Genomic DNA, 1,153,433 nt, shown 5'->3' with positions numbered 1-1,153,433 from the left:
TCGATAAGCTGCAAGAACTGGTGTTTTGTACAGGTAAACGTTTCGTGTTTTCTAGAGTTTATAATATTTATAGCAGGTATGATTGGTATGTCTACTGCCATTTGTTTTCTTTCCGTAATCGATAAATCTTAACGTCATAATACATCTCGTCAGTAGCAACAAAACTTCAGTAATACTGTCCTCTCATAAATCCTTTCATAACAAAATAAATCTCTTATGAAGATATCACTGTTACTCTACCTCCGAATAAAGTGTGCCAAACAGAATCTCCATGTATCTGGTACAGTTGTGGGTAGCTTCGTTTAAAGAGTGTGCTTTCCTTATCTTGTCTTGTTCGATAAATAGATGCAAAAGATGCTTCCTCACTATTCGTCTGTCTTCCTCAGAACAATGTATTTCGCTGACCTTCAGCATAATATCCTACGATTCATAGTCCACTTCACGTAATAAAGCATAACTGTACCAATAATATACAATACTTGTACCATAATAATCCATATTTACATCATAAGCCCCACACGGCAATCCTAAATCAAAATTCCTGATCATTTTGCTAAGATAGTAGAAGTTTGCTTTTCCATATTGTTGAAGTAACATGTTTAACTGCGAGAAAATGTTTGTGATCGAAACCATCATTTTTCTGAATGGATGAGTTTTCTCTCATACTTTAACTCGTATTCCAGTCATTGTGTCCTGGAAACATATCACGTTCACGAGAGAAGTGATGAGCATTTCCAAAATTAGTGCGTTCATTGTGATTTCCAACCTGAGAATGATTTAAACTACTGGTATCGTTATCGCAACCGATCTTTTCTTACATATTGGCAAGCTGTTCCTATATCTTTCTTAGGTCACGTTTATTTTGCTGATTAATCGTCATCTGCCCTTCCTTAAAACGTTGTGAGACTGAAATTCTTCGGTATCAGTGAACGGAACCGGCTGAGCATCGTCTGACGTTTTGTCTGAGTCACTGTTTGCGTCACTCTCTCGGAAAATTGTAACAGTCATCAATTGAATTTGCTTCTTTGAAACTTCCGTGTTAGCCTGTAACTGTAATGACTCGAACTTTACTGCTGATTCCTCTATTTACAATTCTTGTTGTGACGTCTGTTGTCTCAACTCAACAGTATCAACAGACTGTACATGGTCAGGTCTGACCTCTAAGATTGTTAACATTAGACTTGAGTTCCTCACGCATCTGAGTTTTCGACCGTTTTGAGATTTCCTCGAATTTACGATTTAAACTGTCATTCACCTCATCACGAAACTATTTGAGATTCTCTTCCTGTTTGCTACTAGATTCCTTGACCTTGTCATTTATCTCATCATAAGATTTGTTAATCTCATCAAGCTGAGCTAGTATTAATTGTGTAACACTGTTATTGAAAGATGGGAAGACAAAATTATTTTGCTCTGCACAAGCAATACCTGAATCTCTCGTAACAAAATCGGACTGTGTTATAATATTTTGATCATCTGAATTGCATTTAGTTCCCTGCAGTTCATCACAGACGATTGGCAAATAATAGCCTATACTCTGACTGTTCACAGTATTGTTTGAAAGTTCCCTGACTTCATTACCCTGAGAAGAAGCTTCTAGACCATGTCTCCCTTGGATAATTGCAGCAGTCATCAATTGATTCCAGCATGTGCTCTAGTTTTCATTGTCCTTGAAGTAATAAAGAAAATAGCACTAAAATGCAAAACAACTATCTTAACACAGAACTGTTAACTTCACTGTTATCAAACAAATACTTAACTAGAAAATTGGTGAAATAAAGTTTTGAATTAACACAAAGCAGTGTACAAGCAACAAAAAATGCTATGCAACTACTGAGTAAGTGCTATTGCATAAAATTTTGAAAATGCAGTAGCAAGGCGAAGCATCTCTAACTGCAAAATCGTCCAACGAAACGAAATCCTGGCAGGGTCGCCAGGTGATACTCTTTTGGGTAAAATTATTTTAAAAGATGTGTACCGAATATGTGTGTGACATACAATCTCTAACAGTAATGGAATTCTGATTGAAAACAGAAATGGAAACACAAAATTAATTACTCCTTCCACAAATTATAAATAAATCAGTTCTCAACAATCTGACTGGTAATTTTGAAGTATCCTCTAATGACTCCTAACAACTGTTCTGCAATGCTCCTGTATGCAACAGACAACTTACCTCACCTTGTTGCAGCAACTGCGTGATCACCAACATGTTAAAATATTTCATAAAGGAATACTGTTATCCATGCAAAGTGCAATGCATGGACTAATTTCAACAATTACTGCCATACTATTATACATAGAAATTCAATGATTAGGAGGGATTTGATCAATTAACCTTAAATGATGTCGAGAAAAATTGAAGAAACTAATAAAAACTTTTAATTTGCTATATTCGGAAAACTGATGATTTCAATGCTGTCAAACTTTACACATACTTTTGATTATTGCACAATGTCTATACTCAATAAACACGTTTCTGGCCACAACAAAGAGACGAATAGTATTCTGAGTGTATGTATACATAAATCTGACAAAATCCCTCCAGTGCACAAGCAACCAACAACTACGTGAAGCGAAAAGGCAGACTGTCACTCAGTAAATACCAAAATCTCCTCTGGCGCTACTAGCACGATCATGGCAGACGGCGACCTCTCATGCCGCGCGGTTTCTCACCACGCACCCTGCGTCCCACCACTTCCGGCTCCTCTGGACAACTGCTCGCTCTCTACTACTCGCGATAATAATACCTCAGACTCAGAGTTTGTGCAGGTACACAGCAGAATCACAGATACAAAACTTTCAAATTTTCATATAAAAATTCGCATGTACTTTTCAGCACACTTTCGTACACTCGGTTGACCATTAATTATTACCACTTCAGCTTTTTCATCAATTCCTGACTGTGTTCGCTCCAAATTCGTATAACAAAACCAAAGTACTCCTAAAATCAGATCCTGCAGCTTCTGTTCACCAAATGGCTCAAATGGCTCTGAACAATATGGGACTTAACATCTGAGGTCATCAGTCCCCTAGAACTTAGAACTACTTAAACCTAACTAACCTAAGGCCATCACACAGACCCATGCCCCAAGCAGGATTCCATCCTGCGACTGTAGCAGTCGTGACAGTCACGTTTGTCATGGCTTCATCCTTGTATAAAATCATCTCGACGCTCAGACCTCGTCAAATCGCAGATACAACTCGAGCTTTTAAAGATTAACATCGTTTACTTAGTCAGAAGATGACTGCGAGGAGCGAAGTCTGGTTCCTTTATAGTCATCGTTCAAGCTTGTCATTGGTCGGGTGAGGTAGCCTGGAATTCTTCCACCTGCGGTGACGTCACTTGGAGTGCAGGATTCGCATGTGCAAATGCAGGAAGTCGGTAATTCAGCGAAATACCCCCTCCCCCAAACGGTAATAAAAGAAACGGTGAAAATTCGCATGTGCAGAAAATTAGCTGCCCTCATATTATAAAGCGGACGTGTAATTATCTGATATAGTATCTGCGGAAATGCAAAATGTTCCTACAGGGGACCCATGACACAGCTGATATGAATAGTGACGCAATGAACAGACCTGTAACATGACGAAATAAGGCTCCGTAGCTCACGCGCCAACCACTCCTGTTATAAAATCCTGTGAGCGGTTGATCTCCTTAACACCTCCGCATATCTGATGTTTTTAAAAATGGTACTGACCATTGCACACAGCGGAAATCCGTTACAATGACGGCGAAAACATCCATTGTTCGGCGGTGACCGCGCCGCATCTGGGGCTGGGGAATTAGTTTGGATTGGGCAGCCCATAATCTTGGAGGGCAGGAATGAAACTTTTCATGCCAGGGAGGCGCCAGTGATAGCCTGCTCTTTGACGTGCAGACAGAAAGTTAATTTTTACGCTCAAGCAACTTCAGTGGGAAGCTATGGCGACCAGCGTCATCTAAGCCTATGGAAAGCAGATTAGCGCCGGGAATTGTCCACAATAAGCATTCCGGGAAATGCGAAAACCAGAAGGGGCTAGTTCCCTGCCATGGACACACAATGAAAAGCTTCTGCCGATCATATGGGACTGCCGAACCCACCGGACCGATTCCCTTCTGGCGAGAACTGAATACTTGCTGCTCCCAGAAAAATGTACCGAGCTCACAGAGTTAACATCGCGTAATCGTGACAGAGCTGAAACAAAGCCGCAAATCGATATGTGACAGCCATGTCACACAGAGACGGAGACCATAATTTGAGTAGTGCTTGGAGAGGGGCACTTGAGAAGGAGCACTTCCAAAGAAAAAGACTCGAAGGAGATAGCTGATGCTGGGGGTTGTCTCCGTCCCCTTTGTGCCGTTCAAGAGCGGCCCATTGGAGGAGGAGGAGAGGCATATCCCCACATCACCGATTTCATGCGTTTGCGCTTGCGAATGCAATCCTCATGGTGACGTAACCGGCAACAGAGGAATCGCAAGCGACTTCAGTCACACCAGTGGTAATCTTCAACGCCACTGCAAAGGAAGCAAACTTGGCCCCCAGAAGACAGTCATCTCATGACGAAGAAAAGGGTCTTAATCTTCGAAAGCTCCAGTTTTAACTCCAATCTGGTAAGGTCTGAACACCGAGGAGATTTAGTACTTGCATAATGTCAGTTTTGTATCTCAAGTTAAATAACGGTTTTGAAAGTATCTGAACCAGCACTTATTTATGTAACCCATATTTCTTATGATACTTTCGAATATCACTGCATCTTCCCACCCCCACTTCCCACCCTCATCTCCCTCTCCTGCTTCCCTTATCATTTGCAAATGGTGTGTGGGACGAACGGCTGTAGGTAACGTACGTCGAAATCTATTTACAAGGGAGTAATGAGTAGGCTGATTTTTAGTTCAAGATACACTCTTGAAATGACAGTGTCTCTCTTGTAACGTATCGTGCACTAGTCAACTGAGGTTACCATGACATACTCGTACGTATTAAACGATCTCGCCGCTCCTATTTGGCTCTTATCTGACTCCTCTATTAATCGTACCTACTAACGGTCCGAAACTGACAAGCAGTATTCAATAATCAGTCGAACTAGGTTTCTGTTAGCTACCTCTTTCGTTGGTGAATAGCATTTCCTTAGGATTCCTTGTTTCTGATTCCCCTACAACCAGTTTTATGAGATTGTTTCACTTTAGATGACTCCAGAGTGCGCTCTCGAGTACTTGCGTTTGTTACTACGAGTATTTCCAATGAGTGATCATCATTGGTGTGATCGAAGACTATAAGAGCCTTTCCATCTAGGTGCAATACGTTACATATGTTTATATTGAAGGTCGACTGACAGTCTCTGCAACCAAGCATCAGTCATCTGCTGGTCTTCCTGCATTTCGTTAGAATTTTCTAGCGCCGAGGCTCATCTACGAACAGCATATTGAATAGTCTGACAGAGCCTCCGACGCTAACCATTAGTTCATACATCATACAGGGCGTTCGGAAATTCCCGTACAAACTTCTAGGACTGGTAGAGGGGAGTGAGTGCATGATATTTTGAATATAAACTCATGTCCGGAAACGTGCCGTTTCCGTTGTACGACGGTTTTAGTTCAGATGTTTAACTCATCTGCTTCTGCTTGAGGAACTGAATTAGGCATAATGCAGTACAATTATTACGTAACAATTCTAAAGGCAACATAATGAGACACCCATTTATCTCTCAACCACATTTTTGTGTATTAAAACTGGAACATTACGTGTTTACATTATTCCAGAACAAAAAAGGAACCCAACATACTGTCCGTACAGAACAGTACTGATGCAGCAGGGCTGACATTAAGTAACATAAGGTGATCATCTAACGTCGTAAGCGTCGTCCTAACCTACTGAATACCAGGACAAGCAGCTCTTCTCTTTCCCTCAGAAGACGTGGACGCACTACACGTCTGAATTGAAATCGTCGTAGAACGGAAACGGCGCGTTGTCGGAGATATGGGTCCCTATTCAAAATACACTCCTGGAAATGGAAAAAAAACACATTGACACCGGTGTGTCAGACCAACCATACTTGCTCCGGACACTGCGAGAGGGCTGTACAAGCAATGATCACACGCACGGCACAGCGGACACACCAGGAACCGCGGTGTTGGCCGTCGAATGGCGCTAGCTGCGCAGCATTTGTGCACCGCCGCCGTCAGTGTCAGCCAGTTTGCCGTGGCATACGGAGCTCCATCGCAGTCTTTAACACTGGTAGCATGCCGCGACAGCGTCGACGTGAACCGTATGTGCAGTTGACGGACTTTGAGCGAGGGCGTATAGTGGGCATGCGGGAGGCCGGGTGGACGTACCGCCGAATTGCTCAACACGTGGGGCGTGAGGTCTCCACAGTACATCGATGTTGTCGCCAGTGGTCGGCGGAAGGTGCACGTGCCCGTCGACCTGGGACCGGAACGCAGCGACGCACGGATGCACGCCAAGACCGTAGGATCCTACGCAGTGCCGTAGGGGACCGCACCGCCACTTCCCAGCAAATTAGGGACACTGTTGCTCCTGGGGTATCGGCGAGGACCATTCGCAACCGTCTCCATGAAGCTGGGCTACGGTCCCGCACACCGTTAGGCCGTCTTCCGCTCACGCCCCAACATCGTGCAGCCCGCCTCCAGTGGTGTCGCGACAGGCGTGAATGGAGGGACGAATGGAGACGTGTCGTCTTCAGCGATGAGAGTCGCTTCTGCCTTGGTGCCAATGATGGTCGTATGCGTGTTTGGCGCCGTGCAGGTGAGCGCCACAATCAGGACTGCATACGACCGAGGCACACAGGGCCAACACCCGGCATCATGGTGTGGGGAGCGATCTCCTACACTGGCCGTACACCACTGGTGATCGTCGAGGGGACACTGAATAGTGCACGGTACATCCAAACCGTCATCGAACCCATCGTTCTACCATTCCTAGACCGGCAAGGGAACTTGCTGTTCCAACAGGACAATGCACGTCCGCATGTATCCCGTGCCACCCAACGTGCTCTAGAAGGTGTAAGTCAACTACCCTGGCCAGCAAGATCTCCGGATCTGTCCCCCATTGAGCATGTTTGGGACTGGATGAAGCGTCGTCTCACGCGGTCTGCACGTCCAGCACGAACGCTGGTCCAACTGAGGCGCCAGGTGGAAATGGCATGGCAAGCCGTTCCACAGGACTACATCCAGGATCTCTACGATCGTCTCCATGGGAGAATAGCAGCCTGCATTGCTTCGAAAGGTGGATATACACTGTACTAGTGCCGACGTTTTGCATGCTCTGTTGCCTGTGTCTATGTGCCTGTGGTTCTGTCAGTGTGATCATGTGATGTATCTGACCCCAGGAATGTGTCAATAAAGTTTCCCCTTCCTGGGACAATGAATTCACGGTGTTCTTATTTCAATTTCCAGGAGTGTATTATGCTCTCATTCCCATCTACAAGTCCTAGAAGTTTGTAACGGGCATTTCCAAACACCCTGTACACCGTGAACATTAACGGCCCTTAACACTCTCTTAAGGTATCACTACAGTTACCTTTACATCTGAACATTATACTCCGTTAACAATGACGTGTCGAGTTCTATCTTCCAGAGAATCATAGACTTTGTCTACATAGTGTTTGTACTATAAGTCTTAAACTCAAAGACCACCTCTTTTTTTTAATACTCGATGGACATCAAATGTAATTGCTCACTCTTAAAAACAAGCCAAGATATTTCACACGACATATTTAATCACTGGACTATTATTACAGATCATATCGCCTCGATTACATAAAAATACTGAAACTAGACACAGGAATCATTTCTCAGAAACTTGTATTGCTACGTGCATAAATTGCCATAAACTTATAGCGTGTATCTCTCATAGAGTTTTCGATTTTTCCGGGTCGTGAGCTATTCGAGGTGCGTAGGTGCCTCTTGAACAGTCAGGTTGTGGATGGGCTAACAGGGACTCGGACGACCTGGGACTCGCTCCTGCTGTCTCATGTCCTCTACTGTGCCAGAGAAAGCTCAGCTCACTCGGCAGACCACTAGTTTTTCTTGGATCTCCGTACTTACTTCTTGCATACGCTGAGGTAAACAATTCATCGACCCCGTAGGGGACCTTGGTTAACACGTGGGAATTCAGCTGCACGGGACAGCTAGGAGACGAGTGAAGTTCCTTACTCCAGCCGGTCGACATAAGGAAGTGGTTATCTTGAGCACTCCTTAAAATAGATGTTAAGTTATTTTCAATGGCACTTCTTTTCTTACAGTTTTTCAAGAAATTAAAGAAATGCGAGGTAATAACACTGCGAACTATAGTTCGTATTATGTAATAAACACACAGGGGCGAATGCGTGCTCTCTTCTAACATCTGTAGAGAAGTGGCTCTTGGAAATTTTTCTGATGTGCTAATGTCCCCGATGTAAATCACTTTTTCGCTAGGTGAAGGCTCTTTCCACTCGGCTCTGAGTAAGTTACTTTGTCCATCAGTGTCTTCCGGATTCAGTGGGCTTTGCAGCTTCAAGCCCATTGCCTTTATCACCTGTTGGATATGGCAAGCAGGGCACTGCAACGCCAACAACCCACACTTACAGCCATCCCTGCTACTAGAAACGAAATCTATAAGGTCACACGACATGTCGAAACGGGACGGTACAGTGCAGCTTTGTTCGTTTTCTTCTCTGGAAGATTTTTGCACTGATATTAGTAGTGGGAAATCCTTATCTTTATTTAATGTCGCTTTGTTTCCATATCTACTCTGATTGCGCGAAATTTTATTTTTGAGAACTCTAACGTAATGCATTGGTGTTTTGAGCAATGTGTATTTCTTTTTCTCGACGGGCAGCTCGTCTGGTACTGGACTGGACACAGCCGTTATGTCTTCGGCTACTCGTTCATCCGTTTCGCTTATACCGAAGAGGTCGTCACTGCAGTTATTATTGTCAGCTGAATTGATCTTCAGTATCTGTTGAATAACGAACAAGTTCAAATTAGAGGTTAGCAGCATATCTTGATGATTAACTTGTCTGCGTCTGTTCATCTTCTCCTCGAGCTCACATTTTCTGTTATACCAGTTATAGCACCAACGTAAATTCCAGAGTCGCTTCGCTTGGATGAGTCTTTCTTTACTTTCAGTATCATCAGCTTCCTTGCTGCTCGTGTTAGCGCCACTGTGAGCTGCTTTTTTCTTACACATATTGAAAAGCTTACCTGAACTTTATTATGGTTAAGTCACAACTGGTACACCAAGAGCTACCATTTCCGCATTCACCAGTCATGTGCAAATACAATTCACAAGTGTTCCGCATCTGGTGGAGTTATTTGCAATGCTGCTTCCGTTATATCCTGTTCCAAAACACAAAGAAACATTGACTATTATTTTCAAGTGACATGGAATAAGTTTAATGGTTTAAAATCTAATATAAACTGTATGTAATTGTAATACTCCGACTTAACCCAGAAAAAAATTTGACGGAGCCATTTACTCCCCTTGATAGATCGTGGAGCTATATCATTCTTTTTCCCTTTGTGAAGAGCTAAATTTTCCGGTGTGTGTAAGAGTTCCGCACACGCGTAAAACTCATTTAGCTCAACATTCGTAAGTGACAGTTGGCGTGAATATTTTTTGTCATGTTCATTTAAACTGAATCAATTGTAAGGTGGGCTGGTGAATTTGGGCTTAAGGTGCACGACATCCTTGAGTGGCCATACTATTTCTGCTTTCATGTAGATATGGTTAATTAATATCAGATATACAAGGTGCAAATTAACTCCCTTTACAGACTTTCAGGTCAAACACCTTCCACCAAAAAAAGGGAAAAGTCTGGAAAACATGAGCTCTAAAACGCATGCCTTAAGAGCTATGAGCATCAATTTATGGTCGATACTGTGAAACACATATCTTCCACTGTATGGTCTTTGCTCTCCTATTTTTTTAGGAGGTAGTATGGGCTAAAACAAGGAAAAAAGTCTAAGATGCATACCTTAAAAGCTACGAGCATTTGGACGATAGAAGAGATGTGTTACACAGTAACGAAGATGAGAAAGAGCTCCTAGCTCTTAAAGTTTACATTTTACAGCCCATGTTTAACGGAAATTTTTTTCTTGTTTTGGTCAATACTACCTCTTCTCAAAATAAGGAAATCAAAGAGTTTGCAGTAGAAGAGATGTGTTTCACAGTATCGAAGTCGAACTAGTGCTCATAGGTCTTAAGGTATGCATTTTAAAGTTCATATTCACTCGACTTTTCTTCTTGGTTTGGCGTAACAAACCTGTCCCCAAAGTAAGTGAAGGAAAGTTGGTTACGTGCTGTATATTTACAATTCCGCATAAAGATGACACAAAGTACCATATGAATACCCTATCTTATTTAAATCTCTTACAGAAATAAAACCGAAGTTTATAAAACATGTAAAAAAATTATTTTGAGACACATGCCTGATCCATTATAGAGAAGGACAAATGAACCAGCCGCTCTGAAGCACATTTAAATATTCTAGTCGTATCTGTATAGATGTTCAGCTTCAAAAGTATTTCACATTTAACTCGTTGTTTCCTAGAACAGGTAGTAGATCAATATTGAAACATATTACTGTTCCTTTTTCTGAATATAGAGTGCAATCAATCCAGACATGGCGCACTGTAAACGGCACTCGAGAAACGTATGCAATTTCTGCCTGCAGGAGATCGCCATGTATCATAGAGCAGTGTCTTAACTTGGCCTCATTAGAGCCACTTCGTTCCATTTGAGTGACGGGAATTACGTTTCCCTTGGTCTTATGAAAGACATGACCTGGCGTTGCATGGGGTTTATATCTATGGCCATTCGTTCTCCCACTGGCACAAAGTGTGTGATAACAAAGTGTAATGGAATGTTACGATAAATAACCACACGCCCCTCGTACGTGTACCCAGCTGCATTCTCAGCTTGCTCATTCCCATGACTCCCAGTGCAGCCTGTAATGCAGATGAATGGACCTTTCCTCTTATCGTTGTAATAGGAGAAGATTATCCTGAATATGCTAATCTAGACTGCTAGGGAAGTAGGAGAATAATTTATTCTTTGGATCATATTTGATATTTGATTTTCGAATTGCTTACACACAGGGGCAGAGTAGGGAAGAGCCTAACGCATGACATCATCATTCCACTTGAAAAAACTTTTGAAAAAAGTCCGGTGTTGAAGATTCCACTTTTGTTACCTTCGTTCCTTGAACAGTATTTGCAATCGCAGACAACGCTATCACCAAGTTCAGGGCGTTTATTTGGAATGACTTAATAGCGTAAAACAGTAGTAAATTTTAAGTAAACAAACTGTTTTACTTTCTGCTCAGAAAAACCAAAGATTCACTTTCAAGTATGGCAATATTGTTGACAAACAAAAGATAGGTTATTGATTTAGCTGTAGAAACGGCTGTAACTTCAAATAATTTTTCTCAAAAAGCCTCAGAATATGAATTAAAGCCTATTAGAGCATTTCGCTACCACCTGTTGGCGACGCCCACAAGGTAACACACATAGTAATGTTTAGGCACATGCTGCTGAGTATAGCTATATCGAAAACTGGAATTCTAGAAATTAAGCCAATGGTATATTCTCAAAACTTCTGCATGTTTTTAGGACCCAAAATAAAAACCAACAAAAGGAGAATAACAACCTACATTTGCCAGGAAACATTTACAATTACATTTCTATTTTAGAACATGATGCATTATTATTTTCTCTCCTAAAATGCGGTTGGTGGAGAGGACCTTTCCTGAAAACACTGAAGCAAAGTCAGATGATGAAAGCTGGAGTCTTATACCACCAGTGGAACGTAACCTCAACTTGGCCTAATTGCAAAATTAATGAAGCTGTATTAGCCAGACCACAATACCGAGCGTATTTTTTTAATGTGCATTTTTCGGGAAGAAGAAATGACGCAGTATCTCATACTAAATGCTGATCTGTGAGTGGCAGAGCCAAATATCTGATATCTGTTTTCTGTAACGCTGTTGGCTCACAAGCTCTCTGACAGGTCTATTTCCAAGAAATAAAATAGAACAAGGGGAACAGGAAAGCTAGGCTTAAGAGGCGGTGTGGTTTGGGGGAGGGATGTAATTCCATCATGTACTTGTCTCTACCCTGCCTCTTCGTGTAGGCAACCCGAAGGTCAAAGATCAAAGGTGAAATTACATCCAAAGAATTACTCTCCTACTGAGAACTGCTCGTAAGGTTTTGATTGTCACCTCGAACATATGTCGTAATTAATTGTCTGTTTGTTCTCAGGTACATGTGCACATTCGTGAAACACACAATGCTGTAGCTCATTATGTATGGTTCAGTCACACAACCTGCTCCTTTGGGCCATCGAATTGTGCCTTACTCCAGTATGTTCCTGACATGGTATTTCTTTCTCTTTCCACGTGTAAAGGAACTATTGCATCGCAGACATTTCCAGTATGACAACGAGGTAATTGTAGAGGTTGAACATTTCCCGAACCACCAAAATGCAAATTCCTGCAACCAAGGTCGTCGCCAAATAGTCTTTGGGAAGAAAAGGGTCGCACTGTAGCGTGAATATGTAGAGAAGGGCTAACACAGTCACCAATGTTCATGGTCACAGCGCGAATTTTTCTATGTGATAATTAAAACTCTAAGACTAATTCTTGTAGTTATTTCGCCGAGTAGTCTAAATTTGATGAATGCTGTGAGGTGCACTACATGAATCTGAACTTCTGAGGAAGTTCCTGACTCAACACAAATGCGGATGAAAAGGGGAGGAGGATTCATGGGTGCATGATTCCCCCCAAAATTAATAGAAGCATTCTGCAAGATTTTTAAGAAGTCTTAGATTTAGTTACAGGAAATAGTATTGCTCAAAATGAGAAGAAAAGTATCAAAAATTATACGCACTGAAACTAAAACCAGTTGAGATATATGCCAATCTGTTATCTCATTCTTGTCTTTATGGAAAAGTAGTCACTATAGGCTTGGCTGCATGTGGTTACCACGCATCCTGACAAATACTTCGCAAATTCAACGGATTCAGAATGAAATTTTCGCTCTTCAGCGGAGTGTGCGCTGATATGAAACTTCCTGGCAGGTAAAAACTGTGCCGGACCGAGACTCGAACTCGGGATCTTTGCCTTTCGTGAGCAAGTGCTCTACCATGGTAGATGGTAGAAGGCAGAGCACTTACACGTGAAAAGCAAAGGTCTCGAGTTCGATCCTCGGTCTGGCACACAGTTTTAATCTGTCAGGAAGTTTAAACGGATTCAGTTCCAGCAAATGGGCAAACCACGCGATCAGAATTCCTTCAACAGTCCAACAACCAAGAAACGTTGCAGTGCGACACTGCAGGGAACTGGGAGATGACTAGCGTACCAGATCGTTGCAGTGCTATGACTGGCATCAGTGTCGCCATCAATGTCTTGCAAATTACAACCATTCAGACATGCACAGTGAACTGTAACAGTAAGACTGCTTACACCACAGAATACTAAACATTACTTGTCACAAGTAAAATGGCCGATATCTCAATAGGTATAGGTTTCCAGACATATAATTTCTTTTTCTTCTAGTTCTGATCAATACTACCTCCTATAAGAACGTGTGATACTTTTTAAACACGCTGATCTTTAAATATATCAGTTTTCACTGTCCGCCAGAAACCATGGACACCGCCTAGACAGATGGTTTTGTGCCTCGACACTACCGATAGTCACACAGTTGGTTCAACCAATATCAAATTCAGTCCAACATTATCAGTGTTTCTCATGCTAGAGTAAAAGCTTTACCTTACAGTACAAAACATTTGTCACCTTCTTCTGATAATGCTAAAATTTCCTTCGCACAACGCTAAACAAGCAAGGCAGTCATAGTTGTCACAAATATATAGGCATTCAGAACTGAAACAGTATCCTAATCTTATAAGAAGAACCGTGTATGTGGCATAACTTGACAGTGAGTGTCAGATACTGGGTCTCAGATGTTGTTCTAACAGCAGAAGCTTACGCTGTTTGTACTACAACTTAACGGTGGATGTCAGCTACTGGATTTTAAAACTGTATTGTAACACCAGAAGCTTGTGTGTGCCACAATTTGACAGTGGTTATCTGCTACTGGGCCAAAGGTATTACTCTTGTTTACAGGTAAGGATTAAACAAAATTGTAACAAATTGCTCCACACACCACCATGTTACAGCTAAACTGTAACAAATCACTCCATGTACAGAAAATTCTAATATATTCTCCATATGCTACTACGTTACAAAAAAATTGTAACAAATTGTTCGAAGTGCAAAAGTTTGTCATCTTATGCTATCACAAGTGAAGATTAAATCACACATTGCCCCATGTATCATCATTATACTGCAAAATTCTAACAATTGATCCATAAATCATCATTTTACAGCAAAATGGTAGGAAATTGCCCAAATTTAGCCATATTATAGCAAAATGGTAACAAATTGTCCAATACATCACCATGTAGCAGCAAAATTGTCACAAATTACTCCATACATCACCACTGTTACACAGAATAGTAACAAACTGCCCGTTATGTCACAAATCATGATGGATGCTTTGAGGTAATGATGGTCAGTTGATATGGTGACTACCATTACCCTGCATACTGTTGTGGGAAATGATGGTCAGCTGACAGGGTGATTACTATTACTCCAAATACTTCTGAATGGTACAATAATGATCAGTTGATGTGGTGACTGCCATTACCCCATACATGTATTTATCTCAACTTGGCGAAATATGATGTTTTCTGTGTTTGATGTCAGGGCACGGGGGAGGGGACTGCTGAGATATGTATTTACTTTTAGTCAGCAAGCTCTCAGACAAGTCCAAACTACTTCTAAATCTAGGAGGCTTAAATGATATCATGATTACACTTGCTGACATCTGTGCAACTATGTTTTAAGAGGTTGAGATGAGACAAATGCATGTGTGAAGTAATGACAGTCACCATGTCAACTGATTGTCATTACCCCATGTGTAGTAGCATCAAGAGTAATTGTAATCAACATGTCAGCTACTCAACACTACCCCACAACAGTATATAGGGTAATGGTAATCACCATGTCATCTGACCATCATTGCCCCACAATATTATCTGGGGTAATGGTAGCCAAACTATCAACTGACAAATAACGCCTCAGCAGTAGCCAGCATATATTCACAATGTATGGGGTAGTATATTATAACTTTGTAAAACAATGGTGATGCACATGGTGAATTTATCATAATTTTGCTATAGTGTACAGATGTATGGAGCAATTTGTTGTAGTTTTGCTTTAACATGTTGGTTCTAAAATGATGATTTGTGGATTAAAGTGTCAGTAGCCTCCATTGTGTGATACCATAAGGTAACAAACGTTTTCTACATGGATCATTTTGTTACAAACTTGGCGTAATACAGTGATGTATGGGGCACTTAGTTACAATTTCATTTGATCCTATCAGTAACTGACAATGCTATTAGTGATCCAGTATCTGACACTGGCGAAACAGGAATGGTTAGTTAAGAAATCCAAGCCTGTAGAAGCAAATGCAGCTATAAAAAAGATGGATGCAGTACATAGGTAAATTGAAGAGACCTCTGAAGGAAAGAGTCAACTGTATGAATATTAATAGATCAGACTGCAACCTCACGCTAAGTACAGAAGGGAAGGACATTAAGGATCCATACAAAGCAAACGAACTTGAAAACAGTAGTATAGAAAAAGAAAAGGAAGTAAATTTTGATGAGGTAGGAGTCACGGTACTATAAGAAGAATTTAAGAAAGCCCTGAAAGTCCTAAGTCGAAACAAGTCCTCTGAAGTAGATGTTGTAGGAGATCCAGTCACGAGAAAACTACTCCAACTTGTATGCAAGATAGGCAGGTGAAATTTCCCCAGCTTTCTAGAGGAAACAAAAATTCCAATTCCAAAGAGGGCAAGTACTGACATATGTAAATATTACTGAACAGTCAGTGAAATAAGTAATGGTTGTAGAATACTGGCATACATTATTTCCAGAAAATGGAAAAACTGATACAAAACGAACACAGGGAAAATTAGTTTGGGTTCCAGACAGGCAATATTAACATTATTTTATCTAAGCCTAAAGAAAGGCAAACCTATGTTTCTAGCATTTGTAGATTTAGGTAATCTTTAACAATATTGACTGGAATACACTCTTTGGAATTCTTTAGGCAACAGGGATAAATTGCAGGGAGCTTTTACAGAAACCAGAGTACAGTTATATGAGAAAAAGAACACGAAATGAAAGCACACGTTGAGAAGGAAGTTAAGCAGCGTTATAGTCTACATCCGATGTTATTCCACCTGTGCACTGAGCAAGATGATGAGGAAAACGAGGAGAAATTTGGAAAGGAAATTAAAGTACAGGGAGAAGGAATAAAATTTCATAGTTCGTCACTGACATTGTAATTTCGTGAGTGACAGCAGGGGATTCGCAGGACAATTTGAAAAAAAGTGGACAGTGTCTGGAAAAGAAAAAAAAAGTTATGCAATGTGGAAGGGTAATGCGATGTATTTTAATTAAATGAAGCGATGCTGATAGCTTAGGAAATGAGACGTTAAATGTAACTGATGAGTTTTACTCTTTTGGTAGCAAAAAAACTGACGAAGAAAGAATGTAAAAGGCAAATCCGAGAAGAACAGGAAAAGTGTTCTGAAAAAAAATAAGTTTGTTAACATCAAATATAAACTAAGTGTTAGGAAGCCTTTTCTGGAAGTATTTGTAGGGATACCGGACTTACATGGCATTAAATCTTGAATAACAAACAGCGAAGACAACAAGAAAATAGAAGCTTTTGAAATATGGTGGCAACCAAGAATGTTGACTATTAGATGGGTATATCGAATAACTGTTGAGGAGGTACCGAATCGAATTAGTGAAAAAATGAAGTTTATGGCACAACGTGAGTGAAAAGGATCAGTTAATAAGACATGTACTGACGGTGGGAGGAAGGTAAAAATTGTAGAGGGAGACTAAGTCTTGAATGAGTACAGTAAGCAGGTTCAAATAGATGTTGCTTGCAGTAGTTATGCTGAGATGAAGAGGATTGCAAAGGACAGACGAGCGTGGAGAGCTGCTTTGGATTGAAGATCGCAACAACAGCAATAATCAATTTCCAAATTTCATAGCTAACGTTGGAAGTAGCATGAAATTAAAGTGTCTCGAAAATGCCAAGAAGGTCTAGCAATTACCAACTACGTTTGGCACAGGATGGTTTTCATTAATTGACAGAGGGCCTTCTCTCGTGAGCCACAACAGTAATGTTACAACCAGTAATGGATCACATTCACAGGCTTCCAATAACAGATCCGACACAGTTCTTGAATCAGCAATCAAAACTGCCAAACAAAGGCACTAAGGAAACACAGGAACAGGAAAACCAGCCACTATGAAATTATGAATACCAGAAAACCAGACTTCCTGAACAGAGGTGGATGCGACTGAAAGAATCAACATTCCCTTCCTTTACATGCTTTCCTCTCGAATACTGGAACACTTCAAAACACCTAGGTGGACCCTAGACAGGTCACTGACCCACAAAATCCATCTGTGTAATATTGCACCTAAAATCAAAACTCGGAAAGAATATACTCCAAAGGTCAACAAGAACCGCTTGCGGTACCATTGCAACAGTCCTCATAGCTCAGCTTCAGCTGCTCCATACTGAGTCGCAGAATACTGATAAGCAGTGTTTACAGTAAAATGATTGACAAGGGCTCAGTCAAGCAATACGCCTCATCGCAGGATGTATTTATCCCCTTGACATCCACTGGCTTCTGGTTCTTATTAATATTCCATCTCAACCAATAATTTCACAGTCATTGCTGAACTTTTGGACAAGAATAAAAAAAACTCAGAATTGCCAATTCATTCAGAATTTCGTTATCAGAACCCAAGCGACTGAGGTCTGGAAAACCATCGTGGCGCACAGCAACCAGTCCGCAGAACAGTCATTTCAACATCCAATGTGCTTGGAGCAATCAGTGGCTGGAGAGAACATCCTTGTTACTATGACGAAGAGCAGCAAACTGAACATCATATAACATTTTAACGCCCGCTCAGAGCATTCAAAGAGACAATGGAAAACGTTGACAGTTTCTCTGCGGGAGCTTCTGTCTGATTTTGAAACATGGACATATTATTATACACCCTCTATGAACTTGAAATTATGTGCATCTATGTAGAAATGTATATATTTGTTAATAATTGTCTAATATTTTTCTCTTGTCATGATACAATAAATAAATCAATAACCTACATATTCATAAAGCCACGGTTAGCAGCGATTTTCACGATCATAGTTCTATGTGGAATACTGACAATTTTAAGTGCCAACTTCGATTCCATATGGCGTATATTATGACGTTATAAAAGTTGTGAGATTTTGTTGCTGCTATATGTCTTATATTAACTGTGTGACGAATATACTTCTCAAATTTTCAGGCATACGGTATTTTTCTGAATTCCGATTACTTGGACGTTATGCTAAAGAAATATGCTATTCACCGATCCAAACAAATTATTATTTGTTATTATTATTATTATTATTACATTAAAATTATTATTTTGTTGTAGTTAAACATTTCTGCATTAAAATATTTTAAATATTTAATGCTTTAAATATATTATTGTTATTACAATTAAAATCATACAAATCAGTATAGGCGACGGCAAGCTACATTTGGGCAGTGAGAGACCACCTCCAGAACCGAACCCTGCAGCTACCTCTGGCGTCGTCTGCTCTCGTCTGAGCCAGAGCTTTAAAGATGGCATAGATTTCAACGTAAAAACTATATTGATTTGACAGACGAATATTAAGAACACTGTCAAGGCAAACAGTCAAGTAGACGACTGCTTTTGATGGCTTGAGGTCATTAGTGTTAATAGCCTTAAAATTATAATGGCCATTTAAATATTCTTAAAAACTTTGTCTAAATACGTAATCTGGAGTATTAAATTTCTGGTACTAAAGCCCTTTCTAATTAGAAACGTGAACGTACCACTCTGTGTCTCCCGCCCAGCATATCCATACGATTGTTTCATTGTAGTCTGTCAAATCGATGTGTAGTCTCGGAGTTATTAACAGTCATGTCAGATATTCCGTCAGTCACTGGATTAGGACATTTACAGAGTGACAATTATTGAACTATATGAAATAAAATCGACATAACGTCTGAACGGTTTGCCGTAGGACGTCCAAACAGCATGGTTGGCAACGGGGCATGATGGGAATAAGTATGCGCATGCGCACGCGCCTAGTTGTTGTCAGCCATTTGCATGTGAAAACGTCACAATACAGCTTGCCTGAGCATACCGCGCTTGTGGATGCCTACTACGCGAGCAGTAACAGCCCAACTGCGGTTCAATGGAGGTTTGCGACGGAGTTCAACGCTAACATTCAAGAACATGACACGAAAGTTTGAGAGAACGGGTAGTGTTCGTGATAGTATTGGCAATGTCGGTCGTTCAAAAAGGGTGAAAACGCCTGAAAACATCGAGAAGACACGCGCTGTGCTTCAAACCACCCCAGGAAATCGATAAGACGAACTGCACAACAGGTAGGTATCAACCAGGAGACACTGCGACAAATTGTTGTTGAAGACCTGAATCTCTTCCCATACAAAATTCAAATCTGTCAGACATTAAGCCCCAGGGTCACGGAACAGCGATTGTGTTTCGCCAACGCTTTTGTCCGCAGAACTGACAAACAGGACTTTCATGTGAATATGGTTTGATTTAGCGACGAAGCCCACTTTCATTGAGATGGATTTGTCAATAAGCAAAACTGGCGCACTTCGCGATCGTCTTCATCCTCAACAGGTGACTGTGTGATGTGCAATGTCCAGTCACGGAATAATCGGTGCGATATTCCTTTATGGCGCGGCGACTACCGAATCGTACGTGAATGTTTACGGAGATGATTTCATTCCCATTATCCAAAGTGACCCTAACTTCGACAAGATGTGGTCCGTACGGAGGTGTACCCCATCGAAGCATTGTTTGACGTCCTGGAGGTGTACTTTGGGTACCGCATTCTGACTCTGGGGTACCCAAAGGCCACTGGCGTGACCTTCGATTGGTCGCCATATTCTCTGGATCTGAACACTGCGTCTCATTTTTGTGGGGCTATATTGAAGATATGGTGTACAGCAATAACCCCATAACCATTGCTGAGCCGAAAACAGCAATTCAGGAGGCCATCGACAGCATCGATTTCCCGACACTTCAGCGGTTCGTGCAGAATTTCGCTATTTGTCTGCGCCACATCATCACCAATGATGGCAGGCATATCGAACATGTCATAACCTAAATCCGAATATCTGTAGTGACGTTTACATGTTGAATTAAATGTGTGCACGCCGCAGTTTGTAACTAATTTACGTTTTTTTTTCATATAGTTCAATAATTGTCACTCTGTATGTTCACCACTCCTAAATTAGTGATGGGCTCCTTTGCCCAGATCCCCCCCCCCCCCCCCAAAAAAAAAATAGTGGCTGCTGTATGATTTTGGAAAATGCATTTAGATGATGTCTGGGAAAGAAGATTAAATACTGGCGGTTCGGTGACTGAAAATGCATCTTGACTTTGCAAGCATGATGCTCCATAAAGAACTTGGCCGGTTGGAGGGTGTTAGCTCACAATCTTCGGCGCATATGGTATCGGTGGGGCTTGTACTTTAGGCGCCTATAGTTAAACCAATATCCTCTTGGTACAAACTACCTAACATTCTTAGAGATGAAGGCCTTTTCCATCTATAGATCTCACAGCCGCAGTGCAGGTGAAACCAAAGGTTTGTAAAACAATAACAACGAAGATCTGTCTGTACCCAAATCCAGCCACAGAGGCTATTCAAACTCTTTTTTTAAGACTTTAATAGATGTTTCTCGCCAAATATGAGGTCGAAGGATTTTAAAAACGGAACATTAGCACTAAAGTTATGTCGACATCGGTATGATTAGAGACGGGAGACTTGGACAGGAGAGGGATGGGGAATGAAATTGGCCGTGGCCCCTTCGGAGAGAAAATCTTAATATGATACTAGTAAACTGCAGCAGTATCCATGGTAAGATGCCTGTATTCTGTGTCTGAGTTCTGCTTTACCTCAACCAGTTTTATGTAGTCCTTACAGTTTATGTCGCTTCAGGCAAACTTTTGGGCATTTTACGATTGTTACTGTTTCCAATGAGAAATAACCATTAGTGATATCGAATAATGTAATGACCTTACCGTCTATTTAGGTGTAAAACGTTACATTTATTTACACCATCCGTCCAAAAAGTTCCGAGACTGATTCTGTTCCTTTCGTATAAAGGACGTCAGAGCAGTAACTACGGCGGCAGCATAACAATTGTAAACAAGAGATATGCATTGGAACAGTCAGTTATGAACAGGCAGCGTTAAGTAATGGACGTGCGGCCTTAGTGTTTCAACACTGTTGATTCACTGATCGCTATGGATCAACACCTTCGAATCAGGTGTTCAAGACCTTTTCCAAAATTTTACGAAGAAGAGAAACATACGTTCAAGTCTGTCCACCGCAGCTTGACTCTCGAAAAAATGAAACTATAACACATAGACGCCTGTTTCAACTTAATTGAAATGCAAGGACAATTTTTTCTGGGAAAGGTCATCCGGATGACAAACCAACACAAGACGACAAACTGCAGAAATTAACGATGAAGAATCAACGCTTTGGCAACAAAACCGACAGCGACGCCAGTGTGATGTGTTGAATGAATGTTCTGTGCGTTGTATTTAAATGGGCGTAGTCCATGGAGAACACATGAAGCATTAAAATCACCATCTTAACCTTTATTTTTTTATCAATGCAGTCTCGAAACTTTTGTGCTGAATGAATAGTAGAAATACTGTGGGTTAACTGGCAGATAACTCTGCAGGTGCCCCTACAAAAGATGACAATGCCCACACAATATTAGTAACAGAAATCTGCTTGATACTAGGAGTGAATAGCAACGGAATTGTAAATTCAAATTGGAATATACATACGTACCAATGGTGCTAGCGTGGTTATTTCAGTAAAGAACTCTACAGTATCTAATAAGCTTGCAACAGAATCCGAATGTGAAATAATCATGGCGAAAGCAAACACCGAAGGTGGGTCAAACATGGTAACCGGATGCGTTCATAGACCACCTACTTTAGTAGCCGCAGTAGCAGAGTGCTTCTGGGAAAGCGTTGAAAATATCACGAGTATGTTTCTCGACCATGCGCCTGTAACAGGCACAGATTTCAGTTTGCTCCCAAAAGAATAGCAGAGTCATGCGATTACAACTAATGCCAGGGACAAGGATTCATATGAACTGTGTTAACTGAATATTACTTCGAAAAGGTAGAGAATCGACCTTTGAAAGTCAAGTTAAAAATTGTCTATTATATTTGTCAACTTCCACATATTCGGTTTATTACAACGTCTCGATTACAGGCATGGTCAGCATGTGTTGAACGAGGACAAAGCATCCAGGTCGTTAGTTTCAGTGTGAAGGTGTAGGTTTTCTTACAGGTTGATAGCGTGCGTGTGTGTGTGTGTGTGTGTGTGTGTGTGTGTGTGAGGATGGTGACTCCCGCTACTGTGCTATTGAAAGTGGCTGCATTTAAGTATAACGATGTGTGTGTGCGTATGTGTGTTTGTGCGTGTGTGTGTGTATGAGAGAGGGAGAAAGGGGGGGGAGGGAGAGGGAGACAGAGAGACTGTGGGGAGGGAGAGAGAGAGAGAGAAACAGAGAGGGAGGGAGAAGGGGACAGAGAGACTGTGTATAAGAGCAGCAATGGATTTGTGTTAGTGAAGTGCTATACAAAATTATAAAGCTCCTCTCGTGCAACTGTTCTGGAACCGAAGGTATTTTTCTACAACTACGTATTTGACAAACCATGTTGAACTGTCGAGATTTCTTAGGCTCTGATATTGAATGCTTAGTGGGGTGGTACTCGCAGCTACAGTCTAGGGGCACATTCCGTTCTTTTTATGACCTGTATCTGATTCACGATCGGGTGTAGTGAGATGAGATGGTATATTATTCACAAAATAGAGTTTGCATCTTAATGAGCTTTTTAACGTGTACTCATGGAGCAGGTCTTTGAGTGACTGTGCTGTAGGCATCGCGTGTCTCGAATAACCTTAATTCTTTGTTCTGTTTAAAACTGTATGCTTGAGGTCAAATAATCACAAGGTGGAATGAAATCTCAGATATTTAATTCTATTTCATTCCTTTCATCAGTTTAATTAAATGAAGTACGAATTGCGCAAGATGGTAGTATTAGATGGCCATGAGGCCTAGCAACAATGCTTCGTGCAGAAAATATTATTGTGGCTTTAATTCAATCGATAGTTCAACCAGGACCACTTCAGGAGAGCAACTATTTCGCCACTCTAATTCTATGTTTTGCGATAACGTAGCATTACTACGACAGATCACAAAAACGAAGGATGATAAATTTGTGAACGAATGAATGTATAACCTTTGGTGCATGTTGGTGAAGACCAAATGTTGTTTCTGAGATTCAAACTCGTGGTTAGTAAAGAGAAAGTTACTCAGTGCCCAATAGTAAAGCATTTCATATGCTGCTGTTTTCAAAAGTTATGTCTAGGGGCAGATTTCTGACCGTTCTCCGAATGTTACATTTTATTGATGCAAACGTTGTGGGAGACGCTGAGAGGGCGAATGTGCTTTATAAAATAAAGTACATCGTGAATTTTTTGACAGTGAAATTGAAGTCAATTCTAAATCCATTCAGAGATTTGTGCATTGACAAGTCTGTAATGGTGTGAAAACCTAGAAGTGTTTTCAAACAGTATACATCAACCAAAGAGAACAGATTTGGAATAAAACTGTTTATATTGTGTGATGCTAAAACGAGATTTACTTTAGATATTAGTGTACAGAGGAAGAGGAACATAAATTGAAGATACTTGTGGTCTTGATGTTCCTGGTGCTATTGTAACTACTCTCCTGAATCCTTACCTCAACAAAAAAATTTACGCTTCCAAATAAAAATTATCATGTAATTAAATACAATAAAATGAGTTAATGAGAAAATAGCAAGCGAATAGCTTGTTTTGTTTCGAAAACCTATGTAATTCAACAATCCCAAAGTAACTCAGTCCAGAGAAGCATGTGAGTGCATAAACTCTTAGTCTTTTAAGGGTTAAATACAACCACGATGCACTTATCTGGTTAATAATTTTAGTCACCATGTAAGTGTTTTACCTTTTTCTTAACATTTTAAACTGTTAAAATAATAGAAAAGCTTGTGGCTGAAGAGTGGCATGTCGTTACACTGCCAGTGAAACCTCGTGAGCGTGGTAAGGAAAAAACAAAGAGAAAATGTATGGTGATTGACTCAGTCACCTCGATTAAATGACAAACTGCAACTTTGAAGAGTCATACAGAGTGGGAACGACACATGAAATTAGCTGTAGGAGGAGTATATTAATGACTTTATTAGGCGAATTCTGTGCAAATGTAGTGTAGTTGCAAAGGAGACTATGTACAGGATACTTCTCTGAAATATTTTTTCTGTTTTCTTATGTTCCCGTTCTCATCAAGGCGAAATATGACATTGTAACCAGCAAGTTTCGTAGATACAAGGGTTCTAGGAAGAGACTCTGATATATTAAGAACGAATAAATCAGACGAACATGCATACAGTAACAGATTTTTATCGACTTCCACGAACAAGAAGTGACCGACAAATAACGATACGAACCACCCTTTACTACTAACTCCAATGTGACGTCCTCATTATACACGTAGATACAGAATTCGGTCTATATATTCTCGCATTACTTAATACTTATTTCTGTTTAGTAAGTCTGCATCCTTTTGTATTCACTTAAGTAAATTACTCTAAATAACCTCTATTAGTGAACTGTTTGACCCATTTCCGGACTGTAAAATTTGCAACTGATTCAAATAACAAAATTACTGCACAGTTTCATTTTTCGTGCGCAGTGCAAGGTGCTTAAGGAATTTATTCATATTTTTAACTATAGTTGGAGTTACATAAGTAAGAATATGAACACTACGTCTGTGCCTACAACTTTCTTCTACAGCTGTCTCTGTGTATTCACAAGGTTTTATGCCTCCTTCTCCGACGAGAAACTTGCACAGGTGCAACATATCAGATTAAAAGTGCTTTTGTTTACTACAGATGATAAACCAAAAATAATTCTGCTCTTTGAATCGGTTCTGGCACAGTTCTAGACTATCAACACAATAAAAACACGAGTTAACGCGGCAGGTGCTCGGACAACATCTGAAACATAAATACGTCGCCAAATACGTTGTGGTTATACCAATGATATTACAATTTTGCATTACAGGTGGCTCACATATTGGAATGGAATATTTTCCTAAAACCATAATTTTATTTGGGTTTTCCCACCTCAGTTCTTGTCCTGCCTAATGTTGATTGGTTCAAATGGCTCTGAGCACTATGGGACTTAACATCAGAGGTCATCAGTCCCCTAGAACTTAGAACTACTTGAACCTAACTAACCTAAGCACATCACACACATCCATGCCCGAGGCAGGATTCGAACCTGCGACCGTAGCGATCGCGCGGTTCCAGACTGAAGCGCCTAGAACAGTTCGTCCACACCGGCCGGCCCTAATGTTGATGCTTTTCTTCGAATCTTCTTGTATTTTTTGTTCATTTGTTTAATATCCTATCTGATCAAAAGTCTCCGGACACTCCCGTGTAATGCGAAACAGACCGCTAGATTTTACGAGAGGCGGATCCATCAGTATAAAAGGATGCGGAGAGTATTCATTGACAATAGAAAAGCAAAAACAGCAGAATGGGTCGAACACGAGAGCTTGCAGTCACTTCGAACGTGGGGTAGTTATTAGATGACACCTGAGTAAAAAAATTCCACGAGTCAACTTTCGGTGATGTCACTGTGGAGTGGGAACGCGAAGGAACAACCACAGTTAAAACAAGACCAGGCAGATCTCAAGCACTGATGGAAATGAATCGTCGAGCATTGCAAAAAAATCTTACACAGGCAAAACCAGCGGAAACGAGTTCCAGAGTGCTACAATCAGTCCAGCTAGCACAATGACCATGGGTAGAGAGTTAAAAAGAATGGGGTACAGTGATTGAGCAGCTCCTCATAAGTCACACATTTCTGTAATCAATGATAAATGATGCTTGAGGTGGTGTGAACAGGGAAGCCACGGGACAGTGGACGACTGAAACGAAGGATTTGATGAATGACTGGAGAACGTTACCTGTCATTGTGTATAGTGCAAACAGTGAAATACGATGAAGGTGATGTTATGGGCATTGGAATGTTTTTAGCGGTTATGGTGAGGTCCCCTTATTGCACTTGAAAAATCTGAATTCTGAAGGATATGAACGCATTTTACGGCATAGTGTACTGTGTACAACAGATGAACGGTCACAAAACGGTGACTGTATCATCGTGACAATGCAACCTGTTACAGAGAAGCAACTTTGAGGTAATATTTTATAGAAAATAACAACCCCGGCCTGTCCAGAGCCTTGACCTATGGGGTGAGCTAGAGCGTCGACTTCGCTCCATACCCCAACTTCCAACACAGCTATTGTGCGAACAGAGTACTGTAGATGCGCAGACAGCAGGATACATGCTGGGAGAGCGGTAGTGGTGAGGGTTACAGGCAGGTGCAGTAGGGGAAATGCCGAGCGTTGGAGGGGAAGTGCCATCCTAAACGTGAAGCCTACACTTACATTTTCTGTACAAATTAAATGCGGGCCCCCAACATCCACATTTGCATGGTGACCATTCAACAAGCTATGCTATCACCTCTGCTTTGGTTAGTATCTAAAAAGAATTTCACCGAAAATGTAGTGCTTTTTTTTCCAAACCCCATGGACTTTACTCAGTCTCACCTCATTAACATGTTGTGCAGATGCAGTTGTAAAAGAATTGTTAAATGTGGTTTGTTAAGTTTATTAAGTGCGGAACTGAGGAAAAGGTCAGTAGCTTATGAAAAAGCACATTCTCCGAACAAAATAAACGTGTGATGTCTCCACTTACGTTGTTTCAAATGCCATAGCATTTCTCGTTTCACCAGCTTTCGATGGCCTTAAAAATTGCATTCTTTCATCGAAAAAGTCTGTAGTTAGTAGAATAACAGAGCAGATAATGATGTTTTGAGTAATAACCATGTGTCAAAATACTCTTCTCTTTGCGTACTATCATTTGCCATAATCTCATGTCGATATCTCAAGCCGTTTATGAAATATGAGGAATGCTGAGCATGTTTCACTCTGTGCTTATCGCTGGCGCGGCGCGATCGCAAATGAGTCTGCTACGTCAGATCACTTTCCTCGAGACTGGTAACGGCTAGATCCTTCACACAAGACTAAAGAAAAATACAATATATTAGCTAAATTTCATATGCTGCAACATATTCTGCCATATGCACCAAACGCAAAATCAAGCGACCTCTATTTTTCGTTGCGAACTTTTTTCAATCAGTGTCTTACTTCCAAGTAAATATCAAAATAAGTATGACCATTAACGAAATGATGGTCATATCATCATGAACCTGGCACATAAAGCTATAACTAAATCAAAAATGAACTTTTTCAGAATATTTCCTGTAAAATAGTTTGAGAAAGATTGCAGGGCGTGCGGCTTGATTCTGCCATCGTCTACCGGCCGATATGTTTCAGACACTGTCGGCCTCCGAACAAAGAAATGAACTCGCCCAGCATTTTTGACGAAAACTTGTGACTGTACATCGGCGACCGTATCCTGTGCGGGCTATACCTTCTCTGGTTTCAGCTCTTGAGGAAGAATGAGCTGTGATTCCTCCGTTCAAGCTGTCATAAAGTCGAGGGGCGTGTACACTCCATATTAAGCCCACTAATAGGTGTCCATATTCTTTCGTTCAGATAGTGTATGAGGATTGTTACCTTGCACAACTACCAACTGGTGTACATACACATGCGTGAAAAGTACAAACATACAGTGGGAACTAAGAAGTTTTGCACAGTGTGTTCGCAATTACCTACGACTAGCAGTGGACGTCGGATACATAAAGACTGGATTAGGAACTCATTTCCAGACACTGATCGCTTCTCTGACAAGGAACAAACACGTAAAACAATGTGTTCCGTTCCTCCCCATCTACCGATTTAAAGTAGTAGAATACCGTAATTTATAACAGCCAGTAATTATTACTTCCATACATGTAAATAATTCCTGGTGATAAGGTACATATGAAAAGTAGGGTAAAGAAGAAATTGTGATACTAGCTATTGGTGTTGACCATTGACGTAGTGAACATGCGAGATCATTGGTGATATTTTGCGAGATAAAAAATACACACAGATTTGATAATGAGGTTTTACTACTTTTGGAAAATAACTATTACAGCTATTGTTGTCAATAACATATAAACAAGAGAAACGTTTCTTGGAAATAACACGAATCTACTGTTGTATATAGAAGTTCTCCAGCTGCAATGGACATCACAACACAGTACAAACAAAAAAATTATTTGGCGTGATTAAATCGTAGCTAGTAGCGGAAAATACTTTTTAGCTACGTAGCTGAGATACGCAGTTTCGAATCTATAGTAGTAGCATTAAGTTTCGACATTTTGGAGATTCACTACTTATTGCGCTCAGGTGTTCATTTTAGCTGAGATGTGTTATACTGTATTGCTCAAAGGTGCACTGACCATTGTTGCCTAAGACAATCACTAATAGAGGGCTGCAGTTTCAACACTAAGACTTCTTCTGGATACTTTTTAAGGTTAATGCTGCCCTGCAACACTTGCCGACGCTCAATCCTATGTCTTGCCTTGCACGATGACAGTGATGGAGTGCTTCATAGTGGCAGTGGTGCTCTCAGGCAGCAAGTCTTCGCCTCGTCGTCAACGAACGAACTTTGTTCCATCGCCTCCAATGACAACTGATCTTAGTCTCATTACTCCAAATGAATCCATCCCAAATTATCTCGCGTCCATCATTGTGTATTAAAGCCTATTGCACAAGTTTCTGCTTCTCCATTTTGTTCAGATAAGGATTACTTCTTAAAGTCTTCCTCGCAATCCGTTTTCACAAAGGTTTCGTTTATCCGTTCGATCAGAAATTTCAGCCGCTGAAATTTTCGAGATGCTATTAATATTTGGAAATTTGTGGTAAGGTCCTATGGGACCAAACTGCTGAGGTCATCGGTCCCTAAGCTTACACACTACTTAACCTAACATGCCCGAGGGAGGAGTCGAACTTCCGACGGGGAGGGAGGGGGGGGGGGGGGGGGCGCGAACCGTGGCAAGGCGCCCAAGACTGTTCGGCTACCCTGCGCGGCGGGCATTTATGTCTTTTGCGGAACGCCGACGAACCTACGGGAAAAACATTAGATTCTACAATAGTCATGATAAGTCAAAAGTGGCTTTCTGTAGCTCCCTGGAACAGTTTTGGTTGATCCTATTTCTTCTTCATACCGCTCGCAGACATCCTGACTCGCCTTTGTAGCGCCTCAATACAACTGTCTGTTCTTTCTGCGTAATGTCTGCTCTTATAACAAACTGTACCTGCACAACAATTTTTACTGTTTCCATGGAGGACTTTATTCCGTATTTTCCACTGTTTGACTTGAGCTCCTTAGCTCATAATGCACACTTACAATTTTAAAGTCATGTAACTTACGCGACTTTTCTTCTGAAGAAGGACCTGGTCAACGGTTTAACAATAAACGTATGCAATCGGTTGGCTGTGTACTCCCATAATTGAACATTTCTGGGTAAGTAAAACCTTCTCTTACTTCTTTTACTCGGGGAGCTATCATCTCATTTAGGTAAGGAGACATTGTTTTCATTATTGTCTTCCGTCTCAACACGGCTCACTTTAAAGAAATCTTACATTTCAGAAATAATGTATTTCTAGTTACTACAATTACAACAGTGACCAGAACGCTTTTCCGCACCGGAAAAAGCAATAATAATAATAATAATACGCATTCATTGTTTAATTTGTAGTAACAGAACAAAAGATCAAGTAGCTTTGCAGCTGCACAAGCATCTAAAATAGTGAAGTTTTTAAGTCTTTACAAGGTAAGTGCATTTATTTATTTTTAATAAAAATAGAACATATCCCATTGTCTAAAGATGATAAATATATAGTATGCAGCTTGTAAGCAAAAAATAGATGCGTAATTCATGTATTTAGTCTACCGCAACTTCCGTGTCCTCCTCTTATATAAGATGGCTCTGAGCGCTATGGGACTCAACTGCTGAGGTCATAAGTCCCCTAGAACTTAGAACTACTTAAACCTAACTAACCTAAGGACAACACACACATCCATGCCCGAGGCAGGATTCGAACCTGCGACCGTAGCGGTCGCGCGGTTCCAGACTGTAGCGCCAGAACCGCTCGGCCACCAGCGGCCGGCCTTCCGTGTCCCTCGTGATGTTAAAATGAGCCAGTGTTTCTATAAAATATGCACAATAGCGCCACTATTGTAGATAACTTCAACCATTTGTCCGAAAGCAACAGAATCGAACACCGTAAAAGTAACTCTACGGCTGTAGTGGAGGCCATGATTCACAGTAAAATGGTTCAAATGGCTCTGAGCACTATGCGACTTAACTGCTGAGGTCATCAGTCGCCTAGAACTTAGAACTAATTAAACCTAACTAACCTAAGGACATCACAAACATCCATGCCCGAGGCAGGATTCGAACCTGCGACCGTAGCGGTCGCTCGGCTCCAGACTGTAGCGCCCAGAACCGCACGGCCACTCCGGCCGGCGATTCACAGTAGGAACTACAAAAACATTTATTGTAAATGTTATGAAGCTAAAACACCCGTTCGAAAATAACCTGCAGAGACTAAAACAAAAAGATTACGAATACAACAGACTGAAAGAGATACAAGATGACTTCAACAAAAATTACACACGAAATTTTTACGGAACATTTAGAGAAAATATAACAAGATATCAACAAGCGAGTTTTTGCTTCAGAAAGAAAGACATTGCACTAGAGACAAACCAGTAAAACAACTGTAAAAATATTAGCGGCCGGCCGGAGTGGCCGAGCGGTTCTAGGCGCTACAGTCTGGAACAGCGCGACCGCTACGGTCACAGGTTCGAATCCTGCCTCGGGCCTGGATGTGTGTGATGTCCTTCGGTTAGTTAGGTTTAAGTAGTTCTAAGTTCTGGGAGACTTATGACCTCAGCAGTTGAGTCCCATAGTGCTCTGAACCATTTGAACCATTTTTGAAATATTAACGCAATAGTTTGACACTTAGACGTAAAGTCTACAGTTCGAGAAGCCAGCACCTATCTTCGATTCCAAACCCACAACGCACAAGGAGACTTTGAAAATAATAAAATCATTCAAAAATAACAGAGTACCTGGAGAAGATGGATTGATTTCGGAAATCTGGAAATTAGACTACGAAAACATTACACTCAAAATACACACAATCATCGAAAACATCTTCGAAACATAAAAAATTATCAGAAGAATACGGGTCAGCCCTAACACACCTCCTCCACAAGAAAGGGCAAAAAACAGGCCCTAGTAACTACATAGGAATTTCATTACTGGTTGTGACACACAAAACTATGTCCCAAGTCCTCGGCTATAGCCTCAGATAGATCCATAGGTAGGAGAATACCAAGCAGGGTTCACAAAGGGAACATTAGGCAATGAACAGATCTAGTGCCTGAGAACAATCCTAACAAAGAGAAAGTCCAGGATCATCACAATAACGTTCATCGACTTAAAGAAGGCTTACGACACCATATATACAGAAAAAACTCTTCAGCCCACTGAAAGAAATGAAGGTGGACAACAAAACCAGAAAGTTAATCCAGGAAACATTAACAAATACAACAAACAAAGTGAAGATCTCGAAACCATTCGAAATCAAGACAGGAGTGAGACAGGGAGATGCCTGTCACCCATTCTATTTAACTCTGTTTTGGAGAAAATAATCAAGATATGGGACAAAGGAGTTGATGGGGTAAAGATTGGGAGGCACAACGGTAAGATCCTCAACATAAAATATCTGGCCTTTCTTCCTAACGTAGCCATCATTACAAATAACAGAAAAGAAACCAAAGAAGCTCTAGAGACGCTACACGAAGTCTCAGCCAAGACAGGACACAAATCTCATACGAAAAAGCTCAGTGAATGGACACAAAATGCATAGACAAATACCTACTTCTAACGAAGTATGGAAAGATAACACAAGCAGAATGTTTCGTATATCTGGGAGAAATTGTTCAGAAAATAGGACTGAACTCAGACAATGAAGAAAGGATCACACAACTACAAAATGCATACAGATATACACGGAACAATTTTAAAAAGAAATATTTTCCATCAATGCCAAATCAAAGACAGTAGTCTTACCAGAGACCTTGCTTGCCTCAGTCAAAACAGTATTCAAGGGAAGAACGAAAATCAAGCAGACGGAAAAATATGAGAGCAAAATAATGAGAATGATCTACGGCCGGTTCAGAGAGACGGCATCCGGATAAAGTGACCGACAGAAGAAGTGTACAAACATACCGAGACGATTAGAAACAACATCAGGAAAAGAAGGGCAAAAATCTAAGGGATACATAGAAAGAACGAAAACATACTGACTAAGAAGATTTTTAACATAGTGACCACTTACATGGTGAAAACCAACTGGGTAAAGGAAACCAAGGTAAGACCTCAAGATCCTACACATCTCCACAGATGACATGACAGACAGGGAATAATACAGGGAAAGAACCAGAATACAGACATTTCAGCAAATGCCCAAAAAGAAGCAAACAGGAAAGAAGCGGAAAGAAGAGAGGATGAAGAACCATAATGGTTATATCTGTAGTTTTTGGGAAGAAATAAGAGACAGAAAAAATGTCATGAAAATTGATTAAGTGTTTTAGCGCTCCCCTTAAGGGTGAATTAATGATAGTGATAACAATAATATCTAAGATAGCATAGAAAATACACTTTAGCCGTGAAGACTGCAATACTCAGTTCCTATTATATGTACTTATTAGTTGTAAATTGAAATAGTAATTACATCTAGAGCTCTGACGATTTATCGGAAATAATAAAAATCGTGTGTCGTCAAAATAGTTCTACAATTGTATTGGAGAATTCCATACACAGCAATAAGAAAAATAAAGTCTGTAACGCAAAGATCGCTAAATTAGAATAAAAAAATTACACTTTAGCTATATACAGGATGAGCCAAAAGCCATTACCTATCGTAAACTAATTGATTACAAAACAAACAATTGGAAACTGAACACTTTATTGAGGTCTACAACTGCGAAAGTCTCCGCACCCGAAAATCTAGAAATATCCTCTTCGAGAGCTAGCCAACGAGTAGACTTTTCAGGGCTCTGGAAAACCGCATGTAAAACATTATTACTTGCGTCAGTTACTGTTGGCCTACCGGAGAGCGGGCAATCCGCCACAGATCCACAAAGTTTCCGTAAATTGTAGACAGTCTTCCTTGCAGGTGGAACAGTGTTGAAATTATTATTCAATTCATTTATTGTTAAATTATAATCACTTTTGTTCCAAATTTTTAAAGCAAAAATTCTTTCTTCACTAGAAAACATATTCACAACAGGTTCGAATTCACAGTAACCTATGTCAGAGATGTTTGATTTAATAACTGTGCACTCTGGTGTTTGTATCTATAGTTATCACAAACAAACACGATTACTGTAATTCTCGATGGTTTACGATGGGTGGTGACTTTTGGCACACCCTGTGTACCTCCAGTGGAGACTGCTATACGCAGTTACGAATTTATGTAAGTATCAGTAGTAAATCGAAACGGCTATCACACAAGAAGAACTTAAACAATTTATTGAAAACAGCCTCAGAGCTGTAGTGGGGATCACGATAAACGAACCAACATAAACGAAATTGATCGTGTAGAAATCGAAGCTAGTATCAAAAAATACTCTTTATCTGTACATACCAAGTGAAGACAGCAACACAGAATTAGTAATATATCTGTATCTAAAGAGTAAATCAAGGCGTTTATCACAAACAGAACTTTAATTGTTTATAGGGAAAAAAATATAGTGGTGACCCCGACAAACAGCGCGAATTAAGACAAAAATTATGGTTAAAAAAAAAAAAAGACTGATGATCCGACAGTATTCCATAATTCCGCTGAGACAGATGATTCCGTATGTTGTTTCTCATACCCAGCAGAGATCTCGAAACTAATGAATATATCACGACAAACAGTAGAATAGGTTTCTTCCAATAATGTTTGCCGCGGGCTCCAAACGATAGATATCTAACGCGCCATTCTAGATCGATCATGCAACTACGGTGGTGCGCGTTATGATAAATTATTTGTGAGATGCCAGGAAAACCCAAACGATTTAGGACGGTAGTGAGTGAGATGTCTGGTATTTTAGACAATTCTTTGGCCGATTGCCTCACGCTGAATTATCTAATTCCATTCTTATGCAATGTAGAAAATTGTTTGATTTTTTGTCGGAAATGTGACACTCTACCCATATTTTTGCGTGACATTTACTGAGTCTACCCAGGTTACGGCAAAAAGGGAATTCTTCTCGTAGCATACATATCAAACGGACTTCCTCATGACGACAACGTCGACGTCGAGTGAGGCAAGTCGTTTTCTTCGTAATTACAACTATTTTAGTAACACTCTTCTTTTGCCGTTGCTGCAGTGACCACTGTAAACATGCTCATAATGCGCGCCACCACAGTGGCGTGATCGATTTAGAATCGTGCGTTCGACATCTATCGTTTGGAGTCCGCGGCTTCGATAGGCAAACATTCCTGGAAATTACCGCAGAATAAAACACTCAACTGAAAATTCTCACTCCAAAAGTGATGTCATCGTAGCTATTACCATTATGTCAAAATAAACGTTTAGTGTCACAAATTCCTCTTGGTCCGAAACGCATGTTATTCACGTCTCACGTAATAGTTAGCGTCTTTCCTTCTGCTGACAGTCGACGCTCAGTCACACCACAACAGCGGTTACTATTCGATAATGTCCCTACGTTAGTTACTTGGTAATAACTACAACAGGCACAGGAGAGCATAATACACTCTTGTTCGTTCAGCATGAATGCAATACCTCTCCGGACCCAACATATCTACTCAACTCCTAGAAGTTAGTAAGGAAATTTCGAAGCAAACTGTAGATCAAGAACTACACGGTCGATACATTTATGTAGATTTGGGACTGAAGAGACGTAGTAATAAAAATTTACCCAAGAACCTAGAATATAGATTTGACGATAGTAAAGAACATTTGTCTCATTGTGAAACTGAATAATAGTCTTAAAATGTAGGCGTCATGCTAAATTAATTACGCAAAATCCTAATGATTGTAGTAGTTCTTCTTGACTCGACATGGGATCGTAATTGCCATACGAAATGCATTTTGAATCTATATATCCACACCACATCACAGTTTTAGAAGAATTAAGCTTTAAGCAAAAGATACCAACCTCCGCATCCCGCACAGGCACTTTGAAGCTTGAATTTTGTCGCAGTTCCATCTGACAAAACAATTTTCTTCGTGTAAAACCGTTAGTGTCCCTTACGGAACTACATTGCGCAATGAAATTTCGAAAGCAGTTGTCATCAAAGATAATAGCTATTTTCACTCATCTCCAATGATCTCATGGGTAGAGGTAACTATCTCTGAGGATTTTTTTTGGACTACGACTTTGTTATGTGATTTATGCACATAGTAGTATTCCGCTCAAAAGTAGAGCGTACTGTAGATTTTGCACACGTATATTATGCGCACCTTAATAATTGGATTTTTATCAGGACGGAGGCCGGCCGGTGTGGTCGAGCGGTTTAGGCGCTTCAGTCTGGAACCGCGCGACCACTACGGTCGCAGGTTCGAATCCTGCCTCGGGCATGGATGTGTGTGATGTGCTTAGATTAGCTAACTTTAAGTAGTTAAAAGTTCTAGGGGACTGATGACCTCAGATGTTAAGTCCCATAGTGCTCAGAGCCATTTTAACCAATTTTATTACAGGGCGAAACTTAGTTTAAAGCTTTGAAGAGATAAGCGGATAGGTATTTCACAAGTGCCACAATTCAGATGTCGCTTTCATTTTTTTCAGTAGGAAAAGAAAAATTTTGTCCTGCGCAACTGAATTTTCACTTCATATGTGTTGTTACTATATGCACAAATCACAGTAAAAGGTCATGCTCCAACCGCTAATGTTATCTTTGTACTGTACTCGATCCTGTTTCCGAATCTTCATTTAAGGGGAGGTTTACTATCCTTGGCCGAAAATAGAAAGTTCTTTGAGAATTATTTTCTCGGGATGTGTTATAGATATCAATGACAAATTTTGTTAAAATGTTTTTTGATATTTACTCTACAAACTGGAATTTTTTCGACCGGAAATGTCGAAGAGTAAAGGCGGAAGTGCCGTCGGAACGAAACAAAATTTCGATGTAGACCTCCACTCGCGGTATGTCACATGTCAGCCGGCTCCTCTGAAATCAAAATTGGGTTGACGTGAGTGAAGTATATAAGATTCTTTAGGAGTTGTACCTCGCTTAAGTTATTTGGACCATAGGAAACAAAATGGCGGCCATTTGAAAAAATAGGGTTTTTCGTGGATTTCCGACTTCGTCGGCCAAGTAAAAATATTTATAGTTGATGGATCGGAATAGAAGTGGTGCAACTCCTAGACAATTTAGTTAGCTTCGTCGGAATTAAAGAATCATACCAATTGGTTCAGTAGATTAGAAGTTTTTCTTAAAAAAAAAAAACGCCATTCCAGAAAAACACGCTTGAAGTTTTGTCTACATATAAGTGTAATATTATGCAACATACGTCCAATCTGCTATTCCGGGTCCATAAACATAGAGGGCGTTCTGCTCGATCTGGGCCATCCTGCGCTGCTCCAGAGCCGCTCGTGCGGCCGGTGACACGCGGTTTTCGGCCGCTTGAATACGGTGGTCGTCCGAATTCTTGGCGAACTGCGTCCAATAGAGTCCCAGGTGACGTCCATCGTTGTTATTGTCTTCAGAATTGCTGAATACCCTTCGTTGAAGCCGCTCACTGCCAGGAAAGTGCAGTCTCCACAGTCTTCGCACCAGAATGCAAATGCTTGGGGGCTAACTTCCAAACACACGCGTTCAAACTTTCATCTGAAATTTGTATGTTTCGTCCCAAGCACCGGTACAATAACTCGTCCTCCGAAAAAAAAAGACTGGTGCGTGAAAAAGGCCATTTCAGGCAAGTGCATTTTTTTGTTCAACTGCGAATAACAAACATTTCCGTCCCGTTTCCGGAAAAACCGTTTCAGCGGTGGATTCTAAACACTTTTATGGATCCAAAAATGCAATTTAAAAAAATCGATTTTTGAACCAAAAGATAGTAAACCTCCCCTTAATAAACTATGCTCGGTGGAATTGCTCAACGGCTTCTTACCTCTACGCCAAAGCGAAAGTGTCCCGAGAAATATCAACTTTGGAGCTGTGATCAGCGATTTGTCACACATTGATATGTCTTTTTTTTTTTCGTTTTCTGGTGTCATCGAACATCCTTAGGAAAACTTACTTACTAATAATATATAGGCTGCCCGGTGTGGCCGAGCATTCTAGCCATTTGAACCCAAATAATATATAGTGTTGATCCATTGTGCCTTCTAGGTTCAAATGGCTCTGAGCACTATGGGACTTCACAAAATGGTTCAAATGGCTCTGAGCACTATGGGACTCAACATCTGAGGTCATCAGTTCCCTAGAACTTAGAACTACTTAAACCTAACTAATCTAAGTACATCACACACATCCATGCCCGAGGCAGGATGCGAACCTGCGACCGTAGCGGTCACGCGGTTCCAAACTGAAGCGTATAGAACCACACGGCCACACCGGCCGGCTGAGACTTAACATCTCAGGTCATCAGTCCCCTAGAACTTAGAACTACTTAAACCTAGCTAACCTAAGGACATTAGACACATCTATGACCGAGGCAGGATTCGAAGCTGCGACCGTAGCGGTCGCGCGGTTCCAGGCTGAAGCGCCTAGAACCGCTCGGCCACCAGCGGCCGGCTGTGTCTTCTAGAATGACCAGATCACCCAGGGAATGCGAAGTAAACAATCCCCAGACCATAACGCTCCCTCCTCTGACCTGGACTCTTCCGATGATTGTTGCAAATTGTTTGTTTTCAGTCCGATGGAGCATAAAATTTGATTCATCTGAAAAGGTCACCTATCACCGATCGGTGGACCTTCAGTTGCTGTATTGGCGTGCAAATTCCAGCCTTCGTCACCGATGAGCAGCAGTCAGCTTGGGTGCACAAACCAGGCGCCTGGTGAGGAGGCCCACACACAGCTACTCACTGAATGGTCGTTGGGAAGACACTGTTGGTAGCCCCTAGGTTCATCCGTGTCAGTTGCTCCACAGTGGCACAGTTCGCTCGCCCAGATCGCAACCGTCGTTTACTCCTGTCATTTATGGCCCGTGGTGCACCGTAGTTGCCTAGGCGCCAGTTTCGGATAGTGCCATTTTGCCATGCGCGGTATACTCCAACCACGGTGGCTAGCGAACAGTTTACAAATTTATCCGTTCCAAAACTGCTTCCATCATTAGCCCGAAAGCCAATGATCAAGTCCTTTTGGACGTCAGATTAATCGCTTCGAGCCGGCGGCGGTGGCCGAGCGGTTCTAGGCGCTTCAGTCCGTGACCGCGCGACTCCTACGGTCGCAGGTTCGAATCCTGTGTCGGGCATGGCTGTGTGTGATGTCTTTATGTTAGTTAGGTTTAAGTAGTTCTAAGTTCTAGGGGACTGATGACCTCAGATGTTGAATCCCATAGTGCTTAGAGCCATTTGAGCCATTTTTGAAATCGCTTCTTTTCCGCGTTGCGACAACGACTGCACTGTTTTCCACATCCCCCGAACGGCTTTATGTACCTTCCACTGTTAGTGCTGCCACGTTGACATTGAACATAAGGTTGGTCACATTTATGTGACTGAATCGCGTATATGCAAGGTGTATCGTAATTAATGGCCTAAACACATACAGTTGAAAATACACAATACCAGAAGCAAAAAATTATTTTAAACTTGGGCTCTAAAATGCATACCCTAAGAACTGCGGGCATTTTCTCATCTTCAGTACTGTGAAACAAATCTCTAGTATTGCAAGATCGCCCTCCATGTTTAGAGTGGTGATAGTATGGACAAAAGCAAGAAAAAAAGTCAATGGACTCTAAAATTCGTAACTTAAGAGCAATAGGCACGTGTTCATCTTCGCTATTGTGAAACACCTCTTCTACTGACCAAGTGCGCATACTTCTTAAGGTGTGCATTTTAGAGCCGATGTTTACTAGACAATGCTTTTCTTGTTTTGGTCCATACTACCCCCTTCCCAAATATGGAAAAAAAGAGCATGCAGTAGAAGAGACTTGTTATACAATATCTAAGATGAAGAAGTGCCCATTGCTCTTCAGATACGCACTTTAGAACCCATGTTTGATAGACTTCTTTGTTTCTAGTATAGTGTACTTTCAATTGTATCCGTTTACGCCATTAATTATAGTATACGCTGTATATATTATACTAACAGTAAGATAACTATTTCAGCTTCTTGAATATACAGGGTGGTTCAAAGTGTTTGAGTAGAGCGTCGGTGGGTGATAGTTCACGTCATGGATAACAACTTTGTTAGGGACAGAATGTTTGCCGACGTTTCATGGAGACGCAAGGAGACGTTTAACCTTTTGTGACCACAAAAATGTGAAAAAAATATTGTTTTAATTTTTTTCACAAAATTTACCTAGGTTATCGTATTAAGCAACGAATACAAGAAAAAAATGGCAAAGAGTAAACACACAGTTGTTCCAAGGAGATGGTTTCAGGTTGGAATATAACTTAAAAATTTTCCCCAAATTAACATTTATTATCATCGTAAGCAACGAATACAAGAAGAAATTGGAAAAAGTGAACAATAAATTGTTTTTGAGGATGTTGCTTCACTTTGGAACCTGTGGGACATACAGTTGTCATCACCCATCATTCCGTGTGGTACTTTTCAAAGCATTTTCGCATTTTTCGCAGACACAATCCCACATCTCGAAACTCTGATGAACTCATCATGGCCCAAACAAATTATAGTCTTAAATAATAGGCAAAAACAAGCTTAAAATTTGGTAAATTTATACCGAAAGCGCTTTGATTTCGAAACCACTCATAAAAGGAGCAGTACAAACTCAAATTTGCGATACAATAACTTTAGGTAACTTTCTTTCACTACCACTGCGGTCCTCATTACAACCACTACAAGAAAAAAAGCACGATCTCTTACAGCCAAGTAGCACATTTCCGCGCCAATTGTTGCATCGAACGTTTTGAATGACTGCTTCAACGCACTACATTCGTAGAAGTACATCAGCGTGCAACTATATGTCCCTGTCTTGCAATAACATCGGTTTTTTCATGCGAAAGGTACTGGTATTTCAAAATTAAATTAATAAAATAGATGTTTAGAGGCAGAAACAACAGGTACTCAGAGGGCTACGACTGATTACACCCCTGAGAGAGAGAAGGGTGTAGGCACTCAGCGTTCGTATGCAACGTGTGTTGTCTATCATCCAATCATCAGATCAGCTTGAATGGCAGCAGGCCAGATAAAAAAGAAGTTCGTGATTCGCTTCTAAAGTATCTTTCTCCGCTGAGAGACACTCATTTTTATGCTTTTCTTGTTGAAAATCACTCTATCCGTTTACTGGAGTAGGTAGTACTCTTATGCAGTACACCTGGTTAGTAGATCCTGGTAGTTCGGTGAAATCTCGGTGTTCCAGATTCGGCGAATATTAAAGGAAAACTTAGCGTAAGTGGAGTCTGGTGAAGTTGGCAGCCGATTTGAATATTTTCTTCTCAGAGTTTTTAATAGGTATCCCATAGTTCTAGAGTTCTCTGTACAAAATTTGAATAATTCCCCAGAACAATAATACTCGGAAAATTTTTCTTGTACAAAATAAGTAATTACCAGATTTGCGAAAAAAATAAATAATCACAATTCTGAATAACTCCCGAAAAGTTCTACAGAACTAATGACATTTCTTATGCAGATAATAGTTTATGAAATAACTGCAGTCATGAGTCCACGACAGAAAATATACGAAATCGCTCTAGAGTTCTGATGACAGTTTCGATCAGAGTTCTAGATAGTACCCTAAGAGTTTTGTCGAAAAACTACTATAAATTATTGTGAAGATATTTATAATGGCAATAATGCGGAACCCACTTCACCAACATACAGCTTATCGATCGCAAGCTGAGCGTCGCTGCCCTAGTTGCGATTGGTGCATGTGGGCACACATCGTGTCGACTGTCGTTATGTATCCGACAGCTGACAACCTCAGCAGTTTAGCGGTAGTTGGCCTGTTTAATCTACTTACTGCGTTATATTGAAATAACTTTAATTTAATTTGATACTCTTTGCTACAATAAATTAAGAACCGGATCTGAAAATAGCTGTCTGTATGATGTGCTCTCACGAACTCCCGTTACTTCAGTGTTCGATGCATAGTGGGATTTTCTAATATTTCGCAAGGTATACGCTATATTTTTCACACAGGGGTTCAGATGCGTCATACAATTCTCGCACCTTTGTACCTTCGTACGTTCACTGTCGGCGCTGGAAAATAGGGGCAGTATCTCGCTCGATTAGAGGAGGTAAAAGAATAACTGACTCACGCAATTAAATCAGTCAATTTACATCAGTTCAAAAGACACACCAGTCATCAATAGTCGGAAATCATCTCTTCGACGAGAGGTGAGTGCTGTCGTGGACCCTGCTTATGGTGCTACAGCGGTCGGAGAGTGTCGTTTGGTGAAGGTTACTCTCGGCAAGATTTCTGGGGGGGGGGGGGGGGGGGGAGAGGGAGGCAGAGAGAGAGCCAGATCGAGCTCTGAGAGTTTCGAAATTGGAGATATTTGTTCTCTCTGCTCACTAGGAGTAGTCCAAGCATATGAGTGTTTGTAGATTTTTAATTGATTTAATTAATGTATATAAACAACATCTATCATAGCGTAGGCACCTTATATATCATTAATTTGAGTCTTTTATCAGTGATATTTGCCTTTAATAAATGTAATGGATAAGAAGCTAGTCATCTGAATGTTGTCTCAAAAAGATACAGGCTATGTAACTACACTAAAGAGCCAAAGAAACTGGTACACCTGCCTAATACCGTGAAGGGCCACAGCGAGCACGCAGAAGTGCCGCAACACAACGTGGTATGGACGCGACTAATGTCTGAAGTAGCGCTGGAGGGAATTGACAACATGAATGCTGTACAGCTGCCCATTAATCCGTAAGACTACGAGGTAACTGATAGCTCTTCTGAACAGCACGTTGCAAGGTATCCAAGATATTCTCAATAATATTCATGTCTGAGGAGTTTGGTGCTCAGAGGAAGTGTTTAGACTCAGAACAGTATTCCTGGAGCCACTCTGGACGTGTGGGGTGTCGCATTGTCCTGCTGGAACTGCCCAAGTCCGTCGGAATGCACAATGGACACCATTGGATGCAGGCGATCGGACAGATTGCTTACGTATGTGTCACCTATCAGAGTCGTATCGACGTATCAGGGGTCCCATATCACTCCAACTGCACGCGCCCCACACCATTACAGAGCCTCCACCAACTTGAACAGTCCCCGGCTGACATGCAGGGTCATTGGATTCATGAGGTTGTCTCCATACCTGTACACGTCCGTCCGCTCGATACTATATGAAACGAGTCTCGTCATCAGGCAACATGTTTCCAGTCATCAACAGTCCAGTGTCGGTGTTGACGGGCCCAGGCGAGGCGTAAAGCTTTGTATCACGCAGTCATCAAGGATACACGAGTGGGTCTTCGGCTCCGAAAGCCCATATCGATGATGTTTCGTTGAATTATTCGCACGCTGAACTTGCTAATGGCCCAGCATTGAAATCTGCAGCAATTTCCGGAAGGATTGCACTTCTGCCACGTTGAACGATTCTCTTCAGTCGTCCTTGGGCAACGGCCTTGCCGCAGTGGATACATCGGTTCCCGTGAGATCATCTAAGTTAAGCGATGTCGGGCGTGGTCGGCACTTGGATGGCTGACCATCCAGGCCGCCATGCGCTGTTGACATTTTTCGGGGTGCACTCAGCCTCGTGATGCCAATTGAGGAGCTACTCGCCCGAATAGTAGCGGCTTCGGTCAAGAATACCATCATAACGACCGGGAGAGCGGTGTGCTGACCACACGCCCCTCCAATCCGCATCCTCTACTGACACGGCGGTCGGATGGTCCCGGTAGGCCACTCGTGGCCTGAAGACGCAGTGTGCAGTCGTCGTTGGTCCCGTTCTTGCAGGACGTTTTTCCAGCCGCAACGATGTTTTACCGGATTCCTGATCTTCACGGTACACTCGTGAAATGATCTTACGAGAAAATCCCCACTTCATTGCTACCTTGGAGATGCTGTGTCCCGTCGCTCGTGCGCCCACTATAACACCACGTTCAAACTCACTTAAATCTTGATAACCTGCCCTTGTAGCTGCAGTAAACGATCTAGCAACTGCGCCAGATACTTGTCATATACAGGCGTTGCCGACCACAGCGCCGTATTCTGCCTGTTTACATACCTCTGTATTTGAATACGCATGCCTATAACAGTTTCTTTGGCGCTTCAATGTATATAAAAATGTTCTTAGCTCTAGGGAATGATCGCCGTCAAATGAATACCAGAAATTAATTATGGCTGGATCATTTTGATACGAAACGAACTTATTATATTTCATTTTTAGCATTGAAATTGTTTTTAAACGAATCAACTCTATTTCTGTGAGGCTGGGAATCTGCACTATACTTCGTTCACTAATTAAAAATGGATTTAAAATTTATGAAAACGACTTTCAAATTACCCTTGCAATATTTACGTGCTTAAAAATATTTGGTCATATTGCTGCTATCCGCAGAACATTCACTCTGTTCTTTCAGGTACGGAAATTAACTGAAATCGTTGTTTTACAACTAAGAGAAGATTATTTTAATGTAATTTTAAATAGACTGGTGCTTTTACATTCCAGTTTTAAATTTAGACTTTGAGATGGCAATTGACTTCGACTAAAAATACCAAATCAAATTGCTGACTGCCATGTTATATGGTTTTTTCGGTAGTGTATCTTGTTGTTCTAAAAAATCAAAAACAGCATTTTTAAATTTCCAAAATGTATTCAGAAGCTTTCCTTTAGAAAAACAGCGTCTCACAATGTAGGGCAAGTTCACCATACTCGAAATACAGCAATCCACAGTACCCTCAGAATTCTCCTGTACTTAATGCCGTAGCCAGTGGCGGCTCGTGAATGTGGACTCTAGGTATTTACAAATTTTTAGATTCTGATGAATATGAGAGTGTGAAATTAATGACAAATGGTTCAAATGACTCTGAACACTATGGGACTTAACTGCTGAGGTCATCACTCCCCTAGAACTTGAGAACTACCTAAACCTAACTAACCTAAGGACATCACACAGCTCCATGCCCGAGGCAGGATTCGAATCTGCGACCGTAGCGGTCGTGCGGTTCCAGACTGTAGCGTCTAGAACTGCTCGGCCACTTCGGCCGGCAATTAATGACATCTACTGTGTAAAAGTTATGCTTACCAGCATATTTATACAACTACAACCACTGTCAATAATAATAATATGCGTAAATGTCTGAAAAAACAAAGAACTGTATATGTGGAATTTTGTTGTTTCGTACACAATTAAGTACAGTTCCGGGCAAGAACGAAATAATGCAATAATGCTTTATCTTTCGCTACTCTCCGTTTCGCGTTTTTGTGTAAACGGCAGTTTTCGGTTTTTTTTTTTTTTATTTTTCCGGACAAGCGTCCACCATCTGCAATACATATATTACTTAACGAATTAACTTCCGAGCTGAGAATAATTCTCACGTTGCATCCTCAAAACAACTTACTCTTATTATACACTTCGTTATTAAATGGTCGCTTATAGTCACGCTTATTTAATTTCGTCACTTTCTCAGTCAACGGATCTGGTAAGGGAGGCCCTAGTTCCTTCGTGGCTAACTTTTTCCGGAAATTTTCTTTTCTGTTAGCATTTAGAACATATTCGACAGAGTTCATGCTGACACTGCACACGAAAGCCAATTCCTGCACAGTAAACAACCAACTACAAGCACAAGCTGCCAGTTTGTGGAAAGATTAAAATCGAGTATACTGTCTACCAACGTGGGTACGTGGTTACAATACTAGTGAGGCGCTGTGAACCACAAGAGCCAAAAGCACACCGTCGTCTTTCTCACAATTAAGAGAATATCAGAGAAACCAGTGAGACAGCTTTTCGTGAATGTTCATGTATAAAATGTGGGCCTACTGCACAGTTAAACCTGACTCATCAGAAGATCAACATATGTCAGAAGCATGAATGAATGCTACTGTCTCACAATCTATGACGTGCTTTATGGTTCTAAACGCCTCAGATGGATTACTGTATGAAAAAATCCAAAACTCCGTATACTATATCTCATTCAGAATCCCACAAAATAGTTTTCTCCATCAGTATAACATATACTGAAGTCCGATCTAATTGTACTTGAAGTTAAGTGGTGAGGACCAGTTGTGCACACCATGAACAGTGCACGTTGTTTATCAGAACCGTATGTTTTTGGTCTGTAAGGCAATTACGTCACGCCAGTTGAGCATGCACAAAACTGCTAAAAACGTGCACCACTGCAGATGTGCTCGCGACCCTGATGCCAAGTTTCACTGAGCCTAGAGGAGCAGTAATGTAGCATAGCGCTGTAGATTTAGTGCTATGTTCCGGGTTACCACATACACATTACGTTTAACAGTATTCAAAGAAAAATAACCAACAAATCCGCGAGGTGCCCAAGTGAGGGTGTTCACGTGCTCTTGTGCTCTCACACAACAGCTGCGTCTGGCCTTAGCTCCAGAACACTACACACATTTCAGAACCAGGGGTGATGATGTTTGGTTTGTGGGGCGCTCAACTGCGTGGTTATCAGCGCCCGTACAATTACCCAATCTTTGCTCAGTCCAATTTCGCCACTTTCCTGGATGATGATGAAATGATGAGGACAACACAAACACCCAGTCATCTCGAGGCAGGTGAAAATCCCTGACCCCGCCGGGAATCGAAGCCGGGACCCCGTGCTCGGGAAGCGAGAACGCTACCGCGAGACCACGAGCGGCGGACAATTTCAGAACCAGTGTCATAACATGCTGCATATATTAGATTTTAAGGTTTTTCCACACAGTGACGCTTGGCATATAATGCAGTAATATTTTAGTGCTGGATGATTTAAAAAATGCCGGCCGGAGTGGCCGTGAGGTTCTAGGCGCTGCAGTCTGGAGCCGAGCGACCGCTACGATGGCAGGTTCGAATCCTGCCTCGGGCATGGATGTGTGTGATGTCCTTAGGTTAGTTAGGTTTAATTAGTTCTACGTTCTAGGCGACTGATGACCTCAGAAGTTAAGTCGCATAGTGCTCAGAGCCATTTGAACCATTTAAAAAATTCTCAAGCAACGTTGCAGTGCCGTTGATGTTACACACCATTGATGGCCATCTGTCAGTACACACACTGATGACTTTACTACAACCTAATTTTAAATTTTTGTAGGCATAAGTTTACTTTTTCAAATATTTATGAGTCTCTTGTTGTAGCATGCAGTGCCTCCAGACTGGTAAGATCTTCGAAGATATTAAAATTAACATCACTTCCAGTTATAAAAACGGTAAACTCGGTAACTTTGCGTACGTACCTTGGTCCATTTAAAGCTAGAGGAAAGAAAGTACAAAAAATACAGTTGCTAGATATGTCCTGAGAGAATTTCTCGTTTCGTCTCATAACTGGCTGTCTTGATACAGCAGTTTTTTCTCCACTTTCATTTCAATACCCTTATTACCAATAGCGTCCAAGTATTTGGAGACCAAGAATAACAGTACCATCATCATCAGAAAGAAGATTATCTTTTTCACGAATGCTGAAGAAGATTCATATGTCGCTTATATCATCGCCAACTCTCCGCAACTTACTTTAGCAAATATAATTTGCGTTTTTCTGACTTCTTCTTTTCTCTAAGTCACATTTTCTTTCCATATTTGAGACCCAAGTACAAGCTCCATTTCTTCCTTGTTAGTCTGATTTTGTGCACTGTAGTGTCTATCAAAGTCAAGTCTTCTATTACGTGTAAGAGTATATCAACAGACAATGCACAAATCTGTTCCTGATGTATATGATACAAACAAAAATAAGACACGCCAAGAAAAATTCTGCCATAATTAATTTCTGGAGTTCGTTACGCAGTGGACATTTAGTAAGAGCTAAGAACATTTGCAAATAGTTCATCTCGTACTTCGCTGCCTCTCTCTCTCACACACATACACACCCTCTTCGCATCTCACTCTTCACATCTTAGAGTATGTTTTGCTAAATGTTTGAAAATGTATGTACCGAACAGGTGCTCGTGAAAGCACACTATTGTAGCAAAGAGTACCAAATTAAATTAAATTTGTTGTTATACAACGCAATATTCAGCCAAAAATGGCAACCACATATTGCTGAGGTTGTCAGCAATCGGATACATTACCGTTGTGGAGCTCTTCAGTATTGTGATCACAATTTTGCTTTCGCAAATTGACAAATATTTTTTCAACATTAAATTCTTACCGGTTACTAGAGTTTTCTTCGCGTAATTCTGTAAAACTATTCAAATACAGTACAGAGAACTCTAGAAATATAGCACATCTACCAAGAACTCAGAAAAAATGTATATTTCTCAAAAGTCGGGTGCCAGTTTCTCAGCTATTCTGAAATGTGATCACAATTTTTTCGCGAAACTCTACAGAACTATTCAAAATTTGTACAGAGAACTCTAGAAGTATAGCATATCTATAAAGGACTCAGAAAAAAATGTACATTTCTCGACAATCGGTTGCCAACTTCACAGCTATTCGGAACTGATATCATAAATTTTTCGCAAAATCTGCAGAACTATTAAAAAATTTTATAGGAAGAACTCTAAAACCATAGCATACGTATTAAGAACTATGAAAAAAATATATAGTTCTCGAAAATCCGGTGCCAGCTTCACATGAATCTAGAAATGTGTGTCTCATGATTACGATTATCTCATGAGCTATTACCTGCACAAAAAATGTCATTAGAATTTTCTGTAGAACTCTTCGGGAGCTATTCAGAATTGTGATAATTTATTTTTTTTCGGAAATTTGGCAATTCATTTTTTGTACAAGATTACAATTTTCCTAATAATTATTGTTTTCTTCGCGAAATTCTGCAGAACTACTCAAATTTTGTACAGAGAACTCTAGAACACGGCATACCATTATCTTGCTACCACAGAAAAACTTAAGTTTCAATAATTTTTGCTAAAAGGCCTAAGGCCTGCTTTCTGAGTGTGTCTCTTATTAAAATTGTCCGCATTTGTACCAAAGTGTGTCTTTGTAAAACAAATGGGTTGTGAAATAAATATTATTTTATGGTGCTTGGAGGCTATACACTCAAGAACTCTTGCGTTCACAACTGACCCGCTCCACAGGTTGCCTTCAGTTTCCTATCGCTGTCCTGGAGATCTGAGAGTGCCTGTGGAATTTTGTTGCGTCAAGCAAATTTGTGAATCAGAAAGTCAGCACTTCAAAGACTGAACCAGTTCATAACTTAACAACTCTTGTTAGTGCACAGATGTTGTGTCATATTTTTCTGTATAATTCGGAAATGAACATATGTCTAATGATATTAAAAACATAATACCATACATGTAAATTGAAGGTGGAAGGGTGAAGAAAGGAGGGGGGCTAGTGATATCAGCTGCATTGGGACGAGATGTGCAATCAGTGACGACGAGTGAATCTGTGTGCTGGATCAAGATCCAAGCCTGGGCAGTTGCGTTAGCCACTGTGCCACCCGGGCACGGTGTTTATTACAGCTGCAAGGACTACCTTGGCATACATCCCGGCTGACCAACACTCCCACCGAGCGCCGCCTGTCCACAGTCCCTGTCCATGCTCACTACTCTGAGATCCCCCACGAGCTCGGACATAATTGTGCATCCTCACTGAAGAAGGTGGGTTAGTTGCCCACATAGGTGAATCAGTTATATGAAAGCGTCGTACCTGTTCCTTCCGACATGTCCGAAAGAATAGACAGCACACGGAATCAAAAATGGTTCAAATGGCTCCAAGCACTATGGGACTTAACATCGGAGGTCATCAATCCCCTAGACTTAGAACTACTTAGACCTAACTAACCTAAGGACTTCACACCCATCCGGGCTGGGGCAGGATTCGAACCTACGACCATAGCAGCAGCGCGATTCCGGACTGAAGCGCCTAGAACCGCTAGTCCACAGCGGTCGGCCACACGGAATCCACAGCTGTGATACGTTATATGTCAACTAAAGGTGTAGGGGGGAAGAAAGGGAAGGGAGTAGGGATATCAGCTGCATGGGACATTAAAGCGTCGAGAGAAAATATATGTTCGACCAGGATCCAAACACTAATCTCCTATCTACTAGGCCAGGGCTTCCAAACGTGTGGTCCGCGGACCCCTTAGGGGTCCGCCGGCTCTTTCTAGGGGTCCGCGGCCACCTTTCACCAAATCGTGTAAAGTAATGAGTAAAATTATTGAATAAAAATGTGAAAATCAAATTCATCACTATTTTTTTTCCGTGTGAAAAACATGTGTACTTTTACTTCAGGTCGTATTCCCAAGCAGCCTTTGAGGTTCCTAGGTGAGAACGCATACACAGTTTAATGCCGGAGAATGCGGCTTCTCTGATCGACTGTTTCGCAACAATTCGGGGGTCGTTTGTGCCCCGGCTCACGGCGCTAGATGCGCTGAAACCTTTTACGCATGCGCGGTATGAGCTTTGTCGACCAATCACAGCGCTCAATGGCACTCAATGGCATCGTTAAACATTAAACTTGCTTTGTCAGTGCACTACCTATTTCATAAGTCGATTTTTGACTAGTTTATTACTTCTAACGTGGATCCGGTGGCTGAAGTCGTGATCATTGAAGAAGGGTGCGGTTTCTCCATCGCCTTCACAACAAGGGAAGTTTCCAGTTGAAATGGAGGAGGGAGGACGACCAAAGGAAGAATACTCACAAGAAGCTCCAAAGACTATTGATACTTCGGGGGGGGGGGGGGGGTAATTGGGAACATGGCACTTGCATTAAGAAGCTTTCAGTTCCCATGGGTTTCGCTCTGAAATTTAAAGTTACTGTGCTCTTGACTGACTAGGGGTCCGTCATGGATTTTCGACTATAGAAGGTGTCCGCCAGCTGAAAAGATTGAGAAGCCCTGTACTAGGCAGTTGTGTTAGTCACTGTGCCATCTGGTCACACTGTTTGTCACATTTGCATGGACCATCTCAGCATGCCTCCTGCCTGACCCAAACTCCCAGATAACGCCATCTATCCGCAGTCCCTGTCCATATCTTCCACACTCGCTACTCTGAGACTCCCTCAGGAGATGGGTCGCAGTTGTGCATCCACAATGAAGAAGGTGGATTCCATGCCCATCTAGGTGAATCAGCTATGTGAAAGTGTGATGTCCGTTCCTTCGGACTGCTCTTCAGTTGAGGAATCACTACAAGAGTCGTTCAACAGTTCGAAGGCCGAGCCCAGATGCAGCCTGTTGTCTAACGTGCAGTCCACTCAATTGGACTGAGCCTGTAAAATTCAAGCGCTCTATATGGACGATTATTAAAATCCACAATATGGTCGACTGACGGAAATACACCCGAAGTGCGCCTATACTTCAAATTCTCAAGAAAAGCCAACACAATTCAAATGAAGGTTTTTATCAGGGGAACACGACAGTGTTGTGCTAATTTTTCATCTTTTCCAAAACAGAGCTTCTCCGTACACCTGCACAAACATACGAGTACCCTGTCATCACCTAAACATACTCATAAATGCTGCGATCAGACATCAAATGTTTACTGATTATCGGCAAAAGTTGTGACTTTAGCTGTTACTCCCACTATTGACTACACATTACGAAGGATCACGGAGTCTGCCGACTTAACTGATCACAGAGGGGCTAAGATAAAGACTGCGACCAGTATTCGGATGAAACCTACTTAGTAGCATGCTGTTAAAGCAACAAAAGAAGAAATATCGAAATATTAGGTTGATTATACAGAGTTTCTGTAGGCTTAAGTTATTGTACTACAAATTTCAGAAACTTTGCTGTCGACGGCCAATTGTAAAAGAAGTAAAAAATATACCTTTCCCATTGAAAATAGGTCAACGTACATCTTTTATAGTTATTGCGAAGTACTGAGTTGCACAGTGGTAGAGGATGAAGTGTTCTTGCTACCTGGAAGGATTCACAGAGAAAACGCGATTGACTGCAACCGCATTCCACTAAATCTGAATTCACTTCCTTTTGTCGAGAAATGAGGTTTTACGTCACTTTTTTTTCTCAGCTCATTTGAGTCTGACCAAAATTTTCTCGCCAGTGCTGTTTTCATGATCACAGCCCGTGCACAGCGTTTGTATTTTCTCCCAACATAAATACGTAAGGCAAGAAGTACTTAGGGGTTTCTTTGTGGAATGATGGCGCGATGGACATCGGAGTACACTGTATTCAATTTATTGCTGAATTTATATACATATAATCTGAAAGACTTCCTACACAAATAAATATCACTGGCTTCTTGAAAGTAGTCAATACCGTCCCAGCACAGCGCCACCTTTCGTTTGAAACCCTCATCAAACATAACACATTGTCGAACAGAACATCTATATCATATAAATTGCGAGCAAGTCTTCTTCTCATTCTCATCTACTTTTCCTCGCTCAAGAAATCTCATTTACAGCTAAGACACTATGAGTCAATAGTAAGGCGTTTACCGCCAACCTTATGGGCAAATTTCTTTCCCCAGCCAGCACAAAATATTTTGCGGATGCTTTGGCGAAAGAGGAGGCAAAAACTTAGACAAGGGCCACACAGGCAGTTTTACTCCAAGCTTGTACATACTCATCAAGTGCAGCCATGTAGAGGCAATTTTATTCGCATGTGCTGTGACGCGCGCTTAGTCAATGAACAGTGTGGACAGCTCTCCTGCCATGTACTGCCACACAACCCCACCTCAATCGTGAGACACCATAAGCAAATGCCAGAACCCGCATTTCAGTGCGGCCGATTTTGCGAACACAGTAAAATTTGGAACTGATGCTGAAATACACACACTTGTGGGCAGATTAAAAATCTACAGTAACGCAAAATTAAGTATTGTAGAACAGAAGAAAGTGAAGGTGAGATGCCTCACTTAACCCTGCAGGACAGGAAAAGTAGTTTAAATTGTGAAAAGTGGCTGTCAGTTACACTCGAACATACAAATTTATTATTTGATCAAACATTACAAGACTCAAAAAATTATTTTTAAACACACAGCTTTAATCTTTGAGACTTAATTACCCGCTGAAAGCCACTTTAATTTAAAAATGGCTGAAGTCCAATAACTTAAAATGCAAGCATAATCATAAATTTAAAAGGCAAGCCTTATCTTACAACAGTTCTTTATTTAGGCCTGAAGGCTCAAGGAATCCCAGATTATCAGAGCAAACAATTTGAATTCGAAATCGGCTGAAAGCCCAACACTTAAGGCTAAGCAACGCGTTATCTTAAAACAGTTCTTTAGTTAGGCTGAAGGCCCAAAGAATCAAATTCTTCAAGAGTAAACAAGTTAAATTCAAATCGGCTGAAGGCCTAATGCTTAAATCTCCATAACATTAATTTTTTAAATACCAAAGTCCTTACATGAAACAGTTCTTTAATTTAGGCTGAAGGCCTAAAGAATCTTACGGCATAACAACCTTAATTTTAAAAAATCGACTAGGAGCCATACAAGTACAAACAACAAGAACAAAAGTCAGTACACCCAAGGGCGCTCAGATGTTCGAGGGTCGGCCTGGAATTCAAACACTAATGCTCGCTTAGGTGACACAGGCAGTTGGGCCAACCATTCACGATCCAACGACAACCCAACTACCCGACAGTCAACGGACCTACTGAGAAGATAACTTCCACATCACCCGACCAGGGCACAACAGGGAATTCATCGGAACAATGTAGAAGATATTGGCGCCCACAACCAATCATACATGGAGCTGTCAAACTACACACCATGCTGGACAGCAACAACACGATGAGGAAACTACACTGCTGAAATTTACGTCATCGGCCTGGGCAGATAACCAGAACGTAAACGGACACAAGGGAGAAGATTCCGCTGGTGCACTTCAATTCAAATAACCAAACACAGTGAAACTCCACTGGAGGGTGGCTAGAATTTCCCAACATGAAAACCATATTGTTGCTCCAGGGAGTATCCCAACAACCGACAACAAACTCCAAACGACACAACAGAACAGTATTGACGTGCTGGTAGATTAAATTAAAGTGAACTTTCGTGTCCAGTGACGATGAGCCACGGACCTCGTAGCAATGGGAACAGCCCCACACACTCTGACACCACGTAGAGACCGCCAGTACCCGGCCAAACTACATCCCGCGGAGAATTCCTCGCTGCTCCACGCCAACCGACCAACTCGTCAGGCCCGGAAACGGTGAAAGGAGCAAATATACGTCGGCCGATGATGTAATATTAGTAATTTTCGCCTCACAAACATTAATATACGCTCAATAGTAAATGCTTGATGGCCTAAAGTTATCGAACAATTGTAAAGTAAAAGAAATGAACCATCGCATAGCAGCGACAGAGTATATTATTCTTTATCTTTGCCGTTCTTGCGCGGTGCCTGTAAATCTCTATGTACATGTGTCGATTAATGGTATAAAAAAGAATTCTGTTGTTTCAAGACAAATGAGGTTTTTGGCGCCTCACCTTTTACTGTTTGTATTCTATGAAAGGGGGACGCGGACTTGCTGCGTTCCGCAACTGTATTTTATATTTTATGTGAAAATATTGTGTGAATATGCTAATTGTTATTTTTTCAATCAGAAAACATGTATTTTCTTGTAACTGATTACGAACAGACAGCATCAAGAGGACATTTTGACTGTTATGTATAAAGTATTTAACCACAATGGTCATCTATTGTAATTTAATATGAAAAGGTACGTAGCATTAAAAGAAAATGGTGTGTTACAGATAAGTGTGCTTATTTTAGTAAATTAACCTTGATGATTTCCATCTCCTCATTTACTTGAATTATAATTATTTTGTGTTACTTCATCACCAGAAATTACGATCATGCTGATGGGCCGAACGCAGCATGAGGCAGAAGGAACATTATCATTTTCCTATTATTTCTGAAACAACTTTTTTGTGTAGTGTTGCATTTCTTTTAAAGTCTATAAATCTTCTGGTCCCTTAGTGTTGATCCGGGTATGACTACATCGCGACTATAAAAATGCACAGAAATGATAATGTTTCTACGGAACGATCTCAATGCTGCTCTTATTCAGGTATTTAATGCTCAACGTATGTTATTATAATAGTGTAATCAATCCCTGATTCTGTTGCCAAGTGGCCCACCAAAATATTCACTTTTTCGACATTTTTCAAAAAAAATAAAATAAAATAACAATTCTTTTTCTTTTCGTCCCCCAAGAGCAACGCTACAATGAGATGACCAACCAACAGTTGTCCCGCTTCAGTCTCCGTTGGGTAGTTCATGTGTGTCACCGGCGGTCGGCGAGCACTAGCTGTCGGCGTCTCCCCGGTGCTCCGTCCCCGACTTCACTGCTGCTGTGTCCTGACTGCACTGCTGGTCCATCCCGAACTAATTCCTAGACACACGACGACCTGGAAATACTATCGGTCGCTCCAAAGATGGTATGACAGTGCACTTATCGATACGCGCTGCTGCTTCCGCTCACGGGCAAGTAAGTCAGGAAGTTAGTGATGCCAGTCAATGGAATAAGAAAACGAGGCGGCAGTACCGTAATACAAGATGACAATAAATTGGATAAACGCGAGCCGTGCACGGCTCAGAACGTTTCATTTATTTGTAGATATGTTCAACCAAACACAGACTAAAAATTCCTTTTAGTTACTCTACAACATTGTTTCAGGAGCCAACAAAAAAGGAAAAAGCTTTCTGAAGCTCAATTTCGTCATCATAAATGAGTGGAAGACAGAAAAAAACTCACAGGTTCTATTGCGATTTTTTAAAAGTAAGTCTGATAATTAATGTCATTAAATTCTTGGCTATGTCACATTGGCAACATCAGGATCCGAACATATGAAAGTGTCTCAAGACAAATAGATACGTTACACTCTTAGTCTTTCAGATACTCTTAATAATAACACTAATACTAGCAAAAGTGTTCCTGATGAATCTTCAAGCAGTACAACAGCAGTTTGACTATTAATGATGGCCTACAGCTGTGCCATGGTAAAATATTAATAGTGATCTTGTCGACGCTTTAGTTAAACCTGATTATATTCAGGTCATAATCACAATTTTAACGTTAATGAGAATAGAACAAAATTTGCTGAGATTTACTGTTACAAAAATTTTTCTAATGGCGAATAAATTGATATAAATGGTTTCATTGCCTTTTTTTCAAAAGAATCATTTTATTCTTTCTATTGTAAAACGTTTGGTAAAAATGTAAATAGACTGTCTGATTTGAATTTTTTCATGTGGGAACATTCATCTAACTTTGAAAAGATATAAGACGATCAAATTCCACAATGAAAATGTGCAGGTATTAGTGCAACTGAATAACATCCTTAAGACAAAAACTACAATTATTCAGAAGCCACTGAGGCTTCTAGAGTAAAAAACAGCACTGGAGTGACGTATTAGAAAGGATTGTGGCAGTCATCAAGTTCTTATCACACAATATTTGTTTATTCGGATTTCATCAAAAAAGCTGTTGAATATGGCAACAGAAATTTTGTAAAAGCAGTAGAAATGATATATTTTGATTCTGTGATGTGGGAATGTATTTTCAGAAATGAATCAAAATTTAATTCACATTAGATATGTATGGACTTCTATTAAGGAAATTATATTCAAAACTGCATGTATGGACTTCTATTAAGGAAATTATATTCAAAACTGCATGTAGGCAAGGGATTAGCGTGCCATCCATGCCTTATTTGGCACAATGACAAAAAATCAGATTTTTTCCCACTGTATTAGACTGCACATCAGACATAGGTTACACAGAAAAATTAACAGTAATACTTAGATATGTTTATCTAAATTGTAAAAATAAAAGAAAGACAGGTATGTGAACACTTTATTAGCTTTTGTCCGATTATCAGTTCAATTGGCAAGGGATTACTAAATTTAGTTTGAAATAATTTTCTCAATTAAACCACAGAGTTCCAAATTTTTGCAGACAAGGTTCTGATAATTGTTTGAATATATGAGGAAAACACAGTGGTAGCAGAAAACATTTTTGGGTATCAATGAGCATGCAGTTTATGTTCTATACTCAGCTAATAGTTTAAATTTAGTAGTAAATGATGCAGCACATATAAACAGTCAATTTCTTTGGCTTAGTTCAAGAAAATTACTTATACCTTTCATCATCTACAATTAGGTGAATGTTAATCTCCAGACATTTAGCAGTGTTAAAATTGTAGGCGCTAAGTGCTACACAATGGTCAAACAAAATCAGTCCAATCAAACTCTGATGATAACACAATGAAAAAAATATTTAGTGCTCTGTTGAAAATATTAGAAAATTCGGCTGGTTGGGACTGCATCACAACTCACAAAGGATATTTGCTTGTTTTAAATATTTAGAATTATAAATTTATTTATGTGTTCCAATCTGGTTCGACATTTTGAATGATACTAATTCCTTAAGTTGCTGGCAGTTACAACGCAGGTCCACTTAAATGTTTCAAAGAGTTTCGTTAATAAGTTCAAAGAATATCATACAGATGAACACTTTGAAATGGTGTTACAGCAAGCTGTGAAAGTGCCACACAAACTAAATGCTGAAGCAGATTTCCTCCAGTAGTTTTACTTTGTGGAAGAAAAGAGACAAAATTTCGGTACAAACATCGTGTTGAAGTTTCATTACACCCCAAAATAAATTACGATGTTGACATTTCTTTGAATTTTAGATCAGATATTAATTTCCTTAACAAATATATTTGAAAAGCTAAACACTTTAGAGAATATCTGTGGTTTCTTTAGTAGTACACTATTTAGCTATCGTAAAGAAGAATTGAAGAAACATTGTAATGATTTACATCTGAAACTTAAAGACTATTTGAGCTTAGAAACACATATTGATGGTATTCATTTGTACAAAAGAATTAATTCTCTGAAGCTATGCTTTGTAGAAAATCAGTCTTGTGAGCCACATACCATTCTGGAATATCCTTTTACAAATTATTTAACATCAACTTTTACCAACACAGCAATAGTGTTAAGAATACTTATGACTTTCCTGGTTAAAGTTGTGCCTGGTGAAAGATCTTCTTAAAATTAACATTATAAAGATTATTTAATATCAAAATTCATCAGGAAAGACTTGTTAATTTAGTTCTTATTTCAATATAATTTGAGATCTGAGATCATCTGCATCATAGGCAAACAGCAGAAGCAAGAATGGTTGAATTAAGTAAGTCAAAAATTATCTGCAATGGTGACATCACTCTTCTTAGATACTTCACTGACTTGTGTCCTTGTCTATATTATTGCTATACTATTGTGGTGCTTCTTTGAAATTTTAATCCTAATTTTCCATTTGTCTTCCTCTTCTTGCAAATAGACCATGGCTACTCCATTAGAAGTTTGCCCGAAGAGAGAAAGCAGTGCTCTGGTTTTTATTATCAGAAGGTGTATCGATTGTCACAGTCCATCAAAGATTTTCAGCACAGTATGGGAATAGTATCTTGCCATAGCAGAGAGTGTATGAGTGGATTGCAAAATTCAGAAATGGTCACACAGGTGTTACACACGAGGAAGGAGCCAGACAACCACCCACTAGCACAAAATGATGACAGCATTGACTATTAAAATCCTAGTAGTTAACTACTGAAGCATTCACAACAAAGTGCCGATGTTTGAAGCGCTACTGGAAAGCAGGAAAGCTCATATAATACTAGGGACAGAAAGCTGGTTAAACCTGTAGTAAAAAGGTGTGAGAATTTTAAGTAAAACTGAAGGATAGGCTACTGAACAATGGAGGCGATGCATTTGTCACAGTAGACAAGAAACACACATCATTCAAGACAGAAACTGAAACTGCATGTTAGATAGTTTTGGCAGAACTCAGTATCAGATGTAGGCATCAAATTATAATTGAATCCTTCTATTGACCAACAGACTCATCTTATGATGTAGCTGAAAACTTATGAGAAGACCTCAGTTTACTAGTGTGTAAGTTCCCTGATCATCCTGTAATCATTGATGGAGATTTTAATCATTCAACAGTGAACTGGGAAAATTACAGTTCTGTAAGTGATCCTGTGAGACATTGTTTAATGACTTCTCTCAAAATGACTTACAATAGATTGTTCAGCACCAAACTCGTGATGGAAATGTATTAGATTTAAAGGCAAGAAATGGACCTGACCTCTTTGAGCATGTCCACACCAAAACTGGTATCAGTGAACGTGATGCAGTAGGGGGAAGAATGATTATCAGAATGTAAAGGACAACTAAAGCAAGTAGAAAGATTTGTGTGTTCAGTAAACTAGGTAAAAAAGTAGCAGTATCTTATCTCAAAGAGGAAGTAGAAACTTTTAACACAAGACTATGGCTCAAGTTTAAAAGAACAGTTGACCCTGCACTGGACACTCTACAGTATACCATCATTGTAAAGTAACTTCTAACTGCATAACCGATATAAAACAAAGCTTATGTCTGCAGCTAGAGAGATGCTGAATGAAACACATTTGGTTGTAAAAAGAGCAATGTGTGAAGTGTTCAATGACTACCATAGCAGAATACTGTCAAATGAACTTTCACAAATCCAAACAAATTCTAGTCATATGCAGAGACAGTTAGTGGCACCAAAGTTAGCATCCAGTCATTCATGGATGAGACAGGAACTAAAACTGAGGAGAGCATCGCAAAAGCAGGAGTGCTTAACTCTGTTTTCAAATGTTCCTTTACAAAGAAAAGCTCGGAAGCATTGCCCCAGTTTAATTCTTATACCACTGAAAATATGAATGAAATAGATATTAGCGTAAGTGGCACTGAGAAACAGCTGAAATCATTCAAATTGAATGAAGCTCTAGAGCTCAATGTAAGCTCTATCAGATTGTATACCGAATGTGTGGCTGAGTTAGCCCCTCTCTCAACCATAATCAGTCACAGATCCTTAGAACAAAAAACCACACCCAATTGTTGGAAGGAAGCACAGGTTACAACTACCTTCAAGAAGGGTAGGAGAAGTGACTCACAAAACTGCCGTCCTATATCCTTGACATCCATTTGTTGTAGAATCTTAGAACAGATTCTGAGCTCAAACTTAATGAGTGATCTCGAACAGGATCACCTCCTCCTTGCCACCAGCTGGGTTCTGAAAACATCAATCATATTAAATGTAACTCGCAGTTTTTTCACTTGACATAATTAATGCCATGGATCGAAGCAGGCAGGTAGAAGCAGTATTTCTCTAATACCGAAAAGTATGTGACTCAGTACCAGTACCAGATCTACTCTTGTTGCCAAAAGTGCGGTCGTATAGGATAGCAAGAGGTATTTGTGACAAGACGGAGATTTTTTGGTAGTGAGGATGCAACAAGTTATCTTGGATGGAAAGTCATTGTGAGATGTATAGCCTGAAATGTATAGTCTGTAAATCGAGGGCTCGGACTAAACACTTAACAGTTTTACGTGACAATCACTACCTGTGTTCACACAATATATAGGTGTGTCGGAAATCTTTCATGCATGGTATGCAGTTCGCCACTGGGCTAATGTCACACTGGAGCATGTGTCGCTCGTAGAAAAACCTCTGTTATGAACTTGGACCACAACATAATGAAATAAAGTGTAAAAAATACAGGTTGTCTAGCAGATTTTAACAGAAGCTATTGTAATACAATAACAATACCGTTGCAATAATGTTAACGGACGACAAAGTAGTTCACTCTGTCGAACTTGAACTGTTTTTGTTCATGTTAATAACAAAACAATCTTCTTTCTCCTTTAAAATGCATGTATAATTTCCACATTTGAGTTTCAACGCATGGGGAACACACTTTTTCTACTGTTCTGCAGTCACTGTTCTTACTGCTTATTCTAGTACTTCTTCAACTTCCAACATTTCGTGTGTTCTGTTTTTTCCTTCAGTGCAACCTTTGATTCTGGCCCCAACCAACTAGATGACCTTTAATTCGTAGTGGTACAGACGAATTCGAAATATAATTTTCCCTGCTTTCTTAGCCATTTCATCTACTGCATCTTCTTGTAGGCTACTCTGTGTTTTTAATGGTGTCGTATACCTAGCTCTTTCTTCAACATATCGTCTTCAGAAGCGATATTTTTCGATCATAGCCGTTGCGATATAGCTTATTTAATAGAATTCTTTTCTGTGAGAATGGTATGGCGCGTTATCACGAACAATAACTGCGTTTTCCTGAAACCAAGGAAGAACATCCCAAAACGACTTCTTGAAGGTATAGGTGCACATCGCCTTATGATAATTTCTTTTTCTACTCTTCTTGGACTCAAAAGCCCACATGACGAAACCTGCTTTACTCGCCCTATGCGTGATTATCAAGCGTTTTCCCTTACCTGGCGGCCCCTTGTTTGTGATGGATAATCTGAACAGAAACGCTTTTTTCATGATTTCATGGCGTTATCTACCCAAACGGTACTTTGGATGTATGCTACATCCATCCATGTCTTGTACAAATAGTAAATGGGACTTCTTTCACCTCTCAACAATTTAAGGGTATGGAGACAACGCTGCCTCGATAAAATTTGATGTCATCCCTGTCTATTAGTATACTATCACATCCATGCAAAACATATTTAAAAACGATTTCATTTAATAATTCATAAAACATAGCTCTCTGAAAAGAACTGACAAAATCTGGATTTTGTTCATGACTTTGTCAATTGTTGGCAGTTCATTACATAAAAGAAAACCATGTACTTTCCTTTGTATCACATTTCTGTCGAAGTTTCCAACACTTTCTAGAAACTTCTGTCATGATTTTCCATTCTTGAAAGTGTTCAGGGAGTGTGTGGCATTATACTCACTTATCATACTGTATGATACACTGAAGAATGACCAACAACTGCAGATGCAGTTGTTTTCAAAACAATATTGTTCAGTAAGTTTCCTTTCATTTACGTCTATGGTCACGATCTTTTTGTTTAACAGAACAAAAGGATTGTTAAACATAGACGTAAATTAAAGGAAACTTATTACATATATGGGTCACAGCTTGTGAATATTGGTCAGCTTCAGCCCTGGATACAATAACTCCATTTTATACACGTGAAGAACCATGTATATCTTTGAAGAATTTAATGATTTTTTTCTTTGATAGTTCTTAGGTAGACTCAAAACCGATGGCCATGATGGAGACATAGATAAATTAAATTGAGAAATCCAAGTTTTGGGATAAAGTGTATTCCCTCACCTCTAAAATTTTGGAAACTTCTCTACCTGAATGAAATTCTCGTAAACAATTGGCACTTATGCTCGCCTTGACTGTTGTTTCTATTTGCTTACCTCTTTCTGTCTAGGCTCACTGTGAGAGTTATCACTGTTGCTACATCAAAACCTTCACTCACTTCCACTGCAACTGCAACTGCTACTCAGAGGCATACAGTTGTGTGTTTCATTCAGCCTTGATTTCTCTTATAACTGTAGGCTTCTGTGGTCATTGTCACATTCAATAATTTTTTTCTGTGTTTGTGACCACATTATCAACATATATAAAACAACTGACATTGGGTTTCCACCAGTTAAAATAAATAATAAAAACACCAATAGAGGCTTCTAACATCCCTCCCCTTCATCCTAAATGATTAGATAATTAGATAATAGCCATGTCTGCAGGTATATAAGAAACAAAGTTTTCCGATTCAGCAGTAAACAAAAACACCCTGAAGAAGGTCGACCAAAACATCGTTAGTTTTATACTATTGACAAAGTGGTCACAAACCCAGAAGAATTTCGCTGAATGTTGATTTCTCTTGTATGGGGCTCGGATCTTCCACTGCAGATCACTGTGATTTTAATCTGCCTCTTCATTTCCCTTCTACTGCCATTCGTTGATACAATCTTGCCAGTTCTTGAATGTGAGAAGTATCTGTACTTCTTCAGTTTCTGAAATTGGTACATAAGTCATCATATCAGATCATGCATCATGTTTTCAAATTTCGCTTTCTGTTTTCTCACAGCTTTGATTTGCTAACTGATTTACTGCATCTTCTGTCCTTCTGTCAATAGGTTACTGCACCTTCTCAATCTGTCTTTGTTTCTCATCTTGGCTTGTCTTCCCACTTTTTGCTGCATTTTTCGTTATGTCCTTCACCATCGTTACCCTCTTCTCTTCCAATAGCATGTCTGAAATGTCATCATACTTTATAACAGATTTCCATGACAGATGTAAAGTCAGCCTCTCTTACATCTTCAATTCTTTTTGGTTTCTGGGGCGCTCAACTTTGCAGTTATCAGCACCCTGTTAATTCTGTGATGGGCTACATCCGCAATGGTCATTGTTTGGTTTTGGTGCCCTAATTTTCGTGAAGTTGTTAGTTTAGTGTTTTGTCTCTTGAATGAGCTTCAAAACAAAAATGTGTAGCTACATAAAAATATTTTACATTCACTGTATTGAACTCCATCTACTGTTAGCATAAATAGCGCTAAGGAGATGTATTACTGGTCCAGTAAGTGTACCACAGTTCAAAATACCTTTATTAGCATGTTTTCCGCAATTCGAAATTTCACATTACGTGTTTTGTCTCAGGGCCATAGTTATAACAGCTGACTTTGCACTTGGCTATCGTCCATTTGTACATGCTGCCGCCATTTGGCGGAAACATAGCTACTGTAGCAGCATTGACGTTTCTCTCTGCATGTGGGGGCTTGTAAAGGCGAATTGCTGCGTGTGAGATCTACTGATAGCACTAGATACCTGGTGGCCTGACGTCATGAGCCAGAACCACAAAAAGCTGAGGGTTTTTGTCAAATGACTTGTTCACCTCTTAGCAGCAGCAGTTATGTGGCATGTGTCTCTATGTGTTTACAGGGCATCTCACATTTTGCTCGTAAAAGCGACTTTGGGTGTGCCATGGAGAGAAATGTTTTCAACTGTAGCTGTTTGTGTTCTGCGTTAATGATCTTCCAGACAATCTTAGTACTAACTTCAGACTTTCTGCAGATGATATGCAGTTTTCATTAATGAAACACTGACTGAAACAAGGTGCATAAATATTCATTCAGATATCGATAAGATTTCAGTGTGGTACGAAGATTGGCAACTTGCTTTAAATGTTCAGAATTGTTAAATTGTGCACTTCACAAAATGAAGACAACATAGTATCCTATGACTATAATATCAATGATTCACAGGTGGAATTATTTAGTTCATACAAATACCTGGATGTAACGCTTTGTAGGGACATGAAAAGGAATGATCACGTAGGCTCAGTCAAGGGTACAGCAGGTAACAGACTGCAATTTATTGGCAGAACAATGGAGAAATGCAATCATTCTACAAAGGAGATTTCTTACATATCACTCCTAGAATATTCATCAAGTGGTGGGACCTGTATCAAATAAGACTAACAGGGTATAAAAGAAGAGCAACAAAATGATCACACATGTTTTTGACCTGTGGGACAGTATTACAGGAATAATGTAGCAACTTAAGTGGCAGGCACTTGAAGGCAGATGTAACCTATCCTTCAGAACTGGTTTTAAATGATGGCTCTAGGAGTATACTACAAACCCATAAATTTTCTCCTATATGAATCATGAGGACAAGATCAGATTAATTACACCTCATACAGAGGTGTTTAAACAATTATTCTTCTTGCTATCCATACATGAAGGATATGTAAACCAACCATAAAAACTGAGATAATATGAAATACCATTTGCCATGCACTTCACATTGGTTTGCGGGGTGTAGATATGAATGTAGAATTTTTATTCTGGACGTTACATATAAATGGATGGTAAAATGCTTTTGAAATTAGAGGTAGTATGTTGCACATCATATGAGTTGAAGACCTTTAATTTTTCACATTTCAGCATAAGTATAGAGAGTTTCAAAACAGAAGAAACTCAAAAGCATTGTTCAACAGTGCAAGAATTAACGCTTTCATTCCCAGTGTTGTTCCTAGACAACACCAATTAAAAGCTGTAATTCACACTATTATATGTATTGATCCTTAAAATCGCCTTGTCATTGGGGGATGACATGCTTCTAGCAAGAAATTTTGTCACTTGGTGGTGGATGCACCCTCTTCAGATGCATTAATCTCTTTGAGTTGGAGTTCATGTTATGTTGCTGTCTGCGCATGATTCTTAGTGTGGTGTCTTTAGGTTCATTTTACTTTTATTTGACCAGTTAATCACTATTTCGTTGGTTCTGTGCTGAAGATTATGGTTGCATTATTGCTCTGAGAAACATCACTATCAGCAAAATAACAGATGAAGCAATAATATACCTTGATACAAATATGTGATGTCGATGAACAATGCTGAGACTAGAAGGTTAATAATGCTAAAGTTTACAAAAATAGTATCCTATATTTTGCTGTTTATATTGACAAAATGAGTGACAAATTGAGATCTAATTGTTAGATGTATTTCATTTGCTTTGTTTTAGATTGTGCTGTCACTTTCCAACAAACTGGGCCTTGTTTACAGACTAAAGCTTCGAAAACTTATATATACTGTAATTACTTTTTTTGATGACAGTGGGACATTTTGGTTTAGAAAGAAATGACCTCTGAGAAATTTCTGAATTTGAGTGTTTGTAATCATTAGAAATTTGCAGAAATTAGTGATTTCTCTAACAATACTGATAATGATGAACTAATCCATTTATGTGAAAAAATGTATGCTACTGACATAACTCAGAATTTTGATTGAACCAGTAAAGTTAATTCAAAGCAGCACCGTTCCTAAAGTATCTACTGGCAGTCTATCAGATGTAAATTCGTCTGTAACAGGGACTACTATAACCTGTAATTTATCTGATAATTCACCTTCTCCTGAGACAATACGTACACAACAAAGAAACAATATCTCCCAACAAAATTCTCCAAAAAAACGCATATAATCGTAAAAAAGAGTGGTCATCAAGAAAATAAATTTTGAATCACAAAATATTACATGATGCAATTACCTCCTGCTCCCTCCAATAATTTTAGAAACTTCTCACATATGTCTCAAAACATTTGTTAGACATGAAATCTATATTCAGAGCAGCTTGTATACCCATCAAAGCGATGGAGAGGTATTCGACTGTATGGAGGTCCAAATTGAACACCTTCTGGAAAATTTACTTCAAATGAGACCTGTAAAAATGGCAGCTACCAAACTGTACTGGTCCATGGCATGTAGATACCCTTCTTGTGCAGATATAATGAGTCAAAAATAAGTTCCAAAAGCTTATCAAGTATTTTCATACAATGGGTAACATCAAACAGTAAAGAAGAACTTATCCAGAACACGAAGAACTAAATACAGCCATTGCTTAACATTATTCTTCTCAGTATGAATGTAATTCCTGTAGGACAATACAATTCTGTTGATGAATGGGTAGTGACATTCAAAGGTTGCACCTACTTGAAACATTCGAAATCAACTCCACAGATGGGGTTTCAAGATTTTCACGGATGCAGGTTCATCTGGAATTATGTATTAGTTTCGTCCTATGTGGGAAAAGGTACATATGGTGATTTTGGACATTGTTTCTCTGTGGACATAGAAGTGGCACTTTGTCAGGATTTGTCGGAAGGACAAAATTTCAAAGTACTCTTTGATAACTGGTTCTCATCCTTGCAATTTGCAGTAACACTAAAAGATATATTCTGTGTTGGCAGTATTAGGCAGGACTGAATGCGGAAATGTCCTTTGGGAAATGAAAGAGACCTGGGTCGTGATAGTAAAGACTGGAGAGTTGGAACCAAGTGTAGCCTCTCCGTAATCCAGTGGAATGATTAGTAAGCCATCAATTTCATTTCATCATATGCTGCCACAGAGCAAGAATCGAAATGCAAAAGATGGTATACTACAGAAAAAATGTCTGTATATGTGGTCAAACCATTTATTGTAAAACAATACAACACATAACAACATGAAAAAGATGATATGCTTCTGAAGCTGTGTAAAATTGATGTATGATCTCACAAGTGGTAGATATGAGACTGCTATTACGGTGTCTGCGGGTAGCAGTCGTAAACAGATAGTGGCTGGGTATTGTATGGGTGACATCAAGGACAACTGGGGAAACCAGTGAGTACTCACTGATGCAATTTCAAGCTGTTATGTAAGCATGTTTGATGAAAACTGGAAAGTTGATAGGTATAAAAAAATGGGAGACTTGCAGTAGTGAGAAGAATCTAAAGAAAAGAAAGGTGTGACTATCAACAAACCCAATTGCTAATGCCAGTTATGACAACATTGGTGACTGGTCAGAATATGGTGTCAAGCAAGGAAACTGCAAATTTTGTGCAAAAGGCTTCACACATATCACATGTGGAAAAATGTGGTGTACAATTGTGATCGACGCCAAAAAAGAATTGTTTTAACTACTATCACATGCAGTAATGCGTATTTGGACAAACTTTTGGAGTCTTTATTTCATTTGTCAATTTTTCACAATGTGTGTAATTTTAATGTTTCATTGACGTTTATTTCATTTTTGTACTTAGTAATGCAAAAAATAGACATTTCAACAAATGATATATTAACTTACGTCAGATTTATAATATTTTCCATGTGTTACGATGTTAAATTATTTCAGATTTATAGTATTTCCCATTTGTTGGGTTATTATGTTTCTCATTTCATTTGAGCGTCGACTCCCCTCGCTGTTCCTGGACATGACATAAAATTAATGTTAAAGAATATTTTTGTATTAGTGCTTTGTATTAATACTGAAAAAACTGAATTTTGGTTTCTCCATAGCTGAATTCTTAACGTGGGAATAAAATAGTTAATGTTTGAAAAAACAGGAATGTTCGATGTATGATCGATACATCGATCTTCTATCGATCAGTAGCTTGATATTATTTTGAAAGAGTGCGGGTTGGTTAAGTTGATGTGCAATTTGTGTATTCTCATTAACTCATAATTGTTATAACCTAATAAAGTTGATAACATAAGAATGAAGAGTTTTGGAAGCCCTTTCCAGTCGAAAACTGTCTTGTCGCCTAGAGTTCCAACTTCGGCGTCGTCAAGTAGAAGAAGTTCACTGTTGCCGGGAGGAAACAGAAATGTTTCGTCGTAAGTCAATACTTACAGCATTCATTTTGTCATTCACTTTATTTTTCTTTTATCAATCTATCAGTGACAAATATATGTTTTTTCGCTTCTTATTCGACTATGTTTCAAGAATACTTAATGACCCAATAGCTCCAAAGAAGAGATGTATTTAAAGCCGTACCAATCCAAAATAACAATTATGTATGCAAATCTTGGCGTGTCATTAAATACAAATACTGTGCATCAAATAATGGGTAACAGTCCTGTCTTTATCCATTATATTATTTCTGCCACAACTTTCATTTGCTTTCACATTTAAGCCTAGAATCATCTTTGTAGGTACCAGCATTACAGCTTAATGTCCATGGAGATGGGCTTTTGCTGTCACTGCGCTAAATGCTGAATATCTTTCTTTATTCTTGATGTGGTCATGTGCCTTCCTTGCTTTCTTATCCTTCAAACATGTTCAAAATCGCTGGGCTGTTGGATTGTTGCTTTGTCCTTAGACACCACAAATATTTGAATACTACGTTGGCTAGTCACCAAGTTGTTAAGTGTCATTAGATCCTCTTGTAAACATCTGTCTTGATTTAATTTTAGTAGGATATTTTATTTGCCTGCAGAAATAAGGGTTTTTAGTAGAGAGCTAACATAATTATTCATTTCTGGTCATTAACAAGTGCATGTGGACTGTCTTCAAGATGATGAAACATTGATAATGCTCGAAGATAGTAGCTGTTAAGAAAAAGAAAGTGTTTAAATACATCACTATTTTCTTTTCCGTGTTTTTCAGGAGGTACAGTATTTCTGGCCAGTCGAATCAGTCTATCCAGATTGTTTGCAAAACACCATATCATACAGTTGAGAGTTTTGGACTGTCACTTCCTGTATTGGTGACTGAAGTGCTCACGTTTTCAGATAGTAAGTATCAAAAATAATTATGTAAGTGCAAAAAAGTGAAACTTTTTCCCTAGAATTTAGAATATTATCCTTTATAATTAAAAATTTTTTGGTTTTGGAGCTGAAATGAAGTTTTGTTTGTCAACTTCTGGACAGAAGCTGTATATAATTCTTGTTTTTATATTCCTGTTTACGTGCTTTAATTTGTGCTGTTTTTACTATATTTTGTAATGATATGGAACTATAATTAGGCCTAGTATCTGCATTGTTTTGCAATCAGCAGGAATTTATCTGACTGACTTCCTTATTATTCTTACCATTTCACAAAATTGCATAATTGTTTTCTTTTCCAGGATCAACAGCTGCAAGTGTGTCCATGTCAGCAGATGGGTGGGCGTGGTTTGTGTGTGGACGTCGTCTTCTCATTTGGCAGTATCGCCAGCCCCCAGGTCACTCTCGTCCTGCAAGCAGTCAGTGCCAAGAGCTAACGTTGCCACCAAGTGATCTTGCACACAGAGCATCTCTAGTTTGTGTTTTTACACCCCGTGGAAATCAGGTACATGAAACACCCATTGATTGTAAAAATATGTATAATTCGTATTTATGTACATATTTCAGATGCAGTATTTTCTTCTTAGTATTTAACAACAGTCAATGTTAGGTCATTAGACTTTTTTATCGGGAGTTCACATTTGTGGTAGCTTGAGGTTGTCAGTGTATTGTCCCAGTTCGGAAATATCATGGATCCGGGACTAATGTGCAGAGCAGTCTGAGTTATAGTGGGGAAGTGGGTAGTCTTCACGTGACCCGTGTTTACATTATTTAGTGATCTTGCTGCTTCCTCTTTGTTTAATGCTCTCACGTCCAATGAAAACAAAACGGATTTCTATGGCCGGAAGCTGTCAAGTGAATTAAAATACATTCACGTAATTACGGAAGGCAAAAATTTGTTATTAGTTTCAGATTTTATTTTGTTTCCACCTTTCTGACTGGCAAGCATTAATCCCGTTGCAGAACAATGAAGTTGTTTTTGTTCATTTGCTAAAGAAATTTGGCTTTTATTAATCTTTTCTGCTGAGGCAGTCAATGTATTTGACATGAAGTGTTTAATTCCACAATGTTCGGTAGTTTCAACTGTTTGCTGCATTTCAAGTGCAGATTTTCATCTTCTGGCACGTGGGGCATTATGCCATAATAAAGAACCAACATGAGATAATACAGTAGTGGTACTCCAAGAAAATTTACATCCTGAAAACAACCCTGAAAAGCTTATGATATCAGGTCAAGGACTACTTCATTGGAAATCTGGACATATGAATGTGCACTTTAAGTGTGCACTTTAAATGTGCACATTCCAATGTTTTTTGGATATCATCTGATGTCTTGTTTCTTTTATGACATAACGTGAGATCTTTTAATGTTTTACAATTACGAACATATGGGCCTCCTACGTCATTGCAGCTGCGCAAGCACAGTGGCACCTGTCATCTGGCACTCTCTGGCAACTGCTGAAATGAACCTATTTCTAACAGGTCACGGGAAAAATATTGCGAACGGTGATTTGAAAAATGTTACTTGCAAAGTAAATTTCCTTTTATACAAGTTGAACTACGTGCGAGAATGTACGATGAATTTCTTAAATCACACAGTGTTTGACTCTCTTTTAAAAATCAACTCTTTGATAACGAGCCATTTAGAAGAATTTCTACCCCTGCAGATCAGACATTTACATTGTTGTTAAAAATTTTAATGGCACATTTGTGTGATATATCTTACAGTGTAACACACGCAAAAATATCAACATTATTTGTGGAAACTTCTTGCGGTTTATTAACCTTAGAGACCAAAATTATATGTTAATGCTTTTCTTGTAGTAACACCATTTATATAAATTTAAACCATTAACTTTTCATGTTTGTGTGTTCGCGCTACTTAAGTCATGTTGCTAATTGGCTGACTACATCACGTGTCCTATGCTCTGAATATCCACCGTCATTTGCTGGCAAGATGACGTAACATGAGCTATGACTGGCTTACAAAAGCACATCACAGTCTTGATTTCAATGCTTGGGAAAGTAACATGCGGTCTTTGATGGAATTAGAATTTATACTTTCGTAATACAAAAATATGCAGGATACATGTTGCTTCACATCAAAGATCTTTCCAAAACGTGTTTTTTTCCCCTGAGTTTCATTTTGTGAAGTGCTGGGAAATTCTACACCCTTGTATAATACCATAACTATTCAAAGAATTGATAAGTTTTACAGTTTCGAGGGAAATATACTGTCACTTAACACAGAAAAAGTGTTTTCACCCAAGAGAAAGTGTACTTTTAGTGGGGAAATCTGGGAATTTTTGTTTCCTTGTCTGCGTATACACCCTGTTATAGCATCCATGCCCCTATTTTATAGTCAGTAAAAGATTTTTTTTTTTTAAATATGTGGTATCGTGAGAGATAAGTGTGTTGTCAGAGAAACAGTTTGGTTTTGATAGTGCAGAGATGGTGTAACAGTATGTTCAGAAACCACGGAAAGTGGACTGAAAACAATGATACCTTTTAATTATAAGAACAATTACTTTTATCCCTGATTTTTTGTTGCTTTCTTCTTGTTCGAGTAGTCATGATGCTAGCAAGACGCACTTTAATCTACCGTCTGTGATGAGGTCTGGTATTATTACTATTATGTAAACTACCTATTATAAATTATTGGAGAAAAGTAGAGTATAATGAATATTCAAGTTTATCTAATATTATCTGTTAGAATATTACTAATCTTGATCCTCTGCATTCCATCTTTGCTTCGCTCCGGACGAGCTGCAATGCCACCATTAGCGGTAATATATTTATATGATATTATTGGCAAGAGTTATAGTTTTATTTCTGATTGAAAACGCTAAGAACAATTATTTAAGCTGATTAATGTTTTTTTTTTTTTTTTTTTTTTTCAAGTCGAATCCAGTCAGTTATTTTCATGTAATTGTAACAGATCAATTCTGTGATACACCAATGTTCATTTATCTGCTACCATTTCATGAAAGCTTTTGGCAGTGAGTTTCAATTGCCGAATAATTCAGACATATATATTTGCCATTGTAAAAAGAATCCATGTAAAGGTAACTTGAATGTATATCAAAATCTGTGCTATGAGAAACTATTTTAACTTCTACCATTCTTTGCTGGTGTCAGAGCATAAAACTTTCTCATCTAAATCTCGGAAATCTTTTCAGTAAAATTTGCCGATTCCAGTGTTGTGTGTCTCCGTGTTATAAAAGTGTAGTGATATTCAAGAATGAACAAAGTTTGTAAGAAAGTATCAACGAACCTAATTGAATAATTTTAAACAGATTTACTTCTCTACAGATAACATATGAAAACATTCATGCTCATGTCATATTCTAGCCGGGTAATGCAGTAATTGAATGACAATTTAGAACTGAAGACATATTTAAATATTTATGTTGGATGCTGCTAAATTTACGCATTCAGAACATGGTTTAAAAGACAGCACAGTGTCAATGTACTGGCTGAAAAAATAGGCCCCCCCCCCCTCCCCGATATACACATTTAATATGGCCATTGCTCTATTGTTTGACTTTCGATAAGCTTCATTAATAGTTTTCAGGCTAACGTCTACATACTGCTATAATAGTTTAACTGCTATAATAGTTTACTATTGAACATCTATGAGCAGTAAAACCTAATCACAAAGGTTGCTGTTCTTGAAGAATAGAAAGGTATGTATAGAGCAGACACTATTGTTGTTTTAACACATGGTTAATTGTGTTACACTTATTTCACATTTAAGTTGAAGCATTGTTGTTGCTCTCGCCAACACAGGTTTCTCATCTGAAACTCGGCTGTGGGCTGACTGTCCCGGGACCAGAAATTGGGCTCTTATACGAGGGTCAGAATTTTAATAGTGGCAACTATTTATCTACAGCTTGTACAAAAATACGTGTTTCAAAGTTTTACTGACCTTCAAAGTAGTCACCAGCATTATGTATAATCCTTTGCCAGCGATGTGGAAGTTGTAGGATACTCTTAGCAGTGCCAGTTGTGTTGACAGTTTGAGTGGTGTGGTCTATTGCCCAACGAATTTGTAGCAGTTCTGAAGCGAATGCTGTGAAGTGTTTCCTTCAGTTTATTTTTGTTCACATGTGTATGTAGTGACATTATGGTCATAATGTTGTATATCCTGGAACTAGTGGTGTCCACCATGTTGATGACCTCATAAGTCAAAGCAGACAGTTGGAATCTGAAACTTCCTTAATGCCTACATTTCAGTAATTTGATCTGAAGATGCCAACTTAGTTTGCTGAAACCAGTGATCTTGGAAAAATAACAATCTTTGCTGTTTTTAAAAACTATTATCTTACAATGAGATGGTATTTTTCTTGTGGACTGTGACCACGAATGCATGTAGAAGACACAAAGTCTTGATTTCTGCCCCATAAAAAGCAGATGATTCCTGCAGTGGCCATGTAATTGTGGCAATATGTGACCAGGCAGCTTCCTGTGGACATGTGCTTCCTGGAATAGACACAGTTTTTACACTGTCCAGTATACTGAGTAACTATTAAAATTCCATGATTGCTGCTACTCTAACTAGTGGAAGTAGTGTTTCCATAAGGACCACACTCTAATATACATGTCATTGGTGGTGCAAGAGTGGACTGCTCCTGTTCTCTATAAACCCCCCCCCCCCCCCCCCCCTCACGACAGTTTTGTAGGTACACACACAGTAAGCACAGGACTCTGGACTGTTGCAAAATTTTTCTCGATTTTCTGTGCTGCAATTTTCTGAGTACAGTGGCATATCCACAGTCATTTGTGTGACCATTACCCAGTCATCTTATCGATAAAACATTAGACACCAACTGATGGTCTACCATGGCATATGCTACAAAACCCTAAGAAATTAATGTTAGGGAGATACTACATAAAGTAACAAATGTGATTTATTGAATGCTTGGTTCTCTGTAGCTTGCAAATATTTGTTAAAAGCCATGTAAACACCATGAGCTGAACTTAAAATGTATAATAGCCAAACCGGTATTCGGGTGTACAACACATCATCGGTGGCATCTGATACAGAGGACAACGAACAGTTGTACGTACATCAGTGTCTACGACATAAGTTGTATACATAACAGCAGAAATATAAATTACTTACATTATGTATGTACGAGGGCAGTTCAATAAGTAATGCAACACATTTTTTTTCTCGGCCAATTTTGGTTGAAAAAACCGGAAATTTCTTGTGGAATATTTTCAAACATTCCCGCTTCGTCTCGTATAGTTTCATTGACTTCAGACAGGTGGCAGCGCTGTACGGAGCTGTTAAAATGGCGTCTGTAACGGATGTGCGTTGCAAACAACGGGCAGTGATCGAGTTTCTTTTGGCGGAAAACCAGGGCATCTCAGATATTCATAGGCGCTTGCAGAATGTCTATGGTGATCTGGCAGTGGACAAAAGCACGGTGAGTCGTTGGGCAAAGCGTGTGTCATCATCGCCGTAAGGTCAAGCAAGACTGTCTGATCTCCCGCGTGCGGGCCGGCCGTGCACAGCTGTGACTCCTGCAATGGCAGAGCATGCGAACACACTCGTTCGAGATGATCGACGGATCACCATCAAACAACTCAGTGCTCAACTTGACATCTCTGTTGGTAGTGCTGTCACAATTGTTCACCAGTTGGGATATTCAAAGGTTTGTTCCCGCTGGGTCCCTCGTTGTCTAACCGAACACCATAAAGAGCAAAGGAGAACCATCTGTGCGGAATTGCTTGCTCGTCATGTGGCTGAGGGTGACAATTTCTTGTCAAAGATTGTTACAGGCGATGAAACATGGGTTCATCACTTCGAACCTGAAACAAAACGGCAATCAATGGAGTGGCGCCACACCCACTCCCCTACCAAGAAAGAGTTTAAAGCCATACCCTCAGCCGGTAAAGTCACGGTTACAGTCTTCTGGGACGCTGAAGGGGTTATTCTGTTCGATGTCCTTTCCCATGGTCAAACGATCAACTCTGAAGTGTATTGTGCTACTCTTCAGAAATTGAAGAAACGACTTCAGCGTGTTCGTAGGCACAAAAATCTGAACGAACTTCTCCTTCTTCATGACAACGCAAGACCTCACACAAGTCTTCACACCCGAGAGGAGCTCACAAAACTTTAGTGGACTGTTCTTCCTCATGCACCCTACAGCCCCGATCTCGCACCATCGGATTTCCATATGTTTGGCCCAATGAAGGACGCAATCCGTGGGAGGCACTACGCGGATGATGAAGTAGTTATTGATGCAGTACGACGTTGGCTCCGACATCGACCAGTGGAATGGTACCGTGCAGGCATACAGGCCCTCATTTCAAGGTGGCGTAAGGCCGTAGCATTGAATGGAGATTACGTTGAAAAATAGTGTTGTGTAGCTAAAAGATTGGGGAATAACCTGGTGTATTTCAATGCTGAATAAAACAACCCCTGTTTCAGAAAAAAAATGTGTTGCATTACTTATTGAACTGCCCTCGTACGTATGTATCAATGACATCAGCGTCAATTATAAATTTTTTGTGGTGTTGAAATTGAGGTTCAGGTGGAAATCAAACGCTGGTGCAGAAACCTAGAGCACTATTAAAACCATGTCTGTGTTAATATGTTAGGATATGAAATTCATCCTACTTCATAGTACATATATTGCCCTTGTGTGTTACTGTTGTGTTATTAGATAGTGACAGTTCTTGGTCACATTTGAAATATGTAACTTAAACATGGAACAGGCAGGTAGGCCAAAGAGTCTATATTACATGTCTTCTGCTATTCTGAGATAATTTTTATATGCATCTGTGACAAGGGTTCTTACATGTGAGATATCATGTTTGGAAAATTAGTATGTAAGAATTGAATATACTAAAAGTATGAAAAAGCTCTGATCAGAGATGCTGTAGTTGGCAGTCACATGTGCCTAAGGTATGCTTGCTTATGTGAATGAATGATGTGTGTTTTTCTTTTTCCAATGAGGGCTGTGGCTGAAAGCTTATGTGTAAGTGTCTTTTAATTGTGTCTATGTGCGACTTAGTGTGCGATTTCTATTTTTCTGAAAACTTTGTTTCTTTTCTTTGGACCCTTATAGTTCTCAGTGCCTTACTTCTATTGTAGAATATGAGTCAAGTAAGGGTCCAGTTATATATCAATAGGTAGCTACAACTTAGCCTTACTTTTATACCAAAAGAAGAGGATGTAGGTTATTTGTGCAGTGTAGATCCATGGAACATGCAAATAACTAAATTTTCTGTTGCTGATTTACCATTATTTATGTCTTAATTTTCCCACTTTTGTTCTTGTTGTAACTTACATTAGTATTAAGTGAGATGATTAAATATTCCCACTTGCATATTGCAGTGTTTGGTGTGTCAACTCCTGTTACTACCCAACTTTGTACGACTCACAGTTGACCGTGCAAAATGCATACTCGTATATTGTTTTCTGTGACTTTGAATGTTTCAGGCTTTCTGCATCCATTTTCTCTGAGCACAACATGAAAATAACAAAGTGCATCTATAATATATGGGACTATAATTTATTATTTGTAATCACTTTAAATTCTCAGTGCCCGTTTGTTGACGTGTTTCAATATTAACACTTCAGTCATTTGTTTCATGTTTTGTTAAAGGTACCATCCTGCATCGCTGTCTCACCAGAAGGCACAGTGCGGTATTGGCCAAGTGTTTTGCATTCTGGTGCCTCCGTAGAGCACGTTGTAGACCTCCAAGGTCAAGAATGCGACCAACTGGCAGATATATCACCTTTTGGCTGTGTTTTAGCAACAACTACAGCTACTGTAGTTCTAGTTCAACCACTGGTGCAGTCAGGTCGACACACTCTCATTTGTCGTCCACTTAGATCTCCTCACGGTTGGCTCGGTGGTATTGGGCGGCGTGTGTCCTCACTCATATTTGGTGGCTTGCCCACCGCACACTCAGCAGAAACAGTAAGTTTCTTGTAAATAATAAACACAATTTAAGATCCTTAGTATGTGAATATTAGATGTTTTCTGTAAACTTCAAACTATGGTGGATTTGACTGCAGTTAGTATAGAAGCTAAAATGTGTCCCCCCCCACAAGAGATGACAGTGAGCAGTTAAACTGCAGAGAACATCAGTAACCAGATGGTTGGCATAAATGGTAAATAAAAATTAGCTTGTCATTTATATAATTGGTATTTTCTGAAACTAGAAGGCTCTATGCTTCAACAAAGCAGTTGTGAAATTTAGTGCTGAAGTTGTGTGGAGAGGTAAAAAGGAAGAATAATGGTCTGGGTATGCCATTAAGTCGCCTGTGTTCATTTTGATTATATACAGTATTTATTATACCTCCAGTTTTACTTCATAAAGCAGTAGTGACATATATTCTGAATTGTGTGATGACACCAACGGTGCACCACATTCGATAAAGGAAGGCAGCATGATAAAAAGTAATGAATAGTTCTTTAGCTTTTTCATTTTCATACTACTTTCATGAGAGAACTTCCTAACCAATGTCAATTGTGTTTCTGCAGAAGCTGGTGAAGATAGTTGCTGTCAGAAATGGTGATTCAGCATCAGATGATTGGAATATATTTGTGCTAGCTGAACATTCACTGCAGAAATGGTTACTGTCTTCGGGGGAGACAGAAACCCTTCTCTTTGAGTGTGACATTAGTGTGATGGTTAGAGAAGGGTTCTGTGCTCTTTGGGTAAGTAACTTGCTGCCGATAGTGGCAGAATAGTACCGTTTTTACCCAGTGTAAGACGACCCATTCTTTTTTAAGAGGCACCATGGGGAAGATTTTTTTAAACATATACTGAATAATCAAAATTAAAATTTTATTGACCTAAGGCAGCTTCCTAAAAAGTTACATTATACATATTCTAAACTTACGCCATTTATTGATTTTGATAATACATAAAGAAATTTAAAAAAAAGGAATGGATTACATTAATTGTTATCTTCATTGCCTTTTTTGTTTAGTTAGCCTGTTGTCTGTGGTATCACCATTTTTAGTCACTGTCATAACAGGACAACTGTGAAACTTATATTTTTGTTGTCACAAATATTTGGCTGTTTTTTCCAAATAAGTTGCGGTTTTTGAGTTTGTTGTTGTGGAGGGACCTGAGAACACGGCCCTTCTTTTTAAGAAGTAGCGGATTTCACTTCTGTACTGACATGATAATGTTACAATGTCTCGTGCTTCCAAACACATTGTTTGCCTGCCACTCTCTCACATTGGCTGTTTAGAACCAGCTGCAGTCACACTTGCCTATTATTCCTGTTACACCTCACGATGAGCATCAACAACATTGTTGCACAAAACACTAAGCACACCACTAGCTGCAAACTAGACTTTCACCATATTCTGCAGAAATGTGTGCTATTGTTGAGTATGTGTATGATTTTAAAGTCAGTTTGATTTCAGGTACAAATAGATTCAGGCCAACTGCTTTACAAATTGTAGAAATTCATAAAAAGCCAGAGTACACAGTTCAGATTCTCTTAGTTGGCAGCACGATGAAATTTACTATGTACTCAATACGCTCCCTCCCCACCCTTGTTGCAGTTCTGCTTGTTAGCCAAGCTGGTGTTACTGTTCCCCTCTCCAACCATTGTAGTGCTGTGCTTAAGCAACAGTGAAACAAGAACAGCAATATCTTCTCTGGTACAAGTCATATGTAACAACAGCAACTGATATATAAATAAAAATTCGCAATCACGATTCAGTCCAGTTCTCGAACTTACGTTCATCCCGCAGTCTAGTGACATCTGTCAGTGCTGCCTCCACAACAGATCTTTCCACTGTAATTTATTTTTGCAATAACAATTGCTGTCAGTTTAATGTGATCTATTTTGTTTGTTAAACATTTAATTCTGAATTAGTTTTCTTTCTCATTGTATCTGAATGTCACTACCTTATTCTAAAGCTGGTAACAATTAATATTCTAAGATATGATGAGCAAACAAATTTCTCATTTGCAATCCACTTGGTAAATCATTATAGTTTCCCATAACCAAATAAAATATTGACTTGGGTTCAGAATCAAGTAATGGATTTGGAAGGACAACAAATTTGCCTTTGAATGTTACCTTTTGTTTAAAAAGGAGCATAAATGTATTTATATGATATCCATACATATATGAGGACTTTGTATGCAAACCTGTTCAAATACAACAAAAATTTGCAAGTTGACAGAATTTAAAGCCATTTTCTCCACTGCCAATTGTTAAGCAGAGTATTAAATTGTAGTAGTGGCTAGTTCATAGTTTCTCAGTGTTCCTTGCACTAGCGCTGAGAGTCAAATGTTGTGTGATTGTTCAAGCAAGATTGCTACTGTATCAAGTGCTCCAGCGTACTGGGAAAATCCTGGTCCTGTGTGAATGCAAGTATTGTTTTCTAAGCCCTACCCTTCAGAATTCTTCAAAGTAGACTTGTATGAAACTTCAGTGGCCAAAGCTTCATCTGTAAGATGATCCCTATAGTCACCCATTAAGCAATCTAAAAATGTTGACCTCACCAGCAATAGTTTCTTATATGAATATAAGATGAGTATTTTTCAAATGTCAGATTTGGGAAGAACCACATCTTACAGTCAAGTAAGTACAGTAAATGCTGGAAAGTAGGTTCACTATATGGAAATATGTTGTATTTATTCTGCAGTGCCTGTCTCATGTAAATATGCTGCTTTGTTGTTTAGACTGTTGATCCCATGTGTGCGTAAATTGTGAGACAGAATTGTTGGCTAGTTTCTTGCCACTAGGAGGTAAACTACACTATCTACAAAAATTATTAGAGAGATGGGTTGAGGAAGGTTTAAAAGGAAGGGCAGTTCACTCGTACTCTAGGGCCAGAGGTGTGGGGAAACAAAGATCTTTGTCTGATAGTTACAAAAGCTAGGACAGTTTATGCTACTTTTACATGTGTGTATCACAGGGTGTGTACAACCCGGGAGATCCGGGAAAACCCGGGAATTTTTTAGAAATCCAGGAATTTTTCATTGTTTTAGTTTTCAGTTAAATTTTTGTGATTTTTGACTGGTAAGAACCAATATTCTAACGAAAGATATTACTGTATCCCGCTACTGCAGAATAATACCGCAGCAACAAAACATGAACGAGAGAAAAAATGAAAATAAAACTGAAGTTGCAAAGGAAATGCACCATATACAACAACAAAACACAGTGCTCATACAAGTGTCTGCCAACAGCAAAGTGTGTCACAGGCTTTAGGAAGACTTTGCAATGCTTCATAATAACAAATTGCCTCCGAACGGATTTTTTTGCTCGGGAGCTATCAAATGAATTAAAACACGTTTGCATAATGATGGAAGGCAAAAATATGTTATTAGTTCACATTTTATTTTCCACCTTTCTGACAGTCAAGCAATAATCACCTTGCAGAACAATGAAGTTATTTTTGTCGGTTTGCTAAAAAGATTTGCTTTTATTGATCTTTTCTGCTGAGGCAGTCAATTTATTTGAAACGAATTGTTAAATTTCACACTATTGGCTACTTTAAACTGTTCGCTGCATTTCAAGTGCACGTATGGCATTATGCCATAATAAAGAACCAAACATGAGATAATACAGTACTGCTATTCCAAGAAAATTTACATCTGAATCTGGACATATGAATGTGCACTTGAAGCCAAATTATGCATTTTAGTGTGGTTCACGAAATTCCGATGCTCTTGAAGTATCCTCTGATGTCTTGTTTCTTTTATGACATAATGTAAGATCTTTTACTGTGTTACACATCCAAACATATGGGCTTCCTGCGTCATCATAACTGCAAAAGTGTGGTGACGCCTGTTGTCTGGCTCTCTCTTGAAACTGCTGAAACGAACCTATTTCTGACAGGTCATGGGAAAATATTGCAAATGGTGGGTTGAAAAGTGTTACATTCAAAGAAAATTTCCTTTTACGCAACATGAACCGTGTGCGAGAATGTACAATGAATTTCTTAAATCAAAAAGCGTTTGACTCTCATTTAAAAATCAACTCTTTGAGGACAACCATTTAGAAGAATTTCAAGCTCAGAAGATCAGACATTTACGTCCTTATTAAAAATTTCACTGGCACATTTGTGTGATGTATCTTAAAGTTTAACACGCGCAAAAAAGATCAACATTATATGTGGAAGCTTAGCTTCTCTCACAGCTTATTAATCCTCAAGACCAATATTATATGTGAATGCTATGTATATTAATTTAAACGATGAACTTTTCTTATTTGTGTGTTCACACTACTTAAGGGTGATCTTGCTATTGGCTGACTACATCACGTGTCCGATGCTGTCATCAGCTGGCAAGACACGTGACATGAGCAATGATTGGCTTACAAATGCGTATTGGAATCTCGATTTCAGTGCTTCGGAAAGTGACATGTGGTGTTTGGTGGAATTCAGATTTATACCTTCATAGTACAGAAATATGCAATGTACATTTTGCTGCACATCAGACCTCTTTCCAAAACACTGTCTCATGTGTGCCTATGGCCATAAGACTTAGCAGCCTAATTTGAAGGTGTAAGAGTGCATTTCAATGTTTCATTCACCTCTGCCTGAAATATGTATCTTCATGTTTTTCAAAAGCTTTCTGGTTTCATCATGAAAATTAGTTTTTACACAATAATAATGCCTTCTTGAAACTCTTTTAACTTGGAATACAGGACATCACATTTCCTAATATTTTTGTGCACCAAATAGTACAAAAACAAAATGGTAAAGTGGTTTGTAAAGATCTTTAATGGATTTAGTCAATTAAATATCCATGTTTTTGTAGTATGTAAGTATAAATACAAAAATCATCAATTACAGCAGTTGAGCTTCATGAAGAAGTAAATCAACATGGCATCCACTAGGGTTGCTCCTATCAGCTAGTCACAGCACAAGATCCCTGAATTTGTGTAGATCTGTTGCTTGCAGTACAACAGAAATAGATTGCTACAGGCAATGTATTACGTATATTAATTGTTCACCATAAATTCACCATAAAAATGATTGGTCCTATTGTCTTCATATATTTCCTTTTAATAAGTTTATATGGGTAACTGTATTCGTCTTTTAATGTGTCACAATTGGTTTCTATGACAGTTATCAATTTTAAAAGTCTGCTACATGTATTTTACCTAACGTGATTTTATCAGATTATGTTTTTGTGTAAATGATGACTACATCTAAGTCCACAGTAGCGACATCTAGGGAGGATGTAGGCAAACATATTTCTGGTAGATACTGTACTTCAGTAGCCAGTTGCAATAATGACTGTGTGGACGATGTGGCCTATTCTACACCTTATTTTAGATCTATGTGACGATGCTGTGCTGATTATATTTATATGTTTTGACAATGCTATTATGGCCTTATCACTTTAGGACATGGTGTAAAAAAGGGACGTTTTACCGTATTTTATCTTTACATTTCCCTGGTTGTATGATAGTATATTGTGATACGTATTACTGTATTATGTTGAAAGACACGCTGCTTACTAGGTGTATGTATTGATATATTGTAGATCTGAGGATGGTCATTATGGACTGAAAAATTAATATTGTGATCAAAGACTGGAATAAGAAATATTTGAGAGTATTGGATCACTGTTTGTATACGCGACGATGTTGCAGTTGGTGAAAACAGAGAATGTTTATTTAAATATTGTTTTTACTATTTTGTGAATGAGATTTGTTGTGACAACCTAGTTAAGTGTTAGGCTGTGTTGAAAGGTGATAATTTGATTGTGCATCGGTGAGCAAATGAAAAGTTTCCAAAAGAACCTGTAATAGTACTTGGGCATCATGGTTTAAATTCTTTAATCTACCACATGGGTGGTCATGAAAAAACCCATCATATGTGATGACAGTGACACTTGAGAGTCATAATGTATTCTGTGCTGTGATCGACTGATAGATGTAAACTGAAAATCCATCATGTTAATATGTGTGTTCACGAAGCCGAAGCAACTAAGTGGTATTCATATTATTACTAGCTTACTACAAAGATTTGCACTTTGATGTGGCATATTAAAGATATCTCCCAAATGCATCATTTATGGTGCATTTCATCATGTGAAAAGCTCAGAAAATGCAATGTCATTTATTAAAACTGTTCCTGCATTGAGTTTAGGTGGAAGTAGGATATTTTCATCTTGAGTCACATCTAGAATATTAGTTACTTGTACAGAAAATAAAAGATCATTTCAAGGTTGTATGTGAACCTTGGGTTTAAGGAAAGAATAGACATCCAACTTCAATCTTAAAGAACTATTAGTTGCCAATATTAGATAACTACTGTTCTGAGACTTCTGAGGGTTATGCCTGGAAATGAGGAAAATGCAAATTTTGTGATATTTTATTAAAACTATCGATTACACAATTCCTCATTTTTAAAAATGCCAGTTTCACATTATCATTTAAACAAAACTTTCATGTCTGCCTGTCATCTGTTTTTAATAATAGTTGGGTACTAGACTGCTGAACATAAGTTGTGACCCACTCGAGTACCCATATGTTCTAATGCAGCTGCTTTCGGGACTGGAAGGTACACCGGCCTCGGCTTGAAACCGTCCAGCGGATTAACAAGGGGTCATTGTGCTGGCCAATATGGCTGTGGTTTCTGGAGGTTTCCCACATCCCTCTATGTAAATACCATGTTGGTGTCCATGTTCCGCAAACATTTAGAACACTTTCTCACACTTGCACACACAATTTAATCTAGATGCAGAGAGATTGGGGTACACTGCTTCTCTCCTTGGGAGTGAATAAGTGATTGATGATCTTCACTGTTTGCTCTCTTAAAATACGTAAAGAGCTCAGCCGTAAATTATGATCAGATTTATAGTTAGGGACAAATTGTATACTGGGAAATCAGATAACAGGAAACCACATGTACTGAAACTAGGGTGTGTATTATTAATGTGTTTCTTCAGTGGAACGAAGGAATTAAATAGTTTATCTGTACATTTCGTAGCATATAGTGTAGTTGTTACTCCATGTGGGTCTGTGAAGGGTGTTGTATATGGTAGCATATACATTACAAGCGTTCCTCAAGCTTGCAATCATTACCCCAAGTGAAAAGCAGTAGTTCCTCCCTTGTGGTGCTGGTAGGTAGCTTTTAGTGTCTAGTGGTTCGCTGGGGTTGGCCAGAACTATGAATGTGACAGGCCTTGAACCATCAGCTACGGGGCATCTCAGTGCAAACCAAATGACCAGCTATGGATGAAGATGCAGTATATCCTGGAAAGCTTGACAGATAAGTAATGAATGACAATCAGACAGATAATAAAATCAATTTTTGTGACTATTTTTCCATTGTTCAGTCTTCACTCTTCTGTGTCTTCTTTGATACCAGCTTACATCCACATTGTTCATCAGAAGTAATATGTTACTGTGCCAACAGTGGAAGTGATTACTTGCTCTTCAAGCTTCTTGCTTCGTTCCACTTTAAACCACACCCACCCCTTCAATTTGTTGGATTTCACCTCCTCATCAAAACAAACCTCTCTTCGCAGTTTCTTTCACATACCAGGCATTATAGATCACCATATATATCATACTATGCATTTCAGCTGCTTCCAGTATCATGTCAGGCAAAATGCAAACATCCGTCATGTGGAAACACATCAAGATAGATTTAAATTGTACTGTAGGTATCAAATTAGTATCTCAATTTTTTTCCCTGCATTGGAAGAAGATGAACATTTAAACAGGGTGTTGTACAGCTACATAACAGATAAAACTACACACAATTGGCAGTAGTAATTTAACGTACACTAATTGCATTTACAGCCATAACAGGGGTCCAAAAATATTTACTTCTCTGAGTTACAAAGGGTGGGTTGTGTCTTTATTGAATTTCGAAACCACCCATCAACTTGTGACTTCAGGATGGAACAGAGGAATGACCTCTACTCATCTATCAGATAACACACTGAGTGGTCAATAAGAAATGTTGTTGAATACCAAGATTTTGTAAAGGCGATTTACATACAAAACTAACGGAGACTAAAGAACACTCATTGAAGCTGTGCAAACCATTTTAACTAAGGATTCCAATCAAAACCCAGTTTGCACAGTATCAGAGTTCTCCCATTTACCCAAAGGATGTGAAACATAAATACCATAAACCAAACCAGTAGGTCGATATGTGCATGTTGATCAAAAATTGCAGCTGCTGTGGTCTTGCACGGGGCCAATTTATGCACCGTACATCCATAAAGTTCTGAGACTGATTTTATTCCTGGTGTACAAGTGACGTCAGCACAGTAATTATGGTAGCAGCTTGAACTAATAACTGTGAATGACAGATGCACATTCAGCCTGTCAGTTGTGAGCAGGCTGTGTTAAGTAGAAGAGGTGCAGTTGTAGCTTGTCAGCATAGTTGTCACAAATCGCAATATAACATCATTTCTAGATCAAGTGCTGAAGACATTCTCCAGAATGTTTTTGAGAAGGAAAAAGTGTGTCAAAAGTGTGTCAAAAGTTTGTCCTGCACACTGAATCCCAAACAAAAATGGCGTATGGGTGCCTTCTGCGACTTGATCAAAATGCAGAAAGCAGACAATTCTTTTCTGTAAAAAAATTATTGTGGGTGACGGTGTAACACCTACAACGCCTCTCGGTGTTAATAAACCAAAATAGCTCCCAAATTAGCTCCCATGCCCTCGAAATATAAATTCAGAACATGTCCCAAGCCCCTCCACAAGTAGTGATTTACGAAATAGAAATAAGAGACAAATAGAGGGAAATCTATAGTAGAAAAATAATAGAAAAAGAAGAGAATTTTAGTCATAAATTTTGGAAGCATGGGAGGGGGGAAAAACGATAGAAATGGTTAAATTATTAGTTATTCTTATATATGAGAAAATCAATACTATAGTCACAGAATGTAGGTCTTGACACCAAAGATAGTGTTTACTAAATTATAAATAGACATACAATGCAATTATGATACTCCAGTCTCTATCCTCTTAGTCTGTTCGAAGTCAATTAGGACGTACAGCTTTAGGAAGCATCAATAGAAGCTTTACTAAACCAGGGCGCAAGAATAAATCGCAACGAGATTGTTTTTTGGGAAGCATTAATTTCAGATCAGAATTAGAACTTTTGTCATATTGGAAGAATGGGGAGTTGATCAATAATCTCTCTGACTTTAGCGCCACTTCATGTGAAGATTTAAATATTTTACGGAATTAACGATTTTTGGGCATATTCGGACTTTGTATTGTGATAATGGAAAAGCTTTACTTCACACGACTAGTAATCATAGTTCGTGAGAGTTTATGGATATGAAACGGGAACAATCTTTTTATCGAAAGTGACAGAACATTGTTTAGTATCTCTGATATTGACGGGATTCCAGATTAGATACTTATTCAAAGAACACCTTTGAATGCGATAGTGTGAATGAACTGATTTATTAATAATTATTGTTAAATAAAATAACGTGTTAATTTGAAACTGACTATTCGTCTTGAACTTTACTTCGATTTAGGTTCATAAATAATTAGTTTCCGTGATTTTCACCAAGAATAAACTGCAGACTAGTAACCGAACGAGAATCTATTGAAAACACTAGTATTAATTTACTTATGGTTTTTTCCTTCAGAACTGGGAAGACAATACATGTAGTGACTCACTGGGGTTAATGTAAGAACTAGCGGGGATAAAACAAAACCCCTCAATACTAGTCAATGTATATATAAATTAACATTCCCACTTTCGTGCAAGATACGGAAGTTGGGATAGAAAAAAGGGTCGCTATAACAGGACTTAGTGTTAAGAGTACAAACCTACCACAAAATGTCAAAGTTTAGAAATTCATATGAAGGGTCAACACCCTGATGACCTAACAAGCATTGAAGCTGTTCACATGGCTTGAACAACATTCCAAAAAAGGACTTTCCTGACAGCTTTATAAATGGTTATATAAACGTTCTGTGCAAAGAGGGGTGGGGGCTATGTAGAACATTTCAACCATTAAAACCACCGTTTTAATAACTTTTCTTTGTTTCTTTATAAATCCAGTCTCAAAACATTTTGGACTGACAGGATGCACAGGATTTGTCAGAGGGCAGTCCTGGGGATAGACATCCTCTGAATAATGCCACTGTGGCAATCAACAGTAATGTTGTGCCAGCTACTCTGTTTTCATAGTGCGATAGGGTGGCACCATTCCAAGAGGAAAGAAATTTGTCTGTCCCGTTTTTTTACTTTCATTATCAATATTTTTTCTTTCTGCACCTTTGATAATGAAAATAGTTTCCAAAATCTGCTTGCGAATAAAGTAGAAAAAGTTATAGCTCTTCAGTGGATCTTCTTATCATAAAAGATATTTAAATATTTTTCAATTGTTATTTTTCACTTGGGAGTTGTTATTTGTATGGTAGTGTTATTTTGTGGCTGATCGCAAAAGTTCTGTAATTGGAACAATAAGCACCATGTATAAAAAAAGACATTTATTCACCTTCAGAGCAATGTCCATTGCCCACAGTATGCTTTTTGGCAACTTGGTAAAATTTATGTCACACATTTGGATGTTACTATGTCTGCTTTGTGGCTGTCATTCGTGATTCCCATGAACCAGGATAACAAAATGAATTCTGTTGGCATCCGACGTGAGGAGTAGGCATAGTGTTTCAGACATTACGTGATATGCTTAACCAGTAACTTTCATTCAGGAACTGCAGTGTGTAGTTAGCTACAGTTGTGCAGTAAATAACAATTTTGACCTGTTGTGTTGTATGTATATGTTGCAACCATTTCAAAACTGATTATTTATAGTTTGGCCTTCAAGTTCCTTGAACTTATGGAGATGCCTCTTTTAGACAAGGGGAAGCTGGTGAATACTGTTCGTTGATTGTCTCTTGTACTCTGCATCAAACTTCTAGCACCAGCTATCACAAGTGATTGTGAATTGATGTCAAGTTGGTTGTTGGTCACTTAAGTTAATGAAATCTCCAGCAGTTTCCATTCATATTAGCTCCCGATTGTCATTCAGTTTGTGTATTACATGTGCAGAAGCAGCTTCCTGTGTATCAAAATATGTGTCAACACTTCTTTCAGGTTATGAATTCCTAGATATCGGTATTGAAGGCAAATTGCCAGTTTTGTGCGAAAAAAGGGTAGATTTTGGGAAAGTCATCCAGAACTGTGGGTCAGGGGAGATTTACCGTATGGGATGAGAAGGAAAGACTAAAGTAATACTTACTTACACTTGCATGCATCTTAGTTGCAGTTTTTCACAGACTGTAACAAATCTTGTACATGCAGTGCCCCATTAAACTATTACATGAGTCTTCCCTCTTATAATGTTTGACTTGCTGCTGCAGACAGATCAATCTGATGTACATTGTGTGCTCCAAAACATGAACATGCATATGCACAAATTTTCAACCAATGCTTCCATTTACCAAATATATCGACACTAAATATTTGTGACACGACATGTGTTTGTACGTTTCCTTGATGTTGTCATAGTTGTTGCATGCAAAATAAATGAAATGTGTGAAGACTAAGATTGAGGGTGGTTTATATGCTATGAAAAAGGCAAAAAAGGAATATATTTCTTATCTCTGTGTTTTGTAGCAGGATATGGTGGCGGGAAGTGAGCTGGACATTTGGCTCCTTGACATGCAGTCTACTGATGATGGTCTCATGCTCCTGGCAGCTGCACTTAATTCTTCTGTTTCACAGCAGCTTCATTATGCACTTGGTGAGTTAATACTTAAGTAAAGAGGATTTCCTTATTGTCAGCAATGATCATACATTGAGTAAGACTCGGAACTGATTTAGAAGCAGCTTTGTACAAATCCAGGTTCCACCATTCTCATTAAAGTTTTCATGAATCACAGCAGAAATGAAATTATTCAGTAAGATTATAACTGTTTCTTGGACCCCCTCAAACAGCCTCAGTATGGGACAACAAAACACACACACACACACACACACACACACACACACACACACACACACACACACACACAGAGAGAGAGAGAGATAAACGAGAGGAAGAAACTAAAATCAAAACTTAAGTTGCAATGGAAATGCACAATTACAACAAAACAGTGCACACACTAGTGACTGACAACAGTAAAATGTGTCAAAGATGAAGACTATGCAATACTTCATAACAACAGATTGCTTCTGATGAGCATGATGTCACAACTTTTTACATCAGGTTCGTTTGAGCAGGTGCCAAAGGGGACATGAACATTGGCAGTTCAGTCATGTATGAGCTGGTAATGTCTCCTGCTTTTGGTGACTTGAAGTGTGGGTGTTAGCTGCATCAGCAGTAGCAACAAGCAGCCAGTGGCTACCCAGAAAAAAACAGATTTCTGTTGCTGGGAGCTACTGAGTGAATTCACATAATTACTGTAGTCTAAAATATGTTATTAGTTTCAATTTCCTGATTTTATTTTATGTCCATGGCTTTGGCAGTCAAGCATTAATTGCCTCACGGAACAATGAAGTTATTTTTGTTGATTTGGTAAAGAAATTTGACTTTGATCAATCTTTACTGTAGAGACAGTCAATTTATTTGAAACAAATTGTTTCATTCTGCACTATTGGCTAGTTTCAACTGTTTCCTGAATTTCAAGTACAAGTTTTCATCTTCTGGCATGTATGGCATTATGCCATAATAAAAAAACCAACCTTGAGATAATACAGTACTGGAACTCCAAGAAAATTTGCATCCAGAAAACCGCATTGAAAAGCTTAATATCAGCTAGGGGCCTACTGCTTTGTGAATCTGGACTTACAATTGTGTACTGCAAGACAAACTATGCATTTTAGTATGGTTTACGAAGTTTTGATGCTCTTGGAGTATACTCTGGTGTCCTGTCTCATTTGTGATGTAATGTAAGATCTCACAATTAATATTTTATTAATAGTGAAAGTTTATATTTTACAATGTAAGACCTCTTAATATTATATATGAATAAACATATTACAGGGTGTCTACGACCCGGGACAACCGTGAGATCCGGGAAAAACCCGGGATTTATTTCATCCAGGAGAAAACTGGGAAAAACCCGGGATATTTTTAGAATTCCGGGAATTTTTCATTGTTTTAGTTTTCAGTTAAATTTTTGTAATTTTGACTAGTAATAACCGACACGCTAACAAAGGATATTACTGTATCCCGCTACTGCAGAATAATACTTCAACAATAAAACATAACTGAGAGAAAAAAACGAGAATAACTTAAATTGCAAAGGAAATGCGCCATATACAACGATGACACAAGTGCTCATGCAAGCGTCTGCCGACTGAAAATGTGTCAAAGGCTTTAGGAAGACTATGCAGTGCTTCATAACAACAAATTGCCTCCAATGAGCGTGAAGTCGCAACTGTTTACATTCGATTTGTTTTAGCAGTTAACGCGCGGGCTCATGCGCATGCGCAGTAGAGTCACGTTTGAGTAGTAGATTCTCCCGCTTCTGTCAACAGGAATGTGGCTGTTGGCTGTGCAAGCAGTCGCAGCAAGCAGCTAGATACTTCCGGGAAAAGGGGGCGCCTAATTCATATTATTGAGGGGAAAAAAACTTGTTTCACAAAGCACCTAGCATCCAGCGCACATTTGCCTATCAATTAGTCATATGATTTTGAAATGCTTCTCTGTTGGTATTTGAACACATTTTAAGTTGATTTCTGAATGAATCATAAGCTGACTTTTGAATGCATGCATAGTGTACGTGATGTCTCTGTCAGGAGAATCCTGGTCGCATCTAGAAATAAACTTTCCACAGACAAAAGGGGACAGGGCTGTACGAGCTGAGTGGAGTAAAGCCGAATGGATGAATGGCAATCGCTGTCTGATTATGTGGCTGATTGGGTGTGGGAATGATCAGCGTTGTTATAATTGCTAGCAAAATCAATAGATTCATACTATCAGAATGGAAATAAACGACTGACAGGAATAACAGGTGAGAAAGATTATGTATTATCTTCTCGGTGTGTCCAAGAAAATGAAGTTTTGACAGAAAATGTTTGGCCAGATCGCTACACTAGTAAGGACCAGTAGTACAGTCCCCAGCTACCAGCCGCTTAAGTTCTATTATGGAAGTAACGCGAAAAACGTGTTGTACGAACACGTAAGAACGCCTAACCAGAGAATAATTGCGGGGGAACTAAACCAGTGATTCTGGCAGGGTTAGTGAAGTTACTCGGCGAACAAATTTTGACAGTGGCAGCAATAGCTACAGAATTGGTGATGACAGGATTGTTTGTTAGAACGAGGACGGAGAAGAAACGAGGACATCACACAAATTATGGAAGAATAAGACGATTCCAAATTTATATAAAAATTTCGTAATACTAGTTTTCGATGTCATGCTAGAGAAGCTGGTGCATATGAATGAAACGTGAAACTACTTCCTAACATAAAGCTTTTTGCTTGTAGTAGGCCTAATAGGCATTTGATATTGATACTTATTGGATTATATTCTGTCGTGTTATAAAAATGACCATTTGTGCCAAAACAGTCTCGTTTATTTGGTGTGTTATAAAAGTGCTGCCGTATTAGAAAGGCCTATTTTGTTTTATCTAGCAGACAGTGACAAAATAGACGTAATCAGATCGAGAAACCACACCAGTCTTGGGTATTATTTGTATTAACAGCTTTTTCAGTATTAGATAACTACATTTCGATTTTCCATGTAGCAAAACGTTTGACAAACTTTGATGAGGTAAAAGATTCTTTCACAGAAAGGAAAACACGCCATGTAAAGCTGTAGCAAGATTAGAGAGAAAAAAATGCTAGGAGCTAAGGTTTGAAGAAATGTGTAATTTCTTGCTTATCTCTTGTCAGTACTGGTTTTATATATCCTATATTTAATTTTAGGACACACAAAACAGCAAGTTATTAACTAATGGGCAATGAAGAGTTCAGATTTTCCGAAGAGTTCTTGTTCTCTCGATTACAAATAATCCCTCCCGCTATTAATTGCGAGATTTTTTTTTAAGAGAGGCAGGCTGCCAAACCGGCCGACTGGGAGCAGGAGAGGCACCACAGGACATTTCAGTTTCCACTCTCCTGAATATAGTTTGGACGTGCAGTAGAAAAATGCTTTATGAAGAGGCATGGAACTGCACTTGGGCATACTTAAGACCAAATAATATGTCTTACATTTCCTCGAATACATACGTTTTATGTTTCAGACTTTTCAGAAAGATGTGCGCTACAAGATGAACATATTTTGAAAATTCGATTTTTTTTAGTATTGACCCGGTTCGCAAATGTCGTAGATCTGGGGCTGATGCGCAGAGCAATCTGAGCTATAGTGGGTAGTCTCCACGTGACCCGTGTTTACGTTCAGTGATTTTGCTGTTTCCCCTTCGTTTACTCTCACGTCAAATGAAAACAAAACGGATATCTGTGGCCGGGAGCTATCAAGTGAATTAAAACACATTCACATAATTACTAAAGGCCAAAATATGTCATTAGTTTTGGATTTTATTTTATTTCCACCTTTCTGACAGTCAAGCATTAATCGCCTTGCGGAACAATGAAGTTATTTTTGTCTGTTTGCTAAAGAAATTTTGACTTTTGCTAATCTTTTCCGCAGAGGCAGTCAATGTATCTGAAACGAAATGTTTAATTCCACAGTACTGGGTAGTTTCAACTGTTCGCTGCATTTCAAGTGCACGTTTTCATTTTCTAGCACGTATGGCATTATGCCATAATAAAGAACCAAACATGATATTATACAGTACTGGTGCTCCAAGGAAATTTACATCCTGGAAACCACACTTAAAAGCTTAATATCAGGTCGGGGTCTACGGTACTTCATTGGGAATCTGGACATACGAGTGTGCCTTTAAGTATGCACTTTAAATGTGCACATTTTAATATGGTTCACGAAATTCTGATGCTCTTGCAGTATCATCTTTCATTGATGATCTTTTACACGTACGTACATACGGGCTTCCTATGTCATGATACCTACCCAAGCGCGGTGTCGCCTGTTACCTGAGCTCTCTGGCAACTGCTGAAACGAACCTATTCTTAACAGGTCGCGGGAAAATATTACGATTGGTAGTTTGAAAAGCGTTACTTTCAAAGTAAATATCCTTTTACGTAAGTTGAGCTATGTACAAGAATGGACCGTGAATTTATTAAATCACAAAGCGTTTGACTCTCATTTAAAAATCAGGTGTCTGATGACGAGCCATTTTAGAAACATTTCGAACCCTCGAACCCTGAAGATCAGACATTTATGTCATTATTAAAAATTTTACAGGCACATTTGTATGATATCTCTTAAAGTGTAACACGCGCAAAAAAGATCAACAGTATATGCGAAAGCTTAGCTTCTCTTGCAGCTTGAGACCAATATTTTATGTGAAAGCTTTGCTTTTCTTGTAACAACACTATGTATATTAATTTGAACTATTAACTTTCCCTGTTTGGCTCGCTACTTAACACTGATGTTGCTATTGGCTGACTACATCATGTGTCCTATGCTCTGAATATCCTCTGTCATCGGCTGGCGAGGTCACGTGACATGAGTTACGAACGGCTTACAAAAGCGCATCGAATCTCGGTTTCAATGGTTCGGAAAGTAACATGCGGTGTTTGGTGGATTTTCTAATGTATGTTTTCGTAATACGAAAATACGCAGCGTACATGTTGCTGCACATCAAAGATATTTCCAAAACGTGTCTTTTTCTCTGAGTTTCGTTTTCTAAAATGCCGGGAAATTGTACACCCGTGTACAAAACCATAACCATTCAAAGGAGTGATAGGGGAAAATATACTGTCATCCGGGAGAAAGTGTGTTTTTAACCGGGAAATCCGGGAATTTTTTTTCATTGTCCACGTAGACACCCTGTATTAGCTTCCTGCATCATCATAGCTGCTCGCGCGCAATAATGCCTGTTTTCTGGCACTCTCTGAGAACTGCTGAAGTGAAGTAAATTCTAACAGGTAGCAGAGAACATAGTGAATGGTGGTTTGAAAAGAATTGCATTTAAAGTAAATTTCATTTTACACAAGATGAATCTTGTTACATGTGAGAATGTGCTTTGAATTTCTTAAATCACAGTTTGTTTGACTATAATCTAAAGCTTAACATTTTGATGTCCAGCCACTTGAGAAAAGGAAAAAGATCTTGTTTCACAAAGTGCCTAGCATCCAGTGCACGTTGGTCTATCGATTATTCGTATGATTTTGAAACACATCCCCGTTGATTTTTGAACAAATTCAAAGTTGATTTCAGAACGAATCGTAAGTTGATTTTTGAATGTGTGCATAGTGTACATGATATCTCTGCCAGGGGAATCCCCATTGCATCTAGAAATAAACTTTCCTGCAGACAAAAGGGGAAGTTGCTATACGAGCTGAGCGGAATAAAGGGCTGAATGCCAATCGCTGTTTATGTGGTTGACTGGGTTTGTGAATGACCAGCATTGTTATAATTACTAGTTAAATCCATAGATTCAGACTACCAGAGTAGGAATAAACAACTAACAGGAGTAACAGGTAAGAAAGATTATGTATTATCTTCTCAGTGTATCCAAGAAAATGTAATTTTGACACACAACTTTTGGCCAGCCTACTACACCAGTAAGAGCCAGTTGTACAGTCCCCGGCTAGCAGCCACTAAAGTTCTATTCTGGGAGTAGCATGGAAAATGCCTTGTACGAACACGTAATAATGCCTAACCAGAGAATAAACGTGGGATAACTAAACTGGTGATTGTGGCAGGGTTAGTGAAGTTAACTGGAGAATAAGGTTGCACACTTGCAGGAAGAGTTACAGAATTAGTGACAACTAGATTGTCTTTTAGATCGAGAAAGGAGAATAAATGGGGACATCACACAGATTATGGAAGAATTTGAAGATTTCAAATTTATATGAAAATTTCGTACTACTACTTTTTGATCTCATGCTTCAGAAGGATGAGCATATAAATGAAATGTGAAGCTATTTCCTAACATAAAACTGTTTGCTTGTATTAGGCCTAATAGGCATTTGATATTGGTATTTCATGAATTATATTCTGTCTTGTTATAAAAATGACCATTTGTGTCAAAACGGTCTTGTTTATTTGGTGTGTTACAATTGCCGCAATATTAGGCAGGCCTATTTCATTTTATCCAGCAGACAGTGACAAAATACATGTAATTACATCAAGAAACCACACCAGGCTTGGGTACTGTTTGTATTAACAGCATTTTCAGTATTAGACAACGACATTTTGTTTTTTCATACAGCAAAACGTTTGATGAACTTCGATGAGGTTGTAGGTTCTTTCCCAAAAAAGAAAGCATGCCATGTAAAGCTTCAGGAAGAGTAGAGAGATAAAAATGCTAGTAATTAAGGAAATGTGTACTGTCTTGCTTGTCTCTTGTCTTTACTCGCTTTATGTATCCGATATTTAATTTTATGTCTCACAGAACAGCAAGTTACTAGCTAATAGGCAATAAATAGTGAAAGTTTTCTGTAGAGTTGTTGTTCTCTCAGTTACAAATAATCCCACCCAGTATTAATTGCGAGAATTTTTTTAAGAGATTCAGGATGTCAAACCAGCTGACTGGGAGCAGGAGAGGCACCACAGGACATTATAATTTCCACTGTCTGGAGTGTAGATTGATTGCACCCATAGCAAAATTTTAAATGTTTAAATTCCACAGAGTGAAATATAGTGACGTGAGATAGAAGAATGCTGTGTGAAGAGGTGTGGCACTGCACTTTGGCACCATTAAGACCAAATAACCTGTCTTACATTTCGTCAAACACAAATGTTTTATGTATGCCCCGGTTCGGAAATAGCGTAGATCCGGGGCAGAGCAGTCTGAGTTGTAGTGGGGAGGTGGGTAGTATCTGTGTGACCCATGTTAACGTTTAATGATTTTGCTCTTTCCTCTTTATTTATTGCTCTCATGTCAAAGGAAAACAAAACTAATTTCTGTGGCTGGGAGCTATCGAGTGAATTAAAATACAGTCAAACAATTATGGAAGGCTGAAATATGTTGTTAGTTTCAGATTTTATTTTATTTCCATCTTTCTGACAGTCAAGCATTAATCGCCTTGCAGAAGAATGGAGTTATTTTTGTCAGTTTGCTAAAGAAATTTGGCTGTTATTAATCTTTTCGGCTGATTTAGTCAATTTATTTGAAACAATGTGTTTAATTCTGCACTATTGGTTAGTTTCAACTGTTTGCTGCATTTCAAATGCATGTTTTCACCTTCTGGCATGTATGGCATTATGCCGTGATAAAGAACCAAACATGACATATTACAGTACTGGTACTCCAAGAAAATTTACATCCAAATCTGGACATACGAATGTGCATTTTTAGCCGAAATATGCATTTTAGTATGGTTCACGAAATCCCGATGTTCTCAGTGTATCCTCTAATGTCTTGTTTCTTTTATGACATAATTAAGGTCTTTTAGTGTTTTACATGTACGAAAATAAAGACTTCTTGGGTCGCCATAGCTGTGCAAGCATGGTGACTCCTGTTTTCTGGCAGTCTCTGGTAACTGCTGAAAGGAACCTGTTTCTAATAAAATATTGCAAATGGTTGTTTAAAAAGCATTACTTTCAAAGTAAATTTCCATTTATGTAAGATGAACTATGTGTGAGCATGTATGATGAATTTCAAAAATCACAGAGCTTTTGACTCTCATTTAAAAACCAAATCTCTGAGGATGACCATTTAGAATAATTTTGAGCCCAGAAGATCAGATATTTATGTCATTGTTAAAAATTTAATGGCATATTTGTGTGATGTATCTTAAAGTGTAACACACACAACAAAGATCAACATTAAATGTGGAAGGTTAGATTCTCTTGCAGCTTATTAATCTTTGAGACCAATTTATATGTGAAAGCTTTACTTTTCTTGTAGCAAAACTATGTATATTAACTTAAACCATTAACTTTTCCTATTTGTGTGTTTGCACTATTGGCTGACTACATCATGTGTCCTATGCTCTGAATATCCGCATCATTGTCTGGCAAGAATCACATTACATGAGCTATGACTGGCTTACAAAAGCGCATAGCAATCTCAGTTTCAATGCTTCAGAAAGTAACTCGCCCACATCTCGTGGTCGTGCGGTAGCATTCTCGCTTCCCACGCCCGGGTTCGATTCCCGGCGGGGTCAGGGATTTTCTCTGCCTCGTGATGGCTGGGTGTTGTGTGATATCCTCAGGTTAGTTAGGTTTAAGTAGTTCTAAGTTCTAGGGGACTGATGACCATAGATGTTATGTCCCATAGTGCTCAGAGCCATTTGAACCATTTTTAGAAAGTAACAAGTGGTGTTTGGTGGAATTCGAATTTATACTTACGTAATACAAAAATATGCAGTGTAGGTGTTGCTGCACATCAGATATCTCTTCAAAACGTATTTTTTCCCCTGTGTTTCGTTTTCTGAAGTGCCGGGAAATTCTATGCCGGTGTATAAAACCATAACCATTACCATTCAAAAGATTGATAAGTTTTACAGTTCTGAGGAGGGTATTTTCACCCAAGAGAAAGTGTATTTTTAATGAGGAAATCGAGGAATAGAAGCCTAATACCAGTTTTCATAACTCTAGCTTTAAATGTATTTTAGTAGTTCTTTAATAATGATTTAAAAAATTTTTCACCTGTTGTTTCGCTCTCATAAGGGTTAAATTTCTAGAAATGCTGAAATACTTTTTTTTTTTTTTTTCGTGACTGAGAAACCAAATACCACTTGTCATAGGTGTAGCTTCAATATTGTCTTAATAGTGACATATTTTCAGAAAGACCTTTCATCCCCTATTACACCCCCTTAAGGGTGGAATTTCAAAAAACACCTACAGATAAGATCAACACCCTTGCAACTTTAAAGTTTCTATGCTTAGTGGTTTGGGCTGGCTGATGATGAGTCACTGAGTCAGTCAGTCGGTACATTGCCTTTCATCTGTAGAGATTAATATGAGAGCTTTCCAGTTTCTGGTTTGATTAGTGTGGTGTAGGTAACCACTATTTTCCATTGTTAAGTCACGTTATGAAGCCTGTAAACTTTAATGTATGATTATGTTCCTTCCAGGGAAATTACCCACAGAAAGAAATAACGTTCCTGCAAAATTTGCATCATTCACACTTCTGAAACATACCACATTGTATCAAGAGACAGAGGAGCCTGAAGTGTTGGGTTACCAGTTACTGCTGTCTGCCCAGGGAGCCTATCTGTTCAATCAGAAATCTGTGATTGCATTGTCAGGTAATATTACCTCTTAATACTTCATTCATAAGACAAGAAATTTGTCCATTTTAAAGGCATATATCTTTATCAAAATAAGTTTTGAATCTATCTAATTAATTATATCAAATGGTGTTTAATTTTATAGCTTTACTTTTTCACTATGAACAAAAGTTCAATAGTGTCACCTGGAATTTGAAGTCCTGTCCATAGGGAAATGTGTCGAATAAATTAAAATTAGCGATTTGACTCTCTACCCCTTTTATTTAGAGTGTCCTTCACTCATTTCCAGTTTCAGATTATAGATTTATCTCGCTTGTATTTGCAAGTTCTTTTGAGTTTTGAGGTCTGGGAACAAGAATTTGTTTTTTGAAATACCTTGTGGATGATGACAATGACGATTATTATTATTATTATTATTATTATTATTATTATTATTTCAGCTGCAAACTATGGGGACGAACCAGACATTGTAGAATTTATGAGTCCTGGAGACCGTTTACTTGGTGGTGCAATATGTGGAAATGTTCCAATATTTTTTTCAAAGATTCATGGGCTGGTGGCCCTTTCATCTGTAGACATGGCTCCTAATGATTTTTTAAACAGGTAGGCTATGTATGGATGAGATAAAATGCATATTATAAATAAGAAATAAGTCTTCCAAAATAAATAATTCATGTGTAAAGCACTCACTGAATAGTGGAACCATTAAGTCGTTGACAGCTTTCAAACAAAATGCTTTGACAAGCTAGGGAGAGTGCACCCCCCCCCCCACACACACACACACACACACACACACAAAAGCCTGTGACAGTTGTGTTGGGGACGGGGTTTGCCCCTCTAACTCGTCAGATTACTGCTTTTGAAAACTAGCAATTTTCCTTAATTTTTGTGCGGCTATCAATGCAACTAAACATAATATAGCCCACCATATGTAACACACAACCAAACTAATGAAGATTATATTCCAACTCAAGTGTGATATCATTGGTGACGAGAGAAATAAGGTCATTTACTGAATCTCATTCACAGCACACTTTTCCGTATTTAGAGTGTAAGAGGGAAAACTTCAGAGATGGAGGAAAAACTAAAATATATTCCCCATATTCAGTCATTTCACTGCTTGATTCTCTTGTTCATACTGAAAGTAGATATTCGTTCCACTAGTATACACCTTGTCTTCACCCTCCACTTAATTTAAAATTGATGGATTTAGTTGCTTTTTTTTTCTTCTCAAGTATATGCCAAACCTTCACTTCACTTCACTTCACTTCACTTCCCTTCCCTTCTCTGTTAATATCCCCCCAACTTCATCACCATCTACCTACTTAATTCATTCTGTACCATTTTCGACTACCATATTTTTTACCTTTTCATTCTTCTTTAGTCAGGCCAGTTTTCTGCAGTAGTGTGTGAACTGCTTGTATTCTGGAATTATAAAATCTGCTGTTGCAGGCTATTTCTTTCAGACTACCTGTGGATACAGAGATCATTACTTCTGACTCATTACATGAAACTTTTCTGCTTTCTCTTCCAAGATGTAAAACAAAATTTCTCTCCATCTTCATCCTTTCAGCTTCCCCTGTAACCTAAAGTGTTATTGGAAAGGCACACTTTTTGTTAATCTGAATCCAGTTACTTTCTTCCATAATTTTGAGTTGTTGCCCCTCTTCTACTTCAAATTCTATTAATCTGGTTTTTTACTTCCATAGTTTTGGTTATGGTTTTCCCAAAAAATCATCTGACGTGCATGTGTCAAAGTGTTTGTATAAAGGTGTGTGTCATGGGTGTTGCTTTTCTTATTGTAAATGTACAAAGATATTCACACACAGATTCGTCAAATCATTATTTGTACACTATTTATTGTAGCTTGTTAAATTTCTCCTCCAGATTTTCTTTAAGCTGCATTGTATTGCTGTATGTATTGAACAGTAAATAACAATTCAGATACTCATTGTAAACATGTTATTAGTCGTCCCTGTCTCGTTAAGCTGTAATCATAAAAGCTCCATTGTTCTATTGTATGTGCGACATGTATACTAAAAACCTTAACAATTGTAGAATAACTATTGTAGTAATTGACAATAACACGTAATATGTAGGAGATAAGATGCTGCCAAAATTATTGCATGTTTAGAAGAAATGACACTTTGCTTTTGCTCTATATTCCAATTGTAGCAGTGTCAGTGTGGCTGACTTTCCGACTGTAACAGATGCCACTGTATCTCAGGCAACTGATGGGCTTGTAGCAGTGTCCATGACAGATTTTGAATTGGAGGAACTTTCAATCAGCAAAGACAGTGTTGCCAGAATGCGTGCTGCTTTTATATATCACATTAAAAATAAAAATAAGGTATGTATTAGCAAAAAAGTCTCTCTCTCTCTCTCTCTCTCTCTCTCTCTCTCTCTCTCTCACACACACACACACACACACACACACACACACACACACACACATTTTTCTTTCTGTCTTGCAGCATGTACCGTGTGGAAATAGACTGCCTTGGAAAGGGTTTTGTATACTTTATTTTATTAAAGATAATGTTAATTTGAATTGTGAACCTTACTAGAATGATCTATCAAACAAGAATACTGATTTTCAGATCACATATAGACATGTGCTATCGAAGCTGATAGGGTCAGTTCAGTGCGATTTTTCAGTTTTAGAGGTCGTTGAAGTTACATGACTGAAAGAAGTGTACATTCTGCCTCTGCTATACTAGACTACATGCACAGTTGTGAAAATGAAAACTAACTCAGTTACTGTACTCACTGTCCTTTTTGTTAAATAAACTAGACTAAGTTATTCAGAAATTTGACTCTTTTTAATATGAAGTATAGTTTAATTTTGTTAAATTATAATGTATATTTTAATGGGAAGTGCAGTGTGTGTGATAAATTTTAGTGTGCCATGACTAGAAATTACACAGGAAGAAATCCAGTAATCTGCCATTCAACAAATGCTCTACGCTATGTTATAGATATTGGTAGGGTTTATGTTGACACTTTGAAGTATTCTAGGAAATCCACCTTATTTTCTTAGAACTGGAATGCAATTATCTTAGCTAGGGTAGAGGAGCATTACCATGTTGATAAAGAAAACATCTGATTTCATACAATGAAAACAATCAATTTTGACAAAATAATGTAATTGGATGGATTAAAAAAATCTATTCACTAAGCGGTGGCAGAACCCACACATAAAAGATGGTTGTTATTGGGCAAGAATGCAGGTCAGGGGAGACTTCACGGCAAGTCTCCCCTGACTTGTGGTTCTGGGTGACTTTCCTATAATCTACCCCTTCCCCTTCAATCCTTCTGCCTGAAGAAGGAGCCACTGGCTCTGAAAGCTTGCCCAATCACAACCTTCTTTTATGTGTGTATTCTGCCTACAATGAATCCAACACGATCATTTTACTATGTTAAATATATGGTTCAGATTATTGTTATTTTGAGTGATTACAACATTGAAATAGTCCAGAATTTAGCAATAATTATTCCCTATGCATCAGCAATAATGTAGCCTAATTCCACTCTGATTATAACAAAACTAAATAGAAAACCTTGCAACTGAACAATAGTGTCATCTGAGGTACAATAAATGTACACCCTTGAATTGATAAACTGATGGTGAAGAACTATCTAAAGTAGAGAACTGTAGGCAGCAGTTTTTGGTGTATGTTCAGCCTGAAATAACAGCAGTAATGATTTTATCCAAGTTAATAAGGAATTATTAACAGAAAAAATACAGTAGGCAACACAGTTACAGTGAATTTATTTGTGGTGGTTTATTGCTGATGAGCACATTTCTTGGACGGCATAATTGTGAAGTGACTAGATGTCCAAATTATTCATTTTCCACTTTAATCAAGTTTCACTGTATTTCTTCTTCTATAGAACCAGTTGGAACGATGATTTGCTGCTTCAAAAAGTTGGGCTTCATGCAGTGTAGTGAAACTTATCTACTGTAGCCCAATACATATGGTGAACTAAAACAATATGAAATTTGTACTTTCACCAAGTGCATTACAAAACAACTTGCTTGTGTCTGTGTATGTGCGGTTGGATATGGGTGTGTGTGCGAGTGTATACCTGTCCTTTTTTCCCCCCTAAGGTAAGTCTTTCCGCTCCGGGGATTGGAATGACTCCTTACCCTCTCCCTTAAAACCCACATCATTTCGTCTTTCCCTCTCCTTCCCTCTTTCCTGATGAAGCAACCTTTGGTTGCGAAATCTTGAATTTTGTGTTTGTGTTTGTTTGTTTGTTTGTCTATCGACCTGCCAGCACTTTCGTTCGGTAAGTCACATCATCTTTGTTTTTAGATATACAAAACAACTTTAATTAGACATAAATCATTGGTGTGCCATTACATGAAGGGTTACTTCACAAATATAAACATAAGCACATTAAACTTCATGTAATAATATTTTTCACCTTTGCAGCTGCATGGAATAATACTTAATTGCGAACTAATAGAATAATAAGTTTTATGTGGAGTGTTTACCTACATCAAAATGATCCTCATAGAAATACACACACATAGTGATGATTGTTTCATTTGGTTCTCCGAGTGAGTTGCAGCCACATTTTACGCATCTTCTCGTTCTTTGGAACTCTCGAAAACAATTTTTGAGGAGTTGTTGTGTATGTATATGTACAGTGTGATACTAGACACCATTTGTAACTCATATTCCAAAATGTGAATTCCAAAACAAGATATCACTTTGAACGAGCTTTATGACAGTAGGAGCAGCATGCTCAGCATGCTAGCCAGTGGTATCATGGGTATCACCTGATTCAAATGGAGTGTTTTAGTGGGCTTAGGAAATTATTTGAATTTAATTTGCTTTTAAAAACATAAATGCTGAAATTCATGAGGAAAAAGCATGTTGTCGGTGTAAAATGACAGTTCATCATTTAAGGTGATTTTCAGGAGGTAGTCAAATGCTCTGTTGTAGGAGCATGTTGTGATTATTAAGCTAATTCTGTGTCTAAATCATAGTTATATTGCTGATCATTTTACATGGAAAGATCTATCAAAGGCATAAGGTATTACTATCCTGTTTCCACAATGCTGATGCTATTATGTGCTGCATTCATTGTTACTATTATTGTGTACGTTTGAACGCACTGAGATTACTCAAGGCTATACTGCTGAATCAGCTTGTTGAGTGTGGATTAATGATATGTGCAGTGTTTCAGTCAGTGAGCACTTCATTGTTCTTCTGCTGTTGTTGGTTTTCTTCTTGTAGCCTTGGAATGAGGCTTAGTATTACTATTACTAGTCTTAAATGCCAGACTGCCTCACACCTGTTTCAAAATAAAATCACACAACTGTTATGTACATCATTACATCATTAGACATACATGGTGGAAATGCATAGTCTCCCATTTGTAAAATTATTGTAGGCGCACGCACACACACACACACACACACACACACACACACACACACACACACACACTCTATCATGACACTTAGTGTCGCTATAGCTGCCTTACTATCTCCAGGCACACTCTACTAGACCACTGGGCGCAACCTTTCGAAGTAGTTTGAGGTGTTACATAATAACATACCCAAATCATTTGATGATGTCTTCTTAAGAAGTTGAAGCCGGAAACAAATCTATTTGTTTGACCTGAAGCTCAAATAACAACAAAAATTTAACACTCTTCCTTAGACAATGTGCCTAATCTGTCTGTAACTTAGTTCTCATTGCTTCCTACTGAATATTAACACTAGAACAGTGGAAAATATGGTAGCCCTAGAACTGCAGGAATTGGTCATTTGACCTCTATTGAGATTTGCTTTACAGTTCCACTGCGTGGTTAAAGTAATTTTTTAAATTCATTTGTATGTTACATACACATTTCAGTTGGAGCTTTACTTTGAAATTCTGTAAAATTGTGTGTGTAAACCGAGAAATGTGACCTATTTCTAAAGTTGCTAATATTTTTTCATTTATTTCACTTGTTTGTTTGTAAAAGTTGAAATCACAGTACAAGTACAGTTCTCAGATGTTAGTCATATTTCCTTTGCAAATTCTAATTTAACGCTTCATTCAGTTTTTGATTTGTGCAGTACTAAAATTGCTTTTTCGTTAGGTTGGATTTTTGTGTTCCATCCTGCTCTTTGTTGTTTCCTGTTTGCAAGTTCATTTACCAGCTGATGAATGAATGCAGTCTTCTTCCAGGAAATTTTTGATCATTTGATTGCAGATGACCCATGTGTGTATTACTGCCATGTCTAAGGAGTTGTAGAACAGCAGATTGCTGCTCTCCATATAGAGGACACATTGAGTTGCAGACAGGCACAACAAAAAGACTGCTATACATTTGAAGTTTCGTCCACAAGCCTTTTCTCTGGAGTTGAAGTCTCAGCAGCCACAGACGGTGGTCGTGTGTGTGAGAGTTGTACATACATGAACCTTTGTGCGTGTTTTATACTTCAGAAGAAGACTTTGGCCAAAATCTCAGATATATAGCAGTCATTTTATTGTGCCTGTCTGTAATCCATCATCTCCTCATTATATTTGAGTTGCAATTCATCCTTTCCATAATGTTGTTGTTATTCCATTGTGGATTTTCCACTATTTGATAGTCTATAAGATATACTAGGCCACCACCTGTAAGCAACATTAGTTGAATATTTTATGAATCACTAGACCGACGTCCACCCCTTACTTATGTTGCATTGTAGAAGTTAAGTTTCTGACTTCTTTCCTTCTTTGCTCTTATTACATCAGGATGTAGTACGCTGAGAATATTGACATTCTTAATCTTCTTCCCTCGGTACAGTGTGAGTGTGCACTCTTGCTTATCAGTCTTTTCTCCAGATGATGGGTGGAATTCTTTCAGATTTGTTCTCATTCACGCAGTAGGGGATTGGTCAGTGAATCTGGTTCATTGTTGTCACTAATGACATTCTCTTCTGTTGAAGTTTCTTAGGAAGCTGAGGTGTTGTGAAGAAGTTGTTTGTTGTCATGTTCCTTCACTAGTTTACAGATGGCTCCATGAGATGGACAATGTACAGATCCAAAGGCTGGTCGCTAGGTCGTTATTCCTGCTTACCTAGGTATGGAAAGATTTTGCAAATGTACTTGGATACCGTCTCTGCAGCTGTCCTAAACTGAATCTACATTTGCAACTTTGATGTGGCATAAACGGAGTAAACCTATACTTTGCTTTGCTTGAAATAACTGCTCATCACTTGTAATAATCTCACCACGATGGTAACAGCAGAGCAGTTTTGCACAGTTTTGTTCCATATTTCAGAGGTAAAAGTGAACTTGTTAGCAAGGATGTGTTGAGCTTGGTGTGGCTTCTCATTGAAGCAGAAGAATGGAATAAGTTCATGGATCTGTCTTGTTTCAGACACCCCAGGAATATGATCAAATGTACAACATACTAATCATTGCCTCCAATTCCTCTAACAACATGGTCCATATGGTGTTTTTTATTTCATTCCGAACATTTGATTCAGTTTTTTTTTATTATTATTATTATTATTATTATTATAAACAGCATTAATTCACCAAAAAGACTTTGGAAGGCACCAGTGACAGTCATCCACTCGGTGTCTAGCATGCCACCTGTATTTGAAATGCCATGTGCCAAGTGCCTCTCATGCAGTGGTTTCCTCAGTTGTGGAATGAGGTCGGAGTCACATGAACTGAAATCTGATGAGTAGGGTGGATGGGGGTGGATCCATCTTTTAGCATGGCCAATCTCACACTGAATGTTTCAGGTGCTGGTACAGAGCCATCCTTGCATGTGGTCGCAATCTATCAGTTGATTTTGGTAATGTTTACCAAGGGCTTTCAAATGTATTTACTGAAATTACGGCAACGCCACATGTTTGTGTAATATACCATAGTTGCCATGACTTACAGAATGATGATAATGCTGTTATGTTTGTAGGCACATGTTGGGCAGTGTGTTAAAACTAAATTTAGTTTTTGTTAAATCATAGAACTGCTGTGATGAAACACAGTAAATGTGAGTGTTGATGGCATGCAATTTTTACTTATGTCTAAATTTATTTCAGTCCCAAAGTGAAGAAATTATTGAAGACCTTTTCCCTGAACACACAGAAACTATCAATGAAATTGACAATGTTATTGATACCGTCATTGTGAAAGTCAGTGAAGACCTAATAAATGATATTCCAGCTGCTGATCCTCGCTGGAGTGAAGTGAGATCATCAGGTAAGAGTAGGTTGTCTCTCATAAACATGTGTGCAAGTGATGGATTTTACATTGAATGAATTGCAGTAGTGCTTAGCGCTGTTGAAACACTAAAAAGTGCTCTAGTCTTAAGAGTAACGGAACTCATCATATGATTTCATTTAATAACATTGCCCTATTTCACTTAATCCTCTATGGACAGAATTATTAAGCAATACAGACAAAAAATTATAAGTGCATCATAAAGGTCACAGTAAACATATTTTGATGAGAAATACAATTGATGTTTATATAATTTATTTTGTAATGTTACATTTGGAATTTAAGGGTACAGATGAGTTAAAAATTGCCTTGTGAAAAATTGCGTGTATAGTTTTTTATGTGAACATACTTCTCACCTATATAATACTTATTTTTTTGTTTAAGACTAGGAACTTTTATTCTTTAGTGCACAGTTGAATATTATACTTCTTACAGATAATTTATTCATTTCCCTTTCACATCAGCATTTCATATCTGCTTCTCTTCTCAGACACAATTGGTCAATATCCAACATTGTCCTGACGAACGACTTCAGTCTGAAGGTCGAGAAGATGTTTACAGATTGATGTCTGATAATACAGAAATTGTTCTAAATGACACTGTAGTATAAATAGAGAGGTAAAAGCTGAAACACTGCCATCTTAAGGGATGCTTCATGTAGCATCCTTATTTGTTGGCACATAATCACCATCGTAATCACTATCAGTAGAGGAGGCACTCGAGCAACTACCATCACTCTCTCTCCATATGTTCCCCCTGCCATACAAGCTAATATGCTCTTCTTCTTTCCATTATAAGCCACAGGATTAATTTCCTATTAGAACAACAGTTTTCTTGTGCATGCATAAGTTGACAAATCTGTATTGTTTGAAAAATCTGCTTACGTGTTTTTTGGGTAATGTCTACCACAATAATTTTTTATTCAGATATTCCTTACTGTTATCTATATCACACAACATTTTAAAAAGTTCATAACATGCCATTTTAAGATTGAGAATAATAAATATCAGTAGCTGAAACAAATTCATACACATTACACACAAATCCCAATATTCAATTGGCCAAGTAGTTCAGTAAATTGTTACAATGTCACACCTTTTCCTGTAATCAGAACAGTTACAAACCTGTGACAGGTGGCAACTGCAAGGAAATACGTCTCGCTGTACTACAGATACAACAGTAAGTGTTACAAATTTGAAGAGCTGGTCCATGGAGGGCTAAAGATAAAAGATTCCTGCAGTCTTGACATCTCTTCCAGGTTCCAGAGCCATTTGAGCTTTACTTCATTTTAGCAGTTTTATGGAAGGGGAGCCACAAGTTGTTTCATGGTTTTTTGAGAAGTTACAACCTCCCTCCCCCCTTTCCAATCCTGTCTCAAGAGTTTTGGGGCTGGTAGAATAAATGATGTAATGAACATATAGTTACTGAACAAAATTTCAAATAACCTATTTATCCACAGAAACTGATACGATGTCTTCAAAGATTGGTTAAACCCAAGTTGGTCTGATCAGTTTTATTGAAGCCTAATCAAATCTATTAATAATAAAAAATAAGAAAAAAATAATATTTATTATGATGAGATGTAGAAATGAAAATCGGCCACTTAGCAAGATTTAGTGACCAGAAAATAAGGCCCCTACAAAACAAAGCCTCTAATAGCCACCTGAAGTGGTATTTTTAAATCCATAACTTGATAACATGACTCTTGAATAATTTATATGCACCTTACTTGTAGCTGGTTTGGTTATCCATTGTTTTCTAACTTTTCATTTAGTATTATTATTATTATTATTATTATTATTATTATTATATACAAGAGTAGTCTGAAAAGTTTTCACCCTCATCATAGATTTTAGCATTAGGTGTATGATTTCTCTTCCCTCTGTCTCCTGTGTGCAGAGGTTGATACAGCATTCAAACCAGACTTGCATTCAGGAGTACGACGGGTCAAATCTGCGTACAGCTATCCTGATTTATGTTTTCTGTGATTTCCCTAAATTGCTTCAGGCAAATGCTGTGATGGTTCGTTTGAAAGGACATGACCGATTTCCTTCCCCATCCTTCCCTAATCCAATGATCTCGCTTTTTGGTCCTCTCTCCCAAAACGACCAATTGACAACTTTCAACAGGCACTGTGTAAAATTGCAGGTCATTCCATCCCGTAGTTGCTGTAGGCAGTTGTCTGAGCAGGGTGCTGTGTGGAATTCTTTTAAATGGAGAAAATACAGTTCTCTGTTTGGTGATACAGGTTGGAGTGCTCCACCTTTTGCCCCTTTCCCTTGCACACCATCACAGCAAAAGATGATTTGACAAAATTTTTTTGTTTCATAAATGTGTATGCTGACTTGTTTTCTTTTCTCCTTCGGTTTCCACTGTGAAAAATTGATGAGCTTATGAAAGTGCTCAAGGTGATTCACGTGTGACATTCAATAAGTGCAACCCTGACAAAGAGTCATCAATAATGTGCACAATATGATCTTGAAAGTTCAGTGGACATAGGTGCATGGAATTCTCAAGATTGAGGGATTTCAAGAGCGTCTCAGCTACATTTTGTGTGCGAAGCTACTCGTAAGAAATTTGTGCAGGAAGACTGCTATGCCTGCTAATGGTGGATCAGAAATGAATTTGCGCTACAGTTTCCAAACAGTTTTAAGTGTTTTCATAAAAACAAAAGTGGTTGTCTACATTGGTATATGGATGAAACATAGATTTGACATTGCATACCAGAACCAAGATAAGTCAATGCAGTGGACACAAGCAAGGTCTTTAACACCAAAGAAGACAGATTACACAAATAGGAGGAAAGGTCTGTTGGCTCCCACCTACATAGCGAGAAGTGATCATCATGATAAAATCAGAGCTCACACAGAGAGATTTAAGTGCTCATTTTTCCCGTGCACTGTTAGAGAGTGGAACCATAGAGAAATAGCTTAAAGGTGGTTCAATGAACCCTCTGCCATGCATTTAACTGTGAATTGAAGAGTAATCATGTACATGTAGGTGTAGATATAGGTGTCAGTGGTTTGGAATAGAAAATGTGTTCTGTTAATTGACCTCTGGATGCAGAAATTCAAAGAAAAGAGATTTGGTTCACAGAAGAAGAGAAAAAAAATCATCTTTCATACTGACAATGCATCTGCCCACAACAGTCTTGATAGCAACAGTGTTGGCAACCAAATAATTGAGGGAGCTTTGCTATGATGTGTTGAAACATCCACCCCATTCCCCAGATTTGGTTCCCATAGACTTCCATCTCTTACCAAAACATAGTCTCCCTTGTTAGCCATTGCTGAGAAGTGATTTAGCAGCACTTACAGAGGAACATGATAGTGATGGAATAATGCCACTGGTAAACTGCTGAATGAAGCACATTAATATTAAAGAAGATTATGCCAAAAGTTTTTGAAAAAATAAGTTATCATTTTCACTATCAGGCTTCAGACCACCCTAACACAATACATCTGTATAAAACTCATTGACACACATTGTATACCTTTGTAATCTTATTACTAATCACATTTTTTCTGACTGTTTGTTTTTAATAAGACAGTGTTAAAAAGCAATGTGTATGATACACTTTATTAGTTGTGCTTATATGACTCTGATTGTCTCTGACTAGTATAGAGGTCTCCAGTTGGCACTGCCTGCTGCTTCATCAGATGTCAGATTATATCATCTTCCGTAAAGTTGAATTTAGTTCAGGAAAGAGTGAATAATTCTGCTACAAAAATCTTGGATCACTTACTCATTGACATGTGGCAGAAGATAGAATTCCAAAGAAAATAATGAACGGTGTGATCCATTCAGCTAGGTGAAAAGGGAGACCTAGAAGAAGAAGGCGGATTGATGATGTAGTAATGGATCTCACCAGTATGGGAGTCTGGGGGTGAGAAAAATAGGAGCAAATAAGTGAGAAGAGGGGAGGCAGATCGTTGAAGCAGCCAAGGCTCACCAAGGGCTGTAGGAAGAAGAAGAAGGACTCATTGATATTAAATGTACTTTAATAACTTTTCTTAGGTATTGACCACTTTTTTTATTTCCAAAAACACCTTACACATTTCAACTTTCCGTCATTATCAAAGGCTACAAAAGTTATTAGAGTTCATCCAAATGACCGCTTCATCTCACAGCATTTTCATGCATTTGCATATTAAATGTCTGACAGGTAGCAAAGTTAAATTGAAACTGAACAGAAAAAAATTCCTTTGGAATCACTTTCCATAAAAGACTTATAATTTACAAAGGTGGAAGCTATTTAGTTCAAAAGTGTTATGAACCTGTTTGTGTTATAAAAATAAATATTGTTTTTTACTTTGTGAACTAACCTGTAAATGGGTAGCATGCAGATACATTTAAATACCAGTGAAGTTAATATTATGTAAACTGACCCGGTGCACACCATTACAATACAGTGCTCAAAGTGACCCTTGGAACTTGTAATTAACTAAATCAACTTTATGCATTGGAGGTGATAAGTCATCAGACCTTTCTTGCCAGTAATGAAGTCACATGATGGGGCTGCTGAGAGAACTGGAGATTTCACAGGAGAAAGCTACCTTAAGGCAGTACAAAGATGGTTTAGATAGCCAGTGGATGGCAAAGGTCCTGCTGGCAGATTTCTTCTGTGCCCTAGCAGAGGAGTGCTCATAAAATATGTTGAGTGATGTACGTATGGTTTTTAACTTGTGCAATGATCACAATTTTTTGAGCATTTGGAGAGAGCTTCGTTGCCATCAGTCAACCAAAAGTTTGAATGTGTGCCACTGTGGAGTGACATTATATATAATCTTTCAGCTAAATACTAGAATTTTAGGAAAAAAACCGTTCCGTCTTTGGGGAAAAGTGGTTGATTCTACATGTTCGTTATTTCTTTTAGATACAAATACAGAGCATATTTTTATTTGTGGGTGCTTTGTTTGTCATATCCCACAAGGAGATCGTCATCTAGTGGATGCAACAACAGGCAGCTACAAGAATACATGTTACTGACGACCTGAGTTGTAAGACTGTAGTGATTGGGATCATCCACTGTGAGCAATATAGTGAGATTTTCAGTTTGTGATCCATATGGATAGGCATGTGATCAGTACATTATAGTAAATGAGCTCAGTGGATGCTGCAGATATTATTTAATTCTAGACACTGCATACGTGATGAGATGTCGGTGCAACTTGGCAAAAGCAAATATGTGGTGAATGAACCCTATACTAGTTAAAAGGAGATCTGTGAAAGATTTCTTTCACTTTCACAAGGATTTTGAGAGGAGCCCCTAAGTTCTTCGATTTTTATTGGATGCATCCAGAGATGGGTCACTACAATTTGCCTGGAGTACAGGGAAATTCATGAAAGCGTCTAATTTCAGAGAGACAGTAACACCACTGCATGTCCTCTTAAAGCGTAACTGACGAGGCCATTTCCTTCATCACAACATGGACCATCAAAAATGACACTAATAAGCACATTTCAAAGGCATAGCAAGTACAGGTAATGTACCTTTTGTTTCGTAACTAGCAACTGGTAACTGCTTCTTCAAACATGTATTGAGATCAACCCTGATTTCACACATAAGATTGTTAAATGTTAAATTTTGTCATCAACAAGCGAGATGAACAGTATACTGCATCATTATAAAAGCAACCACAAACTGAAACACTCATCATATTTGCTTCATGACGTGAAAATGGAGGCGTCACTAATGCTTGTGTGATCAGAGACAAATGTACAGCATTTGTGTGTAAATATGAACCAAATACAGGTGTGTGTGTGTGTGTGTGTGTGTGTGTGTGTGTGTGGGTGGGTGGGTGGGTGGGTGTGCGTGCGTGCGTGTGGGTGTGCATGTGCACGTGAGTGCGCGTGTCAGTCAATTGCACTGCTTGTGGTATAGGTGAAACCGAGGCATTTGTAGTGCCTCTTACTTGTGTGACGCTTATGTCAAGTGGCATCTAACACAACTGTTTAATTGTGACCATATAGCACTAGTGACCCACTTTCATACTAAGATCATTCCACACTCATGTCCCGTGTTTGATTCCCAGCTGGGATGGGGATTTTCTCTCCCAGGGGACTGGATATTTGTGTTGTCCTCATCATTTCATCATCACCCATTTTTTTAAGTGCATTATCTGAAAACTACCTTGAGCAGTTAAACAGAGAACAGACTCGTGGCAATAACATGTTAGACCTTCTGGTGACAAACAGACTCGAAGTATTTGAAACGGTTAACGCAGAACAGGGAATCAGCGATCATAAAGCGGTTGCTGCATCAATGATTTCAGCCGTAAATAGAAATATTAAAAAAGGTAGGAAGATTTTTCTGTTTAGCAAAAGTGACAAAAAAAGCAGATTTCAGAGTATCTGACGGCTCAACACAAAAGTTTTGTCTCAAGTACAGAAAGTGTTGAGGATCAGTGGACAAAGTTCAAAACCATTGTACAGTATGTATTAGATGAGTATGTGCCAAGCAAGATCGTAAGAGGTGGAAAAGAGCCACCGTAGTACAACAACCGAGTTAGAAAACTGCTGCGGAAGCAAAGGGAACTTCACAGCAAACATAAACATAGCCAAAGCCTTGCAGACAAACAAAAATTAAGCGAAGCGAAATGTAGTGTGAGGAGAGCTATGCAAGAGGTGTTCAATGAATTCGGAAGTAAAGTTCTATGTACTGACTTGGCAGAAAATCCTAAGAAATTTTGGTCTTGTGTCAAAGCGGTAGGTGGATCAAAACAAAATGTCCAGACACTCTGTGACCAAAATGGTACTGAAACAGAGGATGACAGACTAAAGGCCGAAATACTAAATGTCTTTTTCCAAAGCTGTTTCACAGAGAAAGACTACGCTGCAGTTCCTTCTCTAGATTGTCGCACAGATTACAAAATGATAAATCTCGAAATAGTTGACAGAGGGATAGAAAAACATTTAAAAAGCACTCAAAAGAGGAAAGGCCACTGGACCTTATGGGATACAAACTTGATTTTACACAGAGTACACGAAGGAACTTGCCCCCCTTCGTGCAGCAGTGTACCATAGGTCTCTAGAAGAGCGTAGTGTTCCAAAGGATTGGAAAAGGGCACAGGTCATCCCCATTTTCAAGAAGGGACGTTGAACAGATGTGCGGAACTATAGACCTATATCTCTAACGTCGATCAATTGTAGAATTTTGGAACACGTTTTATGTTAGAGTATAATGACTTTTCTGGAGACTAGAAATCTACTCTGTAGGAATCATCATTGGTTTCGAAAAAGATGATTGTGTGAAACCCAGCTCGCGCTATTCGTCCACAAGACTCAGAGGGCCATAGACACGGGTTCCCAGGTAGATGCCATGTTTCTTGACTTCTGCAAGGAGTTCGATACAGTTCCCCACAGTCGTTTAATGAACAAAGTAAGAGCATATGGACTATCAGACCAATTGTGTGATTGGATTGAAGAGTTCCTAGATAACAGAACGCAGCATGTCATTCTCAATTGAGAGAAGTCTTCCGAAGTAAGAGTGATTTCACATGTGCCGCAGGGGAGTGTTGTAGGACCGTTGCTATTCACAATATACAGGGTGGCGCATAAAATGTGTTACCATTTTGTTTTTGAATATAAACTTTATTGTCAATACAATCTGAAAGGAACATATACTACAATGAATAGCCGTCCATGGGGATTTGTTCTAACTCAGCACATGTTCAATACGTCCACCATTTCGTTTCCTAACTTCCTTCAAACGAATACTGAAGTTAGTGATTACCCTACGGCACATGTCTTCCGTAATTTCACTGCAAACTTGAAGAATAAGACTTCTGAGCTCCATTAAATCACGTGGACGTTTCGGGAAAATTTTTTTTCCTTTAGGTACCCCCAAAGAAAAAGTCACATGGATTGAGGTCTGGACTATTGGGGGGCCAATTTTGTCCGTCATTGAAGCGACCTGGAAACCTGAGTGAAATGATCCGCACGTTGAAATGCTCGTGTAAAAATTCCAACACAGTGTTCGCAGTATGTGGCCTTCCTCCATCTTGCATGAACCACTGCGTGTTGAAGGGCAAGGCAGTAGCAAGAAGCTGTGGAATGAAGCTGTTGCGAAGCATGCTCAAATAACGCTCGTTGTTCACAGTTTCTTCAAAGAAAAAGGGTCCAATAAGTCCGTGACTGGAAATTGCTGCCCACGCTGTAATCCTCGGAGCATAATGCTGTTGTTCATGAAGCACTTGTGGGTTTTCAGTGGCCCAAAAGCGTACATTTAGTTTGTTAACTACACCGTCTAAATGAAAATGCGCCTCATCTGAAAACCAAACGTTATTGAGAGTTTCTTCCCTATCCTCCACCCACTGAGCAAACAGTAGTCTCTGCTGCTTGTGTTCTTCAGTGAGCTTCTGTGCACAGGTCATCTTGTATGGGTACATATGGAGGTCACTTTTAAGAATACATTGAACGGAGCGTCTGGATATTCCCACTTGCACTGCTGCCTTTCTACACGATTTCCCGGGACTTCTCTATACAGCAACTCGTGTCACTTCAGTATTCTCCAGCGAACAAACAGGCTTAGGCCGAGGTTGCTTCGCTTCCAATACTGTTCCTTCCTGTACAAATTTATCGTACAACCTGTGGCTGGTCTTCTTGCAAGGGACCCATTGTGTGTTAAACTGTTGTCAAAAACGCCTCTGAGTCACAACAAGGCTTTTTCGTTTCATGAAAAAGTAACACAATTGCCGATCGTTGCTGTGTCGTCAGTCTTGCATTGTCAGCCATTGCTGCTTAGTAGTCTCCTAGCGGCAGTATCGTGAATTACGCATCATTTTGTAACTCATTTGTTTTTCCAAGCTCTGTTGGTACTGCTGTAGAGATGCCAGCGGTATATCTAATGTGTGTCGTAAATTGTGAAAGAAACAATTGGTAACACATTTCGTGCGCCACCCTGTACGTAAATGACCTTGTGGATAACATCGGAAGTTCACTGAGGCTTTTTGCGGATGATGCTGTAGTATATTGAGAGGTTGTAACAATGGAAAATTGTACTGAAATGTAGGAGGATCTGCAACATATTGACACATGGTGCAGGGAATGGCAATTGAATCTCAGTGTAGACAAGTGTAATGTGCTGCGAATACATAGAAAGAAAGATCCTTTATCATTTAGCTACAATATAGCAGGTCAGCAACTGGAAGTAGTTAATTCCATAAATTATCTGGAGGTAGGCATTAGGAGTGATTTAAAATGGAATGATCATATAAAGTTGATCGTTGGTAAAGCAGATGCCATACTGAGATTCATTGGAAGAATCCTAAGGCAATGCATTCCGAAAACAAAGGAAGTAGGTTACAGTACACTTGTTCGCCCACTGGTTGAATATTGCTCCCCAGTGTGGGGACCATACCAGATAGGGTTGATAGAAGAGAGAGAGAAAATCCAACGGAGAGCAGCGCGCTTCGTTACAGGATCATTTAGCAATCGTGAAAGTGTTACGGAGATGATAGATAAACTCCAGTGGAAGACTCTGCAGGAGAGATGCTCAGTAGCTCGGTACGGGCTTTTGTTGAAATTTTGAGAATGTACCTTCACCGAGGAGTCAAGCAGTATATTGCTTCCTCCTATGTATATCTCGCGAAGAGACCATGAGGATAAAATCAGAGAGATTAGAGCCCACACAGAGGTATAGCGACAATCTTTCTTTCCACAAACAGTACGAGACTAGAATAGAAGGGAGAACCGATAGAGGTACTCAAGGTACTCTCCGCCACACACCGTCAGGTGGCTTGCGGAATATGGATGTAGATGTAGATGTAGATCCTCATCATACGTGACAGTGGCTAGATTGGACTGTGAAAAAATTGGGACTTTATATGGGCGCTGATGACAAAGCAGTTGAGTGTCCCACAAACTCATCATCATCATCATCATCATCCACACTCATAGCTGCTGTTGATTGTCACCTGTCCAGATAACTGTTGTGATATAAGGGTTAAACCTTTAAAGTGCTTGGCCTCGCTGTCCCATAGAGTAGTAACAGGCTCATCTTCTCAACACTGAAATACAGTGCAAGGAAGTGAATAAGCCATTTTGTGTAACCTGAAAGATGTAGTGGAGCACATGGAATTGCACTCATTTTTCTAGTTGCACATTAACACTCCACTAGGACACATTTTATCCTTCCATTGTGATCTCTTACAAAAATCGGTAACTGTCACATGCTCAGGACTTGAACTTGCCTATGGCTGTTTAAACACTGACTACACTCAGTCTGACTAGCAGAGATTTGGCCATCAAGGCCTGTTTCCACTGAGCATAGTGCACATACAGACAAAAACTTGTGATTGCATACAGAAATGTAATAGTGAATCACATTACTAGTGCTAAGATAATTTTCCACATGTTTCAGCTGTCAGTATTGGGAGTTCCAGTTCTCTCCAGATTCTCCATCAACTGGAAGGAAAACAGAAGGCTTTGGACCTGTTTGTACAGTTTCTGAAGGATGTGAAACTGTGGGATAGGGTAATACAATCACTATTACTTAACTTTGTTAAAGTTAGGAAAAAGTTAATAAAACATGAACAGTGTGCTCCCACAATACAAAGAGAAAATTTTGCAGTTGAGTTGTGCTATTTTTTTTTACTTGTTTGTTATACTTGTTTCATAAGTAGTACGTATTTTGCCCTGTGTGGATGTGTGTGTATTCTCCTTGTAGTATGTATTTTAAAGTTGCATGAAAGAATACACCCTTATAGTAGGCTTTATATTGTTCAGTCTCGTTGCAGACATCTTCTCTTCTATCGGGTTGATATTTCTCACAAAATAATCCGGTGTACATTGTGTACTCCCATTATGCTGATGTAATACTTTGATATACACACAGGATATGATTGTTACTGCACTGTGTTTTTTAACCATTGAGAATGGAACTATCATGTAAAGTACAGGATCACAAATTGACATACCAGTCCTCATCCCAATGACTCCTCCACCTATAAACTCTGCCAGAGAGATACCATCCAAGAAGTCCAACACAAACTCCAATCCTTGCTTAAAGCCTTGGGCCCTTCGAAGAACATCTCCCCCACACACATACCTTCTACATGCTCCCAAAAATTTACAAACCCAACAATCCTCCACGCCCCATTGTGGCTGGTTATTGCAGCCCCACTAAAATAATTTTGGCCCTCATTGAGCAAAACCTCCAATCAATTGTCTGTAATCTAGCTTCCCTCATCAAAGACACTAACCACTTCCTTCACCGACTCTCCACCATCCTCACCCCTTTACCCCTTGGATCCCTACTCGTCACTGTTAACGCCACCTCCCTATACATCAACATCCCTCATGCTCATGGCCATACCACTGTTGAACACTACCTTTCCGTATGTCCTTCAAACTACAAACCCAGTACCTCATTCCTCATACGTCTTACTAACTTCATCCTTACCCGGAACTATTTCTCGTGTGAAGGAAAGGTATATAAACAAATCCGCAGCACAACCATGGGCACCCACATGGCGCATGGCACTGTCCTATGCCGACCTCTTTATGTACCATCATGTGGAGACCTTCCTAGCCTCCCAAAACACTAAAGCCCTAGTCTGGTTCAGGTTCATTGATGATATCTTCATGACCTGGAGTCAGGACCAAGACACCCTATCCTTGTTCCTTCACAAGCTCAACACCTTCTCTCTCATCTGCTTCATGTGGTTCTCCTCAACCCAGTGTGCCATATTCCTAGATGTTGACCTCATCTTCTGCGATGGCGCCATCCACACCTCTGTCCATGTTAAACTCATCAACCACCAACAATACCTGCAATTTGACAGCTGTCATCCCTTTCACACCAAAAAATCCCTCCCATAAAGCCTGGCCACCCAGGGACGGTATGTCTACAGTGACACAAAGTCCCTTGCTCAGTACTCTGAGGGGTCTTGCCAAGGCCTTCACAGGCAGGCACTATCCCCCTCGAGACTTAGTCTGCTAACAGATCTCCCGTGATTTCCCCACACACTACCAAACCTCCCACCACCCCCAAGAACCAGCCACAAAGGAGTGTCCCTGTCGTCACCCAGTACCACCACGGACTGGAACAACTGAACCACATCATTCACCAGGGCTTTAATTAACTATGCCCTGAAATGAGGGACATCTTATCCAAGATACTTCCCATCCCTCCTAAAGTGGTATTTCATCACCCACCCAATCTCTACATCATAATATTCCATCCCTATGCCACTCCCAATCCCAACCCCTTGCCACAAGGATCATATCCCTGTGGAAGACCCAGGTACAAAACCTGCCCAATCCACCCACCCAGCACTTCCTATTCCAATCCTGTCACAGGTTTATCCTACCCCATCAGGTGATCGGCCACCTTGAAAGCAGTCATTTACCATTTCTGCTGCAGTCATTGCACAAATTTTTATATTGATATTGTGACCAGCCAGCTATCCACCAAGATGAACGACCACAGCCAAACTGTGGCACAACATGCAGCTGAACACAACACACTTGATATCAATGGCTGCATCGCTACCCCACCCATCTGGATTCTTCTGTCCACCACCAGCTTTTCTGAACTGCACAGATGGGAGCTGTCCTTAAAACACATTCTGAGCTGCCGTAATTATCCCGGGCTCAACCTACAGTAACACTGTCCCCACACCCACTAACCAACAGTTTCCACCCTCTCTATCGTATCATTTCCTCCCCATTCTCATTGCATTTATTTGCAACCATCTGCCAATCGCCTATCTTTCCCTGCTCCTCCCCTTTTTTTACCCCCACTTTCCTGCCCCATGACCTCTTGATGCTGCACCTGTTGGCAGTCTAGTGCCTTCACACTCCATAAGACAGCATTTGTCTCTCTCTCTCCCCACCCATACATCACTATCCCTTCCCCTGTCCCGCCCCCTCCAGATTGCTGCTTGCATCCCACTTGATAGTTGCATTCTGGCCCGTGATGCAGGAGTTGGCAATCGCGCACGCGTGTGTGTGTGTGTGTGTGTGTGTGTGTGTGTGTGTGTGTGTGAGAGAGAGAGAGAGAGAGAGAGAGAGAGAGAGAGAGAGAGAGAGAGAGAGAGATGTGCTTGCTTCTTGTGTGAATGGTGTCTGTCTCTCTTACTGCTGAAGGCTGTGGCCGAAAGCTTTATGTAACTGTCTTTTAATTGTGCTTGTGTGCAACTTCATGTGTCTTCTTTACGGTAAGTAGCAGCTGTCATCTCCTACATTGAAAATAACAAGTAGTTTTAATCACTAAGTAAATGCGCTACATATACAGTATAAAGTCCTTCGTCAAAGGACTTCATATTGTGATCAAAGCCTGGAATAAAGAAACATTTGACATCTACTTATTATGCAGGTTAGCTGAGCTAGTAGTTGAACAGCTAATAGATGAGCTAATTTTTATTGACCTACTATGTTTACTGAAGAGACGGTTCAGTTGCTTTAAGTCTACTGATAATGATACTTCCAAAGAAAGCTAAATGGTCAGCACTGAAGATCTTGTAAACTACATGACTTGTTTCCCAAAAGCCCTTACCATTGATAGAAATTGGAATAAGAGCTTGGCTGAAGATATGTGAAAGAGATTTTTATTACTGTTTATTGAACAGGAGTACCATTTCAGGGGATTGAAGAGATAGGAGTGCAGTATGATATCAGGTTGGAATGTTTTATGGGTTAACTGGACATTGTAATGTCACAAGACAGTGGCGGCTGGAAAGGAGGAGGAAGTGATGGAGGGGGCGGGGAAGGGGAAGGGAAAGGTCCCGAGTTTGAGTCTGTCTGGCACACAATTTTAATCTGCCAGGAAGTTTCATATCAGTGCACACTCCGCTGCAGAGTGAAAATCTCATTCTTATTGGAATACTTGGTTGAAATGTTAAGATACAAAGTAATTCTTATAAATTAGCCTGGCACATCTGCATATGAAGCCAATTGTAAGGATGCTTCCATTTTTCAAGCCCCTAGTACAAATTGGCTGTCATATTTAAAGCGCTAACAGTATTTTAAAGTAAAAAAAAAGTCCCACAGGAAGAAATTCTAACGTAAGTGCGACAAAAACTAGAAAAAGAATTTTATTATTTCCAAAATTGAAGCAGACAACAATTTTGAGGCCATGTGGTGTTCTGTCCACTTGCAACAAATGCCCCTTCAGGTCATTGTATCAAGATGTGGGAGAGGCACATAGTATGTCTCAGGAAAAAGTGGAAATGTGAAAGAATGAGAGTGGTTTTGGACACAGATGGTTTGTAGTAGTTAACTATTTAAAAGAGTGTGATGAATACTTCTTCAAATATTAGAAATTTCTTTCTGGGTGGAAAGATTTGATAGTACATATAGGGAAAAAATGGATATCACTGGAAATAAAAATGTTGATGGAGTGGAAGTATGCACATAGATTTTAAAATTGGTCAGTACTGTGATTGGTACTGTGAACCTAAGAACTTCACTGGCTTTTGTTTCTCATTTATAAGGCAATAAAGATAAGTTAGGAGATATCAGATGAGGTCTCCAAAGTATCATCTAGTGACTGTGAAAGCAGCAGCTCCCAAAAGTCATTTATGGTAGCAGTTAACCTCACAAAGGAATACTTTTTCAGTCAGAAGGATGCACTTTTTTTCTGGCTCCTGAAAATTATTATGCCCCCCCCAAGAAGTCTTATCATAAGCAGAAGAAGCACACCTCGTGCACACATGACGGCTACCATAGGTAGCTCCAAATGTAATGCTACTGTCAGTTGAATAATTCTTTTCAGATTTGTTTCACCTAAAATATTGGAAGAAATTCATTTTGAAAACAGAGCCGTTAATTGAGAAAGGTAAGCTGTTAACTACTCTTCAGAAATGATGGGGGCAGGGGGATATAAAATAAAAAAGATACACAAGAATGATATTTTAATAGGAAGTTTTGTTGTATGCTTTGCCTCGTACCTATGAGCAATGATTCATGTTTTGTTCAATCAGTTTTCAGCAGTCTCCATTAGAAGAACTCCAATGCCAACATCATATGTTCTGGGAGAACATGCAGAAAAAGTAGTAGCAGCAATTTCACTTCACTTGCTTCAGCCACAGTAAGTCTTTAAATATTTTGTAATGTAAATTACCATAATTAGTATAAAAAAACAGTTAAACATATATTTGAGAAGGAAACCCCAATATGTTTGTGCTGTCTTGAGTGGTAAAAGATGTTAGAATTGAAAATAAAACTAAAATAAATGTCTTTTTAAAGAATGGAAACTCCAGGTTGGACTATCAACAATATTAGCAAAAAAAAAAAAAAAAATAGAATTGCTGTTTACCATAAATATGACACATTGAATTTCAGACAGGCACAACGGAAAGACAGTTACATATTATAGCTTTTGGCTAAAGCCTTCTTCAGCAAAGAAAACACACACACACACACACACACACACAAACACACACACATTCATGCAAGCACACACACCTCATGCACACATGACCACTACCATCGGTAGCTCCGACTGAAATGCGACTGTCAGTTGAATAGCAATCTGGAGTGGGGTGAGAAGGGAAAGGAATAGCAGTGTATGGTTGGGAGGGGGAGGGGGAGGAGAGAAGAATGCTGTCTGGCGGGGTGAGTAGGGCCTAGATGGGGACCTGACGAGGCTGCAGGTGCAGTGTTTGGAGGTGGGGTGTGGGAGGAGGGGGGAATTGTGAATAGAAAAGGTGAGGAGCAGGCAAGGGGGATGGACAGGTGGGTGCATTGGTAGAGGCAGCACACAATGAGTATAAGGGGACATGAGAAGGAGGTGGTGATGGGACAGATGGGGCGAAAATTGTTGGGTACAGGGTGGAGACAGCAGGTTACCATTGGTTGAGGCCAGGATAATTTCGGAAGTGGAGAATGTGCTTTAAGGATAACACACATCTGCACAATTCAGTAAAGCTGGTGGTGGAGGGGAGAATCCAGATAGCCCAGTTGTGAAGCAGCCATTGAAATAGAGCATGTTACATTCAGCTGTATGTTATGCCACAGGGTGGTCTACTTTGTTCTTGGTCACAGTTTGGCTGTGAGGACTCATCCTGGTGGATAGGTGCTTGGTAGTCATACCAGTGTAAAAAGTTGTGAAGTGGTTGCAGCAGAGCTGGTATACAACATGGCTGTTTTCATAGGTAGCCCGGCATTTGATGGGGTAAAATGAGTCTCCAAACGGATAGGAAGTACAGGGGGGGGGGATTGACGGATCCATCCACACCTCTGTTCACTTACCCACTAACCACCAGCATTACCTGCATTTCAACACCTGCCATCCGTTCCACACCAAAAAATTCTTCCCATGCAGCCTGGCCATCTGGGGATGACACATCTGCAGTGACAAGAACTTCTTTCACAGTATGCTGAAAGTCTTACCAAAGCATTTACAGACAGGCACTATCCCCTGAACCTAGTCCACAAACAGGTTTTCTGTGCCATTTCCCCAGATACCCCTCAATGTCCCACTAACCCCACATGAGCCAACTACAGAAGACTGCCCCCTACATGACCAAATACAAACCCGGATAGGAACAAGTGAACCACACCCTTTGAAAGGGCTTTGATTATCATCATTCCCTGAAATTAAGGACATCCTACCCTAGATTATTCATACCCCTCCTAAAATGGTGTTCCATTGCCCACACTATTACAATCCTGACACAAGCTTACCTTACCCCACCCCTTTAATGACCAGGCCAACTGTGAAAGCAGCCATGTTGTATATCAGCTCTGCTGCAACTATTTCACAGCTTTTTATATTGGTATGATACCAACCAGCTGTCCACCAGGATGAACGATCACTGCAGAACTGTGCCCAAGAACAAAGTAGACCACCCTGTGGCACAACAAGCAGCTGAACACAGCACACTTTATTTCAGTGTCTGCTTCACTGCCCAGGCCATTTGGATCCTCCTCTCCACCACCAGCTTTTCTGAACTTCACAGGTAGGAGTTGCCCTTACAACACAACTCCATTCCCGAAATTATCCCAGCCTTAACATTCGGTCACCTACCGTCCCCACACCCTCCACCCAACAGTTTCCATCCCCTCTGTCCATTACCTCTTCACTTTTCATATCCCCTCAGCCTCATTGTGTGCCACCCCTCTGCCAATGAACACGCACGTCGTTCCCTGCTTCTCTTCTTTTCCATGCCCCCCCCCCAATTCCCCATCTCCTGATATGTGACAGACTTGTCAGGTCGCACATACAGTCAGCCAGTCCTCTCTTCTCTCTGCCAGCCATAACCTGCTATCCCTCCCAGTACCCTGCCCCACGGCAGACTGCTATCCACATGACAGTCACATTCTGGTCAAAGCTGCTGGAGTTTGCAGTCGTGTGCAAGAGATGCACTTACTTGTGTGAATGTGCTATAATATCTAACAGTCTTTCCATTGTATCTTTCTGCAACTCAGTGTGTCATCTTTGTGGTGAGTAGCAATTTATCCTTTTCCTAATATTGTTCATATTTATAAAGAAATTTAGAAGTTCAACAGTATCACCAGCAGCTTCCAATAGTGAGACAGGAACAGAAATAGGTTTGTTTATAAATAAATAAATAAATCTTCTGCTACCAGTCACGATTCGTGACTGGTAGCAGAAGAAACCTATTATATCTACAGTCGCAGGCTTTCAAAAACCATTTATAATGGATCAAATCAGGAACAGAAATGTTTAAAACAGCAACCTAATATTGTTTCTGCATCATATGTAGTCACAACCAGGGATAATAAGTAACACAGTCTGAAAATTTAGTGATAACAGCTGTAACAAAATTTTTCTGTCTATAGTAGACATAATGTCTTGCATACCTAAAGACACAATTTATGCTATCCACAAAAATTGGCATGTATTTCATTTCAGGGAATTTCAGAAATTACATAAAACCTCGGGGAATTCTGTGTTTTTTTAACCTAGCATTGTAATTTAATTTTATTGAGCTTTATTAACCACAGATTTTAAAATACCTAAATCTAATGTAACCTCAAAAACAATAAGCTTTTGACAATATAATGCAATTGAATAGATAAAAAAAAGTCTACTCACCAAGTAGTGACAGAACACACACATAAAAGAATGTTATAATCATGCAAGCTTTTAGAACCAGTGGCTCCTTCTTTAGGTGGAAGGGTTGAAGGGGAAGGAAGAGGGGTGAAGGAAAAGGACTGGAGAGATCTAGGAAATGGGGTAGATATCAGAAAAGTCACCCAGATTTGTGGGTCAGGGGAGACTTACCAGACAGGATGAGGAGGAGTGACTGATGTTGGGGACTGCACAGGAAGAGATCTGAGACCCTGAGAGCTTAAATGTGGAAGACAGGTTAATGTACAAGACAGAGATTACTGCTAAAACATAGTTTACAAGTCAATAAGAGTAAAAAAAACTAAGTACATTGTATGTAACAGAGGTGGGAGGTGGATGGCAAAAAATAGTTAAGAAAATGAAAGCTGTAGAAAACCAAAATGGAAGGAAATTAAAGTAAATTAAGACCAGGTGGTTGACAAGGACCAAGGACATGTTGTTGTGCCAGTTCCCATTTGTGGAGTCCTGAGAACCGTGGAGTCCTGAGAGACGGCGCATGTGCTGAAATGGGCACCGAGGTCACAATTCTCATGTTGTACAGCATGCTCTGCAACAGGATATTGTGTGTTGCCAGTTTACACCCTCTGTCTATGCCCATTCAACCTAACTGAAACTTGGTGGTAGTCTTGCTGATGTAAAAGGCCAAGCAGTGTACATAACAGCTGGTATAGGACGTGTCATTTCGCAAATTGATTTCCTTTTGATAGTATATGTTTTGCCAGTTACAGATCTTGTGTGGGTGGTGGTAGGAGGGTACATAGGGCAAGTCTTGCAGTGTAGAAGGAGCATAGGGACTGACAAGGATATTGCGGAGATTTGGGAGGGTGACAAAAAGCTGTTCTAGATGTGGTGGGCAAAATCTCAGACAGAATGGGTCTCATTTCAGGGCATGATTTTAGGAAGTCATGGCCTTGTTGAAATATCTGATTAATACATTCTAGACTAGGATAATATTAAGTGGCCAGTGGTGTGCTCCAATTTTTTTTAAAAAAAGGCATCAGCAGTACCAGGATTGTATGCGATGGCCTGCAAAATCTGCTTTCGAACTAGGCTGTAGCTGAGGTAAGAATGGTAGTGTATTTCTGTAAAGAGCCTGCATCCAAACAAATAAGTTTGCTTTGAATGCCAAGGCGGTATGGGAGGCAACATTTGACATGTAAAGGACGGCAACTGTCAAAATGTAACAACTGTTTGTTAGTAGGTTTAGTGTGGACAGAAGTGTGTAGCTGGCCTCTAGTGAGGACAAGATCAGCATGAAGGAAAGTGATACAGGATTCGGAAAAGAACCATGCGAAATTTAATTGGAAGAAGGTGTTCAGAGATTTCAGGAATTTTAACAGGTCAGTCTCACCATGAGTCCATACGGTAAAGACGTCATAAATGTATTTAAACCAAACAAGGGGCTGAAGACTTATGGGTCCCTAGAAAGCCCCCTCTGCAGTTTCCTAAACAGCCACACCACATTAGCCACCATTCCTCTCCTACAAACCCAGCTTGGCCAAACTCCTTAACGTCAACGTCCTTTACCACTGCCTTCTAGACCTGTTGACTCACAATTCCAAGAACCAGTCACAACAGTAGGGAGTGTCCTCAATCTGTTGTCCGAAGCATTTTACTCCTGAATTATCTATATTTTCCAAGCGACTCACACATCAGTTAGTATTATTGGAGGACATCGTAAAAGTTCAAAAAACACAGCTCGTTTTGTATTATTGCGAAATGGGGGGGGGGGGAAGAGTGCCATAGATATGGCATGAAAATTGGGGTGGCGGTCATTAAAACAAAGGTGTTTTTTGTTGGGGCAAGCTCACCTCTTGAAATTTCAGTCACCAACTTTCTCCTCCAAAGGCGAAAATATATTTTTGGTGTCCACCTACATCAAGAGAAATAATCATCCTAGTAAAATAAGAGAAATCAGAGCTTGCATGGAAAGATTGAAGTGTTCCTTTTTCCTGTGCTTTTCAAGGGAGGAACTGTAGAGAAATAGCTTGAAGCTGTTTTGATTAATCCTGTACCAGGCACTTCATTTTGAATTGCAGAGAAATCATGTAGATGTCCATGTCAGTGTGTTCTTACTGTATTTATTTTTTGGCATTCCTTGGTTGCTTTTTTCCTTATATCTCTTTTTGTTAACAACAATTTTACACTGAGGTGACGAAAGTCATGGGATATCTCCTAATATAGTGCTGTACCTCCTTTTGCTCAATGTAGTGTAGGAACTCAATGTGGCATGGAACTCAACAAGTCATTGGTAGTCCCCATGCTGCCTCATAGCTGTCCATAATTGCAAATATATTGCCAGTGCAGGAGTTAGTGCATGAACTGACCTGTCAACTATGTCTGTTCATATTGGGATTCAGTTATAAAGTTATAAAAGAAGTAGCCAAAATTAGATTACATTACAATGTTTTAGCTGATAGCCAGGTAATTCACTCAGTAGAGCACGTAAGTGGGCCATAGGCTCAGAGCAAAAACAGACAAGTGTCTCATAGCAGCGATAATTTCAAATTTTGTACCAGCTTTATATGAACAGAACACTATACCAACTCTGGCAGTCAATAATTTTTTCCCCCTCCTACATATAACCCTGATGCTTCTGCCATGATTGCCTGTCCTATTAATTACTTAAAATCAATGCTCGATTTAACAATAATGAAAATTACTGGATGGAACTATACATAAATAATGCAAATGCAACCACTCATCCATTACGTACCGTGTGTGGAGCATAGAAATGCATGACAGGAATTGCTGTGCTCTCTAGCTTTCAAACTCTTGCTCTATATGCAGTAAGAGTGCACAGACAACCAATTGCACACTCCCATGGTCACAAGGAGAGTGATTATTGAATTCCCCAAGGAGCTTACGGCCCTTTAGTAAGTTCATGCATGGTGCCCTCAGGGCCCAGAGGTATATCGCAGCTCGTTCTTCCTTCCTGGGCTGCATTACCTTCCCCATGCCACTCCCTCCCATCCTCGCCTGTACCCTGCTGTCCCCTACTTCCCCTCTCTGTGTTATTACCTATGTCAACGTGGCTATCCACCTGGTTTCTTCTATTCCTCACAGCTTTGTTCTCCTTGCCTTTTCTCTTTCATCCTTCTGTTTGGCATTTTTGGTTTCCATTTGGGGTTTGACCTCCAGTTACAAATTTTCTGTCTGTAGTGTGAGCCATTTGAGGAAGAACTCCCTCCCTAGTGTCTACACTGTGGATTCCCCCCCCCCCCCCCCCCACGCCACCCCCACCCCCTCTCAGCACCACTAGATCACCAGAACATGTAGCCAGTCCATGTGGTGGGGCTTTTATGTACCCGTATGGCTGAGCCCCCTGAGGACACAGGGATCACACTTCTGATACCTGATCTGTTGCCTCCCTCCCCATGTATTCCACGGAGTGGTTGCTTGTCATTCTGGAGCATCAGAACTCCCAGCGATGGCCACCTTGCCAGATGGCCCTTGCTGTGGCTGGGTGACACACATGGGGAGAGCCTCTATTGGAGTGGGTGGTATCAGGGCAGATGCTTTGCATTTGCAAAAATCTGGCCTTTTTCTACGGCCACCTCTTTGAATGGTGACGGATCATTGAGTACTGGTTCTTATGACTCTGCAGCCTTCACTTCCCTGACTACACCCTGGGAAGAGGGCCAGGCTCACTGGGCTTGGGATGAAACACTTTCCCCACTACCTGGTGTACTAGGACAGACAGGAGCACATTCACTGCCACGAAACCATTACTTTTTGTGGAAAATATCAAAAACAAGTTTGGCGAAGTGGAATATCCAAGTAAGATGGGGTCGGGTCCCTTTGATCAAAGCTGCTTCTACTACCCAGTCTTCGTGCTTATGGTCATCTTGGCAATCTCTCACTGTCGGTTACAGCTCACCAGTTTTTTAATATGGTCCAGGGAGTCATTTTTCATAGGGTCCTCATCCTTCATACTGATGAGGAACTGTGGGTATTCATTTTGTTAGGTGTTTGCAAAAACATCATATGGACAATCACATATATACTGACACCTTTATTCTGGCGTTTTAGGGAGATAACCTCCCGGAGAAGGTCAAGGTTACGTGTTACTGATGTGACGTGAAGCTGTACGTCCCACTGTCCATTCAGTGCTTTTGGTGCTTGCATTTCGGGCAAATGTCTTCGCAATGTACATTGGCCCCTGTACATTGGACTGAGGACACCCACTTAATGCGGGGAGCCCATTTGTTCCACCACCCATGTGTGTTAATTGTCACAACTGCCTCTCTCCATGCTCATCAGATTGCCTGGCTTATGAGAAAGGAAAAAAAAAAATGATACAAAGGTATAAGTCCCTGGATTGCTTATCTTACACTGAGGCTCACCAAAAATTTGATGACTTCATCCTCCAGCAATGTCTTCTACTTTTGCCTCTGTCACATTCTTTCCTCCACCTCCCTCTTCCTTACCCCAGTCCCATCCCTCTCTCCTCTACCCATCCCCTGCAGTTCCCACATCCTCCTCAACAGGTGCTGCTTCCTCTCTCCGGCCAAAGAAGTGACCCCCTTCTTTGGCGTCCATCAGTAGTTGAGCTCCCTCCTGGGACTTCTTCCCCGGCGTCTCTCGGTCTGGAGTCCTGCTACCATAACTCGGCCATGGGACAGACAGTCCATGCATCCCAAGGTTGCCTGCTCTCTCTTGGTTCCAGATCTTGGAGAAGCCTGCTGTCCCTCTGTGCCCTGCCCTCCACAGCTTATGAGAGAAGAAGAAGAAGAGGAGGAGGAGGAGGAGAAGAAAAAGAAGATCTCCCAGTGCTTCCAGAGGTGCTACCCGGTGCACCCTGAGTCTGACCTGTTATTTGTGGATGTCATCCCGTCTTCGTTTGTGACGGATGGTGACATGGTGGTATGATTGACTCTAGTCCGTTCACTTCCCATTTGGATACCCACTCCTTGCTTATTCCGTGCAACTGTATTGGATACTGCCATCACCTCCCAGAGTTGCATTCCTTATTGCATTTTATTTGGCAGTTTGTGTCATTCTCCAGGATTCTCATTTTACCTATGTTCACTCATCGACCCCTTGTGGGTTCCGTGCTTTTTCTTAGTTAAATTGGCCCTTTGAGGGCTTTCGGTGATGCATGCATGTTGGTGCATACAGGTATTGCTGTCCAGGTCGACTGGGGTCACGGTTTGCAATATCTATCTCCCTCCTGACATGGCACCTACATCTGCTGTCCTAACTGCACTCCTTCAGCAACTCCCCCATCCCTTCTTTCTCCTCAGGATTTTAATGCCCATCACCCTTTTTCGGACCTTGCTTTTTTATCTAGTCAGGGGCTCCTTATTGACCAATTTCTCATGGACCACAACCTGTACCTTCTTAATGATGGCTACCCTATCCATTTTAGTGCCACATATCACACTCTCTCTCCTATTGGTCTTTCCTCAATTCCCCTACCATTCCTCCTTCCTTACACTGGTCGCTAGACGGTGACCTTTGTGATAGTGAGCCCTTCCTGTTGATGCTCTTGTTCTCTTCCTGCCTCCCAGTGTCAAGGTTACCCTGTTGAGCTTTCCATCATGCTGATTGGCCTCTATATACCTCCCAGGTCGGTTTTTCACCCATGAAATCGTCTGTGAGCTGTCCGATAAGGTAATTGGTGCTGCCGGCATTGCCTTTCTCTGCTTGATAGGCTCCATTCGCTGTCAGCAAGTCCTGTGGTGCAGAAGAGCCATCGCCAATGTTATCCATGATCATTGTTGTGTCTTGCACCATCTTAAGCGGCACCCATCCTCTGCTGGTCGTATTACCTTTAAATTTCTTTTTGCCAAAGCACAACAAAACAGAGCAAACAGATGCGTTGGAAACACTTTGTCTTCTCTCTAGGTTCTTCTGCCCCTCCGTCATGGGTGTGGACTTTTTTCTGCACCCTCCAAGGTTGCCAGTGGCAGTCTTCCATTTTGGGCCTCACCCTTCCAGGAGGCCTTTGTACAGATCCATCAATTCTCATGCAACACTTCATGACCTATTTGGCAATGGTTTCAGTGTCCGCCTCCCATCGAGGTGCCTTCCTCCTGTGGAAGCAGCAGACTGAAGCTTCCTGCTTATATTTTACCCCTTGTCAGGTGCAATCCTACTGTGAACTTTTTACTAAATAGGAGCTTCTTCTAGCCCTCTTCTTTTCCCACAATTCAGCTCCTCACCCTGATTCCATCCATAACAAGTGCTTCAGCCCGTTTAACCTTCCACGGTTTCTGATCATCCGCTTTGATTGAAAACCACAGTTTGATAGGCCTTTTCTCAGTGCCGCCATCTTGTCACAGTCCTCTTCGATCTTCATAAGGTTTTGACAGCTTTGAACCATCACATCCTCTTTATGCTGCATGAGTGGGGTCTTCAGGGTCGCCTCCCAATTTTTATTTTCCCATTCCTGTTCACCATTCATTCAGGGTTTTCTGGGGTCTTCTTTTTGACAAGCTTACTTGGTTGCCCCATAACCTTCGTCTGAAGATGACTTTTTCCGTAAACACCATGTTCCTCGCTTCCTTGTGTACACCCCTTGTTGTAAGTCTTCGCTGCCTCTATGGGCATTAGTTCTGTCTCATCTGGATTATGGTTGTCAAGTTCCTGGATCAGCTGCCCCTTCTGCTCTGCTCTTGGACCCAGGTCGTCCATTTAGCCACCAGGTCTTTTCATGTCAATAGTCTTTTGGTTGACACTGAGGTCTGTCCCCTTTCTATTCAGCTGTCCAAGCTCCTAATTTCCTGTGCCATCACTATCCAGCTCTTCCCCTGCTCACCTCTACTATTTTATTTTTTTCATGGCTTTGGGCCAATGCCCACCCTTGGATGTGTTTACCTGTTGGGCTCCACCTCACTTGTCTCTTCCATGACTTTCCGTCTACCCTCCTTGTCTTTCTCCCCACATCCTCTTTTAGTCTCCACCATCCCCCACCCCCACCCCCCTACCCATTTAGTTCCTCAGCCTCGGATTCTGGTGGATCTATTCTGGGGTCCAAAGCCTCCATTGCTGCAACGGTGTTCCATTATTTGTTCTGAATGCTGTTACAAGAGTTTCAGAATGCCTGTGTTTCTTATACCGATGGCTCTAAACCTCCAATGATGTGGGATATGCCTTCATGTCTTCCAGTTGGCATGGAACACCATCTCTTGTCTGCCACATGTGGGGTGTTTACTGCAGAATTGACAACAATCTATCAGGGCTTCTGCTTCATTAAACAATCCTTACCCACCCGAGTTCTGCTATGTGTGGGCTCAATGATTGGCATTCAGGCTATCACTTGTTTTTCCCACCACCCCTTGGTCTCTGTCATTAATGACCTGCTTACTGATCTTGGTGATTCTGCTTGTTTGGTTGGCAGAAATCTTCCATCCTCTTAAATCTTTGTATTAGCCATACTAGGTTACCCATGGTTTTTTATTCTGCGTGAGCTCCCGCCCCCCCCCCCCCCCCCCTTTTGCAGTTTTGGAGTTCCCCTCTTGCTGATCCATATTTTGCTGTACTGTCCCTGCCTTGTGGCTCTTCTAACTTTATATGCCCTCCTACCTTCCTTGTCTCGGGTGTTAGTAGACACCCCTTGCACGGTTACGTCTGTCCACAGTTGTCTCTGCGTTGTTTGAAATATCAGGTACAAATTAGCTTGGACATTGGTTACAGAGGCCTTGACTTTACCTCCATGCCAGCCAGATTCTCCTCACCTTTTCTCTACATATTGTTTGGTCTGTTGTACTGTTTTTTTCCCCCTTTTCTTGTGTCTTATTGCCCTGGTGTTGTCCCTGTTGTATCATGATAGTGATGTGGTGTGGTCTGTGGTGGTTGTGGATGTGGATGTGTATGTGGGGGTCAGTGATGCAGTGATGGTGTTGGTGCCCCATTGCATGTAGTATTTGTGGGCACCCCCTGCTCTCCTCATTTTCATCCAACTGCGTCCTGTTCTTTCCTCTTCCTTCTGCTCTGTTGTCCTTTTCCCCCCTTTTGGTTTGCACGTTATCCCTTGATTTCTGTCAGTTTAGATCATAGGATTGGTAGCCTCACTGTTTTCTCCCCCCCCCCCCCCTCCACACACACACACACACACACACACACACACACACACACACACACACACACACAGATGAACCAGTTGATTATTGAAAGCAGCATTCAATAATTGATAATGAATAATCAATCTCGCTCTAACTGCGGGAGTGTACATTTGTGTGTGTGTGTGTGTGTGAGAGAGAGAGAGAGAGAGAGAGAGAGAGAGAGAGAGAGAGGGGGGTACATTTACTAGGAAGAAGAGAAAGAGCTTGAAAGCTAGTGTGACCATTGTTTCCTGTTACTTGTTTCAGTTGTTCGCACATCAGTTTGCTATAAGTGAGTGGTTGCCTTTTCCTTATTGTATGTACAATACTAAATTTAGTAAGAGTTGAATAGATGTACTAATTAGTACAGGATGACCTCTTCTGACCTCAGTGCCAGATTGCATTCATCATCGTCATGTGGGCTTGGAACCTGATGTGATTGTACAGGTAAAACCACATGTTGTCCATGCTGTACTGACAGACCTTGATACAAAGGGTGTGTTCAGTTGTGTTGCCCTGGCCAGCACCTTCTCCCATTCTCTCACCTGTCGGAAACATCTGGGTTCTGTGTTGCCGAGAGACAGGCATGCCACCACTCACCTGTCATCAAGAGCAATTAACTCTACACCAGAGGTGAAGCAGCATGGAATGACATAAGCTTATGTCATTCAGATTCAGTTTGTCCCACTGCATAACCAGTTTAGAGCCATTGATGCGGCCAGGGATGTCAGCTCTGAGTATTAAATTTTCTACTCCGTGTACTTCCAAATAAACTATGAGTTTTTCATGGATTTTGCCTTCTCTGCTGCACACACACAAAATAAGTAAAATTTCATTATTTTCTGTCTTTCTTGGCATCACAATTTTGATGTATATAATTTCTATAAAAGCAATATTATTGCACTTTGTTTTTCAGATACAGCATGGTGATTGAAACAAACATCAAACTACTGCTTGCAGATGAAAGGAAAATGCCAACTGGAGCTTTAAATTATTTTGACATCTTTTATCAAGAGGTAACGTGTGCAAATAGGAAACACTCCTGCTAATTTTGTGCAGAATGATATACTCAGCAGCTGTCATATTTGGTATTTTCATTTTATGTTCTGCGATTTTAATGGATTGTGTACCTGACTTTATGAAAAAACCTAAAAGTTTATTTTCCATTAAGCATTCTATTGTTAAGATTACAACCATTCAAAAGACCAGCAGCAAAAAAAAAAAAAAAAGTGCAGTGATATGAATTTGGTCTGATAACCACAAAGAGGTTGCATTGAATGGCTCACAAGCACATTTAAAAATAGGATAAGCTGTTGGACAAAGTCCTCCTTTAGATTTAGAAACACACACACACACACACACACACACACACACACACAGTCACTGGCTGGATTTGAAGCCTGACTAAAGTTAGTAGGTAGGTAGCAATCTCGGCTTGAGTTGGTAATGGGCATACAGAAGAGGCAGGGAGGGGAGAGATTGCAGCTTAGGGATTGGGGAATATGCTGCAATGTTTCCTATGGGAGTGTGCAGGGCTGTGGTGGGGACAGGATAGAGGGCTGCCTGATGCAGCATTGTGGGCCTGTGATAGAGGTGGGGGGGGTGGGGGGGGGGGAAGCAAGTAAGTGGAAAGAACTATGAAGTTTTGCTGGGAGGACACAAGGTGCGCGTGAAACTGGAGTGAGACCAGAGAAGGGGATATAGGCAGGTGTAGGACAGGGACTACTGAAGTTTCAAGTAAGGTATGTTTGCAGGGAATGACACAAGGGCAATTGAGAAAAGCTGGAAGCTGGTATTGGTGTGAAGAATCCAGATGGCGTAGGCTGTAAAGTAGTCATTGGTGTAAAGCACACCATACTATACAGCATGCTCGGTGACTGGACTGTCCAGCTGTCGCCTGGCCACAGATTGGTGGAGGCCATTGATGTGGACAGATGGCTTGTTAGTGGTCATGTCCTCATTGAATGCTGAACAGTGGTTGTAGTTAAATTGGTAGACCATTTGGCTGCCTTAATGTGTGGCCTTGCCTTTGATGGGATAGGAAATGCCAGTGATAGGCCTGGAGTAGGGTGTATGGAACTGGTGTTGCCTCTAGGCCTTTTACTGGCGTGTGAGCCATGAAGGCAAGAGTTTAGGAGCGGGAATGGAACAAGGACAAAAAATGATATTGTGGTCAGGGATATACCAGTGTGGGAGGGGACACTGTTTATTTTTCAGGGCACTGTGAAGAACAGATTTAAGTGTTTCCAGTTGTGGATGCTACTGAACGACGAGGGTGGTACTCCTTGTGGGGCATCAGTAGGTATATAAAAAGTGGTAGAAGATTGGGAAGACCTATTTCTTGACAACATGGGGATGTTTATTGTGGTTTGTAAAGTCCTCAGCAAGACCCTCAGTATATTTGAGCAGGGACTGCTTGTTACTTCAGATGCAACAGCTAGGCTATGTGGAAGGGGTAATCTTGGTATGGAATGGGTGGCAGCTGTCAAAAAGGAGGTATTGTTGGTGTTCAGTAGATTTGATATGGATGGATGTACTGATGAAGCCATCCATGAGATGGAAGATTCACCAAGGAAGGTGGCTTGTTAGGCTGAGGAGGACCAGGTGAAGCAAAAGGGGGGAAAAGGTGTTGAGGTTCTGGAGGAATGTGGATAGGGTATTCTTACACTTGGTCCAGATCATGAAGATCTCATCACTGAATCAAAACTGAGGGTTTAGGATTCTGGGTGGCTAGGAAGAAATGTCTAGATAGTCCACTAATCGTTTGTTATAGAATGGTACCATGTGGGTGCCCATACTGTACTGTGGATTTGTTTGTTGCTGGTACTGTCAAAGGAGAACTAAATCCGGGTGAGAACGTAGTCAGTCATGGTGACCAGGAGGGAGTTAGAAGTTTTGAAGTCATTTGGGCACTGGGAAAAGTTGAGTTCAGGGCAGCAAGGCCCTGAGCATTAGGGGCATTTTAGTGTAGAGGAAGTTGGCATTGACAGCGATGAGCGGGTTGCCGAGTGGTAAAGGGACAGGATCTGTGGAGAGTTGGTAGAGGTAATAGTTAGTGTATTTTATACAGGAGATTAGTTATTTAATATAATTTATAATTAAAATATAGTAGAGAGAATGGTCATCAGAATAATTAATCATTTCCATGAAACATTGGTGAAGAATTCTTGTATCATGTTCCTGTCAGTATTCCTATAGTCTTCCCCAGTTTAGATATTTAAGATTTAGATATTTAAGATTTTCATTGTTTTGCCTGTGTTTTGTTTACATCCTTTCAGTTAGAAGGGCCATAAATCTTAACATTAGAATTTATCCCCCTCCACCTCTCCTCCTATTTAGAAATTTCTCTCATTTGAAGCCGTGAACTCCAAGGCATTACAGTGTACAGTGACAATGGTTGGGGTAAAGCAGTATGTGCTCACTGAACATTTGGTAATCTAAAAGTGCCCCAGGATTGTGCCATACAACAGACATCTCAGGAACCTCGTCCTGTCTCTTATCTTGGCTGGATGCTGGTTTGTCGATTCGCGGGTTTCCAAGGTGGGGAAATGATGAGCACTACTGGTCCTCATAACTATAAGCTTGTGACACGATTTTGAGCCCCTATGCACTGAATGGTGGAATGTTGTGTGCCACAAATAAGGTTCTGTGTTAATTCCCAGGAATACAAAGATGGTAGCGATTTTGATTCAAAAGCAACCTCAGGGTGTACTTTGCGCTCATGTACTGAAATGTGATCAAGATAAAATCATTACCAGACAACCTGTGTAGCACCTATTACACCACAGTTTGTGTTGGACATGCTCTCATTTTCAAGGATCTTCCTTAGTTCATAAAGTTTCTTGTGGAATTGAAATATCACTCACTGAGTCGATCAAAATCATTCCCAGTGGATCTAGTGGTCCACTAGTTGTTAGTAACACCCATACAATAAAGAATGGTTGTGGGGTTAGCCTGCCAGGAAACAAAAAAATATTAAAGTTAAAAATGATAAGTAACTATTTAACTTCCTCCAATAATAATATGGTATTTCTGGAGTTTTTCCTGTGCGTCGATCCTCTGGAAGGCATGTGATTATAATTTGAAGCATAGTATTGTTGAACACTCCACACATGGTGCTTTTGGAAACATGTTCCTATTTTTCTGTGACTCTTTCATCACATTACTTTATTATACCAAGTCCATCATATTCTATTCGATCATTTTACGCAATGGAATCCTGTCTGTCAACTTAGTGTTCAAAGTGTAGCCATGTTTACAAAATGTATATCTGTGGGTAAAAGGCCCAGTTCTTTGGTCTTTACTTGTGAATGATTTCTCAGTTTTTAGTTTGTTTTAATGGTTTGCAGCAGACACCGCCTGCAGTTGGTAGTTAGAAAGTTGGAGGAATGGCTACTACTAGTCAGTTCCAAGTTTTCGAAAAAATGTGTTTATGTTTTTAATCTCTAGAAACTTAAAATGAGAGACCTTTTTAAATGATAGAGATTCAGAGAAATACCTGGACTACATTTTAATCAGAAATGTACATTGCTGCCACCAGTGAAGATAATGAGAACTAATACTTGAGTGTTTAATGTTGTAAAATGTATTGCTCATAGCACTTGGGGAGCAAAGAGAGCCTGTATGTTCAGATCTGCCTGCCTACAAGACCTGAAGATATTTGATACATTCCACCATGAGGGAATTAGACTGACAAAAGGTGTATTGAGAATCGGGCCAGTTTTCATCCTCTGCACATAAACAAACAAATTGCATGTTACCTCTTCTAGTATAAGTAGTGTGTACCGGAGACACCTGCATGCCATAGCTCTGCTCACCTATCCATGGAATTGTCCATGGAATGACTGTTCAGTAGTCATCCATGAGCAATAAGCCCTTTGGTATTCACACAAAGGGTTGTCTTATAGTAAGGGATGTGCTGAATATTGATCTTTTGTGGCAAGGTTCAATCAAATCAGCTTCTTTCTGTCTCAACAATTCCAGATCATTAATGGGCATTCATCTCACAAAACAGCATCATGATGATAAACATTTTGTCATCCAGAAATCGATGTTAAAACTTCCCAGTGATTAGTTGGTAATGTGTAGTACCTGGAGTGGTTGATAAGTCATAATTTTTCCTCAAGAAAGACACTAATGACTGTTTTAATGCATTAATGCCCAAAACTATTTTTTGTCGTTGATTTGATCAAATTAAGTCAAAGTAGTTCTTTCATGGCTAGCAGCATGTGTCAATGACTAAAATGTTATTTTTTAAATTTTTACACTGTTTTATTTCATGTATGATAAAACATACAATGAGCATTAACATTTACAGTTCAATAGCATAGTGTAATCTTTTATGTAGCAAAATAATAGTGTTAAATCAAATTTTATCAATAAAAACTGGTATGTTACTGTTTTTCCAATTTACAGTTCATTCATTAATGGTATTGGGAAAAGAAAAACAAACTGGATGAAGTTCATTATCATGTTATATCAGTGATATGTTCTCTGTTTTGCACAGTGTTTACCTGTGATATTGCAAAGTGCCCTTGAGGTGTATCCATTACTGGCAACATCCATAGAGGTAGTAAACAGTTCAGCAGAACTCCAACAAACTTATGTTATTCACCTTTCTATACAGCATCCACATATTGGTGAGGCTTTTGTCAAGGCAGAATCTAACAAGAAGCCAGTACCATATCTTGGAGCAGAAACTGGTTCTATACAGAACTCTGTTTGTCAAAAAGACTGATATCTACCATCCCTTTGTTGTACAGTTGTACTAAGGTGGGCTGAGGGATGGTCACATGCTTTCATTCTGCTTCACTTCAGCTCTTGCAGGTCCCCTTGGTAAGACAATCATTGATTTGCAGATTTGTTGCTAATGTCACTTGGCTGTTGCCGTGGCGTCTTAGCAGTGTAAAGTGTTCATTTTGAAGAACATGATAAGATCCGCAAGGTTCCCTCTTTAAGTCTTCCTGTGGTGCTTTCTCAATCCTGTCTCTTCGGATAGGGCCAATGCAGTGTAATTCATGTTTACGTAGTGATTCCAAGAGTGGCAGAAAGTTTAAATAGTTGTGAACAAAGACAACAGAATTGGGAGAAATTGTTGAAATGCAGAAAGTGATAGATTTGTTTTGAAGCCTGTTTCTACTGAATGAATTACTTATAAGGTAATTCTAAGTATCTGTCCTTGTCTCCCAATACATTCTTCTAAAAGGGACTGGATTGTAACCAGAAAGAATAATAATTCCAAAATATTTGTATAACTCGTCAACTGAAAGTTGAAATTCTAAATATCCTTTCGGAGCATCATATTTCACTGTCTCCTTACAAATGTACTTCATATATTCTTCATTGAAAACTTTGTTGAATATGTCTAAAGGCATCTTATGAAGCTGCTTCATTTTAGCCATAAGAAAAGGCTCTGATACATTACCAGTGAAATTTACTTGACTGCCAACATTCATGGTTTTTAGTTCCTTTGATATCCACTCCCGTGGTATTGTTTTATATTTCTTTGATAGTGCTGGTGTGTTTTTTATCTCCATTCTTGCTTTCTCTCACAGGCTGCTCTCCAATATTGTTTCTGTTTCCTTCTGCAGTGGCTAGTACTATCACTGGCTGCAAGAGAACCCCTTTTACCCGTGTCACTGAAACTAACAAGTCTTTCGTCTTGACAAAGAGCATCATCGCAGTTGAATTATTTCCATCACATGGTGGAAGGAGGACAAAATCTATCTCATCAGCTTGTTCTATTTCACTGCAGATACTATCTTCCATCTCAGTGCCTCAAGTAGTTTTAGAATCTCTTCTGCGTCACAGGGATTTTCAGGACTATAATAGTATTTATTTGACCTGACAGTAAGATATATTACTTAAGAATCTAGCAAAATGACCTCAGGAAACAACTGCATCTATTATTTTACTTTAAAAGTAAGAAAAGGAATGTTTACTGAATTAAATTTTAAAGTAGTTATAGTTTCCCATTGTATGATATATCATATGGCAAAGTATTACTCTATTGTATAAGCCTAGATAAAGATTTTACAAACAGAAACAACAGTGTGCTTAATTGTTATTCTGATTTAATACTAAAACCTTAAGCCAAACTTTTATATCAATACAAGCAGTTTCAGTATGGGACAAAATTCTTACCTGTTGCACATTATCATGTTGGTTCAGAGTAGCACTAAGAGAAGTGTCTAACTGTGCAATAATGATATTTTTGTGTCACTGAAAACTACTATTGCGGTGGAGCAGCATTCAGTCTAGTGGTAACAATACAAAGTAAAAATACATGTGCAGTGTATGATATAACAAACTGTGGGCATTAATGGGTTATCGTGGCATAGTTTATTCATGCAAACTGGTTTTACAGTATAAAATCAGTAAATTGTGATTACTGTTCTAGTATCTCACCAAGAGATGTGCACAGCATCAATGATGATCATTTTAATTAATAAATGTTAATTTTTGTGTACTTACAGTCAATTGTAGATAATGTCCATTCATGTATTAAATTATAAAGTTAACACTTTGACGTACATTGATTTTGTCTGGCACTTCATTGCAACTAGAAAATTTGTTTTTCTTTAGCTTAGAAAGACACAGTCCAATGGCGCAAATAGATTGTATCCTGGCGAAATTTATATATTACAAATTCTGTATTCAAATCTAATCTGTATTTTTATAGGTTACCAACATCCACAAAATATTCCACTTCATTTCAAAGTGGTGCGAAGATATAGCACATAGCGATCGTCGACCACAAGAGGTTGCAAAGCTCCTTGTTGATGCAAATTCTGCAATACTGGTGAGCAGATGTTTTTATTATTGAGTGAAATTTTGAGCTATTTCAAAAAATATATAATTTTTCTGACTTGTTATATTACAACAAATTAAGAAAGTTTTAACTTTTTAAACTAACTGAGATTAACTTCCCTCAATGCCTCCTCCACCTCATTCACTCTCAACCACCACCCCAACCCCCCCTGCCACCATCTCTCACCACCCCTGCCTCTGTTGCATTCTCTTTCACCCACACTCCCACCACCCGACTTGCACTTTCACATCTGCTTCACTGTCCCCCACTCGCAACTGGCCCCCCTCACACCCCCATCCGTGCCCCACTCACACTCTCGTACCCCCATCCCTGCTCCACTCACACTCTCGTACCCCCATCCCTGCTCCACTCATACTCTCATACCCCCGTGCCATGCCTGCCCCCCCCCCCCCCCTCTTACTTTCTCATATACGTACCCTGACCCCCTACTCAGTGTTTCTTCTAACCCCCACCCCGTCTCTCTCTCTCTCTCTCTCTCTCTCTCTCCCTCTCCCTCTCCCTCTCTCTCTCTCTGAATTAGAAGACTTCTGCAGGAAATTGTATGTGAGGAACACCTGAGAAGAATCTAAATCAGTTTTGGAGATAAGTTCCCATCTCTTACATCAAGTAAACTACCACTTTGTTAAGGATGGGAGATTTATCTAGAGAGTCTTTCAAAGTGTTTCTGAAAAATGTGTCTGGATATGATGGAAAGAAAGCATTGTTTTTGTAATGAAGTTGTGTAGCTTTTGAATTGTTTAACGATGTGTCACCTATGCAGGCAACTTCAGATGTACACAATAAAATTAACTTTAAAACAAACTGAAATCATTACATAACTCCTCCTACTCCATAGAATTTTGTAAAACTGTGTGATTTTATAATGCTTGTATGTGGGGACGTTGACTGTACTTAAGTGTAAATCACTAAGCATAAAAAAGGATAACTGGTAGCAAAGACTATTCTAATGCAAAAGAGTATGCTGTAAATGGTCAGTATATTGTCCTATTTTTTGCTCTTAAAGGGCATTATAAATCAGTGTAAACTAACTTGTTAGAGACTACTGTGAGAGAGTGCATTTATCGTCCAGGGAACAAGCAGACAACGAACCGTATTCTTTGAATAACTTGAGGAAATGCTGCCCGATAACATTGGAAATCACAGATATCTCGATTTTAAGACATTTTCCAATTGGTACCTTCAAAATGAGAATGTCAAACTATCACACTTTAGCTGCATTCTCGCGTGTTATTGGAGCATAGTATCTGCGCTGGGGAAAGCTTAAATTTCATAACTAGCTAGCTGCTTCTCTTTGAGCAATATGTTGAAAATTATAGTTAAGTCACTCGTAACAAATGAATATCTGCATCCATCTTATGATACAAATTCCCAATCAGTAAAGGCAAGGAAGTGGCCATATACAATTTATGCAATTGATATATTGACAAACAAAACCATTTTTATAAACCATGAGACTATAAAACCAAAAAGTGTTATTACCTTATTTTGAAACAAAGTCTACATCTTAATTCCATCATTTGGTATCTGTGACCAAATCCTCTGACTGTAAACTTATGATGATAGTTTCAGGATTTATATTCATCTTCACCTCCTTACCAGTCTTTCTGCTGCAGCCTTTCAGCAAGCCGCACACAGTTTACCCACACTGAAGGAAAGGTGCTTTCTGTTGCTTCACGCACAAACTATTCACCGTCTACTATCTTTAATGTTTCCTTCTCTTCTGACACATAGCATTTAACTTGTGCCCAAATCAGTCAGATTGTACTGACAGTGGTATGGTTGCAAATGCAGCCATGTGTGACCACATTTATGCACAAGTAAATCAAGTTCGTATGTTTTGTCACATGACTTGTATAAATTATTAGCTACAGGCAGTTTGGCACAATTTTGGTTCATACTGTGCGGAATGTTTTTAAGCCTAAACTTAATATCTTCTTTCATGGTGTATGTACATGATGTTTGCTCTGTAACTGCTGAATGGTAACGTGCATTGTCCAGTGTAATGACTGAATTCGTAACAAGGTGTAGCAAGAAGTGTCCATTGAACCACTTCTTGAAAGTGACAACGTTCATTGCCATATGGTAGTCACTGCTATTTTTCTCACATCTTAATAAAAGTTTTTTCTTCAGAACAAAACCAGGAGAAGAGGCAGCATGCAAAATAATTATCTGAAAACCTTTTCCTATGGGAAATGTAACTGGTAGTATCGTCAGTCATTTTCCTGGAATGACTCTTGATTTGCCCATACACTGTTGAACTACCTTCTTGTCTTACTGTGTACACCTTTCCAAGCAGTGTAGCTTGTGCTGCAGCTATGGCACTTCTTCCCAGTAAAAGCTTTCTTCCATCATTATCTTAACGTAATTGAAATCAATGTCTTTTAAGTTCTTTGTACTGATGTAGTAGCACATTTGAAGTCAGTTTTCCCACACATAACTGTAGCAAGTTTTTGTGATGTCAAAGCTTTATATACATTTCAAACATGTAATGCCTTAAAATATCCTTGTCAGAACAATCCATTTGTGTCATGAGTCTCTTGCAATGTTGATACATCCATGGGACACAAAACCAATTTTTCTTTATGCTTCTGACACTTCCGTTAACAAGTTGCTGTATAATTCTCTTGCCAATACCATATACTTCTGCAGTCCATTCTTATGTCTTCAGAATGTTATCAAGAGGTGTCCTGCTTTCAGAGTCAGATTTGAAATAGTTTTGCATGTCGTAAATGCTTCCGCTTGTGAACCACCTAACATTTATTGCCATCAATTGGCACATTTATTTGGAAATTATACTCACACTTTTATGGATACTCATTCACAGCTTTACTGCTACAAGAAAGTAACACTGACAGTTGAATGAATAATTCAGTTGCTCTGTGAATAAAACTGCATTGTCATGAAGAAGAGCAACAGAACAGCCTACAGGGCAGAGATTCTCACTGTGTAGCAATAATTTTTGGCTAGCTGCTCAGAAGGAAAATGATTCGTATTGGCTGTCAGTGGTTAATGGAGGTGGTTGGGCTAGATGGCTGAAAATTGGGCCATCTTCATATGTGATATGGATTATAAACGCATAATCATTTATGATAAATTGTCATTTGTACTGAAAGGAAAGTTTTTCTCACTTCACTTCACTACTACTCTTGCACTCATCATGGATAGTAAATTAAAGAAATATTTTGCCACAAGCATAATCAAATTATTATTATTATTAATATTTTTATTAATTGTCATTATGTTGTTGTTGTGGTCTTCAGTCCAGAGACTGGTTTGATGCAGCTCTACATGCTGCTCTATCCTGTGCAAGCTTCTTCATCCCACAGTACCTACTGCAACCTACATCCTTCTAAATCTGTTTAATGTATTCATCTCTTGGTCTCCCTCTACAATTTTTACCATCCACGCTGCCCTCCAATACTAAATTGGTGATCCTTTGATGCCTCAGAATATGCCCTACCATTCGATCCCTTCTTCTAGTCAAGTTGTGCCACAAGCTCCTCTTCTCCCCAATTCTATTCAATACCTCCTCATTAGTTAAGTGATCTACCCATCTAATCTTCAGCATTCTTCTGTAGCACCACATTTCAAAAGCTTCTATTCTCTTCTTGTCCAAACTATTTATCGTCCATGTTTCACTTCCATACATGGCTACACTCCATACAAATACTTTCCGACTTCCTGACACTTAAATCTATACTCGATGTTAACAAATTTCTCTTCTTCAGAAACGCTTTCCTTGCCATTGCCAGTCTACATTTTATATCTTCTCTACTTCGACCATCATCAGTTATTTTGCTCCCCAAATAGCAAAACTCCTTTACTACTTTAAGTGTCTCATTTTCTAATCTAATTCCCGCAGCATCACCCGATTTAATTCGACTACATTCCATTATCCTCTTTTGCTTTTGTTGATGTTCATCTTATATCCTCCTTTCAAGACACTGTCCATTCCGTTCAGCTGCTCTTCCAGGTCCTTCACTGTCTCTGACAGAATTACAATGTCATTGGCGAACCTCAAAGTTTTTATTTCTTCCCCATTGATTTTAATCCCTACTCCAAATTTTTCTTTTGTTTCCTTTATTGCTTGCTCAATATACAGGTTGAATAACATCGGAGATAGGCTACAACCCTGTCTCACTCCCTTCCCAACCACTGCTTCCCTTTCATGCCCCTCAACTCTTATAACTGCTATCGGGTTTCTGTACAAATTGTAAATAGCCTTTCGCTGCCTGTATTTTACTCCTGCCACCTTCAGAATTTTAAAGAGAGTATTCCAGTCAACATTCTCAAAAGCTTTCTCTAAGCCTACGAATGATAGAAACGTAGGTTTGGCTTTCCTTAATCTATTTTCTAAGATAAGTCTTAGGGTCAGTATTGCCTCACGTGTTCCAGCATTTCTGTAGAATCCAAACTGATCTTCCCCGAGGTCGGCTTCTACCAGTTTTCCCATTCATCTGTAAAGAATTCGTGTTAGTATTTTGCAGCCGTGGCTTATTAAACTGATGGTTCAGTAATTTTCACATCTGTCATCACCTGCTTTCTTTGGGATTGGAATTATTACATTCTTCTTGATTTCTGAGGGTATTTGTCTGTCTTATACTTCTTGCTCACTATATGGTAAAGTTTTGTTAGGCATGTAAGTAGTTCTAATGGAATGTTGTCTACTCCCGGGGCCATGTTTCGACTTAGGTCTTTCAGTGCTCTGTCATACTTTTCACACAGTATCGTATCTCCTATTTCATCTTCATCGACATTCTCTTCCATTTCCATAATATTGTCCTCAAGAACATTGCCCTTGTATAGACCCTCTATATACTCCTTCCACCTTTCTGCTTTCCCTTATTTGCTTAGAACTAGGTTCCGAACGGGGGACTATTTTACCTCCAGAACATTTTACCCAAGAGGACGCCAATCATCATTGAACCATACAGTAAAACTGCATGCTCTCGGGAAAAATTACGGCTGTCATTATATATATTATTAATTAATAATTATTAATGTTGTTATTAATAGTTACCCAAGTATTATTCGAAAGAAACTATATTCTATCATTTACAGATACAAATACATTTTCAATGAGGGGATTTTATGAGTTACACATCGTTTTAAATGACTCACTGCTTGCAAGGGCAAGAGCAAGGTCAAGACAAAGACTCAGTACAACTGCTGATAAAAATTTCAGTTTCTGTAGGTTCAGGTAGAATAGAAGTTCTCTCTCCACACTCTATAACAGTTTGTGTTCTATTATTAAGGACCTGAAAAATTCACTTTTGTGGTAAAAGCAGATTTAGATGTGAATCCTGCCTCAAAATGCAAAAAAGCAAAATTATCTGATAAATGTCTTTTCACAGCAGATTGTATCCAGATGAACTATTTTGTGATAGATTGTTTGAAACAGCTTTATTTTTGTAAATGTAACCAGTTTTTGGTTACTTGTGTTCAACATCTTCTAGCAAAGCCTAAGATTGGAAAAGTAATGTGTGTAAGAATGTGTTTACAAAATAAAAATATGTATGAACATACAGGGTGTATACGACCCGGGACAACCGGGAGATCCGGGAAAAACCCGGGAATTTTTTCATACGGGAGAAAACCGGGAAAAACCCGGGAATTTTTTAGAATTCTGGGAATTTTTCATTATTTTAGGTTTCAGTTAAATTTTTGCAATATTGACTGGTAAGAATCGATGCTCTAACAAAGGATATTACTCTATCCCGCTACTGCAGAATGATACTAAAACAATAAAACGTCAACGAGAAAAAAATATGAAAATAAAACATAAATTGCAAAGGAAATGTGCCATATACAGCAACAAAACACAGTGCCAACAACAAAATGTGTCAAAGGTGTTAGGAAGATTATGCAATGCTTCATAACAACAAAATGTCTCCGATGAGCGTGACGTCACAACGGTTTAACTAGATTCGTTATAGCAGTTACGAGTGGGCTCATGCATATGCGCAGTTGAGTGGTGGGGCAAACCGGTGTATCTGACCTGAATGACAATTACGGGGGGAGGAGGGGGCACCAAATTCATATTCTTGAGAAGAAAAAAATCATGTTTCACAAAGAGCCTAGCATCCAGTGCACGTTGGTCTACCAATTACTCATGATTTTGAAACGCATCCCTCTTGGTTTTTGAACGCACTCTGTAAGTTGATTTCTGAATGAATCATAAGTTAATTTTTGATTGCGTGCCTAGTGTACGTGATGTCTGTCAGGGGAATCCTCGTCACATCTAGAAATAAACTTTCCTGCAAGCAAAAGGGGACCGGGTTATACGAGCTGAGCAGAGAAAGCCAAACGAGTGAACGCCAACCGCTGTCTGATTATGTGGTTGTTTGGGTTTGGAATGATCAGCTGTGCTATAATTACTAGCGAAATCCATAGTCAGACTACCAGAGTGGAAATAAATGACTAACAGGAATAACAGGTAAGAAAGATTACGTATTATCTTCTCGGTGTATCCAAGAAAATTAAATTTTGTCAGAAAAATTTTGGCCAGATCGCTCCACTTGTAAGGGCCAGTTGTACAGCCCCCTACTAGCAGCCGATTAACTTCTATTCTGGAAGTAGCGCGGAAAGTGGTTTGTACAAACATAACAACGCCTAACCAGAGAATAATCAGGGATAACTAAACCGGTGATTCTGGCAGGGTTAGTGAAGTTAACCAGCGACTAAATTTTGACAAAGACAGGAATAGTTCCAGAGTTAGTCATGACAAGATTGTTTGTTAGAACGAGGAACGGGGACATCACACCAATTAGGGAAGAATATGACGATTCCAAATTTAAGTAAAAATTTCGTACTACTACTTTTCGATCTCATGCTCGAGAAACTGGGGCGTATGAATGAAATGTGAAACTATTTTCTAACATTAAACTATTTGCTTGTAGTAGGCCTAATAGGCATTTTATGTTGGTCTTCGTGAGTTATATTCTGTCGTGTTATAAAAATGACCATTTGTGCAAAAACAGTCTCGTTTATTTGGTGTGTGTTACAATTTCTGCAGTGTTAGAAAGACCTATTTTGTTTTATCTAGCAGACAGCGACAAAATAAACGGAATCAGATTTGAGAAACCACACCAGTCATGGGTAGTATTTGTATTAACAACTTACGCAGCATTAGACAACGATATTTCGGCCTCTTTTCTTTTATGACATAACGTAAGATCTTTTAATGTTTTACACATACGAACATATGGGCTTCCTGCGTCATCGTAGCTGCCAAAGCGCGGTGGCGCCTGTTACCTGGCGCTCTCTGACGACTGCTGAAACGAACCTATTTCTAACAGGTTGCGGGAAAATATTGCGAATGGCAGTTTGAAAAATGTTACTTTCAAAGCAAATTTCCTCTTTCGCAAGTGGAACTATGTGTGAGAATGTGCGATGAATTCCTTAAATCACAGAGCGTTTGATGACGTGCGATTAGAAGTATTTAGAGCCCAGATCAGACAATCGTGTCATTATTATGAGCAAATTGATGTAGTGCTTTGGGAAGCTCTCGTTCCTTTGCGGTAGCTAATTTATTTGTGGAAAACTTTGAGAACAAGTCACTGGACTCGGCTAAAAATTTTACTGGCACATTTGTGTGATGTATCTTAAAGTGTAACACGGGCAAGAAAAATTAACATTGTATGTGAAAGCTTAGCTTCTGTTGCAGCTTATTAACCTTAGAGACCGATGTTGTACGTGAAAGCTTTGCTTTTCTTGTAGCAACACTATGTATATTAATTTAAAACATTAACTTTTCCTGTTTGTGTATCCGTGCTGCTTAACAGTGATGTTGCTATTAGCGGACTACATCACGTGTCCTACGCTCTGAATATCCGCTGTCATTGGCTGGCAGGATCACGTGACATGAGCAATGACTCGCTTACAAAAGCGTATCGCAATCTCTATTACATGGTTCGGAAAGTAACATGCGGTGTTTGGTGGGATTCGAATTTATACTTTCGTGATACAAAAATATACAGCGTACATATTGATGCAAAAAAAAAAAAAAAAAAAAAAAAAAAAAAAAAAAAAAAAAACTGTCACTTAATAGCACGGAAAGTGTGTTTTCATCCGGGAGAAAGTGTATTTTTAACCGTGAAAAATCCGGGAATTTTTTTCGTTGTCCACGTATACACCCTGACATAGCAATGTATCATTATGTTTACATGCCACCATCTTTCGGAAGATGAGAACAGAATTTTGGAAGTCAGATATGGCATCTGGAAAACAGCTCTTCCAGCCTCTGACTTAGTCAGCACTTTTGCTCTGTCTCTCCATTAAACATTACAGTTAGATAGCTTCATGATCAGTTTGATATTTCTACTTCCATAAAATGTTACTCCATCCAAACAAACTGAAAATTTTTAAAAACTAGATGTTACCTGACAACCCAAACAAGCTTTGGAATGGTTGTGCATTTACTTGGAAGCAAAAATTGATTGTGGAAGTGGAGAACTGGCAGCTAGGATTGGATTCTCACAATTGATTTTGGAGTATTTACATGACCAACCCAAAATTGGCTTACAAAATCAGGTTTTGGGAGCTCCATTCAAACAGAGTGTACATGGAGTCTTTAATGTGACAGTTTTAGCTGACAAGTATTTAAAGCTTGGTTGCTCAAATACCAGTAGAGATCAGGCCTGATGTACCTCCCTTACAACACTACCAGCCTCAGCAAGCAATTGCACAGTAGCCATTACAGAATGCTTTGTGTTTCTTTTATTTTTTTGGAATGAATGAAGAGACTAGCCTGCTCCAGCATAGAGTTTGATTATGCTCTTTGCAACATCAGAAGGGACTGATGATGTCTATCAGCACATGCCAGTTCTGTTTTTGCAGAAATGCAGAACAATAGGGCAGGTTGCTATCATGCAAGGAGGAGGCAGGACTTGGTTCCTTGCATTTCTCTTTCCCCTCTGGTGGCCATAATTCTAGTTTGTTTAAGCTTGCAGTCAACTGTAAGTTTATAGGATCAGCACTTTGCACTGTAGCAAACAGAAAACAAAACCTGTCAATGTATTTCAAGCACCGCAAAAGTTTTCCCTAACGAGCGAACAGAGTTACTTTCAGTTCTAGTTTTACACGAAGTATGTTATCGTTGGTTTTATTTGTAGTAATGTCAAGTGCCCATGAAAGGTCGAAATCAATATTCTTCCAATTTTGTAGTTGTGAAGTTAGGTAGGAAAAGATAATGTTGAGAAACACCTTAAAATAGAGCAGCACTTTTCACTGGTGGGAAAATCCTGCTGCTGCCCTAAAGAAAGAATCATTTGTTGGAAGTTTAAATAGAGCCAGAAGAAGAAAGCAAGGAATGATCTTACTGGAAAAAGCTGATGAGCTTTTTGCAAAAGCAGATATTCCAGTCAGAAAGCTTCCCAGTCACCGTTTCTTCTTCTTCTTCACTTTATTTTATTTTTTATTTTTTTTAAACAGTCGGTTTCAAAGCACTAAGGATTCATCTTCTGGCACTTAACATGACAATCCTTTAAATCTGTGTTATCATTTACAAACAAAAAAATTTAATGCAGATTTCAACAAAAACATAAGTGAATTTTGACAAAAATATATGTGACTTTCACCAAAAGTAGGTGCTACATTTTCAGGTCTCTATGTGTTGTGCATAAGGTGAAAAGATAAAGGAAAATTGAAGGGGATTACGAAATGCACTGCAGGAAATTCTGGAAATAACGAGGTGGATAACATGGCTAAATTTCACCACATCGTAACAACAAATCAACATTTAACTTATTGTAGTAATTTTCAGCTAAGTTATTTATATGAGAAGAAATATGTGTGTATTATACATCATTCATTTTATTGAGATCTCCTCTCAGTCTCTTGTCATTCATTATTTTCCAGTCTGTTCTGCAAGATGTTATTCAGTTTCGCCAACAGAGGGCAGAGATGTTCTCACCTACCACTCCACTGCCTCCATCCATCACTGAGTATATTCCTTGGACTGCTGCTGTTGGTAAAAGTGGAGTGCGAGATGCTTTAAACAAACAGGTAAAAAATTATTTCCTCCAGAAATGTCAAGTGCCCATGAAAGGTGAAAAGATAAAGGAAAATTGAAGGGGATTATGAAATGCACTACAGGAAATTCTGGAAATATCGAGGTGGATATCATGGGTAAATTTCACCACATCACCATTTTCTCCAGAAATAATATTTTTTACATCCAGCTGAAATGTACCTTGCTTATGGATTAAAAATGCATTCCAGATAAGTGACTGAAACCCATATCTTTGGATTTTGTTTTATTTTTGAATACAAAAGCCTAAGTACCGGCCCCCATCTAAAGTGCAGTTTTAGTTACCTGACATGATTTTGCTTGTTGCCTTCTTATCTAGCATTAAGTACTCTTTTGTTTGGTATTTTAGTTACTGAAAAATTTCATTGTGACAAGTTTTTCACACTGTTATTAGCAAATTTTTCACTCGTGAACTTTTAAGTCTTAAATTCATAGAGCTGAAAGTTTATATGGATTGTATACTTAAAAAAATTCACACTTACGGGACTCATTGTGGTCGGGATTCATTTTCAAAATGCTGTTTTGCATGCAGTCCTGCTATTATTTTTCAGTTAGGAGTTAAAGATGATTATAAAATTCAGTATGAATCAAATATTTGTTTTATTGTGTTTTTGGATTTCAGCGAAAACTCACTCTTGAGTGTGGATCCTCCATTACAGGGGATATTGTATTAAAAAATCAACTGTTTGATCAGTTGGTCAATTTGATTGATATTATTCTTGATGGACACAAATGTCGTCTTGAAAGTATTCGTGGAACCGAAAAATTTGATGGCTTGTTTCTGCAGTATGAACGTGAGCGGATGTCTCTGATTCAACCATTTTGTAAGTTCCAACAAAAAGCTATTTTCATAATTGGAGAACTTTATCTGCATGTAACAGAGAAAAATCGTAGACAAAAATTTCATTATCTGGATAAAATTTAGTTATAGGTATGGATAACAGTTACAATTAAGTAACGTATATGCTGGTCATGGATACACGTGCAAAAGCACCACATCTTTAGCATTAAAAAAAATGTTGATAAACCAGACCCATCACAAGATACTTGATGTTCTGTTCAGCTTCTTTAAAATTTGAAGTGCTTTTGGACTTGTATGGATGCACAGGACATATAAATGCAACAGTACCAGAAAAGAGGTTAATTTCAAGTGGAGAGTGCCAGCGGGTGTCCGTGTATGCCTCACTACAGTTCGCAGCCCTGTACAACGCTGGCCACAGATGAAATGCCTAAAAGCAGCCATTTCCAAACTGTCATGTAGAATTTGGCATTGACAGTCTCACCTTCAAGGATGAAATTTCAATGGATCATTTTATTGCTGTTAAAAAAGGTGGTCAGTATCACCTTGAACCAAGGCTTTTGGTGGCAACTTCTTTTGGGATATTAGGAAATTAGGGAACACTATTGATTTGTTAACTAGGACCTCTGGATTACTCTGGAAACAGAAAGTAATATTTTCTGTAATTATGGTCTTCAGAAAATATGGATGTTGGTCACCTGTGCCATCTTCAGCTTTTTTCATTCATCTGTTTATCTATTCATCTATTCATTCAGTCATAGTCTGTCTTCCATAAATCTCAGCAAAGTCTTCAGGCATAGGGAATGAATCAAGTTATACACAAACTGACGAAAGTTCTCACATTCACAACTATGGGAATTTATTCTAGATTACCCTTAAAAACAGCTACTCTGTAAAAAAAACTTCTGCTGTTCTTCTAAGCTGCTCAGCTGCTGCTGGTATCTAGCACTTCATGGTAAGCATTTAAGCAACTTCTCATATAAAGATATCGGATGTGTGTATACTGGAAAAGTTAAAACATATGAAAATGAAAGTTCCCCCCCCAAACACACACACACACACACACACACACACACACACACACACACACACACACAAAGTGTGTGTCGTTTTTTTTACGAAGGCCCTACAGGGTGAAAGCTTTATTGGTAACAGTCTTTTTTTGTTGTACCTATCTGCGACTCAGCATCTTCGTTGTATGGTGAGTGGCAACTTCCATATTCGATCCTGAATTTCCATTTGTTTAAAAGTTAAAACTTGTTTCATGTAAACATCAGTGTCAATAGGAATTCTGGTGAGTTGTACAAGGCCAATAGCAAGCTCTCTTAGTTTAGTTTAGAGTTTTTGGGGATTTCCAGTTTCCTGTCTGACATCTTCAGGCAATCTTTTAATTATCATTACATCAGAAAGTAACGCCCCATTTTGCATTCTGTAAAGAAGCACAACATTCTGTATGAAAATTGCCATATACGAGATGCCTTTTCTGTGCTTGTTAGCTGTGCACCATGAAGCAGATTTACCCCTTGCCCACATTCTCAGTAATTGATTATGTAAACAGAGTTCTTGCTGATCACTATTTCCTTTGTTACCATTTCCACAGTCAGTCACTGATTTTGTGCTAACGGCTGTGTCAGCTATCCAGTGCTTTCCCGTTTGTTGACAGTTGACCCAAATATTACTCAGAAACAAAAACTTTCTTCACTTCCCCAAACCAATATAGCTCCTTATTGTGGCTCCCATTCCTTACTTTTGCACGGCATCACATAAATGTTCCCCATTTCGTGTCATATGTAACAAAATTCGTTATGTGTTGCTCCATCTCGCTGTGATTCAAGCCTCTCGCTGTGATGCAAGCCTCTACACTTTGTACTTATTTGTTTTATCAGACAAATTTATTTCATCTTAGAAAATACCATATTACATTGAGCAAACTATCATGTCTTTCCTTGCATACTTTTAACACACTTTTCCAATTTATGTATTAGTCCATTCATGAAATTTAACCAATCTTTCACAGTTTCTTCAAAACATCAGACTCTGTTAGCACTTCGGCTCTGATCAGATCTCCATGCTGCTGTGAAAAGACCTGTGGGATTATAGGGGAGGGCACCAAATTCATATTATTGAGAAAAAATACCTTGTTTCATAAAGCACCTAGCGTCCAGCACGCGTTCTTCTATCGATTACTCAATGATTATGAATGCATCTAGGTTGGTTTTTGAACATTTTTGATCAAATTCTAAGTTGATTTCTGAATGAATCATAAGTGTTGATTTTTGAATGCGTGCATAGTGTACGTGATGTGTCTGTCATGGGAATCCCTATCGCATCTAGAAATAAACTTTCCTGCAGACAAAAGGTGACGAGTCTATACGAGCTGAGCAAATAAATCCGAGAGGGTGAATGACAATCGCTGTTTATGTGGTTGACTGGGTTTGCAAATGATCAGCGTTGTTATAATTACTAGCTAATTCCGTAGATTCAGACTACCAGAGCAGAAATAAATGACTAACAGGAGTAACAAGCAACAAAGATTACGTCTTGTATTTGTGTATCCAAGAAAATAAAATTTTGACAGAAAATTTTTGGCCAGACCACTACATTACTAAGGGCCAGTTATACCATCCCTGGCTAGCAGCCGCTAAAATTCTATTCTGGGAGTAGTGCGGAAAATGCGTTGTACGAACATGTAATAATGCCTAACTGGAGAATAAATGCAGGATAACTAAACCGGTGATTGTGGCAGGGTTAGTGAAGTTAACCAGAGAATAAATTTTGACACTGGCAGGAATAGTTACAGAATCAGTGATGACAAGATTGTTTGTTAGAACGAGGAAGGAGAAGAACGGGGACTCTCACAAATTACGGGAGAATATGACGTTTCCAAATTTATATAAAAATTTCATACTACTTTTCGATCTCATGCTTCAGAAGCTAGAAAGTATGAATGAAATGTGAAAATATTTCCTAACATAAAACTTTTTGCTTGTAGTAGCCCTAATAGACATTTGATATTGGTACTTCATGAATTATATTCTGTCGTTTTATAAAAATGACCATTTGTGCCAAAACAGTCTCATTTATTTGGTGTGTGTAACAACTGCTGCTATATTAGGTAGGCCTATTTCGTTTTATCTAGCAGACAGTGACAAAATACACATAATCAGATCGAGAAACCACACCAATCTTGGGTACTATTTGTATTAATAGCTTTTCTAGTATTAGACAGCTACATTTCAGTTTTTCATGTAGCAAAACGTTGACGAAGTATAAAGCTGTGGCAAGGTTAGAGAGAGAGAGAGAGAGAGAGAGAGAGAGAGAGAGAGAGAGAGAGAGAGAGAGAGAGAAAAGCTAGGACTTATGGATTGAAAAAATGTGTACTGCCTTGCTTGTCTCTTGTCTTTACTCGTTTTATGTGTCTGATATTTAATTTTATGTCACACAAAACAGCAAGTTCTTAGCTAATAGGAATACATTCACACAATTACAGAAGGCTAAAATATGTTATTAGTTACAGATTTTATTTTGTTTCCACCTATCTGACAGTCAAGACTGCAGATTTTCTGAGGAGTTCTTGTTCTGCCTGTTACAAATAATCCCATCCAGTATTAATTGCAAGAATTTTTTAAAGAGGGACAGGATATCAAACTGGCCGACTGGGAGCAGGAGAGGCACCACAGGACATTTTAATTTCCACTGGCATGAATATAGTTTAATGGCACCCATTACAAAATATACACGTTTGAATTCCACAGAGCGAAATACAGAGACGTGCGATGGAAGAACGCTGTGTGAAGAGGCGTGGCACTGCACTTCGGCACGCTTAAGACCAAATAACATATCCTATGTTCCCTCGAACATATATGTTTTATGTATCAGACTCTTCAGAAAGATGTGTGCTACAAAATGAAGATATTTTTGAAAAGTTGATTTTTTTTTATTATTATTATTTTAATTTTTGGCATCCTACCTCAAACACTTGAGGGAGGCGGAGCGCCACTGTCTAGTATTGCCCTGGTTTGGAAATAGCGTGGATCTGGACCTGATGGACAATGCAGTCTGAGTTGTAGTGGGGAAGGTGGTAGTCTCCACAAGGCCTGTGTTTACATTAAGTGATTTTGTTGTTTCATCTTCGTTTATTGCTCTCAGGTTTTTATTTGAAACGAAGTGTTTAATTCCACACTACTGGCTAGTTTCAACTGTTCGCTGCATTTCAAGTTCGTGTTTTCATGTTCTAGCACGTATGGCATTATGCCATGATAAAGAACCAAACATGAGATAATACGGTACTGGTACTCCAAGAAAATTTACATCTGAATCTGGACATACGAATGTGCACTTTAAGTTGAATTATGCATTTTAGTATGGTTCACAAATTTTTCTTTGTTCTTGGAGTATCCTCTAATTTCTTGTTTCTTATATAACATAATGTAAAATCTTTCAATGTTTTATACGTATGAATGTACCGGCTTCCTGCATCATCGTAGCTGCGCAAGCGTGGCGATGCCTGTCATCTGACCCAACTGCTGAAATGAATCTATTTCTAACAGGTCGCAGGAAAATATTCCGAATAGATGTTTGAAAATTTTTACTTTCAAGTAAAGTAAATTTCCTTTTACACAAGATGAACTCTGTGCGCGAATGTCTGATGAATTTCATAAATCACAGAGCGTTTGACTCTTTCGAAAATCAAATCTTTTAGGACGACCATATCAAATATTTTCAAGCCCAGACCAGACATTTATGTCGTCGTCAAAAATTTTCCTGGCACATTTGTGTGATGTATCTTAAAGTGTAACATGCGCAAAAAAGATCAACATTATGTGTGAAAGCTGAGCTTCTCTTGCAGCTTAATAATCTTAGAGACTATGTATATTAATTTCAACCATTACCTTTTCCTATTTGTGTGTTTGCGCTACTTAACAGTGATGTTGCAATTGGCTGACTACATCACGTGTCCTATGCTCTGAATATCCACTGCCATCGGCTGTCAAGATTGCTTGACATGAGCTACGACTGGCTTACAAAACTTCATCGCAATCTCGATTTCAATCCTTTGGAAAGTAACATGCAGTGTTTGGTGGAATTTGAATTTATACTTTCCTAATATGAAAATATACAGTGTACAGGTTACTTTACATCAGACATCTTTCCAAAATGTGTTTTTTCCCCTGAGTTTCATTTTCTAAAGTGCCGGGAAAATCTAAGCCGGTGTATAAAATCACAACTATTGAAAGGATTGAGATGTTTCACAGTTACGAGGAAAAGTATATGTTACTTAACACGGAATAAGTGTATTTTCGTGTGGGGGAAACTGAATTTTTAAATGGGAAATCCGGGAAAATTCCAGGAATCTTTTTCCTCCTCCATGTATACACCCTGTAAAATGCACCCATCCAAATCAGATACCTTACGTAATGCTATATAGACTGCCTCAAAAAAGAATTCATCCAGAAGCTTGTAAAGTTTTCACTCTTGTCTGTGTGCCTTTCAACGACACAAGAAATTATTACCTTTATTTACCCTTTAAGTTATTTACATTTTACCGGGACTTTCCATTATCATAATTCCACAATTGTGTTCTTCAGTTTTTTTTTTTGGTTCTTACAAGATTAAATGCATCGTGAATGTTGCCATATAGCAATATCATCGAAAATATTAGTCAAGATATTGCTCCATGACGTGTTTTCTAAATTGAATTATTACTTTTTTATTACAGTGATAATGGAAGAATATGAAAGGGCAGCCATTCTAGCAGAAAAATACTGTGATTTTCAAATCTTAATTGAAATTTGTGAATCAACAGAAAATCAAGAACGTCTGGAACAATATACGAAGAAATTTGCAGACCAGGTATGATAGTACATAATTTAAAACTAATAAATGTATGATGATAACAACTAACTAGACTAAATTTACAATTTTTTTGTTTGTTTAGAATTTCTCCCATTTCCTTTTTAATTGGTACATCCGTGAGAATAAACAAGGCAAATTGCTGGAATACTTCAAGGAGCGCAAGCTGTCTCCTGACCAGCAGCATTCATTGACAGAATTTTTGACGAAGTATCCTCATTTGTCATGGATAGCTAGTGTTTTTAGTAATGAATTCAGTGATGCCAGCCAAACATTACATCATCTTGCAAAGGAAGAAACTGAACTACTCTGCAGAAAAAAGGTATTCATAAAGCAGTACATGTATTCAGTTGGTTTAATGAGAGATACAGCATTATCTGAAGTATTTAGTATGTTTATTTGATTTAAATATTTAATACAGAACTGCTTTATTGGAGATCATTATTATATAATTTGCACATTTAGTTCCTCGCTATTGCATTTCTAAATTTTCCAGTGGTTTTAGAATGCTTCCACTTTTCTCTCACAATAATTTTTTCACTACCAATAATTATCAACTGTACATCATAACATTCTTAAAAGTTAGAGGCTTTTACAAACTATGATAAAATTATGGTTTAGTTTTACATAGATGTTTATGAAAAATAAATACAAACTTGGTTTCTTCAAAGTGCAAACAGTTTTATGTAGCAGGAGCTGTTACGTAAGGACAGTGAGGAAATGTGCCTATATCACCTGACAGTTGTCAAAGTGAGTGACAAACAGTCTTTCTGTGGAATTTTGCAAGTTTAAGCTTTGAATCAATTAGCTTTTAGTTTTTAGATGATTGTCTCACTGGAGACACTACATTTTCAACAAAAATTTATGAATTAGAGATAACAAAAGAGCATTGGTGTTGACACACTATCTTGCCAGATGTAAACAAAATTTCTGCTTTCTACAAATTTTGGAAATAGTATCCTCATTCAGACAATCATCCCCACAATTTCAGTGTACATCTGACTGAAAATATATTTTTGAAAACTCAGCATTGTTCTGCGTGAAGTATTTTATAGTAAATGAATTATTCTGATTTACAGTTGGTAATTATACAAATTTTGATAGTTTGAAAAATCATTTCTCCTTAAATTCAGTGTTGATAGTTACATGATTAGTGTAATATTTACACCTTTCTCCACTTATTGATCAGTTCTTTCTAAGGAAGTTTTTAAAAGTTTGCTATGGCATAATATTGTGTTCAGCATGTATTATAACTGTCACATTGTGTTCCAGTTAGTTGTTCCTTTCAACAGCTTTGTAAGTTATCTGTGTTGTAAATAATTTCCCTCTATTTTTTAGTTTTCTACAAGTATCTGTTAGTGTGCATAATCTCTACGAAACAAGACTTCTCTGTTTAAATGTATTCAGAGAGATGACTTCCAAAATCTATCGGTTGTTGTAACCATTGTCCTTGAATACTTTCCACAAATGGCTCAGTTCTTTCAGCATGTTTTCAGTGCCTGAAAGCCTTCTTCTCAGTCCACCAAGTTCCTCAGAACAGAATGTTTCTGCAGTGGGTGGTGATAGCTGCATGCTACACAAATCTCTGAACAGAGGAAAGATCAGCCATCCACAATCTAAAGACAGATGCTCGTTTAATTATCCTCCTTGCAGACAGAGATTCCATCAGTGTCATGATAAATGGCAGTGATTATCAAATAGAAAACAAGTGCCAAATGTTGACTCCTCCACAAAAAAGCCCTGCCATAGTGATCCCATTCTAGAAGTCCAGTATAATGTCCAAACCCTACTCGAATCCTAAGGCGTATCGCAGAATCGTTCTCCTGAATCCAGTCGGATTTCCCGCACCATATCCTAACACATCCCTTATTCTCTCGTCATCCCTAGAACCAGCTGCTAAGCCCCCAACCCCAAAATCACCCAGAATTGTCCTGTTCTGGAACAACTGAGCTGTGTCTATTGGCAGGGATTCAACTACCTACAATGACCCAGGTGCAAACTGCACCACAGAAGAAAAAGAGAAAAACAAATGTATATCTAGTATTACATACATAGACAATGTATCACAGAAGGTTGCAAATATTTTCAAAAATCACAAAGTAAAAATTGGGTTTTCTACATCTAATAAACTACAACAAAAACTAATACATAATATAAAGTGTAATCATGATCCATATTCAGACTAGGTAACATTCCAGGAATGCTCCATGTTCTACCTAGGACAAACAGGCCGAAATTTCAACACCAGGTACAGAGAGAACACTAAAGCCTACACACACAACAAACACACTACTTCAGCAATAGCAACACACATACACAATATGGGACACCCACTTGTAAAAATAGAGCAAAATGTCAAAGTATTCCATCGACTAATTAAAGGACATAAACTGGATGTGCTAGAAGAACTAGAGATATTCACATTACAGAAAATATGAAGGTAAAATATTAAACGAAAAACTTGAAAGTGAATCAGTGAATTTCTTCAGATGTTTTGATAGTATACTTAAAGAAAAATAGTAAAACATAGAAATAAGCACAATTGTAAAATGGATGTAAGTAGTTTATGAGCCAAATTGTTAAGATAAATGACCTCTGTTCAAAAACATATCATAATCAGTGGAACACCTACAATGTTATCTCTGTGGACTACCTGTAAGAAGATCTTTGTAACTATTTTGTTTGTATAAGACATTTTTGATGTGTAAAGTGTACAACAAGTTGTGTGTGATGTTTTGTGTGTGTGACAAATGGACAAATTCTTCTAAATTTCGCCACTAACTTCACCAAAAGAATCGATACCCAACCAAAAAATCACGCATTTCTTATATATTGCAGTAAAAGTCGACGCACGCACGCGCGCGCGCGCGCTCACACACACACACACACACACACACACACACACACACACACACACACACACACACACACACACATTGACAACATCAATAGAAATGGCTTAATACACACAAAAAACGCACTTGAAAATGGGAATAATTTCCCAAAATGTGTAGTGCGAAAAGTACAATAAATAAAAATCGTGACTTGTAGCAGAAGATTTATTTATAAACAAATCTATTGTTTTCACAGTCGCAGGCTTTCAAAAACCATCTCTACCTGAAGGTAATTGAAATAGTCCAGAACCCTGGTCATTTCGTTGACGACAATGTCCACAGCCAGAACACGTATTTGTATTCAGTATATTTTGGAGTATTAGAACAGAAAACACACCTTCACAAATGTAATGTATGACTTGTAAAAACTCAAGAAAGCGACAACATACAAACATAAATGTTGCAGTTGAAATCTGTTTCTATGCGGCACATACACAAACAATAATTATTATGAAAACACACACAAATATGCATACCTTTCTCATCAGTATTTAGTAGAACATCGTGACGAGTATAATCATCTTCTGATGAAAGGTCTAAAACTACAGGTGGTGGTAATTCTTTCTCAGATGAAGAATCCAGTGGCTGGCCCTCAGATTCATGATCGAAAATCTCATTCAGCCCACTTATAATGTCCTCTTCTGTACATAGATGTTTGGTCGTAATAAATTTCTATGTTTATTTACACAGTTAGAATGCACAGCAAAAACCGTATTTCATGAGATAAAGCGCTGGCTGCGCAGTACTTCCATACATGCTCAGACATGTTTTAACCTACTCTCCCACTCCTCCCACACTAGAAAGCGGAAATATCAGGCAGTGAGTTCTGCAACTACTGACCAAACACAGCCTAACAATAAACATGAAGCTACACAAAAAATGTGATTGTTATAGCAGCTGCAGCAGAGGTGACAGAATGACCTGTCCACCATTCTAGGTGAATCTTCATATTTCTCTTTTAAGGTATTTTCACAAAATGTAAAATTAAGTATTGCGAATTACTTTATTTCATAAGAAGTCAAAGAAATTCAGCACTCTAGGTAATAATGCAAAAGAATGACAAACGAAAGTATTAAGAAGTGGGTCACGAGTGACCCAGGTGCATTTCTAAAGTTAAGCACATTGTACACCATTGGTTCTTGCTGTTGATAGTGGCACTATTCCTTTTCAAGAACACATGTCATTACACAAATTAATTTCCACAATAGTGGAGTCCTTCCTTTGACTACATTCTCACTCACACACTAGTGATAACTCTACTTCTCATACATTTAATGGGCCTCAGAATTTATTTGGCTGCTTGGCTTTGATATTTCCCATACTTGTTTTGTGACATTGAACACACAAATATGATGACCTGAGACACAAAAATCATTATTTCTCCTAGTTATAATTTTATTGCAGATTCCATTTAGTTGTAATGAAAATAAGTCCATATTCAAAGTCATCTGGTTTTTGGAAAGGTGGATAATGTGAGCACATTTTTCGCATTTTATCATGACAGAACATTGGCGTTTATTTTGCTTTTATGATATGATTTTAATGTTGTTGTGTTCTAGATCTATCAGTTGCCTGTAATACATGACCCTATTTAATTTTTTCCCCTCAGTCTATGCTGTCACTTTCAAAACTTGCACATTTGGCAGCTGGTAGGCAACCCACAGAAGAAAACAAGGAATTAAGATCAATTGATGATGACTTGACTTTAATTGCGCATCAAGAAGATTTACCAGAAACAGTTTTCACTGCCCTGGGATATGATTACAAAAAGCAGAAAGTTCTTACTCCAGCTGAAATTATAAGGGTGAGTAATTATTATTGTTGTGAGATGTTTTACTAGACCATTCCGCCAGTTCACTATAATGCTAAATCTGTATTAGTAGATGAACTTAGTATAGTTGATTCATGGGCTTTGTCATTTTTATGGTGACTATCAATAATTTGGTGCATTGTGTAGCACACCATCGTCTTTAATAAAGTACAGGAAAGTCTGTGGTGCAATACAAACAGCAGAAGAGTTAAAGGCAACCAACCATTCACCATATAGTTGAGACATTGAGTGATTGCAATGTTTCAGTCTTGTTTGTGTGTCTGTCAGCTCCTCAGTGCCTCAGCTAAACATTGAGTGGTTAGCTTTATCAAAGCCATTGTTTACTTTCTGTCATCCATTATATTGGTTATTCAATTTTATTTAACAAACATCACAACATTTCTGATCTGTATGAAATAACTTGTAATCAATTGACCCTGTGTAGAATTAGTTTGTAGCAAATAAGCTCCTTTGTAATACAGGCAAAAATATTGACTGTTTCTATTATTTATCTCAAAGCATACAGCAAGTAAATGTTACAAAAGTTTATGAATATTGGAGGAAAAGATAATAATTCAACTACATTTCATAGAGGATCTCATGGGCTTCCTACCAAATGTTGAAGCTGATAGATATTGTTACGAGCTGTTATTTTTTGACATGTTTGGTCTTCTCCGGCAAAAGAAGAAACACACACACACACACACACACACCTACCTTTGTGATACCAGCCTGGCAAGTAAAGAACCGTTGCTAACATATTTTATCCTACAAATATAAAAGCAGTTATATCATTTGTAACCTCTGCACAATTTAGCCTTTGTTCATTGGTAAGATGAAAGTGCAGTTCACCTCAGAAAAAGACAACAGCTCATATGCCCTCCTTTGAATGTTTATGGTACTGCATTATATTTTGCTCCAAAAGTCTCCTTGAGAAATTTCTGTAAACAGTTTTCATGGGGTAAACTAAGAATATACACAATGTGATCAATACTATTTGGGCACTTGGCTGAAAATGACTTAAAAGTTCATGGCGCCCTTCATCGTAAATGCTGGAATTCAATATGGTGTGGGCCCACCCTTGGCCTTGATGACAGCTTCCACTCTTGCAGGCATACCTTCAATCAGGTGCTGGAAGGTTTCTTGGGGAATGGCAGCCCATTCTTCACGGAGTGCTGCACTGGGGAGAGGTATCGATGTTGGTCAGTGACTCCTGGCACAAAGTCAGCGTTCCAAAACATCCCAAAGGCGTTCTGTAGGATTCAGATCAGGACTCTAGAAGGCCAGTCCATTACAGGGATATTGTTGTTGTGTAAACACTCTGCCACAGGCCGTGCATTATGAACAGCTGCTCGATTGTATTGAAAGATGCAATCGCTATCCCCGAATTGCTTTTAATCAGTGGGAAGCAAGAAGGTGCTTAAAACATCAATATAGGCCTGTGCTGTGATAGCCATGCAAACCAACAAGGGGTGCAAGCTCCCTCCATGAAAAACACGACCACACCATAACACCACTGCCTCAGAATTTTACTGTTGGCACTACACGTGCTGGCAGGTGACGTTCACTGTGCATTCGCTATACTCACACCCTGCCATTAGATTGCCACATTGTGTACCATGGTTTGTCACTCCACACGTTTTTCCACTGTTCAGTCGTCCAATGTTTACGCTCCTTACACCACACAAGGTGTTGTTTTGCATTTACCTGCATGATGTGTGGCTTATAGGCAGCCGCTCAACCATCAAATCAAAGTTTTCTCACCTCCTGCCTAACTTTCATAGCACTTACAGTGGATCCTGGAGCAGTTTGGAATTCCTGTGTGAAGATCTGGATAGATGTCTGCATATTACACATTACGACCCTCTTCAACTGTCGGTGGTCTCTGTCAGTCAACAGATGAGGTTGGCCCGTACACTTTTATGCTGTATGCGTCCCTTCATGTTTCTATTTCACTATCACATCGGAAACAGTGGACCTAGGGATGGTTAGGAGTGTGGAAATCTCGCATACAGAGGTATGACACAAGTGACAACTAATCACCTGACCTGGTTCGAAGTCCACGAGTTCCGCGAAGTGCACCATTCTGCTCTCTCACGATGTCTACTGATTACTGAGGTTGCTGATGTGGAGTACCTGGCATCTGGTGGCAGCACAAAGCACCTAATATGAAAAACGTATGTTTTTGGGGGTGTCCGGATACTTTTGATTGCATAGTATACCACAGCATCATACATAGGGACCGGAAAAATTTGCATTTTGTGATAAATGCAAAATAGATGGAAATTCTGCCTTGAAGTGCAAAAATACTTAATAGATTCTATTTCTTAGCAAATTGTATCCAGATGAACTATATTACCAGTGTTAATTTGAAATAGCCTTATTTTCTGTGTATAAATATTGAACATGCAACCAGTTTTCAGTTATTGGTATTGTATTGGCGAAACCCAGTTTAGAAAGGTAATATGCGTAAGAACCTGTTTGCAGAATAAAAAATTTATGAACATGACGATGTTATCAATGCAACCAATTATTGGTGCCATGCCAGTTGTGAGCAATTGAATGATCTACTTAAGGTACATGCCACATAATGCAACTCACTACTCATGTGTGGAACCTAGCATTTTATAACAGAGAAACACGTATGTTTCTTTAACTAAAGCTTAAAAGACGGTATAATGTGGACACTTTAAACACGGCGAATTAGGTGATGGATGTTTTGAACTTTGATTGCATAGAATACCATTATGGGGTGGGTCTGAATTATTTCATTAACAACGCTCTGTTAATTTCAACAAACAATTGTGTGGAGGCTGTGTCGCCCCCCCCCCCCCCCCCCCCCCCCCCCAATGCTTTGTGTTGTATGTTGATCGTTGTTTTGCTAATCTGAAATAAGTGAAGTGACTAATCCTGGTCCATCACAGATTTTGATTATATCCTTACCACACCGGAAGGGATCGACAATCCCTGTGACAGTGTATCAGTCCTGCTGTAGGCTGCTGCCCAGTGAAAGGGAGATTGGACTTGTTTCCCCACAACGTTCCCCTCCCCATTGGTGGTCCAAATTCTAGTTTGTTTACATTTATGGCCATCTGTCACTAAGCCAATAGTACCTGTACTCTGCACTATAGCGATTGGAAAACAAAATCTGTAACATTTTTCGCTTGTGCTGAAATTCTTCCCTCAGTGTTAAAATAGTTTTACCATACGTTCAGTTCTACTCCTACGCTATGGGCCTTGTCAGTTCTATCTGAAGCATCGTCCAGCATGGGTCGCACAGAGTATGAATGCCCACGAGAGTCGACATCAATAGTCTGCAGATTTTGTAATCATCGAATCGAACAGGAAAAGAAAAAATGTCCGGAAACACCGTAAATCGGAGACACATTCAGTTCACTGGTGAATACTACTGCTGCTTTTCCACAGAACAATCATTTTTGAATGCTTAAATACAGCAAAACAGTGAAAATAAAGACCATTTCGCAAGAAAAAGATGAAAAAATGTAGTGTAACAAACTTTTAAATTTCTGTGCCTGATCATTTGCGAACCAAAAAAGGTGCAAATTTTGTCAAAAATAGCTGCTACATTTTCTGGTCCCTAATGATACACATCACTGTATCATGAAAATACAGTTATATTTGCATCACAGTCTCATTCTTCCAATATGAGTAATAATATTATGTTAGAGTGACAAGTAACTTGCGGGACATGTGTTGTTATATTTTGTAGATTAAAGATGTACAAGTGTCTGATAGACCCATCATGTCAGTAGATTTTTTTTAAACTGAACATTCTGTAGAAAGTGTGAAATTCCATCAAATCTAAGGCATCTATAAATACTTCAGTCAGTTACCATCATGTTTCGTTTATACCCAACATACATTCTTGCCACTGAATTTTGTAATATTAACATTTGTTTAGAACTGTGTTACCCTTTTTGAGATTTGATGTATAAAAAAATATTGTCATTGACAAATAGGAAAACATTGAAACAGTGATAAAGTTTAAAAGTAAACAAGTTGTGACACACATAAGAAAGAGGATGGGTGAACAGTCATTTATTGCAGCTAGAAAAGGTTTTTGATGGCTTCATAATTTTATGACATTTCATAAGTAAATTTTCTGATTTTTGTTTTGTTTTTCTAAGAAGCCTTTTTTCATTTCAGTTGTACATAAGTGAAGAGAACCATATGATACAAGAATATGACTTTAAAAAAGCCCTGGACTTACTTGATTACATTCCTGATGAATTTGAAAAGAGTGAATTAAGGTAAATAATTCTCTTGCATAACTAACTTTACTTTTTCTAGCAATATTATATAGTGTTACCACAGTCAACATTAGCTGTGTTTGAATAGAAATATTGAAGTGTGTAGCTACGTTCATACATTAAGTTATATATTATGTATTAATGGAGCTTCTGATACTTTGTGTTGGTATACATAAATCTCTTAGATGCTTCATACCAACTACACCAAAAATTATTGTTTCAAAACCTAATAAGGGGCAAAAAGAGACTACACTCCCTTTGCATTGTAGAGTTCACTTCTAGTAACCAGCACTTGCTTCTGCCCATCACTTTGACAAGTGTGAAGTGCTTTATTGTTGTGTATAGTATGGGAAGTATCTAGCATAAACAGAGTGGATACCTCAGCAGATTTGTTCATCGTATTGATACATCATTAAATTCTGAGATGCATCAATGAATTCATGAGAAACTTAATCTTATTTAAAGTGATACTGTAGTTCTTGCGCCAAATTGGCCTATTTCGAATGCTATCTATTGAAAGCATGGGAGAACTTGATGGCTGCTAATGCCATTGCCAACAAATTTTCACACTTGGGTGTTGAGTTACTGGTGTGTTTATTTGTGATGCAGAGCACAGCTGAAGGAATTCATAAGCACATAGTGTACCATCACGATTAAAATGTATGGGAAAGATTAGAAATTTGTTATTGTTATATTAAGTTAAAAGTAATTGCACAATAAGCTTATCCCTAATCATCACAAAAGTCCCTAAACATCAAAAAAGGCTTGAAACATATTGTATCAGCATGCAGTTTAAGGTATTTGCAGGTTTAATGGGGAACAGCCATGAAAGTATGGAAATATGTTGATTGGGAAAGACTTCATAGAAACCTAATTAAGAAATTATCTGACACCACACTGTAGTCAATCAAAATATGCATTCAGGAAAAGAAAATCGTGGAAACTGGTGAAGAAACAAAAATGTTGTTGTGGTCTTCAGTCCAAAGACTGGTTTGATGCAACTCTCCATCCTGTGCAAGACTCTCCATCTCTGTATAATAACTGCAACCTACGTCCTTTTGAATCTGCTTTTAGTATTCATCTCTTGGTCTCCCTCTACCATTTTTACCTCCCCCACTGCCTGCCCCGCCCCCCCCCCCTCCCCAAAACACACACACACACACACACACACACACACACACACACACACACACACACTCTTCCCTCCAGTACTAAATTGGTGATCCCTTGATGTTTCAAATATATCCTATCTACCTATCCCTTCCTTTAGTCAGTCTGTGCCACAAATTTCTTTTCTCCCCAATTCTATTGAGTACCTCCTCGTTAGTTACATGATCTACCCATCTAATCTTCAACATTCTTCTGTAGCACCTCATTTCAATAGTTCTATTACTGAAAGTTAACAAATTCATAATTGTATTATTTTACTGGCAGATCTAAGACAGAGAGATGATATCGGTCAATCTATAATGTTTCTCCTGGTTGATTGCATCGTAGAATCTAGTCGGAGATGTTTTTTTAGTTAAGTAGCATTGCTATATCCAGTGCGGGTATCGAGGTCAACATAAAACTTCTGAATCAGATTGAAAATAAGATTCTCTACAGAAAATTTACTTGGAATAGCACCTAGAAATTTTACTAATTGTTGTACTGTGGATTGTCAAATTTTGAGAAAAGCGAAGTCAATTTAAGTATATGATGTAGTCATAATATCCGATATTTTGGGAAGAGCATTGTAATGCACTAGATAAATCAGAAATCAGAATGTATTCACAAAGAATTACCATGAAGTTGTCCAAATCCCAGTTTGAGAAGTGATATTTTTGGGCCCTATTGTAAATACAAAAGGATTTATGCCAGATCCATGTCAATTAGAAGCAATATGATTATATCCTGAACTTACAAATAAGAAACAATTAAAATCCTATTTATGAGTGATAGGCTTTTACAGAAAGTTTTTAGCAAAATCGATATTAAATAATACTGACACTCTTGAAACAAAATACACAGTGTAAATAGACTTGAGATTGTAAAACGGAGGTTGAGGCCATTGGTGAAAGTTTAGCAAAATCACCTTACTGTCCCATCCAGAATGCAAATATCCATTTCATTTAGCATCAGATGCCAGACTATGGTCTTGGATGCCAGGTTTTACAACTGATAGAATGATGCTAATAATAGCGCAGAGCACTGACAGACTGAATTCACTTGTACAATACTAACCCATCATGATAGAAATTACGGGATTACTGAAATGGAAGCATGTGCAGTAGTATAGTCACTAAATCGTTAAAAGTACTTAATCAGAAAATGAAACCATCATAACCAAATTAAATTCTTGTGCGAATAGTGCCTACTGAGTAAGTCTACTGTGTACCTGTCTACTCCACAAGAGAAAAGATAATGCGCTGTGACTTACATGTACACAGGTCATAATTCATCATCTTTTCTCGTGTGGAGTAGATGGTACACAGTAGACTTACTCATTGGGCACTATTCGCACAAGAATTTAACTTTCCTCAAACACTGGAATGTATAACAATATTGGCCTTCTGGCCGAAAGCTATATTTGTGACAGTCTGTATGTTGTGCCTATCTGCAACTCATCATCTCTGCTATATGGTGAGTAGCAACTTTCCGTTTCACAATTTAGTTTTTCAGTAGTATAAATAAAAGGACAAAACAGTGTAGTGTTTGATGCCTTATCTTAGCTACCATTAGGTTTCCAAACAAATCAAGATTTGAAAGAAAGAGGTCATTTTGCTATTTACGTCTTAAAAATTAATAGATATGAAATAGTTGTCAAAGATTATGCAATAATTTAACTCATTTACAAGAGATGATGATTTATTAAACGATAGTATAGATAATGTAATGTAATTGATGAAAATGATCACTCGAAGCCACATAAAGAAATATTATTCCATAAAAATAATAGATTGAATAGGTGGCCACTCTGTGTACCCACAAATAGTATTGAACTCTTAACATGCGATGTACATTTGGACTTTTTGGATATAAAAAGTGTGTTCTACATACGATGGAGTGTTAGTATTATCACTCTTGAAATAGGTAGACTGACCTATGAATGAAGCTGATAGTGAATTACAAAGAGCTGAGATTAAAGTGTGTTTAATCAAAGGAAGGGAAGAGGGGAACATATGTCAGTATTGTACCAAGTGGCATATTTAATCCTTCTGAAAAATTGCAAACATAGTATCAAGAGAGAAAAATTAGCTGTAATGTTTTACCTATTATATGAGAAACCTATTGTTGTTGTCAGTTGAGCCCGTATTTTTAGATTTTTGTAAAATGGGTTATAGCCCTTTATAGGTCTAAACAAACTATTTTAGGCTTTATGGAGCTCTAATGAAAAATATAATGAAAACTGGTACTAACACAAAATTTATTGTAATTTTGGAGCAGTTATTGTAGTGCTTTTGGAAAATAAGCAGTTAACTATTCCTTATATCGACACTTGAAAAAATGCATATATATTTTTATAATATTTTTATGAAAAGTCTTTTACTGAAAAATTCTTTTCACCTGACACAATATAAAAACCACATTCAGTTGTGTACATAAGTATGACCGCAATCTGTGGCCTAATGCTACAACTAACAAGAAATTTTTTCATTACATATCTAAGGTTTGTAAAGTGAAATGTCTTCTGTTGTCTCTCAGTGAATTTTTTAAGGTGGGGAAGTTCTCTATACAGTACAATAGTTCAGTGGTGCATATTTAGGTACAATTGCTCATGCCCCCCCCCCCCCCCCCAATACAGTTGACTTCGAATTTTCCCCCTTGTATAGTGGCCTTATCTTCAAAAGTCAGGATTCCTCAAAAGAATATTCCTTAATTTATTGATGCATGCTGTAGCTCTAGTTGTTGAATCGCAACATGTAGATATTGGAAGAGAGCTCTTACAAATGCCAAGAATGCAGCATTGTTGTTATTCTTAAGGTCTGTCTTAAATTTTTCAAGGAAAGCTCATTTACTAGTCAAATATGTCTACTTCCTCTTTGACTTATTGATAATGTTTAGCACAATGTAAAGCTGCCAGGAGCCAGGTGTGCTGATATGTAAGTGTGGATTCAGGTGGAAGAAGAATGTTTGTTGCTGTTTTGTTAAAGGGGTGAATGTGGGCATGAGCTTTGAGAAATACTTTCTTAACAGAGAAAATGATATTGTTAACCTCAGGAAAATTATTTCAGACTACCTCTGCTAGACAGTGTGCACCGTGGGTGCAATGTGTCATACTGGGATAGCATCCTTTCAGTCTTGCTTCACTTGTAACATATAGGCAGCACAGTCACCAACACCACAAAATTACTCTCCCCTGTCTTCTCCTGGACATAGAATGTGTAGGGTATCCCTGACATTGTCGAGTACAGTATTGTGATTCATCTTCTCCATGTATTAAAACAGGAGTAGGTGGAGTGCCCACGGTGCAGTTTAACTGCACAGTAAACTGATTTTAAATTTTTATTTGAAAATCCAAGGGAACAAGACTGGTACATAAAAAGAATAATAAACTAACAGGTGTTCACATACTTGTTTTTCACTGGCTTAGCAAAAAATTACTGGGCCATCAGTTATGAAATGGGAGTCTTCTCCAAGCTAGTGTCGGAAAAGGCCAATTTTTGATCATTTCTGTTTAGTCATGACAAAATTACATTTAAAGTGCAATACTCAGTGCAACTCAACACAGTACACAACTTTACTTAACTACAAAAATAGACTAAAGCCTGGCTGATTTGTTCCTTTAATGGACCTCTCTGTTGTTGGCAAGCATTTAATAAAGACTCCTGGGCTCGTCCCAACAAAGTGGTGTGTGAACATGTTCTCAAAGGAACAATGCAGCATCAGTGCATCATACACAGTGTTGATTACAGTGTGGGCTGTATCTATTACACCTTTCGAACTATGAAAATAAGTAGACATCAAGTTCCCCCGATGCAGCTGCATATTGACACATTATCGAATCAAAAAGATTAGCAACAATGAGGCGTACACATTCTTGGTTTCAACACATGGTATAAATTATTTCATATGTCTTATGTTAAAATGTGCAAGTATACATTATTGATTTCCCTTGGTATTAATGCAGAATTTTTTTTAAACCCCTATTTTTCTGCTTAAGTTCTCTTTAGCCCTACTTTTTTGTGAAAATCTTATTTAGCCTCTTTTAAGACCTTCAGTACAAATTAGCTCTTTTAGGTTCTATAAGGTAAAAATCGTCAACATCGACAGGCAAGTCATCGAAGTGGTATCAACTAAAAAGACTAGCACAAGGCGACCGGACTACCTGACAGTAGGCCCTAGCCACAGGACATTTCATTTCACCTGCAAATCAGGGCTCTGGTTATCAGGATGTCACACACCAAGACAATGGTATTATCCACACAAATACTGGAAAAATAAAAGGAATGTTCAGTGCACAAAGTGTGTGACCTTGTGTAGATAGGTAGGCTAAGTACAAAGATTAGAGAAAAAAATAATAATTTCAAAATTTTGGGCACTGAAATGTCTTGGTGCTAAAATGTGATTGGTCACTGGGTGGCAGGGGATAAACATACAGCATTAAAATGATTTAATAAAGTATTTTTGAGAAACTTTTATAGACAGCAATATATTTTTCTTATTAGCTGTAGGGAATTGTTATGCAACAAGGAAAAACTAATTAGAAAATCATAATGAGAAGAATGTAAATGGTAATTGGTTAGCCTTAAGTGAAGTGGAACTATAGATAAGAATAAATGTAAGTCCGTAGTGGTCTGAGAACCTTTTGGGCCCCAGCTAGGGATATAGCATCTGTTAGGATGTATTGCAATATGTTTTAGAATGTGAAGACTAGTGAAGAGTCATAGCAATAATTAATATTTTGGTCTAGAAATCAGTTTCATTTTGCCCTTCGAGGGATGAGCAACAACTACATGGTGCATATTAATGTAATGTAATGTGAAGGAGTGAGGACTCTTCGAAAGTCAGGAAGGGCCCTTCCCTTCCTTGCCTCAGTGAAGTGCCAATTTACTGATAGTTATCATGGTCTTTATTCTCTGTACAGGAAAACAATATTTTTCCTTGCTACAGAGAAATACCAGTTTTTTGGTTGGAATTGTCTTACGAAGGAGAGCCAACAACAAAGGTAACGCTAGTTGTAGTTGAAATGCTGAAGGAAATAAAACATTCTGTAAGAATCTTTCACAATGAGAAAATATGAAAAGTCACAGGCAAGCGCACATGTCAGCTTTCAGCTAGAAGGCCGCCTCCTGACACATAGGAGAAAAAAAAAATCTCTCTCTCTCTCTCTCTCTCACACACACACACACACACACACACACACACACACACACACACACACACACACACACACAGGTAGAGGGGGGGGGGGGAGTGTGTGTCTCTGGCCACTGAGGCCGAACTGCAAACAACTGTGCCTGCCTGATGGGAGAAGCAAACTGAATGGTGGGGATAAGGAGGGAGTGGGAAGGATAGGAGGATAGGGGTGGTGAGGGTGTAGTGCTGCTTGTGGGACCATGCAGAGTCATGGTGGGGACAGGATAGGACTTGCAGATGCAGTCGGAGGTTTAGGATAGGATGGAGGGGGCAGATGGTGAGGATGCAAATCAGTGTTACTTTAAATATATGCTGCAACAGTTGTGTTAGTTGCATTTGAGACTGGACTTGGTGAGTTGGTGTTAGTCAAGAATGTCTTCAAGGCAACCAAGTTTGAATGGGGTCATGTAATACGGCTACTAGAAGCTGGATGTTTTTTCAGCAATACTGCCGGAAGATTTGGAAGAAATGTAGCCACTGGACATAATTGCTGGCAGTGGTGTTTACAAGAATGTACAGTCACAAAAAGACCGGGCTCCAGACGGCTGTGTGGTACTGCTGAGAGGAAAGATCATTGTGTTCAGCATATGCCTCTGGCACATCGTTCTGCATCTGCAACAGCAATTTGAGCTGCGAACTGTTACACATTGGTTACTTCAAGGACAGCTCCAAGCTAGCTCTGTGATTTGCATTCCACTGATTCCAAACCATTGCCATTTGCAACTTCAGTCGTGTCAAGGAAGAGCTCATTGGAGGGCAGGGTGGAGATCTGTTGTGTTTTCTGATGAAAGCTGCTTCTATCTTGGTCCCAATGATAGCTGTATGTAAGTTAGATGGAGGCCAGTTGAGGGCTTGCAACCAACCTGTCTTTGTGCGAGACACACTAGACCTTCACCTGGACTTATGATGTGTGGTGCAATTTTGTGTGATAGGAGGAACACACTGCTGGTTATCCCATGCACACTGACTGCAATTTTGTACATTAATCTGGTGATATAACCTGTTGTGCTGCCATTCTTGAACGACAGTCCGAGGGGTGCTTTCTGACAGGCTAACATTTGCCTATATACTGCTGTTGTAACACAGTACGCTGTAAAGAGTGTCAACATGTTGCCTTGGCCAGCTCGAGCACAAGATCTGGCTCCAATAAAGCACATACGGCACATTATCGGACGACGACTCCATCTTCCACAAAAAGCATTAACCATTCCTGTATTGACTGACCAAGTGCAACAGGCATGGAGCTCCATACCACAGACTGACACCTGGCATCTGTACAACACAAAGCATGCACATTTGCTTGCTTGCATTCAACTTTCTGGCAGTTACAATGATTATTAATGTACCAGCATTTCACATTTGCAGTGGCTTATTTGTCACTTACATTAACCTATGATCTTTTAGTGTTCATCTCTTAAATATGTTACCTAGATAAATTATCCTGAAAATATCATTACTTTACATTAATTATTGTTGGGTGTTGTGGCTATTTTTTACGTCAATGTAGTTGGTCATGATGACCAGAAAGGAGGTTAGAGGTTAGGAGTCAGTCAGGCATTGGGAAAGGTAGTGTACAATCACAGCAAGACCATGGGGATTAGGGATGTTAGTGTAGAGAGCTAACATCAGTAGTGACGAGCAGGGTGCTGTTTGGTAAAGGAACAGGAACTGTGGAGAGTGAGTAGAGGAAATGGTTGGTGTCTTTGATGTAGGAGGATAGGTTATGGGTAATGGGCTAAAGGTGTTGGTCCAAGGGCAAACTAGGTGGTTGGGCTTACAGACTTCAGGAAGCATGTCTAAGGGAAGGAGTGGTAGGGGAGGGGGGGGGATGGAGGTAGAGAGGGAGATATGTTCTTTGGTGGGCCTAAGGAACTGAGGAGACACTGGAATCCTGTTGTATTTCCAGAATGGGGTCACTGTGGCACAGTTTGTAGCTGTATAAATCTGACCACTGGCCATCAGATCTGTAGTTATGAGTAGTCCTTCTCCAAATATACAAAGGATAGCTGAGGCTTGTGCAGGCCGAAATTACTCTCTGAATTTTGTACAGAAACCAACCTCCCTCGTCTTGTTTCTCTAGTTATCTACCACCTCCCACATTTCCACCGCAACACTTCTCTCATTACTCAGTGATACACAGGACTGAACCAAATGAATAATGTTCACGTTCTCTGCAAGGGTTCTGACTCTCTCTTGTTGTGTCCTGAAATGAGGAATATTCTACCCACTATCCTTTCCACCCCTCCACTGTGCTATTGTTCTTTGCACCAAACCCATGCAATATCCTTATCCATCCATACTCCACCCCTGTTCCCAACCCCTTACATCACGGCCCATATTCCTGTGACAGACCTAAATTCAGGATCTGTCCCATACATCCTCCAACCCCCTACTCCTGTCCAATAACAAGCGTCACCTATCCCATCAAAGGCAGGGCCATCTGTGAAAGCAGTCATGTAATCTACAAACTAAGTTGTAACCATTGTGCTGCATTCTGCATGGGCATGACAACCAACAATCTGCCATTCCACATGAAAGGCCACTGACAAACTGGCTTATAGGCAGCTGGGCCATCCAGTTGCTGAAAATGCTGCCCAAAACAGTATACTTCACTTTAATAAACTGCTTCAGAGTCTGCACAATCTAGATGCTTTCTTTGAGCACCAGCTTTTTTCAATTGCACAGGTGAGAACTCTCCTTGCAATGTATCCTATGTTCCCGTATCCCCCCTGGCCTAAGCCTTCAATAGTCCCTGACTTTCACTCATCTGTCTCCTTCCCTGCCCCCATTCCAGCATTGCGCAACCTTGTATTTCACCAACTGACCCCCTAGTCCTTTTCCCCTTTTCTACATCTCTTGTTTTCTGCACCCATTTCCCAGCTGCCCTCCCTTCCCCCCCCCCCCCCCCCAAATGCCCCCATTGCATTTAGCAACCCCACATTGACCCTGGATGCTTCCAATAACAGCACTACACCCTCCCCACCCCTATCCTACTCTCCCTCCACCTTCCCACCCCAGCCTCCTCCTGCCCACCCCAACCTCCTCCTTACCCTCACCAACAAGATTCCTTCTCCCATTAGGTGCAGTTGCTCACAGTTTGGCGTCAATGGACACAGATGTTGGTCCTGTGCGTGTGAGTTTTTCTTTTGTGTGTGTGTGTGTGTGTGTGTGTGTGTGTGTGTGTGTGTGTGTGTGTTTCTACTTCTACTTTAGAAGGAGGTCTTCTGACTGAAAGCTTACGTATATAGCTGTCTTTTTGTGTGGCTGTCTGCGACTCAGATCTTCTCTATATGGTGAGTAGCAGTCTGTCCTTTCCATAATATTGTCATTATTCCATCCTGGATTTTCCATTGTTTGAGTCTTCCACATGAAACACTTGCTATAATTAATAATGTGAATCACCTAACAAATTTACATTAAGGTTTCTACCTAAATAGATAACAATAATGAAAATTCCTGGATGGAAATCAATTACCTGCAGACGATTAGTGTGTCTTGCACAGAAACAAGCAATGGAAAACAGTAAACACAAGCTTTTGAGCTCTCCCTCCCTTTCTAGTACATGTAAAACAAACACACACACAGTTTGCTGTATAACAAATGGTTTGGTGTGGTTTCTATAATTTGTAGATCTTGCTGTACTGTGCTTAGATGCTGGAGTAGTGCTAAACACAAATACTAAACACCTTTTTATCCCATATTCATTGATTGCTTTCCCCTCTTTTTCTTGTATTCAGTCACATTTTCTCTCTCCTACCTGTGTTGCTTTAGATTTTGTTATATACACATTATTTACTATACTTTAAATGGCATTTCTTCCATTTAGATCTTTACAGGTGGGTATTTTGGTTTAACTTCAGCCCTGTTAATTAATATTTGCCTCTAATGCATTGTTTTTATTTTTTTATTTTCTTTGGCGATTCTCATGTGTCTTTCTTCTACCTGGGTTCTGAAGAATATAAATATGAATTTTAACTCACCATCTCCGATATTGATGAAGCTTGGCACAGAGGTAATCTGCATCTAGATTAAGAAAAATTTTTGGGCATAGTCATGTGAAATTGTCAAAAATCATCAAAAAATGTCATAATTTCAGATTTCTGTAGCAGCTCTCTTAATTATACTAAAATATGGGAGAGATGCAATTTTGCCATAGTTTCCATGAGCTTTTCTATTATACACACCACAGCATGAATTTGACAAGAAAATTGTTTTTCAGATTGAAGAGAAAATTAAAGTTTTAATCTAACAAAAAGTGCACCTTTAGAAATTTTCAAAAAATTATGTATAACACTTAGCATTATTGTTAACTAATTCCCTAAATATGGAAGTGGGACTGTCAAGCATGCACACATTTATAAAATCTGAAAAATAGATATTTTATTTAAAAAATTACATTTTTGTAAAATTTGTAGATGTAAGTGAATATTACCCATAAATAACTTTTCATTTTTTCATAAATTTATTTGTTGTATCTTCAAAATGTAATTGTCATGGGTGACGGTTGTATTAGAACTACTAAAAATGTAAAGTTCCTTTAATGCTTTTGTAATCTGATAATGACGCAATGAAAAGTGCTCTGCAAAATGCGTTTGATAATAGTGCAGTCAAAAATATCACTTTTTGACAGTGGGTTTCAGTAAACCAATTTAACTTAGAAACAGTGCAAAAGTCCTCATTGAAGTTTATTGAATCACTTTCTGAAAAACTGACTAAATTCATACTGCATGATTTTGTTGCTAAGCAGCAAATCCCTTTTGTAAATGAAGTCAAGGAAATCTTGACTGAGGGTGAATATGTTGTTACATGCAACTTTTCTGAAAATTACGCTTTTGTGATGATGCAAGATGAGGCCCAGAGTTAACATTACTAAACTGAGCAAGCAACAGTGCACCACTTTGTAGTGTATTATAAAGGAAAGAAGAAAATGGAGCACATGATCTATGTCATAATTTCTAACTATCTATAGCGTAACACCATAGCAGTCTAATGTTTTCAAAAAAAGCGAATTCAGTTTTTAAAAACCAAACCTCAAACTGGTCTACAGAAGATGTATTCTACTTTTTGGATGGCATTGCAGCCCAATACAAAAGTAAAAATATTTTTGCAAACATGTTTCCATAAAGAAGATTTTGGCATTGAGGCAACATGGCATTGTTTCTCCTTCTTCTGGGGGCCGAACCGCAAAATAACCCTGGGTTCGGTGTGGGGTGGCAGTGGGGTGGGTGGACTGCTGTGGCCTGTTGTGGGGTTGTGAACCACTGATGGCAACAGTGGGATGAAGCCTCTCCATCATTTCTAGGTCCCCAGTGTAATACACAATACACACACAAACTCAGCAATACAAACAGGAGGAGTATATCAAATTCCTGGGGATAATACTTTAAAAACAAATGAAGTATTTAAAAAGTTCTAAAATAAAAACAGATACTATTTGTATCAGGTTTTGCAAGTGACATTTTGAATGCATGTATTAACGGTAAATTTGAATGTGTACATAGATATATTAAGAATAACGTTATCTGTTTTTACTCTTAAATCTATAAACTTTACAAAATTGTACTTTTTTTTAGTGAAATACGCATTTTTGAAAGTTTATGAACATGTAATTCCATGACAGGCCAACTTTCATTCTTCTGGAGTCAGTTAACAAGAATGTGAAATATTAGATATAATGCTTCCAAAAATTTTGAAGCTATGATTTTTGATAAATTAAAAATTAAATTTTTGTTTGAATTTGAAAACCCATTTTCAACTCAAACCTGTAATGTGTTGTGTATCATAGGAAAGCTCATGGAAAACACTGCAAAATGACACCTTTCCCATAATTTTAGCTTTATTAGGAGATTTTACTATGGCAATATGAAGTTATGACAGCTGGGAGTTTTTGACAACTCCACATTGTGGTATTTTCAAAATGATTCGATGTATTATAATAAAATTGAGTATTTAATCTACATGTGGGCCACTTCTGTGCAAAGTTCATCCAAATCTGAGATGGGGAATGAAATCACCATGTTGACTTGATGTGGAATGACTCTGAGTTAAATGTTATACCACATAATTTGTTTATAGACTATAAATATTTGAATTGTTAATTTATGTTATGTTTCATCACTAAACCACAACTTTCTTCCTCACAGGCAAAGTATTTGGTGCAGAGCTATTTTACATGATAAGTGGATTGACAAGGGCACAACTTCACCTATTGATGTGATACAGAGTACAATGTTTTATAAAGTGGCAGAAGTAGCGTGCTTACTTGGTAAGTCGCCGTCTTTTGGAATTTGGCTTAATTTTTTGTGATGACAAAGTAACACACAGTGTAAACTAAACATACTTCTTAGATGTTCTGTAGTATTTACAGGTAAAACAATCAGCATACCTGTTGTACAATTTGCTTTTGAATTAGGAGAGTACAAAATAAATTCTTTATATAGTAATATTTTAGCCATTATTAGCAGGTGTCATTTTATCTATAGAAGTCACATATGTTATAAACACAACACAAAATTCAAATGGAAAGAAAGAAGACGGAAATGCACTTCGCAAGATACAGATATCAGTAAGGTTCCCAGTACTGGATGAAATATTATGAAGCGAGAGATTTTGAGCTCACAGTGAACTGTTCATGCTCACATCCTGTTGGAAAAAGAGGGAGATGGTTACCCCCCCCCCCCCCCCCCCCAATCCATTTTTGTACTGCTTTGCTTACTTTCTCTTTTGTCTTGTAGAGTCTGATATTAATTTTCTAACTTTTGGACTTTTTTAACAGTGCCTATTCGTATCATCGTTTCACTCCATATACCTGTTTTAGAATTATCACGGGCATGTTGTAATTGTAAATTCTCATGTGTGAAGAGTTTGCTCTAATGAACTCACAAAATCCTATAATTAGATTCTGACATGAGTTCTGGACCCTTATCATAAATTCTTTCTTTTCTAGATAGTACACTGAAATTGTGTTCTACTCTGTTTGATGAATTAGTAAATTTTCATCCTACTTCCTTTTATAGAATTACAGAACTTTCTGCTGTGTTTGGAAATGTGGGTTGTATTAGTAAGACTTCTCCTTTGTCTCGTGTCGCTGCAGGAACATTATGCATATTAATTAGTTACTCAGAAACACTTCACCTTCAGAAAACAGCTAGTGATTTGTTCACTCATAGTTCAAAATTTTACCTCTTTTGAACTTACCCTTGGCTTCCTGTAGTTACTGAGCAACAATACATTTGTGTGCCAAAATAACAAGTGACTAGATAATCTAGTGACGTTGTTACAATTATTATGGAACTTTAAGATTCTCTTTATCATTATAGTACTGGTTTGAAGCATTATACCTACAACATACAGTGTGTGTCACTTAACATCACCGCCGGACGCCTCCCAAACCACAACAAACACAGAGTAACCAATTCCACAGACCAAAAGTGAGGAGAGGGGCTAGTGTAATTTGTTAATACAAACCATTGAGAAATGCACAGAAGTATGATTTTTAACACATACCTACGTTATTTAAATGGAAACTTGTAATTTTTAGCACAACTAAAAATAGAAAAAAATTTAATCAGTGCTGTTTCTTACTGGCTGGCCAATTTATGCGTCTGCCACATCCTATGAAACGCCCATCACACATTCTGTCTAGGCTCAGCGAGTTACTCTGCACCATACATTTGCATTCCATGCTCTACCTGTCGAAGCAAGCGAGGATTGTCCATGGACCAGTAATGCATGCTTCGTTAATTCACTGCACCATTGTTTGTGAAACCTGCTTCATCGGTAAACAGGTAGAACAATAACATACTCTCCGTTCAAGCCGATTATTAAAGTCATTTCCATGTAATAGCTGATAAAGTGACACATAATATGGGTGAAATTTGTGCCGATGAAGTAAGCGCATTACACTACTTTGACTCATTGCACTGCCTCTAGCAGTGCCACGTGAACTCGTGTGCATTCATGGCAATAGCAGCTAACACACAAACTGCACCTGGTTCTCCTGTGATGGGTTTGTTACCGACCTGTTCGCATGTTACAATCATACCTGTTGCATACAATTGTTTGTAGGCATTTTCGAATGTGCAGCATGTTGGATGATCTCTTTCTGGGTACCTTTCTGCATACAACCTGCAGACTGCAGCTGCGTTTTGTCTACACTCACCTTAGGTGAGTATCTTCTCTGCCTTTTCAGAGTTAGAATAAATCATTTTCATGGTTCATGTAACACAGTACACACTGTTATACTTGTGACCTCACGTTCCTACTGTGCTTGCTTCTATTCTTACTTGTGTACAGTACACTATCACAGACATCCAGTAATGCAGTGTACTACAGTTACTCTGAGTACAAGGATTAATTCAGCAAGCACTACATGCAGACACGGAGACAGCCAAACTTATAAACATCGTAGTCTTCGTAAACATACGTCTACATATCTTGTTTGTTACAACATGCTACTGAATGCCTGAGGTTTCAAGCATCAACTTTACACAAATTACTCTGGATGTACTTATCATTTTACAATGTAACAAGTGGCATTTGTTTCTATTTTCAGTTGTGCTAAAAATAATAACTAGTTTCCATTTTTTTAAAAAAAGTATATTTTGAAAATCAGACTTCCGTAAATTCCTCAGTGGTTTGTATTAACCAATAACAACAACCCCTCTCCTCACTTTCGGTCTGCGGAATTGGTTATTCAGTGTTTGTTGTGGTTTGGGCAGTGTTTCCGGTGGTAATGTTAGATGACGCACCCTGTATTCATTATGTATCATTTTCTGGTCAAATGAGTAAGTTGACCATGCAAAGATTATAAACATACAGAAACTTAGTATCTACAGTGTTTCAAATTAAACTTTGAGTCGTAATTTGAGATACATGGTGTACTAGTTCCCAGTGACTGATGCCCACAGAAGCTCGACTGTGGAAAAAATCCTTGACACAGTGTTCTTTTGGAATCTGGTATCACTTTGTGGCTGTCATTTCTGAAATCTAGGTACTGATGTTCTACATTCCTGATTGTTTCATCAATTGGTAACCAGTCACAGTCCTCCTACTCCAGTTGAGTAGAAATTAATTACCAAATAGACTAGAAGATATGATATATCCTAACAAATGACACCACTCTTTAAAAGAGCCAGAAGAGCAATTTACGCAAAATAAGTATTGTGTGTTTGTGTGTGTGTGTGTGTGTGTGTGTGTGTGTGTGTGTGTGTGTGTGTGTGTTTAGTACTGATTTCTAATAACTGTGTTTGCAGATGAAGGTGCCGATGAGCTTCTGCCACCTGTGGAGAGGCTGCTAGAAGCTCCAGAAATTGGAAACCTTAAGGAAAGCAGTAGTTTTCAGTACCTTTTAAAAGCAGCATATGAACATATAGAAAGGACTCTCCTCACAGTATAAATGTTGTGTTTTGAATATTTCGATTGTCTACATGTGTAAATTGTGTGATTTGGTTTTTCATGTGGATGGAGAACAAAAGTAAGGTTGCAAGAAGGATTTTTGAGTGAATAAAAATCATAAAACAATGGAAAGCCCAGCCTAGAATAATGACAGTCTTATGGAAAGGATATGTTGCTATTCACCATGTAGCGGAGATGTTGAGTTGCAGATAGGCACAACAGAAGACTGTCAAACAAGTAACCTTTCAGGAGACAGTGGTCGTGTTTTTGTTGTGCCTATCTGTGACTCAGCATCCCTGCTGTATGGTGAGTAGCAATCTGTCCTTTCCAGAATGTTGTCACTAATCGTAACAGTAAGTCTTTTTGTAAATTTGTGATAGTCCTGCCATGTTTTCTACAATGTTTTGTATTTTGAAAAAAAAAGAACCGTAATAAATGTATTTAGTTTTCTTTCATAGTTTCATACTGTACAATTTTCCACGACCGGGTTATGGGAAGGCAGCTGAGTCAACTACTGATTTTACACTGTGTATAGTACATTGTTCAGCATTGTTTGATTTACTATTCACTATTGTGAACTTTGATTGATATACTCATACAATTGAAGTAGTATGGTGTGCTACTACCCTTTTCTTTTGCATTTTTATCACCACCTCATTCCACAAACGGATTTCCTGTATTCTTAGCTCACCCCAGCACTGACTGACTCATATATATATGTAAAGGCGAAAAAGTTTACCTTGTGTCACACAATGTGATCCTAGCTTGTATTACAATATCTGACTTCACCACCAGTGCTTTTGTGAAGTAATTCTCTCAAATCAGTTATACCCTAACCACAGTTACAATCCTCAGGCTGTTTCCTTGTAGCACACTTCATGCCTTGCAGGTTCCCTCACTGCAAAATTCTGCTAAAGGTCACATGCTTTTATGTGGCCCCTAAGCAGAGGATGCTAGGAGCAGAAGCTTGCAATCGGCTCTTAGCATATTGGCTGCTGAACCAAACTCTGCCTCCTCCTCCTCCTCCTCCTCCTCCTCCTCCCAGAGCAGCCACTATATAGCTTATAAAAGAAACAAACACATAATTTTATAATTAGACCACAGACTTTAGGTAAAAACCTATTTTGCTCATCATTAAATAAAGGCAGTAAAAGTTATACATACACATATTGTGCCTATTTGTGATGGAAAACACTAGTTTTGTAGCATGTAAAAATACCTAATTTCAGGTTAGGTTAGGGCCTGATTGTACCTAAATTTTAAAAATCCAATTAAATAAATTTTTTTGCAATTAAATAAAATTCTTTAGACTAATATTCTCCTGTGGTTTTTCCTGCAGAGAATTGTGCAAATGTTTTATTGAAAATTGTAATTTTATAGCACCTAAAATACATAAATCCAGTCATATAAAATCTGTATGTCTAAAACTACTTGTGTGGTCTTCCTGGCCACTTAGAAAACAGTAATTGAATAATAAAAGGTTTGTTTGCATACATGAATGCCAGTCACGAGTCAGAAGATGACAGCATACGCCAGGCTAGTCCAGCCCGCCCTACTCCGCAGAGCGTTGTCGCTCACTGTGAATTGTCATATAGGTTGGCAGGTCACAAAGGAGCCTTGCGATCTGTCTCCAGTGCTTTCCTGCCTTGTCGGAACAACCTGTTTGAAACACCTTTACTGTCTTCATTCAGTTGGTCAGCGTGCTGCTTGGATGTGGCGAAATATTTCACAGCGCCAGTTTATTTGTGGAAAGTCAAGCATGCCGAAAGTAGCCAGCTCCAAATCATCTTTAATTCGTCTGTGATTACAAGAATTTCCTAATTTCTCTACAAACAGAAGATTTATTCACTGCAGTGTGTGCAACATAGACTTAAGAAAAATGTTAACCTTTTATCTGCTACGGCCACTCAGAGATCAGTGATGCCACTGTTTTTCCCAAGTTAACTTTGACCAGACACATGCGAATGCTAAAATATTGTTTCTAAAAGTGTTTGTTTGTGTTGATCACAAAATATTGCTCCAGAAGTTGCACCATTGCAGAATACGGGGAGTAGCTCACAGTTCGTTCTCCTCTTATTTTAGCAACAGACAGCAAAAGGTCATTTTACATAATGTTGAGAATCGCTGTGATGTGAGGTCTGAGTGGAATATGGTCAAATGGGTGGTGCCCCAGGGATCAGTGTTGGGGCCATTCCTGTTCCTTATTTATATGAATGATAAGCCCTCTAGTATTACGGGTAACTCTAAGATATTTCTGTTTGCTGATGACACTAGCTTGGTAGTGACAGATGTTGTGTGCAACATTGGCTCAGTTTCAAATAGTGCAGTCCATGACCTAAGTTCATGGCTTGTAGAAAATAAACTAACGCTAAATCACATTAAGACTCAGTTTTTACCATTTCTGACACACAATTCAACAAAACCCAATGTTTTAATTTCACATAAACATAATATGATTAGTGAAACTGGACAGTTCAAATTTCTAGGTGTTCATATAGATAGTAAACTCGTGGAAAGACCACATTCAGAATCTTGTTCAAAGACTTAAGGCTGCCATTTTTACTATACAAACGGCACGTGAAGTAAGTGATCGTTTGACACCAAAATTAGTCAGCTTTGCTTATTTTCATTCACTTATGTCGTATGGTATTATATTTTGGGGTAACTCTTCCCATTCTAAAAGGATAAACTACTATGAGAATTCAAAAATCTTAGCAGTAATCCACACACTTTCAAATCAAAAATGAATAGTTGCCTCATGGGTCACTCATATTCTGTCAAGGAGTTCCTTGAAAAATTAAGCTGATTCTTGTTGTATTGTTGAATGTGTTTATTTAAACTTATGGCTTGACTTTTTTTGGGTTTATAAACATTTTATTTTTATCTGTTATTACTTTTACGATGTAATTTCATGTACTGACACGTTCCATGCCCTTGGAGATCTACTCCTCAATTTGGTCCAACAGAACTTGACATGTAAATAAATAAATCACAAAGAAACAAAAATTTTCAGCCTTGTGTTATTACTTTTGGCGCAGTGAAGGCATAATAAAATTGCAATTTCATACAAACTCTCATCTTACAAACACAGTCAGTTTCGCAGATTTTTGTCCCCCGGGATGCCATGTAATTGTGATTCAACCTGTTTCATAATCAAAGAATGCCTTTCACCCATTTGCAACTTCATTACGGAGATGTGGAAACTCTTCTCAGGGAAAACATTGCAGCACTTTTTAACAGTTTTATCATAAAAGAATTCCTGCTTTAAACTGGGATTATAGTGAATCGATCAGGTCCATCTGCACATGTAAAGGGGCACTTTTAATTGAAACAGCAAACAGTCTCAAAAATAGCTCTAAAGGAGAGATAAGACTGGCAGTGTTCTCCAAACATTTAGAAAACCGTTCCTGTAATTCTTTGAATGCCACAATGGGTTCTTCAGAATATGTTTTTTCTTTAACACAAGTAAGTTCAGGGAAATAGACATTCTTTTTGGTTCAAAGTTGCCTCTCCCACAACACGATTTCTTTTGAAATAAATCCCAAACATATCAAGAATAAGTTTTTTCTTATCTCACAACATTTTACTGTGGATAGTGTGCAGTCAAGTCCCCTTAAAGTGAGAGGTCTGCAATTCACTTTGGATGTTCTAAGTTTTGTTCTTGCTTTCCTTTCTTTCAGGAATTCAACAATAGTGGGTCCTCAATTGAAAAAGTGTTCCAGATGTGCCCCTTGATGTAACTAAAGCCTGAAGAATTGCATTAACCAATGTTCTTTACACTAATACATTACGACTCCATACTATTTGCTCAGTTCTATTAAGAATGTTGCAACTGATGATAAAATAATGCATGGACTTCTTACCACCAATTTTATTGCATGATCCATGCCAGCTAATTTAAAACAAAGAGCTTCTTGATACAGAATGATAAATCCTGTATGAATTGTCTGGGGATCATTGTAATTTTTTGTTCTTTCTTCATCAGATAAATCTTTAAATTCCTTCTGATGATATTGTACCATTCTGTAGCATATTTGCAGTTCTGCATAATGGATATTAAGAATTCTGAGTTGCTGATGGCCATTCATTTTTATAAGTTGAGACACTAGATTGCCTTAGTGCCTCTTTTTGTGCAAACACCCACTGGACCTATGAACTTCGCTAATACCGCAGATAAATAGTGAATGATAATCAACACTGACGCTACAATTCTGTGGAACTGAAGAAAGTCATGTTGACCGTAAAAGGCTCCAAGAAACAGTGTCACATCACACTGTTAAATGAAATGTACTACATCAAGAAGGACCAAGCAAAACAGAGAGAAGCCGAGCCTCAGACAAAAACATTTGCAGCACGTCATGCTCGCGTGAAGTTCTGCATGATGTGACCAACCACGTTGTGATGTGATTTGAACCTGCTTATTCGCAGTTTACGTCATCACCCACCATGGTTCAGAATCTTCTGAAATAAAATTAACAAGAAACTAGTTCCAATGAGAAAATGTGTGTGTGTGTGTGTGTGGGGGGGGGGGGGGGGGGGGGTATGAAGGAGTCCCCTTTATGATTAAATTAAGAGCTTACTATTTTTGCTGTATTGTAAACATAGTCATAGATTTTGTACAAGCACTGAATGTGCACTTCTCATGTTCAACATAAATTAATTTCAGTATATTAATGCCTTTCTATTGAGTACACACAATGTGCAGGGAGGATAATTTTAATGCAAAATTCCTTTAGGAAATTGTCTGTTTTTTATAATGCTTTCAATCTGTTATTGTCTTAAACACCTTCTAACATGTTTTGTGCCACTCTGTGTTCATTAAGAACTTCATAAAACAAACACTTTATTGATTCTTCTGTAATATATTGGATGTGCATGTGCTGCCGTCCTCCCCTCCCACCTCTCTCTCTCTCTCTCTCTCTCTCTCTCTCTCTCTCTCTCTCTCTCTCTCTCTCTCTCTCTCACACACACACACACACACACACGCAAGCAAGCATGTGTGCGCTCACAGCTGGGGTATTGCTCGTAATTCCTCTACACTGGGATTATTTAATGGCTTCTGAACAGCCAACCGTGGAAGACCTAGCCCCTACAAAACTAACACTTTCCAATACAAAGGAATACAAAACTACAAAGACAGTCATCCATACAAAATTTTATAAAAGCCAGTAAATTTTAGAAAGTCATATTTGTGCTGAGTTAGTCCAGATTCACTGCCCCCTGGTCATAAAGAGTGAATAGATGAGATGGGGTGCAAGAGCTATGTGTCCACATACTGTCCAGTCAAACAGTCACAGTACTCCACACAATGACTACTTCACAGCAAGGTGCCACATCACTTTAAGCATGTTTGTTCATTAGCAAACCAAACCACGACAGCTGTATTTGCAAGAAATGAGATACATCTCATCCTCCCCCATGCATATCAGCTCTTAACACTTAAAAATGCCCATTGGGTTTTACTGCGCCCATCCTGCGCCAAATGTACTTCACAAAACAATGTGTCTACAGGCCTTTTAATCCCTTCTAGATAACAAGCCAACACAACATAAATTTATACGCCTACATATGTTTAACTAAAATTTCAGAAATCCTCTTGCCATTGACCACTCTATTGGCACAGTTATCTAGCTGAATCCTCTTGTATTTAAAATCTTGAAAAACGATATATGTTGGTACTATAAGGAATTACTGCAGTTTCTGTATTTGTAGGCTAGCATGTTTTGAATACTATGTAATCACTGCACCCAAAGCTTGCGGGACACACCATGTTACTTTGCTCCCAATTCATGACTACCATTCTCATTACTATCCTTCCTTTCTACCCTATTAAAATATATTTTATGGCAGAGATCAGCATTTTATTAGTTCTTTTGTTTGATTATACTCAATCTTGAATAAATAAACTGTTTTGACTTTACGAGCAGTGTATGTGCTGAGTAAGATATTCGAAAATAGCCGGTTTGATTTTTATCAATATGTGACTGGCAAGTTGGAGTATAGTGGCAGAGCCAGATAGGTAAGCAGAAGCTGTCCAGCAGTCTGATTCAGTGCTGCAGGCCATGCATGGAAGTGGGATAAGTTTGTTTACTCATGTAAATTAGATATATTGTACCACTGCATGCTTGTGAATGCCAAGGAAATATGCCCAAGGTCTGGTAAATCTAGAAGTTTAATATCATTTCCAGACATGCTATAGAAAATATGATTCAGTAAAATGATTACATTATTTGCTCTTATGCAGCAAATAGTAACAGAGTGCCAAAATGAAGAGTTCTCCAGTGATACATAGATTCCAATTTGTTTATGCTTCTTTAATAATAATTTTTCTAAGTCAGTATATGTAAGACAGATGTTACAGTAGCATAGTATGACAGTAGCAAGGTCAATAAAGTTAAGAGTTTGGCTAGTGCTTTGTGTTCTGTTCTGCGAGGTATAAAAAATAAGTCACAGTTGATTATTCTGCCGTGTTTAATGTGTAATATAGTAATACCTGTCGGCAAATTGTTTAAAAATGTATATTATATATGTTAAATATAGGTAAAATGATAAAGTTCTCATTAGAATGGTGGGGTAGTTACACACACACACACACACACACACACACACACACACACACACACACACACACACACACACACACATTTTATTAGTCTGCGCTTGTCTGTAGTTGCTGGTCAAATAACAGAATTTTCAAATAGGCAAGCAGAGCATGGTTCAGAGTTAGTGTCTCATTGGGTAGAGTCATTAGTAAGGTTTGTGTGGCTGACAGGCACATGTGTTTAAGCAATAGTTCAGAGATAGGAATGTGTCAGTGTGCTGCCATTCAGGACTCAGTAATTGTTCAAGGTAACAGTTTGGAGACTTACAAAGTATTTGACCAGGTGAGTGCTAATATAACTAACAGTATTGAACTTTGCTAAGGTGAACTGGTTATCACATAAAGTCTGAAATGAATTTATTGAACTTTATTAATTTCATTCAATTTGAGTGGTTTTGACACACTGCACAGTGCCTTTTGCATTCACCATTTGTTGCGAACACTTTGGCTACACTGCTAGGTCAATTATTTCATCTCTTATTGCATCACTGTATTTAAAGATTAGCCTCTGTAAGGCTACTGCTCGAAGCAGTTAGAGTTTCAATCTGTATAAATTGATAGTGAGCTTTAATTCTGTGGTTGGGTTACTGGTTGGGCTACATCATTATCCTGAGGTATTATACCTCCTTCAACTCATTTATTTATGCACTTTTGTAAAATAATCACTGTTTGTCCATTAGGCAGGCCATATGAATTATTCAGGGTGTATATGACCTGGGAGATCTGGGTAAAACCCAGGAATTTTTTCATCCAGGATAAACCCAGTCATTTTTTTTAGAATTCCAGGAATTTTTCATTGTTTTAGTTTTCAGTAAAATTTTTGTTATTTTGACTGGTAATAACCAATACTCTAACAAACGATATTACTGTGTCTCGTTAGTGCATAATGATTCTGCAGCAGTAAAACATGATCGAGAGAAAAAAAATAAAACTTAAGTTGCAAAGGGAATGTACCATATACAACAACAAAACGCAGTGCCACTATCTAGTATTGCCCCAGTTCGGAAATATCGTAGATCCGGGGCTGATATGCAGAGCAGTCTGAGTTGTAGTGGGGAGGTGGGTAGTCTCCATGTGACCTGTATTTACGTTTAGTGATTTTGCTGTTTCTTCTTCATTTATTGCTCTCACATCAAATGAAAACAAAAAAGATTTCTGTGGCTGGGAGCTATCGAGTTAATTAAAATACATTCACGTAATTACGTATGGCTAAAATATGTTATTAGTTTCAGATTTTATTTTAATTCCACATTTCTGACAGACAAGCATTAATCACCTTGCAGAAAAATGAAGTTATTTTTGTCAGATTGCCAAATAAATTTGGCTTTTATTAATCTTTTCCGCTGAGGCAGTCAATTTATTTGAAACGAATTGTTTAATTCCACACTATTGGCTAGTTTCAACTTTATTTCAAGTGCATGCTTTCATATTGTAGCACATATGGCATTATGTCATAATTAAGAACCAAACATGAGTTATTACAGGATTGGTACTCCAGGAAAATTTACATCTCAAACTGGACATACGAATGTGCACTTTAAGCTGAATTATGTCTTTTAGTATGGTTCACGAAATTCTGATGTTCTTGGAGTATCCTCTGACATCTTGTTTCTTTGTTATGACATAATGAAAATATCTTTTAATGTTTTACACGTACGAATATACACGCTTCCTGCTTCATCATAGATGCGCAAGCATGGTGAGGCCTGTTGTCAAAAACTTTTGGTATGCTGTGTGGTTGTGGTGGTGATGTGTGGATCCGTGCAATGTGCTTTGTATTTTGCTGACTAGTTATGGTAACTCCAGAATGTTTGGTGATTCAGTGGGTTCTGCCAGGAGGTGTAAAGATTCACCATACAAGACTTCTGCTAGTGGTGTCTGTAAGTCACCTTTGAAGGAAGTGAATATACACTCAACATCAAAGAAGGAACTGTCACCATTGTTCCCTACAGCACATTAAAGCTGCCTTGAGGGTGTGATGCCACCACTCTACCAACATATTCGTATTTTCTCGAATCTAAGCCGCACTCGAATCTAAGCCGCACCTGAAAAATGAGACTCGAAATAAAGGGAAAAAAAATTCCCGAATCTAAGCCGCACCGGAAATTTGAGACTCGAAATTCAAGGGGAGAGTAAAGTTTTAGGCTGCACCTCCAAATCGAAACAAAGTTGGTCCATTGTAACATGAGACACAATTTAGGTCGAATGAATGACGATACAGCTACAGTAGTTTGGTTCGAGTCGTAAGCTTAGCAATTAAGCTTTACCAGGTAGCCATTGCTATGCGTCAGGAGCTCCGTCCGTATTTATACAGGTACCCTTGCTTTTTCACGTGCTCCATCTGGTTTGAATCGATTGCTTATTTTGCATTGATCTGATAAGTGCCGTTTTCTTTGTTATAGGTGTTTGCGTCACTCTAAGCTGAAAATGCATTACTGTACTGTGTCACGCATTGTTTGTCGCATTGATAGTGCGTGTTTACGGCCTGTCGCCGCTCGCGGCATGGCTTGCTTTTGTGCGCGCTACCGCCGCTTACAGTTCAAAAAAAAAAAAAGAGAGAGTAATCGTCTCATTAGCGAAACAATGGCAAGAGACTGCTATTTGTTGTTACTTACACTGCTGCTTTCTTTGATAATGATCAACAAGAACCAAATAATAGACTGCGTATGATAGAACATGTTCTGAACGAGAGTTAGGCGAAAATATTTCTCCGTTTGAAAATCTTTGTGGCCGCTTCTTTGGTACATCAAATTCTGCACAGAAATTAGTCATCTTAGAATTACAAATCTAGTCAGTTGCCGTGCTTCATTTCTCACTGTATCACTATTAGGCATAAGAATAATACGAATATAAACATGACACGATACGTATATTCTTCCGCGTTTGCTGTTTCATTCTAGTTTCGTAGTTTATTAGGCAGGCAGGATTTAAATGAGATAGCAGCAAACACGAAAGAATACATGACAAAATGTTGATATTCGTATTATTCTTATGGTGAAGAGAATACTGCATATGTGATTCACATTTCACCAGGTTCCTATTAGCAACCATCTCTTCTCACGGGTAGGAAAAAATTCGGAAAGTAGAGTTGGCCATATTGACAAACAGTCTTGCATGTCGGATTTTCTTAGTTCATTGAAATTCTGCTACATTCGAAGATCAACAATACGGAATTTGTATTTACTTTGTTGGATAATGTATGAAAATGCAGTGGTCGAAACTCGGGGCAGAGAAAAAAAGCTCGTCTTCCACCTTTTTTTTTTTAATTTATTTACTGACGCGGAGATTTTGGCGCCAGTATTTATCTTTGTGCCTTTACGACGGCAGAAGTTAGTTGTGGCGGCACCTACCAACATTTTTCAGAACTTCCACTTGCCTTGCACTCGATTCTAAGCCCCAGGCGGCTTTTTGCATTACAAAAACCGGAAAAAAAGTGCGGCTTAGATTCGAGTAAATACGGTAGTCTGGGGACAGTAGATGGTGATCTGAAAGCATCACACTCCACAAAGTGTGCATCATCCCCTGAAAAGTAATGAGTCATTGATGGCCCTGGTCAGTGGTAATCACAATCCACCAACCACATCTAGAAATCCACAACTTTATCCATTCTAGAGCTGTTGAGTCCATGGTAATGTCTGCCAGTGGTGCTGCTCTACCCAGTGTGTAACATGATCAGCAACCAAGAGAAAACACTCTGCTGGGAAGAATAAAATAAATCAATAAAGTTAGTACACCTGGAAATACAATGTCAATTTTGTTCCAGTGACAGCATATGCCACATGGGTGATTGTTTGGTCTGCTGATGATGGTGTCAGCATCATCTACCAATAGATAGTGCGCTGGCATAGTTACCAGAGCACCATCTGTGTCTACCCTTTAATAGAGAATGATCACAGACAGAAGGCTCAGTGTGGTGCAGATACGTTACATAAGCAGGAAATCATGTCATGGAGATATACTCGGGCTTCCTACAGCCAACTGAGTGAGTTGAAAGGGGTCAAATTGTGGCATTCCAAGTGGCAAGATAGTCCTTTCAGAGAAATGCCAGACAAGTTGGATGTGCTACGTCAGTTGTACAACAATTCTTGTATCAGGTGTAATGTGAACATTCTCACACCAGTAGACAAGGTTCTGGATGTCCATCAGCACAGGCATGCACCGGGATTGTCATACTGTTAAGGGCAGCAGTGGCAGATTGCACTGCTACCACAGCACAGATAAGAGGGCTTGCAAGCCCAGATGTGTCAACATGAACTGTTGTGAACCAGTTGTTAACAGTGGGGCTAAGGGCATGCATACCTCTAGCCTGACTTCCACTCACACTGCAGCTTCTATGTTCATGGCTCGACTGATGCTAACAGAGGATTACTTGAAAGGTGGAATGGTCTTCAGCAAGGAAACCAGATTCTCCCTGCATGCAAGTGATGATATTTTTCAGGTATAGTGTTGACCTGGTGAGTGTTGTCTCCTACAGTGCATTCGTCCGAGACATACTGACCCCCCACCCCACCCCAGACCCCATTGTCTGGGGGTGCAACAAGCTATAACTCTCAGTCCCCTTTGGTGTTTCTGGAGGGGATGCTAAATAGCCTTCAATACATGCAGAATGTTGTTAGATCCATTCTTTTCCTGTTCTTGCAACAGAAAGATGATGTGTTGTTCCAACAAGATTGTGCTCGCCCACACACTGCTCGTGAAACTCGGCATGCTCTGCAAGATATGCAGCAACGTCCCTGCCCATCACAGTCTCCTGACTTGTCTCCAACTGAGCATGTGTGGGATGTGATGGAATGAGCAGTGACCCGTGCGATTTGTCAAACGACTCCTACAGACTACAAGGGAGGATCGGAAAGTGTCGCACAATAACTTTTTCTGCCCTGGTATTGCAGCTTAAATGTTGAAATTTCACGTCTATATAGTTTGAAGTTTGCTCTACAGAGGGCATTTTGTTTTCATATGCGACTCTAGTGAGAGAAGCCTGAACTATAAAACAAACATGGCATACATCTTACTGTCGTCAGCTTGTGAGTTGGATATTTGTGGCCCAAAGGACATAAACTAGTGAAATTGACAGGGACTTGCATGGCATGTATGGGGACAACTGTATGGACCGTAGAAATGTCTCCAGGTCATATACATTCTTCTAAGAGGGCTCTGTGAACCTCAGCAATTTGCCATGCACTGGGCAGCCGGTAACAGCTGCAACCCCACAGAATGTCAAAGGTATTGAAGCAGCAATTTTGAATGACTGGCATGTGCAACAACAAGGGCTGGTGGATGACGAGCTTGGATCACTTAATGTGTTATGCCACAGAAAGGGATGACTTTCTGAATGGAATCATCACTGGTGATGAGAAGTGTGCATACCACTACACACTCAAAACCAAGTAGGCCTCTGTGGAGGGGGAACATGTTGGTTCCCCAGTACGAATAAAGTTCAGAGTGACTTAGTCGGCTATGAAAGTACTCATGACAGTGTTGTGGAATATGCATGGTGTATTATTGGTGGCCTTTGCTGAACCCGGGACCATTGTGAATGCTGCAGCCTACTTTAAAACTTTCATTAAGCTGTGTCATACCTTTCGTGACAAACACAACAATGTTAATGCTGATGGTGTCAAACTTCTTCATGACGATGGGCTATACACCAACCAAAGGAATTCTGCGAACAAGGCATACTAAAACTGGTTACATGATTGGAGAAATGTACTGCGAATGTTGGTGACTATATAGAAAAGTGGGTATAAGATGTAAGGCATTTGTGATTTTTTGTTTTATCTTTTTACGTACTAAACATTTTGGTAATAAAATTATTTATTGTCACTTTTCAATCTTCTCTCATATTTGAACAAGTCAAGCAGGTGTGGAAAAACATATCCCAGAACATTATATGCCATCTGTATGATCGACTGGATGCCAGAGTCACTGCCTGCATTGCCACCCATGGAGGCTACACCACATATTGGAATTGGTGCTCAGCATGGGTCAACACATGATACCTCAGAACTGCTTATGCTATTGATCTGTAAATGTAATCATTTCATGTACCCCATATGCACTATTGTAACAGTAAAACAATGTAAAATCCAGGATGGAATGTAATAGTATTAACAAAAGGATAGTTGCTACTCGCCATAGAGCAAACACACACTCATGCAAATGCAACTCACACACACATGACCACAGTCTCTGGCATCTGAAGCCAGACAACAACCAGCAGCAAAACCAGTAGCCCATGGTGGGAAAGGTGACTGGTTGGGCGTAAGGAGGCTGGGGCGAGGAGGGGGAGGGATAGCAGGACTGGGGTGTGGCACAGTGGAGTATTGCTGGGGAGTGTAAGACAGCTGTGTGCACTCAGAAGGTTAGACAGGAGGGAGGGGGGTAGTGGAAAAGGAGAGAAGTAAAGAGACTGGGTGCATTGATGGAATAGAGGGCTGTGTAGTGCTGGAATGGGAACAGGAGTGGGGCTAAATGGATAAGGACAATGACTAACAGAGATTGAGGCCAGAATGGTTACAAGAACATAGGATATATTGCAGGGAGATTTCCCACATGCACAATTCATAAATGCAGGTGTTGGTGGTAAGGATCCATATGGCATAGGCTGTGAAGCAGTCATTGAAATGAAGAATTCTTGTTGGGTGGCATGTCAGTCACAGGGTGGTTCAGTTTATTCTTGGCCACAGTTTGTCGGTGGCCATTCATATGGACAGACAGCTTGTTGGTTGTCATGCCCACATAGAATGCAGCACAGTGGTAGTACTTTATCTGGTTTCACAGGTAGTCTTGCCTTTGATGGGATAGGTGGTGTTTGTGACCAGACTGGAGCAGGTGGCGGTGGAAGGATGTACAGGACAGGTCTTGCATCTAAGTCTATTACAGGGATATGAACCATGAGGTAAGGAATTGAGAGCAGAGCTTTTGCAGGGATAGATGAGTATATTGTGTAGGTTTGGTGGATGGCAGAATACCACTGTGGGAGGGGTGGGATGGATAGTGGACAGAACATTTCTCATTTCAGGGCACGATGAGAGGTAGTCAGAACCCTAGTGGAGAATGTAATTCAGTGGCTCCAGTCCTGGGTTGTACTGAGTTACAAGGGGAATGCTCCTCTGTGGCTGGACAGTGGGACTTTGGGAGGTGGCGGGTGACTGGAAAGATAAGGCACGGGAGATTTGTTTTTGCACAAGGTCAGGAGAATAATTACAGTGTGTAAAGGCCTCAGTGACACCCTTGGTGTATTTCGAGAGGGATCGCTCATCACTGCAGATGCTATGGCTGTATGGAAGGGACTTCTTGGTAAGGAATGGGTGGCAGCTGTTGAAGTGGAGGTATTGCTGGTGGTGAGTTGGTTTGATATGGACTGAGGTACTGATGTATCCATCTTTGAGGTGGAGGTCAACATCTAGGAAGGTGGCTTGTTGGGTTGAGTAGGACCAAGTGAAGCAAATTGGCAGAGAAAATGTTGAGATTCTGGTGGAATGTGGATAGGGTGTCGATCCAAATCTCAAAGGTGTCGTCAATGAATCTGAACCAGATGAGGGGTTTAGGATTCTGGATTTTTAGGAAGGATTCCTCTATATGGCCTATGAATAGGTTGGTATATGATAGTGCCATGCAGGTGCCCATAGCCATACCGTGGATTTGTTTGTAGGTAATACCTTCAAAGAAGACGTAATTGTGTGTGAGGATGCAGTTAGTCATGGGTACTAGGAAGGAGGCTGTTGGTTTTGGAATCTGTCAGGCATTGGGAAAGGAAGTGTTCAATAGCAGTAAGGCTACTGGCATTAGGTATGTTAGTGTAAGGGGAGAGGCATAAATAGTGACGATCAGGCCATCATGTGGTAAAGGAACAGGAACTGTGGAGAGTCAATGGATGAAATGGTTGGTATTTTTTATATAGGAGGTTAGGTTCCAGATAATAGGCTGAAGGTGTTGGTTTATGAGAGCAGATATTTTCTCAGTGGTGGCACAGTAACTGGATAGTTGAGTTTGTGAACTTTAGAAAGCATGTTGAAGGCTGGAGTGCAGGGAGTGGTAGGGGTGAGGAGAGAGATGGACTTCAGGAAGAGATTCTGAGATGGGCCTAAGGATTTGAGGATAGACTGGAGACCCTGCTGGACTCCTGGAATGGGGTAACTATGGCAAGGTTTGTAGGTGGATGTATCAGATGGCTGGCAAGAGTCCTTCTGCCAGGTAACCCTTATGGTTCAAAACAACAGCTGTGGAACCTTTGTCTGCAGGCAGGTTTATAGGGTCAGGATCAGTTTTTAGGTGGTGGACTGTGGGGTCTTTCTCTGGATGTAAGGTTGATTTGTGTGTTGATGGATTTGGCAAATGATGGTGAGGGAAGGTTCAAGGTTAAGAAATTCTGGAAAGTTCACAGCAGGTGATTTGGGGGTAGTGGGGGTGGATCATGATTGGACGGAGGAGTGAACTGAGTCGGGCAGGGTTCAACATTGTTCTTTGGTTGAGACTGAATGGTAGGATTGGTGGCAAAAAAGCGTTTCACCTGTAGGGATCAGGAGAGGGAGAGAAGGCCTTTAACTAGTCCTGATGGCTGAATTTGTGAAGGGGACAAAAATGAGGCTTTTGGACAGGGCTGATATTTCTGTGGGGCTAAGGCTTTTGTACAAAAGGTTCATGATTGTGTTTCAGGGCTGTTTACGTTCTGGATTCTATGAGGTGATGGGAGGGAGCTTTGGAGGGTGGGGTAAATGTTGTAGGTCTCCGAGATAGGGTTTTCCCAACCCCGTACAAAATAAATCTCCTGTGCCTTATCTTTCTAATTATCCACCACCTCCCGAAGTCTCACTGTCCGGCCACAGAGGATCATTCCACTCATAACTTAGTACCAAGCAGAACTAGAGCCACTCAGTTACGTTCTCTGCCAGGATTACGACTATCTCTCATCATACCTTGAAATGAGAAATGCCCTGCCCACTATCCATCCCACCACTCCCACAGTAGTATTCCGCCATTCACTGAACCTACACAATATACACTATGTGATCAGAAGTAACCAGACACCCCCAAAAACATACGTTTTTCATTTTAGGTGCATTGTGCTGCCACCTACTGCCAGGTACGCCATTTGAGCGACCTCAGTAATCATTAGACATTGTGTGAGAGCAGAATGGGGCACTCCGCAGAACTCACGGACTACAAACGTGGCCAGATGATTTGGTGTCACTTGCGTCATATGTCTGTATGCATGATTTCCACACTCCTAAACTACCCTAGGTCCACTATTTCTGATGTGATATTGAAGTGGAAACATGAAGGGACATGTACAGCACGAAAGCATACAGGCCGACATTGTCTGTTGACTGACAGAGACTGCTGACAGTTGAAGAGGGTCATAATGCGTAATGGGCAGACATCTATCCAGACCATCGCACAGGAATTCCAAACTGCACGAGGATCTGCTGCAAATACTATGACAGTTAGGCGGGAGGTGAAAAAACAGATTTCATGGTCGAGCGGGTGCTCATAAGCTGTACATCACACTGGTAAATGCCAAACAAAGCCTCGCTTGGTGTAAGGAGAGTGAAGAACATTGTATGGAGTTACGAATCATAGTACACAATGTGGCGATCTGATGGCAGGGTGGGTTTATGGCGAATGCCTGGTGAACATCATCTGCCAGCATGTGTAGTGCCACCAGTGTGTGTAGTGCCAACAGTAAAATTTGGAGGCAGTGGTGCTGTGGTGTGGTCATGTTTTTCATGGAGGGGGTGTGCACCCCTTGTTGTTTTGTGTGCCACTATCACAGCACAGGCCTACATTGATTTTTTATGCACCTTCTTGCTTCCCACTGTTGAACAGCAATTTGGGGATTGCGATTGCATCTTTCAACATGATCAACCTGTTCATAATGAATGTCCTGTGGTGGAGTGGTTACACTAAAATAACATCCCTGTAATGGACTGGCATGCACAGAGTCCTGACCTGAACCCTACAGAACACCTTTGGGATGTTTTGGAACGCTGACTTTGTTTCAGGCCTTACCAACCAACATCGATACCTCTCTCTGTGCAGCACTCCGTGAAGAATGGTCTGCCATTCCCTAAGAAACGCCGGAAGCTGTGGCTGAGCAGGTCTAAGCGCTTCAGTCCAGAACCACGCTGCTGTGGTCGCAGGTTTGAATCCTGCCTCGGGCATGGATGTGTGTGATTACCTTAGGTTGGTTAGGTTTAAGTAGTTCTAAGTCTAGGGGACTGATGACCTCAGATGTTAAGTCCCATAGTGCATGGAGCCATTTTGAACCCCAAGAAATCTTCCAGAAGCTGATTGAAGGTATGTGTGCCAGAGTGAAAGGTGTCATCAAGGCTAAGGGTGGGCCAACACCATATTGAATTCCAGCATTACCGATGGATGGTGCCATGAACTTGTCAGTAATTTTCAGCCAGGTGCCGGGATGCTGTTGATCACATAGTGTACTTGTCCACAGCCTATATGACACCTGCTCCCAACTCCTTACCTCTTGGATCATATCCCTGTAATATTCCCAGATGGAAGACCTGTCCCATACATCCTTCCATCACCGTGTACTCCAGTTTAGTCACAAACATCACATATCCCATCAACAGCAGTGCTACATGTGAAACCCATCATGTGATCTACAAGTTAAGCTGCAACCACTGTGTTGCATTCTATTTGTGCATGACAACGAATATGCTGTCTATCTGCATGACAACTGGACCACCTTGTTGCTGAGCATGCCGCCCAACACAACATTCTCCATTTCAGTGACTCTTCACAGCCTGTGCCATTTGGATTCTTTCCACCAACATCAGCTTTTCTGAATTTTGCAGGTGAGAACTGTCCCTGCAATATATCGTATGTTCCTGTAACCCTCCTGGCCTCAACCTTCATTACTCATTGTGCTCACCCATCTAGCCCCTTCTCAGTTTTGATTCCAGCACTACACAGCCCTCTATTCCATCAACTCACCCAGTCTTTTTACTTCTGTCCTTTTCTGCTACCCCCCCCCCCCCCCTCCTGCCCTCCTCCTAATGTCCTGAGTGCACCTAGCTGCCTTACTCTATCTTCACCTCATCCCAGCGCACTCCCCTGAAACACTTCACCGTGCCATATGTCTATCCTGCTATCACTCCCCCTCCCCAGCCCGCCTCCTTCTCACATCCACCCAGTTGCCTCTCCCATAATGGATTACTGCTGCTGCTCATAGTCTGGCTTTAGTGAGTAGCAACTAACCTTTTCATAATATTACTACATTCCATTCAAGATTTTCTGCTGTTCGATTTTGACTGATGACTTTTCTTCCATCCTAACTCAGAGCTGTTTTCCTTTGTTACTATTTTCTAATGCAATATTATACTCCATGTCTGTCCTCCTTTCTTGTGTTTCTCTTATCGCCTTACAAACCACACTGCAAGCTCTGCTTATGAGCCACACCCTATCAGCTGTCTCGGCCATGCACAACAGACAGCTACAAGACCATGCTGCTTGTTGGTGCACCACCTTTATGTCCCACATTACTGCCGCCAATATTGCTAATCCTGTACTTCCAAATTGATCACTCTCCCATATTTTTGTGTGTTATTTCCTGCACCTTTGTGGTGCCACATGATCTTGTATCTCATCCTACCAACCCATCCCCACTCCTCCTCCCTTCTATCCCAACTCGCACATACTAATTTCACCTGATGCCGTCACATCTGCTGCCCACCTCCTTTACACTTATCCACCCTCAGACCTGCAACCCACAGTAAAATATTGTTTTTTATTTATATCTTTTCTTGGACTCATTGTGACTTTCCACCAATTTTAGTGGGTTTTTGCCTTTCAAAATCATCGTATTCCCTCAGATCTCACATCTTGTTTCCCCCTACTTAATCTGTATCTTGATTTTCCCACATATTTGTGTGTAATTTTGTGAATTTTTTTGGATGTAATCCTATGTTATTTGCAAATGGTTTCACACTTTTTTTCCACCAGCTCCTTCCATCTACATTAACAGCAGAAAAACTTTCATATCCCTTACCAGAATCCAGTCTCACATACCGTTCCTGTGTTGTTGCTTGGCTCATATGATCCACCCAATTGGCCCTACTAACAGATTACCCATCTTTGCCAGCCATCCATCCTTCCACAATGACCTCTATCTGTTCAGATTCCACCAATCCTTAGCCCTCACCGACATAGTCCTGCAAAACCATATCAATCAAGCCCAAGCCTCCTTGCAATACCTTCTCTCCATCCGTAAAATTCTCCTGCTATGCAATCTAAAATTCCTGGAACCCATAACACACATTGAGACCCTTGCCCTGCAGGAACTAGAGCAACATGCACAACACCACCTCAAAAATCTCTCCACCTTGCTCACTTCCTACTCCTGCCTTGGAGTACCACTGTCCACCACGTCTACAACAACCTCCAAACCTCCCGCTTGTTCCCTGTCTCACAGACCTCCTGCATTTACCCAACCCTACAGAACTCCCTCCCACCACTACACATAATCTGGAACCTAAACACACCCAAAACACTGTCATGAACATTTCCTCCAAAACCCTTAGCCTTATAGAAATATCAGTCCTTTCAAAAGGACTCACCTTCTGTCCCATTCCCAAATTCAGTTATGAGGCTTTGTTAAAGACCTTCCCTCCCTCTTCCAGTCCCTACAGTGGAAACACTGTTTTTGCCACCAACCCTATCAATCAATCTCAACCAAAGACCAATGTTGAACTCTGCCTGACTCGGTTCACTCCTCCATCCAATCGTGATCCACCCCCACTGCCCCCCCCCCCCTCCCAAATTACTCCCTGTTAACATTCCAGAATATCTTAACCTTGAACCTTGTCTCATCATCACTCTCCAAATCCCTCAACATGCAAACTAACCTTACATCCACAGAAAGAACCACAGTCCACCATCTAAAATCTGATCCTGACCTTATAATGATATGTGCAGACAAAGATTCCACCACTGTAGTTTTGAACTGCAAGGATCACCTGGCAGAAGGACTCCACCAACAGTCAAAAACATCCACCTACAAACCTGGCCACAGTTACCCCATTCCAGAAATCCAGCAGGATATCCTGTCTCTCCTCAAATCCTTAGGACCATCCCAGAATCTCTTCCCAAAGTCCATCTCTCTCCTCTCCCTGTCACTCCCCATACTCCTACCTGCTACACGCTTCCTAAAGTCCAAAAACCCAACCACCCTGGATGGCCTATTGTGGCTGGTTACTGTGCCCCCACTGAGAGAATCTCTGCTGTTATAGTGCAACACCTTCAGCCTATTACCCGGAACCCACCCTCCTACATGAAAGATACCAACCATTTTCTCCACTGACTCTCCACAGTTCCTATTCCTTTACCACATGGTAGCCTGATCATCACTATTTATGCCACCTCCCTTTACACTAACATACCTAATGCCAGTGGCCTTACCAGTATTGAACACTTTCTTTCCCAATGCCTGACAGATTCCAAAACCAGCAGCCTGCTTCCTAGTACCCATGACCAACTACATCCTCACCCACAATTACTTCTCCTTTCAAGGCATTACCTACAAACAAATCAGGGTATGGCTATTGGCACCTGCATGACACCATCCTACGCTGACCTATTCATGGGCTTTGTAGAGGAATCCTTCCTAAAAACCCAGAATTCTAAACCCCTCACCTGGTTCAGAGTCATTGGTGACATCTTTGCTATCTGGATCAAAGGTGAGGACATCCTACCCACATTCCTCCAGAACCTTAACTCCTCCCCCATTTGCTTCACCTGGTCCTACTCAACCCAACAAGCCACCTTCCTAGATGTTGACCTCCACCTCAAAGATGGATACATCAGTACCTCTGTCCCAACCTACTAACCACCAGCAATACCACCACTTTGACAGCTGCCCCCCATTCATTACCAAGAAGTCCCTTTCATACACCCTAGATACCCATGGCCATAGCATCTGCAGTGACGAGAAGTCCCTCTCAAAATATACCGAGGGTTCACTGAAGCCTTCAAAGACTGAATTATTCTTCCAACCTTGTACAATCCTGTGCCTTATCTTTCCAGTCTCCCACCACCTCCCATAGTACCATCATCTGGCCACAGAGGAGCATTCCCCTTGTATCTCAGTATCGCGCAGAACTGGAGCAACTGAATTACATTCTCCACTAGGGTTTTGATTACTTCTCATTGTGCCCTGAAATGAAATGAGATATGTCCTGCCCACTATCCTTCCCACTCCTCCCACAGTGGTATTCCACCATCCACCAAACCTACACATTATACTCATTCATCCCTACACATCCCCTGCTCCCAAACCCTTATCCTCATGGCTTATATCCCTGTAATAGACCTAGTTGCAAGACCTGTCCCACGCATCCTCCAACTGCCACCTTCTTCAGTCCTGTCACAAACATCACCTATCCCATCAAAGGCAGGGCTACCTGTGAAACCAGTCATGTGATCTAAAAGCTGAGCTGCAACCACTGTGCTACATTCTATGTGGGAATGACAACCAACAAGCTGTGTGTCCACATGAATGGCCACCAACAAACAACTGGACCACCCTGTTGCTGAGCATACCGTCCAACACGACTGACTTCATTTTAGTGACTGCTTCACAGCCTGTGCCATATGGCTCCTTCCCATGAGCACCACCTTTTCTGAATTGCACCTTTTCTGAATTGTGCAAGTGGGGACTCTCCCTGCAGTATATCCTACATTCTCATAATCTACTTTTGACAAAGGCCTTGTTGGCCGAAAGCTTATTTTGTGACAGTCTTTTTGTTGTGTCTATCTGCGACTCAGCATCTCTGCTATATTGTGAGTAGCAACTATTTTTTTGCATAATATTGTTGTGACAATAAATATTGTGTGAACTGGAAGCCTGGGGTGTGCTACTTTTTTTCTGGCAGTTTATTTATAGGAGTTTGATTGTGGAAGAGGCTGACAAAGTCTAAGTGAAGGTGTTGCAGTCTGCCAGAAGGGATGTAGGATTGGCAGGAGATACTGTTTTGCTTTGCCGATGTACTGCACGTGCTTGTATCCACTGTTCACTGTTCACTTTTTTTTTTTTTTCTTTTGTACTTCTGGCCACAGAAAATTGTCTGTTACCAATTTCGTTGAGGGCCATAGCCCCTGGTGAGACTTTCAGTCCAAGCAGTTAAAGACTTGTTTCTGCGTAGTTGATGGGACAATTGGTGGCCCCTGCTGCAGAAAATGTAGCACCAAATCTGCTTCTCCAAGATGGGGAGTGAGCAATGTTTGAACTTGATGCTGGTGTACATGTTGTGCAAAAGTTCTTGAATTTGTGGGTCTCATTCCTATGCCACTGCAAGCTTATCATAGTCAATGCTTAATCTATGCTTGCAGACTGCACTGATTCTGGACAGATAGCAAACCACCATGTTTTCACCTCCCCTTTTGTGCTATACATCAGTTGTGAACTGGCTCACGTAGTCGACATGTCGAAATCTTCTTGGTGAACAGTCTCTGTCTGGAGTTTCCTATTGCTTCTGCTAGCAGGCTGTGGTCTGTGAAAATAATGAACTGTTTGCCTTCCACTTCACGCTTAACATGGTGCATCACTTCATATACTGCTAACAACTCATGATTGAACACTGACCATTTTCACTGTGAGTGCATGAGCTTTTGTGAAAAAATGTGTATTGGTTGTTGCTTGCTATCCACGAATTGCTGCAGATTGCACCAATGGCTGTATCACTTGCATCATCTGTGATGTAGTGAAGAGTGTCCAGTATGGGGTGTGTTAATGTTGTAAGCATAACTTGATGTAACCAAATGCACATTGCATTGCTTGGATCCACTGTAGTAGTTGTTTCCCCTGTTTGTTTCTTCCTTTGAGGGCATCAGTGAGCCATACTATAGTGCTGCTGCCTGAGATAAATGACCCCTGTAAAAGTTTGCTGTCATAGAACTCTCCTCTGTTCCTGCTAATTGGAAGGACTAGGTAGTGCTTAAGGAAGTTTGATATGTTCCTGCTTGGGACAGACACTTGTCTGATTTACTAGATGATCTATGAAAAGGTTGTTTCCAGAGCTGGCACTTCTCTTCATTTATTACCATGCTGTGCTATTCTAGTGTATTAAAAACTATGTGGAGGTGTTCCTCTAGTTCATTCAGAGAAGTTGAGAAAACAAGAATGTCATCTTGGTAAGAAACACAAAATGAAAATTGGAGTAATAACTTGTCAACCAAGTGCTGTCATGTTTGTGCAGCCTTTTATAATCTGCAAGGCATAAACAATAGTGTGTAGCATTTGAATGGTGTGATTTCAGCCATTTTGGCATATAGGAATCTGCAAATGTGCTTTCTTGCAGACTTATTACTCTGAAAATGGTGACACCCACCAACACAGGGGAAAAGTCTTAGGTATTCTGGATTGGATATCTATCTGATATTGTCCACTCATTTAGAGCATAGTAATCTCCATAAAGTCTCTATGAACCATCATTTTTTGGTACTAAATGTGTGGGTGAGGCCCACAAACTGTCCCATGGCTACACTATTTCTGCACATAGTAGCTTATCTGTCACAGTCTTAGCCACATGCATTCTATCTGGCACTGCAATGTAAAATGCACTGATGGTCCAGGGTAGTGTGAATACAATGCACAGCATTGCATTTGGCACCCTGATGTTGACCCCATATGAGTACCAATTGTTTGATATGAGTGTCATATGATGGGCACTTGCACACTTTGAATGCTGCACTGGCTGACCTGAACATTACATGTGAACTGTGGCTGAAGCATGTAGTGCTGTTGCTCTTTGTGTTGTAGTTTCATGAGAGGTACTTGCTACTTACATAAGTTTATAGATACAGTGTGTGATGTTCTTCAATGAAATTGACACATCCTTGTACGATTTCGTCAGAAGTGGTTTGCCTAAGTAAGTCTTGTCACAAGGTCCAGCACAAGGTGCAAATAATGAAGGAAATCCACTCCTAAGTTTGGTTTACACACATGCACTTAGTCATCAGTCTGAGATCGACCATTAATTTGACAGTTCTAAACTGTTGCACTGGTGTGTCATTAGCTGTCCTATGTCGTGTGCGTGAAGATCCTGCTGTCTGTGGTGATACTATTTATATTATCTCCTTTTGTGACCAAGCTCTACTATAGTACATACTCATATAAAATGAACATTTGTGGTAATTAAGTAATACTGTAAAGTTACTTGCTCTTCAGAGTTGTAATGAACACTGAACTGTGCTGTGACAGACACTCCATGAGACATTTGTTCTTTGCTATTTATTTCATAGTCAACTTTCACCATTGCTCCTGAGACTAAATTTCAGTTCTTTGCTTATTTATTTTACTGGTCATAAATATTCCAGATCATTGGCAGGCATGGTAGACAGCGGCAAATCCAGCGGATGAGCCAGCAGTAAAAAATCAATTGTATTTCTCTCTGCTACTAACAGTACGATGACTTCCATATCCAGACACACCTTCTACCGAGTGTAGTCCTCCAGCTGTAACTAATCTGTTTTTATTTCAGCGACATTCAGAAAATGGTCTGAAATAGGCTTATTTACAATAAGAGTAGTATAGGCCATTTTAGTGTGGCGGCTGTGACAGAGCTAATGAGAAATACAACTCCTGTGATTAGGACATTATATTCTTTGTAATTTTGTAATGTTTATGATAGTAGATAAATCATTGTATTTTTGTTTCACGTAAGGTTTCTGATGCTGACAAAGCCATAACGAGTATTGGAATGAGATCTGATTAGCATTACCCAGGTCTATGAAGTATTCCAACACTGAATAAGTGTACACACTCTTGTCTGTCTATGCTTCACAGTAACAAGGCTCTTGTTGGGCTTCAAGACAGTCAATAAGTTATGCATCTTTATTCAGTAAATACACTCATGCGCATAAATTAAGGATAACTGCAGAATGTGGTGCCACACAATGTGGCATTACACAAAACTGGCACTAATAGCATAGGCACATAGAGAACACACAACACTGATCTGTAAGTCCACGGTATTGGTGCTAAGTTGAGAAAACTGCCCCGAAACACATGTGCTACAAAACGCCACTGTTTCCTGCGTACGTACCCTGACATCAATATGGGATATGATCACCATGCACAAGTACACAGGCTGCACAATGGGTTGGCATACTCTGGATCAGTCCGCCGCTCGTGGTCTCGCGGTAGCGTTCTCGCTTCCCGAGCACGGGGTCCCGGGTTCGATTCCCGGCGGGGTCGGGGATTTTCACCTGCCTCGAGATGACTGGGTGTTTGTGTTGTCCTCATCCTTTCATCATCATCCAGGAAATTGGCGAAATTGGACTGAGCAAACATTGGGTAATTGTACGGGCGCTGATAACCACGCAGTTGAGCGCCCACAAACCAAACATCATCATACTCTGGATCAGGTGCTCAAGCAGCTACTGGGGTATAGTCTCCCATTCATGCACCAGTGCCTGTCGGAGCTCCTGAAGTGTCGTAGGGGCTTGAAGACGTGCAGTGATATGTCGACCGAAAGCATCCCAGACTTGCTCGATGGGGTTTAGGTCTGGAGAATAGGCAGGCAACTCCATTTGCCTCATATCTTCTGTTTCAAGGTACTCCTCCACAATGGCAGCTCGGTGGGGCCATGCTTTATCATCCATCAGGAGGAAGGTGGGACCCACTGCACCCCTGAAAAGGCAGACATACTGGTGCAAAATGACTTTCTGATACACCTGACCTGTCACAGTTCCTCTGTCAAAGACATGCAGGGGTGTACGTGCACCAATCATAATCCCACCCCACACCATCACCCCACCCACCCAAGGGGTTGGTATCTGGTTCCTGGTTCATGCCAGATGAAAACCCAGTGAGGATCACTCTTCAGACTATACCTGGACTCGTCCATGAACATAACCTGGGACCACTGTTCCAATGACTTGACACCAGGCTTTATGGGCTCTCCTGTGACCAGGGGTCAGTGAAATGCACCTTTCAGGTCTCTGGGCGAATAAACCATGTCTGAAACTGAAAACCTAACTGTGAATCCAGTACTTAACACAGGTGCAAGTACCAGTGCCGTGACATTATCTCTATTCCAAAGAATTAAGGAAATAGTGAATGTACCAACTCTTCGAGAAGCAAACTATCAAATAATAGGTGCTGTTGGAGGACATTTGCAATTTGTGAAATGACACATATGAGTAAAAATAATTCTGGATAATGGAGCCACATTTGGCACAGTCAGTTACTCAGCTACTTAGGTAGTTACTTTCATGTTCCATGGATCATTTTGCATGATAAATCATCATGATGTGGAATGAGTCATTTTACATTCATGTTGCAAATTAATTTGTACATCTATTTGTACTCTAAACATCACCATATTTTTTCCCCAAAATGAAAACAAGATGTACAGACTGAGTTAGCAACTCCTACCCACCACCTTTTACACATTACAAACATAGAAATTCTTCTATGGAATAGAAGGAATTGTCAAGGAAAAACTTTTTCAATTTGTTTTCAAATTTTATCTTGCTGTCTGTTAGACATTTTATATCACTGGGTAAGTGGTCAAAAATTTTTGTTGTAGCTTTGTGCACCCATTTCTGTGCTAAAGACAACCTTAATGTTGAGTAATGAATGTCATTTTTTTTCTTCTAGTATTGTAATTATTTACATCATTGTTCCTTTTGAACTGTAGTGGATTATTTACAACAAACTTCATGAGGTAATAAATATACTGTGAAGCAATAGTCAGAATGCCCAGTTCCTTAAACAGATGTCTACAAGATGATTGTGGGGAGCATCACATATTATTCTTACAGCACATTTTTGGGCAATGAAGACCTTCTTTCTTAAAGATGAGTTCCCCAGAACGTTATTCCATATGACATTACTGAATGAAAATAAGCAAAATATGTCAACTTACTGATTTGTCTCTTCCCAAACTTTGCTGTAATTCTAAGTGAAAATGTGGCTGAACTGAGTTGTTTTAGGAGTTCTATAATGTGTTTTTTTCCAATTTAAATTCTCATCAATATGGACACCTAAGAATTTTGAAGTTTCTGCCCTATCTATTATTTCATCACCATGTGTAACACTTATCACTGGTGCAGAACTGAATATGATGTGCGTTTGTGAAATTCAGGGTGAGACCATTTGCAGAAAACCAGTCAATGATACTTTTGAGAACTTTGTTCACCATTTCTTCCATTTCTGTTTGTATACTGGGAGTGATTGCAATACTCGTGTCATCTGCAAAAAGAACTAATTCTGCTTGTTGTACATTAGATGGTAGATCATTTACATATATGAGAAACAGTAGTGGACCTAAGATTGAGCCTTGGGGAACCCCATGCATGATTTCTCCCCAGTCAGAATTATGTCCCTGGATTCTGTTGTTTAAATTACTATTACGTACAACTTTCTGCATTCTTTTGGTTAGATATGACATGATCCATTGGTTGGCTGTACCATCAATCCCATAAAACTTCAATTTATCTAGGAGTATACTATGATTCACTCAATCAGATTCCTTAGGTAGGTCCCACAAAATACCCACCAGTGCCTAGTTGTGTCAAATTTAGTTGTTGATTGCATGCTAGGGCTTGATTGGCTGCAAGTGGAGGATGCAAACATCAACTATTTTGCAGGCGAGCCTATATTTTCAAAACGATGTAGTCCTGACCACAGTAAACCTCTTAGTGAAGGAATACATCGATGGGAAGTATTGCTGAGGACCAACGATTCAATTGATAAGAAGAGCAATGGCAAATACAATGAAACAGCTGCCTGTCAATGCAGAGACCGTACTGATTAGTGAACAGAGCAGGCTTACGAAGAGAAGCCAGAATAATCAAAGGATACATCTAACAATGGAAAATCAAGGATGGAATGTAACAATACCAGAGAAGGAAAGTTGCTATTTGCACGTGCGTGTGGGTGTGTGTATGTGTATCTAATGCTGGCAAAGGCCTTAATGGCTGAAAGCTATAATTGTGTGAATCTTTTTGTTGTGCCTATCGCAACTCAGCATCTCCGCTCTGTGGTGAGTAGCAACTTTCCTTCTCTGGTACTCTTACATTCTAAAGGATACATTTGTCATTTAAACACCAGACCACACTGCATGTACTGCTATAGTCATTGTCCTATTCGCTGGTCATTAAAATAAGTCGTGTACCATGAAATTAAGAGAATGTTTCAATAGGGAATTATAGAACCCTCGAACGTCCTTATTGTAGTCCATTACCGATGTTGCCAAAAGCAGGAGGTAGTGTCCACTTAGTCTTTGATGGCCGAGAAATTAATAAAATTTTGATACCTATGTGAATCAGACCACGAAATACTGGAGAAGTCATACAGAAGTTTTCTGATGTCAGATATCTCACCAGTGTCAGTCTGAGATATTCATACTGGCAGGTATCATTAGATGAGGAATCCAGGAAATATACAACATTTATATACTCTGGATGGAGTTATCATTGTATCGTCTTGCCTTTTGGGCTTAATGAAAGCTCCAGTGCATTCATATCTATTCCGAATACAGTACTGGCTCCAGAACTCAATTATTTGGTTACCTTGTTCATGGAAAATTTTTTGATAGTCTCACAAACCTGGGAAGCATACAATATAGGGTTGTATAGAGTGCTGGAGGAATTTTATCAGTCTGGTGTAACAGCTAACTGAAGAAGTTGGAGCAATGGTACTTCTGAGAAACCATTTCAAATCTTCTCTTTTCTCACCAGTAATGTATAAATGATCTGATTAGTGCTGCTACACTAGTTACATGAGACATCATTGGAATTTCTGATTGTCTGTTAAGAATTTTTCTGTTTCTGGGACCAGTACTCAATCCTAGGTACGTGTGAGGTCAGGTGCACATGTTAGCCCTCAAAAACATAACTACATCATATGACCTGCTAGATAATGATTCTAAATAAATTTACCCTGTGTACTTCCAGTGTAAATCAGTTGGTGAATGTACAGTCACTGAAATCTAAAGACATCTGGACCAGTAATAAAGGTGAACCTTCCCTGACATCCATAGCCACAGCTATTATGAAAACTTATGTGTGACAGTTAGTGAACAGTTAGCAATAAGAATGGATTTGAAGACTGACTAAAGTCTGTTTTCAATCTCTTGTGCATCAATGGAATTATGAAGTTACAGTTAAATGCAATGAACTTGAAACATAAATACTGCATGAATGTCACATGATGAATGTTCCTAAGAGCTTGAACTGTCAATAGTCATTGTGGTGTGAGGAAATCATTACCCCTTGAATATGCTTATTAGTGAAAGCTCGAACACAATGCTCAGTGACTCCATTAGTGAGTCAACAAGTTTCATGCTTCTATTCCCGTGTCCACTGAACAGTGAATGATGAACACCATATTTTTTCTGAATGTGAATGAATGGTTAAGCCAGACTAATTAATTTCTTCCAGCCCCATCAACAATAACAACTTTTTTTCTCTCTAATCTCATTGTCCCATGTCCGTATCAATCTAAACGTCTGTTGCTGACTGGAATCCATTTGTATCAAATGAGTGTTTCTGGCAATGCACATTGTAATCCCTCGCATCACTAGTTACTAACCTGATTCTGTCTGCCCTCCAACATCTACAATCACTGCCATCTGCCGATCTACACAATGTCAAGACTGTATGAGCAACCTACGTGTATATCTATCATCCATGAACCATGTATATGTTTCAATAAGTGTTAACAGAGCACAGTTGATAATGACCAAGACAGATAATTCACTGTAATAATGCAATTTAGTCTCCACAGAGCTAACTCATTAATAATGAATGGACGATTCAACCTTTTTTTTCTTAACATATATAAATTTTAAGAACATCTTTCAGTCAAGATTTTCAACTGCAGCATTAATCTAATATTTTAAGTATATGTGCATAGTTTATGTATGATTACATCTGCATTATATTACATACCTTAAAAGAATATACAGTAACACAGTACTTACACCACAGCAACCATGATAGACCCGAGAATTATTGTTCAGTATCCTACAAATATGGCAATTGCATAATCTAGGTTACGAAATTTAATGTAACTTTTTTGTATTATTATTATTATTATTATTATTATTATTATTATACTAAATTGGTGAAGATTAATTACTTGAAAGTTATAGGATCAAAAGACATCCAGATCAGACCTACATTTGAGTCAATAATTTTGCAGACTGAATATCTAATAATGAGTATTTTTCAACCAAATATGGTTAAAGGACAACAGATAATTCAAATAATCCATGGTTAACTCTCATTGTGTGTATATCAGATTGGTCTTGGTTTGGATGGAGATAAGTTTGAGTTGAGTTCCATCTAGAGAGATATTGAATTTTGTACTAAGTTGCACATTAAAGCATGATAAACAGTGGTATGAATGCAAATGAAGAATTCTGCCAACTGAAATATACCAGGGCAGAAGAATTAATTCATCTTCATTTCTCAGCAATCTCCAGTGATGCTGCAGTAGCTGTAAAATAATTTGCAATTTATCTTTTCCACCAAAATTTGCTCAACTTGTTTAATTCTTGACAGTGTAGCTATAAATTTGGTGGTGCTAAGAGAAATGTAAAGAAATTCAGGTTGACACAATGTCGTATTTCAGAGTGACATGTTTATTGCATAATACTGTAACTATATATATTTTTAACAATTGGTGCCTACATAATCCATTATTAAAAATGGAAAATTTATGGATTACAATCAAAATCTTGCTAGTGTACACAGATTGTCATCATTCCGTTATGCATTAATTTGTTCCTCTCACATTGTAACATGAAGTTTTACATGGCTTTTCCTTTTTAGATTTGAAATTTATAAAAAAAATTATTAATGAAATAGATTTTACAAAGTTTCTTATATCATGAAGATTATAAACTGGAAAATGTTCCAAACATTTCTGTGAGTGTATGTTCAAATAACAATTAGTAACAGTTGAACCAGTGCAGAGATATATGAGTGCTTGCTAAAGACGGAATGAAATTAATGACAAAATATGAAATAGTATAATAAATCGAATTCAAACTACCAGATAATTTAAATATGGTCACTACAAAATTTATATAAGTCTGTAAATGTTGCAGCCTGACAGTTGAGGTCATCACTTCATGTTATACTTATCCAAAGGATCAAATATAGGTATGTTTCAACAATGCCTCCTCCACCCCCCCCCCCCCCACTAAAAAAAAAAAAAAAAAAAACCACACCCTCCCCAGAGTATTGCAGATGAGAATCAGGTATGATACTCTGTCAGAAATAAAACTTCTGTGAGTTTCTGGAAGCCATAGTATAAAATTCCCCAAAAATTACCAACCAGCACAACATGTTGACTTCAGTGAACATGAGCTGTGGCAGTGAGGTGAGTGTAGTACATCAAATATGCTTAAAGCAAAACTTGGCACAAAGATTCAAATTTAAACCATGTCCATTTCCACATAATTCAAAAAAGAAATAAGTGAGTCAATCACACGAAATCATAAAGGGAAAATGTATATATTCTTCTTACATGCATCTCACTGTTTCAGAAAATTCCAGTCCATTTGTGGTAACACCACCTACCAGTCTCTTCATATTCCTCTAGTGGTCTGACACACACTCTGCATTCAGTAATCTCTGCAAATACATCCAGTTGACTTTTAGTCACTATTCATCTCAGCCACACACACAGCATAGTATACAAAGAAGCAGAACAGCAAAGACGAATTATTACAGAGCAGGAAAGAGTTATACATGGTTGAGGCTCAAATACCCGGATATACTGCTTGTATTAAAGTATCAAATTTCATTACCATTATACAAATATTGATTCATAGGCAGCAGCTTTCTAGCAAGATACATTTTGCTCAATTCTATCAATAAGGATGCATGACTTCCTCAAATGGCATTTGTGGATAACATGTACATTCTCAGATGTCATCTCCAAGAAACAATAAAAGCTAAAACAGTGAGTAGATAGCAAAATAATCAGTTTGTGTTATAAGTTGTTTTCAGTTTCTTTGCATGTTTGTATATTGATTGTGACATAATTTGTCTCTCTCTCTCTCTCTCTCTCTCTCTCTCTCTCTCTCTCTCTCTCTCTCTCTCTGCAAAATAGTCCGCAACTCAGAAAACATCAAAATATCAAGTAACAATTTCTTTTTTCTTTTTTTTTTCATAAGAAGGAAATGCTGTGAAAGCACACACTTTTGGGAAAATATTCCTCTAATTGATATGTAATTACATTTTCATATACTGACAAATCAATATGTACAGTGTGCAGATTATGTGATTAACAGTTATTAATCCAGTCAGATGTGTCACTACAAGTGGCAGCTTACATGCCAATTCTATTCAGCTAACTCCTTTTCTAATCCATCAAAGTTACATTACAGGAAGGCAGCACTGTCCTTTACCATAGCATGTCCAAGGTAACCCTTCTTCTTTCAAATTGCCTTAAATGTACAGTTAAATAGCATTCATTGTGTGCATATACATACATATACTCAGCGTGCACAAGTGTGACCCCCCCCCCCCCCCCCCCCACACACACACACACACACACACACACATATTTCAACACCGATAAGTTTTGTAGCTAAACACCTCTCAAAATGCAATAAAAATGAAACTTGGGTATACAAAATCATCTCTTGATAAACAAATGAAGTCGGTTATAAGTTTACAATGTAGAACTCTTCCATGTGAACATGTTTGACACACTTTATTGATAAACTCCAATGCTTCTTCCTAACAGTCTACCAGTCGCTCAGCAACTGGATGGCAAGAACAGCAGAAAGTAATATTGATCATACTTATTGTGTATCACTAACTTCAGTTTTCATTTACCAGTGGAATAGAAATCATGTGAAGTAGCATATAAGGCCAAGATGTGTCTATAAAGTGGCTTCAAATGCAATATATGTGCATTATTTCAAAACAGTATCCCTTTCCTTTTTACTCATTACAACTGAACCAAAAAATTATCCACAGGATGTATGTAAAGTATGTGACATAAATTTGCAGAAATATTCTCATTGTGAACATAGTGCCTTGTATCAAAATAATTCTCAGACAGTGATTATTTAAATAAATTTCCCTTATGTCTCAGCACCTTGTTTCTTGGTGCCAACTTTTGCATTGAAATCGCCAATGACCATCTGGAAGTGACAATCACTACCTTTTTTACAGGTGTTATCCAGACTTTCGTAAAAGGATTCGATTTCTTCATCAGGGTGACTTGAGGTGGGAGCGTACACCTGAACAATCTGTATTATGTATCTATACTATCTATACTATCAATCTGTACTATGGGATTGACGACCGAAACGATAGAGGTGAGAGATTAGTCCAGTTCGCTGAGTACACCAGTATGTCCATCATGAATACGTTCTTTAAGAAGCACCCTGACCGAAAATGGACTTGGAGGAGCCCAAATTTCAGTGTCAAAAATGAGATAGACTTTATTCTGTCAAATATTCCGCAGATTGTAAAAGACGTATCAGTGCTAAATCAGTTCAACACTGGCAGTGATCACCGTCTTGTGAGAGCAAGGGTCGAACTCAATGTAAGAAATGAAAGGAGTAAACTTATGAAAGGGAAGAGAAGGGTAATCAACCTCAAAAACCTGGAAGAACATTCCTCGAAATTCCAAGAAGTCCTCCAAAGCAAGTTCCACGTAACTAAAGATTGTGATTTGGCGGAAATGATTGTTTCAAGTGCACAAGAAGTCGGTGGCCTATGCCAAAAAAATAAACAACCAAAGAAATTCAGTGCCAAAACTGAAACCCTTTTACAACAGAGGAGAGAAATGAAAATCCAAACCGATCGTGATATGGTGGCGTACTCCGAACTATGTAAGGCAGTGCGAAGAGAAATGAAAACTGACATACAGAAATTCACTGAAGACACCTTACAAGCAAGCTTGGAGAACAAGACAAGTTTAAAGTCAGCCAAACGCAAACTCACAATCGGCAAAAAGCAGATTATCGCACTCGATGGAAATGACAGTCGAATCACTGAAAAGGAGGCAGTTTTGAAGTTCATCAGAGACTTTTATAGCAATTTGTATAGCAATACAGGGGAAAATTTGAGTGTATCTAATTTAAATGATATACCTAGTGTTCCAGATATACTCCCATCGGAAGTCAAGTGTGCTCTAGATAGCATGAAGAAGAGAACAGTGCCGGGTGATGATGAGCTCAGTGTTGACATCCTCAAACTGGCAGGAGAGGTAACAATAAATCACTTGGCAAAAGTATTTACTTCCTGCCTGCACTATGCTTCAATCCCACTATCGTGGAACAAGGCTAAGATTATTTTGATACACAAGAAAGGAAGTATTCACAATATTAAAAACTACCGTCCTATCAGCTTGCTCTCAATTTTGTACAAAATTTTTACAAAGATCTTGTTAAATCGAATTAGTTCCACCCTAGACTTAGCCCAACCTATAGAACAAGCTGGATTCCGAAGCAATTTTAGCACTATTGACCACATTCTGACCGTTAGTGAAGTGATAAGCAGAGCGAATGAATACCAACTGCCTCTCTGCATTGCCTTTGTTGACTTTGAAAAGGCATTTGACTCCGTTAGCCATGTAGCTATCCTCCAAGCTTTGAGTGAGCAAGGAGTGGGAGCAGCATACATTGAAGTGCTCAGGAAAATCTACGAGAATTCTTCAGCTTATGTTAACATCGGCGAATCAACTCAAGAATTCCGCATCATGAGGGGTGTCAAGCAAGGCGATCCCATCTCCCCAAAACTGTTCTCTGCTGTATTGGAAATGGCTATGTCAAAGCTGAGCTGGGAAGGTAATGGAATCAGAATTAATGGAAGAAGGCTTACCAACTTGAGATTTGCTGATGATATTGCCTTACTGGCCAAAGACTTCGCAGAGCTCCAAAACGTAGTTACAGATCTTGCATCGGAATGTCAGCTGGTTGGTTTGAACTTGAACCTTTCCAAAACAAAAGTAATATCCAACAAATGGGTCCCAGCTGGAGATGTGAAAGTCAAGGACAGTCTACTAGAAGAGGTCAGTGAATATGTCTACCTTGGCCAGATTATAAATATGAAGGGAGACATAAGACCAGAAATCTATCGACGCATCAAGCTTGGTTGGCAAGCATTTGGGAAGAATTCAAAAGTATTCAGATCAAAAATGCCAGTAAATCTGAAGAAAGCAGTATTTGATCAATGCATTCTTCCTGTGATGACGTACGGGTGCGAGACATGGACACTGAACTCATTCACAAAAGGGAAACTTAGGACAGCACAGAGAGCCATGGAGAGATCAATGCTGGGCTATACAAGAAAGGACAGGAAAAGGGCAGATGACATCCGGTCTGTGACAAAGGTTAATGACATCTTAGAGAGAGTAGGTTCCTTGAAATGGCAGTGGGCTGGCCACGTCGCGAGAAGAAAAGACAACAGGTGGACGAAGCTAGTACTGGAGTGGAGTCCGAGAGAGCACCGGAGGCCTAGAGGAAGACCACCAGACAGATGGGACAAAGACATCAAGAAGATCGCTGGTAACACCTGGCAGAGAACTGCCCAAGACCGTCCCACTTGGAGAAGACTGCTGAAAGCCTACCTGAATCCACGACTCGAAGAGGCCACATCATCTAATGATTGAATTGGCTGATGATGATGATGATGATGATGTCTCAGCAATCTAAAGAAATACATCTTCCAGCATCAATAATAACTCACATGTGTTGTTTCTTTCTTAAGATTGCTAGTACAACTGACTAATTTCAAGTATAAAATTCTGTGTATATAGTCAAATATTCTCTTCAAAACAATGCAGCACAGTTTAGTTTGAAACAGTTTTCATATAGTATATAGGTTACTTAGTGTGTACAACTCACTCCTTCAACAAACTCTTCCAATGCCAAGCAAAATGTCTCTCACATATGTAATATTACCTGTGACATATTTTTAGTATATAGTTGTGTAGTTGGCAAATGACAAAATAAAAATAAGATGAAATTAATAAGGCCTTGCTGTGTTGGTACTGTGAACAGCTGAAAGCAAGGGGGAACTACAGCCATAATTTTTCCCAAGGGCATGCAGCTTTACTGTATGGTTAAATGATGATGGCATCCTCTTGGGTAAAATATTCTGTAGGAAAAACAGTCCCCTTTTTGGATCTCCATGTGGGGAGTACTTAGGAGGATGTCATTATCAGGTGAAACAAAACTGTTGTTCTACGGATTGGAGCATGGAATGTCAGATCCCTTAATCAGGCAGGTAGGTTAGAAAATTTAAGAAGGGAAATGGATAGGTTAAGGTTAGATATAGTGGGAATTAGTGAAGTTTAGTGGCATGAGAAACAAGACTTCTGGTCAGGTGAATACAGGGTTATAAGTACAAAATCAAATAAGGGTAATGTAGGAGTAGGTTTAATAATGAATAAAAAGAATAGGAACGCAGATAAGCTACTATGAACAGCATAGTGAGTGCATTATTGCAGCCAAGATTTGACACAAAGCCCATGCCCACCACAGTAGTACTAGTTTATATGCCAACTAGCTCTGCAGACGATGAAGAGATTGAAGAAATGTATAATGTGATACAAGAAATTATTCAAATAGTTAAGGGAGACGAAAATTTAATACTCATTGGGGACTGGAATTCATTAGTAGAAAAAGGAAAAGAAGGAAAGTAGTAGATGAATATGGACTGGGGGTAAGGAATGAAAGAGGAAGCTGTCTGGTAGAATTTTGCACAGAGCATAACTGAATCATAGCTAACACTTGGTTTAAGAACCATGAAAGAAGGTTGTATACATGGAAGAGGTCTGGAGACACTAGAAGATTTCAGATAAATTATATAATGGTAAGACTGTATAGCGGGACTTTGAATTTCGCCGCACTACACTCGTTCCCTCAGATAAAAAATATCCCGTCGCAGCGGTATGAACGCTCGATGGCAGGGAAACTACTAAAATTGTAACTTTTTTTGTTTTCTATTCTTTCCCCCCCCCCCCCCCCCCCCCCCTCTTGATAGCCGAAGCTTAAGGCAGACGTGATCTGATGAAGACGTTAAAAAAACTTATTAGCTAGTCTTGATCTGGTTTTAATGTGTAGACATGTTGTGGAAGTTGTTAAGAAATTCGGAGGATGGAAGTAGCAAAGTAAATTAAATTGCATACAGTATCAAGATGATTTTAATTGGTATAAATTAGTGATTCCTGGACTATTGCAAGATTTCGGAGCAGACTTTTCACGCAGAAATGAAGGAGATTTTTGAAGACCTGGAGGCCGCCCGAAAGAAGACAAGTTAACCTGGTAAAGGATGATCTCTCATCTACGCCACTTCCCCCCGTCAGTTACATTCTGTTATTCTCTGTTTCTTCTCAGTAAGTTTTGTAGTGGAAATTGGTTTAACTTTTGCTTAAAAACGCCACAAGGACCACCCCAACTATAGCTTTTCTGTAATACGATGTCTGATTTTCATTTCATTCTTTCCTTTTTTCACGGTCATTTACGATTTTAAAACCCCCTTTTTTATTCACCATTTCTTCCCACATTTTCAACCTTTTTTCTTTTTCTTTTATTCTCTCTCTTCTTTTTTTATTAACCACTACAACTGAGATGTAGGTACCAGGTCTTAAATTGTAAGATGTTTCCAGAGGCAGATTCATTGGTTATGGACTGTAGATTAAATCTGAAGAAACTGCAAAAAGGTAGGAATTGAAGGAGATGGGACCTGATAAATTACAGAAATTTATATATATTTTATGTTTTTATACCTCAACAAGTTATTCCATACTTTCTAAGTGAACTGGTCCCCATTATCCCCCCCTGCGGGTTCGGGGGTTAGAATAGGCCCGCGGTATTCCTGCCTGTCGTAAGAGGCGACTAAAAGGAGTCTCACATGTTTCGGCCTTATGTGATGGTCCCCTCTCGGGTTTGACCTCCATCTTTCTAAATTATTCCGAAGAGCGAGCCAATTGGGGAAGGGCGCCTTACATGGTGCACTGTATCCGTCGTGCAATTAGACCTTTAGCCGTCTTTCTTGTCGTTGCAATGGTGTCCCGCTCGTTTTCGATCTCTTGGGCGATTACCACACTGCACTCTGCAGTGTTTCTTTTAACTGCGACGACGACCTTGGCCATTTTTGCACCTAAGATCCAGCACGGTAGCCAGTCCGTTGTGGTGGGGCCGCCATGTACCCTCTTGGTTGTAGCCCCCTGACAACACAGGGATCGCTCTACTGATGCCTGCGCCATTCACTCCCCACGTATGCTAAGGGGTAGATGCCCATCTCCCTGGGGCATCAGGACTCCCGGCAATGGACATCCTGCCAGGTGGCTATTGCTGCGGCTGGGTGGCGCCCGTGGGGAGGGCCCTTGGTCGGAGTAGGTGGCATCAGGGCGGATGACCCGCAATGAAGCGTGGTACATCATCTCTCGCTGGTGGGCCACCACCAGCAGTCTCTAAGCGATCGAGGTCTAACCTCAACGGCAGGAAATACGATCCACGATCGTTTCCCTCCCTGGCCACTCCATGGGAGGAACGTATGGCAAAAGAAGGCAGTGGAGACTATTCACCCCGGTTCCTTGTGTGTACGCGAGTTGATGGGGAATCGTTTATGTCAACCAAGCCCCAGTTTTTTGTGGAGCATTTAGAGGACAAGTTCGGGGAGGTGGAGGGCTTGTCCAAGATGCGCTCTGGTTCTGTGCTCATCAAAACGGCATCCTCTGCCCAGTCACGGAGGTTGCTCAATTGTGACAAGTTGGGGGATGTTTCAGTTAACATCACGCCGCATAAGAGTCTGAACATGGTCCAGGGTATTATATTCCACAGGGATCTTCTTCTGCAGTCCGACGATGAATTACGCGCCAACCTCGAACGACGAGGTGTTCACTTCGTCCGGCGCGTCCATCGGGGTCCGAGGGATAATCAGGTAGCCACCGGTGCCTTCATCTTGGCCTTTGAGGGTGATGTCTTACCCGAAAAGGTTAAGGTGATGGTTTACCGTTGTGATGTGAAGCCATATATCCCTCCTCCGATGCAGTGTTTTAAATGCTGGAAGTTCGGGCACATGTCATCTCGCTGTACTTCCAGCATCACGTGTCGGGATTGTGGACGTCCTTCGCATCCTGATACTCCATGTGCCCCGCCTCCTATCTGTGTTAACTGCGGAGAACACCATTCCCCCTGCTCGCCGGACTGTAGGATCTTCCAGAAAGAAAGGAAGATAATGGAATATAAGACCCTGGACCGCCTGTCCTACACCGAGGCAAGGCGGAAATTTGAGCGGCTACATCCTGTGCCAATGCCAACTAGTTATGCCGCTGCTGCAACACCAGTTCGATCTCAGCTCGGTCAGCATTCACCGGCCCCCTTGGTTGTGGGGGGCACTTCACTCCCTGTTGCTCCTGCTCCATCTACTTCAGGAGCAACACCACACCAACCACCGGGGACATCTGTTCCCCCTTCACAGCCGGAGAAGCGTGAGCCTTCTTCGGTTCCTCTCGCTCGGAAGGGGTCCCTTGGGGCCCTCCCATCCCAGGCTTTGCCCAGTGCCAAAGCGGACACCCGCAAGTTTGTCAAACAACCACCGGTCGCTGGTCGTAGGGCGTCACGGTCGTCTTCAGTCCCAGAGACTGACCCAGTGAGGCCCTCCCAGCCAGAACCACCTAAGGCTCAGCGCGCAAAGCAGTCGAAGAAAAAGGCTCCCAAGCATCCTGAAATTGCGGTGGCACCTGTCCCACCGCACCCTTCTCCCTCTGCGTCCGAAGATGAGGTGGAGATCCTGGCGTCCGCTGAGGACATGGATCTCGCCAGTCCCTCGGATGCAATAGATAGCTGTTGTCCAGGTGGTGACTCAGTAGCAGCAGGGGCCCCGGAGGCGTAATCTGCCTCCCCAGTCCCTTCACGCCTTTCCCATCCATGGCTAATACCATCCTCCAGTGGAACTGCAGCGGTTTTTTCCACCATCTAGCTGAGCTCCGCCAACTTCTCAGCCGTCATCCTTTCCTTTGCATTGCTCTGCAGGAAACTTGGTTTCCAGCAATGCGAACCCCCGCCCTCCGTGGCTATCGGGGTTATTTTAAGAACCGAGCAGCTTATGAAAGGGTGTCTGGTGGCGTCTGCATCTATGTCCTTAACTCTCTTCACAGCGAGTTTGTACCTCTACAAACAGCTTTAGAGGCTGTCGCTGTTCGGGTGTGGACGCCACAGGCTATCACCGTCTGCAGTATTTACCTTCCACCTGATGGTGTTGTCGCGCAGCATGTCCTGGCTGCTCTGATAGCCGAACTGCCGCCACCTTTTTTGCTGCTGGGTGATTTCAATGCCCACAACCCTCTATGGGGTGGGACTGTCTCCGATGTTCGCGGTCGGGCCGTGGAGCATGTGTTGGCTCAGCTCGACCTTAGCCTCTTGAACACCGGTGCTCCCACGCATTTCAGTGTGGCCCATGGCTCGTTCTCGGCCATCGATCTCTCTATTTGCAGCCCTGGCCTTGTCCCATCCCTCCACTGGAGAGTGCACCCTGACCTGTGTGGTAGTGACCATTTTCCCATCTATTTGTCACTGCCCCAGTGTCATTCTTCTGGGCGCTTGCCCCGCTGGGCTCTCCACAGGGCTGACTGGCCAGCTTTTACTTCCGCTGCAACCATTGAGTCTCCCCCACAGGGTGACATTGACGAGGTGGTTCGTGTTTTAACCACGTCCATCATTTCAGCGGCCGAGGCTTCCATCCCCCGTTCTTCTGGCCTCCCTCGGAGGAAGGCTGTCCCCTAGTGGTCGCCGGAGATTGCTGAGGCTATTCGCGACTGTAGGCGGGCTCTCCAGCGTCATAGGCGGCACCCGTCTCTGGAGACCCTCATCGCCTTTAAGAGGCTCCGTTCCTTCGCCCGCCGTCTTATTGCACGGCGTAAGCAGGAGTGCTGGGAGCGGTATGTTTCCTCCTTGGGCTCCCGTGTTTCCCCCTCGCTCGTGTGGTCCCGGATACGGCGGATTTATGGACACCAGACCCCTACGGGTGTCCCTGGGATCTCTTTGGACGGCGGTGTGTGCACGGACGCTGCCGCCATTGCTGAACACCTTGCTGCGCACTTCGCTACGAGCTCTGCGACTGCAACTTATCCCCCCGCCTTTCGCTCTCTCAAGGAGCGGGCCGAGCAGACGCCATTATCGTTCCACACGCGTCGTTCTGTAACTTACAATGCTCCTTTCAGCGAGAGGGAAGTCCTCGCTGCCCTCGCCGATTGCCCTGATACAGCACCAGGACCGGACTGCATCCACGCACAGATGCTGAAGCATCTCTCCAGGGACTGCCAGAGACACATTCTCGCGATATTTAATCGCATTTGGAGCGAAGGCGTGTTCCCGTCGCAATGGCGAGAGGGTGTTATTGTCCCCATCTTGAAGCCCGGTGCGGACCCACTGGCGGTGGACAGCTATCGTCCCATTACCCTCACCAACGTTTTGTGCAAATTGCTCGAACGTATGGTGGGGCGGCGTTTGTGTTGGGTCCTTGAGTCGCGCAGTCTCCTCGCTCCATCCCAGGGTGGCTTCCGTCGGGGCCGGTCTGCAGTGGACAATTTGGTGCGGCTGGAATCTGCTGTCCGTCTGGCCTTTGCCCGACGTCAGCATCTCGTTGCTGTGTTTTTCGATCTGCGGAAGGCGTATGACACCACATGGAGGCATCACATCCTCGCCACATTGCATGAGTGCGGTCTTCGTGGTCGGCTCCCGGCTTTTCTTCAAAGCTTTTTATTGCGCCGCTCTTTCCGGGTGCAAGTCGGTGCCACCTCTAGTTCCTCTTACATACAGGAAAATGGGGTCCCACAGGGCTCGGTGTTGAGCGTCTCCTTATTTTTAGTGGCCATTAATGGTCTGGCTGCAGCAGTGGGGTCGTCGGTGTCTCCTTCTTTGTATGCCGACGACTTCTGCATCTCATTTAGCTCCACGACTACGGGAGTCGCCGAACGCAGGCTGCAAGTCGCCGTTCGCAAGGCAGCATCATGGGCTCTGACTCACGGTTTTCAGTTCTCTGCACCCAAGACTCGAGTTATGCACTTCTGCAGGCGTCGGACGGTCCACCCTCATCCTGAACTTTACCTCGACGGCCACCTGCTTGAAGTGGTGGACACTTGCCGCTTCTTGGGACTCGTGTTTGATGCCCGACTCACATGGGTTCCTCATGTTACCCAGCTGAAGCAAAAATGCTGGCGGCACCTCAACGCCCTCCGCTGCCTTAGCCACACGTCTTGGGGTGCCGATCGCTGCACGCTGCTGCGGTTGTACAGGGCCCTTGTGCAGTCCCGGCTTGATTATGGGAGCCTGGCCTATGGGTCTGCGTCCCCCTCAGTGTTGAAGTTGTTAGACCCCATACACCACTGTGGGGTTCGGCTTGCAACTGGCGCTTTTCGCACCAGCCCCGTGGATAGTCTACTGGTGGAGGCCGGGGTTCCCCCGCTGCAGATTCGCCGCCATCGTCTGCTCGCCGACTATGCTGTCCACGTACATTGCTCGCCAGATCATCCCAATCGTCGCCTGCTTTTCCCTGCCATGGTCCTTCATCTGCCCGAACGGCGACCTAGGTCTGGGCTTTCCGTCGCTGTCCGTGTCCAGTCCCTGCTGTCCGAACTGGGGTCATTCCCTCTTCTGCCTCCCTTCCGGGTCTGTACACCTACGCCTCCCTGGTGTTTGTCCCGGCCGTCCGTCCGTCTGGATTTGGCACAGGGACCTAAGGACTCGGTTCCGCCTGTGGCCCTCCGTCGCCGTTTTCTTGCGCTCCTCGAATCATTTCCGGGCTGTGAGCCTGTCTACACTGATGGTTCCCTGGTTGATGGTCGCACTGCCTACGCTTTCGCTCACGCTGCCCATGTTGAGCAACGCTCCTTGCCGGCTGGCTGCAGTGTTTTTACTGCAGAGCTGGTGGCCATCTTGCGCGCTCTTGAGCATATGCGTTTCTGCTCAGGTAGGTCCGTCGTCATCTGCAGTGACTCCCTGAGCAGCCTTCAGGCCATCGACCGCTGCTATCCCTCCTCTCCTCTGGTGTCCTCCATTCAGGAGACTGTTTCCGCCATTGCCCGTTCTGGTCGTTCGGTGGTCCTGGTTTGGACGCCCGGTCATGTTGGCATCCCAGGGAACGAACGTGTAGACAGGCTGGCCAAAGGGGCGATCGACGCCCCGGCTTTGGAGGTCGGCCTTACGGCTCGCGACCAGCAGATGGTTTTGCGCCGTAAGCTGATTGGGGTGTGGGCTGCTGAGTGGCGTGGCATGACAGCCCCGAATAAACTGCGGGCTGTCAAGGGGACGACCGATGTGTGGCGTTCCTCCCTGCGGGCTTCTCGCAGGGACTCGGTAGTCCTGTGTCGGCTGCGCATCGGCCATACATACCTGACGCACGGCCATCTGTTGCGTCAGGAGGATCCCCCCTTGTGTCGGTGTGGGTCCCGGCTGACGGTCGGCCACATTTTGCTGGAGTGTCCTCGACTGCGCACACTCCGGCAATCTTTTAATCTCCCGGGCACTTTGGCTTTGGTTTTATCTGACGATGCCTCCATGGCTGATGACGTTTTAAATTTTATCCGTGGTAGTCCGTTTTATGGTTCGATTTAGGGAGGTCCTGCACCTTTCCCTGTCTGTGTCTTTTGTCCTTGTGTCTGTTGCTGTTCTGGTGTGCCGTGAGATGGTTGACTCTTTCCCTTTTTTGTTGTCGTGGTCAGTCAACCAGTCTCCGGCCATCTTCTTCTCTTCTATATCTTTCTGTCTGGTGTTCATCCGTACTCTTCTTTTCTGTAGTGTTCGTTGCCTAATTTGTGTTCTTTAGCACCTGGGGGGGGGGGGGGCAGTCTCCTTCCCCTTGGGGTTTTAGCTGCTCTGCGACTTTGTCTCGCTTGTTTTTGGAATGGGGGACTGATGACCTTCGCTGTTTAGTCCCCCTTAAACATCCCAACAACCACCACCCCATTATCTGACTGGTTGGCATTGGGTCTCCCTACATTCTGAAAATAGTCTTTACACATTTCAGAGATAATATTTCTTGGTTGTAACTTTTCTTAATGGGTAAAGTTTGAAGAATTTTGAGAATAGATGAACCATCCCAAAAATATAGCTATTTTGATTTTGAGATACCTATTTTGATTTTGGTAACTCCACATAGAAATCCACTCCCACTAATTCCAATTGTGTTTTGGTATAACATTTTCCATATAACTTGCACACATTTGATTACTAACTTTTGTTCTTAGAAATCTGTCACAAGTTGCTAAAAGATTTTTAACCATTCTTGTCATGCTATAAAAACATAAATGTTCTTGAATTTTCTGTATACATTTCAGCAGTCCAAAATGACCACAGCTTTCATGCACATACCAAGTAAGTGTATCAATAAAAGAAAAAGAGTCCTTTTGGACACTTTAAAGTACAATCCCACTTTTTCTTTTCCCTTTGTATCAACTTTTTACTAGTTTCCAATTTGAATCATGATTTTCATTCTGCATGATATCCTTACAAATCTTAATTATCTCCTTCTCATCTTTGATACCTCCATAAACATTATTTTGAAATTTTTATCACATTCACCTCCATTTTTTTCATTCTAAACCCCCCACCACTCCCCCAGTGGTGGTATAGACAATTCATCAGCAGTCACATTTTCTTCACCTTTCACATATCTAATTGTGTAATTAGACTGTTGCGGGAAAGTGCCCATTCTGTGATCTTGATGTGGTATAGTTTGCAGTTCCATAAATAGCTCAGTGCTTTATAATCTGAATATGCAGTGATTTCATGTCCTAATAGATAATTGCTTAATTTAAAAAATGCCCACTGAATAGCCAATAGCTCCTTTTCAACAAATGTATAATATTTTCATGTTTCTGTGAAGTTCTACTTGCAAAAGCTGTTGAACAGTGCCCCACTTTACTACCTACATATTTTTATTGAAGTAAATGAGCTCTAGAACTACTGTCACTGCTACCACACATTACACATAAGGGTAGATAAATCAGTATAAGATTTACTGTCACAAAGTTGTTTCTTTGTCTCCTCACAGGCTTGCAGACAATTTTCATCCCAAATCCAAATACCGTTTTTCTTCAGAAGATTATCCAGACATGATTCATTAAGGGCTTGTATCATTACATATTTTCTGTAGAAATTGGCTAACCAAAATAATTACTTTAACTCTTTTTTATTTCTAGGTTTAAAAAAATTGCAATGGCCAAGATTTTCTCTTCATCAGGCAAAATTCCCTCTTCTGTTACATAGTGTCCTGGAAACTCCAATTTAGTCACTGCAAACTTCACTTTTGTAATTTTAAGCTCATTCACCCTTTGTTTTATTTCTCCCCCACTTCACTTAAGATATTCAAATGTTTCATCCAACTTTTCCAAGTTACAAGTATGTTGCCTAGCTATGTTGTTGTTGTGGTCTTCAGGCTACTCTATCCTGTGCAAGCTTCTTCATCTCCCAGTACCTACTGCAGCCTACATCCTTCTGAATCTGCTTAGTGTATTCATCTCTTGGTCTCCCTCTATGATTTTTACCCTCCACGTGGCCCTCCAATACTAAATTGGTGATCCCTCAATGTCTCAGAACATGTCCTACCAACCGATCCCTTCTTCTAGTCATGTTGTGCCACAAGCTCCTCTTCTCCCCAATTCTATTCAATACCTCCTCATTAGTTATGTGATCTACCCATATAATCTTCAGCATTCTTCTGTAGCACCACATTTTGAAAACTTCTATTCTCTTCTAGTCGAAGCTGTTTATCGTCCATGTTTCACTTCCATAGATGGCTACACTCCATACAAATACTTTCAGAAACGACTTCCTGACACTGAAATCTATACTCGATGTTAACAAATTTTTCTTCTTCAGAAACACTTTCCGTGCCATTGCCAGTCGACATTTCATATCCTCTCTACTTTGACCATCATCAGTTATTTTGCTCCCCAAATAGCAAAACTCCTTTACTACTTTAAGTGTCTCATTTCCTAATCTAATTCCCTCAGCATCACCTGACTTAATTCGACTACATTCCATTATCCTCGTTTTGCTTTGGTGATGTTCATCTTATACCCTCCTTTCAAGACACTGTCCATTCCGTTCAACTGCTCTTCCAAGTCCTTTCCTGTCTCTGACAGAATTACAATGTCATCGGTGAACCTCAAAGTTTTTATTTCTTCTCCATGGATTTTAATACCTACTCTGAACTTTTCTTTTGTTTCCTTTATTGCTTGCTCAATATACAGATTGAATAACATCGGGGAGAGACTACAACCCTGCCTCACTCCCTTCCCAACCACTGCTTCCCTTTCATGCCCCTCGACTCTTATAACTGCCATCTGGTTTCTGTACAAATTGTAAATAGCCTTTCGCTCTGTGTATTTTACCCCTGCCACCTTCAGAATTTGAAAGAGAGTATTCCAATCAACATTGTCAAAAGCTTTCTCTAAGTCTACAAATACTAGAAATGTAGGTTTGCCTTTCCTTAATATAGCTTCTAAGATAAGTCGTAGGGTCAGTATTGCCTCACGTGTTCCAATATTTCTACGGAATCCAAACCGATCTTCCCCGAGGTCAGCTTCTATCAGTTTTTCCATTCGTCTGTAAAGAATTCGCGTTAGTATTTTGCAACTGTGACTTATTAAACTGATAATTCAGTAATTTTCACATCTGTCAACACCTGCTTTCTTTGGAATTGGAATTATTATATTCTTCTTGAAGTCTGAGGGTATTTCGCCTGTCTCATACATCTTGCTCACCAGATGGTAGAGTTTTGTCAGGTCTGGCTCTCCCAAGGCTGTCAGTAGTTCTAATGGAATGTTGTCTACTCTGGGAGCCTTGTTTCGACTCCTGTCTTTCAGTGCTCTGTCAAACTCTTCACGCAATAACATATCCCCCATTTCATCTATATCCTCTTCCATTTCCATAATATTGTCCTCAAGTACATTGCCCTTGTATAGACCCTCTATATACTACTTCCACCTTTCTGCTTTCCCTTCTTTGCTTAAAACTGGGTTTCCATCAAAGCTCTTGATCTTCATGCAAGTGGTTCTCCTTTCTCCAAAGGTCTCTTTAATTTTCCTGTAGGCAGTATCTATCTTACCCCTAGTGAGATAAGCCTCTACATCCTTACATTTGTTCTCTAGCCATGCCTGCGTAGCCATTTTGCACTTCCTGTCAATCTCATTTGTGAGACGTTTGTATTCCTTTTTGCCTGCTTCATTTACTGCATTTTTATATTTTCTCCTATCATCAATTAAATTCAATATTTCTTCTGTTACCCACGGGTTTCTACTAGCCCTCGTCTTTTTACCTATTTGATCCTCTGCTGCCTTCACTATTTCATCCCTCAAAGCTACCCATTCTTCTTCTACTGTATTTCCTTCCCGCATTCCTGTCAATTGTTCCCTTACGCTCTCCCTGAAACTCTGTACAACCTCTGGTTCTTTCAGTTTGCCCAGGTCCCATCTCCTTAAATTCCCACCTTTTTGCAGTTTCTTCAGTTTTAATCTACAGTTCATAACCAATAGATTATGGTCAGAGTCCACATCTGCCCCTGGAAATGTCTTACAATTTAAAACCTGGTTCCTAAATCTCTGTCTTACCATTATATAATCTATCTCATATTGTTTAGTATCTCCAGGGTTCTTCCATGTATACAACCTTCTTTCATGATTCTTAAACCAAGTGTTAGCTATGATTAAGTTATGCTCTGCGCAAAATTCTACCAGGCAGCTTCCTCTTTCATTTCTTAGCCCCAACTATGTTTCCTTCTCTCCCTTTTCCTACTCTCTAATTCCAGTCACCCATGACTATTAAATTTTCGTCTCCCTTCACTACCTGAATAATTTCTTTTATCTCATACATTTCATCAATTTCTTCATCATCTGCAGAGCTAGTTGGCTTATAAACTTTTACTACTGTAGTAGGCGTGGGCTTCGTGTCTATCTTGGCCACAATAATGCGTTCACTATGCTGTTTGTAGTATCTTTCTCGCATTCCTGTTTGCCTATTCATTATTAAACCTACTCCTGCATTACCCCTATTTGACTTTGTATTTATAACCCTGTATTCGCCTGACCAGAGGTCTTGTTCCTCCTGCCACCGAACTTCACTAATTCCCACTGTATCTAACTTTAACCTATCCATTTCCCTTTTTAAATTTTCTAACCTACCTGCCCGATTAAGGGATCTGACATTCCACGCTCTGACCGTAGAACGCCAGTTTTCTTTCTCCTGATAACAACATCCTCTTGAGTAGTCCCTGCCCAGAGATCTGAATGGGGGACTATTTTACCTCCAGAATATTTTACCCAAGAGGACGCCATCATCATTTTATCATACAGTAAAGCTGCATGCCCTCGGGAAAAACATATACAGTTAGTTTATTTAACAGTTCCTTCCCCAACAGTAGTCCAAACCCCTAACAAATTCAGCCACAGACACATTTAATCCAAAAGGTACTAAAGAATATTGGAAACATCTCCCATCACACAAAAAAGCTGTGTATTTCCTAGAATCAGGTACAAGAGAAATTTGATGAAAACTGGAAGTAAGGTAAAGACTTAGACTCGAAACACAGGATATGTTTAAAATTTACTTACAAGTTCATTTATATTCTCTGGATAGTCTGTTTCTCTCTGCAAGTATTTATTTAGCAGTCTGAAATCAAATACAATTCTCACCCATCTCTTTCTTCTGCAACAACCGATGGATTATTGTATTCATTACAGCCCTTTCCTATTATACCACCCCCCACTCTTCGTTTTCTATAGTTCTCTCTCAATATCCCCTCCTTTTGAAATTTGAATATAGTAACATTTTATGAAAAATGGCTCATGTGGTTTCAAGCTCAGGAATAATAAGACAGCCTTGTACAAAGACTAAACCATCAATTTTAAACTCTAGCCTTACTTGAAACTTTATTATTTTTCTGTGCATCCCAGTAGCTTCATTAATCTTGACACCAACAACATATAATTCAATAAAATATTTAATATACTTAATTCTGTCTCTCAGTTTCTCAGAAATTCCAGGGATTGGACTGCCAGTGTCTTCCAAATAATTTCCTTCCCACTTATCAGTTTTAACAAAGATGTAAGGACTTACCTGTGACTCACCATCATCTCTACCTTCTTTCCCAAATAATAAATCATTTTCTATTTCTTTGCAACTAATGCCACACTCACCTTGATTATTATCAGATTCATTATGAGAAACTAGTTGCAAAGCTCCTACAGGCATTTTATGTCCCTCTAAGTTATCCTCATTTCTCTCTTCCCACCAGACTGGGTGTAAAGCATTGCAAATCCCCTCTATTTTCACAACCACATTAACATTGTTATCCATATCTCTGTAGTGATCCCAAGCAACTTTTAAAATCTCATTGTCAATGCAAGTTCACTTTCCCTCTTGTTTGCTATCAGTGCTCCCTGCTTTTCTGACATCCACCTGCAACATCTGATTCTCTTGTGCCATCCTATTATATGCATCACTCCCCAGTGAATCATTGTCCCTACTTACATCATTATCTCCTTTTAGAACATCATCTGTAATCTCCACATAAATCATCACATTACTGAAAGTAATCTCACTTTTCAAATTAACATCATTGCCATTACAACATAATCTTTATAACATCACAATATCTCTCAGCGTTACTTTTACAAATCACAGAAACACCATGAGTGTCCACAGCCTCACGAATCAAAGAATCATTATCAACCTCTACAGCCTCAACACTACAAATAATACTCTCTGTTTTCTCTTCGACACAACATCACCAAACTCACTAGTTTCAACATCAGGACCAACAGATTCATTCATACTTCACATGCCTTCATTACTTATCAGATTATTTATAGCATAAAGATCAAATTTGTCATTAGCATTAACAATTTCATCCCTACATTCTTACTATTTCTTGACTATATAAATTATGAAAAGCTTCCGCATCCAGTCTACATTCATATGCTTCCTCAGTTTCTAAATCTCTCTATACATCAGTCTTCATTTCTCTCCAATATTTTCTGTCAAAATGTAGTTTTCCCGTCTGACAAGCCCCCTTGCAATCGAATCTGTGGCATTTCATACTGAATTCTTTAGTCCTATAGTGTTTTGCCCGATTCCAGTGATTTTTTCTTGCCGCAAACTGACAGGTAACTGTTGAGGAGTCCTTCAGTTTCCTTGACGCTTGGCTCTTTTGTTTTGTCTCAAGTTATGATATTCCCTATTCTTTCTCCCCCATGGTATATTCCTGCCATCTACTTCTCTATTTTTGTTCCTATTTCTGTCACTCCACTGATTATTCCTTCTATTTCCTGCCCCATGATAATCATTTCTGAAGTCATACCCATCTTTCCTCTCATGGTTATCCCAATTATTACTCTGATCCCATCCATTTATTACTCTGATTCCATCCATTTGGTTGATATCTGTTATTCTTAATAAAGTTACTGTCTTGATTTCCATTGCATTCTGTAGCTGTATTAAGTCTGTCCATGTATTTTAGGAATTCCTCTACAGATTCATCCAGTCTATACACCACTTTACTTGGAAGTCTCCTTTTCAAAGCATCAGTCTGAGTGCATTCATCAAATAGTTTGTTTAAATGGGTTAGTGTCCTAAGTCGTTTTTCACAAAATACTTTTATGCTTCCCAGCCCCCCTCTATAGTTTGACTTATTCAAAAATTCATTCTTTATCCTTTCTTGCTCTGTTTCAGACCAAAATTTATTTAAAAAAACTCCTTTCAAATTTCATCATACAGTATTTCAGTATTAATATTTTGCATTGCCCTTGATAGCCCTTCCCCATTCAAAAACTTCCTGACAAATTTGATTTTTAGATTATCAGTCATATCACTTGCAAAGGTGTATCCCATTGCTGTAAAAAATCAGTTGGATGAAATTTACTGTCGCCTGGAAACTGCTTAATTGAGATGTTACCCCACAAGCCAGTACAGTAACTGCTAAAGCTTTTAGCTACAAAATTTTCCTGCAACTCAATAAAATTCGTGTTAATATTGTTCATTTCTCTACTACATGCATCTATATTGATAGTTACAAGTTTTTCAAATTTAATGTCTTTGACGTCTAACTAACTATGACACACTGTTATTACAATGCTCTTCTAATTTTATGAATTGAAATTCTAACTCTGGCATGTTGTTATTTATAGCATCTTTCAACACATCACAACTATCTACTGAGTTTATCCGAACAACTTCGAAATTGTATTCAATATGAGCAATTTCCACATTGAGTTCTGTTTCAAGTGTACCAGTTTTGGTTTACAAAGACCCAACTTAAGCATCAACCTGCTTCCAGTCTGTTTCTACATCATTTTTAAGCTTTGTGATCTCCTCTTTGTTTTTTATGGTTCTTATATTACTATTTTCTAATTGTGTTTTGATGTCCTTCATAGTATTGCTTGTTTCAGAAATTTGATGACCTAAGGTACTACACTCCTGGAAATTGAAATAAGAACACCGTGAATTCATTGTCCCAGGAAGGGGAAACTTTATTGACACATTCCTGGGGTCAGATACATCACATGATCACACTGACAGAACCACAGGCACATAGACACAGGCAACAGAGCATGCACAATGTCGGCACTAGTACAGTGTATATCCACCTTTCGCAGCAATGCAGGCTGCTATTCTCCCATGGAGATGATCGTAGAGATGCTGGATGTAGTCCTGTGGAACGGCTTGCCATGCCATTTCCACCTGGCGCCTCAGTTGGACCAGCGTTCGTGCTGGACGTGCAGACCGCGTGAGACGACGCTTCATCCAGTCCCAAACATGCTCAATGGGGGATAGATCCGGAGATCTTGCTGGCCAGGGTAGTTGACTTACACCTTCTAGAGCACGTTGGGTGGCACGGGATACATGCGGACGTGCATTGTCCTGTTGGAACAGCAAGTTCCCTTGCCGGTCTAGGAATGGTAGAACGATGGGTTCGATGACGGTTTGGATGTACCGTGCACTATTCAGTGTCCCCTCGACGATCACCAGTGGTGTACGGCCAGTGTAGGAGATCGCTCCCCACACCATGATGCCGGGTGTTGGCCCTGTGTGCCTCGGTCGTATGCAGTCCTGATTGTGGCGCTCACCTGCACGGCGCCAAACACGCATACGACCATCATTGGCACCAAGGCAGAAGCGACTCTCATCGCTGAAGACGACACGTCTCCATTCGTCCCTCCATTCACGCCTGTCGCGACACCACTGGAGGCGGGCTGCATGATGTTGGGGCGTGAGCGGAAGACGGCCTAACGGTGTGCGGGACCGTAGCCCAGCTTCATGGAGACGGTTGCGAATGGTCCTCGCCGATACCCCAGGAGCAACAGTGTCCCTAATTTGCTGGGAAGTGGCGGTGCAGTCCCCTACGGCACTGCGTAGGATCCTACGGTCTTGGCGTGCATCCGTGCGTCGCTGCGGTCCGGTCCCAGGTCGACGGGCACGTGCACCTTCCGCCGACCACTGGCGACAACATTGATGTACTGTGGAGACCTCACGCCCCACGTGTTGAGCAATTCGGCGGTACGTCCACCCGGCCTCCCGCATGCCCACTATACGCCCTCGCTCAAAGTCCGTCAACTGCACATACGGTTCACGTCCACGCTGTCGCGGCATGCTACCAGTGTTAAAGACTGCGATGGAGCTCCGTATGCCACGGCAAACTGGCTGACACTGACGGCGGCGGTACACAAATGCTGCGCAGCTAGCGCCATTCGATGGCCAACACCGCGGTTCCTGGTGTGTCCGCTGTGCCGTGCGTGTGATCATTGCATGTACAGCCCTCTCGCAGTGTCCGGAGCAAGTATGGTGGGTCTGACACACCGGTGTCAATGTGTTCTTTTTTCCATTTCCAGGAGTGTACTTATAGTATTATCAGTTTTGTCTAGTAACCTTGACAATAATTCTAAAACTTCAATGTCTGAACCTGTAACTTCAGTTTTGTCGAAACCAAGAAACATTGCATAACCACTCACATTCCTACTGCCTCATTATCAAGAATCTGATTCTATGCTATCTCACTGTTTCCTTCAATTTCACTTTCATTATCAGTGAAGTTGTTATTTAAACTGACAACATTGTCTACTACCTGATCCTGATTTTCTACTGGCACAGTGTCTTGGCTATCATTACTCACCATATTGATAAACACAGTTACAAGCACTCTGAATGAAAATTTCAGTCCTCGCATTAAAATTCTAGTCTTTACATGGAATTTTTAGCACACAGAAAAAAAAGAATAAACAATCAAAGTGATTATCTCCATTATCCTTGATGATGTAGTTCCAAGCCACAATGTCATTTCCTTATTTGTGTCCACTTTTTAGTTACCTTCTCTGTTTAAATTGTCCATTGTATCAGCATCCATTATTGCACAAATCAACTGGAAACTCCAAATTCTGTTAGAGAAGCCTCATTAGCAGTGCAACTGTAACCCAGGGATCCTCCACCACAACTGAAATACACCAGGGCATAACAAATAATTACCAAATACTCATCTTCATTTCTTGGCAGTCCACAATGCTGCAGTAGCTTTAAGGGGTGTTATCTGCTCCACCAAAATTTGCTACAACTTGCTGAGTTCTTGACAGTGTAGCTAAGGATTTGGTAAGGCTAAGAGAAATGTCAAGAAATTTGGGTTGAAATAATGTCCTCTTTCAAAATCACATGTTTATTGCAAAGTAACAAAACTGACAGACACCCAAGGCTGATTTGCCACTCCTTATATATATTAGTAACAATTACTGCCTACATCATCCATTATTAGAAACAGAAAACTTATGGATTACAATCAAAATCTTACTAGTGCGAGATTGCTATTGACACTGATGAGCTTCCGGATAGAAGTAACCCACAGTTACACCTAAGCACTCTTTATTCATGCACAGTAACCAGGAAAATAACACAAATTGAGTGAATACAAATTCCACAACAGGATCCAAAGCTTGTGACATTCACCTCATTTGTTGGTTCATAAATAGTCCTCAGTGTTGGCGTACTGCATTGTTATCCTGGCTGAAAAATGGGGGCAGGGGAGTGGAAGTTCAACACTGGCTACTGGAAATGACTTAGCTGACAGTTGCGCAGTTGCATTTCACAGTTCTTTACTTTCACTGTTCACAAACTCCCAATATTGCACAATCATGTGGCCAGTTTACTATTGGTAAATATTGAAAAGCCTCATTAATAGGTTGCAGGCAACATCAGCATACTGCTACAATAGTTTACTGTTGAACATCTATGAGGAGTAAAAACCAAACCACATAGTTCACAGTTCTTGCAGAATAATACAGTATGTGTGACACTATTTTTCAAATAAATTAAACAGACATTGTCATTAATTGTTCTATCACACAGCCTATTTGTGTTATACTTATTCCACTTTTAAGTTGCTGCATTGTTATTAATCTAACCAATTCATGTTACACATTGGAAAATCAGCCATGGACTGACTGACTGTCTCGGGACCAAAAATTGGTCCTTTATATATCCTCACACTAATAGGCACTGAAACTATACATTATTTGATGTTTAAGTTAGAGAAATTACAATTAAAACATAACTCATTCAATTAACTGAATACATCAAAAAATACCTTCTACCACAAAGGTTAGGCCAAATTATTTGTTTAAAAAATTAAATTAACAGATATAGTTATACAAACAATACTTTTTACAAACTTGGTAATTATTTTGGAATTAATTAAGGGCTGGATTTGCTAATATGTTCACAAATAGAGCCAAATAAATACTTTAAGAATCCTAGTAATTCCTCTTCCAAGTGTTTATAATTAGAACAGAATTTATATTTGCTTATAAGTCAGCAATAGAATCTAAGTCATGAAACAATTACTGATTTCACTCTATAATGATCTGTAGAAAAAGGTATTTGCTAGAAATGGTCAAAATAAATTAGAAAATTAATTACATACACAAAACTAAGCGTAAAATTAGACCTGGTGCTTTATTCCTTAAGACTGAGGGCCAACCTCTCTCTTTTATGGAAATACAGATTATACTCCTGCATGTTAATGGTAATTAGGCAAAAATAAAAATAAAATTAATTTAAGGAGACAGATAGCAAAACAAGAGAGGAAGTAAAGAGATCCCAGATTGCTTTGTCACAAGCTCTTCCCATCTGAAGATAGAACATTCTGTATTATATCGTCATTGGCAATTGATGGTCACCACAGAGCCCTCCCCGCCCTCTCCACCCCCTCCCCCTCCCCTGTGAACTGCAGAGCACTGGGGAGAGGACATGAGTGTAGTTGAATAAATGGGTGTTGAGTGCCGCTCAATCACTGTTGGCTGATCGTGCAAGGTAGCGCGACCACCCATGCCGTGACTGGTCCAAATGGAAGGCATGGGTAGACCATTTCTCACAGAGTCAAGGAGGTCCATGCAGGGTGGACTAGAGAAGGTATAGTCTGCCATCCAGTAAGGACGTCGTACAAGTAACCCTGCTTGTGTGAACTGTGCCAACACAGAGGCAATGGTGTCGGAGGAGCAGGGACGTTTGTCTTGAGCATCCCGTTTGTGTCGAGGGCCACTGTTATTCCAGCTGCATCCACCTCATCTGGAACAGGGCTGTGAACAGGGTGGTTATATGTGAAGTGGGTGTGGCCTTGGGTGAAGAACTCCTCACATGGAGGATGAAGAGTGAGCCATCTTGGAGCAGTAAGGAAAGCACCGAGAAGTGTTGATGGAAAAGCAGATCTTGTCAGTGGTAGTTATAGGTGGCACGAAGGAAGAAGGGTGAAGGGGAGGGGAATTGTAGCTCAGGATAAGCACTAGAGCACACTGTGGGAACAGCATGTGATTGCACTTGTGATGCAGGAATGTCACAAGTGATGTGTTTTTGAAGCTGAGGCAGCGGATCACCACACACAGTCTGAGTGAGGCAAGGGAGAGCGATCATCACACACAACTACTGAACAACTGATGGACATAAACTCAACACACACAAGATCAGGTTGATGCACAGGCAGAGGGGTTCAGCCCCATCGCACGGTGATGGGGAATGTGACTCAAGAGATTGTGGAGGGACAGATTCCTCAATCATCCAGTCCAGTTTAACCTGCTGAAGTGAAATGGTGATGCTGGCTGTTGTTGAGGATGTCCATAGTATTAGCCATGTGTACCAATACTTGATGTGAACCACCAACGAAAGGCAGCTGCAGTGCCACTTTGACAGTGTCATTCCATAACATAATTCATTTGCAAGAGTCCAAGGCCGAGTGCAAGAAAACTGGGGGGATGGGGGGGGGGGGGGGGGGGAGGTATGTGGTGGTTGTGTGGAGGTATAAAAATGGCAGCTCAACAAGAGCAGGGAGATCAAATAGCTCAATGGTTGCAGCACTGTTGAGGAACTCAGCTGGGAGGACTAATGTCTCGTCATACAGGAATGCAGCAAGTGACATCTGGAGGTCTGCTTTATAAGCTGTGTGGATTCCTAACATGACCCAGGGGAGGGCGTCGAACCATTCACCACTGTGGAACATGAGGGCCACTTTCAGAGTCCTATGCCAACACTTGATGAGCCTTTTACTCTGAGGACAATACGCTGTAGTGCAAAATTTATCCACACCACAGAGCAGACAGAGTTTGTTAAATAATAGTGACTCAAAATGTCTGATGGTAGTGATGGAAGTAGGGCACTCTAATCTAGCTATCCAGGAAGATACAAATGCTCATGCTACGGAAGCTGCCATAATGTCTGCAAGACGATCATCTCCGCCCACCATGTAACATGGTTGATGATTGACAAGATGTACCTGAAACTATATCTAAACACAAAGATGATGTGACTTACCAAATGAAAGTGCTGGCAGGTCGATAGACACACAAACATACACACAAAATTCAAGCTTTCGCAACCAACGGTTGCTTCATCAGGAAAGAGGGAAGGAGAGGGAAAGACGAAAGGATGTGGGTTTTAAGGGAGAGAGTAAGGAGTCATTCCAATCCCGGGAGCGGAAAGACTTACCTTAGGGGGAACAAAGGACAAGTATACACTCGCACACACACCCATATCCAACCGCACATACACAGACACAAGCAGACATTTGTAAAGGCAAAGAGTTTCGGCAGAGATGTCAGTCGAGGCAGAAGTACAGAGGCAAAGATGTTGTTGAAACACAGGTGAGGTATGAGCGGCGGCAACTTGAAATTAGCGGAGGTTGAGGCCTGGCGGGTAACGAGAAGAGAGGATATACTGAAGGGCAAGTTCCCATCTCTGGAGTTCTGACAGGTTGGTGTTAGTGGGAAGTATCCAGATAACCCGGACGGTGTAACACTGTGCCAAGATGTGCTGGCCATGCACCAAGGCATGTTTAGCCACAGGGTGATCCTCATTACCAACAAACACTGTCTGCCTGTGTCCATTCATGCAAATGGACAGTTTGTTGCTGGTCATTCCCACATAGAAAGCTTCACAGTGTAGGCAGGTCAGTTGGTAAATCACGTGGGTGCTTTCACACATGGCTCTGCCTTTGATTGTGTACACCTTCCGGGTTACAGGACTGGAGTAGGTGGTGGTGGGAGGGTGCATGGGACAGGTTTTACACTGGGGGGCGGTTACAAGGGTAGGAGCCAGAGGGTAGGGAAGGTGGTTTGGAGATTTCATAGGGACGAACTAAGAGGTTACGAAGGTTAGGTGGATTGCGGAAAGACACTCCTGGTGGAGTGGGGAGGATTTCATGGATCTCATTTCAGGGCAGGATTTGATGAAGTCGTATCCCTGCTGGAGAGCCACATTCAGAGTCTGATCCAGTCCCGGAAAGTATCCTGTCACAAGTGGGGCACTTTTGTGGTTCTTCTGTGGGAGGTTCTGGGCTTGAGGGGATGAGGAAGTGGCTCTGGTTATTTGCTTCTGTACCAGGTCAGGGGGTTAGTTGCGGGATGCAAAAGCTGTTTTCAGATTGTTGGTGTAATGGTTCAGGGATTCCGGACTGGAGCAGATTCGTTTGTCACGAAGACCTAGGCTGTAGGGAAGGGACCGTTTGATGTGGAATGGGTGGCAGCTGTCATAATGGAGGTACTGTTGCTTGTTGGTGGGTTTGATATGGATGGACATTGCGAAGTTCATAAAAGAAGCTTCTTGGCTGAGCTGCGAGTCAGGAATGCATCGCTTCTTTCACTGCTTTGTCCAAGACAAATTGATGGCCCCTTAATGCCTGTTTGAGTGGACCAAACAAGTGATAGTCGGAAGGGGCAAGATCGGGACTATAGCGAGGATGGCCTAGTACTTCAAATTTGAGTTTCTGGAGCATTTCAGCAGTGTGGGCAGCAGTATGCGGATGGGCATTGTCATACAACAACACAATACGTTTCGACAGCAATCCTCAGAATTTGCTTCGAATTGCAGGCTTTAACCTGGCAGTAAGCATCTCACTGTAACATACACTGTTCATTGTTGTGCCCCTTTCTCCTTAATGTTCCAGTACTGGACCTTGGGCATCCCAAAAAACCGTAAGCATCAGTTTTCCGGCAGACGGTTGGGTCTCAAACGTTTTCTTGCATGGCGAATTTGGATGTTTCCATTCCATACTCTGCCATTTACTCTCCAGCTAGTAACAATGGATCTATGTTTTGTCACCAGTAATGATCCTGTCTAAGAAGTTGTCCCCTTCATTACCACAGTGATGCAAATGTTTTTTGCAGATGTGTAAGCGCATTTGTTTATGCAACTGTGTGAGTTGTTTTGGGACCCATGTTGCACAAACTTTATGAATTCCAAGTCTCTTGTGGATAATTTTGTAGGCAGAACCATGACTAATTTGCAGACAATGTGCCACTTTGTCAATAGTTAATCATCTGTCTAAAAGAATCATTTCACGTGAACACTCAATGGTTTCTTCATTTGTGGTGGTAAAAGGTTGTCCGGCTCCTTCATCATGCATAACACTTGTGTGACCATTTTGGAATTTTTCAATCCATTTGTAGACACTCTGTTGTGGCAAAATACTGTTCCCGTACCATACCAAAAGTCTTTGATGAATTTCAGCCCCTGATATGCTTTCTGACCACAAAAAACGGATCACTGAATGTTGCTCTTCTTTGGTGCAAATAGGCAATGGAGCAGCCATGATTAACAACACAGCAGTGATAATGAAACTAACCTAGCAGTTTGAAAACTGCAAAGATATAATAACACATAAACAAAGCATGTGTCATCAATGTAAAAAGACAGTACTACCAAAATAAACAAAAATATAACTAAATTGCAGATAATAATTGACTTACCCTTGTAATTAATCTCAACTCCATAACTTGCTTACAAGTCTTGTACCATGGCCATGTGTAGCTCACATTCCTCATCAGAGGAAGAGAAAATGAGAATCTAGGTATGCATAACAGTAAAAGCAGTTAAAGAGAAGGGAGTTGATGAAACATTGCCAAGTTTGAGGCATGTTTTCAGGGCCATATGACATTTAACAAAATTCACAAAGACTGAAGAGGGTGATCAAGGCTGTTTTGGGTATGTCACTCTGTTCCAATGGTGTTTGTAAATGTGCCTTGTGGCAGTCCAAAGCACTGAAAATGCATGCTACATTAAATAGTTGGGCAAAGTCCTGAATATGTGGGATAGGATAATTGTCTATTATGGTACATGCATTAAGGCGATGATAGTCACTGAAGAGGCACACTGTGCCATCCTTCTTGCAGACTAAGTGTATGGGGCAGGTCATTTACTGTCCAACGGTCAAGCAATGCGTGCCCACAGAAGTACATCCACTGCAGCCTTACCAAGGCTTATTTTGTGCGGAGGTAGGCAGCATGCTTTATGACACACTAGGGGCCATCTGTTGTGACAATTTTTGTGTCATCCCATTCATAATAGAGTTCATTTGACCCTATGAACACAGAAAGGGGACATCTCGAGAAGGAGTCAGTAGCATGCAGAGGTAATTAACCTGAGATGCAATCAGTGTGGGTGAAAGCGTACGTGCTGAACTCATAAGAGGTGCATCATTTCTGTTGAGATACGGTGACATAGACAGTTGGCATATAAGGTGTTGCACAACTGTAAGTACCTGCTTAGCTGTCATGATAGTTTGGCTCAGTTCTGAATTCTCAGTGTGAAGATTATTGAACACAGAGTGCTCTAACTGGAGCTGAGTGATTAAAGTGGTGAGGCAATTTGCCAGAGAAGAACACTCAATGAGAGCTTCGTCAGTATCATTGGAGGGCTGGGGGGTAAGGAGAGCTGAGAGAGTGATCATGCAATATGTGTACCCAAAGCAGTGTACACTAAAGCAGGCAACAGGACATCAGCCAACAGACCGAAATAAATCAGGAAATCAATTCCAAGTACCACGTCTTCAATGTTGGCCATGGGGAAGGACTAAATGAACGGTTCACCGGGCATGAGTTTAATAGGTAACGAGACCATTCCATTGATGCAAAGTGTTGATTTATTGGCAGTTCGAAGGAGAATTTTGGTTGGTGTTATATCCACTACAGTGAATGAGAGTGGAACTGCACTAATGTCAGCTCCCATGTCAACAAGGAAATGACAAATTACTGAGCCATATCTTACATAAGATGCAAATAAATGCATTGCTGGAATTACAGTGTCACATTTTCTCTGTTTTCAAGCCCCTGACTTATCTTTGCAATTAAGTCCAATGCTGCTGTAACCATTTAGTTTCCTTTTCTAAAAGCACGCTGTGTATTCTGTAAAAGTTTGTCATCCTCAACATAACTCAACATCTGGTATTTCATTACCCACTCCATAACATTAGCTAAAATGGTGATTACTAAAACTAATATAAAACTGTATACCTCACATGGGTCACTATTAGAGTGGTACTGCCCATGCCAGATTTTGGAATTCTGCAAAGACACTGAAAGATAAGCATTTTATTAGTTAAGATATAACATCCTTTATTGATCTGTGACCGTGGTTGGCTCAATAATATGCTCTTGTCTTGGTTGCTAAATTCTTTTTATTGTAACTTCTTGTAATGTGTTTTGCTTTACAGCACCCTGTGGTACAAAAAACTAGCTTTAGAATGGATGGAACAGAATTTTGTAAAATAACATTGTTTAGAGTAACTGTGGTGCAGCACAAGATGAATTACATGCCTTATGGGTACATAGTGTATAGTCAAAGCTAAACACCTTATTCGACATCCGAGGTCAAACTGGCTCTTCCTGTGCAGTGTGTTATAAAGTAAACATGTTAAGCCATCAGGTAGCTGAAGTGAAAGGAATATATCAAATATGATCTCTCAAAAAATTTTAATATGAAGTAATTATTTCCTTCCTAAAGTACCATAATTGCAGCACAAATATATTACATTATAAAGCATATTATTACATTACAATAGATATTACTGTTTGTCAAAAATGTGTAACTTGAATCACATGATGACACATTTACAATACAATTTTTTTAAGAATAACCAACACTGCAATTTACATGCATGCAGAAGAAACATATAACTGCAATATTAATACCATTATACCCATTTTATGTGATGGATTAAATGGTGGTTTTGAAATTTTGGTTTAAAGGACAGTATTTCAATTGAGATTTTTACCTCATTGGAACTACTTCATTGCTCTTGTGTAACTTTGACATTGAACCACCCATAAAGTGATAATGAACAGCGATCTCACTGCCATTATTTTCCAATATAGCAGCAATTGCTTAAGGATTTGTTTTATTTGCATGTAATTGTAATGGTAGACGTATGTGTCATGGGGCATTTGTTGTGGACTGCCACCCTTGTAATTACACATCTCACGTGGTGCATTGTACATAACTGATGATGTTTTTTCATTTTAATTTTGATCAAATCTTTGAGTAGACATATGTTTCTTCTGTACAAGCAACAGTTGCAGGTTTGATTACTTTAAAAATTATATTGTAAATGTAGCATAGTGTGATTCATGTTACATATTTTTTGTGCACAATAACATTTACTGTAAAGCAATAATATGTTTTATAATGAAATTAATGTGTTTAGGCTGCAGTTATAATATTTATGAAAGGAAATAAATGTTTCACAGTAAAATTACATGGGACATCATATTCGATTCATGTCATTCACTTCAGCCACCAGGTGGGCAAACATGTTTACTTTGTGATGCACCGCACAATGAGAGCCAGTTTGGCCATTGCTGTTGAGTAAGGTGATTAGCTTTCACTACATACTATGTATCCATAAGCTGTGTAATTCAACTTAGGCATCACACAGTTACTCTATACTTTGTTATTTTATAAAAGTCTGTTCCATCCATTCTAATGTCAGTTCTTTACATCACAAATATGATGATGCTGTAAAACAAAACATGTTATAAAGAGTAATAAGGAAGAGAATTTAGCAACAAGGCAAGAGTATATTACTGGGTAAACATTTGTTAATTCCTTTGGCTATTGGTTTTAGTGGTTTTGCAAGCTCCGAGATAATTTTCTTTGGGACTGTGCAGGACACACCACTGATACCTGCACTCTCTGAGTACTTTTATGAATTCATTATTTTTACAATGTCCTTAGGGAGCACTTCCTTCCAGTTTTTAATGGTTTAACAGATTACATGGTTTAGGTGAGCTACAGGGTTTAAGACTGAGTCTGTAATTTTACTTACAGTATTTTTCACTATCCTGACAATGTAACTGAACACATCAGAACTACAGGAATTTAAAGTGTAGGTAGGCTTCATACTGTGCTCATTTACCAGAGTCCAATCTGCTTTACATGGATTATGAGCATCTTTAATGAATGTACCATTGTATTTCTTTTTTTTATCCTCCACCCCATTTTTGTAAATTTTCTTGACTCTTAAGTAGTTACAACGAAGCAAATCTTTCTTTGGAAAATTTTATGGTGTCTTCATGCAGTCCCTGAACATTATGACAATAAATTTTAATTTATGTAGTTCAGATGTGTACCATATCTTGCATTTATAGGTTTTTCCCTGATGTGTGATTTGTCAACAGCTTTCTTCTTGGGGATTATTGGGATCACATCATCAAATTTCATACTTAAGTTTCAGAACAGACAATGAAATTTGACACCCCATATCTGCAATCTTCTGCTGCCATTTTATGACAGACAGTACTGATTTCAGATCATTTAGCCTGTCTTCTTTAATAATCCTTCTATGAATGTGTAATATGAGAGCTCGTGCTTGGCTGTAGTTTACACTTGCTCATCATACTGATCTGCATTACTAAAGCACTAAAGCATTGGTTCCGCTGTGCTGATATTATAATCCCAGGTACTGAGGTTAATCATAACAGTATCTAGATCAGCATCACCCCCTCTTGGGAGCTGATTTCTTACAAATAATCCATAGCTGTTTACTAATGCTTGAACATGTGCACTGATTTTTGTAACAAGAACATGCGTGGTATACTTTGTATATGCGTAAAGAATAGTTGTTCTTGTGTTACCAAGCTAAACTTTTAGGAGCAAAATCACAGTTTAATCTTAGTTTAATTAAACAACAATAAAATAAACTTATATGATGCGACCTAAATCACTGTTTAATTAAACAATACTTTAAAAAAACTTTCATTATGTCACTCTGTTGCTGTGTACAAGTGTTATCCCACAGTAATGGCTGCCTCAAAGGATTAAATGGCACATTTGCTGCTAACTTAGCATATGGGGTATTCTCTTGCACAGATTGTAAATTTTATCTTACCTAGCTCACTGTTTATTTTATACTACTGCTGCTCACTTGGATGTATCACAACACAAGTTATCACTGTATTAGACAAAGCAATAATGAAGGAATAGGTATGGGATCACAGTTGTAAAACAACAATGGAACAGTACAAGACAAGTTACTTGCAGTTGGCACACTTTATACACAGGCACGCCCACTTCAGGGTTAAGCTCATAAAGATCCTCTTTTGTACTTTCGCCACATGCAGTCCCAGTATGTGGAAGTCACCACACAATGTAGTTTTAGACTTAAATGTAGTAGGAATGTTCTGGTAGAATTTAAATAATTTAGAAATAAAGAAGACCAATCTTCGAATAGCAGAAGTATTGTGTCATTGACAGGCACACACAGAAGAGAAAGAAATCTTGCTAGCTTTCGGAATAAATTCTTTGTTTGGCTAGACAAAAGATTCCTTCTGAAAGCTAGAACATTTTTCAGAATAAATTCTTTGTCTAACTCAATGAAGTATTTATTCCAAAAGCTAGCAAGTTTTCTGCCCTTTTTGTGTGTGTGCCTGTCTGATGCAACACTTCTTTTTTCATTGAATAACAATCTTTACTCACAATTTATTTTAATTTTAGACTTAAGGAATGTTAGATAAGATAAACAATTGTCAAGCTGTGTGATAAAGTTTTCAAAGTTATTATTTGGTGAATTGCACACACAGTTAACAATGAGATTCATATTTGTTAACACTAGTACAGCCAATTCAAGGCCCCCCCTGTGAACCCGGGGCTTAGAATAGGCCCAAGGTATTCCTGCCTATTGTAAGAGGTGACTAACAGGAGTTTCACACCTTGGCATTTAGGTGATGGTCCTCTGTGGTGTTTGACCTCCATTTCTCAAAATTTTCCTGAAGAGCGAGCCAACTGGGGAAGGGGCCTTACATGGTGTCTCGTCTCCATCGTGCATTGAGATCTTTAGCCCACTTTCTCATTATGGCATTGCAGTCCTGCTCATCCTCCATCTTTTGAGTGAGGAAACCTTCCTGGGTGCATTTTCCTCCAACCACTATGCAGTGTCTTTTTCTGCACCAACGAGGACCATGGAATTCTTTGCACCTCATATCCAGCGTGGTAGCCACTCCATTGTGGTGGGGCCGCCATGTACCCTGTTGGTTGTAGCCCCCAGACTACACAGGGATCGCTCTGCTGATGCCTGCACCATTAACTCCCCACGTATGCCAGGGAGTAGATGCCCGTCACGGGCATCGGGACTCCCGGCAATGGCCATCCTGCCAGGTGGCCTTTGTTGCGGCTGGGTGGCACCCGTGGGGAATGCCCCTGGTCAGAGAGGTGGCATCAGGGTGGATGACTTGTAATGAAGCATACCACGTCATCACTTGCTGGTGATTAAACGCCAGCAGTCTCTAAGCGTTGCAAGTCTCAGTACAGTGCAAGGAAGTATGATCCTAAATCGTTCTCCTCCATGGCCACACCATGGGGGGAATGCCAGGTTAAGGATGGCAATGAACCTTATTCACCCCGGTACCTCATATGTACGAGAGCTAATGGGTACTCCTTTGTCTCGATGAAGCCTCAATTTTTTGGTAGAGCATTTAGATGACAAGTTTGGGGAGGTGGAGGGCTTGTCCAAAATGTGGTCAGAGTCATTCTTGATAAAAATGGCATCCTTTGCCCAGTCATGGGCATTACTCACTTGTGACAATCTGAGGGATGTTTCTGTTACCATCACGCCTCATAAGAGCTTCCAGGGTATTGTATTCCACAGGGACTTTCTTTTGAAGTCTGATGACGAGGTGTGCGCCAACTTACAGCAACGAGGAGCTCATTTCGTCTGGTGTGTCCATTAGAGTCCGAGGGGTGATCAGGTTGTCACCGATGCCTTGATCTTGGCCTTCGAGGGTGACACATTACTCGAGAAAGTCAAGGCGATGGTCTACTGCTATGATGTCAAACCATATATCCCTCCCCCAATGGGGTGCTTTAAGTGCGAGAAGTTCACTCATATGTCTTCCCACTGTACGTCCAGCATCACATGTTGAGATTGTGGACGTCCATCCCATTCCAATACTCCATGTGCTCCGCCTCCCATCTGTGTCAACTGCGGAGATCATCATTCCCCTTGCTCACCAGACTGCAGGATTTTACAGCAAGAAAGGAAAATCATGGAATACAAGCCCCTGGACCGACTGACCTACACTGAGGCCAAGAGGAAATTTGAGTGCCTACATCCTGTGGCTACAACTTCCTCTTATGCCACCGCTATGAGAAGAGTTGTAGCCCATCAGTTCCACGAGTTCAAGCCAACTCTCAGAGCCAGAAGACTGCACGTGTCCCCTTGATGGTGAGGTACACTTCCCTCCCTGTTGCTCCCGCACCATCTACCTTGGTAGCACTGTCCCCCAACCATCAGGGACGCCAGTCCCCACTTCTCAGCTGGAGAAGCATAAGTCTTCTTCAGCTCCTCTCGCTAGGAAGGGGTCCCTTGGGTCACTCCCTTCCCAGGTTTCTGCTAGTGGGAAAGATGACACCTGCCAGTGGCTGAAGAGGTCAAAAGCAGCTAGTCGTAGGAATTCACCATCATCCACAGTCCTGGAGACTGAATCAGTGAAGCCCTCCCAGCCAGAGGAATCCAAGGCTCAGTGAGAGAAATCCAGAAAGAAGACTCCAAGACCAATGGAATTGTGATGACACCCACACCACCACTGCCTACACGCTCTGTGTCTGAAGATGAGGTGAAGATTCTGGCGTCTGCTGAGGGCCTAGATCTCGCCACACCCTCAGACACAAAGGATATAGCCTGTTCAGGAAATAAGTTGGTGGCAGCAGGGGACCCAGAGGTGCAGACTACATCATTGAGTGTTTCATGCCTTCACAGTCTCACAATCACGTCATCCTCCAGTGGAATTGTGGCGGTTTTTTCCATCACCTGGCTGAGCTACAGCAACTGTTTAGATTTACACCTGCTTTCCGCATTGCCCTCCAGGAAACCTGGTTCCTGGAAATGTGGACCCCTGCCCTTCTTGGCTACAGGGGATATTACAAGAACTGTAGTGAACGTAGTGAACTCAGGTGGAGTTTGTGTTCATGTCCTGAACTCGGTATATAGTGAACGTGTGACTCTTCAAACTCCTCTTGAAGCTGTGGCTGTCAGGATACAGACAACGCAAGAAATAACTATCTGCAATGGATATCTCCCTCCAGATGATGCAGTACCCCTGAACGTGTTGGCTGCACTGATTGATCAACTTCCTAAACCTTTCCTACTTTTGGGAGATTTTAATGCCCATAACCCCTTGTGGGGTAGCACCATGCTTAGTGGCCGTGGCAGAGATGTCGAAAATTTACTGTCCCAACTCAACATCTGCCTCTTAAATAGTGGGGCCGCCACACATTTCAGTGGGCTCATGGTAGTTACTTGGCCACTGATTTATCAATTTGCAGCCCAGGACTCCTCCCACCTAACCATTGGAGAGCACATGACGACCTGTGTGGTAGTGACTACTTTCCCATCTTCCTGTCACTCCCCTGGCGTCATGCCCATGGACGCCTACCCAGATGGGCTTTAAACAATGCAGACTGGGTAGCCTTCACCTCTGCTGTCACCCTTGAATCTCCCCCCACGTGGTGCCATTGATGTTGCGATTGAGCAAGTTACTATAACGATAATTTCTGTGGTGGAAAACACGATTCCTCATTCTCTAGGGTGCCCCCAGCGAAAGACACTCCCTTGATGGTCACTAGAAGTGGCTGAGGCAATTAAAGTGAGTCGGTGAGCTGTACACCAATATAAGTGGCACCCTTCCATGGAGTACCTAATAGCCTTTAAGCGGCTCCATGCCCATGTTCACCTGCTTATAAAATGACAGAAACAGGAGTGTTGGAAGAGGTACATGTCGACCTTTGGATGCCATACTTCACCTTCCCAAGTCTGGACAAAGATCAGACATCTTTTTGGGTACCAGACCCCAACAGGTGTCCCTGACGTTAACATCAATGGCGTGCTCTCTACCGATGCAAACGTGATTGCCGAGCACTGCTGAGCACTATGCTCAAGCCTCTGCATGGGAGAACTACCCCCAGCCTTTCGCACCCTCAAATGGTGGATGGAAAGGAAAGTCCTCTCGTTCACTACACGCCACCGTGAACCCTGTAACGCCCCATTTACAGAGTGGGAGCTCCTCAGCGCCCTTGCACTTTGCCCCAACACAGCTCCTGGGTGGGATAGGATCCACAGTCAGATGGTTAAACATCTCCTGACTAAAAGCGATATATCCTTGTCATCTTCAATGGCATCTGGTGTGATGGCATCTTTCCATCACAATGGCAGGAGAGCACCATCATTCCGGTACTAAAACCAGGTAAAAATCCACTTGGTGTGGATAGCTATCAGCCCATCAGCCTCACCAATGTTCTCTGTAAGCTGCTGGACTGTATAGTGTTGGCGGTTGGGTTGGGTCCTGGAGTCATGTGGCCTACTGGCTCCAGGACAGGGCAGCTTCCGCCAGGGTCGCTCCACCACTGATAATCTTGTGTCCCTCGAATCTGTCATCCAAACAGCCTTTTCCAGTGCCAGCATCTGGTTGCCGTCATTTTTGACTTACATAAAGCATACCACACGACCTGGAGACATCATATCCTTGCCACAATGTATGAGTTGGGTCTCTGGGGCCAGCTCCCGATTTTTATCCAAAACTTCCTGTCGCTCCGTACTTTCCGTGTCCAAGTTGGTGCCTCCCTTAGCTCCCCCCGCATTCAGGAGAATGGCATTCTGCAGGGTTCTGTATTGAATGTATCTCTATTTTTAGTGGCCATCAACAGCCTAGCAGCAGCTGTATGGCCGTCGGTCTCCACTTCTCTGTATGCATATGACTTCTGCATTTTGTATTGCTCCTCCAGTACTGGTGTTGCTGAGTGGCGCCTACAGAGAACCATTCACAAGGCACAGTCATGGGCTTTAGCCCACTGCTTCCAGTTTTCAGCCACGAAGTCGTGTGTCATGCACTTCTGTCGGCATCTTACCATTCATCCGGAACCTGAACTTTATCTTAATGACGATCCACTCACTGTAGTGGAGATGTATTGATTCTTAGGACTGGCTTTCAATGCTCAGTTGACTTGGCTGCCTCACCTTCGTCAGCTTAAGCGGGAGTACTGGTAGCACCTCAATGCTCTCCACTGCCTGAGCAACACCAACTGGGGTGCAGATAGTTCTACGCTGCTGCAGCCCTACAGAGCACTTGTTCAATCCTGCCTTCTACATCTACATACTCCACAAGCCACCTGACGGTGTGTGGCGGAGGGTACCTTGAGTACCTCTATCGGTTCTCCCTTCTATTCCAGTCTTGTATCGTTCGTGGAAAGAAGGATTGTCGGTATGCCTCTGTGTGGGCTCTAATCTGTCTGATTTTATCCTCATGGTCTCTTCGCGAGATATATGTAGGAGGGAGCAATATACTGCTTGACTCTTCGGTGAAGGTATGTTCTCGAAACTTTAACAAAAGCCCGTACCAAGCTGCTGAGCGTCTCTCCTGCAGAGTCTTCCACTGGAGTTTATCTATCATCTCTGTAACGCTTTTGCGATTACTAAATGATCCTGTAACGAAGCGCGCTGCTCTTTGTTGGAACTTCTCTATATCTTCTATCAACCCTATCTGATACGGATCCCACACTGCTGAGCAGTATTCAAGCAGTGGGCGAACAAGTGTACTGTAACCTACTTCCTTTGTTTTCGGATTGCATTTCCTTAGGATTCTTCCAATGAATCTCAGTCTGGCATCTGCTTTACCGACGATCAACATTATATAATCATTCCATTTTAAATCACTCCTAATGCGTACTCCCAGATAATTTATGGTATTAACTGCTTCCAGTTGCTGACCTGCTATTTTGTAGCTAAATGATAAAGGATCTATCTTTCTGTGTATTCGCAGCACATTACACTTGTCTACATTGAGATTCAATTGCCATTCCCTGCACCATGCGTCAATTCGCTGCAGATCCTCCTGCATTTCAGTACAATTTTCCATTGTTACAACCTCTCGATACACCACAGCATCATCTGCAAAAAGCCTCAGTGAACTTCCAATGTCATCCACCAGGTCATTTATGTATATTGTGAATAGCAATGGTCCTATGACACTCCCCTTCGGCGCACCTGAAATCACTCTTACTTCGGAAGACTTCTCTCCATTGAGAATGACATGCTGCGTCCTGTTATCTAGGAACTCCTCAATCCAATCATACAATTGGTCTGATAGTCCATATGCTCTTACTTTGTTCATTAAACGACTGTGGGGAGCTGTATCGAATGCCTCGTGGAACTCAAGAAACAAGGCATCTACCTGTGAACCCGTGTCTATGGCCCTCTGAGTCTTGTGGATGAATAGCGCGAGCTGGGTTTCACATGACCGTCTTTTTCGAAACCCATGCTGATTCCTACAGAGTAGATTTCTAGTCTCCAGAAAAGTCATTATACTCGAACACAATACGTCTTCCAAAATTCTACAACTGATCGACATTAGAGATATAGGTCTATAGTTCTGCACATCTGTTCAACGTCCCTTCTTGAAAACGGGGATGACCTGTGCCCTTTTCCAATCCTTTGGAACGCTACGCTCTTCTAGAGACCTACGGTACACCGCTGCAAGAAGGGGGGCAAGTTCCTTCGCGTACTCTGTGTAAAATCGAACTGGTATCCCATCAGGTCCAGAGGTCTTTCCTCTTTTGAGCGATTTTAATTGTTTCTCTATCCCTCTGTCGTCTATTTCGATATTTACCATTTTGTCATCTGTGCAACAATCTAGAGAAGGAACTACAATGCCGTCTTCCTCTGTGAAACAACTTTGGAAAAAGACATTTAGTATTTCGGCCTTTAGTCTGTCATCCTCTGTTTCAGTACCATTTTGGTCACAGAGTGTCTGGACATTTTGTTTTGATCCACCTACCACTTTGACATAAGACCAAAATTTCTTAGGATTTTCTGCCAAGTGGCCTTGACTATGGGAGTCTGGTTTACAGCTCGGCGATGCCCTCAGTGTTGTGTTTCCTTAACCCAGTGTACCACTGTGGCGTTCACCTAGTGACGGGAGCTTTTAGAATGAGTCCAGTGACCAGTGTCCTGCTGGAGGCCGGAGTCCTTCTATTGCAGATCTGACATGCACATCTACTTTCCAGTTATGTTACACACATTCATAGTTCTCCTGAGCATCCAAATTACTGTCTCCTTTTCCCACCCATCACAGTTCGTCTCCTGCATCGGTGGCCCAGGTCAGGGCTCACAAATGTGGTTCATGTGTGATCCATTCTCTCCAAACTTGAGTCCTTCCCTTTACCATCTCTACTTGAGGTCCATTCACGTACATCTCCAAGGTGTAAACATTGGCAGAAATTTTGTCTGGACCTTTTGCATGGCCCTAAAATCTCCGTTAACCCCGCCACTCTCCACTGTCACTTCCTCTCAATTCTTGACGTGTTCCGGGGCTCTGAAGTTGTTTACACCGATGGCTCGATGGCTGATGGTAATGTTGGCTTCACCTATGTCCACAGAGGCCATATTAAATGGCATTCCTTGCCCACTGGCTGCAGTGTATTCACTGCAGAGCTTGTGGCCATATCTCATGCACTTCAGTACATCCGTTCCTGTTCTGGTGAGTTATTCCTTCTCTGTTCTGACTGCCTGAGCAGCTTACAAGCTATCAACCCTTGCTACCCTTGCCATCCTTTGGTAGTGAACATCCAGGAGTCCATCTCTGCCCTGTCATTCAGGAGTGTTTGTATGGACCCCAGGACACATCGGAATCCCAAGCAACAAAGTTGCTGACTGACTGGCCAAACAAGTTACGTGAAAACCGCTCCTGGAGATGAGCATCTCTGAAACTGACCTGCATTCTGTCTTACGCCACAAGGATTTTTGGCTTTTGGAGATGGAGTGGCATAACAGTATGCACAACAATCTGTGTGTCATTAAGGAGACTGCAAATGTGTGGAAGTCTTCCCTGCGGGCTTTCCACAGGTAATCAGTTGTCCCTTCTCGACTCCACATTGGCTCACACATGGTTACCTCCTCAGTCACGAGGACCCACCTCAGTGTTGCTGTGGCTCCCAAATGACAGTCATCCACCTCTTGCTGGACTGCCCATTTTTAGCCGCTCTGCAGCGGACTTTTAACTTTCCCAGCACCCTACCTTCGGTGTTGGGTGACAACGCCTCAACAGCAGCTTTAGTTTTACATTTTATTTGCGAAGGTGAGTTTTATCATTTCATCTGAGTTTTAGTGCGTCTGCTTTGAGCCTCTGTGTCCTCCACTCTAGGGCTTTTAGGGTGGAGGTTTTTATGTGTTGCAGAGTTACTGGCTTCTTCTTTTTTATTCTCATGGTCAGCCAGCCCTGATAATCTGCTTTCTTGTTTTTAATCTCCTCTCCCTGTTTCTTGCATCTCTCTGTGGTTTTCTAGTCCTGTTTTATCCAATGTAGTGTTGGTTGTCCTGTTGTTCTTCTGGTTCTTCCTTTCTCCTGTTATTGTGTCGTACGTCTTTTTTGTTTTCTTCTTTCCCTTGGGTAATTGTTCTGCTGGGAACAAGGGTCTGATGACCTCGCAGTTTGGTCCCCCCCCCCCCCCCTCCCCGCGCCTCCCCCCCTTAAAAGGTGTTGTAGGCATCCACAACTTACCTACATTGGAAAGAGCAAGCAATGCAAGAGAACACCTAAAAAGAAAAACAAGAGACATATAGCATCACTGCTGTCTTTGTTCCAGTCCTATAGGTAAAGAACATACAGCAACAATTATTCTTAATTGTCTGTGTGTGTCACAAGATGATGGATCTGGTTTAGAGTAGTAAAACAAAACTGAAGTTAACCTTAGTGGTTCACTTATTATGATTATTTCAAAGTGCTGTTACGAGAGATGTGGATGGAATGATAAACTGTGTTCAACCACTGCATATTGTAATATTGTTAGGGTAAGCAAGATACACGTTTCACTCTTTGTTTATACATATTTGTAATGTATTGAACAATGGAAAATCCAGCTTGGAATATCAACAATGTTAAGAAAAGGATAGATTACTATTCACAGTAAAGATAATGCATTGAGTTGCAGATAGGCTCAGCAAAAAGACTGTTACACATAGTAGCTTTCAGTCAAAAGCTTCTTCAGCAAAGGAAACTCATACACATTTCCACAAGAAAACACACCACATGCACACATGAGTGCTACCACCAGCATGTCTGACTAGTATAAGGTAATGGAAAGACTGATCTAAATCGGATATCAGAGTAAGTTAACAAAAACCTCATAAAAGAGCTTTCAGGTTTTCACCAAGGAAGGTTATGATGTGGTCAGATCATTAATTTAGTCCAACATGTTGAGGATGGGTATGTGGCTTTCATTGGCTTTCATAGCAGCTTATGATACAGTAACCCACAAAAAGTGGGTTTGGAAAGTCTATTCAGGCATGAAGGATTATTATTTAACACAATGCATTCATTTGTCACCCTACCAAACAAGAAAAGTTGATGTAGGATCCAAAAAAATGGCCCCTCTCATTGAAGTGTGTTGTCCCCAATGTTGTATAACATCTACAGAAATAACCAACCAATTAGCTTTGGAATTTATTTATGCTGATGATACAGTGATTGCTGTCTAAGGCAAAACCTTTGTGGAGTTGGAGATAAAGTTGACAAAAATCCTTTAAGAGCTGGCCAAGTACTATGATGATAACCATCAGAAGCCAAATCCTGTAAAGACATGAGTTTGTGCATTTCATCTAAGAAATAGGGAAGCTAAAGAAAAACTAAACATTACTTGGGCAGGAGGACAACTATTCCACTGTGACACTCTGAAATACCCTGGAGTAAAGATGGACTGTGCCCTTATCTTCAAAGCCCACTGAAAAGAAATGTAGCTCAAAGTATCTGCGCAGAACCCTATCATCCATCAATTTACAAGAACCATCTGGACACTCAACTTTAAGTGCTTCAAAAATCTTCCCTGGTGGTATGTTTCTCCATGGCAGAATATTCTGCATCAATCTGGCAAAATTCTCTACATGACAGACAGGTGGATTCAACTCTGAATGTGATTGGGTGCATTGTGACAGGCTGTATGTTACCAACACCCCCAGTAAATTGCATCAAATTATGGGTAGGCACTAATAAGTATTCACAGGAAAGGATCTTCAGAAGTGGAGAAGAAGAAAGAGGAAACTGATGTTTAGAGATAAGCTTCAATGACCAAGGCCCAAATGAAGAAAGAGCTTCATACAAAGTCCATTTTCTGCAACTCACTGACTGGAACTTTGATGAGGTTATTTGTCTGAGGCACACTGAATGAATGTCAGAACGAAAACAGTTGGAGGCTCACACACACCTTATGTGACATGGAAGAGACTGAACAGATTAAGAACTGGGGTGTCATGATGCACAACTTCAGGAAATGGGGCATCCAGAGCGATAATGAAGTTTGTCAGTGTGATGACCTGTAGAACCAATCAAATCTGCTAGTCTGCAGGAACATGCTGGATACATAAACTACTAGTGATCTTGCTGCAGCTAACAAAACAGCAATTAAAACTACTGAATACTGGGCTGTACACGCAATATGAAGTGAATTATGTTGCTGTTTCTTCCTGTCTTTACTTATGAATTTTTATTGTATGTTTTAATCCTCATATTTTTGTTGTTATTACTTTCTGTCTTTATTTTATTGAATTTTCTGTAATTGATATTTTGTATGTGATTAATCTCAATATGTTATTAATGCTCTACCAATGTTGTAATAACTTCATGTCTGGGACATATAAAATAAGTAAATAAACTTCCGTACTATACCATGTTTGTGGCACAAATTCTCAGAAAATTTCATCCTCACATTATTAAGTCCAACATTCAATACTAGTGGACTTCTTTTGGCCTGATATGTCCTTCTTATCTGTTCTAGTCTGATTTTTATGTCTTTCTTGCTTTGTCCATCATATATTACCTTGATTTAAAGATAGCACTTCCAACAAGTTGCTGTACAACTTTAGTACTTTCAGCATGAGACATCCCAAACTGATCAACTTATGTATATTAAAAGTGGCTGTAGACTTTTAGTTGAAGATGAATTGGCTTCTCTAAAATGAACAGTTACAGAACTTGGACAAACAAATGTAAGTATGTGTACAGTATAGGAAAAGATAGATTGCTACTTTCCTTAAAGAAGACACATTATGTTGCACACAGGCACAATTAGAGATACTCATATAAGGCTTTCAGCCACAGCCTTCATCAGCAAATGAGAAACATATAACTCATACACACAAGCAAGCACACCTCACACACAGATGGGCACCACTTCCTGCATCTCGGGCCAGAATGCATCTATCACATGGCATGCAAGCAGCACTCAAGATGAGATTGGAAAGGGAAGAAAATGGGAATGAACCAATAATGGGTTCTAGGCACTTCAGTCTGGAACTGCGCGACAGCTACGGTCACAGGTTCAAATCCTGCTTCGGGCATGGATGTGTGTGATGTCCTTAGACTAGTTAGGTTTAAGTAGTTTTAAGTTCTAGGGGATTGACGACCTCACATGTTAAGTCCCATAGTGCTCAGAGCCATTTGAACCATTTTTGAACCAGAAATGGGCAAAACAGATGTTGATGATTGTGAGAGGAGCTGGATAAGAAAAGACATGTAAAAATACATAAAAATACATGAAAACATGAAGAAATGCTACAGATATGCAAAAATATGCATAGATGCATAAAAATATCCACAAATATGTGCATTTTGACAACTGTTATCCCTTTCATACCAAAAAATCCTCCCATACGGCCTGGCCATCCAGGGATGACATATATGCAATGACAAGAACTCCCTTGCTCAGTATGCTTGAGGGTCTCACTAAGGCTTTCAGAGACAGGCACTATCCCCCCCAGACCTAGTCCACAAACAGATCTCCTGTGCCATTTCCCTCTACTCCCCTAATCCTTCCACCACCCCCAGGAACCACCCACAAAGAAGTGTCACCCAGTACCACCAAAGACTGGAACAACTGAACCATATTCTTCATCATGGCTTTGGTTACCTATGATCATGCTCTGAAATGAGTGTCATCCTACACATGATACTTCCCACCTATCCTAAAGTGGTGTTCCATAACCCATCTCACCTCCACACGCCCTAGTCCAGGGGTAGGCAACCACAAAGCCTTCACAGTCTACTATTCCGCACCAACATATTAAAGTGATCTACTTTTAAAAATTCAATTGCTACATTTTTAATTTTTGGATACCGGTACTGTAAAACAACTATTTAAAATAAAAGTTTTAAATCTTCACTATTTATTTGAAACATAATAATTTTATTTCATAATATTCTCAACTATATTCTTACATTAATAACATAAGAATTATTTTACATTTAATGTGAAATCTGAGTAGCTGTCTTGTCAACAATGTCCTTGATATTTGGTGTATAACTTGTTACACTTAGTTGAATCCATGAGTCCAGATGTTCATCAGTCAATCTTGTTCTGTGTTTATTTTTAATAAAGTTCATATTTGAAAACAGTGATTCACACAGGTAGGTAGAAGCAAACAAGGCCTTTATTCTAAGAGCAACAGTAACTAAGATAGGTTACTTCTCCCGAGGAATTAGAGGCCAACAGGTTTTGGGTTCTGCAACACTTTTGAGAAACAAATCACTTTTAATGATATTATTTCAAGTTCAAGAGCTGCTCTATCTATGTCAAAAACTTTTGCAATGGAGGAAGATGTATTCAATAGTTCAATGTTAGCCCAAGGGAAAGATAGAAACTGGGTTACCACTGAAATTTTTGGAAGTCTGAAAACCAATCACTGAAAGCATCCCTCAAATTGGAGATCATTATTGCATGACATTCACTATTGTAAGGTATCTCACTTTCTTCTATTTGTGTCTTCAGAGTTGGAAAATGTCTTAATTCACCCCTCTTAAGGACCTAGTCCATACCTATGCAACTCCCAATCCCAACCCCTTGCTATATATCCCTGTGGAATACCCAGAAGCAAGACCTGCCCAATCCACTCATCCAACACATCCTATTCCAACCCTGTCACAGGCTTACCCTACCCCATTAGAGGCCAAGCCACCTGTGAAAACAGCTATGTCATATACCAACCCTGCTGCAAAAACTGCATAGCCTTTTACATAGGTATGACTACCAACCAGCTATCCACTAGGATGAATGGCCACTGCCAAACTGTGGCCATAAGCAACGTAGACCACTCTGTGGCACAACATGCAGCTGAACATAACATGCTTCATTTCAATGGCTGCTTCGCTACCCAAGTCATCTGATCCTCCCATCCACCACCAGCTTTTCTGATCTGCCCAGATGGGAGTTATCCTTAAAACACATTTTCTGCTTCCATAATTGTTCCAGCCTCAGCCTACAGTAACATACTATCTCCACACCGTCCACCCAACAGTTCTGCCCTGCTTGTCATATTATCTCCTCTCCATTATCATCTCCCACCCACTTTGTTTTTTGTCCTTTGCCAATGCACTTGCCCATCTCTCCCTGCTCCTCTCCATTTTCCCCCCACCTCCCTACCTCACAACCTCATGGCAATCTGCCAGACAGTGTTCATCTCTCCCCTTAGCCCTACACTACTATCCCTTCCATTTCCCCCTCCCCCCTACACTTCCTCTCCCCCCCCCCCCCCTCCCCCAATTGCTGCATGCATCCCATGTGATAGTTGCATTCTGGCCTGAGATGTTGGAAGTGGCAGTCAGTGTGCATAAGATGGCTTACTTTTGTGTATGAATGATGAATGGTGGGTGTTTCAGTTTTGCTAATGGAGGCTTTGGCCGAAAGCTTTACGTAAGTGTCTTTTAATTGTGCCTGTCTGCAACATAACGTGTCTTCTTTATGGCAAGTAGCAAGCTATCTTGTACTACATTGTTGATATTCCTACCTGGAGTTTCCATTGTTTGAAATGTAGATATGAGGAAGGTGACCGTGAGGAAATGTTGGGTAAATGTAAAATACTTCAACTGATCACCAAAAGAAGGAAGTGGAATATGCTCATGAACCGAGCAATATAAGTCACTCAGGAATGAAATAAATAGATTGTGCAGGGAGGCTAAGAAGAAATGGCTGCAGGAAAAATGTGGAGAAATCGAAAATGAAATGTCATCAGAAAGACTGACTGAGCATGCAGAAAAATCAAAACAACTTTTGGTGAACTCAAAAGCAAGGGCAGCAACATTAATAGTGCAATGGGAATTCCATTGTTAAGCACGGAAGAGAGAGTTGAGGTGTGGAAAGAGGAGAAAGTTGATAAGGAAAGAGTACACTGAATATCTCTATGAGGGGTAGCAACTGTCTGATGAAGTGATAAATGGAGAAATGGAAGTTGATTTGGAAGACATATGGGATCCATTATTACAGTCAGAGTTTGACAGAGCCTTGAGAGACTTAAAATCAAATAAGGCAGAAGCATAGATAATATTCCTCTGCAATTTCTAAAATCATTGGGGAAATGGCAACCAAATTATTATTTAAGTTGATATATAGAATCTATGAGTCTAGAGACATAAGAATAAGAAAATGATCATTCATGGAATTCTGAAAACAGCAATGGTAGATAAGTATGAGAATTATCACACAATAAAACAAATAAATCATGCATTCAAGTTGCTTATGCCAATCATGTACAAAAAATGGTAAGGAAATCAAGGATCGCTTGGAAGATGATCATTTTGGCTTTATAAAAGGTAGAGGTACAAGGGAAGCAATTATGATCCTCTGGAAGGACACAGTAAATCAAGACATACTGATGGGATTTGTTGTCTCAGGAAAAGTGCTCATTGATGTAAAGTGATGCACAGTGTTTGATATTCTTAGAAAAATAGGTGTTAGATATAAGGAAAGATTAGTAATATACAATATGCATAAGAACCAAGAAGGAACAATAAGACTGGAAGACCAAGAACAAATTGCTCAGATTACAAAAGGCTTAAGACAATGTTGCAGTCTTTCCCCCCTTCTGTTCAATATACACATCAAAGAAGGAATGATGGAAATAAAAAATAGGTTCAGGAATGGAATTAAAATTTGGGGTCAAAGGATATTGATGATAAGAAACAAGATTAGTGATGAACTTAACATCTATTAGATGAAGTGGAGGAATTCTGCTACCTTCAAAGCAAGATAATATATGACAGACGAAGCAAGGAAGACATAAAAAGCAGACTAGAATAGGTAAGAAGAACATATCAGGTCAAAAGAAGTCCACTAGTATTGAATGTAGGAGTTAATAATGTGAGGATGTAATTTTTGAGAATTTGTGCCACAAACACGGTATAGTATGGAAGTTTATTTATTTATTTTATATGTCCCAGACGTGAAGTTGTTACAACATTGGTAGAGCATTAATAACATATTGAGATTATTCACATACAAAATATCAATTACAGAAAATTCAATAAAATAAAGACAGAAAGTGTAACAACAAAAATATGAGGATTAACATGTACAATAAAAATTTATAAGCACAGACAGGAAGAAACAGCAACATAATTCACTTCATATTGTGTGTACAGCCCAGTATTCAGTAGTTTTAATTGCTGTTTTGTTAGCTGCAGCAAGATCACTAACTAGTTTATGTATCTGGCATGTTACTGCAGACTAGCAGATTTGGTTGGCCCTACAGGTCATCACACTGGCAAACTGGGAGACCTATTTCCTGAAGTTGTGCATCATGACACCCCAGTTCTTAATCTGTTCAGTCTCTTCCATGTGACATAAGGTGTGTGTGAGCCTTCAGCTGTTTTCCCTCTGACATTCATTCAGTGTGCCTCAGACAAATAACCTCACCAAAGTTCCATTCAGTGAGTTGCAGAAAATGGACTTTGTATGAAGCTCTTCCTTCATTTGGGCCTTGGTCATTGAAGCTCATCTCTAAACATCAGTTTCCTCTTTCTTCTTCTCCACTTCTGAAGCTCCTTTCCTGTGAATACTTGTTAGTGCCTACCCATAATTTGTTGCAATTTACTGGGGATGTTGGTAACATACAGCCTGTCACAATGCACCCAATCACATTCAGAGCTGAATTCACCTGTCTGTCATGTACAGAATTTTGCCAGATTGATGCAGAATATTCTGCCATGGAGAAACATACCACCAGGGAAGATTTTTGAAGCACTTAAAGTTGAGTGTTCAGATGGTCCTTGTAAATGTGTGGATGATGCTGTTCTGTGCCGATACTTTGAGTCCAAGTAATGTTTAGTTTTCATTTAGCTTCACTATTTCTTAGATGAAATGCACAATCTTGTATCTTTATAGGATTTGGCTTCAGATGGTTGTCGTCATAGTACTTGGCCAGGTCTTTGAGGACTATTGTCAGCTTTAACTCCAACTTCTCCAAGGTTTCGCCTTGGGCAGCAGTCACCGTATCATCAGCATAAACAAATGCTTTAATTACAGGGCTGATTGGTTGGTCATTTGTATAGATGCTATACATCATTAGGGACAACACATTTCACTGAGGAAGTCAATTTTTTGAATCCTCCATAAACATTTATCATTTGGCATTGTGACAAAGCATATCCCATTTTGCAGTAATCGTTGGATGCACTGTGTTAAGCAAATATCCTTCATGACTAAATCCACTTTCCTGGTCATCTTTTTGTGAGTGACTGTGTCATAAGCTTCTGTGAGGTCAATGAAAGCCACATGTATGACTTAACCACTTGCATACCCATCCTCAGTGTATAGGACTGTGACTTCCTGGACTTCTGCCATAGGGTTGAGAACTGTAGGGTCACCCTAAATAGGTCAGGTGTGCACTACACATCAGAAGCTGTACTCAAGTAGCTGACTGTGTGTGGAGTGCACACAAGAGTTTTTTTAGATCAGGTGACTCTCCATCCAATCCAGATAATGATATTTGTAGAAAACGCAGAAGTATAAGTGTAAGATCAAAAGAAATACCTCCTCAGGTGAGAGTATTAAAATCCTAATAGTAAACTTGCAAAGCGTTCACAACGAAGGGCCAGAGTTTGAAGCATTCATGAAAAGCAGTGAAGCTCACTTAATACTAGGTACAGAAAGCTGGTTGAAACCTGAAATTGATAGCACTGAGATTCTTGGGGAAAATTTAAGTGTATATCAAAAGGATAGGCAAATGGGAAATGGAGGCGGAGTATTTGTCACAATAGACAAAAACCTTAAATCCCCCAAGATAGAAGTTGAAGCTGCATGTGAAATTGTTTGGGCAAGTTTCAGTATTAGGGATGGGCATAAAATGATGATTGGATCCTTCTATCACCCACCAGATGCACTTCTTGATGTAACCAAAAAATTTAAAGTAAACCTCAGTCCACTTGTACATAAGTTACCCAATCATACTGTAATCATTGGTGGATAGTTTAATCATCCAACAATTAACTGGGAAAATTACTGTTTTGTTAGCAGTGGGTATGATGAGACATCCTGTCAAACTTTACTAAAATATTTCTCTGAAAACTATCTAGAACAGATTGCTAGGAACCCTAATCATGATGGAAATATATTGTATCTAATGGCAACAAATAGACCTGACCTCTTTGAGGATGTCCACATTGAAACCAGTATCAGTGACCATGACACGGATGTGGCAATAATGATTACCAAAGTACAAAGGACAACTAAAACAAACAGAAAGATATATATGTTTAATAAACTAGATAAAAAAACCAGTAATTTCACATCTGAATGAGGAACTTGAAACTTTCAGCACAGGTCAGGAGCATGTAGGGGAACTCTGGCTCAAGTTTAAAAAAATATTTGACAATGCACTGGATAGACATGTACCCAGTAGATCAGTTCATAACGGTAGGGAACCTTCATGGTATGCAGTCACTATAAAGAAACTTTTAAAGAAACAGAGATTACATCATAATAAGTGTAAAACAAAGGGTGAGGGCATAGATAGAGAGATGCTGAATGACACACGTTTGCCTGTCAAGAGAGCAATGCGTAATGTCTTCAACGAACACCTTAGCGGACTATTGTCAAATGACATTTCACAAAATCAAAAGAATTTCTGGTCGTACCTAAAGCCTGCTAGTGGCACCACAGTTAGTGTCCAGTCCCTAGCCAGTGAGATGGGAACTGAAATTGAGGGTAGCAAAGCAAAAGCTTAAATGCTTAACTCGTTTTCAAATGTTTCTTTACAAAGGAAAATACAGGAGAATTGCGCCAGTTTAATCCTCAAATGTAGACTTTCACGGCCGGAAATATCATGTCCATTATAATTATCCAGGCTGTTATGCTGTGGTCAGTTGATGAATTCTGTGTCGATTCCCAACGTTTCGTCTCCGACTGCAGGAGACATCTTCAAGGGGGTGTGTTGGACCTTCCATTGAGCTACGGACCCCCTTGAAGATGTCTCCCGCAGTCGGAGAGGGAATCGACACAGAATTCATCAACCGACCACGGCATAACAGCCCGGATAATTATAATGGACAGTTTAATCCTCATACTACTAAAAAGATTAAAGAAATAAGAGCTGAAATCATGAAAACTGAACCAAGCTCCAGGCTCGGATCGCTGTCAGATTCTATACTGAATTTTCGGATCACTGTCAGATTCTATACTGAATTTGCTTCTAAGTTAGCCCCTTTTCTCATTATAATCTATCATAGATCCTTCAAACAAAAAACAGTGCCCAGTTCTTGGAAGAAGGCACAGGCCACACCCGTCTACAGGAAGGGTAGTAGAAGTGATCCACAAAATCATCATCCAATACCCTTGACATTGATTTGTTGCAGAATTTTAGAACATATTCTGAGCTCCAACATAATGAGGTACCTTGAACAGAATGACCTGCTCAATGCCAACCAGGATTTGTTTTTTGAAAGCACCGATCGTGTGAAACCCAACTTGCACTTTTCTCACATGACATACTGAAAACTTTGCGTCAAGGTAACCAGGTAGATGGAGAGGTTCTTAATTTCTAAAAGCATTTGACTCAGTGCCACAACTATGCTTATTGTCAGAAGTATGATAATATGGGGTATAAAGTGAAATTTGTGACTGGATTGAGGACTCTTGTAGGGAGAACACAACATGTTATTTTGGATGGACAGTCATCATCAGATGTAGAAGTAACTTCAAATGTGCCCCAGGGAAGTGTGTCGGGATCCTTACTGTTGTATTAAGGGCATTGCAGGCAATATTAATAGTAAAATCATGCCTTTCGCAAATGATGCATTTATCTAAAATGAAATACTATCTGAGAGAAGCTGCATGAATATTCAGTCAGATCTTGATAAGATTTCAACATGGTACAGAGATTGGCAACTTGCTCTAAATGTTCAGAACTATAAAATTTTGAACTTCAAAAAACAAAAAAAATCTAGTGTTCAATGTTTCTAATATCAATTAGTCACTGTTAGAATCGGCCAACTCGTACAAATACCTGAGTGTAACACTCTGTAGGGATATAAAATGGAATGATCACATAGGTTCAGTCATGGGTAAAGCAATTGGCGGGCTTCAACTTATTTGCAGAGTACTGGAAAAGTGCATTTAGTCTACAAAAGAGATTGCTTACACATCACTCATGTGACCCATCCTAGAATACTGCTCAAGCGTGTGGGACCTGTACCAGATAGTACTAACAGGGGATATTGAACGTGTACACAAAAGTGCAGCATGAATGGTCACAGGTTTGTCTAATCTGTTGGAGAGTGTCATAGAGATACTGAATAAACTGAAATGGCAGACTCTTGCATCCCGAGAAAGTCTATTAACAAAGTGCCAAGAACTGGCTTTAAATGACAAGTCCAGTGATATATTACAACCCCATGTGTATCGCTCACACAGGGATCATGTGGATAGGGTTAGAATAATTACTGCATGCACAGAGGCATTCAAACAATCATTCTTCCCATTCTCCATATGTGGATTGAACAGGAAGAAATACTAATAACTAGTACAATGGGACATAACCTCTGCCATGTACCTCATGGTGATTTGCAGAGTATAAATGTAGATGTAGATGTACGTGTACATGTACACTTAATTAAGGATCTGTCCACAGCAAGACATTCCTTGGTGAAAACCAAAATGCTCTTTTATGAAGCTTTTGTTAATTTACTCTGATATCTGATTTAGAATCAGTCTTTCCACTACCTTATACGAATGCCAGAGAAGAGACACTGGTCAGACCTGCTGGTGGCAACACTTGTGTGTGTAAGGTGTGCTTCTTGTGTGAATGTGTGTGTGTGTCTTTGCTGAAGAAAGCTTTGGCCGAAAGCTGTTATGTGTAACAGTCTTTTTGCTGAGCCTATCTGCAACTCAATGGGTCATCTTTACGGTGAGTAGTAATCTATTCTTTTCCTAGCCTTTTTGATATTCCGAGATGGATTTTCCATTGTTCAGTATATCACAAATATGTACAAACAAAGAGTGAAGCATGTATCTTGCTTAACCTAACAATATTTCAATATGAAATGGTTACATATAGTTTATCATTCCATCCACATCTCTCCTAACAGCAGTTTGAAATAATCATAATAAGTGAATAACTAAGGTTAACTTCAGTTAATCTAAGCCAGATCCATAATCTTGTGACACACACAGACAGTTGAGAATAATTGTTGATGTATGTTCTTCGCAAATAGGACTGGAACAAAGATGGCAGTGATGCTATATGTCTCTTGTTTTTCTTTTTAGGGCAGTAGTAACATCTCGGAATTCTCTTGCATCACGTGCTCTTTCCGATGTAGGTAGGTTGTGGATGCCTACAACACCTTTTATTTTCTACTTCAAGTAGTGTGATATTCTTGCATTTAATATATGTTTTACCATATGCTCTTGTGTTTGAAGTGTTTGAAGTCACGCTCGTACGTTCTGTTGCTGTGTGTTTCCATTCCATGATTAATGTGATTTGAAGAGAAGTAATAAAATGAGCTCTAACATGGAAATTAAGCGTTTCCGGACACATGTCCACATAACATCTTTTCTTTATTTGTATGTGAGGAATGTTTCCTGAAAGTTTGGCCGTACCTTTTTGTAACACCCTGTATATCCTTTGTATGACATCCAAGGTAAAGGATCATAAAAAAAAAGTAATGACAGTAAACAGTATTGAAAATGATAATACCCAATGGATATGGCTGTAGGTATTGTCCAAAGTCTAGCTTTCTTGTTTGAACTTTATATCTAGTAAGAATAATATTCTGATGGTAAATTTATACACAGTAAAAACATTATTAATTTTTGATATGAAAATGTGTAATACATGTGTGCCTACTCACACATTTCTACATCTACATCTACGTGATTACTCTGCTATTAACAATTAAGTGCATGGCAGAGGGTTCAATGAAGCACCTTCAAGCTGTCTACTGTTCCACTCTCGAACAGCGCGCAGGGGAAACGAGCACTTAAATTTTTCTGTGCGAGCCCTGATTTCTCTTATTTTATCATGATGATCATTTCTTCCTATGTAGGTGGGTGCCAACACATTGTTTTTGCAATCAGAAGAGAAAACTGGTGATTGAATTTTCATGAGAAGATCCCATCACAACGAAAAACGCTTTTGTTTTAATGATTGCCACTCCAATTCACATATCATTTCTGTGGCACTATCTCCCCTGTTTCACAATAATACAAAATGAGCTGTCCTTCTTTGAACCTTTTCAGTATCATCCATCAGTCCCACCTGATGCGTATCCCACATTACACAGCAATATTCCAGAATAGGGCAGACAAGTGTAGTATAAGCAGTCTCTTTAGTAGATCTGTTGTACCTTCTAAGTGTTCTGGCAATGAATCACAGTCTTTGGTTTGCTCTACCTACAACATTATCTGTATTATCATTCCAATTTAGGTTATTTGTAATTGTAATCCCTAAGTATTTGGTTGAATTTACAGCCTTCAGATTTCTGTGACTTATTGCATAATCTTAATTTAGCGGATTTCTTTTAGTACTCATGTGAATAACTTTACACTTTTCTTTATTCAGGGTCAATTGCCACTTTTTGTACCACACAGATATCGTGTCTAAATCATTTTGCAATTTGTTTTTCTCATCTGATGACTTACAAGATGGTAAATAACAGCATCATCTGCAAATAATCTAAGAGGGGCACTCGGATTGTCTCGTATGTTGTTAATATAGATCAGGAGCAATAGAGGGCCTTTAACACTTCCTTGGGAAACGCCGGATATTACTTTTGTTTTACTCGATGACTTTCCATCTATTACTATGAACTGCCTTTTCTGACAGGAGATCACAAATCCAGTCACACAACTGAGGCAATATTCCATAGGTTCACAGTTTGGTTAGAAGATGCTTGTGAGGAATGGTGTTGAAAGCCTTCTGAAAATCTAAAAATGTGGAGTCAATTTGACATCCCCTGTCAATAGCACTCATTACTTCATGAGTACAAATAGCTATTTGTGTTCTGCAAGAATGATATTTTCTGAATCTGTGCTGACTATGTGTCAGTAAATTGTTTTCTTCAAGGTACTTCATAATGTTGGAATACAGTGTACGTTCCAAACCCTACTGTAAATTGACATTAGTGATATAGGCCTGTAATTCTGTGGATTACTCCTATTTCCCATAAATACTGTCATTACTGTTTTTTATGATCCTTTTGGGTATTGGTGTGACTTGAGCAACTTTCCAGTCTCTACGTACAGAACTTTCTGTAAGTGAGCAGTTGTATACAACTGATAAATATGGAGCTATTGCATCTGCTTATTCTGAAAGGAAGCTGACTGGTATACCATGTGGACCAGAAGCCTTACCTTTATTAATCCTGGAGTGGGTGCATAGGGTATACCTGTCACCCAGCGGTTTTACATTGTGATTATTTGGGTTATGTTTAAAGTTGCAGTGTTCCCAGCTCAGTACCTTTCAGATTGGTGCATTTTTGAAGGTCCATTTACAGCTAATGTCAGTTGGTCAGCTAAACAGAGAGCAGCAGGAAGTTGAAGTGAGTTGGGGTACAACTGTCCACCACGTGCCTATCTACGTAACAATTCCTTAAGGTAGGTGTTCTCCTTTTTTTAACCTTTTTCATACTAAATTCGTTTTAAGTACAATATATAAAATTTTTATTAATCTGAATAAAATATCTATGTAAACTAAAGTGATTACTTATGCAGTCTTCAACATATACTAGAGTTTACAGAAACTGATACCCATAAACATGTTTTTATTTGAGTGATATCAGATCCAAAGGAAAGAAGAGTGGATGAGTCTTCTGACCCTGAAATTTGGAGGAGGTGGCTTGAAGAAGATGCAGTGAGTGACAAAAATGACATATTTGATTCTGAAGAATCTGATTCAAATGAAGGTGATCAATTAATGGAAAGTGATCATGATACTGAAACTGAGCAATCTGCAGATGAATATGATGAATAAGAATGGTAAGTCTAGTATTTCCTATTATTTTGTGGAGGACAGTAAAGCAAAATGGTCTAAGTCTTTTCCTAAAAGAAACATGAGAACAAGGTCAGAGAATATAACAACTCATGTCCTACAGATGTAGCAATGAGATTAGTGTAACCTGTCAGCGGGACTCACCGTAACATTACTAGTGACAAGTGGTTCAGCAGTATACCACAGGCTAAGAAGCTACTAGAAGACAAGGGACTTACGTACGTTGGAATGCTCCGGAAAAACAAGAAGGAAATCCCCAAGGAGTTTTTACATGATAAGTAAAGACCTCAATACGCTTCTTTGTTTGACTTCCAAGAGAATTGCACAATAGTTTCATACTGCCTTAAAGTTAATCAAGCTTTTCTCTTGATATGTACATTACATCATGATGATACCATTGATAAAGATACAAGAGATTCACTGAAACCAGAAATTGTAACTTTTTACAATATGACAAAGATTTGATTTACTTGATCAACTACATCAAAAAAATGATGTCGTGAAACACTAATAATTGGCCTATGGTTGTTCTCTATAATTCACTTAATGTTTCTGCCATGAACACACTGTGCATATACTGAGCAAATTCTAGAACACCTACATCATTGAAAAGAATGGAGTTTCTGCAAAGGTTGGCCTAGAAAATGATGAAACCCCAAATTCAGTACAGATCTGCTGTCCCTCAAATTCTCATTGAATTACAACAGCTTGCACATGTTCTACTGGGCATAAATTCAACAGTTACATCACAAGACAACTGCAGAGAATGTTCCAAAGGACATTACTAAGAGTGTGGAATGCAGAAAGACAAGTCAACTAGAAAATGGTATCATAATTGTAAAATGTGGCTGTGTTCGCCTCATTTGCATACCATAAGTGTTAACTGTCTCTGAAATAAATTATTGAAATATTTTTTTTTTTTAATTTGTGTTTTATTTCCATCCCTATACATATACAAACATAGGAAAAGCAACTAAAAAAATTTATAATCATTTCAATGAGTAATTAAGAAACACAATACAGCATGCGCCTACTGAAGGGTTAAGTGATTTAAGCAGCCTTGCAACACCGAGCATATCTACTTCTATGTTTTTCATCTTCGCAGTTGTCCTTGATTGGAATTCGGGAATATTGTCTTTGTCTTCTTTGATGAAGGAGTTTTGTAAAACCATGTTTAATAACTCTGCTTTGGTGGCATTGTCATCAGTGACTTCGCCATTGTTAGTACACAGTGAAAGTATTGATTGCGTCTTGCCACTGGTGTGTTTTATATATGACCAGAATCTCTTTGGGTTTTCTGCCAGATTCCGAGACAGAGTTTCATTGTGGAAATTATTAAAGCATCTCACATTGAAGCATGCGCTATATTTCACACGTCTGCTAAGCTTTTGGAAATCTTTGTGATTTTGCATTCTTTTAAATTTGGCATGCTTTGTTTGTTGCTTCTGCAACAGCAATCTGACCCATTTTGTGTACCATGGGGGATCAGTACCATCACTTATTAATTTATGTGGTATATATCTCTCAATTGCCATTGATGCTATCTCTTCGAAATCATTCCAGATCTTTTCTACGCTTACATGATCAGATCGGAAGGAGTGGAAACTGTCTCTTTAAAAGGCATTAAGAGCATTTTTATCAGCTTTTTTAAATAGATGTACTTTTTGTGTCTTTTTGATGGTTGTGGGTGTTATGGTATTCAGCCTAGCAGCAACTGCCTTGTGGTCGGTAATCCCTGTAGTCATCATGATACTCCCTATTTGTCCAGGAGTATTTGTTGCTAAGAGGTCAAGTATGCTTTGACAACCATTTATGCTTCGAGTAGGTCCATGAACTAATTGTTCAAAATAACTTTCTGAGAAAGAATTCAGTACAATTTTGGATGATGTTTTATGCCCCCCTCTGGCTTTAAGCGAATAATTATTCCAGCGTATCGAGGGTAGATTGAAGTCGCCACTGCCTATAATTGTATGAGTGGGGTACCTATTTGAATTGAGACTCAATTTGTTTTGAACTGTTCAGCAATTATATTTTCTGAGTCAGGGGATTGGTAAAATGATCCAATTAATAGTTTAGTCCGATTGTCAAGTATAACATCCACCCATACTATTTCACAGGAACTATCTACCTCAATTCCACTACAAGGCAAACTACTACTGACAGCAATAAATACTTCATCACCAACTGCATTTAATCTATCCTTTCTGAACACTGTTAGATCATTTGAAAAAATTTCAGCTGAACTTATTTCCGACTTTAACCAGCTTTCTGTACCTATAACTATTCGAGCTTCAGTGCTTTTTATTAGGGCTTGGAGCTCTGGTTCTTTCACAACACAGCTATGACAATTTACAACTACAATACTGATTGTTTCTACAACTACCTTACTGTGTTTTACCTACCCCCTTTAGACGGATGCCCTTTCTGTGGTTTCCTGAGACCCTCTAACCTAAAAAACCCTCCACTCCATTCCACACAGCTCCCGCTACCCGTGTAGCTGCTTCTTGTGTGTTGTGGACTCCTGACCTATTAAGCAGAACCCAGAAACCCACCACCTGATGGCGCAAGTCAAGGAATCTGCAACCTACGCGGTCACAGAACCACCTGAGCCTCTGATTCAGACTCTCCACTTGGCTTTGCACCAAAGGACCACAGTCGGTTCTGTCATCAATGCTGCAGATTGATTGATTGATTGATTTATTTTAACAGGGGAGCTAAAACAGCTTAGGTTTATTGTGCAGTATCACTCCTTGTATATCTAGTAAAGCCAACCAGTGCCCTTAAATAGTGCAAGGAGTCCCTCCACCAGTGTTTTGTTAGACACAATTTCTTCAGGTCTAGTTGACCCAAACATTCTCTTCGGTGCCATGCAGTCGAAGATTAGGTGTGATGCTGTTTCTTCACCCTCATCACAGATCCTACATTTAGGGTCCTCTTCCATTATACCCATTGTATGGTAGGTGTTTTTTGAAATTCCCATGCCGGTCGTCAATCCAGTGATGAGTTTGATCTCTTTCCTGTTCAATCCCAGGATTACAGAGCTTCTTTTAAAACATGGCTTGGGCATCATTACCTTACTATGTTTTTGTTTATGAACCTGGTCCAATATCCTACATGCTGTTTCCTAAGCCAGTTGGGTAGTTCTAATTTGAACATAGCCTTGGTGATTGTCAGAACAGGTTCCGGTCCAATAAATGGAGCTGTTGCCCCCATCCTAGCCAATCTATCAGCTTATTCATTGCCACAGATCCATGAGTGGCCAGGGACCCACACTAGGTCTACCCTATTGTTTCCCCCTAGCTCCACCAGAACCCTGTGGCAGTCTGCAACAATCTTAGATCTTGTTGCAGGAGCTGCCAATGATTTCAGGGATGCCTGGCTGTCTGATTAGAGGTAGATGCTACGGTCGTTGTAGCACCTACGCATATTCTCCTCCACACATGCCCTGATTTCAGTAATTTCTGCTTGGAGTACAGAGGCCAGTTTCCCTAGAGAGATGATGCTCTCCAGTCTTGGCTGAACCCCAAACACCACTGCCCCAACACCTTGTTCTGTTTTTGACCCATCGGTGAAACAAACGATGACCCCCGTATTGTGTCTAACTGTTTTTCCCACTGCTCCCTACTTCCAATTACTATGTTGTAAGGCTTGTTGAAGCAGTTGGGAGTTATTATATAGTCAGCAGGCATTTACCCAGCCATTCCTATATTTACCTCTCTCACTATGTTAGTGTGTGATTCTGGATATCCAAATGAGACCCAGTTTTTGCCAGTTTTAAGTCTGTGTGCCCCAGCTGCTGCCTCCATCTTGACCCAAAGGTGAAATGGAGGCGTATCCAGCGGTTTGTGTGCTGCTAATTCTGCCCATTATGGCTAAGCAGGCCAATCTCTGCACCTTAGCAAGCTCCTTAGCAGCAACCTGCTGTTCTACCTTCTTCCACCACACTACGGCCCCTTTGGAAATCCTAGGTCTAACCACTGTGGTGTATATCCAGTGCATATCCCTGGGGCTTAGGCCCAAGTTTATGCGACAAGCTCTCCTACTACTCATTAGAGTACTTTTTGCTTGGAGCAGATGCTCTTAATGTGAGGGGTCCAAGTTAGCTTCTCATCCAAGTTTACCCCTAGATATTTCGCTTTCCCCTTCACAGGTAGAGTCATCTAAGAGCTTTAGATTCCAGCTTGCGTGTTGAATATGTCTCTTCGTAAATGGCTGCACAACAGTCTTCTTAGGATTAACTCTCAGATCCTGTTTAATGCACCATTTTTGCACAATGTCCAATCCTCCTTGTGCCATATTTCTGACTGTGTCAGTGAATTTGCCAAATATTACTATGACAAGGTCATCTGCATATCCTTGGCGGAAACATTGTCTAGAACTTAGTTCCTCAATGAGTTTGTTCACTGCCAGATTCCACAATAGAGGAGACAAAACTCCTCCTTGTGGGAAGCCTCTAGTGCTCTTAATTACCATCTTTTCATTCATCATGGTAGCCACTACGTTCCTTCCACTAAGCATGGCCCTGGTCCACCTACATATAGTGGTCCCCAGGTCGTGCACCTCTGCTGCCCTTACCATGGAGTTGAAGGTCATGTTACTGAAGGCCCCCTTGATATCCAGGAAGATGCAGAGGGCTATTTCTTGGAAGTGCAGTACTTTTTCCACTTTCCCATCGAGATGGTGGAGAGCTGTCTCACATGATTTACCTGGTTGGTATGCATGTTGGTTCGCATGTAGAGGGACCCTACTTAGCCTTCTCTCCCCAACATATACATTAACCAGTTCTTCCAATGTTTTGAGAATGAAGGAGGACAGACTGATTGTTCTCATATCCTTAGCCTTGGTATGACCAATTCTCCCTGGCTTTGGAATGAAGACAACTACTCGCTGCTCTCCAAGCACTGGGAATGATTCCTACTGCTAGGCTAACCCTGAATAGCCTGCATAAGACTCATCTGAGCTTTCCTCCTGCCTGTTGCAGGAGAGCTGGAAAAATTCCATCTGGGCCAGGTGACTTAAATGGTTGAAATGTTCCCGCTGCCCACTGGATTTTGTTGAAGTTCACACACTCCTTGGCCGATTCCCAGTCCTCTCTTCGAGTGCCTGAGAACCGTTGTCTCTCTGGGGTCACATACTGGCCTGTGTTGGCGCAAGTCAAGGAATCTGCAGCCTAAATGATCACAGAAGCGCCTGAGCCTCTGATCCAGACCCTCCACTCTGCTCTGCACCAAAGGACCACAGTCGGTCCTGTTGACGATGCTGCAGATGGTGAGCTCTGCATTAATCTCAGAAGCAAGACTGGCAGTCTTTACCATTTCTACTAGCCGCCCGAAACCAGAGAGAATCTCCTCCTATCCAAAGCAACACACATCATTGGTACTGACATGGGCCACCACCTTCAGTTGGTTGCACCCTGTACTCTTCATGGCAACTGGAAGCACCCTTTCCACATCCGTAATGACTCCCCCCAGAGTGCCCACTGGCTTCCTTCCTCTCCTTGGCAGCCATGTTCCTAAGGTGCCCCATTACACCCCTAATGTTGGAGCTCCCAACTACCAGCAAACCCACCCTCTGTGAATGCCCCGACCTTGCGGGGTGAGAAGCTTCCTCTGGAACAGGGTGGATGAATGCAATACTGCTTAGAGACTTTGTCAGCCACAGATAATGCCCGAAAATTGTTCGTCAAACATACTGGGGAGGCCCTAAGATCAGCCCCATGGAAAGTCTTTCACTGCCTGCCAGACTTTGGAATGATCTCCCACTTGATGACGGGTGAGGGGTCAACCTCAGTGCAGGCAGCACGTGGGTCAGCCACAGCAGTGGATCGATTGGGGGACACGTAGGTCATGCTCAACGACCCTCGCATCCCCATGTCCGACCCCCCCACAGTGATACCCCTTGGCAGCAGCCTCAAGCTGAGTTACATAAGCCAATACTGCCTGGAGCTGTGAGTGAAGGGTCACCAACTCACCTCACAACTGTACACACCAATCACAGTGCCTATCCATTTCTGAACTAGCTCCTGTTTGAAACTTGTAAAGATATGTAATAAACAAATGGTGTACTCGCCTTATTAGCAGCAGGAACTCGCGGTGCTCTCTCACTGATGGTCTAACTGACACTGAGCTGTTCTAAGCAAAACAAATGAAAGCCTGTATGATATGAGTGTTGATACAATGGTCGATAGCAATGGTGGTACTGTAGACTACACTGTTTTTAAAATGAAAGGTTGTTCCTAGTAAGCACTCAAACACGCAAGAAATTACAAAAATGTACTAGTAACTACAAAGGTAACTGAAAATCAGTCACTCCTGTTTGAAACTCGTAAAAATATGTAAAAAACAAACGGTTTACTCACCTTATTAGCAGCAGGAACTCACGGTGCTCTCTCACTATGGTCTAACGGACACTAAGCTGTTCTAAGCAAAAATTAAAACAAAAAAACACAATCAGTTATGTACGATGCACCATGTGATGTGCGTAATTATAAGAGTGGTAATCCTTAACAAATGCATGACATGAATGTCCACCATTACAACTACATGCAAATAAAATAAATCCTTAATAAATTGCTGATATATTAAAAAATAATGGCAGTAAGATGACTGTTAATTATCACTTTAAGGGTGGCTCAGTGTCAAAGCTACCCAAGAGCAAGGAAGTAGTGCCAGTATCCCAAAAAGCAAATTTGAAATTCTGTAACAAAACCAATCAGTTTTTGACAAAATATTTTAACTGGAAAGATAAAAAAATCTACTCATGAAGCGGTGGAAGAACACACACATAAAAGAAAGTTATAATTAGGTAAGTTTTTGGAGCTAGTGGTTCCTTCTTCAGGCAGAAGGGTTGAAGAGGAAGGAAGAGTGGTGAAGGAAAAGGCCTGGAGAGGTCTAGGAAAAGGGGTCGATTTCAGGAAAGTTACCCAAAACCACAGGTCAGGGGAACTTACCAGGTGGGATGAGAAGGAAAGACTGATTGTTGGGGACTGCAACAGAAAAGTGCCCTCCAAGCGACCCATGAAAAGGTTGGCATAGGAAGGAACCATCCAGGTTCCCATGGCCCCACCTCTGATCTGTTTGTATGTCTGCCCCTCGAAGATGAAGTAGTTGTTGGTAAGTACGAAGTTCATTAAGGTGAATAGGAAGGATGCCATAGGTTTGGAATCAGATGGGTGCTGACTGAGGAAATGTTCAGCAGCAGACAGACCATGTATGTGGGGGATGTTGGTATAGAGAAAGATGGCATCAATAGTGACAAACAAGCTGTATGGTGAGAGTGGGACAGGCATGAATTTCAGATGATCTAGAAAATGGTTGGTATTTTTGATATAGGAAGGAAGTCTTTGTTCTATGGGTTGCAGGTGCTGATCAACTAAGGCAGATATACGTTCAGTTAGTGCTTTGAAGCCAGCAACTATAGAACGGTCAGTATGATTGGGTTTGTGAATATTGGGAAGAGGGTAAAAGGTGGGGGTGCATGATATGGGTGGGGTGAGAAGTTCTATGGACAGAGGTGTTAGTCCTTGTGAGGGGCCTGAAGTTTTAAGGAGGGACTGCAGGTCAGTTTGAATCATAGGGCTGGGATCTTGATGGCAGACACTCTATGAAGAGGTGTCGGACAACTGGCTTAGACCTTTACTAACATACTCCTTTTGGTCAAATACCACAGTGGTAGATCCTTTGTCTGCTATGAGGATAAAGTGAATTCATCAGCTTTTGGGGACTGTAGAGCTTGGAGCTCTGCAGATGACAGGTTAGGGTCATGTTGTAGGGACCTTAGGAAGGGTTGTGAAGCAATGCTGGATGTGAGGAATTCTTGGAAGGCTTGTAAGGGATGATTTTGAAGTGGCAGTGGTGGATGAAGTTGGGATCTTGGTCGGAACTGTTCAAGGCAGGGTTCACTATCAGGTTTACTGTTGGAAAGTTTTTGGGATTGGATTGCAAAGTGATATTTCCAGTTGACATTATGTGTGAAGGAAAGTAGATCCTTCACGAAAGCACCACGATCAAATACAGGTTTAGGGCTGAAAGTGAGATGCTTAGATAATACAGATAATTCAGGAAGGGAGAGTGCTATTAAGAAACAAGAGTACTTACATTTTGACAGTTGCCATCCCTTCCATGCCAAACATTCCCTCACATATAGCATTGGCATTCAAAGGAAACGTATTTATTCAGATGCAGACCCTTTATAGCAGTATACCAGAATTCTCACCTCAGCCTTCGCTGGACATAATTGCCCCACCAGCCTAGTTCAAAAGCAGATTTCCTCAGCCATCACATCCAATCCTGGTGCTGCTAATCCCTCCAAAAAACAACTTTGGAGCACACCACTGGTCACTCAGTATTACCCTGGTCTGGAATATATTGATCAGATACTGCGGTAAGGCCATGGCTTCCTAAAATCGTGCCATGAAATGAGATCCATTCTGTCTGAGATTTTGCTCACCACACCTCAAATAGCTTTTCATTATCCTCCTAATCTCTGCGATATTCTTGGCAGACCCTATGCTCCTTGTGCACCCATCTCCCTACCATATGGCTCCTGCCCCTGTGACTGTACCCGCTGCAAGATTTGCCCTATTAACCCTCCTACCAGCACCTATACCAGACCTGTAACTGGAAAAACATACACTGTCAAAGGGAGAGCCACTTGAGAAACAACACATGTCATATACCAGCTGTTATGTAAGCACTTTCGGTAATTTACATTGACATGACTACCACCAAATTATCAGTTAGGATGAATGGGCATATGTAGAGGGTGTATACTGGCAACACACAATATCCTGCTGCAGAGCATGCTCTACAACATGACAATCGTGACCTCAATGCCTGTTTCACCACATGTGCCATCTGGATTCTTCCCCCAGGCACCATTTTCTCAGAATTCCACAGGTGGGAATTAGCACTACAACATGTCCTTGGTTCTTGCAACCCACCTGGTCTTAATTTACATTAATTTCTTCTTTCTCAGGATTTCTTTGTAGTAACTACTCCTTTCTTCAACTTGTTTTTGTTTTCTACATCTTTCATTTTCTTATTTCTTCATTCTATTTTGGTTTTCTACATCTTTTATTTTCTTACCTGTCTATTTTTTTCTGCCACCCCTCCCATCTCTGTTACATACAACACACTAAGCTTTTCACTTTTATTAACTCGTGCACAATGTTTAAGCAATAATCTCTGTCTTGCATATTACCCTGTCTTCCATCTGTAATCTCTCAGGTTTTCAAATCCCATCTTGTGCAGTCCCCAACAATCAGTCTTTCCATCTCATCCCATCTGGACATCTCTCCCGACTTGCGGTTCTGGGTAACTTTCCAAAAATCTACTCTTTTTCCTAGACCTCTCCAGTCCTTTTCCTTCACCCCTATTCCATCCCCTTCAACCCTTCTACCTGAAGGAGGACACACGGGCTCTGAAACAAAATTATCAGTATAAGACCAGAAGTGATTTATGTGTAATCAGTGAAGAGTAACATTTTGAACTAGCAGCAGTTGAAAGCAGGGACCAATACAGGTGTAGGAATTTGATTATCTTATGTATATACAGATTTCCTAGTGGAGACTTCAACATCTTTTTCTCCAAACTTAATCATGTTCTTGACAAGATATCCACTCCAAAGAACCACATTCTCATATGTGGAGACCTAAATGTGGATAAACTGAATCCTGATTCTACATGGGACTCATTACAAAGTCTTGCTCAAAGTTTCAATCTAGTTCCAATGGTTAACAGTGCAACCAAAATAACAAAATACTCAAAGACAGCTGTTGATCAGGTATTAACAGATTTAGGCAAAGAAAACTGTGAGGTGGTGGTAGCAGACCTAGGATTATCTGATCACTCAGGTCAAATCATTAATATAAAAGTGGCTCCAGAAGAAACAAAGAAAATGCATATTTACAGAAGAATTTTTTCTAAACAAAATAGACATGAGTTTGACAAAAAGATAGCAGGACAAACATGGGACTCAGTATACTCAGAGGTAGATGCAAATGAAAAATTCAAAAATTTCATGACATTGTTTAAATTAAATTTTGAAGAAACATTTCCTAAAGTATTATGTCCATTATCAACAGTAGGAAAAAAGCAAGTGGGTCACAAAAGGAATCAAAAAATTGTCTGAAACACTAAAGTACCTGAGCTCCATTAAACACAGCCAAAATAATCCTGCTTTCTCACTCTTTTATAAAAGATATAGGAAAACATACAGGAAAATATTGCTTGCAGCAAAGAGAGCTCATAACTCCAAACTGGTGCTCTCTGCTGAAAACAAAAATTAGGCAGTATGGAAGATTGTGAAGCAGGAAACTGGTACCAGGAAAATGAATCTGTCAAACTTGAAAATCAAAGAGGAAGGGACTCTAATAAAAGACCTAATATATTTGGCAAACTATATAAATGATTATTTTAGTATCACAGGAATAAAATTACAGGAAAATTTTCTAACAGCTCCTAAGGTCAAAAAGCCAAATAATGGTGTATCACACTCAATGGTGTTATCCCTACAACACAGGAAGAAGTCTATAAAGCAGTCGGAAAACTGAAAAACAAAAACTCAGCTGGTCTGGATGAATTCCCCATTTTTATAATTAAGGAATGTATCAAGAGCCTACTTCCACCTTTAGTTGATATTATAAATCAATCTTTCAAGCAGGGCTACTTTCCAGACTATTTAAAATATGCAAAATTACTACCTCTCTTCAAAAAAGGTGATGCAGGAAAAATTGAAAATTATAGGCCAATTTCTCTATTATCATGCTTTGCAAAAATATTAGAAACCATTATGAAAGATAGGCTAATGAATTATTTAAATAAATACAACTTACTGTCTGTTGACCAGTTTGGATTTTGATCAGGGAAAAGCACAGAATCAGCAACAGCACACCTCACAAAACACATTCTAGAAGCATTAGATAAATGGAACTACACAACAGGTATATTTCTTGATCTAAATGAAGCGTTTGATACAGTAGACCACAACATATTGTTAAATAAGTTAGATGAACTGGGAATAAGGGGACTTGTGAAAAAGTGGTTACAGTCATATCTAAAAAATAGAAGACAGATAACTGAAATCTCACATATTTCAAGTTGCTCAAACTATTTTGTAAAGTATACTTCAGACCCCAATTATGTAAATATAGGTGTCCCACAGGGTAGTGTCCTTGGCCCAATACTATTCCTCATTTGCATAAATGACTTCCCACATAGCATCAAGCGTGGACAAACAATATTGTTTGCAGATGACTCAAATGTTCTAATCAGTGACAAATCACCAGATGCACTAAAAGAAAAAGCCAAACAAACACTAAACAATGTACGTGAGTGGGCATCCAATAATAAACTAACACTAAATCTTAAAAAAACAAATGCTGTTAACTTCTATGTCTGTTAAAAACCACACTATAACAACTTTAAGTTAAATGATGAAACTATAGAATGTGTAGACTACACAAAATTTGTTGGTATGCATGTTGAAAGTCAGTTAAAGTGGGAAGAACATATTAAAATACTTAGTAACAGAATCGCTACAGCATGCTATGCTCTTAGAATTCTGACTGCAGTGTGTGATACTACATGTGTCAGATCTGTATATTTTTCTTATATCCACTCTGTTATTACCTATGGAATAATATTTTGGGGAGTCAACAGTAAAAATATTCAAATAGTTTTCAAATTGCAGAAAAGAGCAATTCGTATAATAACCAAGAGTGGCAGTAGGGCTCACTGCCTTGAACATTTCCAAATGCTGGAAACCCTAACTGTCCCCTGTGAATACATTCTTCAAAGTATTATGTATGTAAAAAAAAATATTGAATATAATAGAGGGAAACATTCCACGTAGGAAAAATATATCTAAAAACAAAGATGATGAGACTTACCAAACAAAAGCGCTGGCAGGTCGATAGACACACAAACAAACACAAACATACACACAAAATTCTAGCTTTCACAACCAACAGCTGCTTCATCAGGAAAGAGGGAAGGAGAGGGAAAGACGAAAGGATGTGGGTTTTAAGGGAGAGGGTAAGGAGTCATTCCAATCCCGGTAGCGGAAAGACTTACCTTAGGGGGAAAACAGGATGGGTATACACTCGCACACACACACACACACACACACATATCCATCCACACATATACAGACACAAGCAGACATATGTCTGCTTGTGTCTGTATATGTGTGGATGGATATGTGTGTGTGTGTGTGCGAGTGTATACCTGTCCTTTTTTCCCCCTAAGGTAAGTCTTTCCGCTCCCGGGATTGGAATGACTCCTTACCCTCTCCCTTAAAACCCACATCCTTTCGTCTTTCCCTCTCCTTCCCTCTTTCCTGATGAAGCAGCCGTTGGTTGCCAAAGCTAGAATTTTGTGTGTATGTTTGTGTTTGTTTGTGTGTCTATCGACCTGCCAGCGCATTTGTTTGGTAAGTCTCATCATCTTTGTTTTTAGATATAAAAAAAATATTGACTGCTATATGAAAAATTCTTTAGTACACAGCTATGAAACTAGGAAACAATACAATCTGCATCTAGAGAGGAAAAATAAAGTTAAAACTCAGCAGAGCTTGTTGTACAATGCCGTTAAATTATATAATAAATTAACCCAAAAAATAAAAGATATTACACAGTAATGGACTATCTGAATTAAAACATGTAGTGTAATTAAAATAGCCTGCATTGTAATACATGAGGAAATAATTATAATATGAAATCCAAAATTATACAGTACTATATGAAAATTACAAATTACATAAGGATATAAAACTAATTTAAGATACCTCAAAAATGTGTGTAAATACTAATTTTATGTTTATAATTGTAGGTATATTGTATTGTATATGATTTTGCTGACGAAATCCACACAATGTAAATTGTTACATGGATTAATAAAGAAATCAATCAATCAATCAAAGCTTAGCTGATTATAAACTTCTTTTATGCATGTGTTCTGCTGCCACTTGGTGAGTTGATTTTTTATCTTCCCAATTATATTATTTTGTCAACACTTGAAATATTGTTCTTTATGCAAAAGTTTCAAAACACCATCTAACCCATCACCCAAAATGTGTATTGTGGTATTAATATTGCAGTTATGTGTTTCTTCTGCATACTTGTAAACTGCAGTATTGGTTACTTTTAAAAAATGTATTGTACATGTAGTGTCATGTGATTCAGGTTACACATTTTTGATACACAGTAACATTTACTGTAATGTAATAATATACTTTATAATTAATATATTTAAGCTGCAATTATGATATTTATGGAAGGGAATAATTATTTCATTTTAAAATTATATGAGAGATTGTATTTGATTTATGCCTTTCACTTCAGCCACCTAGTGGCTGAACATGTTTACTTTATACACCCTGCACAGTAATAGCCTCTGAAGCTGAATAAGATGTTTATCTTTGACTACGTTCTACATGCCCATAAGGTACATAATTCATCTTATGCTGCACCACAGTTATCCTGAACCTTGTTATTTTGCAAAATTGTGTTCCATCTATTCTAATGCTAATTCAGTGTACCACAGACCTAATGGTGCTGTAAAGCAAAACAGACCATAAGAAGTTATAATGAAAAGTTTTTAGCAACCAAATTGTTGTAGTGGTCTTCAGTCAAAAGACTGGTTTGATGCAGCTCTCCATTTACTATGTTCTGTGCAAGCCTCTTCATCTCCGAGTAACTACAGCAACCTACATCCTTCTGAATCTGCTTACGGTATTCGTCTCTTGGCCCTTCTCTACAACCACTTTCCGCCAGTACTAAATTTGTGATGCCTTTTAGCCTCAGAATGTGCTCTACTAACCAAGTCCTTCTTCTAGTCAGGTTGTACTACAAATTTTCCTTTTCCCCAATTCTATTCAGTACCTCCTCATTAGTTATGTGATCTACCCATCTAATCTTCAGAATTCTTCTGTAGCACCACATCTCAAAAGCTCTATTCTTTCCTTGTCTAAATTGTCCATGTTTCACTTCCATACATGGTTACACTCCATACAAATACTTTCAGGAAGGATTTCCTAGCATTTGAATTTATACTTGATGTTAACAAACTTCTCTTCTTCTGAAATTCTTTTCTTGCCACTGCCAATCTACATTTTATATCCTCCCTACTTCAGCCATCATCAGTTATTTTGCTTCCAAAATAGCAAAAGCCATCTGCTACTTTAAGTGTCTTATTTCCTAATCTAATTCCCTCAGCAACACCTGACTGAATATGATTACACTCCATTATCCTCGTTTTTCCTTTGTTGATGTTCATCTTATACCCTCCTTTCAAGACACTGTCAATTCCATTCAAGTGCTCCTCCAAGTTCTCTGCTGTCTCTGGCAGAGTAACAATGTTGTCGGCAAACCTCAAAGTTTTTATTTCTTCTCCATGGACTTTAATTCCTACTCCGAATTTTTCTTTTGTTTCCTTTACTGCTTGCTCAGTATACAGATTGAATAACATTGGGGAAAGGCCAAAACCATGTCTTACTCTCTTCTCAACCACTGCTTCCCTTTCATGCCCCTCAACTCATATAACTGCCATATGGTTTCTGTACAAATTATAAATAGCCTTTTACTCCCAGTATTTTACCTCTGCCACCTTCAGGATTTGAAAGAGAGTATTCCAGTCAATATTGTCAAAAGCTTCCTGTAAGTCTACAAATGCTATAAATGTAGGTTTATCTCTCCTTAACCTTTTTCTATGAGAAGTCATAGGGTCAGTAGTGCCTCACATGTTCCTACATTTCTCTGGAATGCCTTGGTGTTCCTACATTTCTCCAGAATCCAAATTGATCTTTCCTGAAATCGGTTTTTACCAGTTTTTCCATTCTTCTGTACAGGATTCATGTTAGTATTTTGCAATTGTGACTTATTAAACTGATAGTTTGGTAATTTTCACACCTGTCAGCACCTTCTTTCTGTGGAACTGGAATTACTATGTTGTTCTTGATGTCTGTGGGTATTTCATTTGTCTCGCACATCTTTCACACTTGGTGGAAGGGTTTTGTCATGACTGGCTCTCCCAAGGCTATTTGTAGCTCTACAGCATATTGTCTACTCCCGGGGCCTTACTTTGACTTAAGTTTCAGTGCTTTGTCAAATTCTTCACACAGTATCATATCTCCCTTCTCATCTTCATCTGTGTTCTCTTCCATTTCCATAATATTGCACTCAAGTACATCTCCCTTGTAGAGAACCTCTGTATACTCCTTCCACCTTTCTGCTTTCCCTTCTTTGCTTAGGACTAGTTTATCATGTGATATTCATATAGCTGCTTCTCTTTTCACCAAAGGCCTCTTTCGTTTTCCTGTAGGCAGTATCTATCTTACCCCTAGTGATATATCCTCCTACATCCTTTCATTTCCTGTAGCCATTTCTGCTTAGCCATTTTGCACTTCCTGTCAGTCTCATTTTTTAGACATTTGTATTCTGTTTCACCTGCCTCATTTATTGCATTTTTATATTTTCTCCTTTCATTGATTAAATTCACTCTCTCTTGTGTTGCCCAAGGATTTCTACTAGCCCTCATCTTTTTACCTGCTTGGTCCTCTGCTGCCTCTCAAAGCTACCCATTCTTCTTCTACAGTATTCCTTTCCCCTGTTCCTGTCAGTCATTCCCTAATGCTCCCTCTGAAACTCTCTACAATCTCTTGTCCTTTCAGTCTATCCAGGTCTCATCTCCTTAAATTCCCGCCTTCTTGCAGTTTCGTCAGTTTTAATCTGCAGTTCATAACCAATAAATTGTGGTCAGAGTCCACATCTGCCCCTGGAAAAGTCTTACAATTTAAAACGTAGTTCCGAAATCTCTGTCTTACCATTATGTGAGCAATCTGAAACCTTCCAGTGCCTCCAGGTCTCTTCCATGTGTACAACCTTCTCTCATGATTCTTAAACCAAATGTTAGCTATGCTTAAATTATGCTCTGTGCACTATTCTACCGGATGGCTTCCTCTTTCGTTCCTTTGCCCCAGTCCATATTCGCCTACTACTTTTCCCTCACTTCCTTTTCCTACTATCGAATTCCAGTCCATCATGACTATTAAATTCTCATCTCCCTTAACTATCTGAATAATTTCTTGTTTCTGACCACTCATTCCCACAATCTCCTTCTCATCTGCGGAGCTAGTTGGCATATAAGCTTGTACTACTGTGGTGGGTGTGAGCTTCATGTCTATCTTGGCTATTGTAGTGTGTTCACTCCACTGTTCATAATAGCTTACCCATGTTCCTATTTTGTTATTCATTATTAAACCTACTCTTGCATTACCCTTATTTGATTTTGTATTTATAACCCTGTATTCACTTGACCAGAAGTCCTGTTCCTCCTGCCACCAAACTTCAGTAATTCCCATGATATCTAGCTTTAATCTATTCATTTCCCTTTTTAAATTTTCTAACCTATCTGCCTGATTAAGTGATCTGACATTCCACACTCCAATCCATAGAACTCCAGTTTTCATTCCCCTGATAATGACATCCTCCTGAGTCGTGCCCACCCAGAGATCTGAATGGAGATTTTACCTCTAGAATATTTTGCCCAGGAGGATGCCTTTATCATTTAACCATACAGTAGAGCTGCATGCCATTGGGAAAAATTACACCTGATATTTCCCCCTGCTTTCAGCCGTTCACAGTACCAGCACAGCAATGCCAATTTGGTTGATGTTCCAAGGCCACATGAGTCAATCATGCAGAATGTTGCCCTGCAACTACTGAAAAGGCTGTTGCTTCTCTTTAGGAACCATATGTTTGTCTGGCCTCTCCACAGATATCCCAAAGTTGTGGTAGCACCTATGGTATGGATGGCTATCTGTACTGCTGAGGCACGCAAAATTCCCTACCAAGCAAAGTCCATGTCTCATGGGGGGCAGCAACCGAGACGAGAGTATATTATTGAGCCAAACATGGTCACAGACTCAATGAAGGATGTTATATCCAAACTAATGAAATGTTTATCCTTTAGCATCTTCAAAAACTGTCATGGACAGTACCAGCCTAATGGTGAACCATGTGAAGTACACAATTTTATACCGGTTTTAGTAATCACCATTTTAGCTAAAGTTATGGAATCTGTAATGAAATAGCAGATGTTAAGTTATGTTGAGGATGACAAACTTTTTAAGGACACACATCATGCTTTTAGAAAAGTGAATTAAATGGTTACAGCAGCACTGAACTTAATTACAAAGATAAGGCAGAAGTTTGATGACAGAGAAAATGTGGAACTGACACTGTAGTCCAGCATAGCATTTGACTGAGTCTCACATAACATATGGCTTTGTAAGATAAAGAGTTATGGTATCTAAGGTGCTTTTCTGAGAAGCTCTTCAATTTTATCTTGAAAACAAAAGGCAGGTAGTGTCATTCCATGGGGCAGTCTTCCGAGAAAAATAACTGGAGCATGGCTTATCTCAGGAATCCATCATAGGACCTCTCCTGTTCCTTATCTGTGACAGTGATATGGGTTGTAGCAACCATAAGTTACAATTTACTGATGACATCACACTTTTCCCAAAGTGAAAACTGCTGCACAAGCTCTGCTAGCAAAAGACGTGCGCTTTGAAAACATCATCTGATGCAGTCTCAGCAATGTCTCCTGCTAGAATAATATGGAGGCTGTCAAACTGCTAGTCTGACAGCATTACCAACTAATGAGCACACTGTGCATGTGTTCCAAGCTCTCCTATGGGGTACACATACTGAGGCGGCTAGAGGGTGTGTTAACTGGCCAGTTCCTTATAACAGTGTATTGCGCACTGTGTCATAGCGGCATTAATTATGACCTACTGTTATGGGGTCACTCTACAGGTTGCAAGCAAAAGACTGAAGCACTGTAAGCCTGTATTTGCTGGTAGAAATTATGACCATTTTCAGTCAGTATGTGTTTTTATGTCTCATTAGTGTGAAAGAAAATCAAGGGGATTTCAGCATGAGGCAAGAAATACGTAATTGTGACCCAAAATGGGAGAGACAGAGAAATACCAAGCTGTTGACTGTCTGAAACACAAGACAGTTTTCCAATGGTTGCCCTAAAAATGTTCAACTGACTCCCTCCAGATGTGCAATGTCTTTCACCATGATTATTCAGAAGGAAAATTTCACAGGACTTGGAACAGCTCCTATTACACTCTGTTGGAGAATTTTTCAATAGTGATGGTCAAAATATTGTTTTTTATGTGTTTTACACTGAAGAGCCAAAGAAACTGGTACACCTGCCTAATATTGTGGACTCAACTGATGTTTGAAGTGGTGCTGGATGGTACTGACACCATGAATCCTGCAAGGCTGTCCATAAATCCGTAAGAGTACAAGGGGGTGGAGATCTCTTCTGAAAAGCAAGTTGCCAGGCATCCAAGATACACTCAATAATGTTTGTGTCTGGGGAATTTGGTGGCCAGTGGAAGTGTTTAAACTCAGAAGAGTTTTCATAGAGCCACTCTGTAGCAATTCTGGGTGTGTGGGTTGTCGTGTTGTCCTGCTAGAATTTTCCAAGTCCGTTGGAATGCACAATGGACATGAATGGATGCAGGTGATCAGACAGGAGGATTACGTACATGTCACCTGTCACAGCCATATCTAGACATATCAGGGGTCCCACATCATTCCAACTACATATGCCCCACACCATTACAGAGCCTCCACGAGCTGCTACAGTCCCCTGCTGACATGCAGGGACCGTGGATTCATGAGGTTGTCTCCATCCCCTTACATGTCCATCCACTCAATGCAATTTGAAACAAGGTTCGTCTGCCCAGGCAACATGTTTCCATTCATCAACAGTCCAATGTCGGTGTTGACGGGTTCAGGTGAGGCATATAGCTTTGTGTCATGCAGTCATCAAGGGTACATGAGTGGACCTGTGGCTCTGATAGCCTATATCAATGATGTTTCACTGAATGGTTCACACACTGCACTGAAATCTTCAGTAATTTGCAGAAGAGTTGTGCTTCTGTCATGTTGAACGATTCTCTTAGGTTGTCATTGGTCCCATTCTAGAAGAATCCTTTTCCAGCCACAGCGGTGATGGAGATTTGATGTTTTACCGTATTCCTGATATTTGCGGTACACACGTGAAATGATTGTACGGTAAAATCTCCACTTGATTGTTGCCCCATTGCTCATGTGCCAACTATAAAACCTCATCCAGACTCGCTTAAATCTTGATAACCCAGTAACCGATCTAACAACTGTGCCAGACAGTTGTTGTCTCATATAGGCGTTGCCGACCGCAGCACCGTATTCTGCCCGTTTATATATCTCCGTATTTGAATACGAATGCCTATACCAGTTTCTATGGTGCCTCAGTGTATATGTTCTTGTTGTTCTTTACATGTTATATGAAAAAAATGTTGTAAATATCTTTCTTCAGTTATATTATGATAAGTAATGTAATTTTGAAGCAGTCCATCCAGTCATGACTGGTAAATGCTGCAGGTCTAGTAATACAGATGTTCAGCAAGCTGTAAATCATTGAAAGAGGCCAATGTTGGCTTTGAGACAGAATATTCCAATTTCAGATGACGAACAACATCTACACCTCCTTTTGTGAGATTGTAGAATGTAATCACTGCAGGCTTATTCACTTTGCCACAATCAGTGTCTATACTGTTGGTCTAGACTGAAGGACATGGTAAGCAGCAATCTGCATCTGTTTGCTGAAAATGGTATGGTGCACAGGATGGGGTCATTGTTGAGTGACTGTAGGAGGATACAAGATGTCTTACACAAAATTTCCAGAATAAATAATCTTGTTATGTTTTGACATAACATTAGTAGTGTACTACGGCATAACATTGCAAAGTGATATAAATGGAAGGGTCACATAAAGATGGTACCAGGCAAAGCAAATGGTCAGCTTTGTTTTATTGGGAGAATCTTAGGAAAGTTTGGTTCATCTGTAAAAGAGAGAAGGTGTTGAACACTAGTACTGCCTGAGTTTTTGAGATATATACCTGGTAGGATTACAGGAAGACATTGAATCAATTCATGCAAGTATTATAGAGATGTTTCATAAACTCAAGTAGAAATCCCTAGAGGAAAGAAGTTCTTTTCAAAGAACACTATCAAGAAAATTTAGAGAACTGGAATTTGAACCTGGCTGCAGAATGATTCTATGCTGCCAACATACATTTTGCATGATGTATATGAAGACAAGATAAGAGAATTTAGGACTTGTATGACACCAGAGAGACAATTGTTTTTACCTTCTCTGTCTGTGAGTGAAATGGGAAAGGAAATGCCTGGTAGTGGTAAAAGGTAACCTCCGCCACACATTATATGGTGGCTTGCCGGTGTACAAAAATGTGGAAGAACAACACATTATCATACCTAATACAGGTAGGAAAACTGTTGACATTCAAAATAGCTTCCAGTTGTCTTGTAATAGATAAATACTATTCCCATATGGTTTTCAAAGGAATCTCATACCATTCTTCTCATAAAATAGTGGCAAGTTCAGATAACAACGATGGAGGTGGATAGCAATCACACACCCCTCAAAAGCAGACCACAAAGGCTCAATATTATTTGGATAGGGTGATTATGGTGGCCAGGGGAGACACAATCATTCATCTTCAAGCTCACACAGCCACTCTTGAATGATGTGAGCCTTGTTGTCCTGAAGCACAGCACGATCACTGGGAAACAAACATTGTATAATGCAGTGATCAGCCAAAATGGTAAGATAATCCTTGGCAGAGTACCCATGGGTTCCACAAAATACCGTGATCTAGCTGCCGAAATCATCATCGAACCCCCGCCACATAAACTTGGTTAGAAGTTGGAAACAGTATAAAACTAGTTGGAAACAGTATAAAACACGACTCATCTCACCAAATGACATTCTTTCATTGCTCCATAATCCAGGTTTTATGACATCAGCACCACATTTTCCTGTTATGGACATCCTGTTAAGGACATTTGCATCACTGATAAGCAGCTTTGGAATTCCAGCTTTCCCTGCAATTCCATGCTTATGGAGATCTCTGTGTGTTTTGGCACTAACAGATTTCACAAGTGAGACATTCAGTTCTGCAGCAATTTTGGAGCTGTCATTTCAATATTTTTTGTCACAATCCTCTTCAATCAGTGTCACAGTCACTCAACACTCTTTCATTCATTTTGTGGCTTAATAGATGATGTTTTTATGCTTTCAATATATGCAGCATAAATGTTGAATATAGTGCGTCTTGGAACGCCAAACACTTTGGTTTCCTCGGTTACAGAAGCACACACTACATGAGTGTCAATAATTTGCCCACATTCAAATTCACTTAGCTCCAACACAATTCACTCGCAACTATACAGGACACTGTCCATATTGTGACTTGGTCAATAATATTTTTACACTTTCACTATGGGTAGCATAAGTCTTCAATCTGGTGCCTCTTGCAATACCAAACACTTTGGCTCCCTTGTTTACAGAGACAACTATCAAACAAGTGCCAACAGTTTGCCCACATTCAGATTCACTTATCTCCACCTTTTATATACATTACGTTATCAAACAGCACGTGTCGGGCAACCTTTTGCTGGCGTGGGTGCTTGTTCAGATAATTGTCCTGAAAGGACAAATTATCTCGGCGGGACAGTGACGCCGCCATCGCGACCTTGGGACCCCGGGGGCCCCATTTTTTTTTTTATCAGTATTTGAATTGAAACATGACTGCATGCGTCGTTTCATGATTCGAAGGTCAGCAACTGATAAAAAAAAAATGGGGCCCCCGGGGTCCCAAGGTCGCGATGGCGGCGTCACTGTCCCGCCGAGATAATTTGTCCTTTTAGGACAATTATCTGAGCAAGCACCCATGCCAGCAAAAGGTTGCCCGACACGTGCTGTTTGATAACGTAATGTATATAAAAGGTGGTAATAATTTATTTAGTGTAGTCAGCAAAATGTCTTGGGTAAATCAGTATTTAAGCAGGGGCAACCATGGCTCTATACAATACGACGGAGGTGTTTTATATCTGGGACCTGAGGAAGACACTGAAATGGCGGAAAGAATTCCATTAACAAATGTTAATCGTTCACGTAGCAGTAATGATATTCGAACAGTGCAAAGAGAGGATGCTGCTACTCGTATACAGTATGGAGATAATCCAGCATTCGACGATTTAGATACGAGTGGCGAAACAGTTGAATTTGAACGGGTGCCAGAAACAAGGCCAGAGAGTGTCACGGATGGGGCTGAAATTAGCACAGCTGGTGTCACAAGTTCAGGGCAGATAGCAATAGCGGCTAGGGCGGCGACAACTGCTGCTGCCGCAGGTGCTGCTTACGGCGTTAAAAAAGTAGTTGAACGTGTACAGAACAAAGGATAATTGTAATTTATTTTTATTTGTTGTAATAATTGACAATAAAAATTATACATTGTACAAATTCTTGTCTTTTATTTAATAAGGAATATTATACATTTGCAACAATGAAAAGAAAGCTAAAGGATAAGGCTTTTTTATTGCATTTTTCAATTCATCAAACTTTTTCCACCTAATAGTTCTCACACGGACATTGTTGAAATCTGGATGACTACATACAATTGGCTGAGAATTAGAAATTAATAGTAATGGAGTACGTCTTAAAATAGCATCTCCTTTATATTTTACACGAATGTTGCATGCAATTCCTTCACAAACTTTTTTGAAATCCTCCACAGCACCTTCTTCTAATGAAATTTCATTTCCAATGATTATATGCCTATTTACGGCATCTTGAGGAGCAAATTAATTCGTCTTATTATTGCATCGGCCAATGTGACCTACATTAAGTCCAAGATGCAACCCTGCGATGTTAATGATAATCACCTTTTATCCACAGTATATAATAAAATACGTACCATAGACAAATCAAAGCAGAAATTTAAAGTAGGAGAGTTCGTAAGAATCAGTAAAAACAAAGCCATTTTTGATAAAGGATACAAACCAAATTGGTCTACAGAAATATTTAAGATAATTGGAGTCCAAGAAACAAATCCTAGGACATACACTCTGCAAGATTTTGAACTAAATAATATTGCTGGTGTGTTTTATGGTCATGAATTACAGAAAACAAAATACCCCAATACTTATCTAGTAGAGAAAGTAATGTACAGGAAAGGAAATAAGGCATTTGTGAAATGGTTAGGTTTTGAAAGGAAACATAACAGTTGGATTCCAGTAACATAAAATGTAATTTTATTATATAAAATTACAGTTATTTTTAAAGAATTATATAAAAATTACAGTTATGTTTTAAAGATATACCAAACAAAAAAATTACAGTTATGTTTTAAAGATATACCAAATGAACAACTGCTTCTTCAAGTTCCCAATAGTTATACCACAGATGCACACCATCACACAACACATCAGGAATTTTAAAGCATTTACAAAAAAAGCCTGAATACTAGGAAATGAAAATAAGCTTCACAGTTTTCACATGATTCACAACTGTCTAACTGTTCACACTTGCCTGCTTTTGTAAGGGGCCATTACACTCTTTACTCCACACTGTTCGGCTTAATGTTTTAAGTAGTACTCTTTGTACCACTTCACCAGCAGATTTGTATTCAATTTCGCAGTTACTGGTTGGTACCTGCCAATACCATTCAGCTTACGTAGAGCATGTAGTGAAGGGCAGACTTTCTCCTCCACATTAGTTATTAGGCAGTCAGGTAAGAACTCTCTTACCCATTTCACTTTTTCAGTACCTTTAACAAGTACAGTGCAGTTTGTTGGTACCACTGATTTGATGGAGTTTAATGCACTATCCAGCGAGACTCCAACTGAATTAATGTTGTAGTGGTGATGGTTCTCTGCCAACCATTTTGCTGATTCGATATCAAGTTCGTAATACGGTGTTGTACATTGAAGAATGTAACTTCCAGAGGCAAACACTGTTCCATCATCGCACAGCATTTGGAATTCTAAGTCCTTAGGAACAAATTCATTTGCACATGTCTTGAAGCCTTGACAGTCGAAGATTACAGTATACATCTTGTAAGAAGGTTACACACACAAACTTGCTGCTGTTGCTTGTAGATGTCGATGTTATCGGTTCAGAGGACATGATGTGCTGTGCTCCAAATCACCCCCCTTATGTACTAAAATTCGAGTACAGCCGGTTAAAACAACTCCTGTTATCAACACGTGTCAGGCAACCTTTTGCTGGCGTGGGTGCTTGCTCAGATAATTGTCCTAAAAGGACAAATTATCTCGGCGGGACAGTGACGCCGCCATCGCGACTTTGGGACCCCAGGGGCCGCATTTTTTTTTTATCAGTCGTTGAATCGAAACATGACTGCATGCGTCATTTCATGATTCGAAGGTCAGCACTTGCAGCTACACAGAACACTGCCCTCAGCATGACTGACACTTGAAATTTACTGAGGACATTGCAGAGGTGCCATCCATGATGAAATGCAACAGCTCAACCTGCAGGCTTGGCTAGCATCAACAGTTATGTTCAAGCATGCATTTCTCATGGCTTTTGTGTGTATTTTTCCAGCCCCTGTAGATATTATTGCTACATTCTTTTTCTGTTTCTTGTTTGGAACATATGATCAAAGGAGGCAATTGATACTTGATTTTTCTCCACGTGTGAAAATGCTGCTATTTAGTTGCCTGCCCTTTATTGACAGCAGTTCTGGTGGAACTGTTCTCTTATTCCTCTCTCTTATTCCTCTGTAGAGTAGCTGCTACTATACATTGATGATAAGTGGACTGTTAGTTAGCAACTGACATAGATGTAAGTTGTCCATCATCACATTTTTGCATGTGTTGCCAAAGAGTTGAATTAGTGGTGGCACCATATTCCCTGAATCATTGGGTACCTGATATGGACCAGCAGGCTGTTTGTCTGTATAGACTTCCATGTTTAGGGAGTAAAAAGTTCTAGCATTACATTGTGCTTATACTTTTATACCGTATTTTCCTGGCTTGCTTGGAATGTTCTGCCTGAATTTACAATTCCACAGAATGCTTCCAACATCTCATCTATTCTTGTCAGTGCTCTTGCACTGTCCGCCCCTGGTAGCTGAGTGGTCAGCGCGATGGAATGTCAATCCTAAGGGCCCGGGTCCAATTCCCGGCTGGGTCGGAGATTTTCTCTGCTCAGGGACAGGGCGTTGTGTTGTCTTAATCATCATCATTTCATCCCCATCGACGCGCAACTCACGGAAGTGGTGTCAAATTGAAAGACTTGCACCCGGCGAACGGTCTACCCGATGGGAGGCCCTAGTCACACAACATTTCCAATGCTCTCGCACTGAAACTCTTCATGCAGACATTCACAAACTGATCAAATGTTTTTATAATTGGTGCCAGGTTATCCACTTCTTTCCACTGTGTCCTTGTAGACTTGTCATCAAATTGTACAGCTTGGAGACGAATATGGAACCTCCGTTTGCTCCTCAATGCAGTAAAAAAATCTGGTGCAGTCCCATAGTTCATCAGTGTTCAGATGCTCTGATTTTTTCACTTGTGCTAGGTATAAAACACCAAGAAAATCAGATAATTCTTCAAAATTTTTCTCTGCACAGTGTCTAGCACTCCATGAATAACCTGCTGCCATTCTGTCTACTATTAGTTCTTGGTCTGTGTACAATGTGGTCAATTACACTATCTGGAAAAAAGTTTCCAGCAATCCTTATGTGTTTGTGACATTTTTGCTTTCTTCCTTACAGCTGGAAGCTGTGTCACAATACTCTGATGACCAATTTTTGATGGAGGGGTTTTATGCTTGACACATTTTGTTTTTCCATCCCTACTGCAATATATATCACAGTCTGCAAAAGTTTCAGAATCACTGTCAAACTGCTCTACTGCTGTGTTGATCTCTTCATGCTCAGACCGTGAGTCACTATCTTATTCTTATCTAGCTATGTGTGTGTGTGTGTGTGTGTGTGTGTGTGTGTGTGTGTGTGTGAGTGTGGGCGCGCATGTGCAGCTGCTTCTTTCAATATGTAAAAACCCAATAAGAATATTTACTTTGCGTATAAAAGATGTAATATATGCAGAACAATTCCAGGACAAAACCTAGTTGTACTTAACTAACACAAAGAAACAGACTAAAGAGGAGGCCATGCAATGTTACAGGAATGCGTAAGAAACTGTTGTGTAATAATTCTCATGTGAGGAGAAAATCTAACAATATGTGCTGCTTCAAGCGAATCAATTATAGCAGACTTGAATTGTAATTTGACCAATAAAAGAGACAATGACCACTGGTAGATATCAACGAATACACTGTTAGATCAACACTTCAGTTTTTTCTTAAATATTGTTGCGTAGACGAAGATGTAAGTAGATGAATGATGAACACTAACTTCACTTAATGAAGGTTTATTCAGCACTTGCACATACAAGAGCGCAGAGTGAACTGCCTCTGGCCAGAACACATGTGGTATATGTACAGCTACAGAACATTCCAGTACAATGATTCTTGCCATTTGTGGATACTTCTAGTATGTACTCGAACTGAAGACAGAAATTAAAATGTTTCAGTTCAGGTGCGTTTTGAACTCATGACCCTCCATGCAACAATCTAGTATCATAACCACTACACTATGGCGACTGCGCTACTCGGCTTCTCCTGCAACATTGCTCCCTCCTTAAGAGAACAGCGTCTCAGTGTTATGTCCTCCTAGTCCAGGAACGAGTCATCAGTCCTGCATACTCCGACTCCCGATGACTGATGCTCACCCTGGCGGTGATCTTCTTAGAACTTCTTTTGGCACTATGCTCTTCATCACCTTTCCACTTGTTGCCTTTTGCTGGAGCTTCGAATTTACCCTGGGTTGCAGGATCCTTGTAGGGCTTCATTCAAAGGATGTGGACCATATCTCTGATCTTTCATCATCTTGTGTCAAGGTCGAAATCTTCAACTTTGTAAGTAACATCAGACAACTGTCTAACAACCTTATAAGGTCCAAAGTATCACCTGAAGAGCTTCTCAGAGAGACCAACCTTCCGAACAGGAGTGAAGATCCAGACAAGGTCACCAGGCTGGTAGACAACAGGGCGGTGGCTTGTGTCATACCTTCGGTGATCATTTTCTTGATCCTGCGGCGTCCGGAGTCGAGCTAACTGCTGAGCTTCCTCAGCTCTGGTTAACACCTGGCCAACGTAGTCATCATCCATGTTATCAGCATGTAACGGAAACACAGTGTTCATCATCGTTGTCACCTCACACCCATTCATCAGGAAGAATGGCGTAAATCCTGTGGTGTCTTGTTTGGCGGTGTTGGAGGCAAATGTCACCAAAGGTAGCACCTCATCTCAGTTGCTCTGCTCAACATTGACCTACATTGATAGCATGTTGGCCACGGTCTTATTAAGGTATTCAGTAAGCCTGTTAGTTTGTGAATGGTAAGCAGTCATCATGTGATGAGTAATGCTGCACTGACAGTTTATCTCTGTCACAAGATTCGATTGAAAAACTTTTCCTTGATCCATAATTAACAACCTTGGGGCACCGTGTTTTAATACAATGTCTTCTATGATGAATTTGGCTACCTCGAATGCTTTGGCTGTTTTCATGGCTTTTTCAATGGAAAAGCACGTCAGATAATCAGTGCAAACAATGCTCCATCTACTGCCACTAGCAGACGTTGGAAGTAATCCGAGGAGGTCAATCCCAACACGCTGGAAAGGCGTTTCGGCTGGTGGAATTGGTACGAGTTGGCCAGGTGGTTTCTGAGGAACTGCCTTTCTCCTCTGCCCCTCTTGACAGTGTGACACATAGTGACAGACACTCCTAAATAAACCTGGCCAGAAAAATCTCTTGTGGATCCTATCGTATGTCTTAATAAATCCTAAATGTCTGGTCTAAGGTGTCTCATGGAATTTCTGTAGAACATTTAAGCACATGTGTTTAGGAATCACTGGTAGCCACCTCTTTCCAAACGGATCAAAGTTTTTCTTGCAAAGTAATCCATTAACTACATTAAATTGTCCTTTCACATCCTCTGACTGACTTAAGGCAAGCATAATTTGAGATATCTTGGCGTCCTTCTTCTGCTCAGCAGAGAGATCCTGGAGTGCAGAGAGGCAGTCACTATCTTCATCAAAGTCTTGATGGTCTTGCACAGGGTTTCTTGAGAGACAGTCGGCATCTTGGTGTTTTCTTCCACTTTTGTACACTGTGGTAATGTCATATTCTTGAAGACGTAGTGCCCACCTGGCGAGTCATCCTGTTGGATCCTTAAGACCTGTCAACCAATAAAGTGAATGATGCTCTGTAACAACTGTGAATGGCCTTCCATAGAGATACTTCAAAATTTGCACATGGCCTAGATTGCAGCAAGACATTCTCTTTCTTTAGTTGAGTAGTTTCTCTCAGCTCTTGTAAGTGTCCTAGAAGTATAGGCTATAAACTTCTCTTTTCCATCCGAAATCTGCACCAGAGCAGCACCGATCCCATACCCACTGGCATCTGTGTGTAGTTCTGTAGGTACTCTCTCATCTACAGACTAAGTACAGGGTCACAGTCAGACCTTTTCGCAGCACATCAAAAGAATCTTGTTGAGCACCACCCCAGATGAATTTAGCATCAGCTTTTAACAACTCTTGGAGTGGCCTGGCTTTGATACAAAAGTCTTTGATAAAATGATGGTAATAATAACACAATCTGAGGAAGCTTCTCACATCTCTAATACATTTAGGAATAGGAAATTCTGTTATAGCTCTCACCTTTTCTGGGTCTGGCCACACAGCATCGCTTGACACAAGGTGCCCAAGCATTTTGATTTCTTTTGCTCCAAAGAGACACTTTCTCGGATTAAGTTTCAGTCCGGCTTGTTGGAGACACTTAAGAATGGCCCTCAGTCTTTTTATGTGTTCATCAAATGTCTCTGAGAAGATTATAATGTCATTTAAATAACAAAGACACATCGTCCACTTCAGGTGACATAGAAGATTATCCATCATTCATTTAAAAGTTGCTAGTGCATTACACAAACCAAATGGCATCACCTTAAACTCGTACAGGCCCACAGGGGTGATGAATGCAGTTTTCTCATGATCAGCCTCATCTACTTCGATTTGTCAGTATCCTGAGTACATGTCCATGGTTGAGAAAAACTTAGCCCCCTTCAGACAATCTAGTGTATCATCAATTCGTGGAAGAGGGTAAACATCCTTTTTAGTTACCTTATTAAGCTTCCTGTAATCAACACAAAAGCGTCAACTGCCATCCTTCTTCCTGACGAGAACCACTGGTGATGACCATGGGCTCTGTGAAGGATGAATGATGTCATTCTTCATCATTTTTCTACCTCATCGCGAATTACTCGGCGTTCCATTGCTGACACATGGTATGCTCTTCGGCTTATTGATTGATGGCATCCAGTGCTAATCCGGTGCTTCACTGTCGATTTGTCTAATTTGCTCTTCACCTGAGGATTGAAGCATTTAGAGAACTCTTGAAGAAGGTCAGGTAGCTTCTCCTGTTGTTCCTTAGTGAGACCTGGTGATAATCGAGCTAGAAGATCTTGTCTCATAGTGGTGGCGTTAATTTCGTCCACAGACTCGGCATGGGAGGTTTCCATGACACTCAGCTGTTCTTCAATTAACGGCTCAGCGTTTGCTACGCACATGCATCTTGGATGGTTCTCGGCGACAGTTAACTATCCACAATTCACCGAATCTGCTCTGAAATGAGACGACAGAGGCTGGGATGACCAAGTTATTCTTCAGTGATATGCTTCTCTTACATTTCACTACAAGATCCATGGGTTGATGCATGGCATGACACATGACAGCTACCTTTCTACTGCAGGAATGATCACTTCATCCAGCACACACAGTCTCTACACATTTGGATGTGCATCTTCCTGTCCACAGTATCTCATCTCGTCTAGCATAATCTTTGAGTGACCACAATCTATAATTGCTAGAGAAGCTTTCAAAAAGTCCCATCCGAGAATGACGTCATGACTACACTCTTGTAAGACGATGAATTCTAAGGTCTGTGTATGGCCACTTATACCCGCACAAATGACACATCTTCCTGTAGGTTTTACATATTTCCCACGAGCCACCTTCAGCAGAGATGTTTTGTTGTCTACGAATATGGTTTTCTGCAACTGGTGACGAATATGATGCTCCAGAGTCCAAAAGAGCTTTGGCTGGTCGACCATCCATGAGGATATCAACTTAGTTTCCTATCATTTTTGTAGTGATCGACGACACAGGATTTTTCTCTTCGGCAGCCTCACCTCCAAGGTAGGTCACACCCTTTAGTTTTCCAGGTTGCAGCGGCTAGGTGATCAGCTGGAGCTTCTAAACAGTGATGGAGACCATGATCGGTGTGTTGGGGAGCGTCCTCTCCAGTGGCTAAGGTGACCTACATCATCCTGCACCCACCTCTTCTTGTTCACCTACGTCGTGCCGGAGTTGGCGTAGGCTAAGATCGGTCTGCTGTCTTCTGGCACAGGCATCATCAAATATCCGCCGCCTTTCTCTACAATAGTGCACCACATGTCTCGGTCATCCGCAGTGGAAACATACTGGTTGGTTATCCTGGGTCCTCCAGACATCAGTCTTCCTTGGTGCCCAAACAGGTTCCTCATGCGGCCTTGTAGGAACGTAACTTTACCTGGGTCTCAACTTTTACACCGTTTTAAAGGGAAATGAAAGATGAGAGATTGGGTTCAATGTCTGTTCCACTTCCTTCCTTATGACCTCTTGAAGCGTCTCAGTTTTTTGCTTGCCGTGCAATCCAAGTGCCTTCTGAACTTACTTTCTCACTATCTGATGAAGAACACTTGTGAAATTAGTTTTTTCCTCCATCAAAGACATCGATACAACGCTTGGAAGCTGTTCAAACTTCTTGCATGTAATTCTTTTTTGATGCATTGTCTTGATATACTGGCACCATTTTATGCTGTCGAAACCTCCTTCAGGAGTAGGGCTTGATACATATCCTCAGCAACACCCTTCATTAGTTGTTTCTACCATATCTTCCTCCTTCATTCGAGGATCCACTATTTTACACAGCTCCAAGACGTCTTGAATGTAGGATGCTGTCGTTTCTCCTAGGCGCTGTGCCCTGCACGTTAATTTATCTTCAGCCTTGCACTTCTGTCATCGCGTGTCGCCAAAATACTTGCGCAGTTCCGCCTGGAATACTTCCCAGCTTGTGAACTTCTCCTTGTTGTTCTCATACCATTGCTTGGCAGTGCCCTCCAAGTAGAAAAATATGTTAGCCAAACACACGGTGTCATCCCACTTGTTAAATTTGGCTATACGCTCATATACCTTCAGCCACTTGTTTGGATCTTGGTCATCATCACCAGAGAACCCGGAAGGATGTCTCATGTGGTGGCACACAGTTCCTGTCATCATGATGTCCTCTTCTTCTTCTGTCTCCAATAGATTGCGATCTGTTGAATATGGCTCAAACCAGGGTTTCTCGCCACGTAAACGGCGGCTCTGTCATGGCCTGGTGGGAGCCACTGTGTTGTCGATAATGTGTGGTATCGCAAGTTCCAATACCCAGCGCCTCCACCGGAATAATGTCATGCAGACGAAGGTGTAACTAGATGAATGATGAACACTAACTTCACTTAACGACGGTTTATTCAGCACTTGCACATACAAGAGCGCGGAACCAACTGCCTCTGGCCAGAACGCATACAGTATATATATACAGCTACAGAACATTCCAGTACAACAATTCTTGCCATTTGTGGGTACTTCTAGAATGTACTCGAGCCAAAGATAGAAATTAAAATGTTTCAGTTCAGTTGCGTTTTGAACTCATGACCATCCATGCAGCAATCTAGTATCATAACCATTACACTATGGTAACTGCACTACTCAGCTTCTTCTGCAACATATATTGAAATATTTCAATAAAATCATAAACATTAGATCTTTTTTATTTTTTTTTTCCAAATGCGAGTGATCACGGTTGAGATTCATTGATAGAGTCATCAGGAATATTACTCAGCCACAAAAGATATGGTTTACAAAAACCTCATTACGAAGTTCAGATATTTTGCCATTGCAATGGTCAATGTGTTAGCGTGTGCACTGATGCAAGAGAATTTTTTGTATGGTAATTTTGATTGACTTTCACACTTTTCAGTCCAGTTCTAACTGCAGCTTTTTCTACCTAATGCAGTGGATGATTCACATTCTGTCTCTAATCACAGTCAATGCCAGGAGTACCCAAATTTTTCCACACGATTTTGAAATACACTTCTTCAAGGTTTTGGGACTGGAGTCAACAACACAGTTACAAGTTTCACTTTGCACTTTTGCCATGACAAGTATGGGTTTCCCATACACTGCATGGGGAGTTGCTACTCTGTAAGTTCGTAAACTCACAAGCCACTTCCTCTATGCAACGTGCCAAAGCGTTGTGCAGTCACCTCAAATAAAGTGACACAGAATTCCTTCTTTTACGTATATGATGTGCCGGATGATGTAATAAAATTTGGAAATTTGGTTTTTCATAACATTTGGTCAATTGATTAAGTTCAAATTATTAATTTTGCTACCTTATTACGCATTTAGTTCAGTAGCAAAGGTAGTGACATTTTGCAGTTAGCTATTGATTCAGATGAAAACTCTGCTATTTTGGCTAAAATTTTTATCTTAGACATTGACAAAGTTTTTTACTTCTTTTTTTAAGTAAATTTTGTAGATAAAGTATAAGAACTACATAAGATCCAGAGACTTTTAAGTAAAAGTTATACATAGTAATTTATCTATCCTGTGCCACGGTGGAACTTTGTTAAGTAAATACACTAGTCACATGGAATTTTCTTGGAACATCCCTGGTGGGAATAGATGTATTTCAAAATTATTACAGATGAAGCTTTGTGACTAGTACGATACACTACTTCTAGTTTCATTGGGAAAGTAATTGTCTGTTCATAAAAAATTACTGCAAGTTATCAGGAACTGTAATTGGATTGCTGTATGTGATTTACAAAAACCTTTTGCCTTTGTCTGGTGGTTTAAAAAATATGCAAGTCACCTAGATCTAAGATGATCACTCTGTTGAGTGCAATGCGGAACTGATGACTCTTCAATATCAGAGTGCAGAAGCATTCTTGTTCAACGAGAAAATCAAATTTCATAAGCAGGCAACCAGTCTCATATTGCCTACACACTGTCAACAAACAACTATTTATTTGAACCAAAACAGTTACAATAATGTTCCACATCCACAAGCAATGCTGATAGTGAAATTTCCTGTAATTCTGTACAAAGTTTCCTGACTTATTAATCCTGTCTCATGCATCAACCTTTTAATGACTTAGTATGAAATGAATTTGTTTTGATCACAAAAGTTTTGCAGTTTATTCACCAACTAACACAGCTTTTCCCATTGCTGGTATCAAACAAATGTATATACGCTGCAGAGTGACTCCTTTGCACTAATCTATATGTATTATTCTTGTTTAAAATTAATGGAAATCATCTTATTGTTTAAATTCTTTTGTAGTCCATGTTTGCTTCCTAATATACAATGTGTTTCTACCTTGAGCAAACACAATTCTTCTTGTTTTAGTGCCCAAACATGTTTCAGTGAGGTTTCTCTATCTTCAGTGGATTTATTTATTCTTTTCGTATTATATATTGGTGTTCAGCTGGCTGTCTAGTATTCGTAATATATATATATAATTAATGGAGGACAATAATTATCTATGGTAACAGTAGAAGATGAAGAAATGAATTAAAATATGTGCCACAGTCAGGACTTCAACCTGGTCTCCTTGCTTACTTGGCGGTATAGCTACACAGCTGCATGGACTACCCTAGTCCAGTGATCTCCCTAACAGAAACTTCACTTCACATTTTCAGATTATTTTCGCCTTCTTAGATCATCACTATTGCCGAGGCACTCCGCTATTGGAATAGCACCCCAAAATTGGACATAATGGGTAAATCCTGCCTGTTCTTCAGGCGTGCGTGATCTATAGATCTGCTATAACTAAATTTTCCTGGAGATGTTTGAGTCCCATCTTTATCTTTGATAATGATAGAAGCCGAAGAAATGGATTAAAATTTGTGCCATGACCGGGACTTGAACCAGGGTCTCCTTGCTTACTAGCCGACTCTCACCTGTAGTTGTAAATTTGCATATGGAGTACTTCAAAGAAGAAGCAGTGGTGTCATCTAAATGGAAACCCGTGTGTTTTTTCCTCTATGTGGATGATACATTTGTCATGTGGCCCCATGGAAGAGACAAACTCCTTCACTTCCTTACACATTTGAACTCCATACATGCCAACATCAAAGTCACTATGGAGACCAAAGCAGAAAGAAGATTACCATTCCTGGACTTCAGGGTCAAGAGAAAAGCTGATGGCACCCTGGGCCGTGGCGTGTTGTAAAAGGAAATGCCCTCTGACCTGTATTTGTATGCAGAGAGCTGCAGCTGATCTTCACAAAAGAATGGGGTAGTAAAAGCACTAGTACACAGGGCGTGCACCGTTTCAGTTGCAGAGTATCTGCTCCAGGAGCTAGAATGCCTCAGACCTGCATTCCAAAAAACTGGGTATCCAGAATCGCAGATTAGGTATGCTCTCTGCCCCACCACAACAGTACAACCTGTGGAGATGGAAGAAGCCACAGAGGAAGAAGCAGCCTTTATATGGTACACTGGTGCACTATTATGCGAAATCGGATGCATATTAAAGAACCACTGAGTAAAAACTGTCTTTTGCCTGCCCAATAAAACATGAACATTACTAATAAGTCCCAATAAAACACGAGGATTACTAAGAAGTGTCAGAGTTGATCTCGGTTTGCAGAAGCCAGCGTATACCAGATTCATTTAAATGTGACACAACATATTGGGCATTGACCATTGACCATGGCGAACACCAGAGGCACACTCAACTGATGTATCCCAACAAGTCGGCAGTCGTAAAGCACTGTTTGTCCAAGAATCATGCAATGGAGAATGGCTGTATCCGGATCTTGGCATAGTCTTCCAAACACTGGGACAGCGTCATTAGAGAGGCCATAGAAATTCAACCAGGGACAATATTGTTAACCAAGATTGCCATTATAATTGTGGCAAGGCTTGGGAACTGGCAATGAGTTTAATTAAGAAGACTCTCAGCCAACAAAATGATCTAGTGACCAGGAGAGTCAGAGAAGTTACTTCAAAGCCACCACAAACACAAATGCTAGGGTCTCCGCAATCGCCGACACACGGCCAAAGAGCACAGACAGAGGAGCTATTGGGGGCAGGGAATATTAGTCAGCCACGCACCCTCAAGAACTCAGTTCGTCAGTGCACCTGATGATGGTGACAAATCTAATCGCCAAAATACAGGATGTATCTAAAAGAATCATCCAATTTGGCTTGTCTATATTTCTGAAACTAATAAAAATTTAAAATGAATGTTGTTTTTTGATGAATGGGAAACTCAAAAAGTTATTTTTTTAATACCTTTTCATAGGTGTTCAACATGCACCCCTTGAGATGCACAGCATATGTCAATGGGGTATTCCAATTCTTCCCACACTGCAGCAAGCATGTCTTGAGTTACAGCTTCCATAGTTGCTCCCAAAAGAAAAAAAAAGTAAGTTATAAGCTTAAAGGCATATCATGGAACATTGCTGCTTCAGTTAAGGAAGAAAGACCATGACACTGAATGTTGCCAACCTGAAATAATTAACAGAAACAATTGAAAATTCATACCAGGATGATCTGATGAATATTGAAACTCACTCTTCCTGACTAAGGAATTGGTGTGTAAATTGTTGCATCAGCTTACTTATATTTATTAATCCAAAACAACATAATTATCATTCAGTATACTTTCAATAACTGCAATGTTTATTTTTTGTTGCTTAAGGCTTTGTGTAATGACTTCAAACTAAATCATTCTGTCTCTCTTGTTGAAATTTTTAGTAACAGGTAGGACAGAAATGTCATAATGTCATATGGGATTATTTTTTGGGGTAATTCATCAAGCCAAGCTAAAGTTTTCCGGGCACAAAAACGTGCAGTAAGAGTTATATGTGGTGTGAACTCAAGAACATCCTGCAGAAGTCTGTTTAGGGAAATAGGGATACTAACTACTGCTTCCCAATATATTTATTCCTTAATGAAATTTATCATTAAAAATATATCACTTTTTCCAACCAACAGCTCAATTCATGGAATCAATACTAGAAATAAGAATAATCTTCACAAGGATTTAAAGTCACTTAGTCTTGTACAAAAAGGTGTGCATTATTCAGGAACACACATTTTCAATAACTTGCTAACAGCCATAAAAAGCTTAACAACCAATGAAATTCAGTTTAAGAGAAGCCTAAAGGATTTATTGGTGGCCAACTCTTTCTACTCCATTGATGAATTTCTCAGTAAAACCAACTGATTTGTCTTTATATATAAGTACAATATAACTTCTGCACAATTTCAGTGCAGCAATGTGTTCATTGTAAATGTGTGTGTGTGTGTATTGTGTAAGTACAATCTACCTTCTGCACCATTTCAGTGCAGTAATGTGTTCATTGTAAATAAGTATTATAGTAGTTGTATTACATGTTTATTACCTTATAAATAAATAAATTCAGTGCATTAGTATTTGTAAAATTACTCTTTCATGTATTGTTCATTAAAAAATGACGATCATTCCACTTGGGACCTGTGGAATGGAACATTAGCTTATTTGTTTTAGTTGTAAATATTTGTCATGTATTGTTTTTCTGACATGTTCCACATCCTGGAGGACCTCTTCACTATGGATCAATTGGAATGAAAGTAAATCTAATCTAATCTAATGAACTTTCCCAACAGTAAAATTGCTGAGGCCCTCAGATTTTGCATGCAGCATCAGTAGGGCCTTCTTTGGGTTTCCCATCAGCAGTACACAAGACACTTTATGCCAGATCAAAAATGAGTGCCTGACTAGGACTTGAACCAAGCATTTCACATGCAATGCTCTTACCGACTTAGCTAGTCAGGCATGACTCAAAGATTTACTTCCACCAGTATCTCTCCCCTATCTTGTAAACTTCGTACAAGTTCTACTGCATACTTTATGGGACTAGTGCTCCTAGAAGAAAGAATATTGTGGTGAAATGTCTTACACACAGTACTCTCGAAACAATAAACAATCACCAGAAGATGACATGGAGGTGTTTTCTTAAAAGTAATACAAATTCCAGCAACATCATCCAATGCAAAGCCCAAGAGGTTCAGAAATATTTTTCCATCTTCTTCCATGTCAAAAGTGAGGTTAGCATTAAAACAAAGACATCTTTTTATAGGTAGTTTAGGAGTAAAGGAAACCAATCTCTAGATAGCAGAAGCATCAGGTCACTGATAGGCACACACAAAAGAGGAAAAAAACTTGCTAGCTTTTGGAATAAATCCATTGTCGCTTCCCCCGCCCCCACTCTCACACACACTTGCCTCTCTGCATTATGCTGGCTGGACAGCCTATGGTCTATATTTACTTTGTTTTGCAGGTAATATATTATGTATATTTCCCTAAAGAAGTCCTCATTCCCACAAATTTCTTATAACATGTCTACTACATGGGTAGCAAGTAAAATTTTCTACTCTGTAGTCAACATCTTGCATTATTCTTTATGAACCAGCCAACATCAAGGATAACATATATGAGGTCTGTTTAAAAAAATTCCAGAGCATTCATAACTTCATGCCAATGGTGTGCTGGAGCAAAATGTGGTTGGAGTCCCTGCAAATACCTTTGTTTAATGCATAACTGCTGGAAGTTTCATTGTTGATATCTTTTAGTTATTGTTCAGTGCTGTGTTGAGTAGAACGTTGTGTCGAATTTCGAGATGGCAGAGTTAGAGGAGCAACATGTCTGCATTACATTTTGCATGAAACGCACGAAAACTTTTACCGAGACACGCCAAATGATACAGGAAGCCTATGGTGACGAGTGCTTAAGCTGTACTCAGTGTTACGAATGGTTCACATGGCTTAAAAATGGCTGGACAGTAATTAAAGATGACCCTTGTTCAGGATGCCATTCGCCATCTAGTTTTCTTTGACTTTGAAGGATTAGTTCATCATGAATTTTTGCCACAGGGATAAACTGTTGATTAGTGGTACTATCAGGACATGTTGCAATGCCTGTGAGAAAATGTGAGATGGAAACAGCTTGAAATGTGGCGAGACATTTCACAGCTCTTGCATCATGATAACGCACCCGCACATTCATTCCTGCTGGCAAGTGACTTTTGCACAAAAAACAAAATCACTATGCTGCCTCATAATCTGTACTCTCCAGACATGGTCCTTGCATATTTTTCTTATTTCTAAAATTCAAAACCCCATTGAAAGGATGAAGATTTGCAACTACCAATGAGATAAAAGAAAATTTGCGTATGGCACTTCGTGTGATTGAGCAAGAGGCATACCAAGACTGATTTTGGAAGAGAGTATTTCGAAGGAGACCATGCACAACAAGTAAAAAGTAGGTGTAGGAAACTTTTGTGGACAAAGTTCCGGAATTTTTTGAACAGACCTCATGCAGCTTAAAAACAGAAAAAAAGGACAGTTTCAAATAGTAATGCAAGTTTAAAGAATAAAAAACATCCCTGAAAATACATATGTTCTGAGGGATCCTTAGGAGCCTTTAGATACAAGAAGACTTACAAACAAAAGGTTTCACAAATGTTTCAGTGCTGACCAGGATTAGGAATCAGTGTTTACTCTGACATTGATTTTAAGCTATTTTCATCAGAATTACCAGTAATGGTTTGGGCTGTGTAATATTGGTAAATGAAAAAAGAGTATACACTTATGACCCATAAACAAAGTAATGGTTGAGATAATGAAACACCTTCCAACAGACAAATTGGTCATCATCTGAGATGAAGGCCATGTATTTTTGAGTAAGGATACAAATTAGGCAGTACTATACCTGACAAAAGATGCAACCATCATAATGTAGCACTCTGTCTTACTTCTTGACTAAATACAGCTGCAACTCTTAGCTGAACATCAAGGCAAGTGGCCAAGGTATCTAGTTTCTCTCAAACAATACCTCACCAAACCTGACAGCGCACAACAAAAATTAAAGATATTCATTGTGAAGTGTGAGAATACTTATGTTTCTCACTTGATTCGTTGCCCTATGCACATCACTATTTCTCAAAGACAAAAATAATTAGAATTACTAAGTTTCCAAGCCCTGAGAAGAGCTCATTTATCTACACCCTGCTGGTCTCAGTTGTATGCCTTATAGTGTCAGAGCCCTCCTGTCTAGCAGATCAGAAAGAGCACTGTAAGAGCTAATGCAGACACATGCACAACACAGAAAGTGAACACATATTTATAAGTTGAGTTTCACACTCATACTTAGCAAACTCAGTGCCTTTCCTTTGGTGGGCAACACTTACTAACTACACAGTTTCAACCTTGCCTTCCAAAGTTCACAGAGACTCTCCCACATACATTTACTGATCCAGCACACTGTTTAGACAGGCAATGGCTTAACCACTACCTAAGGGTTGTTCTCAGAATGAATATTACACTCTGCAGTAGCATTTATATTGTAATGAAATTTTCTGAAAGATGAAAGGTAATTATAAGTCTGTCTCTTTTCTTCCTTTCTCCCATGTGGACATGCCCAGCATGATATGCAGAAGGACCTTTGTGGATGGTGGCATGCGTGAGAGATAAACTTGCAAATATGAGCTGTGGGGCTGATAGTGGGTCACACTTGGTGAGCTCAGTCACGTCCTAGACTGGCATTTCGTTTTAAATCAGCCAGGAAATTTCACAGTAGTGGAAATTCAATTGCAGAGTGAAAGAAACATTCTGATAAAAGCTTCATGTGGTTTTTTTGTGCAACCAAGTAAATGCTGAAATAATCTTTCCAATAATCCAAGACACATGGCAGATTTATTCGTCTATCATTGTCAGCACTAAGTTAGTGAATGAGCTGTTTATAAATCACATGTAATTGCTAGAAGAAATAAAATCAAACTGATACCTAAGAATGCTGACAAGAAGCAAGGGACAAAACTGAAGAAACTGATGATTTTGTATTCACTACATTACCTTCTCTTATCTCTGTTCTCTACATTCCATACAGATCCTACTTCTATTTTATACAGTGCTATTCATTCACTTTCATTATGTGGAACCATCAGAGATGATGCAGCTTAATGCCTACACCTCAGCTGAATGCCTATTCTTAGTCATGGCTGCATATGTGATACAAATCAATGAAAATAATGAAATGGGTGAAAACTGTTACTTAAAAAACTGGAGATACTTTATTAGTCATATAATGATTATTCATATGAACACAAGAATAAAAATGGCTTATTTACTAAAACAATTCCAAAATAAAATATATCATAAAAACGTATGAAAATTATATAATATTTCAACATTAAAATCATAATTCATCTTGTTTATTTCCCATACACAGCTTAAATGTGCATACACTGAAAGTATATTACATGAAATAATATATTCCCATCTGAAACAAGAGTTTCTGGAGTTCTCCAAAGTTCAGAAAAATTAGAACATTCAAATTTTATAAATCAAGCACTTCTCAATCTTCTGGTGGCAGATCTAAATCTTCCACAATGCAACTGCTTATAAAATTGTCTTTAAAATGTCTGTAGGTATCACCCTGTAATCTAAAATAACATACGAGCATATTTCCTTGTTCATTTCATTTCACAATATAGTGCTCTTGGACCCAGATATAAACATCAGTGGGGAAAAATGCACCACTATGATAAATCTTATAAAAAATTCAGGGTCACATGTTACAATTTTGTTGTCAAGGTAATGGCAGTAAAGTTGGTCTATTGTCCTTATCATAGCCCATAATATACCTTCCTTCACCAGCAATCTCCCACAAACATTATGGGTTCAATGGAAAATTAAAAAAAACAGCTCACTTGTCACTTATTTGTACACCCACAATTTCAACAGTTTTTAAAAGTGCTGTATATTTCATGAGTTAAAGCAAATACATTTATATTTCTTTTTCAATAAAAGCTTGTCATGTCTACATAAAATACATCCATATTAATATATGATGATATGAACACAATAGGTTTTTTTTTAATAATAAATACATTCAGGAAGTTCAGAATAAGTTTTAAAAACCTCTCAGAACATGAAGTTGGCATTTGGTGTTTAAGATTTGAAGAACAAGTTTGGATTTTGTACTTCAACAGTTCACCACTATCAAGAACTGATAAATTGTGGAATGTGCTTAATATGTAACAGTTGACTGAAAAAGATAGTCAGCATGCTACCCCATTAAAGCACTGGAAACTTCGAGAGCTGAAAGTAACTCTTGTCCTTGTAACAAACCACCACTTGAACTAACTGGAGCATTAACATCATAGTCTTGTTGACTCAAATCTGCTAAAGATGGTATAGTTGAACTCTCTGGCTCCAAAAGCGAGAAGGAATTTTTGCGGATGCTCGCTTTTCGCTCCTCTGCCACTTTAGTGCCACTGAAAGCTGGCCCAGGGTCTTGAATTTCAAATTTCTTCTGGCCTGTTTTCTTATTCATTAACTCCTGGAAAAACAAAAATTTAGACACATTAGAGTTTGTTTCAGTTGCTAGCTTAAACTGTATCAAAATGTATACCAACTTCATAATTATTCACTCATAAGCAATAATGTATACAGGGTGTTCCAAAACAGTTATTGAAATTAATACAGGAGGTAGAGAACATCAAAACAAATATATTTCAACAAGGAACATATGGTCTCTGAAATCAACTTGGACTGTAAGGGAACATTTTGTTAGTGGTACTGACAAAAGCTGTTGTGTCGATATCGCTGACTGGTAATGTGTACCGACACCGAAATATCCAGAATTCACATGTTTGGGCACAAATGAATCCACAAGGTACTTGGCGTAGTGCTCCTCAATAGTGATTCAGTGTTAATGTGTGTGCTGGCATTCTAGGTGACAGGTTGACTGGATCATACATTCTTCCATTTCACCTCAATGGATGGAGATATCACATCTTCATGGAACTTGTACTGCCAGAACAGCTGGAGGGTGTACCCCTGAATATTAGACAAAGAATGTACTTCCAACATGATGGGGTGCCAGACCATTTCAAGATTGCAGCATCTGAACTATCTTAGGGAATTGATGGACTGGGCTAGGTGGCCCTGTGGCCTGGAAACCTAGCCCACCTGGCCACATGAAACAGCTGGTGCATAACATCATTGTAGAAACAGAAGGCCTCATCACTAAAATTGCTGTCACTGCTGGTACAATTGCAGGCTTACCACGAATCTTCGAAAGGAAGTGACACTCAACTGTCTGACGATTTACTGTGTGCGTATAGGGCAACGGTTGCACATTTAAGCAGTTCCGGTGAATGCCACTGCTGTAATTAGCATGCTAACTACCTTCTATGTAAATCATCCCTAGCATCTGAAATTGCTGTCAGGCATTGTTTTAATCTTCTCTACCTTCTGTATTCTGAGCACCTTGTGTCAAAAACTTTAATGAGCTAACAAAATATTACTCAGAATACTAACATTTGGTTAAAAAGGCTGACGTATGCCAATAAGAGTCAAAGGAGTTTCAGTAAGATAAAAATTTATTTTGATACTGATTCTTTCAGAACTATTACTTCGTCACTGCTAGTTAGAAAAAGTGAAAAGTGTCTAATTACACCAATGCAGTTACATCATCATCAAAATGACGAGCTCAAGAATGAAATACTAATTTCATTATGTTACAAAGAGAAACACAAACATGACAATAAATTGCCAACAGTATAGATTTTATTCATCACTGTTTGCTTTCCACTCCAGTCGAATTCTTTTGTCTTATGTGTAATAGACTTCTGAATAACTTAGTACCACCATATTGACTTATCTTTTTCTTTCTTTCTTTCTTCTGAGGATACATTATCAATTGCATCCAATGTGTTTGTCAAGTTTTTTTTTAACTTACAGCAACAACAAATTCTTCGTATACCACTGTTCACATACAGTAACAATGCTTAATAAGTTTATTGTACAACATTTCAAATATAAGTTACAATAAGTTACATCTTTTTGCAGCTTTCCTTTGGGTTTGTGCGGGGAATTGAGTCAAACATTAATCAAGTTGATCACACAAAAAATGAGTGGAAAAAATAGTTCACAAGCAACAAATAGGTTAAATTCACTAAGAAGCATAGCTTAAAACAAGATTTTATTTACTCTTTGTATTAACTTAATAGAGTGATGCTGATATATAAACTGTTTTTTCAAAGTTTCATTATGGTGGTGGGGAACCACAACAGGGAGAAACTGTTTCTTAATAAATAATTACAAAAAAGTCTGGCATATTTCTCAGGAGTAGAGATGCATTTCACAGACTGGTTTTTGGAATCTGCATTCTTCTGTCCCTTTCGCATTGTACTTTAATGTCTTTATCAAAGAAGTGTAGTCAAAAAATTCACCAAGAATCTCTCATGTCAAATGTTTAATATGTCCAATTTTTACTTTTGTTCTGGCCATGACTCATCAGACAATACGTCTTCATCTTTAATAGGTCGGTCAACACCTTACTGATTTTATGTTTCCAGACGTTATTACATACATTATTCTATTTTACAGTAATAGCTTCATTTTTTTTAATTTTATACTCAGGAAGTGGTTTAATTATATATATGAAAATTTAAATTACTAATTTAAGGGTACTACAAACTGTTCCTTTTAATTAGTAGGCCAACTAAGATGGCACATATATGTGTGAACTCAATAGTTGCCGATCAGTCGGCTTTTGTCTGTATTATTAAGCAAAATAACATGGTCTATGGAGCCTGACAAACAGGTTTATGCTCTTCTCTGGAATGTTGACCCTAACTTAGTTTTTTGTGTTCCCAAATTTTAAACATGTGTGTTCAGTTTGCACAGTAAACCGTAGCTGATAACAATGGCACAAAAGTTGAAATATATCACTACAGCCCAGAAAGAAGACATGATGTACCTATTCAAAAATAGCAATAATTTACCATACTGCTACTTAAGTATACAGGACTGTGACGAAATATGTAACTATTTTTATATTTATGTTACCAATTTATTAGAACTTCTGTAGAAATTCCTGGATAAAATAACCTGTAAAATTACGATAAGACACTCACTCATGTATAGCTGACTAATGTGTGGTGCATAGAAACATGCAACAGAAAAGATTATGTGCACTAGCTTTCAAGTGCTTGCTCTTCCTGTAACAAATGCATGCGCGAATGCGCGCGCGCGCGCGCTCACACACACACCCACACACACACACACACACATTCGTAGCCCCAGGTGAATTTTGGTGTCTGTGTGGTTGCGTGTGTGAATGTGTATACTTTGCTAGAGCAAGAGCTCTTTGCCAGTGTAAATAATCTTTTCTGTTGTGTGTTTTGATGCATTAGACGTCAGTCAGCTGCAGATGAGTGGTTGCCTTTCCTTAATCTTAAGTGTTATTACACCTCCTGTTACGTATTTAGTTACTATGTGACATCATGTATTGTCAATATTAATTCTGATTTGTTGTGATTTAGATCTTAGCTATCTCTATCTGTATAATTCTCTCAAACTGCCTTGCAACTGTTAAGGCACCCAAGTCATTACCTGTAACTCATGAATGAATGGCGACGAGTTCCTTAGGAAGTAACTGATGAATTTTAATGTATTTGCACAGTTTCCCACTCATGTATTAATGTGGTCAGAGGTATTCCCTATGATAAAACTGATGTTAACAGCAGGTACAATTCCATGGAAAACATGAGAAATGTCCAAATCTTCCGGACAATGAGGAAAATCTGAAATCATCTAGTAATGCCTCCCACCACACCCCCCTCATCATTTTGAGAATTTTGCTACTGAAACTTTAGTAAATACAATTGGAAAGTTTTGTGTGACTGCTGGCAGCCATATAATTAGTTGTATAACTTTTTTTACTTGTTGAGACAGCTGTTTTTGACTTGTAAGTTGCAGAATTTATTTCATGCATTTGGTATGTTATATTATACCTAAGATATAACTCTGCATGTGCAACATCAAAATAAATGACTATATTCAAAAGTTTAGTTTTCAATGAGCATCAAGATCTCAATGCAACTTTCATACTGAGAATTTGCAAACATTGGGTTGGTGTTGTAATGAAATAGAATTATTTCAAAGTAATTCTTGTGGCGGATAATGCAAAACATCTTGAGCAAACTGCCCCAGTTTTGATGTTTGACTATTTACAGGATCAGGACCAGTTTGAGAAAATTTTTTCCACACTAACAACATATCATTTGAATCCCAATCTCCCCCCCCCCCCCCCCCCCCCACCTCCCCTCTCTCTCTCTCTCTCTCTCTCTCTCTCTCTCTCTCTCTCTCTGCTGTGTACTTTCACCCGAATCAGGTTTCACTACTAATTATGTGTGGATACACCCAGCACTTGGGAGCCCTAAGTGGCAGTTTGTGTCACTGGGCCCTTAAACTGGTCCTGTTCAGGAGATTATATAATTTGAATATTCTAAATCATATCACCAGCTTCTCACATAGTAATGCCAACTTCACATCCTTCTGACAGTTTTAGATCTGAAAATACCTTTTCCACACTGTGCAGTTTATGTATTGGGAGGAAAAAGTGCAAAAGTGCATTGAGCAGTACTAAAACTGAAAAGGTTTCTTCAGTATACAACTGGTTCTATCATATACCTGCACTAATTCAACATATACAGGATGAGTAAAGATGAAAGGTACATGCTTTGAGGGGTACTGGTATTAGCGATTCCAAACAAAAAACTTCATATGGACACATCCCTATTCCAAATGTTTTCTAGGATGAAACACATTTAATATCACTTTTATAGGTTTTTCTAGAATACTTGAAAACCCCACCTTCCAGCAAAAATGGGTCACAGTATAAAATTAAACTACATTAAATTTTGTACAAAAAAGGTCCTATTTTTTCCCTAGGACTAATAGTTTGCATGAAGAGAGTGCAATAATACTGTAAATCTTGCAAAATGCACATGTTCTATATCTTAGGCAGTTTCTGTAGGCCAATTTGAGGGAGTTCCCTGACTTGATAGCCCACAAGTGTCCTTTATCAAACTGTTCTTCTCAACTTCTACACTACTGTGGTACCTTGTAAATAATGTCAATGTCTGAATAGTATAAAAAAATAAATAATGATATACATTAAATGTGTTTTATCTTAGAAACCATTCAGAATAGAGCATATGTCCATATGAAGTTTTTTGTTGAGAATCACTAATACTATCGCCCCTCAAAGCAAATAACTTTGCATATGTGTGTACATTCTCAGTACAAGTTCCTTGCAACACCTCGTTTGTTCATCCTCCTAATGTCTCTCTCTCTCTCTCTCTCTCTCTCTCTCTCTCTCTCTCTTCCCTCCTCCCCTCCCTCCATTTTCCTCTTTAATGGTATCCCGAGAATCCTTCATTTACAAATCATTCTGCTAGCAAATTTCAGGTTATCATGGATTGAGATAACAGTTAAGTCTTTACTTTATTTGCTTTTGTTTAAAGTAAATATAAGCTTTGTTTCAATCAAACTCAGACAAGACTGTGTCCTTTAAATTGAAGCTGCATACTTTATTATTATCTATTACTTACCAAAATCTAATCACAACAAAGCATGAGAGGAGAAGGAAGTTTTCTCAGTTGTTCTTTACAGGTCACAAGTTTTTAGGAACGCAGTAGAGCAAATTTTTCCTCAGTGAATGGATGCTAATTTGGATGTGTGTGCCCTTGACTCATGAGATTATATACTTCATAAGTTACTGACATCTAACTTAACCATTGAATTCTCAAGGTGTACGCAAGGAACTGTTTTATTTTGTAGCAATATGATTGTTGCAATATATCTTTGTGACAAATTATAACTGTTGATCTGATTTGATCTGTGCCCCCCCCTCTCCTCCAGTGATTTTATTTGTTATTAGAAAAGGACAGATTGCTGCTCACCATAAAGATAACCCATGCAGACAGGCACAACGAACAGACTGTTGCACACTGTAACTTTCGACCAATGACTTCTTCAGTAAAGAAAAATATGTAACAGTCTTCTCATTGTGCCTGTCTGCAACTCAATGGGCCATCTGTATGGTGAGCAGCAGCCTATTCTTTTCCTAATATTGTTGATATTCCAATCTTGAGTTTCCATTGTTTTATTTGCTTTCGTATTTACATAGCCCCCTCCCTCAACCTTTAATCAGTCACAAAATGTAAACCACAGTGAAAATCTCATGAAGCTTTGTGAAAATCTCGTGAAGCTTTGTGCAGATGTGTTGTGCAGTGTCCCTCGTATGCCCATCTATTATTTCATGTCGCACTTTCAGTTCTGAGTGCACAGCGAGCATGTAAAGCTGCCTAGAAAATAATGTCTCCCACCAAGTGTGAAGTCCTGCTGAGGGATTCTGCCTGATTTCATACAGCCCACATAATGTAACTGTCATGCTTTTCCCACTTCATGACAATTCTTGGCTGTATACTGCAGGAGCAACGTAGTCACTCCTGTAGCTTTTTCAGTGAGAAGTATCTGATCCTCTTCATACATCCCTTACTTGGCTTCCTCTGATTTTCATCTCTTCACTCATGTAAGCTATGAGGACCGTATTTTAGCACAGACAATGAGCTGCAAACCAGTGTAGGGAACTGGAGGAAGTCACAAGTGGCTGCCTACTATGACAACAATATTGGACTGTTGGTGCCATGCTACGACAGATGTCCAAGTTGGAGGGGCAACTACATAGAGAGCCGCTGGAAGGAGTAGGTAAATTTTGCAAACAAAACATTTTTGATTTTCACTGTGGTTTCTATTTCGCATCCAATCAGAAATTGGAGAAAAAAAAATAGCCCTCATATTGACGGGTTTCGTTTTATAACTAGTGGAAGAAGAAGAAGAAGAAGAAGAAAAGATATTAATTGCTTAGTTGGATAAGGACACCACATCAAAAATCAGGAGGGCTAAATTTCAGACATTGTGAAGTTTTTGGAAATGGGTAATTTTATGTGATGATAGAATGATAGATAAAAACATGTACCTCATCCTGCAGGATAATTTTCCTTCAAATGGGAGGACAACATAATGCAAAAGAAGTCTCTCAAAGAAAGGAATGGGTGACGGTGGCACAAATGGATAGCAAATCCATTAAATGAAAGGAAAAAGTCACGTTGTTGAATGCGTCTCAGAGGTTTTAGTTATGATATGAGTGTTTCAAAAAGAAAACTTTCGAAAGTAACTAACTAATGTAAGAATGTCACACTATCCCCCCCTCTGCCATGTGACTTTCTAGCCTCTTCCTGCTTTGCATTTGTTCTGCATATTACACATTTTCTATTTGAAAACAAATGTCAGAAAATACAGACTTGCCAGTGTACTTAACATAACATATTACAAAAGTATGTTCCTGTTGCAAATTGGTATGCTGTTACTTGAACATGACATCCTTGCCACACCTAAATGAATTCACATTGCACATTGATGCCACCCCCCCCCCCCCTCTCCGCCACTTAAAGTTCATTTATAACAATTATTGATTCAAGTGCGAAAAAACCTAATACCAACTTTAAAATACAGAAGGAAATAGGGATGAGTGAAAGAAGGGCTAATGTAAAGCTTACAATTACTACAAATTTCTTTATTGTATCACATAATCATTCTTACACTTAGAAATCAATAAAATACGACAGGTCTGCTGGCTGACACTTGTACTGCATACTGTACCTAGGACACATCTTCTCTATAAATGAAGATGAAAATTTTAAAACATTTCTAAGAGAAAGGAACAATACTTATTGTACATTGTTAAAGGCTGCACAAAGTACAGTGTCCTATTTTGTCTACTTAGCTGTCTTGTTGCAATGTACACTTATTAAGTGCGATGTCATTGTTTAAGAGAGGACTGACTGCAATGCAGTAGCCATTTCTGATACGTTTACAGAATTTCTTTTGGCACAGATACAAAAATAATGGTTTCCATCTGATGAAGCATGATATATTGTTAATGTATGTTTCTTTTGTATCTATGAGTCTATTAGCAGTAATTCAGATTTTCATGAAACAATATACTACATAGGGAATGTCTCATCACGTCAAAAATGAAGCAGCAACAACCAGCTGTAACGCAACTAGATCAAGCATGTTTTACACATCTGTCACTGCCTCGCAAATTTTACATTCAGATTATTTTCCTTTTATTTGTGATTCTGTGTGCAAGACTAGCACACCAAAGCTAATATTGTCGACTAAACTTTGCCATCAAAATTATGACTTTCCTTTCCTTACTGATCTACCATGGATTGGTAGCAACACAAAGATATGCGAGTCTCTGAAGTGTGATGAAGGTAAACAGAACAGATACGTATATACATTCCATTTCTGCTATATGGCATCTAGCCAACAAATGCTTACATTTCACAACTGACAATTATAATCCTCATATATACATACCACTGTAAGAATGTTCTCTCCACTCTGCAAGTATGGCAATTGTCCTCATTTAGATCTCACTGGAAGAGTCTATTTACACAAATAAGAAAAGTGCCACTTCAGTTCTCCTGTGCTGAAGAGACAATGAGTGGCAGTATCATGTATAATAGGCAGTGTAGTTGATTACTGTGTGACTGTTCGTAAAAATTAACAACCACACAGTGGAAGTGAAACCCAAAGGAAAGCTCTACTTGCCTAAGAGGGCTTTGTCTGCTTGGATACCAGTCCTGCCCTAGTAGGCCCTAAGCAAATATAGCCAGCACTCACATCACACCCGCTGACCAGAAGATTCATCAGCACACTTTCACCAGGTGGTGGCGGTTTGGAACTTGTCCCCCCTCCATCAGGTATCCAGGCTCCAGGTGCCTGTCGAGGTCTTTTGCCTCCTGCCCCACCACCTGCATCTGAGCGAGCCGAGCCTGATGGTGCTACCCTCTTGCACGGAGGCCTGTCAGGGGCTCTTCTGCTGGTGGTTACTCCATTTGTTTCTTTTAAAGGGTCTGGTGGCCCATTCTGCCTTTGGCGTCGTGGACTTTTAGGCCAGTCACTGTCACTCACACACCCTGTTGGGATAGCATACAAAACAATGTAATTACTTTAAAAAGAAATCGAAAGCACTCTACATATGATTGGTGACAATAGAATACCACTGCTTACCTTTCTTACATGTTGCACTGGACAGCATATTATTTGTGTCAACCAACCCTCCACCATGATCATTGCAGTGTCCTATAGTGGTTCTTGCTGATGGTGGTGGTGGTGATGAAATCACAGGAGATGGTGTACTATCTGAGCATAACAGTTGTGCTAGGTTTGAGCTCAGGTCTGGCTTACTGACAGGTGATAGCAATGACCTGAAAAATAAAGCTCATCATTTCTGTTGTACTCACATACCACAATAAGGGAATCAACAAACTTAACAATTTATATGCTATACATAAAGTAAAACAACATTTTAAACTACAAAATGCCTTTAAGATGGAGGGATGTCTGAGGAGGAGAGTGGTGCAGGGGAGGGAATAAAAAATGACTTCCTCTCACCAACTGTCTTCAGATGGCGGCTTATCCTGCAGTGGGCCCCACATTAAGTCAGCTGATATGAGCAATGGGAGATCATCTCCCACACCCATTGGTATGTAAGGGGCACGCATTGTAAGATCCTCATCAGCATCAGTGCAAGGTGATCCCATGCCTACAGACATCAGCTGTGTCATATGATCGTCATCGCCGGATAGACTTGGGCTGCACAGGGACGGCATACTGCAACCACCTGGACTCTGTAATGTCAATGCAAATTATTATCGTCATACTTCACGGAAGCCGAAGTATCTTAAACTTTGAAATATCATTTGAAATATGTACAGTTACACCAGGAATATGTTTACCTTTGTAAATGATGAACTACTGAGGTCACTTGGAGATGCTGAAGGAGACAACTCTTCTCTGTATGAGAAGAATGGGTCTCCACTTGTCTTGGAGCCATTGCTTGACTGAGAGTCACTTAGAGAGTTCAAATCATCATTCAAGAGTGGACAATAGTTATCAGATAGCATAATATCATCAAACATGTCTGTGATAAAAGCATTTGTTTCAAGTGGAACACAGACATCTCCAGCTGTTGGGGCCAAGTGAGTAAGGTCTTCAGGCTCATCTTTAAGAACTGCAACAAATATTAAATTGGTTTCAAGACAAACTCTCTTGTGAGAGTCCCCAGTGTCTTACCTCTATTAAAAACAAATAATTGAGAAATATAAATATTGTTCTTACTAGTCAAGCCCGGCTCCTCGTCTGAAAACATAAGATATCCTTTGTTCATATCTTCAGTTCTTGGAGCAAATATCTTCGATGTTGTAGCTTGTGGTCTAGGCAAATCAGTTGCAGGTGCAGATAGCTTAGGCGGAGACTGCTGATGGATGATGTCTTTGGGAGCTGAAGCAAAGATCTTGCTTGTCACAGCCTGAGGAACATTTTTCACAGGTGTTGCTGAAGCGTTAGTTATTATTATTGATGGAGCTTCTTTCACTTGAGGAGTACTGACAAATGCTTTCTGTGTCACTGTCTGTGGCGGTGTATCTCTGATATTTGAAAAGATCTTGCTTGTCACAACTTGCGGTGTCTCTCGAATTATGTTGCTAAATATCTTGCTGGTGACAACCTGTGGTGCCTCCCTTGTCACGTTTGTGAAAACTTTAGCAGTTACTGTCTGGGGCTGTTCCTTTGAACGTACTCTATCAGGTGCAACTCGCAAAGGCTCACTTGGCGGTGGGGCTGTTAACTTGCTACCCACAACCAGTGCTGATTTGTTGGCCACAATCTGAAAATAAACAAACAAATTGTTCTGAAACTACAACATTTACTTAGGTTATCTCATGAAAGAAATGAAATTAAATGAAAATGTTCACAGCAATTAGTACTATTTCATCTTCAAAATCATCCATGTGAATGCTTTCTAGTGGGTTGCAATATATTCCTAGATTAATAATTTAAAACTTGTTTTTGTCATAATTAATTTTTGCCTGGTAAGTAGAGTCTTTCTTTAAATATTTGCTGATTCAGATTATTAATTACTGTTTAAACATTCTTTCATCAGAATAACAAATCACTTAGAACCAGCTCTGCCCTTCTTCGTGAAGCAGCATCATTGCCAACATGCCATGACAACATCCACAGGTTTTAGAGGAACCATTGTCAATTAATAGTGGATTGAAAGACAATGCCTAAAGACTATAGTCAGAACAGATATGAACTGACTGGTTACATGCATTTGTGTATTTCATAAAGTGAGTGCTTATTACTTGACAAATAAAACTGTAGGCCCAGTCACAGCAGGAATTAACTTCATCTTTTCAGCTCTAAGTAGTAGCTGTTATTACCTCACAGTGTTAGTCAGACAATGTCCCCTTGAACTGCAAAAATGACTTGCTATCAAAGTCTTTTATTGTAATTGACAGAAATTTAATTTAATGAAAGTGTTAACAGTACTTAGACCAATTTCTTCTTCGAAATCCTTGAAGTGGATGTTTTACAGTGGGCTTGAAAATACAGCAAGTTCCCAATAATCTCAATTTGAGGATTATCCTTATATGGCTTGGCTATTTTTGAAAAAAATGAAGCCTGAAGTCTTCTATTATAATTGGAATTAAGGTATCATTTACAATATAGTATTTGCATATTACTCATGTTTTATCATGTACAGTGAGTCCGCCCCGGTTCTGAGCGGTCAGCGCGACGAAATGTCATGTCAAGGGGGCCGGGTTCGATTCCCAGCTGGGTCGGAGATTTTTCTCTGCTCAGGGACTGGGTGTTGTGTTGTCCTAATCATCGTCATCATCTCATCCTCATCGACATGCAAGTCACCGAAGTGGCGTCAACTCAAGAGACTTGCACCAGGTAAACGGTTACCTGACAGGAGGCGCTAGCCACACGACATTTCATTTCACTGAGTCACTGAAATGCACTGATTTGTTAATAGAGTATTCAGGATAGAATTTGTTTGACTAATATTGATGTTTTGACTCTCTGGAAAATGAAAATGCTCATCAGGAGAAATATGAATCAAAACCAAAAACACAAAAAAATGAATGGCTGTTTCCCGTAACTGGACTGAATCCAAATTATGTGAAATACAGTGCATTTTCAGCATAATTTCATAAATCACTAGTTAATTTCCAGAGAGGAACTTATACTTAATCCAGTGGGTTTTCAAATGTGACATGAAACATGTTTTGCAAATAGCAATTTCCAGTAAAAACCTTTGTATTTTGGACTATCCATACTTTTAAGTTATCCACGTGGTCTTGGATTTTGCATTTAAGTGAATAACTTGCTGTATTCCTAGGGGAATTATATTCAAGTGGAGAAAACAAAATTGGAATTAAAATCATGAAAACAACTGGCGGTTTGTTTTAAGGACATGCATATATGCACTCATTACAGAGAGTATAATGTGATGAGTACAGTTGAGCAATGATTGTTACTGTGCACGTAAGTCTTAAGGGATGCTATCTGAGTTTACATATTATCACTTAGAGATAGTGAGTGGAGCTGTGGATGCTGGAAAATGGAGAGCCAAGTGGAGGAATCAGAACATTTCCGACACATTCCTCTGTTTGAGCTCAATAGAGGGGTGACAGCAGCGGATGCAGCTAGAAACATTTGCGCTGTGTATCGGGATAATGCTGCTGAACAGAGCAGGGCAAGAAAAATGATTTTCTCATTTTATGGAAGATCATTTTGACATTAGTGATTCCACATTTAAGAAGGCCTTCAGGGTTTGATAAACCTCATTTAAATGCATTAATCTACAATATTCACGTCATTGTACTCAAGAGTTCGCAAATGTGGTAAGCTGTGATCATTTCAGCATTGTGCGACATTTGCATGCAATAAGGAAGCTTCATAAACTGGCTGTATGGGTACTGCGTGCTCTAAGCAAAAATCACAAAAATCAGCAGGTGGCCATATGTGCATCTCTGCTTGCTCCTCATTAATTAACTTATGAACAACACCGACCATTCCTATCCTGTATTGTTACTGGTGCACCTCGTGGAACAGCAACAGTGTGGTGTGTTAGAAATTGCTACCCTGAGGTGTAACTATCATTGCTGACATTTATTGTCAACAACCGAGATGTCTCAGATAAACAATCCAAGAACACTGACCGGGAAGACTACGTGAAGTGATGTTACTCTACAACAATGCACGCCCACATACTGTAGACCTCCGACACGCACGTTGCCGAAGTGGCGTCAACTAAAAAGACTTGCACCACGTGACCGATCTACCCGACGGGAGGCCCTAGCCACACGACATTTCATTTCACACTGTAGACAGAGGCCTACGAGAAAGATAGGCTGTGGCACATACGTCACAGCATGTGGCACTGCAGGTCTTACGAGTGCCAGCAGCCATCTCTAGTTGGGAGTAACTACTTCAGACAAGTTTGATTATCGTTGACTGTGTGAGTAAATGCCTGCAAGTTCTCGACAGCACACAACAAAATTAAGACCTCTAATAGGTTACGTTTTCAATTACGTATCGATTTCCCGGGGGCTCTACACAGAGCCCAGCATCCGCCGAGTGTGACGGACGAGTCGACTAGTGCAACGTCACCAGTTTGTCGCAGGGCCCACATATCTTGTTGCCTCCGCTGCAGACTCACAAAAACATTTTTCAGGAGTCATGTTGGGAAGCCATTCAGCACACATCTTATTCGCCTGATCTCGGGCCCTAAGATTTTCACGTCTTGCACTCTCTATTGAACAATCTTCCAGGAAATTCCTTTCCGGATGAAAACGCGCTGTGAAAAAGACTCGACGAGTTCTTCGCCTCAAAACCACGTGATTTCTACAGTCACTGAATCGAATATATTATTGGTGACTAATGTCCCCCTCTAATGTCTCTCTTACTTGTATCTGCTGTGTTTATTACACTTATGCATCAACCTAATATTACAAAGCAAACCTGTGAATGGTCAGCATGTAGCCGTATTTATATACAAATGTAGAATGACTCATTCCACATTGTTACAATTAATCACACAAATCATTCACAGAACATAAAACTATATACTTATGAGAAACTAATACTAAAGTCACAGTACTTCTGAATGGGATCCATCTGTACCGGTGATGTAACAACATTCAAAATCGGCAGAACGCTTACGGGCAAACCGTAGTCAGTCGACTGTAGGACACGATAGAAGCTGGCGACAAAAATTATGTGTCTGAATGCTCACTCCACAGATATTCCCACCCTGTTGTGTGAAGTTCAACTGACACTGCTGACAGATGGGTAGGGGGGTGGGGGGTGGCGTGTACCTGCGGGGCCTCGAGCACGGCGGGCGCGCTAGCCCGGACTGCGGCGGCGGCGGCCCTCGGCTGGTGGACGGCGGCTGCGGCGGCGGCGGTGGCCGGGGAGGCGGTGGCGGCGGCGGGTGCCGGGGGCAGGTCGGCGAGCGGCAACAGCACCGTCTGCGGCGCGTGGCGCACGGCGGGCGCGGCAGAGAACACCCTGGCCGTCACCGTGCGCGCCGACAACAGCTTGCCCGACACGGTCTGCGCGACGCAAGGCCCGCTCTTCAGCGGCACCGCCACGCCGGCCGGCGCAGCGGCAGCCGGAGGGCCCGCGCACAACTGGCAGCTCGCGTACACCTCATCCCGGTGCTCGATGCCACTGCAACACGCGACGCCCTCATCAATCAGTACTCAGTAAGCGCGCACAGCAACACTCACTCTCTCTCTCTCTCTCTCTCTCTCTCTCACACACACACACACACACAAACACACACACACACGTGCGCGCGCTCACAACATGTTAATTTGAAATTTTCAGCCTGTTTTACCCTCAGTCGCCAGTTAATAATTCGTCAAGTTATTTGTGTCGTCATGAATGTCACTGAAAACACGCGTATTTACGCAAAAGGCTTCGGGTATTTTCACTGCGAATAGCGTCATCATTTGCCATTATAATCTTCCGTAACAATTTCCTTGCTCTTGAAGTGTAAATGGACAGCTCTTACAACATAAGAAGGGGCATTTATCAGAGTGAACGCAGCAAAAAACAATGTCTCTTATGGCGATTCTTTGCAAATAAAAAGTGTCTAGCTCATACACATATGGTGCTTTGCACAACTGACGATGTAACTAACCAAAATAATTATTTCTTGAACATTTACATAACGACTATTTTTCTGCTCAGTTTTCACTAACAAGCGATAGTTTGGCATGAGAAAACTGTCATCTTCCAGTAGCCATAAGTGACAGATACAGCATGGAAGTCTGCCGCGGATACGCTCGCGCCAGTTAGTTTGCCAGCCTAAAAAGAAAAAAAAAATGCAACATTTTTAAAGGTGTGGAATTATTAAGACAGCGAGACAAGGTGTACACTGCACTGCTGAACGGCGAATAGGATAGTGAAACAACTATACTTTTTTGATGAACTGTGTATGCTTTCACTGGCATTCTATAGCCCTTGTTGGAAAAAGGAGAAGGTTTACAGTGATATGACACTTGATATAGCTATTCTGAGAGATAGAGAGAGAGAGAGAGAGAGAGAGAGAGAGAGAGAGAGAGAGAGAGAGAGAGAGAGAAAATGTGTATAATGCATCGTATGAGGGCCATACTATTGTGGCTGTACAGCTTCACTTACACTGCTATGTAAAAATTCTATATCGAGGTGGAAATTTTGCTGAACCAGCAGACTATAGTCCCCTGTTTCGCACATTCCCAATGTTCTTTACTGAAGAGTTTATCTGCAAAAATCATCAAGGGCTGTATCGTAAAACTCTTTTTATGACCTCGGTCGAATGTCTTAAGTAAGTATAGCATTTCATTAAACAACAAGTATTAATACAAGACGAGTATCAAGTGATTAAACACACCGCCAAGTAATCGCCCCCTTCGTAAACTATCAGGAAGAATTCTCTGTCTCTAAAAATTTGTCGTAGCAATATTCTTCATTTATCGGCCATACAAACGCACAAGTTCCAATTGGTAACGCACAGCCGAGTCGGTGATGAACTTATGTTTCCACAGACTGGACCACGTACCGAACTGACCCAACTCAATGTAAAATCTAGTAAGCGAATGAGTTCGCAACCTAGTCACTCCACCGTAAAAAAGGTCTGGCTTTGTTGTCAGCGAATGTAGAAAATATTAAACGCTTATTGATGTCCGCACACTGCGCAAAACGTTGATGATAAATCTCCATTGGAACTATAAATACATGAGCAAGGCACGAAGTTTCAATTGCCTTCCGCGAAAACTGGTGGCCTTGGCAGCGCCGTCCTTCGACAAGAAGATAACGGCAGACCTTCCATATGATCAAAGCAGACGCAGCAACAGAGACATTCCGTAATGTCGAAAGAAAACCATGGGAAACAGAGTCCACCTCCGGTTGTACAGAAATTCAGCAGCCGATTTTTTACTTAAGTAACCAGCGTCTCTCAAACTCATCAGTAACGCCGACATGGAACAACGAAACATCACTCTCACTGTTTACATCGAAGACACAAGAAATGATTCGTCCGGCTTCCGTAAGACAGCGAAGCAGTTAAAACCGCCAAACTCCAGTGAACGGAAAGAGAGACGCACCCTCTACATCAGTCATGGACACCCTTTGATGAAACATCTTTTAACAACGTAAGAAGAGCCCTGTGCTTTTACAAGGCTCAGCGATATGTCGTCGAACCGTACTCTGCACGCACACGCATGACTATGATAACTTTATTGTCCCCAGAAAGAATCCGGCAGGCTGCGGGAGATCACGAATCACGCTTTTAACGAGAGATCACAGAGCCTGTAAGGGACAACAAGCCACTTTGAGCGATGGTATACGGATGTCAAGAGTTCTTCCCGCCTTCAAATTCTGCAAGGGCCACATTCGCAAATAAAATATAACGCTAAGCTAGCCGCATCAATTGTGCATTTCAATCGACGTTTCGTGCATTTCCCCCTGGTCTTCGTGTGCAGTAAAACTAGCCGTCTGAACCACAACTAGACAACTCTTTTATACAATGATACTTCCACTAAAGCCTTTCTCTGGCATTAGTTTCCTCTCCGAAGAGTACGCAGCATTTGTAACTGTAGAGTCTGCGTGTTAAACATTCACGTATCTTGCCGAAGACGATGGATGAAACCTTCGAAGCGTTGAGTAGAAAATACACAATTGACGTGGATGGGCACTGAAATTTCAATACACAACTTTTTTTTCCTTTTTATATAGTTTCACGTTTCTCGCTGAAGCACTTGTAACCACAGCTGACGGTAATACACATTCCGCACTGTACATAAATCCATCGCAAGTTCAGTTCTGAGATGTTTCTGATTGAGGCATTCTCCGTATAGAAACGTATTCTTGCTCTAGAAGCCTTTCGCGGATACGGGTTCGTCGTGTCCACTGACGGCGCGAGGAGCCGCAAGCTGCGCCACTCACCAGGAGTTACGGAAGAAACTACTGCTGCTTGTGCGTGGCGAAGCCTGTTGGGTGACAGCCCGGAACGTTGTGCGCGTGTGTGCACCGGCGAGCGACTGACGCGCGACAAGGCGACTGCGCCTGCCCCGAGTCCCCGCCCCCTATTCCTCCCCTCCACCTGCCTCCCAGGGCGTTCACAGTGGAGCAACCAGCTGCCTCTCGCCCCTCCGCTTCTCACTGACCACCGAGTGTTGTCAGCGGGACGCTCCGAAGCACTTCCTACCTAGAGCACACACACAACTGGGTCTCCCACACTCGCTTCGCACCTGCCGGGCTGCAGCGCTCACCGCTTCTTAACCACGTGCAGCCTGTGGCTGTGATATCTAGTTATTAAAACCGCATATAAAATGTGATATATACACTGACTTGACAACAGTCACGGCATGCACATACGCAGCTGGCGGTAGTATCGCGTACACAAGGCATAAAAGAGCAGTGTATCGGAGGAGCTGTCATTTGTCCTCAACTGATTCATGTGAATAGCTTCCCGATGTGATTATGGCCGCACAACGGGAATTAACAGACTTTGAACGAGGCGTGGTATTTAGAGCTAGACGTACGGGAGATTCCATTTCGGAAATCGTTAGCGAATACAATTTTCCGAGATCCACAGTGTAAAGAGTGTGCCGAGAACACCAAATTTTAGGCACACTTCTCACGACGAACAACACTGGGGCCGCCGACCTTCAATTAACGACCGAGAGCAGCGGCGTTTCTGTACAGTTGTCAGTGCTAATAGACAAGCAACACTGCGTGAAAATAACTGCAGAAATCAATGTGGGAGGTACGATGAACGTATCCGTCAGTACAGTACGGCGAAATTTGACGGCAATGGGTATGGTAGCAGACGACCGATACGAGCGCCTTTGCTAACAGCACGACGTCGCCTGCAGCGTCTTACCTGGTCTCGTGACCATATCTATCTCTCTCTCTCTCTCTCTCTCTCTCTCTCTCTCTCTCTCTCTCTCTGTGTCTGTCTGTCTGTCTGTCTGTGTGTGTGTGTGTGTGTGTGTGTGTGTGAAAGCTTATGGGACTTAACTGCTAAGGTCATCAGTCCCTAAACTTACACACTACTTAACCTAAAGTATCCTAAGGATAAACACATCCAGCCTTGCCAGAGGGAGGACTCGAACCTCCGCCGGGATCAGCCGCACAGTCCATGACTGCAGCGCCTGAGACCGCTCGGCTAACCCCGCGCGGCGTGACCATATCTGTTCAACCCTAGACGACTGGAAAACCGTGGCTTGGTCAGGTGAGTCCCGACTTCAGTTTGTAAGAGCTGATGGTAGGGTTCGAGTGTCGCACAGATCCCACGAAGCCACGGACCCAAGTTGCCGACAAAGCACAGTGCAAGCAGGTAGTGGCTCCATAACGGTATGGACCGTGTTTACATGCAACGGATTGGGTCCTCTGGTCCGACTGAACCAATGATTGACTGGAAATGGCTATGTTTGGTTACTTGGAGACTATTTGCAGCCATTTATGGACTTCATGTACTCAAACAACGACGCAGTTTTTATGGATGACAATGTGCCATGTCACTGGGTGAAACTTCACGTTAGGTTTGAAGAACATTCTAGACACTTCACTGACGCAATCGAGCGGCCAGTTCGTGCACAAAATCCTGTACCTGCAATACTTTCGCAATTATGGACGGCTGTGGAGACAGTACGGCACAATATTTCTGCTGGGTACTTCCAACGATTTGTTCAGTTCATGCCACGTCGAGCTACTGCATTACGCCGGGCAAAAGGCATATTAGGAGGTGTCCCATGACTTTTGTCACCTCAGTGTGAACCATGTGAAGTGCAGAGTGGTGTGTGTGTGTGTGTGTGTGTGTGTGTGTGTGTGTGTGTGTGTGTGTGTGTGTGTGTGTGCGTACGTATATGTTGCTTGAGCGGTCACTAAGCCAATGAGCGTGCACCGAGCTACAGAGACTGAACGGTGTGGAATGGTCGGTCTTCGTGAATTCGGATCGTCATAGCGTGAAATGCAGCCCTTGAGGAACCAAGTGCTTCTGGAGTACTCTATGCGTGACGGGTGACGTGGTCTGAAGCGAGCCCGTAAATCTGGTACATGATAACACGGGATGACGAATATCCTCGGGGAGGTGGGTAAAGGTTGTTAGGGGTAATCGTGAGCGATGAAACAACATTGGACCACCACTACAGGTAAAAGGGAAGTTGGATGGTAACGCCTTGTCGACAACAACGTCATAGGTGACAGGGGACCAACTGGAGATGGGTAGCGTGCAAGAATTGAGCACGACCAAGCATTCGCCTGACGTGATTTAGGGAAACTAAGAAAACCTATTTAGTTACTAGACGTTTGTCCGAGCTCCTTTGCCCCTACTGTCTGCCTCCGCCCCCCCCCCCCCAAATCAGTCGACGTCTCTTGTGCTATAGAACGCATACGCTTCTTAACTCTCTTGCCAAACGAAAGCGCCTCCAACGACACACTGGCGCCGCCCAACTGGCATCTAATTGTCTTTTCAAGTGAGTTTAGATCACTCTTGAACTTCAGTGATGGTTGGCTACGTTTAATATTGTAAAATTTTCCAACTGTCGTTTCGGAGATTTAAGTTGCTCATATAATTACAAATTGTTTCTTTAAGCAACCAGACGATTATCATAGCTTTTACTCGTACAACTGCCGATTTCGACTGTAGTACACAATCATCTCAAATCCAGTGATGCAGCATAAAAGGGCTTGCACCAATGGATTTAAAGATGGCCTGCGGATTACAGTTGAAATCAGGATAAGTACAGCCTGTGCTTATAATCTGCTTAAATAAAACAAAAAAGTGCGTTTAAGGCGTTAGGTTAATTTACTACACTCTAAGAGTCATACTGGAATTATAAATTTTGCCTTTTGCTGGGTGGGGAAGTTGTTTAATGGTTGTCCACAAGTGTCTAGCCGTAGTAGAAATACGAACGTTGGACCGATAAATGTTTCTGTTGCGCGGTGCCTGATCGTACTATGTGGAAGCCAGTCTAACAGATGAATTCTAAAAGCAACTCATTATATGGTCAGTTGGTACATTCACTGCTATACTGGAAGCTACCGCCGCTATTACTCTCTTTGAAACGAGAACCTGCCAAGTAAATACTGGTCATTACATACGTACTACGAAAATTAGGCTCCCCTAAAAAAGATAAATAGTATTATATTCTGGGCATCTCAGTATTTCTTGCCGCCTTGCCTCGGCCGTTTAGTGGTCAGACTGTGACACTTGAGGTCCAGAGTCAATTCCATTGTGATATTAGAATTTTTTTCATGACGTGAAGAGTGCCGAGTTGCACCCTGGTGCAGAGTCCACGTTAAATTCGATAAGTGAGTTCTAAGATAGAAAGAAGGCTAGAGCACCGTTGTGGTGGCAGCATTATTCATTTATTATAGGCCCCATTACATGTACATCCTTCCACTGCAAATTACTGTGAAAGCAAGGCAAAGCGTACTTCACATTCTACCACGTATTAGTATTTCTCCTCATTTCATTCTCATACAGAGCGTTGAAGAATGAGTACTTAAAAGCTCTTGTACGTTCGGTAATTAGTCTAATCTTTTGTAGTTCGGTAATTAGTCTAATCTTTTCTTCCCGGTCTCTATGGGAACGATACCTAGAGGGTTGAATATCTCTAGATCACTTGCTATTTAATATTGGTTCTTGAAGCTATGTAAGTAGACTTTAGCCGGGTAATTGGTGACTCGCTCTTCAATCGTCCGCCAATTCATGTCGTGCAGTATTTTGGTGACGTTTTCCCGCAAGTCAAACGAACACTCATTCGTGCTGTCCTTGTTTGTATAAATTGAGTATCCTCCGTTAGTAATATCTGTCATGGTTGTCAAACATTTGATCAATAGCCTAAAATGATACGCTCGAGTGTTTCGTAAATAGTCATTTTGTAGACGCCCTGCTTATAATTTTTGGAGCACGCTGGTTTACAAATCTGGAATTAGTTTCCTTTTCGACTTGAGTCTTCTGTTTTCCGAAGGGTGCACTGTTTAATCTCAAATTCTCTATTCCACAGTAATTAAGTATTAGTGGGAACGTTGTGGAGTGTTTTTCTTAACAGATTTGTTTCCGCAAATAGACGTTGGTCTTCTCATACGTCGAAGAAAAAAAAATTGCCGCTTCAAATATAATCAATCACGGAACCCCTCTACCACAAACGGTGCTCTCGTGGCAAGGAGAATTTTCGAGGACTCATATTATACGTTTAGTACGTGGTTGAAAACTTGTGAAACCCTTTCAACATCTGCCTCTTAACTACGAAATCCATTTCTGAATATTATCGACACGAAGAATTACAGGACCGTGATCAGAGTGCAAAGCTACACACACACACACACACACACACACACACACACACACACACACACACACCAGGGTCCCCATTTTCTGTTGCAGGTAGACGCCTGTGTCGTTTCACGCACGGCATTTATTTCGAGTATCGGAAGAGGCCGTGGCCCCCTTTATTAGGAGAATTGCAGAATGCCAAACATGGCAGCGCTCCTCTACGGGCCCGCGCCATAACACACCATGAGCGACGTGACGGATGCTCGAGCTGACATTCAGGTTATGCGGCAGTTCGGCTGCTGGGGGCGGGACAGCCGAGCCGCCCCTCGAGACAGCGGCATCGCGACCAATGGCGGAAAGATTGATAGTCCGCACATAGCCGTGGGCAGCAACCGGGCTTCTACATCGCACAGCGCCGTCCGGGAAACCTGCTCCAGTCGTCTGGCTTTCGGCACTTCTACGCTTTACAGCCGCGACAAGCATGTCGATTACTCGCTTGTTTTCTGATACTCCGGTAAATACTGACAGCAATGATATTCTTGTCGTCCGTGACGAGGAACACGTTGCCAGACAGGACCGATCCGATAAATTTTATTTAGTGAAAGACGGCAATGCAACTACGTGGAACTGATAGATGAGCTGGGAAAGGTGTGGGTCTATTCTGGTACTGACAATGTACCTATTCTCTCCTTCAATATATGTAAGGAAAGATCGAACGATTCTGCTACAAATACTGGGCATATTGCCTTAGGGGAACGCAGTGAGCGTTTTGTAGATTTTTATTTATTTATTTATTTCAGGTCAGGTCACACAAATGATACCATTACCGCTTTCTACTTACAACCAAGACATCTCTGGATGTTCCAACACGTTGCACGGTAAAAACTGAACACCTCTTTAACATGGTCCGACAGGCGAAATGGAGAAAGAATTTCACATCACGCGTTGGCTGCACTGACCTTTATCGTTTTACGATTATCTGTAATTGTTACAATACAGCCGGCCGAAGTGGCCGTGCGGTTAAAGGCGCTGCAATCTGGAACCGCAAGACCGCTACGGTCGCAGGTTCGAATCCTGCCTCGGGCATGGATGTTTGTGATGTCCTTAGGTTAGTTAGGTTTAACTAGTCCTAAGTTCTAGGGGACTAATGACCTCAGCAGTTGAGTCCCATACTGCTCAGAGCCATTTGAACCATTTTTTGTTACAATACAATCACTCCTATAACAATGGTTGAAGCTTTCGTTTACAGGGCGTCACACTTTAAGTGGACACACAAAATAATTTTCAAACGGTTGAAGCTGTAGTCAGAAGGAATTCGACGAGTGACATGTCCAAAGGGCCAAGTACTGTTTTCTTCGAGTTTAAACTTTTACTTTCTTAGTTGCGGAGAGACTGATGCAATTATTTATATCAGAAGCAAATGGCGAAAGATCTACTTCTTTCTGAAGGGAAACAGAACTACTTATTGAGCCTCTGGGAGCCGTTTAACTGAATACTGTGCCTTTTAGTCTATGAGGAGAATCGTTTCCCAAAGATATACAGCAAATGACTTAGCCCAAGGCCGAAATGTGCCGGCATAGAGCAGTTTCAGCCCTGTTATGCAATATTTACGTCGCAAGATAAGCGAAAAAATGCTATGGCGGCAGCTTTGGTCAGCAATTGTTCTAAACCGGACTACTTTGCAAAATGTTGCACTTCAAACACTGATTAGCGATATACACTGTACTGCTTTTCACAAGAGCTGTGGAAAGTGATCAAAAGCTATCCACAGTTGCATTAAAGGCAATGCACAACTGGTGTCCTGTATCTTAATAGGTCTAAATGTTACGAGCATAAACCCCACGGAAAAAACCTCGTTTCCCCCATTACGTGGTGTAAAACTGTCGGGAACTTTATTTCGCAATCGCTAAGAGTTTTGTGTGTCCCTGAGGTGCATATTCAGTAATAGCTACAAAGGCAAAATGTGATAGTTGTCAACACTAGACTGATCTTGGTTCTCTCGTTACACACACACACACACACACACACACACACACACACACACACACACATGCTTGCACGCGTCCTAACGCATTTACAACCTTCGAAGCATTTGTCTCCTGATACGTCATAACAAATTGTGTACGTCCTGACCAGCAGTAGTACAGAATTTCCAAGATATCTGAGAATGTATATGAGGGTAATCCCAAAAGTAAGGTCTCCTATTTTTTTTATAAGTACATAGACCTGTTTATTTCTACAATGGCTTACATCAGCTTACAGCTTCAACATTTAGCTATTTTTCGACATAATCACCATTTCTGTCGATGCATTTTTGTAGACGCTGTGGCAGTTTTTGTATGCCCATGTCATACCAGCTCGACGCCATGCTGTTCAGAAAGTTATGAACTTGCGTGATTGTTGCTTCGTCTCAGGTGTAAAGTGGTATGCTCAGGTTTCGTCACCCGTGACAATTGAGTCCAGAAAGTTGTCCTGTAAGGCTGCAAGGCGGTGAAGAAATGCGCGGGAAGCATCAACTCGATGTATGTGGTCCTCAGTCAGCATGCGTGGCACCCATCTTGCTCACACCTTCTGACAGTGCAAGGTTTCCGTTAAAATTCTGTGAGCAGTGCTTCGGGAAACCTCAGGAGCCAACGTGCAGAGATCATCCAGGGTGATCCGCCGACCTTCAAGCATGCTTTGTTCAACCTTCAACACTGTCTCTTCAGAAATTGACGGTCTCCCGCTCCTTTGTTCGTTGGGAATTTCGGTCCGACCAGCTGCAAACTCTCTACACCACTTACGAACATTTTTCACATCCATGCATGACTCACCATACAGTTCCGTCAATTGGCGATGGATTTCAATCGGCGCAGTGCCCTTTGCGTTCAAAAACCGAATAACTGCGCGCAATTCGCACTTGGCGGTGACATCCAACGGGAACTCCATTCTCAACGGCTGCCAAGCCAAGACTGAGCGCCTCAGTGCGGCGTGCGCATGTTTACATACATCGCGTGAAGCACTCTTCATAACAGTGTAACCAACTGCCACACAGAGTTCTGTACTTATAAAAAAATAGGAGACCTTACTTTTGGGATTACCCTCATAGTTTCGTGTGTTCGGTCGTCTGGGTACTATACTATCCATAAATGGTCGCTTGCCAATAAAATAGTTACCTGTCTACGTTTACGATAAAGGTGTTTTCATAATTGCCTGTAAGTACCTCGAATTAAAACCAAATACAATTCTCTAACTAGTCTTCCAATTAATGACTGCTTGGTGTTTTGAGCCCTACACATGAAACTGTCAAGTCAGAGCCTTGGTAAGTAAAATCTTTTATGTGTGACTCTATTTATATCAATAGGTTTTCGATTCTGATCGACTCCATCTTGTTTTGAGATGCACTGCCCGCCGTAAGTGTGAATAATCCGATTGGACGTCGAAGGGGAGTCCTGCGATAGATGGCATTTGTAAAAAAATACCTCGTGTGCTTTTCTTATCCTTGTGGAAATCTCTTTAAAACCGAGTCCCGCGCTCTGTTCTTTACTCTCATGTTTCTGAGTCAGTGCAAGACAGGGAGACTAACGACATGTGCACTAACCCTCTTCATTCCATCCACTATAAGCACAGTAACTGAGGTCGTACTAAACATCGAAAACTCACAATTTTTTTATAACGAAATTAATTATTAGATGCCTTTCGAGTAACACGCTGCTTGGCGTACATTCGTTACCGTGGATTCGCAATGTTTTCGTTTCCAAGAAAGTTTATGTGGAAATTTCCATTCTTAATGTCTTGTACTTGATTTGTGATGTTCATAGTGTACTGGAGTTTGTTTTGCGTATCGCATTTCAATACGCCGGTCTCCGATGGAAACATTTTGACAACTGGATAACTAGCGAATTTTAACTTGACAATTGTTTGGTGCGATCATTATTTCTCTTGCAGGATCTGTACACTAGGAGCATTGTAGCTTATTCTTCCTTCTCGGCTCTACACTGCTCTGAAAGTGCAACAGATATATATAAAATAAATTACAGAAACGTCGATAGTGATATTGCTTTCTCCATTAAATCGAGAGCATTGTTTGACATTATTGCCTTCTGTTGTGAATAATGTAATTTTTGTATCTTCTATTCAGATTTTTTTAAATCGTGCAACGCTATGATAATCAAGCAGAAGTAAGCTGATTTGAACCCGAACGCTGGTGGGAAAACATCTTTCCTGCTGCCACTTTACGAGAGGTAAATTAGTTACTACAACTCTCTGCCATGTTACATGGGCTAAGGGCGTAATCCAGTGTTAGTGGTGATCCGTCCCTGGGATACGGAGCTTAGGATCGGCGGGCCCCACAAATCTTCTGATAGCTACGGCCAGTTTGCCGGCACCGAGGTTCGCCCTCTCCCTCACGTTCACCTCCATCTTCTCAAGTAACGAGACGCCCACCACACTACATGTGATATCTGTACTAATCACAAATATCTACACAATACGGACACGCAACGAGCCATTTCGGGTCGAATGTCCTTGCTAGGACCTTACTAAAGCTGCCGTGGATTACAGACAAACGTTCAGCGTGCAAAATTACGAACACATCCTACTTTTTGCGGCAACAATAGAAGCTTGCCCTCCCGTAGTCGTTGCCTGGAGACTGGAACACGATCATCAGGCCTTTTCGCAGTTGAGAAATGCCAGTGCCTTCCGGTGTCTCTTGAATATAATCATAAAAATGAGCTGTATTAAATTGCGCTTCGTCCTACCACAACCCACCGATATGATATACTGCCCGCTTTTAGCCGTTACGGCATCTGCAACTAAACTGTGAGGTGTTCACAAGATTCGCTGTAACAGCACAGATAACGAAAATAGTGATAAGCGCATGAAATTTATGACTGCCAGACGTATTACGTCTACGCGTTTACTTCGTTCGCATGAGAGTACGACGGATTAATTTCACAGCTCGCTGAATGAGGCTGTCGTAAGGATGTTCTTGGCCGTGGCCTTGTCGTTGGAATCATCTCGTCCCTCAGATGAGACTGTTTTGGGAATTTACACCGTTCGATGACGAGAGAAGGGAAAGGGAGAGAAGATTATGTGTGCAGTCTTTCGGTGTACGATGGAAGCTTTTTTCACGATGTTTCAGTTTTAAATGACCAGGTATACGAAGAACGAATGGAGAATCAGGCGAGCATTTTCTCTCCACTGTGGAAAACTGGTTTATGGTTTAACGGGGTTAGGACGTCAAACGGGCCGACTTGGAACAGGAGAGGCATCACAGAACATTTTAATTTCTAGTGTCTATGCTTTTACAAATAAATTCATAAAACTTTTTCAGCATCAGCAGGAAGGATTCGGGATTCACACTCATTGCAGTGGAAGTTCGAAAACATAAGAAAATAAATTTTTTATTTGTGAAATTTCATCATTTTTTCACTTGCTAATGGCTGCATTTGTTGCTATAGGTTCACTTTTCTTCATAAGTTAGAGAGATTCTTCGATGAATTTTGCACATCATACATACCATACTCACAGGTGTATGAAACTCTACAATTTATTTAATTTATGAAAAAACGAATGAACTGTTATATTTTAAACTTCATGTTTAGGAAAAACACAAATTTTATAGTTAATTACCTCAATTTTTACCACACTTTTTAATAGATTTGGAAAATTCTAGAGTTTCATACACCTTTAACTATGGTTTGTATGCTCTGCACAATTCATCGAAGAATCTCTCTTACTTACGAAGAAAAGCGTACCTATAGCACCAAATACTGCCATTAGCAAGCGAAAAAAAAGATGAAATTTCACATGTTAAAAAAGAATTATTTCGTTATGTTTTCCAACTTCCACTGCTATGAGTGTGAATTCTGAATCCTTCCTGGTCATGCTGACAAAGTTTTATGAATTTATTTGTAAAAGTATAGACAGTGGAAATTAAAATGTCCTGTGGTGCCTCTCATGCTCCAAGTCGGCCCGTTTGACGTCCTACCCCCCTTAAGTGCTCGGACTGGGCGCTGTACCAGTTCTCTACAAGTACTGATTGTACACGAGCTCACTCAATCTTCGGCACGGAATCGTCTCCCCGAAATACGTGCTTATCTGGACACGCATATCTATCGAATGCTTAAGCTGTTCTATACTGTGGCAGAGGTACACGATACGGGATATCTATTCTGTGTAATTTGTCGAGTCAGATTCCGCCACGTTTAGGTGTCGTGCCTGCGACGCGAGCCCGTGGCCCTTGGACATAGATCCACCCGTGTTCTACCTCGCCAGCCGAGGCACCGACGACTTGGATAGTGGTCGTTGTGGAGGCGACGGTCTGCGGCTGCGCTGGATCGGAAGTTGCGTCAGGCTGGTGCGAGTGCTGTGCGTTGCGCGCCAGATTGTCTCAATTGGGGCCTGACACGGGCATAATGCGGCTGCCTCGTTTAGTCCACTTGGCGCGCCGGCCAGCTCGCGCCACGCTTTTCGCTAAGGCCTTTGTATTTCAGATTTGTGCACCTTATCTTCGGAACTTTCTTTCGATGCACGCCCTCCACCCTCCCAATCTCCGACCGCCTTTTTGAAGGAGCCTCCGTTTCTCTCCTAACAATTTTTAAGGGTAGTTAAATATGACTGGCGAACTGACCTCGTGTAGTGCAAGCGGTTACGAGACTCACTACGAAGCGTTTGAGGGAGACACTTTTATGGTTCATTGTTTCATTTCCAAGAAATACGGCCTGCAGCTGTGTCCTGCGTGACGTAGCCGGTCACGTTTCTGTTTGCTCGGCTTATCGGAGCTACTGATGGCATCCACGCGGAACTCTGCTCTCGCTCTCCGTACGGGTGTGGGAAGAGACTTCTTACACATTTGTTGCGTTATATTAAAAGTGTTTCCAACCGCAGGGTTTGCGAGGGATGTATCAATCTTCGTTCCTTATAAGGCTGCATACTCGGGTTTTTCTTACGTTCAGCGCACGTAATGAGTGAGCAACACATCGCGGAGGGAAAGGGGGGGGGGGGAGGGGGAGGAGTACCAGAAATTTGGGGCAGTCACTGAAGTTGTAGTACCGAAACTGTGTAATAAAAATGGTTCAAATGGCTCTGAGCACTATGGGACTTAACTTCTGAGGTCATCAATCCCCTAGAACTTAGAACTACTTAAACCCAACTAACCTAAGGACATCACACACATCCATGCCCGAGGCAGGATTCGAACCTGCGACCGTAGCGGTTGCGCGGTTCCCGACTGTTGCGCCTAGAACCGCTCGGCCACCCCGGCCGGCAACTGTGTAATCAGTGGTGTTTTATCTTCCTGTCCAAAAGGTTTCAGAGTTATGTGTGTAATCAACTTTCGTAAACGAGTACCACCGGAACCGCGAAGAAATGCTTATTAAATTCTTCGGAAGCAACTTTGGATCAATACAGTGGTGACCTCTAACTCAGAGATTCTTACATAAAAAATGAAGCCACTGGTTGGTTGTCTTTTCCGTTTGTTACTGGAATGAAAGTTGAATGATTCATCCTCTTTTGTTAGACCAATAGGTCAATTTCCCTTTTCCACAGAAAAGAAAATTCCGTCAGAGGTTAGGGAGCTCTAGCACAGAGTATAATGTGGCATAACATAAGAATCCTAGGTGTTGAGCGCCCACAAACCCCCCCCTAAGAATCCTAGGTAGATTTTTCTTGCATCACCCACGGAAAGCAGTGGGGAGAGGGAAAAAGTACGACGAGTGTTCAATAAGTAATGCAACACCTTTTTCTCGGCTAATTTCTGTTGATAAAATGCGGAATTCATTATGGGACATGCTGGAACATTCCCGCTTCAGCTCCTATATTTTCGTGAGTGCGGGGCTACACATAGCCTTCAAAATGGCGTCTGCAACGGAGGTGCGTTCCAAGCAGAGAGCTGTCACCGAGTTTCTTTTAACGGATAACCAGAGCATCGCAGATATTCATAGGCGCTTGCAGAACGTCTATCAGGAGACCTGGCAGTGAACAAAAGCACTGTGAGTCGTTGGGCGAGGCGTCTGTCATCATCGCAGTAAAGTCGCGCAAACTTGTTCTATCCCCTGCGAGTCGGCCGGCCGCACAGACCCTCCTGCGATGTTGGAATGTGAGGACATTCTCATTCGATGTGATGCAAAAGAACTTCTCCTTCTCCATGACAACATAAGGCTTCACAAAAGTCTGCCCGCCCGGGAGGAGATCTCAAAACTTCACTGGACTCTTCTTCCTCTTCCACCCTACGGCCCGGTCTCGCACCTTCCGACTTCCTTTCGTACTCTGCGAGAAGCAGTACGTGGATGATGGGGAGGTTACTGATGCAGCAAAATGTTGGTTCCGACGTCGACCAGTAGACTGGTACGATATGAGCATACAAGTCCTTCTAGTGAGGTGGCGTAAGGCCGTCGCATTGAATGGAAAAGATGTGGAAAACTAGAGAATTTTGTAGTCAAATGAGTGGGGAATAACACAGTGAATTGGAATTCTGAATAAAACCAGCCTGCTTTCACGAAAAATATGCTGCATTACTTACTGAGCGCCCCTCGTTCTTTACTTTGTAAAGCACAATTTAATGCATTACGTTACTATCTGTGTTGCGATAAAAATTGTAAAATGCACGAATGAAATTTATATTCCATATTTTATACAGATCATCACTGGTGCACCGAAATATCTGTAACCCCTGTTGTGAGATAATGTATATAGAAGTAAGTGTTAAGCAACTCAGTATGTGAAGCATTGTGATACAGTTCAATCGAAATATAAGCATTCAAGAAAAAATCTGCACCACCTGTGGCGGTAAACTTAACATCTTCAGGCGACCGCCAAGTCTATCTATTACCCTGTCTTTCCAAAGCAGCAGAAAAGAATGTCGGATTTAGGTCCTGAGAAGAAAGCTAACCCGGTGTGTCGTTAATTTCATTCTATGGTTGCCTGCATTCTAATTTCGAGCGACTGGCAGGCGCTGCACCGCCTAATTCTGGATCCTCGTTGGCAGTGATTCTAGAAACGCTTCCTCTGCACACCTAATCGCTGTCATCGAAGTTCTGCGTACAGCCGGTTGGGAGAGCTACGCACAAACGTGCTTTCCTATTCTCTCTTAGCAGTGTTGTCAGACAAGTTTGTTACTGTCTATCTATATCAGATATATTTGATGATTTCGATCAAATAATTGGAAGACAATTCTATGACTGACGTCAGGTCTATCTTCTCTTCATTGCCAACTTGCTGGCGTACCGCGAATTAAGTTCACCGGGCGAAGCGGTGAAGATGTTGGCCTTGCAGTTCGGGAAGAGCGGGGTACAAACGTCTTATAGTCAGCCAGCTTCTCAAACTAGTTTTATGAAATGCCGGGGTTGTTCCTTCGAAAAGAACACGGCCTGTTTCCCATCTGCGCTTCTACTCCCCGTCTCTAGTGACCTAGTCGTCGGTGCTACGGTAAACCCCATTCCTTCTTCGAATTAACTTTCCGGCAACGAATAAGTTAGTTGAAAATTAATGTTATAAAGCCGAAGTCTTTTCTTATACTGCAAATTACTGGTTGGTATCGAAGGCCATTCAAGTCAATAAACAAACATCTTCCGAAGAAATCCTCTATATGCGCTCAGCTAAACAGCTAGAACAAGAAGTAACGTGAGAGTATGGACAGTCAAAGACACCTATTGTGCTCGGATCTGAAGTACCGATGAAAGTAATTCACCACACTCATTAAATGTTACAACCATACAATGTGTATAGGGCGGGAAGAATACAGATGCAAATTTTCGCACAACGATAAGAGTGTGTGATGCAGTAAAGAACAGAGTTGGCTGTACGCGAGACGGGCCCGAGTGGCCCTGGGTGGCAGCTATCTACGTACGTGACGCTACGCTGGGCTACGAGGGCGGCAGCGAACTCACAAGTTGGCCGCCGCCGTGAACACCCCTAGCATTACAAGCAGTGGGGACGGAAGGAGCAGCGCAAACCGTCCACAACCAGGGGTACGAGATACGCGAGCTCAGCGTCGTTTAAAGTGCCGAGTAACCGTGACTCTAGAATGTGCTTCCTGAGTGACCGTCACAACTTTTTAGTGGACTCCGAAGATGTCGATTTTGAGCAGGTGCTGGAAACGACAGACGACAGAAAATGTGTGGGCGTACGAGGACCAACGTTAATTTCTAGGCGTAAACGTACGTGTGCGTCAAAACAATTACGTGTGTGCCATGCTGAAGAAGCTGTTTGTACTTTTCATGAATTCGTTGCATTCGGAATGCAGTGGCAAAGTAGGAATACATAAAGAAGTTCTGCTTACAGGGATGACTTGGTGTTGTGTGATGTCCTTAGGTTAGTTAGGTTTAAGTAGTTCTAAGTTCTAGGGGACTGATGACCATAGATGTTAAGTCCCATAGAGCTCAGAGCCATTTGAACCAAATCTGGTTACTGGAAATGTTGCTGTTAAAACGGATCAAATGGCTCTGAGCACTAAGGGACTTAACATCTATGGTCATCAGTCCCCTAGAACTTAGAACTACTTAAACCTAACTAACCAAAGGACATCACACAACACCCAGTCATCACGAAGCAGAGAAAATCCCTGACCCCGACGGGAATCGAACCCGGGAACCCGGGCGTGGGAAGCGAGAACGCTACCGCACGACCACGAGCTGCGGACTAAAACGGATCAATTTGTTTTTATATCACACTATGGAAATCTGCAACTGGTGTCTGATGGTTAAGAGAGGAGTTATGATTATTTTGATAATCTTCTCACAAGTTACAGAAGAAAAGCAAAGGGATTGTAACAATAGCAGTCGTTTCCAGTATGAATTTTTCACTCTGCAGCACAGCGTACACTGATACGAAGCTTCCTAGCACATTAAAACTGTGTACCCGGGATCTCCGCCTTTCGCCGCGCCGGGTAGCCGCGCAGTCAGTGCGCCTTGCCACGGTTCGCGCGGTTCCCGCTGTCGGAGGTTCGAGTCCTCCCTCGGGTATGGGTGTGTGTCTTGTTCTTAGTGTAAGTTAGTTTAAGTTAGATTAAGTAGTGTGTAAGCTTAGGGACAGATGACCTCAGCAGTTTGGTCCCATAGGATCTTACCACAAATTTCTAATTTCTACCTTTCACGGGCATGTGTTCTACCGACTGAGATGTACCCAAGCACGACTAACGGCCAGTTCTCGCAACATTACTTTCGCCAGTACATTTCCCAATTCCCAAACTTCACAGAAGTTCTCCTGCAAAACTCGCACGACTAGCACTCCTCGAAGAAAGGATATTTTCGAGACGTGGCTTAAACACAGACTGGAGAATGTCTCCATAATATGTTTTAATCTGCCAAGAAGTTTCAATAGCAGTCGTTATTTATGCAGGATTTTTAACGTCACGTCGAATTGAGGTGGGAATTCCAGCGCATTTGGAAAATGACGGGGAAGGAAATCGGTCATGGTCTTGATGGAGCCATCGTCTGAAGCTGATTAAGGTAACCTAGGGAAAGGGCTCTTCACATATAGGAAAACAGGCTATGAAAAATGATGCAGGGGTTAGGTAAATACAGAGATATCTCAATGTGTATATCATGGAGAATTCGATGTCACGTCCTACGCAATGTAATGCGGAATATCTGTTACACAAGGAACATGGCTTGGGCATCAAAGGTACTTCGGGCTACAGGATTCTCCCACAGAAGACATTATAAAAGCATGCGACTGCTACTGGTGGCTACGCTCAACGTGGCATTTTTGACAGTGCGTAATGCGAAGATATATCCTGTAATTTGTCAAGAAAAGATCCCTAGTGCTGTGAGTGAAGGTGTGAACTGGCTAATAAAAATAATTTCATGAGGCTGTAACTATGAGTTTGCTGACTCGTGATGCTACAACCTTTAAACTTTTCTACATGGTTAGTTCATTCTTGAAGTTTCTCTTTATTTTTGTTAGATTCTGGTAGGCGGTATATTTCCGACATCAAAACCCGCGCAAACGTAGGCTGTCACGTTGGCTGATACGATGCGTCCACAACTGACGGTCTTGCAGATATTAACTGAAAAGTTAACGAGAAACCAAGGCACTACGAAAACTGTATGAAGAAAGGACGAGAATGATCTGCAGCAAGGAAGAGTTGTTTTCATGTCACATCCGACAACTCTTACTTTCGCAGCTTTAAGAACTGAGTACTCTTTTTCTTACAAAAGAATAGACCACTTGGAAACAGTCACAAGTAGAAGCGACTGTGGCTAAATGCAAATATTCTCCGAAATTAGTGCGCTGTCTGTATAACATTTATTCACACACGCTTTGAGTTCCGTCAGTACCGAAAAGCTTGTTGAGCACGAGTCAATGATCGATAAATCGGTCATCGCGTGTTTTATGATGTACCTATATATGGAAAAAAATGTAACAAGAATAGCAAGTTATCATAAAAATTGTGGACTACTTTCAAATTTCTCGGTGTAAACAAACGTCTAAATGAAATTTAGGGGAACTTTAAATCTCATTCTCTCGACAATAATGGGTAACTCCAGAACTATCCCAGCATTAGTCTTGAGTAATTTATGATCATTAGCACTAAATAACACAAAGCAGGGACCTGAGCTTCGCTGACAGCGGTCAACATGTAAATCACTGTGCCGCCTCGTTTGATCCAGCTGTCTCGACAACTCGAATCCTTTGGCTAATTACCCGAACGCCAGTGACTGCGAAAGCCACACCTTTTAATGGCAGGTTAAGAGTTTTGTCGACATCAAGCTACGAGGGCTATCCACAAAGTACATTACGTTTTCGTTTGTGTCCGTTAGGGACGGGGCTAGCGCGGCCATCTTGGTGTCATGGCATTCCGCCGCTCAGTCGACATCCTGCCGTGCTAGTGAGAGGTTCGTGCTGTACTCCGTTGAGTTACTGTGACAGTTTGAAATGTCAGCGTTAATTGAAAATGCCGCGAAGTGTGAAGTGCATGCTTTAATAAGGTTTCTGACTGCAAAAAACTGTATACCGATAGAAATCTGTCGGCAGCTTTGTGAAGTGTATGGGGACAACATAATCACTGAAGGTGGAGTGCGTCAATGGGTCATAAAATTTAAAAATGGCCGAACTAACGTTCACGACGAAGAGCGAAGTGGAAGACCCAGCATAGTGACTGCCGAACTTGTGAAAAAGTCGATGCCGCGGTCCGTGAAAACCGTAATTTCACAATAACGGAACTCTCTATGAGTTTTCCACAAATTTCACGAAGTTTGTTGCACGAAATCATTACCGAAAAGCTTGGTTACCACAAGTTTTGTGCAAGATGGATACCAAAAATCTTGACAGAGATTCACAAAAATCAGCGAATGGCTGCAGCGTTAACGTTTTTTGGTCGCTTACGAGAAAGATGGCGACTCATTAATCGATCGCATCGTTACTGGTGACGAAACATGGGTTAAGCATGTGAACTGCGAGACAAAATTGCAGTCAATGCAGTGGGGGCACACAAATTCCCCCCCAAAACCCAAGAAATGCATGCAGACAATGTCGGCAAGGAAGGTGATGGCGACTGTCTTTTGGGACAGAAAAGGTGTGATTTTTGTGGATTTCCTGGAAAGAGGCACTACAATAAACTCTCAAAGGTATTGCCAAACTCTGCACAACCTCAGAAGAGCAATACAAAACTAGCGCAGGGGAAAGTTGAGCTCAAAGATCTTGCTGATTCACGACAACGCCCAGGCCCACACGGCAAATGCCACTCGTGAAGTTCTCGAATCTTTTAAGTGGGAGTTGTTTCCTCATCCGCCGTACAGTCCCGACCTGGCACCGAGCGGCTTCCACTTATTCCCAGCAATGAAGAAGTGGTTGGCTATGCAGCGTTTTGATGACGACGCACAGCTTCAAGAAGAGGTAACCACGTGGTTGAAGGCGCAGGCGGCCGAATTTTAAGACGAAGGAATTTCCAAGCTCGTCCATCGCTACGATAAGTGCCTTAATTTAAATGGCAACTATGTAGAAAAGTAGTATTTAAGTGTGGCTTTCATCTGTATATAATAAAAAAAATTTCCAATACTTTATTTATTTTTAATTCCAAAACGTAATGTACTTTGTGGATAGCCCTCGTATTAGAGACGAAGCATGGAAGAAGATAACGGACTGAATGTAGACGGCGCTCGATGAAACATGCTTTTCCTCACTACCATGAAGTGATTTGCAGCAACCATGGTTAAATAACAGAAAATAGCCGATCAGCACCTACTGGGCACGAGATCTTTACAGGTGCAGGATCTGGACGTAGCAATCGAGAATAAGGAACAACCCTGCTGTATAAAGAAGCGTTTCAGCACGAATTTGAAGCAGTTAAGAGGAACGCTAATTGCTACGGCTGTAACGGCAGCGGATATCAAGACTTCATATTTCGACAGCAGCGTCTCGCTCCTGCAACAAATAAATAAATAAATATCTACAATCTTCTATGTTTCGCGGCGCCGTCAGTAAACACTCACGACACGTAACTTCTAGTGTGTGATCTCCTCGTTACCTTACATTCGATCTGTGTAGACGACGTTAAACTAGTGGAACCCCCTGCACAGCACAAAAGAAATGCATTCTCCCGATCTCGTGGCAACGGGAGAAACTTCGAAGTGGGCCGCCGCACCAGGAAGTGAACGAAGGCTTCCCAGCGAAATTCCAATTTGTGTGCTCGGGCCACTACACCGCTGTAGCTGCGAATGAGTCTAACATGGAGTCGGCCGCCGTGTTAGTAGATTTTATTGGACGGGGACCTCGTGTCAACACCCGGACAAGGCCTTCGTTTGCCACTGGAAATGTTCCACATCCGACGCTGGCGGCAAACGAAGGCGAGCGGCTCTGCGTTACCGAAGTGCCAAACGGCCCGTTGGCTGACGCAGCAGCCAATTAACGAAAGGCGAACGAGCACTAACGTCGGCTGCGGACTCCGGGACCCGACTGCCCCATCAGATGCGCCTCCCAGCTGCTCTGCTATTTACATCGGCCAGCATGTGAGCGTCTATTCTTACCTAACTGCCGCTGCCTTACATAAGGCCTAGTGTGGCCGGCGGCCAAACGCTGTCGGGCGTACTGTACGTACAGGATTGGCTTTCCTCACACATCGATACTAGGGCTTCATTCCCGAAGCGGCGAGACCGTTCGCTTCGAGGTCAAATAACAGAATTCTTCAGAGGTCCATAACATCGTGCAGTAACAAAGCATTTACTTGGTGATGTTTTTCACAATGTGTCTCAGTTCGGCTATTTTGATAACCCAAACGCGTAAGAAATTGCACGGTGTATGGACTGCAAGGGACGAGTAACGGCAGATGTAAACTATGATGTGGTTCCTAAGTTATGCATTTGTAGGTATGTCGATATGAGCATATTTCACATAAGGCATGGGTTCGAATGCGAATCTCATTATTCGGTGACGTCTTTCACAAAGTATGGCAGATGTAAGCTTACGAGGTGTGTAAGGAAAGTAACAACGCTCATTTTTTTATATACCAAAGTTTTTATTTATTTCAAGCAACAATACTGTCCCCTTCAAAGTAGTTCACTTCGGCAGCCTACACCGGCACAGTCGTCGTTTCCAGTCTTGGTGTTAGTGCTGAAAGGTTTCAACTGCTAGGGCCTTTAACATGTCGGTCTTATTCTTTTGAATGTCCTCCGTAGTCCGAAACTGATATACTTTTCAGACATTTTTCAATTTTAGGAAAAGATAAAAGCCACAAAAAAATGGTTCAAATTGCTCTGAGCACTATGGGACTTAACAGCGGAAGTCATCAGTCCCCTAAAACTTAGAACTACTTAAACCTAACTAACCTAAGGACATCACACACATCCATGCCCGAGGCAGGATTCGAACCTGCGACCGTAGCAGTCGCATGGTTCCGGACTGAAGCGCCTAGAACCGCTCGGTCTCCGAGGCCGGCTAAAAGCCACAAGCACTCATATCGGGTGAATAAGGGGACTGTGGAACAACAGGAATGCCTTTACAGGTTAAAAATTTCGAGATGGAAGTGGCCGTGTGGCATGGGGCATTGTTATGGTGCAGCATTCACTTCTCTGCAATGTACAATCTCACTCAATTCACCCTTTTCCTGAGCCTTTTAGTGCGTAAAACACTTTGTTGACAGTTTGTGCTGGAGGAACAAATTCTCTATGTGCGGTATCCTTACTGTCAAAAAAAGCTAATCAGCATTTTTTTTTTCATCTTTGATTTGCTCATTCAAGCTTTCCTCGGTCGTGGAGATGTCTCAGTCTGTCACTCCACACTTTCCCGCTTTGTCTCAGGATCGTATTCAAAAATCCATGATTCATCTCCTATGATCACATGACTGAACCAATCGTGGTTATTGACAATCCTTTCGAGAAAATCAACGGACACGATGTTTCGATTATCCTTCTGCTCTGTTATGAGATATTTCTGTATCATTTTGGCGCAAATCCTTTCCTTCTGCAAAACTGCGGACAACATTTGGTATACGGTGAAAGTGTTTAAGTCTAACAGGTCACCCATCACCCGTAATGTTAAATGTCGGTCTGATCTCACAAGAGCACGCACATGTTCGACGTTTTCGTCGGTTTTTGAAGTTGTCCGAGCGAGGTTCATCTTCACCGTGTTCTCAGTCTTCCAAAAATGATTTTCACCAGCAAAAAGCTTGTGCTCTTGATAAGGACTGTTCTCTTTAAACTTTTCAAAGGTCACACGCGCGGTTTCTCCAACTTTAACACAACACTCGATTGCACGACATTGCTCTAAATTCCCTGTTCAGTTTTCTTAACGCACAACAAGGACACGACTTCACCGATGACGCTCTCAAAAATCACGTGATGGCTGTACGGAGCTGAAAACTCGGAGTGAGCATCTGGAAGGAATGAACAGACCTGTCTACACAAGTGCAACAAGACGGCATTGCCAGATCGCTCGCAATTTTGAGGTCTAGGTTAGAAAAAGAAAAAAAAAATTGAAAGTAATCATCGTAATTGAGAAGAACTTCGTGATTTGACGGAAACTTGAAGTATTTCACGAACAGCTACTGCTAGCTATGTAAATGAAGTCTCAAAAAGTTCATCCCTTCAAGACGTGATTACCGGTGTGATATTTAATTCTTAAAATGACTTCCTCCAAATTAAGATCTAAATTCGGATCAGTTCGAGAATAGAAAACGTCAGGGAAGGAAATAAGGTGTCAATTTGATTATGCTTTTGATCAAGAGTTGACAATTAAAAAAAATATAGGCTAATGTTTTGTGACATGGTTTGTCTAAAAGAAAGAAATAAAACAAATTAGTGAAACATTTGTCGCGCCTTTGAATGATGCTCGAAATCATGTGCTGCAGATAAGGTGCGTCAGATGTTTCTCTAATCTGTTTCATTTCTTTCTTTTAGACAAAACATTTGACCGATTTATTTAAGAAATTTTTAAGATACGAAGTTCCACAACAATGCACACTCAGCTGCAGAGTAAATGATTCACCCACGATACAGAGTGGGGAATTGGCGCCACTTCCAAACATTAGCATTAAGTAATGGTAGTGCTGTTAAAAACCGAAACAACAGTTTGACTGACCTCTAAATAGCCTTTCTACAATCTTGTAACATGTTTTGAGCATCCTAGATTAAACAACAAATAATAAATCTATCTGACTGGGCCAATTAATGTGATCAGAAAGGAAAACTGTCAATTTGTTCTAGCTAATGAACACCTTAACGAGGGCAGAAGCGACATAAAGAAAGAAGTTTCTCTGCGGGGCTTAAAGTGAAAAGCCGAGTACAATGAAAGACTACAAGACGGTTTCAGAATTTCTAATGGTTTCTTTAGAAACATGCAAGAAGACGAGCCGTGGAAAAATCCTGTCATCATCAGTTTTGAAAATGATCGGGGATACATCTCTTTTTATCTTTAAAGGATATGAGTAACGTAACCTACTATTATACGTAACGAAGATGTCGCTTGGAATCCAGTGATTGTTGAGATCGTCATATAGACCAGGGGTTCGCAGACATTGGTACGCGTACTACTCGTCGTACTGAAGGACATTTCAGGTGTTACGTGTAGAAGTAAATAATACACATACTGATATAAGTAAAATTATTCTCTTACGTTACTTATTTTTAAAGTAAAATGCCAGTGAGAAATCTGTTTGGTAAAAGCAGCAGCTTATAACGTTAAAGCAAATGGATTTACCGCAGAATGTTTATTTCGGACTGTACGCAGGAGACACAAAAATCGGATTCTAACCCCCACACCCTCCCTTGATTTTCGTCAGTGCCTTGGCTGGGAATGGTTAATCTTGTTTTAACTTTGGCGATATTTTGAACGTGTCTTGTCGGTGGTTATTCGAGGTTTCGTGCCCCTTTGCAATTGCTATCAGCTTATGCGTGCACCAATGTATGGTGATGCAGTAGTCATTACGCAGTGAACGGTTCATTGTTGTTATTGTCGCTTTGTTGGGCTTTACTTTAAATGGTATGGTATCATCATACGAAGAAAGCTTGCGTCTGGAACCGGAATGTGCGTATTACAACGAGCTAATTCTTGAACACCGTAACTGATGCGAAGTTAAGCTTGACTGTGTGCCTTAATGAGTGATTCGTGTTTTAAGTTAACCATGAAGTGATTTTTAAGCCAGGGAGCTCCCTTTACCTACAAGGATGCAAAATCAAATTCAACACCTAACCGCAAGTGCGATGAAAGCTACATACAATTTGGCTTTGCGGCAGGGATCGTTAAAAAGTGACCACGCTACAGTGGTAACGCTAAATTTATAAAAATGTCGAGTGGTACGAAGTGACAAAAAGTATGGGAACCCTTGCTCTAGACTGAAGCGACACAATCCACGTGATTACTCGGTACGTTTATGTATCGTTATGTTAAAAGCAGAATCAGTGCAGGAAGTATTTTCCCGCACAACTGTTTATCGCCGCTGATATAGTTATCTGCGCTCCGAAACGAAAGACAGGCCTGACATAAGGAAGTTTTGGAGACTACATTTGTGTTAATGTATGCAGTGTCGTGCCGTGTCGTTGGTTGTTCCAAGGACTGTGAGCAATGGGATGAGAATTGAGTGAACGAGAGTAAAGGTGGCTTTCTGGTTCAATCTCAGGAGTTCAAATCGAAAATCCAATAAAAAATATCTGCAATTAGTAGTCTAGAGTTTTCAGATTATCGAAAGTTTCACTAGGCGACACTGTCGGTATGATTCGCTGCAGAAACCGCCGACACTCTCGCGAGTTTGATAACGTGACGAGTGTTCTTGACGAAGCCTACATTTCTGAAACGAGCGAAGAGAGGAGAGGAGTTCGGCACTGAAAATCCGGAGGTAGTTGAGACAGCGTTATGATACCGGCCAGACAGGGCAAACAGGAGCTATGCAGGCTGAGATGACGTCTGAAACAAACCGATAATGGTGTCACGACCTGCTGGCTCTGATACGCACCGCACGCGATGAAAACAACTCGACGAGAAAACTGGCGTCCGTGTAGTAACCGTTTAGTTTACACGGTGTCTTACGAACTGGCAATAGCAAGGACTATTTGCTTTCTGCTAAATGTTCGACACAGCCCGCTGACCTTCAGCGTCTAGCTGAATTTGAGTAATTGCGTAATCCATAAATCATATTTGCAATACATGTTACGACATGGATCGTGAATCGGATATAAGGCGCACATACTGCTTCAAAAATGTATTTATATTATAATACGCGAACATATTCATGAGATTATAAATGTCTGTTCTCAACAACTTCTCTACGGCATATAATTCTGGAAGCCACTATTTTGATCTCCATCTGAAAACACTTTCACTGCCAGTGTGATATTTTACTTCCATGGCTAGATTGCCAAGCGTTTTATAGCTGAGTATTTCGCTACTTCCTGCGACAAAGTTGCACAAGACAGGGGAGATATTTTTTTCCTCTAGTATTGTATTTGCGAATGCCACTTTTATTTTTGTCAATAAATTTCTTCAGCGAATAAATGTACAGTAAAACCGTAGTTAATACAAGTAATTTGGTATACATTCAATATCCATTCTCGAATTAGAAATTTTCTCGAGTCAGTTCTCCAATGACGTAGGGTTCAGCACAGATTTAAGTGAGCAAAGAAGGAAACACAAAAATAATTGAAGAAACGTGAATAGCTCAGGCACATATTCATAATTATGTTAATTCTAACATTTGTTGGTAATCAACTAACTCAACTGATAGCACTGTCCAGTGCTAAGGGAGAAAGGAAACACACAGTTTTCTCACGCGTCATGCTGATATTTGGTATCTCTTCTTCCACTGTGGTTTATTTCTTCTTCGCCTACAGAGTCAGTATTTAGCATAGCGTACTGTTAATACGTTCGTTAGTTAGTTAGTTATGAATGTAATAATTACTCGAGCAACGGTAAATTTTTCTCACTCTTTCACATGGAAAACGCGGGAGTTTTTTCTGGCACAGAAACTGTATGCTTTTATTCAAACCGAATTCTATTTGGAGCCCACTAAAAGCCTTAAAACATTCTGTATAGATTGGAAACAGCACTGGTGCTATACTGCTTCCTTGAAGCAACTCAAATATTACCGTACTTTACCGTGAACACTCGTCACACAATACAGCGCTCTTTACCAGTCAATTACACGTTTGTTATGCTACTACTCGTACTACTAATACTCCGGACGTTTGTATCTTTCATATCAGTCGACAGTGTGACGCAGTGATAAATGTTTTTCGGAAAATCAGGAATACGGAATGTGTCAGATGTGTGTGAAATTCATTTCAATTCACAAGCTGTCGAACATTTCTGTACCGTTCTCACACTTACAGGGACCAACTGCACAGCTTTTCTTTAGTCTCATCTTTTACGCTATAATAATAACGGGTGGATCAAAGTCCTGGTGCAGATCTTTCAACTGCACACCAGTTCGGCGGTTTGTTTGTCCATAACGTGGACGTTCAGTTTACCGTCGAGTCCGAACCACTTACCGTTCCTGGCGACATTCTTTTCTTTCCTTAGGGTGCTTGTGACAACTTTTAGCCTGGATTCTATTTTCCGTCCAGCTAGATTTACGTGGTCATCGGCTTCAGATCGCGCCAAATATTTCTGCATACTTGACGATTGCGACGGATTCACATAAGGGTGATCGTGGAATAATTTACTTATGCCGAGTATCAGTAGCCACTTTATGTACCAAAACTCATGCTCTGGAAAGTCTTTGTAGCTTTAGCAATAATTTTCGAACAACGTGACCATTTATTCAACTGTGTCAAACTATCTGCTAACAATGGACGATTCGTTCAGAAAAGCTTCACTCCGTAGATTCGATGTAACATTTAATTTCGTAATACTATGAATTTCTTGTACAGGTTTAAAATAATAACTGTGAAATATTTTTAAATAATTGAATAAACACGTGAGAGGTTGAAATGAAGTTCGAATTGTACAGAACAAGTTTAATAAAACATCTCAGCTAGTACCACACTACACAAACATGTTGCCCTCAGGGCCGCATACAGCAGAATGCTCCTCTTTACTGTCAAAGGTCTTTCCTGCACCCACTGCCAGACGTCACACCCGCCGTCTACAGTTGACTGCATTTACTACAAGAATGCAATGTAAAATACACGTCTGACCTCATTTGTAGCTACTTATTACGTTTAAGTGGAGGCTGTGACCCGTATTGCTTGGGCCATCTGTTGCTTCATCCTTCTTATAAACTAAACGATTTCTCTAATTTTTGGGAGTAATCGCTGTGTGAAAGATTAACGCTGACTCAAAACTGACAAGGGGGTGACTATAGCCTGCACAGAATAAAATCTCACAGGAATTTTATCAGGGCCTGGAACATTATTCGTTTTTATCAATGTTTACTTCAATGTCACCCATTTCAGTGTACGTCAGACGGTTAAACTGCCATATCCCTCTATGACCTTCCAGAACGAACGTTTTCTTTACAACGCAGATTTGAAGATCTCGGCTTTCCATTTACCTCCATATATTCACTACAGTTTTAAGAATTCAGCTTAACAGCCTACTTCGGTCACCACTGGCTTCTTGATTATCCGGTGCCTCTACTGTTTGTTGGTCGATACCTGCAAATTTCCCAGCCTGAACCGTCCCGGCGACATATGGTTAGTACACTCAGGACGGTAACTTAATGCAGCTTCTAAATATGTGTGGTTTCTTGGCACCGATGTAAAATGGGACGTAGTTCTATGGACGCAAGAACATTTGAAAATGGTCATGAGCCGTTAGTGTCACTTGCCACGCCTGGCGTTCCTCCATCGGTGGAATGCAGAACGTAAATAAAGAGGCGTGAGGCCCTCAAATGACATTATGTATACAGTAAAATATCCCCGCAATGTGGATCAGGTCCATCAGCATGGACTGCTGCAGCACCAATTGCCAGACAAGCGTCCTCTGCGGCGATGGCAAGTGTTATTTCTGCAATTCATCAGCCTAAAGCGTCCAACGCACGCTCGATAGGATGTAAGCGCCGGGGGGACAACAGGTCTTTCCAGACGCCTATAATATTTATCGAGTATCTCCCGTACATCGAACAGCCCTAAAAGGCTGGAAATGAGCGCACGGCGCTCCTGTCAACAAAAAGGGTGTAATAGAATAGCTGCACATGACTACATATCACACAGCTAACATCCTTGAGCATTTTCTCAGCTCAAGCGTTATGACGTTCCCGTGGGCGGGGTGGAAGAAGAAGCGTCTCTCATAGACCAGTAGGGATTCAAGATACATTCTAGAGATGGGCCGTTCGCTAACTAACAGATCCAAAGGAATGGACACCAAGATGAATGGAACGAGGGAGGAACGAATTCTAAGGACCGGTCTTTCATAATTCACTTCGGTCGCGGATTTCTACTTATAGTGCCCGGGAACGCGTAACGGTCGGTCTCGTTTCCGCAACGGCACGTCGGCCGGTCTCGTTCCAGCCTCGGTCGTGTTTCCGTCTGCCTCGGTCTCGATCGCGGCTTTCTACTTATAGTTCCCAGGAACGGGAAAAGGTCGGTCTCGTTCCAGCCTCGGTCCCGTTCCCGTCTGTCTCGGTCTCGGTCTCGCTCGGCCGGACTCGTCCTCCTTCGCATGGCCATTCGTCACGGTCCCACTGCCGACTGCTCATAGATCGTTCAGTATAGAGTTGTTCGTTTCGTTCGCTGCGCACGCCCATTCTAGATCAGTTTGAAACTTTTTTTTAACTCTGAACCTCTGGTCCTTTTCGTATTCTATTCAGCGTCCATGACCGGTAATTAAAATGTATTTTATAATTACGTAAATTACATAGAAAATTACGTGGTATGCAATACATACATTTTTAAGGCAACAAAACGGCATCTCAGCTTACTATTTCGATAAATAGCAGAAGTTTCCCAAAAGAGAGCGATCACCAGTGAACTGTTTCCCAAGGATGAACGAGTCTGCCCATCTCTAATACATTCCACGTGAGAAACACAGTTTGCTTTATTCACATGTTATTTCATGCAAATGCTGCAGGTGAACACTTAGATTGCGTTTTCCTAGAGTTCTGAAAGGTGTTCCACACTGCGCCGCTTTGGTAATCAATAAAGAAGATAGACCGTACTGAGTATCTTCACAAATATGTGATTGGCTCAATGAATATTTTACCAACACAACCTAGTACATTATACTGGACGGCGAATGTTCTACGGAAACTAAATAACACCAGGAATGTCTAAGGAAAGCGTAACAGGACCTCTGATGTTGTCAATACAGATAAACGACCAGTCAGATAAGATCAGCAGCACTGTAAGATGGGTCCCTGATGGTGTTGTTGTCTACAGGAAAGTACCGTCGTTGGGCGATCGAAAAGGAAAGCAGAAAGACTTGGACAAAATTTCCACTTCGGTAATGCATGTCAGTCTTCTTTAAATGCGCGTAAATACAAAACAAAAGTATCTGACTACAAGATTAACGGTGAATCTCTGGAAGTGGCAACGTCAAAACTGAAGTGGAGAAAAAACAGAAATTAGAATCTACGGCAAGGGACTTAATACTATGAGATTTGCACATAAGATTATACTGTTAGCAAATGATTTTGAAGAATTGCAGAGGTTAGTATTGGGTCTTGCCTCAGAACATCAGCCAGGGGGACGGAACATAAACTTTTACAAGATAAAAATTATGTTTAATAAGCGCAGCTCGGTAGAAAACTTAGAACTCGAAAACACACTACTGGACACAGTCAGAGAATATGCCTACATTGACCGAATCGTAAATATCACGGGACACACAAGATTTCGCAACTTTCGACTCGTAAAACTAAAGTGGCAAGCGTCTGGAAGACATTCAATACCCTTAGGTCAGACATGGCAGTTTTTTTTTTATTATTAGTATGTCCTTCCCGTTTGGACTTAACGCGTATGAGACCTGGGCACTACATGAATATACGAGACGGAAACTTAGAACTGCATAGTGAGGGATGGAAAGGTTTATGTCGGCCTTTTCGTTTTTTAAAAAAAGGAAGTAAAAGACATCAGATCAGTTACCGACGTCAGGGACATCCTGGAGAAAACAACCGATATGGACTGGCAATAAACCGGCCACTGTGCCAGAAAAAAATATCACCGATGGACAAAGTCGGCACTGGAAATGGAGTCCAAAGAGAGACAGACTACGAGGAAGACCGCCAGACCGATGGCACAAAGACCTGCGCAGCATCGCTAGATTAAACTGGCTGAATACTGTCTCAGACCATCCTTCATGGAAGAAGTTGCAGATATACCTGAGTTCAGTACTTGAAGAGTCCACCTCCTCTGATGACAGAAATGGATGATGATGATAATGATCTAGAACACGCCACATAGTTCAAAAAATCAGGGGTAGTATTAAGTAGTGATATGAAATGGGACGAACAGGTAGTACCTGTACGTAGTACGGATGGCAAATGAAGGATATACACTGAGGTGACAGAAGTCATGTGATAGCGATATGCACACATACAGATGGCGGTAGTGTCGCGTTCGCAAGGTATAAAAGAGCAGTGTATTTGCAGAGCCGTGATTTGTACCTGGATGAATCATGTGAAGAGGTTTGTGATGTGATAAAGGCCGCACGACGGGAAATCACAGAATCTGAACGCGGCATGATAGCTGGAGCTAGACGCATGACACATTCCATTTCGGAAATCGTTAGGGCACACAATATTTCGAGATCCACAGTGTAAAGAGTGTGCCGAGAATACCAAATTTCAGGCATTACCTTTCACCACGACATCTCAGTTGCCGACGGCCTTCACTTAACGATCGAGAGCATCGGCGTTTGCACAGAGGTGTCAGTGTCAACAGACAAGCAAAACTGTGTGAAATAACAGCAGAATTCAACGTGGGACGTACGATGAACGTATCCGTTAGGAAAGTGCGACGAAATTTGGCGTTAAGCGGGTAGTGAAGCAGACGACCGACTCGAGTGCCTTCACTAACAGCACAACATCGCCCGCAGTGCCTCTCCTGGGCTCGTGACCCTATCGGTCTTAGCCTAGACGACTGGAAAATCACGGCCTGGTCAGATGAGTCCCGACTTCAGTTGGTAAGAGCCGACGGCAGAATTTAAGTGTCGCACAGGGACCACGAACCCAAGTTGTCAACACCGCACTGTGCAAGCTGGTGGCGGCTCCATAATGGTATGGGCTGTGTTTACATGGGTGGACTGGGCCACCTGGTCGAGCCGAACCGAACATTGACTGGAGCTACTTGGACACCATTTGCAGCCGTTTATCGATGTCATGTTCCTAAACAACGATGGAATTTTTATGGATGACAGTGAGACATGTCTTCGGGCCACAATTGTTCGCAATTGGTATGAAGAACATTCTGGTCAGTTCGAGCGAATAATCTGGCCCCCTAGATCGCCCGACGTGCATCCCATCAAACATTTATGAGACGTAATCGAGAGGTGCGTTCGAGCAGAAAATATTGCACCGGCACCACTTTCGCAATTATGAACGGCTACAGTTGCAGCATGGCACAGTATTTCTGTAGAGGACTTGCAACGCCTTGAAGAGGCCATAACGACTTGTTGAGGCCATGTCACATCGAGTTGCTGCACTACGCCATGCAAAAGGAGGTCCGACACGATATTGGGAGGTATCCTATGACTTTTGTCACCTCTCTGTATATTCATAAAATTATTTAAAAATGAAACAGTTTTGGGGAAACGAATGTAGTGTTTCGGCCATGTCTTCCCAGTGTCACCCTACGTTTCGAAGCCCATTCACAGACAGACAGCTGGAAAGTGCAGAGTGGAGCGCAGCGCGCGGAGCAGCAGCCGGAGCGGGTTCGCGCCCTGCAGAGGTGACGTGGCTGCGGCTGCGAGACTTCCCGGACCAGACCGGACCGGAGGCGGCGCGGCGGCGCGATAGCGGCCCAGCCCGCCGCGCCGGCGGAACTGGGGCATTGCACCTGCCGCTGCCGCTGCCGCGCCCGTACGTGCGGCGCGACATGGCGCGGTTCGCGCACGTGAGCCGTCTCACGGCTGCGGCCGCCTACGGGGCAAAAAACACCCAGCCCCGCTGACTCTGCTCCCCGTCGCTTTCCATTTCTAACGCGGCAGGGACGCGCATTCTCGCTGCCACTACACAATGTCTATCTTGCAAGCTACCCTACACACGCACTTAACAAAATACGTTCGTATCGGATATTCAACCAGATTTTCTGGAGGACTGTTAACTTCAAAAAATTGTTCAAATGGCTCTGAGTCCTATGGGACTTAACATCTGAGGTCATCAGTCGCCTAGAACTTAGAACTAATTAAACCTAACTAACCTAAGCACATCACACATATCTATGCCCGAGGCAGGATTCGAACCTGCGACCGTAGCGGTCGAGCGGTTCCAGACTGAAGCGCCTAGAACCGCTCGGCCGCAACGGCCGGCGACTGTTAACTTCGTGACAGGAAAAAGCAGCAGACTGTCCTGTATGGATCGTTTTCTAGAGGCACAAGTACCAACAGACATCCTCATCGATCCCGGCCGCGGTGGCCGTGCGGTTCTGGCGCTGCAGTCCGGAACCGCGGGACTGCTACGGTCGCAGGTTCGAATCCTGCCTCGGGCATGGATGTGTGTGATGTCCTTAGGTTAGTTAGGTTTAAGTAGTTCTAAGTTCTAGGGGACTTATGACCTAAGATGTTGAGTCCCATAGTGCTCAGAGCCATTTCCATCCTCATCGACATGTCATAGGATTATTTATTGTACTGCGTTGGTGCATAAGTTCGTAAAGTTTTCCCGCAAGTTCAATAAACACAACAGACACACAACAGAGTCTTTAGTCATCAATGACATATTCTCCTTCACTATTTACAACAGTCTGCCAACACTGGGGTAATTTTTAGATTCCGCGACTGTAGAAATGACGTGATTTTGAGCCGAAAAACTCGTCGAGCCATGTTAGGAGCCAATTTACATTCCGAAAGGAAATTCTTTGTAGGTTGTTCAATAGAGAGCGCAAAGGTGAAAAACTTAGAGCGCAAGATCACGTGAATAAGGTGGCTGCGGAATAACTGCCCAACCCAACTCCTGTGTCGTGTTTTTGTCAGTCTTGCAGATGCGGGCTGGCGTTGTCGTAGAATAGCATCAAATGTTCAAAATGTGTGTGAAATATTATGGGACTTAACTGCTAAGGTCATCAGTCCCTAAGCTTACACACTACTTAACCTAAATTATCCTAAGGACAAACACACGCACCCATGCCCGAAGGAGGACTCGAACCTCCGCCGGGACCAGCCGCACAGTCCATGACTGCAGCGCCCCAGACCGCTCGGCTAATCCCGCGCGGCCAGAATATCATCACTTCACGCAGTCTTCCTGATCACTGTTACTGGATTGCGTCTGCAAGACGTCTCAGTTGCTGACAATAAATGTCAGCAGTGATGGTTACATGTCGGGGAAGCATTTCGTAGTATATCACACCGCCGCGGTTCCACCAGATGCACAACATCTTTTGTGGTTGCTCGCAGGTCCTTGTACGTGGACCTGCTACTTTGTTTGACCTCAATCATTCCTTTCTTTTCCTTATGTTAGCTTAAAGACACCGTGTCTCATCACCAGTAGCGATACAGGGTAGGAATGGTCGGCGTTGTTCACGAGGCAAATGATGACGAGGAAGCAGAGATCGACATATGGCCGCCCAATGATTTCTGTGATTTTGGCTTACGCTCGATTTTTGCACCTTCACCACTACATGCAAGTATCGCACGACTGTGGAATGATCCCAGTTCATCACATTTTCCAGTTCCCGAGTACACTGACGTGGATTATTGTGTATTAATGCTTTTATACGATTTTCATCGAACCCCGAAGCTCTTCCTGAACGTGGAGAGTCACTCATGTGAAAACGATCCTCCCTACACCGTGTAAACCATTTTCTTGCCGTGCCCTGTCCAATGGCATTATCCGCACACACAGCGCAAATGTTTGTGGCTGCCTCCGTTGCTGTCCCCCCCTACACTGAAGTCAAACATGAATATGTCGGAAATGTTCCGATTTTTCCACTTGGCGCTCCATTTTCTAGTGTCCACAGCTGCACTCTTTATCTCCAAATGGGAAAATGACACTATGTAAGCTCAAATGGCAACAGTGAACTACAGACAAAAAATTATATTCGATAAATAAACCTATAGCAAGCTGAATACCAACATGAAAAAAAAAACACGCTACGAACTTATGTACCAACCTAATACACGCCATGCACAATGATTTTGCGAGAAGGGTTGCGAGAAGATTATGATTTGATGTGGCAAATCTCATCACCTCCTATGCTAGTCTCTGTGTGTGAGAGCAGCACTTACATCCAACATTCTCAATTTCTTCGGTACATATAAGTCATAGTTTACGTTTAAGTGAAATTTTATCTCACGAAAGGTAAAAATTTTTGTAGGCACATGATACCAGTCTCAGATACGTGAGCAGTGCGTAAGTCAGTGTACAGGATGTTTGGCTCCTTGAGGTACAAATGAAAGGGGCGAGTAGAGGACAACGAAACAAGTAAATAATCCCAATAAAAATAGCTCCCGAAACCAATCATCGAAGTGAGGCGTAAATTACAAAGTGATAAAGTGCCCTCATTTGGTTTTATCATCATTTCGGATACCTTTGTATTAGTAAACATTGTTTCGACAGCCACGAACACGATGTAATCGTTTCTTCAGTTCCCTAAGAGTTTCATAATACGCTTCGGAGTTGATCGATTGATCATGATGGAGGACTTCGAACAGAACAAGCCCATTCAGGTTCCCAAAAGACGGTAGCCATTACTTTACCAGCTGAGAGTACTGTTTTGAACTGCTTCTTCGAAATGGGTGTTGTGCGATGTCACTCCATGGATTGTCGTTTTTCTTTCAGGTTGCAAGCTTCTAAGCTTCATCATCTGTGACAATGTTTGACAAGAAATTGTCACCATCAGCGTATAATGAGCAAGCGGTTCAGCACAAATGAATTTTCTTTCCTCTTTATGCTCTTCAGTTGGGCTTCGAGGGAATCAGCGAGAACAAACTTCTGAATACGCTACCAGGTGGACAAGTGTATCAGCATTGAGTTGCTTGACTATTATACGTCAATCACGTTGAAAAAAGTTTGTCCGGACGTTGCAACGCTGCAGAAGTCACAAATGTGTGCAGCCGTCTGACATGTGAGATTACACAGATTTACTTTTCTTTGGCCGGCCGGTGAGGCCGAGAGGTTCTAGGCGCTTCAGTCTGGAACCGCGCGACCGCTACGGTCGCAGGTTCGAATACTGCCTCGGGCATGGATGTGTGTGATGTCCTTAGGTTAGTTAGGTTTAAGTAGTTCTAAGTTCTAGGGGACTGACGACCACAGATGTTAAGTCCCATAGTGCTCAGAGCCATTTGAACTTTTCTTTGTTCTGTTGACGACATACGCTTCGCCCAGTGACTTGCAATGCTTTTATCCACTGCCCGGTGTCTGTACATATTCTGTACACGCCTCTCAATTTCGGTGATTGTGTGGTTTTCCGCCAAAGAAAATTCACAAATGCTCTTTGCTTGGGACGCAACTCAGCTGGAGACGCCTTTTTTAAGACTAGTTATAACGCTACTAAAGCTTCCATTCACCAGGAGTTACTGGATATACGCAGGAATGTTTAGGGATGTTGTAAATAAAATTGCGAAATTTTTGAACCTAAACTGGTCGAGGAAAAATGTTACATTGCTTATTAAACGCAACTTGTTTATAGTTTTTGATAAGGAAAGTATCATTGTCATGACTTAATATCCATACATTTCCGCAGCGTGATATACAGTGATGGCACAAGAGACTTTCCTTTCCTGACGGTAAAGTGGGGACCTCAAGTCTGGATGCTCATTTCTAAGCGTCAGAACCTTTCCCTCCCCCCCCTCCCCCCCCCCCCCTTCCCACGTCTTTCGCCAGGCGCAAACCCACACTAGTTACACTTACGAAAGATCATACTCGCATCCCGTAAAGGAGGTGCCCCGAGTGCGTGTATACGAACTCAGCAGTCCTGTATCCTGTACGGGCACATTTTATTGTGTAAGAAGCCATTCGCTCGTAGATATCCAACACGGATAAAACCTTGTAAGCATTGCATTTCTTCGGAAATTCTCCCTCACTCTTCTGAGAATACCATCTTCTACATACAACAGTTCAGCTCTCCAGGACACAAATCCAAATCAGTGAATAAGCCGGCTGGTCGCACCTTTCCAGCAACCACATCGTAACACAAACTTATATGCAATACCTCCTCGGGCGCCAAGCCGCTGGCGACGGTTCCATACCAGCCGCCACAAAAACTGTGAAACACTGGCGTACCGCATACGGCGCGCATTTCGTTCTCTCTCAAGGATTTTGCCGTTACCAGTAATAGACTTGGTTTCATGATGTCACAGAAACTTGAAGAGAAAAAAAAAAAGAATTAGAATTTCTGTGTCGTGTTTCCTACTTTCATAGCACATACAGGACGAATGATTTCAGGTATGGGATTCACTATGGCCCAGAATTTTTGGTGCGTTGTAGGGGAAAAAAAAGACCTCAAGCGACCGTTACACGCGGTCGCGCGACCGTCACCCGTTTTACGAAATACTCCTTCTATCACGGTATGCAGCCAAGTAGCGTTGAGATAACCCCGCAGAGTTCACGCCTATACACAAGCTTGCTTACGTTACAGACATTTTATGTACGCTAAGCCTTAAGCCTCCCCTCGTGATCGTTATCTGAATTACCAAATAGGCCATCGTTCATGGACACTTCTGCGCTCCATAGGCACAAGGGCACCGACAGACCCACTGAGATTGACTGCCGAAACTTGCAACAACGGCTGACATGAAAAAAAAAAACCTGGTAATAGCAGCAGCATATTTATTCAGCACAAGCAGAATATTCGAAACTTCGGTAACGCAAATATGATGCGCATATGACACTGACAAATCTAACAATACTCCGCGAGTTGTGCTTCAAGAATGTGGAATAGACTCCTACGTCGCTGGTTCACGTGCTGCAGACCGCTAGTTCAAATATGATCAGCAACAAATGTTTGTTATTTAGAATCAACTTTTCTAGTACGTTCTAGAAATTTCTTACGTTTGTAATGTTTGGAAATGCTGGAATACTTTATGTTTGTATAAATACCAGAAGATAATTCTGTCGCTACGTAGTAAATGTGCTTAGGGTGCTAAGTGTTGTACTTCACTGACGGCCCTGCTTTCGGATTTGGACTTGATTGGGTTACGGCGTGACATGTGTCTCAATAAGTTCCGTATCTGTGTACTAAAACACGACGCAAAGATCGTTAACGTCGTTGGACGCACAAAGATAAACTAATACAAGCTAGAAATAGAATTACATACAGCTACTAACGCTGTGTGCCTAAGGCATCACGTTAGGAGAGACACGACTACCTAGACGTCCACCTCATGAAAGATAGTAACGAAAGAAATTCAATCCATGTTTTTATCACACGGCCCCCGAATGAGTTTAAGCTAATCATGAAAATCATCTGCAGCCGATTAGAGGTACTTAACGTAAATGTCGAGTCATTTTCGCATATCTTAAAATTAAGTGGAAAAGAACCTGTAATTTATTATGAGGTTATATTATTATAGAACTGGCGTTTTGGGCGTGAGTATCTGGGACATTCACTGCTTGATAGAACTCCTCTTCCGTTAGTAAAATACGTATCGGATCTCGCTCGGAAAGCCTACGTCAATAAATGGAAAATTACCCAAGTTAGCTATCTATGCGTGATTAAATTCTATTCATGTCAAATATTATGGAGTGCTGAACCAAAAATATCGATTGTAGGGACACTGGAAGCTGCTTGGTGGTGTGATACTCGGCTAGGGCAAAACCTTACCGTCGGTACGTGTAATTTTGTGCTCCTTACCACGTCGGTCATTCGCATTCATTCATACAGTCATTTCTTATTTACCATCTACATTTCATTACGAAATAATTTCTTTTAAATGCCAGACTTGCAATTATGCACCTACTCTTAAAACGTACGGAATCTGATACGCAAGAAATTTAAATTTAGTATTTTCAAATAAACTATCCGACGTAGATTTACAGTTTACCACAGCGTGAGGAATATACGTTTTTGTTCTAATGTACTACAATAAAGTTTATCGTTGACTCATTTATACCATCACCGTGGGAAAAGCGCAGTTAAATGACAAACAACCAAAACACGCAGAGACATAATCAGGCGCAAAGGACCGCGAACTCCGTTTCAAAATTTTGCAGCCGTCTAACGGAAACGCTATAAGCTACGGTGAACCATTTTAAAACACTTAAAAACTTCATACGGGAAACAAACAGGTTGTAAAATGCAGTGTAGTGCATGCATTGCGCATATAAGGACAAAGATTCTGGATAGCACGCAAGTCTTCGACGGTCACACGTAAAACCGACCATACGGCAATCTCGTTTGAGTGAGGCAGGGCAGTTTGCAACAGGAAAGTGACAATGGACGGTGTGGGGCAATACGCCTAGCCTCAGGGGCTATATTTGCTGCTGGCTGCCGTCGCCGACCCAGCATGCCTCAGCGGCCGGCGGCCGGCAGTACACACTACCACAGCTCAAATCGCAGATGTAAACAGCAAAAAAAAAAAAAAAAAAAAAAAGATACCATCAGCGTCGCGAGTGAAGCTTTAAGGCGGAATCATAAGGTACAAGGGGACGCCAGCCACACCGGAAAGGACAGAACCTCACAAATTCGAGGGTAATATTTTAGTTTACGACCCCAACATGGAGATAGCAGCACTTGTAAATAAATAAATATATCTACACAATTTAAACAGGAGTTGTATGCTGTGTACGGGGAGTCTGCACTACAATTTACCACCGTGAACTTTTAGGCTCAAAAACGGCTCTGAGCACTATGGGACTTAACGTCTGAGGTCATCAGTCCCCTAGACCTTAGAACTACTTAAATCCAACTAACCTAAGGACATTACACACATCCATGCCCGAGGCAGGATTCGAACCTTCGACCGTAGCGGTCGCGCGGCTCCAGACTGTAGCGCCTAGAACCGCTCGTCCGAACTTTTAGGCAGCTGAATTTAAATGTGGACGTATAAGCTTGGGTGATGAACGTTCGCGTTGGCCAAAAACTGCAACCATTGACGATAACATTGCTTAAGTTCATCAAATTGTAATAGAGAACCGTCGAATTGCGGCGAGAGAGAAAGCAGAGGCTATGAACATCTCCCTCCTTACGAGGACAGGAATTTTCCCTCGAATAAAGAGGCAGCCACATTCGTAAATAACTATTTTGCAAAGAAAGACACTAACTACGAGGGTTGGAACTTAAATACAGGCAACTACTTATTCACAACCGATACAAAAGAGTTACATGTTTGCACCTGTTACTGTCCTTCAAAGTAATCACCAGCGTTGTGTAGAACCCGTTGCCAGCGATTTGGAAGGCGTAGTATACCGTTAGCAGAGCCTGTTGTGTTGATGGTGCGAATGGAGCGGTCTAGTGCCTGTCGAATCTCTGGAACAGTTCTGCAGCGAATGGCACGAAGTGGTTCCTTCATCTTCGGAATCAAATCGAAGTCACGAGGACTTAAGTCCGGGGAGTATGATGGATGATACAGTACTTCCCAGTCCCATCGACCGAACAGAGCAGCCACGGCTTGAGCTGTATGCGCTTTCTTACGTCGTATCGTAACACTGGATGAGACATGGGCCACATCGTACGAGCCAAAACTGAAACGCCAAGCGTCAGAGCCCCGGTATGGTGAAAGTTATGGTGATACTCGTGTACGACTGTGATGGTGTTATCCTAACGCATTACGTTCCTCCACGGCAGACTGTCAATGCACAGTATTACTGTTCGTTTTTGGAGCATCACCTGCGACCAGCTTTCCGAAAGAAGCGGCGGCACTTTCCGCGCAACCCACCCATCATTTTGCATGACAATGCGTGGGCGCATACAGCGTAAGCTGTGGCTGCTCTGTTCGGTCGATGGGACTGGGAAGAACTGTACCATCTACCGTCCGCAGCTCGTGGTCGTGCGGTAGCGTTCTCGCTTCCCGCGCTCGGGTTCCCGGGTTCGATTCCGGGCAGGGTCAGGGATTTTCTCTACCTCGCGATGACTGGGTGTTGTGTGATGTCCTTAGGTTAATTAGGTTTAAGTAGTTCTAAGTTCTAGGGGACTGATGACCATAGATGTTAAGTCCCATAGTGCTCAGAGCCATTTTGTACCATCCACCATACTCCCCGGACTAAAGTGATTCCGAAGATGAAGGAACCACTTCGTGGCATTCGCTTCAAAACTGTTCCAGAGACTCGACAGGCAGTAGACCGCTGCATTCGCACCATCAACAAAACAGGCTCTGCTAACGGTATACTACGCCTTCCAAATCGCTGGCAACGGGTTCTGTACAACGCTGGTGACTACTTTGAAGGACAGTAACGGTGCAAACATGTAACTCTTTCCTATCGGTTATGAACAAGTAGTTGCCACTAGTTAAGTTCCAACCCTCGTATTATTTGGACGTATTAAAGAGATAGGAGCATAGTGGAGAAAAGTGCACAGACTTACAAGAAGACTATTTTGAACAATAAAAAGAAATTTGAAGAAAAAAGTCTTACTTCTTTGTTAAGACTGGAAATTTTGAGACTACCCTCGTACACTATCTCACCAAATATATCCGGACATCTATTAGAGGACATTAATATGAGATGTGGCTTTCATGGCCACTTGTTGACAAACTGCCTGTTGGCTTCTGTCTCGAGTTCTTGGTCGACTTTCCTCTTATAATTTTTCCAGCCTTTCGCCAGTGCGAGTGGCTGGCATTGTCAATGCTTCACCCGCCATTGTTGGTGGTGGGAGCCGGTCTGCGGCCACGAACTCGGCACCGGTCCACCACCAGCAAATGAGGGTGAAGCTTTGACAATTGCAGCCACTCGTGCTGGCGAAACGTCAGAAAAATCGTGAGTCGAACGTCAGCCGAAGAACCCCAGACGGAAGCCAACAAGGCAGTTTGTCAATGTGAGATTTGTTCACCCTTTGCCTATATGGCTCCTTGGACTTTTTTGGGGACAGTTTCAATGAGGTGTTTCAAAGTCGGCAGAGGAATGGCCGCCCATTCCTGTTAAGCCGAAACAAGAGAAGGGTGGGGTCTGGAGCGAACTCTACGTTCTACCTCAAACCAAAGGTGTTCCACTGGCCTCAGGCCACGACTCGGAGCAGGCTAATCCATTTCAGGAATGTTATTGTTCATAAACCAATGCCTGACTGATGCTACTTTATAAAAGGCTGCATTGTCATACTTATAAAACCATCGTCTCGGAATTTTTGCTCCACTGCACGCAATATATAATGTTGTAAAATGTGTTCACCTCCTTCCACACTTAGCTCTTTCCTAAGCGCAATAAGGGGATCACACTCACACCATAATAACAAAAACACCCCATGCCAGAGCACCCCATTCATACTTCACTCTTGGCACTACATATTATGACAGGTACCGCTCTCCGGGCAAATGCCAGCTCAGACCCTCACCTCGCATTGCCACTGGATATAGCGTTATTCATCACTCCAAATCACTTGTTTCTACTTATCTGCTGTCCAGTGTTGTCGCTCCTTACAGCGCCTCAAGCGTCGCTTAGCACTGACTACAGGAATATGTGTCTTAGGAGGAGCAGCTTTCCCACCATACCCCATTCTTATTAACGTCGTGTGCACAGTCACTGTCCCAGCTGAACTGCTGATGGCACTCTGGAACTCAAAAGTGATTCCCTCCACTGGTTTCATGCGATTTTTTACAATCACCATCGAAATGCTCGATAGTCCTTGTCCGTCAGTGAATGAGATCTGCCTGGTCTTGGTTTAGAAGTGGCTGTTCCTTCGCATTTTCACTCCACAGTCACATCACCAACAGCAGACTTGGGCAACTTTAGAACGGTTGGATTTGTTACACAGCTGACATCCAATGACTGGTTCAAGTTGAAGTCACTGAGCTCTGCTGACTGATCCGTTCTGCTGCGCTACCTCTCCACTGACAACACAGCGCTGACAGCTTCTTTTAACACTAGCGGTTCCGCATAACATGGGGTTGTTCGCAAAGTTTCGATCAGATTGTAAATTAATTCTGGTCTGCTCGAATGTGCGATGTGCATTGCTGCCAAAAGGAATTGACGTCTATAGATTGAAATCAATAACGTTACCACGTCTCAGGCTGTGACAGAGAGTGGCACACATGATTACCGCCGGAACACAAGATGCCTGAGAGAGAATACGTCACACAATCAGAATCATGCAGGGAGGAGGTGTCCCGGCCACAGCGGAGCTGACAGCTGCGTGGTCCCCAGCCGGGGGCAAGGCCAAAGCAATCAGCACGTCCCCGTCATCTGATGAACACGCTCTAACTAGCGCAGCGTACGGGGGGACACGAGGGAAGCTATCCGCTGATGCAGCACCGCGCGCCGAGGAAGGCATCCAAGAATTCGGGCTGCTGGCTACTTCGCCGCTGTGCCAGCACAATCCCGTCGATCTAAAAAAGAAAATACTGTGTGTGGCAATCACGCCATCCTCCTAATATATTTCAAGGCCGACGCGCGGCACACACACCCCGCTCTCGGTTGCTTCGCCCACTGTCGCGAGAATGTCCTCGGAATCACAGTGCTAACCTGTGTACCATTTCCTGAATTCCGCTCCACAGCCTCGGTATGTTGTACTGTAGAAATTGTTCACACAAAAAAATCTGCTATTAAATGATACAGGCTGGGTCGTAAGTCATTTGTCACTACCAATCTTTATAAAAACTTTCTAAAGCCAAAGATTGCATTAATGTTTCTATATATACAAACATCAGGTTTCGACAGACTTTTGCTGTCATTTTCAGGTCTTCAAACATTTCTGTTATAAAATGTATTAATTTTGAGTTGGACGTCACGCCAAGTTGTCACGCACATAAAATGTAGCACATAGTGTAAACGTTTGTCGCAAATAAAACATTTAAAATCAGGAAGCATCTCGCGCACATGGCAAAGCCCATATGCGTAGCGCTCACGGATGATTGTTACGTCATAAAAACACAGTATACAATAAGAAACACAGTACCACATCTGTCAACGTTAGCTGGACATGTTCTAATCATTGAACATATACCTTACTCTAAGGTGACTAGCAAAATCTGTCGAAACCGGTTGTTTGTAAATATTTATGCGGTCCTCGCTTCAGAAAGGTTTTACCAAGTAAAACAGACAGCTCCTAATTTCTCAGCATGAGAAAATTTAATCATATCAATCTTTACACTTTGTGTTGCTTAGCGTAGCAGTAGTCAGCAGTACATTGGACTAGAGCGTAGAGCCCAAGAGTCAGTCGGCACCATGGGTTTTAGATTACGTGTTTTTTGTTATCCGAAAAACAAAATTAGGACGTTAACTGCAAGAGAGCGTGTATTTATTTTGCACACATGATGGAAACGTGTCCATAATTACAGTGATGTTTGTGATTTGTTTGTGGTACGTTTCCCAAACATCTATCTCGACAAGTACTCGCAAATTAAACTTAAGATTTAGAGAGACTGGGTCGATAGTGGAGTTTCCTCGATCAGGTAGGCCGAAGTGTGTTACTACAGAAGAAAATCTTAATGTTGTCACGCAGTGTTTTGACCAATCAGCTACTAAATCTCAAAGAAAAGCATTCATGGGGTACGGAAAAGCCTAAGAAGCATCCAGAAAAAGATGAAATTGAGACATGCAAGCCTTCTTTACTTTTAAGGCGAAAATTAAGATGATCTGGAGAGGCGTATGGTATTCTGCGAGTTGCACACAAACCGAAAAGAACCCAATTCAAAAGTTTTACAAAAGCATTCTTTGGCGCTACGAAGCGATTTTCAAGTGGCATAGTTAACGCATTCTATGAATTATCGTGTGGCGTCGGAGACGGAATTAAACTCTCCTGACGTCAGTGCATGGGCAGAGATTTTCAGCGATTGCCGAATCGGACCTTCTGCAGCCAGATAAGGAAAATTTGATACGGAGTTACTGCAAGAAACTTTCTAATTGAAAGTTTTGATCTATGGATTGGCAGACGGGTACAACTGAATAGCTTCTACGATCCCCAGATGTCACACCAATGGATTTCTCAGTCTGGTGTATAATAAAAAAATCGTGATGCCGAAGGAACGAATCCGATCATAATTTGAGTACCTGCAGGCTACAGTCCCAGAAGATTCGCGACAAAATTTGTAAATCCGTGTTGAAAAGGTGCAATGTTTGCCTAGAGCAGTATGGAAACCTCGTTCACCACCGTTTGTACGTTCATTGAACCTTAAATGTATTTCTGTGCTGGTAATAATTTTTTTATTTGTTTAGAACTAATGCACCAAACGTATTTTTGAGAACTGACTGACTGCCCACCCTGCACTTTATTTTACTGTGAGTAGTTTCGACGTTGCGTCATCATGGCAGCTCAAACTGGTATACGTGTCCATGATTACAATGCACCTAAAACACAGTGTTATACATACATGGTGCATAACAATTAACAGCAAAAATTGACCGTGGCAGAAGTATGCGACAGCAGAAGCACAAACGTTTCAGTGAACTTCAAAGACGTCAACCGTACCAACGGTAGTGCCGGACACTGTTGGTATTAACCCAGACAGAAATATCCAGAGATTTGAGATCAGGTGATGTTCGAGACCAAGGTACAGGCCGTGCTCGACCTGTCAATACTGGACCATATTGGCACGATAGACGTCGTCTTACATCAGCACCAAAATGCCCCAGTGCTCCATCATGCATGTACCAAATGCCCCAACCATAAGCCATGGACGAAACTGGAATCCAATCAGATTGAAAAGTGATCGAAAAATTTACATTTCAAACACATTTATACTAACTAGGACTACATTTCATTCTTAAGTCCATAGCAGTTCGTAACCACAAATTCGCGACTATCTCGCATGCGGCTCGTTCGCTTATTGGAACAATTTTTGTTGATTCATGTCAGCTTCCGCTATATACACAGAGGTTAGAAAAAATATGGAAAAACCGCGAGAAATGCATGCATGAACACAAATGCAGACGCTATCCAAGCCTGCAGGTTCCGCTGTTGTTTTTGACCACGAACGACAGCTGTATAATGTCCTCAGTACATTGCAAGTGTCAGCCGTGGTCAGCTGTGAGGGCATTATCTCATAGGCAAGTGACTTCGAACGCGGGCAAATTGTTGATGCTCGTATGGTGTGTGCTCCCGTAACGAAGATGACCGAAGTTTTTGGTGTTTCAGGAGGCGCCGTATCGAAGGTTTGTGCCACATAAAGAGAAAGCAGAAAATTATATACGGGAAATTAGGACTCATGTGGAGGTATACAGGCAGTCGTTTTGCCCTATCCGCGAGTGGAAGAGGAAAGAAAATTACTAGGAATGGTTTAGGATAACCTCTGCCACGCACCGTCCGGTGGCTTGCATAGTAGACGTAGATCATCTGCTAAGTCACAAAGCTGACGAAAATGCGTGTTGAGTGATTGTGACTGAAGAGGACTGTGACGAAAATAAGAGGACGACAGCTACGAAAGTCACTGCAAAACTTAATTGAGCATTCGCGAACATTGCCAGCACTAAAAGAACACGCAGGGAACACCATAAGCAGGGAATTGCAGGGCGGGTTAGGATTCCAAAACCATTCGTATCAACGATGCATATCCCCATAACAGGTTCCAATGGCTCTGAGCACTATGGGACTTAACTGCTGAGGTCATCAGTCCCCTAGAACTTGCAACTACTTAAACCTAACTAACCTAAGGACATCACACACATACATGCCCGAGGCAGGATTCGAAACTGCGACCGTAGCGGTCACGTGGTTCCAGACTGAAGCGCCTAGAAGCGCATGGCCACACCGGCCGGCCCCATAACAGGAAAACGTGGTCCCGAATCCATAAAACACGAACTATGGAGCAATGGAAGAATATCATTTGTCCACATATGTCTTTTTTTCACGCAGTTTCCGACTTTTGGCCGAGAGTGAAACATGACGGGGATTGGCTGATGACTTGGCCATCATATCGTTATTTCTAATGGTTCAAATGGCTCTGAGCACTATGGGACTTAACATGTGAGGTCATCAGTCCCCTAGAACTTAGAACTACTTAAACCTAACTAACCTAGACGACAGGAAGTTGTTTTGAATGCCAACTGGTTTCCTACACTGTATTAGCGATGGTGTTATGCTTTTGACGTTTCCATACTTTTGTCCAAACCTAGTAATTGATGTACACAGTAAACGTCGTTGTTAAGTTCGCCACGTATTGATGCAATGTCGAAGTTATTGTTCAGCGAATAAATTAGCAACTAAGAGCAGCTTTTGGTGATGTAAGAAACGTCTTTTATACAACTGTCTGCTGCAGTCACGTAAGAACCAAAGCCGTGAGTACCTCACATGGATCGACACCGGTAAACCGCAAATGGAAATGTTACCACGTACAACCGCAGGAACCCCACTGCCGTGGTAACACGTGAACCTCGGATCGACTTTCGTATCAAATATGAAGAGCCAAGACCTCGTTTCTAGGGCGTAGTTGAAACACGTACTGGAGCAGTCCAAAAAACAAACAGTGTCACTACGGAGGACACACATCACAGCGTGAAGCATTACACAAATTAGTTTCATACTCACGCTTTGTCGGGTCACCGCCGTTTAGTTAACACACCACAGGCTGTTCTGAGATGAAACTACATGGATATGATTGGTAGTCTGCTACCCCCATTCGAGCAAGAAATAGAAAACATTATACAACTGATTACTATTCAGCACTGTTAGCAAAAGCCGGAGCTTTATCTATGATAACGGTTTTCATATTATATGATTCATTTTCATTCGTACCTTGAGCAACAGCTCTCCAAAAGGGCAACAGCGAAAATTTTGCTTCCTTAGTCTCTTTTGGTAATTTCTCTTTCTTTCTCTCTTACATTACTGGGTCTTTCTCGGGATCTGCAAGTGATGCGTACTCGAGTATCCTGGCTTTAACATACTTTTTTGATTTATTTTCTGTCACTGGACGCTGTTCCTGCCGACACAAGGTAAACCTAAAGATTAGGCAGAAATAAAAATCGTCTACACGACTGGTCTGTGAATCATGCAAGGTTTTGGGGAAGTTTCTGATTTGAAGATACGAGAATTTGAAAGTCAACTGACTAAAAAGGTGTAGGTCCTGCTTAAAAACACTTCGCGCATGCTACCGCTCTAGTTCTTCTCACCTAGTCGCATCAAAATAACTTATGTTTTTCGGTTGCTTTGTCTTATATCCTTCGAAGCTCTAAGAGTACGTTTACAACTGCCCACATCTCTTACTCCTACGGAACGACTCCCAACGGCATCAGAGTAACGTACCATCTTTTCACATCTTTTATTTCTATTGCTCTACAACATATTAGTTACGATATTTACACATTTCTCTAATGAACTCAATATACAATCCACGCAATATCAATTTAGGTGGTTCAATCGCTTCCCTGCATTCCTTCAGAACAGGTGGTTCCTTAATTTTCATTGCACTTGACGAAACCTTAAATGAGTTAAACCAGCAGAACTGCGTTATCTAAACGACTCTGACAGCTCAGAGAAACGGACTCTTGAAAACTAGAAATCATGTTACCAGTCTCTTCTGCCAGTCATAGTAATTTTGACGTTGGCATAAATAATATTGGTACACACAGATGACGAAAAGGTGCACGAGAACGCTTCAGCATAGCTTCTGCCCCTCGAATGAAAATCTCTTGAGTTAGTAGTATTCTCAAAAGGAAGATTGCCGTCGTTGTTTGGGAGAAACTGATGCATACAATGGTTTCAAAACGGCGGGTATTATCGGCGACTCGTTTCTAAGGAATGCGCCTCAAATTCGTAGTTTCCGTAGTTTCATAGACATTTGCGCAGAAGGCAAGCAATCTACGTTCGCCCTTTGTTCACGTCATATTTGCAGTGAAATGCATAACTCGTATGCTACAAATCGTAAACAAAGCCCTCTTTTTTACTGTTTGGCATCCAGCCGATACACAAGTTACTGTTTAGGTTTAATTTTGACACATATTGGGAAAATGAATGGAACAGGGAAAACTCATCGAGTTAGCTGAAAAAACAGCGAAAACCTATACCAGGATATCCGAACACCGACTGAAATTATTCTGCTGCAAATAAGTATTACTGTGTTACCTTATCTGCCATCTCGCTTAATCTGAAACGTACTTTCGGTCTCAGCGTGGTCGACAGTTACATCGGGTCCCGACGTTCCCAAGAATGACAAGCAAGTATGTAGCAACACATGATGGTGTTAACGCAGCGACACAGTTCCGCGAAGAGAAGTTCCTCGAAGACGCTGAACACGGAAATCAGCTCACGTAGCTATTTTTGTACTGACGTAACGCCGGAGAGATAGATCTTACCGTTACATCGCCTATATACTTAAAAAAAAGCCTCCTCTTTCTACGTAGTTTCTTATGTACTGTTTTACACATTCCAGTGCCATAACATAGTGCTAGTTACAGACCGTCGCCAACAGCCGCATATTTAACGTAGTTACTGTTGTCGTTGACAATAAGGTTGAATTACAACAATCTTCGGGGAGCAATGGCATGAAGATGACTGCACAAACGGGCAGATATGCTTCAATAATGTTAACCTAAAAGATGCGAGCAGAGAATTCTTTCTAAAACGTTATTTCTTCTTTGATCGTCAGAATTTCTACGCTAATCTTGCGTTACAGTCAAACTTCTCTGAATTTCCTGAGCGTTCCGCAATCGTGCAAACCCGCCAGGAATCCTGACAGGACCATTATCCTGACTGTCGTTTGGAATGCTATGTCCAGAAACAAAGTCAGTCTTACAGTCACGAACTGCTGCGTCAGTTAAAAGAGTGCTGCGTGGACCCAGACGGAGAAAACTACTATAGTTGCTTCTGATCATATTTACGACGAAAAATTGCTTTTATCATTGGGACTACCAATATATTTTATAGGAAAAAGATACGCATAACCAATGCTTTCATTTAAGAGCATCAAAGGTGTGCATAATTGGATTATTTCCTCTGTTGGTCACTTTAAAAAATGCAGTTGACTGTGCTCATTTTTCGCGGTTCGCACACGACATGCACGCGTAATTCAGTAACCTATCTCTGACAGTTCCAAACTCAAATTCAGCACCATCGAAAACTAATACTATCCCAGTCATCAGTGGTGTTCTTGAATCAGTGCGACATAACATGGACAACATCTTTCGAGAACCCCAGGATGTAGTACAGGCTGTGAAATAATATTTAGTACTGTTCGGAACGGCCCTAACCTTGCGTAAAGTACTGCAAAATCATCTACGTCACTGGCCCTGCTCATAAAAAGGTTGAAAGCAACGTGAAGTAGCCTTTGTATCCTACAGCGTAATCCCTGTTACGAGAAATAACGATGATTGATGATGATGATGATGATGGTGTTGGTGGTGGTGATGATAACAACAACAATAATAATAATAATAATAATATAATGAGAGACCAGTCCATACGAAGTGAGCAGTGGCTGGCGTCCTCTAATCAAGTACTCCATTACTAGAGCAGTTCTCTGTCTATGATTTCCCATTGTAACAGACCAACTCTAGTTGGACATATCGTCAGTTATAAAAGCTGTCAATCCACTGGAAATGCTGAACAATTGGGATTGTCGGCACAGGGCATGAACAGTTTCATACCGAAAGGTGTGACCGAGCGAGGTGGCGCTGTGGTTAGCATATTGGACTCGCATTCGGGAGGAGGACGGTTCAAACCCGCGTCCGTTCATCCTGATTTATGTTTTCCGTGATTTCTATAAATTGGTTCAGGCAATTGCCGGGATGGTTCCTTTGAAAGGGCCGATTTCCTTCCCCATCCCTGACGTAATTCGAGCTTGCGCTCCGTGTTATGACCTCGATGTCGATGGGACGACAACACGATCTTCCTTTTTTCCCGAGAGGAGTGCAATATCTTAACCACAGGACCTTAACCAGAGGGCCCGCAGAGTTGTTGCACTGCTGACTTTAGCACTTCTCGAACAGTCTTCTCCGACAGTTTAAGGACCAGAGTTGTCTCCTAACCACTTAATTACGCAATGTATTAGTACGCAGGATGTAAGCTCTCTATTATCAAATTATCAAAATTTAATTAACTTCTGTTGTTGTGGTCTTCAGTCCTGAGACTGGTTTGATGCAGCTCTCCATGCTACTCTATCCTGTGCAAGCTTCTTCATCTCCCAGTACTTACTGCAACCTACATCCTTCTGAATCTGCTTAGTGTATTCATCTCTTGGTCTCCCTCTACGATTTTTACCCTCCACGCTGACCTCCAATGCTAAATCTGTGATCCCTTGATGCCTCAAAACATGTTCTAGAAATCACCAATTAATAGAACGGCTCACATCTGTTGATCGCATTCGCTTTCAACAATGACAAAGAGCTCTACCAATATGAGCACGGTTTAAGTCATTATGAGTATGTATTATTAATGACTAGGAAACCATCCACTTATAACAGTTCAAGTTTCACGACACTTCTGGAATTTATTATCAGTCACTATGATTTCAAGCTTTTAAACTCGCGATATCATTTCGCCTCTCTCCTATTAACAAACTGTTTTAGACCCACCTTAATATTTTTCCGGCGACCACGCGCTAGTATCTGTACTCCGTCACCAGACTTGATACAACTCCACACACTTTACTCAAACAATACCCACTGGGCGCACCAGCCTTGCTCCCAGTTCAAAGAGAACCAAACTCGCAAGAAACGTGTAACGTCTCTTGCAGCGGTCTCTCCGCGATATTTTCAGAAATTTTATAAATTATATAACTCAGTACATATCTCGAAATGTCTCTTCTTATCTTACCGATTCCTAAACTTTAATATACGATGATTATCAATGCAAAGTAGTTTCAAGCCCTATTATTCCTTGGAGCGTGCATTTACTCCATGGAATAGCTTCTCTGCTATCTATGTTTTCTCTTATGAAAAGAATGAAGGAGATCTTGCCGATTAGCCGTGAAAGAAAGAAGATGTATATGTATGTATTGTTGAGCTAGTCGCCATCTTGATGAGATTCTGTATGAGAAGGAATTTAATACATGAACTAAACTAAAGTAAGTGTGTTCGCGTATTATTTAACTGATTATTATTGCCAGTGTCTGCTTACTACGCTGTGTTGCACGTTTTATATGCTCAAGATATCCAGTTTATTACTTCCAATAAATAGGCTAACACGGTCTTACCAGCAGATCTCCGGTCTTCCCCATGTGATCACCGAAAGTTAATAATTATTACAAATGTTTTCAGGAGATCGACTGACAATTTTCGTCGCACCGAGACTTCGAAATTGCTTCACTGCTTATGGAATTTAAGTCAAGCTCAATTTAATCAGGATAGAACAGTATTGAACTGTGTGAATGTGATAAGCCTGCTTTGTGAATGAAAACTCCCTTAATATACGCATGTTTTTTACTATCCTGATCAGTGAAGCTAAATCAGGCCGGTGTGAGAGAGGTTTTTAAATTTTTAGATCCCACAAAAAATATTAAAAACGGTACACCGTCCCTGGGTCAGGTCAGTGTTGCGCTTGCCAAGAAGAAACCAACAAAAAATTGCCCACGTACTTTTTCAACGCCCCCCCCCCCCCTTTAGAACATTTCTCCGCTATGTTCAAGGACAGCGCACAGCTTATGTATGAACGAATGTTTTCTTCTTCTTCAGAATGTTATCTTTGACGTGTCTCTGTTTATGATAAATGTCGAATGTGACACGGCGAGGAAAAGAATGAGAGATGAAGGGCTGTATCTACTGGAGTAGCGGTGGCGGGATTTGAGCAGCAGCGACAAACCATTTTCACAGCGCGTCGCGTGACTCTAGTGACTTATTAATAGCCGCATACGTGTTGCCGACGCCATCAGCGACCTAAGTGCAGCGCCGGAACTGCCCTCTCGGAATGCAGCTCCGCGCTCACTGATGGAAATTGATTTCGTGCACCGGGCGACTAACAACGCAGCCAGACAAAAATGGGCCATCGGAGCTGGCGCCGTAGAAAATCGGAAATCAATCTGGCGCCTTGCGTAGGCGCTGCTCCGTGTCTTGGCGTGCAGACCGCACGCTGCCCTTAACTTGGGCAGTTGCTGACGTGGTCCCCGTTCTCCTGCGCTTGCAGCGTAACACAGCTCTCGGCATGGAAGGGGAGGAACAAGGGAGGGCAAGCACGGCAGGCGCCTATCACTGTGTGCCTTCCGATAAGGCTCTGTCATCTTCGACACACTGAAGGACACCTCCTTGGCTGCAGGTTTTTAGTAACAACAATGTTGCCGTACGTTACCGGTCAGAAAGAATTTCCATTGCGAGATGTGCTACGTACTAGCTGCTTTTGGTTGTTGTCATCATTTACTGCCTAACTAAATTTTACATGGCACTGACATAATGACAACAGTATAAAAACAAGTTATCATGAAGTTATCCATGTACTCGAGAACGTGACCAACTGTTTTGTAGCGCTACAAATCTGCGAATCCCGTGGCTACGACACTGTGGTCCTGTGGTTAAGATACTGTATCATCATCATCATACAATCAAGCCTACTTCACGTTGCTTTCAATCTCTTTATGAGCAGGGCTAGTGACGTAGGTGATTTTGCAAGGTATGGGGGCCGTTCCGAACAGTGCTAAATATTGTATTTCACTGTCTTTTCTGCATCCTGGGATTCTAGACCGATTGTTGTCAAGCTTATGTCGCATTGATCCCCGCACACCAATGATGACGGCGATGGTATCGGTTTTAATTTTCCACGTTCGACTGACATTGGTGGTCAGATCCTTATTCTTCAAAATTCATACGTGCCGCCCCATCACTAACGTTCCGATCATGTGGGACTGATACATCGATAAAGAGACGCCATCTTTTATCTGTATGCTGTGTCCAAGAGTACACCCATGGTATGAGAAGGCGGCAGACGGGAGAGGATGGGGCAGTGGGGAACCCTTATGAAATTCCGCAGTGAATGACTTAAACAGTTTTGAGACTTCACAGCAAATGATTCTGGGTATACTTACTATCAACCAGTATCCATTTCTTCAAACTGATACTGAATTGGCGTATCTGTTCGTGAGACGGGACGGGATCCAAGTTTGGTTTTGAAGATAGTTCTTCCAGGGAGAGCAGTTCCCCTCTCCCCCCCCCCCACCCCCTTTTCCCACGCTGTGTATGCTAATGTAGCTACCTTCTGCATTTGCTAATGGACCGAAGGATGCAGTTTCAGATGTTGGAGACTCGATTTTCTCGAAATCTAAAGCAATTTTCCGCCGCTCTTTATTAACCAATAAACGAAAGCCGTTTGATAAACTGTGTCACACGCTTTTCCTGTTGTTATTTCTGACGAGAATGACTTTTCATCTACAATTATTTATTTCTTTGTTATTTCCTATATTTCTAACTAGGTTTTTAACAAGCCATCTTCTCTCCAGATTGTATTCTCTCTTCTATCTATACTGTACAAGATTTCTCTACTTTTTCGGCAATGTAGCCTTCTGGATTTCTTCATGTTTTCTTCTTAATTCTCCATCTATCTTTCCAATGTTCCTTTTTTTCAATTTTTTTTTAGTTCCAAACTACTATCTTGTTATGTAAGTACTCATTAAGTTTCTTGATCTTTCCGATGACTTTTCTCATATCATCTCATTTTCTATATACTCTTTTTGCCTGCACAGCAACTACCATTTTTCTTAAATTCTGCATTCTAGTGTCTCCAATTTATTCAGTATATAATTTATCATTAAGCATTCGACGCACAAAAGAGTTTTTATCTATCCATTGTTGCGCAGCTGTTGTGTCTTACTTCTGTAGATACAGATGATGATGATTGGTTCGTGGGGCGCTCAACTGCGCGCTCATTAGCGCCCGTACAAAGTCCCAATTTTTACACAGTCCAATTTTTTTTACACAGTCCAATCTAGCCACTGTCACGGACGATGATGATGATGATGATGACGAAATGATGAGGGCAACACAAACACCCAGTCCCCGGGCACAGAAAATTTACAACCCGGCCGGGAAACGAACCCAAGAGCCCGTGATCGAGAGGCAGCACTGCTAGCCACTAGACCACGAGCTGCGGACTTTATATACAGAGATACATTGCTTGAGGCGCCCTTTCTCACTATACGTAGTCATTATTTATTCTTCTGTTAAATATTTTGCTAACACATTTTCCTGCACGACTTTTCAACAATTTCAGTTTCATTATTTCACCAATTTCTGACGGCACGCAATTAGGTATCTTTTTTTTTTTTTCAAATATTTATCATGAATTTTTCAGAGGATATGATATCAATTGTATTTCAATTGCGGCCTAATAAAGGTTTCTTCCAGCTGCCGTCTATCGTCGAAAGGGCACGTTTAAGGTGTGCAATACAGCTGAAACTCTAACATCTTTAACACACCAAATGAAAAATATTTTGGACTTGTGCCCAACAGCAACACGTTATAAAAATATATTGGACTTGCAGTATTACATTAGAATTTCTTAATCTTGTTGACATACGTAGAGGAAACAACGAACAGCAACTGTCAGATAGTTGTTATTTGTTGTGCCGTCAGTCCGGGGAATGGGCTGCGGCAGCTATCCGGGCTGTTCTGTATTGTGGAAGATTCTTCGACTCTGCCTGACTACCGCAGCCTATAAGTGGCAGTCAAATGAAAACGAGACAGATGGAAAAAAGTAAGTGAACTGTTTATTATTTCAAAATTTCTCACCACAACTGTTAATCCATTTATCCCGCTGCAAAACAAGCCAGTCAATGCCTTCATGAAAAACCGTTTGCGGTTACATATGGAACCACGATTGTACCCAGGCGTGCTCCTCTTTGTCCGAAGCATTTCTCTAGGGCTCCAAAAATGTAGAAATCGCAAGGGGAAAAATCGGGAATGTATGTAGGATGCGTAAGTGCTTTACAACGAAAATTTTGCAGCACACTCGAAACAATCTTCGTTATATGTAGGTCTGCCTAAATATAACCATGAATCTGTAGGTAACACCCATAAGGGGTGCTAACCTCCTCGATATGCGCGCATTTGGAGAGATCTTGGACACCTGGATGGGTGCCGTGAGTTAAGATTGGTGCGGAACAGTCTTCGCTGAACAGCAGTTACGGACTCGGCTCGCCCTGTTCCTCCACGAGATGTGGAATGTACCGGTCACTTCTGGTCAGCTGCAAATTAAATCGACGACTATCCTAAGAATGTGAGAACGCTCTGTGACTCCCATCCGCATAGGGAAAGAGGGGCAATCGTAATCGGAAAATACGCCCTATGATCGAGATGCTAGAAATATGTAGATCACTGTCTGGTGTACTTTAGTATATATATATTCGAGAATTAACAATGAATTGACGTACTGCACAGTCTTTTGTCTGCATTTGCAATCTAGCATATGGTACTAGCAAAGTAGTGGAGGGGTAGATTAGCGATGATACAGAAACTGGGAAGCATGCTGCCGTGACACTGGTCGGTGTTGATAAACTGGTAACGTTGCAAAACTGATTGTACTATCAATTATGTTGCCTATTACAGTAAAACGACGGTGTCTTTTCCATCCCACCACATAATGACTGACTGACATCACTTGCGTGAGATGGATAAAGAGTCTTGGTGGAGGGGCAACACCTTCCGGGGATGGTTAGCAACAAGATGACATTTCTTCATGAAGGCACTGACCGTCTTGCCTCACAGAGTGATAAATGTCTTAAGGTGATTATTTTTAAATAATGAACAGTTTACTTTTTTTCATTTGTCTCTTTTCATTTGACTGCCCTTATACATCCACATGAATCTGCTCACTGTAGTCAAGTCTCGGTCCACTTCTACAGATTTTAACCCCTCACACTGTTTTCCACTATCAAATTCACCTTGATACATCAGGACGTATCATATCAACTGATACTTCTTTTCGTCATACTGTGCCATAAATTAATTTCCTCCTCAATTCGATGCACTACCACTTTCTTAATTATCCGATCTACTCATCTAATCGTCATCACTTTTCTCTAGCACCGCATTTCAAAAGTTTCTATTCTCTTCTGCTCTCCATTGACTACTATCCACGTTTCATTTCCGTAAATAGTTGCAATCAAGACAGCTATACCTTCAGAAAGAATTTCCCATCATTTATATTCAATGTTAATTTCTCTTTTTCAGAAACGCTTTTTGGTATTGCTACTCCGCATTTTATACCTACTTCTGCCATCATCAGTTATTTTTCTACCCAAATAGCAAACCTCATGTGTGCTTTAACTGTCTCATTTCTCAGAGTAAACAATGAAAGGGAAAGATAGATTCCATTAAGCGTAAAGATGACACGTCAAGTTACAGACAGACACAGTTAAAATACACTTACACATTATGGCCACAGCATTCTTCAGAAAAAGAAAGAGAACACACATTCATTCACACAAGCAAGCACATCTGAAGCACACATGACCGTCTTCTCAGGCAGCTGCCGGACATGACGGTTACGTTTGCTTTTCCTTACATTGTTGATATTCCAACGCGGAGTTTCCATTGCTTTATTCGTGTAAGTTAGTATCTCGCTCTACCAAAATTACGGTTCGGTTGTTTTGGTACACTACACAAATGACGCAGTAAACGGTAGGATTACCGGTAGCATTGGTAGGAAAAGAAACATAAATCCATGTGTAAGAGAGAAACTGGGAGCCGACGACTTCTATTTCTTTGTTTGTTTTTTAAGTAATTGAAAAGTCATCGTTCAGTGTTAGTCGAATGTGTATTATACATCCTTAAGAACATAAATTGCATTTTGTTCGTAATAAAACTCAGTTGATCGCATAACGTTTGCACTTTTATGCAGCTACAGGAATTAATTCTGATGCAAAAAGAATTTACATGTACAAACATGAAAAATGCATGTTAATTATCTTTGTCATTTTCCAATCAACAGAAAGTTCATCATCATTATCAAAGACAAGAGTTTCCCGTTATTACTGATAAATACCAAACTTTCCTATGAATTACAAAAACATGTTTTATACAATTTCGACGAAGTACAGAAATGATGTTTAATATATTTTATTTTGCTCTTTTATCATTTTACGATTTTTGAGGAAATCGCGTTTTCTTGTGCTATATGATTTTTTTTTTTTATTTTTGCCGCAGCATCCCTCTGTTTCACGTTACACATCAATGTTTTTAAAATAAAGCCTGAATTAAATACTGAAAATTTCAATTTTGCTATAAATACTGTCTGTTTTTAAGTAACAGACCGGAGGATAACCATGTAGAACTAAAATGTTCCGTAGCTTACGCGGCCCTTTATATATCCTGTTTCAGTTAGTAGATTGTTATCCGCTTCCGGTTTCTACGGGAATCTAATAAGACACTGATCGCATACGTAAACAAATCGAGCGATATGAGGTATCGCTCGATAGGTATGCAACAAACCTAACGTACAGGTAACGCGGGTAAGACCTTAACTGACCAAGGCTACTAGGAAAGCTACCGTAGTCTACGCTTACTTGTGATAACCTGCAGTAGTCAGCAGTAACTTTACAACTCTAGTGTAAATATTTGAGTAGCGACTGATTGAATCTGAGCAGGTTGTATTGCCTCTGCTTTACTTTAGTTGATTTTCATCTTATAACTTCTTTTCAAGACACTATCAATTCTGTTCAACCCATCTTTCAGGGCCTTCGCCATTCCTCAGAAAATTACGTCATCGGCAAACCTGAGAAGTTTTATTTCTTGTCCTTGGGCTTTAAGTTTCTTTGGAGATTTCTCTCTGGTTTCCTTGCTGCTTCCTGAATTCACGGACTGAACAACATCGGGGACAGACTACAAACCTAACTTTCCTGCTCAATTAACACCCCTCTTTCAACCCTCTCAGTCTTGCAACTGCAGTCTGATTTCTATACAAGTTGCAGTTAACGTCCTCTTCCCTTTACTTTATCCTCTTATAATGAGACAAAGAATTTCAGTTGTGCTTCACATACCGCACGAAAGTGAAGCTATGTTAGCGAAACAATATGCGAAAGACATGGCAGCAAAGCGTTAATGATTACTCCACCATTGCAGCACGTGGTTATGCAACATGCGTCATTCAGGAGGTATTGACCAGCAGGCGAATGGAGAGTGTAATTCAGGGCAGCAACTGGATAGCGCCAAACACGCTGTTGCAGGCTCCGCCAACAGCACGGCATTCGATTAGCGATGAGCCCTCTCTCTCACACACTCAATTTGTGTAGCGGTTACGTATCACCTCTTAACACATTAGAGGTACAGTTGAACATTCCCTAAAATTTTCCATGTACAACGCTGAGATGATGAGTACGAATTCCAGGACATTTTTACTAGTGTGATTCAACACTTAACGAAAGAAAGGTTAAGGTTGTAACACCCCGTCGACGGCGAGATCACGGGAACGAAGGGAAAGCTCTGACTGGGAAAGACATAGGTCGCGCCATTTCAAAATAATTAACCACGAGTTCGCCTTATGGGGTAATGTATGTAAAATTGGTCAACAAAAGTTGGAATTTTTTGCCACAAGATAGTTCTGTAACGTGTAAGAAATATTGTCTCGAATTTTCATAGGTCAATTCGTGTTACAAATTATGTAAAATCCATTTTGTTTCAACCAATGCGCAGTGCCACGCCGCCATTTTTATCCGCCTCTGTCCTTCCTTATGATGCTTTATTATTTCCTGCCATCAGAAAAGATATCTGTGGTGTTAAGAAGGCTGTGAGCCCATTTACGATACAATTAATTAAAGAAATAAAGACACGGTGGAATTCAAAACCTGAACGAAAGCTTTAATAACCACATTTAGCAGAGACAGCAAAAGACAACATTTTGCACATCTCCTATTGTTAAAATTTTCTCATATGATGCTAGTCTAGTGTTCAGTGATGGTAACCCTGGAAGAATCAGGGCCCTTACGAGAACAGGAGTTGATGCAGGTTGCTTCACTGAAAACGTGAGAAGAAGACTGATGATGTGCGTATTGCTAGTCCTTAAATGTCGGTGAAGGATTCTGCCACAAGGGCTTGCGAGAGGAACTGGACAAGAAGAAAAGAGCTACACAAAGACCAACAAGTCCAAATGTATGGTTATGGCCAACATTGACGTACTCGTTTCTGGCATGAATGCTCATAAAATCTTTTTTTCTGGATTGCCTGCAATATTTATTTTTCAATCTGTAAGGAACATCTTCTGCTGAACACCTGCTGATAAAATGGTGAAACCTGCTACGGACTTTGAACATACTATAACACAGCTTCATGTGATGCAAAATTTTCTAAGTCTATTACTCTCAAATTTATTTAAATTTTTGTGAAATAAAAATTGTTGTGTATCATACACACAAATTTAAAAAAATATTGCGAGAATTCTAAGAACGATATTAAAAAACTGGTGCACAGTTCCATCTAATTAGTAAGAATGATATTCCATATTTTGAAAGGGATCAGTAAAGTAACCTCCGAGACAATGTTCCTTATGTGATAGTGTGTGTTCTAAAAGTCTCCAGCAATGTCCCGATCAAATTATTTGATACAAAAGCAGAGAAACATCCAAATTATAGTCAATAATACAATGACAACATGTTCAAAATTTGGTTCAATTATCTCTCAAACAGTTACATTAGCTTATGTGTACCCTGTATTTTCTCATATGTCACATCCTTACGCGATTTAGGGAAATCACGGAAAAATCTAGATTTGAATGCCCGGACAGGAATTTGAAACGTCGTCCTTGCGAATACGACTCCAGCGTGTTACCATTGCACCACCTCGTGCTGTTTGTGTGGTGGTTCAACAGAAACGTCGATCAGTTCACACAATGCTTCTCCACCATCCAAAAGAATATGTCTGTGACTGTACAAAGACTTCGTGCAGGCAGTTTACAATATTTTCCACGAATACTAGACACGATAAAAAAACAACACTGGGAGGAAAAAGAGGCATGAAGCAACAACGTAGAGGTTCCGTCATGCAGCAGTAGTTTGTATGTTGGCGCCATAATGGGTCCTCCATTCTGGCGCCAATACCGCGATCAATCTCACTCCAGCAAACGGCTGTGCCTTCTTAGAGGATTACATTCGTCATTCACAAACATGGATTCAAGCACAGATGTGTTACTGGAAACTTAAGTGGTACAGCGTTCTCTTCTCATTATTAACTGAGACTTGTTTCTATTAGTTCTGTAGGTGCAACAAGGGAAAGAAAACGCTTGAGTGCTATAGAAACCAAACGGTCATTTCGGGAAGTAGAGTCTGCTCGCGAATTACTTCGTGCGAAATACACAGTTCCTTGCCGTTGAGTGTTAACCGCACAGTTAAATATAAGTTATAATCACAATAGCCTTATTCGTTTCCCCTTTTTCCCTTACGTCAAGTAATATTAATTTGCAAACAAAAATTCCTATGAAAACATGTTCTATGTTTCTGAAACCTCTGTTCTGTTTTCGGTGTGCAATTGTTTATCGCCTAAAAATTATAAACATACAACGATTTATGAAGTTTCTTAAAATTAGCTCTGAAATGAAATGTGCATGTGGCTAGGGCCTCCCGTAGGGCAGACCGGTCGCCTAGTGCAAGTCTTTTTAGTTGACGCAACTTCGGCAACTTGCGTGACGATGAGGATGAAATGATCAAAACACCAGGATGAAATGATGGTGAAGAAGACATAACACCCAGACCCCGAGCGGAGAAAATCCCCGATACGGTCGGGAATCGAACCCGAGCCCTTCGCATGGCATTCTGCCTCCCAGACCACTCAGCTATTATGATAAAACATGAACCTATTTTCCTTGAACACTCTACGCATTTGTCCCGTTGATTTATGCATATTAAAAGGGTTATAACACTACCGTAAAAACTGTTAAAAATACGGATATAATATTTTGCGTTGTCTCGTATGTGAAAGTAACTGTACGTTACATTTGACTGAGTTTCTGCACCTAAATTTTATACATTTATAGCTTTTCAAGTACAACAGCGAAATCATTTGTTCTTTTAAGAAAAATTTGAAAAGATTTCTGAATTTTTATCGTAAAATTATAATCGTGCTGTTGTCACAGCTTACGATGGCTTTCTCCTCTTCCGTGAGTGTTTTTCGTGTTCATATGATGTTAACTATATTGTAGTGTTTTAAAAGTATGAGTGAGAAAAATAAAAGAGAAGACAATTCATCGCACAACGTAGAATCTGCTTTGCCATACATTAAACGTAGGTAACATTAGTTCACAGACACTATATTACCTTCAAAAACATGTTCTTGGTTTCGGAAAATGTTATGAAAGAAGACAGTGGCGCCAAAAATTTAGAAGTACAGAGTGACTCACTCACAATGGGGAATACACAAACTGTTTCTTCCTGTAGTATGTATCAAACAATATCGAGGTAAAGACGAGAATGACAGTAATAAGTTTCAGTAATAGGAAGTAATGCGGCTTCGTTTATTTTCTGTATTATATACATCCATACACTGCCTTGCATTAAGTTGAAGAATAAATAAGACTGAGTCTGTATCGCAAACGATTTGAAAAAGAGTAATAGATACATAAAATACTTTTTCAAAATACGCTTGAAGTCGCTATGTTGCATTTGATATTTAGGTTAGCAGTGGAGGCGGGTCTAACTGCCTACGCGACGAAGAACACGCTGTGACGCAGAGGAAGCAGTACTATACTTTTGTGTGTAAAAAGCAGGTACATACTTTAGTAATCTGTGGAGAACACCGTGTGCAATCCGATTATGAGCTTTCGTAAGGGAAATGTGTCATACAGGAGCAAGTGCGAATCGGACAAATAGTTCTTCAAAACCAGCCAGTGCCTACAGATCTGAGACGTTCGTGACAGTAGGGTTTGTTACGTATGGGGAAGAAGGAGAGAGACGTGCTTGAGCTATTGCACAAGCATGCACCACCTGAAGACGGAGCCGACAGGAGTGAATCACGCTTCCGGTGTGGTCTGGTCCGTAGAGTTGCATCAGCCGCAAGGTGTCGCAAAAACGAGCCACCGTTGCTCTGTTAGGCACAACCTCCTTCGCAAAACGTGCAAAACCGCGATCGCATACTGACAGCGAGCGACGTTAACAACCATTCCGAGATTAGCTGCCTCCCGTCTTTTACTTCACGTAATACTGTAACGGCCGGCCTTGTGGCCGAGCGGTTCTAGGCGCTTCAGTCTGGAACCGCGCTTCTGCTACGGTCGCAGGTTCGAATCCTGCCACGGGCAGGTTAGTTAGGTTTAAGTAGTTCTAAGTTCTAGGGGACTGACGACCTCAGATGTTAAGTCCCATAGTGCTTGGAGCCAATACTGTAACACGGCAAACTTAAGTTTTAGTGTTGCCATCATCTTGATGCTTTGTACCTTCATTCTGTCAATCATGGAGCCGTAATCGTATGACAGCTACCAAATAATAGCAATTATCTGTTTTAAGCACTTAATGAAACCAGATTCACCAGGCAATAAAAGGTAGAAATTTGAAAACAGAATTAAAGTTCACGAAGAACAAATTAAAACTTTGAGGTTTGCTGATGACCATGCAATTTTGTCTTAGACGGCAAATGGCTTGGAAGTGCAGCTGAATGGAATGAATACTGACTTGAAAAGATGTTACTCGGTCATCAACGTAAGTATAACAATATTAATGGAATGTAGACGAATTGAATCAAGTTATACTGAAGAAATCAGATTAGAAAACCAGGCACTCAGTTGTTATTATTATTATTATTATTATTATTCTTTCTTTCCCTCCTCAGACGTTATGTCTGGTCAAAAATGGAAAGTGACGCGGATCTTGATCAAGCGTGACTTCCTTTTAACTGTACAGTATATGTTATATTGCATTTAGGAACTTTCGGGTAATTGAACATGTCTCAATAATTACGGATTTCTGTAGTTGTATATATAAGTTTGGATGCAGCTGTATTGCGTTGATGTACTGGTGGATATTGTGTGGTATGACTCCTGTAGGTGATAGTATAATTGGTATAATGTCAACTTTATCCTGATGCCACATGTTCTTGACTTCCTCAGCCAGTTGGATGTATTTTTCAACTTTTTCTCCTGTTTTCTTCTGTATATTTGTTGTATTGGGTATTATTATTATTATTATTATTATTATTATTAAAGCGTTTCTGAAGAAGAGAAATTTGTTACCATCGAGTATAGATTTAAGTGTCAGGAAGTCATTTCTGAAAGTATTTGTATGGAGTGTAGCCATGTATGGAAGTGAAACATGGACGGTAAATAGTTTGGACAAGAAGAGAATAGAAGCTTTCTAAATGTGGTGCTACAGAAGAATGCTGAAGATTAGATGGGTAGATCACATAACTAATGAGGAAGTATTGAACAGGATTGGGGAGAAGAGAAGTTTGTGGCACAACTTGACCAGAAGAAGGGATCGGTTGGTAGGACATGTTCTGAGGCATCAAGGGATCACCAATTTAGTATTGCAGGGCAGCGTGGAGGGTAAAAATCGTAGGGGGGGGGGGGGACCAAGAGATGAATACACTAAGCAGATTCAGAAGGATGTAGGTTGTAATAGGTACTGGGAGATGAAGAAGCTTGCACAGGATAGAGTAGCATGGAGAGCTGCATCAAACCAGTCTCAGGACTGAAGACCACAACAACAACAACATTATTATTAACAATGATAACAGCCTTCGCACTTCGTACGCACAATCAGCTTCAACTTACAGAACCTGGATACTATCAATTGTATAACATTTACATTCTAATATGCAACATACGCACAAGGTACATAGAATATCAGTAAGCTCTAGGAAATGGTATCCGAGATTTATGACTGTTTTAATAAATTAATACATTATATGCGAATATCTCAACAGGCTAACAATCATTTTTGTACATATCGCAACGTCGGATTTCGCTTAACGCTTTAGGAAGTCATTTGTTAGTTAGAAACGAAGAGGACAGCTCGTAATGACGCTGTTGACATCTCCCTAAGTACCGTACGCTCACAGGGATAACGTTATCAATAGTAGCACCTCTAAATGTCACGTGAACATCCGTTTAAAGCAGAGACGATACCTCGTCAGCAGACAACAAAACAGTTTGTCGTTATTACTGTTCTACAAGAAGTAGAACACTGACAGCTCTTCTAAGGAAAAGCAACTGCAAAATTCTGTAATACAGGAAAAATACCCAGTACAGCACTTTTCTTTACAGAATGTGCCAAGAGTAACTTGTGACAAACTGAAACTCCCACTTGTATGTGGTCACAAGTAAGCTAGCTGCGTGTGCTACTGCCACACGGAGACGCTGGTCCAGCACAGATGCTGCCAGCTTCATTAGCTGCGTGCGCGCTTAACGACATTAGTGATGGCATGCGAGTCTTCGTTAGTGAGGCCTGTGAAAGCGAGCGTTGAGTAATCACCAATGAACAATACGCTCTCACAGTCAAAGCCGTGCAACAGATTTACACGAGAAGGAACAGGAAAGTGCGCGATTAAATGTCATAGAAATACAAAAACAGTTTCCAGGGCAGAGATCTGGAGATTTTAGCGCTGCTTACTCGCTACAAACTTTCATTGAAAGCACTTCGAATATGAAACACGGCCGGAATCGACGCTGGTGCATGGCGGACTGATTTTCGCACATTTCAGACGAGTTAATAGTAATTAGTTGCCGATACATTACTTCCGCTACGAGATGACAAAATATGCTAGCGAGTGTAATGGGAGATCAGTGCTACATCACGACCGAGACACGAAGAATGAAGCCTTAATGTATTTTGCGCACGGTTCCATGGTCGAAATGTTGCAGCTCTCCTCTGGTCACCTCATGAATGGAGAATGTATATTTTCTGGGATTTATTTACTTAATGGAATTCTGTGCTTTTGTTATTTGCACAAGTATGATTGTTTGGAACGTACACAACATTCGGCTCCAGACTAATATGTGCACATGACTGTGTGGTATCGACGACGTGTCGCCTGTATACATGCACACCGTACATCCTAACCATTCGCTCAAACGTGATGTGAAATCTGTTTATTAGTAACACCAATAAACTTGAAGCGCGCGATGGTATAAAATGAATATCGCGTTTATAGATGTGATTATTAATATTTTTTTTCGGAAACACTGCAAATAGCTTTGACTAATTCTCTTCGTTAACCCACAACATTAAAAAAAATAAAAAATAAAAATAAAGAAAATGGACATTCCTATCCTTAATGCTGCATGATCGCGTCTAAGAATGACTACAAAACATTTTACGATCGTTTTTAAAGAGCAAAAATATTATCTGACAGGCAAGCAAGAAACTAATTTGTCTTAATTACTTAACTGATGCTATCCTCCGACCATAAGTGCAACAAGTGAGTAGGCATATATAATTCGGAGCCACCTGTTTCACTTACTAACGCAATTTCAAAATACCTCTCCAGTAGCAGTTGTCGTCATCTTATGTATTTTCGTTGCCAGTCGTCTGTGAGGTCACCTATTCGAATTCTGGTGGCAGAATAAATTTTTATCATCAGCTTTTGACAAAACTGGAGAGGGCAGGCTATTACGTGACGTTCCTCATCACTCAAGTTCGTGGTTTGGTGATCTTTCCATGTCACTGATGCAAAGTTTCATGGAGTGAGGCATGAGATATTGTAGTTAGTGGTCGTCCGTCGAATGGATATGTTACGTTCGATGGCCCTCCTCTTTCAACAACAGACACATGACCTGCACACCACATACACATATGTAACAGTAACCAACGATCCAATTACTTCCAATTACACACATAATATGTCCGTCATACAAGACATCTAAGAAGCACCCAATCAAAGGCTTGTATGCAGCAATGAACCACAAGGAGAGGTATTTCAAACTGCTGCCGTTTGGTAAGACGTTCGAACTCTGATCCGAATTCCATTTTTATTAATGAATCAGGGCTTTCGTTGCTCCTAAATTCTACTTTCCTCTTACGTGGAAGATGAACGAATTTTCAATGAAAACCAGTTACGTTTCACGAAATTTATATAGGGATGACTATTGCAGTCAGCTTAAAGTCACGAAGAAATTCTGATGAAACAGTACTTTACTTTTGCAAACTGTGTTTGAAATTCTTGAAAATTCGCGTTCTATGTTAGTTTTACAGAATCATAAAGCAATTTTATATAACCTATTAATTGTTGATTTTCTTTATTTTTGTTGCCGTGCTTTCCGCAGCCACGACAAACAGTCTGAATAAGCGCATCCTACCACACTGGCCGTCATTAGAAGAAGCACAACTTCGCTTTCATTTATTTTCATTTCGGTGCAGTTTTGGTTATGGAGCAATTTGCAAATGCATGCTAAAGCACAGCTCATTAAAGTGGCCAAACTTGCGCCAGAGTTCGAGAATTCGCCATTTCACACGTGTAATTGTCTATCCGCACGAAGGTGCCAGTATCATCTGCTTTCACAGTCGAAGACATGGTAAGTCTATTGCGTACAGCAGTGATCCATCGCACCACTTAGATCTGTACGGTTTTATCTCACAATCAACGGCCCATAAAACGAGATAATTACATAATACAATATCTCAAGTATATTCTAAACTAGCATAGCGCCCGCTGTTTCGCTTGCTTAGTCTGTATGGTCTGCATAAGTACAAATTTTCATGTTTTCCACAAATTGCAACAACATCTGAACTTTTCACGCTATGGCCATAGAAATATGCGCTTCTCCGAATGTACTTCTGTCCTACAACGACTCTGGTAGTTGGGGCCAAGATTTTTTGTTAATCATAGCTTTTGCGTTCTTGTGGTAATATTTCCGTAGGAATTTTTACATCTACATCTACATCTACATCTATACTCCGCGAGCCACCTTACGGTGTGTGGCGGAGGGTACTTATTGTACCACTATCTGATCCCCCCTTCCCTGTTCCATTCACGAATTGTGCGTGGGAAGAACGACTGCTTGTAAGTCTCCGTATTTGCTCTAATTTCTCGGATCTTTTCGTTGTGATCATTACGCGAGATATATGTGGGCGGTAGTAATATGTTGCCCATCTCTTCCCGGAATGTGCTCTCTCGTAATTTCGATAATAAACCTCTCCGTATTGCGTAACGCCTTTCTTGAAGTGTCCGCCACTGGAGCTTGTTCAGCATCTCCGTAACGCTCTCGCGCTGACTAAATGTCCCCATGACGAATCGCGCTGCTTTTCGCTGGATCATGTCTATCTCTTCTATTAATCCAACCTGGTAAGGGTCCCATACTGATGAGCAATACTCAAGAATCGGACGAACAAGCGTTTTGTAAGCTACTTCTTTCGTCGATGAGTCACATTTTCTTAGAATTCTTCCTATGAATCTCAACCTGGCGCCTGCTTTTCCCACTATTTGTTTTATGTGATCATTCCACTTCAGATCGCTCCGGATAGTAACTCCTAAGTATTTTACGGTCGTTACCGCTTCCAATGATTTACCACCTATGGCATAATCGTACTGGAATGGATTTCTGCCCCTATGTATGCGCATTATATTACATTTATCTACGTTTAGGGAAAGCTGCCAGCTGTCGCACCATGCATTAATCCTCTGCAGGTCTTCCTGGAGTACGTACGAGTCTTCTGATGTTGCTACTTTCTTGTAGATAACCGTGTCATCTGCAAATAGCCTCACGGAGCTACCGATGTTGTCAACTAAGTCATTTATGTATATTGTAAACAATAAAGGTCCTATCACGCTTCCTTGCGGTACTCCCGAAATTACCTCTACATCTGCAGATTTTGAACCGTTAAGAATGACATGTTGTGTTCTTTCTTCTAGGAAATCCTGAATCCAATCACAAACCTGGTCCGATATTCCGTAAGCTCGTATTTTTTTCACTAAACGTAAGTGCGGAACCGTATCAAATGCCTTCCTGAAGTCCAGGAATACGGCATCAATCTGCTCGCCAGTGTCTACGGCACTGTGAATTTCTTGGGCAAATAGGGCGAGCTGAGTTTCACATGATCTCTGTTTGCGGAATCCATGTTGGTTATGATGAAGGAGATTTGTATTATCTAAGAACGTCATAATACGAGAACACAAAACATGTTCCATTATTCTACAACAGATTGACGTAAGCGAAATAGGCCTATAATTATTCGCATCTGATTTATGACCCTTCTTGAAAATAGGAACGACCTGCGCTTTCTTCCAGTCGCTAGGTACTTTACGTTCTTCCAGCGATCTACGATAAATTGCTGATAGAAAGGGGGCAAGTTCTTTAGCATAATCACTGTAGAATCTTAAGGGTATCTCGTCTGGTCCGGATGCTTTTCCGCTACTAAGTGATAGCAGTTGTTTTTCAATTCCGATATCGTTTATTTCAATATTTTCCATTTTGGCGTCCGTGCGACGGCTGAAGTCAGGGACCGTGTTACGATTTTCCGCAGTGAAACAGTTTCGGAACACTGAATTCAGTATTTCTGCCTTCCTTCGGTCGTCCTCTGTTTCGGTGCCATCGTGGTCAACGAGTGACTGAATAGGGGATTTAGATCCGCTTACCGATTTTACATATGACCAAAACTTTTTAGGGTTCTTGTTTAGATTGTTTGCCAATGTTTTATGTTCGAATTCGTTGAATGCTTCTCTCATTGCTCTCTTTACGCTCTTTTTCGCTTCGTTCAGCTTTTCCTTATCAGCTATGATTCGACTACTCTTAAACCTATGATGAAGCTTTCTTTGTTTCCGTAGTACCTTTCGTACATGATTGTTATACCACGGTGGATCTTTCCCCTCGCTTTGGACCTTAGTCGGTACGAACTTATCTAAGGCGTACTGGACGATGTTTCTGAATTTTTTCCATTTTTGTTCCACATCCTCTTCCTCAGAAATGAACGTTTGATGGTGGTCACTCAGATATTCTGCGATTTGTGCCCTATCACTCTTGTTAAGCAAATATATTTTCCTTCCTTTCTTGGCATTTCTTATTACACTTGTAGTCATTGATGCAACCACTGACTTATGATCACTGATACCCTCTTCTACATTCACGGAGTCGAAAAGTTCCGGTCTATTTGTTGCTATGAGGTCTAAAACGTTAGCTTCACACAGTTCTTCATACCTAACCGAGAAGTGAAATACCAATAGTCAAAGAAGTAGCTTTAAAAATGCTTTAGTAGTTCTTTAATAATTATTTATTTCCACAAAAAACTTTCACCCACTATTTTACCCCCTTAATAGTTGAATTTCCAAAGATGCTGAAGCTTATATTCTTTTATTTTTGACAGAGAAACCAAGGAGCAATTTTCGTAGCTCTATCTTATACACTGCCTTAATAGGAACATATTTTCAAAAAGCCTTTCATACCCTATTTCACCCAATTACGAATGAATATTCGAACAATCCCTTCTTAAACTATACCTACAGTATAAGATCACACCCTCTACAAATTTTAAGTTTCTATTCTTCGCGGACTCGGCTGGGCGATGACGAGTCGGGGAATCAGTCTGACCCTGTTTCACCCCCATAAGGGCGGAATCTCCAAAAACAGTGAAATATGTAATTTTTCATTTCTAACCAAGAAGGAAATGCCAATTTTCATAGATTTAGCTTTAAAAATGCTTCAACTGCAACTAAAATCCGCAAAACTGTTAGGTAAGAATATGACACAGAAGAAACATAAGCACCGATTTATCAATGTCAGCTGTACGGGTGGAAGAAAGGATAGCCTTTAAATTTTCTCCTCTAACAATGCAGAAGAAGCTGACAGGGGTGAAAAAACCCTTTACCCTGTCGTCAAGCGAGGAGGCACCGACGCAGACAGAGCAGCGTGGCTACTGCTGAGTGCTCCAGCCGGTGAAATCGAGCCGGCAGGCGCGCCGCCCCTAGCGTCCAGTGTCCGCACCGCGTCTACCCGCTATACAACGCCCCCCCCCCCCCCCCCCCCACGAACAAATGGAGCGCTTTCACGCTGCTTTCGCCAGCGCATACCGCCGGTTGCGTGCCGATGTCCGACAAAAGGCCGCCACCTCACTTCATTTGACTTTCCCGCTGACACCATTCATTACACCTCCACTTCCACGGGCTGCCTAAATCAGTTTCCAGCAAAGGGGAGGAGCGAAAATTTTTTGTGCTCTGCGTCATCTCTGTATTATATCTATTTGCGAGTGGAACAGGAAAGGAAATGACTAGCAGTGGTACAGGGCACGCTCCCCCGTGCACAATACGATGGCTTGCGGTGTATGTACTTGACGAAGTAAGCCTTTCACTACCACTCGGGCGTACTTAGCCCACGATAGTTTATCAGGCTTTCATAAGAGGACTGCGCAAAAACTATGAGACGTGTGGAAAAATGACGCGTAAGTCGACGGAGCATGGCGTGGCACAACATGGACATAAATCATTCGTTTCGTATTGTCGCATCGAATTAGTTCGCGCCTGGAAACAGACAACCCAACGAACAGATTCAGCAAAACGCGTTGCTGTCGCACCTCCCCGGACGGTTCCTGTCAGTGAATTGCAAGCACGTACTTATTGTAGTTTGCTGCCTCACAAACAATGAGCACCTTTGATGAGAATTCAAAACTTTGAGACATCTCTATTCACTAGTGGCTGTTTTTTCTGTATGTCTTATAATTTTTACGAAACGGTCTCCTGGAATCCAGGAGGTACTTCAGAATAACCCCGTATGTCCCAATCCTTCCCAAAAGATCAAAGGAAACGGAGGTGCGTATCTTTTAAATATTGTTACTTCTGATAAACAACCATACGTTTCGTATTGTCGCATCGAATTAGTTCGCGCCTGGAAACAGACAACCCAACGTTAATGTTCTTCAAGCCCGATAGAAAAATCGTAATTGAGACGCTAGGGCCGAGTTCAAACCACATGAAGACCATCCAGTTTTAGGATTCTGTTGTTTCATTAAACTAAGTATGCCGGGATGTTTCCTTCGTACAGGGCACCAGTCATATCTGAACGTGTGCTCCGTCGCCGACGTGACGGTAAATCTCAACCTTCCTTCCTACCTCCCCTCCTTCCTTTCGTTCATATGGGTGTTCCGTAGGCAGATCCTTACAGCGTAGGAAGTGCCTCTCATTATCGGGTTTTCCGACTCCCCGGCAGTCGCCAGCTCCGGCGCGTTCTGATTCCTGGTAAGAGTCTCTCATGCTGGCCGGCAGCGTAAGCGCCTCGGAGCGCTAGGGCACTCCGCCACGCCCGAATTATGCACGGCTCTTCAGACGTCGGAAGCCCGTCCAGGCAGAGGGCTCTCAGTCGCGGCCCCTGCTACTGTAGGAGAGGCCAGGCACCTGGAGGTAATCACAGGGAGATTGCTCTCATCGTGAATAGCTGCCCACTGCTCTTTCCGGTCTACACAGTTTGCATCACGTAACTGTATCTATTACTCGCTTCGTTCATCTTCAGTGTAATGCTACCTTTTTTTTTATCCATCTGTGTTATTTTGGCTCGCGTGAAACACCCGCCCTGCTTTGTTTACTCACAGGTATACAATGAGCTAAATCTATATTTTACCGATATGCTGTGAATCGATTAATGTATTTCACATCTTTCAACAAGCAACATACGGCACACTATGCCATCGCAAAAATCTCACCCTTCCCTTGTGCAATGAAAATCTTAGCTTACTAGCTGAGGTATGCTACTGATACTACTTGCAGAATATCATTTATATCTCTACCTAACAAAAAAAGTGGAACACCCGGAAGACACGGCAGGGTGCCAGTGTAACTTAGTACACGATCACAACATCGTTGGGTATTTACATAATTAGAGTTTCAATTATTTGTAAGTGGAACGGCCACCAGAGTACAATAGTGTTGTTCTTGATTAGTGGTTGTACCAGGCCTGGTAGGTTATATACGGGGCGTGAACTGCGTCAGATGTTGAGTGACCACTGTGAAGGACAAGGAGCTAAAGCGTACTCGTGTCAGAAGCATTATCAGCACCTGTGAAGGAGCTTCACTATGGGACTCCATTTGGTCGGGTGGTCGAATCGTGCATTATCCGGATTCGTGGTTCATTCAGATGTGACAGCGGCCCGATGTTGAACTGCATGGGAACGTTGGAGTAGGCACATTAGACAAGGTTCCGACTGACCACATCTCACAACCAAAAGGGAGTATCGCCGTACTGAGCACCGAAGACACCGTAAACCCTCCAGGAATGCACCCACCACACGAGAACCAGTATCGCACTCCTTGCAACATTCTGTGTCATCTCACACCACTGGCTGGAAGCTAGTAACACTCTGACTATGGAATTACCGACCCGTGCGTAGGCTGCCGGATAACACTTCGACACAACGGCTGCATTTGTAGATATGTCGTGAGCGGGAAGCATAGATCGCTGATGAACGGCATCGCATTGCGTTGGCGATGAATAGTGGTTCTGCATTGCCCCAGATGACCAGCGTCGGCGAGTATTTTATTTATTTATTTCACTAACAGTACAGGGTAACTCACCGCCTTGAAATGTAAGATGAGTCGGATGTTTCTGAATCCAACAGCAAACACTTCTCAGTATTACAATGTTATTAGTATACAGTTGTTAATGCTTTTTTTTTAAAAAAGTAATATAAAGAACATAATATAAAAATCTATCTAAGGCTACAATGAATTGAGTGCTTCACGTCGGCGAGTATGGCGACAATGAGGGGAGAGGTCCCAGTCTTCCAATATTTTGGAGAGGCACACAGCGTTACTCCTTAGGTCGTGGAGTTGGGCACGACTGGCTGTGGCTGAGGGAAATCTGACGGCACAACAGTACGCGACAAGCAACCTGAGTCCTGATGTGTTACCTCTCATGCGACAGTATCGCGGTGCCACTTTTCCCTCAAGACGATGCTCGTTCATACAGAGCACAAGTCTCTCCCGGGGCCTACTAGATACCTAGACCTGTCACAGACAGAATGTGTGTGTGGCCAAATGCGACGTGCATTCTATCCCTGTTCCAGTATCCAGGATATCAAACTCCAGTTACAACAGTTGTCGGCCGGCTTGCCTCAGGACAGGACGCAACAGTTTTATGACACCTTTCTCGACTGAATCAACGCATGCATTCATGCCAGAGGGGATACAACATCGTACTGATTAATGAACTCATACTGCCAAGTTTGACTCGAATTTGTGATCAGTGAAATAACATCATCTCGACCCACGTAGCTTCACTTCGTTTCCTCCTCACCTTCTGGATGACTCAACTTTTTTTTTTTTTTGGGGGGGGGGGGGAGGGGACGAGTAATGTACTTGCCGCACAACAGCACCTTCCCTATGGACTCCGCTTGAGATCCAACCAAGCACAGGGTGTAAGACAATTCACTAATTGCTTACACAAGTGGTCATCGACATGAAGTTAGGCAGTTTGAATGCTGGTGGTGTAAAAAATCTTCAAAATCAGTACTTAGACGGCAAGGAGATTAGTGAAGATGGCGAACAGTTTCTACGCATCAAATCGTGCACCAACCTCCGGGATAGAATTTGAAAGCCCAACCACCTCTATCCCTTTCCTCTTCGTCACATTAAGTGTGGGAAAGTGACGCTGCTACCGTAATCCGTCTGGTACATGGACATGTTATGAGGGGTTCTGTTCATTTTGAGTGGAGAAGGCACGTGTTTCATATTCTGCCTTGTTTTCACCCTCGAAATTTGCATAAAACAAATATAACACAAGAACTCGCCACAGTTACCCATATAACACATGTATAGTTGGAATCTTCCGATGAGGGATGCTATGTCCGTTCTCCGTTAGGTCTGACGAACTTCCGCGGAAATACGTCACAGAGTCCTCTTTCTGAATATAATGAGTAGGCAGGTAAGGATTCGGCAAGACTAAACGACAGCGAAGGCGTGGTACATATCTCCGACTGGCCAGCTAATTGTCTGCACAGAAATGTGCCCTCACTATCGAGGAGTCTGAGACAGAGGCTAAGCCGATATGGAAGATATCGACATCAGATACCGCTTCGGCCAGTTTGAACTGAATTTCTCATAAATGATTATTACACACTTCGATAAGATAGTAATAATTTCGCTGTTATGCGTAGGGCACGGAATCTAATGAAACTTATCTATACTTCATTCATGAGTAGTATCTTAAATAAAACATTATCCTACTCATAGAAGTATCGAGAGAAAAATTTCAATACCTTGTGGTATCGATACTGATATTCCATTAAATAACCATTTAGCAGACACACTCTTTAGGCTCTCATTACCCCATCTCAGTTTTTAAAATCTATTTATAAAAGAAATACAAAGTTGATTTTCACAAATTTTAAGTAGAATAATACAAGCGTTATATCAAGCAATGTTATCTTGAAGGCTATTTCGTGTTTGAAATATTTCCCGAAGGCTTGAAATTTTTGCAACAGATTCTGCACTTCACTTCGCTATTATCCAATTTATCAAAATACTGCAAAGTTTCATTTTTTGTAGGCGCCATTCTGTCTGCTAATTCAGTAATTCTCGCACCAAAACTGCTTTACACAACTCGACAAAAACAAATCAGCAGGTAGAATCGTGAAAACACGGGAATACCAAGTGAACGAACTGCGAAAGATACGTTGCCAAGATTGAAGATGCATCGCAAAAAATTTTGTACAAACTCTCCGTCGCTAGCACACACGCCGCTCGTCGAACTGTTTTTCAAGTGTTGGAAGTTATTAAAGCGGCTACAAATCTGAGTTAATAATAACAAAAATGTAATAAATTATTACAAGAATCATTCGATACGATACCTGCTTTAAAGTAATGATGTAAAAGTATCAACTAGAAGTATCGAGTAAAAAAGTATCGGTATTTAGATGGAAGTACTCGATACGAAGTAGTATTAATACTTTCTCTGTGTCCCTACATATGGGACGTTGTGGCCTAAAATTATAAGAGCAAAAGGAAGCAAGGAGGGTGTACTTTTTCTACCTGGCACCAACGTGAATATGTTACTCGTTACACATTCCGAGAAAACATGTGGCATCTTACTGGCGTACTGGAAGCGGCGGATTCCACAGTAGCAAGCAGTGGGCGATGCGTAGCGTACTGCGCGCAAGGCGGTCCCGTCACGCATGGAACACGTGTCGCTGGCAGCGCGTCTGTTCCTGACGCCTCCACCAACGGCGAGTACTGCGTTTGACAGGAAGTCACAAACAGCCGTGTCAGCGTCGCCTCAAGCGCTTCCTTCTGGCTTATTTGTTTTGTAATATGGATTTTCGCCACGTGTGTATCTGTTCGTACGCGACAATGCACAGTACCAACCTGTTCCAAAAAGCCGCGCGCGAAATTCTACTTTCCCTTATGGGGGGGGGGGGGGAGGTCATATGTGAGGTTCTATCTGGATAGCCCTTGGTCTGGCGACCATTTGTATAGCTATCGCATGAAAGAGTATACTGTAGTTTTCTACAGTGCAGGGTCAAAATTTGAACACTACGCACTTCCTCCAGCCCAGACAAATTGGGCGAATCGGTTGGCTCTTTTGCTGTAAGTGTGGTCTACGGTGAACCTTAGGCAGCATTTTTTGATGGGTGTCCCTGAGAAAAAAAAGACTACTATAGCATGACTTTGGTTACCAAAAGTACCTATTGGGAGGATGGCCACTTCTATCATTTATAGTCACGGCAGACTGTCAAAATTTTTACCAAGCATTCTTAAGATGATGATCTCGGGGAATTCTGAATCTTTTTTCGATACCACTATTCATTGCCGCGATGGAGACGTTCAAGTTATCGTAGGTACGCACGTAATATCCGGTCTGAGGTGCAGATGTAGTTTTAACTGAATTAGTGAACACCGGCAAGTGTTCCGGGATCAACACAAGGGTTCTGAGGCCACCAAACTATGTTTTTAATCGCCAATCTCTCACCAATGAAACTTTATAACGCGCTGTTTTTGTACAATGGGCACTTCCCGCCTATGCACGCTGTCTTGACCTGGAAGTTATTCGATGGTGTCATTTGCCGCCGCAACCATCTCACAAAAAATTATTTTCTCATACGGAATTTCTCGTACTTGCAAATCAAACTTCGCTTTTTTTTGTATCCTGTAGTTATAGCCTTAAAATATTGTGAATTTTTATGAAAACTGGTTTAAAGTGGTGGGAGACGATTCTGTATTAATTTTAAATTACGCGCACTTGTTTGTTGCTTATATGTGTCAAAGTGTTTTTTACTGCTTATATGTGTCAAATATTTGAATGCATCGAAGCATATAAATAAACACAAAACTTTACTGATCTACAGCATTAGTTTTACATCTGCAGGCAGACCGCAGGCGGTAAATAGCTACATTAATTCAGTGGACACCTCACAAGGCTCACAAAAGGAAACAGCGTAAGAGACAGTGCGTGAAATACCATTTCCTAAAATAACTTGGTGTGGGCCATATCCATATAGCTTACAACTTGAATACTCGCTGCGCAGTTTATAAGCGGGAGGACAAAAGTTGAGAAGTAAAAACCCGTAAATGATCCATCTTTGTTTGTGCGTTATGCTTAAAGAAGCTTATAAATCATTTGCAACAAGTAGAAACTCTTCAAAACGTGTTGTTTCGAGAGCGAAATGTGTACATATTTTGTGCAATATAGACCACAGACCGCAGTGGGAACAGCTTATTCCAATAAACGTACAATCTCTCATCAGTGATCTTGACAAAGGTGAAGCAAGTGGGCGAACAACGGCAATTGATCCACAGAGAACAAAAGTTTGCGGGCGTGCCCGCTGTGCATGTAAGTGACACATTCACTGCGACTGACCAGGAAAGCAACTTCTGCGGTGATATCTTGCGTTAAATTTTTCGAAATATTTGTAAATCGTGTAACTGAGTCGGGACTGGGGAATGAGCCGGCTATTCACGTAGAGGGATGCGTGGAACCACATAAAAACCACATCCCAGCTGGCCGGCACACCACCCGCGTCGTTAATCCACTGGGCAGATTCCATCCCGGGTCGGCGCATCTCCCCGTCCCGGAAACGACGCTTTAACACGCACGGCTATCCGGGAAGTTAACCGTCAGTCAGAGAATAAACTGATGCGCGTGTCTGCGTACGCTCTTTGTTGTGTGTGGTTATGGGTGACTGGCGTGGTACGCGAGAACAATTCTGAATTTGTGAAACTGGGCGTAGAAACCTCTCTAAAGCAGCATGCATGACAGACGGTGACCAGAGGATTGTGTCAGGCCTCTCGACTGCAAGCTTGAAGCGATTTGTGCCGTGGTTACTGGCGCGAACATGAATGCGGCACAGACGGGGCATGGCCGAATGTTTGTGACAGTACGTGTTTGCGCCACTACTGTGATCAATTGTGCTTGCGCTCAAACCAACGTGTCAAGTGACCTTAAATTGATCATAATACAATTATGATTAACTTACGAGTTTATCAACTGATGAAGATCTAATTGTGACAAAGTGTATCAAATGAATTGCGTTATTAAACAATGCAACGTGTATCTAGAGTTTCTCTGTATCCCTGAACTAGTTTCAGCACGTCAGCCTTATATCACTCCAGAAAATTACTTCCTAACACTCATATAAGACCAAGTGAATGATTGTATTCATTCTAGTTAACACATTCAATATCTGATCTTCTCCGAAGTCCATATCTCAAAAGCCTCAGAATATTTCTCCTATCTCCCTCACGGTAACCACTTTATGAAAAAGTAATGGTGTGAAATTTACAGCTAAAATAAGCAATGAGGTTGTGTTCCAGATGGTGCATGAGAAATGAAAAATAGTAGGCACACTTAAAGAGGGGGAAGAGAAATTGGTTAAGACACTGGATGAGAAGAGACAGTACAGTAAAAGATGCACTAGAAGGAAGGGTCACTGGAAAGACGATCAGAAGCCAAAGAATATATCACCAAATTAAGATCATCAAAATGTATGCATGTTACTGAGCTACGGAAAAGATGGCGGAAAACAGGACGGACTGAAGAAAGCTGAACTTCCAAATGGGCAGAGCACACCACCGCCACCAGCACATTTGATCTGTAATTAATCCAATATTTCAAATGTGGAAACGATTAAGCGGAGAGGTTATTAACTGGAACTGGACGGGGCACGTACAGCAATTGTGTAAAACAATGAGGGTCAAACCATGCTGTCACTGAAAACTGTTTGGATCGAATATCTAATACGTTTAAGGACAACCTGCGTATAAATCAGCCTACGATCTTGCTGCGATATTAATTTTTGAAACGTGGTTAGGAGTGGCATTGCAATGGGAGCACTGAGCCCCAATTTACGGCGGCAACTTGGCGGTGAAAGTGCTGGTACACGGCCAGACAGCTGATTTGTTGCTGCGCCCGCGAGCGGTGCGGCCGATCTCTGCCGATAAGCGATTAATTTTGAAACTGCGATCCAGTTACGGCCGATGACGGAAGCGCTCTACGGGAGTAGAAACAGCTCCACTGTGTATTGCGAGAGACATTTTACCTTGTATAGCCTGATTTTGATTATTTCAGCCTATTGAGAAGACGTACTATGGGGTGCCTTACTGCAATATTCGTCCATACTCCTGTCGAGAAGCAATATAAAAAGTAAAGTTGTATACCATCGTTGGATGAGAGACCCCGAGGGCTAAGATCAGACGTCTAACTGGAAAAGTTTTCGTCTTTGTGCATAATAGCAGCTTTTCTTCGCAAAGATTGATAGTTATGACTAAGTATTTCTGTCAAGAGATCCTTTGCCCCATATCTATAACAGTACCAAAGAAGCAGCAGAGCTACGAACGGATCATATGCCTTTACTCCATGAGACAGTGCAGAGAGTTTGAAATGTAACTCAGGACATTGCCGCAAAGTCTGATAGTACCAAAGAAGCAGCAGAGCTACGAACGGATCATATGCCTTTACTCCATGAGACAGTGCAGAGAGTTTGGAATTTAACTCAGGACATTGCCGCAAAGTCTGATGATCAGGGACTTTACGCCACCACCTCTCCTCCCGTCACCGGCCAAAAGCTGGCGGTGAAAATTTCTTCTACCAACACGGGAGTCGACTCTGTGCTTACGGGTCGAGTGCAGACGCACATCCCTGCACTAGTGACCTCGGCTACGGCGGCGGCTAAAACTTACAGTGTCTCGCCTTGGGGCGACTTATACAGTGTAGGTGACGGATCAGTACCATTTTTCGCTCTTTATTGACGAAGGCTACAGAGGAGAGACAGGGAACTTCGCTGATCGCACATAGCTTAACGCTACTGAGTAGTACCAAAGCATCGATGACAGTGTTACGGACAGATAACCAACCATCTGCCTCGCAGTGAGATACTGTAAAACTGAAGCAAAATACAGAAAGACCCGCAGAGGATCGGTGTTTGATGCAGAGACTGGCAGCTGACACTCAACATAACCAAATGAATGTGTTCCGCAGGCATGGGTGGAATCACCTGTCACTGGTTATACTACCCGCGGCCGATCAAGAAAACCATTCGCATCAAATAAATATCTGGGAGTATTAGCACGGAGCGATCACATGAAACTAATCGTAGGATACACGACTGAGATTCGTTGGAAGAATCCTCAGAAAGTGTAATCCGCCCACAGAGGAAGCAGCAGATGCTAGAAGCCTCGCGTTGTGCATCGTAGGGTGGTTTCAAAAATGGTTCACATGGCTCTGAGCACTATGGGACTTAACATCTGAGGTCATCAGTACCCTAGAACTTAAAACTACTTAAACCTTACTAACCTAAGGTCATCACACACATCCATGCCCGAGGCAGGATTCGAACCTGTGACCGTAGCGGCCGCGCGGTTCCAGACTTTTTTATTCTCGAGCCAGAAACATACAAATTTACAGTAGCCATACACATCAATATATATTACATGTGCCCAGTACTTCGCAACCTCCAAGGCGCTTAGAGTGGCTTGCAGGAGATCAATCTTCGTGCAGGATGTAGGGCACAAAAGGCACTGGAGCATGTGGCTTGTGGTTTGTTCTTGCCCACAATCACAGGACGTATTTTCTGTTATGAAGCCCGATCTCTTCAGTTTGTCTCTGGATCGTCCAACTCCTGATCGTAATCTGTTTAAAGATTTCCATACCAACCAGCTCTCGCTGTGTCCAGGTGGTAGTTCTTCAGCTTCTGGTGTCTGTAGGTGAGGCGTCGACTTCTTCCATAGCTCAAGCCTTGCCTTCTCTGGTGAAATGGTGAGCTTCTCAGATGTTCTCAGGAAGCTCTTTCGCGATCTCAGCTTTTGCTGTGGTGGGTTATGACTGAAGCGCCTAGAACCGCTCGGCCACAACGGCCGGCAGTGTGGTTTCATTTAGAACCTCTGAGAGCATATTTTCCCAGACGAGTCAACAATTATACGGCTTTCCCTTCATACATTTCGGGGAAAGACCTTGACTGTAAAACAGATTTGATTTCATACGGGAATTTATCAACAGTCGCTCTTTCCTTGAAATTATTTATTTATTTATCTTATGGTTTTAAGCACAATATTAAATACAATACAAAAAATATTACTTGTAATTTAAAAACAGACATTTAAATTTATAATATGTCAATTGCGTCGTTCGTTAGCAACAGGAAACCGTCGAACGTTTCCGATATGTCCTGGTTAAGACATCCACCACCTCATATAATTGGGAGAAATACCCCTTGCACCATTCAGGATCAGGAAAGGAGAGGAGAGGACAGGAAGCTACGGTGGTAAAAGTACCCTCCGCGACACATCCTAGCCGGCCGCTGTGACCGAGGGGTTCTTGGCGCTTCAGTCCGGAACCGCGCGACTGCTACGGTCGCACGTTCGAATTCTGACTCGGGCAAGGATGTCTGTGATGTCCTTAGGTTAGTTAGGTTTAAGTAGTTCTAAGTTCTAGGGGACTGATGGCCTCCGATGTTAAGTCCCATAGTGCTCAGAGCCATTTAAACTCACCACGGAGGACACAAATGCCGAGACCAGACAATAAATGCAGGCGCTTCCTCCACTTGTCGTTAACATGATGTACTCGTAGTAATGATCGTGTCAGATTCGCGTCCAGAACAAACTCTAGCGGAAACAAAACATCTCTGAGTTGAGGGCGCTTTACTCAGCAGTGGTGCCATCTTCGGCAGCAGGGCAGGCGACGCGGAGGCCGTGGAAGCTGACCCACGGGCGTGGCAAGGTGTGACGGCGCGGCACGCTGGCCAAGGCGGAACGTATCCCCACACGCACAGGGTCGCCTTACCGCTTCCGGACAACGATCCCGACACGCTCTTCGACGCCGCCCTGCCCTGTCACAGATTGTAGCAGCGCCGCCTCTGAAAGAGCGCTCTACCAGAAATATCGCTCAGGCGCCCCACAACGCGACATCCGTGCCACATACAATCCCCATCGAAACGTGGCTGCTTCGGGAACGCTGAGCGTCGGGAAAACTTTAAATTCCTCTTTGCATGGATAACATTTATACTGCGGAATAGTTATTAGAGACTAAGCCGATACTAATATACAATTTATATTATTACAAATATTTTATTTACGTGTACACGCGTACCTAAAACAACTACAACAATCATTTCTGTTGTACAGAACTGAAGATGCCCGAAGCAATGGGGTGAAATATGGCTCGCCGAGAAGCAAAATAAAATTATGTGGCGGAGGACAAGTACTACTCAGAATATCTACAAGTGAACAGCACTGGAATACCAACTGAGACAAACTGGTCGCAAATGTGTTAAAAATTAATTTGTGTATGCTACCTTGCCTAAAACGAAATACGTAAAACGGGGACTCGATGTCACTGCAGGTAATTTCTTACTGGTATTAGTAATTTATTTCATAAAAAGAAACAAAATATTATTCAAAATGTGCCGTTGATGATCACTATTTCATATTCGCAACTTACGTCTTCTACATTTCTTTGTTCGTTTTTTTCCCTTTTTTCAGGGTAGTAGGCCTATATTTACTTATGACTGAGGCAGTGTGGCAATACAATACTTTTTAGATCCAAATCCTTATCTGATAATCCTGATTTACGTCTTCCGTGACTTCCCTAAGTAGTGAACTGCGTCAACTTTTTTTTTCTTTTTTTAGTCTACAGTTGTGATTATTTCCTTTGATCCCCATATTTTTCCTGCTGTCCAGGCTGTAATCACCTATATGAAACGTATTAATGTCGACGAGACGTTAATACCTACATTCTTTCCATTAGCAAGAAGCAAGAAATTAAAAAAGACCGCACATATTGTAGCCGGTTATTTTTTAATAATGCGCTCCAGACTGACAGTGTTACGTCGTCACGACTAATTTTATGGCAACCTGTAATTTTTTTATACATACTGTACCGCTAATAAAACTGAAATTAAAAATAAATACTAAAGGTACGAAACAATTACAATGGATCACCTTTCTTTCGTTTCTGTACCTACATACAGGACTTCACGTGCCTACAAAGACCGGATGTAAAGTGCATCAACAGTTAGAGAGTGATGCAACTGAATAATCTAACAATATTACAAAAATTTCCAATGATAGTGAGTTTCGTCTTTCACAAATGCTAAACTAGAATGTTTCGTCTTTCACAACTGCTAACCTAGCAACTGCAAACTGCTCAAGGAACCATCAACACTATCTTGGCCACTGCTGAAAATACGAGCGCTTCACTCTGGATTGTATTAAGAATTCTGTTATTGTAAACTGACATATAATTCTTTGATTTTACGTTAAAACTATCCACATACACAACTTAAAAGTATAACAAACATATTTAAATGGTTACATGTCTACCTGGTAACGTTGTTCCAGTGCGAACGGAGAAGTGACAGAAAACGTTCGTACTCCGACTAAAAGGCGCGCCGAAAACAAGAATGCATTTTTCCGTTTACGTAAGACTGTCTGTTCACAGCTCTGTAATCCTTGAAGCCTTGGCTAGCACAAAAGAAGCGCCAGTAAAAATAACGCAAGCGAAAGAAGGCTCTGCGTTACGTCGCTTTGCCTACGTTTACAGCTCCGGCAGCAGAGCTGTATGTAGATCTGCTTAACGGTCATCTGCGTAAATTACTTTACTTCCGCTTGATGCACAACATAACAATGGCTCTAAAGAAACCAAAAACATGCATCAAAACAATATTAGTAGATCTGCGTCCCTGTGAACATTTTAACAGAATATTTAATCATAGTACGAAGAATGTTATAACTGGGATGGAGGTTAGAGAAGTGGTGTCCTGTTTTCACCGACCAAATTTGTTCATAAAATCTTGAGAATGTGGTATGGATCATTGCCAAAGTATCTGTGGACTATTCCTGAAGAAAATGTGCCGTTGATTAATATTACCGTTGTAGTGACTCGTCCACGTCGAGAAGATTAGAGGCGCAACACAAGCTGCGTTGGATAAGGACGCAAAAAGAAATCGGACGTCCTTTTACTAACAGGAATCATCCTTGCAAAGCGGGATGTGTCTAGGGAAAACCACGGAAAACTGGAATCAAGATGTACACATTGGAGAAAGTCCTTTCCGTGAGAATACAAGTACAACGTGTTAACCGCTACGGTACGCGTAAGTTACTCACTAATGAAGCAACAATGCATAAAATTAAAATGCTTTTATCAGTTGCATATTTCAGAAGTTTATTCCCTGCACCACGACAAGATGGCGGGTGGATAACAACGCTTGCTAAAGTGAGTAGATGTAGACCGAAGAATAATTATTTAGAGGTTTTCCGTCGACATAGTGGGCAAAGTGCAGCTAGTGTGAAGCTTGCAATAAACGTCCGCTGATCTGTCAGTTTCTGGTATGGTCTAAGACAGGGAGTGCAGTCCATGTGGTGTATGGCAGGGTAAAAGTACGTGCACAAGAAAGAACAGTCAAATTATGTAACGGTTTTAACATATGGATATAATTTAGACAAAAGGCTTATTACGTAGTGCAAGAGTGATCCAAATAACACGTAAGAAGTGCACATAACTGATGCGATTGCAGATGTAAACACGTATTATTCCTGTCACTCGCGAACACGAGTATGAAAACACTTTATGATCTGTTTCGCAAATGTTCGATTGGCAGCTAAAATCGTCTCCAATTTTTAAAAAATCGATAAGAAATATGTAGTGGTTATTGGTACTTGCCCTTCACCCAGATGGTGTTTCTCCTTAGAGAGCCTACGTGAACGCTCCGTTTCTCTATCTTGACGTACGACGCAAGCTCTGCCTATAGCGCGCTGCACAGGAACAAATAAACACACAGGCAGACTGCGATCACCGTACGACGCTTGGGCCCGTTGCTGTTATTTATGATAGGAAGCATCTGTCACAAGAACTACATTATCATCAAGAACAACCTTGTAATACTGCCGTAGACACATGACGATGTTCGCTATTGCACTGACCCTCGTGAAACAACAGTAGGTCTTTCCGTTAGTCATTACTTCTTTGTAAAAAGTTAAAGTATACCATTCATATCCCTGTCAGGAGTAATGGTTTGATGGAAAAAGATCGGCTCAGTTGTCCGTGCCGCACTAATCGCACAACGCTCCCTTCATTTCAGATCAAGCAGGCTCTTGATTTACCTGATGACGATTTTCAGAACCCCGACACTACTGTTTTGAGTGTTCACAGAACCCTGCAGATGCATCCATGCTTCATCAGAAAAATGAGCGCGCCAGAATCAAACTCTCCAATATGCATGGGCTGCAATAGCTAGTGGTGCGAAGTGCTGAATGCAACAACAGTTTTCTCCGACTCTTTCTGTAAGGCCGGTCCTAAATCGTCTAGTTCGACCAAACCCGATACTTCACCTGTGAAGTCCGACGAATAGGTTGGAGCGTATGCAGTGATCAAAGTATATCTCCCCGGTACTAGTTCCTGCATCTCAGATAAAACTGATACGTCACATGATACATTGCTCGATAGCATCTGCACCTACTTCTACAAGAACGCTTGTTGGTAAATTTCCACGTGAACGCGAATTTCTCCAATGTTATCTTCACTGTCTTTTCGTGAGATATACGTAAGAGATATCTTGTTGAATCTTAAACAATAAACCATACAGTGATACACTAGGCCTCTATTGTAGCAACCGTCCGTGTCGCTTACGAGACTAGTAAATGAATCTGTGACGAAACGCGCTGCTCTTGTTTGCATCTTCTCTATTTCCTCCTTTAATCCCACGAAGTACGGATCGCAGGCTGACTAGCAACACGGGGATGTCGGTCGAACGCTGGTTCTATAAGCTACCTCCTCCGTGGGGGAACGACACGTCCTGAAAAGTCTTCCCATGAACGTCAGTCTGGTATTTTCCTTAGCTCCGATTATTTTTATGCGGTCGTTCCACTTTCAGTGGCTCTCTGTGCCTACTCCCAGATATTTAATGGATGTGACTGCAATCCTGTAATAATACAATAATGAGACTTTCTGTCTATTTAGATGAAGTACGTTACGTTTGTTGCTGGTGGGTGTCAACGGCCAATCCTGTGAAGGTCTTCCTCCATTTTCCTACAATCTTCTAGCGTTGAGACATCTCCTTATGTAACAGCATCATCCGCTTGCAGTCTGATGTAACTCCGACGTTATGCACTACGTCATACCGTACGCTCGTATTTTGTTAATTAGGCGACAGTGTGCGAGTGTATGGCTCAAATGGCTCTGAGCATTATGGGACTTAACTTCTAAGGCCATCACTCCCCTAGAACTTAGAACTACTTAAACCTAACTAACCTAAGAACATCACACACATCCATGCCCGAGGCAGGATTCGAACCTGCGACCGTAGCGGTCGCACGGTTCCAGACTATAGCGCCTAGAACCACTCTGCCACCCCGGCCGGCTGTGCGTGTGTACCGAAAGCATTCTGACAGTCGAACAACACGGTATCACACTGGACGTCTCTATCTATTGCCTTCTTCGTATCGTACACGAAAAGAGCGAGCTGTGTTTCTCATGATCGTTGTTTCCGGAATTCACGCTGATTTCTATAGCGTAGATTTAAGGTCTCCAGAAATGCCTTAATACACAAGAACAAAACATGTTACACATTTCTACAGCACACTGACGTCAGCGATATGGGCCTACGGTTCTGTGCGCGTGTTCGGTGCCCTATCTTGAAAACGGTAACAACTAGGAATGCTTCGCTTCTCCAGCTGCCGAAGGAGATACTGGTGGCTGTGCATTATTCTGAATTATCAAATATGCAATCTCAAGGATTACGTAGCAGAAGAGTATGGAGCACACGTATGAAGTGTATGGCTGCGTACTATCATCCTTTCATTTCTCTTCGCATCTGGAGTGTAGCCGCAGTGTCACAGTGACACAAGCCGATCTTGAGGAGACAATGGGACAGCGCTGCTGGGCGCGGCGGAGAGAATACTACGCAGGATGAGCGCATGAGGTCGCTCGTCGATTGTCCAATTGAACGTTGTCCGCTCATCAGTCACGTGACGCCACCACTGCCGTACAATTTCGCAGCTTCAAGAGATCTCCTGCCAGCTCATAAGAACCCGTACGTCTCTGTAGGGGCACTGCGGTCCCGCGTTTTCTCGTGGGGGCACGGATCGGAGCGCAAATACTTTCCCCAACGACGCGAAAGGCATAAATGACGAGAAATTAGCTTCGAGTACTGTTTCAGCCGCCAGCACATTTTGATTACTGAAGAACTACGCCGCGTTTTCGCAGCATGCTACCATTATCACGCTTCTGATTTCGGAAAACAAAAAAGCGTTACACCAGCCATTGACATACGCAACTGCCTCGAAAAGGAGAAAGTAATCTTTGGTACACTGCCAGTCAGAGAAACTTCAGCAAACGAATAAATCATTGGGGGATGGGTAGTGTTTATTAAATGTATCCTGCGTACAAACGATAATGAAATACGACGCTAAGGTGAAAATTTTGCATTGTACACAGAGGTAGCACTCACATCAAAGAAAATATGTTTCTCGCTAGTTTCGTAATTGTTACACAGTAATGTATGTCAAATGCCGACATGATCTGCACAGTAATAGTCTAGCTGGTGCGAATTTTTAAAACAGAGTCTGCTTCTTACTAATTTTCAACAGTTGAAATATGTATGTCTACTTCAAACGTGCCGTACTTTTCTTGAGGATGCTCCACGAGAAAGACTGAGCGAAATTTGCACCCATAGATGAATATATCAAGGAAGTGAACACCACAGAACTTTAAACTTGTACCATGAGCGTTACAGACGAAAATGTTTTGCAGATTTTAAATGAGGACTTAACTTTGAGAGTCTCTGTGCAAGATGGGTGCAGAATTTGTTGAATACTGATCAAAGGAAATACGAAAGAAATTCCTCAAATATGATTGTGTCGATTTAAATACAACAGTACTGATTTCCTGCCCTGATCTATTACTCTGATTGAGACGTGGGAGCCGGCCGTTGTGGCCGTGCGTTTCTAGGCGCTTCAGTCTGGAACCGCGTGACCGCTACGGTCGCAGGTTCAAATCCTGCCTCGGGCATGGATGTGTGTGATGTCCTTAGGTTAGTTAGGTTTAAGTAGTTCTAAGTTCTAGGGGACTGATGACCACCGATGTTAAGTCCCAAAGTGCTCAGAGCCATTTGAATCTTTTTTTTTTTTTTTGAGACGTGGGTCAACTACTTCACGCCAGAAACGAAACAGCAGTGAAAGCATCACATGTAAGCCAGTTGCTCTATTCCAAAAAAACAACTTCACCTTTCGATATGACTACTGACCGGTGTGGGAAACAAATTATTGTCAAGGAACCGTACCTTGGTGGAAGCTATCTCGAGCTTCTTTACGTTACGACAGGGAACCAGAGAGGCATTTAAAGTCTTTCTGGTGTTATGCCCGTATGGCTCTTTCGATCAAAATCCACAGTTCGTTGATACCGCCAGTCGAAGAATACTAATGAGCCAATTGTCTAGTGAGTAATGTCGCTACAACAGAGTTTAGCGGGAAACGATTTCTGTTTTATTTCCAATAAAGTGTTTTCTCTACTACTATAGTTCTTAGACTTTTTCAGCAAAAGCCACGCAGATCGTAACCCCGGATTACTCCACAGAAAAGATCCCTGAACAACCTTCGAAATTTTCAGTATTTTGGTATAAGGGGCACACAGTCTCTAATGGCTCACTACATAATTATAAAGCTGCAGTTGTGATTTATTAGTTTTGTTACGTAAGTTATCTTTGTTTCTATGTAAATATCGAGATAACATGAAAAATCCTATACACTATCAACGTACGACGTAAAAAACAACGTAAAAACACTCAGATGCAAAAGTAGCGTGATGTCGCCGTCGCTCCGGAGAAACAGTTCAGCATAGCGCTGTTGTGTTACTCTTCCATTACATTCAGTGAACCCATACACAAATCATTCACTCGAACTGTCCAGAATGTTCTTCCAACCAATCGCGAACAACTGCGGCCCGGTGACAAGGTGACTGTCATCCATGAAAATTCTGACGTTGTTTGAGAATATGAAGCCTATGAATGGCTTGCAAATGGTCACCAAGCAGCTAGACACAACCGTTTCGAGTCAATGACCCAGTCCATTCCATGTAAACACAGCCCACACTATTACGGGGCCACCACCAGCTTGCACAGTGCCTTATTGACAACTTGGGTCCATGGCTTCGTAGAGTCGGCGCCACACTCTAACACTACCATCAGCTCCTACCATCTAAAATTGGGACTCATCCGAAATGACTACCGTTTTCGAGTTGTCTAGGGTCAAGCCGATATCGTCGCGAGCACAGCAGAGGCGATGCAGGCTATGTCGTGCTATTAGCAGAGGCACTCGCGTCTGTTGCCTGTTGCCATAGCCCTTTAACGCCAAATTTCGCCGCACGGTCCTAACGGATACGTACGTCGTATGTCCCACACTGATTTATGTGGTGATGGTGTGATGTTGCTTGTCTGTTTGCACTGACAACTCCACGCAAAGGCCGCTGCTCTTGGTCGTTAAATGAAGGCCCACTCCGACGTCCGTGGTGAGAGGTAAAGCCTGAAATTTGGTATTCTCGGCACGCTCTTGACTCTGTGGATCTCGGATTATTGAATTTCCTAACGAATTCCGAAATGGAATGTGCCTTGCGTTTAGATCCAACTACCATTCCGCGTTCAAAGTCTGTTAATTCCTGTTGTGCGGCCACAATCACGTCAGAATCCTTTAGTCACCTGAGCTCCGCAAATGTACTGCCCTTTTATAGCTTGTGCACGCAATTACTACCGCCTTTTGTATGTGTGCATATCGCTATCCCATGACTTACGTGCCGGCCGGTATGGCCGAGCGGTTCTCGGCGCTACAGTTTGGAACCGCGCGACCGCTACGGTCGCAGCTTCGAATCCTGCCTCGGGCATGGATGTATGTGGCGTCCTTAGGTTAGTTAGGTTTAAGTAGTTCTACGTTCTAGAGGACTGATGACCTCAGCTGTTAAGTCCTACAGTGCTCAGAGCAATTTGAACCATGACTTTAGTCACCTCAGTGTACAGCTGACACTACCGAAAACAACGGTCATCCACACCAAAATGCTCCTCTCTCTCAGTTAGACGTAATGACACATCGAAGTACTACGGACAGAACATGCGGGATAAGCGGATGGCCAGGAGATGTGACCGAAGCCGATTTGTGCCTCAAATCACGGTTTCCAGTATTTGCTGTGACGATGAGCACTTCTCCTGTTCATGAAAAATGGTCAACTCTGCGTCAGTCTTATACGTTTGTCCGTTCCAGTTTTATTTCGCCCATTCACTGTAACAGAATTAAGTCAATTCCATGAGGGCACAACATATACTTTTTGCAAAGATTTTACAGCATCATGAATATAGCTAATTCGAATTAACCAATAAGAAATTTTCGTCAGCATTAAATGGCGCTTTGAAGCCAGAAATTGTTCGGCATCCGTACTGATGGCACAATGGATGTTGGTGTAAGCCGGATGGGGGTATAATTTACACTTCTGATTACCGCGTGTAGAGTCAGCACACGGCTGTGAAACAGCAAACAACGAGTGGAATTCAATGGAAAGAAGCAATACAATACATTTACACTAGACAGTTCTGAAGCGGGGTGATGTAAATAAATGTGGCAGAGACGGTAGGTTTTTGCGAGAAATGTGTACGTAAAGGTAAGCATGTTTATTAATTTGCTCTTCTAAAAGCTTTTCAGTCTACTAACTAAGAGAAAACTGGTCTTGTATTACCCATAGTAAGTTAAGAATTCAACAAAGAAACGTTTTACCTGACCCACTTGTGTAATATTAGCTCAATACGTTCCATTATTAAATACATGAAGGTCTTTTGCGTAATTATTCGAACGGGATGTATGGTGATGGAAATTACAATTTCATGCACGAAGTTTTTGTATCGTACTGAAAAACTTACCATATCTTCTCCCTCTTCTCCCACGTGTTGGGATATCAGGACACATGTGACAAGGCTGTTTCGTATACGACACTTAGCTAAAAAAATGTTTTTCCCCTTATAAATCAGATTCATTTGGTCTACATACATAACACACCCTACTGCACACTAGCGCCGTTTCCTGTGCAAACGAAGCAAACGTTTCGGTTAACGCAATCTGTTGGAGGCAAACGAAATTATAGTTCACATTCGCGGATACTTTATTTACAGGAGACTCAAAGTGTTATACTGTAAGAAAAAATTAATAAAATTGAATTGAAAACTGACTGTATCCAGCGTGAAAACAGCTATTTATGGACGTTCCCAGACAAAATCAGCACAGTGACGGCAGTGTTCGTAGTTTTATATCCAAACCTTTCTTTAGGACACGACGCAGCACGCATGATCAGTCCGTCCGACAAACTAGCGATGCAGACATTATGATAACAGAAAAATGTGAAAGTAGTCCTATACTTAACCAAAAACACACAAATTCCGAACCGTGAGTGGCCTTCACAAGGTAATAATACACCTGTGTAGCACGCCCTCGAGTATCATGTACGTAATACGGCTAACGCAGACCCTATTTCATTGTATGTTAATTGCAGAGCACCCAGTGAATTCGAATATTCTCTAACAACGTCGCCAAGAGATGAAAGAACTTTGTTTCGTGACGGAAGAGTAATTCAATAATTGGAAATTATTTTGGCGAGACATTTTCATCTGTGTGAATCCTGTACCACGATTAGCAGTCACGTACTGAAGTCCACCGAAGCTGTAGATGACGTGTTAGCACGGCATTTTCAGACTCAGAAGGAATACTATACTAAAATATTCGCTTACTGAAAAAATTCTAATAGCCTGCAAAGAGCCATATTTCTGAAATACAAACAAACAATGCACTCCTTTATTAGCACGTACGATGCATCATCAACAGCGACAGCGCACCTCTGACGCCAGACCCAACAGCGAATCGCTTATCAAGCAGCCTGCCGTGGCAAGTACAGATATTGCATTTAGATAATGTTATCTGCGTCTTTCGTAATGTGACTTCTTCAGCGAGATCAAAAGGAAGCGTACCATTTACACATCTACGTCTACTAACAGGGGAGATGATCAAAAGAGAAAAGCAGTCTTCTGGGGAGACAAACACTACGTAAAGGCATATCGTTACACGTCAATCACTCATTATTCACTTTATTCTACAGTAACTGGGAGGCAGACAAATCCTTTCACAGTACATTCATATACATAGCTCCAATCACTCCAGGCGAACTCCCGAATGGCCACAAGTTTCCTTCCACATCCTTGTCCAATAAGAGCTATTCCTACGTCTCTAATGACAAATATGTCGAGGAAACGTTGCATGGAAAGCCGTAGATTACCACACATTTACTGAACAGAGTTGGATGAAACAAAACCAGCTTAAAACACTGCACTACAAGTCCACTAACCGAATCTTAATGTGTCTTTTTTTCTTAGAGGGTCCGAGTGGTTCAGCGGCGGGACACTGGACTTGAGTTCTGGAGGGTGGCGATTCAGATCCCTGCCCGGCCACCCAGACTTACGTTCTCAGTAGTTTCTCTAAACTGCTTAAGGACATCCCGGGACTAAGCCTCTAAAATAGCACGGCTGAGTTCCTTCCACGACATGAAATTCTGTTCCCTCTCTAATCTCTTCGTCGTCGACGAGACATTACCCTGAATATTTCTCCCTTCCTTGCCGCTTTCCAACGACCCCTCGGCAAAGCGGCGTCTATATTCATGCGCCTGTCAGTTCAGGTTTCAGCACCTCCGTGAGTCAGACAAACCTGTGACCATTCGTACTAACATTCTTTGCATAATTTTAACGTCCTCTAACACTACCGTTTGGTATGGATCAAACATGCTTGATCTATATTTTAATTTTTGATCCATGTGTGTTTTGTAAAAACTGTTCTTGGTACACTGACTACATCTTCCCGGCATCCTACGAATGAACAGAAATCTACCACCAGCTTTACCTACGACTTAACCTAAGCCTATGCCATTAACCAAGTTCATATTCTTAGACATTGTTTCAATCAGGTATTCCACTTGTAACTCATTGTAATTATCCGCGCGCAACCTACTTTCCTGCACATTTCCAATACGTTGCCAATCTTTGCACAACGTTGAAATCTAATTCAGATATTTGCGGAGCTTTCTGACCTAGTACACTACAGGTAACGGTCTTATCTGCAAAAATCTGCCGTTAATATTAGTTCCTTCCTATCTATTTTAGAAGAGGAGCATTAGAGCTATACATCGAGGTGACAGAAGTCAAGGGATAGCAATATGCACACAAGGTATGAAAGGGCAGTGTACTGGCGGAGCTGTTATTTGTGCTCAGGCGATTCGCGTGAATAGGTTCCGACGTAATTACGCCCGCACGACTGCAATCTAAGTGGAATGGTACTTGGAGCTATACCCATGAGACGTTCCATTTCGGAAATTCAATATTCCGAGGCCCGACAAGAGCATGCCGAGAATACCAAATTTCAGGCGTTTCCTCTCACAACCGGCAATGCTGTGGCCTTTGCGTAGAGTTGGCAGTCCAAACAGACAAGCAACACTGAGTGGAATCAACACAGAAATCAATTTGGGACGTACGGTGAACGTACTGGTAAAGACGGTGCGGCGTAATCCGGCGTTTTGGGCTATGGCAGGAAACGACTGACGCGAGTGTCTTTGTTAAGAGCACGACATCGCCAGCACAACGTCTATTAGGCTCGTGACCATATCGCTTCGACCGTGGGCTGGTCAAGTAAGTCCCGATTTCAGTTGGCAAAAGCTGATGGTAGGATTCGAGTGTGGCGCAGATCCCACGAAGCCATGGACCCAGGTTGTCAACAAGGCACTGTGCAAGCTGATGGTGGCTCCATAATGGTATGGGCTGTGTTTACAGAAATGCATTGGGTCCTCTGGTCCAACTGAACTTAACATTGACTGGAAGTAGTTATGTTCGGCTACCTGGAGATCATTTGCAGCCATTCCTGGACTTCATGTTCCCGAACAACGACGGAATGTTTGTGGATGACAATGCGCTACGTCACCGGGCCACAGTTGTTCGCGATTGGTTTGAAAAACTTTTCTGTACAGTTGTCGGCGTTGTGGCCGTGCGGTTCTAGGCGCTTCAGTCTGGAACCGCGTGACCGCTACGGTCGCAGGTTCGAATCCTGCCTCGGGCATGGATGTGTCTGATGTCCTTAGGTTAGTTAGGTTTAATTAGTTCTAAGTTCTAAGCGACTGATGACCTCAGAAGTTAAGTCGCATAGTGCTCAGAGCCATTTGAACCATTTTCTGTACAGTTCGAATGCTGCTCAGATCACACGATATGAATCCCATCGAACATTTACGGGACATTACAGAAGGGTCAGTTCGTTCACAAAATCCTGCACCAGCAACACTTTAGCAATTACGGACGGGCATTGAGGCAGCATGGCTCAATATTTCTGCAGGGGGCTTCCAAGAATTAGTTGAATCCATGCCACGTCGAGCTGCTGAAATAAGATAGCAAAATGAGGTCTGTCACGATATTAGGCTGTAGCGGATGATTTTTGTCACCTGAGTGTATATAATGCTGTAACAATAATAATAATAATAATAATGAGCGTATGGCATTGGTGGCCGGGAGACCCCTCACGGGGCGGTTCGGCCGCCGTTCCACAAGTTCTTTAACGCCACTACGGCGACTTGCGAGTGAATGAGGATGAAATGATGATGAAAGACACACAACACCCAGTCATCTCGAGGCAGAGGAAATCCCTGACGCCGCAGGGAATCGAACCCGGGACCCCGTGCGCGGGAAGCGACAACGCTACCGCAAGACCACGAGCCGCGGACTAAAATGCTATGAAATAATAGAGTGCACAGCTGGGTTATTATTTACAAACCATCCTGCCAACTCCTTCAAAATTCTTACAATCTCAGACAAGGAATTTTTCCGCCGCATTCATACAATCTTCAGTATCTGACGACTACATCACGACTGTTCTTACGTCTTCGATACATAACAGCGTATATGCCTGTCAGCCACGAATTATTCATTTAGAGGGAAATAATATACAGGCTGAGTCAAAATTAGTAGCGAAAACTGACTCGGAGCAAAAAATGGTTCAAATGGCTGTGTGCACTATGGGACTTAACTGCTGAGGTCACAGTCCCCTAGAACTTAGAACTACTTAAACCTAACTAACCTAAGGACATCACACACATCCATGCCCGAGACAGGATTCGAACCTGCGACCGTAGCGGTCGCATGGTTCCAGCCAGACTGTACCGCCTAGAACCGCTCGGTCACCTCGGCCGGCGACTCGGGTCAAATTATGCGATAAAAGAAGGAAAAGCAAGTAATTGTGAATGAGTGGTTACGAGCCACCATTGACATAAGGATGAAAAATCTATCCTAATCAGTATAAATATATTTGCGTTTCTATCTAAGTGGCGTTAAATTTGTCCCGTGACCCATTACGGGGATTGTGCCACAGGTATGATCGGGCACCGGTACATTTTGTTGCTGATGTAAGACGACACCTGACAGCCAATATGGTCCAACATGGATAAGTCGAGCATATCCCTGACCTCAAATTTCCGGATTTTTCTGTCTGGGATAATCTCAGAAGTGGAGTGTACCGTATTCCCACTGAGAAGGTTAAAGAACTGTACAGTGGTGACAAGATTTACGAGATGATTTGGGGGTGTTTGAAAGAGTTCGCAACTCACTGCAGAGACGAGGGCAACATTGCTTCCAAATGTGAGGACGACAAGTGGTATACCTCCTTCAAACAGGTGCGTGTGGAAAGTAAAGAGTAAAATGTAACATACTGAAGTAAGCAACGGGTGAAATTAAATGGTTCAAATGGCTCTGAGCACTATGCGATTTAACTTCTGAGGTCATCAGTCACCTAGAACTTAGAACTGCTTAAACCTAACTAACCTAAGGACATCATGCCGACGCAGGATTCGATCCTGCGACCGGAGCGGTTCATCATTACATTTGTAGGAACTACGACAATATGTCACACCTAAGTTGGTGGTGACTAATAATCACACAATTACCTCGCAAATGATTCGTTTAAGAACGCGTGTTTACTGGGAAGTTTTCGAGTCTACTATCGGGTATACTTTTGGTAGTGGTGCTGTATATGCTGTATAATTGTTATAATGGAGTGCTATGAAACTGTTGATTGCGCCGTACCGCAGACACACGGACGTTTCCCGTTCCGGCGTCCCGCCCCTGGAGCGCGCAGCTGGTGCAGTACGTTGAGGGCACGTGCTAAGAGCTGCCGGCCCGCTAATGGCCGCTAACGCCAAGCCGCGCCGCGCCGCGAGCACATGCAGAGCACGCGGGCCGACAGACGGAGTTACGTCACAGCCACAGGCCCGGGCACACGGGCCTTGGCTGCGGCGGCAAGTCAGCGGCGCCGCTTCGCTTGCATAATCCGCTCCACGCCTCTCCTCTCAATGAAGGCCGACGCGCCATCCCCGCTGCTGCTGGCACTCTACTAACGACAGCCCAGTGCCGCTGCTATACGTGCTTCAAATTGGAGTAGGGCGGCTGAGTTATCTTGATGTTGCCGGTAATAAGCGTATAGGACACTATACTGGCGCACAGGGCAAACTTCGTCTGCTGACATCTAATTTTTTTTTTCAAAGTGAGTATAATTGAGTTAGAGGTACACATTTCAATAATTCTTTTCTTGTACGATATAATTTGGACCGCCTCCGTATGTGAGCGGCCACCGTACATGACAGCCACGCTGAGGACCCGGGTTCGATTCACGGTACTGCCAAGGATTTTTCCTTGGTGGAAAGACCAGTACGAGATTCACTTAGCCTCTTGGTGCAATTTGAGGAGTTACTTGACAGAATAGTAGGCTCCGGTTTCCTTTCTCATAACTACGCCTCTTCCCACTTTAGTGCCCTCCCATCCATTTCCCCCCTCTTACTTCGCCCTGCCTCTCCCCCTTTTCTTTTGCCGTTCTGGAAAGTCCGCAAAACGTCCGGGAAAGCGGTGTGCTGACCACACTCCCCTCCACGCTGCATCCGCATGATGCAGCAAGGCAAAGGATGACACAGCGCCCGGTCGACATTCCTTGGGCCGTGCGACCCAGCAGACGAGCTCATGATGCAATTCAAACCATGGAGCACATTATCTCCGTGCCAGAAAACATGGAGCTTAACGGAACTATTCCTAAGCATAGTCCATTCCGAGTGTCTTTCGGATTTCTATTCATACAACTCTGCCTCTTACGAATTTAGTGGACTTCAATATATTGTCCGCCTCCGTAGCGTAGCGGTATAATTACCGCCTACCACGCAGGAGGCCGGCAGGGGACTGGGTGTTGTGTGTCCATCATCATTTTCATCATCACTGACTCGTAAGTCGCCGATGTGGCGTCACCTAAAAAGGACTTGCAATACGGCGGCCCAACTCTCCCGAATAGGCCTCCCGGCCAACAATGCCATACGATCATTTCATTTTTTTTTTCAATACATTTTCTTGTTCTTCTTCTTCTTCTTCTTCCCCCTCCTATTTCGCCCTGCTGTTTCTTTTTCTTTTCTCGTCGGTCACAAAACCGCGCTCCCACACAAACGGCGCGTATCAGGGTTGCCAAACCCAACTTAGGACAGTGACTGCCGGTCTATGTTCCTTTTTTGTTACTTAAGTTTTCATTTCTGCTGTTTTGATTTGGTCTCGGGAACAACAGTCCATTTAGAATGCCCGAGAGAAATGCTGCAATGGCTAAAAGACTGTACTCACCTTCCTCTAGTTTCTCCGCGGTTTCTACGTACAAACGAAACGAATTCCGCCAAGGTTTCTTCAAAATGCACATGGCTTATTCCTTGTCCATTCCTATCTTGTGCTCCGCATCTAACGACCGCACTGCCGACGGTTAAGTTAATTTCTAACTTTTATTCTTTTCAGTGCACAGTAAAAACTGATGTTTTTTTTAATCTACGATTGTGTGGCTCAGTTAGCAAGCGCCAAATTTTTAGAATCAATTACAGTCGGCCCTTCTTTCATCCTGCCTAGGGCATGGATGTGTGTGATGTCCTTAGGTTAGTTAGGTTTAAGTAGTTCTAAGTTCTAGGGGACTGATGACCTCAGATGTTAAGTTCCATAGTGTTCAGAGCCATTTAAACCATCTTCTTTCATCACCGCGAATGATTTGTAACGTAAGAAATGCTAAGCTGCACCGTAGCTCGTAGTCCACGTTAGACTGTAGGCCCCTCTAGAACTGGCTGGGTAAGTGTGTTCAAAAGTCGGAGGAAGGCAAAGGCACGTCATCATTATTTCCCACCACGACCAAACGTGGTGAAGCACTGCTGTGTTGTGGACTGTGTCACTTTTTTTTAAACTTAGAAGCGGCCACTGAATTACAGAGTGTTTGAATAGTCATCAATCGTCTACAAATACTAAGGCAATGCTTTTGTTCATTTAAATAATAGAACACTGCACCAGTTAAGTTTATTACTGCACAGCACGACGCGTTTCTGATACTTATTCCCATTTTCAAGTGCAAGGATTTACGTTAGTATTGTATCTGATGCCTGTGTGTGTATTGTTCTGCTTCCTTTGCGCTGCACTCGTCTTCTCATAGTTTTAGTGCTACTGGAAAATCGGAAATACCTCGGACTGTATCCATACTCTTTAGGAAGCGATGATGTTTAGTGTCTTGGTACCATGTTTTAACTGACTGTGAACAAGCAACGTGACATGGTTTGCGAGTGTGTGACAATTTATGCGCAATGAAGGCGGCACAATACCAGCACATAAATACGCAAGAAATACTATTTTCTAACATTAGAGTCTGAAGGAATCACATGCCTAACTTTTCTGGTAGCAGTAAAACCACAAAAAGGCGACCGCAGAGAAACAGGAAAACAGACAAAGACAACGCATGCAATACTGATGTAAATAGATGCGCTTGAAAATAGAAACAAATTGTTGAGGGGCGTCGTGCTACGCACAAGAAAAAAAAGTAACTGGAGCAAGCTTTCGTAAACATTGAAATGAAGTTAATGCTTTTATTTTGTCGTGGTGAACAGTTTCCCGCTGGGTGGATCTCTATATGACTATGCCAGTTGCCGCGATAGTTTCTTGCTAGGAACTACAAGATTCATGTGCGTTAACAGAAGATAATGGTAATTGTGACACTGACGCTTACTTCCGGGATGCAGGTTAGAAACATGAGCTGCACTATTCAAAGGACTTGTTGTCACCATTGAAAATGCTAGCACGAACTGAAAACTGCTAACACTCTTTGCTTATTACATGCCACAGTCAGTTCGCCTTTATTTAATGCAGTATTAACATGTGCTAATGTAAAGCATTAAAACAGGGAGCTGTTACGTGCGAACTTAATGGGGAGTGGATAATTTATACCAATGGTTAATTCATGAAAATTATGACACGTGTTATTTGGCAGAAATTGCTCTGTGCTCCTTACGTCACGTGTTTTCCACACATGTTTTACGCCGCAAGAAACTGTTGTCACAGCTGCTGGCAATACCTATACCTAATATAGATGTAAGCACGCCCTAATGGGACCCTACATGAAACTATGGAGAGGAAATAATTGCTCGTTCTGAGAGTTTGGGGTTGGTTTCGAAATCTTTCAACAATTACTTTAGCGTGGGACTAAAATGATACTCACCGTCAGAACCACAGGCCCGAGTAATTGTCCATCCTGATTTTCTTTCGTGGTTTTCCCTATTATTTCCTCTGTATGCCTGCATGTCTCTGACAGAGACATGCAGGCATACAGAGGAAATAATAGGGAAAACCACGAAAGAAAATCAGGATCTCTGACAGAGACATGCAGGCATACAGAGGAAATAATAGGGAAAACCACGAAAGAAAATCAGGATGTCAGAGACAGCAAAGGACTTGGAAGAGCAGTTGAACGGAATGGATGGTGTCTTGAAGGGAGGATATAAGATGAACATCAACAAAAACAAAACGAGAATAATGGAATGTAGTCGAATTAAGTCGGGTGATGTTGAGGGTATTAGATTAGGAAATGAGACACTTAAAGTAGTAAAGGAGTTTTGCTATTTGGGGAGCAAAATAACTCATGATGGTCGAAGTAGAGAGGATATAAAATGTAGACTGGCAATGGCAAGGAAAGCGTTTCTGAAGAAGAGAAATTTGTTAACATCGAGTATAGATTTAAGTGTCAGGAAGTCATTTCTGAAAGTATTTGTATGGAGTGTAGCCATGTATGGAAGTGAAACATGGACGGTAAATAGTTTGGACAAGAAGAGAATAGAAGCTTTCGAAATGTGGTGCTACAGAAGAATGCTGAAGATTAGATGGGTAGATCACATAACTAATGAGGAAGTACTGAATAGGATTGGGGAGAAGAGAAGTTTGTGGCACAACTTGACCAGAAGAAGGGATCGGTTGGTAGGACATGTTCCGAGGCATCAAGGGATCACCAATTTAGTATTGGAGGGCAGCGTGGAGGGTAAAAATCGTAGGGGGAGACCCAGAGATGAATACACTAAGCAGATTCAGAAGGATGTAGGTTGCAGTAGGTACTGGGAGATGAAGAAGCTTGCACAGGATAGAGTAGCATGGAGAGCTGCATCAAACCAGTCTCAGGACTGAAGACCACAACAACAACAACATGCCTGCATGGTTGTCTAAGCGAAGCCGCGGTGTATCGTCCCCGACTGAACCTTATCAGTAATGAGCTACAACTATGTTATCATGAGTGCACCACAAAAAACACACACACATACATAATTAACGTCCTGCGAACATAAAATAACGCGCTAAGGGACGATGTTTCAGTCGTACTTGAGTCATGTTGCTTTGGACGCTTTTGCATTTGAGCGAACGAGCCATTCCTTGTGACGAAGGAAAGAAAACCTCCGGCAAGTACGATGATCATAGTCAGTCACAATCACTAATACGCGCGCCAGTGGCTATGTGAGGGCTGTAGCACGAATCCAGAGGGTCGTGCTTTTATTACTTGTGATATGGAAGGGACGTTTCGAATAGATATGAATGAGTTAACATAATAAGATAATTGGGTAGTTAACACTGCAATCATCAAATGCCGCCCGTGTACAACGCGAATATTTCCTTCAATACACAGTAACGTATTTCCAACCGGTCGACGACTTAAGAGTAATAGTTGTAACACAATGTTCAAAATCTGTGGCAAATATATCCTCATAAGCACTTACCAAATTCAGATGCTGCTGTCTGAGAAAGTATCTCTGAAAAGAGATTTCCGACGACAAAGTCAAACTATGAGGGTTGGAATTACAATGTAATGAACACCCCTAGCTGCATACAGGCGTTGATGTACGCCAACGCAGACAGTTGAAAATGTGTGCCCCGACCGGGACTCGAACCCGGGGTCTCCTCCTTACATGGCAGACGTTCTATCCATCTGAACCACCGAGGACACAGAGGATAGTGTGACTACAGGGACTTGTGTCTGGAATGCCTCCCGTGAGACCCACATTCCCAACTTAAGGTCCCGCACTATATTCATAGTGCCCCTGCCCATTGTACTCATTACTCGCGGCTTTTTGCCGATTCCCGTAAGAGTTCGGGCATTGTTTGTGCATCCGCACAGAAGAAGATGGTCAAATGGCCGGTGAGCCTTAACGAACTTAAATAGTGGAAACTATTTATTCACAACCGATACAAAAGAGTTACATGTTTGCACCTGCTACTTTCCTTCAAAGGAGTCACCAGCGTTTCGTAGAACCCGTTGCCAGCGATGTGGAAGGCGTAGTATACCGTTAGCAGAACCTGTTCTGTTGATGGTGCGAATGGAGCTGTCTACAGTTATGGTGATTCCCGTGTACGACTGTGATTGTATTATCCTAACGCATTACGTTCCTCCACGGCAGACTGTCAATGCACAGTATTACTGTTCGTTTTTGGAGCATCGCCTGCGACCAGCTTTGAGGAAGAAGCGGCGACACTTTCTGCGCAACCCACCCATCGTTTTGCACGACAATGCGCGGGCGCATATAGCGCAAGCTGTGGCTGCTCTGTTCGGTCGATGGGACTGAAAAGTACTGTACCATCCACCATACTCCCCGCACTTAAGTCCTCGTGACTTTGATTTGATTCCGAAGATTAAGGAACCACTTCGTGACATTCGCTTCAGAACTGTTCCAGAGGTTCGACAGGTAGTAGACCGCTCCATTCGCACCATCAACAAAACAGGCTCTGCTAACGGTATACTACGCCTTCCACATAGCTGCAACGGGTTCTACACAACGCTGGTGACAACTTTGAAGGACAGAAACAGGTGCAAACATGTAACTCTTTTGTATCGGTTGTGGATAAATAGTTGCCACTATTTAAGTTCCAACCCTCGTATAATATAAAGTTTCAGAATTTCCAAATTAATATGCAAGTTTGGTTTGCCACAGTTACTTATATCCGTACCGCTTGATTTACAGAAGTAGTTACGCAATACTGCTGAAGACTGACTTGTGCTCGAGCTCGCTAAGAGTCTGGAACGTTGGGCCTACGGAAAGACGTGGTTCCGCCAGGCCATTCAGTATTGCTGCTGCTACAACGTCTTGACGTGTTACATTGGCCCTCGAGTGCTAGCGTTACTGAAACCATGTTCTGAATGACTCTCGCGATATTTGCTAGACACAGGAAATATCACAGCAGTGTATGAACAATTGAAACAAGTTCGACGGGTATGAAAGATGAGATAGCCGTCACGCAAAAACGCGTAAATCTCTGGTGTTACCGAACAAATCAGTTTTGACTGGATAGTGGAACGTGAAAACGAAGCAGTTATGTTATTTGCGGAGTCACTGGTACAAAAACATGTCCCAACTGGTTCCTGTCAGACTATTCGTGTCTGCCGAAATCTCTAATACCTACTAGCGTTGTAGCTCACAGGGCTTCGATACTGAGACAAGAATATTACACAAACGGTGCATTCGTTGTAGCCGTTCGACATAGGGGAATCTTAAGATACTTCACGAGGGCCCTACTATGTTTTACAACGCCGTTCTCAAAACATTTGCGCCAGTCATTACATCATAACGGCAGATATCTATATCAGAGTATGTTACCGGAATGTTTAAAGTGGTCTGGTATTCACAATCAAATTCATAAAATTTCATGGAATTACCGGCTATAATCATAATAAAGTCTGCTTTTTATTGTATTTGCCCTTATATTCGCCACTACCGTGCAAACCTATGTAGATACAAAAGATTTAAAAAAAGGGTCAAACAGTATGTGAAACGATTTCTCTAAAACCTTTGAATGATGCTCGAAATCATGTACAGCAAATGAGCGGCCAATTGAGAATTTACAGTTCAACGTTTAACTTAGAAACCTAGACTTTTAAAGGATACAACAGGATACTTGCTGTGTACTTAAAGGCGCATCCAATCTGTTTCTAACATTTTCATTTCATCATCCTTTTTCATTTCTTTATTTTCAAGTTTTGTTCAGAAAGCATAAGATATATTTCAATACTGATCAGTATTTTGTTATTTTCTTAATTACCCAGGTTACTTTCAAACAATTAAACCTTTTTTTAAGAACTAGACCTTACGCTGGTCAATCTGATGCCCAAATTGTCCAATTCCCACTCTTTAACTGGCTATGAAATCTGTAGTGAATCTAATGTTCCACCTCTAACGACTGTGTTATTAGCAGAGACTCTCTTACGTACCATACGTTACATCAGTAATCTTCCTTCATTCGTCTTACTCCTAACTGGTCTTAGGGGGTATGTTGGCTCAGATTTTGGCTGCCGCCCTCTAATACTTTCGAAAATAATACAGCTTTCCCAGTATACGGAAACGAATAATATGGGAAGTTTACCGATATATACAGTGTGTTTCACAGTTCATGTTACACACTTCTGGAGTTTGTAGAGAGGACTTAGTAGATCTAGTTTTACAACGGTGCCCATGTCCGGGAACGTCATCTAACGACGCTACTGACTGTCAAAGTTATAGGCGCTGCCACCCGTAAATATATGTATACACAGAGTGATTCCATCATGATGTTACAAACTTTCATGGATGATGGAGAACGATAAATGTATCAATTTGAGGTATGGGTCCCTGTACCGGAAACAAACGAATCGAAAGTTATAAGTGAAAACCGTTCTGGTACCTCCGATAATGGAATACATATATTGGTACTGTTGTTGCTAAGAATGTACGGTAGTCAACTTTCAGAGGTGATTGTATGGACCAAAACAAGAAATAAAAAATGTCTAGGAAACCTGGGCTCTAGAATGCATGCTATGAGCACTTGTTCAGTAGAGGAGAGGCATGTTTACGAGACTTTTTTTCTTGTCTTGGTTCATACTGCACCTCTGAAAGTTGCATTCCCTAGATTCTTAGCAACAACAGTAGCGATACATGTATTCCACTGGTAGAGCCGCGCGGTCTAGGCGCCCTGCCACGGTTCGGGCGGCTCCCCCCGTCGGAGGTTCGAGTCCTCCCTTGGGCATGGGTGTGTGTGTGTTGTCTTATCTTAAGTTAGTTTAAGTTAGATTAAGTAGTGTGTAAGGCTAGGGGCCGATACCCTCAGCAATTTGGTCCCATAGGAACTTACCACAAATTTCCACTGTCAGAGCTACCAGAACGGGTTTCGCTTGCGCCTGTAACTTTGAGGCTCTGTAGCGTTGTTGGATGACGTTGCCGGAGATGAGTTCCCATGTAACACTAGATCTACTAAATCCCCTTTACAACCTATAGAAGAGTGCAACATGAATTGTGAAGCACCCTGTACGTACTTGTCTTACCACACACTACTCTCCGAAGACTACAGTTTTCCTCATACCGCTGTATGGCGAATCCAGTTACAACACTGATCATTTTTCACAATATTTTCCTGGCAGTACCGGTTTGGTACATACGAAGGCAGGAAATGATTTCAACAGTGCCTCATATTATGCCGCCTGCAATGACGCAAATTCTCTGAAAAGAAACCTGCGAAATCGTACGGGAGAGCAGCAATTCTGGAACACGGAACGGACGCTTCTATGTCCCTGTCACCTACTACGGTCTTTGGTCAGACGGAATCCGAAACGTTCAGGAGCTGAGTCTGTTTCCAGTAGAGCAGCCTATCGCGCTATGTAGATAAAGAACAGGTGGCACATAGACATACTTGCCAGGTTACTGAAGAGCGGATGCCGGCTGGGTGTGCGGTGGACTGGTACGAACTTGTCACGCAAGGCCCTCGCTCAAAACAACTGTTCAATGGTAGCTCATGGCCGCGCCGCTCTTTAAAGCACTGCGTAACTACTGTGCGTGAAGGCGGCCGACGTGCAAAACAGCCGACGCATATTTAACACCGCGGTATGACGCAAGCTTTGCTGCACAGCTATCTTACACAAGTTGTCGAGCGAAAAGCTTTGTACGAAACAAATTTACCATAGGGCGTCGTCTGCAGGTCTCACTCAATACTAAAAGCTAATTCATTCCCTTTTAACGCATATTTAGCATTCGGCCGCTAGCGTCGACATCAGACATAAAACACTAACGCGGGTTAGGGATGGCAAAGCGTAAAGGTTATCAGAAGCCCATTGAGTATTTCTATGACTCTATTAGTGGAGCGACAGCCTAGTAAATGCTGTGCTCAATTCTTTGGATTTATACATGACTGACATTGGCTTCATAGGCTTTCTGCATATGAAAACGCGAGAAATAAATTCGTTACTCAGATTTTACAGTTCTGCCATCACAATCACAGCGCGACAAGTGCTGAGGGATACACGTACGTCTTTACATGAGACAAGAGATCTCGGTGGGATTCAGCGCTATTCTATTACACTAAAACCTTGATAGCATAAGCACTTTGACATTATTTGCGCATACTAGTGCGGTCACCATGATCAGTATCTTTGGCACACTGAAATAACAAAAAATCGGTTTCAAAGGACTATCTTTCCAGCAATTATTCAAGTGCTGAAAAATGTGTCAGTTGACTATTCTTGGAACGAGCGATTTAGGAACTTAAAATGCAAACGGTTTTTGCCTTTTTCTACTGTCTCCCATTGCTTAAGTTACTTAAAACACTGGTGAATGCTAACCCATACCGTGCCTAAATAAACCAGAGCGGTGATCACGTCAAACCTAAGGCTGAAGATAGATTCACCTTTTTTTAATAGTCGAATAACCATTGTGAGTTTCATTTGATGGACGTTTTATTCCAAAAGATACATATTGAAGAGATCCTCCAAGATGTAGAACATGTCGAAAAAAGAATAGATAATAAATATTTTCAAAGAAGAAATATAACAGACTACCTTCCACAGATCTCAAGTGAAATGGTCGTCTTGAATGTGAAACAAGTGAAAAAAATCTTAAAGACATTTTCATTTACAAGGTAAAAAATATCATTTAGTAAAGAAGATTGACATTTTGGGAAGGTTGCGGGGAAAGTATCAGCCGCATCCTGCACAAGCTGTATTGTCAATTGCTTGAGATAGTTCCGAGACGCCACGACAAACTCGAATCGGAATACTGAAATTGGTATGTGATCCGCGCTTTTCAAACCTGACAGAGCAACGTTTTACCGCTGCATCATCCCGCTCGCTCACAGGTAATCGTCCCCAATGTTTCTAGCAGTTATCATTATCACAGTTTTGGAAAATTATGGTTTATCTTATCTCAAGGTGATAACAAACAGTCACACCCGTACTAGGTCATATTTTCCCATTTCTCTCCAATAGTAACGCAGCTGCTAATAAGTGGTTCACTAGCGGCTCGCTGACAATCACGTAATTAAACTCATGCGTGAAACTGTGGGAAGCCATAAAACTTACAGCCAATCACAATTATAATCTACAAGCATTTCCAGGCAAATGAAAATTACGTGTCTACTATGGAGAGTAATGTCTATAGTCACGATACGGAAATTCATGGTTTGATTATGATAAAGAATTCGGGAATAGTTATTAAATCTGCAGTTCCAAACTGGTTTTCCCCACTTCATCGATCGTAAAGGACATCTGTGTAACCATTATTTCGATTATCTAATGTATGGAGTATAAGGAAATTCCCAACTTCAACAACTGACCTTCATACTATCACTGATTGTGGCCGTGCGTCCAAGCGCGAAGAGCTCCGGATAGGGGCGGGGACTTTCCCACGTTCCAGTCCCTACAGGATGGCGCCAAATGAGTACCGGAGATCTTTCCCGGGCGTAAAAGGCGGCTGGGGTTATAGGCCCGCCACCTCACCCTACTGGTGCCACGCCAATAGCGCAGTATTTTCTTTCTTATCACTGATTTCAAAGTTAAAGCACCTAGCGAAAACTATTACGATCACGAGTCCTTTGATGTGAACTAATGAGTGCAAGCCTTTGGGACGCAGCAGGTACATCGAAACAAACGAACAAAAATATGTGTCGTCATAAAAGCATCGCGCGCTGTCCCATCTCGATAACATCAAATAACTTACGAAGATGTTTCAAACACAGTCTGCAGACTTCCTTTTTGTAATCCACAAAAGACAATGAGTATACTACCAATCTTTCGTCGGTATACGGAGAGGAAACGTTGGATCTCTTAAAAGCGATCTGAAACTGATTTTGAAATATTTTTTAGTTGCAGGAGTAGAAAATGAACGCTAGTATCAGGGTGTGACGATATTTGACTGGCCCTTTTACGTAGTGGCCAACAAGAACAGCCACTTTCGAGTTTCTTTGGCTCAAACTTTTGACGCAGTACGCTTTATTTGTCTTCTTGGTGCAAAGTTCTCTGGACGGCAACGATAGCCTTTCTAATTTAAGACACCGAGTAAGTACCGGCTGGTTATAACTTAAGTGCAGCTACTCACAAAGGTCCAGCGTAGCCTGCAATCAGCGTATGGCACCGAAACTTAGTAGATATCCTAACGGGTTAATGAGGAGTCGATTTACGAAAAAAAAAATAGTTCCAATTTTGGGCACCGGTGAAAGTCTTCCACTGTGAATGCAAGGAAGACATGTAGAAATTTTTCCATTTGTAAGGAGTTGGGAACGGCTCAAATGGCTCTGAGCACTATGGGACTCAACATCTTAGGTCATAAGTCCTCTAGAACTTAGAACTACTTAAACCTAACTAACCTAAGGACATCACACACACCCATGCCCGAGGCAGGATTCGAACCTGCGACCGTAGCAGTCCCGCGGTTCCGGACTGCAGCGCCAGAACCGCTAGACCACCGCAGTTGGGAACGGGACATGGTCAGAAAATATCAAACAAGTGGGAAAGGCGTAGTGTTGATTTTATTACTAATTGCCGTTTACACAATTTGTTAAATACGAGCACCGAAGACGTCGCCAGATTTGCACCTGGTTGTCAAAATTTGAACTAATTTGCTTTCCAGCGTACAGCGATTCCTTATTAACGCATTAGCATATCTATCAAGTTTCGCTGCCATATTATAATTACAGCCTAGACTGGACTTCTGTAACTAGCTGCACTTTAATTGTAATCACGTACAGGTCGCAAATACGGATCATTTAACCACCTTCCCGAAAAGCTTCAGCGGAGTCTAAGAAGTGGAAAGTTTGTATGGTGAGTGGCGTATGTTCAAAGTAATGGCTGATTGTTAGGAAATATGGCTGATTGCAGTCATCACTTTGTCCTTGCACAACAGTAAGTGCAGATCCTGCCTACAGACGAGGTCAGATTTCATATATAATGCGTGTGAAGCAGAGTATTAAAATTATTGCAAAAAATATGCGGTATTGTAATGTTAGAATCACAATTACTGACTTCATTACTCACAGCAGAGGGACATACAATCGAGCAGCGTCATGCAAATAAACAGGAGTTGAAAAACACTATATCTGCGCCGAAAAATGACGGAACCGTTTTTTCGAGTCCAAGTTATAATTGTTGGTGGTCTTCAAAGACCTGGAAACGTCAATTGCATGTGACATGTGTAGTCAAATAGTTTTGAAACGAAGACCTGTAATTAAAAAACAGGTGATACGGGTATCTATTATCTGGGACCGTCCTCATTCACAACAACGCAAGCCTACACAATGCAGTGCACACTGCCCATACGACTGGTAACTTAGAAGTATAAACTTTTAGTCCTAATCTGCACTCAATGGGTGTCCGCTATTCTTGCATCACAAAAAACTTCATTCTCATTGTTATAAAGACGTGAAGTATCGACTATTTTTGTTCTGGTGTGTCTGATGTCTCCGGTGGAGGAATTTTATGCAAATGGTTTCAAAAATTCTTGGACAACAATTACCACTATGGAAAGACAGAGACCAAAAATAGTATGCGTGGATGTAACTACACAGGGTATTTCAGGAGGAACAGTAAATATTTTAGGAGGTGGTAGTATCGACTAATTCGAGTAAAACATTCCACATAACGCGAGAACAATTCTCACTGATTGTTTTGCGCCGTAAAGTCTTTAAGATATAGTTTTCAGAATATAACGTAAATAAATAACGACATGTGTAGATGTCAAATAAAAGGCAAATGATTAAGATCACAGTTGATTTTCTTAAATTCTTCCTCAGACTCCAGTTTACTTGAGAACTCTTCTGACAACACCACATGTATCTCTTCTGATATCGTCTTTTGTGAGAACAGCACTAGCGTACGCCGAACGATCACGCTGTCTCAAAGGGGTAATAAGGCGACGGGATCTTGCTGGCCAAGAAACGCAACACATCATCTAAACCTAATATTCCCCGGAATATGGTTCGGCATAAATAGTTCCGTTTATTAGCTACCATGGACCCTGGACCTCCCCTCTTTTAATTTTTGCTTTGGGGACGGTTGCAAGCCGAAGTTTACGATAAAGATTACGCAGTGGTACCCCCTGAGATTTTTCTTAGTTTATGTCGATATATGCACATAATATGAATAAAAATTCTCGTCGGAGTCTCGTTCATTATCTAATGTGTGTGCAAAGTGCGTTTAAATATGATTCATTGGCATCGCCAATTCACAATCAAATTATCACATTTCAACCTAACGTAGGCCTTGGGCTACACTGTAATCACTGTCACCAAAACCAAGACTTTTCAGGAAGGGGTGGGTGGAGATGTTCAATGTGTGTTCGAACATTATGAATTACCTCGAAGAAAACGATTTATTGACACATAGTCAGCACGGATTGGGAAAACATCTTTCTTGTGATACACAACTAGCTCTTTATACTCATGAAGTAGTGAGTGCTATCGACATGGGATGTCAAATTGATTCCATATTTTTAGATTTACAGAAGACTTTCGACACCCTTCCTCACAAGCGTCGTCTAATGAAACTGCTGCCTATGGAATATCACCTTAGTTGTGTGACTGTATTCGTAATTTCCTACCAGAAAGGTCACAGTTCATTGTAATAGATGGAAAGTCATCGAGTAAAACAAAAGTAATATCCGGTGTTCCCCAAGGAAATGTTATAGGTCCTCTATTGTTCCTGATCTATATTAACGACATCTGAGTAGCCGCCTTACATTGTTTGCAGATGATTCTGTCATTTACCGTCTTGTAAACTCATCAGATTACCGAAACGAATTGCAAAATAATTTAGATATTGGTACGGTGCGATAAGTGGCAATTGACCATGAATAAAGAAAAGTATGAAGTTCTTCACATGAGTAATAAAAGAAATCCACTAAATTTCGATTACGCGATAAGTCACACAAATCTTAAGACTTAAATTCAACAAAATACTTCGGGATTACAATTGAAATTGAAATCTGTGGTAAAGTACTATGGGACCAAACTGCTGAGGTAATCGGTCCCTAGGCTTACACACTACGCAATTTAACTTACGCTAAGGACAACACACACCAATGCCCGAGGGAGGACTCGAACCTCCGGCGGGGGGAGCTGCGCGAACCGTGACAAAGCGCCCTAGAACACGCGCTACCCCGCACGGCTGGAACGATCACATAGATAATGTTGTGGGTAGAGCAAACCAAAGATTGCGATTCATTGGCAGAACACTTAGAAGGTGCAACAGGTCTACTAAAGAGAAGGCTTATACCACGCTTGTCCGCTCTAGTCTGAAGTATTGCTGTGCGATGTGGGATCCGCATCAGGTGGAACTGACGGATGACATCGAAAAAGTTCAAAGAAGGGCGGCTCATTTTGTAATACCGCGAAATAGGGGAGATAGTGCCGCAGACATGATACGTGAATTGGAGTGGCAATCACTAAAACAAAGGCGTTTTTCGTTGCGACGGGACCTTCTCATGAAACTTCGATCACCAGTTTCCCCCTCCGATTGCGAAATCATTCTGTTGGCACCCACCTACACAGAGAGAAATGATCATCACGATAAAATAAGAGAAACCAGGGCTCGTACAAAAAAATTTAAGTGCTCGTTTTTCCCACGTACTGTTCGAGAGTGGAACGGTAGAGAGACAGCTTAAAGGTGGTTCACTGTATCCTCTGCCAGCCAGTTTATTGTGAATAGCAAGAGTAATCGCGTAGATGTAGATGTAGAAGATGTCATTGAATATCAGACTCTTGTCAAGTCTACAAGGATACAGTTAGCACAAAACACGATGTAATCGGTACGTTTACCGAAATTTGGAAATTTGTGTTATGCTCCTATGGGACCAAACTGCTAAGGTCATCGGTCCCTAGGCTTACCCATTACTTAATCTAACTTAAACTAACTTAGGCTAAGGACAACACACACGCCCACGCCCGAGTGAGGATTCGAACCGTGGCTAGGCAACCCTAGACCGCACGGCTACCCCGCGCAGCGTTACGTTTATGAATAGTGCTACCCTGATAAAAGATCGAAAAAATGGCCACATAACTCAGAAGAATTCAAAAGTGGTTTGAAGTCAGTGCTTTAATGTATGAAAATCAAGTTTCAGATTAATCATTTCCCTTTGTTTAACTACTTTTGTGAGTGTCTGTCAGGGCTACATTCTAAAAGCTGTATCTCTGTAACCGCTAAAAACTGGACACGTGTTATATGGAATGTTTTACTCGTATTAGTCTATATTACCACCTCCTAAAATATGTTTCCCTACGCAGTTGTGTTTTACTTTTCAGGCGTATCTCGCATTTAACACACTCCAACCAAGGATGAATATGAGTACGTTTGAAATTCGTGACAGCCGCATAATATTTAATCACCTATCATCACAACTGTCATCATACTCTATTCCGTCCAGCAAACCCATCTGAAAGACCAATCTCTCGACGCTCACTATTATACAGGGTGGGCGAGACGTCCCCTAGTCCGAAACTCCTGTTTAGTTATCAAATGTCCGCCTGCGTAGCTGGGTGGCAACGTGCTCGCCTCCCATGTAAACGGGCCCGGGTTGGAGATTTTTCTCCGCTGGGGGACTGGATGTTGTGTTGTCCTCATCATCATTTCATCCTCATCACCGGTGCACAAGTCCCCCAATGTGGCGTTGACTGAAATAAGACTCGCACTTGGCGGCCCCGAACTTCCCCGAATAGCGGCCTCCCGGTCAACGATGCCATACGCTCATTTAATTTCATTTCAGTTACCGAATGTTGTTATCTACATCTACATGGATACTCTGCAAATCACATTTAAGTGCCTGGCAGAGGTTTGTGGCTATGTTACTTGTTTTCAATTGTTGGAATTCATGTTTACATGTTTGCGCAGTCGCAGTCGAGTTTTAATTTGTTACGGAGGAGCGCTTGGTGATAAGTGCGTGGCTGCACGAACGACAGCACATAGGGCAGGTAATGAGACATATTACGGGGGCATTACAGAAAAGATTTAACAAGGCTACACCACGAAAGGCAACACTTCTGGATTGTGAGAGACATGCTTATGCTTTTGGCAGTGTTAAAGACAGACTACTGAGTGGAAGGAAGAAGACACGATACGAAACGTGTCAGGGTCACATGCTAGAAATATTGTCGTCTGACCCAAAGAGAATCCGCATTACACAGCCGAATTAGAAAGGAACCCGCCTCACGTATACTAGGGGGTACGAGGAGTTCTCGCCAACCCTGTACAATCGACGGGTAACATAAGGTAAACAAAGAAGTTGGTATAAAAGGCGAAACGGCATCTTCAAACTACTCTGGTTTGTAGGGTATTACACAGCGAAGGAATGGCGACCAGTGAGAATGACGTACTCCCAAAGGTCGGGTGCCGGCCGCCGCGCCTCGCCAAGTCTACAATAGAGCTAATGCGCCGGAGATTGCACAAGAGGCGTCAGCTGGTGGCGGCGAGGGAGGCACGCGTAAACACAGGCGACGCTCTATTTTTAGTCCTCAGCCGGGCCCCCGGCAGGCCGCCAACCCGGGACACCCGACCGAGGGGTGCGGGGCGCAGCCTTCCAGCTGGATCCAACACACTTCCCATCACGGCGCGCCCACTTCTTTACCACTAGACGGCCGCAAAATCCATTTCACGCTACCACAATACATAATACATGAAAAACAAAGTGACGAATATCAAAATGGTCCTTCATAGTGAAAACACTGATTTGTCTGCATGGTACAGAACGAATGGCCACTGCTGTTAACGCAGCCATCGGATTAGGGAGGATCAGGATTGAAATCGTGGTCCGACTATCCGCAGCGAGGTTTTCACGGTTACCTAGAATCACTGTAGGCGAATGCCGGAAAGAAGTACTACAAAAGGCTTCAGCCGACTGCATGGTTCATTCTGTCCAAACTTGCCTGCAACAAAGTAATCGTCGAAGGAAAGCCAAAACAATACCTTCACTTGTTTTAACATCTTTGGAAAACTGAAATGCTGCTGCACAGCAGTCTCGACATAATTCTGTCATACTATTGAGACATTGACCAAAGCGAAACGGCACAGTTAAACAGAAAATGGATACAAAGTTATACAGAAACAGTCTAGAGCCCAAGAAAATTTCACAGTAATTTCTATGAGCCTTCCAACTGACGTCCTACACATGATATCTGAAATGATCGATAGTTCACCATTTACAATGTCAAGGAGGATGTTGGTTTTCTATAGACACTTGAAGTTAAACTTTGGGCGATTACCACTTGCGACTTCCGGTAAAAAACGAAAAGCACTTGCTTTCACTTGACGTACTTATAAATAGGTACAAATAAATTTTACAGAATTTAACTGTAAAAGAGATAAATTACGGAAAATTGTGTAACTGAGGAATAATAATGGCAAATACTAAAACCCGACGATACCTTCGCAGGAGCAAGGCAGTGAAATGGAGGACCTTTAGCAATAAATCATATTACAACATAAAAACCTGAGAATAAACGATGTATATTTTCCGTAGTTAGTAGACGGCTGAAAAATCAAAAATAAATAAGTACTGAGGCGACCACGTCATAAGTACAAAAGGCGAATGGCGAATAAGCTGTTCTTTAATTCTGTAGGCCGCGTTGTGACTTCTGTTAAGCCTATCCTAATTCGAATTCCGTGTATTTGTTGTAGAAAATCAGCGCGCCCATCGATGAAAAAGATCAGTGAATTCTGTACGTTTCAACTTATGACTGAAAAATAGATAGGTTTTACAGCGTCACATCGAAAGTTATTAAAAGGGAAATTAAGAATGGAAAGAAGGAAGCTGGGTGCCAAAACGAAATTCGAGGCAGCAAGGAGTGAGCGGGAAATCAGTCCTGACTTTTCCGAAGAAACCATGCCGCCATTTGCCTTAACGACTGAAAACGTAATTTGGATGGCTGGACGGTGATTCGCACTCCGTCCCTTCAGAATGTGATGTCAGTGCCTTAGACGCTCTGCTTTGAGACGGGGATGACTAAAAATGATACAAGGTACCCTTCGCCGTGCACCGTACATTGGTTTGCGGAGTCTGTATGTAGAAAAAAATCCACCCTGAAAGAGATGTAGAAAAACCATGGAACCGTGATCGCATGAAAATTTGATGACCGCCGCTCCAGTATGCGTATTCATATTCCTTTTATTCAGCACATTCTTCATTCCAGCAGCAGACTCTTACAATATAAAGCGATCAGTTATCTCAACAACAAAATACTACTAGCAAAATTTCATTTACTTAACGAGCTGGGCAGAGGAGAAGAACAGATTAACATCGTGAACCCTCTGGTATACACACTGGAGAATGGTTATTTACGTTAAGCAGAGGATAATATTACTTTTTAACAACCCAGATCAACATTGGTCTATGCCTCGATTATTATCCACACCCCGGTCTAACTCAAATTCATATCAAATATGCCAACGAGGACTTAAAATGAACACATACCCATCGACATAACAAACGACTGTCAGCTGTTGAGTTATCTATATTCCTTGCTTTTAAAGAAGAAACTGTCAGTTCTGTGAAGACTTCGAGAGTTCTCCTTTTTTGTACTCGTCCCTCCAAATCATAATATTCACAAGTTCCAAAGTCATTTGCAGCGACTAAGGCTCTCTAAATAGGGAACACAAAGAGGAACCACACCGATTTAAATTTTCCGTGATTGTCTAAATCACTTTTGGCGATTGCCGAGACGGTTAATTCGGGAAGTTCAAGGTCTATTACGTCTGCGAGCCTTGTCTAATCTGAGACTGTGCACAATCTCTGATAAACTTGGTACTGACAGGACGTTAAATCTAATCTTTCATCTTTCTCCAATATCCATCCATTTTCACTTTCTATATGCACAACAACAAAACACAGCGACATTTAGTCAGTAACAGTTTCATGTCTCCTGCAGTCAAAATTTCAGACAAAAGCGTTAGAGGGGTGTTTCTCAACGACAATGAGGGCAATTGTATATGCTTCACTGCCAAGTTGTACTGGGCCGAGATCAAAATTGGAGAAGACGCAGTGCTACGTGCATGATCCACAACAGAAACTCCTCATAAAACGTTACAACTTAAAGTCGACGACCAAAGGCCAAGGGAGTTATAGAGACCAGCCGTACGCTTGCGAAACAAACTTGGCTGCCTCTTCAAAGAAGCCGTGTGTGAAAGTAGTTGCGCGGCTTATTCTGCAGAAGACTGCGCGTAAATAAGTTGCGGTAGTAACACTCGATACAACATTATACACAGTCATGGCGCGTTTTCAACATGTTTAAGAGAGAGCAAGAATTTTATGGTAAAATCATTACCACTATTATGCCAGCTAAATTCGTAAAGAATAGTAATTTTACTGTCATGGCTTCCGAAACAAGGATATGTTGTATGCCAACCTTCAGTCCACGTTCAACTCATTGGGGACCGAGATAAGTTGGAGAAAGATGGCGGAAGGATCCCGCCGTATCACTGCTGAAGAGAGCATACGTTATTTGCGTGAAATGGTTATCATAAATTACGGGAAAACTTAAGATTGCCTGTGGGTATTAAAAACCCCGTTGGAGCTGAATACAAACCTTGTGTTTTATCACTGCCCCAGAGCGACAAGTCTAATTGCTAAACAGTGATAATTAATTGTATGGTACGATCTCATTTATGCAGTGAGAGACAATGAAAAACCCATCTCCATGGTCCGCTAACAGTATACTCCAGCGATTCTTTTGGTCTTCCCACATATCGTAAGATATTAGAGGAAATCAGAGAGATTTCTCAAAGAAGTTCGTCAGTCAGCTAGCCAAGCATCACGAGAGTTAACCATCCCTCGCTCAACAGTTCAAAAGGTGCTGCATGAACGACCTCGCATGCACGCTTATAAAGTAAAAATTGTGCTACCACTGAAGCGAAATGACTTGCAGCGTCGCCACGGATTTGCTACACAGATGCTGGACTGGATCGGGCAAAACCCCAAACTATCTGGGTAACGCCGTCTTCTCTGACAGGGTAATGTGCCACAGGTGTGATAAGGTTAATCGGCACAACTTTCAAATCCGGGGTTCGAAAATCGCTTACAGTTTTCGTGAACTGTCCGAGACAGGAAAAAAGATGAATGTGTGGTTTGTGCTGACGAAAGACATCAAAGCTGGACCATTTTTCTTTATCGAAAAAACAGTAACAAAGAGCCGTTTATCTGGACATGCTTGAGCAATTTGCTGTCCCTCGGCTTCTTCCCCTTCAGCCAAATGTGATCTTCCAGCACGATGGTGCACCACCAGACTGGAGTTTATATGTTAGCGGCTTCCTGGACCGAACGATTTCCACAGTGATGGATACGATGGGCCAACACGCGCAAAAGAGTTCAGGTAGAGTATCGTCAAGACATTTCACAGGTTACGAAAGAAGACTATTTAGAAATGTATTAACATTTTGTAGAAAATTTTTTAGTTACTTTACATGATGCTGCAATACACTACAATCTACGCCTTATTTAAAAAAATGAGTTTTAAATCAGGGTGGTTCCATGTGGATACCGAATACTTTCTTTATTGACTGCATTGGGAACTGTACTCCGGTTGCAATTTTTGTGTTATCGATGTTCCATTATAAAAAGCACAAAAACTCAACTGTCTCCCTCAGTATCCTGCAAAGTCGATCACTTTCTTGATTAGCTAAATAGCTGTAAGTAAGTAGCTAGCAAGTAAACTAAAATGGTTTCATACTAACTTGGACTCACCACGAGAACACGGCAAGTGCCATCACTCGATTTCCCAGAAACTTCGCTCTGTGGAAGAGGGGTCAAATTAGCGAACACGTGTCAAGGCTTATCCGTAGATACTCGATCGTTTCCGATCAAAATTTTCTAGGTAATTTCAGGGACATTATATGCGTTTTACCACGTAATGTCTTCAGATCAACTATTGCCACATTGGTAAGCGTCGTGGCTACTTAATTTTGCGCCCTGTGCTCGAAATCCGGTTATTACTTTTGGTTTTGGTTATCATTTATGCACTCATGTCTGCAAATGATTACTACACGAATGTTTTTCAGTGCATATTGATATAACGTTGTCCTTATTCATCTACAAATTGTGTGTCACGTGAATTAATTTTTAAAAAATGAGAAAATGGTTCAAATGGCTCTGAGCACTATGGGACTTAACATCTAAGGTCGTCAGTCCCCTAGAACTTAGTACTACTTGACTGTTAATACATTTATCATTCTTCGAGGCAAGACGGTCAATAAATTCATGAAGAAACGCCTTCGTACTGCTAGCCATCCCCGGAAGGTGTTGCCCTCCACCAAGACTCTTTATCCATCTCAGACAAGTGATGTCAGTCGGTCATTATGTGGTGGGAAGGAAAACACACCGTCGATGTACTGTAATAAGCATCATAGTTGATAGTTCAATCAGTCTTGAAATTTTACCAGTTTTTCAACGCCGACCTGTGACACGGCAGCATGCTTCCTAGTTTTTGTATCATCGCTAATCTACCCCTCCACTACTTTGCGAGTACCATATACTAGGCGCTTCAGTCCGGAACCGCGCGGCTGTTACGGTCTCAGGCTCGAATCCTGCCTCGGGCATGGATGTGTGTGATGTCCTTAGGTTAGTTAGGTTTAAGTAGTTCTAAGTTCTAGGGGACTGATGACCTCAGAAGTTAAGTCCCATAGTGCTCAGAGCCATTTGAACCCAGTTTTCGGAAAAGTGATCCGTTAAGTATGGTATGGTGCGAAATTACTGCCAACGCGCCAATGTTAACGACATTTCTTTCCCGAGTGAAATGCATACGAGGAAATGTCACTGTGGCATACCTGCCTTCATGCTATGACGTGATGTTTGGAATATCTCCGTTTTGAATGTGTCTACGATAGGTATCATCCAAGGGAATGCACCATATGTTTCTGAAGAATAAAAATATAAATAAAATATAAGAATTAATATAAGGATTGATATGAGAATGAAATATCAGAATACGAGAATTTAAAAAAGATTATAGCCCCTCAACATACCATACACACATATATTATATAATACACGTGTGACACGTATTGTGAAATTCAGTTGTAACTTTACAATTAATGTATCTCCCTTGGATTCCCTAATTTGGTAAGAAACCTTATACGGGCGTAGGTAGATAAACGAAAACAATAAAAATAAAGTAAGGAAAAACATTAATCGGCTTTCGAACACGGGACGCAATCTTAAGAAGCCGTGACGCAAACTACTGCGCCACTATTTCGTCTGAGAGTATGGTTCAAATGGCTCTGAGCACTATGGGACTCAACATCTGAGGTCATCAGTCCTCTAGACTTAGAACTACTTAAACCTAACTAACCTAAGGACATCACACACATCCATGCCCGAGGCAGGATTCGAACCTGCGACCGTAGCAGCAGCGCGGTTCCGGACTAGAGCGCCTAGAACCGCTCGGCCACCGCGGCCGGCCTCGTCTGAGAATACCACGCGGTAAAAGGCACATAACGTACCTCGAACTTTGAATGTCTTCCCCCTCCCCAAAGAAACGGTCGAGTATCTACTGGGATAAGCCGAGACATGTTTTCGCTTATTTTGACTCCTCTCTTCCATTGAGTGAAGTTCCTGGGAAATCGGGTGCCGGTACTTGCCATGTTCTCCTGGCCAGTTTAACGGAGATGCCGCGTCGACTCGTTTCCCGTACTGTTTCCTTTGCAGAATGCCAGAAACTATGTACGAAAATACACACCCCACCATACATGAGCAGACCTGTTGTGGTATCGCCAGTGGGGTGTGCTGCGCGACCGTCTCCCATCTACCACGACGTGCCTGCGGGGCGGAGGCGATTCAAATTATGCGGTGAAACACAAGCCTGAAGAGGCCGCAGGCGACGAAGCGCAGTGCCATCAGCAAACCGGGGTATCGCGTAACGACAGCGGCTCTCAGCGGAAACTTTGAGGCGACACGCCCTTGCTCAACTTCATCGCAGTGAGTGAGCGAATGACGCTCTTCAGGCACAGCTGGCGCACAGAAAAGGCCGGCGTCATTAATTAGCGACGCTCGCGCACGCCAACTCATTAACGCTGTTCTATAGGGAAACGATGATATATTAACAGTGTCCCGCACGAATGTAACGTTCTGATGCGTTCCTGCCTCGTAACGACTGTCCATTAGCAATGAGAATACCTGGAAAAAACGGTTCCAGCAACAGTGAGGTTTTTAACGACATGCAAATTCCAGCACGTGCAGCATTTTCGCCTGTTAGGCGACAGTTGCCCTGAGGGGGAAAAAAAAACTACCTTTCAACAGGCTGCTGACATTCTTATTTGGTAGACAGTATAATAGAAGTGATACATTGCTGAAAAGTGCAACTGCTGCAAATGTAATCAGCACGACTAAGGAGCGAACACAGTTCCTGTCATAATCTTCAAGAATGTAAAACACTCCTGGAAAACTAATTTGTGTTTAACGTCAACAGTACTGCAATATTTTACGAAATACAACACTTTATACCGTATAAAAATACACTCCTGGAAATTGAAAAAAGAACACATTGACACCGGTGTGTCAGACCCACCATACTTGCTCCGGACACTGCGAGAGGGCTGTACAAGCAATGATCACACGCACGGCACAGCGGACACACCAGGAACCGCGGTGTTGGCCGTCGAATGGCGCTAGCTGCGCAGCATTTGTGCACCGCCGCCGTCAGTGTCAGCCAGTTTGCCGTGGCATACGGAGCTCCATCGCAGTCTTTAACACTGGTAGCATGCCGCGACAGCGTGGACGTGAACCGTATGTGCAGTTGACAGACTTTGAGCGAGGGCGTATAGTGGGCATGCGGGAGGCCGGGTGGAGGTACCGCCGAATTGCTCAACACGTGGGGCGTGAGGTCTCCACAGTACATCGATGTTGTCGCCAGTGGTCGGCGGAAGGTGCACGTGCCCGTCGACCTGGGACCGGACCGCAGCGACGCACGGATGCACGCCAAGACCGTAGGATCCTACGCAGTGCCGTAGGAGACCGCACCGCCACTTCCCAGCAAATTAGGGACACTGTTGCTCCTGGGGTATCGGCGAGGACCATTCGCAACCGTCTCCATGAAGCTGGGCTACGGTCCCGCACACCGTTAGGCCGTCTTCCGCTCACGCCCCAACATCGTGCAGCCCGCCTCCAGTGGTGTCGCGACAGGCGTGAATGGAGGGACGAGTGGAGACGTGTCGTCTTCAGCGATGAGAGTCGCTTCTGCCTTGGTGCCAATGATGGTCGTATGCGTGTTTGGCGCCGTGCAGGTGAGCGCCATAATCAGGACTGCATACGACCGAGGCACACAGGGCCAACACCCGGCATCATGGTGTGGGGAGCGATCTCCTACACTGGCCGTACACCACTGGTGATCGTCGAGGGGACACTGAATAGTGCACGGTACATCCAAACCGTCATCGAACCCATCGTTCTACCATTCCTAGACCGGCAAGGGAACTTGCTGTTCCAACAGGACAATGCACGTCCGCATGTATCCCGTGCCACCCAACGTGCTCTAGAAGGTGTAAGTCAACTACCCTGGCCAGCAAGATCTCCGGATCTGTCCCCCATTGAGCATGTTTGGGACTGGATGAAGCGTCGTCTCACGCGGTCTGCACGTCCAGCACGAACGCTGGTCCAACTGAGGCGCCAGGTGGAAATGGCATGGCAAGCCGTTCCACAGGACTACATCCAGCATCTCTACGTTCGTCTCCATGGGAGAATAGCAGCCTGGATTGCTGCGAAAGGTGGATATACACTGTACTAGTGCCGACATTGTGCATGCTCTGTTGCCTGTGTCTATGTGCCTGTGGTTCTGTCAGTGTGAACATGTGATGTATCTGACCCCAGGAATGTGTCAATAAAGTTTCCCCTTTCTGGGACAATGAATTCACGGTGTTCTTATTTCAATTTCCAGGAGTGTATGTACAATAAGAGTATTCGTCGTCTGTATAAAAGAACATGACGAAGACACCTTAATTAGTAAGTGACTCCGTTTACCAAAGGCTATGACAAAGAGCAAAACACATGTATCAACGACGATCTGAAACTAGGATTCAGTCCAAAATAAACATAATCTTTGCGCAGTAAAATGCACTGAAATTGAAGGTAGATACGAAACAGAATTAAAATATGGGATAAAAGCCCGTAAAACGTGAATGTATTGACGATAGACGACGAATTTCGAGCCCTTGAAGCTGTTGTGCTCTTTAGGTCATTTGTCACTGAATGAGATCTATATTCCATTAGTTTACGCATGGAGAATACTAACGACACTAACACAAATTTGTCAATGGCTAAAAATTATTTACACGTTACAATTTTCAAAAACGACCAAACACCTACTTATTCAAGCCAAGGCTTGTTCGTATTCGTGTCTGTATGTGATCTCAGTGAGTGATCTAGCTCTTATAACCTAGCGAATTTGCAGGCACGAGAATTCCACCAAAACAAGAAAAAAAGGCTTGCTTTAACATGTGGCAATCCTGGAACGAAAGAAGCAAGCAATTCATATACGTGGTCTAACGCTGTAGTTCACTTATAGAATGCTTTCTCCCCCAACGAGTATTCTCCTCCTTATTTTTTCCCTAACAAATCGTTATGGACATTTCCGCTCATAGTTGAATTCTTTTATTGAACGTCATTTCTTATACCACATAACGTTAGTCATCGATAATTGAAGAACGCTGCGAGTTCTCTTATCTTGTTGTTAATTTTTATTGACACACAACGCGCACTGTCGAAGCGATACTGCCCAAAAGAATTAGGGGAACATCACTTTTAGCGTCTGCCACACTCCACTGAGGAATAGGTATGTTACCAAATTATACCTTTATCTTTCACAAATTAAGTATGCAAGAAAACAACGTTACATCCTCCATCGTTTAAACAAAGAGAACTGAAATGTCCAGCAGTTGTTGGGAACGGAAGGGAAGTAATCATTCACCCCAGGTGCTTTTCATTGTACTTTTGAGGGCTTCAATAACGTTTATGCCCTCCGTGAGCGTTTAGCTCAGCCTGAAACTGTGCCATTAAGTCTACAGAGATCACCCTGCGGTATCCGTTCCCATTGTTCAGTGAGAACCCATTAGAGTTCATGATGAGTCTGTGGTGGGACAGGACAACCACGAACACGTCTGTCAAGCATGTCCACATATGCACAACGGGGTTTAGGCTTCGCAAGATATCGCTGCTGACCCCCGCCACATAGACGCGGGCGTTAGAAGGAATTCATGGGCCATCCCCACATGCAGCAGCCGCCACATGGTCCACCAGGATCTGTTCGATGTACTGCCCGGCGGTAAGGCGAGCGTGGACAACGACAAGATCGGTATGGCTGTCAACACTGAAGTCTTCCTAAAACGTCACAGAACCCTGGAAGTTTGTCAACTTCCTGGACAACATTTGGCAGGTACTCTCCACATACGAATATAGCCATCACCTTATGTCAGAGGATATTTGGACTCGCCTGCGGATAACACGTTTCGCAGTCTGCAGGGAGTGTCACGAAACCTGGACACTGAAGTAATGGAATAGCCGGCAGTGAGTCCCGAACTAAACTCCATCGTTCGTATGGGTGACATGCCTGGAATGGCAGAACTGAAGGCGAGCTGGAAGATACGGTGTCAAGCGGGGTTCTCCAACAGGACGTCTGGATCGTAAGGTCCTTTCTCGTAACCTCTTCATTGCAATCTAATCGCACACAGCGGCTCCAATAACCCTTCTAAGGGACATTGGTAATGACTTCCTTCTGAGCGGTCGCCTGACACTGTAATGCATAACATAGCTAACAGACGGCGAACAATTTTAATTGTTGCCTACATTGAAAGCGAAGATCTCAATCCCTGCAATAAGACAACATGTATCGCCTATATCACAATAGTTTCTTTTAACATATCGGACGTTAATACAATTCCCCTAATTCTTCTGAACAGTGTACCGTATCATAACGAAATTAAGAACTATCCTCCCCCCCCGCCCCCCCAATGAACCATGGACCTTGCCGTTGGTGGGGAGGCTTGCGTGCCTCAGCTATACAGATGGCCGTACCGTAGGTGCAACCACAAAGGAGGGGTATCTGTTGAGAGGCCAGACAAATGTGCAATTTTTCCCGAGGGCATGCAGCTTTATTGTATGGTTAAATGATGATGGCGTCCTCTTGGGTAAAATATTCCGGAGGTAAAATAGTCCCCCATTCGGATCTCCGGGCGGGGACTACTCAAGAGGACGTCGTTATCAGGATTTCTTAAGATTCAGAAGGATGTAGGTTGCAGTAAGTACTGGGAGATGAAGAAGCTTGCACAGGATAGAGTAGCATGGAAAGCTGCATCAAACCAGTCTCAGTACTGAAGACCACAACAACAACAAAGAACTATCTGAGTCTCATCTTCATCCACTTCGCATGACGCACAAAAATCATGCCACCATTCTCCTCGAATGGTTTAAAGAATTTATTCATTTCTTCGCAAATGTAGCTTGTTACCTATAATAGGTCTCTAGGACTCAAACTATGAACCGATGCACTTCGTAACTGTACAGGATGATAATTCTAACCTGTCTGTAAACCGAAGAGTGAGCAGATCTTTTGGTGGGAGAGGTGAGATCTCCCGGAATAACACTACGACTACTGTACAGAATCAATAACAGTTTCCCGTCTAGTTGAGCAGTGTAGTGTGTTGTGATCTACATCTACGTAGGATCTGTTCATGTGCGTTTCTTGCGTCAGTTGTATTAGTTACTAATTACTGTAATCTGTCTAGTCTTAACAGGTTTACTGGAAAATTAACACTCCCCGGGTGTGTCCGCGCACTATCTGGCCACTGATGCAAAAGGCGCGCTGCGGAAGGGTCGGTATAACCTCGTGAAACAGGCTATAGGTGCTCCTTGACACGCAACTCGGTACAGTGGGTCTCGTCTGTTCGCTCTTCAGCCTACTGACAGACTGTACTGTGCTCGCATGAGAAACGACTCTCATGCGGACTGTACTATGTGCAAGATCAGCACCATCCTCGCCTTCTAACGGTTGCGTACGGAATGCCGCTCCGGATGAGCAAAGCTTCCACACACTTCTCCATTCTAGGAAGGGCGCGTGACGTACCTGTGGCCTCCGCACTCTAGGCGAAGCTAATCTATTAATGAACGCCTTGCCACGGCCATGATTCACACTACCTGCTTTCCCTCCCTCTGGCTCATTGTCTTGTCGACATAGAACTCTGCTGAAATGTATCATCTTAATTGTTATAGTGGAGGACTACACATTCCCGAAATCAAAACAAATATAAACAACTTTTCTCCTGCACTATTCGTTTTCGAGGAGGCTGTACCGGTGTCATCTGATACTCCGTGCTTGCACCATCCGGCTACATCTCTTTCCCCTTTTGGTCGACATATTGTCATTATTCTGTGCATTCGTGCTTCCTCCGTCTGCTATACTACGTACAGTCAATGCCGCCTATTTGTAGTGTTCTGGTTAATTTTATCTTCATATTTAATTCTTCGCTCATTTAATGACTTGGTTTGTGATCTATAAAAAAAATTATTTTTTGGCATTCCCAAGAATTATATTTCTGCTACCTCAATTTTATTCTCAACAGTTCACGTCTCAGGGCCACACAGGACTGTCTGAAGTGCCAAAGCTTTATGTAATCTACGTTGCGTATCCTTCTACGCTTAATCTAACAAAGTTTTGAGAATCAGCTCGGATGTAGTTTGGCACCTGTCACTTATCTCTTTCGTTGCTTACAACGCACGACCCAATATCTAAAAGGAAGATTAAAGCTGAACTTCGCATCGACGACGAGGTCATTAGAAACGGAAGACAAGCTCGGATTAAGGATCAATGGCGAACGAAATCGGACTTTACAAAGGAACCATCCCGGAATTGACCTGCATCGATTTAGGGAAATCACGGAAAACCTAAAGCTGTATGGCCGAGCAAGGATTTGAACTGTCTTCCTCCCGAATGCAAGTCCAGTGTGCTAGCCAATACACCACCTCGCTCGGTCCAAATGCCTGATTTTGTGGGACTTGTTCACGAGCCTCATTATCTATCACAATATTAGACTAACTGGAGGTTTTGTTTACTGAACGTCTTTATTTCGTATTTAGACAGTAAAGGAGATGAAAATATGTACTCTTTTACAGTATGCGTATTTATACCTTACTTACTACGTGTTATGCTAAATAGCACAACCTAGAACATTTGTTATCTATGGATCCTTGTATGCTTTGTTTAAGCTGAAAGACAGCTGGCTAACGCTGGAGAGAGAAACTAGCGCTGCCACTAAAAGAAGGCAATTCCCCCGTGGTGCGGTCTATTTTAATGCATCGGCCTGCAGCCAACGTGGAGTGGCTTAACGACTTTCGAGACCACTTGACATGGTTTTTACTGCTTCTGCAACATTCACCGTTTCCGGCACGAGAGCGTCTACCTAACATTTCCCACTGAAAAATTGTTTATTGTGTCGACAAAAACATTGTAACAAAGTAAAGTGACAGTGGTTCCCTTTATAACACATTATACGTAAAAAATAATTCCATAAGGAAGTCTAGAAACAGCTTGTTGACGGCTATAGGTTGTTTACCAGATGCAGCTCACTGAAGCATCAAAAGATTTTCTTCTTCCTTGTATCGTATCGTGGCCACGTGATTCGAGCTGCTGCTTTCATGACTTGACAATTTATTTATTTATTTATAAATTTGTTTATCAGCTGCGTAAACTTATTGATTGTTGAGAATCAGCCTGGATGGGTAACCGCCTAGAAACTATATTCGGTTCTAGGGAGAACACACGTCTTTTCCTGTCTCCTTCTCCTCCCAAACACATAAAATGTTTTAATGTAACCATTATAATTTTTTACATCAGGGGTCATTATGGAAATTTTTGCTTTTTTCTGGAGGGGGTAGTGAGGGGGCATTACCACGATGATCTCCCACCCCCTACCCTGGATCCGCGCCTGGGCGGAAATACTAGTAAAACAATCGTTATTCCTGCGCGTGGATCACCCCCGTGTCTCTTAAGATAGCGCTGATCCATCGAAGTATTAGCATGTTAATATACGTTTTAAACGCACTAACTTCACGTGTGGACAATTACCATTTTTGAAACTGGCGTAAAACTGCCCACGATAATTCCGAAACCGGTTGGTGCTCTTGCGGCACAAGATTTAATTAAAGAACATGATACCGCACAAATTACAAAGTCTATACTATCATTTAACGATAACACACAACAGCCACCTTTGATTAGAGCCGCTTCGATAACTAGTTAAGCGACGAACTCCTTATCACCCGAAAATTCGCATGTGCCGGTTCTGCACGATACCCTTCACATAATCTTCTTTATAAATCAGACAACAACCTTTAATATCAGGAGTTGCGTCACACTATCGCAGCTTCAGAGCGAAACGAGGAGGACAGATATACAAGGCAGTACAGTCAATATGAACAACATATAGCACAGCATATAGCGTGAAAAATAAACGTCATGGGCACAGCGGAAATGTTCGACTAATTGGAAGATACTTCATGAAGCTCGCGACAAGTCTCTATCTGCGATGTATCGCTCAACTCCGTTAGGGTGCCACGTGCTGGAACCACAGAGCGAAACTAGTATCGAGTCGGTCCCATAGTCAATTCCTGCAATGCCGTGTAGCACTATTGATGAAGAATGCTGTTTATACACCTGTCGAGCTACTGCAACGGATTATGATAGCGCTAACAGCGCGTTCTCATTTGCCGCAGGTCATAGTTCAATGTATGTCACAGGATTTTTCGATTACAGTTTTGACGTTCCATCGTACTGAAAACGACAGTCAGAAGAGCTAGGAAGTATCTGAAGCCACAAACCACACTTATATAGTCGCTCAATGAGAACTGTGAGACATGTAGTAACACTGTTAAGAAAGACATCATCTGCCCCAACGAACATATCCAGAGCGAGTTAGCGCTCATTACTTGAACAGATACCATACAGGTTATGAGAGTCCTAACACAGGCGATTGATTCGAAAAAATGTGGGCAATTTATTCCTCAGTTCATAATGGTGTAAAGCAATTCGGTAGCAAGATGTGTGTTGTCTATCGGTTGCATCATATACACTGACCAGCTGAAACATTTTGACCACCTGTTTAAGAACTTGTTTGTCCGTCTTTGGCACGAAATACATCACTGAGTCTGCGTATCAGGGATCCGACAGTTTGTTGGTAGGTTTGTGTAAGTAGATGTCTACGCAAAGGTCAAGTAATTCGCGTAAATAACGGCCCGCTGATTTGTGCACGCAGTGACGGCGCCCGATAGCGACGCAGATGGGTTCAATACGATTTAATTTGGTCACCGAGACATCAACATGGGTTCAGTATAATGCTCCTCAAATCACAGTAACACGGTTCTGGCTCCGAGACACGGACAGTTATACTGCTGAAAGGTGAGCTTGCCGTCGGGGAAAACATCAAGCATGAAGGGTTGCAGGTTGTTCGAAGCTGTCAGCGTGTCTTCGATTACTACCACAGGTCCCATGCAAGTGCAATCGCAGGAGAGTGTCTCCCACAGCATACTACCGCTCCCACCAGCCTGTGACGACCGTGGCGCGCTACACGTTTCGAGCTGTCGTTCATCAACATGACGGCGCTTGTGGAGACGGCCATCGACCTAGCGTAGAAAAAATGTGATTCACCCGAAGAGCCGAAACGTTTCCATTGATCTGCGGTCGAATCCCGATGATCCCGTGCCTACTGCAATCGTAACTGACGATGTCGTTGAGTCATGTGATGGTCTGCTCCGGAGCTCCATGCTCAACAATGTACGACGAACTGTGTGCTCCGAAACACTTGTGCATGCACCAGCATTGTGCTCTGTCGGCAGAGATGCCACAGATCACCATCTATCCTACGTTACAGAGCAGCCAAGCCTCTGGACCCCACGTTTTGCGAAGAGTCGTGGACGTCCAACCATTTGGCGCATAGTGGTAGTTTCACTGTCCTATCTATTTCCGTAGATGCTCACGACAGTAGCACGCGAACATTCGACCTGCTTCGCCGTTTTCGAGGTCCTCCTTCACAGCCTCTGAGTAATAATAATCTGTCCTTTGTCAAAGTCGCTTACCTCAACGGATTTTCCCATTTGCAGCCCGTATCTTCGCTAGTGTGATCCCCCGTCTGTGACTGCTCCTCTTACACACTTTTGTTACCGCGTCACGTGTCCGCAACGACACCAGGAGGCATCCAATGTGGCGATATGCAGTGGTCATAATGTTTTGGCTCATCAATGTACACATTTTATTCATTCGTTCCAAGACGCAAACAGTAAGATTTTTCCATGTAGGTAGAGTTTATCGGCCACAAGAGTCAATTACAATACTCCGCTGCAAATGCAGGCTTTTCCAGATAGGGTTCAACATTTGCAAAGGATATATCGTTTTACACAAAGCGGCATGATTACAAGGACATTTGCTTCAGACAGGTACGCGCCTGGCAGCCTCATGGCCCATTCTAAGTCGCTGTGAGGTAGCGCGTCAGACATTTTTAGGTGTTTACTAACCGACGGTCAGAGCCTAGGTCAATGCTATCTGGCGCTTCTAAATTTCAACGCTGAGGCTGATTTTGTTCACACACAACACACTACCTTACTAAAATGCCCTACCACTCGATAATCCTATACTATAAACTCTAGTCATTTTAGACTGTGCAGGCGCCGACTTCGCCCTTTACGTAGGTATCTCCCGAAATTTGACGAACTTCGCTACCGATGCCAAATGTCAGGGGTGGTCGTGACACGGCGACTGAACTGTACGCATGAAGCAACAGCGTACAGATGCAAAATGACAAAAAGTGATTTCACTGTTTAAATCTGCGAATGAAGGCTGGCGACAAAAACTGAAGGAAGAAGTAGGGAATTAGAATTCGTTCGAAAATTCCTTTTATGCGAGAATTTGGAAACTCGTGAGCACTGTACACAATGTCTAGTCAGAACAGTAGCGGGAAAGTGGTGTGATGCAGTTCAACGCGTTAATTTATCCGGCGTAAGTCAGTTCATCTGTGCATAATTACTTCAACCTATATCGATCTGAAGTTGTTTACTGTTGTCAAGCATTGGTCTCCCTTTACAATTTTTATCCCCACACACTTTCACCATTACCAAATTAAAGATTATTTAATGTTTCAGGATGTCTACTATCGACTGATTCCTTTTTTTAGTCAGTTGTGCCACTAATTTATTTTATCCCCCACTCCTTTCTGTACTTCTCATTACTTATCCAAACTATCCATCGAGTCTTCAGCATTTTCCTGTACCACCACTTTTCGAAAGATTCTATTGTCATCTTGTCTGAACTGTATACAGTTTAAGTTATCTTTCATAAATGACTACCTACGATTTAAATTTATGTTTGATGTTAACAATTTTTTCTTTTTCAGAAATTTTCTTTCTGCGAACAGTCTGAATTTTATATCCTGCCTAATTTGGCTAACGTCACTTATTTGGTTTCCCTAATAACGAAACAGCGCAATTACTTTCAGTGTTGCAACATTTCCTAATCTAATTCCCTTAGCATCGCCTCATTCGATTCGACTACATTCCACTAACCTTGATTTACCCATTTTATAAACTCTTCTGAAGACTGTCCATTCCATCCAACTGTCATTTACTGTCCTTCAGTAAATTACACTGCTATCGGCAAACGTTAACATTTTTGTTTTTTTTCCTGAATTTTAATTCCCTTTCCAAATTTCTCCTTGGTTTCCTTCAAAGCTCAATGTAATGATTGAATAGCGTGCGGATTAGGCCACGAATCTATTCCGCTCCATTCTCAGTTACTGCTTCCCTTTCATGTCCTTCGATTCTTAACTACAGTCTGGGTTCTGGACAAGTTGTAGATAACCTCCTGCTCTCTGTACTTTACCGCTGCTACCTTCAGAATTTCAAAAAGTACGTTCCAGCCAAAACAGTCAAAATCTTCATCCAAGTCTACAAACGCTACAATAGTAGTATTGCCTTTCTTCAGTCACATCACCTAGGGTAGGTAGTACGTTCAGTATTGCTCACATTTCTCCCGCGCACACATTGATTTCTGAAGTCTGCTTTTACCAGTTTCTCCATTCTCCTGTAAATAATTCGTGTCATCATTTTGCAATCTTGACTTATTAAACAGTTCGGAGAGATGACTGATTGTATCGGCATGACAATGCACCCTGTCATAAATCAGCAACTGTCAAGCAAGGATTGTGGACAATAAAATTCCTGAAATCTACTGACCTGTTCAGAGTCCCGAGCCGAACCCAATGGAACACGTTGAGGATGAGCTAGAAGTTCGACTTTGCTCCACACCTCACCGTTTGATACCACTACTTTCCCGGGTTTCGGTTCTTGAGGATGGATGGGTTACCATTCCACCACAATCATTCAAACCGAAAGTTGCCTCAACACGGTTCGAATCGCCATAATGGCGAATGTTGGACACACCTATCATTAATATCCACAAGTAGGTGACCGGATACATATGATCACATCTCGCGTCCGCTCCCTGCCTAATTCAGTATACTGATCACGTCTGCGTGGTGGTGGTGGTCATGAGGCTCCGCTGTGGCGAGGGCGGCGCGCACTGCAGCGGCCAGAGCGGCGGGTAGTCGAAGCGGCGACCGCCCAGGAATAGAGGCGGGGCAACGGCCGCGCTCAGGCCAGCCTTGAGCGGCAGCCGGTCCGGCGCCGGGGAGCATCAGTCGATACGTCCACCTCGGCCACCGGCAAAAACACTTCGCTCTGCTCGCACACAGCTTCCCAAGATTGAATAAGGGCCTAACTTTTCCACCTCCACGGGGATTCCCTCTTCTGCTTTCAGTACTAGTCCCAGCCTCGCTTGCCAGCAATCGAAGGAAGTGCACTTAGGCCGAGCAAAATAAATCAGCGGCACTGAAGATCACAGACCGAAGAAACAGTGATGATTTCAAAAGTTCCACTAATGAGTTCTTTCCCCATTTCTCAGACCAGACAAGAACTACTGGAGACTGTTGGTAGTTTCAACTTATCTCAAGTAACGTGAGCACCTCCCTAAAGCTCGTTTGGAGACCAATGAATAGGCTTTGTCCTTATGAAAGCGGTATGTCCTCGTCTTCTTCCAACCTAAGAAGCGAAACGCCATTTAAATCATGGGTCGACCAAAAGTTCAGCATGGAATCCGAACCAAAGTGCAATTTCATATTCGCAGCGTAGAGCCACAGGAAGATATATATTTAGAAAAAACCCAAAGACCAAGTGGGTATTACATTCCATTACTTTGGACTTCTAAAGACAACGAGCAGTCTTTACTTTGTAGTGATAATGAATTCACAGCATACATGGCCACGAGGGGTAGCCGCGCGGTCTGAGGCGCCTTACCACGGTTCGTGTAGCTCCCCCGTCGAAGGTTCGAGTTCTTCCTCGGGGTTGGGTGTATATGTTGTCCTTAGTTTAAGTTAGATTAAGTAGTGCGTAAGCCTAGGGACCGATGACCTCAGCAATTTGGTCTCATAGGAACTTATCACCAAACGCATACATGGCAGAAGGAAGTTGTACAGTTTTTTATACGTGTGGGCGTGATGCCTTACACACCTGGAACCACGAAGTGGTGCAAATACATGTGACGCGTGACTTTGGTATTAACTGGATTATTTACACCGGCCGAGCGGTTCTAGGCACTGCAGTCCGGAACCACGCCGATGCTACGGTCGCAGGTTCGAATCCTGCCTCGAGCCTGGATGTGTGTGATGTCCTTAGGTTAGATAGGTTTAAGTAGTTCTAAGTATAGGGTTCAAATGGCTCTGAGCACTATGGGACTTAACTTCTAAGGTCATCAGTCCCCTAGAACTACTGAAACCTAACTAACCTAAGGACATCACACACATCCATGCCCGAGGCAGGATTCGAACCTGCGACCGTAGCGGTCGCGCGGTACCAGACTGTAGCGCCTAGAACCGCTCGGCCACCCAGGCCGGCTAAGTATAGGGGACTGATGACCTCAGATGTTAACTCCCATAGTGCTTGGACCCATCTGGATTGGATTATTCACACTACTTCACAGGTATAACATAGCAGACCTTCCAACAAGACAACTGATCTTTCATTCCCTTGTATATTTCATTTCAGTAGTTGATTAATTTGTAATGAAGTTCCTACAGATGACAGCGAATTAAGCTCTAATAAAAAAAGAGGACTTGTCCACAGAATAATAATAATAATGAAACAATTGCATGCTTATTCCTTGGAAGACCACATCCCTCCAACAAACGGGACACAAACAACCTACGGCTAAGCCTAGCGCTCTCTTTTACGACCAACAAACACCGATAAAACAGATGCAGCTAACAATATAACATTCTTACATGTCAAGTAAAATGATAAAGCAGCTCAGAAGAAACTAAAGAGATTAATCGTATGTGGCCAGTGCAAACTGAGTCCATCGGTGTCATAACTGCCTCCCTGGGATCAATACTGCACAACCGAAGGAGAGCTCTGTCTGATATGTCAGGAAGCAGTATATACGATGAATTTACGGAGCATAAGATTGTTTGGAAATGCTAATATCTCGCTGCTAAACATGCTGGAAGCACTGTTCAGTAGGGCCCAAACCCAACATACTAACACAGAAGTCTCAATATCAAGTTGATGACAATAACTTAATGTCGAACCGCTTACGGCCTGGTGCAAGCCTTTTGACTTGACACCACTTCGGTGGTTTGCATGATTGTTTTTGAAGTGTCGATGTTTTGCAGTACGAGACTCTCTTGAGTATAACATCGAACTTGGGTCACTATGTTGACGAGAAAAGTATAGAACATCAAATCCGGTAACAGCACACTGCCTGCTTCTCTCGAGTAGCACCCCAGGCAGACTCCAAGCAAATCTCCGTATGACTGATAAATCACCAGCTGCAATGGGATTTGCTTTCACTTTAGGAGACACTGTAGAGAAGTATGGCGTTTGATCAAGGCTGTTGGTGCAGTCTCTGGTGCTTCTCAGCGCCTCTTCGCTCGTTGTTGGCGATATATTGGTGATTAAAATTTCATACAGAATCAGAATTTGAATCGGCTACTTCCAGACAACGCTAGCCGCTACCGTGAGGTAGTTTCCTGTATCACCGATAGGGACGAACAGAAGTTGATCGATAAAGACCTTCACTGTGACCTGTAAGAAGAGAGAGATAGGATACAGAATCATACCTCACGACGGTATTGACGTCATTGGAGGTGGAACACAAATTCAGTCGGTCGAGGCTTAAGGGTGGAATCTGTCGTGGCTTTGTTCCCGTTTCGGTATGGAGGAATGAAATTTGAATCGCAACACATCCTCTTCATCTTTACTGGGTGCTCGTTGCATTTACTTTACTAGTAAAGTGCTCAAGAATTTTATGCATCATTCAGTATATATATGATTCTTCTTATTCTTTTGCAATGCTTGATTACATAAACGTACACGGCGCGTTCCGAATGGCTTTCAGGATGTATTTCAGAGCCAATAAAGAATTCTTAAGATCAAAGTGCTTTCTCTTTAAATGAAATTTAACGATCGTATGTTGCCAGCGCTTTATAATAATAATGGTAGTATTAATAATATAGCAGCTATGGAACGAAATGTCGAATACTTTTGTCACGAATTAATGACCGAGTTCATTCTGAATAATACTTCTCGTGCAACACCGCATTCCTGTTGAAGGTGACAGTTCTCTCCACAAATATATACAGTAGTTCATTTATACTTCGCGAACCTCGTATCGCTACTGCAGTATTTCTACACGGGCTTTTCACTTGAACCAAAGCTCATTTTTCAAGTGCCATCTTCACGAGAGATTCACGGCTACACATTCTGGTATTTAATTTACGAGGTGTGGTCCGCGACAGATGAAGTAACAATTTATAAGAGGGGGCGGTTGCCGCCGCCCGTGCCAAGGAACTGCCTGCTACATATGTTACCAGCAACGCACCAAGCACACACGCTCGGCTCTAGCCGGCAACGCCGAAGGGAACGAACGAAACTCGGCGGAGTGGAGATACGACATAACACGGTACTTGAGCTTCTCACCCTTTCCACGCAGAAGTACAAACGGGAACTGTGCCAGCTAACGGATGTATCTTAGCATTCTGTAACATATGCTTGGTAGATACTGCTGTTCATCGTTTTGATGGCAGCGTCAGACTTTCACATGGTTTATAAAAAAAAAAAAAATCGTGGAACAGAGAATTTGTAAAATAGTTGCTAACTGCTAGGTAGACGTGCATATACTGATAATATTAGTACCCATTCCCATTGCCGATAACGAACAGATAAAATTCGGAAGTCTGCGGGATGCTTACGTGCAATAGTATCGCTGAGGTCGAAATTCGACAAACTGTGTTGATGTCTTAAAAATCCAACTACGCAAAACAATCTGAACAATCATACACAGATACATAATAAAGAATGTCGTCTATTTTAAAGTGATACAATACACGTAAAACTGTGACTGAAATTTTAGCCTCGAAGCTGACCACAGTAAATGCTGCATTGTAGCTACGAATATTATTGAAACAATTCTTTGATTTCTCTTTTAATTGTTCACGAGTCCTTGATGCAGAGCGCTGAACAATAAATTTTGTGTTGAATGTGGCAAATTATCTTTTCCCTTAGGACAACACAATGTGAATGCCTTTGTAATAACGTAAAGTAACGTCAGAATTTAGCAATTTAAATTCATCAGACTGCAGTTATAAATCTCAAAATTATTTGGAATTACGTTCAGTGCACATTTAACTCTATCTTTCAAAACAACAGTTATCATTATTAGCATCCACGTTATTCCTACTTTTTGTCTACGCAAAAATTGTTTCTCTCTAGCTCTTTGTCTGTCAAGTACCACCCGTTAGTATTGTTCTTCGAGGCATAGCCTAAAACAAATATAGTTTCCGTATAATAAGGGAAGTCATTGCTATTCAAAATGGAGAAATTGAAAACTAGGAACTCACTTAAAATTTTATGGTAACGATGGTAAATGAACTTAATTCCTTTTACTCTTAGACGAAAGTAAGAGACGCCAATAAGCACCATTATGTATAGTCTGTGTTGCCGCTCCCCGCTCCAGGCTTCGTTACTACCTTTTGTTTTCCACTGCTGACACTATAAACTAGCTAGTACTTGTTGCATTCACATAAGTGAAAAAGTACCTTCATAATTACGTGGGTTTCACTGCCCTCCTTTCATAATTAATGTTAAAATTGGCACTTCTGTTTCCTATGTTTAAATATTAATATTAGGATGTGGATACTGATTGTTGCATGATCGTTCTGTGGTACTATGTTGTTACTTAAATTATCCTAGTCTTCTGGAGGTACTGAATAAACACATAACACAGAATCGCAAAAATGTAATGCTGAATCATTTTTTACAGGACCTTTTATCTTTTAGAGGACAATCTCAAAATCTTTCGGATAGAATGTTAAGGTGGTAGCATAAAGGCGAGCATCATTAATATACATCGCTCCTCATTGATATTTACGCCGAAAAATTTTGCAGTTGTAATGCTAAATACAGTTAGATACAGGGAAGGTCAGAATCAGAAGTTTGCGTTAAAATGTTGTAGGCTAACACAGTGTTTCGGAAAAATTAAGAAGGTTACAGCGATACCATGAGAATAAAAAACGTGCAAGAAGCGGTTATTATATTCATAAATATACAGCACTGATCTGAGATCGACTGTCTGATTTCACAAGCCAGTGGCAATGATATAAAATTATTTAAACCTCGCAATACCAAAAGGGGGAGGGGGGCGGTGCAAGGCGGGAAGTGCTTTATGCCCATGCGCTCACCTTTTGAAAATGCTGTAATCCAGTCATGTATTTTATATAATAAAATTTTTGAAAATATTTATAGTTTCTAATGACTTCCCACACCTGATTCTGTATTTTTTTAAGTTTTTGAGTAAAACGTAAACCAAAAAATTAAGTTTTGGTAGTGAATGTGAGTTTTTGCAACAACTGTCTCATTAATACTTTCAGGTTCGGGACACTTCTTACGCATCTATGCATCTTTAAAATGTATGTTTTGAATAACAGTCAAACAGTAATTAACGAAATTTGAATTTCTTAAAAACTTTTTAAGTGTCATTGAGTATACCTCCCCTTTGGTGTACGCATTAAAGACAATGCGTTTGTATTGCTAAGATTGTGCTAAAGGATATTTTCCTGTTCTGGACCCTTCTTATATATCAGTACATATTCGAAACGTATGTCATTAATAAAAGTTAGAAACAGTTGACGAAATTTCTTTATTCGCTTAATTTTTTTTCTTTTTTTTGATGTAGGCATTGAGTCCTCGACCTGGCAATGCACATTATGGAACATGCGCTGGCATTGCTAGGATTAAATATTGCATTCATATGACGGCTAGAACCTGTTTTATAAATCCCGTATCCCACCATACTAGCACTGGTACCGCTAACATTCCACCTACAAACACAGTTCTTCGAATATGGGGACGGGGCACCAGATCGCGACTCGAAAGAAACAAAACATTGATCCGAGGGTAACGTCTCTTAACGGTAGGTGCATTACGTGCGTAGTTGTAGATGGCAGGAAAATGGATTATTGACGAAATCGGTTGTAGGCACACGAAATCATCTCTTAGAAGTTTTTCTCAGAATAATTTCGAGAAAACCATGAAAAATGACAACGCGGTGGTCGAAAGGGGATTTGAGCCCTGTCCCGTCCGAATACAAGTCCAACGCCTTAAACAAAGCGCTTCGCCTCGCTGTCTTTCCCAGACAGTTTTCTTACAAAGGAGTTTTCCGACCGCTAGTCCTCTATTTTTTGGGTAGTTTCTCCATTTTGCTTAAGTCAAATTTAAAAAAAAAATAATTTGTGCAATCACTAATTCCGCTGTGTAAGACAAAAGGCGATGAGCCGGAACATCGACTAGGAAAACGATGGGGCGCATAATTACAGCAGTCCTCATTAATATACGGGAGCGGTGAAATATATCCACTGTTGGTACTATACTTGTTACGCCGTCTTTAATTTTACATATTTTCAGTTGTCATGTAATTAAGGCAGCAATGATATTTCTTAAAATGCAACACTGTTCAGTTATTAAAAACACCCCACGGTTAACAGTGTTCGAACAAGATATACATTTACGTCTTATTTTTCATTTGTAAGTTCAGTTAGCCGTGAGATTAAACTGAGATCAAGTCTCCTGCCTCTAGTTGCAGGTGATGGAGTTTGTTCTTGATTAGGATGTTTCGTGAGCCCATGAAACGATGATTTTGGATGTCTCTCGGAAGTTTGGTGTGACAGTGGTGATGGACTACTAATGAATAGGGTTCTACAAAAAGAAACGAATGTAAAATAAACGAAAAATAACACTGTACAGCCAAAACCATCAAGAACACTGCACAGATCGACTCAAGATTCAGTCTACCACAATCTCTCTTTTACCCCTTGGATTCGATAAATTCTGTAAATTTGAGTGGGTTCAAGGTTTGGCGCATATGTACTGGATGGATTTGGAATCGCAGTATGATCACCCATAGACATTATATTCATTAACTGCTATTGGAGTTTAATCTTCAAACCACATATTTTAGACCCTTTTAATTAACAGGCTAAGCTCTAAAAACTGGGACAACTTATCACAAACTAATGATTAATATTGAAATACTTTTTTTGAGCTTCAGACTTGAGCATGAACTACGCCAGGGCAGTTTAGTGATCTTTGAACTTTTCATATCGCATGACTATTTCGTAAATGCATTTTTATCTTACAGTTGTTTGTAAACATCTTGAGCTAAAGCGATTCATAATTAGCACGAAATGCCACGCTCGTCGCCCATTTTTCACACTATAGAGAGTTTCACAATTCGTGTTACACACGTCTAGAGGTTGTAGAGGGGACTTAGTACATCATGTTTTACATAGGCATCCGTGTCCGGAAACTGTTCGCTCCTATGTTACAACGTAAACAAGCTGTACAGATTTTACTATTATTTACTATGATATCACAACAGCTGTTCGATATGACGACTAGCAAGTTTGCTGCACACAGTGGCCGGCCGAAGTGGTCGAGCGGTTCTAGGCGCTACAGTCTGGAACCGCGCGACCGCTACGGTCGCAGGTTCGATTCCTGCCTCGGGCATGGATGTGTGTGTCCGCAGGTTAGTTAGCTTTAAGTAGTTCTAAGTTCTAGGGGACTGATGACCTCAGAAGTTAAGTCCCATAGTGCTCAGAGCCATTTTTTTTTGCACACATTGTACCTTCGCAATAATTTCGCATAAACTAAGTCCAACACGCATGGTTTATGGTTAATCACGTCTGCCGCAGCCATGATTGGACCACCCACATCTTCCTCCAACTGGACAGGGATCTCGTAAACAAGATTCTTCAAGTGGTCCCACAAGAAAAAGTCCAAAGGGGTTCAATCTGAGGATCTTGGTGGCCAAGGATGTGGTCCTCCATGACCGATCCACCTCGGACGCGAGCTGCGAAATGTACTTCCGCGCCATCATGTTAGAACCACAATTCGTGCCGAATGTCCCTGCACATTTTCCAAAAACTTCGCCAGCACTTGTTGCAGGAATATCAAGTACCTGGCACTCCTTAGGTGGAGAGGAAGGAGGTGTGGCCCAATCACATGACCATCACAGCTCCCTGTCCAGACATCGATACCGAAGGTATGCTGAAATCTTCTTGCACACGTGGCTTTGGGGGCTCCCCTGTTGAAACACGCTTCGTCGTTGAACATGATTCGCCAACGATGTAAAAATCAAGTACAGAAATTGACACGTGGCACAAAATCTGCTGGGAGCATGGCGTGTACCTACTGAGGGTGATACGGGTGGAGTTGCTGTTCATGCAACACACGCCAGACAGACGACTGAGACACATCCAAATCACTTGCAATGGTTCGAGTACACGTCGATTGGTTCTCTTCAACTTGCTGAAGCACTTCGTCTTCCAATATGACAGTGCGCCGCCTTCTTGGAGCACCACAGTTTGGTCTATTGCTTGTGAATCTCTTACTGTCCCGCAGCCGTTGTTCTAATGCGGCAAGCATGAGGTGAGATGAAGTCACACGATTTGGAAAGTACTCATGGTACAGGCTTCCATTACGACGAGTTTCACCGTGAATTAACAACATATCGATATATTCTGCGAACGTGTACTCAGGCGTACTGTTACTGCAGTACTAGTCACTATAATGTCACCTGACGCACCACCAGTAAGAATGAAAACAAAACAGATGGAAACAGACAACACGCGACATGGCATCATCGTCACAATTCATAAACGTGGGTAGCCTACCATATCAGGCTAACTAAGTAAGAAACATGTAGCGCGCGACTGACTAGCTCCTCGGACATGGGTTTCTATGTAAAACTTGATCTACTAAGCCCCTATACAACCACTAGAAGTGTGTAACATGAAACGAGAAACACCTCGTTTACGGCTGTGATGCTGATGTGACACAAGCTTCCACGTAACGGCAACGTCATGTGCCCTACAAGTATCATGCTCCACTGCAGGGGGATCGAGAATTCATTATCTCGAAGGACAAACTGGAATCCACAGACTGGTACTGCGTGTTAAGACAACGTTGGTGGTGTAGAATTATTTCTCCGTTACTGATGCGTTCCGGGAGAGGAAACAAAGCTTGATTTTGACCGACATAAACTACTAAATGAGATTTGTAATAATGGTTTATTACACAGGTACTCATTCCCAAGCTACGCTAGTGATTCTGGTATTAGGTCTACCGTCTCTAATTAGTCAAGGAAATGATTGGGGGAGGTGTAAATTGTACCTCATAGTCGTAACTGCTTGGTATTCGAACGTAATTCCAGGCGGAAACGTTGTGTTGCGACTGTTGTTCCCGTGTCTGATCAGACGAAACGGCCAGCGGAAGTTAACCCGTCCAGCCGAGGTCTATTAAGAGGTCACCGTACAATAAAAACCAGTCAACTGACACAACACAACGCGATGACACACTGCGATCTACGCAAAGTGTGTAATAAAGAACTCATCTAAATCATTTATCTTCCTCTGGCTGCATTCTTGCATTCTGTGACCGACTACTGCACAGCAACAAGATAAACGTTAGTCCACCATAAACAAAGGCGATTTATGTGCAACGTCTTCCGACTAAATTACATCCTCATTCATACATGCAATTGTCTTAAAGGTTTAAGATATGCGAGTTAATTAGCTTTGTAGCTACTGTAAAAAGGTTACGGGCCGCGATCCTCTGTTGAATACTGCTGGATTTCTTTCATTTATTTATTTATTCCACTGTTACTAGTACGGTTCCTGTAAGCGTGTGCTATTCAACCGTGATCACTATTTCTTCTGAGAATCGCTAGAGCTCCAATTAGATCTCTGCATTTAATTAACCTTTACAGCGCCGTCTGTTCGCCCTTTCTCATTACCGCTAGCGGTATTCACAGCGTGCAGTGGGTCGAAGATTTTTGGGAGGCACCAAGGGCTGACGAAACCGCTGCCTTAGTGGTCGCGGTGGCGGTTTCTATAAAAGGGAGGTTAGATACTGTTAAGACGTTTAGAAGGTAATACTACAACGCATCACTAGGCACTGCATCGCTCATGGCACCCTCAGACTGGAGCAATTCGGCTTTAGGAATCACCACTCAACAACAGAACAACTACTCCGCGTAGTCGAACATACGCTGAAGCGCCAAAAAAACTGGAAAGAGGCATGCGTATTCAAATACACAGATATGTAAACAGGCAGAATACGGCGCTGTGGTCCGCTCCACTCGTGTAGCCTTGATGACTGCACGACACAAAGCTTTACATCTCGCCTGGGTCCGTCAACGCCAACATTGGACTGTTCATGACTAGGAACATTTTGCCTTGTCGAACGAGTCTCGTTTCAAATTGCATCAAGCGGATGGACGTGTACGGATATGGAGACAACCTCATGAATCCATGGACTCTGCATGACAGCAGGGGACTGTTCAAGCTGGTGGAGGCTCTGCAATGCTGTGGGGCGAGTGCAGTTGGAGTGATATGGGACGCCTGATATGTCTAGGTACGACTATGACAGGTGCCACGTATGTAAGCATCCTGTCTGATCACCTGCATCCATTCATGCCCATTGTGCATTCCGACGGATTTGGGCAATTCCAGCAAGACAATGCCACACCCCACACATCCAGAATTGCTACAGAGAGGCTCCACGAATACTCTTCTGAGATTAAACACTTCCGCTGGCCACCAAACTCCCCAGACATGAACATTATTGAGCATATCTGGGATGCCTTGAAACGTGCTGCTCAGAAGAGATCTCCACCACAATTTGTAGTGTATTTACTATAATGCAACATTTAATTAGATACTAGACTTTTCCCTGTGGCTTCACCTCTGTACATGTATGTCATTTGAAATGATCACAACTCTTGGTCCATCTCCTCCTAACCTTTCTCTGTCCATTACGTCCTTGCACCCCCATCAGTCCATCTTCCTCTTCCACTTCTCAGCGCATCTCCTCTTCCCTCTCATTTTCTGTCCATCTCCACCTCCCCCCTCCACCTGTCCATCTAGTCCCCCTCTCTCTCTCTGCCCACCTCCTCCACATTCTCTCTCTCTCTCTCTCTGTCTATCCCCTCCTGCCCCTCTTTTCTATCCATCTCAACTTTCCCCTACACAAGTCCACCCGAACGTCCAGCGTCGTAATGTGCCAATGCCATTCGACCAAGTCGCACAACGTAATATTTCGTCCTTGCCGTAATGAACGTAGCATTTGTACGTAGATATACGGGGGACGAAAATGTAAAGTATTCCTCATTGGATGAGTACAGTGGTACATGCCTGTGCTAAGAGCCTGGCGTACATCTGGTGACCTCACGACATGGAGCACTCTGTGTGTACAATTGCAATGCATGCAGCATACTTGCTATGATGCACTTCGGAAGTGACACATTGTTGTCTGTGGAAAGATGGGGATGTTAGAGTGTACGCTGGGGTGAGGGGCAATACATCCGCATATGGCAGGTTGCCTACGTAACTGCCCCTAAGGGGCATGTAGAGCAGGTCGATACTATTCCCACACAGCATATCTGTTGCGCAGGGCAGCCTATACGGCTCGGACTTAAAATCGCCACATATCTATATCTCCGTATATATGAGATTGGTTCAAATGGCTCTGAGCACTATGGGACTTAACAGCTTAGGTCATCAGTCCCCTAGAACTTAGAACTACTTAAACATAAGTAACCTAAGGACATCATACACATCCACGCCCGAGGCAGGATTCGAACCTGCGACCGTAGCAGTCCCGCGGTTCCGGACTGAAGCGCCTAGAACCGTATATATGAGAGCTAGAGCGTTATAAAACCCCCTATGTTGGTCTTCTCACAAGGGAACCTCCCCATCGCACACCCCTTAGATTTAGTTATAAGTTGGCACAGGGGATAGGCCCTGCAAAACGGAGAAAATCGAGAAAACAGGAAGAAGTTGTGTGGAACTATGAAAAAAATAAGCAAAATATACAAACTGAGTAGTCCATGTGCAAGATAGGCAACATCAAGGACAGTGCGAGCTAAGGAGCGCCGTAGCCCCGTGGTTAGCGTGAGCGGCTGCGGAACGAGAGGTCGTTGCCCAAGTCTTCCCTCGAGTGAAAAGTTTAATTTTTTATTTTCAGACAATTATTATCTGTCCGTCCATTATTTTTTCATCACTTTTTTGGGAGGGATTATCACATCCACAATAAAAACTAAATCGGGCAAGGTAGAAGAATCTTTTTACCCATTCGCCAAGTGTACAAGTTAGGTGGGTCAACAACATATTCCTGTCATGTGACGCACGTGACGTCACCAGTGTCGTATAGAATATATCAGACTTGTTTTCCTGTGGAAGAATCGGTTGAGCTATGACCTTGCGATCAAATGTTTTCAGTTCCCATTGGAGAGGCACGTCCTTTTCGTCTACTAATCGCACGGTTTTGCGGTGCGGTCGCAAAACACAGACACTAAACTTATTACAGTGAATAGAGACGTCAATGAACGAACGGACAGATCATAACTTTGCGAAGATAAAAAAAGTAAACTTTTCACTCGAGGGAGGACTTGAACCAAGGACCTCTCGTTCCGCAGCTGCTCACGCTAACCACGGGACCACAGCGCGCCTTAGCTCACACTGTCCTTGATGTTGCCTATCTTGCGCATGGACTACTCAGTTTGTATATTTTCCTTATTTTTTTCATAGTTCCACACAACTTCTTCCTGTTTTCTCGTTTGATCTGTGTTCCGTTTTTCAAGGCCTATCCACTATGATAACTTATAACTAAATGTAACTTATAACTAAATCTGAGGGGGGTGCGATGGGGAGGTTCCCTTGTCAGGGCAAGAGGTTTGTGTGCCAAATTTGGTCCACTTCGGTCCAGTGTCTGGGTGGAGTTCCCGGACACACACAAACACATAAGATGTGTAACATTTCTCGTCAATATAGCTCATTTAATTGCTGTCTGTCTCTAATACTTTATTTTTATTAAACAAGTTACAAAATTTTAAAAAGCTACTAAATTTTCACAGAAAAAACTGCAGGAAGGTTGTTTTACGATTGGAGGTAGCTTCAGAATTCCGCCAAGGGCGCAGGATCACCTCAGTACGGCTCTGAAGCTACTGTTGCAAACGTACAGAAGGCACTACTACTCCGGGCAGCAACTAAGGGCGTGGAACCTTGTCACAAATGCGAGGGACAAAAGGTGCGGGAAATGCGACAAAATGGCTGCGGCTTGAGAGAGCATTTTGGTGGCTATTAGCGGCGGGGCGCTGTAACGCAGATACGTTGAGTGCCCCTGGGAAAACCGGCTGCAGCGCCGCTCTGCTGGCGCTGTCGTCGTCTGCGACAGACAGGCCGCCATAGCCGAGACCACGACAGCCTCCCTGCCGCGGTTCGCGTTACCAAGAGCTCCAGTGTCGCACGCTCGCCCTCGTCATCGGCTGCGTCGCAGTTTGGGTGCACTCGGGGTTTTACTGCAGCCGCGCAATGCAGGGTACTGCCCTCAGAAATGAGGCTGCACCATCAGAGCGCAGGATATACGGTGTTCAAAACAAAAGTTGCACGCTGCTGAAACTGTAAAACTGAGCAATGTGATCCAGAAAAACCTTATGATGTCAGCACACAGGTTTGTTTTTAATGTAATTATAGCAGAAACAGTCCATATTTCCACTATGAGGGGGCATTATGTGCAATCTGTGGAACAGTGTCACCTGTAACCATTGCAGTAATTATGCTGTGTATCATCAAGAGAGTTCTGTTACTTCAGGATGGTTTGGACAACAACAACGTACGATCAGAGGCTCTGTATAGTCACTGAGATAGCGAATGACACAGGTGTACGTTGCAGTGACGGCGCTGTGAGTCAGAGTAATGTCTCTAGAATCTAGAACAAGTTTCTAGCGACAGGATCAGTCACACTAGTGGCCGCGGAAAAAAAAGAACGGGTGGGCAGGACTGATATCGGCATATGACAGCAAATAGACACCACCAACACGATACGACACGTCTACAGCGGTAGTTCCAAACAGCTACAGGAGTGCAGGTGTCAACATAAATGATATGTAATAGTCTTCAAGAGTAAGGATTACATGTCAGAAGACCTTGAGGCTCCTCCTCTACATCGAGCTAACAGAGGGGCTTGCATCGCATGGGCACGAAATCATTCTTTGCGGGCTACACGGCAGTTGGACAAAACGCTCTTTTCTGATGAGACCCTAACAATATTGATATTCGTGTGTGGAAGCACCGAAGACAACGTTTACACCCAATTCTCTCGTAGGCTGCCATCTTCATGAAGGCGGTTCAGTAATGTTTTAGTGTGCAACCACATATGGCAGCAGGACACGTCTTGTGCCAAAACACGAGAAGATGACTGATGTGAAGTGTCGGGACGAAATCGTTGCACGCACTGTGACCCCGTTTGGTAAACATACTGGAGCGTGATTCACGCTGATGGACGACAATGCAAGCCCCCATCGTCACCATCTTGTGAACACCTTCCTAATGCAGCATACAAACAATGGAATGGCCTCCACATTCTCCAAATATCAGTTGCATTGAAAATGCGTGGGCCACGCTATAACGAGCACATAGCAATCGGCCTTCCCACAAGAGACCACACAGAGGTCGCTATGGAGGAATGGAGCAATAACCCACAGGTTTTCCTGGACAATATGGTAAAGAATATGCTTAACCGCGTTCAAAAGTGTCTCCAGTTACGATGAGGGCAAACTGGTTCATAAGGAGTGTATTATGCAAGATGACAATCAGAAGAAACTGTAATGTCTGCAGTGGAATTTTTTGTAAGGTTTATTTTATTTTATTAAGTGGAGATATTCGTCTTCTTGTGACTGTATCTGACAAAACAAAACCAGTTTTGTTTCCTATTATCGACAGTAAAGAAATAAGCAACATGCACTCTGACTACTGTACACTGTCTGCCCAAGAGGTTCCGACACTGAATTTATTCCTGGTGTATAGGCGACGTCGACGCAGTTACTACGGTGGCAGCTTCAGCTAACAACTGTAAACAACACAAGTGTATTCGACCAGTCAGCTGTAAACATGCAGGTTTTAAGTAATGGACATGTGACCGGAGAGTGTCAACGTAATTGTCTCGCAAATCGCAATGGCGTAACATCTCTAAATCAAGAGTTTAAGGCGTTCTCCGTATTGTTTTGAAGAAGAGAAAACTGTGTGCAAAGTTTGTCGCAAACACCCCGACTCCCGAACAAATAGACGCGTGGACGTCTGCCGTCACTTGAATGAAATAAAAAACGTGGCCAATTTTTTCTCGAAAAAATGCGAAGGATGAAGAGATTTGGTGTCAGCAATACGAACCTACTACAAAACGATAAATTCCAGAAATTCTCTTTAAGGGTCAACGCTTTCACGACATACCCGTAATTCAAGACAATGAGACGCGCGAAATGAACAACATCCCAAAGAAGTACTTTTTCTGACAGTTTCACGTGGTTGTATGAACATTCTGTCCGTTATACTCAAGCCCGAGGACAATGTGTAAAACACCTTGAAGTATTAAAACCACTTTCCTAATATTTCTCCATTTTCTTCTTAATCCAGTCTTTATGGACTGACGGGGGATGGACTGGGTGTCCATCCTAATTATCAAAGTCGCATTGACATTAGGGTTCTTGCCGGCACCACAAGCTAGGATCGGAGAAGTTTGGAGAAGGAAATGGGCGTGTTCTTTTCAAAGGAACCACTGCGGCATTCACCTGAAGTGATTTGAGGAAACTGCGGAATGAATACTTGTATCTGGATGTTCGACCAGGTGTTTGAACTGCCTTCCTTCCGAATGCGAGTCCAGTATCCTTATCACTACGCCATCTCAACCACTCTTACATATTTTACATGTCGGGCTTAGTGCTCTAATGGTAAAACTCCAGGGACCAGTCCTACTGCCGGCCGGTGTGGCCGAGCGGTTCTAGGCGCTTCAGTCTGGAACCGCGCGACCGCAACTGTCGCAGGTCGAATCCTGCCTCGGGCGTGGATGTGTGTGATGTCCTTAGGTTAGTTATGTTTAATTAGTTCTAAGTTATAGGGAACTGATGACCTCAGATGTTAAGTCCCATGGTGCTCAGAGCCATTTTTGAACCAGTCCTACTCAGGCGCCTAAATTCGTCAGTCTGTGTTTGAAATGTGCAAATGTGTGTGAATTCCTAATGGACCAAACTGCTGAAGACCCTAGACTTACTTATGCTAAGAACAACACACACACACACATGCCCGAGGGAGGACTCGAACCTCCTGCGGGAGGGGCCGCGCAATCCGTGACATGGCGCAGTCAGTCTGCATTTACGCTAGCCTTCACGTATCAATGATGTGGAACCCTCCCCCGGAAAGATAACTGGTGGGACAAATTAGGGGCACGGCACTCGTTGAAAGTGGCGTCCGATTGAAAGAACTAGGAAACATCGCTGAAAATTCCACTCGAGGGACTCCCAGGCAATCGTGTGATGCGAATTCACATTTCTAATTTTGTTTTTGTGGTGTGTACGTGCGGAATTTGTGTCATTGAAGACATACCATCGGACTTTAAGAATATCATTTACACAATACCGGACATAACAAACGCAGATAAATGAATAAATGAGAGGATTATCGCACAATCACCTTAACAGCTCATGCACCCAAGTTGCTGACAAGCGCAATGAGCAGAACAACGGAAAAAACTGAGGATCAGTTACATGTTTTGCTCGAGGATAGGTACAGGCAAAGGAGGGGCAATTTTGAAGTTGCTCTTGACAATGAAGGGAAGACTTAAGAAAAATCGAGACATTTTCATACCATTTGTAGACCTAGGAAAAGTGTTTGGCAATGTAAAATGGTGCAAGATGTTCGAAATTCTCAGAGAGGTAAGTGAAGTTATAGAGAAAGACGTGCAACATAAAATATGTATAGTACCGAGAAGGAGCAATAAGAATGGAAACCCAAAAATGAAGCGTTCGGATTAAAAAGAGCATAAGGCAAAGATATAATCGAATCGAGGAGCTTGAGAAGTGGGATACTGATGAGGTATTTCAACATTTGCTAGAAGAAGGGAAAGTCTGATGGGACATTTGCTATGACGTGAGGAAATGAATCCCAGGGTACTAGTGAGTGACAGAGGGCAAAAGCTGTAGGGGAAGGCGGATATTGGATAATATTCAGCAGGTGGCTGGAGAAGTTGGAAGTACAAAGTGAAATTATGAGGTGAAGAAGTTGTCATAATTCTTTCATTACAACTGGAGCTGGGGATAGGTACACGGAAAAGTATCTATGATTTTTGATAGCTAGTACTTCCAACTCTATGCCAATACTCTTTCATTCGATACTTTTAAGCTGATACTTTTATTCTCATCAGTGCTCAGTAAGAGGTATCGTACGGAATGATCGTAGTAATTATTTCTTTCTTTATTTCTTATTATGTACTCAAAATTTTGACCACGTGACTCAGTTTCAACTGGACGAGCAATGTCACTGCGAGCGAAGAGTGATTGTACGAAAACATTTAAGAAGATTTGCCAATCCAGGCAACGTTTTGATCACAACTGGTTCACTTGGAATCCAATTATTTTCACTATTTGACTTATTACTTTGTTTTCGTATTGCTGTTTAAAACAGTTTAGGTGCAAGAATTACTGAATCAGCAGACTGAATGGCGCCTACCAAAAGTGAAACTTAGCAGTATTTTGATAAACTGGATAATAACGAACTGAATTGCAAAACATGCTTCAAAATTTTGAAGTCTTCGTGAAATACTTCAAACACGAAACAGCATTTATGAAAACATTGCCTTATTTAACTCGTGTTTTATTCTATTCAAAACTTACGAAAATCGACTGTATCTATCACAGATACAGTTAAAAAACAGTGATTGAGAAACTGAAACCGATGGAGAGACGATGACGAGAGTTTTAGTACTGGAAACTCTCAACTTCCAGTTTAACATGAAATTTTAACCCCGTGTCTTAACTTCCATCGTCTTGCGTTGTTTTACGTCTGTTCCATACTTTTTTTTTTTTTTTTTTTTTTTTTTTTTTTTTTTTTTTTTTTTTTTTTTTACTGTTGCAACATGTTAGTCCTGAAGGTGCTGTGGTCACTGTAGAGTGAGGCGATACTAGCCTTTGTTTTCCAAACTCCAGGTGCGTATATAGAGTGTCCCTGCAGGCGATTATTCAGGGATATGACCGGAACGATTATTTGAAGCAAAAAACTCAGTATGTAACCACGCGCTATTCCGAACGGTTTCCCAGATAAAACACATTTATTTTACATTCTTATTTATTTTCTGTATAATGTGTTGCTGTTCATCCACAGGCTGTTGAACTACTCGTTCGGAAGAAAAGTGGGAACTTACAAGACTATACCTGTAGCAAGCTATATGCTAAAAACTCTGATAAACACTCTACGATCAGGAATTCGACCTGTAGGGAAACGCTGAGGTATTCTCCGACAGCAGCAGGAGTACTACCATCGCAGAAGCGGTAAACACATACCACATCTGCATATTCTTCATCTGTATAGATGTGTGATATTTTAGCCGGCGTGTGTACAAACAGTTAACCGATGCTTCTCTCTGATACATTCTCAATCTCTCAAACAGTTTCACTCGTAACACGCCACGCGCAAACTATTCGTTCACTGGTTAGTTTAATGGCATATCAAGATCCCGAGGGAAGAGGCGGAAACAAACGAGGTAGGTTTGGCTTAAATAAAACGTCAAAGAGGTTGGGTAGGAAAGATATGCGACCCAGTTGTCCAACAAACAAGTATACATTAAATGTGTTCCATCTCGGAAACCATTCGGAATAGTGCATTATGTCCATATGACATAATTAGCTTCAAATTAGTTTCCTGTCCTATCCCTGACGACTGCCTATTCCTCCTGAGATACAGGGTATCTGCAGAGCTAGCTGTACGTTGTAGAAAGTACTTGAAGTTTCTCGATGCCGTTCTTTCAGTCGCGGTACGTCAGCCAGTAGGTGCAGTTCTTGCGACAGACGTTCCGGAAGACTACCGTATTGCATTCCCTGTGTTGTTCAGAAATACGATGCAATGTTCCTTCGGCGTGTCCGAATAAACAGGTACTGCGGCGGCTACAGTCATTACGAAACACATGAACTGTATTCCCAGTTGCGAATATCGACAGCCATCGGCTGTACAATGGAATGACGACAGTGAAAATGGACTGGGACTCGAACCCGAGTTTCCCGCTTATCGCGAGTGGGCGCCTCAACATTAGGCTATGCGAAGGGACATTGCATCGTACTTCTGAACACCATAGGCACTGCAATATCTTTTTTATCCACCGCCACCGGACAGGCGATTTTCAATTGAAATGTCTCCCCTGTGCCGGCCGCGGTGGCCGTGCGGTTCTGGCGCTGCAGTCCGGAACCGCGGGACTGCTGCGGTCGCAGGTTCGAATCCTGCCTCGGGCATGGGTGTGTGTGATGTCCTTAGGTTAGTTAGGTTTAAGTAGCTCTAAGTTCTAGGGGACTTATGACCTAAGATGTTGAGTCCCATAGTGCTCAGAGCCATTTTTTTTCTTTTTGTCTCCCCTGTAAGGGAATATACATAATGGATGTAAGACTGCAGGAAGTATGGGTCTGGCGCGAAGCGTTGTCGGATAGCCTAATAGTATGGCGTCCGCTCGCGCTAAGAGGGAAATATGCGTTCGAGTGCTGGTCCGACACGAATTTTCATTATACACTACTGGCCATTAAAATTGCTACACCACGAAGATGACGTTCTACAGACGCGAAATTTAACCGACAGGAAGAAGATGCTGTGATATGCAAATGATTAGCTTTTCAGAGCATTCAACACAAGGTTGTTGCCGGTAGCGACACCTACAACGTGCTGACATGAGGAAAGTTTCCAACCGATTTCTCATACACAAACAGTAGTTGACCGGCATTGCCTGGTGAAACATTGTTGTGATGCCTCGTGTAAGGAAGAGAAATGCGTACCATCACGTTTCCGACTTTGATAAAGGTCGGATTGTAGCCTATCGCGATTGCGGTTTATCGTATCGTGACATTGCTGCTCGCGTTGGTCTAGATCCAATGACTGTTGGCAGAATATGGGATCGGTGGGTTCAGGAGGGTAATACGGAAAGCCGTGCTAGATCCCAACGGCCTCGTATCACTAGCAGTCGAGATGACAGGCATCTTATCCACATGGCTGTAACGGATCGTTCAGCCACGTGTCGATCCCTGAGTCAACAGATGGAGACGTTTGCAAGACAGCAACCAACTACACGAACAGTTCGACGACGTTTGCAGTAGCATGGACTATCATTTAGGAGACCATGGCTGCAGCTACCCTTGACGCTGCATCACAGACAGGAGCGCCTGCGATGGTGTACTCAACGACGAACCTGGGTGCACGAATGACAAAACGTCATTTTTTCGGATGAATCCAGGTTCTGTTTACAGCATCATGATGTTCGCATCCGTGTTTGGCGACATCGCGGTGAACGCACATCGGAAGCGTGTATTCGTCATCGCCATACTGGCGTATCACCCGGCGTGATTGTATGGGGTGCCGTTGGTTACACGTCTCGGTCACCTCTCGTTCGCATTGACGGCACTTTGAACAGTGGACGTTACATTTCAGATGTATTACGACCCGTGGCTCTACCTTTCATTCGATCCCTGCAAAAACCTACATTTCAGCAGGATAATGCACGACCGCATTTTGCAGGTCCTGTAAGGGCCTTTCTGCCCAGCACATTCTCCAGATCTCTCACCAATTGAAAACGTCTGGTCAATGGTGGCCGAGCAACTGGCGCGTCACAATACGCGTCAGTACTCTTGATGAACTGTGATATGGTGTTGAAGCTGCATGGGCAGCTGTACCTGTACACGCCATCCAAGCTCTGTTTGACTCAATGCCCAGGCGTATCAAGGCCGTTATTACGGCCAGAGGTGGTTGTTCTGGGTACTGATTTCTCATTATCTATGCACCCAAATTGCGTGAAAATGTAATCACGTGTCAGTTCTAGTATAATATATTTGTCCAATGAATACCCGTTTATCATCTGCATTTCTTCTTGGTGTAGCAATTTTAATGGCCAGTAGTGTAATTCCATTATATAGCTGATGGTGTCCATATTCGCAACTGCAAATACATTTCATACAGTTCCGAGGAAGCTGAAGAGAGAGTCGCAAAGCCCTGTTCTGAATTCGTTGCCCTCTTCGGCCCGATAGAGCGCATCTGTTTTAATTTTTTTAAATCAAAGATGAGCACTGGTGCAGCAAGATATCGAAACATTTCTTTCGAGAGTATTATGAGTACGGTACTAATGAGTAAAGTATCGATATTTTTTGTTCGACGTCGTGGTCCTAGATAGAGTTGGTGGGCAAGCTTATGGTCTCGCAGCTGCGTTGCTCAAATGGTTAAGCTGTTGGCGAGGTCGGGATTGGATGTGAAACAGAGCCGCGTCCTTTTGTAGCCGGCGTCGCGAGTAGAGCGGGGCCTCGGCGAGTGCCAGGTGAGCCAGGGCCGCTTTGATCTGTGAGGCCAGGTGCGGGATGAGTCCCGCCGGCCGGCGCGAGGTGAACGTGCGGCAGAGCAGCGGCGCGGCGCTGCCGATCCGTGTCAGGGTCGGCGCTCGCCGGCTGCGGCGTGCGTGCGTGCGCGCGGTCACGTACCTGATGACGAAGTTGAGGCACACCACGCTGAGCGGCTTCTGGCTCTTGCTGCCGTAGATGAGCGTCGCCTGCGTGAGGACCCACACGTAGCCGCCGTTCTTGGCCAGGAAGCGGTACTGGCCCGTCTCGCATTGGCCCTTGGAGAACACTGCAACAGGGAAGGGAAGAGAAGAGGGTAGGGCGTCGTCTTACATAGGCCGGCGAGGCGCGGCGCGGCCGCAGTCGCGCGGCGTGCGCTCCACGGGGCAGGTGGCAGCGGGCAGATGACAGCGCGGCAAACCAGCCCCGCCTGTGAATCAGCGTGTTGACACGCCGGCCGCCGTGCGGCTGCAGCGATACCGCCGCCAGTTCTAGTTCCGACAGTGACCTGTGAAGTGCTGTGTCCAAGTGCGCCACGTTATATGCTTAGGCTACCTGTCTCCGTTGTTCCTGCCGGCCAACGGTGCGCTCCAGCACGGGATCCTGAATGGTGAGATGTATCATAGAAATGTTACGGCAAACCGGCAGGAACCTAAAATGTGTACGGATACACGTAACTCTGTCGAAACGTCGTACTGTGAGTCGATTAGACTTCGGGGTTGTAAATGGATGTACTGAACGATGCCGATTTCTGTGGCCCGCGGACAGATGCGAGCATTTCTCTAACTGATGCCACTTCGACATCTTGTGCGTCCAGATTCTAAGAATAGTAGTTTCCTATAGTGTCGTCTTGTCGACAGAAGAGTGTATCGATTGAATCTGTCTATACAAGACGTCTGATTTGATCCGTGGGGGTAACGTTACGGCGAATAACGTCATACGTATGCAGCGTAATGACACTAGAGAACGTTTCTATAATTTTTTTTGGTTCCAGCCTGTAGTGACACTGGTCTGTAGCGTAGTCTGACGTATGTTAGGTTGGAAGGTGACAGTGTCGTCGTTATTGAGCGAAGAAACTAATAAGAAATCTTTGTGAAGTCATAAAAATCTTTAATAGTCAGGAACTCATTTTTTTTATTTTATTACTAATTGCAAGTTAAGTACAAGATATCTTCAGATCTATAATATAAAAAATTGAATCTAAGAGGTATATAGTTTTGAATCGTTTATATACAAGTTCCATCACACGATACATAACAAATTACACTGATTTGTTTACAACTGCCAAACGGCGGGTCACGTGACAACTTGTGCGAAGAGGTTCGTTTGTTGTACAAAGCTATGGAACAATTATGTAAATTATCCTAAAAACATATTTAAATCGTGACAATAACATTATAGTGCAGAGAAATATAGAAGCTGAGACTAAAATTCGTCACGTGTCTTGGACAGTGACATGATCACATAGTTCACGTATGTGGACACGGCCATCCTATTTGCTACATTATGTTCTACAGTAGCCTTAGAAGCAGTAACTGTTACGGACTCGGCAGAACTAGATGTCTGTTCCACATTAGAAACCAGTACTATGTAACTTCCATATGTGAACATGAACATCATGTGTTGCTCATGCCACAAGCCTCGGTAAACAAGGAAGTGCACGTAATGCGGCAGGCCGAAGACTAACTCATGGTGTTAGTCAAGGCTTACGGGAAGTCAGGTTCTACCAGATGGCGCTAATAACTAATTTTTCTCCTAGCAGAACTAACGAACAATTCAGATAATGACAACATCAGTGATTAATTACACAAAACGAAGACTATAGTGTTCCCATATGTAAACTGATTGTCAGTAAGCATTAAATATGACGACTTTTATTCTGCGTAAAAGTTGTAGTCTCAACTCGTATTTCCTAGTAATGTATCTTAGCACTATAATATTACTGTCACGATTTAAATATGTTCTTAGGATAATTCACATCATTGTTCCATTGGACTATTCAACAAAAGGTCCTGTTCACACAAATTATGACAAGTGTCCCGCCGATTGGTAGTTGTACAGTAATAAATGTATTCTGTTATAGTATATATTGTATGATGGAACTTCCATTGTAATTTTCTATACTACAGATCTGAAGATGGCTTGTAGATAAGCCGAAACTAGTAATCGAATTAAATTATATTTGCGACCTGCTTAATAACGGTTTTTCTGAATCCATAGCTTTAAGACAACAGGTCGCTTATCAAAAAATTTGACAACGTCGAATAATGTGAAACTAATATCCTGAGAAATTATAATTTTTCTTATGGGGCGTATTTTACGCATATTGGATATCGTGAATAGTTCATCTCCATTTTAATGAAGTCATGTGCTAAAGCACACGTGTAATGCAGGCAGATTAAATATTCCCGAAAGACGGCAAAACACGGTACCAGCATGCAGCCCACTGCTCCGAAAGTCACGTAAACGCTCCACAGAGCCTACAGTTTCCATCCAACGGAGGCAGTGCTATCAATCGTGTCACGTGCCCTAACTCTATGAGGCGTTAAAAATTAATATCAGTAAAATAATGGCGATTAAAATATCTTTCAACATCTAGATTCCAACAGGATAACTCCGAGCCAATTAGATATTTTACATAAATTTAGATTGAGCATCTTACAGGCTTATTGCTAGTAGAAAACCATCGCTGCAGTACAGAAGATAGCATATTCGCAGCCAGCAATAGGGTGTATTAATTCAGGGAGACTAGTTAATAGTAACAAATTAAATACTGTACAAAACCCGGAAGTTGTGCACCGTAAGCTAACGCAATTCAATGCAATAATTTCTGAAAGGCATTCCTAAACGTAGCCCATCTTCTCGATTGGTGTTAGTCTGCGCGTTGTCGTTGTTCCGGAAAGTAGCATTAGAATATTCAACGTTTGTACAGAATCAGTGTGGGCGTCTAAACCTTTCAGTCACTAACTAATCTTCTTGTTTTTTTCAGTGGCAAACAATTACTGACATGTCATCAACGAAGATTATTAGACCACTGCGACAACGAAATTACAGTCAAAGAGTAGCATCAAGAGGTTGTAGCAAATGCATACTTATTACCGTACCTAATTTTGAAAGTAATGGTACACAATTCGTTTTTATACTATTTCTCGTTCAAGTTAGGCCTCACCTAAGAACTGTCTGCTTTCAAATCTCTCATATGTTAAAGGTGGGTTTGAAGAATTGAACGCGTGACATTCTCTTACGGAGGCTGTGGTGCCCCAAGTAGTGGATGTTTCGGGCATAAAAAGCGCCGTGGGAGCAAATTGCGGAGGACCGGCGACCTGGATTTACATTAGGCATACATTTACAAACGTTCCGTTATGTGGCAGGTCCTACGTCACATAACTTTAAACTGTGGACAGGAGCGACGCGTCAAACGTAGACACAATACCCGTATTTTAGAGTACAGCAAAACTGCTTTAGTTGAAAATCGTGTTGCAAACGGTTATGTAGACTAGATAACATCAAAATCTTTGAGACTCTTTATCAGAACAGCAATAAAAATTCGACTTAGTGGCAGTATAATTAAAGGCAGTTACAGTTTATACTGCAGCAAATCCAGCAATCCGCCCCCCAGATTCTCTCGGACCCAAGACAACAATATATAATGCATGTATAACATGGTGCACCTTACAGCATCCAAGGCATGGAGTAGACTGCTTAAAGACACAATAGCCTTTTTAACGTTAATTCACTCTTTTAGGATCTGTGGTACTAGTTGTCTGAAAGTGTTAATATCTGCGCCTGTACGTGTTTCCTTGTTGTCTGCTAATATTAAACAGCTACAGCCCCACAAAAACGATTGCTCTTGAGTGACACTGTGAAAGATAGAAAAAAAATGTGTACAAAAAAGCTACATTTTGCTGTACACCCGAAGTCTAATCGCGTACTCAGTTAAGTAGGGAATATTTTCATGTGAAGCGGAGGCAGTGAAACGCTTGTGGCGAAGGATCTCAGCACTTGCCAGCACCGACGGACTAGAAGTGAACAGTACGCATAATACAATGTTTCTGACGAAAGTTTTAAAACAAAATGTTAATATGTCCACCACAAGTAATTCACTTACGTTACGTAATGGTTGTCTTGTCGAAACATCACAATAGAAGTCATAAGATACAATTCTTTCTCAGGAAAGCATTTCGATGATTAATAAAATGAGAAAAGGCACCATGCACGCTAATAAGTTTACATTTAAGATGATTCTTTAGTATGAATTACTTTTTATTAACGTATCGTTACATAAAGATTCTGACTGACATCTGTAAGTGTTTGGCTGTTGTCATATAACATTAAATAGTAACAACTCCTGCTCAATTAGGTCTTATTACTGTTCCAAAATACAGGATGTTTCAAAAATAATGGTCTGATTTCAAAACTCCATTTTTATTGATAATAAACTACTACAAACTTGCGATGATTTGCAAAATACAAAGTCTTAAAGTTTTAGCTATGCTGTTACAAATTCTCTGGGTCCACGAGCTACAGCATCTAAAAACTAAATTCGTCATAAACTTGACACAATGTATCTGTTTTTACAGAAGTTGCTTCTTCTATGTCACGAGGTAAAGGGGAGTTAAACAAAGTTTTTCACACATCCCCACAACAAAAAATGGCTTGGGGTCATGTGTGGCGATCTTGGAGGCCAAGAATGTAGCGCACTGTCTCGGGGTCTCGTGCGCCTTATCAAGCGTTGAGCTTTCTTCAAATGCTGCAAGATTGGCTTTTTCCACAACTTCAGGAAGACTCCGATGACTTCACTTTCCAACAGGGTGGAGCTCCACTACAATGGCACAACAACGAACGTCAGTTTCTCAATGACACACTGCCTCACCGCTTGATGGGACGCCGGGACCCTGCCCTGAATTCTTGGCCTCCGAGGTCGCCAGACCTGACCCCACGCCATTTCTTTTTTTAAGGGCATATGTGAAAGTGTGTTCATCTCCCATTTACCTGTGACATAGAAGAAGTGAGTAACAGAATAATGGCCGCCGTAACTTCTGTAAAAGCAGATACATTGCGTGAAGTTTGACAAATTTACCTATCGTCTAGATGTTGTTCGTCCTGATTCTGGAGGACAGAGAGCATTTTTAACAGCATGGCTAAAACTTTAAGATTTAATGAGTATTTTGCAATCCATCGCATGTATGTAGTACGTTTTTATCAATAAATATGGAGTTTTGAAATCGGGTCATTATTTTTAAACATCCTGTATAGATGATGTAACTCACTATTGACATTGAGAGATGGAAGAAAATTTTCAAAACCACCTTCTCAATTTCCTTCTCACAAAACGCAAAATCTGAATGAAACCAAAATCTGAACGGTGACGAGTGTTTTTGTCAGATATCTCATTAAAACACTTCGCCGTACTTGGTCACTTCAAGGAACCGTATGGACAAAAACAAATATCGACCTGTTCTCCATCTTACTGCCTACCCCCCCCCCCCCCCCTTTATTTGCCGGCCGCCTCATTTCATTGTCACAACCAGTTTGCATTTTCTGATGGGTACAGCTCACAGTGTGTGCAGGTATTTTTTTCACAGTTTCTGCTAAGAACAAAGAAAATTGCATACTTTTAAGAATGGCTGCAGATTTCATCGAACTTTAAGCTACGTAATTGATATGCAAATTATGCAATAATGTTTAATTTCACGTTTTCTACAGGCTGACAGATTTGCTTTATCTACAGGCCTCTAAGCCTATCTATGGTGCTACATTTCTTTAGCGCTGCTGCTAGTATGTGAAACGTGATTGAAGAGCTTTATTATCTAGATAGTTCTTCGATCTGGTCTTCCTGATGTACTACTTACGAAATAGTTGAGAAAGGCTGAGCTTCTCCATTACGGATATTTTAGAGCCAGTGACTGCAACCAGTCACTTTTTTGAATAATTATGCTTTATTCCATGAACCGATTTTCGAACCTTTTCAGATTCATCTGCAGATGGTTTCTGGAGATTACATCATTATTTTAAGCATAATGCTGGCTCTGTGACAAGAAGATGGAACACGTTTTAATGTATCGCAATGACTATTGTTTATTTGTCGATATGGACGTAAATTTAGTTTTTTTACGCGTATTAAAGTCGATATAAGGGCAAATATTTTAATCAGACTGGCGATAACATGAGAGCAAAATAAAATAAATACATAAATGAATTGCTACAAGAACAAATTTTAAGTGATGTGATGTCTTCTTTCTATTCGTTTATTAACGTATAATAGTTTATAGCATATATTTTAAACAAGACTGGCATTAACATAATATGAGCGTTCGGCATTGTTGGCCGAGAGACCCCATGCGGGGTGTTCAGCAGCCGTAGCGCAAGTCCTTTTTAGCTGACGCCACTGCGGCGACTTGCGAGTCAATGATGTGAAATGATGATGAAAGAGACACAACACCCAGTCATCTCTAGGCAGAGAAAATCCCTGACCTCGCCGGGAATCGAACCCGGGACCCCGTGCGCGGGAAGCGAGAACACTACCGCAAGATCACATTAATACAGAGTTATCGTATTTGTAATAAGACACAGTCGTTTGTATGACTATGACCATGACCTTTATATTTAAGTTTAAATTTTAAATAATACCAAAAAAATGGTTCAAATGGCTCTGAGCACTATGCGACTTAACTTCTTAGGTCATCAGTCGCCTAGAACTTAGAACTAATTAAACCTAACTAACCTAAGGACATCACACACATCCATGCCCGAGGCAGGATTCGAACCTGCGACCGTAGCGGTCGCTCGGCTCCAGACTGTAGCGCCTAGACCTGCTCGGCCACTCCGGCCGGCAAATAATAACAAACCTTCAAATGAACTGTTGGCTTATTTCAGTCCTGACGTTAATATGATCTGGAATATTAGTAAGAGTAAATTCTGTTTATTTTAGCTCAGGTAATATGTATAAAAGTTATAGTGTTTGTAATGGACTAAAGCTGTTTGTATGATTGTGTTCTTTATATTTAAAAATAAAATAACAAAAGTTCAAGTGAATTGATGATTTATTTTTGTTCTTACATTAACGTGATCTGGCGTATTGGTAAAGGCAGATTCTGTTTGTTCCAGCTAGAAGTAATATGAATAAAAATGCTGATATATTTTAACAGTGGAGGGCTTTACGATTTAGAAATATAGTACAGGGTTTATTTTGTGATAGCACATTTACATTGAACCAGTGTAGTTAGGATGTAAGGGGAGGGATTTTTTTTTTTTTTTGGGGGGGGGGGGGAGATGGGGACGTGGTATAGGGCTGGTTGAGTGGTTACTTGTTTTGAATTAGTAACTCTTCAAAGTTCTGGAGGAAAAATTAGTTTCTCAGTTCAGTTTGGTCATTAAATAGTCAGATGCTGTATTTGTGGAAATAAATATTTCAATTTCTTCAAGAAGGTCAAGTATCGTGCCTCTGTTGGCAAAACGGAGTATTTGGAGATTTTGTTCTATGTTGCTTGCAGAATGACTGTGTTGGGCAAAATATGAGGCAAAGCTGGATTTATTCAGGTTGTTAAGACGGAGTGCATCTATGTGTTCTTTAAATCTCGTTGTGAAGCTTCTACCAGTTTGTCCAATGTAGAAGGTTGAACATTAGTTGCATGTTAGCTTGTATACACCTGACTTTTGATACTGTTGTAAAGTAGTTTTGGCGCTATGTATGATTCTATTTTGTATTTTGTTGTTGGTGAAGCAGCTTATTTTTATGTTATTTGTCTTGAAGAGGTTGGCAATTTGGTGAGAAATCTTCCCTAGGAAAGGCAGGCTTATAAATGTGGTCTTCTTGTTTGTGGGTGGTTGTTCAGCAGTTTGGTTGATTTAATTTTGTTGTATGGATTAGTTTACCTATTACTGCAGACTTGTACCCATTGCTGGAGGCAACTGATTCAATAATTTCTGTTTCTTTTTCTCTTTCAGTTGTGTCCATTGGGATTTTAAGCACGCGATTAACCATTGTTCTGAAGAATGCATTTTTATTTTGGTCTGGATGGCAAGAGGACTTGTGTATGGTACTACTGGTGGTTGTTGGCTTTCTGAAAATTTGAAATTTATGCTTTCGATTTTTATTTGAGATTGTTAAATCAAGACAGTTAATGCCTTCTGGTGTTTCATGTTCTACTGTGAATTGAATTTTTGTGTGTAATTTATTAAGTTCTTTGGCTAGATTTTCTATTTCTTCTGTTTTTCCATTGAACAGATTGAGTGTGTCACCAGCATAGCGTTTGTAGTAAAGCAGCTTATCTTTTTGCTGGGCTTGGGATCTAAAAACGTTGTTTTCAAGGTTATTAATACATACGTCTGCTAGCAAGCCTGCAAGACTACTACCACTACAGTCGCAGGTTCGAATCCTTTCTCGGGCATGGATGTGTGTGATGTCCTTAGGTTGGTTAGGTTTAAGTAGTTCTAAGCTCTAGGGGACTGATGACCTCAAATGTTACGTCCCATAGTGCCCAGAGCCATTTGAACTATTTTGTTGTTGAACAGGAAGTAGTTGACTGGTAATACAAGCTCCAGAATCTCTAGTTCATAGATTTCAGCTCTACCCACTGTCCCAGGTTTGAGTAAGTTATTTCTTATTATACTTATTGTTTTTTTGACAGGTATGTTTGTACATAGGTTGACTATGTTGAGAGATGAAAATCTAGTCGTGACTGGGGTGGGGATATCTTTTATGCTATTGATGAGCTCATGACTGTTTTTGATGGAGAAGTTATTTTCGAATACATATGCCTTTCGGATAATATCATTAAGTTTTCTGGTGATTTTATAGCTTGGACTATTTATGGAGTTCACAGGGGACGTATTGGACATTCTGATTTATGGATCTTAGGCTGTGATCTCAATTTTGGTGGTGATGGGTTTATCACTACACAGTGCTTTGCTTCTGTTGGTGTCAACAAGATGTTTTTAAGCAACCTTCTAATTTTATCTCGGAATTTGGGAGTAGGGTCATATGCTATTTCTTTTATGTTATTCTTTCTGAAGAATTCACAAGTTTTGTTAATCTGATTCATATATGACAACAGCTGTGCTGCCCTTTTCAGCTCTGACAACGAGGGCGTCCTCGGTTGAAAGTTGTTGTTTATGTCGCATAATGTCCTATGGTCATTATTCATCTCATTGTATCTTTTGTTCTGGTGAATATTTTTCATAATAATGTTTGCCTTATGGGCATAACATTTTGTTCGTCGTGTTTTAGTTTAGCTGCTGTGGATGCAATTTTTGTGCTTCCTATTAGGTCTCTAATGTTGCTTTTCTTTAGTGAGGGGGGGTAATATTGTGCTTAAGGCCTTCAACAGCTTTAATTCATTACTACTGAAGCATATTTCTGTAGTATTTCAGAGAGTTATTGTAATCCGAACGTGTGTCTTTCTTAGGTCACGCTTACGGGCTAGACTACACAGGAAACCGTTAATAGTAAATTAGTAACAGCTGAATTAACTCTGCTGCTACGTCAAAAATGCTTAGGTGCAGTTCTGTCTGCGCATATTCTTTTCTTTCTGTAATTAAAATCCTCCTTTCGCTGCCAGTGAAAGGTTGGTATTCACTTGTCAACTGCATGACAAACAATGCCCTCCGACATCAGTACTTCGCAAGTCCTCTTATGGTGTGAAGGGGAGTGCTCTTCAGCGAGCTCTTATTTCCTGTTTCATTCACGAATGCTAATCTGGAAGAACCACTGTCGTTCCTCTACTATGAGCTTGAATTTCTAACATTTAACCATTATGATATTTTAGAGATACACGTGGAAGGAAGTATTTTTTGCTCTACTCTTCTTTGAGCAAACGCTTTCTAAATTTTAACAATAAACTTCGTCAGGCACAATGCTTCTGTTAAAACGCCTGCCACTGAAGTTCGTGTAGCATTTCCGTGACGATATCGCGTAAACTACATCAACGCGCTGCTCTTCTTTGTATCTTCTCCATTAATCGTACCTGCTAACGTCCCAGGCTGACGCACAATACTCGATATCGGTCGAACTGGTGTTTTGTAAGCTACCTCATTCGCGGATGAGTTACATTTGCGTTAGGTTCTTCCGATGTATCTGCCTGGCATCTGATTTTCATAGAATTATCTTTATGTTGTCATTTCACTTCAAACGACTCCGACGGGTGCACCTGGATATTTTTTGTGTTCCACCTGATTTCAGTACTTTATATGCAAATTGTATAATTAACAATAACGGCCCCTTCCGACCTATTTACGCGCAGTAGTTTATTCGGAGATATCAATTGCAAGTTCCTAAACCAAGCACCGATTTTCTGAAAGGCTGTATGCATTTCGCTACTATTAGTAGATCATTCTTTTCGATTTCAAGACACTCGACATCAGCTTTAATAGCCGCTAATTCTTAACAAATTGTGAAATTTGTACTTGTCGCTCCATCCTCTGGGAACCTCAACATAATGTCTATGCTTCACATGCGACGAAATAGATATCCGATGCGAACAGCAATCGTTTGGTAGTTGGGGTAGGCCCTGCATGATCCACAAACATGAGTGCAGACCGTAACAGAGAATACTACGCAGGATTATTAAAAAGCCTCCTTCCCATTACACCCCTTTCCGATTACACTCACGTATAGCAGACGAAGAGAAATTACGGACTGTACAATTCTTTAACGATCTCGTTCTACAATGGTTACTCTTAAGAATATAGTTTTTCCTGCAGTTTCCGCCTTGCTGTCGAAAAAGATGCGTAGAATAACGGTTCTAGTTCCTTATGATTTCGCAAAATGTCAGTTAATGATTATCGCGAGTGAATACTGAAGAATAATTATTCTGCCGGCAGCAAACCGAAAGCCATCGCAGCAACGCGTCTAAATCGTACAAAGAAATAAGTCATCTAAGCACATCTGGCACATGGGAGCTGTTAGGAAGTGTTTTACTTCCACGCTTTCAACACTTTACCTATCCTCCGTGGTATTTACGCATTGTCAAATGCTGTTTCGCCAACTGTCTTCCCCATTTGAGTTCATCTTGACAGAGTTACCACAGCACGTAACTATGAGCATACGCTAGCACGAAGTATGCCTTAATTAACCTATAACGACAGTGAAAGAACACGTGATGCGTCACCGTATGTCTTGCACATTCTTTGTGTGTACATTTTTCCAGGCGTTTGATATTCAGGTGCAAATAGTGAAAAAGCCCAACACGCCTTCAAGAGGATGGAAAACCACCTAAACATGACATCCATGCTGCTTTGTTTCAGGTCACCGGTCGTTAACCGTAAAGGGATTCCCAAGGCGTTAGGCTTCCCCCATCCGCTGTTCTCCGAGCCAAGCATTAAGTGGACTGAAGTAATGTACCGGGAGTGACCGATAAGACAGGAGAAAAACACAGTAGTTCGACCACTGTAAATTGCATAGGACACTTATGTCTACGAGACATATTTAGCCCTTAAGCTACACCGCCTTCTGTCATTACTATAACTGTTAAGTATAACAAGCGTATCAAAGTACTAAGCGCGATGCTCGAACCAGAAAGCCGCAGCTATGTGCGCAACCGCACGAAACGCGACATGTTTAGTCAACCGCAGCGATTACAAAGGAAACCTTACAGCAATTCCGGGAAGCCGCCACGGTGATGTTTCCGACGTTTCGCAAGTCTTCACTACACGGGGAGTGGCACCTTGAAATAATGACATGAAGTCGAACAGTATTCGGAGCATCCTCCTCAACACACCAGTGGCTATACTACTGGTATATGGCTGGGCTCGCATTCAAGTGGAAATGGGTTCAACTGAACGTCTGGTCATTTCTGTTTTATCTTTACATGGACTTTCTACATCATTCAAGGCCAATACGCGCATGGTTTTTTTCTTCGCATCGCCATCTATCTTCATCTCATCCATGACTAACAGTTTCTCTAATCATCTCGATGTAAATGGAAGGATAAAATCTAGCCACATTCCATTCCTTTTACTTACAGAGCAGGTAAATTCTGGAGGCTACTTAACCACCAAGTATTTCTGCATGTGTAGCTTACACTAGTCTCTGCAGAGATCTAAATAAGCAGGCTGATTTCGTGCAATCATTTTGCAAATATATTATTGACTTGCTGCAATGAAGCGTTTTCACTAGCTTAAAATGATAAGGTCTGTTTGTGTGTACTGGTGTTGTCGCCTCCACATCTTAAACTCTCATTATTAGCAACAACTGCAATGCACAGTGAACTTGTAATCATACTGTATGCATTTACTGTCAGTAAACAGTCAATCATCGTTTAAATTAAATAAGGCCAACAAAACATAAATCCTCATGATTTTAAGCGTCATATATTCCAAGAAGTCGCTCCCTTGTAATAAACAATGTGTAAGATAAGTAACCAGATTCCCCCCACCCATATATATATATATATATATATATATATATATATATATATATATATATATATATATATATATATATACGCGTTTCGTCCTCCGCTATTCTTCTAAGAATATTATCTTCGATTATATCAGCGTTTGACTAATGCAACGCGCTTCCTAAGTTTGATGTAGGTAGCGCTCGTCTGATTGTTTATTAGAAGTACGCACCGCCACACACCGAAAGGTGTCTTGCGGAGTGTAGACGTCTTCTTCTTGGGCCTTCAATCACCAGATTGGTTAGCAGTAGCTCGCCATGTTTTTTCTGTTTTCAGCCTTCCTTATGAGAGCGGTACTTCGCATTCTATGGAAGCACCACATCTCGAATTCAATTATTTTGTGTGGTTTCCTGCTTCTCAGCGGGTCCACGTTTCATTCCCGTACAGCAGCATACTTCAAACAAACGGCTCTATTAGATCTTTCTTCGGATGTTATTCTATGCAGCTCTATGTGAAAAGGTTTCTTCGCTCGTTAAAAATAGCTGGATTCGGCTTGTAATATCCTTTGATTTTTCAGGGAAGTGAAGAATTCGACAGTCACCAGTCACTCATTTGTTAGGTAAGCACCCCGCAACAGTAAGATTTTTATTTCAGTTTTATCAACTTTCATGTTACAGGAAGAGGTGGGGGCGGTTTACATCTAGGCCAGCATCGCTTCTGTTCCACATCTTAACACTGCGTTGATCAGCTGCAAATCTCAACATATCTATTTCCTTACGATAGATTTTCTCGTTTCTCCCCGACTTCTTCTTCTGCTCTCTGAATGTACCCACTGAATTACACAAGAGAGAGTGAGCGGCGGTGTCGTACACTTTGCTTAATAGTACCATCTTCTTGTTGATCTCTAGACCTTATGAAGGCCACCTCTTCCAAATAGTCTCTGCACTATTCACCTCCCCTTATACTTACCGCCACGCACTCTCAGCAGCTGTCGCCAGTCTACCCTCTCAAACGCTTCTTCTGAGTCCACGAGAGCAATGTGTGTGTGTCCGGGCCTTCTTCACTCTTTTCTCAAGAATTGATTGTAAGCCAAGCACCGCTTCTCGTGTGCCCATACCTCCTCTAAAGCAAGAGTCTATCCTGCCTTCGATCCTCCTCAGCATTATATGAGTTCATATGTCACCAAACTGGGGTCCCATATTGTTCACATGTCTACAGATGCTTCCTTCGGTAATGGCACTGAACAACGTTTTTCAAAGTCTTCTGGGTGTTCCTCGGTTTCGTATGTAACTTGCGTGACAAGGAACAGTTCAAATGTTGTAGGGCACTCCTGATAAGTTTTGTTGGTATATCATCAACTCCAGTTGTTTTCCCCAGGTTTTAGCTGTCTGGCGGCAAGATCGAAATCATGGCGCACGATACGCTCCCTCGTCTTCCGGATCGACCTCCTCAGTGTTCTCCAGTTCCAGATCTTCATTATTTCTCGCACACAACTTTTCAAGGTGTTGTTTCCACCTTTCTAATGTCTTTCAGCTCATGTAATTAACTTTTATTTTTAAGTCCATTGCATTTTGTCTGTTTCCAAAGAATTGTTCAACTGAACTGTAGGCACACTCCAAGCTTCCCTGTATTGATAATTTCCTTCACCCCGCTGCACTGGTCCTCAAAGAATTGTTGCTTAGCTTTTTCTGATTTCATTCCTCATCCCTCTATATCGTCTTCGTCCTTCCCTCAGTGTTGTCTTATTTCAGCTTACGTGTTCACAAGACTATTATGCTTTCTCTGATCCATTCCTTTTTATGGTTCGCGTACAATAGACCTACTACATTTGCTACTTGTAGGATATTACTTTTCATGGACTCCCGTCTTTCAAGATCGCTGACGTTGTTGTTCGTACGCCGACCTAATCATGTCATTCTTTAGTCTATTCAGGTCCTATTTCTCACAAATTCTTTTCTCAAGTTTTTTGAATTTCAGATCATATTCATCTAACACTATGTTATGGTTACTTTCGATGTCTGGGTAGGTTCTATAGTCTGTTATTTGACTACAGAAACTTTGTATAACAAGAATGGAGTCAATCTGATATCTCGTCCTATCTCTGGGGGCCTTCCACGTATACTTTCTCCATGGATGGTGTTGGAACCAAGTACCCCATATTACTGGCCCATGTTCTGAACAAAATTGCACTAATCCATCTCTACGTTTATTTCTTTCCCAAACCCAAAAAGTCACATTATGGCGCCTTCATGTCCTTCTCCAGCTGATGCATTCCAGACTCCCAAAACGATAAGGTTGTCTTGTTCTTTAATTCTACTTATAAAATCTTTTATCTCATTGCACACTCTTTCCAATTTTTCTTTATCATATGTTGAGGTTCGCATGCACACTTGAACTGTCGCTGTCAAGCTTTGTCCATTTGTACAAAGATAATAACCAGAACGATAAAACGGCTTATGCACACAAACGTTAAGAAGTCTCTCTTTTTTTGGGACTTTGTCCCATACTTGCGCTACGCCGGTATGGTTACTAACGGATTTGGCATGTTTAATTTAAAGCGTGGCCGGATGCCTTGCTGTCAGATTATTATTGAACTAATAAAGTTTACACCATGTACTAAGAAATCTCATATATCTAGACACATTAGACAACAGAAGCTAAGCAAGTTCTGCCACACCCTCCCTGTTGCCACCACATTACCCATAATATGTGTATCCCAACTGTCTGTATACAGTTTGTTCAGGGAAAGAGAGCGAACGTTTTCTAAATGTTCGCGAATGTTGTACATTCGCCGGGACTTGGTTACGAACACGGTACTGACCTAGTCGGATAAGAGAAACCGCCTAGAAACCACATCCAGGCTGCAGGCACACCGAACCTTTTCGTTAATCCGCCGAGCAGATTCGGTCCGGGGCTGGCAAACTGACCGAATGCCAGAAGCGGAGTGCTAACAGGCCGGCTATCCAGCCTGGTACACACAGGTTCAGGAGTAAATTCTCCAGGCACTTGGGCGCCATGTTTGTGCTAATAAAAGTCCTCGCTTACAAGGAGAAGTCCCCAGCGATGGGATGGACTTTTTGAAATCATCTATATGGTGATGCAGGTTAAGATCCCAGCCACCACAGCCTGCAGCCATTCATCCTGGTGGGGCCTCGTATGCGAGCAATCGACAGAAAAAAAAGTATTTTAAGTGACGCTCAATAGCGTTGAAAGATAACAATTTTTGTAGACTGGATGCGTGGTGTAATGGCTAGGGTAGAGCTTTCACGTGCTGAAGGTCGTGATTTGAATCTCGTCAGGTGCTTATTTTATTTTTAAATCTTTAACGAAATGTCTGATAATTATTTTTATTCGATTCACTGGTTTAGATGCAATTCTTTATTTCTATTCCTTTGTCACATCATTTTAATAATCATGTGATTTTCTTAATTTGTTCTCATTTTTTCTTTATATCATTCTCTCTCCAATCATAATTTTTATAGACGTGGACAAAAATATATTTATCTGTTATATTTAAATATTTGAAAATGCCGATCCGTGGGTTAAAAAAATAAGACGAAATAATTGACTGTGCAATTGTGTCAAAATGTATTTTTCGTTACAAGATGTGCATCTTTTTGGATGGTAATCTACGTACAACTATTTAAAACACAGCCTAAGCTCCTATTTCACTAGAGACAAAATAACGCACATGAAGATTTAAACGAAAGAAAGGATTATAACTAAAACGAAATACAAGCAAAATGAGAATAGAAATAATGAATGCACTAACAGGGACGAAAAAACAGGATGACAAAACGAAAGAAATTGAATCGAAATTAATTAATAACATTAATTAAAAGCAATTGAACGAAGTTTTAAAGCGGAAAAATAATGATGGGAAGAAAATGAGAGCAAATGAAGAAGTTGATGCGATTAAAATGATTTAACAAAGGAAAAGAAATAAAAAAATTACATTTAAATCAATTAACTGAATAAAAATCAAAGAAATTTCGACAAAATTTAAAAATGAAGAAAGAATGTAAAGTACCAGACAAGATTCGAAACGATGACCTTCTGTACACCAAGGTATTACCTTATCCATTACACCACCCAACTAGTCAATATGATAGAACTTTTTTAATGCTACTGAACGTCACGCAAAATTCCGAAATATTTTTTTGGTCAATAACTCGCAAACGAAAGCCTACCAGGGTGAATGGCTGCATGGGGCGATAGCTGGGATCTTAACCAATATCATCGTATAGGTGATTTCAACTCACCGCTGGGGACCTCTCAGTGTTAGACTTCACGTGCTGTATATTTGATAACAACGAAGGCAAGACGCCAGAACAATTCGCTTTTACACCAATGGAAACGAACCACTGTAGTTGCTTACGACACGCTGACTCGGTAGCCATCTTCCGAGAATTTGCAGAGGACTGGCAAGGAGCTGGGACACAGAAGCTGGTGGGCAACTGCTTGGGGGAGCGGCCCAACTGGGTCCGGCGCCGGGGCCATATATTGGGCGTATCTGCAGGCAGCTGACGTTCCGGTCCCGGCTTTACGACTGGCTGGCGGGCAGCGGCGGGGGCGAACGCCCGCCTAACGCCGCCCCCGCCGCCCACGCTGCTCTGCTGTCCGCTTTACTGCTCGCCCCGAACCTCTCGGCCCTTATCCCAATCGACGCCGGCTTCCGTCGCGCCAATAAGGCTACACCACTACGCGCAAGGAAAAGGCGGGCTCCGCATCTACATTTAAGCTGTGGGACTGGTAGCCCGCCAATACGCTGCCAGTACCAGTTCGAAGAGGTTGAGCCCACAAGCAAGTATCGAGACAATCGTGAATAGGTAGCAGCACTTACTTGAAAAATACAGAACGGTTATAGGTTGTTCAGTGATTCTATGAGGCTCTACTTTGACCATACTGCCATCTCAAAGAGGGAATCTGTTCTGAAGCTATAATACAACTGTACCACGATATCAGTTCGTTATGAGTCCGCCTGCTTAGCTGGGTGGTAACGTGCTTGCCTCCCATGCACTGGCCCCGGGTTCGATTCCCGGCCGGGTTGGAGATTTTGCGTTGTCCTCATCATTGGCCGCAAGTCGCCCAATGTGGCGCCGACTGGGACCTCCGGGCCAACAATGCCATACGATCATTTCATTTTCAGTTCGTTATGACGTACCAGTTGACTAAATTTGTGATTAACTTAAAACCACAACATGTTTGGCAAGATATAATAGCATTATCAAATTCCGCAAACAAGGAAACACATTATTTCGCATTACTTCGGACAATAATATGCATGTAATGAAGCTCTGTCTATTGTCACTGTAGTATTACATCATTAGGCGCAGTCAAGGGTTAACTTTGTAATTACTGATGGAACTTAACACTGTTTACTGAATAACGAAAGTCAACTACCACTCACTTAACAAGATTGAAGTAATTCGCGACGTACACATCAGTGCCAACCAACGACACAACTGCAGCCGGCCGGAGTGGCCGAGCGGTTCTAGGCGCTACAGTCTGGAACCGCGCGACCGCTACGGTCGCAGGTTCGAATCCTGCCTCGGGCATGGATGTGTGTGATGTCCCTAGGTTAGTTAGGTTTAAGTAGTTCTAAGTTCTAGGGGACTGATGACCTGAGAAGTTAAGTCCCATAGTGCTCAGAGCCATTTGACAACTGCCGACTCGCAGACGTTTGAACGTCTGTATATCGGTCATAGCTAAACCTAAACTTAGGTATAACTTTTCTATGTCAGAGTAAAACCTAAAAACAATCTTACACCTACGTTTAGATTAAACTAGGACTTCCACTCGGTAGCTCTGTAGTTGGTTGGCAATGATGTATACGTTAACAAGTTACTTCAAATCTTTGGGAGGTGAATGGCAGTTCACTTTCGTTAGCAAATGGAGTCCTGTCCTGTCAGAGCGTTACGTGCCACCATTAATTACCGACGATACACCATGATATATAGAATGAAGGAGTCTTAAATGTCTAACAGCGCATGTTTCCTGCTTGATTTTTGGGGTTCGGTGCCCTAGTCTATAAAAAGAGCACCCTTATAAGATCGCTTCATCATCCGTGTGTCTGGCTGTCAAGAACGGGTAGACGTACCCAGATCAAATTTACGTCGCACATTTAAAGTCTATAGTCCCTCGGTTGTGTAATAAATATAAGCTCTTGGGTCAATGAAACCAAAAGATACGTGTAATTATGTCACAAACTTATCGGAATTGAACGTAGCCCACTGAGTCGCATCTTCCTCCAAATGTCTTACAATAAATCTCGAATTCTCTGCTTCGCTCCATACGTTTGGTAATGCACGTTGAAATGATTTAAGAAAAATAACTGGATGCACTTTCCCCCGCGGTTTGAACTTTGGAAAGTTACAGGGTACTTCCCCTTCACGTAGAATCATGAAATTTGGCGAGAAGAAAGGTTTCACAGTATAAGTGCAGGAAAAGAATCAGAAAATTGTTAATCTGTATCACACAAAAAATACTTCTTTTTGTCATTTGTCATCCGACTTCAGACTTCAAGTTAAAATATTATCCAAAGTCTTGGACTCCCTAGGACCGATATCTTGCCAGTATTAATGTCGATAACGGGAAAAAATCGTCAATATCCTAGATTCCAGGAATGGGTGAACTGTCTACGAAAACCTCGGTGAACGAGCCTACTCACAACTGTCTTTTTTATTTTTTAAAAATTTTATTTTATTTCATCGCTGTGTCTAATGATGTATTACTTTCTAACTGCGTAGTACTACGTGGACTACAGGCCGATTTTCATTATATGTATGTTGGTGAGTTAATGATGCGAAATAATGTTTGTTTTTTTTTTTTTTTTTGTTTATAAAACTAGAAACGGGATTATGTTTTCCCGAAATGTACTGTAGTTTTAATTTTAGGAAATCACAGATCTGGATAACTGGTGCATCATAAACTCCGCATTGATATGAAAGAAGGAAGTCTGAAAGATATTACACACAATTATTCACTCGGAGTGCGCCTAGTGGCTGAACGACAAACTCACTCACGATAGTCCCTCCTTCCTCAAGGCCTCTCAAACTGGTGTAGGTTGGTCATCGCGATTGTAGTTGTAATGGAACATCCTCAATTTTTTATATATCCCTGGAAGCGGAAAGATGTAAACTTCGTCCTTGACAAAAGCCACAGAAATAAATGGCGCACGCACACACAATAGGCGAGCGCGGTGGCTATGTTCTGAATCTGCTGTGCGGGACCATCGATTTAGGAATAATTATTCACATGAAAACTTCTTAATGCAACACCTTTTAAAACTGACTAAAAAGTATAAAATTTCTCCTAGCTGCATATAGATTCCAAACCCCAAATAGATACCTCTGAAAATTTGTCCTTATGAATTTTTAATAGCTGTGTCAAATTTATAAAATTGAAAACATAAAACACAGGGAGAGGGAGGGGGGAGGGGGCGTGAAGTAGATAATAGTAAAGAGTGTACAGAATATCTGTCGTTGATCAAAATCGCACAACAGTTCATATCATTTGCGGTGCAATTAAACTGTTAGTGACTTAGTCCTGCATCTATTATCTATTGTACGCGCTTAATGTTTTTCGTTCCAGATTTTACGAGTATTGTCACAGCAAGTAAAACTTCACAAGTACAAATTGTCAGGACTATTTGTATGGTGATAGGAGAAATTAAGCCGGCCGGTGTGGCCGTGCGGTTAAAGGCGCTTCAATCTGGAACCGCGTGACCGCTACGGTCGCAGGTTTGAATCCTGCCTCAGGCATGGATGTGTGTGATGTCTTTAGGTTAGTTACGTTTAATTAGTTCTAAGTTATAGGCGACTGATGACCATCAGAAGTTAAGTCGCATAGTGCTCAGAGCCATTTGAACCATTTTTTGGAGAAATTATGTCATACCTTTTACTCCGTTTTAAAAACATGTTGTATTAAAAAGTGCCGGCCGTAGTGCCCGTGCGGTTCTAGACGCTACAGTCTGGAACCGAGCGACCGCTACGGTCGCAGGTTCGAATCCTGCCTCGGGCATGGATGTGTGTGATGTCCTTAGGTTAGTTAGGTTTAATTATTTCTAAGTTCTAGGCGACTGATGACCTCGAAAGTTGAGTCGCATAGTGCTCAGAGCCATTTTATTAAAAAGTGTTTAATGTCAATTACTTTCTGCGTGAAATTTTTTAATCGATTTCAAATATTTTGATGACATTGCAACAGACATTTGGTAGATTTCAAGTTTATTTCAGTTTCTCTTCACCTGATTTAACCAATTAATTGCTTAATTCTATGTATATCTCGCGAAAAGGCCGTGAGGGTAAAACTCTAGAGAGATTAGAGTTCACTCGGAGGCTTACCAGCAATCGTTTTTCCCGCGAAGCGATCATGACTGTGACACGAAAAGGGAGAAGTGTCAGTGCTACAAAACGCCTCCCCCCCCCCCCCCCACACACACACACATACACCAGACATGGAAGCGAGTTAATATCACACTGTCATCCAGCTATGCTGAAAGTTTCATATCTCTAGATCGTCGTGACGTTAGTTTAGAATCAATTGTAAAATTTGTACCAGACACAGACAAGAAACCGACCTGATTAAAAAAAAGTGTTAAAAATCACATATTGTTGAAGGAGATTTGTGAATGACTGCTAATTTCTTTTATATTATTAAGACTACAATCGCAAAAGCATATCACAATTAAATAACCGGTTTCGACCGGCCGGTGGTCACAATCGGACTACACGCACACGCCTCGAGCTATAATTATACTGACAATGCAACGGGAACGGCAGTTTATCGCTTGTGGCGGGTGCTTTTAATCTGATCATCATTGGCTGGTCGAAACCGGCTATTGCATAGTGAAATGGTGTAGCGCTCGTTGTCGTAATAAAATACACGGCCCAGTCACATCCAAAAGGGCATGAACACTGACTTTCGGGCCACGGGTGGAAGCACTACCGAAACGGTTTAGTTTATAAAGCGTTCGCGTGCCGCCGTGGTTGAAGTATACCGTACTTGGTAAAACGGCGCTATCCGAAACCGGCGCCGGGGCAACTGTGGTGCACCACCGGCCATACGTGACAGAGGTGAACGACAGCTACGGAGACGTATACGGACCAACACACGTGCAACTGCAGAGCAGCTGACCGCGCAGGTCAACGAAGGAGCTACCGACAGTGTCTCCTAAACGACCGTTCAGTCGCTGAGTATCGGCCTCCATAGCAGGCGAATGGTTCATGCGCCCACGCTGTTCATCGGTGATCGTCGCACGCCACTAACGCAACTGAACGTCCACTGAATAGCGACAGTTGGCCTTTTCAGAGAAAACACGTTTTATGCTCTATCAGACACATGGCCGTCCGACAGCAAACACCCTGCAACAATCATCAGAAGGGTCCAGGCCTGATGAGGGAGCGTTTTGATCTGGGGAATGTTTTCCGAACATTCCCTGAGTGATCTCGTCCTTCTGTAAGGCACAATGGATCAACACAAGTATACGTTTATCCTTTACGCAGTTTGTTTTTCCTCACACGATAGCATCAACCGGCAGGACAATACAATGTGTCACACAGCTCGCAGTGAACGAGTGTTGTTCAAAGAGCATCAGGATGAGTTTACCGTACTCTTCTGGCCACCAAACTCCGCGGATTGAAACCGGTCGACAATCTGCTGGACCACTTCGATCGGGCTGGCCATGACGATAGAGTCGGAATGACTCCACATCGCCTTCGGTACATTGCAGAACATCAATGACGCCGCGCGGTTTGAGGCGCCATGTCACGGATTGCGCAGCCCCTCCCGCCGGAGGTTCCAGTCCTCCCCAGGTGTGTGTGTGTGTGTGTGTGTGTGTGTGTGTGTGTGTTGTTCTTAGCATAAGTTAGTTTAAGTAATGTGTAAGTCTAGGGACCGATGACCTCAGCAGTTTGGTCCCTTAGCAATTCACACACATTTTTCAAGCTCAATGACACTCTTCCTGCACGTCTTCAGGTTTCTGACAGGTAATCACATTGTGACTGGAGAGTCTATATTGATAACGAAACGGGAACATTAGGTCATCGCTTACAGCGCATGTTATTAAACTGATCATCACTTGCTAATCGAAACCGGGTACTACAATGTGAAACTTTATAGTGAGGGTTGTAAGAAAATAAAAGGAATGAAAGACGGTAATCAAAAATGGTTCAAATGGCTCTGAGCACTATGGGGCTTAACATCTGAGGTCATCAGTCCCCTAGAACTCAGAACTACTTAAAACTACCTAACCTCAGGACATCACACACACCCATGCCCGAGGCAGGATTCGAACCTGCGACCGTAGCGGTCGCGCAGTTCCAGACTGAAACGCCTAGAACAGCACGGCCACTACGGGCGGGGAAAGAAGGTAATCCCTAGAGTTCTTATACCAGGGCGAAATGAGGCAGGGTCTCGTACTAAACGTCTGCCTGTGCACGGAATCATTGGGCTGTAGTTTTTGTAAGCTGAACTTTTATATAAGATCCACTGCATTAATTTTCGTAATATCTTCCCCACCGTTGGCCGGCTGTTCACATACACCCTCCACGTTACAGTAACGCCGAGGACGTTATCCAACGTTATTAACTGTAAGTTATTTACTGACAATAGCGGAAGAAACCGCACCAATCGCAATGAGTAAAGCCGACCGCGGTTGTCGAGCGGTTCTAGGCGCTTCAGTCCGGAACCGCGCAACTGCTACAGTCGCAGGTTCGAATCCTGCCTCGGGCATGGATGTGTGTGATGTCATTGGTTAGTTAGGGTTAAATAGTTCTAAGTTCTAGGGAACTGATGACCTCAGATGTTAAGTCCCATAGTGCTCAGAGCCTTTCGAACCATTTGTAATGAGTAATTTGACTGAAAATGACGTAACGGCAGCAGACAGTCAACGTGAGCTGATTAGCCTGTTATCGCTGGTTGCGGAAAGGCACATAACGGCCAATGTTTGAAGACCCTGGCAATAATACTGTGCTCGTGTTCCGAAAGTGCTTGGCATCACCGTTACGGCCTAGCTGCTCTATCCAATTAGCAGCTGCAATGACATCACGACAGCTCTCCATTAGCGCACTAAGGCGTCCAAGCGTCGTTGCTTCCAGTCGCATTCCGCGAAAACAATTTCTTCCTCTGTCTGACCGTGAATAAGTCTTCACTTATAACCGCTGCCAAGGGGAGGAATGCTTTAACTCTGCTGCCTTTGTCTCAGCCGCAAAATTAGTTCAAACACACACGGCATCGGCGACAAGCAGGAGTCACAGCAATGATGCGGCATCAGATTTAACAGAATTTGATAACGTATTACTACCTTGCCATTAGTTTCACAGTTCCTTGGAAATTTATGACTGGTTGATTTCTACGTAGTAACCGCGCTGTAAATGTTACACAGGACGCTCTGGGAGAGTTGGGGCATTGTTTGTGGGTTATACAAATACAAGGGTTCAGAGGGAGGTCATTAAGATTTAGGTTCTCGTGCGTTCCTTCAATGATTAACACAAATATTGGGCTGGTTCCTCTGAAATTGACAAGATCGAGTCTCTCCTCTATTTTTCTCCACCCCGAGCTTTTGCTAAAGCCTTCCTTGTTGTCGTCGTCGGGACGTTACAATCTAATCTTTTTTGCTTGGATAGAGGGAGCGTCTCACCTCGTTAATGAAAACCTGTGTGCAAAAAGTACGCCACTCAGAACGCATTAACGACGATCAATCCCCTTAAAGTCTGTGTATATAAATGTGACAGAAGACCGTAATATAAAGGACTATTTTCCTTCCATTTAGTCTGGCAAATGTCGACCCTAACACAGTCTATCTTAACTGCAGCTATACCTGCAACCGCATATCCTGTCCGTCAAAAAGTTTCGAAACTAGATAAATAAAAAGTATAAGGAAGGTTAAGATGGCGGCTTTAATGCCTCAGGTGTTCTACGTAGTTTGCTCCCACATAAGTACAATGGGCAGAATGTTCATCCAAGAACGTGACACTGTCAGAAAATGTTCTTTAGGGTGTTGTTCAACTTAGCGGCATATTAGTTTGAATGTCGGTCATGTCGTCAAAGCGCTTGACCATTTGTGAATTTGTGCACTCTGTCGGTATGTGGTAGAATTCTTATTCATAACACCCAGTCTCGTCATCTGTGATGATTTTATGCAAAAAAATCCCACGTTTTGCGTTTCTGTCAAGTCACAGCAGACGTCCAAGCGTCTTTGTTTTTGTGCGGGAGTCAGGGTGCATGGGTCAAACTTTGCAAACACTTTCGTCTTCTCCTACACATTCTGGAGAATGTCTTGAACACCTGATTTACAGCTGTTGCTCCACTGCAATCTGTGACACACTCCAGTCGCACGTCCACTACGTAAGACTGCCTCCTCACAACTGTTTACAGTCGGTTCGAACTGCTGCCATAGTTAGCCACGCTGACGTTCCTTATACGCCGGGAATAAAATCAGTGGCGGAACTTTTCGGACGGATGGTGTACATAAACCACAATACCTTATCTAAAGGTCTGGATAATGCGACCACAGTGACTTTTGACATTGTAGGATACAGAGAAAATTATACATGACCACCTGTTACTATTGTCAAGTGTGAATACTGTTCCATTCCGCTGTGTTTTAACCATTTTGTTGAAATACCACATCTGTACTTAGAATAACAAATAAGGGAAGAATACCCAAACTTCTACTTATGGGAAAGACGACTGTGTAAGTACTGAGTGTGGAAACACATGTTTCCGAGCAAATATTTAGCTTTTGGTTAAACAATACATTAGTGAGTCTGGTGAATGTCCTGGTCATAACTGTTATTTATACAGTATTGTCTCTCCAACGACTTGTGCTTCTGTGGTCTCTTGATTCGTTAACATTCTCACACTGATTGTGCGCTAAACAGTAAAACAGCATAAGTGATGTGCCACATCACCGTATTTATCCGTTCCAGTTTGGGCGCGTGCCTTATTTGTATGACCTCACACTCTCACACTGGTGATCAGTCGATAAAGCCATATACAGGGTGATTCAGCTGCCCCTGCCCATGGGTTTTACGCAACCTGCAAACCCTTCAAATACCACATGCGAGACTCAAAATATCTCTCTCTCTCTCTCTCTCTCTCTCTCTCTCTCTTCGCGCAGACTATTAGTCCGACAGAAAAAAAACAACAGGACGTGAGCTTCAGACAATATATAAAAACTCGTAAACCGCGGCCTCCGGCGAAGACGTATTCCAGCAAAAAATTTAACTACATTAAATTTCCTACAAAAAGGTCCTGTTTATTTTTTCTTATGGAGTGAGAGAATACAAAAATCTCGCACGTGGTTTTCGAAGGCACTGCGGGTGGCATGAAACCTGAATCACCCTGTATTATAGAGCGCCATATGTAAATCTAGGATAAAAAAACATTAACATTTGTTCACCTTCACGCACTGATATCCAGATAATGTTCATGGGAACAAACGAGCTGTCACTCTTACTACAGATTTTTTTCTCCCGAACCTATGCTGATTCTTCGAGATAAGCTCCTTACGGAGGGTCACAAGCGCCAGCGCACTGCTAAACACGTGTTCCACATGCGCTAGACGGAGTCGGCAATGTGTTTGTTAAGCCCCGCCGGTATCGGCTAATGGTGACGGCGCTGCGGGCTGTAATTAGGCCCTACTTGCGCAACACTCGCGGTGGCAGGAATCCAGCCAGCGCTGCGGTACACCACGCGATGCCATCAGCCATACCTGCACTGCACGGAAAGGAAGATTAGGCCTTTCATGTCCCGTCGATGACAGAATCATTTGAGACCTAGACTAATAAAGATAGTAAAAGAGTAGAGATGGGACCATCGAAAAAAATCATCCAGATATATGCATTAGTCGATTTAGGGCAACCACAGAAAACCTGAATCTGGATCGCGAAAACGAGATGTGAACACTACTCATCTTGAATACAAATCTAGTACGAAAACCTCTGAGTTACATCGTTCGGTAATAGTCGAATTGCAATTTTAATTATTGTTACTCCTAGATTGCAGAGTGTGCTGCATTTTTGCTTCAGCTCCAGCATCTGTTTCGACACAGATGACTTCAGGCTTCAGATACTACTGAAGCCTCCATCCCAATTTACTTTTAGTGTAGAGTTACAACAGACACACCACATCTGACACATACAGCCATATATCGTATCTTTCTGATGGCCCGAACAAATTCCATATGCCCCTTTTTGTGGTATCCTGCAATCCACGAGGGAAAAGAAGCAAACAGGCGCAACTTTACCATTCACAGAACGTGCTGATACGGGTGGCGTGGACATCAGTTAATGTGTGGGTTCGAAGTAAAAGAAGAAATCTTCGATGTAGTGTGCGAAAAAACAACACTTTACATACAGGGAGGAAACGGCATGAGCCCATGTCAGCAGATATCTTTGGTGTAAGAGTCATGAATGACTATCGTGTCTGCTTTCTAGCAAGTTTTCGCATTTTGTCATCGTACTACTGCACGCAAAACTCGACTGCTTAACACACATAACCGCCGCGCGGGATTATCCGAGCGGTCTTAGGCGCTGCAGTCCCAGACTCTGCGGGTGCGGCTGGTCCCGGCGGAGGTTCGAGTCCTCCCTCGGGAACGTGTGTGTGTGTGTGTGTGTGTGTGTGTGTGTGTGTCCTTAGGATAATTTAGGTTAAGTAATGTGTAAGCTTGGTGGCTGATGACCTTAGCAGTTAAGTCCCTTAAGATTTCACACACACACACACACACACACACACACACACACACACAAACAACCAGGTATGACGGACCCTGTTAGCAATGTTGGGCGCGGTTGCGCACGATCGTAGCTTAGGTACACTATTAATACGCCGCTATTTCCTTTATGGTTTGATATGCAGTCGACAGCGAGATCTTTAGTTGAGATCACTTTACTTCGACAAGAATGAACAAAATTTTGGCTTTGTCGTTTATGAAGAAAGTCTCGTCCTTTACCTTCGGTGTTGCTGGAAAACAGTGACACAGCGACGGAGGGTGGAGGAAAAAAGATGAGGCATCTCAATCTGCACCAGATTCTGACTGGCGGAAAAATCAATGATTTAATCAGCTCCATTTCGCTCTACTAAGGACATCATTGAACAGACAAGTTTAGGTGCTACCTAATATTCTCCTGTATATTCTGTTCCAGCATTCTATTCGGTTACTGCCGTTATGTCACATACCTTCTTCAGTAACTCCAGATGTCCTATTGCGGGTATTTATACAATAAATTACAAGAGAACTACAGCGTTCGCCATTAATCCGATGAAAGTGAACTAGATTAAAGTAAACTAAGAAGATTCCTTCCTACATAACACCAAACGTGGTGGTAATTTCACGTTACTGAGATGTCACGTTTGGACAAATAAATGAGCCACGCGGAGAGGCCGCGCGGTTGGAGGCACCATGTCACTAATTGCGCGGCCCCTCCCGCCGGAGGTTCAAGTCCTCCCTCGGGCATGGGTGTTAGCTTAAGTAGTGTGTAAGTCTAGGGACCGATGACCCTAGCAGTCTGGTCCCTTAGAAATTCACACACATTTTTTTGACAAATAGATGAAATTGTGGATTTATTATTATTTTTTTTACTTTTTTATTTTTTTGAGATAGACTGCTATTGCCTAGTTTCTGTCTCTGGATGCCAGTACATAACTGCTGCCCCTTCCCAGAATGGTGAAGAGAGCTGCAGAACTTTTTCTCCATCACACGGAACGGACAGCATCAAACCTGACTTACGCCACAAGTCGACAGAAAATTGTGAGGTGGTCTGTAAATTAACTGAATATTGCGGACACCATCAACTGCACGTGAGGGAAAAGTGTCGACGGAAGACAGAGTTGCCCAGGTAAGTTACATGAGAGGCGCTAAAAGACACGGGACGCTGTTTCCGCTAAGCCCTGTTGTCTTCATTCAGAGGATGCTTAATAGAAGTAGGGCTGTGCAACAGCTCTAGTACCTCTTCTACATAGTGTGAAACCGAACTGGAGCGATTAAATTTTGGAGGTTGTTCGTATATATTTTCTGAATATTTTGTTATTAGGACCCATGGTCTACGGTAGCTCATTACAGACCAACTGCATAACGTTTGATTTCTTGCTCTGTATCTATTTCTGTGTAGCAGTGAAAATATCTGGTTAATAGTTGCAAACGTCGATGGTATGTGCTGTGTATTTTGTTTGGAAACATGCTTGTTACGGTACTCGTTGTTTACACTGCTGTTCACAATGTCCACTTTGATTTTCGCCTTCAGGCATGCATTTTTTTCTGTAGAGTTAATTGGGCATTGACTGTTATATACACAGCAATATTAGTGAGTTTACTTGTGAAGAACAGGCTTATGTGCGTCTAGTGTATGGTTCACTGGATGCAATGAAAGACTGCAACAAGACGATATGCTGAGCTGTTCTCACAGCTACGGTAACCACACCACTGTACTTTATCATTTTTCGATAGGCTCCTACGAAAATCCGGATCTTACCATGTAGAATCGTCTTGTATGTTTTCGTGATTGCTTATAACAGGTTTCCACTGTAGTGAAGGTATTATAACAGAAATAAAGATAACTTGGGAAACAAGCCAAATAAATCGTGATTACATTATTACCGGAGAGCATGGGTCCCTTCTATCAAAATATTCAGAACGTATCACTGAACAACCTCCGAAATTATTAAGTTGGAGTTCAGTTTCACACTGTACTTTTCGCTTAGGGTCCTTGAAAATGACAAGACATAGGGTGGCGCACTGAGCCTTACACAGCCATTTTCCGCCAGTCCACACACAAATGAAACAGGAGTGGTTAACATTGGTACGAAGTGGCCCTCTTCGATTTTCTTAATATTTTCTGGATTTAAAGGCCAATGCCTGGGCATGAAGTACAGCGCACTCCTCAAAGCACATAGAAAAATGTACTCTGAAGATTTCCCAGAACAGTTAAGTGTAAAAAACCGGGGTGAAAATCTCGACTTTTTGGTGCTGCACAGTTAGTTGATATTTGTTAAAGGCCCTCTCGTAAAAATCATGAGCTGCACTTAAAATATTTAACAGCCAAACTGGTATTCGGATGTATAACCGATCTTCATGTACATCGATATCGACAAGAAGACAGTTGTGTACGTAACAGTACAATCTTAAATCGACTTACATTATACCAGTGACCTGCGTAACAGTTGTAACTTGATGTTCACGTAGAAAGCAAACAACTACATGTATAGCTACAATCCGAGGTCCACAAGAAAGACAGGCCGTGGCACGTGACACTGCAGGTCCTACGAGTGCCAGATGCCGCCCCGTCTCCGGCGGCGAGCGAGTAACTATATCAAAAGAATTTAAATGCAACCACTTTCTGGATAGTACATGAGAAAATTAAGACCTTTAATGAGTACCTTTTCAATTAAATATTGATTTCCCGTGTGCCCTGCACGGAGCCGAACGTTCCCGAAGTGTGACGGACGAGCCTACTAGTGTGACGTCACAAGTTCGTTGTAGAACCTGTATATTTCATTGGCCCCGCTAGAATCCAATTACAACTATTTCTACGTTAATATGTTAGAAATTAGAATCCGTCCTACCTCGCAGCACACAGGTTGTTGTGTATGCTACTGCTGTCATTTCTTAGGCAGTAACATTTCTTGGTTGACAGCAGTAGCGTACATGATCAACCTGTGTAGTGAGAGACAGGAAGGACTTTATATACTAAAATATTAACATGGTCTTAGTTGTAACTGGGTTCGTGGTATCCACATGGTTGTTAGCTTCTAAGATTAACTTCAAGTTGAGAATCACATGGAAGTTGTACCTGTCACGCTTGTCATTGGTAAAGAGATACACTGCTGTTATATATACGATTATCATGTTACTGATAGCGATGCACTTACATACAATTGTTTCTTGTACTGTGCATCAGATGCCACTGACGATGGGATATGCACCAGAATATCACTTAGGCTATTAAACATTTTAAGTGCATCTCATGCTGTATAGGAGCTGTCCTTTAACATAAAAGAGCCGTTCGTAGTTGCCTTCATAGCGTTCCAGTCTTAACAACTGCGAGGTTGCTGGTTCGATTCTCGCAAAACGTATCAAACGTTAACAAATATACTGAACCATCATTAATATCAATAACAATGTTTTAAAATTGTTTGTATTTATTTTTAATCTCTAGAAATAAAAAGGGTTTATTTTCTATTTGATGTGTTACGTGTTTTGTACAAAATTTTTAATTTATTACGAATACTCGCATTTTCATGCGACTAGTATTTAATGAATTATTTTTATTAACAGCTATATTTAAATATATGTTAGTTAACATTTTATCAATTTTCTAATAAATATATAAGTGAAACAAAACATCTTTAAAAGTTGCGCATAGTGAAAAATTGAAGGGGGGCAGTGATAAAGCGGTCTTTTGAGCGTCCGAGAGAAAGGTAAGTAAAAACTGCGGTCGGTCGGTCGGTCTCACTCACTCAGAAGCACACGGAAATATACGGCTTGCAAGGCAAGAAACGAAGTATATACTAAGATGGTATCTGTTCTTTCGGACATGTCGCCGCGAGTAATGAGTATAATGGGCGGGGGCACTACGAATGTAGTGCGGGACAATACGTTGAGAATGTGGGTTTCGCGGGAGGCGTGCCAGAGATAAATCCCTGCAGTCGCGCTATCCTCTGTGTCCTCGGTGTCTCAGATGGATAGAGCGTCTGCCATGTAAGCAGGAGATCCCGGGTTCGAGTACCGGTCGGGGCAACCATTTTCATCTGTCCCCGTTGATGTATGTCAACGCCTTAAGCAGCTAAGGGTGTTCATTTCATTGTAATTTCAAGAAACGAAGTGTTGGGGGATCAGGCTTTAAGAAAGGCACGCGCCGCATTTCCATTAGCGATCCACGAGGCAGCCAGGAGGCAGTGAGTCGGCAGGCGCCGCAAATACCGGCGGCCCGAGTGCGGTCCCGTGATCGCCAACAGTCCCGCCGCGGCGCGGCCCAGAATACGCAGCCCGCTATCACATGAAGCTGACGCAAGGCGGCCACGCCCTCCTCTATACCTGTGTGCTCGCGGCCAGAAATCTCGCCCCTCGAGGCGCCACGCCTACTTGCCGCATCGAGGCGAGGGACAAGCGAAACAGTGCTAATGTCGGTTATTTTTGTTGGCCATCCTCTTAAAGGTAACCCCTTTGCTTGGGCACCACAGTGCTTCACTAGGCACACCCCTGTAGCAGGTGGAATGCCCAGCCAGTTACGGGAAGAACCACAAATTAACGCAGATTGCAAATCAAGCAACTCGGAATTTTTCACGTTAAGAAACGTTTATTAAGGTGAAAGAAGGGGTAAATAACACATAAAAATTCTAGGGCTCACCAGGGATCGGACCTCTATGTTTTTGGATCTGTAGTGTGGCACTAAATCACTGAGCTACCCTCTTGTCCACTCTACTTTACAATACTAGACTAGACTAGACGAAACGAAATGTTCTGAGCTGGACAAAAAATATGAAATCATCTGGTAGCCCACCTCTGCCATCCAAAGGATCTTCAATTCTTTATTGGCTTAATGCCCACTTAATCACGTATAATCAGCAGGTTTTTATAACACTCATCGCAAAGCAACATTCCTTGGAAGATGCCAGAGGAAGGTGACGAGTCTCAATAGCATTTTACACAAACATCGTTTATCTACTTTTCAAACAAATTTTGTGCACTTCAAGTGGGCGCACCATGTAGACGTAAATCAATGCTGAAAAATTGTAATCTTCCACGGCCGGAAATGACACGATTAATAAAATGTTCCGGTTTATTATGCCGTGGTCGAATGGATTTCACATTTAAACCCAACTTTTTGTCTCCATTCACAACCTGGCTCGCTACTGACTGCAGCACTGTTCTGTTTAAGCGTGTTTTCGCGCAGTGGCGTGACGTCACATGTTTTAAGTACTGCCGCGCAATAGACCGTTGTCGATATCACACCATGGTGGAAGACTAGTACACATCCTCTTTAGGACCGGGATCCATTAACTGTCACGCCCTCCTCCTTTCTACTGCAGTTCCTGGGGTGTTTAAAATCTCTATGGTCTTTCGTGGTATCCGCTTGAGTCGTATCAAAATGAATGTGGTGGTCTCTTGACTGCGAAGTATGTTTCACAACAGCTGATCTGTTATCTTCCTTCTTCTATGCTTTCTCCTGTGCTCTTCTAGTTGTGTTCTGACCGTTCTTTTTGCAGTAACCACTTACACCTCTCCACAACTACACGGAATCCTTCAAAGTCTTTTTTTTTTTTCAGCGGTTTGGGAGCACCTTTGGACATTTATAGGTGATTTCTTATCTTCCTGGTGGTTTTGTAGATTATCGCGATGTTCCGTGGATTTTTTTCCAAGATCTTTCCTAAGCGGTCAGTAACGCCCTTAATGAAAATGAAAAAACCTTTAGATTTCACAGACGCTTGCGCCTCGCTATGATTTCTGCACGGTCGTCTCAACACTCTTTGTAGGCCATTCGGATGCCGGTGTTGGATAATATTTTCACTGACGGTACTTCGCTGGCGAGATATGGTGGGATAAGGTTCCTGATCACCAGACTTCTCGTCAATATCCTGGATTAAGTTCCAAACCTCTCCGCAGTGTGGGTCATTAAGGCAGGGTACGTGGCACTGTTGGTGATCTGCACGTCGGATGGGGACGTTGAGCTTGGCGGCCCCCTTGGTGCTATTCGAGAGGACCAGGCTATGTGCTGGCACCTGGTTTAAGGCTCTCCCTGCATCATCACCATCACTAAACGCAACACCACTCTATATACGCATCCATTACACTCAACAAACACACGTACGACACACCTTTCACATATTCGTAAGGAAGGAGGTCATTGTGCTCGAGGAATAAAACCCTTTCCGGCTACGCGGCTAAAAAACTACCTCTTGGGGCCTAACCATCAAATATACCACATTTCCTTGCTTTTTATTAAGTTTAGTATCACTTCCTTCACTCCGGCTTAGTAAGTGACAACTGGAAAATGAAAGACACACAGTACAGAGAAAATAGAATCTTTCCTTTAACTTAGTCTTGTACCCTGGAAAATATTTGCTCTCGTGAACAAACACTGTCTAAAGGTGCATCACACTTGAGGCAACCTGTAAGGATATAAGGGACACTACAGTTTGCCGCTGCCTGCGCCACTTGAGTATCACCGTTCTGTACGAACACGAGACATACGAACGAGAACTATGATTAATTCTTGCCAAATCACAATCCCATTTGTAAATTTTATGAATAGACCATGACCTATCTTAGAGGACAAAAGGATGGTTTTCAGCACTAGTTCCTATGATGATGCGCGAGAGAGGAAAAAAATCAATAATCTCGTGCTACATTCGGAATACCTTATGTTTTTTCTTTCGAAATAATAAATAATTCAAATTAAATTTTACACTTAAACGATTGAAAAACGGTGGCAACCAATACTCTATGCACTTAGTAATGGAAGTTTTGCACGGAGACAGTTTTCCTCATGTTGCGTGTGTACTGGCGTCAATAAACGTACCGTGGGAAATAAGCTGTCTGTGGGTCTACCCCAACGATTTACGTTTGCTGAGTGGAGGGAGACATTCAATAAGCTAGAATTTCCTCGAGTCAGAACGATGGTATTGGCACAACGCTCTGCCAGGTGCTCACGTGATGCCAGATGCGACGCGTAAGCGGACTCCGAAGTATTTCGTAACGCACGGCCACGAAACATCGCAGCCGCATCTCACAAAGCTGTCAACGAGGCATCCCTGAACTTATTTTGGCCGCTGGCAGCTACGATGTTGGTCTTGGCAGTTCATGACTGACAGAGCGCGCTCGCAGCATTACACGACTCGCATGGCAGGCACGAGGTTTTGAGAACAGCCGGAAACAAGTCACTGTTTTCCCTTAGCTTAAAAGCCAAGTTGGTACATCACAACCACCTTGTCCTCTCTACCCTTTCCCCCCAATGGGAAGATCACGTGGCATTTTCTCATGGTGAAGAACTTCCGTGGAATAGCGCAATGAAGCAACGATCTTAATGCAAGTCTAAAACAAATTCTACTCAATTTTTTGAAAGAGTAACTCACGCACGAAGGAGGCTGCGTCAAAGATCCTTGACCATGTAAGTCTTGGGTTCTCCTACTCTGTTTGCGACCACAGTGAAGCAGGACTAAAAGGAGAGTAGAGGAAAGGATTTAAATTTAAAAAAAAACAAGCGCGGTTCGTCATGGGTTTCTTTTATAAGTGTGAGAGTTTTTGCCGAATACAGCGGGAGATGCTACAATGCTGGTGTGCACCAAGAAAAGTATCATTCTCAAAATTATTATAAACACGTTTATCTCCCATAGACATACTGCGTGATTACTCAACCGTTACGTTCGTTACGGCTAAGGCGTAGACGTAAACACTGGTGCTCTTTCCATGCACCTAATGCGAACGGGCCTAAAGAAGACCTCTATTTTTACACTCGACTACTAAACCACGTCAGTCCAAAATGTTGCGAGGCACATTTTATTCCTGGCGTATAAGCGACATCAGCCCAGTAACCGTGTCAGCTTGAACTAACAACAGACATTTAATGTTTTCATAAGGCGAGAACCAACAGCCGCTAAGCACTTTAGAAAATGCATTTTAACGATCAGCTGTTTTATTTAACCTACTTATCCTCTACCGGTTTCGGGTCATAGAACCTCATCACTGGACGCAAGGTAAAAAGAACAGTTAAAAAACATATCCCATTCTCCTTTAAGCTGATACAACATCAGCCAGTGGCTGCACTGTGACAACATTGTGTTGTACCAGCTTAAAAGGAAAATAGTATAAATTTTTAACTGTTCTGCTTTTCATTAGATCCAGTGACGATGATCTATGATCGAAACGGGTAGATAACGTATAGGCTATATGAAACAACTGATCGTTAAAATGCATTAAAAAAATAAAATAAAAAAATAAAGAGACGTCTCTTCCACCAATCAGCTGCGAAGAGGTAGCGTTAAAGTCAACTTCGTTATGTAGCTAAAAATCTCTAAATCAAGTATTCAAGACGTTCTTCCGAATTTTTTAAAGAAGAGAAAAGCGTGTGTGTTACGTTTGTCCCGCACAGCTTGACTATCGAACAAAAACGACTCGTGGACTCCTGTCGCAGCTTTATTGAAAAGAAAAACAAAAGACAGTTCTTCGTGAAAAAAATCGTCACGGGCGAAGAAAAAAAAAGGGGGAAGGGGGCTGAAGAGACTTGCAGACAGTCCATTTCTCTGAAGTTTAACTAGAACCAACTTTACACTTCCCTTGGTAAGTTGTGGGTTTCGGCTTTGGATTCAAAAAATGCGCCATTCTGCTCACTCAGATACGCATTCTGTGCCACTTAAACGTTCACTTTTGCTGATGTAAGTAATATATACTTTGAGAGTACGCTCAATCGTACGAAGTCAGCGAAAAGAAAAAAAAAGGTGACGAGGTTCCATGAAAGTGAGGCCTCCGTGGTAACAGCAGAGTTTCGCGCGGGGCCTCATAATACCGTCGCTATATTTTCGCTGTCAGGCATCTGGCACCAAACTATGAACGCGAGGAGAGTGGGTCCGTTCAGGAATAGAAGCTGTTGCGGCAGCAGAACACAACTCCGGAACAATCAAAAGGCGCAGAGCTAAGACTGATATATTAAACCAATATGCAACTGCAGAGTAGTCTTCGCTAGGGTCGCAACACCTGTATTACTAGCAGATGCAATTGTAACTGTTCTGTGCTGCTGGTCCCGGCGGAGGTTCGAGTCCTCCCTCGGGCATGGGTGTGTGGGTTTGTTCTTAGGATAATTTAGGTTAAGTAGTGTGTAAGCTTAGGGACTGATGACCTTAGCAGTTAATTCCCTGGCAAGCGGTTCTAGGCGCTACAGTCTGGAACCGCGCGACCGCTACGGTCGCAGGTTCGAATCCTGCCTCGGGCATTAATGTGTGTGATGTCCTTAGTTTAGTTAGGTTGAAGTAGTTCTAAGTTCTAGGGGACTGATGACCATAGAAGTTAAGTCCCATAGTGCTCAGAGCCATTTTTGAGTTAAGTCCCATAAGATTTCACACACATGTGAACATTTTTTTTGTAACTGTTGATTTCATGTTAGATTATGAGTCACCGACAACTAGTACATTTACTTACAGTTCTGCCGGCCGGAGTGGCCGAGCGGTTCTAGGCGCTACAGTCAGGAACCGCGCTGCCGCTACGGTCGCAGGTTCGAATCCTGCCTCGGGCATGGATGTGTGTGATGTCCTTAGGTTAGTTAGGTTTAAGTAGTTCTAAGTTCTAGGGGACTGATGACCTCAGAAGTTAAGTCCCATAGTGCTCAGAGCCATTTGAACCATTTGAACTTACAGTTCTGTCTATATTACTTAATTAATCAAGAGAGTTTGAACTAAAATCCTTCATAAATACGAAAGTACAATGCGGATGCAATGTATATCAACTACACTAAATTAATACGAAACTAACAATAATTACTATAGCGCCTTGTGAGATGTGTCTCACCTCACCTGTCTCTTAAATCAATCATTTCAGCAACCACAGGAACTAACTTAGAACTTTTTTTACGATTATAGATCATGTACACTCAAATACCCCTACAGGCTGAAACCTAGAACAGTCTACTATCTTGTACACAATATGATATCCGACACGTGATCGAGCGTACCGTACACAAATACAGTGAAACAGCGTCTCCACTCTAACGTTTACAGCATACAAATTATAAATAACAAGAAATTAATTCATTTACTCGTTTAATTCTCGTATAGGAAAATCTCAATTTCCTATTGAAACAAAAAAAGACATGACGCGAAGATCCGTGCTTTCAAAACATCACAATCACTTTGCGCTAGAAATATCCGAAACAGGCGGGTAAGATTCTTGGACGATAGTACAATATACAGTATCCATTTACATGAACGTGACCACTTTTCAAAAGCCTGAATAACCAGCCTTCGCAGCTCGGACGGCTGCGAGATGTTCAGGAAGAACGTCAATCTACATCTACATTTCGCAAGCCACCCAACGGTGTGTGGCGGAGGGCACTTTACGTGCTACTGTCATTACCTCCCTTTCCTGTTCCAGTCGCGTATGGTTCGCGGGGAGAACAACTGCCGGAATGCCTCCGTGCGCGCTCGAATCTCTCTAATTTTACATTCGTGATCTCCTCGGGAGGTATAAGTAGGCGGAAGCAATATATTCGATACCTCATCCACAAACGCACCCTCTCGAAACCTGGACAGCAAGCTACACCGCGATGCGGAGCGCCTCTCGCGCAGAGTCTGCCACTTGAGTTTGTTAAATATCTCCGTAACGCTATCACGCTTACCAAATAACCCTGTGACGATAGCGCCGCTCTTCTTTGGATCTTCTCTATCTCCTCAGTCAACCCGACCTGGTAAGGATCCCACACTGATGAGCAATACTCAAGTATAGGTCGAACGAGTGTTTTGTAAGCCACCTCCTTTGTTGATGGACTACATTTTCTAAGGACTCTTCGAATGAATCTCACCCTGGCACCCACCTTACCAACAATTAATTTTATACGATCATTCCACTTCAAATCGTTCCGTATGCATACTCCCAGATATTTTACAGAAGTAACTGCTACCAGTGTTTGTTCTGCTATCATATAATCATACAATAAAGGATCCTTCTTTCTATGTATTCTCAATACATTACATTTGTCTATGTTAAGGGTCAGTTACCACTCCCTGCACCAAGTGCCTATCCGCTGCAGATCTTCCTGCATTTCGCTGCAATTTTCTAATGCTGCAACTTCTCTGTATACTACAGCATCATCCGCGAAAAGCCGCATGGAACTTCCGACACTATCTACTAGGTCATTTATATATATTGTGAAAAGCAATGGTCCCATAACACTCCCCTGTGGCACGCCAGAGGTTACTTTAACGTCTGTAGACGTCTCTCCATTGAGAACAACATGCTGTGTTCTGTTTGCTAAAAATTCTTCAATCCAGCCACACAGCTGGTCTGATATTCCGTAGGCTCTTACTTTGTTTATCAGGCGGAAAATGGTATCTACCTGGGAGCCTGTGTCTAATATTTTCTGGGTCTCATGAACAAATAAAGCGAGTTGGGTCTCACACGATCGCTGTTTCCGGAATCCATGTTGATTCCTACAGAGTAGATTCTGGGTTTCCAGAAATGACACGATACGAGAGCAAAAAACATGTTCTAAAATTGTACAACAGATCGACGTCAGAGATATAGGCCTATAGTTTTGCGCATCTGCTCGACGACCCTTCTTGAAGACTGGGACTACCTGTGCACTTTTCCAATCATTTGGAACCTTCCGTTCCTCTAGAGACTTGCGGTACACGGCTGTTAGAAGGGGGGCAAGCTCTTTCGCGTACTCTGTGTAGAATCGAAATGGTATCCCGTCAGGTCCAGTGGACTTTCCTCTGTTGAATGATTTCAGTTCCTTTTCTATTCCTCGGACACTTATTTCGATGTCAGCCATTTTTTCGTTCGTGCGAGGATTTAGAGAAGGAACTGCAGTGCGGTCTTCCTCTGTGAAACAGCTTTGGAAAAAGATGTTTAGTATTTCAGCTTTACGCGTGTCATCCTCTGTTTCAATGCCATCATCATCCCAGTGTGGGATGCTGTGGAAGGAAGCAACAGGGATGTTAGCCGTACCGAATCCAGTGACGTGCCCAGCTGCGCCGCTAGGTTTCTCGGTTGAGGATCCATGAAGCGAACAGCCCAATCGAGGTGGTCTCGCAGATTTTCGACCGGGTGTGAACCCGGGGAGTTTGGTGGCTAGGGGGCTATGGTAAACTCATCCTGGTACTCTTCAAACCACGCACGTATTCTTCGAGATGTGTGACATGTATTGTCCTGCTGGTAGATGCCATTTTACCGATGAAAAACAAACTCCGTTTAAGAGTGGATGTGGTATCCAAGGATAAATGTATACTTGTTTTGATCCATTGTGCTTCCAGAATAACGAGATCACCCAAGGAATGTGACGAAACCATAACGTGTGGCGTCGCAACTAGTGCGCGATCGCCCATTTGTCTATTAAAAGCTTTACTTCAGAATGTATGTGGGCTGCGATGTAAGCCGGTAGAGTATTATACGGTCAGTAACGGACGAGTTGTGTCCTGCAGACTGACGTCAAGACCATCTGTTGCAGCTGCGCGTATGAAAGCAGTGGAGTAGCGCTGGCAGGCCACTTACATTATAGGAAACTAAAAATATTAATAACCAATAAAGGAATAACCCGAGGAACGTCATATTTGATGTACAACCTTCTGTTGTGAAAACAAACAATAAGTCAAAGTCTGAGATCAAAAATAGTTGTATTTTGGAAGTTAGTAAAATTCCACAAAAAAACTAATTTTCCGACAGTCAAGAATTTAAATAAATACAGTGATGTAATAGTTCACCTTCAGTGACTATGTACGATGATCTGATAACACTTTCAGTGTTCATATATAAATTTGGAAAGTTTTTAGTTTCAGAAAACCTCTGTGACTTATCTATAATAATAATAATTTCAAGAATTCTAAGTAAATATGTGTATTGTGTGTTAGGATGCGTGTGAATGAGAATGCGTGCGCGAGAGTATGTGGGACGTTCGGCATTATTAAAAATCATTCATGTAATTCTCTATAGGAACTGGCAAGTGTTCCAACTCTGTAGCGTGGGAACGAATCCACTAGTGGTTCCCCTACTAGTGAATGTCGGATGTCCAAGTATGTATGTTTATGTATAAGACAGCCAGAACATTCGAGACTACATAATAAATTTCCAGATGTAGAGTAAAGCTTATAGTTCATTTTGTTTTGTTTATTTCATTAGCGAGTTTTGTGTTACTTAATTTGATGACGTCAATGAGCCTAGAGAAGTGGTTGGTGCTTGCTAGATTTTGGCGCGAGCCGCGCCTTAGAAGCGAGTTCTCATTGGTCGTAAGTGCTGACACCCAATGAGAGGCGAGACGGTTGGCCGCCTAGCAAGGAGATATAGTTTTGAGTAGTGGGAGAGTGAGAAGAGAGTCGCGAGCTAGCTTTGATTGGAGGCGGTTATGTTGGATGTGACTTTTCGCATTATGCGTAAGATGAAGTCTTGGGATGACTTCCACGTTATGGTCCAGTGGTAATGGTATCTGGTAGTGACCAGAAACTGTTTATGAAAACTTTAGAGTGTTGTGATAATTCGTTCCGACGAAAATCGCGAGTGAACTTTGAATTATATAGCGTGGCGGTACTGAGTATATTCTTACTGAGTATTTTATGGTTCAAATGGCCCTGAACACTATGGGACTCAACTTCTGAGGTCATTAGTCCCCTAGAACTTAGAACTAGTTAAACCTAACTAACTTAAGGACATCACACACATCCATGCCCGAGGCAGGATTCGAACCTGCGACCGTAGCGGCCTCGCGATTCCAGACTGCAGCGCCTATAACCGCACGGCCAGTATTTTATGGCGAGCATAAACTTTTACTGAAGAGAACCACTGAATATCGTGTGCAGAAGTAATTGGCCGATCATTGACGGTGTTACAAGTAATTGGTTTCGGAATTTTGGAAGGTAAAAGTCCTGGCTGTTTTAGGTATAGTGATAACTGTGAGCAGAAACTTTAGTTATTTTCGTAAATGTGGGTTGATGATCTTGCTTCACGGCAATAAAGATCTATTGAAGGTTTAAATTTGAACTTCATGTTTAAAGTACACGTGACATCCCCTTTCCGAATCATTTCTTTAAAGTACATAGACAATTTTCAGCAAATTTTACTTATAGCGGCCTCCGGCGTGTAGCTATGAGGTTACAGTTTCCTCAAAACTGCTTTTCTGTGATCTCGTAAGTAGCTGCAGTCAGGAGTTTACGTGCGAAGATCTACCGCTGTAAAGAGATAGGTGAACAAAAACTATAAAAGAAATTGCATTGCAGCAGCAACGTATAATCCGTCGCAGTTGGTGCATCGCAACGCACGCACGTAAAATCCGTCGCACGCTCCCTCCTGCAGCCTGGACCCTTCCGACGGTTGTCGCAGGGTGTCTGCTTTCAGACGTTTCACGCCCAACACGCCAATGGCCATCTGTCCAATGGAGCATAAAACGTGATTCATCTGAATAGGCCACTTGTCGCCTCTCAGTAGACGTCTAGTTGCGATATTGGCATCCAAATTCCAGCCTCCGTCGCGGATGAACAGCAGTCAGCATGGGTGCATGAACCAGCCGCCTGCTGTGGAGGCCCATATACGCAGCAGCTTTCACTGGACGGTCGTTGAGGAGACACTGTTGGCAGCTCCTTCGTTCACTTGACTGGCCAGCTGCCCGACAGTTGAACGTCTATTCGCCCGTACACATCTCCGCAACCTCCTGTCACCTATGGCCTCGGCGCCTGTTTACCGAGTACGGTATACTTCAACCACGGCGGCACGGGAACAGCCCTTTCGAAAATGCTTCCACACTTGGCTCTAAGGCTAATGATCATGCCCTTCTGGACATCAGATAAATCGCTTCGTTTCCGGATTACGTAACGTGACCGGACGGTATCATCGTTATTTAGATGAGAAAGGAAAAAAGATTATGCTTATCCATTACGGATATTTTAGAACCGTGACTGCATATTGAATGTAAATAAGTTATACAGAACTGCAACCAGTCACTTTTTTGAATAGTTATGTTTTATTCCATTAACTGGTTTTCGAACCTTTTCAGGTCCATCTTCAGATGGTTTCAGGAAGTTACATCATTACTGGTGGTAGAATAATGCTTTACAACTCAAGTGCATGCTGGATGCTGGAAAAGTCTCGCGGTCAAAGTGTAAATTAATATAATTTGTGTGGAACTGTGTGTCCTTATATAACTACGGGACATCAAAATGGAGGCAGAGAGATGGACACTAACCGAAAAAAGCCGCCTATACTGTCGCAAGCCAGCACCCAGCATTACGCTACCACCAGTAATGATGTAACTTTCTGAAACCATCTGAAGATGAACCTAAAAAGGTTCGAAAACCGGTTAATGGAATAAAACATAATTATTCAAAAAAGTAAAAAGTCACGCTGGGAACTCAACAGAGATACAAACATAACAACGTTACCTATGCAGTAAGTTTATCATAAGTGATGGCTACGTACCACTTACGTCGCGTGACGGTATGTCTTTTAATTTTTAGGATTCCGTACCTCAATCGGTAAAAACGTAACCCTTGTTCAAGCATTCTGTTGTCCATCTGTCTGCCTGTCCGTCTGTTAAGACCCCCCTTTCTGAGAAACGGGTAGAGATATCAAATTGGAAGTTACGTCACATACTGAGGTCTACGGTGCCTTGTTCGCAGAAAAATTTAGGCTTTTAAGTCAGTGCATCAAAAGATACAGCCATTTATGTCACATATTTTGATATTTGCAAAGTAGCCCATCAAAATCTATAGTGTACGTCCTATTGACATACAATAAGGAATTACAATAGCAAACGCGAAAGTACACAAAAATTTAAATTTAAAACTAAAACATTCTCTCCCGGTATAGATGAATTGTTTAGTACAGTAACCTCGGATTGCGAGTTCTACTCGCATCCTGCCAACTTTTTAGATTCTTCCAGAAACATTGTAAGACTCAACATACGCTTCAGTGTCGGTTTCTTTTAATCATATTTTTAACATTCAATCAACGCTGAGAACTTTAGAGAACAATTCAGCTGAATTAACATGTAAAAATTCTACACTATATATACAAGCAATAGAGCAGAGCTGTATCACTAGTCTACTTGCAGACGAGTGAAATATTGTCCAATGTAAATTCTAAAATATTTGGTTATGAGATCCAACTTTGGCTAAAATCCAGTGCTAGCAAACACAACATTGAAACAGACCTTTGTGCAAACGTACAAAACGGGCGGGCGACACATCGAAAACTAGAGAGAATTCTAGTCGCGTAACGAGAAACATTGTACAAGCACACTTCTCCGTTTCAGCTGGTTATAGTGCCACCCCATTACTTACTACTTCTTGGAGAAGCCACAGATTACAACCATTATAAATTAGTTTTTCTTTGTGCCTTAGGTTTGACGGTGCGAAACTCGTGCCGGAACAGCATCTGGTTTAGCGGTCCAAAGAAGAATTTTCTGAATAACTCTGTCAGCATTTGCCAACTCGAGACTTTACTTATTTTGTTAACACATGTACACACTGAAGTCTATGTAAACGGAGTGACATCTGACGAGAACCAGTTCCAGCCTTATGTAAGGAAGCATTCCGACATGTGACGAGAATCAAGAACAGAAGACCTGGCTGCGCACGTCATCCCAAAAGCCTGCCAGAAGTACTTTCGCTGTTTCCTGATGTGCCTGCTAGCGATTCTTCATACTGGTCTCCAATAGATGGTTGCATGTAGGTATATGAGAATTCACAGGTTGAAAACTTTGCTTCTGTTTGAAAAGTACAGCCCCCTGGTCTTATTGCAACGTCTGGCATCTCACTTTTGATGAAGAATGTAAATTTAACCGAGAAAATGCGCGTTGAAGCGAAGCACCTCCTACCGCCTGAAACATGCGCCGCTGCGTGAGCTGAACGTCAGTGGCTACCAAAAACCGGATTAAGCGCCACACAAGTGAAATAGCGGTTTTTAAATTATGAATTCGATTCTTTCATCTTTTTATTTGACGTCACTGACTCAAGTAGACGAAATACAGTGAATGGTACAGGTTGTCCCAGGAGGAATGGTCAACGTTCAGGGATACGACAAGAACGATCATTCGAAGCAAAAAGGTCTGGTAAACATTGGCTCTAAAATGCGTGCCTTAAGGGCTACGAGCATTTCCTCAGGTTCAAAACTGTGAAACAAATCTCTTCTACTGAACAAGAATGATCTTCAGGATCCATGTTTACTGCACTTTTTTTCTTGTTTTGGTCCTTACTACCACCTCTCAAAATGTGGAAGGCGAAAAGCCTGCACCGGAAGAGACGTGTTTCACAGAAGCGAAGACGAAAAAGTGCTTATAGCTCTTAAGTTATGTACTTTGTAGCGCATGTTTACTGGACATTTTTGCTTCGATTGTTGGTTCCTCTCATATCCCTGAATATAGACCATTTCCCCTGGGACACGATACAGATGTATAGCACAGGGTGTATGTCCTGTTTTCATTAATTGATGCTGTGAATTTCCTACCGGTTAATGGACTCAAGGAAGTATTTTCTAGTAAGTCAGCATTTGTCAAATCAGACTTTGTTTATTCTGTTAACACCTGTTCTACGCTGCTACGGTCGCAGGTTCGAATCCTGCCTCGGGCATGGATGTGTGTGATGTCCTTAGGTTAGTTAGGTTTAAGTCGTTCTAAGTTTAAGGGACTGATGACCTCAGATGTTAAGTCCCATAGTGCTCAGAGCCATTTGAACCATTTTTGAACACCTGTTCAGAAACAGCTGTTGTTTAAATACTTTAAGGAACTGAATACAGTTCTCATTCGTAGTGGGACCGATGACTTCGCTGTCTGATCCCTTCCCCCAAATAAACCGATCAATCATTCGTAGTTTTTCCACCCCTGATTAGCGCTCTGATGGATTGAGAAATGTATTAATGGATAACCTTATTAGAATGTTTACATATATAAGCAACAGTCAAATGAAACAGACACAGCCTGACTAACGAGCATGGAGCGGAAGTTGGTAATGCAGGTAGGTGTGTGTATAGAAGTATCCATTATTGGGAACCAGGAACCAACAGCGCGAACGCGCACCGCTGTGCCATTTGTCAGACGTGGTCGACGTGAGATGAGCGAGCCGTGTGTGCGTCCGAAATCACTACGGAGGCTAGGAAAGATGAACAGCGAGGTGTAGTGCGGGTTTTGAGTGCGGATGGGGTATCACGAGGTGAAATTTATGCCGGATGTCTGCTGTGTATGGCGAACACAATATGATACGTGAGCATGTTTGCGTGGAATAAACGATTTTGAGAAGATCGGGCGTCACTGAAAGACAGCAGTCGGCCCGGTGAAGCTCATCGTGTCATTACCCCTTCTGTCACTGCTGCGATGGATGCTGCCGTCAGACGTGATCGACGGCGGAAGGTGGAAGACGTTCGGCCCATGTTAGAGATCAGTCATGCTACCGCTCATTCCATCATAAGAAAGCATCTGAAGTTTCGAAAAATCTATGCGCAGTGGCTTCCCCGCAGCCCGAAGAACAGAATGTCGGTATATCTGCAGCACCTGGAACGGTATCATGGTGAAGAATATTTTTTCTGTCCTGTACTGTCACCGAAGATTAAACGCGGCGTTATCTTTTTGAGCTGCAGAGCACCGCCAGAACTAACAGTGGAAGCACATGGATTCACTCCCTCCGAAAAAATCTAAACCCTTGAGCGTCAGATCAAGTCATGACGACCTTTCTTCTTTGGCTGCAACGGTTCACTGCTCATTGACTTTCTGGAACAATTACAGCACAGCGGGAGGTGGTCACTTTGCTCAGAAGGAAGAGCGCCATCGAGCCGAAACGGCTAGAAATGTTGATGGATGGCATCATAATGTTCCAGGATAATAGGTTGCAGAAATTTCGCCGGGAAGCCCTTACACATCCTCCCCAACAGTCCCGGTCTCTCCCCATCCGATATCCATATTTTTGGAGCCGTGAATAAAGATATTCGTGGCCGTCTATTTGCTTCGGACGGAGAGTTGCACACCTGGTTCCGTAGGCAACAGCGAACGTTTTTCCATGAAGGCAATGACCACCTTGCCTCAGAGTGGGATACATGTATTAACAGATATGGCGATTACTTGAAATAATAAATATCTTACTTAGTTTTTTCCATTTGTGTAGGTTTCATTTGACTACCCATTACAGTAATGGAACACTTAACCCGAGGGTTAGCTTCAACACACAGGGTGAAAAATTAGTCTTTGCCCAACTAAGGAACATGTCCATATCTTCCTCTGTTCTGCAAGAAGGAAAGAAGATAAAACTAAAACCAGTTGATGACAAGGTCATTGGAGAGGGAGGAACCTTGCTCAGTGACCCTCCTCACCCGGCCACTTACACAGATTATGATGGAGCCTGTTGCAGCTTCACATGCGCAAAGAACAGAAACTAAAGTCGTGATATACATGCGGATAAAATTCTCACTCCAACATATCAATTCATTTTTAGGAAGTGATACCAAATGGTTCAAATGGCTCTGGCAAGGGAACTTCTCCATCGCACCCCCTCAGATTTAATTTTAAGTTGGCACAGTGGATAGACCTTGAAAAACTGAAGACAGATCAATCGAGAAAACAGGAAGAAGTAGTGTGGAACTATGAAAAAATAAGCAAAATATACAAACTGAGTAGTCCATGCGGAATATAAGCAACATCAAGGGCAAGGTGAGCTCAAGAGCGTTGTGGTCATGTGGCTGACGTGAGCAGATGCGGAACGAGAGGTCCTTGGTTCAAGTCTTTCCTCGAGTGGAAATTTTAATTTTTTGTTTTCAGTTTATGTCACAAACTCTTATGTTTTCATCACTTTTTTACGAGTGATTATCACATCCACAAGAAAACCTCAATCGGGAAACGTAGAAGAATCTTTTTACCCATTCGCCAAGTGTACAAGTTAGGTGGGTCGACAACATATTCCTGTCATGTGACGCACATGACGTCACCAGTGTCGTATAGAATATATCAGACGTTTTCCTGTGGAGGAATCGATTGACCTATGACCCTGCGATCAAATGTTTTCAGTTTTCGGTTCCCATTGAAGAGGCACGTCCTTTCGTCGACTAATCGCACGGTTTTGCGGTGCGGTCGCAAAACAAAGACACTAAACTTATTACAGTGAACAGAGGCGTCAATGAACGAACGGACAGATCATAACTTTACGAAAATAAAGATAGTAAACTTATCACTCGAGGGAAGACTTGAACCAAGGACCTCTCGTTCCGCAGCCGCTCACGCTAACCACGAGACCACGGCGCACATATGCTTACATTATCCTTGATGTTGTATATCTTGCGTATGGACTACTCAGTTCGTATATTTTGCTTATTTTTTCATAGTTCCACACAACTTCTTCCTGTTTTCTCGATTGATCTGTGTTCAGTTTTTCAAGGCCTATCCACTGTGCCAACTTATAACTAAATCTGAGGGGGGTGCGATGGGGAGGTTCCCTTGTGAGCACTATGGGACTCAACTTCTCAGGTCATTAGTCCCCTAGAACTTAGAACTAGTTAAACCTAACTAACCTAAGGACATCACACACATCCATGCCCGAGGCAGGATTCGAACCTGCGACCGTAGCGGTCTCGCGGTTCCAGACTGCAGCGCCTAGAACCGCACGGCCACTTCGGCCGGCGAAGTGATACCCCCACAGCTCATATATATATATATTTGAAAAATGTGATGTCACCGCCTTGAGCTAGGTATAAATTTATTTATTTATTTATACAACGAGATTCGGTCGACTGACAGTCATGAAGTTCATAAACGTATTCAAAGCATCATGTTAAGCGCAATTATAATCATTAACGTCACATGATAAAACCATTAATTAGACGCTGTTATCGTATAGTACTATAAATTACGTCGTCAATCTATAAATAAAATATTATTTCGCCTAACGAGATGCTGTGATAATGTCATGAACCTGACGATGGGTCAAGTCCACCGAAACTGGTTGCGTAAATTTTATCAACAGCTCAGGGCGGTAACATGACATTTTTCAGAATACTAATACCCGAACTTGTAGTGAGAAACTTACCCATTGAACGACCAAATCACATCCACTGTTTTCTTAAACGTGGTTTGCTGGAGTAACTCCAAACCATGCGTTATGCGTCAGTACCTGCTCAAAGAATCCACACGAGGCCTTATCAAGGCTAATACTTTAAAGCAGACATCAATTTCATCTTCAGCCCCCTACACGTACGAAACAGACTGAAAACTGGCACGCACGTCACAACATAACACATCCTATAAAAGATGTCAATGAAAGATGTTACAGAAACTATTGGAAAAAATTTGGATGCCCGTCTGGTGCACTACGCAAATCTATACTGTCCATCGTCCTTATGATGGACACCATGCGAAGTAGCCACAAAACTTGTAAACACACTCGTCGCCAAGAGGAGTTTGTTCTGAATACTATAGTGCTTCGCAAGGTATGATCTTTGGCACGCCCTCTGAGAAGCGGCGTACGATGTGTACCGAGACTTGGGCCTGGAATTCGAACAACAGTGCGACCGAGTGCTTTCCACATGCAACGTACAAGGGCTCGTCACAGAAGTTTGGAAATTTTTGGTAAATTCCTATGGGACCAAACTGCTGAGGTCATCGGTCCCTATGCGTACACATTACTTAATTCTCTCTCTCTCTCTCACTCACACACACACACACACACACACACACACGCACACACACACACAAGGGAGGACTCGAACCTCCGACAGGGGGAGCCGCGCGAACCGTGGCAAGTCGCCGTAGACCATGCGGCGTTCGTCACACAAAACAGCCGGCCGAAGTGGCCGTGCGGTTAAAGGCGCTGCAGTCTGGAACCGCAAGACCGCTACGGTCGCAGGTTCGAATCCTGCCTCGGGCGTGGATGTTTGTGATGTCCTTAGGTTAGTTAGGTTTAACTAGTTCTAAGTTCTAGGGGACTAATGACCTCAGCAGTTGAGTCCCATAATGCTCAGAGCCATTTGAACCACACAAAACAAGTACAAGGAAAAGTGAATCGCCTACCCGACCAAGGCACACGTATCAGACCCGGACCTTGAGCCTGAGGCGCTAGACGGTGGCCTAATTGTTACTCACCAGTGTGCCAACTGTTTTGTTTACGTTTCGATACGAACCTTAGTTGCAGTTTTCTAACAGAGCATATGTAACGTCTTTTCACGCCACATAGTTGGCACGTAATCGCATTACAGATGTTCGCTAGGTAGTGGGCACCGTGTAACTGAACTCGCAGAGACCTCAGCCGATTACGATAAGTAGCGCCGTTGGCCACCCAATGGTGCGCCCGAGAACAATGAGCCATGCATAATAAGCTGACCGTGCGGCAGCCCGCTGACGTCACCCTCGCCAACAGGTGCAGGCGCTGGCACGGCCGCTTGGTTTTAATGCCCCGGCTATAAATAAGCAAGTTTCTCTTGGGCCTTTGCAGAGGTGCGCCGCTTTTTATAAAACGCCGCACAATCGGCGTGTGAAAGTGAGTCACCACCTTCCAGTGGACCACAAGTAAGAGGGCGAGGAGACAAGACGCGGCTGTACAAGGGGGCTGCAGCTGGTGACGGTCGCCCATCGATCAGCGGGGCAGGGGTGGGCGAGCGAGGAGGGCGAAGGGTTTCATCACCGCGAAGCGACGGCCGCCTGCAGCTAATGGCCAGCGCTGCGAGCCAGTCAAATTGGAGCCGCCTACGGGCTTCCTTTGTGGCTGCACAGTAACGTCCGGCCACGCCGCCACTCCTCTTATTGAATGCTACAAGTCCCACGTCAGCATGCAAGATCCCAACCGCTCCTTGCATAACACTGCCTTTGGCGTCAGAACAGTCGGCGGCTCTTACAGTCTGTTGGACAGCCTACAGGGGTTGGACAAAAATAAGGGGACACCGCAAGAAATGCATGCTTGAACATAAATGCACGCTCTTGTATTTGATCACGAATGGCACGTGTGCAATGCCCTCAGTACTTAGGAAGGCAGTCAGTCGTTGTCAGAACACTGTTTTGTGTAGCTGTTCGAGCTAAGTGAATTCGAACGTGGAAAAATTGTATAGTGGGTGCTTCCGTAATCAGAGTAGCCGAAGTCTTTGGTGTTTCAAGAGCCACATATGGAAGATTTATACCGCATACAGGGCTAGCACAAAAACGTCGCAACGTGGGCGAAAGTGTAGGTTGCATGATCGTGACAGATGACCATTAAACAGGACTGTGACGAAAAATGCAGGACAACACCTCCAAAAGTCACTGCAGAACTGAATGTCGCACCCGCGAATACTGTCAGCACCAAAATAACACGATGGGAGCTCCAGAAGCAGGGAATCCAAAACCACATATCAGAGATGCAAGTATCCGTAACAGGGAAATATGGTTCAAAAAATGGTTCAAATGGCTCTAAGCACTATGGGACTTAACATCTGAGGTCATCAGTCCCCTAGACTTAGAACTACTTAAACCTAACTAACCTAAGGACATCACACACATCCATGCCCGAGGCAGGATTCGAACCTGCGACCGTAGCAGCAGCGCGGTTCCGGACAGAAGCGCCTAGAGCCGCTCGGCCACAGCGGCCAGCGGGAAATATGGTGTCGAAGCCATAAAAGCTGAGGTAATGGCATGATGGAAGAAAATCATTTGGTCGGATCACTCTTGTTTGACACTGCTTCGAACGTCTGGCAGATTTTACACCCCAAGAGTGAAACACGGCAGGGGATCGGTGATGATTTGGGCAGTCATATCGTATTCCATGGTTACCCTGCACGGCCGCATTACTGTCAAGGATTATGTGACCATTTTGACTAATTAGGAGCATCCCACGGCACAATGTTAGTTCTCCAATGGTGATACTGTGTTCTAGTGTACAGAGCCCCTGTTCAATCAGCTCACATCGTCCAAAACTGGCTCTGTGAGTGCGGGGAAGTACTGTCACACCTCCCCTGGCCATCAGTGACAACATCTCAACATGATTGGGCCTTTGTGGTCTCCGTTGGAGAGAACAGCGCCTGACTTCTATCCACCTCCATCATCTTATCTTAACCAGTCACTGTCTTGCGGGAACAATGGCACAAGATTCCCACGAAAACCATTTATTCCGAGACGACTGGATGTTGGTTTGGATGCCAATATTTTTCCTATGCCTTATCAGGGATATGTGCTGCATTTTTTGTGTTCTCCACCCCGTGTACCATTACTAGCTAATATTGTACTTACATCATACATACATGAACCAAGTTAGAGTCTGCACAACAGCAATACGAAAAACACACACACACACACACACACACACACACACACACACACACACACACACACACACACACACACAGAGAGAGAGAGAGAGAGAGAGAGAGAGAGAGAGAGAGAGAGAGAGAGAGAGAGAGGGGGGGGGGGTTAGATAGATAGATTAATGAATAAATAAAAAATTAACAGTCTCACGGAGTAAACATTGGCGTAGGACTAATAGTAACAGGAATAAGTAGTTGATTTTTCAGTACATTAACAGCGGAATCTGGTATTTTTGTGAGACACTAAGCTAGACTTAATTTCCTAGCATATGCCCTATACCTTGCCTTAAACGTTTTGAAACGTTTTCTTCCAGGCTCTACGGACTTCATTAATGATTATCATTATTAGATACATTTTTATTAATCTGTAACATCACAGGTCAAAAGGAAGGGTAAGAAATAAGCAATGTATGACGTCTCTCAGGTGGTCTAATGGAAAGCTATTAAAACTTTACAAGTTACATGGTTTCTTGAACACAATAATGAACTACAAATCACATTCATCAATGAGCGTTGGGGGAAAAAACAGAAAGCTCGCATACATTCTGCTTCCTAATGGTGGCTTTTTGTCATTGCAGACCTGTATTCTGTTATTAAGGTTCAAGAGTGTATTATATAATTTGGATGACTGTTATGAGTGCAACGTATTGTTGTTTTCACAGAAATGTATTAAACAAAAGAAGGGGAAAGAGTGGAACTCATTTCTAGAGCTCGATCAGCACCATGAGGTTCACCAAGGTCGACACTCCGACGCCACACATCGATAGCCTACAATATCTTTAACACGTATCCACTCCACATTAAGAAGTGTTTTACGTTAAATCCAAGAGACGGAAGCACGTCCTGCTGACAGTTTTTACACAGCACGAACTCTCCTCCCTTTGTTGGCTACGTATCGTTGCTGAAAATCTTCCATCACTGGGATTTGAACCGGAGACCTATACGTGGAGTACCACAGCACTAACGTTCCTCACCGATTGCAGGTTTCAGTGCAATACTTTACAGGATGGGAGTCGCCGAACGGAGTTTCTCGACAACAGTTAGATCCGCTTTTTCTTGGTTCCTTGAATGCAGTATACAACGAAAAAGATGCCGATCAAGTGACCAAGCTTTGTACACACAATGCAAAAGGATGACTGAAGAGGTAAGCACGTTTCCAGTGGGCCAGCCCATGTCCAGTAAAACGACGATAAGGACAAACTCCTGATCACTAGCTTCCATGTCGTGTCAAAAATTACGAAAGGATCATCCCGATTTATGACAAAAACCCTGGGTTTCCCACTTTCAAAACTCATCAACTAGGTTGTTCGCTTGGCATGACCACTCATAATGTATTCCAACAAGGTCAGAAAAATAAACCAAGCAGGTAGTACTGTACTGTACTTTCTACGGGACACGAGCTGCACTCGTATTTAAGAAACGTCGTGAATTCTACGACTAGTGAATACAAGCAGTATTTTCAGTCGCCACAGGTCTAGGTGCGTGCAGTGAACTCACGACCAGATGCGTTCCGTAAGCGTTAGATATCACGCACCACAAAGGGACGAAAAGACAATGGTTTTGTACACTGCACTCGTGAACAGAATAACGAATGTGGGACAGGAACTTCTCGAATCGTGAAAGAGTAGCTTCTGAAATTTATATGTAGCTGCATATGATGATAGTACCGGTTCCGGGTTATGGAAGTCTGCTTTGAGGCTTTTTTCTGGATAATGAGATGTTTTATAAGTGAATATTACCGTTTTACGGTTCCGTACCTCATTCGGTAAAAACACAAGCCTTATGCCTTCACTTTGCTGTCTGTCTGTCCGACTGTCAAAAACCTTTTTTCTTATGAATCAGTAGACGTATCAAGTTGTAATGTGTCACATACTAAGATCTACAGGCCCTTGCCGGTGCAATAAATTCAAGCTTCTAAGGCATTGCAACCAAAAGCTACGGCCATTTAGGTCACATATTTTGGTACTCGGAAAGCCACTCCTCAGAACCTTTGGGGTACTTCCCGTTGATCTACAATGACGAAATTTGGCAATAAGTAAGGTTTCACAGTACAAGTAAAAGAAAAAATGCGCAAATTGTTAATTTTAACAATATAACACGAAAAAAACATTTCTTATGTCTTTTTTATCCGACGTCAAACTCTAAATTTAAACAATCAATAGTTCTTGCATTCAGACTGACTCGACCGCAATAGTAAAAGTCAAACATCAGGCAAGGTATGACTTTATGGCTTACATGACGTGTTTCGAAATTTATCCATAATTAGATACCCAAGTGCGCTTACAGCTCGTAAATAATTCCTCCTATATATCTGGTGATGGATAAAATCCGAAACGCGTCATATGAGCAATAAAGTCATTCCTTGCCTGATGTTTGACTTTTACCACTGCGACCTAGTCAGCCTCAACGGAGAGCTACTGATCATTATAGTAATGGTCACCTGACTCCTGCACGTCTTTTCCACATTCAAATTATTGAAATTAAAACATTCTCGAAAATCTTGGAATCCCCAGGGCCCAGATCTTGCCAGTATCGATGCCGATAACAGGCAAAAATTGTCGAGATTCTCGATTCCCGGATCTCTCTCTCTCTCTCTCTCTCTCTCTCTCTCTCACACACACACACACACACACACACACACACACACACACACACACACACACACACGCACTAAACACAGTAGCTCTGCGAAAGAAAAGGAATTTGGACGCTTCTGTCGTCCCTAACCCAGGACAAATTTATTTCTGGCAAACGAAAAGCTTTGGCGAGTTATTCAGAGCACGAAAGCTAAATCAGTTTCAACATCTGAACTCATCCATTCTATGGCTTTTGTTTTTGCCAGGAGGCTCTCCAAAGCTGTAAGCTATAGTTCAGCGAACTCTTGCTAGTGGAAAGATACAAATGATGTCAATCGCAAATTTTCAAAGCAACAAATGTATGTTTTGGGTTAAAATTGTACATGAAATATGGGTTTTTCATTGTCGGTTAAAATGCTGAGACTCCCGCAATCACTGTTTCACGTGTTGCTTGCTGGCATTCGTCTAGAGATTTTCAGGCGACAGTCCTTTAAGGTTCTTTCTGTCGTTTCGCCAGCACAAGTCGCTAGCCTTGTCAAAACGTTCCCCTCCGTTGCAAGTGGCGAACTGAGTAAATCTCTGACAAATGTTTCCCTACGTTGCGGGTGGTGAACTGAGAGAATCACTGACAATTTCAGCCACTCGCGCTGGTACCGTCGACGAAAGGAAACCGACACGAACGCCAAAAGGCGACACGTACTTTCGGTTTCGCGCAGCCATACTGCTTTCTCCCAACAAAAATACAATCCGATTTTTCTTTAAAAAATACGGAAATACAGCAATGCAACATGTTTTCTGAACTACAAATATCAAATCTGAGTTATAGAAGAGGTGGTTACAATTGCTCCTAATATAAAAGCTGAATCGGAAGAACACTATCGGTTTCAGCTGTCGGTGATGTCTTGCTGGTATGGTGGAGATGCAGAGAACCAAAGTACGTGAAACGAGTGACTGACCCGCCGACGACGTGTTTCGTCGCAAGTGAACAGAATGGCGTCAACCGCCTTGCGCTGTACCGTGTGACGGGAGCCTAAGCGATAACAGCACTACAGCACTGGTGCCTCGCCTTTAGTACGATGGCTGGCAGTGGTGCCTCGAATTTAGTAGGCCCCTTGCCGCTTACGACTTAGCGAACTCATTACACACTAAAAGAGAAAAGTCTTCCGCATTCGTTTCGTGCAACACACACACGGCACTTCTGAATAGAGCCGATACTATTTATACACCAGCTCCCTACAAGCGATACAAGAATAATATGTTATGTAAGAAGGTAAGTACTGTTATTGCTGATGCTAAGCAAAAAAAAAAAAAAAAAAAAAAAAAAAACTGTCACACAAACACAAATCTTTTCATAAAACAATCAAGGCAATAACAACCAAAATCAGTAAGAAATGATGATGATGATAATAATAATGATAATGATAACAATAATAAATAAAAGCAAGGCGAGGCCGGCGCATTTTGGAACTAGTCGTACAGATAAGCTGCCAGGACAGCCAACTGCATCGAAGAATTACGACTGTGCATACGGAATAGAAGAAGGTGCGACGATACATCAAGAGGATACCTTGATTACAAGAACGCTTCACAGTTGTTCTTAGTCGCAAGCCTTACTGTAACATACTAATACATACGGTGCCTTCTTGACGTTCTAGTGGAGTCGAAGGTAATACTGTCTAAGAGGAATAAGAATTAGTTTCAGTAGCTGAATGAGGAGATCGGTGCAACTGCCTTTCATATATTCAAGCGTCACAACGCTGTGTACTTATACTAAATGCATTCTTTCCCCTAAGACTGGTTCCATATCGTCTGGACGTAAATCCTGTATAGCTGATATAAAGTAGGATCAAAAATAGTATCATGTCACATTCAGCTTTGAAGATCATAACATCAGGAGCCACCGAAGAACAACCTATGGAAGGTTGAAAGATAGCTGTCGTTCACACGAACAAAATAATCGAATAATATTGTAGAGTAAGATAGTACGTCCACAGAGTAGGTTTTGAAAAAGTGAAGATATGCCCGATGACAGAAATCCTGTCGCATAGTGACTAATTGGTTTCTGACTTTAAAGTTCCTGTCAGATAGTGGCTAGCTGCTTTCTGACTTAGATCAAAGAGATTATTAGAGTTATTTTCTCACGACACAAAAAGAAAAAAAAATCCACTTGTTACTAGATATCATTCTTCCAATAAACAGTAATTTCATAATTATATTCGGTATTTTCACGATATTTTTGCACCTTGCGGAACTGTTTTCCTTTTCCTCGCATAATAATAGCTCCACCTATGAAATGTTGTAGTTATTTATCTTCATTATAGATGATCTGAATAGCTCTCCCCTAACTCTGAAGAGCAACACGACACAGTGCGGCAATTACCGCCACTCACGCCATAGGTAATGCGTCACAGATATGTTCTGACTAATAACTGAAACGTGCAAGAAATATACTAAAAATAAAACTTGATTTGAATAATCTGCCGCAAATTTATTGGAAAAGAGATACATCAGAAAACGTGATACAACTAACAGTCTTTCGCGATTAATCGGTTAAGTCTCGTATGTACAAATTGTAATCTACTTCTTACACTCGTCTTTCGATTCCCTACGTTCGAGTCATTCTCAGCTCACTACGAGGATGACTGTAAGTTCGAAATACACCATTTCAAATTGGTATGTTAAGGAGAATAAGCGCTACTCTCTTACTACTTTTTCTCCACTCAGCTATTCAGCTATTTCTACCGTTTTTTTTATTAATTCGTCATCGACATCGACGTAACTACGGTTTCATATTCAGCTTAAAGGCCTTTAATCTCCATAATACGTATAATAATTAACAGCTAACACCCCCCAATACCAGCAATGTGGAAGCAACAAGACTACTGTTACAATCGACGGAAAGGTAAGTGCAAATTACGTTATCCACAAATCGTTGTTTATATTACAGTTCATTTCGTCGGGCCTATTCTGTAAGAAACACGCTTCAAGCAACAAGTTTCGTCTCCGCTCTTATTACAACGGGAGACACATCACAGTCAGCGTTGAAATACAAGTGAAAACACTTTATCGGTGACTCGATAAGTATACTTGCAACGAACGTAATGCATAATTTCGTATCAGAATAGTGAGGTTGAAGGGAGAAAAAAATAGAGCTCAGCATGTCGTCGACCATCATGGTTTTTAGTGATGGAACATCCGCGCATGTAGTACAGAAGTGACGCCCCTCTACTTAAAAAATCATCCAGACAATCTAGATGAAGATGGATGAACGACGATCTGAAATACTTTCCTCCCGATTAAGAATCCATATATCTTACTCCTGCCCCACAATGCTTAGTACCACAGCGGAAGTAGGTACGAAATCACGATTTGGAACTGCAGTCCAGTGCAATACTTTACACAGAAAGAAACCCGCTATCGACCCGAAGGTTGTCTGAGCACCACTGAGTTTTAGTAATCATGGTCCTTTTAGAGGTAGTAAAACTTTATTTTTCTCTTATCTTTGTACTGATTCTGAATCACGACGCACCTAGCCTTTTTTTTCACATTAACAAGCATTGGTAGAGGTGACAGAAATGATAAGTGACAGATAAAAATCTTATCACTGATATGGGATCGAACTGCAGACCACTGGGATCGAACCTTCACACAAGTGGATGATTGGTCTGGCACTTCACCACAGAGACACAAGTAAATTACGTAAAACTCTAGATTCTCTGAGGGAAGTTAGTGGGGTGCAAACCCTCACCACGCAGCAATTGGTTCCAGTGCCAATGTACGCAGTACGTGAAGCAGACTAACCAGAAGCCAGGGATACAAAAATATACAAAAGTCAACGTCACCTAAGGACAGTTTATATATTTCGCCTCAGTTTCTAGCAAATTTCAGAAAAAATCTGAATTGCTAGAACATCAGTGTTACAATTCAAAAAAGAGAGACAAATCAGCAAGCGCGGTACACTTTATATAGCGCGTCCGTAAAAACGATGATGTCGCATCACAACGAACCGTGTAGCGGCAACGGATCGGGCCACGTCATTCGAGATGAGGTCGGTACAGAGGAAAGTTTAGTGTGTACTGTGGCTGGCTAAATTCGAATCTGTGACCAATGTTAAATATGAATATCGTCGCGTTACGAAGAAGAGTCACCACATACGTAGAAAGAACTTTAATCAGTAAGATAAGCAGTAAAACAATACCGGCAGTTTGATGGACAAACCAGGTTCTGGCAGACCTTCGGTAAGTGACGAGTCTGTAGAATCTATACAGGCTAGCTACCTAACAAGCCTCCCAAAAAATCAATGCACGTGTGTGCTCGAGAATTAGGCATAAAAAGGACTAGAGTTTACAAGGTTTTAAAGACACGTCTCCAGTTTTCGATTTACAAATTGCTGCTGTTGGACGCTATCGGACTGACGAACACAAATGATTCGAATCTGTTACACATATGCTTAATGTGACCGATTGTGATGAACGAATTATTAAGAAATTGTGTTTAGCGATGAGGTCACAATCTGCGTCTGTGGCCACGTTCATCGCTATAACGTCATAATATGGGCTTCTGAAAATCCTGGTGCCTACATCAAGTACGAAAGTATCACCCTCCCCCTTGATGCACGATAAAATTATACATCCATTTTTCTTCCCGGAGCTGAATTTGATTTGCAACTGTAGGCAGTGCCACAATTTCCAGAAGATGTCATTTTACAACAAGACAGCGCTCCTCCACACTACTCCAACAATGTTCGCAAATTTCGGGATACAAAATTCCCCAGCGGCGGACAAGAAGGGGTGGTTTTAAGCTGTGGCCACCAGGGTCCCCGGACCTAATGCCATTTGACTTTCACTTTTGGGTACAGTGAACGTATCAATGACATTAATCATGAGAATCAGAGGCACTATTCACTGTGTTACAAAAGATGTCCTTCCATGTGTGTAGGAATAACTAGAATATCGTTTACATGTGTGAAAGGCGACAAATGGAAACCGCGGCGAACTGCGCTGAACGCAGACTTGGTGAGTTTCTCTTTCACTTCAATCATTTCCAAATTTCTATCTAATTTCGCCGCTTTTCTGTGGACAATAAAACTGCTCCATGACTTTACGAACGCACTGCATAATTATTTTTAATTAAATAAAATAGATGGACATCTTTGACACAACTGTAGATGTAGGCGATCTTTAGCGTCGTTTTATTTACAGTGGCATTAGGTTAACTTTCTGACATCGCAGCCTATATTTCATCCACATTGGGTGTAACGGGCAGAATGAACAGGAAAGAACAAACGCACTGGCTTGACAGGGCAGAGAGGTCTTTTCCTGCGAACCGCTTTGTGCACAAGCCGCGCTGCCAAGCGGCTGAGAAAGCCCCCGCTTCATTAAGGCTGAGGCAAGATTCATGAGCGACAACACTCATGCTACGTGGCTGCTGATGAAAGCTGCGATTCACGTAGGCTAGGAGGGATGAATAAATTCGTTCCATCGAGCGGTCATTCCTAGCGCTCTTCAATTTACTCTAGCGGACAGGTGTAGTTCAGCATAGGGGTCATTGACTGTTGCCACCAAAACAAAATAATAAAAAGCGCCACGCGAAAATTTCCGCGGGGATAGAAACTGTTACGACGCCATTAACCTCACGTTTTATTGAGTGACAAATGGCTTAAGAAAGGTTGCCAGAGAAAAGGGAAAAAACAATCAGAGGATACCGCAACAGCTATTTATCTCTGTAGTCAAGCAGTTTGCTTGCGTCCAGAAAAATAACTGCTCTGATGAAACTCCTCCGCCTACGTTCTCAAGACAACATTTCTAAAAATGTTACCGAGTTTCTTTATATTCCGGGAAGAATATTCTTTCTTCGTGCGGTACCTTTTCGTTAAAAAACGTTACTTACATACCGGTCACATAATAAATGGCTTAAACGTTAGTATGGTCCGAAGAAATCAAACAACCAACTCGTCGTTGTACAAAGGGTCTATAGAAAATAGTGACAAAATGTATAGATCGGAAATACACATAGGCGTACTTAGTTTCGGAAATATGAGAGAGTGAAAAAATGAAATGTCGTGTGGCTAGGGCCTCCCGTCGGGTAGACCGTTCGCTTGATGCAAGTTTTTGGGTTGACGTCTCTTCGGCGACTTGCGTATCGATGAGGATGAGGAGATGATGATTAGGACAACACAACACCGAGCCCCTGAGCGGAGAAAATCTCCGATCCAGCCGGGAATCGAACCCGTCGCGCTGACCACTCAGCTACCGGGGCGGAGAGACTGAATTAGGCCACTGTCTCATTTGTGTGTGTGTGTGTGTGTGTGTGTGTGTATGTGTGTGTGTGTGTGTGTGTGTGTGTGGAGGGGGGAGATGCGTGTCTGTGTCTCAATTACTTCTTCAAAGTTTAAGAACTATTGTTATCCGATTACTTACAAGACATACTGCTAGGTACGCCGATGTATGTACTCCATCAATGACGACGCTCTTGCTCATCCTAATGAGTGTACATGACCGCACCTCATAGATATTTCCCTATTTGGTAGGTAGAGGACCACAATTCCGTGGCCTCCAAGCTCATCTGTTTAAACCAACTGGTCTTAGTTTTGTGAGAAAATGCCAATTCTACGGTTTACCTGTGTCAATGATGAAGGGTATCGTGTGCTAGATGTGGACACAGACACATGATACCAGGCATATTCGAGTCTGTTAGAAATACTGCGGCGGCGGCGGCGGCGGCGGCGGCGGCGGCGAGCTTAAGGCCATATAAAGACGGAAGGATGTCACTTCGAACAATCTGTGATAACTGTTGTGAACCATTCGTAAAATACAAATGCAATGAAAAGTATCTTCAACATATACATTACACGTGAAATGCTCGTAACTACTATCGATACGGAAATGTCTTGTTATTTTTACGCCAGCAATTGGATCGCTAGTATTCCTCGATATTTTCGCTACAAACAGTAAAAAATCGAAGCAGTATCATACTACCGAGCGAGGTGGAGCAGTAGTTAGCACATTGGACTCGCATTCGGGAGGCGAAGGTTCAAACACGCGTCCGGCCATCCTGATACTGGTTTTCCGCGATTTCCCCATATCGCTTCAGGCAAATGCCGGAATGATTCCTATAAAAGGGCACGATCGACTTCCTTTCCCATCCTTCCCTAATCCGATGGGACCGATGACCTCGCTGTTTGGTCCCCTCGCCCAAATCAGCCAACCAATCTCATTCAACATAAACAACTAGTATCAGTGTCAGGAACACGTAAACAAAACTATCTGTCTAGAGCTAATATCGGAACCTTGCAGGAAATATTGATACTAACGTCAGACTCTTCGCAAATGATACAATTATCTATAAATAAAGTAGTGTCTGATAAAGAAGAGCACAAATATTTAATCGAATCTTGTTAAGATCTCAAAAAGTGGCGCAAACATCGGTAACCTCCTTCAAATGTTCAGAAATGCAAAACTGTGCACATCGTACAACAAAAACACTTATTACGCAATGATCACTTCATCAAGGAGTCGCAATTACAATCGGCCAACTCAAACAGATACCTGGGTATAATAATTTGTATGGACATGAAATGAACAGATCCCATAGGCTCATTTGTAGGTAAAGCAAGTGGCAGACTTTGAATTACTTATAGAATACTAGGGAAACGTAATCAGCCTACAAATGACATTGCTTTCTAAATTCTCTTGCGAGCCACTTAATATTCCTCAGGTGTGTGGGATTGGTACCAAACAGGACTAACAGGAGACACTAAAACTATACAAACAACCAGTTTTAAGTGGTGGATGTAGGAATGTATCACAACCCCCAACATATCGCCCCCGTGGCATCGCGAGGACAAGATTAGACAAATAACAGCGTGTACAGAGGTGTTTAAGCAATCATTCTTCCCGCACTCCTTATGTGACCGGAAAGGGAAGAAGTCCTAGTAACCAGTACATCGGGATGTACACTGTGCCATGCAATTCTCAGTGATTTGCAGAGTATGGATGTAGATGCAGATTCTGTAAAGGAATTAAGATTCGCCTTATCACGCAAGGGAATAAAGCGTGTGCTGTGCGCCATGATAAAATATCCTATACATTCAGTGAGAGAGATCATTACGTCATTGTGCAGGTAAGATTGATATACAGAAATATCTTACGAAATAATGAGCAGCAATGAATGAAATTTAGTCCACATAATTTCTGTTACGAGAGTTCGATTATACAAAAAGTCCAATAAAATAATATTACGCACAACTGCAGCGTTCATCTACCCAAAGGTTGGTTTACACAACGGCCTTTTTCACTACGTCTTGTTCTACGGAATATCGTACTCCCATTCCATTATCTGACGTGAGCACGGGATCATCCACCCATTTGCTATATCCAAGAACTTAATCTCCAACATCTGGATTTGAGGTCTGACAGTTGCCTGCACAACCACAAGATTACAATTGCCTAAAATAGCGGTTTAGTTAAAAGTTTATCCATATTGTTACAGAGTTGAGAACTGTTTTGTTTTATCTATGCTCTTAACTAACGCGAGGTTCAAATACAAGTTGCACGGCTCTTAGGCACTGTGACAGTCCATGAGTAAAGGCTGCACATTTCTAAACTTGACCGCTAAAAGCCAAAAGTCTCTCATAGTGCTTTGTATGGGATTTGTGTTGACTTAACAGCCGGCTCCAGTACATTTTCTCGTCGATCTATTCATATTCCTCGTGATGGTATGATAGGAAAGATGAAATGAACGCAAGAACATAAAGAATCAACTAAGTGTATATTGTGCTAGATGCTCTTAAAGAAGACTGCGGTGAAAGACCTAAGGAACTTTCTGAGACCAAAGGGATTACTTCTACGTCAGTATCTCGAACTTAGAGAAAAGTGTCCCCTCGCTGCTTAGCTCCTGAAGAGAAATAGAAATTATGGACACTGTACTCTTGATGGAACAAAGATTCGACACTGAAGATAATTATCTCAATTAAAACGTGACGGGAGTGCTGATTACTGATTGTGAGCACCAAGAAATCATCACGGCAGACGTGATGAGAATTTATTACTGTAGCTTCAGGCAAAATTTGAGCAGAGAAATACACCAAACCCGTCTCGATTTACTCGAAACTGGGCCACCCATTCATCACAGCGTCGGCTGACATAACATGAGACATGTTTTAGTCGAAATGCTGTGCCAATACGATTGGAAAATTTAACCTCGCGTTCTCTACATTTCTGACAAGACTCCATCAGTCTTTTGATTATTCCTCAAGTTGAAATAATTTATGATTCAAAGTTATTTTCCTTCTTTTGAATAAAATTCTGCTGGCATTATCCGAAGCATTCGACAGCTGAAGAGAGATGGTGTGCTGAATTAAGTCAGAAATTCAAGCAATACACTACAAGTCTCCGTTGCTAGAATTTATGGGACAAATTGTAGCAATAAAGAGTAAATCTAAATTGCTAGAACTTGAATCAGAAATTTTGTAGACATTTACCGATTTTCTATGTCAAGAAACAGAAATTGTTTTCAGTAAGGCGATAGAAGTTTTCAATGCAGGGGTTACGTAATTCACACTGTTGATTCGAAAATTAAGTTTCACCGAACGAAGTACCTGTTACAACCTACCGCTGACAGGTGAGCAGCAAAGCACGAGGGGCAATCAGTAAGTAAAGCAACACATTTTTTCTCGGCCAATTTCGGTTGAAAAAATTCAGAATTTTTGTGGGACATCAAGGAATATTTCCGTTTCAGCCCCTATAATTTCATGAAGTTCCGATACGTGGCGGCGCTATACGTAGCCTTCAAAATGACGTCCGTAACGGAGGTGCGGCCCAAGCAGAGGGCTGTCAAGGAATTTCTTCTGACAGAAAGCGAGAGCATTGGAGATATTCAGAGGCGCATGCAGAATGTATAAGGAGCCCTGGGAATGAACAAAAGCACGGTGAGTCGTTCGCCGAGACATCTGTCATCATCGCAACCAGGTCGCGCAAACCTATCCGATATCCCGCGGGCAGGTCGGCCGCACAAAGCTATTGTGTTACCTTCAGGGGACTGAAGATACGACTTCAGTGTGTACGTCACCACAAAAACGCAAACAAACTTCTCCTCCAAGACAATGCAGGGCCTCACAAAAGTCTGCCCATCCTAGAGGAGCTCACACAACTTGATTGGACTGTTCTCCATCATCCACCCCACAGCCCGGATCTCGCACCTTCCGGCTTCCATGTTCGGCACAATGAATGATGAACTCCGCGAGAAGCAGTACGTGAATGACGGTGAGCTTATTGATGAGCAAGACGTCGGCTTCGAAGTCCAGTGGAGTGGTATCACGCAGGCATACATGCCCTCCCAATAAGGCGGCTTAAGGCCGCCGCATTGAATTGAGATTATGTTGAAAAATAGAGTTTTGTAGCTAGAAGAGTTGACAATAACATGGTTTAATAGAATCCTGAATAAAACCAACTAGCCATCAGAAAAAAATGTGTTGTAAGACTTATAAAAAGCTTCTCGTAGATGACATCTGCACTTTGATAACGCTCAAGTCAAGTATAGTTAAATCGTATTCACGCTCCAGAGTACGTCAATAGGGTTCCAATCTGTGCTTCTAACATTAGGAAGAGAACGAACAAAATAAATAACTTGGTATTATACGCACCACAGGAAGACCCTGTTGTGTTCCACGCCATGGGGGGGACCAGATACACAGCAGCAAGAAAACACTGGCATCTCTTTTAAGGGAAGCGGCGGCTGTGGCTGCGTGGTGCATAAGCCGGAGTGCTGGGCGGAGCGTCATCTCATTATGCAAATACAGCGGCCGCCAAGTCGCGCTCAGGAACTGGGGCAATTGCTCGCCCATCAAACACCACCCCTACCGAGACGCTCTGATTCTGCACACGTGGCACAGAAGCAACAGCAACAAACTGTCTTAAGGCCACAGAGGTGCAAAACACACCCACGGCATTCCAGCGTACCCATTTCAATAATACACGCGTAGTTACTTGACGTTTGTTGCAGTGTAACATATACTAACATGAGACAAACAAGCCAAGAAAACGAATAGTAGTACGAACTATGGATAAATCAACATTGCCGATAAGAAATGTAAGTTTTGACAAGACACACATCATAAAGTTTCATGAAGGAAGAAGAAGAAGAAGAAGATGATGATGATGATGATGATGATGATGAAGGGGGGAGGAGGAGAGTGACTTTCAAGTGTCTTCAACTAATAAAACAGGAATGAGCGCAAATAATAGTATGCACTTGAAATGACAATTAAGACCATGTCGAGGACGGGGATGAATCACTACCTGATCCGAGTTATAACATTCGTTCTCTATTATTTATTTGCAGGCTAAGGAAGTCTTATTCGAACCAGATTCAACAAAACTGAGTAAATTGTCGTTCCACTGAGAGGGAACTGGATAGTAGCCGCCGATTTTTTTTTAAATTCACTTTTATGAAAAAATTACTGGCATTTTGGTATAGCAGCTGCAGTGGACGCCCTCAACGGTCTAAAATATTTATTGAACGGGAACAAAATCTCCAGATCCATCGCCTCACGGCTTTTATCTACGGTGGGCCTTGGTGGAATCAGGTACTAAGAAGAATCAAGGGTGATGTGCATTCATCATGGCTGAAGCACTGGCAGTGGCAGTTCGCTCGACGCTCAGTGAAACTGAAACTATTCGCTTATGTTGGACACTTCAAACACACAGTGAGAGAACAACGGTAAGAATGATGTATGTAGATTAAGTATTACCAATGACTGACTCATCATATAGTACAGAACAGTCATTTAGTGAATAAAAGAGGAGCTTACCGAGTAACGAGGTAGCTTTTCGACTGTACTCACGATTTTTTAACAGATAGAAGGAAATACTTTATTCTTAACGTGATGAAATTGACAGACGTAAATGTGATTTATGCAGTAACCCACAGGAACATTAGGGCGACTACTGGAGGGGGGGGGGGGGGGGGGGATGTCTTTGAGAGACCCTTTACCGTTTTATTCACATCCGTGTCAATAGTGCACAGTCCCGTTGTCACGCCGTAGGAGGGTGTGAAACAAGAGGGCTGAAAAAGCAGAAACACCATCTGCTGCTTGCCGGCCGGTGTGGCCGTGCGATTCTATGCGCTTCAGTCTGGAACCGCGTGACCGCTACGGTCGCAGGTTCGAATCCTGCCTCGGGCATGGATGTGTGTGATGTCCTTAGGTTAGTTAGGTTTAAGTAGTTCTAAGTTCTAGGGGACTGATGACCACAGATGTTAAGTCCCATAGTGCTCAGTGCCATTTGAACCATCTGCTGCTTCGGATCATGTTGAGACTTCGTCGAATGGTTTTGAACTGTCCCTTGTTGTTGCACCTCGCATACCAGACCAAAAATTGCGGTCGCACTACACTCCAAAGGGGCCAGATCACGTTCATTGGAGTTGCAACCTTACAGTACCTTAGAGACGGGTTGAATCGTCCGAGGGGTGTCATCAGTCTCAAAGGATGTCGAGAAAGTCGTCATGTTGCAAATCGCACTGGAAATTGTAGTTTTCGATCGCAAAATAAGTGAAAATGAACGCCGCAAGAGAAGAGGTCGTTTTATTGACGCCCTTTATGTCACCTCCTGAGGCCTTTTCGCGTCGATTCTGAGCAACGGTGTGTCAGAAACGTTTTCCTCCGCCACAGATTAAAAAAATCACGTTATTTCGACCCTGGACATCGCGATTCTGACCTCCGTCGCAGAGGCATCAAGAGAAGGGGTGAAATGTGGGTAAGAGGGGGTTTGACGACCTCGATACCGAGTGACTCGCCCACGGCGGCCTCTGGCAAAATTGTGGTGACATTTGGTGCCTCTACATTTTATTATTTTTTTTTTTAATTTAATTTTTTTTTTTTTTTGCGCAGACGATGTTGCTGTCTACAAGAAGGTTGCAACGGCAGTAGAGACCTGCAGAAGGGCTTGCACAGGATCGATGATTGGTGCAGGGTCTGGCAGCTGACGCTGAACGTAAATAAATGTGCCATTGTCCGTAAATAGGCGTTTCGATTACGCATTTGCTGAAAATCTATTGGAAACAGTAACTAACGTAAAATATCTACGATTAACAGTCTGGAGCGACCTAAAATTGAATAACCTCATAAAACAAACTAGGAAACGCAGTTGCCAAACAAATCCGTTAGACGAATCTTGAGAAAATGTAATTCATCCACGAAAGAAGCGGCCTAAAAACCACTTGTAGAGCAATTTCTGAGTGTTTTTCATTAGTTTACGAGACTTACCAAACTGAGATATAGAAGATTCAACGAATAGCGCACTTTTCGTCACGGGATCGTTTAGCAAGCGCAAGTGCGTCGCGAAGAAGTTACAGTTGAATTTTGGAAAAATTTGTGGTAAGTTCCTATGGGACCAAATGTACTCTGAGCACTATGGGACTCAACAACTGAGGTCATCAGTCCCCTAGAACTTAGAACTACTTAAACCTAACGAACCTAAAGACATCACACACATCATGCCCGAGGCAGGATTCGAACCTGCGACCGTAGCGGTCACGCGGTTCCAAACTGAAGCGCCTAGAACTGCACAGCCACTTTGGCCGGCTATGGGACCAAACTGCTGAGGTCATCAGTCCCTAAGCTTACACACTACTGAATGTAACTTAGGCTAACTTACGAGGGAAGACTCGAACCTCTGACGGGGATGGGAAAGAGAGAGGGAAAGAGAGAGAGAGAGAGAGAGAGAGAGAGAGAGAGAGAGAGAGAGAGAGAGAGAGAGACCGTGCGAACCGTGGCAAGGCGCCTCAAACCACGCGGCTACAATGCTACCCCGCGCGGGAAGTTACTGTCGAAATCCGAGTGCATACGATTGAAGATCAACTGCGTAACATACCACTTCCTCCCACGTATGTCTCCCGAAATAACCATGGCTGAGAAATCCGAGAGTTCACACACAATTTTATCGACAGAGTAAGAAGGCGGCGGCGGATTGGGGGGGGGGGGGGGCGGCAGAGGGAGTTAATGATAGTGGTACTAGAGTTATCCTCCGCCACACACCGTAAGATGGTTTAGGCAGTACAGATATAGATCGCAGCCAGTCACAATCCATATACAAATTATCGTCACGTTGCAATAAAACAGATGAACAATCTTCGAAATGACCTTGGAAATGCCGCATTCTCTCTCACTATCAAGTTCCCGTAGTCACACTACGTAGGAATTATAGACTTCGGAACCACACTTTCATCTTGACGTGCCAATATACCTAAATGAACAGACCTATGGCACTACAGTCGTCAATACTTTACTATTTCAAATGACTATATATTTCAGTCACAGCTGCGAAATGAAACAAGTGATAATTCGGTTTCGGCCGTTGGCGCCCATCTTCAAGTCTGTATGACGGATTACTGCGTATACAAGTTACACTCACCGCCGTGAATGGATGCTTCGACGTTGAAATATTTTAATGTCAATACAACCAGTAATGGCGACGACTATGTCACTGTAACCAAGATCTGAAGACTGCTTCTAACGGCCGAATTAGGTCATCCGATTTAATCAATCAACAGTTGCTGTATCTCTTGAAGGCGCTACGTCGGCCCTTATATACATACTCTTCTAATAAATAAATTCCCACATTTGAGGAAAACCAGCACAAAAGTTGTGAAATACGGGTGAAATAAATTAAGAAAAATTACATTAAGTTTTCCGCCTACTGATACGGATGCAAGAATAGTATTGTAATTAAAGTACTAAACGTATATTAAAGTCATATAAAATATTTAAAAAGGGTTATAACACGTTGACTAGCTTAATACGTATTTCCAATGTTTTCACAGGTCAAAATACCTTTCTCGCTCGTCACCTACCGCCATTTCAAATGGATCCTGACGTTGGCCTCGGATGATTAGTTTACGAGTGGGACATCTCCCAGGGGAAATCAACGCTGTTAGCGCCGTGAGGATTCTCGCAACTATACTAAAAGCGCAACGGATACATCTGCTGGTTGCGAAAAAAATCAGATGGCTAACATGGCAGAATAAATACAGCATCCCGCGCGATATGCATCTGCATATGTGCTCCGCAAACCACTACACAGTTCGTAGCGCGCTGCAACATAATGCCCAAGAGGCTGCCATAAAGACCTTCAGCAAGTGGGCGAAACTTTTGCACAATGCCACATGCGCTGAATTAACGAGAACTTCTATCTGTGGTGGATATGAGAAAACGTATTTCACTAACAGTTCTATACAGAACCATGGGCCGGCCGCGGTGGCCGAGCGGTTCTAGGCCTTCAGTCAGGAACCGCGCGACTGCTACGGCCGCAGGTTCGAATCCTGCCACGGGCATGGAGCGTGTGATGTCCTTAGTTAGGTTTAAGTAGTTCTAAGTTCTAGGGGACTCGTGACCTCAGCAGTTAAGTCCCATAGAGGCAGTTTGGAGTAACATGTACCAAATTTTCTATCAGAGAATATTATTGCATAATAAACTGCATAAAGAGGTGAAAATGATTACTGCAACACATCTAGCAAAAAATAAACAAAAATAAAAAATAAGTAAAACATACTTTTTAAGTAAGGCATAGTACGCAAAGTCTACTTCGAGGACAAACAATAGTGGTCAACAGCGAAAATGGACAACTACAACATCCTGTCACATTACAAAACATTATCAAAGTGTAACTCTTTTACAAGAAAATCTTTTGTGAGATATATAGTGCATGATAGCAATGTCTCCTCATTCTCTGAACTCAACATCTCACTCATCGTGGAAGTTGCTGGTTTACATTTTCCGGCAGACTGAGGGGAGGATATGCATTGGTGAAATTGTATGTTTATAACGACCTGGATTTAGTTTCCCGAACAGACCGGAGGTAGTGCAATGGGCACAGCAGCATGTTAAGAGGTCCTGGTGTCACCAACGAGTGTCCATCGCGTGTGCACTGCTGCACAGAAAAACTAAGTTTTATAAGTTATCTTGTGAAAATTGTGTATAATCAAAAGAACAATGCACAATAAGGGAGTAACAGAATGAATCAGTGCGGTTGTTAGGATGCTGAATTCATATTCGACAGAACGGAGTTTCCTGTGTCCGGCCATCCTGATTTAGGTTTGTGGTTTCCTTAGATCATTTCAGGGAAATATAGAGATGGTTCCTTCCGCAAGGCCATGGTCCACCACCTGTGGTGTCCTCGCAACAGAAATATTTATACTTTCTATGTGTGTGTTATTTTCGAGCTTCTTTTCACGGCAGTATAATGACAAATCCTATATCACTATGAGATGATTCCTGGATGAATGAATGAATAAATAAAGCAATTCCACTTCGTATTACAGTTTACGCAAACAGACGTGAACATCTTAAACACGATGTGCCGTAGACCCCGCCCAGTCGACCGCCAGCGTCGGACATGTCGCCACCGAGCTAGGCGGAGCCCTCAACTATTAAATACTCTGGGAGGACAAATTCGAAGTTGGAAGGTGGCCCCAGTAAAAAGCACGATAAAAGGCAAAGTTTTTCATAGTTAAACATGCGAAATGGTTGGAAAAGTCTACCAGTTCACGACACAAGGCGCTGTGCTAGGTGCTCCACTGAAACCAAAATCCACACTGAAATGAGAGGACGAAGCAACTGCTCAACGGTTTATTTCCGTTCGGCTGATCAAGAGAGAGCTGGGAAAACTCCAAGCAGGTGAATCCTCGACGTTTTCGGCACCTCCCAGGAAAAGAAGTATTACCAAGTAGAGCTTGGAAGGCTATCGTTCACCGCGTGGTGAATAATTTCTACATTACCGATAAAAGAAGACGCACTTTGAGGGAAATTCGTAAAAAAATTAAAGAGTTTAACAAATTCTGAAGTCAGTAAAAATACACTTCGTAAAATTCTTATCACTATAGGGTATAAATGGAAAAAGACTGCGAACAACCGAAGAGTTTTTCGGGAACAAAGTAGTATCAGAGCAAAACGAATTGCTTACTGGAAAATTATCCGAGAGTACATACGTGAGTGTCGTCCACTTGCCTATAAGGACGATACATATGTTCGCACTTGTCGCACAGCATCGTACGGATGGAGTAACAATTCAACACAGAGTATGTTGAAATTTGTTTAGAAAGGGAGCAGAATTATCAACATCCACGATGGCGGGGAGGACGCTTTTGTAACGAATGCCAACATAATGTTTAGGTCTGTCCAGAAAACAGCGGGTTGTCACGACGACAAGGACTTCTCAAATTATGGACAGTGTCTCACGGAGAGATTAAACGTTTTCTAACACTGTCCTCGTTACAGATAACACCGCTTACTACAGTAATAAGCTCGGTAGTGGTCCAATATCAAACTGTACAACGAGAGAGACGATGTCCTGATTAACAGAGCAGAGAATTCCACTTCACAAGGGCATGCTGAGACTCCCCGAAGTGAACAAATCAGGCCACATTACTTATAAAAGACAGTATTTTAACCGAACATGGTCATAATGTGTTACGGCTTCCTCCATACCACCCAGAATTAGATCCTATAGTGCTGAAAGAGTCAAGAATGGCGTTCCTGACATAATGTGACATTCAGAATGGATTTATACATCAACAAATTGCTTCCATAAGAAAAGAAGACTGGAAGAAATGCTGTGAGTACGTAAAGAAAATTGAAGAGCAGTATACTTCAAGTGACGGTTTACTGGACCAAGCGCTGGAGATGATCATAAATGTGGGAAGTAGTACAGACCCGAGTAGTGATACTCATAGTGATGGAAGCAATACTGATTCCGCAAGTGAAGATGAGAGTGAATCAACTGGCAGTCCCAGTAGAAGTAAAACAGACACGGCTCTGATGATAAAAAAACGTTGGGTGGAGCATTTTCTAACTGTGTTTTTGTGTGGAAATAGTCACAGTGAAACATCAATAGTATTATGTCACACGATGAACTGTATTATTTATATTGCGTAATTGTATGGAATCACTCTAAAGATCCGTATACGCCTTAAGAATGAAGCTATTGATTACGACAAATTGTACGTTTCACGTGGCTACGCTTGTAAAATATATCCGCAAATATTTTGTTGTGTACGCTCGTGCTGCCTCTAACACCCCCCCCCCCCCTGTTCGTCCGCTACACTGCAATACCTCTTCCCCTTGCTTGTCTTTCCCCTTCTGTGCATACGAGTGTTCTCGTCTGTTTACACGAAGTCTATTAAGTCGCGAAATTTTAGAGGAAAAGCACGACAACATTTCTAACGACCATTCCGATTTTGCGTAAAATAATCTATAGTAGCATTTACTTAATTTCCCAGGTAGATGAGAACAAACTCGTAGGCAAGGATCAGTTCTCCGCAACTTGCCACCCTGCGAGAAAACAGTGGTGGAAACTACTGTCCCACTGTTACTTTTAGGAGCTGTTCACGTCAACTATAAAAAGTACCGAAGAGAAAGAGGGGAAGAGTCCTATGCTGGCCCCCATCCAGCTTCTACCAAGGGCACCGCCGAGATTAACGTACCCATTCGTCGCGCGAATCTCCATGTACAGTGCCTTCTAGCCTCACTCCACGCGGCGAGGCCTGGGACTGGATCCAGGGCGCGGAAATTCCGTGTGGACGTAAGGAACGACGAGAATAGAAACGACAAACATCGATGGAAGAAAGGGCAATGAACGTCCTCTATACTTTCCCATAGCCAACAGATTGAAGAGTTCTTCAAATGACGATAATTCTAGGTGTAGCTACAATTTTCGCCCTGCTGTTGTTATTGTTGATATGGGTAGACGGGGAGAGAAATAGAGGCGGAGGTGCTGGAAATTTCTAAACAGTGGAAATTAACGTACATATTTAATAAATGGACAAAGATAATTTTCTTGCATTACCTTTAAGAGCCTGATTCTCCTGTAGTGTTCGTTTTTACCACAGAAAAATTCCAGTGTGAAAGAAGACATAACAAGGCAGTATGATAAGTAGCTCGATCATCGGGGTATTTCACACAACACAGCAATAATCAACGCACTTTCATTTAAGTAAAGATATACGGCTGTCTTATCCGAGATGACTGAGTGAACCAAGACATGAAGAATGGCTCTGAGCACTATGGGACTTAACATCGAAGGTCATCAGTCCCCTAGAACTTAGAACTACTTAAACGTAACTAACCTAAGGACATCACACACATCCATGCCCGAGGCAGGTTTCGAACCTGCGAGCGTAGCGGTCGCGCGGTTCCAGACTGAAGCGCCTAGAACCGCTCGGTCACCTCGGCCGGCCAAGCCAATCCACATTCCCACCTAGCGCCACCTGTCCGCAGTCCCCATCCATGTCCTCCATGTTCGCTATTTTTAGATTTTCGCTAGAAGTCGAAAGTAAATGTGCATCCGCACTGATGGTTGTGACATGTATGAAAGACCAGACACCACACATCCATATAACCATCACAACATCTCCATCACATAATAGTACACTACTGGCCATTAAAATTGCTACACCAAGAAGAAATGCAGATGATACACGGGTGTTCATTGGACAAATATATTATACTATAAATGACACAAAACTGCCTGCTTTTCTTTGAACTTTCACGCAGTGGTCCTTGCTTTATCATCTGGAGCATTATAATTTTGACATAGAAAATGTCAATCTCCAAACAGCTGCCCCCGTGTGCGAAGCATGTTATTATGGGACTTCAGGTCCGGCTATTATGCAAAAACCTAATCTTTTTAATGCCCAAACATCTTTCGGCACCATTGCATTGTCATCAGTTCGGGTCTTATTCTCCTAATAAAAGTACCCAATGATGATGGCACCGAGGTATTGACATACATTTGGGATTGAAAAAGAGTAGTTGTTCGCATAACACGTGGAACTGAAGTCCCATTCTTAATCTTCAAAGACGGCTGCTGTTAGAATTTCAAAACTGAATGTTACTGAAACATATCACTATCGAAAATATGTTGTATAAAAACCTGCTTTCAAGTTGCTAGCGACCAAAAATAATGAACCGCCTCCCAGTCAAGAAGAACCCCTCAAGACCGTCGCAGTATTATGTAAATTGAAGATGGAGAGCGAAGAAAGGAAAGGAAAGGGAAGGGAATGGAAGGGAAGGGAAGTAACTGCATCGGGACTTTATGTGAAATCAGCAGCGACCAGTGAAAATGTGTGCCGGAGAGGGACTGGAACCCGTGATCTGCTGCTTACACAGTTGCGTTAACCATTGCTCAATCCAGACACAGTGTTTATCGCAATTGCGTAGACTATCTCGGTGCGCACCCAAGCTAACCCAAAAATGGTTCAAATGGCTCTGAGCACTATGCGACTTAACTTCTGAGATCATCAGTCGCCTAGAACTTAGAACTAATTAAACCGAACTAACCTAAGGACATCACACACATCCATGCCCGAGGCAGGATTCGAACATGAGACCGTAGCGGTCGCTTGATTCCAGACTGTAGCGCCTAGAACCGCACGGCCACTCCGGCCGGCCACGAAGAAATGATCATCATAACAAAATAAGGGAAATCAAAGCTCACGCGGAAAGATACGGGTGTTCGTTTTTCCGCACGCTGTTCGAAAGTGGAATAATAGAGAATTATTGTGAAGGTGATTCGATGAACCCTCTGCCACCCACTTAAGTGTGATTTTGCAGAGTAGCCATATAGAAGTATATGTAAGTATATCGAATAACTAATGAGGAGATACAGAATCAACTTGGGAGATGAGAAATGCACCATCCATCTTGACTGAAAGGTGGGAAATGAAGACGATCGCTTGAATACAGTGAGCAGGTAAAAAGGATGTAGGCTGCAGTAGTTATGCGGAGACGAAGACCCTCGCACAAGATCGACTAGCGTGTACAGTTGCACCAAAACGGTCTTCAGACTGGCTACCCTACGGCCTCTCTCGTCCTGTATACAAATGCACCCTCGCCGGCGAAATTAAGCGCGCCGCTACGAGCGTCGCCGTCGCATTACCCGGCGCAGCTCTGTCGAACAATAAAAGGGCGGCAGAGGCTCTGTTTTATGGCGGAGCGCGGCGCGGCGGCGCAACTGCGATGGGGATGAAGGACCTCGGCGGCGGCAGTAATTCCGTGCGTGCGGGCTCAGCAGCGCCAGTAGCTTCCTTTCCCTTCCCTCGGCTCCCCAGGGGCAACGCGCGCGCCGAGGCGAGGCGACAGACGACAAAGGCGCGCGCCACCGCCACTGGCCCCATCTCGCCCCGGGCGCAGATTAGACCGTCTTTCTGGGTCGCGGCATTTGTCGGGAAGGAGCGGAGCGCAGCCGCGAGGTCGTCGGCCGCGCTGGCCACCGGCCCGGCCCGGGGACTCCGAACCCCCTCCCCCTCCCCCCCCTGCCCTACCCCTCCTGCTGACGCCTTGGCAGTAAAACACCGCCCGCCCCCTCCGTACCGTACCACGCCGCGCGCACCCTTTATCTCCTGCCCCGAGTCCGCGCATGCGCACCCGAAACTGGGGCACGCAGCCGCTGTGCGAGGGTGCAAGCGGCCCACGCCGATATCGGCCGGAACAACTGGGCTGGCTACGCCGACCAAATAAGCTCACGTTCGATGCCATTCCCTGAGCCCTCCCACCCTTCCCGCCTACCGCCACCACCCCCTTCAGCTGTTACTTCCCGCTGTCGCTGGCTCCTGTTTACGCGAAGAACAACTTCGGCCGATGGGTTCGTAGCTTTGTGGTTTGCTTCCTCTGTTTGTCAACTTTCGCAATACACGTGCAATGGTAAATGCAAACGCTAGCAGTAGCATTATTTACAATTAATCTAATGTCTGAGTAGACAGAAATAGCTTTAATTATAAAAACAAAGGACAATGTAATCTTTGTAACACATTGTGTTATGAACCCTCCTGAGAAAGACACGTGCAGTGACGAGCGCGTGGGCGGCGTCGCACGGCCCGAAGCAAAGGATGAGTCGAGAAGTACTTAAAGAATAAGAAACCAGGTGACAGATTCGACCCTTTTTATGACAAACAAACCGCTGCTCTACCCATAATTTACACGCCAATTTTACAGTGCTGGCCATTAAAATTGCTACACCAAGAAGAAATGCAGATGATAAATGGGTATTCATTGGACAAATATATTATACCAGAACTGACATGTGATTACATTTTCACGCAATTCCAGTACCCAGAACCACCACCTCTGGCCGTAATAACGACCTTGATACGCCTGGGCACTGAGTCAAACAGAACTTGGATGGCGTGTACAGGTACAGCTGCCCATGCATCTTCAACACGATACCACAGTTCATCAAGAGTAGTGACTGGCGTATTGTGACGAGCCAGTTGCTCGGCCACCATTGACCAGACGTTTTCAATCGGCGAGAGATCTGGAGAATGTGCTGGCCAGGACAGCAGTCGAACATTTTCTGTATCCAGAAAGACCCGTACAATCACCTGCAACATGCGGTCGTGCATTACCCTGATGAAATGTAGGGTTTCGCAGGGATCGAATGAAGGGTACAGCCACGGGTCGCAACACATCTGAAATGTAACGTCCACTGTTCAAAGTGCCGTCAATGCGAACAAGAGGTGACCGAGACGTGTAACCAATGGCACCCCATACCATCACGCCGGGTGATACGCCATTATGGCGATGACGAATACACGCTTCCAATGTGCAGTCACCGAGATGTCGCCGAACACGGATGCAGCCATCCTGATGCTGTAAACAGAACCTACATTCATCCGAAAACATGACGTTTTGCCATTCGTGCACCCAGGTTCGTCGTTGAGTACACCATCGCAGGCGCTCCTGTCTGTGATGCAGCGTCAAGGGTAACCGCAGCCATGGTCTCCGAGCTGATAATCCATGCTACTGCAAACGTCGTCGAACTGTTTGTGCAGATGGTTGTTGTCTTGCAAACGCCCCATCTACTGACTCAGAGATCGAGACGTGGCTGCACGATCCGTTAGAGTCATGCGGATAAGATGCCTGTCATCTCGACTGCTAGTGATACGAGGCCGTTGGGATCCATCACGGCGTTCCGTATTATCCTCCTGAACCCACCGATTCCATATTCTGCTAACAGTCATTGGATCTCGACCAACGCGAGCAGCACTGTCGCGATACGATAAACCGCAATCGCGATAGGCTACAATCCGACCTTTATCAAAGTCGGAAACGTGATGGTACGCATTTCTCCTTCTTACGCGAAGGATCACAACAACGTTTCACCAGGCAATGCCGGTCAACTGCTGTTTGTATATGAGAAATCGGCTGGAAACTTTCCTCACGTCAGCACGTTGTAGGTGTCGCCACCGGCGCCAACCTTGTGTGAATGCTCTGAAAAGCTAATCATTTGCATATCACAGCATCTTCTTCCTGTCGGTTAAATTTCGCGACTGTAGCACGTCATCTTCGTGGTGTAGCAATTTTAATGGCCAGTAGTGTAGTTCTACGTGTCTAAAGATTCAACCGCGATTTAAAGCCTTCACAGAAACGAAAGAAAACTTGTAATAAAAATTCCCTACATGCAGAGGAACCCAAAACTGTAAACACAAATTTCGGCTTCTGTCATTTTGAGAGAAACTGATAAATTGTTCATACGGTGGTGGCCGTTAAAATGATTCAATTTCTAGTTCAAACCGGGTATCTTCTTGGTCTTGAGGCGTGCACGAACGCAGAAAGGCCCACAGTAGCAATGGGCGTGGCTGCGCCAGGTTAGGAAACCTCTGGTGTAAAAACCAAGCGGCCAATTCTATGGCCCACCAGGCAACAGCTACCCGCTTGACCACCCAGCAAGTTGGCACCGAACTACTTTTTTCAGCTGTAGGCACACTAATGTGAGATGCCGACCAGCTAACAAAACCCCTGAGCATCCCCCGCCCCCCACCCACCCCCGGCCCTTTCTGAAACGTCTTCTTGGAAGGTCCACCAGCTGATGTCGCGCGCGCGACCGCCAATTGTCCATAGGTGCGCTCCGCCACGCGACGGTAAAGCTTAAAAGTTCGTGACTTGGGGCACAGTCTAATAATGATGCTCGGAAGTACTGTATTTCGCTATAATACGAGAGAGCAGATGCGTCAGCTATGTGGTAAGGTTCACCGAATTCTGCCATCCCCCTCTCATTGCCGATAACTAGATCTAGTCGTTCAGTATTCTCTCTCTCTGAAGAGTTCTTAGTTAAACTTGTGTAGCTTTTGGTGAATGCTATTTCTATATGTCATTCTGTGAATGTGTGTGTTAATGGAGGCTGCCCTCAGTTAAGAGAGAGTTGCCCTGTACTAATTTCACACCTCTTCGTGTTAGTTTCTAAATCTTTTATTTGTGTTGCGATTTCTATCACATTTCCCCAATACCCATTCAAATTAGTGGTCCTCTGGAAGTAGGGTAGTAGTCCAGGCCTTCCCACGCTCTGATACCGGAAAGGATAACAACATGAGACCCCGATGTTCAATCGACATTGATCTCGTCCGCTAACTGGGGCAAGCTCTTTTCATTTAGGTCGCCTGGGATACGAAAACAGTGGCAGTCAGTTTAAGTGAGCTAGCGCACTTTCACGCGTGAACTGTTCGACGTATTAAATACTTCATCTACATCTACATCCATACTCCGCAAGCCATCTCACGGTGTTGGCGGAGGGCTGTTATGTCGCGGTCCCAAGGATTCTCTACAACATCCCAAATTTTCTGTCCCATGTGTGAAGAGCATTTTCATGGGACTCAAGCTTACATGTATGGCCGATGTACAGTACATCAACAAATGCTTCTGACGCCACGTGCATCCTCACGTCTCTTGGTGCACGACTGTGCGCGGACGTAGGTTGCATATAAAATTCTATTCAGCGAGAGACAATCCTCCTGAAGATGACATATAGTCAACACGGATTCAGGAAATATCGTTCTTGTGAAACACAACTAGATCTTTATACCCATGAAGTAATAAGTGCTATCGACAAGGGATGTCAAATTGATTCCATATTTTTAGATTTCCAGAAGACTTTCGACACCGTTCCTCACAGGCGTCTTCTAATCAAACTGTGTGCCTACGGAGTTGTGCGACTGGATTCGTGATTTCCTGTCAGAAAGGTCACAGTTCGTAGTAATAGATGGAAAGTCATCGAGTAAAACAGAAGTAATATCCGGCGTTCCCCAAGGAAGTGTTATAGGGCCTCTGAGTAGCCGTCTTAGATTGTTTGCAGATGATGCTGTCATTTATCGTGTTGTATAGTCATCAGATGATCAAAACCACATACAAAATGATTTAGATAAGATATCTGTATGGTGCGAAAAGTGGCAATTGACCCTGAATAAAGAAAAGTGCCAAGTTATTCACATGAGTACTAAAAGAAATCAGCTAAATTTCGATTACGCGATAAGTCACACAAATCTGAGCGCTATAAATTCAACTAAATATTAGGGACTACAATTACAAATAACCTAAATTGGAACGATCACATAGATATTATTGTGGTTAAAGCAAACTAAAGACTGCGATTCACTGTGACTGCTGTGCGGTGTGGGATCCGCATCAGGTGGGACTGACGGATGACATCGAAAAAGTACAAAGAAGGGCAGCTCGTTTTGTATTATCGCGAAATTGGGGAGATAGTGCCACAGACATGATACGTGAATTGGAGTGGCAATCATTAAAACAAAGGCATTTTTCGCTTCGAATGGATCTTCTCATGAAATTTCAATCGCCAGTTTTCTCCTCCGATTGTGAAAACATTCTGTTGGCACCCACCTACATAGGGAGAAATGATCAGCACGATAAAAAAAGAGAAATCAGAGCTCGAACGGAAAAACTAAGCGGTCGTTTTTCCCGCATGACGTTCGAGAGTGGAATGGTAGAGAGACAGCATGAAGGTGGTTCATTGAACTCTCTGCCAGGCACTTTATTGTGAATAGCAGAGTAATCACGTACATGTAGATGAAGGAATTTGTTTTCAAGTTCGATCAATCGAGATTTTAAGAGGAAATGCATATCATATGAAAGGAACCCTGGAAATTACAAATGGTTCAAATGGCTCTGAGCACTATGCGACTTAACTTCTGAGGCCATCAGTCGCCTAGAACTTAGAACTAATTAAACCTCACTAACCTAAGGACATCATACACATCCATGCCCGAGGCAGTGGAAATTACAAGTACATAAAGAGTTGTATCAAGATCAACTAACATCAATGCCTTAACGCATACGTATACAATTACGTCGACTGTTAATCTGGATGGTAAATTAGCTAGAAAGTTATTTATTTTGCTGCAAGATGTTGGACGTGCTCTGCCCCTACCATTCTTTGTCGTGCGCGTGATCTTGCAAGGGCCGTAGGAAACATTTACGTCACAGCAAGCAAGAGTAGGAAATCGGGCTTAAGAGAACTACAACTATGATATGGCCAACAGCTGGTCAAAATAACTTGCTTTTGCTTGATTCCTGGTACACGCACAAAAATATTACTCCTTTAGAGCAAACTATCTCTCCTGAAAAGTCCCGGGGACTGGGTGTTTCTGTTGTCCTCCTCCTCTTCCTCCTCCTTGTCATTATCATAATCATCTCCTGAAAAGTGTGTAACGCCGCAGTTCACACCACCCAGAATCACTGGACAAATTCAGCCTCTGGATGCTTTTCCTCCGTGCCTATTAAACACATTATCGTATTATCTGCAGCTACCCCTTAAAGAATAGCCAGTTTCACGATAAGCTCCACGACAAGCTGTCGCATTTGGTTGCATGCCATCACATTCCATCAGTTCTCCTTGCCCCTTTACACCAATATTGTACTTGTATGTTAACCGGGGGCCTAGAAACGACGGAGAGGCTCCGTACCCGCCGCAGCCGCACTGGTCCACAACCCTACGACGACTACCGCAGTCCACTTCACCCCTCCGCCGCCCCACACCGAACCACTCTTTCAGGGTTATTATGCGGTTCGGCCACCGGTGGAGATTAATGGTGGTGTACGCGAGCGTGAAGAACTTGTTTGCGCAGCAACCGCCGACATAGTGTGGCTGAGGCGGAATACGGGGAACCAGCCCGCATTCGCCGACGCAGATGGAAAACCGCCTAACAACCATACACAGACTGGCCGGCTCACCGGACCTCGACCCATGTCCGCCGCGTGGATTCGCGCCGGGGACCAGGCGCTCCTTCACAATCCGGAAAGCCGTGCGTTAGACCGCACGGCTAAGCGGGCGGGCCCTACACCAATATTACTCTATACGCATTCTTTAAGAGTGGATACTTAGCTGAACGTCCTGCACGGTTTGTAACTCCCAAGCAGTTCGGCCTCGACCTCGGTGGTGCCAACCTTTGTGATCACTGTAGCGCGCCATTTTTCATTCGATATTCATGGAACAAGTTAATGGTTTGGTTTGAACGTTTCTTGTGTGTCGAAGACGTCCATTTTGTGAAACATCCCATAGAAAGTTCATCTCTGCACCTCCCGGACGCCGGCCGCGGTGGCCGTGCGGTTCTAGGCGCTCCAGTCCGGAGCCGCGATGCTGCTACGGTCGCAGGTTCGAATCCTGCCTCGGGCATGGGTGTGTGTGATGTCCTTAGGTTAGTTAGGTTTAAGTAGTTCTGCGTTCTAGGGGACTGATGACCACAGCAGTTGAGTCCCATAGTGCTCAGAGCCATTTGAACCTCCCGGACACTTATTTTCTGTTGGCCTCCTGAAGCACATGGTGACTCTTTAGCAGCTAGTATCTTTCCTGCCATAATTGTTAATACAAATCTTTCAAATGTGTCTTACTAAAGATTGAACTTGCCACCTCGACCTCAAAGGGTTCCTTGTTAGTACAAAGAAGTACCTTTAACTGTAAAAACAAAGGATAATATGACCTTCCACCCCTGCACTGTTCGACATGTTAAATTTTTGCGGCCTGTTATTTCGCGGTCCTGAGGATTCTCTAGAAAATCCAAAATTTTCGTTCCGATGCGTGAAGAGAATTTTCGGGGAACTCTAGTTTACATTAACAAATGTTACTGACCCATCACAAATTTCCATCCAGCGTGCATCCCCACGAACACCTAACGTCTCTTACATGATGAGGGTGTGACATGTGGGTCACTGATTCTGCTCAAGTTTTGCAAATACAGTCTACGCTGAAAATAAAGAAATACGTTTTTCGGCTTTCTGCTAGACTTCCTTAGTTCCTGAAAAAAAAAAAAAAAGTCAAGGTAGAACCCGGAAAATAGTATGATCAATGCTATACATCGAAAGATCGTCTAAAAACAAACGTTTTTATTTACGTAATATGGGTTCAAAAGCTAATAATGTTCGAGTTATTAACGCTTTTGTGTTTTCACGCAGTAGCTAGGGTACCCGACATTCAAACCTCTAGCAGGCGGAAGTCGCAAGTCGAGCAGGCAGGGCGTCAAGCTACCAAACCGCTGGTCCGTGTTCGGTTCTTGGTCGTGGCTTATTTTTCATTCGATTTTTTTTCGGTGGATCTGATAATACTCTGCTAATAGGAGGTGTGAATATTAATCAAGTAAGTGTATATAATGTCTGATAGTTACTTTCATCATAATACTACATGAGACACTACGATAAGACTAACGTAGATGATGATGCCCAACGAACCTGCAGCGTGAAAATGAAACTACCGACATTTACCTATCTTTGTCAACCGTGTGATGTTAATAGTTCAAACATTAATATTTTGGACCCCATGTCACTTTGTTTTCAATATAGATCGTCCTTACAAAACTTCATGAAAATGGGTGACCCACATATCAGACCCTCCCCTTGCTAGTGCACGATTGTGCATGGATGTGGGTTAAAGCGAAAATTCTCTTCCGCGAGACACAAACCGCCTAAACATGTTCGCCACAGTGTATTTTAATAAATGCAGAAAAAAAGAGATCAAAGTATTTTAGCTACAAGCCGATGAAATTAATTCTCTTCATTCTATTCAAACTGATGCAATGCATAGCGTATAAATTAATAAGCACTCTCTCTCTTTCTCTCGCTCTCTTTTTCTCTCTCTCTCTCCCTCCCTCCCGTAAAAAAATTATGCAGATCAGACCTAACAGTAAGCGAAAAAGTTAATAACATTGTACTTAGAACGCAAGAGAAATTCACAAATATTTACTATTGTGCTTTATTTAACTCAGTATGTGCTCCGTTTTAACTCTTTTTGTAAATACAAATCAGGCCATTTAGAACTCTTTTTTATGTTCCCAAATACGCTTAACCCACTTCACCTTAATAATTTGTCCCCATCATTTAAAATAAAATAAAAAAGAAACATGTATGCTACCAAATTTTACCAAGTGCCCAAATATTTGTTGCACGCAGTTATGAAGTACTGATTAATGGCTTTTTTTAGGCTAAAGACTTCTTTCTTTTTCACGTGGGAAAAACTAGTACAACACCTCAAATTTCCATTACGTCCTTGAAAATAGAGTCATCCATCTCCGAAACAAGCTCCAAACCTCCGAAATAGCTGTGTCCAAAAGCTTATTGTTTATGCAATATTGTTTATCTAATAGTAGAAAAACCGTACGAAATAAGGAAACAACATTTTTAGTGAGTCACTGTACGCAAAGGGGCGAGTATACTGCAGTACGAATATTCCTGGTAAAATTTTTAAATACAGAGGTACTGAAACACCATTATCTTTCTAACACAATGTGTACTTTTTTAAACGACAATCTCTAGCTCTTAAAAAGAGGAACATAAATATTATGTTCATGTTTGCTGCAAGGATTTTCACAAACATTGTGCGGAAAATGTGTCACTAGAAGTAGACGCCCGGAATGCGAGCACGAAGTGGTTTCACAACTAATGCCGCTTAAACATACGGGGCTCAATCCTACGGCTTTGCTACTATATCCAGAATAGTTTTCGTCTATTTTTGAAAAAAAGTCTTGTTATAAACACGACTAAATATTTATCATTTGCATTTTATATTACTGTCATCTTGTCTTCAAGATCTCCCCACTGTCGTTGAAAACAAATAAACCGTTACAGTAATTAAAAATAACAGACTTGTTTTAACATATTGGCAGATTAAAAAATTACAGGCTTAAAGCAGACATCTAAATATGTATCCCACTGTCTATCACTTGTCTAATATTTGTTTACAGATCTGTGCCAGATTTGAGATGCGGACACCCGAGGAGCCATAATTTTGCGGTATGTGTTTCCCCGCCCCACCATCCTATTTCCAACAAATAAAGACACTGGTTTCTTTTCAGAAGTTGGGCACACGCACGGGTAAGTGTGGATAAATCACTGAGATTAAAGATAAAAGAGAACAAGTAAATTAGTATCCTCTTCGCTCTTTGTTCCTCATAAATAGCTAAGACAGATCAATTTCGCTTGGAAGCCTATTTCATCTTGTCTTAGCTTTATTCTCCATTCAATCAGAGAAGACCCAAAGGGAAAAAGGGGATGCGCGTTTTAGAAGTTGTGTTTCCTAATGCATATCCTTTTGAGGAATTTATTGCAGCCGGCCGCGGTGGTCTAGCGGTTCTGGCGCTGCAGTCCGGAACCGCGGGACTACTACGGTCGCAGGTTCGAATCCTGCCTCGGGCATGGGTGTGTGTGATGTCCTTAGGTTAGTTAGGTTTCAGTAGTTCTAAGTTCTAGGGGACTTATGACCTAAGATGTTGAGTCCCATAGTGCTCAGAGTCATTTGAATTTATTGCACGAAATATACCTGAGTGTTTGCAAGAACATTTCATTAGGGCTACAACACAGCGGCGGTATACCGCAGAATTTTAATGTGCTAGTAAGTATCGTTCACTGTACCGAGGGTAATAAATCAACTCCACTTTTTTTTTTTTTTAATTTGGCCGACTTCTTTCCTGAAACTGTCTTAGTAGAATTCGTATGCACATGAGCAGAACCAAAGATTGGATCACTTAACAATCCGTTTCTGTACATTTGCACTTCACAATATCTATAAATTTATCTTGACATGGTTCTTGTATTTTTGGAAATACCATTTGGACTATCTGAATGTTTTGAAAATGGGTCCTGTCCCGAAACTAGTCATCAACTACACAAGAAAAAAGAGAAATTTGCAACTATGGCTCGTCTTCCGTTGTACTCACATAACAACGTTTGTAAGTACACTTGCACACATGTTACATCTACCCATAATTTATGCAACTGTGCCTGAGTCTACTACTTCAGTTGTATACAAGCTTTCATGCCACTTGATGTTGTTTCGCATGGTTATTTCAAGACGGAAAGTCCAGAAGCTATCGATAGGGCAGTTCTTTTGGAGTTTCTAACTGCAATGGAAATGTGTGCGTAGTCTTCTTTATTGTATTCGCGCAACAGTAATAAACGTCTGAAACATTTTACATTGTTACGCGATGGTGATGTAACAAGTCACTGCGAAAAAAGCACAGCTTGTTTTTACAGTGCTGTAGGGCAATAGGTAGTTAACGAAACACGGTGCGTGTGAGTGCAAGGCAGAGAGAGAGAGAGAGAGAGAGAGAGAGAGAGATATGGGCTCAGCTAATTGCAATTTTCCACAAGGTTTGTAGGTAATCGTTTTACATTCAACACGAGATGCAATTCAGTGGCATTAAGTGCATGTTTTTATAATCATGTACGTTGCGTCTGTGACACGGCAAAACTTTAAACAACGCTGTTCATTGGTACCGATGATGATGATGATGATGATGATGGGAGGACATGCATGTGAACTTTTTGGAACAGAGAAATAAAAGCCAAAGGCAGAGAATCGATCACATCATGCCCGAGAATCGATCATGTCACGCCCCAAAAACCGGCACACCTGGGCAAGTCCAATATCAAAATAATGTCGAGACTTCCTGGCAGAACAAAACTACGTGCCAGGCCGGGATTCAAACCTTGGACCTTTACTCTCGCGGGCAAGTGCTTAACTGACTGACAAGGAGAACACGAAAAGTGCCATAACCCAATTTCGCAGAACCTTCGCTCAGTGGAAGAGGAGTCAAAATAAGCGAACACATGTCTCAGCTTATCCGTAGATACTCGACCGTTTCTGCGAAAACGACGGTCAAAGTTTTCGAGGTAGCCCTACTGTATGTACCCTTCATCAGGTAAATCAGTCAGCCGTAGTGGTGGCGCAGGGGCTAGCGTCGTGCTTCACACTCTTGCGCCCCACGTTCGAAACCCGAGTATTACTTTTTTCCATTTATCTACTCCTTCCAGTAGAAGATTAGTAATCGAATGTTTTCCAATGAATACTGAAATAACGTGGTCCTTATTCGTCTACTAATTGCATGTCTGGCGAATGAATTTAAACAAAAATAATAAATGAAAGAGAAAATTATTTGAAATTGCTTTCGGTAAAATTCCTATAATGTATATTGATTCACAGTCAACTGCAAGCTGCAGTTTCCCGTTAAGTGATCCGTTATGAGTAGTATGCCGCGAAATTGTTGCCAATGCGTGAAATCTTCAGCAATGTTAACGAAGAAATGTTATTGTGGCAAACCAGGCTTCGCGCGATGCTATGTATCGAATGTTTCTACAATAGGTATCACCCACGGGAATGCACCAAATCTTCGTGAAGAGAATGAACTACAAAAAATTAATATCAGAACTGATATAACAATGGAATATAAGAGCATGAGGATTTAAAAAGACCGTAACCTCTGAAAATACAATACACAAATATTATATTATATAGTAAATGTTTGTAACTTATTGTGAAACCCAACCGTAATTTTACGATTAATATAACGCTCTTATACTCCTTAACTCGATAAGAAACATTCGTGTAGTAACCTTCTACGTTCATGGATAAATAAATGAACAAAACAAATAAATAAATAAATAAATATAAATGAAGAAATTAATCGGTTTCGAACACGGGGCGAACAGAGACAGGCCGCGGCGCTAGGCACTGTGCAATCACTTCGGCTAATTTTAGCGCACCCTAAGAGGCATCTAAAGTACACTGAAAATTTTGAGCGTCGTATTTTCTGGAACGATCGAGTATCTACGGATAGGCCGAGGCACGTGTTCGCTGATTTGATTCCGCTTCCACCGAGCGAAGTTTCTGGGAAATCGGGTTACGGCACTTGCCGTGTACTCCTCGTGAGCATCCAAGAGTGATTCATTCTCAAGATTATGTTTTCTTTCTTTTTTTGGATGACTAGCGGTTTGTTTCGGAACAACGTTAGTAAGCTAAAAAAAGCGAGCTCTTTGCACGCGTACCGTGCGAGGTGGCGCAGCGGTCAGCATTGTGGGATCAAGGAGTCGCATTCGCGAGGACGACGGTTCAAATCCAGATTTATATTTCCAGAGATTCCTCTAAATCACTTAAGGCAATGGTTGCCTTGAAAGAGCACGGCGGATGTCCTTCCCCATCCTTGACACAATCCGAGCCTGTGCTCCGTCTCTAAAGACCTCGTGGTGGGACATTAGACGCTAATCTTCCTTCATTACTTAGCAGAAGTATCCACTTCTAGTTGGTTATACCTTCAGAACGCTACCTCTTGCGACGTAGCAGTTTCGTTACCGAAATTTTTCGTTACTGGGGTGCCTCATTAGGAGCCCCAAGACTTTTATCTCCGGAATTGAGTTCGCATAACTTTGCCTTCTTATCTGGGTTGAATAGCCACTTGGAAGATTTCCACCCCGTTCAAAAATCTGTGATTCCGTTTGTACACTGTCGCAACGTACTAGCGCGGAGCGAAAGCGCTAGCACCATGGTAGCGAATGTTCTAATTCTAATCCTGAGGCCACTACTTTGCTCCTTCTAGACGCCGCCTTTGCTTTACTGGGAATAGGTCCGGCTGTCTTCTCAGTCCGTAGTCAGCACTGAGATAATGCTCTGTCTTTTATTATTTGGAGGCTAACGAACATTAAACGGCGACAGAACAACAACATATTTCGCTTCTGTTGTGCTTAAATACTGCGTTGTTATCTGCTGCGGCCGAATTTTATTTCCCCGGTCGCTAAAGCGTCGATCTGTACGCGCCTGAAACACATTTATAGCTTTGTTCTGAAAACCTGCTTTTGGAAATACCTACACACGTTTTCCGCAGTCACTATTCTTCTTCAAACGTCTGCCAGTTTCGATTTTGCAGAATTTCTGTTTACACTCCCTCAAAAATGGCTCTGAGCACTATGGGACTCAACTGCTGTGGTCATAAGTCCCCTAGAACTTAGAACTACTTAAACCTAACTAACCTAAGGACAGCACACAACACCCAGCCATCACGAGGCAGAGAAAATCCCTGACCCCGCCGGGAATCGAACCCGGGAACCCGGGCGCGGGAAACGAGAACGCTCCCGCACGACCACGAGATGCGGGCTACACTCCCTCGTGAGGTAAGCAAAACTGTAATCATTGATGCTATGCTTTGTATATTCTGGATGTCCAGCGCTAGTCTAATATGAATCTCACATCGGAGACTGAGCAAGTGTTTTGTAAACAATCCCTTTCGTACACAAACGAATAAATCAAAGCCTCCCATTCCCTTTGCCTACAACTCAGCAGCCTGTGACCATTTCGTAACATATACCCTTGAATAGTTACTCACATATAACTTCTTTGATATGACTGACTCAGTAATCGTACACTCTAAAAAAAAACGTTGTGCGGTGTGCGCAACTTCTCCTTCAACGTTATTTTCTTTTTTTGTGTGTTAGTTGCCAATCTTCCAACAGGATGATATCTTTTCAAGCTAGGAATAGATATCATTACTATTTTAATCGGATAACCCAGTCTCATTACTACTGTGTCTTATTCGAAAATTTTGGCATCGCAACCAACACCACCTGTTAACTGGTTAATACAAAACAGTAAAATAGTATCCTAACTACACTTGCCTTGGGCACATCCGAGATTGCTCCTGTCTCTGCTATAAGGACCTACACTCAACGAAAATGTACTGCATTATTTCTGAGAAGAATGTCCTCGAACCAGTCGTAAACTTTCTACGCCAAATGTTGATGCTTTTCTCTACTGCTATTTTGGAAAAGTTGACACTTCTTTGCTGTCATACTCTTCTTTTCATTGCTCCTTGTCTGCAGAAAACAATGCAGGATTTGCGGGGCCGTTATAATGCAGGGGACTTCAAAAATTAAGTTACACATTAGTATGGCAGGCCAAGTAGCTCTTATTGAACGCAGCACTACACTTCAAAGCGATGCGGAAACATGACATTAGTTTTCAACATACCTACAAAATCTCTGTAACAGACGATCGGGACGTTCTACCAAACGTTCAGTTTCTCGACGACAGAAATACACACTTTGTCACGGAGCCGATATAGAACCGCTGTGCGAGCGCATCAGTTCCTCGATTGCCTGGACTTTCTTGTCTCTGGTCGATGTCGACGGCCTTCCTTCCCGATCAGCATAACGTATGTTTATCTGGTCTTAGTAAAGTTACTGGAACCATTTCCTATGGCTGGACGCGACATTGCGTTTAGTCCATACAGTGATTCACATAATTATTCAGACACTCATTATTAACTAGCCTTTACTACACACTGGCCCTACAGTTCACAGAAAATAGTTGCTAATATCCTTGTTTGGCAGAGGCAACACTACGGTAACATGTTTACGTTTAGGAAACAGGGGAGAACAAGTGATCCTGGAACCTCCGAACGCCGTTAACGTGCGTCAACAAAGTTATTCGAACACACTCCTGCAGTGGTAGTGTGTAGGATCCACGGACAGTGTGAATGTAAACATTCAGCGACGTAATGTGCTGTATACAGCTGAAGTAACAGTGGGAAGCAGAGGAAGAGAGAGAACATTCGAACAGCGGCAGCTATTAATTTCTCACCAGGCTACAGGCAAAAGTTATCGTAAAATTGCTGAAATGTTAAGTATGAAGAGAAGTACAGTTTCCGACATAATCAGAAGATTCCGGGAGGAAGACAGGATGGACAAGCTACCGCATACGGGACGTCCAAGAGCGTTTTCTACGCAAGAAGAGTGTTACAGCATCAGAAAAACGAAAAAGGAGTGATACCGCCAAACACGATGGAAATGAAGTACGTCCCGAAACAATATGGAGAGTGCTCCAAACAGGTAACTTTCACGGCCGTATTGCAAGACGGAAGCCATTCATCAGTAAAAAAATCAAAGAAAGGGAATACTGTTAGAGACGACACTATGTGGTGGAATGACGATATACTGATGAGAGTAAATTTAATGTATTTCAATCTGATGGGAGAATAGCAATTGATGGGGACCTAATACTGAATTTCAAGAGAAAAATCTCAAACCAGCTGTGAAGTACGGCGGTGGACATGTAATGGTGTGGGGGTGTATGTCAGCGAATGGGGTTGATGAGCTGGTTTTTATTTAGGGTAAAATAGACCAATTTGAGGACAAACTGTAAAGAAGCGCTGGAAACATGGAGACTCGGGAATATATTAAGTTTTATCAAGATAACGATCCGAAACATATGGCCAGGAGTGTGAGGATGTGGTTATTGTTTCACTGTCGAAAGGTGCTTCATCCACACCCTCATCACCAGATTCGAAAGTGGTTGAGAATCTTTGGGGAGAAACCTGATAAACAAACAAGGAAAAATGGAAATGAGCGTTTGGCGCCGCGCGGGATTAGCTGAGCGGTCGTAGGCGCTGCAGTCATGGACTGTGCGGCTGGTCCCGGCGGAGGTTCGAGTCCTCCCTCGGGCATGGGTGTGTGTGTTTGTCCTTAGGATAATTTAGGTTAAGTAGTGTGTAAGCTTAGGGACTGATGACCTTAGCAGTTAAGTCCCATAAGATTTCACACGCATTTGAACATTTTTGAGCGTTTGGCGTCATTGGCCGGGAGGCCCCTTGCGGGGCAGGTCCGGCCGCCTTGGTGCAGGTCTTATTACATTTGACGCCACATTGGGCGACCTGCACGTCGGATGGGGATGAAATGATGATGAAGACGACACAACACCCAGTCCCTGAGCGGAGAAAATCTCCGACACAGCCGGGAATCCAACCGAGACCCGTAGGACGGTATTCCCTCACGCTGACCACTTTATTATTTTTTTTAATCTCATTTTGTTCGCTTTTGTTCGTTGAATCTGCTCGGGGCGGACGTCGTAATACATCCGTTGAAGTTCGTTGTTATCGATTAACTCAGTTTTTTTATAACAGAGGGCAGCTAACCCTCTGACCGAACACGCTCAGCTACCGTGCCGGCCCACTCAGCTATCGGGGCGGACAAAAAACAAGCAAAAACCCAACATCTAGAGAACAGCTGAAAAAGAGACTGCAAGAAGAGTGGCAGAAAATATCTTCCGAGTACGCCAGGAAATTAGTGGACAGCATTCCAACTCGTCTCAAAGAATTAATTAAGATCAAAGGAATGCCTACTAGATACTGAACTTTTGCACCATAAGTAGAAAAAAAGGTGTCCGAATAATTTTGAGCAATTTTTGTTTGTCTTTGATTGTGTTGTTAATTTTTATGTTTGTATTTCCAGTGTTCTTTAGAAGTATTATGGACGTTTAATTTTTACATTCCTTACAGAAACTTATATTTACTTTAAACCGATGCTTTGTTATCACTGAAATTACTGATACGAGGGAAAATATAATACATCATGTCTGTCCGAATAATTACGTCAGTTACTGTATATCGCCAGAATTCGACGGTGAATCTGTATGGAATTTAGATGTTTTGCCAACACGAATCATACTGTGCCGTGCACTTCGACTTCGGAGTACGTTTCCAGCTGCCGCGCGATTTCACGCCCATACTGTAATGCAGTTGTTACCCGTAACGCAGTAGAACTGTCTGTACACTCATAAAATGTATTCTATGTGTTGTGGAATTCGCTGTTCGTCGATTTCACCTTGTGGCTGAAAACGGCGGACAGCACATTCAACAATTCAGTATCATGACAATTAAAAACCGATGTCATTTTGCTTTTTATACGGTTTTTGGCCACAGGACAACTGAAGGCCGGCTTTTGCCACCCGATGTGGTACGACCTGGCCGTAGTGGAAGGGGTTACCTACAATGCCACAACTGTTGACTGCCGAACTTGTGCAGTCGACGGATAGCCGCCGTATTACGCTTCATCTGTTGTAGCAGGGGGACTGATGACCTCAGATGTTAAGTCCCATAGTGCTCAGAGCCATTTTGTTGTAGCAGATCCGATTTCCGTTAAGACGCTTACAGAGCCATCTATTGGTAAATGCTGTTCAAATTTGACGTCATTCTGAGCAATGGTTCTCTTTCTACAGCGTTTTGAAACTGGAACTTTAATTAGAGACACTCTGCATATCCAGGTACGGAGATGAGATTTCAAAGTCTCAAGGAACGTAAAGAACAGACAGAATTAGAAGTGTTGATATCAGATATGAATTGAACATACACAGCGTCAAATAAATGGTTCAAATGGCTGTAAGCACTACGGAACTTAACACCTGAGATAATCAGTCCCCTAGACTTAGAACTACTTAAGCCTAACTAACCTAAGGACATCACAAACATCCATGCCCGAGGCAGGATTCGAACCAGCGACCGTAGCAAAAAAATGGTTCAAATGGCTCTGAGCACTATGGGACTTCTGAGGTCATCAGTCGCCTAGAACTTAGAACTAATTAAACCTAACTAACCTAAGGACATCACACACACATCCATGCCCGAGGCAGGATTCGAACCTGCGACCGTAGCGGTCACGCGGTTTCAGACTGAAGCGCCTAGAACCGCACGGTCACACCGGCCGGCCGACCGTGGCAGCAGCACGGTTCCGGACTGAAGCGCCTTGAACCGTTCGGCCACAGCGGCTGGCTCGTCAAATAAAGTTAGAAGAAAGCAAGAGAGGGTGGAGTGATCATTTTGAGGAATGGATCCTGAAATATTACTGGCAAAAATGAAGAAACATGTGCACAAAGCAAAACCTGAACGAGACCCAAGAAGATCCAGAAAAAATTGAGGATCATAACGAGTAATAAATTGTGTAAAGCAGGACCTGAAGAAGAAGAAGAGTGTAACATAGAAAATTAATCAGTTTTCACTTCCGTTACTGAGTACTTTCATTTCTTCAAATTTTAAAGATAGCCACTGATGACGATAGAAACTTAGGAGAAACAAGTGTTTGCCATCAACGCGGACTCAAAATCATGTTCAGTTCTTCGCAAGTTAACGCACATGATGTGTCAAATTGGTCTTGTTAACCAGCCTTACATTTCCGCTAGTGAGCTACTGTCGGTTGCGAAATGTTACACAACACGGGAGAATTAGCTTGGAAGGTGGGCTACGGGAGTATATGGGCTGGTATTAATAAGTAGTCCATTGTACTGTGGCACGGTGTCGCGGCAGCTGCGACAGGTAAGCCCAGTGGAAGCGGGCAGCCGGCGTTCTCCATCCAGCCCATTCAAAAACGTGCGCTGCCTGCACGTGCGGCCCGGAAGCTCCCGCCAATACCGGCGTTAAAGGGAAACTGTCCACGCGCTACTTCTGAAAACAGTCGCGCGCCACATCTCTGGGTGCCCGCGTGTGAACACAGTTGTAGGTTTCGCGTTGCTACTTTAAAACGAGAAACAAAGGCGGGTCACTTCATCCAAATCTGCACTCAGCGAACCAGCAGAATGTAGAAACGATACTTTTTATTGTACCGTTTAGTAGGGTTCTTCTTCGTTCAGCCCACGGATGGAGTATTTGAAGAATCATTTCTGCTTGTATGCCTCTGAGTGCTGTTATCAGTCACAATTCAGCTTCTCCGTTTTTACTGAAAATTTTACAAGCAGGTTTTTGCGAAATATTACACGTCTTTCTTCAGGCGTCTGTGAATCGAGTTCTTAAGCATTTGCATCACACACTTCCAAAATCCAAACAAGCCTCCGACCACCCGAAAAACTGTTACCTTAATACGCTTTATATGCCCAGCAATTCCTACCTCGTGCACATCAAACAAGACTTGAGATGCACCTCAGTATAACCCATAAAAGTGTACTGTCGGCAATCTTTTCAGTAGGCAAGCGCAGTTTTCGAATATTCTACACGTAAATAGAAGACTATCAACAACTCAGCCAATGCAAAAAACAGTTCACATCCTGACACATTATTACTCCCAAGTACTTGTATAACTTGACGCAATGTGATTCTTGTAGTTGTTATGCGTATAACTTCGAATTTCTCTACATTAACAGGTAGAGCTGCCAGTCTTGTTGACATTTTACTCTGATCTCACTACGCATTACTACTAGAAGTATTTTTATCGGATTACGCATCTCCATACATAGTTGCGTTACTTGTGAATAAATTCGGATAGTAACGAATTCTTTCGCTTCGGCGTTAAAAATTAACATGAGCAGTAATGTCCCTATTATATATCCCTACTGTACACCCGAAAGTGTCATCGCAACTGTTTATTGACGGAACATCCGATCTACGTCGATCAACAGGAGGCTAGAGGTGCATTAGAATTATGCCTCAGAAAACATGCTTTCTTCATTCTGTTTCCATTATCTCACGGGACGAAATTATGTAGCTGTTGAGAAAATATGTGGGGTTTGTGAGAAGCAGATTTCACGTCCTCGACTGTGATTCAGTCTGTTTTAGGTTTTCCGCGGTTTCATTATTAATTTCAGGTGAATGCTGGGACGATTCCTTCAAAAAGACCACGAACCATTCCCTTTTCTTCATTATTGTCCATAGCGAGCTAGTGCTGCACCTCAAACGTCCGATCTCGACGGACCATTTCCCTCTAATCTAACTTCCATTTCTCTCACCAACTGAGCATAAGATTACTGCCCAATTCGTGTAAATTCAATGACACAACTCTTCTGCAAACTATCTAGTTTCCTGACTAACCACAAAACCACTGCTTCTCCTGGGAGGCTGAAGGAGATAATGGGAATAAGACACAATGCAAGCATCCCATGTATACAAGTCGTGATGAAGCCATTAACGTTCTTCGCTCTCGTGCAGCTGATATTTGCGCCCTACTTACAGACGTTCGTGCACGTCTTTCACGCTCCACTGAACTGTAGCGGTCCGATTATCTTCGCTACGTGAATCCTATCTATGGGCGTAGCTACATCTTGGGGGTCCGGAGCACGTACCTAAAAGTAGGCCCCGTCTCCCTATTGCGTACCACCCCATTCGCAACTCAACAAATCGCGCACATATTGTTCCTCACCATTGTAGCATTATGAGACCAAAAATGTTGTAGATGTTCTAAACTGTTTTGAAATACAGCCCAGCTGTCCGACTAGCATCTTAGTCTCTGCAGTGCCTTTAAGGAGCAGATTCAAAATTTGAGTCTATTCTTTTTTGCACACCATTGTATACGCCAATCATGATGAATGCTCCTTCACAGATTTGGCTAAAACATTTGCTCACATCTAGTCCCTTCACTCTACATTGTCAGTTAACTGATGTTCGAGACTGATCTTTTTTGACTAGGTAAATGAGGAAAATGATTTTCACATCTTGAAATGGTGTCCATACGTCATTTTGTATGGGGGGGGGGGGGGGCGCTAGTCGCGGGGGCTGGAAGTATTGTTAATATTTAGGAAGACAAATGGCGACTCACAAGTAGCTATAAAAGAGTTCCAGTTCCGATCCTGCTAAAAACCTGCAAAATACCAACTTTTAAATCATCGTTTTGAAAGAAAAACACCTGACTACACTATATTTTCTTCCTTTCCATGAGAGCTAATTGGGGTGTTCCTCTCTCACCTCCAGTGGGGTGCCTTTGCCATCTCGACCTCAGTGTATAGCCCTAGATGCCACAGCCTAATTACACCCCTGCTATTATTGTCAGATAGTTTCCTGAATTGTCCAATAACTATTTACATCTTCTTAGAGCAAAAACAAATCAAAATGTAATGCAGTCCTTAACACTAAATGGTCCATGCTATTCCTTAGCTTTAATCAAAAACATGGCAACTGGGGTGCAACCCAAGTGCTTCTGTCCTCATTCAGCAGAATCTTAAGAAAGACGTGAAATGCAGTAAGAGCATGGAGAAACAAAGCAGTCAGAAGATAAACCATCAACCAGTGCCTGAATTCTGCTGATACTTGGCACTCAAAGCTTATGTGTCAAGCGGATTGCACTTTCATGCAATTGCGTAGCAGAAATTCTCACAAGCATGTGTGTTTAATGAATATAGAGTTCTTCGACACAGCTGTAATAATAAGGGTTCATCACAGTTCGTCTGAGGTAGTTTGTGTTGAAAAAAAAAATGAATTTTATGAATCTTGCAGTTACAATAAAATCAAATATCACAAATTATCAATCCTGCAATGAATCTGTCATACCAGCTGTTTTCTGTATTTGCTCACAGTGATCCTATTCAACAAGTTTATTATATTACCACAGCGTCTTGAAACACATGCTTTTCTTGCACGTGTCTTATGAAATACTATATCTTACCAAAAATTTCCAATGCATTATAGATGGATCTCAAGCATTAAGTTACGTCTTTGTCTGAAAACTAATTCGTCTTCATACAGGTCTCATTATTGGAATAGAAAGTGATTTTAAATTATAGGTTCTGCATACGTATCATTAAATAAAGTAGTTATCTTTATCATCTTTGTGCTGGTGCAGTTGCTGTTGCCAGTCCCAGTACAGTATACCAACTTTTTCTTCACTTCTCATTTCCCTAGAGTTGGATCAGTGATCAATGACCCATTCATAATTAGTCACAAAATTTCATCAGTTTTCTGATGCCACCTTCTGCTTGGTTTTTATGATGTTTCGAATATTTTTCGGTTTTTATGATTTATTTTTACTTGAAAACACATGCAGTGGTAAAACAGTGTTCTTGTATTCATGAGAATAGGTCAAATTACCATCCGAAACCCAGATTTAGTCTTCTGTGATTTCTCTAAATTGGCTAACGTAATGCTGGACAATTTCTTTGAAAGGTCACAGCTGTTATCTTTCCCTATCCTTCCTCAGTTCAAGTTTCTGTTCTATATCCAATCATCTCATATGGATGGGGAGTTACCTACATTTTGATTCAATGGTGAGTTTGCTTGGAATTTTTCAATTATTTTTGTAATTGATGACAATAAGAAACACTAAAGCTGAGTTATGGTGAGTTGATTATGTCATGGGTTTGGCATTTACATCAATGCTGCACTATATGTTATATTTTTCATTCAGATCAAGTGTGTGGTATAAGTCGTTCCAATCTGAATTTCTCAAATTAATCTTGAAGTCCTCAATTACATCATGGCCTTGGCCATAACATTTGCTTGTCTCTAGCCCCTTTCGATCTATAGATCTAAATAATTGATGTACAAGTCCTAATGCAGAACACTCTTCGACCTACGCAGAGATAGTAAATGATTTGCATATATCTATCTCTGAAGGATATCCCAAATCAACTTTAATTATTTTAACACAGAGAAATACTTCACTTGACTGACTGAGTTTACTAATTTTCCATTTTTTCTTTCCATTTTAATCCATTTTTATCTTCCTTTTAGGACCTCGGGCCAATGCCCCAGTTGCTCAAGCCTAATTACATCCCTGATCCTATCCTCCCGGGAGTTGTGCACCTGTAATACCTGTACCAGAGGTACCTCAAGTACGAGGGTTGTTCAGAAAGTAATGCACTGCATTTTTTTCTTCAACAGTTGTTTACTGTACATAATGAGAAGAACGAACATTATGAAAGAATGGTGTTTTATCTACACATCCTATTTTTCCATGTAATCTCCATCCCATACTATGGCCTTCCTCCAGCACGAAACAAGGGAGTATATGCCCTCTCAGTACCGATCCTTGTCCTGGTGGCAGAACCAATGCTTCACTGTATAAAACATTTCCTCATCGACCTCAAATTATCTTCCAACTGCCAAGTCATAATGCGTCTGTCCTCATGTATGATAACATCAACTCGCGGCAACATGTGAGGTGTGGCAGCTGTAGATGGTGTCCCCGACTGCTACAAATCGTGGAGCTCTACCGAACTGCTTTCTGATGACCTCACCCTCCGTACCCAGCAACTAACTGTACTTCTGTCGACAGCAGATGCTCTACAGACTTTGCACAAGCATTTGTGAGTATTCCCCACAGTTTCTTTCTCTGCAATGAGAAATTCAATGACAGCACAGTGCTTGTAACATACATCGCCCACAGAGGCCATTTTGAAACTGTTCTGCAGCTATGCTATCTTTCAGAAGTGACAGAAACTGGACGCACTCACTCAGGAGACTTCAAATAACACATACTTAACAATTCAAATTCATAGCACTCTTTTTGGCTGAGAAAAAAATGTGGTGCATTACTTTTGGGGCAATCCTCATACTATTCTCTCCTATTGACCCTCGCTCCTCTGCAGAAAGTACAGGATCTGTCATTATCCATTGACTTGACTGTGAGCGGCATGTCAATAGAAGAGCTACACATCCTGTACGTGGTGGAGAGGGACAAGGGAGGACTCGGGGTGTTGTATCGATTCCCCTAACCAACATGTTTGAGGCGTTGTCTTTCTCTGAAACAAAAACTAAGCAATGCGACTCACTTCACCTGTTTTGGAAAAACAGGAGGAAGCAAATGCAAAAGGGTAGGGGTCTACAAATTGTCAACAGTTCAAACATATGATGAATGATGATACCCCTCATCAAAATGTCAACACATGAGAGGATACCAGGTGCACTCATGTATGCCTGGAGGCCTGATTCAACATGTTGAAGAGGCTATTCCGGCAGTTACTGAGGGCACAGGCTCAACCAACTACAGATTGTGGCACTTGTTGGAAAAATGATGTCTATCATCTAGGCTCTGAGGAGGTCATTCTTGGGTTGTTCCAGCGACTGGCAGTGAAGGCTGAGAAGTACAGCCTTACATGTGGAATTTCAGGAACCAGATACTCCAAACGTTCTGTGAAAAGCTAGCTATGAATTCCTGGACTGTCATAGGTTTTCTTTGACCAGAGCCACTACTAATCGGTCAAGTAGCTCCTCATTTAGCATCACAAGACTGAGTGCACCCTGAAAAATGGTAACAGCGCATGGCGGCCCGGATGGTCACCCATCCAAGTGCTGGCCACGTCTGACAGCACTTAACTTCAGTGGTCTGATGGGAACTGGTATATCCACTGTGACAAGGTGTTGCCTTTGAGAACTATAGGGTCTCCCTAAATAGGTCAGATGTGCAGTTCCACAACAGAGGCTACTACTCAGGTATCTGACTGTGCGCGGGGTACACACAAGTGGTTTTTTTTTTTTTGATTAGGTGACTCTCCATCCAGATAACAACAGCTGCAGGAAACCCAGAAGTATCAGTGTAAGATCGAAAGATATGCCTCCTGCAGGTAACAGCATTAAAATCCTAAAGGTAAACTGCCAAATCATTCACAACAAAGTGCCAGAGTTTGAAGCACTCATGAAAAGCAGCAAAGATCACATAATACTAGGCACAGAAAGCTGGTTGAAACTGGAAATTGATAGCAGTGAGATTTTTGGGGAAAATTTAAACATATATCAAAAGGATAGATACATGGGAAATGGAGGTGGTGCATTTGTCGCAGTAGATGAGGAACTCAAATCCACAGAGATAGAAATTGAAGCTGCATGTGAAATTGTTTGGGTAAGACTCAGTATCAGGGGTGAGCATAAAATGATAATTGGATCCTTCTATCGCCCACCAGACTCACTTCTTGATGGAACTGAAAACTTTAGAAAAAACCTTAGTTTACTTTTATGGACGTTCTTCTATCATACTGTAATCAGAGAAGACTTCTATCATCTGGCAGTTAATTGGGAAAATTACAGTTCTGTTAGTGGTGGGTATGATAAGACATTCTGTGAAACTTTACTAAATGCCTCCTCTGACAACTACCTGGAACAGATAGTTAGGAACCTCACCTGCCTCTTTGAAGATTTCCGCATTGAAACTGGTATCAGTGACCACTACTTGGTTGTGGCAACATTGATTAAGAAAGTAAAAAGGACAACTAAAACAAGCAAAAAAAGATATATATGTTCAGTGAACTAGATAAAAAATCAGTAATGTCATACCTCAATGGGGAGCTTGAAACTTTCAGCATAGGGCAGGAACATGTAGAGGAACTATGGATCAAGTTTAAAAGAATAGTTGACCATGCACTGGATGCATATGTACATAGTACAACAGTTCATAATGGAAAGGAATTTCCATGGTATACGGCCATTAAACAGAAACTTCCAAGAAACAGAAATTATTGCATAACAGATGTAAAACAAAGCATAGGGCTATAGGTACAAAGATGCTGAATGAAATGCATTTGGCTGTCAAGAGAGCAATGTGTGATGGCTTCTATGACTATCGTAGCAGAATATTGTCAAGTGATCTTTCACCTGAACACAAAGAAATTCTGGTCGTATTTAAAGGCTGTTAGTGGCACCAAAGTTAGTGTCCGGATCCTTGTGAATGAGACAGAAAATGAAACTGAGGGTAGCAAAGCAAAAGCTGAAATGCTTAACTCAGTTTTCAAATGTTCTTTTACGAAGGTAAACCCAGGAGAATTGTCCCAATTTAATCCTCATCCCACTGAAAAGATGAATGAAATAAGTATTAGTGTCAGTAGTGTCGAGAAACAGCTCAAATTGTTGAAACTGCACAAAGCTCCCAGGCCCAATGGAATCCCTGTCAAATTTTATACCGAATTTGTGGCTGAGTTGGCCCCTCTTCCTTCTTCCAACTATAATCTATCACAGATCCCTAAAACAAAAAATCATGCCCAGTTCTTTGAAAAAAGCACAGGTCACATGCATCTACAACAAAGGGTAGTAAAAGTGATCCACAGAACTACTGACCAATATCCTTGACATTGATTTGTTGTAGAATCTTAGACATACCTTGAACAGAACAAACTCCTCTATGCCAGCCAGTATGGATTTCAAAAACATCGATCATATGAAACCCAACTCGTACTTTTCTCACATGACATACTGAAAGCTTTGGATCAAGGAACCAAGGTAGATGCAGTATGTCTTGATTTCCGAAAAGCGTTTGATTCAGTATCACATCTACACTCATTGTCAAAAGTGCAATCATGTGGGGTATCAAGTGAAAGTTGTGACTGGATTGAGGACTTTTTGTAGGAAGAACACAGCATGTTATCTTGGATGGAGAGTCACTGTCAGATGTACAAGTGACTTGGGTGTGTGCCAGGGAAGTGTGTTGGGACCCTTGCTGTTCATGATGTATAGTAATGACCCTGCAGACAATATTAATAGTAAAATCAGCTTTCTGCAGATGATGCAGTTATCTATAATGAAATACTACCTGAAACAGGCTGCATAAATATTCAGTCATATCTCGATAAGATTTTAAAGTGGTGCAGAGTTGGCAACTTGCTCTGCACACTGTGTGAGTGTGCTTCCAACTTGCTCTAAATGTGCAGAAATGTAAAATTCTGCACATTACAAAATGGAAAAAAATGTAATATCCTATGACTATAATATCAATGAGTCACTGTTGGAATTAGACAACTCATACGAAAACCTGGGTGTAACACTTTGCAGGGATATGAAATTGAATGGTCACATAGGTTCAGTTGTGGGTAAAGCAAATGGTAGACTTGAATTTATTGGCACTCGGTCTACAAAGGAGATTGCTTACAAATCACTCACGAATGATTCTAGAATATTGCTCAAGTGTTTGGGACCTGTACCAGATAGATCTAACAGGGGATATTGAATATTTACACAGAAGGGCAGCATGAATGGTCACAGGTATGTTTAATCCATGGGAGAGTGTCACATAAATACTGAAGGAACTGAATGGAAGACTCTTGAAGATAGATGTAAAAATATCTTGAGGAAGTCTATTAACAAAGGTTCAAGAGCCAGCATTAAATGATTATTCTAGAAATATATACAACCTCCTACATATCACTCACATAAGGATCATGAGGGTAAGATTAGAATAATTACTGCACATACAGAGGCATTCAAACAATCATTCTTCTGGTGCTCCATATGTGAATGGAACAGGAAGAAACCCTAATAACTGGTTCAATGGGACATACCCCCTCCCATGCACATCACAGAGTATAGATGTAGATATAGATGTAATTGTAGTAGTTTATCATTATTATTACCTTAACCCTCTCCACAAAGAAACATGGCAGTTTCTGAATGAGTCAGTCTCTAAATAGATGCCCACGTCACTGTATGAATAGTCAGATTTTGAGCTGCTGTAAATACGATACAACAATCGTTGCCTCACAGCATCATGAGAGCAACCAGCAACAATTCTGCTGAGGGAGCGATTGATATGCCCTTGACTAGTTTCAGGCCTATAACCATTTTTAGATGGCGGCACAGATTCTTGTGGAGATAACATACTGTTTCTCCACTACTATTAAAAATAATGATGGTTGGTAATTTACAACATAATCACTAAAGGTATTTAAATGTTGTGGTGCATACCCTTTCAAAATATTAAATTTAAGTTGATGTAAACAACTAAGTACCTTCATTTGTTCAAGCTACAGGAGGAACAATACGTAAGTTTCACAAGATACATATACTGTCCTCTAAAGATGAGTTTGGTCCTAAAATTAGTTACAGAAATGACAGCTGTTCTTTGTACATAAGCGTGACTCAAAGCGCTTTCTCTATGGATAAAATAAAATGGTGTGTGTGCACCAAAAAGCGGGGTCACACATCCCTGTACACATATATATGCTTGAACTCAATTAATCAAAGAAATCACTATTCAGCTCATGCTCAAGTGTATTTCCTATAGTTATTAGCCATACCCTTTTCAGTTTCTGTTGGGAACTGAGCAGACAAATAAAGGCTTGATGATGTGCACTTTAATCTCCATTACCTCATAACTAGAGTTCGCTATGAGAGATACACAATGTAGGCATCAGAACTGCTTTCAATCTGTCAAAAATTTGGTGTGTTAGACCCCCCCCCCCCCCAAACAAATCATGATCTTTTCTCCAAAGAGTCTTATGTAATGTCCCTTAGCATTTTTGCTACAGTCTTGTAATGATTTATTGTAATGATTTAACCAAACAGGTACAACGCTGGCAAGAGGCTTCAGAATTCTTTTTGTCTCTTGTTTCCATATGACCTAGTGAGCAACGTAAACTCTTTAGCATTTCTTAAGAACAATGCACATGTATCATGTATGTGGTCATCTTTGCAGATGCAGTACAATACGAATGCATAATGTTCTTCTCAGATATCAATTTTGCATGTTTACACCACTAAATATAACTTCACAGTATTTGCACAGAAATTAAAGTGATGTGAATCTTGAAAATTTCCCAATGTACAGAATACTCAGAATTGCTTCTGGAGTGCAGCCAGCCATAATTTTCTACCATGGATGATATTTCATCTGAGCACCTGCCAGGGATCTTCAGGCAAAGAAGACTCACCTGAGGATGTCTGAATAGTGCCCATGGCTATCTGAGGAAAATGTGAGTCACTTTTTGTGATGTATTGCCACACTATTTACAATTTGTTTAAGAACTCTAGTAATATAATTCATAATGATGATATGGAAAAGTGCAGAGAATAACACAGCATAAGGCATATATTTCTACAGGATGAACTGTAGCAACAATTATGATTTGCCATTGGATAAAATGCAAGAAAAGTCGTTAGTTATGTTGTGTATGCCTGTCAAAAGAAATTCTTGGTATTTCATGCCAATACACAGAGCACGTGACAAGTTAAACATCCTACAAAGTACCCTACTTGTACTGAAACGCCTTCTAAGTTTCACTGCCAAATCCAAGATTTCATGTGCAGTAATGTGATAATAACCAAAATATGACTTAATAATTTACACATGTAAAGACAACTTTTGTAATTATTGAACAGAATTTTTTTCAATAGTAGAATGAAAATAACTGAGGCTCTGATATATGCTAAAATGTTATAGTAATTTGACTACTATTTACAATCGTGCAGTCACACAGGTAACGATTGGTTTTTGATACTTTATGTAATTATTAACAGTTATTCAAGTGGTGTCTACTTAACAGGGATGCATTCTGCACTGAGAAAGATACAATGAATAGTTTGTGGCATCTTTATATTATTATCTATTTGTTTCACACATGTTCCACCCATTTTCTGTCCTGGCTACTCGCAATAATGGAGTATGCTTCACTTGAGTCGCTCATTCTGTTTATGACTTTCTCTCAATGAACTGATACATACATAAGGTTATAACTCAAAAAGGAATGAGTAACAGGGTTCGATGTCTCAACAATAATGAGGGTATTATAAATGGAGCTCAAATTAGGATGGTGCAAGGATAGGGAAAGAATCTGATACCACTCCACAAAAATGCAAGATTTTTGTGACTTAACCACTGTGCCTTTACATTTGGAGCCATCCACCTTTGTTTATTCAGTATATATTTGCTTGTTTCGTGTATGTCACACATAATGGACACTACTGATCATATGTGCACTAACATCAAAATAAATACTAAATATTTACATTTAAGCCAAAGTGTTCAACACAGAATATGTTATAGGTTGGTAAATCACAGGTACATTGTCTCTTGGTTACACTACTTATCCATTGCCAACCATGTTACCTGTACACCACTCTTTCATTATTACACTATTATGTAATATACTATGTTGTCATATCAAAAATTGAGGAAATGCTTCCTCACACTTATACCTGACTGATGAACTGCACACAGATTTTAGTACCTCTCTAGCTAATGCTCTTTTATAGCTCTCTCTCTCTCTCTCTCTCTCTCTCTCTCTCTCTCTCTCTCTCGTTGATTTTCCTCATTTTTTATTACAATTTGCATCCTTTAATTTTCAGTACTGTACTTACTCACTTTGGTTGATTTTCCTCATCTTTATTACAGTTTACATACTCATATTTTGATTACTGTAATATACATATTTTCAGATTCCTAAAGCAGTGTGAACAGCAGGGAAGGAGATATTAATCACTTCAATGACATATGGCACACTGGAATGATTTGACTTCTGGCAAGAGTATGGGAGGATCATTAAAAATATATGTATTGGCAGTAAACACAAGACAACAGAAAAATTCAAAAACAAGAATACAAGCAAATAATGGATTGGGAGGCATCCTTCTCCTTTCACCAACCTCTTCACAACTGCAGTGACTATGGGTGAATTGGAAGAGACTTTCATGTGACCTAGAAGTTGTATGCTTTACACCTCACTGTGATCATGATGGTAAGATTTCAGCTGACCCTGTTAACAGTGTGAACTATTGTGAATTTGTACAAGCACTTGGGCTTTTTTGTGTGATAAGAAACCACATCTTTCTAATACTATGATGAGATATTAAACCTGGACGGTCCTGCATGACCTGAAACTGATTGAACAGTTCCGAGTTCTGGATTTTGGAAGAATAGTAAAGGAATTTGGGCCAATTGTGTGGAACAGTTACGACACCATTCAGACTTATTCCTTCCATGTGCCCCAAAATAACTATGGCTTCTATGTGCAGATAGAAGTACCTAAAGGAAACTATCAGAAGGAAACAATGAAACATTCAAGAAATCTTCTTGGAATATCAGCCAAGCCACAGCATCAGATTGTTGTAATGGTTTGAAGAGTTTCCTATCCATCATCTTCAGGTGATGATATGTTCCATAGAACAATGCCACAGTTCACACTCACTCAATAGTGTCGCAGCACACCACTGCAATGGACATCCCATAATTTAGTGAAGCCACAATAGGCTTCTACCTAAATGACATTTGTTGTGGGGCTACAACCTTTATACATCTTTTTTACATGTTTGCTGTTAGGAAAACCTTTTTGGTAAGAAATCCATGGAAATACTTCCAAAGTATGCTTTAGGATTGATAATACTTCAAATCTGTATGGGTAACCTGAGCCTACTCAGTATACAATGAACCAAACTTTTTTCTCATTTTATACTTAAAGTTGTATCATCAATATCAGTTTTTTTATTTTTTTGCAACCAATATAACTTTTATTATGGATTTAGTATTACACGAAGTATTAATTTCTGAGTATTATTTGCAGCAATATTTGCTTTAGAAATCATTTTCTCATATGTTTATGAGTTCTGTGGCCCCAACTGAATAAGTAATAATTTCTATTGGATCAAAGCCTGTTGCTCCCACTTTTTTCCTTTCTTTTTGTCATTTCCAGTTTCATTCATATCTTACAATGACTTGTAAATGTGAAAAATGGCAAGTCACAGCATGGTATGAGTCCACAAAAACTATAGGTCTCTCCTACAACTGGCAGGGTCAATCAGTTAACAGGTCAGGGGAAGGCAAGGGTACAGCACTTCCAATGATAGGAACATGTCTAGCAAAGCACTGTGGTGTTCAAACTACCGTACAGGTTGAGGACAGCTTTACATTTACAAATACATTTCAGGCACATCTAACTTTTTATTTACAAAAGCATCATGAGTGACCATATGCAGTGCACTACATTTACATGGTAATTTAACATGACATACTGCACACATATGCTAATATTTTTAGATTCCAAAATGTTGGTTTCTCTCTTTAAAACTTACAAATTAGCAAACTAATTCACTAGGCTATTAAAGTAAATAATGGAAAGTTATCAAAAAGTATACCATAATCTGAAGCTCAACAGCTGAAGAGTTATAATTTGTCAAGGATAGTGAAGGAAGCCCTAATATAACTAGGATAAACGGAAGTGCCCTCTGCCGCTCAGTTCACAACTGTCTTGCATAATGTGAGTATGGATATACTTGTATACATAGATGTGGATAATAGAAGCCAAGTTCAGATTTAATGGAAAGACCAACACTCTAATCAGGTCAGCAATTCCTAGGAGACACTCAGACGCAGAAGAGCAGAACAAAAAGACTATTATGCATCTTAGCTTTTGGCCAAAAGACCTCTTTCTGAAGTAAAAAACACACACACATTCACACAAGCACAACTCAAATACTCATGCCTGCAGTCTTTGGCTGCTGTGGCTGGAGTAAGTTGTATCTGTGCCATGGGATCAACAATCTGATGATGGAGGTAAGGAGGTGGCCTGGGGTGGGGTGGGGTGGGTGAGGGGATAGCAGGGTAGGATTGGGGGGGGGGGGGGGGATGCATAGTGCTGCTTGTGGGAGCATCCAGGAACAAGGTTGGGACTGGATAGGGCTTCTAGGTGCAGTCAAGAGGTTTAGGAAGTGAGCGGCTGGGACAGAAGTGCAGAAAAGGGCAGATGTAGAGAAGGAGAAAAGGAGTAGTGGGTGCACTGGTGGAACAGAAGACTGTGTGTGCTGGAGCAGGAACAGGGAGTGGTGAAGGTTGAGGCCGAGGCAGGGGTTACAGGTACGTAGGATACACTGTTGGGAGAGTTCTCACCCATGCTGTTCAGAAAAGCTGATAGTAGGAAAGCACCAGATGGCACAACCTGCGAAGCTGTCAATGAAGCGAAGCACACAGTGTTGGGCAGCATGTTCCATAACTGGGTGGTCTAGTTGTCACTTGGCCACAGTTTGTTGGTGCCAATTCAGGTGGACAGACAACTTGTTAGTCTTCATGCCCATGTAGAAAGCAGCTGGAAAAGGTTTGCAGCTTAGTTTGTAGATCACATGACTGCTTTCACATGTAGCTCTGTCTCTGATGATGTGACAGAAATGTAGTAGGTGGTGGTGGGAGGATGTATGTGACAGATCTTGCATCTAGGCCTATTGCAGGGATATGAGACGTGAGGTAAGGGATTTGGAACAGAGGTGGAACAGGGATGGACGAGGATATTGCGTAGGTTTGATGAGAGATGGAATACTGCTGTGGAAGGGGATAGGAGAAATAATGGGTGGGGCAGTCCTCACTTCAGCGTGCAGCAAGATGTAGTTGAAACCCAGGCAAAGAATGTGATTCAGCTGTGATTCAGCTGCTCCAGTCCAGGGTGGTACTGAGTCATGAGGGGGTGTGCTGCTCTGTGGCCAGATGGTGGGTAAGTGGCAGGTGGTAGATGACAAGAGAGACAAGGCACAGGAGATTTTTTCTGTATATGTATGAATGGGTAATTTCAGTTGGTGAAAGCCACAGTGAGACCCTAGGTATATTTCGAGAGGGCCTGGCTGTCACTGCAGATGCAACAACCACAGGTGGCTATGCTGTAAGGAAGGGACTTCTTGGTATACCCGTTTTTCTGAACTGCATAGGTGGGAACTCTCTCTGCAATACATCTTATGTTCCCTGGCCTCAACATTTATTAGTGCCTTGCCTTCACTTACACACCCCCTTCCCTGCTCCCACTCCAGGACAACACAGCCTCCTTTTCCATCAATGCACTCATTCCTTTTCTACTTCTCTACATCTCCCCTTTTCTGCACCCTTTCCCATCCTCCTCCTCCCCCCTCCCCTCTTCAACTAGCAGACCTACCCTACCCCATCACATCCCTGGACACTGCAACAAGCAGCACTACATGTTTCCCTACCCCACCCCGCTATCACCTCCCTGTGCTTGCCCCATTCCTCCTGCTTACCCCCACCACGAGATTGTTACAGCTTAGTCTGGCAAAAGCAGCCAGAGACAGTTGCCACGAGTATGTGAGTTGTGCTTGTGTGAATATGTGTATGTTATATTTTCTACTTTAGAAGAAGGCCTTTTGGCTGAAAACTAAAATGTGTAGCAGTCTTTTTGTTGTGCCTGTCAGGAACTCAGCGTCTCCTCTTATGGCGAGCAGCAATCTATCTTTTTCATAATATAGATTACAAGAGACTCATGCGGACATGCAATAAAATTAACCCTGTTCACTAGCAGTAACAATGATTCTTAATTTGTATACATGGATCATATTTCAGTGCATACTGTAAATTATTGTGCCCACATTACTGAAGATTCTTCTTAATGATTGGAGCTACAAAAGACAATGTGTGATTGTGAGAGTGAGTGAAGGATGGAGTAGAATACATTTTGTGAGCCAGTGATAAAGATAAGAGGAAAGCTGCTACACATACATGTATGTACAGAACTCAAAGCATGCATGGCTGTATAAAGTATGTGGTATCCACTGATCACATTAGATATCAGTGGGTAGATTAAATGGGTACAAATGTGGCATCACAGTGAGCAACAATGAAGCCTACCGCTTCCATCATTGCCTTATATTATTGCCACCGGATAAAGAATTATTCCAAACCAAAAATGAAATTCTGGGTCTAAAGCTATGCTAACACTATCATTACAAAATTCAATAAGCTGCCTCATCGTGTGACATACTGATAATAAGTTTACAGCTCTACCTCATCACTCTAGAACATAGTTTCTGAATGAGATCACAAACTTAATATGACGTGCTCAGAGGGGTGTTGTAATTGTAGAAATTTGGCTCCATGAAAATAGCACTGTATATTTATGTGATCATGCATGTGACTTCACAACTGTGTACAAAAGTGTTGACTGCAGCTACAAAAATTAAGTGTAACCTGCAGCTAACCTTGAAAAACTAACTATCTGTGTTTTAATCTTTCCCAAGCAACCAGTCCTATTTTCTCCCTTCTTCTTACTGGAACGATTTTGCTACTATCAGGATCACACTGCATTTAAATACACAGTAAACACTTTTCTTACTTCAAAATCTATCAAATGAATAAAACTACTACAGAAATATCTACAAAGGGTACACCAATAACAGAAAAAACTATGATTTAATTCAACAAATATATTATTTTTTCTCAGAATATTAGCTTCCTTTGCACAATTTCTTTTAAGACCACAACCAACAATGGAAAGAAACTGTAGCAGAAGTTGCCTTAGCATTCAAAGCTACCAGCAATGAGAAGAATATCACGAATATTCAACCTGAAAAACTAATAAATGCACATCACAGTGAAACAGATGTTCTTTAATTTTGTCTAGATATTTATTTAACAGCCGAGTCACAGTAGTTTCGAGACACAAAAGCTAAGGTATGGATGACAGGTTATGCTCTACAAGAGTTTTCTTTATTCTGAACAAAATTTTTTGAATGAAGTACAGCTGTTTTTGCTTTAATACAGCTTCTCTATGAATATCTACCTTCATCTGTTGTGCTACTGTTGGCATTATACATTTAGAAAACAGATTTAGAAACTATATCACTGTATCTTCAAGGTCATTAGAGAACAAGGGTAATTTTCTTACTGAAAGAATAAAGTTGTAAATAATTTATGAAACAATTGTGTGTTAAAACTGATTTCATATCCATGAGCATGGCTCCCCACATAAGAAAAAATGATACAAATATCATGCTTTCTAAGATGCATTCAACACAAACTTTGGTATTCGTAAGTGATTACAGGACTCTTAAGTGCGAGGAACAATAAACACGGCAGTATGTTACCCTTATATTCTATGCTATGAAAATGTGAAGTTCCCTATGAGCATTGGATTCCAGGTTAAAGTTCAGATGTCAGCAATGTTACATTTTTTTTCTATTCTGCTTTGACATGTGGAAGAAACGAAAACTTAAATGACCTAAATTTTGTGAAAAATCTACTGTCGTTTCAAGATGTTTGTTAACTTATTGTTTGATGACCCCTTTTAAACTAACTTCTTATTCTTTCAAGCACACCTTACCATCACTCACACTGATTAGTCTACAGAGATGCATAAGCACTGTTTTTTCCCAAATTCTATTCTGGTTTAATCAGTACGCATGCGACAGGAAGCATTTTCCAAAACTCTACACATAAAAACAGTATTATTTTGGAGCTTACCTGTTGAGTTCTTGACATTGTAATTCTGTCAGAGACAGCAAAGGACTTGGAAGAGCAGTTGAACGGAATGGACAGAGTCTTGAAAGGAGGATATAAGATGAACATCAACAAAAGCAAAACGATGATAATGGAATGTAGTCGAATTAAGTCAGGTGATGCTGAGAGAATTAGATTAGGAAATGAGACACTTAAAGTAGTAAAGGAGTTTTGCTATTTGGGGAGCAAAATAACTGACATTAAATGTAGACTGGCAATGGCAAGGAAAGTGTTTCTGAAGAAGAGGAATTTGTTAACATCGAGTATAGATTTAAGTGTCAGGAAGTCGTTTCTGAAAGCACTTGTATGGAATGTAGCCATGTATGGAAGTGAAACATGGACAATAAATAGTTTGGACAAGAAGAGAATAGAAGCTTTTGAAATGTGCTACTACAGAAGAATGCTCAAGATTAGATGGGTAGATCACATAACTAATGAGGAGGTATTGAATAGAATTGCAGAGAAGAAGAGTTTGTGGCACAACTTGACTAGAAGGAGGGATCAGTTGGTAGGACATGTTCTGGGGCATCAAGGGATCACCAATTTAGTATTAGAGGGCAGCATGGAGAGTAAAAATCGTAGAGGGAGACCAAGAGACGAATACACTAAGCAAATTCAGAAGGATGGAGGCTGCAGTACGTACTGGGAAATGAAGCAGCTTGCACAGGATAGAGTAGCATGGAGAGCTGGATCAAACCAGTCTCAGGACTGAGGACCACAACAACAACAATGTTGAGTTCTGTTGTTTTCATATGAGGACCCGAAATTCAAAACATTTGAGGTGCATTTTTTTAAAACTGTTTTCAGTGCTATTGTGTTCTCAGTACTCTGCTGCATGTCTCCAGACTTCCTCCAAGTGTAAAATAATGGAGAAAATGTTTCAAACATTTATTACTATGAGGTGCAAGGTCTTTGTGACAAGAAATACTTCACTCAGGAGACTCAAATGCCATTTCAATACATACAAATGATTTATATGATTTTGAAGATGCTGCTAAGACATTTTTGCCAATGGGGCCATGCTAGATCTCCAAATGCAGTATGGTCCAAGTGTCTCACACTCACTCCTTTGAAATAACTATTCAAAATTCTTACTTTGGAACAGAAGAATGGAAAAATGATGATGTATTCAAAAACGAAAGGAAAGACAATGGTAGATGTATGCCATGGCGTACTTCATCTGAAAGACCAGCCATGAATGAAAGACCAGCCACGAATGAAAGACCAGCCACGAATGAAAGACCAGCCATGAATGAAAGACCAGCCATGTTTATCAGTTGTAGAACAGAAAGACCTATTAACGATGTTGCCATTTCTCCATAAACGGCACAGAGGGAGTTTTACAGCAAACTCTGCAACATCTGAGTCCAAGAATGGAGTTGAATAAGAAACAAAAGTCAATACTGGCTTTTTTGTGAAATCAATTTTTTTATTCTCTTGTAAAATAAATGAGAACTGGTTTTTGTTGACTACTTTAAATATTTCTGATGTATTTCTGTACTTGTATTATCACAAATAAAATGTATTGCCTCTGTATTAATGGCACCTGGAACAAAAACTTTTTTATTGGCAATTAGAACCAGTCAGCTTCCTGGTATGGTACTTAGAAAATAGATAATTTAATAAGAAAGTTCTGATCTGTCACATTATTTTTGTGGTGATAAAGTGGGTAGCATTATTCTGCAGTATCAGAATCCTCCTCCATTTTTGGATACAAATAAGTTATGTAAAGAAGATAAACTGTTTTTTTAATTATTCTCCTGACAAATATGAGGTACGGCACTTAGAATGTATTTCACTTCCTCTCTTTATATTTGGTGTACTCAACAACTGGAAGCTCTCCAATTTAGTGGGTTTTATGCATAATACCCATCTATGCAATTGGAATCAAATAACTTAAAACTGAAAAAAAGAAAAGTTCTCAGATATTGTCATTTAAACAACATCAGTTCTTTACTAATATGAATGCTAATGAATTTTTGTCATTTACATATCAGTTCTTTTGATACTGGTTCAAAACACATCCTCTTCTAGATTCCCCACAACCAATAGCACAAAAATGCCACTGATAATTTAGTGTTCACACACTAAGATATCCCAATGTTATTTTTTGTATCCAAGAACTCTAAATGTAGTTTTTACATGTGAGGAACTTCTTAAATATATGCATGTACCATAATTTAATCAATCATGACATTTATATAACAGCTGGTCATGACACATATTTTCTTAGCAGAAGATGCTATGGAACCTAATGGCACAGATTTTTGGGCTCATGTCACTTTCAGACACCCTTGGAAAACGAAAATAAAAAAGGGGGCTTGGAATTCACTGCATCTTTAGTATATCAACATGCACAATACTTATTTCTTTTCATAGTTATTCATCTTTAAAAAGCTTTCATTCATATTAGTTTCACTCATTAAGTGCATTAGTTTTGCAGTTCTTCTATTTTCTGAACTGTCCTTCACTCACCAATTCCTTTATGTAAATTCTCTGTCAATTATCCCATTTTCTCTCTTTTTCATCTTCTTTCCTTGCTTCATCTGACTTCATTTCTCTCTACAGTGATCACCATTTGATCTCCCAAAATTTGTTACACTCAGCATAAAGAGTCCTATGCTGATGCTATATTCAGCAGCACTATCATTATATCTGCCCTTGACAAAGAGGTTCTCCAGTGGTCACTGCAGTTTCAAGATCCCACACTGGAAGAAATATTTTCTATTGCTCAGTCATTTGAGTTGGAATACTGGGTGGACATGGCCACAATAAATAGTGACAACAGCAAGCGTTCGGGTTCCGGCATGTCCTTTGAGGTGGAAATCACAGTGGTGCAGCCACACCACAAAAAAACGTCCACAGCAGCCTGCTTACCACAAGCCCTTTTCTTCTTGCCCCAGTTGTTTTGTTCCACAGGACCAGCCTGATTGCTCCAAGCATTGGTCTTCCTTTCATAACTGTCAAGAAGCTACACAATGTGAGGTGTGTAATGCTTGGCCTGCACACACTGCACACTCAGGTCCTCAACCGAAGGACATCAATGTTGTAAGCCCTGTATTTGATGTCCTTGCAGCAGTATTCAATAAGTTATTCATCAATGTGCATATCAACAGGAAGCCCCTTCAGTTGCAAGTAGATACTAAATCAATACTGGTGCCACAGAATTTCCCATGAATTCTCACAATTTCTCATTAATTATCACACATATCAGCATCTCAGTGCCCATCATTGTCACCCACTACATGTCATCTTTTACGCTACAACAGGCAACAGATCCCCATATTTGACCAATTTACAGAAGACACAGTGTACAAGTCTGTGGTTTCTCCATCAACCTTCTTTGTGGTGAACAGCACTTCAACAGAAAATTTGTTTGGCTTGAATGGTTTTCACAGCCTTTGGGTTTACAGTCTCCAAGTCAGTTCACCTGGTTTCTGACTAAATGTCATACCAGGAATTTGAAGTTTGCAAGGGATTTCCAGACATTTTGTTGCCTGGTCTCAGCATGACTAATGATTTTACTGCCCATTTCAGCCTTAAACTAACAGCACAGCCTTATGTTTTTTCCAAGCACAGCCTGAGCCATTAGCATTTCATCACCTAGTCTAGCAGGAACTCAACAGGTTGATGGCTTTGGGTGTGATTGAACGTACTCTGCCAAGCCAATGGGCTACACCGCTACTGATCATTAAGTAACTACCTGGCAAGCTTCGTATTTGCAGCGATTTTGAAGTGACAATCAATGCACAGGCACTGATTGACACTTACTCCTCATCCAACATCCAGGTGACTGGCAGAGGGTCAGCATTTTTCAAATGTGGATCTTTCAGATATATTGTTATTAGTCAACATCCCCTACAGACCGTATAAATACAAATAGTTGGTTTTTGGCATCACAAGTACTCTTGCACTTTTTCAGCATTTCCTGGAGCAACTCACACAACACATTACTTCTTGTATCAACTCTCTGGACGATACTGTGATCACTGGTCCCTCCATGGAAGAACATCCAAGGAACTTCCAGCTTCTTTTTCTGACCCTACAGGATCAGGATCTCAAGCACAATCTGGATAAATCACAATTCTTTCAGACCCATAATGAACAGCTTGGACAGTTCATTTCCCTTTGGGGAATTCAGAGAATCTCGTTGCAATCACTGATGCTCTTTCACAGCCCACAACCCTGAAGGAATTCCAGGCTTTTCTGGGCAAAATTGCTAATTATCATAAATTCAGCCAAAAGCTATCACCATAGCATAGCCTCTAAATCAGTTGAAAAAGGGTGCACCTTTTGTCTTGTTGGCTATGTGTGACAAAGCTTTCATGATGCTGAAAGACAGTCTTCGTTCAGCCCCCCTTTTGGCCAGGTAAATAGCTCATCTTGTCTACTGATTGATCCCAATTGACCGTTCAGAGCAACCAGTAACATTTGCCTCAAAGACATTAAACATGGCACAGAAGAATTATTGAAAAACTGATAAGGAGCCCTCATCATTATTTATGCGATGAAGAAATTTCATGGTTTTTTAATTTTATTTATTTATTTATTTTTTAATATGGTGAGAACTTTCCACTCATCACGCACCACAAGAAGCTCATCACCTCCCTTAGTACTTCTGCATTTCTGCTGGACAAGATGGCCCACAGGCTGCAATGGTGGGCCCTGATACTCAGCACTTACAATTATGAGATTCACTTCTCCCCCACAGCTCAGCACTCTTAACCCAGATGCCTTATTGTGTCTTCATATGGGTCCTGACCCTTGCTTCAACCAGGAAGAACTGTTTTATTTTTATCTCAATGACGAAGCTCGGCTGACAAATGGATTGCATCCCTGTTATGATCTCACAAATAGTTGATGCCATCAGTGCAGATCCTGTTCTATGCCAAGTGTGAGAGCATATCCAGTGGGAGTGGCTGGAATGGCCTCCAGCCTGTGTGTCACACCTTGTTCATAATTATTTTGTGCTTCGCTACAGATTAATTCCCATAACGGCATGATATTATTGATGACAGAGGATGCTGTGCCACAGGAGGTCATTCCCACATCCCATCGGCGTAATGCACTTTGGTTCTTGCATCACAGTCAGTGGGGAGTATCACATTGAAAAATGCCTGCTGCCACTACAACTATTGACTTGGTGTTGAACGACTATTGGAACACTTAATTGTTGCACGTCCCAAGTATGTGGTTACCAGGCTGCTCTGCAACAATGTTATTCGCTATGACCAGCACCCACAAACACAGCCATGGGAATGCATCCACCGGGTTCCACAGGCCCCTCCTTGTACACATTTTGACTGATTGTCATTGATGCATACTCCTGTTTCCCATACATCCTCAAGTCTGCTCCATGATGGTGGAGCCTACTGTACATGCCCTCACCTGAATTTTTTCCATTTAAGGTGCTCCCCACACTCTCACAATGGACAACAGGTTGCAGTTCATCTCTCAGACCTTCAAAGAATTTTGCATGCAGCATGGCATCCAATACATCAAGGTGCCCACATTTCACCCACAGTCCAATGGTGAGACAGAATGTCTCATACAAAACTCTGAAACATGGATGACAAAGTACATCAGGGACGCTCCAGCAGAAGAAATGCTTAAGTGTTTTCTTCATTCTTACAGATCCACACCTGCTGGCAGAGTTGCTGCAAGGGCACACACCTTGCTACACCACCTGCTGTGGCTATCGCCACATTACATGCCCAGGACCCCTATCTGGGTTCATGTGTGCCTTCAGTCTTCACAAACAATGGATTCGGGTGATCATCCACAAGCAGTGGGGGTGGTGTGACTTCACACTGTACACAGGCGACAGGCTGATGGCCTGCCATCCCAACTTGCTACACCTAGGGGTGGGGGAGGAACTCCCATTGTCCCCCTTGTGCACTTCCCAAGCCACTCCATCTGTCGGATCCTGGTTTTACATACTTTCCTCTGCCTCTCAGGGCACCTCCTCCCTCTTTACCCTGGCCTCCTGTGCTGTGCTCCTCTTTGCCCTCCCCCACCCCCCAGCATCCTCATCTGCTGTTTGTTTCATCCCTCTGTATAATTGTCAGGGATGGTGGCAGAAGAATCTTTCCTCAAGGGCAGCTGCCAGGCGGACCCAACACTTTCTCAACCCCCCCCCCCCCCCCACAAGCCAGATGCTCCCACGACTTCCACTCTGGCATCAGTGTGTCCACTGGCTGCTACTGCCACACTGCCCAGTGTTCAACCATGGTGGAGTCATGGAGTCTTCATGATCAGTGCCACTTCCAGCCCTACTCTCCTGATGTCACCAACAGAGAGTTCTGTCTATTTGCTTGTCTTGCCACAGTTCACAGTACGGAGGAGGGATGCCTGGTTCATGCCATCTCATCATTGCCTTATCAGTGCCTCCACTGCAGCTGCCATAACCTTCGAATACACGCCAATGCAAGCTGTCAGTATTCATCTCGCCCACACTGGCACCAGGTGGTGCAGTACCAGCCACCAGGAGGTGGCATTACCAAACATCATAAAATAGCTTCACATCATGATCTGTGTGTACCACTGATGATTAATGCCAATAAGGTTAGCAGACAAACAAACAAAAAACATATAACCCCAGAGTGGGTATGGAACTTCAGTTTTGTGTTCTCATTAAACCCGTTAAAACTTTACATATGTTCTTACCTGTGAGTGGAGTTAGAACAAATGATCTAAGGAAACTGCCCATTAATAATACAAAGGAAATAGTTTATGGGAAACAGTGAAAAATTTTAATAATGGTGGTCAGAAGGTGAATTCAAACTTTAGCTCCAAGATTATGAATCGATTTTCTTCTGGGTGGACACCATGGGCGTACCCAGTTAGGGGCAGGGGGGGGGGGGGCACCTGCCTCCCCTCCCCCTAGAAGATATTCACAGTTTTTCACCAGTTTACTGTTTTATTTAATAAGAAATGCTGCATGTTTTCTCGGATTGTACAAGTGCATTCTCGTATTTAGAATGTTTATTAAAAGCAGTTTTTCACTGGTTTACTGTTTTATTTAATAAGAAGTGCTGTATGTTGTCTCAAGTCTTTGTTTCCTGAGACTAGTATGACCTGCCCCCCCCCCCCCCCCCCCCCCCAGTTCACATCCTGGGTATGCCCTTGGTGGACACTACAGCCTCATTAAATCATGAGAAAATGGACCATTCCACCAGACTGTATTTTAAAATTGTACTTTATTCAGCACTACTAGTTTCAGGCATGGCCAATTTCCAGTGCATCTATAATACCTGTGGATACACCATCTTCATTTTTTGGATGACAAGGTGAGGACAATGTATCCACATCTGTTAACCGATACATTTGAAAATGGGTCTTATCCAAAACTGATTATGATGAATAAAGTACAATTTTGAAATACTGCCCAGTAGAATGATGTCTTTCCTCACATAATGGATCTAGTTAATTAATCAAACCCCATTCATTGCTGGTAGCAGTCAGAGTGAAACCTGCACGAGAGTCAACAACATCAAATTAAGATATAATTTAAGATCAGAAATGTGTATTCTTATATGTAAATTACTGTAAGAATGAAACCCCAAGTCCCTGAAGTTTCATACTTATAAACAAAGTGAACAGAAATTAAAATATTTTTATTTCTGTGTTGCTACAAGTTACTCCCACTCCATCATTCCTTAAGTATAACATTAGCAAATATACTATCAATAAAGATTTTGCCACTTACAGCTTTTAAATCCTTTTTCTATTGCATCCCTGTCCATAGCATGATGATATTCATAAACTGACTTCCCAATTAAATCATCTGGGTGGAATCCCAAGAACTGTCCGATGCTGAAACACAATGTTTTTATCAATCACACAGTGGAAAATCCAGGATGGAATAATTACAATATGATTAGAAGGACAGATTCTACTCACCATATAGCGGAGATGTTCAATAAAAAGACTACTAAACACACAAGCTTTTGGCCAGAAGGCCTTCTTCTTAAATGGACACACACACACACACACACACACACACACACACACACACACACACACACACATATTCGCACAAATGCAGCACACATGACCACTATCTCTGGCTGCTGGTCTGGCAGTCTGGCCCCAGCAGCCAGAGACTGTGGTCATGTGTGTATGAGCTGCATTTGTGAGAATGTGCCTGCATACATTGTCTGTTTCAGAAAAAGGCCTCCTGGCCACAAGCTTACGTGTTTAGTAGTCTTTTTGTCGTGCGTGTCCATGACTCAACATCTCCGCTATATAGTAAGTAGCAGGTTTTTATTAATGTTTTGTATTACAAAGCCTTCCTTCTAAAAATACAAATTAGTTGGCTGTGGGGTCAACCAAGAATTAGACAGGAACCTGTCCATGGCCTTATTCAAGGAATTATTTTAGTTGTGCCTCAAATCATTTAAGGTAAGCATTAAGAAAATAGTTACCAGTGGCTAGAATGGGGTTTGCATTCCAGTCTTTCTAAACCTGAGTCCAGAGTGTCAACACTGTGTCAACTCACTCAGCATGAAATTGAATGAAACTATATATTTGCAACAAATACAGCTACTAATAACTGTAAAGCATCACAATTCATTTAAAATCTAGTGAGATATAGAAAGTGAATTGCACATGGCTCTTCACAAATTAAGAAACAACTGGAAAGAAAATTACATGAAGACACAAAAGTTGTCAAATACATGATTTACTTACACCAGAAAGAACAATGCAATTGTGTGATGTAATGATCAAAAAATAGAAAAAAACGTATTGCTTTTGACAAACAATATCTTACATTCCTCAGCTCTTCTCAAGCATAGAGGAATTGTGCAGTTTGTTGCATAAGCACAACAAGCTCACTGCAGAAATCTATATCTATACTGTCGTCTTATGAACTGTGGCAAAAGGTGTGTGTTGTGAACTGCGGTTTATTCATTTCATGACATATGTTTACATAAATTACCAGGTCATCCTTCATAAATTCTTCCACTGAGTAATAGCAACTCTAAATCAATGCCTCATATGACTTTGTTTTCAGTGGACCTAACTTCATCTACATACGGTATATTGGGATACAGTTTGAGACAGTGGGTGGCAAGCATAAATTTTATTTGTTTCTTGTGTCCTATGAATAGCATAATAAAATATTTTTCCCTCCTTCTGGCTCCAAATGCACTCAGAGAAAGGAGTGTTTCCATTTCTGTGCACACACTTTTATTTCACTAATTTTACTGGTGAGCTGATTATATGAGATGCATGAAGAATGAAGTAAAATGTTTTGTCAGATCATAGCAAAAGGAGGAATCTCAAAATTTTGAAAGTAAGGCTCTATTCTTGCAAGCAATGTATCTCACTGGAATTTATTAAGTGTTTTTTGCACCACTTATACTGTTGAAGCAAACCATTGCTGAACTGTGCAACTCTTCTTCAGCTATATCTCATACATTAATTCAAACTGGTAAGGGCCCAGATTAACAAATACTAATTTAGCATTGGTAGGGTGAGGTGTTTGTTAGCAGACACCTTCAGGTATCACTTACACCTCTTCAACATCGTTCTAATAAACCTCCACCTGGTATCTGCCCTCCCTAACACTTACATTTATCTGATCATCCCACCTTAGATTGCTCTGGACGAAGGAGGAGTATTAGGGTTTAATGTCTCATCAACATTACGATCAATAAAGATGGAACAAAATATCAGAGACAAGAATGAAATTTTCTTTCTTTCTTGTGTCACACACATAGAGCACCAAAATCTTTTTCCGTCTTTCCTTTTGCATTTTCAGGTGAAGAAAGGAATGTGTTGAGGATGGGGAAGGAAATTACCTGTGATCTTCGAAAGGAACCATCCCTGCATTTGCCTGGAGCAATTTAGGAAACACACGGAAAACCTTAATTTGGATATCTGGATGCTGATTTGAACTGTCACACTCTCAAATGAGAGTCTAGTGTGGCTCTGGACAAACACTGCTAAATACTTCAGAGTTATGAATGAGATTAAGTCTGACAATCGTGCAGGCATACATCTTCCAGTTACTGAATACAGTCTTCTTAAGTGCTCAATGATCACTGGAGCTCATCTGTATAATCGCATCAAGTCTAACACGTAGTTCAAGAAGTGCATGTAAACTGTACTCGCAGATCCAGGCCAGCAGCCAAAGGCAGACACCAACATTTCCCAAACAAACATTGCATTACCTAGTAGCCATGTCAACTATTTTAGTTCCTGCCACACAACACATGAATTAATAAGTGTCGAAAATAAAAAATGGAGATCATATGGAAGCTTAAGTAGGGAGGGATAGCACTGTCTGAAGAACTACACGACAATCATTATGAACGCACTCCTTGTTTATTATTTTATATCAACACACAATGTTTTCTGTTTCTCTTTTTCTACTGACACACTATTGGCCTGTTCTATATAGCTGGTACAAGTAAACACAAACCCATCATAACAACTGTGGTTACAGTGACTTCAAATGAAGGTAAAACATCCACAGTTGCAGAGCAGGCAAAACTATTCTGCAAAGATTAAAGACATCCAAACAGGATTAGGTAAATATGATGGACATATCAGACACCAGAGTTTGACCCTTCAACTGAACTAAATATAGACTGACACACTGTCTCTAATGCCATAACAGTGGATAAAATATCAGACAAACACAATCCAAAAGCAATATCAACTGAGCTCCAGTGATCATTGAGCACTTAAGAAGACTGTATTCAGTAACTGGCTAACAACTTCAATAATCAATACAGAGACATTTTATGGCATCAGGATCAGTTTATGACACCATGACTGTTCAGGACAAGATCTAGATATTTGTTAACATAACCAAACAGCTTAACATAACCAAGCAGCTCTTCGTAAAAATACACATTAATGAAATCTTGGACAAGGGTATGACATAAAAAGCAATGGCATTAGAGTAATAAAAGTGACGAGAGTTGAGGATTCAAAGCAATTATGGATTTACAGAATGGTTGCTTAGTAGCACATGTCAGACAGTGAACAGTCCATAAAGAAATGTGTAAGTGGTGCCTTTCTTCACAAAACATGCTTCCCCCTCTTGCTGCTCAGCTAGGCAATGTCGCAGTAGGAACCAATAAACAATTTGTGTCTTTATTTATCAGTTTTGTGGGACCATGTGAGCCAAAGTTACTTGGTCATGGAACAAGTTTGTATACAGTCTACAAAATGCTGATTATAAATTTTAAAAATATGCGGATGGATATGTGTGTGTGTGCGCGAGTGTATACCTGTCCTTTTTTCCCCCTAAGGTAAGTCTTTCCGCTCCCGGGATTGGAATGACTCCTTACCCTCTCCCTTAAAACCCACATCCTTTCGTCTTTCCCTCTCCTTCCCTCTTTCCTGACGAAGCAACCATTTGTTGCGAAAGCTTGAATTTTGTGTGTATGTTTGTGTGTCTATCGACTTGCCAGTGCTTTTGTTTGGTAAGTCTCATCATCTTTCTTTTTAGATATATTTTTCCCACGTGGAATGTTCCCCTCTATTATATTCATAAAAAAAATTATAGAATTACTAAAAATAAAAAAAAGTGAGAGATTATACACACAAACAGAATATTACAGAGAAAATTCCTCAATTACTTTGAGGAACCCCTACACAGGACAGAACAAGTGTACCCTCCAAGGAAACCTTTGAAATTACGAGTGAATGCTTTGGGTTCATCACTTTTTTTTTTTAATGAAAGCCTATTGAAAAAGAAACCAACTGAATTCTGCACATATTTCCTTTATTGAGTTTTAGTATTTACCTGTTGGCAACCTCCAGGGACTAGTTTGGAGACCTGTGCTTTTCAATATGACATATAACATGTTACTATGAAAAAGTATGGTAACAACTTCTCTATACAATTGGCCAGCCTAGAATCATGACATAAGGCAGAACAGTATATTGTGGTATGTTTGGACTGTGTTACAGAAAGGCTCAACAACTTCCAACAGGTTTTTTGATAATACATCACTGAAGTGGACATGACACTGTAGAAATAAGGAACACCAAAAGTCATACTTTTGTAAGATATATTAATTACACAACCAGTTTTGACAGTACATTAGTGTCATCTTCAGGCACGTATGCAAAATGAATGGTGGTATCCAATGCTCAGTGCATCAACACATGTAGCATGTATGGTCTCATGGATCTACATTTATATTTGACAGCCATTTTCAGATGGCTAGGGTGCACACATCATGTAAGTAGAAATCCATGAGACCAGTGTAAACATACTACTTGTCACAATGCACCAAGGGTTGGATATCACAATGCAGTTTTCATAGGGGCCTGAAGTTGGCCCTAACATAGTGTCAAAACTGGTCACATAATTAATATATTTTATAAAAAATATCACTTTTGATATTCCTTATTTCTGTAACATCCAATGGGGGACATCACTTGACAGCACAGTGTATTACAGAGAACCTTACTTTCAAATTCAGGAAATTCTTAGCTTCCAATATTAGTCAAGAAAATATGTTATTTCATCCAACACACATTTCAACCACAACAGTAAATTTAGATAAATTTGAGCCTACAAAAGATGAATACTGACACTTGTTATCCCTGTGCATCATCTGCAAATAAAACAATCTGCACTTGAAGCAGACAAAAACAGTGATCTTAACATTAAAAATGGTTCAGTGAGCATCTGCTAATGTGTATCCCTTCTTCAATGCAGGCTACTTTAAGAAGAAGAAAATCTGCATTGGATTCACTATTGTTAGCTCATTTTCAATGTAAAATAGTAACAGTAACACACAAAATGTGCCTAAAACTTAAGGTACTGTTGCAGTTAGTGTCTTCTGTACAGGTATGACCCAGGCATCTGATCAGTTACAAATTGTTCATTTCTTTAACATCTTACATTTTCTAAATTTTTACATCACTGTGACGATATTCTATGAGCACATATTATTGATATTCAAAATATTTAAAAGAAAGATTGATACATGGGAAAAGTATGATAACATAATTTGTTAACAATTTCCATATGAATTATTCTTTGATATAATACATAAATTACAAAAATATGAAGTCAAGATAACTGGAGTGCTTTCTTTGGAGTATTTTAATTTCATTGATGCCTTATGCAATCAAAATATCTGTAAGTGTTAATAGTGCAAAACATACAATTGTAATTATTTTACGGCCATTTGTCACAAATGCAAAAACTGTAACTAAGGGGGTAAATACAATAGCACTATGTGCATTAGTTGCCAATAAACACTGACTAGCAGGAGCAAAGAAACTCTGTGGGTTAATAAATTATTCAACACTATTGCTGCATTACACTATACGAAAAAGCTGTACTCACTTTTCATCAGCGTAAGTAAACTTCATGTCCAAACTGTGCTTGCTCAAGAAGGTTTGCTTGTCGAGTGGAATTTCAATGTTTGAAGGATGTGGAATTGGTTCACCAATGGCCACAAGACAGTGCTGCTGATCAATTGTGGAACAATCACTGTCACTACTGCACTCGCCACTGCTCTCCGACTTGATCTTCTTTTTACCAGAAGTACCAGGAAGCACATGACCAGTGCAATGAATAACCTGAAAATGCAAAAAAGACCTGCACTGCATCTCTGGTGATCACTGTATCTGTTACGATTAGTATTATATAAGAACACACCAACAGCTTTGAAATAGACTGCAATCTCTGTTTATTGCTGCTGCACTAAAATTCATTTAAATTATATAAATGTAAAGCTGTCTCCAACCAAATTGTTGATTTGAACATCACAGTTATATAGTACATGTAACTTTGTTGGAGATGGTAAGTCTTCCGTAGACCTTTGAAATGACTTACCCAGCCAGTTGTAAAAGAACTTACAGTTCAACAGACACACTGAATTTCAGAGAAACTTAGCATTTCCATGGGTACATGAACTGAGATGATTCTACATGGGAATTTTTGTACCAAATTATTTGTCCCAAAAGTTGACAAGAGATACCACACTGCTGACATAAAAAATCACCACCACTAATTTCATCCATTTTTCAACATAAAACTGGTCAGTCACCCAAATGGAATAAGTTTTATTCACTGAGAAGTAGAATAAGGGGGGAGAGTAAGCCTAGTACGAAAGGAAATAGCCTAGGAAATAGTTGAAAGTTTTGCATACTCAGAACGAATTAGAAACTGAATGGTAAATCATGCACTTTTAAAGTACAGTGTCCTCTCTGGAGAAGAAATACACACCAAGAATAAGCATATAGGATTTGTGTTTACTGTCTGCCCAACAGTTCCAACATGTATCACAGCTCTTCCAGGCTCATAACTTTCTTGATTGCATCACATGTGCATTTGTTTGGCACAGACATTTCCAACTGCCAATAAACAACTCTCATGAAACCTGGAGAGTGGGTAGAGGGAACAAAATAATGCAGTATACATTTTTTGGTTGATGGCCAATTTCACTTTGAAGGGCTAAAATACACCCCACTGATTATACAGTTTTCAGGAACATTAGTTACATATCAACTTTTATACGAGAAACATTTTTTTTTTTTTTTTCACCACTGTTTTGAAGACATTCACTCCAAATCTAATATTCCAAATTACCTTTTGGGGTTTGTTTTAACTCTTAAAAGTGAAATTAGGCACAAACAGAAAAATATATATTGCATTATTCTGCCTCCTCTACATACCCTCCAAGTTTCATCAAGATTGATCATTGACACTTGGGAATGTTCCTGTGTCAGTGATTTTCTGTTCTCTATATGTGAGAACTGCCTTTTTGCAGCCCCATTCCAATGGATAAGAGTTCATTTACCACAGATGATTTCCATCACAAATGTCTTCAACTACCAGTCAACTTGTCATAATCCATTTAACAAACTGTTTTCATTTATACACAGCTACCTATTCAGTTCCATGGCAACTGGTGCTGTTATGATGTCACTGAGATTAAAGGAATTTGAGTATGCTGATTTTCTATTTGAATTGCGAGATAAAAGAGCAAAACTTAATAAAATAAGAGTCTCATCAACTGAGTGCTAGTGATAAATGGGTGATTGCTTTACTAGTCAACAGCAGAATACTAAGCAGTTGTGGAACATAGCTTTGCAGGCTGTGTGAATGTCAGTTGTTATTAAAGCAAGTAGTTTATGGTAGTGTGAAATGACTACTTATGATTGTATCATATTGAGTTGGTAATGGTATCTAAGGAGAGGAAACTACAACTTCAATGACCATGCGAGAACTTGACACCCAGCCCTAGCCTGTCACATAAATGCAATTAACTACTGTCAATATATTTCTGCAGCCTCAACAAGTTGCATGAAATGCATGCTGTTCTAACAATAATTCACCAAAGCTTATTTTTATATATTTTATTTACACTACTGGTTTTGAGTAATGGTTCATTCTAAGTGTCACAAACACACCATGTTTTGTTGTAATTATAATTTTTTACTTACGTTGTAAGATCTTAAGAGGTTATTTTTCAATTAGATCTACTTTTGTTTTGTTACATTTATATATCTGATGTATTCATTTATATTGTATATTAAATTTAGGATTGTATTTTGTTCTGAATTTTCTATCACTGATAAGAATTTTGTCAAAGTTCTCATTTTTTGCTTAACACTTCTAAGTTCTGTTTGATCATTTAAAATGTTGTTTCATTTCATGGTCAAATGTATGTAGATTTCTGTTTCCTCTAAGATGTTCATGTACCTTCCTTTTTTGGCTCCATGAAAAATTGAAATATTAGTGCTTTATTAAGTGTACAGCGTCCATTTTCTCAAAGAAGCTTACTGTCCATGCAAGTCAATTTGAATCTTGGTGCAGTGGCTGATGGGAGCAACTGTAAAGGCATTTCCCAATTATGGTCTTCTCATCAGCCACTGCACAAAGTGTCAACTTGGTTTGCATGGGCAGTACTAATTGTAGATAGGTAGTTTGTTGCTTTGATTTATATGTTTATTGTATCTTACAGTAAATTTTCATTATATTGTCCATTGTAGAACTTGTCACACTTAATTTTATGCATTCCTGATGAGTCGCATTTCTGACTTCTGTCTGTTCTGTGTATTATGTTATTTCCTATCATTCTCTTTGCAGAATTTTAACATTAATACTGAAAAATGTGTTACTTACTTTATGAGAAATATTGCCTACACATGGTAACATAATGAATTTTTGTTTCTTCTTTTTTCTTGCCTACCTTCACTAATATTATTTCACTTTTTTTTTAATTTAGCCTTGACTTTCTTTCTGTGTATTTCATTTACCATGCTTTATGGCGGTAATAAGTGACTTCATCAGCCCGTTGGATTTGTTCCCTGAAAAGTTTATTTTCTAAAAGATCTTCCTGCAAGGCAGCTTCCTGGAGCCACCACATCATTCTGCTTGCCTCTCTTTCCTCGGAGAGTGGAATATTTGTGTGATAGCACTACGTCTAGGACACTGTTCACTGTTCAGTTCATGTATTCATGGTTGGCTAACCTTGTTTCATTTTATTTCTTATGTTGTTTATGGTTTCAATAAGTGGTAAATTGAGTCTTTATTCTGTGTTATTAGATCCATGGAATTTTTTACTATGTATTTCTTGGTGTATGTATAGTAACAGCTAAGCAGTTTATTGGTTATTTCTAATAAGTAAATACGCTGGACTATTTCTATAATTTACAGCAGGTCCAATAGGAATCCCTTATTTGCTTATTTTGGGTTGTGCTGCCAGTTTAGGTGCTTGCTGAGCATTAGTATACAACTATTCATTCCCTTATTAGAAAGTGAAAATCACTTTCCTTAACTGCTTATTTAATAAGTGTCTGAATATTGTTTGTTGTTCATTTTTCTACTCTCACAATGTTATTCGCTCTGAAAAATTCGTTTTGTAATACAGTGATCTTCATGCGTAACTACAATTGTACTACCTTTGACTGCTTTTATCTCTCTAGCATCAGGTGATCACATTTTATTGTTGATGCTTTTAAATTAATGATTTCATAATTATTATTTCTACAACTTTTATACTCCTGTAGTGAATCTGTTAAAAACTGTTGGTAATGTTACCATATCATATGCTGCTTTACTATAGGCTATTACAGATTTAATATTAGCATCATTAAATGCTGGGTCGTATTGCAGCTTCATCCTTTATGCAATAACTCCATTTCTTTAGGGTAAAATTTTATAACGGTAAGACTGCTTAGTCTAGAATGAAAATTTTACTCTTCAGCAGAGTGTTGCTGATATGAAACTTCCTCGCAAATGGAAACTGTGCCGGACCAAGACTCGAACTCGGAACATGCTATATCTCCACAATAAGTGCTGCAGAGATTGGCAACTTGCTTTAAATGTTAATAAATGTAAAATTTGCACTTCACAAAACAAAACAAAAAAAATGTAGTATCCTAGTGCCTACAGTATCAATGAGTCAGGAATCGACCAATTCGTACAAATACCATACATACATTAATCCTTGTTCCATGGGTCATGATTGTGACATTTCAAATGATGTGGAACATGTCACTTTAACATAAGTTAACAGTTTATAGGGACATGAAATGGAATGATCACATAGTTTCAGTCGTGGATAAAGCAGGTGGTAGACTTCGTTACTGGTAGAATAATGGGGAACTGCAATCAATCTACAAACGAGATTGCTTACGAAGCACGCATTCTAGAATATTGCTCAAGTGTGTGGGACCTGTATCATACAGGACTACAGGGGATATTGAGGTCATACAGAGAAGGGCAGCACAAATGGACACAGGTTGACATAATCTGTGGGAGAGTGTCACAGAGATAATGAAGGAACTGATCTGGAAGACTTTCGAAGAAAGACGTATACTATCCTAAAAAAGTGTGTTAATCAAGTTTGAAGAACCAGCTTTAAATGATTAGTCTAGGAATATACTGCAACCTCCTACATATTGCTCACATAGTGATCGTTAGGATAAGATTAGAATAGTTACTGCACACACAGAGCCTTTCAAATAATCATTCTAACCCATGCTCCATACGTGAATGGAACAGGAAGGCGCTAATAACAGGTACAATGGGACATACCCTTACCCATGCACCTCACAGTGGTTTGCAGAGTTTAAATGTAATGAGTGACAGGATATAACAAAAAATGGAGAACAACTGTGGGAGTCTAAAAATAAAAAAGAGCCCTGTTCATCCACAAAACTGGGCTTCACAAATGACGACTGTTGTCTTCATTGTAAGAATGCTGTCAAATGTATGATATTGGTAGACTAAAAGATATTTACAGAGGAGAAGTAAATTTAAAAGTGTCTGTACAGAGCTCTGACAACTCATGAAAACATCTGCCTGCACTTGAAGGTAGAAATGTGATCTCTAAACTATCAAACTGCTAGTACTGACTTGAGATTGGTAGAGCAATATGACTGCCCCCATAGGCCTTCAGACCATTCAATTAAATGAAGAAAAGAATGGAACAACTGCAGTTTTACACAAGAGTGAATGCGTCACAGGAGGCAAATTCACAGGCATGTGTATATTACAGATACTTGGAGCCAGGATCCACATCTCCCCCCACCCCCCACCCCCACCCCCACCCCCAAAACAGTATCAAGAGGTGTCACTACTTGCCGCATATAAGGAACTTTATTATTATTATTATTATTATTATTATTATTTTACATAACTGATTTCTGAGGAAACAGCTTTGCTGTATGGAGAAGATTCTCTGACAAACTGTCACATTCATTCAGAAACTGCAAATAATTTCAGTGGCACAAGTTCACCCTCAGATATGCTCTATACTCAAGTTGGCCATCTTCATCAGTCACTGAAGAGAAAATTGCTTCACTATGGAAATTCTGGCTGCAAAGTGTGACGTCTAGTCTAGTTTCTATCAAAATATTGTTCTGGTGGAATAGTGTGAACTAACTGAAGGCTTCAAAAGAAATGAAGTTATGAATGGTGGGTTCCATGTGGTTCCCAAGTCGTGCAGCAACCGTAAACCATAAAATTACTAAATATGCAGCAACCAGTTACAAAATCAAGTTTTATTTTTCACTTTTGCAGATCGATTTCAACTAATTAACAGCCATCATTGGTGCTTTCAACCAATATAAACTACTCAGGGCACATATTGGTTGAAAGCATCGATGATGGCTGTTAATCAGTTGAAATTGATTTACAAAAGTCAATAAATAAAACATAATTTTGTGACTGGTTGCTGCATATTTGGTAATTTTAAGAAATGAAGTTATTTTCTACATTTTCTTTTTCACATTGGCAACAAGATTACTGGAGGTGGGACACACTTTTTGTTTTGAAGAAAGCTGGGAGATGATTTAGTTATGCTTAGCTTAGCTTAGCATAAAAAGCTTTAACTGTAATTATTGTGGAAATAATGAGGAACTTATTTCAAGTTGACCACCTCCTGAACTGAACATGAATATTTGGTACTAATTTTCAGCAATTTTCTTCACTGTCTCTTCCTACAATACTAATCTATTTCTTGCAAATGTGTTACTTATTTACTACCACTTCTCCTGCGTTAGCGCTTCTGATCTGAGTTGGTTCCCACTCTTCTCACCTCTTTCCAGGTGTTCTACCGCTTATTCCTTGTTCTTGGTAAGACTAATACTTAATGGTAGTGGTCAGGTGACTGTTGGGGTGGTGATGGTGGTGGTGTCGGCATTAACATTAAACACTTTTTATGTAATTCTTCTGCACACTACCATCAACTTTAGCTGCACAGTGATAAGAAAACAGTGAAAAACAATTACGTGGGTATAATGTGTGTTTTATATTCAACTCACCTTATAAGTAGCTGACTTTATATTTACATTTCTGCCTTTGCTAGTCAAAGTGCATTTCATCCTAATGAAGAAAGAACGTGGAATAGAAGGCACAACTGGAGTCTTGATGGAGAGAATCTCTTTAATTTCCTCATGGTCACATGGATGGCTGAATTCATATATACTGTGGCCCATAAGATCAATCTGGAAGCAAATGTTGTAAATGTTACCACACTGGATGCTACAAAAAATAAATTTGTACATTATCACTTTCTAACAACACACTAGTACCAAGAAAATAATATACAATGTAGCAGAGATGTAGAGCCGCAGAAACGCACAACAAAATGACTGTCAAACGGGTAAGCTTATCACCTAAAAGGCCTTCATCGGAATTAGACTACACACACACACACACACACACACACACACACACACACAAACTCAACATATGACTGTAGTGTTTGACTACCAAGGTCAGCTGTTAATGCCGATGAAGGCCTTTTTGGCTGAAAGCTTACCTGTTTGACAAACTTTTTGTTCTGCCTATCTGCAAGTCAGCATCACCCCTATATGATGTGTAGCAATCTATCCTTTTCATACTACTGTCATTATTCCATCCTGTATTTCCTGTTGTTTGATTTTGCTTTCCTGGAAATAACAAACTTGTCACAAATATGGCTTACTATCTGGAAAAGAATATAAGAAACACCTAGCAGCTTTACATGTTTGTGTGTGTGTGTGTGTGTGTGTGTGTGTAAAAAGGGTGTTACATATAAGTAAATGAAAATTAGCTATAGTATCAAGTCCATAGTTTTCATGGCTGCTGGACTGACTGCTGAAAGCCCCGATGGCATTTAACCGTTAAATGTGGGGAAAGGATGGGGTGGAAGGACTGGTCAAGTACTTCTAGAGATGGTGATGAGTGTAAGGAAAAGGTGGATTTGACAAACATGTATAACTCGGGCATGCATGACAAAATATAAACCAAACATAGCACATAAACAGCTTACTGTCTAGAAAAGAAAATACTATGGGGAAAACCGCTGCTACCATCCCTATTTCTGGTTGGTGGTGGTTCGGAACTGTTGGTATAGGCATAAATCTGAACTGCTTGAAACAATTTCTACCAAACTTGGTATAAGTGAGTGAGTGAGAGAGTGGAGCAAGAATAACAAGAGTTCATTTGTGAGTCCTTTACCACCCAAGATGTAATTACAGACATGTGAGCAGCCTTTTTTTAAAAGTAATATATGAGAATGGTTAAAGCTTCAGCAGAGAAAAAATGTTAAGTGACATGAGTTGAGAAGATCAATCTTTCATCAGGAAAAACACAGATACAGATAAAAGATGGGCTTTACTGTAATCTTCACTTTCCTCCTCCCTCCCCCCCCCCCCCCCCCACACACACACACACACAATGGTTCCACGTGGCATGCACCCTATCTAAGGCCTCCTCCAACTATATCCTCTTTTCTTTCCAGAATATGAGATCTTTGTTTCTAGACAGCAGGAGTATTATCAATACAGAATTGCATTTCCTGAAACAAAGGATTGCTCACCTCATCTGTCAATTAAAATTTCTGAATGGAACTAAGCAGTTCAAACTTTATGATAAATAATATTTCCAGATATTAGTTTTGGAAAAAATATTATTATACAGTGTTTTAATTACACCCAGTTAAATCTATATCATTGTGAATAACCATAACATATGTATTAATAGAGAGCAAAATAAAACGAACAGCATTTTCCAGTAAGTTTCTGGTATTATTTCACTAAGTTAGCATCTGGATTGCAATGAGAAACATTTTTCTATCAGCAAACTGATATATGCAATCACATGCTTTGATATTGATCTTTTTCTGGGGACATTAAAAACATTTTGCTTTTAGCTCTATAATGATTGCATAGGTTACACTGTTTCAGCATGTTCACAAACATGTAATCAATAGTATACAAAACAGCAGCAATATCAGATAAAATCATACATTACAAACTACCCTCTTTCATGTATTTCATAGTGATCAGTACTCAGCGGTACAAGTACACATCATATGTCAGAATATGGCCATTACCTTGTAACATTTGACATATAGCACAACATACCTGAGGAATACCAAGGTACTCATTAATGTTATCTGACAGGAAAATCATGTCTCCATCAGCAGACAGGACCAACAGAAAGCCTTCCAGCGCCTTTAAGAATAGGGGATCACTGATAGCATCAGCCTTACAGTCAGTCGGTTCCGGAGCTAAAAAGACAAGAATTAAAATAAAATGTCTGTTCAAATATAAAATACAAACAAATGCATTAATATTAATGGGCAAAGCAACAACATTTATCACATCTGTCAATATCTGATACCTTCAGGAAACATTCAAATGCAAATGTGAAATTTTTGTGCTCCTTATCAAAAGTTTTTCTACAATAAAAGCTGAAAGGAAGAGAGGACATAAAAGGTTAGCAGAAGTAGCAAAGTGAGGCGTAAATCAGATGGAATCAACAGACAACAGGCATGCCTAAACAGAGCCAGCAAACAAGATAAACACTTATGAGGATTATCTATTAACTAACATAGGAGGCAGGACCTATTTATACATAAAAATTTTTAATTGTCTGATTATGGTGACTCAGTTTGCATGTAATTAAATTTTTATCACACTACTTCATTTGCTTGATACTGCAAGGCTTAAGCTAGCTTGAACGGTAATGACTTCCAGTTTTCGTAAGATGTTTTTCTTTTACTTTTTATAACGGTGATGATAATAATAATAATAATAATAATAATAATAATAACAATAATAATGGAACGTGTCTAGCTTGAAGCAACTTTGAAAATATCCTAATATCTTGTAGAAGAGTGTGACAACAAATTTACTAAACTTAACAATCAAGTAAAATAATAATTATATGCTGAGTTTTACATGTAATTTCATCTCACACTCTCATCATGTCATGAAATGACAAATTTCAGTGCTCTGTTCTCAATGACCAAAGCTCTCTGGTCCTGCTGTGTAAGAATCAACTTCAAAATGGTTTACTTTACTTTCGTGGTTGCTGTCTCAAGTTCTGACAGTTTGAAATTGTTTCATTTCATTCCAGTTAGAGATGTCTTCTTGATGTGGTACATTAACTTTCACAGTGGACGAGCGAGCAAAGTCATCATTTTTTAAGGGTCCAACAAGGCTACTCACATTACCGTACACCTGTTGTGTCAAGTGGCTTGGCGGCTGTATCAAACTCCTTACACACATTTCTTGAGTTAGAGCATGAGAGTGCACTTAGTTAGTCCCTGCACTGCAAATTTCAATATGTAGCAAATACACAAGATATTATTCATATTTAAAGCCCCTGGTGGTACATTTCCTCAGAGTTCCCCCGGAAGACCCATAACTAACTAAACTGCATGACTGAAGATATTAGAAGATATCTACATTATTATATAATGACAAGACATTTTTATGAAAAATCTCAAAAAGTTATTGACAAATTTATTCCAAATTTGTACACAATGCCCTTATAAACATTCAGAGAGGGATAGGCTATACACATTTATTAAACTAAGTTAAAAGTTACTGTGAGGACGAAAACACTATTCTGTGCAAACCTACAGTTTAGTTTTCTTTCTCACAGTCAGTTTTAACTATGATAGCAGGGTATTTAAACCATTAGACAAACTGCATGTGCCTGACACATACTGAGCACACTCTTCCTCCCCCTCCATATGTGTACCTCTTCCTCCCTCTGTCCATCCACCTCATTCTCCTAACTTTATCTATCTCTTCCTCCCCCTCTCTTTCTCTTCATCTCCTCCTCTCCCTATCTTCATTCATTTCTTCCACCCACACTAACTCTGATCATTCCTTCCTTCTCCTTCCTCTGACCATATCCTCCTCCCCCTCTTCCTTTTTCGCCTGTCCATTATGAATCTGTACCTTCCACCAGCCTCACGCATCTTCCCCACCCCCTCCTCCACTCTCTGTCCATTTCCTCCCCCCTCCTCACTCTGTTCATCCCCTCCCCAATCAGTCTCAACCTATCCCCAGCAATGTTCACTGGCATGTGTACCATGCATTACACGTCACTGAAGCAGACTGTTAATTCCCACAATGTATCTGTCATGCAGGACAGACTACACATTAGAGCTTGAAAATCATTTATTTACCCCTGTCGTACAGGCTACCACGCCAAGCAGGTAGATACTACTCCAACACAACATGCCTGCCAAGCACGGCAGCCTACATGCAATGCGCATAAAACCGTATCTTGCCACTGCCCTGTAGGTTGCCCTACAAAGCAGGTTGATTTGGCAGGCTGATACTGTTCCCACACAACATACCTGTCATGAGGGGCGGCCTACACCCTAGGTGCTGGGAAAAAAAGCTTTTTTACCTGTATCTCCACTCCTATTGCAGATAAGAAGTTATAAACCTCACAGTGTTGACACTTGTGAGGCTGGCTGCTTCCATGTCAGTTTGGTTGAAACTGATCCAGGGGTTTGGGAGGAGATCCCAGACATACACATATACATACTCTCTGCATACACACACCCTGAATCCCCCAGGACAAAAGCATTTACAAACGACTCATATAAGTCCATCAGACATTTTCAATGGAAACTCATACAGACAAAGAATTAGCAAATGGCAAGCACTGCCAGAGATTGAAGTCAGCACCAGAAAAGGGACAAAGTTACTTGAATAAAGAAAAGGAACACTGGAGCAAAAATTAAGAGAGCAACCTGGGAACTTCAAAGATTTAAACAGAACAATATTCACTGCTTACTAATCAGTCAATATACTGGTATATAATGGTCACTACACCCAGTGGTTGCTAATGTAACAGCAACACTGCAAGATCTTATTTGTACTTGCAAACTCATGTGCTCGCTCTCCTTTCTACATTGGTAGAGTTCACCTGTGCCAGACAAGACTTAAGTAATGATGTTATGGTTATTATTGAGCAGTGGCAGAGACTTGCAAGTCACGTCTCCAAGCATGGTCCACAACAAACCTTATTTCTTAAAGTCATTCTTAACACTATCAACATCTTCCACTCCAATTTGTCCCCTTCCTGTATTCTGTATAACCACAGCAAATGTGTTCACTTTGTCCCAAATACTATGCAATGAATGCTGGGTTCATTTCCATTGCTGCCTTTGCAATATTGTCCATAACTGAGTTTCTCTCTTGTGGGGATCCGACAGCTGATGCTGCATTTCGCATCTCTGTCACCATTCTTCTTCATAATCTATTTATTCTTCTTCTTCTTCTTCTCTTCTTCTTCTTCTCTTCTTCTTCCTCCTCCTCCTCCTCCTCCTCCAGGAGATTGCCATGAAAGTACTTTCTTGGACCATCTGTCTTCATCCACTCTTTTGTAATGCAAAAATTATCCTAGCTATCTTTCTTCTATTATATCTGTAATACATAATGAGTCTGCATCCTTTCTCTTATTTACTCATTTCTTAGAAGGTGAAATCGGGGAATTCTATATGCTCTTCCCAAGTGGTCCATTTCTAAAGCTCTAGGTCTCTTTTTTTTATTTTCTTGTGCTATTTTGAAGAGACAAATGAGATGAACTTTGCTCCACCGCCCTACACCTACTAATTTAAATTGTCAAGTGCAAACATGTAACCCCCACAAAGAGTACGGCCTTGAGACTTTAGCAAGTAGCATGTGTGTTCATTACATTACTACAATTTGTTGTACTTAAACTAGTAGAACTATCCATAAATAGCTCAATCTTTCATTCTTTTACCATCCTTTATTGCCTTTATAATCATCTTGTAAATTATGGGACAGTACGACCAAAAAGCAGAATTTCCTGCATTCTGAAATAACAAAACAAGACAATCGGAATGTTGCCAAAACAGGACAGAAACGAAATATCGAAGAAACACAGCTGAGGAAGAAATGAAACACTGCTGACATTGCTTCTGTGCAAACTGCTGAAAGCCCTGCCACCCAATAATGAGCATAACTTCTTTCAGAGCTGTGCTGATGACAACAAGGACCACTATAACACTTCCAAAACCCATTTTACTTGTCCAACAAAGAGGACATACAAGTTCGCTGTTGCCAACTACATCAGTTTCTAAGTACAATTATGTAAACAACTGCCAAACAAACTACAGTTGCAGCATGTTTTTAATGTGATGAAGAACAAGGCATTTATTTCCAGTTACTTTGCTCAGTTTGAGGGAAAGAAAGGCACTGGACTTAAATAAGTAACAGCTGCAGCAAACAAAGAAAAGCCTAATTCAGTCAGCTGCAAATATGAGATTAGGAGTGCAAGTATTATAAGCACCCCTACATCGGGTTCATAACAACATAACAATATATTCTTAGTTTTTTTTTTCCTTTCTTTTTTTTCAGCACCTCAAACTATTCCGCACCATACTGTCAATACGCAGAATTCTAAACTGCAGAAGTAGTGAAAAACTGTTTAATGAAACAACATACTAGCCATTTAAATGTGAGGAGTGTTAAACATAATAGTATTATTAATGTCCTAACTCACACACAATGCTACACACTGTCTTTCTCAAAGATATAGTAGCTGCTAACAGCACTGCCCTTGCAATATTAAAAATGAAAGCAATTAAAAGGTTTATTCCTGAAACAAATCCACAGTTGTCAATGAAAAGGGAACTGGATGTCATAAACAGTTGATCTTTCAGTCATTTTGCAAAGTTGGAACAGGAAACCCGTTCATATAATGGTGGACGAGACGGACAGCAGTATAGGATGTAACTGAAATACACATGGGATACAAAAGGTTTTGTTTGATGAGCTGAGAACGTGCTGGGTGGATGAGACAGAGCTGCAGTTGACAAGTCGTAGACAAGGGGAGGAGTAAGTGCACAGAGAAGTGTACACAGGGTAAGTGAGACATGGAGGCAAAAGGGAAGGGAAGGAGACGAACACGGACAAGACAACAACTAGGGCAAAATTAAGAAAATAAAAAGAAATGGCCAAAGAAATTCAGAGGAAGAGAATTAAAAGGAAGCAAAGGGGGAAACTGGAAACAGTAAAACATGGGGTAACAAGCAGGGGACAGAGCACAAATAGGTGTGTGGGAGATGCTATATGGAGCGAGTGGACAACAAGAGGATAGACTGAACATTCCAAGACCAACTGAATGAAAGGGGTAATGCACAAGTTGCGAAACAACTTCTTAGCAACAGAGTTCTGAGGTGCAAGTAATCTGAGAAGAATCAAGATACCCATATCAAGTGGTCTTTTAAGTATTCTGTAATGAAGCATATCAGATCAATGCTACAATTAGTCTCTCGGCTTCTGTTAAAGCTTAGTGACGATTTTCAGGTGAGGTATGATCAGCTTAATATTTTTAACCCTGCTGATCTGTTCGAATTTACTTCTGCAGTATATTGGCTGGGTAAATATGACTTTATCTGTCGTAATTGGGTACAAAGTGAAAATAAATTCCTGACAATTCATTTACGAAAAAGCGAATTAATAATCTCTGTATACAGCTGGACACAAGTTTAAATAATAATAATAACGACGACATAGCACGAATTGACTCTCGCCTGACCAACAAAATCTTCCACATCATCAACGGAACCCGACAATCCAAAATATGTTGGCTGGTAGAGACAAAAAGTGACCTCACACAAATCGGTGTTGATCTCTGGCAACCACACGGATTATATACAGGGAGAAAAACATTACACATATTTGATACCCAAGAATCCAACAGGAAGAAATTTGAAATTTTAAAAACGCATGCACGCAAGATAGGCCTGGAGAGAAAGGATGAGGAAGTTTTGGGAACATAAGAAAAACTAGAAAGCTAGTGCTAAGTAATGGCTCCACGTGATCCTTAGCGAGCGAAACGATATGTATATATCCACCACTTCAGCGTAACTTCCGATAATTTATACTTTTGATACAACTGCATAAAGAACACTTCTTGACATGTATGAGCGATGTAATGGTACAGAAATGGGTGAGGGTTTTTAAAGATGGGCGAAAAAGTGCAGTATGAGGAACGAACTAGAATGAAGAGAGAGAAAATAGACGCTTTACGATGAGTTTTTTCCAGTATAAAAAGTGGGCTTTATGCAATTGTTACAGAATGTTTAAATTATCGAAAGTTATGCTCAGGCGGTAGATTTCTATGGGGATGGTATTCAACGTTGGTTGTACAATACGGTAAGTACCTTACTATTCGTGGGAATTATGTAGAAAATTTAATGTATAGGATATCATGTAAAAATAAAATTGCCAAGTAAGTCTAATTTTTTTAATTTTATTTCAAAATGCTTCTTACTTAAAAACACGGCTCGTAATATACGGTACACTTCTATTCGTATCTTAATGTGGGACACTGAAAAAAGATTCAGTTATAAAGATACAGTATACAAAATTCCAGCACAATATTCATTGGTTAACGTCTGCCCCCAAGTTGATGACGTGGGCTTTTCAATGGTGTGTTATATTTGGAAGAAAATCCTTTTCCATAATAAGCCGCGTAGTTAAGAAACATTAAAGTAATTGCAAAGACGTTTCGGGCGACTCTGTAGTGGTTCCTTCACGACGACAAAATTTATTTAGTTCAGTCGCCCTGAAAAACGCTGCAAAGTCAATCGAAACGTCAGCTTTGTAATATTTCAGTTTTTCGTAATGAGATGGCCTTTAATATTCAAAATGATTTTATTCAAACTGGTACTGGCCGTGGAGCCCTACGCTCTTCTGTCTGTTATAGTTTCCACACAAGTTCGTCTATTACGACACCAGAAGTACATTCAAGTTTTAGGATATTCTTGAAAATCCTCATTCATTCACCCGCTCCCGGAAAGTGTGTGTGTTTTTTTTTTTTGGTGATTTTAAAATGTCTTCTAACAATACTCTCCTTCTTCACGTCCATTTGCTTACGTACCTACTGGTATCTACTGAAGTTCTCAAAACATGACTGCGGGTGCAGAAATGTCTAATATGTTTTGGAAAATGATTACTGTCTACTGATATGTCTTTCTTTCGCAAGAGTACATACTTTTTTAGCATATTGTGTCAAAAGCTCTTTAGTTCTGATGTACCCATGATCATTTCCTGTTTTTGTCATCTCTCTTGCTGACTGGCCGTGGTGTTGCATTAAACTCGTGACATTTTTGATTTCCTCTTGGATATGATCGATAAGAGCAGTGTCATTAGCGAAGTAAGATGACAAACATAGAACTTCCATGTTGGTTGGTTGGTTGTTTGCTTGCTGTGGTGGAAGTTCTGGACTATATTTCCGTGTAGATCCTCATAGCGTAACTTCCTTGTTGTAGCAGCTTATGTCCCAAATCATAAAAAGTAACAACGTCACATATTACATTCTGATCTCTTAGTTCACTGGTCAGTTCAAAGCAGAAATCTCGTACGTTCATTTCTTTCTGATGTTGCTCCTCGTCCTTTGCCTGCATAAATTTGCGGAATCAGCGAAGTTTGATTGTCGCAAAGCGTCCTTCATTTTATCCTATAGTTTGATGTCAGTATGTTGCTTTTCTTCTCTACTTGCTGTCCTATCGAATCGCACAACATGTGATATTTTACTATGTTCATTGTGAGACTGACACCCGAAATATATTACGGTCCGTTTTCTTACGCCACCAAAGATTATTGTAGGTTCGTCCTACGAAAGGCATACACCAGCAACAAACATGCGTACTGTCCACATTTATCCACTGTTGGTCATGAACTCGCTCACCTTCGATGTTTCTCATCTCAGTAACATCGTTTTCAATTGTATGAAAGATTCTTTCAAATGAGATTCTATATATCAGTTATTCTGCTGGCTGCACACCGTGTAATTCCAGGTGGGTAGCAGAAGAGGACGTAGCTGGACTCTATAGCATGATTTCTTGAAGAAATAGCTTGTGTGTTGCTGGCAAAACGTTGAGAGAGACCACATTTCTCACTTATCAAAATTATTACTCACGCGATCCTCACATTCTGAAACCGAATCTTCCGTATCAGAAGCATTTGTATCACTTCTATCTCAGCGTCGGTAAGTGTTTACCATGGTGAAGAACTTACTAAGTTACCACACTACAGCAGTCGAGTTCAAAGAACTTGTTGAGAATGGATGCATTATTATATAAAACGAAATCCTTGAGAACGTATAAACAATTACCAGTTGGGACGAAACTATTTTAACAATCGGGAATTTTACTAGGTCAAGAACAGTTCTTGAAATTGTATACGAAGTCAGTGATTTCCACAAACATATCTCATTATATAAAATCATTATGATACAACATTACCAAGAAAAGTGAGAGTAAGGACACTCGTGTGCAAAACTTCGGAACGAAAGTAACTTTCACATGATGTATCACTGCCAAATAACGTAGCTTGACCACCAAAACGATCATGTTTGACAATGTTCCTAGATTCATTACTTCTTTCCACCTCTCGCCATATGAGGGGACGTCTAGCATTGTCGAACCCGACAATTTTCGTGGGCCCGGTGTTGTGCTGTAGTGAGGCATAATGTTCCACGGGCGTACTGACCTCCAAATAGTTGATGAACACGGTGCACTGCCCAAGGGGTGCGTAATAGGTCCCCGCTGCTTTTCACAATTTACATAAACGACCTGGTTGATGGTATTGACAGCGGCATTAGACTGTTTGCCGATGATGCTGTAGTCTACAGGTAAGTAGTATCACACGAAAGTTGTGAACAAATCAATGACGATTTGCAGAAAATAAATGAGTGGTGTAATGACTGGCAGTTATCTCTCAATATTAGTACGTGTAACCTACTTCGTATAACAAGCCGAAAATCACCATTAATGTACGAGTACAAAATAAATGCCCAGTCTTGGGAAGTGGTAACATCCGTCAAATATCTGGGTGTGACTATTCAAAACGACCTCAAGTGGAATGATCAGAGCCGGCCGCTGTGGCCGAGCGGTTCTAGGTGCTGCTGCTACGGTCGCAGGTTCGAATCCTGCCTCGGGCATGGATGTGTGTGATGTCCTTAGGTTAGTTAGGTTTAAGTAGTTCTAAGTCTAGGGGACTGATGAACTCAGATGTTAAGTTCCATAGTGCTCAAAGCCATTTGAACCATTAGAATGATCAGATTACACACGTAACGGGCAAGGCGAACTCTAGATTGCGGTTTATTGGTGGAATACTGAAGTGCCGGCCGAAGTGGCCGTGCGGTTAAAGGCGCTGCAGTCTGGAACCGCAAGACCGCTACGGTCGCAGGTTCGAATCCTGCCTCGGGCATGGATGTTTGTGATGTCCTTAGGTTAGTTAGGTTTAACTAGTTCTAAGTTCTAGGGGACTAATGACCTCAGCAGTTGAGTCCCATAGTGCTCAGAGCCTTTTTTTTTTTTTTTTTTGAATACTGAAGCGATGCAGTCCTTCAACAAAGGAAATTGCTTACAATACGTTAGTTCGTCCAGTCTTAGAGTACTGTTCGTCTGTACGGGGCCGTTACCAGTTGGGTCTCATTCAAGAGATTGAGAAGGTCCAAAGAAGAGCGGCAAGATTCGCGACTGGTACATTTAGCTATCACGAGAGCGTTACAAATCTCATAGACAGTTTGAAGTGGGACACACTTGCAGATAGACGACGCGCTAAACGGAAGGGGCTGCTCTATTAAATTCCGAAATCCGATCTTCGCCGAGGATGTAGAGCATATATTATTACCACCAACTTTCAAATCGCGCAATGATCACCATTCAGAGATAAGGGAAATTAGAGCTCGTACTGAGGCGTTCAGATAGTCGTTGTTCCCTTGCGCGATCCGCGAGTGGAACGGGGGGGGGGGGGGGGGGGGTATGACTTCGGCGCGAATTGTGCCCTCCGCCACACACCGATTGGTGGCTAGCGGAGTATATATATGTAGATGTACACTCAAGGTCACCGTCATTTTGACACTGCACTCCTTCCCCGTGTGCGTCTTTTCAGTGGTGCATTCGGCTCTGTCTTCATTTTGATCGGTGTCAACGCGCGGCCGCATCGAATTATACCCGTCCTTCCACCGACGTAAAACCCACTGAATACGCGTGGAACGCGTTGCAGCACGTCCACGTACTCAACGGACCATCCAGTAGTCGCAACCTCGCTGGCAAAGCAATGGGACGTCCAGCCACAAGAACCAACCTTGAGGTCACCATGGTAGCACACTGCAGGACATGCACTGCCGTCCGTGGTGATCGCTGTATTTAAAGTCATGTCTCGCTTTTTATAATATCCAGGGGACCATCATAAATCATGGTGACTTCAGTGGTATTATTGTATTTCAATAAAAGCGTCACTGCTTATTTCTTCACTTACCTTCTGTACTGTACTGTATCAGTTCTCTGTATGTATGGTCCACGTCGTTACTTGCCAGTGACACATCACGCGAAATTTACTTTCGTACTTCAACCAATGTAGATTACGCGCATTGAATCGGTTTGCAGACAAGACCGTCGAGAGGTGTAGCAGGGCAGATGACCGTCGTCTAGTGGTGATAGCTAGTAAACACCTGACGCTGCAGCTGCGATGAGACGAGGAAGCCCTTCGCCGTGGGACCTTGTCTGGTCTTGCGCTCCCTACTGGTGGACAGGTACGAGTTTGCGCACCAGACTGATTTTGCTTATCAAGAATAATTTTATCGACTAGTGTGGTCCGTTGCTACTCTATTGCTACATGGACAACTGGAAACGCCTCTCCATACAGTAAATGTCATGTAATATATGTTAATTAGTAACTTGAAATTAAGAACAGGAGAATAAATATTCATCTCGCGGCAAATGCCGATTAGAGTCAAGTAAATTCGACTGTTAATTATTATATCTGTGTTTGAACAGGTGGTCAGTCATTGCATAGAGATCAGACAAGCCATATATGTATATATCATTTCCGTCAGTGTAATATTTGACACAATCTCTTCACTACAATCTTTTATATATAAACCCTAGTGTAGAGGTAGAGGTAGAGGTAGAGATTGTGATGATTGGGTTGGATTGGGTTGTTTGGGGGAGGAGACCAGACAGCGAGGTCATCGGTCTCATCGGATTACGGAAGGACGGGGAAGGAAGTCGGCCGTGCCCTTCCAAAGGAACCATCCCGGCATTTGCCTGGAGCGATTTAGGGAAATCAGGGAAAATCTAAATCAGGATGGCCGGACGCGGGATTGAACCGTCGTCCTTCCGAATGCGAGTCCAGTGTGCTATAGCCACTGCGCCACCGCGCTCGGTAGATTGTGATGGTATTACACTGACAGAAAAGAAAGTCTTATACCACAAATATCTCGACCAGAGGTATCAAACAGTAACTCCAATATTTCCATGCGTGCGGGATACGTTGAATAAAATTGCATCCTAATACTGATCCTGTACAGAAAAAAGCTATTGCTACAGATGAAGAATAGTGTGCGTAGTCAAAAAAATGGTTCAAATGGCTCTGAGCACTATGGGACTTAACATCTATGGTCATCAGTCCCCTAGAACTTAGAACTACTTAAACCTAACTAACCTAAGGACATCACACAACACCCAGTCATCACGAGGCAGAGAAAATCCCTGACCCCGCCGGGAATCGAACCCGGGAACCCGGGCGTGGGAAGCCAGAACGCTACCGCACGGCCACGAGCTGCGGACGCTAAGAATGTGTGAAGCAACTAACTGTGTTCTCTTATATATCACAGATATTGTTTTGAAACATTACTACACACCTCAGTAACGCTGCTGGTTTGTACTTAATTTGTACCTGGTGAGACGTATATGCCCCAGAGAACTTCACACAATGTAAAAAACATTGGTGTACGGTATATCAAAGCTATCTTCAAATGTTATGTTAAAAACTAGTCTGAACTGTGTGCGAATGTTTTTCATCGTGAGGATAATGAATGTGTTTTGGTAATAATTTGTTTTACTTTTTCCAAAATTGCCTGCCAGATAAAATAATTCAAAAATAAAAAAAATTATGTCTGAAAATTCTAGGTTCACGTGCAAACATGCGTCTAGTTAGGTTCGTGGAACACATGTGTCCCACTTCACCGAGTTTCAAAATCTATCAGCTTAAAATTGTTTTGATAGTGAAAGTGTGTTATTTATCACAAAGGAAGGCAGTTTCTGACCTTTTATTTTTGCAATATATGCCGAATAAATTTTATCCATGAAACGGCTAAACGGCGCGCAGTGGACGGGTCACAAACATGAATGAAGCCAGTTTGAGAGGGTCCTAATTATCGGCATCAAAACCGCAGGCCGGTCGACACACCGTGTGGCTCGCCAGGTCGATCGTTCGGACCGTTCCGTCGCACAAAGTCCCACTGGGTGGGGTTGATTGTCGCACTTCTTGTAGGCATCTTTTTAAAAGATTGAGAATTCTTACAACAGCCTCACAATACATCTACTCACTAATGAAATTTGTTCTCAACAACATGGACCAGTTTAAAAACAACAGTGACATTCATGATTACAATACCAGAAAAAAGAAAGACTTACACTATCCTTTGCTCAACCTATCTTTGACACAGAAAGGGGTAAAATATGCTGCTATAAAAATTTTCGACAAATTACCAGATGAAATAAGGTGTCTGACAGACATCAGTAATAGCTTTAAAAATAAATTGGAATCATATCTCCTTGACAACTCCTTCTATACCATAGATGAATTCTTGAATAGGAATAAATAAATCTATAAATATAGTATATGAGGTTTGTGCCATTTAAGGCAATGGGGTAAATAATAGAAATATTTATCTTTAAGTCTGTATTGGAATATATATATATATATATATATATATATATATAAATTGTTTCATATGTGTATTTCTTGTGCAATTGACACGTTCCACATCATAATGGCTACCGTACTGTGCGATTGATCAATGGAACACACAACCAGCTAACCAACTAACAGCAGTGGACACGATGTGGTACCCAAGTGTGATGTACAGGGGCTGGAGTGTCCAGGAAGACGCTGAGGCGAGAGGATCGAAGGATCGCGGCAGCAAGTGATCAGCGATCCTACTGTGATTCGCTCCACAATTCAGGCAGTTGTACGGATGCCAGTTGTTCCACAAACCATTTCCAGACGCCCGGCGGATGTGCATTTGCAATCCAGGCGCGCTTGCCGGCTACTGCCGTCACACCCAGACATCGGCGACTCCTTCAGCAGTGGTGCAACGCCAGATCGACGTGGACTGCCACACAATGGGAAACGTGGTATTTAGTGATGAAACCTGATTCGTTTTTGGGACGGATGGTAACCGCTTACGGGTGTGGACGCAGCCTGGTGAACGGTATAGTTTAACCCACGCTGTCGCGCACCACAGCCCCCGCACGCCGGTGCGGGGGACCTTTCCTACATAGTATACAAGGAGTACTTTTCCAGCAAGATAATGCTCGTCCGCAAGACTTCCTATGTCATGTTCCGACTCTTCCATGACTGGCCTGCTCCCCGAACTTGTCCCCTTAGAGCATGTGTGGGACCAGTTCAAACACCAGATGGCGCCCATGATTTGGAGGTGGCTGTTCAAGATTTGTGGCCCAGTCTGCCTCAGGATAACATCAGACGTCTGAGCAACTCGATGCCGCACCATGTTGCGGCATGTATTGCACCAAAAAGGGGTCCATTGCTTATTGATGTTGAACTTTATTTGTCTACTTGCAATCACGTATTTGTTTACTTGTCTTCATTTTGGGATCAAGTGAATCTCTCACCTATATCAGTATGTCCAATAAATTTCATTTCGGTCCGATGCTTCCCTGTTGGTGCGCTATTTTCAATGTTCCTGAATGTATGTTCCTTTTAGAACCAATCATCAGTGTTGTCGCAGACAATTCGCACTGGGGACCAGTGTGCTGTGTTCTATGAATCTAATTAAAGGCACATTGTGTGCTGAGTTTGATTCAGTGAGTCTTGTGTACAGACGTTTCCCCGTTCAACTGCCATACAATAATCTTTCGCGTGAACGATTAGTGAGTAGTGTTAAGGCCCGTCTTTACGAAATATGCAGGCCGTTCATGAAATCTGTTTTAGATGGCATGTACTGACTGGCAAAAAAAGAATGTTGTAACTTGGGCCTCACAAAAAGTGGTATCTACGATAACAGTGAAACAACTAGCATACCGAGAGTAGACAGAAGGAAATTTGCAGTACAAATTGTTGCAGTGATGCCATTCATGAGGTTAAATAACCTGTTGTGGAAACTGTGAAGGCGGAGAAAAGTGACTTGGGTGTTGCAGGTTGGATACCGAGCTGGGTGCCCTCCACTTACGGCAAATCATAGGCAATGAGGAAAGGCTGATAAATGTGTTTCAAAGAGAAATGTTGGTATGGTTGTTCGCAGATAATCCAGTGCTTGAAAAAGAAAACGTGGTGTGATAGACGCAAGTCAGAACAGGTACAAATAATTATTTAATTAACAAACAACGGAACTTTTGATTTTTTAGCAGTGCCACTGTTTTTTTGGCGCTACTGAGTAAAATAGCAACGGTACCACGGCTGTTGCAAAAGGACATGGGAGCTGGCGAGCGCAGAATCGACCAAAACGTCGTTAGCGTCAGACGCAGCAACGCCACTGACGGGTTTCCACATTGCCGACGGGGCCAGGAGTCAGCACCGCAATAACGACGACACAGCAGAAGGCGGTATCGACAGGCTGGTTACTACACATCCAAGTTAAGGACTTGTTTTGGAGTAACTGGTTGAAAGCAGAGCTTCAGCAAAACATGTAGACACTGACACATCTAAAGCCAAAGGTATCAAAGTCTGGCAGCACCGTCTACGAGGAGGATGTCTGAGCTGCTCCACGGGGCGAAAAGGCTTTCGTCAGGAGTGTCCCAGGGAAGTGTGATAGGAACCGCTTTCATTCTGTGTAAACATAAATGACCTGACGATCAGCAGCAACTTACAGCTGTTTGCTGATGACGCTGTGATGTACGGAAAGGCGTCGTCGCTGAGTAATTGCAGGAATATACAGTATGCATTATACAGAATTTCTAGTTGGTATGACAAACGGCAGCTTGCTCTAAAGGTAGAAAAATGTAAACTAATGTGGATGAGTAGGAATCCGCAAGGCACTACTGCGCAAAGTTAGAGAACCGGCATTTCAGGCTGACTGCAGGACAATTCTACTGTCGCCAACGTACTTTTCGCGTAACGATCACGAAGATAAGATGCGAGAAATTAGAGCTCGTACGGAGGCTTTTAGACAGTCATCCCCCCCCCCCCTCCTATTTGCGAATGTCACGCGAGAGGAAATGACTAGTAGTGGTCAAGCAAAGTACGATGGTCTGCGGACTACGTATATAGACGTAGAGGATTCTGCAAGCAGCCTTCCATACGGCGGGCCACCTCGGAGCTCACTTCACCCGCAACCGGCCTTCTGCCCTGGAAGGCAGTCGCTCGAGACAAGGGCAGTGCAGCCGCACAACCATCTACGCCTGGGCGCCATACTAATGTTGTACGCAACTACTGAGGGATGTCACCCTCACCAAGAATCAGGGCGGGTGTCCGCGCCCTGCCTCCGGCTACAGAGCCGTGCCTGTGAGGTACACGTTTCTGCCGCGGACTCCGCACGTCAGCATTCCTACCCACCCGCTGGACGCCTGCTTGCTTCAGCGCCTCCACACTCGCTGTCTTCAGCGCACATCCAGGAGGTGCTGCCACCGCAGAGTGTCGCTATGAGTCTTGTAGTTAGTTCTCCAATAAAATGTATGGCAGTAATGATGTTTCCTTGAGAACCATCGGTCAACACTTCGCCTCAACTTCACACTGGCACTGTAGAGGCCATCCACTCTATGCCTCAACAGATTATTAAGCTTTGGGTGATGATTGTAAAGATATTCACTAGATCCACAGACGTTAATGACACATCCGCTCAAAGTACACTCTGAAGGCAAAAATAAGTTCGTGAGGCAGCCATCTTTTAGATGTGGCTGGATCTACTGCTGTATTTTGTGAATAGTTGATTAACGTTTTATTTTCTAGATTCCTTTTTTTTTAAAAAAAAAGCAACTAAATTAAGACATAAATATAATTTTTTTTCGTTAAAACTCATAAAGAATACATACCAAGGCTGAGCAGGTCCCTAATCTTCAGATACGAAATAGCGAGCCTCATAATAGAGGCTTTGTCAAGTTGCGAAATAGCTGCCTGTGGCAAAGGTAATGCTTGTGCTAAGTTGGTGAAGATTTCAGTCTCACGGCTGCGTCGGCATCGCGCAGCATCTCTGGATTTCTCCTTTCGTTTTTCCGAATTCCTGAAACAGAGAAAAAATTATTAAGTATTGCTTGCATCTCAACCAAAAAAAAGAAGCAGAATACCTTCTTTCGCACTATTATTTAACTTTATCGTAATCGAAAATATGTATCAAAAGTTAATGGAAAAAAAATAGAGACCACACATTTCAGATACGGAGCTAAATCACAATGGACCATTGTTGTTGTTGTTGTCGTCTTCAGCCCAGAGACCGGTTTGATGCAGCTACCCTATTCTGTGCAAACTTCTTCATCTCCCAGTACCTACTGCAACCTACATCCTTCAGAATCTGTTTAGTGTATTCATCACTTGGTCTCCCTCTACGATTTTTACCCTCCACGCTGCCCTCCAATACTAAATTGGTGATCTCTTGATGCCTCAGAATATGCCCGACCAACCGATCCCTTCTTCTGTACACTTGTTCATAAATGTGAAATACGTTTTTATTGTAATTAAGATCACAATGCATCACAGACGGCAGAATATGCACGGCTGTCAATATCAGTATCATCATCAATCAGCGTGGTTTTGTGAAACGCTGTGGCACCACCGATGTGGTTCATACCTGCTTGCTCATTAAGAAACACTGTGAGAAAGATCTAATGATCATCACTTTACCTTCCTGGACCCGGAACATGCTTGTGAGCGAGTGCCACGTTATGTATGTGAGCATGAAAAAAATGGAAATGAACGTATGGCATTGTTGGTCGGGAGGCCTCAACCGGGGAAGTTCAGCCGCCAAGTGCAAGTTTTATTTCACTCGACACCACAGTGGGCGACTTGCGCGCCGGCGATATGATGATGAGGACAACACAACACCCAGTCCCGCAAAAGAGAAAGTCTCCAACCCGGCCGGGAAGCGAACCCGGGACCACCTGCATGGGGGGCGTGCACGTTACCACCCAGTTAACCAGGCAGACGGTGAGCATGAAGACCCGAAGAACTAACTGAATGAGACTGGCTGCTCTAAAGCAATCCTGAAAGTCGACTACTATCTGCTACAAGAGCACCAGGTAACTCTGCTTGTTTCTGTGGTTACTTATTAGGGACCAACTCTTCACCCCTTTCTGTTCATCATAATAAATGTAGATGTAGATAATGGACACGGTGACTAGAGATTTTAAGATATTAGCGCCTTGGACATTGCTGTATGCTGATTTTCCACGGGATGCTGCAGACAAGAATAGCGTTCAACTACAATCTAACTGAAAAGCAATAGACAAGGTACCACGTCGTGCAAGGTGAAGACAGAGAGAAAAAAGGGCGGACTCTGCTATATTGCGTGACAAACGTTCACGAGGAAGGAAGACAAAGAAGGTTAGAGCTACTGCCTATTCTACATGCGCAAATGACAATCATCATGCAAACTGAAGTCGCGTGCAGTAACCTATTGTATACATGTAGTATAACCACAGCGTCCAAGACAATGGGTCACAAAACTTCCACAGCTTTTCTGCTTCTTCACTACAGCAGGACCGCCACGCGGCTGTCATGTGCAAGCACCCTGCGAAACGACTGTGTACTGACAATGGAAACTCCCCATCGCAACCCCCCTCTCCCCAGGTTTAGTGGTAAGAGGGCCCAGTGGACAGTCCGTCAAAACCTGAACATAGATCAAGCACGAAAACAGGAATAAGTTGTACTGATCTGTGAAAAAAGAAGCAAAATAGAAACAATGAACGGTCCAAGGAAAAGAAGTGCAACAGACAGCAGGGTGAAGCAGCAACTGCGTTGTGGTTGAGTGGTTGTGTTGGACTGCCAAGAGGGCGAGTTGTGGTCAAACCTCCGTCGTACCAATTTTTTACCATGTTGTTCGCTGTATTCAAATTTGTATCCGTGTCGTGATGTAACACCCGTCTCGCAAGGTTCGCAGGAGAGCTTCTGTAAAGTCTGAAAGGTAGGAGACGAGGTACTGGCAGAAGTAAAGCTGTGAGGACGGAGCGTGAGTCGTGCTTGGGTAGCTCCGTTGGTAGAGCACTTGCCCGCGAAAGGCAAAGGTCCCGAGTTCGAGTCTCGGTCCGGCACACAGTTTTAATCTTCCAGGAAGTTTCATATCAGCGCACACTCCGCTGCAGACTGAAAATCTCATTCTGGAAACATCCCCCAGGCTGTGGCTAAGCCATGTCTCCGTAATATCCTTTCTTTCAGAGTGCTAGTCTTGCAAGGTTCGCAGGAGAGCTTCTGTAAAGTTTGGAAGATAGGAGACTAGGTACTGGCAGAAGAAAAGCTGTGAGGACGGGGCGTGAGTCGTGCTTGGGTAACTTTTTCAAAACTGTTTCACAGGGGAAGATTGCACTGCAGTGCCTACTTTAAAACGTTGCAGGAACGACAAAATGGCTGATACCGAAATAAGTGACCAAGGAATACAATAGAAATTGAAATCGCTCAACATAATGAAGGCCACTGGACCTAACGGGATACCAACAGTATTCCACATCGAGTACATGAAAGAACGTGCAACTCTTTTGGCACCAGTGTACCTTAGATCTTTGGAGGAGCGAAGTGTTCCGGACGATTGGAAAAAAAAGCACAGGTCATTCCCGTTTCACAGAAGGGTCGTCGAACATACACACAAAACTATAGACCTACATTCCTGACGGTAACTTGTACAATTTTGAAACATGTTTTATGCTAGTTGCATTAGGACATTTCTGGAGGCCGAAAATCTTTTCCATAGAAACCAACACGGATTCCGAAAACAACGATCACGTGAAACCAACTCTCTCTGTTCGTCAACGAGACCCATAAAGCAGAAGATACAGCGCCGAGGTAGATATTGTGTTCGTTGACTTCCGGAAAGCATTCAATACAGTTCCACACTGCAGCCTAATGATCAAAACAGGAGCGCACGCAATATCAGACCACTTGTGTGATTGGATTGAAGACTTTCTCGCAAACAGAACACATCATGTCATTCTGAACGGATAGAAGTTTTCAGACACAAAAGTAACTTCGGGCGTGCCCCAGAGGATTATTAAAGGACCATTACTTTTCACAATGTGCACTCTAAAGAAACAATGCGCCACGAAGGAATTATCCGCATGCGAAGGAAATTGGTAGATGTGATGTAAATGTACAGACAAATAAATGATTACAATTTCAGAAAAATTGGGAACTTTATTAAACAAACGAAATGAAATGTCGTGTGGCTAGGGCCTCCCTTCTAGTAGACGGGTCGCCTAGTGCAAGTCTTTTGATTTGACGCCACTTCGGCGATTTGCGCGTCGATGCGGATGAAATGATGATGATGATGATTAGGACAACACAACACCCAGTCCCTGAGAGGAGAAAATCTCCGACCCAGCCGAGAATCGAACCCAGGCCCCTTAGCATGGCATTCCGTCGCGCTGACCACTCAGCTATCGAGACGGACTTCATTAAACAGAGAGAGCTTCACAAGTTGAGCGAGTCAGTAACGCTGCAGTCCACGTCTAACTATAATGCAAGCAGTTATTCGGCTTGGCACTGATTGATAACAGTTGTTAGATGTCCTCCAGGGATATCGTGCTAAATTCCGTCCAATTGACCCGTTAGACCGTCAAAATCCCGAGCTGATGGAGGGTTCTGCCTATAATGCTCCGAACGTTTTCACCAGGAGAAAGATCCGGTGCCCCTGCTGGCCAAGGCGGTGTTTGGCAAGCATGAAGGTAAGTAGTAGAAACTCTGGCCGTGTGAGGGCGGGTATCATCTTGCTGACATGTAGACCCAGGATGGCTTACCATGAAAGACAACAAACCGGGGCGTAGAACATCGTCGTTGTACTGCTGTGCTGTAGGGATGCCGCGGATGAGAACCAAAGGGGTCCTGCTACGAAATGAAACGGCACTCCAGACCTTCACTCCTGTATGTCGAGCCGTACGACGGGCGGCAGTCATGCTGGTATCCCAACGCCGTCTGGAGCGTCTCCAGACACATCTTCGCTGGAACTGGGGCGCAGTTCGAAGCAGGAATCATCACTGAAGACAACTGTACTCCGGTCAACGTGATTACAGGCCGAACGTGCCCGACATCACAGTAAACGGGCTTGATGGTGCACAGAAGTCAATGGCACCGTATGCTCAGTCCCCTTTCCGTGAGCCGCGACCCTTGTGGTCACTGAAGCGCCAACTGCACATTGGATAGATGATAAAGATGCGTGCGGGGCTCTGATTGCTTCTCTGATGATTCCTAGTTCCTTACGTTCTCTCATCTCTCTAGGTCGATCGCTTCCTTCTGGGCGCTGTGTTCGACCATGGTTCGCCCAGTCCTGCCAATATCGTCGAACCGTGGCATCGCTCCTATTCAAATGTCGAGTACTCCAACCGGCTTATTTGAGTCTAAGTACACGTCCTCTCTCAAATGCCGACATCTGCGTGGTTTTTCCCCACTTAGAGTGTGTATAAATGATCTAGTAGATTCTGTTGCACACAAAGAAGGCGTGAAGTTACAAAACTGTAGCGAAATGCAGGGGGACCTGTAGAGGATCGATTCCTAGTGCAGCGAGTGCCCTTCAACATAAACAAATGTAAAGTACTGCGAATGTATAAGACAGAAAGACCCTTTATTGTGTGATTACACGATTGCGGAACCATCACTGGAAGCAATTACTTCCATAAAATATATAGGACTATGCATACACAGCTATATGAAGTGGGTTGAGGACGTAAAATTGATTGCAGGTAAGGCAGATACCAGAATGAGATTCATTGGAAAAATCATCAGCAAATGTAATCCATCAACAAAGCAAGTAGCTCACAAAACACACGTTCGACCAATACATGACTACTGCTCGTCAGTATGGGATCCGTGCAAGATAGGAATGGTAGGGGAAATAGAGAAGATGCAAAGACGAGCAGTGCGTTTCGTTACTAGTTCGTTTAGTAACCGAAGCATCACAGAGATGGTCAACGGACTCCAGTGGTAGACGCTGCTAGAGAGACGTTCTGCGTCACGGTGTGGTGCACCTTGGTAAGTTCCGACAGGGCAGTTCCTTGAAGATCCAACAAATGTAATGCTGTCTCCTACACATATCTCGCAAACAGAACACGAAGATAAAATTAGAGAGATCAGAGCCCTACACGGAGGCTTACCAGCAACAATCGTTCTCCCTGCGAATTATACGCGACAGGAGCAGGAGGGGTTGGGGGGGGGGGGGGGGGTCTTACACGATGTACCGTCCGTCGCAATGTGGCTTGCGGAGTATAGCTGTAGATATAGATTCTTCTGGATCTAGACGCTTGCGCTTGAAGCACTAGCATCGCTTCAGCTGTCAAAAGACTGCGGTTTTTTGCGCCATACATTTTGGCGAGATTTTTTCGAAGACTATGGTATAACTTATTACACACATATCAAGTATAGTGATCGGGTAACTAATGAAGTGGCGCTGAATCGAATTTGGGAGGAAAGAGCTTTGTTAATGGTGGCAGTGTGGGGGCTAAAAGTTTTAGACGAAGACCAATGCTTGAATACAACAAGCACGTTCAAAAAAATGTGGGGTGCAGTAGTTACGCTGGATGGCGAGACTTCAAAGGCGTAGGCTGGCTTGTAGAGCTCCAGCAAATCAATCTTTGGACTTAAGTACCTGCTCTGATTACAGACCTCGCAGCGGCCACTCTGCTTGGGGATCGTTGGCTCTTTGAAGCTACTCTGATTCGCGATCGGATGGTGATAAAAGTCAGTTACAAGAATAAAGTCAACGAACCTTGTGTATTAAGCCCCCTTTCACACTCACTAAATAATGTGCGATTACTTCCTGTGTCTGGAGTACTTTTTCCTCTCCTATATCTGTGTGCGTTTCCTATTTTTTAACGATGAAATTGCCTTACAAGTTGTAAAAAATCGAAGTTAAATGTACATCTTTTCTTTTTGTATTGTTGTTAGTTCTGTTGTAATTCCTCCTGTTACAACAATGCGCAAATAGATTGTTCTTCTATATCAGACATAAATTATTTTTCTCTGTGAGTTGTCAGTCCAATCATACGGCTAAATGGGGTAGTGCAAACAAAAAAATAGTCGTATGTAAACCTTTCTCCAGAGCGACTACTAACCTTTATAAAAAAATGCTTGAAATATATGTAGTTCGATATCAAAGTTTTTGGGCAATTGTCATTGTTTTTCTATGTAAGACTTGTTGAATATCTAACTATGAATAGTTGTGCGGAAGCAAAAAGGGTCAAATACTGCGACCATATGCCATTCCGCCTTCTATCGCGCCAAAGAAAGGGCGTGGTTACCGGATATTGCTGATAGTGGTTGAATTTCGTTTTACACATAAACGTCAAAGTGTATCACTGAATGTTGGGTGAAATGCGAATTGTTCAATATCGTTGTGCAACATGTGGATCTAGATGTTAAAAGCCAATTAAAATTCGTTACCATTCTAATCCAGATATTAAAAATAAGGACGTTGCAAATGTCGGTTCAAAATTTTAGTGCCGTATCTGTTTTTTCATAAACAAAAGTTGACAAATGCAAAAACGCGATGTTGGAAATATTAAAGCTGCCAAATATAGTAAAACAAAAACGGGACAAAAGAGGATCTCATCATCAGCGAAAACTTTTAAATGAAACTAGCAAAGTAAAACAAGGCAACTTTATACGAAGTTACAATAATAACGGACGACTCATATTGTTAACTGCAAAGACAAGGCTTAATTATACTTGCAGCTTTCTTAACGATGACAGCTTCACGAAGGAAATAAAATCGCCACTCAGGTTTCTTTATTGTTCTGGTTTAAATGCTATCGATTTCGAAACCACAACGCTCCATATTCAGGAACATAGATGGAACAATCGTTGTACACCTTCAACATACTACAGCAGTAGAGGTGTATTCGTACATGTTGCTACGTAAATTGATGAGCAAGTGGGAGGTACTGCGGATGTATATCAATTGCTGCTCCTTCGTGCCTAAAGATGGAGCCGTGTGACTTTGAAATCGGCAACATTTTAAATCGGAAACCACCAAATACAATAGAGTGGACAATGAAATAAAAAGAAGGGGAAATTTATTTATTTCTCGTGTCAGAAGCAAACATATAACACTTGGATACACAACTTAATTAAGAACAGAATAGAAGCATTAAAATATTAGACAACTGTAGACTAGCACTTGCAACCTCAGTGCGCTGGTCGTAGCTTTTGCAAAGTCCTCCACGATGCAGAAGACTGGGCACAGACGACAGTGCAACATGTGGCTTACGGTCTGCTTGGCCTTACACACCAAAGAACACAAGACTCCACTGTAAGACTCCACCTCTGGAGGTTAGTTCTGCTCAACGTGATACTAGGACGGAGCCTCCTTTTGCCCGACTCGACGTGGCATGGACTCAACAAGTCTCTGGAAGTCCCCTGCAGAAATACTGAGCGATGCTGCCTTTATAGCCGTCTGTAATTGCGAAATTGTGCACGAATTGACCTCTCTATTATATCCCATAAATTTTCGGTGGGATTCTTGTCGGGCGATGTCGTGCTGTTAGAAATGGCACTCGCGTCGGTCGACTGGTGCCATAGCCCATTAACGCCACATTTCACCGCACTGTCCTAACGGATACATTCGTAGTCTCACATTGATTTCTGCGGTTATTTCACACAGTGTTGCTTGTCTGTTAGCATTGACAATTCTACGCAAACGCCGTTGTGCTCTGTCGTTAAGTGAAGACCGTCGGTCACTGCGTTGCCCGTGCTGAGAGGTAATGCATGAACTTTGGTATTCTCGGAACACTGACACTGTGGATATCGGAATATTAAATTTCCTGACGATTCCCGAAATGGAACGTCCCATGCGTCTAGCTGCAACTACCACTCCATGTTCAAAGTCTGTTAATTCGCATCGTGCGGCCATAATCACGTCGGAAACCTTTTCACATGAATCACCTGGGTAGGCACTTGTGTAGATGGCGGAAGTGCAAAAATTGCAACACATGAGCGTTCCTTGGAAACCGTCCAAAAACATCCACAAAAAAAGAAGAGGATAAACATCATTTGTCTTCTTCCGTGAAGCTTAGTTAGCGTTTTACAACCGGCTACCGAAAGAAAGAGAAGGTAGGGGGGCGAGGGGATATGTAGCGATGGACATGGTTTCACACAGCTGTATCGTAACTCTACCAACATCAGGAGCAGAACTCCTCGAACACCAGCGACGCACAGATAAGGGCTGTGGCGACTGTGACGTTATTGGAGCCGTCGTTCCTGGAAGGCGCGCCCTGCAGAGCCTTATTCCGCAAACAAGCCACAGCGTCCACACCTGCCCTGAGCATCGTCCGCCACCGGAAGCCGCTTCTGCAAAATCAGCAAACACCGCCGTCACACGGCGGACACGCCGGCGTTTGCGAGCTCTCACACGCTGCGCCAACGAGACTAAACAGCTTAAGAGAATGAGAAATATGCCGATTAATTACCGTACTGCCTCAGCATGAGAATGTAACTGTGAGCAGGAAAGCAGTCAGGCTAAACTCACTTCCCTCTTGCTGCGAGAGCATACACTAAAGTAGTCTGAAAATATAATGTTATCTTTGTTCTATAGCCAGTGAGTGTAGCTCTGAAGTCTTCTGCATTGAAATTACTCCCTCACAACTAACAGCTTTACTTTTTTCTTATATAGAGAAATACTGCCACGAGAGAGCAGCAGACTGAGATTAACACCACGACGGGGGCGCGCGCGCGCGCGCGCGCGCGCGTGTGAGTGTGTGTGTGTGTGTGTGTGTGTGTGTGTGTGTGAGAGAGAGAGAGAGAGAGGGGGGGGGGGAGGGGGAGGGGAGAGACAGAGGGGGCGGAGGATTTAGAGACCAAATATTACGTTATTTGTTGAGAAAATTGTATTACAATTGCGAACCGATTCAGTGACAGAAGGAAACGCGAATAGATGCTATGAGCATAGGAGACACTTTTCTTTAAATATATTTGAAAAATAGTACACTAACAGTGAGGCATTGAGATGATAGTTAGGGTTACATTCTAATTCTCTTATAAACATGACTGTTTAATAAATAGCGTCGAGACTGCTTAATAGTGACTTTCCTTGAACGGACTGAACGCAGACAGTACATATAAAACTGATATTCACGAGCAGGTAAGGCGACATGCAACGTTAAAGTGAGTAGAAAAATCAGGGAAAACTGGAAAATCGGAACAGTCTCATTCAGAATGAAAACGGCCAACTACTTCACGGTGGAACCCCACGAACATTTTGTAGACAGTTACCGCCGCAAAGCGTTGCAGTCGTACAACTTCTTTATGTTCTCACTGAGCCGATACGATATGCGACACGATACAAGATGTGAATCGCGATAATACGCAGAAGCAAGCCTCATTGGTGGAGCGCAAATAAACGTAGTTGAAGGGATTTGGTTCACGATGGGACAACAGCGATGCTCCTCGCACCTGCATCGTACGACACACGGGGAAGGAAATTTTAATTCATATGATATGCCTAAAAAACTGAGGCACTGAGAACCATAAGGGCACAAAGTACAGAATCAAAGTTCTGAGAAACATAAATGTTTGTGAAAATCAAATTTATACACAAACTATCAGTCACATTAGGCTGAACTGTTTTTTAACCACGTCTCAACATCCTATCATTTCTACCAAAAAAATAATAATGTACCCATTTTATGTTATGAAATACTAACTGATATTCCAGATATATTTATTATTCTTAATTCACGAAGTTTCGATGTATAGGCTAGAGAAAAAAGCGTCTTTTGATAGTTGTAAAGCTTTTAATTGTTGTGAAACTATAGTCACACAATAAGAAACAGATACTAAATTCAGACACACGCAATTATGACCTACTGCAACACGTCATGGTCCTTGTTATCGTCATTTTCATTAAGCACATTTGTGGGCTTGGGGTTCAGCTGAAACAGCCAGTACACCTCGAATTATGAAGTATTAGCACTGCGTACATGACGTCTACATTAAATTTTGTTGTCAACTCGAGAGGCTGCCAGTGACGCGCCACACGCGAAGATATCGGCGCCTGCTGTGTCATGTTGGTTTTAGTATCGCTCCTGTAGGGGCACGTGTGTCCCATGGCTAACCGTCGCGTCGCACGACCTTTACTACAAAGTCTCGTATCGCACAGCCGTATAGTCTCAGTGAGAAATCGCTGCTGCTTACAGTATTCGAAATCAACGGGCATAGACTTGCAACCTCAAAAAATGTTCGAAATTACTGAATGGTAATACTGTATATACAGTAACGGACTCAAACATCCCAGAGAAAACAAACAAAGAACAATCAGAGGAAAACGACATCTTAAGACAGCCACCAGAACAAGCACAAATAGAACACGAAGTGACACACATGTTAGATATAGAAGAAAAATTTCAGCTGACATATATAGAATACAAAGACACAAATACAGACATTAGACCATTCTTGCATAGACCACCAAATAACCCACAAGTCGAAACAACAATGACAACTATCAACACAATCATACACAACAAAATAAATGAAAACACAACTATGGAAGAGTTAAAACTACTGGTTCATGTAGGAGCACTCACTACACTAAATACACACACTAGGCAGAGATCAGAACCAACCAAAACACAGAAGAAACCCACAAAACCAGCATGGCAACACAGGCTACATATCAGAATAGAAAAACTGAGAAAAGACATCGGACAGCTAACACAATTTATAAGAAATGAAATATCAGACAAGAAACGAAAAGGGTTAGGTAAAATCCCACAACAAGAAGCAATAGAGCAATTAGATGAAAAGAAGCAGAAATTACAAGCATTGGCCAAACGACTTAGAAGATACAAAAAAAGTGAAAATAGAAGGAAACAAAACCAAACATTCAACACAAACCAAAAGAGATTTTACCAAACAATAGATAACACACACATTAAAATAGACAATCCACCAAACATAACAGACATGGAACACTTCTGGAGCAACATATGGTCAAACCCGGTACAACATAACAGGCATGCACGGTGGATACAAGCAGAAACAGACTCATACAAGATGATACCACAAATGCCTGAAGTGATAATTTTGCAACATGAAGTCACCCGAGCAATTAATTCTATGCACAATTGGAAAGCCCCTGGAAATGATAAAATAGCAAATTTCTGGCTAAAGAAGTTCACCTCAACACATTCACATCTAACTAAATTATTTAACAGTTACATTGCAGACCCATACACATTCCCTGATACACTCACACATGGAATAACCTATCTGAAACCTAAAGATCAAGCAGACACAGCAAACCCAGCTAAATATCGCCCCATAACATGCCTACAAACAATCTACAAAATATTAACTTCAGTCATTACACAGAAATTAATGACACATACAACACAGAACAAAATTATAAATGAAGAACAAAAAGGATGCTGCAAAGGAGCACGAGGATGTAAAGAGCAACTGATAATAGATACAGAGGTGACATTTCAAGCTAAAACTAAACAATGGTCACTACACTATGCATACATTGATTACCAAAAAGCTTTTGATAGTGTACCCCATTCATGGTTACTACAGATATTGGAAATATACAAAGTAGATCCTAAATTGATACAGTTCCTAAACATAGTTATGAAAAACTGGAAAACCACACTTCATATCCAAACAAACTCTAATAATATCACATCACAACCAATACAGATTAAGTGTGGAATATACCAAGGAGACTCATTAAGTCCTTTCTGGTTCTGTCTTGCTCTGAACCCACTATCCAACATGCTAAATAATACAAATTAAGGATATAAATTACTGGAACATACCCACACAAAATCACACATTTGCTATACATGGATGATCTAAAACTACTGGCAGCAACCAATCAACAACTCAACCAATTACTAAAGATAACAGAAGTATTCAGCAATGATATAAATATGGCTTTTGGAACAGACAAATGTAAGAAAAATAGCATAGTCAAGGGAAAACACACTAAACAAGAAGATTACATATTGAATAACCGCAGTGACTCCATAGAAGCGATGGAAAAAACAGATGCCTATAAATATCTAGGATACAGACAAAAAATAGGAATAGATAATACAAATATTAAAGAAGAACTAAAAGAAAAATATAGACAAAGACTAACAAAAATACTGAAAACAGAATTGACAGCAAGAAACAAGACAAAAGCTATAAATACTTATGCTATACCAATATTGACCTACTCATTTGGAGTAGTGAAATGGAGTAACACAGACCTAGAAGCACTCAATACACTTACACGTTCACAATGCCACAAATATAGAATACATCACATACATTCAGCAACAGAAAGATTCACATTAAGCAGAAAGGAAGGAGGAAGGGGATTCATCGACATAAAAAACCTACATTATGGACAGGTAGACAATTTAAGAAAATTCTTTCTAGAACGAGCAGAAACTAGCAAAATACACAAAGCAATCACTCATATACATACATCGGCTACACCACTTCAATTTCATAACCATTTCTACAACCCTTTAGATCACATAACATCAACAGATACGAAGAAAGTAAATTGGAAAAAGAAAACACTACATGGCAAGCACCCGTATCATCTAACACAGCCACACATCGATCAAGACGCATCCAACACATGGCTAAGAAAAGGCAATATATACAGTGAGACGGAAGGATTCATGATTGCAATACAGGATCATACAATAAACACCAGATATTACAGCAAGCATATTATTAAAGATCCCAACACCACAACAGATAAATGCAGACTTTGCAAACAACAAATAGAAACAGTAGATCACATCACAAGTGGATGTACAATACTAGCAAATACAGAATACCCCAGAAGACATGACAATGTAGCAAAAATAATACATCAACAGCTTGCCTTACAACATAAACTAATAAAACAACACGTTCCCACATACAAGTATGCACCACAAAATGTACTGGAGAATGATGAATACAAATTATACTGGAACAGAACCATTATAACAGATAAAACAACAACACATAACAAACTTGACATCATACTCACCAATAAAAAGAAGAAAGTAACACAACTAATCGAAATATTCATACCCAATACAACAAATATACAAAAGAAAACAGGAGAAAAAATTGAAAAATACATCCAACTGGCTGAGGAAGTCAAGGACATGTGGCATCAGGATAAAGTTGACATTATACCAATTATACTATCAACTACAGGAGTCATACCACACAATATCCACCAGTACATCAATGCAATACAGCTACATCCAAACTTATATATACAATTACAGAAATCCGTAATTATTGATACATGTTCAATTACCCGAAAGTTCCTAAATGCAATATAGTTAAAAGGAAGTCACGCTTGATCAAGGTCCGCGTCACTTTCCATTTTTAACCAGACTTAACGTCTGAGAAAGCAAAGAAATAATAATGATAATAATAATAACAAATCTTGCGTTTTCTCCAAGCTAATGAATTTTTCAAATCAACAGCTTTTTATCTTGCGCAGTTTCCTTCCGCGGACTTCGTATTCATTGACTGTTCCTTGTAATGCATAATGAATCTGGCCTTCTGTTCTCAGTCAAGTGCTGTTATTGTTTGCGCATAGTATTTGCCATGCCTCATTCACCTTCTTTTATACTACCTCTTTTTTATTTCCAACTCTCACACTACATCTCCTTTTCCAACTTGCACATTATTCTTCCTTCTATACTTGCATTCCAAAAGCTTCTAAACGCTGCTAACGTCTTTATGGTATTCACTCTTCAGCATCCGGTCCAAGCGACTCTCTTCACCAACTTTCCCACCACGACCTATATCAATGTCGACAGAAAATTTTCTAATTGTTATACATGTCCTGCTGTTCTTCGATAAAGCTTCATCTCCTATGCTTGGTAATGTAAACGGCCTGCCTGCTTTACCATTTCTCTTCCTATTACGGTTTTCCTTTGTGGCTGCCAGTAACTTTTTTTTAACGTTATTTATCTTTATAGGACATTGTTTACAGCTATTCCTTCACACCTACAGAATATTTACGGCTGTTTCAGTTTTTTAATATTGTATCATTAACATGAACCATGGGACCTTGCCGTTGGTGGGAGATACTTGCGTACCTCAGCGATACAGACAGCCATCCGTAGGTGCAACCACAACGCAGGGGTATCGCTTGAGAGGCGAGACAATCATGTGGTTCCTGAAGAGAGGCGCAACCTTTTCAGTATTCGCAGGGGCAACAATCTGGATGACTGACTGAACTGCCCTTGTCACATCAACCAAAACGGCCTCGCTGTGCTGGTACTGCGAACGGCTGAAAGCAAGGGGAAACTACAGCCGTAATTTTTCCCGAGTATATGCAGCTCTATTGTATGGTTAAATGATGATGGCATCCTCTGGGGTAAAATCTTCCGGAAGTAAAACAGTGTCGTCGTCCCCCCCCCCCCTCCCCCCATTCAGGTCAGCTCAGGAGAACGTAGTCATCAGAAGAAAGGAAACTGGCGTTCTACGGATCCGAATGTGAAATGTCAGATCCTTTAATCCGGCAGGTAGGTTAGAAAATTTAAAAAGGGATATGCTTAGATTATAGTTGGCTATAGCGGGAATTAGTGAAGTTCGGTGACAGGAGGAATAAGACTTCTGGTCAGGTGAACACAGCGTTATAAATACAAAATCAAATTGGGGTAATGCAGGAGTAGGTTTAGTAATGAATAAAAAAATAGGAATGCGGGCAAGCTACTGCAAACAGCATAGTGAACGCATCATTATGCCCAAGATAGACACGAAGCCCACGCCTACCACAGTAGTGCAAGTTTACATACCAACTAGCTCCGCAGTTGATGAAGAGATCGAAGAAATGTATGACGAGATAAATGAAATTATTCAGATAGTTACGAGAGACGAACATTTAATAGTCATGGGGGACTGTAATTCGACAGCAGGAAAAGGAGGAGATGGAAATGTAGTAGGTGAATATGGACAGGAGGTAAGGAATGAAAGAGGAAGCCGCCTAGTTGAATTTTGCACAGAGCATTACTTAATCATAGCTAACACTTGGTTTAAGAATCATGAAAGAAGATTGTGTACGTGGAAGAGACATGGAGACACCGCAAGATTTCAGATTGATTATATAAAGGTAAGACAAAGATTTATAAACCAGGTTTTAAATTGTAAGATATTTCCAACGGCAGATGTGGACTCTGACCACAATTTACTGACTATGAACTGTAGATTAAAACTGAAGAAGCTGCAAAAAGGTAAGAACTTAAGGAGATGTGATCTGGATAAACAGAATAAACCAGAGGTTGTAGACAGTTTCAGAGGGAGCATTGGGGATCTATTGACAAAAACAAGGGAAAGGAATACCGTAGAACAAGAATGGATAGCTTCGATAGATGAAATAGTGAAGGCAGCTTAGGACCAAGTAGGTAAAAAGACGAAGGCCAGTTGAAATCCTTGTGTAACACAAGAAATATTTAACTGATGAAAGGAGAAAATATAAAAATGCAGTAAATGAAGCAGGCGAAAGAGAATACAAACGTCTCACAAATGAGATCGACAGGAAATTGAAAATGGCTAAGCAGGAATAGCCAGGGGTCAAATGTAAGGATGTGGAAGCATATATCACTCGGGGTAAGATAGATACTGACTACAGGAAAGTAAGAGAGACTTTCGAAGAAAAGAAAACCATCTGTGGAAAACCACCTCTAAGCAAATAAGGGAAAGCAGACAGGCGTAAGGAGTATACATAGAGTCTATACAAGGGAGATGCACTTCAGGGCAACATCGTGGAAATGGAAGAGGTCGTAGAGAAAGATGAGATCTGAAAATATGTGGTAAGTTCCTATGGGACCAAACAACTGATGTCATCGGTCCCTAGGCTTACACATTACTTAATCTAACTTAAACTAACTTACGCTAAGGACAAAACACACACCCATGCCCAAGGGAGGACTCGAACCTCCAACGGGGGAGCCGCGTGAACCGTGGCAAGGCGCCATTGACCTCGTGGCTATCCAGCGCGGCGAAGATGAGATGGAAGATATGTTACTGCGTGAAGAATTTGATAAAGCACTGAAAGATGTAAGTCGAAACAAGGTCCCGGGAGTAGACAACATTCCATTAGAGCTATTGACAATCTTGGGGGAGTCAGCCATGACAAAACTCCTGCATCTGGTGAGTAAGATGTATGAGATAGGCGAAATACCCCCAGACTTCAAGAAGAATATAATAATTTCAATTCCAAAAAAAGCAGGTGCTGACAGGTGTGAAAATTACCGAACTATCAATCTAACAAGTTACAGCTCAAAAACACTAACACGAATTCTTTACAGACGAATGGAAAAACTGGCAAAAGTCGACTTCGGGGAAGATCAGTTTCAATTCCACAGAAATGTAGGAACACGCGAGGCAATACTGACCCCCCTCCTCTTGGAAGACGGGTTAAGATAAATAGACTTAGAGAAAGCTTTTGACAATGTTAATTGGAATACTCTCTTTCAAATTCTAAAGATGGCAGGTAAAATACAGGGAGCGAAAGGCTATTTACAATTTGTACAGAAGCCAAATTGCAGTTATAAGAGTCGAGGGGCACAAAAGGAAAGCAGGGGTTAAGAAGGGAGTGAGACAAAGTTGTAGCCTGTCCCCGATGTTATTCAGTCTGTATATTGAGCATGCAGTAAAGGAAATAAAAGAAAAACGTAGAGTAGGAATTAAAATCCACGGAGAAGAAATAAACTTTGAGGTTTGCCGACAACATTTAATTCTGTCAGAGACAGCTAAGGAATTGGAAGAGCGGTTGAACGGAATTGACAGTGTCTTGAAAGGAGGATATGAGATGAACATCAACAAAAGTAAAACGAGGATAATGGAATATAGTCGAATTAAATCAGGTGATGCTGAGGGAATTAGATTAGGAAACGAGACGCTTAAAGCAGTTAATGGAATTTGCTATTTGGGAAGCAAAATAACTGATGATGGTCGAAGTAGGGAGGATATAAAATGTAGACTGACAATGGCAAGGAAAGCATTTCTAAAGAAGAGATATTTATTAACACTGTGTATCGGTTTAAGAATCAGGAAGTCCTTTCTGAAAGTATTTGTATCGAGTGTAACCACGAAGGGAAGTGAATCATGGACAATAAACAGTTTAGACAAGAAGAAAATAGAAGCTTTTGAAATGTGGCGCTACAGAAGAATACTGAAGATTAGATGAGTAGACCGCGTAACCAATGAGGACACACTGAACAGAATTGGGAACAAGAGGAATTTGTGGCACAACTTGACTAGAAGAAGGGTCGGTTCGTAGGAAACACTCTGAGACATCAAGGGATCACCAATTTAGTACTGGAGGGAAGCGTGGAATGTAAAAATCGTAGAGGGAGACCAAGAGATGAATACAGTAAGCAGATTCAGAAGGATGTAGGTTGCAGTAGTTAGTCGAAGATGAAGAAGCCTGCACAGGATAGAGCAGCATGGAGAGCTGCATCAAACCAGTCTTTGGACTGAAGACCACGACAACAACATCATTAACAAATAGTTTACACCTGATTTTTCACCTGGCTGCTCTTTTTACCTGAAGGCATTTCTTTAGCTGTATGTTGAAGTAGCTCCTCGTCAATGCGTGCTATTATTTGTTTCCAAGCTTTTACTTTTGTTTTTTGCATCATACACAGAATGGCTAATGCTCTTCTTTCTTTTTCAATGCATGTCTATTTTGTGCAGAGTCATCATTGGATTCCTGAACTACATTCCATCAAATACTGGACTCGCATTCGGGAGGATGGTGGTTCGAAAGCCCGTCCGATCATACACATTTAGTTTTCCGACATTCACCCCAAATTCAGTTAAGGCAAATGGTGGGATGGTTTCCTTGAATATGACACAGTTAATTCCCTATCCTCAATCCTAGTTTGTTTCCGTCTCTAATTAGGCCATGGTCAACGGGACATAATACGTCGTCAAAATATGATTATTCTGAATTGACGTTAGCCGTACACTGTTAAGTGCTCAACTTAAGTGACATAGTATTACTTGTCTAAAACGGAAATGTTTGTGGAAACGATAGCTCATGTTCGACAAAGCAGATGACACATCACTCTATTACGCCCCGGAAACACGGTTCCTCCACTAGCATAATCGTTCCATCTGTAGCTTGGATGAAAAATTATTGTGACGACTATACGCTGAGAATGGATACTTCTGCATTACGCAACTTCCATCCGCCCGTGGCAATGGTGTATTACCACGTTGTCTTCGGAAACTTACCGTTCAATTATAGCGAGTGTTATCTCGTACCAAGTGACAGATAAATACTTTTTTCAAATAATTTAATCCGCTGCGTTAAAGCTAAATGTTCAGTAAACAACATTGGGTAGTTCCACGAACAGCGCTGTTGGAATTAAGCAAACGATCGATAAGACGGGGAAAACGGCACAACGACATTGTGACATCTGCCTGTAGTGATCAGGAGGTACAGCTTGTATCAAGTTACCTTTTTAAAGAGAAACGCAGGATGCTAATTATACGTACTTCTTTATTTCGATGCACAACTTTAAGTCCTACAAGCGGAACACAGTCATTCAGTTATACACGCTGGCAGGACGATCAAAAACGACCGAAGAACAGATCCTTTACGGAAATGGGTGACGGAAAAATAGTACAATATTTTCAAAACAACGAAAATTGTGCGTAGCCAGTCTTAAGCACTTACATTTATTAATCACTGCACATTTCGGAGACTTAGTTCCATACTTAGGTCGAAGATTATCACCTGAAGACGTAACGGATGGAAGGATCCGAAACGAGTTGCAACCAATAAACATAGATTTTGATAGTAGTTCACTAGGTCGAAGATTATCACCTGAAGACGTAACGGATGGAAGGATCCGAAACGAGTTGCAACCAATAAACATAGATTTTGATAGTAGTTCACGGAGTGTTTTGTTATTTCAACAGTTTACCATACAGTCATCGACTCACACTTCGCAATTTATTAATCAGTTATATTTTCAGTCACAATAACAGATACTAGTGTGATATGGTCCCACGTAGAGAAAGATCATCAGTATATCCCACTAAAATATTGAAGGAACAACGATCTAACAGACAATCACGGCAAAAATGAGAGCATATCATCAATGAAGGACTGCGAGTAACTTTATATTTATCTGCTGTCGCTTTTGATCCGTCTGGGCACGTCGTCTTCTATTCTATTTGTGTTTGAGATCGCAATATTTGTTCGTCATGCCAAGTTTTAGTTAACAACTGCTTCCAACTGACAGTAGCAGGTATGGTCGATATACAGCCATAATTTGACGGTGAATCTGTGTGTAACTTACACATTTTGCCGACATGAGTCGCGCTGTCTCGTGTACTTTAACTTCAGAGTGCGTCTCTTCTGAAAACGTGGTCGTAATGCGCAATGGTTTCAACGTGGGACGACACGTTTAACCAACGTTCTGAAGTCCCTACGAAGAAACGATAATCTTCTCTCTGTAGGACTGGCTATCTGAAGATTCCTTAAACGCTGAAAGTGATAATAGCTGTGCAAGTTGTTTGTGGCGGTGACTGAAAATACAACTGTTTTACATTAACTAACAATCGCAGATAATCTATCACTCGGCTAATTTTCAGAAATATGGTTGCGTGCAAAGTAAATTATTGTTTCTTAGAAATGAATCTCACACAAACTGATTTGTTTAGGTACGTAATGAAAAATCACTTGCTAAGAGTCTTTCGTATTACCTGGCCATAATCGACAAAAAGTAGTTATCACCGTTAAAGATGATCTGTGGTAAAAAGAACGTCAAGGAATGGAGATTGCGTTAACGCTTAAGCCGTCCTCACACAACAAGTGGCAGCTAATGCTGACGTGGACGCGGGCGAGGCATTCGATCTCATGTGAGAGAGCGCAGTCGGCGCAAGGAACGAGCTATTTGGCGTGATTTCCACTCTCAGCGCTCTCCAGCGGCGGTTGCCTGCTTTATCTGGCTCGCAAACCACGCAGTTTGTTTACGAAAATGGACGCTCACGAAATATCTGTGTTAACTATTGTCAGCGATTGTCGAAGAAGGGCGGAGAAAATTGCGAAGAAGATTTTGGACTCGTCGATGGCTTGAACAGCGAATTGCTTGTAGAGGAAAACTACGTAACACAGTAACATGATCTGAGACATATACTAGCAGAAGTTATTCGTTAACTGAATTGAATTTTCATTTCACTTCCGGTTTTAAATCTAATATCGTTAAGGTCAGTTTGGGCAATATTCTTGATGTAGCATTGGCTACCACCACTCTGGAATAATGTACTTCATCGTATAACACTAAAAACATCAACTACAGACTGGCATACACCTACCGATATGTAGTTTCCTTTTTTTCTTTTCTTTTCGTAGCGGTTGTGAGAGATCCGCAAATTTCTGATGCTCTGAAATACTTTACATTTATGCCACGTATTCTACGCGAAAGAAAATCCGCCAAATACGATGTTTAACGCCATAAAATATGGCGGCTCCTATCTTCCGATTGTGACGAAGACGATGTCGAGCTTCATTGGCCACGTTCCTCTTCACGAGGCAAAAATCTGACGTGCCAGATCCTTTATTTCACGCTCCGCGGTGTAGTGGAACGTGAAATTCCATGCTGTGACGTCACCAGCTCCTCGTAAACGTGCGTTTTCACGTCCCGTGAGAGGATGGCTTTAGTGAAGGATGTTTCACCGCCACGCCAGGCCAGGCAACGGCGTGGGACGTGAGGCAGTGCTGTGGCCGCCGTCGACTTCGTGGCAGCTAGCTTGTCAAAAGACCACAGAGCTGCTGACACTGCGAGCGAGTGGAAATGTCACACATGGCTGGAGCAGCGATATCACTGAGTTACTGAGAAACGATGATTTCGAGCTATTGCCGGTCTCAGCATTACAAAATAAAAGTATTCACGAGAGCGGCAGAGCTTTCTTGAGATAACAGTTTTACCACAGAGCGTGAAAAAGTTCGCTTCTGGTTTTTACGTGCTACGAAATAGCTTTCGAACTCAACTCTGAACTTGACTTTCCTTGCTCGTACCACGCCTATAGAGCGCGAGCCATAGAGTCAATTCTTTGTCAGAGAAAACTTTAATCAGACGGATCCTCTCTTTTTTCAGTGCTGATTACAAGTGTGATCGATTCCTTGCCTCATATTTAATTAGTTGAACAATGGATTGATTGAAGGATACACAGAATACAATGCCCGTTGAATAGTATAAACGACACGATATTGGGAGGTATCCCGTGACTCTTGTTACCTCAGTGAATCTACCACGTGAAACACGTAGAGTCGTGCTTGAACAGTAAGCAAGCCCGCCCGGTTAGCCGTGCGGTCTAACGCACGGCTTTCCAGATTGGGAAGGAGCGCATGGCCCCGGCACGAATCCGCCCGGCGGACTTGCGTCAAGGTCCGGTGAGCCGGAGAGGTGTGGGTCGTTTCTAGGAGGTTTTCCATCTGCCCCGGCGAATGCGGGCTGGTTCCCCTTATTCTGCCTCAGTTACAATATGTCGGCTATTGTTGCGCAAACAAGTTCTCCACGTACGCGTACACCACCGTTACTCTACCACGCAAACATAGGGGTTAGACTCGTCTGGTGTGAGACGTTCCCTGTGTGTGTGTGTGTGTGTGGGGGGGGGGGGGGGGGGGGAGGGGTACCGGGGGCCAAACCGCACAATAACCCTGAAAGAGAGGTACGGCGAAGGGGTGAAGTGGACTGCGATAGTCGTCGTGGGGTTGTAGACCTCTGCGGCTGCGGCGGGACGGAGTCTCTCCGTCGTTTCTAGGCCCCCCGGTTAACATACAATACAATACAGTTAGCAAGTACCACGCAAATTGCAGCAACGAACGTACGAACGATTGGTAAGCTTCAAGAAACGTGGCACAAGCAGACAATCAGCACATTTTCAGTTGCGCAGTCTGAAGCACATAAATTTCGCGCATGACTCAGCATCCCAAAATCATTGTGTATTGTGTAGCCGAAGAAATAACTTGGCCTTAATAAAATTCTCGCCTTTTTCGCTTGCCATACCAGTTCAGGACAAAGAAACGGCGCCAACACCATCAGTGTCTTCACGGCAATGATAGTGTCATAAAGACGAGCTAATCACTTACATAGAAGCTAGTCACATCGAACAACAAATTCTTACGCATATGGAGATTTTGAAGGAGCACTTGAGTAATTATTGGAGATTTTGAAGGAGCACTTCAGTAATTATTTTTCGAATATAGTTTTTTCATATATTATTGTAATGGACTACACGAAAACCATATTTTTAATTGTTATTCAGATATATGTACGTAATCGCCTAGTATCGAGATGTCATACCTGAAAGTAATAGCGTGAATAAATAACCATCATAAGGTGACTGGTGCAGACGATCAAATTCTGTAGTACAATCACGGTTAAAAAGATGTCAACACTACACCACAGATTAGTGTAGCTTCTCGCATCATCAATGTAGTAAACAAATTATCAATTCTAAGAAAGTCATCATTTGAAACAAATCGCTAAACTGATTTCTCTAGTCTTTCTTTTGAATTAACAATCTACACTACGGTACATAACGATATGCTACTGAGAATCCAAGACTCAGTTTTGATGAAATGAACACGGGACCCAGTTCGAAAATGTGACAAAAGGATATAAACCGACGTTTAGCGTTTAAAAGATCTGTCAACTTTAAGGTCATCAGAGACGGAGGGCAGCCCAACCATGCTTGTATTTTCGGACATTGATGTGGAATTATTTCCTTTGTCGAGAACTGCCATTCATTATTCTTATGCAACCAGTCTCCCGTGCAGTTATGTGCCAGTAGTAGAAATACCGTCCAAATTAATTATTGGATAATATTGACTACCGATTGCGTAACAAACGTTTTTATGCAAAAAAACACTAAAATTCGCTAGTGAAAAAAAGCAATACTCAGCATCTATTTATCATTTTCTATACTATAGCTGACAGAAAACCGCAATCACAGATAACGTACTTCATCTTGTTTTTATTAAAGAGAAGGTAGCAATAAAGCACTATCTGTCAATTTAAAAAGTACCTAGAAGCGTAGCAACAGTCAACCCTCAGTAAGCAACAGCTCTATGAAAATAAATATTTCGTGGTGAATATTCGTGACTTGTTCGTAACGAGAGCGGGTTGTCTTTACTGGCGTAAATTATATCTCTAGTAAGTCAAAGTTATTAGAACAAAAATAGCGTATTATCAAACACCAATTTTTACTTGAGTTTCACATGCTATGAGCTTCGCTTATACACACACCTAGAAAAGCTTTGCATCAACTCGGTTCCGAGAGTTCTGGAACCAGTACTGAAAATTGGAACAGAGATCGACATAACCATCATTTCCGCCCCTTTTATTGCTCATGAAAACCGCACATTGCATGTAGTACCACCATACAGCGAGACCTTTAGAGATGGTGGTCCACACTGCTGTACACACCGGTACCTCTAATACCCAGTAGCACGTCCTCCTGCATAAATGCATGGCTGTATTAGTCGAGACATATTATCCATAAGTTCATCAAGGCATTGTTGGCCCAGATTGTCCCAGTCCTTAACGGCGATTCGGCGTAGATCCCTCACAGTGGTTGGTGAGTTACATCGTCCATAAACAGTCCTTTTCAGTCTATCCCAGGCATGTTCGATAGGGTTATGTGTGAAGAACATGCTGGCCTCTCCAGTCGAGCGATGTCGTTATCCTGAAGGAATTTATTCACAAGATGTGCACGATCGGGGCGCAAATTGTCGTCCATGAAGACGAATGCCTCGCCAATATGCTGCCGATATGGTTGCACTATCGGTCGGAGGATGGCATTCACGTATCGGACAGCCGTTACGGCGCCTTCGATTACCACCAGCGGGCGTACGTTGGCCTCACATAATGCCACCCCAAAACAGCAGGGAGCCTCCACCTTGCTGCACTCGCTGGACAATGTGTCTAAGGCGTTCAGCCTGACAGCGTTGCCTCCAAACACGTCTCCGACGATTGTCTGGTTGAAGGCATATGCAACACTCATCGGTGAAGAGAACGTGATGCCAATCCTAAGCGGTACATTCGGCATGTTGTTGGGCCACTTCTGTACCGCGCTGCATGGTGTCGTGGTTGCAAAAATGGACCTCGCCATGGATGTCGGGAGTGAAGTTGCGCATCATCAGACCACTGCGCACAGTTTGAGTCGTAACACGACGTCCTGAGCCGGCCAGTGTGGCCGTGCGGTTCTAGGCGCTTCAGTCTGGAACCGCGTGACCGCTACGGTCGCAGGTTCGAATCCTGCCTCGGGCATGGATGTGTGTGATGTCTTTAGGTTAGTTAGGTTTAAGTAGTTCTAAGTTCTAGGGGACTGATGACCATAGATGTTAAGTCCCATAGTGCTCAGAGCCATTTGAACCATTTTTGAACGACGTCCTGTGGCTGCACGAAAAGCGTTATTCAACATGGTGGCGTTGCTGTCAAGGTTCCTCTGAGCCATAATTCGTAAGTAGCGGTCATCCAATGCAGTAGTAGCCCTTGTTCGGCCTGAGCGAGCCATGTCATCGACAGTTCCTGTCTCTCTGTATCTCCTTCATGTCCGAACAGCATCGCTTTGGTTCGCTCCGAGATGCATGGACGTTTCCCTCGTTTCCTGGCACAAAGTAACCATGCGGACGCGATCGAACCGCGGTATTGACCGTCTAGGCATGGTTGAGCTACAGACTACACGAGCCGTGTACCTCCTTCCTGGTGGAAAGACTGGAACTGGTCAGCTGTCGGACCCCCTCTGTCTAATAGGCGCTGCTCACGCATGGTTGTTTACGTTTTTGGGCGGGTTTAGTGACGTCTCTGAACAGTCAAAAGGACTGTGTCTGTGATACAGTATCCACAGTCAACGTCTATCTTCAGGAGTTCTGGGAACCAGGGTGATGAAAAACGTTTTTTTTTTATGTGTGTAGAAGATAACCACAGCTCCCGTTAATATAAAAAAAAAAACTGTTGAGGTTCGTCATAGCGGAGCAAACTATGGTTCCTTCTCCTCTGGCATTCTTTAATCGTGTGAGACGTTACTCAGGCATTTATTATTTCTAAACCTGATATTAAGTAAACAGGAATAAATAAAATATCGACTAAATCAAAATTCGGTACACATAAACAGTATATACTTTTGTGAGGAGAGTTTTCCAGCGGCTGCACAGAAGAACTTCACCAAGACCGGTGAAATCACAACACATTTGAAAGTTGAAGTCACAATAAGAATGCGAGATCGGGTAATGTTACCTCAACACTGGGTCTTGACTTTCACGTGACTTCACCCGAAAAATTTGTAAGTTTCTGCATACGTAAAATGCTATATAACTACAAAAATATGGCTCAGAGAAATACAAAAGTTAAAGTCTCCATAAGAAGAGGATAAGAATACACTTGGACTACAATATGCACAAAAGAATGAAGCCATATTATATTTAAAGTGGGGAAAAAGGAGTGCAAGTTAAACCGGAACTTATATGAACTGAGATTGCAATCAAAGATTGGTACAAATATAACAAAAAGGAAATTTAAGTATTAATAAAGCAATATAATCATACATTAGCTGCAAAAACAAAAATGCTATTTTATTTCGAGATTCAATCCAAGGCTTCTCTGCCATGATGTGGATTACATCTATGACATAATCTTACGCATATGAAAACTGCCTAGTCATCCACTGTTTCGAATTTAACGCAACCTCCGCATCTTCAGCTAATTAACGTAATGTTATTTGAGGAAGGTCTCATTAGCAAAAAAATGTATTAACTCTGCAGGTCTTCTGATCTCAGTTTTACTACCAGATATATTTTGCATACAGCTGTTGCTTTCCAGACAGATTACATAAAACTTAAATGTGTAAGTATCATGTAAATGTGCGGAAAATGAGTCACACATGTACACAGTCATTACGAGAAATCAAATTAAATTACATCTGTCATAGTGCAAACATGTAAAACAAGCACTGCTAAGAACGAGTACTAACTTTGACATTCCTTTGGCAATACTAGCTACGACTTCATAAACGTCAGCTTTTATGTTTCTTTGATTATTTTCCAATGGTAGCATAATATCATCAATACAAGTTTGTCAATCATCTGGGAATAGTCTTGTCTTCTTGCAGCAACTAACACGTACCATTCTATACATTGTATCTCTTTGGCCGTCTGTAGGTGGCAGCTAAATCACTACGCAAAACATAACAACGTCTCTAAAGTACGATTACGTTTACATCTGCCGTTTCATATGTCTTTAACCTTGATTTCTATCTGTTAAATGTGCTATATATTAAGAATATTTCTGCCAAATGTTATGAGTACGTTTAGAAGACAAGACAACTATTTATAATTACACTGTCGACGTGATTATTACAGAGCAAAGTATAGTTTTCAAACATAATTGGAGGGGAGGTGGGGGGTGGGTAGCATGATCGCTTATACAGTAACGGGCAGCGCCACGTTTTGTAACAGGAAACTTCGTCTTAACCTGCGTCTGTGTGACATGGATGCCTAACTGAAACGCCTAACGTTCAAAGCAGCCGTCTCAATGCTGCAGAAAAAAACCTATAATATGCAGATGTTCAATTCAGTGTCCAGCCCCCTCAGAGCATAGTCTCCACGTGTCCACCACTGTACGTTTTTTTACTGATTGGGTCTAATGTCTATGACGAAATACGTGTTAATGGCAGCGCTATCAACGAAGATAGCGGAAACAGTTGACGTCCGTCACTGCAATGATCTTGGTGTCAAAAAATGCAAGTGAACAAATATGTGAACACAAACATAACAACAACAACATATGAATAACGCAGTGCTCGATATCAAACCTGTGACCATGTGTGGTACCTCTCACAAAACGCAATACACATCACTAGATACATTTCTTCCTGGTCTTGAGAGTCCAGATATCAGTGACCACAAGGAAACGGCACTCGCATCTTTAATTGTTTTTCCACAAATAAATCTAATCTTTCTGAATGTCAGAAACTGTAGAGCAAATGAACTAAAAGTTCGATCTGCGTAATAAAATTACTACTATAAATACGAAGATTACTGCTTCAGATGCTAGTGGCACTGGGGATTTATACGAAATCACTGGGACAAAATTAATCAGGTGTAGTTCGACACACCATACTAACACACTCACCTAATCCTGTCTTCTTCCCGCAGTCGCACTCGACACATGTTTATTCCAACTGTCCGGAGCAAGCACGATTCACTTCAATACGCTTAACTGCCCGATTTAATTACAGAAACGAGCTCGTACGCTGCTATCTTTTCCCTGATACTGAAGCACTTTCCGGTCGGATTCTCTCTGCAGGCGCTATCTGCTCATGACGTAGGCAGTACTTATCGCTCAGTGGCTAGAAATGATTATACCAGTAAGTGCACAGGAGGTGTATCTCTGCGCTTTCTTACACTTTGTAGGATATATATAGATAGATCATGTCTTTCTGTTTGTTATTCCGTATCCTCACTGGGCTTTGGCAGTCAATGAATCCCGCATTTTTTGGAAGTAGCTGCTCTAAACAGTAAGTTTCTTACACTGATAATTCCCGGACATCCAGGACACCTTCATCGTCTCCCCTTCAACGAAGGGGCCGTGGATGCAATATTTTTAATTGCACATTTGTCCACGAAAATCGGATCACCGAGACAGGGCCACAGCTTTGGTTGATGTTCTGTACCTTCTAATCGTATATTTCGCTCTCCAATGGCAGGTGGAATTTTGCTTCCAGCCGCTGTTCTTTAAGAAACCTTAATCAATGAAATAAAGAAGGTGAAAAATAAAGTACTCGCGCTATTCAAATTGAAATTAACATCAAATAACTTCCTGTAATGCAGACCCACAGCCACTAAAAGTTCTTTAAATGAGGTCATTTTACACTTTCAGCTGCAACTATTTTTATTGTACTGTTGCAATTTCGGCGTATGTGCAGTGTCAAGCAGACGGATTCAATGTCATATTACGGTATAGAAACAGGTTAAAAATAACAACGTCCTTATCGGATGTCACCTTTGATGGTAACAGAGTCAATGGCTATCATAACATGAGTTACAAGATACGTGCATTTGTGATAGTTACATGCAGGTTGAAGTCAGCTAACAACATAAATCTATGTATCACGTTAATCATGTCACTGATGACAGCCGTTGCCATCAAGTGTGACACAGCCCTACATGAGCAATGTTATTTGCAGCCAGTTTCTATGCTGTAACACGACATCGAGTCCTTCTGTTCGGCACTGTACATAAGCCGAAACTGAAGGAGCACAATAAAAACAGTAATAGCCAAAAGCAGAAAATGATATTTAAAGTACATCAACTTTGGCGTAAAGTATAAACTATGTTTGTAATGAACTAGAGGTTCTTTAACATCTAGGGATGACGAGCCACTCATGGCAGAGCGCTCGGCATATGATCAGTTTTGTGGCAAAGGAGGCGGGTAATGATTGCGTGAGACGATCATAATCTTGTGTGGACCTTTTAGGTAGTGGATAAAGGAGTCTTATCTAATGAGTGGATAAGAGCGGAGAGGACTATAGCTGGTTAGAAGGCTTATATTTCTGCACGAATTTCTGAATCCGTAAGTAGAGAGTCAGTTACATCGGTGCAGGGTGCGCTTGTACACGAAATGCCCTACATGTGACGATGGTACTGTGTCTCTGCATAGTTTGCTAGTGAATGTCAAAGTCTCGGAACGTAACATAAAACTGTGAACATAATAAACTTACTACTTGAGGACTTGTATTCGTAAGTGTAGGGACCTCGTGGTCACCCATACTGGGACTCACTCTCACATTTCCCATAAGGGCAGAGGGAGGAGGGGAGGGGGTGGGAGGGAGAGAGGGGGGGGGGAATTTAGTGCAGTGTTCACTTTGAGATAAGAGTAGAGGCATCACCAACAATTCACTCGGCAGAGATTTGGTGCTCGAGTTGTTCACCTAAGGTGCTCTCTCAACCGTTGCAGTCGGGTTGTTTCTTAGAAGCGCATGGCATGACTGCCGGCCGAGATAAGAGTAGGCACGGCATCCGCGTGGCTTGCAAACCGTTGCGACTCAGCTGCTCAGAGTCCACCTCTACTACCTGAGTCAAAAACATCTGCTCCTCTCAAAGGGTAACTGCAGTGGGGCCGAAAGCCGCTCACAACACGCCCGTCGTCAATGTAATCAACGTCATCACGCATGGTGATCGAATGCAAGGTTAACAGAGAGCAAAATGGAACGTTCAGATTACTCCCGAGCATATTCTTCCCTGTCTAAAAGAAAAATAACCACATTGGATACATTACAGAATGCTATTCCGTCACTATTTGCTATTTAATTAAGAACGAAGCTGTTCGTCAGCAAGCTACCATTACCAGGTGTCTTATTGTTGCCTTTCTTCTTCTTCTTCTTCTTCTTCTTCTCCTTCTTCCGTTACGGTCTCGATAGGACCATGCGTAGCCCCCTCATGAAGTGCATTTTCTTCTCGTCCCAGAACCTCTTCATCCTTTCTCTTCTCTTCTGTTCTCCAGCTCTTTTTCAGAGATTTTCAGTATCCACTGGCGACTCTCTTCCCTTGCCTGTACCCTTCGCTGTCGTTGATCTGTGGCATATTGGTCGGTGTGCACTTGCTTCTCCAAGTTTCTTTCCCTTCAACTATGATCGCTGTGCAGACCAATCCTAGGCTAACAAACCACTTGGTTCCCGTCTTTCCTCTAGTCCTCTTCGTTGTTTCCCATACTCTTTTCGCCACTCGGTCTATATTAATCCTGATCCCATGCCCCGCAAATCTTACTTTTTAAGCCTGATTTTCTGATATTGTCCTCAAGCTCCTGTAGTTTCCCTAGGTCTTTGCGTTGACTTTTCACCACCTCTTCTAGGACCTAGTATTTTCAATAATATTTTTCACCTGTCTGTAGTTGTTCTGGGTCGTATTTTCCTAGTGCTTTCGTCTTAGTCGCTTAAGTATCACATGGCTCGACGCTGAGTTGTAGTGTGCCGGTGGATATATTCTTTTTACTGCGTATGTCTCTGGTCATACAGAAGGCTGCATTCATCTTCATCCGCTCTACTATTTCCTCATTGCTCCTGTTTCTTCTTATAAATATTGTTGCCTAACCGTAGTACTCCACATTTGCTTAAAAAGTAACTACACACTCTAACTTCGTTAAGGTTAAGGAGTAATTACTAGGAAGCGAATGTGGTGTATTATCATGTGATAAGAATAAGGCATCAGATGATTGCTGCATGCTGGCACTACGTTTCATGTTACTTTAATGAAATAAATAATGACTGAAGGAGCAAACTCTGCATAATACTCGTACATCGACAATAGAATCATTCAAGGGCCTCTCCTGACAAAGAAAATTTTAAAAACTTTTTTCCTAAATTCCTTCAGCGAATTGGGAAAGGTACTCACACGGTGATCAAAAAAGATGCTATGTTACGCAGTATGAGAAAAAATTTATATTTGTCACGAAAACATTTTTTCACTGTTGCTGTCCCTTCATATGCCGGCTGTCTGTGTTTTAAAAATATGAAGGTATTGAAAATCGTTGAATTATTTGCTCTTGTATTTATATTTATTCGCAATGATATTCCTTATCTCGTATTACCGTTTCTGGTGTGCTCAGCCTTTCCCAGAGGATATTTTGCAAAGGTTCAGTTACAGTAACACCGTCCGCAAATAAGTGTGATTCAGAAGGACTGAATATGTGATAGAACTATTTGACACACAGTTTAGCTTTCCGAATCGATATGTCACCATTATTACTATAGGATTATTAAAAATTGTCAACTACGTTGGGAAGGATACTGAAAACGCTCGTTATTGCATAAAAGCAACCGAATAAAGGGAAAAAATGTTATGGAGCCATATGAACACAGTGAATCGCCCTGAAGAGGGATCATTGTAAGTTATTTGCTGCCCTGTATGGGCTGTAAATGGCACATGAAATAAAAGTACATGGTCAGCTTCTACTCTAAAATATAATCGTCACTCTCGACAGTCAAAATTGGTCAACTTCAAAAAAGCGATTCATGTAAATCGTATAAAAGATTGCGTGAAGCAATAGCGTTCATTTGACAAGCCTCAGAACAATAATTGAAAATACAGCAGTATTGGTACAACAAATTATCCTTCGTCCTCACCCCGCGAGAGCGAGAGGGAGGGAGGGAGAGGGGGGAGGAAGGGGGGAGGGGGTTGGAGGCAGGTCTTTTGCTGACTAGCTTAGGTCTCTAATTTACGTAGCGTCTCATGTACAAAAGCAGTCTCTATTAGCAGAAATATTTCCATGACGTCCGCACGCAGCTCTGTCTTCCATACGTAGGACTGTAACGAAGTCTACTCTCATGTCCTCTACACAGAGCTCCTGGCGATAGACTACGCTTTCCTAGTATCTACTTTCACTCCTGCCTCGCAAATAAAGCAGTGAGATTTCACAGTTTCTACAGCAATGCCCTGCAGTGTGCGACACATTGCTTTAATACTCTTTAATGGAGATACATTACGTTAATTTACATGACTGACTTGACAGCAGAGAAAACAAGTCCATGATCAACATAGGGAAGGACGAATTCATTACCAGTATTAAATATGTCCTAGAATGATGAGAATCAAAGCATATCATGAGAGCCAAAATCGTAAAGTAGCTTGGAGGATGGTTCTCAGGTGATCTAAGTGAAACGATAGCTCTCAAACGAAATAAGATCAAATTATGAAGGGCATACAGAGCGCATATTACTGACTAAGAAGATCCCACAAGAATCCTCGAATTACAAGAAAGACAGTGCGAAAGACAGTGGGACAAAGGATTCTGCGAGATGGTAGACAATGGTACCACCGCCATGAAAATCTGATCCTTGTCGTCAGAACAAGACGACATGCTTTCTATGGCCACCTGTAGGGAATGGACCCCCACGCGCTATCTTACAAGATTTTCAAAGCAGTCAACTAGGGTAAAACCACTGGGTCCCTGAGGTTCAAGCAAATAGAGAAAAACCTTCTAGAACATCAATTACTGACCACGATGACTATCACAATTTAGCTATTGAAACCATACCCTTCCTAATATCCCTTATAAAAGTTAATCACAAAGAGACCTCGAAAAGGTCCGAGGAAAGTTCAGCAAGAAAATGAAGGACTACTGGGCTAACAGAAAAGCCCACGGTACTAACAAGGGAACAGCCAATACACTTCAACAAGAACACCAAAAGGGGCAGACGACTACAGCAAAAAAGCACGCACCAAGGCCCACAGGTGGCCGAAACGAGCTCAAAAAATAATCGACTATTTTTAGATACGAAACGATACAATCAAGAGGACATAATCGTGCATTTTTCTGGTCTATACTCCGACTGAAGAACATAGTACCTCGCCTATATGTATCTCTACCATGCAGTGCTACATCATTATTTTCCATCACAGAAAAGATAAAATGCGGCGCAGTAATAAATAGATAACTATCTAAGCGTACAGCTTTTATGCTTTTTCAGTTATCCCCCAAAGAGTATGGAAAGCTGCAATTCCTGGTAATTTCTTCGATCACTATACAAATCTCCTTCTACTTAGTTTGGGTGCCAGTTTCTTATAGCACGGTATAATAACAAGCTCATCAAAAATTCACTCCATTGCGACACCATAACTGAAAACGTTTATGATTTGTACCCAAGAAGGAAGTGCGGAACACCAGACGGACAGCACAAAAATTAGAGGGACAGGGTAGTCGCTCAGCTGGGAAAGGATAGAGGGCGGAAGCTGGCGTGGCCTGGATTACGAAGCCTCAAGGAATTCGCTTGGAAAATCTTAGACAAGCCACGGAAGACATGAATCGGAGTGGGAAAACAAAGATTTGAGCCGCGTTCCTTTGGAGTGCGAGGCTAGAGTGTTAACCAATGCGTCATCTCGATCGTTCTAGCACTGCAACCGGACGTAAAAGTTTCTTTTCCGTTTCATTTGAGTTCTCCATCATTTGAGCACGGAAAGACTGGTGAGGCAGTGCTGTGTAGAGAGAGTCCAGTGAGCGCTTGAAGGAAACCAGGTTGATAACATATATCGAAGAGGCTACTGTTGACGTCAACAGGCAGAGTTTGTAACGGCCAGCAATCGGTCGGTTTGTGTGCGGAGAGGCTTCCTGCCTGTTCAAACAGGCGGCCGGTTCTGAAACTGTCCATCCCGGACCATGGGCGCCCCCAGTGCCCACCACGCCACAGGCCAAGCCAGACAGCGGCGCGGACGTCACAGACGCCTCCACATGGCTCGGCGTTGGCCGCTTGCAATTCCGCCTTCGTCTACGCCGAGGCCGCAACACACGTGCGCTGCTACGTTGATCGTAGCCTGAAATCCATTGACGTCAAATGCCTTTCTTGTTGACTACCACACTAGCTTCACGTAGTTCCTCAGCTCCGAACACAACACGGGTGGCTCTCCCTACAAAAGACTCGCCAAAGGTGACCTTATCAACGCAGTTGAGAATATGGTCACAGTGCTTAGCAAAAAGTTATATTAATTATCTCAGTCACTGCACGAATATCATTCCGACGATGCTAGTAATGTTGCTAGAGAACATATGCTTTTACGCATTTCTAAAAATAATTTATTTATTCATTGTAAAGGAAGACAACAGCCGTACACTAAATTTAAAAAAGTGGAAGGATACAAAACGGAGACTTGAGCCACAGGTTTATAAGGAGCTACTGCGGCCAGTCGAGTGCCTAGGGGTGACGTCCTTACTGTCTCGGAGCATTCAAGAATATTATGTAAATTGAAAGTGGACGGGGAGAGAGAACAGGAAAGGGAAAGAACTCATGATATCAGCTGCATCGGGACTTTATGCAGAATCAGTGGTGACGAATGAAAATGTTTGTCAGACCAGGACTGCAAACCGGGATCTCCTGCTTACTAAGTAGTTGTGTAAACCAATGCGCCACCCGGACACCAGTGATTATCGCAAAAACGCGGACTGTCTCGGCACGCTCCCCAGCAGACTCATATTCCCACCTTGCGCCACCACTTACCCGCTGTTCCCGTCCGTGTCCTTTTTGCTCGCTAACTTTACGTTCCCACCATCGAGGTAAATCAGCGCCAAAGAAAGTGGTATAGGCATGCGTATTCAAATCCAGAGATATGTAAACAGGCAGAATACGGCGCTGCGGTCGACAACGCCTATATAAGATAACAAGTGTCTGGCGCAGTAGTTTGGTCGGTTACTGCTGCTACAATGGCAGGCTATCAAGATTTCAGTGAGTTTGAATGTGCTGTTATAATCGGCGCACTAGCGATGGACACAGCATCTCCCAGATAGCGATGAAGTGGGGATTTCCCCGTACGACCATTTCCCAAGTGTACCGTGAATATCAGGAATCAGGTGAAACACCAAAGCTCCGACATCGCTGCGGCCCGAAAGAGATCCTGCAAGAACGAGACCAACGACGAATAGAGAGAACCGTTCAGCGTGACCCCTGGGTCCGTCAATACCGACATTGGACTGCTGATGACTGGAAACGTGTTGCCTGGTCGGGCAAGTCTCGTCCCAAATTGTATCGAGCGGATGGACGTGTACGGGTAAGGAGACAACATCATGAGCCCATGGACCCTGCATGTCAGCAGGAGACTGTTCAAGCTGGTGGATTCTCTGTAATGGTGTACGGCGTGTGCAATTGGAGTGATATGGGACCCCTGATACGTTTAGATACGACTCTGACAGGTAACACGCACGTAACCATCCGTCTGATTACCCGCATCCATTCATGTCCATTGTGCATTACGACGGACTTGGGCAATTCCAGCAGGGCAATGTGACATTCCACACGTTCAGAATTGCTACATAGTGGCTCCAGGAACTCTCTTCTGAATTTAAACACTTCTGCTGGCCATTAAATTCCCCAGACATGAACATTATTGAGCATATCTGTGGTGCCTTGCAACGTGCTGTTCAGAGGAGATCTCCTCCCCCTCGTACTCTTACTATTTTATGGCCAGCTCTGCAGGATTCATGGTGTCAGTTCCCTACAGCACACTTCAGAGTCGAAGTCCATGCTACGTCGTGGTGCTGCACTTCTGCACGACATTAGGCAGGCGTATCAGTTTCTTTGCTCTTCAGTATACGAATGCTTGGTGTCCGTTGTTTTGGATGGATTTTCATGATATATCTTCAGTGTGGATGCCCACTAGACCCAGAACAGACACCAAGTATTCATATAATAGCATTCAAGCACATTTCCGCTGAGTGCATTGTTCAGGAGGTGTCAAGTCGGATAAGTCCCAAACTGTAGTTTACGACACTACATGACACGTCCTTCGGCAGATGAAGTTAGTGAGGTATCACAGTAGTTAGATCACTAGACTCGGATTCGGGAGGACAGCGGTTCAAATCCACGCCCATCCAATCAAGATTTACGTTTCCCTTGGGGTCCACAAACAGCAAATTTCGATATAATTCCTTAGAAAAGTATTCTGCCGATAGTATTCCTTATAATTCCCCTATCCCAGCTTTTGCTACGTCTCAAATGGCGCTGTCGTCGATGTGGCGTTCATTCCTCGTCTTCCTTCCTTCCACATATTCTCCTTCAATTCCAATCCATCTAGTTTAACTGAGGGGTCTATGATGTCTTGAAGTTAAGACTGGCTTTCATACCATGCCGCGCGAAGTGTAGACAACTTTTAGTAAGGTGCATCTTGAGAAACGGACAGCTAACGCAGGAGTATGTCTACACACACACACACACACACACACACACACAGACACACACAAACACACACACACACACGGCCGCCAAACTTGGTCACAGATCTCTCACGGTCATTTGAAGCGAGAGCACAAGGCAAGTGCAACCAACGGCACTTCTCAGGACCAAGCAATGGAAAGATTCTAATTCAGAGACCACACCATTTATATCGACTTGTAGGATCTATCAAACGATAATTATCATCATCATTTCCGAATGTTCTGCTGCACTGAAGAAAACTTCATGTTCCTGCAGATGACAGACAAAAGCATCGAAATACTGACAAAGAATGTGGAATATGAACATAGATGCACACATGAATGTATATGTTTTATTAAGTAGTATAGTATTTATGTGTGCTGTCTGTTCTTTGAGACATGACTCGTAGTGACTGCCATTGTTGGTCATGACGGTGAAATAACTACTTCACTGCTTTCGTAGAGGACTAAACAACATCTACTACTTGTACAGTGTGTACAACAATGTAGTGAAACTAGATTTTATGGTGTAGCAATCCAACGGTAGTTTTTTTCAACCCTAACCACTTAACCAATGCTCCTTCTCAATAGTTTCCCTTTAAGACAGACGTCAGCATAGTTAGTTTTCTGTAATTCATGACGGTAAAATAAGCCAGTTATATTATGGGACTAGTTGTCTTCTATGATCTCAGATCTGTTTTTTGGACTTTAACTACCTTAAATATTTCAATTTGAAGTGTACCTCTTATCAAATAATGCACTGTGGTTACCGATTCTTACAAAATCTCACTCCTTGTCTGGTACCATCGCAGCCGACCTTGGCTGTTGCCGATCCGCCACACTCTGAACACATCAGACTTAACCAGTGCGTGATGGATGTACTACAAACAAAGCCGATAGACCGCTATCACAATGAACGATAACCCATAGTCTCAAAAACAGTTACACTACCACTACATAAGCACATACTTGGAAACTTAAATTACGAAATTCAAGCTAAACGCCACAGAGAAAGACACAAAATTGATACCAAGTAGTAATGTCTTTAAAAAATTCTTTAAATGACGCTGATACTAACAGCCACGACGTCTCAATGAGGGAAAAAATCAATATACCCAAGGAAGTGACTATGCGCTTAACATTTTTTTTTATTTCGAAGTTATTAGGAGGAGGAGGAGATTAGTGTTTAACGTCCCGTCGACAGCGAGGTCATTAGAGACGGAGCGCAAGCTCGGGTACGGGAAGGACGGGGAAGGAAATCGGCCGTGCCCTTTCAAATGAACCATCCCGGCATTTGCCTGAAGCGATTTAGGGAAATCACGGAAAACCTAAATCAGGATGGCCGGAGACGGGATTGAACCGTCGTCCTCCCGAATGGGAGTCCAGTGTGCTAACCACTGCGCCACCTCGCTCGGTTCAAAGTTAATACTAGTGCATACAATAGAAAAATAAATTTTGTTAGTGGTAAAGCAAAAACCCAGGCAACATAGCACGTCAGGAACAAGAGTCTTTGCATTGATCGATCATTGTCAATAGCACTATCATCATCAGAGAAATTGAATAATAAACGAGCTATATCAGTCTGTGTGTGTCTTACAGTGAATTTAACTTTTGTTATCTTTCGATGTCTATCCAATGAACTACACTAGCTTCGGAAAATGCTGAAACAAGCATGTAAAACGAAGAACAACTTGTGAACATATAGACGTGAAGGAAGGCCATGGAAAAAATGCTACGGAGCGCTGCTTACTGGCATTTTCGGCAATGTGTTGGAATTTATTGTTGCGTTAATTTATGTCACTGTCTGCTGCTAATACATGGCTCTGATCAATTTATTTCATTGTTATTTGGGTAACAACAGCGGGAGAAATTACTCCGGTACTCATGACAAATACACTCCTGGAAATGGAAAAAAGAACACATTGACACCGGTGTGTCAGACCCACCATACTTGCTCCGGACACTGCGAGAGGGCTGTACAAGCAATGATCACACGCACGGCACAGCGGACACACCAGGAACCGCGGTGTTGGCCGTCGAATGGCGCTAGCTGCGCAGCATTTGTGCACCGCCGCCGTCAGTGTCAGCCAGTTTGCCGTGGCATACGGAGCTCCATCGCAGTCTTTAACACTGGTAGCATGCCGCGACAGCGTGGACGTGAACCGTATGTGCAGTTGACGGACTTTGAGCGAGGGCGTATAGTGGGCATGCGGGAGGCCGGGTGGACGTACCGCCGAATTGCTCAACACGTGGGGCGTGAGGTCTCCACAGTACATCGATGTTGTCGCCAATGGTCGGCGGAAGGTAGTGGTCGGCGGAGGTGCACGTGCCCGTCGACCTGGGACCGGACCGCAGCGACGCACGGATGCACGCCAAGACCGTAGGACCCTTGGCAGTGCCGTAGGGGACCGCACCGCCACTTCCCAGCAAATTAGGGACACTGTTGCTCCTGGGGTATCGGCGAGGACCATTCGCAACCGTCTCCATGAAGCTGGGCTACGGTCCCGCACACCGTTAGGCCGTCTTCCGCTCACGCCCCAACATCGTGCAGCCCGCCTCCAGTGGTGTCGCGACAGGCGTGAATGGAGGGACGAATGGAGACGTGTCGTCTTCAGCGATGAGAGTCGCTTCTGCCTTGGTGCCAATGATGGTCGTATGCGTGTTTGGCGCCGTGCAGGTGAGCGCCACAATCAGGACTGCATACGACCGAGGCACACAGGGCCAACACCCGGCATCATGGTGTGGGGAGCGATCTCCTACACTGGCCGTACACCACTGGTGATCGTCGAGGGGACACTGAATAGTGCACGGTACATCCAAACCGTCATCGAACCCATCGTTCTACCATTCCTAGACCGGCAAGGGAACTTGCTGTTCCAACAGGACAATGCACGTCCGCATGTATCCCGTGCCACCCAACGTGCTCTAGAAGGTGTAAGTCAACTACCCTGGCCAGCAAGATCTCCGGATCTGTCCCCCATTGAGCATGTTTGGGACTGGATGAAGCGTCGTCTCACGCGGTCTGCACGTCCAGCACGAACGCTGGTCCAACTGAGGCGCCAGGTGGAAATGGCATGGCAAGCCGTTCCACAGGACTACATCCAGCATCTCTACGATCGTGTCCATAGGAAAATAGCAGCCTGCATTGCTGCGAAAGGTGGATATACACTGTACTAGCGCCGACATTGTGCATGCTCTGTTGCCTGTGTCTATGTGCCTGTGGTTCTGTCAGTGTGATCATGTGATGTATCTGACCCCAGGAATGTGTCAATAAAGTTTCCCCTTCCTGGGACAATGAATTCACGGTGTTCTTATTTCAATTTCCAGGAGTGTAGTATAGGGAATGAGCAGACAAAATGAGCATCCAGTGCGATGTGACGTGGTACAAGCAGCGCACGTTCAAACTATTTGTATGCCACAGTCGGTGAGATGGCTTCGAATAACGGCCGCCTTACAAACAGACCACTCTATCCTTGTATGGAAACTAAAGAAACCTAAATATTTGTAACAAATGTCGCCTGCCTCTTACTTTCGAGTTATTTGCAGATTGCACGTAGTTATGTGCAGGTAGGGGTACTAACAGAGCTCTCCATCACTTGCTATAAATTCTCAAACTGAATTTGATGTTCCTATGAGTGAGTGTATCTTAACTAATGGGCGCCAAATCGATCAACTACATTCTAAAATGGTGGAAACGATGCCTATATCCTAAAGGTCTCACACCACAAAATCCATCAAAGTACTTGCTCAACGAAATTAAGGGGCTCTAAGAGGGATGAGGATGGTGCAGACTGTGAAAATAATAAACAATAAGTTTGAAAACAGAGTTTTATCAACACACAAGAACTGAAAATATAGACGTGACGTTGTGAGATACAGAAGTCAGAAAAACTAGAATAACTACGTAATATCAGTTTAGGAGTCAATGATAGAAAAATCATAAAACAATACAAGTAGAAGACTGCCCAAATGGAAACTAACCAACGACCTAGACTTTTGATGGCAGTGGGATAATGAGGCTCATAAAATGTATAGCCCGTCGGACCACGATAAAGTAAGATCTATGGATTGGAAGTTCGTACCACAGAATTACTTTGACATTCTATTAACAGTGTTTGGTACAGACTAAATTTCCTGATAAGTAGCAACAACGTGGGGTGGTAGCGCAGCAACAAAGTGGGGTGGTAGTCTACAGGCTTTGCAGTTCGAGCTCCATTACTTCACGAAAATTCGCGCACAGGAATTACAAATTGCAAGGGAAACCACCAGACTAGAGGTTTTGGTTTTCAAATGGGACGCTACGAGAAAATACGGCAGCTACGTGTAGCACAACATACTTTGAAGAACTCCATTAATATACTTCATTTAACACAGCCATGGCCGATTCGTTGTCACATCCTTCAGCACTACACCATGTCACATTGCCAAGTAGTCGATCAGAAGTTAAAATGTAAATCACCTTCTAACTAGAGGCCAGCAAGACCTAATATCGGTTGAAAGATGGCAGAAGTTAAAGTTACCGATGAAACATTCCCCCAGGCGACGGTTGGGTAACCGGCCCGCGATTGTTTCAGTCCGGCCCACCAGGCCACGTAATTAATTCATTAAGAAACAAAATTCACGACGCACAGATAAATGTAAACATCTGAAGATAAACATAAAGTGAATTCACTCTCTAAAACGCGTGTTTCCAGGCATCATCTGTTGGCGTGACGTGTCGGGAAAGGGGTGCCATTCATATCGGTGCGTGACCCAATAAACAGACACTATAGTTCTGGTTTTATTCGCTAGAAGCCGCTGGTGTCGCGACATGTGACGAGCCGGCCCGCGAGCTTAATTAAGTACGTGAAACAGGTCCGCACGCCACCAAAGATTGCCCATCCCTGCGGCCTAGGCATTAGATCTGTCATCACTCCTATTCAACGTTTAAAATAATGAAATGCATTGAGTAGCAAATGCTACCTTAGAGAAATTAGCAAAGCACATCGTATTTGTATTCGAGTGACAGCACTACACTTAAAGGCTAATAAATTGACAACTAGTCAGTTTAGTCAAACAAAATAGTGAAAGTATTCACGCGTATATTCCAGCAAAAGGGGAGACCCGACAAAACGTATCCAACGAGGAGAAGAACAGAAATATTCAGAAGTAATCATACAGTGTAAATTGTTGATATTTTACAGCATAGATGTTTAGCATTGTGAATTCGATGGTCGGTGGCCGTTGTATGGCGAGGAAACTCTTGAGCATAAACAGTTCTGACCTTGATGCAGCCAAGAACTCTTTCGTCGAAATGTTCCTGGAACGTTTTTGTATTGCTGACGGGTTAGAAAGTGGAGCGTATTATGTTTGAGATTCCATCAGACTGATACTTTTAGCAGAACGACGAAATATGCTATACACATACAATGAGTAAAATTTTATTATTTACTATCATTCCTCATATTGCAATTTTAATAGCCAGCAGTGTATTAGAATCGTTTTAGGTAGGACGGTGTTTCGAATTAGTAAATAGTTATTTTTATGTAGATTTCGTAGCATCACTGTCCGAATGAATTGCAACAGTGTAGAAGATGTCGATGGGATGTTAAATCCGATCAATTAACACACAGAACAGTATGCTACATTACATCCACGCGTCACGGGGTGTGATAATTTGCATACGTTCATGTCCAGTCGAATTCATTCGTCCGGGCCACTTCTATTTGCCCCACCCTGTACATCTTTTTTTTTTATTTTCTTTATTATTCGATGCGTCAGGTTCACATGTGCCAAGAGGTAGTAAACATTACAACCTGTGTTGTAGAAAGTACCAATTGAAAATTACTAATTTTAACACATTCACCTTTAAGTACTATCGTATGCGTCAGATTACACCTGTTGTACACTTCACAATAACTGTTCGAATATCCCATCACCCACTTCAATTCATTTGTTCATTCTTGGGAGAACAAATGATAATTGTCTGAGTGCCTCTGCACGTTCCCTAATGTGGATGGCAGCGTCCATGATGCTCCCAAGCGGTTGATCTAGCATATTCACGTTTCGTTTGTACACTTAAGACTTCATCCGATCCCATAAACTAAAACCAATTGCGTTGTTGGCCAGTTAACTGTACAACTATGAGCAATCCAGTGAATTGGTTAAGACACATACGTGCGCGCCACTAGCTTAAAAATAGATGTACCGCGTGATCAAAAAGTCAGTATAAATTTGAAAACATAATAAACCACGGAATAATGTAGATAGAGAGGTAAAAATTGACACACATGCTTGGAATGGCATGAGGTTTTACTAGAACAAAAAAAAAAAAAATGTACTGCTAGACGCGTGAAAGATCCCTTGCGCGCGTCGTTTGGTGATGATCGTGTGCTCAGACGCCACTTTCGTCATGCTTGGCCTGCCAGGTCCTCAGACCTCAGTCCGTGCGATTATTGGCTTTGGGGTTACCTGAAGTCGCAAGTGTATCGTGCTCGACCGACATTTCTAGGGATGCTGAAAGACAATATCCGACGCCAATGCCTCACCATAGCTCCGGACATGCTTTACAGTGCTGTTTACGACATTATTCCTCGACTACAGCTATTGTTGAGGAATGGTGGTGGACATATTGAGCATTTCCTGTGAAGAACATCATCGTTGCTTTCTCTTACTTTGTTATGCTAATTATTGCTACTCTGATCAGATGAAGCGCCATCTGCCGTACATTTCTTGAACGTTTGTATTTTTTTGGTTCTAATAAAACCACATGTCATTCCAAGCATGTGTGTCAATTTGTACCTCTCTACCTACATTATTCCGTGATTTATTCAGTTTTCAAATTTATACTGACTTTTTGATCACCCGGTACATTAAATGCGTTCTATCCAGGAAACGGTTCGTAATACGGCATATGCGCGTATGAACTATTTACCTCAAATGAGAGTTCCTGTCATATCTCTGGATACTGACCATTGCGTCTTGGGGCACCCTGTATGTATTGTGTAAGTAATGGTCGCACAACACTCCCTCGGGGCACACCGAGTGTTACTTCTACGTCTTAGGACTTCCCTCGTTCAGAATGACACGCCACGTTCAGTTTGCTAGACTGCTACTGGATGGAAGCAGACTTGTGTGCCGGCACTGAGAGACAAGGCGCAGGGCGCAGGCGCCGCAGCGCGTCCTTCGCCACCTGCAGCTCCTTTGGCAGGCAGCGGACGGCGGCTCGGTTTAGGGAAGGCCCAGCCGGGCATCCGCTGTTCAAGGAAACTGCCGGCGTCAGCGCGGTGCCGCGCCATCGGCTCGCATCTCACGCACTGCCCTGTCGTCCGGCCGCAGTCACCGGCATCCCTAAGTCCGCTTGGCTAACCACGCCTACATCTGCATCCAGCCCGTCTGCAATTCATGCACGCCAGCTGCATCTATTATCCCATCCGGCTGCTTGGAAGCACCGAAGACCGCAAACGCCCGCGCTTCTTTGCAGATCTATTAACAGCACGATCGTCGTGTCTGTTACGCCACGTAAATGGCGGTTTGCCCCGTCACTTTTGTCTCATTTTATCTAAGACTGTAACCACTAGACTGTCATCTCGAATTCACTCTATAAGATCAAACCCTGCTAGCGTGAAATACTATAAACTACGATCCGTGCGCCCTACGAAAAGCAATAAATGTGGGGGCAGATCTTTTGAAATATACCACATGGTAGAGAGAGGATTGGCATCAGAACATTAAATGAGATGAGTATCATTTGTAAAATAATAATAGCAATATTTCATATACCTTTTCTTTCTAGTCTTCTACAGAACACACACAACAACGCTTGAATATACGGCGCCCGATCATTAAATAACATTTTTAATCTTTTACAACTGCACATCTTCTAATTTAATCCGTTTTAATGCATTTTAAATAAATCATCTTGATTTTGCATTTCAACACAATGGCGACTATATACCACTTTTACGTGCGCTTCTTTCTAATGGCGGAGTCGATACTCATCCTCTTCCACTACGGTAGATAAATTTTAAAACGTGGGCAGCGGTGTACATTTGATCCTAATCTGTTATTTTACGTAAGACCAGCTCTTGCTTATTCATTGAATTTTTATTAATATTTTATTAAAAACGTACGGATTAAATTCCGCACACGGTGGAAGGCTGGAAACGTACGAAATATTTCCGATATTGCTGTACCTGTGTTGTTCAGAAACACACTGCAATGTTCCTTCTAACATGCATGCGTGTCCGAAGTTACAGGCACTGTGGCGACTATAGCCGTTGCGAAATACAGGATATGTATTCGCAGTTGCGAATATGGACAACCATCAGTTTTATAATGGAATGACGACAGTGAAAATTTGTGCCGGACAGGGAGTCAGACCCGGATTTCCCGCTTGACGCGAACGGTTGCCTCACCATTAGGCTATCCGGGCACGACTCATGACCAGACCCAAACTTCCATACGTCGTCAACCATTTGTTTACAACCTGCACTCGTAATTTCATTACGTATATTCCTCTACAAGGAAGACATTTTAGCCGGCCGCTGTGGCCGAGCGGTTCTAGGCGCTTCAGTTTCGAACCGCGCGACTGCTACGGTCGCAGGTTCGAATACTGCCTCGGGCATGGATGTGTGTGATGTCCTTAGATTAGTTAGGTTTAAGTACTTCTAAGTTCTATGGGACTGACGACTTCAGATGTCAAGTCCCATAGTGCTCAGAGCCATTTGAAACATTTGAAGACATTTTAACTTAAAGTCGCTTTCCCGGTGTCGGCAGGTAAATGCGATGTTGGTGTGCCTGTGTTATTCTGATTACGATGCGAAGTTCCCTTGGACGCGCATCGTAAATGTGCAGACAAAAAAGATCACAATTTCTGAAAAAACTGGATGACTTATTCAAAAGAAAGAGCTTCAGAAATCGAACAAGTCAATAACGCGTTAGTCCACCTCTGGCCCTTATGCAAGCACTTATTCGGCTTGCCATTGATTGACAGAGTTGTTAGATATCCCCCTGAAGGATATCGTGTCAAAATATGTTCAACTGGTATGTGAGATCGTCAAAATCAAGAGCTGGTTGGAGGTGCCTGCCCATAATGCTCCAAATTTTCTCAACTGGGGAGAGATCCGACGACTTTGCTGGCCAAGGTAGGGTTTAGCAAACACGAAGACTAGCAGTAGAAACTCTCGCCGTGTGCGGGCGGGCATTATCTCGCTGCAATGTGAGCTCAGGATGGCTTGCCATGAAGGGCAACAAAACGGGGCGTAGAATATCGTCGACTTACAGATGTGCTGTAAGGGTGCCGCAGATGACAACCAAAAGGGTCCTAATATGAAATGAACAGGCATCCCAGACCATCATTTCTGCTTTTCAGATTGTTTGGCGAGCGACAGCCAGGTTGGTATACCGCCGCTGTCCAGGACGTCTCCAGACACGTCTCAGTTGGTCATCCGGGCTCATTCCGAAGCGGGACTCATCACTGAAGATATCTACTCCAGTGAATGTAACTAGGCCGAATTGTGCCCGACACCACTGCAAATGAGCTTGTTGGTGTTTAAGTCGCCAATGGATGTCTGTGAGACGCCTATTAATGTTCCTTGTGGTCAATGAAGCACCAGTCGCAGGCCGAATACATGGTTCAAATGGCTCTGAGCACTATGGGACTTAACTTCTGAGGTCATCAGTCCCCTAGAACTTAGAACTACTTAAACCTAACTAACCTAAGGAGATCACACACGGCCGGAGTGGCCGTGCGGTTCTACGCGCTACAGTCTGGAGCCGGGCGACCGCTCCGGTCGCAGGTTCGAATCCTGCCTCGGGCATGGATGTGTGTGATGTCCTTAGGTTAGTTAGGTTTAATTAGTTCTAAGTTCTAGGCGACTGATGACCTCAGAAGTTAAGTCGCATAGTGCACAGAGCCATTTGACATCACACACATCCATGCCCGAGGCAGGATTCGAACCTGCGACCGGAGCGGTCGCGCGGTTGCAGATTGTAGCGCCTTGAACCGCTCGGCCATCCCGATCGGCGCAGGTCGGAGAGATGATAATGATGAATCCGGGGGGCTCTGAGAGCCTCTCTGACGATTTCTCGGTCCTTACATTCTGTCGTCTTTCTAGATCGACCGCTTCCTTCTAGACGCTGTGCTCGGCCATTGTTCATCCATTCCTGCCGACATCATCGAATAGTGACATCGCTCCTATTCAAACGTCGGGCGATTCGCCGGTTACTCCGCTGTCCATCGTAGTACACGGAATGAAATTCGCAAAGACTTCATGCCAACATGTTCCCTGTTTACTAATCTTGCCAGCAGCGCGTGGAATTGCGCTGCAGCGTCTTACATTCAATCATCGGCCGCCAAAGTTTACAAGTTTACATTTTTCGTCGATAGTTATATGAATATCCGTTTGTGATCAATTTGCATAACTCCTTTTTTGTCTTAGAGAATACATATACTGCGTTATGAAGAGTACATGAAAAGCACCCACTGATGATGGCACAAAGATGCGGCTGCTGATTGAGCTTCGAAACCAAATGAAGTTTACAACAGTTGGTACGAAAGTATGAGGAAGATCCAAAATTACGTGGCAAAACAACATCCTGGATGTCACAGTTAGGATTCAAGGACAACTAACGCGCTCGACAAAAGGAAATGGAAGACTCTCTTAGGGGAGTCGTTTGGCCCATAAGATTATTGTCGCAATTAAAGGAATGTAATGAGCTTCCACGCTCACACTTTAGGGATGGTATCTTCCCAGTGGAATAACGTTGGTCAAAGTGCATTAACCTAAAATGGGATTGTGTCGAAAAGGTTGCGCTTTCTCAGCGTGGACGTAGACTTTTCACCCTGACCCGTAAAGTTTTCTCTCCATTGAGGAGGTACGTGTACGCGCACTGGAGAGCGCTGCACTTTATTTTCGTAAGCTCATAACGGGCAAACACGGGAGAACGACAGCGGCGTACCGCTAGCTGTGATGCAAGTGCAATAACGGCACAGCAGACAACTGCAGCGATTCCGTGGGCCGCCCTACAGCGTCGCATTTCCCGGAACTCCGCGCGGTGCTTCACCTTTCCCAGCCTCAAATCTCGCTCACTCTCTATTTGAGGGACATGACAGTTATCTCAAGTCATCAGCTCAACGGCAACCACTGTCCTCCCCATTCCACCTCTAAAATACCGGATCTAATAAAATCTTTAACTACGTTAACTCCACACCAGGAGATAGTAGATCTAGGGTTGGCTCTCTCTGTTTACGCTCCGTTAACAGAAAGTGTCTCAATACCAACACGTGTTATCGTTCAAACCAAGTTAACTCCCCTAACCCTTTCCGAATGTGGGTTTTCTATTTTCTTTCTATTAAAGAACAGTAAATTTGCTCTTTACTACCTGTAAACATGGAAACTTCAGTTTTTACGAAACGCAGTCACAACAGAAAAAAGATTATCTCTTAGCAAGTACATAATTTTGTCTGTTATTGAATTCCTGAATATTTCGTTGAAACTGAGATTTCCATATGTACAGATAGTAAAGAGCCCTGTTGTTTAATATAAGTAAAATAATAAAACCACTGATGATGGTGTTGACTTCAGCGACACATGTCTGGGTGAAAAGAAGAAAAATTGTGCTTGCTAAAGGCGGGGCCAATCGAGAAACACTTTCACCTGTAAGCAAACACGGACGTAAGAATGGGCTTCAATCTCAAGATCAATAACTCAGTCGTTAACCTCTACGAAGAGAACACTACAGACTGGCCCTCTTCCATTTTCTTCTTATAGAATTTCAAGGTCAGTGCCCGGTCATCAATTTCTTGAAGCAGTGATGCACTTCTCACAACCACACCAAAAAACCGACTTTGTATGTTACAAGCGGTTTTACGCAAAAAAAAATTCAAACTTTTTAACACAGCCGTTCGTAGTTGAGTGCCTAACGTTCTAGGTTTGTAATCTCGAAGTTCAAAAATGGTTCAAATGGCTCTGAGCACTATGGGACTTAACATCTGAGGTCATCAGTCCCCTGGAACTTAGAACTACTTAAACCTAACTAATCTAAGGACATCACACACATCCATGCCCGAGGCAGGATTCGAACCTACGACCGTAGCAGTCGCGCGGTTCTGGACTGAAGCGCTTAGAACCGCTCGGCCATCGCGACCGGCAATCTCGAAGTTGCTCGTTCGATGCTTGCTAGATTCAGCTTCTTTTACTTTTAACTATAATTTTTTGTAACTAACGATTATTAAAACTACATTTTTTGTAAAATAAAAATGTTGACGATTAGTAATTACATTTTAATAAAAATAAAATTCGCATTTTTAATTTCTAATCGTATGAAAATGAACACACTCATAAAAAAATAAAGTTTGGTACAAAAATGAGAAATATCTCATTCTTAAATGAAATAATTATATACATCAAAATACTGTTGACATCGGTCCTGTTGTGGATCGATTACGCCTGATCAACCCTGCAGTGACCTAAGGCGAACGTTTCCTGTATACCAGCGCCATAAACAAGACCTTCAAATGTCACTCTGAGACACAATCATCACTGTCGAAATTGCACTCCATGTCTAGCTGTCTCACGGTGTCAGATGATTCTATTCTCCAAACACATCTCAAATGGCGTTTTTTCCGGCAATACGTTGACTATTGCACCGACAGACAGACTACACTCCGCTCACAACGGAATTAAGCAATGACGACTGAGGCATCTAATAATGGGTCTTCAATTCTTTTCGATATTTTCTAATCATGTGCCTACTTGAAGCAAGGAGAATTACTTTATGGGCCGTTTTGTGTCTCTAGAGGCAGTTAGAATGATCATGTCGAAAAATATTTCTTTTAGTCGTTAGTCATGTTACTGTTTTGATGTTGCCTTCTACTTTTTCCTATCATCTCTCTTTTATTTGCCTTCAAGTCATATTCTGTGCGAAGCACGCTATGCGCTCCTTTCAACAGATCTTTAAAGTCTTCCTTACAAATAACCAGAAAGGGTAAGTTGCTTTGCATAATTTAGAACTGGTATCAGTTGCTCTTTTACTTTTGATGCTCTAAAGTTTCTTTCACTTCCTTTAGTGCCTTTTCGACGTTCCACTTGGAACAACGTTAGTGATAAGCTACAGTTGTGCTTGCACATTGCAGGCAACAAATTCTGATAACTTAATTACAGGACAGAGTGAACTCAAAACTAGCAGCAACGTCATTTGTATTCTTGCTTGTCAAAAATATTTTGTTTTTTCTTTAGATTTTGTCGCGATTTCCGAGGGTGTGGTTTGACACGAACCCAACAGCGCAGCTTATATTGCTGCGAGTGAAACAAAAAAGAGTGATAAAGTTAAATCAAAAGTACAAAGACGATCACAGTCTGAGGGTCTCTTCATACACGCCTAAATTAAGTTGCTGGTTAAACTCGATTTAACCGGTGGCAGAGAGGGGGGGATGAGTGAAATCCTGTTTCTTCAATTAAAACCAAACTCTTTTAAGTGCCTTAATGCACATTAATTTATAACGTTTCCAGTAACATGATGTGCATAATTTTCATCGCTGTATGAAGATTATCATACTGCGCATGATACGGTGCATTCAGTCATAAAGGCCAATAGCAGTATTAAAGAGTCTCCATTCTGCCTAACGATCAGCCACCCAAATGGTGGCTGACTGTCCCCAATAAAATATTAGACAGTTGGTTAACTATCACATAATTAAAGATCACTTCGCTGACGAAGCTTACTTTTATCTTAACTATTTAACAGCATCATGTCTATTTCCTTCTGGCGTAGAAAACGGGTATACATTTACAAAATTATAGCTTTCTGGCAAGTATCTGAGAAATTCTGCCCATATATGAGACTGTGAATTATTTTTTTAAATTCTACTATGGCGTCCATGAACCACCAACAGGATCCCTGCTATCACACTTATCATCTAATGATTCTGCTGAAGACTACATGAAACACAATATAAATTATTAAAGAAACATTTACTTCCCTGGCAAAGAATGAACGGATAACGAGCCGGAATCAAATCTGTGGTATAATTGGCTTCATCACACCAGCAAGCGGCAGGCACAGAAACGTTTCTGGCACTAAAGCAATGTTATAGCTAAAGTATTCAAATACCACAAGCACTATCCTATTACATGTATGAAGCGTAACGCTGAGGGGTGCCGTGGAACACGCGAAAATTTAGAAAATATTCATATTCAGAGTACATGCTCGGAACATTAAAAGAGCTGTCAGAGTCACAAAATAAAGACAGACAAAAAGAGGAATTTCCTGTTGGAAGTCCTAGGTTCAATTAAGTTGCTGTACTCCTAAAGCATCTTTTTACATTACTGTCTGGCCACGCACGTCTTAAATTAAGATTACATAGAAAGATGTACGACAACTGCTGAGAGTTAACAAAAAATAGTTGACTGACTGCACGTCTGCAAGCGTTGAAAGTGTTTTGCACTTAGCACGTAAATTTCAGAACAGGTTTGTGTGTGTGTGTGTGTGTGTGTGTGTGTGTGTGTGTGTGTGTGTGTGTGTGTGTGTTTAGAGAGAGAGGGGGGGGGGGGAGAACGGAAATATTTTAGTTAGTTTTATTCATCTGGGTGTCGTGGTCATACAATGCGATAGTTCATCAAGATGACTTGTTACCATCGTCAGAAGACCTTTACGACTTCCTAAGGACAACAAGAAGTCAATGAGGCGAAATATCGCGCCCCCTTGACGTCACCGGACTCTGTCCAAGAAAACAGTTCAGGATCGTCATACGTTGGGAAAGCCTGAGGTCACACTGAACTTAAGAATAGTAATACATCCTCGTAAATGTGTGGCTCATGACCTGGTACAAGCCTCTCTACTTGACGACACTTCGGTTGCTTGCGAATGTTCTTGCCTATTTATTCAAGCATCTTCTCAGTTGACCTCGCAGGGCCTGAGTAATCCCGTAAATGGTGGATAATGAGACCTGATTGCACTACGGGGTCTATACTTAAAACTGCGGAAAGAAATCTTGCAGCACGCAACCTGACGCCATTGTAGCGGCAACAGCGTAAGGTGGCTGGCAGAGCGCAGATGTCGACGTGAGACAGCGTAGAACTTTAGGAAGGGTTTGTTCAAGCTTCCGGATAAACTGTAACTATAAGAAAGTACAGTTTGGCAATGTGTATTCACGAAGTATTAATAGGCTATACCTCCTAAGACTCTCTCTCTCACACCCTCTCTCTCTCTCTCTCTCTCTCTCTCTCTCTCTCTCTCTCTCTCTCTCTCTCTCCCTGCCTGTAAGGAAAAATAAACTTAACTAAATAAAATAGATCTTGCGCAACAAAGAAATTCAAGAATTATGGACGTATCCTTTACTCATAATGTGCCACAAATTTACGCTAGCAGTTTTTTTTCCTACTCACTCCTAGTTGGCCGGCCGTGGTGGCCGAGTGGTTCTAGGCGCTTCAGTCCGGAACCGCGCGACGCCTACGGTCGCAGGTTCGAATCCTGCCTCGGACATGGACGTGTGTGATGTCCTTAGGTTAGTTAGGTTTAAGTAGTTCTAAGTTCCACGGGACTGATGACCTCAGATGTTAAGTCCCATAGTGCTCAGAGTCATTTTTTGAATCACTCCTAGTTGAACTTTAAACGAAATTTATGAAAACTTTCTTGTGAATCGCTCCAAGTTTTGCAAACAAATCTGAAAGTGCGAACAGGAATGCGGAGTACCAGACTCGGACGAGGCACTTGGTGTGACAAATTGTGGCGTACTTTCTACGAGTGACCCAGGAACATAATGCACCTCGGCATCTACGTCTTCCAGATGAAGTGTATTTCCTGCGCACCAAACCCAACGCAGTCACGTGGGTCCGTGGTCACACGGTGAACGTAAAGATGTATTGAACTTCTGAAACTACCTACAAGAACATCGTAGTAAGATAGTACGGTAACCGAAGTACAGGCAGTATTTTCTAATTACGCGGCCCTCCGCCCAAGTGGACTTTCGATAGCTAGGAGAAGGTACTCCTCGACTGAGCTGATGAGAACACGACCGGCTATCAGTAGAATAACCTACGACATGCGTGAAGACATAAATGGATGATCAAGCGTAAGCAGAGAACGGCGCACATCTCTGCAGCGTGCGTTTCTTTACTGAATGCACAATGCGGTGCTTGTAGCACGTAGTCCAGGTGAGGCATTTAAAAGAGGCCTCACTACTGATCTCCCACAAAAAAAGGGGTCACATGAAATTATAACCATTTAATAAACATCTGACTGCGAAGCAGAGAATCCGTTTAAAAAAAAGGTTAAAAACGTGGTTAAGGCGACAGCTCGCGTGAAAAAAAGCTCCCTCCATCACGATCCAAACCAGCAGAGAGTAGAGATTCTTTCAAACTGGAGATGAATCCTGACAGTAGTCGTGAGTCGCACTAAATTTCTTAGGGCTCGTTCATAGAGCATTAAAATCGTTTGGGCAGAGGGATGGAAAGCATCTCATAGCCAACATCATTTTTCACTATTACGTACGTGCGCAAATTCCTAAATCAATTCTGGCAGTAGTTGAGACTGCAACTGCAAACAAAACTTTGTATTTCGCTATCGTAACGTCAACAGCTGTTCTCATCGTCAGATTGAAATATTTCCCTATGTCACAACGTCAACTAAAGTTATTGTTTCTCTCTCTCTCTCTCTCTCTCTCTCTCTCTCTCTCTCTCTCTCTCTCACACACACACACACACATACACACACACACACACACACACACACTCTACATCAATCAAGCAACATGAGCCGCCGGTCGTAACCCGGCAGCACAGCGCTTGTGTAACAGCCTTGTCGGCCGCCGGTCAGCTGGCGAGCCGCAGGCTTAACAAGTTGCATCACGAGTCTTCCTGTCTAGTAGCTGTTGACGCAAAGCTTGTCTGTGAGGCCCCTCTAAGCTCTACGTGGAATATCTGATTACCCTCAACATCTATGGACGCTAACCAATCTGGATAGAATTGCTGAAACGTTTTTGTAACATGACAACGTAGGAAGAAGTTCCCAATGAAACAGAGTTTTCCCGATTACCAGTTTCGCTGCGGTGCTCTTTCCGAAAAGTTAAGATTTCATTTTTCTTCAACAGGCGGAATTCGACTTACGATCCAAGATCCACGGCTATGCCCAAGAATCAACGTGGGATTGACTGCGCGAGGTAGCTCGTAATAATGAATCATACCACACCAACTGAAAATAACTCCACTACATAAAACGAACTCAGTGAAGTTATTTCGTCTACACATATAAGACGAGTGGAGAGCAAACGCGTTTGCCAGCCGCTGCGGCCGAGCGGTTCTAGGCCCTTCAGGCTCAAAATGGTTCAAATGGCTCTGAGCACTATGCGACTTAACTTCTGAGGTCATCAGTCGCCTAGAACTTAGAACAAATTAAACCTAACTAACCTAAGGACATCACACACATCCATGCCCGAGGCAGGATTCGAACCTGCGAGCGTAGCGGTCGCTCGGTTCCAGACTGTAGCGCCTAGAACCGCACCTGAAACCTTTCCTGAAAAAACACCGCGTCTGCCGTACACGATGACTATGAATCAGTTTCCCTCTAGCAGCGTAGAACAGTGTGCAGAGATATGCGTGGATTCTGTCCGCATGCGTTTCTTGCGTTAGTGTTACTAGCAACTGATATATGTATTCCACGTAGTGTTAACAAAATTTTGTGAAAAATGGAAATGTCTATGCAGTGCGTCGCCAGTGATTCATGAAGCCGAGCTTTCTTAGGAGCAGGAACTTTTGGGCCGGTTAGTATATGATGTGCCCAGCGTAGTGCTTCGTCCCCCCCAAAAGCGACAAAATAATTACAGTGCAACAGTTGCTGCAAGTCATGTAAAGTTCGTGTACAAAATGGTTATAAAGTGCGCTAAAAAGCTACAAGTGCGTTTCACTGCCGAGGAAGAAAACCAGTTATTTGACGTAGGGTAAAAAACATACTGCTATGTCTTTTTCTGGGCCTCGCGTAAATCTGGAGCAAATAATCCTCTTCTTCATTGGCCGTTATACGATTAGCTACCAGGGACCCAGGAGTATTCTTTTCTCCCCCCCCCCCCCCCCACCTCACCCCACGCTATCCATAAATATTGTACAGTAGATCAGCACTTTGGCTAAAGTAACAACACTTCGAGTACTCTTCTCAGACATCAGATGTGGACTGAAGTACTTTAATAACAATAAACTACTTTAACAATAGTAAAAACTTCGTAAATTTCAGCTGGTGCAGTACTACGACCGAGCCACGAGAAGTGCGCTGACACAGGGGCGAGGGGTAGCGTAAGAGTAAAGTGCCCTTTGTGCATGCGCAACACGAGTAGCGAAGTCCTTCCGGTAAACATATCAGCCGTCTCATGGTTAGCACGGTAGCTGGGCCGATGTTGGCGGTTCAGGCTGTAGCGTCAGTGACAGCTGAAATACCTGCAAACTGCTGTTGCGGGAAGACTAATCAAAGCCCTCGTAGACGATCAAACTGCTTGTTGCACTTAACGTGTTTCTCAAATTATTTGGCTGTGTGCATCTTTGTTAGACGCGTTTGTAAGTTTGTGAATACTTTTGTCGCATAATAGCTGGCTCTTTGCCGGAATATGTCTTGGATAGTAAAAAAGCGAAAACAAGTCTGATCGCTTACAGAAGCCTTTAAAATCAAATGGCTCTGAGCACTATGGGACTTAACTACTGAGGCCATCAGTCCCCTAGAACTTAGAACTACTTAAACCTAACTAACCTAAGGACATCACACACATCCATGCCCTAGGCAGGATTCGAACCTGCGACCGTTGCGGTCGCGCGGTTCCAGATTGAAGCGCCTAGAACCGCTCGGCTACTCCGGTCTGCCAGAAGCCGTTAAGAGTGTGTCCCTGTGTACGCGTCAGACTACAAATCCAAAGATCCGTAAGTTCGATCCTCGGTCGGTTCTAAGATTTTTCTGTCATTTAGCTCATCTATCACCCTCGCAATGATTTTTAAAGTGAAAAATGTCGAGTCTAACCGTGGTTCTGAAGTTACGTTGAACTGTAGGGCCTCTGCAAATACCTCGGAAAGAGAGTTCAAAGGTAGGACGAAGGCAACGGCATAATACCTACAATAAGGCCACGAGCAGTAAAGCACTTCAGTGTTAAAACGAACCTTCAAGTCGATGACAGTTCTGCTAAAGGTATCTGGAAGAAAAGCAATGATTTAACCGACGCAGATGTGCCAGTTTTAGTGATTAACTGTAGAATAAACATCAAGGCAATTGCGAGATAACAAGAACGTACATAAATGTAATGTATTGTGCGCCAACGGATGCGCTTTCAGAGATCAGTCAGAGGAATAAGTTAAAACCTTCAAGCATGTCCGTATGTGTAGAGCAGTTTAAAGCGATCTAAGGCGTAAGACGTTAGACAAAGACTTATTGAAAGACTCTCGATAAAGTGCAATTCGTCCATGCAGTCAGTCGCTTAAAACGCTTATTCGTTAAGTATTTTTTGTCGATCTGGCACTAGTATCAACCTGAAGGAGTAGAGGGAATTCAGAGAAAACCGTGCGATTGGTTATAGGTTGTTTGGTCGACGCGAGAGCGTCACATAAATTCTGAAAAGTTCTGATGGGATACGCTCCAAGTATTCGAAACAAAACTTGTGCACATCGGAGAGCCTTACTCGCAATATTTCAAGAACTCACCTTTCAGTACGAGTCAAGGAGCACGATTCTGGTACTCCATGAACCAGTTGACCGCACCACACATCACATCGTATGATCGCTTACGGAGCACAAGTACATTTTGCAGAAGGAATCATTTCAGAAGGAATCTTTCACTCAGTAGTGGAATGTGTACTGTTTTGAAACTTTTTGGCAAATTAAACCTGATATAAATAAAACTTTCCCCGCGATTAGAAAGTTAAAAGAAATTTCAGACTTGCAGCTGGTCGTCGTCTACCACGCTCCACGCTCCACTGGGCATCTATCCGTCTGTTCAGGTAAGACAGGGAAGAATGATGAAGATTTCCCGCGTTCCACAAGATCGTGCTGACAGACTAACCACACTGCTTTGTACCAGACCGGGACTGGAAGCCAGAACCTCGTGTCTCAAGGTTCCGAATTCAATCCTCGATTTTGTGTGTATATCTGCATGGTCATATTTTTTTTCTTTTTCTTAGTTTTATCAGACCGTCACTTATATAACATTCAGTGCATTTTAGAAGAATTTCGTGTGCAGTATACATTAAAGAACAGCCACTAACCGGGAACGTCAAATAACCTGCGACGAGAGTTGTCGCGAGTAATGCACTTTCTCTCTGGAAAGCTCCCCGCGTAACAATGAATCCGGCTTTGCCGCACGACAGCTCATCGACATCGAGGTCATAAGAGGCAAACCGCGGTCATTAAGCAAGCAGCGGCCGGACAGTGGAGGAGCGATAAGGCAGATAACTCGCTGACCTCCGGCCTATATTGTGTGTAGGAGAGCAGTATGGGCCCCGGGCGCGCGGAATGCGTGCTGGCGCCGTGTTATGCCCTAGCCCTCCCCTCCCTCCCCCTGTTCTGTCGCTCGTTAGCGTGATGGCCCGTCGTATCGCTGCACAGCCGCCGGAAAACATGTTTAGCGCCGACGGGCGGGCTCAGCTACGCGAAAACAGTGCCGTCTAATTCCATGCCACAGACCGATCCCTCATATTACCAACTCACTGCACCGCCGCTGTGGACCAACTGCGGGGAATGGACAAAATAATAGGAACACAGGTCTAAAATTACGCACAGCCATTCAGGGCTACCGCAGTGCTTTGAATTCTGTTTGGGATCATCGCATAAAGCCTGGAAAATGACAATTGAATTTTATATGATACTTTCCAAACCACAGCTGTTCCGCAAGATGAGCATTCACATTCAACGATAGCGGACGATACGCAAAAGGCATTATTCGAGTCTCATGCTCAACAAATCAATCTCGGGCACTTCCAGCTGTGTGCGTAAGGCATTATCATTTTGAAAACTCCTATCTCCATTCAGGAACTACGCTTGCACCAACAGACGAATGCCCAAAATAGTTTCGCAAACGTTACTGTTACCTACATTTAGAGTGACCAGAAGACACTGACGTACAAATTTGCAGTGAGGGTGCGTCGGATAACCACGAGAGTGCTCTTGGTGTCATACGATATCTCGCCCCAGACCATACCTCCTGCTGGCCATGGTGGCCGAGCGGTTCTAGGTGCTTCAGTCTGGAACCGCGCGACCGCTACGGTCGCAGGTTCGAATCCTGCCTCGGGCATGGATGTGTGTGATGTCCTTAGGTTAGTCAGGTTTAAGTAGTTCAAGTTCTAGGGGACTGATGACCTGAGATGTTAAGTCCCATAGTGCTCACAGCCATTTGAACCATACCTCCAGGTGTAGGTCCAGCGAGTCTAGCACGCAGATAGGTTGTTAGCAGACCTTCAACTGGCCTTCTTCCAACCAAATACACGCCCATCACTGGGACTAAGGCAGAACCAACTTTCATAAAAAAAAACACAACAGGCCTCTACCCTGTTCCCCAATGAGGTCTCGCTTGACACCACTAAATTGCCGTTGCAGATTCAGTACGATGCGACAGAGCCATACGCCATGTGACCTTCCGGAGCCCAGCCTTCTTATGATCGAACCACCGCTGCCAGCAATCATGTATAGTGGCTACATTCCTGTGAAATCTTTCTGCAACGCAGCATGAGGAACATCCAGCTTCTTGTAACCCTACTACACGACCTCGTTCAAACTCGGTGAGGTGTTGATAAAGGCGTCTTTGTCGCCTTAAAGGCATTCGCGACTAACTTCAACTCATCACGTTCAATCTCAAGGGTAACTAACACTCACGACAGTTACACCGTGTACTCAAAGCAAATCTGATTTGCGTCCTCACATTGGCGCTACTACCACAAATCTTACGCGACTGGTGCCAAATGTGAACAGACATCATCTTTCAGATGTAGGAACATGCCTACCAATTTTCATTTATGTTGCACAACTTTTTCGTCGTGTTGCGCTTTTTTTCCGTCAGTGTATTACTGGATCCCTGTAAGTGGGTAGATAGCGTAACTAATGAGGAGGTACTGAATAGAACTGGCGAGGAAAAAAATCTGTTGCACAACTTGGCCATAAGAAGGCATCGCTTGATAGGACACGTTCTGAGACATTACAGAATCGCCAATTTCGTACTGGAGGGACGTGTGGAGCGTAAAAATTGTAGAGGGATACCAAGAGATGACTACAGTATGCAGGTTCAAAAGGGGATAGGTTACAGTGGTTATTCGGTGATGAAGGGGCTTGCACAGGACACAGTATCGTGGAGAGCTACCTGGAAACAAAGTCATCGGACTGAAGTTCGTAACAACCCTGACGCTGAAAACAGGTGTGCGTAATAGCATACTGTTAACTGCGTGACACGATCAAGACGGAAGGATATCAAATATTTTTTGGTAGAAATATTTGATGTTAAAAAAATGGCTCTGAGCACTATGGGACTTAACATCTCAGGTCATCAGTCCCCTAGAACTTAGAACTACTTAAACCTAACTAACCTAAGGACATCACACACATCCATGCCCGAGGCAGGATTCGAACCTGCGACCGTAGCAGTCGCGCGGTTCCGGACTGAAGCGCCGAGAACCGCTCGGCCACCGCGGCCGACATTTGATGTTAACTATTATTGGTTGTCATCGGGGCGAAAGTTGATTCGCCTGATCACATTACACGTTTCCATAAGCCAGCGTCCATCTTTTGTACCTCCTGTACCAATAAAAATTCTCTTTGTATTCAGCTAGTTTACAGTTGGTATGGAAATAGCAGTCCTGCTCCTGCCGCGAATGATTTGTCAATGAAGTTCTAATCACAAATATGCCATTTGCCTTTTATTCTCAAGTGGCATATTAAGTTCACCATTCACAATAGTACTCGGGGTCTTCTTATTAGTGGTACCAACACTGTCCTGCCATATGTCTACATTTGTAGATAGTTCTTCTGTGTGGCGATATTTACCTATTTATGCGGTGTGCTGCCATGACAAGAGACCCAGCGGCTGTACAAACCCTTTAAGTACATTTGCGGATTCACTAACTGATAAATGTGTAATGTTCGCCACGGTGTTACATCAACCTGACATTGCAATGATCTCACACTTACTAGCAGTTCAAAACTTTTGAGAGGTGCTATGGCGTAGCAGGTAAATAGGAAACAAGTTTCCCAAGTGAGGTTTTTCTATCAGCGTGCATTATGTCCAACATCCTATACCTTCTTCTCACAGGATACATTATCGTTTCTAAAGCTGGAATCATTCACAATCTGAGCCTCAGCGCGCTATGGCACAGAGTTAGGTATTGGAAAATGCACATTTTCACGATAATCTGTATTTCATTCTCATTTTTCGTAGCACACTTAAGCACCAGTATGAGGTACAGTAATTTGCAGGAAATGAGATTTAAAGTATGTGGAAAGAACCGTGACAGTTGCTACATATGTCGTGCAGCGCCTTACCCATTACGCCATTGCAGACCGAGAAAAACTAATAGAGGATTTTTGTTCATACAACGTAACTTGCTAATGTTCGATGTGAAAGTGGCAACACACAGTTGAAGTCAGTTGTTTCAGCGCTTCATGTACTTATTATGATAGTCATTACGTTTAGTAGTTTCGTGTGCCCATCTACATCTTGCTATACTTTCCTAATCTTCTGAATTCAGTATAGCTACTGCACCCAACGCCTTTGATAATCGGTTTTGCGTATCTTCGTTGCATGCTCCAAATGATAAAGGAAAGACTGACAGGAGGCTCGCTAGGCGATGTTGTTGGGACGTGCTGCCCCTGACGAGGAAACAGGAGGAATCTGTCTCCTCATTAGCAGCTACGGCTAACGTCCCCAGTGATTTGTCTAGACGAGGCCTCAGGAGAGACGAGACACCAGAGTCGGCCATCGTGCGAACACGGCTACGTGTCTGGACGATCACGGTTTAGGACCACACAGTCGGCTCCTCATGGGCTGCTCGCAAATCAAGTAGAAAAATGAATACAGTCTTTTTTCACTGTATAGCCTTAGTAGCACAGCAGATACTAAAATTTGACTAACGTGATCGGCATGTGCTATGGCTAGTAACATTAATATGAACGGCGAGACAAATCAACATCGTTTGCGCCGTATACATCATTGTTATTGACGAAAATTAATATTCAGTATTAACAGGGTCCCTCGACGAACCATGGCCCTTGCCGAGGTGGGATAGCTTGCGTCCCTATGATACAGCCAGCCGTACCGCAGGTGCAAGCACATCGGAAGGGTATCTGTGGATGGGCCAGACTAACTTACGTTTCCTAAACAGAGCAGAGCCTTTTCAGTGGTTGGAGGGGTAACTGTCTGGATGACTGATCTGGTCTTGTATTATTAGCCAACATGACTGTTACTTTGCTACTGCGAATGGCTGAAACAAAAGCCGTCAGATCTATCGAGAACATGCTGTTCAACTGTATGGACTAATAATGATGGCATCCGCCTAGGTAAAATATTCTTCAGGTAAAATCGTTTCCCATTCGGATTTCGGGGTGGGTACTGCTCGGGAGAATTTGTTGTTATGAGAAACAAAATTTGCGTTCTACTGCTTGCAATGTGGAATGTCAGATCGCTTAATAGGGTCGATAGATTAAGAGAATTTAAAAACGGAAATCGGTAGGTTGAAGTTAAGATATAGTGGGGAAATAGAGATGAGCGATGGCGGAAAGAACAAGAAATTTGGAAAAGAAATTAAAGTTCAGGGACACGAAATAAAATTTTCTGTTTTGCCGTTGCCACATTAATCCTCTCAGAGGCGGCAAATGGTTTGGAAGAGCATTTGAATGGAATGGACAGCTTCCTTTTTGTTTAAAAAAAAAGAGATTATAAGAGGAATATAAAAAAATTAAACAAGGATGACGTAGTATAACGAGTTAAATCGGGTGATGCTGACATAATTAGATTAGAGAACCAGACAGTAAATATAACAAACTATGGGCAAATCCGGACGGGTAATAGCAAGAAAATAGTTCCTGGAAAAGAGAAATTCGTTAACATCAAATATAAGTTTATGTCTAAGGAAGTCATTTCCGAAGGCATCTGTTGTACGGAAATGAAACGTGGACGATCAACAATTCAACAAAAAGAGAATTGAAGCTTTTGAAATGTGGTGCTAGAGAGGAATGCTGCAAATTAGATGGCTACAACTATTAACTAGTTAGGAGATACTGAATGGAGATGGGGAAAAAAGAAATTTGTGGTACAACTTCATTAAAAGAAGGAATTGGTTCATATGACACATCCCAGGGCATCAAGAGTCAATTTGATAATGGAGTAAAGTATGGGGGGTGAAACAGTACACAGAGATCAAGGCTCGAATACAATAAGAAGGTCCAATGGAAGTAGGTTGTGATAGTTATGCAGAGATGAAGCGGCTTTCACGCGATAGACTATCCTGGGGAGTTGTATCAACCCAGTCTTCGGACTTCATATGAAAAGCATATTTTAAGGAAATTTACCTTGTCCTAATGGGAGATTTTGTCAATATGCAGAAACTGACAAGTGAGAAAAATAGTAGGTCGGTCGTCTTTCCCCTTTGGTACACTACAACAATGAATCCACGCTGTTGAATGTTGATTCTATTGGCATAGTCCTTTTTATAAGGTGGTTCATGTTGTATTTCGTTTCTTTCTACGTAATTTTTCGGTCTAAACATAACTACATCGCAGGACATTATCAAAAATTTCGTTTACATACTTTGACTGTGCCTGTAAATGATCTCTCCTGCTAGAATGGGATTTTCACTCTGCAGCGGAGTGTGCGCTGATATGAAACTTCCTGGCAGATTAAAACTGCGTGCCCGACCGAGACTCGAACTCGGGACCTTTGCCTTTCGCGGGCAAGTGCTCTACCAACTGAGCTACCGAAGCACGACTCACGCCCGGTACACAGAGCTTCTGTAAAGTTTGGAAGGTAGGAGACGAGGTACTGGCAGAAGTAAAGCTGTGAGTACCGGGCGTGAGTCGTGCTTCGGTAGCTCAGTTGGTAGAGCACTTGCCCGCGAAAGGCAAAGGTCCCGAGTTCGAGTCTCGGTCGGGCACGCAGTTTTAATCTGCCAGGAAGTTGATCTCTCCTGCTGTTTACTCCGCAGGCAAAGTAACTATTACACAGACAATTATTTCCACAAGCTTCGTCCCTACAACTAACTCTTCTTGGCAACATTTCGTTTCATGCTGTACCTGTCCACATAATTAACTCTTCGTGACTGAGGGTTCACAGTCAAGCACATTTTTTAAACAGACGTCAATGATCGCTTCTGACTGTAAAAACGACACATACATAAAATCTACTATTGCAAATTTTGGCCACGTTGCCATTCTGAAGTGGAGTACTGAGAAAACCGCACTTCAGTAACACGTCGAAACTTCAAATCTATCTGGCATGTAAATGTGTAATAATCATATCCGTAGGCTGAGTATTTAATGTTACTTCTGAGGACATCTCTTCCATAAACAACAATCAACCACCATATATATTTACTGGATTAATGGGAACTGAGGCTGCTGCCATTAACAGACTGAGCTTGTCTAGCGGTTTCATGTTTTTTATGCGAGAGATGATCACAGTGATAAAATCAAATACTCAACCTATGGACGTGATGACGACATACATATACAGCATAAGCAAATCTACATCCACGTCACATATCTAACATTTGCAGTGACTTCCCTGTTTTCTCGCCCGTAATGCATCTTGCTACATAAAAAAAGAAAAAAAATTCTCATCTTCAAGTCAACATTTCTTCCTTGCCGCGCCCATTTTCTCTAGTCTCATTTCCTAGCTAGGAGAATATTTTGACGTTTTCTTTGTCTGCAACTGTATTCCACAAGCCATCTTCCGGTGATCATTGAAACGTACGAGGGGCGTTTGAAAGTCCGTGCAAAGTCCGAGAGATGGCACCACCAGTGCGTGCCGAGGTCATGATTAGTTAGTAGCATCTTTGGAAAGAACGCACACCAAGTTCCACCCATATTTGTCTATTTCTTTGTGTTTGGTATTCGCGTGAATCAAGGAAGTCGAGTGATTGTCAAAAAGTGGACGAAAAAGAATTTCGTGTGATGATTAAACATTACTTTATTAAGGGCAAAACGCCGCAGGAGACTAAAGAGAAGCTTGATAAACATTATGGTGATTTTGCACCTTCAATTAGAACAGTTTATAAGTCGTTTCAAAATTTTTGGAGTGGTCATATGGGCACAAGTGATGCTGAACGTTCTGGACGCCCTGTGGAGGTTACGACTCCAGAAATCATTGATAAAATCCATGAAATGGTGATGGATGACAGAAGAGTTGATCTGCGTGAGATTACTAGTGCTGTACGCATCTCGAATGAACGGGTACATAATATTTTGCATAAACATTTGGACATGAAAACGCTATCTGCAAGATGGGTTCCGCGATTGGTCACGCTTGACTAAAAACGGAATCGTGCGAAGTGTTGCAAGGATGATTTGCAGCTGTTCAGGAAGAATCTGCAAGACTTTTTAGCTTCGTTTCGCCGCTGTGGATGAAACATGGATACATTACTATATTCCTGAGACCAAACAACAATTTTAACAATGGGTTACCAAGGGAGAATCTGCACCAAAAAAGGCGAAGACCATTTCTTCGGCCGGAAAGGCTATGGCGACTGTCTTTTGGGATTCACAAGGGATAATCCTCATCGACGATCTGGAAAAGTCGAAAACTATTACAGGTGCATATTATTCATCGTTATTGGACCGTTTGAAAACCGAGCTGCAAGAATAACGCCGGCGGTTGGACAGCAAAAAAAGTCCTTTTCCATCACGACAATGCACCAGCACACACCACAACAGCTGTGGTCGCAAAATTAATGGCAATAGGATTCCAACTCGTTTCACATCCCCCCTATTCTCCTGACTTGGCTCCCTCGGACTACTGTGTGTTCCCCAATTGGAGGAAATGGCTAGTGGGACGAAGATTTTATTCAAATGAGGAGGTGATTGCAGCAACTAATAGCTATTTTCAGACTTGGACAATTCCTATTATTCGGAAGGGATCAACAAATTAGAACAGCGCTGGACGAAGTGTATAAGTCTAAAAGGAGACTGTCGAAAAATAAAAAAGGTTTACCCCAACTTGTAAGTAGTCTTTTATTTTTGCACGGACTTTTCAAACGCCCCTCGTACAACGAGTACCACAGTGATTTCCCACCCCCACTTCTACTTGACCATTTGCAGAAATGGTCTAAGAGACGAAACGACTACTATAGAGTCTTGATAGTGTCTTGCGACCTTCTTAACACGAACTTGTCTTTCTACACTCCTGGAAATTGAAATAAGAACACCGTGAATTCATTGTTCCAGGAAGGGGAAACTTTATTGACACATTCCTGGGGTCAGATACATCACATGATCACACTGACAGAACCACAGGCACATAGACACAGGCAACAGAGCATGCACAATGTCGCCACTAGTACAGTGTATATCCACCTTTCGCAGCAATGCAGGCTGCTATTCTCCCATGGAGACGATCGTAGAGATGCTGGATGTAGTCCTGTGGAACGGCTTGCCATGCCATTTCCACCTGGCGCCTCAGTTGGACCAGCGTTCGTGCTGGACGTGCAGACCGCGTGAGACGACGCTTCATCCAGTCCCAAACATGCTCAATGGGGGACAGATCCGGAGATCTTGCTGGCCAGGGTAGTTGACTTACACCTTCTAGAGCACGTTGGGTGGCACGGGATACATGCGGACGTGCATTGTCCTGTTGGAACAGCAAGTTCCCTTGCCGGTCTAGGAATGGTAGAACGATGGGTTCGATGACGGTTTGGATGTACCGTGCACTATTCAGTGTCCCCTCGACGATCACCAGTGGTGTACGGCCAGTGTAGGAGATCGCTCCCCACACCATGATGCCGGGTGTTGGCCCTGTGTGCCTCGGTCGTATGCAGTCCTGATTGTGGCGCTCACCTGCACGGCGCCAAACACGCATACGACCATCATTGGCACCAAGGCAGAAGCGACTCTCATCGCTGAAGACGACACGTCTCCATTCGTCCCTCCATTCACGCCTGTCGCGACACCACTGGAGGCGGGCTGCACGATGTTGGGGCGTGAGCGGAAGACGGCCTAACGGTGTGCGGGACCGTAGCCCAGCTTCATGGAGACGGTTGCGAATGGTCCTCGCCGATACCCCAGGAGCAACAGTGTCCCTAATTTGCTGGGAAGTGGCGGTGCGGTCCCCTACGGCACTGCGTAGAATCCTACGGTCTTGGCGTGCATCCGTGCGTCGCTGCGGTCCGGTCCCAGGTCGACGGGCACGTGCACCTTCCGCCGACCACTGGCGACAACATCGATGTACTGTGGAGACCTCACGCCCCACGTGTTGAGCAATTCGGCGGTACGTCCACCCGGCCTCCCGCATGCCCACTACACGCCCTCGCTCAAAGTCCGTCAACTGCACATACGGTTCACGTCCACGCTGTCGCGGCATGCTACCAGTGTTAAAGACTGCGATGGAGCTCCGTATGCCACGGCAAACTGGCTGACACTGACGGCGGCGGTGCACAAATGCTGCGCAGCTAGCGCCATTCGACGGCCAACACCGCGGTTCCTGGTGTGTCCGCTGTGCCGTGCGTGTGATCATTGCTTGTACAGCCCTCTCGCAGTGTCCGGAGCAAGTATGGTGGGTCTGACACACCGGTGTCAATGTGTTCTTTTTTCCATTTCCAGGAGTGTATATATGTCCCACGTAAATTGAAGTATTTCGACCTGCCGAAGCCTGAAATTTTAAGGTAGTATAGCAGAAGACAAGTAGTTGCAGTCTAATAATCATAAACACTCCAGAGAAAGTGACTTGAAAATGGAACCTTGACCTTCACGGGGAATGCTGTCGGCTGGGTTATGCTCGCCTTCGAAGCTTTACTTATCTCAGCACAGCTCTCCCACTTTCCAAACTTCACAGACGCTCTCCTGCAGTTAAACTATTTCTCCGCTATGTCTTTTCCTCCAGGACTTCTCGTGCCTCTCTTCCTATAAGCCGATCAGGCCACAGCAGAGAAAATAACCGATAATATTATATGCTGTACAGCACAGAATTCGTCTCTCTTTATGATATGTGGCATTTGAACTAAAAGCCAATATAAAACTTATAGAAAAATAATTTAAATACGAAGCAGATAATTACGCGAAGCATTGGAAAACTGAATTGGATTCGAAAATGATTAAAGCTCTCAGATCAAACAGTCATTATCTGAATAACCTTAATTTGAACTCTTACTCTGTGTCAGAAAAGATAACACAAAACACTCTGCATTAAAAGTATATGTGTACAGGGTGTCTCAGGAGGAATGGTTAATAATCAGGGGTATGACAGAACCATTATTCGAAGTAAAAAAAAAAAAAATCTAGTAAACATGAGCTCTAAAATTCACTTTTTTTATCGCCGATACAGTCAAACAAATCTCTTCTATTGCAAGCTATTTGTTTCCACGTTTGGACGGAGGTAGTGTGGACCAAAAAAGGGAAAAATGTCTGGTAAATTTGGGCTCTAAAATGCATACTTTAACAACTACGATCTCTCGTTTAGTGGAAGACATGTATCTTATAGTAGCGAAGATGAGGAAGTGCCCATAGATCTTGAGGTATGTATTTTAGAGTAAATGTGTATACTTTTTTTTTGCTTCGAATTATCGTTCGTGTCATATCCCTGACTACTGACCAATCCCCCTGGGAGCCGGCCGCGGTGGCCGTGCGGTTCTAGGCGCTCCAGTCCGGAGCCGCGCTGCTGCTACGGTCGCAGGTTCGAATCCTGCCTCGGGCAAGGGTGTGTGTAATGTCCTTAGGTTAGTTAGGTTTAAGTAGTTCTAAGTTATAGGGGACTGATGACCACAGCAGTTGAGTCCCATAGTGCTCAGAGCCATTTGAACCATTTGAATCCCCCTGGGGCACCCTGTAGACAGCATCCAGACCTAATGATTACAGTGATTAATATTATAAAACTAATACTGCGAATATCGCAAATGTTTACTCTGAACCAACAAACTGCATTAACTGGAACATCGCATATTCCGTACAGTGTGTCAGGTCCAACTATGGCACGGAATCTACTCAACGGTGAACCAACTGCAACTGGGCTCACTGTCGATATTAGATAAAGCTGTCAACAATTATACTGGAGGTGTTATGCTGTTGTCTCCCTCCGACTTTTGAACTTAGTTACCCTGTCAGTTATAAGGAACTTATGATCATGACGTGAGCCTAAACTCCGTGCAGATGCCCGGCGAGCTCATCGTTACCGATCGACCGCCGTGTCATCAACTGCCAATGGCGTCCCTGGATGCAGTAAGGTGCGGCATGAGTCAGCACAGCGCTCTCCCGGCCGTTATCAATTTTCGTGACCTGGAACCGCTATTACACCGTCAAGAAATAATAATGTGATTCTGACGTAAAGGTACTGACTTTCGTAAAAGATGACGCATGAAGGTCCCGAAAAAATGAGGATGAACTGCTCCACTATTATTTGCAGCTCTGCTGCCCATGAAGCTACACTACTGGCCATTAAAATTGCTACACCACGAAGGTGACGTGCTATAGATGCGAAATTTAACCGACAGGAAGAAGATGCTATGATACGCAAATGATTAGCTTTTCAGAGCATTCACACAAGGTTGGCGACGGTGGCGACACCTACAATGTGCTGACATGAGCAAAGTTTCCAACCGATACACAAACAGCAGTTGACCGGCGTTGCCTGGTGAAACGTTGGTGTGATGCCTCGTGTAAGGAGGAGAAATGCGTACCATCACGTTTGCGACTTTGATAAAGGTCGGATTGCAGCCTATCGCGATTGCGGTTTATTGTATCGCGACATTGCTGCTCGGTGTTGGTCGAGATCCGATGACTGTTAGCAGAATATGGAATTGGTGGGTTCAGGAGGGTAATACGGAACGCCGTGCAGGATCCCAACGGCCTCGTATCACTAGCAGTCGAGATGACAGGCATCTTATCCGCATGGCTGTAACGGATCGTGCAGCCACATCTCGATCCCTGAGTCAACAGATGGGGACGTTTGCAAGACAACAACCATCGGCACGAACAGTTCGACGACGTTTGCAGCAGCATGGACTACCAGCTCGGAGACCATGGCTGCGGTTACCCTTGACGCTGAATCACAGACAGGAGCGCCTGCGATGGTGTACTCAACGACGAACCTGGGTGCACGAATGGCAAAACGTCATTTTTACGGATGAATCCAGGTTCTGTTTACAGCATCATGATGGTCGCATCCGTGTTTGGCGACATCGCGGTGAACGCCCGTTGGAAGCGTGTATTCGTCATCGCCATACTGACGTATCACCCGACGTGATGGTATGGGATGCCACTGGTTACACGTCTCGGTCACCTCTTGTTCGCATTGACGGCACTTTGAACAGTGGACGTTACATTTCAGATGTGTTACGACCCGTGGCTCTACCCTTCATTCGATCCCTGCGAAACCCTACATTTCAGCAGGATAATGCACGACCTCATATTGCAGATCCTGCACGGGCCTTTCTAGATACAGAAAATGTTCGACTGCTGCCCTGGCCAGCACATTCTCCAGATCTGTCACCAATTGAAAACGTCTGGTCAATGGTGGCCGAGCAACTGGCTCGTCACAATACGCGTCACTACTCTTGATGAACTGTGGTATCGTGTTGAAGCTGCACGGGCAGCTGTACCTGTACACGCCATCCAAGCTTTGACTCAATGCCCAGGCGTATCAAGGCCGTTATTACGGCCAGAGGTGGTTGCTCTGGGTACTGATTTCTCAGGATATAGGCACCCAAATTTCGTGAAAATGTAATTACATTTCAGTTCTAGTATAATATATTTGTCCAATGAATACCCGTTTATCATCTGTATTTCTTCCTGGTGCAGCAATTTTAATGGCCAGTAGTGTAAAACAAGGAATGCATCTAAAGACTAAAACGTAAATACCAGTGTGAATGCTTCCGCCTTGAGCAACGTGGACTGCAGCCAGAACACGTGTACGTGTCGTCGATACATGTCGAGGCTACAGCGTTCTACACAAGTCGTGCATTTCAAGGGAATCTCCGATTTCTGCATCAATAGTACTGTTTTGTCACATAGTACAGTCATGTAAAAGCTGAGTGCGTCGACAGTTAAAACGACTCAGCTTTTTTGCTGTCCTCAGTGAATTAGACATGCAAGAATGAGAGTTTCGCAAGGGCGACTACGTAGCGTCCTCCATCTGAACGAAATACGCGGCGTAGTTCAGTATAAGCGCCGAAGCTGGCCGTAAATTCCGAACTGTTTCTCCATGGCAAACATAAATAATTCAAAAGCCGAATCCATAAATCGCTTAAGACGTCACGTGTTCTGCTTACAAAAACACGAAATTACGGCAGTCCGCAGCTGTGGAGAGGGCGCACATATCCTCTTGGTCTTACGATTTCTTCATACTAGAACATCGCGAGAAAGCTTCCCTGCGACTGTATCACCTTGTTTTAAGTATATTTAACGTTGTTGATGTGACGATCCCAACTGATATTAATGTTATATTAATATTTTTAGGTTAGGTAGGACAGTCTGCAAGTGAATAACGGCAATATTTGTTTTGCCAGATGCGTTTCGCAACAATTTATTACAGTATCACCAATGGCCTAAAATACATATACATTTTCGTTTGTATGCAGCACTTTCAACTTACATATTTTGCTACTGTACTTGCAAGTTACAAGCAGTTCTGACCTACGCACCCTTGGTTCATATTTGTTTTAGTACGTACTCTCTGTGTGTGTGTGTGGGGGGCGGGGGGGGGGGGAGGGAGAGAGAGAGAGAGAGAGAGAGAGAGAGAGAGAGAGAGAGAGAGAGAGAGAGAGCTCTTTGGTCAGGTTTAGCAGTGAATTCTAAAAATGAACACGAACAGTCTCGATTGCAAAGAGGTTTATTTTGTGGTAATCTTTTCGGTCAGTTTTTGACCATCTTCAGACGGCAGCGGCGGCGAATGAACCCGGTTTATAATTCCACGAACATCAACTGCTTAGCAGTGAGTAGTTGTTTATACGTGTCTGGTCACGTATCAGCTGCTTTGTTTCCACTATGGCTTTTTGAATGTGACCATTTCCTTATATTGGAATGAGATATTTATCATGATTAATTATTCTCCCAATGTTAATGTCTTGCTCTATATTTGTGAGATGATGGCTATATTGCTTTTAATGTCCTGAAAACATGGAGCTATTAGTGTCATACTCCCAATATCTCGTATGTTCTTTATATCTCTTACTAGAATTCCTACTTGTTATTGGCTCAAATGGCCAAATGGCTCTGAGCACTATGCGACTTATCCTACTTGTTATTCCAGCATACACTGCATTGTAGCTTTATAATTTGATTGGGTATATGCCTTGATTCCTGGAATTTCTCCCTCTTGGGCGTGTTTACATATTTTTTGAAGTTTTGTTTTTACTTCACAAAAGTGGAACAAATTTGATGTTGCTGTGTAGTTCATCTAGTTATGTTCCACGATTATTTTGCTGCCTACACACTCAATCTTCTTAGAAAGCTTCTATAAATGACTTTTTTGCAGCAATTGTTACATCGATTTTATTAGTTGCAAACTATTTCCCATCTACAAATTGTTTGATTAGACAAACGGGCAAACCTAAGGTAACCATGTAGGATGGACGATAGAGCATTTCACTAGTTAAGGGAATTTTGGACAGCCAAATTAAAATAAAAATATTTTGAGCTTATTATAAACTTTTCATTGCTTTCTCAGCGAGCTACAGCTAAACTAACCCGTTTTGCATTATTTATTTTTCAGGTCATTCAAGACGCATCGTGGAACGACAGATGCTATCATGGCTCCGGATGCTTTGTTTTCTAGAAAAGCCTCAGCCGCTTTCAATGTTCTCTTCTTCCTGGCGTCTAATCTTGAAAACGAAAATGCGTTGCGCAAAGGCGTTATTACTTACTTTAAAACACATTGCTTGTCACACACTTCGATGACGGAGGTTTTTGAGAATCTGGTGCTTTTACATAGACTTTTACTATTTTCAGTTTTGTGGTATCGATAGCAACGATGCCACGGCATAGTTTCAAAGGTTGGCACTACCACGAGACACCGACGACAGCACCCTCTAGCTGGTGCTGTGCAGCTCTACTAGCGTCGCTATAGATTCTGCCCATTTCATCAAGTGCAGACGAACAGGACACTTCGCTTCAGCTTTGCTCTGCAAACGACGGGTCTAAGACTTCGCATCTGTACAAAAGTTATGTATTCTTTCTTGCACCAGTAAACCACCTTTACACATTGCAGTACCGACGTAATTTTCCTGCTCCTGCTCCTACCCACGCGCCGCCATCCAGGCGACATACAAAAAGTTTAGCACAGTTTATCTAATTTTTTATGACCATATATACATGCTTCGTTTAGCTTTTGGTTGATACATTAATCTTAGTGAAAGAAATCGCTAGCTTTATTTTATCAGCTTCGTCAGTATGAGAAGTCGTCGAAATCTGTAAAGTGAAATTTAAATATTGAAGCTGCGTTTTACTTTGTGACGGATGAATGAACATTCCCCAAAATTTCAATTATCGATTTTTAAAGTTTCATGTATCAACTACAATCCCAATGTATTCGGTATACCACTGTAGTCTCAGCAAAAGGGATCGAACACAGTTTTTCTCTTCTTCAGTTACTTCCAGAAGTTTTGAAAATGATCAACAATATGGCATAGTTAGTATTTTAATCTATTACCCACGTGACTACAAGGCCATCGTTAAGATCTATGCCGTTTTTTAAGTAAATAATGTATGCGCTTAGAAGTGATTTCCATTGGTGATAAACCTATGTTTATGGAAAAAGCTGCTTTTAACTGCTATGCAAGGATACTGTTCATTAAACGCTTGCATTCATTTACTACAGACAGGTAACTCAAAAGACAGAATATTCTCGTCGTTGTGAAAAAGCGAAGCAAGCCTACAAACGTACTGAACATTCACTGGAGATACTTCAGAGAGACCGGCCGTTGTGGCTGAGCGGTTCTAGGCGTTACAGTCTGGAACCGCACGACCGCTACGGTCGCAGGTTCGAATCCTGCGTCGGGTATGGATGTGTGTGATGTCCTTAGGTTAGTTAGGTTTAAGTAGTTGTAAAGTTCTAGGGGACTGATGGCCTCAGATGTTAAGTCCCATAGTGCTCAGAGCCATTTTGAACTTCAGCGAGCAGGCCCGTCTCGCTTTCTTAACTGCCATTACATAGGGGTCTATCAGATTACAGAATACTTTCCAAATTTTTCAGTTTATCAAAAAATGAAACTGAGGGTCACAACGAACAAAACGAATCTGGCAAACGCTGTTAAAGTAACCACTGCTTTGAAAGTGGGAATTTGCAACTTGGCTGTTAGCTACCAAAGCTTACGTAAGATTCGCGAAAAGTTCTGCAACCTTAGATGTTACTATTCTTCTTCTTCTTCGGTTATCAACCCACAGGTTGGTTGGCAGCAGCACGCCATTCCGTTCTTTTGTCAACTTTCTTCTTCATATCTGCATAGGTCTGGCACCCGATGTCATTTATTACTTGTTGAATGTAGGTTAATCTAGGTCGTCCTCGGCGAGTTCTTCCTTCAATGATTCCTTCTAATATTCTCTTAATGAAATTGTTATGCCGTAAAATGTGACCTATGAAGGTTATTCTTCTTTTCTGTATATTTCGCCAAAGAGATCTGTTTTCTTTCACTCTTCTGAGGACATCTTCGTTTGTAGCCTTGTCTCGCCAGCTGATTTTTTCCATTCTCCGGTAGCACCACATTTCGAATGCCTCTAATCTTCTCTTTTCTTCTTTTCCACAAGTCCAAGTTTCACATCCGTAAAGGGCTGTACTCCACACATAGGTTTTCATGACTCTCTTTCTTACGTCTAAACTAACATTTCTACTCGTCAGTAAGTTTCTTTTTCCATTGAATGCTATTTTGGCAAGTTGTATTCTGTTTTTAATGTCACTTTTGCTCCTTCCATCTGCTGTTATTTTGCTACCTAATGACGACAATGACAATTTGTGCCGGACCGGGACTCGAAGCCAGATTTCCCGCTTTACGCGAGCTGTCGCCTCAATCGCTTTGGCTATCCATGCACTACTCATGGCACAAGATCGAGGCTGCACAAAGGATGATCTAGAGTTTCCCATCGAAAAGATGTAATGAGATCTTTGGTCTGATTCGCCACATGCGGACGGGCATTGTCTTGCAGCAAAACGATGCCGTTGCTCAACTTCCATGGACTGTTGCTTCGATTCTGGTATGGCGTAGGCCACCCATGTTTCATCGCCCGTAACAATTTGGCTTAAGAAATCATCACCGTCGTTGTGGTACCGCTCAAGGAAAGTCAATGCACTGTCTAAACGTTTGGTTTTGTGCACATCCGTCAACATTTTCGGTAACCAACATGTTGTGGGTTGGCAGGAGAGCCAACACCGGGTACTAGAGGACGCCGAAAGGCACGCGTTTTAGCTCACGCAGGCTGGCGTGAGGTCTGGAACAGGACAAGGAAATTAGACTTTAGAAAAACGGACGTAGCTGGTGGAATACTTAATTTTAATCAATTAATGATGAGCGTCGCTCTTGACTGTACATGATTCAGTATCAATAGTAATTGGTAATGGCGCCTTGCTAGGTCGTAGCAAATGACATAGCTGAAGGCTATGCTAACTATCGTCTCGGCAAATGAGAGCGTATTTTGTCAGTGAACCATCGCTAGCAAAGTCGGTTGTACAACTGGAGCGAGTGCTAGGAAGTCTCTCTAGACATGCCGTGTGGCGGCGCTCGGTCTGCAATCACTGATAGTGGCGACACGCGGGTCCGACGTATACTAACGGACCGCGGCCGATTTAAAGGTACCACCTAGCAAATGTGGTGTCTGGCGGTGACACCACACAACATGCGCACAATTTTTGGTAATTCCAGTGCTCGATCACAATGCCATACAAAACACTACGAGAAACATTAGGAAAGTCACCCCGCAAGGAGGAAATCGTGAAGCATCAGTTTTCTCTCACCTTATTGTCCACTTCCTGCACCAAACTTTCATTAACGACCGAAGGACGCCCACTCCGTTGTTCATCATGTACATTTGTGCGGCCGTCTTTAAAAGCTCTCACCCACTTTCTTACCATTCCATCACTCATAATGTTTTCTCCGTAAACTGCACAGATCTCACGATGAATATCGATCGCTTTTAGGCCTTTAGTACTAAGAAATATTATAACAGCCCGTACTTCACAGTCGGCGGGACTCACGATTATCGGAGGCGTCTTAAACACTCAGTACACAACGTAAACAAGGAAGAATCAGACTGTAATGGCTTCAGTGCGTAGATTAAGATACAGGCTTTCACGTAAAAATAAAATTATTGAGATATCTTAGCACGTCTTTTTTTAATTTCAAAACGGTACTTACTTTAAAAAACACGTCTCGTATTATTTTAACTTGTTTCGTGTAAAATATAACTTTTCTAACCTATTTAAATGTTGTTATGTGCTTACCCACTCCTGATTTCGTAGAAACCAAATCGATTAATCGGTGTCCGCAAGGAAACTTGTTGCTTGCGAATCCAAAACTACCGGGTTCTTAAATTCAAAAGTGACCGCCGGCCGCGGTGGTCTAGCGGTTCTGGCGCTGCAGTCCGGAACCGCGGGACTGCTACGGTCGCAGGTTCGAATCCTGCCTCGGGCATGGGTATGTGTGATGTCCTTAGGTTAGTTAGGTTTAAGTAGTTCTAAGTTCTAGGGAACTTATGACCTAAGATGTTGAGTCCCATAGTGCTCAGAGCCATTTGAACCATTTTTTCAAAAGTGACCATAATTCTGTTGAAGTTGATCCACGTTGAATATGTCTTAAAAGCAAATACAGATGAAAACAAAAGCAAACTAGTGATGATCCGTCGATGAAGGTGACAGAAATATTTGGTAGTATCGTCATGCCAGAAGATAGAATAAGTTTTATCACACTAGGAAAAGCACCTTTTTTGCCCGTATTTCACCAGTTTACGCGACCTAGGTTCCAGTCTAAAAGCCATTCTCCACATTCAGTGGACAGTAGTTTCTCCTAGGCGTTACTGAATATTTCAATGTGCTTTCAAATCCACGCTAGAGTGATCAGCTAAAACATTGTAACCACTACTCACCACGAGACTGAATTAATGGAGCAGACAATTCTAGCAACAATACGAGCTGCAAATGAGGAAATCCAGTGTCATAAGCGGTTTTCACAAAGTGCAGATCAGTCTGGTCCGTCGCCTGGGAATGAGCATATTTGAAACCCATGGAAAAGATGTGTACAGACGTGGCAGAAAAACAATTCGTGCTCAGTCACACATCGCTACAATGGCCATGTTCGGTTTTATGACATCATTCACGATAACGGAGAAAGCGATATACACCGCCTTTTATAAACAAGTGTGTATTCAGAAGATATTCGATCGCTTACCCAGAACGTCAGAGAGTATTTTTTTTATTTGATCTTTCGCCATGGTTAAGACACTCGTAGATGCAAATAGCAGATAACAGCCTGACGGGGCAGAGACGGACTTTGAAATGGCAATGTCTTTTTTTCTTTTTAACCAGAAAGCTTGACTGGACGTATACTCATGGTGTTTGAGCAAATACTCAAAAATGGGTCGTACAAAATATCTCCTTTACAGATGCGGTACACTTAAAAACTAGAATTCTACCAATAACCTGATGACAATCATTCGCCTTCCGTACAACAAACCTTAGGTACTCCTTCCGTTTCAAGTCACTTTTCAACGTTATGCCTAGATATTTAAACTACGTCACTGTGCCAAATAGCACACCAATAATACTGTATTCCAATATTACAGCAAGGTTTTTCCCACTCACGTGCATTAACTTGCATGTTTCCACATTAAGAGTTAGCTGCACTTCACCGCAACAAACAGCAATTCTGTCTCAGTCATGCTGCATCCTGCTACAGTTACTCAACGACGACATCTTCCCATACAGTACAGCGTCATTGGCAAACAGTCGCGGACTGCCGCTTACCGTAACCGTCAGACCGTTTTTGTATACACACAACAAGAGTAGTCCTGTTAACTTCCCTCGGGAACTCCAGACGATACCTTTGTTTCCACTGAACACTCGCCGTTCAGACCAGTGTACTGTGTTCTATTACTTAAAAAGTCTTCGAGTCACTCACATACGGCCGGCCGAGTGGCCGTGCGGTTAAAGGCGCTGCAGTCTGGAACCGCAAGACCGCTACGGTCGCAGGTTCGAATCCTGCCTCGGGCATGGATGTTTGTGATGTCCTTAGGTTAGTTAGGTTTAACTAGTTCTAAGTTCTAGGGGACTAATGACCTCAGCAGTTGAGTCCCATAGTGCTCAGAGCCATTTGAACCATTTTGCCACTCACATACCTGAGAAAATACTTCGTATGCTGAGACATTCGTTAACAGTCTGCAGCGTTGCAATGTATCAAAAGCTTTTCCGGAAACCAAGAAATAACGGAATATGCTTGTTTCCCTTCATTAATGGTTTCCAGGATATAGTGCGAGATAAGCGCAAGCTGAGCTCTGCACGAGCGATGCTTTCTAAATATGTGCTGATACCTGAACAGAAGCCGACCATCAATATTCAGGTTTTCCGTGCTTTCCTAAATCGCTTAAGGCAAATGCCGCGATGACTCCTTTGAAAGGCCACCGTCGGTTTCATTTCGCAAACCAACCTTCTGTTCCATCTCTTATGACCCAATCTTCCTTCAATGCTGGACAACAGGAACAACGACCTGCAAGCAGTCATACCACACATAACCATCTCCTAGCTGTGAAGTACAGATTTATTTTCTTACCACATGCCACATAGATTAGTTTGGGCGCTAGAATGGGGAAATGTATCTAGGCTGGTGACTTACTGTATTCGTTGACACAAGATGTTTAGACACGAGAACACCATGGGCTAGAGGCATCTCTCTAGCCAACACAGTATACTTAGTTCAGGCAGGCGGCGGGGGTATTCTTGTGCGCGGGACGTCAACATTGGGATTGGGATCGGGATCGGGGTATGGGTATGGGTGGGGGTGGGGGCGGGGCTACGCGATATCCTAGAAACGTGTATCACCACCTCTCGCTGTTAAACTACTTATCAGCGTATCATCCCATCTTGGGCATTCGTCTGCTCGCTTACAGTTTACGCACCTTGCGTAAGACAATCGCTCCCGAAGTATCAGAACTGTAGTTGGAACACTCTAGGAACTTGGCCCGTCGGGTCACCTGACTCCAGTCCTAAGGAGTACAGCTGTGGTACCATCGACCGAGTCCTGAATGGCTTGGATAGAACTTCGGCCAGCCCTGGACCAGTAAGGCTTCGCAGCGCCTCCCTCAGTGTATCGAGGAGTCCGTGCCCACTAAAAGCGGCCGCCAAAGTACTGCGGTAAGGATATTGCATAATATTCTTAAGCATACTAATTGGCTCTACAGGATGACATAACCGTCCTCTTTACCACTGAAAAAGAAAATTAGCGCTATTGCGGTGCACGGAAGTCAAAGTCGACAACAATCAGAATACTGTGCCACCAAATCTGAGATTTTTTTATTTATGTATTTTCCACTGATGAAGTTGGTTATCCTGTGACGAACCACCAATGTTTTGTACGAAAGAAATTCATTGAATTTTCAATGTTCAGAACAACATAGAATTAACGTAGAGTGAGCATATCTGTTCTGCAATTTCGTTCATTCCGTAAGGAAGCAAATTTACATCGTTTTACTATTGTTATTAGAGAAATTAAGTCGTACGGCATTGATTGTGCCGCAGCCCTGAAGGTTATCCGCAGCTCGTGGTCATGCGGTAGCGTTCTCGCTTCCCGCGCCCCGGTTCCCGGGTTCAATTCCCGGCGGGGTCAGGGATTTTCTCTGCCTCGTGATGACTGGATGTTGTGTGATGTCCTTAGGTTAATTAGGTTTAAGTAGTTCTAAGTTCTAGGGGACTGATGACCATATATGTTAAGTCCCATAGTGCTCAGAGCCATTTGAACTCTGAAGGTTAGATACAGCCTTTTAATTGGAAAGATTTCTTTCACCACACACAATGCCAGCTCTCCTTACCACAAGTGCCAGTGTTGCGTCTTAAGTCAAACTTTTTAGAACAGATGAAAGGTAAGTGCATTAGAGGGTAGTGTCACATTTATGTTGATCTTGACGATAAGTAGAGAGGATTAAGGATGCCGGAACATGGTCTGCAGAGAAGTCATTATCTCTCCTGTGACTGTCACTAGCACTGGCAGCATTCCGTTCCCTTTTCTTACGAGAAATCTCTTAAGATTGCCGTCAAATGACGTAATCAAGATACAGTCATTCGTAACTGACTCTGGGACAGAAAGTAGAAATAAGTGCCGCGTACAGAAAAGCTGAAGGAAAGAAGGAAGAGGAACCGAAATGACGAGGTTTCGAAATATTAATTTCCGAGAGGACCGTGTCGGTTACTTGGGCTATAATTATGCCAGCGATTGTCGTAAATGTGCATGACGCAGGTGTATAAAATTCAGTGTCATAGGGCGACCGCAACATCCGCCTTGTTACGGAAGACGCAAAAAAGTCTCTCATAAGACCGTCGTTCAGAAAACCCCCATACATTCTTTCACCTTTTCTGTGCCCCAAAAGGCTGAAAGAGACGAAATAACCGGATATTATTCGTCACCACCTTAAAGAAGGGGCAGAAATATCTGTCACCTACTCTTGAAGCTCTACCACAATAATCAGTCTACGCAATAGCAAGCCTCCGGAATATTTCCTTAGCTTGTCGTCTACTGTGTTCTTCGTACGCAGAACAATTCAGCATCATTCTTGGTCATGTATAAATGATTTAACACGCGGATGACAACTGTTGCTTTTGTTTTTAATTTCTGGATTTCCACAGGTAGGTAAGACTTGTTCAGGATTTCAGGTACAAAGGGAACGTCTTCTCATTGACATGCGTTAATGAAACCTCCCAAATTTTGAAGTCGTGAAGGCAAATGCGGTGTACCTTTGGTTATACTGTTCTCTCCCCACGGATAGATCAAACGTTACCCGAAAGACCAAAAGGCGTAATAAATGTGACACTATATCAATTTTCATGAGAAGTTACAAGGGACACAGTCAAAGTTGTTACGAGTGACTACTGTTGAAGGCTGTATTGCCATGTAACATTACTACTGGAAAAGTGTAAAGAAACTGTGTTATCAAAAAAATGGAAATTCACGTGACAGATTTCAATGCGTGGTTTTTACGACTTTCGTTCAGGCATAACTCAGCAAAATAGCTAGACTCGTTTCTTTCAACTTCTGGTAATACACAAATTTCAGAAAAGAATGTTTACAGCTAGTTTGCAGAATTTCGTCGTGGTCGGGTCTCTGTCAGCGAACAGTTTCATAAAGCACAGCCAAAATCATTTGTGGTCTCAAAAAGACATAGGCACTCTTCGCCATGTGTTGTAAGAGGATCAGTATGTGTCTTCCCAAGGTATCCTTAAGCACGCCGAAATCTGCAGTAAACTCGACTTTTTATAATCTTTCTGCTGAGTTTTCCAGCGAAACCAAGAAAAGTGCTTCGAATTCGAAGAAAGTCGTCGGTTGTTTGTTTGTTTATACCGGACATGCCATGACTACTGCTTTAGAGAGGATCAAGGAACAGCTGATACAGAATGGTATACAATAATCCATTGACTCAGAAGAAACTGCCAAAAACGACGCGCCATTCTTCATCACAATGCCACGTGTCACACATTATGCTAAATAATAGATTATTTGACGAAGAAAAGCTTAGTTTTTTTTCATCAGACACAAAATTGCGTGTGCTGAGATTTTCATTGCCTCGAAGAGGTGTTGATTCCTCCAAATACTATTTTTTAGTAACAATATAAAAACGCGAAAAACGTTTCCAGAAACAATTCGAACGCATGGAAAAATATTTAAATTTTAAAGGCTGAAATTTTGAGAAAAATAAAACGATTTGTACCAAAAAAATGTTTTTCTTTCGTTGTTTCTGTTAAAGCATAAAAGGCGGCCATGGTACATCCAACAAAATGTTAGCCATAGCCATGTGGAGCGGTGAGTAACTAGCATCTACTGTAGACTAACGAGGTGCTGTGTGCTTTTAGAAACAATTAAGTGGTGTATCTCTTGAAAACCAAAGCAGGTATCATTCGTGTGGTGCAGATGCCCAGAAGATACGAGGCCCAACTAACACCTACGCTCATGACAGGCTTCGACCCATTTTTAGGTTACTGGGAAACTGCCGTTTAAAAGACTTCGCTTCCTGACACTTGCTTGAACTATTCCAATACATTGCTCAAGGATGTCCGATTCATGTTGGGCGCAATTATAAAATTACGGATATAGTGTATGGGAAGTAGGGTAGCGCTCTTGGTTACTTGTTTGATAGACTGGCAAGTGAGTGAAATGCAGAAGATTGTCACCTGGTACACATATGAAGCAACACGTATTACATCTTACGACAATCTTGGATAATTTCTAGAATTACCTCTCAGGGCGGAAGATAAGTACATTTTTCAGTCCCTCTTGATACTGCGAGGATAAAATTAGACCAATAACATTTGCAGAGGCGTATCAGCAATCGTGCTTCGAACGCTCCGTCCATGGATGGAACGCCGTTATATGATACAACAAAAATTATCTTGTGTCACGCATACTGCAAAGTAAGAAAGGAAGACCGGGGGTTTGAAGCCCCGTCGAAGACGATGTCATTAGAGGCAAAGCACTAACTCGCATTGGGGAAGTACAGCAAAGACAACAGGCCGTGTCCTCTTCAAACGAACCACCCGGCATTTGTCTTCCGCACTTCAAGGGAGCCACGGAAAAATGTAAATATGGATGGCGGGACGGAGATCTGAGCCACAATGCTCACGAGTGCATATTACAGAACTTTTTGGAGTACAGATGTAGCAGAGTTACTCGTTCTGTTCCTTCCACAGTTAAAACATTTCTCCGTGTCGTTCATGCTTTGATATGCTAAGAACGCCCACGGTTTTCACATAACAGAGTAGCGAATAACGCAATTCCTACAAACTGCACGGGTTAGTGACATAGATTTTCATCTTTCAAATTGGATACATTTCCATAAATCGTTACTAACAGTACTCCCGCATGGTACTTTAGAAACTGAGTTGGTACGTCTTAAGAATAAGATGTTACCTTGTTTAATCGTGATGTTTTGAGTGTTTCTGGGGCAAAAACGTGCGACGAGTGTGACAAACATTTTCACTGTGAATGTTTGTTAATCCATACATATTATAAAATGTGATGTGCTGTGCTCTGCTGTGTGTGTGTGTGTGTGTGTGTGTGTGTGTGTGTGTGTATGAGTGTGGAGTGTGCGTGCGCGCGTGTGTGAGTGTGCGTGCGCGCGTGTGTGAGTGTGCGTGCGCGCGTGTGTGAGTGTGCGTGCGCGCGTGTGTGAGTGTGCGTGCGCGCGTGTGTGAGTGTGCGTGCGCGCGTGTGTGAGTGTGCGTGCGCGCGTGTGTGAGTGTGCGTGCGCGCGTGTGTGAGTGTGCGTGCGCGCATGTGTGCGTGTGCGTGCGCGCGTGTGTGCGTGTGCGCGCGCGCGCGCGCGTACATCTCCTCCTAACGGTTTCAACCAAACTCGGTATACGTATCCCTTACTATCAGGCAACAACCGCTGTGGGGGTGAGAACCATCTACCTGTGATAGTTTCGGATATGACATCATAAACAATGAGATGCGTGAAAAACTGCCGCATTGTATATAACGTTTCAACTTATAACTTCTTTTCTACTAATTATTAGCAATAGATTTTGCACACTGTATGCACATACACCGGTTTATGAACGAATATATCAATGTAGGACACGTAGTTGAAGAAATATGACGCCATAAGCACTGAGATGCGTGAAATAACGCCCCATAATGTATGAGGTTTTAACAAATTTATTGCTCACTGCTATACCATTCCTGCAGACGAGTCAACTTAAGGAAATCCCTGACACCTGGTAGCGCTTTTGGAGCTTTCAAGTACGAAGCGCAAACGGCTTGTTTTCATTTCTAATAGAAAATCGGTAAAATGAATTCCCATGCAATGCCACATTTGTCAAGTAGTTTAAGGTATAAATTAACTGTGAACGCCTTTAGATGATATTCAACACAAGTAAATTGGACAGTGTCATTGTATAAATATTTCTTGCTTACGACTTAAGTCGGGTGATGTTGAGGGAATTAGATTAGGAAATGAGAAACTTAAAGTAGTAAAGGAATTTTGCTATTTGGGGAGCAAAATAGCTGATGATGGTAGAAGTAGAGAGGATATAAAATGTAGACTGGCAATGGCAAGGAAAGCGTTTCTGAAGAAGAAAAATTTGTTAACATCGAGTATAGATTTAAATGTCAGGAAGTCGTTTCTGAAAGTATTTGTATGGAGTGTAGCCATGTATGGAAGTGAAACTTGGACGATAAATAGTTTAAACAAGAAGAGAATAGAAGGTTTCGAAATGTGGTGCTACAGAAGAATGCTGAAGATTAGATGGGTAGATCACATAACTAATGAGGAGGTATTGAATAGAATTGGGGAAAAGAGGAGCTTGTGGCACAACTTGACTAGAAGAAGGGATCGGTTGGTAGGACATGTTCTGAGACATCGAGGGATCACCAATTTCGTATTGGAGGGCAGCGTGGAGGGTAAAAATCGTAGAGGGAGACCAAGAGATGAATACACTAAGCAGATTCCGAAGGATGTAGGCTGCAGTAGGTACTGGGAGATGAAGAAGCTTGCACAGGATAGAGTAGCATGGAGAGCTGCATCAAACCAGTCTCAGGACTGAAGACCACAACAACAACAACAACAACAACAACAACAACAGGACTATACGAAATTGCAGTTGAAAATACAATTTCTACCTGAACATGACATTACATTCACGACGAGGTCGAGCAAGTTGTTAACACACAATCAATAAGTATCGAAATTGTATTATGCAAGCACATGCCTGTTGTAACACATTCATTTGATCAGGTACATCTGAAAACGATGTTAGAAGCCTCGACATCGATTGTGTTGGAGAAAAATGGAGATATTTTCATTGCAATCTGGGGCAAATTCTCGATTTATCATAACGACTACGTTTCAACGATGGAAAGTTTTAAATACCTCGCAGTTTCATGAGAAGTTTACACAGCGGGAGTGTTTTTCCGCGCACTGAGCTGGCCGTGAGGGCCGTGGGCCGGGCGAGCCCCGGCGGCGCGACTGGGGACGGCAGACGAGCGACGGGCGACCCGGTACAATCCGGCGGTCACGGCCCGGCTGAGTGGACGTAATAGGCGGCGCAAACAGCTGCCTGCTCTCCCGTCTCTTCGATTAACCATACTGGCCGCCGCGCTGTGCTCCATCTGCTGTCTGCGGGCGCACAAACCAGTACACACCGACATCTTAGCCACTTCCATCTCTCCACTCTTCTCACAACAGAGAAGTTACTCTGTTTTTAAATGTGCTCCCGATTTATACACTGTTCAGTCAGAACATTACGACCACCGACCTACTACCGATATAAACCCGTCCAGGTGATAGCAACGTCACTTGGCGAGGAATGACTATTAGTCAGACACACGCACGGTGCATGTAGTATCAGTGAGCGCGCTGTTCATGTCCAGCATGGGGAAGGCGCGCGATCTATCTGAGTTCGAGCGAGGGCAACCTGTGATGGCACGAGCATTTCGGAAACTGCACCACTTGTCTGGTGTTCGAGGGGTGTTGTGGTGAGTGTCTTCAACACGTGACAAAACCAACCACATCCAGACGTCGTGGGGTTGGACGGCCACCCTTCGTTACAAACGTCGGACGTCGTAAGCTGGGCAAACTGGTGAAACAGGACAGGTGGCGAGTGGCTGAGCGGTTCTAGGCGCTTCAGTCCGGAACCACGCGGCTGCTACGGTCGCAGGTTCGAATCCTGCCTCGGGCATGGATGTGTGTGATGTCCTTAGGTTAGTTAGGTTTAAGTAGTTCTAAGTCTAGGGGACTGATGACCTCAGATGTTAAGTCCCATAGTGGTTAGAGCCATTTCAACAGATGGCGAGCTTTGGCGGAACTAACATCAGACTTTAATGCTGGGCGGAGTACAAGTGTCCTTGACCACACAGTGCCCGAACACTCCAAACAATGAACCTTTGCAGCCGACAATCCATGCATGTGCCAATATTAACACCATGATATCGGCAACTATGACTGATATGGGCACGTAACCATAGGCATTCGACGTTGGAGCAGTGCCAGTGTTTTGCATGGTCTGATGAATACCGATACCTTCTTTATCATGCCGATGGAAAGGCGCGAATCCATCGTATTTCGGTAGAACAGCTCCTTGAAACTTGTACTGAGGGACGGAGACAAGCTGGCGGATCGGGGGAACATTCACGTGGGCATCCATGGGTCCAGTGTAGCTCGTGCAAGGCACGATGACGGCCAAGGAATATCAAAAATTTTCAAATGTGTATGAATTCCTGAGGGACCAAACTGCTGAGGTCATCGGTCCCTAGACTTACACACTACTTAAACTAAGTTATGCGAAGAACAACACACACACTCATGCCCGAGGGAGGACTCGAATCCCCGGTGGGAGGGGCCGCGCAATCTATGACATGGCGCCTCAAACAGCGCGGCGTGGAAATGTAAAACATGTTATTTCGTCTTACGCGTGTCAAAACTGAGTGCCACGTCTCTTCACACAGCATTCTTCTATCGCACGTCACTGTATTTCTTTCTGTAGAACTCTAACGTGTATATTTTGTAATGGAAGCCATCAAACCTATTTTCAGGACAGTGGAAATTAAAACGTTCTGTCGTGCCTGTCCTGCTCCCAGTCGGCAGGTTTGACATCCTACTCCCCTTAAAAAAAGCTCATAATTAATACTGGGTGGGATTTTTTTGACCGGGAGGATAAGAACACTCCAGAAAATGTGCACTCTTTATTGCCTATTAGCTAATAACTTTCTCTTCTCTGCGACATAAAATTAAATATAGGAAACATAAAAGCAGTAAAAACGAGAGAGAAGCAAGAAAATACGCATTTCTTAAATCCTTAGATCCAAGTATTTTTTCTCTCTAATCTTGCTACAGCTTTACTCTGCGTGCTTTCTTTTCCGCGAAAGAATCTACTACCTCGTCAAAATTCGTCAAACTTTTTCTACATGAAAAATCAAAATGTCGTTGTCTAATACTGAAAAAGCTGTCAAAACGAGTAGTACTCAAGGCTGGTGTGGTTTCTCGCTCTGATTACGTATATTTTGTCACTGTCTGCTAGATAAAACGACAGTCCTTTCTAATATTGCAGAAATTGTAATACACTTCAATAAGCGAGACTGTTTTGGCACAAATGGTCATTTTTATCTATCTCATTTACATAAATAACACGACAGAATATCAGTCACGAAGTAATAGCGGTAAATGCCTATTATGCTTACTACAAGTAAAAGCAAAAAGTTTTATCTTAGGAAATAGTTTCAAATTTTATTCATATGTTCCAGTTTCTAAAGCGTGAGATCGAAAAGTAGTAGTAGTACTAAATTTTTACATAAATTTGGAATCGTCATAGTCCTCCAAAATAGTGTGTGCAACCAGTCTTGTCATCACAAATTCTGTTACTATTCCTACCACTGTCAAAACTTTCTCTCTCGTTAACTTCGCTAACCCAGCCAGAATCACCAGTTTAGTTATCTCGCGTTTATTCCCAGGTTAGGCGTTATTATGTGTTCGCACAACGCATTCTCCGCGCTGTTCCTAGAACAGAACTTACGCGGCTGCTGACCTAACAACTGGCCCTTATTAGTGTAGCGACCTGGTAAAAATGTCCTGTCAAAATTCCATTTTCTTGGATAAACTGAGAAGATAATGTGTTATATTTCTTACCTATTATTTCTTTTAGTTGTTTATTTCTACTCTGATTGTCTGAAATTACGGATTTCGCTAGTAATTATAACAACACTTATCATTCACATACCCAACCAAACACAAATAAACAACGATTGACATTCATCCGTTCGTGTTTATTCGGCGCAGCTCGTACAATCCCGTCCCCTTGTGTTTGCGAGAAAGTTTTTTATTTCTGGATGCGAAGTAGATTTTCCTGGCAGAATCATTACGTACACTATGCACGCATTCAAAAATCGGCTTAAGACTCGTTCAGATATCAACTTAGAATGTGTTCGAAAATGTTCAAAAACCAACAGATATGCGTTACAAAATCATATGAACAATCAATAGACCAACGTGCGCTGGATGATAGGTACTTCGTGAACAAAGGCTTTTTTTCTTCGAGAATATGAATTTTGCGCCCCCTGAAACTACCGCCCGCGCAGATACCTCGGTTTGCCGCCCCCCCCCCCCCATTCCCCCTAGATGTAGGCCTGCATACCGGCTGTTAGGTAGGTGGTCATAATATTCTGGCGTGTGTCGTTAAATGGAGATGTTGCAGTGTGAAATGGTGCTCGATGATGCTTATGTGTTGTCCCACATCCGATTATAATGCAACACTACACCTGAAGAGGTCTGTTTGTTACTGAAACTGGTTGTGTAATGAATTGATTAATACAGCTGTGTGCAAATATGATTTTTCAGCAGCTCAAGTTCTTTGTAGGGAGAGGATCAGAAAGAAAGTTACAGCTAGGTGATGAGAGACGCAGCATGAAACATCTCGCATGTTTTTTGCCTTCCAACGAGGATACAAACTGTATCGTAATTTTTTAATAAAATATTAATAATACATTGAGTAGCCTCGATCTGAGATTATACAAAGTAACGAATAACGATCAAACGTCCACATCTTCCTACTTTCTCATGTTTACCCTTCCGTAGGGCAAGACGTTGTGTATTCATTTTCAGAGGGTTCGATTCGGCAATGAGAAAAACGCACGCATACTGTCTATAGCTATCATCGTATTGAGCTGCACAACTAAGCTGATCTACCTGAAATGTACTAACCTTCGTAATAACAAGGACGGAGCGGGGGCGAATTATTTCTGACTGTCTTTGAAAATATTGTACTCTAGTTAGTTATTTTAGATTTCAAAGTCTGAAAAAGATATTTACTATTTTAATGAATTATTCTACTACATTCCATATATGTTTTAAAGTTTTCAGTTAAACGTAACCCAAAAATATAAGTATCAGTAGTAGATGTTAGTTTCCCAATGAATGTCGTATTCTATATTTCCATATGCAGGGCCTTACTTACACATCAATATCTCTTTCAAAAGTATAATGAGATAAAAATCAGCAACGATGAACGAAGTTTCCATTTTTAATTTCATTTTTTTCCTGTAAAGGCAGCAGCACACGTTATTGAAATTCGCGACGGTACCGCTAAAGGTGTGCTAACAGGTACTTTAGATTCCTGGACCGAACTTACACACCAGTGCCTCTATAAAAAGTATGTTGTTAATATAAAAAACAACAATTAACGATTTTTTATGTTTTAGGGTGGACACACAGTACTCTCCCTGTTGATAATGCACGTTATCAAAAATGCCGTAGTATTGCTAGGATTAAAACTGATTAAATTAATTAGGAGAAGATTATACACTCTCACCCACATGATGTCCCAGTTTTGGAGAAAAATATTATTAGTTTTCAAATGATACTAATCCCATTTAAAGTTGTTGCCACGTAATTTTTATTTTTATAAGATATGCCTTTCCTAGGACGTACGGATCGTAAATTATTATATTTCACGCTAGTAAGAGTGGCTCTCGGATATCCAAGAGCATTACCGCGCCGCTTTCGGAATACAGGGTGGGGAGCCTGCACCGAATTGAATCAGGCTCGCCGATTAGCGATGAGGACTGCTGAGCCGCCCACCACGATGAGGTTTTTAGGCTGTTTCCCACACTGGGTAAATACCAGTCTGGCGCACACATCATACCTCGGATACACGGCTAAGAAAACATTTAGAACTCTTCTTCACACATGTGATTTACTCTAGAAGCAAACACATTGCGTACTCGAATTCTGTCCCAGAGGGAGTGGGGATGCAGGAAGAGTATCTGGTCAGCATTTATTTTTCTAACACATGTACAATAAAGCCGACCTGTACAGAAACGGGACACGACAAAGAAGAAGGAAGAAGAAGAAGAAGAAGGCTCTTATAAGAATGTAATTCAGATTAGGTAAGCACCGAGAAAGAAATTCGCTGTGAAATTTCTGAGGGAACCACCTCAGCATTCTGTCGGCCTGATTCCGAAAAACAAAAGAAAAAGAAAAAAACAAAAAGGAAGCCTTCGGCTGAACGTGTCTTCGATGACATGGTCATTTGAGACGGAGCACAAGCTTGGAATAGGGAAGGATATGAAAGGAAATCAGCAGTCTTCTTTTCAAAGGGAGTCATTCAGGTATCTGCCATAAATGGTGTACGGAAACCGCGGAAAACTGAACTGCGATGACCGGATGGGGATTTGAAACACCGGTCCTTCTGCGTATGACTCCAATGTCTTACCACTGCGCCACTCCGCTCTGTAAGAAATCAAAGAAAACCTGAGTCAAGATGGCCAGGCGAGGATTTGATCCTACGCCTTTCGTGTTCTACTCCAATATTCAACCAGCATACTACTCCTGTTGGTTGAAATATAAACGAGTGGAGTCTGCGGTAAGTGTGGTATCCGTGGGGTTATACGCTGATACCAAAGACCTTCAACGTTGTACGTTAATATTCCATCTGTCGAGGGCCAAAGAAGAAATAGGCCATACATATGTCACGCCAGCAATCCGATATTCACCCAGGACAGCAAGGTGGCGGAAACATCGAAAAAAGCTGTATATATTTGATATACTGTGAGACGTCGGTGGCCACGCTTATGATCAGGAAGAGGAAGTGACACAATTAAACATTGTTCGTAAGCTGGACGGCCCTCTCGACGTAATAAGAGCAACAATAGTTTGATAAATAACGGGACAGCAGAAATAGTTCATCGAAATATTTGTTGATATGACTTTTGATGCTTTCCCGATGGAGCTGTTGTAAATACGCTTCTCGGGTTTGTCGCCGTATCGTATTGTGTACCTCGCACAATTATGCGACTTAGGCCGTGGTCCAAAACATATTTCTCTGCCTAACGTTCCGTCTTCCAATGCTGGAGACTTCATCAGAGGCTGTGACAATTCACAAAGCAGTTACAATCTCATACAAGCTCAGCAATCCCAACTGTTTATACGTATCCGGGCAACGGGCGTTGGCAACGGTCGGTTCATGACGTCATCAGACCGCTGCCTAACATCGCGGAATCGCGCCGTCATGTGTTCTGGTCCTTTATTTAGTACTGAAGCTCACAAGTTGTCTAATTTCAGTCCTTCTTTTCTGTTAAGGCCGTTGTTATGTTTCTGAATTTCTGTTGTCTTCCTGTACATGCTAGCATACTAATGATTCGATCTCGATAAAGCCACGGTATCAGTGAAATGAATTTGGGGGTTCCCTCGTTCCAACGCATGTTCTGCTGCTGACAATTTATCCATGTTGCCAACACGGCAATCTTGTGTTCCTTAAAGCGGATGTTAATGCTTCTTTTCCTAGTTCCCATGTACACTAGACCGCATGTGCGAGGGATTTTATGTTTCCTTTGCGGTGTTCAAATATTCGCGCATCTTTCTTGTTGATGTAAACACTATTTCAATACCGTGTGTTCTGAGTACTCTGATATGGACAACTGTCACCTATTTTACGAACGGTAGGAAAGCGTTCCCTTTAAACTCTGTGTCTTATAGGCTGTAGTGCTCTATTTCCCTTTTTGCCAGAACAGCTGCTTCCTCTGAAGGCAGTTCTTAGTGATCGAGCTGGTCCTCCAAGTACTGTGGCTGACAAATTTTTGTAGCCCGGTCCACCAATGTTTCGATAATTCTTCTTTTCAGTTTGGGACAATTATTGAAATTTCTGCGAAGGCATCTAACCGTGTGAGTGTTCTCTCTGCAGTCCTTGTGCTCTAAAGTTCCGTCGGTTTTCTACGTATCTGTACATGAATAAGTGCAATTTGACATCCTTTCTCTTTTTCCATGGTGAATTTTACATTACAATTAAAATCAGTCAGAAAATTTAGAAACTGTACTTCTTCGAAATATACCAGTCTGCTCAGAAGCAGTGCTGTATGAATGTTTCACTTGATAGATAAGCTACACAGGACATTTGCAGGAATGCACCAGAAAAACAGAAAAGAAGGAAGTCTATAGTTTAAAATTAAGTAAACGTGGAGAACTTCCGAAACGTAGCGCTAGCTCAGTTGCAAAATGATAGCTGACGAAGTCGATCGCACTCTTCTTCAAGGAACCATAGCGGCATTTGTCTTTTGTAATTCTGTGGAAAACACCGAAAATCTACGTTAGGGAAGTCGCAAGGAGATTTGAACCCCGCACCTCTCTATTATACTACAGCGTCTTAACCACTAACATACTTCGCAAGGATGTTCTTGAACACGGAGGCTATACTAAATTCTCTTAAGTTTTATGAAATTAAAAAAAAAATATGAAATAGAAAGTTGTTACAAGGACAAAATAAAAAAAAACAGCGTAGCGACGTGAGCAGCACGAATACCTCTGACTGTATAGTACGTCTGATACACTGAGAAACCGCCAGTGACCACCGTTAACACCAAACGGTGGAAGTAACACAAATGGGAAGGTGTTTGTATGCACAGCAGACAGCGACGTACAAAGTCCCACAACTGTTTAGTAAACGGCGAGACCGCAGACGAAATTCTTGGAACCTTGTCACTTCGTCGCAACGTCTTTATTCTTGAGCATGGAAAATGGACCACATTATCAACGGGTGTGTCATAAATTTCTTCAACCGGATCCGGTAGTCGCCTGACGTCAGACGTCCTCAGGCAATTCGTAGTAGCCGCATGGGCAGCACTTATTACGTCTCAGCAGTGCAACTTCGCTCGGGGATAGCGTATTCTAGCCGTCAGCATTGTTTCGACCATTACCATCATCCATAACAGCGCCTTAAGTTTCTGGAGTTATCGGAAATGGAGGAGCAAGGTTAACATACGGTGAGAGAGCGTGTAAAACCCTGGATGGAACACAGAAAATGAGTCGGCCGCGTCTCAGCATTGACCTACACCACCTCCTTATCTCCACCTGTCATCGTCCCCTCTCCTCCCATCCTTCGGTCTTCGCCTTATAAAGGAGGCAGTCTGGTAGAAGTGTCGAGAAACTTTTTTTCTCGCTGTCTGGAATGCTGCCGGTGAGTGCGCTGCTCCGCTCTGTAGTCGAGTAGGGATCTATCAATGTGCTTTTCATTTCTTGGAAGAAGGTGTACACAATAATTGAGAACATGCAGTCTTAAAATTTCTTCATGAAATGATTGAATGACTGGTTACGGAAGGGTGGGTGTTACAGGTAGTGTCAGTGACCATGGAAGTTATAATTCTGTTCATGGTGCCTCTTACGATGAAGTGTAAGTCATTGCTACATTACAGATCTGTTACTCGTAAGACAGTCAAAACGGAACCTGGAGAGAGTGACGAGATATTCTATCACAATAACGGCTTGGAAATGACACTCGTGCAGCTTCCGCCAACAATCATTCAGATGTTCAAGATGATAGCATTCTGCAAATATAAATATCCATTTTCCATATAAGTTTGGGAGAAGTTATTTAGAAAAACTATATTAAATTAACTCAATCCATGCTCGCGACAGAAATAATCAACTGAAAGCAGTATACGCAGTTTCAAGGCTCTTAAAGATTAGGACTACATTTTGATGCTTTGCAGCCCCATTTTCACTTCAATATTTTAGCTTTTCAGTGGGTAGTGAAATTAAAAAAAGCACACAGTAAGTTACGTAATCTATCTGTATAACACGTACATGTCGAACTCTACCGTGTTACAAATTACCGTGGCCAGATACATGTGGCTGAATTTTGAGATTAACTCAGCAGTCGTCCATTTGGTTGGAAAACTTTGATAAGCGATACTTTTCTTCAGTGACAAAGATCTCCGGAAGACGATGAAAACAAGTTCCAACTTCACTGTAAACTCCCGTCCGTCGGTGCATGGCAACTCATCGCGGAATGCAACTGGTTACTTAGCAACCTTCAATCGATTTTTCAGCTGAACACCTCAGTCATCATCAAGGTTAGTCGGAAAATGAAACATAATACCTGCTCGTATAGCGTAAAGTGCAGCGCGCTAGCTTACGAGACAGGAGGTACGCTAAAAGTCGGGTCGAATCTGCGCGAAGGACCAACTATCGCGGGCTGGTATTCTTGCCAACCTGAGTGTGTGTTTTAGGCGATCCCAGCTTATTTAGGCAAATGTTGGGCTAGTATCCAAATTCCGTCTCAGAGAATACGATACACAAACATTTAAAATACATTCACACGCAGAACAAAGTTTCCACAAATCACAGACAGATGTGCACAAGACTTCCCTCTCTTAGGTTACTTCGAAAACTATGACGCATGGTAGGGCATCATGCTACATTGTTACATAACAAAAATTGCCAAATGCTGAAAAGCGAATCACAGGATAAAAGCTTGGCGAAAGAAAAGAAATAACGCCAATGAAAGACGCATAATCTCACTTCTATGATTTATTTTTTGAAGACATAGTAATCTCACCGGGAAAACTTCAAGATTAACCAGTCCGTGACATATTTGAAATGAAGATGCTTCCAATCGCTTTGGTGTTCTAGAGTTTTTTCCCTCTCCCTGAACGTTGGGTGGGTGTTAGGAGTTAATATTGGTAAGATACTGGTCAGTGTAAACTTGTGTTCTCGACAGATTTCTAATTCTTTTGGTTTCAATGTTTCGGTGACTATAACCTACAAATGTTCCCATTTTTCAATAACGCATCACCGGTTATATCCACGCTCCAATGCTTCATTACGCATGCACTGTTGAAGAAGATATATCCTTGCCTTCCTCGGCCACGTAACGGGGGTGGACACATGGATGGGGGAATGGAGTGGGGGAATCTTAACGTTGGAAAGTAGTGAAAAGCGACAGATGAAACGCTTGGACCAACTAGGGAACAAAACCCAAACTTTTACGGTCAAGCCGGCCGGAGTAGCCGGGCGGTTCTAGGCGCTGCATTCTGGAGCCGCGCGACCGCTACGGTCGCAGGTTCGAATCCTGCCTCGGGCACGGATGTGTGTGATGTCGTTAGATTAGTTAGGTTTAACTAGTTCCAAGTTCTAGGGGACTGATGACCTCAGAAGTTAAGCCCCTTAGTGCTCAGAGCCATTTGAACAATTTTTTACGGTCGAAATCTGCCATTTACTCGGTCAGATATTGACAAGTCATCTTACACTAAAGAAGCCGTGATCGACTAGCTAGCATTTTGATGCCCAAAACTACAGAATTTACCACAAACTGAGTTCGCGACAGTTTGTACACATAACGAGTGCAGTCAGTGTGTTCATGAGACTGTCCGCGCCATCGTTCATATTCCAGAATTACCTGACATCACCATTACCTATCTTCCACATTGCTTTAATTTTTCGATCACATGGCTTTCTTAGGAATGGAGACGTGCGTGTGTCTTATTAGTGAACACCGAGGCAGATGGCCGCGGTAAGACAATGGAGTCGTATTCGGGAGGGCGACGGTTGAAATTCCAATTCGAACATGCACATTTATTTTTCCCGTGATATCTCTAAATCGCTTAAGATGAATACCGGGATGGTTACTTTGAAAGTGCATGGCCGGTTTCCATCTGCATTGTCGTCCTGACCGACTTTTTACTCTATCTCTTATGACCTCATCGTTGACGGCACGTTGAATCCCTAATGTTTCCTCCTTCCTTAGAGAAATGTCGGATGGCATGTTAAACCGTACGGCCCCCTATACCCGGCAGGATTTCCGGTAGGTTAGAGACACGCACTACGATGGAACTGGCGTCCGATTGAAAGACTTACACGAGACCTTAGACACATACGGAATTATTTTTTATTATTAGAGAAGTTCATTTCGTCATTTTTTACGTTTTCGCTACGACAATCAAAGGTCCACTGGACTAGTGTGGATCGTATAAAATTGGATGAAACTCCAAAGCTCCAGAGCAGTATGGTGCAGCCGTTTTACAAGAAACACGTAAGCTCTGAACATGAGCGATGAAATTATAATCTAATCAAAAAAACCCCTCTACTGGAAGACCCAGCAGCATATAGGTCGAACAGGCAATCTAAGGAATCATTCACGACGAAGTACGGAGCTGTCGGGTTTGTTATCAAAATTGTCACTGGACGCAACTCACTGGAGCAACGGACTCGTCGTATCAACAGCACTGTCCACCGGCCCGCATAGCGATCTAAGAATCCTACTGGCACCGCAACAGGTTTAGACTCGTCGTCGACTGGAAGCTGCGACTACTGGCGCCGTACCTGAAAGAGACGTCCTCGGGAGTGTCTGCTAGTGGCGGTGTCGTCGGCGTGGGAAGGGGCGCGGGAACAGGCAGCGGCACGGCGGCGCAGGCGCAGCCGGCGAGCCGCCACGTTTCGGCGTGTTGTCGCATCCACATGTCACACAGCACACGAGACAGACAGAGTGAGTGGCGCACCTGCCGCGAGCGGACCTCGAGAGCGACTGGCGGCGGGCGGCGGGCAGCGGGCACGGCCGACGGGCAGCGACGCCTCCGCCTCCGCCAGCGCCGCCGCGGCCCTCCCCGCCCGCGCTGCGCGCCCTGCGCTAATGGTCGCCGTCATCTCCACTCGCCTCACGGATCGCCCCATCGCCGACACTCCGTGCCAAACCCAAACAACACACTTAGCCACAGAGAAACACCTACCTGCACGTCAAATCTAGCGACTCATTACTGTGGGGCACGATTCTCACTGATGCGACAGGACACGCAGATCGCGCTGCTACGCGACGGTTGTTCGTGCGACACTTCTGTTCCCGCAAGAGCCAAACAACAAGCAATAAGACACACCAGGCGGCAATTGCCCTGCATGTGGCGCGCCGCTGCCAAGCTCGTTGCGGACAACTTCCAAATATGTCATGTATTTAATCGGGAATGGAAAGAGATATGGCTCTCCTTCAGGGTTAAAAACAATTTCGGTATGTTAATATGGCTCTGAGCAGTATGGGACATAACACCTGAGGTCAGCAGTCCCCTAGAACTTAGAACTACTCAAAACTAACTAACCTAAGGATATCACACACATCCATGCCCGAGGCAGGATTCGAACCTTCGACCGTAGCGGTCGCGTGGTTCCAGACTGAAGCGCCTAGAACCGCTCGGCCACTCCCGCCGGCCAAGCAGCAAGACACAGCAGGCGGCAATTGCTTTGCATGTGGCGCGCCGCTGTCAAGCTCGTTGCGGACAACTTCCAAATATATCACGTATTTAATCGGGAATGGAAAGAGGTATGGCTCTCCTTCAGCGTTAAAAACAATTTCGATATGTTAGCTATACTTGGTAGGTAGCACTGTATGACCTAAAACGCAGCAAACGTAAAGTGGCCAAACACTACGTGTTTTTACTGCACCCTTCTCAAATATGCGCTTTGTTTTACTTAATTTCGAAGTATCACAATGACTACGGACAATAGCGAAAAGAAACCCATTCATTATCAATCTGTGACGTCAGGCTGTAAAATGGAAAAACATCGACTTTTTTACGGAGTATTTCCTACAAAATCGAATAATATGAGCGAATGCCACAACAGTGCATTTTTTATTTTTTACACGAAAAGTTTTACTAAGTAAGTAACCACACACAGAAGTAAAACTGCTTCACCTAAATTTAATTTCTTTTTTTTTTAGGCGCATCACATGACTTCAAATTTTCCTCCCCTTGTATCGTACGATATACGAGGGCTATTCGGAAAGTAACGAACGATAGGTCGCGAAATAGAAAGTACAGTGAATATCCGATGAGGCACTGAACATTATGTGGGGTTGTGTCTCTAGCATGCCCATAGGTACGGCCACGTCTCTCTCCTCAGTTCTGAGAGCACAATGAGTTCGTAAAGATGGCTAGAAAATAGTGTCTTCCGCCAAGCATAGGTGCACGCCGCGAGGTTTCGCCTGATTTCACGCAACCCCACATAACGTAACTGTCATGCATTTCCTTCATGAAAATTCTCGGCCGCACACTGAAGGGGCAATGAAGACGGTCCTACGGCGTTTTCGGTGGGAAGTGTTCGATCGCTCACCATACAGTCTTGGCTTGGCTCCCCCTGATTTTTATTATCTCTGCTCAAATGAACCGCTGGCTATGAAGACAACATTTTGGCACAGACAGCGAGTTGCGGTCCAGCGTATTAAAATGTCGGAAATCACAGGTGGCTGCCTTCTATAATGATGGCGTCCGCCCAGATAGCTGAGTCGTCAGCGTGACGGATTGCCGTCCTACGGCCCCGGGTTCGATTCCCGGTTGGCTAGGCGATTTTCTCCGCTCGGGGACTGGGTGTTGTGCTGTCTTCATCATCATTTCATCCCCATCCGGCGTGCAGGCCGCCCAATGCGGCGTGGAATGTAATAAGACCTGCACCAAGGCGGCCGGACCTGCCACGCAATGGGCCTCCCGGCCAATGACGCCAAACGCTCATTTCCATAACGAGGGTATTGCGAAGTTAGTACTACTCTACGGCAGATGTCTATGTCGAGCGGCGACTATGTAGAGAAGTGCCTCAATCGTTTAGCTGTTGCAAATGAAACAGTTTTGATTTTCACTGTGGTTTCCATTTCGCGACCGATATTTCCTAACTTTCCGAATAGCCCTCGAAGTTGCGTGGAGCAATTAGCACTCTGTGTCGCGCTGAGCATACGAATGAGAACCATATCGGTGTTGTGTAGCTGTCGTCCTAGTGTGCGCCAGTTAATAAGCTTCAACTACGTTTCTATGCGCTCGACCAATGCGGGATGCTTCTGCGAATTATCATGAGTCCCATCGTATATCCTATCGGCTCAATGAGAACAGTGCTCCAGTATTTCCAGAATGAGCTTGGTCGTGTGTCGTGCTTGGATATCTCAGACGGTAGAGCACTTTTCCACTAAAGGCAAAGGCCCCACGCTCTTGGGTTGTTCCGTTATATCAAATGTTACAATATTTTTTTCGTTACATAGTTCTAATCTGCGGTGGCATCTACACAACCTAACTCATGTGACGTGCACAAGTATGAACATGAGACAGTCAGGCTGTCCAAGTTCGCTAATTCCTCACTACACATATCTCTACCGCGCATCCATATTTATCACGTACGCATATCCTAATTAAATTTAAACTTATCTGAATCTCCTATCTTCGTACTCTCGTACTCTTAAGCACTTGATACTACAGTAAGCCTAATTCGTAATTCGCAATAATTTAGACTCGTTGTTTTTCATTTTATTTTTTTGTAACCGCGAAGTGAAAAGCCGCCTTACTGCACCGAGCATCATTCGCGCCAAGCTCGTTAATTGTAAAATGTTGAAATACTCTTTCAAACGTATGAAATCATCCGTTATGCGACAAAGAAACCTGTTTGGTCTTGATGAAAGAGGAGATACAGATTTTTCAGCGTACATTTGAAGCTGCAATCATGGGGGACGTTCGTGGTAGACTGGATGATTCCTGAGGATGATACAATAGGCAAGGCACAAGGAATATCCTGCGAAGAAGACGAAGTCAATGATATGTAGGGACTACAGAAAGTGAGTTATGCTTGATGTCCCACGCTAAGACCATTGCACAACAAATGTGTCTCTTGTCAGAAGACAGTGCGTGTTGCGGGTTTTCTCCAGACATATTTCTGTCGCGTTACGGATAACAGATGAATTATGTCGGACAGTACAAGTCTTGCGGGAAAAACGTCTAATTTGCACGGAGATTCACGGTTATATTCCACCGGTATATGCAAAAAAAAAAGTCATGTCGCATATAGCCTAGGAAAATGGTTCCAACAATATGATCAAAGCCGCACAGATATGGGTGACACTGATCAGGAAAGAAGATCGTAAGCCATACAGTTTCCATTTTTTCGGCGAACTTAAAGAAACATGTGGAGGAAAGAGATTTTCCAAAGATGACGTTCACACAGCGGCAGTCGAATGTCTCCGTGGCCAAGGGGCGGATCTCTGTCGTCGAGGAACTGAACGATTGGTTGGTTCCGACCGTTGTTTGCACAGACTTCGTCACTACGTTGAAAAATAGTGTTATATATCTATGTCACTTTGATGCGTAGTGGAGAATTCAATAAAAATTACATGGCCTGCCATAGTAATGTGTAACATTTTCAAGTCTACTGGTATCCGCGTATGTACAGGTGTTTAAGCTCTCAAACGCAAGGGAAAATTTCGGTACAATTATCAACGTTATTGGTTTTACCAAAAGCATTACCCAACACTAAGAGATGTGAAACCAAGGCATAAAAGAACAGCGAACAAAAGAGTCACAACCAAAAGTAAGTTCCTCTTATGCCTTCATCAACATATACTGAGGATGAAAGCATTGCCATGGCATCAACATCAGGTAGTAGTGCATCTTTGGCTGCTGTGGACCATGTCACTCTAAAGATCCAGACGACAGCAGGAAATAGCTGGTAAAGACTGTACCATTCTAGAGTAAATGCATCTTACAAATTTCCAGTACAGTGGGGGCTATAATTTTGAATATATACAGAAATATACGAGGAGCGTTCAATAAGCAATGCAACACATTTTTTTCTGAAAGCAGGTTTGTTTTCTTCAGGATTACAATACACCATATTATTCCCCGCTCTTCTGGCTAGCAAGCTCTATTTTTCAACATAATCTCCGTTCTATGCGACGGCTGTACGTCAACTTACTGGGAGGGCCTGTATACCCGCATTGTACCACTCTACTGGTCGATATCATAAGCTCCACTTCATCCAGGTAGTGCTTCCTGCGGAGTGAATCCTTCATTGGACCAAACAGATGAAAATCGAAAGATGCAAGATCCGGTTTGTTGGGTGGATGAGGAAGGAAAGTTGGATGAATTTTTACGAACTCCTCTCGGGTGCACGGACTCGTGTGAGGCCTTGCGTTTACATGGAGAAGTTGGTTTGTATTTTTGTGGCGGTGAACACACAGCAGGAGTGACTGGCCTGTGCGGCTGGCCGACCCACCGTGGATCGAGGTACAGGTCTGTGCGACCTCATTGCGATGATAACATACGCCTCGCCCAATGATTCACCGTGCTTTTATTCACTGCCAGGTGTCCATAGACATTCTGCACGCGCCTATGGATATCTGCGATGCTCTGAGTTTCTGCCAAAAGAAACTCAATGACAGCTCTCTGCTTGGAACGCACCTCCATTACAGACGTCATTTTGAAGGCCGCCGCCTCTCAGAACTTCAAGAAACTATAATGGCTCAAGCGGGAACATTCCACTATGTCCCACAACAAAATCCGCATTTTTTCAACCGAAACTGGCCGAGAAAAAAATGGCGTTACATTACTTACTGACTGCCCCTCATATATATGACGTAGTGTATACAGGGTGTTACAAAAAGGTACGGTCAAACTTTCAGGAAACATTCCTCACACACAAAGAAAGAAAACATGTTATGTGGACAAGTGTCCGGAAACGCTTACTTTCCATGTTAGAGTTCATTTTATTACTTCTCTTCAAATCACATTAATCATGGAATGGAAACACGCAGCAACAGAACGTACCAGCGTGACTTCAAACACTTTGTTACAGGAAATGTTCAAAATGTCCTCCGTTAGCGAGGATACATGCATCCACCCTCCGTCGCATGGAATGCCTTATGCGCTGATGCAGCCCTGGAGAATGGCGTATTGTATCACAGCCGTCCACAATACGAGCACGCAGAGTCTCAACATTTGGTGCCGGTGTTGCGTAGACAAGAGCTTTCAAATGCCCCCATATATGAAAGTCAAGAGGGTTGAGGTCAGGAGAGCGTGGAGGCCATGGAATTGGTCCGCCTCTACCAATCCATCGGTCACCGATTCTGTTGTTGAGAAGCGTACGAACACTTTGACTGAAATGTGCAGGAGCTCCATCGTGCATGAACCACAAGTTGTGTCGTACTTGTAAAGGCACATGTTCTAGCAGCATAGGTAGAGTATCCCGTACGAAATCATGATAACGTGCTCCATTGAGCGTAGATGGAAGAACATGGGGCCCAATCAAGACATCACCAACAATGCCTGCCAAAATGTTCACAGAAAATCTGTGTTGATGACGTGATTGCACAATTGCGTGCGGATTCTCTTCAGCCCACACATGTTGACTGTGAAAATTTACAATTTGATCACGTTGGAATGAAGCCTCATCCGTAAAGAGAACATTTGCACTGAAATGAGGATTGACACATTGTTGGATGAACCATTCGCAGAAGTGTACCCGTGGAGGCCAATCAGCTGCTGATAGTGCCTGCACACGCTGTACATGGTACGGAAACAACTGGTTCTCCCGTAGCACTCTCCATACAGTGACGTGGTCAACGTTACCTTGTACAGCAGCAACTTCTCTGACGCTGACATTAGGGTTATCGTCAATTGCACGAAGAATTGCCTCGCCCATTGCAGGTGTCCTCGTCGTTCTAGGTCTTCCCCAGTCGCGAGTCATAGGCTGGAATGTTCCGTGCTCCCTAAGACGCCGATCAATTGCTTCGAACGTCTTCCTTCCGGGACACCTTCATTCTGGAAATCTGTCTCGATACAAACGTACCGCGCCACGGCTATTGCCCCGTGCTAATCCATACATCAAATGGGCATCTGCCAACTCCGCATTTGTAAACATTGCATTGACTACAAAACCACGTTCGTCATGAACACTAACCTGTTGATGCTACGTACTGATGTGCTTGATGCTAGTACTGTAGAGCAGTGAGTCGCATGTCAACACAAGCACCGAAGTCAACATTGCCTTCCTTCAATTGGGCCAACTGGCGGTGAATCCAGGAAGTACAGTACATACTGACGAAACTAAAATGAGCTGTAACATGGAAACTAAGCGTTTCCGGACACATGTCCACATAACATCTTTTCTTTATTTGTGTGTGAGGAATGTTTCCTGATAGTTTGGCCGTACCTTTTTGTAACACCCTGTATACCTGCTTCTTTATTGTAACCTTAGAATACGCATAGTAATTTTAATTTCTTTAATCCTATTGTTAATTATTTCGATATCTTTACATTAACTGCTTTTAAATTATACTGCACAGTATTCCGCATAATATTACAGTTCATAGGCCTTTAATGTAACCACTACATGTGCTGCATGTTACGTTCCTAATTCTAGCTTTATTTACACATTCGCACACTCCAAATGATCTCCCAATCAACCACTGACACTCCGTTAGTAGCGGGTGTGTCTCTCTGACATACACTTTTTGTTTCAGCTTAAATACAAACAAATCATACATGTAAACCAGGAAGATGCATGTGCCGTCCATGTTCAACGTGAACGCCGGTGACAATTATGCGTGAAAGCATGTCGACAAGTTACAGTGGAACCATTCGCCGTCCAAATAAACATAGAGCAAACACATCCGTGTCCGTCACAGCAGTTCTGGGAATTCTTACTGCGCATCGTGATTTCAGGGTAGACGGATTGTGTCTGCGCCCGTTACAACAACGGAACATGAAAAAAAAAATTGCTGCTGAATGGCTGAAGCGACGAGAAATGTTTTCTGATTGCTAAAGGACGAATGGCGGAGTGCAGTATGGACGACGACTCAGAAACTCACTCTGATCATTGCCAAAACAACATAAAACCCTCGAGGCGGGGTTACAGCCAGAAAAATACTTTTGTAGCTCATTACAGGACTATTATAACATATCAAAACCACCCTTAGGCGCTTCGGTTAGCAACCGAACATTGGAGATGCCCTGGCAGCAGTTTTCTGGACGACGTTTCAAAAATGGTTCAAATGGCTCTGAGCACTATGGGACTTAACATCTGAGGTCATCAGTCCCCTAGACTTAGAACTACTTAAACCTAACTAACCTAAGGACATCACACACATCCATGCCCGAGGCATGATTCGAACCTGCGACCGTAGCGGTCGCGCGGTTCCGGACTGTAGCGCCCAGAACCGCTCGGGCACTCCGGCCGCCCGAACAGTAGCTGAATCCTAATCCTTGCTTTTGTGGAGGCTTTTCACCGATTATTCCAAAAGAGCATAATTCACAGTTCACCTCAAAATCTCGACGAACTAGTAATTACAATCTAACTCCCAAATTTTCGAAAGAACGTCTTTCGTACCATGATATAGTATAGCTCATCCTCGAGCACGAAATTAGGTCTATTTTATGTGACAAGTTCTAAGAAATTAGTCTGACTGGACCCAATGCGTTGTCGTAGACGATGAGCGCCCATATCGGAGCCAATGGTGTTGTGAGGAGTATCTCAAGAAAAGTTACAAGATCCTCATTGTTCTCAGTATATTTATTGGGTTGGTGCGTAAGTTTGTCGTGTTTTCCCATAAGTGTAATAAACACAACAGGTACACATAACAGTGGTCTTGGTTGTTAATAATATATTCTCCTTCACTGTTTACAATACACTCATGCTCATAAATTAAGGATAATGTTGATTCATGGTGAAACAACGTTCTGGTGGGCGGTTTGCGGGTTTAAATCACCTTGGGGTATGACCATGCGGTGCATTTGACCTGCGGTCGTCGCACGGTGGTGCTGGCAGCAGTCCACATACGCAGAGGTGTGTTGGTGCATGTCAGAGTACGGTGCAGCGAGTAAGTGTGCAGGATTTTTCAGACGTGCTAATCGTGACTGAGTGTCGAAAATGGCTCAAACAACACATATTGATGACGTTATGAGGCGTAGAATACTAGGGCGACTGGTGGCTGGTCAAACACAGCAGGTCGTAGCACGGGCACTCCGTATGCCACAAAGTGTGATCTCAAGATTATGGCAACGATTCCAGCAGACAGGAAACGTGTCCAGGCGCTACAGTACGGGACGTCCACAGTGTACAACAGCACAAGAAGACCGATATCTCACAATCAGTACCCGCAGACGGCCACGGAATACTGCAGGTAGCCTTGCTCGGGACCTTACCGCAGCCACTGGAACAGTTGTCTCCACACACACAGTCTACAGACGACTGAAGACTGAAGAGACATGGTTTATTCGCCCAGAGACCTGCAAGGTGCATTCCGCTGACCTCTGGTTACAGGAGAGCCCGTAAAACCTGGTGTCAAGAACACAGTACATGGTGATTTGAACAGTGGTCCCAGGTTATGTTCATGGACAAGTCCAGGTATAGTCTGAACAGTGATTCTCGCCGGGTTTTCGTCTGTCGTGAACCAGGATCCAGATACCAACCCCTTAATGTCCTTGAAAGGGACCTGTATGGAGGTCGTGCTTTGATGGTGTGGAGCGGGATTATGATTGGTGCACGTACACTCTGCATGTCTTTGACAGAGGAACTGTAACAGTTCAGGTGTACGGGATGTCATTTTGCACCAGTATGTTCGCCTTTTCAGGGGTGCACTGGGTCCCACCTTCCTCCTGATGGACGATAACGCACAGCCCCACCGAACTGCCATCGTGGAGGAGTTCTTTGAAACAGAAGATATCAGGCGAATGGAGTGGCCTACCTGTTCTCCAGACCTAAACTCCATAGAGCACGTCTGGGATGCTCTTGGTCGACGTATCGCTGCACGTCTTCAAATCCCTAAGACACTTCAGGAGCTCCGACAGGCACTGGTACAAGAATGAGAGGCTATACCCCAGCAGCTGCTCGACCACCTGATCCAGAATATGCTAACCCGTTGTGCGGCCTGTCTACGTGTGCATGGTGATCATATCCCGTATTGATGTCGGGGTACATGCGCAGGAAACAGTGGCGTTTTGTAGCACATGTGTTTCGGGACGGTTTTCTCAACTTATCACCAATACCGTGGACTTGCAGATTTGTGTCGTGTGTGTTCCCTATGTGCCTATGCTATTAGCGCCAGTTTTGTGTAGGCGCCACGTTGTGTGGCACCACATTCTGCAGTTAACCTTAATTTATGAGCATGAGTTACGTCTGCCAACGCTGGGGTAACTTTTCAATTTCACGACTGTAGAAATCACATCGTTTTGAGGAGAACAAGTCGTCGAGGCAGAAACGTATTTTCATTCGGAAACGAAGTTCCTTGAAAGTACGAGGTGCATTCAAGTTCTAAGGCCTCAGATTTTTTTTCTAATTAACTACTCACCCGAAATCGATGAAACTGGCGTTACTTCTCGACGTAATCGCTCTGCAGACGTACACATTTTTCACAACGCTGACGCCATGATTCCATGGCAGCGGCAAAGGCTTCTTAGGAGTCTGTTTTGACCACTGGAAAATCGCTGAGGCAATAGCAGCACGGCTGGTGAATGTGCGGCCACGGAAAGTGTCTTTCACTGTTGGAAAAAGCCAAAAGTCACTAGGAGCCAGGTCAGGTGAGTAGGGAGCATGAGGAATCACTTCAACAACTATCACGGAAACTGTTGCGTAACGTTAGCTCGATGTGCGGGTGCGTTGTCTTGGTGCAACAGCACACGCGTTGAAAACATTTTCGTAGGATGCACCTGTTACCGTAGTGCCCTTTGGAACGCAATGGGTCAGGATTACGCCCTCGCTGTCCCAGAACATGGACACCATCATTTTCAGCACTGGCGGTTACCCGAAATGTTTTTGGTGTCGGTGAATCTGTGTGCTTCCATTGAGCTGACTGGCGCTTTGTTTCTGGATTGAAAAATGGCATCCACGTCTCATCCATTGTCACAACCGACGAAAAGAAAGTCTCATTCATGCTGTCGTTGCGCGTCAACATTGCTTGGCAACATGCCACACGGGCAGCCATGTGGTCGTCCGTCAGCATTCGTGGCACCCACCTGGATGACACTTTTCGCATTTTCAGGTCGTCATGCAGGATTGTGTGCACAAAACCCACAGAAATGCCAACTCTGGAGGCGATCTGTTCAACAGTCATTCAGCGATCCCCCAAAACAGTTCTCTCCACTTTCTCGATCATGTCGTCAGACCGGCTTGTGCGAGCCTGAGGTTGTTTCGGTTTGTTGTGACACGATGTTCTGCCTTCATTAAACTGTCGCACCCACGAACGCACTTTCGACACATCCATAACTCCATCACCACATGTCTCCTTCAACTGTCGATGAATTTCAATTGGTTTCACACCACGCAAATTCAGAAAACGAATGATTGCACGCTGTTCAAGTAAGGAAAACGTCGCCATTTTAAGTATTTAAAACAGTTCTCATTCTCGCCGCTGGCGGTAAAATTCCATCTGCCGTACGGTGATGCCATCTCTGGGACGTATTGACAATGAACGCGGCCTTATTTTAAAACAATGCGCATGTTTCTATCTCTTTCCAGTCCGGAGAAAAAAAATCGGAGGCCTTAGAACTTGAATGCACCTCGTAGTTCGACAGAGAGCGGAAAAGGTGAAAATCAGAGGGCGCAGAATCAGGTAAATAATATGGGTGCGGAATGACTTCCCAACCCAACTCCTGTATAGTGGTTTTTGTCAGTGTAGCAGAATGCGTGTGGGCGTTATCGTGGAGTAACACCGCTTCAGGAAGTCTCCGTAGCCGTTGTTCTTGGACTGCGTCTGCAAGACGTCTCAGTTGAGACAGTAAATACCAGCAGTGATGGTTATGATGATTACACCTCGGGGAAGCAACTCGTAGTATACCATACCGTCGCTGTTCCATCAGATCCAAAACATTATCTTTTGTGGATGCTCGCAGGGGAGTTGCTGCCTTGTTTGGGCTCAACCATTCCTTTCTTTTCCTTATGTTAGCATAAACACACCATTTCTCGTCACCAGTAAAGATACACGGTAGAAACGGTCGGTCTTGTTCACGAGCTAACTGATGACGAGCAAGCGGTGACCACCTGCTGATATTTGTCGTTTTGGCTTGAGTATGTGGCACCCATACACCGATTTTTTAAAAACTTCCTCATTGATTGCAAATGTCGCACGATGGTGGAATGATCACAGTTCGTCACACTGCCAGTTCTCGAGTGCACTGACGTGGATCATTGAGGATTAATGGGCTTAAACGATCTTCATCAAACCCCAAAGGTCTTCCTGCACCTGGAGAGTCACTGATGTTAAAACGATCCTCCCTAAAACCATAAAATCATTGTCCTGCGTAGCTCTGCCCGCTGGCATTATGTCCGCACACGACGCAAATGTTTATGACTGCCTCCGTTGCTGTAATCCCTGTATTGAGCGCAAACAGAAGACTACGTGGGAAATAGTTCGATTTCTCGAATTGGCACTTCATTTTCTAGCGTCCACAGTTCCACTCACTCCCTCCGAGTGACAAAATGACAATATGTGAGCTCAAACAGCAACAGTGAACTACAAATAAAAAATGACAATAGATAAATAAACCCACAGAACCGGAATAGCAACACATGCAAAACAGAAGATCTACGAACTTAGGCAGCAAACTAATATAAACTAATTGTGAGAATCTAAAAACCACAGGAAAGGGTGTGCAATATGATGGCATGCCAAGCAAGACCCCAGAAAGTTTCTAGTAGATGTGGCGTACGGCGCTTTTGTAGACACGATATCTGACCAGTGTGTTACAAACAGTTGTGTAGTGCACATCACACCATGTCACAAGTTAACAGACTTTCAACGTGAAATGACAGTCGGTGCAAGGCGCGTGGGTTATAACACATCTTCTAGGCGCGCAGTCCGGAACCGTGCGACTGCTACGGTCGCAGGTTCGAAACCTGCCTCGGGCATGGATGTGTGTGATGTCCTTAGGTTAGTTAGGTTTAAGTAGTTCTAAGGTCTAGGGGGCTGATGACCACAGCTGTTAAGTCCCATAGTGCTCAGAGCCATTTGAACCATTTTTATAATACATCGGATATTACGCGAGAATTCGATTTCCTGAGGTCAGCGGTGTCTAGGGTGGACTTTCAGTATCGCAGTAACACTGTTTCCAAGTGCATAAACCATAGCACAGTGAATCAGAAATGGTGCGAGTCTAATTTCTCGGGTTGCATACTTTACAAACCAAAGCCCCGCTATTGCGTCAGTGTTTACACAGCGGTCCTTTCTTCCCGCTGTTGTTCCGCGAGTGTGACGAGTCTGACAAGGAAACATCACCAGCTCAACCTCTTATTTTAGCAGAAGAAAGTGCGCTTGCAAAATATTAGCCCCAGCAACCGACCTCGCGCGAAAATCTGGGCCACAATTCTGAAACTATGCAGTTATGAGCACTTGAATGTACAGCACTCAAATTTCAAACGCACCGTTTGTCACTCGCTCCGGCGCACTGCAGCCACCGGATGCCGAACCGTGAAGTGCTGTACAGCGAAGTGACAACCAGAGCCTCGGCATTCGCGGGATTATGACGGCGAGCGAAGAGGAGGGAGGAGGTGGACACCTTCGTCAAAGGTATTACCAAATCTTGTTCGAGAACACGTTATTCTACGCTAAAAAGAGGTGAGTACAGTACATAATAAGCCAACCGCAAAAACATATAGGTTGAATATACTCGTACTGATATTCTTCAGCTATACAGAGTGGTCGGAAAAGTCTGAAACGTTTGTAGCGATGTTGCAGGCAGGTTGTACTGAGACATGAATGTTCTGAGAAAAAAAAAAATTGTTATGTTGCGCCGTTTCCGAGTTATTTAGTATCAGCCAATAGGGACGTCGCGCGTTCACATTCAAGCGGCCTGCCATGGGTGGTATTGCCCAGCCAGTGCTTTGTTTGGTTCGCTGAAACTTCAATTTGCGCGCACGATGACCTAATTGGCTAATTTAAATACTAAATAATTCGGAAACGGCGCAACGTATAATATTCTTTGTTTCTTAACATTTATGTCTGAGTACAGCGTGCCCGCAACAGCCCTACGAGCTTTTCGGACATTTTCTTACCACTCTGTATGTACGTCTCAAAAGCAAAATGAGTAACGAATTATAATGAAAATTATTTTGAGTTTACAATTTCATAGAGCAAATAACGTTGAAGAATAGTTCAGCCTCTGACACGTATTTCTCTTTAATATTGTCAGTTTTAAAATACGAAGAACGTAACTCGCAACAATTGTGTTAATAATTCACTCATTTACACTGTAATTGTGAATCGCAACACAAAAACATTTAGAGCGAAGGTATATTTGCCACTTTGACACAATGAAGAAAACATATCACCAACGTCGTAGCAGTATTTCACAAACCACTTAGTCACACCACTGTACAATATCTCGCGTTCGGACATCAAGCGGCTGTAGTGGAGTGGAGCAAGTGACAAACAGCGTGCAAAATTTAAAACCTATACATTCGGAACGTCACAAGTGCGTACTATTCAGAATTATGGTCCAAATTTTCGTGCGGGATCGATCGCTGGCGCTGAAATCTTGCAAGTGCACTTTTTCTCCTTACAATATGAGGTCAAGTTGGTGATGTTTCCTTCAATCACGATTAGTAAGGACGTTGAGTAGAGGATATTGATGTAAAGTAATAGTGACAAGACGAAACGGCCGATAGTCCGGATTATATAGCCTTTAACGAAGTTTTTCGTAAGACAGTGGCGAGTGTAAGACGAAAATTAAACGATGCAGTGTTCCATTACAGGACTGATGTCTGGAATAAATTCAAAGCTATAGGCCTCGCTTCAGACTAAGAACGTAACAAATTTCGTCCGGCGCAAAAAAAGCGATTCCATTCTTTTTTATTCCACCTCCAACATGGGAAACGTATGTGCTGCGTCAAACGAAAACCGGAAAAAGAGCAACGGCACTGCTACGTCCCTGAGGCCAAAAATCACGCTATTTTCGTATTCACTTGATCATTACAACTTCCACTTTGGGCTACCAGTGAGCTATGTAGCTTACCATTCACTTCCGTAATTTTTCTTGGACTGATGTAATTACCAAGAATTCCGACCCGAACCCAGAGGAACTTCGCTCCATACACCAACGTGCAATATCACTACTTTCTCTGGTTTCTGCTCGTAAGGAAGAACGTGCTGACATACATTCACACACCTCAATAAAAAGTGCGACAAACGGATTTCAAGGCGTTATAAAGACGAAGGGTGGACACAACCCATATTAATTTCCAGTAATAGCTGCCAGAGTACTTTTGATCAGGTAGTGTATCTAGATACTGAAAACTGATGATTGGTATTCTAACACATCGTGGAACAGTTGGTAACTGGAAGCTTTGTATCTGTAACGCGAGTTGTTAACATATACCGTGGCAATTCACAAGCTCCAATCAAGAATGAATTAATAGGCAGTTTTTTCCATTGGTCCTGCGGGCAACGTGCTGTAGGCAATCTTGTCAAGCTATCTAATGTTGGTATCACCATAAAAATGGAAGATATCATCTAGAGTCGATCTAATTAGTGATCTGTACAGGACCCTTCAAGCACACTGATACTATATTATATATACTATATTAAAAGTGGAAGGAGAGCATGTAACGAAATAATTAAAGTATAGTGGGAAGAAATATAATTAAATTTGTAGGAGATTTTAAGATATACAGAGCGTGAAATTTAGTACGTAGAGTTGACGCCACTGGCAATGACATCGTTTCTAACCTGGCTGATGATCGACTGAAACTAAAATGAGGTCGTATGACAGATACTGTTTGGAATAGTAGCGCTGCTAACAGGATGACTCTGCGATCATTGTAGCCTAGTTTACACCATATTTTAAATTTGTGAAAGGAAGCTACGCTGATTCAGTGTGTATTTTTTGATGATGCCACTATGGTTTCATTATGTTAGAACATGTTGTATAACAGATCTGAAGATAATCTGCCTGTTGGCTTCTGTCTCGGGTTCTTCGGCCAATGTTTGTTTGGTAATTTTTCTGATGTTTCGCCAGCAAGGGTGGCTGGCTCGGTCAAAGCTCTACCCGTCATTGCTGGTGGTGGACAATGGAGGGTGAAGCACTGACAATGGCAACCAGTTGGGCTAGCGAAACGTCACAAAATTATCAAACAGATGTCGGCCGAAGAATCCGAAACAGAAGACAACAGGCAATTTGTCAACAAGTGGCCACGGAAGCCCTAACAACTTAGATCTGAAGACGGTCATCGCAAACGAAAACCGGTAATCTAACGACCAAAAACTTTTACGGTCATTGACGAAATAAATAAAATTTAGTCATTTCATCATGATTCAAGAATATGCCAGAGTTCATCAACTATAGTGACCGGTGAAGCGTATCGTGTCCAGCCCCTCGGCAATCCACAACTAGATGTTTTTCAATAAGTAAGGGTTCTAGAGGCCAGGCCAGGATAACAGTCGGACACGGCAGTTCCCTCTGTATCGAGGTAGGTCAGGACAACACGAGCAAGATGCGGTCTTGTGGTGTTTTATTGTGTGATAAGGTCACAGAGTCTCGAAGATAGGACACGCTCATCAGTATTAAGACACCAGAAATGGAACGCCTGCTGACCCAATTACAGGCTGTGGAAACATCAGTGTTATGTATTTAATGGTACCCCCCACCATAATATCAGGTGAGGGGACCGCACGATGACGACGAACGCAAACCGGCAATATTCGTTCTTCTCTGAGTCTCCGCGCACTGACAGGTCCATCGTGATGCAGTACACAGCAGACGACGAGTCCCCCCTCACCGCTCCACCCCCCCCCCTCTCTCTGTCTGTCTCTCTTTCTGCTGCCACAGCACGGGAAGTCGCAGAAATGGTAGCCGTGCAGTCCATGACGCTCGAGACGTCGCACTTTCAGTGGCGATGAGCATGGTCCACCTGAACGCATCGAAACCTTTTCGTTTGGCCATGCGAGTTGCAATATCGCGGATCAGTAAACACCTGTCCGATGAGCTACAGTTCTGTCACTGCTTAATTCCGACACGTGTTGGTAGACGTTTCTCCTTCTTAAACGAAGCATAACACGATTTTCTCCCTAGTAACTAACATGTTTCTATTCTGACTACATTTAGGGGAAAGTTACTATCGATGGGCCAGCTCTCTGTGGATATTGGCACAGTCTAGACGTCATTAAGTGTGTCCCGTGTTGCAAAATATTCGTTATCTTAGCGGTGAATTGTTCCACGAACACACAAAGTAACCGTGAAAAAAGATATAACTTTTCACTATCTTCTCGTAACTGACTAATGTTAATGGCTGATTACGGGTAGGGGACCAAACAGCGAGATTATCAGTCCCACCGTATTAGGGGAGGATGAGCAGGAATTCGCCATGCCCTTTCAAAAGAACCGCCCCGGCTTTTGCCTGAAACAATTCAGGGAAATCACAGAAAACCTAAATCAAGGTGGTCGGACACGGGTTTGAACGATCGTCCTCCCGAATACGAGTCCAGTCTGCTAACCACTGCACCACCTCGTTCGGTATTAATACTAATTGTTGAGACTGCGTAGTGATATGGTAATAGTGATTAAATTTCTACAGCCATCATTGGAAAGTACGACAATTCATGCCGTATGATTTCTAATAGTCTGTAATTATTTTGATAATCAGTGAAACGTGTTTTTTTGCTTGTTTTTAATCTACGAAGGCAACGTTTCTATCTTTAGCCTCCTTGGTTTCGAATACATGTTACTCGGTTTCAGAAGCAAAAAAAAAAAATTCCTAAAAAATATGAAATTTATTGACACTTCTTTTATGCTATAGCTCAGTCACGGAAACTGTCTGACCCAATGAAGGGAGTCAGTCCCCTTGACTGGGCCGAAACACATGCTTTTATTTGTCAAATATTTCACTACAGTGAACATTCGTATTTATCACTCCTTTCTCTATACAGTGATACGCACGGGATAATGTCCAAGTTACACTGGAAATAAAGTATATGTTACAATGTCAGAAGATTTTATTACACCCTTTCTTTAGGTGCTCCATCAACAGTAACATTCTTCTGTTTGTAAAAGGGAAGAAAGGAGAATTTATCTTTCATTTTTTCTGATCTGAAGTAAACAATGTTAAGCCGTGTTCTATGCCATAGTTTACGTGAATTTTCGTGACACTATGATAATAGAAGTGTCAAGCGACACACTTAACATTGTTTAGGTGCTGTAGTAGGGCGACAATAAAATTAATGTAGTATTTTGCCGAATCATAGAATAATTTCCGAGGTAGTTACTCTTTTTTAATGCAAAAATCGGCGATGGAAGCCTCAGTATCATAAACTAAAACAATTCGGAACTCTCCACAATAATGTTTCACTAACTCATCTAGTAAGTAAACAGTGGTACGTCAATGCTAATCCATGTTAAGCGAGCTCAGATTGCAAGTAAACAACGTTAAGTACGTCACAGACGCATTTTTTAGAATAAAATTTTGGATAGCATTTACGTTTTTAAAAATATTTCGTTAATCTAGAAATATTTGAGGACAACGACTTATCTGAATAAATTATAGTGGATATATTTGAAATGTATAATTTCGAGATTTACTTTAAACTTTACTGCGCAGTTTCTCAAAACAACCAACTTGCTTCTTACCGTTGCTTACAGCCGAAGTATTCAGTTTTGAGGGGGAGCATACAATCCCGGCATTCACCTTACAGGTAAGGGAAACCTCTGTAAAAGCTTACTTGGGATTACTTTGAACACGATGTATTTGACTGTTACTTTCCTAGTTTGTCTTTCTTGGTTTTCTTATAAGAGATGGTTGATGTTGATGGCTCATACAGATTGCTGATCTACTTCAGTGTTTTCGGCGGGTAACTGTAATAAAATCTTGGAAAATTGAAAAATAATGATTTTCTCTCTAAGTAGTACCGTCATCAGAGTATTGGTACTTATCTGTTCATGATGTTTTTATGCAGAATGAAGAGACGAATGAAAATTTGTACCAAGGTCGGGATTCCCACACGGGTCACATGCTCACTTAGCAGATGTGCTAACCACTACGCCACCCTGGCACGGTGGCTTTGCACAGCTGTACGGAGTGTCTACCACGTCTCCCTCTTTAATCCAAATTCCCATTTACATCTCAGCTCACTTGATACTGCTTAGGCTCTCCATCTGTATTGGAATAGCATCACAGAATCGAACGAAATGAGGGATCCTGCGTGAAACCCAGACATAGATGCTTTATGATCAAATAAAACTATGTGGTTCCACAGACCTTTTCAAGTCTCAAACACCTATGATGTTTATATGTACACTACTGGCCACTCAAAATTGCTACAGCAAGAAGAAATGCAGATGATAAACGGGTATTCATTGGACAAATATATTATACTGGAACTGACATGCGATTTCATTTTCACGCAATTTTGGTGCATAGATCCTGAGAAATCAGTACCCAGAACAACCACCTCTGGCCGTAATAACGGCCTTGATGCGCCTGGGCATTGACTCAAACAGAGCTTGGATGGCGTGTACAGGTACAGCTGTCCATGCAGCTTCAACACGATACCACAGTTCATCAAGAGTAGTGACTGGCGTGTTGTGACGAGCCAGTTGCTCGGCCACAACTGACCAGACGTTTTCAATTGGTGAGAGATCTGGAGAATGTGCTGGCCAGGGCAGCAGTCGAACATTTTCTGTATCCAGAAAGGCCCGTACAGGATCTGCAACATGCGGTCGTGCATTATCCTGCTGAAATGTAGGGTTTCGCAGAGATCGAATGAAGGGTAGAGCCACTGGTCGTAACACATCTGAAATGTAACGTCCACTGTTCAAAGTGCCGTCAATGCGAAGAGGTGACCGAGACCTGTAACCAATGGCACCCCATATCATCACGCCGGGTGATACGCCATTGTGGCGATGACGAATACATGCTTCCAATGTGCATTCACCGCGATGTCGCCAAACACGGATGCGACCATCATGATGCTGTAAACAAAACCTGGATTCATCCGAAAAAATGACGTTTTGCCATTCGTGCACCCATGTTCGTCGTTGAGTACACCATCGCAGGCGCTCCTGTCCGTGATGCAGCGTCAAGGGTAACCGCAGCCTTGGTCTCCAAGCTGATAGTCCATGCTGCTGCAAACGTCGTCGAACTGTTCTTGCCGATGGTTGTTGTCTTGCAAACGTCCCCATCTGTTGACTCAGGGATCGAGACGTGGCTGCACGATCCGTTACAGCCATGCGGATAAGATGCCTGTCATCTCGACTGCTAGTGATACGAGGCCGTTGGGATCCAGCAAGGAGTTCCGTATTACCCTCCTGAACCCACCGATTCCATATTCTGCTAACAGCCATTGGATCTCGACCAACGCTAGCAGCAATGTTGCGATACGATAAACCGTAATCGCGATAGTCTACAATCGGACCTTTATCAAAGTCGGAAACGTGATGGTACGCATTTCTCCTCCTTACACGAGGCATCACAACAACGTTTCACCAGGCAACGCCGGTCAACTGCTGTTTGTGTATGAGAAATCGGTTGGGAACTTTCCTCGTGTCAGCACTTTGTAGGTGTCGCCACCGGCGCCAACCTTGTGTGAATACTCTGAAAATATAATGATCTGCATATCACAGCATCATCTTCCTGTCCGTTAAATTTCATGTCTGTAGCACGTCATCTTCGTGGTGTAGCAATTTTAATGCCCAGTAGTGTATAGCTTCAGTTTGGATTTCAGGCAGTCCACCCATTTCTTTCGATGCTGAGATGCTATTGCAATATAGCTAGACGGCTTCCGCAGTTCTGTTTGAGTTTATGGGAATACCAAGTGTGCTATGGCGTGATTGGGAATTTGGATTGAGGAGGGAGGCGCGGAAGAGGAGTCCGTGCAGTTGTGCAAAGCCACTGTGGGAGGGTGCCACGGTAGTCAGCCCATCTGCCTAGTCAGCAGTAGACCCACATTCCAATCCTGGCCATCCTACAAATTTTCATTCGTTGTTTCAGTCTGCGTACAAACATTATAGATGCCTGAGACTTGAAAATGTCTCTGGCACCACATAGTTTCATTTTATTAATCTGTTCAGTCTCACATTATTATCCAGTTTGATGTACAAGCATTTTAAAGGCTTTAATTGACTATTTCATGTGTGGCGTTGTTTTGCGTGTGTGTGCAGTATCTTGCAGCTGTTCTTAAGATTTTTTCCTTCGGTGTTCAATATCTTTTTGTTTGGTTTGGATTTGCCATCCACACAGGCGCTGCACATTCGAGAATTGGTCTAATGGAAGTTTTGTACATGTGAACTATGCTTCGTTCGAAGCGTTGTTAACGTGTCCTGCACTGAGTCTTAAAAAAGTCAGGGTCATAGTCCCGCCTTGGTGATGCTGCGAGACTCGCTGCGATATCCTCCCTTATGTACAGAATGTAGATGGTGTTACTCCTTCCTACTTGGGGCGGTTGCGTGAAATGCTGATCATTTGCATATGCGAGGATGTAGCGCACTTCACGCTAATTTGACGTTTGTTGCACGCCGAATAGAAATTTTAATGGCCTGCTGTGAGTGGGAATGTGGGTGGGCCAGGCGGCCGTGCCTTAGCGCGGGCACGGACCTGGGCCAACCCACGGAGAGCTGCAGCGGCAATGGCCGGGGGAACAGCAGCTGAGGCGAAGCGAGGCGGGCGCGTTCCTGCGGTGGCGGTGGCGCTTTCTCCGCGCCGAAAGCCTGTTTGTAGTCCGCGGGGCAGCCGCCAGCCGCTGGTTTACGTAAAACGGCGCGCAGCGGCCGCGCTATGGATCCGCTATCTTGTTTACATGGAAATCAACCACACCGACAAATTAGTGACCGCCATACCGAGGCAGGCACACGAAGACGACAAGGCCACGTAAGCGGCGGCCTTTCAGTCCACGTGTGTGTTCACCGCGATCCCAAATCTCTTGAGAGTTAGGTCAACGAACAATCTAAGCCAAACTTTCATGGTCAAAATTATACAGTCGGTGACTGAACGAATGTACAGATAAAAGTTTAAGAGAAGGCGCTAAAACTACTGTCTTACACAAGTAGTTTGAGTCTCAGAAAAAACATTTTTGACTGTTTACACAGAGTAAGGAGCCGCCTACATGTAAACGGCAGCGAATTCACATGATATGCTTTCATTCGCGACGGTTCTTAACGTATCAGTTTTTCAGAGACTTTCTGAATTATAAGAATTGCGTTTATTTTCTGCATATGATGCCGGTATTTCTTCTCCTCGCACGAACAAGAAACGCGAACAAAGCTTAGGTATATTTCTTTTATAAAGTAAATAATAACTGCGAGAAAGAAAAATAATTGTGTTCTTTTTTCTTAGCGTACTTAAGATAGGTTCACCTGCGGAGCTCAGTGATCAGCGTGCCGGGCAGCTATGCGGAGGACCTGGGTTCGACTACTGGCAGGGATTTTTCGTTGGTAGGACGACTCGAACGGGATGTACTCAGCCTCGTTATACCAATGGCCGGAGAACGGTCTGCAGACTCCACGCCCTCCCCCCCCCCCCCCCCTTTCCCAGACGGGCACTGACAGACGATTACACAGCGGTCGATCGGTTTCGATTGGTCCATCAAAGTCAGAATGTGGACTTTTGTTTTTGCTTTGTGTTTAACACTGCCGAGATATACAGAAGGGAAAAACGAAGGACGCGTCATCTGGCAGCAATTCACTGATTTATAAGGGGCGGTCAAAAAGTTTCCGTTCGAAGGCCGTACGATCCAAAGTCGGTATGCCAGTCACGAAAAATCGCTGTGAGCACTGAAGTAATCATCCAAACCGACGAACCAGGTTCAAAATATCCGTTCACTAAAACATCGTGGCCGCATGCATGAGAAATCAGTAATTGCCCGCTGCACATCCTCGTCCGACAGAACTCATTGACCTCTCAAGGCCTTTTTCAAGGGACTGAAAGCATAGGGCGGGTGGTCGATTGTTTCCCACTTGAGTTGGTGCAACTTCTGCGTTACCTCATTTGCGATGTCGGGACCTGCGTAATAACGAAGCAGCAACTTAGAACACCATTCGGCAACGGTGGTTTTCGATTACGACCGTGCTGGCCGGTCACACAACGCCCAAATCCGGACGCTGGGCCGAAACCTGCCGCGCAGCGTCACCACCCGCTGGCCACACCTGCTCGCTGCCATAAGTTAGTTTAAGTAGTGTGTAAGTCAAGCGACTTATGACCTCAGCAGTTTGGTCCCTTAGGAATTCACACACATATGAACATTTATAAAAGGAACATCTATAACGAAACTTACTTAGGAACGATTACCACCTAATACATCATTTTGACTGTCTGGGCTAACGAGGACTTTTTATTGTTCAAGTTTAATTTTAATTGAGAGTAGCTTCTACGTAATGTTAAAAAGTATAAACATATATCTAACGAAACATGCTATGATAATAACTTAGTTACTATTATGCTGGAAACTATGATTACTACAACATTTGTGCGTTTTTTGGTAACATAGTGCTTGTAATGTAAACTATGTGATGAAAAGTATCCGGACTTCTGGCTGAAAATGACTTACAAGTTCGTGGTGACCTCCAGCGGTAATGCTGGAATTCAGTATGGTGTTGGCCCACCCTTAGCCTTGATGACAGTTTCCACTCTCGCAGGCACACGTTCAATCAGGTGCTGTAGCGTTTCTTGGGGAATGGCAGCCCATTCTTCACGGAGTGCTAAACTGAGGAGAGGTATCGATGTCGGTCGGTGAGGCCTGGCATGAAGTCGGCGTTGTAAAACATCCCAAAGGCATTCTAGAGGATTCAGGTCAGGACTCTGTAAAGGCCAATCCATTACAGGGATGTTATTGTCGTCTAACAACTCCGCCACAGACCGTGCATTATGAACAGGTGCTCGATCGTGTCGAAAGATGCAACTGCCATCCCCAAATTGCTTTCAACAGTGGGACGCAAGAAGATGCTTAAAACATCAATGTAGGCCTGTGCTGTGATAGTGCCACGCAAAACAACAAAGGGCGCAAGCCCCTTCCATGGAAAACAAGACCACACCGTAACACCACCGTCTCCGAATTTTACTGTTGGTACTACACACGCTGGCAGATGACGTTCACCGGGCATTCGCCATACCCACACCCTGCCCTCGGATCGCCACATTGTGTACCGTGATTCGTCACTTCACACAAAGCTTTTCCACTGTTCAGTGCTCCAATGTTTACGCTCCTTACACCAAGCGAGTCGTTGTTTGACATTTACCGGCGTGATGTGTGGCTTATGAGCAGCCGCTCGACCATGAAATCCAAGTTTTCTCACCTCCCCCCTAACTGACACAGTACTTGCAGTGGATCCTGATGCAGTTTGGACAGTTTGGGATTCCTGTGTGTTGATCTTGATAGATGTCTGCTCATTACACATTACGACCCTCTTCAACTGTCGGCGGTCTCTGTCAGTCAAGACGAAGTCGGCCTGTACGCTTTGTGCTGTACGTGTCCCTTCACGTTCCCATTTCACTATCACATAGGAAACAGTGGACCTAGGGATGTTCAGGAGTGCGGAAATCTCGCGTACAAACATATGACACAAGTGACATCCAATCACCTGACCGCGTTCGAAGTCCGTGAGTTCTGCGGAGCACCCCATTCTGCTGTCTCACGATGTCTAATGACTACTGAGGTCGCTGACATGGAGTACCTGGTAGTAGGTGCCAGCGCAATGCACCTAATATGAAAAACGTATGTTTTTGGGGGTGTTCAAATGGTTCAAATGGCTCTGAGCACTATGGGACTTAACATCTATGGTCATCAGTCCCCTAGAACTTAGAACTACTTAAACCTAACTAACCTAAGGACAGCACACAACACCCAGTCATCACGAGGCAGAGAAAATCCCTGACCCCGCCGGGAATCGAACCCGGGAACCCGGGCGTGGGAAGCGAGAACGCTACCGCACGACCACGAGCTGCGGACTTTTGGGGGTGTCCGGACACTTTTGATCACATGGTGTATTTTCAAACGAAAATCTGGGAGCTAGTGTTTTGCAGTTTGTTGCGCCAGACTATAAACTGCATTGTGCAAATGGTGTCCCTTTCCTCTGCTATGGAATCAGAAAAATCATTACTTTTTATGATACGCTAGAAATCGTAGAATTTTGCTTGATGAGATTTTTTCTTTCATGACTGACGTGAAGCTGCTGATCAGTGTCAAACATGAATTAAAAATCCACACACAGTTCTTTCTGGTGGAAGTGTGGATACGTGTTCGATCTGTACGCTCGTCAGAACTTCACGCTGCTCTAGAGTGAGTTTGACACAAGGTTTAGCACAATTTTTTCTCCGTTGTTGAGAAATGGAAGTACACGTTAATATATCGCAGCGCCCCATTACACCACAATGCACGCGGCACTAATTTTCTCTCACAGGTAGCAGGGTAGCTATTTCCGGTGAAGCTCAAGAAGAGAGAGAGAAAGGATGATGAAAAGAACAGAATTAAGCATCTAGGAATATGTCTTGTGGACATGGTAGATGAAATATGAAATTTCATTACAGAGTTACGGAGGACATCACACCAATACCGAGCATCACCACTTCTACCCTTGATAATCATCTCACTTCTACGAGACGAGAGACCACAAGATTCTTCAGGTATGCCACGGGCAGCTGAAGCAACAAGCTGCTGACCACATGTGCGATAGCGTTCCTGAGTGTTCGGCAAACCTAGTATGTTTGCGTTTCTGTTAACATGACTGCATGATGGGTGAAGACATAGAAGAATGGTGAACATCTGGTCCTCGAAATACTGAAACAAACACCATGGGTCATATGCAACGTAACGTGAATGAGTATGTGGCGATTATGGTACTATCATCGGACCGCCTCCGGCCTGAACTACACCCTTCTAATACTGCGCGTTAAACGCCTCAATGCGCCGCCTGTGCACACGATGCCTTGTAACTTTTGAAAAGAGACAAAATCGCTACTCGTTGGACTACAATACACGCCTCCAGTCAGCTACTGTCAAGTTCCTGCAATGTTTGGCCAATTGAGGAGGTGCAACTTCGAGTCACTCTGCGAGCAATAGCCTTTGGCGCGGTACTCGGATTCCTAATTACTGCTGTTTGTAATTCCCGTCGCTATATTCGCTCGAACACTGGTTGAGATGGCCCATCATACCACGACAGCAGGAGTTAGACCAGCAAACCCTGACAGCAGCAATTCCCCCCTGGCCCCTGTCGGTTAGGATCATTTTTACAACTACTGTTATTACGGGGAGTTATACAATGACGTGACAAAAGTCGCGAGATGCCTCATAATATCGCGTCGGAACTCCTTTTTGCCGGCGTAGTGCAACAGCTCGAAGTGGTACTGACTCAACAAATCGTTGGAAGTCCCCTGCAGAAACACCGAGTCACACTGGCTTTATAGCCGTCCATAATTGCGAAAGTATTGCCGGTGCAGGATTTTAGTCACGAACTGACCTCTCGATTATGTCTCATAAATGGTCGATGGGATTCATGTCGGGCGATATGCGTGGCCAAATTATTAGCTCGAATTGTCCAGAATGTTCTACACACCAAATCTCAAACAATTGTGGCCCGGCGATATTGCACATTGTCATCCATAAAAATTCCATTATTGTTTGGTAATATGAAGTCCATGCATGGCTACAAATGATCTCCAAGTAGCCGAACATAACCATTTCCACTCAATGATCGGTTGAATTGGACCAGAGGACTCAGTCCATTCTAAGTAAACACAGCCCACACCATTATGCAGCCACTACCAGCTTCCCCAGTGTCTTGTTGATAACCTGGGTCTGTGGCTTCGTGGGGGTATGAGCCAGATTCGGAGTCTTACCATCAGTTTTTATCAACTGAAAGGCACTCGTCTGACCACGCCATGGTTTTCCAGTCGTCCAGCGATCAACCGATACGGCCACGAGCAAGGCTAGGCGCTGCAGGCTATGTCGTGCTGTTAACGAAGGCACTCGCGTCGGTCGTCTGCTGCCATGGCTCATTAACGCCAAATTATGCAGCATTCCCCTAACGGATACGTTCGTGGTACGTACCACATTGATTTCTGCGGTAATTTCACGCGGTGTTGCTTGTCTGTTAGCACTGCCAGCTGTACAGAAATGCCGCTGTTCTCGGACTTTAAGTGAAGACAGTCGCCACTGCGTTGCCCGTGGTGAGATGTAATGCCGGAATAGTGGATAGCCCACCGATTTCGGAAATGGAATGTCCCACGCGTCTGGCCGTCGTGCGGCCACAATCATGCCTGAAACCTTTCCACATGAATCACCTGAACACAAATGACAGCTCCGCAGTGCACTGCTGTTTTATAACTTATGTACGCGATACCACCACCAACTGCATGTGGGCATATCGCTATCCGATGACTTTTGTCAACGCAGTGCGTGGCTCCGAATGGTTGACCGTTCCATCTACACACGTTGGGGAGATCGTACTGATACACCAAAGAATCACACAACTTCAATCATGATGTAATAGTGGGCATATTCAAATTCAGCAGCTCCTTTTCTGCTATTCCACCAAGTCTTCACGTCGCTGATATCACAAAATCTTCACTGCCATTATATACATCAGCGGTGAAGGGTCACATGATCGCATGGTGCCAATTCTATACCATGTGCAGTGCTCCAAAGCCACCAGTACGCTCCTGTAATGGGGTGACTACTATCTACTCCGGTGAGCTCGTGTGTGTGTGTGGGGGGGGGGGGGGGGGGGGGGGCGGCGCGCGCGCGCGAGAGAGAGAGAGAGAGAGAGAGAGAGAGAGAGAGAGAGAGAGAGAGAGAGAGAGCACTACTGTGCTGTCTCCATCGCGCGTGAGGAGGCACTAGCTTCCTTAAATGAAGACAGAAAACAGGAAAGGCAGGAGTGTGGTACAAAGTTCTCTCCGCCATGTATTGAAAAAGAGCATGAGCACAGACGCTGAAAGCTCCAATGCCCTGGGGTAAATGCCGTCGTGCAGACACGCACACCTCTCCCAGTGGCGGAACAGTCCATGGAGAACAAGTAGTTCACTTCTTGGAAGTGGAGACGAGGCCGCTTCCAGATAATCGTTCACTCGTTTAAGCGGTACACGAAGGACGGACGGACGGCCGGGCGGACGGCTGGCGCCCGCGTAAACATCGTAGCGGTGCCAACGCTGACGCAGAAGCGACGCCTTGTTTTCGGGGACAGTAGGGGCCTCGTCAGAAAGCAAGCTGCTTCCCGTGTCCGACGACCACGTCTCCACGCTAGTGCTACGCAGCGCACTCAGTTGTGTTGACACAAGCACCCATTTGTAATATGGAACCCCGCTGGCGCCACATAGTTTCATGATATCGCGCAATCACTCCTTAGAACTAGCACGTACTTCTGTGGCGCGCCTATCTCATCTGCACCGTGGCTTGTCCTTTACCCTGTACGAAATGTACGAGATAAAGTGAGTTTTAATATGGCCCGTCATGTAGCGATGATCGAAAGCGTAAAAGCCAAATGTTCATGGACACAGTGAACGACCAGTCCCGAAGGTCATCTTCATTGAGGCGGGAAGTGATGAAAACAAATAACGACGCGAACAATTACGTCGCGCCCAAAATCTGTAAGACAGCATAATTAAAGGAGCCTTTCGAAATATGGAGGTAAGACGCAGGTTTCGATCCAACATGGGGTTCTTACGGACTCCCCCCTCTTCGATTTTCTTCATACTTCAAACCGGAAGCCCGAACATCAATTTCCTAAAGTAGTTTGGTGAAATTCTATAAAAAAAAATACTTTTGTTGGCTAGAATATTTCCGAACGCCGTTAAGTACAATACGTTATTATTTTCTTACTATAGTCGCTAGTAGCCGAGAGCGTAGCTTAAGAGAAATGTAGCCATTTCACTAGTTCGAATATCACTAGCTCCAACTAATTCTGTTTCCATTTAAAATTTCATATTTGTTAACAAATGGAAAGTTTAACTAAGAAATACTGAATTATTTTTAATATTTTTTTAAAAAAATTGCTAATCTCTTGAAAAATGGGAGTGTTCGTAAAGAATTAAAATTTGGTACAAACATTGTAAACATCAAACAGGAAATGAAACGCTTCCCTATTTCTAGAGTCTGAACACTTTAATATACACATTTCATTTAACAATAAGGTCCTTCGTACCCTATACCAAACTTTATTTTCATACGACCAGTAGTTAAAAATAAAAAGACGTTTTTATTCAAATTATGACTCAATATTTCTTAGTAAATATTACAATTTGATAACATAACAAAAAACGAATATAGAATTTAAACTGAAGAATAAACTTTGTTACTAATGAGATATGAACCACCGACTTTACGATTGCCAGACTTGTACACTACGCACTCAGATACCGACAATCGGTTTAATAAGAACTAAATGTGTCTTACTTCGTAGCGCTCGAAAATATTCCTACCTTCAAAAGCGGATTTTCTGAGATTTGCGTCGTGCTGCTGCTTTAGGAAATTGACGTACGGACACTGACCATCACAACATACCAGTATGAAGGTAATGGAAACCAGCCATTCCGTAAGGCGCCCTTGTAAGTAGAGCAACTGGTGCGTCACTCGCTGGTCATCTCTTCCATTACGGCCGATAAACACGGAGCAGGTACTCGACGACACTTCGGGAGTGCAGCCAGTCGTCGTTTACCACCACGCACGATGTTTCATCAGGGCATCTGCCACACATCCTCGGTGAGACGCCGAAGACTGGCCAATATTCAGCGGTCCACCTCAAGATGTCTCGCAGGTGTACAGACGAAACGTCTTGCGCTGTAGTAGACTATGACTGGCTGCGCTCTCGAAACAGGCAGTATTCAGTACACAGGGTAAGTAAAGCGAAACACCGCAAAGATGTTCGTTGGACGAAATAACGGTACGGGCATAAGAAAATAAAGTCGACTCCGACCGGGGTCGCGACATCAACAAACCACACTCAGGACCAGCTGCGCTGCAGCATGTGTCCAGTACTTCATGGAGTTTAACCCATCTTACACATTCTTCTTCTTATTCTTTAGTGCGTCCGTCTTATGTCAAGTGTCAGCTGGAGGCTCTCCATCGCTTCCTGTTCTGCGCACCTTCCTTCATCTGTTTGTAATGTCATTCCTCTCACTCCTTCCTCTTTTCCCTGGGTAACTATGTTGTCTTCCTACGCAATATACGTCCCAGCCAAGATTTTTGCTCTTTCTGATTACTTCCAATAATCCTCTAGTTCCCTGGTTTCCTCAGTCTTAAGCCTCTTAGTCCTCTTCACCTTAATCATTCTTTTCCTTACCCACTTTTCAAAACTTTCTAAGTATCTTTCTTCTTTTCTTTTGATTGTCCATGATTCACTGCTGTATAACACTACGCTCCAGACACAAAATCGAGCAAAATTTTTTCCTCATATCCAATGAAACTCTTCAAGAAATTAGTAACTGCTTCATCTTCCCATATACTCTCTCTCCCACAGATATCCTTACTACTTCTGTACAGCTTCCTCCCACGTAATTAAATTTCCCACATACATAAAGGCTTTTACATGTTCTGTCTTTTTTCCGTCTCCGCTGCAGAGTGAAAATTTTACTCTGGACTTACGAATATGTTAAATGGAGCTTTCTTGCACATAAAAAGATACAAAATCTTATATTACACCACGTAAAACTGTCCGCAGCGGGTCTCGAACCCGGATCCTTCCTTTTCGCAGGCGGAGGAAAAACTGCTACTGATTGAAAAATCATTCCGGAAACAATCCCCTAGGCTGCAGCTAAGCCATTTCTCCGCGATGTTCTTGCCTCCAGGCATGCTAGTCTCGCTAGGTTAGCAGGAGAGCTTCTATCAAACTTACAAAGTACGGGGGAGGGGGGGTACTGCCAAAAGCGAAGCTGTGAGAGCGGGGACACGGTCCAGGTTCGAATCCCGGTTCGGCACTCAGTTTCAATCTGAGACGAGGTCCAAAACCGCATACTCTCCGCTACAGCGTGAAATATTCGTTCTGGATACACTAGGCCCTTAATATTTTTGGCTGGGACATATCGTCACAATCTTCCGATCCCGATCTCTCGTTCTAAAGCAAATGCCAGAACTGACAATCTCCTCCCAATCATTCCTAATTGGGGACGTCTTCGTTCCACACTCACCTTGCTGGATTTTGGCTTAACGAATTCCTCAACGGACCACCCATCCCATTTGGTTGATTTGGGTCAAGGTAAACGAGCACACATAAGATCACTGCCCGAAGGACATAAAAAAGGTGACTCAGTGAAATAGACGACTAGACCGGTTGTTGAAATATCATGTACAAAATGCTGTCGCTAAACGGGACTAGAAGCCAGAAAACATGGCTTGCCCAAACCCGCACATGTGCACGAAATATTGTTACGCAAACATATGTCCCAGTCGGCCGCTGCAAACGCGGTCTCTTCTTATAACAGAAATGGCTCTGAGCACTATGGGACTTAACATCTGAGGTCATCAGTCCCCTAGAACTTAGAACTACTTAAACCTAACTAACCTAAGGACATCACACACATCCATGCCCGAGGCAGGATTCGAACCTGCGACCATAGCGGTCGCGCGGTTCCAGACTGAAGCGCCTAGAACCACTCGGCCACTTATAACAGAAGAATGACTTACCGCCAACGAGAAAAGCTAGGCTGGAAACTTGCACTTCTCAGTGTACTTGAAATGCTCTTACCTGTAACAAAGACGAACAAGAATTAAAATTCCGAGATTACACTAGCTCACAGCATCTGCAAATCTCACGTAGCTGAGCCATACGAACACAGTTCAACTGCTTCCTTTGTTTTAATGTCGAAACAAACTGTAATGAGACTGTGATCATATACAATGCTCCATTTCAGGTCATTCCAAATTTCAATAAAATGTCCCTCTTACTAGTTTATTTTGCTTAGAGAAAACTTATCATACATCGAAGTTATCGTAAAGAAATAAAATAGCACGAATAAAGAAACACATGAAAAACATCACTCAAACTAGTGACCTAGTTAACTTGATGGTCATCAAGATAAGAGGAAACGTGCAACATGTCAAATAAATCTTCTGAGTTTATTGCATGGAAATGTGATAAATGCTGAACCTCTGAATTTCAAGCCTTCGCCTAAAGAAGTACTTGGCGGCGCTATAAAATTCCGAACACTCCTCTCCCTGTAACATTAAAGGAGAATTGTAACAGGTCGAAGAGGAAGAAGAAATTCCTGGCCAAAATGACCAGTCACACGCGAGAGATCCGACAACTTCTGCATTAGTCAGTGTATCTGCATTGCGCGCATACGCCTCCGTAGCGGAGCGATTAGCGAATTTGGCTGCATTCGGAGGAACCGGATCCGATTCCCGGTGCTACCAGACAAGTTTTTCTTGGGGGCGGTTGGAGGAGAGTACTTTAAAAAAAGCTGCATTATGACTACCAGGGACTGCCATCCGATTACTTTATGGAGGCCGCAGTGCTCTCTATACGGACCTCTCAGCCAGCACCACGGCCCCCACCGGGCAGCAAGGGAGTGCTTAATGCAGCTGAGGTCGAGCACACCATTTCCATGCAGCACCACGTGGAGGTTGGGGCTGCGTGGAGTTCTTTTGTCTGCTATTTAGTATTTTCTTTTATTTACCTGCAGCAATTATACTTATTTCCGAAGAAAAGTACATGAAACTGGAAGTAGGAAATTATAAATGTATGTTGGACTTGAAGAAGAGAAAAAATGTATGTAGGTTTAACGTGGATTCTAGAACAAAAAGCTATCCGCGGACTTTCCTAATTACTATTTACATAGATGTATACTGAAATATAAATTGTGATGTAACTTATGTACACAGTAACTATTATGTGTTTATGTTGTGTCAGTGTTGTCACTGTCATATTTTTCGTGAGTGCTGGAGCCACACGAATCATCTGCGTCGTCCTGTCTTCTTTCCCTTCTGTATTGACGTGTCTGTTTATATAAGTCATCATTTGCTTTTCAGATGTTATTGGTGATTCTGTTCAACTGTGCCCATGTGTCAAGGTTCCTCAGTGCATCGTATAGCGTACTTTCAGTGTTCTATGCTCTTGCACAAATGTCTGTGTGTTATGCAGTCCAAAAGGAAGCTTTCTGGGAAACCAATTTCCCCGCAAGTGTACTGATTGCTTTCCGAAAGTGAAACGCGATGCAAGTGCGTGCCGGCCGGAGTGGCCGTGCGGTTCTAGGCGCTACAGTCGCAGGTTCGAATCCTGACTCGGGCATGGATGTGTGTGATGTCCTTAGGTTAGTTAGGTTTAATTAGTTCTAAGTTCTAGGCGACTGATGCCCTCAGAAGTTAAGTCGCATAGTGCTCAGAGCCATTTTTTTTGCAAGTGCGTGGGTTAAGGGCCGCGTCCAGTCACAAGCTGAACCACGCCACGGCTGTGATTGACATGGGGCATCCATAACAGCTCCCGGATATTGGGGAAAACGAACAAACTTAACGGCTCTTATCATCGAACAGGGTGCCCTCTTCGTCGTGTGGCCAACTCTAAAGATTAAGGATACAGGGTACTTTTCCGGCTTAATATTATGTAAAAATCAACACCTATTTCTTTCAGGCACTGTTTATAATGTATATGCTTTACAGATTTTTTGTTGATATCAGGTAACGCAGTACATACTTTCGAAAAAAATTAGAAGTATTTTGAATATTTTTGAACCTGCTTAGGGTTGTTAAAAAATTACAAAGAAATTGATGCTATCTTTTTTTCCAAAATGCTTCCTCAAATTGAGGTACCATTTAATCCAACGTTATACATTTCAAGGAGACCAAATTTTTACCAGATATGCAAGACACGTGGCTGAGGTACTAGACCTATTTAGTTCCACCTATTATAGATATTACAAGGATAAAAAATATCACATCTTAAATTTTAATTTTTATAATTTTTTTCCTAAGAAAAATGATAGTTTTTCCATAATTTAGTTGATTCTGCAATAAAGCTTAGGTCTATTACATAAATATGGACTATTGCAAGTTACAGAAAAATTAGAGCAATGCTTTATAAACTTTAGGAAATATTTGTATTTCAGTTTTGAAAAATACAGCTTACGGGAAATTTCGAATGAAGATATGAGTCCAATTAAACTGTGCCTCAGAACATTCCTGAAGCATAGTCTTCATCTTCAAGTATTTCTTCATCTTCATGCACCTGTTGTCTGTCACACGCAAGCAATTGATCTTCCATATTAGAGCCACATTTTATTCCTAAATTTCTCAGTACTTCCAATCTTCCTATCACTCCATCATTGAAACATATCTGTGCATCTAGTACACCAACTTTTAATGCATTTAGTCCTACAAAAATATTCTTGGGTAATTTGTCCCGTATGCAATGGTTGAAACTTTCATTTGTATTCTGAGTGCCCCCATGAGGACATTTACTAAGCAAAGCAGGGTCACTCAGGCCTCTAAAAATTGGTTTTATTTCATTCATAACAGGCTCAGGAAGAGAATGCTTATGATGGTATATTTGACCACTTCCTTTCGCTTTTTGGTAACCACACCAAGAAACTGCTCCTTTAGGACAAAGTCGGTGAACAGGGTGGTCATCTGTGGACAATTTATGCAAGTAAGTGGCCCATACAGCTTTTCTGATTGCTCTAACATCATTCAGAGGTGAAGTTCGTCTAATGGCCAGTCCATAATAACTCTGTAGAAGGTCTATTTCAGTTTCTGTCAATCTGCCTCGGCCAGACAGAGTTTCCATCAGATAGCAACTTTTCTTTCATTTTTCTTCGTAGCTTCCTCAATCTAGCACCCATCCTCTTTTGCACATGTCCACAACACTCCAGTTTTGTTACCAAGGTATCATCATAAACATTGAACTCAATAATTGTATTGAAAGCTTTCAGAGTTTTCATCGCCTAGGTACTTCGTATATCTAACGTTATAAAAGGAAACCAACCTCTGAAATATTTGTAGAGCTCCATCACACTCCATACCTCCACTGTAACCAAGATAATTCTTAGAACACTGATGTTCAACATGTCCTCCAGTGTTACCATGGCAGGTGTGGCAGTACTTAGATAAGCACTCAACATCAACTTCTCCATTCTCCAGAGAAGTAGCACTTACGACACCATTCAAAGAAATATGTCCCATCAAGTGCAACAGCACTGTCCCTGGTTCCACTAATATTTACAATTTCTTCTCCTGCACGTTTCATAGATGCTTTAGACACATCCTAAAAGTATTTTTATGTACTTGCTCAACCTACTGGGAGGAGGAGGAAGGTCCATCAAACCACAAAACGTTTGAGCAGCCTTTTCTCCTTTTCCTATTGCACGCATTGCATACACTAACTTCAAATTCATATCATATGAATTATGCAAAATGTTCGAAGTCATTTTCGAGGTAGATTTATTGCAGGATCTTTACAGAACAACTAATTTTGACGCTAAACCCTTCCTGCTACTTTGTTGTTCAGTTATTTCCAGACAGCCTACACCACCACTTCTTTATCCATGTCAACAACAACAAATCCACTATAAAAAGCGTCATTGTTAACACAAAAATTTGAATCACCAGGAGGCGTGCCATTTGGGAATTTCTTCCCTGAAAAACTGACACATAGGCTACCTTCAACAGCGTGGCTTTCTTTGTTTGTGAACTGGTTACTACGGAATTTCCTTTTATTGAATTTCTTGATGCGTCTCATAGCTCGAATTTATTGCACACTAAAGGGTATGTACTGCCACAAATATATGTCGCACTTGGGCACAAACATTCAGTAACGCAAGCTGCGACATCGTCGCGAAAAAACATTCAGTAACACGTGAACAAACTGCTACAGCGAAACAAAAGTAAATACTAGCAAAGATAATCATTTACAGACACTAGAAACCTGCACTGTTACCAACAGATACAATCTATCATACGTATAATCGCTGGAAACAGAAAGTTCACAGTTCTTTTCGAAATAATACTGGGTTCTGTAACAGAAATAACTGGGGCGTGGAGGCATACATGACCTAATTTGGTATATATTGGTCATTTTTCATCTGAAACCCTATAATGCATATATCAATGTAATCAGGAAAGACTATATAATTATATAATTTAATAGAGTCATAAAAATTTCGATTTTTCCATGATTTATAAGTACCCTGTATCCTTAAGAGAATTAGAAGAACTGTTGTGAAGGTCAGAAACCTGACAACACCGACGAGGGTCATGCCTGACCCCTAGGTAGTACTTCGTCTTGAGCTCTTTAATTTATCCGTGAGCTGCAAGACTGTAGTGTGTGTTTTTGGAAGAACTGGTTACAAGTGAAGTAACGTGCTTCCTTCAACGCAAATAGTCTTCCAAATGATACACACGGTCTAACGTCAGCTGCATTTCAATCCTAGTATTAAAAATGTTCTTTTCAACATTTTTAATATTAGATATTCAAAACACCCAAAAACTAAATATTGTTAAAATTCCATCGCAATACCCGCTGTTCTCCATAGAAACGAAACATGGACCAGAAGAGTCAAGGACAGAGGGAAAGGCTAGATCGCATGAATGAATGAGCCAGGTACAATCTCCAAAGAGCATAGTATTCTGGCGACACTTGAGAAATACAGCAAAAAGTGGGTAAGCCACATACTAAGAACGGATGACAGCAGCGTCTCAAAAGTAGCTTTTGCTATAAATCAGCAGGGAAAATAAGCGTCTGACGACCAACTATGGAATGGGTGCAACAACAAGTTCCCCAACACCCATTAGTGCGTAAAGCAAGGAGGAGGCGAATGAGAGGGCAGGGCACACAGCAAGGAGTTTTAATTTGGCAACCCCCCATATTTTCATTGCCGTATCAGTAACGCCGGCCGAGCAAACTGGTAAACAGATTAACTGCGATCTCCCATGCTCACATCGTTGATTGAGTCTTCAGATTCAATTCTTTACAGTTTCTGTTGTCGCAAACGTTCGAAGTAACACTGAAGTCATCCGTGTTCTATTACTTCTCTTGCCACTTCAGATAAATACCAGAAAGAATCCCATTAAGCACACTACTGCTTCTTTGATCGGTCGTTCTCCTAATAGCCTTTCTCGATAAAATAAGAAACTAACAACAAATAGTAAACGAAATATTCAGCACTGCATCTTCCGGCTTGTTATGAATCAATATTGAGCTGCAAACATGAGTTACAACATGTAATTTTTGTCCGAAGCCAGTGATAAGTTAATAAAATAAATTAAAAAAATATAGGTCAAGATTAGTGATGTATTTTAAACAAAGATGAAAATGAGTAAAAACAATGCCATCTGAGTTAAGCAGATGTCAAAGAAGTCGAATTTTGTTTTTGGAAACGAAATTTACAATGAAATACTTGAAGTAAAAATTTTAGGGGTGCGTCCAGTATTCACTGAGGTGTGTATGTAAAAAATGTGAATTATTTTGGAACGATTACATTTAAATCTATTCCAAGCCAATATCAAATCCTTTGTAAAAAATGAAACTTGCTTCCGACACAATTTGGGAAACAGTTCGAATGTGGTCCTCATCCAGGCAGCAATCTATATATGTGACCAAATGCTTTAAAAATGCGAAAATGCATAGATAAGCACAATTAACGCAGTTGTAGAGAATCAACGGTCCCCGTTGGTCTGAATCCCTTGATTGTGGAAGTTAGCTTCCACCTGCCCTGCTCGATGAAAAGTCATGAATAAATAAAAAGAAAAGCTACATGTTTCGAGACTGCCACTTTAATTTCTTACTGTAGTTTATTACCATAATACACAGGAAGAAGGTCTTATCAGCATAGCATCGGGTCCTGTAAAAATACTGAACATATAATTGAGATTTCGAAACACAGGCGCGCCTACTTTAGATATTTAACTGTTCCAGAATTGTTGGTTTCTGATTTAAAATTTAAAAAGATGCGCTCTTCGGAGTCCCAGTAGCTATCTAGAAAAGCGAAGAAATACATGGTACACGTATACCTGAGAATAGGAGCACAGTCAGGAGAGTCTTTAACCTTCCCCTAGACCAGCCCAAGGGGCCTGAGCACATGATTGTGCTCCTGTACGTCGTGTGCACCAAAGAACCGGTTTTCGGATTGCTATTCCGCCATTCCGAGATGCAAGCATGCACGTAAACAGCCACTGGTCTGTGAACGCCACGTGCGTTACATAAGTAATTCCAAGGAAACGATCACATCGGCATTTTACCTAACGCTTCAGCCGTGAACTATCAAGACCCTGGCGTCATCGAGCTCTATCAACTCCAACGAGCTTACCATCATCAGATAGTACAGGACCGGCGTTAAAAATTTGGCAAAACATTCAATTCGTGCTACTCCTGCCCAGAAACCTGTACATGTATGAACCCTCAGCCGCTGCTTTGAGCTGAGTTCAAGAAAAGTGAAGCCAATTGATTACTAACGTCTCGTTCAAACTGCGCAAGGAAAATGTACGGTTATTTCGAAACGCTGATCCTAAAATAAAGCTAATACATTGGTTACTGTATAGGCATACACCGCAAATGAGAGCGTACAAGGATGGTAATGCTCGTAAGTTTGTCGGTTCTAAGTTTCATGACGCTCTATGTTGTTCAAGTATTTCCTGGCAATAGTGTCGTTATTAATCTGCAATTACATATTACTCTGGATAGCACAGCAGATGTTTCGACCATGATCTATTTTGGGTGAGGGGTTGCCTTCGGTTATCAGTGACACTAAAAGAGACCAAGACAAACACTGTCCTTAAAATAATTCAGTTGCCGAGGTAAATGTAAAACGACAGCAACATACTTCTCGTATTCCGGAAAAAATAATCGTTGGTGTGTAATGAGGAAAATGCTGAGGCCAAAGAAGAATCGACGTGAATTCATTCCCGGAGTTCACCTACGTCTAGGTCCGTGTTCACCTATGGTGGACCTGCATCAGGTTCCCCAATAGTATGTGGGTTTCCTGCGCACCAGATCTAAGCATTATGGCGAATTACGAATCACGTAGATCACTGCCTCGTCACTAAACACCAAGCTGTCACAAAATCTGTTTAAGAAGATATTTCATTTTAGTGCAGGAGAGGGTGCTTTTCATCTTGTCTTTTGGGCTCAAGTTCAAAATGCAATATAGTTGTAAAGATTACATGACAGGCGATTTTGTAGCACAAACTGTACGGCGTAACCCACGACCAGTCTTCATTGTCAGATTCGTTATCGATTTCTTTACAACCGAGATGCCTTCCACTGACTCCGTCTCTGTTTGTTGGTGACTTGGGACTTGTCATGGGGCTGAAACATCCGGTGTGTGAGAACTGTTGCACTCAGGCAATGACTGCAACTAAAAATGTGTTCCATAGTGTCTCTGCGCCGTATAAGTAACTTCACGGAGAAGAAACTTACGAAGACGGTAATTGGAAGCTATCCCGCCAGGATCGCATACGTTATTTCAGCGAAGAATAAATCGGCATCTGCACCATACGTTTTGAACAAACCAGTTCACTGCTTCGCGGCCGTTACTACGTCTCACTGTAAATATCATTTCATTTCTAATTATTCTACACTGTCAACCAAATACACAGTGTTGTTCTGCAGCTATTGACAGGAAGATATGTACAGTGTTTCTGAAAAAGAATGAAAAATTTTATTGTAACAATAAAATTTTAGTCAACCGATGCAGGAATTTCTGTATTTTTTAATTAATAGATATAGAAATTCCAGTATTTTTATATCACCAAGAGATTATTTTGGCAACAGTCGCATTGCATTCCGGCTCGAAGTTTGTTAGCTAAATGTCAGCATGGAATCTTTGCAACAAATGGTCTAGAGCGTGGTGTGTTTTGTGAAACTTACGTGTGTGGCTGCAGTTCATATTATGTGTGTTTAATTGTATGGTACACTGAGGTGACAAAAGACATGGGATGCTTCCTAATACTGTGTCGGGTCTCCTTTTGCCCAGCGTAGTGCAGCAATTCGACGTGACATGGACTCAACAAGTCGTTGGAAATCCCCCGCAGAAATAATGGGGCCTTGTTGGCTCTGCAGCAGTCCATAATTGCTTAAGTGTTGCTGGTGCAGGATTTTGTACACGAACTCACCTCTCGATTATGTCCCACATATGTTCGATGGGATTCATGTCGGGCGCTAGAACTGTACAGAATGTTCTTCAAACCAATCGCTAGCAATTGTGGCCCGGTGACACGGCAAATTGTCAACCATTTAAATTCCACCATTGTTTGGCTGTAAATGGTCTCCAGGTAGCCGAACTTACCCATTTTCAGTCAGTCATCGGTTCAGTTGGACGACTTCATTTCATGTAAACACAGCCCACGCTATTATGGACCCACCATCAGCTTGCACAGTACCTTGCTTACAATTTGGGTCCATAACTTCGTGGAGTCTGCGTTACACTCGAACCCTACCATTAGTTCCTACCAGCTGAAATCGGGACTCATCTGACAGGCCAAGGTTTTCCTGTCGTCTAGGATTCAACCGCTACGGTTACGAGTCCTGGAGAGGCGCTGCAGGTTATGTCGTGCTGTCAGAAAAGGCACTGACGTCAGTCGTCGCTGCCATAGATCATTAACGCCAAATTTAGCCGAACTGTCCTAACGGACACGTTCGTCGTAAGTCCCACATTGATTTCTGCGGCTACTTCACGCAGAGTTGTTTGCTAGCATTGACAACCTTACCCAAGCGCTGCTGCTATCGGCCGTTAAGTGAAAGCCGTCGGCCACTGCGTTGTCCGTGGTGAGAGGTAATGCCTGATTTGGCATTCCCGGCACACTCATGACACTTCCCTAACGATTTCCGAAACGGAATGTCCCATGCGTCTAGCTCCAACTACCATTTCGCTTTCAAAGGCTGTTGATTCCCGTCGTTCCACCATAATCACGTCGGAAACCTTTTCTGATGAATCACCTAAGTACAAATGACAGCCTCGCCGATGCACTGCCCCTTTATACGTCGTGTACGCGATAATACCGTCATCTGTGTATGTGCGTATCGCTACCCCACGACTTTTGTCACCTCAGCGTATAGACTCCAGAGCTTTGTTTTCCGAAGCCGGCCGGAGTGGCCGATCCGGCCCGAGTGGCCGATCCGGCCCGAGTGGCCGATCCGGCCCGGAGGATTTATTTTGTATGTTTTGTGTTCATTTCTTTTTTAGTACTGACGCTTTTCTAGAAGTTTGTTTCCTTCTCCCTATGAAAAAATTCAAGAAAAGATGCAATTTTGTCGAAAACTGTCATTGTAATATTGTGGCTGTATGAAAATACAGGTTACTTCTCACAAAATAAAAACGGTAACCTATCAAAAAATAAATAAATAAATAAATCGGTTCTAGGCGCTATAGTCTGGAATCCCGCGACCGCTACGGTCGCAGGTTCGAATCCTGCATCGGGCATGGATGTGTGTGATGTCCTTAGGTTAGTTAGGTTTAATTAGTTCTAAGTTCTAGGAGACTGATGACCTTAGAAGTTAAGTCCCATAGTGCTCAGAGCCATTTGAACCATTTTTGTTTTTTTGTTTTCCGAAATTAACAGTGCATCGTCTTATCTTAAATGGATCACACTGACACATTGCGCTCTATCTTTGTTTTATCTGGCTGCATAAAATCAAATCCTCCCACTAATAGCTTCTCGAATCCACAACTCTGATAGATCTGTTTATACAGATCATGTTTTGTTATATTCGGGATTATAGGTCCACAGCAGCGTTTGGCATGATATTGAGAATTGAAAATTTATTACTGCAGCACGGTACAACCGAGCAGAAAATTGTGGTAAGTAGCTGCAGGAAACTTAACAGTGCTGCAAGAAGAGGATGGTGGACGGACAAGGTAAACCGGCCAGCGACATGTTAAATAAAGCTTTTCTACGTTCCAGGATACGGAAAGCTGTTGATGTGACCGCTATCTAGATGATTCAGCGAACGAGGATAAAACAGAACAACGTTTAGACGCGCGTTCTGCTAACGTCTGGAGAAAAATAAGCGTTCTCTTTCCGTATAGTAGTAGCCAGTACCATATGAAACGACGTGAACCTTTTTCGAGAGCTCCTTATACTGGTCCCATAACCATTCAAATTTACTGCGAAACAAATAAAACAAAAACGAGTGAGAATTACTATGGAATATAATGATTTTATGTAATCGCCAGCCGCGGTGGTCTTGCGGTTCTAGGCGCTGCAGTCCGGAACGGCGGGACTGCTACGGTCGCAGGTTCGAATCCTGCCTCGGGCATGGATGTGTGTGATGTCTTTAGGTTAGTTAGGTTTAAGTAGTTCTAAGTTCTAGGGGACTGATGACCTAAGATGTTAAGTCCCATAGTGCTCAGAGCCCTTTTATGTAATCGAAATTTGAAATCTGGTTCCTGTAAATTGCATCTGACCGTGACACTATTTTTTTGCATCAATGTATTTCTCAAGAAAAAATTCGAAACTGTTGTACTGTGTTCTTAAGCGTCTAAAATTTCCGGTATAATCAACGTACAGTGTGACTATCAATAAAGCATAAGGCCAAACACTTCAATGTTGTGGAGTAAGCTTAAAAGAATCATGTTTCTTGCACAGACAACTAAATGTAACAAGTTCGTCTTTGCACTCGAAAGCAAAACAGCAAAACGCAGTTCATAAGAATGTATTCTAAGTTTGATGCTAAAAAAAATGAGATGATTAACTGCACACTTTTCCCAGTTCAGAAAAAAATGAAAATGACCACGTGAAGCAGGTCCTTTTCAGCTATTACTACCATTCAATGCTACTGCCAACACAATTGTTCGCTAAATAAGTTAGGTACCCAGAGCGAACAAGTAACTACCGGCTGACTTCTACTGATAACTCCGCACCCAGCAACCCACCTCAATGAGCGTACAGTACAACTAGAGTGGTGAAAATGAACGTGCGATGATTGTGGGTGAAAGAATGCAGAGCTTTTAAACATAATGGTGACAAACTGGAAAAAGCGAACTCCTATATAATTTCAATATAGATCATGCACTGACTGACAGCAATTCCTTAGAGAGTACGACCGCTGACTTTCGGCGGACTTCGAAAAGTCATTGCAATTCGCCAAGAGGTATCTACGCGCCGATTCTGTGACTGAATTTCAACAAATTGAGAAATGTTCTGTTCTTCTTAAACATGGCCACGCCTCCTTTCTGAAAGCGAAAGACAAACTAGATCAATTTGACAAAATAAGTAAGACTTAAATAATTCAGCCTGTCCCTAGGATCAACTGAGTATCTCCTGGAAGTGCAATACGCTTGTTTTTACGATCAGAACAGACTATTTCAAAAGACATACCTAACTTTCTTTAAAGCCAGTAACTCCATTAAGCTATTGTTTATTTACAGTGTTACGTTTACACTTACACAATCATAATTTCGGATTCAGTGTGCCATTGTCAAGTGTTTTAAGTGTTATAATTTGCCTAAGATGCCATACAGTTGTATTAAAATACATTATTAGACACATTGTCTAAGAGTCGATATTTCTGGCCTACTGCTTTGATTCATTACTGAGTACACCATCTGACTGAATGACAGTAATGAAAAAAAAAGCAATAGGCTCTGCCACAAATATCGATTATTAGACAACGTGTCTAATAGTGTATTTTAATACGACATATGCCATCTTACGCAATTTATAACTCTTAAAACACTTAATAATGGCACTTTGAAGCCGAAATCATAAGTGTATAAGTGTAAATGTAACACTGTAAATAAACAATAGTCTAATGGCGGTACTGACTTCAAAGAAATATGACTGTGGCACCGCATTATGAAAAAATTATTACATACCTAACTGTTCACTATGGTACAACAAACTAAGAATTGTCTACTTACGTGTACCCCAACTAAGTGAAAACTCTACCAAAAAAGAGGAAACTGCAACAGGAGCGAAAGGTGAGCATACGTCACATTGTAACCGTAAGAGATGCGGACATTCACTAATGCCACTATAATACGAGACAGGTCAAAATCTTAATCTCCCACGGCGTTATCTGAGCTAAATCTGCAGGAAACGTTGGATTTTCAATAGTATAACGCCTTGCTTTCTGTATATTCGTCGTCTTCCAAATCAATTTTGACAATGAAAAGCTGCTAAGATGTAACAGGATCTCCACTGAAATAAGTTCTAAAAATTGTGACTGCGTTCATACCAGATGCTAACCGATCAACTATACACTGCTAAAAGAAGAGCTGTCGTCGTTTGCACAAATCATGAAATCTTGGCAGTTGGACAATTCACGGGGTATTGGGCTTGAGTATGATGACAGCTGTCAGTAGCTCCTACGAGATCACTAATGGCTATTATGTTTCCAAATTTTGATTGCAACTGTAAGTGAAGCCCTATTATGAACTTGTGCAACAGATTTAATTGCGTTATGAAATTTATTTACATGAATAAAATCCTCAAACTATAGACAAAGCCAGCAACAAAGTTACCGAAAACCAGAAACATTCAAGTTATAGACTCTGTAGGATTCAAAAGATGTTTTGGTGATAGAATACAGCAAGATTGAATAGAGACGCCTGTTATTCGAATCTAAAGATGCAGTAAAACTGGATTCCCGTAGAAAGCTACAGTACAAAAAAGTTGCTTATGTTACAGGACAATGTGTAAGCAGGATTGGTTGGCCTTGCGTGTACTGCCACCTTTTTCCGTGTATCTTATCACATCAAACTATTTCCTTATTCGAACCATAAACGACATCTTTACGTGTTTTTGTAGTGCTGCAGGAGTGACAACAGAAGTGATGCATATTTCCTTTGAATTGTTTAGACAATTTCTTACGATTTTTACAAAGTATGGTCTCTTAAGTAGGAAACATGTCCACTTTATGACTTACTTTGGTCTTGGTGTGGCAGATTATTCACCTGGAATAGCACAGATGCTGGAGGTTTTCACAATAGCGAGTCCATTTCCGATGGAATATTTATTCGATTTTGAAACGAACCAGGAAAGAAGCGGCTGTGACCTTGCGGAAGACAATACTTTGATATTTGGGTGGAATGATTTAAGGAGCCACGGAAAATCTCGATTCTCTAGAATACTAATTCAGTGTTTTTGATCTTCGCCAATCACTTACTTCGAACGTACCCGAGTGGATACTGTAATACCCTCTAGCTCCCTGTGCGGCAAGCCTACGACTAACTGCAGATGTCAGTTCGAAACCTATTAATACGTCTCTCCTGACAGGAAGAACCATTTCTATCTTTAATACGTAATTTCTCTCTATCAGTATTCCAAAGTGAGGATTAATATACAAATGAGTATGGTTTACTATAAGGATTCAGTGATATATTCCGCCTTACGCAAGATAATGTGCGTGTGCTTTATTTTTCCAAAATATGTTTCAGCACTTGTGCTATCATCATCATCAGCCTGAAAATTTTTATAGCACAGTTACACTTGAATTTCTGTCTAAAGTTGCTTATGTACATATGAAAGAATAGTGACTACGTATCAGTTTTGCACTGGTTTGTCGGCTAACTGGTACACAAAATATTTCAAGTTTTTTAGTTACATCAGAAAAACGTCATATTTCTTCTATCTGTTAGCCGACATTCGCAATTAACTACATATGCAGATCAATGCCAAATTGAGACCTTGTTATCACTACTTCATATGCACATTAATACGACGACGTGCTGAAAAGTAATGCCTCCGAATTTTTTATGTGAAAAACCTTTAAGTTTTTTAAACGGAACAACCCTTATTAACATTCTACATATTTATTCTTCACGTCCACATATTTGCAACCCTCTGCTGCTAGGACGCTCGTAACTGTAGCGTGTAACATGGCGGTGTGTAATGCAATTATGTCGGTGCGTGAGAAGCAGCGTACTGTAATCGAGTTCCGAATTCGAAGAGTTCGTCCACACGTGGAGCACCCTCTCCTTCAGCAGGACAATGCCAGGCCACACACGGGTACTGCGACAACTGCAATAATCCGACGCCATGGGTTCACGGTCATCGATTATGCTCCTTAAGGTTCCGACGTGGCACCATTCGATTTTCATCTGTCTCCAAAACTTATAGGATAAAGTAGAATATCTCACCAATTTTCTCAGCAAGACCGGAAAGAAAGAAGAGCGTCAACATCCAACAATGATTACAAAGTATTTGGTTTACGCGAATATTTTGCCGATGTACTACGTTACTAAATGGGGTGCACTCAGCCTCGTGATGCCAATTGAGGAGCTACTCGACCGAATAGTAGCGGCTTCGGTCAAGTATACCATCATAACGACCGGGAGAACGGTGTGCTGACCCCACGCCCCTCCTATCCGCATCCTCCACTGAGGATGACACGGCGGTCGGATGGTCCCGGTAGGCCACTCGTGGCCTGAAGACGGAGAGAGTGAGTACTACGTTACTAAATACGCAGCCTCAAGACTATTGCTGGCGCATAATAAGTCGTCTAATAATAATGTGCACCTTCACCCTTTTAAGATGACATGCGACTCGTCAGTTAATCATCCATACTTTTTCCTGCAATACAATATTTAACTTTCACGTAAAAACTCCTCTGAAATTCATATATAGCTTCTTCATTCACAACAATAGGACAGCGATGTAACAGCGCCTCAGTCAAAGATGCTACAATTTTACACTGTCACTTTCTTCCCACGGTTGTTGTGGTCTTCAGTCCACAGACTGGTTTGAAGCAGCTCTCCATGCTACTCTATCCTGTGCAAGCTTCTTCATCTCCCAGTACCCACTGCAACCCACATCCTTCTCCATTTGTTTAGTGTACTCATCTCTTGGTCTCCCTCTACGATTTTTACCCTCCACGCTGCCCTCCAATACTAAGTAGTATTATAGGGTTGCGGTTGTGTTGTTTTTTGGGGAAGGAGACCAGACAGCGAGGTCATCGGTCGCATCGGATTAGGGAGGGATGGGGAAGGAAGACGGCCGTGCCCTTTCAGAGGAACCATCCCGGCATTTGCCTGGAGTGATTTAGGGAAATCACGGAAAACCTAAATCAGAATGGCCGGACGCGGGATTGAACCGTCGTCCTCCCGAATGCGAGTCCAGTGTCTAACCACTGCGCCACCTCGCTCGGTCCTCCAATACTAAATTGGTGATCCCTTGATGCCTCAGAATATGCCCTACCAGCCGCTCCCTTCTTCTAGTCAATTTGTGCCACAAATTTCTCTTCTATCCAATTCTATTCAATACCTCCTCATTAGTTATGTGGTCTATCCATCTAATCTTCAGCATTCTTCTGTAGCATCACATTTCGAAAGCTTCTATTCTCTTCCTTACTAAACTATTTATCGTCCACGTTTCACTCCATACATGGCTACACTCCATACAAATACTTTCAGAAACGACTTCCTGACACTTAAATCTATACTCGACGTTAACAAATTTCTCTTCTTCAGAAACGCTTTCCTTGCCATTGCCAGTCTACATTTTATATCCTCTCTATTTCGTCCATCATCAGTTATTTTGCTTCCCAAATAGCAAAACTGCTTTACTACTTTAAGTGTCTCATTTCCTAATCTAATTCCAGCAGCATCACCCGATTTAATTCGACTACATTCCATTATCTTCGTTTTGCTTTTGTTGATATTCATCTTATATCGTCCTTTCAAGACACTGTCCATTCCGTTCAACTGCTCTTCCAGGTCCTTTCCTGTCTCTGACAGAATTACAATATCGTCGGCGAACCTCAAAGTTTTTATTTCTTCTCCATGGATTTTAATTACTACTCCGAATTTTTCTTTTGTTTCCTTTACTGCTCGCTTAATATACAGATTGAATAACATCGGGGATAGGCTACAACTCTGTCTCACTCCCTTCCCAACCACTGCTTCCCTTTCGTGTCTCCCTAAGAATATCATATAAAAAATACGTAATTATTTCTCATCCTTTTCTCCAGGTTTCTTCATAAAGTTTTATGGTCTTTTTGTTTTTCCTTTAAAAAAGAAATTTCTGTTACTTATTAATGACTAAGATCCTTTTTTATTTATATATATATATTTATAGTAAATCGTCCTAAGACAAAACAACATTGAACACTACTTAGAACTGTATCTTGATAAGATATTATTTCTAGAAAAATACTAACCAGTCTTTTACTGTTTAGAAATGACTTGAACGTTATGAGCCATAAAGTCATTACATTTCCCGAACCCGAGTTCCATTGCACGACCTATCATACTATAAACTGGCCTACCCTAAAAAAATAATAGATTGCCACCACCACGTCTTTAACCCTGTCCGTTATGAAAATGTTAGAAAATCTCAAACTCTTCAGCCGTTGGCTCCGTTCTATACTAGTGTCCCCGATGATTTAATACAGCAGATTGTGGTAACTCGATCCAGCTTCGCCATCAAGTAGCTAAAAACGCTATTCCCTGATAGTTGATGGTTTCTTAAATTCACAGACAGGATCACATATTTGGCTGTACGATCTCACTAATAGAATCCTCGGAATTGGACTCCTTAGGTGTACGAACTTTCTATTAGGGTTCGATTTCTAGATTCAATTACGATCGTTTTAGGAATAAATGATTAACTTCACTGTTGACAGTCTCATACTATATCGCTGTGGAACAATTTCCCATCGACAAAAGAATGTCGTATTTATACCTGTAACGACAGTGTAGCTGAATTTCCGTACGGCCAGCTCTGCCACTTCAGTAAGGATTTTCCGCTCATCGGTTTCTGCCTTCGAACCGCTTTCTTCTCCTCTTAACACATCTACAATGCATTTTATTTGCAGGATTTACATGTGAAGCAAGAACAATAGATAAACATATAATCTTACTGGCAAAAAATATTAATCCCTTGCTAAGGGTCTATAATTGTGATCGTGCGGCTATTTCTTTCGTGGCAACGCTTAAGGACGTGAAATGGAATCGAGGAGCTGATGAAGTCACACCGTGAAATTCGAGGCCGACTCAGACCTCGGTGAAATTTCACGTTCCACCATACTGCGAAGCGTGAAGGAAGAATCCGCCATGTCAGAGTTTTGCTTCCTGAAGAGCAACGTGACCAATAAGGTGCAGCATCGGTTTTGCGTCACAAGCAGAACTTAAGAGACGCCATATTGTATTAATTCATAATTATGGAGTACGAATTTAAGCTGTTTCCCATTACCCCCACAATGAGGAGCTCTCGAAAACAAGTCGTTCTTGTTACGATTTGTTACAATAAAATGAAAGGAATTTACACATTGGTAGAGAAAAAGCTTCTCATATTTGATTCTTTTGCATTATAACTCGCATACTTCATAAGTATGCCGTTTCAGTGCTAATACGCATTGGTCATTTGTCAAAAGCGCGTAGTTTTTGGTACAATTTGCGTAGTTAAATATCAAATAGTGACATTTGTATACCCGTCCTTAAGGCGTTGGCAAAAAATATATACCATCCACTAATCCCGGCCATGTTTAAAACGTAGCGCTAGTGATAGCGTATGGGAACGGAAAGGTAACAGGTTCGCGTTTGGATATAAGTAAATTGGGAGAACTAACAGTAATTAATGTATACAAACCCTCAGCTATCTCTTGGCCTCCTTCGGTCATTCCGGTATCACAATACCCCGCCATATACCTCGGAAATTTTAACAGCCACCAGACTTAATGGAAGTATAAGGAAAGTGGTGAAAATGGTGAAGCCGTTGTAAATGGGGCAGAAGACAATAGTTTATATTTGGCATTTGATGCAAATGATGAAGGGACATTCGCATCAGCAGCTTGAAAACAGGAGTATAATTCTGATCTACGCTTCGTGACAACTAATCGAAATTAATTACCTCTCCAAAGTTCGTGGTTCGTATTATAAGACTTCGCACACAGTCAACACTCTCCAACCTTGATTAAAATAGGGACAAATACCCCACTCGTTTCACCCTTTCCACGACCTAGATGGAACTTCAGAAAAGCAAACTGGGATGTATTTGCTAAAAATCAGGACATATGTCGTGGTTGGATTCCCCCAAAAGCAAAAAACCGTGAGAGACTTGTTGGAGCTATGATAAGTGCAGCAAAGAAGGCAATCCCGAGGTGCTACCGGAAGCAATACAATGCAGATTGGAATGAAACTACTGATATACAATATGATGAATTTTTAAAAAGCGGGGACCCGGAAATGGCGGATAGCCTACTTCATAACCTCAACACAGCCAGACGTATTAGGTGCATAGAGACTGTTGAGTTACTCAGTTTCCAAACATCAAGTAGAAAAGCATGGTCATTACTACGGAAGTTGGATGGAAAAAAATTAAAGTAAGGAACAAGATTCGTATATCAGCTAATAGGATTGCATCACATTTACTGTCCACATCATCAAGAGCACCAAGGAATAAAACTCATACAAAGTACATCAGATGCAAAATTACATTACTCAAAAAGAACATTAATGAACAATGTGACTTCAAGAACTTTCGTTATTCTTGAAATTCTGCTGCTCTTAAAACTCCAAAACTTGGAAAGTCACCGGAAAGTGACGGCAATCACTCAGAATTTCTTCTGCATAGTGGGAACTACGCAAAAAGATGGCTGGCGGATTTCTTCGCTGACAGTAGGATATCTGGTTCAGTCCCACAAAAAAATGTAGCAATCAAAAATCGTAGCAATACTCAAACACGGCAAGACACCAGACCATCTTAAGAACAATGACCCAGTCGCACTAATGAGCACTATTTATAAGTTCCTTGAAAGAATTATATGCAGCCGGATTAATCTAGTAATCTTTGACAACCTTCCTACTGAGCAAGTTGGATGGAGCTGTGCTGATCAAATCTTATCTTTGAAAACATCTGCTGAAGCAGGATACCAAACGAAGCAGAAAACATCAGTTACTTTCGTTGATCTAAGTGTAGCATATGGACTGCTTTATAAATTATTTCAGGTTGTCCCATGCAAACGGACGAAATCAATTGACAATATGTCAATTTACTGTAACGACAGCAAAAGACACTAGCTGCCCAAAAGTATTGAATAATGGCTTACCACAGGGATCCGCCCTTGCTCCTTTCTTGTTTAATTTACTTATATCTGATATCCCTCCAACACAGTCCAGAAGGGCTGGCTTTGCAGACGACTGGCAACAGTTACCCAACAAAAATCTTTTGAAACAACTGGAGAAATCCTGACTTCTGATCTAGACATCTTAAGCCATTATTTCCGCGAATGGATGTTACAACCAAACTCAAATAAAACAGAAGTTTCATGTTTTCATCTGTCCAATAGATTGGCACACAGAGCCCTCGATGTCTGTTTTGAAGGAGACAAACTTCACCATAGTATGCATCCAAAATACCTTGGGATCATGTTAGATAGGACATTTTCTTTTAAGGAGCACTTTACACGCACATGTGCTAAATTCAAAACCACAAACAACATTCCCCATAAACTCTGCGGCTCTCGTTGGGGATCGTCAGCACATACTCTCTGGGTATCAGCAACGGTTTGGATACTGAACAGCAAAGTATTGCGCGCGTTTGGCTTAATAGGCCACATTTCATCTCTGGATATCAGACGGAAGAGCGTGCTACTGCGTGGATACTAGAAGATTGCTAATGACACCGACCGTCCAATAATGGTTGACGCATTCCCCGCGGAGCGAAAAAGACTAATATCAAGACATCCCACTCTCATCACAACTAGGACTCTCACGGAAACTGAATTCAATACCATCGATGAAAGGAAAAACTGCGGGTAATAAAACTTTTCACCACAATGCCCTAAGCTGCCTTGTATCCAGAAGAAATGCCCTGGATTCGACCAGCTTCGGGCAATTTGGACTACCTTGAACCGTTGACGTTGTGCAGACTCTCTCCACAAGTGGGGCAAATATTCATCACCATCGTGTCACTGTGGTGCGGAACAACAGAGTTGCTCATTTTGTATCGACATGTTCCGCATGTGCCTACAAGGGTCCTTTCGAAGATTTCCTCACATAACGACTGATGTTACAAAACACATAAATGTCCTTGATATGCATATCCGGCTATACTCATTTACGGTATTTTATGCTGGAAAGCTGTGCTTAAACGTTTACTTGCAATAGTTTTGTAATCTTTGTATATGTATTGCCACCACCGGCCGGTGTGGCCGAGCGGCTCTAGGCGCTTTAGTTTGGAACCGCGCGACCGCTACGGTCGCAGGTTCGAATCCTGCCTCGGGCATGGATGTGTGTGATGTGCTTAGGTTAGTTAAGTTTAAGTAGTTCTAAGTTCTAGGGGACTGACGACCTCAGATGTTAAGTGCCATAGTGCTCAGAGCCATTTGAGCCATTTTGTATTGCCACCCGATTAAAAAAAAAACAGCAATATCTTTTCTTTCAATACTGCGTGTTCTAAAAAATTCTTGACTTCCCTACTGAGTTACCACAAGTATGACCTGCAATAGTCGATGTTATTTACTATAAATAATGCATTTGCTGCAATTCTTGTTGCATAGCCAACGACTAAAATGTTTCCCCAATGGCCAGAAATCTAGACGTGACTGCCAATCTATGTTGGGAAGTAAACACCAGTTACGACACTGGAAGCATCTGCTATTATTAAACTTTGTGTAAACGATTTTATGGACTGCTTCGTTTTTATATCTTGACGGTAAATATACTTTTCAATAGTGGTGATCAGCTTCGAGAAAAAAAATCTCCCATTCCACTCGAATGAACTTACGGGATGAATCGCCGCGATCTTGAAACCTATGTGATAGGGTACTTTACTTCAGAGCTATGTAAGTCAACAGAACATTGAGCGTAAGGATATTATTTATGAGGGAACTGAAATTAGACACTATATTTTAACTATATTCAATTTAAAACCAGAAATGAAATGGATATTCAACTAAGCCAATGAGAAACCTCTAATGGTACGTATATCAGTTCTTTGTCCAGCATGCCTAGAGTCCCTCTACCAGCCATTCGCTGTTCGAGTCATCGTCGAGTTCGGCCTCTTCCTCGCGATTTCTCCCGCGCTTCTTCTACGTTCGCTACAAAGTTAACATAATCATTTTATGCGAGCCCTTTCTCGTAAACAAGCAGTGTGATTAGCACGCCAGATGCAGCTAATTGCCGCTGGAGTCTGCTGCAGTCGTAAATCACAATTAGGAGCACGTTCCGGGAAATGCAGCTGACCGTTTCAAAACCGTGCAGCAACCACGACGGCGACGTTTGGCGCGCTTCGCGATGAGCAACACGTCTCGTGTGAAGACCGCTAGTTGGCCAGTCACAATACGACCTCTGTTCATTTACTCTGTTCTCTTCCTATTGTTACGTTAACACAGAGGTACAAATGCAGTCTAACCAACAACATGACAAATTTTCCTGCGTTTAAAACTGTGGTCTTCCATGCCAATAGAATTATAACAACCCTAGTAACTTGAACCTTCATCTCTTTACCTATAAACTGCGTCTGAAAAGTGCGGTGATGATCTTAGAAAATAAAGGAAACAAGAGTTACAAACAAAATAGCTTTCCTAGCCTTCAAAGTAATCACCATTAGCTACTACACACTTACTACATCGGTTGCAAAGCTTTTGGAAACTGTCAGAAAACGCTTCTTGCGGAATCACTCGAAGCACCGTGGTCAGGTTTTGTTGAATATCCGCAACTACTGCGTGCTCAAATCTCTCGCTCAATGCAAGGTGTCTGTTCTTCAACATTCTCCTTATTCTCCAGATTTTCGCTCCGGCAGATTTCTTTTTGTGATCCCGTCTTAAATTAGCCCTGAAAACCTTACGCTTCGCAGATACTGCGCGTTTCCTTTACTTTCAGAGACCATTTACCGCACTTTTCAGACGCACCTTGTACAATTCAGTGGCTTATCGTCCTGAAGTTGATGACAAACGTCAAATACTACTATTGTGAGGTGAACAACAGCTGTACAATTTTTCTGTTTATTCTCTACACACAGATCTTCTGTTCCTTTACATGATTTCTTAGTATGGGTTCACGATTTTCAACAGTATCGACATTATTTTGTTCATCAATGTTCACACACTACAATGTCGGATTATAGATCTTATTGTTACATCCGAGTACGTTTAACCAGTCGGGCAAAGGGGTCTTGGTGGGCGCAGTGGCTGTTGGGGTCCTGAGGCTGTAAGATGCTGGCATGGTGCGGGAAATGCTTGAACTTATTACTGCTGGAGGGCCAGTCACACCATAAGTCTAAACCGTTTGCTGTGCCGCTCCTCAGTGTTATATCAATTTTTGTGGTTTTTAGTTATCCTGATGTAAGGTAAATTGTCAGTTTATGTGAATTACGTCTTTTTAGTGAAATTGTAATGGAAGTGGCATACACTGTCTCCATAGTCCTATTTAATTACTGCAAGTCAAGTCATTCCACTACAGGGTATACAGCTTTTGTGTAAAGGCGTCAGAGTGGGCAAAATGGCCATCTTGGCGGTAGCTTCTGGCCAATTTGTGTAGGGGAAAACGTAAAAGCAGCGGCCGAGATGAAGGCTCCACAGCGATACTTGCAGCAGGTCCTTGTAACAGTGACCCCGAAATGGCAATTTGAGAAAGTGAAGAAAAGAAAAATAAAACGAATGAAAAGCGAAAAGCAGACGAAAAGAAGAAAGGCGATAAACAGAAGAATGCTAAGACCAGGAAACCTAGAAGAACTCTTTTTGATCACAACGATGCAGACAGGGGGTGCATGCACAGCGAAGAAAAATTTTCAAATTCAGGGAGAGAAGCACGGTGCAGTGGATTACGTGCCAATTAATGGTGCTCCCTCTGGACTCACGAACACTGAGTAGGAGTCGAGACACACAGTTTGACTTTCACTTGTGAATAGTGTAGACAATTTAATTCGAATCATGTTTCACGACAAAAGAATTTAGCTCATAGTTAAAACAGGTTTTTTTCTCTTTTTTTGGCTTCAAAACTAAGTACTTCCTTCGCCCACTAATGTAGTGCAAAGTGGCCATTTAGCCACTTTGTGAAAATTGACGTATTTAATGTATTTAATTGGGTCCTAAGGTAATTAAACTACTCGATATTACTTTAATAGTTGCAGACTGTAATCACTCATTTCTATGCTTTTCTGTGTATTGCCACACATCTCAAAAAACAGGAATGCCATAGGCCTGCCCACTGTGCGGCTCTCCCCTTCTTGATGGCTATACGTTTGTTGGGGTTGTTGGCCGCAGCGGTCCCACATCTGACTACTAAACAACCGTCGAACATTGGAGTCTGCTTTTCTTTTAAATGTTGTTTACATAATATATGTTAAGAAGTTTCGTTAATTTAATGATACAGTGAGAACGCTTGATATCCTATTAGTGATGTGTGAACTTGGCCGACAACTGTGGAAGTTAATCATTCGTACACTAATTACGCATGCTGCCTTAGGGAAACAGTGATATACTTGTAATTTAACATTATATTTTTATTTTATATTATATTATACATAAAAATTAATAATACGACTCACCCTCCTCATTCACTAAAATACGATATATCTGCGTATTTTTTATTTTTTATTATTTAAACGATCGAGACACATGTTTATTTTACAAATAGCTGAATTGGTAAAAACATTATAATGATTAGTATACATCCTTATAAGAGGAACTTGTTGAACGCTAACTGGCGTCATCTACAAATCGTACTCAAAAGCTGCTCTCATCACGCCATGGTTTAAGCCCAAACAAGAGTTCGAGACACCCTATCCGAGCGCAAGACAAATGAGCTAAAATGTAACAAGCTTGATAAGTTGTAATGAATATGGCAAGCAATTTTTCATCAATTCGCACCAGACCACTATTTTTAATTACGTTATATATGACGAATTTCAGTTTACCCTAAGAACGAGAAAGAGATCTGTTAACAATAAGGACGTTTGGCTGGACGCCACAAGAACCTGAAGAAGATCCTACAAGAGTGATCGATACGTTGTTCACGTAGAAGAAACATGACGCGGCCTAACAACCTAGAAGATTTTATATGACAACGACCACGAAACGCTAACAAAACATATTCAGGTTTCTAGTTCTACTCTGCAAGTACAGTAGATTTTCGATAACACATTTGAGTGTTCTAACGCCCTTGAAGCGGTCCTTTGAAAATGTTTCCATCTTTGTGGAGCTGTAGTGTGTATCATGTTTACGCTTGCACGTGACTGTAAAACGGCTGCGTCCACTCCAAACAGAGCACAATGCTACAGATAACATCAGTTGACAGCATTCCGACGTGTAACAATTTTCATTCACAGCGCTGTTACAGATACTTGTGCTCCCGAAACAATAATGAAGACAGACGCTCCTATTAGAAATTTCATTCATTGTAGCATTTGCGTCGTCAAGAGCTGTTAGTGTGGCTAATTCACTTCACTGCTATGGAGTTAGTTGCTATACCTTAGAATAGGTGTCGATCAGAGTGTTACTCGGAATTACAACCAGTGGAATTTTTAATAATTAATATCTGAATCATAAACTACAGATAACCGTAAATAATTCTATCTGTCATATGTGTTGGTTTGTGCTGCAGTCACCTGAGTTGAACAGTAACTAAATAACTTTAAGATCTAAATATAAATATACAGATAAATATATACAACTTCACTACCTTATTAGCACGTTTTTGCTTCAGTTAGAACCCCAATGCTAAATAATTCACGACATCAAATGTTCAAATGTGTGTGAATTTCTAAGGGACCAAACTGCTGAAGTCATCGGTCCCTGGACTTATACACTACTAACCTAATTTACGCTAAGAACAACACACATACAACCATGTCCGAGGGAGGACTCTAATTTCCGGCGGGAGGGGCCGCTCAATCCGTGACATGGCGCCTCAAACCGCGCAGCCACACCGCGCGGCTTTGACGACATTAGTTGAGTTTACCTGTTCTTTATTAAAAGAACACACTGTGTAGTCAAATGGGAAGAAATAAAAATCAATCAATCAGTTACCTAGATTGAAGTTGGCGGAGAACCCATATAAGGGTGGGACAGGTTCCCTGCACCAAAACAACAAAAAATGTCCGGTTAACGTGGTATCTAAAATGCACATCCAAAGAGCTAAGTACGCTTGTTGATCTTCAGCACTGCGAAACGCATCTGTTCAATAGCGATCTCTTCGATTTCCGTATTTTGTGAGGAGGTAGTATGGACTAAAACAACAACAACAACAACAAAAAAAGAGAATCGGTAAACATGGCCTCTAAAATGCCTACATTAAGAGATATGAGCACTTGTTCATCTTCGCTGCTGTGAAACACGTCTCTTGTATTGTACACGTGCTGACAAATCTCTTAAGATACGCATTTTAGAGCCAAAGTTAAAGGACTCTTTCTCTTGTTTTTGTCCAAAAAAAGGGAAAGAAAACAGCTTGCTGTAGAAGAGATGTGTTTTCAGTATCGAAGATGAACAAGTGCTCATACCTCTTAATATATTCATTATAGAGCCCATGTTTACTAGACCTTTTTTTCTTGTTTTGATATAAGAAATCTTTCCTCAAAGTCTGTAAAGGGAATTTAGTTACACCCTTTATATCCGTCCTCATGGCTTGTCATTGCTCCTGTTTACGCGACAAACAGACAAAGAAAAGGGGAGATTTTGCGATTATAGAGATTGGACGTAAGATGACGATTTCGGTGAGCTTATCCGGACATCGTGCAAGGGCTATTGCCAAGAGAAGTTACGAGGCATACAATAACACGCACAGTGTATTTTGTTCTCACGATGGTGCGATGTCTATGCTGTCCGAAACACATGAGTTCTGACTTCAATTTAATTTAGAAAGGTGTTGTTCGGTGGCTCAGAGTGTAAGTGAAGTGTACAAACCCAAAAGTCCGGGGTTAAATCCCGTGTCCGCTCTAAGATATTTTTCCGTCAGTAATCTCGTCTTTCACATCGGGCAATGACTTGCAAATGTGAAAAATGCCGAGTTCCACAGTGGTTGGGAATACACGTTAAATTGTGGGTCCCTCTGTAATTTGCTAAGTAAGGCAGTTTAAAGTGAAAAGGTAATTTCAGGAAAACGTTTGACACACTGCCACAAAGCCGACTTATCAAAGATCAAGCATACGAAATAGGTTTTAACATATGTGAGTGGGTCGAACACTTTGTGAGGAACAGAACTCAATACGCTGTCCAGGACGGCGAGCGTTCATCGGAGACAAAAAGGCATCGTCAAGAGTGCCCCAGGGAAGTGTGACAGGACCACTCTTGTTGTCTATATACATAAATGGCTCTACGCACTATGGGACTCAACATCTGAGGTCATCAGTCTCCTAGACTTAGAACTACTTAAACCTAACTAACCTAAGGACATCACACACATCCAAGCCCGGGGCAGTAATCGAACCTGAGACCGTAGCAGCAGCGCGGTCCGGAATGAAGCGCCTAGAACCGCTCGGCCACCGCGGCCGGCTATATACATAAATGATCTGACGGATAGGGTGAGCAACAACCTGCAATTATTTGTTGATGACGACGTACTGTACGGGGAATATGGTTGTTGAGTGGCTGTGGGAACATACAAGATGACTTGGACATCATTTCTATTTCATGTGATGAACGGCAGCTTTTTCTAAATGCGCAAAAATGTAAATTAATGGAAATGAGTAGGAAGCGCTACGGTCGCAGGTTCGAATCCTGCCTCGGGCATGGATGTGTGTGATGTCCTTAGGTTAGTTAGGTTTAAGTAGTTCTACGTTCTGGGAGACTGATGACCTCAGAAGTTAAGTCCCATAGTGCTCAGAGCCATTTGAACCATCTGTGTAGGAAGTCAATTTTGCAATGTTCGAATACAGTATTAGTCGTATGCTATTGTGACACTGTCACGTCCACTAAATACCTAGGCATAATGATGCAAAGAGATATGTAACGAGTACATAAGATCGATTGTAGAGAAGGTGTTGGGCGACTACGATTATTGAGAGACTAGAGATGTGTGGCACATCTGTAAAGGAGACTGAGTATGGAACACTTTTACTGTTTGAGTATTTGGGAGCCCCACCAGGTCGGATCATACGAACGTATCGAAGCAACTCACACGCGTGCTGCTAGATTTGTTATTGGTATGTTGGATCAACACCTGAGTATTACAGAAATGCTACGCGAACTCAAATGAGAATCCGTAGAGGGAAGAAGACGCGGTTTTCGCGAAACAGTATTGAGAAAGTTTAGAGAACCGAAATTTGCGACACTACTGTAGAACGTTTCCACTGCCACCAACATACCACTTGGGAAAGGACCGTGAAGACAAGATAAAATAAATTAGAGCTCGTACGGAAACCTATAGACGGTGGTTCTTCCCTAGCTCTATTTGCAGGTGGTCAGACAAGGGAATGATTCGAGCGGTACAAGGTACTCTCCACCATGCATCGTATGGTGATCTGCAGCGTACGCAAGTGGATGAAGATCTAGATAGGTTGCAGGAAGGCCACACCACGTCCAATGTGCATAGTAAATCACTGCAGTGTTCAGACCAACAATCTGGTTACGGACGGTTTTACTTAGGCCTAATGTTCGGAGAATGTATGTTATGGCACTAAAGCATTTGTAACCGTTTAATATTTTGGGCATTAGTAATGTTTTGTCATATTAGCATATTAGGTCTGTGCTGGCGAAAGCTGTCGCCAGCACACCGGTCGGCAAAGATGAAGCGCAAAGATCGATAGTAGGCGATGGATCAAGCGCGCCTATCATGAGAGAGGCGAGAGACCTACCGACAAGCAACATGTCGCCACGCCCTCTCAGCAGCATGTATTCAGGCCGCCGCCGCTGACCGGAGGGCCGCACTGATTCACTCTTCCAGTTTGGCGTCTGACATTCCTTCGCAGAGCGGGCTCAAGTCACAGCCTACGGCAGTACACAGCGACAGGATCAGCGACTATAGCGGCACTAGTAGTGAGACTAAACTTTGTAAAAGCAGCGAGACTAAAAGTTTGTAACAGCATGATTACCGATTTTGTCTGCAAGAGGACTATTAGTGATGAACTTGTACCACAACATGGACTCTAATGAAGTTAAGTAGCAGCTTCATGTAAATAAAGAAACGTATTAATCCACGTGTGCAATTGTTTTGTATAAAGAGGATACCGGCCACCCATAACAACATCCTCTCCCTTGCTTCCTTACTGTACAAGAATGGGAAATTCGTGGTAAGGTCTTATGGGACCAAACTGCTGAGGTCATCGGTCCCTAAGCTTACACACTACTTAATGTAACTTAAACTACCTTACGCTAAGGACGACACACACACACCCTCCCATGCCCGAGGGAGGATTCGAACCTCCGACGGGAGAGCCGCGCGGACCGTGACAAGACGCCTCACACCGCGCGGCTCGGCACAAGACGCTACAGTGGTGAGGAGGATTCTATAGGGTCCACCAAGTTCCTACAGACCTCGAACGGTTCAGATGAAAACCTGGCTGGTCATAATGTCCAACCCTCGCCACCCGGGCTCGAGCTCCTCGCCTATGTCACACTTGCAACACGCGAGTTCACTCTGTAGAAGCTTGCCTCTCCGGCAACCATTGACGGTGCTGCAGTTTTCACAAACACTTGAACTTAGCATTCTCTAAAGACTACGCCAATTCATCGTCCGGCCGCCCGCTCTTAAATCGACGCGACGAGCGCTGAAAAACTGGTTACCGGTGGGTGTGGGCACCACAAAGCGGCAGCTGTATGTCTTCCTGTCATCTCTGCTGACAAGCTCCAGATGCTGGCCTACTTAGAAGGAGAGAAAAAAGCAAACGGTCTGGCACTCTTGGGTTTTATGTTGCAGAACACTGCCCATCTGTTTCGCCTCAGCGCAGATGGGGTGAGGGAGGGGGGGGGGGCGCCGGGGAGCTAGGATGTCGCTCCTGACTGAAGGTGTGTCAATATTACCAAAAGTGAGTTGCCACCTTCGTTAAATTGGGACATACTGTTAAAGCTGGAAGGGATTAAGAATTACTTTAAGGGTCCATTCATCCGATATAGAAACGAAACTGAAGAGTCGTTTACTAACACGGTCACAAACTACACACATATGCTTAACCATCACAAAATACCTGAATAGGCATCAGTATACAAGAATAAAAATTAAAATAAATTATCTCGTGCTTCAGTCTCAGATCACACAAACGCTATCATCAACAGTTTCAACTCTTAGTCAGTCATCATGACAGGATGCAACTACTGTAGTACGTCACATAGACGGAAGTGAGCTACATACGAGTAAAATGACTCCCGTCTAATAACGCGAACAAATTTTTCGTTTACAAGACTGTCTGTGTTCTCTTGAGGGAGCGTGCCTGTTATATTCTTTGAAATAATGTAATTTTGGTTCTTTGCAGGTGGCACTAGCGAAACCGTTGCTCGGAAAATTAAAATATACGGCACCATTTATGCTTGCTGGTTGGCTCAGTGCAAATTATTTTCCCTGATATTTTTATTGAACCCTATATGGTCTCTTACACAATGATTTTAATGCCCGGTCCCCCCCCCCCCTCACCCCCCGCCCCACACACACAAAAACAAAATCCAAATGGTTCAAATGACTCTGAGCACTATGGGACTTAACATCTGAGGTCATCAGTCCCCTAGAACTTAGACCTAACTAATCTAAGGACACCACACACATCCATGCCCGAGGCAGGATTCGAACCTGCGACCGTAGCGTTCGCGCGGCTCCAGACTGTAGCGCCTCGAACCGCTCGGCCACTCCGGCCGGCACTACGAACATGCGACCATAACGAAAGTATAAATTCTTATAGTACGATAGCGTTTCCCAAGCTGCGTTCCGCAAAACACCGGTGTTCCGCGGAAAGTAAGTAAGTGCTCTGCGAAAAGCTGTCAATAACATTATGTTTTTTCAACATTTTGACTGTACTAATTATTTTTTCATCCTTTATGATTTCTGTGTTATTAGTTATAATTTACAATTGAAGCCATCACTGAATGAACTACTTCTTCTCATTTCAAAGTACGAGGATTCTCAAATTGTTCCGTCAAAGGGAAAGATTTGGAACCCGTGCACTAGGAAACAATATCCCGGCGCGATTATTTGCCTACAAAATCAACATAATGTACAACTATCGCCAGAAAAATGCGTGTGAGCAGAAGAGTAGTTACGTAAATGAAATCTTAAAACGTTCCCTCTGTACTTGTTAACCAACACCTACGCAGACCAAATATAAAGTTTTAAACGTTTTAGTCGTAATAGAAGTCCTCTTACAGTTATGCTGTTGATGAACAGTGCCCAAAGTGTTTATGAGAAGATGGACCTTAGCGTCTTGCGGCCGTTAAATGTCATTTTGAAAAGTCTAAAAATGTGCATAAATTAAAAACAAAACCAGCAGAAATGTATGTTGTGGATGACAGGTGACGGAGTAAATCATAAAAGGAAGGGGGGGGGGGGGGGGGAGTGAGACGAAGAGAGAAACTCTCAACACTTTGCTTCAAAATTACCACAGGATTTAAATTTAAAACAGCAAAAGGAAGACTTACGACAGACAGGGAATTACATAAATAAGTAACTACAGTGGGAATTGTTCCCCAAATTCACGGTTAGAATCAGCTACTTGCTCGATAGCTGTGTTCTGCTTTCCTGTCAGTTTTATAACTCGGCCGAACTTCTCATGATTTAAGAGAACGGTAGTTAAAATATACGAACCACGAATTCTTTTGGCCTGCCTTGCCATCGCGCAATTGTTCCAGAGGGCTATTCATGTGGCCGTCTGAATCTCTTTACTGTTACATATTACATACATTTTCTGTAAAGCTGCTTTGAAGAAGATAGCAAAATCAGTGTGTTAAAAAACTACGCAGGTTTCCCTGAAATCTCATATCGCATTGCGAAGGTTGTGATTCAAAGCTAAGACTGGTCACTAAGTTTCAAACAAAGCAAAGAAAAAGCGCTGAAATTATTTTTTAAAATATTTATTTACGAGGTTAATCTCACAAAAATTTCAAGTGCAGATAAACTGTACTAGCGTCTTTTGCCCACTTATAGAAATAAATAAGAACTAGGACACTTGAAGACTGCATCACATGCAAGGGGCAACACGTGTGACCTGCTGCATTGTTAAACACGCTGGGTTCCTAGTATACCAGGCACCGTGCAGACGGAAAGTCTGCGAATGAGAACAGACGGATCTGTACACGTAAAGGACTGGTTATGTGCGGGTCTTGAACGCTGTGAGGAGGTACTAGATGGCAATAATACGCAAATGTTACTGGTAACATTACAATTTCCGTAGAACGTACCAAAATACGCCGCGCTTAATATTATAACATTAAAAGGGAGATTGTGTATTACTTAATTATCATTATTAGATCTCCAATGGTACGTTACGTACCAAATGTACTGTTTTGTAACCTACTACAATCGTAAATTTTACGAGGGTTTAGTAACCTAGGGTTAAGAAGAAATATAGAAAAGTTACAGAGGTAACTCATTAACAGTAGAGTCGATCCCGTCCATTTCACCTCAACTGGTCACGCACATTCCAGAGTAATCCTATCCCGTCCTTGCTGATCTATTTCAGTATTACAAAAGTCATTTGTTAGACACATTGTTCGAACTTGAAAGCGTGCACATCGTGTTTTACTCTGCTGTGAGCACGAGAGAAGCAGCTAGTAATACACCTAACAGTTGAAAAATTTAGCTAAGACCTGTATTAAAGCTAGTCTAAGTGGAATGGGCTCACTATTTCTGGAAGAAGAATTTGGTAACAGTGCCACGGTGAGAAGTAGCCTTTCTCACGGATCAGACTGGCGTTGTGCATTTCCATCATATGAACAGTATTAAGTAAAAAAAACAAAGCAGAATTAAAGGATTTCGGAAAATAGTTGTGTTAAAACTATTAGACAGAAAGTTAAGAATTACAAAATATAATAACCAATTTAAGACGAGTACTATGGACATACAAGTCGAGGGCAAACAATATCTACGAACAAAAGATTCGTTTAGTCACAGAAGCAACGGGCTTTACTTTATCTGATGGCCCGTAATTAGAAGTGGGAAATTAAATTAGAACAGAGAGAGAGAGAGGAGAAATGGGAGTCTTAACACCGCGGAGAAAGCAACACCTGATCACGCGAGGGCATAGCTCTAAAATCGCCACAAGTTACAACCGCCTTCTAACGGGAGAGAGAGATGATAAGAATGTGCGACAAATGAGCAATCACAACAACCGTGCTTGTAAAAAACGCGTTTTACTTTATTTGATGCGGAAAAGCACTGTCTTGGCCAATGCTGCGCCGAGGAAGAATGCCGGAAGAACGGCTGTCGCTTCAAGTCCGAGAACAGAAGTAGACGCTGACGCTGAGTGTGTCTTATCAGCTGGATACGGATCTCAAAAAAGAAAAAGGTGGCTGATCTATTTACGGCCTCTTGTAAAAGCAGTACAAAAAAGGCATAAGTTATAGAGTGAATCACACATTCCGTTTAGTGTGCCGCTGCCGAAGATATCTTACTGGGGATGACAAAAACGAACAGCTGCTTTGGTAGCTTCTTGGCTTTTGCTTAGAGAGACGGGTAAACACAGGAGAAGATAAAAATATGATGTACCATATTTCGAAGGACGCACAGAATCAACTCCGTAACAACTTGCTAGGTTGGGTCCACAAGCCGTAGTCGGTTTTTGGCCTCGCCAATCAGCCTCCTCCATCTTCCTCGGTCCGTGTACTCTTCTCCCGCCAGTCTAATCTTATCTGCATCCCCTCTGATCCCATCAATCCACCCCAGCCGTGGTCTTCCCCTCTGACGTCTTCTTCCACCATCTGCCTGGTGATCTGGCCTTCGCGCAGCATTACCTACCCGTTGCACCTCAGTCTCCTCTCTCTATCACAGCCACTATGTCCAGCGACCTGTACAACTCCTGCCATTCGCGGTTTTTCCTTTTTCTCCAGTCGTCTCCATCCTTCGTAAGCCCAAAAATCTGTCTCAGAACAGCATTCTCAAATGTCAGGCATTTTCTTTCTATCTTTTATATTATAGTTCAGGTTTTATTACTGTCTTGTAGATCCTAATCTTTGTGGATCTCGATAGAGGGCGGGACTTCAGCAGTTTTCCGAGTGCAGACCTTGACCTGTTTCCTATTTCTTGTGATCCATCTCATTCCCTTCACTGAGTACTTCCACAAGATATTTGAACTCTTTTACCCCCCCACACCCAAAGATTTTACCATCTACATCTGAAGTTCTTTCACCGTACTCTCTACTCGCAACAGGGTATATGGTCTTATCCATATTCAGCTTCATGCCTGCTCTCATGGCCTCTTGCCATCTGCACCAGGTCTTGCTCATTCTGGGCTATTAAAACTACATCATCCGCTTAAGCTACTTCCAGAACCAGATTAATCAGAAGAGGAGAGAGTCAAATCTCCTTGTCGCAAGCCACTCTTCAGCTTGAATTCCTCTTAAATCTTTCCATTAACTTTCACAATATATATTGTCTCTTGTATACATGCTTGTGTTGTTTTTAATAGTTTTCTAGGAACCTGCGGCCTTTACAGTATTCAAAATACTGCTTGCCTGTTCACACCGTCATACGCGTTTTGGAAGGCTAGTGAACATCTCTGCGAAATTCCTAGCTCTTTGACAGTATTTGCCTTATTGTATGTAGTTGGTCTACGGTTGATTTTCCCTTTCTAACCCCTGCCTGTTGGAATCCAAGTATCTCCTCAACGTGTTCGTCGCTTCAGCAATAACATGCTCAGGGTCTTATAAATTGTGCGTAGTTAGGTAATTCCTCTATAGCTGCTGAATCTCTCTGGGTCTCCTTCTTTACTACTGCGCAGATATCAGAATGCTTATGTTCTGCAGGGATCCTTTCTCTCCTCCAAATTTTACTAATTAGGTGGTATACTCTCTCTTGTAGGGTATTTCATCCTCCTATCAACATCTCTGCAGGTATGCAATCTATTCATGATGCCTTTCCTCTCATCAGCATTTTTATGGCTTCTCCTGCGTCTTCCATGCACGGGAATTCATTCTCCACTTTAGGCATTATTACTTTATCTTTTCCGTGCAATTCGTCTTCTTCTGATGCTGCTGTCGCAGTGCTGTTGATGGCGTCGGCCACAGTGTGAAGATTTTTGAAACAATTTCTCCATTCCTCTACAACTTTAATTTCAGCTGCTATCAATTGTCCTGCATGGCCTTTGATCACGTCAATTCTCGCATTATGCCCTTTCTTGAAGAACCTGGTTCCTGTAAAGATCTCTCGTACTGCCTATTGTTCGATCCTTTTCCGCCAGTGATATCTTGCTGCTTATATACTCTCGTTTTTCTGTTCTCCTTAACAAAGCGCAAACAATATTTAGCATCACTAAGTCAGTGTCTGAGGAATCATGTATTTTACCTGGTGATCTTTCATTTCAAAATGGAGGCTTGCCACTCTTGTGAGAGGTAGGTCTACCATACGCTTCACCACACATCTATCATCGCAGAGTTCCTCGTGTGTAGTATACTTTCATAGATTTACTTCAGTCTTTATAGTTCCTTTTGCGAGGCAACAAGCATTAAGCTTACATACATATCAGCAAGGCATTCAAAGATGTAGCATTCCCATAACACACTTCCTCCGCGCGACAGTTAACAGCAATGTATACCGAGCAGTGTTCTAATTAAGGAGAGTGATGCAAGCATTCTTTCAAACATGTCGAAAAAATTTGAACATAATAAATTGAGACACCATTATCCACCCATAAGTTATTTTTTTAATTTACGCTTTCTAATTATAAATACCCGCACACCCTTATGTAATACGGAACTGATCATTACACGTCACGGGAGGCGGACCTGCCAGCGTAAAAGGAAGCGGGAGGAGCACTGTGTCGTCAGTACAGACACAGTAACAGAAGAATGGTCTGGTCACATGAGAACCGTGATTTCAACGCTGACTACTCTTTGGGTGTCATTTGAGTAACAAATCCATTGGGAACATTTCAACCCTTCTACAGTTGCCCATAGCCAACTATTGATGTGATTGTGAAGTGGAATGCAAAGAAATAACTTCATCCAAAACAAGACCAGACAGACCTTATGTACTGACGCACAAAGACCGTCGAGCATTAAGGAGGGTGGCTGTAAAAAAAAGAGGAAATAAAACTGCCGTGGGCAGCACGCATTTCTGCCGCTAGGCGCGTATAGGGCAACTCATTGCCAGTTCAGTGCCGCCTGTATCGTCGACCCGGCTTATTCTGTTCATCTGCAGTAATTGTTTTTGCTGGCGTTGTTCTGTTCAAATGGCTCTGAGCACTATGCGACTTAACTTCTGAGGTCATCAGTCCGTTGTTCTGTTCTTGTTTCGGTTTTTATGATGGCAAGTTTAAATAAACAACATGCACCGTGAAATTTTGTTCTCTACTCCGTAAAAATGCTGCTGAAACTACTTCAACGCTGAACACAACTTGTCAAGATGACGCTACGTGAAAAGCTCGAGTGAACGAGTCGTTTGCTCGATTTAAAAATGGCTACCTGTCGATTGATGACAAACCTTGTTCTGGACGTCCATTAACTGCCCTAATCGATGAAAATACTGAAAAATTCAAGAGGCTGTGTTCACAGTCTGTTTTAAGCAGTTCTAAGAAGAATGCGCAACAGTTCTCTAGATTGTCGCACAGATGACAAAATGGTGGATATCGAAATAGACGACAGAGGGATAGAGAAACAACTAGAATCGCTCAAAATAGGAAAGGCCGCTGGACCTGATGGGATACCAGTTAGATTTTACACAGAGTACGCGAAGGAACTTGCCCCTCTTCTTGCAGCGGTGTACCGTAGGTCGCTAGAAGAGCGTAGCGTTCCAAAGGATTGGAAAAGGGCACAGGTCATCCCCGTTTTCAAAAAGGGACGTCGAACAGATGTGCAGAATTATAGACCTATATCTCTAACGTCGATCAGTTGTAGAATTTTGGAACACGTATTATGTTCGAGTATAATGACTTTTCTGGAGACTAAAAATCTACTCTGTAGGAATCAGCATGGGTTTCGAAAAAGACGGTCGTGCGAAACCCAGCTCGCGCTATTCGGCAGAGTTTCTTGACTTCCGCAAGGCGTTCGATACAGTTCCCCACAGTCGTTTAATGAACAAAGTAAAAGCATATGGACTATCAGACGAATTGTGTGATTGGATTGAAGAGTTCCTAGATAACAGAACGCAGCGTGTCATTCTCAATGGAGAGAAGTCTTCCGAAGTAAGAGTGATTTCAGGTGTGCCGCAGGGGATTGTGGTAGGACCGTTGCTATTCACAATATACATAAATGACCTTGTGCATGACGTCGGAAGTTCACTGAGGCTTTTTGCGGATGATGCTGTGGTATATCGAGAGGTTGTAACATTGGAAAACTGTACTGAAATGCAGGAGGATCTGCAGCGAATTGAAGCATGGTGCAGGGAATGGCAAATGAATCTCAATGTAGACAAGTGTAATGTGCTGCGAATACATAGAAAGAAAGATCCTTCATCATTTTGCTACAATATAGCAGGTCAGCAACTGGAAGCAGTTAATGCCATAAATTATCTGGGAGTACGCATTAGGAGTGATTTAAAATGGAATGATCATATAAAGTTGATCGTCGGTAAAGCAGATGCCAGATTGAGATTCATTGGAAGAATCCTAAGGAAATGCAATCTGAAAACAAAGGAAGTAGGTGACAGTAAGCTTGTTCGCCACTGCTTGAATACTGCTCACTGGTGTGGCATCCGTACCAGATAGGGCTGATAGAAGAGATCGAGAAGATCCAACGGAGAGCAGCGCGCTTCGTCACAGGATCATTTAGTAATCGTGAAAGCGTTACGGGGGTGATAGATAAACTCCAGTGGAAGACTCTGCAGGAAAGACGCTCAGTAGCTCGATACGGGCTTTTGTTGAAGTTTCGAGAACATACCTTCACCGAAGAGTCAAGCTGTATATTGCTCCCTCCTACGTATATCTCGCGAAGAGACCAGAGAATAAAATCAGAGAGATTAGAGCCCACACAGAAGCATACCGACAATCCTTCTTTCCCCGAACAATATGAGACTGGAATAGAAGGGAGAACCGATATAGGTACTCAAGGTACCCTCCGCCACACACCGTCAGGTGGCTTGCGGAGTGTGGATGTAGATGTAGAGCGTTCGTCAAAAAAAGGCTCGATTTGTGGCAGGAGACCTGTTCTTCCACCACGACATCGCACCTGCACACACAGCCATCTCTGTTAGAAAGTTTTTGGCTAAAAGTGGCAAGGTTCCGCTACCCCACGCACCTTATTCGTCCGATCTGGCTCCGTGCGACTTTTTCTTATTTCCGCGCATGAAAAAGGGAATGAAAGGTCACCGATTGGACAACATTGAAGAAGTTAAGAAAAACGAGGGAGGAGCTGTCAGCCATTTCTAAAGATGACTACAAAAAATGTTTCGAACAATGGAAGCACCGGTGAGCCAAATGTATTAGTTGTAATGAAGAGTATTTTGAAGGGGATAAGGGTGTTTTGTGAACATTTTAAAAACATATAACTTTTAAAAAATAATTCTGGTTTTTTTGGGGTACCCCTCACACTAGTCGCTGAGGAATGAAATAATTAGGAAGTGCAGGGAAGCTATGACGAAATGGTTGCATGAAAAATGAGAAGAAATCGATAAAGATATGATTGACGGAAGGGCTGACCCAGCATCCAGGAAAGTCAAAACAGCCTTTGATGAAACTAACAGCAAGGATGGTAACATTAAGAGTGCAACGGGAATCCCACTGTTAACTGCAGAGGAGAGAGCGGATAGGTGTAAAAAGAGCATTGAAGGCCTCTATGAGGGGGGGGGGGGGGGGGAGATTTGTCTGATGTGATAGAAGGAGAAACAGGAGTCAATTTAGAAGCGATAGTTGGTCCAGTATTAGAATCAGAATTTAAAAGAGCTTTGGAGGACTTAAAATAAGGCATAATTTCCGAAATCAGTGGGGGAAATGGCAACAAAACGACTATTCACGTTAGTGTGCAAAATATATGAGTCTGGTGATATACCATCTGACTTTCGGAAGAATAGCATCCACACAATTCCGAAGAATCCACACAATTCCGAAGACTGCAAGAGCCAACAAGTGCGAGAATTATCGCACAACCAGCTTAACAGCTCATGCATCCAAGTTGCTATCAAGAATACCATACTGAAGCATGGAAAAGAAAATTGAGCATGTGTTAGATGACGACCAGTTTGGCTTTAGGAAAGGTAAATGCACCAGAGAGGCTGTTCTGACGTTGCTGTTGATAATGGAAGCAAGACTCAAGGAAAATCAAGACACTTTCGTAGGATTTGTCGACATAGAAAAAGCATTCGACAATGTAAAACGGTGCAAGATGTTCGAAATTCTGAGAAAAATAGAGGTAAGCTATAGTGAGAGACAAGTAATATACAATACGTACAGGAGCCAAGAGGGAATAATAAGAGTGGACGATCAACAAGGAAGTGCTCGAATTAAAAAGGTATAAGACAGTTATGTAGTCTTTCGTCCCTACTGTTCAATCTGAACATCGAAGAAGCAGTGATGGGAATAAAAGAAAGGTTCAGGAGTGGAATTAAAATTCAAGGTGAAAGGATATCAATGACACGATTCGCTGATGACATTGCTAACGTCCGTGAAAGTGAAGAAGAACTACATGATCTGTTGAATGGAATGAAGAGTCTAATGAGTAATGAATATGGATTGAGAGTAAATCGAAGAAGGAAGTAATGGGAAGCAGCAGAAATGAGAACAGCGAGAAACTTTACATCAGCATTGATGCTCACGAAGTACGAGGGTAATCCCAAAAGTAAGGTCTCCTATTTTTTATAAGTACACAGACCTGTTTAATTCTACAATATTTTACATCAGTTTACAGTTTGAACATTTAGCTATTTTTCGACATAATCACCATTACTGTCGATGCATTTTTGTAGACGCTGTGGCAGTCTTTGTAAACCCATGTCATACCAGCTCGCCGCAATGCTGTTCAGACAGTTATGAATCTCTTCTTTCACCTCGTCTTCAGAGCTGAATCTCTTTCTGGGCAAATGTTCTTTTAACCTATCGAACAGGTGATAGTAACTGGGTGCCAAGTCAGGACTACAGGGTGGGTGAGTGATTATGTTCCACTGAAACTGTTGCAGGAGAGCAACTGTTTGCCGAGCGCTGTGTGGGAGAGCGTTGTCATGGAGAATGTGTACGCCCTTGCTCAACACTCCTCTTCTCCGGTTCTGAATTGTCCGTTTGAGTTTTTGCAGAGTCTCACAGTACTTGTCAGCGTTAATTGTAGTCCCCGCGATTCAGCTCCGACGACGAGGTGAAAGAAGAGGTTCATAACTTTCTGAACAGCATGGCGGCGAGGTGGTATGACATGGGCATACAAAAACGCCACAGAGTCTGCAAAAATGCATCGACAGTAATGGTGATTATGTCGAAAAATAGCTACGTGTTTAAGCTGTAAACTGATGTAAACCATTGTAGAAATAAACAGTCTATGTACTTACAAAAAAATAGGAGACCTTACTTCTGGGTTTACCCTCGTAGATAAAGTAAAGAGATTCTGCTACCTTGGCAGCAAGATAACCAATGACGGACGGATGAAGGAGGACATCAGAAGCAGAGTAGCACAGGCAAAAAAGTCATTACTGGCCAAGAGAAGTCTACTAGCATCAGACATTGGTCTTAATCTGACGAAGAATTTCTGAGAAAGTACGTTTCGAGTACAGCATTGTATGGTAGTGAAACATGGACTGGGAAAATCGGAACAGGAGAGAATCAAAGCATTTGAGATGTGCTGCCACAGACGAATGTTCAAAATTAGGTGGACTGACAAGGTAAAGAATGTAGAGGCTCTGCGCGGAATCTGAGAGGAATATCTGGAGAACACTGACAAGGAGAAGGGACAAGATGATACGACACCTGTTAAGGCATCAGGAAATGACTTCCATGGTACTAGAGGGAGCTGCAGGGAGAAAAAAACTGTAGAGAAAGACACGGATTGGAATACATCCAACAAATAATTGAGGATGTAGGTTGCAAGTGTTATTCTGAGATGAAAATTTTGGCACAGGACAGAAATTCGTGGCGGGCCGCATCAAACCAGTCAGAAGACTGACGACACACACACACCACACACACACACACACACACACACACACACACACACACACAGAGAGAGAGAGAGAGAGAGAGAGAGAGAGAGTATTATGAAATCATTTTGTGACCAATTTGTTTAACGCCTTCGAAGTGTGTTGTTTTCTGTCTCTTCGTCTCAAAAAATGGTTCAAATGGCTCTGAGCACTATGGGACTTAACATTGAGGTCATCAGTCCCCCTAGAACTTACAACTAGTCAAACCTAACTAACCTAAAGACATCACACACATCCATGCCCGAAGCAGGATTCGAACCTGCAACCGTTGCGGTCGCGCGGTTCCAGACTGAAGCGCCTAGAACCGCTCGGCCACACCGGCCGGCCTCTCTTCGTCTTCGCGTGTCTTCACTCCTTAGGAGAGGGTGACAGTTGGTGATCGACATCTCGTGACCTTGCGGCAACGAAAAACGCCTTTGTTTTATTGACTGCCACCCCTCCTGCATGACATATCCATAGCGCTCTCTCTCCTCTGCTTCTACTTCGTGATAATATAAATGAGCTGCCCTTCTTTGTATGTCTGCTTTCCTGAATAGGGAGGAAACTTCAAACAGTGGCTGTTCTGTCTGCGGGACAATCGCATCGCATTTACTGCATCGTCCCTGACCCATCTCAAAAAGGGGTCGGGCGGCTAGTGCAGCGTACGTCGCGCGTGTTCGCAGAAGACACGGACGCAGCCACTTCCGGTCACGGCGGCCGCGACTCTTCTCTGTGACGTCAATGGACGGCAGCACGTGTCACCGCCGACGTGCAAAATGCGCGCCGTCGCTGAAGAGGTCGGCTACCATAATGCAGCAGTGCAGCGCGGTAAACAAGGCAGAATGTCAACTGTGTACTGGCTCTGCTTTCACATTCAGCTGAAGCGAATCGGCGGACCTTTATTTGCAAATTACCTCCAGTTAAGTCGCGAAACTTCAACCGTCAGCTACTATACAGCAGTGTTTCTCAACCTTTTTGAATATGCGACCCCTTTCCAAGTAAAAACATTCTGGCTACCCCCCGAGCCGTAATAAAAGTATGCCAATGATTTCAAAGGCAACGTATTTAATTTTCTTTCTATTGACACTATACTGATTGAGAAAGCAAGTGCAATGTGAAAAAAGGTCGCAGTGCACTGCGGGCAGATATATAATTTATATTCTTTGCTGCAGTAGGCGTGGGTGTGAGAAGGGGTCAGCGGAGGCATAGTCACCCGTTTTCGGTCACTACAATCAGTTGTCCGAATACGCCAGCAAGTACGGATGTGATTACTGTCTTCGCGATTCGCTCTGAGCGAGTATAAAATGGAGAAGTTTCTTTGCTTTCTCCTGCGACCGCGACCCTCTGAGTAAGGCTTTGCGACCCCCCCCCCCCCCCCCCCCCCCGGGGGTCGTGACCCACTGCTATACGGGGTAGTGAGAGAAACTCGATATGTCAGAGTAGGATACGCGACGCCGAATCGGAAAAATTTTCCAGATAACCACAAGTCGGTAATGTGTTTGACGGCTAAACGTCAAGTCGATATATGCTAATCAATGGTGGCTGATATTCGTTTTCCGAAATCGTGTTAGCTACATAAAATGCAACCTTCTTTCTACGTTAGAACTGTACCACGCGATGCTCCAGATTTATAAGGTTGGAAAGTACAGAGACTTCGCCCTTTGTAGGAAGATTATTTTCTAGGTACGGTATGTCACGATATTTAGATACTTAGATAGTCGGGGTCGAACCATTCAATTTGACGATTTCCTTCATTTATCACTTCACGGGTGTTTTGGAAAGTTACCAAACAGGTAATGTATATTTCTTCCTCTACTTGTGTGAGCTCCGGTCACGCCATTACGGCAGCGCGGGGTTAGCCGACCGGTCTCAGGCGCTGCAGTCATGGACTGTGCGGCTGGTCGCGGCGGAGGTTCGAGTCCTACCTCGGGCATGGGTGTGTGTGTTTGTCCTTAGGATAACTTAGCTTAAGTAGTGCGTACGCTTAGGGACTGATGACCTTAGCAGTTAAGTCCCATAAAATATCACACACATTTGGACATTTTGAACACCATTACAGACCAAATTGGCGATGTGACGTTAGATTCGACCATTCGTTCCCTGGAGTGACCTAGAATTTTGATGAAAAATATTTATTTTCAGCAGAGGTTTATTCATATAACGGGAAAGCTAGATACAACACCCGGGCAGAGGTAACTACAAAGTTTCTGATGTGGAAATGTAAAAATATACTTTAGATATTCGTTAAACATATGAGAAAGTGCCGAAGAAACTTTCGTTTACAGGTAAACCTCGGGCTTCCGATGTTTCGCTTCGCACATGAAGATTTGCGCTGCATTAAACGCACCCAACTCGTAAAATGCATAATGAATCCGACTTCTGCAAAACCGAAAACGACTTCGTACAGTACACTAAAAAAAAAAAATCCACTAACGAACAACACCTTCCATACAGCACATAGCGCTTCCGCTCACCGTAGACCTTCCACAATAATCACGCGCATAAATAGACGACTAAGTGATTAGCTGCCGGCTGGTGTGGCCAAGCGGTTCTAGGCGCTTCAGTCTGGAACTGCGCGACCGCTACGGTCGCAGGTTCGAATCCTGCCTCGGGCATGGATGTGTGTGATGTCCTTAGATTAGTTAGGTTTAAGTAGTTCTAAGTTCTAGGAGACTGATGACCTCAGATGTTAAGTCCCATAGTGCTCAGAGCCATTCTAAGTGATTAGCTCATTATGACGCAGCTTTATGTTTGAACATTTGAAGTTGTACGCCCGCAACGGTTGAATGCAGCAGCGTACTTTATCCGGGTCTATAGCTTCTTCACCGACCATGCTGCAGCAGCCTGGGTCAAAGATAGACTGGGCGTCATCGCACCCGACAAAATTTCGGGTGTTGTTAATGGATATTTTGTGAATATTTTGGTATAAGAAACTCGTGGTCTCCGCTGGTTCGTACAAGAGTAATTTCGTATCGCATGGTTGCTTGCTCTCGTTTATCTTTGTATCTGTATTCCACTGAAAATATCTGCACAAAAGAGCATATGTCGACCGTATGCGCTGTCTCTTGTTTCGAAAAAACCTGTTGCATTTATTCAAGTTACATACTGTTAAAAACAATAATGTTCGTTTTATTCTTCGCTCTCAAGCTTGCATTCACTACTGTTCGGTTCCGCCTGAGGTCACTTTCATTTTACGCTCACACACCAGTTTGGATAGATTGCTTCAGCAAGAGTTAGCCGATATGCAGCTCGTGTATGGCTTCACTGAATATAACGGAAGAGCGGCACAACTATAGTACGGTGAGCTGTTTCCGCGGTGGTGGCAATCACTTTCGCATCTGAGAGTTGTTGCACTGCGCTGTATTTAGTGCTGTACAGTTTGGTGAGTGCATATTACAGGCTTTTTCACTGTTGTGAAAGTATTTTCACGGTAGCAAAGGTAATTTCTGTAACAAACCGAATAAAACGAATAAGTAGATATCTTGCGAAACACATCTCACTCTGTTCGCCCATGAAATTCAGAGCGCAACAGACAAAGGCACCCAGCTCGCCGCCGTGTTTCTTCAGTTCCGGGAGGCATTCGATAAAGTTCAGCACTGTCATTAGTGAACAAAATACGAGCTTACCGAGTATCAGACCAGATTTGTGACTCGATTCGCCACGCGGAGTGGCCGCGCTGTTTGAGGCGCCATGTCACGGATTGCGTGGCCCCTCTCGCCGGAGGTTCGAGTCCTCCTCCGGGCATGAGTGTGTGTGTTGTTCTTAGAATACGTTAGTTTAAGTTAGTTTACGTAGTGTGTAAGTCTTGGGATTGATGACCTCAGCTTTTAAGTAGTATATAAGTCTACGGACTGATGACCTCAACAGTTTAGTCTCTTAGGAATTCACACACATTTGAACATTTGACTCGATTCAATACTTGCTAGCAGACAGAATTCAATATATTAATCTTAACGACAGTCAATCGACAGATACTATTGTAATTTTTGGAGTACACCAAGGGAATGTTATTGGGATATTACCGTTAATAACACAAATGAATTATCTGTAGATAATGTAGGAAAGAGGTTATTCTTGGAGACAAAGCTGTTGTCTATATGAAGAGTACAACTCCAGAAGACGGTTGCGAAATGCAGGGAACACCTACGGAGGACTGATGATTGCCGCAGGGACTGGCAATTGATCCTGATCGTAAATAAATGTAACACGCTGGCCGCAAATAGGCGAGGATATTCATTACTGCTCGATTACGCATTTGGTGAAAATTCACTGGAAACAGTAACAACCGTAAAATATCTATAAGTAAATATTCAGAGCTATCTAAAGTGGGAAGACAACATAAAGCAAATTATTGGAAAAGCAGATTCCAGGCTGACATTCGCTGGAAGGATCTTCAGGAAATGTACTTAATCCACGAAAGCACTTGTTTGACTGATACTTGAGTACTGTTCACCAGTCTGAGACTCACGTCAAGCAAGATTAACAGCAGAGATAGAGAAGATAACGAAGAGCGGCACCTTTCGTCACGAGATCATGAAGCAAGCTCTAGAGAGTCAGGCATATGCTCAACAAACTACAGAGGCAGTCGCTACACAAGAGGCGTTGTCTATAGCAGAGAGATCTACTGTTGAAATTGTTTGCTGTTAAAATTCCGAGAACGTACGCTCGACAAAGAATCGGGCAACATATTACTTTCTCCCTCGTATGTGACGCGAAATGACCACTACCAGAAATTACGAGAAATCAGAGCTCATACTCAAGTCGACAGACATCTACAGGACAATTCTATAACTCATACTTCAGGGCCTCGCAGAGGGCTCATCGAACCACTTACTTTCTCTACCGTTCGACTCTTGAACAGCGCGAGGGGAAAACGAACACTTAAATCTCTCCGTGCGAGCTTTAATTTCTCTCTTTCTTTTCACGATGATCGTTTCTGTCTATATGGGTGGGCGTCAACAAAATATTTCTGCATTCGGAAGAGAAATTTTGGATCTGAAAGTTCGTGAAAAGAAATGCCACTTCGAAAAACGCCTGTGTTTTAATAATCGCCACCCAACTCGCGAGTCATATCCGTGGCACTCGCCCCTTTTTAGCGACAGTACAAAAAAAGCTGCCCTTCTTTGAACTTTTTCGATGTCCCCCGTCAACCCTACAGGTAAGAATCCCATGCCGCACAGCAATGCTCAAGCAGAAGACGGCCAAAGGTGGTGGATGGTCTCTCTTTAGTGGATTTGTTGCATTTTCTACGTGTCCTGCCATTAAAACATCGTCTTTGGATCACCATCCCACAACAGTATCTATGTGATGGTTCCAATTTCCAAATGTTAAATGACGCACAGGAGGGGGGCCGAAATGACAGCGGTACTGTCATCTCCCGACACACACCGTAGGGTGGCTTGCGGAGTATACATGTACAAGTAAATCATAATTATACTATTACTATGTAATGAGCTACTGGAGACCACGGCACGGGTCCCTTATACCAAAACACTCGAAAAATATCCCTGAAGAATTTCTGAAATTATGTCGGTGGATTTGCGGATCATCCTGTACTAAGTCTTGTGAGTGGACGATACAGAAGCATCATAACCTCGTTAGTATGTAAAAAGTATTATTTTTATTCTGTGTTAATAGTACATCATTTCATCTCATCATCACCGACCCGCAGGTCGCCGAAGTGGCGTCAAACAGGACTTGCACCAGGCAGTACAACCATCCCAGACGGTATCTACCGGCCAATAATGCCACACACAATAATGTCATTTCGGTACAAAAGCACCGGACTTATTTTAGAAAAGCGCTCGCCAGAGTTCTGGTGCGTTGGAAGTGATACGCACTCAAGCAATACCGCTGGGTCAACAATAGGTTTGTTAGGATGTCTAAAGGTAGCAGCCCCCTCAATCTACCTACAAGTCGGTGACCTATAGCGGAGGAAATCATAATTTACTCTTCACAATCAAGCAAATAAAATCCGGACACAATATATTCAACCGTGTCGTGGCCGAATTCAAGAAAGTACGATTTCGGCAAACACAAAATATGGAACATTGCGCAATAAATGCAGAGCATTCTGGACCCCAGAAATGGTCTGCCAATAGTCCGCCCTGATCGCCAGCAAATCAGTCTATACAGAGTAATCAGAAACAGTCGGAAAAGCTTTTAAGGGCGTTGCAGGGTAGGTTGTACCAAGAAATAACTGTTAAGAAAAAAGTTCGAAATGTTGTGCCTTTTCCATGTTAATTAGCACTGAAGTTAGCCAACACGCTATTGTGCGCGCAAATTCAAGTGGCCCGCCAAATCAGCAAGTGTCAGTTGTTGCACGACACTGCTCAGCCTTCGGCTCGGGTTCGATCCTTACTACCGTCCCATGTATTGCTCTCTTGTTCGTCTTTAGGAAGCCAACGAACAACACGTTTCGCGTCACCATCTCTGGTGGGCAGCTTGAATTTGCATGCGCAACGGCTTGATTGCCTAACTTCACAGCTAATTAACTCGGAAACGGCGCAACGTATCGAATTTGTTTCTTAACAATTAATTTTCAGTACAACCTACCCTGCGACGCCCTTACAAGCTTTTCCGACTGTTTCTGACCATTCTGTACAGATGTATGTAAGGCATAAATGTGTAACTTTGATGAAGCACTTTCAGAATATATGCAACTATGTTAGCAACTAATGGAATGTTGTTTAGTAAGCCCCCGCCTGTGTAATGAAGTAAAGTGCTCCACGGGACGGGCGTGGCGAGCGGATGTATCGTGAATCAAGGCAGAGGTGAGAGGCTTTGATAAGAACGCCTTCTACGTACGGTGCTTTGCAGCTTTAAAGCAACTATAAAAATGGCGAACAGCTAATTCTTAATATGACACATTTATAATGAGTTTGGTCAAATGCAGGCGAGTGAGATTCTCACTCCCTTTCTAAATTGTGTAGGCCCACGATCTTTATTTGCAATGCGCCACGGCGAGGTTGAGGCGCATGGTCCACCTGCCTAAACACCGTCTACTACAGAACCACAGAGAAAAGGAAGCCGTAAACTCAGTGTGTATTACTGAGGGCGCTTACAAAGTTGGAGCACTCAGTAACACATCCCATAATGCCTATTGAGACGTATGCGTCGTAGCCGCAGCAGACTTTACGGCAGCGGACGCTGACGTAACACAGATTGCTCCAGTGATGTAAGAAGAGCGCCATTCACCCGTTCCATTACACAACATAAGACGCCTGGCAAACGCTATTATCAAACTGCAAACTCTGGAGCAAAGGCCTTTGCAAGCCGCCAATGACACGGAGTTTTCCTGGGTCTGCGGAGCGGAATTTAACGAAGCTCCAGCCGGCTTGAGGACTCACGTTGAACTATTTCAAAGACACATACATGTCCGCTCCTTAAGTTAAGAGATCTTCGCTATCCACAACAAAACAGCGCGTTATCGCGGCACTGTCCAGAATAAAATCTGAAGGGACAACATGGAAGCATATACGAGAGCCACTCAAAAAGTAATGTCAGCAATTCTTTTTTTTATCGAGAATTTGAAATGCAACCACATAGCTTCAAAACCACAACACTGATGCTTAATTTATAAATTTTAAATATAATCTCCACCCATTTCCAAAGTTTTGATCAATCTTTTAACAAGAGCGGGTGTTGCAGCGTGATATAACGCAAGGTCCTTCTTCCGAAGCCACTGAAGCACGAACGTTTCCGCGGTCTCCTGGTCCTCAAAGTGAATCCCACAGTCTACTACTTTTAGCAGCCCGAAAAGATGATAGTCTGATGTTGCCACGTCAGGGACGTATGTGAGATGAGGCAAGACTTCCCAACCAATTTTCACAATGTCTTCAGTGGTGTGACGAATGATGTGTAGACTTGCAAAACTTCGAGTGTCCCAGTTGAATAATAGTCATCACACTGCCTTTACTGAGGAGGTAAAGCGACACAACTCATCTGCAGTCACTCGGTGGTCATCACGAATGATTTATCGACTCGATGATATTGTGTGGCGTCACTGTAGTCGCCAGCACGCCACTCCCAGCTTCGCCAGCCAACGGTGTTTGCCCTTCAGCTTCGTTACCGCGACGAAAATTCAAGAACGCTGTCTAATACGGACATCGATGTTGGCAATTTCACATGCGACTGCTGTACTTGAATCTAACAATGTAGAAAGTTAATATTGCGGTGGATTAGACCTGAAGCATTGTGAATAGCGCCATATTCAACTTTCTTCACTTAACAAACTGTATTTAAGGAGATAAAAACAGGAGGCATACTAGGTAAGTCTTTTTAGCGTTCCTGGCAGAGTAGTGTCACAGTTTCGCAGGCACTATTCAAGCCGCTGGGCAGCAAGACGGTGTGGTGAATGTAAGGATATTATTGGAAAATTAGAGGCTGACTAAAGTCATCACGACACGGGCCGAGAGTTGTATGTCACACGTGGCAATGTATCCTGGTTGTGGAGATAATGTCAGTGTGGGGGAAATAACAGCCGTACGGCAAATAACGTTATCAAGCCTTAAGTGACAGGCGGGGTCCAATCAAATTAGCATCTGCCCCGTCGTTCTGCATTATTCCGCTCACAAAAGAAAACGTAGGCAAATCCCAGTTTATCCTGGTGTGTGATTCCCTCCGTTTCTCCATCTGGTGCCTTGGGACACGGTACAACACTGCCAAAACTACGCAAAAGGACCGCTATAGTTGCGCCACTGGAGACGTCCGTGTGACATTATATTAGGAACACATTTGCAGAGGAGCATATTACCTTGGTTTGCAGTTGCATACACCACCACTTCTGCGGTGTATGTCCCTCAGACCTAGTAATCAGAAAGAAGGGAGGATAAGATTGCTTACGAATTAGAGCCACAGGAACTAGTGATATAGACACATAATAAAAGACTGGTATGACTTCTGCGACGCAAAAACAACAGCACGACGCGCCAGTTGGTTCCTTCCCATCGTGAAGGTAAGACTTCAAATGAAGCACATGCTATCCATGGGAGATATGACGGATTTTCTTACCAGATATGAACCTTACACTACACATTTGTAAAGAGCAGGACTTGACGCAACGGTAACTGTGGCTACACAGAAATTGGAACGCTGAACCACGTGATGCGGGTAGAACATCCAGAAAATTTTTTATCATCTTGAGATTCACAGCGGAAGCCTACGTAGTTACGTAGTTGTTTCGGTGTTCCATACTGTTCGGCGCTGTATTCGTTTGACAGAAGTCACTGAATACGAAAGAGCTGAAGTCGGGGATGGGACGGAATACATCATCTTTCGTGGCGAATCTACGTAGCGCAAGTGAAACAAAATAGACGAAAACATACCCAAAGGAGAAATGAATGTTTATCTTCGAAAACAAGAAAGGAGTAAAAACGATACGCGATAAAAAATTAAATATACAGAGTGTATCTCCCAAGATTCGTGAGGCGAATTTTCTCTGGTATTTCGCCAGATATCTGCAATTGCGTTTTTGCACTGTGTATCCGGAACCGCGAGACTGCTACGGTCGCAGGTTCGAATCCTGCCTCGGGCATGGATGTGTGTGATGTCCTTAGGTTAGTTAGGTTTAAGGAATTATAAGTTGTAGGGGACTGATGACCTCAGATGTTAAGTCCCATAGTGCTCAGTCATTTGAACTGTTTCAGTGTTTTCGATGCATTTGAAAGGTAACCCTACTGCGCGGAACTGAAATAGTTACTGAACACGCAACAGTCAGCGAACTACTATTTGCAACGTTAAGATTTCTTGACTCGTTCCATACGCAATGCTCTGAAGATTACAGTTATAGTTACGAAGTAAATTAAGTTTCCTGGTTATTTATTACAAATAATTGGTATGTTTGATGAAATATTCTGTGATGGTTACCTGGCTGGAGAAGGAAAACAGCTATCTAACAATCTCTGAGGAGTTTCTTTAGCATAGGCTATCTTCCTTCCACTGCGGTGCCATTCATGCATTAGTATTTGTGAGGAGAGGCACACAATTTTCAATTATGTCTCTTTCACTTAATTACAACTACTGTTCATCGAGTTGCCCATGACTGAAGTTTCACTACCATATTCGAACTGTCGTAAGCAACAACAAAAAGTCTGAAGAGGAAATATTAGTATCTAACGGTCTTAGTAACGAAAAGGTGATGAGCTACATCAGGAAAGAAGCATGAAAAACTCGACTTGTTCCGCTGCCATAAATACTGTGTTCTACCTAGAGCAACATAACAGACAAAAGAGCCGACGGAAAGATGGAAAAGTTACAGTTCAACGTCGCGTCTAGACAAAGGGCTGAGGTCTTGCTCTTACGGAACTCTCTCAGCATTCGGCAGACCCCGTTCAGGGCTTTCCGCTCTGCTTCTCCCACACGCGGGTCCACAGACCTAAACGCTGCTATACCCCAGCACACTGCTGAAAGGATGACGCAAAGAAGTAAACAGTGGCAGCAACCCTAGGCTTTCCCATTATGCCGACACGCGGAATGAGTTTCAGATTATCCTGTCTCGGCAACACGACGCGAATGCAGCATACGAAGTCAGCAAGACAAAGACGTCAATTACCAAGAAAGCTCTGCTTATCAAACCAAAGTACATATCGTGCTACGAACAGTTGTGCGCCTACAAAACAATGAACAGTTACCTTACGCATAAATGTTCGGAGGAGGATATATGAAAAACAGCATTTTTTCAGGTGTGCTTCATATGGTCGAGGATGTAAATATTTATGAGGAAAATAACCTGAAATTTACAAAAAAAAAAGTGTGTGAAATCTTATGGGACTTGACTGCTAAGGTCATCAGTCCCTAAGCTTACACACACCCATGCCCGACGGAGGACTCGAACCTCCGCCGGGACCAGCAGCACAGTCCACGACTGCAGCGCCCCAGACCGCTCGGCTAATCCCGCGAGGCTGAAATTCACAAGGTACTCCCCAAAGCACTGCAGGCTAAGCCGGTAAAGCAATTAGATCGGCAAAATTTTTAATATTAGGCCTCATTATAGGGAAGTCATGCGTAGAAGAGATCCGGAGTCTAAAAAGCGTATTGGAAAGTTACATTTTTGAGTACTTGGTGGTCGTCTTCATCGACTTTACGAAGCCCATGATTCGATCGACCTGGAAGGGGTGTTTGACATCTTAATAGCGTTTAGAGTGGATCCAGGGACAGTAAAAATTATCAATCAAGTAAGTTCCAAGAAGGAATTATACGAAAGTAAGATTCATGGGAGAACTCGCCGAAGAGTTTTTAATTAAAACCGGAATCCGACAGGGGGATGGACTTTCTCCAGTTATCTTTAGCTGCGTGATAGCGAAGGTCATCAGAGAACGGGAAAAGGAATAAGCCGGGAAAGAGCTAGTGAACGAAGTTCACATTAGAGGTTCAAAGAACGCTGTTAAATCCAATGCCTTGCAATCGCCAATGACCTGGCGATCCTGTCAAGAAACAGCTGTGGAATTGATAAACACGCTGAAGGAACAAGTAGAAAATGCTGGCATCTAAATTTCTTTCGAGAAAACAAAGCACGTTACCAACATCCGTACAATGCCTTATCACATAACAACAGAGTACCTTAAAATACAGCAGCGAAAAAGGAATCAACGACAGCAGGAGAGTGGAAGGTGGCCGATAATTTTTGTAGAAAGCATGTTCTATATACTGGACAAAGGCGATCTTAATAAACGTAAGGCACTGTAACATAGTGATCAAAAATGAACGTCTATACACGGAAGCGAATGCCTTAAAATGACAGGAAATGCTGAACTGTGAGAAACCGAAACGTTCGAGCGCAAGATCCTTCGGAAAATAACGGTTCCTAGACGGACAGTACAGACTGCGAGGAAGAGAAGAGTTATACAGGGATAACGAACGGTTGACTGTGTCAATAAGAAAATGACTATTAGAGCTCTGTGGACATTTGTTCACGATGGATGCAATCCGCCTAACAAAGCAGATTTCTTATATGCTGAACAACAGGTCAAAAGTTTCCGATAAATCGTTTCAGTAAGTAAGGAAGAGACTCAAGAGCGCTGGACTGAATCAGGAAGACCTCTCTAACCGGTCAAAGTATACATCCCTGATCAATGACTTTAAGGGCGTCTATCGGAGCGGAAGCAGAATAGCAGCTGGACATAGGAGAGAAGCCAGGCGACCAGTGAGAGAATGCAACGCTTTTAGGCTGGAAAAAATGCTTCCAGAAGTGCCTTATACTTATCTGACATGACTCCAATGGCCCTAAACGAAAAAATAACGCGGTCTGTCATAAAGGTCCACTAGTAGAGCCTATACACTGCAGCGACGTACACTCGTTAAAGAAATAACTGAAATTCGAAAACGAATTTAGGCGCGAAAATAGGGTTATGCGTTGTCAAGAATTACTTACAATAATATTTACTTTCTGGCGTTTCCGGATACAATAATGTATAGAACTAAAAAACACTTTGCTGCAGATAAAATTCAAAGCAAAAGATACCATAAAAAATGAGTATTACAGCTATAACCAGACTATATAGGTCCAATATCTTAATACAGACAACAAACACTCTCTCGTTTTTCACCTTCATTATACCAGTATGCACTTTTTGGCAACAGTAAAAATTCTCTGCACGCTGAGAAACAAGGCTCAAACAGACAACCCTACCTCAAGAAATGTAGAATTCTTCAAATGCCTTTACAAAGAGCATAATCTGATGACGCATAGGGATGCATTTTGTTCAGATTAATTAACTTTCAAATTTTATTGTCTTTCGTTGTTTCCTCTAATAATATAAAAGACCCCCTCCCCCGACTTATCTTACAAGACAGGTTGAAGAAAGGCAAACCAACGTTTATAGCATTTGCAGATTCACAGAAGGCTAGTAGCGGTTCGCTTGCCGATGTTACCACATAGGTACATTTGCATATTTCTGTGCACGTCATATTGCTTCGATGTTTAATTGTCACTTTATTTTTTACTGTGCTTCTAGTAGAAAAATGGTTCAAATAGCTCTGAGCACTATGGGACTTACTATCTATGGTCTTCAGTCCCCTAGAACTTAGAACTACTTAAACCTAACTAACCTAAGGACATCACACAACACCCAGTCATCACGAGGCAGAGAAAATCCCTGACCCCGCCGGGAATCGAACCCGGGCGCGGGAAGCGAGAACGCTACCGCACGACCACGAGCTGCGGACTTCTAGTAGAAGAATAAACGTGACATTGGCACCAAAAGATGAATATATTTAGAAAAAGGGTGAAATAATTTCATCCTTACGGGTAGGAAAGGGATCATTATACATGGAGTACTTTACTCCCGTGAATTTAACAGCTTTCGTAAGGACGCCTTCGGTTCAAAATATAAGTGGTTACACGTAGTTTACTCGTAGAACTGCTGGATTTATTAGTCAGTAATATATATCCTACATTGTTTCAGTATCATTCCCCTCAAACGATCAACTTGTCGTTAAGAGTTCATTGTTAGTTAGTTAGATAGTTTGTGTGTGTGTGTGTGTGTGTGTGTGTGTGTGTGTGTGTGTGTGTTTCAAACCCCATCGTCCCTGTTTGTGTAACGAGAGCACCCTCTTACCCAAACGGAGGGAATTAAGTTGTATTTGATAAACCAGTATGCTCAAGCAAAAAGGGCCGTATGCAAACTGAAGTTTGCGACTCTTCGCTCTTCCTACAAACGTTAATATGCTGCAGAAGCAGTTTCCATCATACATCACGTCAGTCGCAATAGAAATGTCTTTATTGTTGTTGTTGTTGTTGCCGTCATCATTACGAAGACTGATTTGATGCAGCTCTACATGATAATCTACCTAGTGTAAGTCTTTTGATACTTGCATCGCTACTGCATCCTACATTCATATGAACCCGATTACTGTATTCTTGTCTGCCTCTCCATATAGAATTTTTACTTCCCACTCTCCCATCAACTACCAAATCCATGGTTCCCTGACGTGTCGTATCCCTTCTTTCAGTCAAGTTGCGCCATAACGTACTGTTCTCCCTATATTTATTGGCTTGTAATACTTTATTACACAGTCTTTCCAGTTCACAAGACAGACGATATACATGTCCCAACTGACTCCCCTAAGCTCTAATATCAACTATGTAAAATATTAATACACTGACATTTGATCAATAAATTAAGTGTGTGTATTTTTGCACAGTACCTGAAATGCGGTGCTTCGAAATGACGTTCAAAATAAAGTGGATATACAACGCGAGAAATGCGGATGTCTTGGGAAGAAAAAAGGATAGCAGTCTATGAAAAAATCTTCACAGAAAAAGGGCCAGATTAGTGTGGGATTTGCTACGACATCTGGGAGATGTTAACCTGGTAATGGACGGTGAGTTATAAAGAGCAAATTGCAGGCAAAAACTACGATTTGAAAATGTAAAAACGATCGTTGATGATGTTGGGTTAGTAGTTACGAGCTGATGCAGAGATAGAAATGAGAACAATACATCGATACGTACGAAAAATTAAATCAATAATCAAACACAGACCCAAAACAGCATATATCGATGTATCGATGTACTTCACTACCATACCTCGTTTTCAAAATTTTATTTTTTATATTTTTACAGTACACAGTCATCAATGACTGTCAACCTCTGACAACGAAACATACATTTCCAGTATTACACTGACATGACACCTCAGCTCTTCTACATGGTAAGTATCTAACTACTTTTAATGAAATCATTTTCACTTCTGGGTGATCTAGATATATGACAAATATTCGTGTCTCTTACTGAACTGAACAACTCGCTTGACTCCCAATCTATCTTAAACTTCTCACGTCAGTGAGCCACCTGTATATCTGAACCCATTGAGTCGCTTCCTCTGTTTAAAGTCAGACATGCATATCAGTTCATTTCGGCTATTCAGTCAAATTCACATGTTTTGATGTGTGTAAATTGTTGACTTGCAGTTGAAGAAGTGAAATATTGCATCGTTCTGTGATTTTTTTGAAAGCTTGGTCAAAGTTAGTTTATAACTTAGTGGGGCATGGCTACTAAAAGCGACCTATGAAGGCAGTTTAGAATAAAAACTGCGGAACAAGCGCTAAGTGTAACATCTGAGACAAACTTCTGAAAATTTCTGGAAATACTTCAAACACGAAGTCAAACCCACAGTTTTACAAAATAAAAGACGAAATGGTTAATGTAAGGCATAAATAATAAGTCAAATTGTCTGCAATGGGTATCTACACACTAGCGACTGGCTGCATGCCCTCACAAGATGCTGATTCAGCACTTGCACCTATCCTGCCGTTAGTATCATGAGGTTCAAAAGATAATTTCTTCTCGTTTGCCATCATTTCTTCGGAGTACATCGACTGGTCATCCACAAAGTGAAAATAAGTTTCAGTCAAAAACGGTGCTGCCCTCAATTTTACGACAGAGAAAAATAAGCTTTCACTTCAAACAAAAATTTTTTTTTACATAAACAAATTTACCCTACTTTTGATCTGACAGTTCTTTATTATTTTCTAATCTGAACACTTTTGAATAGCATTCCTTCAAGCCAACATCGAACCAATTAAGGGGCTCCGGAACGCCCTATACTTGCAATGTTAAAATAACGCTTATAAATTACATCTTTCCTCACAAAGTATTTGAGGTAGGAAGTTGAACTTTTTACAGATTATTTATTGGAATATGGGCTACAACTTAACACAGGGATTTTACAAAATTTTAGTTCAGTTATTAAAGATGATTTTTTTTCAATTGTAATGAAAATTCACAACATTTTTTTGCAATTTTTTATTTATATATTCAAAAATATACAGTTTTTTTGGAAAAAGGCTGTGTTAAATTATGTAGAAGGTACTGTGTAACATTTACTGAAACAAATATGTTTGGAAGATCCTTAGAAAACATGTAATTAGTATGAGAAAATAAAAGTTTTGGGAATCGAGCGACAAAGATTGGATTAACTTTTTAGTGCATTCCAGGTCCATAGGATGGATTATCTTCATCCTCTGCAAACTCCTCCTCCAGCTTCCTCTTGTTCCTCCTCCTGTTTACTCTTGCTTGTATTTCTAGACTCTTTACAGCCCTGTCTGCAGCCCGAAGGCGTTCCTTGTCTAAAGTAAGCATCGCTCGTACCATGTTAGAACCTATCTTCATTTCCATATTTCTAAATACCTTGCGCCTTACAATGTTGCCATCATTGAAAGTCGCAACAGCATCATACACACCAAAGTGAAGTGTTTCTATTCCAACAAATACAATCTTGGGGATTCTCGACCATATAACACTATTTACACTTTCATTGGGGTTTTGAGTTTTTCCGTGAATACACTTTTTCCAACAGTTCAAGTGCTGCTAAGTCTCTGAAAATAGGTTAGCCACAACACATACTTTATCTCACATCACTAAAATGTACCTGATGAACACGGACGTTAATAATAACACCATTTGACAGCAGCGCCACAGTGGGTCACGCCCATGTAGAACACATTTCAAAAAAAATTTAAAAATAGTTGTAGTCTTCGGAATTGAATAAATTATATATCTATTAAAAGGTAATAGTCTGCAGATTCAGAAAACGCAAAAAAGTAAAAATTGAACTTTTCATGATTTTGAGCCATTCCGGAGCCCCTTAATAAGAAGAACTTTCAATAAGATATTAGTACTGCTGACTTCAGTTACTATTTTCATTTTGTAGGAACTGTTATGTCTCTGGTATCACTATTAACAAAGTTTTAGGTAAATAAACAGCTCTATACTTCCATTAGCTTAGAACAAACAAAACGTTAATAATTTTTAATAAAAATCAAACAAATGTCTCGACAAAAATTGTTTGTAAATCAACAGACCTGTCATAAAACATTTAAATAACAGGGAGTTTTTTGTTTCCGATTTAAGTTTTGTCAAATAAGAAGTTCTTTTTTGGTAACTCAAAAATTCTAATATATAGAAATTATCTATTTTAGTCAACTATTTAGCATCGTAGTGGCGATACCAATACACTGATGCATCGATTCTTCAGCTAATTTTACCATCTAATGTGCAGATTAGTACAGAGCTGGAGGAGATGAAGAGTGACAGTAAACCAGACAAATCATATTACACAAAAAAAGCTGTAACATGAGTTTTACAAGCTCAGACATAGTCGCGAATAAAGATATGCACTAAGTCCAGAATTTGTTTCTTTAGTTTCAGCCGATTGTCATAAAAATTGTCAGACGTCCATTTCGACGTTTCGATCTATTATGGCGATCTGTCAGAAAAAAATGAATGTCTTGCACATTAGAATGTAAGTCTTGCATATTCGGTAGGGGATTCCTTTCATGGTAGTTCGGCCGACTGGTGCGAGTCTTTATTTGGCGCCACTTCTGCAACTTGCGCGTTGATGATGATGATGATGATGATGACAAAATACACACACACACACACCACACACACACACACACACACACACACACACACACACACACATCTTTGAACCGGCCAGGAATCGGACCCGGGACCGCGTGATCGAGAGTAAACAACGCTAACCACAAGAAGACGAACTGATATCTGTCTGGAAAAGACAGAAAATAAAATTTCTGGGAGCTCTCTCGCATCTAAACAATGTATTAAGAAATAATGAAAAGAAACTAATTCCCTACCCGAAAAAAAGACGAAGGCTTATAGTATGGTTATGCTAAAGTGACTTCGTCAAAAGGTATAAAGGAAATTAGCTAGCATCATGGAACAGATATAATAATAGTGCAAACTAGGCTAGAGCGCCGGAAGAATCATAATGTGAAGGCGCTGCTGTTACTATAAAACTGAGGTGCGATTTCGGTTCAAAAAAACACGTTTGCGACACAAATTTGTTGGGTGTCGTTTTTACAGTCGTCCACAGGTATCAGATACACCTAACAAACGACTCCCACATATCGCGAAGGAAAGGGACCACTGTGCATTAACGATAGGTAGGATAAACCTTTCCAATTATGCGCCTGGACCTGCACCACAGGGTCTCAACGAGACCATTCAAACGCAATCACCACACGCTTTAAGACATTATCCAAATGGGAGATGAGACGATCAATACCTGTTTCGTAGAAGGTGACTAGCCGCTTACGGATCCGCAGCCACACGCACTCTTGCACTTCCTCGTCCGACAGGAACGTCCATGCTTGTCTTTCTTCATGTCGCCAAAGATGTGAAAATCACACGGTCAAAGATCTGGGCTGTACGGAGGATGTTGCAGTGTTTCCCCACCAAATGGCTTAAGCGTAGCCTTCGTCCGATGTCAATGTGGGGGCGGGCGTTATCGTGCAGTAGTAAGGTTCCGTCCGTCCGACAGCATTCCGACAGCCCGAGGGCAAACATAGAGTCAAAACGCCCAGGAATACTATCGGACGGAATCACCTTGTACGATAACGCCAATCGGACGAAAACTTCACTTCAGCGATTTGGTAGGGAAGCACTGCAACGTCCTCCGTACGGTCCGCGCCTTTCACTGCGTGACTGTCACATCTTTGGCAACCTGAAGAAAAATATTCCTCAACGTTGGTTCCAGACGGACGAGGAAGTGCAACAGTGCGTGCAGTTGTGTATCCCTAAGCAGCCGACGGCGTTCTACGAAGCCTTAATCGATCGTCTCATCTCCCAGGGAAATATACACTATGTGATCGAAAGTATCCGGACACCCCCCAAAAAATACATTTTCAAATTAGGTGCAGTGCGCTGCCACCTACTGCCAGGTACTCCATATCAGCGACCTCAGTAATCATTAGACATCGTGAGACAGCAGAATGGGGCACTCTGCGGAACTCGGACTTCGAACGTGGTCAGGTGATTCGGTGTCACTTGTGTCATACGTCTGTTCTCGAGATTTCCACACTCCTAAACATCCCTAGGTCCACTGTTTCTGATGTGATAGTGAAGTGGAAACGTTAAGGGACACGTAAAACACAAAAGCGAACAGGCCGACATCGTCTGTTGACAGAGAGACTGCCGACAGTTGAAGAGGGTCGTAATGTGTAATAGGCAAGCATCTATCCAGACCATCACACAGGAATTCCAAACTGCATCAGGATCCACTGTAAGTACAATGACAGTTAGGTTGGAGATGAGAAAGCTTGCATTTCGTGGTCGAGTGGCTGCTCATAAGCCACACAACATGCCAGTAAATGCCAAACGACGCCTCGCTTGATGTAAGGAACGTAAACACTGGACGACTGAAAAGTGGAAAAACGTTGTGTGGAGTGACAAATCCCGGTACACAGTGTGGCTATCCGATGGCTGTGTATGGGTATGGCGAATGCCCGGTGAACGTCATCTGCCAACGTGTGTAGTGCCAACAGTAAAATTCGGAGGCGGTGATGTTATCGTGTGGTCGTGTTTTTCATGGAGGGAGCTTGCACCCCTTGTTGTTTTGCGTAACACTATCACAGCACAGGCCTACATTAATGTTTTAAGAACCTTCTTGCTTTCCACTGTTGAAGAGCAATTCGACAATGGTGATTGCGTCTTTCAACACGATCGAGCACCTATTCATAATGCACGGCCTGTGGCGGAGTGATTACACGACAATAACATCCCTGTAATGGACTGGCCTGCGCAGAGTCCTGACCTGAATCCTATAGACCACTTTGGGATGTTTTGGAACGCCGACTTCGTGCCAGGTCTCACCGACCGACATCGATACCTCTCCTCAGTGCAGCATTCCGTGAAGAATTGGCTGCCATTCCCGAAGAAATCTTCTAGGACCTGACTGAACGTATGCCTGCGAGAGTGGAATCTGTCATCACGGCAACTCAATATTGAATTGCAGCATTACCGATGGAGGACGCCACGAACTTTTAAGTCATTTTCAGCCAGGTGTCCAGAGACTTTTGATCACATGGTTCATGTCTTAACGCGTGTAGTGATTACTTTTGAATGGTACCATTTTATGGTCCCTTGCGGTGCGTGTTCGGTTTTTATTTGACTACCTCTCAAAAATAATAATAAGAAGTAAGACGAAGAAAACTTACTCCAGTCTTAAATGTGTGTGTGAAATCTTATGGGACTTAACTGCTAAGGTTATCAGTCCCTAAGCTTACACACTACTTAACCTAAATTCTCCTAAGGACAACACACACACCCACGCCCGACGGAGGACTCGAACCTCCGCCGGGACCAGCCGCACAGTCCATGACTGCAGCGCCCCTGACCGCTCGGCTAATCCCGCGCGGCTCCTGTCGTAAGTCATGAAATTGGTACCTTCTCATTATTTCATGATTTATTTTTTACAAGATGCAGAGAGTCCAGTAGTAACGTGTCTTTTCCCTTTTCCTGACAGTTCTGGAGACGGTCATTATGGAACAAAATCAGTGGTCTGACGACAAGTTGTTTGTGTCAATCGACATGAATTAAACGAACTAATTCTTTATGAGTGCCTGAAGACTGTGGACACCGCTGTGTTTGCAGCTGCATTCCAATATGAATACAAGGGCAGAGCAGCAAGTACGGCCTGCCAACGGCAGTTCCTTACTGTGCTGAAGACTTCTTCAGGCGAAGAAGAGACCTGTGGTGGGGCGCAGGGTCAGTGGGATAAGAGCGAAGTGCACTAAACAGCTGCAGGAGCTAGCAGCAGAGACGCGCCGCCGCGAAGGCACCCTAAAGAGAACATTGTAACAACGATAAAGGCAGAACTAGAATTACTGAAGGGTACACAAGAAAGCACAAGAGAATGTAGGGCGAAGGTGAAGAGAAGGCAGAGACAAGCGAAGAGTGTGAGCGGGAAGGGATACGAGGAACAGGACGACAAGCGCGCAAGACGAGGAAGAGGGGCGGGGCGATGGGAAGAGCGGAATGAAATGCGGAAGAGGCAGTAAGCGGCAGCGGCGGCAGCAGCGGGCGAGCGAAGTGGGGAGCGGGCAGAGTGATAAGTGGGTGACCTCCCGGCCGAGGCAGGGCCGCGCGGGTGAACAGCCTGGCGCAGACTCCGGCGAGGCGGTCCAGCCGGCAGACTACGTGCCGCTGCGCGCGCACCGGGACACGCGTTCGCAGAAGCCGCGCCGGCGCGGATACTGCCAATTGCGGGGTGGCTGCGCAAAAAGCCAACCGGGCGGCGGGCACTGGCCTGGGGCACGGCCACCAGACGCGGCCGGGACCGGGCTCTGCGCTCAATCTCAATGTCGCGGTTCGAGCCCCCCGTACTTACTGCTACCGGTCCACATCGAAGCAACATTTGCACAACAACTGACGTGTTCACTTACTTCCTGCCATTCTCACAGTCGTGAATAAAATATTTCTGTCCTTCTGTAAGAATCAAGAGATGAAACAACATTGTTATTTCTCCTCCACTACAACTACTACTTCATTTTCTTCTTCCTTGGACTTCTCCCATTTCTTTTGTGGGGTCGGCATTAAATATGGATTGAGGCAATATTAGTGGTAGATATGGCCGGATGCTCTTCCTGAGGTCACCACTCCTCCCCGAACGGAATCTGTGTGCCCCATCTGGCTGCGTCTGGAGTAAATCTCATGTTTAAGTGAGAGAACGTTTTCGAAATGTTTGACTAGCGTTTACCTAAGACGGAACGTGGATATCAGCCCAGTATTCACCCAGTTAGATGCGGAAAACCTCCTAAAAACCACATCCATGCCCGCCGATCCTTCCTCGTTAGTCCACAAGGTGGATTCGATCTGGCCAGGCTCGCTTCCCGCATTCGGGAAGCTGCGCTTTAACGCGCTCAGGTATCTGGTCGGGTCAAAGTACACTGCTTTATATCCACTCGCTAATGTGACCGATCGACACGTCACAGATTTGGTGTTGTATTTCCCGAACTGGGTGGCACAGCATCCTTGGGGGAGGAGTTTCACTTTTCGGTGAGGGGAAGGGGCATTGGAAGCATGCATTCTATATTAGCTAAGATGACTTTTATTTTAGATGCTAACAGACAAAAACATGAAAGTTTACTCTAATACCATTGATTAAAATGATATTATGAATTAATCTGAAAATCGTTCTACGAGTACAATAACTTGAAACACACACATAAATACGAAAATTCTTCTCAAGAGAATTTTGTATGAAATATTATTTCCAGAAGCCGATGCAATGTGAGCAAGTGGAAGAAGTTACTGCACTCAGATTCAGGTAAAAAGACTCCCACAAGGAGCTTCCGAAAACAGACTCGTCACCACAACTGATTTAGCAGCAGCATAGTGTCAGTACTGAGAATTCTGAACACCGTGTATGTTGTGGCAGTTCATTAAAACTATTAAAACACACTTTTAACAATAAGTAACTTTATTTTATCTTCATATAAAATTATTATGTATAAAATCTTTCATACTTTTCCCGCTCTGAGTATGGGAGTACTCTGTACGTACGAGCGTTTGTAGGGGCGGTACTCTTTATGTACATTTAAACTAGGAAGACCTGAGATGGTGAAAGTGAATTAGGAGAGCAGGGAGGTGGGAGGCAGCCGTTGAACACTATTCCAACCCAGCAAGGGGGTTAAGCGGTATTTTCCATTTAGTTAACAATTTAACAAGGCACAAACTTTCACTCTCACAAATAATAAGGAATTTTGACCACCGCCTCAACTCGTACATAATTTCTAACACAAATACAATGCACCACAAGGTGTCCCAATGGTCTTTCTTAATACCAGTTCATGTAAAATTTGACGTGTTTTCTCAAAACCTCTTTCGAAGGATGCCTCTGTGTTTTCTAAAAACTTCTTTCTGAAGTTTAGCTAATTTTCAAAGACACTGACGTCGACTTGAGAATAAACTAAAAGCTAGCTTTCTTCGCTGAGTGTGAGGAACTGTTAACAATCATGACCAGTACGCTGGAAGTGTGTTAGATAATAAGCGACAGTCGTACGCGATATAGTATCGCAAACAGCTCGGTGGTGCCTTTTCGATTTGACAAAACTTGGGTATTTTCTACCGTTAATTCGCTGTTTATTTATTCTACAAACTTCTCATTTGGCCTCACGAAGCAAAGAAGACTCCATCTACACGGAAATCGAGCGTGAAATATTACATAACCGTCAACCATTTCAGGGGGGTTTCATTACAAATGACACGAAATTGTGCTCTATTCACATCACATAATTCCCAGATCGTTTGAATGATTATTGTTGGCTTTACATCGGGGTCGGTTTCCAGAAGATGAAAAGAATTTGTGAAATGCTGTTGTAAGCGCACATCGTCCTCCTGCCCAACAAACCCAAGTTAATCACTAGATAATCAGTTACTCAGAGTTGTATGTCGTTAGTTGTAGTTAACATCAAAAGTAAAAATAGTAATACAGAAACGTCATAAAATAAGACAAAGGATTTTAAATTCTCTATGCCTGAAAACTTAAGTTAGCAATACCCGTGACCTATTAAGCGTCTTTGAAGTATAGAACAGGAATTAAGTAACATACTGTCCTCTTTACGTTAGCGTCTATTACTGAGCTATTCCTACTAACTTAACTGGCCGAATACCAGGCTATCGAAAAGTGACACATAAATACAAAAACTTCATAACTATTCTCAGAAATCTGATTCACGCAGGCTTGAAATCGAATCCAGATTATTCTTGGCAATGTCACACTTTTCCGACTATTTACGAATTCAACAGTTCAAAAAGCCAGCCACAAACATGTGACACGGTACGGCTTTCTGTCTTAGGAGCTGCAAGCAATGCAGATTGGTAAGAAGCCAACGCCGATTCAGAAACTATTGTTCTTGTGAAACACAGCTAGTTCTTCATTCTCACAAAGTAATGTATGCTAATGACAGGGGAATTCAAACTGATTCCATATTTTTAGAGCCGGCCGCTGTGGCCTAGCGGTTCTAGGCGGAACTGCGCTGCTGCTACGGTCGCAGGTTCGAATCCTGCCTCGGGCATGGATGTGTGTGATGTCCTTATGTTAGTTAGGTATAAGTAGTTCTAAGTCTAGGGGACTGATGACCTCAGATCTTCAGTCCCATAGTGTTTAGAGCCATATTTTTAGATTTCCAGAAGACTTTTGACAGCATTCCTCACAAGCGGCTTCCAACCAACTGTGTGACTGGATTCGTGATTTCCTGTCAGAAAGGTCACAGTTGTTAGCCGTGCGATCTAAGGCGCCTTGTCACGGTCCGTGTGGCTCTCCCCGTCTGAGGTTCGAGTCCTCCCGCGGGCATGGGTGTGTGTGTTGTCCACAGCGTAAGTTAGTTTAAGTTAGATTAAGTAGTGTGTAGGCTTAGGGACCGATGACCTCAGCAGTTTGGTTCCATAAGACCTTACCACAAATTCAATTCACAGTTCGTACTAATTGACGGAAAGCCATCGAGTAAAACAGAAGTAACATTGGCGTTCCCCAAGGAAGTGTTGCAGGCCCTCTGTTGTCCCTGATATACACAAACGATTTAAGAGACAATCAAAGCAGCCCTCTTAGATTGTTTGCAGATGATGGTGTTATTTACCGTCTTGTAAAGTCATAAGGTGATCAAAGCACATAAAAAAAAGATTTAGACAAGGTTATATGCCTGGTGCAAAAAGTGGCATTTGACTCCAAATAATGGAAAGTGTGAAGTCATCCACGTGAGTATTAAAAGGGGTCCGGTACATTTCGGTTACACGATAAACCACACAAATCTAAAGGTTGTGAATTCAAATAAATATTTAGGGATTACAATTACGAATAACTTACATTGGAACAACCACATGATCATGTTGCGCGGAAAGCAAACCAAAGACTGCGATTACACTTGTTCGCCCTCTTCTGGGATACTGCTCTTCGGTGTAAGATCGCCTTCAGACAGGATAGACGACGGACATCGGAAAAGTTCAAAGAAGGGCAGTTCGTTTTGTATTATCGCCAAATAGGGGAGAGAATGCCACGTACATGATACGTGAATTGGGGGTGGCAATCATTAAAACAAATGCATTTTTCGTTGCAGCGAAGTCTTTCGACGAAATTTCAATTAACAACTTTCTCCTCAGAGTGTGGAAATATTTTTTTGGCGCCCACCTACATAGGAAGAAATGAGCATCATAATAAAATAAAGAGAAATGAGAGCTCGCACGGAAAAATGTAATTGTTCGCTTCTACCGCGCGCTATTCGAAAGTGGAACGGCAGAGAAGTAGCTTGAAGCTGCCAGGCTCTTAATTGTGAATCGCAGAGTAATAATGTAGATGTAGAATTATGTAATCTGTATCGCTGTCATTATGGTAAAACCATGAAACTGTCGTTATATTTGATGAACTCTCAGGAAGTGCAGTAGCGCGAAGAGTTGCTCATTTCGTATCATCTCGAGGGACGCCGGGCAGCTGTAGGTGGCCTGATCTTACGCGTCTGGACCCACATCGTCGAGTCCCCCTCCCCTTCGCCCGCTGCACCAACCGCAGGCCAGCTGTAGTGAAGGACCTTGGGAGAATGGACGGAGGGGAAGTGGGAACGCAAGGGGAAACGGCAGTGCCTGGTCTCGAGACCTGGGAGAGCCGGCTTTTCGAGACGGCACGATGATCGCAACAGGCGATACGCGCACCGTGCCGTACATCGTGGTGCAGCTCGTACCCCAACAGGGCAACGACCTTTCTGCACCAGACATGCGGCTCGGCATGGTGATCCACGTGAAGGGAAGGGCAGGTTTCGCTGGTACAACACTCAACGCATATCCCGATTCCAATGGTTCAAATGGCTCTGAGCACTATGGGACTTAACTTCTGAGGTCATCAGTCCCCTAGACTACTTAAACTACTTAAACCTAAGGACATCACACACATCCATGCCCGAGGTAGCATTCGAACCTGCGACCGTAGCGGCAGTGCGGTTCCGGACTTAAGCGCCTAGAACCGGATTGTGCTGACTGACAGTGAACGAGAGACGAGAAGTCCACCGATCCTTCCTGGCATCCTCGTATTTGTCAACAAACGGGAAATCTGCGCGCTCATTACTTCCGACATTGCACCGAAAGATTTCCTCAAGCATTGCGTATATGTTTGCGTCAATGGCTATACAAATAACGGAAAGGAGCTCTTTTCGAAGGAAGGAAGGAAAAAGATTAGGGTTTTACTTACCGTACACGATGAGGTCATTCGAGGCTGTAGAAGCTCGGACTGAAGGAAGGAAGGGGGAAGGAAATCGGCCTTGTCCTTTCCAAAGAAACTAACCCAGAATTTGCCTTATGCGATTTCAGAGCGCCACAAAAACCTAAATATGGGTTACCAAATGTCGATATGAACCGAATGTGTGCCCAGTGCCTTACACTTTATCACTTCGCTCTGTTAATTCTTGTCGCACCAAGGCATTATTTATGTGGGGTAACTAAGGGCCGCACGGGGGGTTATGTGGGAATGTGGTAGCCTGATCAAAAAAATGTTCAAATGTAAGTGAAATCTTATGGGACTTAACTGCTAAGGTCATCAGTCCCTAAGCTTACACACTACTTAACCTAAATTATCCTAAGGACAAACACACACACCCATGCCCGAGGGAGGACTCTAACCTCCGTCGTGACCAGCCACACAGTCCATGACTACAGCGCCTTAGACCGCTCGGCTAATCCCGCGCGGCGGTAGCCTGATCGCTCATACTATAGAAGCAATTGATGTCCAGAGGTTGCTAAAATATGGATAACAAGATATGCTGGAGAAGTATGAACGAGGTCTTCGACTTGCCGCAAAGCTGTAAGGCTTGACGTAACTACTAGGTTGCAAGAAAGAGCCACTTTATGATAGCGTCGGGAATGCATTCATGTCAACTAGAGAAATGAGCAGAAACTTCTGTAGGTGGGTGCTATTATTGTTCGCCGACGCCTAAATGCTCCATTCTCCATCATCATAATCTGCTAAAAAAGCGAGCCATTTCTTAATTTCATCGACGTGCAAGTAAAGCGTTCTGTTTCGAGTACCTCCCAGTTGCAAAACACTACTGGGACCAGGTGGAATGGTCCAATGAAGAAGTTTTTCTTTCGAGCAAGGTTGGCAGGCTATTTCTTATTGGGACTCGATAAAATCGCTACTCTTCAACTCATTTTGCTCTCATTTCACAAAGTGAGAGGATAAGATTGGCTGTTTGGGACTGGGAGAGTGTAGGTGAAGTAGTAGATTTAGTGAGAGCGTCGCACAGAATGGACGTGGAGGAATACACTAACATTTCAGAAAAGTCTGTCTTTCTCCAGAAGAAGAGATCCTTTAATTCGCTTAGAACTTGACAGCAACGCGCACGCACAATAAACATCAAAAACGCCCAGAAGCTTGCGCGTTGGGATGACCATCAAAGTCTCTTTCAGAATCATGTTTTCGTCATGTGTGGAGAGCATTACGTGACTTTTGCTTATTTGCAGCTCTTTGGCCCCACGAGATCTGAAAGACACAAAGAAGTGTTCGACAACTATTTTGTTAACATAATCTGTTTCCGGAACAATACGGTGATAATCACATCCCTTGATCCACAGCAGCTCTGTTAATGAAAATTTATGGTCCCCATATAAACATGAAAAATGATGTAATTGAATTTTAGTTTCTCATTTTTATTATTTTTTCATCAGTTTCATAATGGTGTGTCAATATGTCCCACAAAAAGCTATGTTTCCTTTCATACAATGCAGGCTTTCATGGCCGGTATTTGCTGAGACTGTGTAAGTCTGGAACAGCTATCTCAGTGTTTATAGGGTCTAATGATGTATCCAGTATTACGAGACGAAACGTTAGGCGCAGAAATAGGCGTTGGCCCATGGCGTAGAGCCCGTAAAACGAGATCACCGACGACGTATTTTTCTTTTTTTACCATCGTATTTCGATACATCTATCAACATTAAAGAAAACATTGACCACTGGACGCTGTTTTTTACGTTAGAGCTACACATTTCATCTCGCTGTAACTCAGCCACAGGTTTATAAAGTATTTTGGTTCAACCCTCATATATAAAACAATTCAATTACTGGAAAAACATCCAGCAACCAGTCACTTAAGTGTTATTTTTTGTAACACCTATATCAGTTTCGAATGCTTTTAAGTACAAGGCCCCCCCCCTGCCTCCTCCGTCCCCTCTCTCCCACCTTCAGGTGACATTAACGTTTTTAAAAATTGTTTACACATTACAAAAACGAGCCTTCATTTAACAAAAATGTTATTATGTGTTTATTTCCACCAGTCATGTCATTTTCCGTTTAAACGTCTATGACTGTAAAAGAATCATATATTTGACTCTGAGCCTGTTGTTTATTATAAATTATCTGAAAGGGCAATTTGGAAAGCGAGAAATTCTATTAATTATTTATTTGTCTCGACGCTACCAAAGAAGTTCAACGTTATAGACTGCGAAAGCTGCGAGCTAAGTATGGGTTCTTTGGCGCTGGACAATCTTTCGCTGTTAGCAACAGATGCACTTGAGAATGTCTGTTCCCACAGATAGGGATTTTTTTAAACAGTTCTGCGTATGTAAGGCCTTGCTCCCTTACCATACGTCATAGAAACGGGCGTTCACTGGAAAGAAAAGAAAACAAACAAAAAACAAACTCAGTAACGTAATAAAATATTGTGATGTATTCACTTTTTAACTAAAAGATTATCACTATTGTTTTTCTACGAACGAAGACTACGAAAACAATTATGTTCGCTAGTTTGCCGTAAATTTCAAAACATTATTCAGTATTTTTATTTACTTTTAGTGCAGTGGTTTGCAATAGTAGTTAGCCCTATTATATGTGATATACATTGGCATCCCTCTCCGTAATGCAGGAAGACGACTTGGGTGCGGGTTGTTTATTTGATGTCGTCATCCTGACAAAGGGCTGCACAGTGCGCGCTCTATGGCTAAAGTATCGTAAAGATTCTTTTGGATGAGACTGTAAATTGAGAAAAGACTAGAACTTTATACTGGAATAAATAACATTGGAGGGAAATAAGATTAATTCTTGAACAATTCCGACTAGCACAAACGGCTCTTCGATCTGGACTAAAATGCAAATGAAAGGATACAAAGTATAAGATGGACAGTAGAATGGTGCAAGCTAAATGTAAGTAGTGACAATAGTAATACATCCAGAAGATATAAAACAACGTAAAGGTCTGAAATGTCCAAACCTAAAATACTGTAATATCTAGGAAGACGAGCCGACATGAGAAGAACAGACAGCAGTTGGACCATACTTACAACCGACAAGGCGCCTTTATAAGGAAACAGCAGAAGAGCAGAAGATACGGAAGAAGACAGAGAACAGAGTCAGGAACTTACAGACGACTTCATGGTCAACGACGATGTCAGTGATCAATGGAAGACACTCAGAGAGGTATTAGCTTAGCCACATGACACAAAGAGCCAATACAAACAACCATTACAAGAGATTTGTTGATTATGTATATAAGTACAGTACATCGAAGGAGAGTCTACAGCAAGAGATATTTATTTACACGAAATAGTTTAGGTTTTTTTGTTGTGGCTGATGATGATGGTAGTGGTGGTGGTGGTGGTGGTGGTGGTGGTGGTGAGAGAGGGAGTGGTGACATATAGTGCCGACACATAACCTACCATTCCTTTTACTAATTCCAAGGGGACTGATCACATTGTCACATGTCCTCAGTGTAGGAAACACAGCTGAAAGGTCTGGAAATTAACCAAGGACATTGGTGCAGTCTGGTGACCGTGAACTTTACGCCACCACGTCTCGCACCCTTGGCGGCCAAACACTGGTAATGAAATCTTCTTAGAACAAGTTGCTCGCGAGTAGAGCGCCTTTGCGAGGTCTTTCTCGCAGGAGGGTATCAAAAACCTGCGGTGCGCTGACGAAGCGCTCGCTCAGAGCGCGTGTACAGTGACCGCCTAGGGGCGAGTAAAGGGCAAGTGGGCTGTGACGTATGCGCAGGAAGCAGTCTGGCCCTGAGGCACAAGGCTGTCGCCGCTTCCTGGCTGCTGCGCTGCGCAGTCCGCGCAGGATGGCGACCATCACTCAAGGCACCGCCAGTTAGCCCAATGGAGCGCTCCGTCTTCCTACGTGCGCAGTTCAATAGCCACGCCACTAACACCTGGCCTGCCTTCACGTTGCAGGCTTCCACGTTCTTCGCGCACCTACTAATGAGATACATATAGAAGCATTCTGAAAACAATTCACAACGTGAAGTATGACAACCTCCAAAATACAGACCGCAAGAGTAAATTGTGAAAACTCTGTAACTGCCAGTGTCCTTAGGCGAGGTCTTTAGCTACATAAAGGGTCATAATTATTGAACTACCATGGGGAGAAATTAGTTACAATCTACGGTGTGCACACATCTTAATCAACATGTAAACGTCACTACAGATATTCGAATTTAGGTTATGACATGTTCGATATGCCTACCATCATTGGCGATGACGTGGCGCAAACGAATAGCGATATTGTGCGTGACCCGGTGAAATGACTGAACATGCATGCTGTCGATGACCGCCTCAATAGCTGTTTTCAGTTCAGCTTACTGCTGTACATCTTGTCTTTAATAAAGCCCCACAAAATCAGTCGCATGTGTTCAGGTCCGGAAAATATGGCGGCCAATCGAGGCCCATGTCAGTGGCTTCTGGATACCCCAGAGCCAAGATGCGTCCCCAAAGTGCTCCTCCACGACATGAAACACTCTCCTGCTTCAATGGGGTCGAGCTCCGTCTTGCATGAACCACATCTTGTCGAAATCAGGTCACTTTGAATAATGGGGATGAAACCATCTTCCAAAACCTTCACGTATCTACATCTACATCTACATCCATATTCCGCAAGCCACCTGACGGTGTGTGGCGGAGGGTACCTTGAGTACCTCAAACGGTTCTCCCTTCTATTCTAGTCTCGTATTGTTCGTGGAAAGAAATATTGTCGGTATGCCTCTGTGTGGGCTCTAATCTCTCTGATTTTATCCTCATGGTCTCTTCGCGAGATATACGTAGTAGGGAGCAATATACTGCTTGACTCCTCGGTGAAGGTATGTTCTCGAAACTTCAACAAAAGCCCGTACCGAGCTAATGAGCGTCTCTCCTGCAGAGTCTTCCACTGGAGTTTATCTATCATCTCCGTAACGCTTTCTCGATTACTAAATGATCCTTTAACGAAGCGCGCTGCTCTCCGTTGGATCTCCTCTATACCTTCTATCAACCCTATCTGGTACGGATCCCACACCGGTGAGCAGTATTCAATTAGTGGGCGAACAAGTGTACTGTAACCTACTTCCTTTGTTTTCGGACTGCTTTTCCTTAGGATTCTTCCAATGAATCTCAGTCTGGCATCTGCTTTACCAACGATCAACTTTATATGATCATTCCATTTTAAATCACTCCTAATGCCTACTCCCAGATAATTTATGGCATTAACTGCTTCCAGTTGCTGACCTGCTATATTGTAGCAAAATGATAAAGAATCTTTCTATGTATTCGCAGCACATTACACTTGTCTACATTGAGATTCAATTGCCATTCCCTGCACCCTGCGTCAATCGCTGCAGATCCTACTGCATTTCAGTACAATTTTCCATTGTTAAAATCTCTCGATAGACTACAGCATCATCCGCAAAAAGCCTCGGTGAACTTCCGATGTTATCCACAAGGTCATTTATATATATTGTGAATAGCAGCGGTCCTACGACACTCCCTTGCGGCGCACCTGAAATCACTCTTACTTCGGAAGACTTCTCTCCATTGAGAATGAAACGCTGGGTTCTGTTATCTAGGAACTCTTCAATCCATTCACACAATTGGTCTGATAGTCCATATGCTCTTACTTTGTTCATTTAACGACTGTGGGGAACTGTATCAAACGCCTTGCGGAAGTCAAGAAACAAGGCATCTACCTGGGAATCTGTGTCTATGGCCCTCTGAGTCTCGTGGACGAATAGCGCGAGCTGGGTTTCACACGATCGTCTTTTTCGAAACCCATGCTGATTCCTACAGAGTAGATTTCTAGTCTCTAGAAAAGTCACTATACTAGAACATAATACGTGTTCCAAAATTCTACAACTGATCGTTTGGTAGTCGTCGTACCATCAAGGAATATAGCACCGATTATTCCGTGACTAGATATTGCACGCCACACAGTCACCCACTGAGGGTGAAGAGACTTCTTGGTTGCGAAATGGGGATTCTCAGTCCGCCCAGTGCGCACACTTTGCTTATTGACAAACCCATCCAAATGAAAGTGGGCTTCATCGCTAAACTGAACCACAATGCGCATACTAATTCCCATCATGATCCGCGGCCTAAGCCACTATACATTGCATGTCGGAGGGTGTATCGGACCAATATTATCCATTTTCTTTCCTATTCCATTCGCATACTGAGCGATCGAAAAAATGATTGTCTAAATGCCTTTGTATGTGTCCCAATCTGTCTCATCATTTTCTCATGACCCGTGCGCAAGATGTATGTTGGTGGCAGTATAATGATCACACAGTCTTCTTCGAATAAAGGTTCTTTAAATTTACCGAGTACGATTTTGCGAGAAGTAGACTTTCCTATGTGCTAAATTTGCTGTTACAGTCTTCGTTACAGGTGTCTGAATCCGTTCGATGTTTGCCACTATGCCCACTTGATAAGGACCCCAAACACTTGTACACTAGAATGACTGCAGTAGTGTCTTGTACGCTATTTTCGTTACACGTTCCCCGACTTCCCCAAACACCTTTCCAACAAGCCTAAGCTTTTCATTCGTCTTCCCTAATACACATTTTACGTTATCATCCTACTTCATATCGGTTATTAGTATTAGCCCTAAATACATTCTACGACAAAAGAAAACGACGCACCACTAAACAACTATCCGAATGACGCCGCAGACAATAACTCCTGGTTTTCAGGCCGTGCGACTGGCGACAGTCGGGATGATCATCCTGATTGTTGCCGGCCATACGGCCCGGCAACCCCGAGTGATGGTCTGGGATACCACTTCTTTTTATAGCGGGACCCCTTTGATTGAGGTCCGTGGCACCCTTACAGCACAGCTACGTCGACGATATTCTACGCCCCATTTTGTTGCCCTTCAAGACCATCCACATTCCTCTTACACTTCAGCACGATAATGCCCGCACGCACACGGCTCCAGTTTTTAGTCTTTGTGCTTGCCAAACCATACTTTGGCTAGCAAGGTCGCCGGATCTCTCCCCAATTGAGAACGTTTGGAGCATTATGGGGAGGGGCTTCTAATCAGCTCAGGATTTTGACGATCTAAGATTGGACAGATTAGGCACGATATCCCTCAGGAGGACATCTAACAACTCTACCAACAACATGCCAAGCCGAATAAATGCTTGCATATGGATCAGAGGCCGACCAACTCGTTATTGCCGTTCTCAATTTGTGAAGCTCTTTCCCCTGAATAATCATCCACTTTTTCTGAAATTGTAATCATTTGTTTGTCTGTACATGTACATCACATCTAATGATTTCCATCCCATTCGGCTAATTCTTTCGTGCTGCGTCCTCCTCCCCCCCCTCCCCCCCCCTTTAGAGTATAATAATACACTGTGACGTGCTGTCCTCAAGACGTTCTCGTAAACAGATACTATCAGTTTCTTTCTCTTTGTTACACGTATTTCTTTCATTTACCTACACTTAAAGAGAGACGCCACTCATTACGATCATCCAGCGACGATTCTTTCCTGTGCACAACTGCATCAAAATGGTTCAAATGGCTCTGAGCACTATGGGACTCAACTGCTGTGGTCATAAGTCCCCTAGAACTTAGAACTACTTAAACCTAACTAACCTAAGGACATCACACACATCCATGCCCGAGGCAGGATTCGAACCTGCGACCGTTGCGGTCGTGCGGTTCCAGACTGTAGCGCCTTTAACCGCTCGGTCACTCCGGCCGGCCACAACTGCATCGTCAGCGAACAACCTTATGGCACTGCTGATCCTAACACAAGTAAGCATGACAGTTTCTGACTAGTCATAAGCCCTATACAACAGCAACTCCTACATTTTGAAAGAAACCGCGTGAATGTGAACAGAAATCTCAGAAGTCTAAAATCAGGATGATTTAATGAGAATTTGAACTCTGCTTCTCCCGAACGCGAGTGCAGTGTCATAACCACCAAGAAGTTGAACAACTCAATTCTATGCTGACGGCAAAATTTTGATGTGACCCACTCTGGAGCATTCTGCTCCAGTGTTTATAACCCTATCAAGCCTACACAGGAGATCAAAGCAATTCGGATACTGTCTTCTGGATTTTCGACCTATCGGTTTAGTTAGCACGACAGCCCGACGTAGATGTATTGCAAACTGGACGCAGTACCCCCGCCAAAGGCTGTCAAAAGAATTTCTAGAAAGCGTATTACAGAAAGTCTCAGCAACTATAATTTGCCTCCGACATGCATGCATGGAAGTGCCGACCGTACTGATAAGTGTGTAGCTAGGGACATGTACAGGCAGGGTTTCAACAGAACTTGGTTTCACTATCTAGTTAAACATCTGAAAATGGATGTTTGCTGTTACAATCTCATTAAGAAATTCCACTACAATTATTTTTATCTTAACCCATTTATCATTTGTTCAATGGGTGTTCACGTATCTTCAGCACTTTCGAATGTAGCACACACACCAGGTACTACAAGAACACTTTTTTCTGTTCTTCTCGAATACGCCAACTAAGGACCACGTGTCATTTTGAATTCTTTATCCTGTTCTTTTCTTGCAGTACTCTTTCGTCCGTTCACTGTGTTGTTTCTTTCTGTCTCCTAACCACTTCAGATCAGTTTCTTTCACTCTCCTGCTTTGGAATCTTTCCATACTCAGTTCTTTTTCCTTAAAAACTTGCCTCTCATTTGTTTCTTCAATCTTTATATTATTGTTTTCTAATTCCTTTTTTACTTCGCGGATCCAACTTCTTGTTGACTTTTAATCCCACAAATATCACCGAGCGAGATGGCGCAGTGGTTAGCTCACTGGACTCTCATTCGGGAGAACGACGGTTCAATCCCGCGTCCGGTCATCCTGACTTAGGTTTTCCGTGATTTCCCTAAATCACTTCAGGCAAATGCCGGGATGGATCCTTTGAAAGGGCACGATTTCCTTCCCCATCCTTCCCTTATCCGATGAGACCGATGACCTCGCTGTTTGGTCTCCTCCCCCAAAACATCCCACAAATCAACAACTCTTCACACAACATCTTCCCACAAATATCTGGAGACATTTTGGGTTAATCTACCGTTTCGCATTCGGTATATATGTCCAAAAAATACCAGTCGTCTTTTTCTCATTACTTCTGATAAGTTTTCTACGATACTATAAATTTCATAATTACTTCGTAACTTCCAAACGTACATAGTTTTTCGTGGGCCTAATATTTTCCAAATGAATTAATTCTTGATGATGCTCCTGGAGAGGAAGGATTGGTCGATGTCTCGCCGTTTCCAGTGGACACCAGTGTGTCGTAATTTTTGCACTTTTCAAGGAGGCTCCTTCCATGTCCCATTCTGCAACTGTGAGATTGGGCAGACCGCAGCTCACTTCAGGGTGCCAATTGCGAAGGGCATTCGAGAAGCAATGCAACACTTTTTTCTCGGGAAATTTCGGTTGAAAAATGTAAATTCGTTGAGGGACATTGTGTAATATTCCCCTTCAGCGCCTATAGTTTCATGAAATTCTGATGGATAATGACGCTATATATAGGCTTCAAAATGGAATCTGCTACAGTGGTGCGTCCCAAGCAGAGAGCTGTCACTGCGTTATCTGGCGGAAAACGATGAGCCTTGGGGGAACCGTCTGGTCTGTCATCACCGCAACAAGGACGCACAAACCTGTCAGATCTTTCGCGTGCCGTTTGGCCGCACCCAGCTGTGACTCCTGCAATGTTGTAAGGTGCGAACACTCTCATTCGAGGTGATCGACTGATCACAATGAAACAAATCGCTTCTCAATTGGACGTCTCTGTTGGTAGTGCTGACACACTCGTCCACTAGATGGGGTACTCAAAGATGTGTGCACGCTGTGTATCTCGTCGCCTAACAGAAGACCAAAAAATCACAGGCGATGAAACATGGGTTCATCACTTCGAATCGGAAACAAAACAGCAATCCATGTGAAGTGGGGCCACACCACCTCTCCTCGGAAGCAAAACATAAAAGGCTCACCCTCAGCTACCAAAGTCATGGCAACGGTCTTCTGGGACCCTGAAAGGGTTTTTCTGTTCGATGTCCTCCCTCATGGTGCGACGATCAACTCTGAAGAGTGCTGTGCTAACCTCACGAACCTGAAGAAACGAATTCAGCGTGTTGGTCGCCACAAAAATGCAAACTAACTTACGTCGACCAGTAGAGTGGCACCATGCGGGCCGTCGCATTGAAAGCTGAATAAAACCAACCTGCTATCAGAAAAAATATGTTGCATTACTTATTGAACACCCCTCGTAAATAAAGCTCCATCCGTTCACGAAAGACCAAAAGAGTAAGAATTACGCTGGTACGGAATTGTCGCTAAAGAAATATTAACGCGGCCTGAGGTACAAGGGTTGGAACTTAAATAGTGGCAACTATTTATTTACAGCTCGTACGAAATAGATACGTGTTTCAAAGTTTACTGACCTTAAAAGTAGTCACCAGCATTGTGTATAACCCGTTGTCAGCATTGTGGAAGTCTTAGGATACTCTTAGCAGTGCCAGTTGTGTTGACAGTTCGAGCGGCGCGGTCTACTGCCCGACGAATTTCTAGCAAGTCTGAAGCGAATGCCGTGAAGTGTTTCCTTCAGTTTAGAAATCGAGTTGAACTTACGAGGGTGTAAGTCAGGGGAGTGCAGTAGGTGGTTTAGCACTTAGCAGCCCCATCAGTCAGGTCATGCAGAAAGTGTCATAACTTTTGTCTCTATGCTGTTCATTTTTGGAAAACAACCTACGACCAGCTTAGAGACAGAAGTGATGACACTTTCTGCAGGACCTGACCATCATTTTGCAGAACAATGCTCAAGCACGTACAGTACGAGCTGTTACTTATTTGTTTGACTGATGGGGCTGCTAAGTGATATACCACATACTGCACTCCCCTCACTTAAGTTCTCGTGAGTTCAACTCGATTTCTAAACTGAAGGGAACACTTCACGGCATTCGCTTCAGAACTGCTACAAATTCGTCGGGCAGTAGACCGCGCCGCTCGAACTGTCAACACAACTGGCACTGTTAAGAGTATCCTACCACTTCCACATCGCTGGCAACGGGTTATACACAATGCTGGTGACTACTTTGAAGGTCAGTGAAACTCTGAAACACTTATCTATTTTGTACGAGCTGTAAATAAATAGTTTCCAATATTAAAGTTCCAACCCTCGTACAAGACTCAATTTACCCAGTGACAGTACAGGCGAAAGATAGAATCGCATACGTATGAGTAATGTACGCCAGCGGCCTTTCCGCAATAGGTACACCGGTTCCAGTCACATCACCAAAGTTAAGCGCTATCGGGCTTGGCTAGCACTTGAATAGATCACTGTCCGGGTCTGCCGAGTGCTGTTGGCAAGCGGGGGCACTCCGCCCTTGTGAGGCCAATTGAATAGCTACTTGACTGAGTAGTAGCGACACCGGTCACGAAAACTGATAACGTTCCGGGAAAGCGGTGTGCTGACCACATGCCCCCCTCCATATCTGCATCCGATGAGGAGTAAGGGCTGATGATGACACGGTGGCCGGTCGATACCGTTGGGCGGTGTTTGTTTGTTTTGTGAGTAATGTAAGCAAGTCGAGGGGGACCGGAGGGGCAGCCGCCTAGTTCCCATCCTGTAACTGAGGCCTCGACTCCGGACCTGGTGACGAAGTCCGGTTCCGCTCTCTCCACGTTCGTGTGAACGCCACAGAGAGAAAGGCACCCACAAACGGCCAAGCACTTGCACTGGAGGACGGCGCCATCAAGCGTATTAGACAGTGGTTCTGCTGTCAACTTCCATTGTCTTGTCGTGCCGTTGGTCTGACGAGGAGAACACGGGGGGTGCCACAGCCCGATTTCCCAGAAACTTCGCTCGGCGGAAGAGCAGACAAGATAACCGAACATGTGTCTCGGCTTATCCGTTGATAGGCCGTTTCTGAGAAAAAGACGGCCAAAGTTTACTATGTAATTTAGCTGCCCTTCAGCGCGCGATACTGTCAGCTGAAATGATGGCACAGTGGTTAGCGTTGCGGCTTCCCATTTTTTCGTCCCGTGTTCGAAACCCTATAATTGTTTTTATTTATTTTATTGTTTCAATTATCTACCCATGATCGTAGGTTACTACACCGATGTTTGTTATCAAGTTATCATTGGGTTTCACAGTAAGTGTCATACAGTATTATAAAATTTGTGTGTAAAGTATTTTCAGTGGTTACAATCTTTTAAAATTCTCGTGTTCTTATACTTCATTCTTGTACCAATTCGTATATTAATTCTTATCTTTTATTCTTATGTTTATACTTCAGAAAGATTTGGTGCATTCCCTTGGAGGATACCGATCTTAGAAACATTCGAAGCAAAGCAATTCCGAACATCACGAGCATCGCGCGAAGGCAGGCTTTACACAGTGACATTTCTTCGTGTGAATCTGTCGCGAAAGAAACATCGTTAACATTGCTGAAGATTCCATGGGTTGGCAATAATTTCGCGGCAAACTACGCATAACGAGTCACATTACCGAAAACTGGCACCTGCTACTGATTATTGATTGAGATACACTACAGGAATTTCACCGAAAACAATTTTAAGTAATTTTCTCATTCATTCGAAAACAATTTTAAGTAATTTTCTCATTCATTTAATGCTTATTTTTTAAATTCAGTTTAGCAGACAGACAATTAGTAGACCAATAGGGTCAACGTTATTTCAATATACACTGAGAAGCAGTCGTGTAGTACTCTTCTAGGGACATCAGTAGATAAATGAAAAACAAAAATTAAAATAATAATAGTGTTTCGAACATGGGGCGGAAATAACTCAGGCCGCGACTGTGCCACTCTTTGTGTTGAACTGTTTACTCGCTAAAGGGCACATAAAGTACTTCGAAAACTTTGACGGTCGTTTTTTCAGAAACGGACGAGAATCTACGGGTACGCCAAGAGCCTTGTTCGCTTATTTTGACCCCCTCTTCCATTGAGCGAAGTTTCTGGGAAACTGGATTATGGAACTTGCTGTGTTCTCGTGAAATTCTCTTCTTGCTTGCCGCATGAACAACAGTGTTGGTTCACAAGTTTTTCGGTTTGCATCCTAGTTGCCATTATCGCTTTACAAAATATTTCGTCAGTTGTCCATAGTTGACTTCGTCGCATGTCGAGAGCACGTTTCTTTGCTTGCTACTTTTAGTCCAACCAAACTGTGAACGTGCAGCCCTAGCCACTGTTTCCCAGCGCCGTTAAACATTTAAACAAACAATAGAAGTTCAGTTATTTGTTTTCCGGCGTGACTGAAGCAACCTGGGTGACGCACCACACGCTTTAGCTTAACTCGTAACTGGTATAATGGGGTCACCAACACCCCACTTTTATTATTTCAAAATCAAGGGAATGAAAAAAAAATAAACCGTTATGCTCTATTTAATCCTAACCATTTCTTTATTACAATTTTAGTACGTAGTTACTAATATCTGAAGGTGAACATACTTAAAAAATCAAATGGAACTATGTGGATCCAGGGACCTCTTCAATCCTCAAATATCTATGACGTATACAGTACATGCAGACTGAAGCGATGAATGAAAATTTGTACCAAGTCCAAGACTCAAACCCGGGTCTCTTGCACAATGACAAATAACTACGCCACCCTGGCACAGTGGCTTTGCACACCTACATGGACTACACTGGCACGCCTTCCTCTAAATCCAAATTCTCAATCACGTCTCAGCCTACTTAGTAATTACGATACACTAGAACACACAGGGTAGTCCTTTTAGTTGTACAAGGCTAGTGTGCCAGGGTGGCGTAGTGGTTAGCACATCTGCCTAGTCAGCAGGAGATCCAGGTTTAAACCCCGGCCACTGCACAAATTTTCATTTGTTGCTTCAGACTGCATATTACATCATAGACGTTTGAGATTTGGAAAGGTCCCTGGAACTATATTATTTCCTCTGATAAAAGCACTTATGTCTGGGTTTCAGGCAGGATCCCCCGTTCCTGCTGAGGTGCTACTCCGATACAGTTAGAAAGCCTCTGCAATACTGCTCTGGGGTATACCAAGTGGGCTGACGCGTGACCGGGACTTTGGATTGAGGAGGAAGGCTTGTTGGGGCTGTCCCAGCAGTTGTGCAAAGCCAGTATGCCAGGGTGGTGTAGTGGTTAGTACTTCTTCCTAGTGACTGGGAGGCTCGCTTTAGGCTCGCTGTCGGATGCTATCCTCCGCACAAATTTTCATTCGTCCCCTCAATCTGTATGAAAATACTTAAACAGCTTAATTAGGACTATACTTCGCAACAGAAAAACGTCATACTGCTATGATGGAGCTGGTTCCCAACAGAAAGAAAAACTGTTCTACTTTAACAAACTTACCTACTGTAAATAAACCACTCTGTTCAATAGCTAAGAGCACAGCGTCTCAAAGGTATCAAGGTCTGCAGCGCTATAAGTTTTACAAATATTCGAACTAAACAAAAAATAAAATTCCGTGGGTTCCACATGATCCTACTACTCAGTTTACTGACAATACGACGGGAAAACATCATTTCTCTCTCTCTCTCTCTCTCTCTCTCTCTCTCTCTCTCTCTCAAATGTTTCAAGCACTATGGGACTTAACATCTGAGGTCATCAGTCCCCTAAAACCTAGAACTACTTAAACTTAACTAACCTAAGGACGTCACACACGTCCATGCCCGAGGCAGGATTCGAACCTGCGACCGTAGCGGTCGCGGGGTTCCAGACTGAAGCGCCTCGAACCGCTCGGCCACAACTGCCGGCATTTGTGAAGAACTGAACACTAATCACTGCTTCTTCGTGGGCACCAAAAGTAATTGCCCTGATATGAAAGAGCTTCGTCTTACTTTCTATAGCTCTCCGCTATAAATGGATCTCCGCTATAAATTTATTAGAATGAGGAAGAGGTTTTCTCAAAGCATATTATTACTTTTGATGACTGCTGGGAATAATACTTTCAACCAGAACTAAGAAATGAGTGGCGACATTCATTTTCACAGGAACCAAGGAAATTTCTTACCCTCTTTCTGCAGAAAGAAAGACAGACAGAAAGAAAGAAAGAAAGAAAGAAAGAGCGACTCATCTACGGCCGCATATATAAGATGTCCCAGTAAAATACAAATTCTACCTCATCATGTACATTCTCACGACGTATAACTGTAAAGCGTCTCTGTCTTTCAAGAAGGCAACTTGATGGCAAGCAGTTTGACGTACTCGAGAGGTTGTGGAGTCAGACTAATTCATTATTAGTTCTACGTGAATTGAGGCATTAGTAAAACTTAGGCACACTTGAGTGCACCGATTGCAATGGAAACTATGTCGAATAGCGATTTTTTTCTGCCTCTTGTGAATATTACATTACACGACAGCGAATTTTTCATGGCTCTTGTGAATATTACATGTGTACACAACATACCAGTTATTATCAGACGCTGCCTGCACGTTCATCTTCCCCGAATACAGGTAGGTAGGTCTGTGTGGTTTAGAGCAAGTTCGGTACCAATGTAGGCTGCTTCCCCTCAGATTCCACTCATGGGCGGTGCTCGGACGAAACTATCGCCTGTGGGTTTCCTCATGCAACCTAATTTGAGGCTCTCTGCGCGACAAGTATGTGGGACGTCGCGATATGTTCTGTGACTCGTCCCAGTGTATATTCTAACGGCAAATTAAGTAGGAACTAGTCTCACGAGGCTCGACACCTTTCTTGTTGTGTCTCGCACTGGAATTACTGAATTGTTCAAGAGGTTCTCGTGCAAACTGAATTATTTCTTTAGTCATTTAGAAGAGGTGTGGATACCAGGACAGATGAGTTGGTTTTACAAATAATGTCATTTGTACATACGTGGCAGTCCTTAAACATTTTTCAAATGAACCGAACTATAATAAAAGCCTCCGTCGTAAACATGAAATTGAGATGGCGTTATACCTTATGTCGCTGAGTGTCTAGTGTAAGAATACATTCAAACTATGTGGGTGTTACTCTAATCGTTATCGTCATTATAGTCAGCTTTATAGATAAGGTTCCTACCAAATGTTGTCTGCTAGTACAGTACTCGAAGTGGGCACAGTCGGTACATATCCTTGATGGGGAACGCAGCTATCTTCTTTAGAACTGGTCCAAAGGGAGAAGAAACTTCTTTGTACTTGTCATTCACTTTTCATTATTTCCCGTAATTCCTTAGGGTCTTAGAGGGAAGGAGATGATAAGCTGTTAATGGTAATTCATCTGGTGAGTGTAAAAGTTGTGTTCGGCGAAATTTTTGTACCTTCTCTTTGGATGTAGAACATGCATCGGTACAAGCTTTGACTGTCTCCCCTCCTGTTCCACAGTCCGTAATACAGTAATACAATCGCAGGATAACACTGCCCATACAGCAATTTGGATTCCTGGGATATCTCAGTGGTCGGCGCAGTGGCCGAGCGGTTCTAGGCGCTACAGTCTGGAACCGCGCGACCGCTACGTCGCAGGTTCGAATCCTGCCTCGGGCATGGATGTGTGTGATGCCCTTAGGTTAGTTAGGTTTAAGTAGTTCTAAGTTCTAGGGGACTGATGAGCTCAGATGTGAAGTCTCATAGTGCTTTCGTCCTCCCGAAAGCGAGTCCAATGTACTAACCACTGCGCCACCTCGCTCAGTGACAAGAGAGTGTGACAACGTTGTAGCCTACCCAGATGCTACTCAATCTGTGCACTGAACAAGCAGACAAGAAACAAAAGAAAAATTTGGAGTAGGAATTAAAGATCAGGGAAAAGAAATAAAAACATTGAGGTTTACCGATGACATTGTAATTATGTCAAATACTGCAGAGGACTTGGAAGAGCAGTTGTAGGCAATGGACAGTGTCTCGAGAGGAGGATCTAAGATGAACATCAACAAAAGCAAAACAAGGTAAAGGAATGTAGCCGAATTAAATCAGGCGATGCTAAGGGATTAAGTTTAGGAAACGAGACACTTAAAGTAGTAGATGAGTTTTGCTACTTGGGTAGTAGAAAAGTACCTGATGATGGCCGACGTAGAGAGGATAAACAATGTAGACTGGCAATGGCTAGGAAAGCATTTCTGAAGAAGAGAAAATTGTTAACATCGAATATAGATTTAAGTGTTAGGAAGTCTTTTCTAAAAGTATTTGTCTGAAATGCAACCATGTATGGCAGTGAAAATGGACTATAAGCAATTTAGACCAGAAGACAAAGAGGTGCTACAGTATAATGTTGAAGATTAAATGGGTAGATCACGCAACTAATGAGAAAGTACTGAATAGAAGTAGAGAGACAAGAAATTTGTGGCACAAATTGACCAAAAGAAGAGATCGGTTGATAGGATACATTCTGTGGCATCAAGGGATCACCAGTTTAGTACTGGAAACAAATGTGGGGGTAAAATCATAAAGGGAGACCAAGAGATGAAGCAGTAAGCAGATTCAGAAGGATGTGGGTTGCAATAGTTATTTGGAGATGAACAGGATGGAGTAGCATCAAACCAGTCTTCTGACTGAAGACAACAACACAACAACAACAACAACCATTGGGTGACAGCTGAATGTCAGCAGTATTCTAGTAGGTTCAGCAAAATAAATTATGATTCACTTACAAACGCCTAGAAACTAAGTGCGATATCAGAAATATTAAAAAAACAGGACGCTAAAGTGGGAGGGGAAACACTGATTTACAGCAACGAAACCTTAGAAGTACAGTGACTCCAATGCATTATGAATGAAACGCAAACTAACCTGAAACTTAGTCACGCGCCAACAATAATTTCTCGATCTGGGGACATTAATGGGTCGCAGAAAGGGAGAAAATCTTTTTTCTACCGCATTCTTAATTTGTTAAGTGGACTGATTCATGTGTCGTTGTTCGAGTCCACGGCGTCAACCGAAATTGCTGTGAGGAGGTTGTTAATACCGTAGCCCAACGAAAAGGAGATGTGGTATAAGTAGAGACTGAGAGTGCCCTTCTAGAAAGCTTTCAAACCTGGCGTCTAATGGTACAGATAAAAGGAGTCGCATAAAGAAGTAAAGACTGAGTGCGCTCTGTACTTATCAGTTGTAGCAGCCGCCTTTTACACCTAACGCGTGTGTTTGGTTGTTACAATGAAACGTGGTGCCTATGCTGGATATCTTTTACGATGGAATAGTAATGCATGAAGTAAAAGACCATCTCGTATAACGCAAAACTTCATGTCATTTCATAAACTGTTCAGAAAATTTTCGGCAATGCATAGTACCCGCAGTGAAGGCTATTTTTTCTCCTCGTAACAGACTTCTCTACCGTTGCTACTATTAATTGTTGGTCGTACGATGAACTACTTTTAACAGCGTTCTGCCGTCCCTGTGGAAAAAAATACAATGAAGTGACGCAGGGTCTTTTTCGCAAAAAAATTATGACGGACGGAGTTCCACGTCCTGTCGATATGGCAGAATTTATAGACACAGTACTGGCTCATTTGGGCTAGGATGAGGAAGGAAATCACTCTCACATTAGTGGAAAGAATCCTCCTAAAATTTGCTTGGAGTGATTTAGTAAAACACTGATGAAGTGTAACCACAATGGATGGCCGGAGATTTCAACTCCGCAGTGTCTTAACCATGTTGTTGTTGTGGTCTTCAGTCCTGAGACTGGTTTGATGCAGCTCTCCATGCTACTCTATCCTGTTCAAGCTTCTTCATCTCCCAGTACCTACTGCAACCTACATCCTTCTGAATCTGCTTAGTGTATTCATCTCTTGGTCTCCCTCTACGATTTTTACCCTCCACGCTGCCCTCCAATACTAAATTGGTAATCCCTTGATGCCTCAGAACATGTCCTACCAACCGATCCCTTCTTCTGGTCAAGTTGTGCCACAAACTTCTCCCCAATCCTATTCAATACTTCCTCATTAGTTATGTGATCTACCCATCTAATCTTCAGCATTCTTCTGTAGCACCACATTTCAAAAGCTTCTATTCTCTTCTTGTCCAAACTATTTATCGTACATGTTTCACTTCCATACATGGCTACACTCCATACAAATACTTTCAGAAAAGACTTCCTGACACTTAAATCTATACTCGATGTTAGCAAATTTCTCTTCTTCAGAAACGCTTTCCTTGCCATTGCCAGTCAACATTTTATATCCTCTCTACCTCGACCATCATCAGTTATTTTGCTCCCCAAATAGCAAAACTCCTTTACTACTTTAAGTGTCTCATTTCCTAATCTAATTCCCTCAGCATCACCCGACTTAATTCGACTACATTCCATTATCCTCGTTTTGCTTTTGTTAATGTTCATCTTATATCCTCCTTTCAAGACACTGTCAATTCCATTCAACTGCTCTTCCAAGTCCTTTGCTGTTTCTAATAGAATTACAATGTCATCGGCGAACCTCAAAGTTTTTATTTCTTCTCCATGGAGTTTAATACCTACTTCGAATTTTTCTTTTGTTTCCTTTACTGCTTGCTCAATATACAGATTGAATAACATCGGGGAGAGGCTACAACCCTGTCTTACTCCCTTCCCAACCACTGCTTCCCTTTCATGTCCCTCGACTCTTATAACTGCCATCTGGTTTCTGTAGAAATTCTAAATAGCCTTTCGCTTCTTGTATTTTACCCCTGCCACCTTTAGAATTTGAAAGAGAGTATTCCAGTCAACATTGTCAAAAGCTTTCTCTAAGTCTACAAAAGCTAGAAACGTAGGTTTGCCTTTCCTTAATCTTTCTTCTAAGATAAGTCGTAAGGTCAGTATTGCCTCAGGTGTTCCAGTGTTTCTACGAAATCCAAACTGGTCTTCCCCGAGGTCGGCTTCTACTAGTTTTTCCATTCGTCCGTAAAGAATTCGTGTTAGTATTTTGCAGCTGTGGCTTATTAAACTGATTGTTCGGTAATTTTCACATCTGTCAAAACCTGCTTTCTTTGGGATTGGAATTATTATATTCTTCTTGAAGTCTGAGGGTATTTCGCCTGTTTCATACTTCTTGCTCACCAGATGGTAGAGTTTTGACAGGACTGCCTCTCCCAAGGCCGTCAGTAGTTCCAATGGAATGTTGTCTACTCCGGGGGCCTTGTTCCGACTCAGGTCTTTCAGTGCTCTGTCAAACCCTTCACGCAGTATCATATCTCCCATTTCATCTTCATCTACATCCTCTCCCATTTCCATAATATTGTCCTCAAGCACATCGCCCTTGTACAGACCCTCTATATACTCCTTCCACCTTTCTGCTTTCCCTTCTTTGCTTAGAACTGGGTTTCCATCTGAGCTCTTTATGTTCATACAAGTGGTTCTCTTATCTCCAAAGGTCTCTTTAATTTACCTGTAGGCAGTATCTATCTTACCCCTAGTGAGATAAGCCTCAACATCCTTACATTTGTCCTCTAGCCATCCCTGCTTAGCCATTTTGCACTTTCTTAACCATCGGTTTCGCAAAAACAAGTGAGAAATGTTCGAAAAATGAGGATCGCATGGCCCACCAAGCAACGTCTGCATAACATCTACAATGAAGAAATTATGCTGTGCCAACAAACGTGTCATTAGTATACCACTCTTTTCACGGACAGTCGAAATATAGATATTTGTATTAAAAACAGATGGTTCAGATTTGTTTGGATAAAAATTATAAGTATTTAACTACAACTCAAGACTAAGCCTTAGCGTGGATATCTGAAAACCACGCTTAGTTACTTTCACGGATTGACAGTTTCGTAAAAATCTGCGTTGTCTCCGTTATGTGTGACATGCTCTGTAGCTCCTCTCTGAAGAGAAACGTGTATCTGACGCATCAATAAACAAAACGTTTCCCCACAATATGGCCTCTCTGGAAGACAGTAGCTTGCCTGTATGAAAATAATTCAATTGGACTCACACACGCGCGCACGCACACACAGAGACACACACACACACACACACACACACACACACACACACACACACGCACGCACGCACGCACGCACACACACACACACACACACACACACACACACACACACACACATACAGGGTGAGTCACTAAGTATTGCCAACGAGAATAACACCGAAAGTATGATAGGAGCTGAAAAGTTTGTGGTACAAAAGTTGCATGGGACAACGGAGGACATAATATGAGGTCGGTTTTTTGTTGCTAGGTGGAATCGCTTCAAACATTTGAAGGACAACTTTGTTTTTTAAATGGGATGCAATAGTTTGGTACTTATTTTCTGATAGCGGCTATCGTGACGAATCCAATGATGTGTAACAGTAAGGCCTTTGAAAGTCAACGAAGGTCACAAAGGGGGCATGAACGTCCATTTACAGAAGGTGTTCGAAGTGATGACCATTGGTGTCAATGAAGTGCTGCAATCTTCTTATCATGGACTGAGTGGTATTCCTTATCAGATCGGCACTTATCGAAGCACTTGCTCTGACAATTCTGTATCACATATCTTCACCTCACTAGGGAAAATCCAGAGGCGTTAAGTCTCGCGAACGAGCAGGCCACGACATCTCTTCCGCGTCCAATCCAACGATTTGGGAACTGTCTCTGCAACTCATTTCTAGTCATCAATGAAAAATGTGCTGGACGCCCATCGTCTTGATACAACATTCTTTTCCTTGTTCCTAAAGGTATTTTTTCCAATAACAGTCCTAATGTTTCTTGCAGGAATGTGGTGTACTTCCCACCATTAAGATTTCCTTTGATGAACAGGGGCCTATATTTCTGTCCTCGAGAAAATGGTTCAAATGGCTCTAAGCACTATGGGACTTAACATCTGAGTTCATCAGTCCCCTAGACTTAGAACTACTTAAACCTAACTAACCTAAGGACATCACACACATCCATGCCCGAGGCAGGATTCGAACCTGCGACCGTAGCAGCAGCGCGGTCCCGGACTGAAGCGCCTAGAAACGCTCGGCCACAGCGGCCGGCTTGTCCTCTAGAATACCACACCATACATTCACCGACCACGGTTTTTGGTGTGCAATTTGCCGCAGCCAACATGGATTTTCAGTTGCTCAATAATGTATGTCATGAAAATTAACATTTCCATAGTTCGTGAATGTAGCCTCGTCAGTAAATACAATCAAATTATTAAACGTTTCATCCATCTGAATCTGAAGTTGAGCCCATCGGCAGAATTCAATGCGACGCGTACAATCCGTACCTCTTAATTCTTGGTGGAGACTGATATGCTAAGGATGATATTTATGGCGATGCAGAACATGAACAAGACTACTCTGGCTCATGCCAGGCTCCCCTGCGATTTGACGCGAACTAACATCAGGATCTCGAACCACAGTGTCAAGAGTCCAATTTCCGTTTCCTTGTTAGTAACTTTCCTTTGCCGAACATGTTTCCGATGCGTCAAAGATCCGGTTGTTCTCAGTTTATGATACACATATTTAAATGTACGACGTGTAGGGTAAGTACGTTGAGGATATCTTTCAGCGTATATGTCTCTAGTTGTCACTGAATTTCCTCGGCATTCTCGGTAAATGAGAAGCATATCGACTTGTTCTTCAAAAGAATACATCATTCACATTCGCTTGATTCGACGATACTAGTCTTACCTATTAGTGTTGTATTGCGAAACCGTCGAATGGTGTTTACATGTCAATGGCACGTTGGATGGATACATCGCATTCGGCGAATATATAATATTTGCACGATGTACGTGAGAGAATTGTCAGATTATGTGCTTCGGTAAGTGCCGAAGTGATAAGGAATACCACTCAATCCATGATAAGAAGATTGCAGCACTTCATTGACACCAATGGCCATCACTTCGAACGCCTTCTGTTAATGGGCGTTCATGTCCCCTTTTTATTTTCGTTAACTTCAAAGACCTTACAGTTACACATCATTGGATTCGTCTCGATAGCCGCTACCAGAAAATAAGTACCAAACTATAGCATCCCATTTAAAAAACAAAATTGACCTACATATCTCTGACGCGACCCCACCTAGCAGCAAAAAGCCAACGTCACATTGTTGCCCCCGTTGTCCCATGCAACATTTGTCCCACAAACTTTTCAGCTACTGTCGTACTTTCGGAGTTATTCTAGGTGGCAATAGTTGGTAACTCACCGTGTATATATTACACATGAAAAATACAATGGTACTGTAAACATCACTGAGTATGAGTAGCGGTGTTACAACAGCTACTGTATTTTTTCCTGATTAAAATCCGGATGTAGTCCCTATAGTTATGGTGATACTGACACGGTAATTACACGTCTTTTAAACTCCTTTTGTGGTCGAAAGCTATGCCAGCGGCAATAAATACGGCGTTCTCGTGATTAATGACACAAATTACCTAATTTATATAAACTATGACACGCAACAAAATTTGGACACACTGGCAAACGCTAATATCGACTTCCCTCAGACAGGACTGAGAGCTCTGCATCGAATTACGACACAGCAGCAATCAGGTCGTTCTCAGTTTCCCAAAATACGGAGTTTCTCTGTAGTGGTACAGATAACATATTAAAAATAGCACACAACTGTATCCTGGCTTTAGTACATTTCAGGAGACACAGCAGCCTCATGCGTACCTGCATTGTTATCCAAAGCAAGATTTATGACTGTTGGGCATATGCTGCGCGCTTGAGCGAACTCACATGTACGATGCTTTTAACATGCAGCAGCAGTCGTCAGAAGCCGTGAAATGATTACGAAGTCTACAAGGTCTCCGGACAGTTCTGTCTTACCTGCAACAAAATAATGAAATGTTACAAAAGTGGCAGAATACTTAATCGGAAACACACTTTAGCCAGAACAGTACGATCACCGGCCTACTAACGATATAAACCCATCCAGGCGATAGCAGCGTCAACCGGCGAGGAATGACTGCTAATCAGACACACGCACGGCGCATGTAGTAAAAATGAGCGTGCTGTGCGATGGGGTAGGCTCGCGATCTATGTGAGTTTGACCGAGGGCAGAGGTGATAGCCCGGAGGCTCGGCACGAGCATTTCGGAAACTGTACCACTTGTCGAGTGTTCGAGGAGTGCGGTGGAGTCTTCAACACATGGCGAAACCAAGGGGAAACCACGCCCAGACGTCGTGGGGTCGGACGTCGTAGGCTGGGCAGGACAGGCGGCGAACTGTGACGGAACTAAATCAGTCTTTAATGCTCGGCAGAGTGAAAGTGTGTCTGAACACACAGAGCACCCAACACTCCTAACGATGGGCCTCCGTCGCCGACGGCCAATGCATGCGCCAATGTGAATATCATAATATAGGCACGTGATCATCGGTATTGGGCGTTGGCGCAGTGGCGGAGCGCTGCATGGTCTGATCAATCCCGATACCTTCTTCACCATGTCGATGGGAGGGCGCGAATCCGTCATCCTCCAAAGGAACAGCTCCATGACACCTATACTGCGGGACGGAGACAAGCTGGGGGCGACTCCATTATGCTCTGGGGAATATTCACGTGGGCATCCATGAGTCCGGTGGAGCTCGTGTACGGAAGGCACCATGACAGCCAAGGAGCTTCCTACACTCGTTTCAGACTACATACACCCCTTCATGACGATCATATTTCCCGACGGCAGGGCATTTTTCAACAAGATAATGCACTATGTCACAAGGCCAGATGTGTGATAGAGTGGTTCGAGGGATACAGTGGCGAGTTCCAACTGATGTGCTGGACCCCCAACTCACCAGATCTGATCCCGATCGAACACATCTGAACGTGACGTCAGAGCTCATCGCCCCTCTCCCCGGAATTTACGGGAATTAGCTGACTCGTGTGTGCAGACGTGGTGCCAACCCCCTCCAGCGACCTATCAGGGCCTCATTGCTTCCATGCCAAAGGTGGACATTCCGGCTATTAGGTACGTGGTCATAATGTTCTGGCTGATCAGTGTACGTTAAACACAAAACACACATTTTTCATACGGACGCTATATTAACTGGGAGCTGTAACCATATACCTAGCAAATACTCTCACGGTTGTACTCCATGTGCGATGAATTTCAGAACTTGGCTACGATATTGATGTTTCAGTTGACCATTAGCACATAACTTCAGCATGCAGTGACCCGCCCAACGCGCTCAAATAAATGTTGATTGTAACTGCCCAGCACAACAGTTACTTACTCAGGCACTTCTAAAGGCCAATTACTATGAGTTGGGGTGGGAGGTTGGGTTGTTTGTGGGAAGAGACCAAACTGCGAGTTTATCGGTCTCGTCGGATCAGGGGGAAGGACGGGGAAGGAAGTCGGCCGTGCCCTTTCAAAGAAACCATCGCGGCATTTGCCTGGAGCGATTTAGGGAAATCACGGAAAACCGCGAGATTGAACTGCCGTCCTCTTGAATACGAGTCCAGTGAGTTGTGGGTATATCCACTTACTTGCAATCAGTGATGAATTTCTCTAAAGCTGAAAAAGAGTTGTTGCGTTTGAGAACTGGAGCAAAAAACTATCTCAGCACAGCACCTATAGCCAACAAAATTCAACAACCATCTTAGAACACTAACTGTAGCTCGAACCGTGTAAGTTACAATCCGTACAAAGAATCAGTTTTGTACACCTCCCCCCCCCCCCCCCCGGTTCAATTCCAAAAGGGTATTTTCACAGGAAAAAGTTTCCACGGATCTCTATATAAGACAGCAGCACTGTTGACCTTTCCTCGTAATATTACCACGTCACATTTCAGTTTTTATCCGTCGGTACAGCCTTCTTGACTAGACAGTTAAAACAAACAATAACGACGAAACAGCGGTCTGTTAAACCAATAAACACAACAAAAAAGGCAGAGGCAAAGTTTGGAGAGAGGCAGATTCTTAGAAACTAACACATGAAAATTTAAACCTGATTGAATACCACGCTATGGAGAAGTACGTGTCGACTAAGTGGATTACGGCTGAAGAACGACTCATCGTGGTATAACAACAAAATTCAGAAAATGCTGAGTAAACGTCGGTTGTTGCTCTCTCGACAAAAGAAAAAAAAAACACGCAGCAATGCCAACAGGCATTTCTCAGTAGAAATCCATGCGTCTATAGAAAGATCGATGCGCGAAGCAGACAACAACTGCCACCGTCATACCGTAGCAAAAGATCTTGCCCTCAAACCCAGAAAATTCTGGTACTGCGTAAAATCGCTAAGCGGATAGAAGGCTTCTATTCACTCAGGCATAGAGCAGTCTGGTATGTAAACAGAAGACAGCAAAAGGAAAGGTGAAATTTTAAATTTTGCGCTGAAAACAGAAATCATTCACGCAGGAGGATCGTATGCCATACTATCATTTGATTGCCTTCATTATTGAGGACCTAGAAATAGGCGTCCCTGGCGTCGAAAAACAGCTGAAAGATTTGAAAACCAATAGGAGGAATCCCAATTCGACTTTACAAAGAATACTCTACGGCACTGGCCCCTTACCTAGCTTCCATTTATGGTGAATCTCTCGTCCAGTACAAAGTCTCAAGCGACTGGAAAAAAGCGCACGTGACTCCAGTATATAAGAAGGGTAAAAGAACGAACCCGCAAAATTACAGACCAATATCTCTAACTTCTGTCTGCTGCGGAATCCTTGACAATATTCTCAGTTCACATATAACAAATTTCCTTGAGACAGAAAACCTTCTGTCCACAAATCAGCACGGGTTTAGAAAGCATCGCTCGGGCGAAACTCAACTTGCCCTTTTCTCGCACGACATCCTGCGAACCATGGATGAAGGGCAGCAGGTACATTCCATATTCCTATATTTCCACAAAGTATTAAACACAATGTGACACTGCAGACTGTTAACGAGGAACAGAGCACACGGAACAGATTCTCAGATATTTGAGTGGCTCGAAGATTTCTTAAGCAATAGAACACAGTACGTTTTCCTCCACTGCGAGTGTTCATCAGAGACAAGGGTATCGTCAGGAGTGGTCTAGGATGTGTGACAGCATCGCTCTTCTTCTCTGTATGCATAAACAATCTAATGGACAGCCTGAACAGCAATCTGCGACTGTTTGCTGATGACGCTGCAGTGCACGGAAAAGTGTAGCCGTTGAGTGTCCGTCGGAAGTTACAGGGTGGCTTATACAAGCTTGCTCTAAATACGGAAAAATGTAAATGAACGAAGATTAATAGGAATATTCTAATACAGTGGAAGTGGTATTCTGCTTGACACTGTCATGTCGTTTACATTTTACGCGTAACACTGCAAAGCGACGTGAAATGGAACGAGCACGTAAGATCAGCTGCAGAGAAGGCGAATGGTCGACGTCACATTTATTGGGAGAATTTATAAAAATTTATCCCTTCTATAAACGAGAGCGCGTACAGAACACTAGTGCGACCCACTGTGTACTGCTCAGGTGTCTGGGATCCCTACCATGACGGATTAAGGAAAGACATCGAAGCAGTTCGAGGCGTGCTGCTAGATTTGTCATCGGTGGGTTCAATCAAGAAACGAGTATCACGGAAATGATGCACGAACTTGAATGGGAATCCCTAGACCGAAGAAGACGTGATTTCCTTGAAAGACTATTGAGGAAGTTTAGAGAGACTGCATTTGCGATGGACTGAAAGACTATCCTACTGTCAGAAATACGTATCTCGCTTAAGAGCCGCGAAGAGAAGATAAAACACGGCTCGTACGAAAGCATATAGACAGTAGTTTTCCCTCACTCTATTTGCAATTGGGACAGGAAACGAAATGACTAGCAACAGTACAAGGTACCCGCCGCCACGCACCGTATGAACGCTTGTGGAGTACTTATGTAGATGTAGACCTACAAAACTGCAAAACAATTGAAAAACGCATACTAGCGTTTTAGTAAGTATTGGTCTTATCCTCAAATACGTTCTTCTGAAATCATAACTAACGTAATATTATAACTATCCCACAGATGCACTAATCAAATGCAACAGAACTATCATGCAACTGTGCATGCCTCGTAATAGCGTAGCTTCACGAACATAACGTTCCCCAGGTACTCCGCTAAGTTAAGCTGATGGCGTCAGACGCGCTGCCGAACTACAGAGCGATTAAATTAACGAGCTTAAAATGTGCTTTTCTGGGAGCCTCAGCCTCCCGCATTACACAGGCGCCACCGCTGCCTGGCACGCACGTCGGGAATCTTGGTGCCTGTTCAGGCGCAGAGACGTGGGCAAACTAACACTGCAGAATATCTCCAAACCTGCCGCTGCTCGCAAAACAGTCAAGCTTCCTCGCGAAACTTGTCTCTTACTAAAGGTTTCACCACAAACAACATTTACGATATTCCCGTATCATGCCGTTAATAGCACTGTAAAGAGAAACGCACGTACCTACACAGAACAAGCAAGAGCTAAGAGATAGTGTTAACATATAGAGTGCTAAACTGTGCGGTCATCGAAGCCATTCCATAAAATAGAGACTCTATTAAAACAAAAATAATGTCTAAAACCAAGCTGTGTAAACAAACACAGCAAGCCGGCCGAAGTGGCCGAGCGGTTCTAGGCGCTAGTCTGGAACCGCGCGACCGCTACGGTCGCAGGTTCGAATCCTGCCTCGGGCATGGATGTGTGTGATGTCCTTAGGTTATGACCTCAGAAGTTAAGACCCATAGTGCTCAGAGCCATTTGCACCAAACACAGCACAATAAACGAGAATATAAAGTAAAACACCGACGTATGGAGAGTCATAATGACAGACTAGAATAACAGCGAGTAAAATTAAATTATACAGGATGCGGGGCGAGAAATTACTTATTTAAAAAAATCATAAAACAGAAAGTACTGAGATATTAATTCTCTTTTCTTTAAATAGAGGTACATTTAAAGTTTCATTTCATTAGGTTTTGAAAATGATATCTTGAAGGCGGCCTCCGTTCTGCTCAATGCATTTGGAGAGTCGAAATCGTAAGTTTCGGTGCACTTTGCACAGCATCTCTCTATGTTGGCAACAGCAGTGCCGATGTTGTCCTACAGTTCACTCAGGGTCAGTGGACAACTGGTGTACACCGAGGATTTAAAACAGCCCCATAAGAAAAATTCGCAGGGGCAGAAATCTTGCCAGACTGATGGCCACTGAAGATCGCCTCCTCAAAGAGATGAGACAGTCGGGGAAGGGTTCGCGCACGACTGTCACTGACGTTCGTGCCGTGTGAGCCGTGGCGCCGTGTTGTTGGAACCAGCCATCCTGCACATCTATTTCTTCATGCTCGGGAAGAGAAAACTACTCAGTCATCTGGAAATAACGCTCAGAAGTGACCGCAACTGCCCGATCGTTCTCTTCGAAAAACCATGGGCCACGGGCCAATAATGCTGATTTTAGATAATGCACACCAAATAGTTACGCGTTCTGTATGAAGGGGGTGCTCACGAAGGTCTCGAGGGAGTACTGCATATTTTGTTTATTCACACACACGGACAAACGAAAATGTGCGTCGTCGCTGGAAAACAAGACAACATGAAGCAGCTTTTCGACAATGCTTCACGTTTTTCGTGAAAAAAATAAAAAACCGCTAGATGAAGCGTATGCACTACCGCCAGTTTGTATTGACGAAATTTCCAGTCTTCATTAAGAACTCCTAGCACAGTGCGATCAGAGGTTCAAGAACTGCTGCATGTCTGTGTGCAGGTCGCTTCAAGGAATTCAAAATCGTCAGCCTTACTTTCCCGACATTTTCGGGTATGCTCAAGTTCTAGTTTTTCTTTCTGCACACTGCCAGTATCCTAACAATCAGTTTTCGATCAGGAACACGACCTGGAGGCGCGGTACTAAACTGTTCCCTGAATGCACTCCAAGTTACGATGACCGAACGGCCATAGCAAAATTAAATCGCCAAGACGAACGAGCACTATACTCTCGTTCACTCTTGTTCACTACAGGTTCTTATTAAAAAAAAAAAGTACACTTGTACACGCACGTACACGTACACACACACACACACACACACACACACACACACACACACACACACGACAGGAAGTTTTCGCTCCGCACCCAGTAAAACAGCAGAACAGCTACATTTAAAATGGGAAAGATAATTGTGGCTGGGTGACTACTTGCAAATGATGGGTGACACAGCCACTCTTCAACACACTAAAATTTCACACCCAATATTTTGGCAGGGAGTCCTGACCACACACAAAATCTTACAATATGTACCACATTCGTCTCATTGTCATTTAAAACTAAGGGCACACTCTTTGCCCTCAGGTCGTCAAATATAACGCAATTAAAATATGCTGCATCGACATCCGTGACCCGCATCTTCGACAATAGTGGGCGAGTTCATTTCCCGCATCTCTGTGTGCCCTGGAAACCAGCAGGAAATGATTCCCTCCTCCTATCTGCGCAATTTCTATTCAATCTTTTTACCCTGAACATTTCTCTCTCTTATATTAGCAAGAACGTGGAACACAAATGTTATCCTCATCTTCATAGGGACCATTAAACGTTGCTGCTCATGAAGTCCATGGCGCAATGGTATTTCTTAAAAAACCTTTGCTATGGGACTAACTTCTTCTGACCAATTCGGGAGATAGGAGGTTACCAACCGAAGATCAAGAAATCTAAATCCGAAACATCTACTGAAGCTGTAGTTTAAATCTTCCGCCCAGGTCCAGACCAGAAGACTGCTACGGGTTTAATAAATACAGATACAAATTGTGAGTTATATATCTATCCCGCGAACCGAGGCTACCAGTGTTAACTCATTCAGCGAGGTGTGTAAAGGATATCGAGGATGGCCTCTGAACTAGGGCAGGAAATATAGTTACGTTTCACGGCGCCATGAGTCACGATGTGCAGTCAGTTGTGCCAGTTGTACTAGATCATTCAGTAGTAAAATGTAACTGGACAGGTAAGAGTATTCGTACAACAGTCTGCACCGTACTACATCCGCGACCATGGCCAACAGAGAATCTCTGGTCTCAGCTAAAGCGTGGGGCCAATGCGACTGGACGTTGCCACAGGGATTCCCAGAGAAAGGCAGAACTTTCTCCTTCGTCCAGCAGCCGTCTCAAGAGGAGAAGAAAATACAGGTTTCGGAGTGTCCCGAACTTTCGTCTCACGGTGGCATACCATGCCTCTGACTTTGTCGAAAGCACTAAGTCCAACCGCATCCAAAAGACGTGGCTGATACCACTGACACATACATAATACACACATAAAATAAAGTTTTGCATCATCCTGGTTCCCAGAACTCCTGAAGATAAAGTTTGACTGTTCAAAGATGTCCCTATACCCGCCCAAAGATGTAAACAACCATGCATGAGCAATGCCTACATGACGCAGGGTGTCGACAACCGAGCAGTTTCAGTCATTCCACCAGCAAGGAGATACACGGCTCGTCTTGTCTATAGTTCAACCATGCCTAGACGGTTAATACCGCGGTTCGATCGCATCCGCAATGTTACTTTGTGCCAAGAAGGACTCTCAACAAGGGAAGAGTCCAGGCGTCTCGGAGTGAACCAAAGCGTTGTTGTTCGGACATGGAGGAGATACAAAGAGCCAGGAACTGTCGATGACATGCCTCGCTCAGGCCGAACAAGGGCTACTACTGCAGTGGATGACCGCTACCTACGGGTCATGGTTCAACAGGAACCCTGACAGCAACGACATGATATTGAATAACGCTTTTCGTGCAGCCACAGGACGTCGTGTTACGACTCAAACTGTGCGTAGTGGTCTGATGATGCGCAACTTCACTCCCGACATCCATGGCGAGGTCCATTTTTGCAACCACGACACCATGCAGAGCGGTACAGAAGTGGCCCAACAACATGCCGAATGGACCGCCCAGTATTGGCATCACGTTCTCTTCACCGATGAGTGTCGCATATGCCTTCAACCAGACAAACGTCGGAGACGTGTTTGGAGGCGACCCGGTAGGCAACGCCGTAGACACACTGTCCACCGCAATGTGGTTCTCTGCTGTTTTGAGGTGGCATTATGTGAGGCGGACGTACGCCGCTGGTGGTCATGGAAGGCACCGTAACGGCAACCATATCCGCAGCATATTGGCGAGGCATTCGTCTTCATGGATGACAATTCGCGCCCCCATCGTGCATATCTTATGAATGAAGTCCTTCAGGATAACGACATAGCTCGACTAGAGTGGGCCCCATGTTCTCCAGACATGAACATTATCGAGCATGCCTAGGATACATTGAAAAGGACTGTTTATGGACGACGTGACCAACCAACCACTTTTGAGGGATATATGCCGAATCGCCGTTGAGGAGCGGGACAATTTGGATCAACAGTGCCTTGATGATTTTGTGGATAGTATGTAACGACGACTACAGGCATGCATCAATGCAAGAGGACGTGCTACTGGGTATTAGAGGTACCGGTGTGTACAGCAATCTGGACCACCATCTCTGAAGCTCTCGCTGTATGGCGGTACTACATGCAATGTGCGTTTTTCATGAGCAATGGAAGGGGCGGAAATGATGCTTATGTTGATCTCTATTCCAATTTTCTTTACAGGTTCCGGAACTCTCGGAACCGAGGTAATGCAAAACTTTTTTGTGTGTATATTGACCATCTGATGAGCAAGATGTATGAGACAGGCGAAATACCCCCAGACTCAAGAATAATATAATAATTCCAACCCCAAAGAAAGCAGGCGTTGACAGATGTGAAAATTACCGAACTCTCAGTTTAATAAGTCACGGCTGCAAAATACTAACGCGAATTCTTTACAGACGAATGGAAAAACTGGTAGAAGCCGACCTCGGGGAAGATCAGTTTGGATTCCACAGAAATGTTGGAACACGAGAGGCAATACTGACCCTACGACTTATCTTAGAAGACAGATTAAGAAAGGCAAGCCTACGTTTCTAGCATTTGTAGACTTAGAGAAAGCTTTTGACAATGTTGACTGGAATACTCTCTTTCAAATTCTGAAGGTGGCAGTGGTAAAATACAGGGAGCGACGTGATGACTGGGTGTTGTGTGCTGTCCTTAGGTTAGTTAGGTTTAAGTAGTTCTAAGTTCTAGGGGACTGATGACCATAGATGTTAAGTCCCATAGTGCTCAGAGCCATTTGAACCATTTGAACAGGGAGCGAAAGGCTATTTACAATTTGTACAGAAACCAGATGGCAGTTATAGGAGTCGAGGGGCATGAAAGGGAAGCAGTGGTTGGGAAGGGAGTGAGACATGGTTGTAGCCTATCCTCGATGTTATTCAATCTGTATATTGAGAAAGCAGTAAAGAAAAGGAAAGAATAATTTGGGGTAGGTATTAAACTCCATGGAGAAGAAATAAAAACGTTGAGGTTCGCTGATGACATTGTAATTCTGTCAAAGACAGCAAAGAACTTGGAAGAGCAGCTGAACGGAATGGACAGTGTCTTGAAAGGAGGATATAAGATGAACATCAACAAAAGCAAAACGAGGATAATGGAATGTAGTCGAATTAAGTCGGGTGATGCTGAGGGAATTAGATTAGGAAATGAGACACTTAAAGTAGTAAAGGAGTTTTGCTATTTGGGGAGCAAAATAACTGATGATGGACGAAGTAGAGAGAATATAAAATGTAGACTGGCAATGGCAAGGAAAGCGTTTCTGAAGAAGAGAAATTTGTGAACATCGAGTATAGATTTAAGTGTGAGGAAGTCGTTTCTGAAAGTATTTGTATGGAGTGTAGCCATGTATGGAAGTGAGACACGGACGATAAACAGTTTGGACAAGAAGAGAATAGAAGCTTTCGAAATGTGGTGCTACAGAAGAATGCTGAAGATTAGATGGGTAGATCGCATAACTAATGAAGAGGTAATGAATAGAACTGAGGAGAAGAGAAATTTGTGGCACGCCTTGACTAGAAGAAGGGATCGTTTGGTAGGACATGTTCTGAGGCATCAAGGGATTACCAATTTAGTATTGGAGGACAGCGTGGAGGGTAAAAATTGTAGAGGGAGACCAAGAAATGAATACACTAAGCAGATTCAGGAGGATGTGGGTTGCAGTAGGTACTGGGAGATGAAGAAGCTTGCACAGGATAGAGAAGCATGGAGAGCTGCATAAAACCAGTCTCTGGACTGAAGACCACAACAACAACAATATGTACTGTAATCGTATAATATATACCAGGTGAACCAGAACTCCACCCAAAAACTGTCACTGCTTGTTTTGGTTTAAGAGACCCATGTCTCTGGTGGTTTCTTACAGAGTTATTGGATTTCGTTTGGTTTCTTGCCCCGACTAGCTTTTATCTGTATTGCACAACAGTGCAAATGCCGACGGCAGGTGCTGTGTCTCTGTTTCCAGTCGTTTAAAGTGCACGCTGTTGAAAACAACGATGCCGTGTTTATCCCGCTACCCTCAAGTTTACATTCAGTACTGTTCGGTTATGTCAAGAATTTTCTTTTTCGGCACTATTACTTGTGCCTTAACATTGATACACACCTATACTATGGATAGGTTAACTGATGAAGAGTTGGCCGATATGCAGCTCGCTATGGGTTCGCTGAATGCAGTGGAGGCACTGTACAATGACAATGTGCTGAACTGCTCCTGCACTGATGGCAACCACAAACAGTACTTTGCAGCCGAGGGGTTTTGCTTTACCTGTGTTGCATGTTGTACGTTTTGTTATTGCATATTACAGGTTTCTTCACTGTTGTGAAGACATTTCCACAGAAACTAGGAATATTGCGTTAACAAACCGAATAAATCATAATTACATTACTACCCTCTAAAGAGCCGTCGGAGACCGTGGATCTCTTAAAAGTGTTCAGAAGGTATGCCTGAACAATCTCTGAAAGTTTGTAAGTGGAGCTGTCGTTCACTCTGTGTAATTATACAGGGTATACCAGGAGGAACCGTCAGCATTCAGGTTAGGAAAGGCAACTCGAAAAAGTCTTGTAAACAGGGGCTCTAAAACGAATACCGTAAGAGCTACGAACACTTGTTCAGCAGAAGAGATGTGTTTCACAGTAGCGAAGATGAACAAGTGCTCATAGCAATTAATGTACGTACTTTACAGCCCATGTTTACTGGACTTTTTTTTCTTGTTTTTGTCCAGACGACTACCTCTCTACATATGGTAAGCAAGAAGGTTGCAGCAAAAGATATTTATTTCGGAGTATCGAAGATGTAGTAGTGCTCATAGTTGTTAACGTACGCATTTTAGTGTCAACGTTTACTAGACTTTTCCGATTCGGATGACCGTTCTTGTATGCTGGACTTTCAAGTAACTGACACAGTGCACAACCGAAACATAGAAGGTACTAGGGCATGTGCTCTGATGCGCGGAGTACAAGATCAATAAAATTCGGTCGATGAAAGACTGATGGTATCATATAGGTGAAAGGATGTGATTCTGCACAGAACACGGAACTGCGACTACGATCCACATCCGTATCGATATATGTATCAATATTCTGCCGATCACTTTAGTGACTCTTATCTCGTCTGATTTTTCTATTATCATTTCGCGCGATGTATGTGCGAGGAAACAATATGCCTGACTCTTGTTGGAACGTACGCTCTCGGAAATTGAACAGTGATGTACAACGTTTCGTTGCTTCTGCCACTGGGCTTTGATGAACATCTCCGTACCGCTCTCGTGATTACTAAATGATGCGACTAAACGCGCCCCTCTTCATTGTACCTCCTCTATCTTCTGTATTAATCCAATCTGATAAAGTCTCAGACTGAAAAACAATGCCTGATAATCGGCTGAACAATTGTTTTGTAAGCCACTGATTCTGTGAACGAGTTAAACTTCCCCAGGAGTCTTCTAAACACTCGCAGGCTGTCATCGACTTTTTATAGACTATTTTTATGCCATCATTCCATTTCAGGATAGCTCTAGACGTCTGCTCCTAAACATTTCCCTGTTGGTACTGTTTCCGATTACATGGACTGGTTATCTACTGCATCATTTATATGCGAAGGTCTGTGAATGAAATAGTGGCAACATAGTCCAAACACTCGCCCAGATCAGGCATGCGCTGTTGACCACGTTTAAAGTGCATCTGAGGGGCATCCAGTTGGAAATATTGTTGCTGTGTGATATTGAAGGGAAGAGTGTCAATTAAAAAAAAATGGTTCAAATGGCTCTGAGCACTATGGGACTTAACAGCTGAGGTCATCAGTCCCCTAGAACTTAGAACTACTTAAACCTAAATAACCTAAGGACATCCATACCCGAGGCAGGGTTCGAACCTGCGACCGTAGCGGTCGAGCGGTTCCAGGCTGTAGCGCCTGGAACCGCTCGGCCACACCGGCCGGCTGTCAATTTCACCGGTCGGTATGTTTTCAAAAGCTGATGAACATTCGTGAATTAATTATTAGGGGCGTTCAAAAAGAAACAAGCCGGAGGCATAATTACAGAAATCAGTACCTGTATATTAGAAGTATTGACCCTGGCTATTGAGACACTTGTCCTCCCACTGTGATACAAGGTGGTGAACTGTCTCATAAAATTCCCGGGGCTGCAATGTGAACCATTTCCGTACGTACATCTGGACGAATATACTTCAACATCCGTCAATTTCGTTCCGTTAAGAACGACATGCTGTGTTCTAGCAGGCTAGAACTCTGAGGCCGAACCCATACTCGGCAACCTCGTATTCTTTCCAGTTAAGGAGAGTGCGGAACAGTGTCGAATGCCTTCCGGAAGTGAAGGAGCACGGTATCAATTCGAGCGCCGTTATCTACGGCACTCCGGGCATTACGGACGTACGTAGCGAACCGAGTTTCATATGATCTCTGTTCACGAAACACATCCTGACTGCTATGCAGGGCACTTCGCTCTGCAAATACGTCAACGTGAAACGTGTTCCATATTTGTACAACAGACTGATGTCGCCGATATGGGCCTGTAATTGTGTGAATCCAACCGACAACACACCATGAAAAAGGAAATGATCAGCGCTCTTTACAAACTGCTTGGTCAATCCAAAGTATGGTGCCGATAAGCGAGGTTTTAATTAACGTATGTACATCCCGATATATGTTTCCCGTTGTTTCTCTAAATTAGTTGAGATTAATTCTACAATGCTTCCTTCGACAAGGTTACAAAAATAGTTCAAATGGCTCTGAGTACTATGGGACTTAACATCTGAGGTCATCAGTCCCCTAGAAGTTACAACTACTTAAACCTAACTAACCTAAAGACATCACACACATCCATGCCCGAGGCAGGATTCGAACCTGCGACCGTAGCAGTCGCGCGGTTCCGGAGTGAAGCGCCTATAACCGCTCGGCCACCACGGCCGGCGACAAGGTTACTGTCAGTTTCCCTGCCTGTTCTTGTTTCAATTAAACAGTGGTTCGTGGTTAATGGGGAAATGATAATGCCAGCCTCTACTCCCACTCAACGTGCGATCTCATATACAAATATTCTCACATAGAAATATAATTTACAAAGTAAATAGTGATAGGAGCAAGGCTGTTGTTTCCCGGGGAGGTTAACGGCACATTTTTACAAGCCTTGGACACGGAAATATTAGGCTGGTGCATAAGTTCGTTGCGTTTTTGTTTTGCTTGTTGGTATTCCTGTTGTTAAAGGTTATTTATCGACTCTCATTTTTCATTTGTAGCTCATTGTTGCTGTCTGAGTTAACATATTGTCATTCTGTCATTTAGAGATTATGAGTGGAGCTGTGGACGATAGATACTGGAGTGCCAAGTGGAGAAACTGGAGCGTTTTCGACAGACTCTTCTGTTTGAGTTCACTAGACGGGTGACACCAGAGGCGGCAGCCACAAACATTCACGCCGTTTATGGGGATATGCCGTTGGTCAGAGCACGGCAAGAAAATGGTTTGCTTGTTTTAAGGAGGGTCGTTTTGACATTAGTGTCTCTCCGCGCCCAGGAAGACCTTCGGGTTTACACCGAGATCTTTTAAAGGTATTAATCCACAGTGATGCACGTCAGTGTACTCGAAAACTGGCAAATATGATGAACTGTAATCATTCCACCATCGTGCGACATTTGCACGCAATGGGGAAGGTTCAAAAATAGGGTGTATTGGTACCGATGCTCTAAGCCAAAATCACAAAAATCAGCGAGTGCCCATGTGCGCATTTCTGCTTGCTCCTCATCAATCGGCTCGTGAACAACACCGATCAGTCCAATCCTGTATCGTTATTCGTGACGAGAAATGCTGTCTTTATGCTCAAATAACGAAAAAGGAGTGGTTGAGCCCAAATAAAGGAGCAACGTCCCGTACAAAGACCTGTGCGTCTCCACAGAAGATAATGTTATGCATCTGGTGGAACAGCGACGGTGTGGCGCACTGGGAATTGCTTCCCCGAGATGTAACCATCACTGCTGACATTTATTACCACCGAATGAGAGGTATTGCAGACTAGCCGGCCCGTGTGGCCGAGTGGTTCTAGGCGCTTCAGTCTGGAACCGCGCGACCGCTACGCTCGCAGGTTCGAATCCTGCCTCGGGCATGGATGTGTGTGATGTCCTTAGGTTAGTTAGGTTTAAGTAGTTCTAAGTTTTAGCGGACTGATGACCTCAGATGTTAAGTCCCATACTGCTCAGAGCCATTTGAACCATTGGTTTGCAGACTCAATGCAAGAACAACCACTAGGAAGACTGCGCGAAGTGAAGCCATTCCCTGGTAGCGCTCGCCCACATTCCGCTAGACCGACCAAAAACAGTAAACAGGAATTGGGTTGGGAAGTCATTCCGCACCAATCTCATTCACCTGATCTTGCGCCCTCAGATTTTCGCCTTCTCCATTCGCTATCAGACAATTTACAAGGAACTTCATTTTCGGATAAAAATGCGCCCCGAAAATGGCTAAACAAGTTTTTCGCCTCAAAATCAAGTGAGTTCTACAGTAACAGAATCGAAAAGTTACCCCAGCGTTGGCAAACTGTTGTAAATAGTGAAAGAGAATATGTTATTGATGAATAAAGTGTCTGTCACGTGTATCTGTTGTGTTTATTAAACTTATACAAGAATTCTACGTACTTATGCAAAACCCAATAGTAACAGCAGTTGCTGCTACTCATTAAATAATAACGCAACGGGATTACGAGCGTTGAATAAAGAATGTCTGTTTCATAGCATAGTGAATTTGCAGAGCGTCGATTTTCGTACATGCTATGTCGATCCCCGTCAATTATGGCTTAAGTCAGTTAATCTTGACGTGGGAATGCCCAATTATGTTCAGACGAACAGTTCAAGTTTCCTCGGACATTTACGATGTTAGAATTTTTATTCATAAGTAAGGAAAAAAAGAATTTAGCTAATCATAGACGGACTCGACAACTGGTGTACAAGTGTGAGCTCTTTGCCTGATACGCTTCAGTTGCGTATTTGAGACGGTCACGGCATTATCGTTAGTTCTGGAGAAAAAGCTAAAAGGTCATGCCCCGAGTTAAGCTTCGCCTGTCGAAACGAGACATGATTTATCTTGTCTCAGTACTAACTGTGCTTGCAAAGGGGAAAAAATGCATTGTTCCCGTGGCAAGGCCTCGTTGACTGGCCTTGCTTTTTGCCTTTCTCTGGCCTTATTGTGCGATGTGAACATACTTATTACATCGCACTATTGGTGCCGTAATTCATACATGCTCAGTGTAAAGTTGCTGGTATTACAGATGGAACATATAATTAAAGGGAGGGAAAGGACGAGTGTCAAAAAGGGAATACAACCTGCTCATCTCACAAAACAAACGCGGCACCGCCTTCAACGAGCTCATCTGACATGTAGATCACCATCGTACTGCCTCACTCTGAAAGAAATATCATAGAACATTTTTCGAGCTAGAATAAAATGACGAATCTAGAGACAGGAACGCGTATCTTCAAAAATTAGTACAGATTCTGGAAGCACGCTTTTTGCATCCGATAAATTATAAATCATACACAGACACACATGAACAGGCACATATACTGCCAGATACCTGAAAGGTATTCGGACACCACATCACACTGTAGGCTTGTATCAACGATACGCGCATGTGACGCACTTCCAGAAATTTGATGTTAGCTAGTAGAATGTTTTACTAGCAGAAACTCGCATATCCTGGATGGCGTGTCGTCATCAAAAATGGTAACATTGGGAATGCTGCAGAAAAGTGTATAGAACTGATCTTGTACTGAATGTACACAAATGACTCATCCCACAGCGCGAATAGCATATTCAGATTGTTGGAGAAGCGGTTGGGTACCTATAAATATTCACATCAAGAACTGTAGACACATTCTGAACGAGTTACAGAAAATATCAATCTGGTGTGATAAACGACATTTTATTTTAAGTGTATATGAAGCAAGGATAACGCTCATGATTAGGGAACAAATCCGGTAGCTTTTCAAGTCAGCGTTAGTGGCAAACTTCTGTGCTCAGTTACACCGATAAAAATATGGGTATAATGCATCGCTGGTGGGAACCTAGTGCAAATTGTGACTCCATATTCTGGCGCAGAATTAGGTCTAGAAATATCTAAGGGCTACTGAAAATAACTTATAAGTCGAAACCAGTTTAGCGGTTAAATAATTTAGTAGAGCAATTGACGGCAAAACGTTTTTCTTTTAAAAAGAAAAAAACGTAATCTACTCGCTGCTGCTCTCAACCAATAACGTGGCAAATACGAACAATATTAAGTCGGAGGAAAACATAAAAAGTCTGTTACAGAGAAGTATACTGAATCATTTAGATCTATCGGAGTAATTCTGGGGAGAAGATAATTCTGATGGGAAATCGCAAACGCTTCTGCGAGCTAGTCTCGATTTCTGCTACTGTTTGGAATCGTTACTAAGTCGGGTAAAACGAGAGACCCAAGGAATTCAGAGACTTGCTGCTATATTTGTAACCGGACGATTCATAGGAAGATTTTGGTTTAATGTCCCGACGAAGTTATCAGAGCTGAAGCATAAGCTCGTACAGGGTAACGATCGAGAATGAAATCGTCTCCAGAATGAGATTTACACTCTGCAGCGGAGTGTGCGCTGATATGAAACTTCCTGGCAGATAAAAACTGTGCGCTGGACCGAGACTCGAACTCGCGACCTTTGCCTTTCGCGGGCAAGTGCTCTACCAACTGAGCTACCCAAGCACGACTCACGCCCCGTCCTCACAGCTTTACTCCTGACAGTACCTCGTCTCCTACCTTCCAAACTTTACAGAAGTTCTCCTGCGAAACTTGCAGAACCAGCAGTCCTAAAAGAAAGGTTCGCAGGAAAGCTTCTGTAAAGTTTGGAAGGCAGGAGACGAGGTACTGGCAGAAGCAAAGCTGTGAGGACGGGGCGTGAGTCGTGCTTGGGTAGCTCAGTTGGTAGAGCACTTGCCCGCGAAAGGCAAAGGTCCCGAGTTCGAGTCTCGGTCCGGCACACAGTTTTAACCTGCCAGGAAGTTTCAATGAAATCATCTGTTTCCTTTACAAAGAAATCATCCCAAATCCGCCTTAACAGATTTAGGAAAAGCTTATGCAGGATGCCTGGACGGAGATTTGAACACTAGTTCTCCCGGTTCGTTCACTTAAAGATCCTTCATAAGAACCATTACAAGAAAGACTGTCTTTGTAGAATTAAAGAAGATATCTCCGTAAAACTATTTTTGTTGCCTCCGCACTGTATCTCGGGGAAGCTCCTAAACGACGTTGGGTAGCGCATGAAGACACAAAGAAAGTAATATTACCCACGTTCCATTTGCTAGTGGACAGGACAGGGATGGAAAATAAGGAGCGAAGTATCCTGTGTCACGAATTCTACAGTTTATAACGGGATATTCATGCAGATACGTAACACTGGAAATACACTGCATGACAAAATAGCTGAAGTATCCAGAAGACGTGGTCGGATTTCAATATAACATAGTAAACGTACAGACCTTCGAAAATAATGTAAGTACTCAGAGTTTCAATTCTTTATGACAGGTAGAACGGGCACTAGGGTGCATTAGTGCAGTTCCTGTAACCGTTTCTGGTTACATAAGGGGCATGAAGAGTGTCAGACGCTGCGTGATCACTGTGAAGGACACGGAAATGCCGTGTACTCGTGTGAGAGAGTTTTGTCGGAACCTATGTAGTTCCAAAGGGACCTCACTTTGGGTCTCCATTTGGTCAGCTGGTCGAATCGTGTAATATCCAGATGGTTGAATCGTGTAGTACCCAGACTTGCGGGTCATTAGGATATGACAGTGACCCGATGTTGGACTGAATGGCAACGTGAGGGAAGACATACTCATCGTCAAGGTTCGGGTAGACATCGAACACGTCTGATCACTACAAAGGAGGATCGATATCTCGTGCACCAAGCACACCGTCATACCTTCACATCTGAGCCTGCCATCCGAGACCAAGTAATGCACTCCCTGCAAGGGTGTGTGTCGTCGTGCACAACTCGTCGGAAACTAGCTGCATCCAAATTTGTAATTACCGTCTCATGTGGAGGTTGCACTAAAAAACACAACAGAAACGGCTGCGTTTGTAGTTATTCCGTGACAGTGAAGTACAGCAGTCCATGCTGATGAATGGTGTCGCATTATGTTCAGGGATGAATGTGCCTCTGCACTACCCCAGACGACCATCGTCGGGGGAATATGCGACACTTTGAGGAGAGATGTCATTCTTGCAAAGCGGTGTTACTTTTGGGCCATGGCGTGGGAAGCCATCGGATATGTCTTCAGGTCACGGATGGTATTGATTCAGCAAACTTCGACGGCGTAATGGTACATCTCGGACGTCTTGCTTCCTCATACGCTACCTATCATGCGACAGTATTGTGATGCTTTGTTTCAACAGGACAATGCTCGTCCACACACGGCACATGTCTCTATGAACTTTCTGCATGGCGTTGAGGCACTCTCGTGGCCAGAAAGATCCGCAGACGTGTCCTCGATAGAACATGTAAGGGACCAACCTGGATGTCAACTCCGTGTTGGTATCGAGGTTATCAAGAACCAGTTACAACAGTTTTAGACCAGTTTGCCTCAAGAGAGGATACAACGTCTTTATGACATTGTTGCCAACTGAATTAGTCAATGTACCCAGGCGAGCGGGGACGCAACGTGACAGTCATTTAAGTGTGCTACTTCTGCCAAGTTCTTTGTAAATGGGTCTCGATTTTGTATTCACTGTCATATTATCATACACTCTCTCAACCTGTGAAGTTTCATTTCGTTTCCTCCTCCCCTTCTGGGTGCTTTTTTTCAGGCAGCGTGTTATCATGGTGTTTATTAAGCTTGAAGTGTATCCCATGGTTTCTCTTCTCCGTGCAAGACAAGCATCATATATTTTTAGGGCGAGAACTGGACCAACTATATAATCTATAAAATAATGTTCCTTAAAGGCTAACAATTTTTCCTCCTGGCAACACTGTATTCTCTCCCCACTACTGGCCATCTACTTCCAAATTTGTGAGGACGTCGACTTTCAAAAGTGAGCAGTGATGATGACAATAATAAATAATCACTGCTCACCCACATAGGTCTTCAAGGAAATAGGCATTTTAACCAATCCTTCACAATATCTATAGTTGGTCTTAAAATTCCTGTCAAGTAATCCACAATTTGAGGGCAGTAACAACATCTTTAGTACTAATTAAAATTAAGAACAGATTTTTCACCTGTTTCGAGCAACACAGGCGCCTACACAGTGAACGAGATTCAGATTTTTTTCGTTATTTTTATAGGAGATGGACACTTTAAAGCGATTTCCCATCGCAGGGAAGTGCGGTGTGCTGTGGTGGCAGTACTAGTCGTGACAACGCGCAACTCTCACCACCGGCCCCTTTCTTTGGACGCTAGCTACGGCATACTTACCAGCATTGAGAAGAGTTGCCAATAATCACATGGCAAATATGCAGGGGAGTCTGGGGGCCTTCTCCGGAAAATTTTTAGAATTACGAGCCCGATTTAGGCCTCTAATAGGCGAACTGTGCATCTTGTGACGTCATCTGGTTAGAGGAACCGTTTATACACGACTTCCTTGACTTTATGACGTCACTTGGTTCGAAGTAAGCCGTAATGACGAAATCACTCGTAGACAGGTTCACTATGTACTCAGGATGAAAATCATTACAATCTATAAATAATTTTCACAGCATATGACTAACGAAATGTAAACAGTATTTTTTACGGTTTTTTAAAAACAACAAATTGTAAAACGTCTATTTCCGTATTTTTTAGCAACTTATCTTACCTTCGTAATTATGATTATAATCGGTAACAATTATGGACAACCCAAAATAGTAGGTAGTTCTGCTACAGCACTGCAAGAGCGGGCAGACGTTTAAAAATGCCGCAGAGTCAACAGACAGGCCGCCGCGCGCCGCTTAAGCCATCTCCCGTTCGGTAAACAACTCCCGCCACGCCTGGCTACTAAGCCTTACGAAAATATTTGACGACAGCCACTGTTTGTCCTTTAACGCTGACAATGCAACATTATAGATTCTGAATTCAATTCATCTGTATTGGCATTACCGTTTCCTCTAAGATCTCGATGTTTTCCTACCCGCGTGCGGTACATCACAGAGTCCGCTTAGTTCCATCCTGTAAGTGATGACGCTTTCTGCAGGACCTGACCATCATTTTGCAGGACAATGCTCAAGCATGTACAGTGCAAGCTGTTACTGATTTGTTTGACTGATGGGGCTGCTAAGTGCTATACCAAATACTGCACTCCCCTGACTTAAGCCCTCGTAGGTTCAACTCTATTTCTAAACTGAATGAAACACTTCACGGCATTCGCTTCAGAACTGCTACAAATTCGTCGGGCAATACACTGCGCCGCTCGCAATGTCAACACAACTGTTCATTTTCTTTTTCATGGAAGATAATTTGTACAGCTTAAATAAATTAATTAAAAAAAACTTATAGCGCTGTCAGCTCTAAAGGCGCAAAATATTTGCGTAAATGTATTTTCTGAGTTCATTTAATTAGGACCTTCATAATTTAATGTGGGGGGGGGGTATCGGCTGGTAACGTCGCAAGTGCCCTAACTGATGCCGAGTAAGTGATGACGTCAAATAAGCTCACCGGACAAAAAGTTTGTCGTCCCTAGAGAAATTATTACCGGATAATTCCGCCCCAGGACTTGATAACCGCCGGCCGGTTTGGCCGAGCGGTTCTAGGCGCTTCAGTCTGGAACCGCGTGACCGCTACGGTCGCAGGTTTGAATCCTGACTCGGGCATGGATGTGTGTGATGTCCTTAGGTTAGGTAAGTTTAAGTAGTTCTAAGTTCTAGGGGACTGATGACCTCAGATGTTACGTCCCATAGTGCTCAGAGCCTTTTGAACCACTGAACTTGATAACCGGTTGGATTCAGTTACGAAGTGAGTCCACAAGGTTGTGAACGAACGTCGGTTCCAGGTTAAGCCACTCGCTGAGGATTTGATCGTGCAATTCCGTCAAATTGTGGGGATGTTGATGTAGGCGTTTTACTCGCTGTTCCAACATGCCCCACAGATTTTCTACACGGCTCAAGTCGGGTGATTTTGCACATCAATCGAAATGTAATAGGGTGGGGGAGTTTTCAGGAAATCAGTCACATATTCTTACAGCCCGATGAACTTCGCTGTCGTCGTCTTTATGTACTTGCGTGAGCAATGGGCTCTTGTGATGTGACCGACTTCAAATGTTCATTGCATGTAATTCACGCCGCGATGTTCTCTAACACTGAGTTGGACCTTTATTCACTGCCTGGAGTAATCCCTGTCTGGTTTGAAGTGATTTTTATTCACAAGCCGGGAAATGCGTCTCCGATACCTGTCAGTCTTGATCTTTCTCCGACCACAATTCTGACGTCGTGTTTCGTGACAATGTGTGTTACACCACTGCTTGTAGCCTCCTTGAACAGTCTGTCACGGAACATCTGCATATCCAGCAACTTCACACACCGTATGGCCGTGGGAAAGGTCAAAAACGATTGTCCCTTTTCGGAACTCTGCCACGTCCTTACATTTACCAATGTTTATGTGCAATGTCCCCTCGAAACATAAATGTCTCACTGATCGCTGCTGCTTAATGTTCACGATATACATACAGTGCGTGACTCGACCACTGCGCATTCTCTAATAGCTGAAACATTAATTTGTACGAGCGCAATGGGGTGAAAAATTTTTGTCCATTGAGCTTACTTGATTAATGCCTCTACGACTACTTACAAGGGAAACTACCCCCCTTCCCCCCCCCCTTTCTCTGATTTAGTGGTAAGTTGACCCATTGGACAGCCCATCAAAAACTGAACACAGATCAAGCATGAAAACAGGAAGAAGTGTACTGAAACGAGGAAAAAAGAAGAAACAGAAACAGTGTACTGTGTAAATTTGATATGCACAATATCGAGCAACGTCGATGGACGTCGTGTCGTGGCTCTGTGGTCACGCTGTTCGACTGCGAAGGGGGAAATGCGGGTTCAAATCTCAGGCCGTCCCATTTTTTTTTCTCTCTCTCTCCACAAAATTACGAACTTTCCATCTTGTCATTGACGTGTCTGTTCGCTGTATTCAAATTTGTGTATGTGTCGTGGCGTAGTGTCAGCTTGCAACTGTGACGTGTGATGAAGGTACTTCCCGACGTACGTACCTCCTATTTGTTCTACACAGGTACCATATGCTGTGACTCTCACGTTTCGTTTTGCACGTTTTGACTCTTGAATTCCTTCGTTGTAACATAGTTCACACCCATTTATTTGTTGTTCTCATTTTTGTGAGAGGTCTATGCGGCATCTTGCCTGCTCTCATTATTCATCGCATTTACTGCCACATAGACCTCTCATAGAATTGAAAACAACAAATAAAGGGGGGTGAACTATGTTACAACGAAGGAATTTAAGAGTCAAAAAGTCCAAAACGAAACGCGAGAGGCATAGCATATGGCACCTGAGTTCGTAATTCGGTGGGGGGAAAAAAATGGGACCGAGTGAGATTTTAACTCGGATCTCCCCTTCGCAGTCCAACACCGTGACCACTGAACCACGACACGACGGCCATCAACGTTGCTCGATATTGTATATACAAATTTTACACAGTACGATGTTTCTGTTTTTCTTCTTTTTCCCAGTACACTTCCTTCCTGTTTTCAAGCTTGATCTGTGTTCAGTTTTTGACGGCCTATCCAATGGACCAACTAACACTAAATCTGAGAGGGATGCGAGGGGGAGTTTCCCTTGTTAGTAGCTCTGTCAGAAAATCCTACTGTCATTCCACGCCGTGGCACCTGGTCAGTGCACATAGTTTAAATAATAGTGTAACACTACGATTTCCAAAATCTCAATCGTTTTGGTCAGTTTGTAGTTAAGATGTGGCACTGATTCAAACGTGCAGGTATAACGTTAGGATTCGGCACTGTCTTCCCGTCTGCAAGGAATGATGTAGAATTGTCACAAAAACAGAAATAACGTGCTAACCGAGGCAAATGATGAAAATTATACGATAATTATAAATTCTGTCTTGGCGAAAACGGCTCTTTGATAAACTTCGAACTGAGGTCGTACATATTCACGTACATCGCCGCATATATTCCGCTTCTACAACTGTACGCTGTGCCACCTTATTGTACCTCATCGATTCCCGGCGGGGTCAGGGATTTTCTCTGCCTCGTGATGACTGGGTGTTGTGTGATGTCCTTAGGTTAGTTAGGTTTAAGTAGTTCTAAGTTCTAGGGGACTGATGACCACAGCTGTTAAGTCCCATAGTGCTCAGAGCCATTTTTTATTGTACCTCACAACTATTGTTTACCGTTTAGCAAAGAAGGTACCTTTGTCATGGTCCTATGTTCTTATTTAGTTCGGTGAAGAAGCGTGCTCAACTTGGCTGTATACAAGTACAGAACTCCTAACGCATTTCTTCCTTAAATGGGCGTGGGTATGTGAAAAAGTACTCCAATTCCGAAGCATTAATTCTGCGGTGACTTTACGCATGGAGATTGCTCTGAGGTATCACGAACCAAATTCATCATGAAACATGGAAGCTCATTTCACAGTCTTCTCAATCTGTCTTCTGACAGGTACACAGTACTACATTTTCATAAAGTAATCAGTCTCGATCACAAAATATCTTATTCGTAGTAACCGGTTTCAATCTTTGAAGATCATCATCAGACCATTGAGACTCTCCGTTAGCGATCTGCGGAGACGGCGAGCGAAGCCAATCATATGCCAGCAGGCTCATTCGTCGACTGACACTTAATGTTCTGATGATGATTGGCAGAGTCTCATGATTATTATGAATTAAATATTTTGTGGTCGATCAAGACTAATTGAGGCGCTTGGAACCATAAGGGTCATCTACTCTGAGATTATCGCATGTGCGCATGTTCCTGATATCTGTTGATCTTATGGTAAACCAAATGTATCTGTGTGTCTAGCCCTCACTGTATACTCGTATATGGACATTCACGAAAAGCTTCCTCGCCGATTTTTCGGATATTCTTTTCCGTATGGGCAGAAAGCATAATTTTGTCAGTCTGCGCTGCTCAATTGTTATCAAGGATTGACATTATAATGTAGTGTCTACATCACGTACGTAGTATTTATACTTTATAATCAGAGTTGCATTGGCTGTCTTATCCGAACCTCAAGCCACAGAATGTGTTTTATGAAAATGATGATAACGAGGACCACGAAGCGTTCTAATAGGTCATATTTGGATGTGTCGTGCATTTAACATCGGTTCTGATTCTAGATTAACATTAATTACAAACCTTACATCTGTCAAAAGGCGCAACTGTCATTAGTCGGTATGTGGAAATAATGCTGAAACTTATTTAAAAAACAATTCAGAATTATGAGAGTGGTCATTTCCTATAAATCTGATTTTGACAATCGTCTATTTTTCTCGAAACTTTTTTGTGCTTTGGACCCTCAATTAATTAACTGAAATTGTATCTAGACAGGTGTTTACCAACTGTGTTATCACAAATCATTAACACAGCTTTACCATTAAACATCTTGAAAGCTGCTAAAACATTTAAAAACATTACAGTCAGTATCGTGCTACTCTCACACTGAGCAGTAGCCCAGGGTAGCGCAATGATTTCGTTCTTACGATTTAATCTACGTGGGCGTTTACTTCGTACTGTGCAGTGGCCCACTGCAGCATTACATCAGAGAGATTTTACTTTGTTTCTTAAGAAAAAGATGTTGCAATGAATTCCTTCAGGTATCTTCGGTGGACTGCAAGAGAAACGGTCGTGCTATTGTCATACTAAAATTTTGCCGGCCGAGCGGTTCTAGACGCTTGAGTCCGGAACCGCGCGATTGCTACGGTTGCAGGTTCGAATCCTGCCTCGGTCATGGGTGTGTGTGATGTCCTTAGGTTAGTTAGGTTTAAGTAGTTCTAAGTTCTAGGGGACTGATGACCTCAGATGTTAAGTCCCATAGTGCTCAGAGCCATTTGAATTAAAATTTTGTTCTGAGTTCAAAACGTTCATATTTGGACAATCTAGCAAAAGACTATATTAGTTCAAGTTTTCATTTGTCCTGTCGCTTTCAACACATCACTGATTTTATGAAACTACACAATACAACAAATGAATGTCTCTTTTCGCCACCTGGCCTCTAGTTTCATGCTTTCTGCTGATACTTTACTTCCCACTCTACACGCCTTTTCTATCTGCACGCGTGAACATAATTTCGTCTTTTTATCGCAGGATGGAGGACAAACGAACGCGGATAGATTTTCAATTCCTGGTGGTTGGATGTATCAGTTGGAGTACAAGCGCGAACCCATACGCCCACCCTTCTCCCCAAACAATTCATTGGTTTATGTGGTTTCAAGGATCATCTGTAAGGAATACAATGGCTTTAATTGAGCGTGTTGGTCAATAAGTGTGACGAAGGTCTAGGAACGTAAACGGAAGAAGGGCGAGATTATAAGTGTAAACAGTTGTTAGGTAAATATGTAGTTTATAGAAATTCTTCCAATCCATATGTGGCATACAGCAAACCAGTGCTTAACAGTATTGGTTAAAAACAGTCTAAGTTGCAATTTCAGTTTTTTATTTTTCAACGACTCGTCTCGCTTTATTTAGGCATCTTCAGGTTATCTTTTGTAGATGGACGCGAGAGACACCAATACCTGCATACGGGAACGCGGTATGCAGGTCTTGGTGCCTCTCGCGTCCATCTAGAAAAGATAACCTGAAGATGCCTCAATAAGGCGAAACGCGTCGTCGAAAAATAAAAAACAAATTGCAAACCAAGACTGTTTTTAACCAATGCTATATAGTTTATAGCTTCTTTTGTAAACACTGATTCATGACCCTAAAGACAAGATACGGGATCCTAGGGCCAGTAGTCTTCACTTATTCCATTCGTGAATGGAACGCGGTAGGAATAGACCAACGGTGAACGAACGCTGCTCCACGCCTTGCACAGCGTTTTTGCATAGATACGCATACAGTACGCAAGTCTGTGTAGATATAGAAAGGATGTATGCGACTACAAAATCTGACGATTCTGTAATCTTATCACTCAGTATCTTCTCGAAGGTGAACTTGTAGTGTTTCTTTTAGTTTTTATTTCTCTGCCTGTGTGTAACTGAGTACAGAACGCAAAAAGAAGAGGGCTTAATATTTAAAGAAAGATGAAATTAACAGGATTATCGACATCAATGTCTTCATTGCTGAGTACATCGTCAAAGTATTTCTCTAGCAGCTAAACGTTCCTGATCAAAAACAAGAAGGCGTTGTCGACGAACAGCGGATGACACAGTAAACACGAAGACAAAAATTGCCCAACACTCTGCTGGTTACTAATCATCGTCTACAGCAGCGTCTCACATAGCACGGTTCGTTGATTAGCGCGAGCTACCTAATTCGGCGACAAATCGTTACGGAGAATCGACGCCCGACGTTTACGAAAGACCGTCAAAACTAGACGTCCGACGGGCGGAAGTTTGTCTGATACAATCTCACAGTGATCAAAGCACTCGATAAAAACTTATTACCGGCGTTGTATGTTGATCGTTCGCGTAAAGGGCCGACACACTACTGTGAACATAATATTCAGATGCTTCTTTAACCATATACAAAAGAAAGGATGGAGACGTGTCTCTCAAATCTGTAGTGGAAAAATTACATGTGTCCCTCATTCAAAGCGGCGGTTGTAAGAGGGTTATGCGCCCCACCCCGTCCTTGGCATCGTCCTATTGAGTCTTTAGTTTTCAGCGCAGTGTTACAATGACATCGACCGGTCGACTACACGTTCATCTCAGCTTCATCACACTCATATATCACGTGGGGAGGGCGGTTAGAAGAGTTTTAAAATTTACAGAAGTAGTTTTAAACATCGGAAAGTGTTAAATTAGACGTGTCTTACGAATTCAAATACATTTTCCCCGAGCGTATTTTTTTTAAACGTAAAGGTTCGATTTCCTTGATTTTTTATGGCGTAATTGTAGATAGACACTGATACTTCTACTGATTGTACCATTGCAAGTGGTGATGGTGCAGGATGTTTGGTAACTTTTAGAGGGTAGGGATGAATTAGAACTTGACTTTGAGTACGACGAGTGTAGCAAATAAGGGAAGTGGGGGTATGATCAAAGGTGATGGGTAGTGTGGGATTTATGTGGGAGTGTGTTCTGAATAGGAAAGATGTTGGATGATTGAGAGGCGGGCACTGAATCAATGTTTTCGATTACTGATGAGTGGAGTGGGGACAAGAGCAGCTCAGACATGTAGAGGAAAAAGCGGATTCTGTTGAATCGGGAGGGATGGGTAGTACTGAGGGGTGATTTCACTGTCGGGTGGGGAAGGTCATTAAACTTTTATCGGGATAAGATGTAAAGAGAGTGCAGATGTAAGGCTGCCGGAGCATGACAGTTGGAAATCAATGATGAAACAATTGATTAGTTTGTATCAAGATTGCGGTAAGAGCAGGAGATCCGAAGATGCTGAATGTGGGATATTTAAAAGTTGATACGGGATTCGCGTGTTACAGATAGGCGGTCGCAGAACGTGTGCCGGCATTCGATGAATTGGAGACAATGATAGAATTTCGATGGTGCGGAAACAGAGACGACGTTCACATAGGACAGGAAAGGTCAGAACACGGCTTTGTAGATCTGGAGTATGCTGGAAGCATTCGATCCCCGTATCCGGTGAGTCAGGAGTTTCATTACTGCTGTCATGTCCAGCCCCGTGAGAAAGGACTAACGTTCGGAGGAGCGTGTCTCAGTTCACCGCCCGGCCAGCCTGAATTAATTTCTCCTTAAATTGCTTATGCCCAATGCCGGGATTGCTCCTTTGAAATGGACACGACCACTTTCCTTCTCCAGCCCTGCCCATTCCGAGTATGCGCTCGTCTCTAATGACGAAGTCATCGACGGGATGTTAAACACGTATTTTCCCTCTTTTTCCCATCAGTGCATTTATAGCTCGGCCATGCGAAGTGTGTTCCTGGAGCCGCGGGCAACACTGTGCCGGGATGTGCTACGTATGATAGCGCTAAAGGAGAATGGAGCAGTCAGCAGTATTCTCCTAAGATGAAAAGGACAGCAATTGTACAGAGACACTCAAACAGACTGTACCGGTCGCACGAAAATGGAATAATAGAAAATATGCCGTTGTAATCCTATGCACACTCCTCGACTTGTCCAGCTATACATGAGTGCAACAAGAGGCTATTTTACGGGTCCATTCACAGTAAGAGAGGACGGTTACAAAAGAAACGACGCTCGTTTAGCGGCACATAACTGTGCGTTACTTCCTGCATTGAGGGGGGGGGGGGGGGAGGGGGGTACGATGCGATACTATGTGTCTGCTCCGATTAGCAGTTCAATATGGCGTGAAACTATAATGAACCATATCACTCAAGAAACAATGATTCTCTTACTAGCTGAAATCGGGGATTAAAGTGAGGTACGTCAGACGGAACCCGAAGTCAAGAAAGTTTACAGTCAAATGATGCAGTTTCGGAGGCTATCATACACGGAAAAAAGTTCGATTTTAGAAGAAGAATGAGCGTACACATACAATACCTTGAACTAGCTATATACGTAAAAACAAATCAGTGTAATATCCACTGTTGTAATACTTATTTATGTACATCCGTCCCCAATCATTTACTTTGCTTCCAACGTATGCCATAATATCTACATAATATGGTCACATTTTTAATTTTTATTTATGTACATCTACCCCTTACTTTGGTTCCAATGTATACCTTAATATTTACATAATATCACTGCAGTACCATTTTATAACAAACTGGCTGCTTCGTTTGTTTATATTAATTTTATTCAGTTCGCTTTTGATACAAACAGCAAGTAATGGAACAACAGTAATTTGTAAATTCCTACTGTCACATCTATGCATATATCGTAATATGTCTGAGAGTGGAAGTCTTTGGCATTGATATGGTTGTGATATCGCCATCTTTGCGCACATACTTCAATGTTAACTTCCCTTTACTTTACGTCTGTGGTCACAAATTTTTTGTCATCAGACTACCGGTTTCGGTCTATAATGACGATCTTCAGATCTGTTCTATAATAACATGTCCTAATGTACTGCAGCCATAGTGGCATCGTCGAATGTTAAACACCAAATTAGCACCAGCATCGTCAAATATATATAAATAACAACATATGCAATAGTCATCTTGTCAGCAGCACTACTGTTCAAACCAACATCAGTGTTGCTAACAAGTTGACTATTGCATATGTTGTTATTTATATATATTTGACGATCTGGTGCTAATTTTGTGTTTAACATTCGACGATGCCACTATGGCTGCAGTACATTAGGACATGTTATTATAGAACAGATCTGAAGATGGTCATTACAGACCGAAACCGGTAGTCTGATGACAAAAACTTTGTGACCACAGACGTAAAGTAAAGGAAATTTGATTCTATATTCTGGTCAGTGTTTTATTCGCGACCATGTCGCAGCTTGTGATACTTAAATGTGATGAAACTTTTTGGTGTGCGAGTGGTGCTTTAGATTACGTGTATAAATATACATAAAGAAAGTGCTTCATACAGTCTTCGCTGCTGCGTGATCACAGCAGTCAGCTCTGGAGCGTAATGGCGCAGATTTTTGCAACGTAAGTAACCAAAACATCTTCATTTTAACAATTAGTTTACATCAATTAGTAATCGTTGTGAAGCACAATGACAGTTAATAAGCCAACGTGTCACGTCTGGTTATTGTTGTAGGGCACCACCGCCCCAAGGAAATTTCATCCTTTGGGAAAACAAAAAGGGACAGCGGACGTAAAATTTATATAAACATGAACTAGCCATCTGAAGATGAAACTGTCGGTTCGAAACCGGTGACGGAGCTATATACATATATAAATAAACAGCACTGTAAGAAGTAGCTTGTTGCTGTTATCTTCTCTGTAAGAGTCAAACTATATTTTGTATACAGCCACGGGTTCAGAATGTCAGTTTTCGACAAAATAGCGCCGCGCGGGATTAGCCGAGCGGTCTCATGCGCTGCAGTCATGTACTATGCGGCTGGTCCCGGCGGAGGTTCGAGTCCTCCCTCGGGCATGGGTGTGTGTGTTTGTACTTAGGATAATTTAGGTTACATAGTGTGAAAGCTTAGGGACTGATGACATTAGCAGTTAAGTCCCATAAGATTTCACACACGTTTGAACATTTTTGACAAAATAGCATTAGGCTTTTATCCGTTCCTCGCACCCGTCACTTTGACAGTCTGAAAAGTAGCACGTCGCTGTCCGGCGCCATCTGTTGGCCGGTTTTTGCACTCGTTTTTGGTTTCTCTAAAACCGTGTCATCTGAGGCATGTGTGTCAAGTTTTAGCTCTCTACACACGTCATCCCGTGAATTTGTTACAGACTTTTGGGTCGGCTTGTACGCCAACTTCTGTTTCCACGCAGCAGTTAGGATAATATCCATAAAAAGACATTTTGGTAGCAAGCTCTACCAGAGAATTACTGGATTAAGCTACGGCCGACTGAGTGCAAGAGCAGAGCCGAGCCGAGCTGCAGTCGGTGGTGCTTATCGCTCTACTGCACGGTCGTGGCCCCGAAAAAGCGAAAGCGGCTTTCGCGCGGCAGTCAAGGCGACGGGCAGCGTTGCGAAACGGCGCTGGTAGACTGGCGCGGCGGACCCGCCGAGAATCTTCCGACAGGCGTGCCGCCGCGCCGCGTCAGCAGCACAAACACACTGATTTGGGTCACGCTAGCGCCGCCGAGCTCAACTGCCGTCTCGCGTGCATCATGACGGCTGCCCTACTCGTGGACTGCAGCTTAAAAAGCGCCCACTTGCAGCGGCTCCGGTCAACTACTGTCTGCTTGCTACGGGGCGCTCGTCAAGGCGCACCCGCAGTGACTAGTCGCGCTATGAAATTCATCCTCACTTACAATTCTAAAAATGGGTACATGCTTATAAGCCACCGGTAGTTTGAAAGTTATTCGCCAGTGGTCGAATACTCAGTATAATAAATGTGAAAATGAAAACTGATACGCTACAAGGAAAAGCTTAATCAAGCACATTTCCGTTAATCGTTTCCAACAACGTACGGTGTGGCCACAAAGTCAGCTGAACTAAATGCGTTTACCGGCGTAAGATGGTATGATATTTACGGGTTGAATCCCCATTCCGACCACTGATATGGCAACAGTGTTGCTCACGCGAACCGCAACGTGACTGTCGCGTAACTGCCACGCTACTGACCGGGGAGGAGAATAAAGTGTGTGACCTTCACCAGTTCATTGTTCGCCTTTCCGTGTTTGCGGACGAACAATGGCAGATATCAGAGACTTCACCTACTGACAGGTGTGTGGGTCCACGAACGGAAGTACAACAACAAAAATATGACTCAGATGTTGGATGGGTTTAGTGAAGGGTTCGGTATGGAGTCATGAAGTCTTCAGAGGGAGGAAAGCATTTCACCTGAGAAGTGTTTTGGATGCCTTCCATTCTGGTCATCCACCAACCCAAAGAGAAATACGTGCTGAAGTTAGCGTGCAATGGCCATCATTGAAGTAACGGACGATGACTTAAATCGCCAGACGCGTATCAATCTGTGCAGTGATAACAGGTGCACATACGGGCATTGTGCACAAATAACTGTGTTATTAAAGTTACAATTAAATAATTGGTCATCCTGTACGGTATTGGAGTATAGAAAGAAAACACTGTTTCGACCCCTCGCCAACATTGTCCAGATCATAAGAAATTCTGTACAAGCAGAAAAAAATTGTAAGGAACCAGAAAAGCAGCGTGAATGTTTCGAAGGCCAGGAAAACAGTCCTGTGTTTAACAACGAGTCATTGTAGCCTTCACTGGCAAACTGCAACGAACTACCTGAATAGGTCTACTTCCATCGGTCTGCGTCGGACGAGATTTGCTTCTTGCACACAAGCAGAGTGTTTACATTTCTACCTTCTTTAAAGGTACGCTAAAAATGCAAAGAGCTTATGTGCAGCCGTTTGCGTGACTTAACTAAATTAGGGTGAGCAAAAGACCAGGACAAACTCTTACCAGCAAGCTGCTCCAAAAGAAAGCTGCTTCAAGAATTATCTTGAAGAAAACGGTTTATTGACACACAGTCGCTATCGACAGGGGATCTCAAATTGATTCCACATTTCCAGGTCTGCAGAAGGCTTTTGACACTGCTGCTCACTAGAGACTTCTAATCAAATAGCGTGCCTATGGAATATCGCTTGAGCTGTGCGACTGGGTTCCTGATTTCCTGTTAGAAAAGTCACAATACGTAGTAATCGACGTAAAATCATCGCGTAAAACAAAACTGATATACAGCGTTCTCCAGGGAAGAGTTGTAGTCTTTCTGCTGCTCCTAATCTGTGGCCGGCCGGAGTGGCCGTGCGGTTCTACGCGCTACAATCTGGAACCGAGCGACCACTACAGTGGCGGGTTCGAATCCTGCCTCGGGCATGGGTGTGTGTGATGTCCTTAGGTTAGTTAGGTTTAAGTAGTTCTAAGTTCTAGGGGACTGATGACCTCAGAAGTTAAGTCGCATAGTGCTCAGAGCCATTTGAACCATTTTTGAACCTAATCTATACAAACGAATTAGGAGATAATCTGAGCAGCCCTCTTAAGATTGTTAGAAGACTATAATGTAATTTACCGTATAGTGAAGTCATCAGAAGATCAAAACAAAGAACAAAATTATTTAGATAATACAGCTATATGATGCGAAAAGTGGCAACTGATTCTACATGATGAAAAGTGTGAACCCTCGCCCTCATAAGTACTAAAAGATATCTTTTAAATCTCGGTTAAACGATAAATCACACAAATCTAAAGGCTGTGTATTCAACTAAGTAATTAGCTATTACAATTACGAATGTCTTAAACCGAAATGATCACGTAGATAACGTGGGGAAAGCGAACCAAAGACTGCGATTTACTGGTGCAACACTTAGAAAATGCAACTGGCTTAGTTAAGTGTCTGCCTACACTACACTGGTCCGTCCTTTTCTAGAGTATTCTGTGCTGTGTGCGATTCGTATCAGGTAGTACTGGCGGAGAACATCGAAAAAGTTCAAACAAGGGAAGCTCGTTTTATATTATCGCGAAATAGGGGAGAGAATCCCACAGATATGATACACGATTTGGGGGTGGTAATTATTAAAATAAAGCATATTTTCGTTGCGGCGAGATCCTTTCACAAAACCAACTCACGTCCCTGAGTGTGAAAATATTTTGTTGTAGCCAACCTACTTAGGAAGAAATGACCATCATAATAAGATAAGAGGTATCAGAGCTCGCACAGAAAGATTTAAGCGTTAATTTTTCCTACGCGCTATCACAGGATGAATGGTACAGAAGTCGCTTGAAGGTGGTTCGAGGGTCCATCGCCGGCCAAGGTGGCCGAGCGGTTCTAGGCGCTCAGTCTGGAGCCGCGCGACCACTACCGTCGCAGGTTCGAATCCTGTCTCGGTCTTTGATGTGTGTGATGTCCTTAGGTTATTTGGGTTTAAGTAGTTCTAAGTTCTAGGGGACTGATGACTCCAGAAGGTAAGTCCCATAGAGTTCAGAGCCATTTGAACCATTTTTTTGAGGGACCATCTGCCTGGGACTTAACTGTGAACTCCAAAGTAACCATGTAGGTGTAGATGTATAAGAATAGGTCTTAACATCCTGTCGACGACGATTTCATTACGGAGGGAGAATAAGCTCGGATTTGAGAAGGATGAGGAGTGAAATCGGCCGCGCCCCTTCAAAGGAACCATTCGGAGTTCACGTTATGCGACTTCCGGAAACACGTGAAACCTAAGCCGTCGTCCTCCCGAACACAAACCTAGTGCGTCACCTCGCTCTGCATGTTTTATATACTCCTTTACTAAAAATCACGGGCAGAGGAAGAACCACGTCTGAAAACTGGTGTGTAATCACCCGTTTCGTGTTAAAGTCTGCTGCTTCTTAACAAATGGTTCAAATGGCTCTGAGCACTATGGGACTTAATATCTATGGTCATCAGTCCCCTAGAACTTAGAACTACTTAAACCTAACTAACCTAAGGACAGCACACAACAGCTTCTTAACAGCTACGTAACTGTCAAGTATACGCAAATATCACGAAGTCCGGTTCTTCATTTATGTCCCACCCGCCACCAGCTAATAAAAGCGCGCTGTACTCGCACATAACGGCTGTAATTTGCAATGGCCTCTCATACACTTATACCGTTTAGCGGTGGAATGACTAATGCAATTCATCTGGGCCGTAGCGCCGCCCGTGGCGCCACTGATTGTCGGATCCTACAGAATGGTAGTCCGCTAGAACACGTGCACACACTCCTTACAGGTAACCACTACCGCTCTGAGGCAGCATTCATTCAGGTCATACTAAGGTGGATAAACGTTTGCAAAAGTGTGACATTTCCTAAGCTAAAAAGCCACAATGGTGTCAGAACTTCCAAGACTTTACATCTAGTTACCTAGTATTACAAGTGTCAATCCCAATACCATTTCCTATTCTCGCGCGACAGAGCTTGGCGTGTGGGCCTTGAATTTTCTAAGTCTAGCCTCTACGAGACCAAGGTGCTAAATTCTAAAAGTGGTAGTGAAATACTGCGTTTCTAACGTCTAAAGTGCACTTGTTGTTTTCTTCTTTTTACGTAGTACAGTGAAACCTCATTTATCCGGGGTAGGTTAGACCGTACATCATTCGGATTATAGAAAATTCGGAAAATCTGGAGAAAAATAGAATTACATGGGTTTAATGCTAGAAGTACACACGATGACCTTGTGCTTCAAATGGCTCTGAGCACTATGGGACTTTACTTCTGAGGTCATCAGTCCCCTAGAACTTAGAACTATTTAAACCTAACTAACCTAAGGACATCACACACATCCATGCTCAAGGCAGGATTCGAACCTGCGACCGTAGCGGTCGCGCGGTTCCAGACAGTAGCGCCTAGAACCTCTCGGCCACCCCGGCCGGCGATGAATTTACTTTTACGTAAACACAGTAATGATACATTACACAGAAATTTTGATGAGATGCTGGAACAACACACAGTGAGTTTATGCACTAAAATAATCAGTAAGTTTGTAGTGAGTTGCGTTCGTATGTCGTTTATGTGCAAGATGATAATACAGGCGTTACACCAGCATTATACGGGGGGCGTTTGAAAAGTCCGTGCAAAAATAAAAACTTGTAACATGTTTGGGGTAAACCTTTTTTATTTTTCGACATAGTCTCCTTTTAGACTTATACACTTCGTCCAATGCTGTTCTAATTTGTTGATCCCTTCCGAATAATAGGAATTGTCCAAGTCTGCAAAATTGTTATTAGTTGCTGCAATCACCTCCTCGTTTGAATAAAATCTCTTCAAATTGGGGAACACATAAGGTCCGAAGGAGCCAAGTCTGGGGAATAGGGGAGATGTGAAACGAGTTGCAATCCTATTTCCATTAATTTTGCGACCACAACTGCTGAGGTGTGAGCTGGTGCATTGTCGTGATGGAATGGACCCTTTTGCGGTCCAATCGCAGGAGTTTTTCTTGCAGCTCGGTTTTAAAACGGTCCAATAACGATGAATAATATGCACCTGTAATTGTTTTACCCTTTTCCAGATAGTCGATGAGGATTACCACTTCCGAACGCCGAAAGACATAACCCTTCTGGACGAAGGAATGGTCTTCGCCGTTTTTGGTGCAGATTCTCCCTTGGTAACCCAGTGTTTAGATTGTTGTTTGGTCTCAGGAGTATGGTAATGTATCCAAGTTTCATCCACAGTGACGAAGCGACGCTTAAAATCCTGTGGATTCTTCCTGAACAGCCGCAAACCATCCTCGCAACACTTCACACGATTCCGTTTTTGGTCAAGCGTGAACAATCGCGGAACCCATCTTGAGGGTAGCTTTCTCATGTCCATGTCAAAATGTTAATGCAAAATATTATGTACCCGTTCTTTCGAGATGCCCACAACTCTAGCAATCTCATGCACCTTAACTCTTCTGTCATCCATCACCATACCATGGATTTTATCAATGATTTCTGGAGTCGTAACCTCCATAGGGCGTCTAGAACGTTCAGCATCACTTGTGCCCATATGGCCATTCCGAAACTATTCTAATTGGGGGTGCAGAGTCACCGTAATGTTTATCAAGCTTCTGTTTAGTCTCCTGAGGCATTTTGCCTTTCATAAAGTAATGTTTAATCACCACACGAAATTCTTTTTCGTCCATTTTTCGACAATCACTCGACTTCCTTGATTCGCACGAATGCCAAACACAAAGAAATAGACCAATATGGCTGAAACTTGGTGTGCGTTCTTTCCAAAGATGCTACTAACTATTTATGAACTCGATACGCGCCGGTGATTCCATCTCTCGGACTTTGCACGGACTTTTCAAACGCCCCTCGTATAAACACATATATTAAATATTTCCGTCCAGCTGCGTTTTGTGTCATAAAGCCTCCATAATGATCGGCAACTTCGACGGAGTGTCCATTACACTGTCGTCATTGTCTGCAGATGAACAAACGGCGACAATTTCATCAGTCACGTTGAAACAAAAGTCTGCAGTTTTCTTCCTGTTATTCTTCCAAACTTTTTGCGCGTGGACATTACCACATTCCTTCTTTTTGGTGTTACTTTTACACTTGCAACAAACAGGGTCATGCAATACAGTACAACCAAAGTATAGCGGTCATCTTAATTTAAATTTATTGATTGTCGCTGCTTTTACTTCCAAATTATGAATTACTGTACAGTTACTACACTGGCGAAAAAACGACAAGCGCGAGTACGACTTGCACTCTGAGAGTTCTATAGGTTTTGACGAGTTAGTTTGCGAGTGTGACATAAAAGGCCATATCTTTTGACTGCACTGTCTTACAATTTTTGCACCGCCATGGGACCGTACACTTTAGCAGTAACAGACATAAATTTCAACTTGGTACCTCTACTCGTTCCTGAGAAAAATGTGTCTTAACAAATAGACAATAAAGTGATTCTACATGGATTCTGTTTAGCCAACTGAGATACGAAACCCCAAAAGCCATCAGATGAACCAGTGATACTTATTAATGAGCATCGCATAAACGAGGTTTCACTGTACTCTTATTAAGCCAATGCAGTTTGCTTTAAGTTTTAGCGTTGAATAAAATCCAGCCGACCGTGTGGCCGAGCGGTCCTAGGCGCTACAGTCTGGAACCGGGCGACCGCTACGGTCGCAGGTTCGAATCCTGCCTCGGGCATGGAAGTGTGTGATGTCCTTAGGTTAGTTAGGTTTACGTAGTTCTAAGTACTAGGGGACTGATGACCTCAGAAGTTAAGTCCCATAGTGCTCAGAGCCATTTGAACCATTTTTGAACTAAACTCCAGCCCTGAAGTGCGATTCTGGAAGGTCCGCAAATACAATCTATGGCTGCCATAACCTTTTCATTGGACTCAAAAGAAGTGCTTTGCTACCATACATTTCTTTCGATGTGAAAACAGTTGTACGTCAGAGGCTGACGAATCTGGTAGTGTTCTAATAATTACTACTTCACTTATTATCGTTTTTTTTTTCATTACCAAAGCACTTTAAGCGGACAGATGAATTTCCCTCATTTAAATACATTTTCTTCTCTTTTGAAACCCAGGCCTGTACTACTTTATTTTTCCCCCAAACAGTACTATTATTGTTTCACCCATTGTCAGGTAACTAGAGTACCTTTCGCAACCTGTAAACTTTTCGACTGATGCAATCGCCTTTGCCCTATGTGGTACAAGGCCACCGGCTTCCACCCACTGTTTTGACAGTTTCGTTTTTCTCGTGTCGAGACGGAGTCAAGTTTACACATAGCAACAAATTGGCGCACGTAATCAGATACTTTTTGCAACGGTCCAGGCAATGATGAGTAATGCGTTTTCGCTGTTACTTTTAAGCAGAATTCAACAAATGTGGCACCCACCAGGAACAAATATCATAGTTTGTTCTTCACACAAAATATGGTATTCTTTATTCTGCTTTGCTTATAGTGTCATTATTTAGCACACCTTCAACCGTCAATTGCCCAATAGGAGCGCATACAGCCAACATTCCAGAGACAGTAAGCCGAATGCCGTCGCTGAAGGAGGTCGGGACTAGTTTCGGCAGAGTTTACAGTGAGAACTGTTTTGTGTGACTGTCGTTTTTGCAAGGCTGATTTCCGTGAACAGCGTGCGGCGGTGAAATTCTGCCTTTCTGCTCAGTAAAAGTGGAACAGAAACCCTTGAAATGTTAAAAACGGCGTATAAGGGATTACTAAGGTGTTTAAGCGGTTTTTCTGTTTCGAAAATGGTGAAATGCCAACCGATGACGAATTTCGATCTGGTCGTCGTTCCACGGCCCGGACACATGAATATCTTGAAAACATTTGTGCAATCATCAATGAAGATCGATGACGGACCGCTAATGAAATTCTGGAACTGTCGGCAGTGACCTGGAGTTCAGTGCAGCGAATTGTGTCAGAAGATTTGGAAATGAAAAGGGTGACTGCCGAATTCTTGCCACGGCTGCTGAATGCCGGATAAAAGCAACATCGCGTGGAAGCACGTTGGTCTTTCAAAGAAGAGTCCCGAAATGATCCGAACTTTTTTCAAAAATTATCACAAGTGACGAACCATGGTGCTGTGCTTGCATCCTGAGTCAAAGCAACAATCAGGCCTGTGGAAGACTTCAAGTTCGCTTTGCCTGAAGAAAGTTCATCGGGTGAAATCAGATATTAAGACATTGCTGATTTAATGAGTATGGCATTCATAATGGCTAGTTACTAGCCGAAATATGGATTTGCTATAATACACCCAGAACGGAAATGGCGACTGATTGCTACTTTTTACCATTTTTAAAGTCCTATCACAGTCGTGGAACGCGCCCCACTTTCCCAATGGAAGGTAATTTAATGCTGCTTTGTTTTTTCTATGTGAGACGAGCCGTCTACTCAAGAGTTTGTTCGGCAGAACCAGACAGTTGAGCAGGCGTTCTACTTGGAAAGTTTGAAAAGATTGTGCAACAGAGTGCGGTGGAAGCGGTCTGATTTGTGGTACCCGAGTGACTGGTTTTTCCATCGTGACAATGCCCCTGCTGACATAGCTCTGTCTGTACGACAATTCTTGACCAAAAATTGTATGATCCCTGTTCCTCACCCCTCGTACTCGCCCGACCTTGCCCCGTGCAATAATTTTTTGTTTCCTAGAATGAAATAAGACATGAAAGGGAAGCGTTCTGGTGATGATGTTGAGGTGAAGAATGAAACGGCTGTCAAGAATCACAAAAGATGAATTTAAGCAATGTTCTGAAAAATTGAATAAAAAATTAGACAAGTGTATTGATGCAAGTGACGAGTACTTTGAAGGCGATTGTGCTTAAAATGTGAATAAATAGGTTTTAAAAAAATAGTTCAGTTCCTTTTGGGTACCCGCTCGTAAACAGCTAATATCAGAGATATTAGTCTAGCTTTTTTCATTTTAACACGAATTCGGTCTGACGTAATAACCCTTTTTCACATCTGAGCTTTACGGACTTCGCGTGACGACGACCAATCTTTATAACGACTCATACTCGTATTAAGCCCTTATCTTAGCAATGGTCCTTTTTGTCCTCATAATCGTTTAACGACAGAACCGGTTCGGTGTCAGATCTTAACTACCTAAATAAAAATGTAGAACCAAACTCATAAATTATGAAACACTGTAGAAACATCTAGGATGCGTTACGTAGTAAAACGCCAAATGAGTATTAACAGATGTGGCAGTAAAACGCCTTCCTCACTGGAAACATGCCCATACCATAGCTCTTGTTACCTCCGTGTACCGCAATGGGTGTTTGTCAGATACAGAGGGTAGTAAACTCAACACAGCGGAAGGTTGAAAGGTGGCTACACTGAGCCACAGCGCCAAAAATCGCGCCAGAGAGTATTGTTCCGCCGCCTCCACTGGCAGTGATTATTGAGACGGAGCGGCAAGCAGTTCTTGCCGAGAAGTTGTGGTGGACACTGCTTGTAGCTGAAGTCAGAGTGAGATGCGGTAGTGGAGAGCGTTGTTCCATGTTTTATGCAGTGGTTTGATGGGAGAGATGATGATGTTCTAATGGAGATATTGTAATGGTCAGAGTGCATTTCGTCAATATATATGGAGGTATTTTCTTTTATTCTTTTATTCTTTCAGTGACCTGAATAATGTGTCATTACAGGTTCAGTCAACAAAGCATCTGGCGTGTGTTCTTGTATTAGAGTGGAATTTTGGTGTTCTTGCACAATTATGGTATTTGTAATTTTCTTTTATCACGTCAGTATAATTGCTATTTAAAAATTCTTGTCTTGTTGAAGAAGAACCGTGCCAGATGTGCGTTGAGTCATACTACCACATACAGAACAGCTACACTTGTGCTTTGTTGGTTTCGTAGGTTTTATAGTTGCTGGGGACTTAATTAATTAATTGTATTAACTGAAATTTTCATTTCATTCTTTGTGGTTGTTACATGCAGTCAGATTGCGTACAAAAACTAGTCAGGGCCAGCCGTTTACGAAACAGCGTAATCGGACATACAGCGACAGAAAATTAAAAAGTATTTGCATTGCATTCTTATATCTTTATTTTAATTAAGCACCCATGCACGTTTTTTTTTTTTTTTTAATGTGCAATGCTGCATGAAATGTAAATGCTGCATTCATTCTCAAGGTGAACCACATTTTTCACGTATTCTAGTGCAGTCCTTATTTTTTGATAATGATATACTCAGTATTGCTTCACAGTTTTTTGGTCCTTTTAGAAGTATGATCCTAAAAGCAAAAAAAGTGTGAAGTTGAATAATGAATCTCTCCTCTTTGCTCTAAACCATTGTTTCTCATCAAAATCACATGCTCCAAACTAAGGTTCTGTGTAAATTATAAAAAAGTAGTTTTGTAGTGTGGTACTGTGAAATATGTTGTGGAGTATAAAGCACAAAACACTCATTATTAGAGTTTGCAGCTATGTACTTTTGTAAAATTGCAAGATGCGGGAAAATGTGCATTGTGCACAGAGGTTTAGAAACTGTTGACTTGTGAATTGTTAAACATTGCTGTATTTAAAATTATGTGAGAGTGAGTTGTCTATTAATGTTTTCCTTGAAACAAGACAGAATTATAGGGTCATATCAGTCACAGATTAGAGGAAGACAGATAACGCAAATTAAATTTTAAAATACTTCTCACGTACCATGGTTTGTTCATGACTATTCAGGTACTTCCATAAGTTCAATATGGTACGCACAGCATAACACAAAAAAGATCTTTCTGAGTACCTGCTCTAAATTTCGCTGTTTTTTAAATAAATACAATGAACCAATCAAGTTTGGTTGCTTTTCTCCTGGATTAAATTTTAAGTTATGTTTAAAATGTTACTGTGTTCCTAAGAAGATAGTTGTGCTACATGTAGAGTGAAGGTTGAAGAGCAGAGCTCAAACAAAAATTGCTGTGCACCTGCTTAGAACTATGTGTAAACAATCAAAAAACTTATTAATTCTGTACTACTTACTCTATTCTGTGCCTTAATGAAGAAAGACTGTACAATGCAGGTTTTATAAAATGTTTTTAAATCCATTTATATATAGTTAGAGGTTTGGAGTGTTCACAGCATTAAGCAATGGTGGAAAATTTTGAGAAGGTTCAATGTGCAGCTGATTGATACAACTTATACCAGGAAATCAAACTTAGTTTTTTATTAATTAAAGTTATTCAGAACAGGAAGATCAGAAAAAAGATGGACAGGAGCTTCATTCTGTCTTTAATCATTTCTTTAGTTAAGCCAAAGTGTTACTTGCCATTACTTTTGTGAAAGGAATAAATTTTTTTTATTGACATTGTACGAAGTTGGATGTTGAAATGTCTTTGCATAACAACAAGAGCTTCAATAAACATCAGAAGTGTATGAAGACATGATTTATTAAAAAAAATCATTTTAAGCAGTGTTTTAAGATATACAGCTGAGGTTATATTCCTAAGTTAAATATATTTGCTGTAATTTTTAACAATATAATCACTTTCTTTACCAAGTACTGATGTTCTAATGAACAGATTTCGGATTTGAGTGGGAAACAAGTTTTGAACACTTCCAAATCCTCAGAAGTATTATAGAATTGTATTATTGAATGTGTATCAGATGCAAAGTGATGTTTATGGCAGCATTATTTCTATTTTTGATACTCAAATTTTAGAGGTGTGTCTTCCCTTGACATAAATGACCTTTGTTACATATCGTTCCACGAAAAACAAATTTATGAAAGTAGCTGCTGTTATGTGTGTAGAATATACTGGTGCTTTTTTTATGTGACACACAATTAGCCAAAGCAAGTGTACCTATTGAATTTTATTTTCATTTTGTTAAAATCATTTACTTTCCAGATAAGTATGTATCTTTATTCAAAATACTTGTATTAATTAATTTATTTATTACAGAAAATATTATATTCTTGCACTTGTTGTTTTGTGTGCACAGAAATATAATTGTGTACATAGATAGCACAGTATAATGTGTTCTGTGTATATATTGCAATGATCAATGTTTTGTAGTTTAAATTTTCATAGTATACATTCTTGTATTTGCATTTATCTACAGTATTACTTCGCTGTAGGCAACAGACATTTGAATATTATTTGATTTGACTGTTCTATTTTTAAATAGCATATACTACGAAGAAATATTGTCCAAAATGCTGAAGTCATTTATTTGTTGCTGCATAAGTTGATTTTATGAATTGACATTTTATTGCTGTTTGACATTCCAACTTTTATTGAGACAGCCATTTCATTTGCTATTATGTTATCTGTCAAGTTACTGTTTGTTGAAAGTATTACTTCTTTTTATAAGAATAAAGAAAGGCTGTTAGATTGAAGTCAGTTATTTGTTCAATGCAATACTTCCCTTTTCATAAATAAAATAAAAAAAAAACGTGCATGGGTGCTTCATTAAAATAAAGATATAAGAATGCAATGCAAATACTTTTTAATTTTCTGTCGCTGTATGTCCGATTACGCTGTTTCGTAAACGGCTGGCCCTGACTAGTTTTTGTACGCAATCTGACTGCATGTAACAACCACAAAGAATGAAATGAAAATTTCAGTTAATACAATTAATTAATTAAGTCCCCAGCAACTATAAAACCTACGAAACCAACAAAGCACAAGTGTAGCTGTTCTGTATGTGGTAGTATCACTCAACGCACATCTGGCACGGTTCTTCTTCAACAAGACAAGAATTTTTAAATAGCAATTATACTGACGTGATAAAAGAAAATTACAAATACCATAATTGTGCAAGAACACCAAAATTCCACTCTAATACAAGAACACACGCCAGATGCTTTGTTGACTGAACCTGTAATGACACATTATTCAGGTCACTGAAAGAATAAAAAAATAAAAGAAAATACCTCCATATATATTGACGAAATGCACTCTAACCATTACAATATCTACATTAGAACATCATCATCTCTCCCATCAAACCACTGCATAAAACATGGAACAACACTCTCCACTACCGCATCTCACTCTGACTTCAGCTACAAGCAGTGTCCACCACAACTTCTCGGCAAGAACTGCTTGCCGCTCCGTCTCAATAATCACTGCCAGTGGAGGCGGCGGAACAATACTCTCTGGCGCGATTTTTGGCGCTGTGGCTCAGTGTAGCCACCTTTCAAGGTGTCGATCTAATCGGGCGCAGGTAACAAAAGTTTTTCTCACTATAATACCTCCAGTAGATAAACGATAAATTCTTCCAACCTCAAGCTGCGCGAAATATACTCTGAATTTCGGCATGCGACTGCTACGGTCGCAGGTTCGAATCCTGCCTCGGGCATGGATGTGTGTGATGTCCTTAGGTTAGTTAGGTTTAAGTAGTTCTAAGTTCTAGGGGACTGATGACCACAGCTGTGAAGTCCCATAGCGCTCAGAGCCATTTGAACCATTTTTTTTTTAATTTCGGCACTACTGTATGATGTCGAATAGTATGCGAAAAAAATAGTGTTATACTCTCTCCGACAGTCTGTTGGCAGAAAATAATGAATGTGACACACACTAACTTCAAGAAAAGTCCATGTTTCTTTAGAAAAAAGTAGAGTAAAACCTAAATCAGGTAAAAATGTTTCTGCAGGTAACTGCAATTTATGCTATAGTTTGGCAATCTACCTGAAAGATATCGATCACCTAATGAATTTAATTCTATAAAACATTACGATATGTAATATTACTTTCTTTATACACACAATATTCATCCCATCACAATTCGTTTAGTAAATGTAAAGACAGCATACTGGCTCAGTAATCGCACTGTCAGTACAGTTGCATCATATTAGATAATAGTTATCTCACGCGCCATAAGTTATTACGAAACAAATACTCTCGACACAAGACTACAAGGCTGGATCGCAACTCATACTTCTCTCTCTCTCTCTCTCTCTCTCTCTCTCTCTCTCTCTCTCTGTGTGTGTGTGTGTGTGTGTGTGTGTGTGTGTGTGTGTGTGTGTGTGTAATTACGCGTCAGAAACGAAGCCACGAAATTTCCTACTTTCATGTAAGCATCGTCTCTGGATATTTACATGAAAATTATATACAGGTCAATAAACGGCCTTTACGCACTTGTACTTGTACTTGTCTTCTGCCTACCATTTCATTTCATAGTATATAACGCATCTGTTATAACACTTTTCCACCAGTTTTACAAGACTTGTCTGTTTGGAAGAGCAATGTGGAAAACCTTTCACCTATGTTATCATAAGGGTCCAAGATCAGTAGTATTCGCCGCGACGTACGTTTGGAACACGGCATTGTATGGTAGTGAAACATTGACTGTGGGAAAACCGGAAAAGAAGAGAATCGAAGCATTTGAGATGTGGTGCTATGGAAGAATATTGAAAATTAGATGCATTTATAAGGTAAGGAATGAGGAGACCCTCCGAAGAATTGCCGAGGAAAGGAACACATGGAAGAAAGGACAGAATGATAGGACATCAGTTAAGGCATCACGGAGTAACTTCCACGGTTCTACAGGGAGCTGTAGACCGTGAAAACTGTAGAGGACGACAGAGACTGTAATACATCCAGCAAATAATTGAGGACGCAGCATATAAAGCGCTACTCTGAGATGAAGGGGTTGGCACAGGAGAGGAATTTGGCGGACCGCATCAAACCCATCAGAAGATTATTGACCCGAAAAATGTGTGGTCGTACTTTTCGCAATTACTCTGCCTTCAGAACTGGATCAGAATTATACATTATACATATATTTCATACATCTTGCTCACCAGATGGTAGAGTTTTGTCAGGACTGGCTCTCATAAGGCCGTCAGTAGTTCCAATGGAATGTTGTGTACTCCGGGGGCCTTGTTTCGACTCAGGTCTTTCAGTGCTCTGTCAAACTCTTCACGCAGTATCGTATCTCCCATTTCATCTTCATCTACATCCTCTTCCATTTCCATAATATTGTCCTCAAGTGCATCGCCCTTGTATAGACCCTCTATATACTCCTTCCACCTTTCTGCTTTCCCTTCTTTGCTTAGAACTGGGTTTCCATCTGAGCTCTTGATGTTCATACAAGTGGTTCTCTTATCTCCAAAGGTCTCTTTAATTTTCCTGTAGGCAGTATCTATCTTACCCCTAGTGAGATAAGCCTCTACATCATTACATTTGTCCTCTAGCCATCCCTGCTTAGCCATTTTGCACTTCCTGTCGATCTCATTTTTGAGACGTTTGTATTCCTTTTTGCTGCTTCATTTACTGCATTTTTATATTTTCTCCTTTCATCAATTAAATTCAATATTTCTTCTGTTACCCAAGGATTTCTACTAGCCCTCGTCTTTTTACCTACTTGATCCTCTGCTGCCTTCACTACTTCATCCCTCAAAGCTACCCATTCTTCTTCTACTGTATTTCTTTCCCCCATTCCTGTCAATTGTTCCCTTATGTTCTCCCTGAAACTCTGTACAACCTCTGGTTCTTTCAGTTTATCCAGGTCCCATCTCCTTAAATTCCCACCTTTTTGCAGTTTCTTCAGTTTTAATCTACAGGTCATAACCAATAGATTGTGGCCAGAGTCCACATTTGCCCCTGGAAATGTCTTACAATTTAAAACCTGGTTCCTAAATCTCTGTCTTACCATTATATAATCTATCTGATACCTTTTAGTATCTCCAGGGTTCTTCCATGTATACAACCTTCTATCATGATTCTTAAACCAAGTGTTAGCTATGATTAAGTTGTGCTCTGTGCAAAATTCTATCAGGCGGTTTTTCTCTTTCATTTCTTAGCCCGAATCCATATTCACCTACTACGTTTCCTTCTCTCCCTTTTCCTACACTCGAATTCCAGTCACCCATGACTATTAAATTTTCGTCTCCCTTCACTATCTGAATAATTTCTTTTATTTCATCATACATTTCTTCAATTTCTTCGTCATCTGCAGAGCTAATTGGCATATAAACTTGTACTACTGTAGTAGGTGTGGGCTTCGTATCTATCTTGGCCACAATAATGCGTTCACTATGCTGTTTGTAGTAGCTTACCTGCATTCCTATTTTCCTATTCATTATTAAACCTACTCCTTCATTACCCCTATTTGACTTTGTGTTTATAACCCTGTAGTCACCTGACCAGAAGTCTTGTTCCTCCTGCCACCGAACTTCACTAATTCCCACTATATCTAACTTTAACCTATCCATTTCCCTTTTTAAATTTTCTAACCTACCTGCCCGATTAAGGGATCTGACATTCCACGCTCCGATCCGTAGAACGCCAGTTTTCTTTCTCCTGATAACGACATCCTCTTGAGTAGTCCCCGCCCGGAGATCCGAATGGGGGACAATTTACCTCCGGAATATTTTACCTAAGAGGACGCCATCATCATTTAATCATACAGTAAAGCTGCATGCCCTCGGGAAAAATTACGGCCGTAGTTTCCCCTTGCTTTCAGCCGTTTGCAGTACCAGCACAGCAAGGCCGTTTTGGTTATTGTTACAAGGCCAGATCAGTCAATCATCCAGACTGTTGCCCTTGCAACTACTGAAAAGGCTGCTGCCCCTCTTCAGGAACCACACGTTTGTCTGGCCTCTGAACAGATACCCCTCCTAGAACTTAGAACTACTTAAACCTAACTAACCTAAGGACATCACACAACACCCAGTCATCACGAGGCAGCCGGCCGCGATGGTCTAGCGGTTCTGGCGCTGCAGTCCGGAACCGCGGGACTGCTACGGTCGCAGGTTCGAATCCTGCCTCGGGCATGGCTGTGTGTGATGTCCTTAGGTTAGTTAGCCTTAAGTAGTTCTAAGTTCTAGGGGACTTATGACCTAAGATGTTGAGTCCCATAGTGCTCAGAGCCATTTTTTTCATCACGAGGCAGAGATAGCAGATATCGTCTCGATAAATGAAGAAAAGGTAAGGTTAATTCTAACTGAAATGGGTGTTTTCAAACGAGGATTATCGTTTAAGATTGATGAGACTGAAGGTATTATGTTCAGCTGAATTTCGAGCTATGTGTATGGTACTCCATCTTACTGCCTTTCATTACATTTATAATTTTGATGATGGATCACACTGTTTGACTTATGTACAGTACTAGTTTTTTTCTTTTATGAGGCTTAATATTAACTACCACTGGGAAAAACGGTATTTCTGGCCAGGAGAAGTCTACTAGTATCAAACATACGTCTTAACTGGAGGAAGAAATTTGTGACAATGTATGTTTGGAGCACAGCATTGTATGGTAGTGAAACATGAAGTGTGGCAAAACCGGAACAGAAGAGAATCGAAACATCTGAGATGTGGTGCTACGGGAGAATGTTGAAAATTGGTGCACTGATAAGGTAAGGCATGAGGTGGTTTTCCGCAGAATCGGCGAGGAAAGGAATATATGGAAAACACTGACAAGCAGGGACAGGATGGTAGCACATCTGTTAAGACATCAGGGAATAACTTTCATGGTACTAAGGGGAGCTGTAGACGGCAAAAACTGCAGAGGAAGACAGAGATTGGAATACATCCAGCAAATAATTGAGGACGTAAGTTGCAAGTACTGCGTTGAGATGAAGAGATTCGCACAGGAGAGGAGTTCGTGGTGGGCCGAATCAAACCAGTCAGAAGACTGATAGGAAACAAAGCTTAATAAAACACTTAAAAAACTTTATATCAATGTATTTATTTCTGGGTGGTCAAAGTTACATTGTGTTTTTGAAATATTGACCACAAATGGAGTAGTACCTGACAGCTGCGGTGGAAATATAGGCCGGTCAATGGATCGCCAAATCCATGCTAACTTTGACAATGTATATCTTTTTACATTACTTCCTCCGCATTTTAGAAACTGTATTGTAATAATTAGCATGTAATCCTTTCATACAGGCCCCCATGTTCACCAACGTAGGGGTCACAGAAGCTAAAAAAGAGACTTGATAATCACATCCGAAACTGCAAATCGGTCAAAGGTTATCCGGTTTTACGCTTTCTATGTACGGTCTCTGCCTGTATCTGTCTAGCTGCTTGTCAGTAGTGCCGCAGTAAGAGGTAAAAGAGGAGTGGCTGGCTTGAAGGGACAGCAGCGGCTTCCGCTGTGGTAACCGCGGTGATTCATGGCGAGCATCGGCAATGCGGGCGGCGGGAAGCGGGCAGTACGGAGGACGTGAGGCGGCCACTGATCATTACGCCTTATCTGCCAGACGGCGAAGCCACGCTTCCAGTCGCCAACGGCCGGGTTTCCCCGGTGATCACCAATTACAGACGGCTGGTCGTCAGCTCTGGAAGAAATGACATTGGCTGCTGCAGAGTCTCACAAGAGAAGCTGACGGACCGGTCCTCTTCTACACTTTAGAGTATATATGCAGTGCCCAGACTAATTCGCAAAAAACACTTGCAAAAATCGACTATTAAAATTTCCGTGTGGTGTCGAGAGTAAAAATTTTTTCAACACAGCCGTCCGTACTGTAGCGTATTATTCTAATCCTATAATCACGAGGTTGCTCGTTCGTTTCTCTCTAAAGGCAAAATTTTTTCTTTTAATTACTAATCGCATGTAAATGCGAGTATTCATATTAAATTTGGGAACCAAAAATACCAAATATTTCCCTAACAAATGACAAAATTATATATTTCATAGATAGTGTAACATTTGTATTTATTCGTAATCTCTAGAAAGAAAAAATATTTTTTTTCTATTTGATCATTCGCATTCTTGTACCAAATTTCAATTTACTATGAATACTCGCATTTCCATGCAATTTGTAAATAAAAAATGCCAGTTTGACAAAAAATATGATTCCATACTTGTTAATTAGCATGTCAATTTGATAATAAATATAAAATGCATATAAAAATACAGTTGCATCTGGCGAGAATCGAACCAGCAACCTCGTGATAACCAGAGGCGCTATGCACACAGCTCTTTTTTCACTTTTTTGTACGTCGCTACTTACTAAATCAACTCAATCTTTGTTTACAAGGAATGACATTGAAAATTAAAAATAATACGGTCAACTGTTAGGTTCGAAAATTGTTTTACTTAACAGCGCTCGGAAACCTTCAAGTTTTTTCGAGTGTGTTTGAGAAGTGTACTGCTTTAGCAAACTGATGTCCCGGTTCTGGAACTTCAGTTACCGGAAAGTACAAAGGGAATCCTTTGATAGCCAGTCCCTTTGGGCCACTTTGTTTAGGCATTCAGAATGCTCTTCCTCTGTTCATTCGTTCTCTATCAGATTTCTTACGTAGCTCATTACAAAAGGAAGGACGATTACAGTCTGAGGTCCCATCGACGACGATATCATTAGAAACAGGAAGTATCAATTCGAATACGAATGGGCGGTGTCTACATTTGCCAGTTTACAATGTTGTTGTAAAGTCTGAAGAATATCCAATTAAAAATTACAATGTTGCCAGAGTTTTCTATACCAGACCGCATCTGACGGATGATGATAAAACGTTCTAATATTCGCAGTATCTCCGCAAATGAGTAGTTAGTTGGAATAATTTATGAGCCGTAGAAGCAATACAACATCCTGGTCGGTTATGTCTCGTTACAAACAAGGATAACACAGATGCTTAACGCGTTAATAGAGTCTTCGAGACTGAAACTATACGCAACGCGCTTACAGTTGCTCCTAATCACACCAAGAGTTCAACGTTCAGAGAAGGCTGAGCGTGATCATATAACAACAGATGTAGTTAACATGTTTTACCTACCGCCCACCTTTGTGTACATACATATATCACTAGCAAAATTTTCTAATCGCCCACCGGTTCAACAGTAATGGTGGTTTATAAAGTATAGTAAGGTAAATTATAAAATTTGTAAAGCAGGGTTACAGCAAGTTAAAGCATATAATAATAATTAATTGACAAATCTTCCTCAAAATTGTATAAAAATCTAATGAAAATGCATGTCTGTTATTTTAAGAGACTAGTTTTATTGGAGTGACAAGCTCTTGAGTATAGGGTCTTAACTTTTACATATGGACATACAGACCACTAGCGAGAGATATCACTTCTAACGAAGACGGTTTAATTCCGTCGAAACCATGGTAAAGGATATTTGAAAACCACCATTTATTGAAAATGGTTGGCTGTCTATTACGCATGCTATTTTAAACCCCCAGCAGCCTACCGCTCACCATGAAAGCTGGAACGTCCACTAGTGGGTGATAGGGGTCAGGTTGATAACGACTGTACAAAATGTAATCTCCTACTTTTTCGTACCAGAATAACCGTGCATTGTAACGCGCCAGGTTAGCCGAGTGCGCTAACGCGCTGCTTCCTGGACTCGGGTAGGCGCGACGGCCCCGGATCGAATCCGCCCGGCGGATTAACGACGAGGGCAGGGTGTGCCGGCCAGCCTGGATGTGGTTTTTAGGCGGTTTTCCACATCCTCTAGGTGAATACTGGGCTGGTCCCCCAAGTCCCTCCTCAGTTACACAGCTCGCAGACATCTGAACACTTTCGCACTATTCCATGGATTACACTAGTCGCAGACAGTTGGGTACACGGGGTGGCGGCAGGAAGGGCATCCGGCCACCCCTTCAACTAACATTGCCACATCCGATTAACCATGCCGACCCTGCGTATCCGCGGGAAAAACAGCACAAGCAAAATAAAGAAAGAAAGAAGGAATAACCGTGCATTACACCGACAGATGTTGAATCTTACTGTTTGTGACATGTAGAAGAATACACGATTGGAGGCTGAAAAATGTCGTAGCAACTAGTGACCACTATTTGATGAGTCATTGTGATAAGGACAGAAAATCATTCTATGAAGGCGAACTTTAATACGCCAGTTCTGCAGGTACATCCACATTAAATTACCGATAACGCTGACAGCCAACAAATAATGCTAACAACTCTGATTACAGGAAGATAATCCCATATATCATAACTGGTCTCGTGTGCACGCCTCTAATGTAAGTCACAGATTTAAAAAACTGAATCTCGACATGCCTTAATGACACCATCTCTAATTACAGGGTGACAGTCACTAGACAATATGAAATAAAACCGTCGTAACTTCTGAAAGGTTTGCGTTAGGACGTTTAAACTGCGCGGTTGGTCGCGGGGCATGATGGGGGTTATAATGCGCATTGTTGTTTGTTTCAGCGACGAGGCCCACTTTCATATGAATAGATTCGTCAATAAGCAAAGCTGGTGCATTTGGGGGACTGAGAATCCGCATTTCGCGACCTAGAAGTCTCTTCACCCTCAACGGGTGGCTGTGTGTTGTGCAATCTCCAGTCAGGACGGTACGCGAAGATTATGGAAGACGATTTCATCCCCATTATCCACAGTGACCCTGATTTCGACAAGATGTGGTTCATGCAAGGCGGAGCTCGACCCCATCGAAGCAGGAGAGTGTTTGAGTCCTGGAGGAGCACTTTGGGGATCGCGTTCTGACTCTGGGGCCCCGGAGACCACTGGCATGAGCCTAGATTGGCCGCCATATTCTCCAGATCTGAAAACATGCGACTCCTTTTTGTGGGGCTATATTAAAGACAAGGTTTACAGCAATAACCACAAAACCATTGGTGAGCTGAAAACAGTCATTCAGGAGGTCATCGACAGCATCTATGTTCCGACACTTCAGCGGGTCATGTAGAATTTCGCTATTCGTGTGCGCCACATAATCGCCAATGAGGGCAGGCATATAGAACGTAGTTCCGAATATCTGTAGCCACTTTTACATGTTCAATAAAGTGCATTTGTAGATAATTTATGTTTTTTTCATGCAGTTCGATAATCATCACCCTGTACATCAAAGTAAGCAAGGAAATTTTATGGTGAGACCAAACAAAATGTGTTACAACGCAATTTCTGTATCGCCAGTTGAAGAAATTAAAGATACTTGGACGTATTCTGCGGAAATGTTCCTTGGCAGGGCTGTAAGAATTCCAACTTGAACGCACGTGTAGCAGGACATCAATCATCAAAGCACGCGTTGTAATAACACGAAGAAACTATGTGAGAAACGAAATCAGTGAATGTTCCGATTTAAATGGGAGAAGTGTGTGGCTTGACAGTGCTGCGGGTAATGTGCAGAACTACAAATCCAGAGATCTGGGATCAGATCCCTGGCAGCTTCTACATTTTTTTTCTGGCAGTACTTGCGACTTGCACCTCTGACAAAGATTTGTTTACGTAAGGAAATAGCGTTCATAATGGTATGAATTCCTCATAAAATTGCAGACTCACTTATAACTGGGCGTTGTCCAAATAAACTTTCAGACTGGTGACTGCTTCAGTTTTAATTTTGCGTCCACCAATTGCGACTTATTCAGTAACTGGGGAACTGTTTACCTTTGGAACGCTTGATGAAATATCAGAGGACACCACAAGACAATGGAATTATAAAACAAGTAAATTATAAAAATGCTTCAAATGATACGCACGGGTTTATCTGCAAGCCAGATGTTCCTGATAAAGGTCGTCAAATTACCTCTGCAGTTACAAACTAGTAAAAGAGTGCGACGATTCTTCAACATAGTCAAGTTTAACGATACCCCTCTAGCATACCATCAATAGGCAAAAAAGAATTTAACGTATAAGCTGCAACCTCAATGCAGTCTTAGTGACCTCTTGTCCCTCAAAACATGGTTGCAGAGGATAGCGTTTAGATGAGACATTAATGTACACCGTGCGATTTCATTTTACTTTGTAATTTAAAGTTATTCAGTTCACCCCTGATATCATTCCTAATTTTGCCTAACGCTTAGATTAATTGTACATGGTGCGGTTTCATTTTTCTGTCTAATTAATAAATGTTAATCTACTAAATCATTTTACTGACTGGGTCACATATAAACAACAAGGTAGTAGAACTGATGCTGCAGGCATGAGATATCTCAGAGCAGTAAAAGGATGGAGTAGTCGAGACTGAATTATTACACCAGAAACGAAAAGGACATCTATCAGTTAGGAAATAAAATTCATGAGAACATAGGAAATTGTACTGAGCACATTATCAGGATGAGTAACCAAAGATTACCTCTCAAAACCACAAGATACAAAGTTAAAGGGTAAAGAAGTCAAGGAAGACTGACTTAAAGAAGGCTATCACAACAGGCAAATATCCAACATTTGAACTGTACAAGAACAACACGCAGTAGTTCCGTAGCATGACGGTGTGCAGGGGCAGATAGCAATTTCGTAAAAGTTCAGGATGCCTTATGTGCCAATTGATTACGGTTTCTAATAATGCTTGACAAATGCAATAACAATCTCGCCTTTAAATTACGAAAGTTCAAAATAATTATTTACACAGCGATGAAATGATTCCACTACCGACTAATAGTTGACTGATTAGGTTAGTACACAGTTTCAGCAATCGTTTACCATCAGCTACACACTACCATTTTCATGGAGCAGCAGATATTGTACTCTTTCTAATCTACTTGGAAAACATGTGGAATAATAAATTGCGTAAAAATTAACGCGTTACGAGGCTTCCTCGAGTATCCACATAAATGCCCATTTCGCTTTCACGAAGAAATTTCCCAGGAGACACAAATTTATTCATTCATGGCCTCTGGCACTACACGAAAGTAAATTTTTCCGAGCCCAGGCCATCGTTGAGCTTGATATGTTACTCCCACAGCGAAACAAAAATTTCGCTACATTGCAAGGCAGGGAGAAGAAGTAGACCTAAACTGAATACGCGAGCTGAGTTAACGACTGCTGTCTTTGTACCCTGACCAGTCTGTGTGGCGTTTCAGTGAAATCGCTTATAATAGCTTTTTAGGCGAATACTGGAGTGATTCCATACTTGAATGAGGTGCGCAAAACTGTTAACATAAGAAAAGACAGGGTTTGAATACTCACGACTCGTTCACACTAATGGTACTAGAGCAAATGATCGCCAGGTGCGGGACCTGTCACAGCTGCATAACGCCACAAAAAAAAGAGCAAAACCCTGCTATAATGTTCTATTCTGAATGTGAAAACACGTTCTCCCTGGAATGAGCGCATATTGCGCTGATGGATACCTCTCTCCGTCCTCTGAAAGTGTTCTTGGTAACTTTATTACAACCGACGGAAAACTTTTGCTGTTTGTGGCACTTTCCAGTCAGGAAAGGACACATTATGATCGTCTGTGATGATGATATGCATATACACCAGTTCGCACTCGTATTTATCTTAGTGAAGGTTCTGAAATGAACTGTTCATCTTTCTTCTCACAAAGAAAACTACTACTCAGTCTTGATCAATGCCGGCCGCTGTGGCCCAGCGGTTCTAAGCGCCTCAGTCCGGAACCGCGCTGCTGCTGCGGTCGCAGGTTCGAATCCTACCTCGGGCGTGTGCGTGTGTGATGTCCTTAGGTTAGTTAGGTTTAAGTAGTTCTAAGTGTAGGGGACTGATGACCTCAGTCCCATAGTGCTTAGAACCACTTGAGCCATCTTGATCAATATAATGTATATCTCAGGTGTGTTGACTTAATACATGCACCTATATGACAAAAAATAACCGGCCACCTACTAAAGGGCATTACTATGGGATGTGCCTATCATCCGCCTTTATGATGCCTTGAACTCTGTTGACGAAACTTTCAATGATGTGCTTGAATGTCTGTGGAGGCCTGAAAGCCCATTCTTCCTCAAGATCCGAAACCGGGGATGGTAAAGATGTTGGACGCTGGGATCTAGAGTGAAGTTGACGTTCTCACTCATCCCGACGGCGCTGCATTGGGTTGAGGTTGCGAATCTGGGCAAGCCAGTCCATTTCAGGAATATTATTGTCCACAAACCATTGCTTCCCAGATGTTGCTTTATGACAGGATGCATTGTCATGCTGATACAGTCAATCACTGTCTCCGGACTATTCGTCTACTGTACGCAGTAGATACTGCTGTAAATGTGTTCGTATCCATCAGCGTTTTGGGTTCCCTTAAGCGCAATAATAAGAACACACTCTACCACGAAAAACACACCTCCTCCTCCGTAGTTCACATGATGACCGGTAACTTCTCCACGCGTGCCACAGGACACAGCGTGATCCATGTCTCCAAATCACTCGTTTCCAGCGATCCACAGTCCAGCCGCGGCGATCTTCACACCACGTTAAGCGTCGCTTAGCGCTGATTACAGAAATATGTAGCTTCTGAGGAACCGCTCAACTAATGTACCCCAGTCCTTTAAACTCCCTATGCAGAGCCAATGTGCTAGCTGGACTGCTCGTAGTACTTTGCAACTCACGACTGATTCCTTCCGCAGATTTTACGCAACGTTTTACATCCATGCTCCGCAAGGTGCGGCGATCCCTGTCTGTGAGTACATGAGGTCTGCTTGATTTGTGGTTGTTCCTTCGCCTTTCCGCTTCGCAATCACACCAGCAACAATCGACTTGGGCAACATTAGAAGGGTTGAAATGACACTAATGGGTTTCTCAGGTGACATTCAACGATTAGTCGACTTTCGAAGAAACTGAGCTCTCCTGACCGATTCATTGTGCTCTTATTGTTTCTCGACTGATAACACTACACACCGACACTGGCAGATGTGACTGATTCAGAACATATGTCAGGATATACAAGGTGTGTCAGGTGGAAAGGTGCATGCTTTTATAGGTGATAATACTGGTGATTCTGAACAAAACATCTCAAAAGAACATATGCTCTTTTCCTAACGGTATCAGACGTACAGCTGTTTGAAAATCACGGGCGTACGTCGCATTGTCCTTCACCAGCACTGACATGCGAATACAACAGAAGCGACATTAGGATATATATAGTGTTGTCTTTACAGACGATTTCAGAATGGATGCAAAGGACGTATTTCTCGCTCGTACATGGAACGACGAGTGAGCTCGGTTCAGCAACACAACAGCTGTCTATACAAGCTGCAAAAATGCATTGCAACTGACGGCGGACTTTTTTAATACCTTCTGTTTGCAAATGTACACAATTAAATAAAACACTTGATCACAATGTTTCATTTATTATCACCAGCATATATCCTGTTTCCCACTGTTTTCATTACATTTCGCGGAAACTGTTAAAAGCATATGACTGTTTTGTTCAGAATAACTATCACCCTCAAAGCACGTGCCTTTTTTGCTGACTCAACCTGTAGAGTTATAGGCACTGTAAATTTATCGACGATCAACTTCTGTTGTCTTTGGTTCAATCCTGATGTTGCAGCTGACGTTTCTGGCACCTGTCACACCTGGTGTTGTGCTAATTAATTACTGACTGCTTGAGAGAGTCTGAGGCACTGAAACCCACTTTTTCCATATACACTACTGGCCACTAAAATTGCTACACCAAGAAGGAATGCAGATGATAAACGGATATTCCTTGGACAAATATATTATACTAGAACTGACATGTGATAACATTTTCGCGCAATTTGCGTGCATAGATCCTGAGAAATCAGAACCCAGAACAACCACCTCTGGCCGTAATAACGGCCTTGATACGCCTGGCCATTTAGTCAAACAGAGCTTGGATGGCGTGTACAGGTACAGCTGCCCATGCAGCTTCAACACGATACCTCAGTTCATCAAGAGTAGTGACTGGCGTATTGTGACGAGTCAGTTGCTCGGCCACCATTGACCAGGCGTTTTCAATTGGTGGGAGATCTGGAGAATGTGCTGGCCAGGGCAGCAGTCGAACATTTTCTGTATCCAGTAAGGCCCGTACCGGACCTACAACATGCGATCGTGCGTTATCCTGCTGAAATGTAGGGTTTCGCAGGGATCGAATGAAGGATAGAACCACGGGTCGTAACACATCTGAAATGTAACGTCCACTGTTCAAAGTGCCGTCAATGCGTAAAAGAGGTGACCGAGACTTGTAACAAATGGCACCCCGTACCATCACGCCGGGTGATACGCCAGTATGGCGATGACGAATACGCGCTTCCAATGTGCGTTCACCGCGATGTCGCCAAACACGGATGTGACCATCACGATGCTGTAAACAGAACCTGGATTCATCCGAAAAAATGACGTTTTCATAACATGTAAGCTTTCACGGCCGGTGTCTTCATTAATTAAAACTTTCGGCCTGAATTGCCGTGATCCATATATAAAACTGCTTCTCCTTCCTGACGACTCACCTCAGATGTTGCCCGCAGTAGGAAACGAAACGTCAGGAAGGAGAAGCAGTTTTATATATGGAACACGACAATTCAGACCGGAAGTTTTAATTAATGAAATGACGTTTTGCCATTCGTGCACACAGGTTCGTCGTCGAGTACACCATCGCAGGCGCTCCTCTCTGTGATGCAGCGTCAAGGTTAACCGCAGCCATGGTCTCCGAGCTCATAGCCCATGCTGCTGCAAACGTCGTCGAACTGTTCGTGCAGATGGTTGTTGTCTTGCAGACGTCTCCATCTGTTGACTCAGGGATAGAGACGTGGCTGCACGATCCGTTACAGCCATGCGGATATGTTGCCTGTTATTTCGACTGCTAGTGATACGAGGCCGTTGGGATCCAGCACGGCGTTCCGTATTACCCTCCTGAACCCACCAATTTCATATTCTGCTAACAGTCATTGGATCTCGACCAACGCGAGCAGCAATGTCGCGATACCATAAACCGCAATCGTGATAGGCTACAATGCGAACTTTATCAAAGTCAGAAACGCGATGGTACGCATTTCTCCTCCTTACACGAGGCATCACAACAACGTTTCACCAGGCAACGCCGGTCAACTGCTGTTTGTGTATGAGAAATGGGTTGGAAACTTTCCTCATGTTAGCACGTTGTAGGTGTCGCCACCGGCGCCAACCTTGTGTGAATGCTCTGAAAAGCTAATCATTTGCATATCACAGCATCGTCTTCCTGTCGGTTAAATTTCGCGTCTGTAGTACGTCATCTTCGTGGTGTAGCAATTTTAATGGCCAGTAGTGTATATGTTTCATATAACTGGACTTCTACTTATTCAACTCGGTAGCAACAGTTTCCAGGTACCTGTACTCCAGATGAGGAGTATGTTCCATAAAATAACACTTATGTAAAAGTATGTCATAAATGACTAAAGATGTTGCCCGTAAAAGATTCGCCCTCGGACCCGTCTGTTATTTTCTAAAATGGATGCCGGACTAGGGTTCGGTGTGTGCTGCTGAGTCAGTTACTTTTTCAAGGTGTAGATGCAGTATCCTTGAACGAATGTCGAACAACCCATCGAGCCCCACCTTACCGATTGCAGCGTAGGATGGCCTGGCCAGATAAATGGAGCAGAGGACTGCTGCTGACGTCACGGCGAAGGTCAACAGCCTGAACCCGCGAGCTGGCCTACCACGCGCCGCTGCCGTCTCTCACCCGGACTATTCGAACTCAGGCTGTCGCCAGTGTTCGCTCACGCACTGTTTTCAGCAATTTTCGTCGGTTGTGTGATTATACAAGAAGCTAAGAATTTGTCGAGAGATAACTGTTGAACAATGGAGCGTCAATGAATCATTGGAAAACAGTGATTGACATTTTTTAAAAAATAATCAATCTGGAAGATCGTAAATGAATGAATCTTTAATACTGCGTCACGCAAAAGCATGCCTTGAGCTCTTTCCTATAAATGCGCGTTGCGTGTGGTATGATACGCCCTGTTTCTTCCTGTCCGCTTGCTCTATGGTTACTGTTCCGGCCTGCCGCGTGTTCTACAGGGTCACAATGTGACACAAGGGAACTAAAACGGCTATCGAACAAAGACAATTCGTTTTCGCCGTAATCACAGAGCTAGTGCTAATTTGCTCAATGTATTCAAAAACATGTGTGTGAATTGCTAAGGGACCAAACTGTTTAGGTCATCGGTCCCTAGACTTACACACTACTTAAACCAACAAAACACACACACACACACACACACACACACACACACACACACACACACGACCGAGGGAGAACTCCGGCGGGAGGGGCTCAATGCATTCGGGGGATATTATAAGGCTATTTGAGGAGGTGGGATAGCACAAAGTAAAAAGGCTAATAATCAGAAGAAAGATTAAGTGTAATCATCAATGAAGCGCGTATAAGTTTACGCTGCAGCTTATTCAAAAATATGGTAAGCGAGTGAATGAATTAGCTGCCCATGGTGTTACCAGAGAATGGAAGAATGGCGAGGAAAACGTCATATGTGAGAAAGCGAACAGAGACAAAAAGACTCCAGTTCGCAAGCAGCCACGTTAAAACAGGGCGAGAGTGGTGAAACTGGTTTACATTTACTGATGAGAGCAACAAACGGATGATCTATGGCGTGGTGAAAGCCAAATAACGGCGAGCAGGCTAAACATTTGCAACCTACTGAGAAACACGGCGGGCGAGTTTATTGGTACGGAGGCTGCATTTCGTCATCTGATACGGCAGATATTATTTTCGCAAGCAGAAGTTAAACAAGCAAAACAGGGGTGCAGAAAGGTTGGAAATTAGATCTACATTCGAATTTTTGCAAGATAAAAAAAGAATGGTTTCTTCAAAACTGTCCCAAAGTTATTGATACACCTCTTTAGAGAATTTGCTGAAAGAGTTCGACGATCAGGAGTACTATAATCAACTCGGAAGATCTGCAGCGGCGAATGAAAAATAGGAACTATTTGGTCTGAGTAAATAAGAAAAATCGTTGGTAACACACAGGAATATTTGAAAGTGGCGCAAACAAACAAACACCGTCCGAACCGGCCTTGAAGACCTAATGGTACCGACCAGCCGCCGTGTCATTCTCAGATCTTAGGCGTCACCGGATGCAGACACGAACGGGCATGTGGTCAAGCACACCGCTCTCCCGGCCGTTGTCAGTTTTCGTCACCGGTGCTGCTACTCTCAATAAAGTAGTTCCTCAGTTGGCCTCACAAGGGCTGAGTGTACATCACTTGCCAACAGAAGTTATGAACGGTTTGAATATTAATCGTAACTTCTGCAGTTCTAAGACACACAGGGGGCGCAGAAGGGGTTACATGGCGCCCGTTAGCGATGTCGTCGGATTAAACTACTGACACATACCAGATATATGACCAAAGATTCTCTCTCTCTCTCTCTCTCTCTCTCTCTCTCTCTCTCTCTCTCTCTCACACACACACACACACACACACACACACACACACACACACACACACAGAGAGAGAGAGAGAGAGAGAGAGAGAATTGCCCTGACACTTGAAAATCTAAGTCTATTTCATGATTAGGAGTAAAAAAAAAATGTTAAAATCAGTTGTACACCTCTTACCATAAGGTGTTCTAGATGTATAAAGCACGAGACTTCATCATGTGATGCATTTGCTAACTGTACGCTTTTATTGAGACGAAGATCCCTTTCTCCCTCATACCCTCTCTCCCAGCCACTCGGATGGATGTTGCCCTGATCCTCTTCTTTTTTTTTTATTCAAATGAGATCAGTGAATTTACAGCACTTGTTTCAATCACGAACTATTCCAGCCAAACTCATTAATGTTCAGATATTTGTTTGAGACTTTTCTGTTTAGTTTCTAACAGCCGTCAATCTGCGTGAATCGACACAAATTTCTACGAAGTCAATAGGTCAGCGTGCATCTAATATACTTTAAGAAGAAAAAACAAATACGGCCGAAGCGAAATAGAAAGGTAAACCGAACATATGAGTAATACTTAACTTTTATTTGGCATTCAGTACTGCCCAGTAAGAAGTCTTTAATCAATTTTCGTTCTTTCTTACATCGCATTAATTACCTTTTAAGAACAGAATTTATGCGAACATGACAGAAGTTCTGCCAAAATGTGCACTGAAAGTTTAAAGTCTCTCATCGTTTAATCGTCGCTCGTGAAGAAACTCGTGATGATACTTTGTATGAATCACACACAGAGCCAGCGAATACGAAATCTTAGTGGAGGTAATATCTGTAGCATAATGGAAGTCTAAGTGAAGTCGAAAGGTGACAGTTTGGTTGCGAGTTGGCGAAGCTGTATGGTAAGCTTCAGTTAGTTCTCTGAATTCACGGCCTATACCTGGCGCTGTCGTACGAAGATTCCCGCATCAAACCCGGCGGTGATGTGTGCGTTCTCTGAAATTTCGCCCTACAAATGACGACACAGACTATCGCTCATCTGGTACGTCAACGTAAGAAGCAGCTACGAAAGGAAAAGAAAATTCTGGGATTAACGTCCATCGACGACGACGCTAGAGATTGAGCGTAATCGCCTATAATGAGAAGTATGAGGAAGGAACTCGAACATGTCCTGCTCAAAGGAAGCACTCCGGCATTTGCCTTAAAACTTAAATCTGAATGGCCAGTTGAGGACTTGAACCATTGTTCCCGCGGATGAAAATCCAGTGTCTTAGCGCTGCGCCTTCTCACTCGGTCATGCAGCTACATTTCAGGCTACAGCATATGATATTCTGAATTCGGCTAGTCCGGAAATCAACTAGTTAGCAGAAGTGGAACTGCTGACCAGCACGGTAGAAAGTAAGCAGCCCTGAATCGGAGCATATATTTAGCTTCTGGCAAAGTGATGTAACAGTTGTATGGAATGCAGTTTTAAAGAAACGTGTAACAGACGATAATCACTTGATCCCATACATACAGCGAACTTAACACGTTGTAGAGCTGAAATCCTTGCAGCCTCCGATGTCTTCAGGATCGCAAAGGATGTTCAAACAACAGGAAAATTATGTTTGGTGAGTAATATGTTGGCCAGCAATAGATTCTACAAGTTATCAAATCAAAGAGGTTGGTCATCGGGTGTTAAATCCACTGCACACTACACAAAGAAATATCGAGACAAAAAAAAAACTTGATAAGCGATATCAATGTTTTTGCTTTTTCATTAAAAAAATCACATGATTACTTATTATGTACAGCTATTCCGCGTTGATGTAAATGAGGCTTTGTATTTAGGAACGGACGGCGAGTAAGTGTGCGGCGCAGAAGAGACCAGAAAACAACGGAACTTTCCGTCGCTACGCGACCCGAGAACTAGAAAAAACGAGCGCGAAGCCAACAGCATACGACTTAGTCGAAAACTAAAACTTCCCATTTCATCTGTATTTGACGCCTTGTCAAGAACGAGCAGTTTCGCACAATTTACTGGAAACAGATCACTTTATATGGAGTTCGCTGAATACGAAAAACAGAAGTATTCTTGGGAAAATCTAGCGATAAACTAAGATAAATAATATTGATTATTACAGGCTGCCAATAACTAGGTGAAAGATATGAATAACATGAAAAGATTTGGAGAAACAAAGACCACTTTCATTGCTCGTGCGATGTGACACACATGACATATTTTGTAAATAAAGTGTCAAGAGCAAGTGCAACTAATTTAGAACTTGGTGGAAACAGCCGACCGGATTGCTTATTCTGTCGCATTCGTGGTGACTTATTCGCTTAATGCAGACCCTATCACTACCTATACCAAAGACGATTCATTTAATCTTGAGCTAATGGAGACCAACAATGCTGGCGCCTCTTAGAGCCGATATGTGCAAATACGTTTATGTGTAACACGATAAACAACAGTAGCATCCGAGTTAGAAACTGCTGACACACAGCAACGATGTAAGGATGTATGAAACATATTATCGAACCTCATACACTCAGTCCGCTTATTCCAGGTTCTATATTTAGTTCTCCTGCTACCAGTCTGACTTGTTATTGTAAATCACTCACCACCACCACCACCACCACCACTCTTTTGACATCTACTGCTGGTTGAAGGCTTCCTCCACACTTCTCCATGCATTGCAGTCTTCATCCATACGTTGAACTATTATATAGGAGTGCTACAGAGTCTCCGTTTTGTGACTGTGGGGCTTCGAAACAGACAATCAAGTAAATTAGAGATGAATACCCGTTGCGTTCCTACCAGGGGAGTTGGAGCGACCCCATGAAAGCTGATGATACGGCTCTTACATGGATTAGGAACCTTGATATTGACATTTAGTTAGTTTTATCTATAATTTTGTACTTTCCTATTCCTGTTATAGATACTACTACTCATGTTATATACCTGTAATTTTGAACTGCATGTGAGCCATACGAATAAATAAATAAAAACTACTGTACAGCATAGCAATAACGTTTGTGCTCCTTTTATTTTGGTCGCGTATAATTACTCTGCATATCTTCTTTTCCCTAACCCTTTTTCAGGATTTGGGAAATTTTACTTCAGCGTACAATTACTTTGCGTATAGCTGAAAAAAATACGGATACGTTTTAGTAAACACTGAAACATTTTTGTTTAGACAACGGCCATTAGCAAACAGGATAACTTAGTATACGTCTTACTGGTCAGAGGGTTTCCGTACGCCTTCCAATACTTCAGGAAATGAAGTCACTCAACGTACTGGAGTAGAAGTCGTTTAATGTGTCCAGTTTTCAACGGCCATGAGGAAATAAAATTTTCCTTGAAAAACATTGAGTCTCTGGAAGAAGACGCACTCAGTTTGAATGAAACACATTACATTCAAATTCTGTGTTGCACAATGCCTGACCTGACATGCCACCTTAACGTAAGACTTAAAAGCACAATTAATAAATCAAATGGAGTTCAAAAATATTTAAACGCACATATTACCGATACTCTCGAGCTTCATTTCAATCGACTTTGGTATGATAGCTAATTTATCAACGTAACATGTATCTTACTAATTCATCAACATAAGACATATCTTACTGAACTCTCGTTCGGCCCATTCTTGAATATTTATCATCAGTGAAAGAGAAGATCCAAAGGTCAGCGCGTTTCGTCATATATTTGTTTTCAAAAGCACAAGGGCGTCACGGAGATGCTCAGCCAACTTCACTGGCATCAGCAATAAGAGATGCATTGTGTTTTTTGCGGAACTTTACTACCAAAATTTAAAGATTACATGTTTCCAGAGGAATGCAGAACATATGCCTCCCACATATATCTCGTGAACTAACCATGATGCTAATATCATGGAAATTTGAGCTCACGCGGAGTATTACCGTTAGTCGCTCTATTGCGCACCACTCACAAATGGAACAGGAAACGGGAGAAATGATAGCTGTACCTGCAGAATCCTCCGTTACTCACCGTGAGCTGTAATTAAACATATAGTGCATTCATTCCTAATCGCAGAAGATCATGTTTTAGTGGATTTACTCAAGTAATTAATAACTTTCGTGCGGCTCCAGCACTCCGCAGCAAACATATTACTGCTGGGTGTGCAAAAGAAACCTGTAAAACAATTACTGTTCCGTGTGAAACACACAAGAAGAAGAGCGCATTAAAACGTTTATGAAGCGAAAATACTTGGCCCAATATAGTATGAACAGTAACTGAGCCGTAGTAAAAATTTCTGTTTTGAAGAGCTCGCCAGTGAGTCAGTCTGGGTCAGTCTCTCGTCCCCAGCTTGCTAGTCTGTCTCTCGTCCGCATTTGTTAGGCAGTTAGTGTCTGTCTGTCGTTCGGAGTGCTAGTACGTCTGTCGTTCGGATCAACCTTTAAAGCCGGCAAAATTAGAGTCTTTCCACTCCGCCAGTAAGAGAACTCAGCGAGTGGTCGCCCGGTCGGGGCTTAGTTCCTGCATCTGAGTCTGCGCGTTAAGCCGCCATTCTGCTCTAGTTTGCTAAGGCAATGGTCATTGGCGGTTGGATCGATCGATTGGTCGGTCGCGCACTGAGACACAAGAGCGTCTTGAGCGTCGGCGCATGTGAGATCGCCACGTGAGTCCAGTGGGCCGCGGCGTATAGCGAGGGGTAGAGACTTCGCGGTCGACACGAAAGCAACAGGAGTCAAACCACGACATCAGTCTGGCCGGTGCGAGCTGCGACGCCGTGAGACGGGAGATCGGCGCGCCTTCCTGCGTCCGTTGAAGCGGCCGGCAGCGGACGGTTCGGGACAGCGATTTGGGGGTGCTGCGCCAGGTCTTCTCGAGAAATTACAGTTTATTAGAAGTTAAGTGATAGGTGATATCTTGTTTGATTTACTCTTGCTAAATTCTACTTGTTTTCTTGGTGAGGTCACCAGCCGTTTTGCTTTGGGGTCGTCCCACCATTCTTCTCCGTTTGCCCACCCGCGGGAAGGTGGTTGTTTATAAATTGGGTGGTCCGTTTTTCCCTTGTGGAGTGGGGGCGGGTTAGAGCAACCTGTGGTTCGGGTTGTTCGGTAATCTCCCTATCAATCTACCGTCCGTTAGTAGCTGCCTCTGTCATGTTTGTCGGATTTGGTGAGTTAACGAATTTATTGCCTGAAGTGTAACGGCCTAATACCTGAAATATGTTTTGATCTTTGGAAACTTTGATATTATTGCCTATGATCTTGAGAGGCGGTATCTGTGTACTGTAGAGCATCTTAGCTATTGTTTGGCCAACCTTGTAGAATTTTATATAAGACTGCATTTCACGGGCTTTTATTTAAATGAGCATTTTAGTATATAAAGTTGCCACCCTTTCACCGTAAGACTTTTCTTAGAAGTTAAAAATCAAGTTGCACCTTCGGTGGCAAGGTTAATATTTTAATTGTTAGTGTTTTGTAACATTTCCATCCCTCCGACGGTGGGTGCACAGTTTGTGTGCTTGTGTAAATTGTTAAAACTCTTAGTTTAAAGCAATCTGGTGTGTTGCAGATTTGCTCCAGTGTAGTCTTTCAGAGGCTGTTGTGAGAGGTCGTAACTACGGCCATGTCAAAAGGGAGAGGCTAGGTTCTCTGCCCGAAAGCTCATACTGTCTAAACTTGTTTCTTTTTGCCTCTGAAAAAATTGTAACTTTGATATTTAGAGGGTGCTTTCTGATTATAATTTTAAATCTGTTTCTTTAGAAAAAAAGCTTTAGGCACTATTAGTGTGAATAAAATTCCCATTTGTTAAAAGGAATTTGGTTATGATTTCATCAGTTGCTCCCTGGCAACTACTTCCATGCTTACATAGTGTGATTAAATGTATTAATGTTCTTGATGAATCGGTAGTAAGTAAAATAAATTCTTAAGAATATTGTTTGAAAATAAATCACGGTTCAGTAACGAAAACTGGTTAAAGGAAATAGACGTGAAGTATTATCGAAAACCGGTACGAAATGAGTTCCGATACTCTGTTCAGTATTGCGTCACATTACATAGTGTATCTGCAAATTATATTACTATCAACGCTTGTGTACTTGGCATTGAAAGATGAAATGTGATTCAGCATGGTATCAGACAATGTCAGGCAGGAGGAGGGATGTCTTATCTTTTGCGCCTATCACTAATGCGAGAAAAGCAAAAACAATACTGAATCATCATATGCAGCGTTTTTTAACCCACCGACTGCAAGAATCAGAAGTCAATTACTAGCAGGCAAAAATTAGCCGCAGACACAAATAAAAAAAACGGCAATACCAATAGAAAAAAGTGAATTATCACGTCTCTCCAGTCGCATACAGGAGGTGGACAAAAAAATATGGGAACACCAAAAACACGAAACATTGCCTCATGCCTGATATGATGTAGGAAAGCTTTTGGCATTCAAAACAGCTTCCGGTTGTCCCAGAATGAATAAATACACACCTTTTATTATTTTCAAGAGAAACTTACATTATTCTTCGTGAGAAATAGTGGCAAGTACAGGTAACGACGAAGGAGGTGGATAGCAATCGCCCAACCTTCTCTCCAAAATAGACCACAAGGGCTCAACACTACTGAGATCTGATGACAGTGGTGGACACGGGCAGTGCGACAACTCACCCTCGTGTTCTTGACCATCGAATTGTGTGAATAGAGTCCCTGTCGTCTTGAAACAGCATCACCATTGGAGAACAAACACTGTGCCACGGAATGGGCCTCATCACCCAACATGGCCGCATAATCCTTGGTGGTAATGCGTCGTTGCTGAGTAACCGTGGGGCCCACGAAATACAACGAAATGGCTGCACAATTTGCCACCAAAGCTCCACCGCGCTTCGTTTTTGGCAGCGAGCAGCCTGCGTCGCAGGCTTTGAACGGCGTACAACAGGCGTAAACTCGGCCAGACGTTGGAAACATTCTTCCATCACTTCACAGTACAGGTTTTATGGCTTCGGCACCACGTTTTCATGTTACGGGCATTTGCATCACTGATATGTGGTTTTGGAACTCCAGCTCATTCTGCAATTCACTGCTTATTCAGAACTAATCGTGTTGTTTTTGTGCTGACTGGGTTCGCGAGTGCGACTTTCAGTTCTGGAGTGACTACTGCAGCTGTAGTCCTCTTTACTTTTCGTGCGGATGATGTTTGTCCGCTCTCCCTTCACGTGTTATAAATTTTCGATACGGTGGCTCTTGAAACACTACACACTTCGGCTCCATTAGTTACGTAAGCACACACCATACGAACATCAACAATTTGTACACGTTCGAAGTCACTTAGGTTGGGCATCATGCACTCACAATGAAGCAGAATACGCTTTCTGACCATCACTGACACTTGCAACGTACTGAGGACATTGCACAGGGGTCAGGAACAGCAGCGCGACCTGCAGGTTTGGCCAGCATCTGCTTTTAAGTTCAAACATGCATTTCTCGCGAGGTTTCCATATTTTTGTCCAATCTCTGTATATGCCCTGTCTGCAAGTCTGACTCTTTCAGATGTTTGACAGCGCTACTGAACAAAATTATAAGATACGCGATTGTTTCCTCCAGGAAAACTGGTTCAAATGGCTCTGAGCTCTATGGGATTTAACATCTGAGATCTTCAGTCCCCTACAATTTAGAACTACTTAAACCTAACTAATCTAAAGACATCACACACATCCACGCCCAAGGCAGGATTCGAACCTGCGACCGTAGCAGTCGCGCGGTTCCGGACTGAAGCGCCTTGAAACCGCTCGGCCACCGCGGCCGGCGGACAACTAGTGATGATACTTATGACTGATTATTATGTGCCATTTCAGCTGATGCCCAACACTACGGGCGATAAATATTACAATCGACATGCTTCAGCTAAAAAACCATAGTGAAAAGTGACGTGATTTCTTTCACTATCGGCGAATTTGCCCGGCGTTATACCGTAGCGCAGGTGCGGCTGAAGTGAATAGCGAGTTCAATATTAGCGAGACCGTATCCGTATGGTTCCGGTCACAAGCTGTCAGATTCAAGCCATTTTCGAAGTGCGGCTGGTGGTGCATTTGTGCCTGGGATTCAGTATGCGGAAAATGTTATTAATTCTATTGGATCACTTCTCTGGAGAAGGATGAACAGCTTCAAACACGTGACCTGCCATCCAGATTTATGTCTTTGTGGTTTCCTTGTATCGCTTTGGCAATTGCCAGAATAGCTCCTCTGAAATGGCTCCATCTTCATCCAAACTGAGCTTCTGCTGGGGCTCTAAACGACCTCGCCGTTAGCGCAGTGTTGAAAGCTATCACAGTTCTTCCTCCAAAACGCTGGACGGCAAAATGATATCTGCCCTCAACGCCAGGCACACATATCGCTTGGTCGAGTTTTAGTAGCTCTACACTCACGGCCAATTAATCAAAACCTTCTTTCAAAAAGATAACAACAATGACCTCTAGACAATGGGATAGGTATCAACTAGTGTGAATTTCTGATACATCTACATCTACATCTATACTCCGCGAGCCACCTTACGGTGTGTGGCGGAGGGTACTTATTGTACCACTATCTGATCCCCCCTTCCCTGTTCCATTCACGAATTGTGCGTGGGAAGAACGACTGCTTGTAAGTCTCCGTATTTGCTCTAATTTCTCGGATCTTTTCGTTGTGATCATTACGCGAGATATATGTGGGCGGTAGTAATATGTTGCCCATCTCTTCCCGGAATGTGCTCTCTCGTAATTTCGATAATAAACCTCTCCGTATTGCGTAACGCCTTTCTTGAAGTGTCCGCCACTGGAGCTTGTTCAGCATCTCCGTAACGCTCTCGCGCTGACTAAATGTCCCCATGACGAATCGCGCTGCTTTTCGCTGGATCATGTCTATCTCTTCTATTAATCCAACCTGGTAAGGGTCCCATACTGATGAGCAATACTCAAGAATCGGACGAACAAGCGTTTTGTAAGCTACTTCTTTCGTCGATGAGTCACATTTTCTTAGAATTCTTCCTATGAATCTCAACCTGGCGCCTGCTTTTCCCACTATTTGTTTTATGTGATCATTCCACTTCAGATCGCTCCGGATAGTAACTCCTAAGTATTTTACGGTCGTTACCGCTTCCAATGATTTACCACCTATGGCATAATCGTACTGGAATGGATTTCTGCCCCTATGTATGCGCATTATATTACATTTATCTACGTTTAGGGAAAGCTGCCAGCTGTCGCACCATGCATTAATCCTCTGCAGGTCTTCCTGGAGTACGTACGAGTCTTCTGATGTTGCTACTTTCTTGTAGACAACCGTGTCATCTGCAAATAGCCTCACGGAGCTACCGATGTTGTCAACTAAGTCATTTATGTATATCGTAAACAATATTTAAAGGTCCTATCACGCTTCCTTGCGGTACTCTCGAAATTACCTCTACATCTGCAGATTTTGAACCGTTAAGAATGACATGTTGAGTTCTTTCTTCTAGGAAATCCTGAATCCAATCACAAACCTGGCCCGATATTCCGTAAGCTCGTATTTTTTTCATTAAACGTAAGTGCGGAACCGTATCAAATGCCTTCCTGAAGTCCAGGAATACGGCATCAATCTGCTCGCCAGTGTCTACGGCACTGTGAATTTCTTGGGCAAATAGGGCGAGCTGAGTTTCACATGATCTCTGTTTGCGGAATCCATGTTGGTTATGATGAAGGAGATTTGTATTATCTAAGAACGTCATAATACGAGAACACAAAACATGTTCCATTATTCTACAACAGATTGACGTAAGCGAAATAGGCCTATAATTATTCGCATCTGATTTATGACCCTTCTTGAAAATGGGAACGACCTGCGCTTTCTTCCAGTCGCTAGGTACTTTACGTTCTTCCAGCGATCTACGATAAATTGCTGATAGAAAGGGGGCAAGTTCTTTAGCATAATCACTGTAGAATCTTAAGGGTATCTCGTCTGGTCCGGATGCTTTTCCGCTACTAAGTGATAGCAGTTGTTTTTCAATTCCGATATCGTTTATTTCAATATTTTCCATTTTGGCGTCCGTGCGACGGCTGAAGTCAGGGACCGTGTTACGATTTTCCGCAGTGAAACAGTTTCGGAACACTGAATTCAGTATTTCTGCCTTTCTTCGGTCGTCCTCTGTTTCGGTGCCATCGTGGTCAACGAGTGACTGAATAGGGGATTTAGATCCGCTTACCGATTTTACATATGACCAAAACTTTTTAGGGTTCTTGTTTAGATTGTTTGCCAATGTTTTATGTTCGAATTCGTTGAATGCTTCTCTCATTGCTCTCTTTACGCTCTTTTTCGCTTCGTTCAGCTTTTCCTTATCAGCTATGATTCGACTACTCTTAAACCTATGATGAAGCTTTCTTTGTTTCTGTAGTACCTTTCGTACATGATTGTTATACCACGGTGGATCTTTCCCCTCGCTTTGGACCTTAGTCGGTACGAACTTATCTAAGGCGTACTGGACGATGTTTCTGAATTTTTTCCATTTTACGATACGATTTGTCCGAATCTTTCATGTTGATATCTGGGAAACCACAGTTGTCACTGTACGCAACATATTTATGGGAAAGCAAAGTAATTAGGATGGTCAGACCAGCGTCTACGCCATTTCCCATTCGCTTGAAGATTCTACCAAAATAATTCGACATGGGCATATATATATGGCGAAAGGTCATCCGACGATGACAAACCACACCGCTGAAATGCTTCCGAGAACGAAATCTAATCCTGGTGAAAGCGCTGCTTTGTTCGACGTCCACATGCCTCGCGACAGTTATTATTAGAAAACTGAGAGCAAAGAGATTGTAGAGGTGGTCACTCTGGACGTAAGAAAAGATAAAGTAAGCAGTAACGAGCTTCGTGGTCGGTAAACAGCGCCATTATCTAAAGAGATACCATCACATGCTTCACAGCAATCACATTACGCATCCCAATTCCTCCTTGTTTTGTACTGTTTCATCTGCCACGTACCACAAACAACGCCATGTTTTTACTGCTATACAGTCAGCGCGAAAGGATCAGTTAAATGGTGACCCAGCTCAGTTCCCCTACCCCAACCCACATCAGTTAAAAAAATAAAAAATAAAAATAAAAAGTGGAGAAAGGGGATGGAGAGGGGGACGTGATTGTGAATGATCCAACGAACAGTAACGTAAGGCACATTGAATTCTTTGACATAAAACAAGCATCTGAAGCGTTAAGAACGAGTACTGCAAATATTATCTATCCGTTTGTCAAAGAAACGGTTTTACCAAAAGCTATTCAGCGGCTTATTCACTGCACTGCCCTGTTCGGTAAACTGAAATACAGAATGAGAAGAGAAGAAAGGAAAGGAAGGCAATAGTGCCTAGTATTGCAACTACGAGTGCTAAGAAGAAACAAGTCACTAAATTATGGTGCAAAGGTCAGTTTCACAACAGGTGCAACGACAGATATCAGATAATTTCATAACAAAAATAAACAAATGAAAAATGTAAAGAACGCAAAGAGACGTGAGCGATACACTTGGCACACTTCGTCACACTCGCCATCTAGTGGGATTTGGTGTTGGAGGAGGTGTACGGTTTGTTATCAGTGGGTCCCGTGTCGTAGAAGGAATTAAATCAGTACTTTGAATGGTGGTAAATAGTTCAAAAGGACAAGACAAAGAAAGACTCGAAAGAGGACGTGGATCATGGCGCATTTACACAACGAAAGAACAGTCCAGATTGCGATATAGGCAGTTCCTTCATCGTGTAAGAAACGTACAAGGACGCAGACACACAAGAAAGAGTGTCGTAGAACAAAGCATCATAATCGCACAAGTAGAATACGTAAATATTACTGGCTGATACAAATATTACACCATTTCTTCTCGTTATTAATAACATAAGGAGCAAAAAATGGTTCAAATGGCTCTGAGCACTATGAGACTTAACATCTATGGTCATCAGTCCCCTAGAACTTAGAACTACTTAAACCTAACTAACCTAAGGACAGCACACAACATAAGGAGCAATTCCGTAATAAAGCTTACAGTGAAACTGAAAGTACAGACGTTTTTTTCATTAGTTATCTAGAAAAAAAGTGATTTCATTGGATATGTTCTGCGGAAGGATTTAATACACGTCAGACAACGTGTGACACTAAGCGGAAAGGAGAAAAGAACACTGTGATACGTTCATAAACGACGAATAAACACGAAGTGTCAGACAACGCTGTGGCAACACTACTACGGAACGTTTAAAACAGGCAGATGGACTTGATGTGAATGGAAGTTGCTCGACTCCGTCCTCAGTTCTGCCGTTCTCAAAGAAACCTGACAAGGCCGCACACGGCTACCCATTCGGCCATCAGCACACTCTCCACGCGTCGCACATAACCCTCTGCACGTGAGCCGATTTGCAGAGTTTCGCTTTCTGGTCCTCCAGGAGGCTGTGATAACGGCGAGAGAAGTGACATCGAGCCTGCGTTGCCCTCGTGCACGCACACACACACACACACACACACACACACACACACACAGAGAGAGAGAGAGAGAGAGAGAGAGAGAGAGAGAGAGAGAGAGAGACTGAGACTGCATGAGTGAATATTAAGATCTCACATTTATTTCATGAAGACAAGAAACTCTCAACGAAATTCATCGATATTTCAAGCGTGTCATATCCACCACAGAATTGCAATTTCGATGCTGTGTCGAAAATAGGCCAAAGTAACTTCCATTTAAAACACGTCCCTCTAGAATTACACGTGAGGACCCAATACAATGTACAGTATTCGAGATTTGCACTGACTTGTGTGTGGCTCTAACCCGCTGAATGGTGTAACTGTTAACAGATGGCGACATAAGGAATGAGTCAGGTGGCAGAATACAAAGGACTCTCATTCACAACAGTTTTCCGTAATCACTTCTGACAAATGCCGGAATGACAGAGCTAATACCGTTCAATTAAAAATGTTACAATCTCTATTCAGTCCTTAAGAATTTTCGACAGTTTCTGGTATTTTATGTACTTACATTTACATTCAACGGAGGGGCACTTTTGCGGATGGTACATACGTAGGTACTTCCAGTATTCACGTTCACATAAAAACGAAAAAAAAAGGTGTGCTCAACTATGAGATGTTTACAGTCAGTGTTTGGAGAAAAGTGTTACTTTTCTCCAACACAACAATAACAACGCATCCATTCGTGTACAGTCAATGGCTGTATGTCTGAACGAATATAAGAGACCTTAGTAAATATACATCACGTCTCTCTCACAATTTACAGTTCTTCGTTGTGTCACCTCTATCTATGTTGTGGCTATATATTTGTATTAGAACTAGTAAGCTTCAAGAGTCTTGTTGCAGACGTTGCTGTTACCTGTAGGAAGGTTATAAAGTCATAAGACTGAAACGAAATGCAGAAAGTACAGTGAAATGACAGTAACTGGTGCAGGGACTAGCAGACCATCATGAACATAGCACACTGCGCGTAAACGAGCTAAGAGATTAGCTACTGTTCTATTACGCATTTGCTGAAAATTCAATGAAACAGTAACAACCGTAAAATTTCTATACTCTGTTCACCATATGAATAAACCTGTGTAAACAATCATAAACGCGGTGATTGGTCAGGAGCCGTAGCAGACGTCATTGGTGGTGTAACGATCTTGGAAGTAGGTCCTACTTATCTATTAGATATCTTATTACTGAGTTACTTTAAATGACTCTAAGATACACTACTGTATTAACAGTCATCAACGTTTTTCTTAATGACGCTTTAGCAATGAAGTTTTCCTTTCAAAATTCGTACAGTCACAGTCTCCATACTGTTGCGCTATGATTCTCGCGCTGTCACTACGTGGTGGAACACGGTTAAAAAGTGCCGAGAAATAGGCTGTTCTTAAGTTTTTTCATAAATTTACAAAAAAAAAAAAAAAAAAAACTTCGAAGTTTTCCGAGGGACTGCATTTAATAACGTTGAGATACAAATATACGCGGGATGTATAGGAGAATCGGTAATGCAATAAGGCTGATAATCTGACGCAGTTCATGGGCCGGCCGGAGTGGCCGTGCGGCTCTAGGCGCTACAGTCTGGAGCCGAGCGACCGCTACGGTCGCAGGTTCGAATCCTGCCTCTGGCATGGATGTGTGTGATGTCCTTAGGTTAGTTAGGTTTAATTAGTTCTAAGTTCTAGGCGACTGATGACCTCCGAAGTTAAGTCGCATAGTGCTCAGAGCCATTTTTTGCAGTTCATGGATCGCTTGTTCACGTCTCGCCTTCGTCATCTTTTTTTTCGTTCAATTTGAAATACCTTAATGTCATAATTGTAATATTCATCATCATTTTTATTGAGTAATGCACGTCTTCTTGTTTGTGTTTACATACTGCACACGAAACTTTTCTTTTCATTTCAAATATAAGTTCTCAGTTCTCGATATTTTAAGAAAATTTTTTAATACATGTTGCATAAATTACGATAACAAAAACTTAATTTTTAGGACAAAAATGAAAAACTAAATACTCTTTATTTGGACTACGTCCATTGTTCTATACAACAGATGTAGCCTTACACGAACCAGAGTGATAAGTGTCGTAGAAACATGAAAAACAATCATTTTCGCAGCATCGAGCACACCACACAAACGCTGCATTTTTACATTTGCCACTGTACCATTACAATATGAATCAAACAGAACTGATCTGGAGCCAAATTACGGGATTTGTCGCGAGAAATTACAAGGCTGTTAAGCTGCTAGACGTACTGGAACTAATGCACGCAGCGTTTTTGCATGTCACTGCCGAACGCAGGCGCGTTATAGAACGGCACGTCATAGAAGAAGAGGATAAACTGCGGCGACTGGGTGGCTTCGTGGATTTTGTTGGTGATCGATTCGTTATCAAGGTAGCACTTGACAGTTCCAGAACTGATATGTGTTTCTCGGATTCGCATAAGGAAGGAGCTGAGACATTACCAGACGACTGACAGTAATTAATACTTTTAGTAGCTTAAATATTCAATAATACGGTCAGATCGCAGCAGAATGCCTTTGCATCGCACATAGCTCGCTCGCTCAGAAAAATTACTGTGTGTTTAAGTTAGGAATTTTTATCACTCTCGCCTGTGATTAGAATACTATTTTCGGTCAGTCTGGTCGTCTAAGAAGCGTGCGGTGCTGCTGGAGTTTTGCCGAATATTATTTCATTCTCTTTAAAAATCAAATGCCATTCGAAGCTATATTGGTTCTATGCTCGTCTCTTTTACGTCTGAACTGCAACTGCTCACATCATTGCAGGTTGGCTGGACCAGTTGATTGGCCAGTGCTGTCCAAGTTAAATATGCCGGGAAAGCTGTTGTCCCGCATTATCGCTCACTCTATGTGCGTGTAACACAGCACAAAACTCATTCTTGTGATCGCACTCGACTAGCTTGGCTTGCACTTTACGTGAAACGAAATCCAATGAGATTGAAGCAAACGTGGCGTAATGTTTACATCAGGTTTATTCTTGTGGTGAAAACTGTGTAGTAGTAAACACCTCACGCGACCTACAGCCGCATGATCACATAAAATTAACTGCAGGAAAAGCACAAGTCAGGCTGAAAACTCTTTCAAAACTTCAAAAAATCGTTTTTTTCCCTTAGAGTGTTCTTTGGGATGTCTACTTTATTGTATTGTTCATCCCAATTTCGCCAGAAACTACATATTCGACTTCCAAGGCGATTTGCGAAAAAGTGTCTCCGAAAACCATTCACAGCGGGAAAGAAATAGTCGACATGATATTTCAATGACGGTATATCAATGATTATGGAAACTGTGAACGTGCTTGAAACTGAGATAATAATTAAATCATTAAAGACCAAGAACTCTCATGGATATGACGGGTTATCTAGCAGAATACTGAAGTATTGTTCTATGTATGTTAGCCCAGTATTTAGCCATATATGTAACTTTTCCTTTAGGAGTGGTCGGTTTCCTGACCGATTAAAGTACTCGGTAGTGAAGCCACTTTATAAAAAGGGAGACAGGGATAATGTTGACAATTATAGACCTATTTCTATGCCATCGGTGTTTGCTAAAGTTATCGAGAAGGTTGTATATGCAAGGATACTGGAGCATTTAAATTCATATAATTTGCTGTCAAATGTTCAGTTTGGTTTTAGAAATGGTTTAACAACTGAAAATGCTATATTCTCTTTTCTCTGTGAGGTTTTGGACGGATTAAATAAAAGGTTGCGAACGCTAGGTGTTTTCTTTGATTTAACGAAGGCTTTTGACTGTGTTGACCACAAAATGTTACTGCAGAAGTTGGACCATTATGGAGTAAGGGGAGTAGCTTACAATTGGTTCGCCTCTTACTTTAAGAACAGAAAGCAGAAGCTAATTCTCCGCAATATTGAGAGTGGTAGTGATGTTCAGTCCCAATGGGGCACTGTTAAGTGGGGCGTTCCCCAAGGGTCGGTGCTGGGGCCACTGCTGTTTCTTATTTATATAAATGATATACCTTCTAGTATTACAGGTGATTCAAAAATATTTCTGTTTGCTGATGACACCAGCTTGATAGTGAAGGATCTTGTGTGTAATATTGAAACAGTATCAAATACCGTAGTTCATTAAATAAGTTCGTGGCTTGTGGAAAATAATTTGATGCTAAATCACAGTAATAAGACTCAGTTTTTACAGTTTCCAACACACAATTCAACAAGAACTGATATTTTGATCAGACAGAATGAGCATATTATAAGCGAGACGGAACAGTTCAAGTTCCTAGGAGTTCGGATAGATAGTAAGCTGTTGTGGAAAGCCCATGTTCAGGATCTTGTTCAGAAACTAAATGCTGCTTTATTTACCATTAGAACAGTATCTGAAATAAGTGACACTTCAACACGAAAAGTAGTCTACTTTGCATATTTCCATACGCTTATGTCGTAAGGTATTATTTTTTGGGGTAATTCTTCTGATTCAAAAAGGGTATTTTTGGCTCAAAAACGGGCTGTTCGAGCTATATGTGGTGTAAGTTCGAGAACCTCTTGTCGACCCCTATTCAATAGTCTGGGAATTCTGACATTACCCTCACAGTATATATTTTCTTTAATGTCGTTTGTTGTTAGCAATATTAGCCTATTCCCAAAAGTTAGCAGCAGTATTCTGCTGCATCCATTTTCAATAAGCTACCACAAGAACTCAAAAATCTTAGCAGTACCCCAAACACTTTTAAGTCTAAACTGAAGAGTTTCCTCATGGCTCACTCCTTCCATTCTGTCGAGGAGCTCCTGGAAGAGCTAAAAAATTAAGCAAATTCCAGTGTTACATTGTTGATTTTCTTTATTTAAATTTACGACTTGTCACCTGAATATGTTTTTTATATTTCATTTTATCTGTTTCTAATATCGTGTTATAATTTCATGTATTGACTCGTTCCATGACCATGGAGACTTCTCCTTAATTTGGTCCCACGAAACAAATAAATAAATAAATCAGCCTGTTACACATTTTGCACAAAAGCGGACGAAAAACGTATCAAACGAGCAGAGCAGCGAATGACAGAAGGTGTCAGAGGCCCGCAGGACCACCATGGCCACCAAAAAGATGGAGGAGGAGCTCGTTTTGGAGCTGGAAGGATTGCTGTACGATCCACGGATCGCTAAACAAAATGTAATCCAAAACTTAAAACGCTTTTTTGTCGATGACGTATTTTTTCAAGTTAAAAACAAAATTCAGAACAGAACATACGATTTTAATCGGAATTTGATGCCGGCATTTTAAACTGAATTCTCTATCAGTGTACGTAGCCGTTTTGCGGTATCTCCAAGCGCATATTTTTGTTGCAAGCTTTTGTCTTTGTTTTGTGGGCGAAGAAAACAACATTTATTTCAACATCACGTCACCATTTTGTTAGAACTTAATATTTTTCAATTATCCTAAGTGTGTTAATAGAGAATATATTGAAAATGACTTATACAAAATTATTTTGCCACTGGTGCAATAGAAGCGCTTCGGGAATTCGCCAGTTATCAGTGTTTACACTACAAGGCGTCCTTCCAGCTGGTGCAACAATTACACGGAGTCTTCGGTGAGGACACGGGGAAAAGTGATTCTATAAAGACAAAAGTGTAAAGAATAAAACTGCATCATAAGATTTAGCATTACTTTTTAAATTACTTTTAAAAAATCACGGGAATCACCTATTCTAAAGACGTGTAACTCGTCTACGAAAGAAGTGGCTTATAAAACACTTTCGCCCAGTTCTTCGGTATTATTCATCAGTCTGAGACTCTTACCAGGTAGGATTAACAAAAGAGATAGAGAAGACTGCCAGTTGCTTAACGAGATGCGTTATGCATAACGGAGAGCGTTGTTGTCGAGATTCCGATAGCGTACGTTCGAAGAAGAGTGAAGCAACAATTATTTCCTCCCACATTCGTCCAGCGAAACGACCATGACCAGAAAATCAGAGAAACCAGATTTATAGGCATTCTTTCTTATCAAGCACCATTCGCGAATGGGAGGAGGATGGGGAAATTTGATAGTGGAACCAAGGGTACCTTCCGCCACACACCGTAACGTTGCTTGCGAAGTATACGTGTTGATGCAGATATAAAATACGTTGACCATTTCTCATGCGCCGCGCGGGGTAGCACAGCGGTCTGTGGGGGCGCCTTGTCACGGTTCGCGCGGTTTCCCCAATCAGAGGTTAGAATCCTCCCTCGGGCATATGTGTGTGTGTGTGTGTGTGTGTGTGTGTGTGTGTGTGTGTGTTGTCCTTAGCGTAAGTTGGTTTAAGTTAGATTAAGTAATGTGTAAGCTTACGGACCGATGACCTCAGCAGTTTGGTCGCATAAGAACTTACCACAAATTTACAAAACAAATAAATAAAAAAAAATAAAAAAATACCATGCGATTTCTTTACCGCTGATGTTTTCCACTAGAAGACACTTTCCGCCATACGACGAAGGTGTAACCCTCGAAACGTGTTAACTAAAAACATTGCGATTAACGCACAAAATGTAATAATACTATTATTACAGTTCCGCTCCGAACGAGACAGTCCGTAAAAGTGTGAAACATTGCAATATCGCTGCCTTTCAAGGACGTCGAGTCACCAAGTGTCACCAGTGTTTGATCGTTTCAAATGCTACCCATTTCTGGAATAACTTTTTGTTCGCGTGTATAGATGCCGTCCCAGTCCACCGTTTAAGTCAGTGACATCTACGAGAACTGAAGAAAGCCGGCCACTCCGCCGAGCGGTTCTCAACGCTACAGTCTGAAACCGCGCGACCGCTACAGTCGCAGGTTCGAATCCTGCCTCGGGCATGGATGTGTGTGATGTACTTAGGTTAGTTAGGTTTAAGTAGTTTTAAGTTCTAGGGGACTGATGACCTCAGAAGTTAAGTCCCATAGTGCTCAGAGCCATTTGAAGAACTGAAGAAAACCACAGAATCGACACATGCGCAGTCTGGATACCAGCGTGCTACACCACAATATACTGGCACCATCTAGCGGTTAGTTGGTTGGTTTTGGGATTTGATGGGGGCTAAACGTCGAGGTCATCAGTCCCTAGTTCCAAGCCACCTAACGCATAATACACTTTATTTCCGTTTCTACGGCATCACTTTAATATTACCACAGTTGCAGAGTACTATGACACTGTCTTTTATTCTTCATTTATGCTACAAAGTGAAATCTTGTCCATTATAATTTCTTTGGAATAGGATGTATCGGAAAGTGACTGAATGGATAATGTCCATCAATAAAATAAAAAGCACTAGGATCTTCAGTCAGTGATGCGACAGCGTTTTGCACCTAGCGGTTGAAAGCTGCAACAGTGATGCTAGATGTCAGAGACGTTCGCTCGTTGAATGGTGCATTATGTGATCACAACCGATGGCGAACTGACCTCGTTAATCCTGTTCTTCAAGGACGCCAATTTTTATCTTTTATTTCTTATTTATTTATTTATTTATTGCAAAGCGACACCATACAAAATTATCGAGAGCAAAGGGCTAGTTTGCATCTTCCGAATCGACTGAAGGCACTGCCCATTGGGCTACGCTTTCAGAATAGAACGGGAGTAAGAAATTTCCAATGAAATAGATCTGCAGCTGCAAGTCAGCTCTCTTCAACGTCTTCTCAACACCCAGCAGTATCAACACATCCAGTGTTAGTTGCTATGTGGGCCCTTCCAGAATCCCACGCCATCACGCCCTGTGCTGAGGATATCTTGTGCTACATTGTTCCGGATGTGACTTTTGTTACTGTAACCAGACTTCCACCTAATCCAATACCGGCCTTCACTGCAACTGTACTTCATTCATGTTTGAGGATCTTTTCTTACGTCTAGTCACCGAGACAGGTTCTGTTTTATTCCACTGTTATATTTATTCCCTCATGTAGCTTGTACTGGGAGGCAATATCCGTCTCCGTAACTGAGTGCTGTATACCACTACATGAGTGATCCAGGTGCGATTCCCAGTACAACCAAAGAATTTTCCATTACGGGTGCGTGGGAGCAATTGAGGAGCTACTTGAAAAAGTGAAAGAACACGCTATGGCACCAGCGGGAAATTGAACTCTTAATTATTTTTCCTTTTGGAGGCTCTATAACCATGAATACATCAGGAAATACAGAATTTGTAAACTAGTGAATATGATCTGGATAGCTATGTTCTGGTTAAAAAAAAAAGTCATTTCCTGACAGATTAAAACTGTGTGCCGGACCGAGACTCGAGCTCGGGACCTTTGCTTTTCGCGGGCAAGTGCTCTACCAACTGAGCTACCCAAGCACGACTCACGACCCGTCATCACAACTTCTATTCTGCCAGTAATTCGTCTCCTACTTTCCAAACTTCACAGAAGCTCTTCTGCGAACCTTGCAGAACTAGCACTCCTGGAAGAAAGGATATTGCGGAAACATGGTTTAGCCACAGCCTGGGGGATGTTTCCAGAATGAGACTTTTCACTCTGCAGCGGATTGTCCGCTGATATGAAACTTTCTGACAGATTAAAACTGTGTGCCTGACCGAGACCAAGTTCGAGTCTCGGTCCGTTTTTGTTTTGGTTTTGGGGCGCAAAACTGCTATGGTCATTAGCGAGTCTCGGTCCGGTACACAGTTTTAATCTGTCAGAAAGTTTCATATCAGCGGACAATCCGCTGCAGAGTGAAAAATCTCATTCTGAAAAAAAGTCATTTGGCAGTTATACAATAAGATGACGTTTCGGGAGATCTTGCCACAGTATTTATCATCCCACTCGGGGTAATGTACGATAACAATATTTTTATTTTTTTTGGTAAGAAATTCAAGACATTATTGACCAGAGCATTGGGATGAATAGCTAAGTGCTTTATAGTTCTACTGAAGAAAGTATATGTTTGTCTTCCCCAGTCTCAGAACGGACTAACCAAACCATAACAGTTTAAAGATGAATCGGTACAACTGTGCAAGTCGGCATTTTAATGAATGTGAAAGTCATGATAAGTGCCAAAAATAAATTGTAGTGTCGACCGGGAACTGAACCACAAACACTTTGCTTCTCTTCTCTGAGATCTAGGCAGCAATCAAGGTACTCATTTACTCGACGCCGTTTCTTAAAAAATTACGCAAGTGTGCAAAACTTAAGGACGAAAGTAACTTTCGCACCATGTGCTAACTGACAGGAAGTATCTGAAAGACGTACGCAGACGAATGTGAATGGCACTTTTATCAAAAAATACACTTAAGTAACCGCGATTCATGATGGTCCCCTGAACATTACAAAAGACGGGGCGTGTTACTTGTGATCAGCCTAGATGGCAATGTATTCTATGCAACCTGCTACCGTGCAGGTTGGTACGCAGTTCTTGTGGTAGGGCGTTCCGTTCCACCACCAGCACGGTTGACAACTGATGGTTGGTCTTCGGTGCATGTGGATAAGCTCCAATACGTCTCCCCAACGCATCCCACATGTGCTTGATGGGGTTTAAGTCGGAGGAAGGGGCATGCCAGTCCATTCGCCGCATAACCTCTCGTTCCATGAGCTTCTCTCCCGCACAGTTACGCGGTCGCGCATTGTCATCCATAAAAATGAAGCCAGAGAAGAATGCACCTGTGAAAAGACGCACATGGGGAATGAGTAGAGTCACAACAACGTTAATCGGTGAGTGTACCGTGTTCAAAGATCTGGAGGTCAGTACGCCCATGCAACAGCATGCCTCCCGACACTGTAATACACGGACCATCACCACGATCATGTTTGACAATGTTGGACGTACCTTCATAGCTCGCGCTATTCGTCCACGAGACTCAGAGGGCCATAGGCACGGGTTCCCAGGTAGATGCCGTGTTTCTTGACTTCCGCAAGGCGTTTGATACAGTTCCCCGCAGTCGTTTAATGAACAAAGTAAGAGCATATGGACTAGCAGACCAATTATGTGAATGGATTGAAGAGTTCCTAGATAACAGAACGCAGCGTGTCATTCTCAATGGAGAGAAGTCTTCCGAAGTAAGAGTGATTTCAGGTGTGCCGCAGGGGAGTGTCGTAGGACCGTTGCTATTCACAATATATACAAATGACCTTGTGGATAACATCGGAAGTTCACTGAGGCTTTTTGCGGATGATGCTGTAGTATATCGAGAGGTTGAAACAATGGAAAATTGTACTGAAATGCAGAAGGATCGGCAACGAATTGACGCATGGTGTAGGGAATGGCAATTTAATCTCAATGTAGACAAGTGTGAAGTGCTGCGAATTCATAGAAAGAAAGATCCTTCATTGTTTAGCGACAATATAGCAGGTTAGCGACAATATAGCAGGTCCATAAATTATCTGGGAGTAGGCATTAGGAGTGGTTTAAAATGGAATGACCACATAAAATTAATCGTCGGTAAAGCGAATGCCAGACTGAGATTCATTGGAAGAATCCTAAGGAAATGCAATCCGAAAACAAAGGAAGTAGGTTAGAGTACACTTGTTCGCCCACTGCTTGAATACTGCTCACCGGTGTGGGAGCCGTACCAGACAGGGTTGATAGAAGAGATAGAGAAGATCCACGGGAGATCAGCGCGCCTCGTTACAGGATCATTTAGTAATCGCGAAAGCATTACGGAGATGATAGATAAACTCCAGTGGAAGACTGCAAGAGAGACGCTCAGTAGCTCGGTACGGGCTTTTGTTGAAGTTTCGAGAACATACTTTCACCGAGGAGTCAAGCAGTATATTGCTCCCTCCTACTTATATCTCGCGAAGAGACCGTAACGATAAATCCTGAGAGATTAGAGCTCACACAGAGGCATACCGAGAATATTTCTTGCCACGAACAATACGAGACTGGAAAAGAAGGGAGAACGGATAGAGGTACTCAAGGTACCCTCCGCCACACACCGCCAGGTCGCTTCGCAGTATGAATGTAGATGTAGATATAGATATTGCGAGTGGTGGGAACACGTAATGCACCCCACGAACATTGTCGAATATCATCGTTTTGGTGGTCCAGATGTAATGATGTAGGGAGGCATAATGTTGCCTGGGGGTACTGACATTATAATCTTTGGATACAATACACCAGCCAAAGTTATTGTGGCCGTGTACTCCTTCTCTGTGTGCGTCTCTTCAGAGACCCGTTCGGCCATGACTTCACATTTTTATGGACGACAGTGCGTGCCCGCATCGAACAGCCCGTGGGGTGGAGCTCTTGGAACGAGAGGATATTCGGCGAATAGACTGGTCTGCCCGTTTCCCATACTTAAATCCCATAGAGAACATGTAGAATGAGTTGCGGAGACGTATTGCAACGTGTCCACAGGCACCAACGACCAACCAGCCCGATGTTGGAGGAATGGAACGGCCTACCACAAGAACTCCGCACCAACACTGTGGCCAGCGTGGTAGCACGTTGCATAGAATGCACTCCCATCTGCGGTGACCACAAACTATTTTAAGTACCATGCCCCGCGTTTTGTAATGTCCAGTGGACCATCATGAATCGCAGTGACTACTGTCTTTGAATAAATGCGTCATTTCTGTTCCTCTCATTACGTATTTCTTACTGTTGTCTTCTGCACTATATTGCAGCAGTTTTTCTGGGTATGATCCAAGTTTCACTGATGTATGTTATTTGCCAATGAAACATCATGTAAGAACCACTTTCATCCTTAAGTTTTGCACACCAGAGTATACATACTGAGATAACAAAAAGTCATGGGCTACCTCCTAACATCGTTTCGCAGCAACTCGACGTGGCGTGGACCCAACAAGTTGGCGGAAAACTGTACAGAAAAATTGAGCCAAGCTGCCTCTATAGCCGACCATAACTACGAAAGTGTTGCCGGTGCAGGATGTTGTGCGGAACTGACATCTCTATTATGTCCCATAAAGGTTCGATGTTCTTCAAACCAACCACGAACAATTGTTGCCCGCTGACGATGATATCGATGTTTGGGAACATGAATTCTATGAATGGCTGCAAATGGTCTCCAGGTAGCCGAAAATAAACATTTCAGTCAAAGATCTGTTCAGTTGAAATACAGGATCTAGTCCATTCCATGTAAATACAGCCCAAACCATTATGCAGCCACCACCAGCTTGCACACTGCCTTTTTGACAATTTGGATCCATGGCTTCGAGGAATCTATGCCACAATCGAACCCTACCATCAGCTCTTACCAAATGATATCGGGACTCATCTGGCCGGGCCACGGTTTTCCAGTCGTCTAGGGCTCGACCGATATGGTCACGAGCCCAGGAGAGGCGGAGCAGGCGATTTCGTCCTGTTAGCAAAGGCACTCGCGTCGGTCGTCTGGTACCATGGCCCATTAATGCCAAATTTCGCCACATGGTCCTAACGGATGTTCAGAGAACGCCCCACCTCGAAAATCAGCTGGTCATCATTCTGGAAATGCCTGCCACGCGTCGGCCATAAAAAAATAGGAAGGAGTCACCCAGGATGTAAAGTCAGGAGAAGTAAGTGGGTGAAAGAAAATCTGGCAGCCAAAAGAGCATCATGTGTGACTGTGTCCTGTGCAGAATGCGAGGGGGAGACGGGGGCGGCTTGTCTGGGAAGCAAAAACATCCCCTCAGACAGCTTGCCACAACAATTCGTCTTTGAAAAAACGAACCCCTCGCCAGGACGTGAAGGCCCAAGGGATGTCTGCTGGCCGCCAAGCAGCGTCATGCGGATGTGGGTGCCGTGTGGAAGGACATGTGTCAGCACGCCGCTCTCCCGGTCGTTATGCAGACTTTCCAGACTGTCGAGTCGTTACTGGTCGGTCAAGCGGCTCTTCGGTTGGCATAAAGAGACTGAGTGTACCACGCACCAGTCCTCCAACAAAGGAAAAAATCCTTGGCAATACCGGGAATCGAACACGGGTCCTCCGCATGGCAGCCTTCTATGCTGAGCACTCAGGCCGACAATTCGTCTTGAAGCCTCCCGTAATCTAGCCAGGACATTCCAGTAGAATGCTCATGTGACAGTTGGCCATTTACGACTATAATCTCTAAGTACCACATCTTAACAGTCCGTAAGAAGACTCATCATAATATTGCACTATAGTAGTTGGGTCTTCGATTTTGTCGGTTATGGAGAATCGACTTGTTGGCACCGATTCCTTTGCTCCTTTGTACTGCGGTCATAGTGACACAGCCAGCAATCGTCCATGACGGTAGGCGGTTACAGAAGTCATCATCAGAATTAACCAGACACAGATGCGACCTTTCCACTGTTACCTCGTTTCGGCGGATTTTTTGAGTGGGTGTCGGCAGTGACGTAACGCAGCGGACGGTCACCTTTGCCGTATCTGAGTTTCATTTTTTCTGCAATCGCCAATCGCACCATGACCATCTCTTGCGTCATGGCTCTTCAAAAACAGATGGTCTGCCACTCTTTTCTTTGTCATTCAGACTTGTTTTGCCAACTTAAAGCGTCTGCGCCATGTAATATCAAGGTACATTGTTACCGTAAGGTTCCATCCACTCAGCGTGGATTCTTTCGGCGTTGTTCTCTATCAAATGCAAAAAGCGGATTACTGTAAGATACTGCACTTTATTAACGAACTGCGCTACTTTTTTTTTTTCTCCAGAGGCGTGCTACGGTCCTGTGACACAGGCACTTCAGGGTGTACCGGGACTGTAGACACGTACCTGCGAACAAAGATTAATTACGGAACTTAATTTTTTCCAAGATTTCAATTAAAAATTTGTGGCTACCCCCCGTAATTAAGCATGTAGACCATCCAGTCAATCGGAGAACACCGCTGGCACCTAGAAACGTCACTGTTTCCAGTCGGAAACAATGTTGTCTCACGACTTCCAGCAGACACCCACGCAGCAGTCACTGTTGCCATTTTACACAAGGTGTTCACCGGCTCTCTTTTTCCCAAAGCACCACAGCCACTGGCAATGCAACCACGTCCCCAGGACGGGAGGATCGGAGCGCAGCGGCAGCTTGCAACTGAATGTAGTGTCACCCTGTGTTCGTTCCACGACGTAGTCCTGAAAGGGAACGAACGGTACGACGGCCGCTTAATCCCTTAATGTATTCCGGCGGAGATCCGACGGAGCATTTTGCTTTTGTATCCACGCAGGTATCTTTTCAAAGACGTGACGGTGCCTCCGAAGGGGGCTTAATCTTCTCACTGTCGACAAGAAATATGTAACTGAAAAGACCCGAATATCATTTCCACTTATTTGCTTCCAAGTATGAGTTCCGAGACAATTCCAAACGAATGCTAGCTCAACTAGCGGGCACCTGACGGGCATGCTACTGCGAGCAGTTGTGTAAATTCTATGAGGCGCATAACACGGTACTTATTTAGTTAAAATCTGAATCGCCGCGGAAGTAATTTCAGATATATCTATATAACCGATTAGTTTATTTACATTCATACCCTACAAACCATCGTGAAGTGCACAGCAGAGGGAATTTCCCATTGTACCACGTATTATGGTTTCTTCTCGTTCCAGTCGCGTGAAGAATGACTGCTCGAATGGCTAAGAGCCCTCTATAATTCGCCAAAACTTGTCTTTTCGGCCGCTACAGTTGCGATGCACAGGTTTGTAGTACATTCCGAGATTCCCCAATTAAAACTAGTTGTCGAAACTTTGTAAGCAGGTTTTCGCGGGATAGGTGACGTCTATCTTCGTAGTGTCGTACACTTCTAATTTTTCAGGATTTCCGTGACGCTCTCCCGTCAGTCAGACAAACTGTGACGATTCGAACTACCAATACAGTATTTGTATTCGTCCTATATACACTGTTAGTCGTATTTGATTGTGCAAATCCAATTTCAGCATGGGGCAAGCAGATTCCTGACAGGTGGCAGCACTGTCGCCAGCTTTCGAGCGCCACGAGTAAATGGTTGCCGTCAGTATTGCCTGAAAGCCACAGTACTCGCTTAGAACCGTGACAACACAGAGGCGTTTCTGAAGAAACGTACACAAAAACGCTCGAAGCAGCCAAGCAAAGCCCACTTTTACCGTATCGGATCTGCTCCCACCGCACGACCTATAGCGTTAGTCGCACCAGTATTTTGTAAGAACCTCCTCCGTGGACTAACTGAATTTCCCCAGGGCCGTATCAACGGCCCAAAGAAGTATGACATCTGCTATTCCTACAACAGCCTACGCGATACATCAACGTCAAACAACCCTCCCCCCCCTCTCCCCAAAAAATTAATTTACAGCTAGTATTTGTATGATTTCAACTGTGACACACCGCCATTATACTTACAAGATGTTTTCATGCTGTGTTAAGTGTCCAATTTCGCTATAATATAAGCGATCTACTAACCAATGCTTCATCCCATTGCGCAATGCCGTAAAAATAATGGTTCAAATGGCTCTAAGCACTATGAGACTTATCATCTGAAGCCATCAGTCCCCTAGACTTAGAACTACTTAAACCTAACTAACCTAAGGACATCACACACATCCATGCCCGAGACAGGATTCGAGCCTGCGACCGTAGCAGCAGCGCGGTTCCGGAATGACGCGCCTAGAACCGCTCTGCCACAGCGGCCGGCTAAAAATAATGAACGACAGCAACTAACACTATATGTCCTCCGCAAAGGGCTACTTAATTATCGATCTGAATTTTGTAAACATACTTGCTCGAGGAGGTACTGTAGAAGCGTCTAAGTTTGGATTTGGCCAAGTCTTGGGACAAGTCTTTATAGAAGTATTTGTTGCCGAGATTATTTGCTCAAGATATCTGTACTGTGTAACGTAAGATAGACGACGGGACGAATGCATATTGCATAATAACAGGGGAATGGCCAGACCTGTCATATGGGAACCAGGGACCTTTTTCTTTTTTTTCCACCTGTAATAGCCAAGCCATATTCAGGTGCACGCACATACTACGAGATACCTAAAACAGTCGCGAAAACCGGTATTTTCTGGTTTGGCGTCTGCTACTAAGAGTGGATACTCATGGATATCGCTAGCTGTCATTTGGCGATGTATGAAGGGGGTACTGCGGCCCTCCACCGCAGCGATCCTTGAAGAGGATTAGCAACACAAAACAAAAGCTAATATTCGTTTTCTTCCAGGAATGTCTTTTCGGTATACTTCTGGAAGACACGTTGTAGCCATATTTTGAAATTCAAAAAAAGTTATGTACCATCAGGCTCGCGATATCCTGTGAATGTTTTACTGTTTGCTATGTAAATATACAATAGATGTCAACTGAAGTCCTCAACAGAAAATACACCAAGTTTATATCACGTGCAATATGGTGATAAAACGTTTAGAATAGGCGAACAGAAATAGTGTAGACATATGGTAAGGAACGATTGAAGCACTCAGTGTTACGGGCTGCAAATGCACTGGCGGTGAAAAAACTAAAACTAGTTATACTTATGAAGAAATACACGAGCTCGCTAACACACGCTTGTGTGGTGACGCTAGATTCGAAAGTAAGTCGGTTCGAATCCTGGCATTGGACGAAATTTCACTGTCAGTTCTGGGTTGGCAAGGGGAGGGGGCGTCGTGACGTAAAGTTCCTGATGACCGGTCTTTGCGCCGATGTCCTGGATTAAATTTCAAAAATCTCGCAATGACTCTTGAAGAGAGGCCACTGACATTGTCGATGGTGATCCGTCCGTTGGATGGGGACGTTTAGCTCAGCGGCCTGCTTAGTGCTATTGGAGAGTAGCAGGTTATGAGCCGGCTCGTGTTTCGCCTTCTCCCTTCTCTATCTTCATCATGCAACACGAACATAACACCACACTATATACGCATCCATTACACTCCTACACTCCACAATGGAAGATGTATCTTTCACAAATCTCCAAGGAAAGGGAGTCGCTGTGCGCGACGGAAGGAAACTCTTTCCGACTAGGCGGCTGAATCCACCCTTCGGTGTCTTTCAGCCAGCAATGTCATACGACTTTGCGTTCTTAACAAGAGGTTCCGACAGTGTGGCAACAAATGAGCTGGAAGTGTTGGGTTAGTGAAAATTAATCCATTACTCTGCAGCTTCTTTCTAGTGAAACTGTCGCTATGTGATGTTGGTGGAAGTGTTCCTCTATTGCCAACGGAACAAACAGGGCAATTAAAAATATTCCACTAGCTGGAAAGGTCATGAGAGCTGTTTATCTAACCCCTGAAGACTGGCCCCTTGAACGAGCATCGGAACAGTGCATGAAAATCAATTACCGGTGCCATGTTTTTTCAATAATCAATCGGCCCTCAATCGTGATGGCCGAAAACTGTCGATAGATCCTCTGCTGCAGGCACGCCCTTCAACACAGCCGAACATCTCTGCTTCCCTGTTCGTAGTAAGTCGACTGGTGTCTGGTGTCCCAGCAAGAAGGAGAATACCTTCTAAGCAGAGCGGATGACATGGAGATGGCTGCATAAACACCGTATCCTCATCAAATATGGCTGATTAGCCGTACAAAGCGTCCTGTTCTAGGTCCTTAGTTTTCATCTCGGCGGATTCCTGTCTGTTACAAGTAGCGCTAAATTTGGAAAGTGGTCGGGAGGCGGGAGATAGCACATTCTCCTTATAAGAGACGATGAGAGAAATGGAGAAATGGAAAGGTCAATGGCGAAGGATGACCAGATAGGTATGTCTGTCTCGCACATTGTAAACAATTGTCTTCCGATACAATGATGTTCTCAAAAACTCTTCAACACCGCAGCATAATTTATGATCTTACAAGAGTTAATTGGTAGGCTAGTTGTTGAGTTACATCTCATTGGAAGAAGTAATTTGTCGTGAAATATATGTATCTAAAAGTATTTTCTGGCAATGCATACACAATTAAAGCAGTTTCCCACATCTCTTGCTAATGACGGGAATAAAGAGTACAATGAGGATTACCACCGTCGCCCTTTTATTGGCAACTACAGGCATTTTTGCTTCCTACAGACTTGCTTTCTGGTTTTGGCTAGTGATTAAGACACTATGGTCTACCTAAACAGACAAACAACTAGAGAACGTTTTTACAATGCTTAGTACTAAAATATAAATAGCAAATCATAATACGAAGGATGAGAAAAGTCACTCAAATTATCACATTCCAGTACTTTTCTTTTCGGGCCTAAGTTTCGTAACGCAAGACACCTTCAGTGTATATTTATTGGTTACAAATGAATGAAAATATGGAAAGCACGCCAGTACCATACGAAGATAGAATCGACGTTTCTTCCATTCAACCCGGTTTCGTAAGTCACCTACCATCAATAGCAGGGATCGGCGAAAGAATGTACTAACCCTCAATTTAGTAAGGATTAATCTGATCAATTTATCCGTCGTGTTTTCGAATGCGCCATATGCAGGTAACACGTAGTGCTACAAAATTCTATCTACTCTATAAATTGCTCGGTGTTATTATGTCCTTGTGTTTGAATTTAGCCAACCATAAAATACGCAGAAATGAAAAATACCCTCTTGCGAGTAATCACTTTCTTCCGCCGACCCCTTCTATTACTCCCCCCCCCCCCCCCCGTCCATCATTTGGAATGCTCTCTCTCTCTCTCTCTCTCTCACACACACACACACACACACACACACACACACACACACACACACACACACACACACACACGCATACTCTCTCTCCTGGAAGTTTTGGAACACCTCAATAATTTTCACACTCTCTCCGAGTTCGTCATCAAGCTTCACCGGATTTTATCATCCGGAATCTACACGATTGAGACGATTCTCCACATCCATGTTAGCATCGTCATCTCTACATTTATGGTAGTCTACTGCACTAGCAAAGGGTAGCTGCCACGTCTCCGTTCAGAAAGTAATTCTGGTCTTACAACAGTCTTACAAGCCCTTCCTTTTGACGATTATGTTTCTGTCACAGAGAACTGCACACAGGTTGCTCTTCCTTCTTTATCTGGACTTAGGGCCGGCAGGAGTACTGCTAAATAACTCAAATAATGCAGCAGTAATGCAGGCAAAGTTTTTCCAACGAAATAGATTAAGGCTCAAATTCATTCTGAACTGCCTACGCAAATAGTGAGCAAATGGGAAGCAACCTCGCCTTACCGTAGGACTGCACTCGGGTTAGAATTTCTTCTGCAATAATGACATGTACTAGGAACTGGGACTACGACTTCTTTTCATGATCTTCTACACTATTTTTAAGGGTAATTTCAATGGCGTGTCCGTAGCTGATAAGGTATTTGTTTTGGAAACAAATGATCCGCGGCTACACTTATTTCTGTTCATTTATTGATCTCTCGTATTTGCTACTAGTTTCGGAGTCTTCGCCACATTTTCAAGCAATCATTCCAGCTCAGCCATACCGTCAGGCTGTGATCCGGCATCACGGCTGGTCAGAGCCGAACTAAACTTGAGTAGGAACGTGATGTACGTCAGCCAGAGAGTACACACATTGACAGTATGTACACTCTCTGGTCAATGTACACCACATCAGCCAGAGAGTACACACACTGACGTATGTACACTCTCTGGTCAATGTACATCACATTCCAGCGCAAGTTTAGTTTGGCTCTGACCAGCTGAGGTGTCGGATCACAGCCTAATCATGTGGCTGACAGGAGGAATGATTGCTTGAAAATGTGGTTACGTCCCCGAAACTAGTAGCAAATACGAAAGATGAATAAATGAAACATAATCCGCGGATCGTTTGTTTTCAAAACAAATGTGAAGAAGAAGTTATTATCGTTGTCTACATCGAACCCTAAAGACGCATCTTATACTCTTCCGTGAACCAGAGACATTACTGGTCAACCAGTTTGATACTGGTACGACACTCTCAACTCACAATTGTGAGTCTCAGTAGACTAGGTTTCATTTTATGGAAAGGAGAATAATAATAGGAATGAAGTTACGTAAAAACTATAACGGATTGCGGGAACACTCATACAGCTTCTTCATCTAAGGGAGTTACCATTTCGTAATACTTACCCTAAAATCACGGTTTGTCTGTCTGGAAAAAGTAACTTTGGAGGTTATTTTTATGAGCTCGTATGCACAGAAGCGCAGAATTAGTTTTTGGAGAAGTTCTTGAACTGCAATCAATATTTCTAGGGGACGGAAAGTCTTCAGAAAATATAATCTCTCGCGTAGCTACGGTATGAGACAGACAGCGGAGTAACGGTCGCTGGCAGGGAGCGGAAAAAATTGGAAATTTATGGAAAGGTCTTATGGGACCAAACTGCTGAGGTCATCGGTCGCTAAGCTTACACTCTACTTAATGTAACTTACGCTAAGGGGACGACACACACACACACACACACACACACACACACACACACACACACACACACACACCGAGGGAGGACTGGAGCCTCCGACGGGGGGGAGCGGCGCGGACCTTGACAAGACGCCTCAGACCGCACGGTGAGGGGGAGCGGAGCGGTGTCACGTATAGACGACTGCCTGGTAGGGACCACCCCACGAGGACACAGCAGTTCGACCTCGTCCACATTACTTCCTGTCACATCAATTCCTTGCAGCAGCACCACTCTGTGTATGAGCGAGCCAGGTGACGCAATCCTTAAGATGATGCACCCGTATACGGAGGGAAGCGGTGTTCAACTCTTCCCTCCTTGTTTCCGTAGCCAAGGCTATGGCCCATATCCTTGTCCAACACAGCTGGTGTTCTGTCTCAAAATAATTCTGTTTTCAGCAGGCAGAAATAGCAGCAGACCTGCGCTAGACTGCATTCATCATCATCACAGGGGCCCAGCACAAAGCATGACGGTATTAGTTGCCACTCTATACATAATGCGAGATTTCTGATTCGCATAGCCGGTAATTTTGGCAGGGAACGTTACATTTCTGACACGTTGAAGCCGGTGGCTGTTCTCTATCTCCGAGGTCTGCGCGACAAGATGACGCAGAACTTTTAAGTTGCCCACCTCAATCCAGAAAGTATTTCGCAGTTGCCCTGGCCGGCACATTCTCCAAATCTATCACCCAGTAAATACATCCGGTCCAGGATTGCCGAGAGACCGTACACTACCATTCGCCAGCCATTACGATTCATGAACTTTGCCATAAGATTGAAGTAGCACGGAATGACGCACTCGTATCTGTCGTTCAAGTTCAGTTCGACAAATTCCCAGTCACGTTGAAGCCACTGCTGCTGCCGAGGTAGCAGCTTCCTGTACTAAATTTCATACCGTGTATACGCCCAAAATTTTCATCATGTATTCTTTTTACGTATGCGCACAATAAGTAAAATTTTGTTACGTGCTGTACACCGTGGCGTTGTAATTTTATTGACCGCAATGCATAATCTCCGATATGCTCCGTTTTGCACCAATCATCATCCTACATTCAAAGTAGGTCGACTTGCGGCGAGCTGATAAGTTCGTTCCACACCTGTTCGTTAATAGGCTGATCATGTATCGTGTCTACACTCATGCGACATGTTGCATCTAGCCGCAACATTCCGGCATCAAACACAGCGCATTCTCAAATAGGACAAGCATTTTCTTGACTTTCGGCCAGAAAATTTATCTTGTTCGTGTTCGCGACAGTGAACTTTACGCTCCCGTGCACACAGCCCATAGCCAATCAGTCGCCGCTCCTCTGCTCTGACACGGGGCGGAGCATGCCGCGCAAGCATCGCCCAGCTGACGGTGCATGCCACAGTGAGAAAGCGAGTTCGCATTGCGACGGCTAAGCACTTGCGCACGCGAAGAATGGGCGCAAGAACTGTAAAAATGCCCACGAAGCAGATGGTCCGAGGTGCATCAACAAACGCAAGCGTGGTTGAGCCAGTGGCAGAATGGACCCACGTGCGCTACTGACAAGGCTATCGCCTTGTAAGGCGATAGCCGCCTCGCGGTCACGCAGTACTGACAAGCCGCAAGACACGGGTGAAACAACCTTCCTGGTTCCGCATCCATTATTAACACGTATGGACATCTACATCTACGTGATTACTCTGCAACTAACAATAAAGTGCCTGGCAGAGGGTTCAATGAACCACCTTCAAGCTGTCTCTCTACCGTTCCACTCTCGAACGGCGAGTGGGAAAAACAAGCACTTGAATTTTTCTGTGCGAGCCCTGATTCTGTTATTTTATCGTGATGATCGTTTCTCCCTATGTAGGTGGGTGCCAACAGAATGTTTTCGCAACCGGAGGAGAAAACTGGTGATTGAAATCTCATGAGAAGATCCCGTCGCAACGAAAAACATCTTTGTTTTAGTTATTGCCACTTCAATTCACGTATCATGTCTGTGACACTATCTCCCCTATTTCGCTATAATACAAAACGAGCTGCCCTTCTATGTACTTTTTCGATGTCATCCGTCAGTCCCACCTGATGCGGATGCCACGCCGCACAGCAATACTGCAGAATGGGGCGGACAAGCGTGGTGCAAGCAGTCTCTTTAGTAAACCTGTTGCACCTTCGAAGTGTTCTGCCAATGAATCTCAGTCTTTGGTTTGCTCTACCACAACATTATCTACACTCCTGGAAATGGAAAAAAGAACACATTGACACCGGTGTGTCAGACCCACCATACTTGCTCCGGACACTGCGAGAGGGCTGTACAAGCAATGATCACACGCACGGCACAGCGGACACACCAGGAACCGCGGTGTTGGTCGTCGAATGGCGCTAGCTGCGCAGCATTTGTGCACCGCCGCCGTCAGTGTCAGCCAGTTTGCCGTGGCATACGGAGCTCCATCGCAGTCTTTAACACTGGTAGCATGCCGCGACAGCGTGGACGTGAACCGTATGTGCAGTTGACGGACTTTGAGCGAGGGCGTATAGTGGGCATGCGGGAGGCCGGGTGGACGTACCGCCGAATTGCTCAACACGTGGGGCGTGAGGTCTCCACAGTACATCGATGTTGTCGCCAGTGGTCGGCGGAAGGTGCACGTGCCCGTCGACCTGGGACCGGACCGCAGCGACGCACGGATGCACGCCAAGACCGTAGGATCCTACGCAGTGCCGTAGGGGACCCCACCGCCACTTCCCAGCAAATTAGGGACACTGTTGCTCCTGGGGTATCGGCGAGGACCATTCGCAACCGTCTCCATGAAGCTGGGCTACGGTCCCGCACACCGTTAGGCCGTCTTCCGCTCACGCCCCAACATCGTGCAGCCCGCCTCCAGTGGTGTCGCGACAGGCGTGAATGGAGGGACGAATGGAGACGTGTCGTCTTCAGCGATGAGAGTCGCTTCTGCCTTGGTGCCAATGATGGTCGTATGCGTGTTTGGCGCCGTGCAGGTGAGCGCCACAATCAGGACTGCATACGACCGAGGCACACAGGGCCAACACCCGGCATCATGGTGTGGGGAGCGATCTCCTACACTGGCCGTACACCACTGGTGATCGTCGAGGGGACACTGAATAGTGCACGGTACATCCAAACCGTCATCGAACCCATCGTTCTACCATTCCTAGACCGGCACGTCCGCATGTATCCCGTGCCACCCAACGTGCTCTAGAAGGTGTAAGTCAACTACCCTGGCCAGCAAGATCTCCGGATCTGTCCCCCATTGAGCGTGTTTGGGACTGGATGAAGCGTCGTCTCACGCGGTCTGCACGTCCAGCACGAACGCTGGTCCAACTGAGGCGCCAGGTGGAAATGGCATGGCAAGCCGTTCCATAGGACTACATCCAGCATCTCTACGATCGTCTCCATGGGAGAATAGCAGCCTGCATTGCTGCGAAAGGTGGATATACACTGTACTAGTGCCGACATTGTGCATGCTCTGTTGCCTGTGTCTATGTGCCTGTGGTTCTGTCAGTGTGATCATGTGATGTATCTGACCCCAGGAATGTGTCAATAAAGTTTCCCCTTCCTGGGACAATGAATTCACGGTGTTCTTATTTCAATTTCCAGGAGTGTACATTGCAGTATGGACTGCCAAAGAGAGAGAGTCTATAGCGACCACATGTCAACACACGCTTCGATGAGATGTAACGTATTTGATGGAGCAAAGAGTTCAGGACGGTGATGAGGAATCATTAAACTGATGTATAAGTGCATGTGTGTGTGCTGATAGTATTACTCCTATACGCTTGAATTCAATACAAACAGAATTTGTAGACGGCACATCTAAATCTATCAGTGATCCAATAGGTTCATCACATGATTTAGAGCATTGTATCAAACGATAACGCAGTATGGTATAGTGGCAGGTTTGTATGTTTTTCAGGCATACATTTTGTAATTGCTTAAATACATCAGTGGAGTGTATATGCATATAAAAATAATTATTTAGACCGTACTGTATGATGAATGGGACAGATCTACAAACTAATAAGAAAAGAGACAGACATGTTTAAAATATATATTTTTGGTTTATAATGTACAAAAAGTATTCAACACTTTACCTGCAGGGTGATTATGATTAAAGTTTAACTTTCAAAGCGTTGTAGAAATAACACCACTGGTCAGAATGACGACAAATTGCAACGGGATATTATCGGAGAAGGGGTGAAACGTATGGCAGAAGAAAAAAAAATTGAGTGAAAATTGATCAACAGATGGCGCTGAATGTGTCAGAATACGTAAATGGAAACACCTGTCTTGCGTATGACCCTTTGAAGTTGGTATAAACACGCTGGGTACACGGCTTTTCCTTCTTTCGCGTCTGCTACGTTCGCTATGAGTGCCTCAATGCAGGATCGCGCTCTGCTAGTAAACCTGTATTACAAGAATAATGACTGCTCTGCAGAAGTTCCGGACACTGAAGGGTTTCAAAAAAGCCGTTGGTCCGATGACTGCCGTGGGTCTGGAGTAAATGATTCGGAAATTCGAAAAGACCTGGTAGAGGGAGGAAACGAATTGATTCGACGTCAGTGGAAGCAGTGGCCACAGGAATGCAGGAGGAGACGAGTGGTGTGTGCAAACGTGTAGTGCCGGCCGCGGTGGTCTAGCGGTTCTAGGCGCTCAGTCCGGAACCGCGCGACTGCTACGGTCTCAGGTTCGAATCCTGCCTCGGGCATGGATGTGTGTGATGTCCTTAGGTTAGTTAGGTTTAAGTAGTTCTAAGTTCTAGGGGACTGATGACCTAATATGTTAAGTCCCATAGTGCTCAGAGCCATTTGAACCAAACGTGTAGTGCACGAAGAAATGGCCGAACATTAGACATATCCGTGAGCACAGTGCGTTAAATACTACGAAACATCCTTCTTTGCTATCCGTTCAAAATTACCCATATGCACGAGTTGCTTCCTGTTGACCTTCCAGCAAGAGAGACCTCTGCTTTCGAATTTCTTGCTCGCATGGAAGTTGACATTGATTGGCCGTGGGAGATTTTGTGGAGAGGCGAAGTCCACTTCCATCTGACAGGATATGTCAGTACACAGAATTGTCGAATATGGGCAACGGAAAATCTACACGCAAATCAACCAGTAAGTACCACTTCATCCTGAAAAGGTCGCTGTGTGGTGAGCGTTTACGGCATCATTTATCATAGGGCCACATTTTTTCGAAGAAACAGTTGCTTCCGGTCCTGTTACCTGTACCGTCACTGGTAAGCACTATGAGTGTCTTTTACGCAACCACGTCATTCCAGCTCTCCAACAGCGTGGATGTGTGGATGGGATCATTTTTATGCAAGATGGCGCACCTCCGCACATTGCAAATCCAGTTAAGCAGCTGCTGAAGCGCCATTTCGGAAATTCTAGAATTATCAGCCGCCATTTCCCTAAAGCCTGGCCGTCCCAATCACCTGACCTTAATCCGCCTGAGTTCTGGCTGAAAGGTGTTGTGTTTAGTGTTCCGATTGCAAACTTAGCTGCATTGAAGGCACGCAATGCGCAACACATTCTCGACGTGATCCGGAAAACACTTGGATCAGTTGTGGAACATGCTGTTTCTCGATTTCAACTTGTTGCAGGAAATGGTGGATAGCATATTGAACTTGTCACACGGAAATTAATAATTCGATTTTATTTTGATTTATGCTTTTTATGCGGTTTTCGGCCTCAAGACAATTAAAAACCGATGTGACTGATGCTTTTTATGCGGTTTTTGGTCTCAGGACGATTAAAAACCAATTTTTCCCATCCGATGTGATATGACCTTGCCTTGGTGGATGGGCTTCCTTAACTAACAGTATTACACCTGTACACCCATGCACACTGAGTAGAACAGTTTGTTTAACGTCAAACGTACACCTTAGGCATTGTTGTATGATTAATTTGTCGTATGTAGTCGACCACTATTAAATTATGATGCTTACAGCGGTATTTATTGCTATATATTGTAACTGTTTATTTTTCTTCCGCCATACGTTTCCCCCCTTCTCCGATAATATACTGTTGCAATTTGACGACATTCTGGCCAGTGGTGTTATCTCTACAGCGGTTTGAAAGTTTAAACTTTAATTATAATCACCCTGTACATAGCTTTCAGCTCTTCTTTAAAGAGACGTTATTTGGCTAATATGTTCATATCAGTAACTGCTCACACAACATTTATTTATTCGCTATAATGTTTTTCACTTTTCACTTATTGTCAAGAGCCGTACGAAACAACATGAATAACTTCCGACAACTGACTGGCTGATTACTATACTAATCAAAGCTATTAATAGCCACCTCAAGATTGCATACAATTATGCTTATTTGTAAAATAAAAAGTAACGAGTCTGTCTGAACAGATACTCCTATAATGCAGGACGTGGAGACGCTAGTTTGTTATGAAGCAACACACAATCTTTAAGTGCACCTGTGTCGTGATTACCGGAATGACTACTAGACAGTACGTTACACATAGATCTCATTTCACGGGCGGGCACGTCTTATTAATGAAATGCAAACTAATCGCACTTTTCCACTCAAAGAGCAATGAACGAGGTACCATACCCTAAACAGTTTATCCAGTGATTGGAACAACAGGCTGAAAACAATCGATTCAATCGGTCGCAGAGTTACTTACGATTAGGCTGTTATTCACTTTTCTTTCTTTCGAGCGAAACCAGTTTGCGGAGGCAATAAAACAAAAATGATAAGATTCCGTGCTAGTTCCGTATGTGAGCGAATTATTTATTTTTTTAGTAACTGAAACCACTCTGTAGTTTTACTGTCGGCTGTAGAAAGTATTCGTTCTTTCAACTGAAATCACCCTTTACTGTTTTACCTGACTGAGCTATTCATTCATTCTTGCGAGTCACATCAGTCGGCAGTACTTTGACTAATTGAAATGTTAAGTCCCATAGTGCTCAGAGCCATTTGAACTAATTGAATGAAAGCAGTACTATACAACTGGGGTCGCATACGCACACTCTCACACGAGACCCGTGCCCCCAGGGGCACGTGAACACATCCATGGAGTGTAGGCCAAAGTTAAAATAAGCATTACACATGTTTCTTTAATTATTTATTTAATAGACGAATCCTTCTTTTCATCATTTACAACTGATTGCTCTGGAATGAGGTGTAAAAGATGCTTCTCTGCCTCGTGATGACTGGGTGTTGTGTGATGTCCTTAGGTTAGTTAGGTTTAAGTAGTTCTACGTTCTAGGGGACTGATGACCATACATCTTAAGTCCCATAGTGCTCAGAGCCATTTGAACCATTTTTGTAAAACATGCGATTAACGCTTAACTAATCAAGCTGATGTATCGTTGCGGTACAAAATAGAGATTTAAAAGTATCCTTACGGGTATAAAAAGCAAAGAGAAACAGGGTCAAATTTTAGCGACAGTTAACTGGAGAGGTGTGATCACTCCATAAACTAAAAACCGTTTATACTTAAATACTCACTCTGACATTTCCTTACGTGGAAGGTAAATACAGTGCGCACTAAATTGCGTAACCGCCTACATATGTACAAATCGCACTAACGCGCACAAAATTATTATTTACATTTCATAGCCTGTGAAAAGTAGCATCATTTCACAGTTATGATACAGTACCACTCATATTCACACATGCGTACCTCAATTTCACGTATCCCTAGCCAACAATTTAAAGTGCAAACATACTGCAACCACTAAAAATCCACGATATTTCGAGTGCGCACCTGTCAGTCACCCTCAGGTGAGCCATCGAAGACAAACGAAGAACACTCCGACGGTCGCGACACGGTGAGAACAGCAGGGTTCCGCAGTTCTACCACTGATGGCGCTGCCGTCGCGCAATGTTGTCAGTCCATCGTCATAATGTTGGTGCATGCGCGGAATCCTCCCCGCGCGCTGTATATTGCGGAACGGTCAGTTTTTCGTTCACGTTTATGAACAGTGAACTTTGGATCTGGGTCAAAATGCCGAAACTGAGAGTGGTGTAGGAATGGGAGAAATCATGACTGCATATTAGTGATCCTCAGGATAAATTCACTGCGATATACAGTGAACAGTATCTGCAAGGATGATTCGTATTCTCAAACTACATCAGTTACAAAAATTCGGAAAAAATTCACGCAACGTGAGAAATATTTTTCGGGAAAAAATATTTGCAACATGTGCCAGTACATGCTTAAAAAGCAATAGTTTAAGTTCCAAGCATTTAAAAAATATTGTAACCTATATGCTTTTTGCCAACGTTATTTCGGCATATATCGAAAGACAATTATTCCGTGATATGTCAAGTTAGTGGGAATACAGAGACAGAGCTTCAATACACTGAAATTAAAAATTAACGTTCATTTATTTAAACAACAATTTACGACGTAGCATCAGTTATTGATCTACTAAAACCTACTATTTAACGCCAGTAGTACGAATAATTCATATTCAAGTAAATAAATACATAAATTATGACACTACGTCATGTCTAGAAATATAGCTTACTTTACTTCTCCTTGAAGGAAGACACATTATTTGCGTCTAAAAAGTTAACAAGCATAGTCACGGTTCGTGTATAACCAAAAAGGCTGAACAAGTATGTAAGTGAAATCACTCAAACCCGGAGGCGTGGTCGCAGATACTAGTCCCTTTCATTAGACTGAAACAACCTTTTGAACGAAAAAACATCAACTGGCAAATCGGTTGCAAAATTAGTTGGTTGTCTGTCCTATTACTAAACTTACCCCCGTGTTATTCAACGTGTACGATAAGCATGCAGTAAAGGTGGCAAGTGACAAATTTGAGAATAGAGAATTGACGTTCAGGGAGAGAATATAAAAACTTCAAGGTTTGGCAATGACATTATAATTGTGTCGGAGACTGCATCTATTTGAAAAAGCAGCTGAAGGGAACGAGTACTGTCTTGAAAAGAGATTTATTTATTCGAATCAGAAACAAATACAACACATGGTAATTACCATTAAAAACAAAAGGGAGAAAATTATTAAGCTACACTACTGTTGCCCAAAATCTTGCAACATTAATTGTGCTCGATGCAATTGCTTCTAGAGTACTGATATTCAAAAAGTAAAACAAATATAGCAGAGTATGGTGGAATTATATCAGGTGATGCTATACGAGTTAGATGAGGGTATGACACGCTATACACATAGTAGGTATGATTTGCTCGTTCGACAACAAAATAACTGACAACGCAGAAGCTCAGATGATAAAAACTGCCGATCGGCAAATAACAAGGAAATCTTTTCGGAAAAGATAAAATATAGTAATGTCCAATACAAACGGAAGTCTTTTCTGAAAGCATTTGTTTGGTGTGTAGCTTTAAATGGGCAGGAAACATGGACGACAAACAGTATAGACATGAAATGAAATGATCGTACAGCATTATTGACCGGGACACTCATTTTGGGACTGTTCGTCCCCGAGTGTACGGCGTCTAAAGCACGGCTGGGAATCGAATCTAGGACCGCGTTCACGGCAGTCAGCCGCGCTGACCAGTCAGCTACGGAGACCGACGAGAGTCACTGAATCTAACTGGAGAGACAGGAAACTTTATGCACATTTTGTCTGAAAGAAGATTCAGTTGATAGGACACTCCCTGAAGCAGGAAGGGGTAGTTAATTTGACAATGGATGGATATTGGACGGGTAAGGCGGATTTTGGAGTGAGATTAAGGACTGAATACGCCAAGCACATTCAAGGGTTGTGGCACCGTCGTGTTGACACCAGAGAGAGACAGAAATGGCGGACACAGCAATTAAGTACTGTGTAGAATTTTCACAGTACACCTCGGTCACTATCACCTGGCCAGCATCTGTTGTTATTATGCGGACGATATATCGTGGCAGTGGCCACGACCGTAAACAAACGGGAACTTAGACTATCGCAGGAGTTGCAGAAGAATAAGCCACGTCTCCCTCTCGAAGGGCTGCCATCCTACGTCCGCGTTCTAAGCTTCCATGAAAGCAGAGCTGACTTAACAGTCTTAGGGGTCGCTGATTCCTTTTATTGTAGTAAAAGTCACATTCGGATCACTTTATGTACCAGGGTTAGTCTCTTCACACATTAAAAAAAAAACATAACATAACAGAGTACACGAAGCATTTTATGGTGGCAACAGCGCAATCGTTTGCTGCAGTTGGCAGTGGTAGTTCAATCCTGACCTCTAATGGTATCTTACGCAACCTTAGTTCTAAACACTCCCCACCTAAAGCTGCCACAATATGGTCTTTAGTCCAAAGACTGCTTTGTTGCAGCTCTTCACGCTAGTCTATCCTGCGCAGTCTCTTCATCTTCGTACAGCTACCGCAATCTACGTCAATTTCAAACTACTTACTGTAGCGAAGCCTCGGTCACCACTACAATTTTTAACCTCCCCCCCCTCCCTCTCCTTCATTACTAAATGGACAATTCTTTGATGCCTCAGGATGAGTCGTATCACCCTATCCCTTCTTTTAGTCAAGTTGTGCCACAGATTTCGTTGGTTGGTTGGTTGGTTGGTTTGGGGGAAGGGTCCAAGCAGCGTGGTCATCTGTCCATCGGATTAGGGAAGGATGGGGATGGAAGTCGACCGTGCCCTTTCAAAGTATCCATCAAGACATTTGCCTGACGCGATTTAGAGAAACCACGGAAACTTAAATCAGGATGGCCGGACGCGGGTTTGTATAAAGATTTCGTATTTCACCAATTCGACTTCGCAGTATAACGTGTATGAAGCCATGTTTCATATTTTCTAAAAAAAAAACTAGCCACTTCGTACTGACGCTTCTTTATTCTGCAATAATCTAATTTAGTTTGCCTTTTCTCTGAAACTCTGTCGCATTATTGGCTTTTAATAACTGATCCAGTCTGGAATCAGTTAAAACGAAAGCGTATCTCAGCGTTTCTTGGCTTACCCTGATGTTTAGTTTTGTGCTACAACAGCCGTGGAGTTTTGCGACGTACGTAATTCCGTGTGGTTAATAGTTGTTAAACAGACATTTATCCAGGTCTTCTGTGGGTTATTCACTGTAGTCACATCACATCTTCTTTGGGTAAATACTTCAATCCCACTGACCTCAGAATCGTGTACCATCGTCCATAAATGACACGTCATCGACTTAGTCAACTTTAACATTTTGCTTGCACGTTCAGTCATTTTTATCTGCACTGTCCTCTTTTGAAAATGGTTCAAATGGCTGTGAGCACTATGAGACTTAACATCTGAGGTCATCAGTCCCCTAGAACTTAGAACTACTTAAAACTAACTAAACTAAAGACATCACAAACATCCATGCCCGAGGCAGGAATCGAACCTGCGACCAAAGCCGTCGCGCGATTCCAGACTGAAGCGCCTAGAACTGCTCGACCACACGGCCGGCTCCTTCTCTTTCCCAGTAAACTTCATGTCACAATAACCAAGCCATCACGGATGCCTGCGAAGGTGTTTTCCGATAACACGTGCCTCGGTTGCAATGCGGAGTAACTACACGATCTACTTTGGACTACTGAATGGCTGTACCTAGTCACGTGACCACTTTGATATATATTACGGCCAGTCTACAGTTCGCTGTAGCGCCTAAAACAAATGTTCCAGTTGCTAATGACTACACACTAAACAAAGATCTATGACAACTGTACGAATCGAGGAGCAGCGCACGGAAGGTGATCTGGTTTCCCAGCCTGGTCGCTGCCCGCGTCTGTCTCGTGCCGGCGTCTGGTTGCGTCAGCCTCAGGGCACGCACAGCCGCTCTGTTGTGCCCACGCCGGTAGTTAGCGTGCTTCCGACGGGCGGCTAGGTGGCCGTGGTTGCGCAGGAAATGCGATGTCAGTGGAGTGGGCGCTGGGTGGCGGGTGTCTGGTTTCGCGGCGGTGCGGTGATAAGGTCGCGCGCGCGTGCCTGCGACTCGGCTCTGTATTTTTAGCCGGGCTCTTTCCGAGAGCAGCAGGTGGCTGGGACCGGCGCACCGCTAGCGTGACGCCACCGGCCGGCCACCGCGACCACGAGTGCTGTCCTCCGCACAATACGGGGAACTGCCCACTATTACTGTGCAACACGCTACACCCCAGTGGCGGGCGTTCGTGGTATGTTGGGCAGACGCCACTCACCCACGAGAATGTAACAGCAAAACTGTGAACGTCATTCCTCTCTTCAAGAAGGGTCGTCTAACAGATATGCACAGACTTAGGCCTCTAAAATGGAAGGCAGCAAGCGTATGTAACACCGACAGATAGAAGGGCCCCAACGGAATATCACGAAGCAAGGAGTTAAATTTAAGTTGTCATCTACATCTACATGATTACCCAGCAATCCACAATTAAGTGCCTGGCAAACGGTTCATCGAAACGCCTTTAAGCTATATCTCAACCGTTCCACTCTCGAAAGGCCGGCAAGAAAAACGAGCACTTAAATCTTTCTGTACGATCTCCAATTTCTCTTATTTTATCATGAGAATCTGATCTCCCTACATGATGGTCGCCAATAGAACATTTTCGTAATTGGGAGGAGAAAGTCGATGATTCAAATTTCACGAGAAGCGCCTGCCGCAACGACAAATGCCTTTGTTTTAACGATTGCCACCCCAAATCACATGCCATATCTGTGGCACTCTCTCCGCTATTTCGCGATGGTACAAAACTAGCTACCCTTCTCTGAACTTTCTTAAATGTCCTCATGCGGATCCCACACCGCACAACAATACTGCAGAAGAGAAATGGCTCTGAGCACTATGGGACTTAACATCTGAGGTCATCAGTCCCCTAGAACTTAGAACTACTTAAACCTAACTAACCTAAGGACATCACATACATCCATGCCCGAGGTAGGATTCGAACCTGCGACCGTAGCAGTCGCGCGGTTCCGGAATACAGCGCCTAGAAGCGCATGGCCACCGCGGCCGGCACTGCAGAAGAGGAAGGACAAGCGTGGTGTAAGTATTCTCTTCAGTAGACCTGTAACAATTTCTAAGTGTTCTGCCCATAAATCGCCGTCTTTTGGTTTGCTTTTTCCCACAACATTATTTATGTGATAGTTCCAGTTTAATTTACTCGTAATTGAAATACCGAAGTACTTAGTTGAATTTACAGCCTTTAAGTTTTTGTGTTTTGTCGTGTAATTGGAATTTAGTGGATTTCTTTTAGTACTCATGGTGATGACTTCACACTTTTCATTATTTAGAGTCAACTGCCACTTTTTGCACCATACAGATATCTTGTCTAAATCATTTTGCAGTTGGTTTTGATCCTCTGATGACTTGAAGTAAACGACAGCATCATCTTAAACAATCCAAGATAGCTGTTCAGATTACCTCCTATGTCGGTTATATGCATCAGGAACGGCAGATGGCCTACAACACTTCTTTGGGGAACGACAGATATTACTTCTGTTTTACTCGATGACTTTCCGTCAGTTGCTATGAACCCTTCTGATAGGAACTCACGAATCCATTCGCACAACTGAGGCGATACTCTGTAGACACGCAGTTTGATTAGAAGACGCTTGTGAGGAACGCCATCAAAAGTCTTCTGGAAATGTGAGGCAGGGAATTCAACGACATATTAAGGGAACTAAGACGTAAGTGTCAATAAACCGAGTCTTTAATTTTTTTTCTTAAAATGGTCTATAGTTCTCTGACGAAGAGAAAATTTACTTCGAGTTAAATGTACAGAAGCAAGACCCGAAATTCGAGGAATTTAAAAGTATCAGCAAACACTAAGACACTCCCATGTCACGCAGACAGCTCAACTAAAAACTGAATTTTGTTCTCACTTGTTAGTTTTTTATGATTTTTTAGTCTCTAAGTAACACAAGACTATTACAAAAGTAATTACACCACAGGACTCACAACTGAAATGACAGTTTAAAAATCGTACGTGGGAACGGATACAAAAAACTGTTCTGGGTGGACTAAATTCTGTGAAAATAGGTGCGCTGGATGCTCTGCTAGTTTGAATGATGGTGCAGTGTCCAGGTTTAAGGTTGTGGAATTGATGAGAGTGCCTGGTGGACTAAATGTGCACAGAACTTTAACTGCCATTGACCTTAGGAGACTTTTCAAAGCAGAGAAATCAGTGTTGGAAGCTACCAAAGCTGCAAGAAGAAGAAGTCTGATAAAGAAAAGGGTGTGAGAACAACATCAGACACAAGATGAATATGGCCTTGGTATTCATTAGTGCTATGCAGAAAGGATGTTTAACTTGAATTTCGCAGAAGTCTACTTTTCTGATGTTCTGCTGCACATTGGTAAAAACTGTTAAAGATAGAGGGCTGAAATTTTGTACACTGTCTTAAAACTTATTTAACTTAAAATGAGACTATTTTTATGATTTAAGTTTTAAAAATTAAAGACTTTTTAAAGAAAACTATGAGTCAATTAGGGAAATTTTTGATACTCATTATTTAAAAATTTTTTTTTACCATAATGTTTGACAGCAACATATTTTTAAAAGTCTACTTTAAACGTAACAGTGTACAGAACTTCCAGGAAATAATCAAGTTTCTACTTTGTTTTCATTTCGAGATATGAGTGCATAAGCTGTACATAAATAATTAGCATACTTTCTTCCGCTTGCAGTACAAAATACAATATAGAAAAATGTCTGAGACCAAAGTCTGTGGTTCATACATCAAATAGTTCCCAAAAGATCTATTAAAAGATGACAGGAATTACATGGCCTTACATTTCTTGTTATTTGAGCTACACTATTTAGAAAATCAGTAATTTTTTCTTCAAAATTTCCCATGGCGTTCACGAACCAGTCATCTTGCAGGATCTAAATCACTCTAGAGACCTCGAAGATCACCAGATTGTGGTGTGTGACGGAGGGGAATTTGTGTATCCCGGTCACTTCCCCCTTTCCTGTTCCAGTCGCGAATACTTCGTGGGAAGAACGATTCCGATACACCTCTGAGTGGGCTCGAATCTTTCTGTTTTTACCTTCATACTCTCTTCGTGAGAGATAAATAGGAAAACGCAACATATGAGATGACACTTATAGGAACGTACGCTGTCGGGACTTTAACAATAAACCACACCTCTCTTCTAGTGTCTGCCACTGGAGTTTGTTGGTCATCTTTATGATGCTCTCATGCTTACTAAGTGAACCTGTAACGAAATCCTAATTTTATTAGACTCACAATCGGCTCTGCAGCAAATAAAATATCATTATACAGCGTTGTAAATGTTTTATGATGCGGTATTGTTAGTTACAGACATACAGCTGACTACAAAGATGTTTTCACTTCACATCGTGGTACTCCAATTGTTACAGGTTTATTTACAGATTGCCATTTTTGTGTTGAAGTCCAAATTGTGAAATAGTGTTTAAGCTAACATAACTGAATTTTTCAAATGAGATTGTGATGTATCATTTAAGCATGGCGCAAGTATTTACCAATTCCGAGTATACCAATATGGTATTTGTGTATGGGTTTCGTAATGGAGGCGCTACTGCTGCTTGCTGCTAGACGATTTCCTAAACGCACGGTACCTTATTCAAGCGTGCTCAATCGTGTTCTCAGCATACTGCGTGAGACTGGTGTAATTCCCAGCACTCTCAACGTGCAAATGAAGAGCAAGTAGACGCAATGAACGATATTATTCGGTTAATACAACGAAAATCGAAAAGACTGTAGGTGAAGTAGACATTATTTAGTTGGCAGAACCAAAGTCCTTCAACAGTCACAAATAGAATTTGTGCAAGTACCGGTGTTCCACATACAAGAATAAGTCGGGATGGACGTTCTCCGTCCCCCTTAACTCACAGCGGATTCAACACCTTCGAGAAGGAGATGAAGATAGACGATTGGAATTTTGTCATTGCCTAATTGCAAATCGCCGAGTAATCCCTTAAATGCTGTTCTTGATGAAGCCACCTTCACTCGTGCCAGTATCAATAATACTCGTAACTAAAATCGACGGTCCGACGAAAACCTACAAGCCTCCGTCAAAAAACACATTGCTTCTCTGTAAACGTGTGGTTGTTGACTGGACCGGCTGTTGTACCGCATCGTATTTCTTGAAAACAAGCCTAATAAAGATTGGTGTGCTGACCACATGCCCCTCCGATCAGCATCCTCCCTGAGGATGACACGGCGGTCGGATGGTCCCGATGGGCCACTTGTGGCCTGAAGACGGAGTGCATGCTCCACCAGCACGATGGAGCTCATCCACATTTTAGTTGTCAGGTGACTTGTCATCTAACGCTAACACTCTCCGAAGATGAATCCGCAAAAATGGTCACGTTTCTTGGCCATCAAGGTACGTTATTCCTTATCCCACTCAATTTTTGCCTAGGGCGGTGGTTGAAAGGCGACGTCTACAAAGAACAAATAAACCAAAGAGACGAACTGATCTTTGGGATTATTAATAGTGCTGCTCGCATAAAAGGGCGCCGGAACAGTTACTAGTGGTGGTGTCATGAGAATTCGAAATGCACTTAAGTCGGAGGTAGAACTTATGAAAATCAACTCTTAGTTTGACCACTTGCCTTTACTTAACATCTTGCGTCAGTATTTGTTTTGGATACCATTTAACAGCTGTATCTCATAAGGGAACCTTGTCAGTAACAAATTAAAATTGGACACACGTTATACGGAATGTTTGATTCGAATTACTAGGCCTACCAGCTCCTAAAATACTTAACAGCCGCTACCTACAGTAGTTGGACAAGAATATGGGAACACCGAGAGAAATGCAAGCTTGAACAAAAATGCAGATGCTATCCAAGTCAGCAGGTGGCGCTTTTGTATCTGACCACAAAAGACAATGGTGCAATGTCCTTAATACGTTGCAAGTAGCATGATTAGAACAGTTTTCTGTGGAGCTGAAGAGTGCACTGGGTGATTACGTGTTGTCGAAGCCATAAAATCTCAACTGTGGAGCAAAGGAAGAGATTCATTTGATCGGATGAGTATTGTTTCACATTGTTTCCAACTTCTGGTCGAGTTTACGTCCCAAGAACGAAACATGTCCTGGGTTCGGTGGTGATGATTTGGGCAGCCGTATATATACTGGGTAGTCACAAACAGTCTGAAAAGGTTGGAACGATACTGCAGGGTACGTTGTGCTGAGAAATAATTGTTAAGGAAAAAATTCAATAAATTGCGACTTTTCCGAGTTAATTAGCACTGAAATTAACCAGTCAGGTCGTTCCGCGCGCAAATTCAAGCGGCCCGCCAGATACAATTAGTGTCAGCTGTTCTTATAGCGTCGATAATACGTACAAGACTGCTCAACCATTATCTCGAGTTCATTCCTTACTACGGTCCTAAGCCCAGTTTCTGTATCTCTCTACTTTTTTGTTTTTAGAAATATTAGCTGACGCTATAGGAGAGGCGCTGTACATCATGATGTGGCTTACTATTGAAATTCCGAGAACGTAATGTTCCTTGGAGAGTCAACCAACGTATTGGTTCCTCTAACAAATATGTCGTGATCATAGAATGAAGGTAAAATTACATCCGCCGAACAACGTAAATGGCTTGCGCGGAGTTGAGATGTAGATGCAGAATTAGCAGGAAAGGTCAAGGTTATTTCAATCGCGGGTAACGTAGTCACACTGTCGCAAACGCTTCTGCTGAGTGTGCTTCGCACTCGAACAGCGTGGCGGAAAACATGGATGGAAGCGTGTGAGTAATAGGAACCTCTCGCAGTCAACGGCTTGGCCCACCACTGCCTTCCTCCAACTTCTGCTCACTTTCTGCGAACGGAACATTTCGTCTTCCTTAACATTCGTTCGGCGACATCAAGTCGTTGTTTGTTTGTTTGTTTTTTTTTTTCTTTATTGTATTTCCAATTCCCCACCTGGGGCGGGCTGGCAGCAACACAGTCACTGCTATTCAGACGAAAGACTTTACAAGTACACAGGAAGACATTAAAACAATATAAAGAAGAAAACATGGCGGAACATAGAAACAAAAAAAGGCAGAACAGAAGAAAGCATACAAAAAGCGGCGACTGTAAAACGTACGTAAAAATCTAAAAAAGTATTGTACACACAAAAACACACATTTTAAGGATGAAACGGCATCAGTCGAAGTACGACCGGAGCATAAAAAGTCGCAGAACGATTAAAACAGCCACGTGACTGACGGGCACCGGTCCCCGTTTCAGCGCAGTGTGAGTAGGCGGACGAAACGAGTAGCACATCCTCAACCCTCCACTCGTTTCAATACTACAAGGGACAATCTTTGCCATTCTACTGACTGCGTTGATAAATGAAAAGTTTAAGTAAAGTAAAGCTGTCCTCAACCCAAAGGTGGTTTCAACAGTGCTTTACAAGATGTCGTCGTCGTCCTATTGGAGTTGGTATCCCCTTGCTTTCTTCCGACATTCGAAATCACTTACCCAGCCACTTATAAGAGGACCTACAATTTAAAATAGCCCACGAATCACAGTACAACTCGGCATTTATTGGATGTCTGGATTTGTAGTGCTATTTTTTTTCTTTCTTTTTCGTATGGGCATTTCGCTGGATTGGCATTTAACCACAAGTCACCGCGCTGCACGTGAAAGGTATAGGCTTGAGTAAACTGCTATGTCACACCAATAAATTAATTTTATACCGGCATTATTCACTAGAGGGCTTTACAGACCGGCCAGCTTCCTTTTCTACATACTGACAGGGTCTGAAAGCCAGTGCCCAGATATCAGTTTGTTCAAGCTGTACAACACAATTCTAAAGAAAGACAAGCCTCTCGAAAAAATCGTCTTTGGAACTCAGGAGGAGGAGGAGGAGGAGGAGGAGGAGATTAGTGTTTAACGTCCCGTCGACAACGAGGTCATTAGAGACGGAGCGCAAGCTCGGGTGAGGGAAGGATGGGGAAGGAAATCGGCCGCGCCCTTTCAAAGGAACCATCCCGGCATTTGCCTGAAGCGATTTAGGGAAATCACGGAAAACCTAAATCAGGATGGCCGGAGACGGGATTGAACCGTCGTCCTCCCGAATGCGAGTCCAGTGTGCTAACCACTGCGCCACCTCGCTCGGTTTAAGCTACTGCTAGTCATTACAAAGCATCTGTAACATATAACATAGTTGACGATTACTGAGTGCGTAGCATAATTGTCTTATAATTGTACAGCTATTGATTCGAATCTCATTGATAGCGACATTTCCTTAACTTTATTTAAATTCCATTTTACCAATAAACAGAAATGATAATTATCAAATACTAAATCATAATTTTTAATAAAATACATTATTTAATTACTATCGCATGAAAATAAATTAAAATTTGATAGATGAAATGCCTTACTATTATTTACATCAATCTTACAGTTCAATCTCTTAATATAAAAAAGTTATTTTATTTTCTACTTCTTGTTTCACATTTTTGTACCAAATTTTTATTTAGAGTGAGTAATCGCATTTTCATTCGATTAATAAATTACAATAGGAATGTGTTACTTTTGTTAACAATTATGATTAACTATTTGTTGATTATCATTTTAATATGTCAATAAACATGGATTTTTAATAAAAGTAAAAAAAAATGTTACTACCAACGAAATTCGAAGCAACGACTTTGCCGTTACCAGACCGTCTCGTTCTGCTTTCGGAAACTGATGTCACGCCACCGAGCTTCAAATGCTATAATTGTGGAGAGAAGCAAATACGGTCAGTCCGTAAGCTCCCTCTGAGTAACCAAAGGGTATCTACATCTACATCCATACTCCGCAAGCCACCTGACGGTGTGTGGCGGAGGGTACCTTCAGTACCTCTATCGGTTCTCCCCTCTATTCCAGTCTCGTATTGCTCGTGGAAAGAAGGATTGTCGTTATGCCTCTGTGCGGGCTCTAATCTCTCTGATTTTATACTCATGGTCTCTTCGCGAGATATACGTAGGAGGGAGCAATACACTGCTTGACTCTTCGGTGAAGGTATGTTCTCGAAACTTTGACAAAAGCCCGTACCGAGCTACTGAGCGTCTCTCCTGCAGAGTCTTCCACTGGAGTTTATCTATCATCTCCGTAACGCTTTCGCGATTACTAAATGATCCTGTAACGAAGCGCGCTGCTCTCCGTTGGATCTTCTCTATGTCTTGTATCAACCCTATCTGGTACGGATCCCACACTGCTGAGCAGTATTCAAGCAGTGGGCGAACAAGCGTACTGTAACCTACTTCCTTTGTTTTCGGATTGCATTTCCTTAGGATTCTTCCAATGAATCTCAGTCTGGCATCTGCTTTACCGACAATCAAAATTATATGATCATTCCATTTTAAATCACTCCTAATGCGTACTCCCAGATAATTTATGGTATTAACTGCTTCCAGTTGCTGACCTGCTATTTTGTAGCTAAATGATAAAGGATCTATCTTTCGGTGTATTCGCAGCACATTACACTTATCTACATTGAGATTAAATTGCCATTCCCTGCACCATGCGTCAATTCGCTGCAGATCCTCCTGCATTTCAGTACAATTTTCCATTGTTACAACCTCTCGATACACCACAGCATCATCTGCAAAAAGCCTCAGTGAACTTCCGATGTCATCCACCAGGTCATTTATGTATATTGTGAATAGCAACGGTCCTATGACACTCCCCTGCGGCACACCTGAAATCACTCTTACTTCGGAAGACTTCTCTCCATTGAGAATAACATGCTGCGTCCTGTTATCTAGGAACTCTTCAATCCAATCACACAATTGGTCTGATAGTCCATATGCTCTTACTTTGTTCATTAAACGACTGTGGGGAACTGTATCGAACGCCTTGCGGAAGTCAAGAAACACGGCATCTACCTGTGAACCCGTGTCTATGGCCCTCTGAGTCTCGTGGACAAATAGCGCGAGCTGGGTTTCACATGACCGTCTTTTTCGAAACCCATGCTGATTCCTACAGAGTAGATTTCTCGTTTCCAGAAAAGTCATTATACTCGAACACAATACGTGTTCCAAAATTCTACAACTGATCGACGTTAGAGATATAGGTCTATAGTTCTGCACATCTGTTCGACGTCCCTTCTTGAAAACGGGGATGACCTGTGCCCTTTTCCAATCTTTTGGAACGCTACGCGCTTCTAGAGACCTACGGTACACCGCTGCAAGAAGGGGGGCAAGTTCCTTCGCGTACTCTGTGTAAAATTGAACTGGTATCCCATCAGGTCCAGAGGCCTTTCCTCTTTTGAGCGATTTTAATTGTTTCTCTATCCCTCCGTCGTCTATTTCGATATCTACCATTTTGTCATTTGTGCGACAATCTAGAGAAGGAACTACAGTGCAGTCTTCCTCTGTGAAACAACTTTGGAAAAAGACATTTAGTATTTCGGCCTTTAGTCTGTCATCCTCTGTTTCAGTACCATTTTGGTCACAGAGTGTCTGGACATTTTGTTTTGCTCCACCTACCGCTTTGACATAAGACCAAAATTTATTAGGATTTTCTGCCAAGTCAGTACATAGAACTTTACTTTCGAATTCATTGAACGCCTCTCGCATAGCCCTCCTCACACTACATTTCGCTTCGCGTAATTTTTGTTTGTCTGCAAGGCTTTGGTTATGTTTATGTTTGCTGTGAAGTTCCCTTTGCTTCCGCAGCAGTTTTCTAACTCGGTTGTTGTACCACGGTGGCTCTTTTCAATCTCTTACGATCTTGCTTGGCACATACTCATCTAACGCATAATGTACGACGGTTTTGAACTTTGTCCACTGATCCTCAACACTATCTGTACTTGAGACAAAACTTTTGTGTTGAGCCAACAGGTACTCTGAAATCTGCTTTTTGTCACTTTTTCTAAACAGAAAAATCTTCCTACCCTTTTTAATATTCCTATTTACGGCTGAAATCATCGATGCCGTAACCGCTTTATGATCGCTGATTCCCTGTTCTGCGTTAACTTTTTCAAATAGTTCGGGTCTGTTTGTCACCAGAAGGTCTAATATGTTATCGCCACGAGTCGGTTCTCTGTTTAACTGCTCAAGGTAGTTTTCAGATAAAGCACTTAAAAAAATTTCACTGGATTCTTTGTCCCTGCCACCCGTTATGAACGTCTGAGTCTCCCAGTCTATATCCGGCAAATTAAAATCTCCACCCAGAACTATAACATGGTGGGGAAATCTACTCGAAATATTTTCCAAATTATCCTTCAGGTGCTCAGCCACAACAGCTGCTGAGCCAGGGGGCCTATAGAGACATCCAATTACCATGTCTGAGCCTGCTTTAACCGCGACCTTCACCCAAATCATTTCACATTTCGGATCTCCGTCAATTTCCTTCGATACTATTGCACTTCTTATCGCTATAAACACGCCTCCTCCTTCACTGTTCAGCCTGTCTCTGCGGTATACATTCCAATCTGAGTTTAGAATTTCATTACTGTTTACGTCTGGTTTCAGCCAACTTTCTGTCCCTAGTACTATATGGGCGTTGTGATCGTTTATTAATGAGAGCAGTTCTGGGACCTTTCTATAGACGCTCCTGCAGTTTACTATTAGCACATTAATATCGTTATTCCCTGTTGCATTTTGCCTACTCCTACCTTGCCGCGTCTCACGAGGCATCTTGTCGGGCCTAAGGAGGGGATTCTCTAACCTAAAAAACCCCCATGTGCACTCCACACGTACTCCGCTACCCTTGTAGCCGCTTCCGGCGTGTAGTGCACGCCTGACCTATTCAGGGGGACCCTAAATTTCTCCACCCGATAGCGGAGGTCGAGAAATTTGCACCCCAGATCTCCGCAGAATCGTCTGAGCCTCTGGTTTAAGCCTTCCACTCAGCTCCAAACCAGAGGACCGCGATCGGTTCTGGGAACGATACTACAAATAGTTAGCTCTCATTCCACCCCGCGAGCGAGGCTTTCCGCCTTCACCAATTCCGCCAACCGCCTGTACGAACTGAGGATGACCTCTGAACCCAGACGGCAGGAGTCATTGGTGCCGACATGAGCAACAATTTGCAGTCGGGTGCACCCAGTGCTCTCTATCGCCGCCGGTAGGTTCTCCTCCACATCTCGGATGAGACCCCCCGGCAAGCAGACAGAGTGAACACTGGCCTTCTTCCCCGACCTTCCCGCTATTTCCCTAAGTGGCTCCATCACCCGCCTAACGTTGGAGCTCCCAATAACTAATAAACCCCTCCCCCCGTGTGCCTGCTCGGACCTTGCTGAAGGAGCAGCCACATGTCCACTCACAGGGAGAGCGGGCGATGCCACACGGCCAGCCTCCACATTGACCCTCCGCCTCGTGCGCCGCGAACGCCGCTGAACCCGCCATTCCCCTTGGGGAGAGGGTGGCCCAACCGCGCCCGGTACCCGCGAAGATGTCTCGACAGCAGGGACAGTGGGTGAAGCATGTAACACCTGGGGTGTACCTTGCGACGCACCAGACTCCCCACTGCCGCTACACTCCGAGGCAGCAGCCTGAAGACGGCTGACCGCGGCCATCAACACGCTCAGCTGTTCGCGAACAGTGGCCAGCTCCTCCTGCGTCCGTACACAGCAGTCACACATCCTATCCATCCTAAGGAATCAATTTACTGAAGAGAGTTAATCAACCTTTAACTAGACTGCTAATTCACTAAAGGCGGCTGCTTATTCACTAAACTGTGGTTGCTAGCCACTTCTTGTAGAAAACAATGAAAATAGCACTACCTGTCTCTGGACTGTATTGAAAACAAACACTAGGACTACTGGCACTATGATTGACTACAGGGACTCTCTCTGACTGTATTCAAGACAAACACGAAATCTATGGAACACTATTACTAGCACTCGAAAATTAAAGCTTCCTAAAAGCAAATTCACACGGAAGAAGAAGTGACAAGTAAGAAAAATACAGTTAATACTTAAATTAAGGTAGCTCGCTGCACAGCAGACGTGAAGCAGACGGCAGTTACGACGACACTGACTCTACTGGCACTATGGCTGACTAAAGGGCCTCTCTCTGACTGTATTCAAAACAAACACGAAATCTATGGAACACTATTAATAGCACCCGACAATTAAAGCTTCCTGAAAGCAAATACACACGGAAGAAGTGACAAGTAAGAAAAATACAGTTAATACTTAAATTAATGTAGCTCGCTGCACAGCAGACGTGAAGCAGGCGGCAGTTACGACGACAAATGCGTTACTTACGAACGCAAGACCATAATTCTTATTTAAAAATTAGTCTGTAATTAAATTCAGTTTCCGTGTTTTTTCTTCTTACTTGAAGTTGTTTCTTCTATATTATTACCTGTTTGTAATTAAGTTCACTGTAATCAAATTTTTTATTAAGAACGTCGAACACCCTTCATCGTGATTTCCACATTTCTCTGTATTCCTTTGGTTTCCATATTATGAACTGGTCACTAAAATAGTCCAGTGTCACTGGAATAGTTTATTTCGTCGTCACTGTGCGATATATCACTCGAAACGAGTGAGAAATTTCGCTTCTATGTGGAGCTCAGTCTACCCACGAAGCATGTATCTTACAAAACTCGTGTTCTACTAAAAAAAAATGGCTCTGAGCACTATGGGACTCAACTGCTGAGGTCATTAGTCCCCTAGAACTTAGAACTAGTTAAACCTAACTAACCTAAGGACATCACAAACATCCATGCCCGAGGCAGGATTCGAACCTGCGACCGTAGCGGTCTTGCGGTTCCAGACTGCAGCGCCTTTAACCGCACGGCCACTTCGGCCGGCGCGTGTTCTACTAATAATTAAATATTTCTCTTTAGTCTGGGATCCGTACCAGAAAGGACTGAGAGAGGAAATAGAGAAGATCGCAAGAAGAGCAGCGTGTTTCGTCACATGTTCATTTAGTACGAAAGCGTCACCGAGATGCTCATCCAGCTCAAGTGGCAAAAGTTACAAAAGATGCGTTGAGCATCACAATCTTGTTTACAGTTAATATTCATAGAACAAACAATATATTGCTTTCTCCATCATATATCTCGCGAAAAGCCATGCTGGTAAAACTAGGGCGAGTCGAGTTCAGACGGAAGCTTACCAGCAATCGATCTTCCCGCAGGCCATTCGCGACTGATACAGCAAAGGGACAAATGGGAGTGGTGCGCAAAGTATCTTCTGCCACACACCATAAGGTGATGTGCAGCGTTTAGATGTAGATGAACGATAGCGTGCATGGTCCCTATGTAGACGAAGTGTTGTTGTTATTACAGAGGCAGGGAGAGCTGTAGAGGTCTGGCGTACCCAACTTTGCTAGGCAAGGGAAACGCCGACACTTCCTGCTGCCTCACGAGCAGCCCAGTACTAGGCTCACTTAGCACAGTGCCCGTAACGAGGTCAGTGGGCATTCTCAAGTACTAACACGTTTCACACACAGTGGCCGGATGGATGCGTATGAAGAGACGATTCCCTTAATGACGTAAACAGTTTAAGAGACGCATGTAGGGCAGAGCATGAATTGCATGAACGTAACAATTGATTCTGAACGTTGCAGACAGGCTACGAAAGCTCCGATCCTCTGCAGGTAAAATGAAAACTGTGGAAAATCGGAAAATTTGACACTTCATTTACATAACTGGTAGCAGCTTTTCCTTAATATTTCAATATTTCCTCAAATCACAAACTTAAGTTTTACTTAACTACGCTGACTACTTTCGCGCAATTTAATTTAGCAAAACTGCACCTCTAGCTAGTCAATTTGAAAACTTGTTTCTCCATTTCCGACTCTTCGTTTGGCTATTCATTTCCCACTCTTTGCTTGATTATGAATATTTGGGCAAATATCCATTGTGTACTTTTCCAACAAATTACTAACTCAATTTTTCTTAATTAGCCTGACCATTTACAAGCAATTAAATCTTTTATTTATTTATTTTTTTGTTTGCAAAACTAGACATCACGCTGGCAAATTTGATATCCCGCGTTTGTCATTTCCCACTCACTGTTTGACTACGAATTCTGTAATTTCTAGTGAGTATTGTTTTCGCTCCGCTCAAACATTTAACCGGAAAAGAGCACTTTGTTATCAGTAGGCTAATATGTCGGCGAACGAGAAGAGGTGATAAAGTTTCCGGTGCAAATGCGTGAAGGAGTATCAGCTGAAGATAGTACGTACTAAATATTGTACAAGCGAAAGTTCAAGAGCGTGTATACTTCCTGTCGCTTAGAGAGATATCGTCAGTGCACCTGCCGCGTGCCTGAAGTTATCTGAGAGTATGCTATGTACTGCCGCTCAATGCTACTGCTGCCGGCAATCGTGCATGCGACTAGCATAAAGGCTTCGAATCCTAGCGTAAAAGCTCCGAGAGTGACGCTGACAGATGGACTAGAAAAAAAAATGTTCAAATGAGTGTGAAATCTTATGGGACTTAACTGCTAAGGTTATCAGTCCCTAAGCTTACACACTACTAAACCTAAATTATCCTAAGGACAAACACACACACCTATGCCCGAGGGAGGACTCGAACCTCCGCCGGGACCAGCCGCACAGTCCATGACTGCAGCGCCTTAGACCGCTCGGCTAAGATGGACTAGACCAAGTCATATTAATCATCTTGAAATAGAAAATACTGGGGAGAGTCATTAGCGAACGAGAAGAATTCGGATTTGGAGGGAGGGAGTGAAATTGGGCGTCTCCTTTTAAAAGCGTTCATCTTGGCATTCGCCTTAAAGAGATTTGGAGAAAATACCGTTCTAGACGCAGCGACACATCGCTCGATAGGCTGGAATAGCTGGATTAACTGAAGAGTTCGATATTGCTACGCCAATTCAACTGAACTGTCATCTTCCAACCTAACCTAGACTTCGGGCTCCTAACCTAGACTTCGGGCTCCGCTATATATCCACGAATCAACAAATCTAGGTTCCCGTATTCACATTCGTTGGCCACACCAAGTCATTTCCAAATTGTCATTAAATGTATAATGTCCACGTACAAAAAGGCAAACACGTTCTAGGTATCTTTTTTGATTCATTGGATTACCAGTTTCGAACCATCAGATCCATGACTGAGACTGGCCATGTCTTTCTACTCGCAAGAACGTCAACCTTCCAGACTAACCTTGACCTCAGGCTACGTTACAGATCAGTCTGTCATCATACCCTATATTCTAAACACTAATACAGATGAAAGGAAACATTATGAGGGTTCGGTCCTGTTTCTGTTAGCACATGTGTGATATCACCGCATCAACCCGGGGCCCTCGACAAATACAGCCCTGCAACCAACTTCTGACGCCACACTAGTAGTTGCCTTGCCCATCATACAACGCGAAACTTGGCTCCTTCTGTGGCCCTCGAAAAAAATCAATATGTCAATGAAAAGGTCCCCACCAAACGTCTTAATTTAGTCATGTATTATCAAGAGCTTGCATGTATTTTAATGTGCAGGCAGGAACTATCAAACTCGTATGAAATAGTAACTCGCTCCCTGCCGGGCACAGTCGGTAGAAATCGTAAGGCCTGTAGTGTCACATGCTGTGACAAGCGCCACAAAGCCCGCATATCTTGTTGGCCACGCCACATCATTATGTTACGGGTAGAAGGCAACCAGTCTCAGTAGGTTCAGTTGACCCGACTTTTGTATTTAGTTACACGTGTTCCAACAACGAGGAGATGGCAGAACTCACCAGAGTATTTCGTTCTTGCTCGTTTGACGGCAGAGCTTGCAGTAGCCACGACGATCAGTAATCAGAAGATACAAGTCGCCCGCGCAACGCGTGGGATTCATGGAACTGACAAAGGCAATACATGCATTGCACATAATTCCGACAGCCTCTCAGATGTTTTTTGACACGCGGAGGTTTTCTAGCGACGTAGAGGTACAAGTCTAGCTGCACAAAAAATTGAAATCATCGTATCGCATTGTTTGCGGGAGACCGCGTCTGGGTTAATTCGACCGCCTGGTGCAATTCTTTATATTCTACGCCAGTTCGGCAACTTGTGCGTCGAAGACGATGAGATGAAATGATGATGAGAATATAAACAACTAGTCCCCGAGCAACGAAAATCTCCGAAGCGGTCGAGAAACTAAACCGGGTGTGTAAGGGCTTCCCAGCGAAACTTCTGCAGCATAGTTGAAACAACTTGCCAACAAAATACCCGCCAACATGTTGCCAAAGTTGTTTCGACGCACTTACACATGCTCCATACAGTCCCGAACTCTCCTCATGAGATTTCCATGTTTTTTGAGCCCTGATGAAAGACATTCGTGGCCATCGATTTGCTTTGGACGGAGAGGTGCACGCCTGGGTACAATCATGGTTCCGTAGGCAACTATAAACATTTTTCCATGAAGGCATTGACCGTCCTGTCTCACAGTGACGTACATGTATTGACAGTTATAGCGATTACTTTTGAAATAATAAACAGTTTACTTAGTTTTTTTCCATGTGTCTCTTTTTCATTTGACTGCCTCTATAGTTATTGTGGTGTCACCGCCAGACACCGCTAGGTGGTAGCTTTAAATCGGCCGCGGTCCATTAGTACATGTCGGACCCGCGTGTCGCCACTGTCAGTAATTGCAGACCGAGCGCCACCACACGGCAGGTCTAGAGAGACTTACTAGCACTCGCCCCAGTTGTACGACGACTTTTCTAGCGACTACACTGACGAAGCCTTTCTCTCATTTGCCGAGAGATAGTTAGAATAGCCTTCAGCTAAGTCCATGGCTACGACCTAGCAAGGCTCCATTAACCATTTCTATAGAGAGTCTCACTTGTATCATCAAGAATGCTGTATACAAATGATGGATTAAAGTTAAGTATTCCAGCAGCTACGTACTTTTCTTTATAGCATTCATTACGTATCCTGTTTCCGACCAAACGCCAGACGGCGTGTGTAAACGCGTGCCTTTCGGTTACCCGTCACTGTGGACTGGCTGTCTTGTCAGTCTACAACAGTTATCGGGGCCACATTGATTTTATTGCGGCGTAAAGTCAAGCGCCGGCACGCCAGTCGGGAACGACAGAGAAGGGAAGACTGTGAGAAGCGGTCTGCCAGCGCACGCTAACCGACCCCCTAGGACAGGCTCATCCAAGAATTCGCAAGACAGTGTAGTTCAGCGCCCCGTCCGCGATCGTGTGTCGCTAGTGTCGGCGTAGGAGAGAGAGAGAGAGAGAGAGAGAGAGAGAGAGAGAGAGAGCTGCGGAGCGAGTGAGACCGCACAGCACTGCTCTGCGCTGGACTGTCCCGCGGTCAGATCGTTCGTAAACAAATTATTCCATTTTAGAAATAATTTTATGTAAGGGATATAGAGTCTCATTCTTACTGTTAATAGCTACAAGTAAATATTTTTGTTATATTTCGTGCTACAGCTTTTTGTATCCCTTTTCAGAGTTTAGAAATCGGATCCTTAGTTTGCTTTTTGTACGTAATAATTTTAATTGACCAAGTTTGAAAACTTATTGAAAATGGAATTAGGGTTAAAAAGCTCTTTAGTTCTTGCAGTCAACATTGTTAAAGAAGCCAATTAACATTTTACACGTTTTTCTTTTTCGAGGAAACGATTTTGTCTAGGTTTGGTACAATATCCCGTGAGACTGCTAACCTCAAAGAATTAGTCAAATTTTTATCGCCAAGTAATGAACGGTTCTTAGTTTTAGCAAGCTTTAAAAGAGAGAAAAACCGCTCACAAATATACGTGGAACCAAACATTGAGAGAACTTTGGCCGCGTGCTTGTGCAAAAGAGGATATTTCTCTCGTGGAAGGCAGCTGTAAAAGTCATCCAAAGTTTTACACATGAGAAAGCGGTCCTGCAGGAGGATATCGCACTGCAGGTCAATCAGCTCTAGTTAAAGCACGTTCTCTGCCCGAAGGGAAAACGAACGAACAAATACATCTAAGGCCGGTTGAAGCTCACTTGTGTGCAAAAATCTGTTTTCAAACTGTTTTTGTAATTCGCAAATGACTTGAACATAATCTGAAAAATCCACATCTTTTTTAACACTGTCTAGTGCAGGAAAGTGTCCACAATTCTTCTCGCGCAACTGTTTTTCCCACAAAATAAGTTCTTTTTTGAAATGCTTTAATTGTTTGCACTAAATCAACAACAGAGTGATTTTCGCCTTGGAGTGAAATGTTCAAAGTATTTAAATGACCCGTAAGATCACTCAAAAAAGCCAAATTCGCCACCCACTTAGGATCACAAAATAATTCTTCTGGACGTCCTTTTATTTCCAAAAAGGTATTTATTTCACCACTCAAGGAGAAAAACCGATGAAGCACCTTTCCTCTGCTCATCCATCTTACTTCGGTGTGGTAGGGAATGTTCGGGTATTCCGCTTCGATATCAGCCAGAGATCCTTTAAATTGGTGATGTGTGAGTCCATGCGATCGAAGATAATTAACCGTTCAAAGAACTGTGTCCATAACATTTTTCATGTTGACAATCTTCGCACAAAGTACCTCCTGGTGTATCAGACAATGGACTGCCGCGAATAAGGAACAGCCGACTTCAGCAATTTTTGACCTGACGTAACCCAGGAATCCTGTGCGTATCCCTCGTAGCGCAGAGGCTCCATCCGTTGTTACATTGGTCAGGCGTTCCCATTTTAAACCCATAAGGTCGAGAAATTCTTCTGTGACACGCCGATTGTCGTCGACACCTCGAATGAATATGACAAGCTGAGATACGTTCGCAACGTTCGCGGACTCGTCCAGAGCGATAGAAAATGAAATGAAGTTTGCCGCTCTCTCCATTAATTGCTGCTCCATATCTAACCATATCTTCGACTCGGCGAGCAACTGTTTGAGGCGAAAGAGCTATTTTTTCAAATTTTTCCGTGAGGTCTGCAGGACAAATACAAGCCGCCTAGTCGACCAGTCAATCCTTGATGAGATTCCCAGCCGCAAAGGGTTTCTCTGCTTTCGCAATTCCCAGCGAGCATTTGAAACTTTCGGGCAAACTTGGCCCACCTGTTTCCTGCTCCTACCACGGCAAAAAAGAACATACAATTAATTTTGTACAACGCTGTTTTTTAGAACACTTTTGTCATTTTAACAATTAATTGTTTCATTCATTGAAATTCAAATAAAGAACTGACTAAAAAAGATTGGTTTTAGGTGCGTTTTCCCCCAGTTCCTCTGAAAAGCAACCTTAGACGCTAGCAAGGACAGCGAAATGTGGTCGCAAAATATTTTTTTTCTATTGAAATATTTGCGTTTTAATTAATTGAAAACATAGATCAAACTACAATATATGTTTTCCCATCCATAAAAACATAAATATACAAAAACAATCAATGACTCTTAGTGGCACTTTGCTGTCCGAGAGAGCGCTTGTGACGGCTTTTCAGAAAGTGGCAAAAAATAACGCACTTGAAGCTTTTCCTTATGTCTGTGCGACGCAATTTAATGCAGCCCATATATAAAAATTAACAGAAAAGAAATGTTCCTAGTTACTGACAATCTGATATTCGATAACTGGCACATTGCTAAGTGACATATCAGGTTATAAAATATAGTTTTATTTATCATCTTTATAAATAATAAAGAGTCATACGATAGGAAACACTTACTTCACTATAATGGTGCTTGAAATTTTGTTTCAGTTCTTCAAGCTTTGACTGGCGTTCCTCTTGCGACAAATTTTCGAACTGATATTTACGAAGTGCGGCTACAGGGGCATGGCTACGCGCGACGGGCGGTAGGGCGGTCCGCACGGCCAGCTGAGCGATACGGCTCGGCCACTGCGACAACGTACGAATTCGCCCGGGCCGCTGGACGAGCCCGCCCTAGGAGAAGAGGACATAAGGACGCTACGTCGGAGCCCAGTTCGATAGCAGCTTCAATGTTAGGCACTTGGATAGCAACGTCACAATAGCCACTTGGATAGCAGCTTTAACGTTAGCCACTTCATTAGCAGTTCAGGACAGATTTCGTCAGTTACAGATCAACAGCCACTGCAGAAACTGATCATTCGTATGTCGCCCTTTGATTGCTACACATCTGTGTAACTGCTAAAGTTAAGTATTTGGAATTTTCCTATTGTAATATAACTCATTAATATGAGTTGTTTGTTTGTCTAGGAGCCGAGTAGGCAGGATTCCTAGACAAAACAGATTTCACCATGTACCAATCGCAGTTTAAAGCTGATTTGCGGAATAGGATTTTCGGACAGCCAGCACGTGTATTAACGAACAATAAAGTGCTATGCGGTCCCAAGAAACAATGTATGTAAGGTATCGTAAAAGGAGATACACCTTTCATTTTTCTCCGCGTGAACTGATCTGTATCTACATCTACGTGATTACCCCGCTACTCACAATAAATTGCCTGGCAGAGGGTTCAATGAACCACTTTCTAGCTGTCTCTCTACCGTTCCACTCTCGAAAGGGGCGCGGCAAAAACGAGCGCTTGAATTTTTCTGTGCGAGCCCTGATTTCTCTTATTTTGTTGTGATGATCATTTCTCGTTGTGTAGGTGGGTGCCAACAGAATGTTTTCGCAATCGGAGTAGAAAACTGGTGATTGAAATCTCATGATAGGATCTCGTCGCAACCAAAATCTCCTTTGTTTTAATGATTGCCACTCCAATTCACGTATCATGTCTGTCGCACTATCTCCTCTATTTCGCGATAATACAAAACGAGCTGCCCTTCTTTGTACTTTTTCGATGTCACCCGTCAGTCCCACCTGACGCGGATCCCACACCGCACAGCAATACTCCAGAATAGGGCGGACAAGTGTGGTGTAAATAGTCAGTTTAGTAGACCTGTTGCATCTTCTAAGTGTTCTGCTAATGATTCGTCGTCTTTGGTTTGCTCTACCCAAAACATTATCTATGTGATCGTTCCAATTTAGGTTATTTGTAATTGTAATCCCTAAGTATTTAGTTGAATTTTCAGCCTTCAGATTTCTGTGACTTATCGCGTAATCGAAATTTAGCGGATTTCTTTGAGTACTCATGCGAATAACTCCACACTTTTCTTTATTCAGGGTCAACTGCCGCTTTTCGCACCACACAGATATCTTATCTAAATCACTTTCTAGTTCGTTTGTTTTGGTCATTTAATGACTTTACAAGAAGGTAAATGACAGCATCATCTGCATTGATCTTAGTTCCTGACGCAATGTAATACAAGCACAAACGCTAGCGTTCCTGTCGTGAACGGCAGAAAATCGCATCAACATTACAAAATTCCCTTGTTTATATCCCACCACAAATACGTATTTTACATTTACGTGTAAGCATAATGCAGCAATTATTGGAACGATGACAGGAGCAATGAAACATTATGCTATCCATGTTGAAAGACTCAATGCTTCACCGACGCCAATCTTCTAAGACTCAAAAGGAAACAACCATGATGACTGTAGGCTCAGCAAGCCCAAATACATGGCCCGTAATGGTTCAGTGTCACAATAGTAATCCGCGTCCAGGTAGATGCCCGACAGTCCACTAGTTAGTGTCACGAGGACTGACTACGGTGGCATCTTTTTGAAGTGGTAAGAAAATATTGGTCTCAGGCTTCTGAGGCGCATCACTCAGACAATAATGGGGTTCAACTACGTCTACATATATACTGTGGAAGCGGTGTGTGGCGAAGAGTACTTTCTTTATCGCTGTCATTCCCATTTTCCAGTAGCGAATGATTCGTGGGAAGAAGGATTGCTTGTAAGCCACCGTGTGCGCTCGAATCTCTCTAATTTTATCTCCACAATCTTTTCGCGAGATATACGTAAGAGAAAGGAATTTATTGGTTGACTCTCTAGGAACATACACTCACGACGAAACTCACCGTGATGCACACCAACTCTCTTTCAGTGCAATTGGGTGCATCTCATTGTCAGTGACGTATTTCCCACTTACTAAATGAACCTGCAATGAAATTGGATGTTCTTTTTTCGTTTTTATCTATTTCTTGTATCAATCCTATCTGGGACGCATCCCAGACTGATGAGCAATATTCAAGCATTGGTTGTATGAGGCTATTGTAAACTACCTCCGTTATAGGTAGACTACACTTCCTGAGCATTCTTGCAATGAATCTCAACCTGCCATCTACCTTCACTGCGATCTGTTTCATGCGGTCCCTCCACTTTAAATCGCTCAGTACTAATACTCTTAGCTATTTAATAGATGTGGTCGCTTACAGTGATTGCTCTACAATCGTGTAATCACACAGTAATTGATCTTTCTGGCTATTTACGCACAGTACATTACACTTGTTTATGTTCAGGACCAGCTGCCAATTCCTGCACCAAGCGCCGATCCACCATAGGTCTTCCTGCATTTCGCTACAATTTCCTATCGTCTGCATACAACAGCATCATCCGAGTAAAACTTCACACATCTTGCCACGTTATCCACCAAGTGAACAGTAAAGGTCCTGGAACACTCTGTCGGGATACACCTGAAATTATTTTTACGCCTGAAGAATTCTCTCCGTTGAGAATGTCCTGTTTCTTAAAAACTCTTCAATCTAGTCATAAAATTAAACTCGTATTTTTTGACGAGGTGGCAGTGCAGAACTATATCGAACGCCTTCCGTAAGTCTAATAATACGGCCTCAACCTGGTCGCTGGTATCTTCTGTTTTCTGGGCCTTCTGGAAAAGCAGAGTGGACTGAGTTACGAACTTCAAATGAAACTAAATCAGAATGTCTACTGTGAGAGGAGTGAGTTACCGAGCGAGGTGCCGAAGTACAAGACACTGAACTCGCATTCTGGAGCATGGTATTTCAAAATCTTTGTATGGCGAAATACGTCCCTCATCTCTTTGTCTTTTTGACGAATTTAAGTAGTTTTTCTTGAGAAAGGTATGATGTTGGGTGCCAATATGTGTCAAGGAGGACATTTTCATCTAAAAAAAGGTCTATATCCAATATTTTGTGTGGTATGATTTGTTCTTCAAAACAAATTAATAAGTGGTGGAAATATTCACGAAAAAAGCTTCGCAACTAATCATTTTACAGCCGATGCATAACAAAATTTACGATCGTAGATGTCTTCTCTTTAAAGGAGAATCATCATTCTAGATATACTGTGCCGATGATAAAGTCAAGTAATAAATAATTCTACAAGTTTTAAGGGTTATCATGCCACAAAACAATAATTCGGCAGTCTTTTGTGTGTTCTCAAAGTACTGAGAATTGTTTGCGGAAACGCGCCAATGTTCGCTATTGAGATTTGCTGAACAGTTTTAAACACTGCTTTTAACCTATTGCAAAAAATGGGGTTAGAGACTGTAATCCAAAAATTACCGTTTGATGGGTTCTACCACACAGCTGAAAATGACTCAACAGAGGAAACTTTGCAGAAGTTAAAAAGATAGAATGAAAGGAATTTCTATGCACAATTACGATAGCCAGTGTGCCAAGTTTTGTCATTAAAAGAAACCAGTTAGCAATGATGAATGGAAGACTTAGATTTGTTGGAAGGGTTCGGGGAAAATGCAATTCATCTGGAAATACGAGACGCTAGTGCGTCCAACTCTCAATATTTGGAGTCCTTATCAGGCAGAGATACAGGCGACATCGAAGGAATTCAGAGACGCGCTGCTAGGATCGTAACAGATACGTGTAGCCCATTGTTAAGTGTAACAGAAACGCTCGGGGAATTTAAACGTGTATTCTTAGAAGGAAAACAACGTAGTTCTCGCGAAAACATAATTTAACTCTTAGAGAACATGTACTTGAAGAAGACTGTGCAAAGATTATGCTGGCAACATCTTATATCTAGCACAGGGATAAAGAGAATAATAAAATATAGCTCAGCACGCGTACAGAGGAACATACTCAAGTCGTTTTCCCCTTGCCTCAATAAGCGAATGGAATAAACCAAAAAACCGATATATACGTAAAGCATCGGCAGAAACAAAAACCACATACGGAAAGAGTAAAAAAACGTTTGAAAATCGATAATTATGCTCCAGCTCCCTGGATTTATGCATGGAGGGACAGTGTGTGTATGTGTGTGTGTGTGTGAGAGAGAGAGAGAGAGAGAGAGAGAGAGAGAGAGAGAGAGAATTCATGTGCATCCGTTAATATTTAAAGCCTTCTGTCAGATTGGCTCAACAGCAGAAATACCGCGAAAGGTAATAAGCATGTTCGAGTTCTGTTCTGTGTTAAAAAAGAGTGGAATCGAATCCTTTCTTGTGTGCCGACATCCTTTCGTAAATTATAAAGAGGCTAACATGAAGAATTCGGGAGAACGCAAACACGGCGCACAGAAACAGCTCTATTCACAGCTGTGTATACCACTTAAGTGTTGACAGCAAGTGGGACGTTTCTACGGTCAGGTATCAGTTTCAACCAAACGTCGCAGGCAGACTCCGCTGCTCCGCGTGACGACGGTTAATGAGCTCGTTATCAACCAGCGACTTGCCGACGTGGCGGACAGATTTTCATCACCAACCAACTCCTAACCCGCACTCATGTCAACAAGGTCGGAAAGTGCGCAAAACCGATCGTCTTGAAATACAGGGTGAGTCACGAGGAAAGGTACATGCTTTGAGACACGATAGTATTAGCGATTCTGAACAAAGAACTTCATGTGGACATAAGCCCTATTGCGAATGGTTTCTGAGATAGAACACGTTTCATATTACTTTTGTACGTTTCTCTTTAATAACTCGAAAACCGCACACTCCAATGAAAATGTGTTTCAGTACACAATTAAACTAAATTTGCTACAAAAAAGGTGCTTCTTTTATCTTTTGGCTAGGACTAACGATCTGCGCGGAGAGATCGCGAGAATATTGAAAATCTCGCGCGACGCGCTTGCACTGTAGCTTAGAGACTTTTTGTAGGCCAGTTTGAGGTAGTTTTCCGACTTGATAGAATGTTCGTCTCAACTTCCCCTATATTACTGTGGTACGTTGTAAAAATGACAATGAATAATACGGAAAATAAATGGAAATGTACATTAAAAGTGTTCTATCTCGGAAACCATTCAGAATAGGGCATATGTCCACATCAAGTTTTTTGTTCAGAATCAGTAATGCTATCACCCGTCAAAACGGGTACCTTTCCTCTTGACTCACCCTGTATATAGCATTTCTCTGTGATGCACAAAAATAATCCATTAATTTTCAAAAAAATGTGCTTGGAAACGTTAGTATGCATTGACAGAAAAATACTATAATATTGGTTATTGTACCAAAAAAATGCATACCAGACGAGTGCTTCCAGGTTTTGGTACAGAATCACCTTTTTAAGCAACGAGGTTAGAAATGTGAAGCGCAGAGCTCAGAATTAAAACGAGGTAGTAGCACGGTTGATCAGCGGTTAATTGCCAGCTACCGATCCACAGGCTTGGGGTTCTGTCCTCGGGCAATGCCAGTGTTTTTATCTGTCAATACTTTTTTTTCAGCTCTGGCGATTTTTGCTAACGCCAAAAATACGGAACAGCATCTTGGCTTAGAGTCTATGTTGAAATCTACGTCTCCCTATAACCAGATGGATAAATCAATCCATATTTCGGAGGAAGGCAAGGACTTACCACTTCCAACAGGACCATGTCTTGTAAAGCACTGGTTATTCAGATCAGTCTTAGGGCTGAATAGTATGCTTTACCTTTCTATTAACTATCTGCAGACATCAGTTACATGAAGTAAATTAATAGAATATTTATATGTTTCATTTCTCTGAAAGCATTTACGAATGAGAGGTTGGCATCATATTATGTATCTTTACTAATGAGTGGCAGGCATCATACTACACAGCAAAAAATCTTTTACACAACATTATAAAAGTGCAAATATTAACCGGAAAAGAAAAAGGTAAGCAAATATACAAGCCACTAATTCCATCCATTTCAACTAAGTTATCATTCAGTTTTAAAAGACTACAATTTTCTGTAAGATCAGCCTACATTATGACCATCAACAGAGCACATGGGTAAACATTCCAATGTTGTTTAGTGGCTATAAAACGACCAAGCGAAGCGGGTCCTTTTCGGCTAGTTAAATACAATATCATATTTAGTTAAATTAAGCTGTATTTCAGTTTCAGAAAATAAGTAATTCATTGAAGCCTAGATACATAATACAAATACAAAATTATGTAAATAAGAGGAAATTACAGTGTAACGTAGCTTACAGATAGTGGGGAAAATAAATGGCAGCAAAAAATAAGTTTGTCGAACAGCTTTTGAAGTGCGCAGCGCGTACTGACAAGAGCCGGAGATCAACTATGGTGCTCGGACTGGGGCGCACAGCGTATCGATCATTAGTGAACGGGCATTTGTAAGTGAAGAGGCGGGGTAGGGAAATCACACTACAGGTTACTCTGATTCATAAGGAACAATCCGGATAGGTGAATAAATGCTCCTACTTATATAATGTAGGACAGGTCTACTGCTACGCCACAGACTGCTCCGCCCTGTGATTAATGACCGGGCTTGCAATCCACCAAAATGAGGGACACAGGGAGGGGAGCACGACAAACAGGCGCGTCCTCTCGTTGGAGAGTTATCCAACACATCAACCGCCGCCACCCAGCGAGAAAACGGAGGCGGCAAATTACGAAGAGGGAAAAAGCGTACCACGTGCATTCAACCTTCGTCGCCAGCAATTAGTGTGCAACGCGAGAAACCTCTAGAGCACATTCCAGAGAGTCTTTTATCTACACGTGTTACTGAAACTATGTATTTTCATTTGGAGCAGTGGAAGCTAAATGTATACGGCAGTCGAGGGTATAACGAAGTGCAACCGAGCTACGGCATTCCTGCACTTAACGTTGCCTGCCGTTTTTCTGACAAGGGAACCCCCCCATCGCACCCCCCCTCATTATACCGAGCGAGGTGGCGCAGTGGTTAGCACACTGGACTCGCATTCGGGAGGACGACGGTTCAATCCCGTCTCCGGCCATCCTGATTTAGGTTTTCCGTGATTTCCCTAAATCGCTTCAGGCAAATGCCGGGATGGATCCTTTGAAAGGGCACGGCCGATTTCCTTCCCCATCCTTCCCTAACCGAGCTTGCGCTCCGTCTCTAATGACCTCGTTGTCGACGGGACGTTAAACACTAAATCTCCTCCACCCCCCTCAGATTTAGTTATAAGTTGGCACAGAGGATAGGCCTTGAAAAACTGAACACAGATCAATCGAGAAAACAGGAAGAAGCTGTGTGGAACTATGAAAAAAATAAGCTAAATATACAAATTCAGTAGTCCATGTGCAAGATAGGCAAAATCAAGTACAATCTGAGCTCAGGAGCGCCGTGGTTCCGTGGTTAGCGTGAGCAGCTGTGCAACGAGAGCTCCTAGGTTCAAGTCTTCCCGTGGATGAAAATTTTACTTTCTTTATTTTCGCAACGTTATGATCTGTCCGTTCGTTCATTGACGTCTCTGTTCACTGTAATAAGTTTAGTGTCTGTGTTTTGAGACCGCACCGCAAAACCGTGCGATTAGTAGACGAAAGGACGTGCCTCTCCAATGAGAACCGAAAACATTTGATCGCAAGGTCATTCCTCCACAGGAAAACACGTTTGATATATTCTATACGACACTGGTGACGGCATGTGCGTCACATGGCAGGAATATGTTGTCGACCCATCTAACTTGTACACTTGGCGAATGGGTAAAAAGATTCTTCTACCCTGCCCGATTTACGTTTAGTGATAATCACTCCCAAAAAAGTGATGAAAACATAAGAGTTTGTCACATAAACAGCAATAAATGAATGCAACAGTTCCACAGTCGCACAGTTTTCCCTGTGCTCTGTCAAAACATGTGTTTTTTTACGTTTTCATACGACGTCCCCATACTACGGCGCAGTTATCTCGCATCGGACGGACGGACAGATAATAATTGTCTGAAAATAAAAAATTAAACTTTTCACTCGAGGGAAGACTTGAACCAAGGACCTCTCGTTCCGCAACTGCTCACGCTAACCACGGGACCACGGCGCTCCTGAGTTCATAATATCCTACATGTTGCCTATATTGTACATGGGCTACTCAGTTTGTATATTTTGCTTATTTTTTTCATAGTTCCACACAACTTCTTCCTGTTTTCTCGATTGATCTGTGTTCAGTTTTTCAAGGCCTATCCACTGTGCTAACTTATAACTAAATCTGAGGGGGGTGCGATGGGGAGGTTCCCTTGTGAGGCTCCATGAGCGCGGACATATGCACTCAAGACGTCGACTTCGTTTAAGAACTTAAGACAAACGGCCCACGGCCCTTCGGACACTTCGTGTCCTTTGCGCTACCACTGCGCTATTTCCCCGCATCTTCCGTGGCGGGGGCGCGAAGAAGTTGGCGGGGAAGTAGCAGGAGGAAGGGGGTTAAAGGCGTAATGAAACACAGTTTCTTTTTCCCGCCAAGCCTAAACGTAAGACACATCGCGTAGAAATTGTAATTTCCCAGCTGTTGAAGTAAAAGATGATGCCTTCATCGAAGAGCGAAGTGATTACTACAGAATTAACTTTCACTCTGCAGATGAGTGTGCGCTAATTTGAAACTTCTTGGCCGACTGAAACCTGTTACCAGTGCGGGACTTGAACCAGGGAAAGGGACCTTTGCCTTTCACGGACAAACGCTCTACTGACTGAGCTAACCAAGCACGACTCTCGACTACTTTGTTCCAAGAGTGCTAGTCTCACAAGGTATGCAGGATGACTTCTGTGAAGTTTTTAAGGTAGGAGACGAGGTACTGGCGGAATTAAAGCTGTGAGGACGGGTCTTGTGCCATTCTTGGATAGCTCAGTCGGTAGAGCACTTGTGCGTAGAAGGCAAACGTCCCAGGATCAAGTTCCGGTCTGGCGCACGGTGCCAAGCTACCACGAGGCTTTAAAATAAAGTTAGCAGTACTATAAAAACGGAACGTTTTCCATGCTCGTTTATTCAAATTCTGGATTGGTTTCCATTTCCGCCTCAGAAGATATGATAACACACACTATAGTTTACACGATTTACAGATAGATGATGCATACTGATTCCCTCCCTTACATTAGCTGCTGACTAGCAAGAAGATAGGCTTTCGGTCATGAAGCTAAAATAAAATTTATTTGCCAAATCAAGACAACAGTGGGCCCCGTACAATGGGATAAACTCTAAGGGAGGGAGGGAAAGAGCGGCGGACAGGGAGGGAGAGAGGGGGGGAAATAGATAGATAGATAGATAGATAGGTAGATAGATACAGTTTTAATCTGCCAGGAAGTTTCATAACAGCGCACTCTCCGCTGCAGAGTGAAAATCTCATTCTGGAAACATCCCCCAGGCTGTGGCTAAGCCATGTCTCCGCAATATCCTTTCTTTCAGGAGTGCTAGTTCTGCTAGGTTCGCAGGAGAGCTTCTGTAAAGTTTGGAAGGTAGGAGACGAAATACTGCCAGAAGTAAAGCTGTGAGGACCGGGCGTGAGTCATGCTTCGTTAGCTCAGATGGTAGAGCACTTGCCCACGAGAAGCAAAGGTCCCGAGTTCGAGTCTCGGTCGGGCACACAGTTTTAATCTCATTATAGATAGATAGAGAGAGAGAGAGAGAGAGAGAGAGAGAGAGAGGGGGGGGGGGAGAGAGGGAGAATGCACAATGTTTTGCTTTTTGGGCAGAAAAATAAATGATAACACCAGAAGGAAAGAGCATATAAAATGCGAACTGGAAAAAGAACGAAAAGCTTCTATGAAGAAGAAAAATATGTAATTATCTAATGTAAGTTTAAGTGTTAGGAAGCATTTCCTGACACTTAAGACAACTGAAAACTCCATAAATTAATCGCTTTTTTTGCGAAGAAAATATCAACTTCGGAGCGCTTCATCTAAGTGGCCAATGGAATGTGTTTCACCAAAACAAAGAAGAACTAGGAAAAAGTGTAGAAGGAATTGGATGCCCTATTCTTATTCTCCACAATACCATATCAAGTGCTGCTTTAGTCTAACTGTCGACACTGAAATAATCATGAAAATATTTAATTATTTTTCAATATATACGGTAAGGACAGAGAAGCTGAAAGAGTTCTGCTTATACGCTGATGTCAATCATCAAACTCTTCTATCTCACTCAAAAACAAGATGGCTGTCGTTAATGCCCACAGCTTAGAGATTTCTTAGGCTTTGGAGTCCTTTGAACCAATATTTTGACGCCGAAGATGGACCACCTAAAATAATTTTAGATTTTTTTCCAGTAGTCCGATCACTGAAATTTATTTCATGTTTCTGCAGTCAAACTTCGCTCTGTTTGAAAAAATATAAAAGTCGTGGAGAAGAATAAAGTCTCCATAACTGAATTAGGAAATATATTAATCGACACTCATATGTCTGAATGAAAGGAAGGTTGCCAATTTTATTGGCATGCAAAAACCAAGATGAATTTGAACAAATTAAAGACTGAGAATCAGAACCAAGAAACAATTAATTTGATTTCAAAGTGTGAGGAAGAGACAATGGCTTTCTATACCATAGAATTTGATTACTTAGTGACATGGGCTATTTCATTTAATAAGTATCAAGTATTTGTTTGGATGACGCTATCTGAAACCTTAGATTGGGTGACGACTGAAAACACAATTGTATCCCTAACACGGTTAGAAAATTTCAGGCGACAATTGTTTTCAGGAATATATGTATCTGAAGAGCCTTCTGGAAACCTAGCAGCCGGTTTTTGTGGCCGAGCGGTTCTAGGCGCTTCAGTCCGGAACCGCACTGCTGCTACGGTCGCAGGTTCGAATCCTGCCTCGGGCATGGATGAGTGTGCTGTCCTTAGGTTAGTTAGGTTTAACTAGTTCTAAGTTCTAGGGGACTGACGACCTCAGATGTTAAGTCCCATAGTGCTCAGAGCCTTTTTTTTTTAATCTAAGCGTGTCTCGGAAGAATGGAAGTCCAAACACTCCGTGGAACAAAGGTGGATTTACTTTCTTAAGGAAACTGGAAATCCTGTACGGAAATGCCAACTGCTAAAATTATGCAATTATTTGTTTTCTATTCCCGCACAAAACGCCACTGTGGAAAGAAAATTTTCGCTGGCGTCGGCCCAGTGGACAGATGAAAGAAATCCAATGCTGCACGGGACTGTGGAATCAATCTTACAATGCCAGTTTAGCTACAAGCCGATTTGCGTGGAGTTTTATAAATACGTAAAACTGAAAAACCGTGAAATCTTCCGAAAAATATTATGTACAAACTACTTCTGCCGCAACAAGTTCCATGTAACTGTGTTCTAAATAAAAAGTAATTATATAAATTTTTTACTTTATTTCTGCACTCCATCTCATATTTGTCCCGATGAGGTCCAAGCTAGATACGGCAACCTTAACTGTGACTGAATTGAAAGTAGTTAAATTAGGATGTTACGTCTCGTCGTAAATGAGACCGTTAGATACGAAACACAAACTTAGGAGGAGGATGGTTTAGAAACTACCCTGGGATTTGGCATAGATGATTTAGGAAAATCACATAAAAGCTACATCAAAATGGTTGGTGGAGATTTGAACTTCAGTCTTCCCACATACATTATACTGTTCAAGCTAGTCCATATTTTTCAGGGTTCTTCTCTGACACAGACAATGTCGTAGGCACACACTGGCGACTGTCTTGTCCGCACTCCGGTGGCGGCAAATAGTTCCACGGCTTTCAGGTGCTGCGGGGCTCTGGAGCGCAATCTGTTGATGTCCACACCTTCAGGCCCTTTGTAAATTGGTAGTAAAGCACCACTTTAACATCTCAGAATATTGTCTGAACATGGTCCCGCCGTATTTGGGATGGGAGAATATGGTTGTGGGTAGCGACCCCGATAGGTTGGTGCAAGCCGTAACAGCAAAACCCGTTGTGAGATGTTGCGGCCGTTTTCCAAGGCATTCAGGAACTGATGTTAGTCCTGAGCACTGTATTCATTAATTTTATACTGTCTTATGCGTTTCGGCCTTACGCCACTCTCAAAGACGCAAAATATCAATGACACATTCTTAGATAAAACGAAACCGAATCTGTCACACATGGATACCAAGTATCTGGTCTACATTATTTAATGATATCTGAGAGCAAACGCAAATAATGTAGACCATCTGCCATTCAGTTTAGTTTTATCTAAGAATGTGTTATAGACATCTCGAGCCTTTCAGAATGACGTAAGCCCGAAACGCTTTAGGCAGTATAAAACTAATAAATACAGTGGTCACGACTAATTTCAGTTTTTGAGTGCAGGCCTTCAGGGCACGGTTCAATCCCACATCGCTGTTCCTCATGTGAGCCCTACTCAGCCACAGTGGTGTACTTTTAGGAGAAGGGCACATCAGACAACGAAGATAGTCCACAACGAATTTACACTCTGCAGCGGAGTGTGAGCTGATTTGAATCTTTCTGGTACATTAACAAATGGTGTGCCACATCGAGTTTAGATACCAAAATCTTTGTCTTTGCTTTTTATGGACAATCTGTACCGACTAAGCTATCAAGACACCACAGACCCTCACAGCTTTACTTGCCTCAGTAGGTATGTCAGTACTTTCCAAACTTCACAGAAGTTCTTCTGCATACCTTACGGGACTAGCAGTTCTCGAAGGAGAGATATTGCGGAGAAAAGGCTTAGCCACAACATGGGGGATCCGAAACGGAAAATAGGAGATAGGTACCGGGGGAAACAAAGCTGCGAGTGACGGTCGTGAGTCGTGTCTGGATAGCTCAGTCGGTGGAGAATTTGTCCGCGAAAGACTAAGACAAAGGTTGGAGGTTGGTGTCCCAGTCCAGCACACAGTTTTATACTCTGATTAAAATTGTTAGTGATTGACACATTGCAGTGGCTGGGGCCACTGTTGCCAGCTTGCAGCGAGCCACGCTTCGCAAAGCGCTACACGTATTTACAAAACATGCTATATACCGAAGACGTGGCACTCGAGAAACAACTACAATTGGATGGCGGCTGGCTCCTACCACTCGACTCGATGAAACGTCAATCACAAGTAATTTTAATCGGTATACAATCTGCAACAAAACTTCAATAAAGGCAGTAGAAAAACGGGCGAGTTTTAAACGCTAAATGACTCGAAAATTATTTTACTAAAGTAAGAGTATTTTATGACTTATTTTGTTTTCCCGCTGCCCTATTTTCGAGACGCAGCCCGCTGGATTCTGACAGCAGTCACGAAAGACTGTCTTTGCTTTCCGAAGCTGAGCCCGGCGGCTGGCGCGTGGCTAACGACCGTCGCGTCAGTGGCGTGTATCTGTATCGCCAGACGGCGCCACCCCTCGCCGGTCGACACAGATTAGGCAGGAGTCGAGGTCGTTCCTTCACCAGCGCTTTGCCTCGCTTCGGCCAGCCGGCACCGAGTGCACTACAGCCATACCGTTAACCATATATACCAGTGTCTGTGTCCCGCTCACTGTTTCACACGAATATTGCGTTTGATAAAAATAGTCATCGCTGACTCTCCGTACAACAACATTACATTTCAGTAATAAGTGGGTCCATCATTAGCCCCCTAAAATAACGGCGTCAAACTAACCAGTTTAACCAAGCTGTTCGGGGATAACCTAAGTTTGTTACTGGAGTCTCCCAAGGTTCAATCGTATGTACATTATTGCTTCTCGTGTATCGAAATTCCAGTAGTACATAAACAACTAATTGTTTCTTTTTGTTTCACGAGTATCATAATCAGTCCTAACAGATATACAGCAACTATAAGAAAATGTAAATAGCTCTTTTACAATAGTTACTGACTGCTTTCTAGAAATGACGTTTCATTGTTTTTTTTTTTAAATTAATGCCTTTTAGCTCTGCACATTAACAGGTATAATGTTTACGTTAAATTTATTACACGTTCGCCCGCATCTCGTGGTCGTGCGGTAGCGTTCTCGCTTCCCACGCCCGGGTTCCCGGGTTCGATTCCCGGCGGGGTCAGGGATTTACTCTGCCTCGTGATGGCTGGGTGTTGTGTGATGTCCTTAGGTTAGTTAGGTTTAAGTAGTTCTAAGTTCTAGGGGACTGATGACCATAGATGTTAAGCCCCATAGTGCTCAGAGCCATTTTTATTACACGTTCAAGAATTAACAATTATGGCAGAACCTTACAAAATTGGGGGAATTTTTTATGAGTTAAATAAAAATAAGTAAATATACGCTTGTTTAAGTCAATCGGAACACCTAGAATCAATTATGTATTCATTTATCATAAATTCAAATCTTGGACACAAACAAAACATAATGAAAACACACTTGTGTTCCATTTCATTCAGTTGAGACATATAGTATTATATTAGAGTTACTCAGAGAATTTTCGATGCACCCAATCGTTGAGTAAAATTAAATAACTAGAAATGACCCACGATTAAAATTATTATGTATTTTAATTGTATCACAGCATATGTAGGGTTCCCCAGGCGGAAGTGTCAATATTCAGGGGTGTAGCAGCCACGATCTTTCGAAGCAAAGTCTAGCAAACATGGTCTCTAAAACGCGTACTTTACGAGCTACGTGCACTACATCTTTGATACTGTGAAACAAATATCTTCTACTGCAAGCTCTCTGCTTCCCACATTTTGAAACGTGGTAGTATGGACCAAAACAAGAAACAAATGTCCAGTAAACATAGCCCCTAATTTGCATACTTTAACAACTATGGGCACTTTACATCTTCGCTACTGTGAAACACATCTACTGAAAAAGTGGTCACGTATGCAGTTCAGAGCCTACCTTTACTAGACAATATTTTATTTTATTTATAGCTGTTATTTTCTCAGAAACAGCAGTATACATTTCAGAATAAATCTGACGACTCAATTTTATTCTGAAATCGAAATTGTTTTATATTTTGTACATACTACATCTTCTCAAAATACAGAAAGCTGAGACCTTGCAGCAGAAGAGAGTTCAGTTGGGAAAAAAAATCGCAAATTTTTGTAGAAGAGAGTTGTTTCACAGTATTAGTTGGTTGGTTGATTTGCGAGGTCATCGGTCCCATCGGAATAGGGAACGATGGGGAAGAAAGTTGGCCGTGCCCTTTCAAAGGAATCACACCGGCATTTGCCTAAAGTGGTTTAGGGAAATCACGGAAAATCTAAATCAGGATGGCCGGAGGCGAGTTTGAACTGTCGTCCTCCCGAATGCGAGTCCAGTCTGCTAACCACTGCGACACGTCGCCCGGTATTTCACAGCATAGAAGACAGTGAAGTGCCGAGAGCTCTAAACGTATGCCTTTTAGAGCCTTTGTTAACTAGACTTTTGTGCTTTAAATGATCATTCTTGTTATATCCCTGTATACTGACCATTTCTCCTTGGACACCGGTTGTATTCGGCCATGAAATTTGTTGTAAATAAATCGTCAGCCTTCCTTAATAATAACACTGTTTACAATTACAAAACTAAAAGAAACACTGACTCAATATCCATTAAAATTTATTTATCTACGAACAACGCTGCTACCAAGATCTTTGATCTCCTGTGTAACGAAATCAAACGTATGACAGTTAGCAAAGCCTAAGCTAGAAGTAATTGCTTCTACTTTATACAAGAATTTTTGTTTACATACTTACATCTGATGAAGAGTGAAAATATTCATACACATGATTAAGCTAAATATATTCTTTACTGTTAACAAACTCATCTCCAAATGGTCAGGATGCGGCCAAATTCAGATAGCAATTATATTAAAAAGCCTGTAGATTTACAATTTCGAAATAATTGCGATGTCTTACTAATGACCCATAGAACACGTAACTAGGCAAGTAATCTCTCACTATGATCTCCGAGTGAATTAGGTTCCAGAACGCTCGTGTCACATAATGAATGAATGAAAAATGAAGTCCCATGTTTCTTTACAGAGCGTACGGGAACGATGCAGGAGACCCGCACCGCTTTATTAGGCAAGGTCCTAGTGGAGGTGGTTTGCCACTGCCTTCCTCCGACCGTGATCGGGATGAATGATGATAATGAAGACGACACAACAACACCCAGTCATCTCGAGGCAGGAAAAATCCCTGACCCCGCTGGGAATCGAAGCCGGGACCCCGTGCTCGGGAAGCGAGAACGCTACCGCGAGACCACGAGCAGCGGCCTGTCACATACTATACTTCACTATATCGTATGTTTGCTACGTATGAATATCATAACTTAAAAACAGCAGCCGCCCACTAGTATGGCATAAAACTCTTAAAACTTAACCTAGCTGGTTTCGGGTTTATAAATCTGTATCAGGTGGCTTCTATAGCCTATATATTTTTCTCTTCCCAGGTCTCTTGTGATCATTTAGTGGTACGATGTCACGGAATATGGTCCCGCCTAATGAACGACGCTATCTAGCCTCTAATTCGAACGGACTCTTACTGGGCATATTCTGAAGTACACACAGTTTACTAACGATGAAATAATAAGTACCATCCACATTTTTTGAGCACCACACGCCATTACAACGACTTTCACTGTTCTCTAACTTCACACGAGCCGCTTAGGAATTAAGTAACCGCAACCCCGATACTTACAATAGCTTCACGTCTAAGTGTTCTCATTATCAAACATTGGATGAATATAGTCTGGATAATTTGCGAGCTTCGAGTTACGCTGCCTAAGACATACACAGTTTCTAACTTAAATACTTTACTTACTGCAAGATTTTATCTCTTAATGAGCAGATTATGACAGCATTTTCAAATTTTAAAATTTAGCCAATAATTAAATGAAATACTGAAAATCAAACTTTTTGCCTCCTGGAAGTCGTTAGTCACCCATACACCTTCGACGGTGTATGGGTGACTGTTTTAGCCATCTTGTAAAGTAGATTGTCAGCTTCTCATAGAAACTAGCCTACACATACCACAGAGCGCGGAAAAATTAGGTAGGTACTTAAAAACAAGCTATTTCAAGTAATAATGAGTACATTCGAAACATAATTATTTCTTTAGGGGCCCTAAAGACGCATGAAGGTTTGTCCACATTCTGTATGCTGAATATTTCAATTTTCTACAGCTTTCCACGCTTTCTTAGAATCTACTGTTTACATGTTCTCCAAGTCTTTGAGCGTGATTAAGATGATGGCGTTTAATGACGATCACGAGGTACGTTTTAGATAACAAGGATGGGGAGTAGAACTGGAGGTGGACTCTTTAAACGAAACCTTGAAATACCTAAATCTCGATGGATAGAATGGAATTTGACCTTTTCTCCTCCGATCTTCTCGCACGATTGGTGAATGATTCATACACATACGTTCAGCGTTATCTGACACTGCTTTGCAGAAAATCAGTGAAATCAATCGCTGACTAAGAAGGCCTGTGCAGCGCTGAAATCAAAGAACGACGCAACCAGTGCGTTACTCTTACCGCTGACACTGGTAATCTCTCCCAAACAGATTACAATGCTTCTGTCAAACACTAACCATGCGAACAGCCTTTGCTAGCAAGCAGATGCCACCTGATTGCAAAATCATAGCCAAAATCACGTGAATCGCTAACTGCACAAAGGAAACTTGTCATAATTTTCAAAACTCGTTTCATCGCATGATTTACTGCAGACACTGAACTTTTGACACTCGATAAAGCGCGCTTCGTAACAGGTACAAATCACCACTTACTGCAGAAAGGGAACATGTCCAGAACGTAGTCCCTTTCTGCTGTAAGTAATATACGGACTTTGCGATTATCAGAAGAAAACTGAGAAAACAGGAACGATATTACACTGTTAGTGAGTTGATGCACCTCCTCATTTTGCATTCTTCTCAGAAGAAAGACAAATTTAGTGTTGTTCGCATGAAAACAGAAAGAAGACTTTACGGATTACAACACTTGAAGAGCAAAATTCTACAAAAAAGCTTGCCTTACTTATGATTCTTACGGCAGAGGTGTTCCACATGAAGAAAAGATTTTTTTACGCAATCGAAATATACATTACAGCTAGCTGAAAATAAGATGAACGTCAATGGCCTGAGAACTGGTAGCTTTGATTTAAGGAATACTCAGATGACTGTAGAGCTTCCCAAGGAATTTGCATACAAAGTCAAACTACCCATAAACATCTTAAAAATGGATGATATTAAAAAGCTTTGATTTACATTCCGGAAGAAAGGATGCAATTTTGGAACGAAATTGTGATCAAACCAAAAAAGAGAAGAACTGAAGACAATGTTTAAACCCTTGAACTTATTTTGATGTAATAATGTTTAAAACGTATTTGGCTTGAGGGAAATATGTAAAATAAATCTGTATCATAAAATATGAGGTTCAATCTTTTTAAACCTACTGGTAAATAAAATAATCTAAAGCATGTTACAGCCACGTATTTTTAGACAAAATACAGAATAATTTGACTTTATGGTTTTTGAATAAAGTAATTTTTTATCTTTGCTGTAGAATTCGTGAAAGTGGAGTTGTTCCCATTTCTTTCCTTTTTCTTAACAGAGCAAATGTCGTCGCTTGAATCAATGTGAGACCAAAGGATAAATAAGATAACGTATAGACTGTGTGTTGAAACATGACTCTTGGAACATGAGCATTAATAAGGTCCTTAAATAGTATTCCCATAAATCATCTAACGCCTGTTACGTTACGTATTTCCAACTTACGTTACGTATTTCCAACAGAACAGCTTCGTAATTATGTAACATCGATAGTTGAACATTTCAAAGGATACTATGGTAACAAGAACATTTAAAATATTTACATTTTGTTTTTAACTGGTATTAGCTAAACCTACGGGAAAAAGCCATTGTGCCAACAGTAAGAAATGAATTCAAATTCAATGACTGTAGGATCGCTTGAGCAAACATACGCCTCTACCCAACGTGGAAGAGGAAAGGTACAGTTTCTTCAGAGACCTTCCGGTGATACGACAGGCCGAAAACATCCGGAGGCGCTGTGTCAGCTACGGCAACCACGGACAACGTTGCAAAGGAACTTTACCGCCAAAGTACGTCCCCAAAAGAACTTCTTTACTATCTGTAAACGTGCAAACTTCATGACGAATCTTACGAAGTTAACCGCCAAATATGTTCTCCGAAGGTGAGAAATGACTGGTACACGAGACCACGCACGTAAATTTTCACAGACGAATACAAAATTTTGCTAAACCACTTAATGCTGACAGGCATGGTACTTGTTTTTGTTTTCGGCATCAAACTGCAACGAAATACAGTTGGATTTTTGCCAGTCATCTAAAATGGTCAGTGTCGTTCTCATTGGAGGAGTGAAACGGCTGGGTGATTCACGATAGAAGAGGATGACGATCATGTGGACTACGCACCATCTTTGTGGATTAGATGAACGTAAGATGCAACAAAGATGCGCTTCGGCAGGTCAGTGCTGTCGTCGCATGGTAACGGAAGATAACGCAATGAAAGCCTACGAGATTGTTATCGAGGCGTTGGCACACAGAAATGCTGCTTTAAACTGGCCGACATAGCAACCTACACAGTAGCAGCTACAGTGATCATGGAAAATATGTACACATATGTTTTTTACCTTTAGACAACTAAATATTTCGAAAACGACGCGCCGTACGAAAAAAAAGTTATAGGCGAAAAGTTAATATTAGCAAAGGGCACATCTGTCTGCTACGAATGGGCCAACCACCCCTTCTGCGTGTATTTTGAAATGGGAAGCCCACCTCTCATTTTTAATCTATATTTCTACTCTACACCAAAAAATAAGTAATGTTTGCTCAAACCATTGATTCCCATTCGTGGCAGATGGCGCTGTAATCGATAAATATCAAGTGTGCCCGTTTTTGCAATTGCGAACCGACGCATCTGATTCTACATTTCATTTAAAGTCTGAATGTAAACCTCTGTATTCTAACGGTTGATGTTTATGTTCGAAATTTACCGTAGTGTTGCAATTTTGATTGTATAGCGCAATATGGTTAGTCGTTTCAACGTCTAGTTAGAAGTTTAGCGTGATCCAGGAACAACGGCGTGCATGTAACAGCTTTTTGTTCCCATGTGGATACTTGATGTCGGCGAATTCCACCGCCTCTTACCATTGACGTGCTTGATTTTGGTAAGTCCCCTTGCGTGTCACAACAACTGTAGTTGACAATAAATGCTCAAACTGACGACCTTCGATTTCCTAGGATGTCTGGTGGAATGGACGTGCAAGCATTTCTGATAGGTTCCAACACGTTCTTTCGGGTAGTAGGTACTTCTACACACACTTCGTCCTTCAGATAACCCCACAACAAAAAAATCGGGCAACGTTAAGGTCGGGTGATCTGGCAGGCCACGTTACCCGATCCACCGACCACTGAAATTGCAATTCAGTGCTTCTATGGCTCTTGCGGAATAATGTGCCAGACACAAAGGTTCACATTTACAAAAAAAATTGCTCAAATGACTCTGAGCACTATGGGACTTGACATCTTAGGTCATCAGTCCCCTAGAACTTAGAACTACTTAAACCTAACTAACCTAAGGACATCACACAACACCCAGCCATCACGAGGCAGAGAAAATCCCTGACCCCGCCGGGAATCGAACCCGGGAACCCGGGTGTGGGAAGCGAGAACGCTACCGCACGACCACGAGATGCGGCTTCACATTTACATCGTAAATGAATTGGACAATCAAGTGCGTAGGTTCTAAGTAGCAAAAACGGGCACACTTGACATTTGTCGATTTCAGCGCCGTTTACCAAGTCTGGAAAAAAATGATTTACGTAAACCGTACGCATTTTTTGGCGTAAAATCCATATGCAAAAAAATATGGGGGTTCCCATTTGGAAATAGAAAGGTGACCACGACCAAGCAGGACGTGTGGTTAGGTGGTCAGTTGTAGCACAGACGTAAGTCCCCTTTACTAATATAAACTTTTCACTTAGAACACTTTTTTCGTACGATGCATCGTTTTCGAGACATTTACTTGTCTCTAGTTGACACAAACACACTGTATACTTGAATTCGAATTGTCAAGTCTTAGCAATAGTATTGCGTATAACGACGTCATGGGCACTGGAGGTTAAACTCTGGTAATTGAAGGAAAGATAAATTCTGGTACGTTTTGTAATCCGTACATCGGAACTGAAAGAGTAACAGATGAGAGCCACGTGGTAACCCGACTACAATACGTTGCTCATTCATCACTGCTTGTGAAAGAGCTCCTTGCACGCCCGCATTCCAGTCTGATTGCGACACAAAAGTTACTCGCTTCAACGTATGCACCTATCCGCTTGGCTACTCCTATGAACGACAACCAGTGAAAAAATCATAAAGAATTCAATAAGATACAAATTAACAGAGGGATCTAGACAATAATGAAAGATGGAGAACTGGCAGTAGCTCAGGGAGCTCGAGATAACAATTTCCCCCATCAGATTTGGATATCCAAAGATCCAGCCAGCTGACTGCTGCAAGTGTTGCTTCTGTAAAATCTTCCCAGTTACTTATTTTTGGGCAGTCGTGCAAAATGTGATTCAGTGTTTGTTCCGATATTCCGCAGTCGCATTGGTCATCACTGGTCATTCCTCACTTGTGTCGCGTTGCTTAGGTCGCAACGTGGCCAGTTCAGACACGGCTGTGATCTCCAAGCGTCTCTTGGTTGGTTCGCTCCTGGGACTTGGAAGGTCGGATCTGCTTTACGTAATTTCTCATGACCATGGTAGGATGCCCACTGATTTATCCATTCTTCTCTTCGATTATAGCTTTCTGTGGCGAGTTGGCCATTGTTTACCCAGATTTATTTATTTACAATACTTGTAAGACAACATGTATGTATTGTATGGAGGTGGGGCGGGGGTGCAGTGTAAAGTTTGTGTTGTTTGATGATGATGATGACGATGATGACAGACTGGAGAGGATGAAACCCGGAGCCGACACATAGCCTACTCCTAGCTAATACCACTAAGGGAACCGCCAAACGTAACGTCCCCATCCGACGAACAGAGCACCATCAACAGTGTTAAATGCCCTCACTTAATGAGGCTACGGAGAGGTTTGGTATTTAAACCAGGACACTGGCGCAAAGTACGGTGGTCACGAACTTCACGGCACCATCTCTCCTCACCTTGCCAGCCAAATAGTGCCAGCGAATTTTTTTTTTCACCACGAGGATTCGAACGGTCTTCCTCCGGGGTCGTGTTTACTCAGATACGTTCTCTCAAAATTTAGGCGGATGTGAGTTAATTGAGCAACTGAGAGGTCTCTGGATTTTAAAAGTTTCGTCAATTCAAGTGTTATTGCTCATTGTCGTCGCCGGAGATTTACTGAGGCGAATACTGACAGCCATGGTGTTGGTGTGGATTTAGGAGCTCTGTAGAACTTAAATTCCCCTCTAGTCAATAAAATTTAGGTCTGCCGGTGTTCCTCGCCATCAGATTAGGCGAGTTCTAGACGGTTTCCTAAATGAGCCCACAGCCGCTTTCCTTCGTTTTCTTTCTAGGCGCTACAGTCTGGAACCGCGCGACCGCCGCGGTCGCAGGTTCGAATCCTGCCTCGGGCATGGATGTGTGTGATGTCCTTAGGTTAGTTAGGTTTAAGTAGTTCTTAGTTCTAGGGGACTGATGACCTCAGAAGTTAAGTCCAATAGTGCTCAGAGCCATTTTTGAACCTTCCTTTTCCAAGCTACTCCGCAGTCTAATGATTTAGGTGTCTGCGGGACGTCGAATTCTAGCCTCCTTTCCTTTTCCTGTGACATAGCACTGAGAATGAGACAGGGGCTTATAGCGTATCCCCGATGTTATACAATACGTACGTTCTCATACTTACATTGTCACACATTAAAGGGAACTAAAGACACTGAAAAAAAAGTTGAAGAGTACTTAAGTCATATCTCAAGGTATTTGTATGGAGCATAGGCTTACATAGAAGTGAACTGTGGAGCAGCAGAAGAATGCTGAAGATTAGCGGGGTATATCGGATAGCTAAAGAATAGGTACTGTATCGAATCGGGAAGAAAAGAAATTTGTAGAACAACTTGTCCAAACGACGAGACTGGTTGATAGGACCCTTCCTACAAGGAACAGTTCATTTGGTAATGGATGAGGAGGGGGCAGGGGGTAAATATAGTAGATAGAGACTAGACTGCAGTAAGTAGCTTTAAGTGGATACAGGTTATAGCATCAGATGGATGTGAAGGGACTTGCACAGGATGGACTAGCGAGGAGGTCCGCCCCCAGTAGCTGAGTGGTCAGCGCGACAGACTGTCAATCCTAAGGGCTGGGATTCGATTCCCGGCTAGGTCGGAGATTTTCTCCGCTCAGGGACTGGGTATTGTGTTGTCCTAATCATCATCATTTCATCCTCATCGACGCGCAAGTCGCCGAAGTAGCGTCAAATCGAAAGACTTGCACCAGGCGAGCGGTCTACCCGACGGGAGGCCTTCGTCTCACGCCATTATTATATTATTATAGCAGCAGCAAACCAGTCTTGGCGGCGGCGGCGGCGGCGCCGGCGGCGGCAGTGGCAGAGCAGTGCTTAGAACGGTAGTATATGAGATTTTGGAGAGACTTTTTATGTTAGTATCACTCAGCTGTCTGATGAGTGCACCATACAGGGTAGATTTGTTGTTCTACAGCTACATTAAGCCACCCGACGGTCTTTGGGGGATAATACTACTAACTGATTCCTCCTTCCCTTTTCTATTCGCGAATGGGGGTTGGGAGAAATGATCAAAGGTAAGCCTCTGAATTAGTTTTAATTTTCCGAATCTTCTCGTTGTGGCCATTTTGAGAGACGTATCTGGCAGGAAGTAATATGTTGTCCGACTCTTCCCGGACAGTACTCTCTCGAAATTTCAATAGTAAACCTCTCCGTGATGCACAGCGCCTCTCTCGTAGCGTCTGCCTAAGGAGTTGGTTGAGCATCTATGTAAAGCACTCGCGCCAACTGAAATGATCCGGTAAGGAAACGCGCCGCTCTTCAGATGTTCAGATGTGTGTGAAATCTTATGGGACTTAACTGCTAAGGTCATCAGTCCCTAAACTTACACACTACTTAACCTAAATTATCCTAAGGACAATCACACATACCCATGTCCGAGGGAGGACTCGAACCTCCGCCGGGACCAGCCGCACAGTCCATGACTGCAGTGCCTCAGACCGCTCGGCTATCCCGCGCGCCGCTCTTCGTTGGATCTTCGTTCTCTCTCTCTCTCTCTCTCTCTCTCTGTCTCTATCACCGATTCAAATGTGTGTTAATTCCTAAGGGACCAAACTGCTAAGGTCATCGGTCCCTAGACTTACACACTACTTAACCCAACTTAAGCTAAGGACAACACACACACCCATGCGCGAGGGAGGACTCGAACCTCCGGCGAGAGGGGCCGCGCAATCCGTGACATGGCGCCTCAAACCGCTCGGCTATCACCGATTAGTTCTAGAGTCGCAGATTGATGAAATGTACTCAAGAATCTGTCGAACAACTGCCTTGTAAGCCACTTCCTTTGTGGACCAGTTAGAATTCCTTAAGATTCTTCCTATCAATCTGTCTGGCATCCTACTTTTTTGTTTTATGTGGTCATTCCACTTAAGGTCGCTCTGGATAGGTACTCGTAAATATTTTATGGCAGATATTGTTTCTAGAGGTTTCTGATCAATATTGTTTTTGTAGAATAATGGATTTCTTTTCCTATGTATGCAGAATATGTTACATTTATTCACGTTCGGTGTCAACTGCCAGTTCCAGCATTATCATCTCTGCAGGTCATTCTGCAAATCGATAACTTTTTGCCGTTGCTACTTTCCTATAGACAACCGCATCACGTGCGAACAGTCTTAAAGAGCTTCCCACGTTTTTTACTACATCACCATTTATATACATTGTTAACAGTAAGGGAGACGAAAATTTAATAGTGATGGGTGACTGGAATTCGTCAGTAGGAAAAGGGAGAGAAGGAAACATAGTAGGTGAATATGGATTGGGGGGAAGGAATGAAAGAGGAAGCCGCCTTGTAGAATTTTGCACAGAGCACAACTTAATCATAGCTAACACTTGGTTCAAGAATCATGAAAGGAGGCTGTATACATGGAAGAAGCCTGGAGATACTGACAGGTTTCAGATAGATTATATAATGGTAAGACAGAGATTTAGGAACCAGGTTTTAAATTGTAAGACATTTCCTGGGGCAGATGTAGATTCTGACCACAATCTATTGGTTATGAACTGCAGATTGAAACTGAAGAAACTGCAAAAAGGTGGGAATTTAAGGAGATGGGACCTGGATAAACTGAAAGAACCAGAGGTTGTAGAGAGTTTCAGGGAGAGCATTAGGGAACAATTGACAGGAATGGGGGAAAGAAATACAGTAGAAGAAGAATGGGTAGCTCTGAGGGATGAAGTGGTGAAGGCAGCAGACGATCAAGTAGGTAAAAAGGCGCGGGCTAATAGAAATCCTTGGGTAACAGAAGAAATATTGAATTTAATTGATGAAAGGAGAAAATATAAAAATGCAGTAAATGAAGCAGGCAAAAAGGAATACAAACGTCTCAAAAATGAAATTGACAGGAAGTGCAAAATGGCTAAGCAGGGATGGCTAGAGGACAAATGTAAGGATGTAGAGGCTTGTCTCACTAGGGGTAAGATAGATACTGCCTACAGGAAAATTAAAGAGACCTTTGGAGAGAAGAGAACCACTTGTATGAATATCAAGAGCTCAGATGGCAACCCAGTTCTAAGCAAAGAAGGGAAAGCAGAAAGGTGGAAGGAGTATATAGAGGGTTTATACAAGGGCGATGTACATGAGGACAATATTATGGAAATGGAAGAGGATGTAGATGAAGATGAAATGGGAGATAAAATACTGCGTGAAGAGTTTGACAGAGCACTGAAAGACCTGAGTCAAAACAAGGCCCCGGGAGTAGACAACATTCCATTAGAACTACTGATGGCCTCAGGAGAGCCAGTCATGACAAAACTCTACCATCTGGTGAGCACGATGTATGAGACAGGCGAAATACCCTCAGACTTTAAGAAGAATATAATAATTCCAATCCCAAAGAAAGCAGGTGTTGACAGATGTGAAAATTACCGAACTATCAGTTTAATAAGTCACAGCTGCAAAATACTAACGCGAATTCTTTACAGACGAATGGAAAAACTGGTAGAAGCCGACCTCGGGGAAGATCAGTTTGGATTCCGTAGAAATGTTGGAACACGTGAGGCAATACTGACCTTACGACTTATCTTGGAAGAAAGATTAAGAAAAGGCAAACCTACGTTTCTAGCATTTGTAGACTTAGAGAAAGCTTTTGACAATGTTGACTGGAATACTCTCTTTCAAATTCTGAAGGTGGCAGGGGTAAAATACAGGGAGCGAAAGGCTATTTACAATTTGTACAGAAACCAGATGGCAGTTATAAGAGTCGAGGGACATGAAAGGGAAGCAGTGGTTGGGAAAGGAGTGAGACAGGGTTGTAGCCTGTCCCCGATGTTATTCAATCTGTATATTGAGCAAGCAGTAAAGGAAACAAAAGAAAAATTTGGAGTAGGTATTAAAATTCATGGAGAAGAAGTAAAAACTTTGAGGTTCGCCGATGACATTGTAATTCTGTCAGAGACAGCAAAGGACTTGGAAGAGCAGTTGAACGGAATGGACAGTGTCTTGAAAGGAGGATATAAGATGAACATCAACAAAAGCAAAACGAGGATAATGGAATGTAGTCAAATTAAGTCGGGTGATGCTGAGGGAATTAGATTAGGAAATGAGACACTTAAAGTAGTAAAGGAGTTTTGCTATTTAGGGAGTAAAATAACCAATGATGGTCGAAGTAGAGAGGATATAAAATGTAGACTGGCAATGGCAAGGAAAGCGTTTCTCAAGAAGAGAAATTTGTTAACATCTAATATAGATTTAGGTGTCAGGAAGTCGTTTCTGAAAGTATTTGTATGGAGTGTAGCCATGTATGGAAGTGAGACATGGACGATAACTAGTTTGGACAAGAAGTGAATAGAAGCTTTCGAAATGTGGTGCTACAGAAGAATGCTGAAGATAAGGTGGGTAGATCACATAACTAATGAGGAGGTATTGAACAGGATTGGGGAGAAGAGAAGTTTGTGGCACAACTTGACTAGAAGAAGGGATCGGTTGGTAGGACATGTTCTGAGGCATCGAGGGATCACAAATTTAGCATTGGAGGGCAGCGTGGAGGGTAAAAATCGTAGAGGGAGACCAAGAGATCAATACACTAAGCAGATTCAGAAGGATGTAGGTTGCAGTAGGTACTGGGAGATGAAGAGGCTTGCACAGGATAGAGTGGCATGGAGAGCTGCATCAAACCAGTCTCAGGACTGATGACCACAACAACAACAACAACAAGGATACCACCACACTTCCTTTCGATTTTGTTCCGTTAAGAGCAATGTGTTGAATTCTGTCTGCAAAGAAGTCTTGAATCCAGTCGCAAATTTGGCCCGTTGGTCGGTAAGCTCGTATTTTTTCCACTAAACAGTAGTGCGGAACAGTATCGAATGTCTTCCTGAAGTCGAAGAAGACAGCCAGCATCACCCAGGTGGATTTCAATGCCCTCTTCGGGAGACAAGCTAAATCGTTACTTTCAGCTTCTGGGTACAACACTGCAAATCTAAAAACACAGGGACACTGTTTTCGGGAGCCACATATCGTGTCTAGACACCAGCTTCAGTTCACATGACGTGGCGACAGGGGGCAGCTGGCCACAGAAACTGGTGCCAAATCCAGGATGAGCGATCTCACATCACGTGCGGAACCTGCAATGGTGGGAAGAACGCCAAGAAAGAGGGACGCGGTAGGAGTCACATGTCTGCTGTTGTAGGCAGCAGAATAGCAACGCCCCCACTCAAGACAACGCAGCTCAACCAACAGTACGACCATTACACGAAAGATAGTAAATTTTTAACCGTATAATTTCGTGATAAGTAGCGTAAATTAGATACCTCGCTATCGCACTAGTTTCCGAAGACAAACAGAGCGACAATTACTTACGTGTACTGAGCAACAAAACTAATGACACTCTTGCTTCTAGGAACTGTTTGCTGTAACGTTATGCTTAAAAGCAATGTTTCGATGATAGGTACATCTCGCCAAGTGCTGCAGCCGAGACGTCTACTGGTTTGCACCCTTACTGGAAGGTGTATTAAAGTTTGTATTGAACATAGCTTCTGATAAGATTCTAGTGTATTACAAACCTCATTCGTTTTCAACACGAAATCCGTGTTGCATAGCCTGAAATACTGCATGAGGGATCTTGCGAACTGTACTAGATTACAGACTAAAATTACAAGACATTTGGCGATGACAAGGTAGTTATGCAGTTATTATTTTCTTTTAAAAAGTTTACAAGTAAAATCGACAGAGGTTGGAGCACTTTATAAACACGCTAGCATGCGTCCCCATCTAGATAATCATGATATTGAGCTTCTTGTCACGTTTGTAGCTTTCTTCTATAGCAATGTGAAGAACTGACCGATGTGGAGAAAAAGGGGAAAGATATAGAAAATTGCAACATGTTAAAGTTTCACTGAAGACGTACATACAATGCAGAATATTTTAAAACCTTTTTTTTATTTTTGTGGAAGGGAGGAACGTAGAAAGAAATGTGTGAACGGAGAGAAAAGGTGACAAAGATGGTACAGTAGATGAAGAGATGGTCAAAATGAACACTTGGGAAAATTTTAAGTTCGTTTTATGGCGCAGGAGGCATAGTAAAGTACAGCAATGGTCTCTTCTGTAAATATGTTGTGTATGCACTCAGTCATTTTAAACGACATTTTGAACATGTGCTATCTTTGATTTCAAGAGCTTCTCTCTCCCTTGGTTATTGATACGCAGCTGAATTTTATAGCCTAATGGGGACAGTGAATGATGCATACCGAATGTCTTTCATTCAGAGATATGAGCTTCACAAATGACGAAATGAAAGGCATAATAGCGACAACGCGGTGTTGCACAGCAGTGTAAGACTGCTGGATAGAGGAAGTGAGCATTGGAAGAATAAAAGTCACTGAAACATCTTCGTTACGTTGGGTACCACAGCCACAAATCTGTCGAATGACAGCGAAATTTTCCGCTTAGGCTGCAATATTTACTAACACCTCTGCTTAGTTGCTCTTAGTAACTATTTTTCCGTTATGTTACGTTCGCGCTATTGTGTTTCTGTTTCGTGTCCGTAAGGTAGTGCGCTTTTTATACCGGTAAACACACGAAAATAGCAATGCAGAGTGAACCCGAACTCCACCGACAAAAGTTACGGGTTTATTCAGGAATACTTTCTGAGTATTTTGTTACACAATGAGGTGACAATAATCATGGGATAGCGATATGTGAAAAGGTTTCCAACGTGATTATTGTCGAACGACGGAAATTAACAGCCTATGAACGCAAAATGATAGTTGGAGCTAGAAGCATGGGACACTGCATATCGAAAATCGTTAGGGAATTCAATATTCCGAGATCCACGACGAAAAGAGTGTGCCGAGAACACCAAATGTTGAGCATTACCTCTCACCACGGACAACGCAGTGGCCGACGGACTTCACGTAACGACCGAGAGCAGCGCATAAGCACATCGTTGTCAGTGCTAACAGACAAGCAACACTGGGTGAAATAACTGCATAAATCAATGTGGGACGTACGACGAACGTATCCGTTAAGACTGTGCGGCGAAATATGGCGTTAATGGGCTATGGCAACAGAAGACCAACCAAGTGCCTCTGCTAACAGCACGACATCGCCTGCAGCACCTCACCTGGGCTCGTGGCCATATCGGTTGGAACCTAGACGACTGGGAAGTCGTGGCCTGGCCAGATGAATCCCGATTTCATAGATAAGAGCTGATAGTAGGGTTCGAGTGCGGCACAGAACCCACGAAACCACGGGCCTAGGTTGACAACAAGGCACTGTGCAAGCTTGTGGTGGCTCCACAATGGTGTGTGATATGTTTACCTGGAATGGACTGGGTCCTCTGGTCTTTGATTGGAAATGGTGATGTTCGGCTACTTGGAGACCATTTGCAGGCATTCAAGGACTTCATGTTCTCAAACAAGGACGGAAATTTTATAGATGGCAATGCGCCCTGTCACCGGACCACAATTGTTCGCGATTGGTTGAAGAACGTTCTGGACAGGTGGAACGACTGTTTTGGCCACCCAGATCGCCCGGGATTAATCCCACTGAACATTTATGGGATGTAATCAAGAGGCCAGTTCGTGCATAAACTCATGCATCAGCAACTTCATCGTGCAGTGGATAAGGGGTTGGGGGTTGATTTGGGGAGGCGACCAAACTGCGAGGTCATCGGTCTCATCGGATTAGGGAAGGATGGGGGCCGGCCGGAGTGGCCGTGCGGTTCTAGGCGCTACAGTCTGAAACCGCGCGACCGCCACGGTCGCAGGTTCGAATCCTGCCTCGGGCATGGATGTGTGTGATATCCTTAGTTAGGTTTAATTAGTTCTAAGTTCTAGGCGACTGATGACCTCAGAAGTTAAGTCGCATAGTGCTCAGAGCCATTTGAACCATTTTTGAAGGATGGGGAAGGAAGTCGGCAGTGCCCATTCAAAGGAACCATGCTGGCATTTGCCTGAAGCGATTTACGGAAATCACGGAACGCCTAAAACAGGATAGCCGGACGCGGGATTGTACTGTCGTCCTCCCGAATGCGAGTCCAGTGTCTAAACACTGTGCCACCTCGCTCGGTAACAGCAACACTTTTGCAATTATGGGCGCTATAGCGGAGCATCAATATTTTTGCAGGGGACTTCCAACGACTTGTTGAGTCCACGTCACGTCGAGCTACGTTGGGCAAAAGGAGGTCCGACAGGACGTTAGGAGGTATCCGACGGCTTTTGTCATCTCAATCACAGAGTGGATGCATTACCTTTCATTTATTACCCCCATTTATATTTGTCTCTGTACTGCACTGAAAATATCTGCACAATAATGCAGGCGTCGACAGTGTGTGTCGTAAGTCTTATTTGGAAACACGGTACTTGCTACTGACAGTAGCAATGCTCACTTTGCCCTTAAGTCTGCATTCACTCCTGTTCATTTCTGTCTCGCGTTTTTTTCCCTCTAGAGTGTTGGTTGTTCTTTGACAGTCGCTGGCGGTGGCCAATTTGGCCAATATCTGTAAGCGAATAGTACTAGTATATTTGTTATGTTGTAACACAACTGACTGAATATACTGCGACGAAAGTTAACATGTTTCGTCTGTCGGCTCTTGCATTAATCTGCGTGTAGCGTTGTACGTTTTAGTATTTGTTACAGGCTTTTCACTGGTGAATATATTTTACAAGGAACAAAGATAATTGGGTAACAAACTGAACAAATCATAACTATACTGTTAACTCCGTAACGAGCCACCGGAGACGTCTGGTCCCTTAAACAAAATTCTCAGAAAATCTCTTTGAACAAACTTCGAAAAATATTAAAAACGCCCTCTTCATTAACGCTGAAGAGCATGTTAAGCACTCTGAAATAGCATACCATGCATTTATAATGGTGAATGGAGAAATAATATCCTTGCCAGGTAGCGTTAACACAGGTTATAGCGATGATCCAAAGAAGAGCTGTGCGTTTCGTCACGGGTTCTTACAGTTAGGGCGTAAGCGTCACGGGCAGCCTCATCCAAGTCAAGCGGCAGACCCTACAAGAGAGACGTTGCGCATCATAAGGGGATTTAATATCAGGGAAATTCCAGCTCATACAGAGTATTATCGACAGCCGATCATCTCGACAGTAGGAAAGGGAAGGAAATTATAGAGGCATGAAAAATGCCTCCGCCACACATCGCGCAGTTCTTTAGTGCAGATGTGCCTGTAGGGTGAAACTCGTTGTCAGCACATTAACCTCTACATTCACGTAATTTTCCAAGAGGCCACTCGCTTCCACAACGTGATGTTACGTGAAACAGCAAGAAAGCCTCTAGAGATATTTTCATACCAAAGGCAACTTGGGTCTTGGGTGGAGTACTACGCAAACAGTGAACGCTGTAAAGAGGTGGTGACTCAAATCGACAGCAAGATAGCAGAGAAGATAGACTTGGAGCACATACGCGAAAGAAACAGACTTTATTTAAAAGCTGAACTGCATGGCAGGCTACTACAACGGAATAAGGTGTCCCTCAGGCTTCCAAAACATAGGATAAAATCTAATCGAACTGCTTCAAAATCGCGAATCAGCGACAGCGGTCTTAGCGTGTCCCCTGTCGTTTTAAAAATACCTACACATGCGCGAAGAGAGAATGAAAAGTGGGGGTTTGTCATAGTATTCCCGCCCCAAACAACATTTTATTAGTTAATTACTTGATTACTTATCCAGTGGCCACCTTCCCTACAGATCATGTGATGTGTCAACAGGCTCCACTGCATGCTGTTTCCTCAAACTGCCTACATTCAAAGTCTCCGTGTTTTTTTTTTTTTTTTTTTTTTTTTTTTTTTTTTTTTTTTTTTACGTCTTCTTCTCCTCTGTCTGTCGACCTACCCCTTGGTGCCTTTTTGTTGCAATGTGGCAATGATACCTTGCTTAGGAAGTCAATTCTGTGGCACACGGATTACGTGACCTACCCATCGGAGTCGTCCGCTCTTTTGATATTGTAAAATGGTGGGTTGGTTCTTGATCTCATAAATTTCAGTGTCCTTTTTTGTTCTCCAAGTTTCTACGTCTCTCACCGGGTCTCCGTTTTAAATGCCAGAAGCTTTTGCATCTCCTTTTAAGTTAGTGTCTAGCCTTCTGAACCTCAGGAGGACAGGTAGAATGGCATTGTGGGTCTCCATTTTCGTAGAATGTTACTTGGCTTTAGACTTGAACGCTTCTCCGAGGACATTTAGACATCTGGAGTCAGCAGAAATTCTTTCATTTACGTCAAGGAGTATTTTGTTATAACAACTGCAGAAATTTCCCTGGTACTTAAAACGTTTATATTTTCACACACAAATTTTACATCTTGAGTAAGTAAAGTATTATGAAAATCAAACCGTCCTGAAAACGACGCAGAATCCTAGAAATTATAAGCTACGTTTGGGATACTTTCCAGCTGATAGAGCGATGATCTGCTCAGCTGGATGGGCTTACGACCTGACCGATAGCCTTCCAGCCACGTAAATGCGCACATTCACAGGATGACCGTGGCTGAGTCCTCATGTAGAACGGCCATACTACGTACATAAGGTAAGGTAAGGGAAGACAGAAGGGACAGTCTCACCACAAACATAAAAATAACAGAAACTTCCCAACTGTTGAAAAGGATCCCCAACAAAACTTAGTACGAGGTATACAAAATATGTAACGACAAAACGTTTATTAGTTTACATGGTACAACACAGAACGACATAAAACAAGGTTGTAGATGACTTTGTGCACTGATTCAGAAAACAGCATTCTTATGAAACACAAGTGGCTCTTTATTCACACGGAACCATGAGCGATATCGTCAGGGATCGAAGTTTATTCCATATTTCCGGAAGGATTTTTAAGCCGTTCTTCACAAGCGGTTTTTAATCAAATCGAATGCCAGTGGAGTATCGTCACAGCAGTGCGACTCATTCGTGATTTTCTCTTAGAAAGGTCACAGTTCGTACTAATTGACGAGAATTAGTCTACAGAAATCCCAAGCGAGCGATATACGTCCTCTGCTGTTCTTATTCTATATAAACGATTTAAGAGACAACTAGCAGCCCTCTTAGATGCTTTGCACATGACACTGTGGTTTACCGTATAGTAAACTCAGCAGAATATAAAACGAATTACAAAATGATTTAGCAAGATATCTTCACGTTGAGAAAAGTGACAGTTGGCCCTCAACAATAAAAAGTGTGAGGTCCTCCACACCAGCAGAAAAGATAATAAATAAATAAATCCTTTAACTTTTGGTTACGATAATTCACACAAATTTAAAGCTTATCGATTTAACAGGATAACTTCGGATTACAATTACGACCAACTTAAATTGAATCCACCATACAAAAAATGTTTAGGGAAATGTGAACGGAACACAGTGTTTTATCGGCAGAACACAATATGCTACAAACCTACTAAAGAGACAGCCTACATTACGCGTGTCCGAACTCTTCTGCAGTCTTACTGCGCAGTGTGGGATTCTTACCACATGCATTCACGGATAACACTGAGAACGTTCAAAGAAGGGCACCTTGTGCTGTATTATCGCAAAATAGGGGAGAAAATGTCGCGGATCTGATAAACGCCTTACTGTGGCAATAATTTAAACAAACGCGTTTTTCGTTGCGGCGAGATCTTTTCCGGAAACATCAGTCAACAACTTTCTTCTCTGAATGCCACAATATTTCGTTGGCCCCCACCTATTTAGAAGGAAATAACCATTGTGATAAAAAATGAGAAATCCGAGCTTCAGGTGTACAATTTTTCACTTGGTATTCGGGAGTGAAACGGCCGTGAAATACTCTGGGAGTTTTCGAATTAACTTGCTGCCAAACACGTAAGTGTGGACAGCAGAAGAATCATGTGGATGTAGTAGATGAAGAGGAGGAATTTGGCTGACCAGATCACTGGTGAATACCCATTTTAACGTTAAGATTCATCTGCACCACTGATTTTAGTTGAATCTGAGAACAATCTCCAACAGGGGCTGAATATGCTTACGAAAATTGCACAAGTGTAATTTTTCTACGATTAAAAACACAATTATGGATTTCAAAATACGCAACCCAGTCAAAGTTACGATTTCACCAACAGTAATTTGTATTTTCAACTGATGATCGTAATGGCCAGTCAAGCGTAACCTGAAATGATCGCATATAAACATAACTCATTTACTGAAAAATAAACATAACGTGTTGCCATAACTCTAGCACGGAAAACATTGCGGGAACTAAGTCACTGATGCCGTAACACGTTATACTCTGCAACCAACGCTCTTAAATCTCATTGCCGAACTGAAACGGTTCCTCTAACAGTAGAGGCATCTTCCGTGTAAGAAAGCAGAATCATCGAGACTCCGGCTTTTACTGGCAACGGCAAGTACCGCGCCGGGGCGCCACTGCTTTTCCCTTCAGTGATAAGCTAACTGTTCGTCACACCTCATCTTATCGCGTTCCATTACTGAAGCCTCATTTATTTGGAAAAGATTTCCATCGAACGACTCGGACCTGACGCGTTGGCAGTTTACGGTAAATGTACTTCAAAACACCCAGCAGCTGTAACAGAGTAATTTTCCAAATGTCTTTGACGGAGTTTTTCGCGATTCCTGCTGGAGGCTATTGTTGTTCTCCAAATTTAATTATCATTCTTTTCTTCTATCTACTACACGTCATCTTTCTTTTTTAAAGAGATTCATACATTTTCTTTTTGTATTCTCTAAAAAGCGTCAAAAAGGGTGGAGGAGCGGACAGGGGTTCAGGATACTCTCTTGTCCTCTGGGTAGGAAACTGCCCCTAAAGGCGGAAGAATCAGCAATGCTCAACGACATGAGTATACAGAAGGCAATGGAAACCACTGCATTAAAGAGACATAACACGTATCCACAGGACATGCGGCCTATAATTGAATAACTGTCATGATGATCTTGATCTCTCTCCATTGGCAAAAGATTCCGGAATAGTCACCCATTCGGATCACTGGGAGGGGACTGCCAATTAGGAGGTGACCATGACAAAAAGGCTGAATAACCAAAGGTACGATAACGTTCTAGGAGTCGGAGCGTGGAATGTAAGAAGCTTGAACGTGGTACGGAAGCTAGAAAATCTGAAATGGAAATGCAAAGGGCCAATTTAGATATAGTGGGGGTCAGTGAAGTGAAATTGAAAGAAGACAAGGATTTCTGGTCCGATGGGTATAGGATGACAGCAGCGGAAAATGGTATAATGGGAATAGGATTCGTTATGAATAGGAAGATATGGCAGAGAGTGTGTTACTATGAACAGTTCATTGATACGGTTGTTCTTATCAGAACCGACAGCAAACCAACACCGACAACGATACTTCAGATATACATGCCGACGTCGCAGGCGGAAGATGAAGAGACAGAGAAAGTATATGAGGATATTGAAAGAGTAATACAGTACGTAAAGGGAGATGAAAATTTAGTAGTCGTGGGGGACTGGAATGCAGTTGTAGGCGAAGGGGTAGAAGAAAAGGTTGCAGGAGAAAATAGGCTTGGGACAAAGAATGAGAGGGGAGAAATACTAACTGAGTTCTGTAATAAATATCAGCTAGTAATAGCGAATACACACAAGACGAGGTGGTATACTTGAAAAAGGCCGGGTGATATGGGAAGATTTAATCAAATTACATCATGGTCAAACAAGATATTTCGAAATCAGATACTGGATTGTAACGTGTACCCAGCAGCAGAAACAGACTAAAGTCACAATTTAGTAGCGATGAAGAGTAGGCTGAAGTTTAAGAGATTAATCAGGAAGAATCAATATGCAAAGACGTGGGATACGGAAGTACTAAGGAATGACGAGATAGTTTGAAGTTCTCTAAAGATATAGATTATCATAAGGAATAGTTCAATAGGCAGTACAGTTGAAGAGGAGTGGACATCTCTAAAAAGGGCCATCACAGAAGTTGGGAAGGAAAACATAGGTACAAAAAAGGTAACTGCGAAGAAACCATGGGTAACAGAAGAAATACTTCGATTGATCGATGAAAGAAGGATGTACAAAAATGTTCAAGGAAATTCAGAAATACAAGTAACTGAGGAATGAAATAAGTAGGCAGTGCAGTGCAGGAAAGCTAAGGCGAAATGCCTGCATGAAAAGTATAAAGAAACCGAAAAAGAAATGATTGTTGGAAGGACTGACTCAGCATACAGGAAAGTCAAAACAAACTTCAGTAAAATTAAAACCACGGGTGGTAACATTAAGAGTGCAACGGGAATTCCACTGTTGAATTCAGAGAGGAGAGCGGATAGGTGGAAAAAGGTTGAAGGCCTCTATGAAGGGGGAAGATGTGTGTGATGTGACAGAAGAAGAAACAGAAGTCGATTTAGAAGAGATGGGGTATCCAGTATTAGAAACAGAATTTAAAAGAGCTTTGCAGAATTTATGATCAAATAAGGCAGAAGCGATAGATAACATTCCATCACAATTTCTAATAATCGTGGGGGGGAAGTGGCGAAAAACGACTATTCACGTTGGTGTGTATAATGTGTGAGCCTGGTGACGTACCACCTGACTTGCGGAAAAATATCATCCACACAATTCCAAAGACTGCGAACGCTGACAAGTACGAGAAATATAGCACAATCAGCTTAACAGCCCAAGCCCAACTTGCTGACAAGAATAATATACAGAGGAAGGAAAAAGAAAATTGAGGATGTGTTAGACGATGATCAGTTTGGCTTTAGGAAAGGTAAAGGCATCAGAGGCAGTTCTGATGTTGCGGTTGACAACGAAAACAAGTCTAAAGAAAAACCAAGACACGTTCACAGGATTTTGTCGACCTGGAAAAAAACGTTCGGCAATGTAAAATGGTGCGAGTTGTTCGAAATTCTGAAAAAAAATAGGGGTAAGCTACAGGGAGATAGGGGTAATATACAATATGCACAAGAGCCAAGAGGGAATAATAAGGCCGGCCGCGGTGGTCTAGCGGTTCTGGCGCTGCAGTCCGGAACCGCGGGACTGCTACGGTCGCAGGTTCGAATCCTGCCTCGGGCAAGGATGAGTGTGATGTCCTTAGGTTAGTTAGGTTTAATTAGTTCTAAGTTCTAGGCGACTGATGACCTCAGAAGTTAAGTCGCATGTGCTCAGAGCCATTTGAACCAAGAGTAGACAACCAAGAAAGACGTGCTCGGATTAAAAAGATTGTAGGGCATAGATGTAATCTTTCCCCCTTCTGTTCAATCTGTACATCGAACAAGCAATGATGGAAATAAAACAAAGGTTCAGGAGAGCTATTAAAATTCAAGGTGTTAGTATATCAATGATACGATTCGCTGATGACATTGCTATCCTGAATGAAAGTGAAGAAGAATTACATGCTCTGCTGAATGGAATGAACAGTAAAATGAGTACAGAATACGAATTGAGAGTATAAAAAAATCTTGTTAATCAATGTAATGAAAATGAAACACGTGTGGGCGTGACAGAAGTCAGCCGTATTGGCGTACCAATTATATTTTCAATGGTGGTGCAAGCAAACCTATCCCTTGAACTCGTCTAATATGAATTTGACATAAATCCTTCATCATAATCTTTAAGCAAACATGTATGTCGACAGTGTGGGAACGTGTGCTACTCAGTCAGTTTTTTGTTGTTCTACAAAGTGAAACAATTTATTAATATTAAAAGTGGTAAATATGGGCCCACTTTTATAGGTCCATGTTTCAGAAATAATTTCGTTCCACAAATGAAGCAGGTGAAACGGGATACAAAATCTATAAAGAGAGATTGGAGGAGTTGCTAGACGCCCAATGTAAGGCTTTAGAAACATTTTTGTCCGGGGGAAAAATAGATACCACCCACAGGAAAATTAGTGAGACTTTTGGAGAAAAGGGAAGAACTGTATGAATATCAAGAGTTCATATGGAAAACAAGTATTACGCAAATAAGGGAAAGCTGAAAGGTGGACGGAATATATAGGTCTATACAAGGTAGACGAACTTGACGGCAATATTATAGAAATGGTAGCGGACGCAGATGAAGATGATATATGATCCTGCGAGGAGAATTTGATAGACCACTGGAAGACATACGTCGAAACACGGCCCTTGGAGTAGACGACATCCCGTCAGAACTACTGACAGCCGTGGGAGAGCCATCATTAAAAGCAATAAAAGAACCCCAGACCCGGCATCTTAGCGTCTGCATCCCAACACACAACATTTTTTTGGTATGTGAGTCCGTATGAGTTTTTGAAAGACTTATTTAGATTCTGCGTCTGCCCATACAGACTCTTCAAGAAGTGAGAATGTGCCAATTCTCTGTAAATGGGATTTGTAATTTCCATGACTGCAGCTGGAGCGGAATGTTTCTGGCTCTATGAAGTGTCTGAATGTTCGGCGTTGCGTTACTTACCATCAATTTTGTACGGGAGGCAAAGTTGATGTATTGGTTTGCCATTTGTTGACAGTTTGAGGAACAATGTAGCCCACAATGCCTGCCGCATTCTGAACAAATAATCAGTGTCAATCCTAATGCTCGTCCCACAGTACTGTTGCAATTCATCAATAATTCTGTCTGCCCGCCTACCCCTTTTACAATCAGAAGGTTTGTTATTTCTCAAACTTGTTAGTTTCAACTTCCTTACCCAGTGGAGATCCTCTCCCGGACGTGAGCCACACATACCTGCTTTTTGATAATCTTATCACCACAAGGCCGAGCTGCTACTACACTGTTGTATACCTTTGATTCCCCACCACACAAGAACATAGAATAACAAACACTCGCATCATTCAAGGGCCGACTGAAAATTTCAAGAGCTGCACCACTTGTTCTTTCATAGTTCCTATCACAGGTACGTTCTGTTTACTGATTTACAGTTATAAAAATATTTTCTCAGAATCTGAAATTCGATTATCTTTCCGGTCTCGACACTGGTCTCTGTAGCTGTAGGATTCTTAGATCTTCTAGATAGTACATGAGCTTACATTATGAACAGCTACCATATTGTTATCGACAGAGCCACCAATAAATCAACATAATTTCGCCTTTGTAATACTGTAACCCACAGCACTCTATGTAAATAGTTACAGACTTTATCTTACCTTGAAGTAATACATGTAAGGTTTTTAATTAGATGACATTTAAAAAAACTTCCCATTCGACCTCATAAATGATTTGTATACCATTTTATTGAGAAAATTGCAAATTTTGTTGGTGGATAATAACCCGAAAAAAAATCCAAACTCTCCTTAAACGCTAAGGAGAGGGCAGATGCGTAGAAAGAGAACATGAGCGCCTCTGCGAAAGGAAGCATATGTCTGATTTTTGTTAACAGCACGAGCAAATTGTACGTCAAAAAATCCAATGTCAAAAATACAAAATTTATAAATAATGTCCAGTCAATCAGAGATAGACAAGCCAAGGAATGTATTGCACATGACTAAACGTTATTTATAAATACATTTTTGACTTAGTGGTTTTTATGTATGTATTTATGTAAACTATTATTATTATTTGGGGGCCATTAGTCTTCTGACCGGATTGAGCTGTTCGCTGAGACTTCATCTCTTGTGCCAACCTCTCTATCTCACAACAGCATTTACAACCGACGTCCTCTGTTATTTGATTGATGTAATCCAATCTTTATTAGCATAAACCTCTGTTATGGCCCCGTTATTTCCAAATAGGAACATCAACTCCCATCCAGTCAAAACATTATCTACTCCATACGTTCGAAATGTACTGTCTGTCTGTTGTAACACATTGCAATTTGCAGTTGCGTTAGGCAAACTTCATCAAACCATCCTTTACTCCTCCTGCGGTCTCTCTACCACCATCCAATTAAGGTATACTTGAAGATACTTCAAGTGATGGTTAAGAAGGGCCACTGCATAAAGATTCTTAATTATCGGTGATACGTTTTTATTTTCAAACGGCGATTTCTGGATTGCTACGCAGCATGTGCTGATTGGTTTTAGATGTCCATAGCTGATGAGTTTGGATTTCTCTTCGCAAGTATTACCTGTATTCACAAATAGATGTTGCACAGGAAATTTGCAATGTCCTCGTTCTACAGCCGTCACAAACAACCTCGGCGGCAACACACATAACATCTGGGGCAGTCAACGAGACTGACGAAAAAGTAAGTACACTGTATATTATTTCAAAAGAATACGCCATAACTGTTAATAATTTACCCCACTGTGAGATGCCTTCATGGAAAAATGTCTGCGCTTGATTGTGGAACCATGATTGTACCAAAGCGTACACCGAAGCAAATTGACGGCCACGAATGTCTTTACTCAAGAGTTCCAAAGGTACGGAAATCGGGACTGTTTGGAGAATACGCAAGGGTTTCCCAGCAAAACAGCAGTGGCGCAGAAAAAACACTTGGCTACATGTGGGCCCATGGGATAAATGTACTCGTTCTCATTTGACTACCCCGTATACTTTCATTGTTTGCACTATATTCTGTCCCCACCCAACCCACAAATTTTGCTTCGCAAATAAATTCCTTCCAGATTATTCTGTTTCACCCTATGTAATGTGACTACACATAGGTCGGTGGATAAGCTTTACCGTTCCCTTGGCTTTTAGTGAGAAGATGCTCGAGTAAATAGAACATGTCACGTAATGGTCAAATAATTGTTTACGTCAATACTAGACCCAAATACCGTCCATCTTACTTTAAAAATGCTCATCATAATAGAGCTGAAATACATTTTCTTCTTGGACCCAATATTTGCAACTTTTAAATCTTTTGTTTCACATTTTAATGCCGTTTTCCCAAAACGACAAAACACGCGACGTAGAGAATTTATAGTACTAAAATAAATACGAAGAGGTTAGAGTAGACACATGATGAAAGTCAATATCCATTGACGTAACGTATGAAAGGACTGCAGTGTTATCAAGAAGCAAAGGAAGAAAAGTGTTTGACTTGACATCATTCTGGAACGGAACACGTGGTCGGACTGGACGAGAAACGAAAAAGGTCGCGTCCGTTTCAAAGGATCCATTCCAGAGGAATGAGAAACGTCGCGTCCATTTGAAAGGAACCATCCCAGCAGTCACTTTAATCGATAAAGAAAACCACGGAAAACCGACATCAGAATGGGCGAATGTGTGTCCAGTATGCTACCTGCTAAACCACTAGAAAAAAAAACGATATAAAAGAAACTATTTCAAAGAGTGTTTGGATCATTTTGGATAGTTTTCATACAATATGTTGAAAATCTCACTTCATTAAAAACTCTATGCTGCCCTAGGCATTGTGACAAACTCATTGTATACGATTGCGAGTTCTTGGCGTGAGATACTTTTTTTAAACTGTGATAGTAAAAAATATAACACAAAAATGATTAATTTTGTTTAGAAAGTAATGTGTTTTCAAGTTAACTGAATTTCAACAAAAACAATTTATATCTACAACAATAACTTTGTACACTATCACATATGTTAAGATTTATGCTTTAGATGTTCTGCGTAGAACCGTGGATGAACAGGGCCGGCAAAAACAAATCAATACAATCTCAATCAAAAATATTTCATAAATTTCTGCGTATACTATGTCCCTTTGCATGCCATATTCCAGTTCACATGTAATGACGTAGCCTAAAATAGCTAAATGACTGACAATGTTTTCGCACAAGAAATTAAGAAAGGTTGGCGAGAAAGATACATCGCATCCATGCTCTGGATAATTTACACTAAATAAAGAACTATTTAAGGCAGCACGTGAAAACTATGTCACACCACTGCGAATCATCCACATCGCACCTAACTCCAGCTGAAGATTTGACAAATCCGAAATGTGATAGTACTTGATACTATTCCTTCAAACTGAAACTAATGTTGCAAGCTCAGGACAGTGCTATAACGCTTTATCGGCAGACAAAAGGATCAAGTCTATGAGTGAGATTACCTAGGCAGAAAGGGTAGAAAATACCCCTGAGCGTTTGAAAGGCCCTAAAACACATTTATTTTTTAATACAATTTTTAGAAAGAGAATTCCACACAGTAACACGTAAATAAACTGTTTCGCGAATAACAAACGATAAGAAGTCGTTAACAAGAGGTGTGATCATGAAGATATTTATCTTATCTGTCACGAATGTCATTGGATAGCCTTATCATTCCCAACTATAGACTCTGGGTGCGTAAGTAGTAGCTTCTACTCATCAAGTAGAAGAACTGGCGTCTGCCCTGTTAAATTGGCTTCACAAAGAAGTCTATTTCTACTGAAGCTAGTTATTTGGCGCAGCCGGGAAGTAGCTTGAGGTACGTTGTTTTCTTTTCTAATTCAAATTATAAAAACGCTTTTATGAAAACAAACTTTGATAGTTTTGTAAACAACGGGCTAGAAGTTTCATGGTTCACGATAACATGAAAAGTGAACCATCCTTACTTGCATGATCTATCACAAATGTAAGCCAGTACAGAAGCAACATATTTTTACAAATCACTTTTATTTGTAGACTACTGGCGTGAGAAAGATTTTCTGAGATTTATTTTTCAGTAAACTGTGAACATAGCTATTTTCAACTTAACATATATTGACGAAAAGCTCTATGAGGTCTTAATAAACTGTTGTCTGTACGTTACTGGGTACTCGTTCCTTCAATTGCTCCATGGGACCCCTTTGTCTCTAGAAACTGAGCCCGTAGTATGTATTACAAGCAAGGCAGCGAAAAATAAATTGTAGTGTTATTAACCCTATCACTACCGTAAATCAATTTTAACTCAAGATAAAAAAATTGTGAAACGGCAGGTAGATCTTTAACTAAACATGGCATAGTTTTGCGCGTTCATACCTCAACATTTTCTCTCAGAAGTGAACCTCATAAACAACCATCTCAAACAGCAACATTAATTAAGACAAAAAATTGGACGTATAGAATGCTGTTGGGCACTAAAACTGAGAACACGCTTTTACAGTCTGCAAGCGCAAATTTACAGCACTCACTAAACAATGCATGCATAACAAATTGGGAACCGACCAGCTGGTGAATTGTTCGCCACTACCATAGATACCGCACGTGATTGCGTACGAAGGTAAATATAATTACATGGAAAGTTTCACGAGATAGTAACATCCGATTGCAATTTTCGTAATGATTAGTATTAGTGCTGCCGATTAAGTGACCTTCTTGACCTTGTCAACTAGTAGCCTAATGAACAGCAGTGAATTTAAGATTTCAAGTGCAAGAAAACAATAACAAATTCTATAACGTAGTTCAGATTAGGCGAGGCAAAGGTTGCCTGCAAGCACGTGTAGTTTGTTCTGTGCGCGCAACAAAAATTTAACTCCGCCAGGTGGTGACAACAAAGCACTGACAAAAACATGTGTAGTAAGCAGACAATAACGATGTTTATAAAAAAGTATAATCGTAAGACACAGTCTAAGAGCCCAGTATTATTCTGCATCTGCCTGACTGTTTAGCCGCAGTCATATGGGCTGTTCTGAACACTGTCATCGGAAAAACATTCTCTCACATACACAAGAATTAACTAAAACATCATTATTCATGCTCATTACTTTACAAGGACACTTAATCAATCCAAAAAACACGTCTCTAAGGAGCTACAAATATGATGCACTTACTATAATAGACAAATTTCAGCGAGGGAATAAGATATAGCAATTCAAAATAAAACAAGCGACCTCCAATAATCTCTAATTAGGATGTAAAAGCTGCAGTCCAACAGGATTTGCTTTAGAAGTTACACAGTTCACATATGTTTACTGTTAGTAAAGTTGCTTTCTCATAAGGTTATGGTAAGTTATGTATACAACTCTCTCTTATCATGACAGAACCTATGCACACAATTACATCAGCTCATTAAATTCTTGTAGGCTTGATCTTTTACGGAAACGTAGAAGCCACGGAACCGGCTGCAATGTTGCGGAAATTCACGAATTGACCTACTTTAATACACGAGCAGCCATAAACAACTTGAACTTACCTCCGCTTTTCCTTGGAAGATTTCTTTTTCTCCATGACGAAGCAGTTGTACCTTTGTCGTTAAGCACACAAAATTCTTCGGAAAGTTCTTAAATATGCTCTTTATTAAAACAATGATCACAAAAAATCACAATATACGAAAGTACGGCACACAAACACAACGCACACCAGCTGACGTCAAACTGGAAATACCGTGCTGCCCTCTGTTATTAAGCTTGTCAAGCGACGTGCCGTCCACAGCCTTCTAAAACACGAGAACCGCTGCGCTTTCAATCTTTCTACAACACACGATTTTCCGGCATGTGACAATCAGCTGAGACTCAGAAAACTTAATAGGAACGAATATGCATTAGGACGTAGCAATTCTGCTTCCAGAGGGACCTAAATCTATGTGTTATCACGTTAACAAAGGCAACTTTTCCACGTAAACGACGACACAGGTACATCATATTTGTGCATTTTTTAAAAGATATTTTTACATAAATATTTTTTTCTGTGTCCTGGATATGCTTGAAAAGATGAGACATACTCTCGCAGGTGCTTCAGTGACGATTGTCAGAAAAGTTGTACATGTATAAAGTTAGTAAACTTACCAAGTACATTCGCTACCTTTTTTTAAGTGTTGTTAATCGATTATGGCACAAATATAATGAACTGTTAAATTGAAGATGTTGACTAGCAATAAGACAAAACAGTAGTCAGGTTGTGGTAATTGAATGTAATAGTTCTTATCAGGATGAATACCAACAAATTCGTGCTCCTAACAATATGTTAATGCAGCAACAATGGGACGTGGTATAAAATTTTACGGTGCAAACTTCCTTTGTGATACGTGGAAAATATATCCTTGTATGGTGATCTTTTTATTTTAACAAAGAGTTAAGCTACTGATTTTAATACCTTTTCCTTAGAGTAACAGAAACGTACCAGAGAACATTCAATAGATAGTCCGTCCCACAGATCATATATAGTACACATAGGAGATAAACGCAGAACTGATCCATTGGGAAGGTGCGAACCAGCGCAGGAATATGTACGCCAACCTTCGCTACAGAAAGTCGGCCGTTTTTGGGGTAAGCAGAAGGCGAATTCTTTCATCTCGAACCATTTTACGAAAGTGCCTCGTTATTTTCTTGTAGCGTTTATCCTTTTTCGGCTGATGAATAAGCAATGGTCTGAATTGGTAATCGATGAAAGGCATAACAACTAGTGCCTTGATGGTGCAGTTGCTTCTAACGTTAAAAAAAATTCACAAGTAATGGTCATAGTTCTTGTCCACTTCTTCCAACTACTGCCTTATTAAATAGCAAGACAGTCTAAAGTCGTTGTCACGGTATTACAAATTTGTTTAGTATTAACCAAACACTAAAATATTGTCCGTCTCGATAGCTAAGTGGTCAGTGCGGCGGAATGCTGTGCACAAAGGGGCTCGGGTTCGATTCCCGGACCATCATCCCCATCGACGCGCCTTTCGCCGAAGTGGCGTCAACTAAAAAGATTTGCACTAGGCGACCGGTCCACCCGACGGGTGGTCCTAGCCACACGACATTTCATTTCATTTTCACTAAAATATTGTATCATCCTGGAATTAAAGTGAAAAGAGGGGGGAGGGGGTGTATTGGGACTCAAACCTGGATCTTTGTCTTCCGCTAGACGTGCTCTTGAACAACTTTCTTTTATGTACTGTGAGTTTATCATCATCCGAATGAAGAATTAAATACATCAAGCTTTACAATGTAGGATTATTCCCTTCAGTCATTCTTGTTTAGATGAGCTGAACGTGGTTGTGGATGTCTTGGTTCAAAAGACTTTTCTGAAGCTCTCGCACTAACTTTCACTAACGATCCATTTGCAGACAGCACAAAGACTAGCTTCCATAATTTATTGCACACTTTTTTTCACTAGCTGCTTATTTTTTATGACCCACCGTCTAATTTCTTATGGTGGGCCGTATGTTGCCACTTAGCCGCCGTCCGGGGTCCGGTATGACAAAGTAACACCACCCCGGCTCCCGTCCCCACTCACACCGTTGCCCGTGTCCCGCCACGTGGAGGCGGGCTCTATTTGTTTACATCCATTTGATATCTTTTTTGTGCAGCATTAAAAAACTTATAACTAATACAAAATCAAGTGAGATATTAATAAACAAGCCGGAATTAAATACTTAGAAAGAAGGAAGGGAGAGAATTGAATAGAGAGGAGATAGGTATAATATTGTCCGTCACCTGGTTGTGGGCGGCGGCCCGGGTCTTGGAATGACCCTCAAGACGATGGCCATCGCTCACCAAGCCTTTAACATCTACCATCCTAAAACCTAACTTAACTAGAAGAGATTAGGATACGTTAAAGCTAGAAACTAAGACTAAGACCTCCATGTCCAGCTTGCTAAACTATTTACGATATACAATAGAGAGGTAACTGATTTTGTGCTTGGCTCAAAGTTGCTAATGAAAGGGTTCTTGTGGTAATAGTAATAAAGGTAACGACGATAACGGTTTGTGTTGAGCCTTCAAGGCACCTAGTAGAGTACATCAGGCGCAAGCACCTCCCGGCCCCGCCGACAACACGACCTGAACGGTGGTTTTCCCCGATCTACCATAGGTATCCGTCGGGTTGGGCTCAGAAGAGAGGAACCACAATTAAGATCTTTCCATCCAGGCCGTGCGCCGCCTCTTACCAAGAGGCATAGGTCCCATGAAGAGGTGCCTAACTTCAAGCTTCAGATCAGAAGTTATTAGTGTAGTGGAGGTTGAGGTATAGGCTGTGTAGGTTGGTTGTACAAACAATTCATGCTGAGCCAATGAGACTTATAATGATACGTGGTGTGGCAGTTAGCACTTTCCGGCCCCGCCAGCAACACAGCCTGAACAGTGGTTTTCTCCGATCTACCATAGGTATCCGTCGGGTTGGGCTCAAAGGAGAGGGACCACAATTAAGATTGCACAAAAGAATGTGGCAGAGCTTGGTTTAACCACACCTTACGAGCAGTGTTCCAGAATGATTCTTTCGTCATGATGTTGGATGGGCTCCGCGACCGATTAAAATCGTGTATTCGATCGGGACTTGAACTGCGACAAGGCACCAGTAATCCTTAATTTTATACTGTCTTCGCAAAGTTTCTTTGAAGGTCTGTCTAGCGAGCTGCGTCGAGTGCTGTGTGTGAATGTCCAGATATTTGTGTTGATGATAACCATAATTAGGTTTCTCGACAACGTGGTTTTGAGTGAACGTCGGCGTTTCTCAGTGACTGACATACGCTTTAGGTAAGAAACAGTAAAACCTCGGGCTCTGTGTCATCATGTTCTGATATCGGTCATAGTTGCTAGTTCTGCTAGGAATGGTGTTATCATACTCGCAGTATGTAAATAAACATTTTTCTTTGACAAGTTCCACATTATAACGGATATACGCCTTAGGAAAAACGGGGGAGCTGTTTTAATTTCAACCTTTTCTCCTTTCGTTTGCCCTTTTCTCCTTTCCTCCCTTACTATCTTATCTATTTTTACTTGTTTCAAATTGCTACTTTCCAACTAGCCTACATGTAATACCCTATATATACAGATTTGTATTAGGCCTACAAATTTGGTTCTGCAGTTTTTATTCTTTAAGTTCGGGGCCTCATTGTGAAAAACTTACACAATATTTACAGTTCAAAGTATTGGCCGTTGCTGACCACTAAGTCTATCGAGCAGCATACTTATCCCGCGGCAGAAGAACTGAGCATTTTTTGAGATCAATGAATCTATCCAATTTTGCACTTATTCATATGACCGGAAATACTGGTCAGTCAGGTTGTGTGCTATTATCGAAAAAGTTGCTAGTCGGAGAAAGTAAAGCCTGGAGAATACAGGCGGGTTCTAGGATTTCCCATTTCAAAGTTTCCAAGTATACTTTGACGGGTTTTGTGACATGTGGTCGAGCACTGTCAAGTTGCAAAATCGCCTTTTCATGTGTATCGCTGTATTGTGGCCTTTTGTTTTCAGTGCTCGGCTCAAATACATCAACTGCTATCGACAACGATCTCCTGTGATTGTTTCCTTCGGTTTCAGCTTCGGAAACCTCTCTTTCACCGCCATGCCGGCCATCAACGTTCTTGAAGCACTGGAACCATTCTCTGCACGTTCTTTCACTAACAGGTGCACCAAAGATCTTACTCAATATTTTATGAGCCTCAGCCGCAGATTTCTTCGTGTTGCAGTAGAAAACTAAAGCTTCCCGCAAATTACGAGAACTGGGCTCGTAAGTATGACATATTCAATCGAAAATAGCTTTAATATTTTGATAGCATTATGCTTGCAAATAAAGCTTATTGTACGACACTTACCACGTACCATCTGCACCATCACTTTCTGCAACTGTCATGTATTGCGAAACGACGGAAGCAAAGTTGTAGGACTAATAAAATTATATAGCGCAACAGCAGTCCCAGACGGTTCGCTGAAGACTCCGTTGTTTACTGGAACAAATGGTTCAAACGGCTCTGAGCACTATGGGACTTAACATCTGAGGCCATCAGTCCCCTAGAACTTAGAACTACTTAAACCTAACTAACCTAAGGACATCACACACATCTATGCCCGAGGCAGGATTCGAACCTGCGACCGTAGCGGTCGCGCGGTTCCAGACTGAAGCGCCTAGCACCTCTCGGCCACACTGGCCGGCTACTGGAATAAACTCACCAGACATAGAACTAGTCACCCATAGAGAAATAATTGCAAGTATCATTTAATACAGTGTAATTCCGTCCCTGGATCTGATAAACGCGTGAATTCGGTTAAGAGTGAGTCCACAAGGTTGGCAGGTACGCAGCATCCAGGTTAAGCCACTCGCTGAGGATTTCGTCACGCATTTCCACCAAATTGCGGAGAAGGAGATGTCGCTGTTTTACCCACTGTTCCAACAGTTCCCACAGATTTTCTGTGGGGTTCGAGATGGTTTTGCAATCGAATCGAGAAGTGTGTAGAAAACCAGTCACATATTCTTCCGGCCCGGCGAACTTTGCTGTTGTCGCCTTTATGTGCCTATGTGAGCAATGGCTTCTCGTGAAGTGACCGACTCCAGGTGTTCATTGCTTGCAGTTTCCGTCGCAATGTTCTCTCGCTAGCAGATTGGGATGTACCTTCATTCACCATCTACAGCAATACCTGTCAGATGTGGAAACGATTTTGATTCACACGCTGGGCAACGCGTCTCCGGCCACTTTCAGTTAGGATCTTTTTCCGGCCGCAATTCTGACGTCGTGTGTCGTGGCCATATGTGTTACATCACTGCTTGTAGACACGTTGAAAAGTCCTCCGCGAAACACCAACAAATCCAGTAACTTCACATCCGTGTGGCAATGGCACAGTGCCTTTTTGCCACGCTGTCACTTCCTTATATTCGTGCACGTTTACGTAGAATATTCTCTTGAAACAAAGATGTCTCACTGCCCGCTGCTGCCTTCTGCTCACGTAGGGGCAGTGCGCGCAGTTCAGCACGTGACTCGATCGCTGCGCCATCTGTAAGGGCTTAACGATTCATCTGCTCGTGCGCATCGCGATGGTTAATTTTTTGCTGGGTAAGCTTATGTCGCCACTAGATGACTGTAAAAATATTTAGAGCTATTTGAACGGTATTTGTAATTTGTTGACTATATATGTGGATAAATGTAAGAGAATACACAAGACAAAGAAAATTAAAAAAATGGCCAAATGCAAGTAGCACTCGCAAACTTAATTATCTATATGCAAAGTATATAGTTCATCCATCCCGGGAATCGAGAATCACAACGATTTTTGCCTGTTAATCGATGTCGATACTGGCAAGATACTGATCCAGAGAATTCCAAGGCCGTATCAAAATCTCTACAGTAATCGCTGAGACTAGCCTGGACATACAAAAGGAAGCGGTATATACGTACAGAAGATTTAATAAAACATTTTTTATTTGTTGTTCTTGTTGTGATCTTCAGTCTTGAGACTGGTTTGATGCAGCCCTCCATGCTACTCTATCCTGAGCAAGCTTCTTCATCTCCCAGTGCTTACTGCAAACTACATCCTTCTGAATCTCCAATGCTAAATTTGTGATCCCTTGATGCCTCAGACCATGTCCTACCAACCGGTCCGTTTTTCTCGTCAAGTTGTGCCACAAACTGCTCTTCTCCTCAATTCTGTTCAATACCTCCTCATTAGTTGTGTGATCTACCCATCAAATCTTCAGCATTCTTCCGTAGCATCTCATTTCGAAAGCTTCGATTCTCTTCCTGTCCAAACTATTTATCGTCCATGTTTCACTTTCATACATGGCTACACTCCATACAAATACTTTCAGAAACGACTTCCTGACACTTAAATCTATACTCGATGTTAACAAATCTCTCTTCTTCAGAAACGCTTTCCTTGCCATTGCCAGTCTACATTTTATATCCTCTCTACTTCGACCTTCATCAGTTATTTTGCTTCCCAAATAGCAAAACTCCTTTACTACTGTAAGTGTCTCATTTCCTCTCAATTCCCTCAGCATCACCCGACTTAATTCGATTTTTTATTTACTTACTAAAAAGTGACTAAAACTTACATTTTACACGTGCGTGGAGTAATTATCGTTTACCATGCTTTTGACGGATGATGAATATGAATGTTCAAATGGCAAAATATATTTTTACGTATTATGATTTTTTACTTTATCTGTACCGCGAAACCCAGCTTCTTGCCGAATTTCATGGTTCTAGATCAACGGAAAGTACCCTGTAGGTTTTCATGAGTGAGTCTGCGAGTATCAAATATGTGACAGAATGACCGAATCTTTTGATTGCGTTGACTTGCAAGCTTGCAGTTTTTTTGCATCGCCAAGAGACCATAGGCTTCAATATGTGACACAAATTTGAATTTGACACGCCAACCTGTTCCAGAGAAAGAGAAGTCTTAAAAGATGGACAGACTAAAAAAAGACAAAATGTTTGTTCGTTTGATATAACTAATTTTCGGATTTTTCCTTTTCTTGTATTGTGAAACTTCACCGAATTTCACGATTCCAAGTCAACGGGTAGTACCTTTTAGGTTTTGATGAGTGAGTTTGCGAGTATTAAAATATGTAACATAAATGCCCGTATCTTTTGACTGCATTAGCTTAGAAGCTTATCATCTTTACATCGCCAAGGACCGTGGAGCTTAGTAAGTGACATACATTTTTCTGAGAAAAAGAGTTCTTAAGAGTCGTGCAGACAAACGGACAACAAAGCGGTCCTTATAAGGGTTCTGTTTTTACAGACTGAGGTACGAACCCCTAAAAATTCGATCAAGGGATTGAGGTATAAAATTCTACAGGCGATATTACCACACGATGGGAACAGAACGAACATCTGAAATCAGTAATAGTAAGTAGGAGACTTACATCGTTGAGAGGATTCTGAGAAAGTACAGTACAGTTTTCGGGCAGAATTTCCCACGTAGATAAATGTCAGCTCTCTTTGAATGTGGATATTGTTGTGGTCTTGAGTCCTAACGCTGGTATACTGCAGCTGTCCACCTTGTATAGTCTAACCAGTGCGAGCCTCTTTACCTCTGAATAACTAATGCAACCTACAGCCATTCAAACCCGCGTATTGTACTCATCTTTTGGTCTCCCTTTACCAGTGCCTTAAAATGAAAAATGAAGGAAGATTAGAGGTTAACGTCCCATCGACAGCGCGATCATTAGACACGGAGCACAAGCTCAGGGTACGAAAGGAGGGGAAGGAAATTGGCCGTACCAGATCGATTTACGGAAAACCTAAATTTGGAGGGCTTGACTGGGATTTGGATCGTCGTCCTCCCGAATGCGAATGCAGTGTGCTAACCACTGCGCCTCCTAGCTCGATTGCATTTAAGTGTGTCCTATCAACCGATCCCTCCATTTAGTCAAGTTGTGCCATAAATTTCTTTTTCTCCATTTCGATTCAGCGCTTCTTCCATAGTTACTCGATTTACCCAACTACTCTTCAGCATTCTTCTATAGCATCACATTTCAAAAGCTTTTGTTCCCTTCTTCTAGTCTGACTAGAAGAAGGAATAGTTTGATAAGAGCATTATGAGACAGCAAGGTAACAGCTATTTAGTACTGGAGGGTAGTGTGGGAAGTAAAAATCGTAGAGGGAGACCAAGAGATGAACGCAGAAACCAGATTCAGAAGGATGTAGGTTGCAGTAATTATTCAGAGATGAAGAGGGTTGCACAGAATAGAGCAGCATGGAGAGCTGCATCAAACCAGTCTCCGGACTGAACACCACAACAACAATAACTGTTCTCTTCTTGTCTGAACCGCTAATCGCACAGGTTTCACTGCTGTAGAAGGCTACGCTCCAAACAAATACCGTCTGAAAAGATTAATTTTGTATAAGATGCTAACAAATCCCATCTTTTAGAAATATTTCTCTTGCTATGGCCTCCTTCGGCCACCATCAGTTATTTTACTGCCCAAATAGCCAAGCTGAGATGCTACCTTTAGTGTCTCTAATTTCTAGTCTTTTGCTCTCACTTCACCTGATTTAATTCGGCTACATTCGATTACCCTTGTCTGATATTTGTTTATGTTCATCTTATAACTCCTTTTCGAGAATCTATCCATTCCGTCCAACTGCTCTTCCATGTCCTTTGCCATCTTTGAGAGAATTACAGAATCATCGACAATCCTCAAAGATTTTATTTCTTCTCCATGAACTTTACTCCATTTTCCAAATTTCGCCTCAGTTTCTTTCACTGCTTGATCATGGTTCAGGTTGATTAACATCGGGGAGAACTTTTCTCATCCCCTTCTCAATTAGTGCTTCCGTATCGTGTCTTTCGATTGTTTTAACCGTAGTCTGGTTTCTCAAAAAATCGTAACCTTTCTTTTTATGTATTTTATCTCTGCTACGTAAAAAATTTAAAAGGGTGTAGTCCAGTCAACATTCCAAAAACTTTCACCAAATCTACAAAAGCTGTAAACATAGATTTGCCTTTCCTTGACGTATCGTATAAGTCGTAGAATCAGTGTTGCCTCGCGTGATTTTATATTTTTCCGGAACCCAAACTGATCTTCTCCAAGGACAGCTTCTACCAGTTTTTCCAGCCTGCTGTAAATAATTCGTGTCAGCATTTTGCAAGCACGACTTATTAAACCGATAGTCTGTTAATATACACATTTATCAGCACCTGCTTTCGTTGAGATTGAAATTACTGCCTACATTTTTGTTAAGTCTGCGAGGATCATTCAATCTCTTCACCATCTGCAGAGCTTAGTTGCCATATAAACTTGTACTTCTGAGGTGTGTGTGTGTGTGTGTGTGTGTGTGTGTGTGTGTGTGTGTGTGTGTGTGTGCGCGCGCGCGCGCGCGCATCTAGCTTTACCCTGTCCATTTCCCTTTTCTAATCCAAGTTTCCAAAAGGGAGCCGGCCGAAGTGGCCGTGCGGTTCTAGGCGCTGCAGCCTGGAACCGCGAGACCGCTACGGTCGCAGGTTCGAATCCTGCCTCGGGCATGGATGTGTGTGATGTCCTTAGGTTAGTTAGGTTTAACTAGTTCTAAGTTCTAGGGGACTAATGACCTCAGAAGTTGAGTCCCATAGTGCTCAGAGCCATTTTCCAAAAGGGACCTAACGTTGCACGCTTCCACCCGTAGAATGCCAGTTTTGTTTTTCCGATGACGACATCCTCCTGAGTAGCCGCTGCCAGGTAATCCGAATGAGTACTACTCTACCCAACAGGATGCCATCATAATTTAATCATACAGTACAGCAGCATGCCTTCTGCTGTAGTTTCCCCTTGCTCTCAGCCGTTCGCAGTACCAGCACAGCAAGGCCATGTTGCTTATTGTTACAACGCCAGATCGTCAATCATTCAGACTGTTGCCGCCGCAACTACTTAAAAGTCCGCTGCATCTTTCACACTATTTTGACAAGTGTCCTAGTTGTCCTTTTCAGAAGCCGAGTATCAATGTTGACCGTGCTACTCGCTGGAATCCAGTCGACATCCTGACTGAGACAGCTATGGCCACGTGCCGTTCTTTATTGAACTAACTCTTGCAGAACTGTCGTTACTGCTAGGTACGAGATTAACGATAGGCCTTCGTAAAATATGTTGTTAACGCAGTCTTCTAAGTTATTGCTCGGATTGGAGTTTTCCGCTTCGAATCGTGGTAGTCCAGGAAGTTTTTGTTGCCAGTATTTGGCCAGCAAGGCGATATAAGATGGACACAAGCAATTCCTAACTTTGCTCCAATTACCTGCTTTAAATTCGGATTCTCTTTGCAGCGTTTCATGACGTGAAGAAATTTGAGTGTGTCGATGGTAATGCGGCCATCGGATGAGGACTCGGTACGTTTTTAGAGGGCTAGTTTCTGATCTTGCACCGACTTTTACCCTCTCCTTCATTAACGTAATAAAAACAACGTCCTTCTCAATCCAGTCATAAATTTCTTTCGTTGCCCCCATACGATTGTACTTGAGCTAAAAGGTGTTGGCGCTGAGTTAAATGCTTTTCGTTAGTTGAGAAATATTACACTTTCCTGACTGCCTTGATCCATGGCTTTCAGGATGTCATGGCGATCACACTGTACTCAGTGACTATTTTGGCGAATTCTGAGACTTTTTTCCACTTTGCGTATTCAAATTTTTATTGCAATGCAGGCTTATACTGTCGTTTTTTTACAACTGGTTGGGTGGAGCTGTGACTGCATATCGAGTGTGGTGCTTAAATAGAAGGTTCCGATTACCTACATATGTTCTGGTTATTTAATAAGCTTATTCGAGCCATTCCATCGCAAGTGTTGCGGAACTCTCGATTTTCGTCTCTCGTAGATATCCTCTACCCGGACCAGACATGTGATCATGGCTGAGAGTTATATTTAGCTTTGACGGGTCATGCAGCGAACCCTTCCAGAGCAAGTTATCAGTATTCAGTCGTAAAAGAACCGAATACGGCCGTCATTTTCACGAAACACAATGACCTGTCCCGAGAATATGGCCCATTTTCTTTTCGGACGGCGGGCTGGGAAATAATTGTCACTGAGTTTGTCCTCCTCCCCAAAAATTTAAGCATGTAACACCCTCTTCGACACAGTAGCAAATCTAAGCGTAAAACACATTCTACGGCTCGGTAACTAAGTGCCATATATCTGAACGGCATTGTGTGCATTTAGTTAGTCTTAGAAAGCTAAATAGCTAAGTGCTGTCACTGAACTGGTTTACAGAAATAAAGTAACGCCGCCATTGTGACTAATTGTGGAAGTGAATCACTCCCAATACTCTTCGTTCCTTCCGACATCGAAGTTGATAGGAAGTTATGTTCTACCATACTTCCTTTCCAAATGTAAAGTGCTCAAGATGTGTTGCACACACTTCCAAAACGATATAGTGTAACAGTCATTCTTAACCATCGGGTAATGTTAAAATAAGCTGCGACGGTTTCATGTCATTTCTGGGATTCCTCATTTTATTGTTTTTAGAACAGTGGAGGTACACTGCATATCATTTATGCGGCTGTGAAATCAATCTATCAGTATCTCTCTCTTACTAACTGTTGGAGTTTGAAACTTTATCATTTCTTTTTTTAAACTCATGCTCAGAAGTATCAAGTTGCTATCTGAGAAATGGGTAAACTACTATATATGTAAATATGTAAATCTCAGTGCAGGGCAACAGAACTACTTGAAAATTTATTTTTGAACGGAAATATGTGAAACCTACGCTACGCAACGCGAAATCCATACTAGCTGGTACACCAAACAATGTTTTCAACTAAATTTTCATATGCCATCTGACTGCAAGACGAAACGACACAGATTAAAATGTTTATTCTGAATATTGTTAAACTTTATCTTTCGTCTTGCAAATAATCACTGTACCACATAGTAATCACACAGCAAATAAAAATTATAATTAATACATCTGACTTTCTGATAAAACTACTTGAAAATGTACAAGACGGCACTCTACTAAAATCTTCCGCTGGTGTTAAGCCTCTGAACTGATATATTTTTACAAATATATCCTGACAATCACTAAGCCTTACAGTAGACATGAGCTTTGATGGTAATTAAATTTATTGGCCTACCTGTGCGCACGGAACACTCACCTGCTCTGCAACTTGTTGCTATTAGGAATAATGATGTGACTACCAAAAATCAAATTTCGCTTGCCGTACTTGTGGCGTGCAACGCAAGACGGTTATCTTACCAATTTTCATAAAATGCTTATCAGTACACAAGTCGCGATGTGCAAACAGAGCCATGAAAGTAAAAATGAAAATGGGGAACTAATCTTAACGTCTGGTAAACGAGAACACAGACTCCAAAGTTAAATAATCTTCATTAAGCCATGACAAGATTGTACCTCATCATAGAGTTCTCTCACCTAAACAAGTTAGCAAAAATATTTCTTAATTACTATCATGTGTGCAGTTGCCTTTCTTGACACTTGTTTGCACTATAAGGAATACCACATGCTGCATTATTAAATTTCAACAACAACTTCGACCATACGCGGTTTTCCAACAATACTTAGTGTCTTGGTTCTCGTTTATCAGTCGTTAAGATTAGTTCTCCATTTTCATTTTTACTTTTATGACTGCTTGCACACTCGCAAGTTGTGTACTGAAAAGCATTTTATGGAAATGCTTCACAGTTAAAAACAGGATTACCGGAAGTTTCCTTTTATCGATCTCCCATTAATATAATCTCATTTGGTCTATATGTCCAGTTGTGTGCAGTATACATATTCATTTGAAGCTGAAAGGTCATTGCTCAGTATTAAGTGTAGTCAACAGCTGAGGATTGGTAGCTTCATACAACTATTTCCAGACATCTCAAAATGGCATCAATACAGTAGACTTCTAAAACAGCATTCAAAAATCACCACAAGTTCATAGTAAATTACATTTATCTCCAGTTACGAAAATAATTTCTTGCAGCGGAAGGTCAATCAGTCTCAAAACTTAGTTCACTGTACTTACGCTATGATAGTAGGAGAACAGTAGAAGTCGAGTGCACCGCGGATTAAAAGGAATAATAATACCCAGCTTGAGGAGGCATCAGTCGCCACCTGATATACCCCTCATAGAGATATGGGTACTCTACCTGCTTTACTCATTTTTCAATAACATGACGTGGACTGTTGTAAGAACTCATGGCAGGTTCAGTGACAGCTTGAGCTAACAGGACTGGATCTCAGTCTTCACTCTTTGCCTGTATACCAGTGGAATAGCATAATGTGGAACGAAAAGCTTCGTATGTTCCTTGACTATATATTCACACAGTGAATTTCGTATGGTACCAGGTTTGTTGACGAAGACTTCAGAATGTGATTGTAAGATATTGAATAATTCTTGCCTATCTACTTCAGAAGCATCTTCTGCACTATCTACTTAATCACATATAATTTCAGATATCGAAAGACTGTTTCAGTTCCTGAGAAGTACTCGTACTTGTTTTATGATCAATAGCTTCAGTGGAAGTTTGTGATTTAAACGAAAATCAGTATTTCAAACGCTGATGTCTTCTTTCAGTTTTGTGATCTAATCCTCGAATTGCAAACACATTAACTTCCCATCGACTAGAGCTTTCGCCTGAGCAACATTCAAATTTAGAATGACCGTGTATTCAGTCAAGATATCGACACCGAATGTCATTTGTGTAGTGGCACAATTAAGAAGTTAGCAGAGAAGTGATGGCCTTGGCAGCTGAAATCCAAACATGTTTGCTTTCTGATTTGCCCAGTTTTACCAGTAATAACTCCCTCAATTTTGGTTCGTTGCAATGAAAATGTTGCACAAACAGTTGACCTCTGACATTTACTGAAAGCTGCCTCACTGATAATCGAAACAGGACTACCCGAGTCTAATACCACTGATAAAGAAACCTGTCCAACATAAACTGGCACTATAGGGTGGGTTAAGAACCGCGCGGAGTGACCGCGTGGTTAGAGGCGCCATGTCATTAACTGCGCGGCCTCTCCCGCCGGAGGTTCGAGTCCTCCCTCGGGCATGGATGTGTGTGTTGTTCTTACCATAAGTTAGTTTAAGTAACTTAAAGTAGTGTTTAAGTCTAGGGACCGATGACCTGACCAGTTTGGTCCCTTAGGAATTCACACACATTTGAAGGATTAAGATGTTCGGATTGTCTACTTTCTCTTCCAACAAGATGTCTCTAATATCAGCAAACTGGACAAAATTTATTCGTCTCTCTGAATCCATATCACAATTTTTTCTTCCTAAGAAAGTGTCACAAAAATCCAAAATTATTTGCTATGCCGTGTACTGTTAGCAGACGTAGATGTGTGTTATGTCCGCACTATAACAACAAATATTCCGTGATAACCAAATTTATTTGACCTTCTGTCACTCGAAACAAAACTTAAATTCGACTACACAACACTTCGCTAGCTGTAGCGCCAAGGAGAAATTAGAGTCACTAGTAGAGAATACAAGTCCAAACCACTGCCAACCAGTCGATACCGACGCGTCGCAAGTTTCCAGCCAGGAAGGCCACAGTACTGTTCGGTCGTCGCGAATCCAGCAGTCGGGTAGTAACACAGTCATCGGCGAAGATTGAACTGGTTAAACGGTTGCTGCTGCTTACATCTAATACTTTCCCCTCTTTGGGGAAGTGTGAGGGGGAGTTTGTAGCCTGTCGGCTTTTACTCCCCTGTGTACTTGTGTGTGTGATTATTTCTGTACTTTTTTGATGTCTGTGAGATGTGATGTTTGTTCTGTGTGTGTCTGGTACTTGCCTGAGGTTTGGCGAGATAATTGTAGTATTTTGGGTAGGAGTAGGATTTGGGGATGGGTATTGGGATTTTTCTCTTCGACTTAGTCGTCGAAGATCGTCATGGGGCGATTGTGTTTATCGCGGGACATGTCATACCGACCTAGGGAGTGGATGAGGGCGTTTCGCGACCTGGAGGTACCTTCATAGAAGGCCCTTGCCAGGTCTTGGAAACGCTCTCTCAGGAGTGGGATTTCCGCAGCGGCGTGTAAATCGTCAATGGGGAATCCAAGGGGTAAACGCAGTGCCCTCCTGAGGGCGCGGTTCTGCAGCCTCTGGAGAGTGTCCAGGTGCTGCTTCGCCGCGTATCCCCAGACAGGACACGCGTATTCCATGACTGGCCGGATCAGGGCCTGGTATACGTTCACTCCTACTGAGAAGGAAAGGGAGCTGGTTGAGTTGAGGATTGGGTACAGGATGGACATTCTGGCGCAGACCTTCCTATGGACTTCGTCTATGTGGGGTTTCCACGTAAGACGAGAGTCCAAGGTTACGCCAAGATACTTGGCGGTTCTGCGCCAGGGGAGTTGGGTTCCGTTTAGGTGAAGGTGAAGGGGGGGGGGGGGGGGCGTTGAGGAGGTTCGCGCCTTCCGAGCCTACGGGTAATCAGCATCGCCTGCGTCTTTTCAGAATTGATGGTGATTCGCCAGCGATGGGCCCAAGTTTCTGTGTCATCTAAAACCCTTTGTAACCTACGGATGACCAGGTCCTTGTTCGCGTTTCTTGTGTAGAAGGCTATATCGTCAGCGTACTGAGCGGCGTGCAACAGGGGGACCATTGGAGTGTCCGCAGTGTACAGACTGTACAAAACGGGCCCCAGGACCGATCCCTGTGGCACTCCAGCACGAATACGCCTCTTGGTGGAGGTGGCTGTTTCTACTTTGACAGAGAAAGTTCTGTTCGAGAGATAGCTTTTGATCTGCTTAACTATTCTCCCGGGGAACCCTTGAGTGTACAACTTGTAGAGTAGCCCTCTATGCCATACCGAGTCAAAGGCTTTGGCTACGTCTAGTAGCACTATCCCGCAGTAGCCTCTGTGGTTGAAGCCCTCTGTGGCTGCTTCAACCACTCTCATGATCTGTTGTGGGGCAGAGTGGTTCTGCCGGAATCCGAATTGGAAATCCGGCAGACTTTGCTCTCTGGTGATATGTTCTTGTATGGGTCTTAGCAGGGGGCGCTCATGGGTCTTAGCAGGGGGCGCTCTTGCTGAGAGTTGGCAAGAGGCTAATCGGCCTGTAGTGCTGCGGGAATAGAGGGTCTTTCCCTGGTTTGTGTATCGCGACCACTTCCGCGTGTTTCCAGCAAGCTGGGAACTCGCGGGTACGAGTAATCTCGTTGAAGACGTTCGCGAGGTGTTCGATCGCCGTGGGTGGGAGGTTTTTGACCAACTGGTTGGTGACATTGTCATGTCCTGGCGCCTTTTTGGAGGGGAGGGACCTAATTACTTTTGCCACATCTTCAGGGGCAAAAACTGTGGGTTCGTCTTCTGGGTCCTCCTCAGCATTGAGGAAGACGGCCAGTTGACGACGGACCACTCTCTCATGCTCATCATCCTGGGGTTCAGCCGCTTGGAACTGCTTCTCGAAAGTGTCGGCGAGGGCGTTGGCCTTTTCAGCATGGCTGTAGGCCATACCCTGTTCGCCGTGCAGTGGCGGCATCCTAGCGCGTCTTTTTGTGAACTGTTTGGTCGCTTGCCATAGTGTATGATCGTCTACTTTGAGAGCTCTGAGGCGGTTTTGCCATTGCTGGTTTCTGTGCTCATTGAGCGCTACCTTCAGTTCTCTCTGTAGACGATTGAGCAGCCTCCTTGTGGCCTGGTTTCTGGTTATCTTCCACTCTTTTGCCACTCTGTTCTTATGTCGAATTTGAGCTAGCAAGTGTTCCGGGAGCTGTATTTGCGGCGGCGGGCCATCCCTTTGTGGAGGGGTGGCCTCTTCTGCTGCTTGCAGGATGGTACCTGTTAGGTCTTGTAGCGCTTGTTCTACTGTTTCGGCAGTAGGTGGCGGAGCGCGAGCGATATCAGAGGCGACAGTTTCTCGGTATCGCTCCCAGTTTGTACGTTTGTAAGACGTCTGGTACCGTGGGAGTGCTACCCATTCTCCCACGTCTACCTCTAGGATCACTGGGTTGTGGTCGGAGGACATTCTGTTGATCGTCCTCGCGGTCACAAAACCCGTAATCCTCCTAGTGAGAGCTATGTCTAACACGTCGGGCCTGCCTCCATTTTTTGGAAAATGTGTGGGCTCGACTGGACCCCATGTTTCGAAATGGTGGTTGCGCGCTAGTTGTTGCAATCTGGCGCCTGCTCTGGAGGTTACTCTAGAATTCCAATCAGGATGTTTGGCATTGAAGTCGCCCCCTATTATGAGTTTGCCTTCAATTTGCCCTAGAGTAGCTATGTCTCCCTCATCTATCTGGTCTTGTGGGGGTCGGTAGATTGCAACGATTGTTAGGGGTCCAGTGGCAGTGGCTACTTCCACTGCCACTGCTTCGATTTTATTTGTAGCTGGTAAGAATACCTGGTGGTGGGGGATCCCTCTTTTTATGTATATGGCCACTCCTCCGCCATGGGTTGGCCTGTCTTTGCGATAGCTAACATAGTTGGGGACTGTCGCTTTTGTTCCCGGTTTTAGGTGGGTTTCCCCCATCATGCATATGTCGATGGAGAACTCCTTCATGAGTTCTCTGAACTCAACCTCTTGGTTAACAATGCCGTCTGCGTTAAAGACGCACATTGTCAGGCCATGGATGTTTGGTCGTCTATCCATGACGGGGTTTCGAAACTACTGAGGAAGTCGCAGAGGGGAGCGACTGCTGGACTGTTGCCTGAAGGGCAACGAGGATCTGTGTGTTCTGCTTCTGGGCTTCCCTGAATTCCTTCATCATTTCCATGACGAGGTTCATGGTCTGCACCATAACGCCTAACAACTGGTCCATGGGGGGGGGACTGTGTGTGGGGTTCCCTAGAGCTTCCTCTGACTTGGTGGACCTGGTCGCTGTTGTTGTGTGTTTCCCGGTGTTGTTCTTGTGACTGTGACTGGTGTTGTGGTGACGGGGCCACGCTTTCATGGTTTCTCGGGGGAGAAACCACTTCTGCATATGTTGCCCTGGGTGTGTCCGGTCTTGGTTTTAACCAAGCCTTGTCTGTGTGTGTTGTTGCATTTTGTTTTCTTATGTGGTTGGTTGGGTTTGTCGTGTTTTGTTTACGTGTGTGGGGGGCGGCCTTTGCGCCCTTTGCCTGCTGTGAGTGTCTTTTGTGGACCTCACAACCTTGGTAACCCGCTGTGTGGTTTTTGCCGCACAGCGCGCACCTTATTTGTGGGTCCGTGTGCTTGAGTGTGCATGTCCTGGTGTCGTGGGCCTCGGCGCACTTCCTGCATCTCACTGGCATGGTGCAGTGCGCAGCTATGTGGTTCAGGCCCTGGCACCTGAAGCACTGCACCGTCTTGTTTTTACGGCGCAGCGGCTCCGTGGTGACAGGCACTGCCAGGACCATCTTAATCTCCCTCTTGTTTTGGGGTATGTCAGGGAGTGTTACCTGGTACAGCGGCCACTTACTGTCTATGCTGCCCATTTGCTGTACCACCTTGACGACGTACCCCCGGGCAGTCAAGTCTGTTTTGATTGCCTGGGGGGACACTCGTCTTGGTAGGTCTCTGATAACTATGTTCCTGTTCCGTGTCTTTGTTGTTGGGAATGTGTAGTGGGGTATGTTTCTTGTGTTGAATAGTGTTTTGATTGTGTTGTAGTGTTCGAGTGTGTGTACTGTGACTTTTATTTTGTCTCCACCGGCGGGTTTTGCCTGGAAACTGCCTCCCCCGATTTCTGTCTTTAGCAACTCGAAGAGCTCCTCGTAGTTACGAGGAAACTCTGCGACAATCGGGGGGAGGTGGTGGGCGACTTGGTTCTGTGTTTGTGTTGTGTTTGCCTCTGGCTTATCAGCAACCGCCTGGAATCTGTTTGGGGTGGGTTCCACTCCCCGGGCCGGTGGAAGCCTCGGCTGGCGAAACGTTTTCTTCGCCAGCACGAAACCATCCGAGTCCTGCCCGGTTACGCGGTTCCCTTCCAGTGCCGGTGTTTTCTGGTCCCTTCCCAGTGCGACGACAGGTGCTGTCGGGGGCGCAGGCTCCTCGGAGGGTGTGGAGTTGGTTAGGGTGGGGGTGGTGGATTGCTTCTTCCCCTTGGAGTGTTTCTCCTTCCTGTCCTTCTTCACACGCCGCTGTTTTGATGTGGTGGACTTGTGTGGGGGGGATTTAAGGTATTTGGAACGGGTGGAGGACTGAGACGAGGGGGTGGGTTTGGGGAGGATTTTGGTCGGCAGACGGGGCATCTGCTTGCCATTCTTCATGGACGTAAGATATTCGGGAAGTGTGCCGGTGGCGTGGGCAAGCAGGAGCGGAGATAGGACGAGGTTAAGAGGGGCAGGATTGCAAGTACTGACTATATATTTCGATGTCGGTGTGTTGTGTATGACTGCATTGTTTGCTGTGTTTCTCGCCATGTCCGGAGCGGGAAGTGGGGCTGCTGCCAAGGGGGTGACAGTTACAGCCATCGTTGACACCGTTAGGTGGCCCGGCTGCATTGCTGGCCCTACTTTCCTAGTGGACGCGGAGGTCTGATCGGCGGCGGCGGAAACCTTCTCTGCGGTTCCGCGGCCGACTGCCAGGTCCTGGCCCACGTTTTCCCTAACCTTGGGGGGGGGGGGGGGGGGGGGCAGAGCCTGGCTCTGCGGCAGCTGGGGCGCTCGAGACGGCCGACGACGCGGCCCGCGGCAACAACAAGACGCACTTTTTGTCGACAGCGTTTGACCGCTTCGACCCCAAAGCACCACTGGAGCTTGACATTCCGCAACTGGAAGAGGAAAACACGACAATTCCGCTGTCGGGCGTCGCCAAAAATATCCTGCACGCCGTAAGTCCTTGCTACAGACCTTGACTGGGTTCCCGCCGATGCTTTAATAAAAGCAAAGCCGTAGATACCCCTAGTGTGTCACCCGTACAAGCGGGGGCCTATGACTGACAGTGCGCGAGTAAGAGGAGCAAGCTCAACCCTTGACTGCCACTCAGCGAGTCTGGTTAAACGGGCTCAGGGAGCACGCTTAAATCCGCAGGTCCGGCCAATCAGAGTGTTGGTAGATGGCGCCCTTATACGGTTGCTCACTCTGATGGCAAGGGCAGCGCCGCCAGGGTAATCCGTATCGATAGTGGTGTGTACGCTGCCGCTAACCCCGCGACGACGCGTTGACTGGCGCCAGCTGTTGACATCGTGTGCGGCGCCAGCGGTACTCGCTGTGTGCCGTGCGTGTTGTAGCACGCCGCGCCGAGTTGACGGCTGCTGTGCGGCGGCCGATACGACAATGTACATCTGTTTCACATTCACTATCCTTATCTGACCAAGACTTGTAATAAGTTACCCAGTCAAAAATATTGATTTTCCTCGAGTTTAATGCCTGGTGCTCAACAGTCTCTATATTAACGGGATTATGATCGGTTTCTCATAACATCTGTTCCTCATTTTGATTACTAATAGGCTCACACTGTTCATTTTGTTCACTAATGGGTTCACAATGTATGATTTTCATGGTCTGACTGGAGAAATTTTCTGTATTGACAAACGAGTCGTTTGCCGCATGGGCCATCAGCCGTCTCTGTGCCATCAGTCGTCTCTGTGATGGCCCGTCGTCTAACATTATCACGAGAATTAGGTGGTCTAATTTCAAGTACTTCAGCACGTTGTTCAGCACTAAAATTTCTACGATCCTCTTCTCCTGATTATTTCTTTCGTAATAGCTGTTGTTGCACCTGTGGTCTAGGGTTAGAATCTTTAATTAGTAATCAAATCGCCGGCCGGAGTGGCCGAGCGGTTCTAGGGACTTCAGTCTGGAACCGCGCGACCGCTACGGTCGCAGGTTAGAATCCTGCCTCGGGCATGGATGTGTGTGATGTCCTTAGGTTAGTTAGGTTTAAGTAGTTCTAAGTTCTAGGGGACTGATGACCACAGATGTTAGGTCCCATAGTGCTCAGAGCCATTTGAACCATAGTAATCGAATCGTCCTCGCTCCCGGGTTCGCACACCGTCACCGCTTAAGTTTTGAATAAAAGACTTCCGGCATTAGAAGCCACCCTCATTTGCCAACGGTCTTGTCAAAGAGGGCGGAGGAGTCGACAGAGGTTTAGGGCACGATTGTCCTTGGGCTGAGAAACTGCCCCTAAAGGCGGAAGAATCAGCAATGATAAGCGGCATAAGGACGCAGAATGCAATAAAACCACTGCATTAAAGAAATATAAAATGTATCCACAGGACACGTGGCCTGTAAAACTGTCATGATGATCTCTCCGTTTGCAAAAGATTCCGGGATAGTCCTCCATTCGGATAGAAAATCTGAAAAGGGAAATGCAAAGGCTCAGTCTAGAATAGTGGGGGGTCAGTGAAATGAAATGGAAAGAAGACAGGGATTCTGGTCAAATGAGTGGAGGGTAATATCAACAGCAACAGAAAATGGCATAACGGGTGTAGGATTCGTTATGAATAGCAAGGCGGGACAGAGAATGAGGTAGTGTGAACAGTTCAGTGAATGGGTTATTCTCATCAGAATCGACAGTAAATCGACACAGGCAACGATAGTTCAGCTGAAGATGAAGAGATAGAGAAAATATTTGAGGATATTGAACTCGGTACGTAAAGGGAGATGAAAATCTAATAGCCATAGGTGACTCAAATGCGGTTGTAGGGAAGGAGTAAAAGAAAGGATTACTGGAGACTATGAGCTTGGTACTAGGAATGAAAGAGGATAAAGACTAATTGATTGTGCAATAAATTTCACCTAGTAACACCTCTATACAAGAATCACAAGAGGAGGAGATATACCTGAGAAAGGCCGGGAGATACGCGAAGATTTCTGTTAGATTACATCATGGCCAGGCAGAGATTCCGCAATCAGATACTGGACTATAAGGATTACTCAAGAGGAGATATACACTCAGATCACAATTTAATAGTGACGAAGAGAAGACATGTTTAAGAGACTAAGGAAGAATCAATGCGCAAAGAAGTGAGGTAGGGAAGTACTAAGGAATGAAGAGGTACGCTTGAAGTTCTCTAATTGTCCGAATTCACAGAAAGAGAAACAGGAACCTATATGTAAGAGATATGGAATCCAGTATTAGAAGCAAAATTTAAAAGAACTTTGGAAGCCATAAGGTAAAATAAGGCAGAAGGGATAAATAACATTCTATCAGACTTTTCTAAAATAGTGGGGGGAAGTGGCAACAAAACGACTACTCGCGTTGGTGTGTAGAATGTATGAGTCTGGCGACATACCATCTGACTTTTCGGAAAAATATCATCCACACAATTCCGAAGAATGCAAGAGCTGACATGTGCGAAAATTGTTTCACAGTCAGCTTAACAGCTCATGCATCCAAATTGCTGGCAAGAATAATATACAGAAGAATGGAAAATTGAGGATGTGGTAGATACCGATCAGTTTGGCTTTAGGAAAGGTAAAGGCATTAGAGGGACAGTTCTGACGTTGCGGTTGATAATGGAAGCAAGACTAAAGAAAAATCGACACGTTAGTAGGATTTGTCGACCTGAAAAAAGTTCGACAATGCCAAATGGTGCAAGATGTTCGAAATACTGAGGAAAATAGGACTAAGCTATAGGGAGAGACAGGTAAATACAATATGTACAAGAGCCAAGAGGGAATAATAAGAGTGGACGATCAAGAAAGAAGTGCTCGGATTAAAGAGGTTGTAAGACAGGGATCTAGAGTTCAAGAGTGGAATTAAAATTTAAGGTGAAGGGATATCAATGATAACATTCGTTGATGACATTTCTGTCCTCAGTGAAAGTGAAGAAGTACGAGATCTGCTGAATGGAGTGGACAGTCTATTGATTATAGAATATGGATCGCAAGTAAATCGAAGAAGGACGAAGGTAATGAGAAGTAGCACAAATGAGAACAGCGAGAAATTTAGCATCGGGGTTGATGGCCACGGAGTAGATGAAGTTAAGAAATTCTGCTAAAAAGGTACAAAATAACCGTTGACGGACGGAGCAAGGAGGGCGTCAACAGCAAACTGTCACTGGCAAAAAGGCATTCCTAGCCGGGAGAATTCTACTGGTATGAAATACAGGCCAGAATATGAGGAGGAAATTTTTGAGAAAGTACGTCTGGAGCACAGCATTGTATGTTAGTGAAACATTGACTGTGGGAAAACAGAAATAGAGAATCTAAGCATTTGACATGTGGTGCTACAGACGAATTTTGAAAATTATGTGGACTGGTAAGGTAATGAGTAAGGAGATTCTGCGCAGAATCGGAGAGGAAATGAATATAAGGAAAACACTGAGAAGAAGAATGGACAGGATTGTCTTTCATGCCAGATACTGTTAATTCTTTCATTATACCGATGTCTGTTGAAATCACAATTATTGGCGTAACTTCTTTGATTCCTAAAACCAAGACCTCTGTTTCGGTCTCAAATTGCCGCGATTGTAAGACTGATCTCTCGTATGCTAATTGTTTGAATAATTATATTCACGACTATTAGAGAATTGATTATTCTGTTCATAATCGTTGTTCCAATTTGCATAACACCCATCATGTGATCTGTTTCTCCGTAATAGGAAATTTTGACTGTTACCGTACTAAGCAGATTCAGAAGGATGTAGGTTGCGGTAGGTACTGGGAGATGAAGAAGCTTGCACAGGATAGAGTAGCATGGAGAGCTGCATCAAACCAGTCTCAGGACTGAAGACCACAACAACAACAACAACAACCCTCTCCGTGTTTATTTCGCGAGGAAAATTCCTCACTGTCAACTTCGAGTTCTTGCAATATAGTTTGAAAACCCTCAATGTCATCCACACAGCGTTCTGCCAAAATAATGTGTCGCAAGCTTATCGGTAATTTAGTCAAACAAATTCTTATTTATTCAGAAGGACTGTACGGATTCGATAAGAAGTGATTTTTGTGTATCATGTGCTGAAAATAGTCTGCCGGGCTGGAAAAATCTGATTGCTCAAAACTTTTTAACATAATAATACTATTTTTCACTCTGTCTTCTGTTGCTTCCGACCAATATGAAGACAAGAATGCATGATAAAATTTACATTCCATACGGCATTCGTGCGAATTGTCCTCTTTCTTGTACCTGATGCAGATTCTAAATAGTCATTCATATTACACTCCTGGAAATTGAAATAAGAACACCGTGAATTCATTGTCCCAGGAAGGGGAAACTTTATTGACACAGTCCTGGGGTCAGATACATCACATGATCACACTGACAGAACCACAGGCACATAGACACAGGCAACAGAGCATGCACAATGTCGGCACTAGTACAGTGTATATCCACCTTTCGCAGCAATGCAGGCTGCTATTCTCCCATGGAGACGATCGTAGAGATGCTGGATGTACTCCTGTGGAACGGCTTGCCATGCCATTTCCACCTGGCGCCTCAGTTGGACCAGCGTTCGTGCTGGACGTGCAGACCGCGTGAGACGACGCTTCATCCAGTCCCAAACATGGGGAGGAAGGTTTATCTGTTTAGCAAGAGTAATAGAAGGCAGATTTCAGACTACCTAACAGATCAAAACGAAAATTTCTGTTCCGACACTGACAATGTTGAGTGTTTATGGAAAAAGTTCAAGGCAATCGTAAAATGCGTTTTAGACAGGTACGTGCCGAGCAAAACTGTGAGGGACGGGAAAAACCCACCGTGGTACAACAACAAAGTTAGGAAACTACTGCGAAAGCAAAGAGAGCTTCACTCCAAGTTTAAACGCAGCCAAAACCTCTCAGACAAACAGAAGCTAAACGATGTCAAAGTTAGCGTAAGGAGGGCTATGCGTGAAGCGTTCAGTGAATTCGAAAGTAAAATACTAGGTACCGACTTGACAGAAAATCCTAGGAAGTTCTGGTCTTACGTTAAATCAGTAAGTGGCTCGAAACATCATGTCCAGACACTCCGGGATGATGATGGCATTGAAACAGAGGATGACAAGCGTAAAGCTGAAATACTAAACACCTTTTTCCAAAGCTGTTTCACAGAGGAAGACCGCACTGCAGTTCCTTCTCTAAATCCTCGCACCAACGAAAAAATGGCTGACATTGAAATAAGTGTCCAAGGAATAGAAAAGCAACTGGAATCACTCAACAGAGGAAAGTCCACTGGACCTGACGGGATACCAATTCGATTCTACACAGAGTACGCGAAAGAACTTGCCCCCCTTCTAACAGCCGTGTACCGCAAGTCTCTAGAGGAACAGAAGGTTCCAAATGATTGGAAAAGAGCACAGGTAGTCCCAGTCTTCAAGAAGGGTCGTCGAGCAGATGCGCAAAACTATAGACCTATCTCTCTGACGTCGATCTGTTGTAGAATTTTAGAACATGTCTTTTGCTCGAGTATCATGTCGTTTTTGGAAACTCAGAATCTACTATGTAGGAATCAACATGGATTCCGGAAACAGCGATCGTGTGAAACCCAACTCGCATTATTTGTTCATGAAACCCAGAAAATATTAGATACAGGCTCCCAGGTAGATGCCATTTTCCTTGACTTCCGGAAGGCGTTCGATACAGTTCCGCACTGTCGCCTGATAAACAAAGTAAGAGCCTACGGAATATCAGACCAGCTGTGTGGCTGGATTGAAGAGTTTTTAGCAAACAGAACACAGCATGTTGTTCTCAATGGAGAGACATCTACAGACGTTAAAGTAACCTCTGGCGTGCCACAGGGGAGTGTTATGGGACCATTGCTTTTCACAATATATATAAATGACCTAGTAGATAGTGTCGGAAGTTCCATGCGGCTTTTCGCGGATGATGCTGTAGTATACAGAGAAGTTGCAGCATTAGAAAATTGTAGCGAAATGCAGGAAGATCTGCAGCGGATAGGCACTTGGTGCAGGGAGTGGCAACTGACCCTTAACATAGACAAATGTAATGTATTGCGAATACATAGAAAGAAGGATCCTTTATTGTATGATTATATGATAGCGGAACAAACACTGGTAGCAGTTACTTCTGTAAAATATCTGGGAGTATGCGTGCGGAACGATTTGAAGTGGAATGATCATATAAAATTAATTGTTGGTAAGGCGGGTACCAGGTTGAGATTCATTGGGAGAGTCCTTAGAAAATGTAGTCCATCAACAAAAGAGGTGGCTTACAAATCACTCGTTCGACCTATACTTGAGTATTGCTCATCAATGTGGGATCCGTACCAGGTCGGCTTGACGGAGGAGATAGAGAAGATCCAAAGAAGAGCGGCGCGTTTCGTCACAGGGTTATTTGGTAACCGTGATAGCGTTACGGAGATGTTTAACAAACTCAAGTGGCAGACTCTGCAAGAGAGGCGCTCTGCATCGCGGTGTAGCTTGCTCGCCAGGTTTCGAGAGGGTGCGTTTCTGGATGAGGTATCGAATATATTGCTTCCCCCTACTTATACCTCCCGAGGAGATCACGAATGTAAAATTAGAGAGATTAGAGCGCGCACAGAGGCTTTCAGACAGTCGTTCTTCCCGCGAACCATACGCGACTGGAACAGGAAAGGGAGATAATGACAGTGGCACGTAAAGTGCCCTCCGCCACACACCGTTGGGTGGCTTGCGGAGTATAAATGTAGATGTAGATGTAGATGCTCAATGGGGGACAGATCCGGAGATCTTGCTGGCCAGGGTAGTTGACTTACACCTTCTAGAGCACGTTGGGTGGCACGGGATACATGCGGACGTGCATTGTCCTGTTGGAACAGCAAGTTCCCTTGCCGGTCTAGGAATGGTAGAACGATGGGTTCGATGACGGTTTGGATGTACCGTGCACTATTCAGTGTCCCCTCGACGATCACCAGTGGTGTACTGCCAGTGTAGGAGATCGCTCCCCACACCATGATGCCGGGTGTTGGCCCTGTGTGACTCGGTCGTATGCAGTCCTGATTGTGGCGCTCACCTGCACGGCGCCAAACACGCATACGACCATCATTGGCACCAAGGCAGAAGCGACTCTCATCGCTGAAGACGACACGTCTCCATTCGTCCCTCCATTCACGCCTGTCGCGACACCACTGGAGGCGCGCTGCACGATGTTGGGGCGTGAGCGGAAGACGGCCTAACGGTGTGCGGGACCGTAGCCCAGCTTCATGGAGACGGTTGCGAATGGTCCTCGCCGATACCCCAGGAGCAACAGTGTCCCTAATTTGCTGGGAAGTGGCGGTGCGGTCCCCTACGGCACTGCGTAGGACCCTACGGTCTTGGCGTGCATCCGTGCGTAGCTGCGGTCCGGTCCCAGGTCGACGGACACGTGCACCTTCCGCCGACCACTGGCGACAACATCGATGTACTGTGGAGACCTCACGCCCCACGTGTTGAGCAATTCGGCGGTACGTCCACCCGGCCTCCCGGATGCCCACTATACGCCCTCGCTCAAAGTCCGTCAACTGCACATACGGTTCACGTCCACGCTGTCGCGGCATGCTACCAGTGTTAAAGACTGCGATGGAGCTCCGTATGCCACGGCAAACTGGCTGACACTGACGGCGGCGGTGCACAAATGCTGCGCAGCTAGCGCCATTCGACGGCCAACACCGCGGTTCCTGGTGTGTCCGCTGTGCCGTGCGTGTGATCATTGCTTGTACAGCCCTCTCGCAGTGTCCGGAGCAAGTATGGTGGGTCTGACACACCGGTGTCAATGTGTTCTTTTTTCCATTTCCAGGAGTGTATATTCCAATTTGTAACCAACTGGCCGTGAAGCTGGAAGACAACATTGGAATTGTTGTATCCACTCTCTGAGGTTCAAATCACTGGGACAATTTCGGAAAACCTTAAACTTCCGAACAAGAGGAAATGTTTGGAATGAAATGTATCGTTCTGTGGGAGGACAAATTATTTTTCACTCTTTGTGAGGCATCTGCGCTCACAATCAGGAAGTTCTTTAGGAGTATTAAAAGCCAAAGTACGGCTGTCACCATTATCATGCCCGTGACTGGTTTAAAGTTCAGTGCCCGGTAATCCGTCATCAAGTTTCCTTACGTCGGACTTGTGCCGTTGAGATGTCCCTGTTTAAAACGATGAAGATATTGTTCCGACTCTGCAAAGGGAACAGGCTGTGTAACATCAGAATTTTTGTCTGCGTTGCTACTCAGTTGGGCTACGGTTACAGGAAGTTCGTCTACTTGTTTGGTAACTTGATTTAACTGTTTTAGGATAACTGTTTCTTTAGCCTTAAATGATGCGCATTGCCCTTGAAGAACCTGTTTCACAGTTTCAAACAGACTATCTTGCTGTTTTAACTGTAAGATTTCGGCTGTTTCAGTGTGTTCAACTCTCGACTTCAGATTATTCATTTCCGGACTGAACTCTTCATCTACATCTTGCCTAATCTTTTTCATCTCTTCCTTGAAGCGCTTAATATTTTCCGTAACAGTTTCTTCAATCTCTTCTTAAAGATTTTCATTGTCTTCCTTAACACTCTGACAATAGTATCTGCAACAGGTCGTTGTCCTTATCTTTGGCATTACTACCGGAAGGACTAGAGAGTGGCTCAGTTTGATTGACAGCTGTGGGAGCAAAACCAAAATCTCGAACCACAGGAGCTGACTGTTCTAGCAAATTACATCTTGCAGACTCGATGTCTAAAGCAGGATCCCCAGTTCACTTTCTTGTTCCATATTTGATACCGAAAAATTATCCTGATCAATTCTGTCAGGCATCTCTGTTAAACCGGTATTGTGAGAGGATCCCTGTTCAGTTGTTTCTTCTCTCTCTACAGATATACCAAAAGTTGCATCAGCCGAAGTTCTAGAATTTGACCGAGCTCTGGCAGCTTTTGACATCTCGTACACACACACACACACACACACACACACACACACACACACACACACACAAGATTTACATTACACAGATAATGATTAAAATCACTTCCTATAATCATGACTGAAAACAGAGAAATGTTTAAATTACCACTGACAGAAATCACTGAATAAATGCAAATGCAAGCTTCTGATAATATCACTGTGCAATGAAATACCTACACTTCAGTAAAGGACACAAAGTAGCATATATCACTGTCTGTCTAATCAAATGAAACTTCAGGATTCAATAAAAAAATACTTGTAACTGGGAATGTATCATTAGCAACAGCAAAGATCAGTAGCAAAAACACTTATTCTAAGCACAATATAACATTACAAATGCATAAAAATGAAAGAATCTCACTTGCACTAGACTCAGTAAAATACTTGTCACAATTCCAGGAAATACACAAAACTCTATTCCTACCGAAACGATCCTCAACTGTCCAGAAAATTTATCTATAGTGTTTCCCGGTAAAATAAATACGCAAAACTGTATTCTTGTCATGGCATACAGTCTACAATTACTTAAACTGTTGCGTCATATTGGAAGTAATTGCTAGATCAATGCACGTATATGCTGTGGCAGAATAAATCTTTATCTGACTGCAAAAAATCAGCAGACTAACATACGCATCCTGACAGAAAAGGTCGACAGGTAACAGTTCCTTTTTTTTCCCCCAAGTCGTGCTCAGAAGTGTCAAGCCGGTATCTGAGAAATACGTAAAACTTATTTTGGTATAGAAATATGTAAATCTCAGTGTAGGGCAACACAACTAAGTGAAAATTTATTTTTTAACGGAAACATGTAGAGCTCACGCTATACGATACGAAATCCAGACTCGCTGGTACATCAAACTATTTGTCTACGAGAAAGCAATCCGTTTTCAGTGAAATTTACGTATGCCGTCTGACTGCAAAACGAAAGACTCAGACTAAAATGTTGGCCCGAATATTGCTAATCTTCATCTTTAGTCTTGCAAGCAACAACTGTATAAGAATTGTTACAGTAATTACACAGCAAATAAACATTACAATTAACGCATCTGACTTACTGATGAAACTGCTTGAAAATTTACAAGATAGCACTTTATATAATCTTCCATTGTTATTAAGCCTCTGAATTGATATGATATTATTTTCACAAATACACTCTGACGGTCACTGTGCCTTACAGCGGACATGAACTTTGATGGTAATTAAATTTATTGGCCTACCTGTGCGCACGGAACGCTCGTTTGTTCTGCAACTTGTTGCTATTAGGAATAATGATGTGTCTGTCAAAAATAAAATTTCATTTGCCATACTTGTAATGTGCAATGGAAGATGGTATCTTACCATTTTCATAAAATGCTTCTCAGTATACAACTCGCGATGTGCAATACGAATGTGCAGACAGAGTCATGAAAGTAAAAATGAAAATGTGGAGCTAATCTTAACGACAGGTAAACGAGAACACAGACTCCAAGTTTAACTATGCTTCATTAAACCATGACAACTATACACATTTTCATAAAGTTCTCAGATCTAGACAAGTTAGAAAAAATATTGCTTAATAACTCTCATGTGTGCAGTTGCCTTCCTTGACACTTGTTTCAACTATGAGACAATAACACATGCTGTATTACATAATTTCTACAGCAACTTCAACCATACGCAGTGTTCTGACAGTAAGAAGTTACACAGTTACAAATATAAAAAAAACTGGATTTCCTTCAAAGTTATCCTTATAAAATTCTTCCAATAATTTAATCTCATTTGCTCAATGTATTTCCTCAAAACATATTATTATAAAATCATTTTTTAAATAATGCTGCCTCCACTACACGGCAAGTCAGCTTCCATCATTTTCAAACGAAGTACATTGCGAGACTGACCAATACATACTGACCCTGCTACTTTCTGACTTACTCTGACCACATTTCTGACCTCAAACACAGTCTTACAAAGAATATGATTATATCGATACTGCAGAAGTTGAATACATTTACCAAATTCACAACTTCGTCTAAATTTATGGCCAAAACTTAATTAAAATCGTCGTGGCAGGTAGGACATCCGCATTCTAAATTGATCTGATTATGTTGATATTCACACTTCAAGGACTGAAAGAGTTGTACGTGTTTATATTAATATCGCCCACGATAACTTTTCGGCACTTTTATCTGGCGTGATTGAATGGCAAATGGAAGAAACAGGATTCGACAGAGACATGGAGATCTACATATAAGTGTAATTATTTCAATTCTTACCTGTTGCACAGAATCAAGTTCGAGTATAAACTGACTATGATCAATTTTGTCCTTCCTCTTGAAAAACTGCCGCTGTGCTCTATTCCAACCATCCCAACCTCTCAGGAATAAAGTAAATTGGGAAATGACTTGTTGAAACTACAAGTGTTTAAATGCAACTTCGACATTTTTCACTCATACTAAGTGCTCAGAGAACAGAATATACGTATGTTAAGGTAAACTTATCACTTGTCAGGCACTTTAAGTCCTCACGTATACGGTCTCGCTGTTAAGGCACGGAAATATTATTCTAGAAGTCTCTTACATTTTTTTTAAAATCAGTGATTCATTCCCATCGGGAGTAGTCTTAGTGTCATAAAGGTTTTCACACTTTTGTCTCTTAGCCTGTTGTTTTGATTTTTTGCTCTTTCTTTTGTTTGTTTGATCAAGTCGCACGCATAAAGTTTAAGATGTAGGTATTAAACATTTTTCAGTACACCAGTAATAATTTATGGAAGTGTAACTCTCTGTAAAAAGAAACTGTGGAAATCAGAAGCAATTGTGCTTCTAATAACACTGGTAAAAATCTCTAATGTACTATTCATAAGTGAACGTATTCCTAACAGATAGCCAACTTGTAGAATTACGTTACCCCATTTTAGCGCGGAACCTCGCACTCAACAGTAATAACTAGACTTTTTGTTGAAATTGCTCACTGCAGTTTTGTGAAGTTTAATGAGTCGCGAACGTACCCCTAAATATCCGCATTTTCCCATGTATGACATGATTAAATCACCGGTGGGGACTGCGAAAGATTACGTCGAATTAAAGTAAGCGTTTGGATGTCTCTATGTAATACACCATGGTAGGGAGCAATATCTCATCGTCACTGAAAACCCTACAAATGTAATCATAAGAACTAACACATTTGCTCAGCAAAACAAAATTTTCTTAAAAATCAAAGGAAGTAGACTCCTTGCAGTTTAATTTTGAGGAAAGTAATAAATTTCGTAAGACAAGAGCAGTTTTCCCGCCCTATATGTCGTAAGAGTAGCAATGAACTTCTACCACCTTACTTCCTCGTAAGGATGGTGTGAGTGCACATTCAGTAATGTAAATATATACAAGGTTATTCATAAATCCCTCCAGGGTTTCAGAAGACAACTGTGTGGAAACTACAAACGTGCAGAAAAATGACTCATGTGGGTCGATAGAGCATCTCTGCTTGTTTATAACTCAAATTACAGGCGCTCAATACGGGCATCGTTTGTGACGCGGCAGACATCGATATTACAGATTAACTCTTGCCATATTCTAATTTATTTAGCGTTTGGCATAAAGGATTATATTTTACAGGTAAATGTGATAAAGTTGATACAAAATAAAATGATGTGAATCAGTACGCGCAGATACATCTACGTATGTATAGATTATAATGAAAGTCGGAGAACGGGTAGAAGCTGAAAGAAATTGGGATATCCTTTTTCCATAATAGTTGGATATCGAACGACTCCAGCCAGTTCACACTGCTGCAGCTGTTGCGTCTACGATGTTTTTCCAGGTATCCACGAATTTTCTTTTTGGGCAGTCGAGCAAATGTGCGTCAGTGTTTGTTCCGATGTTCCACAGTCGTGTTGGTCATGACGTGACGAGCCCTGATGCGGTTGAGGGAGCTGCGTATTTTTCTTGATTGATTCGCTCGCGGCGGTTGGATGGTCGGACCTGTTTTACCTAACTTCTTATGAACATGGAAGGACGTCCACTGATTTCTCCATTCATCTCTTAGATTATAGCTTTCTGGGGCGAGTAAACCATTGGTTGCCCAGATTGGTTCTCTATATTTTAGTCAGGTGCGTATTAAGTTATATCCGACTCTCGACAGATTCCTGACATCCAGTACACACGTACAACAAACAGGACAGAAACTAAAAGCAAGAAATAACATATTAAGAAAACTGACTGGTGCTGGCTGTGGACCTAATGCAAACATCTTGATAACTACAGCACAAACGCTTGTGTATCCTGTTGCCGAGTACTGTTCTCCTGTTTAGAGTGGAAGTAGCTATGTCAACAAAATTAGATATCCACATAAACGACGTAATGACGATCGTGACAAGAACTCTTAAAACCACACCAATACTATGGCTGTCAGTACTCGCCAATATTCCCCCTCCAAATCTCCCACGACACTGCCACTTAATTTGAAAGAGTTGCAACAAAGCATAAGAAGTGCAATCACTGATACTGACCATGACATGTCGGGGCATACGCGGCAAGTGTCTGTGAAATTGAAGTTTTCTGCATCATATACAATGCTCATATTAAGCGCCTGTAATGTGAGTTAAAAATTTGGCGAGATGCTCTATCTACTCATGTGTGTCTATTTCCTATATGCCTTGCAAATTTTTCGCTGTCTTCTTCTGAAACCTTAATAGTAAATCCTGTACTGTACAACAAAAAAGTAGATATTTGGAAACAGAGAAGTATCTTTAGTTTGATGAAGCAATAATCCTAGAAGTTAGATAAATATATTTTAAGGAGCGTTACATTGCGGGTCCGCCAAAAAACTTTTCCAGGGAAATGTGCGGAGCAGTACGTCACGTAATTCGTTGCGCACCCATTACATTACCAAGAGCGCGTCGATTCAGACCGCGGCCGCTAGAGGAATTTCGTGCGACGCCACGGAAGCTCCAAAGAGCGAAGGAAAGGAACGTTATTACAGGTTCTCTAAATGTACCCAGCTGAGTTACGCGGGAACTACGTAGCCTCATTACCAAGGATTCTCATTCTCGTTCTCCGTGAATTTCCATCACGCATCGGTATGTGCTCTACCGCCTTGTTATGATCCTAGTAGCGGCTTTTACTTTGTTCGATGCCTATCGCCATACCAACTGCGTAAAGACTCTAAACACTGGAACATTATACTAGTATTGTTCGCACTAGCGTCTTATGTGCAATTTCTCTTTTCAGATGCATTGAATTTTCCCAGAAACTTTCCAGTAAACCCGCGTCTTTTTGGAAAGAACGACGTTTCAGCCGAATTGTGGATGCACAATGATCGCCTGTTTTGAAACTAATTTACTGTCTAACTCAATCATAACAGTTTCAAAATGAAATTATCAATTTTGTCCGTCATCATCCGTCCTCAGATGATATGACAGATATCATGGTTCTCTCCCACCAATGCGGAAACCGCATTGCCAGTATCTTTCACTCTCACATTAAACCGCGAGATCTGTCTAATGATCTGAGGATGGCTAGTGATGGCCGAAAACGGTAATTTCAGTTTGAAACTGTTGTGACTGTGCAGGACAACAATTTATTTTCAAATCTAAGCCCACTTTCGTATTTTCTAATACTGATTTTATGTGATCATCCCATTTCGTATCATTTCTTACAAGTGACATGAATAAACTTGGACACTCAGATCCGCGGGAAAATGTGATTAGAATGTAAATCGCTCATTCTAAAAGCAGTGGTATGACCCATTCGCGTGTAGAATGGCGCTTTTTACGACGAGACACATTCGAATGACCACCTATTGAAGGTCTAAGAGAGGAACTTTGGGAACGCGACGAAGCAAAATATCGTTATGAAGAGTCCAAGCCGGCCGCGGTGGTCTAGCGGTTCTAGGCGCTCAGTCCGGAGCTGCGCGACTGCTACGGTCGCAGGTTCGAATCCTGCCTCGGGCATGGATGTGTGTGATGTCCTTAGGTTAGTTAGGTTTAATTAGTTCTAAGTTCTAGGGGACTGATGACCATAGATGTTAAGTCCCATAGTGCTCAGAGCCATTTGAACCATTTGAAGAGTCCAAAAACACACATACGAGATGGGACCCAAAACTAATGACTTGCTTTAGGAAAAATCGTGTAACTGATGGAATATTTTCTAATCTTCAACATCTTCAAAATATTGTCCATCGGACATAATACACTTGTTCCAACTTTTTTTTCCGTTCGGGGATGGACTTCAGGACATTCCAATTATTTCCACCATCTCATCGATTGTTTTACGACGATCAAACAAGGATTTTTTTCTATTTTTCATCCGTTCTGAAAATCGAGGGACGTCCCCATTGTCATTTGTCATGGATTGCCATTTGACCACCTTTAAAACGAGAAACCCACTCATAAACCGTTGCCTAGCTGCAAAGTCCCTCGCCACATATCGTCCGAACAACTGCGACAGTTTCTGCTGCTGATTTCGTAACAGGAAACAGAACCTGATTTCAGCATGTTGGTATTTAATGTCTAGGAATGAAAAATCACCGAACCCGTGAAACAAGCGCTTGTAGAAACAGTCGCACAGACTACAGTAATATTTCCACCAATGCCGCTAGGGCAACTGATGCAAAATGGTGTCTAGTGAAGGGACCTAGCGGAAGAATTCGGAACTAGTGTTCTACCAACTGCCAGAGAAAAGGCCTCGTTGCTTTTGGATCGCACCTCGTAATAGATTGTCGTGACTTTTTTCTATGTATTTCTCTCTGCTTGAAATAATTACACTACCTGAAGAAAAAACTTTTCCTAGTTATCTGATAATGTTAAAGAACAATTGAGTCTTCAGTGTGCAGGCGTGGGATATCAATGGCATGCTGACTGCAAAGAGGAACGAAAAACTGTACATGAGCCGTGGCGCGGCTGGCGCCAGTGTTCTCGCACTTACAAGGGAACCTCCCCATCGCACCCCCCCCCCCCCCCCCCCTCAGATTTAGTTAGAAGTTGGCACAGTGGATAGGCCTCGAAAAACTGAACACAGATCAATCAAGAAAACAGGAAGAAGTTGTGTGGAACTATGAAAAAAATAAGCAAAATATACAAACTGAGTAGTCTATGTGAAAGATAGGCAACATCAAGGAGAGCACGAGATCAGGAGCGCCGTGGTCCCGTGGTTAGCGTGAGCAGCTCCGAACCGAGAGGTCCGTGGTTCAAGTCTCCCCTCGAGTGAAAAGTTTTATTTATTATTTTCAGACAATTATCAAAGTTCAGGCACTCACACATAATCGACTTCGCTCTCCAAAATTCCAGGACATGTTCAGATATGCTTGGACATATGCAGGATTTGACGGTCTACACACGGAAAAATTTGAAAACCTTAAAAACATATGTTTTGACACAGCACAGGGAAAACTGTGCGACTGTGAAACTGTTGCATTCATTTGTTACAGTTCATGTGACAAACTCTTATGTTTTCATCACTTTTTTGGGAGTGATTATCACATCCACAAGAATACCTAAATCGGGCAAGGTAGAAGAAACTTTTTACCCATTCGCCAAGTGTACAAATTAGGTGGGTCGACAACATATTCCTGACATGTGACGCACATGCCGTCACCAGTGTCGTATAGAATATGTCAGACGTGTTTTCCTGTGGAGGAATCGGTTGACCTATGACCTTGCGATCAAATGTTTTCGGTTCCCATTGAAGAGGCGCGTCCTTTCGTCTACTAATCGCACGGTTTTGCGGTGCGGTCGCAAAACAGACACTAAATTTATTACAGTGAACAGAGACGTCAATGAACGAACGGACAGGTCATAACTTTGCGAAAATAAAGAAAGTAAATTTCTCACTCGAGGGAAGATCTGAACCAAGAACCTCGCATTCTGGAGTTGCTCACGCTAACCACAGGACCACGCCGCTGCTGGGGTCAGAGTCTCCTTAATGTTGCGTATCTTGCACATGGAGTACTCAGTTTGTATATTTTGCTTATTTTTTTCATAGTTCCACACAACTTCTTCCTGTTTTCTCGATTGATCTGTGTTCAGTTTTTCAAGGCCTATCCACTGTGCCAACTTATAACTAAATCTGAGGGGGGTGCGATGGGGAGGTTCCCTTGTTAGAATGGCATCGCTGCCATCGATTACAAGGTCATCATCTTTGCCTTCCGCGATTCAAGCCGGTGGTCGGGTGGTTAACGGGGGAGAGAAAGAAGACAGCGGAGTGGAGATTCGCAAGGTCGGAGGTGGCTTGACGTTTACCATGAGGCCTGTGATACGACGCCTGTATGCTATGGGCAGGGTCAGCGAGAAATCCCGGTAGTGACTTGATGGGACCTCGGGTTTGGTATCGCGGTGGTGCACTGTTGTGTTTTGGGGCTTTTCTGCTAGGAGGGCATGTATAGGTTCTTGTTACTGGCCATTGAAATTGAGATGTGTCTATGGCGTGACGGAGGAAATGTGTGATGCTCGCTGCTGTTGCATGTGAAAACGCTTCGTCTGCCTTGTGTCTGTGCAGGAAATTATGTGAAGTAAATAGCTGAGACCACGGCGACGTTTTGCTCTCACGCGTTGTTGAATATATTTCAGAATTACTGAATGGTGAAGATATCCCACGTGTAAAGCAAATGAATCCATTTGCGCCGTACTAAGGTACCGTTTTATTCTGCTTAAATCTGTGTCAGTTATATGTGCATTTATAAACCCTTCTTTAATTGCAGAAGTTATCGAAGTGTGTAAACAGAGAGCTATGTGGAAAGGGATGTAAAATGGAAACCCTTCCAATAAGTGAATACACTCGAACTCTTTATTACTAAAGGTGCCTCTCGATACCAGCACCTACCTTGGGTAATAAATGTTATTCGGAGGTTGCCATGGTACTGTAAGTAATTATTATACACGAAATTGTTTATTCTGATTATACTAAATTGGAGATGTAAGGTCGGTTGTGTGTCGCTGTAAATTACTATTGTCTCCTCTGTGTGGCATCCTAGCATTGTCAGTGGCTTCTATCATTATTCTTGTCATATTTCGAGTTCTGCATTCGCGTGTTTGCTTAAGCTGACACTGTTGAGTTGTAAGACCTATAAAAAGGCAAGTCAAACTGCGTATTCTATGAGCTCAAGACGATATTCTGTTACTTGGTACCTTAGTTTGTTATAGGTTAGAAGTATTTTACGTGTTATTAATATTCTGCTGTTTGCTACCTCTAAAGAGAAGCTAGTTCTGTGAAGTAGTCGTTTATATTTTGTTAGCGTGTTACGCGTTGTGCCTTTTCATGTTAATTGTTTTTAAGAAGCTACAAATGACTGTGTATGTTGCAGGTAGCTGAAACTGTCGTGTTCACGGGGGTCGCGTGCTGACGGGGTTGATAGTGGCCCTTTTTACTACAGCACATCCGGCTATCCTCCTTCAGTACATTTGTCTCGCTTGTATCGTTACTACGTTTGTCGAGTGGAATTAGGGCTTACTGTAATCGCCTTATATGTTGAAGTTAAATATCTCAGGGCGCGAACCTTCGTGGATATAGTCGTATTCTCATCTGTAAAGATTGATAGTGTTATTCATCTGTTCTCGTCACATGTATGATTATTTATCTTGTTATATTTAATGTCAGTGAAATGTGTTAGCGAGGTCCGCATTGGGACCTTGTATTCTCCTCTTGCGGAAACAAATTTAAGTGATTTTATTCCTTTTTTAAGTAGCCTTTAGATGCGTACATTTTGCCTCCATGTTTGGTGTTTTAATGACTTCCACATTAATTAAAATTACAATAAAGGTAAATTTGGCAACGGAGGGTTTCGTGTATTTATTAGTTGCTAACTTAAGTGCAGGAACCCTACCAGTACACATATGTTTAAAGACACTTTTTCACTGCTATATCCTGCTGCTAGTGCGTGTTAGGGTGAGTGCTTGAATCGGCCGCGAAGTATCAGTACAGACCGGCCGCTTGAGGCGGCTTGTGGGAGGCGTGGGGCGCGCCGCGGTCTCCACTCCGCCCTCTGCCGTCGACTCGCGCATATGCGCGGAGCAGCGCTGACGGACTCTCTCATGTTCTTCCAGTTCTGCCGCTGACGTCAGTTGTTCTGTGTCTTGTTATGTGCAGATTCCCGACAGGCTTATTCCCGTTATTGTTCAGAGGTTTATGAATAAACCCATATTTGGATTGGTTTCGTGTATTACTTGGTTGCTATATTCACATTCAACATCAATTCTGCATTAAAGGTGCCCAGTATGAAACGCCCACACTAATTCCATTTTCAAACCTGGATATTGGGTTGTCAATGTCATAAAATGCCTTTTACCAAGCATTTTGTAACATTGGCTTTAGCCATGTGTGCATAATGTTTGTTGCACTTTACTTTAACCGCTTCGTACAAATTCCACATGAACACTCTCAATACTGAATTTCTGTATAACACCTTCAGGTCAGTAGAAAAAGTTTGTTGTTCAGACAGCGCAGAGGGAACTTGAATAAGTCACTACACTGAAATGTGTGTTTTTTTGGTCCTATTATATCGATATTTTGTTTCTTCTCGTTACCAAAGTCCCTCTCTTACAAGGCGCACGGCAATCGGATTTTTGTATTTTTTAAAACTTTTATGGTACGAGAACTTCAGAACTAAAACATCAGTCTTACTAAGGAGAATCGACTTCCAAGTTTTCTGAGCATCTATAATAACCTGAACTAAGTTCTGTTTTTCGGTGGACCATGTGAGCGGCCTGTCTTGTGGGTAGATTGGGTACGACTCCCAGGTGCCATAAATCTTTAAACGAAGGTGCACGTTCTATCAGCGTTTCCGTGAAGACCAGAACATATAAAACTAAAAAAAATATTTGTAATATTTTAAAATCCAAACAATCTTTTACACAAACTCGATAATTAAGAATTCATTTCGCCAATGAAAGCTGTGTTTCTATGTGTGATATGTAATTATAGCTAAAAAGACCTACATATTCATAAAAATTACAATTTGATGTCTGTTGATTGGCATATGTTCGATGAATTTTATATTTAAATGACTTAGGTATTCGAACTGAACAGAAAAAGAACGAAAAAAATAATTACCAAAACGAGACCAGCAACTGCCAGTCTCGAGCGCCACCGATTTTTTCCCATCTTTATGCCACTTATGTATTTTACGCTTCGCAGAAATGCTCTTAGAAACGTCGTTTAACAATCTGCGTCTGCTTGGAATTGAACACTACCTACCCACGTGGCAGGCGAGAGCTCTAACACAGAGCCTGTCGACAAAATATCGACATTAATTTAGAATATTAAACACGTTCACAAAACTTCAAAATCGATTTTCTCGAAAATTATTGAGAGCTGCATCGAATGGTTGATAATTGAGTTCTGAGCTTCTTGTACCATAAATATGAAAATTAACATAAATCCGATTGCCATGTGTTCTCCTTGTTAGACCATAAATAGGTGATCATTTAAATGTCTCTCGTGATAAGACGCGCAGCATGGCAGCATGGCATGCGAATCGTTCATTCCACTGTTTTTGGGATAAGCGATTTATTTTCTAAGCACATTTTCGTGCGGTTCTGCGTGTTCGACGTCATGCACTTCCCTTGTCAGTATTAGATGAGCTGACGAGCTCGAGTAGTTCACCATTAACCTCGTAACCAGATATTATCAGGTTGTTTCTCATTTTTATGTTTCCGTACCTCAGTCGGTGAAAACTGAACAATATAGGATCGATTTGTTGTCCGTTTGTCAGTCTGTCTGTCCTCTTCCCGACTGCACAAAACCCTATTTCTCAGGAATGGTTAGATCAATCAAGTTCAACTTTGTCACATGCAGACGTCTATGGCCCCTTGATAGCGTAAAAATTGTAATCTCCTAAGTCAAAGCAATCAAAAGGTACAGTCATTTATGTCATATTTTGACTATCGAAAACTGGCTTATAAAAACCTATATGGTGCTTCCCGTTGACGTAAAATCATGAAGTTTGGCAGGATGCAAGGTTTCACAGTAGGGGAAAAATGCAAAAATTCTTAATTTAGGCGTTTTATCCGATTGTCAGCCCGTCTTTTAAGATCCCCTTTTCTCTGGAACAGTTTGGCGTATTAAGTTCAAATATACGTCACGTGCTAAAGTCTATGGTACCTTGGCGGTGTACAAAATATAAGCTTCTAACAAGGGAACCTCCCCATCGCACCCCCCTCAGATTTAGTTATAAGTTGGCACAGTGGATAGGCCTTGAAAAACTGAATACAGATCAATCGAGAAAACAAGAGGAAGTTGTGTGGAACTATGAAAAAAGTAAGTAAAATATAGAAACAGTAGTCCATGTGTAAGATAGGCAACATCATGGACAATGTGAGTCTTACGAGTGCCGTGGTCCCGTGGTTAGCGTGAGCCGCTGTGGTGTTAGAGGTCCTTGGATCAAGTCTTCCCTCGAGTGATAATTTTACCTTCTTTATTTTCGCAAAGTTATGATCTGTACGTTCGTTCACTGACGTCTCTGTTCACTGTAATAAGTTTAGCGCCTGTGTTTTGCTACCGCACCGCAAAACCGTGCGATTGTTATTGAAGTCGCGAGCTATATTTGCTGGATTCATATTGCCCACGGAATACATCTCACGTATTTATTATTTAATGCACTCTCGTCCAAAGTAGTGAACAGTCAACTGCCAGCCAGGGAGCCTCGTTAGCAGGAACACCTCTCTTCCGTGCGCTGTAGTCGACTGATGTCGTGTGTTTCGATGTTTGTTCAGGTTTGGCATCCCCATACTACGGCGCAGTTACCTCGCATCGGACGGACGGACAGATAATAATTGTCTGAATATAAAAACTTAAACTTTTCAGTCAATGGACGACTTTTTTTGTAACCATATATATTTATGTAAATATATTAACAACAATACATTTAAAAAAAAGACATTTATTCTATTAATCTATTATATTCCTAGTGTTGGTTAATATTACTGTCATTTTATATGTTTTCGTTTTTATATTTTCCTTTTTCGTTTTTCTCTTATTGTCGTTTTTCTCTTATTGTTGTTCCTTAAACCCTTTTACATTTCCATTTGTCGTCTTTTTTTTTTGAGGGGGTAGACATTGCAGAACAGGCATAACAGTTTATCTTTGGCATCGATGCATTGATTTTGAGTTTATGTTTCTGTATGTGATGCACTTGTGATGCCACAGGCACATTGTGTATTCTGGTTTGATCTATTTCTCTAGTTACACTGTTAAGTGGGACAGTACGAGGGAAACGTCACCATGATAGGTGGAGCAGATGTGGAAAATCTACTACAGAATATACTTAAATTGAAGAAGAGAGAAAATTTTGTCATATTACATAAGAGAAGCAGAAAGGATAGTGTGAGTAATCAATAGAATTTTATAGGCACAAAGTAAAGGAAACTATTTCAAAAATATATCTAATAATAATAATGAGTAGTTGGCACTTTCCACTAAGTAATGCTTGTTTCCTATTTAGTATAGTACAAATAATGGAATAAAAGTTAATTAAAAAAAACTGGTAGTACTACTGTGCATACTTTTGACACTGTTTCGGCTGCGAGCATGGCAGATATTTGGTGAGAAGCACTTTGTATCACTGATTTCACTAAGAAGAAACACTTTATACTACTATACTTCACTGTTTGATGCGAGAAGAGAAAGCACTTTATCTTTTGTGTTGTACTTGTTCGCTATCACTGCACACGTTATTCTTGTGGTGAGTGTGGTGAGGTGGCTGGTGGCGGTGCTGAGGGTCACAGGCTGGGAAGGACTTTGGCGATTGCTGTCTGCAGTGGAATCTGCAGGAAGTTTTTGAAGTTCTCGTGGTATCGCCTGTGCTGCTGGGCTGTCTTGTTCTCCTCCCAGAGGTCCATCAGGAAGACCAGCTGGTCGGTCTGCCTCCGCGCTACGATGGCGTGTGCCGTCATGGCGAGGATCCAGAGAGTCGCCAGTCGCTTGGGCCATGGAAATGGGTTGCAGTCTGGGGCGGTGATTGCTTCCACTGTGATGCTTCCCAGCGCCGTACTGTTGATGTGGGCCACCATCTGCTGGCACGCTTTCCAGATGTTGATGGCATTCCAGCACGTGAATCGGTGCTCAAGGGTGTCGGTCATGCCAAATACGTCACACTTGTCACTTGCGACGAATTTTATCTCCGCCAGTCTTTGGTTGGTTGGTACCGTTCTGTTAATTATTTTGTACCATGTCTCCTTCGCATGTCTAGGCAACACGTTTTCCGAGACGTTCCCCCATATTTGTTTCCAATTGTATTGCGGGAGTTTGTGTTCAGTTTTGTTTTTAGCCGGCTTCCCCCTGAGGGCGCAGTATATTTTCTTGGCTGTTCTGTGGCTGGGGTTCGCCACGGTGTCCAGAACGTAACTTTTGTTGGCGTAGTGCAGCCTGACGTGTCGCATTCTGAAGGGAATGTGCCTCATGTCGACCGGCGCTTCTTGTGATGCGGGCTTGTATCTTCCAATTATCTTGGCTGTGACGCTGTCAGGGTTTTTGTCCTGGATGGCGAGCGTTCGTTTCAGTAGAAGGGCTGCACATTTGGTCTTTATATCAACTAGACCTAGTCTCCCTTCTTTCGTTGGCAGCGAGCACGTTGCTTGCGCCACTTTGAATATATTTCGACGCCACAACAGGTAGTACACTGCGCTCGTTAGTGCTCGCGCAATTTCTGTCGGGATGCTTAAGATTTGCGCCAGGTACCAAGCTTTCGACAGGATCGTCGTGTTTATCAGTTCTGTTTTCTGCTATTAGCTTCCGGTTCGCGTGCTGTCTGGAGAGACCTCTTATGGTGTGTAGCACGTCCCTCCAGTTGTATGCGGCCATTCTAAGTGGACAAGACTGTATATATATTCCAAGAACTTTATGGCTTTCTGCTGTTTTATATCACTGGCTGTCTGGTTTGAGTCGTTGATTCCCTATCGGCAGTAGCACTGTTTTTCTGGGGTTGGTTTGGGCGCCTGACGCTTTTTGGAATGTATTCATGATGGTTTCTACTCTCCCAATATCTTCCTGGTCTTCAATAAAGATGCCTAGGTCGTCAGCGTAGGCTATAGATGCTACTGCTTTGCCTCCAACGGAGAAGCCTCTGATGCCGTTTGTGAGTTTCCGCAGCAGCGGGTCCAGTGCTATAGCGAATAGAGCCATTGACAATGGACAGCCTTGCCTCACGGATCTGTCCAGTTTTATCAGTTTTGTTTCCCAACTATTGATTATTACTGTCGATCTCGCAGTACTTAGTATCTTCTGGATGATTGTGATGAATTTTTGCCCAAACCCGAGTCTGTTTAGTGTCTCTACGAGATATTTGTGGTCGATCCTGTCGAAGGCTTTGTTGAAGTCCACCGAAATTATGGCACCTGCGCTTCTGGTGGTGGCTGCCTGTGCTATTATGTCCCTGTAGGTGCATGTGGCGTCAAATATATTTTTCCCCGGTACCGCACGTGTTTGCCACGGACTGACGACTTTCCTCATCGCCGATTTCAGGTTGTTTGCGATGCATTTCGCTATTATTTTATAGCCGGCGTTGAGGAGCGTAATCGGACGAAACTCTTCAATGCGGCGGGCGGCTCTCTTCTTAGGGATGAGTGTTATGGTCCCTACGGTCAGCCCAGGTGGAATTTCCGCCCCATCGAGTATCTCGTTCACCATTTCCTTGAATTGCCCTCCTAGCACGTCCCAATATGCGAGGTAGAACTCGAGCGGGATGCCGTCGGCGCCGGGTGCTCTTCCTCTTGCGCTGGTCCTCATCGTTTCTTTGATGTCATCCACGTCGACATTTTCTGTCAGCAAAGCCCTGTCTGCGTCTGTGAGCACGCTCCCCGTCTGCTGGAGGATTTCAGCAGTTGCTGCGTCGTCTGTCGCTTCTCGACGGAACATGTCTCGGAAATAGTCCTCGATGTGTTTTGTTAACTCCGTTTTCGTCGTGAGCGTCTTTCCCTGCTTGTCCTGAAGCTCACTTACGCACTTTCCTGCGCCTCTCTCCCTTTCCCTATTTAGGTGGTGCATGGTGAGTGGCTCTTCATCCACCTCGCCATATGTTTTACTTCTGGTGAGGACGCCTCTTATTTGCTGTTTCTTTATTTGAAGGAGTTTTGCCTTGATTCTCCTCACTCGCGGCAGGTACTGCGGGTCGTCTGCTGGTGCGTCGAGTGCTTGAACCAAAGACCTCTCGTTCCGCAGCCGCTCACGTTAACCACGAAACCACGGCGCTCTAGAGCTCACGTTGTCCTTGATGTTGCCTATGTTGCGCATTGACTGCTCAGTTTGTATATTTTGCTTATTTTTTCATAGTTCCACACAACCTGTTTTCTCGATTGATCTGGATTCAGTTTTTCAAGGCCTGTCCACTGTACCAACTTATAACTAAATCTGAGGGGGGTGCGATGGGGAGGTTCCCTTGTAAGTAAATGCAGTCAAGAGATTCGGTCATTTATGCCACATATTTGCATACTCGCAAAATCACTCATCAAAACCTGCAGGGTATTTCCCGGTGATCTAGAGTCATGAAATTTGGCAATAATGAAGGTTTCGTAGTAGAGAAAAAGTAAGAAAAATGAACTTGTTAAATTGTATCATATAAAAATATCTTTTGCCATTTGAACATACATTACATTCATCATCCGTCAAAAGCGTAATAGATGACATTACTTCATGCAAACATGGAATGAAAGTTGTAGTTATGTTTTAGTAAGCATATCAAAAATATTTCGTTATGTCTTCTCTCCCTACATTTATAAACTGAAGTGCACTGCTCGCTTCTTTTGGTAGGCTATATCCGGGCTGGTCTGAGGAAGTACTTTAGAGATTTTGATGCGGTCTTCGAATTCCTGGGACTAATATCTTTCCTGTATCGATGTTGTTGTTGTGGTCTTCAGTCCTGAGACTGGTTTGATGCAGCTCTCCATGCTACTCTATCCTGTGCAAGCTTCTTCATCTCCCAGTACCTACTGCAACCTACATCCTTCTGAATCGGCTTAGTGTATTGATCTCTTGGTCTCCCTCTACGATTTTTACCCTCCACGCTGCCCTCCAATGCTAAATTTGTGATCCCTCGATGCCTCAGAACATGTCCTACCAACCGATCCCTTCTTCTAGTCAAGTTGTGCCACAAACTTCTCTTCTCCCCAATCCTATTCAATACCTCCTCATTAGTTACGTGATCTACCCACCTTATCTTCAGCATTCTTCTGTAGCACCACATTTCGAAAGCTTCTATTCTCTTCTTGTCCAAACTAGTTATCGTCCATGTCTCACTTCCATACATGGCTACACTCCATACAAATACTTTCAGAAACGACTTCCTGACACCTAAATCTATATTCGATGTTAACAAATTCCTCTTCTTGAGAAACGCTTTCCTTGCCATTGCCAGTCTACATTTTATATCCTCTCTACTTCGACCATCATCGGTTATTTTACTCCCTAAATAGCAAAACTCCTTTACTACTTTAAGTGTCTCATTTCCTAATCTAATTCCCTCAGCATCACCCGACTTAATTTGACTACATTCCATTATCCTCGTTTTGCTTTTGTTGATGTTCATCTTATATCCTCCTTTCAAGACACTGTCCATTCCGTTCAACTGCTCTTCCAAGTCCTTTGCTGTCTCTGACAGAATTACAATGTCATCGGCGAACCTCAAAGTTTTTACTTCTTCTCCATGAATTTTAATACCTACTCCGAATTTTTCTTTTGTTTCCTTTACTGCTTGCTCAATATACAGATTGAATAACATCGGGGAGAGGCTACAACCCTGTCTCACTCCTTTCCCAACCACTGCTTCCCTTTCATGCCCCTCGACTCTTATAACTGCCATCTGGTTTCTGTACAAATTGTAAATAGCCTTTCGCTCCCTGTATTTTACCCCTGACACCTTCAGAATTTGAAAGAGAGTATTCCAGTCAACATTGTCAAAAGCTTTCTCTAAGTCTACAAATGCTAGAAACGTAGGTTTGCCTTTTCTTAATCTTTCTTCCAAGATAAGTCGTAAGGTCAGTATTGCCTCACGAGTTCCAACATTTCTACGGAATCCAAACTGATCTTCCCCGAGGTCGGCTTCTACCAGTTTTTCCATTCGTCTGTAAAGAATTCGCGTTAGTATTTTGCAGCTGTGACTTATTAAACTGATAGTTCGGTAACTTTCACATCTATCAACACCTGCTTTCTTTGGGATTGGAATTATTATATTCTTCTTAAAGTCTGAGGGTATTTCGCCTGTCTCATACATCTTGCTCACCAGATGGTAGAGTTTTGTCATGACTGGCTCTCCTGAGGCCATCAGTAGATCTAATGGAATGTTGTCTACTCCCGGGGCCTTGTTTTGACTCAGGTCTTTCAGTGCTCTGTCAAACTCTTCACGCAGTATCTTATCTCCCATTTCATCTTCATCTACATCCTCTTCCATTTCCATAATATTGTCCTCAAGTACATCGCCCTTGTATAAACCCTCTATATACTCCTTCCACCTTTCTGCTTTCCCTTCTTTGCTTAGAACTGGGTTGCCATCTGAGCTCTTGATATTCATACAAGTGGTTCTCTTCTCTCCAAAGGTCTCTTTAATTTTCCTGTAGGCAGTATCTATCTTACCCCTAGTGAGACAAGCCTCTACATCCTTACATTTGTCCTCTAGCCATCCCTGCTTAGCCATTTTGCACTTCCTGTCGATTTCGTTTTTGAGACGTTTATATTCCTTTTTGCCTGCTTCATTTACTGCATTTTTATATTTTCTCCTTTCATCAATTAAATTCAATATTTCTTCTGTTACCCAAGGATTTCTATTAGCCCGCGTCTTTTTACCTACTTGATCGTCTGCTGCCTTCACCACTACATCCCTCAGAGCTACCCATTCTTCTTCTACTGTATTTCTTTCCCCCATTCCTGTCAATTGTTCCCTAATGCTCTCCCTGAAACTCTCTACAACCTCTGGTTCTTTCAGTTTATCCAGGTCCCATCTCCTTAAATTCCCACCTTTTTGCAGTTTCTTCAGTTTCAATCTGCAGTTCATAACCAATAGATTGTGGTCAGAATCTACATCTGCCCCAGGAAATGTCTTACAATTTAATACCTGGTTCCTAAATCTCTGTCTTACCATTATATAATCTATCTGAAACCTGTCAGTATCTCCAGGCTTCTTCCATGTATACAGCCTCCTTTCATGATTCTTGAACCAAGTGTTAGCTATGATTAAGTTATGCTCTGTGCAAAATTCTACAAGGCGGCTTCCTCTTTCATTCCTTCCCCCCAATCCATATTCATCTACTATGTTTCCTTCTCTCCCTTTTCCTACAGACGAATTCCAGTCACCCATGACTATTAAATTTTCGTCTCCCTTCACTACCTGAATAGTTTCTTTTATCTCGTCATACATTTCATCTATTTCTTCATCATCTGCAGAGGTAGTTGGCATATAAACTTGTACTACTGTAGTAGGCATGGGCTTTGTGTCTATCTTGGCCACAATAATGCGTTCACTATGCTGTTTGTAGTAGCTAACCCGCACTCCTATTTTTTTATTCATTATTAAACCTACTCCTGCATTACCCCTATTTGATTTTGTATTTATAACCCTGTAATCACCTGACCAAAAGTCTTGTTCCTCCTGCCACCGAACTTCACTATTTCCCACTATATCTAACTTTAACCTATCCATCTCCCTTTTTAAATTTTCTAACCTACCTGCCCGATTAAGTGATCTGACATTCCACGCTCCGATCCGTAGAACGGCAGTTTTCTTTCTCCTGATAACGACGTTCTCTTGAGTAGTCCCCGCCCGGAGATCCGAATGGGGGACTATTTTACCTCCGGAATATTTTACCCAAGAGGACGCCATCATCATTTAATCATACAGTAGAGCTGCATGTCCTCGGGAAAAATTACGGCTGTAGTTTCCCCTTGCTTTCAGCCGTTCGCAGTACCAGCACAGCAAGGCCGTTTTGGTTAATGTTACAAGGCCAGATCAGTCAATCATCCAGACTGTTGCCCCTGCAACTACTGAAAAGGCTGCTGCCCCTCTTCAGGAACCACATGTTTGTCTGGCCTCTCAACAGATACCCCTCCGTTGTGGTTGCACCTACGGTACGGCCATCTGTATCGCTGAGGCATGCAAGCCTCCCCACCAACGGCAAGGTCCATGGTTCATGGGGGGGGCCTGTATCGATATCTACAGACATTAAAAGCAGTTTTGCATCACCCAGGTTCCCAGAACTCTTGAAGATAGTGGTTGGCTGTGGACATTGTATCACAGGCACAGTCCCTTTGACTGTTCAGAGATGTCACTATCCCCGCCCAAAGATGTAAACAACCATGCATGAGCAGCGCCTATTAGACGGAGAGGGTCCGACAGCCGATCAGACCCAGTCATTCCACCAGGAAGGAGGTACACGGCTCGTGTTGTCTGTAGTTCAACCATGCCTAGACGGTCAATACCGCGGTTCGATTGCGTCCGGCGCCTCTGAGTGAACCAAAGCGATGTTGTTCGGACTTTGAGGATACAGAGAGACAGGAACTGTCGATGACATGCCTCGCTCAGGCCGCCCAAGGGCTACTTCTGCAGTGGATGACCGCTACCTACGGATTGTGGCTCAGAGGAACCCTGACAGCAACGCCCCATGTTGAATAACGCTTTTCGTGCCGCCACTGGACGTCGTGTTACGACTCAAACTGTGCACAATAGACTGCATGATGCGCAACTTCACCCCCGACGTCCATGGCGAGGTCCATCTTTGCAACCACGACGCCATGCAGCACGCTACAGATGGATCCAGCAACATGCTAAATAGACCGCTCAGGATTGGCACAGTTCTCTTCACCTATGAGTGTCACATATGCCTTCAACCAGACAATCGTCGGAGACGTGTTTGCAGGCAACCTGGTCTGGCTGAACGCCTTAGACACACTGTCCAGCGAGAGCAGCAAGGTGGAGGTTCGCTGCTGTTTTGGGGTGGCATTATGTGGGGTCGACGTACGCCGCTGGCGGTCATGGAAGGCGCTGTAACGGCTGTACGATACCAGAATGCCATCCTCTATCTGATAGTGCAACCATATTGGCAGCATATTGGCGAGGCATTCGTCTTCATGGACGACAATTCGCGCCCCTATCGTGCACGTCTTGTGAATAACTTGCTTCAGGATTACGAGATTGCTCGACTAGAGTGGCCAGCATGTTGTCCAGACATGAACCCTATCGAACATGCCTGGGATAGATTAAAAAGGGCTGTTTATGGACGACGTGACCCACCAACAACGCTGAGGGATCTACGCCGAATCGCCGTTGAGGAATGGGACCATCTGGACCAACAGTGCCGTGATGAACTTGTGGATAGTATGTCACGACGAATGCAGGCATGCATCAAAGCAAGAGGAAGTGCTACTGGGTATTACAGGTACCGGTGTGTACTGCAGTCTCGACAACCACCTATGAAGGTCTCCCTGTATGGTGGTACAACATGCAATGTGTGATTTTCATGAGCAATAAAAAGGGCGGAAGTGATGTTTATTTTGATATGTATTGCAATTTTTTGTACAGATTCCGGAACTCTCGGAACCGAGGTGATGCGAAACATTTTTTGATGTTTGCGTATCAGGCAAAAATCGTTGAGAGTCTCGAGTCGTAGGAGTAAACTGCGCTCATGTTCATAAATTAAGGATAATTGCAGAATGTGGTGTCACACAACGTGGCACTACGCAAAACTTGCGAAAAGTAGCATAGGCACATAGGGAACACACACGACACAGATCTGCAAGTCCACGGTATTGGTGATAAGTTGAGAAAACCGTCCCGAAACACATGTGCTATAAAACGCCACTGTTTCCTCCGCATGTACTCCGACATCAGTATGAGATATGATCACCATGAACATGTACACAGGCCGCACAACCGGTTGGCATACTCTGAATCAGGTGGTCGAGTAGCTGCTGGGGTGTAGCCTCCCATTCTTGCACCAGTGCCCGTCGGAGCTCCTGAAGTGTCATAGGGGTTTGAAGACGTGCAGCGATACACCGACCGAGAGCATCCTAGACGTGCTCGATGGGGTTTAGGTCTGGAGAACAGGCAGGCTACTCCATTTGCCTGATATCTTCTGTTTCCAGTTTCTCCTCCTCGATGGCAGCTCGGTGGGGCCGTGCGTTATTATCCACCAGGAGGAAGGTGGGACCCACTGAACCCCTGAAAAGGCGGACATACTGGTGCAAAATGACGTCCAGATACTCCTGACCTGTTACAGTTCCTCTGTCAAAGACACGCAGGGGTGTACGGGCACCATTCATAATCCCACCCCACACCATCAAACCACGACCTCCGTACATGTCCCTTTCTAGGACATTAAGGGGTTGGTATCTGGTTCCTGGTTCACGCCAGGTGAAAACCCGGCGAGAATCACTGTTCAGACTATACCTGGACTCGTCCGTGAACATAACCTGGAACCACTGTTCCAGTGACCATGTACTGTGTTTTTGACACCAACTTTACAGGCTCTCCTGTGACCAGGGGTTAGTGGAATGCACCTTGCAGGTCTCCAGGCGAATAAACCACATCTGTTCAGTCGTCTGTAGAATGTGTGTCTGGAGACAACTGTTCCATTGGCTGCGGTAAGGTCTCCAGCAAGGCTACCTGCAGTACTCTGTGGCCGTCTGCGGGCACTGATGGTGAGATATTGGTCTTCTTGTGGTGTTGTAGAGTGTTGACGTCCCGTACTGTAGCGCCTGGACACGTTCCCTGTCTGCTGGAATCGTTGCGATAATCTTGAGATCACACTTTGTGGCACACGGTGGGCCCATGCTATGACCTGCTGTGTTTGACCAGCCTCCAGTCGCCCTTTTATTCTACCCCTCATAACGTCATCAATATGTGTTGTTTGGGCCATTTTCAACATACAGTCACCATCAGTCCGTCTGAAAACGTCTGCACACTTACTCGCTGCGCCATTCAGTGACGTGCACCAACACACCTCTGCGTATGTGGACTGCTGCCAGCGGCACCGTGCGACGACCGCAGGTCAAATGCACTACATGGTCATACCCCGAGGTGATTTAAAACCGCAAGCCGCCCACCAGAGCGTTATTTCACGAAGTATCAGCATTATCCTTAATTTATGAGCATGAGTGTGTATGTACTCAAATTAAGTTCGTACGGAACCCTCCTACTCGCACTTGGCCAATTTTTATAGACATTATCTCACATTTATCCACATTGAAAGAGAGTTGCTGTTGATCGAGTGGAATTTTTGTCCAAGTCGTTCGGCATTTCCTTACGACGGTCCGTGGGCGGGCTGTGAGCGGCGGTGTGCGCTGTGCAGGGGGACGACAGCTCTGAGTCGGTGTCGCTGGGCTCCGTGGTGTCGCTGGCGCTGCCGCCGCTGCCCGCGTGGGGGCTGCCGCGGCCCAGGGCCCCCACCACAGACTCCCGCCGGCAGCTCGTCGAGTTCCTCGCCTGCCTCGCCGCCACCACCGTGCTGGTCAGCTCCACACCGCATTTCTCTACTCTTCTGCTTCTATAACGAAACAAAGTCGGGGTGTTACAAAAAGGTATGGCCAAACTTTCAGGAAACACAAAGAAAGAAAATATGTTATGTGGACATGTGTCCGGAAACGCTTACTTTCCATGTTAGAGCTCATTTTATTACTTCTCTTCAAATCACATTAATCATGGAATGGAAACACACAGCAACAGAACGTACCAGTGTGACTTCAAACACTTTGTTACAGGAAATGTTCAAAATGTCCTCCGTTAGCGAGGATACGTGCATCCACCTTCCGTCGCATGGAATCCCTAATGCGCTGATGCAGCCCTGGAGAACGGCGTATTGTATCACAGCCGTCCACAACGCGAGCACGGAGAGTCTCTACATTTGGTACCGGGGTTGCGTAGACAAGAGCTTTCAAATGCCCCCATAAATGAAAGTCAAAAGGGTTGGGGTCAGCAGAGCGTGGAGGCCATGGAATTGTTCCGCCTCTACCAATCCATCGGTCAACGAATCTGTTGTTGAGAAGCGTACGAACACTTCGACTGAAATGTGCAGGAGCTCCATCGTGCATGAACCACATGTTGTGTCGTACTTGTAAAGGCACATGTTCTAGCAGCACAGGTAGAGTATCCCGTATGAAATCATGATAACGTGCTCCATTGAGCGTAGGTGGAAGAACATGGGGCCCAATCAAGACATCACCAACAATGCCTGCCCAAACGTTCACAGAAAATCTGTGTTGATGACGTGATTGCACAATTGCGTGCGGATTCTCGTCAGCCCACACATGTTGATTGTGAAAATTTACAATTCGATCACGTTGGAATGAAGCCTCATCCGTAAAGAGAACATTTGCACTTAAATGAGGACTGACACATCGTTGGATGAACCATTCGCAGAAGTGTACCCGTGGAGGCCAAGCAGCTGCTGATAGTGCCTGCACACGCTGTACATGGTACGGAAACAACTGGTTCTCCCGTAGCACTCTCCATACATTGACGTGGTCATCGTTACCTTGTACAGCAGCAGCAGCTTCTCTGACGTTGACATTAGGGTTATCGTCAACTGCACGAAGAATTGCCTCGTCCATTGCCGGTGTCCTCGTCGTTCTAGGTCTTCCCCAATCGCGAGGTATAGGCTGAAATGTTCCGTGCTCCCTAAGACGCCGATCAATTGCTTCGAACGTTTTCCTGTCGGGACACCTTCGTTCTGGAAATCTGTCTCGATACAAACGTACCGCGGCTATTGACCCGTGCTAATCCATACATCAAATGGGCATCTGCCAACTCCGCATTTGTAAACGTTGCACTGACTGCAAAACCACGTTCGTGATTAACACTAACCTGTTGATGCTACGTACTGATGTGCTTGATGCTAGTACTGTAGAGCAATGAGTTGCATGTCAACACAAGCACCGAAGTCAACATTACCTTCCTTCAATTGGGCCAACTGGCGGTGAATCGAGAAAGTACAGTACATACTGACGAAACTAAAATGAGCTCTAACACGGAAATTAAGCGTTTCCGGACACATGTCCACATAACATCTTTTCTTTATTTGTGTGTGAGGAATGTTTCCTGAAAGTTTGGCCGTACCTTTTTGTAACACCCTGTAGAAGCTGCCTACAGTAATGTTTCCGGACGTGCAGAGATGCTTTTAATAGTCTCCAAAACAAAACTCTCTCTCGAAACCGGGCAGAAAATCCGAGGAGATTTTAGTCGTATGTCAAGTACATCAGCGGCAAGACACTATCAATACCCACACTGCGCGATAGCGATGATACCTTTACCGATGACAGTGCCACTAAAGTGGAGTTACCACATACGGTTTTCCGGAATTCCTTCAGCAAAAGAGACGAAGTAAATAATCCAGAAGGCGAATCAAGAACTGCTACCAACGTGAGTCACGTAAGTAACTTAAAAATACACTGTGCAACAGAATTAGAGAATCACTTCTTCCAAACCCCATAATTGCCTTTCACTCCGACGGTTAAGTTTGTAATTTGACTGAAAGGTGCGTACGACCTGTGTCTGTAATTGTGCGCCGGCCGCGGTGGCCGAGCGGTTCTAGGCGCTTCAGTCCGGATCCGCGCGACTGCTACGGTCGCAGGTTCGAAACCTGCCTCGGCCATGGATGTGTGTGATGCCCTTAGGTTAGTTATGTTTAAGTAGTTTTATGTTCTAGGGGATTGATGACCTCAGATGTTAAGTCCCATAACGCGCAGAGCCATTTGAACCATTTTTTGTAATTGTGCAAAAGTGTGGCGCCGTGCGACGTCACCCTCGGGCTCGACGACGTTTCAGGTACGAGGGTTGGAACTTAAATAGTGGCAACTGTTTATTCACAACCCATACAAAAGGGTTACATGTTTGCACCTGTTACAGTCCTTCAAAGTAGTCACCAGCGTTGTGTAGAACCCGTTGCCAACGATGCGGAAGGCGTAGTATACCGTTAGCATAGCCTGTTCTGTTGATGGTGCGAATGGGGCGGTCTACTGCCTGTCGAATCTTTGGAACAGTTCTGGAGCGAATGCCACGAAGTGGTTCCTTCATCTTCGGAATCAAATCAAAGTCACAAGGAGTTAAGTCCGGGGAGTATGGTGGATGGTACAGTACTTCCCAGTCCCATCGACCGAACAGAGCAGCCGCAGCTTGCGCTGTATGCGCCCCCGCATTGTCGTGCAAATTGATGGGTGGGTTGCGCAGAAAGTGTCGCCGCTTCTTTCGCAAAGCTGGTCGCAGGTGATGCTTAAAACGAACAGTAATACTGCGCATTGACGGTTTGCGTCAAAGAATGTAACGCGTTAGGATAACACCATCACAGTCGTACACGAGAATCACCATAACTTTAGAACACTCCATTCGCACCATCAACAGAACAGGCTCTGCTAACGGTATACTACGCCTTCTACATCGCTGGAAACGGGTTCTACACAACGCTGGTGACTACTTTGAAGGACAGTAACAGGTGTAGACATGTAACTCTTTTGTATCGGTCGTGAATAAATAGTTGCCACTATTTAAATTCCAACCTTCGTATTAAGCTGGCGACACACCCGAAAAAAAGGCCAGAACCCAGAACTTCATGTGACGTGTAAGGTGGGTTAATGATGTCACATTGGCACAAAATTTCACCACAACTCTGCCCAATGCCCCATGGACGTGTCACACGATCAGAAAGTCGTCACACACCCTCTTACCGACAATTTACCCCTTCTTCTGACACCTTTGTGATGAAAGTCAGAACCGCCACGCCCAGCGATGAAATCAAGAAGGTTTCTTATAAGTGGTGGAAGCAAACATTCTAGACACACCGTTGCACAGAACTGGCACGAAAAGCCCGTAGGGGTGGCATAAAGAGCATCGATGAAACCACACCTTTCCCTGGGGCGTTGATTTCCGAACATTTCGCGCTCGAAAACGGCATTTCGCAGTGGGATGACTAATAGGAAGACATTCTTTACAATCTTCAACATTGCTGACACCCTCGTTTCAGCCTTTTTCTGAGGACATTGTGGGTCTGTATCCGCATCGAACGTGATCGCACCCATTTAGGGAGCACAACTGCAATTTTTGCTCTCGTGTACAGGTTACAACCACTAGAGACCCTTCAGAACCGTTCGACGAAATTTGAACGTCTTCCGAAGCAGCAAAGGGTACTTATGCTTTTTCAGTGTTCCTGAGTTCTGCCCTCCTGTGGCGTAGTCATGAGGAGATGCGACATTGGCAAACGGCCAAAGATCCCTCTGACAGTTCAGCAAGACCCTCAGTGGCACTCGTCCACCTTTATTGAGAATTTCAAAATGTCCCTGTAGAGACAGAGTCCGTGACGATGTCATAGGCGCTTGCACCCCACAACCACTTCGACTCACGCCGAGTCCGGGTGGCCTACTATCCGGCGCAAGAGCAGAAATATAGTGGCGAAAGAACAACAGCGTAGCATGCCTGCAGGTGCCTGGGATTCTCGTCACTGGTTCTGCCTGTACAGTTACATTTTTAAGGTGCTCAATAATCGTGGGTGGGTGGCATTGAGGGTTTTGCCGAACTAGAGGAAGGGATGGAGGGTGGGCAGGGTCTTAGAAGGACCTTGACCTAGCAGATAGTGTCGGAAGTTCCATGCGGCTTTTCGCGGATGATGCTGTAGTATACAGAGAAGTTGCAGCATTAGAAAATTTCAGCGAAATGCAGGAAGATCTGCAGCGGATAGGCACTTGGCGCAGGGAGTGGCAACTGACCCTTAACATAGACAAATGTAATGTATTACGAATACATACAAAGAAGGATCCTTTATTGTATGATTATATGATAGCGGAACAAACACCGGTAGCAGTTACTTGTGTAAAATATCTGCGAGTATGCGTTCCGAACGATTTGAAGTGGAATGATCATATAAAATTAATTGTTGGTAAGGCGGGTACCAGGTTGAGATTCATTGGGAGAGTCCTTAGAAAATGTAGTCCATCAACAAAGGAGGTGGCTTACAAATCACTCGTTCGACCTATACTTGAGTATTGCTCATCAGTGTGGGATCCGTACCAGGTCGGCTTGACGGAGGCGATAGAGAAGATCCAAAGAAGAGCGACGCGTTTCGTCACAGGGTTATTTGGTAAGCGTTACGGAGATGTTTAGCAAACTCAAGTGGCAGACACTGCAAGAGAGGCGCTCTGCATCGCGGTGTAGCTTGCTGTCCAGGTTTCGAGAGGGTGCGTTTCTGGATGAGGTATCGAATATATTGCTTCCCCCTACTTATACCTCCCGAGGAGATCACGAATGTAAAATTACGGAGATTCGAGCGCGCACGGAGGCTTTCCGGCAGTCGTTCTTCCCGCGAACCATACGCGACTGGAACAGGAAAGGGAGGTAATGACAGTGGCACGTAAAGTGCCCTCCGCCACACACCGTTGGGTGGCTTCCGGAGTATAAATGTAGATGTAGATGTAGAAGCTTTGCCGTTTTAATCACGCATCTGCCAACGTCGAACCCCTCCCTTCTTCACATGATCACACCACCCGAGGACGGGAAATAGGAAGGACGAAAAAGAATAAGCATCCTTTTCTGCTTCAGATCACAATCAGATTTCGTCAAATGGTGTTTAACGGTCGCTAGTGGTTCCAACCTGCACACGAGAGCTCGTGCTGCGCTCGAAAGGGACCAGATCATGTTTAATGGGATGCAGCCCCACAATGTTGTTAGAGAAGGGTTGAAAGGTCCGAAGGCGTCAGCAGTGTCAAAGGTTGTCAAGAACGTCTTTCATTTGCTCATCACAGCGTGAGCTGTCGTTTTCCATCGCAAAATAATTGGCAATCAATGCCCCATGAAAGGGTACGGTTTCATTTAGATCCTTCATGTTACCCCCTGAGGCCTTTCCGTGCCGATTCCGTGTGGCGAAGTGTCTGGAAATGTTTTCCTCGGCCACACATAAGAAAACCTGATGACTGCAACACTGTGCATCGCAGTTCCGACGTTCACCATGGCATTGGACAGAATTGTGCTGATAATTGGTGCCAATGTGACGTCATTGACGCAGTTTCACGTCACACGAACATATGGGCTGTGGCCTTTTTTCGCACCTGTTGATAGCTTACTGTTTGAAGGGTAGTCGACCCAGGAGGCGACGTTGCAGGGCGCCACACTTTTACACCTTTGAGCCAAATTTCAAACTTAAGCTCACAATTGCGTCTCGAAAAAGTGAGCCTTTATTTCTGTGTAGATATCCTCGATGTAGCGAAGCATCTCAAATACTTAATAAAGGCAAGTCTTCCGGTTCAGACCGCATATCAGTTAGGTTCCTATCAGATTGATGCATAGCTCCATATTTAGCAATTATCTATAACCACTCACTCGACGAAAGATCCTTACTTAAAGTCTGGAAAGCTGCACAGATCACACAAATACTCAAAAAAGGAAGTAGGAGTAATCTGATGAATTACAGACCCAGAGCACTGACGTCCATTTGCAGTACGATTTTGAAACATACACAGAGTTCGAACATTATGAATTACCTCGCATAAAACAATTTATTGACACCTAGGCAGCACGGATTCAGAAAATGAAGTTCTTGTGGGACACAACCAGCTCTTTCTTCTCATGAAATAATGAGTGCTATCGACAGGGATCTCAAACTAATTTCATACGTTGGATTTCCAGAAAGTCTTAGACACCGTTCCTCGCAAGATGTTTCTAAACAAATTGCGTGCCTGTGGAGTACCGCTTCAGTTCTGCAACTGCATTCGTGATTTCCTATCAGAAAGGTCACAGTTCGCAGTAACTGACGGAAAATGTAAAATTAAAAACACTTTCATCAACGAAGGGTCGCGTTGTTGAAACTAGAAGTCTACGAATACCAGTTACGCAATACTGGCCCCTATTTCGACTGCACATGGGGCTGGATTCCTCTTACACGTTGGTCAGGGGTTCTGTAGACGGCGTAGTGGAAACCTGAAACTGGTCGCAAAATTACATTCCAAATACTACAGTCCCGTAAAGTCATCAGAAGGCAAAACCAATTGCAAAATACTTAGACATGATATCATCTATATGGTGCGAAACGTGGCAGTTCACTCTAAATAAGAAAGTGTGAGGTCATCCACATGAGTACCAAATGGAATCCGTTTAATTTTGGTTACACGATAAATCTCACAAATCTAAAGGCTGTCAATTCAACTATATATCTAGGAATTACATTTACGCACAACTTAAATTGGTACGATCACATAGATAATGTTGAGGAAAGCTAGCCAAAGACTGCGTTTTATCGGCAGAACATTTAGAACAGGTATGCCAAAGAGATTCCCTGCACTACGCTTGTCCGTCCTTCGCTAGAGTATTGCTTTGCGGAATAGGATCCCTATCAGAAAGAACTGACGGACGATATCGATAAAGTTCAAATAAGAGCAGCTCGTTTTGTGCTATCGCAAAATAAGAGAGATTCAATTACCAACTTTCTCTGCAGAATGTAAAAGTATTTTATTGGCGCCAACTTACATATGAAGAAATGATCATCGTAATAAAATAAGAGAAATCCGAGCTTCAAGGGTCAATTATTCCCACGCGCTGTTCGAGAATGGGACGGCAGAGAAACTGTGAAAGTGGTTCGATGAACCCTCTGCCAGGCACTTAAATTTGGATTGCAGAGCAGTCATGTACTTTTAGACGAACGCACGCGATAGGAATGCGGCTTCGTGTCAGGTTTGTATTGTGACCCGGGATATACAATGTTCGCAAATTATCGATGGCTGATAATAATCGACCCCAAAGCGCAAAAATCAACATAAATACAGAGTGAGCAACATAATACAGAACCCTTAACGTAACCGGTGCAGAATCGGTAGCTTTTTGTAGAATGAAATTTTGGGCACTGATAACGTCGCCGTTGAGAATAGACTTCCACGAATGATACATAACTTAAATGTTACATTTGTTACCATTGTTGTTACAAAAGATGTTCAAAATGATCACCCTGGGCTTCGGAACACTTATGTTCGACTGTTATATTGAGAGTTGTCAGACGTAAAACGTTGTTCTCGTAGAATGTTCACTTTCAGGTCATCGATATTGTGGGGATTAGATGCTCTCTGCTTTCAGCAGCTCCACGAAACGCCATTCAGTGAAATGTTTCTCCATATTGTTAGAATAACTTGTATTGTTTTTCATTATCAGTAAATTGCGCATACAATTATTCAAAAACTGTTAGGTAAATTTGCTTATTGACCGTCTTGTCAAAAATATTGAACGGAAATAGATAAAAATATTGAACGTAAATGGCACACCAAACACCAATTTTTTTCATCTTGAAGTGGACGCTCGAATATCTCGTAAGGATTCTTCATTATCTGATACCTGCTGTTCTGGGAACGAATATGGCTGAATAAATGCAACCATGCCCCCGCTGACTTGAAATACGACGTCGGGTATATCTGTCCACCATCAACGTTTTCGAAAAGTCAACTGTAGCAATCAACCGTTTCGATTTGTGTGTCTCCTTCAGCTATTGTACCGTTGTGGTTTCGGTTGTAATTCATGACAAATTTACAATAACATGCGTATTTAACACCAGATTGTTGGGATAACTTGCGTACTGATTTATTTAGACTGGCATTAATTCTCCTTAAAATAGCGGAAATGAGCTGTGGAGTTCTAATGGAAGGTTGCCTATTTCGTTTTGCACCTGAAACCATACCCGTTGTTCGCTTTTTTCCCCATAAACCTTGTATGCGACTCTTCACTGAATACTAGCATTTGGAAATTTTTCTACGAACGCTTAGAGTATTTCTCCTGAAAACGAATATAGGGATCAGCATATAGCTATTCCCTCCTGGATTGAATAGAACGGCATCAACAATCATTAGTGACATATACATCCGTTGCTAGTCGGACTAGTGTGAGAGTTTTTCATAAATAGTGTTGGGTAGCGATTTCATTAAGCGTTCGGTTTCATGTTGTTTATTTTCTACATTTAATATCTCATTTATTAACCAATAAATACAGCAACAGTCAACATTAAATCTCCAACAATTTTTGCATGACTATGAAAACAACGTACTCGATAGAAGTTTTACGTTCGGTTGTTGTCAGAGAGTGTACCCTACTTCTAAAAAGTTTTTTAGAACTTCAAATATATATAAGGTGCGATTAAAACTTTCTGTGCAAAGGTCGTACAGTGGAGAATCGATCTCAGGCCGTGAGCTTTGAGCATTCCATCGATGCACCACGTTGAAGATGCACCTTTGGTAAAACACCGTGTCATGCCGTATGAAAAATTTCATAACTGGCCGCTACACGTCCTCGTCCGACAGGAACCTTCGACGCTTGAAGGCCTTTTTTTAATGAACCGAAGGCGTGACAATTGCCTAGGAAGAGATCAGGTCTATAGGGCTGGTGCTGGAGTGTCTCCCACTTGAGTTGGCCTAACTTCTGTGTTACGACATTTGCGATTGCGTCTTGTGTCGAATCGCTGCCAGCACGAAACTTGGCGCACCATTCCACAAACGGTAGTTGTCGACAGATATGCTGCCCCATACGCATTCTCCAATCTCCGATGGATGTCTACCTGTATTTGTCATCCGGTAGCCAAGAAAAGAATAAATACCACGTTGGTCCTGTTTGGGACGCATTTGGTGATAAAGTCGCCATAGGTCACGTTTCCGCACATACGGCACGCTCGTCAGAAAGGCACGGATGCCACACTAATCCATTGCCTACGTGTCCGCCTTTATACCCCCGTATCGGAGTCGCGCTACGTTGCATATACAGGGTGGACCCTTGATAGTGACCGGGCCAAATATCTCACGAAATAAGCATCAAACGAAAAAACTACAAAGAACGAAACTCGTCTAGCTTGAAGGGGGAAACCAGATGGCGCTATGGTTGGCCCGCTAGATGGCGCTGCAATAGGTCAAACGGATATCAACTACGTTTATTTAACAGGAAACCCCATTTATTATAACATATTCGTGTAGTACGTAAGAAATATGAATGTTTTAGTTGGACCACTTTTTTCACGTTGTGATAGATGGCGCTGTAATACAAACGTGTAAGTACGTGGTATCACGTAACATTCCGCCAGTGCCGACGGTATTTGCTTCGTGATACATTACCCGTGTTAAAATGAACGGTTTACCAATTGCGGTAATGGTCGATATCGTGTTGATGTGAGGCTATTGTGATCAAAATGCCCAACGGGCGTGTGCTACGTATGCTGCTCGGTATCCTGGACGACATCATCCAAGTGTCCGGACCGTTCGCCGAATAGTTAAGTAATATAAGGAAACAGGAAGTGTTCAGCCACATGTGAAACGTCAACCACGACCTGCAACAAATGATGATGCCCAAGTAGGTGTTTTAGCTGCTGTCGCGGCTAAGCCGCACATCAGTAGCAGACAAACTGCGCGAGAATCGGGAATCTCAAAAACGCCGGTGTTGAGAATGCTTCCGGCTGCCGTGACCGAGCGGTTCTAGGCGCTTCAGTCCGGAACCGCGCTGCTGCTGCGGTCGCAGGTTTGAATCCTGCCTCGGGCATGGATGTGTGTGATGTCCTTAGGTTAGTTAGGTTTAAGTAGTTCTAAGTCTAGGGGACTGATGACCTCAGATGTTAAGTCCCATAGTACTTAGAGCCATATGAACGATTTTTGAGAATGCTACATCAACATCGATTGCACCCGTACCATATCTCTATGCATCAGGAATTGCATGGCGACGACTTTGAACGTCGTGTACAGTTCTTCCACTGGGCACAAGAGAAATTACGGGACGATGACAGATTTTTTGCAGGCGTTCTGTATAGTGACGAAGCGCCATTCACCAACAACGGTAACGTACACCGGCATAATATGCATTATTGGGCAACGGAAAATGCACGATGGCTGCGTCAAGTGGAACATCAGCGACCTTGGTGGGTTAATGTATGGTGCGGCATTATGGGAGGAAGGGTAAATGGCCCCCATTTTATCGATGACAATCTAAATGGTGTAATGTATGCTGATTTCTTACGTAATGTTCTACCGATGTTACAACAAGACGTTTCACTGCATAATAGAATGGCGATGTACTTCTAACATGATGGATGTCCGGCACTTATCTCGCGTGCGGTTGAAGCGGTATTGAATAGCATATTTCATGACAGGTGGATTGGTCGTCGAAGCACCATACCATGGCCCGGACGTTCACCGGATCTGACGTCCCCAGATTTCTTTCTGTGGGGAAAGTTGAAGGATATTTGCTATCGTGATCCACCGACAACGCCTGACAACATGCGTCAGCGCATTGTCAATGCATGTGCGAACATTACAGAAGGCGAACTATTTGCTGTTGAGAGGAATGTCGTTACACGTAATGCCAAATGCATTGAGGTTGACGGACATAATTTTGAGCATTTATTGCATTAACGTGGTATTTACAGGTAATCACGCTATAACAGCATGCGTTCTCAGAAATGATAAGTTCACAAAGTAAATGTATCAGATTGGAACAACCGAAATAAAATGTTCAAACGTACCTACGTTCTGTATTTTGATTTAAAAAACCCACCTGTTGCCAACAGTTCGTCTAAAGTTGGGAGCCATATGTTTGTGACTATTACAGTGCTATCTATCACAAAGCGAAAAAAGTGGTCCAACTAAAACATTTGTATTTCTTTACTTACTACACAAATATGTAATAAAAATGGGGGTTTCCTATTTAAACAAACGCAGTTGATATCCGTTTGCCTTATGGCAGCGCTATCTAGCGGACCAACCATAGCGCCATCTGGTTTCCCCGTTCAAGCTTGACAAGTTTCGTTCTTTGTAGTTTTTTCGTTTGACGCTTATTTCGTGAGATATTTGGCCCGGTCACGATCAGTGGATCACCCTATATACTGCAGCAACATCCTCAGACGGAAACTTTTTGATCTTCCTTTATACGTGCATTTTTTTGTTACTTTGGTTAGGTAGTGCCGATGTTGTGATTCCATATTTGTAATGCTCTTGGTTGAAGAGCTAGAAGGTGATCTTTCAGGTAATAACTGAACTGTGATGGTAGATACATTTCTATTGCAGTTTGAAAATTATTCTTTTCTTATGACATTTTATAATTTCCACTCATAAATGAAATTGTATTTCTCTATTCGCGTATAATGTATCGACGTGTTGCTCATCTTCAGTGACTGTCGTTTCGACAGCAGCAAGCAGATCCTTGATGGTTTTGATTGGCTTCCAATATGCTAAAGCATTTTGAAAGTGTATGTCTTGAATCTAGACTCGAACAAGAGGTGATATGTTAACATGTTCAATTGGTACTAAGCGGTATTTGTTTCAGTTATGATGGTACTCTTCAGATTCCTTCCAGTAGTTTGTACTGGTCGCATGCCAGATATTCTGAACTACAACGTAATAGTTATTGGGATTACTGTACTACGCAAAGTTCACTTCTAAAGGCCGCTGAATGCCATAGAATCAACTAAACAATAATTTATACAGCTATTAGCCTTAGTGGTGCAATATGAAGGCAATTAAGGATAGTGTTAATCACTGAACGCAGTTGCAACAATCTTTCAGTTTTAAAGAACGTTGAATTCCATATAGTTGGTAATTCTTGAATTAATTAGAGGTCTGATTCTTTCCTTAGCTCTTTTTTTTGCTGTTTTGTTTAATCCACATTACAATCATGTTCACAACAGTAGTCAAATCAGGCAGTTTTTCAGGCTACCAGTTGTCTCTGTGCTACCAAATTGTACATGTGTTCATGAAGTCACGCTATCATTTCCAAAAATCATAACTTGGGAACTACTAGAGATAGAGACTCGTTGTTTGATATAAAACGTTTAGCAGCTCCCAAAGATTTTTTTACTTTGTTCTTTGTTGCAGATTTGACTTGGAGTGCATCACAATGGCGACAGATCAGGAGAAAGTGTAATGACGCAATTGCGTGAGTCATCTGGTATGCAGAATTCAGTGTGATAACGGTATTGCGGAGTTATCGGCGCCGGAATGGGAAGCAAAAATAAGCATAACGAGGTGGTTAAAAAACTTTAAAGAGAGAGGCAGTGTCAAAGGTCTTGCTGACGAAGTGGACGTTCCTCTGTGTCTCAGGCACGTGTTGACAGAGTGCAAGCCGCATTTCAACGCAGCCGCCGAAGTCAAGTCGTGGCACATCGCACGAATACCAGGAAGCAAGATCAGCTGTCCACAAAGTGTTATATAAGCGGTAACGGTTTTTGCGTACAAGTGCAAATGGTCCAAGCATTGCAGCCAAACGATCGTACTCAGCGTGTGCACCCGCATGTTTCAGGCTGGCCTCCATGGATGCTGACAACGACTACCTAAAGAAGTGGCTGTTTGCAGAAGAAACAACGGTGCATATTTCTGGACTTGTGGATCGCCACGACATTAGGAAGCGGGGCTTCGAAAACCAGTAAAATACTCGTCAACACATCCGTGTTAACACGAAGCTTCATGTCCGACGTAACCAAATGTACGATAGGATGATAGGCTCATTTTTCTTCACAGAGAAAACCCTTACGGAGAATGTTTACGTGGAAAAGCTCAAACAGTTCCTGACATCATAGATCGAAGAGCTACAGCCACGCATGATGTTCCAACATGATGATGCACCCTCACGTTGCAGTTTGAAGGTGCAGCGTCTGCTGAACGACACACATTTCCTGAGAGAGAGAGGGAGAGAGGGGGGGGGGGGTTGTGATGGTTCCATCACATGGCACTCACGCTCATCCAAAGTCACTTCTGTTTGTGGGTTTACGTGAAGGTCAGTCAATGACATTGCTACCCTTTTTGCGCGATTCAATGAAGCAATCAGAACTGTTGTTGATGCTGCCATGCTGACTTGCATATGGACAGAACTGGTATATCGCCTTTAGCTTCTAGGAACTATGAGCAGGTTACATACTGAAATTGTGGCAAATCATAAAAAGTTTTGAGAGCTGCTAAACGCTTTACAACAAACCACAATGCACTAATAGTTTGCAAGGTATGATTTATTGAAATGATAACGATGTTTTACAGACACCATGTATATGATTTGTCCTTCCAAATGCTATTTCTGCTTCTTTAACTACTGCACTGATGTTACAAGTTCGAAATAGATTCCCTTAAATCACGAAAAACTGATTGACAGTGGTAAAAAGTAGCCTGTTTTTAGCCAACGTCGTAGGTCTGTATTTTGTGATTAACATCGATGACACAATGTTTCAGATTTCAGAATCGATATTGAAACATCGATGTCTGAACTACTTATAACGATATTTTTTAAATACTGATGATCCTCGATCATCCCTAATTGTGAAATACTCTAGCAAAAATAGTACGCGCCATTCTAAAAGCATTATAATTAATACAGTTACGTCAGTATTCTGACTATGAATGACTTGCAGACGTGCGAGCAATGGCGTACGCAAGGGGAGATGTGGTGTCAAGGGGTTGGGGTGACAATAAAGGGCACTTCCCTCTCCCCACCGAGGAATTTGGAACACAGACTTCTTAAACATTACAAAATTCTCATACGCTTCTAGAAATGATTATCTGTGATTCCAATAAACCACCGTCTTAGGCAATTGTACCATAACGTGGACTACCACAATGCCTGTAGGAGTTCTGTGACTAACGATTGTTTGATTTTCATACTGTTCGCGGTAAATGGCGGCGAGTTTTTCGGCGCAGCTGCGTTTTTGCGCTGACCGAAACACAAGGCATATGCGAGTCTGAGTAGTGCTGCAAGAGTTGGCAGTCTTATTTCTGTCGATTCCCCGTACACGCTATTGTTGGGTACGTACCTGGCACGTGGATGCTATTCAGTTTTACACAGCAGATCGTTGGAATGACCACTAAAGAACGGGGTCGCGTCATACAGTAAGTGTGCTTTTTCAGTCGCAATAAGGCTTGGGTGCAAAAGCGTTAGTCGTCTGAAAGGTAAGACATATTTCCAAGAGAGTTATCGGTAGTTTTACATGCTTAATGTAATCATTTATGCAGCCCATTGAGTAACAGGACGTGCTCCATGGGAAAGTCTCATCGTGTTCTCTCTCCTGATAGCAAAAAGGATTCCACTTTTTCATTAACCTTTTTTAAAGACTTGTAAGTTGCCTCTAAACAATGATTTTGTCAAAAGGAGCTCTGTTTTATTAGATAGTGTGTCATGTGATTATAACGACAGTATATACTCACTCTATGAAGGCTCTTGGGGAGGTTACTGATGAGAGTAGGTGCATCGAGTGCAATGGAATTCTTGTGATCGCTATTCATCCCGTTCCCATCGCTATTAGCTTCAGACAACAGACAACACTTGTTAAGTACGACAAATATGTTAGTAAACAATATGATTCCAAAATCAATTACACATAACATTTAATCGACTTTGAACTCTGCATATCAGTTCTGGTTTCATAAGTGTAGATGCAGTAAACAGTGTTGTCTTCTAGTTCACGATAGCAGCGGTCAGAAATCAGTCATTTAATTGTATCGATTTAAGAAGAAGTCCCATCAGCCGCCTGGTTGAGAATCTTAGAGCGCGCATACAATAAGCGCACAGCGAACACTTCACACCTTTGAAACGCATAATGAATGTAGGCCCCACATTATATTCCATAGTACGGTATAGGAATGTACAGTACGGGGAATTTGACTCCCACAACAGCAGTGTAGCAGTTCCACTTCGTGATAAACTTATCAAGTGTACGTTCAAGAAGGTAAGATTGAAAATCTGGATGTTACAAAAGAGTGGCTTGATACGAGTATACAGCAGAGAATTCGAAAACATGGAGGGGAAAATGACTTACAAAGGAACGAAATCTGCGCTCGAAATCTAGTGTCTTATTTTACCGGACGGCGGGAGTGGCCAAGCGGTTCTAGGCGCTTCAGTCTGGGACCGCTACGGTCGCAGGGTAGAATCCTGCCTCGGGCATGGATGTGTGTGAAATCCTTAGGTTAGTTAGGATTTAGTAGTTCTAAGTTCTAGGACACTGATGACCTCAGATGTTAAGTCCCATAGTGCTCAGGGCCAGTTGAACCATTTATTTTACCGTTTCTCCCTACTTTCCATCAAAAAAGACATTCTTATTCGCGCCATAAATTGAAACGTCCAATAATTAAACTCGTCTTTCTTGCTTTCACAACTAAAAAAAGTTCGAGGCTTCTTGTAGCATCCTCGACTTGGGGGTAACCATCAATTCCCTGAGGAAACTTGTCTATCTCTCCTATAAAGTTTAGTTCTTGTGGTAGGATATGTAGCCAAACTCTTCGACGTGGTTATATAAATATAAAAGTTTCAGAGTCTTCCAGACCATCGCTATTCGGGCAAACTTTGGAATTTCGGCGGACGTAATTACATTAAATGGCCTCACGTCTTCAATATACTGATCTTCCGAAAAAATCCGCCATTTTTGTGTACCCATATGCCATCAGTAGCTGCTGTTTCAATAACCACTGAAAAGCATTTTTTCTCCACGATGCACGTTTCGTTTTATTAATTTAAACGTATCGCTCTAATGATAACGTCTTCTCCTCCGCTTCTTGCTTACAATGTGAATGTGTCGTCTGCGTGCACATATCGCTAGAATATTCCTATTTGTCACTTCTGTTGTACATAAAAAACAAAAGAAACTATGATACCACACGCGGCTACAAACAAAACGCGAGAATACTGGCAATGAAGTATACTGGAAACTTATTGCAGGACTAGTATCAATTATCCACTCGTTTTCAAAGCTCCATATTTTCCAAAGTATATCATGTACAAGCATGAGTGATGCATGAATAGAACCTTAAACTCACAGTGTTTGCATTTTGCCCACCGGCTGACGTTACGAGTGCAGTGCCTTGACAAAATGCTGTTAGAGTAAGAGAAGAACATTTCTCCACCAAGTTGCTATGCAGCGACGAAGCAACCTTTCATTTGTCTGGAAAGGTTAATCGCCAAAATGTCAGTGTGGAGCACTGACACTCCTCATGAAACTCTAACGCATGAATGATATTCGATTTTCTATGCAGTACCACAGTCGAAGCTGTTTGCGCCCTTTTTCTTGTGTGAGAAGATTTGACGGGCACATCTTAACTTGATATGTTGCAGTTATGGTTGTTTCCACAGCTGATTGCTGAGCCTAAGAATGTCGTCTTCCATAAAGACGGGGCGCACTCTCATTGCAGTATCGGGTCAAATGGCTCTGACCACTATGGGACTTAACTGCTGAGGTCATCAGTCCCCTAGAACTTAGAACTACTTAAACCTAACTAACCTAAGGACATCACACACATCCATGCCCGAGGCAGGATTCGAACCTGCTACCGTAGCGGTCGCGCGGTTCCAGACTGAAGAGCCTAGAACCGCTCTGCCACCCCGGCCGGCGGAGTATCGGTGTTCGTCGGTAACTAAATGATGAACTTACGCATCCCTCGATTGGGCGTAGTGGCGAAGATGATATGGCTCAGTTGCCCTAACCTCCTCGTCGCCTGCCCTAATCCCTTGTGATATTTTCCTCAGGGGGTGCATTAAGGACCGTGTCCATTGTACCCCTACTGCCAAGAACACGAGAACAGCTCATAGAAGCTACGACGACGACGACGACTCATAGCACATTTGTAGATCGCAAAATGCAAACTTGGTGAGTTTACGGTTCTACTCATGCATGAATCATACTTGTTTATGTAATACTTTGGAAAATAACTAAAAAGTATGCTGTTTCACCAATCTTAAGCTTTCTTTAAACTACAGACATGGTGTAGAGCCAGATGATCCAGCGCTCTTATACCACGAAATAAACAGGAAATCCGGGAAACGGTAATCAAACTCTTTAGCTTCCCGAATTTTGCGACAGAGGTCTGCGCTATAAAAGACGACGCCAAGCCTTACGAAATAAGGTTAGTCCACAGTCTTTCAGGTTGTAACAAACCGATCTGCTTTCTTTCGACTCAGTTCGGCATTCACTTAGGAATACGTGGTAAGCGCGTATGCTTATGCTGCAAGGGGAGCCAGCTACAGGTACCAGTGTCACGGAGAGCTACGTGCTAGCATCGACAACACAGCGCTGTCCTCGACCACATGTTGACGTGCGTCACACGGTTGCCGCTGGAATTTCGAAAGAAATGCATCGCCTGTACAGGTGAAAGGGATCTTTCCCTATTTCCAGGAGCTGTAGGGCTTTACAGACGCAGGAAATATTTCCTTATACTGGGCTTGGGGATGACTTCATTCGCCTTGGTTTTTACGATTTTGGATTTATCGGACAATTGGATGTGTCTATAGGCCCCCTGGCTCAGCAGCTGTTGTGGCCGAGCACCTGAAGGATAATTTGGAAAATATTTCGAGTAGATTTCCCCACCATGTTATAGTTCTGGGTGGAGATTTTAATTTGCCGGATATAGACTGGGAGACTCAAACGTTCATAACGCGTGGCAGGGACAAAGAATCAAGTGAAATTTTTTTAAGTGCTTTATCTGAAAACTACCTTGAGCAGTTAAACAGAGAACCGACTCGTGGCGATAACATATTAGACCTTCTGGTGACAAATAGACCCGAACTATTTGAAACAGTTAACGCAGAACAGGGAATCAGCGATCATAAAGCGGTTATTGCATCGATGATTTCAGGCGTAAATAGAAATATTAAAAAAGGTAGGAAGATTTTTCTGTTTAGCAAAAATGACAAAAAGCAGATTTCAGAGTACCTGATGGCTCAACACAAAAGTTTTGTCTCAAGTACAGATAGTGTTGAGGATCAGTGGACAAAGTTGAAAACCATCGTACAATATGTGTTAGATGAGTATGTGCCAAGCAAGATCGTAAGAGATGGAAAAGAGCCACCGTGGTACAACAACCAAGTTAGAAAACTGCTGCGGAAGCAAAGGGAACTTCACAGCAAACATAAACATAGCCAAAGCCTTGCAGACAAACAAAAATTACGTGAAGCGAAATGTAGTGTGAGGAGGGCTATGTGAGAGGCGTTCAATGAATTCGAAAGTACAGTTCTATGTAATGACTTGGCAGAAAATCCTAAGATATTTTGGTCTTATGTCAAAGCGGTAGGTGGATCAAAACAAAATGTCCAGACACTCTGTGACCAAAATGGTACTGAAACAGAGGATGACAGACTAAAGGCCGAAATACTAAATGTCTTTTTCCAGAGCTGTTTCACAGAGGAAGACTGCACTGTAGTTCCTTCTCTAGATTGTCGCACAGATGACAAAATGGTAGATATCGAAATAGACGACAGAGGGATAGAGAAACAATTAAAATCGCTCAAACGAGGAAAGGCCGCTGGACCTGATGGGTTACCAGTTCCATTTTACACAGAGTACGCGAAGGAACTTGCCCCCCTTCTTGCAGCGGCGTACCGTAGGTCTCTAGAAGAGCGTAGCGTTCCAAAGGATTGGAAAAGGGCACAGGTCATCCCCGTTTTCAAGAAGGGACGTCGAACAGATGTGCAGAACTATAGACCTATATCTCTAACGTCGATCAGTTGTAGAATTGTGGAACACGTATTATGTTCGAGTATAATGACTTTTCTGGAGACTAGAAATCTACTCTGTAGGAATCAGCATGGGTTTCGAAAAGGACGGTCGTGTGAAACCCAGCTCGCGCTATTCGTCCACGAGACTCAGAGGCCATAGACACGGGTTGCCAGGTAGATGCCGTGTTTCTTGACTTCCGCAAGGCGTTAGATACAGTTCCCCACAGTCGTTTAATGAACAAAGTAAGGGCATATAGACTATCAGACCAATTGTGTGATTGTATTGAAGAGTTCCTTACTTCTTCCGAAGTAAGAGTGATTTCAGGTGTGCGGCAGGGGACTGTCATAGGACCGTTGCTATTCACAATATGCATAAATGACCTTGTGGATGACATCGGAAGTTCACTGAGGCTTTTTGCAGATGATGCTGTAGTGTATCGAGAGGTTTTAACAATGGAAAATTGTACTGAAATGCAGGAGGATCTGCAGCGATTTGACGCATGATGCAGGGTATGGCAATTCAATCTCAACGTAGGCAAGTGTAATGTGCTGCGAATACATAGAAAGATAGATCCCTTATCATTTAGCTACAAAATAGCAGGTCAGCAACTGGAAGCAGTTAATTCCATAAATTATCTGGGAGTACGCATTAGGAGTGATTTAAAATGGAATGATCATATAAAGTTGATCATCGGTAAAGCAGAATTCAGACTGAGATTCATTGGAAGAATCCTAAGGAAATGCAATCCGAAAACAAAGGAAGTAGGTTACACTACGCTTGTTCGCCCACTGCTTGAATACTGCTCAGCAGTGTGGGATCCGTACCAGATAGAGTTGATAGAAGACATAGAGAAGATCCAACGGAGAGCAGCGCGCTTCGTTACAGGATCATTTAGTAATCGCGAAAGCGTTACGGACATGATAGATAAACTCCAGTGGAAGACTCTGCAGGAGAGACGCTCAGTAGCTCGGTACGGGCTTTTGTTAAAGTTTCGAGAACATACCCTCACCGAAGAGTCAAGCAGTATATTGCTCCCTCCTACGTATATCTCGCGAAGAGACCATGAGGATAAAATCAGAGAGATTAGAGCCCACACAGAAGCATACCGACAATCCTTCTTTCCACGAACAATACGAGACTGGAATAGAAGGGAGAACCGATAGAGGTACTCAGGGTACCCTCCGCCACACACCGTCAGGTGGCTTGCGGGATGTAGATGTAGATGTAGATTTACCTAAGCAAACCAATATAACAGAATAAGGAATATAATTCAAGTATCACGAATAAGAATGTAGACATAGAAGATACAATCCTAGATTCGCAAATTTTTTAGAAAGACAGCAAGGTGAGGTTACAGAAAAAGTAAGCGTGAGGAAATAAAATAAATATATTTCAATGCCTCTTCAGCAACAGGTGATAGATGGCGATTCTGATTTTGTTCATAGTATACCAAACATGTAAGTGTAAATTTCAGAGTAATTACGGGAATGCTGACAGCATGAAGTAACATAGATTCTGCAATCTTAGTCTATTGCTGTATTGACGACTACCTATTTTGTGTGCCGCTGTTACAAACGTGCCTATGTTTTTAGACTTTGTGGTACAGATACACTGTGACCGTCCATCCGCAACATTTGGAAGACCTTATCCAATTTTATATGTTGTACAGGATGACTCAGGAGGGAAGATACATGCTTTGAGAGGTGGTAGTATTAGTGATTCTGAAAAAAGAAAAAAAGTCATATGAATTAATGTCCTGTTCTTAACAGTTTCCGAGGAAACTAAGGAAAACAATGGGAAGCAGGAAAAATGCAAGTGATGAATGAAACATTGTGATCTCACGTTTTCTTTAATTGTACAGATTTCTTCACAAAAGACGTCCAGAGAGTCCGTCATTAACTACAAGGCAGTTTTCAGCTGTTGTAGGCAGGTGCTGTGTTGCTGATCCGAGCTCATTCGTACGGTCGTTTACTTGAGCACACGCATGTAAGATACGAGATAGAAGTTCCTTGTTAGTGGCTGCTCTTCTCTTTTGGACTTCGGTCTTAAGTCAGTCCACAAACGGTAATCTAATGTAGCAAGACTCTCAAAAAGTATCCACTTCTTTCAAAACTCGAAAACTACGAAAAACATCAAACAAAATTATTGGAACGCGCCAAAAATCGATTAAAAAAAGGTAGTATACTTATGTAATATCTTTGTTTCTTCAACCTATATACAGCAATTTACGTCACAGTGAACGATTTCTATAGTTCACGATATGAATAGATTGAAATCACAACTTTCAAGCACAGTACTCATTTCAAAATCAATATTCAATATTTCAGAAAGATTATAAATTCTCATAGAATGCCGGCAGATGTATTCATTCCTCAAGGAATGTAGCAACTACAGAGAGTGCTTGTGAAGTAGAAAAAGCGACTAATGCCCGTGAGTTTTAAACAGCTGTATGTCGGACAAGGCTATGGAAAGGGGCTATGTTAGTTTGAAGTTATTTGTTCAGAATCACCAATACCATCACCCATCTCAAAGTATGTACCTCTCCTGCAACATTATAGAAACTGAAGAGGAATAGGTGAGGATGAGACGGGAGGTATGGGACTGCGAGAAGAATTTGACAGGACTCTGGACCTAAGTCGGAACAAGGCTTCTGGGGTAGATGACACTCCGTCAGAACTACTAATAGTCTTGGGAGAGCTAACCGTGGTAAAACTCTTCCATCTAGTGTGCAAAATGTATGATACAGGCGAAATACCCGCAGACTTCACGAATAATGTAATAATTGCAGTTCCAAAGACAGCTGGTGCAGACAGCTATGAAAATTACCGAACTATCAGTTTCATAAGTCAAGATTCCAAAATACTAACACGAAATGCCGGCCGCGGTGGTCTAGCGGTTCTAGGCGCGCAGTCCGGAACCGCGCGACTGCTACGGTCGCATGTTCGAATCCTGCCTCGGGCATGGATGTGTGTGATGTCTTTAGGTTAGTTAGGTTTAAGTAGTTCTAAGTTCTAGGCGACTGATGACCTCATCAGTTCAGTCGCATAGTGCTCAGAGCCGTTTTTGAACTAACACGAAATCATTATGGAAGAATGAAAAAAAAGGTAGAAACCGACCTCGGAAGAGATAAGTTTGGATTCCGGAGAAATGTAGGAACACACGAAATAATACTGACCCTACGACTTATTTTACAAGCTCGATTAAGGAGAGGCAAACCTACATTTATAGCTTTTGCAGACTTAGAGAGAAAGCTTTTGAGAATGTTGAGTGGAATATTTTCTTTGAAATTGTAAAGGCAGAAGGGGTAAAATAGAGAAAGCACAAGGCTGTTTACAACCTGTACAGAAACGACGTGGCTGTTATAAGAGTCGACTGGCATGAAAGGAAAGCGGTGGTAGAGAAGAGAGTGAGACATGGTTGCAGCCTATCCCCGATGTTATTCAATCTGTACGTTGAGTAAGCAGTAAAGGAAACCAAAGAAAAATTTGAAATTGGAATTAAAGGTCAAGGAGAAGAAATAAAAACTTTGAGGTTTACCGATGGCATTGTAATTCTGTCGAAGACAACAAAGAACTTGGAAGAGCAGTTGAATAGAATGGACAGTGTCTTTAAAGGAGGCTGTAAGGTGGGCATCAACAAAAGCAAGCCAAGGATAATATAACGGAGTCGAATTAAATCAGGTGATGCCGAGGGAATTAGATTAGGAAATAAGACACTTAAATCAATAAATGAGGTTTGCTGTTTGGGCAGCAAAATAACTGATGATGTCCGAAGTAGGGAGGCACAAAATGTAGAATTGCAATGGAAAGAAACGCGTTTCTGAAGAAGAGAAATTTGTTAACATCGAGTATAGATTAAAGTCTTTTCTGGAAGTATTCGTCTGGAGTGTAGCCATTTATGGAAGTGAAACGTTGCCGATAAACAGTTTCGACAAGAAGAGAAGCCTTTGAATTGTGCTGCTACATAAGCATGCTGAAGATTAGATGAGTAGATCATGTGACTAATAAGGAGGCACTAAGTAGAACTGGTGAGAAAAGAAATTTGTGGCACTACCTGACTAGAAGCTGGGATCGCTTGATGTGACACATTCTGGGACATCAAGGGATCACGAATTTAATATTGGAGGGAAGTGTGTGTGGTGGGCGGGGGGGGGGGGGGAATTATATATCGTAGAGGGAGGTCAAGAAATGAATACAGGATAGAGTCGCATTAAACCAGCCTTCAGACTGAAGACGACAACAACAACGACGACGACGACGACAACAACAACAACCAGTGCTAAGCATTTGAGGTATCTAGGTCAAATCCTCAATCCTACTGGAGGAGAAAAGTTCGCACAGAAGAGAGAGTTTATGACAGAAGACAATACATATATAATAATTGTGGTGTGCGTACTGTAAGACCTTCGGTACATACACCATCAGATTGTTTGACTTGTCGCTCTAACGAAGTAGGCGAGTGTCAGCAATATGTCTCGTGGTCTTATCGTGGCGTGTTTATCGTCTGCCGTTAGGTCAGACGATAGAACTGCCACTTGCACGCTTACAGTAGCAGATTGACGGAGACCAACTTTAAACAGAACTTGATTAATTTTCACACACATTTATTAAAATAATAAAAATCATGGATATGGTAACTTGATTCTGGATGCTGTTTACGATTGACAATCTGAAGTTCCTTTGGTCTTGGTATGTTAATCTTATTCTCACATATCTCTGATACTTGACAAAGTGTCTATACATTTCTCTTCATGACTATGTACAGGAATATGATAATCTTATTAGGTGCAGACTGAAACTTGACTATAGACTGGTACAGACTAATGCAGACTGGTTAATCGGAGGTCTGTACACTCGTTATAATACCTCGCGCGTTCATGTATCACTGCGCGAGTGTGATCCGCGAGGAGAAAAGGTTCTGCGTTAGCAGCAATCTCATTGGCTGCGTTACATATTAATACGCGGATCGGCGGAAGCAGAATTTGGTCCGTCTCTAAGATAGCGCCATCTCGTAGTGCGGAGACGGACGAGCGCTGCGCCTGCGCTGTTGTGCTTAGCAGGCCGCGCTCTATTGGGAAAGTTGTGTACGCGCTGACTACGCGGAACTATGTACACAACAATAAGAAACGCATGTCCATTCAAACAAAGATGACACCCTACAACACAGTAATCACGCCAAATGTGATACTTAACGCTCCATACGAAAAGCGACATGGAAAGGAAGAACGGAAAATCACAAGAAAAATTCTCGGCCCAAAGCTGTGGGAAGAGGGACACATATAACATTCTAGGACAATAATAGATAAATTGTTAAACCTAGCAGCAGGTGTCAGAAAAAGTAGTTTATAGTTCTGTGAGCAAATCAACAACAGAATTCTGATATACATATAAGAGGTGAAGTCAAGCTTGACCTATAAAAATAGAAATCGATCCAGTAGAAGATCAAGACAGAAACATATACAGAGATAAGATACACGAGTAGAGTGTTTGGTTAGAGTGTGAAGTCCCAAAGAAATCTAGAAAAAATGAGAGAATCATGGAAGATCAGATAGAATGTCTGGCGTAATCCTACAGGGTGTCGACGCAAATAATAGCAGAAAGCTTAAGTAACAGCATATGTAAATAAACTGTTGAATTTAAAAGGAATAGTAAATTACAAGTGAGAAAAGAAAAAACACCAATAATAAACTTGACTGTGACTGATTTGACACAATCTTATTTATTGTAACAACATAAACTGCTATGATACTTTAAATCTTTTATCTTTTTTTTTTTTTTTTTTTTTTTTTTTTTTTTTTTTTTTTTTTTTTTTTTTTTTTTTAATGAACACACCGCCATTAGAATGTATTGTTCCTAGAATGAGATTTTCACTCTGCAGCGGAGTTTGCGCTGATATGAAACTTCCTGGCAGATTAAAACTGTGTGCCGGACTGAGACTCGAACTCGGGACCTTTGCCTTTCGCGGGCAAGTGCTCTACCAACTGAGCTACCCAAGTACGACTCACGCCACGTCCTCACAGCTTTACTTCTGCCAGTACTGTTTGATTAATTGCGCCCCAGGCTTCGTTCGACCTTTTACGCCAGTTTCAAGTGATTGAGTTTATGTCATTAACATACATTGCGGGACATAAAGCTTAAAATTGGCCATAAATTAAGAAAAATATTCGGTCCCCATGAACTGCCAGATGTAAAATATCATCTTCTAAAAAGATTAGTAAAGAATAGTGGGAGTACGTCTTATTTAATAAATACAGGTTTACTTTGGTGCATAAAAGATGAACACATGTTCTTGAATTGTAATGAGAGTGAAATCAAAACTCCGTCACTTGAAAATGGCATGAAACGTCTAAACCTGGGTCGTAATTAAATAAACAGCAATAGTCAAATGGCGGTGTGTTCCTTTAAAAATTATTGTATGACTGTTGTTCAACAACATCAAAAACTGTTTACACTCTAAGTCTATCAGTTGCATTTCTTGAGAAGAAATCTCAGCTATGGAAAGTAACTTTTCTTTACAAATTACGAAATGATTGCGGGAACGAAGCTGTCTGAGGGCACCTTTTCTTTCCACTAATTCACAGAAGCTGGAGCCTTCTATTCGAACAACAACCGCCAACACATTTCGTTTATCTGTAAGGCCACGGTCAACATCAGGAACTTGTACTCGTACAATAGCACCAGTCTGTGAAGGAGGAAATTTCCTTTTTGAGGTTCTTAACATTTTCTTCGCTTGCACTGCAGTTTTTATTTTAATTTTATTTTTTATAGAAATAAACTCACGCTGTTCAGTTAGGACCTGATGTGAAGACTTGGTAGGTTTCTGTTCATCTTCAATACTTTCATTTGGAATATGATTTTGGTATGGCGACTGCTGAAATTTTCTTCAAAAGCATTAACAATTTCTTCGAGCTGTTCTTCGATTTCAGTATCCGCGAGCTGTTCGCCGGGCAAAGATGAGGGTGCTGTGCCTTTTTTTGGTTTATCGCCAAACATGGCTTCACAAGGATTTTGGCATACTGCTTCGTGGTATGAAGTGTTCTTACCAAATAGAGCAAAACGCAAACCTTCTGATCATCAATTTGTATTTTTATCGTTCATCTCTGTAGTTAATATAGGCCTATTCTGTATATGCTGACTGGACCTTTCAACTGAGCTTTCTGTTAGACTATGAAGGCTTTCTGTGAACTATCTTCACATCTTCCCATATATTACACAGCTCGGATACTACTTGATTACAAAATTCCCTACCACTATCTGCTAACAATATAGCTGAGGCACCAAATGTTAAAAATACTGGAAGATGGTGATACACTACTTCTGCAGCTGTCTTAGTTTTCAGAGGTTGCAGCTGGATAATCATCGTTAAACGATCTCGATACACCGCTATGAACTTATATTCGCCATCCCTGTATGACTGGATGTCTATCAGATCGACCTTACATTGATTTTAACCCCCCACTGAACACTGGTTTCAAACACTGCCGTTTTCAGTTGTACTATGTTTCACTCGATTTTGTTTACACAAATTTAACTACAACGTTACAGCGTTATCCGTTATGCCTTTGTACACTATGTTATCAAAAGTATCCGGACACCGCCAAAAACATACGATCTTCATATTAGGTGCAATTTGCTGCCACGTGCCCCATATCAACGACTTCAGTAGTCATTAGACATCGTGAGAGAGTAGCTTGGGGCACTCCGCGAAAATCACGGACTTCGAACGTGATCAGGTGACTGGGTATCACGTGTGTCATACGTTTGCACCGAGATTTCCACACTCCTAAATATCCCTAGGACCACTGTTTCCGACGTGATAGTGAAGTGGAAACGTCAAGGGACATGTACAGCACAAAAGCGTACAGACTGACCTCGTCTGTTGATTGACAGACACCGCCGACAGCTGAAGAGGGTCGTAATGTGTAATAGGCAGACATCTATCCAGACCATCACACAGGAATTCCAAACTGCATCAGGATCCACTGCAAGTACTATGAGAGTTAGGCGCGAGGTGAGAAAACTTGGATTTCATGGTTGAGCAGCTGCTCATAAGCCATACATCACGCCGGTAAATGCCAAACTACGCCTCGCTTGGTGTAAGGAGCGTAAACATTGGACGATTGAACAGTGGGAAGACGTTGTGTGGAGTGAAATCACGGTACGCAATATAACGATCCGATGGCAGGTTGTGGGTATGGCAAATGCCCGGTGAACGTCATCTGCCAGCGTGTGTAGTGCCAACAGTAAAATTCGGAGGCGGTGGTCGTGTTTTTCATTTGGGGGGGGGGCGGCTTGCCGCCCTTGTTGTTTTGCGTGGCACTATCACAGCACAGGGCTACATTGATAGTTTAAGCACCTTCTTGCTCCCCACTGTCGAAGAGCAATTCGGGGATGGCGATTGCATCTTTAAACACTATCGAGCACTTGTTCATAATGCACGGCCTGTGGTTACACGACAATAACATCCCTGTAATGGACCGGCCTGCACAGAGTCCTGGCCCGAATCCTATAGAACATCTATGGGATGTTTTGGAAAGCCGACTTCGTGCCAGGCGTCACCGACCGACATCGATACCTCTCCTCAGACCAGCACTCCGTGAAGAATGGGCTGCCATTCCACAAAAAAGCTTCCAGCACCTGATTGAACGTATTCCTGCGAGAGTGGAAGCCGTCATCAAGGCTAAGGGTGGGCCAACAGCATACTGAATTCCAGCATTACCGATGGAGGGCGCCACGAACGTGTTAAGTCATATTCAGCCAGGTGTACGGATACTTTTGATCGCATCTTGTATCTCGAACTGTTCCATAGCTATTTGCGAGTATCCACGTCATGTTGGACTTTCTCCATAGTGCTATTCAAAATGATGTATAATTCTAGACCCTTTTCAGTGATAATAAAAAAATGTTTGTACTGAGGTAACGTATCTGTCGTCGTCAATCTGCAAGCCTCGAGTCACATGCAGCTCGATTCAGGTATTCGTACGGCCCGCTCTCAGCCGTATTTTATGATAATATGCATCTAGCAACTAACAGTCGAAGCCTAAAACGTCAACTAACATTAAGATTTTCTTAAGAGCGTAGCTTTCCTACTCAGTAACGAACTTGTTGTTGTTGCGGTCTTCAGTCCTGAGACTGGTTTGATGCAGCTCTCCATGCTACTCTATCCTGTGCTAGCCTCTTCATATCCCAGTACGCACTGCAACGCACATCCCTCTGAATCTGCTTTGTGTATTCATCTCTTGGTCTCCCTCTACGATTTTTACCCTCCAAGCTGCCCTCCACTACTAAATTGGTGATCCCTTGATGCCTAAGAACATGTCCTACCAACCGATCCCTTCTTCTAGTCAAGTTGTGCCACAAACTCGTCTTCTCCCCAATTCTGTTCAATACCTCCTCATTAGTTATGTGATCTACCCATCTAATCTTCAGCATTCTTCTGTAGCACCACATTTCGAAAGCTTCTATTCTCTTCTTGTCCAAACTATTTGTCGTCGACTTTTCACTTCCGTGCTTGGTCACACTCCATACAAATACTTTCAGAAACGACTTCCTGACACTTAAATTGATACTCGATGTTAACAAATTTCTCTTCTTCAGAAATGCTTTCCTTGCCATTGCCAGTCTACATTTTATATCCTCTCTACTTCGGACATCATCAGCTATTTTGCTGCCCAAACAGCAAACCTCATTTATTGCTTTAAGTGTCTTATTTCCTAATCTAATTCCCTCAGCTTCACCCAACTTAATTCGACTACATTCCATTATTCTCGTTTTGCTTTTGTTGATGTTCATCTTATATCCTCCTTTCAAGACATTATCCATTCCGTTCAACTACTCTTCCAAGTCCTTTGCTGTCTCTGACAGAATTACAATGTCATCGGCGAACCTCAAAGTTTTTATTTCTTCTCCATGGATTTTAATACCTACTCCGAATTTTTCTTTTGTTTCCTTCACTGCTTGCTCAATATACAGTTTGAATAACATCGGGGATAAGCAACAACCCTGTCTCACTCCCTTCCCAACCACTGCTTCCCTTTCATGCCCCTCGACTCTAATAACTGCCCTCTGGTTTCTGTACAAATTGGAAACAGCCTTTCTTTCCCTGTATTTTACCCCTGCCATATTCAGAATTTGAAAGAGAGTATTCCAGTCAACATTGTCAAAAGCTTTCTCGAAGTCTACAAATGCTAGAAACGTACGTTTGCCTTTCCTTAATCTTTCTTCTAAGATAAGTCGTAGGGTCAGTATTGCCTCACGTGTTCCAATATTTCTACGGAATCCAAACTGATCTTCCCTGAGGTCAGCTTCTACCAGTTGTTCCATTCGTCTGTAGAGAATACACGTTAGTATTTTGCATCCGTGACATTAAACTGATAGTTCGGTAATTTTCACATCTTTCAGCACCCGCCTTCTTTGGGATTGGAATTATTATATTCTTCTTGAAGTCTGAGGGTATTTCGCCTGTCTCATACATCTTGCTTACCAGATGGTAGAGTTTTGTCAGGACTGGCTCTCCCAAGGCTGTCAGTAGTTCTAATGGAATGTTGTCTACTCCGGGGGCCTGTTTCGACTCAGGTCTTTCAGTGCTCTGTCAAACTCTTCACGCAGTATCGTATCTCCCATTTCATCTTCATGTACCTCCTCTTCCATTTCCATAATATTGTCCTCAAGTACATCGTCCTTGTATAGACCCTCTATATACCCCTTCCACCTTTCTGCTTTCCCTTCTTTGCTTAGAACTGGGTTTCCATCTGTCATACAAGTGGTTCTCTTTTCTCCCAAAGGTTTCTTTAATTTTCCTGTAGGCAGTATCTATCTTACCCCCAGTGAGATAAGCCTCTACATCCTTACATTTGTCCTCTAGCCATCTCTGCTTAGCCATTTTGCACTTCCTGTCGATCTCATTTTTAAGACGTTTGTATTTCTTTTTCTTAAGGAGACAGTAACATTGTATTTTAAGATTTACTTTCTTTGTCGTTGTTGAATTCGGCTGTGAGTTAAGTAAAGCTGCTCGCTTACCGTAGGGGTAGAGGCGCAAGTAGCGCGGCCACTGCAGGGTTGGATGATGTGAGAAGGGAAATGTTTTATTGTTTGTCTTCCACTACTCACAAACCACGGGCGTGAGCTATGGTATAAACTTCAAACGGAAATAGCATGGATTCGTGATGCGAATTATAGAGACAGTTATCTTCAGATGCAGTGTAATTATTTCTAGCAACGAATATGAAATTAGGTGACAATGGTAGTAATACGATGCAATGAGTAGAAGAAAAATGACATTTATAATATAGTGATCGTGTCTCACATGCATAATGCATTTCATTATTTAATATAGTTGCAGTTACTAGTAAGTGCTCATCCACACACAAAGTCAACATAACAGTTTGTCAGGAAATTTCAGCGTCACAGCTTTGGGGTCGCTGGGAGTGCAGCAAGCTGAAACTGAGAACAGTTCACATAAAGTGTTCTGAATGATACCCCCTATTAACGATCAGTACTGCGGCCGGCGGCGAACTTATCGCTCCCTTGCTATAGCTGTTCTGTTGGGTCCTCATAACAAGAAATTTACGTTGATTACCAATTAATATTAAGATCGGTACATGTACGGCCGGAGATGCTGCCACACAATGCCAGTATTTGCTCCTGAGCAAAAATGTTTGACTATCGCTATATTATACCCTAAAGTGACAAAAGTTGTGAGATAACTCCTTATATCTTGTAGCATCTCCTTTTGACCAGCGTAATGCAGTAACTCGTAGTGGCACGGACTCAGCAAGTCGTTGGAAGACCCTTGCAGAAATATTGAGCCATACTGCCACAGCAGCCGTCCACAACTGCGAAAGTGTTGCCGATGCAAAATTTTGTGCACGAACTGACCTCTCAGTTACGTCCCATAAACGCTCGATGGGATTCATGTCGGGCGATCTGGCTGGTCAAATCAATCGCTCCAGTTGTCCAGGATATTGTTCAAATCAATCGTGAATAATTGTGGCCCGGCGACAAGGTGCATTGTCATCCACAAAAATGAAGTCCATGAATGGCTGCAAAGGGACTCCAAGTAGCTGAACATAGCCATTTCCAGTCAATGATCGTTTCAGTTGGAGCAGAGGATCCGGTTCTTTAAATGTAAATACAGTCCGCACCTTTATGGAGCTACCACTAGATTTCAAAGTGCATTGTAGGCAGCATGGGTCCATGGCTTCGTGGGGTCTGCTCCACACTCGAACTCTCATCAGCTTCTTCCATCTGACTAGGCCACGGTTTTACAGTCGTCTGTGGCCAACAGATATGGTCACGAGCCCAGGAGAGGCGATGTCGTGCTAGTAGCAAAGGCTCTCACGTCGTTCCTCTGATGTCTTATTCCATTATCGCCAAATTTCGCCACGCTGTCCTATCGGATACGTTCGTCGTACGTCCCATATTGATTTCTGCGGTTATTTCACGAAGTGTTGCTTGTCTGTTAGCACTCTACACAAACGCCGCTGTTCTCGGTCGTTAAGTGAAGGCCGTCGGCGGCTGCGTTGTCCGTGGTGAGAGGTAACGCCTGAAATGCTGTATTCTCGGCACACTCCTGCCACTGTCGATCTTGGACGATTCAATGTCTATCGATTTCTGAAATGGAATGTTCCATGGGTTTAGCTCCAACTGCAATTCCCCGTTCAAAGTCTGTTAATTTCCGTCGTGCGGCCACAATCACGTCGGAAACCTTTTCACACGAATCACCTGAGTACAAATCACTGTTCCGCCAATGCACTGCCCTTTTATACCATGTGTACGCGATACTACCGCCGTCCGTATATGTGCATATCGCTGCCCCATTACTTCTGTCACCTCAGTGAATGATCATATACAGGGTGTCCCATATATCCTGACCACCCTAAATAACTGTTTGTTCAGATGTAAATTACAAAATGTTTCAAGCACTGTGTCAGGGGGCATCAATCAGCATGACTGCCTTCGTTGTAGCTTTGTTTTTTACAAAGATATGAACAGCGATATGACTTTTTTAAAATGGGAACCTGTATTTTTTATTCGGTAATTCATTTCCTCTCCTAGAGACCTATTCAAAAATGTATCATAGTGTACCATTCACTGAAACACAACGTTATTAAGTACATAACATAACATTGACTTTGAGCCCGGGATCACAAACTCGTCCAATTGCCGGAGTTGTCAGAAAACAAATAAAAACCAAGTAAAAACATAACACAAAGTTGACTTTGACTCTCCCGTGCCATTGCCCAGGAGTAGAACATTCAAGGGTGCTCAATTTGGTGACCCTGGACACCGATAAACTGGTGCATTCGTTGAATGAAATAATTATTTACTGCTTCCAGTGTTGCCTGCTGAAGAGAATTACAAGCAAGCACGATACGTACCTGCATGTCTTCTGGAATCATTGGAATATCGCGATAGACAATGTCTTTAATGCATCCCCAAACAAAAAAGTCCAGAGGATTTAGATCAGGAGACCTAGCAGGCCAAGTAACTGTTCCTCCTCGACCAATCCATTTGGCAAGATACCTTCGGTTCACAACAAGACGTGCACGCAAGCCATTATGTGCTGGACATCCATAGTTTTGATACCACGTATGCATTCTGGTTCTTAGCGGCACTTCATCCAGAAAAGGAGGAAGAATTCGTCTGAGGAAGTCGGCATATGCTGTGCCGTTTAGACTACCATTGTTGAAATAAGGGCCAATAATTGTAGTACCAAGCATCGCACACCAGACGTTAACGCTCCATTGATGCTGATGTTCCACCTGTCTAAGCCATCGTGGGTTGTCGCTGGACCAGTAATGCATGTTCTTTGTTCATCGGTAAGTAGAAGACTGGAGAAGAAGTTCGGGTTGGCGAGGATTTGCTGCTGTGCCCACTGACAGAACTGTACACGACTCTGGAAATAATTCCCAAGCAATTCTTGATGTAGGTGTACATAGTAAGGATGGAACCAAATGGTTCAAATGGCTCTGAGCACTATGGGATTTAACATCTGTGGTCATCAGTCCCCTAGAACTTAGAACTACTTAAACCTAACTAACCTAAGGACATCACACACATCCATGCCCGAGGCAGGATTCGAACCTGCGACCGTAGCAGTCGCGCGGTTCCGGACTGAGCGCCTAGAACTGCTAGACCACCGCGGCCGGCAAGGATGGAACCGGTGACGTATAAGAATACGATGTACACTGGTTTTAGGAATGCCAATTTTGTGTTCAAGCTGTCGTGTGCTCACATGTGGATTCATAGCAACAGAAGCGAGAACAGTAACTTCGGCGGCTTCGTCTGTGCGAGTGCTACGACGATTGCGTTGTCGAGGGTTGAAACTTCCCCGTTTCCTGAAGCGATACAACCAGACGAGAAAACATTCGTTGGGAAGGTGGGTTCTTGTTAGGGTATCGCTTTCTGTACAGTTCCGCTGCCTGCGTAGCATTTCGCCTACCTTCAACAACAACAACAACAACAACAACAACAACGGCAATATAAGATACGTTATATGGATGCAGTTTGTAGGAAGGACAGCCTCTACTGTATGCCTACTCTACACATCAATATTTAAAAGGACTTAACTACTGTACTAAATGTACCCATACATAAAAAAACAGTATGTCAATTACTGTTCTGCTAATTTACACTCCCCATAGATGAGTAGCACTTCTATCTTCTCTTCCTTGGTGTACATTCTACTCATACAACTCTTCAACTGACGATGATTGACGGAATGATGGGTGTGCATTCTACTTATGTTTACATTTGTCCTCTGTCAACGTCAGCACGTGGATGTGTTCCATTACCCCGAGTGCCTGCGCTAAGCACTGGGAACATCAACGTCAGTGTTCTGTTATGTAATTAATAACGTTGTGTTTCAGTGAACGGTACACCGTGATACATTTTTGAATAGATCTTTAGGAGAGGAAATGAATTGCCGAATAAGGGCGCCCTTTAAAAAAGTCATACTGTAGTTCAAATCTTTGTAAAGAACAAAGCTACAACGGAGGCACTGATGCTGATGTATGTCCCCCTGAGGCTAAAACACATTTGCTTGAACCATTTTGTAATTTGCATCTGGACAAACAGTTATTTAGGGTGGTCAAGATAAATGGGACACCCTGTATATGGGTGCAGCAAATCAAGGAGTTTTTATGTTACAGTGATCTCTCGCAACTTGGTTACCAGGCCAGTTTTGCAAGAGCGAGTCCGCAATCATAGTCAATCAGAAATTCAAGATCACATTTATAAAGACTCCGCCTACCAGACAATCCATTTGCGAGTGAGCGTAGAAGTTTAACGAAACAGGATATGTTTGTAAACGCAAAATGAGTGGTCGGACATCAACATCTGAGGAACAGGTTGAACGGATCGTGGAAACATTTCTCCTAAGTCCACAAAACTCAACGTCTGTGCAAGTCGTGAGCTAGGAATTCCACAACCATCTGCTTGGAGAGGCTGAGAAATCGCCTGAATATGAAATCATATCGGATTTACTTGCTCCAAGCCATTACAAATGGCGACTAAAGTTTGCGGAAACAGTTTTACATTGATATGGAGCACTTAATGGAAGATGACGATTTCAACCGCAGAGTGCTTTTCAGCGATGGAGCTGCCTTTCACCTGACTGGTGCAGTAAACTGGAACCGCGCCCGAATGTGGAGAGCAGAGACTCCCCACATTGTTACTGTTGTCGACCGTGTCTGTCGATGCTCAAAGGTTGTCAAGGCAAATAGTGTATGCATGCTGCTTCTTTGCATAGGCATCTATCAGTGGACATTCTTACTTGGGGATGCTTTAGCTGTGGCCCACGCCTCAATTGTCAACAGGTTTGCACTCTACTACACTTTCACAACAATGGTCGTGAGTACTTGGGTACTGAGCTACCGCTACAACGGATCGGTCGCGCATAAGCTGGCAATCTGCAGTTGCTGACATGGCCTCCACGTTCATCGAATATGACGCAATGTGATTTTCATGTGTGGAGTTACATCTAAGACACTGTTTTCACACCTGAGCTTCTCCATAGTTTCGCTAATGTATGAGGACGTATAGGGTCAGCTGTAACTGGCGCCAATAAGGACACTGTGGGTCGAATGTGAGCCACAATGGACTGCATACTGAACGTGTGCAATGTGACTGACGGTTCAGACATTGAATATTGGTAAACATGACACAAGAAACTTCCTGAGTTACTATTTCCATACATACAATCATATACCTTGCCTCAGTACAAATGTTTTTTACAGTTACTTGAAAGTGTATAGACCGTTTTGAATAATTCTTTTATTTTAGCAAGCGAGTTTGCAAGGTAGGCACAATGCATTGTATGCAGTGTCCAATCACTTCTTCAGTAAGCAGTCTATTCATTGTTTGTGCATACGAAATCGAAGCAGTCTGAAATATGTGGCAGGTTCCGTTACACAATAAATGCATCAAAGCCAAAGGAACAAATAATCTAAAGCCTGCACTCCGTATTTAAAATGTGTGTTATGTTACTATTTAAGGTAAAAACGATAACGTAGGTTACTCGAGGCGTAAAATGAAAAAGTAATAGATGCTTGATCGACACAATTACTGTGGGGGTACATAGCCTACAGCAAATCTAGCAAGAACTAACGCTTCTGAAAGTGGGATGAAGCAATAGTGTTAATAACACTGCAGCTCCATCACTTCGTCTAGACAGCATGACGCCAACCACCAACCACAACGTATAAATTGTAGTGTTTCCTCAACGAAAAGGGGGATTTTGTGGATGCTGGTGACCTTCCATAGTATGTCTCTAGCGTCTTGTGCAACAGAAACGTGATGCGGTTACTTTCCTGTTACTTTAATTTGCGATTCCGTACGTCGGGAAAAACAGACTAAATTTAGCGCTTGAAGCACAATCTGGTAATACCACAATTGTCTCCAAAACGCCGTGAATACAAATTCGACGTTCTCACAAATGAAGTTATTATTACATGTAATGAAATGTCGTGCGGTTTCAATGGTATGTGTCTAAGTTTCAGAAAAAAACTCAAAATGTTCTATGTCGAATACCCAGGAAGTCCAAGGAGTTTTCTTTTTTTCCAGAATTTAAAACAGCGTTCACCGCTGTTTGTGTTCTAAGATTGCGAAAAATGACAAATAGTCCAGCGGTTCTGGTTACACGCAAAGTGTACGTTATCTTCGTAACTGACAGCGCATCAGTCACAGATTGAAGTAACGGGAGGGCAGCCTAGTAAAACACTGCGGTATTGAAATCAGTTTTCGCGTTGATGAAGCTTTATTTTATGAACATATCATATTAATGAAGTGCAGCAGACCAGTGTGGTATTAAGAAGATTATAAAAATTCTGGTTACTTTGCCAAGGATCTGCAAATACTGACGGTCATGCCACACAGATCTTAACGCTGATGGACATAGTTAGAAATAGGACGATGAGGTAAGTCTAACACGAAATTGAACTATTGGCTTAACTTTTCATTCCAGTATGTTGAACGGGTTGTGGCGATTACTTAAAATTTGTGGGTCAGCTTGCCTCAAGGGAGAATCCAACGGCTTTATGTTTCCCAATTGGATCAGCGCATGCATCCAGGACAGGGGTAGAGGGGGGGGGGGGGAGGAGAGGGAGAGGGGCTCAACGTTTATACTGATAAGTGGGCTCGTACGGCCAAGTACTTTGTAAATCTCACTGGATTTTATAGTCACTGAAATAACATCATCCGTTCTTTTTTTGTCCGACAGTCTGTAAATAAAAATTCTTGCACGCAACAGGATTTTATTCATAAACGAAAACTAAAAAGTAGTGTTTTCCTTCAAATATGGCATTTTCCCCTATTTTTCGGCATTTCGTAGTTAATGTAAAACATTTCTAGGAACATAACGAAGAGACACTTGACGGCCCCAGGTATTTTCATCCGTTTATAGCAAAACGTATTTGAACAATAATCCAAAACAAATCGGCAAACATTTCGTAACTAGTTCCTCTCCAGCGAGCCAATGCTTTGTTATACACTACTGGCCATTAAAATTGCTACACCACGAAGATGACGTGCTACAGACGCGAAATTTAACCGACAGAAATAAGATTCTGTGATATGCAAATGATTAGCTTTTCAGAGCATTCACACAAGGTTGGCGACGGTGGCGACACCTACAACATGTTAACATGAGTAAAGTTTCCAACCGATTTCTCATACACAAACAGCAGTTGACCGGCGTTGCCTGGTGAAACGTTGTTGTGATGCCTCGTGTAAGGAGGAGAAATGCGTACCATCACGTTTCAGACTTTGATAAAGGTCGATTGTAGCCTATCGCGATTGCGGTTTATCGTATCGCGACACTGCTGCTCGCGTCGGTCGAGATCAAATGACTGTTAGCAGAATATGGAATCGGTGGGTTCAGGTGGGTAATACGGAACGCAGTGCTGGTTCCCAACGGCCTCGTATCACTAGCAGTCGAGATCACAGGCATCTTATCCGCATGGCTGTAACGGATCGTGCAGCCACGTGTCGATTCCCTGAGTAAACAGAAGGGGACGTTTGCAAGACAACAACCATCTGTACGGACAGTTCGACGACGTTTGCAGCAGCATGGACTATCAGCTCGGAGACCATGGCTGCGTTTACTCTTGGCGCTGCATCACAGACAGGGGAGCCTGCGATGGTGTACTCAGCGACGAACCTGGGTGCGCGAATGGCCAAACGTCATTTTTTCGGATGAATCCAGGTTCTGTTTACAGCATCATGATGGTGCATCCGTGTTTGGCGACATCGCGGTGAACGCACGTTGGAAGCGTGTATTCGTCATCGCCATACTGGCGTATCACCCGGCGTGATGGTACGGGGTGCCATTGGTTACACGGCTCTGTCACCTCTTGATCGCATTGAATGTACTTTGAACAGTGGACGTTACATTTCAGATGTGTTACGACCCGTGGCTCTACCCTTCATTCGATCCCTGCGAAACACTACATTTCAGCAGGATAATGCACAACCGCATGTTGCAGGTCCTGTACGGGCCTTTCTGGATACCGAAAATGTTCGACTGCTGCCCTGGCCAGCACATTCTCCATATCTCTCACCAATTGAGAACGTCTGGTCAATGGTGGCCGAGCAACTGGCTCGTCACAATACACCAGTCACTACTCTTGATGAACTGTGGTATCGTGTTGAAGCTGCATGGTCAGCTGTACCTGTACACGCCATCCAAGCCCAGTTTGACTCAATGCCCAGGCGTATCAAGGCCGTTTTTACGGCCAGAGGTGGTTGTTCTGGGTACTGATTTCTGAGGATCTATGCACCCAAACTGCGTGAAAATGTAGTCACATGTCAGTTCTAGTATAATATATTTGTCCCGTGAATACCCCTTTATCATCTGCATTTCTTCATGGTGTAGTAATTTTAATTGCCAGTAGTGTAGATGTTGAGTGATGGTGAATCTGTTGTCTGTGGTACTTGCGACTAGATTTGAGCATAGTTAAAGTATAACGGCACACATGTTTTACCTGTACTGTTGTGACTCATTATATTTTGTCTGCCACATTTAATTTAACTGTCGCACTCGTCAAACAGCTAAACATAGATTTATACACACATTCATCCGTACCCATGTTCTGAAAACAACTCTCATATGTCAAATAAAGTCTGCGTTTCTAATAAAAGGACAGTCGATGACTGCCGCACCAACGGATTTCACAAGTTCTCTTCTACAATTGTAATTCGAAGACATTCGTTCATCTGTTGAGTCTATCAGTAACAATAGAATTACGCTCTTATCAGCTATTACTAGGATGAATTTTGATAGAGTTCATAGAAAAATAATTGCTGAAGTATTAGGATCCGTTCTAAAATTACCGTTCAGAGAGAACAATAGTTGTAAAATATTGAACTTCGAAGTATCTTCTCACTGACTGTCCTTTGAGGGTGTGTCGACCTTAAGATTTTCTTATTGGTCACAGTTAGCAATCAAATCAAGACGCAAGCGTCTTCTGTAGTGAACAATTGGTCTCCATGTTCTGGTGCTGGTTTTGCATAATTTTAGACATAATATGACTGGGTTTAGTGTTTTGTATCGAGGAAAGCTGTTGACTATATTGACATTAAAAATACACGAAATTCGGCACATTTTTGTGTTCTCTGAGAAGTAATTATTGATACATAGCACGAAGCATAAACTCATCATTACTCAACTGTTGTGCACAAAAAAACTTTTTCCTGGATAACACATATTTCCTTAAAAAAAACTACTTTTACGAAAATCTGTTAAACGAAGTTTTCATGGACCAATGTACTGTAATAAGCAATTACTCTTCCCAGACTCTTCCAGTGACTAGAATAGAAAGAACTCGTAAGATAGCGTTCAGTGAACAATATCCACTACTATGGACAGTGTAGTAAGTGGAGAGGTATACGGGGTGTTTCAGGAGGAATAGTAAACATTTTAGGAGGTGGCAGAATAGACGAATTCGTATAAAATATTCCATACAACACGCGTGCCATTATATTAGTTACAGAGATACACCTGGTTACAGAGATATTTTCATTTGACTTGTTGGTACTCCAGTTGCTGTGGGTTTCTTTATCGACTGTCTTCTTTGTTTTGAAGTTCAAGTTGTGAAGTTGTATCAAAATGGTTCAAATGGCTCTGAGCACTATGGGACTCAACATCTTAGGTCATAAGTCCCCTAGAACTTAGAACTACTTAAACCGAACTAACCTAAGGACATCACACACACCCATGCCCGAGGCAGGATTCGAACCTGCGACCGTAGCAGCCTCGAGGTTCCGGACTGCAGCGCCAGAACCACACGGCCACCGCGGCCGGCGTGAAGTTGTACTTCACTTTACAAAATTGAATTTCTCAACTGTTATTTGTTAGCCAATTCCACTGTAACATTCAAGTATGTCATATGTATTTACAAATTCTGAGCATGACAATATGGTATTTCTGTGTGGCGTTTGTAATGGGAACGCTGCTGCAGTATATAGAGGATTTGGTTGACGATTTCCTAACTGAAGAGTACCACATTCCAGCGAGTTCCCCATGCCTTCAACAAACTGCATGAAACTGGTGCAGTTGCCAGCAATCTTATTCCAAATGAATGGTAAAATGAACAAAGTGTAGATAAAGTAGATGACATTGTTCAGTTACTAGAACAAGTACAAGCATAATTTCTACACTTATTGATATTTCGCATGCAAGAATATGGTAGAATTACATACGCACAGCCCCTACCCTTATCATTTACAGCTGATGGAATTCTGTCATTGGTTAATTGCAGATGTCATTATAGTACCTGAGGTCTGGCAAAGGTATAGCATCTCACTGCGCACATTTATCTCAGTGGTAATTAGTTGCTAGGTTAAAATAATGATGGATGGAAGAAATCAGATGGAAACATTTATAGATGGATGTGAGATTTTATTAAAGTTGGATTGGTGAAAAATGCATCATGATCCGAGATAGGAATCATGAGGTATCTGAACTGTAATTGAGCTTAATGATCCGAATTTACGGTAACTGCCGGCGGTCGCGAATAGCCTTTGTTGCACAGGAAAGGGGAGGCGCTCGCAGAAAAAGTGAGACAGCATAGTGGAAATTCTACTGTGGAATTTGTAAGTCAAGAAGGCAGGCGTAACTGGCTTCAACTTCTCAGTTATAGCCTGGTGGAACAGTTCAAGGGAACGCAGAAGGGGAAAGGAAAATTAGTCTCTCACAAAATTATGGACTGTCAGAGTTACAATACATGTGAAATTATGTCTTATATTATTTTGAAATTGTGTCCACTGGAGCCCTCAATTTAAGACATTATAGTGTGACATCCATTAATACTCCTACAGTGGATGGTCTGACATCATTGCAGCCCAGGAAGGTTAGCATTGTGCAGAGAGAGTGTTCTCATGTTGCAAGAGATCGGACGTGTGGCGAATGTCATCTCCAACTCTATGGCATTATAAGCTTAGTTTTGTTCATGTTGAAAACAACGTCTAATCAAGTATAGTCGCGCAGGGATTTGACTGGTGCTGGTAAAATATTTTTTGAGTTGTGACGATGTATATATCATGTGGTGGTAATGCATGGTAAATAATCAGCAAAGCTTATGCTGTATTGCTAAAAGCACATTACTGAGTGATAGGAGCCCTTTCAATTCGTAAAGAGCAAATTTTAGTTAAGACGAGACACGAGAAGAAAACTTTTAATTTAAATGCCAACGGTTTGAGGCAGCAAAGCTTCTTTAACCGTGTTGAAAATTTGTCTACTCTGATTTTAAACACTGACGAAGAACAGCTTTAAACAGGGGCTTACAATATAATATAAGAAAGAAACAAGACATAGCTACAATTAAAAATGCGGTAGCTGAGATTAAAATGGCAGGTGAGACAGGAAAACTAAGCAGAAGCGAACAGCTTATTATTGCAGCCAAAAGTGAAAAGTTCTTAAAATGATAACAAAATCTTTCACGAAGGGAAATCACCGAGGATAAAGTTATTACAAAGCTCAATAATAAACTTAAAGATCAAAAAGTTCTCGTCACGAGAGCAGATAAAGGCAACACAACCGTTTTAATTTATGACACTGATTACATAAAAAAAGACAGAGGATTTCTTTAATAAAAATAAAGCTGTAGAAGTTAGAAATGAACCGACAAAGAGGTTTCAGAAAGAATTAAACAAAAGGATAGATAATGTGAATTTCTTGTTTTCAGATAAAGAAAAACGGTACCTAAAGGTAATGAACGCACGTACAGCAAACCTAAGAGCGCAAATAAAGCTTCATGAACAAGAAAAACCCATTAGGCCAGTGATTAATAATATAGATTGTCCTACATATAAGATTAATAGGGAACTCAACAAAATTTTGAAAGCTAATTTTGTTTACAAAGTATCATACAATGTTAAAAGCAGTGCAGCCTTTGCGCATTAAGTAAAAGATATCAAGATACCGGAGGATGCCACATTCGCAACAATGGATATCGAGAACTTACATACAAATATTGATTGATTGATTTTTTATTGCCCAAAAACAAAAAATTTACAGGGATGTAAAGCTTGTATAAGCAATGTCAATAAATGTACAAACAACAATGACAATAAATACGCAAATAATTAATCTATGATAGAAATTATGCTCACAGAAATCTCCCATTGTACAAAAACAATTTTGAATTAATAAAGTTCATACAAATATCTTAAATTTTTTCAACTCCAGACTCTTAACTGACTCTGGTAGTTTATTAAATAGCTTTACAGATGTGAGTTTGAAGCTGTTTAGAGTTTTGGTATATGAGCAGTAGTCTTTTCTTACATCATTACAGTGTCGTGTGTTATAACTATGTACATCAGAATTCAGATCAAAACTAGACAAGTTCTTTTTAATGTCCAAGAGACACTGAAATATCTATATACATGGCAGGGTCATAATACTAAGTTTAATAGCCGGCCGGAGTGGCTGTGCGTTTCTAGGCGCTACAGTCTGGAACTGCATGACCGCTACGGTCGCAGGTTCGAATCCTGCCTCGGGCATGGATGTGTGTGACGTCCTTAGGTTAGTTAGGTTTCAGTAGTTCTAAGTTCTAGGGGACTGATGACCACAGCAGTTAAGTCCCATAGTGCTCAGAGCCATTTGAACCATTTGGACTAAGTTTAATAAATAATTCTCTACAGTGAGTTCTAGGTGGTACTTTACATATCAGTCTGACAGCTTTGTTCTGGCCTGTAAATAAGCATTTTCAGTAGTAATTATTTCCCCACAAGGTTGTCCCATATGTCAAATGAGAGTGAATATAACTATAATAGACAGAAAGCAACATTTTCTCATCTGCTGTTGCTTGTAATTTTTTGAGCATAAATATTCCTTTAGAAATTTTTGGTGTTAAGTAATTCACATGTGCCTGCCATACTAAATTATTTTGCAAAACAGTGCCAAGAAACTTTACAGGAACTGTCTCTAAGGTGATTCTATTGTTATAAGAAATGTTTAATTCCTGTGTTTTATTTATGTTCATAGACAGGCTATTGGCATTGCACCAGTCAGAAAGTATATTCCCATCGATGAAGCCTTAGAGATAATAAAAACTAATCTACACTCCTGGAAATGGAAAAAAGAACACATTGACACCGGTGTGTCAGACCCACCATACTTGCTCCGGACACTGCGAGAGGGCTGTACAAGCAATGATCACACGCACGGCACAGCGGACACTCCAGGAACCGCGGTGTTGGCCGTCGAATGGCGCTAGCTGCGCAGCTTTTGAGCACCGCCGCCGTCAGTGTCAGCCAGTTTGCCGTGGCATACGGAGCTCAATCGCAGTCTTTAACACTGGTAGCATGCCGCGACAGCGTGGACGTGAACCGTATGTGCAGTTGACGGACTTTGAGCGAGGGCGTATAGTGGGCATGCGGGAGGCCGGGTGGACGTACCGCCGAATTGCTCAACACGTGGGGCGTGAGGTCTCCACAGTACATCGATGTTGTCGCCAGTGGTCGGCGGAAGGTGCACGTGCCCGTCGACCTGGGACCGGACCGCAGCGACGCACGGATGCACGCCAAGACCGTAGGATCCTACGCAGTGCCGTAGGGGACCGCACCGCCACTTCCCAGCAAATTAGGGACACTGTTGCTCCTGGGGTATCGGCGAGGACCATTCGCAACCGTCTCCATGAAGCTGGGCTACGGTCCCGCACACCGTTAGGCCGTCTTCCGCTCACGCCCCAACATCGTGCAGCCCGCCTCCAGTGGTGTCGCGACAGGCGTGAATGGAGGGACGAATGGAGACGTGTCGTCTTCAGCGATGAGAGTCGCTTCTGCCTTGGTGCCAATGATGGTCGTATGCGTGTTTGGCGCCGTGCAGGTGAGCGCCACAATCAGGACTGCATACGACCGAGGCACACAGGGCAAACACCCGGCATCATGGTGTGGGGAGCGATCTCCTACACTGGCCGTACACCACTGGTGATCGTCGAGGGGACACTGAATAGTGCACGGTACATCCAAACCGTCATCGAACCCATCGTTCTACCATTCCTAGACCGGCAAGGGAACTTGCTGTTCCAACAGGACAATGCACGTCCGCATGTATCCCGGGCCACCCAACGTGCTCTAGAAGGTGTAAGTCAACTACCCTGGCCAGCAAGATCTCCGGATCTGTCCCCCATTGAGCATGTTTGGGACTGGATGAAGCGTCGTCTCACGCGGTCTGCACGTCCAGCACGAACGCTGGTCCAACTGAGGCGCCAGGTGGAAATGGCATGACAAGCCGTTCCACAGGACTACATCCAGCATCTCTACGATCGTCTCCATGGGAGAATAGCAGCCTGCATTGCTGCGAAAGGTGGATATACACTGTACTAGTGCCGGCATTGTGCATGCTCTGTTGCCTGTGTCTATGTGCCTGTGGTTCTGTCAGTGTGATCATGTGATGTATCTGACCCCAGGAATGTGTCAATAAAGTTTCCCCTTCCTGGGACAATGAATTCACGGTGTTCTTATTTCAATTTCCAGGAGTGTATTACGTAATGGGCGTCTAGGCCAAACTGAAGTTGTAGAACTGATTGAAATATTGCAGTTTGTTCTGTCGTGTAACTACTTTCTATTTAACATTTAATGTTACAGACAAGGTGATGGAATCGCTATGGGAAACTGCTTAACAGGAACAATAGCAGACATTTTTATTAACCAGCAAGAAAAGACTTTCTTCGAGATGAATCCAGAGATTCTGACGAATATAGTATATTACAGAAGGTATGTCGATGACTCAATTATTCCTTATAGAGGTAGTAAAACGCAAATAGAAGATGTGGCACAGAAGTTAAGCAGTATGCATGCCAAGATAAAATTCACGACAGAAATTGAAGTAGCCAAAAAGATAAATTTCCTAGATCTGACGATTCGTAACAAAAATGGGAGACATGCGCTTTAGGAAACCAACATGTACGGACGTGATTATCAATGCCGACTCCAATCACCCACTACGTCAGAAACATGCATATTTTTATTCAGTATTGCACAGAATAGTAAGACTTCCATTATGGCAAACTGAAGTGAAATAATAACTTGACATATTAAGACAGGTCGCCCTAGCCAATGATTATGACCCAGATATACAGGGCTATTACAAATGATTGAAGCGATTTCATAAATTCACTGTAGCTCCATTCATTGACATATTGTCACGACACACTACAGATACGTAGAAAAACTCATAAAGTTTTGTTCGGCTGAAGCCGCACTTCAGGTTTCTGCCTCGAGAGCGCAGTGAGACAAAATGGCGACAGGAGCCGAGAAAGCGTATGTCGTGCTTGAAATGCACTCACATCAGTCAGTCACAACAGTGCAACGACACTTCAGGACGAAGTTCAACAAAGATCCACCAATTGCTAACTCCATTCGGCGATGGTATGCGCAGTTTAAAGCTTCTGGATGCCTCTGTAAGGGGAAATCAACGGGTCGGCCTGCAGTGAGCGAAGAAACGGTTGAACGCGTGGGGGCAAGTTTCACGCGTAGCCCGCGGAAGTCGACGAATAAAGCAAGCAGGGAGCTAAACGTACCACAGCCGACAGTTTCGAAAATCTTACGGAAAAGGCTAAAGCAGAAGCCTTACCGTTTACAATTGCTACAAGCCCTGACACCCGATGACAAAGTCAAACGCTTTGAATTTTCGGCGCGGTTGCAACAGCTCATGGAAGAGGATGCGTTCAGTGCGAAACTTGTTTTCAGTAATGAAGCACCATTTTTTCTTAATGGTGAAGTGAACAGACACAATGTGCGAATCTGGGCGGTAGAGAATCCTCACGCATTCGTGCAGCAAATTCGCAATTCACCAAAAGTTAACGTGTTTTGTGCAATCTCACGGTTTAAAGTTTACGGCCCCTTTTTCTTCTGCGAAAAAAACGTTACAGGACACGTGTATCTGGACATGCTGGAAAATTGGCTCATGCCACAACTGGAGACCGACAGCGCCGACTTCATCTTTCAACAGGATGGTGCTCCACCGCACTTCCATCATGATGTTCCGCAGTTCTTAAACAGGAGATTGGAAAACCGATGGATCGGTCGTGGTGGAGATCACGAACAGCAATTCATGTCATGACCTCCACGCTCTCCCGACTTAACCCCATGCGATTTCTTTCTGTGGGGTTATGTGAAAGATTCAGTGTTTAAACCTCCTCTACCAAGAAACGTACCAGAACTGCGAGCTCGCATCAACGATGCTTTCGAACTCATTGATGGGGACATGCTGCGCCGAGTGTGGGAGGAACTTGATTATCGGCTTGATGTCTGCCGAATCACGAAAGGGGCACATATAGAACATTTATGAATGCCTAAAAAAACTTTTTGAGTTTTTGTATGTGTGTGCAAAGCATTGTGAAAATATCTCAAATAATAAAGTTATTGTAGAGCTGTGAAATCGCTTCAATCATTTGTAATAACCCTGTAGTTAACTCCACACATAGCAAAATTAAAAAGAAGGTAAAAAGGGGCGAGAAACGGCAGGTAAAACCGACATCCGAAAAGGATAAGTACGCCACTATGAAATAAATAGGCAAAACATCAGATAAAATCGAATATATATTCCGAAGAAATGGGATTAAAATAACATTTAGGACTTCTGATAGTTTAAAAAGACTAGTGCGTCATAGCTTGCCACGGAAAAGTAATATACAGAGCGTTACGAGAAGGTACGGCCAAACTTTCAGGAAACATTCCTCACACACAAAGAAAGAAAATATATTATGTGGGCATGTGTCCGGAAACACTTACTTTCCACGTTAGAGGTCATTTTATTACTTCTCTTCAAATCACATTAATCATGGAATGGAAACACACAGCAACAGAACGTACCAACGTGACTTCAAACACTTTGTTACAGGAAATGTTCAAAATGTTCTCCGTTAGCGAGGATACATGCATCCACCCTCCGTCGCATGGAATCCCTGATGTGCTGACGCAGCCCTGGAGAATAGCGTACTGTATCACAGACGCCCACAATACGAGCACGAAGATTCTCTACATTTGGTACCGGGGTTGCGTAGACAAGAGCTTTCAAATGCCCCCATAAATGAAAGTCAAGAGGGTTGTGGTCAGCAGAGCGTGGAGGCCATGGAATTGGTCCGCCTCTACCAATCCATCGGTCAACGAATCTGTTGTTGAGAAGCGTACTAACACTTCGACTGAAATGTGCAGGAGCTCCATCGTGCATGAACCACATGTTGTGTCGTACTTGTAAAGGCACATGTTCTAGCAGCACAGGTAGAGTATCCCGTATGAAATCATGATAACGTGCTCCATTGAGCGTAGGTGGAAGAACATGGGGCGCAATCAAGACATCACCAACAATGCCTGCCCAAACGTTCACAGAAAATCTGTGTTGATGACGTGATTGCACATTTGCGTGCGGATTCTCGTCAGCCCACACATGTTGACTGTGAAAATTTACAATTTGATCACGTTGGAATGAAGCCTCATCCGTAAAGAGAACATTTGCACTGAAATGAGGATTGACACATTGTTGGATGAACCATTCGCAGAAGTGTACCCGTGGAGGCCAATCAGCTGCTGATAGTGCCTGCGCACGCTGTACATGGTACGGAAACAACTGGTTCTCCCGTAGCACTCTCTATACAGCGACGTGGTCAACATTACCTTGTACAGCAGCAACTTCTCTGACGCTGACATTAGGGTTATCATCAACTGCACGAAGAATTGCCTCGTCCATTGCACATGTCCTCGTCGTTCTAGGTCTTCCCCAGTCGCGAGTCATAGGCTGGAATGTTCCGTACTCCCTAAGACGCCGATCAGTTGCTTCGAACGTCTTCCTGTCGGGACACCTTCGTTCTGGAAATCTGTCTCGATACAAACGTACCGCGCCACGGCTATTGCCCCGTGCTAATCCATACATCAAATGGGCATCTGCCAACATTGCACTGACTGCAAAACCACGTTCGTGATGAACACTAACCTGTTGATGCCACGTACTGATGTGCTTGTGCTAGTACTGTAGAGCAATGAGTCGCATGTCAACACAAGCACCGGAGTCAACATTACCTTCCTTCAATTGGGCCAACTGGCGCTGAATCGAGGAAGTACAGTACATACTGACGAAACTAAAATGAGCTCTAACATGGAAATTAAGCAGGGTGTTACAAAAAGGTACGGCCAAACTTTCAGGAAACATTCCTCACATACAAATAAACAAAAGATATTATGTGGACACGTGTCCGGAAATGCTTAATTTCCATGTTAGAACTCATTGTAGTTTCTTCCACCTACGCTCAATGGAGCACGTTATCATGATTTCATACGGGATATTCTAACTGTGCTGCTAGAACATGTGCCTTTACAAGTACGACACAACATGTGGTTCATGCACGATGGAGCTCCTGCACATTTCAGTCGAAGTGTTCGTACGCTTCTCAACAACAGATTCGGTGACCGATGGATTGGTAGAGGCGGACCAAGTCGATGGCCTCCACACTCTCCTGACCTCAACCCTCTTGACTTTCATTTATGGGGGCACTTGAAATCTCTTGTCTACGCAACCCCGGTACCAAATGTAGAGAATCTTCGTTCTCGTATTGTGGATGGCTGTGATACAATACGCCATTCTCCAGGGCTGCATCAGCGCATCAGGGATTCCATGCGACGGACGGTAGATGCATGTATCCTCGCTAACGGAGAACATTTTGAACATTTCCTGTAAAAAAGTGTTTGAAGTCACGCTGGTACGTTCTGTTGCTGTGTTTCCATTCCGTGATTAATGTGATTTGAAGAGAAGTAATAAAATGAGCTCTAACATGGAAAGTAAGCGTTTCCGGTCACATGTCCACATAACATATTTTCTTTCTTTGTGTGTGAGGAATGTTTCCTGAAAGTTTGGCCGTACCTTTTTCTAACACCCTGTATAGTAAATCGGGTGTCTATAAAATATGCCATGAATGCAAAAAAAAGCTATATCTGACAGTCAGACAGGACCTCTGATGTAAGGTTTAAAGAACACACGTATCCCAGTAATAAGGCAGCGCCAGGATTACATATGCAAGAGGATGGTCATAATATTGGTAACATCGACGAACAGCTTCAAATTCTACATGAAGTTGCTAAAAGTAAACGGTTAGACATTTTAGAACAACTGGAGATTTATGGTACGAGAAGCAGAGAACCTGACCAACTCAATGAACAGAATAAATTTGCAATAGACGCATACTTCAACATTTACGACGATCTGTTCACCTGAGCGAATCGTTTTTTCTACATACGTGCTTCACTTGAGGATGGTACCTTCCGGCGGTCGAGTATAGCACTGTCTAGCGCGGGCCGCAGCATATGTCAATAACCTATAAGGCGATTGAGTTTGCCAGCCACCTGCAGCAGATCACTGCACTCGTCGTCCTGCCCGTGTCGTCCCTGCCGTACTAATGGACGACGGCGTAAACAGGCAACGGCCGGAAATACAGCGCCATCGGGCGTCAGAAATACACTCTACAAGTTCTACTACTATTTTCATCCATAGCAATGTTTTCACCTTGTTCTGAAATGTTATTTCACTGATTTAACGGCGTGTTCTGTAAATTTAAATTTTATATACATTTGACCTAAATACACTCCTGGAAATGGAAAAAGAACACATTTGTGCACCGCCGCTTTCAGTGTCAGCCAGTTTGCCGTGGCATACGGAGCTCAATCGCAGTCTTTAACACTGGTAGCATGCCGCGACAGCGTGGACGTGAACCGTATGTGCAGTTGACGGACTTTGAGCGAGGGCGTATAGTGGGCATGCGGGAGGCCGGGTGGACGTACCGCCGAATTGCTCAACACGTGGGGCGTGAGGTCTCCACAGTACATCGATGTTGTCGCCAGTGGTCGGCGGAAGGTGCACGTGCCCGTCGACCTGGGACCGGACCGCAGCGACGCACGGATGCACGCCAAGACCGTAGGATCCTACGCAGTGCCGTAGGGGACCGCACCGCCACTTCCCAGCAAATTAGGGACACTGTTGCTCCTGGGGTATCGGCGAGGACCATTCGCAACCGTCTCCATGAAGCTGGGCTACGGTCCCGCACACCGTTAGGCCGTCTTCCGCTCACGCCCCAACATCGTGCAGCCCGCCTCCAGTGGTGTCGCGACAGGCGTGAATGGAGGGACGAATGGAGACGTGTCGTCTTCAGCGATGAGAGTCGCTTCTGCCTTGGTGCCAATGATGGTCGTATGCGTGTTTGGCGCCGTGCAGGTGAGCGCCACAATCAGGACTGCATACGACCGAGGCACACAGGGCAAACACCCGGCATCATGGTGTGGGGAGCGATCTCCTACACTGGCCGTACACCACTGGTGATCGTCGAGGGGACACTGAATAGTGCACGGTACATCCAAACCGTCATCGAACCCATCGTTCTACCATTCCTAGACCGGCAAGGGAACTTGCTGTTCCAACAGGACAATGCACGTCCGCATGTATCCCATGCCACCCAACGTGCTCTAGAAGGTGTAAGTCAACTAGCCTGGCCAGCAAGATCTCCGGATCTGTCCCCCATTGAGCATGTTTGGGACTGGATGAAGCGTCGTCTCACGCGGTCTGCACGTCCAGCACGAACGCTGGTCCAACTGAGGCGCCAGGTGGAAATGGCATGGCAAGCCGTTCCACAGGACTACATCCAGCATCTCTACGATCGTCTCCATGGGAGAGTAGCAGCCTGCATTGCTGCGAAAGGTGGATATACACTGTACTAGTGCCGACATTGTGCATGCTCTGTTGCCTGTGTCTATGTGCCTGTGGTTCTGTCAGTGTGATCATGTGATGTATCTGACCCCAGGAATGTGTCAATAAAGTTTCCCCTTCCTGGGACAATGAATTCACGGTGTTCTTATTTCAATTTCCAGGAGTGTATTAATAGTAAATTTGTCATATTTTAGGATTTTGAAAAATAAAGACTATCTTATAGAGGACGCGCGCAGTAGCGCAAAGAGGGTGAACAAAATCTAACAAATCTTTATCTACGTAAGACTGGTGTTTTACATTACTTAGCTAGTGTTACAATGCATGAACCTGTGTTCATTGTATGCCGCCTTTAGGTATGAACTATATGTATTTCGCATAATTTCAGTTTGATTACTAATAAGCCTGGTTAAATATTGCACTTATTTTTAGGTTTTAATATAAATTTTCATTTGCATTGTTATAGAATATGAAGATGGTCATTGTATGGCCGAAACAGGTTTATTACTGTGTCATAAGAATGTGATTACGTCTACAAATAAACAAAAAATTTTACAAAATAATCAATCAATCACTCATTCCATGGACAAAATGTCGTTTTTTTCCAAAGACCAAAGCTTTATCGCAGAATCAACTAAATTAAAGAAAAAATAACATTTTATTAGGAAAAAATTATAAAAATTAAAATGTAAGATGTGATCTTTTTATCCTTGTAATATAAATAATATATGGAATTAAATAGATCTAGTACCTCAACCATCATTGCACGGATATCTGGTAAAAATGTAGTCTCCTACAAATGTATAACATTGGATTAAATGGTACCTCAATTTGAGGAAGCATTTTGGAAAAAATTGCATCAATTTCTTTGTAATGTCGTAATAACCCTAAGCAGGTTCAAAAATATTCAAAATATTTCAAATCTGTTTAGAAAGTGTACTGGATTACCCGATATCAACAAAAAAATCTGTAAAACATATGCATTATAAACAGTGCCTGGAAGAAATAGGTGTTGATTTTTACATCATGTTGAGTCGGAAAAGTATCCTGTATCCTTAAATTCTTATGCAAAATGTAACGTTTGCCGCAAGCTCATCGCCTCCAGGGACAGAACACCAAAGCAAGAAAAATTTCAGTACAGAGTGACGTTTTCAGAGTCACGCAAAGTTTATGGTTGGTAGCGCCCGTAAAACAACCGTCCATTAAGCGAGAATGGATACATAACTATCTATTCCGCCAACATAGTGACTGGTATTTTTTCTGCTCAACTAAAATCAACTTAAACTTTGTTTGGGAATTTTATAATTCTGAGGTGTAGGGAAGCTGTGGTGATACGTCTCATCAGTGCGCACAATGCTAATTATTACTGCCCTCCAGATTAACTGTGCTGTAAGAGAAAAAAAAGACATGGGCGTAGCGCATACACTTCTTAATGCAGCAGAGGAGAAAAATACACATGTTAACAGGATATTCTAAATCTGAACAGCAAAGTTGTTACTCCAAATATAATATAACGCAACATATCATGCCAAGTTTTTATATAAGTTGTAGTACAGAACGGGTCAAGGATTGAGTCAACTGTGATGCCGTAACATGGAATTACGACTTTGATTGCATTCGAGAGCGGCCGATGGAAAAAAAGTCGATATTGTGTAGCGTCAAATCTACCCACGAAGTGTATGCTGTGAAAGATGGAAAAAAATTAGTATAGTTTCCATCCTATTATCCAGTATTTACATGGCAGTATAAATGAAACTTCCATTTGCTAGAAGTCTTGACTTCCGTAATTAGCATATTTCCTGTTCTTTTAGGGAAGAATATTACCATAAACTTTAGTAGATGCCATTTAATAAATATCATAATTTCAAGTGCTTTAAAATAGCGTTAAAAACGGACTTCTTACGGAGGCATAGTTTTTGTTATGTGAAACGTGGCATAAAATGTAAGGCGAAACACGATGTTGCACGACACGACAATAAACGTGACATGAGCTAAAGTGACAGGTGTCACGGCGTTACGTACAGCGTAATGCGACGAAACATGATGCAACACTCGACTTTACATGACCGTTGCAATACTACATAATGTGCGGTGCACCACATGACATGCAGTGTATCATGTGATATGTATTATGACAATAGCGTGACAATAGCTCAGGTGGGACGTACCATCTGGGATATGCCGCACCACATGGTACGCGATGAACTGCATGGAACATTATGTAACGTATTTAGTGATGAGTCATAAGATTTGTCATTGAGATTGTAAAGCTGTCAGAAACGACAAAGGACTTGCAAGATCAGTTGGACGGAATGGACAATATCTTGAGAAGAGGTTGTAAGATGAGCATCAGCCGAAGTAATGCAAGGGGAAGTAATGCAAGGGGAAGGAATCAGGCGATGCTGAGGGTATTAGACGTGCGAGGTGCCGGGGCTAGCTAGTGTATTTAACACTAAATTCTTCTCGAATCTTCACATGGAAATGATGCTCTAAGCCCCCCCTTTTCTAACCCCTACTTTTGCTGTTGCACATGGATCAAGAAGAAACGCGAACTGACTGCAATCGACCCTGCAAGTGGAGTAGAAAAGAGTTTGACACCTGCAATAATTTAATTTGATAGACATTAATTAAATAAAGGAAAGTTTCAGTAACGTAGTGAGAAATGAAAGGGTTGCTCTACCGATTAACAGAATGAAAGTTCTGTCCGCCGGCCGCGGTGGTCTAGCGGTTCTGGCGCTGCAGTCCGGAACCGCGGGACTGCTACGGTCGCAGGTTCGAATCCTGCCTCGGGCATGGGTGTGTGTGATGTCCTTAGGTTAGTTAGGTTTAAGTCGTTCTAAGTTCTAGGGGACTTATGACCTAAGATGTTGAGTCCCATAGTGCTCAGAGCCATTTGAACCATTTAGTTCTGTCCAAAATAACAATTTGATTTATTATGACTAAACTCAAAATCATAAACAAAACACATGAAACATTTACAATACATCAAAATGGATCAAATTGGATACTCAAATAAATGCTGTGAAGGTGAAGTTGTCCATAAACTAGATTGTGACATTTATGACGAAGTGGTATGTGGAGCCAATCCCTTGCAACTCAAATCTTAAGAGAAACACACAGCCAACCCAACATTAATTGCTGCTACAGTAGTGAGAACTCAGACAATGAACACCCAAGACAGAACAAAGTTAGAAAAAGACGAACAGGCGCGCTCTGCTGAGCTCTGATTATCACAGTGCAAATTCCCTAATCTGCCGGTGCTGCGGACATACATTACCAAGCTGTCTTCTTAACTGCAAGGACACGATCTGGCGTACTGGAAGCGATGGCTGGTTGCTTCGACGTCCCGTCGTGGTGATGATAATGTCGCGAGTATAGCCTGAAACAAATTGTCCTGGTCTGGTTGTTCCAGACTAAAGACTTCCTATCAATACAAATGCGCCTCTGAGGGAGACGAAAAGGCTCGCCACACTATCACTGATGGTACAGTGATTGATTTTAACAAGCGAAGTCATACAGTAACTCCAATACAGTCAACTTTAGCCAAAACTGCTCAAGACAGACAACATAGGCCGCTTGTACGCAGAACGCTCAATTGCCAACTGTACTCGGAAAGTTACGTTGAAGTCGAAACTTCAGCAACTTAGTCAAACAGTTACAATCAAATAAAAGTATATTAGACAGCCAACGGAAGGCAGGCTGTCCAGAGCAGCGAGAGCTCAGTCTTGTAACCTACTCCGACCGAAAGGGAGAGCCGACTCTTCAAGAGCACCCAATCAAGCCGAACACAGAACATTCCCGCCCCCACGACAGTGACCGCGGTTAAACGTTCCAATCAGCAACTCGAAAACCGGCGGAGAGTTCCACTCTATTGCCGAAGCACTACCATTCCACCAATGGAGATTCTTGGCGCCAATTTCTGCACCGATTTTGCTACATCACGGAGCTATGCCCTGAGCAAGCCAATCACAGTTACGATTTTGCAGAAAATGCGGGAATTTGCCCGCCCAGACTGCCTGGGAACACAAGTCATTCCCACTCCTCGCTGGTTGTTGTTGTTGTTGTGGTCTTCAGTCCTGAGACTGGTTTGATGCAGCTCTCCATGCTACTCTATCCTGTGCAAGCTTCTTCATCTCCCAGTATCTACTGCAACCTACATCCTTCTGAATCTGCTTAGTGTATTCATCTCTTGGTCTCCCTCTACGATTTTTACCCTCCACACTGCCCTCCAATGCTAAATTTGTGATCCCTTGATGCCTCACAACATGTCCTACCAACCGATCCCTTCTTCTAGTTAAGTTGTGCCACAAACTTCTCTTCTCCCCAATCCTATTCAATACCTCCTCATTAGTTACGTGATCTACCCACCTTATCTTCAGCATTCTTCTGTAGCACCACATTTCGAAAGCTTCTATTCTCTTCTTGTCCAAACTAGTTATCGTCCATGTTTCACTTCCATACATGGCTACACTCCATACAAATACTTTCAGAAACGACTTCCTGACACTTAAATCTATACTCGATGTTAACAAATTCCTCTTCTTGAGAAACGCTTTCCTTGCCATTGCCAGTCTACATTTTATATCCTCTCTACTTCGACCATCATCGGTTATTTTACTCCCTAAATAGCAAAACTCCTTTACTACTTTAAGTGTCTCATTTCCTAATCTAATTCCCTCAGCATCACCTGACTTAATTCGACTACATTCCATTATCCTCGTTTTGCTTTTGTTGATGTTCATCTTATATCCTCCTTTCAAGACACTGTCCATTCCGTTCAACTGCTCTTCCAAGTCCTTTGCTGTCTCTGACAAAATTACAATGTCATCGGCGAACCTCAAAGTTTTTACTTCTTCTCCATGAATTTTAATACCTAATCCGAATTTTTCTTTTGTTTCCTTTACTGCTTGCTCAATATACAGATTGAATAACATCGGGGAGAGGCTACAACCCTGTCTTACTCCTTTCCCAACCACTGCTTCCCTTTCATGCCCCTCGACTCTTATAACTGCCATCTGGTTTCTGTACAAACTGTAAGTAGCCTTTCGCTCCCTGTATTTTACCCCTGCCACCTTCAGAATTTGAAAGAGAGTATTCCAGTTAACATTGTCAAAAGGCTTTCTCTAAGTCTACAAATGCTAGAAACGTAGGTTTGCCTCGCTGGTAGCCCGCCAGAAAGTATTTTCGTTAAGTTTCTGCGAAGTAACGGAATCTCTAGCCCAGCTGCTCCTTCAGGCCCCGGCGGGCGTGTCTCCGCCGCTATATGACAATGTCGGCGTCTGGAAAGCATTCACTCGACTCCCTCACACCCATCGGCTTAACCCTTCCAAGATCAGAAGAGCCCGCCTGTCACCGGACCACCCGGGTGACGAGAGACGCTGCGTGGGACGTCCGCATGTGAAGGAATAGCAACTTTTCACTGCATGCAATTAGAGAGGAAAATCGTAAGATAGAAATATGAGAGGGGCTTCCACCTCTCAGACGGAGAAATGAGACACTGAAATTAGAAGATGCTTTTCACTGTTTGAGCAACAAAATAACTGATGATGGTCGACATTCAGACTGGTAATAGCAAAAAATCGATTCTAAAAGGGAAGAAAACAGATTTTGGTTAAATTAAATACAAATTTAGATGTTAGGAAGTCTTTTCTGAACGAGGATTGCAGTGGAACGACACACAGTTCAGACAAGAAGAGAACGGAAACTTCTGAATTGTGATGCTAGAGGAGACGGCTAGATCACGTAATCAACGAGGAAGTACTGAACAGAATTGCGGAGAAAAGAAATGGAGTGAAGTAAGGGGGCGGGGATAAATATTGCAGAGGGAGACCAAGAGATGAATACAGTAGGAAGATTCGAAAGGATGTATGGTGTAGTAGTTATTTTGTGAAGAAGAGGCTTGCACAGACAGGATAGGGAGCATGGAGAGCTGCATCGAACCAGTCTTCGTACTGAAGACCACAACAACAACAGTATTTCTCTCATCCACTTTCGAGGAATAAGGTTGAAAACTAGTTTTTTTTCGCGTCTTATAGAATAATACAGTACCTTGATTATTAACTGCCAATTTGTGTGACATTCGCCATAACCGTTCTGATGATGTCTGGAGTGCAGCCTTGTATGGAAGTGAAACGAGGGCGATAAACAGTTCTGACGAGAAGACAACAATAGTTTCTGAAATGATGGGTTACAGAAGAATGCAGGAGATAAGATGGGTACATCCGAGAACTAATGAGGAGGCACCGAAATGAATTGTGAAAAACTAAATTTGTGGTACAACTTGAGTAAAAGAAGGAATCGATTGATATGACACATTCTGAGACGTCAAGAAATCGTCAATTTGGCGATAGGCGGAAATGTGGGCGGGATGAGGGGGGCGGGGAGAGGGGGGGATAAAACTTGAGAGAGCAACCAATGCATGGCTGTAGTCAACTGGGTTAATGTTACAGTAATTGCTAAGAGGTACGATCAAGATTGAGTAGCATGGAGAGTTTCATCAATCCATTCTTCGGGATGACGACCACAACAACAAATAATAATTAATTTATCTTTGTTTTCATTTGAATCAGCGATCGAGTAAGGGCACCATCTGCAAATGTTTGAATTATTTGCAATAATAATTTATAGTATTTAAACGATAAATGCTTCGGTCAGGTAACATTATTATTCCCATGGGGTTTACACGAACTTATACAAATCTTGTACGAAAATTGTCGAGTTACAATATTTGACTGAAAATAGTTTCCTTATATCTATTTCATATTTATAATAAGCAAGATATGTTAATATCTGTTTCGATGTAAATCTAAATAAACATGTAAATTGAACACACGTGTAAAATGTCTGCAAGCGGACTACAGGTAATGTCGCAGATTCCGGACGGCTCAGCAGGCAGCTCTCCCAACACACGCAATTTTGGCGCTGACATGTAAACCAAAACGACCACTAGCGACAGACAGGACTCACAATCAGCTCACGAATAAAATGCTTGAATCCCTGCAGTAGACTCACTTGGCACAAGTAGCCGACTGACAGACAAGAATGTCGCTTCTTCAAAAGGGGCTTAAGATTTGCCGGGCGCCCTTGGTTGGCGGAGAATGCTCTCTTCTAATCATACAGTGAAGGATTTCACGATCGGATCCCATGGTTGCTGATGAGTTTTCCATACTGTACGGCCATGGTGGCTGGACATCTTCAGAGGTGCTCCTGGCGACGTCGGACAACGACATAAATACTGTGTAACGTGGAAGTGGCCGAGCTTACACGTGATCAGCAGAAATAATCTTTTCAGAGTTAGAATTTAACTATCGATTGTCGTCTGTCAAGATAAAACTTATCTATCGATTCTGCCTAGCACTGTCGATATATCATTGACTATCATGGCTTCTCGTTTCCTGTTAAAATTATGACTATGATGATGATGTTTGGTTTGTGGGGCGCACAACTGCGCCGTCATCAGCGCCCGTACAAAGTCGCAATTTTTACACAGTCCAAGTTTTACACGCTCAAATCGAGCCACTATCAAGAATGATGATGTTGTTAGATATTGCTACAATGGCAGGTTATCAAGATTTAAGTAAGTCTGAACGTGGTGTTATAGTCGGCGCACGAGCGATGGGACACAGTATCTCCAAGATAGCGATTAAATGGGGATTTTTCCATACGACCATATCACGAGTGTACCGTGAATATTAGGAACCTAGTAAAACATCAAATCTCTGACATCCCCGTGGCCGGAAAAAGATCTTGCAAGAAAGGGACTAACGACTGCTGAAGAGAAACGTTCAACATGACAGAAGTGCTTCCCTTCCACAAATTGCTGCAGATTTCAGTGCTGAGATATCAATAAGTGTTAGCGGGCGAAAGATTCAACGAAACGTCATCGATATGGGCTTTCGGAGCTGAAGGCCCACTCGTGAACCCTTTATGACTTGCACGACACAAAGCTTTACGTCTCGCCTGGGCCCATCAACACCGACACTGGACTGTTCATGACTGGAAACATGTTGGACCAGTCTCGTTTCAAAGTGTATTGAGTGGGTGGACGTGTACGGGTATGGAGATAACCTCGTGAATCCATGGATCCTGCATGTCTGCACAGGACTGTTGAAGCTGGTGGGGGCTGCGTAATGTTGTGTGTGTGTGTGGGGGGGGGGGGGGGATGCAGTTGGAGTGATATGGGACCCGGCTACGTCTAGAGACAACCTTGAGAGGTAACAAGTACGTAAGCATTCTGTCTGATCACCTGCATCCGTTCATGTCCATTGTGCATTTCGAAGGGCTTTGGCGATTCCAACAGGACAATGCGACACCCACACGTCCAGAATTGCTGCAGAGTGGCTCCAGAAACGATCTTTTGAGTTTAAACACTTCCGCTGGCCACCAGATTCCCCAGACATGAACATTATTGAGCATATCTGGGATGGCTTGCAACGTGCTGTTCAGAGGAGATCTCGTACCTTGTACTCTTTCGTATTTATAGACAGCCATGCAGGATTCATGGTGTCAGTTCCCTCAAGCACTATTTATGACATTAGTCGAGTGCATGACACGTCGTGTTGCGGCACTTCTGCGTGCTCGCGAGGGCCCTACACAATATTAGACAGGTGTAACGATTCGTTTGGCTCTTCAGTATACAAGCACAGCGCTAATTTTAACAGAAACACAAGTGGCTCTGCAGCATCTATATACAGCGTGGTCCAGTGATAGTGACCGGGCCAAATATCTCACGAAATAAGTATCAAACGAAAAAACTGCAAAGAACGAAACTCGTCTAGCTTAAAGGGGGAAACTAGATGGAGCTATGGTTGGCCCTCTAGATGGCGCTGCCATAGGTCAAACGGATGTCAACTGCATTTTTTTTAAAATAAGAACCCCCATTTTATTACATATTCGTGTAGTACGTAAAGAAATATGAATGTTTTAGTTGGACCACTTTTTTCGCTTTGTGATAGATGCCGCTGTAATAGTCACAAACGTATAAGTACGTGGTATCACGTAACATTCCGCCAGTGAGGTCGGTGTTTGCTTCATGATGCATTACCCGTGTTAAAATGGACCGTTTAGCAATTGCGGAAAAGGTCGATATCGTGTTGATGTATGGCTATTGTGATCAAAATGTCCAACGGGCGTGTGCTATGTATGCTGCTCGGTATCCTGGACGACATCATCCAAGTGTCCGGACCGTTCGCCGGATAGTTACGTTATTTAAGGAAACAGGAAGTGTTCAGTCTATGTGAAACGTCAACCATGACCTGCGACAAATGATGATGCCCAAGTAGGTGTATTAGCTGCTGTTGTGGCTAATTCGCACATCAGTAGCAGACAAATTGCGCGAGAATCGGGAATCTCAAAAATGTCGGTGCTGAGAATGCTACATCAACATCGATTGCACCCGTACCATATTTCTATGCACCAGGAATTGCATGGCGACGACTTTGAACGTCGTGTACAGTTCTGCCACTGGGCACAAGAGAAATTACGGGACGATGACAGATTTTTTGCACGCGTTCTATTTAGCGACGAAGCGTCATTCACCAACAGCTATAACGTAAGCCGGCATAATATGCATTATTAGGCAACGGAAAATCCACGATGGCTGCGACAAGTGGAGCATCAGCGCCCTTGGCGGGTTAATGTATGGTGCGGCATTATGGGAGGAACGATAATTGGCCCCCATTTTATCGATGGCAATCTAAATGGTGGAATGTATGCTGAATGTTCTACCGACGTTACTACAAGATGTTTCACTGCATGACAGAATGGCGAAGTACTTACAACATGATGGATGTCTGGCAAATAGGTCGCGTGCGGTTGAAGCGGTATTCAAATGGTTCAAATGGCTCTGAGCACTATGTGACTTCACTTCTAAGGTCAGCAGTTCCCTAGAACTTAGAACCACTTAAACCTAAGGACATCACACACATCCATGCCCGAGGCAAGATTCGAAGCTGCGACCGTAGCGGTCGCGCGGTTTCAGACTGTAGTGCCTAGAACCGCTCGGCTACCTTAGCTGTCGAAGCAGTATTGAATAGCATATTTCATGACAGGTGGATTGGTCGTCGAGGCACCATACCGTGGACCGCACGTTCACCGGGTCTGATGTCCCCGGATTTCTTTCTGTGGGGAAAGTTGAAGGATATTTGCTATCGTGATCCACCGGCAACGCCTGACAACATGCGTCAGCGCAATGTCAATACATGTGCGAACATTACGGAAGGCGAACTACTCGCCGTTGAGAGGAATGTCGTTAAACGTATTGCCAAATGGCTGGCTCTGAGCACTATGGGACTTAACATCTGTGGTCATCAGTCCCCTAGAACTTAGAACTACTTAAACCTAACTAACCTAAGGACATCACTCACATCCATGCCCGAGGCAGGATTCGAACCTTCGACCATAGCAGTCGCGCGGTTCCGGACTGAGCGCGTAGAACCGCTAGACCACCGCGGCCGGCTGTTGCCAAATGCATTGAGGTTGACGGACATCATTTTGAGCATTTATTGCATTAATGTGGTATTTACAGGTAATCACGCTGTAACAGCATGCGTTCTCAGAAATGATAAGTTCACAAAGGTACATGTATCACATTGGAACAACTGAAATAAAATGTTCAATCGTACTTACGTTGTGTATTTTAATTTAAAAAACCTACCTGTTGCCAACTGTTCGTCTAAAATTGTGAGCCATATGTTTCTGACTATTACAGCGCTTCTATCACAAAGCGAAAGAAATGGTCCAACTAAAACATTCATATTTATTTACTTACTACACAAATATGTAATAAAAATGGGGGTACTTATTAAAAAAAAACGCAGTTGATATTCATTTGACCTATGGCAGCTCCATCTAGCGAGCCAACCATAGCGCCATCTGGTTTCCCCCTTCAAGCTTGACAAGTTTCGTTCTTTGTAGTTTTTTCGTTTGACGCATATTTCGTGAGATATTTGGCCCGCTCACGAACAACGTACCACCCTGTATAAGTTTTTATCCTTGACAGGTGACAATCGATAGTTAAGTTTTATCTCTGACAATATGTCTGCTGATCGCGTGTAAACTCGAACAGCAGTATCTACGTCTCTCTGCGACGTCCTGCATGTCATTCGGCAAGACTCAAATTGTTGTACGAGTACGTGTAGACGTCTCCTAGACTTTTAGTTGTTGCCTGCCGCTAGTTGAGTGTTACGGGGCAGGTGTTGCCGGCAGGCGGTGGGCGTGCTGAGCGCGGCGACGGGCTGCTGGCTGCTGCCGGCCAAGCTGTCGCTGTGCCGCGTGGTGGGCGCGTGGCGGCTGCCGCTGTGCGCCGGCCTCATGCTGCTGGCCGGCGCGCTCGCCGTCTGCCTCGCCGCGCTCGCCTGCCTCTCCCAGCACGGACAGGGCTACTGGATGTTCGTGAGTCTCGCCAGCTCCACCTTTCTGTACAACGGGCCGTCAAAAAGATTCCGTTCGAAGGCCGTGCGGGCCAGAATCGGTATGCCGGGCAGGTGAAACAGCCGTGAGCATTGAGGCAATCGTCCCACCGACGCACAAACTTGAAGATAACCGTTTGGTAAAACACTGTGTCCTACTGCTCGAAGAAGTCCGTAACTGCGCGCTGCACATCCTCGTCCGACAGGAATAGTCGACCCTTCGAGGCCGTTTTTAAGGGGCTGAAGGCGTTACAATCGCATGGGGAGAGATCGGGTCGACAGGGTGGGTCCTCTAGTGCCTCCCGCTTGACTTGGGGTAACTTCTGCGTTACATCTGCGACATGGGGACGTGTGCTGACATGAAGGAGCACACCCCTTGGCGCACCATTCCACAACGGTGGTTCGCGACAGACGTGCTGCCTCATCTTCTTTCTCCGATGGATGTCTACCGGTGTTCGTCTTTCAGCAGCCACGAAATACTTAACGCACACACTTCGGAAAGGCTCGAATGGCACACTGATCCCTTGCCTACATGTCGGTACTTATATAACCGCATTGGTGGCGCGCTTCGTGTCATATAGGCTGCAGCAACACCACCAGACAGAAACTTTTTGATCGCCCCACTCTCTGACGGCGCTAGACTGCCACAATAGTCGCCATATCCTGAACTGACTGCCACAGTGGTCCATCGCCTCGCCCATGTGACTGAGATGTGGTAGCCCTGTGTCACAGCCGGCCGCGGTGGCCGAGCGCTTCTAGGCTCTTCAGTCCGGAACCGCGCGACTGCTACGGTCGCAGGTTCGAATCCTGCCTCGGGCATGGATGTGTGTGATGTCCTTAGGTTAGTTAGGTTTAAGTAGTTCTAAGTTCTAGGGGACTGATGACCACAGATGTTAAGTCCCATAGTGCTCAGAGCCATTTTGAGCCCTGTGTCACAGTTTAACACATACAGTAGTAGTGGGGTTAGGGGAGTTCTCTTACAGTCAGGATTGCTGCCAGATTTCCTATGATTTCATGCAATAACGTCATGTTTCTTCCCCCCTCCCCCAATGCTCCCCGGCCCCTCTAACATCACAGCTGACACAGGACAACTACCCTTCGTATGAAATGGCATCAAATGCAAAAATGGCAGGAAACTGAAAATAGCCCAATTGTGGTACTGCTTGTGTGTCCTCCAGTCCTGAACGTCACAGACCACTTGTACCAAGTATAAAATGATAGCAATTCCAAAAATCCAAGTTGCACAATTTTTGTATTGATGGGATATTCAAAAACATCGAAGATAGTGGAACTAGAGCACTTATGCTACGTATAGAATCGATTATCGCTGACATGAGGATACTGGTGCAGCCTGAATGGTTGCCAGGATACTTGTGCAAAGTTTATAATCCAGCGTGACTAACCTGAGGATATTGAGCCAGCCCACACATTTGCCACGTCGCTTGTCCTAAGTATAGGATCCAAGATGGCGTATCTGAGGATGCTAATGAAGCCTGCGTGGTTGTTAGGTCACTTGCACTAAGTATGAAATCCAAGACGGCGGACCTGGACCTGTATAGTTGCCAGGTCACTTTTTCTAAGTTTAGAGTCCTGTCTTGAGTATAAAATGGTAGGAAATTTTCCTAAATTTCAGTCCATTTGTGCTATTCTCTTATTAAACGATTTCAACCACCCCAGTTAGCAGACTCCTTGTGCTCTTTAAATAATTGCCACCCTAATTTTAAATCCTAAGAACTGATTTGCCATAAGTTTAGAACTGAGTAACTCATTTTCTCTAACATTTATAGTGTACATGTGCTAAGTTAAAGTGTTAGGAAATTTGAAAATGCAAGCAGCACTCTTATGCTTCAGCCCAGTGTCGATCATATTGAAAAATGGCATGGAATTCAAAATTGTCTTAGGTTTTAAAATGCTATCTGTTCTGCAATAGTCCACAGTTATGTACTGGAAGGTAATTCAAAAGTCCCACTTGCACACTCATCTTCTGGTGAGAACTTGTATTATGGCTCTGGAGCCAGAAATTTCTGGCGCTATCTTTTTTAAATTCACAAAAAAAATTCATGTCTAGGAGGGCTGGCACATATTACACAAGCACTCAGTCACATCACTAGCATTCTGCCCAATCTGTTGAAACACATAAACCTTACGACTTCCACATCGCTGGTAACGGGTTATACACAATGCTGGTGACTACTATGAAGGTCAGTAAAACTTTGAAATACGTATCTATTTTGTACGAGCTGTAAATAAATAGTTACCACTGCTAAAGTTCCAGCCCTCGTATATACTTAATAAATGCGACTTGTAAGTACATACCAAGAGGAAGTAGTTACAAATGCTATGTCATAGGTTATAGAACGCTGCAGTGTAACAGTTGGCATGGATAGGTAAAGATTTCAGCATTCCTCAATTGATTAAAAAAAAACCATCGCCAAATGATAAAAAGACCGTCGACAATGATGAAAGTCATGTCTAAAACAAAAGAATAGAATTAGGAATCATAACTGATCATTATTAATTAAAAACAGTGAAACATTATCTCAAATGAAAAATAGATGAGGACCATCTCCATGTGATGTGGATCAATTGCCATAAACGAGACCGACTTGTGTTAAGTCGCGAACTGTACACATTCTGATTAAAATATGCTCTTGTCGGCCTATGTCAAGCAACAAAATGCCCGTCATGGATGTTATTCAGAGAAGTACTGGGTCCTGTAGCGACTGAAGAATAAAATGAAGCTAGTGATGAAAACTTGTGAATTTAATGCACTGAAATCTGCTGAAAATTATTTTAACTGCTATAGGGGGTGGGGGTGGGGGGGGCACCAATGACCGAAAAGAAAAAGCGTATGCTGCCTGTCAAACTTATCAAAAGGCGACACGCTCATGAGTCATTTGTCACCAACATAGCAGCTGACAACATAAGCTATGAGCGTTCCGTGTGTTGTCGAAGCGTGTGCTGTGGCTGCTGTCCGGGTAGTCACACGGTGGCGGAAGTTGAACACGGGCGACACAGAAAATAAGAAAGTGAGACGCTACCGCTCTGTTGGGGAGTTACGATTACTTCGCAAACTATTAAGACTCGGCGCTCTGTGTTACTTAAAACTGAACCTGAATTATACAAAAAGCGTCGACAACGGCCAACTGTGGTCGGGTATTCAAAACATGTGACGTCACGCTGCAGCGTTGGGGCTCGGGTAAACAGAATTTTGCGAGCCAGAGTGTGAATTGGGCACTCAGAGAAGCTATGATAGCCCTTGAAAATGTCCTCCGCAGATGGGGACGAAACGTTGGATTTAAATGTAAAATCCTTTCGACCACGGCATAATAGCCCGGAACATTTTATTAACTGTGAAGTGAGGAATCCCTATTGGAAGCGCCAGAAAAATATGCTTATTTTATAAGGAGTGGCGATGGTATCTGTCTGTGGGCCACACATTTACACCGCTCTCCGAAACCGTCACAGTCCACACGTCGTGCTCTCCTCTCTCGCGGCTGCTACCTGGCTTCGTCACTCACCACTACCCCATCCCTTTTCAGTTAGTCAGCCCTTGCAGGTAACGGTTCCTTCCCAAGGCCAGCGGCGTTTAGCGATCGTAAACAGGTGCCGGAACTCCGGCTCCTTCCAGAGTGCTGAAGACTTTCAGCTGCAGGAGTGTTCCTGCCCGTGGTTTCTGCGTCTCTGCTGCTGGCTGGTTCACTTCTTCTAGCATGATAGTCCCGTGATAGCGACAAGCCCGAAAACCGGTGTTCATCTGACCTTAATATGAATGCTTTCTATAAATTGTTGTAATTTGACGGCCGGTGTTTCCGAGCGGTTGTAGGCGCTTCAGTCTGAAATCGCGCCACCGCTAAGGTCGCAGGTTCGAATCCTGCCTCGGGCATGGATGTGTGTGATGTCCTTAGGTTTGTTAGGTTTAAGTAGTTCTAAGTTATAGGGGACTAATGACCTCAGATGTTAAGTGCCATAGTGCTCAGAATCATTGAACCATTTTGTTTTAATTTCATTCATCGTAAACGATATTTTTGGAAATCCAGCGATTCTATCAGTAAAGATTGAAATAATGATGTACATCTACATCTACATCCATACTCCGCAAGCCACCTGACGGTGTGTGGTGGAGGGTACCTTGAGTACCTCTATTGGTTCTCCCTTCTATTCCAGTCTCGTGTTGTTCGTGGAAAGAAGGATTGTCGGTATGCCTCTGTGTGGGCTCTAATCTCTCTGGTTTTATCCTCATCGTCTCTTCGCGAGATATACGTAGGAGGTAGCAATATACTGCTTTACTCCTCGGTGAAGGTATTTTCTCGAAACTTCAACAAAAGCCCGTACCGAGCTACTGAGCGTCTCTCTTGCAGAGTCTTCCACTGGAGTTTATCTATCACGTCCGTAACGCTTTCACGATTACTAACTGACCCTGTAACGAAGCGCGCTGCTCTCCGTTGGATCTTCTCTATCTCTTCCATCAACCCTATCTGGTACGGATCCCACACTGCTGAGCAGTATTCAAGCAGTGGGCGAACAGGTGTACTGTAACCTACTTCCTTTGTTTTCGGACTGCATTTGCTTAGGATTCTTCCAGCGAATCTCAATCTGGCATCTGCTTTACCAACGATAATTTTATGTAGTCATTCCATTTTAAATCACTCCTAATGCGTACTCCTAGATAATTTATGGAATTAACTGCTTCCAGTTTCTGACCTGCTATTTTGTAGCTAAATGATAAATGATCTTTCTTTCTATGTATTCGCAGCACATTACACTTGTCTACATTGAGATTCAGTTACCACTTCCTGCACTATGCGCCGATTCGTTGCAGATCCTCCTGCATTTCAGTACAATTTTCCATTATTACAACCTATCGATATACTACAGCATCATCCGCAAAAAGCCTCAGTGAACTTCCGATGTCATCCACAAGGTCATTTATATATGTTGTGAATAGCAACGGTCCTACGACACTCCCCTGCGGCACACCTGAAATCAATCTTACTTCGGAAGACTTCTCTCCATTGAGAATGACATGCTGTGTTCTGTTATCTAGGAACTCTTCAATCCAATCACACAATTGGTCTGATAGTCCATATGCTCTTACTTTGTTTATTAAATGATTGTGGGGAACTGTATCAAAAGCGTTGCGGAAGTCAAGAAACACGGCATCTACCTGGGAACCCGTGTCAATGGCCCTCTGAGTCTCGTGGACGAATAGCGCGAGCTGGGTTTCACACGATCGTCCTTTTCGAAATCCATGCTGATTCCTACAGAGTAGATTTCTAGTCTCCAGAAAAGTCATTATACTTGAACATAATACGTGTTCCAAAATCCTACAACTGATCGACGCTAGAGATATAGTTCTGCACATCTGTTCGACGTCCCTTCTTGAAAACAGGGATGACCTGTGCCCTTTTCCAACCTTTTGGAACGCTACGCTCTTCTAGAGACCTACGGTACACAGCTGCAAGAAGGGGACGAGTTCCTTCGCGTACTCTGTGTAAAATGGAACTGGTATCCCATCAGGTCCAGCGGCCTTTCCTTTTTTGAGCGATTATAATTGTTTTTCTAACCCTGCACCATTTTCAATTTTTCAAGCTGTCACGACGAATTTCAGGAATTTATTGATAGTTTCAAGTGCTGCGAGTGTTTTCGTAAGTATCAGACATGATTCCTGTGTCTGTGTTTTCTCTTTCTTTTCCTAAGTCATCTTTTCAAGTCCTCAAGGTATTATGACGGCTCCATTCGTAGTGAATGTGTTGTGTGTTTGTAAATGTCTGCGTGATGAAGGAGAGACGGCAACTTGAGAACATAAGGAGAAGATTGCAGGAAAAAGAGACACAGAAAAACACATACACAGACATCTTTCATATACACTATCTGATCAAAAGCATGAAGACACCTATTAGTGGTCATTATTATGGTGTGTGTCCGCCCTTTGCGTTTATGACGACTTGAACTTTACTGGGAACACTTAAAATGAGGTCTCTCAACGTATGTTAAGAAATGGCAGCCCTTCCCTCTCAAGAACTGAAACCAGAGAAGATGGGTTGAAATTTCTTTATTTAAATGATTGTGTCTGTACTTAAATTGCTGAATGACTGAGAAGATGAAAATTCTACGTTATTTGATTCTGAAACAGCGGAGTAAAACTGAACGTACTGAGCCTAGTTTCTCTTTACTTCTTCTTATCATGTCAACACTGACCCACAATATTCTAGCTCAACGCAGTCTGACTGCTCAAAAAGAATTACAACCTGACTTCAAATAATTAATTCAAAAGAATGGCCCTGACTAAAAGAAATCTTAACAATAACTTGTACATTTCATTAAGCACTTGCCTCTCAAAAATCTTCATTGCGCTAACTACTGCAATACATCGAGTGTCAATACTGCCAGCTAAATAAAAGATTCTAACCACTAAAGCCACTAATTACTAATAGGCATGTGGTTAGCAAAGGAAAGATTTTGTTGAAAACCAAATAATGTATTTTTTACCTTAATAATGTGACATCCAGTTCAAACACGAATATAAATCGTCATTAACACCCAGCACAAAGATATACCGGGTGATCAAAAAGTCAGTAGAAATTTGAAAACGTAATAAACCATGGAATAATGTGGAATGACATGGGGTTTTATTAAAACAAAAAAAAGAAAACAAAGGTCACAAAATGTCCGACAGATGGCGTTGGACAGCAAAACTGCTGCTGTGACGGGTGAGAGGTACGCCGATATGTCACAGAATCGCATCATCCCCATCCTGGCTGATAAACACTTGCTGGAACGTACGATGTTTATGCAGGATGGCACTGCACCCCATATTGCTAGACGCGTGAGAGATCTCTTGCGCGCGTCGTTTGGTGATGATCGTGTGCTCAGCCGCCACTTTCGTCATGCTTGGCCTCCCAGGTCCCCAGACCTCAGTCCGTCCGATTATTGGCTTTGGGGTTACCTTAAGTCGCAAGTGTATCGTGCTCGACCGACATCTCTAGGGATGCTGAAAGACAACATCCGACGCCAGTGCCTCACCATAACTCCGGACATGCTTTACAGTGCTGTTCACAACATTATTCCTCGACTACAGCTATTGTTGAGGAATGATGGTGGACATATTGAGCATCTCCTGTAAAGAACATCATCTTTGCTTTGTCTTACTTTGTTATTCTAATTATTGCTATTCTGATCAGATGAAGTGCCATCTGTCGGACATTTTTTGAACTTTTGTATTTTTTGGCTCTAAAAAAACCCCATGTCATTCCAAGCATGTGTGTCAATTTGTACCTCTCTATCTACATTCCGTGATTTATGCAGTTTTCAAATTTGTACTGACTTTTTGATCACCCAGTATAATCATGAATAATATTCGGTCTCCAAGTCGAACATGTACAGCCTACGCTAACACTTCAGACCTCTACCCTTCATCAATGCTAACTGCTCACATCTGTCATCCATCACTGCTGGCGACTAACTTCCAACTACCAACACTACTGGCGATTAACTTCCAACAACGAGTCCTACAAAGAAAGCACAGTCAGAGATCCAATGCAAAGCGCTGCCAATACAGAAGCAGCCCACTTACAGGGTGTGTGGAGCGAAACGGGCAGACAGCCTTACGGTGTTCCATAGCGTTCAGGTAGGGACTCAGGGCAGGACAGTCCATTTCAGAAATGTTATTGTCCACAAAGCATTGTCTCATACATGACAGATTACATTGTGGAGCCGATATCGGCAGCCGCGCGGGATTAGCCGAGCGGTCTTAGGGGCTGCAGTCATGGACTTTGTGGCTGGTCCCGGCGGAGGTTCGAGTCCTCCCACGGGCATGGGTGTGTGTGTTTGTCCTTAGGATACTTTAGGTTAAGTAGTGTGTAAGCTTAGGGACTGATGACCTTAGCAGTTAAGTCCCATAAGATTACAAACACATTTTTTTCGATACCAACAGTCATAGTCGCCGAACGGTTCCTCTACTGTACGCATTACAGACTACCGTAAAACGTGTTCGTATCCCTTCGCATTTAGCATTTTCTTAAGCGCAAAAAGGAAACCATACCCTAACCAAGAAAAATATCTCACACCACAAAGCCACCTCCTCTCTGCTTCACTGTTGGCACTTCACTTGATGGCATATAACGTTCTTCAAGGATTCACCTCCATCGAATTGTCATAGGGTACAGGGTCATTCATCACTACAAATCACGTATTTCCAGTCGCCCACTGTCCAGTGGCATCTCTCTTTACACCATCTCAAGCGTGTCTTAGCACTGACTACAAAAATGTGTGGATTATGACGAGCTGCTCGTCCATGTTGCCGCATCCTTTTTAACTTTCTGTGCACAGTCATTGCGGTATTTGGACTGCTGTTAGCACTTTGGAACCCACAAGCGATTCCTTACGCCGATTTCAAGCGACTTTTTACAACAAATCTCCGCAGTGCTCCACGGTCCGTGTTCGTTAATTCATGAGGTTTGCATGCTCCTGGTTTAGCTGTGGTCGTTCCTTCGCGCATCCACTTCACAGTCACATCACCAACAGTCAACTTGGGCAGCTGTAGAAGGTTTGAAGCGTCTGTGATGGATCAGTTACTCGCAAGTGAAATTCCGCACCGCAGCCCCCTCGGATTTATTGGCAAGAGGGCCCAGTGGACAGCCTGTCGAAACCTGAACACAGATGAAGCATGAAACCAGGAAGAAGAGTGTCTGAACTGTGAAAAAAAAAGAAGCAAAACAGAAACAGCGAACGGTCTAAGGACAACAAGTGCAACATAGAGCGGGCAGCAACAGTAATGTCGTCGTGGTTAAATACGTTCGAGGGCGTTTACCGACTTCCCGACAGTTGACCTCGAAGGACGTGTACCATCTGCTTCCTCGACAGTTCGCCCAGAACAGGGTGGAACGGAAACATCCACCCGTTAACTGGCACGTGGTGTGGCGCATGGTACATCACCCCCACCTAACTACAACAGTCAGGTCAACATGAGACATTGCAGTGAAGAGGGAAAACCCAACGAATGACAAAAAGTATGCAATACATTTGGCGGATTCGCCCAAGTGTCAGCAATGCGGCATGCTGGATAGCGACTACCACCGGCTGGTCTGCGGCGAGGCGTTGGCTGCCTGGACTCTAGCAAGGAAGACAATAGCGTTCATGCGGCGCACTATATATACGGCAATATCTTCCGACATCGTATTTTTTCCAGAGGAAATGTATTTTCCGCCTCATAAGACGATCGCAGTGGCGTGGATCACAGGTATGAAGGTCCATTATCTATATAGAGATAGACATTGTGTAACACTACGCTCGGACGCAGTGTACTTTTTAAAGCCTGTACTATGGTAAGTTGACGGGCTTCACCTTATAAGAAAGGATTTTGGTATATATGTTGACCGCGTGTACCTGAATGGAGGCAAAATCAGACTTACACCCACTCAGTAACAACCATGATACGTCAAGCAAGTCTGAAGTGCAACTACACGTTAGGATAGACAAGAAACAACACAGTAGATGCTACCAATTGTTAATAATACGGTCACCAGTCTAATTAGGCATTAACTGAGTTTCTACCCTGTACAAGTGGATGTACGTTCAAGCATAACCACACGTAATAACACTGCATTATATGGTAAATTTTAGAACCAGAAAATCTACTGAACTAATATTTTCACTTTCTGTACTAATATGGACACGCCATAAATACACAACAATACACTATAATGTTTACTACAAACTTCGTATTGTCTATGGATCTGATTGAAATCGGGCATAGGCTACCCTAGAAATAGCACTTTCGAAACACACATACAATGTCAATTTTGAGAAAGGTAAAACACTGATAAATTTAGGTTTTATATTGGCTTTAACTTTGCTGGTCAAATCAGTTCAGTACACTTCAGAATTCAAATGGATAGAAAAGAAAAGAGAGTGGGATGGGGGGGGGGGGGCTGAAACTGTTATGATCACTGTATTGAAAATTTTGATTATTGGAAGCATTAAGCATTCAAGATTTCCAATATATGAGTTACTTCTCTTTTTGTCTTATTTCCTGCTCATTTAAATACCATTATTTTTGTCTCAAATTAATTAAATTTCATTACTAATTCAGTTTCAAACATTATCTTCCAACTTTGTCAGACCTATGTTATTTACCTATGTATTCATTAACAACAAAGTTCTTTAAACATCATTCTAGCATAGTTAGGTCTGCAGGTAATTATTATTGACATAAACTTTAAATCTTCATCTCGGGATACTCGGACTGCACAACATGTGGAAAGGACCCTGTCTAGGTTAGTTGTGAGGATAATTAAATGATAGGACAGTTCTGGTAAAATTTAAGTTGTTATTGAACAGTATGTAACAAAAGTAACACTGGTCCACACGAATACAGTACTAAAAGTTTCAACCTGTTCGTATCGATGAGGCGGCGGCCGGCAGGCGGCGAGATGGCGAGGCACAAAGCGCACATACAATCACAGCAATGGCTCTTGAAATATTGGCACTTTACTTCTTCATAGCGTCGCAATACTTTTCCTTTTAGTGCCTATGGGATATTGCCATGCTGTATAGGCGTCGGAAACGGCGCATCCGAGGCTCAACGAAATCACGTTTTCCAGGAGAGCCTCCTCGATCCAGAACGTGTTTCTCAGACCGATGCCCAACTCCGACTATTACTGCTGAGCCCGTTGTGCCGTACAGCGCCCGTGTGCATTTTCCCGCGCTCGCCTGCCATCCACCTTTTACCGCTCCCCTACAGACAGGGTATTCACCAAAGGTTTTGCATTCTACATATCCTAATACATTGCCTACGTATGGACCAGGCGTACAATTACAACTTTCACATCTTACAATAGTTTCAACATTAGTTACACTTCACTTCGATTACAACATTACTAGAAATTTGATCTAAACATTAATATTCACATCGAAAATTGTTTACAGTTTCTTTAACGTAATGGCATGAAACAAAAAAGAAATGAATTCAGAACATCGATTATACTAATTTATCGAAATTCAGAAGAAAAAATTTATTATATTTACAATAGGATAGCGTTGGTGTTGTTACAATTGGAACTTACTGGATTACTAGCAATACTTGCAAGATGGACACAAAAAAACTGTTACGGCTACGCAAGTACAACGATTGGTATGCAAATTTCCTACGAACGGTTTCTGCGGACCCGCCATATACTTGCGGTGTGCCGTGTGCGCAAAGATGAGCTGCAGCTGTCGTTGTGGAAACGACCAAGTAAAGTGGTCAGCTAAGGAAAACTACACGAGTATGCGACCCAGGTAGAACTATCACTTTCACAGTTAGCACTGGAATGTTTGTTTTAATTTTGCTTTAATATATATAAATACTTTTTTTAAGCGTGCTGGAGGTGGCCCCACTTTCACTTCGTCTGCATGTGCTGCATGGTAGGACGGCAGCGAGGTTCTATCCAGGACAGTTATAATGTATGAGGACGTACTATGCTTTTGTGAAGCATAAAGTTTTCTGTTTCTCCTACCTTCCTTAAATAAATTTTAAAAAAATGTTCAAATGTCTATGAAATCTTATGGGACTTAACTGCTAAGCTTACACACTACTTAACCTAATTTATCCTAAGGACAAACACACACACCCATGCCCGAGGGAGGACTCGAACCTCTGCCGGGACGAGCCGCACAGTCCATGACTGCAGCGCCTAAGACCGCTCGGCTAATCCCGCGGCTTAAATAAATAAATAAAATAAAAAGTGGTCATGGGGCTTCCCTACCAAGCGGGCGAACGATGTTCAAATATCACTCCTGCAAACTTTTTTTTTTTTCGCTTTTCGCTATATTCAAATTTGTGTCTGTGTAGTGGTGTAACACTCGGTTGCAACAGCGAGGTGTAAGGAAAGGACCTATAAAGACAGTTAATTCTGAGCTACTACTCTATTAACAGCCGAAAGGAAATGGCTTTCGAGTGGTAACCGCAAACGTTTGTTGACAATGGGGCAAGTCAACCGAATCCTCTACCGGAAAACACGTCTGGTATGTCACACATGGCATTAGTGACAGTACGTATGTCATATGATAGGAATCTCTTACCGACGCACTTAATTTGTACCCCTGGTAAGTGGGTGAGATATGCCTCCTTGCCCGATTTAGGTGTTCGTATGAATGTGATCAATCTGAAGGAAATGATGAAAACATAATAGTTTGCCATATGAGCTGCAACAAATGAACGCAACAGTTTCACAATCACAGAGTTTCTCTGTGCTCTATCAAAACATATGTTTTTAACGTTTTTGAAGCTGCGTTCCATTTTGAAAGTTTTGACTGTTGAATTCCTTTGTTGTAACATAGTTCACACCCGTTTGTTTGTTGTTTTCATTTCTGTGAGACGTCTGTATGGTATCTCGCCTGCTCTCACTATTCATCACGTTTACTTGCGACGGTAATCTATTTCTACTACATGACTCATATTCTGTAACCAATGCGAAGACTGCGGAAAGAGGACAAACATTTCAGTTACCGGACGGACAGTTCATAATGATGGGGGGGGGGGGGGGGGGGACCAATGAGAGGTATGACGGAGTGTCAACATGGTTCGCCCGCTTCAGAGTCCAATTCCATAACCACTTTTTTTTTTAAATCTCATTTTCTTCGTTATTGTTCGTTACATTTGTTCGAGGCGCACGTCCCATGACACGCAGTGACGTTCATCGTTGATCCAGTCACTCATTTCTGACCGAAACTGCTGAGCTGCTGTGCCGGCAAAACCACGGGGCTGCTGCTGTTCAGTTTCGCTCCATAGTGCACTTGTTGAGCCTGGACCATTCAGTGTTTCTATCTTGATTTTTTTCTCACATTTCAGTACACCTTCTGCCTGTTTTCATGCTTGATCCGTGTTCAGTTTCTGACGGGATATTCACTGGCCCGTCTTGTCATTAAATCTGAGGGGGATGCGATAGGGAGTCCCCCTCGTCAGGTGGTATCCAGTGACTTGTCCACGTTCGAAGTCACTGAACTCTGCTGACCGTGCCATTCCGCTCTTACCGCGTCTTTACTGACAATACAATACAATATTCCACGCCTCTCGAGACATTTACTGATCAATTCCGCATTACATAAGGGGATCCGCATACTTCCAATGAAATGGTGTATAAACTCCTCCCGCACTCGAAAATGGGATTAAATTCCTAACATGGATCGTGTTATGCTTGAAAAAGAAAAGCGTTTGATGCATTACTTTAATATTTCAAACATTAAAAACCGTATACTATTTACTAAATTATAACTTTATATATAAACTACGTTTTCAAATGGAAAAGTCCTGATGATGGCAAGCGAAGCATCTAAAAATGTTTTTCAATTGTGACTGACAACGCAAAGTACTACCATCCTAAGTGAACAGACAGTAAAAATAGCGACCATCCAAGAGAAAGCAGTGAAGTTGCTCTGACTGGAGGAAACAAAATCTTCTGCGACGTTTCAGTGTCAATATTGGTTAGAATTTACTAACAAGGGAACCTCGCCATCGCACCCCCCTCAGATTTAGTTATAAGTTGGCACAGTGGATAGACCTTGAAAAACTGAACACAGATCAATTGAGAAAACAGGAAGAAGTTGTGTGGAACTATGAAAAAATAAGCAAAATATACGAACTGAGTAGTCCGTGTGTATCATAGGCAACACAAGGAAAGATAGTCTCCGGAGAGCCATGGTCTCGTGGTTAGCGTGAGCAACTGCGGCGCGAGAGGTCTTTGGTTCAAATCTTCCCTCGTGTGAGGAATTTTAATTTCTTATTTTCAGTTTATGTGACAAACTCTTATGTTTTCATCACTTTTTTGGGAGTGATTATCACATCCACAAGAAAACCTAAATCGGGCAGTGTAGAAGAATATTTTTACCCATTCGCCAAGTGTACAAGTTAGGTGGGTGGACAACGTATTCCTGTCATGTGACGCACATGCCGTCACCAGTGTCGTATATATGAGACGTGTTTTCCTGTGGAGGAAACGGTTGACCTATGACCTTGCGATCAAATGTTTTCGGTTCCCATTGGAGAGGCACGTCCTTTCGTCGACTAATCACACGGTTTTGCGGTGCGGTAGCAAAACACAGACACTAAACTTATTACAGTGAACAGAGACGTCAATGCACGAAAGGACAGATCATAACTTTGCGAAAATAAAGAAAGTAAACTTTTCGCTCCATGTGGGAACTTGAACCTAGGACCTCTCGTTCTGCGGCTGCTCACGCTAACCACGGGACCACGGCGCTCCTGGGCTAACATTAGCCTTGGTGTTGCCTATCTTGCACATGGACTACTCAGTTTGTATATTTTGCTTATTTTTTCATAGTTCCACACAACTTCATCCTGTTTTCTCGATTGATCTGTGTTCAGTTTTTCAAGGCCTATCCACTGTGCCAACTTATAACTAAATCTGAGGGGGGTGCGATGGGGAGGTTCCCTTGTTAAGAATCTGGCGGCAGGACAGCGGCTGGAGTGCTTTTTGAAACCATTTCAGGAAACTGGTAGTGTCTTACTTCGCCTGTGTCAGAGGCGGTAGTGGAAGTGATGCAGGAGACTTTTGGCCACAGACCATCCAAATGTGACCTGCGTGCTAGTCGGCAACTGTTCATTCTGAAATCGACATTGCATGTGGTTCTAACGAGATAACGGTATTTCTGTTTAGTGCTGCGAACATGCGCACTATCGACTTCGGGGTTTCAAGAGTCTTTTACTGTACGTCGAACCTGCGTCAGGAAGAGGAAGCTAAAATGCAGAGCGCCGTTGTTAGTCCATTAGCAGGGATATACAGGGTGCTCCACTCAAACCTCCCTGATTTCAGGGACCCAGGAGAGTAAACCCACAGTAGATACGACAGTGAGAAATGCACCACATTGTAGAGCAACTCAAAGAATTTATATTCCCGCTTCAGAAGTGGCAAGTATCGTCGCCAGACTGCAGCATGGGCGCATGAAGTAGAAAATGGCAACTCCACAGATGCGCGCGCAAGCAGTAGTGTTTTGCAAAAACAAAATCGCCGATTACTGTGCAAAGAAATTATCGTCGTGTGTATGAATGTGATCTACCTGATGTGAAAATAATTTAGGAATGGTATAGGAAATTTCTGTCAAGATCCAGGAAGATGAGCTAAATCGGTCTGCAAATTCAAATACCTGGGGTCGTACATACAGAGGGACGGAGGACTGGAAAGCGAGATACAACACCGAATAAATTGCGGTTGGAACAACTGGAGGAAAATGAGTGGAGTGTTGTGTGACAAGAAGGTGAGCATTGGGTTGAAAGGGAAAGTGTACAAGTCGGTGGTAAGGCCTGCTATGATATACGGGGCAGAGACATGGCCAATCACAGTAGCCCAGGAAAGGAAAATGGAAGTGGCGGAAATGAGGATGGTGGGGTGGATGTGTGGGGTAACAAGGAAGGACAGGATTAAAAATGAATTTGTTAGAGGAGCTGTGAAAGTTGGACCCATGGGGAAAAAGATACAAGAGAGCAGACTAAGGTTGTACAGACACTTACAGAGAAAAGGGGAAGAGTATATCGGAAACATAGTTGAAGATATAAAGATTGAAGGAGCGAGAAGGAGAGGAAGACCGAAGATGAGGTGGAAGGATAAGATATCTGGGGACCTAAGGGAGAAAGGATGGAAGAAGGAAGAGACAATGGATAGAGTACTATGGAGGAGAAGGATCCAGACGAGTAACGCCGACCCTACGTGACGTGGGTCAAGGTGACGATAAAGAAAGAAAGATAGGAAGTTTCTGGCAACAGGAAGTGTTCTGAAACATTCTCGCGGTGCACGTTACAGAGTTTCAGAAGAGATAGTGGAGCACATCAGACAAACGTTTCTTAGAAGCCCACGTAAGTCCATTTGTCAAACATCTAGACAGCCTGATGTACCTTGATCAACATTGCATCGTGTAGTTCACCAGCGTCTCCGTATGTGTGCTTACAAAGTGCAAATTTTGCAACATTTGACGCCGACAACAATTTACTGCAGATATGCTGCAGCCTATTGATATTGACGCGAATTTTGTAGAAAGATATTTATTCCCAAATGAGGCAACCTTTCATCTATCAGGAAGGATTAAGAGGCATAATGTTCGGATTCCGCACGTTCTCATTGAACATGTTCGTGATAGCCCTAAATACAAACTTCTGGTGCTGGCTAATGCACGACAGGATTGTTGGACCGTTCCTCTTTACGCAAAAAACAGTGAATGGGTCAGTGTATCTCGACATTTTGGAGCAGTTTGTGTATCCTCAGATAGAAGACTTGCAACCCAACATCATTTTTCAACTAGATGGAGCTCCGCGGCATTGGTCAACTGCTGTTCGCAAGTTCCTGGATAGGAAATTTCCCAATCGTTGGATCGGATGCAGAGGACCCATTGCCTGGCCACCACGTTCACCCCACATTACGCCGCTTGATTTCTTCATGTGGGGATTCGTGAATGACAGTGTTTATGCGACCAAAGTGGACGATATTCCTACGTTGCGACATCATATCACTAATGCGATTGCAACAATAACAGAGGAAATGTTACAAAGAACTTGGCGAGAAATTGAATATAGACTCGGTATTCTTCGTGCTACAAACGGTTCACATGTAGAGGTGTATTGATCATAAATAAATAAATTTTTGGGATCTCTACAATGTGGTGCATTTTTGATTGTTGTATCTACTGTGGTTTTTTTCCTGGGTCTTTGAAATCAGGGAGGTTTTAGTGGGACACCCTGTATTTATATTGTAATTTCCTTTGCTGCATTGTATACTATGATCCAACCAGAAGAAACAGCGCCGAAATAATTAAGTAACTGAGCGGAGCGTCCTCACCACGAAAACTGAATGTTGGACAATTCCATATCAGTAATTTTTTGAGTTGGGCCCATTCGATGGTTCCCCTGGTCCAAGAAGCAAATCCCTTTTCGAAAGGTGCTCCCGCGCCCCGACCGGTAAAGAACATTTCACTAAAAGCGTTTATATTTTTACATACATCAATTTCCAAGCTTCTTAGATAATTTCGGAAAATGAACTAACGTGAGTACTGTTGCGTCCGTCGGTATAATTAGGTGGATGAACACTCCATATCACGTCAAACACTATAACGCATCAAAACAAAACGTCTTTATCTACAATACATACAGGAAAGAATACGTAACTTTGTATCCTAGAGTCTGTGTTGTCTCCCTCTCTCTCTCTCCCTGTCTCACTAACTCTCTCTGTTCCACTAGTCCTGATTTTCAATATTCACTAGCAGTCGGCGTAGCAATATCGTCGAACTAGGTTCGTCAAGGCTCGATAGCATCGTGCTACGCTCGTCAAGTTCTCATTGCACTGTGATCCGTACACTCAGTATGATCGGAGAGTAGTCTGATGACAATCTGAAAATAATCTGAAGATAATCTGAGAACAATCTTAGATCAATCTCTGTTTGAGCTCTGAGTGCAGCGGCTTAAAAAGACGCGTGGACTAATAGCAACAGCAGGCAGCGAAGCGATGCGGATACGGCGTCCTCTGGAGGCGGGACTTCTAGAAAACTATTAGGGTTTGCTGAAGAGTAATGCCTCCGAATTTTTAAATTCAGTTCTCAATATCGGTTGAAGTATTACTTGTCGTGCATATTACTCGGTCGACTTTACCGCTTCGCCGACGCAAGATGCAGTCCTCTGCCGCTAGTGGGGTCCGAAATTGTAACGTGTAACATGGCGCTGTGTAACGTAACTACATTGAAGCACCAAAGAAACTGGTATAGGCTTGCGTATTCAAACACAGAGATACGTAAACAGGCAGAATACCGCGCTGCGCTCGGCAACGCCTACATATTTGAAAAGTGTCTGGCGCAGTTGTTAGAACGATTACTCTTGCTACAATTGCAGATTATCATGATTTAAGTGAGTTCGAACATGGTGTTATAGTCGGCACACAATCGATGGGGCACAGTATCTCCGAGGTAGCGATGATGTGGGGATTTTCCCTTACAACCACTTTACGAGTCATACTGTGAACATCAGAAAACTGATAAAATATCAAATCTCCATCGCCGCGACCTGCAGGAACGGGACCAACGACATCTGAAGAGAATCGTTCAGCGTGATAGAAGTGCAACCCTTCCGCAAATTGCTGCAGATTTCAATGCTGGGCCATCAACAGGTGTCAGCGTGCGAACCATTCAACGAAATATCATCGATATGGGGTTTCGGAGCCGAAGGCCCACTCGTGTACCCTTGATGACTGCACGGCACAAAGCTTTACGCCTCGTCTGGGCCCGTCAACACCGACATTCGACTGCTCATGACTGGAAACATGTTGCCTGGTCAGAGTCTCGTTTCAAATTGTATCGAGCTGATGGACGTGTGCGATTATGAACACAACATTATGAATCCATGGACCCTGATCCGCTCGGGGTAGCCGCGCGGTCTACGGGCGTTTTGTCACGGTCAGCGCGGCTCCCCCAGTCGGAGGTTCGAGTCCTTCCTTGGGCTTGGGTGTGTGTGTGTTGTCCTTGGCGTAAGTTAGATTAAATAGTGCGTAAGCTTAGGGACCGATGACCTTAGCAGTTTGGTCTCATGAGACCTTACCACAAATTTTCAATTTCCATTTACCCTGCATGTCAGCAGGGGACTGTTCAAACTGGTGGAGGCTGTGTAATGGTGTGGGGCGTGTGCAGTTGGGATGATATGGGGCCCCTGATACATCTAGACACAACTCTGAGAGGTGACAAGTACGTGAGCATCCTGTCAGATCACTTGCATCCATTAATGTCCATTGTGCATCCCGACGGACTTACGAGATTTCAGCAGGACACTGCCCACACTCCACGCGTCCAGAATTGCTACAGAGTGGTTCCAGGAAAACTCTTCCACTGGCCACCAAACTCTCCAGACATGAACATTATTGAGCGTATCTTGAAAGCCTTGCAAAGTGCTGTTCAGAAGAGATCTCCACCCTCTCGTACTCTTACTGATTTATGGGCAGCCCTGTAGGATTCTTGGTGTCAGTTACCTCCAGCACTACTGCAGGCATTAGTCGAGTCCATGCCACGTTATGTTGCGGGACTTCTGCGTGCTCGCGGGGCCCTACACGATATTAGGCAGGTGTGCCTGTTTCTTTGGCTCTTCAGTGTACATCGGTGCGGGAGAAAGCTGAAAGCACGAATTCAAAGAGTTCGTCAACACATGGAGCATCCTCTGCTTCAGCATGACAACACCAGAACACACACGAGCGCTGCAACTTCTGCAACAATCCGACACCTTAAGTTCACTGAGATCGATCATCCTGCTGACTTGGCCCCATCTGATTTTCATCCTTGCCCAAAACTTAAATAACACCTTTGAGGACTTCACATTGATAGCGATGAAGCGGTGTAAGCAGAGATGAGGTTGTGACTCCCTCAACAAAGTCAAAAATTCTCCAGCGACGATATCAACAAAGTGGTCTCTCGTTGCGAGAAATGTGTTCGTCGTCAGGGTGACTATGTTGAGAAGTAAGTATGAAGACATGAAAAATTATGATGTTGAATGTTAATAAAGTTTGTCTTATTTATAAAGTTTTAATAGTTTTCACATAAATAACTCGGAGGTATTAGTTTTCAGCATACCCTCGTATAAGCTACGTTTACCACAAACACTTTCAGTTGCTCGCTTGAGGTCTTGCCTGCATGGATGGGCTAGCGACTTGACTGCCTACAGAAAACATTCCAGCTAGGAAAAGGCGCACACTCACAGGCTGACTGTAGTCTACCTGCTGCCAACAACAAACCCTACACAGTTCGTGAGACCACAGGTAGAACCGAGAACCACAGAAATGGAAAGACCCTCCACTAAATTTACAAATAAAAGAAATACTAACTTTTTACCACTAAATTATTTTTACACGCTCGCATAATCATAGTCTTCTGACATTTGTACACGGTGACTGCACAGTTCGATATTATATCGTGTAAATTATTATACTTGTTGTGGTGTCGTCGATAATCGACTGTGGAAAATTGACAGTCGATCATCGCAAGTGACGCTCCACGCCCAAGCAACACCACCAGCCGCCAGTCAGGAATGAGCAGTTACGATATGCCGCTGTCGCGTTACGCTCTTCAAATATCGCCGCGTAGGACAAGAGTGGCCAGTTCAGCTCGGTCTGCGAACTGTGTCTACAGTTCCGTCCCGAGTGCAGTCACGCGTCGAAGTTCTGCTTCTGCTTTCAGAGGACAGTGTCGTCGTATCGCCGCCGAATCGAGTCCGGTTCATTCTTAAATGTACAGTGCGTTGAGTGCCATCAACGGCCGCGTTTTCGTCGTAGCTACAGCAAACATTCAGAGTTCATTATCTGCAGACTTTTACTTTAACGCATCTCTTTGTCTATGACTGTCTCTTGTGTATTTAAACAGCAAGTCACTTAACTGCACAATTAATTCCATGAGGTTTCACACAGCCACAGCAGCGGAGAGCTAAAGACAAGATTATTTTTTGTATTAACAAAGTGTAATGTTATTTGACTGTTCATTTAACTGAGTGTTACAGCGGTTCTAGGCGCTTGAGTCTGGAACCGCGCGACCGCTATCCTGCCTCGGGCATGGATGTGTGTGATGTCCATAGGTTAGTTAGGTTTAAGTAGTTCTAATTTCTAGGGGACTGATGACCTCAGATGTTAAGTCCCATAGTGATCAGAGCCATTTGAACCATTTTGAGTGTTACAATTGTTCACTTGTATGTGTGTTCGAAGCAGAACACAAGACTTGTGATTTGTGCTGAAGCGATGCAACAAGCAATAAATAAGCAGGTTATTATTACTGTATTACAACATTTTGTAGATATTATTAAATTACTTGTAACTATGGTGCGTTGAAAGTGGGAATGCAAGCAAAGTATATTAGGGGGAAATGGTGTGGGAAGAGAAAAAGGTAAGAAACTGGGAACTTCCCCTCCCCCTCACTCTCACTGCCCCCCCCCCCCCCCCCCCCCGAGAACCCAACCCAGGATCCGCGCCTGCTTGCTGAGTCCTCTACCGTTGGTTGCACCAAGGTCATTATTTACATCAGCAACATTAATAACTTGAGAGAACTGAGTGTAACATTGAAGAGATTGTAGTCCGATTGCAGTACTTATCTACGCTCACGGAAGAAAAAATCTCAACAGCAAGAAGAAGTTCTGTGAGATAAACGAGAGTTGATAGGAGTATTGCTGCGTCCGGACGACGATGTCTATTCAAATTTCGTGCCAGTCGCATAAGAGTGGGGCTAGTATCGCAATTATGAGGCTGCAAATCAGGTTTCCTTTAAATACACGGTGTAACGGTCGTAAGCGCTACTTACCTTTGAGATTGTCCGCCCCCGGTAGCTGAGTGATCAGCGTGACGATGTCAATCGTAAGGGCCCGGGTTCGATTCCTGGCTGGGTCGGAGATTTTCTCCGCTCAGGGACTGGGTGTTGCGTTGTCCTAATCATCATCATTTCATCCCCATCGACGTGCAAGTCGCCGAAGTGGTGTCAAATCGAAAGACTTGCACCCAGCGAACGGTCTACCCGACGGGAGGCCCTAGTCACACGACACTTATTTTATTTTACCTTTGAGATTAGACGTGGTGAGTTGATGTTAGTCAAGAATGTCTTTAAGACGACGAAGAGGCCATTATCAACAGCTCACTGAATTTGAACGAGGTCTCGTAATAGGCCTACGAGAACTGGATGTTCGTTTTGCTATGTCACAGAAAGACTTGACAGGAATGCAGTCACTGTACATGATTACTGGCAGCGGTGGTCGCGGGAATGTAAGGTCACAAGAAGACCGGGCTCCAGATGGCCACTTGGCATTAGCGAGAGGGAAGACCATCACATTCGGCGTGTGGCTGTGGCGCATCGTACTCCATCTGCAGCAGCAATTTAAGCAGCAGTTGGCACCACAGTGACACAATGAATTTTACGAATCTGAGCTAGACGGCCTGTATCGTGCATTCCACTGACCCCAAAGCACCTCCATCTGCGACTTCAGTGGTGTCAGGCAAGAGCTCGTTGGAGGGCAGGGTGGAGATATGTTGTGTTCTCTGATTAAAGCTGTTTCTGCATCGGTACCAGTGATGATGGCCGTGTGTCGGTTGCAAGGAGGCCAGTTGAGGGCCTTCAGCCAGCCTATCTGCGGCCTGCACACACTGGACGTACACCTAGAATTCTGGTCTGGTGTGCGATTTCGTGCCGGCCGGGCTGGCCGAACGGTTATAGGCGCTACAGTCTGGAACCGCGCGACCGCTACGGTCGCAGGTTCTAATCCTGCCTCGGGCATGGATGTGTGTGATGTCCTTGGGTTAGTTAGGTCTAAGTAGTTCTAACTTCTAGTTTGACTCAATGCCCAGGCGTATCAAGGCCGTTATTACGGCCAGAGGTGGTTGTTCTGGGTGCTGATTTCTCAGGATCTATGCACCCAAATTGCGTGAAAATGTAATCACATGTTAGTTCTAGTATAATATATTTGTCCAATGAATACCCGTTTATCATCTGCATTTCTTCTTGGTGTAGCAATTTTAATGGCCAGTAGTGTAATTCGTGGATATATTGTATTTACAAAATAAGACCAATATTCAAAAAAATACCGCAATAGGTCACTGGTTGACTGCCAAGAATCCTGATGATGACTGGTGGTGGCAACTGCAAGATGATTATGGGGAACTGTCATGTGCCGAAATTTTTCATTTGTAGTACAAACAAAATTTGCACACGAAATCAGTGGATTGGAAACATATTCCTGAAACAGCCGATGCTGTGAATTTTCTGCATAGTTTCGTACATGTGAAATGTCGTGGTGTCACAGCAGTGTGACAGCGACCTTACGACTGACAGTATGGTAGTGGGCGGCCGTGTTGCAATGGCCAGCCTTGAGGAGAACGCAGCCCGGCGGTCGCCTGAAACATGAACCGCCAACCGGGAACTTGCGAGGCGGCGAAGGGCGCAGGCTTTCCGGACACGGCGCGCCCTGGTCGCCCTTTCACCTGTCCGCGGACCAGCCGCCGTGAGCTCAGATGATTCAGCGAGTAACGCGGGGCTATAAAGCGAACACTTTTCTACTTTTACTATATTTATAGCTCCAAACCAATTTCTACACTCCCAGACCTCCTACTTTCAACTGACAAAGCCGCAAAGTTGCAGACAGTTCGAAACTCTTAACGCATAAGCGCGCAGAGCGCTGAGATTTTCTTTACCAGAGGCACTGGTGTGTAAATACACCCACGAGGGTATAAATTAGATGTTGGCCTTACGTACAGCCTTAACCACACGTGCCATATGAATAGGCGAGCGATCTTGTTGGGACATGATCTGATCATCGCCAAATCTTGCTGTCACAGAAAGCAGCATCACGCTCTCCAGAATTGAGATGTAATTGCGCGTATCGAGTCTTCCTTCCACTTCCCACAGGAGCCCACACCCTTCGGCCGATATCCATGCCCATACTTTTACCGATTCCCTGCCACTCCTTCGGCAACTGTAAATATATTTTGGGTTATACCTGGCACCTTTTGGCCGGTAAACAAGTACTTTTCCGGTTGATGCCGTTGACAAAACTTTTTCGTCGGTGAAAATCACTCACCTCCAAATCTGGAGAGGTTTGTCGACATTTTCAGCAGCCAAAGCAATGCGGGCTCCATTGTGGGAAACAGTCAATGTCTCTATGAGAATGTAGGCTTTCTCGGCGAATCTCGATGATAAAATCTTCTCGGGTTGACAGCCCAGTCAATGTGTTGTTTTCCAGCAATGTGTCAGCAAGTTTCTTACTTGTCATCTTCAGGCGAAGTCTGAAGCCTGCTACTGTCGCAGGTTCGAATCGTGCCTCGGGCATGGATGTGTGTGATGTCCTTTGGTTAGTTAGGTTTAAGTAGTTCTAAGTACTAGGGGACTGATGACCTCAGAAGTTGAGTCGCATAGTGTTCAGAGCCACTTGAACCATTTAGCGTTCACTGAAAGACTCGTCGCGCATAATATCTGCTGCGAAAACGGCGCTAGCAGGAAACAGATTGCCTCCTCCACGACTGCAGCCACAACGCAATGGCCAAGTATGTGTAACACGGAAATCGACTGCACAAACGAGAGATCGCAATCCCGTACCCGTGTCATTACATAGTGGAGCAACTTAGAGTTTGTAATTTTTCTCAGAAGGAGCTGGTCCGCTCTTCTCATGTCTTATCCTGATAAATATTACATGAAATGAAATGAAATGTTTGCGTTTTGCACATACGGCAGGCCTAACGCAAGAAACATTTCTGAAATATCTGAAGAAACCTGAAGAACACTCCGTGAATTTTAGCTGTAGAAGGTTGCCTTATAAGAAGGAAAACGTGTTTATCCTTGCTCACCGTGTTTCCAAGTGGCGCAGTTTACTCTGAGGCATACATAGTTCTCGCCAGGCGTGAAAGCGACTCGACTAACGAGGGGAACTCGCCAAGTGCCATACGCTGATTGTCCGGAAACTTTATTCAATGAAGGAGAGGACAAAATAAGCGAACATGTTTTTCGGCTTATCTGCAGACACTCGACCGTTGGCGGTCAAATTTATCAACATGCTGTTGCTATAGTGTAGAAACCTTTTGCGCCCAAGAATGCAATTGAAGCGGTGGCTCAGTGGCTACCGTCGTTCCTTCTTAACTTTGATTCCCGAGTTCGAGACCAAATTTGTTTTTTTTATTATTATCTTTTCCTCCCTCTCTATCAGAATTATCTTCGAATATTTTTTCCAATTTATGACGAAATAATGTTGTCGTTATTCTTCATTTAACTTTCTGTGTCATTAATGAATTAAAAAATAATAAACGAATGAGGAAATAATGTGAAATATTTTTGAACCTGCAAGGTTGTAAGGACATTCACAAATATTTCACATCATTTTCTCATTCGTTTATTTTTTTAACTTCTTCCATTACACAGTAAATTAATCTACAACATTGTTTCAACATAGATTGGAATAAACATTCTTAGATCATTCGGAGAGTGAGGGGGGAGGGGGGGAGGAACAACCGGATTTCGAACTCGCAGCGCAAAGTTCTGAAGTCGCGACGGTAGTCGCTGAGCCACAGCTTCAATTGAATCCTTACACGCTAAAAGGAATCTACACTATAGCAACAGAGCACTGGAAACTCTGACCGTCGTTTGCTCAGAAGCGGTCGAGTGTTTGCAGATAAGCCGAGACACGCGTTCGCTTACTTTGTCCCCTCTTTCACTGAGCGAAGTTTCAGCAAGCTCGGGGTATGACACTTGGCGGGTCCCCTCGTAAGTGGCGTGCGTTGCGATTCATTAGACAGAATGCGTCCACTTTCCTCGACTACTCATTGACATGTTTGGAAACTTTCGGTCTTGTAGTGGCAGTTTGCATTATGAGGGCTGGTTTTCCTGATAATGATCTACTGATGGACTTTGCTCCTAATTTATGTTACTGTGTAGTAGACCTACTGCAACGACTCGAACCGGCAATATTTGTTTATTTGCATAGTCCGCTTCTTAGTTGCCATATTTCGCTATAATATTTTCGTTTGTTTCAAAACGGCAAGTTTAGATGACCACTGCAACTTGGTAACATCAGTAACAATTTAATACTTTGAAACAGTTGCATGTGGTGTACGAGGGGTGTACGCTGTTGAATGAGGAATACATTAAACACGAAAGCTGCGTCCAGTAACAATAATTAACTTTCGGTTACATGAAAAAACACAAGTTGAAATAACTGTCAGTTCGTCTCAGTACCCAGTAAAACTTAAACTGGAACGATCGCAAACATACTATTGTGGGGAAAGCAAACAAAAGACTGCGTTTTATTGGCCGCACACTAAGATTACGCAACATGTCTACTGAAAACACAACCTACACTACATTTGTCCGTCCACAGCTATAGTATTTCTGCGCGGTATGGGATCCTTGACAGACGTGATTGATGGTGCGCGCCAGAAACGTCCAAGGAACGGTAGCACGATATGTAATGTAACGAAATAGGGGAGAGAGAGTCCCCGATTTGATAAGCGAGTTAGGGTGACATTCATGAAAACAATCGTTTTTCGTTGCCGCGAGATCTTTTCACGGAATTTTAATCACCAGCATCTGTTCTGAATGCCAAAACATTATTTCCTCGGTAACTTACACAGGAAGAAATGACCATAGTAATAATGTAGTTTAGGCCTCGTAAGAAAAGATTTAAGTGGTCCTTTTTCCCGCACGCTGTTAAAGAGCAGGACGGTAGAGAAATAGTCCGAAGGTGGTTCGATGAACCCTCTGCCAGGCAAGTAAGTCTGGATTGCAAAGAAATCCTGTAGATGTAACAACGAAATCATGTTGTAATTGCGACACGTAGTCACATTTGATTTGAACATCGAAGTTGTTTGCTGTTTATTTCTTTTTTGTTCATTATTTTCAGCCATTAACAAACACCTAGGTGCGTTAAATTGATACTGAAATAAAGTGTAATGCATGGACCAATAACAATAAATTCTTAACTTCTTGTTATGGAGAATACGAAACATTGAAGAATACGTTTGGCAGCTATGTAGCGGTTTATTTCCTGGGGTGGTGCAGAATTATCCTACTAAATTTACTCGCAAATGACAGTATTTTGTTATTTCGATAAACATCCCGAATGATTGTCACATAAGATGTGACATAAAGGTAGAAAATTCGTGTTTCTGAGTCCAGAAAGCTCTATGCAACAGAAACTGCAGATCATTTTGCCATTTTCTTTGCGAAATTGCCGGCTTATTCATGTGTGGGGCAATAATAGATGGCTGTTTGCCTGGGTTGTCTGCTAGCGTAGTGAAAGGTGTTTTCTACTGCAAGGGAGGTCTGGTTTGTTTTCGGTTGTAATCTCGATGGAGGCAGATAGACTATCAGTAAAGCAATTTTTAGAAATTCTCGCGCCCCCAATATGTTTTATTGCTACCTTTATTCTGTACTGTTGCCCTGTGGATGTCAATATGAAACTCCTGTAGAATTTCATACTTGTTACTGCCTACTTTTTCCGCTTCTGTCAATAATTGAATTAACTTAAGAGTGGCACTGAATGATTTTTAACTGAATGTCATTATGAATCTTTGCGCATTGCTAAATTTGCACACTTTCATGGTAGGTCAGCACGGTAATCCAGTATGACTGGTCTGAACGTTGACACAGACCGTTTCGCGGCCGAATGCGCATAATAGTTTGCTAATTCGTAACAATCTGGGGTACTTTGTCTTACTAAAACAGTTATGTTCTCTCGATAAGCTGAAATTCATTTTTATTAGTACAGTTTATACTAATTAGCGTTTCTTCTTTCATTTATATCTTATATTTACGTGATGGGTTTAACACACTAATCAGCATTAATATAGTCTTACACATGATTGAAAACAGTCTGACAAAGTTTGGATAGTTTTTCAATTTCACCCCTGTGCATAGTATGTTGGTAGCACTTCGTCGTCTTGCCTGTTACGCTGTGTAGCAGACTTTAAAGCTGTGCGGATCAGCATAACGAAAAGGCGAGGGGTCTCGCTCGTTTTGCCCACGACTGTACATGTTGTTGTTGTGGTCTTCAGTCCTGAGACTGATTTCATGCAGCTCTCCATGCTACTCTATCCTGTGCAAGCTGCTTCATCTCCCAATACCTACTGCAACCTACATCCTTCTGAATCTGCTTAGTGTATTCATTTCTTGGTCTCCCTCCACGATTATTACCCTCCACGCTGCCCTCCAATACTAAATTGGTGATCCCTTGGTGCCTCAGAACATGTCCTACCAACCGATCCCTTCTTCTGGTCAAGTTGTGCCACAAACTTCTCTTCTCCCCAATCCTATTCAATACTTCCTCATTAGTTGTGTGATCTACCCATCTAATCTTCAGCATTCTTCTGTAGCACCACATTTCGAAAGCTTCTATTCCCTTCTTGTCCAAACTATTTATCGTCCATGTTTCACTTCCATACATGGCTACACTCCATACAAATACTTTCAGAAACGACTTCCTGACACTTAAATCTATACTCGATGTTAACAAATTTCTCTTCTTCAGAAACGCTTTCCTTGCCATTGCCAGTCTACATTTTATATCCTCTCTACTTCGACCATCGGGACTGCTACGGTCGCAGGTTCGAATCCTGCCTCGGGCATGGGTGTGTGTGATGTCCTTAGGTTAGTTAGGTTTAAGTAGTTCTAAGTTCTAGGGGACTTATGACCTAAGATGTTGAGTCCCATAGTGCTCAGAGCCATTTGAACTATTTTGAACTTCGACCATCAACAGTTATTTTGCTCCCCAAATAGCAAAACTCCTTTACTACTTTAAGTGTCTCATTTCCTAATCTAATTCCCTCAGCATCACCCGACTTAATTCGACTACATTCCATTATCCTCGTTTTGCTTTTGTTGATGTTCATCTTATATCCTCCTTTCAAGACACTGTCCATTCCATTCAACTGCTCTTCCAAGTCCTTTGCTGTCTCTGACAGAATTACAATGTCATCGGCAAACCTCAAAGTTTTTATTTCTTCTCCATGGATTTTAATACCTACTCCGAATTTTTCTTTTGTTTCCTTTACTGCTTGCTCAATATACAGATTGAATAACATCGGGGAGAGGCTACAACCCTGTCTTACTCCCTTCCCAACTACTGCTTCCCTTTCATGTCCCTCGACTCTTATAACTGCCATCTGGTTTCTGTACAAGTTGTAAATAGCCTCTCGCTCCCTGTATTTGACCCCTGCCACCTTTAGAATTTGAAAGAGAGTATTCCAGTCAACATTGTCAAAAGCTTTCTCTAAGTCTACAAATGCTAGAAACGTACGTTTGCCTTTCCTTAATCTTTCTTCTAAGGTAAGTCGTAAGGTCAGTATTGCCTCACGTGTTCCAGTATTTCTACGGAATCCAAACTGATCTTCCCCGAGGTCGGCTTCTACTAGTTTTTCCATTCGTCTGTAAAGAATTCGTGTTAGTATTTTGCAGCTGTGGCTTATTAAACTGATTGTTCGGTAATTTTCACATCTGTCAACACCTGCTTTCTTTGGGATTGGAATTATTATATTCTTCTTGAAGTCTGAGGGTATTTCGGCTGTTTCATACATCTTGCTCACCAGATGGTAGAGTTTAGTCAGGATTGGCTCTCTCAAGGCCGTCAGTAGTTCCAATGGTATGTTGTCTACTCCGGGGGCCTTGTTTCGACTCAGGTCTTTCAGTGCTCTGTCAAACTCTTCACGCAGTATCGTATCTCCCATTACATCTTCATCTACATCCTCTTCCATTTCCATAATATCGTCCTCAAGTACATCGCCCTTGTATAGACCCTCTATATACTCCTTCCACATTTCTGCTTTCCCTTCTTTGCTTAGAACTGGGTTTCCATCTGATCTCTTGATGTTCACACAAGTGGTTCTCTTATCTCCAAAGGTCTCTTTAATTTTCCTGTAGGCAGTATCTATCTTACCCCTAGTGAGATAAGCCTCTACATC

At 42.2% G+C, this 1,153,433-nt stretch overlaps 2 protein-coding genes across 5 annotated transcripts; one reads left to right on the top strand and one right to left on the bottom strand.

The window, feature by feature from the left end:
• The first annotated feature begins 67,224 nt into the window (after window positions 1-67,224).
• On the top strand, window positions 67,225-181,513 carry LOC126175653 (nuclear pore complex protein Nup133). Of its 2 annotated transcripts, none has more exons than XM_049922564.1 (22): window positions 67,225-67,436; window positions 68,209-68,336; window positions 68,669-68,871; window positions 75,985-76,302; window positions 76,870-77,046; window positions 87,927-88,050; window positions 97,369-97,542; window positions 97,965-98,127; window positions 99,700-99,874; window positions 105,569-105,728; window positions 116,113-116,225; window positions 120,677-120,783; window positions 132,757-132,856; window positions 139,522-139,641; window positions 149,530-149,676; window positions 150,324-150,525; window positions 156,220-156,353; window positions 156,439-156,675; window positions 160,857-161,051; window positions 165,225-165,328; window positions 177,811-177,932; window positions 180,922-181,513. In XM_049922564.1, the coding sequence occupies exons 1-22, from the start codon at window positions 67,318-67,320 to the stop codon at window positions 181,062-181,064; spliced, it is 3,465 nt and encodes a 1,154-aa protein (XP_049778521.1). In that variant the 5' UTR covers window positions 67,225-67,317; the 3' UTR covers window positions 181,065-181,513. The 2 variants fall into 2 exon arrangements, with proteins under 2 accessions (XP_049778521.1, XP_049778511.1); XM_049922554.1 differs by having other exon boundaries at window positions 87,924-88,050.
• A 126,388-nt stretch (window positions 181,514-307,901) lies between these two features.
• LOC126175634 (endothelial PAS domain-containing protein 1) lies at window positions 307,902-1,010,164 on the bottom strand. 3 transcript variants are annotated; one of them, XM_049922540.1, is made up of 14 exons: window positions 1,009,973-1,010,164; window positions 624,941-625,128; window positions 609,018-609,163; window positions 606,930-607,112; window positions 600,496-600,731; window positions 594,880-594,986; window positions 476,952-477,099; window positions 322,954-323,308; window positions 318,902-319,448; window positions 318,520-318,794; window positions 318,176-318,411; window positions 317,792-317,988; window positions 317,402-317,697; window positions 307,902-309,191 (listed from the first exon to the last, which is right to left on the bottom strand). In XM_049922540.1, exons 1-14 carry the CDS (start codon window positions 1,010,005-1,010,007, stop codon window positions 308,919-308,921), a joined length of 3,222 nt encoding a protein of 1,073 aa, XP_049778497.1. In that variant the 5' UTR covers window positions 1,010,008-1,010,164; the 3' UTR covers window positions 307,902-308,918. The 3 variants fall into 3 exon arrangements, with proteins under 3 accessions (XP_049778497.1, XP_049778482.1, XP_049778490.1); XM_049922525.1 differs by lacking the exon at window positions 1,009,973-1,010,164 and adding an exon at window positions 719,134-719,308; XM_049922533.1 differs by lacking the exon at window positions 1,009,973-1,010,164 and adding an exon at window positions 652,205-652,327.
• Window positions 1,010,165-1,153,433: the final 143,269 nt, after the last annotated feature.

The sequence above is a fragment of the Schistocerca cancellata genome, chromosome 1 (assembly GCF_023864275.1).
Source record: "Schistocerca cancellata isolate TAMUIC-IGC-003103 chromosome 1, iqSchCanc2.1, whole genome shotgun sequence".
Taxonomy (NCBI): Eukaryota; Metazoa; Arthropoda; class Insecta; order Orthoptera; family Acrididae; genus Schistocerca; species Schistocerca cancellata.
This window is presented reverse-complemented; position numbering and strand designations above follow the sequence as displayed.

Bases quoted from the DNA above. Each gene is read 5' to 3' on its own strand.
- LOC126175634 (XM_049922525.1), bottom strand. From the start codon at position 719,270: ATGTGGATGCGACAACACGCCGAAACGTGGCGGCTCGCCGGCTGCGCC. The intron at 607,113-609,017 runs GTATGTTGTGCT...ATTTGCTTCCAG, and splicing joins AGTACCTTGGTATTCCTCAG to ATTGATCTTATGGGCCACAG. The intron at 600,732-606,929 runs GTGAGTTGAATA...TTGCATTTTCAG, and splicing joins TAAAGTCAGCTACTTATAAG to GTTATTCATTGCACTGGTCA.
- LOC126175653 (XM_049922554.1), top strand. From the start codon at position 67,318: ATGAAGAGTTTTGGAAGCCCTTTCCAGTCGAAAACTGTCTTGTCGCCT. The intron at 139,642-149,529 runs GTGAGCAGATGT...ATTATTTTCCAG, and splicing joins ATGCAAATTCTGCAATACTG to TCTGTTCTGCAAGATGTTAT. The intron at 156,354-156,438 runs GTATGATAGTAC...TTGTTTGTTTAG, and splicing joins CGAAGAAATTTGCAGACCAG to AATTTCTCCCATTTCCTTTT.